Consider the following 995,000-nt stretch of genomic DNA (forward strand, 5'->3'; position numbering starts at 1 on the left):
AAAAATACTAAAAATACAAAAAAACTTAGCCAGGCGTGGTGGCAGGCGCCTGTAGTCCCAGCTACTTGGGAAGCTGAGGCAGGAGAATGGTGTGAACCCAGGAGGCAGAGCTTGCAGTGAGCCGACATCATGCCACTGCACTCCGGCCTGGGCGACAGAGTGAGACTCCGTCTCAGAAAAAAAAAAAAAAAAACAGGCCGGGTGCAGTGGTTCACGCCTGTAATCCCAGCACTTTGAGAGGCTGATGTGGATGGATCTCTTGAGGTCAGGAGTTCGAGACCAGCCTGGCCAACATGGTGAAACCCTGTCTCCACTGAAAATACAAAATAGCTGGGCGTGGTGGCATGCACCTGTAATTCCAGCTACTTGGGAGGCTGAGTCAGGAGAATCACTTGAACTCAGGAGGCAGAGGTTGTAGTGAGCCAAGATCACACCACATAGATCAATGGGGTGGAATAGAGGGCCCAGAAACAAACCCTCATGTCAGCGGTCAGTTGAGTTTTGAAAAGGGTGCGAAGACATGCCAGGCACAGTGGCTCACGCCAGTAATCCCAACACTTCTGGGAGGCTGAGGCAAGGAGGAATCACTTGTATGGTCAGGAGTTTTAAGACCAGCCTGCCACACTGGCGAAAACCTTGGTCTTTACCAAAAATACAAAAATTATCCAAGGCGTGATGGTGCATGCCTTGTAAGCCCCTAGCTACTCAAGAAAGCTGAGGCACGAGAATCACTTGAACCCAGAAGGCTGAGGTTGCAGTGAGCCGAGATCACTACTCCACTGTGATCCAGCCCGGGTGACAAAGTGAGAAGACAAAGCAAAGCAAAGAAAGAAGGAAAGAGGAGAGAGGAAGGAAGGAAGAAGGAAGGAAGGAAGGGAAGGAACAGAGACAAGAAAAGAAAGGAAAGAGAGAGGTGCCAGGCAAGACCATGTAATGGGGAAAAAACAATCTTTTTCAATAAACAAGGCTGAGGTCCAGGAGAAACATGAGACAGAGACAGAGAAAAGAAAAGGAAGAAAGGAAAGAGAGATATGCCAAGACCATTTAATGGGGAAAAAAGCAATCTTTTCAATAAACAGTGCTGAGAAAACTGAGTATATGTAAAAGAATGAAGTAGGATTCTTACCATATACCATATACAAATTTAACTCAAAATGGATCAAAAACATAAACTTGAGCTAAAATTATGAAACTCTTAGAAGAAAACAGGAGAAAACCTTGAAAACATGGGATTCAGCAGTGTTTTCTTGGATATAACATCCAAAGCACAGGCAACAAAAGAAAATAGATAAATAGGCAGGGCGCGGTGGCTCACGCGTGTAATCCCAGCACTTAGGGAGGCTGAGGCAGGTGGATCATGAGGTCAGGAGATTGAGACCATCCTGGCTAACACGGGGAAACCCCGTCTCTACTAAAAATACAAAAAATTAGCCAGGGGTGGTGGTGGGCGCCTGTAGTACCAGCTACTCGGGAGGCTGAGGCAGGAGAATGGCGGGAACCTGGGAAGCGGAGCTTGCAGTGAGCTGAGATCACGCCCCTGTACTCCAGCCTGGGTGACAGAGCGAGACTCCTCAAAAAAAAAAAAAAAAAAAAAAAAAAAAAAAAAAATGGCCGGGCGCGGTGGCTCAAGCCTGTAATCCCAGCACTTTGGGAGGCCGAGACGGGCGGATCACGAGGTCAGGAGATTGAGACCATCCTGGCTAACACAGTGAAACCCCGTCTCTACTAAAAATACAAAAACTAGCCGGGCGAAGTGGCGGGCGCCTGTAGTCCCAGCTACTCGGGAGGCTGAGGCAGGAGAATGGCGTAAACTCGGGAGGCGGAGCTTGCAGTGAGCTGAGATCTGGCCACTGCACTCCAGTCCGGGCGACAGAGCGAGACTCCGCCTCAAAAAAAAAAAAAAAAAAAAAAAAAGATAAAAAGATAAATTGATCTTCATCAGTTTAAGAACTTTCATCAAAGAACACTATGAAGAGAGTGAAAAGAGGCCAGGTGTGGTGGCTCATGCCTATAAATCCCGGCATTTTGGGATGCCAAGGTGGGAAGATCACTTGTGCCCAGGAGTTTGAGACCAGCCTGGGCAACACAGGGAGACCTCCATTTCTACAGAAAATTTAAAAATTAGCTGGACATGGTGGCATGTACCTGTAGTCCCAGCTACTTGGGAGGCTGAGGTGGGAGGACCACTTGATCTCAAGAGGTGGAGGCTGCAGTGAGCCGTGATAACACCACTGCACTCCAACATGGGTGAGAGTGAGACCCTATCTCAAAAGAAAAGACCAAAAAAAGTGTGAAAAGACAGCTCACAGAATGGGAGAAAATATTTGCAAATTGTATGTCTGATAAGGGATTAATATCCAGAACATAAAAAAAAAACTCCTACAACTCAAGAATTACAAAAACAAGGAAGTCAATTCAAAAATGGGCAAAAGGCTTAGACATTTCCCCAGAGAAGACAGGCACACATGAGAAGAAGCTCCACATCACTGATCACAGCGGGGCGGTGGCTCATGGTGGAGGGAGGGTGGCTTGAATCCAGGAATTTGAGACCAGCTTGGGCAACATAGTGAGATCCCATCTTTACAAAAAGTAAAATAAAATTCAGCCAGGCATGGTAGTGCACACTTGTGGTCCCAGCTACTCTGGGTGGGGCGCTGAGGCAGGAGGGTCACCTGAACCCAAGGAATTCAAGCTCGAAGTGAACTATGATTGCACCACTGCACTCCAGCCTGGGCAGCAGAGCAAGATCTTGTCTCAAAGAAAAGAAAAAGCATGCAGTCTAAACTCAATTTTCATCCTTCTCTGTTCCCTACACATTTGCAAGATACCACACCATTATTCACCATTAAACATGGCTATGGCTGCATAACTTTATAGCCTTCGGATGGCCGTAGTGGAATTTATTCACCCTTTCTTGGTCATATAGGTCATTTCTTTTTTTTTTTTTAAGTGTCTTGCTATTGGCTGTTTATTCGTCTTTGCTTTCTGAATCATTTCTGCTTCGGGTCCCGTGGCCCTGCTTTGGCTCCTGCCCCTTCTTTCCGTTGGCTGCCACCTCTCCCTGCTCCTTTCCCACTGGGTCAGGGACTTCCTGGGAAAGACTCGTCTGACTTTGTGTGCCTTGCCCATAGCCATGGTTTTACCATGTGATGTCACCACATCACTGACCTTTGACTTAAGGAGATGAGTCATAACTTGTGCTGTCATTTCTCTCCTGAGAAGTTAAACTAAGAGATACAGGAAATGTTCCTGAGCAGCCCTGGAGAGCCAAACTGAAAAGCCACTCACATCCGGGGCTGAGGCAACCGATTTTTTTTTTTTTTTTTTTTTTTTTGGAGACAGGATCTCACTCCGTCGCCCAGGCTGGAGTACAGTGGTGCTATCTCGACTCACTGCAGTCTCTGTCCCCCAGACTCAAGTGGTCCTCCTACCTCAGCTTCCTGAGTAGCTGGTACCACAAGTGGATGCCACCATGCCTGGCTAGTTTTTTGTATTTTTCGTAGAGATGGGTTTTTGCCATGCTGCCCAGGCTGGTCTTGAACTCCTGGGCTCAACTGATCCACCTGCCTCAGTCTCCCAAAGTGCTGGGATCAAAGGTGTCCGCCACGGTGCCTGGAGACTACCATTTTGGATCACCCATGTACTGATGGATCAGCCTAGAAAGCGTGTTATGACAGCCCAAGCGTCCGTTACAGATGACGCCTACAGACTACAGGCCCGCCACCACGCCCGGCTAATTTTTTGTATTTTTAGTAGAGAAGGGGTTTCACCGTGTTAGCCAGGATGGTCTTGATCACCTGACCTTGTGATCCGCCCACTCGGCCTCCCAAAGTACTGGGATTATAGACGTGAGCCACCGTGCCCAGACATGGTTCCGTTTTTATGAGGTATCTACAAATGTGAAGCTCACAGGAGCAGTGCATACAATAGTGGTTACCAGGGGCTGGAGGGTGGGCAAAACGGGGAGTTGTTCCATGGGTGTAAAGTTTCAGTTATGCTAGAGGAATACGTTCTAGAGATCTGCTGTACAACACAGGGCCTATGAATAACAATACTGTACATTTCAAAATCTGTTAAGTGGGTAGATCTCATGTTGTGTTGTTACCACACACATAAAAACCCAAAACAAAAACAAATAAAACCAAAGGGACACAAGGAAACTTGGGGAGGTGTAGGGTATGTCTATTCCCTCCATGTAGTGACAGTATCATGGGTGTTTGCAAATGTCCAGACTTACCAAATTGTACACATTAACCATGTGCAGTTCTGTGCATATCAATTATTCCTCAATAAGATTTTTTTTTCTTTTCTTTTTTTTGAGACGGCATCTCGTTCTGTCTCCCAGGCTGGAGTGCAATGGTGCCATCATAGCTTGCTGCAGCCTTGAATTCCCAGGCTCAAGTGATCCTCCCGCCTCAGCCTTCAGGGTACCTGGGACCACAGGCATATGCCACCATGTCCTGCTAATTTTTATTTTTTTAATTTTTTGTAAAGATGCAACCTCGATATGTTGCCCAGGCTCTTCTTGAACTCCTGGGCTTAAATTATTCTTCTGTCTCGGCCTCTTAAAGTGCTGGGATTATAGGCATGAGCCACTGCGCACGGCCCCTCTCCCTTTTTCTATTCAGGATAAGCCAGTGGTCCCTGGGGTCCTTTCTCACCTGTATCCTAGGAGTCTTCTGGAGTTGAACCGAGGCTCTAAACACACATCTGGGCTTGGACCCGACATCATCAGAACTGACGCTCCAGACACATGGCTTTGACTCCTTTCATAAAACGTCCACGTCAGCAGCTTTCACCCTTTTATTCAACAAATACTCATTAGCGGCCTCCTGTTCCCTCAGCTTTGGTTTAGGCCCTGGGGTTACTGGGGGTAATGGTGGGTGTGGCCCCTACTCTCATGAAGGTTAGTGGTGAGACAAAGGAATAAATAACTACACGAGATGGTTTTGGTGATGAACGCCCTGAAGAACAGAAAGCAGGGAGATGTGGGAGTGCCTGGGGTTGGCGGGACAGGCCTTACAGAGCAGTGGCACCTGGGTTGAGACCTGGAAGACAGATTGCATCAGAGCACTAAGCGGGGCTCTTTGTCACAAACAACAGGATCCCACTCTGGTTAACATAAGCAGAAAAGGAATGCATGGGAAAGGGTGTCAGGTGGTTCAGAGAATGGGCTGGAGGCCTGGAGAGTTGGGCCAACACACAGGGGCTTCCTAAGGGAGTTGGCAGCCAGAACCTTCAGCAGAGTCATGCCACCACCCTGCATACTGGACGCCATTTGGGACTTGAAGGCTGGACTCCCTGGCAAGCCCCCAACAGAGGGACCTTCAACCTGGGCCTCCTGACCTGCCCTAGATTACAGGCTTGTCCTCTACTGGGCATCTTTTAGAACTGAAGATGGCTTCCAATCTCATGCATGGTGAAAGCCACAGTCTTTATAAAGTTCTACATGTAGCTGGTGCAGTGGTCCACGCCTGTAATCCCAGCACTCAGCACTTGGGGAGGCTGTGATGGGATTGCATGAGCCTAGGAATTCAAGACCAGCCTGGGCAATATAGCAAAACCCCATCTCTGCAAAATAAAAAATTAAAAGATTAGCCAGGCATAATGGTACATGACTAGTCTCAGCTACTCAGGAGGCTAAGGCAGGAGGTCGAGGCTGCAGTGAGCCATGATCACGCCACTGCACTCCAGCCCGGGAGATACAATGAGAACCTGTCTCAAAAAAAAAAAAAAAAAAAAAAAAAAACTTTCTGCATGACTTGGGTCCGATCCTCTGCCTTCATCCACTGTTCTTCCCTTGCCCCATCCTGCTCTGGCCACTTTGGCCACTTTGCTGTTCCTCAGTCATGCCAAGCATGGCTCTGCCTTCAGAACCTTTTCCCCAGGTGTCCCCATTGCTCCCTTCCGCCCCTCCTCCAAGTCTTAGCTCAACACTTACCTTGAGGCCTGCCTGACCTCCCTATTAAGCACAACCTCACCTGCCCACCTGGTTCCTTCATGCTCGTATTTTTTTCTGCTGGTCACCTTCTAACATACCATTATTGTGTCTGCTATTCATGGATGATCTCACTGATGACTCTTTCTCAGGGGTCCAGGCGGGGGCTGACATTAGAGTCAATACTCCACAGCTGTTTGGTGAATGAGTCGGTAACAGCATGGCTAACTGGTCCTGGTGCAAAAAGTCTTGGGAGGCCTCAGTTTGAATCGTGCTTCTGTCACCGAATAGCTGTGTGATTCTACACAAGTGTTTTAACCTCTCTGGGCCTCAGTTTCCCCATCTGTAACTTGGGGGCCTACCTCAAATGGGTTCCTGGTGAAGAGTAACAGGACTGTATCCTAAGTTCCAGTTGCCTTTTCCTCTGTCTTTCCACCTTCCCTTCCAGCCCCTTCAAATCTCTTTTGTTAAGACAGGGTCTCACTCTGTCGCCCAGGCTGGAATGCCATGATCTGGGTTCACTGCAGCCTCTACCTCCCAGGCTCAAGTGAAACCCACCACAGCCTCCCAGAGTGCTGAGCGCTGGGATTACAGGCGTGAAACACTACACCAGCTACATGTAGAACTTTATAAAGACTGTGGCTTTTACCGTGCATGAGATGGGGAGCCATCTTCAGTTCTTCTGTAGCCGGGACTACGGGTGCGTGCCACCACGCCTGGCCAACTGGTTTTGTGTTTTTTGTTTTTTTGTACAGATGGGGGTTTCTCATGTTGGCCAGGCTGGGCTCAAACTCCTGGTCTCCAGCTATCCTCCCACCTTGACTTCCCAAAGTGCTGGGATTACAGGCGTGAGCCACCGCCCCCACCCCCTCGAAATCTGTTGAGAGTCTAGCTAAGGCAATGCAATCGCAATATGACGTTTCCATTTACTGTGGATTATATGTCATTATGAATATTAACAAGACTTAGAAAGGACACCTTCGGGTAGGTCAGACGAAAAGTATAAAAATTGCATTGTGGGGCTGCAGTTTGAGGACAGTGTCTGCAGCCGTCACATGGTAGCAATACGGTGTTAAGCAGTGCAGGAGAGTCTGCATCGACCACAGCCAGAGTTCATGCATCGGGAGGTTCACACGGTTTGAGAAGGAACAGTCAGGGCCGGGGCTCGGCGGGCAGGTGGGCCAGGGTGCGGTTCCTCGCGCTGGCCACTAGAGGTCAGGAGTTTACCGCTTCAGGGCTGGAAGATGGGCCCTCAGGGAGTGGAAAGTGCTGGCCTGGGGTGGAAACCCGGGCGGGCTTGGATGCGGCGCCTCTGGTAGCCCCTGGTTACTGAGACCCGACTTTGGCATGACTTTTGTTTTTTTTCCATCAAATTTCCTGTCTTTGTGGGCTGATGGACTAGAAGAAAGATGCCCGTTGAGGATTAAAGGCGGAGCCTCTTCTGCAGCTTCTCAAAGCGCCTTCTTTAACAGAGAGACAATCTGCAGGGGTCTAGCACGGTTCTGAAATCCTGGTGAAGGTTTCGAAACTTCCTGTGCGGGTCTCCTGCCCGAGTGCCCACGCTGCCCCTGGGGTGGCTGGCCAGTGAGCCCCGCCTCCCAGTCTGGCTGTCCCCGCGTCAGCCTGGATCATCTTTCGGGACCAGCCCCATTTGCACAGCCTGAGCTGTAGAGGGCCCTGGAGAGTTCGGGGTTCTTGTCCCAACTGTGCCCGTGGAGGCCCGTTCCACCCACTGGGGCTCAGTTTCCCCATGTGCCTAATAAGGAAGTCATGCTAGGTGGGGCTTCCAGCCTCTTGCAGCTTTGCCATTCATCACTTCCGCGTCTTCAGAGAGGCTGCCAAGTCTCCTCTGAATGAGATTTCCCAAAAAGCAAAGGTGAGAAAATACACAGAGCTTACCCAGACAACAGGCCCTTTACAAATAGACCCTTTCTTACCTTGGGCCCCCAGAAGGTCCTTATTCTAGCTTCGTGGAGAAAAGAGGAGCCTTTGCCTCAGCCCCCAGAGGCTGGGTGGAGTGGCTGAATTTTGGGGCCAGGTTTGGCACCACTGGGGAAGCCCAAAGTGACACAGATGGTTTCAAAGCCACCTAGAGGATAAGGTGTCAGGACAGTGACAAGACCCCAGGTCTCTATCACACACCAAAGCTCACTGAGCTTCCGCCTGGGGTCTCTACTGAGTCTCTGACAGACCAGAAGAGAAGGGACTGGGGGTGCTGACCCCCAGAAAGTCAGAGAATGTGACAGTTGGAGGACCTGGGTTTGAGTCCTGGATCACCCCTTCCCCACCTTGGCAAACTACTCAGACTCTGGAAACCTGTTTCACTTGTAAGATGGGGACGACAATCAAACCCACTTTGCAGGGCTGTGAAGATGCCTTAAGACAAGTGCATGTAAAAATCTTCACACACAAAGCCTTCCTAAAGATGGGGCGACAAGGTCTCGTGAGCAGCAGGTGGCCAGGCAGCATGTGAGGGCTGGGGTCCTGTTTTCCCTGCAACCTGGGAAAGGGCTGATGGGCACTTGGTGGGTTTCGAATCATGACCCTGGACCTCAGGTGGTGGTGTGCTTTGTGTCTGCAGCAGAAGGTCCCAGCCTTGTACCTGTGAGTCCCGCTACGGATGTTGAAGGGGTGGACAGCAGACGGGTGAGCCCCAGGCTGGCAGCTAGCAAGACCTCTCCCGTGTGAGCCCAGCACCCCCAATTCCCCTGAAATGTGATGTCCAGTGATCCAGGATGGGGGCTGTGGATCCTGGTTCCAGCTGTGTGAGGACTGGAAGGCCCTGGGTGGGTCACCTGCCCTCTCTGGGCCTATTTCTATCACATACTGAAGGGCTGAGCCCACTAGACTCTGTGGCTGTGCAACTCTTTGGTCCTGCATTTATCCCTGAGGGCCCCTTAGTAGGCAGGGATAGTTTGAGGGCCTCAGGGCTGGGCTCCAAGACTCAGATGCTCTCAACCCCTTCCTGGAGTGCCTAACTCAGGGGAGCAGACAGGCCCAGCAGGCAGGGCCACTCTCTTGCTCAGCTCCTGGAGTATATGTTTTTTGTAGCCTGCTATTTTACTTAAGAATAGATATGAGCATTGACTATTCTAAAACATGACTTTCATGACTGTATAAAAGTCCATTGTATCAATATATAATCACTTAACCAATTCTCTATTGAAATGGTGGTCTATACGTAAAAGAAAATACCATTCAGCCCCAAAAAAGAAGGGAATATTCCATTTGCAACCACATGGATGAACCTGGAGGACATTATGCTAAGTGAAATAAGCCAAGCACTTGTTTTCCAATTTCTGGTTGATTGACATGTAACTCTTTAGACGTTGAATCTTATCTGGACATATGATGTGAAGCATAGATGGAACTTTATGCCTTTCCAAGCCCTTAGCCAATCATCCCTGCACCATTGATTTAATCAAGACATCTGGCTGGGAGCGGTGGCTCACGCCTGTAATCCCAGCACTTTGGGAGGCCGAGGCGGGCGGATCACAAGGTCAGGAGATCGAGACCACGGTGAAACCCCGTCTCTACTAAAAAATACAAAAAATGAGCCAGGCGTGGTGGCGGGTGCCTGTAGTTCCAGCTACTCGGGAGACTGAGGCAGGAGAATGGTGTGAACCCCGGAGGCGGAGCTTGCAGTGAGCTGAGATCGCACCACTGCACTTCAGCCTGGGAGACAGAGTGAGACTCCGTCTCAAAATAATAATAATAATAAAATAATCAAGACATCCTCTCCCCACAGCTTTGAAATGCCTCGGTGCCCATGTACTTCATTCGTACATTCCTGCAGGTCTGTGTGTGGGCTCCCTTGTCTACTCATCCCACTGCTGTTCTATTCTCATGCTAGTCCCAAACCTCTGACTTTGTACCAGAAAGTTCAGTGACCGGATGACCAACCATGCAAGGCTGGTTCTCCTTTGGTTCCTCTAGTAGATAGGGCTTGACACCCACTTTTGCTTGGGAATGTCACCTGCAGCCAGTTGTTACTGAACATTTAGTATTGACATTGAAAACCAGCACCTTCTATTCAAGAGGGAAACACTGTTGCAATGATTGTGAACTAGCTCTTCTTACTAACTAGAGTCGCGATCCTTAAGAACACCCATCACCACAAATGTCCAAGACACTGGGAAATCTCAAGAACTCTGATGGCACCGACTTCCTGCAGTTCTGCAAAATGATCCCAAACTACTACTACTCTTTTGTTCTCGGAACTGCTTTTTGAGATTATTCTCTCTCCTCTCTCTGTGTCAAGTCGTCCGCAGTCACTTCTTGCCTCTAGCAGCTCTCCTTCTTGTCATACTCTGTTCTGATCACCCATGGGTTGCAAACTCCAATAACTAAGTTTGGTGACAGTATTGGTGGCTGCTGTGTACTGACTGCCTCTTTGTGCCAAGCTCTGCTAGACAGTTTATTTAACCTTGAATCCTTACCACAACTCTGTTGTGTAGCTATCATGATCCTTACATTTTGAGATGAGAATTTTTTAGCAGTGAATGATGATAGACTATTTCTGAAACAAGGTGGATAGACATGTATCGGAAACTCGAGGAAGGATCCTCTGGGAAAAGAATCTCAGTAAAGCCCACGAGTCTCAGTGCACGGGAGGGAGAAGGGGAAATGAAAGTCAGGTTGCAAAGCATTATCAAGGGCTGGGGACGAAGAGGGAGTGGGAGTAGAGAAAGGCAGAGGGGTCTCTGGCGGAGCAAGATTTTGGAGGGGTAGAAAGGGAGTAGATGAAGAGTTGAAGTGGAGGCATTTGTTCAGAGGAAGGGGATATCTGTTCCTCTGAGTTATCATAAAAGGAGGAGAAGCTATATAAAGATGCAGAGAAATGTGGAGGTTGAGCAAAGCGGCTGGTCGCAGATGTTTTGTGGGAGAATAGAGAGAAGTCATTGAATAGAGCTGTTGAGCTCCTTATTGGGATGAAGCTCAGCTGCCCACAGCAGTAGCTGGCTTGAAATTGCACCCAGTATTGACTGCTTTCACTTCCCTACCTGACTTCTCTCTCCGCCAGTGTTTCCGGGAATCACCTCCCAAATAAGCTGCCTCCCTCCCTCCCTCCCCACTTCCTTCCTTTCTTTCTTTTTCTTTCTTTCTTTTTTTGACATAGTCTCGTGCTGTTGCCTGGGCTGGAGTACAAAGGCAAGATCTTAGCTCACTGCAACCTCCACCTCCCAGGTTCAAGCAATTCTCCTAAAGCAAAACCAAAATTAAAAAAAAAAGTTAGACCAGCTCGGTGGCTCACGCCTGTAATCCCAGAACTTTGTGAAGCCAAGGCGGGCGGATCATGGGGTCAGGAGATCGAGACCATCCTGGCTAACACGGTGAAACCCCGTCTCTACTAAAAATACAAAAAATTAGCTGGGCGTGGTGGCGGGCGCCTGTAGTCCCAGCTACTCGGGAGGCTGAGGCAGGAGAATGGCATGAACCCGGGAGGCGGAGCTTGCAGTGAGCCGAGATCGCACCACTGCCCTCCAGCCTGGGGGACAGAGCAAGACTCCATCTCAAAAAAAAAAAAAGGGGGTCTGTCTTATTCACCTGTCTGCCTACCTAGCACTAGACCAGGCACATGGCAAGCTCTCCATAAGATTCTGTTGAATGAATTGGGAAGGCATTAAATATCCCCATTTTACAGATCAGCAAACTGAGGCCTACAGAGGGAAAAATGACTCACCCCAATGACACTGCTAGTCAGGGACAGGGTGGAATGGAATTAAGGATTTGGAGACTCTGTTGTCCGGTGCTGTTCCCTGCACTGCTCTGTACAGTTACAGAAGCCAGATTCAGGAGAAATCAAAACACAAAGAGTCATTATTTTCAAGTTTGTTATTTTTTACTGTGCTTGACTCTGGTCTTTCCAAACATGGTTTTCCTGATAATTCATGACCTGAGAAGAAAGCCTTCACACAACTTTGCTCTCAAATGGGTCAGAAAGAGCAACTGGCACTTTGGGAGGCCAGGGCAGGTGGATCACTTGAGGTCAGGAGATCAAGACTAGCCTGGCCAACTTGGTGAAACCCCATCTCTACTAAAAATACAAAAAATTGGCCGGGCACAGTGGCTCAAGCCTGTAATCCCAGCACTTTGGGAGGCTGAGACGGTCGGATCACAAGGTCAGGAGATCGAGACCATCCTGGCTAACACAGTGAAACCCCATCTCTACCAAAAAATACAAAAAACTAGCCGGGCGAGGTGGCGGGCACCTGTAGTCCCAGCTACTCAGGAGGTGGAGGCAGGAGAATGGCGTGAACCCGGGAGGCGGAGCTTGCAGTGAGCCGAGATCGCGCCACTGCACTCCAGCGTGGGCGACAGAGTGAGACTCCGTCTCAAAAAAAATACAAAAAATACAAAAAATTAGCTGGGCATGGTGGTGGGTGCCTGTAATACCAGTTAGTCAGGAGGCTGAGGCAGGAGAATCACTTGGACCCAGGAGGCAAAGGTTGCAGTGAGCCAAGATCGGCCCATTGCATTCCAATCTGGCAACAGAGAGAGACTCTGTCTAAAGAAAAACCAGAAGGAGGCTGGGCGCGGTGGCTCACGCTTGTAATCCCAGCACTTTAGGAGGTCAAGGCAGGAGGATCACAAGGTCAGGAGATGGAGACCATCCTGGCTAACACAGTGAAACCCCATCTCTACTAAAAATACAAAAAATTAGCCGGGCGTGGTGGTGGGCCCCTGTAGTCCCAGCTACTCAGGAGGCTGAGGCAGGAGAATGGCGTGAACCCGGGAGGCGGAGCTTGCAGTGAGCCGAGATCGCACCACTGCACTCCAGCCTGGGGGATAGAGTGAGACTCTGTGTCAAAAAACAAAGCAAAACAGGAGCAACTGGGGCATTGCGGCTGAAAGCAGCCTCCGGGATCATCTAGTCCACCCACCCCACTGCCTCCTCAAGAGGGGAGGTGAGTCTTGCATAATCACATGGGGGGCAGCTGAGCTGGACTCCCTTTACAGTGCTCCATTTATTCACAGGAAGTCAGGTGGCATCAGTGCAGGCTGAGCAGCAGAACGGAGCCTGGGTATTCATAGGACAAATGCTCACGGAAGCCTCCGGCACTGACAGTCAAGCCCTGCAACCTCCAACAGGTCCCCACAGAGGCAGCGAAGCCCATGCGGGGAGGGAGGCAAAGCTCAGGGGGCAGGACAGGTGGTCCTTGCCCCACCAGAAGGACCTTTCTTGTGCATGCTCTTTCCTGACTGCTGCTATGCTGTGTTCTTTACAGCTTTGTCAAGAGGAGGACAGTTACCATCTGAGCCTAGAGATTTATGGCTGAAGAAGGAACCAGGGATGTCCCACCTTATTCATCCCTTTGAAAGTGGATTTTCAGGACTGATCTCTGGGCTGGGGCACTTTGCCTTATCTTCGGGAAGGACTGTCCCACCCAGTTCTCCTTTGCTGCTGACACCTGCTGGGCCCCGTGGCTGGAGAAATGAAACACACTGAGTCTGAGACTGGGAAATGCAGGTAGATGTCCCCACGCGAGGGAGACGCGCGCGGGTCTCGCTGGTCCAGGTCGGGGGTTGAGCAGGCCCTGCTGCCTGCCCCCAGGGTTATTGCTGGGACTCGGAAGAGCACAGCTGGGCAGCTGGTAGGATTGCACCTGGTCACGGCTTCTACATAGGCCAGAGGGTGTTCATTCACTCACCCCTTTATTCATCACATCCCCTAACACACATATGCCTAAAAAGGAAAGAACCCATCACCTACCATGAGTCAGGCAGCTACAGGCTGAGGATCCAGAGATGAGTGATATCCCAGCGCTGGCCTTGAGGCGCTCCTGGACTAGGGGCCAGTGAACACAGTTACAGTGCGGTGTGGTGAGGGTCTGGACAGAGGCTTGCTTGGAGCTCTGGACGAGGGTCCATCCCAGCCCACTAAGGGAGAGCAGTCAGGGAAGACTTCCTAGAGGAGGATGAAAGATGGGAACAGGCACTTCAGGAAGAGGGAATAGCCTGTCCCAAGGCGTGGAGGTGTGGATGGGCAGGCACACATGTAGCTCAGCGTGGCATGTGCAGCGTGGGTCAGGGAGAGGAAGGAGGCAAGACGGGTGGTGGTGGATGCAGGTCACTGAGATGCATGTGCATCCTGAGGAGCTTGGATTTTACTGTGGAGGCCATGGAGAGCCACAGAGGGGTTTCAAGGAGAATCCAGATCACACAATCAGATGTGCTGTCGTGAAGGCACTTGGGTGGCAGGTGATGAAGTGTGGATCAGAAGGAAGCGGGTGCTTGGCTGTGCATTGTAATTGCCTGGGGGGCTCTGGGAAGTACTGCTGCCTGGGTCCCACCTCCAGAGGCACCCCTGAATGGGCTGGGGTGTGGCCTCGGCATCAGGAAGGGGAAACTCCCTCCCCTGTGCAGGTGAGGGTGAGCCAGTGGAGAGGGATCCCCATTAGCAGGCACTGAAGCCTTCCAGGTATGAACTGTAGTCTTCCAGGTATGAACTGAAGACATGGTTTCCGTGCAGATGCAGGTGAGCACAGATTCAGGAGGGAGAAACACAGCCCATACTTACGAGTTGGATGTGGATTCATAGGGAAAAGGAAAAAAAAAACAGTGGCAGGTCCTCAAAAGTTTACACACAGAGTAACCACATGATCCAGCAGCCCCACTCCCAGGTTCATGCCCAGGAGAAATGAAAGCATATGTCCACCCAAGAACATGGACACACATGTTCAGAGCAGCATTTCCTTTTCTTTTCTTTTCTTTTTGAGGCAGGGGGACAGAGTCTGACTCTGTCACCCAGGCTGGAGTGCAGTGGTCTGATTGCGGCTCACTGCAACCTCAAGTGATTCTCCTGCCTCAGCCTCCCGAGTAGCTGGGATTACAGGCACGCACCACCACGCCCAGCTAATTTTTGTGTTTCTAGTAGAGATGGGGTTTCACCATGTTGACCAGGCTGGTCTCAAACTCCTGGCCTCAAGTGATCCGCCCACCTCAGACCCCTTCTGGGATTGCAGGTGTGAGCCAACTGCGCCCAGCCCAGAGCAGCATTTTTATAGTAGCCCCAAACTGGAAATAACCCAAATGCCCGTCAACTGATACCTGGATAAACAGAATGCAGTGCCTCTATGCAATGGAATAGTATTTGGCTATAAGAATAATGAAATACTAACACAGGCAACAACATGGGTGAACCTGGAACACAGTATGCTAAATCAAAGAAGCCAGTGACAAATGTCGTATGATTCCATTGACATGAAATGTCCTGAACAGGAGAACCCATGTCGTCAGCGCATAGATCAGTGTTTGCCAGAGATGAGGAGAAATGGCGGTGGGGGTAGGGGGAGCTAGAGGGTGATATTTAAGGAATATGGGGTTTCTTCGAGGGTAGAGAAAATATTTGGGCCTGGCGCAATGGCTCATGCCTGTAATCCCAGCACTTTGGGAGGCCGAGGCAGGCAGATCGCCTGAGCTCAGGAGTTCGAGACCTGGCTAACATGGTGAAATCCTGTCTCTACTGAAAATACAAAAATTAGCTGGGTATAGTTGCATGTGTCTGTAATCCCAGCTACTCAGGAGGCTAAGGCAGGAGAATCGCTTGAGCCTGGGAGGCGGAGGTTGCAGTGAGCCGAGATTACGCCAGTGCACTCCAGCCTGGGTGACAGAGCGAGAAGCTGTCAAAAAGAAAGAAAAACAGAAAGAAAGAGAGAGAGAAAGAAAGAAAATATTCGAAGATTGTTGCAGTGATGGTTGCGTAACTGTATGATATACCAAAACCCATTGAATTGTACTCTTTAAATGGATGAAAGAAAAACAGAAAGAAAGAGAGAGAGAAAGAAAGAAAATATTCGAAGATTGTTGCAGTGATGGTTGCGTAACTGTATGATATACCAAAACCCATTGAATTGTACTCTTTAAATGGATGAATTCTATTTTATGTGAATTATATCTCAATAAAGCTGTGAAAGAGAGAGGTAAGCTGGGTGCAGTGGTGCACACCTATAGTCCTAGCTACTTGGGAGGCTGAGGTGGAAAGATCGGCCGAGCCCAGGAGTTCAAGTCCAGCCTAGGCAACATAGTGAGAAGTGAGACTCCATCTCAAAAAATAAAAAAGACAGAGAAAGGGAAGACTCAAGCAAGTTTGGATTCTGACACTTGGGTGTCAGCTAAATGGTGGTTACATAGATCAGTTACAAAATAGAAGTAAGATGAGCAAGTTGGAGACAGTATGATACTGCTTTACTCATTCAGCAAACATTTTTCAAGCACCAGGCAGTGGAAAATATCAGTGAACAAAACAAAAATATCACTTTCCTGTAGCTCTTACGCTCTAGTGGGAAGAGAAAATTATACAATAAATAAACCCATTTGTAAGGTGATCAGTGCAATGGAAAAACCTATAGCAAGCAAGAAGGATGGCATGCCGGGAAGGGCTGCAGCTTTAACAGGGGTGGGCAGGCATGGCCTTGCAGGGAAGCTGACATGTGAGCAGACACTTGAAGGCAGCAAGGGATGAACTTGGGTGACTGAGGGAAGAGCATTCCAGGCAGAGGGAACGTCGGTGCAAGGCTCTGAGGCAGGCGTGTTGGAGGCACAGCGGGAGGCAGGGCAGGTAAACAAGGTGGGAAAGAGGAGAAGGGGTAGAAGAAAGGGAGAGAGGGCGATAAGAAGTTGGGGCTCAGCAGGTTGGGGAGCGGAACCCTGCAGGCCGTGTCCTCCACCCAGAGGGTGTGCATCTTACTCTGAGGGACGTGGGAGCCATGGGGGATTGTGAGCAGAGCGGTGCCATGGCCTGACCTACCAAGTAGAGTCTCCCTCTAGATCAGGATTTCTCAACCCGGCACTAGTGACACTGGGAGCAGGATCATTCCTTGTTACAGAGACTGTCCTATGCATTGTGGGATGTTCAGCAGCATCCCCGATCTCTGCCTACAAGACTCCACAAAGGACCCTCTGTCCTAGTTGTGACAAACAAAGATATCCCCAGACCCTGCCACATGTAACCTGGGGGGCAAAAGCACCCACATTTGAGAACCATGGTTCTAGGATATAAGAGTGTGTACACAGGCAGCTCAGGTTTCCACAGGCTGGATTTGAGGTGCCTGTGAGACCTGCATGCTGAGATTCTTTTGAGCAGTCAGACAGGAGGGGCTGGAGCCCAGGAGAAAAGTCTGGGCAGCTTTGCTGTCTTCAGGCTCGGCGGCTGTTAGAAGGAATGTCGCAGAAAAAAAGAAAGCAATACGTAAAGAGTCTATTTCATTTCATTTAACTTTTTGAGCAAGGATTATGCTAAAGTCACCAGGCAAGAGATCAAGATGAGTCCACCTCACAAACACAGAAACTTCAGATCCAAGGCAGCTTGTAAGGTACAGAACGTTCTGGACTGTAGAAAAGAGAGGGTTAATCCAACCTGATCAGGAGAGAAATGCCATTATCCACTGAAATATTTCTTGACTATCTCCTACATGCTAGTCAGTTTCACTCACATTGTCTCATTTAATCTTTGAAAAACTAAATAAAAGTGTGAAGTAAATATTTTCCCCTCCCTTCTTTTAAAGATTAGAAAATAGGGGCTCAAAAGGACCCACATACTCAGACTCACCCTGTCAATGACAGAGCTGGAGTTTGAACACAGGTAGTTTAATGCCAAAGCCCAATAGTGGCTTCTGGAAGCTTCTAGAAGGTGGGGCTGGAACTTCGCATTGAAGAGGTTGACAGGCAGTGTTGCAGGAAATGGGAGAGGGAAACATACCAGGCAAAGGTCACTGCTTGGGCATGGCTTCAGCAGAGAATGAGGTACGGAGATTTGAGGACAGGATGATTTCTTGGAACACAGAGCTTGGTTCAGTAGAAAGAGCACGGGAAAGCCAGGATGTGGCCAGTTGAAAGGGAGGCGCTTTGACCATGTGGTGAGCCATTTTGTGTTTTACTCTGTTGGCATCAAGGAGACAAATAATGAGAACTCTGACTTGGGAAAAATGTTAAGGATCAATTTATCTTAAATATCACTTGTAGCTCTTAAGTCTGGGGGCCTGCTATTCCCCATCTTACCTAAAAGGCACAAACGCACCTCTCCAAGTCAGGTATAAGACCCCCAACAATAGTTGCCTGGTCAAAAAATGCATCCTCAGAGTTGACTACTACTACAGTAAATCTGGGGACAGTTTCTGAAAACTTGTTTCCCTAAAAGTTTTCATCAAACTATATTCACTGACATGTAACGATAATCATCAACACTAAATCACATCCCAGGAGGTATCTGAGTGCAACTGTGAGGTGCTCCTTCATGTCTGAAGATGCATTTATAACAATCTGGAAAACAGTCTAGAAGATCTTGGAAGTTAGACCTTCAACTTTATCTGAATTTTCATGATAAATCAAGAACTCTTATTGTGCAGTTTCTGAGGTTCTTCAAAAGAGTGACTGTTTCTCTGTTTCCCCAGAAAAATACTACAATGTGTGGTGTGTGTGTGTGTGTGTGTGTGTGTGTGTGTGTGTGTAGGTGTACGTGCACATATGTGGGTGGGGGTGAATATGCCTATACGTGTGTGTGGATGGAGGAGGTATACATGCTGTGAGAGTGTGTGTGGATGCAGATGTATGAGTGTGGGTGGGAGATTGTATGTGAGTGCATGTGAGTGTGTGTGTGGATGGAGTAGATATACATGCATGTGTGTGTGTGTGTGGATGGAGTGGGTATACATGCATTTGAGAGTGTGTGTGGATGGAGTGGGTATACATGCTGTAAGAGTGTGTGTGGATGGAGTAGGTATACATGCCTGTGTGTGGATGCAGATGTGTGAGTGTGGGTGGGAATTTGTGTGTGAGTGCATGTGAGTGTGTGTGGTGAGTGTGTGTGGTGAGTGTATGGAATAGGTTAGCCCACGCATAGAGCATTTCTTAGCCTACTTGACAGCTTAGGAGCCACCTCCTCCAGGAAGCCTTCCTTAATCGGTCCTTTGTCCTGCCCCTCAGGACCCAGGTGACACCAGGCATGCAATTGCTTTATCCCTGGTGGTCTGCCCCCGACTCATCTCATCCCCAAACACAGACATATGCAAGAATGTGACCCTCCCTTCCCAATACAACACTAGGACATTTTATTCCCTTTGTATTCCCGGTATCTGGTACATGGTAGGTCATCAATAAATAATTGAATTAAATCTTGCAAAGGCCTCCAAATATCAGAACTGGTAAGCTCTAAAGTCTCTGTTTATTCTTGCAGATTCCTTCCCAGGTTTCAGCAGATCATAGAGAAAATCTCTCCCACCAGTCCTAGTCTCAATGGGACAGTAAAGTGAAACAGGAGCACCACCATCCCATACCCCTCCCCTTCAGTCAGTCCCTCCAAAATGAGCTGCTGCTGCTGGGGGAACCAAAGCTAAGCTGCATTTTTTTTTTTTTTTAACAGTCTCGCTCTGTTGCCCAGGCTGGAGTGCAGTGGCGCCATCTCGGCTCACTGCAAGCTCCGCCTCCCAGGTTCATGCCATTCTCCTGCCTCAGCCTCCTGAGTAGCTGGGACTACAGGTGCCCACCACCACGGCCGGCTAATTTTTTGTGTTTTTTTTTAGTAGAGACGGGGTTTCACAGTGTTAGCCAGGATGGTCTCAATCTCCTGACCTCGTGATCCACTTGCCTCGTCTCCCAAAGTGCTGGGATTACAGGCGTGAGCCACCGCACCCGGCCTGAACCAGTTTCTAATGAAGAAAAATCATTTGCCTTCTCGGAGCCTCACTTTCTTCATCTGTTAAGTTAGAGAGGAAAAGAAAATGTGGGATATATAAGTGTGCAAGGCCTGTCAGCTGCCAGAAGTGCAACAAATGTTGAATCCCTTCTCTGCTCAAAGGGCTGTGATGGAAATTTAAAAGCCCCTTCTCAGTAAGGCCTCCCTGGGCACCCAATCTAAAATGTCAGGCCCCTCCCCCTTTTGTCCTTATTGCGGATCACTTCCTAACGTTTGACTTCCTTATCCGGCTTATCATCTCTCCCTCGGTGAAGGGCCATGATATGAGGCTGGGAATGTGTGTCCGGATGGCTCGCTAATGTATCCGTGGTGCCTAGACCAGGCCTGGGACATGAATCTTTGTTGAGTGCATGGACCGGCATGCTTTAGATATTATGCTATTGTGTTATCAGAATCCATTTCTTCCACACCCCTGAAGCCAGAATCATGCACATGGAGAGGGTATAAAGCTGTTGAAAAGCAGAGCCCTAGCAGCAAACAGCCCAGGCTGAGGCTTTGAGGGCAACAGGAGACAAAGGAATACTTGATGACTTCGTAGTAGGAGGCATGGAGAATTAACATAGTCAAGAACTGCGAGGCAGTAAGAGGAGAGTCTTGGGCAGCCCTCAAATAAAATATTGTTCCTCCTCCTCTCTCCACCTCACCCCAGGTACAAGAGATGAATCCTGTTCCCTCATAAGCCAGCTGATTCCATGACACAGCAGTTCATGCAATCCCCGAAATTTATCCCAACCGCCTTCCTCATGCTCAGCTTTCAGGCTGCTCATTTCCTTGGCTTATTCACCCTGCGTCAGTTTCCAGTGTGGCCCAGTCTCCAGGATCAACACACTCAGTTTGGGATTCTCTATTCAAGCTCTGATCTTGATTTCATATTTGCCCTGTAGTGTCAGGCACTCAACACTTGGGTCAGGGGCACCCCACAGTCTGAGGCCATTTCCGGGGGAGAGTGGAACAGAACATGGGTTTAAGGTCAGGTGGCTCTGGGTTCTGACTCTGAGTCCTTGAGTCACTAGGTTTTGCCATCTTGGTCAATTTACCTGACTTCAGCTTTCCTGTTTGTGAGATACAAAGAGAAATATTATACTGCAATCTTGTTGTGAGCAGTGATTCTCAAAGTCTGGTCTTTGGCACATCAATCCAATGAGATGGAAAAGGGTTTATCATCAAGTGAGTTTGGCAAAAGCTCAATATCATATCCTCATCTTGGGAATTCTCAAATAACAAAAGAATGGGTTCTATTTTCATTAACTCAGTTTTTTCCAAGCACCAGAATCGTTTTTGCAAGGAATACCTGTTAGCATCCTGCAGAACCAATGTTCTGTGTAACCCACCGTGGGGAAAGCTGCTTGGGAAGATTAGGCCCTCTGCTCGGCTCCTGGCACGTGCATCACGGACACCAGGAAGCGTGAGCGCCTGTTGCATTTCTTCCTAATGTCAGGGATGTTTAGTCAAACCTTTCCTACCTCTGCTACAAAAAAGCATTTTAGGCTATTGAGAAAAGTAATTTTGCCAAATATTTTTGTTGAGCCCTTTTCATGAAAGAGAAATAACACAAACTGAAGTTAATGACATCTGTACTTTGGAGCCTCGCTCTGTTGCCCAGGCTGGAGTGCAGTGACATGATCTTGGCTCACTGAAAGCACTGCCTCCCGGGTTCAAGTGATTCTCCTGCCTCAGCCGCCCAAGTAGCTGAGATTGCAGGCACGCATCACCGTGCCTGGCTAACTTTTATATTTTCTTAGCAGATATGGGTTTTTACCATTGTTGGCCAGGCTGGTCTTGAACCCCTTACCTCAAGTGATCCACTTGCCTCGGCCTCCCAAAGTGCTGGGATTACAGTCATAAGCCACCATGCCCGGCCCACATCTGTACTTTTAAAGCTAAAATATGAGCACTCGTGAGCCTCGCTCTGTAGAACAGTCACTCTTGGATTTCTGGGAAGTGACTACTCAGACCTGCACCAACAGGAATTGGTGAAGTTGGGTAACTTGCCCAAAGGAGCAGAGTCTGAGCTCTTTCTAGTGACAACACCACCCTACACACACAAATTAGGGTATGTCCTATCATGCAGGTTCGGGGGATCTCAATACATTCATGTCTCATCCTCCTAAAAAAAAAGTCTAGGCCGGGCGCGGTGGCTCATGCCTGTAATCCCAGCACTTTGGGAAGCCGAGGCGGGTGGATCACGAGGTCAGGAGATCGAGACCATGCTGGCTAACACGGTGAAACTCCGTCTCTATTAAAAGTACAAAAAAATTAGCCGGGCACAGTGGCGGGCGCCTGTAATCCCATATACTCGGGAGGCCGAGGCAGGAGAATGGTGCGAACCCAAGAGGCGGAGCTTGCAGTGAGCCAAGATCGTGCCACTGCGGTCCAGCCTGGACGACAGAGCAAGACTCCGCCTCAAAAAAAAAAGAAAAGAAAAAAAGGTCTAGCAATATGTATCCCAAAAGCCTTAAAAGTAATCTTCCCATTTGGGAATGCCACTTCTGAAATCACTGCAAGGAAATCATCTAAAATAAAGACAAAGAGATGTGCATAAAGATATTCAGGCCAGGTGCTGTGGCTCACACCTGTAATTCTGGTGCTTTGGGAGGACAAGGCAAGAAGATTGCTTGAGCCCAGGAGTTCGAGGCTGCAGTGAGCTAGGATCACATCACTGCACTCCAGCCGGGGCAACAGAGTGAGACCCTGTCTGTTAAACAAACAAACAAAAATATATTCATCACAGCATGATAATAGGCAGAACTAGAAACAACCCAACATTTGGAGAATAGTTAAATGTCCAAGAGCTAGGGAATGATTACATCCATTATGAGGCTTCTCTACATTAAATATCTTACAGCCATTTAGACTGATGTTTATTAAGAATTTTGAATGATACGGAACATGCTTACACTATAAGGTTAAGGAAATAAAACAGGCTACAAAAATAAAATGTATACACTGTCATAACAGCTATGTTGGTGCACTCCTAGTAAATTTACCAATATATTAGGAGTGGTTATTTCTGAGTGGAGAGATGATGAGTGATTTTTCATTCTATTCTACATAATTTTATATATTTTCTCTCTTTAGTCTACATGTTTTTCTGTATTTCCAAGTTTTATACAATAGTGATCAAGAAAAGGTAATTATTTATTAAAAAAAAAAAAAAAGACCCATGAGTTATCGGAACCAGTAGATCTAAATGGCATTACAAACACTACTGTGTTCAGAGGTATCTCCCCTATCTAAGCAGTGCCAGGTTAGGGAACGCCGCCCATCAGCATTTCCCAAACTCCAGGAACCATCTGTCCCATAGTGTCATATCTGTGTAGCACCTACACCTTTTTTTTTAATTTGAATACCTGTATTTTAAGAAAAATTTTATATCATTCTAAATGGAAAAAATGTCACTTGCCATTAATGGAAAGTAATCACAAAAAGAAATGCAATAAAACAAAACAATGTCATTAAACTCTATACTGGTAAACCTTCTGAGCTTGAGACCTGTTTTTGCTCTGTTTAATAAAAGCAGGGGCCAAGGGACAGTGTTTTCAGGGAGGAAGGACATATTTACAAGGGGTTGGGAGTAAGCCTACCCTAGCAACAGACCCCTCAAAGGATTCGGGAAGATCGAAAGACAATGAAAAAGATTTTCTCACTAGAGATTTTGATTTATTTTTCACAGTTTGCCCACCTACTACCCAAACTGCCTAGGATACGACACCTGGGGAAAGTGCCATTCAGTGTTCCCAGCACCAGTGAGTCTCCCAGAGTCTGCCAGTCACTTGCCCAGCTGGTTTCAAACTCAAGGACAGGTGTTTGGACCATCAGTACCTTTCCACTCCTCTTACAATTCCAAAGTCCTGTCCTTGTTCAAGACCATGGTGTTTGCATGCAGTATTTTTAATGTCTTCATCATTTATTGCAAATCGTGCTTCAGGGTTTGTAAAACCATAAACTTGCCAATGCCATGCCAATCCTGAGTCTGAAACAGGCCAGGCAAGTCAAAGTGGACAAAAAGATGCTACCTGTGCAGGGAAACGGTAGAAGCCAGATTAGAGCCTAGTGAACTTAAATGTCACTCATTACACAGAGGAGGACGCTGAAGCCTGAAAGGAGGAAGGGACTGATGAACAGTGACAGAGCTGGGTTAGAATCCAGGTCCCCAACTGCCAATCCAACGTCATCTTTCCGCTACACTCCATCTGAAATTTGCTCAGAGCGAAAGATGACTGGTCGCTTTTAGTGTGAGAGGTTCGCCTGCTTTGGAATCCCTTTCTAGCTGCAGGATCAGACACTATTAATAACATCAGAGGCCAGGCTGGGCACAATGGCTCACACCTGTAATCCCAGCACTTTGGGAGGCCAAGGAAGGTGGATCACTTGAGCCCAGGAGTTCAAGACCAGCCTGGGCATTGTGATGAAAACCCATCTCTACAAAATACACGAAAATGAGTCAGGAGTGGTGGCACGCACCTGTGGTCCCAGCTACTCAGGAGGCTGAGGTGGGAGGATCACCTGAGCCCAGGAGGTCAAGGCTGCAGTGAACCATATTTCCACTACTGCACTCTAGCCTGGATGACAGAGAGAGAGAGACCCTGTCTCAAAAACATAAAATAAAATTCACTTTTCAATCCCATAATTATTCATCTCCATCACTTCCTTCCATATCCTCAACTCTCTCTTCGTTCATTTCATGGTGGTTTTCCAAAACCACAGCCCTGGTTAAATCCAACTCTCTTGCTTCCTTAGCACCTGACCCTGTGTAGTTGAACAAAATTTGTGAAGAAAGCACAACCATACCGGCTGCTCTTGCATTTACATTCACATTTAATGATGCCAGGGAGTCATGCTACACATTCCCAGTTGATAGATATTGGCACATCCCACTCAATATTTGCTGAACGAATGAGTTGAATGCATGGATTTTAGTTAGGGTCCCATTCATGCTATAGTTCTGCTTGTCCAACTTTTAACATTTCACAAAATGGATTTTGCAACCAGGTTCAGGCTGAAATGGTAATATTGTCATCTTTGTTTGGAAGCTGTCTTAATGGTGTTTGCCTGGGCTGGTTCAACCTATAGGCAAAGGAGGCTCTTACTTGATTTAAGTTGTTGTTGGAGCCAGGGCTTGACCTGAGAACCTCAGGACTTTTCTTCCTCCAGAAAGAGCCTTTTGAAACAAGTCTAGGGGTCGGTCCAAAGCTCAGGAGCTGCAACTCAAATGCCTTTTTATAGTATTACTTGCGTAAGTAAATAGTTGGCTTCCTATTGCGAGAAAAGATGTGTTTGTTCTCAAGGCTGTCTCCTGGCACCCACTAGGGATGCTGGAAAACACACTTCTGCCCTCCTGATGTTGTTTTGAAATAGCTGGCACAGTTTGGATTCTTCCACCACAAACACAATCGTACGCTGCAGCTGAAATATAAGCCACACTGCTTCCTCGGCTCTGTTTTGAAGCCCATCTGTCCCCTACCTCGTCATAAAGCTTACTAAGAACCTGGCCTCCTTTCCACTCACCGTAGGTGCCCATGCCGACGATACACATTGTTTGTTTTTCATTGATGTCAGCAGTGCTAATGATTAAGTGAAACACTCCACTCCATTCAAACGTCTTGCTTTCACCTGCTGATCCCATTGTGAAGAAAGGTGCAGCGTGCCTTCCAATATTTCTCCCAGAACTGGCCACTACAGCACAAGTGAGGTGAAACAGTGGAAGTCAGCCCCGTGGATTTGAATCATGCCACCCCCCCACCTTTACCAGCACCCTGAATGTCGGCCTTCTTCCCACTCAGATGTGGTTGGCCTCGAAAAGACCCAGAACAGATACCTCATCACCAAGGGGTACTACACAAAAATGGAAGGTATAAGCAAAGCAGACATAAGTACTTATCAAGGTAGGTACTTCAGATGTGCACTCTATATGTAACTGACAGCCCAGTCGAATATTTTTGAGATGAAGTCTTGCTTGTCGCCCAGGCTGGAGTGCAGTGGCACAATCTCAGCTCACTGCAACATTTGCCTCCCGGGTTCAAGCGATTCTCCAGCTTCAGCCTCCCAAGTAGCTGGGACTACAGGCACCCACCACCACACCTGGCTAGTTTTTGTATTTTTAATAGAGACGGGATTTCACTATGTCGGCCAGACTGGTCTCGAACTGCTGACCTCATGATTTACCCACCTCAGCCGAATTTTTTTTAATGATGCAGAATTCTAGCTCATGTTCTGACTAAGGTAGGATTTGGGGTGGGGGCAAAGCAAGAATGCTATTACTCTGAGGTCTGGGTTGCCTTTAACAAGAGAACACCAAAACAGTGAAGAAAAATTGCCAATTGTTGTTTCCAAAAAAGAACAATAAAAGGCAAGCCTCCCTGCCCCTGCCCCCTACTCTTGCCCCCTTAACACTCTCAATCTCTCCATGAGATTTAAAAAAGAAAAGCCCAGGAAATTCCAAGCATGAATGCCTCCCCAGATAAGACAGAAATCAAGAAAACCAAACTTTGAAAAGTAAGCATTTTGATCTTCATGCAAACATGGAGTTAATCTAGGGACAGCTAGGCACAATTACACAGATGAATTCATTGTGTGAAATGGTCGTTGAGCGTAGAGAATGTCAGTGCCAGTTCAGAGTCCAAGCTCTGTAGGGGTCATACCTGAATCTGCTGAGCTGAGCACATGGAAACCTCAGTGTGCATTCAGCCTTGACCATTCTTTTTAATTTAGTTCATAGTGGCTCACTGGGGTGGCTTCAGGAAACACAAATCAAGTGTCGGTCGTGGTGTTTGAAAACAACGCCGGGTTTTGATATGTGTTTGACTGAAAATAGAAATAAAAATCTTTGAGTCTGTATCTACACGTGTTAAAGTTGTTCTTAAGATAATGGTATGTTTTTTAGACTCTTTTACCTTTCAAATCAGCTTTTATTCATCTGGAGAGGAAGCCCTCTTGAGTGACACAGCCTTAGGCTGATGGCAGCCAGGTGCTGACTCTGGTTGTGTGAAATTCCCCAGGGGTCCTAGGGGACCATCATTCCTTGACTCTGGGTCTCCACATCTGTCAACTGAGGAGTCCCAGAACTGGTCTCTACAGGTGCAAGTGAGGTGAAACAGTGGAAAGTCAGCCCCGTTGATCTGAACCATGCCACCCCACCCTTCCAGCACCCCGAATGTCGGCCTTCTCCCCACTTGGATGTGGTTGTCTTTGGAAAGACCCAGAACAGATATTTCACTACCAAGTGGTACTAGACAAAAACGGAAGGTATAGCAAAGCAGAAGTATGTGCTAGACTAACTCCATGATCCAGTTCTCTAGTTCTGAGGCTCCAACTCACTGGAGTTTGGAAATACCACTCCATCTTGAGGATTTGATTTTAAACAAATGGGAAGTATTTTTACAGGGTAAACTGCTTGTGACTCTCCAACCTAATTGACTTACCAAACCACAGACTCAGGGCCACAGGTGGAAAGGACTCAGGTCTTTTGTTTTAAACACCCATCCCTGTTCCAATCAAGAGAAAATTCTAAACTCATCAGGTATCATAGGCCATGATGCGTGTGTGAAATGTATCATTACAAAGGAACTACATTATTGAGAAAATTTTCTCAGTGTTTATAAAATATTTGCACTGAAAGAGTCCTTAGCAAGCATGTAAACCCAGAACAGTTAAAGCAACTTGCCCAAGAACACACAGGCAGCAGGGAGGGAGTCAGGACCAAAATGCACATCTCCTGGCTCCCAGCTGGGTTCAGGCTCCTGCATGTGCCCTTCAGAGATAGGAAAGTTCACCTTTGAAATTTGCCTTTTCATATTCACCTGCACCCTTAACAAACGGGGAATGGAAATGTTGAATTTTGCATGCCGGAGTTAGATCATGTTCGAACTCATTAGAGCAATCAGGATTGATGAAAAATTCACAGTTGCCTAGTCTGTAGGACAGTTTCACAAAAGATGATGGTCTTCATTTGACGCTGCCCCTGTTTTGTTACCAGAAGCGGAGCAGCCAGGAGACAAGGGAAGGAAAGAGGCCCTGGTCTCCTTGGGAACTGTAAGGAACAGCTTTGGCTGGAGATGTTTATGCTGACTTTGGAGTATGGATCAGAAGAGAGTCCTGGCTTGCTGATGGAGCTCAGGCCTGTGGAAAACAGGATGGTCTTAGAGTTAAAAACAACCAACCAACCCTGGGTGTTGTCTCAGAATATCCCCTGATCTCACAGATTTGGAAAATGGACTCCCATTTCCAGCATTTTCAAATGCTTAAGCCACCAACAAACTTGTCTCCCAAAGTCCGAGCTTACAGGCAAGGTGCCACACTCCTATTCCATGCATGTGAATTCAGGGATCATGTCTGCCCCAGGTCCTCTGAGGAGGGAGAGCAGGGCCTGGGAGGAAAGGATGAGTCAGCTGAAACTAATGGAAATTAAAGGTAAGTCTAAGAGAAACTAGCATGGCACTGCAAGGTGAAGTGTGGGGAATGGCCCAGAACCAGAAGAGCTGAGCTTCGCTGCATCTGGGCTATGTGACCTTGAGCAGGAAATTTACCCGGTTTCCTTATCTGTGAGATAGGGAGAACCATACCTCCTGAAAGTATTAAAGGAGAAGACTTATATCTAGTTCCCTTCCTCCCCCCACTTTCCTTAACAGAATCTCTCAAGAGATGCTGCCATTTCCTGAGCACTCGTGAGCTCATCTTATCCTTACAACTGAAAGTGCTTTTTCAGATGTCAGACATGGAAAAATATGGCACGTAAAAGAGGATGTCACTTTGACAATCCTCCCCCAGCCCAAAACCAATTATTATAATCACTGATGAGACTATGATATGGCCTGTGATTCACTTATGTACACTTCTGTGTCCATAAGATCAGCTTCTGTCTTCTGCTGCCACCATTCCCAGTTCTCACTTCATTCCTAGTGTCACCTCTTGAAGATGATGCCTGTCCCTAACCTGCTTAAGTAGCAGAAGCAGCTTTCTGTATCTGGAAGAGGAGGGGCCACACTGGGCTTGGGGAGACACCATGATTTCTGGTCCTAGATGGTGTCCCCTTCTCACCATTCCCACACACAGTCACCCTTTGAGCCTGCACCATCCTCATAGCAGACCCTGTTGGCACCACTCTGTGGGGGAACAGTAACTCTCAAGGTTCAGGTGCAGAAGCAAGCACCTGTCAGGTGTGATCCTGGCTCTGCCACTCACTGTGGGTCCTAAACCAATCCACTTCCTCTCTCTGAGCCTCAGTTTTCCCAAGGATAAAAAGAAGGATCTAGATGAGGTACATGTCAAGGGCCACTCCGGCTCAGATTGTCCGGCTTGCTTAGTGTGTGATGAGAGTTATCTTCTCCCAGAAAAGGCTCCTTTCTCTAAAGTCAGGTGTAGCAAGGACTCCTCTACCCTTTCTAGGCATTTCAGACTTTATTTAAAAAGATCTTATTTTGGCCCAGCAAGATGGCTCAAGCCTGTAATCCCAGCACTTTGGGAGGCCGAGGCGGGTGGATCAGGAGGTCAGGAGTTCGAGACCAGCCTGACCAATATGGTGAAATCCCGTCTCTACTAAAGATACAAAAGAAAAAAGAAAGAAAGAAAGAAATAGCCAAGCAGGTGTGTGCCTGTAATCCCAGTTACTCAGGAGGCTGAGGCAGGAGAATCACTTGAACCTGGGAGGCAGAGGTTGCAGTGAGCCGAGATCACGCCATTGTACTCCAGCCTGGACGACAGGGCAAGACTCTGTCTCAAAAAAAAAAGAAAAGAAAAGAAAAGAAAGATCTTATTTTACCAGGCTTTTTGGGGCCCACTGCCACTCAGAGGCCAAAATTCTCCCAATGTCAGCGGCTAGAAGAAAATCAGATCAAAAAGCATCCCTGCGCCTCATCTGAACCCAATTTCTGCTTTGAACCTTTTGCCAAGTCTAGGGCTTATCAGCCAGAGTGTGTGTGAATTACCATATGAAAGGACTCTCTTGGATCATATTTAAAAGAATCATCATTTCAATTTAGATAAAAAAAAACCCAGTCCTTCAGAAAATACATATAAATTCTTCTCTAAATGTCCAAACACATTTATGCCCATAGAAGATGTAATTATCTCCTTCTGGGATAAAGAAATCTTCTAGCTGTGAGGGTGAGCCAAGAAGCCAGAACTTTCTGCCTAGGAGGAGACTGCAGCAGGGCCACTACAGAAGGTTGTCCAAGTTGTTCACTGCGCAAGGGCACTGGGCCAAGAGAGGGTAATGGAGGCATGAGTAGCGGCTTGAATCCAGCCTGAGCTCCACCGGCCAAGTCATGTACGTGCCCAGTGCAAGGTTACGTCAGTTCAAATGGAGGTACACCTTTTGGTAATTCGGTAGAGGCACCGTATATGCTAGCAGGCAGCCAACCAGCATGGAAAAATGGGTTTTTCCTTTGTTAAAAACACATCAGCTCCCAAAGGCTCACAGCAAGAGCAGATGGCAGGAAAGCAGAAGTGAAGGCTGGGTGGCGGGGCAGGCGTGAGGAGAAGCTTGGGAAACCATCTTGGGTGTCTGTAGAGGAGCTTACACCCTAATGCCTCCCAGCTGGCCTACATGAACATGGTTCTGAGAAGACTCCAGTAAGAGACTGTTTCCAGCCCCTCCCCTCCTTTACTGCCCCTCCTTTGCGGGCTCTGCTCAGCCTTCCCTGACCTCCCAGCCTACATTAGAGTCCCGTTGCAGGTTCTTTGAGCACCTTTGTTTTTCCTTTCTAACACTCAAGCTGCACTTTGTAATTATGTGGGCATTGGGAGTTTGAGTCACCTCTATTCTCCCCCCATTAGACTAGAAGCCGTGTGAAGGCAAACTATGTTGGGTTTTGCTCTTGTACCCCCAGAACCCAGCATAGTGTCTGGGGCATGAAGCAGGAACTATGAATGAATTAAAATGGTGTGAATTAAAGGGTGTGAGCCTTACACTCTGCATGCCTTTTGCCAGGCCTAGGAGGTTGTCTGGGCATAGTGACATGTGGTCACCATGATATAAGTTCTGTGCCCACCCCCAGGAGACACAGTCCAGAAAAGACATATCCAACCCTGGCCAAACATTCAAAACACATATGAAGACCAATGAAAACAGCTTCCTGGCCGGGCGCGGTGGCTCAAGCCTGTAATCCCAGCACTTTGGGAGGCCGAGACGGGTGGATCACGAGGTCAGGAGATCGAGACCATCCTGGCTAACACGGTGAAACCCCGTCTCTACTAAAAAATACAAAAAACTAGCTGGGAGAGGTGGCGGGCGCCTGTAGTCCCAGCTACTCGGGAGGCTGAGGCAGGAGAATGGCGGGAACCCGGGAGGCGGAGCTTGCAGTGAGCTGAGATCTGGCCACTGCACTCCAGCCCGGGCGACAGAGCGAGACTCCGTCTCAAAAAAAAAAAAAAAAGAAAAGAAAACAGCTTCCCAAAACCCACCCCAAGACATTGTGATTCAGGACTATGATTTGTGTATTTAACAAGGTCCCCCAGGTGATACTAATCTGCCTATCAGAACCAACAGATACTGTTGCAATAGATACAAAGAAGCACAGGGATCAAAGAGAAGGATCCTGAGGTCCCACATAAAGATCTGTGGAAGGCTTTCCAGTGCAAGCGAAGTCCCAGCCAGGTCTTGATGGCTGGGAAGGGCACTCTGGGTCAAGGAAGGACATAAACAAAGACAGAGACATTGGTGCACGTGGTGTGAACAAATGGGGACAGGGCAGCAGGGTTGAATCCAAATGACAAGAATCCACTCCTGGGGGACAATCAAGCGTAAGTCACCCACCACTCCACTGGGCTCCCAGAGCCCTTTTAGGCAGGAAGCCCACATTTTGGTAGCCCCCAGAGGAGTTCCTCTGCACCCCCATTTTTCAGGCAGGCTTCCACCCTATTTTCAGTCCCATTTCCTTTTTCCCTCTTTCTCATGTTCTTTCTCTAGTTAGATTGTGGACTCCTGGGGTCCTATGGCCATCAGGGAAGTATTGCCAGGGCTTCTTTGATAAATAGACCTGATTTAAGAACTCTAAACTGTCCTGGCTGGATATAGGAGACTGCTGAAACTGGCAAAAATTGTAGCCCCTAAAGCCAGTATCTACAGCCACGCATCTCCAGTGTGGCAGACAAGAGTCATTTTACTTGATATAACAGCAGTATCTGGAGCATGAAGATCAGGCCCTAGAGAGGCCTACGCATCATGCTGCACTTCCATCTTTTTTTTTTTTCCCAGAACGAGGAGGCTAACATTGGAAACGACAATGTGGGATGGGAGGGCAGATCCTCAAAGACCTGCTTGAGCCCTGCCTAAGGTGGAGTGGGAGAATCCACAAGCTGGGTGACTCAGGCTGTAGGAATCCCAGGCTCCCATCCATCCTTCCATATCTTTCCATGACTTCCTCTCTCCCCACCCCTCTCCCTCTTCCTCCAACGGGCCTGGGCTGGGTTGGCATGCTGGTGCTGTCTCTTAACTGGACTTTTCTAATGGGCCTGTCTATTGCCTGGACATGTTTTCTACAAGTAAATACGCTGGAGAGAGGAAGCAGAAGTCCTCAGCACATGGTTCCTCTCTTTAGACCAAGTGGCCTCCGGGGAATCAGTGAGGATCTGAAGTTCCCAGCCTCTGCACCAAGCTGCAGACCCAGGTGTCTTCTGAGCAATGCCCCGCGCCACAGTTCAGTGCCACCCCGCCAAAGCCCGAACTATCTTGTCTGCTGTCCAGTTATAAATTAATCTCTTGTCATCAGTGATTAACTTATTCAAGCCACAGGAGCTGCTGAACCAAAACAGCCCCTTGGGGTGAAAGAGCCTCCAGCATGGTGTGGCGTGTAGGTCTGCCTGTGACCCTGACCATGCCAGCTCTTGTGCTGTGTCAGCAGGGCAGCAGGGATGGCCAGGGCAGGGGTCTGGCTCTGGGCACTGCTGCCCTGGAATGTTCACTGAGTCCCTCAAAGTGGAGATCCATGCTGCAAATATCTAGGGCTTGTTTGTGTGTGTGTGTGTGTCTGTCTGCAATGAAGGCTTTGAAAAGGGGGGGGGGGGGTGGGCCATGTCCCTAGGGGCACATGTCACCTGAATACAAACAGCCTGGACTGACAGAGGAGCAGAGGGGAGTCCAACTTTGGAATTCAATGATGTTGAGGGAAGTTATGGGCCACCTCTTAGAGCATAAGCTGTCACAGTGGGAAGAGGCCTCCGAGGTCATTAGTTCCAACTTCCTAATTCTATAGAGGCCAAGGAAGAAGGTTTGACTCACCCAAGGCCACACTCTAGAGCCAATGGGGAGGAAAAGAACAAATGTCGAATCTTGTCTATATGTCAGATAAAGGCTCATTTAGTCACCACCATGATGATAGGCAACAAACAACTTCCTTAGGAAAAAATTTCCAAGGAATCCTTCTATACCACACCACTACCATTTAAAGACCTCGAATGTAAGATTTCTCTGATTTTTTTCTGAATAGCCCTGGTAGATTTGGTCTCACTTCTTAGTTCAGAGCACCTCACAGCAATTTTAAAATGGTGCCTTTATTCACCTCTAGGATGATCCTCCCCTAGAAAACTGTAACCCCAGCCTAACCAGGAGAAAAACATCAGACCAACCCAAAATGAGGGATGTTCTACAAAGAACTTCACTCCTACTTCTCAAAACTGTCACGGTCACCAAAGCCAAGGAAAGCCTGAGAAACTGTCATGGACTGGGGAACTAAGGAGAAACAATGATTAATTGCAATGTGGATGGATCCTGGATGGGATCCGGGAATAGGAAAAGGTCATTGGGAAAATTAGTGGAATGTGAATAAAGTATAGAGTTTAGTTAACAGTAGTGTAACAATGCTGCCTCCTTAGTTGCAACAAATGGACTACAGTAATGTAAGTCTATGGCCACACCACCCTGAACTTGTCTAGAGTAATGTAAAATGTTAACAATAGGGGAAACTGGGTGTGAGATACACAAACTCTGTACTACCTTTGCATCTTTTCTGTAAATCTTTTTTTTCTTTCTTTCTTTCTTTTTTTTTTTTTTTTAATGAGACAAGAGTTTCATTCTTGTCGCCCAGGCTGAAGTGCAGTGGCAAAATCTCAGCTCACTGCAACCTCTGCTTCCCAGGTTCAAGTGATTCTCTTGCCTCAGTCTCCCAAGTAGCTGGGATTACAGGTGCCCACCATCACCCCTGGCTAATTTTTATATTTTTAGTAGGGATGGGGTTTCACTCTGTTGGCCAGGCTGGTCTCGAACTCCTGACCTCAGTTGATCCGCCCACCTCGGCCTCCCAAAGTGCAGGGATTACAGGCGTCAGCCACCGTGCCTGGCCCTTTTCTGTAAACCTAAAACTATTTTATTTATTTATTTATTTTATTTATTTTTTTTTTATTTTTTTATTTTTTTGAGAAGGAGTCTCGCTCTGTCACCCAGGCTGGAGTGCTGTGGCCGGATCTCAGCTCACTGCAAGCTCCGCCTCCTGGGTTCCCGCCATTCTCCTGCCTCAGCCTCCCGAGTAGCTGGGACTACAGGTGCCGCCACCTCGCCCGGCTAGTTTTTTGTAGTTTTTAGTAGAGACGGGGTTTCACTGTGTTAGCCAGGATGGTCTCGATCTCCTGACCTCGTGATCCGCCCGTCTCGGCCTCCCAAAGTGCTGGGATTACAGGCTTGAGCCACCGCGCCCGGCCAAAGCTATTTTAAAACAAAGCATTTATTTAAAACTTGTTTAAAATGGTGCTTTTTTGTTTTCTTTAGTCTGGAACCTTTATCAGAAGGTTCGTTACAGTGTCCATAACATGGTAGGTGTGGAACAACAAGTATTTGAAAGAGGAAAGAAGGAATGAGAGAGGGAAGGAAGGAGAAGTAGAGAAGAGAGGAAGGAAAGGAGGAAGGGCAAGAGGGAGGGAGAAAGATATTAAGGGACAAAATACAAAAGTAAATAGAACCAGTCAGGTGTAGTGGCTCACGCCTGTAATCCTAACAATGAGAGGCCTAAGCAGGTGGATCGCTTGAGCCCAGAAGTTGGAGACCAGCCTAAGCAACATGACGAGACCCCATGTCTACTAAAAAAATACAAAAAAATTTGCTGGGTGTGGTGGTATGTGCCTGTAGTCCCCACTACTTTGGAGGCTGAGCTGGGAGGATCACCTGAGCCCAGGAAGTAGAGGCTGCAGTGAGCTGTGATTGCATTGCTGCACTCCAACCTTGGTGACAGAATGAGACTCTGTCTCAAAAAGAAAAAAGTAAGTAGAACCATCATCAACTGATAAATGGATAACCGTAGTATCTCTGGGCAATAGATTCAATGGGATATTGGGCCGTGAAAATAAATTAAGTAGTAACACATGCTATAACAGGGAAGAGCTTGGAGACATTATGCTAAGTGAAAATAAGTCAGACAAAAAGACCACGCATTGCATGGTTCCATTTATATTAAATGTCCATATGCAGATATGAAATGTTCAAAGGCAAATCCACAGAATAGCAAATAGATGAGTGATTACCATCTTATCTGTTGGGGACTGGGGAGGAGAAACAGGAGAGGCTGCTCATGGTTATAGGGTTTCTTTCTGGGGCAATGAAAATGTCCCAGAATTAGACAGGAGTGATGGCTGCACAACCTTGTGAATAGACAAAAAGCACTGAATTGTACGCTTTCAAATGGTGAATTTTATGGCATGTAAATTGCATAACAAAGTTTAAAATAAAATAAATGAAAATTTGCAAGTCAATACAACCCGATCTGTACCTTCAAGGATCTCACAGTGTACTGGGGACACCATTTCAGTCCAGACGACTGTAACCCTCTCTCTTGTCTGTAAACTCTATGGAGGTAGGAGCCATGAGTGTTTTGTTCATTCTTGTGCCCAGCACCTGGTAGGCTCTCAGTAAGCACTCACTGAATGAAGGAGTCAGTATGTGAAGTCCTGAGACAAGTATATGCACAGGAGCTCTGGGGCTACAGAGGAGAGGCTAACTTTATTTATTTATTTATGTACTTATTTATTCATTTATTTATTTATTTATTTTTAATTTTTTTTTTTTTTTTTGAGACGGAGTCTCGCTCTGTCGCCCAGGCTGGAGTGCAGTGGCCGGATCTCAGCTCACTGCAAGCTCCGCCTCCCGGGTTCCCGCCATTCTCCTGCCTCAGCCTCCCGAGTAGCTGGGACTACAGGCGCCCGCCACCTCGCCCGGCTAGTTTTTTGTATTTTTTAGTAGAGACAGGGTTTCACCATGTTAGCCAGGATGGTCTCGATCTCCTGACCTTGTGATCCACCCGTCTCGGCCTCCCAAAGTGCTGGGATTACAGGCTTGAGCCACCGCGCCCGGCCTTCATTTATTTTTGAGACAGAATCTTGCCCTGTTGCCCAGCCTGGAGTGCAGTGGTGCCTTCATAGCTCACAGCAGCCTCAAACTCAGGCATCCCCAGTAGTGGGGACTACGGACATGCATCACTGCGCCCAGCCTTTTTTATTTTTTTAGAGATGTGATCTCTCTATGCTGCCCAGGCTGGTCTTGAACTCTCAGCCTCAAGCAATCCTCCCACCTTGGCCTCCCAAAGTGCTGGGATTACAGGTGTGAGCCACTGCACCTGGCCAGAGAGGCTAACTTTCTAAGGCATTCAGAAAAACCACAGGCTCTGATGTGGACAAGATTTAACAAATCATGACACCACAAAGATTTTGAAAACTCTCCCTAGTGACTAATCCAGGCAGTTCCAAGTTCCCAAGCAAAGCCCTGAAAAGGTGGCTTCTTCCAGCCCGCTGTCCACTCCCTGTGCCTGGCAACAACTTTCTCTTGGATACCCACAAACTCCCTGGGGAAATTTGGTCTACCCTATCCCAAGAACTCACAGTCTAGAGAAAGGGATGAGTATGCACATCCCCTAACACCCTACCTCTGCTGATGCAGTATGCTGAGGAGAGCAGAGGGATGCGCCCCAGGGCCATGACTAGCAGGTCACAGCCCTGGAGCAGCTTTGGTGACATCATATCAGTATGAGGGGCCTTGAAGCACAAAGGAATGAATTTATTCTGAAATACAGTTTCGGGGCTGGTCTATCTCCACTATTCCTCCTACAAATAGTTGTGTACTTTCTTCTTCCTCCTTTCAAGGCGGGGTGGGGGGGGTGTGCTTCATAGATCCTCAGATCTAGCCTTCAATGTCATCATCAAGGCCCCAGTAAGACCCCCAGGTGACTCAACTACTCAAAGCTAAGTGCCATAAAAAGAAAAAAAAAGAAGATTGCTTTCTGACTTCTTGATCCAGCCAGAAGGAAGTGAATATATTTTTAATCTAGTTTCAAGTACCTCAAAATACTGGGTAGTTCTGGCTGGAAACTGTCACAGATATAGAAAGGACTCAGCAGAGCGCTCCCGATCACAAAAATGAGCTTAGCAGGGAAAGAAATCTATCCAACTAAGCACTGCAGTCTTGGCAGATCAGAAGTGGAAACGCAAAGGACTTGTGGGCACACAAGGCTGGATGTAATAACAGCCCAGCTATGTCACCTTAGGAAGGTAAATTCTGAGCCTCATGTGTAACGTGAGGATATAGTGCCCACCCCACTGTGTCATTCTGAGATTACAAAGATTATGTGTGTCAAAGCATCCTGATTAAGGTCTGGCAAATAAGAGACACTCAATAAACTGCAGGTCTTGCTTTTCATTGTTGCAATTACTATTGTAATTATAAAGATACCTTGTAAATTTGGGAAGTATTTGAAAATAAATTTTTCATCAAAAAACTGTCTCTAATCCTCCAGTGTATTCTAAAACCTGTTCAAACAACAAATTGAGCCCTGGATTTTTATCCCGGACTAAATTGCAAATAGAGTTTCTATGCTGTTTCGTAATGAGTATGTTGTGATAAAATCACAGAACAACAGACACTGGATTTTAGACACCCACTCTCCTGCCTTTCAGCTTTGTCTGTAAAACAAAACAAAATACAGCAAAGCACCAATCAGCCTCAGTGGATAGGCTGAGAAAGAGATTTTGGCCCTAAAATATCTCAAGCTTCACGTGAAATCTGATTTCAATCTCTATTTCTTATTAAAATGTCAGCTTTGCAGGAATGTACTACTTAAACACCTGATAGAAGTAGAAACTCACATGGTTTAAATAGAAGAAGGAAGAAGAGGGGGAAGTAGGGGGAGGGAGAAGAAGTGGCAGCAATAGCCACTGCTCTGCACCAAATAGCTCTGATCTTGGCTAGCTACTAACTTTTGAATTTCTCTGGAAAATCAAGGCGGTGCATTACACATAGGAGTTCTAGGAACCAGGTTTACCAACTTTGATTTACCTAACTCATCAATTAGCATATGCTTCCCCCCAACCCCCAACCCCACCACCACCAGTGACCAAACACTATTTGGAGGTTGTCTTCTTCTTGTCTGCCTTCTAAATCCTGCCCACCCTTTAGGGTCCAATCCCCATTCCCATGCAGTCTCCAGAAATGACTCACCATTCTTTCGCTTTGCTGAACTCAGACTGACAGAAACTTAAGGTTAAAGTGGACAGTGGAGTTTCTTACCCACCCTCAAATACTGCAAAATTTCCGAGGCAACACCACCTGCTGCTGAAATATCTCTGGTAACAGAGAATGCATCACTGAACGTGGTATTCATAGGTTCTGTTGTTGACTGCTAGAAACAGCAGAACCAAACTCAGTTTCCCCACTACTTCCATTCACAGGACCCAAGTCAGCCTTAGGGCCACAGACGGTAGATCTAATTCCTCTTCCTCAGCAGGCTGGCTTCAGGACCCTGTATTCAGAAGGGCACTATGTGACAGGCTCTGCTTTAGCCACAGGGCATTCAATTTAAGGGTGAATTCAATTCAAGGGTGAATTCAATGAATTGAACTCATGGTCCCTGCCCCGCCCCCCCCACCCCCTGCATTTGGAGTGGGTGGCAGACAAGGAAGCAGATTATAAACAAGAGGTTCTCAAAGTGTGATCCCTGGACCAATACCAGCAACAGCACCTGGGAACATATCAGAGATGCTGAATCTCAGAGCCCCACCCCAGACCTGCTGAGTCAACAATGTTGGAGGTGGGCCCAGAAATCTGTGTTTGAACGAGCTCACCAGGTGGCTCTGATGCACACTCAAGCTTGAGAACCACTGACATAATGCAATATTATGCAGCCGCCGAAAATTGTGTTTCAAAAGATACTTAATGACATTGGAAAATGATCTTGATATAATGATAAACTAGGGGGGAGAATCAGTTTACAAAATTACATACAAAATAATGCCTATTTGGGGGAGCAGAAACTACAGAGAGAAAAGTACTGGAAATAAATACTATCAAATATTCATAGTGGCTCTCTCTGGAGCTAAGTTGGTTTATATTTTCTTTTTTTCTTTGAGACAGAGTCTCACTCTGCCACCAGGCTGGAGTGCAGTGCCGCGATCTCGGCTCACTGCAACCTCCGCCTCCTGGATTCAAGTGATTCTCCTGCCTCAGCCTCCTGAGTAGCTAGGATTACAGGTGTGCGCCACCATGCCAAGCTAATTTTTGTATTTTTAGTAGAGGCAGGGTTTCACCATGTTGGCCAGGATGTTCTTCATCCTTGAGTTCATGATCCACCCGCCTTGGCCTCCCAAAGTGCTGGGATTACAGGCGTGAGCCACTGCGCCAGGCCTATATTTTCTTTTTTATATTGCTCCATGCTATCTATATTTTCCACTTTTATAGGCAGAGCCTTACTATTACAATAGATGATTGTAATTCACCAAGGCCCTGCCTTCCTTGTCAAGACCGTGAAGCCCCATTTACACCTAGGCCTGGGGAGTTGGCAGAACTTACATACCCCTTCTCTTTGCTGTAACATTTGGCCCCTATGACCAAATTGTACCGCTCATACCAGATCTGGATTCTCTCCTCCAGAGTGGTAGGAATCTACCCCTTTAGCCTCCTGTCTAGAAGAAGAACATTTACTCAGTGCTAGTTACAGGATAAGTGCTTTGCATGTGTTACATTTACTCTCTATAAGGATCCTAGCAGGTTGCTTAAATTCTCCCTATTCACCAATAAGAAAACTGAGACTCAGAGGAATTAAGTCACTTGTTCAAAGACCACACCTCTTTTCAGTCTGGGCCATTTCTGCTAATAGGCATTTTAACCCTGGCTTCATTTAAAAGTTTTCTGGGCCGGGTGTGGTGGCTCACTTCTGTAATCCCAGCACTTTGGGAGGCCAAGGTGGGCGGATCACCTGAGGTTAGGAATCCGAGACCAGCCTGGCCAACATGGTGAAACCCCATCTCTACTAAAAATACAAAAATTAGCCGGGCGTGGTGGCGCGCATCTGTAATCTCAGCTACTCAGAAGGCTGAGGCAGGAGAATCGCTTGAACCCAGGAGCAGAGGTTGCAGTGAGTCGGGATCATGCCATTGCACTCCAGACTGGGCGACAAGAGCAAGACTTCATCTCAAATAAAAAATAAAAAATAGGCCGGGCGCGGTGGCTCAAGCCTGTAATCCCAGCACTTTGGGAGGCCGAGACGGGCGGATCACGAGGTCAGGAGATCGAGACCATCCTGGCTAACACGGTGAAACCCCGTCTCTACCAAAAATACAAAAAAAACTAGCCGGGCGAGGTGGCGGCGCCTGTAGTCCCAGCTACTCGGGAGGCTGAGGCAGGAGAATGGCGTGAACCCGGGAGGCGGAGCTTGCAGTGAGCTGAGATCTGGCCACTGCACTCCAGCCTGGGTGACAGAGCGAGACTCCGTCTCAAAAAAAAAAATAAAAAATAAAAAAATAAAAAATAAAAAAAAAAGAAAAAGAAAAAATAAAATGTTTTCTGGAAAACTTGAAAAGAAAAACAAAACAAAAAAAAACAAAACAAAACAAGACTGATTCCCACTACAAACCAGTGACCTCCACATCTCTGGGGGTAAGGTCCAGGTACTGGTATGTCTTACAAACACCCCAGGTAGTTCCAGTGTGCAGCCAGAGGGAGACCCATTAGGTAGTGCCAATTCCTTGAGCTCTTAACCATCCACCCAACCCCAGTAAAATAGTAAACAGGAAATACTTGCTTCTTGTGTCTTCCTCCAGGCCCAGTTGGGTTTAATAGAATTGCACCAACCCAATATTTATTGTGCTTGATAGATACTGCTGGACACCACTGTGCTTATTGTAAAATAATCACTTGGAACACTAGGAACCACAATAGATCAAGGCCAACAGTGTGCATTAGCATTTACGTGTTAATAGAGGAGCCCAAGGCCTCAGCCAGGTGGGTGTGGCTGTTTAAACACTTGATGACTTAAGGGATTTCAAATATTCACTGGACAATCTAAGCTATTGATCTCATCACAAACACCACGTCCAAAGAAGAAAATTTGATTTTTTTTTCTTCTTTTTTTGAGACGGGTCGCTCTGTCACCCAGGCTGGAGTGCAGTGGCACAATCTCGGCTCATGGCAAGCTCCACCTCCCGGGTTCACGCCATTCTCCTGCCTCAGCCTCCCAAGTAGCTGAGACTATAGGCGCCCGCCACCAGGACCGGCTAATTTTCTGTATTTTTAGTAGAGATGGGATTTCACCGTGTTAGCCAGGATGGTCTCAATCTCCTGACCTCGTGATCTGCCCGCGTCGGCCTCCCAAAGTGCTGGGAATACAGGCGTGAGCCACCTCACTTGGCTGAAAAAAAATTTTAATAATTTAAAAAATTATAATTCTTTCTTTTCAGCTTTATCCCATCACGGTTTCAGGTTGTTTCTTCGTTTCCTCCTGTTCATGTCACCACTAGATGGTGCACATTACAAAACATTAGCCCAGAAGTGGGGCTGCATTTGTCACTTTGCAATAACTAGCAGGGAATCAGAGGTAGGGCTGCCAGATTGACCAAATGAAAATAAAAGACTTCCAGGGGCCGGGTGCACTGGCTTACACCTGTAATCCCAGCACTTTGGGAGGCCGAGGTGGGTGGATCACGAGGACAGGAGCTCATGACCAGCCTGGCCAATATGCTAAAACCCCATCTCTACTAAAAATACAAAAATTAGCTGGGCGTGGTGGCATGCGCCTCTAGTCCCAGCTGCTCGGGAGGCTGAGGCAGGAGACTGTTCGAACCCAGGAAGCGGAGGTTGCAGTGAGCTAAGATCGCACCACTACACTACATCCAGCCTGGGTGACAGAGTGAGACTCCATCTCAAAAATAAAAAAAAAAGTTTTTTAAATAAAAAAAAAAAAGACTTCCAGTTAAATTTGAATTTTAGCTAAAATATCGCATGGGACATACTTATGCTAAAAAACAACAACAACAAACCTACTCGTTGTTTATCTGAAATTCTAATTTAACTGGAGGTCCTAAATTCTACCTGGCAACTCTAATCGGAGGGGACTTCAGGGAATAAGTAGATAACACGAGAGCTTTCAGTTTTTTCAAACACTAGATTTTTTTGCTGGCATGCTTGGAGGGATCAAAAGACTCAAAGCCACAGGAAACAAGCCAGCAATCATGACAACACAATCATAACTACAGTACAACAATGTCTTCAGGGTCCAAAAGCCTTAGCAAGGAACCCGCTACTCCCTGGTTTGCCCCAAGTCATTGTGTTCCTGCCCTGAACACATCTCTTATGTAATCAAGGCAAAGTTCTTGAACGCTCCAGCAAACTCCCTTGCTTTTCTTGGCAATGGTTTGATGGAACCTTGCCCTATGCCATCTAGATCTTAAATTAAGATGGACCTAAACTGTTTTGAAGCATAGAACCTCAATGTTCAGTTTGACAGGGAAGAGTGTAATCATTTGTAAGAAAACTAATTTTTATATGTTGATCAAAACTTAGTGGCATATATGTAAACGTGGGTATTGCACCTCCTGCCCATAGCTGGCAGCCCTTGGCCAGCCTCAAGTCTAATAACTCATGGAGAAGAAAAGCTACTTAATCTGCATTCTGAGCTCTTTCTTGACATGCATTGACTTGACCCGCTTGACTATAAGCCCTCTACAAGAAGGGACAATCTTTACAGCATTTTGAATGGAGAAAAACTGAAACGTAACCTTGAATTCAGGGCATTGCACTCTGAATCAATGTTGCACTTAATATGCTTTCTAGAAAATTGATTGTCCCCGCTTTGTGATCCAAGCTGTGGTCCACAGATCTACCTGTGTGACTAATGGGTCCCTGAGTATAGGATAGGGAGATGAAAAAAGAAAAAGAGAATTGGAGAAGCTCAGATTGGAAGCATTAACCATCAAAGCTTCATAGTGGGAGCCTACTCTGGTATCTGATTGCTCTCTCTGTTGAGAGGGTGAGGAAGGCCTGATAGTCAGCTAGCTCAGTCTCAATGCCTCTATTTCTTTCTCCTGGAAAATGATTGCTTGCAGGAATAGATAACATGGGAGAAAACATAGATGATACAATTCATTTGTGACTATGCTCCGAAACTTGTGAACACATTGAGAAGAGTCGAATTTCTTCCTTCTAGAAACCCATTCCAAGTAGAGCAGCCCCACAGGAATGCTGCCGCCCCCATAAGACTAAAAAGAGAATATTCGTCTGGGCACGGTGGCTCACGCCTGTAATCCCAGCACTTTGAGAGGCAGACAGATCACCTGAGGTCAGGAGTTCGAAACCAGCCTGGCCAACATGGCGAAACCCCATCTCTAATAAAAATACAAAAAATTAGCCAGGCATGGTGGTGTGGCACCTGTAGCCCCAGCTACTTGGGAAGGCTGAGGCAGGAGAATCACTTGAACCCGGAGGCAGAGGTTGCAGTGAGCCGAGATCGTGCCACTGCACTCCAGTCTGGACGACAGAGCAAGACTCCATCTCAAAAAAAAAAAAAAAGAGAGAGAGAGAGAATATTCATTTTGCTGGTGAAGAGGGGACATTTGGGGGCTGGGGACCTCCTCTTGGTAGATTCCTGACAAGTTGTGTAAGTCGTTAGGCCCAGGGGAGTTTAGAGAAGATCATGAGGTTTTTCATCTGCAGAATGGGTACAGGATCACTTCTCTTCCTCTCGGTAATCCTTAACTAACATACTCACACCTAGGAAAATTTAGGTCCTAAAGTAACATCCTGTTTAGACAGCCACGTAAGAATGGTCAGGCAGTGACATGATTTAGACATTTTTTCGCTGTGAGATACCCTGAATTCCTTAGGTTAACACATGGATAAACATGCAAAGGAAAAGACACCACATTATTCAGATTTTACTCACAATCCTCAAAGCATAACGGTTCTGGAGGAAGCTGAGCATTCCTACTTGGGAAGGGAGGGTAGGAATCAAGATTGATTAAAGTGAGTCATCCTAACTCCCCTGCTGAGAGGTTCCCATCCCCAGGAACTCTGCCTGTCTGCACGGATTCATTCCTCACACACTGTTGAGCATCTTGCGTGTGCCAGGTGCTGCAAATGAAAATATCTCATTGTTTTGCAAGTGAGAAAACCAAGACTCAGAGAGTTCCCAAGATAACATAGCAAGTGATGCAGCTGAGATTTTAACCCAGGCTGTCTGGCTGCAGAGAAGCTGGAGTACTTAGCCATTATAGAAACTTCAACAACAATCAAAACGCAGTTCCTGGGTCGGGCATGGTGGCTCATGCCTGTAATTCCAGCACTTTGGGAGGCCGAGATAGGTGGATCATGAGGTCACGTGATTGAGACCATCCTGGTCAACATGGTGAAACCCCATCTCTACTAAAATACAAAAAATTAAATTGCCAGGCGTGCTGGCGCACACCTATAGTCCCAGCTATAGGGGAGGCAGGGGAATTGCTTGAAACTGGGAGGCGGAGGTGGCAGTGAGCCGAGATCACGCCACGGCACTCCAGTCTGGTGACAGAGCGAGACTCCACCAAAAAAACAAAAGCGGTCCCTTTTCTTGAGAAGATTATCATTAAGTGAGGAGAGCAAGGCCGGGCGCGGTGGCTCAAGCCTGTAATCCCAGCACTTTGGGAGGCCGAGACGGGCGGATCACGAGGTCAGGAGATCGAGACCATCCTGGCCAACACGGTGAAACCCCGTCTCTACTAAATATACAAAAAATTAGCCGGGCGATGTGGCGGGCGTCTGTAGTCCCAGCTACTCGGGAGGCTGAGGCAGGAGAATGGCGTAAATCCGGGAGGCGGAGCTTGCAGTGAGCCGAGATCGCACCACTGCACTCCAGCCTGGGCGACAGAGCAAAGACTCCGTCTCAATTAAAAAAAAAAAAAAAAAAGTGAGGAGAGCAGATAAATAAATCAATAATTAAGAAGAGACAGAATGGTAGTAGAGGTGAGTCATATAGGAGAACCACAGGGGTACCACCAAGGGGACTTAAACCAGTGGTAGGTGGAAGTGAGCACAAGGTGGGTACAAGGAGGTTTCCTGAAACAATGAGTTTTGAAAAACAAGGAAGGATCTTCCAGGGAAAAGAGAGGAAGAATTGTTTCCTTGCAGAGAGAAAATAGCAGATGCAACATTTCTGATGCAGTAAGTAGCTTTAAGAAATCTGTAAGTATATCAGTGATTGGAGCACAAGGCAGAAGTGGCCAAGAAGAGTAGCAAGAAGTGAGACAGAGGAAGCAGGCAGGGGTCAATAACAAACGGCCTTTTATACCACCTGAAAGTTGGATTTTATTCTGAAACTAACAGGATCCATTGAAGGATTTTCAACTAGAGGGCAAGGTAATCTAAAACTTTACCAAGTTCACTTGAGCAATATTATGGAAAATAGATTGGAGAGGCACAAGGGGAAGCTAAAAATACTCAAAAATATCTTCCATACCTGCTCCAGTCTGAGCCAATTGTTCTCCAGAGAAGATGCACGGCTTTCTTTGTCACCCTTCACTCTGTTGTCTTCCTACATTGGCTTTATCTTCCTCTTCCTGTCCACACCTTGCTGGAGTAGATTCTCATGTAAAAATACTAAGGAAATCTGCTTTATAGGTAAAATTTCTGAGTTCTTGCACATCTGAACTGCCTTTATTCTGCCCTCATTCTTGATAGATAATTTGACTGGGTATAGAATTCTAGGTTGAAATTCAAAAAACAGGAATATACTTAACCAAAGAGGTGAAAGAGTTCTACAAGGAAAACTACGAAACACTGCTGAAATAAATCATTGATGACACAAACATATAAAAACACATCCCATACTCATGGATAGGTAGAATCAATATCATGAAAATGACCATACTGCCAAAAGCATTCTACAGATTTGTGCAGTTCCCCTCAAAATACCATCATTGTTCTTCAGAGAACTAGAAAAAACAATCCTAAACTTCATTTGAAACCAAAAAAGAGCCCACATAGCCAAAGCAATATTAAGCAAGAAGAACAAATCTGGAGGCATCACATTACCTGACCTCAAATTATATTACAAGGCTATAGTCATCAAAACAGCATGGCACTTGTATTAAAATAGAATTGTAGACCAATGGACAGAACCCATAAATCAAATCAAATACTTACAGCCAACTGATCTTCGACAAAGCATACAAAAACATAAATTGGGGAAAGGACACCCTCCCTATTCAATAAATGGTGCTGGGAAAACTGGCAAGCCACATGTAGAAGAATAAAACTGGATCCTCATGTATTATTTTATGCAAAAATCAACTCAAGATGGATCAAAGACTTAAATCTAAGACCTGAAACCATAAAAAATTATAGAAGATAACATTGGAAAAACTCTTCTAGACACTGGCTTAGGCAAATAATTCATAACTAAGACCCCAAAAGCAAATTAGACAACAACAAAAATAAATAAATGGGACCTAATTAAATTCTATACCCAGTCAAAAATAAATAAATGGGGCCTAATTAAACTGACAGTCTTCTGCACAGCAAAAGAGATAACCAGCAGAGTAAACAGACAACCCACAGAGTGGGAGAAATATTCATAAACTATGCATCCAACAAAGGACTAATATCCAAAATCTATACGGAGCTCAAACAAATCAGCAAGAAAAAGATAAATAATCCCATCAAAAAGTGGTCAAAGTACATGAATAGACAATTCTCAAAAGAAGACCCACAAACACATGAAAAAGCACTCAACATCGCTAATTATCAGGGAAATGCAAACTTAAACCACAATGAGATACCACCTTACTCCTGCAAGAATAGTTATAATTAAAAAGTCAAAAAATACTAGATATTGGCATGGATGTGGTGAAAAGGGAACACTTCTACACTGCTCATGAGAATGTAAACTAGTACAACCACTATGGAAAACAGTATGGAAATTCCTTAAATAACTAAAAGTAGAACTACCATTCAACCCAGAAATCCTACTACTGGTGTCCACCCAAAGGAAAAGAAGTCATTATATTAAAAAGATACATGCACATGCATGTTTATAGTGACACAATTCACAATTGCAAAGATATGAAACCAACTTTAGTGCCCATCAACTAACAAGTGGATAAAGAAAATATGTTGTATATATGCTACATTGGAATACTACTCAGTCATAAAAAGGAATGAAATAATGTCTTTTGCAGCAACTTGGATGGAGCTGGAGGCCATATTCTAAGTGAAGTAGCTCACGAACGGAAAACCAAATATCACATGTTCTTATTTATAAGTGGGAGCTAAGCTATGAGGCTGCAAAGGCATAAGAATAATATAACGGCCGGGCGCGGTGGCTCAAGCCTGTAATCCCAGCACTTTGGGAGACCGAGACGGGCGGATCACGAGGTCAGGAGATTGAGACCATCCTGGCTAACACGGTGAAACCCCGTCTCTACTAAAAATACAAAAAACTAGCCGGGCGAGGTGGCGGCGCCTGTAGTCCCAGCTACTCGGGAGGCTGAGGCAGGAGAATGGCGTGAACCCGGGAGGCGGAGCTTACAGTGAGCCGAGATCTGGCCACTGCACTCCAGCCTGGGCGACAGAGCAAGACTCCGTTTCAAAAAAAAAAGAATAATATAACGAATACTGGGGACTCAAGGGGGAAAGAGTGTGAGGGGGGTGAGGGATAAAAGACTATATACAGGGTACAGTGTATATTGCTTGAGTATACACTGCACTAAAATTTCAGAAATTACCACTAAAGAACTTATCTATGTAATCAAAACCACCTTTAACCGAGAAACTATTGAAATTTTTTAAAAAAGAATTCTAGGTTGAAAAAAACATTTTCTCTCGGGACTTTGAAAGCATTGCTCCATTATCTTCTGGTGATCAGGTTGTCTTTCCTTTGCACTCCCATTCATAAGAACTATCTCGTATTTCACATAATCTTGGGCATTACACTTCAGTGGTACTGGCCTTCCTGTTGTTCCTTGAACATATCAAACTTTACCTACCTACCTCTTGCCTCTTCCCAAAATGTTCTTTCCCGAATCCCCTTGTGGCTGGCTTCATTTCATCAATCAGGTCTGAGCTCAAATGTTGGCTCTCAGAGAGGACTTTCTTTACCAACCTAGCTAAACTGGCAAACACTAGATGTGTAAAAATATTGAGTTAATTTAAAATAATTAACTCATTCATTAAATCTAATTGGGCCAGGCACAGTAGCATGTAATCCCAGATACTCAGGAGGCTGAGGTGGGAGGATTGCTTGAGCCCAGGAGTTTGAAACCAGCCTTGGCAACATATTAAGATCCACATCTCAAGAAAAAAAAAAAAAGTCTAATTGAGATTCTGCGGAATATTTCAAAAAGGAGTTAGTATTATTTGAACTGTGCCAAATTCACAATTTTATTTATTTTCATGCTATGCACATGGGAAAAAAATGAATTCCAAACGCCTACCTCACACTATACATGAAAAATAATTTAGGTGCCTTATAGATCTAAATGTAAAAGAAAAACTAATAAATATTTTAGAATAAGACATAAAATATTTTCATGATCTTGTAGGATGGCAGATTCTTTTTTTTTTTTTTTTTTTTTTTTGAGGCAGAGTCTCACTCTGTCGCCGGGGCTGGAGTGCAGTGGCCGGATCTCAGCTCACTGCAAGCTCCGCCTCCCGGGTTTACGCCATTCTCCTGCCTCAGCCTCCCGAGTAGCTGGGACTACAGGCGCCCGCCACTTCGCCCGGCTAGCTTTTTTTTGTATTTTTAGTAGAGACGGGGTTTCACCGTGTTAGCCAGGATGGTCTCGATCTCCCGACCTCGTGATCCGCCCGTCTCGGCCTCCCAAAGTGCTGGGATTACAGGCTTGAGCCACCGTGCCTGGCCTAGGATGGCAGATTCTTAAGCAGGATACGAAAAGCCTTAACCATTAAGACAAAACTTAATTAATTGGACTAGATTAAAATTTAAAGCTTCCGTTCATCAAAAAACATCATGAAGTGAGTAAAAAGACAAATGAGAAAAGATATTTGCGATACACAATGCACAAAGAACCCATTTTTAGAATATATAAAGAACATTAATCATTAATAAGAAGAAGGCAGACAATGAAGACATACCAACAGAAAAATGGGTAAAATATTTGAACAAATACTACACAAAAGAAGATATCCAAGTGGCTGATAAAGATATGAACATAGTGCTCAATTCCACTATTCCTCAAAGAAATGCAACTTAAAAGCATAATATAATATCACTATACATTCACCAGAGTAGCAAAAAAGAAAAAGACAAATGATTCAAATGCCAGCCAGTGTTCGGAGCTTCTAGGACTCATATTCAGTGCTGGATATGTATACTTATCAATTTCCTTTGGAAATCATCTTTAAAGCTAAACATATCCATACACTGTGACCTGGCAATTCCAATCCTGGAAAAACTCCCAATTGCACACGTATTTTCATCAAAAGGTATTTACCAAAAGAATGCTCACAGCAGAACTATTAGTAACAGCCTAAAACAGGAGGCCAGGCATGGTGGCTCACGCCTGTAATCCCAGCACTTTGGGGGGCCAAGGCGGGTGGATCACCTGAGGTCGGGAGTTCGAGACCAGCCTGACCAACATGGAGAAACCCCATCTCTATTAAAAATACAAAATTAGCTGGGTGTGGTGGCACATGCCTGTAATCCCAGCTACTCGGGAGGCTGAGGCAGGAAAATCACTTGAACTCAGGAGGCAGAGGTTGCAGTGAGCCAAGATCACGCCATTGCACTCCAGCCTGGGCAATGAGAGCAAAACACTGTCTCAAAAATAAGAAAATAAAACAAACAAACAAACAAACAAAAAACAGGAAACTACCCAAATATCTCTCAAAAGTAGAATGGATAAATTGTGGTATAGTCGTAAAATGGAATACTATTTAGTATGAGAATAAATGAACTATTATATGCAACAACATGAATGCACCTCATAAACATACACATAGTAAGAGAAGCAATATACAAAAGATTTTATATTCTGTTCCATTTATATAAAATTCAAAAATAGGTAAAAACAATCTATGGGTTTAAAGTTATTATCTTTGCTTTCTCTTGGAGTAGGTGGGTAGTGGGGGCTGAATAGAACTGAGAGAGGGCACCAGTGAGATTTCTGGGGCACTGGTAATGCTTTTAGTTTTTGATCTGGGTGCTGGTTACATGGATATATTCACTGTGTGAAAATTCATCAAACTATACATTTATGATTTGTGCATTTTTTTGTATGTATGTTATAGTTCAATAGAAAGGTTGCCGAGGCCGGGCGCAGTGGCTCAAGCCTGTAATCCCAGCACTTTGGGAGGCCGAGACGGGCGGATCACGAGGTCAGGAGATCAAGACCATCCTGGCTAACATGGTGAAACCCCGTCTCTACTAAAAAAATACAAAAAACTAGCCGGGCGAGGTGGCGGGCGCCTGTAGTCCCAGCTACTCCGGAGGCTGAGACAGGAGAATGGCATGAACCCGGGAGGTGGAGCTTGCAGTGAGCTGAGATCTGGCCACTGCACTCCAGCCTGGGCGACAGAGCGAGACTCCGTCTCAAAAAAAAAAAAGAAAGAAAGAAAGGTTGCCGAAAAATGATGTTGTGGGAATTAAATAAGATAAAAAATTAAGGAACCCTGTTCAGTGCATAGCAGATGACAAGTACCCATTTAATGTTAATTGTTAAATTTCCTAGTATAGTAATCATAGTGTGCCAAAGTGAGACTTTTTTTTACCACTGCAAAAAGTAAATTTGAAAAACAGAATCATACCCATTAGGATGGCCATTATCTGAAAAAACAAAAAACAGATAATAAGAAGTGTTGGCAAAGATGTGGAGAAATTGGAAACCTGTACATTGCTGATAGGAATGTAAAACGATGCAGCCACTGTGGAAAATAGTATGGCAGTTCCTCAAACAATGAAACATGGAATTACCACATGATCCAGCAATTCCACTTCTAGATATATACCCAAAAGAATGGAAAGCAGGGACTTGAAGGGATATTTGTACACCAAAGTTCATAGCAGCAATATTCACAATAGCTATAAGGTAAAAACAACCCAATGTCCATCAACAGATGAATGTATAAACAAAATGTGATATATCCACGCAATTGAATGGTATTCAGCCTTAAACGCCAGGCATGGTGGCTCATGCCTGTAATAAATAAATAAATAAATAAATAAATAAATAAATAAATAAGCCGGGCACGGTGGCAGGTGCCCGTAGTCCCAGCTACTTGGGAGGCTGAGGCAAGAGAATGGCGTGAGCCCGGGAGGCGGAGCTTGCAGTGAGCTGAGATTGTGCCACTGCACTCCAGCCTGGATGACAGAGCGAGACTCCGTCTCAAAAACAAAAAACAAACAAAACAAAGGAAGGAAATTCTGACACATGCTACAACTTGGATGAACCTTGAAGACAGTATGCTGAGTAAAATAAGCCATACATAAAAGGACATTGACAAAAAAATCTTTTCCACACTGCTCTGAAATATTATCTTTATCATAAATCAAGTGACCTATATGTGTCAGTCCACTTCTAGACCCTCTATTCTATTCATGCGTTCATCTATTTTTGGTCTACAATACCATACTATCTTAGTTACTGTAGCTTCCAATAAGGCATGATATGCTGCAGTATAATCCTTCCAGCTCTGTTCTGCTTCAGGATTATCTTGGCTATTTGCATTTCTATGCATATTTTAGACTCCCACTGCTTGTCGATTTCCATTAAAACACATGCTGGGATTTTGAATGAAATTGCATTGAATTTATGAATCAATTTGATAAGAGTAACGATGCTTTGAATTAGTAACTATCCCCATTACGGAGATGAGAAAACAGATTTGAAGAGATTATGTAACTTGCTTAAAGTCACACAGTCAGGATTTGAACCCGACACTGCACTCTTCCATGTCTGACTTCAAAGGCTTCACATTGAACCATGCCTTCTAAGGAGACTAAAATATCTCTACTATGACTGTCACTCATTGCCACCTGAGGACAGAAATTATGTCATCTATGTTTGTATCTACTTAGCTGCTAGACATTGCCCAGGACTAAGAAACTGTTCAATAAGTGCTCATTCAGGGCTGGGCGCATGGCTCACGTCTGTAATCCCAGCACTTCAGGAGGCCGAGGTGGGCGGATACGAGGTCAAGAGATCAAGACCATCCTGGCTAACGCGGTGAAACCCCGTCTCTACTAAAAATACAAAAAATTAGCCGGGCGTGGCGGCGGGCCCCTATAGTCCCAGCTACTCCGGAGGCTGAGGCAGGAGAATGGCGTGAACCCGGGAGGTGGAGCTTGCAGTGAACCGAGATGGCACCGCTGCACTCCAGCCTGGGAGACAGAGTTAGACTCTGTCTCAAAAATAAATAAATAAGTGCTGATTCAGTGATCAATTAAATGGGTGGGTGAGTAAGGGAGAGAATCACTAGCTTCTGAGAACATAATGCCTTGCTGGCTGCCAGATGCATTTGCATTTGCCCCTCAGAGACAAATACCTAAATAAACAAACCAAACAGACTGGATGTGGTGGCTGTCATTCCAGCACTTTGGGAGGCCGAGGTGGGAGAATCCCTTAAGCCCAGGAGTTCAAGACCAACCCCGGCAATATAGGGAGACTCCGTCTCTACATTAAAAAAAAAAAAATTGCTTTAAAGATTTTTTTTTTCTTTTTGAGACAGAGTCTCGCTCTGTCCCCCAGGCTGGAGTGCAGTGGAGAGATCTCCGCTCGCTGCAAGCTCCGCCTCCGGGGTTCACACCATTCTCCTGCCTCAGCCTCCTGAGTAGCTGGGACTACAGGCACCTGCCACCACACCCAGCTAATTTTTTGTATTTTTAGTAGAGACGGGGTTTCACCATGTTAACCAGGATGGTCTCAATCTCCTGACCTCGTGATCCGCCCGCCTCGGCCTCCCAAAATGCTGGGATTTTTAAAAACCAAAACTAACACTAATTAAATAAAAATTTTGTTCTGTGACTTTTTTTTTTTTTTTTTTTTTTTTTTTTGTGATGGAGTCTCGCCCTGTAACCCAGGCTGGAGTGTGATGGTGTGATTTTGGCTCACTGCAACCTCTGCCTCCCAGGTTCAAATGATTCTCCTGCCTCAGCCTCCTGAGTAACTGGGATTACAGACGTGTGCCACCACGCCCAGCTAATTTTTGTATTTTCAGTGGAGACGGAGTTTCACCATGTTGGCTAGGCTGGTCTCGAACTCCTGAACTTGTGATCTGCCCGCCTCGGCCTCCCAAAGTGCTCTGATTACATCAGTGAGCCATTGTGCCCATCCTGTTCTGTTACATTTTAACCCCTAACAGCCTAAGTCTTACCACCTAACTACTACTTACTTCCTGTAGAACTCTCCAACTCGTTCTCATTTTGATCCAACTACCATGACTAAATGGAATAATGTCTGCAGTCCATGTGACCAGCATCACTAGGTATAAGGGAAGTCTGTTGGATTAGAATTGCCCCACATTTACTTTCCTTCCCTAATAGCATCCTCACTTCCTTTATCGGAATCACCTCTTCTGCACCAGGCATAGGTTGGTGGTTCTACTTACTCCTAGCTGAGAGGTGGGCGGGTGGCCTAAGCTTGATCAATCTGATGTTCTTTCCCTGGGATCGGAATCTTGAGCAAAGAGAAAATAAGCAGGGATTGGCTACAGCACCACACCACCCTGCCCTGCACTAACCAGGCAGTTCCTCAAGAGGATGGCTGCTGAGGTTTTCCAGCCATGCTCTCCAGTCTCCTGATGATTCTTCGAGCCTCTGGGAGCCTTCCAATATATTTATTTTTTGCTTAAAATTTTTTGCTACCAAAAGTTTCCTAACTGATACAGAATCTAATATTAGAAGTGGGATGTTGCAAGGCTAAGTGGAGGCATTTGAGTGAAAAGAAATAATTGATATCTGAAAATTTAGTAATTCTTTGTTAAGTTTCAGTAAATGGCTGGTTAAACCATTGCCTAGTAAGTCCTGAGAGTCAGACTATATGCTTCCTGAGACTTTAACATCAAAGGATATTGTAAAAGAAAAAAAAAAAAGTTTTGGATTTTGGAGTGTGCTGACTTCTTCAGTAAGGTCTTCCAAGAAAAAGATAAGATTAGACTGAAACTGTCAGGGGCGTTTGAACCAGAGCAACTCCATCTTGAACAGGAGCTGGGTAAAATAAGGCTGAGACCGATGGGGCTGCATTCCCAGGAGGTTGTGGCATTCTTAGTCACAGAATGAGATACGAGGTCAGCACAAGATACAAGTCAAAAGAGCTCGCTGATAAAACATCATGTGGTAAAGAAGCCTGCCAAATCCCACCAAAACCAAGATGATGACAAAAGTGACCTCTGGCCATCCTCGCTGCTCATTGTATGCTAATTATAATGCATTGGCATACTAAAAGACACTCCCACCCGCACCTTGACAGTTTACAAATGCCATGGCAACGTCAAGAAGTTACCCTATACGGTCTAAAAAGGGGAGAAACCCCCAGTTCTAGAAAGTGCCCTTTCCTGAAAAACTCATGAATAATTCACCCTTATTTAGCATATAATCAAGAAATAACCATAAAAATGGCCAACCAGCAGCTCATGCTGCTGCTCTGCTTATGGAGTAGCCATTCTTTATTCCTTTGCTTTCTTAATAAACTTGCTTTCACGGTATGCACTCACCCTGAATTCTTCCTTGGACAAGGTCCAAAAACCCTCTCTTGGTGTCTGGATTGGGACTCATTTCCAGTAACAAAACTGGCCCATCTAAAAGCAAGAGACAAGAGAAAATAACAGGTTTGCTAAGAGTTGCCTTTTTTGCCAATGGCCTGCTGTTCCACTTGTCCAGGAGTACAGGAAAAGCTCCATTCTTCACCCTCAAAGTTGGCAAAAGAGCTCGGCATGGTGGCTTGTGCCTATAACCCCAGTACTTTGGGAAGCTAAGGCAGGTAGATAGTTGGAAGCTAGGAGTTCAAGACCAGCCTGGGCAACATAGTAAGAGTCTATCTCTACAAAAAAAAAATTTTTTTTTAATTAGCTGGGCATGGTGACGTGTGTTTCCCCCTACTAGGGAGGCTGAGGTGGGAGGATCACTTGAGCACAGCAGTTCAAGGCTGCAGGAGCTATGATCACACCGCTGCACTCCAACCTGAGTGACGGAGGGAGACCCTATGTAAAATACAATACAATATAATGTGAAACATAAAATGAGCAAAAGAAAGGCAGGAACATGGGAACCTAACAGGAAATAAGATTGAGGCCTGGGAGGCAGCCCTCCCAAGCACCTCCTATTATGCCTTGAACGAAGACGTCAACACTGCCCTTGGGAAGATGCAGCAGGATGCAGCCTGAGACCAGCACACAACAGGGATTATTGCTCCACTAGGACTGCGGGCCCAGGCTGCCTGGGGTTGAATCCCCGCTCTGCCACTTACAAGCAGGTTGCTTTACTGCTCCATAAATTGTTTTCCCAAATTGTGCATGGTAACAGTTCCTGTCTCACAGGGCTGCTTATCAAGATTAAGTGAGTTAACAATACATATAAAGGCTTTAGATCGGTGCCTGTCCCATAGTAAGCAATCAATACATGTTACTCATAATATTTTTGTTGTTATTATAAGGAATGAGTAGTCTGAGTCCTCTCCACCCACCATATTGTTTTGGCTTTTCTCCAGTTGAGGCCAAGACAGAAGCATCAAATTGAAGAGATCAGGGGACGGCCAGAGCACTGGGCCCCATCCTAGGAGGTTGATATTCCCAGGGAGGCTTTTGTTTCAAAGACTATGACGTGGTAAGATCTCTGGCTCTGGGTACTCTCCATGGCATCAGCCAGGAGCACATAGACCAGGACCTTGTTAACTTTTTAAGGGTATCATTTTGCCAAAGAATCCTCAAGCCTGGCCTATAATGGCCTAGGATGGCAATTTCCAGGCTTCCAAACTCACATCAACAAAGAGAGAGCTGCTGAAACAGTGCAGCTCCCAGAAAGGGGTACCCCTCCTCAATGTGCATGTCACAGCGTCCCATGAAGGACAATCCACAGGAGAGATTCTCCCAGACAGACAAGCAGGGGCCCCTGAGGGCAACCGGCAGAGGGGAGTCTTGCAGAGGGCAGAGCTGGGGGAAGTCACTTATTTGCTCCCAGGAGACCATGTCCATGTGATTTCTGACAGAGTCAGATACGGGCTATGGGCCAGTGACCACCGTGAGTTGTTTCCTATTCTTTCCTTTTCCAAAGGAGAGTTATTACTGCAATTTCCCTGTTCTCTCTCTACCACTGTCTACTGAGTACTGGTTAAATTTACCATTTAACCTCAGTGGACCACAGGGAACCAATAAGAGCTCCATGTATGAGGACCACACGTCACCCAGAGAACCAGAACTGGATAAAATTGTGGCTTGTCTCTTTGAAAAATTGTGGCTTGTCTCTTTGAGGGAAAGGGGTTGACTATGTTTGGTGTGGAGGGTGGGACTTTTTTAAGGCATGTTTATGAAGATAGATTTAAGTGTGGCTATTGGGCAGCTAGAGGGGGTAGACTGTACTGGATGTATGTTGTTTTTGCAACCTGGTATCCACTCAGTCTTCTGACAAAATAGCCTCTTCCAAATGTGGTTGGGTTGGCATCCCAGTCCTACACAAAAATCTAGGGATGGGCCTTGATTCTCTTAAGCCAGTTGATGTGCCCTATCCCCCATCTATATAAAGAAAGCCAATGAAATTTGATACATGTGCTAAGTCTGGAAAAAGAAGTTTCTCACTCCTCTCTCCATCTGTCTTCAACAGAAGTTACTGGAAAGAGACCTCTCTTCCCCTGGACGGCATTGTGTGAAGACGTGTGACTTGCAGTCACTGTGGACATTTCTGACCACAAAGACCCATGAAACTGGATGATGAAGCCAAATCTAATACCACAGAAGGCAGAGCAAGGAGACGGGGAGAGGCTGGCCTTGGTGACATTGTTTGAATCTAGTCTTCTCTGAATCAGTCCCACCTTAGCCCTTCTCAATCACGTAAGTCAGAATATCCTCTCGTTTAAACCACAGCTTCTGTCACAGCGTAAGGAGTTCTCATAGGTTCATTAGCACAATTGGTGCTTTTTATCTTTTAATAATAAAACACCTTATTTATCAAGAGCTTTATAGTTTATAAAACATTTGCATAGACAGACCTCTTTTGATATTGTTACCTCCCAAATAGGCCAGGCAGACCTTGCGTTATTATGCTCCTTTTACTAGATGGGGAAACTGGGCTTGGAGAGTCTACTTTGCTTAGGGAGACTCAGCCAGTAATTAGAAGGGCTAGAGTTTGAACTCAGGTTTTCTGACTTGAAGAAAAATTCTCATCTTGCAGTAGGTGTTGCACAGACCCCTTGCAGAACACAGCTTCTGTTCTAAATTCTGCAGTGGAACAGGATAGTCCTGCACCCAACTGATGTTCTCTCCCCATCAAATTCTCAACAGTCTTGCCTGGATTTCAAGTCCTGAGCCCCGGAACAATTGCTTCTGCAGGAGGGGAAAGGACTCTGAGATATCTCTGAGGCAGTCATGCAGGAGATCATTTTCCCTTGTGGTTTCATTGATTTTATGATGAGGGAGTCTGTGATCTTAGTTGGAAATATTTATGCTCTAAGGGGAGAGACTCAGGAGTCTCAGTTGTGTCTGTAGGCCACCCACCCCCAGGGACCTTCTTAATTTAGTGATTCCTCCTCTCCAGCCCCCCTTCCCCTGTCAGCCTGCCTTTACTCAGGGTGAGGTGGAATGGGTGATGTATTTATGAGAGTGGAGTTCCAAAGCCCACGTGGAGGAGTAAATTACAAGTGAATGCACCTCCAGGATGGGGTGGCCTCCCTTGTCCTGGCGGCACTTCAAAGCTTCCTGAAAATTCCCCAAGGAAAACAGCCAGTCTCAGAGGAGCTCCCTTCAACCCTCTGATGGCTTTGTCAGACACCTGTCCAAGCGTCCTCCAAGATCTGCCAGCTTTAACTCACTTGTTTCCACACCTGCTCACACAGAGAGCAGTGCCCCTTTGCAGAAGGAGACACAGAGGTGGAGGGAGGCCCAGATTATAAAGTCAGAAGGCTCAAGGGCTAAATCCACCCTCCAGATGCCCTTCTGGAGTTCCATCTATCAGTGCTACCTTCCCGGAAGGGCCAGAACTGTGTCTCATCTGTCTTTAAATCTCCATCTCTAGCACAAACTATGGCCAACAGATGGGGCTCAATACATTTTTGTGGAAATCATGGGCAATTTTGCCATCCTTTCTATTAAAGCCCAACATGAATTTCCCATTCCTTTAGGCCACAGAGAACAAAGACTTTAAGATGCTCATAGGCATTGGATAGTATCCCATCTGATTCCTCAGTAACTCTTCCAGGTACCAAAATAAAAACCATTTATATCAGTAAAATTGCTTTACAATTTACAAAGCCCCTTTACTTATATCCTGCCATTCATCTCTATAACCATGAGGCTGGCACAGGTTCACCCATCTCAGAGATGAGGAAACGAAGACACAGAGAGTTTGGGTAATTTGCCAGAAGCCACACAGCTGATAAATGACAAAGACAGGTTTTTTAATTCTGAGTCCAGGGTTTTTTAATTCTGAGTCCAGGGTTATTTCCACTGCATCATAACAAGCAGTGCTTCTTGTTTTGTTTGTTGTTGTTGTTGTTGTTGCTGTTTTGAGACAGAGTCTCGCGCTGTTGCCTGGGCTGGATGGTGTACAATGGCGCGATCTTGGCTCACTGCAACCTCCACGTTCGTGCATACCCATTGTTTAACTCCCACTTACAAGTAAGAACATGCAGGATTTTGGTCTTCTGTTTCTGCATTACTTCATCTAGGATTATGGCGTCTAGCTGCATCCATGTCTCTGCAAAGGATATGATTTCATCGGAAAGAAAGTATTTGAAAGAGCTTTGTTCAGGTAGTTAATTTTTTCTTGGATTCATGATGTTTATCCTATTTGTTGGCTTTTCAAATGTATAATTTTTGTCAATTCTAATTATAAATGCCCATTTTTTACCTTTTTACCTAATTTAGTGTAATTTTCCATCCTGTTTCGTTAAAGAAAGTCCCATCAAATTGTAAAAGCCTCAGGTTCTTAGGTAAAAGCCTTAGGTTGGATCCAACCCTGTAGGGTCATCTCATTTAGATATTATTAGCATAATAACTCTATGAAAGAATTACTATTATTATCTTCATTTTACAGATGAAGAAACTAAGGTTCGGAGATGATCATTTTGTCCAGATCCCACAAACTAGTAAGGAGCAAGTCTTGGTTTCAAACTCAGATGTGACCCACAGTCCAAGCTTTTCCTACTATGTGATTACTAGAACCAACCTTTGAGGAAATTCATTTATGGTCCAGCCACTTAATGTTTTGGGAAACTGTGGTTTTAAAATATGTCCACAAATTATTTGGTACTTTTTCTTCCAAGAGGTCATCCCTAACTCCGCTCCCATCATGTGCAGGCTGGACTTAATGACTTGCTTCGAACAAATAGAATATGGAGGATGATGGCAAGACATTGGATCTTGAAAGATGCTGGGGCTTCCTTCTAGCTCTCTCTTTCTTGGACTACTCTTTCCAGGTCATGCTAACTGTCATGTCATGGGGACACTCAGGCAGCCTATGGAGAGGTCTGCATGGTGAGGAACTGAGACCTCTGGCCAACAGCTTTGTGAGTGCACCATCATGAATCTCTAACCCCAATCCAGCCTTCAGATGATTGTAGCCCAACTGACATCATGATTGCAATCTCATGAGACCCACCCATTGCAAACCTGCTCCTGGATTCCTGACCCTCAGATACTATGAGATAATAAATGTTTTTAGCTGCTAAGTTTGGGGGTAATTTGTTATGCAGCAATAGATAATTAATACAGGAACTGCTTAATGTTGTTGTAATGGAGATGCTGGCTGGGTGTTTCTGAAATGTTTACATGGGAGATTGAGTGGGAGGGTGCGATTGGCTCCCTGCAAATCCATCACTACTGGAAAACAATTTCATACACATATTTTACCAAGGGTGGACCAATATTGTATTTTATTCTGCATTTGCAAACATCCTCTCAATTAATCAGATTAGCTGTGGTGGTGCAGATATTCCAGCTGCCCGCCCATCACCAAAATGATCTCTTTACATTGAGGACCCGAGTGAAGGTTAAGAAGGAAAATATCTCATTTTTTATTACATCTCTCACTTGACAAAGGATTTGAAACTTTTTATAATATTACATCCTTTTAGTATATAAATAAGACAATGAGAAACAAAAGTCAAAAGTAGCAGAATGTTGAACAATCTGAAGATCAAGACTAAAGCAAAGTTGGGATGTGATATGCAAGCTCCAGGTCCTCCACAGTTATTCAAAACGAGCCATTCATTTAGGCTCTGACCTTCCCAGAGGAAGCATAGGAAGCAAATTCCCACTGTCAGGGCCAGCTTCATGTGTCTGCAGCCAGTGCAGTTGCACAAGGCCCTGTACTCCAAAGGGCCCCATAGTTGGGGGTAATGCTCTGAGGTTGCCATTTTGAAATTCTTCAGTATTTTATCCTTGAATTTGTGTTGTGTAAGTGAAATCTGACATCCCAGTGGAGCATATAATGGGGATTTGGAGCCTCTGCTTACAGTCTGTTCCTACTACTTGCTGCCTCTCACCTCCCTGTCCCCCGGTGGGCTACGCTTGCCCCGCCTCCTCTTGCCCTTCCTGCTGTACAACAGCCACCACCCTCCACCCAGGGAGGTATCAGCAGAGGGAGGCCAGCACCCTGCCATCACTCTCCGCCCTGCCGCAGGGACCTGGGCATAGAGGTGGGTAGGGTAAGAGTCAGGTGTGTGCCCCAAGGTGTCTTGGTGCAGGACAAGGTGGAAGCCGTCCCCACCTCTGGCTGGCGGTACCCCACGTGTCTAAAAGGAATCCTCCCTACAGCTCTCAGGAAGGGAGAGGCTGAGGGATATTCTTTGCTGCTGTGGCCAGGCAGAGGCACTGGCAATGGGGTGAGGAGTGTGGCTGAGAGGCTCCATCCTAGCCATGCAGAGTGGCAGGTCACCTGTGGCTGCAAACTTGGCAGAGGCCTCGTGTCCACCCCAGATCCTGGTAGCAAGCATGCCCCAGCACAGAGCTTGCAGTCCCCGGGGGTCACCTGTCCACCGTGGGTGGGGCAGCAAGTGCATGGAAAGGGGACATTGACTTCCCAGGGCCCCACATTTTCATTTTGCACTGAGCCCACAAATTATTTGGCCAGCCTTGTCTGTTGTGCCGTAGGGAAAGAAGAAATCCATTTCTGAGAGTTAAGGAAGTTTTTCCAGCCCACGTGTCTAAAAGGAATCCTCCCTACAGCTCTCAAGAAAGGAGAGGCTGAGGGATATTCTTTGCTGCGGTGGCCAGGCAGAGGCACTGGCACCGGGGTGAGGAGTGTGGCTGAGAGGCTCCATTCCAGCCACGCAGAATGGCCGGCTGCCCAGGAACCCACCCATGCAAGGAACTCTGCAGCCTCCAAATCCAACCCTGAAGCACCAAGCGTCTGCAGCCCCACTGAGCTCTGGCAGCAGCCCACGAGATGCAGAACAGGCTGTGTTGCATTCTCTGTGACTGGAAACTCACTAGGCATTCAGTGAGCCAACTCCATGTGGTTTGAAAACGCCACTAAAATGTACAGGCTTGGCAGCTGGTCCGTATGTCCTGGGGGGAGTCTCTATGTCAGGGACTGCTCCTTTGCCTAGGAGCAAATCGCAGTGTCCCATACAGGTAGGCTGACTTGGTGAAGGAGGGGACACAGGCCCACCCTGTGCAGGTAGCAGGGGTTTGTCATGGGGGGTCTAGAGTCTGACCAAAATCAAGGGACTCTATGGGAAAGATGTGAAGACAGAGTTTACAGACTTGCCACGTGGACCTATTTGCAGCAGTCCCCTCCTCTCTGCCCTCCCATTGCCTCCTTGTCAAATGAGGCATTTCCAGGCAGGTGCATCTCACTCTGCAGGGTCTTCAGGGCCATGCTTGCCAATCCTGAGCGGAGTACCGAATGCACTGGGAGGAATTCATGTCATATTTTGTTCCTAGATGGTGAGCTCTTCTGATTCCAAAGGAGTACATTTCCTTTTCCATCTAAAAAAAAATCTCCAAACGCTCCCTTGGGCCAAAAAGTCTACCGAGATGTGACCGGCATTTAGGGTTTGTCCGTGACATTTAGAGTATCTTTGTTTGTCAAGAACTGAGGGGTTTCAGTGCTAAAGTGAGGCCACTCTCAGGCAAATAGGAGGGTTGGTCACCCAACTGCCCTTTAGATAAGTGAGAAGCCAGGTAAATCCAGATGATGTTTTTCAATAAAAAATTAATGATCACATTTATCACTCACCTTCAGGAGGACATATCTTAATACGAAATAAAACTCTCTGTGCTGAATTTCCTCAGGAAAGCCCGGAGGTCTTTCACGATGATTCAGTAAGGGAAAGGAAGGACAGAGATCTGTTTCCTAGACTTGGCCTCTTTGCCTTAAAGTTGAGTTTTATCTAGTAGCACCTGCAAATGATAACTCCTCGGAGAACTGTGCTTTTCTAGAAAGGCGAGTAAGGTGAGAGGTCAGTTGTTCTCTGTGTACACACGCCTATGTGCGAGAAAACTGTTCAACTTCAAATGTTAGCAAGGGCCTCCTAGGAATACCCACTTTTCAAAGTTTTGCACTATTCTTGAATATGAAAACTGCAAAATCAGCTGTGCAAAAAAAATAACTTTTTTTTTTTAAAGCTCTTAGCTTAAGATCTACCAAGAGTCTCCATTGTGTTGTGGTGGTAGAAGTTTGATCTTAGCCTATTCTTAGTCCCCATCTTTTCCTTAAGGTTAATATCAAAGTTAGGAGGGGTCAGGAGAGGGAGTACTTCGTGTAATGGCAAGGTGCAAGGCAAGAAGGCGGGGGCAGTGGTGTCTCCTGAGACCAGAAGCAAATATTTAGTGAGCACTTCCACAGTGCCAGACACTAAGAGCTTCATCTGTGTTCCATCTTTTGTTATCTTAGATCAGTAGTGATCTGTATGATTTTTACCCACATTTTATAGATGGGGCACAGAGAAGGTAAGGGGCTTACAAAAGGATTACATGGCTAGGAAGAGGCAGAGCTGAGGTTGAAAACCAAAGGCCTGATTCCAGAGGTAGCCCACCTAAGGTCATTCATTTAACAAATATTGACGGATCACCTATTATCTGACCTAGGCTCACAGGATGGAGCCTAAAGAGAAAGGAATCCCTGCCTCAAGGAGCTTCCATTCCGGTCTCTTCACTCCACTGTTTCTTGCAGCAGCCATGAGGCATCCACTCCCCATCCTGGTCCTGGGGCATTATTTCCTCCAGGCTGCTTTTCTCCTTGCTCTCATTCTAGGGGACTCTTCAAGCCCCGTGACTCTCTTTTTACTTCCACTCTTCTCCTAGGAAGGTGGACATGCATTCTATCTGCACCGTTCTGGCTCAGACCTCTTCTACTTCCACCTGCTCACAAACTCAAAGCACTTCTAAACCCCAGGCACATCCGCTCACTCATCATACCCAGGGCCATTTCAGGCGGGCACATGACCATGCACACAGGCCATTCCTGCTCTGGGGCCTGATCCCCAGAACTCTGAACATCTAGCTTGAATGGGGAAAAGGGTGTCTTGTCATAACTGCATTTGTTAGGAAGATCTACGCATGCCTCATTTCTTACTCTCCTCCTTCCCTGGTGGCGAGAAAACTGATTCTAACTCACCCAGTTTTTTCTAGGTCCTGGGTCATCTCACAGCCATGGATTTTAAGTTTCCAAACCCTAGAGCGTTCTCTGCTCGCTACAGAAAATCCCTTCCCGCCCACTTGGTGTGTGTGACTGATCCTAAGTAGCAGAAGGGTCAAGCAGGGAATAAGAGAAAAGACAGGGGAATGAACCCACCAGTTAACACTGTGTGAGATCCCTTTACTTCAAACAGCTGCCTATTATTATTCCTACATTTCGGGCCCCATAGATAAACACGGTTCATGCACTATCAACGTTTGCCATACCCTTTTGACAAATCCCCCTTTGTGCCTCAATTTACTCACTTGCAAAGTAGGAATAATGACAGTGCCCACCTCCTACAATGTTTGGGGAGATTAAAATCAGTTAAAGAGACTGGGCGCGGTGGCTCACGCCTGTAATCCCAGCACTTTGGGAGGCCGAGACGGGCAGATCATGAGGTCAGGACATCGAGACCATCCTGGCTAACATGGTGAAACTCCGTCTCTACTAAAAAATACAAAAAATTAGCCGGGCGTGGTGGCGGGCGCCTGTAGTCCCAGCTACTCGGGTGGCTGAGGCAGGAGAATGGCGTAAACCCGGGAGGCAGAGCTTGCAGTGAGTCAAGATCCGGCCACTGCACTCCAGCCTGGGCGACAGGGCGAGACTCCGTTTCAAAAAAAAAAAAAAAAAAAAAATCAGTTAAAGAGTATGAAGTGCTGCTCAGAACAGTTTCTGGCAAAGAGGGAGTGCCCTGTACACTGTTAGGTGTCATTATTATGATTAGTATCATTTGTTGTTGGTGTCATATTTGTCTTTCTCGTTACCCATGTTTCAGAGTGAAGACAATGTTTTAAAAATTTATCTCTGTATCCGATTCAGCACATGACAGGGCCCAGCACACAGTAGGTATTCAGTACATGTTGATTTATTGTTTTTATTTTTTTTTAGAGAAAGGGCCTCGCTCTGTCACCCAGACTGGAGTGCAGTGACGCTATCATAGCTCACTGCAGCCTCGGACTCCTTGACTCAAGCGATCCTCCCACCTCGGCCTCCTGAGTAGCTAGGAAAACAGGCACACGCCACCACACCTGGCTAATTTTAAAAACTTTTCTCTAAAGATGGGATCTCACTATGTTGCCCAGGCTTTGAATTTTAACTGAAGAAACAAACTGTTGTGTTTTGTTCTCTCTTACTAAAAATTCAGATTCAGGCCTTTGATGTAATGAAATCACTTGACTCCTCCCCCACCCGCCGCTACTGCTTACAAAATATTACATACCTTAGACTGTCAGAGCTGGAAGAGACCTGGGGGATCATCTGGTCTAACCTTAGTTTACAGAGAAGAATTACAAAACCCAGGAAGAGGAAAATGAACTGCTCATGGTTACCAGCTGGTGGGAGTTTAATCACTTCCTTTGCAGGCCTGTTCTCTGAGAAACAGAGCTCATCCCTCCTTGTGCTCATGACTCATTGACAACATTTAATGAACACTCACCCTATGCCATGCTTAGGAGTGGGAAGACTGCAGGCCATAAGGCTAGAGCAGGGTTCAAATCTCAGTTCCACCCCTTGGCAGCTAACACCCTTGAATAAACCGAGCCTCATTATCCTCACTTACAAAACAGGGACAAATAATAAAGAGATGGAAGGAGTTTTGTGGGGAGTCAATGAACTGATGTGTTCATGTTTCTAGCATATAGTAGCAATGTTTGTTTCCTTCCTCTCCACTCTGGTAGCAAGCCAAAGAAGTAGAAGATGGGCCCTTGTCCTTAAGGAGATTATGATCCTGTCTCTTTGCAAGGTGAAGAAGTTTGAGCATGAGCTGAGCAGAAAGTCAAAGGACAGGGAGAGTTAACTGGGAATGTTTAATGGGAGAGGCAATACTAGTTTTTTGTTGTTTTTTTTTTTTTTTTAGACGGAGTCTCGCTCTGTCGCCCAGGCTGGAGTGCAGTGGTGCCATCTCGGCTCACTGCAAGCTCCGCCTCCTGGGTTCACACCATTCTTCTGCCTCAGCCTCCCGAGTAGCTGGGACTACAGGCACCCACCACCATGCCCAGCTAATTTTTTTTTTTTTTTTTTTTTTAGTAGAGACGGGGTTTCACCGTGTTAGCCAGGATGGTCTCAATCTCCTGACCTCGTGATCCACCCGCCTTGGCCTCCCAAAGTGCTGGGATTACAGGCGTGAGTCACCGCGCCCGGCCTACAATGCTAGTTTTAAAAGACAGAAGAAGATCGATTGAGAGGGAGCATTAGAAAGATTTCCTAATGTGCTCTTCAGAGAGGCTTCCCCGACCACCTGTGCAAAGTAGCCACTCATCACTCTCTGCCCCTTGCCCAACATTCTATATCACAGCATTTACAACTCTGACACCCTTGCTTGTCTTTCTGTTTATCATCCGTACCCCCAACTAGAATGCATGCTCCAAAGAGCAGGGAATTCTTCATCTGCCATCTGCTTGGTGCTGTCACTCCTGTTCTAAACAATGTCTGGTATATCATAATTGCTTGAAAATGTTTGTCATGTGAATATAGAGTGACAAATTACAACAGTAGCTGAGTGATCTTGGGAAGAAAGGAATGATTTACCTGAGAAGAGTGTCTATGTTTAAAATATCAAGGAATTAGTGAATGGTGCTACAGTACTGAGGGCTGGAATTTGACTATTTCTGATGGCAGAAAGGAGGCGTCTTCTGTTGAGCTGGTGGAATAGCTTCCCCCCCCCCCCCGGAAGGCCCACGTTCCCAACCTCTGGTCAGCTCTTTTCACTCCCATACCAACGTGAGCCGAGAGAGATAACCACACCTCCTCAAGACCTGGGGTGCCTTTAGGTTAGCGCTTTACACGGGATCATCTGAAGTCATAAGTAATTCTCAAATGTGTCTGACTTTGTCGAGTGTTAGTCCAGCTAAATGTTAGAGAGATGGATGCTCACAGCCCACAAATAGCATGGTTGAATCACCAAGCATCTTGTTTGTGTTAGAGAGTGAGATAAACTCTAGGAGCCTTCACCCATAAAACTGTCTGCAGTATTGAAAACATGCTTCATAAAAACTCCCTGATGACCAGGAATGTATTCTTCTAACGTGGGATTGGCTGAAAACACTTTTGAAAACAAATTACTATGGGTTGTCCAGTTTTGCTTTTATGCAGTAGAGGGCGCTGTTGATACAAATTCCATCAGCACTACCTGGACTCCATTACACTAACCACAGGTGTTCCGTGTTCACAGCTTTACCCAGACACTATGGCCCTGGTTGTTAACACTGAAGAGTTAACAGGTGTGCCAGGAGAAGAACGTGGCTTACTCAAACTGTTTGAAGGATAGCATTTTCTTAGTTGGCATCCTATCAACTCTTAACTAGTTCTCTTTGTACAGAAACGTTTTCACCTTTTTCAATGCTTACCATATAACATTGACTTTTCTCCTAAAGAGATTATTTGTTGTTCATCCTAAGGATTAATGTTTGGTGTCCTGAGAATCAGTGTATTGCAGGAATGTCAAGATGTCACTCTCTGCCCCTTGCCCAACATTCTATATCACAGCATTTACAACTCTGACACCCTTGCTTGTCTTTCTGTTTATCATCCGTACCCCCAACTAGAATGCATGCTCCAAAGAGCAGGGAATTCTTCATCTGCCATCTGCTTGCCATCTGAAATGAGGAAGCCCAAGTCCTACCCACCAACTAGAAGAAAATTTAGACAAAGTCAAGTTGAACCCAACTCTCCCAAGAGATGAACTTACTAAGGCTGCAAAGGTACTTGGCTGGAAAACCACTCTTGGGTTTCCCCATAAGCAATATAGTCATTTAGGGAAGAAAACTGCCCCTATAGAAATCCCAAAGTGGGGTGCATGAGAGTCTCCGAATTTCAAATATTGTAGGGATATTCACCCACTTAGAGACTGGGCAGTAGATTTGCATTTCTGGAAGCTCTGACCTTACAGAATAAGGGATGAATAAAGGGTACCCTGGACCATGAAGAAAAGATGCCTCCAATCCTTCACCCTGTCTTAAGCAACAGCTTCCAAGGCTGACTGAGCTTCGCCAGATCCTGCTTTGGCCATCTTGGGATGACCAAATTACCACATGAGTGGAGAAAGTATGGAGAATTGGGGGGCTATGAAGATACTTTGACCTTTTCTGGAGTCTAGGACCTTCACCGTCCTTGACGGTGCTTCTATTCTAGTTCTTCTAGCAGAGGAGGGCAGTGTTCCTATGAAGTACCTGTGCTCCCTGTGGCTCAAGGCCTTTGAAACTGGGGATCCCAGCTGAAGGCTGACTCAGTGTCTCAGGACCCAGCAAGCCCCTCAGCCCCTCAGCTCCTTCAGCCTCCCTCTACGTAATGCCGTGGATGGAGGTGCCAGAGAGAGGCTGCAAAACAAAGGTGGCTTTCACGCAGAGCCAGCTGAGAGGTGATGACTGTGGTGGCGGGGTCTGCAGCCCTGAAGCAGAGTGCCGTGCTGTGACTCTGAGCTCAAAAATGTGTGAAATTTCTTTTTGCTGGGTATTCTACATCAAGCGGAACCTGTTCTCAGAGAAACATTCCATTTCACAGACCCTAATGGCTTTCCTCTGTGCTGATGCATTAATGAGGCTCCGGCTCGTTCTAATCAGAAGGAAGCCATGCAGATAATTGCCTGAATTTTTAATTCAGGGTTATGATAGGGGAATCAAAGTCACACTGCAGTTGCTGAGGCTGCCTCTAGTTCCAGGCCATTGACTTCTGCAATTTTCTTTGATTTCCCCCTCCCTGTCTCTCTCTTTCTCCCCACTCCCACTCTGTCTCTCTCAATCTCTCTCTCTCTCTCTCTTTTTTTCTCTGTCTCTCTCAGACTTGGTGGAGACTGACAGTCAGTTTCAGGTTGGGGTGGAGTAGAGAAATAGGGGCAGCCCTTGAGGTCTCCCACAGTCTTTCTGCCTCCTCCTCTTTTGCAATCCTTCCCCTCCCGCATGAAAGCGTGGATCCTGCCTGCACCTGTCACCCCAGGGCTGGTTCTGGGAGAGTGCCCTGCAACTGGCCTTCCCACTCAGGGTCTCCGTGCCCATAAGCAAGGACAGGAAATTTGCCCCAGGAGAGGATCTCCCTTGGCAATTTACTTCTCATTCCATCTCAGTTTTTAGGGCAGAGGAGAGAAATGATAAAGGGAAGGGAAAAAGAGATCAGGTGACCAGAGCAGCTCAGCATCTTCCAATTCCTTGCAAAGGCAATCTGTTCTCCTTTGGTGCTGAGACCAAGGGCAGGTGGGAAGTTGGAGGAACCTAAGCCTGAGGTCCTTCCTGAATTAACTTCTCCCCTGACATAATCATCACTGAGTGCTAGAACTTTAAAGAACTTACAGAACCCTGACAACTACAGGTGGTAGACAGAGGTAAATGCAAACTGGTTGTACGATAGGCCACTAACCCACAAATGAAAAAAAGGACCCAGAGGCTGGTACAGAAAGAGGCTCCCTGACGTTGGCCAGTTTGCCCAGAATGTCCAGAACTTTGGGGTGACACAGAATTTGCTAGGGTGAGAGTCGGCGGCCTTTATGGCTCAATTGCAACCAATAGTCACTTTCCAAGAGAGTGACTATTCTTGCAAGGGAAGCTTTCTTCTCCCAGTATGCTCCAGTGCTGGCTATAGCAACACCATCGGCACACGTTTACACTTTAAGCTGGCATTCAGCAGAGTGATTCTTTCCCTTCCAGATTGGTCTCTGAATCACTGGGCACCACACACTTGGCATCTAAGAGCAAAATGTATCTCCACATCTCTGACTCTGTATATCGGTTCAGGATTCTTACTTTCAAGAGAGAGAAGATAATTTTCACTGGGACTGAGCATCTCCTGGGTGCCAAGGACATTATATACCATCATTCCATTTAACCATTACCAGTACCTTGTCAAGAAGAGATGACTGTCTCTACTTTACACATCAGGAAACTTGGGTTCACCAAAAAGGAACAGAAATTTTACTGCCACCTGCACCTCACTTTCCAGGGAAAGTTTTGTTTTGTGGAATCCAGAAATCCCTTTAAAGGTGTGTTTCTAGGGCTTAGCAATGCTACTGATAATGCAGTCTTTCCAATTGCAGGCTACAGCTTTCAGAAATCAAAAGAGGCAGTTACCTTTATTATGCTGGTGGAATTTGACCTCCACTGGGCTTTTGTTTCCTCAATAAAACATGGCCTCATATCTGAATAGCACCCCTCTCCCAAGAATGCCAAAGCAACCTCACAAACTCCGCAGTCATCCACACGCTGACTCCTTGAGAACATCCCCAACAGAACTATCATTTGACTCAGCAATCCCATCACTGGGTATCTACCCAAAGGAAAATAAATCGTTCTACCAAAAAGGCACATGCATTTGCATGTTCATTGCCATGTTATTCACAATAGCAAAGACATAGAGTCAACTAGATGCCCATCCACGGTGGATTAGATAAAGCAAATGTGGTACATATACACCATAGAATACTATGCAGCAATAAAAAAAAGTGAAATCACATCCTTTGCAGCAACATGGATGCAGCTGGAGGCCATTATCCCAAAGGAATTAATGCAGGAACAGAAAACCAAATACTACATGTTCTCACTTACAAGTGGGAGCTGACCACCGGGTACATACAGACACAAAGGTGGGAAAAATAGACACTGGGAGCTCCAAAAGGGTAGAGGGAGGGAGGAAGGCAAGGGCTGAAAAACTACCTATTGGGTACTATGCTCACTACCTGGGTGATAGGATCATTGATACCGCAAACCTCGGTGTCATACAATATACCCAGACAACAAACCTGCACATGTACCCATGAATCTAAAATAAAAGTTGAAATTATTTAAAAAAAAAAAAAAAGCAGTCCATCTCTTCTAGAACAGTGGACTTCATCATGGTGCTAGACTATTTTATGATAGCACAGAGTATCTCCGGGGATGTTTACGAACCTCTGTTGAACTTTTAAAGCAAAATCAGTTATCATTTCTTTTTTTTTCTCTCACTTTTATTTTCATAGAGACGGAGTCTCACTTTGTTGTCCAGGTTGGTCTTGAACTCCTGGGCTCAAGTGATTCTCTTGTCTCAGCTTCCAAAAGTGCTGGGATTACAGGCGTGAGCCACTGTACCCAGCCAGGTTTCTATGTCTTTTAATTATTTTTTTAAAGGCATGTGCTTTGGGACGCCTTTAGGCAGAGTTAGGGTCTCATTTATTCAATCAGTGTATATGTAATGAGCACCAACTATGCACCAGATTGTTCCAGACACTGAGTCCTGCCTTCTGAGGGAACATCACAGTTTAGTGGGGTAGATGAACGCAGGCTGAGGGATACGGCAGAGGATGAATGTTGAAAGGAAATCCTGAAATCAAGCTAACAACATGCTGTGTAAACTCCAACAAAATTGAGAGTAACAGCGAGCGCCCTTGTTCCTGAGCCCAGAGCATAGATCCATTCAGGGATGAAAAACCCCATTCTAAACTTTGGTCCCCTCCCACCTCAAAAGCCAACTTTCTCTTAGCTCTCTGGAGACCCAGTCTGCTCCCCAGGTCCTGTGCATTCCAGCTCCAGCCCTGTGAACTTGGAGTTAATGATTAAACCATGCGGTAGTGCCGTGGCTGGAGGCCGAGGTTTCCTTGGGGTGAGCTGGGTGGCTCAGCCCTGGAAACTGCCAAGTTCCTGGCTCGGCTCCAGCCAGGGATAGGCCGGAGACAGATCCAGCCCCCACACCCACATGCAGCTCATTTTCAAAGTTGGCTGCAGTCTCAACAACCTCTAGTCACAGAACCTCCTGCTACAAACCTAAGACACTGTGGTAGAGTGGAAAATCGAATGTAAAAGGAAACGCAAGTCTTACGCGCAAATTCTGACCCTGCTACTAATTCACTGGGTGACCTTGGGGTAGTCTCCTCACCTTTTCTGGGTTTCAAGTTCCTCATCCGTAACGGAAGCATGTTGGACCAGAATGTGCCATGTTCTCTTACAATTCTGTGCATTTGCACATGCTGTTACATTTGCCTGGTACACCCTTCCTATCCTTTTTGTCTTCTTACTCATCCTCCAAAGTGCAGCTGAGGGGTCACCGTCTTCAGAAAGCTTTCCCTGACCCTCTCCCAATAGACTAAGCTAGATGCCCCTTCTTTTAGTCCCATACACTCTGTATTTCCTTTATCATAACACTTAGCCTACTGTTTTTACAGGCGTATTTTGGAGATATTGTGGGTTCAGTTCCAGACCACTGCAATAAAGCAAATATGGCAATACAGTGAGTCACACAAATGTTTTGGTTTCCCAGTGCATCTAAGACTTATGGTCACACTGTACTGTCGTCTATTAAGTGTACCATAGCATCACATCTTTTAACAAGTACATACCTTAATTTTAAGATACTTGGTTGCTTAAAAAAAAAAGGTAGCAATCATCTGAGCCTTCAATGAGTAGTAATCTTTTTGCTCGTAGAGGGTCTTGCTTCACTGTTGATGGCTGCTGACTAATAAGGGTGGTGGTTGCTGAAGATTGAGGTTGCCGTGGCAATTAAAAAAAAAAAAGACAGGCCGGGCGCGGTGGCTCAAGCCTGTAATCCCAGCACTTTGGGAGGCCAAGACGGGCGGATCATGAGGTCAGGAAATCGAGACCATCCTGGCTAACCCAGTGAAACCCCGTCTCTACTAAAATATACGAAAAACTAGCCGGGCGAGGTGGCGGGCGTCTGTAGTCCCAGCTACTCGGGAGGCTGAGGCAGGAGAATGGCGTAAACCTGGGAGGCGGAGCTTACAGTGAGCTGAGATCTGGCCACTGCACTCCAGCCTGGGCGACAGAGCGAGACTCCGTCTCAAAAAAAAAAAAAAAAAAAGACAATGAGTTTGTGGCATAGATGGACTTTTCCTTTTACAAAAGATTTCTCTGTAGCATGCAGCGCTTTTTGGTAGCATTTTGTCCACAATAGAAGTTCTTTCAAAACTGGAGTCAATTCTCTCAAATCCTGCCACCACTTTATCAACTAAGTTTATGTGATATTCTCAGTCCTTTGTTGTCATTTCAACAATGTTCACGGCATCTTCACCAGGAGTAGATTCCATCTCAAAAAACTACTTTCTTTGCTCATCTGTAAGAACCAACTCCTCATCTGTCAAAGTTATATTATGAGCATCCAGGAGTATGACACAAAAGTGGAATAGACATTAATTTTGTGCATTCTTTGGTAAATTTTTTTTGTAACTACAAAGCTTTGCTACAATTTTTATGCATTTCATTCGAATCAGTGATCTGTGTTTGTATAATTTCTGAAACGTAATTGTGGATTATAAAAGTGTAACATCATAATTACATTTCTAACTAGAATTAGTATGTCTAGTTTTGTATCTTTATGCCGTATTATTTTATTTTAAGTTCCGTAATACATGTGCAGGATGTGCAGATTTGTTACATACATAAATGTGTGCCATGGTTGTTTGCTACACCTACCAACCCATCACCTAAGTATTAAGCCCTACATGCATTAGCTATTTTTCCTGATGCTCTCCCTCCCCCACCCCCAACAGGCCCCAGTGTGTGTTGTTCCCCTCCCTGTGTCCATGTGTTCTCATTGCTCAGCTCCCACTCATAAGTGAAAATATGCAGTGTTTGGTTTTTTGTTCCTGTGTTAGTTTGCTGAGGATAACAGCTACCAGCTCCATCCAAGTCACTGCAAAGGGCATGATCTCATTCCTTCTTATGGCTGCATAATATTCCATGGTGTATATGTACCACATTTTCTTTATCCAGTCTATCATTGGGTTGGTTACATGTCTTTGCTATTGTGAGTAGTGCTGCAGTGGACATATGTGTGCATGTATCTTTGTAATAGAATGATTTATATTCCTTTGGGTACATACCAAGTAATGGGATTGCTGAGTCAAACGGCATTTCTGGTTCTAGGTCTTTGAGGAATTGCCATACTGTCTTTCACAATAGTTGAACTAATTTACATTTCCACCAACAGTGTAAAAGTGTTCCTACTCCTCCACAGCCTCACCAGCATCTGCTGTTTCTTGACTTTTTAATAATCGCCATTCTGGCTGGTGTGAGATGGTATCTCATTGTGGTTTTGATTTGCATTTCTCTAATGATCACTAATGTTGACCCTTTATTTTTATGTTTACAGTGTCTGTTCATGTCCTTTGCTCACTTGTTAATGGGGTTGTTTGGTTTTATCTTGTAAACTTAAGCTCCTTGTAGATTCTGAATATTAGACCTTTGTCAGATGGATAGATTGCAACAATTTTCTCCCATTCTACAGGTTATCTATTCACTCTGATGATAGTTTCTTTTGCTGTGCAGAAGCTCTTTAGTTTAATTAGATCCCATTTGCCATTTTTGCTTAGACTCCCACACAATAATAGTGGGAGACTTTAACACCCCACTACTAATATTAGACAGATCATCAAGACAGAAAATTAACAAAAACATTCAGGACTTGAACTCAGCTCTGGATCAAGTGGACCTGACAGATATCTACAGAACTCTTCATCCAAAAACAACAGAATATACGTTCTTCTTGGCACCACATGGCACTTACTATAAATCGATCACATAATTGGAAGTAAAACACTCCTCAGCAAATGCAAGAGAGCTGAAATCATAACAAACAGTCTCTCAGACCACAACACGATCTAATTAGAACTCAAGATTAAGAAGCTCACTCAAAACCACATAACTGCATGGAAATTGAATAGCCTGCTCCTGAATGATCCCCAGGTAAATAATGAAATTAAGGCAGAAATCAAGAAGTTCTTTGAAACCAATGAGAACAAAGAGACAACATGCCAGAATCTCTGTTCAGCTAAAGCAATGTTAACAGAGAAATTTATAACACTAAACACTATAACACAAAAAGCTAGAAAGATCTCAAATTGACAATCTAAGATCACAACTAAAAGAACTAGAGAGCCAAGAGCAAACAAACCCCAAAGCTGGCAGAAGACAAGAAATAACCAAGATCAGAGCAGAACTGAAGGAGACAGAGATCCAAAAACCCTTCAAAAAATCAACAAATCCAGGAACTGATTTTTTGAAAAAAAAAAAAAAAAAAAAAAAAGACTGCTAGCTAGACTAACAAAGAAGAAAAGAGAGAATCAAATAGACACAACCACAACAAAAAAAAGATAAAGAGGATAACACCACTGACACCACAGAAATACAACCATCAGATAATATTAAAAACGCCGCTATGCAAATAAACTAGAAAATCTATAAGAAATGGATACATTCCTGGACACATACACTCTCCCAAGACTGAACCAGGAAGAAGTTGAATCCCTGAATAGACCAATAACAAGTTCTGAAATTGAGGCAATAATTAATGGCCTACCAACCAAAAAAAGCCCAGGACCAGACGGATTTACACCTGAATTCTACCAGAGGTACAAAGAGGAGCTGGTACCATTTCTTCTGAAACTATTCCAAACGATTGAAAAGGAGGGACTCCTCCCTAACTTATTTTATGAGGCCAGTGTCATTCTGATACCAAAACCTGGCAGAGATATGACAAAAAAAGAAAACTTCAGGCCAATATCCCTCATAAACATTGATGCAAAAATCCTCAATAAAATACTGGCAAGCCTAATCCAGCAGCACATCAAAAAGTTTATCCACCACGATCAAGTCAGCTTCATCCCTAGGATGCAAGGCTGGTTCAACATATGCAAATCAATAAACATAATTCATCATATAAACAAAACTAAAGACAAAAATCACATGATTATCTCAATAGGCACAGAAAAGGCCTTCCATAAAATTCAACATCTCTTCATATTAAAAACTCTCAATAAACTACGTATTGATGGAACATACATCAAGACAATAAGAGCCATTTATGACAAACCCACAGCCAATATCATACTGAACGGGCAAAAGTTGGAAGCATTCTCCTTGAAAACCAGCGGAAGACAAGGATGCCCTCTCTCACCACTCCTATTCGGCATAGTATTGGGAGTTCTAGCCAGGGCAATCAGGCAAAAGAAAGAAAGAAAGCATATTCAAATAGGAAGAGAGGAAGTCAAACTGTCTCTGTTTGCAGACGACATGATCCTATATCTAGAAAACCCCATCATCTCAGCCCAAAAGCTCTTAAGCTGATAAGCAACTTCAGCAAAGTCTTAGGATAAAAAATCAATGTGCAAAAATCACAATCACGAGCATTCCTATACACCAACAATAAACAAGCAGACAGCCAAATCATGAATGAACTCTCATTCATAATTGCTACAAAGAGAATAAAATACCTAAGAATACAGCTAACAAGGGAAGTGAAGGACCTCTTCAAGGAGAACTACAAACCACTGCTCAAGGAAATCAGAGAGGACACAAAGAAATGGAAAAACATTCCATGTTCATGGATAGGAAGAATCAATATTGTGAAAATGGCCATACTGCCCAAAGTAATTTACAGATTCAATGTTATTCCCATTAAATGACCATTGACATTCTTCACAGAATTAGAAAAAATTACTTTTTATGCTGCATTTTAACACTTGGTATTACTTAGGTTATTTTGTTTTGGTTAAAATGGCTCAGGTAGAAAAAGCAATCCAATTCATATTAAGACGATGTACAAAACTGTAAATAAAATGTGTACAGATAATTGTCTTTTAGACAACTAGATTTGTCCTTTTATTTCTCCATCTCTATGAAAGAATGTGTACTTCTTATTGCAAGGCAGTCTCTACTGTGTCTTCTTTTGTGGCGTCTTCCATGTGAACATCATAAGCTTGGAGCACTAGTTTGATTATTATGTTTATTACAATTTGTAATAAATTGAGAAGATAGTATCATATATATGGGGAAAAAAGCTATATCATGAGATTGCAGCAATTCAGCCGCACCTTCAGGCTCCACTGTTTTTTCAGAAGCAGGGAGGAGGGAACAGGCTCCGTTTCTAATTCTGGTTCTCTTGCTATTTTTACCACATCTGCAGTGACTTCCCCCCACTGAAGTCATGCATAAGGGTTGGAATCAACTTCTTCCAAATTCTTGTTAATGTCGATATCTTGACCCTGACCCATGAATCATGAATGTTCTTAATGACATCTAGAACCATGAATCCTTTCCAGAAGGTTTTCAATCTACTTTGCCCAGATCCATCAGAGAAATCACTATTTATGGCAGCTATAGCCTTATGAAATGTATTTCTTAAATAATAAGATTTGAGAGTCAAAATTACTCCTTAATCCATGGACTACAGAACGGATGTTGTATTAGCAGGCATGAAAACAGCATTCATCTCCTCATACATCTGCATTAGAGTTATTGGGCGACCAGGTGCATTGTCAATGAGCAGTAATATTTTGAAAGGAATCTTTTTTTCTGAGCAGTAGTTTTCAACAGTGGGCTTAAAATATTCAGTAAACCATGCTGTAAATAGATGTCCTGTCATCAGGCTTTGTTATTCCATTTCTAGAGCACACACAGAGTAGGTTTAGTATATTTCTTTAAAGTCCTAGGAGTTTTGAAATAGTCAATGAGCTCAAATGCTCACGCCTGTAATCTCAGCACTTTGGGAGGCTGAGGCAGGTGGATCACGAGGTCAGGAGCTCAAGACCAGCCTGGCCAAGATGGTGAAACTCCGTCTCTACTAAAAACTACAAAAAATTAGCCAGGCGCTGTGGCAGGCTCCTGTAATCCCAGCTACTCAGGAGGCTGAGGCAGGAGAATTGCTTGAACCCGGGCGGCAGAGGTTGCAGTGAGCCGAGATGATGTCACTGCACTCCAGCCGGGGTGACAGAGTGAGACTGTCTCAAAACAGAAAAAAGGCCGGGCATGGAGGCTCACGCCTGTAATCTCAGCACTTTGGGAGGCCGAGGCGGGCGGATCACAAAGTCAGGAGATCGAGACCATCCTGACTAACGCAGTGAAATCCCGTCTCTACTAACAATATGAAAAATTAGCCAGGCATGGTGGCAGGCGCCTGTAGTCCCAGCTACTCGGGTGGCTGAGGCAGGAAAATGGCGTGAATCCTGGGAGGTGGAGCTTGCAGTGAGCGGAGATCATGCCCCTGCACTCCAGCCTGGGCGAGGGTGGGAGACTCCATCTCAAAAAAAAAAAAAAAGAGAAAGAAAGAAAGAAGAAAAACAAGAGATAGTTAATGAGCATTGGCTTCAACTCAAAGTCACCAACTCCATTAGCCCTTAACAAGAGAGTCAACCTGTCCTTTGAAGCTTTGAGGCCAGGTATTGACTTCTTTCTAGCTATGAAAGTCCTAGGTAGCATCTTCTTCTAATAGAAGGCTGTTTGGTCTACACCGAAAATCTGTTGCTTAGTGTAGCTGCCTTCATCAGCGATCTTAGGTAAATATCCTGCAGAACTTGCTGCAGCTTCTATATCAGCACTTGCTGCTTCTCTTGCACTTTTATGTTATAGAGATTATTTCTTTTCTTAAATCACATCAACCAATCTCTGCTAGCTTAAAAAAAAATATTTTGCAGCCTCCTTACTTCTCTCTGCCTTCACAAAATTGAAGAGAATAAGGGCCTTTCTCTGGCCCTAGCTAAGGCTTTGGCTTAAGGGAATATAGTGGCTGGTTTGATCTTCTATTCCCACCACTCAAGCTTTCTGCATATGAGCAATAAGGCTGTTTCCCTTTCTCATCATGCATGTGTCCACTGGAGTAGCGCTTTCCATTTGCTTCAAGAACTTTTCTTTGCCTTCACAACTCAGCTAACTGGTGCAAGAGGCCTAGTTTTCAGTCTAGCTCAGCTTTCACATGCCTTCCTCACTAAGCTTAAGCGTTTCTAGCTTTTGATTTAAAAAGAGATGTGCGACTCTTCCTTTCACTTGAACACTTTGAGGCCACTGCAGGGATTATTAGTTGGCCTCATTTCAATATATTGTGTCCCAGGGAATAGGGAGGCCCAAGGCGTGGGAGAGAGATGGGGGGACACCTGGTCAGTGGAGGAATCAGAACACACATATTTATCGATTAAATTTGCTATCCTATATGGTGCGGTTTGTGGTACCCCAAAACAATGACAATAGTAACATCAAAGATCACTGATCACAGATCAACATTACATACATAATAATATGAATAAGTTAGAAATATTGCAAGCATTACCCAAATGTGACTCCGAGACAAAAAATGAGTATATGCTGTTGGAAAATTGGCACCGGTAGCGTTGCTCAATGCAGGGGTGCCAGAAATCATGCACTTGTAAAAAACCAAAACAAAAAAAACTCAGTATATGAGAAGCACCATAGAATGAGGTATGCTTTGCTTAGCCTCATTCTCAGCCCTGCCCCACCCGCTACTGGACTATAAGCTTTTGAAGACAGAAGCTTTTGTTTATCTATTTTTGTATCCCCAGGGCCCAGCATAGTACCTGGCATTAAGTATGTGTTCAGAAATTTTAAGTTTCCTCCAATTAGAATCATTATGGTTAATGATATTTGTGAATTTACTTCTACCATTTTATTTTATGTTTTCTTTTTATTTTTACTTCTTTTCTCCTTTCTCTTTTTTATTTTTTTTTTTTGCATTCTACCAATTGATCATATTATTTTTATTCGTTGGTTTGAAAGTTTTACATTCCATTTCTACTCCTTTAGTGGGAAACCTTAAATTTTTAATATAAATACTTATCCTAAATAGCCTAAAGTTAATCAATATCTCTAATGACTTTTCCCAAAATATAAAACCATAGGACACTTTAATTTGCCCTTGTCAAATACCTACTGTGTCCTGGTAATTTAGTTTCATCTTATTTTTAAACCCACCAAAATTACTCTTTTAACAAAATTTTCTAGGCCTGGTATAGTGGTACATGCCTATAATCCCAGCACTTAGAGAGGCCGAGGTGGGAGGATTGCTTGAGCCCAGGATTTTGAGACCAGCCTGGGCAACATAGGGAGACCCCATCTCTACAAAAACTAAAAAAAAATTAGCTATGCTTGATGGCCTATGCCTCTTGTCCCAGCTACTCATGAGGCTGAAGTAGGAGCACATCTCTATATATACATCTTGGGTGCCTGGGGTTCTGTTGCCCAGGCTGGAGTGCAGTGGCGAGATCTCGGCTAACTGCAATCTCCGCTTCCTGAATTCAAGCAGTTCTCCTGCCTCAACCTCCTGAGTAGCTGGGATTACAGGCACCTGCCACCACACCCAGCTAATTTTTGTATTTTTAGTAGAGATGGGATTTCGCCATGTTGGCCAGGCTGGTCTCAAACTCCTGACCTCAGGTGATCTGCCTTCTTCGGCCTCCCAAAGTGCTGGGATTATAGGCATGAGCCACCGTGCCCGGCATGTGCCCATTCTGCATTTCTAACAAGCTCCCAGATGATGCCAGTGCTGCTGGTCCATGGACCACGTTTGACCAGCAAGGGTCCAATACAACCAGACACTGTGTTAGGAACATACACGATGCGGGGGTTGGAGACAGTGAGTTTAAAAAGAACAACAAAGTTTTAGAAAGGAATACCCAGACTCTCAAAGCTCAGCTTTAGTGGCTGCAGGAAAATACTCTACAGTTATGGTGCAGGTTTGCCTGTTCATACATATTATTCCAGGTGCACAGGAAAAGGAAGAACAAATTATTTCCCTGTGTGAACCACAGAAAAGGAGCCTTGATATATTTCTTTTTTTTTTTTTTTTTTTTTTTTTTTTTTTGAGACGGAGTCTCGCTCTGTAGCCCGGACTGGAGTGCAGTGGCCGGATCTCAGCTCACTGCAAGCTCCGCCTCCCGGGTTCACGCCATTCTCCGGCCTCAGCCTCCCGAGTAGCTGGGACTACAGGCGCCCGCCACCTCGCCCGGCTCGTTTTTTGTATTTTTTAGTAGAGACGGGGTTTCACCGTGTTAGCCAGGATGGTCTCGATCTCCTGACCTCGTGATCCGCCCGTCTCGGCCTCCCAAAGTGCTGGGATTACAGGCTTGAGCCACCGCGCCCGGCCCCCTTGATATATTTCTTTACATGCCAGCCACTTCCCTCTTTAGTGACTAATGCCAGCATTTTTTTTTCCTGAGGTCTGAAGTAAAACTATGCCAAGCCCACCTCCTTAAGTCACGCCTCCTTATGGGCAGGGGGAACCCCATCTTCTTATGTACCCACAAATGCCACTGCAGCATAACTACATCAGGTCATTTCATCAGATTACGTTGCACAGATGTCAGCCTCTCTGGTCCCTCTGAACCCATTTGCTTTGGAGAAACCATCCCAGAAAGGTTGCGAATTCCTGAATTGTTGGTATGGCGTTGAAAGAGGGAGAAACTGCAGTGATGGGGACTGGCCATCTGCCTATACATTTTCACACCTGTAGCTTGTGTTGTTCTAGAGAGCGTCTTTACTACACTTCTCTGATGCCACCAACCTGCTGCTTTTTTTTTTTAAAGAGGAAAAAAAAAAACCTATTCCAGTAATAATCTCATCTACATTTAATTATATTGCCCTGAGCACTTTCCTTTCTCTGGCAATGAATGTGGCCTATAAAGAGTGTCTAGGGCCCTCAGGCCATAGTCACTTCCTGCAAGAGAAACTGAGATGGGATCCCCCGAGCCTGCTTAGAGCTGAGTGGTGCCCAGGGTCTGCACTGCTCGCCAGTGGCATGGGCACACCAAAACTGACCCTGAACTCCCCAAAGAGTCCTTTGAAATAGGCTAGGAAAGAGAGCAAAAATGAAGAAGGACGTTTTCTGAAGGGGCCACTCAAATTCTGTTGACACAAAGGGCCCAGCTTTCCAATTCTGTATATTCAAGCCTTTCTTTTTTTTTTTTTTTTTTTTTTTTTTTTTTGAGACAGAGTCTTGCTCTGTTCCCCAGGCTGGAATGCAGTGGCGCTATCTCAGTTCACTGCAACCTCTGCCTCCCAGGTTCACGCCATTCTCCCGCCTCAGCCTCGCAAGTAGCTGGAACTACAGGCGCCCGCCACGACACCTGGCTAATTTTGTTTTCGGATTTTTAGTAGGGACGGGGTTTCACCGTGTTAGCCAGGATGATCTCGATCTCCTGACCTCATGATCCGCCCGTCTTGGCCTCCCGAAGTGCTGGGATTACAGGCATGAGCCACCGTGCCCAGCCCAATCCTTTCTTTCTTGAAGACTGAGGAGGAGAAAGCAGCTAAACTGAGTGGAGTTTTACAAAATCCACAGGCTGTAAGTGCACGGTCAGAGGCAGGGCAGAGGCCTGCACAGCAGAGCTACAGCAACCCTCAACCTTAGCATGGGGTACTGTCAGAGAAGGAGGGACCTCAGCGGTTGCCTAAATCAACCCCTTGGTTTCCAGGGAAACCAAGATCCAGCAAGGAGAAGAAGAGAGGACTGACCTGCAAATACCCATAGGGTATTTTTTAATGCATTTAAAATACAGCAATGGGCCAGGCATGGTGGCTCATGCCTGTAATCCCAGCACTTTGGGAGGCCAAGGTGGGTAGATCACCTGAGGTCAGGAGTTCGAGACCAGCCTGACCAACATGGTGAAACGCTGTCTCTACTAAAAAGTACAAAAATTAGCCAGGCATGGTGGCAGGTACCTGTAATCCCAGTCACTCAGGAGGGTAAGGCAGGAGAATCTCTTGAACCAGGGAGGCAGAGGTTGCAGTGAGCTAAGATTGTGCCACTGCACCCCGGCCTGGGCGATAGAGCAAGACTCCTTATCAAAAACTAATAATTAATTAAATACAGAAATTTTTTTAAATTAAATCCCCTTGGCATATTTGTCACAGAGAACTTCAGAACCGATGTTTGAAAGCTCAAAAGCTGTAAACGATCAGGCACCAGGAACATGGCTGCCACAGCAGTGAGTCTCCACCGTGGAAGGCATCGGAATTTGGGGAATGAGTAGCGATTTGACCCCAAATTACACTGTGAGGTAATGAGAGAATCAGTCCCCAAATCCAGATCAGGCAATTCTCAACTCAGTGCTCTCTCTACCCCATTCAAGAGATGTGCTAGAAAACGTAAAATATAAATGAAAAGATCATAGCACTGAACTTCACCCCCACACAAATAGGAAAAGAGGATTTGTGCACTGAGGCTTACTGTTTGACCAAGTGAGCCAGTAGTTTCAATGTATTACAAAAGTCAAGATTAGAAAAACTTGTTTTCAATAGTTTAATGAATTCTCCAGGAAAAGAACTAGAGAGGCAGTGATCAGAGGGAGAGGGTTAACCCTAAATGCCAGACTTAGGCAGAAATTCCATTTTAAGTTTTAAACCAGAAATACATTTGGGAAGACCCGTGTTTTAATATCAAATACTTGAGTCCTGCAGGAGTATATGTGCTAACAAACTCACGGATGGTAAACAGTCGTGAAAAAAAAAACTCATAGATGGTAACTATGCCCAGCCTAATTTCCATTACTTCCATACTGTCTTCAAATTTCTGGCTTCCAACATCAAAATTCCACAAACTGCAGCCTCCCGGCTCCTAAAAGAACCTACTTATTACTGACCTAAGTTACTAACATCATTAGTTGCACATCTTCTTTTGCTACTAGCTTTGGATCAAATACTAATTACATAGCCAATGATTGTGTGAATTCATATCGGCTTTCTAGAAGGCAAATTGGCAATACATGTCAAAAGCCACAAAAATATCTATACCCTTGGGCTAAAAAATCCCACTCCTGGAACTTTTCCTCAGAAGAAAAGTCAAAAAAAGAAGAGATATTATAAAAGATGCCCATCATGGCGTTATTGAGAACTACCCAACAATAAGGTCAATGACAGCACATCTATAAGAACAGCCACCGTTGGCTGAAGAAATTCTCTGCCAGGCCTCTACATGTTTTACTTCTTTTTTTTTTTTTTTTTTTTTGAGACAGAGTCTTGCTCTGTCCACCAGGCTGGTGTTCACTGGCGCGATCTCCGCTCACTGCAAGCTCCACCTCCTGGGTTCACGCCATTCTCCTGCCTCAGCCTCCCGAGTAGCTGGGACTACAGGTGCCTGCCACCATACCTGGCTAATTTTTTGTATTTTTAGTAGAGATGGGGTTTCACTGTGTTAGCCAAGATGGTCTCCATCTCCTGACCTTGTGATCTGCCTGTCTCCGCCTCCCAAAGTGCTGGGATTACAGGCGTGAGCCACTGCTCCCAGCCTACATGTTTTACTTCTAAACCTCACAGTAACCCTGCCACGTCTGTGTGACCTCCCACTTCACAGACGAGAAAATAGACTCAAAGCACAAGGCAGTAACTGAGCCAAGGTCATATGAGTAGTAAGTGTCAGAAGCAAGGCTTGAACTCAAGGCTTTGTGACTCTGATACCTCTGCCTGTTCCATTCACCCCTGGGATTGCTTGCAACCAAGATGCTGGAGCAGTGAGTCCCAGGAACAAGCCATGATGCAGTAGCTTCCATGATAAGCAGGAAGAAGCAGCAGTGGTGAAAAAGCCTTCCTGGGCTGGGCATGGTGGCTCAGGCCTGTAATCCCAGCACTTTGGGAGGCTGAGGCAGGAGGTTCACTTGAGGCCAGGAGTTTGAGACCAGCCTGGTCAACATGGCGAAACTCTGTCTCTACTAAAAATACAAAAATTAGCTGAGCACAGTGGCACACACCTGTAATCCCAGCTACTCGGGAGGCTGAGGCAGGAGAATTGCTTGAACCTGGGAGGCAGAGGTTGCAGTGAGCCAAGATGGTGCCACTGCACTCCAGCCTGGGCAATGGAGCAAGACTCCATCTCCAAAAACAACAACAACAACAACAACAACAACAAAAACCTTCCTGAAATAACATTCAGGGAAAGAGAAGATTATTAAATTAAATTAAATTAAACCTATAGTATGATCATAATTTTTATTAAAATATGTATAACATTTAAAAGTGATCACTTTTAAAAGGTAATAATTGGGCTAACATTTGGTGGTCGGGAATGAGTGGGTACTTTCTTCTATTTATAGCTCCTTAAATGGTGTTATGCTAATGTCTTAACAGCAAGCCTTAAAAAAATAATAATAAAGACTGACTTGACCACTGTCTTAAGCTTAATAAAAGCATGTGAATGTTTTTCTCTCTCTCCTACCTTTGGGTGACTTCTCCACCCTGCCAGTTCTCTCTCGGTTTCATGATGCTTGCACCTTGCTGAAACCACAACTTCCCCCTAGAGTGTTCCTGAGTACCCAGGAGAGAGTCACTGGTAGGTCTTTTTCAGTAGAGGTGAGAGGACGCTGGAATAATGACATCACTATTCAAATGGTGAAGGAGAGAGGGAGAGCACCAAACAAACTCACACACCAAAGAGAAAACCAGTGGGCTTTTATGGCTCTGTTTATGGGAAGTGCCTCACCAACTGAAAGGTCAGGAGCTGACGTGTCCAACGGCACTGGAGCATTACATGAAATTGCAAAAGTAGAACCTTATAAAAATTCATAAGCTCGACCGGGCACGGTGGCTCACGCCTGTAATCCCAGCACTTTGGGAGGCCTAGGTGGGTGGATCACGAGGTCAAGAGATCGAGACCATCCTACCTAACACGGTGAAACCCCGTCTCTACTAAAAATACAAAAAAAACTAGCCGGGCGCGGTGGCGGGTGCCTGTAGTCCCAGCTACTTGGGAGGCTGAGGCAGGAGAATGGCGTGAACCTGGGAGGCGGAGCTTGCAGTGCGCGGAGATTGCGCCACTGCACTCCAGCCTGGGAGACAGAGCGAGGCTCTGCCTCAAAAAAAAAAAAAAATTCATAAGCTCATGAAACACCCTCTTGACTATATCAGTTAGTGGTACAGTGCCCAGGATTCTGTCAGGCTCCAGAAAAAATGAAGCGTTAGCAACCACATCCTGAGCACCCCAGCATTGTCCTAGAACCACGTCCTCAGCATTGTTCTAGGTCCGTCTCCTCGTAAAAAAAAAAAAAAAAACAAAACATGCATTGGGTTCTTACTGTATGCCTGTGCTTTGTGGAGCTCCTCCCGTGTTAACTGTTTTCATCCCCATGTCCAATCCTATAATAGACATTATTGGCTTACAGATCAGAAAACCAAGGCTTAAACCTGCAGTATAATTTTCGTTAAAAAGTGTGTAACAGCTAAAACACGATTACAGAGGGAAATAGTTGGGCTGGCATTTTTAAATGGGGTTTAAAAAAAAAAAAACTTGCCCCGCTGAGATTCAAGTCCAGGTCTGCCTAACACCAGTCACTGCACTCTGCAGCCTCTCACAACACCACACCACCCAAAGTCTGTTTCAGCCACTCCTTTCAACACCCTGTGTGGTTCTAAGCACTGTCTCCTTTATATGGAGAACACGGTCCTCTATCTGCATGATCAGAACTGAGTGAGAGTTCATCAGGCTTCCTGCCTTCTCAGTAAAAAGAAAAGTGTTCTACAATGGAAAGAACGTGGCCTTTGGCACTAGATGAATCCAGGTTTGCATCCTGACTTCCGCATTCAGTAACTTCAGTAAGTCACCGAGTGACTCTGAGTCTCCATTTTCTCATCTGCAGAATGGGAGCCCCCTTCTCAGTGACGAGGACTGGAGTCCAGAACAGAGCCTGGTGAGAGTGGGAGTATTTTCACATGGTTTTCCATTGATTGTGGAGGAACCGCTGAGGTCCTCTCTCCCCGCTCCAGTGAAGCTGCTGTGAGACAATCATTGGTTGTTAGAAGCGCTCTCTAAATAGTGAAGGATGAGCAAGAGGTTCAGTGGCCCCTCAATGAAAAAACCTAATTATCAGGATGTTCCTCCAGCTGCTACCTTTGCCATTTCCTTTCTCTCCTTCCAATTGTTGCCACCAGACTTTGCCCAATTCATCCACCAGTGGGATGTCTCTTTCCTTTGATGAGACTATCCATTCCCCAATCTCCTAAGATGTTTATCTTCATCCTCATTGTGCCTAGTCATTGATTTTCCTCTTTTACCCCCCTTTCCAAGCTCACCAGATGCCCTGTGCCTCAACTGTTCCACACTGCTCTTTGCAATTTTCTAGTTGGCACACAGAAAATTCTAGTAGGGTGCATGACACAAGGGCAGTGACCACATCCCCAGGCCCAAGCACCATGCCTACCATATGGGAGGTGTTCAATAAATGTCTGATATGTGGGTGAATGAACGAATGAATGAATCATTAACAAGTAGTTTGTATGGCCTGAGTGGAGAGTGAGTTATCCAACAGGAGGTTCTTGCAGAGGACCTATTGTTGGCTGTGAGCAGAGACTCACAAGACAGGTCTGCCAGGCTCCCTGGGAGGCAGGGCAGATTACGTGCAGCCTTTCTGTTACCTGTTTCATATATACCAAGCCTGTCCAACCCATGGCCTATGTGTCACGTGTGGCCTGGGACAGCTTTGAATGAGGCCCAACATAAATTTGTAAATTTTCTTAAAACATTTTGAGATTTGCTTTTTTTTTTTTTTTTTTTTTTTAGCTCATCAACTATCGTTAGTGTATTTTATATGTGGCCCAAAACAGTTTTTATTCCAATGTGGCCCAGGCAAGCCAAAAGATTGGACATCCCGATGTATATTATCTCATTTAATTCTCAAAAGAACACTATCCATGCAAGTGGAAATCCCATCTTACAAAGAAGACTCACTCGCCCGGTTACCCAGCAAGGTGGGGATTCTAACCCAGGTCTCTCTGACTCCAAATCCAATGTCACTTCCTCATGCTAGGGGTTAATTTAAATGCATGGGCTCTGATGCCAGACAATTTGAGTTCATATCCCGATTTGCCTCTTACTAGCAGAGGAAACAATTCAAAGGACTCCCAAGTCCTGATTATCTTTTTTTTTCTTCTTTTTTTGAGACACTGTCTCACTCTGTCACCCAGGCTGGAGCGCAGTGGCACGATCTCGGCTTACTGCAACCTCCGCCTCCCAGGTTCACACCATTCTCCTGCCTCAGCCTCCCGAGAAGCTGGGACTACAGGCGCCCACCACCACGCCCAGCTAATTTTTTTGTATTTTTAGTAGAGACGGAGTATCACCGTGCTGGCCAGGATGGTCTCGATCTCCTGACCTTGTGATCTGTCCGCCTCAGCCTCCCAAAGTGCTGGGATTACAGACGTGAGCCACTGTACCCTGCCCCAAGTCCTGATTATCTTATCTGTAAAATGAGGATAGTTGTATTTCTTACTTCAAGAGTTGCTGTGAGAGTTATATGCAATAATATAAGAAAAATATCACCAGCCAAGCGCACAGTAAGTCTTCAGTAGCAGCAGCAACAGCAGCAACAATAGCAGTAGTAGTAGTGGTGGTAGCGGTACTAGGAATATATGAACAGTGGTAGGAGTGATGGTGGTAGGGGTGGTACTCATAATGGCAGGAGTGTAATTAATAGTAATAGTAGTGGCCAGATGCTGTGGTTCACACCTGTAATCCCAGCACTTTGGAAGGCCAAGGCGGGAGGATTGCTTGAGGGCAGGAGTTCAAGACCTCATTTCTGGAAAAAATTTTTAAAAATCGGTCAGGTGTGGTGGCATGCACCTGTAGTCCCAGCTATTTGGGGGCTGAGACAGGAGGATTACTTGAGCCCAGGAGTTCAAGGCTGCAGTGAACTATGATTGCACCATTGCATTCCAGCCTGGACAACAGAGCGAGACACCAACTTAAAAAAAAAAATAGTGGTATATTGGTGGTGGTGGTGGTATTAATAGTGGTAGTGGTAGTAGTAGTAGCAGTATTAATAGTGGGAATAATGGTAATAGTAGTGGCATTAATGGTGGTTGTAGTGATAACACTAGTGGTGGTAGTGGCAGTAGCAGTGGTGTTAATGGTGGTAGTCGTGACAGTAGTACTAGTCATGTAGTGGTAGTAATTGTGGTATTAATAGAGGTAGTAATGGTTGTGGTAGTAGTGATATTAACGGTGACAGAAGTGGTGGTAGTAGTAATGGTAGTGGTTGCAGAGTAGGGTATTAGTCGTGCTGGCAGGAATTGAGTGGTGGTAGTAAGTGGTAGTAGTACCGGGGTGATTTTAATGTTGACGTACCCTGAAGGCATTGGTGGTAACTTGAGGACGTCAAGTGGGCTTGTTAACTTAAGTTACTTCCACTCTGGGAGACTGGGAGAGTATAGCAGTGGGAGATGGATGCAAAGGAAACCTGTGTTCTGGGGTCCCAGTTGTCCTTACGAGCAGGAGAGCTGCAATTCCCAGGCACAGCCACAAGGCGGGGGCAATGATTTGGCACTCATGACATCCGAACATGCCCAGGAAAAAATAACTGGCTCAGGAGCTGGGAGCACCCTGAGGACCCCAGGAGACTCCTGGGAAAGGAAGGAGAGTTGGCTGGCGGAGCTTCAGAGACAATTCGATCCTTGGGGTTTAAGACAGACATCAGCAGAACAGGGTCAGCCACAGGAAAGCAGGAAGGGAAAGTGCAAAATGGGATGGGAGCAACAGGGGTGACCCCAAAACTGTGGTTCTCAATTTGTTTCCACCTGAGTGACAACGTTGGGACAGGGTGTGTGTGTGGCCCTCACTTCCAGGGGTGGGTGGACGCAAATGGGCCACAGATGACGAGCAGTTCCCCTTTCTCTCTTACTCATCAGGACCCTCTATTATGTGGTGGGTATCCGAGAGTTTCAGGACCACTGATTTGGACTGGAACGTGGTGGCCAGAGGACGCAGAGAAAAAGTTTAAAAGGTACAGACATCTTTCAAGGAGCCACCTACACACAGAGGACTAGAGAGGCTGTGGGTGTCAATGCTAAAAACATGGCTTTACGGTTAGGGTTTGTAAAAGGGGCCCAGATTCCAATTCTGGCTCTACACTTTCAGCTACGTGACCTTGGACAAGGAGATAATATTAGTACTGGTAGGTTTGTTGCCCAGAGTAAATGAGATTATATCTTTAAATTGCTTAGCATGTGCCTGGTAGTAACTACAGTTAACTGCTCAAAAAAGGGCAGCTATGATTATTACTAACATTATTGTTATGTGGGCTTGACGATGGAGAGAGATTACTTTTAAATCCTCTCTCCCATCAATGTTATAGTGTCTTATGCAGGAACTGTCTTGTATTTTGCTTAAGGTGTGTTATGTGTAATAGAACTGGCTCCCCAATGAAATTTCAAGGCCCCTAAAGGTAAAGCTATATGTCTCTTGACTTTTGGACAATTCCAATTATAACTCTGGACATAGAGTAGTTGGGTGATCAACACACTTGTCCATTGGTCTGTTGTAAAATTGGTAGCCTGTAAATTTTCCAGCGTGGCACCTAACAAAGCAATGAAGTAATCATTTGCTAAGCACCAGCTGTATGCTGAGAACACTGGGATAGTCTAATTTGGGGAGATTGTCCTATGCATCCCTGTCTTCTCATTGCTAGGCTATGACTCTGGGGGAGCCCATTGGATCTCTCCTCTTCCCTCCACTCTGACCAAACTGACCCCACTTCTGGGCAGAAACACTGGCATGGAACAGAAGAGACAGTACTAGAAACTAACTTGGTTCAGTGAATTTAGGCATTTGTTTTTCAAGTTCACAAGACCATTTCCTGATGGACTAGACAAAATTGATATAAAGTTGCCGTGACACTGAAGGAAAGGAAGAGAGAAAGAACTGAAAGGCCTGCTTAAATAAACTCAAAGGAAGCCAATGGGGTAAAGGTCCACATTAAATATCTTCTCTGACTTCCTTGGCCTCGTTGCTCTTCTGCCTTATGGGTCTGTTTCCTCATCTGGAACATAAGGGTACAAAAGTGGGTTGCCAAGGTCGTTTAAGGACCCTGGACATAGCTCTATGTGGAGACTCACAGTGACAGAATTCTGGCTGCTTTTTAGTCACTAATTCCCTGTGTGGCCAGGGCCCCGGAGTCACTCATCCTCCACACCTTAGCTTCCCCAAGTGCAGGTGACCTCCAAGTTTACCCTAGCTGACCTTTAAAGGCCATCCCAGCCAGGACACCGATGCGACTTCTAACGTTCTGCCCAGTTCTGCCTGCCCTGCTCTCACCCCTGACCACTGTTTGGAGTTTCAGTGGTGGGTGAGTTTCACTTCTTTTTCTTTCTCTCGATGGCAGGTAACTTTCGTGATGACATACTCCTCCAGAGACGGTCTGGGACACAATTCTGATGGATGGAAGTGAACATGACTGTCCCTTGATACCAGGGGTAGAATTGATTTTGTTGCTGTTGTCCTTTGAGAATCACCACATGACTCTGTGTGGCTGTTTCTTCAACTGCAAAATGAGAGAGCATGTTTCCTTTTTAATCAGCAATATCACCCTTAAGGAAACCTTGAAGGGCAGTTCTATTATTAAGTATCTCAAGCACAAATTTTAATAAATGGCTTCTTTTTTTGCAAATTACAAATTGAATAGCCTTCTCTCCTCCTGTGCTCCTGCACTCTCTTCAACCCGGAACCACTGGGGCTCTTTCAAGGGCATTTACCCCTTTGAGATGGGGAAAGAGGTGCCATTAATATGAACTTTCTCCTTCATCCTGATTCAACCTCCATTTCATTGCTGGCTGAAGGCCTCCTGTACAACCAGATGCATTTGAATAATTAATACTCAGCAAGTTGAATGGTTGACCTTCAACAGCTGTACGACTCCTGAAACCGAGAGTGTTGTCTGTGAAGGCATGGTCTCATGAAGCGGTCCAGGATGGCGCCTGAGGGAGGCTTCCTCATTAAACTCAAAAAATGTAGCCGGGCGCGGTGGCTCAAGCCTGTAATCCCAGTACTTTGGGAGGCCGAGACGGGCGGATCACGAGGTCAGGAGATCGAGACCATCCAGGCTAACACGGTGAAACCCTGTCTCTACTAAAAAAAAAAAAAAAATACAAAAAAAAAAAAAAACTAGCCGGGCGAGGTGGCAGGTGCCTGTGGTCCCAGCTACTCGGGAGGCTGAGGCAGGAGAATGGCGTGAACCCGGGAGGCAGAGCTTGCAGTGAGCTGAGATCCGGCCACTGCACACCAGCCTGGGCGACAGAGCAAGACTCCGTCTCAAAAAAAAAAAAAAAAAAAAAAAAAAAAAAGAATGTGGGATGAGAGCAGAAGCTGGCATGACTGCAGCCTCACCCAAGCCTATGTGGAGAGCATCTTAGGTAGGAACTGGGCTTAAGTGAGAATCAGTGATAAATGAGTGGCCATACCACACCTCAGAAGAGTGAACATGTGACTGAGATAAAAATGATCCGTTCTGCAGATTAGGAAGAGATGAGGCCCTAATACCTGTCAGCGGAGAGGGAATGAATGTTCTTCATTGATGCATTCAAGAAACATGTACTGGGGCTGGGCGCGGTGGCTCACGCCTGTAATCCCAGCACTTTGGGAGGCCAAGATGGGTGAATCACCAGAGGTCAGGAGTTCAAGACTAGCCTGGCCAACATGGTGAAACTCTGTCTCTACTAAAATACCAAAAAATTAGCCAGGCATGCTGGCACATACCTGTAGTCCCAGCTACCTGGGAGGCTGAGGCAGGAGAATCACTTGAATCTAGGAGGCAGGGGTTCCAATGAGGTGAGATGGTACCACTGCACTTCAGCCTGGGTGACAGAGTAATACTCTGTTAAAAAAAAAAAAAAAAAAAAATTGAGACCTACCAAGTACCAGGCATTGTTTTAGACACTAGGGTTATATTAGTGAACGAACCAGAACCTCCCCTCCCAAAAAAGAAACCCTGCCTTTGTGGAGCTTACATCCTAGTTGGGGAGAGAGATGACGAATAAAATGCATCGTTTGCCAGATGGTGATAAGTGCTTAGAAGGAGAAAGGAGGCAGAGCGTGGGGCTGGAGAACATTGGGTAGGAGATGAGCTGCAGTTTTAATAAAGATGGACAAAGGAAGCCTCCCTGAGGAGATGGCAGATTAGCACACATTTGTGGGAGCTGAGGAGTGGGCTCTGCAGCCATCTGGGGAAGAGGGTCCCAGGGCAGGAAAACTGCAAGTGCAAAGGCCCTGGGGCAGAAATGTGTCCTGATGCGTTCCAGGAAGAGCCAGGAGGCCCCATGGGGGGATTCAAGTCCTTCTCATAGGGCTTTTCCTCCCAGTGAGACTGGAAACCATTCGAGCATTTATCAGCAGAGAAAGGCATGATGTGGCTTCTGACTTAACAGGATTCCTCTGGCTACTGTGTGGAGAAGAGACTGTAGGGGGCAAGGGAAGATGCAGAGGGACCAAATGAGATGACAGGAAAGATGTCTGGCATGACTGAAAGGAGACTGATGGAGGAACCAAGAAGTGATCAGATCCTGGGTTTATGTTGAAGGAAGGTTGGTGGATTTGCTGAAGGAGTAGATACAGGTGTAAGGGAAAAGGACTAGTCCTTGGTTCTTGTTTTAGGGCCTGAGCAGCTAGAAAGATGAAATTGCTGTGTATGGAACCGAGACAGATTGCAAGAGAGTTGAGCAGGAAAGTAAGCAGCAGCGTATGAACAATGTGGGGAGGGGATGTGTGGCATGCCTGCCCCACCCAGGAGAGTTTAAGGAATCTTACCAAACCGTGTCAGCAGGGGCACCCTGCACAAGTGGTACTGCAGGGTGAGGGAACGTTTTCTTGCGTCAGAGCACCTGGCCTCATTCAAGTCCCTCATCTGCCACTCTCTAGTGAAGGGATTTGGGACACGTCATTTAAGCAAGCTGTGCTTCAGTCTACCCATCTTCAAAATCCCGGAGAGTGTGTGTGTGTGTGTGTGTGTGTGTGTGTGTGTGTGTGAGAGAGAGAGAGAGAGAGAGAATATATATATAGCTTCGTAAAATGCAAAACATTACACCCAGAGGCAGAGGTACAGTGAAATATTAGACTTTGGAACCAAAAGAGCTGCAGCCCCTTCCTAGCTACATGATGTTGGGCAAGTTTCTTTTTTTTGGAGACAGAGTCTCCCTCTGTCACCCAGGTTAGAGCACAGAGGCGTGATCTCGGCTCGCTGCAACCTCCGCCTCCCAGGTTCAAGCGATTCTCCTGCCTCAGCCTCCTGAGTAGCTGGGACTACAGGCACCTGCCACTGTGCCCAGCTAATTTTTGTTGGTGGCGGTTTTTCTTTTTTTTTTTAAGTAGAGACAGGGTTTTGCCATGTTGTCCAGGCTGGTCTCGAACTTCTGACCTCGGGTGATCCCCCTGCTTCAGCCTCCCAAAGTGCTGGGATTGCAAGCATGAGCCACCGTGCCCAGCCAATGTTGAGCAAGTTTCTTAATCTCTCAAAGTCTTGGTTTCCTCATGTGTAAAATGGAGATAGCACTGCCTACCTTACATGATTGTCATGAGGTTTTCAGAGATAAGGCTTTTAAAGCATCTAGCAGAGAGCTAGGTACATAGTAGGAGCCTGATATAGCTGTTATTACACATGAAATAATGGTTTTTATAGGTGTATTTATTTGTGTGTTGGCCACCTGCGTGATCCCAAAGTCCAGCAACATAGACGATATTATTTTATCTTGTGATGTAACATCAATAAATGATTTATCATGTATTTGCCTGTGGCCACATATACTCTGTGAGATTATGAGCTTCCAAGAAACTCCTAGGAGCTGAGAAATAATAATAGAGACTTAAATATCCAAAATCAAACTTTCTTGAGACAAGGGATCTCATTTTATATTTTTTTCTTTGTATCTTTTACTGGAGACCTGGTTCGATGACTACACTTGAAAGTTATTTAATAGATAGATAGGATCAAAGAAAGGGAGCTTAGACATTCTTTTACTTAACCACTTTCATTTAAACCTAAGAAAACTAGAGCCCCGAGAGGGCCAGCGACTTGCCAGAGTGAACCAGCAAGTGAGTAGCTGATCTAGGGCTGGTATGAAGCTCGCCTGCCTCTTAGATGGATGGCTTTCCACTCTACTTCTCATCGCTGTGGAATGAATGAAACCAGGCATGGTGAAATCAAGATCCTTTATTGACTTAGACCCTCTTTGATGGGCTCATCCAGTCTGACAAAGATTCAGAAGATTTGCTTGTAATTCCTTGTAATGACAATAGGATAAAGCAAGGGTTCTTGAATGGTTCCTTGAGCCTCTTGGATTTCTCTGGGGCCTGCAGTGTTTGCACTGGTCTAGACATTTTCCACCAAATCCCCCAGCAAATATTTGAAGGCCTTGATACAATGCCATACAAATAACCATATCTAAAGCTCTCCTTCGTAAACAGCCTGAGGTCCTTAGTCAGTCAGCGGTGATCGCAGAGAAAAACAAAACAAAACAAAACCAAAACTTGGCTCCTAGAAACAGTTTTTAAAAGGAAAACCTCAAAGACAACCTAAGAAGTAACACATTTTTGTTGTGGTTAAAGTCACAATTGTTATTTATACCATTCATTGACAGCTGGGAGAGGTGTGTGGGTGTATTTTAACAGCTTTTCAAAGAGACAGAAGAAATTTCCTTAGCAAATGTTAGTTTTTAAAAGTAACCTTTAAACTTTAAAAAAAACCTGTGCCTCTTGTTCTGTTCCAAGTGTTGCATGTATAGCATTTAAATTTTAATAAGGGTTAGGGAAAAGACTTTGGAGTTAGATCAAACGGAGAAAAAAAATTGCTGTGGAATTTTGACGTGGTTCCTATCATAAGTTTCTTGTCATTGTCAGAGAAAAAAAAGCAAGCACTCTCTCCTCACATATTAGCAATCTGGCAATAGCACTAAAAATTTGTACAGGGAAATGCACACGAAATCTCAATAACAGTAGTTAGAGTTTATGACCAAAGCAGCCACAGCCAGATACCACAGATCAGAAAGTCCCAGGCCATCACCCAGCTGGACTACCTACTTGTCCCCACCCACTGCTTCCAACCGCCACAGTCTTCATAATTACTTCTGCACTACCTCCCAACCTTGTAAATTAACAATCTTATTTCCTAAAACCTTCTACTTTATTTATCCCCAGTAATCACAGGTTAATCAGATAAACTACCCTGTGGTCATCAATCAGCAAGTCCTTTAGCAAAAGCAAGTAACAAAATAACCTAAATGTATTATTATTGATAATCATAGCAACTAACATTTCTGCTGCTTTATGACAATACTGTGCATTATCTAATTTAATCTTCATTCAAACTATGAATTTGCACTTACATTATCTCCATTTTTACCAAAGTAGAACCTAAATTCTAACTAGTACTCTATTCTAGTTTAAATACATAAAGGATCTTTAGCAATAATTGATAGAATTTGAGAATTATAAAAGTCTCTAAGAGATCTTTTTTTTTCTTTTGAGACAGAGTCTCACTTTGTCACCCAGGCTGGAGTGCAGTGGCGCAATCTCGGCTCACTGCAAGCTCTGCCTCCTGGGTTCACACCATTCTCCTGCCTCAGCCTCCCGAGTAGCTGGGACTACAGGCGCCCACCACCACACCCAGTTAATTTTTTTTTTTTTTTTTTTTTTTTGTATTTTTAGTAGAAACAGGGTTTAACCGTGTCAGCCAGGATGGTCTCGATCTTCTGACCTCGTGATCCGCCTGTCTCAGCCTCCCAAAGTGCTGGGATTACAGGCATGAGCCACCGCAGTCAGCCAAGATCACATAATCTTAATGGAGTGTATTGCATGTTTTTTCTTGCCACTAATATTTGATTGGCAGTAATTCTTAAGCCGTAAAGAGGACCATACTACAAAAATGTTTGAAACTTTTTTCAGTTAATATATTGAGATATCATTAAATAAATAAGAATTAGAAAGTGTCAGCAACAATTGAGATTAAAGAAACTTGCACTTTCTCATTTTGCTTTAATTTTTTACAATGGCTGTACATTACCAAGAACTAAAAGAAAAAGTTATCTCCATTTTTAAAAGTTAAAAAGGATTACAGTACTTTATAGCAGAACATTGGCACAAACCCACTGACATAAAAGTTCAGTCATTCACAGGGAGGGGAACATCACACACCAGGGCCTGTCGGTGGGTGGGGGGCAAGGGGAGGGAGAGAATTAGGACAAATACCTAATGCATGCGGGGCTTAAAACCTGGGGGGCAGTCTGATGGGTGCAGCAAACCACCATGGCACATGTATACCTATGTAACAAACCTGCACGTTCTGCACATGTATCCCAGAACTTAAATTGTTTTAAAAAGTTCAGTTATTTATACCAACCTAGAGCTTTATAGTTTGCAAAGCACTTTTTTTTTTTTTTTTTTTTTTTTTTTTTTTTTTGAGACGGAGTCTCGCTCTGTCGCCCAGGCTGGAGTGCAGTGGCCGGATCTTGGCTCACTGCAAGCTCCGCCTCCCAGGTTTACGCCATTCTCCTGCCTCAGCCTCCCGAGTAGCTGGGACTACAGGCGCCCGCCACCTCGCCCGGCTAGTTTTTTTGTATTTTTTAGTAGAGACGGGGTTTCACCGTATTAGCCAGGATGGTCTTGATCTCCTGACCTCGTGATCCGCCTGTCTCGGCCTCCCAAAGTGCTGGGATTACAGGCTTGAGCCACCGCGCCCGGCCGCAAAGTACTTTTGCATGCACATTCCACTTTAATCTTCACAATAACCCTATAAGATATTTAATTTTCTGGGGAAGGAAAATGAGGCTGGGCATGGTGGCTGATGCCTGTAATCCCAACACTTTTGGAGGCTGAAGCAAGTGGATTGCTTGACCTCAAGAGTCTGAGACCAGTGTGGGCAACATGGTGAAACCCTGACTATACAAAAAAACACAAAAATTAGCCAGGCATGGTGGCTCCACGCCTGTAGTCCCAGCTACCTGGGGGGCTGAAGGGAGAGGATTGCTTGAGCCCAGGAGGTGGAGGTTGCAGTGAGCCGAGATTGTACTACTGCATTCCAGTCTGGGTGACAGAGTAAGACTCTGTTTCAAAAAAAAAAAAGAGTGTATAATGTGTGTGACTCAAGGTTATATATATCCATAAGGCAGAATTTGAATTCAGACCTCTGGACCCTGTGTACTGCACATATTCCATTACCCTAAGACCTTCCCATAGTCACTTATCCATGTGTCCCAGGTCCTAAATGCTTTCTGGATTCTGCTCTGTCACCTGTACCTAGAAGTTTATATTATGAGTTTTCACTTCCAGGATCTACTATTTTGAAGAGGATATCCACCGTGTAACAGCTGCTTCTTATCACTGGAAAGAACAGAGTAATGTTGCTGCTGCTGCTGCTTCTGCTGCTTTTTTCAAAGGTTCTCACTCTGTTGCCCAGGATGGAGTGAAGTGGCACTATCTCAGCTCACTGTGGCCTCAACCTCCCAGGCTCAAGCTATCCTCCTGCTATAGCCTCCTGAGTAGCTGGGACTGTAAGTGAGCACCACCATAACAGGCTAATTTTTTAAAAATTTTTTGTAGAGAAGGGGCTCTCACTTGTTGCCCAGGCTGGTCTTGAACTCCTTGGCTCAATTGATCCACCTGCCTCAGCCTCCCAAAGTGCTGGGATTATAGGTGTGAGCCACCTCACCTGGCCAATAACTCTTCTTAACTAGACCCTTTGGGGAAGATGATACGTGCATCCTAGGCATGAGCATAGTGCCTGCTAAGAGGTTCTCCCTTTCCCTCTCCTCTTCTTGCTACAGACTTCCTTGAGCCCTGAGTGCACACAGAGCCCACGTTATGGAAGAAACTTCCAGAGGCGCATAACTAGTCAGCCCTGACTACATGTTTCCTATGTGCCAACATCTTCCATTGTTTTCTTCATTAAGTCCCAGCAATAATATTATCCCACCTTTCAGATGAGGAAACTGAGCTTTAGAGAAATTAAATCGCTAGTGAATGGTCACAGTGAGTAAGAGGAGGAATGGAAATTCCAATCAGCCATCTGTTCCCACCACCCACATTCTTAAGTGCTCCTTTTGGCTCCCTTTGAAGAGTGTACAAGGGAGAAGAAGGAATCAGGGATCTGTTTTGGCTTTTAATAGCATATATGCATGTGTGCATGCGTGTGTGTGTGTATCTGTGCAAGCAGGCAGAACAGTACAAAGGAAACAAATAAACTGAATAGCAATTGCCTAGACAAAGAGAGGAGATTGGGAAGCAGGTGATAAACAGGCAAAAAAGCAGACTTTCTCTTTTTGCTTTAGTAAGTTTTGATTATTTGAATTTATCATAATGTCTATTCGATCTTTTTAAATTATGATAAATCCACACAGCATAACACCTGCTGTCTTGATCTTTTTAAGTGTACAGTTCAATAGTATTTTAAGTACATTGTTAGTATTGGGCAGCCATCAGCACCATCGGTTCCATAACCTTCATCTTGCAAAACTGAAACTCTGTACCCGTTAAATAATAACTCCCCATCCCTCACCTCCCAGCCCATGAAAACCACCATTCTACTTTCAGTCTCTATTAATTTCGCTACTCTAGATATCTCATATAAGTGGAATCACATAGTTTTCGTCTTTGTGTGTCTGACTTATTTCAGTAGCAAAACGTTCTCAAGGTTCATCCCTGTTGAGACACATGTCAGAATTTCCTTCCTTCTTTTTTTTTTTTTTGAGATGGAGGAGTGAGCCACCACGCCTGGCCAGAATTTCCTTCCTCCTTAAGGTTGAATAATTTTCTATTGTATGTATATGTACATACATGTACATATACAATGTATATATGTATGTATATATAGTATACATTGTATATATGTATTATATATAGTATACATACTATATATGTATGTGTATATATTGTATACATACTATATATGTGTATATACAATGGAAAATTATTGTGTCGAGAGATGAATGAATAAACAAATATATATATATATAATCTCTTACTAGACACTTGAGGCTGGGAGCAGTGGCTCATGCTTGTAATCCTCGCACTTTGGGAGGCGGAGGTGGGTGGATCACTTGAGGTCAGGAGTTCAAGATCAGCCTGAACAACAAGGTGAAACTTTGTCTCTACTAAAAATACAAAAATTAGCCAGGCATGGTGGTGGGCGCCTGTAATTCCAGCTACTTAGGAGGCTGAGGCAGGAGAATCACTTGAACATGGGAGGCGGAGGTTGCAGTGAGCCAAGATTGCACCATTGCACCCCAGCCTGGGCTACAAGAGTGAAACTCCGTCTCAAAAAAAAAAAAAAAAAAATAGACACTTGAGTTGCTTCCACCTTTTGGCTAGTGTGAATAATTGTGCTATGATGAACATGGGTACAAAAATATCTCTTCAAGTCCCTGCTTTCAATTCCTTGGGGCCTATACCCAGAAATAAAATTGCTAGATCATGTGGTGATATTGATTTGTTTTGTAATTCAAAAACTAAAAGCCTTTTTTAACAAGTGAATGCTCACATAGATTACAATATTCAATAACAAGACAAGGAAGACAGTAGTGAAAATGATGGCTTAAGGGTCACTGCAGTTGTCAAGGGCTGTGAGCTTCCTGGGGGCAGGGGCCAGCTTTGCAGCTTTATACCCCACCCCACCACCCCATCCCGACACATGCCTATCTTCTTTAGGTGCTCAGTATGCTTACACTCAATCCCATTGCCCTAAAGCAATGACTTCACCAGAGTAGCTAGGCAAGTGACAAATCTTCCCAAAGGAAACAAAAGGCCTGCATGGAGGCAGTGCCCTGGTGACAGTGGAGGACAGGTCTTGATTACTTCCTCACTCACTGTATGACCTTGGGCCCTTAACTTCTGGGGCCTCAGTCTCCTTGGTTCCATGAAGATTTTGTCCACCTTGCATTGTCACAGAATTACCGTGAAAATTCATCATTTATTCCTTCACCCAAATATTGCATGCCTCCTGGTGCAGGGCTACATCAAATTTGAAAGTAAAAAATTTCATTCAAAAAACACCGCTTGTGTTTTTATGTTTGTGTTATTTGCATAGCATTTTTTCATTATTTTATTTTGTATTCCTTGATTCGTTCTACACTGAAGCGCCTTGTCTCATTCCTTTGTTTTTAACACAAGGGTCTAAAAAGAAAAAAGTGTTCAGGGTTCTTTAAGAGCTTGGAACATGACTTTCTTCTGATGGCCCCATAAAGCAGATTATCTCCCATGCCCTACAGGCGAGAACTCCCGGGTCAGGAACTTCTGGGAAACGATGCATTCTTCTGCTCTCTGAAAAACCTGTCAGCTCTTCTACTCCATAATGGTCATCTCCAGCTGCAAGGAGAAGTTAATGAGGTGTGCGGGACAGTGATGGGAAAAGGTCAGCCTCCACATCACTCCTGACACCACTGCCAAGTGAGGGCCACGAAGGGGAACTGGCCATCGGGTAAGAGAGCTGGACCAGAAAGCAATCTCTATTGCATTAGCTGCTGGTTCTGAATGTGTGGAAAGAGGCCAAGGTCCAGCCTATGGACTGTGACGGAACATTCTTACAACACTGAGAGGTCTGAGCAAAGGCCGGGCAGACAGCAGAGGCACTGTCTCTGTCCAGTGGCGTCTTGGGGGTATTTTTTCCTTACTTTTTACCTTTCTCTCTCCATCTCTCCCTCCCTCTCTCCCTCTCTCCTTGTCTCTCTCTCTCTCTCCCTCCCTTTCTCCCTCTCTCCTTCTCTCTCTTTCTCCCTCTCTCTCTCCCTCTCTCCTCTCTCTCTCCCTCCCTTTCTCCCTCTCTCTCTCCATTTCACTCTCTCCCCTTCTTACCTTCCTTCGTTTCTTTTCTTTCTTCATTTCTTTCTTTTTCTTTCCTTCTCTCCTTTCCTTTTATCTTGCTTTCCTTTTTTAAAAAAAAGCTTATTTCTTTTATTTCTTTTCTTCATTATCCCCCTTTTCTTTTCTTTCTTTCTGCCTTTCTGTCTCCTCCTATACCTCCAATCAATCTCCCCTTATTATTTTCCAAATCTTAAAAAATTCCTGAGAGGTGTCTGTCTTATGAACACTAGGCAAGTTTCTTCTTATCCAAAAATAAAGTAGAAATTAGTACTTTTCTATTTTATGCACAAGCTGACATATTGAGGGTACAGGATGAAAATCTTGGATCTTATTTTTTTTATTTTTGAGTCGGAGTTTCGTTCTTGTTGTCCAGGTTGGAGTGCAATGGTGTGGTCTCAGCTTACTGCAACCTCCGCCTCCTGGGTTCAAGTGATTCTCCTGCCTCAGCCACCCAAGTGGCTGGGATTACAGGTGCCTGCCACCACATCCAGCTATTATTTATTTATTTATTTATTTGGTATTGTTAGCAGAGACGTGGTTTCACCATTTTGGCCAGGCTGGTCTCGAACTCCTGACCTCAGATGATCCAACCACCTCAGCCTCCCAAAGTAATGGGATTACAGGTGTGAACCACCATGCCTGGCCTTATTTTTATATGTATGTTAACTCCATACTTTTATTCTTGTGTTAGTCTTATAATGAGCATAAAATATTAGTATGGTAGCACATGTAGTAAGTTAATTAATTAATTCATACAAATAGTGGAAACGAGGTGTTCAAACTTTTTTTTAATTGAGAGGAGTAACTTGGGAAAAATATTTTCACACAAATGCTTTAAAGAAAAGCCCTTTAAAAACTTAGCAACACTTCGTTCAACTCATTCCTACGTATAGTCAGTGTCTTTGCAACTCAGAGGGGATTTCTGGGCATGCATTGGGCCTGTATGGTAGGGTAGGTGGAGCGCACCAACATCCCAAGAAGTCCGAGTTGATTTCCAGCCACACATCACTTTTGAACCTCCTTCCCCAGGAAGATCCCTCACTTACAACAGTGTCCCGCACACTTCCTTTTCACTGTCCCCTGCCCTTTCATTTTTCTCGTTCATACATCCTCTTGTGATACACCACAGATTGACTTGCTGTCTGCCCCTGGCTCTTGCTGGCAGGTGAGCTCTGGAAGGACAGGGGTGTTGTCTGTTTCATTCACGGCTGCATCACCAGTACCCGGAACAGGGCCTGACACAGACACATACTTGTTGAACAAACAAACCAACTTCTGCAAAGGTCCAAGTTACAAACCCAAACAAGGCTTGAGAACTCTGTTACAAACAGAATTTTCTAATTCTGGTGGAATTAGAATTCTACTGTATTTTCTCTCTTCTTAATCATTAGTTTTCTGAAGGCTAATTTCACAGCAATTATGATGCTTAATTACATGGAGTTGAACACTTTCTGGCCAGGCGTAGTGGCTCACGCCTGTAATCCCAACACTTTGGGAGGCCAAGGCGGGCGGATCACGAGGTCAGGAGTTTGAGATCAGCCTGGCCAATGTGGTAAAACCTTGTCTCTACTAAAAATACAAATATTAGCTAGGTCTGGTGGCACTCACGTGTAGTCCTGGCTACTTGGGAGGCTGAGGCAGAAGAATCACTTGAACCCAGGAGGCGGAGGTTGCAGTGAGCCGACATCCTGCCACAGCATTCCAGCCTGGGCGACATAGGGAGACTGTCTCAAGAAAACAAAACAAAACAAAACAAAACAGAAACAAAAAACACTTTCTAACTCCCTGGCCAGATTGAACTCCTTGAGAACAGAAATTGCATCTTTGGTCCAGGCTCAGTGGCTCACACCTATAATCCCAACACTTCAGGAGGCTGAGGCGGTTGTATCACCTGAGGTCGGGAGTTTGAGACCAGCCTGACTAACATGGAGAAACCCTGTCTCTACTAAAAATACAAAATTAGCCAGGCGTGAAGGCACATGCCTGTAATCCCAGCTATTCAGGAGGCTGAGGCAGGAGAATCATTTGAATCCGGGAGTTGGAGGTTGCGGTGAGCTGAGACTGCGCCATTGCACTCCAGTCTGGGCAACAAGAGCAAAAAAAAAAAAAAAAAAAGAAAAAAAAAAGAGAGAGAGAGGAAGAGAGAAATTGTGTCTTTAATATCTTTAAATCTCCAGTATTTTGCTTATAGTAAATTCTGAATGGATGTTTGTTGAATGAATAAATGAACGTAATCTGGACCTTGGACATGCAGAAAGGTAGACACAGAACACAGCAAAAGACGTAGTCACTTACAGAGCACCTGCAGCATAGAGTGCACTGTTCTAAGCACAACTGAGCAACACAGAAGACTTAGAAAGTTTATTTCCTGGCCAGGCATGGTGGCTCACGCCTATAATTCCAGCACTTTGGGAGGCTGAGGCAGGTGGATCACTTGAGGTCAGGAGTGCAAGACCAGCCTGGCCAATATGGTGAAACCCTGTCTCTACTAAAAATACAAAAATTAGCCGGGCATGGTGGCGGGCGCCTGTAATCCCAGCTACTCAGGAGGTTGAAGCAGAAGAATCACTTGAACCCGGGAGGTGGAGGTTGCTGTGAGCCGAGATCGTGCCACTGCACTCCTGCCTGGGCAACAAGAGCAAGACCCCGTCTCAGAAAAAAAAAAAAAAAAGCGTAATTCCTGTGCTTTAGGAATTTACAATCCACTTAGGAAAGATACAACAATCATGTAATGCCTCAAGAACAGCTGTAAATGTTTTAGACTTCCAACAAACACAAAACAATAGGTTAAAATATGGTAAAGTAAGTTCATCAGCTTGTCTGCCAGTGCAGTCAGTGAATTACTGTGCCCTATCACCACCTTAAGTCCTGGTGCTAAGGATCTGAGATTGATAAAAATTCAAGCCTGTCCTTGCGGAACTTCTGGTCTAGACACGTGATGAGGTCATTTCCACAACCTGAGCAAAGAGCCAGGACAGAAATCAGCACAGAGGGCACTGGGAACAGAAAGGAAGAATACAAAACCCCGTGTTTCTCAACCTCAGCCCTGTGGACTTTTTTTTTTTAATTTTTAAAAACAGAGACGGGGGTCTCACTATGTTGCTCAGGCTGGTCTCGAACTCCTGGGCTCAAGAGATCCTCCTGCCTCAGCCTCCCAAAGTGCTAGGATTATAGGCATGAGCCACCTCGCCCTGCCCCATGGACATTTTAGACCAGATAATTCTTTGTTGTGGGAGGCTGTCCCACGCACTGTGGTATGTTTAGCCACATCCCTGGCCTCTACCCACTAGATACCAGTAGCACCGCCCCTCTCAGCCATGACAACCAAAAACGTCTCTAGACATTAGGACCAACTACATAATTTGCAAGGCCCAGTGCAAAAAGAAAGAGTGGGACTCTTCGTTCATAAAGCAGAGGGAAAGTGCCCTTGAAGATAGTCAGATATAAAGCGTTTTCATTCCCTCGGGATAGGCACACTAGCAGAGTGAGTGCAAACCCTTGTAGGTGTCTGGTGACCCCACTCCATGACTCAGCACACACACACGCAACCCACCAGCTGCCATGTCCCCGCTCTGACCAGCCACTGGGCCATGCATTTGCCCTTCCGAGAGCATGGGAGTCAAACGAGGTCTCCCTTCCCACAACTTGCTCCTCCAACCCATGGCAGATGGACAACCCCCAAGGGCATTACAACCATGGCACAAGGACACCCTTGGTTCAGAGGTGGGTAAAAAGCATGCCCCCCATGTAGCCTATTGCCTAATGCTCCGTGGCACTGCCAGCCTGGGTCAGGGATGGCCACTGCCAAGCTCCACCCTGAGATGCTGTGCAGCAAAAACACTCCATCTCAACCTCTCTATGCCCACATGAAGACCCTAAGGACACAGAGGGCAGCAGTGGTTGCTGAGTGGGAGTGGGAAGAGAGAGGCCTGGCCAAGCCAGGGGCATCAGTGGATGGAGAGCTGGGGCCTGAAACCCATGCCAGAAAGGCAAGGAGGCAGTGGGACAGGGGGACCACATGAACTGAGACTCTAAGCTCCTGGCATATGCCTTATTGTCCCATCAGCTTCACCTACAAAACAGAAAGTCAAAGACAAAACTATTAAGAACTGCAAGATGGCGGCCGGGCGCAGTCGCTTACGCCTGTAATCCCAGCACTTTGGGAGGCCGAGGCGGGCAGATCATGAGGTCAGGAGATCGAAACCATCCTGACCAACACGGTGAAACTTTGTCTCTACTAAAAATACCAAAAAAATTAGCCGGGCGTAGTGGCGGGCGCCTGTAGTCCCAGCTACTAGGGAGGCTAAGGCAGGAAAATGGCATGAACCCGGGAGGCAGAGCTTGCAGTGAGCCAAGATCGCGCCACTGCACTCCAGCCTGGGTTACAGGGCTACAGAGCGAGACTCCGTCTCAAAAAAAAAAAAAAAAAAGAATTTCAAGATGGCAACTACAGGGCATTAAACCCCAAGCACACTCATGAAGCTGGCCCTACCAGACATTACCAAAGCCCCCCAGGAGTTAAAACCATGCCCAAGTGAGAACCACTGATTAATAATTCAACCTAGGGTCAGGTGGGGCTTCTCAAAGGAATTGAGCTCTCAGCTGATCCCAGAAGGTTACGGGGTGGGGTGGGGTGGGGGGGATGATTAGAAGGAACAGAGCTAGTCAGGAAAGCTTCCAGCCACTCATGAATTTTAAACCACATTTTCAGGGAAGTTGCAAAGTCTGGTTTGGCTGGAAGGAGCTCTTTCAGGTGGAGGAAGTGGCAGGTGAACAGGTATAGGAATGGAAATTAGCAAGTCGCTATAGGGGCTAATAGGGAGAATGGTTTGGCAGGGGGAAGTGTGGGGAGAGGATGCGTAAGAGAGGGGTCTTTCCACCTTACATAGATTATATCTGAACTTTCCTGTTGCCGCACTGTGGCTTCTGGTGAGTTGCTGAACTTCTAGGCCTCCTCCTGCATGTGGTGTGGGCTGTGACTCACTCTTCCTAAGGCCCTGGTGTGTGAAAGCTGAGGGGCACCTATCAGTAACCTTGAAGAGGCTCCTTCCACGGAGACCCTCATCTCCGCTCTGGTTTCTTTCCCTCTGTGCTGCCCCGCAACACATTCACTCACCTCCTGAGGACAAAGGCTCACTGGAGGGTCTCCATTAATGAGATCAATGAGCCCACTGGGACCGCTTCTCTCTAAGTGTGTCACCTCGCGCAATCATCATCAAATAAGAGCTACCGAAAGCTTATCGACAGCCTCTCTTCTAATTGCTTTATACATGCATTGACCATTTACTCTTTACAACCTCCCTGTGAGGTAAATGCTATCTCTATCCCCATTGTAAAGGTGGGAACGGTGAGCCCCGCAGAGGTTTAGTGAATTGCCCATATACAGTAAGTGAGCTGTGAGTCCAAAATCCGAATCCTGGCAATTTGGCTACAGAGTCTTCATATTGAACCATTTCACTCAGTTTTGTAAAATGGAGATAATAAGAGTAACCTGAGGCCGGGCACGGTGGCTCACATCTGTAATCCCAGCAGTTTGGGAGGCAGAGGCAGGAAGATCACTTGAGGTCAGGAGTTCAAGACCAGCCTGGCTAACATGGTGAAACCTTGTCTCTACTAAAAACACAAAAATTAGCCAGGTATGGTGGCATGCGCCTGTAATCCCAGCTACTCAGGAGGCTGAGGCATGAGAATTGCTTGAACCTGGAAGCTGGAGTTTGCAGTGCACCAAGATCATGCCACTGCACTCCAGCCTGGGCAACAGAGTGAGGTTCCATCTCAAAACAAAACAAAGCAAAACAAAACAAAAAAAACCCAGCAACCTCAGATAATTTTAAGGATCAGATGAGATTAGTGTAAATCTTCACAGAGTGATATAGGTACATAATAAGTAGCCACTACTGTTGTTATTGTCGTTACAAGCATTCTTTAAAAAAAAATTAAATAATGGCTCATACGCCATTGAAAACTTTGAGATGCCTCATTGCCTAAGGAGAGAGGATGAGACCCCCCCCCCCAGACTTGGCATTCAATGTTTGCTCTTGACCAGCCCTGTCCTTACTTTCCAGTGTCATCATTAGCAAGATTCCTCCGTGGTCCAGGCAGCCCAACTTGCTCTCCTCCCCCGTCGCCTCATTACCTGCTTTCATGCTTGGCTCAGCTCTTCTTTCTGCCTGAAATGTTCTCTGGCTTCTCCTTGATGTCAACATTCTACGTGCTCTTTAAGGACCCTGAGCCGCCACAGAATTTTGTTGGTCCCCCTATTATTATTGACGTTTGCTTCTATTTATTAATTGTGCCAAGGGGGTTTACATGTACTATCTGGCCTGCCAATTTCTACGCTGTCTTCCTTTTTATAGATAAGGAAACTGAAGTTCAGGGTGTCATCTTACCCAAGGTCACATCTGAAAAGCAGCAGAGACAGATTTCAACCCAGATCAGGCTGACTCCAAGCCCCACGCTGATTCCCTACGGCACCTGCCTCTTGATTGGTACAGAAAGCCAGGGAGGCAGGGCGCGGTGGCTCACGCCTGTAATCCCAGCACTTTGGGAGGCCAAGGCAGGCAGATCACAAGGTCAGGAGATCGAGACCACGGTGAAACCCCGTCTCTACTTAAAAAAAAAAAAAAAAAAAAAATACAAAAAATTAGCCAGGCGCGGTGGCGGGCGCCTGTAGTCCCAGCTACTCAGGAGGCTGAGGCAGGAGAATGGCGTGAACCCGGGAGGCGGAGCTTGCAGTGAGCCGAGATTGCGCCACTGCACTCCAGCCTGGGGCACAGAGCGAGACTCCGTCTCAAAAAAAGGAAAAAAAAAAAAGAAAGACAAGGAGAGCTGCATTTGAATCTCAACCCAATCTGAGCAAGAACTAGCTCTGTGCAACTCCAACAGTTTAAGCATCAGTTAGGAACACTAAAAATAATAATACTGTCTCACGGGCAGTTATGAAGAGCAAATGAGATGCTTTGTGTAAAGCAATCAGCACAGTGCTATCATGAAGCCTGCTCCACTCTGTCTAGCAATAGAGGTGTGTGTCCATGTCTGTCCCTCCCTCTGGATAACCAATTCCTTTATAGCAGGAAGTGAATCTGGTTGCTCCAGCAGTGCCAGACACTGACTGCATGCCCAGCACATAGAGGATGCTCCATAAATGTTTGCTGCATTGACTCAGCAGCCCTGCATGGCTCTTCACCCCAAGGCCTGGGAACAGGGCATAGTCATCAGAGCACAAAAGGATACCTTGGTCATCCCTTAGTGTAAGGCTGAGTGGTAACTCTCATGCCCAAGGCACAGGTCATGGACAGCACTCCCGACCAGACACAGTAGGGCAAGTGGAGGCAGAGTCCACCTCGCTCCTGCTCTGCAACCAGGACCTCTAGAATCAGAGAAGACTCATTGGTGGGGAGAAACAGGATAACATCAAGTGGGCAGAGGTTCTTGACTCACAGATAGAACTCTTTCCTGGAACCCTTACCAGAGAGGAAGGAAAAAGCCTTTGCCTCACTCAAGCATGGCATCGGGGGTAGAAACTGGATATCTTACTGTGTCTTCCTCTTAGGCCTGGTGCCTGCTCCTTGGCTGTGCTTTGTACTGATCTTGTCATTATACAAACCCAATGTCATGGAGAAAACACTGGGTTCTAGATGCAGAAGTCTCAGGTGGTGATTCTGGCACCTTTTGGGGGTCGTTTTTCCTCTGAGCCTCACTTTCCTCATCTGTGAAATGTGGGTAGCAATGCCTGCCTTGCCTTCTTTGCAGGACTCTTTTGAAGATCAAATAAAAAAGGAAAGCTCTTTGCACACCATAAAATACTGTACAAATAGCATAGTTCTTTACGTGCCAGGTCTCTCCTTTGACAGGAAAGACTTTGATCTCTCTCATCCTCTCCCCTCTCTGTCTCCTTTCTCCCTCTCTCTCTGCCTCTCTAAAGCAATCACAAGATTTTTCTGTGTGCTGAGACTTTTCAGGGTACTTCTGCGTGTGCCCCCATCTGTTTCGGGGCTCGGAAGGTGTCAAAGTGCCGCAAACGAGGCACATAACATGGCATCTAGAGGTCCTCCGTCCAAGTCCGGGATTCTGCTCCTTAACTGTTTGTGGGTCCTTGGGCCAATTCTTACCCTCTTGGAACCTCCATTTCCTCATCATTAAAGCAGGGATGGAGGATATTGCCTACTTCATAGGCCTGTGAGGGAGGAAAAAGGGGAGACTGGAACTGGGGCACCTCAATAACACTTATTTAAATAACAATCTGAAAACAGTTTCCAGAAAATTCTAGGAAAGATTATTGCCTTTTTTCTGAAACACTGCAGCCTAGCCACGATCATTTATTCAGTAAGCATTTATGGAACACCTGCTGTGTGCTAGGCCCACCATTTACTCCATAAACACTTGGGGCACCTTCTTTGTGCGAGGCCCACCGCCAATCTCATTTTTCATGGATGCTGTGGTAAAAGAAAGAGGAGTAGATGGTTGCTCTGGAGCGAAGGCTATGGTAGGTGTAGTATTTATTAGTTTAATATCATACTAGGTAGCCAGTTTTTAATTTAATCTTTTACAAGCTACTGGGAATACCCTGTTTCTAAAAAATGACCCAGCAGAAGTATGTGGGTTGTTGAATCAAAATGAGAGAGAAATCTTCTTTACCTTTAGGAGTTTCCCTGGCAACGATCATCTAATAGCAGCATGTCTGGGAAATAAAAGCTCAAAGCCAAAAGGGATTTCTAGAAAGGAAGCTGATGGTGGGGACTGGTGGGATCTGGGATCTTCCTGTATCCATTTGTTATTTCCTCAGAGTGCTCCATGCAGAGTAGACACTCGGTAGTGTTTGTTAGTGAACTCAGACCAGAAACTCTGTATTTCAAAGGAGGGGAGGGAGGACACAAGGGAGCCTCTGAGCTGTGTGCTGTGATCAACCAAGTACCCCACGTGTTCCCAGCTCATGCCAACCCCACACAAGGTGTTTTTCTGTGTTACTTCATTTAATTCTTCCAACAACTTTATAAGGTATGAATTCCATTATTATCACTGTTTACCTTTGGTGATAATATAAGGCTGAAGGAAATTTAGTAACTTGCCCAAAGTTATGGCCACACACTCCCAGAAAGCAGGTGGCCCATCTGACTCCAGAACTGATTCTCCCAGGGTCCTGTGCTGTATCTCTTGGGAAAGTCATTTATCCTCCCTGAATTTGCTTCCTTATCCCAAAGAGGAAGAAGTGAAAGGGGATGATTTTAAGGTCCCTTTTGGACATGTGGACTTCTAGTGGCATAAGTGCTTTATCCGGGGGTTGACAAACTGTGACACATGGGCCAAATGCAGCCAGCTAATTGTTTTTGTAAATAAGCTTTATTGGAACACAGCCACACATATTCATTTATGTATTGTCGATAAGAGCAGAGTTGAATAGTTGTAACAGAGACCGTCTGGCCCATAAAACCTAAAATATTTACCATTTTGCCCTTTATAGAAAAAGTTTGCTGACTCCTGGACTATACTAAGCTATAGACCTTAATGATGATTAACTATAATGACGAATAGGAAAAATTCTGGAGGACCGAACATCAACTATAAACCGTTGAGGGGGATAAGAAGATTATTTACACTGTTTGCTTTTTTTTTTTTTTTTTTTTTAGATGGAGTCTTGCTCTGTGGCCCAGGCTGGAGTGCAGTGGCGTGATCTTGGCTCACTGCAACCTCTGCCTCCCGAGTTCATACCAGTGTCCTGCCTCAGCCTCCCGAGTAGCTGGGACTACAGCACCCACCACCACACCTGGGTAATTTTGTATTTTTAGTAGAGTTGGGGTTTCACCATGTTAGCCAGGTGGTCTCAATCTCCTGACCTCATGATCCGCCCGCCTCGGCCTCCCAAAGTGCTGGGATTACAGGCGTGAGCCACCGCACCCGGTCCTACACTGTTTACATTTTATACTTGAAGTTATTTATTTAATTTACTTTATACTAATTTATAACTTACATATGGCAACATGCACAAATCCCACACATGTAGCCTGGTGATGGATCCACCATCCCAACCAATATATAGAACCTTTTCTAGCACCCCAGAAACCTCTAGCACCATGGATTCGTTTTTCCACTTTTTAACTTTATATAAATGGAATCACACAGTATAGATTCTTTTGTGTCTGGTAAAAGTAGTTATTTATTTATTTGGAGAATGGGGTCTCACTCTGTCACTCAGGCTGAAGTGCAGTGACACAATCATAGTTCAACGGAACCAACCTCGGACTCCTGAGTTCAACTGATCCTCCCACCTCAGCCTCCCGAGTAGCCAGGACTATGAGCACGTGCTACCATACCTGGCTAATTTTATTATTTTTGTAGAGACAGGGTCTCACTATTTTGCCCCGGCTGATCTTGAACTCCTGGGCTCAAGCTATCTTCTCACCTTGGCCTCCCAAAGCACTGGGAACACAGGTGTGTGCCACCACACCTGGCAAGTATTTAGTTTTAACAGTATTGTCCAGAGGCAATCACATGTTCGTTTACTCAGTAAGCATTTTCTTGAGCATCTACTATGCATGGGCATCTCTCCAGGCACTGAGGAGTAAGACATGAGAAGCTGCCTGCCCCTCATGGGGTTTGCTCTCTGTGGTGTACTTCTTCGTGGCTAGTCAAGGCTTCATGTCCACTACTACATAGAGGTCTGGCCTGAGCTCTTGGCCCATCTGCCCAAAGGCCTGCAAGTAGGCTCCCTAATAATTTAAGACCTTTTAGGAATTTCAAATTATAAAAAAAAAAGTCGGAGGACCTAAATGGTTAACCAAACCAACCGGCCATTTTTCAAAGGTAGAATCAGAGACCCAGAGAAGGTGCTCACCAAAACTCCTGGGGAGATGAATCACCCAGAAAGGGGTACTGTAGCCAGAAGAACTTCAGGCTCTTTCCAGACCCTGAAGTCTAGAATGTTCTCCAGGTTGCAACACTGCTCTCTAACAAGAAGGCCCCTGACCTCCTGCAGAACAGGTTAGGATGGTATTTACGTTTTACTCTAGAGAAGATTTTATTTTGAGGCCTTCTAGATACTCTGTGAACCAATGAGAAAGCCTGGGAGAGTGGAGTGGCACGGGGTGGAAATGACCAGAATCTCTTCTGTAAACAAAGAAGTGCAACCGTGAAAAGTAGGGGAAAGACTGCATGTACAAATCAGAAAAATATCACTTGCCCTGCTAAGTTCCAGGGGAGATGAGTTCACAGAAACCACATGTGCCGATCTGTGGAATGACCAGCATGGTGCTCAGAACGCCTTCATAGAGTGATGAGTCAACTAGATTTCAACTTATTTTATACCAGGGATTGCACCTCCCATAAAAAAAAAGAAAAAAACCTTGGGATATGAACTGCAAATTCATCTAGTTTGAGTAGACGAAACTGATATGGTCTCTTCCAATTCAGTAGCTCTTAAAAACATGCTGGGACTATAAGAGCCTAAAGACATCAGTTGTCTCAGTTCTCAGCGTGTTTTCAAGATGTGTCTCTTCTTTCTAAATACGTGAGAGCCCACCATATTCTAGGAACCTGTAGTTGCTAACTCACCTAAACTTCACACAGGCGCAGTAGAGTGTCATTATCATTTTGCACATAAGGAAACTAAAGATCAGAAAGATAATGTAACACGCCCGAAGTCACACAGCAGGTGAAGCAGATCTTGGGTTCAAGTTTAGTTCTGTTTGACTACTCCAAAGCCTGCCCTCTATTCTCTGCTGGGTATCCTCCACTTCTCGCCCCTTAGAATCCTCCTTTCAACTTCTCATCTCTCAAAACAATGACAGCTAGAGACCTTCCCCTTTCATCCTAAAGCCCTGCTCAAAAGTTCTGAGCCCCAATCTCAACCCTTCCTTTAATTTGCTGAGGTGGTGAGACTCTCCTGTATCTTATTTTTCCATCTTTAAAATAGGGTTATTATATCAGTCCATCATCACTTTATTCTGTGTGAAGCATAAACAGATGTTATTTCAATCCTGTTCCATCTTCCTCTATTTGGGGGAAGTTATAACTGAAGAGTTTTATAGGATAGCTCACTTAGCATTTGTGACCTGCATTCTGAAAGACTATCTGCTGGTCTACTTTACACATCTCTTTCTAAATTTCCATATGAAGGGATCGGTGGAACTCTTTGAAGATCTGCAGGACAGAACAATTACTTGATGAGCACTTATATCGCACAAAGTGGCATATTACAAGGTAGGTCTAGGAAGGAGTATTACAGGAAGTTGCTGGATGTGAATAGCCAGATTACCTGGAAAACATACCTGACACTCATAGGAAATGTGTCCTATCCTCTGTGTGAAATTTCCTGCACTTTCATGTAGTTAGCTGGGGTATGGGGAAGAATGGGTTTGCTGACACCTGAATTCTGAGAGAGAATGAGACTTGGGAATCAGATGGGGCACACAGCAGCTGGAACTGCCAATCAAAGTTTTGTTGTTACAACAGAAATGATTGCTGTTTTTTAAATGGGTTTTTCCAGCTTAACACAGAAACTGATCTTCATTACACTTGATGCTTCTATCCTGATAGCGAGTGAAAGACAGAAAAAGAAATTGTTCTCCAGGGACATTTACTCTGAACACTTCATTATCCTTCTTGAGGCAAGCTGGATAGGTAGAGAATGATCTTCCAGTGGGCAGAATTATAAGAGGCAAAGATTTGCCACCTATTACAACAAACTAGAGGGGACAAGCTGGATAGGTAGAGAATGATCTTCCAGTGGGCAGAATTATAATAAGAGGCAAAGATTTGCCACCTATTACAACAAACTAGAGGGGAAAAAAGGGTGAAATGAAAAGCCAACATTTTTATGAAGTTATGACTCCCTCTGGCAACCTGAGGAGTAACGGGTGTCTGCAGGCTGAAGGATGGAGATGTTCCTGAATTTGGGGTTTGCTTGTCTCAGGCAAAGAGGGACTGAGATCAGTGTAAACCTTCCCCAGGCTCCATGCACTTAATCATCCCTTCTTTCTGGCTCTCAGCACAAGTGGCCCAGGCACCTGTAGCAGACCTTGTATTTAAGAGGCATCCTGGCCGGGCGCGGTGGCTCAAGCCTGTAATCCCAGCACTTTGGGAGGCCGAGACGGGCGGATCACGAGGTCAGGAGATCGAGACCATCCTGGCTAACACGGTGAAACCCCGTCTCTACTAAAAAATACAAAAATCTAGCCGGGCGAGGTGGCGGGCGCCTGTAGTCCCAGCTACTCGGGAGGCTGAGGCAGGAGAATGGCGTAAACCCGGGGGGCGGAGCTTGCAGTGAGCTGAGATCCGGCCACTGCACTCCAGCCTGGGCGACAGAGCGAGACTCTGTCTCAAAAAAAAAAAAAAAAAAAAAGAGGCATCCTAGCTCCTTAACAGCTTGACTTGATCAATTACACCATCAGCCCTAGCACACCTAAAAGATTAGATCCTGCCCCTAGGCAGATGAAAGCTGCTAGACTCTTCCTCCTCCTGCTGAAATTCCTCTCTATCCCTAACCTAACCTTACTTCCTCCTAGTTATCTTTCAAGGGTGGGAGAGGAAGGAAAATGTGCTTAGAAACTCTTTTGCAATGTTTCTGCTGATTCTGAAACCCTAGTCCTCCAATCCCTCCAACCCCAGCACTGTATCACCAATTCTGAAAACCCTGTTTCCAGAGAAACTCAATTTTACTACTGGGAACTGGCTTCCCACCTTCCCAGACCAGAAAGTGTTGAACTTTATTATTAGACCAGGAGGTTGCACAAGTGGTCTCACTCAATATACACCCCTCCCCAAAAAAAGGTATCAGTGGTATCCCCTTTTCGCAGATGAGGAAACTGAGGCTCCCAGAAGGGAAGCGTTATGCTCCTCCCCAGAAGCCTTAGGTCTGTGTATGGTGGAAGCAAAGAAGTCCCTTCCCCTGTTCTTCTACAGGTCAGGTCCTAGCTTGCAGGTTTGGGCGCAGCCCTCCCCTCCTGCTGGTCTCCAGGGGAGAAGCAGGTGAAACTCCAATAGTGCTGCCAGGCCTATGGCTTCCTACCTGGCGCGGGCCAGACTGGAAAAAAAAAAACTTCTTTCCCTCAATAGCTCTGTCGACACCTTCTTTACTAGGAGTGCAAGATTCCTGCCACTGCTGCAGTGACCTCGTCTGCAGAGCTCGTCCCCGGCCCAGGGAACCACAGATGTTCTGGAACTGCGAATAAACCAGAAATGAGTGAGCCGGGGGGAGGGGGGGGACACTCGGCTGCAAGTGTCCATCCAGCTGCAGGTCAAGCTTTGCTTTCACTGCCTCACCATCCTAGTGCCTCACCATTCTGCCTCACCATCCTCCCCCAAGGCGAAGGCGCCTTGACATCGGGTTTAAACAGGAGAGTGAGGAGCCCCAGGGGTCCAGCTCCCCGGTGGCGTTGTCAGGCTGGGCGCCGGTGCAGCCCGGCTGCTGGGGGAGCTTCACTTTGGCTACTCCCTCTGCCCATAAAGTAGTCTCTTTCCAAGAGTCTTCCCGGACTCCTTCACCCTCGTCTACGGTCTCTGGCGGGCAGTTCTGCAAACCCAAACCGCCACACCGGGCCAGGGAGGTTATGGGGCCTGCAGGGCAGTAACTGAAGTGGAAATAAGTGGAGTCCCTCCAGGGCGCGCTCACCCCACCTAAGGCGGCCTCACCTCCCCGCTGGCTTCGGCGCCCCTTCCTAAGTGGTCAGTTTCTCTTCCGCCCTGCGGGCTCTCCTGGCCCACCACCTGCGTCGGCTGGGACGCATCCAGGGTCTCTACTCTTCGTTTTCTCCTGCGTCCCCTTCTTCCACGAGCACCCCAGCTTCCTCCAGCTCTCACCTGAACGCCGAAGCGTAGTGTCTTCTCTCTGGACTAAAGCGGAACTGAGAACCGGTGGAAAAGCCCCGCGCCTAGGCTGCAAGGCACTGGCTTAACAAGTCCAGAGGTTAGCTGAAGTTTGGCTGATAAGCAGAACCAGTGAAAGAAGGTGTCCAGCCCCCCAGCGTGAGTAGAATGGACCCTGGCAAAGCCCCGCTCCCGGCCCGGGTCTTCTGTTCTCCAGTTCTGCCCCTCCGGCTCTCCTTCTCTCCGGGTTTCCCCCTCCCCACCATCATTTGCATCCAGCCGAAAGCTGGGCCCTTCCCACTAATTTGCATATCTTATATGGCCTAATGGTGGCGATCATGGCAAGTTAGAAGTTTTCTGACTCCTCTCGGAGGAGACTCCGGGACCCCAGGGAATAACAGGTGTCTGGAGGCTGAAGGGTGGAGGGGTTCCTGGATTTGGAGTTTGCTTGTGAAAATCCCCTCCACCCTCCTCTCTCGCACCCACCCACGCCCTCACCCCCTTCTTTTTCCGTCCTTGGAAAATGGTGTCCAAGCTCACGTCGCTCCAGCAAGAACTCCTGAGCGCCCTGCTGAGCTCCGGGGTCACCAAGGAGGTGCTGGTTCAGGCCTTGGAGGAGTTGCTGCCATCGCCGAACTTCGGGGTGAAGCTGGAGACGCTGCCCCTGTCCCCTGGTAGCGGGGCCGAGCCCGACACCAAGCCCGTCTTCCATACTCTCACCAACGGCCACGCCAAGGGCCGCTTGTCCGGCGACGAGGGCTCCGAGGACGGCGACGACTATGACACACCTCCCATCCTCAAGGAGCTGCAGGCGCTCAACACCGAGGAGGCGGCGGAGCAGCGGGCGGAGGTGGACCGGATGCTCAGGTAGGCGCAGAGCGAGTTGGAGAGGACCCACCCGAACCCCTGGAGCCCCTGCCCCGGGCCTGAGTGACACTGCGCCCGACCACACTCGCCAAGCCCGTTTCCCACCAGAGAAGTCCCCCGGGGGGCGCTCTGCTTCTCTCCCAACACCTGGACCCTTCCCAATCCCTTAGCGGAAAGACACTGCGGCCCACCGGGCTTCTTCTCCCCAGGCCCAGGCCAGCGTCGTGGACCCAAGGGCTTTTCCCCGCGGGGCTGGAGCTCGGCCGGGGAGAACTGGAGCTGCGGAGCCCTTTGCCGGGAGGTTTGCCCACGCGACTGAAGGTGCGAGTGGGTGCAGTGAAACCGCTGCGACTTCCCGGGAGCAGAGGCTCGCGCCGCTACAAGCCCCAGGCCGCGCATTTTTCCTGCGCGCTGCCTGGGTCTGGAAAGCCGCATGTCGGCCTCGGACACATTGACCTGCATGATGACCTGCAGTTCTTTGCCGAAGGACAGGCGGCGTCCGGGGCCGGGATCTGAGAGGCGAGTTCCCTGGTGGGCACTCTTGCTAGCCGCCCCCATGCAAGGCCCAGAATTATCCCGGATCCCCAACGCCGGTTTAGATTTGCAAAGGGCATGTTGCATGTAGGGTCGGGGTGGACCCGCGCGGGGCCCAAGAAACCAAGCGGGGTGGTGTGGGGACGAACGTGTCTCAGACCACAGTTCGCAGAGGATCTGATCTCAGTCTGAGAAAGGAGTCTGGTCTCAGTCTGAGAAAGGAGGGCGTTTCCAGACCTCGCTGCCCACCCCCGGCCTCTCCCCGGGAGGTCAGGCCGGCTGGCAGTGTATCCCCAGGGCCGGGATCGTTTGTGGGTCCTCCTCGACCGCCCTAGGCTTTGACAGCTGGTTACTAATTATCTAAGGAGCCGAGCGGTTCCCTGGGACGGCACGTCGCTCCCGGGCCACTCCGCTTTAGGACGGAGCCCATGGCGTGGCTTCGGACACTGAAGCGCCGCGATTTCGCGGCTGAGCCTCGGCCGCAGGTCCGCAGCGGCGGTTTGGGGTGGGATATGACCTTGCATTTGAATTTGCGCTCCGAGGGCCTGGCGGTTTGCCCTCTAGCCAAAACAATCAGGGATCTTGTAGATACTTTTCCCCCAAACACACTTTGGTATAATTCAAAGGTCTGAGGTTCTTCCCTCGCCGCTCTCCCGCCCGGAGGTGATTTCTCCCTTATCGGGAGAGAACTCCTACAAGAGAGTTCCGCGACGCGGAAGGTGTGAGTCGTAGAGGCCAAGAGGGGTCGAGAGAGTGGCCCCTAGGGGCGGCTGGGGCGCCAGGGCTGCCGGGAGGTCGCTCAGAACCAGGCGGATGAACCAGGCTCCCACTGCCGGCCACCGGGGGCCACAGGGCCTAGGCCCTCCCGCCCGGCCGCAGGCGCCTGCTTTCTAGCGCGGCGCTGAAAAGACCCGGGGCGCCCCTCCGCACCCAGCCCTGCGCCGGGCTGGACGCAGCTGAGACGTAACATAAACTGCAGCACGTGGAGTTGGGGTGTTATTAATTTATTTCTATAAATCATCAACAGAAAGATACACAAAGAGCCGTGATTAGGTTGAAAAGAGAGGCGGGTTATTCATTGGTGAAGTTGTAAACGCGGCTTAGAGGGGAAAGGAAATCAAAACGCGGGCGCGGGGCTGCTCGCAGCTCCCAGCCAGGCGCACCCAGCCAGGCGCCCCGTGCGGCCCCGTGGCCCCGCCACCACGGCGCCGGACGCGGGCTCTCTGAGCGCCGGAGCCGCCCGCGGAGCCCCCGGGTCGCCGACACTCGCAGGCCCGGCCAGCGGAAAGCCAGGCCCGGCCCAGGGTCCTCAGACCCCAGCACCCCTCTTCCCTCCCCAAAACCCCAGGCCCCAGTAGGGCAGGGAGGGGGACTGGGGAGCCGGAGACCCCCCCCCCCGAGTTGGAGACGCGGGACAGACCTGGAGGCTTTTTTCTCCCGTCCCGAGCGGGTGCTGCCTTTCCTCCCCCGCTCCCGGGAGCGTAGGACTTGATTAAAGTAATTTTTCAAGAAATCGCTAGCGGTCCTTAGGTCATCGCACAGGGGGCTCCCGAGCCCCCGGGCAAACGCACTCCCTTCTTTTGCCCACTGTGTTCCTTTTAAGACGAAAAGCAAAGAGAAAGAGAAGTCGCATTTTGGAGTTCCTGGAATTCTAGTAAACCTGGAAGAGAAAGGCGGGGAAGGAAGGTCGGGACTGCGCGCTTCCCGGTCCCCGGCTCCCGGCCGGAGCTGGCCTTACTCGCGGCCTCGATGCGGGCGCGCCGGGGGCATCTAGAAAGTGGGTTGCGTTCCAAGACGCCGAAGTTGGGCTCCTTAACGAACGCGCCGCGGACTGCGCTGGGATCCAGGCTTCTCTGTTCGTGGGCAGCAAAGTCATTGTTTGAGAAGGAGCGTGCGGGACGGACCCTGCGGGCGCCGCGGCCGGCGTTTGACACCTGCGCTTGGGACACAATGGCCGCTGGCGCTCTTTGGGACCCGTTCCTTTCTCCGTGTTAGGAACCACTGAACCTGAGCTGTGTTTTCAAATAAAAAAAAAAAGAAAAAAGAAAAAACCAACTCTCCCGGCTCTTGCCGGTGAACACACGTGAATTTTGGGGTCAGAGAGCTGTAAAGGTGTAACTGCGCCATCTTACTCCTCACTCTCGTTTTAAGTCGGACTTAAAAGGTTTTGCCATCATTTATAAGGTTTTGGGGGGCTTTTTTTTACCCTCCCTAATTGTTGAACTAATTCACTATTTCCACAGAACCATTCCCACTTAGAACAGTACCCTATTTTTTGTAGGTTTCTTAGGCATACAAAATGAACCCAGGTAAAGGCAATTAAACAAAAGAAAAATAGCCGAAGAATTTGCTAAAGCAATATTAACTTTTAAAATGCAATTTTCCCCCTAAGGTTCGAAGCTTCTTGTTCGTAACCGTTGAAAGTGTTTTTCCACCCTAAAAATATCTGTGGAAATATTCACTGGAAATAAGCTTTTAAATGATCTGTGATGTTTACAAGGATATGTCTAAAATGTTTATTACATTATTTTTCTCTTAATGTGAATTCTCCACGTTTGAAGCTGTAACTCATTTTCTCATTTTTTGTTCTTGTTACTTCCTTATATTGTGTACTTGGAAAGTACCTTTGTAAATACTTGAGAAATTTGTTTTTATATATGATTAATATAAAAGTTTGCATTTCTCAAAAACATCTCTATCAAAGCCTGTGTTCTCACGAGTTTAATACCAAAGTCTTGATAAAACAACCAAAACTACCCAAATGCTTGCAAAATATGTTCGATTACTAGATTTTTATTCATTAATCAAAATTAATTTTGACATATTAAAGGCACCATTTAGAAATAAAATTGCTTATTATATTGCAATGCTGTATCTATTTCAGCCTCTACTTTACACCAGTTTTTTTTTATTTGTTTGTTTCACCTGAAACTAGTTTTCCCTTTGGTTTTTTTTTTTTTTTTTTTTTTCATGTTCTATTGAGCTAATACATACATCAACATACAGTAATGGGGTGCTGGTTTTTGTAAGTTAAATATGTACCTGCATTAAATAAATAGTAAATGTGTATATATTGCTTCTTTAGTACTTTTGTTCTGTGCTGCACAGTATTTTCTTAATTTCTAGTTTTAAATTATATCTCTTTTCAAGGCATCTGTTCAATAAGCAAGAAAAGATATTGGCAAAGTTGAAACCATTCTAGACAAATAAAATTCAGAGGTGCTAAAATTAGCAATTTACACAGCCGTGTTTATGAGAAATGAAAAGTACTATCATGTTCTTACCCAGTGCTTAAAATTTATGAGAAACACGATAATACAGGAAAACAAGGCATCTAAAATTGTTGATGTTCGAAATTGAAATTATTTGTCCCCATTAGCCCAATATATTTTGTGTAGAAGGTGGGGCTGTGGAATTTTTTTCTTTTTTTTTTTTTTAACTACTTGCCTCACCTCAGTGGTGTGATCCTCCAGTCCCAAAGAGGTACAACATTGTATTCTGGAAAACTTTTCTAAAACTCTGACAATTATTTACTATTTGGCTAAGACACCCTCCTTGCTTCTCAGAAGGTGGACACGTACATTTCACCCCTGTTTTATAAGAAATGGAGATCCCCATTCAAAAGGAAAATAATGTAGGAGAGGTTGAAGCTAAAATTGGGCAGATTCAGAAACTGGTGCTATCCCCACTTCATTGTAGGATCAGTGAGTCCAGTCCCAAGCTAACGGCATCCCCACTTTCCAGTTGGCCTCCTGCCTTTTAAATCTCCCACATTCCAGGAAAATGAAGGAAAACAAAATAAAACGGCCAGGCGCGGTGGCTCACGTCCGTAATCCCAGCACTTTAGGGGGCCAAGGCGGATGGATCACCTAAGGTTAGGAGTGTGAGACCAGCCTGGCCAACATGGCGAAACTCTGTCTCTACTAAAAATACAAAAATTAGTTGGGTGTGGTGCCAGGCGTCTATAATCCCAGCTACTCGGGAGGCTGAGGCAGGAAAATCATTTGAACCCAGGAGGCGGAAGTTGCAGTGAGCCAAGATGCCATTTCACTCCAGCCTGGGTGACGAGCAAAACTCCACCTCAAAATAAATAAATAAATAAATAAATAAATAAATAAATAAATAAAAATAAAACAAGAGCTTTTCTTCTTGCTTAGTAAGAGAGAGTGGTGGTGGTGCTTTTTTATTCCTGAAGATGGGAAGTCCTCTTTTGCCCGCTAACCTCGGAAGAAAGGGGTGAGGTGTACCATACAGGGGCCGCCACCTTCTCTTCTCTTTAGCTTCCATTTTGGCCTCATGTCTATCCCAAAGTTGTAGCTTAGATGGGTGGAAAATTCAGAATTTTGCATAGAGTATAGGTAGCACCCCCTAGAAAGAGAATCTCTCTCCCCAGATGTCTCCCGCTAGTACCCTAACCATCTGCTTGTCTGTCTAGTGAGGACCCTTGGAGGGCTGCTAAAATGATCAAGGGCTACATGCAGCAACACAACATCCCCCAGAGGGAGGTGGTCGATGTCACCGGCCTGAACCAATCACACCTCTCCCAGCATCTCAACAAGGGCACCCCTATGAAGACCCAGAAGCGTGCTGCCCTGTACACTTGGTACGTCAGAAAGCAACGAGAGATCCTCCGACGTAAGTGTTTTCATCCTGCCTCTGCCTCAGCCTGAAGTGACCTTTGCCCTCTCACCCCATGGGCTGCCTCAGTTTCCTTTTCATCAACAAGGCCCTGTGAGCATTTAGCAGATATAAGGAAGCTGGCAAGTAGATTTGGCCTTGGTGGTTGCTGTACAATGGATTGGCTTCTATCATGTTCTTCGGTCACAGCCCCTTGCTACCCAGCCAGTTGCTCTGAGGAGCCTGTCAGTGTATGCAGCCTAGCTTAAACTTTTTGACCCCTCCTTCCAACGTCCTCCTCTTTGAAACCAAGTAGGTAGCAGAGTGAAATATCTTCCCCCAGAGAAAGCCAAGTATCTCCCCTTGATACATGACCAGCAGTCAATTTCCAAAGAAGACATTTCGTTGCAGTCAGTAATATTAATTACTGTTACTGTTAATTTCCTCCTCTCTGGAAAAAGTATCAATAGAAGGCATTTGTATAGAGAGATATATTCAGAACTTCACCCTGTTCTTGGAGGATAGTGAGAGGGATTGAATCCTGAGGCAATTTAAGGTGTTTGCTCACATTTACCAAAATTGGTTGAGTGTGAGGACCTCAGCTGGTGGCCCTGCTCATGAAGAAGCTACTTCTGGCTAAGGCAGGGCACAGGAAAAGTGTCTGCATTTGGAACTCTGACTCCTCAATTCTTGTCATTCCCATTCCCATCCCAAAGTTTTTTTTCTGTCCCAAGATTTCTACCACCCAATTATTCTGAAAAGTTTTTGTTTTGAAGTAAGTCGAGGGAAGTTTGAACTGCATATGAATAATAAGAGTAGAATGACATACTGCCTGTATTTTAGGAAAGTATTCTTTGACATTAGACTTTCATTACTTTGATCCCATCCTTTCCCCAGAAAATTTTGTATTGGTTTTCACTCTCCCTACACACTATCCTCTGGCTTTATCTGAGCTTCTCTGTCTTTATCAAGATGTTAGTTTCCACCACTTTCTGTTTTTTTTTTTTTTTTTTTTTGAGACAGAGTCTCGCTCTGTTGCCCAGGCTGGAGTGCAGTGGCCGGATCTCAGCTCACTGCAAGCTCCGCCTCCCGGGTTCCCGCCATTCTCCTGCCTCAGCCTCCCGAGTAGCTGGGACTACAGGCGCCCGCCACCTTGCCCAGCTAGTTTTTTGTATTTTTAGTAGAGACGGGGTTTCACCGTGTTAGCCAGGATGGTCTCGATCTCCTGACCTCGTGATCCGCCCGTCTCGGCCTCCCAAAGTGCTGGGATTCCACCACTTTCTGGGTTGGGCTTTTTCCCTCTTGCTTTTTAAAATGACTCTTGTTTTCTGTTACACACTGCTCTGAAGTGATTGTTTCAGTATTTATTGTCTCAATGTCCCTGGGCTGGTGAAAGGAAGGGTTTTAGGTGTTCATTTCATATTGTGGTGTTTGTGCTTTTGTTGGGAGTATTACATGAATACATTGGAAGAAGTAACGTGAGAGCTATTTGCTGCTTAGAGCGGGAGACCTTTCCAAGAATGGGTTGGCCCCCCATACTTGGTGACTAGCTCTTTAAGAATTTGTGTTCCTGACGTGAAGCAACTCTCTGTATAGTTCCTGGAAAGCCTAAAAAAATTCTCAGGAGCCATTGTCTCCGAAGACCCAACAACCCTTGAGCCCTGCCCAATTATTTAAGCTTTATGCAGCATCTCCAGTCTGTGCTGCCTCTCTGTATTCAATGAGAATTTCTTCAGAAAGGAGAAGGAGGCAGGAAAGGCAGACTGGAAACTTCTCAAAAGACAGAGGTCCAGAAAGTTTCTCAAGAAGTTGAGGAAGGGACATTTTACAAATACAACAGTCTCTTCAAGAGAATTGTTGTTATTGTTATTTTTGTTTTATTTATTTATTTACTCACTTACTTATTGAGATGGAGTATCGTTCTGTCGCCCAGGCTGGAGTGCAGTGGCGTGATCTCAGCTCACTGCAAGCTCTGCCTCCCGGGTTCACGCCGTTCTCCTGCCTCAGCCTCCCAAGTAGCTGGGACTACAGGCACCTGCCACCATGCCGGGCGAATTTTTTTTTTTTTTGTATTTTTAGTAGAGACGGGGTTTCACCATGTTAGCCAGGATGGTCTCGATCTCCTGACCTCATGATCCGCCCGCCTTGGCCTTCCAAAGTGCTGGGATTACAGGCGTGAGCCACCACGCCAGGCTGTTATTTTTGTTTTAAAGTCACATGAGACATAAAAGCTTAAGAAACAGTCGTTCATTCTGTAACTATTATACAGGCACCTACTATGTGCCAAACACTATGCTAAGCTGTGGAATACATAGCTTCTTTTCTCCAGGGACTTACCTGCCATCCAGTGAAGAAGTGGAGATGTTTGAGTAAATAATGACATTCATTTTCTAAGAGCTGTTATAAAGATATACACAAGGGGCAGCAGAGGAACTGCTAAATTGCCTGGATACATCATGGAAGGCTTCCTAGAAGAGGTGACATTCAAATCATGTCTTGAAGGATGAATACAAGACATGCAAGCATGATATAAGAATCAGGAAGTAAGAGAAATAAAAGAGGGACACAGGTGAATGGGGTGAGGAGAAGGAGGAAGAGAGGGGAGAGAATACAAAATGATACATGATTACAAATTTCCTTGAAAAACTAAAAATAACAAATGGTAATATTCATGGGCCTCTCTACACACATAGAATCTCCTTGTCCAAGCTGGCCCCCAAGCCTATAAAGAGACTACTGAAGCCAACTTCTCCAAGATAATTTTCATGGGCAATGGACATTTTGTTCCCCAAACACAATTAATCTGAAGGGAAGTAGAGAAGAGTTGGTGGTGGCTAGAGGGAGCAAATGTGGGAGTCTAGTTCTTCAAAAATTGGGAGAGGCTAGAGCCAAGCCCCTGAGGTCAGTGGAACCTGAATGGTTCTGAGCACCTACAGGCAAACCCACCCGGCTGATTTGAGGACACACTGAGTTCTGAACAGTGTTCAGGCTGCTACCTCCTCAAAGGGCAGGTAAGAGACTGAGGCAGCCCCCACAATAGGGAGCAGCTGCGAGAGTGTCTCACACCCACCAGACACAAAGCTTCAAAAGTCGGTTTTGTCACCTCCACACAAGTCAGATCTGAAGGGTTTGCGGGTACATTGCTTGGGTTTTGTTTTTAGTGAGAGGCGATGCACAGGGTGGTAGTTAGGAGCCTGCAAGCCTGCAGGCTGGGCTCATGTCCGGGCTCCTGCCCCAAGTCCACATAACTTTGGGCAAGTCACTTAACCAGTCTGAACGTCAGTTTCTTAATCTGTAAAATAGAGATGGCCGTACTTCTCACATGGAGAGGTTGTAAGAATTAGATGAAGGAATATATTCAGAGGATTTGGCACAATACCTCACCATAGAAATGGTTCAATAAATGTTAACCGTTATTGTGTCTGTTCACATTAAATGAAAAAATCTTGCATTGCTCCCAGGCCCTTGGGATGATCCACACTGGCTTTGGCCATTGGTGACTCCACCGGTGCCACACAGGGCCTACAGGGAGGAGGGAAGACACTGTGACAGACCTCACTGAGCAGAGGACATCTCCTTCTCTCCCTTTGATTTCCCCTCAAGTAACTGCATTTAGAGAGCTGCTGTGAAGCCAAATACTATACAGGGGCGAAAGCACTTTGAAAAGTGTAATCAGGTGGGGTACTGTGGCTCACGCCTGTAACCCCAATGCTTTGGGAGGCTGAGGTGGCGGGAAGACTGCTTGAGGCCAGGAGTCTGAGACCAGCCTGGGCAACATAGTGAGACTCCATCTCTACAAAAACAATGTTTTTAATTAGTCAGGTGTGGTGGCTTGCACACCTGTAGTCCCAGCTACTTGGGAGGCTAACGTGAGATGATGGCTTGAGCCCAGGAGGTCAAGGCTTCAGTGAGCTATGATCATACTACTGCATTCCAGCCTGGGTGACAGAGCAAGACCTTGTCTGAAAAAACGAAAAAGTCTAACCCCCAAAGGAATTTGGGCCAACATCACCATCATCCTGACTAGGGGTAGATATTCTGAAAGGCTAGTCAGTGTCCCTAAGCTTTCAGTCAGTCTCATCCCACAGCTGGGGGGACTAAGTGATGAGAGAATTAAGCTGGGGTCCCACATGATCCCACTAGCAGTGACTTCCCACTAGCTGTTTGGCAGGAACTCTGTCAGGTCTATAGTAGCATTGTTGGGCACCATTGAAAACAGAGCCCTAAGGTGGCCTAAGAATCCTCCAGGGTTCTAAATGGGCCAAATCAAAGGCCACAGTGTCATGATCAGTCCACAGTTAAACAAAGCCCAACACCACCTCCAGTTGGGATCCCAAGTCCTGGCTGGCTAGGGGCTCTAACCATTCCTCCTGATGGACCAAAATGGACATGAGCCTTAGATAGGTGGTAAGTTCCCTGCTGCTGGAGGCATATAGACTGGAGGGCCACTCGGTGGGGGGTTGTAGAGGGGATTCAAACGTTAAGTAGTAGCCTGACTTGAACCTTGAGGATTTTTGATCCAGTCATCCAAAAGAACGAGAAGGATAGCATGTAAATGATGGCACATTCAGAGCTTATCACAAAGGCAGGTGGTAGCCTTCCACTCTCTGTGACCTGTGAGAGTAATTACAGGAACTGAGAAAGAAAGACATTAAGACTGGGTGCCGTGGCTCACGCCTGTAATCCCTGCACTTTGGGAGGCTGAGGAGGGTGGATCACCTGAGGTCAGGAGCTCGAGACCAGCCTGCCCAACATGATGAAACCCCATCTCTACTAAAAATACAAAAAATTAGCTGGGCATGGTGCCGCCTACCTATAATCCCAGCTACTCAGGAGGCTGAGGCAGGAGAATCGTTTGAACCTGGGAGGCGGAGATTGCAGTGAGCCGCGATCACACCGCTGCACTCCAGCCTGGGCAACAAGAGCAAAACTCTGTCTCAAAAAAAAAAAAAAGACATTAAGATCCAGAACATAGGGGCCCAGAGCTAGGAAATGAATGTGTTATGTGTCTTTGCTCAGCAGAGTGCTTAGCCTCCTTGTTTATTCATCTGTAAAATGGAATTAATCACCCCAGTGAGCCCTGCTTCATGCAGATGTGAAGACGAGGACAGCAAAGCTTTCTTCTTCAGTAATGTAAATATCAAATCTCATTAAACCATGTAGGCTAAGGCATCACCACTGGGCTGAGCTGCTGGCTCTCATTCATTCTAGAAAAATCTCCTGAGGGTCACAGTATTCCTGGACCCAAGGAATTGGACAGACAGGGAGCATCATTTCCAGCTAATTAAACACCACTCCCAGACGGGTCCTATGTTTGTAGTCTTTGAAATTATTTGAGATCTAAAGCACATCTTCTCTTTCCAATACAAAGCTCCAGTTATATTTATTTCAAAGCATGTTTCAAAAGGTTTGGGTTTTTTCTAAAAACCTGACTTTATAATGTAGATACCTAGGATATAGGCAGAGGGAGGAGAGGTGGGGAGTGCTATCTACAGCCTCTGAATATTTGTGCAAGTATAAATTGTACCTTTGAACAGTTCTCCCCTGGATCTGAGACTCGATTGAGCTCACCCACTTGACATCAAATACAGGAGTTCAGGATGCAGAGTGTTGCTTCATGTCTGAGGGCCAGTGAGCCAAAGGGGAAAAAAAAATAATTTTCTTAAAACAATGGCTGGCTATGTTTGAGCTCCTTCAAAGAAAGGAAAAGGGTGGCTTTGCTGGAGCAACTGAGGTGGGCAGTAAAGGCCTGTGCTGAGGCCTCCCCGTCTCCAGCTCCACATGCAGCGAGAGCAGATTGCAAAGCTTAGTTAGATGAGGGGAATAAATGTGTCTTTGTCCGTTGTCTGTCTGTCTGTCTGTCTGCTGAGTGAAGGCTACAGACCCTATCAAATCTACTCCTTTCTCTTTTCAGAATTCAACCAGACAGTCCAGAGTTCTGGAAATATGACAGACAAAAGCAGTCAGGATCAGCTGCTGTTTCTCTTTCCAGAGTTCAGTCAACAGAGCCAGGGGCCTGGGCAGTCCGATGATGCCTGCTCTGAGCCCACCAACAAGAAGATGCGCCGCAACCGGTTCAAATGGGGGCCCGCGTCCCAGCAAATCTTGTACCAGGCCTACGACCGGCAAAAGAACCCCAGCAAGGAAGAGAGAGAGGCCTTAGTGGAGGAATGCAACAGGTAACACCACCAGAAGCTCACCTGGGCAGGTGGGCAAGCACAGGGACCCAGGATCCCTCCCCTCGGTCCTGGGATATTGAGACACTAGTTATACAGATAAGTGTGGCTAAATCAGGGCTTCTCAAAGTATGTTCCACAGAACCCCAATATCAATTCATTAGTAAGTCTGAGAACCAGCATATGGATACTTCCCCTTAGAGAGTCACAACATATATTAAAGGCTCTGAGAAGCCCTGCAGTCAAGAAAACCACTTAGCTTTGTTGAATTTGTTAACTCTGGAATCTTTGGTAGAGCACAAACAATCCCATGAATTATTATTCTAGGGAAGATACTCTGGAGAATGCTGGTGTAAAATATGATACCTGTGGAATAAAAATTTTGTGTTCAACCTCCATATAGGCCAGGATAAAACTCTCCCTTAGCCACAGACTCTAGATCTGGCCTCTACCAATTGTCAGACATGCAGTGGTCCAAAAGGAAGCTTGGCAGGAGAGTAAGAATTGGTCAGATCTGTTCAGTCTACTCCGCCCCCACTGACTCAACAGAGTTCTTTTTACATGTTAACTACCAACCAGGCACGGTTGCTCACACTTATAATTCCAGCACTTTGGGAGGCCAAGGCGGAGGATTGCTTGAGCCCAGGAGTTTGAGACCAGCCTGGGCAACATGGCGAGACCTTATCTCTATTTTAAAACAAACAAACAAACAAACAAAAACTATGTGTTAATTTATTTATTTATTTTTAATATGTGGTCTTGCTCTGTTGCCCAGCAGATCTTGGACTGGGCTTAAGCAATCCTCCTGCCTTGGCCTCCCAAATAGCTGGAATTACAGGCTCTAGCCACAGGGCCCAGCTATTTTTTTTTAAACTATTGGAAAACCTTGGGAAATCTTTTTTTTTTTTTTTTTTTTTTTTTGAGGTGGAGTCTCGCTCTTGTCGCCCGGACTGGAGTGCAGTGGCCAGATCTCAGCTCACTGCAAGCTCCGCCTCCCGGGTTTACGCCATTCTCCTGCCTCAGCCTCCCGAGTAGCTGGGACTACAGGCGCCCGCCACCTCGCCCGGCTAGTTTTTGTATTTTTAGTAGAGACGGGGTTTCACCGTGTTAGCCAGGATGGTCTCTATCTCCTGACCTCGTGATCCGCCCGTCTCGGCCTCCCAAAGTGCTGGGATTACAGGCTTGAGCCACCGCGCCCGGCCGGGAAATCTTTTTACTTCATTCCTGCCCTGTTCTCCCTGACTCCAGTATTGACTTTCTAAAAATTCAGCTCTTTGGTCTGGCCAAGGCCTGTGTGCACTTTCTCTGTCTCTGGGCTGGGCTGGTCTTGGCAGTGGAAAGAATGCAGCCAGGGAAGTCAGGCTGGGAAGCAGGGAGGCCTGTACTGCCACTGAGTCCTTAGGCTGTGCTCCGTACCCCAACTAATGAGATGCCTTGCAGCACCCAGTAGTGTCTAAGAATCTCTCACACCTGAGTTTGAGGTTTCACCAGCCCTGATAAAGCTAGAGACCGGCCATCTCAATGCACCCTGCTTTGGACCCCACTCTGCCTGCCTTTTGGAGGGTATAAGGCTTTTTGCTTCCTGGCACTCTTTCAGGGAGTTCAAACCCCAAAAGACCAGAAATCCTCTTGAAGTGCTTTGAAGGCACTCAAGACAGAGTCAGTGAAGGGCTTTGCCTTTTGTGTGGTGGGAAGAATGGCTAAATAAGGAGGTGTCAGGAAGCCCCATCTGGACCTTCCCCTGGACTGCCTGTCCCCAGCGTGCTCTCTTCTCCTCGGGAGCCACACCAGAGCCTAAGTCCCTGACTCCCAGGGCGGCATAGCCTGCTCTGTCCCTGCGTTCAGACCCACTTCAGCCATCTTCATCATATCACTCCATGGACTGGCCTTTTCTCTGCATAGGCCTCTCCTCCTCAGCCTTCCATTCTGCCCATGGCCCATTCACACTCCCAACCAAGACTGCTGTGATTGTGTGTTTTTGGCCAAACACCAACAAGTTCCCCCGCCACCCTCGCTCACCATCTCCCCTCCATCCATCCCCAGGGCAGAATGTTTGCAGCGAGGGGTGTCTCCCTCCAAAGCCCACGGCCTGGGCTCCAACTTGGTCACTGAGGTCCGTGTCTACAACTGGTTTGCAAACCGCAGGAAGGAGGAGGCATTCCGGCAGAAGCTGGCCATGGACGCCTATAGCTCCAACCAGACTCACAGCCTGAACCCTCTGCTCTCCCACGGCTCCCCCCACCACCAGCCCAGCTCCTCTCCTCCGAACAAGCTGTCAGGTAAACAAAGGTTGGGCCTCACTGCCTCAGCAGCCCATCCTGGTTCTCGCCACGGATCTTATCTGGTTTAAGGGTTTTCAGAGGAGCAAATCCTTTGAGGTGATCCTAGGGCTGCTCTCTCATTGCCAGAATATTCCCCTGGAAATAATGTGTGGCTCTGATCAGTTTCCTCCAACTCCTGGCTCAGCCACTGCCCTGTGAGGCTCACTTAGCCTCCAGGGAACCCTTTACCCTATTTGTCTCCTTCCCTCTTCTTCTCCCTGTGTGGCTGCTGGCTCAGTGGTCATTCTACACTGAGGAGGCTGCCTTATGGGTGGATCGGGTCCAAATCTCAGGCAGAGGGGTCGTGATGGCATGGCATCCCTCACTGTGTTGGAGGATGGCACTCCGGCCACCTCCTCCATCCCTGGCCATATCCTGCCCCTCACTCGGTCCGGCTACCTCAGGAGAAGCCCAGCGGCCTTTGGGGACGGTCACTCTGTTGGTGGCCTCTGCTTGTTGGCTTCCGTGTGTCATCAGGGTTGGTGGGGGTCAGTCACTTGAAATCTTTGTGATGAGTTGGGCCAAACTGACTGAGTACCTGCTCCATCGTGCTTGGTTGAGTGCTCCTTTGTGCTGGGCCATGGCCTGGATTGGAATGCCTCTGCCGTGGGCTTTGGGTTTGTCAGGATGGAATCCTACAGCCTCCTTGGGGGAAAGCACACCTATATGCTGAGCTCTGTGGTAGGCACAGGCTGGGATGGAGCACTTCTTCTGGTCCTTCACTCTTCCGGCAAAGCTGGCTTCCTAGAATTGACGTGTTCACTGGGGTCTGTGCGGTGCCCATGAGGACAGAGTAGCAGCCTCCTGCCTGCTCCAAGAAAAGGGCTTGCGAAAGGAAAGCCAAACGCTGTTTCTAACTCGGGGGTGATTCTGAAACCTGTTGCTCCCCTCACCTGTTGGTTGCCCTTCTAATGAGAAAGGCCTGAAGGGCTGGGAGCTAACCCAAGTGTTTAGGGGACCAAAGCCACCTAGACAGGCTCAGAGCCATCAGCTGGGTGGTATACAAGCATTTGTTCCATGCCTGCTGTGCCCTCCCATAGCACAGCCTCTTCCAGGGCCTCTGGGAGCCTGACAGTGTCCAGCATGAAGCTGGGGCCAGTGCCGGGGGTTTCTCTAGGTCCCTCTCCCACAGAAGAGAGAGGCTCAGCCACACAGGAAGATAGTCTTAGTTACTTAAGAGGCAGAGAAGCCCCCAGGCAAAGACTGGCCTGATTGCAGAGTAACTTCGCCCCTTTAGGGAAATTCAAAGCAGGGTTCTGAGGGTTGTGGCAAATGGCATGTGGTTGGCACTGAGCAGGACCAGAGTGCTTGGCCGCCACAGCGATCCACGGAGTTGAAGCTGGGAGCTGCGGGGGGCATGGTTGGGGCAAGGGGCATTATTGAGAAGACAATGGCCATTGTGCTGGGACCTGTGATCTCCACACCAAAGTCAGGGAGCCTGGAAGCCAAACAAAGGCCCAGCAGCCTTCTGACAAGCTGGGGCTGTGCTGAGGTCACCACGGGGTCGTTGGTTTAGGCATCCTGTGTGCTGACAGGAGACCCAGAGAGCTGGGGCTGGATGGACCGGGAGCAGGTGCTGGAAACACAGCAGGGTGGGCAGAAAATGCAGCCTGCATACTCCTCTGACTGGAGTCTAGGAAGGGCATGTCCCACGGGAAGTGGATTCTCTGGGGTAGCCCAGAAGTCTGAATCTTTCTAAAAATCATGTAATATTAGAATTTGGAGGGAATTTGAAGAAAGGAACTGAGGCCCAGAAAGAGGCAGTGATTTGCCAAAGTGACACAGAGCAATGGTAGCAAAACAAGGACTAGGGCTCAGGCCTGCTGGTTCCCACTCCATGCTTTCCCACAGCACAACGATATGTTGAGTGCTTACCAAGTCCTGGGAATATGCTAGTGATGTACGAGCTGCACGTCCTGCCCTCTGGGAGCTTACTGTCTGGTAGGAAAGATATCGGGTCATCGGGTCAGTGTCAAGTCCCCAGAACCAGCTGCGGATCGAAGTTTCATTTGGGGGCTTTGTGGATCTTTCTGCGGTGTGATAGATCCTATTACTGTTTCTGGAGCAACAGTTATGGGACACTGAATATTCTCGGTGACTGCTTTTCTTCTGTCTTTTTTTTTTTTTTTTGAGAGACAGGGTCTCCCTCTGTCACCCGAACTAGAGTGCAGTGGTGCAGTCTTGCCTCACTACAGCCTCAAACTCCTGGTCTCAAGCAGTCCTCCTGCCTTAGCCTCCCAAAGTGCTGGGATCCCAGTTGTGAGATTGTACCCAGCCCTCCTGCCTTAATTTTCACTCTGGGCTCCTCAACATGGTCCTTGTCCTAAGCCCAGGGACTGGCTTCTCTTTCTCTGAGTGTAGTTACATATCTGGGTTCTAACCAGTGAGGTTATAACTGTGGCTGATTCACATAACTTCTCTGAGTCTGAGTTTCCTGCCTACAAAATGGAGAAATAGGGCCTTCCAGACAGGGTGTGTGTGAGGATGAAGGGAGTGAATGTAAAAAGACGTCTTTCTCAGTAACCCATACTACCCTCATTATGACTCTTAACATTAGAGAGGGCTAAACAAGGGCAGTGGGAAGGCTGGCAGGCAGCAGAAATCGTTTTCTTTTTGATCTCACACACCAGGGCATTCCCCCTGAGAGGCAGTGAGATGTGTCCTGGCCCTGGGACTAGAAACAGAAGTGGCTGCTGTGCTGGTGCCTGGGATGCAGGATGCTGGGGTCAAGGATTAGTGTCCCCATCTGAGGCTGCCAGGATGGCATGTGTGTCATGACAGGGCTCCTGAGTAATGCATGCAGGCAGACAGCAGGCTGGAGCCCAGCACTCAGGGGTGGCTTCTGTCTGTAGAGCCGCATGGCACTCTTCCCACCTCAGTGCCCACAGCCAAGGTATGGTCACTAACCAAGCCAGAAACATAACTGCACGCAGAATACAAAAACAAACAAACAAACAAACAAACAAAAAACAACACTCTGTGGGCTGGGTGTGGTGGCTCACGCCTAAAATCCCAGAACTTTGGGAGGCCAAGGCAGGCAGATCACTTGAGGTCAGCAGTTTGAGACCAGTCTGACCAACATGGTGAAACCCCATCTCTATTAAAAACACAAAAATCAGCCGGGTGTGGTGGCAGGCGCCAGTGACTCTGGAAGCTGAGGCAGGAGAATCGCTTGAACCCGGGAGGCGGGAGGCGGAGGTTGCAGTGAGCCAAGATGGGCCACTCCACTCCACTCCAACCTGGGCATTGGAGTTAGACGCTGTCTAAAAAAAAAAAAAAAAATCTCCATGTTGCTGAGGAGAGCTCAGCATCCACAGTCAGCACTAGCAACCCCAAAGACCGAGCTGGGGGAAACAAGGCTCCAGTTCCCCCACACCCACTCTACACACTCTCCCCTCTCCAAACACCGCACCTGAGCCAGGAGGGCTGGCAGCACCTTGGAGACAAGGCTTCCCCAGAACCCTCTTCCTAGAGAGAAGAGCACCCTTTCTCTAACAGCACCTTCCCTCCCAGTCATGCTTACCATGCTGTGGCCCACTTGCCCACGATGACCATGGTGTGACCCTAGTCCTGGAATGTCCGGCACAATAGGGGTGGCAGGAGGAGCACTCTGCCTCTGTCAGCGGCTGATTGGTTACAAGATGCCCTACAAACACATTGTCAGCAGAATCAGCTGTTTCCAGCGTTGCCCCTCCTCAGCTTTACAATCACACACCAGCATGCAGCCAAGGGTTGTCATGGCTTTGTCTCCCTTATGCATGCTTAATTGACGATTAAGCTGGGGCTTTGAACCAGCCTGGCTGCCGCTGCTGGGCCTTCATCTTTCCAGGGAGTGTCACAGGGGCACCCTTTGTTTGCTCTTCTTGGGGGCCTGAAGTTACTGTAGCAGGCTGCAGGCAGCCATTTATCTTCAGCCTGGAAGGCCTTTATCTGCCCCCAGCCCCTATTCCAGCTCTCGGCCAGCAGGAGCTGTCCCTGGTTATAGGCCCCATGACAGCCCATTCTGAGGCCATTGAGCAGGTCCGGAGTGATGGCCTCTACCTCCCTTCTGGAGATGAATCAAGAGAAAGGCCCCCAAAAGGTCAGAGGGCAGGGCGGCAGCAAGGAGAAGGACTGGTTAGAGCCTGGTGCTTGTATTGATTGGCTCAAGGAGGAGGAGGAGGAAGTTGGCGCAAGATGGAAACTCTGCTAGCCTTGGCCCAAGCTGTGGTATCTGCTGTGTGATCTGTGGCGACCTTGCTCCCTGTACCTTTTGCTCTAGTCAGCAGCAAGCTCACCTGGCCACCACCTTGAGGAGGCGAGGAGGGGTAAAAGGTCTTCATCAGCCTCCGCTCTCCCACGAGTGATGTGCTCACTCTTGTGTCACCTTTTGAGAGGGAAGTGGGGACTTATTCTCCTGGAAAGAAAGTGAGGCACAAAGAAGAGAAGAGGCCCCTCCAGGAGGACTTCCATGGGTCCTGAACCATAGCCCCTTTACCAAAGAGGAGACATTTATTTCTGTGGCTGCTGCTCCTCCCTCTCACTGAACTCTATTCCTCCCTCTCCAAGCCCAGTGGACTTGACTTCCCTGACGTGGCTTAGAGCTTGAAAAACAGAGAATCCTGCCTCCTGCCCCTCCCTCATCCCCCTTCACAGCCCCTCCCAGGTTACCTGTGGGAAACTAACCCTGGGTCTCAGACAAGCCAAACTCTGGGCCAGGGTACCTATGTGAAGTGCTGTTGCTTTCTCCGGCACTGAATTCTGCAGGACCCGAGGAAATCTCCAAAGTTTCCAGCGGCAAGGTAGTGACTCAACGAGAGGAATGCTAATGGCCAGTGTTGATGGAGCACTTACTTCCTTGGTCCCAGGCCCTGGGCCGAGTTCCTCCATGCATCAGCTTATGTGACCCGCACAACAACCCTGCAGAGTAGGAGCCATCTGTAGTGTCATCTTCATTTTACAGTCAAGGGAAGTGAACTACTTAGAATGGAAGGAATGTGCCCAACTTCATATTCTTAGTAAGTGGTGGGGAGAGGTTTTGAGCTGTTGCACACTGTCCATCTCTTTTTGCTTTATGCAGATGCTAAGAACTTTTCAGGCACAAAATCCAACACAGAGAAGGAGAGAGAGAGAGAGAAACACACACACGCGCGTGCGCGCACACACACACACACACAGACAGCCCACAGCAGTTCCTTTTCCCACATTCCTACTGTTCCCCTCTGAGTGACACCGAGGCTTTGGGAGATCACGGCCAAAGAGGTGGGGTGAGGGTGTGAGTCTCCCATTCTGGCTAGTTTACTGCTTCCTCCCCAACCACTGCCCCTGACCAAGGTGGATTCTGTGCCCTGCCCAGGCAAGAAATCAAAGCCCCCTGTTTCAGGACCCCATCCCCATCTGTGTGGGGATTTGAACTGCCCTTGCAGTCGGCACCGTCTGGGCTACTAAATGCCTTAACAACTTAATGGGGCTTCTGAGACAGTGCAAGCACCTCAGCTCACCTCTGGGAGCTCCGCCCACTCCCTGGGCAGCAGACAGCGGGAGGGGTTTATGAGGGCAGTTGTAAAAATATTCATCTCAGCAGCAAAGTTCTTCATGGTAAATAAGGCCCATTGTCCCTAAGTAGCAGATTATTTCAGTTCAGAAGAGAGACAAATCTTGCCTTGAAATGTCTGCTATTGTAGGAAGCACATTCTTACTGACTTGAGGTTTAGTGGTGGACATGGGCGGCTCCAATGTTCTCCGTCTTAAGGACTTTATCTGAGTGCCATTTTATCTCTTGAATTTGAAGATCATTTTATCTTGTGGGTACCACCCCATTGGCTGCCACTAGATTGGGGAAGACAATCAGGCTATTAATGAGATTAAGAGGCCTAACCTTCAGGGTATTCTGCTGTCAGCCTCCCCCTGATAGGGAACCAGCCCTGGTCTGCATACAAAGAAACCAGGCTGCTGGGCTGGTGGGGCTCCAAGCCTTTGCACAAAGGGGCCAGGAGATACTGAAGTTCTATCACCTAAGGGTCATGCCTAATCCCCCTGAAGGATCCTTACATGATTCAAGGACTCCTTGCCGCCTCCAGTCAGCTCTGAGGAGGAAGGAAGCTGCCTGCAAGCACATAGCCCTAGCCTGCAGCTCATAGTAGAAGTGCTCTTGGAAACTGTTGAAGGTTTGATGGGAAGTGACAGGAACTTGGAGAGAATTAAGCACCATGGTGCAGATAGAGGCAGAGGTCTGTGCAAGGGCCTTTGAAGCTACCTGCTTAATGGAATGGAACAAGATCTGGCCTTATGCCTCTACCTGTTTCTTAGGGGGACGTACAAACACAAATGAAGAGGAGAGAGAGAAATATACATGCATATATATGTATTTTATATATATATACACACACACACAGAAACTACATATATAAAAGGAATTCAGCCCACATATAAAGTCAGATCAATCAGTCAATCATGATTATTATCCTAGCTATTCATAAATACTCTAGAACAGGGATTGACAAACTTTTTCTGTAAAGAGCCAGATAGTAAATATTAAGTATTTTAAACTATTCAGTTGTAATTGACTCAACTGTGCCTTTGTAGCACCATAGACATGGAAGTGAGTGAACATCGCTGTCTTCCAAGCAGACTTTATGGGGACTGAAATTTAAATTTCTTATAATTTTCACATAGCATCCTATAGTCTTTAATGGATTTTTTCTCAACTATTTAAAAATGTGAAACCCATTTTTAGCTGGTGGGTCATACAAAGACAGGCTGCTTTGGTCAACAGACCAGTTTGCTGACCCCGCCGCAGGACAATAGTTCTCAAACGTGGCCACACTTCAGAATCACCTGAGGGAGTATCTAAAAATCCCAGTGTCCAAGCTGCACGCTGGACCTGTCAGAACTGCTGGGGAGTGGGCCTACACATCAGTAGTTAGAACTTTCTAAGTGATAGCAATGTGCAGCTAAATTTGAGAACCAATTCTCAGGTTCTCAAATTTAGCTTCTCAAATGTTAAAGTGCATGGTAATTCCCTGGGGCGGGGAGTGTTAAGATACAGATTCTCATTCTGTAGGCCTGGGGTGAGGCCCGAGTTTCTGCGTTTTCAACAGGTTCCCAGGTGCTGTTGAGGAGGATGGTCTGGGACACACTTTGAGTACTGGGGATGGATTAGCAACTCACTCCCCTTTGCCTCCCCAACCTGTGTAATTTGCCTCACCATCACCAGCCTTGACATCTAATATGGGGAAATGCTCTTTTAAATCCAGCCGGCACAGCGACAAAATTACAGGCTATGGAGCTACACCCAGATTCCAACCTTAACTTGGCCACTTACTGCTGTGTGACCCTGGGCAAGTCTCTGGAATCTCTGTGCTTGCCTCTTGAGGTGTGGAGACATCCACTCATGCAGATGCTGGAAGAATTAAATGAGATAATATATATGTAAAACACTCCAGACAGAACAGGCTCTCATAAATAGTAGCTGTTACCATTCCTTGCAGAGGCTTGTGGGTTCTTTGTTTTTTGGTTTTTTAGTTTTTTCCCTCTTTCCTTGTCCTTCTTGGAGGTTTCATTCAATCTTGATTTTTAAAGAATTTGAGTATCTCCAACTAGATATTCATCTTGGTGTTTGCAGCAAACTTAGGCTGGCTTCTTGTAGCACATTGGGTATGAGGCAGTCTCCCGCTCTTCCTAGGACTTCTCTGTGACATCCACAAGGCATATTGAGTGTTGTAAGTCATTTAGTACAAATTCAGGAAACAGTTTGGGGAAGCTGGGAAGACCATGGATTGGTGGGGGCAGACGGGAGGGTCATGACCGTGTAGCAGGAGGTCAAGTTCATGATGCTTATGTAGTCGAGATGACCATGAATTTCCTGTAACTAATAGGGCATTTTTCTTTTTCTTTCTTTTTTTGAGAGACAGAGTCTCACTCTGTTGCCCAGGCTGGAGTGCAGAGGCACGATCTCGGCTCACTGCAAGCTCCGCCTCCCAGGTTCATGCCATTCTCCTGCCTCAGCCTCCCGAATAGCAGGCGCCCGCCACCACGCTAATTTTTTGTATTTCTTTTTTTAGTAGAGATGGGGTTTCACCGTGTTAGCCAGGATAGTTGCGATCTCCTGACCTCGTGATTCGCCCGCCTCAGCCTCCCAAAGTGCTGGGATTACAGGCATGAGCCATCATGCCCAGCCATTTTTCTTTTTTAATTAAAGGAGGTGTGAGTACCCCTCTCATGTGTATTGCTTATTAGTAATTAGCCCTGGGAACCTATCAGGTAGAGGGGGTGTGGGATGTTCCCAGTGGAGGCTGCATCTGGGAAGCTTAATGGCCTCTGTTCTTAGAAGGGAAGTTCCCCCAAACTTCAGGCGAAGGAGCATTAAGAAGGAGAGGGAAGCAAAGGGAAACCTCGGAAGCTCCTAAGGGCTGATTTTCTGGAAACCTCTTGCCTCAACCTGTGAGCATGCCTCTGCTTCAGGTACCTTCCCGTTACCCTACGCTCTAACTTCAACAACCTCCGCAATAGCACACTTGTGTGAATTCAGCCACTGAGGAATCAACTGGCAAGGGGGGGACTCGATGCCTCCAATGCTTTTGAGAAGTCAATAGTCAGTTTTCTCAGAACTTGTACTCTGCAGGTTCTTCCTAAGTTGGAGAAACACTGTGCAGATGGTCTTTAGCATGTAGACTTTCCCAAGGAAAGTCTACCTGAGCCAAGGTGAGCTCGTTATGGCCAGTCCCTTCTCAGGACTGGATTCAGATGTGTGTGTCTGGGTAGCCAAGCATAACACCCAAATCAGGCTTGGCTTGGGTTGTGGTTCTGTCACTATCTGGCAGTATGGCCTCAAGTTATTAGCCTCTTTGTCCCAATACCTATCCCCTTAGGGGTGCTGTGAGGCTTAAATATGATCAGACACGCCCAGTGCCAAGAACAGTGCCTGGCAAGGAAGGTTAGCTGCCATTACAGTATTATTGAATTGACTCAGAAACTTGAAGGTGTTGAGAGAACAGAAGAGCTTGGGTTCTCCCTGGGTTCTTGACAAGGGTTTTGCCTTGCAGTTTCACCCTGGAAGGATTTCCCTTTCCATGAACCCTGCTTGTCATTTGAAACATCAGAAACAATGAACTTAAGTATTGGCAAGATCAGTGGTTCTCAAATCTCTCTCCAGACCACATAAAAATCATCCAGGGAGCTCATTAAAAATAGACATGACGGCCGGGCGCGGTGGCTCAAGCCTGTAATCCCAGCACTTTGGGAGGCCGAGGTGGGCGGATCACAAGGTCAGGAGGTCGAGACCATCCTGGCTAACACAGTGAAACCCCGTCTCCACTTAAAAAATACAAAAAATTAGCCGGGCGAGATGGCAGCGCCTGTAGTCCCAGCTACTCGGGAGGCTGAGGCAGGAGAATGGCGTGGACCCGGGAGGCGGAGCTTGCAGTGAGCTGAGATCCGGCCACTGCACTCCAGCCTGGGCGACAGAGCGAGACTCCGTCTCAAAAAAAAAAAAAAAAAAAATAGACATGACTTCCTCCACCCACCCACACCTTTAGAATCAGCATTGAGAGATGAGGGGTTCACAGGCATAAGAACTTTTGACAAAAGCCCTAAGAGATTTGCCTAGAGTCCCAGCTACTTGGAAGGCTGAGGCAGGAGGATCACTTGAGCCCAGGAGTTTGGGTGGAGTGAGCTATGGCAGTTGGATTGTAGACAACAAGGAGAACAGGCTGCTTATTTCTATCTCCATTTATAAAACACCTTGAGATAAATTAAGTACTTTGTGCCCATTGGTGCCACTATACTACAGCCCGGGTGACAGAGTGAGACCCTGTCTCTAAAAAAAAAAAAGAGAGAGAGAGAGAGATTTGGATGCATAGTCAGGATTGACATTACTAGGCCCGATGGAGCAGGAGAATTCTGAAGGGGTTGAAGGTAATCCTCATGGCCCCTTGCAGAAATGGGAAAGGAGAAGCAGCCGGGGTGAGAGGCCTTGGACTAGGATTCAGGAGATCAGAGCCACCAATAAGCAAGGGTGACCTTGGGTGAATCATTTAACTTCCTGGGAATTCTGGCAAATGAGGGTGTGGGATGAGGGCTTTTCCACTCTGATAGGCTATTATTTGGAGACTGCGTGTTGCATCCAGTCTTGGGGCCCAGGACTCCGCAGCTTAAAGTGCAGAGGGAGGCTTGCCATTGTGGTATTTTATTGTGAAACTCATCATCTGTCTCTCTCTCCTTCTCTCCCTCACTCCCTCGCTCCTTCCCCATTTCAGGAACTGTGTGCTGTTAGAAGCCTTCCACCTTTATTAGGGATCATTAGAGCTTTACAACGCCAGCAGATGGGGTGGGGCCAGTCACAATAAACAGATTTATAATGGGTATAAACGAGACACCTATAACTGCTAGAGGTTAACACTTTCAGGGCCTCTGAATAGCAGCTGGCATGCCCATGCCTTCTGGCCCTGTCCACTGCAGGGTGCTTCTTCCTGCTTGGCACCCATTGGACTGGGTTGGCAGTGAAGCCTAAGTGAGTTCTTGTTCAACAAGGGTGGAAAACACTTAAACAACATCTCATATTTGTGTAACATCAGTTTGCACGATGGGCACACAAGTGCTTAATTTCTCTCAAGGTGTTTTATGGATAGAGACAGAAATGAGCGGCCTTTCTTCCTCGTTATCTACAACCCTACAGCCAGGGGAACTAGAGGGTTTGCATCCCTACTTGTAAACTTTAATCTCACCATGAAGAAGAAGGTCCCTGAAGTCTCTGAACACCTTGCTCTCTATGTATGTATTCTGAATGGTAGAATTGTGGGCTGTACCAACATCTAAGCCTGAGCTGGATTTCTTCACCATTGTGTCTTCAGCCCATAGCCCTATGCCTGGCACACGGTAGACACTCCATATACTTGTGAAACAAAGATATCTATTATAGAGGGCTTCCTGTCAAAGCATATGCAGGAAGCCCCTGTTTTATAAATTTGGTATTCAGTTTAAGAATTAAACTGAGCATAGGATTAGTTTTGTTTTATATAGCATATATGTGCGCTCTCTCTCTCTCTCTCTCTCTCTCTATATATATATATATATAGAGAGAGAGAGAGGAATATTTCTCTTCTCTAGAAACAATGTCACCCAGCTTCACCCCTATTAACACTGCTTAAGTATACAGTTCACAAATTAATGTCAACATTTAATGTTACCAGAAAGTTTTCAAAGAACATATCATGACTTTCTCCCTAATATTCTACTGGTAAACTAGTCTACTCCTTTAATTTAGTTCTGCTAGTTAGCTTAATGTTCTACTACTTTCATTCCTTTTAAAATCTCTTACCAGGATCCCCAGGGCAAGAAAAAAGCAAGAACTTCTCCTCTTGTGTTTCCATTGAGCAAAGTGAGGTCTAGAAAAGGGACTGGGCTACTGCAAATCAATTATCTGGAGAGACAGAAACAAAACTGCCCTGCTCTGGGCAGCCATCAGGTCTCTGGTGGTGCTCCCTGAGCATTTGCCTGGTGCTCCTAGCTCAGTGCCCAACACCTGGTGTTGCTTGGGATGAACCTCCCTGGGCCTGCCAGTGATCAGTAGCTATCTGTCATGATGATGGTGATGATGATGATGATGATAATGATACTGATGGAGATGCCCTCTGTGACAATGATGAAGAGGTTGGGATCTGGCCAGGCAAATCCCTATCACAAGGCAGCTCTGACACTTACCAGGCCTCAAAGGATCTTCTCCCTGGGTATCATCTCCCAGTAGGGTCTTTCTTATGTATAGGCTGTGGTGGAAAACCTCTCTTTTCTCAGGCAATTTTATTAGCCCTTCAGTCACAATACAGATGTCTGTTTATAGGACCTTACTTTTGTGTGGACACCCAGTGGCTCAGTCTGCTGATGGCTTTATAGCCTTTCTCCCTTTGCGCAGACCCACTGGGATTATCGCCATTCTCCTTGTCGGCCAGGCCTAGAGGCCTTTGTTGCAGCCATATTATCTCTGCCTGCAAAGGCAGCTGCTCAGAAAACACCAGACCCCAGGAGCCAGACTGCAGAAGAGCACTGTCTGTCCCCACAGCCTTTAAGCCTAACGATGTCCACCATTAACCCTTCTTAGTTTTACCCTAGTTTCTTTGGAGAAAGGGGCATTTAAGTTATTCATGTTGCCACAGTAAAATCCCATTAATTGACTCTTCTCCTTATACCCAAATCAGCCCAGTGGCCCCCAAACTCAGTTCTTCAAATGTGAAACTGCCCAAGTCTATCAATACTGTTTCTTCAATTTTGATTATATTTTAATCTCTCTCTCCTTTTCTCTTACTCCCCTTTCTTCCTCCTTAAAAAGAATGCTTGCCTCTCCTTGCCCACAGAAAAACAGGGAGAGGGAGGCCAAAGCAGAAGGACTACTTGAGTCCAGGAGTTTGAGACCACCCTGGGCAACACAGACCCCCCATCTCTACAAAATAATAACAATAGTAATAATAATAAATTAGCCAAGCATGGTGGCATGCACCTGTAGTCTCAACTATTTGGGGGGCTGAGGTGGAAGGATTCCTTGAGCCCAGGAGGTCAAGGCAGCAGTGAGCTGTGATTACGCCACCGCACTCCAGCCTGGGTGACAGAGCTAGAGCTTGCCTCAAAAAAGAAAAGAAAAACGGGGAGATTTAGAGGATAAATGGATATACTCCGGTCACTTCACCATCACTCAACTCAACAGTCTAAAGGGGAAAGTGATGTGGAGTCATCAGAGTTTAAGCGTAGGTTATTCATTCATCATTTACTCCTTCAGCAAATGTTTAATGAATGCCTAGCATGACCAAGAAGAAAATGGAGAATACAGACAAAGTCCTGCCCTCATGGGGCTTACATTCTAGTGAGGAATGCAGCCAAGGAACAAGTAAACAAACCTGCAAAATCATTTCAAGCTATTAGTGGGTCATGATGGGGAGGCTCTACATATCTGGAGCCCATTTGGGGCTTATGGGAAAGAGGGAGAAGGGTCAGCTTTGGAATACCACTGACTTGCTGGGAGACTCCCTAGCAAGGAGCGGTGCAAACAACCTTGTCCTCTCTGAACCTCAGTTTTCCACTCTGTCAAATGGGTGCCTGTGACACATTGAGAAGCAGACGGGTGTAACATACTCTCAGATATGAGGACTGCCCAAGTTCTTAAGTGCCAGGCTGGTTCCTTTTGCCTACAGCAGCAATCTTCAGGCTGAACTATTCGTTGCAAACCACCTGATGTTTGCCTGCAGAAAGTGCCACTCTGGTAAGGATGAGGCGTGGTGGCACAGGTAGACCTTGTGGGGGAGGACACACGGAGTTTCTGTTGCTCTTCTACCTCCCCGCATGTGCAATTTTTTCAAGTGCACCATGCACATTAGCTTCTGTTCTCAGCCAAGGTGCTTTTGATGAAAGATTTTTTTTCTTTTCTTGGTTACATTTGCTTTGATTTTTTTTTACATAAGAAAACCAGTTTGTGGGCTTCCCTTAAGTATCACTCAACTTTTACTCCTTGAGTCAAGAATGTTTACTGTCCCCACAGGCCTGTCTGTATTTCTCCTCTTATGAATTGAGCTCCTAACTAAGTCATGTTAGGTAGAAAGGATCTGGAATTGAAACCAGCCCAGCATTTAAATTGCTTTCATCTTGCATCAGCTTTTTCTTCCACACTTGCAGATTTTTAATCTTCTAAACTCTTTGCAAACATGAATCTTTATTCTCGCAGAGGAGGAAGTATTAATAAGAACTAGCAAAAGTCCTGTGCTACAAACAAGGACACTGAGGCAGCAATGCTAACTCATTTGAAAGCTTTCATTTCTGGAGTTCTCAGTTTCAAGCCAGGGAATTGTTCACATTCTTTTCTTCCAAATGGGCCTCTCAGAAGTTCACCAGATGGAATCATTTGTCTCTCTGCCTCTGTCCTTTTTTTTTTTTTTTTTTTTTGAGACGGAGTCTCGCTCTGTCGCCCAGGCTGGAGTGCAGTGGCCGGATCTCAGCTCACTGCAAGCTCCGCCTCCCGGGTTCACGCCATTCTCCTGCCTCAGCCTCCCGAGTAGCTGGGACTACAGGCGCCCGCCAGGTCGCCTGGCTAGTTTTTTGTATTTTTAGTAGAGACGGGGTTTCACCATGTTAGCCAGGATGGTCTTGATCTCCTGACCTCATGATCCGCCCGTCTCGGCCGCCCAAAGTGCTGGGATTACAGGCTTGAGCCACCGCGCCCGGCGCCTCTGTCCTTAAGAAAAGTAATGTGTTTAGGGAGAAGGTAGAGTTATCAGGACACAGTACTGGGTCCATCAAGCCTGGCCCAGTCTCTCCCTGTCCTCTCTCCAACATAATGATTTGGCTTCATAGAAAAGATGACTCTGTCTACTCATAATTTATGAACAATGAACATAGTTATTTCCTTTTGGAAGAACTTTCTCCTTCGCATGTTCTCTCCTGCCTGAGTTTAAATTCCCAGTTTCTAGACCCAACAGGGTTGGGTTGTACTCTGCATGAGGTTAGAAACACAGGGGAAGAATGTGTGTGACAGAGCCCCAGCCAGTTGAGTAATGTTTACTCTGTTGGTGGCTGGGACGCTCACTCACGCTGGCAGAGGTCCACCAGCCAGAGGAACATTCCTGCATTATCAGGGATGGGAGGTTGGCTCTGAAATGTCAAGGGTGAACGGCATCCCACCAGATTCTGGGTGCAGCTCACAGACCTCAGCGAAAGGAACCCCCAGGCTTCAGCGCCAAAGGCCACATCAGGGGCAAGCTGAGCCCACATTGCCCAGGAATCCCCACTTTCCTCATTTCTTCTTACTGAAAGAGCAATTCTGGTCCTGTTTTCCTGGTTGACATTGCTCTTCTGTTCACACAGCAGAACCAGTGCATCTCTGACATTATTTTATTCATTAATGATTCTGGGTTGTGAAGAAGGAATATCTGCATGCCCCTTTCACAGACAAAAATGCCAAGGCCCAGAAGTTAACTGACCCAGAATCACCAGAGAGTTAAGGCAGAGAGAGAGAGAGAGATTGTTAGTTTAAAGTGTCTGGAGCCTGGTGCCCAGCTGATCTCTGGAATCGTGGAATTGGGGTCTCAGCTGTTTTTTGAAGCTCTTAGAGCGGAATTAAATCTCCAGGGGCTCTGTGAGCTGTAGCTCTAAGCCCCTGAAGCACAGGTTTCTGCAGAGTATCTCTGGTGAATGGCATCCTAAGCAGTGCCTCTCTGGGGTCCTCCTGTAAGGCAGCCATGTTTGTCTTTGAACACACAGGCACAGTAGGTTCTATATAACCTGACATACGCAGCCTAAAAATCACCATAGTTTGCTAAGCCATGTGGTAAGAACCACAGGGCTTGTGGGAAAAACAGGATTAAAAGCACAACCCTTGAGGCCGGGCGCGGTGGCTCATGCCTGCAATCCCAGCACTTTGGGAGACTGAGGTGGGTGGATCACTTGAGGTCAAGAGTTTGAGACCAGCCTGGCCAACACGGTGAAACCCTGTCTCTACCAAAAATACAAAAATTTAGCTGAGCATGGTGGTGGGCACCTGTAGTCCCAGCTACTTAGAAGGCTGAGGCAGGAGAATCATTTGAGCCCAGGAGGTGAAGGTTGCCGTGAGCTGAGATTATGCCACTGTATTCCAGATTAGGTGACAGAATGAGATTCTGTCTCTGAAATAAAATTTTTAAAAAGCACAACACTTGAAAACTTCCTCAGCGACACATTTTTTGCTTTGAGATGGAGTCTTGCTCTGGTCACCCAGGCTGGAGTGCAGTGGCGCGATAGCTCACTGCAACTTCCGCCTCCCAGGTTCAAGCAATTTTCCTGCCTTAACTTCCTGAGTAGCTGGGATTACACCACTATGCCCAGCTAATGCACATACCACCATGCCCAGCTAAATTTTGTGTTTTTAGTAGAGATAGGGTTTCACCACGTTGGCCAGGCTGGTCTCGAACTCCTGACCTTAAGTGATCCACCCACCTCGGCCTCCCAAAGTGCTGGGATTACAGGCGTGAGCCACCGTGCCTGGCCAACACATTTTTAAAAGATAAGAATCCAATAAAAAGATTATCAGAGTTTTATACCCGTTAAATAGTTAAGAAATATATAAATGCTGTACAACAATAAATATGGCAAGTTTGCCTAGGGAAGTGGGCATCAGAAGGGCTGTGGGTTGTGTGTTACTGTGAATCAGTGGAGAAAGGGTTAAGTGAAATGGGAAGGAAAAGATGTGACTCCATATTGCATGGATGTGTCTCACCAGCGCACACAGTGGACTGAGGTGTTTGGAGGATGTTTGAGGTGTGCATATGTACACACAGGAGCATTGTTAGTATTCTCCTATGTGGTTCCATTCGGCTGGATGCAGCTTTCTGAATTCACTAAGTGTTTTGCAAATGTGAAATTGACATTATACTCAAATTATCCCCTAATATGTCAATAGAATTGGAACAGATTTACACTTTCACTACAATAAATACAGAACTGACTGTATTTTCTCCTTCTGCTAGATGTGATGCTCTTTGTCTGGGGCATGGGTGCTCAAAGCTGCTGGGGTTTCGTTCCTTCGGTCAATAAATATTCACAGTACCAGGCAGTCTGCTAGGCTGTGAGGATGTGACAAGTAAAAACTCATCTCTTTCTTTAAGAGGCAGAGAAAAGTAAACATATCATCAGCATGCATGCAGGGTGACTGACTCCTGCCGTAAGCCTCTGTCTAGTGCATGTAAAATACAAAGGATGGAGTGGCCATCTCCCAGGATGAATCAAGAAGACCTTCACAAGGGGGCAACATGTGACATGAGATGCTTTCCAGGCAGAGGGAACAGCAAAGGTGCAGAGGCAGGAGATGGTCAGGCCATTTGAGAAATGCGTTAAGGTTGTGGTGAGAGATAGTGCAAATAAAACAGATGAATCATGAAGGCCCAGTTCTGCCAGTCTCAGGTGTTGGGGCTTTTCTGGAAAGCAGTGAGGAGCCATCAGGCATTTCCAAGCAGGGCAGAGGCATGGTGTGACTTTGTTTTAGAAAGAAATCCCAGGCTGCATCAGTGTGAAAGGCAACTTGGAGATGGTGCTCGCACAGGAAGGCAGGGCAAGGATGCTGGCTTCTTGGAACCATGCACCTCTGCCGTGCCTTTGGCACTTCTGACCAGTCTATCGGATAGAAACCAAATGATCTGCGTCTGTCCCATATGCTGTTGGGAATCCAGGAATAACTCAATACCCATGATGCTCATGCCTAGGAACAGGGGAAAGTAGACGATCTACTCACCAGGGCCTCAGGGTTGTCTCAACTCCACCTTGGATGGCTTTTGCTGCTTGACACACTTGCTGTGGTTTGCAGAGCCAACACTGGGGACGGGGCCAACTAGTGGCTTGAGCTGGGAAGTAAGTGGAAGGCGAATGGCTACCATCTGCCATTGTCATTTCTCCTGTGGGTCCTCTGTGGCTATTAACCTGGCATCTTTGGTTAATGAATATTAAACCAGAGCCCTTGTCATATGTTCACTTTAAGAACTTGCATTGGTGAAGGAAGAAGGGAAGATGCCATTCCATTTCTTAATGCTCCCTAGCACAGTGCCTGGCACATGGTAGGTGCTCAATAAAGTGGCATGACCTCAGCCTTCCTAAAAATATCTTTTAAAACAAAGACACTCCCAAAGTAGGAGGAATTGACGTGTTTTCAGCAACTGTTACATGCCCAGCATGGTCTGGGTACTTGGACATCCATTAACTCATTCCGTTCTCTTCGCAATGACCTGACGGATGGGTATTGTTAACAATAAGGAACTGAAGCTCAGGGGGGTTAAGTAACTTTCCAAGGTCACACAGGTCTTACAGGGTAGAGCCAAGATTTAAACCCAGGTCACCTGGCTCCAGAGCCTACACACTTTGCACTTATTTTTGTTCTCACTTCAAGTGCTCTTCTGAGTTTTTGAAATACAGGAGGACTGGCCTCTCCTTCCTCTAACAAGAGCACCTATTTTTGGTGTATACCTTGTGATGCACCCCCACCCCCTCCCCCCATAAGATGGCTGGCTGATTACAGCCACCCTCTCAGGGGCCAGTGATTGCCACATTCTTGGTGAGAGGAGCATCGTGGGAACAGCTGCAGGTGGATCTGGAGCTGATGAGCAGCCTTGTGCCTGGCTCCCATCATACTGCTGTGACAATGGCCCCCTCCCCACGGTGGGCAGTCCTCTGGCTTATAGACAAGGAAGCTGGTGCTCACCCAAGAAATTGACAGCAGAGCTGAGATTAAAACAGGGATCCCCCAATTCCCAGCCAGACCTCTATCACTTAACCAGAGGCTTTTAAAGGAATGTTCAGAGGTCTAGGCTCATCTGTCTTTTAACAGAGCAGCTCCATCGTTATATTTCTTATATTAAAGTTTTGTTGGGGAGAAAACAAAGTGTGAAAACCACAACAGCCTTGGAATATGCTGCCTAGACTCTAACAAATGGCCCTTGAGTCTCTCCTGACATGCTCCCTTGTAAAGAAGCCTTTTGTTTCCTGCGGAAATCCTTGGTTAATTATTTTTAAATAAATAATTGCGTAGCCTTTGGTAGGGGAGAAGCCTCCCTGTGACCCATATTTGATCATCAGAGGGCTGGCCCTTTTCCGTCAGCCAAATTAAATAGGCTAAATCCAGAGACTGTTTGACTTGAGACTGAATCGATGATGGGGACAGGCTGGGAGGTGAAAACACACCTGACTCCCAGCGTTATCACCACTCTCTCAGGAGCAGAGCCTCTCGGGGAGGTAAATAGCTGGTTAGGGAGTCAGAGAAAGCAGGAGGAAAACAGGGTGAAGTCCAGTTCCTCCAAAAGAACAGAGCAAGAGGGCAGCGGCCAGACCTCCCTCCTAAGTTGCTTCCAGGGCAAAGCATCAGTGGGTCTGCCAGGGTAGGATTCTTTGGAAACTCTTCTCTACGGAAGATAATTCCATTCAGTGTTTAGAATCTGTCCTAAGCCATCCGGAATTCTGGGACCTTAAGGCAAATATCTTGGGGTCCATTCCTATACCAGCTTCCTCCCCATAGCATCCCCACCCATAGTTGCCATTTATATGGCATTTTGCAAGAAACCGTATAGATGTTACCTCTAATCCAAAAAGAGCCCCATTGAGGATGCATTCTCTCCGTTTTTCTAGAGGAAACAAAGGCACAGAGAGGGAAAGTAATTTTCCCATGATCACAGATCTATTAAGAGCAGCGTCAGAATTTGAACCCGAGTTGGTTTAGCTGCAGAGTCCATAGTCTTCCCACTGCCCCTCCTTGATAGAAATTCTTCCTTTTATTTATTTGAAATCTGCCTTCCTCTTTTCCATTGGACCTAGCTCTGCCTTCAGAGCTCATAACGTTCAAATCTCTTTCTTCTTATCTGTGACAACACTTTGAACTGTTGGCAGCATCCTGCTGGGAACTGGGTGGCAAATGTGAGTGAAGAAAGAAGGCCTCATTTAATCCAATGGGATGGCATCGATGGCAAACAGGAGACGTGGGGGCTGCAAATAGATGCACAGGAGGACAGGGTACTGGGCACGGGCTGTTGACTTGGGGAGCTGGACGCTCTTCCTCCTTTTAACTTCATGATTTCTGTTCTTCCTCAAAAATGTAGTGCCTTAAACCAATACACCAATTCCAGCGCCATCTCACTGTCACCACCACCCCCACTAGCAGCTCCTTGATTCAAAGAATGGGGAAAATGGCCAATAGAAAAGCTCAGAGAGCAAGCATCAAGCCACTACATACTCAGACAAGTTGCTCTTGAAGGCTAGAACCCAGCTTTAGCATTTGTTTTCTTTTTTTCCCCAGCCCTCTTAAGCTCTAGGTCATATCAGCCTTGGGTAATGTCCTTAGGAAGATCCAAGGAAAACTGGCTTGGGGCTCATCTAGTCTCATCTTGGTAAGCTTCATCTTAGTGAATTTATTTATTTATTTATTTTTGAGACGGAGTCTTGCTCTGCCGCCCAGGCTGGAGTGCAGTGGCCGGCTCTCAGCTCACTGCAATCTCCGCCTCCTGGGTTCACGCCATTCTCCTGTCTCAGCCTCCCGAGTAGCTGGGACTACAGGCGCCCGCCTCGTCGCCCGGCTAGTTTTTTGTATTTTTTAGTAGAGACGGGGTTTCACCGTATTAGCCAGGATGGTCTCGATCTCCTGACCTCATGATCCGCCCGTCTCGGCCTCCCAAAGTGCTGGGATTACAGGCTTGAGCCACCGCGCCCGGCCTCATCTTAGTGAATTAGAGGCAGATTATGACACTGATTATGACAGTGTGCCTGGCCCCTGGGGGAACTTTGTAGCCTCCTCTGGAAGGTGGGGCTCTAACTAAGGCAGGGGGTGAGTGGATGAAAGAGAACCAACAGAATCAGTATACAGGGATGGTTCATCTTGGGAAACTGGGCATAGGAAGACGTGCAGCCAAAGAGTTGGTCCACTTCTCCAGATGATTCCATGCCTAGAGTATTTGGTCTCTGCAGGACAGGGTCCTCCAAACCTTTTTGTCAAATCCAAAGCAAAAAACAAGAACACTGTCTTTCTAAGCACTGAACTTAGGGTGAGATGTCCCATGTAACCCCAACCTTGTCCTTGACTGTTTCATGGGCACATCAAGCAGGACTTCCATCTGCAAAGTGGACCCAGGTTCTTGGCATTCTTTTGGCTTCCTTCAGTTGCCTGATCTCTGTCCAGTACTTTTCTTTCCTGAGAGCAGACCTCCATTTTGGTTCCCGAGCAAGAGGGAGGGTCAGAGCAGTGAGGCTGTAAACATGTTTGGTTCTACCCTTCCCTTGCAGAGCAAACTCCAGTGGTTTACTAAGCATCCACATCTGCCTGTGTGTGCTGTCTGCCCCACCTCCCGGCAGACGCACCTTTCCCTGTGCCCTGGAAGGCAGCCAAATGGGACCCCACCAAAGGAATGTGAGTTCTGCAGCCTAGCCCCTAGATGCAGCTTCATCCCTGTCCTGCTCTGCCTGTGTCCGTGCCCCTGACCTCTTGGGCCTGGCCACAAAGGTGACACACAGAGACCAACGCCTAAGCTATGGCTCTTTCAAGGGTCACTGGACAAGGGCTTCTTCTTTGTCACATGGGTCCACTTATTCTTTGCAGCGCCACAAGAGATGCCAGGGAAACAAACATTTCTAGAAGGTGTTTTAAAGAATAAAAGAAATACTCCAGCCAGTAAGAGTATCCTAAAAGAACTTTGAGGAAGCAATAACAAACAGAATCCATCCAGTCATTCATTTATTCATCAGAAGTTTACTGAGTGGCTAGTCAGTGCCAAGGCACTGGGGATACATCAGTGAACAAAACAAAAGAGATAAAAATGCCCTGCCCTCATGGAGCTTATATTCTAGAATTAAATAAAGAACATGCCATATTTACCCTGGAGAAAAACAGCCGATATTTCTTGTGGGTGGACAGGGGAGGAGAAGGCAACTTTATTTTCTGAAAACAGGGGGTGCCGAGTCATTGTTCCAGGGCCCTGGTGGCACTAATGTTCCCTATTGGGTTTGTGTTGTTTTGCAGGAGTGCGCTACAGCCAGCAGGGAAACAATGAGGTCACTTCCTCCTCAACAATCAGTCACCATGGCAACAGCGCCATGGTGACCAGCCAGTCGGTTTTACAGCAAGTCTCCCCAGCCAGCCTGGACCCAGGCCACAATCTCCTCTCACCTGATGGTAAAATGGTGAGTACACCTGGGCCATTGTAGCTCTGGAGCTGATAAGATAAGAGGCAAAACAAACACAACTTCTCACAAGGCCTGCCTCAAAACAATGAACCATTGTAGCCCCGCAGGGGAAAATGAGGGCTGTCCGGAGTTGGAAAGGAGAGGTAGTGCTGGTGACCTAGCCTTCGGCGGGTAGAAGAGGTGTTCGGTTTGAACCCAGCCAATAAATCTGACAGAGTTCTGCTCTCATTTTATTGATTGAATGCCTCATAAAGGAGCAAGCCCGGTGGGACACTGTTTGTTTCAGGGCTTGCCAATGACATTTGTGTTGATAAAATGTTCATTCATCCCTCCCCCAAGGCCTCCAAAGCCAATTTTTTAACTTAAAGAGCACCTCACTTTGACACAAGCCCCCTCTTCCTCCTTACCATCCCCTTGGTACTCACAAGGAGAGTCATTAGCAAGTCAGGATGTAGTGGATAGGAGGCGATGGGGAGAAGCTTCTTGAACTGGAACGGCCAAAGACATGGGATGCCATGACAGTGAAGATCACAGTACAAATGGTAGATGCGCTGGGGTGTCGCTTAGGGAGGGAGAAACACCAGCTTTGAAGTTACAATTGCCCAGGTTCAAATCTCAGCTCCAGCTCTTAATAACTGTGCAGCCTGAACAGGTTACTCGATTACTTATGATCTCTTTTCCTCATCTATAAAATAGGGGTGGTACCAGTAGGCTCGGCAGGGGCATGAGCGTGATAACATACGAGAAATACTCTGCAGTGTTTGCCATGGGAAATAGTCAATCAACTGCAGTATTGTTGTTGTTGTTGTGTTAATGTCAATATCATTCTCATTAAATGAAGTTTTCTATGTCTGTAACCACAGCCCCACATCCAGATGCAAGTTCAGCACACTTGGTGAAGAATGGATAATTTGAATTTGAATTTTCTACATCAAACTAGATTCTAGGCCAGGTGCAGTGGCTCACACCTGTAATTCCAGCACTTGGGGAGGCTGAGGCAGGTGGATCACTTGAGGCCAGAAAGTTTGAGACCAGCCTGGACAACATGGTGAAACGTCATCTCTAAAAAAAAAAAAAAATACAAAAATTAGCCGGGCGTGGTGGCATGCACCTGTAATCCCAGCTACTCAGGAGGCTGAGGTGGGAAGCTCACTTGAGCCTGGGAGGCAGAGGTTGCAGTGAGCCGAGTTCACGCCACTGCACTCCAGCCTGGGCAACAGAGTGTGACTCGGGTGTCTCAAAAAACAATAATTAATAATAATAATAAAATTAATAAAACTAGGTTCTAATTAGGATTAGGTTCTGATCCTGTAGCAACACAAGTGCAGGAGAGTGGCTTATGGGAGAACAGGAACATTGCAACACGGCAAGGGTACAGAATGAAAAGCTCTATTCTTTGGGTCATGCTCTGTTTTTCAGGGGAGGGAGGAGCCGCAGGTTCCTGACTTTCATGCTGAAGGTGGAGCTACACACATTCCCAGAGTCGGGGCCAGGATGGGTGAGGGCAACAGGGTGCAGAGGCCATTTTAGATCTTGACGTGTGTGCTGTGTAGGCAACACAGAAACGGTGGGTCACAGGTGACTGAGTCCCTGGCTCCCTGGAGGAAAAACAAAGTGTGGTTTCTGAGGGGAACACTGACCCGGCCAATTCTGGTTTCAGAGGACCTGAGCTGCTCGCCCTGGTCGTGGTCTCTGAAAACAAAAATGAAAGGGCACTCCTAGGCATTTTGCAGCCCCCTTCTCCTACTCCCACCTATCCCTTAAGAAAGATTCTTCTCCATATGAAGAATCACTTGTGTCAGTTACCTGTGAGAGGCACAGACAAGTCTTTCTGTCTTCTCAAGAGTGTCCCGAACAAGTTATGGTTAAGGATTACCCAGGCTTCAATGGAGAAGGGGGCCTTATGGAAGAGGTCTTGACTTCTCAGTGTGGAAAAACCTTCCAGGTCTCAGCTCTTATTGCTTGAAGGTCCTTGGGGTTTCCTGTTGAGCTCTGCCACTCCTTTTAAGAGGCAGGCTGCCTCACCCAGGCCAGGGCCGCTCTAAATGCAGCCTGCGGACACGCTTTTTGCTTCCTGTTCTGTTCGGCAGTGCTTTAACTGGGCAGTGTGTTACTGGATTGATGATTGACCAAGACTGTACACCTCAACGTTAGCAAACACCTGGAAGCTTGTTCGCAGGGACTGGCTTTTCTCTTGTCTCCAAACACCCTAGTGCATGCACTGTGTCGCTATCATCAGAGGCCCAAATTCAAGAGTTTGTTTTCTTGTTAATATAATAACATGTCCATCATGGATCTTGGTCCACCAAGGTAAGAGTGGAGTATGGCTAAAAAGGAATGCAGGCAAGGGAACCAGTATGTGCAAGCCTTGGCTTGGTCATTCACCAGCAGTAGGGTGGACAAATTGCTTAACCTCAGTTTCTTCATCTGTAAAATGGGGGATAATGATACCTACGTCATAGGGTTGGTGTGAAGATTGCTTGCAGCTCTGTTGTTCTTTGGGTCAGCCCTGTTCTAGGAATGACAGTCTCTGCATGCTGACTTTCAGTAGGACATGCCTTGAAATCTTTCCCCAAGGACTGGTTTTGGAAATAAAGTCAATCCATTTGAACTCTCTGTTGTACTGCCTGCCCCTACCCAACCCCATGCCCAAATGTCATGCGTTGACAAAAAACTGGCCAGGTTTAGGGTTATAGTCTGTGCATGTCAAACCTTTAAAAAAAAAAAAAAAAAGAAGGAAAGAAGGAAAGAAAAAAGAAAAGCACATACTGGATACTTTCACAGTATCAAGCAGTATGTCCTGATGGTGAAAAGCTCAGGCAGGCCATGGTGGCAGATAGCCTGCTTTCAACCCCAATTCTACCACTTGGGCACACTTCTTAACTTCTCTAAATTTCAGTATCCTTATCTATGAAATAGGGATAGTAATACCAACATTATAGACTATAGGTATGTAAAGAACCTAGCATAGTGAACACACCATAAGTGACAGCATTAATATAATTCAGGTTCTCCAAATTATCATGTAAGGATCACCACTGATAGCCTTAGCAGTGCCCTAGCTTCCATCAGTCCAGGAGCTAAATAGAAAGTAATGGTTGTAGCTGGGCACAGTGGTTCACACGTGTAATTCCACTACTTTGGGAGGTGAGGAAAGATAATTGCTTGAGCCCAGGAGTTCACGACCAGCTTGGGTCACACAGCAAGACCCTGTCTCTACAAAAAATTAAAAAATTAGCCAAGCATGGTGGTGCATGCCTGTTGTCCCAGTTACTCCAGAGGTTGAGGTGACAAGATCGCTTAATTCCATGAGTTCGAAGCTGCAGTGAGCTGTGATCGTGCCACTGCACTCCAGCCTTGGTGACAGAGTAAGACCCTGTCTCAAAAAAAAAAAAAAAAAAAAAAATTAAAAAATAATAGTTGCATTTTAGAATGGGAAGTAACTTGATCAAGGTTGCCCAAACTTAGTATGTGGATAAGATTTAAGCTCCAGCAAAACTGGATTTTAACTCTGGCTTTTTCACTTATGAGTCAAGTGACACAGAAATAGTCTCAACTCTTGTAAAGATCAGTTTCTTGATCTGCAGTATAGGGACTGATAGTAATAATGCCTGCCCTACTTGTGCCATTATCTATTAAGGACAATCAGTGAAAGCACTTTACAAATCCTAAAGCCACACACATTTAAATTATCTTTATCACCGCTTCCACATTTCTCTTATACCATTAACCAAATGCTGAAATGGCAGAGAAATTACTGTCACCTGGTTGACTTTCTCCAAAGGAACTACATTACCCAAGAGATTCAGTCTGAAGGCAGGTTACGGACTTTTTTATTTTTTTAAAAATGACTCTGACATTTTGAAAAACAAGTCCAGCAAACAGGCTGGTTCTCTCTTGTTTGATGTGGTCAGAATTCCTTCTTGGTCATGTGACCCCCTAACTCATTTCTTGATGCTTGTTTTAAATACACAAACAAACCTGTTTGGTTTTTTCTTTCTTTCTTTTTCAAATTAACCTTGGACGCTGTGGGGTTGACCAGAAGGGCAGGGTGGGAGATACCATCTTACCTGGGTGCTGGTGTGTGACCTATAGTCTGAAGAGCTCTGGGAAGTGAAAGATGGAAGAAGGAGAGTTGAGTTACTCAGACATCTGGTGTATCCTAACCCTAGAGCACCTTTCATTGTTCCTGATGCTCTCAAGCATGCCTGGGTTCAGAATAAGAGGGGCCAGTCCTTTCTTAATAATAACTTTAAAAATTATTTTGAGGCTGGGCACAGTGGCTCCCGCCTGTAATCCCAGCACTTTGGGAGGCCGAGGTGGGCACATAACCTGAGGTCAGGAGTTCAAGACCAGCCTGGCCAACATAGTGAAATCCCGTCTCTACTAAAAATACGAAAATTAGCCAGGTGTGGTGGTGGGTGCCTGTAGTTCCAGCCACTCGGGAGGCTGAGGCAGGAGAGTTGCTTGAACCCGGGAGGCGGAGATTGCAGTGAGCCGAGATCACACCACTGCACTCCAGCCTGGGCGACAGAGCTGGACTCCACCTCAAAAAAAGAAAAAAATTATTTTGAAACTATAAGTAGTAAACTGATTTATCATGGAAAAAGTGTAGGTGTGTATAAAACTGATGGTGCCCTTATAATTACAACTAGAGTTAACGGGAGAACATTGGAAACATTTCTGATAACATCAGAAACAAGCACATCTGTTTCAGCTGTTATTGTTTAATACTGTAAGTTCTAAGCAATGCAATAGGACATGTAGACATATCCATACTAGCAAGGAAAAGACTCTGTTACCATCAGATACTTGTATTACAATTACATACTTGGAAAAAAATCAATGAGGAAAAGACACTAGTAAGTTTCAATGAAGTGGTCATGTATAAAGTAAATACACAAAAATCAGTAGCTCTCTCATACTAATCTGTCATTAAAATATAATGGCGATTACAATATAGGATCCTTGACCAAAAAAGAAAGAAAAAATTTTGTAACGTGTACTGGAGATGTAGAAAAAGTGGAGAAACCTTATAATGGCTAATCTCCCTCAACCCTTAGTAATTTCTGAAGTTGGCTAGTAACTCAGACAGTCAACTACAAATGCACCATGAGGGCAGGGATCATTGTCTGTTTTACTTACTGCTCTATCCCCAGCACCTAGAATAGTGTCTGTCCCACAGTAGACACTTAATAATTGTGTTTTTTTCTTTTTTTGTGGAGATGGGATTTCACCATGTTGCCCAGGCTGGTCTTGAACTCCTGAGCTCAGCCAGTCCTCCTGCCTTGGCCTCCCAAAATGCTGGGATTACAGGCGTGAACCACCGCGCCCAGCCAATAATTGTTATTGAGTGAATGAAGGAATGAATTTGAGAACTAGCCATGCCAAGGAATCGCTAAGTCACATCATGTTAGAAACTGCTCTTTGTGGTCCAAGACCACCCATGTTTCTCTTGTTTTTTTCTCTCCATCAGATCTCAGTCTCGGGAGGAGGTTTGCCCCCAGTCAGCACCTTGACGAATATCCACAGCCTCTCCCACCATAACCCCCAGCAATCTCAAAACCTCATCATGACACCCCTCTCTGGAGTCATGGCAATTGCACAAAGTAAGTTCTATTCTTGGTCAGAAAACTTGGGAGCAGGGATAAGAAGAATGGGAAGCAAATTAGTGCGGTGAAAAATAACTGTAGGTCTCCTTCAAACTCACCCACGCTTGTAGATTTGGTTTAACTTCTTTAGTTTCTCATCGGTCTCCTTAAATCCAATATTTGGATTGTTTAGCCTAAAACAAGAGAAAATTATGGAATGGATTTGTATCCCGGTCACAGTTTAGCAACCGTGCATCCTGGGCCAAATCATTGAACCTTTAGAAGATTCAATGTCCTCATCTATAAAATAGGTTGTTGAAGTGATCAAATGACAGTGAATATGAACATGCTTGTAAATCTCTAAAGCATGAATATGTATAACATGGTATCTTACACTTTGTCTTGAGTTCATTCCGTCACTAAGTAGGTGGTAGATTTTTGAGGAGGTTCTTTATGTTTGGTCATGATGAAGTAACAATGACAGATTTCCTTCTAAATGGGGAATTTTGTGTGGTATATGAAATCTCCTTGGCCAGCAGTGAAAATACACCAAAGGAGGACCCAGAAGGAAACTGCCATTGTATCTGAGAGCTTTGAAAACTTTAAGGAGAAATGGGTTGCTTTGGGACATCACACACCTGAAGACACAGAGATGGATCAGGTCCCTCCAGCTCCAGGAGGCTCATATTCAACAGCAAGCCTGTGCCCTCCCATACACAGGCCATCTCGAGGCATGAGAAGGCTGAAGGGAACTGTGGTTTCAGATGTCTCTTTGAGAGTTTTAATGTTGATGAGTATTCAGCATATTTTCAGCTTCACCATGACAGCTCAGGCCAAGTCATTGTTTCTCAAAACCATCCTTGTGACCCTTGGATGTATTAGTGGATGTCTTGGGAGAGATGTAAGGGTAGCACATTGGTCATCTTTCTTTCAACCTTGTATCGCTCCATTGTCCTCTTGACCTTCCTTGTGTCTAGGGCCCATGTTGGCCATCTCTTTGTTCCTGCCTTTTTCTTCCTTCCCTCTTCTCTCCCTAAATCAGCTCTAGCTAGGGTCGGAACTTGGATTCTCACTTCTGAAGAGAATGACTTACGCATCCTTTGAAGTCAGAACAGGGCTAGGCCCATTGGAGCACACAAATTTATTGAATATGTGTGGCTCTAACTCTATCCTTAGCTGCTTGGAAATTGACACACAGTGCATTTATTTTGGCAGAAGGAAAATGGGTCTGGGGAAGCATTTGGAGAACTCATAATATAAATGATCATTTTAAATGTACTGCCTTTTGACTGGGCCCTCTGGTATATGGAATATGGTAATTATACTAACATCAGAGTTTGGAATGAGATAAGACACCTAAAACCAGCTTGTTTGCCATTTAGAAGATTTGATTAAAAGACCCAGGGAGAAGATATTCCACTTATTTCTGCAACCAAAATAATAAACAAACTGTCCCACTTAACTTATTTCTTCCATTCTAAGCTTTCACTGCCATATGGTTTATATATATATATATATATTTAGGTACTAAGTGAATCAAAATTTTCCCTGGGGCTAGTCTATATCTTTCTATTTTGCACTTTCTAATATCCTCTACTCATATTTCTCTATCATCTCACAATGCTCCTTAATTTCCTATTCAGATGGGCTACACCAGAGTGCACACTGACCTTAGAAGGATGGCTGTGTGTGTACATATCTGTGTACACTGGGGTAGACAGAGCATGAGGAATGGTGAGAATCACCAGAAAACTGCTGAGGCACAGAGGTCCTACACTACGGAGTGTCAGGACGAAGAATTGGTTGCAGGCATCCTTATCTAACTGACTGATGTGTTGAGTACCACAGGCCCTGCCTCAGAATTGCAGAAGCCCATGGAGAAGGTGGTAACAAATTATGTGGCAGGGCCAATTCCTCATTCTCTACTCATTCTCACCTCTTCATCCTATTCTCTTCCTCCTCTCTTCCGTGGACTGGATAGCAGACTTCCCAAGCAAGAACCAGTGCCCAGAAACAGAAACAGATGGAAAGGTCCAGACTTACCCACTGAGGGAGCTGGAATGACATCAGAGGCTTTCAGTCCTGGAATTGAGGCACATTAGGATCACAGACTGCATTGAAAATAAGGTTCCTGGGCCCCACCTCTGAAGGTTCTGACTCATTAGGTCTTGGGTGGGGCCCAGGAATGTGTATTTGTTAAAGAGCTCCCCCAGATGATTTCCGAAGCACACGCAGGTTTCAGAACTATGCCTTCAAATGTCATCCACTCTAGACAGGATCATTTGCTTTTCTGGGCAGCAGTTTCCCAAAAAGAGCAGCAGCAGTGCTCTGAGATTTCTCACAAACAGCAAATCCATGGGGCTTCCTGGGAGACTGAGACCGTAAGCAGGAGGTAGGCAAGTGAAACACAGTAATCAGGGTGTCTGGTGAGATGCTGGCTTGAGGAGATGCTGAGCCCCCTGGAAAACTGGAGACAGTGCTGTTCTCAGGGTGATCAGAGCATCGCACCCCCCAGCCCCCACCCAGGAGAGCCAGAAGCTGGATTATCCCCCTGTCCTTTCTGCTCAGGGGTCTCGCCTTTTAGGTTTCTGATAACAGTATCGGCTAAAGCTCTGAGTAGGCAATTGTTGAGGACTCTGTGTTATCTCCATTGATGACTTCCCACAAACCTGCTTATGAAACCGCCTCCATTTCAGGAAAAGCTCTCTAGGTGTCCCTTCCACATCCACCTAAAACAGACCTTTTTCTGGATTCCTTCTTCATCCCATTCTTTCCCCAGTTTCCCAGAAAGCAAGAACACAGGAACATAGTCGGCCCCAGGAAGGAGGCCCAGGTGTCTTCTCTCCTGATCGTCCTGTCCCCACTCCGAGCCTACCTTAGCTGTCTTCCTCCGTGTCGCTCTTAGGGAGGAGATAGACCGTGGGTACCAGGGGATCCAGTCCTCCCAGTTCTGGCTCAGGTTCTAAAGAGGCCTCAGGATACAGACACAGTTCCAAGTCACAGAGGCCCTGACATCCCCAGAGCAGAAAGATGGGAAGACCCGCTATAAGTGCCACGAGACAACCTTTAATGTACTACTTCCTCTTTCTAAAACCTGGTCCTTTTAGTTTCACAAGCCCTATGCTGCCAGATAAGATATGCCCACTTCATAGACTGGCTGAGTTCCAGTGTTTTCTCCCGTCTCTGTTACAATCAAGGGAGTTGGCACCTGACATCTCTCGGGGTCTTTGTACAGTCTACTAAATAAGGGTCTCCAGACTTCACACTCCTGGGACTATGGAAGTTGTTTTTGATCAAAATTTGGGTCCCTGCACACTCCTGCCCTCTACTGGACAGACAGATCTGGGCAATAACCTGTGCTTCAGTTAACTCTTCCCTGCAGGCACCAGGGCAAGCCTCTCTCACAGCCTGGCATGGATGGAGTGGGCAAGCAGAGCCAGCTTTTCCAAAGCCCTGCTAACCTCAAGAAAGCTAAGTTTGGGAGGTCACAGGATGACTTCGGGAGACTCTCAGGCTTTAGTCAGATCTGTTTAATGCCCGTCTCCAACCCACAACTCACTGTGGAATTTGAGCAAGTAAATTAATCTCTCCAAGTCTCCATTTCTTTAAACTCACCTCCCATGCAATCTCCTATGTAACAGGCTCAGCCCAGTGACTGGGACTTTGAGCAGGGGCTCAAATGATGACATCCATTCACCTCTTCTCATCCCAGGAGCTGTCTCTGATCTTTTCCTCTTGCTCCCACAGGCCTCAACACTTCCCAAGCACAGAGTGTCCCTGTCATCAACAGTGTGGCCGGCAGCCTGGCAGCCCTGCAGCCCGTCCAGTTCTCCCAGCAGCTGCACAGCCCTCACCAGCAGCCCCTCATGCAGCAGAGCCCAGGCAGCCACATGGCCCAGCAGCCCTTTATGGCAGCTGTGACTCAACTGCAGAACTCACACAGTAAGGACACGGGCATGTGGAGGGAGGGAGCACTGAGGACCCTCAGTGGCCAACCACTTTCCCTCTCTGGGTCTGAACTTTCTCAGAAGTTTATTGGCTTGGTCGCTTTTCCGTGCCTATGATCAACCGACCAAGACAGTTTCTTAAGCATAATTCGTGTGTGTTGCTGTACCTTTTCTAGTCCTCTCCTCTACCCTTGAGATTCCCAGGGAAAGGTTTGAAGAGGACAGTGTAGGCCTACAGATGAAGGGGAGTTGGAGCCAGACAGCATGTGGAACACACACCGCCAATTTCCCATTCCAACACCTCTGGAAAGGATCGCACCCAAAAACCACCAGCACCTTTTCCCAGTGAACCTCAACTTAGCCTTTGCAATCTCAACTTCCAAGCAGCCATTATCAGATGATCAGAGTTGGCATCTAATTTGCATCCCGTTTGCCTTCCCTAAAATAGAAGAATCTTCTAGAGCCCTGTGTCCTCCTATTTATACACCACAAACACCTCTAATCAAGAACCAGGAACACAAGTGAAAAATACCAGTGGCACACTGTCCTGGGCATTAGAGTTTCTTCCTCCTTGCCACCCTTGCATCCCTCCACACAGACTTTTTCTCATATCCAATTTCTATACCTACCCCAAGCCTACCTTTCGACCACTTATTTCTCATCCAATCTCTGCCTTTCATCCTGAGTCCCAGGCTTCCAATCCTCTGGCCAGGTCTGGCTATAGCCCCTGACACAGGAGTTTGGGGAGGAATCATGGCTTCTCTGCTTCAGAAACCCCAAGGAAGTGTTCAGTATAAAGCACTAGTCTTAGATCAGACAGACCTGGATTTAAATCCTGGCTGTGATATTTACCAGCTATGTAGCCTAATGCAAGTTACTTAGCCACTCTAAGCCCAATCTCTTCATCCACGAAATGGAAGTAGTATGCATTTAGGGTCATTATGAGCATGAAATAAACATAGGGGTGAACTGCGTTTGGTAAGCATAAAGAATTATCAAGGTTATTTATAAAGGGACTCCTAGAAGGCAATGATGGTGGAAGAGATTTGTGTTTCTTCTCTAGCTGCATCGGATAAGCTGTGGGTCTGGGGGAGAACAGCCAAGTCCAGCCTTCTATCTTCAGGGCTCAATCCCCACTCAGGCCTGTGGAGCTGGTTTCTGAGCACCATCTCACATTCCAATCACATTTTAGTGGCTTCTGAAAATCTGCCACAGCCTGTAGCACAGTCTGAGACCACATGTGCCCCACTTCCCATCCTCCCAGAGCGTGTCAATGTGCTCCCCACTTACCCCTATCCCTTCACCTGGCCAGGCTTCCTCAGTGGCCAGGCCTGGGTGGGACAGTCAAGAGAGTGGTCACCAGTGACCTGTGGACTGCTGAAGCTCAGCAGGCCTGGCCACCCATGAAGAGAGAGGCCATGGTGCCCCAGACCAGGAAATAACCTGCCTCCCTGCATGAGAAGGGCAAGCTGAGGCAATGGCCAGTGACCTTCACCCCCGTTCCATACCGGAGGCCTCCCTGTTAGGCCCCATGTTCTGAGAACAGTCTGGTCTCTCCCTCAGAGCCAAGCATCCGCATGCTTTCGGGAGTTGGTCGTGTGACTTGGAATTTACATGAATCTTATGGATAACTCATAAAAGAAATCCCCGCTATAACCACCACCCCTTTTATCTGCCTGGGGAGATGGGAGCTGTGGTGTGGGATGGGGGCTCCGTAGCTGTGTATGTGCCTGTGTATGCACCTTGATTCTGTCTTTACTCTGTCTCTCCAGTGTACGCACACAAGCAGGAACCCCCCCAGTATTCCCACACCTCCCGGTTTCCATCTGCAATGGTGGTCACAGATACCAGCAGCATCAGTACACTCACCAACATGTCTTCAAGTAAACAGGTAATGCCAGCAGGATTTGCGGGGGTTGGGGTGTGGGCAGGGTGTGACTAAGGCTATTGATATGCAGAGGGTGTGGCAAGCATGGACTTGGCCAGAAGTTAGGTCCTTCTGAGGCCCCCTGCTACTTGCAAAGGGAATCCTTAAGGTCCCAGGGCGAAGAAAGGGCCACAGGCTGAAAGGGCTTATTGCTCCCCCAGATTCCCCAGTAAGAGCACTAAACAAGGACAGAAGTTTGATAGGTTGCTGGAGCCTGGATGACATAGAGTGCTTAGACATTGAGATTGAGTGTTCCCTAATAGAATGATCGTGGAAAAGGTATTTCCAAGGAAGACTCAGGAGGACAGGTCCCCTGCTGAGGTTCGTGCTTTGCAAGAGGGATCCCTGAGGATCCACAAAGTCGTCAGTGGGGAAAGTAACCAGGAAGTCAGAGGTCCTGAGGCTGACTGCCTTTGACCCAGAACGCTGTAAGTCCGGGAATGACCCAGTTATGTCAAACCATGGGGACTCCCAGTAGACAGCCTGGCTTTTCTAGGGGTATGCATCCACTTGCGGTTTTATCAAGAAATTTAGAATCAACTTCCTGGTGCACTGAAATGGGGAATCCAGAGGCTTAGTCACTGTTTCAGTTGATGACTAAGCCCCACCTCCGAATAGAGGTGATGGAATAGTAAAGACAGGCAGTTGATGGCGAGGCTCGTTGCTGCAGCTTGGACAGCTGGACCGCAAGAAGACACCAAGAGTTAGAAAACAGGACAAGCTGTCTGAATACAGGCGATGATTCCAGAGTAACACAATGAAACCTTTTAGTAGCTGGGGTCTGTGCAGCGTGGGAACTGTTTGGCCTCTATCGATTACTAGATAAGTAGGTGACAACCTTGAACTTCATGTCAGAGGCTCTCAGCAGAATTTGGTCTTGTTGATGGTCTTTTTTTCATCTGAGCCCTGCAAATCACACTTCATCCACCGCCATGGGCTTCCCAGGAGGTTCCTTCATGGGATCAGGATTCTCTATCCTTTCCTTTGCCCCAATCTCCTCCCAGCCCTAGAGTGTAGGTGGAGCAGGTGGGTTCTACTCCTAGTTCTGCCATTTGCGTGGTGACCTTGACCTCCCTGAGCCTTCATTTCTTCATCTTTAAAGTGAGAGTTGTAACATCTGCTTTTTCTGCGGATTCAGCAAGCTTGCGCAGATTAAGTAACTGGTGTCTTGGGCACTGAAACACACACACGGCCAGGGCAGCTGGACTCCGGAGCTGGGCGTAGAGGGAGAGGTGTGTGGGACCTGCTTTGTCACTCTTCTCTCACCCAATAGATGAAAGGACAACTCCTCGCTACCCTGCCTTTCGACTCCCGTGCGAGTTCCCACTCTTTGTAGTGAGCAGGGAAAACATTTATCTGTGCTCACAAATCTCAATCGGGGGGCAGCCAGGCGCAGCGGCCCTCCTTGGGAATACCTTCCCCTTTGAAAGGTTTATCAATCCATCTGCCGCTTGGTCAGCCCCAGACAGGACCATGATTAATTATTCCTGTCTTTCCCAAGTTGACTTTGATGGTTGCTTGTTGAAACAAGTCCTCTGAATTCAGGAAATGGTCTCCTAATCAAAATACTTTAAGATGCTCCCTGAGACGCTGCACCAGCCCCCCTACTGGCTTCTCCTCTCCATTGGACAGAGTGGCCAGCCGACCTTGAAGTTGCATGAGTGGCCTCCCAGAACTGCTGTGACATTGTCTCCATGTCCCCAGATATTTCAGGAGTCTGGCAATAGACTCATTTCTGTGATGATGAGGATGATTACTACACTTAGGATGAAAACTACTCATGTGGCACGTTACAGTTTATACTTCTCATGAACATTGTCTCATTGTGTTCTTTTTACTGCAACCTCCTAAGTACAAAGAAATAAACTAAAGCCCAGAGATGAAGAGTGACCTGCCCAAGGTCACACAGATGATAAATTCTAGAGCTGGACCTTCAGGCTTTAGTCTTTGACTCCAAATACTTGCCTTCCACTACCCATCTTTAAAATTCTATGGTAACTGCTGCCACTCTTGTCTTTGTGGTCAGGAACAAGAGTAAAAAATAAGTTCACGGCCGGGCGTGATGTCTCAAGCCTATAATGCCAGCACTTTGGGAGGCCGAGACAGGCAGATCACGAGGTCAGGAGATCGAGACCATCCTGGCTAACACAGTGAAACCACGTCTCCACTAAAAAATACAAAAACCTAGCCAGGCGAGGTGACGGACATCTGTAGTCCCAGCTACTCAGGAGGCTGAGGCAGGAGAATAGCGTAAACCCGGGAGGCAGAGCTTGCAGTGAGCTGAGATCTGGCCACTGCACTCCAGCCTGGGAGACAGAGCGAGACTCCATCTCAAAAAAACAAAAATAAAATAAAAATAAGTTCAGTTACTATATTCCACTCAGGAAACATTCTTCCAACAAGTTGAAAGAGAAGGAGGAATGGGAAGGGCACAGTGAGGTAAAATGAGGGTAAAGGTGCTGCCTCCTGACAGCAGAAGGTACCCAAGGTGAAGACAGTTTGTACAAACTCTGTTCCTAAGGCAAAGGGTCAGAAGTGAGTTCTGAAAGAGACCTGATGGCAATTCTGCTTTTTTGTTTTTGTTTTAAGGTCTTATATTCCAACAGGAATTGCAAATTCACGGCTGGCGTGTTCCAATTTATTGCTTATAGCGATGTCTGTTTGCATCGCTATAAAGAAATATCTGAGGCTGGGTAAAAGAGGTTAAAAGGCTTATGGTTCTGCAGGCTGTACAGGAAGCATGATGCCAGCATCTGCCTCTGCTGAAGGCCTCAGAAGGTTTACAATCACGGCGGAAGGTGCAGGCAGGGCAGGTGCATCATATGGCGAGAGTGGGAGGAGGAGAGAGAAGGGGGAGGCCCTGGGCTTATTTATTTATTTATTTATTCATTCATTCATTCATTCATTCATTTATATTTTTATGTTTTGAGACAGGGTCCTATTCTGTCACCCAGGCTGGAGTGCAGTGGCACTATCACAGCTCACTGCAGCTTTAACCTCCTGGGCTCAATCAATCCTCCTGTCTTAGCCTCCAGAGTAACTGAGACTACAGGCCCACACCACCATGCCAGGCTAATTTTTGCATTTTTTTTTTTGTTTTGCCATGTTGCCCAGGCTGTTCTTAAACTCCTTCGCTCAAGTGAACCACCTGCCTTGGCCTCCCAAAGTGCTGGGATTACAGGTGTGAGCCACCATGCCTAGCCCTAGACTCTTTTAAACAGCCAGATCTCACGTGAACTAACTCAAGCATGAATTCACTCACTCATCACCAAGGGGATGATGCTAAGCCATTTATGAGCGATCTGCTCCCATGATCCAGTACCTCCCACTAAGCCCCACCTGCAATATGGGGAATCACATTTCAACATGAGATTTGGAGGGGACACACATCCAAACCATATCATTCCACCCGTGGCCTCCCAAATCTCATGTCCTTCTTACATTGCAAAATACAATCATCCCGGCCGGGCGCGGTGGCTCAAGCCTGTAATCCCAGCACTTTGGGAGGCCGAGTCGGGCGGATCACGAGGTCAGGAGATCGAGACCATCCTGGCTAACACGGTGAAACCCCGTCTCTACTAAAAACTACAAAAAACTAGCCGGGCGACGTGGCGGCGCCTGTAGTCCCAGCTACCCGGGAGGCTGAGACAGGAGAATGGCGTGAACCCAGGAGGCGGAGCTTGCAGTGAGCTGAGATCTGGCCACAGCACTCCAGCCTGGGTGACAGAGCGAGACTCCGTCTCAAAAAAAAAAAAAAAAAAAAAAAAAAAAAAAAAAAAAAAATACAATCATCCCTTCCCACTAGTCCCTGAAAGTCTTAACTCATTCCAGTATTAACTCAAAAGTCCAAAGTTTCATCTGAGACTCAAGAGCAAGTCCTTCCACCTATGAGGTTGTAAAATAAAAAACTATTTACTTACTTCCAAAATACAATGGTGGTACAGGCATTGTGTAGATGTTCCCATCCCAAAAGAAATACATCGGCCAAAAGAAAGGGGTAACACCCCACGTAAGTCTGAAACCCAACAGGGCAGGCATTAAATCTTAAAGCTCCAAAATAATCCTTGATTCCATGTCCCATATCCTGGGCACATTGGTGTGCTAGATGGGCTCCCAAGGCCTTGGGCAGATTTGCCCTGTGGCTTTTACATTCTGAGGTTGCAAGCTGCTAGTGGCTTTACCATTCTGAGGTCTAGAGGGTAGCAGGCGCATTCTGACAGCTCCATTAGGCAGTATCCTGCTGGGGACTCTGTGGGGGTGCGGGGACTCCAATCCCACATTTCCCCTCAGCACTGCCTTAGTGGAGGTTCTCTACAGGGGTTCTGGGCTCTGCCCCTGCAGCAGGCTTCTGCCTGGGCACCCAGGCTTTCTGATACATCCTCTGAAATCTAGGAGGAAGCTGCCAAGCCTCCTTCACTCTTGCATTCTGTGCATCTGCAGGCTTAACACCACATGGAACCCACCAAGGCTTACAGACTGAGCCCTCTAGAGTGGTGGTCTGGGCTGTATTTGGGGCCCTTTGAGCCAGAGCTAAAGCTAGAGCAGCAGGTATGCAGGGATCAGTGTCCGAAGGCTGTGCAGGACAGCAGGGCCTTTGGTCTAGCCCCCAAAACCGTATTTTCTTCCTAAGCCTCTGGGCCTCTAATGGGAGGGGCTGCCTACAAGATTTCTGAAATACTTCAATGCCTTTTTTCCATTGTCTTGGCTATTAGCACATGGCCCTCTTTAGTCAAGCTAATCTCTCTAGCAAGTTGTTGCTCCACAAGCCACTTGAATTCCTTCTCTACCATAGGGTTAGGCTGCAAATTTTCCAAACTTTTATGCTCTGCTTCCCTTTTTAAATGTAAATTCCAACATTCCAAATGTAGGTTATTCCTTTGCTTCCATAGCTGACTGTGGGTTATTAGAAGCAGCCAGGCCACATCTTGAATGTTTTACTGCTTAGAAATGTCTTCCCTTAGATACCCTAGGCTATCATTCTGAAGTTCAAACTTCCACAGATCCCTAGAATATGGACACAATGCAGCCAAGTTCTCCGCCTGGGTGTAAGGAGGGTGACCTTTGCCCTAGTTCCCAATCAGTTCCTCATTTCCATCTGAGACCTCATCAGCCTGGCCTTTGCTTTCTATATTTCTATCAGGATTTTGGTCACAATCACTTAACAGGTCTCTAAGAAATTCCAAACTTTCCTTCATCTTCCTGTCTTCTTCTGGCCCTCCAAACTCCCAATCTCTGCCTGTTGCCCATTGCCAAAGCTGCTTCCACATCTTCAAGTATTTTTTTTTGTTGTTGTTGTTGGGCAGGGGCGGGACAGAGTTTTGCTCTTGTTGTCCAGCCTGGAGTGCAATGGTGTGATCTCGGCTCACTGCAACCTACACCTCCCGGGTTCAAGCAATTCTGCCTCAGCCTCCCAAGTAGCTAGGATTACAGGTGCGGGCCACCACGCCTGGCTAATTTTTTGTATTTTTAGTAGAAACAGGGTTTCACCATGTTGGCCAGGCTGGTCTCAAACTCCTGACCTCAGGTGATCCACCCGCCTCGGCCTCCCAAAGTGCTGGGATTACAGGCGTGAGCCACTGTGCCTGGCCATCTTCAAGTATCCTTATAGCAATGCCCCACTCCCAGTACCAGTTTTTTGTGTTAGTCCATTTGCATCACTATAAAGGAATACCTGAGGCTGGGTAACTTACAAAGAAAATACATTTAATTGGCTCGTGGCTCTGCAGGTTGTACAGGAAGTGCGGTGCCAGCATCTGCTTCTGGTGAGGGCCTTAGGAAGCTTACAGTCAGGGCAGAAGGTAAAAGAGGAATAGGCATGTCACATGGTGAGATAAAGAGCAAGAGAGAGAAAGGGGCGATCCCAGACTCTTAACCAGATCTTGTGTGAATTAACTTGAGTGAGAGCTCACTTATCACCAAGGGGATGGTGCTGAGCCATTCATAAGGGATCTGCCACCTTGATCCAGTATCTCCCACTAGGCCTTACCTCCAACACTGGGGATCATATTTCAACATGAAATTTGGAAGGGACACCCATCTAAACTGTATCACTAAGTATCAAGGACATACAAGTGAGGGGAGAGAAGGATTTCTTGGTCAAATATGTTGGGGGATCTGCTGGATTCCATAAAGTTAAATGCCACTGGGCAGGGCTTCTTGGAGCATTTCACTTGCTGATGTGTGCACTGACCCAGGCAGTTAGCATGCACCTTGCTCGGGTCAAAGGGACACATCCCGAGCAGTGCTATTTTAGAGGCATCGTACAGTGGTAGGAAACGCCAGCAGACCTGAGCTACTTTCAGCTCCATCACCCCCTGGTATGTGACCTTGGGCAGTTAATTGCTTGTTGGGAGACTCAGTTTCTTCATCTGTAAATGGGGAAAATCCCACCCCCATCTCACAAAATATTCAACGTGCCTAACAGAATGCCTAGTACATAGTCAAGTACTCAGAGTGATTGCACCCTCCCTGTTTTCTCTCCCATCTGTGATCCTTTAGGAGATAGTTGTCTCTCATTCCAGTGACTTTTTTTTTTTTTTTTTTTTTTTGAGATGGAGTCTCACTCTGTCACCCAGGCTGGAGTGCAATGGCGTGGTCTCAGCTCACTGCAACCTCCTCCTACTGGGTTCAAGCGATTCTCCCGCCTCAGCCTCCCAAGTAGCTGGGACTACAGGCACATGCCACCACATCTAGCTAATTTTTTGTATTTTTAGTAGAGACAAGGTTTCACTATGTTGGCCAGGCTGGTCTCGAACTCCTGACCTCTTGATCTGCCCGCCTCCGCCTCCCAAAGTGCTGGAATTACAGGTATGAGCCACTGAGCCCGGCCTAGTGACTCTTTCAATATCCAACTCAGTGCTTGGTCTACATGCAGTCAAAGGAGGCTGGGATAAGAAAATGACTCAGGATTACTACCATCTCTCAAGCACATCCTACCTCTTGGGCCTGGGCTCCAGATCCCTGTTTCCCATTCTCCTGCTGATACACAGACTCCCCATTCACCCACTTCCCAGGAAAAAAGGAAATAGTTCAGGGCCTCTCAAAGCACTCATACCCTTTGGGCTTAGCCGAATGCCTGGGCTATATTAGATGTTCAGTAAATAACAACGAATGAATGAATGCGGAACTCGTATTTTTTGATGCCTCCATATTCCAAGAAGCACCCCAGATGCTTTTCTAGCTTACATTTCCTGGAGAGCCCTCTTACCCATTCTGCAAGGTCGTTATTTTTATACCTGATTTACAAAGCAGAAAACGGAGGTTCAAAGACAGGTGTGGATCTGGTCAAGTTCAAACAGATCATAAATTCCAGAGCTGGACTTCCAGACTGGTTTTCTCACTCCAAACCCATTAAACAATGTTCATCTTCCAATATCCACTTTTAAGCACCCGTAATAGCAACCTAAGGCTATGCAGGTATAAAGCTAAAGCCAGGATTTGTACTTGTATCTGTCCGATCCCAGTACTTCCTGTTGTCAAGGCAGACATGCCCCAAGGGCCTTGGGGATTACAGGTCAGGAACTCCAGGCTGGGACTTCTCGCTGCCAAGAATCCTTCTGCATCTACTGCCATCTGTCCCCTCCAGAGCACATACCTCTCCCTCCTCCTCAACTCTTGGGTGCTGGCAAGTTATCTCTGAGTGGGTTTGTGCCTGAGTTCAACAATGCCCCGCTAGTCTGGAAACAAGACCACAGCAAGCACTGACCTCAGTTAGAACAAGTGTAGGCAGGTTGTGAGCCAACTGCTGTTTCCACAACGTTCTCTCCCCGCTGCTTGACTTCCTAGTTTATGGGAAGGTCAAGAGAGGGCCCCCAGAGCAGTAACTAGTCAGGGCGCTGACACGGGGAGGGGGGAGGGAGGTGGCCTCAACATCTATCCCCTTCAGCTGTTCCCGCTCTCCCAGCTTCTTCACTGGGTAGGGAAGCAGAGTGTTCTGATGGTTGGAAGCATCGACCTGGGAGTTAGGCAGATCTGGGCTCAAGATTCTACCACTGTCTACCTGTGTGACCTCAGAGAAATGTCTAAGCCTCTCTGAGCCTCTGTTTGCGCACCTGTAAAATGAAGATAATGATACCTCTTTCATGGGATCACTGAAAGGACTAACTGATTAAGACTTGTAAAATACTTACTCAGCGCATGTCCCAAAGGAAACACCCAGCCCATGGAAGCTGGGTCACTCTTGACTTCCCCTGCTGGCATCCCTGAGTGGCTCTGAGTTTGGGAAAAGGACTTTAAGTGGCAAAAGGCATTTATTTCCCCCTGTTGAGGGGGTTGAAGGAAGTGCTTTCACATAGGGGTGCAGAGCACAAGCCTTGCTGTTGTGAGACCCTGGCCAACTTACTTATCACTTCTCCAGGCCACACTTCCCTCATCTGTAAAACCGGAATTATAATCATGACTTTTTTTTTATACTTTAAGTTCTAGGGTACATGTGCACAATGTGCAGGTTTGTTACATATGTATACATGTGCCATGTTGGTGTGCTGCACCCATCAACTCTTCATTTACATTTGGTATATCTCCTAATGCTATCCCTCCCCACCCCCTCCCCCCACCCCACAACGGGCCCCAGTGTGTGATGTTCCCCTTCCTGTGTCCAAGTGATCTCATTGTTCAATTCCCACCTATGAGTGAGAACATGCGGTGTTTTGTTTTCTGTTCTTGTGATAGTTTGTTGAGAATGATGGTTTCCAGTTGCATCCATGTCCCTACAAAGGACATGAACTCATCTTTTTTTATGGCTGCCTGGTACTCCATGGTGTATATGTGCCACATTTTCTTAATCCAGTCTGTTGTTGATGGACATTTGGGTTGGTTCCAAGTCTTTGTTTGAATAGTGCCGCAATAAACATACGTGTGCATGTGTCTTTATAGCAGCATGATTTATAAACCTTTGGGTATATACCCAGTAATCAGATGGCTGGGTCAAATGGTATTTCTAGTTCTAGATCCTTCAGGAATCGCCACACTGTCTTCCACAATGGTTGAACTAGTTTACACTCCCACCAACAGTGTAAAAGTGTTCCTATTTCTCCACATCCTCTCCAGCACCTGTTGTTTCCTGACTTTTTAATGATCGCCATCCTAACTGGTGTGAGATGGTATCTCATTGTGGTTTTGATTTGCATTTCTCTGATGGCCAGTGATGATGAGCATTTTTTCATGACTTTTAATTAATGGAGCTACGATGAATCTCACATAAGTTCATGGCCATAGAAGTGACTTATGTGTCCTCACTGTCTCCATTTCCTCACCCTCAATTCTCTCGAGATCACTGCAGACTGGCTTTTGACCTCACACCTCACTGTGTCCAGCTCACGAACACCTCCCTGCTGCTGAATCCAATGGTTACTTTTCATCCTCTGTCTTTGACACAACTGATGCTCCCTCCTTTTTTCCATGTGAGTTTAGGATGCTACCATTCCTGATTCTTCTACGGCACTGGCCACTTCTCATCTCCTCAGCTGACAACTCATCTTCCCCACATTTATGTGTTGGAGGGCCCCAGGCCTCATTCTTTGGCCTCTTCTCATCTATGCTCACACCTGGGTGATCTCCTCCAGTCCCATGGCTTTAGGTCAAGTGTACACGCCGATGGCTCCTATAATTCTATCTGCAGTCCAGTCTTCCCTGAGCGCTTACTCACGAATCCAGTGCTTCTTTGGCAGGGACAGATGCATGTCTAAAATATCTAATAAGCCTCTTGAATTCAACGTGCCTAAAATAGGAACGCTTCATTTTGCCCTAATTTCATCCTATCAAAATTGCTTCCTCCATGGGCTTCTCCATTTCCAAAACTGGCACCAGTTATTCAAGTGAGCGAGCTGAGAGTATCCGATTCTTCTCTCCACATCACATCGGTCCATCAATAAGTTCTACTAGGGGGCCCTCAGGATGCATCCTAAATCTGGCCTCTTCTCACACTCCCATCAGGACTGTCCTAGTCCCAGCCCAGGCCCCCTTGTCTCTCCCTGATCTCCTTAGGTGGCCCCTGCCTGTCTCCCACTTCCACCCTTGCCCCACTAGGCTCTGTTCACCAGAGTGATCTCTTACAAAGAGACATCAAGTATGTCAATCCCCTGTCAAAACTCTCCAATAGCTTTCCATGACAACCTAACTAAAACAGAGACATACAGGATCCTATGTGATTATGCCACTGCCAGTGTCACTGTTCTCACCTCCTTCCTCCCTCCATCGCCCGCTCAGCTTCAGCTGTGCCAGGGCTGAAGAGATCCCACTCCAGGACTCCTGCATTTGTGGTGTCTGCCCGGAGCTCTTTTTTTCTGTGCATTTTTACATGCTTGCCCATTCACTTCATTCAGCTCAAATATTACCACTTCAAAGAGGCCTCGCCTGATTCCCCTATCTAAGGTAATCTCTTTTTCCTCAAGCTGCCCTAACCTGTATGCTTATTTTTCTATGGAGTGCTCATCTCCACCTAAAGTTGTATTATGTGTGTGTGTGTGTGTATGTGTGCATTTGTTTACTTATTATTCAAAGCCTTCACTAGGAGGTAAAGTCTGTGAAGACGTGGGCAGGGTCTTGTTTACAGTTGCATCTCCAGTGTCTAAAAAAGTGCTAAGTACACAGTAGTCACTCAAACATGTGTTAAATGAATTCATGATAATCACCTACTTCAAAGGGTCAATGTAAGAATTTGAGGCAGTGATGGTTCTGAAATCCTTAGTATGGTGCCTGGCACACAGTAGGACATCGAAAAATGTTAGCTCTTACCATTATATAACAAATCCTCTTAGAGTGAGGATGCCCTTCACATTGCCACAGCTACCGCACCTTTCAGATGGAGGGCCCCGCGGTCTCTCAGAGATCTTCTGGGCCAGGCCCCCGTGGGGCTGCATGTGCTGGGCCTCCAGTTCTAAAAGACCACAGTGCACCCCTTATCAGATGTTTGTGTTTAGACTCTGAAGGGGGCAAATAACTCTAGTTCCTTTGACAACATTTTGGGCTCTGCCACCATTTTATTATGTGAGCAAACATTTGATAGCTGGGAAGCCCATCCCTAATGACAGGTCATAGAATCTCACTGGCGTCTCCTTATCTGCCCTTCTTGTTTGCTCTTCTATTGAAACCTACAAGGTCACAAGCCGTTTTCTCTCTCCTCCACCTGAAATCTGAAAATTGGAAAAAGGCTGATAGTGAGAAGTAAAGAGACTTGAGAGTGGGGGTGGGCCAGGGGAGGAAGAGGAGGCAAAGGGTATCAGAGGACCCTGACCAACGTCTCAAGAATGTAGAAGGATCAGAAGCCTGTCTCCTCACATGCACACACTGCTCAGCTCCACTCTGTTTTGTTTTGTTTTGTTTTTTTGTGAGACCGAGTCTTGCTCTGTTGCCCAGGCTGGAGTGCAGGAGCGTAATATCGGCTCACCACAACCTCCACCTCCCAGGTTCAAGCAATTCTCCTGCCTCAGCCTCCCAAGTAGCTGGGACTACAGATGCGCACCACCATGCCTGGCTAATTTTTGTATTTTTAGTAGGGACGGGGTTTCACTATGTTAGCCAGTCTGGTCTCGATCTCCTGACTTCATGATTCATCTGCCTTAGCCTCTCAGGCTGCTGGGATTATAGGTGTGAGCCAACGCGCCCAGCCTTCAGCCCCACTCTTAAGAGCACTGAGGAGCAGCACGGGCTTGGGCTAAAGAACCCCATGCTAATAATAACAGTTGTGCCAAGGACCACTCTCAGGACTCCGCAGGTGTTGACTCGTCGAATCACACAACAACTCCCATTTTATAGGGGAAGAAACTGAGGCACACAGAGAGTAACTTGTCCAAGAGCACGAAACTTAGTAGAAGGCTCCTTACCTCCAAGCATGATTGAAAGAGCACACTCTGAGTGGTCACCTAGACAGCTAGTTTGAGGCTGTGGCTCCACACTCTCCTAGTTCTTAAACCTTGGATAATTCACTGACTCTTTTAGCCTTGTTTTCCTAATCTGTCAAATAGACATAATGGTATCCTCATATAGGGTTATGGTTGCAGCACTGATCAATGTGGTAACAGTGGCCTTTAGTAGTATTTGTAGGCATAAGTGTGTGTGTGTGTGTGTGTGTGTGTGTGTGTGTGTGTGTGTGTGTGTGTGTGTGTTTGGGGGAGATCTTGAGAGAATAAGCCACTAAGTCAAAGGCAGAACCTTAGATGCCAAAAAAAGCAAAAGGGAAGGAGGAGACACAGGGAGACAAAAAGACTCCCCAGAAGTGAAAAGGAGAGCAGGGACGCTCCATGACGGTTCAAATGAATAAGGCCCGGGCACTGGAGGGCGAGGCTGCCCTGAGTTGGGTGAGGTGGCTTCTCTTGAGGGCTTCTCCAGCCATTCTGGGGCCTCCTGCCCTGGTCCACCCACAAGGATGGCATCAGAGGCCTTCAGCCTTTGGATCCTTTCCCTGGTCCTCTGGGTTTCTTATGCCAAAGTAAGAAACCTGTAGAAAGCACTTTGCAGTTTGCAAAGCTCCTTCCTGATGAGTAGTTTGAGTGGTCATTTTCTCATGTGCTTTCTGGCCTTGCGGCCCTAGGTGAGCAGCACTGGCACACCCTGGGAACTTGTTAGAAATACAGACTCTTAGGCCCACCGCAGGCCTACGAGTCAGAATTAAACCAGAATCCACATTTTCACAGGCTCTCTGGTACTTGTGGGTCCATTAAAGTTTGAGAAGCATTAGTATAGGAGACCTCAGCTCTTAGAGGTCTTAGGAAGAGACCCTTGCTTCCACGAGAGGCAAGAGCTCACCATCCAGCTGCCTTTTCAAGCACACTGAGCACTCCATAAATGCCACTGTCGCAGAAAGAGGGGCCCAACTCCAGGATTAAGGTCAGCAAGTTAGGACTATTTCAAGGTCCTCAACAATTCACTTCTCTCTTCTGAAGTGGCCAGGAAAGCCGGCTCCCAGGTTTTCCTGCAGAAAGTGTGCCTCAGCATGAAAACTGCAGAACTGAGCAGACACGAGGCCCCCAGCCCTCCACCTGCTGCCCTTTGCTGGTTGAGTTGGGCATCAGCTCCCTTAGAGAAGCCAAACTAATGGCCCATGTCCCTGCCAAATGACACAGCTGAGCACTCTCCCTCCTCTCTCTCTGCAGTGTCCTCTGCAAGCCTGGTGATGCCTACACATCACTTACTTTGTGCGCAGCAACAAGGACCGTGTTTTCCACACCATCAGCCTCTGGGCAGCTGTCGTGGAAAAGCCCAGTGACCTGACAAGCACCTGCGAGAGGTCCCTGCTTACCCGACGGACATCCTGCTGGCACCTCAGACAATCCACTCTCAGGAGGCACATCCTGAAGCCCAGCTTCCCTTCTATGCAGTATTGCCACGATGCCTCGCCCACGATATCAAGGACCCTGTCCGTCCTGGAGGTGGGAGACAAGGAACCGCCGAAGAGGAAGCAAGAAAGCCGTACTGTCTACGTTGTGATCCTTCACTGAACAAACTGATGCGAAAACTTGAATCTGTTACTGAAACGAGGAGAGGAGGACACGTGCTATTGAACTGAGCCAAACACACTGTAAATATTTGCAGACTCCCTCCCCTGCCCCCATCCCAAATGATCTTGAGATTTCTTTTAAAGAAGTAAATTTGTCTAATGGCTGTAAACTATAAACTACTGTAATTAAGTGCAATTTCCCCTTTGTGTCCTCTCCCCTCTGCCTTGTATATAATACTAAAGTGTCTAATAGTTTTCTTTGTAAAGATCAGAGTCAAAATTTCAAAAGTGATCTGTCCCCTCTCTCTTCCTTCATGGAGAAACACCCTAAGTGGGATGTGAAGCCCCTTGTCCCCTCCCTCGGGTCTGGACACTCATGGGGATGGCATACCTTGGACTAACTACCAGCTAACTCCAGTCTCCTGACATTAAGACACACCTCTGGATCCCTGGAGGGACTGAACGTAGTGTGTCAGAGTAACATGCCAGCTTCCTGTGGGCCAGGAGTTCAGCCGTGCACTCCCTAAGAAACCCCAGGGCAGGGAAACTGGCTGTTTGATAGCAGAAGAAAAAGTTGCAGTCTCAGAAAGCCTTCCATTAAAACAATTTATTTTATCACTACCCAGAGCCTCATATTTCTGTCGCTGATACTTTCCCTGCCATGGTTCCACCAAGGACCCCTGGCCTCTGATCTCCTTGGAATTTTCTGTGTACTCCACTGGGATCATGTAGTGTGTCATCTAGGGGTGTAGAGAGGCGGGTGGCCTTCTCTTGCCATCATGTTCCCGGTGTCTTTGTATAGGCTTTACTGCTAATTGAGGCAAAGGAGAGTTGATTTCCCTAGTAAGACTCCACAAGTCACTCAGAGGGAATCTGGCTGGAGCAGAAGCTAGCACCCTTTTCTTCCCTGCAACTCACAGGGGTAAAGTCATAGAGTCAACTCCTGGTGGGTGACCTGTGTGATAGAAACAGACAAAAAGTAGGATGAATGAAAACCCTGCCGGTAAATTGTTTAGCCTCATTTAAAGCATTAATTCCAGCCTTTCTTCCTGCCCTCCTTTTCCTTCCCTTAGAGCTCTCAGTCACTAAGTGAATGGGCTCTTGTGGACATCACCTCTTGCCCAAGATTCTCTCTCTGGCGGGGATGCTAAGGAATACAAACAGTCCAAACAGTAAAAAGCCAAAGGCCCAGAGACTCCACCAGCGGGGACTTTACCACAAATAATTCAGTGCTGACTCCAGGAGAAAGGAAGATGGACCTGTCTTCTTTGCTGTTTTCTTTTTTGCCAAACAGCATGGGCCTACCGGCCTGTGGTTCTTCGCTTTTAGGCAGAGCATGTCCCAGTGGAAGTGGAAGCAAAGATTGTGCTAACCAGGCCATGAGTGATGGATTTTTTTCAAAATCCCATTGTAGTGGGAGATTCAATTTTCAGTGAGCTGGGCAAATTTACTGAGTACCTACTCTGTGGCCAGAGCAGGAATGCATGGATATGAAAATACTGACTTTAATTGATTCCTAGCTCCCCCTAAGAGTATAATTTGGATTGAAACAGTCAAGAGAAAAAATCCATGACTGGGTTGAGGAGGGCTGAGGACAAGGCCAAGCACTACGTATGGAGAGAGGCCAAGATCCCCTTTCATTAGTTGAGCTGTCCTGTTGGATGGCTCCTGTGAGCTCCGGGAAGAGGAAAGGAACACAGGCCTCAAGCTCCAGCCCCAATTGAAGCCCTGTATCTGGACTCGTGTTGTTTCTGGAAAAGCAAGCATCTGCTTTTGGTAGATTTTAGATCTTGCATTTAGACCCTGAAAACCCAGAAGGTCGTATTTATCTAACAGGTCCTCTGGACAGAGGTGTAGATGGAAGAGAGGGAGGATGGCTGGGTTGGGGACAGTCTCTAGAGAGTTTTCCTAACCAAATCCTGTTTGAACCAAGATATGTAGACAGCTGACCCTGGCAACTGAGAGCCCCAAGGATGGTTAGCTTCACCTTTCTAAATCAAACAGGGACCTCCCTCCACTGGCTATACAAGGGCCAAGGGAAATCACACACTCTGAGGATTCATTGGCAAGCTTCAACCTCCACACCTTCCTCCCACCACCTGATGGACCAACCATCTCCAGGGTCTTTTCATACCCTGACCCAGGCTCACAGACAGATGGTTCCATTTTTATCAGAGCCAGCTGTTACTTTCTAGGGTGAGCCTGGGGAAGGCAAATTTCATTTTAACATCCATGGATAGGAAATAAAATCAGTACTGAAAACCTGCCTTAAACTGTATTAAACTTCTCCATGCTAACCAGTTACGGGGTATTCCGCCTAGGCAGAGATACTGCAGTGTAAGCTGCTGAATTCAGGTAGATAAGAAAGAAGACAATGCAGACAGTCAGGGAATCTGAGCTCTTAGCCCACAGCTGGGGGCAAGTCTTTGAATTATCTTTAGAGCCAGAATTCCTTGATTAGAATCTCCAACTCCACCATTTAACCTCCCTGGTCCTTAGTGTCCTGCTATGTGAAGCTGGAATGATAATGGTAGTATCTGCTTTATAAGGTTGTTTGAGAAGTAAGAGGGTTAATATATGTTAAACACATAGAACTGTATATACAATGGGTATTGTGTGTTAGTATCATCTCATCCCAGAGTGCCTTCTCCTGTAGTCTTGTGTAGTCTTCTGGGTTTGGTTGACGTTTTCAGATAACTTCATCACCAACTTGACGTTTGGTTAAAAAAAAGAAAAACTGCCCATAATTGGTAACATGTTTTTGTTCATTTGTATGGTATATGGCAAATCTCAGTGGTAAACCAAGGCTGAGTCGGGAAGGAGGGGCCTGACGAGAAGAGAAAGGCTTCACTGGGGAGAGTCTTTGTCCTCCTTAGGAAAAGAAGAAGATAGAACGTGATGATCTTACATGAGTGGGAGGGCCACAGAGAGCACTGGGAAGATGGAACTAAAAGTGGCTTTGTGTTCTAAAAAGTGGGTTGGGGATCATGGAGGAGTCCAGTGAGCAAGGAAGAGTGAGCGTCAGGAAGAGGTGGGAGCTAACTTCTGTCCCAGGAAAATCAGGGTCAGTGTGTCCCCTTTGACTTAGGAATTAATTCAAATACGCCATCCAAAGCTGCTCTAGAAAATGAGATATGACATATCCATGTCTTCACACTTCAAACACATCCCAACAGCATCACACAGGCTGAATATTTATGAGAAATTGCAATCAGCTGAACCAAGTGCCTGTTAGGTCCCTCCTCCCCAACCCCCTCCCTCCTCCTCTTCTGCTGGGTGCAGAGGTCATTCTAACCGGACAAATACTGGATTGTCTGCTGAGATTTATAACATGACTGTTTTACAAATGAATCTTTAGAGTGTGCAGGACTTTGCACGTGCCTGGATGAACATTCCTTTTTCCTGGATGCATGCCTATAGAGAAAACACTTTCGAAGGGAGAACCCACAAAGCAAATATGAGGGGAACAACATCAAAAGCAGGAAACACTAAAGCAGGCTTCGCACAATCTGCATATGTACGTTTATGCCAACAGATCACGCAACACAAAAACAAGATGTTTCTTTCTGCCATCTTTTATTTTTTCACCAGATACACACTGTTATATTCCCCAAAGAAAGATTTCTTTCCTGTGCTATATTGTCTTGACATCATTCATGAACTGATATATTAAATTATCCCCAATTAATTATGAAGATTGAAGGTAATAAATGGATAAAGCTAATTTTTTAAAAAGACCAAAAAATACCAGTATAAGGAAAACATGTCAGATTTCCTGAGCCATTACAAGATCTTCTGTATATATCTTTGCTTTTGGAAACACATAATCCAAAATAATATTTCCCCTTCATTTATTCAAGAAATACTTACTGGCACTTGCTGCATGTCAGGCACTATCGTTCTAGACACGAGATACATCAGTAGACCAAATACACAAAAATCCTTACCTTCATGAACCCTATATTCTAGTCATGGAGATAGCAAATAAATATGTGAATATGTGTATGTGTATGTGTGTGTCAGATGATTTAAAAAATCAATGCAAATTATAGCAGGTAAAGGAGATACTGGGGGTAGCCATCTATTTTTATTTATTTAGTTTAATTTTTTTTGAGACAGAGTCTCACTCTGTGGCCCAGACTGGAGTACAGTGATGTGATATCAGCTCACTGCAACCTCCACCTACCCGGTTCAAGCAATTCTCCTGCCTCAGCCTCCTGAGTAGCGGGAACTACAGGCACACGTCACCGTGCCCAGCTAATTTTTGTATTTTTCAGTAGAGACAGGGTTTCGCCATGTTGGCCAGGCTGGTCTGGAACTCCTGACCTCAGGTGATCTGCTTGCCTTGGCCTCCCTAAGTGCTGGGATTACAGGCGTGAGCCACTGTGTGCAGCCTGGTAGCCATTTTAAACAGGATGGACAAGGAAGAAGAGAGTGGCCACAGAGAACGTGACATTTGAGAGCCCCAAGGTTGCTGAGTGAGCCACGTGGACATCTGGGAGGAGAGCATTCCAGGCAGCGGTAACAGCAAGTGCAAAGGCCCTGAGGCAGGAAAGAAACGTATATCAGAGCAGCTAGAGCAGAGAGAGAGGGAAAGTTCTGGTTCACAGAGGTAAGCAGGTGCAGGGGCACGATGACAAACGGCCTTGTGGCCATTTGTAAGGACTTCTGCCAACTGCTGTAAGAACTTTGGCTTTTACTTTGTGTGAGTTGGGAGCCAGCAGAGAATTTTGAATACAGCAAGGATAAGATATGACTTATGTTTTAAAAGGATCCCTCTGACTGCTGAGCTTTTGGGGAAGGGCATGCCAAGAGTGCCAGCAAAGAGACTATCAGGAAGTTGTTGCCATAATCTAAGCATGGGTGATGAGAGGTGATCTGATTGTGTATTTTGAAGGTAGAGGATTTGAAGATACCAGGATTTCCTGATGGTTTAGGTGTGGAAAGTGAGAAAGAGAGTGATCAAAAATAATTCCAAGATTTGGGCCCTAAACAAAGTAGGAAATAGAAATTAGTGTTGTCGCCAATTGTGGTGGCTCACACCCATAATCTCAGCACTTTGGGAGTCCAAGGCAAGAGGATCTTTTGAATCTTGGAGTTTGTGACCAGCCTGGGCAACATAGCAAGACTTTGTCTCTACTAAAAATTTTAAAAATCCAGGTATGGTGGCGTGCACCTGTGGTCCCAGCTACTCAGGAAGCTAAGGCAAGAGGATTGCTTGAAGAGGTCGAGGCTGCAGTGAGCCAAGATTGCACCACTGCACTCCAGCCTGGGCAACAGAGCAAGACCCTGTCTCAAAAAATAAATAAATAAATAAATAATAAAAAATGAAAATTTTAAAATCCCTGCTGCTGTAGAAAACGAAAAACAATGTTACACAAACATATGCTCTATCTTGGTTATTCTTTAAAGTGGTACCTTAGCAAGCATCTTAGTAGTATGTTATGCTGTGATGTGATATTATCATATCCCTAATATGATGTCAGGCTCTTCATATCCCTAATATCCCTAAATGATGTCAACCAAATGACATTCATTTGGTTGATGTATTAGTCTGCTCTCACACTGCTATAAAGACATACCTGAGACTGGATAATTTATAAAGAAAAGAGGTTTAATCAACTCACAGTTATGTGGGCTGTACAGGTTTCTGCTTCTGGGAGGCCTCAGGAAACTTACTATGATGGTGGAAGGTGAAGCAGAAGCAAGCACGTCCTACATGGCAGGCAGGAGGAAGAGAGAGAAGGGGGAGGTGCCACACACTTTCAGCTCACTAGATCTCGTGAGAACTCTAGCATGAGACAGCACTGGGGGATGGTGCTAAAACCATTAGAAACCACCCTCATGATCCAATCACCTGCCACCAGGCCCCACCTCCAACACTGGGATTTACATTTTGACATGAGATTTGGTCGGGGACACAGAGCCAAACCACATTAGTCAACAAGTGTTTATTGAGTGCTTACTATATGCTACATACTCCTTCCTCTAGGCATGGGAAGAAAAGCAGTTTAAAAAAGGTCACTTCCCTATGGGATTTACATTCAACTGGGAGGGAGCCAACAAGAACTAAACAATATACTAAATGTATACTAAATAAACAAATATGAGTGTTGATACATACTAGAAAGAAAAACAAAGCAGAGAAAGGTGAAAGGGGAGGGTGGCGAAGGAGGTGGATTCATATTTGCATGGGTATTACTTTGCTTTCCAAGATAGGATTTCTTTTGGGCATCCTGACCAAAAAGATAACTGAGTGAATATTTCTGAATCACCTGCACTGCCTGCTGAAGACTTCGTTTCCCTACTGCTTCCTCCTTTAGGAGATTCTATCAGTTCCCCCTTGCTGCTGTAACAAATTACCAAAAATGTGGTGGCTTTAAATAACAGAAATTTATTCTCTTACAGTTCTGGAGGCCAGAAGTCCAAAATCAGTATCACTGGACCAAAATCAGGTTGTCAACAGGCTGTCACTCACTCCAGAAGCTTGAAATTTAGGAGAATCTTACCTGGATTCTTCCAGCCTCTATTGGCTGTCAGCAGTTCTTGGCTTGTGGCCACATCACTCCTATCTCTGCCTCCATGGTCACATTGCCCTCTATTCTGTGTCAAATCTCCCTCTTCCTCCCTCTTATAAGGATACATGTGATTGTATTCACAGCCCACTGTGTTGCTTAGGATAATCTTCCTTAATCACATCAGCAAAGGCCCTTTTTCCTTTTCATGTATCATTTACAGGATGAAGGGATTAGGACCTGATATCTTTGGGGGTCATTATTCAGCCTAATACAGAGACTTCATCACAAACCCACACATTCAAAGCTAGAAAAGAGAACTTAAGGTGATACTTTTCTTTTGTACAACTTTTTCCATTATAATTCAGCATTATTTTCAAAAAATAGGTTGTCTTGTCCAGGAAACATGGATGGTAACAAGAAAGACACCTGTTTCTTAATCATTACAAAATCTACTTTCAGGAACCACACTTTGGGGCACTTGAATCAATAAGTCAACAAAAAACTTAAACATGTTGCTCATGTTTGTATCATGGAGACAAAACAATAGTTTGCCACTGTAGTTAGGGTTAACCATTTATCTACTCATTTGTTCATCTAGTAAATATTTACTGCTGCCATATAGAGTTATGGTTAAGAGCTCAGAGTAAGGAGTCATTCAAATCTGATTTCAAACCCTGACTCTACCACTTACTAGCTGTGAGATCTTTGGAAGGCAACTTAACCTGTCTGAATGTTTCCTTACCTGAAAATGGGGTTGTCTGGGGATTAAATGAGATAGAAGATGCATAAAGTCCTTTGCCTGGTACATAAGAAGGTGCTCAATATATGTTCGTCATTAGCCTCCAATTCAGGAATACAACATGAGATAGCACAATGGGCCCCTTCCCTACTGTCACTGTCTTCCTCCCACCAGAATATAGGTTTTGTGAGAACAGGGATGTGGTGTTTTGTTCACTGGTTTGTCCCCAGCTTCTGGTACCTGACACCCATTGGCACTTGGTAAATATTCTCTGAATAAATGAAAGTGTGTATGTGTATCATGGAGTTTACTAGTTTTGTGTTTGGAAAATGACCCCAATACACACCTCCCACCACCACTATCACCATCACTCTCTGGGGCCTCCCAAGATTCAAAGGAAGAAGCAAGTCATTGGTATGACTTCTATCACTGGGGATAAGGAGAAAGAAGAGATGAAAATGGTAGTCCTGGGTGGTGTTTTATGACTAGTGTATTACTATGGATAGTTGGAAGTGTAACTTGTTTAGTACTAAACTAAAAGTGAAAGTTAAAATCATTGAGAGAGCTAAAGAAAAACAGGCCACCTCTCAAACTCATTTCAGCTTCGAGCTGGCACTAAAAGGGGGGGAACCCAATACTTATGCCTACCCATGGGTCCAATTTCTGTATACCATCTGCAAATACTCCTACTATTCACAGAAAGAAAATCAGATTGCAACTTCTTAAAGACAAAGACTTTACGTTATGCCTACTGGCCTAACCCAGGTTCTTCATTCCTTTGACTATGTTCTTTGTACATTTTCAATATGCAAAACACGTAAGTGTGGTAGGGAGACACTGCAACTGAGTGTGAGTGCTCATTCATTCAACAAACCTCTTTTGCACACTGACTTTGAGTCAGGGATGGTAGTGGGTGGTGGGGATTCTAAAATGCCCTGAAGGAGTTCCCAGCCTGGCTGAGGAGACAGACAACTTAGCAAGTGATTTCAATTACAGGGTGTAGGTGTTAGAAGGCGTACTGACAGGACAATAGAGGAAGTTCTGCTTGGATGGCAATCAGAGAAGCTTCCTTGGTAGATATGTAAACTGTGTCGTGAAGAATGAGTGACAGTTCGCCAGGTGAATGGGGAGCAGAGGATAGTGGAGGAGGCATTCCAGGCTAAAGACCCACAATGCAAAGCGAATGTCTAAATCGGTGAGTTCATGGTGTTTCAGTCCAAATCTTCTTTCCTCACTGATTCCCCCAACCCAGCTCTGCATGCCTGAGACCCCTGCCTGAACTTCTCTTGCCCTGGCTCTGTAAATCATGATCTGACAGAGTGAAATGTGCTCTCCAGGCTGCAGGGTGTCAGGTCAAGGTAATGGGTCGCTGGTCAGCCGGTGCCCCAGCAGAGTGAACCACGGCCTGAGAATCAAATATGTAGCCCCCACATCTCAGATGAGCAGAGGTGGGGCATAGAGTAAAGCATGTGATGTTTACGTTCAGAAACTGCAAAGCCACTAGCTTGCGAAGTGTCATTACATCTGCAGGTGGAGGGTAATTTTCCTGTTACTCAAGGTCTCCTAATCGGGCTCTGATTGGTTTCTGGGGAATTGTTTTATGACCCAGAGCCAGGTAGCGATAGATAGGAGATGTGGTTTGGTGCGCAGCAGTTTACAAGGCAGGAAATTGCTTCACTGGGCACAACCATTCATAAGAAACACCTCTGGGAAAAGGAGACCCGGGATCCTGGCAGGTCCGCCCTTGGCCATCTGTTTACATCAGCAGCAACCCACGTTCCTGGTTACACAATGTGGCAGCGTCATTTTGACTGGGGGATCTTTGCCCCTTGGAAGAATAAACACATTCCTCACTCTCAATAGAATTAGCAGACCTCACAGACTTTTCAGTGACTCTCCTGGAGTCCTTAATGTCATAGGAAGGTGACTCTAAACATGATTAGCTGTACAACCTCACTCATTCCAAATTCAGTTGAATTTTCCTTTAAGGACAGTGAAGGCTTAGATGAAGATACTCCAAAGACGAAGGGTGGCAGTGACAACACTTTGTCAGGATTGGCAGTTGCCAAAGCCATGCCAAGTTTCGTAGGAACAATCCATTAGGACCAGGCACGGTGGCTCATGCCTGTAATCCCAGCACTTTGGGAGGCTGAGGCGGGCAGATCATTTGAGGTCAGGAGTTCAAGACCAGCCTGAATAACATGGTGAAACCCTGTCTCTACTAAAAATACGAAAAAACAAAATCAGCTGGGCGCAGTGGCGTGCTCCTGTAATCCCAGCTACTCAGGAGGCTGAGGCAAGAGAATCCACTTGAACTCAGGAGGCAGAGGTTGCAGTGAGCTGATATCATGCCACTGCATTCCAGCCTGGGCAACACAGCAACACTCTATCTCAAACAAACAAACAAACAAACACAGGAACAATTCATTCACTGGCTTAGGGGTCGCTGGTCAGTCTGGGTAGGAGGAGGCAGGGCTGTGGGTTGTTTGGATACACTGCCCGCATTTCCATTGTCCCATCAGCTCTGTGGTTCCTTAGCTGAGTTCTAGAGTCCAGAGTTTTTAGCACCTAGAGCCATCAAATCCTCATGCGCCATGGGAAGGAAAGATAAGGGGCAGTGGCAGAGTCTCCAGAACCATAGCTACTCGGGAGGCTGAGGTGGAAGGATCGCTTGAACCCAGGAGGCGGAGGTTGCATTAAGCCAAGATCATGCCACTGCACTGCTGCCTAGGTGACAAAGTGAGACCCTGTATTAAAAGAGTCATGCCCCAAAGCTTCCTCCTCCCCACCCTATTTGTAAACTCCATCTTACTCCCATCCTGGCGAGGTGAGCTTCATTCACCTCCCTAAGGTCTCAGGTTCTGTATATTTGAAAAGGAGAGAATCATGGCACTTAACTTCACACCCCAATGTGAGGACTAAATGAAATAACAAATTTCCTTACTCTTAAGTGTGTTTGCACACTTAAGGTTTGATGCATTTTCCCTGGGGCAGTTGAGCAGGTGGAGGGACTTGAGGTGAATTTCATTTTATGTTTGTTTTTACTTTCCATGTGAGGAATCATAGACAATCTATTGTTATCCTTGACTTAGTCCAGGACCTACTAACTGTATTCTTAGGCTATTGGGCAGAACATCCAGGAGCAGTCAGCGGGAGAAAGCCTTGGGCTTGCCCCATCTGAACTTGTTTTGTTTGCTTCTATAGAGACCATTTGTTTAATTTTGTCTCCCACTTGCAAATTCTAAGGGGGGCCCAGACCATGCCACTCTTGCTTACCACTGTATCTCCAGGACTTCATACAGTGCCTGAAGCATAGTAGGTTCTCCATAAAGACTTGTTGAATGAATAAGAAAATGCATTAATGTGTGAGTGAAAAAGATGAAGGCATCACACCTCTTTAAAAACTTAAAAAACACTAATACAGTGAATCCATAACAAACCTGTATGGACTTGGGATCATATAACTTCTCCATTACCAGCTAAAAGGTAGTCTTTTTATCTGGTAAAAAGCAATTGCATCAGGGAACACTAACTGGGGTATTGTGCTAAAGCTACCAAGGCAGTTGCAAGAACAATCCCTAGACCAGGACCCTTTAGATAGATAATTAGTTCAAGTATCTGCATTAGCTGTTAGTTGTTTTTGTTTTTTTGAAACGGAGTCTCGCTCTGTTGCCCAGGCTGGAGTGCTGTGGTGCGATCTCAGCTCACTGCAACCTCTGCCTCCCGGGTTCAAGCGATTCTCCTGCCTCAGCCTCCCAAGTAGCCTGGATTACAGGCATGTGCCGCCATGCCTAATTTTTGTATTTTTAGTAGAGACGGGGTTTCACCATGTTTGACCAGGCTGTTCTTGAACTCCTGACATCAGGTGATCTGCCCACCTTGACCTCCCAAAGTGCTCAGATTACAAGCGCGAGCCACCGTACCTGGCCGTGTTAGTTGTTGTGAACTCCCTTCAGGATCCCATGCTCACTGCTGCTTCTGCCCTACTCATTCTCTGCGAAGGAGACTACAAAAAGATGGATGGCCATTGCCCCAGACATCTGGGGAATATGGTCACTGGCCACCTGATCTCCAAACCCTGCTGTAGGGACCAGGATAAGCCCAGAGGTGGAGGGATGGTCCTGTGAGGTCAGACTGAGGGAGTGTGTGACTAGGGCAGCGTAGGTCAAATCCAGAAGAGTGTTTCCAGATCAAGGGCAGGGGCCATGCAAGTGTGTTAGAAATCCACTTTGGGGTGGTGCCCTGAATGTGGTACGTTTGGGCCTGATGTCCCAAAAGGCAAGCTTCTCAAACTGGGGTCACAGGACAGTGAGCCAGAGGCTGCAAGAAGTCACAGGAAAGATGGCTCATCTTCCTGGAGTGTCCATTTCATTCAGATAGAAGAAACGTTAACTGCATTTTTCTATAAAAGCAAACTGTTGGATTATGGTAGAAAACAGAAAATTTAAACGTGCTTTTAAGATAAAACATGGGGCTTCGAAGAAAGTTTCTGTTTGCAGTGATCTGAAACCCCATGACCCTTGTGAAGTGTAAATTCACTCTCTGCCACTAATGGTACTTCACATGAAAAGCTTCAGAAGTGCTGACTGCAAAGAACCACACAGAAAATGCCACCCATGGACACTGCACCACACTGCCCACACATACACTGCCAGGCCCCCACTCCACACAGTAAAGCTCCCCTCCATGAGACAATGGCATTGGGATGCAACAGCCTCTTATATCACGTGGGCTGACTCTCTGTCCCCAAGAGATCAACTGGCTGTCCTTCCTCCTGCAGGTTCTCAGAGATATCAGACCCTGTCTGAAAGGAGGAGCTACACCCACAATGTTAATTTCTCTATTCCCACTGTCCAGCATGATTGGCACAGATGAGGCATTCAATTAATGTGTGTTGGGATGAACTGAACTCCAGACGGATGCCTCCACCTCCTCGTTCCTTCCTCCTGAGGGTGGAGGCAGCTGTGGCCTCAAATCCACAGGCAGCCCAAACCAAATAGTATGGGACACAGCTAACAAGCACAGCTCCAGCTAGGGCGCAGTGGTGGCCAGTTTCACTTCTTTTGTTCCCAGAGCTAAAGGGCTGAAAAATCCATTCCAAGCGAAGATACTAGAAATTACTTTTATTCCCATTTTTGAGAGGAGGATACACGTCATAAAGGAAAAGGCTCCACATGCTGTTAGTTGGCAAGTTATCAGCTCCACTCTGGAATATACCAAGACCAATGGTGGATAGGTACCTGAGTCTCTGGCATCTGTGGTAAGTTCACTCTGGGCAGATTCACCCAAGACTCCAGGCCTCTGGTTGTCAAAGCAGCTTTCTGGGGTCCCCAGATCCAGCTCTTCCTCTGACCTCCAGGGAAGTAAAGCTTCACTGGGTCTCCCCAACTCCAGCATAAGCCTGAGAGTGGGAATGGTGTCCAATTAATCTTTGTAACTCTACTGCTTAGCAGAGTCTCTGCACATAAGATGCCCTGAAGAAATATGTGCTGGTAGTGATGACACCATTCACCTATAGACATTTGACAAATATGTATGTTCTGTGCAGTCTTTTGGGCCTATGAATTCAATGATGAATCAGAAACAGTCTCTTCCCTTAAGGGGCCATAGCTTAGTAGGGAAGGCTAACAACTGCCAACTGCAATATGGTGTAAACACCATGACAGAGGCCTGTACAGAATAAAGAGGCAGCACGAGGGCCCTCCAGGCAGTGCAGGTGCTGCCTGCTCTCTAGTTGGTGGACTCAGTAGCTTCAAGTGGGGGCTTTTAAAGCCATTGAGGTGGGCTCAGTCTTCTGTAGTTGAAGTCATGGGGGGTGGGGGAGAGGGAGGGTCATGTTTGAAGGTGGGCTTTCACAATCACAGGAATGCCCAGCGTGGGTGGGCCAGAGGGTGACCTTCTCATCACCCTGTAGGAAAGTGAGGCCCAGCTAACACCTGTTGGAACAGGTAACTCCCATTTGCCCATTGTCCTGTGTTTGCAGAGGAGGAGCAGGGAACTCCGGGGAGTAAGAGGGAATGGGTCACAACCAGGTGAGTCTCCTTTTGGCACCACAAGCATTAGCACAGAGATAGGGTGGCTGCCCTGGGTAGGATTTATAACTTCAGATTTCAAGGTCTTATCATAAACAAGCTCTTTCTGAATTGCAACATGTCAGAGGTAGGGGGAGCACGCAGACAGAGACAGACTAGAGAGCGGTGTTGGGGGTAGGAAGTTAGAATGTGGCTGATAGGGAAGTTGTGGGGGAGAGGTGAAGCTATTCATGGCTAATATTGTATGGAACATGGAACTGGTTAATAATAATGCTTTGCTTCTTATCCCATTCCCGTGGCCCAACCATGAAAGGTAATAAACATGATTTGGAACATAGTGAAATCCTGGGGCAAGGCAAGCCCAGAGAGGCAAGTATTGTTTTACACAGGCTCCTGCTCTCTAGAACTGTCTGCCCCACTCCATGGATTCCTCATCAGTGCATTTTATTGAGTGTGAGTAGAGGGTGGGTGGGCAATGTCTCTGGTCATTACCTAAGGCTTCTGAGCTGTCACCGGGAAATGGCAAATTGCCCACTCACGCTGCTTTGGTGGGGAGAAGGGGTGAAGCATGGGGCAGGAGTCAGGGAGGCATCTGTCAGAGGTGTGACTGGGGACCTCAGGGCAAAGTGGAGAGACCTGCTGTGGCCCCTTAAGGCACCAGTGCTGCCTCTGGATGCCTCTTTCTCTCTTCAAGTCTTCCCTTGACTTTCATTCTCACCAGATGCCAGCTGAATAAAGACAGTGACCAAGGGAAGCAGCCTACTCTCCAATTGGCCCTGGACCACACTCCTGTAAACCACCTTGAAGGGAGGGGACTAGGTGTTCCCTTCACTGAAGGCCTGTCACTACCCCTTCTGGACTTGGGCCTGGTCTTCCTTCTGTTCAGACCAGGTGGGATGGCAAGCTCAGCAGGGGCTGAAAGATGTCCCTCGGAGGACCCCCCAGAGTGTGCCTCCCTCCTCCTGCTTCTCCCGAGACATCAAACACACCAGGCCTGGGTAGGCAGGCTGAGTTAACAAATACAGCGAGGCTTGGGAGAGGCTTGGAGGCCTCTCCTTCAGACTCCCAATTCCAGCCTGAGCAAATCCCCCGTGACTTCAAAGCCAGCAGCTTGTTTGCCTGGCCACAGGGCAGCAACAATGCTTTCCCTTTTGACCTAAGAAACCATCCTTGGGGCTAGGTGCGGTCGCTCACGCCTGTAATCCCAGCACTTTGGGAAGCTGAGTTGGGTGGATCACCTGAGATCAGGAGTTTGAGATCAGCCTGGGCAACATGCTGAAACCCCAGCTCTGCTAAAAATACAAAAAGTAGCTGGGCATGGTGGCAGGCACTTGTAATCCTAGCCACCTGGGAAGCTGAGGCAGGACAATCACTTGAAACTGGGAGGCGGAGGGTGCAGTGAACCGAGATCGCACCACTGCACTCTAGCCTGGGTGACAGAGTAAGACTCCATCTCAAATAAATAAATAAATAAATAAATAAATAAATAAATAAATAAACAAATAAGCATCCTCGGCATCGTTGCTGGAGGACTGCTGGCCAGGGTGTGGAGTGGAGAGGTCACTGACCTAAACCCTGCTTAGGGGCTCTGAAGTAGGCATTCCTGCCAGCCTGCCCTGCTGATCCAAGACCAGGGGGATGTGTTGGGTAGGCCTGATAGAAACCGTATCCCCACACTCCTGGAAAGACTGACCCAGCCAGGACTCAGGGCAGAGAGAATAGGCCCACCTCAACCCAGCAGGGCATGGCAGGCCACATCAACGCACCCGGGAATGGAGACCACACCATGCACTTGCCGGTCCCCTGACGGCCACCCTTATTTCAAGGGATTCACACCACGAATGTAGCAGTATGTGTGCTTGTCTGTGCCAGGTGCATGTGTGTGCACAGAAGTGTGCACATCCCGGCCGGGCACAGTGGCTCATGCCCGTAATCCCAGCAATTTGGGAAACTGAGGTGGGTGAATCACCTGAGATCAGGAATTCAAGACCAGCCTGACCAACATGGCAAAACCCTGTCTCCACTAAAAATACAAAATTAGCCGGGTGTGGTGACACATGCCTGTAATCCCAGCTACTTGGGAGGCTGAGGCAGGAAAATCACTTGAACCCGGGAGGCGGAGGTTGCAGTGAGCCAATATCGCGCCATTGCACTCCAGCCTGGGTGACAAAGCGAAATTCTGTCAAAAAAAAAAAAAAAGAGAGAAAGAAAAGAAAAGAAAAGAAAGAAAGAGAAAAGAAAGGAAAGAAAGGAAAGAAAAGAAGGAAATGTGCACATCCCAGCAATCCCAGACATAACCACACAGTTCTTTAGGAACTATGCTCTTGACTCGCATCTTGAAAAAAATAAATCTATGCTTGATCTAAAAGCAAGGCCTCCTATTGCTGCTATCACCAGTTTAAAAAATAAAATACAAGCAAAAGTCAGAGAACTATACATGAGAAGCAGTAACTTAATTCAACCTGTCAGCTCAAGAAATGAAGAAATCTATCTTAGGACAGGAGGCTTACTTACCCTTCAGTTAACTTCTGCGAAGTTGATGATGAAACACTCATACTTTCAGGGATCCTCACATTGAAGTTTAAAAAAAAAAACCCACATTATAGCATCCAACACTCAGTGGATCTTCGACAAGATGTTTCGGTAATGATTATGATGATTTTTTCCCTGACGAAGGGCCCCATGTATTCTCTATCCCATGCAAGAGAGGGTAAGGAGAGTGTCTAAGCTCTTTCTGAAGATTTGGCCTCACCATTATGACAGTGTAGGTTAAGTGGAGGTGTTTGGACACTAAAGTCACCCTGAGCCGGGCTCACATTCTTGATTTTGTCACTTATTCCCTATGTGACCCTGACTACACTAACACTCTGACCCTACGTTTCCTCATCTGGAAAGGAGCTAAAACCTGCTGGCTGTTCCTGTCCTAAGAAAGTAATCATGTTCTTGGTGATTATAATAAGAAATCATTTGGCAAAGAACAGCTCATGGACAGAAACCCAGGACTGGGGCTGCACACCCCACACAGATATCCATTGCAGCTCCCTCCACAATTTAGTGAGACAGCATAAGATAGTGGTTAAGAGCACTGGAGCTGGACTGCATGAGCTCCAATCCCACGCTGCCACTTTTAGCTGTATGACCTTGGACAAACACTTAATCTCTGTGCCTCAGTTTCCTCAACTGTAAAACAAAGATAATAACAGTATGTACCACACAGGACTGTTGTCCTTTGGATGAAATGAATTAACATCATGAAATGAGTTCACATCTATAAAGTGCTTAGAACAATGGGTGGCACATTACAAGTGTCACATGTTTGCAGTTTTTATTATTGCATTGTCAACGCTAGATACATACAACACTATCCTTGTGAATACTGCACAGGCAAAGTTACAAGTATTTAGTGAATATGAGGAGCATGTGTTGGGGTGGGAGATGCTTACTGATTCGTAAGTATGAGTTTTTAAGCAGGCTAGGCAGAAGGGAGATATGGGTAGCTAGGATTTCAGTCTCAAAAACATACCTCGAAGTTGATTTGTGCTAGTCAGATGGAAGGGTGGATGCCAATCCCACTAAACCAGGAGGTGTGAGACTGAGCTGAGGAGAGCACTCCTGCTGTCCCTTCCCTTCCTGTGGATCTTCCAACATCAAGTAAGGTTTTAAAAAATTCATGAAATGGTTTCATGTAAAAAATTGAGGCTGGACATGGTGGCTAACACCCGTAATCCCAGCACTTTGGGAGGCCGAGGCAGGCGGATTACTTGAGGCCAGGAGTTCAAGACCAGTTTGGCCAACATGGCAAAACCCCGTCTCTACTAAAAATACAAAAATTAGCTGGGCGTGGTGGTGCACGCCTGTAATCCCAGCCACCTGGGAGGCTGAGGAATGAGAATCACTTGAACCCGGGAGGCGGAGGTGCAGTGAGCTGAGATCACGGCACTGCACTCTAGCCTGGGCGACAGAGCAAGGTTCCATGTCAAAAAAAAAAAAAAGAAATTGAATTTTAATTCTATAGTAAAAATCCCAATGTACCAGTGCTCTGAAATTTGAGGACGGTGTTTTATCCTGTCCTGGGACAGCAGTCCTAATGACTTTCCTGACCCCTGACCAAGCAGGTGTTTCCTGGTAACCTGCTGGCAGCCTCCAAGCTGCAGGTGCTGCCCCATTTGTCTCCAAAACAGAGTAGATTTCTGTCCTGGTTCTTTCCCCACAGACTTTGCTCTGTTTTGGAGAGCTCCAAAGTGCTGCAGGAAAGGGTATAGGGGATGAAAGATTAAAAACAAACAAATATACCACCATGGCTTCTGGTCTGAATGATGAGGCAACAGAGGACAGTTTGTCTTCGTGTTCTGCAAGTGCAGGCCTCACTCTATACAGAAGCCATGCTTGATCACATTTATAGATGGCTAATTATGAAGTAACAACACACATTATTAAATTTAGTGAGGATATATATAAATTCCTGTCTTCAGAAGCATTTTTCTTCTCTTTTTTAACATACAAATAGTATATTTTCAGAAATGCAGTTCAAATAAAAAATATATGGAGGGCTTAATTAACCCTAAACTTACCACAAACCAGCAGTGTGTCATAGCTACTAAAGACACAAATCTAGACAGCATCAATAGAAGTAACTGTGTTCAGATGATATGAGGCCCACTTTGTTTGCAATCCGAATACATCTTATAAATCTAGCCATCATTCTCTCTACTTTCGTTTTCTTTTCTTTCTTTCTTTCTTTCTTTTTTTTTTTTTTTTTTTTTTTGTTGAGACAGGGACTCACTCTGTCATCCAGGCTGGAGGCAGCAGTGCGATCTTAGCTCACTGCAACCTTTCCCTCCCCCACTCAAGCAATCCTCCCACCTCAGCCTCCCAAGTAGCTGGGACTAAGGTGCATGCCACCATACCTGGCTAATTTTTGTATTTTTTTTTATGGAGATGGGGTTTCACCATGTTGCCCAGGCTGGTCTCGAACTCTTGGCCTCAACCAGTCCTCCCACCTTGGCCTCCCAAAGTGCTAAGATTACAGGCATGAGCCACCAAACCTGTCCCCATCTAATTTTTGTATTTTTTGTAGAGACAGGTTTTTGCCATGTTGCCCAGGCTGGTCTTGAACTCTTGAGCTCAAGGGATCCATCTATCCCAGCCTCCCAAAGTGCTGGGATTATAGGCGTGAGCCACTGAACCCGGCCTAGGCAACATTTTCAAGAGGGCCATTGACCAACTAGAAAGCACTGAGAGGAGAATGACCAGGATAGTGAGAAGTTTGGAAACTATCTCATTCAGACAATAACTAAACCTCCTAGAGACAGGTAGTCTGATTAACTAACAAATATGTGAAGAGCTGTCATGTAGAGGAGAAAACCTAACTCTCTAGATCAGTGGGCAGATTGTGGATTCACATGAGAATTTATTCAATGGCTTGCTGATAAGGTGAACCCATCCCTGGCAGTTGGTAAATGCTGGAGGATGACTTGTCAGGGATGCAATACAGGGATAACTACATTACATAGCGGGTTGGATAAGACAAGAAGCCATTCAACTCTAAGAGTCAATGAACTTGTTTTTAAAAAATTATAAATAGGCAGAGTCTTCTGTTCAGGCAAAATAGGATACTTGCCTAAAACTCCCGCTGTTAAAAAGTCATTTAAATGGGTAAAAGCATTGTTTGTTCTGAAGCATCTCTTTTAAAATGCACTCTACAGCCAGGCGTGGTAGCTCATACCTATAATCCCAACACTTCGGGAGGCCACGGTGGGAGGATCGCTTGAGCCCAGGAGTTCACAGCTGCAGTGAGCCATGATCTGCACTCCAGCCTGGGCAACAGAGCAAGACCCTGCCTCAAAAAAATAAATAAGTAAATAAATAATAAGATAAAATGCAATATGTTATCTGGGATGGGCAACATATCAGCACAGACAGATTTATCAGGTAATTAGCTGGAAGGAAGTGTGGGATCACGGAAATGGCATTCAACTGGAAATTGGAAGATCTGGGTGTGAATCTCCCACTTATAAACTGTGTGGTCTTAAGCAAGTTACTTACCTCTTTGAGTTTCTTTTTTAAATTTTTTGTAGAGACAAGGTCTCATTATATTGCCCAGACTGGTCTCAATCTCCTGGCCTCAAACAATCCCTTCTGCCTCAGCCTCTCAAAGTGCTGGGTTTACAGACATGAGCCATCACACCTGGTTACCTCTTTGAGTTTCTGTTTCTTTATCTATTAAATGCGAATAGAAATATCTATTCTCAAACACCAAAGGTGTATACATTTTAAACACCAAAGATACATACATTTTGCTGGTACAGGTCTGGCAGGCAGAGCATAGCTCTAAAGCCAATAGTTCTGGTGATATATTCCTGTTAAGGTGGCATGTCCCTTTAATAGCTATCCACTTTCACCACCTTCATTAATTTCATTGCATTTTACTGTCTATCCCAGCCAATGCAATAAGGCAAGGAAATAAACAGGCATAAGGATTGCAAAGAAAAAAATAAAATTGTTGCTATTCGTTGACAATATAATTGTTTACATAGAGAATCCAAAATAATGTATAGACAAGCTATCAGAACTACTGAAAGGATTGCGCAAGGTTGCTGGATTCAGAATCAATGTACAAAAAGTCAGATGCATTCCAATACATCTGCAAAACTAATTAGAAAATGTAATCTTAAAGGGACCCTGTTACATATCTGCAAAAACTAAAAGGTATTAGCAATAGATCTAATAAAAGAAGTGTTAACCCAAATGAAGAAAATTATAAAACTTTATTGACGGACATAAAAGAAGCCCTAAATAAATAGAACAATATACCATGTTTGTGAACAGAAATACCCACTATTATAAAAACAGCCAATCCTCCCCCAAACTTATCTATAAATTCAATGCAATACCAAAAAAAAAAAAAAAATCCCAACTTAGCTATATTTATATTTATATATAGTATATAAAAAACTAGGCCGGGCGCGGTGGCTCAAGCCTGTAATCCCAGCACTTTGGGAGGCCGAGACGGGCGGATCACGAGGTCAGGAGATCGAGATCATCCTGGCTAACATGGTGAAACCCCGTCTCTACTAAAAAAATACAAAAAATTAGCCGGGCGAGATGGCGGGCGCCTGTAGTCCCAGCTACTCGGGAGGCTGAGGAGAGAGAATGGCGTAAACCCGGGAGGCGGAGCTTGCAGTGAGCTGAGATCCGGCCACTGCACTCCAGCCTGGGCGACAGAGCGAGACTCCGTCTCAAAAAAAAAAAAAAAAAAAAAAAAAAAAAAAAAAAAAAAAAAAACTTACAAACTAATCTTCAAATATGAACTAGAAAAGAGTGAAGAATGGCTAAGACACTTGGGGGGATGGGTTGTTTTTGTTTTTATTTTGAAACAGGGTCTCTCTCTGTCACCCAGGCTGGAGTGCAGTGGTGTGATTCTTGGTTTGCAGACAATTGCCTTTTCGCTATGTCTTCACATGGCCTTTCCTTGCTTGTGGAGCGAGAACTCTCTCTCTTCCTCTTCTTAGAAGGGCATTAATCCCACCAAGAGAGTCCTACCCTCATGATTTAATCTAAACCTAATTACTCATTACTCCCCAAAGGCCTCACCTTCAAATACCATCACACTGGGGGCTAGGGATTCAGCGTGTTAATTCTGGGGAACACAAACATTCTGCCACAACAGTCTACCAGGTGCCTCAGACAATGAGGATGAAGGTGGAGTGAAAAATACAAAGACTGATGGAAATATTTTCTTTTCTTTTTTTTTTTTTTGAGACAGAGTCTCACTCTGTTGTCTAGGCTGAAGGGCAGTGGTACAATCTCAGTTCACTGCAACCTCAGCCTCTCAGGTTCAAGTGATCCTCCAACCTCACCCTCCTGAGTAGCTAGCAATACAGGCACGTGCCACCACACCTGGCTAATTTTTGGATTTTTAGTAGAGACGGGGTTTTGCCACGTTGCCCAGGCTGGTCTTGAACTCCTGGCCTCAAGTGATCTGCCTACCTTGACCTCCCAAAGTGCTGGGATTACAGCTGTGAGCCACCACCACGCCTGGCCTGATGGAAATCTTTTAAAAACAATTAGGTTCCCAGATTCCCTTCCTTGCTGTGTGCAGCCAGACCTTTGAAGAGGGTAAAACAAAGAGTCTCTGGAAAGCAGAATAAGAGACAAAGCCGAGCCCAGGTTACTCTGTCTGATCCATGGATCTCCCTTAAACATTCGTGACAAAGGTTAAGCCAGTCTTATGCTTGAACCCATGCAGTGACAAAGAACTCCCTCTTTCCCAGTAATAACAACAACTAACCTTTACTGAGTGCTAGCTGTGTGCCTGGCCCTTTAAGCCCTTCCCATATACTGACTCTTCGAAAGTTGGCTCATTCCAAATTTGGACAGCTCGGTTTGTAAAAGGTTCAGACAGGCCTCTAAAGCTTCCCTCCTACCTTCATGTGTCTCTTAACTGAGGAGGAAGGAGGATTTGTATCTTGGGATGGCAGGTCTATAGAGATTATATATGGCAAGAGAAATGTTCATTGTGTTACATGTTTATCATCAAAAGCGCAGTCTATACTGGGCTCTAAAGTAATAGCAATAGTCATAGTTATTGCAAAGCATGTACTCACTCTACATGCATTTACCTCACTTGATTCACATAACAATTGTATTTTTCTACAAACTGATTCTTTGAAAGATTAAGTGTTCTAAGGTTACAGAGCTAGTTACCAGCCTTCTGGCCCAGTCTGTCTGACCCAAAGGCTGACCTGTTAATCACGAGTCAGCACAAGTTTTCATCTACTATATTTCTGAGAAGTGTGTACTAGAAAAATCTCTGAACTTGGTGAAGATCTGAGCTCTGCTTCCTCCTCTGCTACTTTCCTGTGAGCTTGAGCAAATTTTCTCTTTTCCTTAAGTATAAAACAAGAGAGCTGGACTAGATGATCTCAAAAGCCCAAATTTAATTCTAATCATCTATATTCCAAGTTAAAGGTGTCTATAATCCTTCCCCATCTGGTAACATTTCTTGGAGCATCCAATTAACATGTGGAGATGATGATGATGATGATGATGATGATGATGATAAATGAATTAATGTATGAATGAATAAAGTGAAATCTTTCACATTTTCTTTTGCAAAAGGCTGCCCCTGGTCAGATGTTCCTAGAGGAGGAAAGAGAGTTCTTGTCTCCCTTTTCGGTTTCGGTTGCTTTTCACCAGTTGGCCTCAAATCTATGGTGTAAATAAAGCCAGCTTCACCCCCAGGCCTTTCTCTCAAGGCCCAGCTGTAGGCTAGAAGCAGAAAGTGAATATGCAGAGTGGCCAATTAGTTCACTGTGTGCCCTCATGACCTCTGACCCCTGCTGGGCCACCCCATCCATTAGCTGTCCTCTTCCCCCTCCACCCTCTTCTCTCAGTTTGAGTCGTTGTCCTGCCATTCTCTTTCAGCAAAGAAACATGCTCAGGCATTCCGGCAGCAGCCTCCACTTTCTGCTCTTTTGTCTCCTCCCTCTGTTGCCCTTGTTGCTAACCTGGTCACCACTCCTTGACCCTACTGTTCTCGCCCCTCCTGGGGCTGGGGAGGGACAGTATTCCAAGACAGGGTTTGCAGGGAGGAAGAAGGCAAGTCCTTGCTTTTCCTTTTCACTTGAGTTTCATTCCACAAACGAATTTTGATAGTACTCCTTATTGCAAGAAATTCCCTGTAATGCTTCCTCTGGGATGATGATTTCTTTTGAAAGCAAGTGTTTCGAAAAGTCCACGTAGGTGAAGGCAGCAGTATGTTCCTTTGAGATGCTGGCTATTCCTTTATGAGGTTGGAAAATATATATACAGTATGTAAACACATATATTATAAATTATACATATTCTGTTGATTGAGGAGGGAAAAGCTGTTCAAGATTATGGGTATGTGAGTATATAGTTGTGAAATATAAAGCAATCATCAAAAGAGAAAATCAACAAATTAACTTTATTACACTTGAAAAAAACATTTTCAAGTGTTGATGGCATCTGCTAACTCTTCAGAATCTCAGCTCAGACAGAAAAGGAGCTGGTGGTGAGTTTATCAGAAAAAGGCAAGTGCTTGAGAGTCAGACCCACTGGATTTAAATCTAAGTCCTGCCATTTGGTCACTATGTGACTTCTGGTAATAATAGTAGCTTCTACTGTCTGACTGCATGCTAGATGCCAGGCACTTTACACATATCATTTCATCCTCATTATAAGCAGTGAGTGAGAGATGATCAGTTATCATCCTTATTTTGCAAATAAAGAAATGAAAGCCAAGAGTAATTAAATTATTGGCTCAGCACTGTATAAATAGTAAATGGCAGAAAAGGAAGGTGAACAAGGTAACATGGCTCCAGAGTTCTTAAATCCAATGTTATACTTCCTCCAAATTGCAAAGTACAGTACTTAAGTTATTTAACCTTTATGAGTTTTGATTTCCTTGCCTGTAAGATGATCATCTATAAAATACCTACTAGCAATGATTAACAACTGAATGCTTATAATAGTCCAAGCATTTTTCTAAATGCTGAATTATTTACTTCATTTAATACTTATGAAGTCCCCCAAAATAGGAACTAGTATCCCCATGACACAGAGGAGGAAACTGGGGCTTAGATAGGTTAAGAAACTAACCCAGATCAGAGGAAAATGAGTCATATGAAAAAGATACTTCCACATGCATGTTTATAGCAGCACAATTTGCAATTGCAAAAATGTGGAACCAACCCAAATGCCCATCAATCAACGAGTGGATAAAGAAACTGTGGTATACATAGACGACGAAATACTACTCAGCCATAAAAAGGAATGAATTAATAGCATTCGCAGCAACCTGGATGGGACTGGAGACTATAATTCTAAGGGAAGTAACTCAGGAATGGTAAACCAAACATCATATGTTCTCACTGATAAGTGAGAGCTAAACTATGAGGATGCAAAGACATAAGAATGACTTTGGGGTCTCAGGGGGAAGGGGTGGGAAGGGGATGAGGGATAAAAGACTACAAATCAGGTTCAGTGTATACTGCTTTGGTGACGGGTGCACCAAAATCTCACAAATCACCACTAGAGAACTTACTTGTGTAACCAGAAAACCACGTTCCCCAAAAACCTATGGAAATAAAAAAAAATTTTTTTAAAGAAACTAACCCAGATCACATACAACTACTAAGTGGTAGAGCTGGAATTCTAATTTGAGCCTGTGTGACTGCAGAGTCTGTGCTCTTTCCACTTTCCACTCTGCGACAATGGCCTCGATTAGGCCTACTGAGGAAGGTGGAGTATATATACAGAGAAGGCTATGGGAACACAGGGATGGAGAAAAATTAATTCCAACTGAGGGTAACGGGGACAGATTTATGAAGAATGTAGAGATTCACTTGATAGACATTCACTTTAATGCCAGAAAGGCTCAGAAATACATCTGTTTAATAAAGTTAGGCACACCCTCATTGGGTACTAATGTTAATGCTAAAGAAGCTAGGTCCTTGCCATAAAAATGCCTCATCAGTAGTAAAGCAGGGACTGTATCCTACTCATCTTAGCAGTACTACCCCGCACCCTTACACTTTCCCAGTCTAATGGCAACTAGAATAGTGCCTTACACACAGTAGGCACTTCACAGGTATTTCCAAAATGAATAAGTGAATGATACTTCAGGAAAGACTTGGTTTGGGACCGTGCTAACTTGGGGGATGTGTAGCCCCCCAAGCTGGAAGACCCCTTTCCCTCTCGTCCTTCTCCCTGCGGTTCCTCTGACAAGCCCATAGGCTGAGTGACAGGAGATCCGCTGTACCGGAGATGATTTATGGTTCTTTGTTATACAAATCCTTTCACATTCCTCCCCATCCTCTTTTCGCAGCCAATTCATCATGATATTTAAATGAAACTTTGGTTAGTGAACTATGGCTCACCGCCCTAAAGACAATTATTCAAGATGCCATCTCTAAAAAAGTTTTTAAAAAGACCCTCACTCCATCAGGATTGTCTTAGATTTCCCTGCTTTTCCCAAGGACCCAGGGAAATGCCTTTGCTTTTACTTTAGAGAATCCCAGGTACTCAGCTGGAGCAGTGAAAAGAAAGAAGGCAATGCTCTGTAATTGTTCCATAATTAAAATACTAGAAGCCCCAAGGAAGATATAACCACAGTATTTCAGCCTAGGCTACAGAATAACTTTGCAAAGACGCCTCCGAGATATTTTACTTAATGCTCTGGGAACCCCAGCTTTATTGAGTCAATCTGCTATCAAAATGATGATGGCAAAGTAAAGTGAAACTTTCTGATTCTTCATGCCATTAATACAAGCTGGTATTAGCCTAATCAAACTAAACCCCTTATCGTGACTATAGGAGTGAAACAGAAGCAAGCATTTCCTCCAACTGTCATTAAACTTATTTCAATCATATCACTCATGGGATATGATATATGCTGCCATTATCTTGACTGTATCAGTACAATCAGTAGAACTGGGACAAATTCTTGGGCAAAAAAAAAAAAAAAATCACATACATTAATTCTAATACAAGATGGTGCAGAAATGGGTACTTTTATTTATTGATTTTATATAACATCACTTTATTGTGAAAATAACGGCTGTTAGATACTAACTGCAAGACATTTAATAATAAAGATGAGTGGCTGGTGCCTTTTAATTTCCTAGTATGTGATGCTAAATAAACTCACTGCTTTTCTCTGTGCCTCACTTTCCCTTTATATATATTTAGAAGAATGTTTTGCTTCCCATACTCCTAAAAGACAGAAAACTCAAAATGCAACGGAACACAGTGAGGTATTTTATAAAATAATGTGTATTTTTAAAAGTTGGGCAGCTGGTCATGGTGGCACAGACCTATAATCCCAGCTACTAGGAGGATTACTTGACCCCAGGAGTTTCAGTCCAGCCTGGGAAACAGCAAAACCACGGGCCTAAAAATTTTTTGTTAATAAAGAAATAAAACCTATTTTCTAAAAAGTTGGGCATATATCTTAATTTCAGTAATTTTTTTAAAAGTAGGGCACACATCTCAATTTCAGTGAACCACATCATACTTTAAATGTATCAAAGCAGCTGGGCGTGATGGCTTACGCCTGTAATCTCAGCACTTTGGGAGGCTGAGGCAGGAGGACTGCTTGAGGTCAGGAATTCGAGATCAGCCTAGGCAACATAGTGAGACCCTATCTCTATTTTAAAATTTAAAAAAAATTTTCTTTTAAGTATCAAAGAAACTCACATAATATTCTTTTGTAAAAATCATCAAGCCCCTTGTATACTAGTTTAGAACATTCAAAATTTCAAGCAATACATTTGCTTAAAAGAGAGGTTCAACTAGGCCAGGTGTGGTGGCTCACGCCTGTAATCCCAGCACTTTGGGAGGCCGAGGCGGGCAGATTGCCTGAGCTCAGGAGTTCGTGACCAGCCTGGGCAACATGGTGAAACCCCGTCTCTACTAAAATACAAAAAATTAGCTGGGCATAGCAGCATGTACCTGTAGTACCAGCTACTTGGGAGGCTGAGGCAGGAGAATTGCTTGAACCCAGGAGGCAGAGGTTGCAGTGAACCGAGACTGCGCCACTGCACTCCAGCCTCGGTGACCGAGCTAGACAGTATCTCAAAAAAAAAAAAAAGAGAGAGAGAGGTTCAACTAAACTTACGAAGTTCCTTGGGTTCACCCTATGTACTTGGTGGTATAAAATATTTTTATTACATATATTATCAGCTGAAACATTTATTATGTACTGTCCTTGCTTCCCACTCCTTGAATGCAAGCAGTTACCTTTGACCTATATGATGTTAACAATTTATTATTCATTCCAAATGAGTCTGTTTCTGTTTAGTTGTCTATAAAAGTCTATCCCAAAGCAATTAGATAAAACAAAAAAGACATGAATTTAAATGAAGAGGAAGATTTTAAAGATATTAACTCTTTACACAATTTGTTAATATTCACACTAATTATTAATATTAAAAATCACAATCTGATTTATATTTTTCCCTAAGAATTTTTTTTTTTTGAGGCAAAGTCTTGCTCTGTCATCCAGGCTGGAGTACAGTGGCACAATCATAGCTCTCGGTAGCCTCAAACTCCTGGGCTCAAGCGATCCTCCTACCTTAACCTCCTGAGTAGCTGGGAATATGGGCACATACCACTATCCCCAGCTAATTTTTTAATTTTCTGTAGAGACAAGGTCTTGATATGTTGCCCAGGCTGGCCTTGAACTCCTGGGCTCAAGAAATCCTCCTGCCTCGGCCTCCCAAAGTGCTAGAATTCCAGGCGTGAACATATGACCTCCCCAAGAATTTTGTCCCCCAAACTGAGAAAACAATGCTGTGGTAGAACCACAGTTCCCGAACTGTGCCCCAAGGAACTCCAGCATGGAACAGCAGCAAGTCCATAGAGCAACACAGAATATTTCAAATGTTCAAGGACAACACAATGATACTCAACACCTGTTGAAAATCACATGAACTACTAGTATGAGATAGCCATGGTTTCAACGTTCAAATAGTACACTTTTGGTAACGTCAGATCATTGCAAAGCTGGGTTTTCTGTGATTGCTGGGATGAAAAACAAGTACTATGTGAATATCAACGTGAATCAGGAAATGAGTGTGTCAGTGTCCAACCTGAGCCCAAGGTTTGAGAAGATGTGCAGCATGCAATAAGCTTGTACTGCAAACTTATGTTATAGAGACTTTTTTTTTTTTTTTTTTTTTTTGAGAAGGAATCTCACTCCACTCTGTCACCCAGGCTGGAGTTCAGTGGCACAATCTCGGCTCACTGCAACCTCTGCTTCCTGGGTTCAAGCAATACTCCTGCCTCAGCCTCCCGAGTAGCTGAGATTACAGGCACCTGCCACCACGCCCGGCTAATTTTTGTGTTTTTAGTAGAGATGGGGTTTCACCATGTTGGCCAGGCTTGTCTCAAACTCCTGACCTCAAGTAATCTGCCTGCCTCAACCTCCCAAAGTGCTGAGATAAAAGGCATGAGCTACCGCACCCGGCCTATATTATAGATACTATTATTAGACTCATTTTATAGTTCACAAAACTGAGGTTCCCAAATTTTACTGATAACTGTGCTCTCAGTGTCTAGGTAATTTTTTTTGCAACTGTCATTAGCAAATAAGTGTAATTATTTTAAAATGAAATACAATTTTTTTCTTTTTTTTTTTTTTTTTTTTTTTTTTTTTTTATTATTATACTTTAAGTTCTAGGGTACATGTGCATAACGTGCAGGTTTGTTACATATGTATACTTATGCCATGTTGGTGTGCTGCACCCATCAACTCGTCAGCACCCATCAATTCATCATTTATATCTTGTATAACTCCCCAATGCAAGCCCTCCCTCCTCCCCCCTCCCCCCTCCCCATGATAGGCCCCAGTGCGTGATGTTCCCCTTCCCGAGTCCAAGTGATCTCATTGTTCAGTTCCCACCTATGAGTGAGAACATGCGGTGTTTGGTTTTCTGTTCTTGTGATAGTTTGCTAAGAATGATGGTTTCCAGCTGCATCCATGTCCCTACAAAGGACGCAAACTCATCCTTTTTTATGGCTGCATAGTATTCCATGGTGTATATGTGCCACATTTTCTCAATCCAGTCTGTCACAGATGGACATTTGGGTTGATTCCAAGTCTTTGCTATTGTGAATAGTGCTGCAATAAACATACGTGTACATGTGTCTTTGTAGTAGAATAATTTGTAATCCTTTGGGTATATACCCAGTAGTGGGATGGCTGGGTCATATGGTACATCTAGTTCTAGATCCTTGAGGAATTGCCATACTGTTTTCCATAATGGTTGAACTAGTTTACAATCCCACCAACAGTGTAAAAGTGTTCCTATTTCTCCACATCCTCTCCAACACCTGTTGTTTCCTGACTTCTTAATGATTGCCATTCTAACTGGTGTGAGATGGTATCTCATTGTGGTTTTGATTTGCATTTCTCTGATGGCGAGTGATGATGAGCATTTTTTCATGTGTCTGTTGGCTGTATGAATATCTTCTTTTGAGAAATGTCTGTTCATATCCTTTCCCCACTTTTTGATGGGGTTGTTTGTTTTTTTCTCATATATTTGTTTGAGTTCTTTGTAGATTCTGGATATTAGCCCTTTGTCAGATGAGTAGGTTGCAAAAATTTTCTCCCATTCTGTAGGTTGCCTGTTCACTCTGATGGTAGTTTCTTTTGCTGTGCAAAAGCTCTTTAGTTTAATTAGATCCCATTTGTCAATTTTGGCTTTTGCTGCCGTTGCTTTTGGTGTTTTAGACATGAAGTCCTTGCCCATGCCTATGTCCTGAATGGTACTACCTAGATTTTCTTCTAGGGTTTTTATGGTATTAGGTCTAACATTTAAGTCTCTAATCCATCTTGAATTAATCTTCGTATAAGGAGTAAGAAAAGGATCCAGTTTCAGCTTTCTGCTTATGGCTAGCCAATTTTCCCAGCACCATTTATTAAATAGGGAATCCTTTCCCCATTTCTTGTTTCTCTCAGGTTTGTCAAAGATCAGATGGCTGTAGATGTGTGGTATTATTTCTGAGGATTCTGTTCTGTTCCATTGGTCTATATCTCTGTTTTGGTACCAGTACCATGCTGTTTTGGTGACTGTAGCCTTGTAGTATAGTTTGAAGTCAGGTAGCGTGACGCCTCCAGCTTTGTCCTTTTGACTTAGGATTGTCTTGGCAATGCGGGCTCTTTTTTGGTTCCATATGAACTTTAAAGCCGTTTTTTCCAATTCTGTGAAGAAACTCATTGGTAGCTTGATGGGGATGGCATTGAATCTATAAATAACCTTGGGCAGTATGGCCATTTTCACGATATTGATTCTTCCTATCCATGAGCATGGTATATTCTTCCATTTGTTTGTGTCCTCTTTGATTTCACTGAGCAGTGGTTTGTAGTTCTCCTTGAAGAGGTCCTTTACATCCCTTGTAAGCTGGATTCCTAGGTATTTTATTCTCTTTGAAGCAATTGTGAATGGAAGTTCATTCCTGATTTGGCTCTCTGCTTGTCTGTTACTGGTGTATAAGAATGCTTGTGATTTTTGCACATTAATTTTGTATCCTGAGACTTTGCTGAAGTTGCTTATCAGCTTAAGAAGATTTTGGGCTGAGACGATGGGGTTTTCTAAATATACAATCATGTCATCTGCAAACAGGGACAATTTGACTTCTTCTTTTCCTAACTGGATACCCTTGATTTCTTTCTCTTGCCTGATTGCCCTAGCCAGAACTTCCAAGACTATGTTGAATAGGAGTGGTGAGAGAGGGCATCCCTGTCTTGTGCCATTTTTCAAAGGGAATTTTTCCAGTTTTTGCCCATTCAGTATGATATTAGCTGTGGGTTTGTCATAAATAGCTCTTATTATTTTGAGGTACGTTCCATCAATACCGAATTTATTGAGGGTTTTTAGCATGAAGGGCTGTTGAATTTTGTCAAAAGCCTTTTCTGCATCTATTGAGACAATCATGTGGTTCTTGTCTTTGGTTCTGTTTATATGCTGGATTACGTTTATTGATTTGCGAATGTTGAACCAGCCTTGCATCCCAGGGATGAAGCCCACTTGATCATGGTGGATAAGCTTTTTGATGTGCTGCTGAATCCGGTTTGCCAGTATTTTATTGAGAATTTTTGCATCAATGTTCATCAGGGATATTGGTCTAAAATTCTCTTTTTTTGATGTGTCTCTGCCAGGCTTTGGTATCAGGATGATGTTGGCCTCATAAAATGAGTTAGGGAGGATTCCCTCTTTTTCTATTGATTGGAATAGTTTCAGAAGGAATGGTACCAGCTCCTCCTTGTACCTCTGGTAGAATTCAGCTGTGAATCCATCTGGTCCTGGACTTTTTTTGGTGGGTAGGCTATTAATTGTTGCCTCAATTTCAGAGCCTACTATTGGTCTATTCAGGGATTCAACTTCTTCCTGGTTTAGCCTTGGGAGAGTGTAAGTGTCCAGGAATGTATCCATTTCTTCTAGATTTTCTAGTTGATTTGCGTAGAGGCGTTTATAGTATTCTCTGATGGTAGTTTGTATTTCTGTGGGGTCAGTGGTGATATCCCCTTTATCATTTTTTATTGCATCTATTTGATTCCTCTCTCTTTTCTTCTTTATTAGCCTTGCTAGCGGTCTGTCAATTTTGTTGATCTTTTCAAAAAACCAACTCCTGGATTCATTGATTTTTTGGAGGGTTTTTTGTGTCTCTATCTCCTTCAGTTCGGCTCTGATCTTAGTTATTTCTTGCCTTCTGCTAGCTTTTGAATGTGTTTGCTCTTGCCTCTCTAGTTCTTTTAATTGTGATGTTAGAGTGTCAATTTTAGATCTTTCCTGCTTTCTCTTGTGGGCATTTAGTGCTATAAATTTCCCTCTACACACTGCTTTAAATGTGTCCCAGAGATTCTGGTATGTTGTATCTTTGTTCTCATTGGTTTCAAAGAACATCTTTATTTCCGCTTTCATTTCGTTATGTACCCAGTAGTCATTCAGGAGCAGGTTGTTCAGTTTCCATGTAGTTGAGCGGTTTTGATTGAGTTTCTTAGTCCTGAGTTCTAGTTTGATTGCACTGTGGTCTGAGAGACAGTTTGTTATAATTTCTGTTCTTGTACATTTGCTGAGGAGTGCTTTACTTCCAATTATGTGGTCAATTTTGGAATAAGTGCGATGTGGTGCTGAGAAGAATGTATATTCTGTTGATTTGGGGTGGAGAGTTCTATAGATGTCTATTAGGTCCGCTTGGTGCAGAGATGAGTTCAATTCCTGGATATCCTTGTTAACTTTCTGTCTCGTTGATCTGTCTAATGTTGACAGCGGAGTGTTGAAGTCTCCCATTATTATTGTATGGGAGTCTAAGTCTCTTTGTAAGTCTCTAAGGACTTGCTTTATGAATCTGGGTGCTCCTGTATTGGGTGCATATATATTTAGGAGAGTTAGCTCTTCCTGTTGAATTGATCCCTTTACCATTATGTAATGGCCTTCTTTGTCTCTTTTGATCTTTGATGGTTTAAAGTCTGTTTTATCAGAGACAAGGATTGCAACCCCTGCTTTTTTTTGTTCTCCATTTGCTTGGTAGATCTTCCTCCATCCCTTTATTTTGAGCCTATGTATGTCTCTGCATGTGAGATGGGTCTCCTGAATACAGCAGACTGATGGGTCTTGACTCTTTATCCAGTTTGCCAGTCTGTGTCTTTTAATTGGAGCATTTAGTCCATTAACATTTAAGGTTAATATTGTTATGTGTGAACTTGATCCTGCCATTATGATATTAACTGGTTATTTTGCTCATTAGTCGATGCAGTTTCTTCCTAGCCTCGATGGTCTTTACATTTTGGCATGTTTTTGTGATGGCTGGTACCGGTTGTTCCTTTCCATGTTTAGGGCTTCCTTCAGGGTCTCTTGTAAGGCAGGCCTGGTGGTGACAAAATCTCTAAGCATTTGCTTATCTGTAAAGGATTTTATTTCTCCTTCACTTATGAAACTTAGTTTGGCTGGATATGAAATTCTGGGTTTAAAATTCTTTTCTTTAAGAACGTTGAATATTGGCCCCCACTCTCTTCTGGCTTGTAGAGTTTCTGCCGAGAGATCTGCTGTTAGTCTGATGGGCTTCCCTTTGTGGGTTACCCGACCTTTCTCTCTGGCTGCCCTTAAGATTTTTTCCTTCATTTCAACTTTGGTGAATCTGGCAATTATGTGTCTTGGAGTTGCTCTTCTGGAGGAGTATCTTTGTGGCGTTCTCTGTATTTCCTGAATTTGAATGTTGTCCTGCCCTACTAGGTTGGGGAAGTTCTCCTGGATGATATCCTGAAGAGTGTTTTCCAACTTGGTTCCATTTTCCCCCTCACTTTCAGGCACCCCAATCAGACGTAGATTTGGTCTTTTTACGTAATCCCATACTTCTTGCAGGCTTTGCTCATTTCTTTTTCTTCTTTTTTCTTTTGGTTTCTCTTCTCGCTTCATTTCATTCATTTGATCTTCAATCGCTGATACTCTTTCTTCCAGTTGATCGAGTCGGTTACTGAAGCTTGTGCATTTGTCACGTATTTCTCGTGTCATGGTTTTCATCTCTGTCATTTCGTTTATGATCTTCTCTGCATTAATGAGTCTAGCTGTCAATTCTTCCACTCTTTTTTCAAGATTTTTAGTTTCTTTGCGCTGGGTATGTAATTCCTCCTTTAGCTCTGATAAGTTTGATGGACTGAAGCCTTCTTCTCTCCTCTCGTCCAAGTCATTCTCTGACCAGCTTTGATCCGTTGCTGGCGATGGGCTGCGCTCCTTCGCAGGGGGAGATGCACTCTTATTTTTTGAATTTCCAGCTTTTCTGCCCTGCTTCTTCCCCATCTTTGTGGTTTTATCTGTCTCTGGTCTTTGATGGTGGTGACGTACTGATGGGGTTTTGGTATAGGTGTCCTTCCTGTTTGATAGTTTTCCTTCTGACAGTCAGAAGGACTGTCTGTTGGTCTGTTGGAGATTGCTTGAGGTCCACTTCAGACCCTGTTTGCCTGGGTATCAGCAGCAGAGGTTGCCGAAGATAGAATATTGCTGAACAGCGAGTGTACCTGTCTGATTCTTCCTTTGGAAGTTTCCTCTCAGGGGTGTACTCCACCCTGTGAGGTGTGGGGTGTCAGACTGCCCCTAGTGGGGGATTTCTCCCAGCTAGGCTACTCAGGGGTCAGAGATACACCTGAGCAGGCAGTCTGTCCGTTCTCAGATCTCAACCTCCGCGTTGGGAGATCCACGGCTTTCCCCAAAGCTGTCAGACAGAGTCGTTCGCGTCTGCACCGGCTCCCGCTACTTCCCCTGTTGCAATTTTTTTCTTTAAACTTATATATATGGCCCGGGCGGTGGCTCATGCCTTTAATCCCAGCTCTTTGGGAGGCCGAGGCAGGAGCATCACTTGAGACCAGGAGTTTAAGATCAGCCTAGCCCACATAGCGAAACCCCATCTCTACTAAAAATTCAAAAATTAGCTGGGTAAGTCGTTACACACCTGTAATCATAGCTACTTGGGAGGCTGATGCATGAGAATTGATTGAACCTGGGAGGCAGAGGTTGCAGTGAGCCATGATCACGTCACTGCACTTCAACATGGGCAACAGAGTGGGACTCTGTCTCAAAAAAATAAAAAAAGTTAGATATATTATTTTTTCAAATGGCTACTAAGTTGTAAAATCATAAATATATATTAAGTTATTTGGGCTCAACTTAATAAATGGAATTATTAGGTATTTCTTTGAGCCTGAGTTGTGAAAAAATTACTGAGACTCTAGGAGCACAGTTATTAAGAAAGTTTGGGAACCCTGGGTTTTTCTAGTGTAATATGAGTCTAATAACAGTATTTACAACATAGGGTTGCAATAAGATTAAATGAATTAATTTACAAAAAGTATTTGGAATAGTACTAGGCACCTTGTAGTAGTAGTAATATTACCACCTCATTACCTAGGACAGTTCTCGTCAATGATCTGACATCCACTTCTATGTGATTGATAAAAGAGTTTTGAAGCACATCTGTATCAGTAACATTAAAACTTTGTAACTGCCATCATAATCAGAAGTTTTTATTTAAATTTACTATCTGGGAAGGTAACAGAAATTATTCTGTTTCTTTATTTTTTGATTTCTTAAATTTTTAGGTCTTCTGGGATTAAAATTTTCATTCTATTGTTTTTTTAATAACTAGAAATCCAGAATTTCTCTCTATTACAGAGTTTAAAAAAAAAAAAAACCCTTCAAAATTCTTTTGTACCAGGTTGGTATCTTTTAAAAAGCAATTTTAAAAACCTGTGTTCATGCCAAGCATGGTGGCTGACATTTGTAATCACAGCATTTTGGGAGGTCGAGGTGGGAAGACTGCTTGAGGCCAGGAGTTCAAGACCAGCCTGGGCAACATAGCAAGACACCATTTCTACAAAACAAAAGCAAAAGCAATCGGCCAGGTGTAGTGGTGGGTGATGACAGTCCAAGCTACTTGGTAGGCTGAGGTAGCAGGATTGCTTGGGCCCAAGAGGTGGAAGCTGCAGTGAGGTATGATTGTAACACTGTACTCCAGCCTGGGCAACAGAGCAAGACCCTGTCTTGAAAAATAAAATAAAAATTGTGTTCAAAGAAGCATCTAATAAGGTATTTGCCCTCTTCCCACTCCCCACACCCCAACTAAGACCTTCTAAAAGCTGTTCTGCTAGGAAGGTGAGCAGAATTTACTTGCTACTCATTGACTACAGCCTTTATCTTGCTTACTCTTTTTATTTCTTAATTTCAGACTTACAGAAAAGGTATAGAAATTGTACAAAAAATTCCTGTATACTCTTCACCCAATTTCTTAAATATTGCTATTTTACCACGTTTGTTTTATCATTTTGGTCATTTCGCTAGCACAGTATCTGACATATTTCTCCACTCTAAATTTATAATCTTTCTCTTTATAATTAATAAATATCTTGTGGGGACATACTTTGTGACTATGTAAATATCCCATTTCTCAACCAAACTTTACCTGCTAGTTTTCCCATCCATTGATGCTTCAATTATTACCATGATCGTTGCCAGATAGTGATTTCCTAACTCCATTATTCCTTCTATATTTATTAGTTGATATTCTACCATAAGGACTCACTTTTCCTTCTTCCACACTTACTCTTATTTGTATGCCCACATATGTTATTCGATGAGTTATTATACATTACTATCATTATTTATTGTTATGCTTAATTGTTCCAGATTTGGCCAGCAGGCATCCCTTCAGGATAACTCTTGGACATTTTGACATGCCTGATCCTGTATTTTTAAAGCACTTTCTAACTTACTAGCTCAATAAGATGTGCAAGGCTCATCTTGTACCTCCCCAGCCCTGGCCTCCCTGGAACAGGCCAATTCCTCAAGGAGCTCCGGTTCCTTTAAATAGTGAACAAAATTTAGAAATCATGATCTAAGTGACAGGTGTGCTCATTGCTCTTGGGGTGCCATTGTCTCTGGGCTTTCTCAGCGAATAAAGCCAGGCAATATATACATGCATATATATATGTGATTATATGTACACAATAAAAACATAATCATACCTTTCTTAAAAAACATGAGTTTTATACTGTCATTCCAAGTCTAATCCAACACTACAGGATTCATTCTACTTTTGTCCCGTTCTAATTTGTAACTCTCTTCTCTCTGTGAGGAAAATGAATTCCATTATTTATAATAAATTTACTTATTTGCCCAATTCCAGAATATACAGAAGTAGTTTTAGAATTGCTACCAAAAGACATCCTCTAGTGCAAAAAAAAAAAAAGTAACTAAAATTTAATATTCATTTGCAATTCATTTAGTCTTTAATCTGAGAGTATATAGGGAAAAAAATCATATTCTAAAGTTGCTTGGATTGGGTTAGTCCCCCCACCAACATACCTGCCCTTCAGGGTGACTATATGATTCACTTGAAGCTGTTAGTTTGATTTGTTTGTATTCCATTTTAGGATTTCCCTCCTCATTTGTGTGTGCGTGTGTGTGTGTGTCTATGTGTGTTTTAGTATATGAACATTAACATGGTTCCAAAAAATAGACCCATACAGAAAGAAATATCCAAGAAAAATGTCAGTCCTCATCTCCTCCACTTAGTCCCCAGCCTCCTCACCCTTTTTTCCTCATTTCCACCCACTTCCTGTAGGTAACCAGTCTCATTACTTTCTAATTTATCCTTCCTGGTTTTCTTTTTTGGTCAAAAAAGCAGACGTGTCTGTTTTCTCACTCCTTTTTTTTTTTTAATACACAAAAACTAGCATACTGTAGATACTGTTTTGTACTCTACCTTTTTCACTAAATAATATACCCTAGAAATCATTCTATATCGGTTTACGGACATCTTTCTCATTCTTTTTTTTTTTTTTTTTTTTGAGACAGAGTCTTGCTCTGTCACTCAGGTTGGCGTGCAGTGGCGTGATCTCAGCTCTGTAACCTCTGCTTCCTGGGTTCAAGCAATTCTCCAGGCTGGTCTCAAAACCCTGAGCTCAAAGGAGTTTGAGCCTTTCCTTGAATAGAGTCCTGAGTTCAAAGGAGTTTGAGCTCAGGAGTTTGAGACCACCCCGGGCAATATGGCAAAACCCTGTCATTCTGCCTAGGACTCTCATCAAGTGCTGGGATTACAGGTGTGAGCTACGGTGTCTGGCCTTATATTTATTTAATTAGTTTAGTTCTGAGAGTAATGCTGTACAAAAACAATGGGGCAGGGGAAGAGCCCTTAGATAAGAAATAATAGATACATAAGGATGGATCACATTCTGCCTGTGGGAATGACTGGGGATATATTTTTACATCTCTAGGAAGGACGTATTTCCTCCCAGCAGAGTTGATGATCTGAAGTTGCTGGAAACATGATAAATAGTGAAGGGAGTAGGTCTGCCTGTGCTACAGAGCCTGGTTAATTACACTGTAAATCATACAAATACCGACATGTTGAACAAAAAGCTTCTCCAGACATCTTCTCCTTCTCACTAAAAGACACTTCTTTAAAAAACTAGGCAGATTGGTAATTATCTCAAGCTGAGAATACACAAAATGCTGGTATTAACCCCTAGAGATGCAGAAAAGTTTTAGGGCTTTGAAGTCTGTAAGGCATTAAAAAAAAAAGCTTGGCCGGGCGCAGTGGCTCACGCTTGTAATCCCAGCACTTTGGGAGGCCGAGGTGGGCGGAATACGAGGTCAGGAGATCAAGACCATCCCGGCTAACACAGTGAAACCCCTTCTCTACTAAAAATACAAAAAAGTTAGCCAGGCGTGGTGGCGGGCGCCTGTAGTCCCAGCTACTCTGGAGGCTGAAGCAGGAGAATGGTGTGAACCCGGGAGGCGGAGCTTGCAGTGAGCCGAGATCGCGCCACTGTGCTCCAGCCTGGGCGACAGAACAAGACTCCGCCTCAAAACAAACAAACAAACAAACAAACAAACAAACAAACAAACAAACGCTTAGGCCGGGCGTGGTGTCTCAAGCCTGTAATCCCAGCACTTTGGGAGGCCGAGACGCGCGGATCACGAGGTCAGGAGATCGAGACCATCCTGGCTAACATGGTGAAACCCCGTCTCTACTAAAAATACAAAAACTAGCCGGGCGAGGTGGCGGGCGCCTGTAGTCCCAGCTACTCGGGAGGCTGAGGCAGGAGAATGGCGGGAACCCGGGAGGCGGAGCTTGCAGTGAGCTGAGATCTGGCCACTGCACTCCAGTCAGGGCGACAGAGCGAGACTCCACCTCAAAAAAAAAAAAAAAAAAAAAAAAAAAAAAAAAAAAAAAAAAAAACTTAACAAATATGATTTATAAATCATACACTCCTGATTAAGCATTTTATTAGTAGGACAACCAAATCCCACTCCCCATAGTCTACAATCGACACTATAACATTGTTCTACAATTTTATTATCTGTATCTTTCTCTTGGGAGCCTTTCCTTGCATAGAGTCTAGGATTCACGAATGATTCTCTACCCCTTAGAAAGGTAAATGTTTCATTTGGAAATCTTTGTGCGATCTGGGCTTTCACAGATGGAGATCAAAGATAGGAATTAGTCATCTACTCCGCTCCTGACCAATAATGTCAGCAAATCCTCCCTTGTCCCTTTGTCTCTTCCACAATAAAAGCAAAAGAATATCACCATGGTGTATATATTGATATTTTACCACTTTTATATTACCATTTATACTGTGACCATTTCATTCACATGGTATCTTCCAGGTTGCTCCACTGTAAATTTTCAGTTTTTCTCTTTGTAATTAATCAATACCTTGTGGGACACACTTTGTGACCATGTAACTATCCTGTTTCTCATATGTGGCAAAGAGTTTCATGAAGAGGCCACAAATTCACAATAGGGGCCCTCATTAGATCTCCTTAAATATGATATTATTTAAACCACCTCATGCCAAATAGTCTATACCTGAAGAAAACCAAGTTTCATTAATTGCTGCTTTTATCTTGGCATCAATAACATGAGGCAACGCAGCCTTGTTTAAAGAGCTCAAGCTAGGGAATCACACAGATTGGGTTCAAAACCCAGTATGGCAACTTACTACCTATATGATGTGAGAGGCAAGCTACTTGATGTCTCTGAGCCCTAGTTTCTTCTCAGAAAAATAACATTGTAATATCAACCTCATAGCGCTGTTGTGAGTTCAATGAGCTCATATAATCTGAAAAGTACCCTGAACCCAATGTGGCACACAGCAGGCATTCAACAAATGGTATCTATTAATAAATAATAACGGTGATATTATTTTGGTTAGTTTTGAACCCTGATGAAATTTTTTATGGATGGAGATATTGTGGCATACTATACACCGATTCTATTGATCCAGCCTTATGCCAGAGCTGATTTAAAAACAGAAAAGCAAATTCCTTGGTAGATTCTCTTCAGGAAATTAAACTGTGGGGTCTATGGGCCCAGAGTTCATGTCAACTCTTCATTTCAATGTGGACTGTCCACTTGGAGGTCAATAAGATGATTCCAGAGAGCCCTTTATTCCAAGACTGGAGTGCCACCGTGAGGTCAGCATTAGTCCTTGCGATATTTACTTCACTTCTGTCCTGAGTAAAAGAATATTTGAGTAGTTACACTTACACTGCATTGTAGCCTAAAAAGTACTCTCTGTTGACTATTGGTGGCAAAAAATAATAATAATAATACAAAAAGTGTAAGAATTTGGATTTCTTGAGTACCTGACTTGAATTTCTAAAGTACTACTATTGGTAAATCTTGAGAATTTGAAATTGGAAACTCAGCCCCCGGGGAAAGCAAGGTTTTTGTCTCACTGTGGAAATGGCTTCTGGGTTTGTTATCCATAGCCAGTCACCCTCTCCTCAACTTACTTTTAAATTAAGATCCTGAAGTTATAATTCAGAAGTTCCTAGCTCCCGTTGCAAAGAAATAATAATTCCTACTTTCAAATACCCATTAGAAACTTCATTCAAATGTCCCACAAAAATCTCAAACTCAACGTATTCAGAATTAAACTTACAATTTAATATACAGTCCTCACACAAACCTAGCCCTTCAGCACTCCCCCTTTCCATGAAAGTTTGAGACCTGGCAGTTATTTTAGGTTTCTGCCACTCCTGCTGTCCTCCCACATCCAATCACTTTACCTCCTTAATGTCCTTTAGATCTGCTCCTTTCTCCTCTTCCTTTCTACAGCCACTGCCTTCTTTCCTCACTAGACTGCTATTTCAACATTGTCCTGGTCTCCCTGATTCCAGACTCACCTCTCTTCTGCGATGCTGCTAAAGTGATCTTTTAAAATTAACAAAGTGAGCTTTTAAAATTAAAAACTGCCAGGCACAGTGGCTCATGCCTGTCATTCCAGCATGTTGGGAGGCCGAGGCAGGTGGATTGCTTGGGCCCAAGAGTTTGAGACCAGCCTAGGCAACATGGTAAAACTCCATTCCTACAAAAAAAAAAAAAAAAAAAAAAAAAAAAATGTAAAAATTAGCTGGTGCATGCCTGTAGTCCCAGCTACTAGAGAGGCTGAGGTGGGAGGATCACCTGAGCCTGGGGAGGGCAAGGCTGCAGTGAACTATGATTGCACCACTGCACCACAGCCTGGATGACAGGGTGAGACCTTGTCTCTAAATAAATAAATATTAAATTAAAAACTATTTATATCAGTGGTTTAACATCCTTTAATGGCTCTCAGTGCCAACAAGATCAGGTTCAAAGTCCTCTGTATACAAAAGGCCCATCATAAGCTGGTTCCTACCTACCTGTCCAGCTCCAATTCTTGCTGCAGCATCCAATTCCAGCTTTGCTGAGCCACTAGTAGTTCCCCAAATACAACAGGGTGTTTCATGCCTTCTTACATTTGTTGCGCTGCTCTTCTCTCTACTTAAATGCCTGTCTTGTCTAATTGGTCAACACTTTATTTGTTAAGGCTATGCCAGCTTTATCTTCTCTACAAAGCCTTTTCTTTCTTTCTTTCTTTCTTTTTTTGAGACGGAGTTTCGCTGTGTCGCCCAGGCTGGAGTGCAGTGGCCGGATCTCAGCTCACTGCAAGCTCCGCCTCCCGGGTTTACGTCATTCTCCTGCCTCAGCCTCCCGAGTAGCTGGGACTACAGGCGCCCGCCACCTCGCCCGGCTAGTTTTTTGTATTTTCTTTAGTAGAGACGGGGTTTCACCGTGTTAGCCAGGATGGTCTCGATCTCCTGACCTCGTGATCCGCCCGTCTCAGCCTCCCAAAGTGCTGGGATTACAGGCTTGAGCCACCGCGCCCAGCCTACAAAGTCTTTTCTAACTTTCCACAAAGCCCACTCCATCCTGCCACCCTACAGCAACTTACTCCCTCACTTCCTATAACTTATACTGCAGTGCCTAGAGAATTTCCTCGCTCTGTTTGCCAACAGTTCTCTGTCCCTTGCAAACTCAAAGCTCCTTGAGACCAAGGACTGCGTGTAGTTCATTTTTGGATCCCTAAGCCCTACTAGTCCATGCCAGAAACACCGTAAAAACAACCACCACCAAGTTTGTTGAACGATAAACAAGGAGTGGAGAAAAAGTTTTCAAAAACATACTCTTAGGACACAGAGTGATCATTCTATTCACAACAAGTTATCCCAACTAGCCTCCACTGCAGTGTTAGACAGACTTTGTGTTCTCACTTGCTCCAGCTGAGAAATCATGTGTGTCTACCAGTCAGACTGTACTGGTTTTTAGAGAAATTCCAGTTATACAAAACCATGATTCAGTTTCCTCAGCACTTTTGTTGACAAAGCTTCTAAATTGTTTTGTTTTGTTTTTTCCCCAGGAGGAAATGGTCCTTTAATGAGTCAGCTGGACACTGTGAGGGTATGAAATGGTCTAAGTCTAACAGTTTCTATTTGCCTTCTTTCATTCATTCATCTAAAATTTATCACAAAGCACTAAGCAAAAAAACATAAGGTCCGTTCCAAAATTCATTAAGGTTGGCAGTTTCAGGGATCTTTGTCTATTTCATTTCACTTCATTAATGCGACAAGATTTACTGACCACTTACTATGAAACAGACTCCATAAAAAGCAAACAATATGAAGATAAAGGAGATGTAGGAACAGCCCTCAAAAAGCTCAAAGTCTGTGGACATACATGGAAATATCATTTCAATGCTATAGGAAAAGAGCTAAAATAGAGGTACTTATACAGTGGCATGAGAACTCAAAGAAAGATGGACTATGTCAAGGACGGGACATTCAGGGTAAGTTCTCAGGAGAGGATGTGTAAACTGAGTATTGAAGAATATAAGGAGTTCTCCATGGAGGAAAGGAAAAGAGGACATTCCAAGAAGAAAGAAAAATAAGTACAAAGGTTCTGAGTTGGAAGCAAAGCTGAAATGAGATAAGAAAACTAAAGCTTAGGGAGGATAAGTAACCATACAGCTGGTTAAGTGATGGGATTGAGAGTTGAACCCAAGCTGAAGCTGTTTATGGGAGGGAGTCATAGTTCTTGAGAATGCTGAAGAAGATAAAACGTTGAGAATCACTACTTAAGGTTTGACCTACAAGTTATAGTTCAGACTACATTCAGTAGACAACAGGGAATCATGAGAGGTTTTTAAGCAGAGAAGCAACATGGGCCACATTTGGGCTTCAGAAATATAATTTCAGCAGGTGGATTCTTAATGTTGTCTACAATTAGAATCACTTGAGAAGCTTTCAAAAATTACAGGCTAGGGAACCAGTATAGAACAATTAAACCAGAATTTCTGGGGGTGGGACTCCGTTTTCTTTTGTTTGTTTTGAGGCAGGATCTTGCTCTGTTGCCCAGGCTGGAGTGTAGTGGTGTGATCATGGCTCACTGTAACCTCGACCTCCCAGGCTCAAGTGATACTCCCAGTTCAGCCTCCCTAGTAGCTGGGACTACAGGAACACCACCACACTTGGCTAATTTTTAAAAATTTTTGGTAGAAATGCAGTCTCCTTATGTTGCCCAGGCTGGTCTTGAATTCCTGGCCTGAAGCAATTCTCCTGCCTCGGCCTCCCAAAGTGCTGGGATTATAGGTATGAGCCACTGCACTTGGTCACTTGTTTTATAAGTTCTTCAGAAGATTCTAACGTGTGGTTAGGGTCAAGAACTATTGCTCCAGAAGGAAGAACTGAAAGATAGAAAAGAACTAATATTGATTAAGAACCTACTATGTGTGAGATTTTGTTCCAAATGCTTTATACAGTAACTACAGAATATATATACACACATATATATACACATACTAGGATTTTATACATATCTAGTATTCTGACCCATCTCAACCATTTTGAACCCTGTGTGGTGAAAAATTATGCTACTCCTAACCTCAAGGTAGATATTATAATCCTATAATCACTATTTTACCAACAAGGAAACCGAGGAACAGACCAGTGAAATAACTCATTTAAGATTATCAAATTAACAAATAATACAACTGGACTCAAACATTAAATCTTTCTGATGGCTGGGCGCGGTGGCTCAAGCCTGTAATCCCAGCACTTTGGGAGGCCGAGACAGGCGGATCACGAGGTCAGGAGATGGAGACCATCCTGGCTAACACAGTGAAACCCCGTCTCTACTAAAAATACAAAAACTAGCCGGGCGAGGTGGCGGGCGCCTGTAGTCCCAGCTACTTGGGAGGCTGAGGCAGGAGAATGGCGTAAACCCGGGAGGCGGAGCTTGCAGTGAGCTGAGATCCGGCCACTGCACTCCAGCCTGGGCGACAGAGCGAGACTCCGCCTCAAAAAAAAAAAAAAAAAAAAATCTTTCTGATGCCCCAAACCTACACTCCTTCCACTACACACCACTGCCTATAAGCCTAGCTTCATCTTCGGAACAATTCCAAAGTAGCTATCATGATCCTCATTTTACAAATAAAAAAATTAGTCCCAGAAAGATTAATGTGACCAAATCACAAATCACAGCTAACAGTGAAGAGGCTGGGAGAATTTAAACTCAGCCCTATTTAACTCCAAGTCCACACTTACGAAGGTAAAGAATATAGTACATATTCAACACTCAATATAATTCTTCTTTCCTCTGAAAGGGAAGCAGCAAGCTGAGTTATTAGTATAACATAGAGTATTATTCCTAGCAGCTTCCTCTTCCTTCTTTGGTCCTAGGTGGCTAAACTTCTATTGAACTATCAATCTCAGGTGCTTTTTTTGTTGGAGTGGGGAGGGCAGAACTCTGCCATACCTTCCATTACATTAACCCGGCAAAAGTTTATCCCTGGCCAAATCTAACACTATACACTTCACACCCTTATTTAAGTGGCTGAATCATGCTAATTTGTCTCCTTTTAAATTAATTGCCCTGAACCTCAAATGGGCATTCATTGCCCAGAATTATTACCACCTTTCTTCAGTAAGTTCAGTTTCCCACTGTTAGAGAATATTATTTCATATCACTTCTCTCATCAACCCTCCAACACACCCTAACAAAATTCCATCCCACCCCCGTCCCATAATTCTCCCTTCTCTGTTGTGTCAACAATTTATACCTTTCCATTGGGTCATCCCATATAATTCACAAACACCTCCTAGCACCCATATTTAAAACATCAAAAAACAAAAGGAAACCCTCTTTGAATTCACATCTGGCTATAGCTACCATCCCATTTCTCTGTTATCCTGCTCAGCTAAATCTTTGGAAGAGTTGGTTTCATCCATCTCCATTTCACCACCTTCACCAATCATCTCCATTCACCAATGTCCCTGAAACTGACATTATCAGGGGCTCTAGTGACCTCCACATTGCCAAATGCAGTGATCTTTTCTGTCTTCAGCCTCTCAACAGCCTTTGAAATAGCTGATCACTACCTTCTTCTTGAAACTTTCTTCGGGCTTTGATGATGCCAAATTCCTGGTCTTCCTACCTTACTGCTTGCTTCCTACTTCACTTGCTTCTTCTCAGACTCTTGCTTTATGGTGTCTCCTCCTCCACCTGATCTCCAAGCATTAGAGTACCATAGGGTCAGTCCTGGGTCCCCTTCTCCATTCATGCATTTTCTCTAAGTGATCACATTCAGGCTCATGCTTTTGGAGACGGGTTTGTTACCACTTACATAGGGATTAGGTTCTAAATGAGCTCATAAAGAAAAAATATCTCATAAAGTTGAATTTTTTTAAATTCCCTAAGTCATCCGTAAAGCACGGGAGTTGTCATTTCATACATGTTAATTTTATATATGGCTCTGGCCATATTTATGTGCCAAACTGAAGATCAACACACTAATATTGAGTTTTCCTCTTATGTTGAGATAGATTAATTTTATTTATTTTTGAGACAAGGTCTCACTCTGTCACCCAGGTTGGAGTACAGTGGTGCCGTTATGAGTCACTGCAGCCTCAGCCTCCCAAGCTCAAGCAATCTTCCTGCCTCAGCCTCCCAAGTGGCTGGGACTATAGGTGTGTGCCACTACGCCCAGCTAATGTTTTAATTTTTTGTAGAGATGGAGTTCCGCCATGTTGCCCAGGCTGGTTTCAAACTTCTGAACTGAAGTAATCTGCCCACCTTGGCCTTCCAAAATGCTAGGATTACAGGTATAAGTCACTGCGCCTGACTGAAGATAAATTATTTTTATTGAACAACAGATGAAGTACTTGGGAAATTCCTATTTTTAAAGAGTAGACACACTTGAGACAGGAAGACCACCACCACCCCACTGTAATAGGGAGTAAGGGATGGAATCCATCTGAGAAATGGCAGATTCACACCCCCCACCTCATGCTCACCTCACACCTGCTTTCCTTGATTGTAAAGGACTCACCCATACAATTTCAAGTATTTCTCATTCTCTTTGGTCAAATACATATAACTGAATTTTTATAAGTTAAATGCTTATATGGTGCAACTCCTTTGTATCATTTATATGTTGATGACTTCCAAATTAATTTCTCTAACCCTAATTTTTGTTCCTGAGCTTCAGATTCAGAACCAACTACCTACTTGGATTTCTCCACTTAAAGTCAACTAGGCATCTTAACACGTCCAAAACATAACAATTGATTTCACCCTCTGTGTCTCACTTGTATCAAAAAGCCCTCCTTCTTCTCTTAGGCTTTCTTAGCTCAGTAAATGGCATGCCATCTACTCAGCCAAAAAACTAGGAGTGATCTTTGATTCCTCCCTTTCTCTCATCTCTGCATAAAATCCGTCAGGTACATTTAGCTCTACCTCCAAAATACACACCAGATCTATCCATTTATCTCTCGCAGCACAGATACCAACCTAGACAAGCCATGATCATCATTCTACTTTGACTAATCTGTTTCCACTGTTAGCTTTTCTGTGGTCCATTCTCCAAATAGCCAGTGTAATCCTTTATGAAACATCCACTCATTCATTCACCAAAGTGCACAGGAACTGGGGATACACAGCAAAGCAAAGGTATATCCCTGTGCTCAGGGACTTACATTCCAGAAGAGGGAGAGGCAATAAGCAGTAAATAATTTTGTACAGATGCAATAAATATAAACAATTAAATGTGATAAACTAAATCATGTTCTCTCCATAAAAATTTTCAAATAGTTTCCCAAGGTGGAAGTCCAAATTCTTTACTATGACCCTGTTACAAGATTCTGTGAGATCTGGCTTCTGTTTGTCCCTCCCACCTTATCTATACTACTCAATCACACTGCAACTTGGCTCCAGTCACACTGACATTCTTTCTATTCCCTCAAGGTTCCAATTTTTTTTCCCCTTCTTCAGCCACGTGTTTCCCCTGTCTGGAATGCTGTTCCCAGATCTTGGACAGGTTGCTTCCTTAGCTCAAGTTATCACTTCAACAGAGTGAATTTCAGTAAGTCAGCTCCCCATCATTTTCTCTATCAATTACATCTTTTTGTTTCATAGCACTTATTACTTTAGAGATTTTGCTTATTTGTTAACAATATCTGTTGTTCCTACTAAAATGTAAGCTTCGTAAGACGACGAATCTTAAGATGTTGTTTACTAAAGTATCCCTCAAAGTCTAGAACAGTGCCCAACATAGCAGGATACTGATTAATATTTTTTAAAAGAATTTACACACGCCTGTAGTCCCAGCAGTTTGGGAGACCGAGCTGGGAGGATCGCTTGAGCCCAGGAATTCGAGGCTGCGATTGCGCCACTGCGCCCCAGCCTGGGCAACAGAGCGAGACCTTGTTTCAAGAAAAAAAAAAAAAAAAAAGATAAATAATGACGGAGTACACGGTAGTAAAACAGCCTCTTCTCTCTCACCCAGCCAGGCTCCGCCTACGGGAGCCAATTACGCTCACGGCCTCTTCCGACGCTGCCAGAGGCCCGGGAAGTAATCTGCGCAGGCGCTGTAGAATAGTGGCGCTTTCTGGGTAAAGATGGACGTCCACGATCTCTTTCGCCGGCTCGGCGCGGGGGCCAAATTCGACACGAGACGTTTCTCGGCAGACGCAGCTCGATTCCAGGTATTGTGCCCAAGGGACCGAGGCCCGAGTAACTGAGAAGGAGCAGGAGCCCGGGAATGAACCCGCTGCGTGGGGAGGCCGGCGCACATGGACACGCGTGGCCTGGCTCTCACCCCCCTTGGGGTATTTTGCTTCCTTTTGTGTTCAGCTTACCTGCACACCTACTCGGTTGAAGCCTTCTGAATAAGCTCTTTAACTATCCTGTTGTAGACCTAGTTGGGCCTGGCGCAGAAACGCTGTTTCCTCCCTCTTATTCAAAGCAAAGTTGGAATCCTCGTTTCAAAAGGAACTTTTTCTCCGAACCTAGAGGAAAGGAATTACGAAAACAGAAACAACCGAAGATGGAGAAAACAGATTCTCTCACTATAGTCTCCCCAAGTTTGGCTTGGCAAGCGTATAGTTGTACCGGGCGTGGTTCTTTTTATTGCTTCGACCCCATGGCTTAAGTAACCAATGAGAAGAGCGATTTATAAATGGGGGATCTTACCTAGAGAAGTAGTGAGTGATAAATCGGGGGAAGTCAATTGGGCCCCAATTGTGGAAAATATTGAATGTCTGCTTTGCTGTTTGGATGTGTATGTGTGTGTGACATGTGTTTCTTCTTTCTCTAACTGGTGAGTATGAACTCGAGCCAGATTATCTGGGTCTAAATGTTAAGTCTGCCAGTTACTAATTTTAAGACCTTCCTCAAGTTACTTAATTTCCGAATGTCTTGGTTTTCTCATTCGTAATACTGCTATTTACTTTATAGAGTTGTAAATATGAAGCAGTTTAATATGTATAAACATGCTTAGAAATCTGCTTGACATTTAGTAAGCATATGTGTTCATTGCTAATATTAATTTGTTACTATTATGAGGTCAGAGAAGGTCTCTTCAGATTGTATCTGCTCAGACACTTGTTAGCTCGACAGATACTTGAAAAGGTAGAAAAGAGGAGTCATTGGACAATCTTGCTTGAATGAAAGGAATGGTATTCTGTCAGTAGGTTTCATTTTAAATTTTTGGGGTTTTAGATAGGAAAAAGGAAATACGACTTTGATTCTTCGGAGGTGCTTCAGGGACTGGACTTTTTTGGGAACAAGAAGTCTGTCCCGGGTGTGTGTGGAGCATCACAAACACATCAGAAGCCCCAAAATGAAGAGAAAAGAGAAGAGAGCCTAACTGAAAGGAAGAGAGAGCAGAGCAAGAAAAAAAGGAAGATGATGACTTCAGGTTAGTGTTTGATATCTGTTATGTGTTTTCTCTTTAATTTTGTTCAGTTATAAAAATAATACAGGCTTATGGCTACAAGTCAGACCATAAGGTCATTTGTCAGCTGATAGCACTCAGGTTGTTTCCAGGTATTTGCCATTAGAAATATTGTTACAGCAAAGATAATTTTAAGTAAAGATACTTATGTGTGTAAATCCTTTCGTACAAGTACTGTTATTTCTGCAGAATACCATCCCAAAAGTAGCATCATATGGTGAAAGGGTATGTACCCTTTCTTTGAAAAATACTACAAAATGACTTCCCAAGTCCTTGTCAGTGCTGAATATTATTGGTGTTAATTTTTTTGCCAAGCTAATGAATGAAACTTTTTTTTTTTTTTTTTTGAAACAAAGTATTGCTCTGTCGCCAGGCTGGAGTGCAGTGGCGTGATATCGGCTTACTGCAACCTCTGCCTCCTGGGTTCAAGCGATTCTTCTGCCTCAGCCTCCCAAGTAGCTGGGACTACAGGTACGGGCACCACACCCAGCTAATTTTTGTATTTTTAGTAGAGATGGGGTTTCACCATGTTGGCCAGGATGGCCTGGATCTCTCTCTTTTTTGTTTTTTTTTTTTTTGAGACGGAGTCTGGCTCTGTCGCCCAGGCTGGAGTGCAGTGGCCGGATCTCAGCTCACTGCAAGCTCCGCCTCCCGGGTTTACGCCATTCTCCCGCCTCAGCCTCCCGAATAGCTGGGACTACAGGCGCCCGCCACCTCGCCCGGCTAGATTTTTGTATTTTTTTAGTAGAGACGGGGTTTCACCGTGTTAGCCAGGATGGTCTTGATCTCCTGACCTCGTGATCCGCCCGTCTCGGCCTCCCAAAGTGCTGGGATTACAGGCTTGAGCCACCGCACCGGGCCGGCCTGGATCTCTTGACCTCGTGATCCGCCTGCCTCGGCCTCCCAAAGTGCTGGGATTACAGGCGTGAGCCACCGTGCCTGGCCTGAAACTATTTTATATTTATATTTTTTTGATAAGTGGTGAGGTCGAGCTTTTTTTTTTTTGAGACGAGTCTTGCTCTCTTGCCCAGTCTGTAGTGCAGTGGCACAATCTTGGCTCACTGCAAGCTCCGCCTCCCGGGCTCATGCCATTCTCCTGCCTCAGCCTCCCTAGTAGCTGGGACTACAGGCACCCGCCACCGCGCCCGGCTAATTTTTTGTATTTTTAGTAGAGACAGGGTTTCACCGTGTTAGCCAGGATGGTCTCGATCTCCTGACCTCGTGATCTGCCTGCCTCCGCCTCTCAATGTGCTGGGATTACAGGCATGAGCCACCGCACCTGGCTGGTCGAGCATATTTTTGTATGCTTTATTGACATTAACATTTCACCTTTTGCAAATTGTTTGTTCTTACTCTTTGCCCATTTTGACAGAGGCATTTTTGTTTGTTTGTTTGTTTGTTTTTCTTGTACTCTAGGGCTATTTATATATTTTTAAAATCTACAATATTAAGTTTCCTAATCATTTACCTTTTTTTGGTAAACACTTGAGTTATACAATGATGAAAAGTGAAGTTCCTTCCTATTGTTTATCTCCAGTCCCTTTTCTCCAGGGGTAGCCACTGTTAATCAATTTCTTTTGTATTTTTCTGGGGACACTCTATTCCCATGTATTTATGCCTGACTCAAAAAAAAAACCCAAATACTCTACATACTATGTCTATATACTTTGATTACTCTGTATACACTCTGTTGGGAACCTCTCTTACTGCCTTCCTCTTTTTTAAAAACAATGTATCTTGGAGGTTGTTTGGAGTCAGTAGAAGTACATTGCCTTGTTGGTTTTAACACAGCATTGTATCCCATTGTGTATTGCATAATTGATTTAACAAGTTTCTTTGTGATGGATATTTGTAGTTTTCACATTTTTGCTGTTGTAGTTTTGAAGTGTCATTCTACTCATCTTTGCATGTATATGTGAATATATCTGTCCCATAAATTCTTAGAAGTGGAATTGCAGAGTTAGCAAACAGATTTATCCACCAGAAACATTCCATCAGTAGGAAGTACTTTGCCTTGTTCGTTGTTAACCCAGCATAGTAACCCATCATACACTGTAGGGATGCCCCATGATCGATTTGACATGTAACTGTGTGAGGGACATTTACTACATTGTTTACATGCTTTTGCTGTTACAGTGCTGCAGTAAAAGTCATTCTTCCCTGGCTGCAAGGAAGTTTGATAAAACCTTTACCATGATTAATGAGAAAGACATGCCACAAACTTAGCAAAATGATTCAAATGTTGGGCCACCAGAAATATACAGCTATGTACTGTAACCATTGTGGCAACAAATGTATTTAGACCGTAGATCTATGATAAATGTGTAGGCATGTATCTATTATTATTATTTTTTTTTGAGATGGAGTCTCGCTCTGTTGCCCAGGCTGGAGTGCAGTGGCATGATCTCGGCTCACTGCAAGCTCTGCCTCCTGGGTTCACGCATTCTCCTGCCTCAGCCTCCCTAGTAGCTGGGACTACAGGTGCCCACCACCACACTCAGCTAATTTAATTTTTGTATTCTTAGTAGAGACAGGGTTTCACCGTGTTAGCCAGGATGGTCTCAATTTCCTGACTTCGTGATTCGCCCACCTTGGCCTCCCAAAGTGCTGGGATTACAGGTGTGAGCCACCACGCCTGGCCAGGCATGTATCTTTATTTATTTGTTTGTTTGTTTGTTTATTTTTGAGACGGAGTCTCGCTCTTTCACCCAGGCTGGACTGCAGTGGCACGATCTTGGCTTACTGCAAGCTCTGCCTCCCGGGTTCATGCCATTCTCCTGCCTCAGCCTCCCGAGAGTAGCTGGGACTACAGGTGCCCGCCACCATGCCTGGCTAAATATTTGTATTTTTAGTAGAGACGGGGTTTCACCGTGTTAGCCAGGATGGTCTCGATCTCCTGACCTCGTGATCCGCCCGCCTCAGCCTCCCAAAGTGCTGAGATTACAGGCGTGAGTCTCTGCACCTGGCCGCATGTATCTATTTTTAACTGGAGAATTGAAGAGCTTATGAATTAGTAATGATTTGGGTCATTTAGTACCAACTGTCTCATAAAGGAAACAAACATTGTTTTAAAGTCATTCTACTTTGTGATGCCTTCCAGCAAGGTATAAGACTTTCCCCTGTTTGTAGATTTGTCTCTTCATATGCATTGTAGCCTTATTGTATTACGTTGTTCCTTATCGTATTACATTGTTCATCTGTTTCTTCTTAATTTATTAAACCTCATATATTGAGGAAATTAGCTCTATGTCTAGCATATTATGTTTACAAATATGTTTCCAGATTGTCATATGTCACTTGTCTTGTTTATTTATTTACTCTTTGGCCTTCTGTGCATTAAGTTTGTTTTTTTAAAATTCTAGGCTGGCTCACTTCTGTAATCCCAACACTTTGGGAGGCTGAGGTGGGCTGATCACTTGAGGTAGGGAATTTGAGACCAGTCTGGCCAACATGATGAACCTCCATCTCTGCTAAAAATATAAAAAAATTAGCCAGATGTGGTGGTGCACACCTGTAATCCCAACTACTTGGGAGACTGAGGCAGGAAAATCCCTTGAACCCAGGAGTGGGAGGTTGCAGTGAGCTGAGATCACACCACTGCATTCCAGCCTGGGTGACAGAAACACAGCAAGACCCTGTCTCAAAATAAACAAACAAACAAACAAAAAACAACAGCAAACTTCCATGTTTTCTTATTTGTTGTTTCAATTTGTTATATTAAAATCTTTGACCCTGTGGAATTTTATTTGGTATAAGGAGTGAATAGGGAGCTAACATTTTTTTCAGATGTCTGAATAATTGTCTTAATACCATATGTTGGTGTTTTGTCTTATGTTGACTAATTGTCTTAATATCGTATGTTGAAAGTCTGTGTTTTCTCTATTGGACTTTAATGCAACTTTAATTGTATACTGATTTTCCATATATATTCAAGTCTGTCTCTGGACCTCTTCTGTTTCTGTATTTGTATACCAATACTAGCTTGTTTTAATTACTATGGGCCTTATATGTTATAAAATCCAGTAGAGTGGAGAGGCATACCAATATTTTAGGCAACTCAGTATTTTCTCCCTACAGTGATCTTCAGAATCATCGCAATCCCAATTAGAATTCTAGCAGAATTTTTTTTGTAGAAATTTCTGCTAAAGCTTTGGCTTTCTTCAAACACTCTCATAATAAGCAGATACTACTCTTTGTCCTTCCAGAAAGTCAACAAGCAAAGTGCCTTGCACATCCAAAAAACCTATTGCCATTGCCTTTGCTCTTGACTTGTCAACTTTTGCTTTGAGTGGACCACTTCTTGGTAGTCATTGGTTTAATTGTGCTTTGTCTTCATGATCAAACTGGTAAAACCATGTTTCATCTTCTGTTAAAGTTCTTCAAAGAAATGATTTAGGACCTTGATCCCACTTGTTTAAAATTTCTTTTGAAATCTCTGCTCTTGTCTGCAGCTGATTTGGGAGCAGTGGTTTTGGCACTCATCAGATGGAAAATTTGCTCAACTTATTTTCATTAAGAATTGGTAGGTAGAAGGCCAGATGTGGTGGCTCATGTTTGTAATCCCAGCACTTTGGGAGGCTGAGGCGGGTGGATCACCTGAGGTTAGGAGTTTGAAACCAGCCTGGCCAACATGGTGAAATCCTGTCTCTACTAAAAATACAAAATTAACCAAGCATGGTGGCGCATGCCTGTAGTCTCAGCTACCTGGGAGGCTGAGGCAGGAGAATCGCTTGAACCTAGGAGGCAGAGGTTTCGGTGAGCTGAGATCACGCCATTGCACTCCAGCCTGGGCAAAAAGAGTGAAACTCTGTCTCAAAAACAAATAACAAAACAAAGAATTGGTAGGGAGGCCAGGTGCAGTGGCTCACCTATAATCCCCGCGCTTTGGGAAGCTGAGGTAGGAGGATCAATTGAGGCCAGGAATTTTGAGACCAGATTGGGCAACATAGCAAGACTCCATCTATACAAAAAATAGGGCCAGGAGCAGTGGCTCACACTTGTGATCCCAGTACTTTGGGAGGCCAAGGTGGAAGGATTGCTTGAGGCCTGGAGTTCAAAACCAGCCAGGCCAACATGGTGAAACCCTGTCTCTACTGAAAAAAAAAAAAATTTAGCTGGATGTGGTAGCTGGTGCCTATAATCCCAGCTACTTGGAAGGCTGAGGCAGAAGAATCACTTGCACCCAGGAGGCAGAGGTTGCAGTGAGCCGAAGCCGAGATCACACCACTGCACTCCAGCCTGGGTGACACAGTAAGACTCCAAAAAGAAAAAGGAAAATTAGCTGCATGTGGTAGCGCATGTCTGTAGTCCCAGCTACTTGGGAGGCTGAGGCAGGAGGATTGCTTTAGCCCAAGAGTTTGAGGTTACAGTGAGCTGTGATCATGCCTGTGTACTCTAGCCTGGCTGACAGAACAAAACCCTATCTCGAAAAATATATATGTATATCGTGTAAGCTGAAGCAGTTCAGATGTCTGTGGTGTTGGCTGTTGTTTCTGCTATTAATCAACAGTCCTCTTCAATTAGGGCATGAACAAGATGAATTTTTTCCTTATAAATTGACATGGGTGGTCTGCTGCTACAGACTTCATCTTCATTGTTAACTTGTTCCTTCTTAATGGGTGGTCTGGTGCTACGAACTTCAGTATTATCTTGTTCCTTCTTAAAACAGTTTATCCATTTGTAAACAGCTGATTTCTCTGGGGCCTTGCCCCCATAATCTTTTCATAAAGCATCAGTGATTTCACTATTCTTCTACCCAAGCTTCACTGTAAATTTGAAGTTTGTTCTTGCTTCAGTTTTAAGAAGAATTCATGTTGCTTTTTTCACACTGCTGTCTTATCCTTCTTAGTGTCCCAGACTGGATCCAGTTCACCCATATTATAACAAGTTGGTATGAGTTTATTTTGGTGCAAAAAAATTTGAAATTTTTGCATAGTTTCTTCATAATATGGATTTTCCGTGAACTTTTTGAAGACCCCCTTATGTATAGATCAGTTAAAGAGAATAGCTAGTCCACAAACCCGTGCATGTATGGTCAATTAGTTCTCAACAGAGGTAATAAGGTAAATCAGCAGGGAAAAGAAAGTCTTTTCACAAACAGTGCTGGATCCATGTGGAAAAAACTGAACATCAAACCTAACTTTACATTGTAAGCAAAAATTAACTTCAAATAGACTGAAGTTTAAAACTATAAAAGTTCTAGAAGAAAACATAGGAAAAAAATCTTTGTGGCCTTGAGATATGTAAAGGTTCCTTAGCACAATAGCAACAAAAAATTTTTTAAAAAGAAAAAATTGATACATTGGACTTACCAAAACTAAAAATGTTCTTTTTTCAAAAGATAACATTAAGAAAATGAAAAGGCAAGCCACAGATGGGAAAATATTTGCAAAATGTATATCAAAGGACTTGTATCTACTCACTAAAGAAGGTAGTACACATGGTGATAAGCACATAAAAGACATTCAACATCAGTAGCCATCAGGCAAATTAAAACCACAGTACAGTACTACTACATACTCATTAGAATGGCTAAAAATTTTGAAAGAGTGACTGTACCAACTATGGGTAAGGATGTACAGAAACAAGCTCTCATAGTGTTGATGGTAAAATGGTACAACCACTTTGGAAAATAGTTTGGCTTTTTTTTTTTAAGTTAAACATATATTTACCATATTACCCAGCTATTCTACTTGTCAGTATTTACCTAAGAGACAGGAAAATATACATCTTCAGGAAGATTTGTACACAAATTTTCATAGCAACATTACTTATAGCCAAAAGCTGGAAATGACCCAAATGTCCCTCAACAGGTGAATGATGAACTGTACATCCATACAATGGAATACTACCTAGTAATAAAATGGTAAGTTGTTGATACATGCTGCAACATAGATGAACTTCAGAATAACTATCTTGAGTGAAAGAAGCCAGACAAAAATTAGTACATAGGACATGATTCCGTTTATATAAAATTCCAGAAAAGGCAAACTAATCTATAGTGACAGAAATTAGATTGGTGGTTGCCTATGCATGGAGTGATGGATTATAAGGGATCATGAGGAAATTTGGAGAAGTGATAGAAATAACCTAGAATGTGGTGATGGTGTTTTGGGTGTGTAGATATGTCAGAACTCATCAAATTAGATACTTTAAATATATGCAGATTATTGTATATATTTATGCCTTGGTGAAGTTGAAAAAAAATTAAGAAATTAGAACTAGTCTTTGCTAGTTTTAGAACTAATTTAGAAATTAGAACTAGTCTTTGTAGAACTAGTCTTTGCTTATTAAACTTGAAATTTTTTAAGTTAGGACAGGTGTGGTGGCTCACACCTGTAATCCCAGCACTTTGGGAGGCCGAAGCGGGCAGATCACAAGGTCAGGAGTTTGAGACCAGCCTGCCAACGTGGTGAAAACCCGTCTCCACTAGAAATACAAAAATTAGCTGTACGTGGTGGCATGCCTCTGTAGTCCCAGCTACTAGGGAGGCTGAGAATCACCTGGGAGACAGAGGTTGCAGTGAGCCAAGATCATGCCACCACACTCCAGCCTGGGCGACAGAACAAGAGTCTGTCTCAAAAAAAAAAAAAAAAAAAATTTAGGTTAGTCTTACATATTCATTCTCCCATACAAACTGTTAAGTCAGCTGGTCTAGTCAGCAAAACAATTCTGCCATTACTTTTAATTGACTAGTGTTCTTCGTAGATTGAGGGAGAGTGGCTGTCTTTATAATATTGAGTAGCTCAAAGTATTGTGTTATGTTCATTGCTATTTTATTATTTATTTATTTATTTATTTTGAGGCAGTGTCTTGCTCTGACACCAAAGCTGGAGTGCAGTGGTACAATCTCGGCTCACTGCAACCTCCACCTCCTGACTTCAAGTGATTCTCCTGCCTCAGCCTCCTGAGTAACTAGAATTACAGGCACCTGCCATCATGCCTGGCTAATTTTTATATTTTTGTAGAGACAGGGTTTCATAATGTTGTCCAGGCTGATCTTAAACTCCTGACCTCGGGTGATCCATCTGCCTTGGCCTCCCAAAGTGCTGGGATTACAGACGTGAGCCACCGCGCCTGGCCAGTCATTGCTATTTTAAGTGAGATCTTTCATCATATTTATTTTTTAGTTGTTGCTTGTTTACATATAGAGAACTTGGCTGCCTTATTGAAATTTCTCATTGTTTGGCCGGGCATGGTGGCTCACACCTGTAATCCCAGCAGTTTGGGAGGCCGAGGCAGGCGGATCACTTGAGGTCAGGTGTTTGAGACCAGCCTGGCCAAGATGGCGAAACCCTGTCTCTACTAAAAATACAAAACAAAATTAGCCAGGCATGGTGGTGGTTGCCTGTAATCCCAGCTACTTGGGAGGCTGAGGCAGAGAACTGCTTGAACCAGGGAGGCAGTGGTTGCAGTGAGCCAAGATCGCGCCACTGCACTCCAGCCTGGGCGACAGACCATGACCATCTCAAATCAAGAAAAAGAAATTTCTCATTGTTTAAGTTGCTTTTCAATTAAACCCCTGTTGTTTTCAAGTATACTCAGTACACTGCTGAAACAGCCAACAAAGGGAAGATAGTGAGCTTCAGAGCTCTGATCGTAGCAACACAGAATTTGCCTTTTCTTTTCTTTCTTTTTTTTTTTTTTTGAGATGGAGTCTCGCTCTGTCCCCCTGGCTGGAGTGCAGTGGCACGATCTCGGCTTACTGCAAGCTCCGCCTCCCGGGTTCCTGCCATTCTCCTGCCTCAGCCTCCCAAGTAGCTGGGACTACAGGCACCCGCCACCGTGCCCGGCTAATTTTTTGTATTTTTAGTAGAGACGGGGTTTCACCGTGGTCTCGATCTCCTGACCTTGTGATCCGCCCGCCTCGGCCTCCCAAAGTTCTGGGATTACAGGCGTGAGCCACTGCGCCTGGCTGAACTTGCCTTTTCATTTCCATTTTTATACATCCTATTACTTTCTCTTATCTAGTTGCATCAGCTGTACTTTTTCTTTTTTTAGTGTGAAGGTATGGCTCTCTTGCTGCACATACACCCAAGATTAAAACCTTTTTTCTTTTTTTTTTTTTTTTCAAGACAAGGTTTTCTCTGTTACCCAGGCTGGAATGCAGTGGCGTGATCACAGCTCTCTGCAGCCTCAACCTCCCAGGCTCAAATGATCCTCCCCCCTCAGCCTCGTGAGTAGCTGGGACTACAGGCATGCACCACCACCCACCCTTGGCTAATTTTTAATTTTTTTTGAAGAGACGGGTCCTCACTGTTTTGCCTAGACCGTTAAAATCTTTTACTTTTAAAAATATTTTTTAGAAATTACTTCCCAAGAAGAAGGTACTACTATACAGTGGATATCATCTGTAGAAGCAAAGATTGAAGACAAAAAGGTTCAGAGAGAAAGAAAACTCACTTCCGGAAAGTTGGAGCATCTCAGAAAGGAAAAGGTAGAAAAATCTTTTGGGGCCAAAAGTATATATATTTTCTGACCTAGTGACTTATTCACTGGACCTGGGTTATTCTGTTGTTAACATGAATATAGTTTTGTGAAGACAGACGGTTAATTACATTCATTTAGATTTTACTTTAATGAAAACGTAAAGCAAAGTAGGCGTTTGTGCTGTGGGTGAACATTTTAAAGTTTAAATTACAGATACATATATAAAATTCTTGACCTGCTCAAGTTTCAAGATTGATAGTATGTTTAGAATTACATTTTTAAAATTTTGTAACCCCTTTCAATAAACAAAATTGACTCCCTTTCTTCTCTATGTTGAGCTGACCGGTTTAGAAGGATTTCCTCTGACACAGATTAGAGGGTTAGAATTCTTAAAGAAGGTATTTTATGACTTGGGATTAAGAGGAGTAGGATATGGAAGAAACAACAAATACACCCTTTTTGTGTCTGCTGTACACCTGCCATATTCCTGATGGAGAGGTGTGTTCAGCTCACTTCAGGGATTAGTATGGCAATGCTTCAGTAACCCAGAAACCAGAATTTGGCTGTCTCTGGTCCAGAGAATGGGGAAACAAACCAAATCAACACTACTAGACTCTACTTTTTGGCATTCAGTTTTAGTAAGCAGAGTTTTAGGGTAAATCATCAAAAAGCATTGATACTTGTATGCTAATCACCATATTAAAATAGTAGATGGATTCAATGCCTGACTTCTAAGAAGTTTATTTAAGGTTAGAAGTTATGACTGTGATAATAACACATTAATATGAAGAAAGCATAGACATTTTATGGAGGTTTTCTATGAAAGCGCGTGAAATGTACCTAATATCTGTGATGTTTTGGTTGTTGGATTTAACCGAAAGGTTTCATATGCTGCTAAAGGTTATCCCAGAAACTGTTAATGTTGCTTTAAAATATCTGAGAATGTATTTATTTGGCCATATCCATGGGGGCCTCTTTACTTCACTTTTCAGATAAACTTCTTGCGGAATAAACACAAAATTCACGTCCAAGGAACCGATCTTCCTGACCCAATTGCTACATTTCAGCAACTTGACCAGGAATATAAAATCAATTCTCGACTACTTCAGAACATTTTAGATGCAGGTTTCCAAATGCCTACGCCAATCCAAATGCAAGCCATCCCAGTTATGCTGCATGTGAGTATGAAGATCTAGAATGCCTGTAACATTCCTTCCTCTGTGTGTTTGCTCATTCTCTTCCCTCTCTTCTTGAAATTATTCTTTCCACCTTATCTCCCCTGTTAAAATCCTTCACTTCCTTTTAAGTGCATCAAATGCCTGTGCCTCCATAAAAGTTGCCTTGATCACTCCATCTAGATGTGATCTTCTTCCTTTTCCAGTACCATTTCCTCCACACTGCAGTTCTCCTTGGTATTTGGTGTGTTCTTTTCCTTACAACATTTATTTTACATTTTACACTACTTTGTATTCGCACCAATCATATTTTTTCCATTTTACTAGTGTGTAACCCCTTGGAGAATGGGGATTATGTTTCATTCGTTCATTGTTTATTTAGTTTATAATGCCCAGGAACTACTCCAGAAATACAAATGCTTTCTGAAGTTCTTGTACATAGCCTGACTTATTTTTCCCAATACTTTTTATAATTAAAGTACACTTTACATACAATAAAATGCATAGATTTTTAAGTGCCCTGTTTAGTGAGTTTCAGCAATGCATATCCTGTGTAACCACTATTCCAGTGAAGATGGAGAACATATGTATTACCCCAGACAATTTTCTTGTGCCCTTTCCAGTCAGTCCTCACCCTGCCCCTGCTCAGAGGCAATTTCTATTCTGATTTCTACTACTGTATATTCCTTTTGCCTCTATTCTAGAGTTTTATATGAGTAGAATCACACATTAATCTTTTATTTCTGGTTTCTTTCACTTTGTGTAATGCTTTGAGATTCCTCTATATTACATATAGCAATAGTTTGTTACTGAGTAGTAGTATGTTGTATGAATATACCACAATTTGTTATCCAGTCACTTGTTGATAGAGGTATGGATTAACTTAGGTTTTCGGACATTAAGTTTTTCTGAGGTTTGTTTCTGTAGCAATGAGAGTTGGGTTTTTTCCCCATGTAACCAAGATGGCCTTCAGTTCTGGTTTCCAAAGGATGTAAGATACCTTTTCATCTATGCTAGTCCTTTTCATTTTCTTTGAGAGCTGAAATGAGAATACATTCATACATTTAAATGATGCTGTTGACTCATGTTATAGTAAATGTGCTTTTAATTTTTGTTTAAGATTGTCTCTGTCATGGCTTTAGCTTAAAGCTTTAAAAATCACAGTGGGGGCCGGGTGTGGTGGCTCACGCCTGTAATCCTAGCACTTTGGGAGGCCGAGGCAGGCGGATCACAAGGTCAGGAGATTAAGACCATCCTGGCTAACACAGTGAAATCCCGTCTCTACTAAAAATACAAAAAATTAGCCGGGCGTGGTGGCGGGCGCCTGTAGTCCCAGCTACTCGAGAGACTGAGGCAAGAGAATGATGTGAACCCAGGAGGAAGAGCTTGCAGTGAGCCGAGATTGTGCCACTGCATTCCAGCCTGGGCGACAGAGCAAGACTGCGTCTCAAAAAAAAAAAAAAAATTCACGGTGGGCCAGACGTGGTGGCTCACGCCTGTAATCCCAGCACTTTGGGAGGCCGAGGCGGGCAGAGCACGAGGTCAGGAGTTCAAGACCAGCCTGGCCAATATGGGCAATATGGTGAAACCCTGACTCTACTAAAAATACAAAAACTAGCTGGGTGCGGTGACTTGTGCCTGTAATCCCAGCTACTTGGGAGGCCGAGACAGAAGAATTGTTTGAACCCGGGAGGCAGAGGTTGCAGTGGGCCGAGATTGCGCCACTGCACTCCAGCCTGGGTGTCAGAGTGAGACTTTGTGTCAAAAAAAAATCACAGTGAGTTTTTGAAGATTGTCTCCTAGGCCGGGCGCGGTGGCTCAAGCCTGTAATCCCAGCACTTTGGAAGGCCGAGACGGGCGGATCACGAGGTCAGGAGATCGAGACCATCCTGGCTAACACGGTGAAACCCCGTCTCTACTAAAAAATACAAAAAGCTAGCCAGGTGAGGTGGCGGGTGCCTGTAGTCCCAGCTACTCGGGAGGCTGAGGCAGGAGAATGGCGTAAACCCGGGAGGCGGAGCTTGCAGTGAGCTGAGATCCGGCCACTGCACTCCAGCCTGGGCGACAGAGCGAGACTCCATCTCAAAAAAAAAAAAAAAAGAAAATTGTCTCCTATAAATTACTCTGTGCCTCAGGTCATTGCCATTTTTTATTTCTTCAGCCATTCTGTTTTTAATAAAACCTTCCCTAGTGATTGAGCAGTACAGATACCAGGACAAAAAGTTGGTTTTATAATTTTATTTTGTCAATAGTTAAGTGGAAAAGAAAAATTGAAATAATGGATATAACTTAGGTTATGAATTATCTTTGAGTTTTAGTTATCTGTATTCTTTACACTCATTCAAAGGGAATTCAAGGGCAATGCTCAGAAACTTTGTTGGGGCGATGGTGGTGGCATGGATGGAAGATGTTGGGAAAGCAGATGTGACTTGAATGAATGGATTCATTACATAAAATTTTATTTGTTTTTTTCTAGGGCTGGTAACATTATTTGACCAGGCTCTGAAAAATTTATGTACTTAGTTTGTAGTATTTAATAATATCCTATTTTTTAGGGTCGGGAACTTCTGGCTTCTGCTCCAACCGGATCTGGAAAAACATTAGCTTTTAGCATTCCTATTTTAATGCAGCTGAAACAACCTGCAAATAAAGGCTTCAGAGCCCTGATTATATCACCAACACGAGAACTTGCCAGCCAGGTATGACTTGTAGCTGTGGAAGAGAATGTGATTGGTGTTTACTTCAGTGATCTTTCTTATTTGGAGGTAATAAAAAGATCTTAAAAAAGCAAGGCCCGTGTCTTCTGTCATGGTCAAGTATCCTCTACACAGCAGAGTGCTCTGGATCTTACACCATGTGGGCAAATCTTTTAAGTCTTTCTATAAGTTTCTAAAACACAATGATTTTAATATTTACACTTCTTTGGTAAATGCTTTAAGGTCTTTGAAGTTGAAAGGCTAATGAAATACAGTCCTTCTTGGACATTTGTTTTTCTTATCTAAAAAAAAAATGAATACTCATCTTAGTTTTGGTTTTTATTTATTTATTTGTTTGGTTTTAGCCACAGATTCTTACTCTGTTACCCAGGCTGGCATGCAGTGATGTGATCATGGCTTACTGCAACCTCAAACTCCTGGCCTCAAGAGATCTCCCGCTTTAGCCTCTTGAGTAACTGGGACTATAGGCACATGCCACTGCGCGTGGTTAATTTTTTTCTTTTTGTAGAAACAAGGTCTCCCTATGTTACCCAGGCTGCTCTTGAACTCCTGGGTTCAAGTGATCCTCCCACCTTGGCCTACCAAATTACAGGGCTTACAGGCATGAGTCATTATGCCTGATTCATCTCAGTTTTTTTTTGAGAAAGGAAAAGTATACAGTGATCTGTTCCACCCTCCCAATGTGCTTAATATAAAACACATACCAAGTATGAGATAGTCTTGTAATAGTACTGTGTATGTATGTGTATATATGTGTGTGTGTGTGTGTGTGTGTGTGTGTATATATATATATATATATATATATATTTTTTTTTTTTTTTTTTTTTTTTGAGACAGTCATACTCTGTGGACCAGGCTGGAGTGCAGTGGTGCCATCTTAGCTCACTGCAACCTCTGCCTCCCAGGTTCAAGTGATTCTCCTGCCTCAGCCTCCCAAGTAGCTGGGATTACAGGCGTGCACCATCACGCCTGGCTAATTGTTTTTGTGTTTTTAGTAGAGATGGGGTTTTGCCACGTTGGCCAGGCTGGTCTTGAACTCCTGGCCTCAACTGATCTGCCCACCTTGGCCTCCCAAAGTGCTGGGATTACAGGTGTGAGCCCCTGCACCCAGCCAATAGTACTGTATTCTGAAAACAATACGTAATAGATTAGGTTTTTTTTTTTTTTTTTTTGAGACGGAGTCTCACTCTGTTGCCAGGCTGGAGTGCAGTGGTGCGATCTCGGCTCACTGCAAGCTCCGCCTCCTGGGTTCACGCTATTCTCCTGTCTCAGCCTCCTGAGTAGCTGGGACTACAGGCACCCGCCACCACACCCGGCTAATTTTTTTGTCTTTTTTTAGTAGAGACGGGGTTTCACCGTGTTAGCCAGGATGGTCTCGATCTCCTGACCTCGTGATCCGCCCGCCTTGGCCTCCCAAAGTGCTGGGATTACAGGCGTGAGCCACTGCGCCTGGCCGATTAGTTTTATCTCTGGGAACTAGTCTATTCCACCTGAAGAAATTATTGAATCTTTTTAGGCATTGAAGTTTCAAAATGCTGAGATTTCAGGTTCATCTACAGATAGTTATGAGTTTAATTTCAGATATTCATGGGTTGGTAATAGATTTATTTTATTAATCATGTAAAAGAGAGTATACATCTTGTCCAAGTATGTTAGCAGCTAATGTTTTTATCTTTTTTTTTTTAGATTCACAGAGAGTTAATAAAAATTTCTGAGGGAACAGGATTCAGGATACATATGATCCACAAAGCAGCAGTGGCAGCCAAGAAATTTGGACCTAAATCATCTAAAAAGTTTGGTAAGGCATTCATACATGGGATGTAGAACATGTAAGGAATCTGGAAATTACAAATATCCTAATTGCTATGTAAGTATTGTTAAAGTATAGTCATGTATGTATAAAATTTGAATTTTAGAAGAACTAAAGAGATTCCCTTCTCACTCTACTGAGAAGTTATACATAACATATATACCAGTAATTCTCAACTAGAGACAATCTCGCTCCCCACCTTTTACCACAGGAACATTTGGCAATAATCTGGAGACATTTTTAGTTGTCACAACTGTGGAGAAGTGCTACTAGCCTGTAGTTACTGGCCTATAGCCAAGGATGCTATTAAACATTCTGCAATGCACAAGACAGTCCCCTGCAACGAAGAGTTAGCTGGCCCAAAATGGTAACAGTGCTGAGGCTGAAAAATTCTGATTTATACCATTGATTTTTAATCTGCCATTGAAATACTCTGGCAGACAAGAATGGCACACATAGCTGGGTGCAGTGGCTCACACCTGTAATCCCAGCTACAGGTATGGAGAAAGCTGAGGTGGGAGGATTGCTTGAGGCCAGGGGTTTGGGACCAGCCTTGGCAACATAGCGAGACTCAATCTCTAAAAGAAATTAAAAAAAAAAAAAAAAAAGCCAGGCATGGTGGTGCACGCCTGTAGTCCTAGCTACTTGGAAGTCTGAGGTGGGAAGATCACTTGAGCCCAGGAGTTCAGGGCTGCCATGAGCTGTGATTGCACTGCTGTACTCCAGCCTGAGCAACAGAGTGAGACTCCATGTTTAAAAAAAACAGAAAGGATGGCTTACATCCCCACCCTTATATCAGCCAGAGAATCTGCTTTCATCTACTTTCCTTTCTTTTTGTTTTTTGACATTGTCCACTTGGAGATAAGCTTTCATCTGTTGTTGTTGTTGGTTTGTTTTTTTTTTTTTTTATCTTGGTCTCCTGCATAAAATTCCATGTTAAAAAAATGATTTTCCTGGGGGAAAAAAAAGGTTTGAAAATTAAATTGTTCCTGCCTCTTAGAAATGGAGAAGAGGCTGGGTGTTGTGGCTCATGCCTGTAATCCCAGCATTTTGGGAGGCTGAGGCAGGGAGATTGCTTGAGCCCTGGAATTCGAGACCAGCCTGGACAACATAGGGAGACCTTGTTTCTACAAAATAAAAGTAAAAAAAAAAAATTACCATCTCTACTAAAAATACAAAAACTTAGCCGGGCGTGGTGGCGGGCGCCTGTGGTCCCGGCTACTTGGGAGGCTGAAGCAGGAGAATGGCATGAACCCAGGAGTCAGAGCTTGCAGTGAGCCGAGATCGCGCCACTGCACTTCAGCCTGGGTGACAGAACTAGACTCCATCTCAAAAAATAAAATAAAAATTAGCCAGGTGCAGTGGCATGTGCCTGTAGTACCAGCTACTCAGAATGCTGATGCCAGAGGATCTCTTGAGCCCAGGAGTTTGAGGTTGCATGCAGTGAGCTATGATCACACCATTGTACTCCATCCAGCCTGGGTGACAGAGCAAGACCCTGTCTCAAAAAAAAAAAAAAAAAAAAAGAAAAAGAGAAAGCTGCTCAGATATAATAAAAGGAAAGTAGGGATATAATAGTTTTGTGTTGTGGGCTATGACTACTTCCCACTTCAGGTTATTAACTGAAGTTGAGGGGGTTTAATTCCTAGTTCAAGAGAGATAAATCCTGTTTTTTGCAATTTCTACCATTTGTTTTTCCTATAGATATTCTTGTGACTACTCCAAATCGACTAATCTATTTATTAAAGCAAGATCCCCCAGGAATCGACCTAACAAGGTATAGATGATATTTTCATGTCTTTCATATGTATTTTTCATTCAGTTGATTACATTTTGTCCTCCATTGCTTGTATTTTTTCCCTTTGGAGCTTGCTGTTTGCTACCTTCCATCAGTGTTGGCACTGAGAATAATGGTTTTTTTTTAAAAAAAAACTCATATAAAAGAAAACTATCTGGTCTGGAGGAAAGTTACACATTTTGATAAGCATTTAGTACAGAATTCCCCTAGACCTTTTTTCATCTTTCAGCAATGGTGATGGAGTTAGTGAAGTTCATGAAAAGCTCTGTTGTCATTAATGGAACCTTGTATCTTTGAGGCTATTGGAATAGGTACATTGAGCTATGTTTATCTAGCTTTTACCTTTTTCCTGCTGTGTTAGTCCGTTTTCATGCTGGTCTAAACAGCTACTTGAGACTGGGTAATTTATAAAGAACGGAAGGTTTAATTGACCCACAAGTCAGGGCATGACTGGGGAGGCCTTAGGAAACTTAGAGTCATGGCAGAAGAGGAAGCAAGGCACATCTTACATGGTGGCAGATGGGGGAGAGAGACAGAGAGAGCCCCCATGATCCAGTCATCTCCCACCAGGTCCCTCCCTCAACACATGGGGATTACAATTCGAGATGAGATATGGGTGGGGATACACAGTCAAACCATATCACCTGCTTATTTTTCTTTTCTTTTTTTTTCTGGTATGATAAAGCGGATCTGAGAAGCAGCATCATAGTTTGACTTTCTCATGTGTCCACTGCCCCTATGGTTTAGTGAAGTGTCTTGGATCTTTCAGTTCAATATCCACAAGTTGTTTTGTTATTTCTTAGTGTTGAGTGGCTTGTAGTAGACGAATCAGATAAACTGTTTGAAGATGGCAAAACTGGGTTCAGAGACCAGCTGGCTTCCATTTTCCTGGCCTGCACATCCCACAAGGTCCGAAGAGCTATGTTCAGTGCAACTTTTGCATATGATGTTGAACAGTGGTGCAAACTCAACCTGGACAATGTCATCAGTGTGTCCATTGGAGCAAGGTATTTAATTGTTTTTCAACATTATCCCATTGATTTTTTTTTTTAAATACAAGTCTTTTTTTTAAGACTGAAGAAAATAGGTTTCTTGGCCTGAGACTAGCAAGCGAGAGGGTTTTACTGATTGAAATGTGTTCTTTTAAGCCAAGATTGTTCAAGGATGTTCTGTTTTAGAATAATCTAAAAGAAGGTTTTTATATCATGTTAACATTCCTATCATGCTTTTAGGTGTTTTTTTCCATCCACAGAGTATAACATGAGCTCTGTGGCCACCCAGAAGATTTAGTTTCTTTGATGACTTAAATAAGTGGACCACAGAGGAAGAATCTGATATTACTGAGCCACTTGATTTATATTTCCTTTTAAAAAATATTTTGGGGAGCATTTTATGGTAAATAAATGCTCAGTGGTAGAAAACAGTTTAAAGAAATTATGATGTTGCTACCTGATGGATTATTATGTAACCCCTGAAATGATGTAGGAAGACTGTAGCTATATGAAAAAGTGTTTGTAATACCATATTAAGTGAAAAAGTAGCCAATGGAACTGTAAAAAATACCCCATTTTAAACCTAAAATTCCTGTGTGTAAGAAGAAAGCAAAGTTGGGTATGGTGCCTCACACCTGTAATCCCAGCACTTTGGGAGGCAGAGGCAGGTGGATCACCACCTGAGGTCAGGAGTTCAAGACCAGCCTGACCAAAATGGTGAAACCCTGTCTCTTCCCAAAATACAAAAATTGGCATGTGTCTATAGTCCCAGCTACTTGGGAGGCTGAGGCAAGAGAATTGCTTGAACTTGGGAGGTGGAGGTTGCAGTGGGCCAAGATCGCCCCCACTGCACTCCAGCCTGAGTGACAAAGTGAGACTTCATCTTAAAAAAAGGGAAAGCAGAATGAGTTCACATAAACATAATTTAAAGGCTGACAGTAGAATGGGAAAAATATTTATGATACAACATAGTACACTGTAACATCTTACAGAGTATTAATAAAGTCTTAATATATCTCACCCCCAACTGTTGGTCTGTAAATAAATCTTTGCTAATCATTATGAAAAATGTTTAACCATGTGTGATAACAACCTTAAAAATGTTTTTATTATTTTACTCAATAATTGTACAGTTAGAAATTTTTTATAATTAAATAATCAAATACATGAAAATTTATGACTAAAACGTAAGTTTTAATGGTTGGCATTTCAAGATAGTTTTAAAATTAGAAGAAAGCATTTAAAAATAACAATTTTGTCTTCAAGTTAAAGTATAAAAAATTAAGTACTTATTAATACTGACAGTGGAAAAATTGATTTTGTTGGAGTTGTGTGTAAATTTTTTCATTTATTTAGAGTTTAGGGGGAAAGAGTTCAGGGGGAAAAAGCAAAAATTGACTCTTACAAACTACAAGGTATATTTTCTTCTTAGGAATTCTGCAGTAGAAACTGTAGAACAAGAGCTTCTCTTTGTTGGATCTGAGACTGGAAAACTTCTGGCCATGAGAGAACTTGTTAAAAAGGTATATTTGGATTACCTTTTTGAATTTTGGTAAAGTTTGCCAAGTCTTATATTTCTGGTGGGAGGCTATTACAGTGGTAGCATTGTGTCATCATCATCTTGCCTTGTATTCAGTAATCCACTGGTAAATTGATAAGAAAGTACATTGTGCCAACTATATGATCATCCTGCATCGTATTTAGTAATCTAGCAGTAAACTGTTAAGAAGCATATTGTCCCAACTCTTATCCCAACGGACAGAAGCTTGCCTCTCAGAATATGGTAAGTTGTCTTTTTGCAGCTCAGATTAGGCTAGGAAACGATCTACCTGATGCCCTGAGAATTTCATTTTTCCACATTTGCCTGCTCCATCCCTCTGCTGGTTTCTTATAGAAGAATTGGGGTGTTGTAGGACACTGAGTGGGGTTTTCTGTTTTTATCCTATCAGTAAGTACTGAGTAGAAGGCATAGTTGAAAGTTAAGTACTGAGGTGTCAGTGCTGGACAATACAAGAAATCTCCTAAGTTCTGCCCCTGGAATTTAGTCTTATTTAGAGGGATAAAATAAATACACTTCTGTAAGATAGTCTCTGATAAACTGTCATAAAGGGCTAAAGAGTACTTTTTTAAGCATCCATATCATCATAATGGGACCATCAGGGTGAGCTGAATTGGTTGAGCCTTATAGAAGAAATGCTACTAAACTGATCCTTGAAGGATTTTCAAGATAAAAGGTGGAGGGGAAGAGCAAGGATGGCTGGGGGAGCAGCTTGAGTAAAGCCTTAAGAGATGAAAGCGAACGCCATGTGTTTGAAGACTAATGAAGCAGTTACCAGTCTAAGGCAAACAGTTTATGGTATGGAATTAAAGAAAACCAGGTTGGACAAGAAAGTTGGGGACAGGATATTTTTGAAGAATGTGACTACATAATTTGTTTTTGTTTTTGTTTTTGAGACAGAGTCTCGTTCTTTCACCCAGGTTGGAGTGCAGTGGTGTCATCTTGGCTCACTGCAAGCTCCGCCTCCTGGGTTCACACCGTTCTCCCTCAGCTTCCCGAGTACTTGGGACTACAGGTGCCCGCCACCACGCCCAGATAATTGTGACTACATAATTTTTAAGGAAAATTAGTTAAACAGTAATATGTAAGGTGAATTATAATGGGAAAGATGGAAAGTCAGGGAACCAGTCAGGCTTTTAAACTGGGCTAGGCAGAGATGAGGAAGAAATAAGGGCAGCAGCCTTAGTGGTGGGACATTAAGTATAGTTGGAGGATGAAAGGGAAAAGTTTGCAAGTACCTGGTGACTGTAGAAATGGTCTGCTTTAGTGGTTAAGAGCGTGGACTCTGGAGCTAGGCTATTTGGGTAGAAGTTCTAGCTCCACCATTGCAGCTTTGCACAACTTAACCTCTCTTCCACATTTTCCTTGTCTGTAAAATGGGATCATAATATCTACCTCATAGAGCTGTTTTACTATTAATTTGTTAGTACAAGCGTAACACTTACTATATAATAGTGCTTGGCACATAGTAAATGCTAAATGTATTTTACTAATATTCTTAAGAGAATCATTTGGTACTAGGAAATTTAAGGTTTTCCAGGATATTCACTTGGAGATTATACACCAGAGATTTTTAGCCATGTATGACCTTTGGGAGATCTGCAGACCCTCTAAAATTATATGTAAGATTTTTGTGCAAATGAGTGGTTACTTGTTGGAAAGTTTCTTAGCTTTCATAAGATTCCAAAAGAGGTGTTTAAACCATCATAAAAAGGCTAAGAAACTCGGCCAGGCACGGTGGCTTACGCCTGTAATTCCAGCACTTTGGGAAGCTGAAGTGGGCAGATCATCAGGTCAGGAGTTTGAGACCAGCCTGATCAACATGGTGAAATCCCATCTCTACTAAAAATACAAAAAAATTAGCCAGGCGTGGTAGCGCACGCCTGTAATCCCAGCTACTCAGGAGGCCGAGACAGGAGAATCACTTGAACCTGGGAGGCAGAGGGTGCAGTGAGCCGAGATTGCGCCACTGTATTCCAGCCTGGGCAACAGAGCCAGAGTCCGTCTCAAAAAAAAAAAAAAAAAAAAGGAAAAAAAAAGGCTAAAAAGCTCTAACTCTAATATGAACAGTTAAAAAGATAGGAAGCTGGTTTGAGAGAGAGTAAGGATTTGATAGTGTAAATGTAAAAATAATTTGCTTAGATACACAGATATCAGATGTAGTTAAAAAATATTTTGCATAGAGCTAGTAGTAGAGATTCAGCTCAGTAAAATAAAGATTATATTGAAAGAACAGAACCAAGAACTAAGCTTGGGGAGAGCACCAGAATTAGGATAATAATGAGTTAATGAGGGATGAAATACCACCTGTGGGGTATAGCGTATACCACTGGGGTGATGGGTACACTAAAAGCCCAGATTTCACCATTATGCAATATATCTGTGTAACACAACTGCATTTGTACCCCTAAATCCATAAGAATAAAAAAATTAATTTCACCCCAAAAAACCAAATGAATTAAAAAGATAGTTATTTCATTTTAAGCAGAATAAAAAAAGGTTTTGAGGCACAGAAGTCAAGAGATGATTATTTCAAAGTTTGGGCATCTGTTATTGTAGAGGGGTGTAGGGGGATTGATTAGACAAGATTATTGGAATTAGCAAGATGGAGAATATAGTTCAAATTGAGTGGAAATAACCAATTGGAGAGAATGGTGAGGAAGATGGAGGCAGAGTTAGACCACTAGCCCAAGAAATTTGGCCAAGAAAGTACATTAAATTGAATTGGGTTCTTAGAAGCTACAATCATATTATGAAATACTGACCAATTGTATTCTTGATCGAGTTATGTGTGCCAATTTTTGCCTTCTTTTAGGGTTTCAATCCACCTGTTCTTGTTTTTGTTCAGTCCATTGAAAGGGCTAAAGAACTTTTTCATGAGCTCATATATGAAGGTATTAATGTGGATGTTATTCATGCAGAGAGAACACAACAACAGGTAAAGTCAAATGTATACTTTGAAACTCAGAAGAACTACTTGATTTTAAATTATTAACATTAAATTTATGAAGTACCTGTTTTCATTCTAAAGTAATTTAATATATATTCTGTTAACCAGAGAGATAACACAGTCCACAGTTTCAGAGCAGGAAGAATCTGGGTTCTGATTTGTACGGCCTTGCTAGCAAGAGGGATTGATTTTAAAGGTGTGAACTTGGTGATCAACTATGACTTTCCAACCAGCTCAGTGGAATATATCCACAGGATAGGTGAGTTGTCTTTTTTTCCTTCCCCTCTGTCACCCACTGATCTGTCTTAGCACCCCTGCTATTCCTGGCACACACATGCTCATTTCTTAGTGCTATGAAAATCCAGTGACTTTTGTAAACGAATTTTGAGAGCCTCTGTCCACCCAAAATGTGTTTTTTAATGGTCTAATTTTTCTTAGGTCGAACTGGAAGAGCAGGGAATAAGGGAAAAGCAATTACATTTTTCACTGAAGATGATAAACCATTATTAAGAAGGTAAATTAGAAAAAATAACCTAGTGTTATTGGCAAAATTGCTTCATTATTCTTACATGTATATTCAATTAAGAGATAATTACAGAATGGCTATGTCCCAAATTCTACTGATAATGGTGTTAGTTAACCATATTTTAGCCATGGGAAAGGAAAAATGATCAAAGGGCCTTGTTTTTGCCCTTCCATTATTAGAATTTGGAAATGCGTATTCAAAGTGGAATAATGTTCATTGTAAGTTTCAGATTCACAGGACTCTTTCAGTGAATCTTGACATTAGATTTTAATGTAGAAGATGAGTTTCCTGCATTTTGACTGTCTACGGTAATCTTTGGTTGATGGTGATTGATAACACTTCACATTTCTAGGTAATGAAATCTAGTTTTGGCCAAAGGGGGTTTGTACTTAGATCTATTTATTGGTTTTGGTAAATATTTTGATTGTGCTTTCTGAGCTTTGGCTCTGCCACCTGTCAGCCTTTGCATCGCTTTGAGCAGATTCAAATGTGCATGTGTAGAGGAGTGTATTCCAACAACCTAGATCCACCATAGGCCTCAGCAACTCCAAGCATGTGAATCTCATGACCCAAATGTTAGTGTAACTATGCACATCAGTTTTCCATCTGTGAAATGAGGATAGTGACAGTATTTACAACACAGGCTTGTTGTGAAGAGTGAAGAAATTACTATACACAAAAAACTTGGCAACAGTGCCAGCCCCATAGTAGGCACTTCCACTTAATGAATATAAGCTTGACTCTGGCTTCAGTCAGTGCTTCCTCCAAGATTGATTGAGTTTACCAGCTTTATAGGATTTGATAAATGTTGAAATAAGTGTTATCTCTAGTTATTCATCAGTGCATTAATTTCAGCCCAGTGGATAGTTCTCTCTGTAATCCAATGTGCTTACATCAGGTAATAATTGATAATATATCAGAACACTTTGTGGATTACTTTGTGTAGTTTTAGTTCCCTCTAACGTTGTGCAGAGGGTTTACATTCATAAACATCAGTTTAGCAAGATACAAGTTTATGTTTATGGATTTCTTTTTCAGCGTTGCCAATGTTATACAGCAGGCCGGGTGTCCCGTACCAGAATACATAAAAGGTTTTCAGAAACTACTAAGGTACAATCTTGAATTTACCTGGATCTTAGACTCTCTGTCTCTTTGTATATACACTCTTTTTTTTTTTTTTTTTCCTTGCTCTGTTGCCCAGGCTGGAATGCAGTGGCATGATCACAGCTCACTGTAGCCTTGATCTCCTGGGCTCAAGTGATCCTCCTGCCTCAGTCCCCTGAGTAGCTGGGACTACAGGCATGCATCACCATGCCTGGCTATAATATTTTTTAGATTTTTGGGGAGTAGAAATGGGGTCTTGCTGTGTTAACCAGGCTAATCTTGAACTCCTGGTCTCAAGTGATCCTATCTTATATCTTTGCATCCCAAAGTGCTAGGATTACAGGCGTGAGTCACTGTGCCCAGCCCAAAACTACTTGTGAATATTATGTTATTTCCTTGCCAGTTTTTTACCCTTTATTTTTTATTTTTTTAAATTTTTTTCCTTGAGATGAAGTCTCAGCTCATTGCAACCTCTGCCTCCCAGATTTAAGCAGTTCTCCTGCCTCAGCCTCTCAAGTGGCTAGAATTACAGGTGTGCGCCACCACGCCCAGCTAATCTTTGTATTTTTAGTAGAGATGGAGTTTCATCATGTTGGCCAGGCTGGTCTCAAACTCCTGACCTCAAGTGATCTGCCTGCCTCGGCCTCCTAAAGTGCTGGGATTATAGGCATGAGCTACTGTACCCAGCCTTATCCTTGAAATTTTAAGTATTCAGATTCTTTTAAAAGTATTCAGTATAAGTAAAATATGCTAAGAATTATTTTAGTTCATAAAACTGGTAAAAAACTTAATTGATCAAAATCAAACTCTGATGCTTGTTAACATAGGATATAAAGTTGGCACAGGACATATTTTTATCACAGTCAGTAGCTTTTTAAAAGGTGGATTGAATTTATCATCCCTTTGAGTTAGCTCTCTAAATGCTATTAGGTGACCTCATTTATTAAAGTAGTTAACAGCCCCACCTTAAACCAGTAAATGGTTTTAAAAAATGAATTTTGTGGCCGGATGCAGTAGCCCACGCCTGTAATCCCAGCACTTTGGGAGGCCGAGGTGGGCGGATCACCTGAGGTTGGGAGTTTGAGACCAGCCTGACCAACATGGAGAAACCCCATTTCTACTTAAAATACAAAAAAAATTTAGCTGGGCATCGTGGTGCATGCCTGTAATCCCAGCTACTCGGGAGGCTGAGGCAGGAGAATCGTCTGAACCCAGGAGGCAGAGGTTGCAGTGAGCCGAGATTCCACCATTGCACTCCAGCCTGGGCAACAAGAGCAAAACTCCGTCTCAAAGAAAAAAAAAATGAATTTTGTGATCAAGGATCAAACTAATTCTAGCTTTAACTCTTCTAATTGAAAAAAAAAAAAGGCCGGGCGCGGTGGCTCAAGCCTGTAATCCCAGCACTTTGGGAGGCCGAGACGGGCGGATCACAAGGTCAGGAGATCGAGACCATCCTGGTTAACACGGTGAAACCCCATCTCTACTAAAAACTACAAAAAACTAGCCGGGCGAGGTGGCGGCGCCTGTAGTCCCAGCTACCCGGGAGGCTGAGGCAGGAGAATGGCGTGAACCCGGGAGGCGGAGCTTGCAGTGAGCTGAGATCCGGCCACAGCACTCCAGCTTGGGTGACAGAGCGAGACTCCGTCTCAAAAAAAAAAAAAAAAATGAATTTTGTGATCAAGGATCAAAACTAATTCTAGCTTTAACTCTTCTAATTGAAGTTGGACTTAATTTGTTTCCTCTTTTACTTTGTAACTTTCAGCAAACAAAAGAAAAAGATGATTAAGAAACCATTGGAAAGGGAGAGCATTAGTACAACTCCAAAATGTTTCTTAGAAAAAGCTAAGGATAAACGGTAAGTATGTGGTAAGAAAAATGGCTGTTTGACACCGTCATAAAGTTATAGTAGTCATTATTTTTCCTTAGGGTAAATTTTTAAAAGTAGAATTGATACTACAGTCTGTTATAAAATGTGATAAAAATAATATATTTTAGGTTGCCTATAATTGGGGAATTTGTTTGTTGGTTGGTTGGTTGGTTTTTTTGGGATGGAGTCTCGCACTGTTGCCCAGGCTAGAGTGCAGTGGCGTGATCTCGGCTCACTGCAACCTCTGCCTCCCGGGTTCAAGGTATTCTACTGCCTCATCCTCCCAAATAGCTGAGATTACAGGCTCCCGCCCACCACACCCAGCTAATTTTTTTGTATTTTTATTAGACATGGAGTTTCGCCATATTGGTCAGGCTGACCTCAGGTGATCCACCCGCCTCAGCCTTCCAGAGTGTTGGGATTACAGGCGTGAGCCACTGTGCCTGGCCAGGAATTTATTTTAATATTGGAATTTTTCTGTGTCAATATGTTGATGATCTGCTTTTTTCCATCTTGGAAAATATTATTTCAATTCCTTATAAATTAGAATTGTACTGCCCACCTTCTCTACACAACCCACATTAGGACATGCTACTAAGGCCAGTAGTTAGGACCATTGACTTACATGAATCTAGTCTTCTTTGAAGCTCCTTCATATTCTGGGCAGGATTTCAATATGATCTCAGGCTTATGCAGATGCACATTGTAACAGCTGTAAAAAGTATTACTTAGGTAAATTTGTGCTAGCTTAGCTGAGTTTTATGAGGATATTAAAGCATAGTTTTTTAGCATACATATAGACTACCTTATTTTGCCCAGTAATACTAGGAAGCTTTATATTTTGAAAAGGATAGGTCAAGATATTCTGAACAGTTATACTGTTTCCACTATTTAAGGAAAATGGCACTCTTCACATTGTACCAGAACCAGGTTATTATATACTCTAATAGAATTGTTCAAGTCTATAATTTGTTGTTTTTTTTCCCCTGAGAGTGCTATCAGTGGCCTAGGATATTACCATTGTGAAATATGCTAATGCTTGTATCCAGTTACCTCACATCTGTTCTATATAAGTCATTAGGAAACAACTGTTTCCATAACCAGTAGGCATTTACCAAGTTGTCCTGCGAGGTACTTGGTGGTGGTAGGATATACAAATGAATATAAAATCAGACTCCTTTCCTGAAGCTGGGGAAAGAAGATCCGTGTACATGACAGAAAATTAGAGACTGGTTTTTAAATAAAATAGGAGTTTAGAGAAGAGAAAGATGATTGTGAATTGGTGTGGTTACAGAAGTTTCAACAAAGTAGAACTGTCTTTAAGGATAGGTAAAATTTAGGCATGGAGAAGGGAACAAGATGAACAGAGGCATGAAAATTAGAGTGTACTTTGTAATAAGTGAACAAGAGTTCACATGTTGGTATTGACTATGAGGAATAAAGGTCAGTTCAAATATACAATGTATATAGTGTCCCAAAATTTTATCGTACTTTTAAGTTTTAATAACTTGGGAAGGAAAAGTGCTACAAACTGAAAAAAGTATATTTGAATGATCAATCCTTTTAATTCCATTTGTGCTTAATTCAGTTTTGGGAATGCTTCACATTCACTTTTTGTTTTTTGAGATGGAGTCTTGCTCTGTCGCCCTGTCGCCCAGGCTGGAGTGCAGTGGCGCAATCTCGCTCACTGCAACCTCCACCTCCCAGGTTCAAGTGATTCTCGTGCCTCAGCCTCCTAGATAGCTGGGATTACAGGCACTCGCCACCACACCCGGCTAATTTTTGTATTTTTACTAGAGACAGGGTTTCACCATGTTGGCCAGGCTGGTCTCGAACTTTGGCCTCATGTGATCTTCCACCTCAGCCTCCCAAAGTGCTGGGATTACAAGTGTGAGCCACTGCACCTGGCCAACATTTTTAAATTTTAATTTTCTGTCGCAGCACTTTCTGGGTGACACGTAGACCAGTGGATTGGTAGCAAACCTTGTTATGCTTGGTCACTTTGGTCACCTAATCTGTCTTAATAGACCTGTTGGTGGGAGAGGAGTGGGTCACATCAGAACTGTTATGCATGCATTACTCTTTGGATGGTCTTAAAGCCAAGATAACAAATGCAGTCCTTTCAGGCACTGAGCAGCAACTGATGAAAGTTTTTACAAAGGTCAAAAATCAACTAGAATATAAGATGGTGACTATGTTGAATTTTAATAAGATACATCAGTATTTTAAATAATTATACTTTAAATGCTGATTTGTTTTTGTTTTTGTTTTGAGATGGAATCTCTGTTGCTAGGCTGGAGTGCGGTGGCGCGATCTCGGCTCACTGCAACCTCCGCCTCCCGGGCTTAAGCGGTTCTCCTGCCTCAGCCTCCTGAGTAGGTGGGATTACAGGCACGCACCACCATGCCCAGCTAATTTTTGTATTTTTAGTAAAGACAGGATTTCACCATGTTGGCCAGGATGGTCTTGATCTCCTGGCCTTGTGATCTGCCCGCCTCCGCCTCCCAAAGTGCTGGGGTTACAGGCGTCACCCACCGTGCCCAGTCTAAATGCTGATTTTTGTAAGTTTATAGCATTTATACTACTGGGGTTTTTTGTTTTTTGAGACAGGGTCTCACTCTGTCACCCATACTGGAGTGCAGTGGCACAATCAGGACTCACTGCAGCCTCAACCTCCTGGGCTCAAGCAGTCCTCCCACCTCAACCCCCCGAGAAGCTGGGACTACAGGCTTGTGCCACTGTGCCTGGCTAATTTTCTTTTCTTTTTTTTTTTTTTTTAGTAGAGATGGGGTTTCGCCATGTTGCCCAGGCTGGTCTCAGACTCCTGGACTCAAGCGATCTGCCTGCCTCTGCCTCCCAACATGGTGGGATTACAGGCATGAGCCACTGCACCTACCTTCCTCTGAGGTTATTAAAACTTAATTTGTACTAAGACTTCGAAGACACTTGATATAAATCTTGTCTCCATTTTCTTCGTGTGTAAAGGCCATACTACTTAACATAGTGTACAAGCAGGACCTGTCATGATCCCATTCTGGCTTCCCTCTGCGCTGTCGATGTTTTCTTCATGATCCCACCCATGCTGATAGGCTCAGCTCATACCTCTGTGCTCATAGCCCTTAAGGGCATGTCTTCAGCCCCAACTTCCCCATTGAGCTACAGACCTGAATCCTTGTTGCTTAGTGGACCTCACTTCAGGCACCACAAACTTGGCCCCATGCAGTGAGTGGGGGAGGAACTGAATTTGGAGCCAGAAGAACTGGTTCTAATATCTACTTCCCTGTGTAGAGTTGGGATTTGGGATTATATGAGTTAATACACACCAAAGAACTTTGTATTACTGTAATAATAGTTTGCAAACATTGATTATTTTCTCAAAACTTTTTTCCTCTGTCTGTTACCACTTAGTTAATGACATTCAACCTTCACTAGGCTATAGGATCAGAATGATAGGATTCATGTCTAACATGGATTACCAGTGAGTGATGACTGGCAAGTTACTCAACCACTCTGTGCCTCATTCTCCTCATCTGTAAACGGAGGATAATACTAGAATACTCCTAATAAGCTGTTAGGAAAATTACCTGAGTTAATACACGTAAAGCACTTAATAACAGTTTCTAGCACTTAGTAAGCACTGAATCAATGTGAACTCATTAGGTCAGGATCCGAATCTATCTGTCATAGCATGTAGTAATGTAGTTTACTGTGATGGTTTTGCCTCACTTAGGTGATTGTGATTTTCTAAAGGGCAGAGACCATGTCTAATGCATCTTTGTGTTCCTGGTGCCTCATTATTTGATACACAGTAGGTTTCAATAAATGTTTATTAAACTGGTGGTAGGGTTATGGAAAGTAAATATATCTAGAATTTTTTATTCCATTTTCCCTACTTTGCTCTTTACAGGAAAAAGGTCACTGGTCAGAACAGCAAGAAGAAAGTAGCTCTTGAAGACAAAAGTTAAAAACAGACTTTAAAAATACCATCCCAGAAATGTAATTTTATGATCCCAGCATGAATGGTGTTTTCATGGAATACTTGAAGTCTTACAGTCACCTGTACCAAACATTTGAAATCAACTATAAGTACATGGGACTGGTGAAAAATGATCCTAAGCTACCAAGTCAATTTCAATTTGTAGGTGCCTTTTTTTTTTTTCTTTAGAGATGGGATCTTGCCATGTTGCCAGGCTGCTCTTGAACTCCTGACCTCATGCAATCCTCCTGCCTCAGCCTCTCGAGTAGCTGAGATTACAGGCACAAGCTGCTGCACCCAGCTCTGTAGGTGACTTTTAAATGATTATACAATGGAAATAACATTCATTGACATTGGTTTGAATCCAGAGAGATACTTCTTATAGAAGAACAAATGTTTATGCTAAAAATAACACCAAAATGTGGTAAACTCTTAAGGACTTTTCCCTTTGAGTGTGAAGGAAGGTGTGATGAATGCTGTGGAGAGGCATCTGGAACAGAAATTCAAATAAAGCCTTGACATTAAATACCCCTTCCACTGCTCACTTTGTGGATGGTAGCATGGGCTGTCTACCAAGAAGAAACCTGCTGCCCTCTTAATTTTAATATTTCCTAATTAGTTGATGGCCTTTTGTGTTGTGAACCACAACAAAGAGAGGCCTCTCTTGTGGCTGGTTATTCAAGTTCCCTGGGATTTTAAATTCTTTGGTCTATTAAGTATCCTTGTATTGGATACTTAATACCTTAGCCCTGTCATGATGTTGCACAAGATCATGATCGGCTTCTCTCTTTCTTCATTTTCCGTCATTTAACCATGTTCTTTCCTGTCTCTTTCCATTTAAGATTATTTTATTTGAATACTGATAAACATTTTATCCTGATAAGGAACAATGTTCCTGTTACTTGATATACCTCTGTCTTCATTCTCTTACAGCTTATCTTTCCTTAGGTTGGTGGCGCCTCATTTAGTAAGTCGATCTCTGCCTAAGCTAAAGGATTATGATCATATGGTGTTGGAGACTATTAACTATTAGATTTTTCTCAGATACGAGTTTTGTACAATGGAATGAAAAATTGACTTCATACACGTAAGACTGTTGCCTAAGAATGACTTGAATGTTATCAGTACTACCACAGAACTATAATATACATTACCTTTTCTCCGCAGCATTTGAATTCAACTTATTTGTTTCCTCTATTCGTAGCTTTTTCTAGAGTCAGAACAGGTGGACTTTGTTTTGAATATTTTAGATGGGACAAAAATTGTTCATCTTCAGAATTTATTTAATGACAGACCTGGTACAGGGTGTGAAAATACTTACAAGAATATGGTTTTTTTGTTTGTTCATGCAAACAGATCCTTTACCCAATATATATTCTGGAGGTAGGTATATTGGTGCAACCCATTTCCAGCTGTGTGACTTTGAATAAGTTCTTAATTTCTCAGAGTTTCGGTGTTCTCATCTATGAAACTGTGTCTCAAATTGTAAGTACCTAGCACTGTACCTGACACATAGTAAACTCACAATAAATATTCCTTTAACAAACATAGATTTTGTTAGGAAAACAGGCTTGATAACACAGTTCCTACCCTTACAATATAATGTTAGAGAGAAAGTAAAGGAGCAGATAGAGTCACGCATCACTTAATGACAGAGATATGTTCTGAGAAACGCATCGTTAGGTGATTTTGTCATTGTGTAAACATCATGTTATATACTTCCACAAACCTAGATGGTATAGCCTACTGTACACCTAGGCTATGTGGTACAGTCTATCGCTCCTAGGCTACAGACGTGTGTAGCATGTTACTGTCTTGAATGCTATAGACCGTTGGAACATGTAGACTTTTATAAACACTGCACACTTAATCTATCCTAAATTTGTTGAAAATATTTTTCTTGGCCAGGCATGGTGGCTCACACCTGTAATCCTAACACTTTGGGAGGAGGCCTAGGTGGGCAGATTGTCTGAGCTCAGGAGTTTGAGACCAGCCCAGGCAACATGGCAAAACCCCATCTCTACTAAAAAACCAAAAAAAGTTAGCCAGGTGTGGTGACATAATCCCAGCTACTCAGGAGTCTGAGGCAGGAGAATAGCTTGAACCTGTGAGGCAGAGGTTGCAGTAAGCCGAGGTCGCGCTACTGCACTCCAGCCTGGGCAACAGGGCAAGACTGTCTCTCGAAAATATACACACACACACACACGTTATATATATATAATATATATGTTATATATATGTTATGTATATGTTATATATGTTATATATAATATATATGTTATACATAATATATATATTTTTCTTCAATAAATTAACCTTAGTGTGCTGTAACTTTTTTACTTTGTAAGAGTTTTTTTTTTTTTTTTTTCTTGAGAAACTGTGTCTGTCACCTAGTCTGGAGTTTAGTGGCACAATCATGGCTCACTGCAGCCTTGACCTCTTAGGCTCAAGTGATCCTCAAACCTCAGCCTCCTGATTAGCTGGTACTATAGGTGCGGGCCACCAACACTCAGCTAATTTTTAAATTTTTTTGTAGAGACGAGGTTTTGCTTGTTGTCCAGGTTGGGTTTTTTAGAAATTTTTTTTTTTTTTTTTTTTTTTTTGAGGTGGAGTCTTCCTCTGTTGCACAGGCTGGAGTGCGGTGGAATGATCTCAGCTCACTGCAACCTCTGACTCCTGGGTTCAAGTGATTCTCCTGCCTCAGCCTCCTGAGTTGCTGGGACTACAGGCATGCACCACCACACCCAGCTAATTTTTGTATTTTTAGTAGAGACGGGGTTTCACCATGTTGGCCAGGCTGGTCTCAAACTCCTGACCTTGGGTGAGCCACTGCCTCTGGCCTTTATAAACTTTTTGACTCTTGTAATAACACTTAGCCTAAAATGCAAACGTACAGCCGTAGAAAAATATTTTCTTTCTTTATACCCTTATTCTAGAAGCTTTTTTTCTATTAAGTTTTTTTTGTTGTTTGTTTTATTTTACTATTTACTTTTAAACTTTTTCGTTAAAAACCATGGCACAAACACACACATTGTGCTAGGCCTACAAAAGGTCAGGATCATCAGTCTCACTGACTTCCACCACCACTTCTCATCCCACCATTGTATCTGCTGTCTGTGGCTGACCAAAACATCATCATGTAGCACATGACTAGTGTGACAAGTGCTGTTACATGTAAGGCCATGATGCTAAAGCATCACAGGAGGGCATCTAACCCAGATTGGGGATGTCATGGAAGGCCGGCATCCTGAGTTGAATCCTGCAAATGTAAAAACCAATAGGTAAAGAAGAGGAACACAAAGTATTCCAAGACAAACTGAGGTCACATCTATGATCCTTGTCTTTATTGTGTCTGTTTAAAGTATCTACAGTAACCTGCATCAACTTAGTCAATGTATTTTTTTATTTTATTTATTTTATTTTATTTTTTTTGAGACGGAGTCTCGCTGTGTCGTCCAGGCTGGAGTGCAGTGGCCGATCTCAGCTCACTGCAAGCTCCGCCTCCCGGGTTTACGCCATTCTCCTGCCTCAGCCTCCCAAGTAGCTGGGACTACAGGCGCCCGCCACCTCGCCCGGCCAGTTTTTTGTATTTTTTTTAGCAGAGACGGGGTTTCGCTGTGTTAGCCAGGATGGTCTTGATCTCCTGACCTCGTGATCCGTCCGTCTCGGCCTCCCAAAGTGCTGGGATTACAGGCTTGAGCCACCGCGCCCGGCCTAGTCAATGTATTAATACTAAATTTAGCTCCTTCAAAGCAGTCTGAACTATGTGCTACATAAATTTCAGCTTCACCCAGGGAATGGAAGGAGTGAAATTAGTGAATAGACAGTTACAACTTTGGAGTGAAACTGGCCTGGATTTGAATCCTGATCCTATTGCTTGTAGCTGTATGATCTGGACAAATGACGTTGTTTCTGACCTTGATTTTTTCATTTGTAAGATGCCAATTGTAACTCCTAAGGATACTGAGGATTTTTTAAAATGGGCTTACAGCCGGGCGCGGTGGCTCAAGCCTGTAATCCCAGCACTTTGGGAGGCCGAGACGGGCGGATCACGAGGTCAGGAGATCGAGACCATCCTGGCTAACACGGTGAAACCCCGTCTCTACTAAAAAAGTACAAAAAACTAGCCGGGCGAGGTGGCGGGCGCTTGTAGTCCCAGCTACTTGGGAGGCTGAGGCAGGAGAATGGCGTGAACCCGGGAGGCGGAGCTTGCAGTGAGCCCAGATCGCGCCACTGTACTCCAGCCTGGGCGACAGAGCGAGACTCCGTCTCAAAAAAAAAAAAAAAAAAAAAAAGGGGGCTTACAGTTGCTGACCAGTGGTTTGTGCCTAATAAATAACTTACTACAAATTGTTACCCAGTAAAAACCCTGAGACAAGAGTGAAAAAATAAAGCTAATTAATCCATTACTTGCTAACAAGCAAACTACGTGCTTGAGAAAAGTACTCAACTTTCATGTTTTACTTCCAGACAGTAGTTTGATTAAAAGAAAAAAAAAAAATCACAGTCCAGGCATGTGGCTCACGGCTCACACCCTGGCACTGGGAGGCCAAGGCGGGAGTATAGCTTCAACCCAGGAGTTTGAAACCAGCCTGGGCAACATAGATCTTATCTCTACAAAAAAAAAATTGGCCCCGTGTGGTGGTGCATGCCTGTGGTCCCAGCTACTCAGGATGCTGAGGCCAGAGGATTGCTTGAGCCCGGGAGGTTGAGGCTGCTGTGAGCCGTGATCATGCCACTGCACTCCAGCCTGGACAACACAGCAAGACCCTGTCTCCAAAAAAAAAAAAAAAAAAAAAATAGTAAAAAATAGGCCGAAATAGCTTCAGAGTAATTATGAACTGCTTCCCAAAAACCACTGTTTTGCACTTACCTGCAAGAATAGGAAAAACAAAGGGACTGTAAGGTGGCAGGATGGCAGAACCAAACAAGAGTAGTACACCTTGGAGTGTTTTTTGAAATACGGGTTGGGTTTTTGTGCTCTTGGGTGATTTAAAATAAAATTTAAATGCCTTCAGCGTCTGTGATAGGTGCCAACATGAAGCTGCTGAGTTCCAGAGAAGGGGGATAGCTGATCACTAATCAGTGCTGCGAGACTATCAAAAGGCCCTTCAGGAGCTATCTGTTCTTTGTGTGTAAAAAGAACACCAGTGTACCCACCGTCTAGTTTAAAAATCAGGACTCAGCCTACTCTTTCCACTAACCTCGATCATGGTTTTCAAACGGAGGAACAACGGCGCTTTGCCACTGAGCCGTCACCTGGGCCCTGCAGAGGGCCTAGCAGACAATGAATCAGCTCCCTTGGAGAGGTGCCTGCGACCGCCCCACCAGCCCGAGAGCTAGAATTGAACCTGGGAGACCTCTGCGGCGCCGGATCACGTGCAGTGGGCGCGCCACGCCTCCCCGAGGGCCGGGGGAGTCACGTGGGCGCGCGGCCCCGCCCCATCGCCCTGTCCGCGGCGAGGTGGGGCCTGGTGTTTGCCCCGGAAGTGGATGTCTTCCTCTGACAGCTGCTGATAAGGTGGCGGCGGCGAAGGCAGCGGCAGGTCGGGAGCAAGATGGCGCTGCGGCCAGGAGCTGGTTCTGGCGGCGGCGGGACCCCGGGAGCCGGCGCGGGGGCCGCCGGGGGAGGCAGGTAGGTGTGAAGGACCGGGCGGGAACCCCCTGGCCTCTGCGGGGGCGGCGAGGGGTGCCTGACGGTTATGGCGGTTTTCTCCAGCTCCGATTCCTTTCCTTGGAACTGGGCTGCAGGAGGAGGGTCATTCCCCAGGGACCCAGGACGAAAGGGGCGTGTGGAGCCCGGGTGCCCGAGGCTTGTGTTCCGGGCTCATTTGGGGACGCCGGCCGCCTGGGGTCGAGCGAGGAGTGGGCGCGCGCCCAGTGTGGGAGGGGAGAGAAGATGAGGGTCCTCTTGGGGTGGGGGGGCGGGGTAAATCTGGAACCCTGACTCCGCTCCTACTCGTGGCTGCCTTGAAGCGACCAGGGTCTTCCCTTTCCCTGGGCTTTCTAGACTTAACCAGATATGTTGGAGGGAGGGCTCTAAAAATCTGTTCACAAAGCTGGATGACTGTTTCCAAGGGGGTGTGTGTGTGGACGATTTGTTTCTTCCCCTTTTAGAGTGTCCTGTCCTCTTTATATTTCCTTAACCCGCGACAAACAGCAGGAACATCTAAAGACCTCTGAATTAGTAATGGTCTTGAGATAGAGTTATTGTCTTGTACACTAACTCTTAAGACTTGTCTGTCTCCTTTTTAAAAAAGCATTTAAAAACAAAGAAAATGCACTGTTAAACAGCAGTTGCGCATTTATTAGAACAAAGCTTTCAGAGTCTTAGCCCTTAAACACATCTGCCCTCTGCCACATTTCAGCCACGAACTGGCTGTGGTTCTTCTACCCAGAACGATAAGGGAGATGTACATTTGCAAGTTGACAGGTTCATTATCATTTAAGGAAATATTTTATTCCGGGAAGTTTTCACTTCTATAATGACCTAGTCTGATTTTGTTTTACTAACCAACACATACAGCACACACATTTGGAGGTAAAAGTAGCTTTGCATCTTCAGTATCCTAAATTATCTTTGGAAATCGAAGTGTTAGGTTTTTTTTTTTTTTTTTTTTTTTCCATGCAGTGTTTCAATTTCGGAGTCGTGAACGCTACAAAAGTGTGAGGACCTTAAAAGTTATCACCTCTTGCGGGTGCTTGTGTGTATGTCAGGAAACGAGCAGTGGCTGTTCAATAAACCACCTGTGTGCAACCCCATTTTTCATTTCCTCTGCACATCTTAGACTTAAGATTTTTAAACTTTTTGCTTTCTCTTTTGTTCTCTTCGTTGTTTCATTAGAGGGTTTTTAAAAAAATAAATACTTGGTATAAGCCAGTTTCTGGCTGGAGAAGAAACATATGTAATAATGTCCCCTCTATTTGTTTTCTTTTCTTTTTTTTTCTTTTTTTCTTTCGTCTTGTTTGTTGTTTTTTCTTTTCTTTTTTTTTTTTTGAGAGGAAGTCTCGCTCTGTTACCCAGGCCAGAGTACAATGGCGCGATCTCGACCCACTGCAACCTCTGCCTCCCGGTTCAGGTGATTCCTCCTGCCTCAGCCTCTGGAGTAGCAGGGATTACAGATGCGCGCCACCACGCCCTGCTAATTTTTGTTGATTGATCGATTGAGACAGTTTCGTTCTGTCACCCAGGCTGGAGTGCCGTGGCACGGTCTCGGCTCAGTGCAACCTCCACCTCCCGGGTTCAAGCGATTCTCCTGCCTCAGCCTCTCAAGTAGCTGGGATTACAGGCATGCGCCACCACGCCCAGCTAATTTCTGTGTTTTTAGTAGAGACGGGTTTCACCATGTTGGCCAGGCTGGTCTCAAACTCCTGGCCTCAAGTGATCCGCCCACTTCGGCCTTCCAAAGTTCTGGAATTACAGGCGTGAGTCACCACGCCCGGCATCCTCTATTTATTTCCTATGTGTGATTACAGTTTCTAAAATATCCCTGGGTGGTATTAATTTGATCAAGTATATGATTAATCATGGCACCAAGTTCTGGGAAAATGTAAACTTAGAAGAATTGATATCTAGGCCCAAATTGTTATTTACTTAAAAAAAGGTTTGGGTGGGGAGGACCTCAGGTTCCCTTTAGTTTATAGTCTTTGAGTATCATTGGTCCATGGATGCAAATTTTTTAAATGAATATGGGTTGAATTTTGATAGAATGATTTTTAAATTTCCCTCCTTTGTAAATGTAGTAACATCTGCATTCTAAAACTGTAAACCATACATGGGAAAGAAAGAAATGGTTAAAATGATCCTTACCTTGAAAAATGTATGGTACATGTTACATATATTGGCAACTTTCTGAGATTGAGAAGCTGTATCCTCAATAGAAAAAGAAATACTATTTTTTTTAGAGAGTTATGGTAAAGGCTGAAGCTATTTTATTTTTAATTTTCTTTTTGCCACCTACCCTCCCTGAAATTATTTTATAAGGAAACTAACGTTATGGCAACCTAAGTATATTAGAAGAAAAAGAACAGGCAACTTCTCTACACCTTTAATGGAGAAAATCCGTGAACTATAACTGACCGTATTGTTTGGAGACTTCTCTCTATTCTGAGAGGCTAAGCAAAAGACAATAATGTTTTCCAAATTTAACATTAGCCTACTTTTGATTGGTGTCCTGAATGAGCTACTTTAGAATAAATGGTAGAGTTGTATAAATGGCGAAATTTGCCCAAGAGATGAGAAGTATAATTCTTTTTTTTTTTTTTTTTAATCAAGGCAGAAAAAAAAAGTTGAAAGGTCTGGATTAGTCTGTAGTCATTGAATGCCTCCATGGGTAAGGTACTGTTCTTGATGCCGTAATGAATTAAAAAGACATCAAAACATGGTCCCCATCCTTGGAGAATGTACAAAATAACTGTGGTACAAAGTAAAAGAGAACAAAAGAGGTCACGTTCTTCTAGAATGTTATCATTTATGAACTTGTCTGTTTTTTCCTATCTTTTACAAGCTTTTAGAGGGCTTCCTCATCTTTTCTTCTTCCACTGCTTCTAGCACATTTTTGCACATAAAAAACATTCTGTAAATATTTGTGGATTCCAGCTACATCAAAGGCAAAGAAGTGGTATTTCAGTTGGGTCACAATTAGAGGAAGAGGAAGCAGTCAAGAGATTGTCATAGAGACGAGAAGGCCTAGTGAACACTAAGGAAACAACGTACCTGCAGTGCCAGATGACTGTGGCTCTGAGTGGTGGAGAAGAGTTTTGTGAGATTATTTTATAAGGAAACTAACATTAGTTTCGTTATAAAACTGAAAAGTAGAGTTGTGCCCAAACTAGAGAGGGCCTTGAGTTTAAACTAAGGAAATTCAGTTTCAGGGAAATCATTCCATCGTTTTAACTCCAGGAGTGCATCTTGCTAAAGGACCGTTTAATTCCTGAGTAATGGTTCATCATTTAGAAAGATGTCTCTCACTTGTGCTGCATCAGATGAATTAGAAACCAGAGTCTGGAGGAGGGGTGATCCATTAGGAAGTCTTTAGGAGTCTAGGCCTAAGAAGTGAAGGCTAGTGTCAAATCTAGGTTAGTAGCAAAGGTAACTGAAAAGGAGGGACGGATGGATAGGTAAGTGACAGAGCTCTGCTTTCATACTGAGGTGTCAGTAATATATGAATTAGTGATTTTACCTTTGAAATTAAATTGTTGGTCATTTTGCTGCCCAGTTTTTGCGAAGCTTTTACTGTCTTATTAATGCCTCAGCTGCTTATCTAACGGATCTTTAAGCATGTTGATATTAGTTGTCTAAATGTTGCAGAGAAAAATACAAATTTTTCATAGGTCACTTAGCAGTTCAAGTTGCTAAATTCTTACTAAAGTCATGTTTGTCATAGTCTTACTTTTGTTTTTATTTTGTTTTCAAAGTAACCTTTATACATCTGTTTATGTATTTATGTCTATGTGATTGTCTTAGCTGAGACTTTGGCAGACTTGCTTCTACATCCTTATTTGACAGAGGGGATACCAGACAGTGGGTGAAGGAGATTGCACAGAGCTTCACAGTTACTTTATGTCAAAGCTGGAAGAAAGAAAATATAACATGAGTTTCCAATTCTTCTGAGCCACTAGACCCTATGACTAATTTAAATGTTTAAGGCTGATTTTTAAAAACCTTGACAGCTTGATTACTTAAATGTGTTCATTGCTCCTAAATTTATCAATTTTAGCATATGAGTAATGTCTTTAAAAACTGAATACAGGCATACCTCATTGCAGTTAGCAGATACAGTGTTTTTTATAAATTGAAGGTTTGTGGCAACCCTGCATTGAGCAAGTTTATCCGCACAATTTTTCCACAGCCTGTGTTCACTTCATGTCTCTTTCACATTTTGGTAATTCTCACAATATTTCAAACTCTTTCATTATTATTATTTGTTATGGTAATCTGTGATCAGTGTGTCTTTTATGTTACTGGTGTAATTGTTTTGGAGCACCACAAACCCAGCTCGTATAAGCCAGCAAACGTAATGGATAAATGTTTTGTGTAATCTGACTGCTCCACCTACCAGCTGTTCCCCTGTCTTTCCTCTCCGAGGGCCTCCATATTCCCTGAGACATAACAGTATTGAAGTTAGGCCGATGAACCCTACAATGGCCTCTAAGTGTTCAAGTGAAAGGAAGAGTCGCACATCTCTCCCTTTAAATCGGAAGCTAGAAATGATAAAGCTTAGTCATTAAGTGTTGAAAGCTGAGGTAGGTCAAAAGCTAGGCCTCTTACACCAGTTAAACTAAGTTGTGAATGCAGAGGGAAAGTTTTTGAAGGAAATTAAAAGTCCTATTCCAGGAAACACAAGTGTTAAGAAAGTGAAGCAGCTTTGTTGCAGATATTGAGAAAGGGTGAGTGGTCTGGATAGAAGATTAAACCACCCTTAACATTCCCTTAAGCCAAAGCCTAATCTGGAGCAAGATCCTTAGTCTCTTCAATTCTGTAAAGGCTGAAGGCTGAGAGAGGTGAGGAAGCTGCAGAAGAAAAGTTGGAAGCTAACAGGTCACTTTATGAAGTTTAAGGAAAGAAGCTGTCTCCATAACATAAAAGTGCAAGGTGAAGCAGCAAGTGCTGATGTAGAAGCTTTAGCAACTTACTCAGAAGAGCTAAGGTCATTGATGAAGGTGGCTATGCTAAATAATAGATTTTCTGTTTTCTTTTTTTTTTTCTTAGACAGAGTCTCACTCTGTCACCCAGGCTGGAGTGCAGTGGCGTAATGTTGGCTCAATGCAACCTCCGCCTCCCAGGTTCAAGTGATTCTTCTGCCTCGGCCTCCCCAGTGGCTGAGATTACAAGCACGCACCACCATGCCTGGCTAATTTTATATTTTTAGTAGAGATGGGGTTTCACTACGTTGGCCAGGCTGGTCACGAACTCCTGACCTGCCTTGACCTCCCAAAGTGCTGGGATTAACAGGCATGAGCAGCCATGCCTGGCCAGATTTTCAGTGCAGACGAAGATGCTACCTAGGACTTTCCTAGCTAGAGAAGAGAAGTCAATGTCTGGTGCCAAAGGACAGGCTGACTCTCTTGTTAGGGCCTAATGCAGCTGGTGACTTTAAATTGAACCAGTGCTCACTGACCACTTTGAAAATGTTAGGGCTTTTTAAAAGTATGCTAAATCTACTCTGCCTATACTCCATAAATTGAGCCACAGAGCCTCAGTGACAGCACATCTGTTTACAGCATGGTTTACTGAGTGTTTTTAGCCCATTGTTGAGACCAACTGTTCAGAAAAAAGATTCTTTTGAAAATATTACTGCTTATTGACAATGTGTCTGGTCACCCAAGAGCTCTGATGACAATGCATAAGAAGTTTAATGTTCTCATGCCTGCTAAAACAACATCCATTCTGCAGTCCATGAATCAAGGAGTAATTTCTCCTTTCATCTCTTATTATTTGAGAAATTTATTTCATAAGGCTATAATGCCCATAGATACTGATTTCTTTTGATGGAACTAGGCACAGTAAATTGAAAACTTTCTGGAAAAGAATCACTGTTGTAATTTTTATATTCTTTATTGTTGTTGTTGTTGTTATTTTGGAGAGATGAGGTCTCACTATGTTGCCCAGGCTGGTCTCAAATTCATGGGCTCAAGCAGTCCTCCCACCTTGGCCTCCCAAAGTGCTGGGATTACGGGTGTGAGCCACCAGGCCCAGCCATTCACTAGATTCTCTAAAGAGTATCTGAAAACCTCCTTTTCAGATCCTTGACTTCCAGATTAAGAGCCTTTCTCACTCAGAAGTCTTCCTTGATTTGTCCGTTTTTCTATCTAGGCTCAGAGAAAGAAGTCCCACTTCCTTTTCAAACCAGATCCATTTTGCTAGTTTGTTTGTTTTGTTTTATTTTGAAACAGAGTCTCTCTCTGTTGCTCAGGCTGGAGTGCAGTGGCTCAGCAATCTTGGCTCACTGCAACCTCTGCCTCCTGGGTTCAAGCAATTCTCGTTTCTCAGCCTCCTGGATAGCTGGGATTACAGGCACATGCCACCACACCTGGCTAATTTTTGTATTTTTAGTAAAGATGGCGTTTTGCCATGTTGACCAGGCTGGTCTTGAACTCCTGGCCTCAACTGATCCGCCTGCCTTGGCCTCCCAAAGTCCTGGGATTACAGACATGCACCACCTCGTGTGGCCCCCTTTTGCTACTTTGCGTGTTAATCCCATTTTCTTAAAAACCTTATCGATCACTAAGTATGTATTTTGTCTCTTCAATTTTTTCTCCCTAGGGTCTCTTCCTCTTTCTCTGTTGAAACTAACTCACTCAATGATCACTGTTTTTGAAAGCAGTGATTTATTTTTTAATCTTTGTTCTCACCACTATTCTACAGCATTAGACGCTGGTAACTACTTCCTTCTTGAAATGTGGTCCTTCTTCAGTTATAACTCTGTTATAAGGACTCCCTTGGTTCTCAATGACCATTTCCTACTCAGTTTTCACTGTAAGAATTCTCCGAGTGTCAGGACTGGGCGCAGTGGCTCACGCCTGTAATCCCAGCACTTGGGAGGTCGAGGCGGGCGGATTATGAGGTCAGGAGATCAAGACCATCCTGGCTAACATGGTGAAACCCTGTCTCTACTAAAAAATACAAAAAATTAGCCGGGCATGGTGTGGGTGCCTGTAGTCCCAGCTACTCGGGAGGCTGAGGCAGGAGAATGGCGTGAACTCGGGAGGCAGAACTTGCAGTGGGCCAAAATGGTGCCACTGCACTCCAGCCTGGGCGAAAGAGCCAGACTGTGTCTCAAAAAAAAAAAAAAAAACTAAAAAAGAATTCTCCATGTTTGTCCTTAGTTGTTTTGTTACTGGATATATATATTCATGCCCTTGGCTATTTCATCTACAACCAGAGCTTAATTTTTTTTTTTTTTTTTTTTGAGACGGAGTTTCACTCTTATTGCCCAGGCTGGAGTGCAGTGGTGCAATCTCAGCTCACCGCAACCTCAACCTCCCAGGTTCAAGCGGTTCTCCTGCCTCAGCCTCCTGAGTAGCTGGGATTACAGGCATGCGCCACCATGCCCAGCTAATTTTGAATTTTTAGTGGAGATGGGGTTTCTCCACGTTGGTCAGACTGGTCTGGAACTCCCAACCTCAGGTGATCTGCCCTCCTCTGCCTCCCAAAGTGCTGGAATTACAGGCGTGAGCCACTGTGCCTGGCCAGACCTTAATTTTTTAACCTTTATTTATTTATTTATTTGAGACAGAGTCTCACTCTGTCGCCCAGACTTAACCTTTATTTAAAAGAGCCTAGGCCAAGTGCGGTAGCTCACACCTGTAACCCCAGCACTTTGGGAGGCCGAGGCAGGCAGATCATGAGGCCAGGAGTTCAAGACCAGCCTGGCCATCATGGTGAAACCCCGTCTCTACTGAAAATACAATAATTAGCCAAGTGTGGTAGTGCTTGCCTGTAGTCCCAGCTACATGGGAAGCTGAGGCAGGAGAATCACTTGAGCCTGGCAGGCGGAGAGGTTGCAGTGAACTGAGATCGTGCCATCACACTCCAGCCTGGATGACAAGAGCAAACTCCGTCACAAAAAAATAATAATAATAAAAATTTTAAAAAGGTGTCAGCTTAACCCTTAGAAGAGAGCTTTCTTATGCTCTAAAGTGAGGACTTAGTGTTTAATGGGTACAGAGTTTCTGTTTGGGATGATGGAAAAGTTCCGGAAATGGATAGTGGTAATGGTTGCACAACATTGTGAATGTCCTTAATTGTGCTGTGGAATTATACACTTAAAAATGGTTAAAATGATAGAATTTTATGTTGTGTCTATGTTGCCACAATAACAATAAAACCTCTCACAACTTCATATAATACTCAAAATAAAATTAAACATTTTAAAGGCCCCTGGCCTGGTGCGGTGGCTTACCTGAGGTCAGGAGTTTGAGACCGGCCTGACCAACATGGTGAAACCCTGTCTCTACTAAAAAAAAAAAAATTAACCAGGCATGGTGGTGGGCAACTGTAATCCCAGCTACTCAGGAGGCTGAGGCAGGAGAATTGCTTGAACACAGGAGGCGGAGGCTGCAGTGAGCCAAGATCGCACTATTGCACTCCAACCTGGGCAACAAGAGCAAAACTCCATCTCAAAAATAAATAAATAAATAAAAATAAATAAAGGCCCTGTACAATCTGCTTGCTTTTAAATCATATAGTTAACATTTAACCTACATTCATTTCTCCAAACATCCCTGCATCTCTGCCTCAGAGCTTTTGCTCAAAATATATAGTGTGCTTCTATTTTCCTTCAAGATTCAGCTCCAGAGCTACTTCTATAAAACTTCTCAAGATATGGCCCATTAAAATTCATCTTTTTCTTCTCATCCCTATTAATAATTTTGACCTCGCTTATAGCATTTAGCACATTTACCCTGTGATATACTTATTTGCCTGCATATGTGTATTTTTGCTTATAAGATTCCATCATTTCATGTAGTTGACACTCAATAGATGTTGACTGAATTGAATCTGAAGTTTCTCATTTTATAGATGGGGAAATTGGAATCCAGAGAGGACACACAGTGACAGAGCCAGGACTAGTTTCAGGGTCTTCTGTCTTCTGTTTCAACAAGTTTCCGTCTGCACTAACATGGTGACATGCATCCTATGGATGCTCTCAGTCTACTGATGTTGGACAATTCAGTATTGTGGTACAGAATAAACACCAGGTCCCATCTACGAGTCTTTCATCCATGTAAAAAAGTACATTTGTTTTTTGAAAATCTTTGTACATATGAAGATTATGATGTATTTTTATTCTGTTTTCAGCTTCATGTTTCCTGTTGCAGGTGGGATAAGACCCCCTCAAGGTATGTGAAAGTTTAAGTTTTGAACTTTTATTTTTCACTCTTGTGTTTCTGAATCTGGAATTAAATAAGTAAATAGGAAATAAGTTCTATTGCTGCTAAATAGAGTAAAATTTTCTACACTCTTAAACCTGTATGACAGCTACTCTTAAAATTTCTCAAAAATTATATAATTTTGGGAGTAATAAGGGTCACTCCTCATTTCTCCCAAACTTATCTAAACATTACGTTCATAGATTGTTTAACCTCAGAGGTGAAAGAGACTTTTAGGACAAGAATGTTAAGGAACAGGTGATAAAAATGAAATGAGCTGTAATTCACTTAATGATGTCTTTCTCCTTCTGTCTAGTCTTCTAGACTCCTTCTGCTAGATTGTTAGTGCCGTGTCTGTCTAATGCTCATCTAGCATTATCTCTAGCACCTAGCATGTTGATTTAACATAATAGGTTCTCTGTAGCTGTTTGTTGAATGAATAAACGAACATCTTTAGTTGTTTCACACTGCTATTTTTTCTCTATATGATAGTATCTTATTATAATCATGTTTTATAAACATATAATTTTGAAATTAAAAGAGATCACATACTCTGATTCAGCTTAAAGTATTTAAGTCTCAGGATTTTGTTTGGTTTTGGTTTTTTATTTTTATTTTATTTTTTTGAGATGGGGTCTTGCTCTTTCGCCCAGGCTGGAATACAAGTGGCACAGTCATAGCTTACTGCATAGCCTCAGCCTCCTCGGCTCAAGCATTTCTCCCACCTCAGCTTCCCAGGTAGCTGGGACCACAGGTGCATACCACCACGCCTGGCTAGTTTTTAAATATTTTGTAGAGACACAGTCTCCTTGTGTTGCCCAGGCTGGTATCAAATTCCTCGGCTCAAGCGATTCTCCTGCCTTGGCCTCCCAAAGCACTGGGATTACAGGCATGAGCCACCATGTCATATAAGTCTCATTTCTAGTCCTAGAAATTTCTGTACTAAGTATACCTCTTCTCTCTTGGTCTGAGACCAGGACCCACCAATATCAATTTTAGCTTTATCTTCAAGGAAATAGTAGTGAAGGAATGTAATTTTGACCCATGCTGCTGTGCAGCTGGGACATAACAGTGAAGAAGGAATAGATCTGCCTTTCTCTGGCTTGTTTTCCACTCACTTCTCCCACTCTGATGTATTCCCTCTCCCCTCACACCAAGCTGCTTCTGAAAACTGGCTCTTCTTAAAAAGCCAGCGTTGGTTGGTTGTCATAGATTTGCTGGAGAAACGGAGACTCGTAGGTCAGCAGTAGAGATAAAAGATAAAGAGCAGCTCAGTGGCAGATGGTCAGTGGCTCATCCTGACTTTGTCTTCATTTATAATCAGTGATGGCAGTTGAGTTTCAGGCAAGTTTTTCCAAGGGTCAGTTGTATTCTTTTCATTGTGTTCACATTTATGCATTATTTAAGCTATCTGTAATTAGATGTGTCCCAGATTGAGATCAAATGGTTTGAGATCTTTTGTTCTTTAGGAAGGTGTTACAGAGTTATGTGTTCATTATCATGGTTTGTTATTTTGCATTTCTATACATTTTCAAGTAAAAATATACCTATGGAGCGAAGGAACTGGACAAGAAGAGATCTCAAAGTGTTGCCTGATACTTTTTCTTAGGGAATTTGGAATTGGTTTGGAGATTTTTTTTAACAGTTGTTAGGATGAACTTTTGGGTCATTTGAAGGCTTTAAATTATGCGTTCATCATTTCTGAAAACATATGTAAGAAACTAACAGCAAGGATGGCCACAAGATCGTGAGTACTTGAATAGGAGACAGAGGAGAGAAAGAGACCTATTTTTTACTGTGTACACTTTGTGCCTTGAAATATTATGCCAGATATCTGAGTTACCCATTCAGAAATAAAATAAAATCAATTAAAATGAATAAATCTTTAAGTCCAAAGAAATAAGACAGAAAACATCTTACGGTGGCTGTTTTCAATCTGTGTATTCTAATTCTCCCTGACACCTTGTGATCTTTGTACTTGGTGTTCTTTGGTCTGGAATATTCTTCCCCAATATCTGCATGGCTTGGTTCTTTATTTCCTTGAGGTCCTTTCTGAAATACCACCCTGTTGGTGAAACTTTTTCTGATTGCCCTATGTAAAATAGCAACCACTCCATTCCCTCTTGCCCTGCTTTGTTTTTTGGCCCTAGCTCTTATCACCACCTGACATGTGCTTATTTTTTTGTTGTCTGTCTCTCCTGATTACAGTGTAAGCTCCATGAGAGTGAAGACCTGGTTTTGTTCATGGCTGTGTCCCCAGAACAGTGCCTAATATGGAGTAGGCCTCAAATACTTGAATAAGTGAATGGTCTACCTCAAATAACTGTTAGCCACAATGTGGATGTCCTTGCTTCTGAAATTAGGCTAGGTTATAAATAACCTGGAAGGTACATAAAAACCATAAGATAACCATGGTATAATTTCCTAGATCTTTAATTTTTCAAATCGACAGTTTGATATAAAGTTCCTTATGGTGGAACCAACATGGATGTAGTTTGAATGCAAAATTAGAATGAAATTTGTGCTCAGGCTATGTAGGAATTTTGTTTTATTCACTTCTGTGTACCAAGCACATAGAACTATGCCTAGTATATGGTAGGCGTTTATTAATTATTAAAATCCCAAAGAGATGTATATTCATTCACCTCTGCTATTGGAAAAGTTTGGGAAACACTAGCCTAAATCATACTTTCATGATAGTTTTCTGCCATTGCACATACTGATGGCTACTTTGTGGTAACTGTTATATTACCTATTCATGTAAGAAAAAGGAAGAAGAATAACATTTCTTTGAGCATAGTAAGTGTTAAACAGTTTTACAAATGAGAAACCAAGGCATAGAAAGAAGCAAATTGCCCAAAGTTCCAAAGAAGTATGTGGCATTTCTAGTTGACTCCTAGAGTTCATGCTGCTGTTATTTTGTTAGTTATGTGCTGCTGTGTAACAGATTGTCCTGAACTTTAAAAAGTAAACATTTTATTATTTCATAGTGTGTCTGTGGGTCAGGAATCTAAGAGTAGCTCTGCTGGGTGGTTCAGGCTCAAGACCTCTTATGAGATGGCAATGAAGATGAGCCAGGCTTGCAGTCATCTGAAAGTTTCTTGGAGCTGCTTCCAGGGTGGCTCACTGAGATAGATGGCAAATTCATGCTGCCTTTTTGCAGAAGACCTCAGTACCTTAACCACATGGATTCTCCATAGGTCTTATTGAGTATTTCATAACGTGGCAGTGCTCCGGAGCGAGTGATCCAAAAGAACCAGAAAGAAACTACAGTGTCTTTTAAGAACTAGCCTCCGGGCCAGGCGCAGTGGCTCACACCTGTAATCCTAGCACTTTGAGAGGCTGAGGAGGGTGGATCACTTGAGGTCGGGAGTTCAAGACCAGCCTGACCAAGACGGCGAAACCCCATCTCTACAAAAAATGAAAAAATTAGCAGACACCTGTAGTCCCAGCTACTTGGGAGCCTTGAACCCAGGAAGTGGAAGTTGCAGTGAGCTAAGATCATGCCACTGCACTCCAGCCTGGGTGACAGAGTGAGACTCTGTCTCAAAAAAAAATAAATAAATAACTGGCCTTCAAAGTTATATGCTGTCATTTCCACAGTATCCTATTGGTTATACTGGTCAACCCCATTCAGTATGGAATGGAACAGCACATGAATACGAACACCAGGAGACGAGGTCATTGGAGGCCATCTTGAAGGCTGAGTACCCCAGTTAGGCCATACTGTTTTTTAATATGCATACAAATTCCATAGAAGAGATATTATCTTCATTTTACAGATGAAGTTTTGTAACTTGTTCAAGATCACACAGCTAAGTAAATGACGGAGTTGGAATTCATATTCATATCTGTCTCACTCAGGACCCTGTGCTTTTTCCATTATACTCTGCTTCCTGCCAAGTAACAAGTCCTTTAGATACTTATGGTTTTAAGAAAGTAAATTTTAAAACACATTGACTTTAATAATGTCTTTATATTTTCAGCAGGCCTGATGCCGATGCAGCAACAAGGATTTCCTATGGTCTCTGTCATGCAGCCTAATATGCAAGGCATTATGGGAATGAATTACAGCTCTCAGATGTCCCAAGGACCTATTGCTATGCAGGTACTTGCTTCTTTAGTTGGTTTCTTACAAAGTTATTGTTTGTTGTTATGTTTATATTTCAAGAGCTACAGGCTAAGAGCTTAATGTTACAATTAGAAATAAGCATAAATAAATGGCTTTCTTCAAACTAAAATGAAGATGTGTTCACCCTCCAAGAGTGAGGGAAAAGGTTAAATGTAGTGGCTCACGCCTGTAATTCCCGCACTTTAGGAGGCTGAGGTGGGCAGATCACTCAGGTCAGGAGTTTGAGACCAGGCTGGCTAACATGGCAAAACCCCATCTCTACTAAAACTACAAAAATTACCTGGGTGTGGTGGCGTGTGCCTGTAGTCCCAGCTATTCGGGAGGCTGAGGCAGGGCAATCCCTTGAACCCGAGAGGCGGAGGTTGCAGCAAGCCGTGATCATGGCACTGTACTCCAGCCTGGGCAACAAGGTGAGACTCCCGTCTCAAAAAAAAAGGCCTGAGGAAAAAAAAGTTTTTGCTTTTGTACTATTAACCAATATCTTTAAGGCCATATACTGTATTTCTTTTTTACCTAATAATTTATTTATTTTTGCTTTTTTCAACTTTTAGTTTCAGGGGACAGTTTGTAGGTTTATTACACTAATGCGTTGTGTGATGCTGAGGGTTGGGGTATGATGGAACCCATCACCTGGGTAGTGAGCATAGTACCAAACAGGTAGTTTTCCAACTCTTCCCCTGCTCTTTCTCCCCTCTTGTAGTCTCCAGTGTCTGTCGAGCCTGTCTTTATGTCCATGTGCACCCAGTGTTTAGCTCCCACTTGTAAGTGAGAACATGCGGTATTTGGTTTTTTGTTTCTGTGTTAGTTTACTTACCTAATACTTTAACATTTTCTATTTCTGTGTGTTTTGTTATACAGTATATACTTTTATACAGTAACACATGTATATACTTATAAATAAGTAATATTAGGAGTTCACAACCAGAATTTTAAGTTGAAACCATTGTTGTTTTGAAGTCAATTATGCAAATAAAGCTTCTGTTTTGTGTTGAAATGGTCAGGAAAACTTCCAGTGTCATTTTTTATCCATCTCTAGAAGGAAGCAAATGGGAATACATTGAGATTTTGTAGGTTTTTAATTCACGTTAAGCTAGCTTTCACTGGATTGTGCTGCAGAAACAGTCCCCAGATCTCAGTGACTTACAAAAGTTTAGCCCTCACTCGTGATACATATCCCCATGTGTTGGTGCTGACTCTGCTCCATGTTTTCTTTATCCTAAGACCCTCAGCCAGGACATCCTAGGCTCTTGGCGTAGGAAAAAGAGATGGCCAAACGCTGTGATGTCTTTTAAAGCTAACACTTGGAGGTAGCATATATTAGTCACTTCTGCTCACCAAAGTAATATGGCCTTAGCATCAGTAGGGGAGGAATATACCAGGAGGAATGTAAACCGTATAGGGATGTGTAGTCCTCTTAGAATAAACGCAGCAAATGGCCAGGAGCAGTGGCTCACACCTGTTATCCCAGCACTTTGGGAGGCCAAGGCAGGCAGATCACAAGGTCAGGAAATCGAGACCAGCCTGACCAGCAGGGTGAAACCCCATCTGTACTAAAAATACAAAAATTAACAGGGCATGGTGGTGCGCACCTGTAGTCCCAGCTACTCAGGAGGCTGAGGCAGGATAATCGCTTGAACCTGGGAGGCGGAGGTTGCAGTGAGCTGAGATTGTGCCACTGCACTCCTGCCTGGGCAACAGAGTAAGACTCTGTCTCAAAAAAATAAAGTAAAATAAAAAAATAAGAATAAAGGCAGCAAATAACTAAAAACAATCTACTATAGAATACAATGTCTTTTAAATTAAAACTTCCTAAGCTTACTACTAAATCTTAATAACAATTGATACAAATTTTAAATCATTAATTTTTACACTAAGCATTATTTTATGCTTACACAATTATCTGAAAAATGTTTTTAGAGTTTGAAACAACCAAAAACAGTAAGAGTCTCTAATATGCAGAACAATAAGAAAAAAGTAAACTATGAGAGTTGATAGTGCCTTAATAATGTCCCTGAATATCAGAAGCTTGTGTATTAATGATGCTAAGACAAAGCAACCAAAGTCTTTTTCTTTAACCTTTACTCTTGCTGACAGGCATTATATTGTTTGGAAGCTGCTGACCCCCGTGTTTTGTTTTTGTTTTTGTTTTTTTTTTTTTTTGAGATGGAGTTTCACTCTTGTTGCCCAGGCTAGAGTGCAATGGTATGATCTCGGCTCACTACAACCTCCGCCTCCCGGGTTCAAGTGATTCCCCTGCCTCAGCTTCCCAAGTAACTGGTATTACAGGTGTGCGTCACCACGCCCAGCTAATTTTGTATTTTTAGTAGAGTCGGGGTTTTGCTACGTTGGCCAGGCTGGTTTCAAACCCCTGACCTCCGGTGATCCACCTGCCATGGCCTCCCAGAGTGCTAGGATTACAGGTGTGAGCCACCACACCCAGTTGCTGCTCACCATTTTTTTTTTTTTAAGACAGTCTTGCTCTGTCGCCCAGGCTGGAGTGCAGTGGCGCAATCTCGACTCACTGCAAGCTCTGCCTCCCAGGTGCACACCGTTCTCCTGCCTCAGCCTCCTGAGTAGCTGGGACTACAAGCTCCCACCACCATGCCTGGCTAATTTTGTTTTTGTATTTTTAGTAGAGATGGGGTTTCACTGTGTTAGCCAGGATGGTCCCAATCTCCTGACCTCGTGATCTACCCGCCTCGGCCTCCCAAAGTGCTGGGATTACAGGCGTGAGCCGTTGCGCTGGCCAGAAATTTAGTCTTGATGATTATTATATTATTATTGATTATTATAATATCTCCCTTCCTCAAAACACATAAAAAGAAAACACTCCTCATGATGTACAATACATTTTAGAATTATTATTCTGAAGCATTTCAAACATCTAGGCAAGTGTAGAGCACATGATGGACATGTGTAAACCTGTTGCAAACTGTTGTGTAATTCTAAGAAATAATAGAAATCCTTTGCCCAGTTCCCCTATTGGTAAAACTTGTAGAACTATAGTAACACAATCAGCGTATGGACATTGGCACAGCTGAGATACAGAACATTTCCATCTCCCCAAGGATCTCCTCACGTTGCCCTTTTGTAGCTGTACTCACTTCCTTCCTGCCCCACCTTACCCCTTTTGCATTCGCTAGTGTGTTCCCCATTTCTATAATTTTGTGGTTTCAAAAATGTTATATAAATTGAATCATTAACCTTTTAGATTTGGCGTTTGTTGCTTAGCATAATCCCTTCAGATTCATCCAGGTTGTTGCATGCATCTGTAGTTCATTTTTTAAAAATTGATGAGTAATAGTTCATTTGCTCACTGAAGGACAGTAGGGTTGTTTACAGTTTTTAGCTATTACAAATAAAGGTGTTTGCGTGAACATAAGTCCTCATTTCTTGGGATAAATGCCCAAGAGTACAATTGATAGGTTGCATGTATTGCATTTTTGGTTTTTTAAGATGCTACCAAACTTTTTTCCAGAGTAGCTGTAATATTTTACATTCCTACCAGCAGTGTATCAGAGGTTCAGTTATACTGCATCCTTACCTGCATTTAGTGTCATTATTTTTTGTTTAGCCATTCCGACAGGTATGTTTAATATCTCATGGTTTTAATTTGCATGGTTTTAATGTGCAGATGATGTTGAACATCTTTTCATGTGTTTATTTACCATCATTACATTTTCTTCAGAGAAAGGTCTTTTCATAGCTTCTGACCATTTTCTAATTGCATTTTTTGGTATTTTACTATTGAATTTTGAGAGTTCTTTATATCTTTTAGGTACTAGTCCTTTGTCAGATATGTGGTTTACAAGTGTTTTCTTCTTGTCTTTAGCTTGTCTTTTCACCCTCTTAATGGGGTCTTTCACAGAGCAAAAGTTCAGTTTTGATGACATTCAATTTACCAGTTTTTCCTGTTATGGATCATGCATTGGTATAACTCTTAAGAGTTCATTGCCTTGCCCTAGATTCTGGAGATTTTCTCCTATTTTTTTTCTAAAAGTTTTATGGTTTTCATTTAAGTCCATGATCCATTTTGAGTTAATTTTTGTATAAGATCTAAGACTTAGATTGAGGTTGTTCTTTATCTCTCTCTTTGTATCTATGTAAGTCTGATTGCCCCAGCAACATTTGTGGAAAAAGCTATCCTGCTTCCATTGAAATGCTTTCACATTTTTTGTCAAAAATCAGTTGGGCATGCTTGTGTGTATCTTTCTCTAGGTTCTCTGTTCTGTGCTGTTGTTTTATGTACATGCCTGTTCCTTCACCGATAACACAGTCTTTGTGACGGTAGCTATACAATAAGGTTGATTCCTCCTACGTTATTCTTCTTTCCAGAATTTAACTATTCTGGTGTCTCTGTCTTTCCATATTAATTTTGGGATAATCTTGTTTCTCTCTGGAAAAACTCTTGCTGGAGTTTTGATAGGCATGAATGAATGAATTTCATTTCTGTATGAATTTAGGGAGAATTGATGTCTTTGAGAATTGACATCTCCCATCATAACAGTATGGGATGTCTCTTCATTTGTTTAGATCTTTGGTTTCTTCTATCAGCATTTATATAGTTTTCAGCATAAAAGTCACATCCGTGTTTGGTTAGATTTACATCTAAATATTTTGTTTTTTGAGGAATTATGAATGGCGTTTTTAACGTCAGTGTTCACATATTCATTGGTAGTGTATAGAAATACAGTTGATTGTATATGTTTGTTTTATATCCTTCAACCTTACTGAACTCATTTTATTAGCTCTGGGAATTTTTTTTGTGGATTCCATGGGATTTTTTATATAGGTAGTCAGGTCCTACCTTTATCAAATTTTAACATGCCACATTTGCTTTACATTTTTTTAAAGAATTCAAAAATACTTTCCTTCCTCTCCTTCCCCAGAGGTTGTTATCACTATCATGAATTCAATGTTTATGGTTCTCGTATATATTTTTATACTACTTTGTCACCCAGGCTGGAGTGCAGTGGCGCGATCTCGACTCACTGCAACCTCTGCCTCCTGGGTTCAAGCAATTCTCCTGCCTCAGCATCCCTAGTACCAGGGATTACAGGTGCCCACTACCTCGCCTGGCTAGTTTTTGTATTTTAGTAGAGATGGGGTTTCACCATGTTGGCCAGACTGGTCTCAAACTCCTGACCTCAAGCAATCTACCCACCTCCACCTCCCAAAGTGCTGGGATTACAGGCATGAGCCACTGTGCCTGGCCATAATTTTATACTTTTATTATTTTATGTATTTGTATACTTACGAGCAATATATAATATTTTCTAGGTTTTAAGTTTTACGTATGTACCCTTCAACATCTTGACTTTTTAATTTAACATTGTTTGCCCCCAAGACTTATCCCTGTTGTAAAATTATGCCAAGTTCATTCATAGTAGCTGCTGTGTGGTATTTCATTGAGTGAATATATGGTGTTCTATTAACAGACATTTAAATTGCTTCTAATGTTTTGCTGTTTTGATCTCATTGATTTCTGAGTGTTCGTTAATATTCTGGATTCTAATCCTTTGTAGTTACATGTGTTGCCAGTATCTTCTCCTAGTCGTTGGCCTCTCTTAATTTTGTTTATAGTGTCTTGTTGTGTAGAAATTAAGTCAGATGGATAAATCATTTCTTTTTTTTTTTCTGTCTTATCTAAGACATTCTTCCCTACCTGTGTCTTCTTATTTAAAAAAAGTTAAGTTTCTTGTCTTTCTTGTCTTTTCTTTTTTTTTTTTTTTTTTTTTGAGACAGAGTCTCGCCCTGTCGCCCAGGCTGGAGTGTGGCGCAATCTCGGCTCACTGCAACTGCCGCCTCCTGGGCTCAAGCAATTCACCTGCCCTAGCCTCCAGAGTGACTGCAACTACAGGCATGCACCACCACACCTGACTAATTTTGTATTTTTAGTAGAGATGGGATTTTACCATGTTGTCCAGGCTGGTCTGGAACTCCTGGCCTCAAGTGATCTGCCTGCCTCAGCCTCCCAAAGTGCTGGGATTACAGGGTGTGAGCCACTGCGTCCAGCCTGTCTTTTCAGATTAAGTCTCTAACCTACCTAGAATTGTTCTTTAGAATCAGCGTGAGGTAGAAGGATGTAATTTTATTATGTTCCATTGTAGTCAGTTGTTCCCAAATCATTTATAAATAGCCTGTTTTTTTTTTATTGATTTCTATGATTATTCCTGTAATATTACACTTCTTTATGTGCTTTGGATTAATTTCTAGGCTCATGTATTTGTCTCATTGCTGCATCTGTCTTTCCTTGCGTCAGTAAATATCTTATGCCTTAATTATCTAGCCTGAGATAAGCATTGATATCTGGTAGTATGGATCATCCTTCTTCTTTTACAGAATTATAACTGATTCATGGTCCTTTGCCCTTCAGCATAATTTTAAGATCAACTTGTCAAAACAAAACTGTTGGGGTTCTAACTGAAGTGGACACCTTTACTTAGTCTTAACTGTCATACTATACTTCTCAACTTACTGAAATCTTAAGTGCCGTCAGTAGTTTATCAAATGTATCTCAGATTTCTGAGTTCTTTCTTTTGTTATGTCATCCATTCAGTATATAATTAAAGACTAGTGTCTCTTAACCTTTTAGTTTATTTAGATTTCAAAAGTCTATAAAAACTTAGACAGTCCCTCCTTTCCAGGTGTAGGGGAAGCACAAAATGCCGTTTAGTAAATTTGAATGTTCTTCAAGAGAGGAGTTTGTAAGTAAGAAGGCAATATGCATGACACCTTTCTTTCTTTCATTCTTTATTATTTTTGTTGAACACTTTGCCTTATTTTTCATCTCTATGATTTGGGTAGTTTCTTTTGTATTTTATATACTTTGGGTGAACTGAGTAAAAAAAAAAAAGAAAGAAAAATTTAATTCTAGGACTGTGATCCTAATTTTTAGCAGCAAGAGAGCAATACTGTGATTTAAAAAAAGTATACACAGCTATCTCCATCCAAGATTTAGAATAGAGAATGTTAGCAATAAAGCAATATTGTGTGTAACTCCAGTTGTAGAGTGCTAGAAACCCTTCAAAAGCATTCCAAGCTGGCCGGGCATCGTGGCTCATGCCTGTAATCCCAGCACTTTGGGAGGCCAAGGTGGGTGGATCACTTGAGGTCAGGAGTTCGAGACCAGCCTAGCCAACCTGGTGAAACCCCATCTCTACTGAAAATACAAAAATTAGCTGGGCATGGTGGTACATGCCTGTAGTCTTAGCTACTTGGGAGGCTGAGGTGGGAGAATCACTTTAACCTGGGAGGTGGAGGTTGCAGTGAGCTGAGATCGCACTACTGCATCCCAACTTGGGTGACAGAGGGGGACTCTGTCTCTAAATAAATAAATAAATAGAATTTAATGTGAATCCTCAATGTTTTTCTCTCCAGCATGGTTCAGTGGTTTTTGTATAAGCATGGAGAAGTTGATTAGTTGATTCTAATCAGGGGTGAAGTTTCCCAGGAGACCATGTTAAGGAATTGACAATTAAGGACATTAAGGATATTGACAAGGGCATTTAATATTGAACCCTAGAATCTAAATTGAGCAGGAAGGGAAGTGAGGATATAATGAAGATGATTAATCATGAGAAATGTGGCAAATTAACAGGTGGAACCTACAAAATAAGCTCGGAAAAAAAATAAATTAACAGGTGGGAGATATTAATGAGATAGGAGAATTACTGGTCTAGATGAGCTAGAAGGATCGGAAGTGGTGGTCAGGTGTCAGGATGCCTAACATCCAGATTTTGGACATGACACAGTCTTTGGTGCAGATAGATCACAGGTATTACCATGGAATGGGAAGCTGGAATTGTATATTGGGCATGATTGTGATCAGGAGGCTGAAGACCTGGAAGATGACAGTGTTAGGTGAGTGTTCCATGTCGGTGATTGTTGATGTTACCAAGAGCAGTTGGGAGATAGAATGGAAGATAGCAAAGTGTGAAGTGTACAACTGAAGAGTGAGGAAGTTGAGGGTGAGTAGATGACGTGAACAAGATCGGAGAGTAAATGATGAAGTCTATTAGTGAGAAATTAAAATGTATTCAGGTTTTTGAAGGTAGAGAGAGGAGAAAAGGTTTAGAAGAAGCAAGGAGGAATATTCCCCACTTACAGGAAATAGAAAAGTAGCAATCTCCAAATGAGAGTGTTTCACGGACAGACTTTAGTTAGGGACAGAAGGGGAACTTTTCAGGGAGAAGGTTGAGTAGTAGAAGAGTTTTCACTCACTAAAAATTAGCCATTTAACTATTATCATTGTCCTCATTCTTAATATTAGATTTCGAACCAGGTGCGATGGCACATGCCTATAGTCCTAGCTACTCTGGGACTGAGGTGGGAGGATCTCTTGAGCTCAGAGTTGAATCCTCTCACTGGAGGCTGCAGTGAGCTGTGCACTCCATTGCACTCCAGCCTGGGTGACACAACGAGACCCTGTCTCTAAAAACATAATGTTATTAAATTTTGTGATTAGCTATTGTGTTATTCTTATTTCTGGACACTTTGATAAACTTTATAATATTGTATTATGTCATTTTTATTGAATATGTTTCATTTTCTATAAAAGTTTGACTATTAGGCCTTTGATAACATCAAAATACTCATTATCCTCTCATATATATTGGAAAATCAGATTTAATTTCGCTTGTGTATGTTTACCATATGCCAGCCTCTTAGCTATTATTGCAAATATGAAAATATATAAGATATAATACCACTTCTCAAAGATAATTAGTGAGCTTACAAGAATGTAATTTGTGGGCATATACTGCCATACTCACACACCAATCAGACTATTAGCAGCAGTCACCTCTGGGACAGTGAAAGGATTATTAAGGGGACCCTTCCATTTTTAGCATCTTTTAATATAATATATTTATTTGCATATTTGCATCTTACTTGTATCTGTGCATCTTTTAATACAATATATTTCTATTTTTTACAATAAAAGTATTAAGATAGAATTTATGAAAGTCACATTTTTGTGTGTGATAATTAAAGGGAGAAATTGCGTTTTCTAAGCCTTTGTCTGTTTCTTCTAGGCAGGAATACCAATGGGACCAATGCCAGCAGCGGGAATGCCTTACCTAGGACAAGCACCCTTCCTGGGCATGCGTCCTCCAGGCCCACAATACACTCCAGACATGCAGAAGCAGTTTGCGGAAGAGCAGCAGTAAGAGATCACCAAAGTTAAAGGATAACAAAGATACATTATAACATCTATCTTAAGAATTGTCTAATAATCTCTAGTGCAGATTTGAAACTAAAACAGTCAAAAGTTGTCTTTAAAACTCTTGGCCGGGTGTGGTGGCTCATGCCTGTAATCCCAGCACTTTGGGAGGCCAAAGTGGGCGGATCACGAGGTCAGGAGATCGAGATCATCCTGGCTAACATGGTGAAACCCCGTCTCTACCGAAAATACAAAAAATTAGCCGGGTGTGGTGGTGGGCGCTTATAGTCCCAGCTACTCGGGAGGCTGAGGCAGGAGAATGGCTTGAACCCGGGAGGTGGAGCTTGCAGTGAGCCAAGATGAGCCACTGCACTCCAGCCTGGGCGACAGAGCAAGACTCTGTCTCAAAAAAAAAAAAAAAACTCTTAAGGCCTGGCCCAGTGGCTCATGCCTATAATCCCAGCACTTTGGGAGGCTGAGGCGGGCAGATTGCTTGAGCCCAGGAGTTCGAGACCAGCCTGAGCAACATGGTGAAACCCTGTCTCTACAAAAAATACAAAATATTAGCTAGGCTTGGTGGCTCATGCCTGTAGTCCCAGCTGCTCAGGAGGCTGAGGTGGGAGGATCACCTGGGCCCCGAGATTGAGGCTGCAGTCAGCCGTGATCATGCCACTGTACTCCAGCTTGGGTAACAGAGTGAGACTCTATTTAAAAACAAAAAAAAAGCCTCTTTAAAATACCATTATTATAAGTTTAGAGTCAAAAAGGACCGTAGAGATCCTCTAATTCAACCCTCTTGCTTTATAGCTAGTGAAAGTGAAGTCCAGGAAAATGAAACAACTTGTCAGTCCAGGTCACACAGTTACCAGCAAAGCCCGAACCCAAAGTCAGGCCTCCTGATTCGCAGATCATTACTCTTTCTTCTGTATGACACTGCCTTCCCAAGCAGGTTCTTGTTTAATATGCAGAGCAAAGTGTGTTCTTACGTTTGTCTGCCTGTTTTTTGAGAATACTTTTGTATGCAAAAGCTTGTTTCCTCCTCTTGCAAATTAGATGAGAAATAAATTCATACTCATAATTTAGGTAAATCATTATTTAGACTCATGTCAAATATTTTGGAATTAATAGAGTGAGGAAACAGGATTGTCGTAAGAAAACTAGATATTTAGCAATGAAATTTACACTTCTAGAAGTGCGACATGATATTGCTGAAACTGTTAGAAATCTGAATATAAAACACAGTGTATAATCCTGGGAGCTTGTTTTTTATTAGGTCATTTTTCCTTCAGGAAACGATTTGAACAGCAGCAAAAACTCTTAGAAGAAGAAAGAAAAAGACGCCAGTTTGAAGAGCAGAAGCAAAAGCTCAGACTTTTGAGCAGTGTGAAACCCAAGGTAATATTTCAATACTTCTCTTCACCCAGAACATACACACCCTGAATGTGCCTCTTCCCACTCATTGAGTGGATGTCGTCACTGGGGCACCAGCCCAAGCTGACGCTGTGATTGACTCTTCTCATTTCAGTTTATCTAATTCCTAATGTGAAGGATTTTTCATTTTCTGTGAAGATACACTGTTATTGATGAGAATAGGTATCAGCCATTATCTTCTCAACTCTTTTTTAGTATCATGGCAATATTTGTAATCTTTTTCTTGGAAAGCAGTAATCCTGAAATCAGTGATATTTCATATTTCTCTTAGAGCCTTCACAGGACACTTAATATCAAACAGGTCTATCCTGAAGTATTTATACATTGGCCTTGTAATGTTTTTATTTTCTGTAGAGTGTCATTGTTTAATCATTTACCTGTTTTTCTGACTTGGAGAATTTATCATCAGAAGTATGTGGTAAAAATATTGGAAGGAGATGAATATCTGTGCTTTTCTAAATTTGGTAGGGTTTAGGATAGAGTGAGGGATAAGTAAAGAAATATACATATATTTGTTGTTTCTTAGACAGGAGAGAAGAGTAGAGATGATGCTTTGGAAGCCATAAAAGGAAATTTAGATGGGTTTTCCAGAGATGCAAAAATGCACCCTACTCCAGCATCGCACCCCAAGAAACCAGGTAGTTTTAAGAGGCATTACATTTTTCTTTTCTTGAAAGGTGATTTATGTAGTCCCTGTTTCTTTACCTCGCCATTATATGTGTGTGTGAAAAGTCAATGCAGAACTCTTCCTTCAAGCTAAGTACAGATTTGGATGTTCTCAAATGTGCAGTGGCTTAAGAGCTCTGGTCTGGATAACAACTGTCTTGGGAGGGAAAAAACCTCTTTGTCTTCTAATTAAATGTCAGTACGACAATTTCACCTGTAAGTTTTCTGTACATAAATATATTAACATTAGTAAAATCTATTCAATCAGAGCAAATGTAATAAATGAGTTTACCAATTGTTCATTGTTTTATAGTAATTTTATGAACTAGTTCTGATTTCATTACTTAATGTGATTAAACTTATAATTCTTAAAATGACTTGTTTTTAAAAATCATGGGTGTAATAATGCTCTACTTGAAATTTTAGTTTCTCTAATGCATTTCTTTATAATTTTTATCATCATTTGTTGTCACGTAAGCAAAAAGAAATGTGCCTGTTTTAGAAAGCAGGGTAAAGGGTTTGGGGGGTGGCGTTTGGTTGTTCTTTTGAACATTTGGCAGTTGAAATGAGTCTTGTATTTGCATAATTGTTACCACATTATTATTATTATTTTTTTTTGAGGCGGAGTCTCGCTCTGTCGCCCGGACTGGAGTGCAGTGGCCAGATCTCAGCTCACTGCAAGCTCCGCCTCCCGGGTTTACGCCATTCTCCTGCCTCAGCCTCCCGAGTAGCTGGGACTACAGGCGGCTGCCACCTCGCCCGGCTAGTTTTTTTGTATTTTTAGTAGAGACGGGGTTTCACCGTGTTAGCCAGGATGGTCTCGATCTCCTGACCTCGTGATCCGCCCGTCTCGGCCTCCCAAAGTGCTGGGATTACAGGCTTGAGCCACCGCGCCCGGCCGTTACCACATTATTTTTAAAAATTCAACATTTCAAGTCAGGCCCCGTGGCTCATGCCTGCAATCCCAGCACTTTGGGAGACTGAGGCGGGTGGGATCACTTGAGGTCAGGAGTTCAAGACCAGCCTGGCCAACATGGTGAAACCCTGTCTCTACTAAAAATACAAAAATAGGCCGGGCGCAGTGGCTCAAGCCTGTAATCCCAGCACTTTGGGAGGCCAAGACGGGCGGATCACGAGGTCAGGAGATCAAGAGCATCCTGGCTAACACAGTGAAACCCTATCTCTACTAAAAAATACAAAAAACTAGCCGGGCGAGGTGGCGGGCGCCTGTAGTCCCAGCTACTCGGGAGGCTGAGGCAGGAGAATGACATAAACCCAGGAGGCGGAGCTTGCAGTGAGCTGAGATCCGGCCACTGCACTCCAGCCTGGGCGACAGAGTGAGACTCCGTCTCAAAAAAAAAAAAAAAAAAAAAAATTAGCTGGGCATGGCGGTGCGTGCCTGTATTCCCAGCTACTCGGGAAGCTGAGACAGGAGAATCACTTGAACCTGGGAGGCGGAGGTTACAATGAGCCGAGATCATGCCACTGCCCACTCAAGCTTGGGCGTCAGAGCAAGACTCCATCGCAAAAATTCAACGTTTTGACATTTTATCAGCTGATTTCAAGAAAGCATACCTAATAGGTGAATAGTTTTCATAAATCATTTAGCCAGCCAAGAAAGTACTGCCTTCTGCTGGAAAATGTTACACTGATAAATTTTATCTTGAACTCTTGTATTATAGTACCTTTCATGGTTGATATCAAGAAGGAATAATCACTGGCATAGTAACCAGTTCTTGATTTTCCGGGACAACTTTACTCTGTTCTGTTAATTTCACTTAAGATTCCCATTCCAAAAGTATGCCCCAAAATAAAATACACAAGATTGAAAAGAAAATAGATATTAGCAATCAGGCTGAGATTAGAAAGGAAAAACATACCTAAAAATGAAAATTTATAAGTTGAATAAGCTAGTCAATAAGTAATTTAGGAATATATATTGGGGCCGGGCGCGGTGGCTCAAGCCTGTAATCCCAGCACTTTGGGAGGCCGAGACGGGCGGATCACAAGGTCAGGAGATCGAGAACATCTTGGCTAACACGGTGAAACCCTGTCTCTACTAAAAATACAAAAAAAAACTAGCCGGGCGAGGTGGCGGGCGCCTGTAGTCCCAGCTACTCCAGAGGCTGAGGCAGGAGAATGGCGTGAACCCGGGAGGCGGAGCTTGCAGTGAGCTGAGATCCGGCCACTGCACTCCAGCCCGGGAGACAGAGCAAGACTCCATCTCAAAAAAAAATATATATATATATATATATATATTGGAAGTTAATACTAAAACTGGACCTAGGCTGGAGGTTAGGAAAAGGAGAGAAAGGCAGTCAGGAGTTCAAGACCAGCCTGGCAAACATGGTGAAACCCCATCTCTACTAAAAATACAAAAAATTAGCTGGGCATGGTGGCACATGCCTAGAATCCCAGTCACTTGGTAGGCTGAGGCAGGAGAATAGCTTGAACCTGGGAGATAGAGGCTGCAGTGAGTCAAGACTGCGCCTCTGTACTCCAGCCTGGACGACAGAGTGAGACTCCATCTGAAAAAAAACAAAAAACCAAAAACCTAGTCGTGAAGTATTTATAAAAAGAGTTTCCAGCCATTCTACCACCAAAGGCACCTTTTAAATTTCTCTTTATAAATTGTTTATCTAAAATACTGAATACTGAATATACAAACTATATTGATCATATAACTTTTTTTTTTTGAGACAGGGTCTCACTCTATTGCCCAGGCTGGAGTACAGGGACATGATCACAGCTCACTGCAGCCATGACCTCCCAGGCTCAGACAATCCTCCCACTTCAACCTCACGAGTAACTGGGACCACAGATGCATACCACCACACCCAGCTAATTTGTGTATTTTTTGTAGAGGCGGGATTTCACCATGTTGCCCAGACTGGTCTCAAACTCCTGGGCTCAAGCAGTCCACCTGCTTTAGCCTTCGAAAGTGCTAGGATTACAGGCGTGAGCAACTGTGCCTGGCCCATCATATAACTTTTATACTTCTTTTTAATCATATACATTAGCTGCTAGAGTTGGTATGGGCCAAAATATATTCCATATAGAATTCACACATTCTAGCCAAATGCAAAGAAACATTGGTTTGGTCATTATAGTATATCCCAAGTACATAGTCAGGGTCCATTTAAAAAATATTTTAAGTAGCTGGGAACCCAAATTGAGAACCTAAATCCAGTCTTGGTAATTGTTGGGAGGCTTGGAATATAATGTGGGAGGGCTTTTTCTTTTTAAAGAAAAAGCCCTCCCACATGTGTTCTTTTTTTTTTTTTTTTTTTTTAGTAGAGACGGGGTTTCACCGTGTTAGCCAGGATGGTCTCGATCTCCTGACCTCGTGATCCACCCGTCTCGGCCTCCCAAAGTGCTGGGATTACAGGCTTGAGCCATCGCGCCCGGCCCGGGCTTTTTCTTTTTAAAACAAACTTAATTAAGGCAATAATTTTGCATATTTTGCATCTTTCTTAGAACTTTCAGTGCATCCAGGTTTTATTTCATTGATCCTAGAGAGAGGAAAGAAGTATGCAGGGTCTCCATTTTTCTTTTTTTTTTTTTTTTTTGAGACGGAGTCTCGCTCTGTCACCCAAGCTGGAGTGCACTGGCCAGATCTCAGCTCACTGCAAGCTCCGCCTCCCGGGTTCACGCCATTCTTCTGCCTCAGCCTCCCGAGTAGCCGGGACTACAGGCGCCCACCACCTCGCCCGGCTAGTTTTTTGTATTTTTTAGTAGAGATGGGGTTTCACCGTGTTAGCCAGGATGGTCTCGATCTCCTGACCTTGTGATCCACCCGCCTCGGCCTCCCAAAGTGCTGGGATTACAGGCTTGAGCCACTGCGCCCAGCCTCCATTTTTCAAATGAGAGCCATTTCTTAAAAAAAAAGACTACTCCTAAGCTTCAAGTCAGTGAAGAAAAAAAGACTACTTATTGTGACAATAGACTTTAGTCATATTAAAGCAATTCAAAGTAATTTAAAATGTAGGGAGGCTGGGCGCAGTGGCTCACACCTGTAATCCCAGCACTTTGGGAGGCCGAGGTGGACGGATCACCTGAGGTCGGGAGTTCGAGACCAGCCTCACCAATCTGGAGAAACTCCATCTCTACTAAAAATACAAAATTAGCCAGGTGTGGTGGCATATGCCTGTAATCCCAGCTATTCAGGAGGCTGAGGCAGGAGAATCTCTTGAACCCAGGAGGTGGAGGTTGCTGTGAGCGGAGATCATGCCATTGCACGCCAGCCTGAGCAACAGAGCAAGACTCTGTCTCAAAAAAAAAAAAAAAAATGTGGGGCCAGGCATGGTGGTGCACACCTGTAATCCAGCTACTTGGGAGGCTGAGGCAGAAGAATTGCTTGAACCTGGGAAGCAGAGGCTGCTGTGAGCTGAGATTGCGCCACTGCACTCCAGCCTGGGCGACAGAGCTAGACTCCATCTCAGAAAAACAAAAACAAAAACAAAACAAAGAAGGTGAGACGTGGTGGCTCACATCTGTAATCCCAAAACTTTGGGAGACCAAGGTGGGCAGATCATGTGAATTCAGGAGTTCGAGACCAGCCTGGCCAATATGGTGAAACCCTGTCTCTACTAAAAATACAAAAATTAGTCTGGCGTGGTGGTGGGCGCCTGTAGTCCCAGCTACTTGCAAGGCTGAGGCACGAGAATCGCTTGAACCTGGGAGGCAGAGGTTGCAGTGAGCTGAGATCATGCCACTGTACTCTAGCCTGGTTGACAGAGGGAGACCCAGTCTCAAATAATAATAATAATAGTAGTAGTAACAATAATACATGTAAAGATGCAACAATAAAATAGTATTGTTAAAGAGCTTCATGTTAAATGTAGCCCCAGTCGAGCAGGCTCATTACATAAGTGAATTTCACATTTAATAATAAAAAGCCACAGTGACATTTATATCCTTTAGTGCCAAAAATCTTTTAAAGGTAGTCGTAGTCTTCAGGCAGGGTTTACTTTCTTAAATTGACTGTTGTTGTTTGATTCAGCACTTTATATATCCTAATGTTGATGCTTTTCACAAGAAAATATCACCTTAATAATGTGTTTAATATTCTTGTCTTGGCCAGGCATGGTGTCTTAGCCTGTAATCCCAGTGCTTTGGGAGGCCAAGGTGGGTGGATCACCTTAGGTCAGGAGTTCAAGACCAGCCTGGCCAATACGCTGAAACCCCCATCTGTACTAAAAATACAAAAATTTGGCTGGCTGCGGTGGCTCACACCTGTAATCCCAGCACTTTGGGTGGTGGAGGCAGGCAGATCACAAGGTCAGGAGTTCGAGACCAGCCTGGCCAATATGGTGAAACCTCATCTCTACTGAAAATACAAAAATTAGCCAGGAATGGTGGTTGCTACTTGGGAGGCTGAGGCAGAAAAATTGCTTGAACCCAGGAGGCAGAGGTTGCTGTGAGCCAAGATCACACCATTGCACTCCAGTCTGGGGGACAGAGCAACAGTCTGGGTGACAGAGCAAGATTCCATCACACACACACACACACAAACACACAAATACAAAAATTAACTGGGCGTGGTGGTGCGTACCTGTAGTCCCAGCTACTCAAGAGTCTGAGGCAGAAAAATCTCTTGAACCTGGGGAACAAAGCATAGGTTGCAGTGAGCTGAGCTCATGCCATTGCACTCTAACCTGGGCATCACAGAGAGATTCTATCTCAAAAAAAAAACAAGTTCTTTTGTAATTTTTATTCCTCATATGGTAACTTTACTGAAATATGATCTATGCAAGTGTGTGGATCAAGCATGATATTTCAGAAATTACAAGTTTGTATTGTGCATTATTTCTTACTGAATTTCTTAATAAATAATGAAATTTAGTCATCATAGTATATATCTGTCCAAAATGTATTCAGCACTATATAGGTAGGTTTTCTTACATCTGATGTGTATTGGTTTGAGATAATAATTATCTAGATACACAGATCATTTTGACTTCAAAAATAATCATCACTTTGATGTAAAGCATCAGTGGTCTCAGGGGAAAAATTATTAGTCTAATGAAAGAAAGACTGTCAAGGCCAGGAGCTCGAGACCAGCGTGGGCAACATAGTGAGACACCATCTCTATGAAAAAAAAAAGAAAGGAAGAATTAACTGGGTATGCTGGCATGTGCCTATATTCCTAGCTACTCAGGAGACTGAGGCTGGAGGATTGCTTGAGCCCAGGAGTTTGAGGCTGCTATGATCATGAGCTGTGAGCATGCCACAGCACTCTGGCCTAGGTCCTGTCTCTAAAATAAATCAATAGATACATACATTTTTAGTTTTGCCTTTTTCGAACCAAATGCAAAATAGCTATTAAAATTCCCCTTTAGAAAGACATAAAATTGTGTATAAATAGACATCAAAGTGTTTTACATGCATCATATAATTCCATTTGACTGTTGTTACTTGTTATTTCTTGTTCACCTCCCTATTTATGTTTCAATATATTCTTTTGGAATTGTACTACATCTTAATTCCTTTTTCTCTGTTGGTTTCCATTTTTGTGTGTTTCATTGCCATTTTCCATTTTGCAGATTGCCCCACATCATCTCATTCTACTAAAACTGTCTCCCCATCACCTGCCTTTCTTGATGAAGAAGAATTCAGTGACTTTATGCAGGGACCTGTTGAAGTTCCCCCATGTGGGCCTTCTTCCATGTCCCAGCCCTTTCAGTCTTTCCATCCCTCTACCCCACTTGGCCAGTTGCATACACAGAAGGCTGGGACACAGCCTCTCCCTCCAGGTCAGAGACCAGTGCCTTTTGCCTTACATGGTGTCCCTGGGCAAATTCCTTACTTCTCTGCTGCTTCAGCCTCACACAGTGTACCAAAAGCAGGTAACTCTTAGCATTATTAATGAAAATATTCTTAAGATATCCTGGGATAACTTATTTTTGTTACATAAGTAGAATAATCCAGTGATGTTGGCAAATAAACATGTACATGAATGTATGACTGCTGTTGAAATTCAACAAAACAAGTGTTCTAGATTTTTAAGTTCTGGGGTCTTCACATTCCAGAAAGGTGATTTAAAACTTTTGCTCCTCAAGTAGGAGCACTTTAAATTGCCTTATAACTTTAAAAGAAATCTTCTGATTTTTCTGGAAGATTGTTGTTTGGGAGATTCACCAATATCATTTTCTTAAGAATAAGGAGCTAGGAAAGGCTTCTTTAGAAAGTACTCTTTCAGCTTCAGTGACAGGGCACTTGGGGGCAGAAGCCCGGGTTGTTCATTTACTATCAGTTTGTCCTTGATGTGCCTTAGATTTTGTCGTCTGTAAAATGAATAGAGACAGCTACACATCCTGGCTTGAGACAGGGTGCTGGGAGGGATCTTGGCAGACATGTACTCAGTCCAGACTTTCTCATTTGATGGACGTGGAAACAGACCAAGAGATGACGATGATGTCACTGGCCAGAGGCCTTCCTAGGAGTTAGTGAAAGTGTTATCTTATGTAGGTTGTCAGATTTCAAAGGTAGTGCTCCTTCTTCCACTATACTCTTCCACCTACTATCTCGTAGAATTCTTTAGAATCACAGTAGATAATTATGTTTACATTCTCTAAAATCTCTAATAGTCTCTCAAGTCCTATACAAATGTGCAATAATTGAATTATTTCAACGTTTACATTTTTTTTTTTTTTTTGAGACAGAGTCTTGCAGTATCACCCAGGCTGGAGTGCAGTGGTGTGATCTCAGCTCACTGCAACCTCTGCCTCCTGGGTTCAAGTGATTCTCCTGCCTCAGCCTCCCGAGTAGCTGAGATTACAGGCACCTGCCACCATACCTGGCTAATTTTTTGTATTTTTAGTAGAGATGGGGTTTCACTATGTTGGTCAGGCTGGTCTTAAACTTCTGACCTTGTGATCTGCCTGCCTTGGCCTCCCAAAGTGCTGGGATTGCAGGCTTGAGCCACGGCGCCTAGCCACAGTGTTTACATTATATGTGGCAGGACCTCCCTTTAGAATATGGAGGTGAGCTGGGCACCGTGGCTCACATCTATAATCCCAGCACTTTGGAAGGCTGAGGTGGGTAGGTTACCTGAGGTCAGGAGTTCGAGACCAGCCTGGCCAACATGGTGAAACCCAGTCCTACTAAAAATACAAAAATTAGCTGGGCTTGGTGGTGGGCGCCTATAATCTTAGCTACTCAGTAGGCTGAGGCGGGAGAATCGCTTGAACCTGGGAGGCAGAGTTTGCAGTGAGCTGAGATCGTGCCAGTACACTATAGCCTGGGTGACAGAGTGAGACTCTGTCTCAAAAAATAAAAAAAAAAAAAAGAATATGTGGTGGAGATGGATGTTTGAAAAGATTAGACATGTACACATATACAGTTATATACAAATAATCCTTCATGCTGTTTGTTTAGGCCCTTCCTTGGAGGAGAAGTTCCTAGTATCTTGTGATATAAGTACATCTGGGCAGGAACAAATTAAATTAAATACTTCTGAAGTTGGCCACAAAGCCCTAGGCCCAGGTTCCAGTAAGAGCCATCCCAGTTTAACGGCCAGTAACGGGGGTGCTGTAGATGGATGTGTAAGTGGTACCACCACTGCAGAGGCAGAAAAGACTTCAGATCAAAACCTGTCAATTGAAGAGAGTGGTGAGCTCGTGAAACATTCAACAAAAAACTTGTTTAACCAAACGTTGCTCAAATGCTAACACCTTAAGCATTAATCTTCAAATGAATGCTGCTTGATTTTGCTAATCGAAATTTTGCTTGAAATATATTTAATGCATTCCTTTCTCCAATTAACCCCTAAGATTTTGCTCTGAATTCTTTCAACACACTGTTACTCCTTTTTAAAAATGTTTTTGATAACTGGTTTTCTTAATTGGAATCATTTCTGATTTAAAATTTTCTTTCCTTTTATTTTATAAAAACTCTCTTTTTTTCCACTTATACTTTGTCTTCTTCCATAAAGGTTGAAAAGTTAAAATGTAACTGGAAAAGTCACCAATGAGAATATAGTCTTGCTTTGTCTACAATAAATCATATGCACCACTGCCTAAAATATCTAAATTTTATAAATTCAACCCTCAGAAATGAATTAGTATGTGGGCAGCCTAGGAGGCAAACTTTTGGGAGAGTATTTCACTGGACAAAAAGCCCCCAAAAGTCCTGTGTATTTAAAATATCTGTATCATATGTAGATTAAAAAAAAAAAATGAAACTTTGCAAAGAAGCACTAGTAAAAACTGCAAGTAAAGCTTGGACAATTAAATATTTTTAGACACATAATTTTAAACTATCATCTATCATTTTTTTTCCCTTAATTTGTAATACATGTTAAATGGTGCAAGGCTTATATGATTTAGAGTATTGAATTGATACATTTTAGATTTTGTATAATTTACTCTTTAGGACATAGTTAACGTACAAGAGTTGCTTAGAAACCAAATATTTTATTCTGAATCTGGGGCAGGGGGGACCAAATATTTTAATTGTATTGGTGACTTTTTTTAGTGTCTCCAGCCAGTGCTCTTTGTAAAAAACCATGACTCAGTGTGATTTCACCATCTTCTCCATGGACCACTGTATACATTGATGTTTCTTATCTTCTAGGTGTGGGAGTATTTCCCTCACAGGATCCTGCTCAGCCCAGAATGCCTCCTTGGATTTACAATGAGAGTTTGGTTCCAGGTAAAAAAGCCCAGGATTCCCATCTGGATATTTTGCTTTATATATTGTAAATGTAGTTGTAAATATTTACTGTCGTAGTTACAAAATATGCGGGAGGAATTGTGACTTTTCTTTTTTTTCTGAAAGAGTACAGAAATTAAATAAATGTCCTGTTTCATAAGACTGCCTCATGTGTGGAATAACTATATAAATGAAGGAGAACAGCTTTAATGTTTTATCAGCCATCATACTTTCATTTCTAAAAGCTCGCTTAGATTTATTATGCTTTAATGGACATTATCAAATATTTAGTTCAGCAATTAATAACTTATCAAGAATTTTACTAAAATATTTGTCATTTTCTGAATTCTTAGTTTATATTTTTAAAAATATTGTTTCTATGACTTATTTGTCATGTAATACTATATGAAATAAAAGACCATGTGGGATCTTTTTTTTCACATTGGAAGATGTGAAGGATAGTGTTTACTATTTTTTTTTTTTTTTTTTTTTTGAGACAAGGTCTTACTATGTCACCCAGGCTGGAGTGCAGTGACACAATCTTGGCTCACTGCAGCCTTGACCTCCCCAGGCTCAGGCAATCCTCCCACCTCAGCCTCTCTAGCAGCTGGGACTACAGGGGTGTGCCACTACGCCCAGCTAATTTTTGTATTTTTTTGTAGAGACGGGGTCTCACCATGTTGCTCAGGCTGGTCTCAAACTCCTGGGCTCAAGTGATCTGCCTGCCTCGGTCTCCCAAAGTGCTGGGATTACGAGTGTGAGCCACTGCACCCGGCCTACTTTTTACATGTATCTTTACTGCTGAGCCAAAAAGAAAAAAAAAGAAAAGAAAATCCTTAAAGTGCATTTTCTTCTTTAAACAAAAAAAAATTTATTTTTAATTTTTATGGCTACATAAGTGTATATTTTTATGGAGTACATGAGATATTTTGGTACAGACATATCATATGTAATAATCACATCAGGGTAGATAGGGTATCCATTACCTCAAGCATGTATTACTTCTTTGTGTTATGAGCGTTCCAATTATACTCGTTATTTTTTTCTTAAAATAATTATTTTAATGAAGTATTTGAAATAATTTTAAACATCTGATCAATAAGATTATACACAAATGAGTATGGTGCACAAATTATTGTTGACTGTAGCTACCTTGTAGTGCTATCAAATTCTAGATCTTATTCCTCCTATCCAACTATATTTTTATGCCTATTAACCATCCCCATTATTCCCCCCTCCCCACTACCCTTCTCAGCCTCTGGAAACCATCATTCTATTCTCTGTCTCCATTAGTTCAGTTGTTCTAATGTTTAGCTTCCACAAATGAATGAGAATATGTGAAGTTGGTCTTTCTATGCCTGACTTATTTCTCTTAATATAATGTCCTCCTGTTCCAACCATGTTGTTGGAAATGACAGGATCTCGATTTTGCTCCATTGTGGATATGTACCACATTTTCTTTATCCATTTGATAAAGTGTCTGTCAACGGACACTTAGGTTGCTTTTGAATCTTGGCTTATAAATTAGTACAGCCACTGTGGAGAAACCTTTATACTGTTCTCCATAGTGGCTATACTAATTTACATTCCTACCAACAGTGTATGAGGGTCGCCTTTTTTCCACATCCTCACCAGCATTCGTTATTGCTTGTCTTTTGGATAAAAGCCATTTTAAGTGGGGTGAGATGATATCTCATTGTAGTTTTGATTGACATTTCTCTGATGATCAATGATGTTGAGCCCCTTTTCATAAACCTGTTTGCCATTTGCATGTCATCTTTTGAGAAATGCCTGTTCAGTTGTCTTGCCCATTTTAAAATCAGATTGTTAGCTTTTTTTTCTATTGAGTTGTTTGAGCTTCTTATATATTTTGGTTATTAATCCCTTGTCAGATGGATAGTTTACAGATATTTTCTCCCGTTCTGTGTGTTGTCCATTTTTTGATTGTTTCCTTTGCAGTGCAAAAGCTTTTTAATTTGATGTGATCCCATTTGTCCATTTTTGCTTTGGTTGCCATTATTTTTGGGTTATTACTCAAGACATCTTGCCCAGATCAATGTCCTGGAGAGTTTCCCTAAGTTTTCTTTTAGTAGTTTCGTAGTTTCTGGTCTTAGATTTAAAAGTCTTTAATTCATTTCGATTTGAGTTTTGTTTTTTGTGTGGGATGGGGTCTAGTTTTATTCTTCTGCATATGGATATCTGGTTTTTCCAGCACCATTTATTGAAGAGACCCTTCCCAATGTATGTTCTTGGCACCTTTCTGAAAAATGAGTTCACTGTGGATGTGTGGATTTATTTCTGGGTTCTCTGTTCTGTTCCATTGGTCTCTGTGTCTATGTTATTACTATGCTGTTTTGGTTACTATAGCTTTGTAGTATAATTTGAAGTCAGGTAGTATACAGTAATGTACTGTAATTCCTCCAGTTTTGTTCTTTTTGCTCAGAATGGCTTTGGCTGTTCTAGGTCCTTTGTGGTACCATATAAATTTTAGGATTGTGTTTTCTGTTTCTGTGAAGAATGTAATTGGTATTGATAAAGATTGCATTGAATCTGTACTACCCATTGCTTTGGGTACTGTGGACATTTTAACAACATTGATTCTTCCAAAACATGAACATGGAATATTTCTCTACTTTTTTATGTCCCCTTCAATTTCTTGTATTAATGTTTTATAGTTTTCATTCAAATGCATTTTCTGATACTACTTACAATGACAAAAGGCTGATTGTTACCAAAATCGTATGTACAATTCAACTGTACATAAAAATAATGACTTTTCTTCCAAATGCCTATTAGATAGTTTGCATCTTTTCTTCTTCTCTGTCCTCAAGCCAAACAAACGACATCTAGATCTTGGTATATTTTGGAGTTTTATCCATTTTCTGCCAGTTTGTATTACTTTCTCCCTCTTCCTTCCAAACATACATGCACGTATACTTTCTAGTCAAAATATGTATTCTTTTTTTTTTTTTTTTTTTGAGATGGAGTCTCTCTCTGTCACCCAGGCTGGAGTGCAGTGGCGCGATCTTGACTCACTGCAACCTCTGCTTCCCGAGTTCAAGCAATTCTCCTGCCTCAGCCTCCCGAGTAGCTGGGGCTACAGGCATATACCACCACGCCTGGCTAATTTTTTTTTATTTTTAGTAGAGATGGGATTTCACCATATTGGCTAGGCTGGTCTCGAACTCCTGACTTTGTGACTCGCCCACCTCGGCATCCCAAAGTGCTGGGATTACAGGCATGAGCCACCACATCCGGCCAAAAATATGTGTTCTTATGGAGAGCCCACTAACCTGTAATCCATACTTATAATCCCAGATGTAAAATTTTTGTTTTAAACAGTTTCTCTGTCCACCTTAGCCCTACTAACTTTCATCTCCCTAACTAAGCTTGCTAGATTTAGTAAATAACCATACAGGATGCCCAGTTAAATTTGAATTTCAGGTAAAAAGCAAATAATTTTTTAGTATAAGTATGTCCCATGCAATATTGGCATTCTTTATTTTAGCCCTGTCTCTAACATTTCCCACTTGGTCCTTTGGAAAACCCATGTTATTATCAAAAACTCACCAACCGTACCCCCCTTTTTAAGATACTTGTTCTGCTTCCTCACCCTAACAGAAACTGGGTCTTTCCTTAAAGGTTGTATTTCCATAGCACCTTCTCCAATGGTGTTTTCTGTCACAGCCTCTAATTTACTGGAGAAGAGTGATGTTGGTATAATTCTTACTTCCTGTTGCTCTTTTCAAACTGTTCCCACCATCATTACTCTACGGCTTCTCTTGTAATATCCAAAGCATGCTGTCTTGTTACAATCTTCTACTGAATTATAAGACTTTGTCTTACCTCTAGCCCTAAACTTTATCTTTAGTACCAGGCTCCAGACTCTAATTGTCTGCTGGACATTTCCACTGGAATATCTCAATTTTTTTTTCTTTTTTTTTTGAAACGGAGTCTCACTGTTTCCCAGGCTGAAGTGCAGAGTGCAGAGTTGCAATCTTGGCTCACTGCAATCTTTGTCTCAGGGTTCAAGCGATTCTCCTGCCTCAGCCTCCTGAGTAGCTGGGCCTACAGGCACATGCCACCACGCCTGGCTAATTTTTGTATTTTTAGTAGAGATGGGGTTTCACTATGTTGGCCAGACTGGTCTCAAACTCCTGACCTCAGATGGTCTGCTGGCCTTGACCTCCCAAGTGCTGAAAGATTATAGACAAGCCACCATGCCCAGCCGCAATGGAATATGTTTAAAGCAGTTTAAACCCTGACATGGCTTTGGTTCTATTAAAGCAGTTTGATTGAAGATTATTCTTGTATACCAACAATGGCACCCCAAAAAATGAATCACTTGAAATGTGTTTCCATTTGTAATCTGGTCTTTCCTTTAATAGATGCCTATAAGAAAATCTTAGAAACCACAATGACTCCAACCGGAATAGATACTGCCAAACTGTATCCCATTCTGATGTCATCTGGGCTTCCCAGGGAAACTCTTGGACAGATATGGGCCTTAGCTAATCGAACTACACCTGGCAAACTTACAAAAGAAGAACTTTATACCGTTCTAGCCATGATAGCGGTAACACAGGTAAACCATGTTTCTTAAGTTAGATCCAATAACTTTATTAGTATAAATTACAAGGATATGAAATCTTTTTTACTATATTGTGTAACTCCTTGTACATTAAAATTTAGATCATTTTCAGGATATAGTACTTCAAAACTGTAGAGTTTATATGATGTGCATAATAGCAAGTTATTCCTTTGTTTAAAGACCTTTTGTTTTGGTTTGTTTTTGAGACTGAGTCTCACTCTATTGCGCAGGCTGGAGTGTAGTGGTGCGATCTCAGCTTACTGCAACTTCCACCTCCTGGGTTCAAGTGATTCTCCTGCCTCAGCCTCCCAAGTAGCTGGGATTACAGGCACCTGCCACCATGCCTGACTAATTTTTATATTTTTAGTAGAGATGGGGTTTCACCATGTTGGCCAGGCTGGTCTTGAACTCCTGACCTCAAGTGATCCGCCTGCCTCGGCCTTCCAAAGTGCTGGGATTACAGGTGTGAGCCACCATGCCTGGCCTAAAGACTTTTAATATATTAACATTCTCTGAACTTGAAAGTTAGTCTGTAATAGGTGAAATTACTCTGTCTTTTGAAGTTTTCTCTAAAATTTCATAGATATAAAGTATTCTCAGTCTGGTAGAAATTTTTCTTTTATTGCAAAGTCATTTAAAATGATTTGATCATATAGAATTAACCAAACGTGTCAGAAAGTGAAAATGTCAGAACTGATATGTGTTGGCCATTTCTTTGTTAAGTATTAGGTTTGCATTGACCTTGTAACTTTTTTTCTTGAATCAAATTCATGAGTTTTGAGAGTAGGAGTGGAAACATGCAAAGGCTACAGATTTTTATCTTTCCATCTCTGCCAGATTTCGACCGTATGTGGTTTACAACCCCCTAATCCATTTTCTTTCTATCATTTGTAGAGGGGCGTTCCTGCAATGAGTCCTGATGCTTTAAACCAGTTTCCAGCAGCTCCTATTCCAACTTTAAGTGGTTTTTCTATGACTCTGCCTGCACCGGTGAGTCAGCCAACTGTGATACCTTCAGGCCCTGCGGGCTCCATGCCCCTCAGCCTTGGACAGCCAGTCATGGGTATTAACCTTGTTGGACCAGTGGGTGGAGCTGCAGCCCAGGCTTCTAGTGGTTTCATACCAACCTTCCCTGCAAATCAGGTAAATGGAGAAGCTGTGCATATTTCAAATAATCACTGAAAGTGAATCTGGGCACCATTTTTTCCAGGGATACGTAGAGTAGGTTACTGGATTATAGGGAGCACATTTAAATTCTTAGGTTGTATCTTTCAGAAAAACTGCTAAACCTGAAATTAAAATACTTTAGTTTTTCACTTCTCAGATTAGCAAAAATGTTTTAAGTATATAATATTTAATGTCATTGAAAAAGTAGGGTAAAAGTGACTAATACACTCTAGGCTTATTGGTACAGCCTTGTTGAAAGGCAGGCTTGGCAATAGTTATCAAAATTCTACATGTCAAGGTGGGCGTGGTGGTGTGTACCTATAGTACCAGCTGCTCCAGAGGCTGAGGCAGGAGGATCACTTGATCCCAGGGATTCAAGTCTGCAGTGAGCTATGGTTATGATCATACCATTGCACTCCAGCTTGGCAACAGAAGGAGACTCAGTTTAAAAAAAAAAAAAAATGCCTCAGCATGTCTCTATCTTCTCTCCTAGCAGTCACATTATTAGAAATCTATCCCAAGAAATAGTAACTCAAATTAGCAAAGATATGTAAGAATTTTTGTTGTAACATTATTTGTTAGAGTAAAAAGTGGAAATAGCTAAATATCCAACAGGAGGAGAAAGGTTAAATAAATTTCAGTTCATTCACACAGTGGTGGTAATCTTTAAACTGAGTAAGATAGAGCTACATGTACTGCACGGAAATGTGTCTTTGTTATATAGTTAGAGTATAGAGCAATATCGAGCAATATAGTGTAATCTCATTTTTCTTTAAAACAAATGAGCTGTTAACAGTACTTCTAGAGTGTGGGATTAGGAGTCAGTGTCCACTCTGTACATGTATGTGATTGGTTATGATGAGCTTGTGTCACTTAATTTGCAAACATGCATGATATATCTATGTCTTTTTTTTTTTTTTTTTTAGCATTTTGACCTTTTCAATTTCTTTTTTTTTTTTTTTGAGATAGAGTCTTGCTATATTGCCCAGGCTGGAGTGCAGTGGTGTGATCTTGGCTTGCTGTAACCTCTGCTTCCCGGGTTTAAGCCATTCTCCTGCCTCAGCCTGCCAAGTAGCTGGGATTACAGGTGCCCACCACCACACCCAGCTAGATGTGTTTTTTAAAGATAGCAGGCACTTAGTAACCCAATGAATGTCATTCAGCTATTTTTAAAATGTATAGATTAGCTTTTTTTTTTTTTTTTTCCCAGCCAGAGTCTTGCTTTGTTGCCCAGCTGGGCTGGAGTGCAGTGGCACAATCTCGGCTCACTGCAACCTCCGCCTCCTGGGTTCAAGCGATTCTCCTGCCTCAGCCACCCATGTAACTGGGACTACACACACATGCCACCATGCCCAGCTAATTTTTGTATTTTTAGTAGAGCTGGGGTTTCGCCATGTTGGCCAGACTGGTCTCGAACTTCTGACCTCAGGAGATCTGGCCACCTTGGCCTCCCAAATCGCTGGGATTGCAGACGTGAGCCCCTGCGCCCAGCCTAGATTAGCTATTTAAACCAGTTTTTTACCATTTGTACCAGAGAGTATCTAAAATACAAAACAGTATTCCTGCCTTAAGCACTTGAGTTAATGTATCTAAACTGAGAAATTTTAAGGGCAGTCTTTGAAGTTAAATGTTGGAGATTTGTTGTGTATTTATTTTGTCAGTCAGTGCTATTTATTTAAATATCCTTTATAAACCTAGGTAGTAAAGCCAGAAGAAGACGACTTCCAGGATTTTCAAGATGCTTCTAAGTCAGGATCCCTTGATGACTCATTCAGTGATTTCCAAGAGTTGCCTGCTTCTTCAAAAGCAAGTAACTCCCAGCATGGAAACAGGTAGGAACGAGTTTAATATATTTAACATTGTATTTAACCATTAAGAAAGAGACATCCGTAATAAGAAGGCTAGGTGTGAGAAATTTAAAAATTAAGACTCCTTACTCTACTACTTTCTGTGATTATTCCTTCTGTGTTAATACTTTTACTCTCCAAACTTCTCTCCTTTGTCCACCTTAAACTTCAGCTCCTACTGTTTCCTCTAAGTACACACCTGCCTGGCAATATTCTTTTTCACCTGTGCCAAACCTTTATTATAGCTAGAGCACCTGTGCAGTGATGACTTCGTGTTCCTGAATTAGAGCAAGGTCTTCAACTGTTGAAAAGTTTTTTAGGCAGGAGCACATAATTGTATGTTTTTGTAATGTTATGTACTGTTACTTTTCCACAGAATCGTAATTCAGAACGCTAATCATATTTATTCACATTTCTTGTATAATTGACATTAGTGTCTTTTAAGCCTTCAGATTTCTGTTGTTTGCATAGACAGCTGCATAAACATTTCTCTAAGGTTTTACATGCCACGTTAAGCTTCAGGTACAGTAACTGATTCGGTATGTTGTCAGCATTTTTTATTTTTATTTTTGAGGTGGAGTCTTGCTCTGTTGCCCAGGCTGGAGGGCAGTGGTATGATCTTGGCGCACTGCAACCCCCACCTCCCAAGTTACAGCGATTCTCCTGCCTCAGTCTCCCTAGTAGCCAGGATTACAGGTGTCCACCACCACACCCAGCTAATTTTTTTGTAATTTTGGTAGAGATGGGGTTTCAGCATTTCGCCATGTTGGCCAGGCTGGTCTCAAACTCCTGACCTCAAGTGAGCCTCTCGACTTGGCCTCCAAAGTGCTAGGATTACAGGCATGAGCCACCATGCCAAGCCGGCATTTTAAAAAAAGTATTCAGATATTTCTGCAAAGTGGAACACATCAGACACCAGAGTAAGCGATATGAATTCCTTTGTTTTTATTTTTCAAATTGGTTTTTGTCAGAATACATATTCCGTGTCTCCTGTGTTCCTGTTTATGCAGTTTCGCGCCTCTCTTCCCCGTTTAGCCAATTGATTATCTCTTAGTCAGCACTTTGCCACATACGCACTGTAACAAGAACTAAGGGACAGGCCTTATAGAGAATTACAAATTAGGAAAAGAGACTATTCTCCTGATTTTAAAAATATATTAAATGCATGTACGTAACATATAGAAGAAACATATAAGGAATGAGACCATAGAGTGCTGGTATTTCCAGGACTGCTGCACCAACACAAACAAGTTAAACCTTCTAGACACATAAATTGTATTTCTACTCCAGATCTCTTCCTTCGAACAAAATTTGTATGTACTACTACTATCTAAGCATTCCCTTCTGAATGACTCAAGGCATCTCAAATTCACTGCATGAAATTAAATTCATTGTTTTCCTACTCATAGCCAAATAAAAATGTGTTAAAGCATTATTCCCTTCCTTGGTGAATGATGTCACCATATTCAGTCACCAGATTAAAAGCATGCTATTTACTTTGGCTCTGTCCTCTCTCCTTTACCACCATTAACTCTGTCAGCTCTGTGTGACAATGTGTGATCTTAACTCCTGCCCGCTCTCAACTCTTGCAATTTCCCATGACTTACACTCCAGCCATGCCAGCATGACTCCAAACCGACCGTGCTCTTTCAAACTTTATACGTTCTGTTTGCTTCAGTCTGAAATACCCCTACCTAATCTCCCTATAGTTATAGTTCCATTTCAGAAATCAGCTAAATATAGGAAGTTTTTCCTAACCAATGCCTACCTCCAAGGTGAGTTAGGGGCCCCTCCTTTGCTACTGCTGTAGTACCTGATGAATATCTGTGCCCTAATTGTAATTGCTGGTTTACCTGACTGTTTCCCTTACTAGGCTGTAAGAATCTGAAGACAATCATTCATGTTTATATATGTAGTGCTTGGCCCCGTCATATGTAATTAATAAAGATTTGCTGGATGACTGTATTATATAGTATGTGGCTTATAAACCTAATTTATCAAATCGGTGATTTATTTATCTGAGCAAAACTCTGTTTGTAGATGAAATTAAAATTTGGGGGTAGAAAGTTTTAAGATGGTGGCCAGATCTGAGATATCTGGGGTATTAGCAATTTTGTGTGGCATTATCTCCATGTAATAGTTTACTTTCATATATGATACTTTGCAGATATTCCTCTTACATATAGCTCTGACTTGACTACTTCCATGCTTTCCTTGAATGAAACTATTTTGTTTTTTTTTTTGTTTTTTTTTTTTTAAGATGAAGCCTCTCTGTGTCACCAGGCTGGAGTACAGTTGCGCAGCCTCGGCTGACTGCAGCTTCTGTCTCCCGGATTCAAGTGATTCTCCTGCCTCAGCCTCCTTAGTAGCTGGGACTGCAGGCGTGCGCCACCACACCCAGCTTATTTTTGTATTTTTAGTAGAGACGGGGTTTCACCATATTGTCCAAGCTGGTCTTGAATTCCTGACCTCAGGCGGTCTGCCTGCCTTGGCCGCCCAAAGTGCTGGAATTACAGATGTGAGCCCAGCTGAATGAAACTATTTTGGTATTATCTAGAATTCATACTCAATATTCATTTATTCATCCAGCAAACATTTATTTAGTATTTGCTATATGCCAGACACTGGGATAGGCATGAGAAATACAGAAGCAAAAACCACAGTTCCTGCTCTAAGGACACTTAGTTTTATCTGGTATTTAAATTATCTGATAAAGTTCTCTTAGGATTAGTCCTTAAATATATGTATAAAATGTATTCCCTAGTTTATGATAATCTGTACTCCAAATTGTTTTAAAAAGAGATTTGTTTAATCATGATGTGAATAGCTAAGCCTAGGAGAAACCATTTTGGACAGAAAATGGGCATTATTTGTTAGAGAAGATGAAAAGGCAAGTAAGATGTTAGGAGTAGACTGGGATGGAGAGCATTGTTAGTCTGTGAGAAAATAACATTAGTTAGGGACAGCACCAGTTGTGGGATGCCTTATGACTTATGACATACTCAATTTTAAAGCATTTTAGGAGTAAGAAGTGGCACAATGAAAGTGATTCTTGCTACTGTGTATAGGATAAATTCAATTGCCATGGTCATCCTGCTGTGAGATGATGAGAATTACTCAGGGTTTGGAGTTATAGACACTGAACAGTTTATATCTGAGAAATTGGTTAGACTCGGTGTTGAACTAGATGTCAGAGTCAAAGGAAAGATGGCAGTTGAGCCCGTGCATAAAACCTGAACGGCCTCTGGAAGGCAGTAACATCATCCAGTTACTCATTCAGAAAATACTATGTGCCGGGCACTCGGGAGCCTAGACTGATCAACAAAGCAGATATGGGACATTGATCATAGAAAAGTTAACAAGGGGGCCAGGGTTGGCCAGGCACGGTGGCTCATGCCTGTAATCTCAGCACTTTGGGAGGTCGAGGCAGACGGATCATCTGAGGTCAGGAGTTTGAGACCAGCCTGGCCAACATGGCAAAACCCTGTCCCTACAAAAAAATAAATAAATAAAAATAAAAATACAAAAATTACCCAGGCATGGTGGTGTGTGCCTGTAATTCCAGCTACTTGGGAGGCTGAGGCAGGAGAATTGCTGAACCTGAGAAGTAGAGTTTGCAGTGAGCCAAGATCGCACCACTGCACTCCAGCCTGGGAGACAGAGTGAGAATTTGTCTTATAAAAAAAAAAAAAAAGGCTGGCGGGGAAGGCTGGGTGCAATGGCTCTTGCCTGTAATCCTAGCACTTTGGGAGGCGGATCAGTTGAGCCCAGGAGTTCAAGACCAGCCTAGAAAACCTATGGAGACACCATCTCTACCAAAAATGCAAAAATTACCTGGGCATGGTGGTACATGCCTGTAGTATCAGCTGTCCCAGCTACTTGGGATGCTGAGGCAGGAGAATCACTTGAACCCAGGAGGTCGAAACGGCAGTGTGCCTTGATCGTGCCGCTGCACTTCAGCCTGAGCAACAGAGCAAGACACTGCCTCAAAAAATAAATAAATAAAAGTTCACAAAGGGTTAACGTACAGGAGTTTGGGGTTGGTTAGTTTATTCTGCTGAGATCAAAATATTTCTTTTTAAATGTATATATTTAGCAGGGTAAGCAACTAAATAAAACTACCACAGTCATATGGAGTGATTATAAAACACTAATAGATTCACTAGAGAAAATGCAAAATACTTTTTTATGCCAAATTTTTTAAGTCTTACCTTTCAGTAGAATATAGGTTTGTAAGTGTAAAATCAATATGCCTTTCTCACTTGAGTATTTTCATTAGTATGAAAGGGTAGAAATAACTGTCTTCATGTTTGGAACGGATGATGACTACTGTGTAACTGGCGTAAACACTTTCATGGTGATTATAGTGTTTTTTTTTTTTTTAAATAACTTCAGAGAAAGAACTGGAATGAAATATTCATTTGCAGTGTGCATAAAATTAAAGTCTGAGTCATAACTTTTTTTGAATGGAATTGTATTGACTTTAATCAGCAAGCAGTAGTTCATTACCCTAAAGATCCTGGGTTTTTTTTTCCCCAATTCTGTGAATATAATTTTAAAATTAATAATCAATTAAGTGTAACATGTAGTAGAAAGATTTTTACCAATGAGCCTTAAAAGGCCATAGCTAAAGTTGGAGGGTCATGAAAGATAAAGAAATCATTCAACTTTTGGGTTTTTTTTCCCCTAAGATGTTAATTGCCTTTATTCCTGTGTAACATTCTGTACAGTGAATTGTACTTTAATTACTTATGGAACTTTTGAAAAGTCAACTTACAATGTATAGATGATGGCTTATTTCATTTGTCAAGATCAGTTATGTAGCAGCTGTTTGGTGGTGATGTGAAATCATAATATTTGATGGCATTAAGTTCTAAAGGACTGTGTACCCCATTAGCATGCAGCTGCCAGAGCCTAGTTTTTACCTTGCTTGTAAGCCACTGATAAGAAGTTTTAAATGACTGTGGAAATATTTTTGCTCCAGGGCAAAGAACTCAATAGAAATCCATTTATATAACTTCTGCATGGTATTGAATGACACAAACTAGTGGTGGAATGTAGTCATTCATATGTAAAATAAGTTCTTCCAGGGAGCTGCCTGGGTCTGATAAGGGAAGAAGAAGAAGAAAAAAAAGTAATGCTTTTATAGTATGTGTTTAAGCCTTCTAAGAATTACCCACACAGATACTACTCATTACGCTGCTTTTCCATCCAGCATGAAATATGTCCACAGGCAAAAGTATCTTTATCTAATTTTGAAGTGATTGTTGTTTTGTTACAAAGATAGCTTCTGAAACTGCTGATGTGATCCTTGTAAAAATGCAAATTGTATTAACTCTACGGCAGCTTATCAGATGTGTGCACTTCTACCGGTAGGCAATGCAGTACAGTCAGAAGAAGAACAATTTACATTTGTCTTGGACAACATTTCATAAATAGATTTTTATCTTAACTGTTCTACCTCTGCACTCTGAGCCCATTGAAGATAATAATTTATATTAAAGTTAACATGATTTATTTTAAAATATTGAGTATACATATGTGGAACAGTTCACTTTTGCAGTTTTATGGACCTTAAGTTAAAATTGCAGGAAGTCATCATTCTTTAATAACCTACTTCCAATGCCATTCCAGTTATTATGGCTTAAAGAGGTGCTTAGACAGCATGGATCTGACCCCTCTTCATTTAATTAAGAAAAAAATGACTGGGTAATGTGTTTTATCTGTTTTTTTTTTTTTTTTTTTTTAGAAAAAGGACATTTTTTTTCTTTGTGGTGTATATGTATACTATATAGTTTCTAACTTTTAAAGCAGAGAGCCATGAGTTTTAATGAAATCCCTGTTTGCCATTTTAATTCGAACTTCTTTTTTGATAATAAAGGAAGCATTCAGTGTCATCAAAACATGTTTCTTTTTTCCTTTAGTGCCCCTTCTTTGTTGATGCCACTTCCCGGAACTAAAGTATTGCCTTCAATGGACAAATATGCTGTGTTTAAAGGAATTGCAGCTGACAAGTCCTCTGAAAATACTGTTCTACCTGGAGGTAAAAACAGTGGGTAAATTCATAAACTTGTGAACGCTAAATTGCATAATATTTAAATTGTATGAATCTTTAAGTGGTGGTCTTCTGTGTGCTAAATGTGTAAAATGCCTATACCACATGAGACTCTGTCTCAAAAAAAAAAAAAAGAGTGTTTGGCGGCCGGGCGTGGTGGCTCACGCCTGTAATGCCAGCACTTTGAGAGGCTGAGGCTGGCAGATCATGAGGTCAGGAGATCGAGGCCATCCTGGCTAACACAGTGAAACTCCATCTCTACTAAAAGTGCAAAAAATTAGCCGGGCATGGTGGCGGGTGCCTGTAGTCCCACCTACTTGCAAGGCTGAGGCAGGAGAATGGCGTGAGCCCGGGAGGCGGAGCTTGCGGTGAGCCAAGATCGCACCACTGCACTACTCTAGCCTGGGCGACGGAGCGAGACTCTGTCTCAAAAAAAAAAAAAAAGAGTGTTTGGTTAAACCAATCTGCCTGACTTCCTGGAGCTGCAATTTCAGGATTCCTAACCTTAATTGAGCTTCTGTCCTTTCTGTCATAGATCCTGGTGATAAATATAGTGCTTTCAGAGAACTCGAACAGACAGCAGAGAATAAACCTTTAGGTAAGTTTTTGAGTCCTTAAAAGGATAAATTATTTCTATTTTTAATAAAAAAGGGATTTTTGATGGTTCTTTCCATGGCATTCCTTTATTTTAGTGTGTGTGTGTGTGTGTGTGTGTTTGTGTGTTTAGGAGAAAAAACTGAATAGATAAAACAATATGGTATAGTAGTGATGTTTATAATAGATACTCTTAAGTATTCTACTTCAGAAAACCTTAATAATAGCAACTGTGTTTAGGCCAGGGGTGGTGGCTCATGCCTGTAATCCCAGCAGTTTGGAAGGCCAAGGAAGGCGGATCACCTGAGGTCAGGAGTTTGAGATCACCCTGGCCAACATGGCAAAACCCCGTCTCTACTAAAAATACGAAAATTAGCCAGGTGTGGTGGCACACACCTATAGTCCCAGGTACTCAGGAGGCTGAGGCAGGAGAATCGCTTGAACCCAGGAGGTGGAGATTGCAGTGAGCTGAGAGTGTGCCACTGCACTCCAGCCTGGGTGACAGAGCAAGACTCCATTTCAGGAAAAAAAAAAAAAAAAAAGCTACTGTTTTTAAAAAATATCATGATAGGATCAGACACAGTTGCTCACACCTGTAATCCCAGCACTTTGGGAGACTGCTCTGGGCAGATCACGTGAGGTCAGGAGTTCGAGAACAGCCTCGCCAACATGGTGAAACCGCCATCTCTACTAAAAATACAAAAAAGTTAGCCTGGCATGGTGACACGTGCCTGTAGTCCTAGCTACTCAGGAGGCTGAGGCACAAGAATCACTTGAACTCGGAGACAGAGGTTGCAGTGAGCCAAGATCATAAAAAAAAAAAAAAAAGTACTGAATGGGGGATTATCTAATAGAAGGGAAATAAGGTTACTTCTTATAGTTCTGGAAATTACAAGGAGTTAAATGTGCTTGAGAATTACTTATTTTCTAAAATTTAGGACATGCCAGGCACAGTGGCTCATGCCTGTAATTCCAGCACTTTGAGAGTCCACAATGGGAGGATGACTTGAGCCCAGGAGTTTGAGACCAACCTGGGCAACATAGTGAGACCTTGTCTCTACCAAAAAAAAAAAAAAAAAATTTAGCCAGGTGTGGTGATGCACACCTGTGGTCCCAGCTACTTGAGAGGCTGAGGTGGGAGGATTGCTTGAGCCTGGGAGGTGGAGGCTACAATGAGCCCTAATCGTGCCACCGTACCCTAGCCTGGGCAGCAAGCAAGACTCCATCTCAATCAATCAGTAAAAATAAAATAAAACAAAATTTGGGGCAAATTCCAAATCAGTGTTGTTTCCTTTGAAGATAGGACATTCCCTTTCATGGGAAGCTTGCATGACAAGTTAAATTCCCTTGTGAAATGAGAGCTGTGGTTACTCTGATTTATTACACTGCTCAACGAGGCTTGAAGTATTAGCAGTACAGCAATCTGTGGACTGTAAAGGCAGCAACTAGTCTTTTTTTTTTTTTGAAACAGAGTTTTATTCTTGTCAGCCAAGCTGGAGTTGCAATGGCGTGATCTCGGCTCACTGCAGCCAATACCTCTCGGGTTCAAGCGATTCTTCTGTCTCAGCCTCTTGAGTAGCTGGGATTACAGGTACCTGCCCCCATGCCTGGCTAATTTTCATATTTTTAGTAGAGACAGGGTTTCACCATGTTGGCCAGGCTGGTCTCAAACTCCTGACCTCAGGTGATCTGCCCACCTCGGCTTCCCACAGTGCTAGGATTGCAGGCGTGAGCCACCACACTTGGCCAGTCTTTTTCTTTTCAAGATTTTTTTTTCTGTTACTGTTGCGGTACCTGGTACTATTATTATTTGTTATTTTTTAGCTATTCACTCATGATCTAGAAATAACACATTCTAGAATAACATTATTAAAAACAACTTGATTAAGGCATAGTCACTGCTACATATTATAAAGCAGGTACAAGGTACTTTACATTCACAGAGGTATAATATAGTACTGTCTTACATCTATAATACTAGAGCGTACAATTAAAAAGACATTATATAAGATTTGATTCTACTTTTCCAGTAGAGAGCCCAAAGGTTGGTATGACACAGCTCTCATACAGAAATGCACCTTCTTAGCTAGGATTTTCTTTCAGTAGTAGCGTGGTTATAGGTACTCACTTTTCTTCATGAACATCAGCTAAAAATAATTTTAAAACAAACAAATGAAACATTGGATTCCTACAAAGATGACCAAGTGGGGGTAAGCAGGACTCAACCACACTCATATTTTACCAAATCCCTCGTGTTTGAACAGTGAGGGCTCTGTGAAAGAAAGGGAATGGCAAGCAGCACTTCAAGACTTGGGCCACAACCAAAACACAGGATCATTTCAAGCAGAAGCAGTAACCAAACAATGCTCACTTAGTATGTTCAAGGATGCCAACATCAATATTCAGTCATCTGCACACTCATCCAGTAAGAATGGGTGATCAGTTACTATGCTTGGCTTGCGTTAAACTGAATCACCACTCTACAAGATTTTCCAGATTGGCTGTAATTTAATGAGAAAGATGAAGAGAGAGGGGTTTATGTGCACATGTGGTTACCATCTCTAATAGTAAGACTTAGAGTACAAGGGAATATAAAATCATTCGAGAGTCATATATGTAAAAACTGAAAGTTATATTTGTGGTTAAATCCTACTATAAACGTGATGTGTAGGGTTTAGATAACCCATAGGTCAAAGTATGTTTTCGAAAGCTTAACTATGCATGCTATGAAATGTGTATACTCTAATGAGAATTTCCTTCTGGGAACAATACCACATTCTATCTTTACATATTGAATGCTCGGACTTGGGACATCCTTCAGCAATCTTTTATTTCCACCCTTCTGCTAGGTAGGGGAGAGATGGGGGGTAGGTATGGTAGAAACTATTGCTTAATCATCTCTAAAAAAGGGAAGCCCACCTCTTATAAAAATATTCAGCCTCTTATAACTGTTAGGTTCTAGAAATGTTTCCTTGTGTTTCATCCAAGCTTTTAGAATGTAATAGCCATTTCTTCCTCAGTATCAGATACGCAGTGGGAGTAACAGAGTGGGAGTAACAGAGATAAACAGAGTAACTCTGTGGGAGTAACAGAGATAAACCTGAGGGGAACTTTTGACTTGTGAGGTTTTTATTTGCACCTAGCAATGTTTTCATCAACACTTGGGCCAAGACAAGTTTGGAGTAAAGAGCACATGGTTTAACATAAGGGTTCTTTGTGTAATGTGGTATTAATGACCATAATATGTATTCCTGTAACAGACAGTAGGAAAAGACAGTGGTGCCACCAATATGTAAGCAGTACCTTAGTCCTGCTTTTCAACACTTTGTTTTTTTGAGACAGTGTTTTGTTCTGTCATCCAGCCTGGAGTGCAGTGGTGCAGTCATAGCTCACAGCAGCTTCCAGCTCCTGGACTCAAGCAGCCTCAGCCTCCCTCCCAAGTAGCTAGAACTGTAGATGTGCACCATCACAATGGGGTCTTGCTCTGTTGCCCAGGCTAGTCTTGAACTCCTGGCCTCAAGCAATCTTTCCAGCTCAGCCTCCCAAAATGCTGGGATTACAAGTGTGAGCCACCATGGCCAACCAAATTTAAGTACTTTTTTAAAAAAGTTCCAGATTGTTGTTATTTTCATTTGCTTGCTTTCATTCCTATCTTAATTCTAAGGTCTTCCAAGTAGAGTTACCAACTTTGTTCATTTTAGGAGAATAGATTTTATTTTCCTAAATGTTATGATATCTTTTTTATACTCATTAAAAAATACGGCCGGGCGCGGTGGCTCAAGCCTGTAATCCCAGCACTTTGGGAGGCCGAGACGGGTGGATCACGAGGTCAGGAGATCGAGACCATCCTGGCTAACACGGTGAAACCCCATCTCTACTAAAAAATACAAAAAAAACTAGCCGAGCGAGGTGGTGGGCGCCTGTAGTCCCAGCTACTCGGGAGGCTGAGGCAGGAGAATGGCGTGAACCTGGGAGGCGGAGCTTGCAGTGAGCTGAGATCTGGCCACTGCACTCCAGCCTGAGCGACAGAGCAAGACTCCGTCTCAAAAAAATACAAAAACAAAACAAAACAAAACAAAACAAAAAATACATTGACTTGACTTTGTTAAAGTACATTAGTATCTTAGAATTTATGAAGAATCTTACAGTATTGTGTTCAGAGCTGTGGGTTGTTTAGGTTACTGAATGACAGAATTTAGTAATACTTCCTTTTTTCCATCTCCACAGTTTAAGCCATAAATTAAAGTGAATGAGGAAAATGTTCTTTGTAAATAAATGACACATTTTTATTGAAGTTTTAGCAAAAAAGTGGATTCTTTTGAGATTTTTTAGAGCCTAAAAAGTGACAGGAGAGGGAAACTTATGAGTATGTAGACATTAACCAAAAAGCTAACCATGAAATAATATGCTTAATATGCCTTCTGATAGACAAGCTTCCATTGACTGTGACTAATTTATTTGCCAACAAATTCCCTTTGTAAACCCACCCATTTTTATTTCCTTTTACCCCTTTGACCCAGCTTACATTTCCAATGGGAAAGTTTACAATTCATCAGTAAGTGTAGTTTGCTGTGGTGATTAAAACACACAAACAGAGCAATATTTGTCAATTTCACAGATATTTCAAAGCAATGCATTAAAAATTTAGGCTGTGATAAAAATGGCTGCTTATTACCTCTACATTTACAGAAATAATACAAATATAATCAGTGATACTACTAATTTAAAATTCTAAGGTGATTTTTAAAAGTTTTACATCTTCTGGCCGGGCGCAGTGGCTCAAGCCTGTAATCCCAGCACTTTGGGAGGCCGAGACGGGCGGATCACGAGGTCGGGAGATCGAGACCATCCTGGCTAACACGGTGAAACCCCGTCTCTATTAAAAATACAAAAAAACTAGCCGGGCGAGGTGGCGGGCGCCTGTAGTCCCAGCTACTTGGGAGGCTGAGGCAGGAGAATGGCGTAAACCCGGGAGGCGGAGCTTGCAGTGAGCTGAGATCCGGCCACTGCACTCCAGTCCGGGCGACAGAGCGAGACTCCACCTCAAAAAAAAAAAAAAAAAAAAAAAAAGTTTAACATCTTCTATCAGTTTGTGAAATTGACTTGAGTTTTATTAGTGGTATGTCTTGCAAATATAAATTACAGGAAATCTGAATGCTGTTCCTCTCTTATTAGATGAATTCCTTGGTGTTGATGAATTATGGTGATGAATTGGTTAACTCTCTCAGGTTGGGAGGAAAAATCAGCTTATATTGTTTTTGGTGCTTTTTTTTCATCTTCTGTATCCAAGTATATATCTTGTTACAAGCATAGTATATTTTATTTTTTTAATTTATTTATTTTTATTTATTTATTTATTTTTGAGACAGAGTTTCGCTCTTGTTGCCCCAGCTGGAGTGCAGTGGTGCAATCTCGGCTCACTGCAATCTGCCCCCCTGGGTTCAAGCAATTCTCCTCCCTCAGCCTCCCAAGTAGCTGGGATTACAGGCACCTGCTACCACACCCAGCTAATTTTTTGTATTTTTAGTAGAGATGGGGTTTTACCATGTTGGCCAAGCTGGTCTCAAACTCCAGACCTCAGGTGACCCACCCACCTTGGCCTCCCAAAGTGCAGGGATTACAGGCGTGAGCCACCATGCCCAGCCCAAGCACAGTGTGTTTTAAGCCTGCATTATTTTATATACCAATTTAAGCATTGGATTTTGGTTATTTTAATTTACTTAATTTTAACTTCTAGAAATGGCAGTCTTTTTTTTTTTTTTTAATAATAAATGATGTTGGTTGGTATAGTTATATATATTTTTTTAAATTTTATTTTTGAGACAGCCTCTCTCTCTATCCCCCAGGCTGGAGTGCAGTGGTAAGATCTTGGCTCACTGCAACCTCCACCTCCCAGGTTCAAACAATTCTTGTGCCTTAGCCTCCCAAGTAGCTGGGATTACAGGCATGTGCCTCCATGCCAGCTAATTTTTCTGTATTTTTAGTAGAGATGGGGTTTCTCCATGTTGGCCAGGCTCATCTTGAACTCCTCCTGGCTTCAAGTGATAACGCCCCCTTGGGCCTTCCAAAGTGCTGGGATTACAGGTGTGAGCCACTGTGCCTGGCCTTGGCATAACTATATTTACATTTGGTTTATTACTAGTTTTTATTACCTGGTATAGCCTAGTGGATTTTATGGTAGACCTTCAGGTGCTATTAGAAAACTGAGATCATCTGCATCCTGATGCTGTACCTGAGTGATAACGTTACTATGATAATAAAGAATATAGAAACCTTTTAAGAATCACAGGCCTTGGGCCGGGTGCTGTAGCTCACGCCTGTAATCCCAGTACTTTGGGAGGCCGAGGCAGGGGGATCACCTGAGGTCAGGAGTTTGAGACTAGCCTAGCCAATGTGGTGAAACCCCGTCTTTACTAAAATTAGCCAGGCGTGGTGGCAGGCGCCTGTAATCCCAGCTACTTGGGAGGCTGAGGCAGGAGAATCGCTTGAACCCAGGAGGTGGAGGTTGCAGTGAGCCGAGATTGCACCATTGCCTGGACGACAAGAACAAAACTCTGTCTCAAAAAAGAAAAAAAAAAGAATCACAGGCCTAAATTTTTATCAGTGTCTTAACTGAGTCTGTTTAATTATTTATGAGAAGTACATAAGTACCCACATTATTTAACCAGAATATCAAAATAAACAGTTCTAGGACACATGTTTCTCAGGATCTCCTGAGAACTGTGTCATGGGCAAAAGAAATTTTATTAAAAAATGAAAAATAGTCCAGGCGCAGTGGCTCACACCTGTAATCCCTGCACTTTGGGAGGCCGAGGCAGGCAGATCACGAGGTCAGGAGATTGAGACCATCCTGGCTAACACGGTGAAACCCCATCTCTACTAAAAAAAAAAAAAAAAAAAAAAAAAAAAAATTAGCTGGGCGTGGTGGTGGGTGCCTGTAGTCCCAGCTACTCGGGAGACTGAGGCAGGAGAATGGTGTGAACCTGGGAGGTGGAGCTTGCAGTGAGCCGAAATTGTGCCACTGCACTCCAGCCTGGGCGACAGAGCGAGACTGTTTCAAAAAAAAAAAGGCTGGGTACAGTGGCTCATGCCTGTAGTCCCAGCACTTTGGGAGGCTGAGGCGGGCGGATCACCTGAGGTCAGGAGTTCGAGACCAACCTCAACATGGAGAAACCCCATCTCTAATAAAAATACAAAATTAGCCGGGCGTGGTGGTGCATGCCTGTAATCCCAGATACTCAGGAGGCTGAGGCAAGAGAATTGCTTGAACCTGGGAGGCAGAGGTTGCAGTGAGCCGAGATCATGCCATTGCACTCCAGCCTGGGCAACAAGAACCAACTCCATCTCAAAAAAAAAAAAAAAAAAAAATTCGTCAGTTACTCCATCCTCAGAGTAGCATAATATAAACTAAAGTCTAAATCATAACTTCCAAAACTTTGTTATAATAGAGTTGGTATTTATTCAAATCCTTTTGAATTTTAATAAATAAAAATAAGTGCTCATTGATGCAGTGAGACAGCTAATTTGTAGAAAAGCTCAAGTGCTTAGAGACTTTTTTTCTGTGAGATTCAGCTTATTAGAGAGTATGGGGAGGAGCTGCTTTACAGTGTGCCCCACCTAGAATGCTTCGCAAATAAATAGATACCTTTTCAAACATTGTCATCAAAGCTCCCTTCAAATTAATGCCTTCATTTACTTGAGCAAGACCACATAGTATCTAAGGTTATTCTTAAAGTGCCTGGCTGAACCAAGTGTGTCCATCCTGAATATTAGATGTAGGATTTTTCTTCTTTTTTTTTTTCTTCTTCTTCTTTTTTTTTTAGAGACGGAGTCTCGCTCTGTTGCCCAGGCTGGAGTGCAGTGGCCAGATCTCAGCTCACTGCAAGCTCCGCCTCCCGGGTTTACACCATTCTCCTGCCTCAGCCTCCCGAGTAGCTGGGACTACAGGCGCCCGCCACCTCGCCCGGCTAGTTTTTTTGTATTTTTTAGTAGAGATGGGGTTTCACCACGTTAGCCAGGATGGTCTCGATCTCCTGACCTCGTGATCCGCCCGTCTCGGCCTCCCAAAGTGCTGGGATTACAGGCTTGAGCCACCGCGCCCGCCCTAGGATTTTTCATAATGCTTCATTGGTACCTCTGATTTTTTTCTAACCAGGTAACATGTTTTATCTTTAAAGGGCCACTATTTTAATATGCTTCTCTTCAAGAACCTCTAACCCTATTTCTTATTGTATTATCTGCTTGGCTGGCTAGCTGTGGGAACAAAAAGTCTTGAGAGGAGTGCTTTTAGCCAGCTGTAGGATCTAGAGCTAGGGGAGATCCCACACTAAAAGCATGAGCAAATGAAAATGGTACTGGCAGGTACTTTCAGTTTGATTTCTGTTTATTTCAGTATCACTGGACTTCAGTGTGGAAACAAATGTGTAGTTCGACAGGGTTTAAACTATAAACATTATTAAGTAATGTCAAGTCAGTGGAGAAAAGTCTGTAAAATTATGCTTGCAATTTAATATGCTGTGCATTATGTGGTTTTCAGTTCAGCATTCCTATTTTTGGGTGGTATTTTTTCTTTCAGGAGAAAGCTTTGCAGAATTCAGATCTGCAGGAACTGATGATGGTTTCACTGATTTTAAAACAGCCGATAGTGTATCACCACTAGAGCCACCGACAAAAGACAAAACTTTTCCACCATCCTTCCCCTCAGGAACTATACAACAGAAACAACAAACACAAGTGAAAAATCCTCTGAACTTAGCAGACCTAGATATGTTTTCCTCAGTTAATTGCAGCAGCGAGAAACCATTGTCTTTTTCAGCTGCGTTTAGCACATCAAAATCAGTTTCCACACCACAGCCAACAGGTTCTGCTACTGCTCCGACAGCATTGGCATCAACGAAAACTTCTAGTTTGGCTGATGAGTTTGGAGAATTCAACCTTTTTGGGGAATATTCTGGTCTACCACCTGTTGGGGACCAGGATGACTTTGCAGATTTTATGGCTTTCAGTAATAGCTCTATTTCATCTGAGCAAAAGGCAGATGACAAATATGATGCCCTTAAAGAGGAAGCCAGTCCTGTTCCTCTAACCAGCAACATGGGCAGCACAGTGAAGGGTGGACAAAACCTAACTGCTGTGTCTACCAAGTATGATGTCTTCAGACAACTTTCTCTGGAAGGGTCTGGACTAGGTGTTGAAGACCTAAAAGATAACACTCCTTCAGGAAAAAGTGATGATGATTTTGCTGACTTCCACTCTAGTAAATTTTCTTCCATAAACTCGGACAAATCCCTGGGAGAGAAAGCAGTGGCTTTCAGACACACCAAAGAAGACTCTGCATCAGTGAAGTCCTTGGATCTCCCTTCCATTGGTGGCAGCAGTGTCGGCAAGGAGGACTCTGAAGATGCACTCTCTGTTCAGTTTGACATGAAATTGGCTGATGTGGGAGGAGATCTTAAGCATGTCATGTCTGATAGCTCTTTGGATTTACCAACAGTTAGTGGCCAGCATCCTCCTGCTGCAGGTGAGGAATTGGTGAGATTGCTCTGGTAATGGTGTTGTAGATTTCAAAGATGATTCTGCGGGTGTTGATTTACATGAGTAAGGCTCTGGCCCTTTATCTTTATGAATCTCTAATAATCAACCTCTTTGTTGCCAGTCTCCTTAAAGCAGTATTAAATTTGATTCTATGGATACTTGGATATATGGATTCTGTGGCGACTGTAGAACTTAGATTGGGTAGCTAAAATATTTTTGTTTTTGAAATCTAGCACCAGCTTGGTGTTAGAGGCACATAAAAACTCACTGCTAAGTGAACCCCACATTGCCAGAAATTTGGTAAGGACTTTTGCAGTGCCAGCAGTGTTTCTCCATTTCTGTGAGTAAAATCATTGTTTCCCTCTCCTTTTTTCTTCTCTTGGGTATACACAGCAACTGCCAGTATAGTATTCTGTTGGATTTACAGAAACTAACTCTCGTTAGGCCAAGAAAGTAAAAATTTCTAACCACTTGTAGTGCAGTTTGCCACATCCCTTTAAGAGAAGAAGAGAGAAAGAGTTTATATATGAATGTTCTTTATGTCAGGGTCTGGCAAAGAGGAGGGCGTGTGTTGTCAGTGGAATCCAGGAGCTGTTTTCAGTGTTAACTCTGTTACTAGAAATATTAAGTTGTAGGCCGGGCGCGGTGGCTCAAGCCTGTAATCCCAGCACTTTGGGAGGCCGAGACGGGCGGATCACGAGGTCAGGAGATCGAGACCATCCTGGCTAACACGGTGAAACCCCGTCTCTACTAAAAATACAAAAAAACTAGCCGGGCGAGGTGGCGGGCGCCTGTAGTCCCAGCTACTCCGGAGGCTGAGGCAGGAGAATGGCGTAAACCCGGGAGGCGGAGCTTGCAGTGAGCTGAGATCCGGCCACTGCACTCCAGCCTGGGTGACAGAGCAAGACTCCGTCTCAAAAAAAAAAAAAAAAAAAAAAAAAAAAAAAAAAAAAAAGAAATATTAAGTTGTAACAAATCTGTAGATATTAGAATAGGGTAACTGCTAACTTTCTGATAAAATGTTTGAAAACATCTTATTAGGGAACCCTCTAAATTCTGTGTGGATTTACATGTAGCAATTTACTCTCTAGTTCAACTTCTGTCATAAAAACTAGATTCCCAAGTGTCCTGGTTTTTGTTTTGTTTTGTTTTTTGATATGTATATAGAAAGATAAACCTATTTTGTGGCCTTTTAATAATGAGAAATATCTCAGTATCACTGTATTATTCTAGAAAATGTATTATGCATATGAAGGGTTTGGTTTTGTCTAACTAGGGAGGGACACATGAGACACTTCCAAGTTTACAGATTCAGGCAGAAATTGTCAAGTCCTGTAGCTTTTGCATATGTCAAATTTGCAAGCCGGAAAACAAAATTGCATCCATCCTTTGGTTCTGGAAATGTAGGTATTCCTAAACAGGGTGCTGAATCAGGAGCAAGTTAGCAGAGACATTGCATATTTCATGTTGCTACTTGCTAAGGTATTTTTCAAATGCAGTGGGTGGTCTGAAGAGCTCCTGTGCCCTTGACTGTCTACTTTCTTGTTTTTCTTTTTTTTGTACTTTTCCTTAGAAATTTTCTTATTTTTTTTTGCCGCTGTTTGTTTGATAGAGTGATTTGGGTTTTTGTTTTGTTTTGTTTTGTTTTGTTTTGTTTTTTTGTATGAGCTGCTTGAACCACAGCAGTTGGTTGCAAAGTGCTCTGTTTTCTGAACAATACTGGATTTTTATTTAAAAATCTCATAACATGTATACTAGCCTTTTGGACTCTGAAGCTACTAACTAGAAACTATTTTTCTGAAAGTGAATCTATATTCTTTCACAGTGCCAAGCTAGATGTCTTTATGAAATGAGTCTAATCCAGGTTTGGGGTGTCTTTTTCCCCCCATTTTATTTGGAGGTTGGTTTTTTGACCAAGCTTGTTCTTACTGACCTGTTAAAATAATCTTCTGTGCTCATGTTCTTTTATGTATGTTTGGAACATCCCCAGCTTGGAGCCTGTAATGTTCAAGCTAACTCTCTTCAGTTGGAGGATATTCTTAAAACAGATTGTTTCCTCCCATTGATCTGTAAACCTCCTGTCAGAAAGGAGCAGTATCCCTTTAGAGCGGTTGTTAAAAGGGGTTGATGTCTGACCAATGTGCTATATTGCTGTTGTGCAAAACTGCTGCATAAACGTATTGTAGAGGGTAAATGGCAAGGACTTATTCAAAGTAATGTGGTTTTATTTTATCCTCATGTTCACCACAGTATCTCTTGCTCTCTTAGTTTGAGGGTTAAAGGTACTTCTTGTTGGAGAAATAAGAAGTGAGCTGATGAAGAGAGAATAAAACCTGGTAGATTGCTGTCTGTGGACCTTAATCCTGTTTAGAAGCCCTAACTTAACTCTGAAGGGGATACTGTCTCTTTTACTCTTGCTATAATTCTTTGTATGGAAGGTAGATAATACTGATAACATTGCCTGATTTCTCTGCATATATTACAGTTAACCCTTTGAGCCTTGCTGCATATAATTTCAACTAGGCTGCTTTTTCCCCCGACTAAATTTAATCTGTGGCACTGAAGCATCTTGACGTGCAGTCATTAAAATCATATGGTTTTATTGGCAGCAAGAGCTGACCCTCATCTGTGACATTTTCAAAGGGTTAGCAAGACTTCTGTAGCTACCTACCTACCTACCTGTAAAGTAGCTCTTCTTTGACATTGAAAATCTTTGTATTTTAATTAGTGCCCTTTTTTTGGCTGCTTTTCTGATGTCTTTTTTTCAATTTAGACATTTTCTGTGTGAATGTGCCTTCGAATTTGCTTTAGTATATTCCTCTGCAAACACTGATCTGCATGCTTATTCTGATGACTTCTTTTCCAGCTCTTCTGTATCACTCTCTTTTGTGATCTGTAAGTCTTGTGTTAATAAATAATTCTTTGGCATATTTTGAAAGTGTGGGGATGTGTGTAATTTGTACTTTTTCAGGGTTAGACCAAAGAAATACCTGGCTGGTACCAAGTTTAAAGCAATAGTATCCTGAGACTAGAGGGTTTTCCCCTTTAGTTTTGTTTCGTCAAACACCTGTCTTCTAAGAAAGTATTGGTACATTTTAGCCTTTGTTTCTTATAATTCCATTAATGTAAGTTTTTAACATGGCATTGCATTGAAATATAACTTCAGACTTAAATAAGAGTAAACTTTACACTACATGATAGGGAGAAAGAACATTTGTTGCAGTTTCTTCTCTTGAAGAAACTGATCATATTTTTTTGTAGAGAATCTGTCTTTACTAGGCATGACATTGAAGAGAAGAGAAGGGGGAGGTGAGGAAAAAGACCTAAGAGTTGAGTGTTGTGGAAAGAGTTAACTATAACTACCTAGTTTTCTGTAACTAACTACATAGTTCAAGCTACTACATAGTTATAGATAACTAGATAGTTATAAACTTAAAATAAAATAATATTGAAATGGACTTCTGAGCACAGTAAATGTAAACTGTATTTAAACTGACAATCTGCATAATAGAAGGTGTTGTGTATTAATAGCGGAAGTCGGGCCGGGCGCGGTGGCTCAAGCCTGTAATCCCAGCACTTTGGGAGGCCGAGACGGGTGGATCACGAGGTCAGGAGATCGAGACCATCCTGGTCTACACGGTGAAACCCCGTCTCTACTAAAAAATACAAAAAACTAGCCGGGCGAGATGGCAGGCGCCTGTAGTCCCAGCTACTCGGGAGGCTGAGGCAGGAGAATGGCGTAAACCCGGGAGGCGGAGCTTGCAGTGAGCCGAGATCTGGCCACTGCACTCCAGCCTGGGCGACAGAGCGACAGAGCTAGACTCCGTCTCAAAAAAAAAAAAAAAAAAAAGCGGAAGTCATCAGGGTGGAATTTGATTTGAGTTTGAAATTGGATACTCAGCCGGGCGTGGTGGCTCACGCCTATAATCCCAGCACTTTGGGAGGCCAAGGTGGGTGAACTGCTTGAGGCTGGTAGTTCATGACCAGCCTGGGCAACATGGTGAAACCCCATCTTTACCAAAAAATACAAAAATTAGTCGGACATGCTGGTGTGCCCCTGTAGTCCCAGCTACTCAGGAGGTGTGAGGATCAGTTGATCCTGGGAGGTTGAGGCTATAGTGAGCTGTGATCACATCACTGCACTCCAGCCTGGGTGACAGAGCAAGACTCTGTCTCAAAGAAAGAAAAATTGGGTACTCCATCCTCTAATTGCAGAGCATGTTAGATCTGCAGTTTTGTATTCTGTATGATGAAGCAACCCTCAGCCTTTTTTTTTCTTTTCTCATAGTACATAAAGCAAATTCTTAAAACAAGTTTGGGGGGTGCGTCTAACAAAGTAAGGGTTGAACCGTTCTTATTTTTAAGAAAACAATTTCTAGAAGGACCAATGAAATGTAGCAACAAGCGTAGGTCAAACATGGAAAATATTTTCTCCATTTTAGAGTATGGTAACAGTAAAAAACCTTGAGAATATTACTGTGTTTCAGGTTAGAAACCCAAAACCAATAAAATCCGTGGGAAAAGGGGATATTTCCATGGTTTATATTTTGTATTCTTATGTTTTGAAGCTTTAATTCTTTGTTCTTTTTTAGAATTTGAGGAAGGAAGGAAATTAAATCACTGAAGATGAAGACCTTTTTTTTTTTTTGAGATGGAGTTTCATTCTTGTTGCCCAGGCTGGAGTGCAATGGCACAATCTCCGCTCACTGCAACCTCTGCCTTCCAGGTTCAAGTGATTCTCCTGCCTCAGCCTCCTGAGTAGCTGGGATTACAGGCACATGCCCAACATACCCAGCTAATTTTGTATTTTTAGTAGAGACGGGGGTTTCTTCATGTTGGTCAGGCTGGTCTCGAACTCCTGACTCAAGTAATCCACCTGCCTTGGCCTCCCAAAGTGCTAGGATTACAGGCGTGAGCCACTGCGCCTGTTTTTTTGTTTTGTTTTGTTTTGTTTTGTTTTGTTTTTTAAGACAGAGTTTCCCTCTCGCCCAGTCTGGAGTGCAATGGCGCGATCTTGGATCTCAGCTCACTACAACCTCTGCCTCCCAGGTTTAAGTGACTCCCCTGCCTCAGCCTCCCAAGTAACTGGGATTACAGGTGCCTGCCGCCACTCCCAGCTAATGTTTATATTTTTAGTAGAGATGGGGTTTCACCATGTTGGCCAGGCTGGTCTCAAACTCCTGACCTCAGGTGATCCACTTGCCTCGACCTCCCAAAGTAGTGGAATTACAGGTGTGAGCTACTGCACCCAGCCTAGAAGAAGATGAGGATTTTGAATAGGATTCCTAAGATATCACTTGTAGTGTCTTAAATATGCCATTTAAGAAAGAAAAAAAGTTGTATTTAGAGGTTTAGATTAACTCTGAGAAAAGCCAGGCCTGCCATTCAAAATACAGCATTTTCCAGGACATACTGCTTTAAAAAGTTGAATAATACTTCGTTTCAAAAACCTTGTATAAATGCATTGTATTTTATTTATGATATGTGCTGCTAACACATTTGAAAGAAAGAGATCTTACTGTAGCTTCCATTTAGTGATCATGCTAGCTGCCCTTTATTTTGGATTTTTCCATGCTATTTATAAGACCAATCTCTTGATGGCTTTGGCTGAGGAATTTGTCAATGGAATTCTGTAATGCTAGATTGATTGGTTCATGTAGGACTGCTTTATTTTAACTCTTTTTTGCATTTATCTGAGCAGGCTGCAGAAAATGACTGAATGTAACTGTGCGTAAAACGTACATTCACAAATTGAGTAATGAATATTTCCAAAGCAACATTACTTTTTAGGGAGGTAGTTTTAAAGTAATGTAATGACTTAAACTTCTTTTGTAAAAAAGACTTGAAGAACTCTATGCTATAGGTTTAAACAAACAAACAAAATACTGTTTGGTTTACCCTGATGCCATTAGTGCTTCACTTCATGTATCAGTACCTGAGAAGGTATACCCATGTATCTGTTGTTCTGTAGTCACTCTGTTGTTCACATCAAAATCCCTGCTGATTTTTAGAAGTAGCAAATGATGGCCTGGCGCAGTGGCTCACGCCTGTAATCCCAGCACTTTGGGAGGCCAAGGTGGGGGGATCACCTGAGGTCAGGAGTTTGAGACCAGCCTGGCCAACATGGTGTAACCCTGTCTCTACTAAAAATACAAAAATTAGCCGGGTTAGGTGGCGGGCGCCTGTAGTCCCAGCTACTCGGGAGGCCGAGGCACCGGAATTGCTTGAACCTGTGCGGCAGAGGTTGCAGTGAGCCAAGATTGTGCCACTCCCACTGCAGCCTGGGTGACAGAGCCAGACTCCGTCTCAAAAAAAAAAAGTAGCAAATGAACATGAAGGGAACACTGGCAATATCAAAAAACCTGTGCTAAATCCTAAAATAATGCACCAAAGAACCAAAAGGCCTCAGTTGCACTTCCTGTCTTCTGTGTTCATTTGGTGTCTTTTTGATGAGATTTTTATTGATGACCAGGGGCGGTCCTACTGTGTATCCTGACAATGCCATTCCTTGGCCTTCTGACTTCCTCTGACTTAAAATATCCACAGGATTTCCAGTTTTCATTTTTGAACTCAAAACACTAACACAGAAACCCAAAGGTGCTTATACATAGTGTGGATATAATTTAAATCACAGAGTTGCGTGAATCAGTACAAATGAAGAACAGGAAGTTTTCATACAGATTAGAAAACACTGGAAGGCAATTAAACAGCAGCATTTTCCAGCCTGTCCACTTACACTGTGATCACTTTCATTCCTCTTTTCTTCAGTGTTTGAGACTTACAGGACACAGACCAGGTGTTTTAGTTAACAGAGACTATGAATACAACTGATCTCATAGGTAGATCAAAGATAGAATAGGGCCTAAAGGAGATTAGAGCCCAGAGTAGAGAGAAACTGAAATGTACAAGTATTTTATGGTTTGCTTTGGTAAATGAAGTTTAGATTAAATCAGTGCTGTAAATTAAAATACATTTCTTTCTTAGTCCAATGAACATTTTTATTGCTATATAAAATGAGAATAGTGGAATTTGCACGTGTATCTCCTTTCTTCTTTCTCTCAACTCCTTCAAAAGCCAGTAACTCTTCATCACCTGGGCATATACTTAACAGCTTTAGTAAATGTCCTTGGGAATGAGCTTGGCTGTCTGTGTCCTGTAGTAGCAGCCGACATTCTTTGTTCCAAAAAATACCTTGTTTTCATGTACCACATCCATTCAAAAGAGATTTGAATAGAGGTTATGGAAGAGACTAATAGGGTTACTTGCCAGCATAAGCAAGAAATACACGTTTTGATCTGAGATCCGTGATGGAAAACAGATCGTATACGTTTATTCCTTTGGCCTTTGTAATAGGACATTCCTGGCTGCAAACAGATATATGCATTAAAACACACAATTTGGCATATTATCTGTGTGCAAATGCAGTTCAGCCTAGCGCAGCCTAGGAGTTCCGCAGCAGAACTGGAATTACAGTAGTGATTTTCTGTTCATTTTATTGCATTCATTCTCCATTTTCTTTTTCCTTTTTCTCTTGCAATTTTCAGAATTCAGCTATCAAATTGAAAATCCATCTATACTAGCTTCAGTGATTACAGACTAAAATGTGGGTTATTCCACATCATTTTTTCAGACAAGACTTCTATCACTTACGTTGTAGGTCTTACATAATCTTTAGTATTTTTAAGACCATTATACAGTAATACCTATAACTGGACTGCTTAGAAATGTAGAACTATTAACATAGGAAATGAAAATTTTCTTACTTTAAGCTACATTCAATGAACTGATGTAACACATTTTTCTTAGAAAATGGTTTACAAATATTCGCTATGCCAGAACATACTGCCCTGTATTTATATTGTTTATAAATGCTAAGTTTAGGGGCACGGTGTTCTGTCTCACATTCCTTATGTACCGTCAGTACCGTCAGTACGAAATTACTTTTTCACACTACAGTAGCCAACAAATAAGCAAAAGTAAATTTAAAACTCAATTTTGAGGCTTGGTTTTAGTGAATCTTGTGCATTTACTCTTCATTTTAAGTATAAAGTATTTCTTTTTAAGTCTTTCATTTGCTTTTCTAGTCTTTCATTTAGTCTTTTCTGGGAGTTGCTCCAAAAGGCAAGATGTTACAGGCGTTATCATTTTTAATAAAACTAAGATTTCCTGAAATTTTAAAAATGCTTAAAAATGCCTCAGCTAAGGCAATCCCTTATTGCCTGTAATGCCTTTTACCTGATTATATTAGTCATTTTAGTTTTTTGAAAGACATTTTGTTGTTGTGTAATTGCAAAGAAAGATCTTTTTATTACCATAGCAATATCTTGATTGCAGTGTTTGAACTGGAGATATCTTTTCATTAAATTTATCATTTGCCTCTAGGAAAATTGTCTCCTTTTTTTTGAGACAGAGTCTCAAACTGTCGCCAGGCTGGAGTGCACTGGTGCCATCTTGGCTCACAGCAATCTCCGACTCCCTGATTGAAGCGATTCTCCTGCCTCACCCTCCCGAGTAGCTGGAATTACAGGCACACGCCACCATGCCCAGCTAATTATTATTATTATTATTACTATTATTTTGAGACGGAGTTTCGCTCTTGTTGCCCAGGCTGGAGTGCAATGGCGCGATCTCGGCTCACTGCAACCTCCACCTCCTGGGTTCAAGCGATTCTCCTGCCTCAGCCTCCCAAGTAGCTGGGATTACAGGCACCTGCCACCATGCCTGGCTAATTTTTGTATTTTTAGTAGAGACGGGGTTTCACCATGTTGGTCAGGCTGGTCTCAAACTCCTAACCTCAGGTGATCCACCCACTCCGGCCTCCCAAAGTGCTGGGATTACAGGTGTGAGCCACCATGCCCAGCCTGATACCCTTTTAATAGGAAAGATTCTAGAAGCAGTTCCTAATATAGTTTCCCAAAATGCTTTCATAGGACCTAGGAATAAAAATCTGTATTATGAAACATTCTTCTGAATGTACCCCTCCAAGAATAGTCCTGTATTTAACTGCATCACCACCTGATTGAATTTCACCTCATTTGAGTCTGCACACCTTCTGGTCCCTTTAAATAGTGGGGAAAAAAACAAAAACAAAAAAACACTACAGCAAAAGACCAAGAAAGCTTTGGGTTAAAGGCTTTTCCATTCATTCTAAACTCTAGAGTTTTCACCTGAGGCCAGGCACAATGGCTCATGCCTACAGGCATGAGGATTACAATCCCAGCACTTTGGGAGGCCAAGACGGGCAGATCACCTGAGGTCAGGAGTTCAAGACCAGCCTGACCGACATGGTGAAACCCCGTCTCTACTAAAAATACAAAAACTAGCCGGGCGTGGTGGCGGTTGCCTGTAGTCCCAGCTACTCGGGAGGCTGAGGCAGGAGAATCGCTTGAACCCAGGAGGCGGAGGTTGCAGTGAGCTGAGATCACGCCATTGCACTCCAGGCCGGGTGACAAGAGTAAAACTCCGTCTCAAAAAAGAAATTTAAAAAAAACCTTTTCACCTGAATCTTTTTTTCCTTCTATTTTATAAACCACATTTGAAGGGTACGATTGCACCACAGAATTTTTAAATATACCATCATTCTGTGAAAAGTGTTTGCTTTTTGCTGGTTGGTTTTTTGTATGGCTAGTGTTTTTTGTTTTTATTATAACTTAGTACCCCTTTCCTAATAGCTCAAAGAAAAAGAGATTTGGATTATACCATTAGAAGAGCTATGGAAACGTCAGGAGCCTCTTACCCCTCATAAATTATGCAGTATCGCTGTGAAAGAAAGAAAAATGACTCCATGTTGGTTCACCTGTTGACTTAGTTCTGAAAATCTAGGTCACAAAACTTTTGAGCAGTTTCCTTGTAAATCACATACGTGGTTGTCAGAGGAAGAGTCTTGTATTTAGCCTTCTTGCCTCATGTACAGTGACTACAATGAAACTAAATGCATATCAACCCACTTCTCCACACCAGCCTAATTCAGTCTCGGCTGGTTTTGCTTTTTGAAAATGAGCAAGAACCTTTTTCTCCTAGTAACACCACTAAAATGCTGAGTTGACTTTTCATTTTTGCTTTGAAATTCCCCTATAGGCCCTAAAGCAGCAATTAACTGTCAAGTTGAGGCTGGTGGCACCTATGCAGAGCAGACACTAGCTATTATGTATTGCTCATCAGGCATCAATCTGGCCTTTTACACACATGGTCATGGTTGATGGCCATAACACAGTCCTTCGAAGTACATGGTCTTCTCCTCATTTTAATGATAAGCAAACTGAGGTTCAGAAATGTTCAATCATCTGCCTAGTGCCACACAAATAGTAGGTAGCAGAGTTGAACTCAGGTCTTTCTAAATCAGAAACCTACATTCTTTCTGCTGTTTTATGCTGCCTCTTAAATTACTGAACTATATATTAAGAATGCTTTGTAAAATCAGTCGTCTGCCCCAGCAGTTCTTTTTTTTCCCTTCTTTCCTTTTTCTTTTTAAATGGAGAGTAGATACATAGTTGAAGGAACAAGTGGAGCCCAACAGGACCCAGATCTTTTTATTGCATTTTTTAAGGGCGAAAGTAGATCAGATTGATTTTTCTTTCCTCATACTTCATCACAGCAATATGACATCCAATTTGACCAAAATAACAACTAGGTAAGTAATTGCTTGATTAAAATCTCATATTTGGCATTGCCTGAGACAGAAATCCTAATAATTGATAATATTATGACAGAAACCCTAATAATTAATTAAAAGTTAGATGACATTATTTTCATTTTAGTTTTGAGAAACTGTCAACTGTTAATTATTTTGCCATGTACATTTCATGTGACTATGTTTTAAAGGCACGTTTTCCAACAAAATCAAGATGAAGGGAGACATGTTTTAGGCAAGGAATATCAGTACATTTTTAAGTTTATAAGGGAACAATTTATTAAATGACCCCAGTCGTATATCAAATAGTATATACATTGGTAGATGAACCTCCTATCTTTTTTTAGTAATTTTTATAGCCAGAGAAAATGGTTCTTGGTAACTAAATGTAAATGCCAACTCAAGGCTAATGTGGGTTTTTTTAAGATCAGATTTTACAGCCCAACTCTTTTAATTTTAGTGCAAACTCTAAATTTAGCTAATTTCAACATAGTATAAAACTAATCAAATATGCTAGGCATTTTGCTTCTACAGAGTTTAGGGCATTTTGCCTAAATTGCTTGCCTCTAATTGTGGGGTCTTATTTCCCTTTCAGATATAGAGGACTTAAAATATGCTGCTTTTGGAAGCTACAGTAGCAATTTTGCAGTGAGCACACTTACAAGCTATGACTGGTCAGACAGGGATGATGCAACTCAGGGCAGAAAACTCTCTCCATTTGTCCTCTCAGCAGGAAGTGGATCCCCCTCAGCCACCTCAATTCTTCAAAAGAAAGAGACTTCATTTGGCAGTTCTGAAAACATCACCATGACATCTCTCTCCAAAGTAACAACCTTTGCAAGTGAAGATGCTCTTCCAGAGACCACCTTCCCAGCGTTTGCCAGTTTTAAAGACATGATTCCTCAGACCAGTGAGCAAAAGGAATATGAAAGCAGAGACTATAAAGATTTCACAAGACAGGACCTGCCTACAGCTGAACGGAGCCCAGAGGCCACTTGTCCCAGCCCAGCGTCCAGTGGTGCCTCTCAAGAAACCCCCAATGAATGTTCAGATGACTTTGGAGAGTTTCAAAGTGAAAAGCCCAAAATCAGCAAATTTGACTTCTTAGTAGCCACTTCACAAAGCAAAATGAAATCCAGTGAAGAAATGATCAAAAGTGAGCTGGCAACCTTTGACCTTTCTGTTCAAGGTGAGTAGCTTCCAAGGTAGATTTTACTATTACGGTTTTTTTCCACTGAGATGTTAGATGTTCTTAAGAATAAAATGTTACTCCCTGGTTTAGCAGGAAATAGATTTTTCTAATCTTTGAAATCCGGTTCAATTACAGATAGCTATAATAAAGATTTCCCTGAGACTGGAGTCAAAATCAGTATCCCTCAGATAACTGTTTTATGGGCTAAAAACAAGCATAGCATACAGGTATTGTTCCTTAGCTCATTTGGTTAGAGGTGCGCTGTGTTGAAAGAGCCACATAAATGGATTTGAGCCACTTGAAGGCACATTAGCTCCGCTCCTGTTCCCTGGGCACAGATAATGTCTTTGAATCCAGAGGTTGCAATGTGGTGGCCGTGGATCTGCATCCAGCCTGCGTATCACATTGACCCACAAAAGAGATTTTAAGTATGAAGTAATTGCCAGTATTTAAAAGACATGAGATTTCCCAATCTGGATTTCCACCTTTTCTTGAGAAGTCATAATATCTGGCACTAGTAGGTCTGCACTCCCATATGCTGACAAGCAGCTGGAGCCAAAAGCACCGCTCGCTATAGATGGGTCATTCTCTCTCTCTTGCCATAATCCCCACCGCTTCCTGTCTCAGCGGACCTTCTTAGGTTATTCACTTTGCTTGCCTGGTCTCTGAAGGCATTTGAGTTTGCCTCTTCTGCTTTAATCTCATCCTGACTGAGGGGTTGTTGATTTCAGCTGGATTGAGAGCCTGTGAAGGAACTCGGTTACAAATCCATAACAAATGACTGGAAAAGCCACACAACTCTTACACACTGGTATTTAGAAAGGTGCTTTTGTTCTCCAGACTCCAGTGATTCTGCACTGAGCATTATGGAAGACTTGTGATAGATCAGAGAAGAGTCATGTTGAAAATAAAAGGCAGGGAAACCAAGCAAGAGAGAACAGTGGAAAGAATTCAACATGTAGCTTCCTAGAAAGAATGAATGAGGAATGTGTTTGTGAATGCCTCATGACATAAGCATCTGAAGAAGAGGGTCGTGGGCTGGGTGTGGTGGCTCACATCTGTAATCTCAGCACTTTGGGAGGTGGAGGCAGGCGAATTAACTTGAGGTCAGGAGTTCGAGACCAGCCTGGCCAACATGGTGAAACCGCATCTTGACTAAAAATACAAACATTAGCTTGGCACGGTGGTGCACACCTGTAGTCCCAGCTACTCAGGAGGCTGAGGCAGGAGAATCACTTGAACCCAGGAGGCAGAGGTTGCAGTGAACCGAGATCGCACCACTGTACTCCAGTCTGAGCAACAAAGCAAGACTCTGTCTTGAAAAAAAAAAAAAAAGAGGGTTGTGGTAGCGAGGAAGAGCCTCTGCCTGAACTAAGGTAGGTGGCCAAAACCTTTGACTGTATTCTCCCCTTCTCCCAGGATCACACAAGAGGAGTTTGAGCCTCGGTGATAAAGAAATAAGCCGTTCTTCCCCTTCTCCAGCTTTGGAGCAGCCTTTCAGAGACCGTTCCAATACTCTGAATGAGAAGCCTGCGCTGCCCGTCATCCGAGACAAGTACAAAGACCTGACGGGAGAGGTGGAGGTGAGAGGAGAGCTTTTTATAGGGGGTGGATAACAGACCAGCAAGCACACAGGACCCCAAGAAAGAATGCTCTCAGCTTTCACATGGGGAAAATGAGGGGCAGAAAGGCACAAAGCACCAGACATAAACTATGTAATTAAAGTGAGAGAAGGGTAACATTAGCCCTGGGTGAAAACATTTTCCAGGTGTGGCACCCGCTGAAAGTAGTCAGTGACCCTAAAACCAAAACTATTCATGGGACTTCACAAGGATGGCAGAGTTTGTAGAATTCTTCTTGAGCTCTTAGACTATTGTCTTCATGAAACCTCAAAATAAAGGAGACAGGGAAAATATTCTGAATTTTTTATTTTTGTCTGCTGCATCTTAGTACATTAGCTGGCCATGGTGGTGCACACCTGTACCACGGTGTGTTCCTCCTATGGTCAACACACTTAACTTCCTGCCTTTCCCTACTCCTTGTTACACGTGCAAGTGGGCCATGTCCTCACACACAGCGTTATAACCGGGGAGTGGAAAGCTAGCAGCTTAATAGCAGTTTCTGTACCAGATAGCTACATGCTGAGTGCCTTGGAAGAAAGGCTTACACTGTTACTGATGGAACAAATGAGGCAACACTCACAGGGGGAAGCTGCTGGAAAGCATGTCCCTTAGACTCACAGATCCTGTGCTCAGAAGTTACATTTATTAGTAATTTAACATTGTTATTAGTGAGTTCAAAAGATAAACTGCGGCCGGGCGTGGTGGCTCATCCCTGTCATCTCAGCACTTTGGAAGGCCAAGTTGGGCAGATCACTTGAGCTCAGGAGTTTGAGACCAACCTGAGCAACATGGTAAAACCCCACCTCTACCAAAAATACAAAACTTAGCCACTTGTGGTGGTGTGCACCTGTAGTCCCAGCTACTCTGGAGGCTGAGGTAGGAGGATTGCTTGCATCCAGGAGGTTGAGGCTGTAGTGAGCAGAAATCATGCCACTGCACTTCAACCTGGGCAACAGAGCAAGACCCTGTCTCAAAAAAAAAAAAAAAAAAAATGCTTGAACTAGAGTGATTGTAATAAAAAGGAAAGTCTTCCAAGCTCAAGCCCTTTGAACTGACAGAGTCATCAATAGAAGATTCCAGGTTTGCGCTCAAGGCTTAACCCAGTTCTTTTTATCAAATTCACAGGAAAATGAGAGATATGCATATGAATGGCAGAGATGCCTGGGGAGTGCCCTGAATGTGAGTATGTCAATTTTTGCATTCACACGTATGTAAGTGTTCTCTTGTGCCTTTTTGCCTTCTTGGTTCATTTGAATGGACAGAGGCAAACTTCAGGAGAGCCTTACGTGGATGTCCCTGGGCAAAGTGAAACTCTGTGGAAGTCATACATCGTAGGTGAGGCTTCCTTCACACTTACAATAGCAGACTGGCTCATGTGTCAGTCGTCTCCTCATCTGTCATTGTGTTTAAGAAATAACAAAGTGATTTCATTAACTCTGACTAAATCAAAATAATATTTAAACTAAAGAACCTGTCTTGGCTGGGTGCGGTGGCTCAACACCTATAATCCCGGTACTTTGGGAGCCTGAGGTGGGCAGATCACGAGGTCAGGAGTTCAAGACCAGCCTGATCAACATGGTGAAACCCTGTCTCTACTAAAAATACAAAAATTAGCCAGGCGTGGAGGCACATGCCTGTAGTCCCAGCTACTCAGGAGACTGAGACAGGAGAATCAATTGAACCCGAGAGTTGGGGGTTGTGGTAAGCTGAGACCACACCACTGCACTCCAGCCTGTGCTACAGAGCAAGACTCCGTCTCAAAAAATAAAAAACCTGTCTTTTCTCTTCCAAAGAAATGGAGGATTGTTTCCTCAAGGATAAAATGAGATTTTTTTGACACCTCGTGGCTTTTCGGTTGGGTTTTCTACTAACAGTAAATTGATATGCGATGACTTTTGTCAGTTATGTAAGGTGATGTGATTTCATTTCTTGTAGGTCATTAAGAAGGCAAATGATACCTTAAATGGAATCAGTAGTAGTTCTGTTTGCACAGAAGTAATTCAGTCAGCTCAAGGCATGGACTATTTATTAGGTATGTTCTTTTATATTTTACTATTGAAAATGATGGCACTTTGCATTATTTTCACTTTTCCCTTTAATTATTTTAAGCTAGATCTCTCAAGTTACATTTGACTTCACTAAGAAACATCTGCATTTGTGGGTAAGACACTTAAGTTACAGGCAGTAAACTATTGAACTTAAAAAGTCTCTATGGCTAAGTTTCCTCGTTCTTGTTACATACATAATAGCAGAAATGTAAAATTATGTCTGTGTTACTGGTTTATCAAAGAATCTGAGCTACTGATGCACTGAAATAAAATCGTCTTGTCTCCCATCAGTTCCTTACCATACTCTATAGTCCTCCTCTCGACCGCTTAGTGACACCACAGAATCCTTAACCTCCTGGTCATCTGCAGCAATTAGATATGTCAGTCCAACGTGAAAGCGCAGCCTCTGTCCACTTCGGTGTTCCTCCCTTCCCCAGGCTCAGGCTTGGCCCGTGCCTGAGCCACACACACTGGACCCTCATCTTTTTCAAATGTTTACTCAAATGTCAGCTTCTGAGTGAAATCTTTCCTAGCATCCATCTCTCCGAAGAGTATCCTCTCTCCCCACCCTGGCACTTCCCATCCCATTCTCTGCTGGATTTTCTCCTTTGCTCTATTACCTTTAATTTCTTACATATGTTACTTACTGCTCTTTTCTTAAGACAGGATTACACTCTGTCACCCAGGCTGGAGTACAGTGATGTGATCATGACTCACTGCAGCGTCCACCTCCCAGGCTCAAGCAGTCCTCCCACCTCAGCCTCCCAAGTAGCTGGAACCACAGGCGCGCACTACCATGTGCCCAGCTAATTTTTGTAGTTTTTGTAGAGACGGGTTTTCGCCATGTTGCCCAGGCTGGTCTTGAACTCCTGAGCTCAAGCGACCCACCCACCTTGGCCTCCCCAAGTGCTAGGATCACAGGCGTGAGCCACTGCGCCTAGTTACTTGTTGTTGTTTTTACGCTCTGTCTCCCTTCACTAGAATGGACCTCCAAGAAGGCTAGGATTTTGGTCTGTTTTGTTCACTGGTGTGTCCCCAACACCTAATCTAGTGTCTTGCACATAGTTGGCACTCAAAAATATTTGCTGGATGAGTGGAGAGTGAAGGGAGGTAGCCTCTGCCTTACTCCTGCCACCTCACTCGGGGTCTTCTTTTCCTGCTCAAACAGGCACAGTGCTGCATAAGCAGATGTCCACCAGGAAATGGGGCACCTGTCTTTTCTCCTAGTATCCTTGTATCTATGGAAGATTCTCTTAGAAGCCCCCTCACTTGGCTTAGGATGGGCAGTAATTTCTGCCCCTCCCTTGGGGAAGGAAGAAGAAAGACCACAGTGCTGTACACAGGGCTGCTGAGGCACCACTCTGAAGATCCCCTGGAATTCCTCTGTGTTCACTTAGAGAGGTCAGGGTCATGTCTTTGGTGACTGTCACATTGCAGGGGTTAGCGATGTATCTGGTGGCCGTCCTTAGAATGTGAGGTACTTATCACCTCTCATCCTTGCTTGAAGAGTTCAACCACAATTTAGAGACCACAGGAAAAGAACTGTTCTGCATCCTGTTGCATGTATAAAGATAAGTGGAGTCAAAGTGTTTGTAAGAACTTCAGATTCAGAGGGGTGAGATATTTCTTAATTACTTTGTGATGCTATTAACATTTAGATTCTTTAAAATTTTTACTATCCCCATTTTCAGCTAGTTTATTGGGATCTCCCAGATTCAAACAGATGGACTCATAAATAAACCTCCCAAAAAACAAAAGCTAATAACTTGCATATTGCCTGCCATTCTCCAAGCACTGTTGTAAGCCTTTTACCATGTTAACCTGTTTAATCCTCTTAACTATCCTTGGAGGAGGTACTGTTACCGTCCCAACTTCACAGATGAGGAAACTGAGTTACAGAGAGGTTACGTGACTTGCCTAAGGTCATGTAGCCAGTAAGAGGCATAGCTGGAGTTTGAACCCAAGCAGTGCAGTTTTACAGTCTGTGCTCTTACCAGTGAGCTACACAGCAGCATTGAGAAGTGGATTGGTCCCAAAGAATAGTACGTACACCTCTGTCCAGATATACCCCTTGTTTCTAACAGATATCAGCAAGCAATAATGCTCCCCTGTCTGGTTCCTCTGTGTCTCCACTGCCAACACTCTCTCTCTGCTCTCTCATCCCATCAGGTGTTGTTGAAGTGTACAGGGTAACCAAGCGTGTGGAGCTGGGGATAAAAGCCACTGCAGTGTGCAGTGAGAAACTCCAGCAGTTGCTGAAGGACATCGATAAAGTATGGAATAACCTAATCGGCTTCATGTCACTTGCCACACTCACAGTAAGTCCATATAACAACTCAGCAGTTGTTTTCCTTTCCAGAAACCTAAGCTGTAAAGCAGAGTGTATTCCTATGATGGTACTTACTGGAGGCTGAAGGTGCCAACTGGAGCATGTTGCATTAAAGGAGGGAGATCACAGGTGTGTGGTCAGCTGAACAGTACCGGGTGGGCTTCTGATCTCTCCAAGGCCCAGGGAACCTAAGGAAAAAAAGAGTATAGGAAAACATTCACTCTGGCTACACCTTTCTTAATTCACATAATACATGGAAGTTTTGCAAAGCATTGGTTTGAGATACTCCCTTTTGCATTTCTAGTTATTTGTGTCCCCATACGTGTCCTTTCAAAAAGCTATATGATACCTCATGTTGCCATCCTGTAGTTTGTTTAGCCCTTCTTTTTTTAGGTTCTTGGGTTATTTTCATTTTTTCCTGTTATGAGTAGTTCTCTAAATAACAAATCACTGTTCCTTTGTGGGAATGTAGTTCCTCCAAGTAGAGTAGGAGGTCAGTGTGTGTGTCTGCACAGGTGCATGCATACATATGTAGCTGTTGTTACATTTATTAGAAGGCTTTCCAAGAGCTTGTATTGGTTGCAGTGCTACCAGGTATATATAAGTACATGGATACATTTCTCTACATTATGTCCTATCAGTTTCTTAATTTAACGAGCATGCAATTATTCCCTAAGGTGTTTTTTGCGTTTTGTTGTAATTTCATGAGAGGCTTTGCCGTGTTCCAGATGACAGTTTTCTATTTCTGTTTCCTTTGTGTATAAATGGATTGGACTCTTTTGACCATTTGACCATTTATTCCTTGGAATATGGTTATTGACCTTATATATTTCATATTTGTAATAGATTTATATACATATATATAAGCTTGTAAACTTTTATCACCTTTTTTCCTCCTCTATTACTGTCCCTTTTTTACATTTCATTGGGTGAAACTATTTTATTTTTATATATTCATACCTATTCAGTTTGTCTCTGATGATATCCTTTATTTCACAATAGTCAGAAGTTTATCTTCCTTCCACAGCTGGAATAAATATGCTATTCCAATTTTTTTTTTAACATGGAACACTGTGACCCATCTGAATGGGATTGCAGTTGTGTGGGAGGAAGCAGTTCTAATTTTCTGAACTGATAGCCAGGTGGATACCCAGCTACCCCAACAATGTGTCTTCAGCAGCACATCCTCTCACCATTGTCATGTTGCTTCTGGTTTGTAATATTAAAGTCGTTAAGAGTTTAAATAATTTCCAAAACTTTTTCTTGTTCCCTTGAATCAGTTCTCATTTTCTAACCTAAAACCGTAGGTAGATAATTTTTTTAAAAAAGCTCTTCTGGCAAGTGAAGTAAGAAATGAAGTATTAATATTGAAAAAAGAGATAAAATTATGTTTAGTTGGTGATAATGAAATTCTTTTAAAAATCTAAATTCAAGCAGCCAGGTGCAGTGGCTCACCCCTGTCATCCCAGTGCTTTGGGGAGGCTGAGGTGGGCAGATCACTTGAGCCCAGGAGTTTGAGACCAGCCTGGGCAACATGGTAAAACTCCATCTCTACCAAAAATACAAAAATTAACCAGTCTCATAACCTGGTTGGTTGATAGATAGATAGATAGATAGATAGATAGATAGATAGATAGATAGATAGATAGATAAAAAAAATACATTTTTTAGTCTAAATTCAAGAGTATAAATGTATTGCATGTGGCAAAAATTCATAACAATCCTACATATTAATAGGAGTTAGAAAATACGATGAAATTAGGCTGGGCATGGGGGCTCATGCCTGAATCCCAGCACTTTGAGAGGCCAAGGCGGGCAGATCAATTGAGGCCAGGAGTTCGAGGCCAGCCTGGCCAATATGGTGAATCCCCATCTCTACTAAAAATACAAAAAAAAAAAAAATTTAGCCGGCCGTGGTAGCGAGTGCCTGTAATCCCCACTACTTGGGAGGCTGAGGCAGGAGAATTGCTTGAACCTGGGAAATGGAGGTTGTAGTAAGCCGAGATGGTACCACTGCATTCCAGCCTGGGTGACAGAGCAAGACTCTGTCTCAAAAAAAAAAAAAAGAAAAGAAAATGAAATTAGAAACCTTATTTTTTTTGTTAGAAAATATAACGAAGGCCAGGCACGGTGGCTCATGCCTGTAATTCCAGCACTTCGGGAGGCCAAGGTGTGTGGATCACCTGAGGTTGGGAGTTGGAGACCAGTCTGATCAACCCCATCTGTATTAAAAATACAAAACTAGCTGGGTGTGGTGGTGCGTGCCTGTAATCCCAGCTACTTGGGAGGCTGTGGCAGGAGAATCGCTTGAACCCAGGAGACGGAGGTTGCAGTGAGCCGAGATCACGCCACTGTCTTCCAGCCTGGGCAACAAGAGTGAAACTCCGTCTCAAAAAAGAAAGAAAAGAAAAGAAAGAAATATAATGAAATTAGAAATCTTAAAAAAAAAAAATCTATTAACTAATTCAAGCCCATATCACTTTTGAACTTCTGACCTCTTTTTTTTTTTTTTTTTTTTCCCTCAGACAGTCTCGCTCTGTCACCCGGGCTGGAGGACAGTGGTGCGATCTCAGCTCACTGCAACCTCCACCTCGTGGGTTCAAGCGATTCTCGTGCCTCAGCCTAGTGAGTACTGGGATTACAGGCATGCGCCACCACGCCCAGCTAATTTTTGTATTTTTAGTAGAGATGGGGTCTCACCATTTTGGCCAGGCTGGTCTCAAACTCCTGGGCTCAAGTGATCCACCCACCTTGGCCTCCCAAAGTGTTGAGATTATAGGTATGAACCGCTGTGCCTGACCTTGATACTAATATCAGAAAGAAATTTCTTTTGTGGATTCTTATAAAGAGAAAACTAATATAATCAACATTGTCTTCAAAAAAATAAAAAAGAAAAATCCTTTCAGTAAATAAAGCAACAGGTTTCATTGAGTAGTTTCTTATTACATCTCTCAATATAGGCCAAATGGCATAATTCCAAAGTACGAGTGGAAGTCATTTTAAGTGTGGAAAAAATAGATTAAATTGTAAACTAGGAGGTGTAGCAGTACATAATGATGGCAGGCTCGTGTCTTTGCTCTGTAAAGGAAGCATACAAATCAATGAAAAATACACCAACATCTCAGTAACGTATGAGCAAAAATGTGAAGTGATTCATAAAAGGGGAGGTACAGTTAATCAGTCAATATTAATTCAAATCAAAACAAGGTTTCATTTTTTACCTTTTTTTTTTTTTTTTTTTTTTTTTGAGACAGCTCTCACTCTGTTGCCCAGGCTGGAGTGCAGTGGCATGATCCTGGCTCACTGCAACCTCTGCCTCCTGGATTCAAGCAATTCTTCTGTCTCAGCCTCCCAAGTAGCTGGGATTACAGGCGTCTGCCACCACGCCCAGCTAGTTTTTGTATTTTTAGTAAAGACAGGGTTTCACCATGTTGGCCAGGCTGGTCTCGAACTCCTGGCCTCATGTAATCCACTCACCTCTGCCTCCCAAAGTGCTAGAGGCATTACAGGCGTGAGCCACCACGCCTGGCCTGCCTACTAATTAAGCCCAATTTTTGTGTGGTCTGTTTGTTTGAATACTAATAGTGTTGATGTTGTAAAATGTGGACTATATACTGTAGGGTGGAGTCACCTATGGAAAGAGAAGTTTGGCATCATGCTCTCCTCCTGGCTGTGAACTTCTTGAAGACAGAGATCAAGACTACGTTTTTCATCTTTTCTTCTTTATCTGAGCACAGTGCCAGGCACTATGTAAACATTCAGTGAACACTCAGTAAAAGCTGAATGAATTAAAGGAATTAATATTCATTCAGAGTAACTGACTCAGTAATTCCAGTTCTGAGAAAATGTCCTAAGACAGTGATTCTAAATATGAATTCACAGAAAGAAGCAAGTTAAGTGCACAGAGTTGTTCTTTGTAAACATGAAAAATTAGAGACAACCTGAAAGTCCAAATCTAGAGGACTGGTTAAGTAAATTGTGGTGAATCTTTTCGCCAGGATCTTATGCAGCCATTTTGTAAAGGAGCACGAAGTCACGAAGTTTGAATGACACAGAACTGTTACTACAGGGCTTGAAGGAAATCTGCCAAAATGATATTAGGGATGTGTTAGGGTAATGAGACACTGGATTTTTTTTTTCTTTCTTTTTTAAACAGGGTTTCCCTCTGTCACCCATTCTGGAGTACAATGGTGTGATCACAGCTCACAGCAGCCTTGACCTCCTGGGCTGAAGCAGTTCTCCCACCTCAGCCTCCTGAATAGCTGGGACCACAGGTGCACACCACCAAGCCCAGCTAATATTTTTGTAGTTTTTGTAAAGACAGAGTTTTGCCATGTTGCTCAGGCTGGTCTCAAACTCCTTGGGCTCAAGGAATCCATTCACCTCGGCCTCGCAAAGTGCTGGGATTACAGGCATAAGCCACTGTGTCCAGCCAGAACACTGGATTTTTCAATATTCTTTTAGTTTTTTCATTTTTTCAACTTTCTTTCAATAGCATTTGTTGCATTTGTAGTGGAAAAATAAGTGTTTTTACTCTAGTAGGAGAAATGTGTCATTACCCTTCATTCACTTGCAGAAACCCTCCCTGTAGATACCCCTTGTTACCCTTGCCCACTTCTCCTTTCCATTGTAATGATAGGTTATCAAGTTCTTAAAACTGAATTTTATTTATTTACCTATTTATTTATTGTTTAGAGACAGGGTCTCACACTGTCACCCAGGCTGGAATGCAGTGGCACAGTCATGGCTCACTACAGCCTTGAACTCCCAGGCTCAAGTGATCCTTGCATCTCAACTTCCCATAGCTGGGACCACAGGCATGCACCACCATGCCTGGCTTGCTAGGGACAGGGCCTCACTATGTTGCCCAGGCTGGTCTCAAACTCTTGACCTCGAGCAAGCTTCCCACCTCAACCTCCCAAAGGGCTGGGATTACAGGCGTGAGCCACCACACCCAGACTACTTTAGGGACTTTAATTGCAGTAAATCTGCATGGCAACCTGACATCTTTACCCTGCCTTCATCCTCTCCTGAAGCAGAGGAGAATCATGCCCAAGCTACCAGACATCTTCTCTCCTGACAGTCCACCTGACTAAGGAGGACTATAGTACCACACATCACTACTCCTAAAAGGCAACTGAATCAGGATACTGCGAACAGAAGCTGGGGAGAAGGAATGGGGGTAGTTTACTACTTAACCTCTGTTTCTCTATTTACATTCAGAGAGGTAGAATTCTTGGGGTCTGAATGAGAGTCTTCCAGTTCTATCCTTAATGGATTGGTTAACTGTTATGATGACTAATCCAAGGAACTTGGGAGAAAAGGCACGTGTTTGCTGCAGTCCTCCAATTTTCTTTGAGCTTCTGGAATTCACTTCATTATCCTCTGGATCAGAGAAATGCATTAAACTCTGCATTTACTTCCTGAGCTCCAGCTACTACTGAAATTGATTGGCTAGTGACGTGTGCCGAGGCTGCCTGTGAAGTTGTGGGGTAGAGAAGGATGTGTCGCCAGTTGTGAACTTGGAGATCAGTATGTGTCTGTGTCCTTCCTAATTCACCCAACCTGCTGCTTCCTGACCTTGTCCTAATATGGAGCAGGTTGAGCCTGAATATCATCATAGCGGTAGATACTTTTATTCTTCCCTTTTACAGATGAAGAAACTGAAGCACAGAGATACTGGCGAGGCCCGGGTTTATTCTGACAGTCAGAAGTCAACTTTCTCAACCTCTGTTCTTTGTGGCCACCTTGAGATGGGCAGGTTGGGTGGGTAAAACCAGAGAGGTACTTAAGTTTTTATGGGGGGAATGGGTTGATTTTAGCATCAAGGTTAATGAATTCAAACACCAGGCGTCTTTTCTGGCAGCAACTTGTTATAAACAGTCAAGTTCTTTTCTGCACATTGCCCTTGCATATATATACCAGGACTGTAGAGTAACTTAAAAGCCTCCTTCTTTACATTTAGATTTTAAAGTTCTTTGGGTGGCAATCGGTTCTTATTGCAGTTAACACTTGAAAACTAGATTTCTATACAAACCCCCAAATGAGCCACCCATCTCTTCTCTCCTATTGCTGCTGGGAAAAGATGACTGTGATCATAAAGCATCTCTCTCCTTGCCATGAGCTCTTAGAAGAAAAGGTATCACAAAGACCAGGTGCACTTGCCAAACTTGTGAATTTGGGGGAAAGGATAATTGGGGAGATTCCTGGGTTGCTGCTGTGTGTTTACTTCTTGAGATAGCTCCTCTCACCAGGTGAAGTGCAAGCCAGTTTCGTTTTTGTACCTCTTCCCAAGCTCCCGTGGCTACAAGCTTGCTACAGCTGCACCTTCTAGGCTCTGAACACCTCTCCACACCTTTTCTTTTCTTTTTTTCTTTTTTGGTAAAATAAAATATATATATATGTATACACACACAATAAGATGTGAAAATCTTGGTTGTACCACTCAATGAGTTTTGAAAAATGCATACTCTCAAGCATATAACCCATGCCTCTATCAAGATATAGACTGCTCCATCAATCCAGAAGTTTTCTTATGCACCTTGTTAATTGTCACCCTACTCAGATATAATCCCTGGTGTGATTTTTTTTTATACCAAGGATTAGTTTTTTCCAGACCTTTTTAAAGAGACCTTGGAATTTGATTTTGTTGTTTTGAACAAAGCCTATTGGGTTTGGGGCCCATCTAACCTGGAGCTTTGCCCTGTTCACATATGGTGGCTCTAACTCCTTTAGTGTAAACAAATGTGAGGTAAATGCAGAAAAGGGCTGGACATTTATGCCCTTCCCTCAGACTCCCATTGTGAGCATCCTTTTCTAGCGTCAGTGTCTAGATGCTAAAGAGTGGTTTTACCTAATTTTTGTTTTTTAAGACACTAGGTAAGGGTATAGAGATGAATTAATCTTCCAACTTGACAACACAAGAATGTACTGTAAATTGAACCTGAACACCCGAATATTCATTTCTCTAAATACCCATGTGCTTCCCCTTATAATTGCTTTTTTCACTAGGTTAGCTGTGGCAGAACAACAATCATTCTTTGCCCAGATTATACCATGTCATTGTACCCTTGATAACTGCTAGGTATGTCCTCTGTCTGTAAAACTTGAGTTTCCCACTGCATGAGGAATAGCACACATTCCACAGAAATAGTGTAAGGTGTTACTTGTCATGAAGAAGCCTTTACTCTAGCAGAACTGATAAGAATACCTGCATACATGTAAATGACATAAACCAACATCTGTGTAGTGTAAATCATTTGTAACAAAACTATACAAACTCCCAGGACTCTGGATTAGACGCTCAAACCGGAGAAATCATTATTAGAAAGAGGCATGATTGAGGTTTTATGAGAAGCTTTTAATGCTTAACACTATTGCTTCATTTCAGGTAAATGACTTCCTTAATGAACTACATTGCCACAGTGAGGCCCTTTGATTCCATACTACTATTGCTACTGCTACTACTACTACTACTGGTTACCTTTTATTGATATTTTGCACCCAGGGCCTGCCAGTCCTTGTACTATATGCTTTACATTCATTCTAATTGAATCCTGGTAACCCCATGTTATCACATGATAAGTCCTTATAAGGGGAAGGTAGGAGGGGAAGAGTGAGTGAAAGTGATGTGACAACAGAAGCAGAGAGAATAAGAAAGTGGCAGATGCTACCTGCTGGCTTTGAAGATAGGACCACGAGCCAAGAAGTGCAGAGGCCGTCTCTAGCAGCTGGATTATACTCTGGAAGTATAATTATCACCTTTACAGGTGAAGAAATTAGGGCTTTGAGAAGATGAAACTTGACTGAAACTGACAAGTCTGCGATTTGAATCTGTATCATTTCAGAATCCATTCTTCCTACTCTATGTTACTTCCAGCTTTTAAGTTACTGAAAATGACTTCTTTCTTCCCATGAAGTCTGTGAGGCTGTTCCTGTCGGAAGACAGCTGCTTCACCTTCTCCAGTGAAAGTCACAGAACGTAGTGCTGCATCACAGTAGTCATGCTTGGGCTGAGGAAGGCAGGGTGCACAGTCTTAAACTCCAAACTGTGGCTCCTTGATGTTTAAGCTGGAAATGACACAGTCATTCCCCTATCCATGGCGGGGAATTGGTTCCAGGACATCCCCCATTTCTGGATATAAAAATCTGCAGACGTTCAAGTCCCTGATAAGAAATGACATAGGATTTGCATATAACCTATGCACATCCTCCTGTGTATTTTAAATCATCTCTAGATTACTTATAATACCTAATATAATGTAAATGCTGTGTAAATAGTTATTATACTGTATTGGACCTTTTTATTTGTATCATTTTTGTTTTTTCCTATTTTTTCCTCCGAATATTTTTGATCTGAGATTGGTTGAACCCATAGATGTGGAACCCATGGATACCGAGAGCTGACTGTACTGGCAAAGCTTTATGCTCTCTCTTTGATACTCTTAATCCCTGGACTAAGACTCCCTCTTGTGGTAGAAGCATGTCTTCTCCGGGCACAGACTGAACACCTGCTTCTTTCTCAAGAGGTAAAAATCACCTAGTTTAGTGAGATGTGATGCACTCTGAGGTTGGCTCCCTAAGTGACTTGTCATCTAAGGTTTTATCTTGTGAAGTGGGTTGAAGTTCAGTAGGATTGGAATAAACAGAGAATTCTGTCCTGGAAAATTAATCGATTTTTGCCATATAAAATCTAAGAGAAGAGAAAAGGTTGTTACTCACCTGAATTTTAGTCAGTTGGCAATCACACAGGCTCTTTGATTCCACTGTTCACCTCAGTGAAATATGAATTCTTTTGTACTTCCTTTCAATGTGAAATTGACCTGTGAATTTCAGAGTACTTATTTCCTATTGCTGTGACATATCAGGAGAACAGTTTATTTTTAATGGTGATGGCATTTTTGTCATCTTGCCAGTCTGCACAATGTTTTAGACACAGGATCTTTACTGTGTCTCTGCAGGGCTATCGTCAGTTGACAGAAGGCAGCTGTGGTAGACAGAATGATGGCCCCTCAAAGCTGCCCATGTCTCTGGAACTTGTGAATATGTTACCTTTGCAAATAGGATTAAGTCAAAGGTGTTTCACTGGGGAAGGTATCCTGGTTTGCCCAGGTGGCCCCAAGTCATCACAGGGATCCTTAGAAGGGGAAGGTAGGAGGGGAAGAGTGAGAAAAAGTGACGTGATAACAGAAGCAGAGAGAAGAAAAGAGTGACAGAAGCTACCTGCTGACTTTGAGGATGGGACCACAAGCCAGGGAATGCAGAGGCCATCCCTAGAAGCTAGAAAAGGCAAGGAAACAGATTTTTCCCCTGGAACTCCCGGAAGGAATGCAGTCCTGCTCACCCGTTTTAGACTTCTGAAATCCACAACTGTAAGAGGATACATTTATGTTGTTTTAAGCCATTAAGTTGTGCTACTTTGTGACAGCAGCAATAGGAGAGATTATACAAAATACTGTAACCAAGCAAATATCAAAATTTTATAATTGCCTATGGAACCTGTGTCTAGATCACCCTTTGTATCAGTCAAATTAGACTAGGTTATGCTTCAGTAATAAACAGCTTCTTCCATCTTAGCAAAAGCAAAGCTTTATTTCTTGCTCAGGCTATATGTCCATCTCAAGTTGGTGGGGGGCTCTGTGCCATGTCCTTATCCAGGGACCCAGGTTGACAGAGCCTCCACCATGTGGAACACAACTGGTCACCATGGAGGGTCAAGGGAACATGAGAGATAGCACATTGGTCTTAAAGGCTTCCTCCCAGAGGTGACGCTTTTTTTTTTCTTTTTTTCTTTTTTGAGATGGCATCTTCCTCTGTCGCCCAGACTGGAGTGCAGTGGCGCAGTCTCAGCTCACTGCAGCCTCTGCCTCTTGGGTTCAAGCTATTCTCCTGCCTCAGCCTCCCAAGTAGCTGGGATTACAGGTGCCGCCACCATGCCCAGCTAATTGTTTTGTTTTGTTTTGTTTTTGAGATGGAGTCTCACTCTGTTGCCCAGGCTGGAGTCCAGTGGCATGATCTCGGCTCACCGCAACCTCTGCCTCCCAGGTTCAAGAGATTCTTCTGCCTCAGCCTCCCGAGTAGCTGGGACTACAGGCCCCCACCACCACGCCCGGCTAATTTTTGTATTTTTAGTAGAGACGGGGTTTCACCATGTTGGCCAAGCTGGTCTCGAACGCCTGACCTCGTGATCCGCCCGCCTCAGCCTCCCAAAGTGCTGAGATTACAGGTGTGAGCCACCATGCCTGGCATTGTTTTGTATTTTTAGTGGAGATGAGGCTTTGCCCTGTTGGCCAGGCTGGTCTTGAACTCCTGACCTCAGGTGATCCACCCACCTCGGCCTCCCAAAGTGCTGGGATTACAGGTGTGAACCATCACACGCCCGGCCTACATGTGACTTTTGCTCAGTTTGACTGTGGCAGGTTACAGGCCCATGCCTGATTGAAAAAGAGGTAGGGAAGGCCCATCCTACCATTCCATAAAAAGGAGAAAGATTATTGGTGAAGAACACTAATTACTACCAAACTCTTCTTCCTCAATAAGGATCTTCTTGGGCACCATTGTAGCAGTTGATTGTAGGCTAAAGACTCAGGATTCTATATCTCAGTCTGACACTGGCGCTTATCAGTGTCAGTAGGCCATATATAACATATATATTTTAAATCTTTACTAAATGCATGAAATACTTGCCAAATAAGGAGACGATCAATTTAAGGTGACTTGTAGAGGGCATATCTTCTTATATGAAGACAGCCAAACTGTTATATGACTGGTGCCAAACTGTTGCTATTATACTACAATAAACACCCTGTTTATACATGTATACTTAGGAAGGTTAATTTTGTCAGCTGAAAGAGTAATTTGATCACAGGGTCATTTATGCAGAGCCTTATGGTTTTAATTGGCTATTACAGTATGACCTTTTCATTTGCTTTCTTTATGCCTTTGGTAAACAGATATTACGGGGCTTTATTAATTGGATTGATTTCAGGATTCCGAGTTTTCCCAGATTCTAGTGATTTCTCAAATAGCCCTGATTCAGTAACATGATGACTATCTATAATGTGGGTTACAGAGGGATACTATGTTTTAACCTCTTTAAAAAGCTTGCTAAGAGTTCGTCAACGTGAATAATTGTGATAATCATATAGACTATGTTTTCACTTCCAGAGCATGTTTTATGTCCATCTGAGATATATAGAAATGGGAGAGAGGTGTTAGGGCAAGTGAAATTGTTACCCTTTTACAGATGACTGACTGCAGAACAAACAAGTGTTAGTGCCAGCCTCTTCTACATTTGACCACAGTGACCATGGTTGCACTAAAAAAGACAAGAGAGAAAAGAAAAAAGATCCTATGACTTGGCTAAGGCCATGTAAGTTTACTTTGATCACCTACACCAGAGTCCTCTTGCACACAGTTGAAACATACACCTCCCCTTTTCTTCTTTGAAAACCGTGTGTTCTTCCTTCCCCTGCTGTGATCTCAGTGAATCTAGCTCAAATGTGTTTAAGAAAGGTTTTTGGAGCTAGTTCATGGTTTATTATTTCAAATTAGAAAGGAACAGGGAACATCATACATAATCTATACATTTTTATAAGGAGAAATCTTTTTTTTTTCCTGGTGAGGAAAAATACGGATCATATAATTTTGCTTTGTTGCTCAAAAACAATGTGGAAACTCCTCAGTGGTTCAGACTGGAAGAACTATGGGAAATGTAGCTGTTAACTTTGACAGGAATTTGCCATCATCCTGGGTCACCTCAGTATCCATGAGGACAAACCAGCTTCCATGCCAGGCTCCCAGATGCTTGACTGCCTGGACCACAGGGCCCTTGCTTCCCCTGCAGTTCAGCCACCCACTGGCATCATCACAATGGGCTGTGTTAGCAAACACTGTGCAGCGCCTGTGCAGTCTCGAACCCAGACATCAAACTTCCTGAGTCCATATTGGCAACCATCCAGTTGTCTCACTCTTCACTGGCACTGCTGTTGTTTTTGGTTCTCAAGACAGGATATTGTCTCTTTTACTGTGTTCCTATCAACCCTCTTCTGTCTTCACGTCTTTTCTCACCTCCTTACTCTCCACAGTGCATGAGGCATCCCTCCTCACTCCCTTCAGTCATGCTCATTAGACAGAACCCAACCGGAATCAGTGCAGCCATCCACCTTCTCCCCCACCTTGACCCACTGTGTGCTGGTGGAGAGAATCACACCGCCAGTTTGCTGCTTAAAGCTCGCAAGGCTACTGCTGTTTCAGACACAGCCGATGATCTCACCTCCTGCATTAGAGTGAGGATAAACCCTCTGAGAGGAACTCTTCAACTTCTAGGCTCCCACCTAAGATTCCATTCTGTCGCACTAGTGTGTTAGATCCAGTTCTTACTGGCTTGCAAGAGTTTGTTAAATGTTCAGGAATTTTATGAGCCAGTTGTTAAACACGGTTATTACTAAAAATTAAATGAAGACTGGGTGCAGTGGCTCATGCCTGTAATCCCAACACTTTAGGAGGCTGAGGTGGGAGGATCGCTTGAGGCCAGAAGTTCTAGACCAGCCTGGGCAACATAGTGAGACCTCATCTCTACTAAAAATAAAAAGTAGCCAGGTGTAGTGGCACACACCTGTATTCCCAGCACTCAGGAGGCTGAGGTAAAAGGATTGCTTGATCCCAAGAGTTTGAGTCTACAGTGAGCCATGATCGTGCACACCTCTGCACTCCAGCCTGGGTGACAGAGTGAGACTCTATCTCAAAAGCAAGACAAAACAAACACAAATGATATAAACTTGCAGTTAAATACATTATATTAAAAATAGTGGTAATAAATACTTAAAACATTCTAGTTCTTAAATTTTACTATTTGTCTAGCTTTCAGGGTTATTTATGTCTATCACAGGGCAACCAACTGTCCCTGTTTGGTCAGGACTGAGGAATTTCCTCAGTGCTAAAAAGTGATGGAGAAAATGTTATTAGTGCAGATTAAACTTAAAAGTGTGTGGCCAGGTACAGTGCCTCACACCTGTAATCCCAGCACTTTGGGAGGCCAAGGTGGGCAGATCACAAAGTCAGGAGTTCAAGACCAGCCTGGCCAAAATGGTGAAACCCCGTCTCTACTAAAAATACAAAAATTTGCCAGGTGTGGTGGCGGGCACCTATAGCTACTCGGGAGACTGAGGCAGAAGAATCCCTTGAACCCAGGAGGCGGAGGTTGCAGTGAGCCGAGATTGTGCCTTGCACTCCAGCCTGGGCTACAGAGCAAGACTCCATCTCAAAAAAAAAAAAAAAAGTGTTAGCTGGGTATGGTGGTGCACACCTGTACTCCCAGCTACTTGGGAGGCTGAGGCGGGAAGATTGCTTGAGCCCGGGAGGCGGAGGCTGCAGTGAGCCAAGATGACACCACCACACTCCAGCCTGGGCAACAGAGTGAGATCCTGTCTCAAAATAAATAAATGAAAATAAAACTGTGCTGCGGGGCCGGGCGCAGGGACTCATGCCTGTAATCCCACCACTTTGGGAGGATCACTTGAGCCCAAGAGTTCAAGATCAGCCTGGGCAACATAGGGAGATATCATCTTTACAAAAAGTCAAAAAATTACCTGGGTGTGGTGGCATGCACATGTAGCCCCAGCTATTTGAGAGACTGAGGTGGGAGGATCTCTTGAGCCCAGGAAGTCAAGGCTGCGGTGAGCTGTGATCATGCCACTGCACTCCAGCCTGAGCAGCAGAGTGACTGGACAGCTTTTCAAGATTGAGACCTCCCCTTTTAACCATTCTGTGTGTGTGTGTGTGTGTGTGTGTGTGTGTGTGTGTGTGTGTGTGTGTGTGTATGTATGTATGTGTATGGAGTGAATTAGATAATGCATGTGAAGAGCTTAGTATAGTGCTTGGCAAAGTAAGGGCTTATTAGCTGTTGTTCTATTTATGGTCTGTAGCTGGTGACTTTCAGTTCTCTCCACAAGCAGTAGGCCTGTATGTCTATCCAACCACCTGCTTATGTAGCATGTGGCCTTCGCTGTCCCACAGGCAGCTCCAGCTCAGCTTGGACCAAACTGAACTCTTCTCCTCAGCTTCCATCCTCAAACCTGGTCCTTCTTTCACGTGTCTTATTATGGCGAATCCCCTCAGCTGCCCGGGTCCCCCAACCTCTCCCGTCCAGCAGGTCACCCAGGCCTGCTCATTCTCCTGCCTTGGCAGCTCTTTCCCATGTCCATTTCTCCCCATTCCCCACTGCCGCTGCCTTCATTCTGACCATCGGTATCTGTCTCCAGGACTGCTACAGCAGACTTCTGGCTGAGGCCCACACCTTGAGGATTGCCACCCCCAATTCATTGCCTATACACTAGCGAGAGGGATCTGTCAATAATACGAACCTGGGCCTGTCGTGATCCAGTTGGAACCCCTAGTGGCTTCCAGGATGCTCCTTATCTTCCTTGAAGTCCTCATGCTGTGGCTTCATCTCCTTTCTTGGGCTCTGCCCCCACCCTCTAGATTCCTTCCCATACTCCATCTTTAGCTCAGAGGCCTTTGCCTATGCTGCTTGTTCTGCACAGAATATCCTTCCCTCCCCTACCTCACCCAACCCTGTCCCCTTCACCTAGCAACTCCCATCTACACTCGGCCAAGGTGATTCTAAGTTCTAGGAAGCAGGCGGGACACGGTGGCTCATGCCTGTAATCCCACCACTTTGGGAGGCTGAGGCAGGTGGATCACCTGAAATCAGGAGTTCAAGACCAGCCTGACCAACACGCTGAAGCCCTGTCTCTACTAAAAATACAAAATGAACTGGGCGTGGTGGCGTGTGCCTGTAACCCTAGCTACTCAGAAGGCTGAGGCAGGAGAATCGCTTGAACCTGGGAGGTGGAGCTTGCAGTGAGCCGAGATCGCACCATTGCACTCCAGCCTGGGCAACAGAGTGAGACTCTGCCTCAAAAAAAAAAAAAAAAAAAAGTTCTAGGAAGCAGTGTCTGGCTTCAGGCCCCATCCTCCTCGGGTTGGGCTAAGTGCCCCTCCCTTGTGCCCTGGCACTCAGGACTTCCCCTAAGCACACCTGCCACTCATGGCACTGCACTGGCTCCCCGGCGCCCACCCGAGACCGAGTTCTCAGAGGACAGAGGGCGTGTTGTACTTGTGCCGGCCTTCCTAGCACCTGGACGCATGACGGGTTCCCAGCGGATGTTTGGGAAGTTAAATTATTGTAGGGGTGCCGCTAGACCTACTGGGGGTGAGTGATGAGGGAGTGATGAGGGAGTGAAGCGAACAGCGTATGGACTTGCTGGACTTCTTACCCGTTTGTCTTGTCATCCTCCTCCTCACAGCCAGATGAAAACTCGCTGGATTTTTCCTCCTGTATGCTACGGCCTGGGATTAAAAATGCTCAGGAACTTGCCTGTGGAGTGTGCCTCTTGAACGTGGACTCCAGGAGCCGGGTAAGCCACGCAGCCTCGTTGCAGGTGGCAGAGGGCTTCCCTCACGTGACTCGGGACGACCCCATCTGGCCCACTTTACTGTGAAGTTTGTGACCAGAGGTGGGGATTTTCTCAAGTCCTAAAAGCTGATGATAGGAGCAGACACATCCCCGCGTGAGGGCGGCGGGGGAGCTGTGGAGGGAGTGGACGCGGCTCTCGTGCCTGCAGCACCCTGTGCATAGTGGGGTGGTCAGGAGGAAAGGGTGAACCTGTAAGGATGTGTTTGGAGGCAAGAGGCCCTGTTCTGGGAATGTTGTTGATCTGTGGTTTCAACGTTATTTCAGAAAGAAGAGAAGCCTGCAGAAGAACATCCTAAAAAAGTATGAACCAGTTACACCTTATCTTAGCGTCTCCATTTTAATTTTGAGTGTGGAGGGCAAATTGGATGATTCCATCCATTGCATCCTGAACTGTTCCAGTCATGAATCCTTCACTGAGTCAATTTGGTTCCCATAATGTTTGACTGAGTCTACTAATGTGTCTGTGTGGCTCCACTTCTGTCTTCTTTGCATGCTTGTTTCTCATAATTGGCTTCTGGTGTTGCAGTTATTTTTCTCTGTGATGAGGGTGACAGAACGAGCAACTTCTGGAAGCCTGGAAGTTGTAGTGACACACAGAAGAAGATCAAAGAGCTTATTCAGGATGTAGCCATTTAGCCATATTTTGACAGACAAGCCACAAGTTGGGTTTCAGAGTTTTGTTTGTATGCAGTGCATTAGAAAACTAACCCCAGGGCCGGGCGCGGTGGCTCAAGCCTGTAATCCCAGCACTTTGGGAGGCCGAGACGGGCGGATCACGAGGTCAGGAGATCAAGACCATCCTGGCTAACACGGTGAAACCCCGTCTCTACTAAAAAACTAGCCGGGCGAGGTGGCAGGCGCCTGTAGTCCCAGCTACTCGGGAGGCTGAGGCAGGAGAATGGTGTAAACCCGGGAGGCGGAGCTTGCAGTGAGCTGAGATCCGGCCACTGCACTCCAGCCTGGGTGACAGAGTGAGACTCCGTCTCAAAAAAAAAAAAAAAAGAAAACTAACCCCAGGACGTGGCTGAGGTTTGGACTACTTTTCCATGGCTGACTGTAGCTTACTGATAAGCCTGCTCATCTGGAAATAATTCGTATGTGTTTAATGCCCATTCATTTTGAGGTATTTTTTTTAACTCTATACCTGTTTGGACTTTTTGATAATGTAGATTCAGTTATTCGCTCCCAATGCCATTAGACCCTAAGAGTTGTTAACTGCCGTTCTCTAACTCTCTCGTTCTCTCTCTCGTTCTCTAACTCTTGTAATTTTTTGTCATGATAGGCTTGTGGTCAGCTGCAGGAGTGTAAAGGATTCCATGCTGTAGTCAGATGCCAGCCTTAGGAGGAGGGCTTCCTTCAGCACAGTGAGGGATCAGAGCTATCCACAGCCCTTGGCTACTTTAGTTCCCCTTATGATTCCCCCGCTCCGCCCCATAACCTCTGTCTGCCTTTTCCATGGAAGATTTGGCCGCCTTTTCCTGAAACTAGGTTTAGTGGTAACAATTTTATAGCTTTAATTAGCAGTAAAAAACCTTCTCTCTCAAATTCCTGTAGCTACCCGCTCAGCTTTTGTGTGTGTGCCATTTTGGCCTCAGCCTTTGTGACCTGGAGAGATGTACATGTTGGTTTCTGAAAAGCTCTGAGATGCAGAAAAAGCCTGACTTGCCCCACATCTCTGTTTATTTCTGGCAGGCATTCAACTCAGAAACAGACAGTTTCAAGCTGGCCTATGGAGGGCACCAGTATCACGCCAGCTGTGCCAACTTCTGGATCAACTGTGTCGAACCAAAGCCTCCTGGCCTTGTCCTGCCTGACCTGCTCTGAACAACTCCTCTGTGAAGCACTGACTCTATTTTTTTCTGTGACACCCCACGGGGTGACAGGGACCGATCAATAGAATGCGAGCGCTGCACAGTTCACTTCCCTGAATCGATATGAAGAACACCTCAAGCGATGGGGCCCCCGTCATCCCCACGGCCAGTCTGCGGGGCTTCAGGTAAAATCGTCCCACTCAAGCGGCACGTGGCGCCAGAAGCTTGCTCACTTCTCTCTACTTTTCTTAAGATTTTCTAAAACACAGACCACAGCTTTCTTGATCTAAGGAAGAACTTGCTGCTGCCGTATTGAAACTGTGAAGAACTGACATTTGAAGAAAAATAAACTACTGTTGCGGGACTAGAATGGGCAGCTGTTTGGAGCCAGTGCTTGTTTTTACCTAGAACACTTACTGTCCTGTGAAGTAGAGTGCATTTATTTGCATTTAGTTTGTTAATGTCTGAAATGAATAAAAAGGAAATTGCGATTAAACTGATGTTCTGCTTTTTATGGAGAAGATTCTGCCCGTCTGCCCTGGACAGTAGCAGGCAGGTGAGGGCAGATTTTACCCACTTGGCTGTCACAACTGAACCAGTTCTCTACTCCTTCCCTTCATTGCTGTCAACGCTCAAGACTTTTTCCCAAAACATGCCTGCAGTCCTGAAGAATGGCACTCTGCAGTCCTGAAGAATGCTCATTTTCACAGAGGCCCAAATCCTGTGTATTAGGATAATATCCTTCCCCGCAGGAGCCTTCACTGCAAACCTGTTTTGCCACATGCAAAGACCGTGACCATGGAGTTTTCTCAGACAAGATTTGTAAAGGCAGTGGAATGAAATCTCTTTGCAGTGGCCTCTCTCCAAATTTCCAAAGATGACTGCATAGGGACCAACACTGCCTGACTTTGCAGTATCTGTGAGAAAAACCTGAAAATTAATTCAGGGTGAAAATGTGGAGTTCTTGGCCTAGTGTAAAGTATCAAGATGTATATTTATGGGATAGATACATGACTTAGAAGAAAATTGTCCAGAAATAGTACTGAGTTTTAGATGGAAAAGACTCGTGCTTCCTGGAGTAGGGAATTTTCTTTGCCATTTAATCTGAATGCATAAAATTAGGGGGAAAAACTCAAGTGGCTAAGAGCTGTGATTCCTAGGAAGAACGTACCAATCTAGGGCACACATCTCTCTGAACTGTTGATTATGCGCTTTATGAAGAGATTTTTCAATCTCGTCTGCTTTACTTTGTGCGGTGTAGGCCCTCTGACCTAGACTTTTATTTTTAAACCGAAAAAGTTGGTCTTGTCTATAATTGCTGCTTTTACATAATTTATTTTCCCCTCTCAGAACAAATTCTATCTTGGTCCGTCTTATAGCTTTTCCATGTTCTCCAAGAAAGGTGTGGAACATTTTCATTAAACAGCTGTTGCTGAGGCTCCTGCTTGACCTTCTACATGCCTGAATGCAGAGAGAGGCACCGAGGAGAGACAGGCTTTTCTCACTCGCTCCCGATGATAGCGTCTCTGGCCATTGCTGACTGAGACAGCTCACTCTGAATTGGTACCTTTGGAGCTTTTGCCCGCCACAAGGCTAATGGGGTGTCTCTTTAACAACACAGGTGGGACAGCTTGTGGCAGGCTTTCCCTGAGGCCTCGCTGCTTTCATCCTGGGCAGCACCAGGTCCACATGGAGCTGGAATGCAAGCAGGCTTCTAATTGGTCTTAAAAAAAATTTTTTTTTTTTTTTGAGACGGAGTTTCACTCTCGTTACCCAGGCTGGAGTGCAATAGCACAATCTCAGCTCACTGCAGCCTCTGCCTCCCGGGTTCAAGCGATTCTCCTGCCTCAGCCCCACGAGTCGCTGGGATTACAGACATGCGCCACCATGCCCAGCTAATTTTGTATTTTTAGTAGAAACAGGGTTTCTCCATGTTGGTCACGCTCGAACTCCCAACCTCAGGTGATCCGCCTGCCTCAGCCTCCCAAAGTACTGGGATTACATGCGTGAGCCACCGCGCCTGGCCTAAATTTCATAACAGACCCATGACAGCAGAATCTACCTTTGCAATAAGAATGTTTCCCAGGAGTTAGAGACCAGCCCTGGGCAAGATGGCGAGACCCCAGCTAATTATACAAAAAATAATTAGCCAGGCATGGTGGAGTGCATCTGTGGACATTTGTGGTCCCAGCTACGAGGGAGGCTGAGGCGGGAGGATCACATGAGTCCAGGAGTCTGACAGTGACTGTTAAAAATTTATTTCTTTTTTACAACAGCCTAGATGATAAGAGAGAGACTCTGTTTCTTAAAAAAAAAATAGTAAGTTTCCCAATTTGAAATGTTGCTGAAACGTTTTTTGAAATGCTGTGTAGATGCCTATCGTGTCACAGTGGCCCAGTATCAACATTTTAAAAAGTAAGCTCACTTGTTAGCTGGGCTGGTTTCTTTTCCTGAGAAATTCCAGAATGCCTCAGATACAATTCCTTAGTATAATTCCCACTTTCCTTACCAAGAGCGATAGGCTTAGTCACTCCGTGGGAGGTGCCACAGGAAAATTCAGCAGACGTCAACAGAAAAAAAGCCTTTGCTATGAAAAGTATTCACTACCTTTCATATCTCTTGAATACTTGAAATGTTTAATTAGATGCCACCAATAGGGATCCAAGGAGTGTGGGACACCCTTGCGCTGCTTTTCTTTATAAACATTTATTATAATGACTCAACACTGCATTCAGCTTCACCTCAGCTCTTCCTGTTAGCCAGGAGCCCCGTGTCCTTGGAAACCGTAACCAAGGTTACTTATTTCCATACTGTGTATTGTCAGCCCGCTTCACCCCACTGCTTGAATGGCGATTAATAGCACTTTTCTTTTTTTGGTGGGATGTTTTGCCTTTAAAATTTTTATGGCTTAGTGTGTAATTTCATTTTTGTCTGGACAGGCTTGAGATAGAAGAGGTATTGGATATATTAGGATATTTTCCATGCTTTATTTTTCCTGTGGCTACTAGTTAGCATTTCAAAGGGGTTGTGAATTTTTAATTATTTGAATATTTTGTGTACATACAGATATTTGAAGGGTTTTGGGGGGTCTTATTTGTTTAAAGGTGTCTTCTGTTTGCCTGTTTAATGTGGACTTCAGCTTTGCAAAGATTATAGGGCTGTATGTTACAGAAATAGGAGATGCTGGCCCTGTGCTGGGGACCACTACAAAAATCCCCCTGAACACCTTTGAGGTCAAATGCCTGCCTTTGTGAACAGTTCATAAACTGACATTTTCAGACATCTGCCATTCAGAAGGGAGCACTGTAGCCTGCTGTAGACCATTCCAGCAAATGTCAGAATGCAGGGCAAGATGTCTATCGACTGTGTTTTTTAAGTTTAAATTACTTATTTCTTCAGGTGAGTGTGCACCAAATAACAATACTGAAAAGCCTGTCCCTTGCAAGGCCAAGGAAATAAAGCTTAAGTGAAACAGCTCTTGGGGGAAAAATGCCACTTTACAAATACTTTTCTAAGAAAATAGCATTATAATGAAGTTTTTACTGAATTCCATTATTTATATGTTGATGTGAACATAAGTGGTTAAAAAAGTATTCTTGCGGGACATCTCATTACTTTGTAGCTGTGGCGTTATTAACCAGTGAATGCTGTGGTCCGTAGCAAAATGCGTTGTCTTCTGTGTGATGTGGAATTCAGGCCTGTATTTTAAAAGATGGTGTGGTTTTTCCCTTGTTTGTAGTTTAATAAACAACTGCTCTAATTGATATGTTTAGATATTATAAAGCTTTACCTTTAAAATATTTTCAGGGTCTGTTCTGAGATCACCCGCTGTTAAACTTCCCTAACCAAAATACAAGTGTAGAAGAATGTCAGGCTACTAGACCTTTTCTTGGTCTTGTCTTTGTTGGGTTGATTTCACGTAGATGCAAGTCACAAGGATGAACAGGGGCTCACGCACTTAAGATTACAAAGGTGTTCAGCTTCCCATGTGCGAAGAAACTCTTAGTCACAGCCCCGCAGTGCTGCGTGCCAGGAATTCTACAGGTGATTTTCATTAATTACGAAGAACGTCGGTCACCAGGCGTCTTCTCACCCTAGGACAATGGTTATTTGGGGCTCTTATTCAGAAACTCCCAGACTCAAAGCTCAGCCTCATACTAAAGCAGCCAGAGCCTCCCTGGATTATTTAGTTGTTTTTTTGTTTGTTTTTGATCTTATAGCATTTGTTGGTTCGTCTGATTTCCCATAAACTATTAATGTTTTTCATTTTAATTTTTCTAGATAATAATGATGCATGTTTATAACAGTGGGCAGCCAGGGGTATAAAGCAATAAAAGGTAGAACTTAGATGGAAAAAACCATTGCCACAAACCAGGTAAAATGTTTTGTGGATATTTGTCCACATATGTAGCTACTGGCCTATGTACGGCTTCCTGCCAAAACTGACCCAAAAAATCTAGAAAACGATTCCTCTGGTGAGCAAGCTACAACGCCCCTGACAAATGAGGCCAAAGAGCAGGGCTGCGACCGGTTCCCATCGCACGGGCAGACTCCCAGGAGGCCCTCCATCCAGAAGGAAGGCACGCCCTAGGACAGTGGTGATTTGGGGGCATGTGGAAAGCTTTCGCCCAGTTGTGTCCCATGAGTGGGACAGAGGCGAGCTCATTCACCTTCTACCATGTACCTGATGAGCGGTGCCGCCCATTTTGTCAGGAGCAGTGACCTGGGTGACATTTCCAAAGTTAAACAAAGGCAGCCATGTTTTGTTATTTGCTTATCGCTTATACTGGGATTTGGTTTAGGGCATTTTCGTAGGTGGTCATAGTCGAGCAGAGGCACCTTTTATTGAAAACCGTTTCTCTGATGGAGGACATGTTGTTTTGGGGTGCTCCACTAACCAAGAGGAAACCAAAACCAGCACCCCCGATCAGAGAGTGCACTCTGATCTCCCACCGCCCAGCACCGGGGACGGTGTGTCTGCCCATCCACCAGGATGTGACGCGCCGACGGGACTCTGCGGGGATGTGTATTTTAAGTGGTGTTCACAACTGTCACAGGAGCCACGTTTTAGCAGTTACTGGAGAGCACCTTTTTTTCCATCATTGACACACACACATCCTGAAATTATTAGTAAAAATTCTAATATGTTAAGCATATAGATTTATTAAAAATAATGCTAATATAATCCTGGGCACATGGATTCCAAGAGAGTTTTTGCAGCAGATTTCATTATAGTTACTTAACAGCTAAATAATAAGGGTGTATTTATTTTAACTTACAGAGTCACTAAATAATAAGAGGGAAAAGGAAAGAGTAGGGGCTAATCCAGTAGAGACTGAAGCTGGTATCAACCTTCCCTAAGCATCTGTCTGGTCAGCAGCCTGGGGCAAAGCTTGTCTCTAAAGGGTTGAGGCCCCAAAGTGATTTTTGCACTGAGCTCCTCCTGCACCTACCAAGGTGCCAAAGGGATGAGATTCAGAAGAGAGCAGAACCAAACAGTTTATTAAACTGTTCAAATTGGTAAAAATGATTAAAAGCTAAAGATCTTCATAAACACTATTCCAAAATGTTAATTTTAAAAATGACTAGCAATGTATGCATTCCCTGTATGTCCCCTCCCTCCCTCCCTCTCTCTTAAAATAAATTTGAACACCCAGTGTAAAAAACACTTGAGGGAGAACCAGAAGTCAGCCATTTGAGAAGACAGTGGAGAGGGAGCAGACGGCGGGGAACAGACACCGGTCCCACTCGGGCTGCTGACGCAGGCTTCGGTGGCACTAAAGCCCCCAGTAAGGCATCAGGTGTCGGGACTCCTTCTCATAGACATCGGGAACTATGCCGTAAGGTGTCTGTACCATTTTAACTGTCGACTTCCCAAAGAGCTGGCGCTCGTAGTCTATCAGCTGCCTCCAGAAGCCTACGTTGGGCCTGATGACAGGTCGCCGGGCTTTCACCCAGTTGTACGCCTCCAGCAGGCACACGTTGTGGAATTTCATCAGGTAGGCGATACAGAGCGTGGCTGAGCGGCTCACCCCTGCAGCACAGTGCACCAGGGTGGCCCCGTGCTTCCTGCTCACACTGTGGATCTTGTCAGCCACGGTGTCAAAGTACAGTCCAATGGGGGCGTGCGGCATGTCAGCCAGAGGCACTTTAACATACTCAAATTGGGGCCAGTTGAAATTAGGGATCTCAATGGTAGCATTAACAATGCAGGTGATGCCACGAGCCTGGAGGAGGTGCCGATTAGAGGCCACACTGCCTCTGCCCAGGAATAGAGAGGAGGTGATTTGAGCAATGCCTCCTATGTCTCCCTCGGAAATCATCCGAGGGGCCATGAGAGTCCTTGGTAGCGTGCTGTGACCTCTGGAGCTCATGAAGACGCCAGCAGTCACACTTGCATCGTTGGGGGCAAGACCAGAGTGTTTTATTTTCCTCCACCAAGGAATCCAAAATCACAGTCTCCTTCCTGCAAAATACAGGTATGTGTCAGTACTTTAAATGCTACTGATTCATCACAGCCTTCTGTCACGTTTGTCACATGGGAAGATTAGAGTTTTTTTATAATACAGTACAATCTTTCAAGGATACAGGCAAATCATTTTCTATCAATTAACAGTTAGGGGCCGGGCGCGGTGGCTCAAGCCTGTAATCCCAGCACTTTGGGAGGCCGAGACGGGCGGATCACGAGGTCAGGAGATCGAGACCATCCTGGCTAACACTGAAACCTCGTCTCTACTAAAAAATACAAAAAACTAGCCGGGCGAGGTGGCGGGCGCCTGTAGTCCCAGCTACGGGAGGCTGAGGCAGGAGAATGGCGTAAACCCGGGAGGCGGAGCTTGCAGTGAGCTGAGATCCGGCCACTGCACTCCAGCCCGGGCGACAGAACGAGACTCCGTCTCAAAAAAAAAAAAAAAACAGTTAGGAAAAGTCACCTAGGACACAAACATGTAAAATCAATGTAAAATCCAGCTCTCTGGTGACTGTCCAAAAAATATATACATATATGTGGGTGGGAGCTAGGCGTGTTGGCTCATGCCTGTAATCCCAGCACTTTGGGAGGCTGAGGTGGGAGGAATGCTTAAGCCCAGGAGTTCAAGACCCACCTGGGCAACACAGTGAGACCCCAGCTCTCCAAAAAAAAAAAAAAAAACTTTTTTTTTTTTAATTAGCTGGGTGTGGTAGTGCATGCCTGTAGTCCCAGCTACTCAGGAGACTGAGGTGGGCAGATCTCTTGAGCCCGGGAGGTCAAGGCTGCACCATCACACTGCAACCTAGGCAACAGGGAGACCCAGTCTCAAACAAAACAAAACAAAGGCCAGGCGAGGTGGCTCATGCCTGTAATCCCAGCACTTTGGGAGGCTGAGGCAGGTGGATCACCTGAGGGCAGGAGTTCGAGACCAGCCTGGCCAACACTGGGAAACCTGTCTCTACCAAAAATACAAAAATTAGCTGGGCATGGTGACAGGTTAGCTGGGCATGGTGACAGGCGCCTGTAATCCCAGCTACTCGGGAGGCTGAGGTAAGAGACTCACTTGAGCCCGGGAGGTGGAGGTTGCAGCTAGCTGAGATCGCGCCACTGTATTCCAGCCTGGGTGACAGTGAGACTCTGTCTCAAAACAAAAACAAAAGAAACCCAAACCAAAAACTATTTCCTATCATTCTGTGACAGTGTAAACACGGTGACATTTCCATGGAAATAATCGCGGGCAATCTGAAGGCCATGGTCTTCAAAGTTCGTTTCTGTAAATTAAATGAGCATTTCACCTGACCTGACCTTGCGTGTGGCTAAATAACTTCACCTTCCTCTGCCATTTAATTCTGAGCTCCACGATGAATCCCACTGGCTTTTAACGTCTGAACATCGCTATCCTCCCATTATTCCAGTGTTTGCTATTAAATGTCAATATATGTATTAGTAAGAGCAGAAAAGGAAGTTCTCAGTTTCCTGAGATTTCAGATACATCCGTTCCTCTCACCAAAAAAAAAAATCACAATGCTTTATCACCTGTGCCGAGTGGCAGGTGCACCTGCCCACACCCAGGGGACTGTCGGGAAGCCTTCAGGGATTTCAGTCACACGACAGCCTCCCCGGGTGCAACAGGCAGAGTGCTGGGCTACTCACTTCCTGAGGAGTCCAGTGTGCGCTGCAGCCTGGGTCTGGATCCAGAAGGTCCTAAGTGAGCAGTACTGGTGACAGTGGACACAAATCAGATCTGCGGGAAGACAAGGAGGCAAGGACAAAGCCAATCAGGAAGTTCCAAAGAAGTCCTCGCGGGCTTTCCCTACCACCTTGGGTTTGACTGGAATAGAGCCAGGAAGCGGAGGAAGGTGCGCTGAACACTTCCAGGTGTGCATTTAAAGGCTGCATCAGTAAGAAACACCAGCCTAAGTCTCAGCTTTTTTGTTAATGACACATAACCCGCGGTGTGACAAACAGAGTTTTGGCAATAACACAAGACAAATCTCCTCTTACGAGAGGAGATTCAGAGACCACAACCTATCTGCGAAATGTCCAGCACGGTGAGGACACAACACGGACTCGAGTCTCTTCTGTGCACCATCAGCCAGCCCGGCAGTGGGAAGGCCTGGGCGGCACCGCGGTGGGAGAACGCACAGGTCAGGTGTCGCGAGGGTGAGCCAAGCAGCCCCGTGCCTGAACACGAGGTGGAGGACGGTGTGCACCAGGAAGCTAAGGACAGGCGCAGCCAGGACATGGCAGATGAGGAGCAGGACCGCAGATGCAGCTGCAGTCAGGAACGCTAACTACAGGCGGTGCTGGTGTTCAGGATGGCAATTTGACATTTTCCTTCATTTGGTTTTCTTTTCCATGTTGGCCCTATTTTATTCATTTATGTTATATGAATGTCATAAAAAATGTGTTGTTCTACCACCTGTTCTCCTGCCTTTCCCAGGTAACTGTCAGACCTGTTGTGTTTCTTTACAGCTCTGTTGAGGTGTACTTGACATAGAAACTGCTATACAACTTGAGCAAGTACATAACCTGATGAGTTTTGACATATGTACACAACGGAGACACCAGGACATAATAATAAACACATCCATCATCCTGCTCAAAATGTCCTCATGTTTTTTAATAATCCAACCCTTTCTTGCGCTTTATCCCATTCCCAAGCAACCACTGATCTTTCTTGTCACTATGGTTTGCACTCTAGACTTTTACATCAATGGACTTTTCTATATTTATACTATATAAATACATATAGGCCAAGCGTGGTGGCTCACACCTGTAATCCCAACACTGGGAGGCTGAGGTGAGGCCAGGAGTTTGAGACGAGCCTGGCCAATGTGGAGAAACCTAGGTCTCTACTAAAAATACCAAAATTATCTGGGCATGTTGGCACACACCTGTAATCCCAGCTACTCGGGTGGCTGAGGCAGGAGAATCACTAGAACCCAGGAGGAGGCAGAGGTTGCAGTGGAGCCGAAACTGCACCACTGTACTCCAGCCTGGGCAACAGAGCAAGACTCTGTCTCAAAAACTAAATCAACATACACACACACACACCATACATATATATGTGTATATATGGGGGTTTTTTTGGTCTGGCTTCTTTCACTCAGCATAACTTAAACATTCACCCATGACAGTGGGTTATCAACAGTTCACTTCTTACTGCTGACAGTACTCTGCTGTGTAGAAACACCACAATTTGCTTATCCATTCACCTACTCATGAACCTGGGCTGTCTCTAGTTTAAAGCTATTGTGAGTACAGCTGCTATGAGCATCCACGTACAGGTCTTTGTGCAGACATATGCTTTCCTCTCTCGGTTCAATACCCAGGAGTGAAGGTCTGGTGCCCAGACCTTCCACTGCTAGGCTGGCTGATGGTGCACGGAAGAGACTCGAGTCCGTGTTGTGTCCTCACAGTGCCGGACATTTCGCGGATAGGTTGTGGTCTCACGTATGTTCAACATTTTAAAATGGTTTTTAAAAAGAGACGTAAAAAATTTTATATGTATATATATGTGTATATATAATACGTATATATATGTGTGTATATGTGTATATATGTATATATGTGCATATATATGTATATATATGTGTGTGTGTGTGTGTATATATATATATATATATATATTTTTTTTTTTTTTTTTTTTTTGAGATGGAGTCTGGCTCTGTCACCCAGGCTGGAGTGCAGTGGTGCAATCTCAGCTCACTGCAACCTCCACCTCCCGGGTTGAAGAGATTCTCCTGCCTCAGCCTCCTGAGTAGCTGGGATTACAGATGTGCACCACCATGCACAGCTATTTTTTGTACTTTTAGTAGAGACGGAGTTTTGCCATGTTGGCCAGGCTGGTCTCAATCTCCTGACCTCAAGTGATCCACCCGCCTTGGCCTCCCCAAGTGCTGGGATTATAGGCATGAGCACTGTGCCTGGCTCCATTTACAACTATTTCTATCATTATAATGCAGGGGCTCTCAAACCTGAGCATGCCTCAGAATCCCCCAGAGGGCTGTGCGCACAGACTGCTGGACCCTTCCCCAGCTTCTGATTCCATCCCTCTAGACTGGGGCTGGAAGAGCTGCCCTTCTGAGGTGAGGCTGCGGGTCGGGGGCACGCTCGAGAACTACTGCAGAGGTGAGTGCTGTGGCTCTGTCCACACTTCCCCGGCATGACTGAGGCACCAAGCATGCTGGTGCTAACAGCTCACAAGTCCCTCCTGGACACTGCCCTTCTCTGAAGGGAGCTGCCTCCTCACCCGAGACTAGGCCCTGCTTTGGGAGCCCACATCCCATGACTGGTTAATGCCACGAGACTACACAGAGCAGTCCACAGGTGGAATCACAGCATGGGGAGGAACGAGGACACAGTCCCATAAGGAAACTGCGCGCATGTGCGTTGGATGTGAAATATGAACAGGGCAGAAACTCTTGAGAACATCCTTTCCTACAGCAGAGCAGGGTCCTGCCACTTCCCAGTCTTCCCTGGCAGAATCCCACTGGTTTAAAAAGCAAAGTCACTGTGGTAATAAACACAAAATTAGGCCTTCAGGCTGCTGGGGATGACATTCCTCATTGTGGAAAATCTGGAAGATGCTAATCAAATTTCCAAGTAGGTTATCTAGTTGTTGTCTAATTAAGAGAGGCTTGGCTGTGGACGTGGTGGCTCACGCCTATAATCCTGGCACTTTGGGAGGCCAAGGCGGGCAGATCACTTGAGACCAGCCTGGGCAACATGGTCAAACCCTGTTTCTACTAAAAATAGAAAAATTAGCCAGGCATAGTGGCACATGCCTATAATCCCAGCTACTAGGGAGGCTGAGCCAAGAGATTCGCTTGAACCCCGGAGGCAGAGACTACAGTGAGCCGAGATCGCGCCACTGCACTCCAGCCTAGGTAGCAGAGTGATGCATCCTCCCAAATTACGCTGTCTAGGAAGCCACTTGCCTTCCTGAGGCAAAGGAGCCCAGGTTCCCTGTGGAAGCCGAGCTGATTCTGTTAACTTACATTTCCTGAGTGGTGCTAGGGTACTTGGTGCTGTAGGGAAAACAGATTGTGAGCCCTCGGGGCAGAATCCAAGTGAGACAGACACGTTGCTCCCTCCCTGCTGCCAGTCCATCTCTTTGCCAACAAACCTGCTTAAAATGCCAAAGCTGGTCCCAAGTTTCAGGAAAACAACTTCCGCCAGAGGGCATGCAGAGGGCACAGATGCTATAGATGCTTCTCTGACAAACACTCCTGAACCCCTTGACAGGTTGGAAAATACATGGTTCAGAAGGGTAAGAGATTTCAACTTGAGAAGTGAAACTAGGAAAAGATGCAAGGTGTCCGGATTTCTAACTCAGGTCCACACACTGCTTCTCTGCGGTGACTGCATGTGGCTGTGTTCTCATTACCTGCCTCGCGGCGCTCCACACCTCCAGCCAGCGCCTGCCACACATGCAAGGGGGTGTGGATCTGCCTGAGAAGGTGTTTCGGTGCTACTTACAGAAAGGCTAAGCCCAGATGGGCTGAGCTGCTCGTTTCCCCTAGTGCCAGAACAGGCAACTACTGCCACATCCTGGTACACCATTTGGTGCACAAAATGTCCCCCTGGCTGCAGAGGGTGGACCTCAGCAAGGAGCAGCCCCAGAGTAGGCACTACAAGAAGCCCTAGAGTCATCCAGTTCTAAGATCAGTAGAACCGGATGGTAAAAAAATAAAAAAACCCACGGGTATTACATCACAGGTGCATGAAAATCTCCTCAGTAAATGTGTCCTAGGAGACAGGGAAAGGAGATATGGTAGCAGAGTCTGACTCGTATTGGAGGGATCACAGATTGCATGGTGCTCTCAGAGTGAACATGCCATCCTACTGCAGGGCAACAGTCTCTGGGACGAAGATGACCAGGAAGAATGCTTAAGAATGACCACATAGGCCGGGCGCGGTGGCTCAAGCCTGTAATCCCAGCACTTTGGGAGGCCGAGACGGGCGGATCACGAGGTCAGGAGTTCGAGACCATCCTGGCTAACACGGTGAAACCTCGTCTCTACTAAAAAATACAAAAACTAGCCGGGCGAGGTGGTGGCGCCTGTAGTCCCAGCTACTCGGGAGGCTGAGGCAGGAGAATGGCGTAAACCCGGGAGGCGGAGCTTGCAGTGAGCTGAGATCCGGCCACTGCACTCCAGCCTGGGCGACAGAGCGAGGCTCCGTCTCAAAAAAAAAAAAAAAAAAAAAAGAATGACCATATCGGCCAGGCGCGGTGGCTCACGCCTGTAATCCCAGCACTTTGGGAGGCCGAGGCGGGCGGATCACAAGGTCAGGAGATCGAGACCACAGTGAAACCTTGTCTCTACTAAAAATACAAAAAATTAGCCGGACGCGGTGACGGGCGCCTGTAGTCCCAGCTACTGGGGAGGCTAAGGGAGGAGAATGGTGTGAACCCGGGAGGCGGAGCTTGCAGTGAGCCAAGATCGTGCCACTGCACTCCAGCCTGGGCAACAGAGCAAGACTCCGTCTCAAAAAAAAAAAAAAAAAAAAAAAAAAAGAATGACCACATCACTGTCTATGGTGTTCAACTTGGCCTTCCCAAGATGCTCTGGTAGTGGCACATGCTTCTTGGAGGAAAAACACTGGCTGGGGGGAGGGGGTAGGGCAGAGTGAAATACAGAAAGGAAGAGCTGTCCTAAACCAACCCCAGTGGCTGTTTGTTTTGGGGGGGTGAGGGAGATGGAGTCTCACTCTGTCACCCAGACGAGAGTGCAATGGAGTGATCTCTGCTCACTGCAACCTCGGCCTCTTGAGTTCAAGTGATCCTCCTGCCTCAGCCTCCTGGGTAGCTGGGATTATAGGTGCATGCCACCATGCCCAGCTAATTTTTTGTATTTTTTAGTAGAGACAGAGTTTTGCCACGTTGCCCAGACTGGTCTTGAACTCCTGACCTCAGGGTGATCTGCCCACCTCAGCCTCCCAAAGTGCTGGGATTACAGGCTTGAGCCACTGCGCCCGGCCTGGTTTGTTCTTAACCAGCTATAAGCAACGTCTCGTAGAGATGATGCTGGTCTTTCTGGATAATAAGCATCAAACAACACTAAGTACTGAACAAAATAAAAGATTAGTGCCTTCCCAGCGGGCCTCTAATCTCAGTAATGCATACACTATTAATAACACCTGATTGCTCCCTGCACTGCAGAGCTCCTGGGATGTGGGCATCAGCCTTGTAGCCTTGTGGTCAGCACTGGCATCCGTACCTGGAGCAGTGGGACCTGATACTCAGAATTGCTACATGGGGTCACGGCCTAATCACAGAAAGCATCCATCCTAGTGCCATGGAGGTTACTTTTCTTTTAAAAAAAAAAAATGATGACAACCACCGGACTCAGCAGTTAACTGAAATTCTATCTACGGCTTTTCTTTTCATGTTCAATCAACAGCAGAAAACGGACACAACAGTGCTTCAGATGACTGTGTAAAATGCTCTCACTAAAATACTTTCAGCTTTAGGAATTTCAGAGGGTCAGAGTATATACTGGAGAGGCCTACACTGTTACCTTTTTATATTCAAAAAGCTTATGCAATCACATTTTCTCCTTCTAATAAAGTAAATGTCTATCTAGTTCTTTTTGTTTTGAGACCGAGTCTCTGTTGCCCAGGCTAGAGTATAGTGGCACAATCTTAGGTCACTACAGCCTTGATCTCCAGACTCGAAAGATCCTGGGATTACAGGGGTGAGCCACCAAGTCCAGCCCACATTTCTGTTTTAGTAACGAAAATGACAATCCCAGCACTTTGGGAGGCCAAGTGGTTGTATCACTTTAAGCTCAGGAGTTGGAGACCAGCCTGGGCAACATGGCGAAACCCCATTTCTACCAAAACACTCAAAAACCAGCTGGGCCAACATGGTGAAACCCTGTCTCTACTAAAAATACAAAAATCAGCTGGGTATAGTGGTGTGCACCTGGAATCCCAGCTACTCGGGAGGCTGAGGCACTAGAATCACTTGAACCCGGGAGGCAAAGGCTGCAGTGAGCCAAGATCGTGCCATTGCACTCCAGCCTGGTTAACAGAGCGAGACTGTGTCACAAAAAATAAGTAAAATGTCAGCCAGGCACAGTGGCTCACAACTGTAATCACAGCATTTTGGGAGGCCGAGGCAGGAGAACTTCAACCCAAGAGTTTAAGACCAACCGGGACAACAAAATGAGACCCTTTCTCTACAAAAAAAATGTTAAAAATTAACTGGGCATGGTGGCACGCGCCTATAATCCCAGCTACTCAGGGAGCTGAGATGAGGGGGTCACTTGAGTCTGGGAAGTCGAGGCTGCAGTGAGCCATGAGTGTGCCACTGCACTCCAGCCAGGGTGACCCTGTCTCATATATACATATTAAAGTAAAACGAAGTAAAAGATACTCATAAATTGTTCCGTCACCTGGAAAGCTTTAGCAATTGTGGTAAAACATCTCAACACCTTCTACTTACTTTGGAGGAGGGGTCGTTTTTTGCTTTTCTCACTGTATTAACTAACTGATATGACAGTGTTATGAGATGAGGATAAATACAGACAATATACATAAAGCTAAAGACTGAGAATCACACTCCGGTTCAGCCACAGATAGTCCCTCAGTGTGACACGCAGCCACAGAGCCGCTGCCTATGTAGGTGTGACCAGACCAGCCACCTCGATGTCCGCAGATAGACCAGCACTCGTTCACACTGCATTTGCTGAGGTTAACAGAAGCTGATCTTTGGTTTTTTGTTTTGTTTTGTTTTGTTTTTTGAGATGGAGTCTTGCTCTGTCACCCAGGCTGGAGTGCAGTGATGCGATCTCGGCTCCCTGCAAGCTCCACCTCCCGGATTCAAGTGATTCTCCCGCCTCGGTCTCCTGAGTAGCTGGGACTATGCCACCATGCCTGGCTAATTTTTGTATTTTTAGTAGAGACAGGGGGTTTCGCCATGTTGGCCAGGCTGGTCTCAAACTCCTGACCTCAGGTGACCTGCCCGCCTTGGCCTCCTGAAGTGCTGGGATTACAGGCGTGAGCCACCACACCCAGCCCAATCATTGTAAGATACTAGCCAGCTGCTGGGTAGAGAATATGCCACAGCCCAAGAAGGAGAGGGGCAGTCCACTAGATAAGCAGGAAAAACCATGCCAGCATCATGACACAGATGCAAAGATCTGAAGAAGTTCAGTTCCACGTGATCAATTCACAGATTCTCCATGTTGGAAACAGAGTAGAGATAGCAAGAAGAGACCATCAATAACTATAAAAGGTGGAAGGTCTGCATTTATCTCGGTGCCATGAGGTAATGTGTTCACATCTGGAATTGAATTCTTGTATCTGGTCCTCACCCACCTTGGTGCTTAAATTACCTACCACTCATTCACACAACTGTCTTTCACTGAGTTTGTGCTATGCGGTCAACACCCTGAGTGCTGTTGTGACTGCTGCAGAATGTATTCCCCAGAGATGGCCACAGCATCTCCCATCTCACATGGCATTCTTACAGTGTAACCTTGTTTTTTGTTTTGTTTTTGAGACAGGGTCTCGCTCTGTAGCCCAGGCTACAGTGCAGTGGTATGATTTTGGCTCACTGCCACCTCTGCTTCCCAGGTTCAAGTGATCCTCCCACCTCAGCCTCCCCATGTAGCTGGAACCACAGGTGTGTGCCACCATGGCCAGCTAATTTTTGTATTTTTTATAGAGACAGGGTTTCCCCATGTTGCCCATGCTGGTCTCAAACTCCTGGGCTCCCATAATCTGCCCACCTTGGCCTCACAGAGTGCTGGGATTACAAGCATGAGCCACCATGGCCAGCCCTTACAGTGTAATCTTGACACTCCTCCCACCCAACACTGGGGCTGATGTCCCCTCATTTGAACCCTGAGAAACCTTTAACCTCAACCAAAAGAATACACTAAAGGCTGGGTGTGGGGCTCATGTTTGTAATCTCAGCACTTTGGGAGGCTGAGGCAGGACGACCGCTTGAGCTCAGGAGTTCGAGGTTGTAGGGGGCTATGATGGCGCCACTGCACTGCACTCTAGCCTGGGCGACAGAACGATGCTGTCTTTAAAACAACAAACAAGGCCGGGCACGGTGGCTCAAGCCTGTAATCCCAGCACTTGGGGAGGCCGAGACGGGCGGATCACGAGGTCAGGAGATCGAGACCATCCTGGCTAACCCGGTGAAACCCCGTCTCTACTAAAAAATACAAAAAACTAGCCGGGCGAGGTGGCGGGCGCCTGTAGTCCCAGCTACTCGGGAGGCTGAGGCAGGAGAATGGCGTAAACCCGGGAGGCGGAGCTTGCAGTGAGCGGAGATCCAGCCACTGCACTCCAGCCTGGGTGACAGAGCAAGACTCCGTCTCAAAAAACAAACAAACAAACAAACAAACAAACAAACAAACAAAATACAGTGGAAATGATGCTTCTGAGGCCAGAGTACAAACATGTCGCACACTGCTACCTTGTTCTCTTAGGACTTGCCTTTGGAACCCAGCTGCCATGCTGGGAGGAAGCCCAAACTAGCCCAACAGAACGACCACACGGAGACACCATGGGCATTTCGCTGACATCCCAACTGAGGCCCCAGCTGATACCCAAGCTCAGCCACTAGATATGTGAGTAGAGATACTTTATTATGATTACAGCTCCCAGTCATCAAGTCACCCCTAGGCTTTGAATCTCCCACCTGAGGCCTCAGACATTGTGAAGCAAAAGCAAGTTGTCCCTACTAGTGAGGTCCAAATTCCTGACCTCCAGGAATCTGTGAGTACAATACAAATAACCATTTTAGGCCAGGAGCAGTGGCTCAAGCCTGTAATTCCAGCACTTTAGGAAGCCAAAGCAGAAGGATTGCTTGAGCCCAGGAGTTCGAGACCAACTGAAGCAACGTGAGAAGACACTCGCTCTACAAAAAAAAAAAAAAAAGCTGGGCGTGGTGATGTGCACCTGTGGTCCCAGCTACATGGCAGGCAGGGGCAGAAGGATTGTTTGAGCCCAGGAGGTCGAAGCTGCAGGCAGCTGTGATTGCACCACTGCACTCCAGCCTGGGCAACAGAGTGAGTCCCTGTCTTAAAAGAAAAAAAACACAGGGACTTAAAAACAAAACAAATAGTTATTTTACAACGCATTTTAGAGCTGTGTGATGCAGCAATAGGAACTAGAGCAGGGATATACAGGTAACATAAGGCTTAACCCTGTGCTAGGATTTTGTCATCTAACAGCAATGACACAAGATACACATCCAAAAACAACTGAATAGCAGTAAGAGACGGACTACCATTGAGTGAACGAAACAACTGGTGCGAACTGGGTGCTGTAGCAACACAAACAGGATCCAAGCAAAGTAAACACAGCCCATAGCACTGAAAACCTAAGTTGTTTCTTGGGGAGTTGTTTTATAGAACGTATATCATGCTTTTTCTCCTCCCATTTCTGCCTTTCAAGAGCCCCCTTGTCCAGGCATGGTGGCTCACACCTATAATCCCAGCACTTTGGGAAGCTGAGGCGGGCAGATTGCCTGAGGTCAGGAGTTCATGACCAGCCTGGCCAACATGGTAAAACCCTGTCTCTATAAAAATTAGCCAAGCGTGGTGGTGGGTGCCTGTAATCCCAGCTACTTAGGAGGCTGAGGCAGGAGAATCATTTGAACCCGGGAGGTGGAGGCAGCAGTGAGCCAAGATCACTCCATTGCACTCCAGCCTGGGTGACAAGAAACTCCATCTAAAAAAAAAAGAGCCTCCTGTTTTAGACTGGCAATGGGGGCTATTCTCCATTGGAATGGAGAATACAGCCTTTTTCTACAGCCCTCACTATTCAACAAGTATGACCCAAGTCCCAGCAGCATTGATACCACCTGGAGGCTTGAAAGAAATGCAGAACGCAGGCTCTATACCAAGATCTACGGAATCGGCTACAGCAGGTTAACAAGATCCCAGGTGATCTGTATACACAGTTTTTAAAAAGTGCAAACTGAAGATTAAACTCATTAAAAACTAACTTAATACAATGTGAAAATCTGCCTCACTCTGCCCCCTCTGACCTATGGCAGCACGTTCGGGCGCCTGTCCCACGTAAGCCACATGACACTGCTCAGCCTCTCCCGGATCAGTATCATTCTGCTATCGCGGTTCCCAGAGACTCAGAAGTAAACGCAGGTTAAGAGGCTTTCCCAGACTCTACATAGAAAATTAGTAGCCCCGGCCGGGCGCGGTGGCTCAAGCCTGTAATCCCAGCACTTTGGGAGGCCGAGAAGGGCGGATCACGAGGTCAGGAGATCGAGACCATCCTGGCTAATACGGTGAAACCCCGTCTCTACTAAAAAAATACAAAAAACTAGCCGGGCGAGGTGGCGGGCGCCTGTAGTCCCAGCTACTTGGGAGGCTGAGGCAGGAGAATGGCGTAAACCCGGGGGGCGGAGCTTGCAGTGAGCTGAGATCCGGCCACTGCACTCCAGCCTGGGCGACAGAGCGAGACTCCGTCTCAAAAAAACATAAAAAATTAAAAAAAAAAGAAAATTAGTAGCCCCATTGGGACCAGAACCGTCCTTCCATGAGTTGTCCATTTATTGCTTAAGTCATACAATCGGACCACAACAGATCCATCCATTCAAAGTCTACCAAAATGCACATTTCATTGTGGGCGGGGCGGGGCGGGGCGGGGGGGGGGGTGGTGAACTGCGGGGGGGAGGGGAACTGCAGAGAGAAAGGAATTAAGGAAAATAAGGTCAGGTCGATGTGACTGTGCTTTACTTCTACAGTCTAGGGAGTAATGTCTAAGAATCCTAAACTGTTGGTGGTACAAGATGCTCTTCGGGTGTGAAATATCCAATAAAACACTTTCAAAAGTCCACAACTGTATTTCAACTTGTTCAGTGAGAACTGGAAACCAATTTGAGCAACAGCTTATATAAATAACACTTTAAAATCTCTTAGGAGTAAGTGGTAAAAATTAAATGTGAATCATATGTGCTTGGTTAAATGGTAAACTTTTATTTATGTAAGTCAGAACATCTAGAGGCAAAGCGCTTTAAAAAAAAAAAATCACATATCAGCAATAAAACCCAGGTAGGTATAAGTTTGCCTCAAAACTGTCAAAGTTACTACTGCCCTCTGAGAAGCAAAACCAGGAAATTGCAGAAAATGCAGCTCTTTTCATAAATAAGATTTCAGTCCTTACAAGTTCATTATTACTTTAAGGGGAGATAAATAACGGAATTTATGGCCGGGCGCGGTGGCTCACGCCTGTAATCCCAGCACTTTGGGAGGCCAAGACGGGCGGATCACGAGGTCAGGAGATCGAGACCATCCTGGCTAACACGGTGAAACCCCGTCTCTACTAAAAAATACAAAAAACTAGCCGGGCGAAGTGGCGGGCGCCTGTGGTCCCAGCTACTCAGGAGGCTGAAGCAGGAGAATGGCGTAAACCCGGGAGGCGGAGCTTGCAGTGAGCCAAGATCCGGCCACTGCACTCCAGCCCGGGCGACAGAGCAAGACTCATTCTCAAAAAAAAAAAAAAAAAAACGGAATTTATAAATTAGAAAAAAGTTCACAGGACTAAGAGCTCAGCAGTTAATAATTCACCCTTTGATCATCTCACCCTTTGATGTCTCACTGGACATATCAAAATCCTTAGAACTTCAGCAGTAAGCTGCAACCTTCACCCTGTGAGGACTTTCTTATACCTGGTCCAATTCCACATCTTTTAGTGATTTTATACCAAATTAACTTCATTTATAATGTACTGATAAATTAATTTCCCATTTTTCTTTACAAATCAAAGGCACCTATAATTACCACGCTAGAGTTTCTGAGCAGGGTGACGTAAACAGTTGAGTCTTCTGCTTCAGCTGGATGGAGGGAACTGACGAAGGCCATGCCCACTCCCACGCTGAGAGCAGTCCTACTGCACTGTGAGGGCAACTGGGTGTTTGCGCCATCCTACAGCAAAGGGAGGGATCAGGTTTTCAGCTGAACGAGAGGGGCCCCAAGGCAGAGGATCCTGAAGTTATTCCCTTGGCTTTCACTGAAAAAATACTGTCTTAAAACACAATATGACAATGTAATAGTTCCCTTTAGAAGACTACATTACTAATTATTAAAACATTTCTAGGCTGGGCATGGTGGCTCACGCCTATAATCCTAGCAGTTTGGGAGGCTGAGGCGGGTGGACCACCTGAGGTCAGGAGTTTGAGACCAGCCTGGCCAACATGGTGAAACCCTGTTTCTACTAAAAATATAAAAATTAGCCAGGCGTGGTGGCAGGTGCCTATAATCCCAGCTACTCAGGAGACTGAGGCAGGAGAATTGCTTGAACCCAGGGGGACGGAAGTTGTAGTGAGCCGAGATCATGCCACTTCCCTCCAGCCTGGGTGAAAGAGCGAAACTCCATCACAAAAAACAAACAAAAACACTTCTAGAGGGTCAAATGTGGTGAGTCACACTTGTAATCCCAGCACTTCGGGAGGCCAAGGCAGGAGGATTGCTTGAGCCAGGAGTTCGAAGCTGCAGTGAGCCAGGATCATGCCACCGTACTCCAGACTGAGCCAGTGAGACCCCATCTCTTAAAATCAAAAAATAAAAAAAATTTTAAAGTTTGCTAACTGATATGGTTAGGCTCTGTGTCCCCACCCAATTCTCACCTTGAATTATAATCCCCATAATCCCCGTGTCAAGGGCAGGACCAGGTGGAGGTAACTGAATCATGGAGGTGGTTTCCCCCCACGCTGTTCTCGTGATTGTAAGTGAGTGAGTCGCATGAGATCTGGTTTTATAAACGTCTGGCATTTCCCCTGCCTGCACTGACTGTAAGTTTCCTGAGGCCTCCCCAGCCATCTGGAACTGTGAGTCAATTAAACCTCTTTCCTTTATAAATTACCCAGTCTCAGGCAGTTCTTCACAGCAGTATGAGAATGGGCTACTACAGCAATCCTTGGCTGAAATTAGTAAGTTATAAAACCATCACAGCATAGCAGACGCACTTTTCAAAGTGTGGTCCCAAGGAGTCCTACACGAGAATTACCTGGGCTGCCTATTAGACTACAGAGTCCTAGACCCTACCCCAGACCTAATTAATCAGAATTTCCGGAAGTGAAGGCCTGGGAATTCATATTTCTAGCAAGTACATTTTTAGAAGGAATCTAAAAGTATTATTAAGAGTAATCTGATACTGTGGAAAAACATCAGCATTATCTCCTGTGCTTTCTAGGAGGATAAACGGAAAAAGAAACTCCATAAGTGTAATTTTTGTAAAAAAAAAAAAAAAAACTAACTAATTACTTTCAAATAATACAGTAGTCATCTGGATTTAAGATACAATCTAGTACACAAACAAGTTCCACCATTTCCATTTCGGATCATCTTTGGCTGAAAGTTTACAGCAAGTACTTGAAACTCTTTTTTTTTTTTTTTTAGAGACAGAGTCTCGCTCTGTCACCCAGGCTAGAGTGCAGTGGTGCAATCTTGGCTCACTGCAAGCTCCACCTCCTGGGTTCTCGCCATTCTCCTGATTCAGCCTCCTGAGTAGCTGGGACTACAGGCGCCTGCCACCACGCCCGGCTAATTTTTTGTATTTTTAGTAGAGAAAGGGATTCACCGTGTTAGCCAGGATGGTCTCAATCTCCTGACCTCATGATCCACCTGCCTTGGCCTCCCAAAGTGCTGGGATTACAGGTGTGAGCCACCGTGCCCAGCCATAATTTTCTACATGATTTCAATTTCTAAAAGTAAAAAATATTTTTAATAAAAGAAAATTAACACATAGTTGTCAGTCCAAGCCCTCTCTCCACTTCTGGCCTGAGCCTGCCAGTGCTCTTTATATAGGAGCCAGAATAACAAGTTAATTTGGGGGAGAGAATCATCAAAGATTTATAACGATGACACGAAGTGTGTCTTCATTACAAATGTTTTGTGTTTTATAATGAAACGCAAAGATGTAAAAGATTTAGATTTTAGCTAAATTGCCAAAATTCTTCATTATAAATCTTCCAATCTGTATGTAATTTGTATGTTGACAGTACTTTCAGAAGTTATTTTTATGAGTGCTTCCTTAAAACTTAAAGCAAGTTCAGGGCCAGGCGCGGTGGCTCACGCCTGTAATCCCAGCACTTTGGGAGGCCAAGGAGGGCGGATCATGAGGTCAGGAGATTGAGACCATCCTGGCTAACACGGTGAAACCCCGTCTCTACTAAAAAATACAAAAAATTTGCGGGGCATGGTGGCGGGCGCCTGTAGTCCCAGCTACTCAGGAGGCTGAGGCAGGAAAATGGCGTGAACCCGGGAGGCGGAGCTTGCAGTGAGCCGAGATTGCACCACTGTGCTCCAGCCTGGGTGACAGAGCAAGACTCTGTCTCAAAAAAAAAAAAAAAAACCAACTTAAAGCAAGTTCACCTCCTGGTCACCCTCCCAGGCAGGGAAGCCTGGTGCTAAGGCGCTCTCTGCCATATAATGTTTACTAGTCAACAGAAGCGGCATGTTCTAGTTAGGGAGTTTTCTCATATGTAGCCACACACCCAAAGACATAAGGAGTTCAAAAAAAAAAAAAACTCGCCCTAGGCCATTGACGCTGAAACTGTTCTGGGACAAAGACAGAAGTAAACCCAGCAGTTGCATATGAACTTCAAAAGAACCGTCTTGTCCCCTGAGGTTTCAATATGGCATGGGGTGTAAAAAGCTGATCCAAATGGACCTCTGGTTGCTCTAGGCCGGTGCAAGAACAGAATGGGGTGTGCCCGGGTGAGCTGGGTGGGCTGCATGCAAAAGGATATGGCTGTGGCCTCAGCCCTAGGCCTCCTCGCCCAGGCTGGGCTGCCCCTGCCCTGAAACAGGTGGACAATGGAGCTCCTTTGTGAAAGCTGCCCGCTGGAAGGTCGACAGGGTAACAAAGAACACAACAGGGCTCCTCCCCCATCACTCAGATCAACAGGTTCCCATACGAACGACTTCTTACTCCTCCTCCTTTGGGTGTCTTTTCTTGAAAACTTCTAATTTATCTGCATGTGGTTTCTAAAATTATGATCATTTTAGAGAATCTGAAAAAAAATCTTTACTATAATGAGCAAAAAGTCTTTGTGACTTATGTAAATAAAGACTGAAAATAGAGTGATTTAGCTATTTTCCAAGATGCTTTAGAGAAGAAATAAAAAGGATCCACAAATCTCAGTCTTTGTGCTAGTGTTCTTCCACCATCCCTCCAGCTAAAAAGGATTCCCGAGGTATTTTGTAAACCTACAGAATTGCATAACATTCCGCTCTCAGGGCAGAAACACAGCACATAATACTAGGCACATGGTAAGTACTCAACGAACACCTGAATTTAACAGCTGTTCTCAGGTGAACTGCCCATCTCTCCCCACACCCTCTCTCCTACTCCTCTTTCTCACATTCTCTCACTCTCTCACACACACACTTTAAATCCAGCTGGCAAAACTAAACACAGGCAATCAAAGTGAACCTGGCAACTCTGTTCAGAAAGCAGGAATTCAGGCTGGGTGTGGCACAGGCTGCAGTCCCAGCTTTTAGGAGGCTGAGGTGGGAGGATCCCTTGAGCACAGGAGTTCAAGGCCAGCCTGGGCCACATTGCTAGACTCCACCTCTTACAAAGCAAACGAACAAAAATGACAAAAACCCAACTCGAAGCTACTTCTACTTTCTCAGGTAAAGGAAAATTTGGAGAAAAATACATTTAAAAGATTTAAAGGCCGGGCGCGGTGGCTCAAGCCTGTAATCCCAGCACTTTGGGAGGCCGAGACGGGCGGATCACGAGGTCAGGAGATCGAGACCATCCTAGCTAACACGGTGAAACCCCATCTCTACTAAAAAAATACAAAAAACTAGCTGGGCGAGGTGGTGGGTACCTGTAGTACCAGCTACTTGGGAGGCTGAGGCAGGAGAATGGTGTGAACCCGGGACGTGGGGGTTGCAGTGAGCTGAGATCCGGCCACTGAACTCCAGCCTGGGGGACAGAGTGAGACTTCATCTCAAAAAAAAAAAAAAAAAAAAAAAGATTTAAAGGCTGGGTGTGGTGGCTCACATCTGTAATCCCAGCACTTTGGGAGGCCGAGGCGAGCGGATCACGAGGTCAGGAGATCGAGACCATCCTGGCTAACATGGTGAAACCCCATCTCTACTAAAAATATAAAAAAATTAGCCGGGCGTGGTGGCGGGCGCCTGTATTCCCAGCTACTCGGGAGGCTGAGGCAGAACAATGGCATGAATCCGGGAGGCAGAGCTTGCAGTGAGCCGAGATTGCGCCACTGCACTCCAGCCTGGGCAACAGAGTGAGACTCCGTCTCAAAAAAAAAAAAAAAAAGGTTTAAAAGAGTCATTGATTCCTGTAGCACAGAGTCTGTGATTACTTTGGAATTGCCAAGAAGCACGTGTTAGGGTCTGTGCACAGTGCCTCTTAAGGATTACAAACAGGCACACAAGCGTGTGATGTGAGTCTCGTCCTCAGAGGGTACTTTCACAAGGATAGGCCTGGGTTCCTGCACAATACACTGTCCTACACATTGAGGGTTGGGCACAATGGAAGCATTTACCAGAGGTAGGATTCATTCAAGAGCCTTAAAAGACTTCTAGGTACTAGACACTTATTTTTAGTACTTCATTTTGCATATTTAAAATTTCCTATAACTACTCATCTGTTCCAAAAAAAAAAAAAAGATTGATGAAAGGATTCCATTAGATATCTGTCAACCAAACACAGTAGGAAAACCACCTCTGGCGTTTGGGTGGTTAGTCCAAACCATATAACTAAATATAAATACGCTGGTACGTGACAGGCCAGGGATCAGACTACCCGGGGACCTTTATTCATTCATTCAGGAAATATTCAAGCATAATTGTGGTTAAACAGCAAATACAGTGACTTACAGACTCAAGGCTGACACCACTGAAGGAATGTAAATTGGTGCCACCACTTTGGAAACCAGGTATCAACTAGTAAAGCTGAAGGTATGCACACCTGACTCAGGGCTGTTCATAATCGCCCCAGACCAGAAACGACCCAGATGTCCATCAACAGTGGACAGGTAATTTGTGGTATGTTCATAAGACAAAAATGTACTAACTGGGCTGGGTGTGGTGGCTCATACCTGTAATCCCAGCACTTTGGGAGGATCCCTTGAGCCCAGGAGTTCAAGACCAGCCTGGGCAACATAGTGAGAACTTGTCTCTAAAAAAATTAAAAAACAAAAACAACTACAGGCATAGGCAACAACATGGATAAATCTTTTAAAATAGTATGCTGCAGAAATTCAAACAAAAAATTATATATGTGCGTGTGTATATACATACATACACACACATACACACACACACACACACACACACACACGATGCCGACCAGAAAGGATTCACAAGCGTATCTACTTTTAGTTTGCACTGAGGTTAAAAAACAAAATAAAACTATGTCAATTAGGGATTTATATTTAAGGGATCAAAACTATAGAAAAGAAGGAAGTGATTTCCATAAAAGTCAGAGTAGTTTCTGGCTAGAACCTCTGGGGGAGGGGGAGAGTGTGGAGTGAGATTCTTGACCTGCAAGACAGTTACACTTAGGTTTTCGTTAAAATAATCCATCAAATTATCCATGCATAATTCACAATTCAATAAATTTAATGTTGATTTCTGGGAATTCAGAGCCATGACAGCAATTCTGGCCAACCCTCTCTGAATGTCACTTTTTGCTGTCAGTTTCATAAGGTCAGAGACCGACCTTATTTGCCTTCTTCCTCTGTATTCAGGCACAGCACCTTTAGCATGGTAAAGTCCTCGGTAAATGTATAATATATAAATCCACAGACTCCTGACATGAATTTTGTTTTAACCCATCCATTTCCTGAAATTACTGATTTGAAGAGTGCCCACATTAACTTTCCTTTGTCTTCACCCAGGTGAAGTGAAGCTTTCATAAATAATAAAGCCATCTTAAATGTTAGCTCTGTAAGTTTATACCCAGGCCTCGGTTGCTTTAGCAACTCTCCCCGCCTTCCGCTCCCTTTGACGTTTCTTTATAAGCAAAGATACTATGCTAGTAGTCCTAGATTTTTTTTTTTAATAGGAAAAGTTTTCTTCTGCACCTAAGAGTAAAACCTAGGATCGTAGTGATTCTACTGCTTTGAAGTTGTTTAAAAAGGGGTAATTTGCCCCTTGCCCTGAGAAGTAACACCGTCTATCAGGATTATTAAAACTTTACGAACAGTTGTACTTAAACACGTTACTTGTTCTTGACAGAAGCCAAATCTTTATGAACAGGACAAGTCAGTTTTAAAATAATTAATTTCAGTTAAAAAACCACTTTGCGCAAACAGACATCTATAAAAATGCTTAGAAAAGTCTAAAAAGATACACACAAACCGGTAAAGACGCACTCGGCAGTTACTTTTGAGAAAGAGGTTCAAAAGAAAGCTTTAACCTTATTAGTAAAGTTTAAATGTCACAGAGGATGGTTAATGTATTCCTTGTGATTTTGGGAAAAGCATTTTTAATCCATTTTGCCTTAAAATCCCAATTGCAAAGGAACCGATCAAACACAGCCCTCCCTAAAGCCCACCTTTTAAAAACATTAAAGTCTTAAAGGATTTCCTGGACTTACATACTTGGCTAATTTTTTACGATATGAATATATATTTACGCCATTCTATTAATTATTATTACAAAATTCATACCTGCAGTCAACCGATATGAAAGCTTTCAGATGAGAACTCAGGACAGACACATTCAACACTGACATTAAAACGACTTGGAATGAAGGAAACTGTCTCCAGTTTTATGGGGGAAAGCCAAAAATATCAAGCAACTACCTCTCCTCCCCCAAGCGTCAGAAGATGAGTCAGAGCTGGAGGCAGGAATAGGGCCCATGTGTCAAGCCGCCTGTGCAGGGCTCCTTCCTACCTCCTCGTGGCAACCCTCGTCCCTCCCCCAGGTCAGGGTCTCTGCCCCGGCCTGTCCCTGATGTGAAGTGTCCCTGATGCGAATTCTCAGGCGTCTCTGGCGAAGAAAAGGCGTTCACTGTGGGGGTGCCTCCTTCCCTGCGTTTCTCAAGGGAACCAAGACTGGGGTCCTTTATGAGTCCACAACAACTAACAATAACCAAATTGCAGCTCAAGGGAGTGGAGCTTCCAGACACACGCACGACTCTGCAAAGAATACAGCACCTTTGTTCCCCTGTTTTTAGAGAGCAGGAAGGAAATGAGCGGAGAGAAACTGTGACTTGTCCAGTGTGACTTAACTTTGTGGTAGAGCTGAGTCTCAGGCCTGGAGCTGCCGGCTGGCCTCGGCCTCTCTGACTCTTAAGTGCTCTGTAGAATGTCAGGAAAGACGGTCCAACATTCCATTATACTTCTGAGTGGCCTTAGGGACTAGGAATTCCAGGAGACTCTGGGTTAAATCTCTTGGTCCCTATTCCTTTAAGGTTACTAAGGAACCCGGAGTTTGCTCTTCGCCTCCGTTTGTACATCTGTAAAACGGGATGGTAATGCTCTCCAACCCCCTCTCTTAAAAAACCATAATGAACAGCTAACGAATTAACACACGTTAAATGTTCGGAGGTCCTGCTGGTTAGAAAGTACAAGATGGCTAAAAAAAAAAAAAAAAAAAATCCCTGCATAGTACAACTGCATTTGTAAGTCGCTCCTCCTTCCCTAGCCTCTGGGATGCCCAGTTACCATAACACTGGCTGGTACCACTGGCAACATCCACCTAAATAAAGTACAGTTATACAATCCACTTAAGGCGGCCACAGCACGCACCTCCTCTCTACACACAACAACTCAACTTCGCTCCGGAGCAAGGGTACTTAGGAGAAATAAAAAGATGTTAGCGCCGCGCACACCCATCTACCACCGCAGAAGAAGACTCAAGTTGGAGACTTGGCATCGCTGAAAGTCAAGTTGCTTCTATCCATGCACAAGAAACCTCCGGGAGATGCAAAAAGCCGCGGCGCGCTCCAGAGCGGGTGGATGCCAGCGGGACGGAGCGGCCTCCGCGGGGTTGGCAGGCGGCGGAGGGGAGGCGCGGCCGAGGATGCTGGAGCCCCGGGGCACAGGGACAGGGTCGCGGAGGCGGCGCAGCGCGGCGGGGGAGCGGCAAGGGGCGCACGCCCAGGGCTGGCAAGGGTGCGCTGCGGGGGTTCCCGGGCCTCTCCTCCCTGCGCCGCCCCGAAGAGTCAAGGACCGCCGGGGAGCAGGTGGGGGCGCCGGCACAAAGTTTCCAGAGGCGGGGTCGCGCGGGCCTCTGGGTGCCCCCTGCGCCCCGGGACCCGAAGCGCGAAGTCCCGCCTTCCCGCCCCCACCCGAACAGCCTCCCCACAACCCCCACCCCGGGCCTGCGGGTCCCCTACCGGCGCGGCGCGAGTCTCGGATGGGGCTGCGTCCTACTGCGCGGCCACCGGCTTCTGCGGGCTGAGCGCCGCGCGCGCCGCCTCCTCTTCCCTCCGCCCGCGCCCGGGGCGGGCCGCGCGCACGCTCCCTGCGCCTGGCCGCCCTCCCCCGAGGTGGGGGGACGCGACGCGGGGCGGGGGAACGCGCCGGGCGGCTGGAGGCGCGCGTGCGCGCTAGGTTTCTGCGCCGTGCGGGGTGGCCCGGGCGCGCCCCGAGCTCCAGAGGTAGCCGCCGCCTCCAGGGCGCCCGTCTGTCCGAGTCCTCTGGTCTTTTACCCTGCCTCACACACGGACGACCCCTCGCTTCCCCAGTCAGCGCCTGCCTACGAGCCGGGCTCGAGGCGGGCTGCGGGGGCGCTCTGCTGGGGTGCTTTCGGAATTGGAGAAGATTAAAGGCGAGAAAGCAAATCCGATACAGGAGTGAAGCCGCCGCAGGTGGCTAGCCCCGGCCTCGACCCCCCCCGCCCCCCACTGCCTCCCCAGCCCGGAGAGCCCGGGAGTTGGGACCCAAGAGCGAAGGGAAAATCAGTAGCGCGGCAGTCCCTGGCTGACCCTTGCTGGAACAGGTACGGGCAGCCGTGGCACCCGAGACCCGGAGGAGGTGAACTTCCAACCTCCATGCGCATCTCCGCCTGCTCCTGCCACGCCAAGGTGCCGTCCGAGTCTGGGAGCCCACACCCACCGCCCGAGCCCCCGAGGCAGGGCTGGGGTTCTCCGGAGCACAGGCGGGACACAGGCATTCACTGATGGCTCATTTGCTGTGTAACTCTGAGGGTCTTTTAAAATTCAGCTCTGCCCATCTGTAACATAAATCGGTGCGAAACGGACGTTTTCCAGCACAGCCCCGCCTCCCCTCCGCCTCTGGCAGGTGAGGGGAGACACGTGGGAGGCAAAGCGACTTCCTCAAGGCTCTGCCGTGAGTCAATGCACCTAAGAGTCCTGACTCCGTGCCCAGTCCTTGACTCACCAGCCCCTGCTCCTCGCCGTTGCAAATCGTTGGCCTCAGAATTGCTGAGCAGTCAAACGAGTAGGCATGGGTTTGCGGGGAGGGGTGCGGGGGAGAAGTAAAACCCGCGTTTGGGGTTTACATCTCCTGATGTCTTCAACCAAAAGCTTTGAAGCTTTTTCATGTTCTTCCCGATCTCCACTGCCCAACCGGCTTCAGAGTCATACGGTGCGTGCTGGAATATCTAAAAGTTAGTGACATTTTAATGATAATCCTGCGAAGCGAAAAAGGTCTAGAGAGATTTATTTTTGCCTTCATAAAAAGAGAAAGCAAAATTAAGAGAAAACAAAGCAGCATACTTTACTAGATTCAGGAAACCACTGAGTTCAAATCGTGCCTGGGAAAAGCATCTTCCTAACACTAAATTGTGACGTCAGTTCACTTAGTGACTTACTTGTTTACATGCCAATACGAAAAGAGCAAATCTCTAACAGAAAGGATTATGTTTTCCTTTCTGCTCAGCACCCCCTAGTCCTTGAAGCTTTAGTCAATTCAATGACTCAGCAGCACAGATAGATGCATCCTTCTTCACATTCCAGCTTGTTACACTGAAGGCAGGTTTCCAGAATAAGCTCTAGTGACAAGGAGCGAAGCATTTTCATGGATTATGGGAACTAAACCTACCATGAAGAGTCAGTGAAGAGGAGGGAGGTGGGCTAAAATAGAGTTTGTGTTGTGTGTGATGTGCGTGTCAAGATTTAGAGATTTAGAGATTAAGTAGAAAGAAGTGCTGAAGTCAGACCATGTAATGACTGTACAGACATGCCCTGGGGTAGGGAGGCGCTTTATGCCTTTACAGAATGTGGAAGTGCGGGCTTATACATGCCTCTACCAAAAATGCAATTTGAAGGTATTCTTTTCTGGACCAGCACTGTCCAATAGAACTTTGTGTGATGATAGACATGTTCTGTATCTCCACTATCCAATACAGTAGCCACTAGCCTCATGTGGCTACTGAACACTTGAAATGTGGCTAGTGTAACTAAGGAAGTGAATTTAAAATTTTATTTTAGTAAATTTAGATAGCCACATATGGCTAGTGGCTACCTTACTGGACAGCCCATTTCTAGACAATGTGAGTTTCTTTATAGGTGTCAATTTTTCTTTCTTTTTTTTCCTTTTTAGATAGGCTTCAGGCTGGAGTGCAGTGGTGCAATCATGACTCACTGAAGCCACTTCCTGGGCTCAGGTGGACCTTCCCAAGTAGCTGGGACTACAGGTACGCCACCGTGCCTGGCTAATTTATTATTGTTTTTATTATTTTCTGGGGGACAGCAGTTTCGTTCTTGTTGCCTAGGCTGGAGTGCAATGGCACAATCTCAGCTCAGTGCAACCTCCGCCTCCCAGGTTCAAGTGATTCTCCTGACTCAGCCTCCCGAGTAGCCGGGATTACAGGCATGCGCCACCACGCCCAGGTGATTTTGTATTTTTAGTAGAGACAGGGTTTCTCCGTGTTGGTCAGGCTGGTCTTGAACTCCCGACCTCAGGTGATCCCCCTGCTTTGGCCTCCCAAAGTGCTGGGTTTACAGACGTGAGCCACCGCGCCCAGCCTTTTTATTACTATTTAGAGACAATGTCTCTTTAAATAATATGTTGCCCAGGCTGGTCTCGAACTCCTAGGCTCAAGCAATCCTCCTGCCTCAGCCTCCCATAGTGCTGGGATTAGAGACATGAGCCACTGCGCCTGGTGGTGTCAACTATTTTGGATGTAGAAACATTTTAGAGGCTGTCTGCTATAAAATTACAATTTGTCTATGCCCAGGGAGGGTTTGGGTTCTCCTGACTCCCAGCTAAATAAGCAGTGCTTTCGAGCAGGGCAGCATCTATAAAGAGTGAGAGCTGATCTGATTAACACAGTAAGTAGAGGGCGGAAATTTGTACTCTGCTTAGCTTCTGATGTCTGCCTTTCCAAAAATATTCTCCTTAATTGCTTGGGCAATGACTGCTCCTTAATCAGACTTGTATGGGTCCCTCAGAATGAATAGTTGCATCTTCCATTTGTATCACTGCCTCTAGTTAACAAACTGGCAACAGCTTTGATCTGTCAGAATTGGAGAACAGCGGTCATCAAGGCTCCCAGTCTACAGAAATTTGATTTCAGGGTGCCATCAGGTCTTGTGGCTCACAGAGAATTCAGAAGGCCTGCTTGCCTGTGCCTCTAATTCCAAATTATATGCCATTGATGGCTATAAAAATGCAAATCCCCTGAGATAAGTAAATCTTTAAGCTACTCTCCTTTAGCAGATTTGAGAGGGACACTGGACACCAGGTTTCTGGGAGAAAAGATTTCTTAAAAACAAGCAGGATAGAAGTCTCAGAACACATTTCTTCTACTGCAGAAGTTTGCCTAAGGCTTGTGCTATTTCATAAGATGTAAAGTAGCACCTTATCTGGATATCATAAGGATTAACTAGATGTTATCAAATGTAAAATACTTTGAACTTCTTTCCGAGTTTTCACAGTTCTCATCAAATGTACTTTCCAAGCAATAAAGAATTGTCACATTACAAATAAGAAAAAGAAAAAAAAAAGCAAAAAGGAGAGAAAAAGCATTGCTCACCACAATTTTATTATTTAACAAAACAACAGTTAGCATCTGGATTTCTTTCTGGTCTTGATTGTATGCAAGATTTTTTAGTTTTGTTAACACAATTACAATCAAAGTATGCATACAGTTCTGTAACCTGACATCAAGCTTTTTGAGCCAGGCATTATAAAAGGGAACATTACAGCATGTCTAGGATAATTAGGTAATTTCAAATCTGTCTCTGAAATCTTTTGCCCTTAATTCAACCCTTGGGCAGTAGCAATGATGCAGTGGTGAGAATTTCAAGATAAACAACATCCTTGTTAAATGCACATCTGTTTTAACATTTGTTCTTGCAGATCTTCATGTCCCTCTGTGAGACTTTTGCATGTGAGTTGGGTGGTACAGGAAAATCATGTACTTGCTCATACCTGACTGCAGTGAAACTAAATGTCAAAGGCTCAGTGGGAAAAGAAAAGGAAGGGGTGGCACCAGGTGTGTTATATACCTTAACCCATTTAATCTTTTTTTTTTTTTTTGAGACGGAGTCTCACTCTGTAGCCCAAGCTGGAGTGCTATGGCACGAGTAGCTGGAACTACAGGTGCGCACCACCAAGCCCAGCTAATTTTTTGTATTTTAGTAGAGACAGGGTTTTACCATGTTGCCCAGGGTAGTCTCGAACTCCTGAGCTCAGGCGATTCACCCACCTTGGCTTCCCAAAGTGCTGGGATTACAGGCATGAGCCACCACACCTGGCCCATTTAATCTTCATCAACCCAGTCAGGTAGGTATTACCAACCACACATTAGACATGAAGTGTTAAGAAACTGCCCAAGGTTGCATTATTATTAAATACCAGAACAGGGATTAGTGCTCAGATCTTTTCAGTACACCAGGCAGGTAAACAAGAAAGCATTTAGCTGTAGAGGGCCAGTAATGTCAACAATCCCTACTTCTTCAGTTACTTGCTCTATAAACTTTTTTTTTTTTTTTTTGTGATGGAGTTTCACTCTTGTCACCCAAGGTGGAGTGCAATGGCACGATCTCGGCTCACTGCAACCTCCAACTCCCAGGTTCAAGCAGTTCTCCTGCCTCAGCCTCCCAAGTAGCCGGGATTACAGGTGTGACCACTGTGCCCAGCCTGCTCTATAAACTCTTAGTTTTATTTTATTTTTTTATTATTTTTTCTGAGACAGAGTCTCACTCTGTCGTCCAGGCTGGAGTGCAGTGGCCAGATCTCAGCTCACTGCAAGCTCCGCCTCCCGTGTTTATGCCATTCTCCTGCCTCAGCCTCCCGAGTAGCTGGGACTACAGGCGCCCGCACCACGCCTGGCTAGTTTTTTGTATTTTTTAGTAGAGATGGGGTTTCACCGTGTTAGCCAGGATGGTCTCGATCTCCTGACCTCGTGATCCACCCGTCTCGGCGTCCCAAAGAGCTGGGATTACAGGCTTGAGCCACTGCGCCCGGCCTAAACTCTTAATTTTAAAATGGGTGTTTTGGCAGAGCGAGGTGGCTGGCGCCTGTAATCCTAGCACTCTGGGAGGCCGAAGCAGGGGGATCACTTGAGGTCAGGAGTTGGAGACCAGCCTGACCCAAGATGGTGAAATCCTGTCTCTACTAAAGATACAAAAATTAGCTGCGTGTGGTGGTGCATGCCTGTAATCCCAGCTACTCGGAAAGTTGAGGCAGGAGAATTGCTTGAACCACGGAGGCAGAGGTTTCAGTCAGCCAAGATTGCACCACTGCAACTCCAGCCTGGGTGACACAGTGAGACTCCATCTCAAAAAATAAATAAATGGCTGGGCGCAGTGGCTCACGCCTGTAATCCCAGCACTTTGGGAGGCCGAGGTGATTGGATCACCTGAGGTCAGGAGTTCGAGACCAGCCTGACCAACAAGGTGAATCCCCGTCTCTACTAAAAATATAAAAATTAGCCGGGCTTGGTGGCAGACGCCTGTAGTCCCAGCTACTTGGAAGGCTGAGACAGAAGAATTGCTTGAATCCAGGAGGCAGAGGTTGCAGTGAGCCGAGATCACACCACTGCACTCCACCCTGGGCGATGAAGCGAGACTCCATTTCAAAAAATAAAAATAAAAATAAAATGAGTGTTTAAAACAATTTTTTTTACAACTAGAATGTATTTGAAGAAAATAAAATTTTAAAGAGACCTTTTAAAAAAGGGTACATGAACTATTCTCCCCTCAGGAGTTAATTATCTGTGGTAGTAACTATACCAGAAATGGTAAGAGACCTACCTTTAAAGACAAGCTATTGAATGATGCTTTGCATAAGCTCATGCAACAAAGAAGAAAACCTGGTCTTACTGAAGGGGAGTGAATGTACAAACGCACCCCAAAACCTGGAGACTTCCCCTCTAGTTACAAACTGCTACATGTATCATACCAAGCTACTGAATATGCAAATGAAGGTGTGCTGAATATGCTAAGAAAACAGAATGTGAATGGAAAGGTAGCTGAGGTTCCCAGATTGCTTAAAAGGCAACATCTAACCTACAGTCTTGCTCATCTGCTCTTTGCTTTGCCAAATAGTAGCAAACCTGTTACAGGAAGTCAGAAGGCTCAAATTAATTCTTCACCAGACCCAAGATGTACACATCATTGTAAACAAATCCTTGATGCAGAGTGTCTCCAGAGCCCTGGAGCAGTGTCTGGCTACATCCTGGACGCTAAATAGGGTTATCAGCTTTCATCAGAGGGCCTCTAAGCTTCTGATCCCTACATCCACCCCATCTTGCCACATGTGCTAGAAATCTTTTTCCACCCCCCAACACACACACTTCTAGTTTCCATGGAGATGCAACAGTTTACTCTTTTCCCCCAATTGTAAGCCATGGTTATTTTTAACTGGAAAACTCTGAGCCAGGTCACAGCTGGGATCTGGATGATGCAATGACGTCTATAGCCACCCTTCTCTCCCACAAACGCCTTCTTTTCCACAGTCACTGGGGGCGGAGGCACTCCTGGGAGACTGCTCTCAAAAGCATTTCGCTTTGCATCTTCCATTTGTATCACTGGAAGTTGAAATTAAATGAAATCAAAACCCATGCCCATCTTAGATCTGACAGGTGTCCTGAATCTGAAGCTATGCACGCCCAGAACAAGGCCAAGATTTTCTTGTTGAGGTTGACAGCCAGGTGAGGTTGACATTCCTATCACCTATCTATGGCTAGAGCTTAGATAAATGCTTCTGCCTCCACTGGAGTGGCTTTATCAGCTGCAGTTTGCCCTTAAAAAGGCTAAAAAGAGGCCAGGTGCGGTGGCTCACGTCTGTAATCCCAGCACTTTTGGGAGGCCGTGGAGGGCGGATCACAAGGTTAGGAGATCAAGACCATCCTGGCTAACATGGTGAAACCCCATCTCTACTAAAAATACAAAAAATTAGCCGGGCGTGGTGGCGGGCGCCTGTAGTCCCAGCTACTTGGGAGGCTGAGGCAGGAGAATGGTGTGAACCCGGGAGGCGGAGCTTTCAGTGAGCCGAGCTGGCGCCACTGCACTCCAGCCTGGAGGACCGAGCTAGACTCCGTCTCGGGAAAAAAAAAAAAAAAGAGAGACTAAAAAGAGGCTCCTACTAGGGATATTGTGTGGAAAAGCTGTTACCCCACCTCTCCAAAGCAAATAACCATGATCTCAGGGCCGGAATCCTGCTGTATCGTCTGCTACTAAAAGTTCAAATCAGTTCTTCCATCTTAGCTAGAGTCTTCAAGACATTTCTGAACTTTTTGCTCTTTTTCAATAATTTTTGGGAAAAGCGATTAAATTACCCCCAAAATTGGCCTTTTCATCTTTGACAACTTCCTAAAGATTAGAAACTGAAATAAAAACATCAGTTTTCTTATAGGGGACATCGATTGGGCAAATGCATTATTCCCTCCCCCCGTCTAGAAGTTAGTTATCTCTGGTAGTAACTGTATCAGAAATGATTAAGAGCCCACAGCCCAAATTCCATTGTTTCTCTTTTTTTTTTTTTTTAAGAGAGTCTTATTCTGTTGCCCAGGCTGGAGTGCAGTGTCGCAATCTCGGATCACTGCAACCACCGCCTCCCGGTTCAAGCGATTCTCCTGCCTCAGCCTCCCAAGTAGCTGGGATTACAGGCACGCACCACCACACCCGGCTAATTTTTGTATTTTTAGTAGAGACGGGGTTTCACCATGTTGGCCAGGTTGGTCTCGAACTGCTGACCTCAAGTGATCTGCCCACCTCAGCCTCTCAAAGTGCTGGGATTACAGGTGTGAGCCACCACACCTGCCCTCCATTGATTTTTAACTTCTGAATATGTTTTTCTGTTTTAAAGGAATTCCCTAAATGATGATAATGAAGGATGAGGGGTGAGGGAGGGATCCAAATCAATAGTTATATATTGTTTAATATAAAGAAAGTCTTAGGTCATCGTGAACAATTTCAGAAATGGAGAGTATACTTGGCAGCTAGCTTTCCAACGATAGGAGAGAGATGTTAGAAATGTCATGAGTTGGCACAGCTGTCAGTTCACTGAATAAGGGTGATTCGATGGCAGCATTTCAGCATTTCTGCTTAAGAAAGTGCTGGTTTCTTAAAACAACTGTGAGGCCCTCTCCTTTCCATACTTCCTAAGATGCTGATTTTGTTCAACACAACTCTGGACCAAGGCAGGATTTTTTTTTTTTTTTTTTTTTTTTTTTTTTTTTTTTTTTTTGAGACAGCGTCTTGCCCTGTCGCCCAGGCTGGAGTGCAGTGGCTGGATCTCAGCTCACTGCAAGCTCCGCCTCCCGGGCTCACGCCATTCTCCTGCCTCAGCCTCCTGAGTAGCTGGGACTACAGGCGCCCGCCACCACACCCGGCTAGTTTTTTTTGTATTTTTTAGTAGAGACGGGGTTTCACCGTGTTAGCCAGGATGGTCTTGATCTCCTGACCTCATAATCCGCCCGTCTCGGCCTCCCAAAGTGCTGGGATTACAGGCTTGAGCCACCGCGCCCGGCCGGCAGGATTATTATAAGCTACCTGGAAGCTTTTTGCCACCCACGGCCTCAGGGGAGAACAGACCAAAATGAAAGAAGTGTTGCTTGATTAAGAACAGGAGGTTAATTCAACCAAATGATTAGTTTGGTGCCACTAAAATCCATTCTGGTGCTCTGAAGTAGAAAACAGGTACATCAGACTCAATTATCCAGCCCAAGTCTGGGCTGGCAAAATTTAACTACAGGGTTTTCAAAGACAAGGGTAAGTACAGTGACCTTCAGGGCTACATCTGTGAAATAATTTTTTTTTTTGTAGTTTTCAGGGTTTCGAACCCTTTAGTGGTAACTTCCTGTGCTATCTCCATTTCCTTATTCCTACTGTCAACAGGGAAGGGGGCCTAGTACACAATGCGTAACAAGCTACTCAAGTGACAAAGGAATTGTAATGGCAGATGCATGACATTCATCTTTCCCTTAAATAATGTCTCTGATTTGTAGCTTAGTCAATCAAATCAAAGGGCAGTCTGACTGCAGTATACCTTAACTGCTGGAAGCCAAGGCAACAAACAATGAACAGAAAAAGAATTCCCTGCCATTAGACACAGAAACTGGTTTTCCATACCTTTCAGAAACTGTTCATTTGTTCCCCCCTCAAACGCAGCATACTAACATTTCAGTTCTGTTGCACATTTCAAGGACTGGCTACTTAGGTTCCAAATTCCCTAGTTAAAAGCTCCTCACTTTTTTTTTTTTCCTTTTTTTTGAGACAGAGTCTTTGTTCTGTTGCCCAGGCTGGAGTGTAGTGGCGCAATCCCAGCTCACTGCAACCTCCGCCTCCCGGGTTCAAGCGATTCTACTGCCCCAGCCTCCCTGAGGCTGGGATTATAGACGTAAACCTGCACGCCTGGGTAATTTTTGTATGTTTAGTAGAGGCGGAGGTTCACTGTGTTGACCAGGCTGGTCTTGAGCTTCTGACCTCAAGTGATCCGCCTATCTCATCCTTCCAAAGTGCTGGGATTATAGGCATGAGCCACCGGCCTAAAAGCTCTTCACTATTGTTCTCACTCCCAAATCAAGTGCCTATGTCAGCAGGACTATTACTATTCAGGCTGCTGTGACCCTGCTCTTGTTCTGTTTCACTTACATGTGGCTCAAAAGGACTAGGTATTGTCTTTTTTTTTTTTGTAGAGACAGGTTCTTGCCCTGTCACTCAGGCTACAGTGGCACAATCATGACTTACTGCAGGCTTGACTACCTGGGCCCAAGCAATCCTCCTGCCTTAGCCTTCCAAGTAGCTAGGACAAAAAGTGTGAGCCACCATACCCAGCTTGCTTTTTTTTTTTTTTCAATGTAGAGACGGGGGTCTTGCTGTGTTGTCCAGCCTGGTCTCAAACTCCTGGCTTCAAGTGATTCTCCCACTTCAGCCGCACAAAGTGCTGGGATTACAGGCATGAGCCACTGCACCCAGCCTGTGTCTGATTTAAGAGAAATCTTTTAGCTTGGCCAACTCTTCTACACAAGGCCACAGACATGGCAGTGTCCCAGTGTTCCAAAGATGGTCCTTTTTGGCAGATGTGGGAAAGATTAGCTGCATTTGGCTAAGCATGTTGGCAAGGAAAGCAAAGCTTCCAGATCAGCAGTACCTCTTGAATCAAACTTTTATTTAAATATAATTTTTAGAAATTCAAACAAAAAGCTAGGTGCATATAAGATACAGAAAACCCTTTTGTTTTGTCAAGAATAATGCAATGTATATTTAGAAGATGTCCACAAAGGTATTCTTAAAAATGAATGGGTGAAGTCCCCCAGAATGCTGTTGAGAATACAGTACCACTGTCTGCTTAAAGATGGGTGAAAAAGTGGTTTTTGGAGGGATTCTAGGCATTAAGCTTTGCAAAGTTGGGTTTACTAAAGAAATAATAAAACTCATACATATTTATGAGTGAGTTTTCACAAACTGCTGTGTAATTTGGCCTCTGATTCTTCAATGGAGATTTTTTCTCGTTACATACCTACATATTTCCTAAAGCTAGAATGACTTACAAACTGGGATTTTGTTGTTATTGATGAATGCCATTGGTTTTCTCCCTTTTCCAGCTAACCCCCAGCTGAGGAAGATTTCAATGACTGGTTGCTTAACTGAGTTCAGATTTTTAAAAGCAGGTAAAGTGAAGACAGTTAACAATAAAAGGAAACAAACTGGGACCCAGGAAAAGATAAACTGTGAATATTTAGTATTAATTGGTATCTCAAGAGACAGAGTCTTGGTCTTTGAGCACAGAGAAGAGTCATTACATGGAAAGAGATTTGTTCTTTATTTCCCACCACTTAGAGAGAAAAATATGCATAAAACTCCAGCAGAAACTTTTAACGTTAAATTGCAATAAAAATTTCAGTAAATAGGTCTTATTCATGTCATTAAGTTTCAGGGTAAACTCTCTCTCTCTTCTGAGACAATCTGGAGAGACCTCTATCAGTGTAGTTGGTTTATGGCCAACCCCGTCTAGAAGCAAACAGGAAGGATGCAATGCTACGTATCTTTGCAAAGTTGGGTATACCAAAGAAATAATTACCCTACTTTCTAAAATCCAGTCATTTAAAACTTCGGTCTTATTTTTCTATTACTATTTTCAACCATGCCATTTTCCTCATGATTTCCCATCAGCTTTTCAGAGTTCAACTGGTTCCAAGGTTTCTGTCAGACTGTCCTACCATCCTCCCACTCCTGACTACCCAGCTGCCCCTTGTATTCTAGCCAAATAAATCTCTTGGCACCATTGTCCTTACACCCACTGCTGCCTCCACATCATTCTCCACCCCCTGTGTGTGGAACTGTCTCCCACTTCCATCTGCCATTTTTCTCTCTTCTCTATCATATAATGGCCCCAAAAGCCTACCTCTCCCAGGAAGCCTTCCTTAATCAAGGTTAAGGACTCTTCAAACTGCAACAGACATCACCTAACACTGATGTCTAATGCATCCCAACTTTTCAGAACAGGAGGTACCTTTCAGGGATAAGAGGCAATCCCTTCACAATCAACTAGGGGTAATGGTAGTGGTAAAATGTTTCCTACGAGATATGACTATACAAAAAAAAAAGATCATTTCCACATGTCATTTTTTTAAAAAAAATCAAAGCCCTCTATTTGAATTCCCTCAGGTCCTGAGAGTCTCTTTTTTGTTTCTCATCCCCTAGATGAATCCCTTCCCAGCTGCATGCATATTTACAACAGTCAAAATTTGTGCAGATGCCTCCAACAAAGCACACAATATTTTAATTAGATATTTGAATGTAGAAAGAATTAAACAATCAGTCAACTATTCGATGTGATTTGTATAGATTCTGACGAAGTTATTTCTATATACAACTTTGTTTCTAACAGAAACAAAATAACCATAAATTTGGCTTCTTATTCTGCAGAAAGGTTTGAGGACCAAGTTTTACATGTGGTGGGGCTACTCACCCTCTTATCTACTGAGTCCCATATATAAAGCTGCTTTACTTCTGTTTTAAAAGCAGCTTTTATTGCAGTCTAGCCTTTCACCATTGAGAAATCAGGGTTCAAGTCTCAATCCAAGCAAAGCTGAGGTTGGTTGCATCATCTCCATCCTCAGGGGCTTGGTATCCTGGGAAACCCAGGGCAAGAACAGGGTGAGTTCAGGACACATATGACAGCAGACAGTGCAGCGTGATGGGGCGGACATCCAACACCTTAAGTGTATTTTAGTTACCAGAATATTTGACACACCCACAAATTAAATAGCAAAACATTTTAATCAATTAATTCTAAAAATAACAGAGACATGTTATATCCGGTGCCACCTCCTCAAAAGACTACTGCAGATTAGACAGGCAGACTGCAAAGTACAAAGCCAGACATTAAAGTTTTTTTTTTTTTTGAAACAGAGTCTCACTCTGTCACCCAGGCTGAAGCGCAGTAGTGTGATCTCGGCTCACTGCAACCTCCGCCTCCTGGGTTCAAGCAATTCTCCTGCCTCAGCCTCCTAAGTAGCTGGGATTACAGGCGTGTGCCACCACACCTAGCTAATTTTGTATTTTTAGTACAGACGGGCTTTCACCATGTTGGCCAGGCTGGTCTCAAACTCCTGACCTCGTGATCCGCCCGCCTTTGCCTCCCAAAGTGCTGGGATTACAGGCGAGCCACCTCGTCCGGCCGAAGTTAAAGATGCAGTTTGGGATAAGACTATCATAAGGATATTTTCTTCCCCTTTACTCATAAAAGTTGTCAGCTTAGGCCGGGCGTGATGGCTCACACCTGTAATCCTAGCACTTTGGGAGGCCGAGGTGAGTGGATCAACTGAGGTCAGGAGTTTCAGACCAGCCTGGCCAACATGACAAAACACTGTCTCTACCAAAAATAGAAAATTAGCTAAGCGTGGTGGCAGGCACCTGTATAGTCCCCGCTTCTCGGGAGGCTGAGGCAAGAGAATCACTTGAACCCGGGAGGCAGAGGTTGCAGTGAGCTGAGATCTCGCCATCACACTCCAGCCTGGACAAGAGCAAACTCTGTCTCAAAAAAAAAAAAAAGTCAGTTTAGAAAACCCTTAGACGAGAGCTTTCTTTTTTTTTTTTTTTTTTTTTTTTTTTGAGACGGAGTCTCGCTCTGTCGCCCAGGCTGGAGTGCAGTGGCCGGATCTCAGCTCACTGCAAGCTCTGCCTCCCGGGTTTACGCCATTCTCCTGCCTCAGCCTCCCGAGTAGCTGGGACTACAGGCGCCCGCCACCTCGCCCGGCTAGTTTTTTTTGTATTTTTTAGTAGAGACGGGGTTTCACCGTCTTAGCCAGGATGGTCTCGATCTCCTGACCTCGTGATCCGCCCGTCTCGGCCTCCCAAAGTGCTGGGATTACAGGCTTGAGCCACCGCGCCCGGCCGACGAGAGCTTTCTTATGCTCTAAAACCTTTCTCTTTATTTTAAATCTGTCCGCAGTGTTTGAAGGCAAGGCAGATAAGCAGCAAACTTACCTCACAATATAAGGATCTGAGCCGGACTCCTGGGACTAAAGACTGTGGTTTAGTTCTATTTCTACCAGCACTGTGAAGTGAGGTACTATGGTTCTTTTAGTTACAAGAGGTGTTAGGAATGAATGCCCACTCACATTTAATAATAGCTTATCTAGCACACAACTCTGCAGCACAATACCAACAACAGGAGTGTTTTAAAGCAGGATGGAAAAGAAAGTAGACTTAATACAACTTAAGGTTTCCTTTGTCCTTTCCCCTCTTTTCACAATGAGAATTCAGCTGAAAAACAAAACTCTCCAGAATGCCCACCCACACTGTCCTTTGACCCACCACATTCCAAACTTCTGACTTCTGATCCCAAGCCCTTGGAGCCTCAGCCTTTAGTGATGTATCCTTCTCGGATGAGGAAATCATAGATTTTCCGGGTTTTGTTCACATCTATCTTGATGAGCGCTCTTGCCTGCGCCAGTCTTAAGCCTCCTTGCTTGTTACATTCGTTCAATAGAGCAGATTTGTATTCTAAATAGGCTCCAGGGACCAACCTCACCATCTGACAGAGCTGCAAGACATGGCAAATTTAATAAACATTAACATCTGTCATTTTTGTAATTTAATCCAGCAGGTATAGCAAAATTTTTTTTTAAAGTGATATCAACCTCCAACTATTTATAGGAGCTGATGGGTGGCTGGACTACATTCTATTTAGTCTCTTCCTCTCTGGTGAGAACGCTCCCTAAGGACACACACCCAGGAAGAGAAAGCCAGGGTGTGATGCTAGAAGAGCCTTTAGCACATGCCAGCTGGCTCAGGGGCCTGGGTGTGTTAGGGTTTACAAATATGTGCTCCTGAGGAGCAGCCTGGCTCATTCAGGAGTCAAACACTAAATGCCCAGGTACAGTCCCAGCACCAATGGTCAGGGAAGAGCCATGGGGCACAGTGGGGGCAGGATGCACAGATACTTGGATTCTCAAGGGCACATCACATTGTTTTTAGTATCAGCATAAAGCAGTAGTCCCTGCTTTGGGGATTACATTTCCTACTTCAAAGGGAAAGGAGATAAAGAGACCTTGCTAAGAGGAGGTAACTTTAACTGCTAAAAATCTAGAAAATTGCTACATTATCCAGGAATGAGGAGTCTGAGGTCACCACTATGTGAGTAAGGATAAAAAAAGCTTGACATTCCAGGCCATTCAGTATTTGAATCAGGCTGGCCTATGACCTTCTTCAGCAATACACAGATACTACATACATTCCCTTCCACTCCCAAACTAATCCCTACTGTTCCTGGTGGATAAAATAAGACTAACACTACCCCTTCACTATGACCCTTCCTTATTATCTGAACTGAACTAATGATATATGGTGGCAGATGGGGAACTGACCTTGGGAATTATAAAAGGAGCATATGAGGAGCAAAAGAGGAACTCCTCCAAAAGAGGTACACACTTCAGAGATGTGACACAGTTTTCTGAAAACTCCTGATGATGATTCTTATGAGGATGGCTTTAAATTTTAGAAACAGATAAAATCAATATGAAGACATGTCTGATGATTGCAATTGGAAAAAGTAGGTCACATAACTTTTTAAATCAGGCCGGGCGCAGTGGCTCACACCTGTAATCCCAGTACTTTGGGAGGCTGAGGTGGGTGGATCACCTGAAGTCATGAGTTTGAGACCAGCCTGGCTAACAAGACGAAACCCTGTCTCTACTAAAAATACAAAAATTAGCCGGGTGTGGTGGTGTGCGCCTGCAGTCCCAGCTACTCAGGGGCAGGAGAATGGTTTGAACCCGGGAGGCAGAGGTTGCAGTGAGCCAAGATCGCACCACTGCACTCTAGCCTGGGTGACAGAGTGAGACTGTCTCAAAAAAATAAAAAATAGGCTGGGCGAGGTGGATCACACCTGTAATCCCAGCACTTTGGGAGGCCGAGGTGGGTGGATCATAAGGTCAGGAGTTCAATATCAGCCTGGCCAACATGGTGAAACCTCATCTCTACTAAAAACTACAAAAATTAGCCAGGCTGGTGGCACGCGCCTGTGGTCCCGGCTACTCGGGAAGCTGAGGCAGAAGAATCACTTGAACCTGGGAGGTGGAGGCTGCAGTGAGCCGCGATTGTGTCACTGCACTCCAGCCTGGGCAACAGGACAAGTCTCCGTCTCAAAATAAATACATAAATAAATAAAAATAAATAAATAAAAATATTAATTTTAAAAATCAAAATTAACATGACTATGATGTAAAAATCTTTTCCTTATGTTTATAAACATGCTCTGGAGACAATTTACAAAAATGTTGTAAATGATGATTATGTTGTTGGAATAAGTATAGAACTTTTCAAGGTGGCCATTCTAATAGGAAATACCTATTTTCATGTAACAGTTACTTTAGGTTTACAAAAGATTAATTTTATTTACATAAAGCACTTAGAGTAGCACATGGTAAGTGCTCAATAGACTACAGTTGCCATTATTATGTAATTTACATACCACATGTGCTTTCCCCCAAAGAGGAATGGTAGTAGGGTGACAAGGTAAGCAATTCTCTGAAATCTGCCACAAACGGCTCTTTAGCTCTTGGACTTCTAGGATTCACCAGAGCTGTGCATGTATGTTAGATGGATGAAACACAAGGGTTTGACCCTGTAATGGATTTTTATTTTTATTTTTATTTTTATTTTTTTTGAGGCGGAGTCTCGCTCTGTCGCCCGGACTGGAGTGCAGTGGCCAGATCTCAGCTCACTGCAAGCTCCGCCTCCCGGGTTTACGCCATGCTCCTGCCTCAGCCTCCTGAGTAGCTGGGACTACAGGCGCCCGCCACCTCGCCCGGCTAGTTTTTGTATTTTTAGTAGAGACGGGGTTTCACCGTGTTAGCCAGGATGGTCTCGATCTCCTGACCTCGTGATCCGCCCGTCTCGGCCTCCCAAAGTGCTGGGATTACAGGCTTGAGCCACCGCGCCCGGCTGTAATGGATTTTTAATGACAACTCAATGAATAATCAGCCCCTATTCTCTTTCCCCCAGCCCCCTCCTTTTTGTTACCTCCTTTTCTTTTTCATTCAGCTTCTCTGTGCCAGGGAGGCCAGTGAGGTTCAAGGGTGGTGCACTCCGTCTACCTATAGACAGAGAAAGGAAACAGCATAGATTTAATAGGAGTGATAATTTCTCAGGTATAAAGTATTAAAAAGTTCAGTGCAGCCAGGCCAGCTAGGTATAGGCTTACTATATCCAGCTTAGGAAATCCTGTCCCCATTCCCTGAGGCCTGTTTAGCTAGCAACATGGGCACCCGAACATTCACTTGAAAATAAAAATGAATTACATATTCAGGGCATATGAATTACCCACAATCTGCTAAAATACACAGTCACACATACCTTAGCATCAAATGTAACTACTCACCACAGTAGCTATCTTTTATTTATTATTATTATTTTTGAGACAGGGTCTCACTCTGTTGCTCAGACTGGAGTGCAGTGTTGCGATCATAGCCCACTATAGCCTCAATCTCCCTGGCTCAAGTGATCCTCCTGCCTCAGCCTCCCAACTACCTGGGAAGACAGGCATGTGCCACCCTACCCAGCTATCACCTATTTCTTCCTAACCATGTAGGAGACTCTAAAATCTGATGCCCAAATGTCATCCAGTTAAGAAAGGTCACACACACTGCCTGCTTTGACAGCTGATGAATGGAAATAATAACTGCAGGACAGACATTCCCTAATCCTTGCCACTCGGCCAGCAGTACAAGGCAAACATGGTAATTAACCAAGTACTGTGTGCCTTCAGATCAAAGAAAGACTGTTAGGCCAGCAAAAGGCCCTTCTTTTTTATTATGTGAGGGAATATCTGTTCCTTCCAAAGTAGCCCTGTTTACCTGCAAAATCCACAAACAGGAACAATGAGCCATTATATGGCAAAGCAGGGGCTGAGGTCAACTCACATACCTGAGAAAGAAACCCAAGTAGGAGGTCACTGGCCAGGAGGGGAAGCTTGATGAGCAAAACTTTTTTGGTTTTGTTTTGGTTGTGTATTAGGGATTGGTGTTCAGCTGGGAATGGATAGACTGAGTTAAGCAAAGGAAGTCTAAGTTATATAGAGGCTGCTTTTCAAGTGGGGCAGAGAAACGGGAGGGACTGTTATAAGCTCCTCTGGTGGAAAACAGGCTTCTCTGTTATACCAACAAAAGGCATAAGGGATTATCCCAAATCCTCAAAAAGGGAGATAAAATCATTTGGTTCCTCACAAAAGTCACCAGAGGCTAGGCTACAATCAAAGATGCCAGGTTTCCAATACATAGATGCCTTAAGAACTCAGAACATAAAGGAGAGCAAGAGATCTCTTCAGCCTAAATGTAAGGGGTGAGAAAGGCTAACACCAGACTAGGAACAAACAATGAACAAGAGGCCGGGTACAGAGGTTCACACCTGTAATCCCAGCACTTTGGGAGGCTGAAGCAGGAGGATCACTTGAGCCCAAGAGTTCAAGACCAACCTGGGTGATGTAGTAAGACATTGTCTCTACCAGAAAAAAAAAAAAAAATCTCCCGGTTTGGTGGCATTCGCCCATAGTCCCAGCTACTCTCAGGAGCTGAACTGGGAGGATCACTTAGGCCTGGGAGTTCAAGGCTGCAGTGAGCCATGATCACATACTGCACTCCAGCCTGGAGAGTAGAGGGAGACCCTGTCTCACAGAAAAAGAAAAAATAAACAACGAACAAGTCAGTGCAGATGGTACAGTAAACAAAAATCTATGATCATGTTAGCCAGTTCCTTCATTTAATTAAATTAATTAATTAATTTTTTGAGACAGTCTTACTCTGTCACCCAGGCTGAAGTGCAGTGGCGCCATCTTGGCTCACTGAAACCTCTGCCTCCCAGATTCAAGCGATTCTCCTGCCTCAGTCTCTGGAGTAGCTGGGATTACAGATGTGCACCACCACGCCCAGCTAATTTTTGTATTTTTTTTTCAGGAGAGATGGGGTTTCACCATGTTGGTCAGGCTGGTCTCGAACTCCCAAACTCAGGTGATTTGCCCACCTCAGCCTCCCAAAGTGCTGGGATTACAGGCGTGAGCCACTGCACCTGGCCCAGTTCCTCCATTTTAATTAGTCAGTATTAACTTAGTTGTATTTAGATTTTGGGGGCAGAGTGTTGGCAATAAGAAACTTACAAAAGAAAACTTGGATTTCACTGTCTTGGCTACTCCCCTAAAACACTACCTTTTTCTTCCTTCCATATTAAGAAAAAATTACTTGAAGTAAAGGAATAAATGGGGGAAAAAAAAGTCCCTAAAGTGGCCAGGCGCAGTGGCTCATGCCTGTAATTCCAGCTCTTTGGGAGGCTGAGGCAGGCGGATCACCTGAGGTCAGGAGTCTGAGACCAGCCTGGCCAACCTGTCGAAACCCCATCTCTACTAAAAGTACAGAAATCATCTGGGCATAGTGGCAGGTGCTTGTAATCCCAGCTACTCAGGAGGCTGAGGCAGGAGAATCGCTTGAACCCGGAAGGCGGAGGTTGCACTGAGCCAAGATCATATCACTGCACTCCAGCCTGGGTGACAGAGCAAGACTCCATCTCTCCAAAAAAAAAAAAAAAAGTCCCTAAAGTGGACAAATCTGAGACCCAGATCCTGTATCTACTGAGACATACCTCCCCAAATTCCAAGTCATCGATTACCTATCACCAAGGATCATCAGATAGCATATGGCCTAATCTTGCTTGATATACTAATCTCAAACTAGGACATACTCAAAGAGGTAAAACTAAGAAATAGAAATACTTGAGGTCTCCAACTTAGAAATCCTTGTGTTTCTAGCAAGTAACATGCTTCTTTGCTCATGTTATATAAAAATAAAAAGCTTAGGCTGGGCACAGTAGCTCACGCTTGTAATTCCAGCACTTTGGGAGGCTGTGGTGGGTGGATCACTTGAGGTCAGTTCGAGACCAGCCTGGCCAACATGGCAAAAGTGTCTCTACCAAAAATACAAAAATTAGCCAGGCATGGTGGCACACGCCTGTAATCCCAGCTACTCGGGAGGCTCAGGCAGGAGAATCACTTGAACCCAGGAGGCAGAGGTTGCAGTGAGCTGAGATCACACCACTGCACTCCAGCCTAGGTGATAGACCAAGACTCGGTCTCCAAAAATAAGTAAATAAATAAAAAATAATAAAATAGAAAGCTTTTAATTTATCTCCTGTGAAATAAGTCTCAAAATTCGTGGTAGACACAACTGCAGTAAACTAACTGCTCATGAACATTGGTAAAATAAGTTACCTCTCTGAAGTTCTTTTTTCCCGTCTCTATACTGTCATTCTGAGGATAGTCTCTGTCTGGCCATGAAGATTCTGAAAACATACTGATGTTTACTATTATTCTGCCTAAGCACCCTGACACCACAGAGGAAGGAAGATTGCTGGGTCACCATAACCCCTACGATGCAAACTTCACAATTAAGAGTTGTTCTGGCCTGAGAAATAATTACCTGAATTCGAAGCCATTGGAATGGAAGGACTCAGGCCGGAATCACTGCAACAAAGAAGAGGAATTTAAACTTAGGTCATATCAGACAAGGTGATTTCCAAAAGCCCGTGAGACTGGGTGCCGTTTATCAGGTAGGTCACCTTGAAGAAGTGTAATGAGACAGATTGAACTATGTTTTATAGATATCTCACTGTATTGAGCAGGAAAGAAAATCTGTTCTAAGGAAGAAAAATTCCTCAGATTTGTTAAGAAAAGCTTATAGTCTAGAACACCACTAACACCACTCAAGGGGAAGGGATACAAACACGATTCTCCAGTGAAAATCTAGGTATGAAGACAGAGTTGAAGTCATGGGTAGAAGGCTAGGGGAAAATTCACTCATTTTTAAAAATAAGATCAAAGTAGTAAAGTTTGATTCTAGGAGGTCAGTTGTTTCTCAAAACTGTCAGTATGGCACTGGTTCTGAGATGGACTGCTAAAATATTTCTGAATTCTTCTAGCTACTCAATTATTATTACTCTGCCATCTAGGGCGCCCAAAAATACATGCTAAGGCCAAGGCATCCCAGAAAAAATGCCTCCTTCACCCTGGAGTAATTACTGACATGTCAGCTTGCCGGCGGAGCCACTGCTGGCAAGCGCTACTGTCTTGGATATACTGGAGAACTTCTGAGAGCATAGTGCGTTTAAGGCGCTCTTCCTCCCGTGTCTTCTTGAGGTGATCGTAGGTTCTGGCACCTGGGGGTATAGAAAACACAGTGACCACAATGACAATGCAGCAGAACTGAAGGGCTTTCTAACTGACCAAGAAACTGGTTTTGGGTTTTGTTGTTAAAGTCTATTTCCTTTGCAAAACTGCTTTCACAATTATTTCTCCAAGACCCAAGTAGATTTTCCCTAGTTTGAAATCCTTTTCTTAATACTAAGTATTAAATATTTGTATTCCTTTTCTATCTGTAAGAAATTTGGGAGAAAAAAAACCAGTAGAAAAGTACAAAGAAAATAAGAATTGCTCATATTTCCACCCTCAAAAAGTAACCAACTTTTACTGTAGTCGTAGTTGCTTCCTGTTTTTTCTATTTTTATAAATTTTTTCAAAGTCACACAAGTGCTATAAGCATATGCCTTTCCTGAAAAAACAATTAGAATTACAAAAAAAGAGTTCTTTGACATGTAGTACCTCTTCTCTATATTTCTCAGAGGCAGCCATATCAGGAAACCAAAATTAATTATCAGAGTCTCTATATGCATCTTGCTAAACAGAAGAGTTGTGTGGTGTTTTCTACATGTTAAAAAAGGCTCACAGATTCCAAAACACTGCACCAGTGGGTTTCAAAATTCAAACTAGGTTCCACAGAGCCCCAGGATACCACAGGAGTATTTTAGAGGTTAATGTAAAGAGAAAGGGCACTGCCAGATACCAGCGGTCCTGGGCTCTACACATAACTTGAACCATTAAAGTTCAACCAAAGTAATTCCACTTTTATCTTATTTGTAGATTGGGGCTCCACACAAAATTTAATTTTAAAAATGGTTTCCACTGTTAAAGAACCATTATACTAGGCTGAACTTACATCCATAAGGTTATGTTGCACCCAAAGGGCTGTGTTAAGAAGTCAACTACAGGCCGGGTGCGGTGGCTCAAGCCTGTAATCCCAGCACTTTGGGAGGCCGAGACGGGCGGATCACGAGGTCAGGAGATCGAGACCATCCTGGCTAATAACGGTGAAACCCCGTCTCTACTAAAAAATACAAAAAACTAGCCGGGTGACGAGGCGGGCGCCTGTAGTCCCAGCTACTCGGGAGGCTGAGGCAGGAGAATGGCATAAACCTGGGAGGCGGAGCTTGCAGTGAGCTGAGAACCGGCCACTGCACTCCAGCCTGGGCGGCAGAGCAAGACTCCGTCTCAGGAAAAAAAAAAAAAAAAAAAAAAAAAGAAGTCAACTATTGCCGGGCGCGGTGGCTCAAACCTGTAATCCCAGCACTTTGGGAGGCTGAGGCAGGCGGATCACCTGAGGTCAGGAGTTCGAGATCAGCCTGACCAACATGGAGAAACCCCGTCTCTACTAAAAATACAAAAAAAAAAAAAAATTAGCTGGGCATAGTGGCGCGTGACTGTAGTCCCAGCTACTCAGGAGGCTGAGGCAGGAGAATCGTTTGAACCTAGGAGGCGGAGGTCATGGTGAACCAAGATGGCACCACTGAACTCCAGCCTGCGCAACAGAGCCAGACTCCGTCTCGAAAAAAAAAAAGAAGCCAACTATTTCTTATGGGTAGTAGGTGATAGCTGTCAATAATCACAAAGAGTTCAAATAGGAAGAAGGAGGGAATGCTAAAGATCATTCCAACAATGACAGCAAAACAATAGAAACTGCCATTTATTGAGGATTTATTGTGTGCCAGATACCGTGCTATGCTTATATGCAGTATCTCTAAATCTTTACACTAACTCTAAGAACCTTAGAAAATTAAAACTTGAATAGAGGCCAGGCACAGTTGCTCACACCTGTAATCCCAGCACTCTGAGAGGCCAAGGCGGGAGGACTGCTTGAGGCCAGGAGTTTGAGATCAGCCTGGGCAACATAGCAAGACCCAGTCTCTAGGGAAAAAAAAGAAAAAAAGGAAAGAAAAAGAAATGTAGATAGAATCACATTGCAGAGCTGGTAAACTGGAGAGCCAAAATTTATACTCAAGCTTTTTAAGTCTAGACCCAAGCTCTTAACTACTATAATACACTGTCTCTTACAACCTGGTTCTAGTACTAAGTAGTTCTGTAATCTCTTTATACCTTAATTTCTTCACTAAATGGAAGTAACGGTACTTTGTAAGTTTGTCACGAGAATTCAGTGACTTGATCCAAGTGAAATGTTAGCATAGAGACTGGTACATGGTAAACATCTGATAGATGTTAGCTGCTAATAATACAATTATTGTCACTACCCCAAGTAACTGGGATGCAAGCACCTAGAGCCAGTTGAAGCTTCATTATTTTATAAAAATGCTAAGGCCATGTATCATTAAATTTGAAAAGGGCGACATCCCTTTTTTTTTTTTTTTTTTTGAAACAGACTCTCCCTCTGCCGCCCAGGCTGGAGTACAGTGGCACAATCTCAGCTCACTACAACCTCTGCTTCTCAGGTTCAAGCGATTCTTGTGCCTCAGCCTTCCGAGTAGTTGGGATTAAAGGTGTGTACCACAATGCCTAATTTTTGTATTTTTAGTAGAGATGGGCTTTCATCATGTTGGTCAGGCTGGTTTCGAACTCCTGGACTCAAGTGACCCACCTGCCTTGGCCTCCCAAAGTGCTGGGATTACAGGCATGAGTCACTGCACTCGGCCCAAGATTCTTTTTTATTTTTATTTTTTTTATTTTTTTAATTTTTTTTTGAGACAGAGTCTCGGTCTGTCGCCCAGGCTGGAGTGCAGTGGCCGGATCTCGACTCACTGCAAGCTCCGCCTCCTGGGTTCACGCCATTCTCCTGTCTCAGCCTCCCAGGTAGCTGGGACTACAGGCGCCCACTGCCAGGCTAATTTTTTGCATTTTTAGTAGAGACAGGGTTTCACCATGTTAGCCAGGATGGTCTCGATCTCCTGACGTCGTGATCCACCCGTCTTAGCCTCCCAAAGTGCTGGGATTACAGGCGTGAGCCACCGCGCCCGGCCTAGATTCTCTTTTTTAAAAGAGCCTTGGCAGAATCCTAAATCTAAAGCAGCACCTCTCTTTCCTTTGTCTCACAACTTTTATTTTACCAAAGATCATCTATATAAAGGTATTTATAGGGATTAAGTAGCCAAAACTTTACTGGAAAGATTTAAAGCATTCTGGTAAAGAATAGCTTGTGTTTTAAAAAAAATTCACAACAACTCAGAGACTTCCTCTGTGTGTTTGGAAGACACTTGCCCTCAGGTACGGTATGTAGCTGAAGCATACTTACTACAAAAATTGGTAATGCCTGCTGTCCTGTATTCTTGGAGCCTCTTGATTTCCCTTCGGAGTTCAAATTCCACTGTTTTCCCCAAAAGGAATGAAGGAAAAAATTACAAAAATAAAAGCAACATCAGTGAGCACTTTTGCTATTGAGCATTTTCATTAATTCTGCCTTATAAGACTAGGTAAGTTCATTTGAAGAATCCTACTTGTTGGTAACTTCTCATTAGAAATTTTACCCAAGAGCTGAGGAAAACCTACTCCAGCTGTCTTCCAGCTGCTGTCTCCAGAGGCAGCAGCTGGAACTGTCTTCTAGAAAACTTAGTGAAATGGTTGAATTCATTTGTCTACAAAAGTAACACTTTTTTTTTTTTTTTTTTTTTTGAGACAGAGTCTCGCTCTGTCATCCAGGCTGCAGTGTAATGGCACGATTCATCCAGGCTGGAGTGTAATGGCACGATCTCGGCTCACTGCAACCTCCACCTCCCAGGTTCAAGCGATTCTCCCTGCCTCAGCATCCTGCGTAGCTGAGATTACAGACATCCGCCACCACACCCGGCTAATTGTTGTATTTTTAGTAGAGATGGGGTTTTGCCATATTGGCCAGGCTGGTCTCAAACTCCTGACCTCAGGTGATCCACCCACCTCGGCCTCCCAAAGTGCTGACATTACAGGAATGAGCCACCGCACCCGGCCAAATATAATTTTTTTAAACAAGCAAGTTTCCCTGCTCTAACTATCTTCTGTTAAAAGTTCCACCCACATTACCAAGTTCTTTTATGAAACCTATTACTTGACGTGGCCCTGATGCAAGGGAAGGACAAAAGCTCTGTGCACAAGCCCCTGTAAGTTTCTTTACAGCTTTATTCCTATGGGAACAAAAGTGCATTGTGTTTTCCATAAACCAAAGGTTTCTGCCTCCTCTGAGCATACAGATCAGGTTGTACTGTTTGGGTTATTATGTGATAAATCATTCTAACTTGGTTGCTTTCTTGAAACAGAGAATGAAGGAAGAGCCTGGACAATCCATGGGGTGTAGTTCTTTGGAGTGACATATAAACCAGGGGTGTGTCCCAAACTGGGACAGGAAGTAAAGGATCAGTCACCTGGTACAAACCACACAAAGAATGCCAACAAAACAAGGTGTTTAGTGAGGACAACCAACCTGGCTCAGATAAATGTCTGCAATGCTACGTAAGAAATATTTTCATGATGAGAAAAAGGGCCTTAGTAGAATACCCCCCCAGAACTAAACTTAAGAGGCCACATACACAAATGTCATGATGAAAGGTACAGAATAAGCCAGAGTCCATATTATTTTAACAATCTAGGCCTTACTGCCATACTAACATTTTGTTTTTTGTTTTGAAACAGGGTCGCGCTCTGTCGCTCAGGCTGGAGTGCAGTGGCATGATTTCGGCTCACGACAACCTTCGCTACCCAGGTTCAAGCAATCCTCCCACCTCAGCCTCCAAAGTAGCTGAGACTACAGGTGTGCACTACCATGCCTGGCTAACTTTTGTATTTTTGTAGAGATGGAGTTTTAGTATGTTGCCCAGATTGGTCTCGAACTCCTGGACTCAAGTGATCCTCTTGCCTTGGCCTCCCAAAGTGCTGTGATTACGGGTGTGAGCCGCCACGCCCGGCCTCATAACAACTTTTAATTTTTTATAGTGAAAAATCAAATGGTAACTAGGTAAAGCTCTCACAGAAATACCACAGGAAGGCAAGAGAACGACGGAAGTACTATCTCCACAAGCTATCCGTCTCTGTCCTCATTTTTAAAACTACTTTTAATATTAAAATATTTATGAACAAAATAAAATGATGTTTGGGATTTGCTTCAGAATAATCCAGTCGAGGGCAAGAGGGGAGAGTGGGTGGTAAAGATGAAACCAGACTGGTCATGTGTTGAAAACTGCTGAAGCTGGATGATGAATACACGGGAGTTCATCATATTATTATCTCTATTTCTATATATATTTGAAAATTCCCATGATAAAAAGTAGGGAGAAAAACTACTAAATTATTATTTATCTGGGGCAATGGGGGAAGCCATTAGGGCTTTTTAACCTCTCTTCTGCTACCCCCATAGTCCCAAATTTGTCCCATGGAAATAAAGGGGAACAAAGAGAGAAATATCCATTTATTTATTTATAGAACTCCGAATAAAACACATCATTATCTCTCCTATTTATATAAACATACACACACAAATACTGCTTAAGGCTCAAAAACCACCTACATGCATGGCTTTCAATGAATTTGTCATGTTCCACTGGCCCCACAATTCTTGCAAATCGCCTCATTGTTTCATAAAGGTCCTGGACCTCCTTGGGATACCGCCGTTCCATTACTACAGAGAAAATAAAACATAAATGTGTCATAGGAAATGTAAGGATCCCTAAGTTTTCAGCATTTTTTTTTTAATCATTAGTAAAATAGAAGAACATTATTCATAACCTTACATGACTAACTTATCCATGACAGGAAGCAAACAGGAAAGCCAAGAATGCAAAACACTAATCATAATGACAGCACCATAGCAACTATCCCACAGGGATGTTGTTATCACTGGAGATCGTCTCCACCACTGAGCATTACTAATCTCCCACATCTACTGTTTTTTGTTTTTGTTTTTTTTTTGAGATGGAGTCTCACTCTGTCTCCCAGGCTGGAGTGCAGTGGTGTGATCTCAGCGCACTGCAACCTCGGTCTCCTGGGTTCAAGCAATTCTCCTACCTAAACCTCCCAAAGTAGCTGGGATTACAGACACCTGCCACCATGCCCAGGTAATTTTTGAATTTTTAGTAGAGATGGGGTTTCACCACGTTGGCCAGGCTGGTCTTGAACTCTTGACCTCAAGTGATCCGCCCACCTCGGCCTCCCAAAGCGCTGGGATTACATGCGTGAGCCACCGCGCCCAGCCACCTGTCTTTTATTTTTTTTGACATGGAGTCTTGCTCTGTGGCCCAGGCTGGAGTACAATGGTGCGATCTCAGCTCACTGCAACCTCCGCCTCCCAGGTTCAAGCAATTTTCCTGTCTCAGCCTCCCAAGTAGCTGGGATTACAGGCACACTGCCATGCTCGGCTAATTTTTTGTATTTTAGTAGAGATGGGGTTTCACCATCTTGGCCAGGCTGGTTTTGAACTCCTGAACGCAGGCAATCTTGGCCTGCCTTGGCCTCCCAAAGTGCTAGGATTATAGGCATAAGCCACCATGCCTAGCCACCTCACTATCTTTTAAACTTCACAGGGGCAGGAACTGCTGGCAGTAATGGACAAGACAATTAAAGGCAGATCTTACATTCTTAGGAAGAATTATGGCCAAAATTTATGGTATTAACTCCCACAGGAAAACAAGGAAGCTACAGACAAAATAATCCATCCAGAAGATTTCCCATTAGCTGAGAAAAGGTGTGATTTCTTGCATGTACCACCTACACATCCTCAAGCAAGATTTTTTCATCCTTCATATGGGTCATTTTGCCTTTCTCTAAACTAAATTAACTACTACAACTTAATTTACTGCTAATGAAGTTATATTTGACAACTGTCATGCAAATATCATGCAGAGACACCAGAGCAGTGACTCTGGGGATCACTACTGACCAAACATCTAATCTAAAGACGTATCTGCAAAGAAGAGGGGAGAGTAAAACTGACTAACAATAACTGGTAGATTGGAGCAGTCAGGAACTCTCAAACTGCTACTTGGGTCATTTCAATCAGTAATTAGGTTAGTTCTATCTACTCTTGGACAAAAGATACAGCCTTTCATTTATGACAGCTATTATTTTTTCATAGCTTGCTTTTTTGTTTTTTATTTTTTTGGACAGAGTCTCGCTGTGTCACCCAGGCTGGAGTGCAGTGGCACGATGGCAGCTCACTGCAACCTCCGCCTCCCGGGTTCAAGCGATTCTCCTGCCTCAGCCTCCCAAGTAGCTGGGACTACAGGCACACATCACCACGCCTGGCTGATTTTTTTATTTTTTAGTGGAGACAGGGCTTTATCATGTTGACCAGGATGGTCTCAATCTCCTGACATCGTGATCCGCCTGCCTCAGCCTCTCAAAGGACTGGGATTACAGGCGTGAGCCACTGCACCCGGCCTTTTTATTTTTTATTTTTGAGATAGGGTCTCGCTCTGTTTCCCAGGCTGGAGTGCAGTGGCACAATCACAGTTCACTGTAGCCTCAACATCCCAGGCTCAAGAGATTCTCTTACCCTAGCCTCCCAAATACCTGGGACTACAGGCACATGCCCCCATGCTTGGCTTTTTTATACAGAGATGGGGATCTCCTTATGTTGCCCAGGCTGGTCTTTAACTCCTAGGGTCAATCATTCCTCCTGCCTCGGCCTCCCAAAGTGCTGGGAGCCACCAAGCCCAGCCTATGACCGCTATTTAAACTAAGTCCTCTTTTTAGGTGAATCTCTTCTCTTGCAGGAGACATTCTTACCCAAAAATCCTAGAAGCTGATTTAAGGAGCAGCCATAGCTCATTAAAAAAAAAAAACCAACAACAACAAAAAACAAAGCAGAAGAATATGGAGTAAAAATTTTAAATTTGAAGAAAAAAAACCCTGCCTACCATATTAAGGTCAATTGTACATTCAGTATAATGGCAGCTGAAAACCTCTGAAACTACATTGCACACGCTACTTCTACACTCTCAGAAGCAACAGAGCTTCCCCTCAGCCCTCTGTTTGAAAAAATATAGATAACAGAATAATGAAGCCAAACTGACCTCTATCAGTTGAAAACAGAATTTATTTAGGAGTCAATGTCTACAAGGAGTAAAGATCAAAAATTAACTGGACTATTATGGAAAACCCAGGAATTCAGATAGAGAACCTACTACTGTGGCTACTAGAACACGATCAATTAATCTGATCCTGAATTATTTTTGCAGATCCACGGGTCTTGATAAGGATGGGGTTCACTAGGGAATCTCATACACTGCTAGAAGAAACAGAAATCAATACAACCATCTTTTGGAAAGCAACTTGGCAGCAGGCATCAATAATTTTTAGTGGTCATAATTTCAGATGTATTAATCCCACTTCTAAAAATCTACCTTTAAAAAAATCCTAAATAATGACAAAGCTTTATTCACAAGTTCATCATAGCATTATTTATGTAATGATTAAAAGAACTCAAAACAAGCTAAATACCTAAAGAGAGAAGTTAAGCATATAATTATATCTCTTACATGTATATATACAACATAACTATTAAAAGTACATATTATGTAATCTATAAAAACTGATATCCTCAAAACACTACAGTAACTTCAAAAATATGTAACATAAAGTGAAAAAGGAAATAAGGCCGGCATGGTGGCTCACACCCATAATCCCAGCACTCTAGGAGGCCGAGGTGGGCAGACTGCTTGAGTCCAAGGAGCTCAAGACCAGCCTGGACAACATGGCGAAACCCCGTCTCTACTAAAAATACAAAAAATTAGCTGGGCGTGGTGGCACATGCCTATAATCCCAGCTACTTGGGAGGCTGAGGTGGGAGAATCCACCTGAGCCTGGGAGGTGGGGACTGCAGTGAGCTGAGCCACGCACTCCAGCCTGGGCAACTGGAGTGAGACCCTGTCTCAAAAAATAAATAAATAATGAAGGACCTAAAATGTAACATACTTATGATCATGGCTATATTTTAAAAAAAATAATATAGATTTTCTGTTGCCCAGGCTGGAGTGCAGTGACATGATTATAGCTCACTGCAGCCTTGAACTCCCGGGCTCAAGTGATCCAATGCCTCAGCCTCCCAAGTAGCTGGGATTATAGGCGCAAGCCACCATGCCTGGCTAGATATTCCTTTAGACTAAAAAGACACTTAACCTTGTTGACTGAACCCTATATTGCTATGGATTATTAAAGAAATACCCCTACAAGAATCTATCAACTAGGATATGTTTTCCAATAACCATTAGGTTATTGTACAAACCTAACCATTAGGTTATTCTTTACAAAAAAAGACTATTATGACACACAACTATTACAAATATTTTAATACAAACATTGTGATTATTATTATGATATCATCCTTCTTATTTGTGGAAGACTCTATGTTGTGGAAGAAGAAAAAGTACAGGGACCTTTTCTGCTCTGCTTAGGTATCTCTGATATTTAAAATAGCAAAGACCAGACATGATAGCTCGAGCCTGTAATAAGGAGGCTGAGGTGGGAGTATCACTTGCACCTAGGACTTCAAGGCTGCAGCAAGATACCATCATGCCACTGCACTCCATCCTGGGCAATAGTGCAAGACCTTGTCTCTTAAAAAAACAAAAAACCACAGTAAGGTCAAAGGTGGCATTTATTTTAAAAATCACTGTATGTATTTTTATCACCATCATATAATATTAAATATCATTTATTTTGTCTGCCTACAACCATCCAAAATAAAGATCACTTTGTTATTTATCTAAAATATTTTTACAACCTTAAGGTTATGTTATGCTTAACACATAGTTGCAAAACATGACCCTATCCAGAAAATGATTCAGTAATATTCACACTGTAATTACTATACAAATTTTTAAAAAAGAATTTTAATACGTTTTGTTGACTACAAATACATTTATCTGTTTATTTATTTATTTATTTTTGAGACCAAGTCTCACTCTGTCGCCCAGGCTTGAGTGCAGTGGCATGATCTCGGCTCACCGCAACCTTCACCTCCTGGGTTCAAGTGATTCTCCTGCCTCAGCCTCCCGAGTAGCTGGGATTACAGGTGTGTGCCACCACGCCTGGCTAATTTTTTTTTGTATTTTTAGTAGAGATAGGGTTTCACCTTGTTAGCCAGGATAGTCTTGATCTCCTAACCTCGTGATCCGCCCACCTCAGCCTCCCAAAGTGCTGGGATTACAGGCAAGAGCCATTGCGCATGGTCCCAAATTAATACTTTTAAACTCTCACTAGGGATCAGAATTTCCCAAAGACTTTAAAAACGCAGATGCTGTCCGGGCATGGTGGCTCACACCTGTAATCCCAGGACTTTGGGAGGCCGAGGTAGGTGGATCACGACGTCAGGAGATCGAGACTATCCTGGCTAACACGGTGAAACGCTGTCTCTACTAAAAATACAAAAAAATTAGCCAGGCGTAGTGACAGGCGCCTATAGTCCCAGCTATTCGGGAGGCTGAGGCAGAAGAATGGCGTGAACCCAGGAGGCAGAGGTTGCAGTGAGCCGAGATCGCGCCACTGCACTCCAGCCTGGGTGACAAAGTGAGACTCCATCTCAAAAAAAAAAAAAAAAAAAACGCAGATGCTGTGCCTCCAACCCCAGAGATTCTTTCTTAATTAATCTGGAGTGATAGCCAGGCTAATATGCAACTTGGATTAAGAACTACAATACATGATTTATTTAAAATTATTCATAATATTGGAAAAAAATTGTAAAATAAAGAAAACTGCTAATACTTACATTGAAACTTTCTAAGGTTGATTAATCCATGGTCTCTTATAATTCTAGAATGAAAAGCCACAATAATTTGTGCATTAGAATTATTTTCACATTTACTAATGCTTTCCATATATAGCTGTCATCAGACCTCTTAAACATGCTGAGGTGGAATACAGAGGTCCAAAGAAGTCACTTTCACAAACTTCTGCAGGTCATTGAATCACTAACACAATTTTAGACTCTCAGGCATCGCAGGTTTTTCCTCTTCTTGTGTATAGTAGACTCTCCATGACTATTTGCTGAACGAATGAATGAATCAATAACCACTCACAAATGCTGAAAAACATGTGTCTGTCACTTAAGATGAAACCGAAAGGAATCTCTGTTCATGTCATAAAATTAATCTATTCAGCTTGTGGGAATAATTGAGAACAGCCATTTTAGAGAAATCTGCTAACTGTAAAAGGGCATCATGATCACATATTCAACATTTACAACTGTGCATTCACACAACACTTTGACGGTACTAGAAATAAATATTGGGCATGTTTAATGAAAGGGCATCATAAAACAGAAGATTTGATAGCAACATCAACAACCGAGATCTACAATACTCTCTAGCTCGAATTGTGTTTTAAGCAAAAGAGAATTTAAACCAGGCAAAGTTATGTGTCTTGAATCTGATTTATACCAGAGGTATTCGTAACTAGCAATGAAGTTTCTCATAGGAGCAACTGGGTATGCTTCTTCAGCATTTCATGGAAGTTAACTCCAGACATGCAGAGAGTAAGTTTTACTTTAGATCAGGGGTCCCCAATCCCTGGGCCATGGGCCAGTTAGGAACCAGGCTGCACAGCAGGTGAGCAGCTTTACCACCTGAGCTCTGCCTCCTGTCAGATGAGCAGCAGCATTAGATTCTCACAGGAGCACAATCCCTATTGTGAACTGCTCATGTGAAGGATCTAGGTTGTGTGCTCCTTATGAGAATCTAACCAATGCCTGATGACCTGAGGTGGAACAGTTTCATCCCAAAACCATTCCAACCCCCAGCCATCCATGGAAAAACTGTATTCCATGAAACCGCTCCCTGATGCCAAAAAGGTTGAGGACTGCTGCTTTAGATCACGTCTTAGTTCCTCCAGAGTGAATCGCAAGTCCCTCTTTCTTTTCTTTTACTTTTTCTTTTAGAGATGGGGTCTTCCTCTGTTGCCCAGACTGGCCTTGAACTCCTAGGCTCAAGTTATCCTCTCACCTTAGCCTCCCAAGTAGCTAGGACTAGAGGTTCATGCTACCATACCTCGCTTCTCTCCTTTTCACTGCTGAGATACTACTGTCTCTACAGTTAGTAACACCACAGTTAAATACATGCCTACACATATATACACACACCAGCACACTTATACCCTCTGCATACTCTTCTCTAAAACCAACAGGGGTCTGAGATCCATAATTTCTAAGTCTGAATGTATAATTTTTCATATGTTGCAAAGACAGGAATAACCAGTATGCTTGAAACTTGCTCGGAATTCCTTTGAAATCCTTTTAGATGAACGACTTCTCATAAAATAAAAAACAGTTAGAAAGAGACCATTAACAAAGCACAACAGGGCTGGGCGCAGTGGCTCATGCCTATAATCCCAGCACTTTGGGAGGCTAAGGTGGGCGGATCACCTGAGGCCAGGAGTTTTGAAACCATCCTGGCCAACATGGCGAAACCGTGCCTCTACTAAAAACAAAAAAATTAGCCGGGCATGATGGCACGTGCCTGTAGTCCCAGCTACTTGGGAAGCTGAGGCATGATAATTGCTTGAACTCAGTAGGTGGACGCTGCAGTAAGCCAAGATCACATCATTGCACTCCAGCCTGGGTGACGGAGCAAGACTGTCTCAAAAATAATAATAATAAAATAAAAAATAAAAATCAAATATAAAAGCCTAACAGGCCGAGTGCAGTGGCTCACACCTGTAATTCCAGCACTCTGAGAGGCCAAGGTGGTAGGATGCCTTGAGCCTAGGAGTTCGGGACCAGCCCAGGCAACATTGTGAGACCCCATTTCAAAAAAAGTTTTTTTTTTTTGAGACAGAGTCTCACTCTGTCGCCCAGGCTGGAGTGCAGTGATGTAATCTTGGCTCACTGCAACCTCCGCCTCCCAGGTTCAAGCAATTCTCCTGCCTCAGCCTCCCAAGTAGCTGGGACCACAGGTGTGCGCCACCACCCCCAGCTAAGTTTTGTATTTGTAGTAGAGACGGGGTTTTACCATGTTGGCCAGGCTGGTCTTGAACTCCTGACCTCAGGTGATCCACCTACCTCGGCCTCCCAAAGTGCTGGGATTACAGGTGTGAGCCACCACACCCGGACTAAAAAAAGAAAAAGGTTCTAAAATTAGCCAAGTGTGGTGGTGCGCACCTGTAGTCCTAACTACTTGGGAGGCTAAGGTGGGAGGATTGTTTGAGCCCAGAAGTTGGAGACTGCAGTGAGCCATGATAGTGCCACTGCACTCCAGCCTGGGTGACAGAGTTAAGTGTGAGACTCTGTCTCTTATTTAACCAAAAAAAAAAAGGAACACAGTGGTTCATGCCTGTAATCCCAGCACTTTGGGAGGCAGAGGGGGATGGATCACTTAAGGTGGGGAGTTTGAGACCAGCCTGGCCAACATGGCAAAACCCCATCTCTATTAAAAATGCAAAAATTAGCCAGGCGTGGTGGTGCACACCTATAGTCCCAGCCACTCGGGAGGCTGAGGCAGGAGAATTACATGAACCCAGGAGGCAGAGCTTGCAGTGAGCTGAGATCACGCCACTACACTCCAGCCTGGGTGACAGAACAAGACTCCATCTCAAAAAAAAAAAAAGAAAAAGCAAAGAATGATTCACAAATATTAAAAAAAAAAAGTGTAACAATAATGTCTTCATGCCTTTATTTTATCTTGTTCTTTTACTTCAAAAAGCTTAAAACAGTGTACCCATATTATTAATTGTTCATCATAACATCAATAAAGGGTAAGGACAGAGGATATAAAAATAACACAGGAATTATTATCCTCATTTGAGAGATGGAAAAATTGAGGACTAAGGAAGGTAAGAGTCTTCTCCAAGGTCAAAAGATGAGCCACAAGTGGAGCATTCTCTCATGGACTATATGTGGTCAATCACTCAAAGCTGAGGCCAGGCACAGTGGCTCATGCCTGCAATCCTAACACTTTGGGAGCCGAGGAGGGAGGATCACTTAAGTCCAGGAGTTTGAGACCAGCCTGGCCAACATAGCGAAACCCCGTATCTACAAAAAACACAAAAAAATTAGCCAGGCATGGTGGTGCACTGCTGTAGTCCCACATGCTCAGGAGGCTGAGGTGGGAGAATCGATTGAGCTTGGGAGGTTGAGGCTGCAGTGAGCCATGATTGTGCTGCTGCTCTCCAGCCTGGGCAACAGAGTGAGACCTTGTCTCTTTCTCTCACTCACACACACACACACACACACACACACACACACACACACACACACAAAACAATAATCCAAAGCTGAAAGGAGTCCAGGATGGTTTATTATACTTACTTTTTTCGTCTTTGTCTCTCCTTTAACCTGGAATGATAGATATCTACCACAGCCATCTTCAGAGCTACAAATAAATTCATACATATACTATATATACACATCACATATATATAATATAAATAAATAAAACCAAGACAAAAATAAACCTTTTACCCAAACTTTGAACTTCATATTGCTAATTACTCCCCACTCACTAGTCTAGAAAACATAAAAATATTCCAGCATAATGAATTTCTCTATCAGTAAATAAGGTTATTTTTCCCCTATTTATATATCTTATGGCATTACTCAGATTATGATTTGTGCTTTCTGCAGTCATAAAAATGAGTAAGATCAGGTCCTCTGCCAGGACGTGAACAGAGGTGGAGGCCATTATCCTTAGCAAACTAACACAGGAACAGAAAACCAAATACCACATGTTCTTACTTTTAAGTGGGAACTAAATGATGAGAACACATGGACACGTAGAGGGGAATAACACACACTGGGGCCTATCAGAGGGTGGAGGGTGGGAGGAGGGAGAGGATCAGGAAAAACAACTAATGGGTACTAGGCTTAATACTTGGATGATGCAATAATCTGTATAACAAACCCTGTGACACAAGTTTACCTACGTAATATACCTGCATATGTACCCCTGAATTTAAAATAAAAGTTAAAAAAAATTCTGCTTTCTATTAAATACCTTTTTTGGACATTGTTATGTATCTATTACTATACACAGTGAATATCTGATCTTCAGTAATACATGGGCTAGAAATTGCATCAATTAGAGTACTCATAAGAATGAATATTGGGCTGGGCGTGGCGGTTCACACCTGTAATCCCAGCACTTTGGGAGGCTGAGACAGGCGGATCACCTGAGGTCAGGATTTTAAGACCAGCCTCGCCAACATGGTAAAACCCCGTATCTACAAAAATACAAAAATTAGCCAGGCATGATGGCAGGTACCTGTAATCCCAGCTACTTGTCAGGCTGAGGTGGGAGAATCAATCACTTAAAGCCAGGAGGTGAGGTTGCAGTAAGCTGAGATCATGCCACTGTACTCCAGCCTGGGGCAACACAGTGAGACTCCGTCTCAAAAAAAGAGAATGTTGGTCGGGCGCAGTGGCTCACACCTATAATCCATCCACCGAGGTGGGTGGATCACTTGGGGTCAGGAGTTCGAGATCAGCCCGGCCAATATGGTGAAAGCCTGTCTTTACTAAAGATACAAATATTGGCTAGACATGGTGGCAAGTGCCTGTAGTCCCGGCTACTCGAAAGGCTGAGGCAGGAGAATCACTTGAACCCGGGAAGCAGAGGTTGCAGTGAGCTGAGATGGCGCCACTACATTCCAGCCTGGGTGTTACAGCGAGGCTCCATCTCAAAAAAAAAAAAAAAAAAAGAGTATCGATCATGGTCTTAACTGCACAGGAGTAAGAGAATGTCAAGGCAAGACTAATGTGAATAAAGGTACAGTGTAGACATGTGGGAGTTTTCAGTTGGGAAGCAGCAACTGTTTAGAGTGTAGAGTTTCGCATTCTGTAGTGAAAAGTTCCATCAAGTACCCTAAGCAGTATAAAAGCCCTGCTTGGTTTCCCGGGACCCAATCCTTTCCTGGCTTTAGTCTTATGTTAAAGACACAGAGAATAAGGAGGAAAGAGGCTGTAAATAGTAAAAGTGTTAATGAGTACAATAGTTCTGGTTCTTTCTTTCCCTAGCCACTCTTTCCATCTTCAGAGCTCCGAAGGTTCTGTTCTAATTTCTTTTTACCCCTCACCTTAGTCCTATAAACTCCTCTACTTCTATGTGTCCAAGTACCATCAAAATGTATAATTTCAAACTCAATATCCATTTTAAGCTCCAGTTCCTACTGGTATCATTACTCACATGGCCTTCAGTTGCAAACTTATATTCTACCCCTTTCCTATCCTATAAAACTCCTATATTGGATAACTGCATCACAGTAAAGACAGCTGTCCAAGACAGAACTCAATCTGGATTCTTCCTCCTTCCCCTCCATAGTCAATGAGTCTTAGCCACACTGCACTTAACACTTACATCTCTCAGATTCATCCCTTCATCCCTAACCCTATTCCCTAGCTCAGGCATCTTGTCTCTCCTGTCATCTTCATGCTATCTTGTAGGAGAGGCATCATTACTTATTGACTCCATTCTTGCGTTACTCTAACTCATCCCTTCCAAACGGTACTTGAGAAATATTTTAAAGCACAATGTAATGGTGTAATTCCCTAGCTTATAATTCCTCAGTGGCTTCCCATCCACATACAGTTCAAACTCTTGCATGTTACACAAGATTATTTACTGTCTTGATTATGCCTACCTTTCCACTCATTTTTTTTTTTGAGACAGAGTCTCACTCTGTTGCCCAGGCTGGAGTGCAGGGGTGCTCGGCTCACTGCAACCTCTGCCTCCTGGGTTCAAGGGATTCTCCTGCCTCAGCCTCCCGAGTAGCTGGGATTACAGGTGTGCACCACCGCGCCTGGCTAATTTTTGTATTTTTAGTAGACACAAGGTTTCGCCATGTTGGCCAGGCTGGTTTTGAACTCCTGACCTCAAGTAATTTACCCGCTTCAGCCTCCCGAAGTGCTGGAATTAAAAGGGTGAGCTACTGCACCTGGCCCCATTCTTGTTTCCTATCACTTCCAAGTAGGAAAAACACTGAAATTGTCTAAATGTTTTTTAGACAATTTTTCTGTGTTAATGCTATATTCTAAATCTGCCTTAATTGAAAATGAAATGTGTATTTTAAAAAACATCATAAGCGGCTGGGCGCAGCGGCTCATGCCTGTAATCCCAGCACTTTGGGAGGCCGAGGCAGGTGGGTCATGAGGTCAGGAGATCAAGACCATCCTGGCTAACAAGGTAAAACCCCATCTCTACTACAAATACAAAAAATTAGCCAGGCGTGGTGGCGGGCACCTGTAGTCCAGCTACTCAGGAGGCTGAGGCAGGAGAATGGCCTGAACCCAGTAGACGGAGCTTGCAGTGGGCCGAGATCACGCCACTGCACTCCAGCCTGGGCGACAGAGTGAGACTCCGTCTCAGAAACAAACAAACAAACAAAAACTTCAGAAGCAAAAAACTCCCACAGTTTTTCTTTTTTTTTTAATAACCAGAAGACCTCTAGGGTTAAGAAATGAATGCCAGATAGTAACAACGCTAGAAGAAAATATGAGTAACGCAAAACTTAGCACTATGCTACATTAAACCTTTCTTCTCACGGATTCTGAAAGCACCTTGAGATTTAATGATTGCAATAGAATCTGAAATTTTCTTAATAACTTATCAATTAAGCTTTGTGTATGTTGAGAGTTTGGTGTTAATTACTAAATGTATTTGTGGAAGAGGCTCTATAGCACAATATAACCTGCCATGTGTCCTCTGAAAAACTAAAATACGTTATACAAATGTTAGGTAACATAATTTATATTTATTTATTTATTTATTTTTTTGAGACGGAGCCTCGCTCTGCCGCCCAGGCTGGAGTGCAGTGGCCGGATCTCAGCTCACTGCAAGTTCCGCCTCCTGGGTTTAAGCCATTCTCCTGCCTCAGCCTCCCGAGTAGCTGGGACTACAGGCGCCCGCCACGTCGCCCGGCTAGTTTTTTGTATTTTTTTAGTAGAGACGGGGTTTCACCGTGTTAGCCAGGATGGTCTCCATCTCCTGACCTCGTGATCCGCCCGTCTCGGCCTCCCAAAGTGCTGGGATTACAGGCTTGAGCCACCGCGCCCGGCCTAGGTAACATAATTTATATTTTTTTATAGTCCAATCTTTAAGCATCTGATCTGTCAACCTGGTGTTTTGAACCAACTCGGGGAGCTGACACTTTCACAGGCTTCACAATCTTTTGTGTAGCTGCTGCCTTAGCAGCAGCCATTGCGGTCTTTTTAGATGCTAGCTTAGCCTTTTTTGCTTCCTTAGCAGCCCTGCTAGCTTGTTTTCATTGAGCCTTTTTAACTTCATGTTTCTCATTCCTCTTGGCCACTATATTAGCAAGAGATGCACCAGTAATGGCCCTCTGGAATTTGACTGCTCAGCAGGTTCTTTTCTTTTGAATTTCTTCCAAGTGTCCCTTTTTTATGCTTTCTTCTGTAGAGGACCAGTTTATCTGCTGAGGATTCCTTAAAAGGAATGCCCTTGGCCAGGCACAGTGGCTCACACCCGTAATCCCAGCACTTTGGGAGGCCAAGGCAGGTGGATCATGAGGTCAGAAGTTCAAGACTGGCCGGGCGCAGTGGCTCAAGCCTGTAATCCCAGCACTTTGGGAGGCCGAGACGGGCAGATCACGAGGTCAGGAGATCGAGACCATCCTGGCCAACACAATGAAACCCCGTCTCTACTAAAAATACAAAAAACTAGCCGACCGAGGTGGCGGGCGCCTGTAGTCCCAGCTACTTGGGAGGCTGAGGCAGGAGAATGGCGTGCACCCGGGAGGCAGAGCTTGCAGTGAGCTGAGATCTGGCCACTGCACTCCAGCCCGGGCGACAGAGCAAGACTCCGTCTCAAAAAAAAAAAAAAAAGAAGTTCAAGACCAGCCTGGTCAAGATGGTGAAACCCCATCTCTACTAAAAATACAAAAATTAGCCGGGCGCGGTGGCTCAAGCCTGTAATCCCAGCACTTTGGGAGGCCGAGACGGGCGAATCACGAGGTCAGGAGATCGAGACCATCCTGGCTAACACGGTGAAACCCCGTCTCTACTAAAAAATACAAAAAACTAGCCGGGCGAGGTGGCGGGCCCCTGTAGTCCCAGCTACACGGGAGGCTGAGGCAGGAGGATGGCGGGAACCCGGGAGGCGGAGCTTGCAGTGAGCTGAGATCCGGCCACTGCACTCCAGCCTGGGCGACAGAGCGAGACTCCATCTCAAAAAAAAAAAAAAAAAAAAAAAAAAATTAGCCGTGCGTGGTGGCGGGCACCTGTAATCCCAGCTACTCAGGAGGCTCAGGAGGCTGAGGCAGAGAATTGCTTGAACCCAGGAGGTGGAGGTGGCAGTGAGCCGAGATCACGCCACTGCACTCCAGCCTGGGCGACAGAGCGAGACTCCAAAAAAAAGAAAAAAGAAAGAAAAAAAGAAAGAAAGAAAGGAACGCCCTTACATTTCGCACTAAGGAACTGGAAAACCTTGCCATCAGTCCTGGCATAGCGCCTCTTGTGTTTGGGGTAGATCTTGTACCTGCTGAAACTGCACAGATCAACTTTTAGGGCAGAAGCTCCAGGGGTTCAATGCTAGGTAATATAATTTCTAATAACATACCAGCCTTTGTAACAAAGAATTTGGCTACGTATTAGAATCAGTTCTTTCAGCTGGGCGTGGTGGCTCACGCCTGTAATCCCAGCACTTTGGGAGGCTGAGGCAGGTGGATCACCTGAGGTCAGGAGTTCAAGACCAGCCTGGCCAACATGGCGAAACCCTGTCTCTACTAAAAAATACAAAAAATTAGCTGGGTGTGCTAGTGGGTGCCTGTAATCCCAGCTACTCAAGAGGCTGAGGCAGGAGAATCGCTTGAACTCAGGAGACGGAGGTTGCAGTCAGCTGAGATCACACCACTGCACTCCAGCCTGGGCAACAAGAGTAAAACTCTGTCTCAAAAAAAAAGAATCAGTTCTTTCAAGGTAGTAAGCTTCAATCCAAAATAGAGCCTAGAGCCTCTGGAATGCTGATTAACTATGAAGAGTAATACAATTTCATTCCTCATCCAAAGAATGTGAGATCCAAGTTCCAGTTTAGCCCATGGGGGCAATGAGTCAACACATTATTTACATGTTCTACTACAGTAAGTTTTAAACTGTATGTTCAAATAAAATCTTATTTGGAACAGATAAGTCAAATCTGCTCTAGCTGAACCCCTTCTGCCTGTTTTAGCTCCAGCTGCTTTTCTCAGAAGTAGTCCCTGAAGGTGCCTCCATGGAACAACTGGAAGCCACACTTCTGCTGGAAGTAGATGTTAGGGTAGAAAAAAAGTGGGACCAATAAAATAAAAGAACAGAACACAATGGCTTATTAGAATCAACAATTTCTTTTATTACATGAAAGCAAACAAAAATTGAGCAATGTACAATCCTGAGATGCACTGTTAATGACCCTGATAAGGTAACAGAAATAAATTCTGATACCACATACTAACTCATTACTGTGCATCTCACTGCTACCTGCCCTTAAGATACTCTCTTTTTTTTTCTCTCTCTCTCTCTCTCTACATGTTCTCATCTGAAGGATATTCTTAGACTGGAAAGTTCAATACCAAAATCTTACATGCTGGGTTATGAGCAGATGTCCTATATATATGTATGTAACTTCAATCACTGGGAGATGTCCAGGAGTTCTTTATCCAGGCCATTCTCCCTTGGGTCTGAGATAAAAATAACCTAAGTCCTATCTGGATAATCTGAAGAGGTGAGGAAATGCAGTATTTTTAAAAGTTTAAGGGTAAAAAAGAAAAATTAACTACCATGGATTCGTTTTGTTCATTTCTAACAAGTTCAAATATTTAAACAACACTAGTTTATTTTTCCTTATCCTGCTCACAAACTAAAAATAATTCAATACTGTCAGGTCCAAGATTTAAGGCAATAGTTTTCAAACTCTTTTTTTTAGGTAGCAGAACTCTTTCTACAAATGAAATATTTCTTGATTTATATGGTTGTTACATATAAAAGTCCAGCTATCATAGAATGCCTATACCTGTCATTGTTTTATAATACAGTTGCTGTGGAATGATGGGCTTTAGAATGCTATGCTGGTGGAGATGCACTTTACAAGCCTATGGGGTAGAAGTGGTGGGTAGAAACAAGGATAGAAAGTGCCTCTGACATACAGTATAACCAAACACAAGTTTTATAGTGGACTTTATCTCTTAAGAGAAAGGAAGGATTAGGAAGTCAACAGTTCAAGGCAGAAAGGGAAACAAATACAATAATGATAGCTAAAACACACTGAGTACTTACCATATTTCAGGATCTTTTTTTTTTGAGATGGAGTCTCGCTCTGTCTCCCAGGCTGGAGTGCAGTGGCATGATCTCAGCTCACTGCAACCTCCACCTCCCAGATTCAAGGCATTCTCCTGCCTCAATCTCCCAAGTAACTGGGATTACAAGTGCATGCCCCCATACCCAGATAATTTTTGTATTTTTAGTAGAGACGGGGTTTTGCCATGTTGGCCAGGCTGGTCTGCAACTCCTGACTTCAACTGATCCAATGCCTTGGCCTCCCAAAGTGCTGGGAATACAGGTGTGAGCCACCATACCTGGCCATATTTCAGGATCTTTATAAGCCTTATCTCATTTATCTACCCAGTAAGATGAATTTAATAGGAAAGAAAATGTCTTAGAGAGCCAGTAAAACTACCGCTAACTGGCTGGGCACAGTGGCTCAAGCCTGTAATCCCAGCACTTTGGGAGGCCCAGATGGGCGGATAATGAGGTCAGGAGATCGAGACCATCCTGGCTAACACGGTGAAACCCTGTCTCTACTAAAAAATACCAAAAACTAGTTGGGCGTGGTGGCGGGCGCCTGTAGTCCCAGCTACTCAGGAGGCTGAGGCAGGAGAATGGCGTAAACCTGGGAGGTGGAGCTTGCAGTGAGCTGAGATCCAGCCACTGCACTCCAGCCTGGGCGACAGAGCGAGACTCCGTCTCAAAAAAAAAAAAAAAAAAAATTACCTCTAATTTTAACAGAACATTTTTGCGATTTATTTTTTATTTCTGAGACAGTTTCGCTCTTGTCGCCCAGGCTGAAGTGCAACAGTGCAGTCTTAGGTCACTGCAACCTCTGTCTCCCAGGTTCAAGCAATTCTTCTGTCCCCACCTCCCAAGTAGCTGGGATTACAGGAGCCCGCCACCACACTTGGCTAATTTTTCTATTTTTAGTAGAGATGGGGTTTCACCGTGTTGGCCAGGCTGATTTCAAACTCCTGACCTCAGGTGATTTACCTGTTTCGGCCTCCCAAAGTGCTGGCATTACAGGCGTGAGCCACCGCACCAGGCCCATTTCTGTGATTTTTGTAAGACACAACATGCCATGTTGTTTCCTGAGATTTGTGTGGGAGTGATTTAATTTTTAAAAAAGGCCGGGCATGGTGGCTCACACCCGTAATCCCAGCACTTTGAGAAACCGAGGTGGGCAGATGGCTTCAGCTTAGGAGTTTGAGACCAGCCTGGGCAACATAGTGAAACCCTGTCTCTACAAAAATGTACCAAAAAATTAGTCAGACATGGTGGTATGTGCCTGTAGTCCCAGCTACTTGGGAGGTTGAGGTAGGAGAATCGCTCCAGCCTGGGAGGCAGAGGCCGCAGTGAGCTAAGATTGCACCACTGCACTCCAACCTGGGCTACAGAGGGTGTCTCAAAACAAACAAACAAAACAAAACAAAAAAACCCTGTAATCCCAGCACTTTGGGAAGCTGAGGTGGGAGGATCGCTTGAGGCCAGGAATTTTAAGACCAGCTTGGGCAACACATTGAGATTCTGTCTCTACAAAAATTTTTTTTATAAATTAGCCAGGTGTGGTAGCGTGTGCCTGTTGTCCTAGCTACTTGTGAGGCTAAGGACGGAAGATCATTTGAGCCCAGGAATTCAAGGCTACAGTGAGCTAAAGATTGTACCACTGCATTCCAGCCTGGGCAACAGAATGAGACTCTGTTTCTTTAAAAAAAAAAAAAAAAAAAAAAAAAGCCTCTAAATAAATACTGCTGATAATTGGTACTACAGTTTGATCATTTCAGTAGGTTAAACTTGTACAACTGGCTCTGGAGAACAAAAGGAAGAAAAGAAACACATAGGAGCAAATGGGAGGAGAACTGGAATTCTCCCAGAGAAAAATTCATTTTGATGCTATCTCTGAGCATACTCAGATAGCAGCAACTGAATACAAGATCTTAACTGTATGAATAATCTAGGGAGGACCACAGCACAGCAGGCAGAACAGAAATGAGAAGGCACAATCTACAAGAATGAGAATCACTTGTTCAGTCCACTTAAAGCGGCTGGAAGCTGCAGTATAAGCTGGCAAACAGAGAACCAGAGATCATTACAAACCAACCAACCAACCAACCAACCAACCAACCAACCAACCAACCAAAATCACCTGTAATTTGTCCATTGCTACAAAGCCCCTGAAAGCTCAGCTTTGGGGGAAGCACAGTCTCCCTGTGATTACACTGGAGACTGATAAAATTTCCAAACGGCCAACCTTAAAATATTTCAAGAAGTGGGCAGAAGTCAGAGGCAGCTCCTTCCCACTGCAATGTATTTCTAACATTGTTCAAAATAGCTAACAACATGTTTCTGTTTTCTTGACAGAAGGCACTTACTGCTTGCTTGGCAAGAAAACTAACTCAGAGGCCTTAACTGCAGGGAGGCCAATCAAAATCCCTACTGCAACCAAATAAGTAGAAACCTGTGACACAGGTATTCCCCAGAAGCAACACTTTTTAAGTCATTTCCCCCAAGCTTTTGGCCAAGATGCACACAAATAATTTTGTGAAGGGAAGATCATGTGATCTAATAGCTAAAGTCAGCAACTAGGAAGCATTAGGCCAAGCTTATCCAACCCTCAGCTCATGAGTCACATGCAGCCCAGGACGGCTTTGAATGCAGCCCAATACAAATTCGTAAACTTTCTTAAGACATTATGAGTTAGTTTGTTTTTTTCTTCTTAGCTCATCAGCTCTCGTTAATGTATTTTATGTGTGGCCCAGTACAATTCTTCTTCTTTCTTTTTTTTTTTTTGAGACGGAGTCTCACTCTCTCGCCCAGGCTGGAGTGCAGTGGCCGGATCTCAGCTCACTGCAAGCTCCGCCTCCTGGGTTCATGCTATTCTCCTGCCTCAGCCTCCGGAGTAGCTGGGACTACAGGCGCCCACCACCTCGCCCGGCTAGTTTTTTTGTATTTTTTAGTAGAGACGGGGTTTCACCGTGTTAGCCAGGATGGTCTCGATCTGCTGACCTCGTGATCCGCCCGTCTCGGCCTCCCAAAGTGCTGGGATTACAGGCTTGAGCCACCGCGCCCGGCCAATTCTTCTTCTTTCAATGTGGGCCAGGGAAGCCAAAAGATTAGATATCCCTGGATTAGGCAAATTATTTAACTTGTCTGCTTCCCTGAATGTAAAACTGGAAAATATATATCCCTCAGGAATGTTTTGAAGCTATAGAAGGTAACAAATGTGAAATCTCACAAAAATGAAACAGCAACAAACATTCAAAGTTGAGCCTGGGCAATATAGGGAGACCCTGTCTCTACAAAAAAATTTTAAAAATTAGCCAGGTGTGATAGTACACACCTGTAGTCCCAGCTACTCAGGTGGCTGAGGTGAGAGGACAGTTTGAGCCCAGGAGGTTGAGGCTGCAGTGAGTCATGATTGTGTCACTGCATTCTAGCCTGGGCAACAGGGCGTGACCCTGTCTCAAAAAAAAAAAAAAAAAAAAAAATCAAGATTGTAAAGATAGTTAAGTATTGCACAGTATAAAGAACACAGATTTGGGGATGACTCTACCTCTTGCTGGCTATATGATCTCAGGCAAGTTATCTAACCTTTCTATGCTTCAATGTCCTCATCCATAAAATGAGGATAATAATAATATGCAACTCATAAGGTTTTGAGGATTAAATGACTTAATATATAAGAAGGGTTTAGAATGGTAACTAATAGTAAATGTTGTATGTATTAGCAATTATTATTGATAGTATTCATGTCTAAAATATCCTATGTATAAAACAGTGAAATCAGGCCTGGCATGGTGGCTCACACCTGTAATCTCAACACTTTGAGAGGTTGAGGCGGGCGGATCACGAGGTCAGGAGATCGAGACCATCCTGGCTAACACGGTGAAACCACGTCTCTACTAAAATCACAAACAATTAGCCAGGTGTGGTGGCAGGCGCCTGTAGTCCCAGCTACTTGGGAGGCTGAGGCAGGAGAATGGCGTGAACCCAGGAGGCGGAGCTTGGAGGAGCTTGCAGTGAGCCGAGATCGCGCCACTGAACTCCAGCCTGGGCGACAGAGCAGGACTCCGTCTCAAAAAAAAAAAAAAAGTGAAATCACTATAAAGCGAAAGGAACTGCCAGTAGGTGAATATACAGAGATCAAACTGGACCTCTGCTCTACTAATTATTAAAGGATCTAAAGGCTAATAATATGCGCCAAAGAAATACAATTTGAAAACTACAGTGGGAGGTGAAGGGGTCCACAGATGCACGCCTAGGATTGACAACTTGCTGAAATTACCTTTCCAGACAGAGGGAGAAGAAATTGTGAACTGTACTAAGGTGCAACCCTGAGAAGTATTGGAAACACAGACCCAACCCATAGGAGGAGCTCATCATACCTCTTGCTTGCCTGGGTTATGGGGCAACAATGACTTAGAAGACACTACAACCAGGACTTTAGGATGCTGAGACACTCAGAGAAAGAGTACTCCAAAATTTAGGAAGAATTTTTACAAATGAAAGGAGATGAGGAAAGAGATGGCAGCAAGAAGGAACTACACTAAGCATGTGCACTGAGATCTCACAACATACATGAGACAAGAGAGTTCTAAGATGTGAGTCTTCTCTATCTCTCTTTCTGAACCAAACATTTCCACTTATTTCAATAAAATATGAGTAAGTACCAATTAGGGATCACGGAACTTCCTTATTTTTCCTTGGATACTGCTTCACTCACAGTATCCATTTGAAATACATTCTGAAAGCCTTCTGGTATGGTTGCAAGGCAATTATCCCTCCATTGTGTGCAATGAACCATACAAACCAAATTTATTAAACAAATTCCATGATTCAAGACAAAATCTTTGTGTGGGTGAGGAAAAGGTCTTGGTGGCATCAGCCAATATTCTGGATAGGTTCTAAATACAAAACCCAGACAGTCTGCAACCTTCTAGTAGTTCTAAATGAGGAACCATAAAAATAATGTTGTTAATGCTCAGTAATATTAAGAGTATAATGGTATAATGGAATGGTAATAACACGAATCTGAATTATGTACCATGTTTCATTAGAGACATTTACACTCTGACTAATCAGTGTCACCTCTTCTTTAATGGCAGAGGACACAAAGAAACAGGGGGCAAGATTCCAAGGACTTACTCACGATTATACCATGACTCAGAAGCAAGCCAGAGGCTGAATCAGTGTCCTGATTTCCACAAAATCTGTGCCCCCTCTCTATTCCAGGTGTGCTTATAAAGTCTTTTTATTCCTTCCTGACTTTCCATGGGCTCCTAGTGCACTTCACTGAGTGTTCTGGGAGTGACAGCTCAGGGACAGTATGCTCCTGGACATGGTCATGCTGCCACAGGAGCTACTATAAGAACTCAGAGCTGTAAACAAAATACCTCTCTGTGGCATGAACAAGTCATTCCTTTGATCTGCAGTGCTGACAAGCTTCTTTAAAATGTTATCATCTTTTTTATTTTTTAGAGGTGGGGGTCTCACTTTGTTGTCTAGGCTGATCTTGAACTCCTGGGCTCAAGAAATCCTCCCGCTTTGGCCTCCCAAAGTGTTAGGATTACAGGTGTGAGCCACCATACCCAAATCTAACGTGTTATCATCTTTTTAAAAGCATTCATTTAGGGCCGGACGCGGTGGCTCACCCCTGTAATTCCAGCCCTTCGGGAGGCAGAGATGGGCAGATCAGTTGAGGCCAAGAGTTTGAGACCAGCCTTGCAAACATGGCAAAACCCCATCTCTACTAAAAATATAAAAATTAGCCAGGCATGGTGGCACTAATTCCAGCTTCGCCAGAGGCTGAGGCACGAGAATCATTTGAGCCTGGGAGGCAGAAGTTGCAGTGAGCCGAGATCACGCTACTGCGCTCCAGCCTGGGTGACAGAGTAAGACTCTGTCACACACACACAAAAAAGCACTCATATAAACGTCTTCTAGTTTACTATGGGGCAGAGGAAAAGAATTATTATTTATGTTGTATTAAAGCTACTAGGTATAAAGATTAAAAAGTTTCAGTTATAGCTCAAATGAAAATCAATAATTTACAGGGCTATAGAAACTTCAGGGAGAATACACTAAAGTATGTTATGGGTTTGAAAAGCTAACTGAACTATAAATTGCTGACAATCGCTTGTTTCTTTTTATCTCCACTTAATTACAAAAAGGACCTCAAGTGAACTAGAAGGAACTGCAAGCCCTGCTCCCACGAAGAATGAAGAATGAAATTAAATACCGACCATTACTACAGTTTTCTTAGTAATGTTGGGAAGTATGAATGAAGACCTTAGATTAGGCTCTAGAGAAGTGATTCAGCAAGTCGAGCCATTATTAACATTATAGATGTTGACTTTAAAATTCTGTAAGAAATAAATACATAAGTAAAAATAAAAAGCAGGAAGGAGGAGGAAAAACAATAATAATATTTATAAAATTTGTTTTAAGGGATTTTTAGAGACAGGGTCTCACTGTGTTGCCCAGGCTGGTATTGAACTCCCGGCCTCAAGTGATCATCCAGCCTCAGCCTCCCAAAGTGCTAGGATTATAGGTGTGAGCCACCATGCCCAGCCAAAAATTTGGTATTTTTGAGCAGAATCTAAAAGAATTATATTTATGAAGCTGCCCCTTTTGCACAGAGTAGTCTGGCGTTCTGTAAGAAAGGTACAAGCCAGAAAACAATACCATTTTAATTAAAGCTGGTGTGTATGAGGAGAAATACTGAATGGCAGTCTGCATACTACCTTCACAGAGAACACCACAAGAGGTGAGAAAAGACAACATGAGTCACTGGGATTGATGAGACTCACATGGAAGACTGAACAAATACAATGGATTTAGTTAATGCTAAAGTAGTCTGCTTTCAAGCTTTCCTCTTTTAGTTCAATCTGCGTCAGTTTGACTTTCCTTAAAGTTGTGTGGGAGAAAAGGAGGAATAAAATTTTGCCAAAAAAAAAAAAAAAAAAAAACCCACTGCTCAAGAAATGTGTAGAGAAAAATTTCTTAAGGTAAAATTTTTATGAGGACTATTTCTTTCTTTTTTTTTTTTTGAGACACAGTCTCGCTCTGTCTCCCGGGCTGGAGTGCAGTGGCCGGATCTCAGCTCACTGCAAGCTCCGCCTCCCGGGTTTATGCCATTCTCCTGCCTCAGCCTCCCGAGTAGCTGGGACTACAGGCGCCCGCCACCTCGCCCAGCTAGTTTTTTGTATTTTTTAGTAGAGACGGGGTTTCACCGGGTTAGCCAGGATGGTCTCGATCTCCTGACCTCGTGATCTGCCCGTCTCGGCCTCCCAAAGTGCTGGGATTACATTTTGTATTTTTTTTTTAGTAGAGACGGGGTTTCACCGTGTTAGCCAGGATGGTCTCGATCTCCTGACCTCGTGATCCGCCCGTCTCAGCCTCCCAAAGTGCTGGGATTACACGCGTGAGCCACCGTGCCCGGCCAAGGACTATTTCTTTATTTTAGATCTGGTATAACAAATATCCAGGCAGCTCTTCTATGGAGAGAAAAGAATCAAGTTCCCCTTTTAGGGACCGTGTACCAGTTCACGTAAGGTGAAAACTTGATTTATAATTTAACAAGTATTTTACTTGTCTTTCCTGCCTGGGATGTAAATTTAACAGAAATAATGAAGATGCTGTTTGGGAAATACAGATTCCAATAGATAATTACTGATCTCTGAACTAAAATTTAAAAAAAAAAAGGATTGAGTATCATTATGTAGTATTAGTATATATTAGTATGTAGTTCACTGAAAATGGAAAGAAGGAAAAAAGGGACTCAAAGTCTAACTATCTACTCTTAACAGCCCTTTGGCATTCACCACTTAAGTTTTAGGAAAAGAGTTAACATAAACCCTTAGAGGGCTAATCAAAGATTAAAATTCAGCAGTGTTGGGGCAGGCGTCATGGCTCATGCCTGTAATCCCAGCACTTTGGGAAGCTGAGGCGGGCAGATCACTTGAGGTCAGGAGTTGCAGACCAGCCTGGCCAACATGGCGAAACAAACCCCATCTCTAATAAAAAAAACAAAAATTAGCTGGGCATGGTGGCAGACACCTGTAATCCCAGCTATTTGGGAGGCTGAGGCAGGAGAATCACTTGAACCTGGGAGGCGGAGGTTGCAGTGAGCCGAGATTGCGCCACCGCACTCCAGCCTGGGCAACAGAGTAAGACTGTCTCAAAAACAAACACAAAAAAGGAATTCAGCAGTGTTGAAAATTCAACAGTCCAGAGAAACAAGAAATTCCCCATTTGGGCCTAAAAACTCTTGAGAAATTTCCATTATTTTTCCTTGCTAGGGGAAATTTCGGGTAACAAAATATAGTGAACATTTAGTGTTAGCAGTTGCTACTGAAGTCCCAAGAATTCAAATTGATTCCCTTCCTTCTAAGAATGCAAGTGAGGGCCATTTAACCGATTACCTTAGTGTAGACTTATCTCAGATAAAAGTAAAAATCACACAGTCCAACAGATATTTCCAACTACTATCATATAATCAATATTTTTACCCTCATTACAAATCTTATTCACTGTGGTCAAAATCCAACAACAGAGTAAGGTTAGCAACTTAACCAGTAGATTTTTGAATTCCACAAGGACAGGGGACATGTTCTATTCATCTTTCAAATTCCCAGCACCCAAGACAGTGTCATCACACAGTTGGCGCTTGATAAACATTTGACAAAATAAACTGTTACCATGTAAAATGTCCGAGTCATCTTCAACAAAATCAATGTCTCTCAAGTCCCATTCTGCATAATTGTCAAATTCCTGTTTGGGGGAACAAAAAAATCCCCACCCCAAACCCATTGGCTTTGATTAATGTCTTTACAGCAGCCATGCTTTAGAGGTAAACAGAAAAAACACAAGCAAACAGTTGTTAAAAAAGTCTATACACAGCAAAAGTCCACAACACTGGCACAGGTAATAGGAAGTCATGGGAGAAATCTAAGAGGCTTACAAGCAGTAGTGACAACAAAAAATTGGAATAGTTATGAGTTTAGGAATGAAGCTAAACATACTGCTCTAAAAACTAAAATTAGTCTGAGCTGGGCACAGTGGCATGCATCTGTAATCCCAGCTACTTAGGAGATTTAGGTGGAAACATCACTTGAGACCAGGAGTTTCAAGACTGCCTGGGAAACAGAGCAAGATCCTCTCTCTTAAATAAATAAAGTCAATTCATTTTTTTTTTTTGGAAACAGGGTCTCACTCTGTCACTCAGGCTGGAGTCAGTGGTGTGATCTTGGCTCACTGCAGCCTCGAACTCGCAGGCTCAAGATATCCTCTTGTCTCAGCCTCTCAAGCAGTTGGGTCTACAGCCACATGCCACCACATTCAAGGTAATTTCTGGTTTTGGGTTTTTTTTTTTTTTTTTTGGTAGAAAAACAGGGTTTTGCCATGTTGCCCAGGTTAGTCTCAAACTCCTGAGCTCAAGCAATCTGCCTGACTCAGCCTCCCAAAGTGCTGGGATTTACAGGTGTAAGCTACCGCAGTTGGCCAAACTATATTTCAAGTTGTAAATCAGATGATAAATCAAGAGACTTGTGGTTACATTTACATGTCTTTTTTTTTTTTTTTTTTTTGAGACGGAGTCTCGCTCTGTCTCCCAGGCTGGAGTGCAGTGGCGCAATTTCGGCTCACTGCAAGCTCCGCCTCCCGGGTTCACACCATTCTCCTGCCTCAGCCTCCAGAGTAGCTGGGACTACAGGCGCCCGCCACCTCGCCCGCCTAGTTTTTTGTATTTTTTAGTAGACACGGGGTTTCACCGTGTTAGCCAGGATGGTCTCGATCTCCTGACCTCGTGATCCACCCGTCTCGGCCTCCCAAAGTGCTGGGATTACAGGCTTGAGCCACCGCGCCCGGCCCATTTACATGTCTTTTAATTCCATAGCTGAGCAAAGAACATACAGTTTTTATACACATTCATCATTCTTTATATAATTGTGGATATTGTACAGGAATCAGTAAACTATTATTCAGCCTACTGTCTGTTTTTATACATAAAGTTTTACTGGAACACGGGTGTATTCATTTCTTCTTATATTATCCAGTGCTGCTTTAGCACAATAATGACAAAGTATAGTTACAACAGAAACTTTATAGCATACAAAACCTAAAACATTTACTATCTGGCCTTTAATAGAATAAGTTTGCCAATCCCCGATACAGTACAATCTTGAAAGCCCCTAGATGTACAGTAAGAACCAGACTACAGGCCAGGTACGGTGGCTCACGCCTGTAATCCCAGCACTTTGGGAGGCTGAGGCTGGCAGATTGCCTGAGATCAGGAGTTTTGAGACCAGCCTGGCCAACATGGTGAAACCCTATCTCTACCAAATATACAAAAATTAGCCAGGCGTGGTGGCAGGCACCTGTAGTCTCAGCTACTTGGGAGGCCAAGACAGGAGAATCGCTTGAACCCAGGAGGTAGAGGTTGCAATGGGCCGAGACCATGCCACTGCACTCCAGCCTGGACAACAAAAGCAAAAACTGTCTCAAAAAAAAAAAAAAGAACCAGACTACAGGAATTTCATACCTAAGGAAGTAGAAGCCAGCAGACGCAACTTAAGAAATGGGTTTTCTGGGGCTTTTCTTTGGAGATAGGGTCTCACTCTGTTGCCCAGAGTGCAGTTTAGTGGAATGATCACCACTTACTGCAGCCTTAACCTCCCAGGCTTAAGTGATCCTCCTGTATCAGCCTCCCAAGTAGTTAGGACTACAGGCATGTACCACCACACCCAGCTAATTTTTTATTTTTTTTAGAGACAGAGTCTCACTATGTTGCCCAGGCTAGTCTTGAACACCTGGACTCAAGTGATCATCCATTCTCAGTTCTCAAAGTGCTGGGATTATTGTAAGCCACTGTGCTCGGCCAGAAATAGGCTGTTTGTTTAAAGAATTTTTCCTGTTCCATATGTGAAAATGTTTACAAGTGAGAAAAGGCACTCAAATGTAAGAAAATGTGGCTGCCTAAAGGTCCTACAAATTATAGTGCTTTGAAAAATCTCCTTTTAGGCCGGGCGCGGTGGCTCAAGCCTGTAATCCCAGCACTTTGGAGAGGCCGAGACGGGCAGATCACGAGGTCAGGAGATCGAGACCATCCTGGCTAACATGGTGAAACCCCGTCTCTACTAAAAAATACAAAAAACTAGCCAGGTGAGGTGGCGGGCGCCTGTAGTCCCAGCTACTCGGGAGGCTGAGGCAGGAGAATGGCATAAACCTGGGAGGCGGAGCTTGCAGTGAGCTGAGATCCGGCCACTGCACTCCAGCCTGGGCGACAGAGCGAGACTCCGTCTCAAAAAAAAAAAAAAAAGAAAAAAAAAGAAAAATCTCCTTTTAGTGTTATGGAATCTATGGGTGAGATAGAAGGCTCATGAGAAATACAAACAAATTTTTCCTACTTTGTGCTAAAAACACAGTTATCCTACCTCAATGAAATCTGCTCGAGCTGGCATGTACCCGGCCATGTCCCGAGAAAGCAAGGAGTCAAAGGTAGGTCGGGGAGGGTCATCTGTAGCTGGAAGAATTTAGAAGTTTTCTGAGTTAACTAATACAATATTGGCATGAAAAAATGACATAATAATAGTCCAAGAATAAAAAAATTTTAAATGGTTTTTATAGAAGGAAATGTGAAAAAGATAAAGTATTATGAAAACACATTTTTTTAAAAGAAAAACCAAGACTCAGGCAATCCTTTAAGTAAATATAGGGAAATTTCTTCTGATTTCTGCTTTTCTAAAATGAAAGGAAACCATGGCTTTTTTCTTTTAATATTACAGAACCTAAATATTTACCATTGGCTTTGGGTCCCTTAACCCTTAGGACGAACCTCAATTTACAAAACTCATCCAACTGAGAGGCAAAAAAAAAAAAAAAACAACACACCAAAGGCAGGAAAAAAACAAACACCGGAATTGGAAGTTAGCTGGAATTAAGTCCTAGCTCTAACACACAGTAGTCCCATGACCCTGCACAAACTAACCTTTCTGCATCGGCCTCCTCCAATGTAAACCAAAAGCACTTGCTCTGCCTATCTCACTGGGTTGCTGTTTGGAAACAAACGGTGTAATGAATTTGAGAACCAAGTGTTAACATCAAAGTGCTATCCAAATAGGAGGTATCAACCAGGCACGGTGGCTCACACCTGTAATCCCAGCACTTTGGGAGGCCGAGGTGGGCAGATCATCTAAGGTCAGGAGTTCGAGATCAGCCTGGCCAATATAGCGAAACCTCGTCTCTACTAAAAATACAAAAAATCAGCCAGGTGTGGTGGCATGCACCTGTGGTACCAGTTGCTTGGGAGGCTGAGGCAGGAGAATCGCTTGAACCCTGGAGGTGGAGGCTGCAGTGAGTGGAGGTTGTGCCACTGCACTCCAGCCTGGGAGACAGAGCAAGACTCTGTCTCAAAAAAAAAAAAAAGGAGATATTACCAGCCTCTAAGTTAGTCAGCTACAAAACTGTTTCTAGAGAGTACGAGAAAAGAGAAAAGGGAAGGGAAAACATTCATATCCTATTACTTGAGCCCTGGGAGTCATTCAGGAAAGATGGTCATTTGTAATTCATCATGTTTTTGGTTATATTTTATTAAGAGACCCACTGGTCCCACAGGTATGAGATTAAAAAGTTCGCCATCACTGACACAACCAAGTGAACAAAAATAACAAACCACTTATCGGACTTGACATTGGGACAATTCATAATAATGAGTCAAATACTGTATTCTCTAAGCAACTCATATGTATAATCATAAGCTCTCCAAAGGGATTGAAAAAAAACTTGTACTCATAACAGCATAGAAAAGATTTTCCCTTTTTGATATCTTATTTTACAAAGGAAAGAACTGAAGTTAACTGGTATGTTCAAAGGACTGGAGGTAGGTGGAACTACACATTGGCTTCAAGCACCTTGATGTCCCATATAGAACTCTGACCCTTAGAGTATGTTCCTTCTTTGCCACATTATAATCCTGACTCTTTTTTTTTTTTTAACGAGATGACGTCTCACTCTGTCACCCAGGTTGGGGTGCAGTGATGTGATCCTGGCTCACTGTAACCTCCGCCTACCTGGTTCAAGTGATTCTCCTACCTCAGCCTCCCCATTAGCTGGGATTATAGGCGTCTGCCACCACATACGGCTAATCTTTACACTTTTAGTTGGGACAGGGTTTCCCCATGTTGGCCAGGCTGGTCTTGAACTCCTGGCCTCAAGTGATCTACCCACCTCAGCCTCCGAAAGTGCTGGGATTACAGGCATGAGCCACCACGCTGGGTCGATCCTCACACTTAATAGCTGCCATATAACTCCTCCTATCTTCCGTGATATCATTAGCTGTCCAATTCATCAAATCACTGTTTATCTGCTACTGAAACAGGGCCCAAGGATGAGCTAAGTGTCTTTTACCAAGATAGGGAAGCACTTACAGTGAAATGGAATGGCTGTGTCAGCAGTTTTTGCTTCCTCTGCTTGTTTCAGGTTAAGCAGGGTAGATGCAAACAGAGGGTTATTGATGAAATGCTTCATATAGTGCTTCTCACACTCCTCCTTGGTCTTGGTGCACATCTGATTGGCTACATCCTGCCTAGAGAATTGTGGGAAAAAGACAGAAGAAAGTGGTACTTTCATTTCCACATAATAGTAAAAGCATCATTTGCTCTTTTGATATTTTAAGTCACTAAGCTATTTAATTTAAATAAATTTAAGTCACTAAGCTATTTAAGCTATTTAATTAGCTGAGTATGGTGGTGCACAACTGCTGTTCCAACTACTTGGGAGTCTGAGGAGGGAAGATCCCTTGAGCCCAAGAGTTCAGGGTTACAGTGACTGTGATCACACCACTGCATTTCAGCCTGGGTGATAAAGTGAGACTGTCTTAATAAAAAAGAATCCCTGACTTGAGCCAAGGTAATGGAGAGGTAGAGGTGGAAGTCCTCTCCTCAAGGTCTCTTTTCCACAGCACTTCACTTGTCCTCCCCTAAGACATCACTGTGCTGTTTTGTGTACTTCAATCACTTGTACAGATATTTTGAGTCCCCTGCTAAACTATAAGCTTCCTGAAGGCAGGATGCATCTCATAATTCTTAGCTCTAGCCCACTCACTGCCAAACTTAGTACCTTACCCACAGTAGATAGAGAAGCTATGTCTTTTTTATGTTCTTTGTTAAGAGGGAAGGAGGACAGACAGAGAGGATTAGCCTATTTTAGAGAGAATGGTAAGCAAAAAATGAAAAGCTAGGCCAAAGATGACTACAAAGCTCCTCACAAGTGATTACTTTTCTACCTCCTTTGGTATTCCTCATTGTACACAGTATTTTATGATGCTTAATAAATACTGAATGAATGAATACAAGCAAAATATGAACTAAATTCAGGTCTCCTTCTTCAGGTCCCTGGACATAAGGGAAGCAGCAGAATTTATTCTGATGAACACCAAGAAAGGTTATATACACTAGCAAGTCAGGACAGGGAGGACCTAATTAAGAGTCCTTCACTAATAAGCTATGTAATCACAAGAAATCATTTCAACCCCCCAGGCTTCAGATAATTTGTGAACAAAATATATTCAATAATGTCTCTGCTATCTAGTTCATAAAATAAAATCATCCATATGAAAGTGTTCCCAAAAGATAAAAACAAAAGTGGTAGTATTAAGAGGTGCTGCCCACTAAGGCAACAGCAATGAGTGCTATTCAATTCAGCCGGTCTTGGACTAAGGCAGGTGTTTGAAAGCTAAAAACAGAGAATGCTATCAGGAAGTCTGTGAAACTTGAATCTTAGGTATGACCATCTAGCTAAAGTCTGATTCACTTAAATGACTAGGGCATCTATAACCAACAAAAATTCATAAAATCAGAAGGGAGTAATAACTAACGAAACTAAACTTCCCTACTATTCAGAAAGGAATAATCAATCTTCCCATTGTTGATACATATCCAAAGTGGCCTTTTAAAGCTGCTCAGTCATGGACCGCTAAACATCCCATATCCTTGTGACACATTTCGGCACTGGAAAAATAACATACAGAGGGGACTAACTTGTCTCTAAATCATGGGTTGATAGGAAAGCAACACACACTTTCTCTTCCTGAGGCTCCTTCCTTTACTCTTCAACAACAGCTTCTTCTCTGAGCCCACTAGGGCAGGATAACTCTTAACACCAAGCACTTACCAATTTCCAAAGCCACAGTCCATTACAGCTTCTAAAAGGGCCATTTCTTCTTGAGCAGTCCAGCTGGGATCCAGGACAGGAAAATCTGAGGTCTAAGGAGAAAAAAGTTTTGCTTAAGAACAGAGATACAAATGGAATCTAGGTGCCAGGCCCAGTGGCTCACATCTATAATCCCAGCACTTTGGAAGGCTGAGGCGGGCGGATCACTTGAGGTCAGGAGTTCAACACCAGCCTCGCCAACATGGTGAAACCCCGTTTCTACTAAAAATACAAAAATTAGCTGGGCATGGTGGCATGCACCTGTAGTCCCAGTTACTCAGGAGGCTGAGGCAGAAGAATCACTTGAACCGGGGAAGCGGACGTTGCAGTGAGCTGAGATCGTGCCATTGCGCTTCAGTCTGGGTGTTGCAACAAGACTCCGTATCAAAAATAAAAAAGAAATGGAATCTAGGAACTTCAACTGTGATAGTAGTTTATAGTTGAATGATGAGAGATCCCTAGGGTACATTCTTATTAGTTGTCCACCTCTCCCACCCGTTTCCACCATTAGCTAGAAGGGCCTCCATATCACCTATGAATGCCAAGCAATTCATGCAGATATACGTATATTTTTAAACTTAACACAGAGGTACAGATAAATATTTTAGTATGCTCCCATTTAGCTAAGAGGAAAAGACAAATATGTATGTATTTTTTTAAATGGAAGAATAAAACACACTTTTTAAAAAAAAGGTTACTATGGGGAGGAAGAAAGAGAACAGGGTAGAGAAAAGAGGGAGAGAAGCTAGACTTCTCTGAATATTCCTTGCCTGTAGATTTGACTTTGAAACATAAATAGTATAATATTAAACGTTAGATTGGCCTTAGTGGCTCACGCCATCCCAACACTTTGGGAGGCCGAGGCAGGTGGATCTCTTGAGGTCAGGAGTTCAAGACAAGGCTGGCCAACATGGTGAAACCCCGTCTCTACTAAAAATACAAAAAATTAGCCGGGTGTGGTGGCAGGCGCCTGTAGTCCCAGCTGCTTGGGAGGCTGAGGCAGGAGAATGGCGTGAACCTGGGAGGCAGAGCTTGTAGTGAGCCGAGATGGTGCCACTGCACTCCAGCCTGGGGGACAGAGAGAGACTCCATCTCAAAAACAACCAACCAACCAACCAACCAACCAAAAAAAACTCTCACAGTCTCGTATTTAAATTGAAAGTTTTATTATGAACTCACGTGTTGTATCTTAAAAGAAAAATAATTTCCTAACATTGTTCACCGAAAAAGTTTAGAAAAAATGACCAACCCAGTAGCAATGAGTAGCTGGGATTACAGGCATGCGCCCCCACACCCAGCTAATTTCGTATTTTTAGTAGAGATGGGGTTTCTCCATCTTGGTCAGGCTGATCTTGAACTCCCAACCTCAGGTGATCCACCCGCCTGGGCCTCCCAAAGTGCTGGGATTACAGGTGTGAGCCACTGCGCCTGGCAGTAAAGAAGCTTTTAAAGACTATAAAGGTCATGTAAAAAAATTCAGAAGTCAACTTCCAGAGACTCCTGTTAGCTACAAATGGAATATTTTGAGCATCAATAAGGATAATAACCACAAAGAACTGAAATATCAAATATTTTAAATATGTGGAGGATGCTAGGGAACCAATGCATATTCTCAAAACTAGTAAATAAAGGGAAGTAATCATCATTTCTCTTTCCTGTACAAATGTTACTCAGAGGGACCATGTAATAATAAGAAATTTCTAACTCATAAATTAAAATCAGTGACAGAATTAAAAGATTAATGTTTTGCAGTCCTTGGTGAATTAGCAGATCCAGACAATGGTCCTAAATGAATCTGAAGTAGTCATTAAATGTAACTACTAGTGTATAGGAAACACAGAAGATAGAGGAACACATTAGTCAACAAAATCCAGACTAACATCTGTAAGACAAACAATCCGGTTTTTAAAAATCAAACAAATAAGAAATGAGAACGAGGAGCTTCCAGGCTGCTGAACACATGGAGGTGGAGGGCGGTGTACCCAGAGAGAACAGGAAAGCTCCGTGCCCCTTCCCACATACACCCTGCCTCATGCATCTCTTATGGCTGGCCGCTCATTTTTCAACATCACCAGTGTTAAATTATGTATCGTCTGATATGATAAAATGAGAAGGCAATTCACCTCTCTGTGATCTTCCACCTAAACACCTATAATCCAAATCTAATCATGATAAAATATCAAACCTATGAAGACAAAATTGAGAGACACTGTACAAAATACACTTTGGTGTATCAAGGTCATGAACAAGGAAAATCTAAGAAACTGTCACAGATTGGAGAAAACATTATGACTAAATGCAATGTGGGATCCCCAATTGGATCCGGCAACAGAAAAGGACATTTGTGGAAAATCTGGAGAAATCTGAATAAAATCTATAGTTACTAGTATTGTAGTAATGTTCATTTCTTTTTCCTTTTTTTTTTTTTGAGACCAAGTCTCGCTCCATAGCCCAGGCTGAAGTGCAGTGGCATGATCTCGGCTTACTGCAACCTCCACCTCCCGGGTTCAAGCGATTCTCCTGCCTCAGCCTCCAGAGCATCTGGGATTACAGGCATGTGCCACCATACCTGGCTAATTTTTTGTATTTTTAGTAGAGACAGGGTTTTACCATGTTGGCCAGGCTGGTCTTGAACTCCTGACCTCAAGTAATCCGCCCACCTTGGCCTCCCAAAATGCTGGGATTACAGGTGTGAGGCACCAAGCTCAGCCCTTTTTTTAATTTGAGACAAGATCTTGCTGTGTTGACCAGGCGAGAGTGCACTGGTGTGACCATGGCTCACTGTAGCCTCAAACTCCTGAACTCAAGCAATCCTCCTGCCTCCACCATCCAAGTAGCTAAGAATACAAGCATGTGCAACCACACCCACCTAATTTTTAAATTTTTCTGTAGCAATGGGGTCTTTCCAGATTGCCCAGGCTGGTCTCAAACTCCTGGACTCAAACAATTCTCCTACCACAACCTCTCAAAGTGCTGGAATTACAGGAAAGAGCCACCACACCCAGCCAATGTTCATTTCTCAATTTTGACAAATGTACTGTAACGTAAGATGTTAACATTTGGGGAAGCAGGATGAAGGATATATGGGAACTCTCTGTACTACATTTGCAACTTCAGTAAATTCAAAACTGGCTGGGCACAGTGGCCAGCCAGTAATCCTAGCACTTTGGGAGACCAAGGTGGGAGGATCTCTTGAGTCCAGGAGTTTGAGACCACCCTGGACAACATGGCAAAACTCCATCTCTATTTCTCTATATATTTAAGAAGATAAAATTTAAAACATAATTATTCTAAAACAAAAAAAAAAAAAAAAAAAAAAAAAAAGAAATGAGAGAAAGGGAAGGAAATCCCATACAGAATAGGAAATACATAAGAGGCAACCAGTTGGAAAATTGAAATGTGTGAATCTTATTTGTATCTGAATTAAACAAACTGCAAAAAGTAAAAAAAAAAAAAAAAAAAAGAAAAAAAAATTGTAATACCACACTACACTGACTAAAATAGCTAAAATCAATGAAACTGACAATGCCAAACGTTGGCAAGCACATGAAGCAATCAGAACTCTCATATCTTGTCAACAGAGGTGTAAAATGATACAAATGCTTTGGAAAACTTGCCAATCATTTCTTTAAAAGTTAAACAATCATTTACTCTATGACCAGCAATTTCACTCCTAGGTATTTATCCAAAAAACAGTGAAAACATATGTACATAGAAAGCTTTATACAGGAATATTCACTGCAGCTTTATTCATAATAGCTCAAACCTGGGCAAGGCCCAGGTGTCCATCAAAGGGAGAATGGATAAAAAACTGTATTGTGTTCATACAACAGAATATTACTCAGTAATTAAAAGAAATGATTAGTAGCAAATGTACTAGTAACATACACAACACGAATAAAACTCAAAAACATGCTGAGTGAGGCCGGGTACGGTGGCTCACGCCTGTAATCCCAGCACTTTGGGAGGCCAAGGCGGGTGGATCACCTGAGGTCAGGGGTTCGAGATCAACCTGGTCAACATGGTGAAACCCCTGTATCTACTAAAAATACAAAATTAGCTGGGTGTGGTGGTGGGTGCCTGTAATCCCAGCTACTTGGGAGGCTGAGGCAGGAGGATTGCTTGAACCCGGGAGGTGGAGGTTGCAGTGAGTCGAGATTGTGCCATTGCACTCCAGCCTGGGCAACAGAGTGAGACTCTGTCTCAAAAAAAAAAAAAAAAAAAAAGCTGACTGAAAGAAACCAGAAACAACAAAAGTGTACATACAGTATGATTCCATATATATGCAGTTTTAGAATACGCAAAACCAATCTATGCTGATTTAAAAAAAAATTAGAACAGTGATTGTTTCAGGGGTAAAAAAGGCAGCAGAGGTTTTAGATATTAAGCCTTTATGAAATGACTGGCGGAATGTGAAAACTGACTAGAATTACATAGAGACCTAATGAAACACTTAAAGATGAAATAATATACTGCCTAGGGTATTTGCTTCAAAATAATCTAGAAAGGTGATGGTTTAGGCCAGGTGCGGTGGCTCACGCTTATAATCCCCGCACTTTGGGAGGCCGAAGTGGGCAGATCACCTGAGGTCAGGAGTTCAAGACCAGCCTGGCCAACATGGCGAAACCCCATCTCCACAAAAATAAAAAAATTAGCCGGGCATGGTGGTGTGTGCCTGTAATCCCAGCTACTAGGGAGGCTGAGGCGGGAGAATCGCTTGGATCCAGGAGGCGCAGGTTGCAGTGAGCCGAGATCAACCCATTGCACTCCAGCCCGGGTGACAGGGAAAGTTGATGGTTTAGATAAAGTAAGATTGGCCATGAGTCGATAATTTTAAGAGCTAGTGATGGGTAAATAAACGGAAATTGATTACCACTATGTGGTAGTTGATTACAATGATGACCACATTTTCATCTGAGCACGTACTGTGAATATGCCTAGCACATGAGGTATTATGAGGTCCAAGAGAGAAATTTTGGAGTCTATGTCTATACTAAATTCATAGCCCTCTTGGGACTTTCAGCCTAAGTACATCATGTAGAGCCAAGAGCCACCCTCACTGTGCCTAATCTGAATGCCTGAACCACAAAACAGTGGGAGATAATAAAATGGTCATTTTTAAGCATGAGGTTTGGAGGTAGCTGGCAATAGATAACCAAACATCATTCTCTCTTGTGTATATCTGAACTTTTCTATAATAACAAGTAAAAAAAATAATCTTCAGATTACATAGGCACTTAGAACTTGTTATACCTTTTTTCAATGACCAAAAAAAGTGTCATGATTTGTGAAATTACACTACCAATAAGCAATACATTTTCATCTGAGCACGCACTACGAATATGTCTAGCACATGAGGTATTATGAAATCCAAGAGAGAAATTTCAGAGTCTATACACTAAATTCATAATCACTCTCAATTCAGCAAGTACCAAAAGACATGTAAATATGACAACGCACACATTAGTTGAAGAGACTGTTATCTGTAAAACTGTATTTTAGAATATTGTTTCTCAACCAACTTTACTGTGAGATAAACTATAAAAACTTTCTACATCACAGACACACCAAAAAAGGCACAAGACAGTTTTACATAAAGTTTAATTAATATTATTCAGCTCGGGGACCAAACCTCAGCGCTTCTGAACCACAATCTCTCACAGAAGAGTTTAGAAATCTACATTTATAAGAAACTCCCAGGCAATTCTTATGTACTGAAGTTTAAGAATCACTGGTATAAAAGGGTGTGGCAGAAAGAGCTGCCTTGACTTGTTCAAAGTTCTAAGAATTACAAGACAAAAATAGGCATAGAATTCAGAAATCCTGGTTAACGCACCACCTACCACAGCATGAGTAACTCCCAAAAATACAGCACTGTGACATGACAAAAGTACTGAAAACCATTTAAAGTTATCTGAGGCTTCATATGCAAAAAAATCAAGTTTTGTGTAGAAAGCTAAAATTTGGTCATCATGCCTATAGAAGGAAAGATTCACTGGGAATAAATAAGGTGGGCCACAAAAAGGAAGTATTAGTAACCCCCAAAAGCTCCCCAAAGTAAAGGACAGTACTCTGAAATGTGATTGTATGGGTGTTGAATATGTGAGAAAAGGATGATGTAATCAGAATTAAGTGGATGTGGAGTGAAACTTAGTCAGTGCTTTCAGCATTATGAAGAAGACATGATGCCCAGAATAGCTAAAGAAAGCTCATGGTCAGCTTTCCTGAAGTGAATAAGCATGACTACCAACCTACCCAAGCCATACTGAATTATCCCTTAAGGAATTATTTCACAATATGAATGAATAAATTTGTATTCTGGCTCTAGGTATTCTTGTATTAATTTGGGAAAAACAAACCAGTTTTCTGAAGACCTGATAACCTTGGTGAAATTAACTCAAATCCGCAGCTACTTTGAACAATCTCCTAACCCTTCATTTTTGCAATTAAAGGGGGAAAAAAATTTATTCCAAGTCTTACAATTACTGAAGCCATTAGTTAAAAGACTGAAATTGTTTAGAGATGAAAAGAGGAAGGCCAGCTAGTTGGCTCCCAAGAACTCTAACTAGTTCTCTGATTAATTCATTGTGGCCTAGAATCTGACCCTGAATATTATAAGCCCAGAAACTCGTTTTAATAGGACTCCACCAGTAGTCAGGCTCAGAGATGCTGATTCACCCTTTCTAAACTTTTAAGAGACTGAAGTAAATATACTACAGTGCTGTAGGAGGCCCAATTCTAAAGATGTTCTCTGGCTGGGCATGGTGGCTCATGTCTATAATTCCAGCACTTTGGGAGGCCAAGGTGGGAGGATCATTTGAACACAGGAGTTCGAGACCAGCCTGGGCAACATGGAGAAACCCTTTCTCTATTCTTTTTTAATAAATAAATAAAATAAAAATAAAGATGTTCCCCTCATCCTAAGATTCCTGTTTTCTGATTATTCCATCAAACACTAACGAGGTACTGCTGGGAAAGGACTTTACAGATGGAATAAAGGTTACTAATCAGCTGACCTTGAAGTAAAGATTATCCTGGATTACCCAGATGGGCCCAATGTAATCCACATGAGTCCTTACACGTAGCTGCGGACACCTGTAATCCCAGCACTTTAGGAGGTTGAGGATTGAGGTGGGAGGATCCCTTGAGCCCAGGAGTTCAAGACCAGCCTGGATAACATAGAAAACCTGTCTACGAAAATCTTTTTTTTTTTTTGAGATGGAGTCTCGCTCTGTTGCCCAGGCTGGAGTGCAGTGGCGCAATCTCGGCTCAATGCAAGCTCCAATTCCCGGGGTATGCCATTCTCCTGCCTCAACCTCCTGAGTAGCTGGGAATACAGGCGCCCGCCACCACACCCGGCTAATTTTTTGTGTTTTTAGTAGAGACAGGGTTTCACTGTGTTAGCCAGGATGGTCTCGATCTCCTGACCTTGTGATCTGCTTGCCTTGGCCTCCCAAAGTGCTGCGATTACAGGCGTGAGCCACCACGCCCGGCCTACAAAATTTTTTTTTTAATTAGCCAGGCATGGTGGCTTGTGCCTATAGTTCCAGCTAGTCAGGTGGCTGAGGTAGGAGGATAGCTTAAGCCTGGGAGGTCGAGGCTACAGTGAGCTGTGATTGTGCCATTCCTCTTTAGCCTCGGTGATAGAGTGAGACCCTGTCTCAAAGTAGAAGAGGAAAGCAGAAGAATCACTCATAAAGATTCAGCACAGGAAAAATAAGGCCGTAAGAGAGGTCATAGAGATTCCCTGGATTTCGTCAACAACCTCAAGGACTTCCTGTGCTCCTGGCTTTGAGGATGGAGAAAGGGGGTCCAGAGCCAGGGAATGCAGACAGCCTGTGGAAACGGAGAACATGCCCTGATCAAAACAGTGGCATCCTTCCTAAAACCTTAAGGCAGTGAATTCTGGCAACAACCTGAAAGAACCTAGAGGTGGATTCTACCCCAGGGCCTCCAGGTGAGAGGCCAGGTTGGCCAACATCTTCATTTCAGCCTTATGGAACCTGGAGCAAACCTGTTGAGCCTAATGATCTTCTGATCCACAGAACCTGTGAGACAAATTTGTGTTGTCTTAAGATATCTAAGTTTTGGTAATTTGTTATAGCACCAATAGAAAACTAATACAGATTAATCTACTACGTGAAATTTTAACTGTTGAGCCTGCCAGCATCCTTTCCTGTAAGAAAAACTACATGGGGGCCAAATGTCAGAAAACTGCTTGAGGGAGGAGATTTAGTTATACGCTTAATATGCTCTGATAACTGACAAAACTCTGACAAAACTATCTTTCTTTTTTCTTTTTTTTTTTGAGATGGAGTCTCACTCTGTCACCCAGGCCGGAGTGCAGTGGTGTGATCTTGGCTCACTGCAACATCTGCCTCCCAGGTTCAAGCGATTCTCCTGCCTCAGACACCCAAGTAGCTGAGATTATAGGCGCACATCACCACACCTGGCTAATTTTTGTATTTTTAGTAGAGATGGGGTTTCACCATATATTGGCCAGGCTGGTCTTGAACTCCTGACCTCAAGTGATCCGCCCAACTCGGCCTCTGGAAGTGCTGGGATTACAGGCGTGAGCTACCGTGCCTGGCTGATAGAACTATCTTGACAAAGGTATATATACCCGTCAAGCAGACTGGATATTCACTTTGGCTTATTAAACCACCCACTCCCATGGCCAGGGCTTGGAAGGACACTATGAACACTCTTATTCTTCTTTAAAGGTGGCAATACAATTAATCTATAGTCAAGTCTTATTCAGGTTATAAACCAGTCTGCCTCTTTGGCAATTTTATATATTAACTCATCTGCTATGTTCACTTTGTAACCTGACTATCAGAAGGTAACTAATTTTCCCCAAGGCAACCAAATGAACTGCTTGACAAAAACACCACTGTCCACATGAACCACATAAAAATACCATGAGCATACAGTGACAACACATTGGCTATATTTATCAATGAGCTTAAAAAGCAGCATCTTTAAAAAGCACCTGTTATCCTCATATCAAAAGTATTTCCTTTGAATACTTTCCAAATTTCAAACAAAAATCTGAGTATATAAAACTATTTTTGTGCTTAAATACCTCGATAGGTCCACAAAACCCTAAAAGACTTATTGGATAATAATTACCTATTTCCGAAGGGGAGAAAAGGTAAAGATATTCAGAGATTAAGAAAACTAATTCCCAGAAGTCCAAGAGAGCTTAAAGAAAAAGAAAAATGGAAAAGAAAAACTACTTCCTAGTCTAATTCTTGAAAAAAGTGAACAGAAATTCCCAGAAACTTCATCATTACCATTATTTCATAAGTATGATCGCTTTGATGTTTCTTGTACTCAAACCCTCGAGTGAAACACTGCAAAGAAAGAAAAATTAAGTTAGCAAAAGCTACTTTCTTAAAGGACAGAGGTGGTTTGTGTTATTTTCTTCTGACAAGTTTGGGTTTTTAAAATTTTATTTTTGGAGACAGGGTCTCGCTCTGTCACCCAGGCCAAAGTGCAGTGGCACCATCATAGCTCACTGTAGCCTTGAACTCCTAGGCTCGAGGGATCCCTGTACCTCAGTCTCCCAAAATGCTAAGAATATAGGTGTGGGCCACCATACCACTTCTTGTCAAATTTTGTCTGTTTTTTTTTTGAGACAGCGTCTTGCTCTGTCATCCAGGCTAGAGTGGCGCAATCTCGGCTCACTGCAATCTCCGCCTCCCAGGTTCAAGCGATTCTCCTGCTTCAGCCTCTTGAGTAGCTGGGATTACAGGGACCCAGCACCACACTCAGCTAATTTTCGTATTTTTAGTAGAGACGGAATTTCACCGTCTTGGCCAGGCTGGCCTCAAACTCCTGATCTTGTGATCCACCTGCCTTGGCTTCCCAAAGTGCTGGGATTACAGGCGTGAGCCACAGAGCTCGGCCAACAAGTTTTTAAGGATTCATTTAATCTTGTCTGCAGCTCCAACAGAATGGTGGAATCATGATCACAGCTTTTCAGGGGCACTCACAGAGAAAAAACAAGTCTGAAAAAAACAGTTTTTCCTAAAACAACTCTTTTGAGAAGAGCATACGCCCTGGAATCACAATCATACAGCCTAAATTTGAATCCTGGCTCTGTAACTGTATTTCAGCCATTCTAAGATAAATATTTTTTCATATTTTAAACTCTGGGCTGGGCATTGTGGCTTGTGCCCATAGTCCTAGTTACTCAGGGAAGGCTGAGGGAGCAGGATCACTGAACCCAGGAGGTAGAGGTTGCAGTGAGCTATGACTACACCACTGTACTCCAGGCTGAGCAGCAGAGCAAGACCCCATCTCTAAAAAAAAAATCTTTAATTTTTTTTAAAGAAAAATAAAAAGTCCCTAAAGTAGGCCAGGAGTTATCCTAGCATTCTGGGAGGCTGAGGCGACAGGATTGCTTGAGCTCAAGAGTTCCAGACCAGCCTGAGCAACATGGCGAGACCCTTTCTCCACAGGAAAAAAAAAAAAAAATTAGCTGGGCATAGTGGCACAAGCATGTAATCCCAGATACTTGGGAAGCTGAGGTGGAAGGATCACTTAAGCCTGGACAATAGAGGTGGCACTGAACCATGATCGTGCCACTGCACTCCAGCCTAGGGGACACAGTGAAACCCTGTCTCAAAAAAATTAAAAAACTCTCTGAAATCAAGATTCATCTTATCGAAAGTACATCACAACTTTCATCAGCCATTTTTACATTTTAACATTTCTGAAATCGAGGTGCTTCTTATAATCAATGGTGTCTTAGATCTGATAAAATATGGTATTTGCTGTGTGACCTTGAACAAGTTACTTAAACTCTCTTAGCCTAAATTTCTTCATCTATAAAATAGGGATACTAATCATAGGTACTTCATAGGATTATAGTGATGATTTAAGGGTTAATTCATGTAAAGTACTCATAGTGGTGCCTGGTACAGAGTTAAGTACTTATAATTAGTATTACTACTACCATTATCACCCACAAAAATTGTTTCTTTCCTTGTCATCTGTACAGAGATCAGTCTTCAACAAGACAATAAATAGTGTCATCAAAAGGAATAATCTTCCAGTTCTGTTTCCTATAATTTCAATACTTTAACTTAAAAAAAACAGTGTTGTGGCTGGGCGTGGTAGCTCACGCCTGTAATCCCAGCACTTTGGGGGCTGAAGCAGGAGGATCACTTGAGGTCAGGAGTTCGAGACCAGCCTGGCCAACATGATAAAACCCCATCTCTACCAAAAATATAAAAAATTAGCTGGGAATAGTGGCATACACCTGTAACCCCAGCTACTCGGGAGGTTGAGGCAAGAGAATCCCTTTAACCTGGGAGGCAGAGCTTGCAGTGAACCGAGATCACGCCACTGCACTCCAGCCTGAGTGACAGAGCAAAACTCTGTCGCGGAAAAGAAAAAAAAAACAAACAACAGCCAGGTATGGTGGCTCACGCCTGTAATCCCAGCACTTGGGGAGACCGAGGCAGGCAGATCACCTGAGGTCTGGAGTTCCAGACCAGCCTGACCAACATGGAGAAACCCCGTCTCTACTAAAAATACAAAATTAGCCGGGTGTGGTGGCGCATGCCTGTAATTCCAGCTACTCGGGAGGCTGAGGCAGAAGAGTCGTTTGAACCCAGGAAGCGGAGGTTGCGGTAAGCCAAGATCACACAATTGCATCCAGCCTGGGAAACAAGAGCGAAACTCCGTCTCAACAAAACAACGACAACAACAACAAAACAGTGTTAACTATTAGGGTTTTGTTTGTTCATTTGTTTATTTTTTGAGACAGCGTCTTGCTCTGTTGCCCAGGCTGGAGTACAATGGGCGATCTTGGCTCACTGCAACCTCCGCCTCCCAGGTTCAAGAGATTCTCCTTGGCCGGGCACGGTGGCTCAGGCCTGTAATCCCAGCACTTTGGGAGGCCGAGGCGGGCAGATCATGAGGTCAAGAGATCAAGACCATCCTGGCCAACATGGTGAAACCCCGTCTCTGCTAAAAATATAAAAAATTAGCTGGGCATGGTGGCACACGCCTGTAGTCCCAGCTACTCAGGAGGCTGAGGCAGGAGAATCACTTGAACCTGGGAGGCAGAGGTTGCAGTGAGCCGAGATTGTGCCACTGCACTCCAGCCTGGTGACAGAGCAAGACTTCATCTCAAAAAAAAAAAAAGATTCTCCTGCCTCAGCCTCCTAAGTAGATGGGATTACAGGCACCTGCCATCATGCCCAGCTAATTTTTTATTATTTTTGTAGAGACGGGACTTCACCATGTTGGCTAGGCTGGTCTTGAACCCTTGACCTAGGGTGATCTGCCTGCCTTGGCCTCCAAAAGTGCTAGGACTACAGGCATGAGCCACTGTGCCCGGCCAAGTATTAGGTTTAAACACAGATGTGGACTAATCAACAGTCTGTCTCATCTAACTGCTGTTTCTCAACTTTCACTGGTAAAACGTATAATGAAAAATTGGGGCCGGGAGTAGTGGTTCATGTCTGTAATCCCAGAACTTTGGGAGGCTGAGGTGGGTGGATCACGAGGTCAGGAGTTCGAAACCACCCTGACCAACACAGTGAAACCCCATCTTTACTGAAAATCAGCTGGGCGTAATGGTGTGTGCCTGTAATCCCTACTCAGGAGGCTGAAGCAGGAGAATTGCTTGAACCTAAGAGGCAGAGATTGCAGTGAGCAGAGATCACACCACTGCACTCCAGCCTGGGCGACAGAGTGAGACTCCGTCAAAAAAAAAAAAAAATTGGAAGGAGCAGATTTAATAAGATATACATCTCCTTAGCAGTTGACAGTAATCTCTGAAATATTACATCATAAAAAATAGCATAAAACTAGGCTAGGAGTAGGCCAGAATTAGTGAGTTACCTGCAAGCAGAGGAAAAAAGGAGGTGGCCCACATTCAGCACACTTGATATAAGGCTCCATGAGGTAGGAGGAGCAGCCTCGGCAAGGTGGTTTATCAGAGGGATCATCTAGAACAAAGAGAAAACAAATGCACATTTCAGAACACTTTATGGTTATCTTAAGTGCAAAAAGGTGAAAATCCCCAAATGACCACACAAGTAGTGAGTTGAGTTGAAAAGTTCATGGGGACAAGATGAGCTCATTACAAATTAAAAAAAGCAAAAATTATGCTCCTTTTAATCTCAGGGCAGCAGTTCCTTTTCACACAGCATTTACATAGATATGGACCCTATCTGCAGAGAAATTTACAAGCATATATTTGTTTATTTATTTATACATTTTTAGAGACAAGGTCTTGCTCTGCCACCCAGGCTGGAGTGCAGTGGCTTGACAATAGCTCACTGTAACCTGAAACTCCTAGGCTCAAGGGATCCTCCTGCCTCAGCCTCCCAAGTAGTTAGGACTACAGGCACATGCTACCACACTTGGTTAATTTTTTGTAGAGGCAACGTCTCACCACGTTGCCCAGGCTGGTCTTGAACTTTTGGGTTCAAAGAATGTTCCTGCCTCGGCCTCTCAAAGCTCTGGGATTACAGGTATGAGCTACCACGCCCAGTCACGAACACATTTTTAACTGGAAGTTTCATAATATCCCAAACTTATTTTTCCAGGAGCATAAAATGGACACATACCTACATATACAATATAAAGAAAATCTGACAAAATGTTAACGATTGCTGAATCTAGGTAGCAAGCATATAAATAATCACTGTAGACTGGCCACGTTAGCTTACCCTGTATTTCCAGCACTTTGGGAGGCCAAGGCTGGTGCATCACCTGAGGCCAGAAGTTTGAGACCAGCCTCGCCAACATGGCGAAACCCTGTCTCTACTAAAAATACAAATAGCCAGGGATGGGGGCACAGCTTATAATCCCAGCTACTTGGGAAGTTGAGGCACAAGAATCACTTGAACCTGGAAGGCAAAGGTTGCCGTGAGCCAAGATTGTGCCACTGCACTCCAGCCTGGGCGGCAGAGCTAGACCTTGTCTCAAACAATCATCATCATCATCATCATCATCATCATCATCATCATCGGCTGGGCACGGAGGCTCACGCCTGTAATCCTAGCACTTTGGGAGGCTGAGGCAGGCAGATTACCTGAGCTTGGGAGTTTGAGACCAGCCTGGACGACACAGTGAAACCCTGTCTCTACTGAAAATACAAAAAAATTGGCCAGGCGCGGTGGCTCCTGCCTGCAATCCCAGCACTTTGGGAGGCCGAGGTGGGTGGATACTGAGATGAGGAGTTCAAAACGATGGTGAAACCCCATCTCTACTAAAAATACAAAAATTAGCTGGGTGTGGCAATACACACCTGTAATCTCAGCTACTCAGGAGGCTGAGGCAGAAGAATCGTTTGAACCCAGGAGACAGAGGTTGCAGTGAGCCAAGATTGCGCTACTGCACTACAGCCTGGGCAACAGAGTGAGACTCCGCCTCAAAAAAAAAAAAAAAAAAAAAATTTTAGCCAAGCATGGTGGTGTGCACCTGTAGTCCCAGCTACGCAGGCGCCTAAGGCAGGAGAACTGCTTGAACCCGGGAGGCGGAGGTTGCAGTGATTCAAGATCGCGCCACTGCACTCCAGTGTCGGCAACAGAGACAGACTCCGTCTCCAAACAAAATAAATAAATTTAAAAAAAAAATCATCATCACTGTACTGTTCTTTTGACTTTTCTATTTAAGTTTAAAATTTTTCATAACAAAAAGTTGGGGCAAAAAAGAGACAACTCCTTTAATTTTATTTTTTTGAGATAGGGTCTCACTCTGTCACCAAGGCTGAAGTGTGGTTGCACGATCATGCCTCAATGTAGCCTCAACCTCCCAGGCTCAAGTGAGCCTCCCACCTCGGCCTCCTGACTAGCAGGGACTACAGGCACAAGCCACCACACCTGGGTAATTGTTTAAAATGTATTTTCTATAGAGACAGAGTTTCACTATGTTGCCTGGGCTGGTCTTGAATTCCTGGGCTCAAACAATCGTAGGAATTTGAGCTGCCTCAGCTTCCTGAAGTGTTGGGATTACAGGTATGAGCCACCACACTCAGGTAGTATCTAAATACGTCTCCTCTAAACACGTCTTGGAATATACTATTTTATATTTGAGTTCGGATTTTTTTTTTTCTTGAGACAGGGTCTTCTTGAGACAGGATCTTGGACTGTCGCCCAGGCTGGAGTGCAGTGGCGTGATCACGGCTCACTGTGGCTTCAATCTCCCCAGGCTCAGGTGATCCTCCCACCTCAGCCTCCCAAGAAGAGGTACAGACTTGTACCATTGCGCCTGGCTCAATTTTTAATTTTTGTAGAGACAGGGTCTCACTATGTTGCCCACGCTGGTTTTAAGAAGTCCTCCTGCCTCAGCTTCCCAAAGTGGTGGAATTATAGGTGTGAGCCACTGCACCTGGTTCTGAGTGGGAATTTAAACCCAGAAAGCTTCCTCCCTTTTTCCCATGGTAAGTACATAACACAGTACATCTTCTACTCCAATGACAGTGGTATGTCTCCAAACTGTTAAGACAAGGAGTACAATCCAAACTCTCAAAAATCATAAAAATGCAGATATATGTGTCCTTGGTTGCCCCAAACTTGGCCTCTAGAGTCATGGCAACCTACCAAATTGTTCTCCATGATCAATCACAAGAATCTAAGAGAAGAAAGGCTTTGAAGGTAGATGAAGGAATTTAATTTGTTCAGCCTGGAACAGGATTTCTCACATTCTGTAACAGTATTTGCCTCCCTAAAGTCCAAGAAACATTCTTCAAGGTACCTTTCCCTCTTCCAAGTGATGATCACTGTTCTCTTTATTTGTTTTTAAGAAGATATAGAGGGTGGGCATGGTGGCTCAAACCTATAATCCCAGCACTTTGGGAAGCTGAGGTGGGTGGATCACTTTAGCTCAGGAGTTCAAGACTAACCTGACCAGCATGGCAAAACCCCATCTCCACTAAAAATACAAAAATTAGCCAGGTAGCGGGCGCCTGTAATCTCAGCTACTCAGGAGGCTGAGGCAGGAGAATTGCTTGAATCCGCGAGGTAGAGACTGCAGTAAGCTGAGATTGCGCCATTGCACTCCAGCCTGGGTGACAAGAGCAAAACTCTATCTCAAAAAAAAAAAAAAAAAAAGACACAGAAGAAAATGACAAAAGAAAAAAAATGTACTCCTAGCAGTAGCTTTCAATTCAATATATGAAACTGCAGCTACTCCATTGCCCCCATTTTAAATTTTAACACAGAAGAACAAATCTTGCTATGTTGCTCAGGATGGTCTCAAACTCCCAGCCTCAAGTGATCCTCCTGCCCCAGCCTCCCAAAGTACTGTGATTACAGGAGTGAGCCACTACGCCGTGCCAAAAATTGTTGTATATTAAGTGATAGATGCCAGCTTCTACCAAGCTACCCTCTTCCTCACTTCCTGTTAATAAGCTTGCTTCTCTCTTGCCTCCAACTTCCTATTTTTAAAAAAGGCATCAGCCATTGAGCAAAGTGTTTTTTTTTGTTTTTTTTGAGATGGAGTCTCGCTCTGTCGTCCAGGTTGGAGTGCAGTGGCATGACCTTGGCTCACTGCAACCTCCGCCTCCTGGATTCAGGTGATTCTTCTCCCTCAGCCTCCCGAGCAGCTGGGACTACAGGCGCACACCACCACGCCCGGCTAATTTTTTATACTTTTAGTAGAGACGGGGTTTCACCATATTGGCCAGGCTGGTCTCGAACTCCTGAAAAGTGGTCTTTATTTATTGTTTTGTTGAGACAGTGTCTCACTCTGGTTACCCAGGCTGCAGTGCAATGGCTTGATCTCAGGTCACTGAAACCTCAGTCTCCCACGTTCAAGCAATTCTCATGCCTCAGCCTCCCAAGTAGCTAGGATTACATGTATGTGCACTATGCCCAGCTAAATTCTGTATTTTTAGTAGAGGGGGGGTTTCCCCATGTTGCCCAGGCGGGCCTTGAACTCCTGGATTCACACAATCCACCTGGCTTAGCCTCCCAAAGTGCTAGAATTGCAGCCCCAAAGTGATTTTTTAAATCCTTATGTCAAAAAGCGATTACTGGGCGGGGCACGGTGGCTCATGCAGGTAATTCCAGCATTTTGGGAGACCAAGGTGGGTGGATCACTTGAGCTCAGGAGTTCGAGACCAGCCTGAGGAACATGGTGAAACCCCGTCTCTACAAAAAAAAAAAAAATACATAAAATTAGGCACACGCTTGGTGGTCCCAGCTATACGGAGGCCTGAGGTAGGAGGATCACTTGAGCTGAGGAGGTCGAGGCTGCAGTGAGCCATGAGCACGCCACTGCACTCCAGCCTGGGTAAGAAAGCTAGACCCTGTCTCGAAAAGAAAAAAAAAAGGAATTACTTTGTAAAAGTAATCCAATTTATAGTTCTTAACATTCCAAACAATAAAACTGTAAAGTATGTCATCCACAATTAGCATTTTGAAAAATATTTTTCCAACTTTTCTTCTATATAATATAGTACAAATATTCAACAAAGGTAGAGGTTGGGCTCAGGGGGTCACGCCTGTAACCCCAGCACTTTGGGAGGAAAAGGCAGGATGATTGCTTGAGCTTAGGAGTTCAAGGCCACCCTGGGCAAGACGCTGCCTCTACCAAAAATAATAAAAAGAAAAAATAGCCAGGCACGGTGGCCCACACCTATAATCCCAGCACTTTGGGAGGCTGAGCTGGGTGGATCACCCGAGGTTAGGAGTTCAAGACCAGCCTGGCGAACATGGTGAAACCCAACCCCTACTAAAAATACAAAAATTAGCTGGATGTGATGGTGCGTGCCTGTAATCCCAGCTACTCAGGAGGCTGAGGCAGGAGAATCACTCGAACCCAGGAGGCTGAGGTTGCAGTGAGCCGAGATCACACCACTGCATTCCAGCCTGGGTGACAAGAGCAAAACTCCATCTCAAAAAAGAAAAAAAAAGAAAAAAAAGTGGAATATCATACGTGATGTTTTGTAGCCTGTTTTTTCACTTTACAATATATTGTGGACATCTTTTCACGACAACACACATTGACCTTCCTTGTTCTTTCTAATGGATAAATAACATTCCATTGTATCAATTATATTATATAACCTAATTTTACTCAACTCCCCTCTAGGGAGACATTTGGAAATCTGAGGAGGTAACTTTTCATTGCCACAATGACTAGAGAGCCCCGCTGGCATTCTGCAGGCCCCTAAAACAGGGATTCTAGATATCCTACAATGCTCAATACATTCTAATAAAAACTGACTTTTTTGTGTGTCCTGTGCAACTTTCAAATGTCCCACCATTCAAGTAAATGAAAAACCTCATATGACCTAGAACCTAATTCCATGTTATATATAAAGCAAAGTATTTTCAACAGTTTTAACATGCACTGAAATTTCCAGAAAGGCAATTGTATATAACTCTAGAGGAGAATGTATTTTGTTTTGTTCAGAACATTTGGTTATTCTAGCTTGTGGTGTTTCTTAGTCACCAACATGACACACTTGAATCATTCTGCATTTGTATATGCACAGTGATGCAACATACAGGTACAAGTATCTAGTACTTAAATCATGTCTTCTATCGTAATCATGTCTAAACATATTGAGATACATACTGCTATTATAAATTGCACTGTTTTACTATAAATTACTTCTCTTGTATTTATCTCTTTTATTATAGTTAGGGCATTATTATTTTTATTTTTTGAAATTATGTATGCCAGGCATGGTAGGTCACGCCTGTAATCCCAGCACTTTGGGAGGCCAAGGCAGGTAGACGACTTGAGGCCAGAAGTTCAAGACCAGCCTGATCAACATGGCGAAATCCCATCTCTACTAAAAATACAAAAATTGTCTGGGCCTGGTGATGCATGCCTGTAGTCCTAGCTACTCGGGAGGCTGCGGCATGAGAATCACTTGAACCCAGGAGGCAGCGGTGGCAGTGAGCTGAGATTATGCCACTGCACTCTAGCATGGGCAACACAGCAAGACTTTGTCTCAATAAAAAAAAAAAAGAAATCATGTATGTATGTAGACATATTGTCTATGTATTTTACTTCCGAATAGTAAACTTGGCTGATGGTAAACTCTGCCTCCCAGACTCAGTGATCCTCCCACCTCAGCCTCCCTAGTACCTGGGACTACAGGTGCATGCCACCACGCCCAGTTAATTTTTTTTTTTTTGAGACGGAGTCTTGCTCTGTCTCCTAGGCTGGAGTGTAGTGGCGCGATCTCAGCTCACTGCAGCCTCCGCCTCCCAAGTTCAAGTGATTCTCCTGCCTCAGCCTCCAAAGTAGCTGGGATTACACCCACCACCACACCCGGCTAATTTTTGTATTTTCTGTAGAGGCGGGGTTTCACCATGTTGGCCAGGCTGGTCTCAAACTACTGAGCTCTGGAGATCCGTCTGCCTCAGCCTCCCAGAGTGCTGGGATTACAGTCATAAGCCACTGTGCCTGGTCTCTTGTATGTACATTTCACATCTGTTCCACAGGGTATATATTTTCCTAGAATTGTTGAGTGTACAGTTACTGAGCATTTTTTAGGTTTTTGATACACAGAGCCCAACTGTCCTTCAAAAGGTATTTCAAAATTTTTTAAAACCTAAGAGAAAGGCTTTTTATTTATCTATTTTTTTCACTGAGGTAACAGGAAACGAGAGTTTTTTGTTTTTTGTTTTTTTTTTTTTTTTTGAGGCGGACTCTTGTTCTGTCGCAAGGCTGGCAGGTTGGAGTACAGTGGTGCGATCTTGGCTCACTGCAACCTCTGCCTCCCGGGTTCAATAGATTCTCCTGCCTCAGCCTCTCAAGCAGTTGGGACTATAGGCGGGCACCACCACGCCCAACTAATTTTTGTGTTTTCAGTAGAGATGGCGTTTCACCATGTTGGCCAGGGTGGTCTAGATCTCTTGACCTCATGATCCGCCTGCCTTGGCCTCCCAAAGTGCTGGGATTACAACAGGTGTGAGCCCCCATGCGTGGCCAAGAGAGGCTTTTTCAAAATCCAGGGGCAATAAAGGGTTAATAAACTTGACTACATTAATAAAAACAAAACAAAAAACTTTTTTGGCAAAAACACCATAAGGAAAGTAAAAAAGTAAGTAAGGCAACATTTGTAAACATATTAGAAAAAAAGCACTGAAATCCCTAGTATACAAACAACTTTTAAAAATTAAGAGGGAGGCCAAGGTGGGCAGATCACCTGAGGTTGGGAGTTCAAGACCAGCCCGGCCAACATGAAGGAAACCCCGTCTCTACTAAAAATACAAAAATTAGCTGGGCATGGCAGCGTGTGCCTGTAATCCCAGCTACCAGGGATGCTGAGGCAGGAGAATCGCTTGAATCCGGGAGACAGAGGTTGCAGTGAGCCGAGATCGCACCATTGTACTCCAGCCTGGGCGACAAGAGCGAAACTCCGTTTGAAAAAAAAAAAATTGAGAGGGAGAATAAAAGACCAAAGATCCTGCTGCAAAAGACACAAAGATAATTTGGGAAAAAAGACACAAACTGGCCTTATGAAAAAGTGCTCAGCTTTATTCATAAGATAAAAATTAGAACTACCCTGACATATAATTTCTCACCCATCAGATTGGCAAAAGTTTCAATGCCTGACAATATAATTAGTCAGGCTGTGGGAAAATAGACACTCTTATTTTTTTTTTTTTTTTTTTTTTTTGAGAAGGAGTTTCACTCTTGTCGCCCAGGCTGGAGTGCAGTGGTACAATCTTGGCTCACTGCAACCTCTGCCTCCCAGGTTCAAGCGATTCTCCTGCCTCAGCCTCCTGAGTAGCTGGGATTACAGGGACACACTGCCATACCCAGCTAATTTTTGCATTTTTAGTAGAGGCTTCACCATGTTGGTCAGGCTAGTCTCAAACTCCTGACCTCATTATCCACCCGCCTCAGCCTCCCAAAGCGCTGGGATTACAGGCCTGAGCCACCGCGCCCAGCCCGGGCACTCTTACATATCACTGGTGGGAATACAAAATAGTACAACTCATATAGAGGGGGATTATCTTTTGACCCAGCAATCTCACTTCTAGGAATTTTTTACCATGAATATACATTTCCAATAACACAAAAACATACATGTCCAAGGTTATATATTAAAATATTAGATGTAATTGCAAAATACTACTTAGATGTCCAAGTATAAGCAATTATTTGAATAATAATATATCCACACAATGAAGTATTACGCAACTATAAAAAACAGAATGAGGACAATCTCTACCAACTAATATAGTATTTCCAGGAGATACTATTTAGTGGGGAAAAAAAGTACAATCCTGGTGCTGATTGAAGAATTTTCTTAAAAGTACAAAATAATATATATATATATATAAAATGCTATCTTTCCTGTAAGAAATTAGAGGCCAGGCGCGGTGGCTTGTGCCTATAATCCCAGTACTTTGGGAGGCCCCGGCAAGTGGATCACCTGAGATCGGGAGTTCAAGACCAGCCTGGCCAACATGGTGAAACCCCGTCTCTACTAAAAATACAAAAATTAGCTGGGTGTGGTGGCAGATACCTGTAATCCCAGCTACTTGGGAGGTTGAGGCAGGAGAATCACCTGAATCCAGGAGGCGGAGGTTGCAGTAAGCTGAGATCGCAGCACTGCACTCCAGCCTGGGTGACAAGAGTGAAACGCTGTCTCAAAAGAAAAGAGAAAAGAAAAAGAAAAAAATGAGTAAAAAACAATCCTCTCATCTTTGCTAAAAGGATTAAGGGACAGATTAAACCAGAAGACAATGAAGTTGGTAAGTACAAGGGGTTGAGGGCAGGGGATAATGGAATTAATTGTGCTGATTTTGGGAGCCAGGGTTCTCACTGAGAAGAGACATATGAATAAGGAATTAATGCAGACAAGAAAAAAGCCTATGATGATGAATTAGAGGTATTAATGTGAACTGCTGATTTCCTAAAAAGAAGTATATGTGTATGTAAATGTGTATGTGTGTATGTATACTGGCATATATGTATACAGCACGTAACACGCATCTATTTCCTAGTTCTGTCAGCCAAAAGGGCCAAGATGCAAAAATATTCCAGTAGATAAAAAGATCTTGGTCTCCGACATGACTCCCTTGTAAAAGCACCAGGACTCCTCAGAGAAGTGGCTGATTCCAGGGCAGGGGAGGTACAGGATGCACTTGGAGTATTTAGTTATGCCAAAAAGGATGGAGATGCTAAAAAGAAAAAAATATGATGAGGGTATGCTATAAGGATATAGGAGCCCATTTGAAGGGACTCCCAGTGGCCAAATTTGGAATAATCCGAGAACCTAGCTAATTATGTATGCTAATAAATCATAAATCATTGAAAAAATAGGAATTCCTGTGTCCATAATAAGTAAAAAAATGAACAGATAAAGAAAATGTAGTACATATACACCACAGAATACTATGCAGCCATAAAAAAGTAATGAGATCACATACTTTGCAGCAACATGGATGGAGCTGGAGGTCATTATCCTATGCAAACTAACACAGGAAGAGAAAATCAAATACCCTCTGATCTCACTTACAAGTAGTAGCTAAAAAAACAAGAACACATGGACACAAAAAGGGGAAGAGAAACCAGTGCCTTCTTGAGGGTGAACTGTGGGAGGAGGGAGAGGATCCAAAACTACCTCTCGAGTGCTATGCTTATTATCTTGGTGACAAAATAATTTGTATACAAAACCCCTGTGACAAGCAGTTTACCTATATAACAACCCTGCACATGTACCCCAGAACCTAAAATAAAAACTAAAAATGCTAACTAGTAAATGTGGAGAGAGCACTAGATTTGCGGGGGGGGAATCATCTTTTTGCAACCTTAATAGTAAAGATTGGGCCAGGCATGGTGGCTTACGCCTATAATCCCAACACACTGGGAGGCCAAGGTGGGGACATCGCTTGAGCCCAGGAATTCAAGACTCCAGTGGGCTATGATTGTGCCACTGCACTCCAGCCTGGGTGATAGAGTGAGACCCCATCTCTTAAAAATAAAAAAAATTTAAAAATTACATATATATACAAACATACACAGAGAGAGAGAGAGTGCACGCAAATGACGAAGCAGATGGAGTAAAAGGTTAACAAAAGTTATGTGGGTATTGTTTGTATTCTTATTCTTGCAACTTAAGTTTGAAATTATTTCCAAAAAGAAGTTTAACAATTATTTTGGACACAGAGTTGAGGTAACTGTAAACTGAAACACTCCCATCATTGGAGCAGTCCACTCAGATTTCTCCATATGTAAAATGAAAGAGTTGAACTAGATGTGTCTGAAGACTCCATTCTCTCCTAAATTTATATAAGGAGTGTGACCAAAGAGTAAATTAGAGCTTCTTTAAGAAATTGTTCTGTCAGGCTGGGAGCAGTGGCTCACGCTTGTAATCCCAGCACTTTGGGAGGCTGAGGCTGGTGGATCACCCGAGGTCAGGAGTTCAAGACCAGTCTGACTAACAAGGTGAAACCCTGTCTCTACTAAAAATACAAAAATTAGCCGTGCGTGGTGGCGGGTGCCTGTACTCCCAGCTACTCGGGAGGCTGAGACAGGATAATTGCTTGAACCCAGGAGGCAGAGGTTGCAGTGAGCCGAGATCATGCCACTGCACTCCAGCCTGGGCGATGTAGCAAGACTCCAGCTCGAAAAAACCACGAATTGTTGAAGAGGAAAAACACCCAAAAAGTACTTTTCTGATTCTTCTCATTGGGATACTACCAAACATCTAACAATGGAATTTCTATTTCTGCCAAATCTCATATATTCAGAATCAGGGAAAAAGAGCAGTATGGTTTTTATTTTTTATTTTTTGCGACAGATTCTTGCTCTTGTCACCCAGGCTGGAGTGCAGTGGCATGATCTTGGCTTACTGCAGCCTCTGCCCCCTGGGTTCAAGCAATTCTCCTGCCTCAGCCTCCCAAGTAGCTGGGATTATAGGCACCCGCCACCACCCCCAGTTAATTTTTGAATTTTCAGTACAGACGGCGTTTCACCTTGTTGGCAAGGCTGGTCTCAAACTCCTGACCTCATGATCTGCCTGCCTCGAACTCCCAAAGTGCTGGGATTACAGGTGTGAGCCACCGCGCCTGGCCAGTCTAATTTTTTTATCCATAGTTAATGGCTACTTGAATTTACTTCACACGTACTCCATAATTCTCTACATTATTCTACTGTGGTTTACTCTTAGAAACAAGTTCCACACCAAGGGGGAGGTGGGGTGATATTTCCTTTATCTTACCACTGACACATTTCTTATCAAGGTGCCTGAACATGTTATTGGTCTAAACAGAAATCCCATGGCTTTTCTAGGTTTAACTATGGTTAATCAGAATATGCCTGGTCCATCTCAGCTTCATTTTCTTTCTTTTTTTTTTCTTTTTTTGAGACGGAGTCTCGCTCTGTCGCCCAAGCTGGAGTGCAGTGGCAGGATCTCGGCTCACTGCAACCTCCGCCTCCCGGGTTCATGCCATTCTCCTGCCTCAGCCTCCCGAGTAGCTGGGACTACAGGTGCCTGCCACCACGCCCAGCTAATTTTTTCTATTTTTTAGTAGAGATGGGAGTTTCACCATGTTAGCCTGGATGGTCTCCATCTCCAGACCTCGTGATCCACCTGCCTCAGCCTCCCAAAGTGCTGGGATTACAGGCGTGAGCCACGGCGCCCGGCCGCTTCATTTTCTTCTAAGACCCAGGATCATATGTTTGTGTCATGTGTTCAATATGGGTAATCAATATGTATTAGTTGATTTTATTTTGATACTCATAATTCCCTTAGAATCAGAGTCAAAGGGCTTTACTCCCTAACTTCATTGTTTATTTTTCTTCCTTGATCAACTTCCACTCCAGTTTGCTATTAATAGTCACCTGAAGGCCGGGAGTGGTGGCTCACACCTGTAATCCCAGCACTTTGGGAGCCCGAGGTGGGCGGATCACCTGAGGTCGGGAGTTCAAGACCAGCCTGGCCAACATGGTGAAAGCCTATCTCTACTGAAAAAAAAAAAAAAAAATTAGCTGGGTGTGGTGGTGTGCGCCTGTAGTCCCAGTTACTCTCAGGAGGCTGAGGCTGGAGAATCATTTAAAGCCGGGAAGCAGAGGTTGCAGTGAGCCGAGATCATGTCACTGCACTCCAGCCTAGGCGACAGAGGGAAAGTCCATCTCAATAAAATACTAATAATAAGTCACCTGAGACTTGTTCCCACTGTACTTACTGCTAAAGGAACCCAAACGGTCCATTCCCTAATAGGCAACAAGTGCTGCTTTGGTCTTCCTCAGCACAAAACTTCTTCAAGACTTCAGAACCGGCCAACACATACAACGAAGCTTTCCTGTGAGCAAACAAAAGTGGCACATGGATCAGAAAATCATTCAAAGGGACACGATAAAGAGAAGGTATACAACATACTCAGCTCTGCCACATCTTAGCTTTGTAATGCTGAAAAATTATTCTACCTCTGAAAACCTGTTTCTTCCTCTGTAAAGTGGGTATAATAGTGTCTACCTTCCAAAGTTGTGAGAATTAAATGTCATAATCAAATATCATAATCCATATAAATAATGTAGCATGGTACCTGGCCCTTTGTAAATGCTACATATTTCTTTTTTTTTATGAAGAAGGATTTGGGTCTGTGGGGCAGGGAGGGTGGAAGGGGCAAATGCTATATATTTCTAATAAACAACTGTTGGCTTTCTCTACTCAGCATCATTTCTCTCCTTAGCCACCATCTTTATTTGGGAAACTGACCCTCCCACATTTCATGTGGTACTGGTGGGGCTGCCAATCACAATACCCCATTCCCCACCCCTGACAAAAGCTAAAGCAACCAGGTCTCTTCTTCCAGAAATCTGGATCTTGAGTAACACATGAAAGGACAGAAGGCAGCTGGAGCTCAGTCATTCACTAGAATTCATTCCAAGAATTCAGTCCATGTGCTCTGGCTGTTGAGATCCCTAGCCCCAGGTGGTTCAACTGTTTAACTCTTCTCTCATTTCTCTATTTTTAATAAACTTTAATAAACTCAACTTTAATAATAAATCTGAACAAGTTTCTGTAAGTAGAAACCAAAAAACCCTATCTATTACAACATACATTTGTTCCTTACAAATGTAACAGGGCCAGGCACAGTGGCTCATGCCTGTAATCCCAGCACTCTGGGAGGCTGAGGTGGTAGGATTACTAGGGCCCAGGAGTTCAAGACCAGCCTGGGCAACATAGGGAGACCCCATCTCTTTAAAAAAAGTTAACTGGGTACAGAGGCCCATGCCCACAGTCCCAGCTACTCAGAAGGATGAGGTGGAACACTTGGGCCTGGGAGGTCGAGGATGCAGTGAGCCACCACTGCACCCCAGCTTGGAGGACAGACCAAATCTCTTTTTCTTTTTCTTTTTTTTGGATATAGAGTCTGGCTCTGTTGCCCAGGCTGGAGTACTCACTGCAACCTCTGCCTCCCAGGTTCAAGGGATTCTCATTCTCCATTTGGTTCTCATTTTTGTTTCTTGTGTCTTGTGCCTCAGTCTCCTGAGTAGCTGGGATTACAAGCATGTGCCACCACCACACCTGGATAATTGTTTTGCATTTTTTGGAGAGACAGGGTTTCACCATGTTGGTCAGGCTGGTCTCGAACTCCTGGCCTCAAGTGATCCGCCCACCTTGGCCTCCAAAAGTGCTGGAGTGCTAGGATTACAGGTGTGAGCCGCCATGCCTGACCCAAAGTATCTTCTTTGAAGCAGAAATGAAATAATGTTTTACACTAAGTCAAAAAATAACCCTTCTTCTGTACACTCACAGCTGTTTGTTTGTGTGTGTGTGTGTGTGTGTGTGTGTTTTGAGACTAAGTCCTGCTCTTGTTACCTAGGCTGGAGTGTAATGGCACGATCTCGGCTCACTGCAACCTCCGCCTCCCAGGTTCAAGTCAGGCTCAGTCTCCCAAAGTAGCTGGGATTACAGGCGCCGGCCACTACACCCGGCTAATTTTTGCATTTTTAGTAGAGATGGGGTTTCACCATGTTGGCCAAGCTGGTCTCAAACTCCTGACCTCAGGCGATCTGCCCACCTCAGCCTCCCCAAGTGCTGGGATTACAGGCATGAGCCACAGCGCCTGGCCCACTCACAGCTTTTTATCTGGCATTTTTCACATTCTATTTTGTATTACTTCTGAATATATATTTTCACCCACTTTTAAATTAAGTGAAAGCAGGCTGGGTATGGTAGCTCATGCCTGTAACTCCAGTACTTCGGAAAGCTGAGGCAGGTGAATCTCCTGAGGTCAGGAGTTTCAGACCAGCCTGGAGCAACATAGTGAGAACCCCATCTCTACCAAAAATACAAAAAAATTAGCTTGGCGTGGTGGCGGGTGCCCATAATCCCAGCTACTTGGGAGGCTGAGGCATGAGAGTTGCTTGAACCCAGGGGTTAGAGGCTGCAGTAAGCCAAGATCATGCCACTGCACTCCAGCCTGGGAGACAGTGGAAGATCCTGTCTCAAAAATAAATAATAAATAAATAAGTGAAAGTAGAGAATATATCGGATACATATTTGCATTCTTTTAAAATGCCAAGCATACAGGAGGAATACAATAAACACATAGTAGTGGACCAATAAATGTTAGTTCTACGAAACGTTAATTCATCTTTAGTTTTTCTGAAGTGATTTTTTTCACCCCGGTAATTTTTAGCTTGGAGAATAATTCATCACTAAGTGTGGGCAACATTCCGCTAACGCTGCCGTCAGCGAACTTTTCCTTTTTGGGGTGGGGGTAGGTCTCCTTCGCTGTTGTCTCAGGAAAAGTTGAGCTCTGAAGAAAAATGAGTCTAGCAAGGGTGTATTACGAACACAGCAATCAAATAAGCCAAATTTACTGAACTTTTTCAATTTGCTAGGTACCCACAGGTACCATGGTGTGGGAATTCTTTGAATCCTCATTCCCACACTCCTGGGGCAAGCTGCTTTTTCAAAAGAAAGAAAGATCTGAAAGAATACGTTACTTGCACAGTGTCTTACAAGTAAGGGATAGCAGTGTCATTTCAAACACAGATGTCAAGGCTGGGCATGGTGGCTCACGCCTATAATCGTAGCACTTTAGGAGGCCGAGGTGGGCAGATCACCTGAAGTCGGGAGTTCGAGATCAGCCTGACCAACATGGAGAAACCCTGTCTCTACTAAAAATACAAAATTAGCCGGACGTGGTGGCACATGCCTGTAATCCCAGGTACTTGGGAAGCTGAGGCAAGCGAACTGCTGGAACCTGGGAGGCGGAGGTTGCTGAGAGCCAAGAACGCGTCGCTGCACTCCAGCCTGAGCAACTCAGGTTGCGAAGTGCGAAACTCCGTTTCAAAAAAAAAAAAAAAAAAATACAGATGTCCAGTAAAGGATGCAGTCAATATGGACTGATCAACACTCAAAAAAGCACAGCAAGAGGCCGGGTGCGGTGGCTTACGCCTTAATCCCAGTACTCTGGGAGTCCCAGGTGGGCAGATCATCTGAGGTCAAGAGTTCAAGACCAGCCTGGCCAACACAGCGAAACCCCGTCTCTACTGAAAATACAAAAAATAGGCCAGGCTTGGTGGCTCACGCCTGTAATCCCAGCACTTTGGGAGGCCGAGGCGGGTGGATCATGAGGTCAGGAGATCGAGACCATCCTCGCTAACATGGTGAAACCCTGTCTCTACTAAAAATACAAAAAATTAGCCAGGCGTGGCGGCGGGCGCCTGTAGTGGCAGCTACTCCGGAGGCTGAGGCAGGAGAATGGCGTGAACCCGGGAGGCGGAGCTTGCAGTGAGCCGAGATCGCGCCACTGCACTCCAGCCTGGGAGACAGAGCAAGATTCGGTCTCAAAAAAAAAAAAAAAAAAAAATACAAAAAATAGCCAGGCGTGGTACTGGGCACCTGTTATCCCAGGTACTCGGGAGACTGAGGCAGGAGAATCACTTCAACCCCGGAAGCGGAGGTTGCAGTGAGTTGAGATGGCGCCATTGCACTCCAGCCTGGGCTAAAGAGGGAGACTCCATCTCAAAAAAAAAAAAACAAAAAAAATTGTAGGGCCAGACACGGTGGCTCACGCCTGTAATCCCAGCACTTTGGGAAGCCAAGGAGGAAGGATCATTTAAGGTCACGAGTTCGAGACCAGCCTGGCCAACATGGTGAAACCCCACCTCTACTAAAAATACAAAAATTAGCTGGGCGTGGTGGCACGAGAATCGCTTGAGCCCAGGAGGCGGAGGTTGCAGTGAGCTGAAATCGTGTCACTGCACTGCACTACAGCCTAGGAGAAAAGAAAAAAAAAAAGGCAAAAAAAAGCACAATATTGCAGTCTGCAGAATCTTCTTTCTCCTTCTTTCACAAGAGACCACATTCTGCCACCAACTTCCATGGAAGCACAAGCGCTAGCTCCAAACTAACAATCGCCAAATTCGAATCAGTTACCGGGAGAAGTGAGGCACTATGCCGGGCAGGAGTCCACGTGGGGAGGAGAAAAGGCGCAGGCTCCGGAAGTGTGGAGCCAACGTTCAAATCCTTACGAGGTGGGACCGGCCTGGGCCAGTCATTTTACCTGCGCCTCAGCTCTAACAGGGTACTGAAATACCTACTTTGGAGGGCCTGCTAGCTAGGAAATTCAAATGGTCTGGTCAGGGGCATCACGCACAGTGGCCCTTCTTGGGAGAGCGACGCGATCCAGGGCTGAGCATGGAATGGCTAGGCTGGGGCACTGCGGCACCGCCCAGACGCGGGGCGGGCACCAGGGGTCAGGCCGGGTCCCGCGCCGCCCTCCCCCACAGCGCGGCGAGGCCCGGCACCACCCGCCCGCCAGCCCGGCGCGTCCCGCCCGCCGTTGAGGCCCGCAGCCCGCACCTCCTCCCCTGGCGCACCTCGCGGCCCCCGCTTCCCCATAGTCCCGCTAGAGGGGATCGCTCCCAGCCACCCGCCAGCCCAGTACTGCCTGGCGCCTCACCTCGCCGAGTCCCCTTAATCCGCGCCAAGGAGCCGCCGGTCGCGCGCGCCTCCGGGCTTTGCGTGCGCGCCCCCGGGCGGCGCAGTGGCGAGCCCGCCTCGTGCCGCGCCCCGCCGCCTCCGCCGCTTGGCCATGGAGGCCCCCACCGGGTGCTGAGCGCCAGCCACCGCCCCCTTGGCCTTTTCCCGGCCACCGCCGGGCGCCCGTCGCTGTCCCTGTGCCTGAGGACTGGGATGATGGGGCTGAGCCGCTTGCCTGACTTTTGATCCGCCAAGTAATCACTTTGTCCGTGTGGCGCGTGGCCCGTTGCCGGAGGCTTCCCCGCGCGTGGGGCCGTTTGGTCCCCTCCGGAGTGCGGTGAGGCGGACCAAGCCGGGACTGCCTGGGTTTGGGGATAACGTTCCCACCCCCACCCCCACCCCTGTTGCAGCAAGGGAAATTGAGGCTGAGGGAACTGGGCCCAGGGACGGCGAGCCGTGGCTGCCTCTCCAGTCCGGGCCCTGAAGGGCTGCTCGTGGATGAACCAGACTGATTTTAAGGGGTGAAGAGGGTGCGTTTCAGTCAGATGCTTCTGGAACGTCGAAATTGTCTTCTTTGGAAAGAACCATCCCCTCTTTGGGCTTCAGAGGCCCAAATTGAGGCGCAATGATGAAAGGATGTGGTGGTCTACTCTGATGTCAATCTTGAGGGCTAGGTATGTCCCAACATCTCTTATTACTGCTGCTAATGATGATTCTAATAGCTACCATTTGTCGAGTACTTGTTGCATGCCAGACGTTGCACAAAGCAGGTTACACATATGGTCTCATTTAAAACTCGTGAGGTAGGCACCTGTTGTTATCCCCATTTTCCGGGTGAAGAAATCTAGGCACTGACATATAACTTGGAATCACACTGCTAGGAAGTACTGGGGAAGGGAAATCAAACCATGGTTTATCTCAAGTATATAACTGTTAACATCTATTTAGAAGTCTGCCTTTGATAAATTTGCCCAACCTTTTTTAGAATTCACTTACACTTTATGCCTGTGTGAACCCTTTCATTCTTTTTTGGTATATGCATAATACAAGTTCATTCTTAAAAAAAAAAAAAGCCAGACGGGGCGCGGTGGCTCATGCCTGTAATTCCAGCACTTTGGAGGCTGAAGTGGGCGAATCACCTGAGTCGGGAGTTTGAGACCAGCCTGACCAACATGGTGAAGTCCTGTCTCTACTAAAAATACAAAAAATTACCCAGGCGTGGTGGTGGGTGCCTGTAATCCCAGCTACTCGGGAGGCTGAGGCAGAAGAATCGCTTGAACCCCGGGAGCAGAGGTTGCAATGAGCCAAGATCCTACCATTGCACTCCAGCCTGGGCAACAAGAGTGAAACTCTGTCTCAAAAGAAAAGAAAAACCACCTCCCACCAGGTTAAATAAACAATTAACATTTTGGTATGTACCCTTCCAGACATTTTCCTATGCATCACATCAATAAATATATGATAGGATATTTTACATTTGATGTATCCTAAAGATTGATTAATTCAACAAATGTTTAGTGAGTAGGCTTGTTGTAGGTGCTGGGAATTCAGCAGTGAACAAAGCAAAGTCTCTGCCTCATGGACCTCATGTTATAGTAGGGAAGACTGTCAATAAGCAATATACACATTACTAAATAATAGATAATGCCCAGTAATGTGGCAAGTTTTATGGAAAAATAAATCAGGACAAAATGATAAGAGTGATGTGGGGCTTCTCTTTTAGTTAGGGTAGATAAGGAAAGCCTCTTAGCTAAGGAGGCACATAAACAAAAATCTGATCATTTAATGAGAGAGGGAGCTACATGGATTTCTAGAGGGAAACTATCCTAGAAGAGAAGCAGCAAGTGCAGTGGCCCTGAAATGGAGATTTGTTTGGCATGGAAAAAGGGCAAGACCAGTGTGGCTGGAGCACAGCAAATGAGAGAAGTAAGATGGAAATCATAGGCAGATGATGTATCATCTGGTAAGCTTTGGATTTTATTGGGAAGTGATAGAATACCACGAAGGGTTGAGATGAAAGAAGTAGCTTAGCTGTAAAAGGATCACTGTGGGCTGGGAGTGGTGGCTCACACCTGTAATCCCATCACTTTGGGAGGCCGAGGCAGACAGATCACTTGAGGTTAGAAGTTCGAGACCAGCCTGGTCAACATGGTGAAACCTCATCTCTACTAAAAATACAAAATTTAGCTGGGCGTGGTGGCAGGCAGCTGTAATCCCAGCTACTGGGAAGGGTGAGGTAGGAGAATCACTTGAACCCAGGAGGTGGAGGTTGCAGTGAGCCGAGATTGTGCCACTGCATTTAAGCCTGGGCAACAGAGTGAAACTCCATCTCAAAAAAAAAAAAAAAAAAAAAAAAAGGTCACTGTGGCAGCTGTGTGGAGAATGGATGGTAGAAATATTAAAATTGCCCTTTGCCTGGGGAAGTGGTGTGTGGTGTGTACCTGTAATCCCAGCTACTCGAGAGACTGAGGCAGGAAGATGGATTGAGCCCAAGTCTGAGACCAGCCTAGGCAACATATCGAGACCCCCATCTCTAAAAAAATTTTAAGTTGCCCCATAAGGCATAAATTGTCCTTTTACGCAGTAGTTGTTCAACAGATAGTTTATTAACGTTAGTGTTTCACCTATAGCTGTACAGCTTTACAACCACTCTCAACTTCACATAAGGGAAGTGGGGTCAGTCATTTAGGATATATCTCTGTCTTTCTCATTGAAACTCAAATTTTGAGACTGGCTAAGGCAAGTATCCAGATCTGGATGTCATGATTGTCAACAATGAATATCAGTAATCAGTTTTGTAATACTGTAGAAAAATTAGTCCCACGTAATACTGAGATCTAGTCATTAAAAACATAGCATTCAGGGGCCAGGCACGGTGTCTCATGCCTGTAATCTCAGCAGTTTGGGAAGCCGAGGTGGATGGATCATTTGAGGCCAGTAGTTCAAGATCAGCCTGGGCAACATGGCAAAAACCCATCTTTACTAAAAATACAAAAATTTGCTGGGTGTGGTGGCACATGCCTGTAATCCCAGCTTCTTGGGAGGCACAAGAATTGCTTGAACCCTGGAGGTGGAGGTTGCAGTGAGCTGAAATTGCACCACTGCCCTCCAGCCTGTTCAACAGAGCAAGAGTCTGTCTCAAAAACAAAAAACAAAAATCATAGCATTCAAGTCCCTGGAGATTACCCTCTCCCTTCATTTGATGTTAGGCTCTCTACTTAGACCAATTTAGTCAGTGTGCTTAAGAAAGATGTGGAGAGGGCAGGACACAGTGCCTCACACCTGGGATCCCTGCATTTTGGGAGGTCAAGGTGGGCAGATCGCTTGATTTCAGGAGTTCAAGGAGGGCAACGTGGTAAAACCTCGTCTCTACAAAAAATGCAAAATTTAGCCAGGGGTAGTGGCGCATGCCTGTAGTCCCAGCTATTTAGGAGGCTGAGGTGAGAGGATCACTTGAGCCCAGAAGGTTGAGGCTGCATTGAGCCAGTATCACACCACTGCACTCCAGCCTAGGTGACAGAGTGAGACATTGTATCAAAAAAAAAAAAAAAAAAGATGTGGAGAAATTAAAATGCACAGTGAGAAGAAGGGTAACACTGATTGAGGCAGCGCCCCTCTGGGTTTTATCTTAAGTGGATGTGATAGTGGCATCACTTACATGACCAGCTGAAGGAAGAACAGATTTGGAGGAGAAATTGAAAGTTCTGTTTTGGATCTGTGTTTTGCATTCTGACTGGAAATGACAAGTACGAGTCTACAGCTCATTGGAGGCGTCAGAACTAAAACTGTATAACTGTATTAGAATTGTTTATTTGGCTGTGTGTGTCTTACCTAGACAGACCTTGAGGACAGACACTGTTGTCTTTGTAACCTCAGTGCTCTGAAATGTATCCTCAAATATTTGTGAAATGACCAAGTAAACGCAAAAGTAAGAATGAAGTCACTGACTGGGTGCAGTGGCTCACGCCTGTAATCCCAGCACTTTGGGAGGCCGAGGTGGGCGGATCACGAGGTCAGGAGATGGAGACCATCCTGGCCAACACGGTGAAACCCCGTCTCTACTAAAAACACAGAAAATTAGCTGGGCGTGGTGGCGGGTGCCTGTAGTCTCAGCTACTTGGGAGGCTGAGGCAGAAGAATGCCGTGAACCTGGGAGGCGGAGCTTGCAGTGAGCCGAGATGGTGCCACTGCACTCCAGCCTGGGCGACAGAGCGAGTCTCCGTCTCAAAAAAAAAAAAGAATGAAGTCAATTAGGCAAAATGTAAAAGGTACATACCCTATGCTTTCACTGAAAGTCCAAGCACCTGAATGTGACTTACAAGTAAGGTGACCATAATTTCTGATTTGCTGAGAATAGCCTGGTTTACATCTGTTGTCCCTACATAAGTATTAATATTGCCTGATTTCACTCTCAATAGTGTCTCCATTTGTACAATAAATTTATATTGTCATTCTTTTTAGAAGGCCCTTCAGGATCTAGCATCTTCCTATATCTATCATCACTGCTCCATCTTAGACTCTATTTGCCAGCCAGGCGGACATACCTTCATTTCTCATATGCACTCTTAACTTCAAGTTTTTTTTTTTTGCCAAGGTACTGCCTACCTCACTTAGACATCACTTCCTTAGGAACACTTCTCCTGATCCCCCAAAGGCTGAGTTAAGTGGCCCTCTTACATGTTCCCAGTACACCTTGTGTTTAACCTGTCATAGCAAAGATGACTATGTGCCTTGTTCCCTCACTAAATATCTCTGTAAAGGAACCTGAGAAATCACCTTTTTTCCTCTTTAAGCTATAAATTTATATTAATAATATCCAAATCCATGTTGAACCAGTATTTTTGAAGGTTGACCTTCAGGATAAACTAATAGCACAATCTTCATGCCCTTTCATTCTTAACCAACTGAAAAGGTTGACTTTTGTACTAGGAACCCAACGAAGAAAACTTGTATCTTGTCAAGCTAGGTAACCTGGCTGCCATTGACTGAGACCAAAATATCCCAACAGTTTGTCCTCAGCTGCTAAGCTGCTATGGTTAGAATCAAAAGTAGAGTTTCTGGCCTGGTGCGGTGGCTCATGCCTGTAATCCCAACACTTTGAGAGTCCTAAGTGGGAAGATTGCTTGAGCTCAGGAGTTTGAGACTAAACTGGGTAACATAGTGAGAGTTCAACTCTACAAAAAAATCGAAAAATTAACTGGGCATGGTAGCACACGCCTGTGGTCCCAGCTACTTGGGAGGCTGAGGTGGGAGAATTACTTGAGCTTAGACAGTTGAGGCTATAGTGACACATGATTGTGCCACTTTACTCCAGCCTGGGCAACAGAGTGAGACCTCGTCTGGAGGAAAAAAAAAAAAGGTGAAGAGATAACCTACGGAATGGGAGAAAATATTCATGACCCCTACATCAGATAAGTGGGCAAGGGCCCGAAAAGATATTGCTCAAAAGAAGACATGCAAGTAGCATGGGAGGCCAAGGCAGGTGGATCACCTGAGGTCAGGAGTTTGAGACCAGCCAGGCCAACCTGGTGAAACTCTGTCTCTACTAAAAATACAAAAATTAGCTGGGCGTGGTGGTGGGCACCTGTATTCCCAACTACTCAGGAGGCTGAGGCAGGAGAATCACTTGAACCCAGGAGGCGGAGGTTGCAGTGAGCCAAGATCGCACCATTGCACTCCAGCCTGGGTAACAGCGAGACTCCGTCTCAAAAAAAAAAAAAAAAAAAAAAGAAGACATGCAAGTAACTAACTGGTATGTGGAAAAAAAGTTCAACATCACTAATCATCAGGGAAATGTGAATTAAAACTACCATGAGATACCACCTCACACCTGTCAGAATGATGATTATAAAAAAGCGAGATAGGCTGGGCGCGGTGGCTCACGCCTGTAATCCCAGCACTTTGGGAGGCCGAGGCGGGCGGATCACGAGGCCAGGAGATCGTAGCCATCCTGGCTAACATGGTGAAACCCCGTCTCTACTAAAAATACAAAAATTAGCCGTGCGAGGTGGCGGGCACCTGTAGTCCCAGCTACTCGGGAGGCTGAGGCAGGAGAATGGCGTGAACCCGGAAGGCAGAGCTTGCAGTGAGCCGAGATCACACCACTGCACTCTAGCCTGGGGGACAGAGTGAGACTCGGTCTCAAAAAAAATAAATAAATAAAATTAAAAAAATAAAAAAGCGAGATAAGTATTGTCAAGGATGTGGAGAAAAACCCTGTATGCTGTCAGTGGGAATGTAAATTAGTACAGCCATTTTGGAAAATAGTATGGAGGTTCCTTAAACATTTTTAAATAGAACTATAGAACTACCATATGATCCAATAATCCGCTTCTGGGTATATATCCAAAGGAAGTGAAATCTGCATGTCAAGGTATCTGTACTCCCATATCCATTGCAACATTATTCACCATAGCCAAGACATGGAAACAGCCTACATGTACACCAATGGATGAACGAATAAACAAAATGTGAGATATATATATGTGTGTGTGTATATATGTGTATATATACACACACAATGGAATACTGTTCAGCTTTAAACACACATACGCACACAATGGAATACTGTTCAGCTTTAAAAAATAAAGCCTGTCATTTGCAACAACATAGATGAACCTGGAGGACATTATGCTAAGTGAAATAAGCCAGGCACAGAAAGACAAATACTTCTTAATCTCACTTATGTGTAGCATCTAAATAAGTCAGGCTCATAGAAGTAGCAGAATGGAGGTTACCAGGGGATGAGAGAGAAAGAACTGGAAGATTTTGGCCAAAGGATACAAAATTTCAGTTAGGAGGAATAAGTGCAGGAGATCTATTATACTATATGGTGACTATAATTAAAAATATATACTTGAGGCCAGGCGCCGTGGCTCACACCTGTAATCCAAGGACTTTGGGGGGCCGAGGAGGGTGGGTCATCTGAGGTCAGGGGTTTGAGAACAGCCTGGCCCACATAGTGAAACCCCATCTCTACTAAAAATATAAAAATTAGCCAGGCGTGGTGGTGCATAACTGTAATCCCAACTGCTCAGGAGGTTGAGGCATGAGAATCACTTGAACCTGGGAGGCAGAGGTTGCAGTGAGCCAAGATTGCACCAGTGCACTCCAGCCTGGGCAACAGAGCAAGACCCTGTTTCAAAAACAAAAACAAACTATATATATATGTGTGTGTATATATATACGTATATATGTGTATATATATACATGTGTATGTGTGTGTGTATATATATATACACTTGAAAATTGCTAAGAGAGTAGATTTTAATTATTCTTACCACACAAAAAAATAAGTATTTGCGGTAATGGGTATATTTTGCGGTAATGGATATGTTAATTAGCTTGATTTAGCCATTCCACAATGTGTATGTATGTCTCTCAACACATGTTGTATATCATGAATATACACAATTTTTATTTGTCAAAAAATGTTTAAATATGCCATAAGTAAATTAAATAAAATATATTTCTTACAATGTTATTTATAAAAACAAAGCAAAAAAACAGATCTGTCCAAATATAACTAATAAACTGACTCTCATTATTTAACACTCAAGAGTTGGCTGGTATCAGGATTTTCATAATGCCATGGCCATTAAACAGTTTTCGTGAATCCAGACCTTCGTTACCCACCTCTTCTGCTTCTTCCTCACCTTACAGACTTCTTTCTCATGTACATAGAGTGCAGAATATCTGTCTCATGAGTCACCAGCCTTTGGGCAGAACCCAAAAAATTAGATGAACTAGAAATGTATTGTTGCTAAGTGGCTTCGTTTTATCAGACAATTCTAAATTGCCTACTAGGCTGCCTAGCTGCATACTTTTCCGCCTAATGTACAGGACCTCCACCTTGTGACTGTCAAAACAGGCTCCTAAATTATTTTGCATCATTTGGTGACAGGCAGTCTATGCTCTTTTGCAACCAACAAGTAACCAATAAATGTTTGGAATATACAAGGAACGTGGCATTGTTTAATATAATTGAAAAAGCAGGGCCGGGCGCAGTGGCTCAAGCCTGTAATCCCAGCACTTTGGGAGGCCGAGACGGGCGGATCACGAGGTCAGGAGATCGAGACCATCCTGGCTAACACGGTGAAACCCCGTCTCTACTAAAAAATACAAAAAACTAGCCGGGTGACGAGGCAGGCGCCTGTAGTCCCAGCTACTTGGGAGGCAGAGGCAGAAGAATGGCGTGAACCCGGGAGGCAGAGCTTGCAGTGAGCTGAGATCCGGCCACTGCACTCCAGCCTGGGTGACAGAGCGAGACTCCATCTCAAGAAAAAAAAAAAAAAAAAGAAAAAGCAAGCTTGGACTTTGAAACTTTCCTGAATTTGAATTCTGTCTCCACTCCTTAATCACCTTTAAAAATTTAGGGCATGACGTGGTGGCTTATGCCTGTAAACACAGCACTTTGGGAGACCGAGGCGGGCGGATCACTTGAGATCAGGAGTTCGAGACCAGCCTGGCTAACATGGTGAAACCCCATCTCTACTAAAAATATAAAAAATTAGCCGGGCATGGTGGTGCATGCTTATAATCCCAACTCCTTGGGAGGCTGAGACAGGAGAATCGCTTGAACCCAGGAGGCAGAGTTTGCCATGAGCCAAGATCCCACCATTGCACTCCAGTCTGGGCAACAAGAGTGAAACTCCATCTGAAAACAAACAAAAAAAGAATTTAGGGAAGTTATTATCTTCCTGCATCTCTTTTCTCCTCCTATGTAAAATGAAAATAATAATGTCTAATTCATAAGAGTTTCATAAGGATATGATGAAAGCCTGATGCAGTAGCTCACGCCTGTAATCCCAGCACTTTGAGAGGCCAATGTGGGCGGGTCACTTGAGGTCAGTAGTTCGAGACTAGCCTGGCCAACATGGTGAAACCCTGTCTCTACTAAAAATATGAAAACTAGGCTGGGCGCGGTGGCTCAAGCCTGTAATCCCAGCACTTTGGGAGGCCGAGACGGGCGGATCACGAGGTCAGGAGATCGAGACCATCCTGGCTAACACGGTGAAACCCCGTGTCTATTAAAAATACAAAAAAACCTAGCCGGGCGAGGTGGCAGGCGCCTGTAGTCCCAGCTACTTGGGAGGCTGAGGCAGGAGAATGGCGTAAACCCGGGAGGCAGAGCTTGCAGTGAGCTGAGATCCGGCCACTGCACTCCAGCCTGGGCGACAGAGCGAGACTCCGTCTCAACAAAAAAAAAAAAAAAAAAAAAAAAAGGAAAACTAGCTGGGCGTGGTGGCATGCACCTGTAATCCCAGCTACCCGGGAGGCTGAGGTGTAAGAATCACTTGAACCCAGGAGGCAGAGGTTGCAGTGAGGCATGATTGCTCTGTCCCCCACTCTAGCCTGGGGGACGGAGTGAGACTCAGTCTAAAAAAAAAAAGAAAGGGTGGGTGAGATGATATATGTGTGTATACTGCTACCTTGTTCATGGTGGGAGTCAAATACATATAATTTTAATTCTAGAAGTGCTCCACAGGATGATCCTGGGGCTTATTTAGAAGTTGTTCTAGGTAGGTTAACTAGTGCTCAGCATAGAATTTTTCATTGTTTAAATAAAAAACTCTTATCAACTCTAAACCTGTAGGTTTCAAGAACAACAGGCAATTAACAGAATTTTTTTTGCTGGCAGTTTCTTCAGCATTTTCCTCACTATAGAATACTAAGGAAAGTATGTTATCTCACAGGTCGCAGGACAAATGTGTAGTTGCAATATAGGATGGAGGATCCAGCCTTGCCTCAAATGGAGAGCAAACTAAGGAGCTATGTCTCATTTAATTAATGCAAATAGTGAACAAACTTATGCATCATTAGCAATTAACTATAAGACTGTTCGTTAGAGTACAGAGTGAGTACTTTTATTGTAATCAAAACTTACAACAAGATTAGTCTGATGCATATTTAATAATATATGTAATTGTTATGGTGTTGCATTATAATTAGGCCCTACACGTTAAATTGTTTACATAAATGACTGTAATTGGTTATTTTTACACAGCCAAACACATAAAGTGTTTGCCTGCTCATTTTATTAATTTTCTGGAATCTATAATCATGCCAAAGACAACAGTTTATCTGAAATCCTTTACTACTTAATCATGCACTCACAAACACACTATTCAAAATGACACAGCAGGATTTCCCTTGGTACTGAAAATAGCTACTATTCAAGACTTTCTGTATATATTCCGTCATTTAATCCCTAAGAAACCCTTTAAGGGAGGTGTTATGACTCCCATTTTACTAATGCAGAAATTGATACTTTAGAGAATGTAAGTAGGCAGCATAGTGGATATTCAGACTACTACCACAATCCCTGACACTACTTTATAGCGTCTCAGAAGGTAATGGATCACAGCAGAGATATGTAAAATTAGTTTAGGAGAGAGTGGCTCTGAGAAATACAGGATATATACAGTATATCCAAAGGGAGAGTGAATCAACCTGAAAAAGAGAGAGGTTAGTCAGGAAAGGAACAGTAATGGAAGGGCTGGAGCTGACTTAGTACCCATTCAAGGAAGACAGCCTTGGCCGGTACATTTCAGGCATTATTGCCCCATTATAGCCCACTATATTGTAGAGATACTTATCAGACTAATGCCATCTAATATTTAAATTTTAGAACTAACTCCTGTTATTCTGGTTTCTTTTCCTTTTTTGAGACGGAGTCTCCCTCTTGTTGCCCAGGCCGGAGCACAATGGTGCCATCTCGGCTCACTGCAACCTGTGCCTCCTGGGTTCAAGCAATTCTACTGCCTCAGCCTCCCCAAGTAGCTGGAATTACAGGCATGTGCCACCACGCCCGGCTAATTTTTGTGTTTTTAGTAGAGACAGGGTTTCACCACGTTGGTCAGGCTGGTCTCTTACTACTGACCTCAGGTGATCTGCCCACCTTGGCCTCCCAAAGTGCTGAGATTACAGGCATGAGCCACCACCCCCGGCCTTATTCTAATTTCTTTTGTTTCTTCTTCTTCTTTGGTGTTTTTTTTTTTTGTTGTTGTTGTTTGTGATGGAGTTTTGCTCTTGTTGCCTAGGCTGGAGTGCAATGGCGCAATCTCAGCTCACCACAACCTCTGCCTCCTGGGTTCCAGCGATTTTCTTGCCTCAGCCTCCTGAGTACCTGGGATTACAGGCATCTGCCACCACGCCTGCCTAATTTTGTATTTTTAGTAGAGACAGAATTCCCCATGTTGGCCAGTCTGGTCTTAAACTCCTGACCTCAGGTGATCCACCCACCTCGGCCTCCCAAAGTACTGGGATTACAGGCATGAGCCACAGTGCCCGGCCTCTAATTTATTAAAAAGCTATTGTAGGCCGGGCGCGGTGGCTCAAGCCTGTAATCCCAGCACTTTGGGAGGCCGAGACGGGCGGATCACGAGGTCAGGAGATCGAGACCATCCTGGCTAACACAGTGAAACCCCGTCTCTACTAAAAATACAAAAACTAGCCGGGCGAGGTGGCGGGCGCCTGTAGTCCCAGCTGCTCGGGAGGCTGAGGCGGGAGAATGGCGCAAACCCGGGAGGCGGAGCTTGCAGTGAGCTGAGATCGGGCCACTGCACTCCAGTCCGGGCGACAGAGCGAGACTCCGCCTCAAAAAAAAAAAAAAAAAAAAGCTATTGTAAGGCCCCGTTTGGTGGCTCACGCCTGTAATCCCAGCACTTTGGGAGGCCAAGGCAGGTGAATCACGAGGTCAGAAGTTAGAGACCAGCCTGATCAACATGGTGAAAACCTGTCTCTACTGAAAATACAAAAATTAGCCGGGCGTGGTGGTGCGTGCCTGTAATCCCAGCTACTCTGGAGGCTGAGGCAGGAGAATTGCTTGAACCTGGGAGGCGGAGCTTGCAGTGAGCTGAGATGGCGCCATTGCACTCCAGCCTGGGAGACAGAGCAAGATTCCATCTCAAAAAAGAAACAAAACAATTATTGTAGGCTGGGCATGGTGGCTCACACCTGTAATCCCAGAATTCTGGGAGGCCGAGGTGGGTGGATCACCTGAGGTCTGCAGTTCGAGACCAGCCTGGCCAACATGGTGAAACCCTGTCTCTATTAAAAATACAAAAATCAGCCAGGCGTGGTGCTGCACACCTGTAATCCCAGCTACTAGGGAGGCTGAGGCAGGAGAATAGCTTGAACCTGGAGGCGGAGTTTGTAGTGAGCCGAGATCACACTATTGCCCTACAGTCTGGGCAACAGAGTGAGACTCCATCTCAAAAAAAAAAAAAAAAGTGGTAATTATTGTAGGGGTTAAGCTAATGTTTTTCAAGTTTTTAAAGTCATTATTACCAGCCCTAAAGAACCTTTTTAGACATATACGTCTCCCCCACAAAGTTTTAATACCACAGATAAACTATATGTTTATGTACTATATATATGTATTTTGTACATAAAAATACTAAGTTTTTTTGCCCCTTAGGATAAGACTTTTCCCCCCCACCTTTTTGAGTGCATGGGTTACACAATGATGCATGAATGATTTGGCTTCCCCCATAGAACTACCTTCAGATTCAAAACATGCTTTATGCAAAGGATAGTATTTCCGTACATATGACAATTATTATTTCTAATTGTAAGTTAAATTCTGCACATATGACAGTTATAATTCTCATAAACTAATAAACTAATTGACAGTTTTACTTTTGAGCTTGCTTAGTGTGATTCTGCTCCTCAATAAGGGGGTTATTCTCTATGTGTGGTAAATTTGGGTTTCTAAGCCTGTAAAATAGTATGAGAGGTCTTTTGATAGCCTGCTAGCTTTCACCAAGCCTTTTTGCTTGAAACTTCTAGAGCATTCTTAGTTGTTCATTCCTTCATTTAGTAAGTATTGGGTCCTACTATAGGCCAAGGACTGTGCCAGGTACTAGGGATTCAAAGACTAATAAAATAGTGTGCCCTCCAGAAGCAGCTCACTGTCCAGTTGGGGAGACAGATATGCACACAAATATTACAATACAAAGTAATATGTACTGTAACAGAGATATGCTAGAGATACTAAGAGCTCCAAGAAAAGATTAGTTTATTTTAGGGAGAATTAAGTGGTAGAACTCTATAAAGTGATAAGTTAAATCTTGCAGAAGAATGAGGAAGAAATTCCAAGCAGAAAGAACAAATTATATAAGGCCCCAGAAGTATGAAATAGCATGGCCAGTTTGGTCTTTGTGACTGGAGTGCAGAGAGTAAGAAACAGGAAGGCCCCTCCTAAAGTAGAGAAACTTGCACAGGTAGAGATTAGACTATAGAGGGCTTTATACTTTATTTATAAGGCTATGGGGAACCAGTGAAACATTTTTAATTGGAGAGTGATGCTATCACTAATCTGGGCTTTATCTTCCCAACCAGTGGTGTGGCTTGAGAAGTGGCAAGATTAAAAGCCTGGAGTTATAGCAGTCCAAGTGAGAGATGGTGAGGGCCTGAACATCACTGGAATGGGAACGAGGAAGAAGAAATTGATTAAAGATATTTAAGGCCGGGCGCGGTGGCTCAAGCCTGTAATCCCAGCACTTTGGGAGGCCGAGACGGGCGGATCACGAGGTCAGGAGATCGAGACCATCCTGGCTAACATGGTGAAACCCTGTCTCTACTAAAAATACAAAAAAAAATTAGCCGGGTGTGGTGGCGGGCACCTGTAGTCTCAGCTACTTGGGAGGCTGAGGCAGGAGAATGGCATGAACCCGGGAGGTGGAGCTTGTAGTGAGCCAAGATCACGCGGCTGCACTCCAGCCTGGGCAACAGAGCAAGACTCCGCCTCAAAAAAAAAAAAATTAAAAAATATAATAAAGGGAAAGAAAGCCAAGGGAGACATTCTGGTCAGAGTTAAATAGATGAGGGAGTGAGCAAGAGATTGATGGAAAATTGGAAGCCACAGGAGAAGACAAGATTGCCTGAACTCATTGAATGGAAAAACCAAAAGAAGGAAGAGTGAAGAATAGAAACTTGGATGACAACAGGTAAGACACAGAAGAGCCCACTAATCCAGAAAGGGAGAAGTAGATTTAAGAGAAAGAAGTAACAGTAAAGGTGGGAGGTGGAACATAGTCAGCAGAGCATTATTAAGACCATGTAGGCCCTAAAAAAAGGAAATATTATGGGGCTTGCCATGTAATTTTAATTTCAAGTGGATTAAATGTTTAAAGAAAAAGTGCGGTGGCTCACAGCTGTAATCCCAGCACTTTGCAAGGGCTGAGGCTGGTGGTTCATCTGAGATCAGGAGTTTGAGACCAGCCTGACCAATATAGTGAAACCCCATCTCTACTAAAAATACAAGAATTAGCCGGGCGTGGTGGCGGGCGCCTGTAGTCCCAGCTACTTGGGAGACTGAGACAAGAGAATTGTTTGAACCCAGGCGGCAGAGGTTGCAGTGAGCCGAGATCACACCACTGCCCTCCAGCCTGGGCGACAGAGGAAGACTCCTTCTCAAAAAGAAAAAGAAAAGTTAAGAACTATAAAACTGGCCGGGCGCGGTGGCTCAAGCCTGTAATTGCAGCACTTTGGGAGGCCGAGACGGGCGGATCACGAGGTCAGGAGATCGAGACCATCCTGGCTAATGCGGTGAAACCCCGCCTCTACTAAAAATACGAAGAAAAACTAGCCGGGCGAGGTGGCAGGCGCCTGTTGTCCCAGCTACACGGGAGGCTGAGGCAGGAGAATGGCGTGAACCCGGGAGGCGGAGCTTGCAGTGAGCTGAGATCCGGTCACTGCACTCCAGCCTGGGCGACAGAGCGAGACTCCGTCTCAAAAAAAAAAAAAAAAAAAAAAAACTATAAAACTATTAGAAGAGAATATGAGAGAATTCTTCATAATTTTGACATGGGGAAGCAAAAATCTTCCTAAGTATGGCTCAAAATACAGAAGGCATAGAAACAGAAGCTAATAATTTGACTATACAAAACTCAAAATTTCTGCACAGCAAAAAAAAAAAAAAAAAAAAAAAAAAAAACCTATGTCAAAACATAAATGGGGCCAGGCATGTTGGTTCATGTCTGTAATCCCAGAACTTTGGGAGGCTGAGGTGGGCGGGTCATCCGAGGTCAGGAGTTTGAGACCAGCCTGGCTAGCATGGTGAAAACCTGTCTCTATTAAAAATACAAAAGTTGGCCGGGCGCGGTGGCTCAAGCCTGTAATCCCAGCACTTTGGGAGGCCGAGACGGGTGGATCACGAGGTCAGGAGATCGAGACCATCCTGGCTAACACGGTGAAACCCTGTCTCTACTAAAAATACAAAAACTAGCCGGGCGAGGTGGCGGGCGCCTGTAGTCCCAGCTACTCGGGAGGCTGAGGCAGGAGAATGGCGTAAACCCGGGAGGCGGAGCTTGCAGTGAGCTGAGATCTGGCCACTGCACTCCAGTCCGGGCGACAGAGCGAGACTCCGCCTCAAAAAAATAAATAAATAAATAAATAAATAAATAAATAAATAAATAAAAATACAAAAGTTAGCCAGATGTGGTGGTGCACGCCTGTAATCCCAGCTACTAGGGAGGCTGAGGTAGGAGAAGGTGGTGAGGTAGGAGAAGGTACCAGGAGGTGTAGGTTGCAGTGAGCCAAGATTGTGCCGCTGTACTTAAGCCTGGGTGACATAGCAAGACTCCATCTCCAAAAAAAAAAAAAAAAGAGAAAAAAAAAAACAAACAAAAAACACATAAATGGAAAAATGTTTGCTACTCATATCACAAAAGGCTAATCATCTAATATAAAGAGCTCCTAGAGCAGTAAGCCATGATCATGCCACTGCGCTCTAACCTGCGCAACAGAGTGAGACCCCATCTCACACACACGCACACACACACACACACACACACAGAAGCAGCTCCTAGAAATAGATAAGAAAGAGATCAGCCACTCAATAGAAACATCAATGAAAGACGTAAATAGAGGTTATGTGACGTGTAGTGGTTAAAAGTATGGAGATTTTGATGTTACCTACCTATGTCGGAATCCTAGTTATGTCACTTACTAGCTCTATGACCTTCGGCAAGTATCTGATCCTCAACTTCCTCTTCTATAAAATGCAGGTGGTAATTGTAACTACCTCAGAGGAGTAAGTGAGAAAAAGGCCAGTAGTATTTAATAGTAACCTGGTGACTCATGGTAAAAGAAGAAAGGGCACCTAGAAAATGGCTTCTAAATTTCTGGTATCTGGAACCTTGAAACAAAGAGATTCTGGGAAAAGGACCAACCCAATCCCCATCTGTCTGTTTTTTCATTAAGGGCTCGTATTTACTAAGTCTCTACGAAAGCGTGAAACATAGCCCTGGGCCTAGAAATACAGTGTAAGATTCATTGTCTCTCTATGAGAGAACCAGGCATCAATGAAATACTACGGAAATACATAATTACCAACAGATGAATACCAGGAAGGAAATTTACACTATAAAACAGTATAGAGGAATCTGATGGAGTTCAGAAGGTCAGACTGAGGAAGTGACTGTTGAGCCAATATCTGAAGGAAGAGTGGAAAGTTACTAGGCTGATAGTAGTGAAGCAGGGGAAAGGGGATGAGAGTAGAAACCATATTCCAGGCAGACAGAACAGCATAGGACTTGAAGAGGGAAAGGAGCTAATCCATTGCCGCTGAAGCTAGAGAAGGGGAAGAGTGGGGGAGAGGAGACTGGAGGGAGGCAGGCAGATTATCTAGGGCCTTGGCAGTCATCTTGAGGGTTTTGGACTTTATCCTGATAGCAGTGGGAAGTCACTGAAAGTTTTTTATCAAAAGAGTAACAAGATCAAATCTGTATTTTGAAAAACTGGTTACAATGTGGAGAATTGTATGAAGATTAAACTGAGGCAGGAGAGTGTATGGGGAGACAGATTCTGAGGATATGGTAGTTCAGGCCAATGATATGCTCCCTAAACCTACTTGCTTTCCTAACATTACTTTAGTAGAAGGCAAAGACTAATCTTACATAGTAAATGTGCATCAATATTAGCTATTATTATTATCTATAGGTAGAGATAAAAGGCTTAAAATTAATCTACCAGGAAGAATGAGTTCATTGGAGTGAAAGAATTTCATTGAAATCATGGATATGCAAATCAGATTCTTTCTAGAACAGGGAGGGAGTTAGAGGAGTTAAAAAGTGATACCACAGGCTGGCCACGGTGGCTCACGCCTGTAATCTCAGAACTTTGGGAGGCCGAGGCAGGCGAATCACAAGGTCAGGAGTTTGAGACCAGTCTGGCCAACATGCTGAAATGCCGTCTCTACTAAAAATACAAAAAATTAGCTGGGCATGGTGGCGGGCACCTGTAATCCCAGCTACTCAGGGGGCTGAGACAGGAGAATCGCTTGAACCCGGGACGCGGAGGTTGCAGTGAGCCGAGATTGTGCCACTGTACTCCAGCCTGGGCAACAGTGTGAGACTCTGTCTCAAAAAAAAGGCCAGGCATGGTGGCTCACGCCTGTAATCCCAGCACTTTTGGAGGCAGAGGTGGGCAGATCACCTGAGGTCGGGAGTTTGAGACAGCCTGACCAATATGGAGAAACCCTATCTCTACTAAAAATACAAAATTAGCGGGGTGTGGTGGCACGTGTCTGTAATCCCAGCTACTTAGGAGGCTGAGGCAGGAAAATCACTTGAACCCAGGAGGCAGAGGTTGTGGTGAGCTGAGATCGTGCCATTGCATTCCAGCCTGGGCAACAAGAGCGAAACTTCTTCTCAAAAAAAAAATGTGATACCACAGCAGGGAGAAGAGGAGACCAGACAGACTTCCCTAACTGCAGTGTTGCTCTAGCACACCAACTATCTGTTTTGCAAAGATGCTCAACCACACTATTAAATATGAAAATTTACATAAGAACAACAATAACATTACTTCACAGACATCAGACTGGCAAACATTTTTAAATCCCAGATTTCCAAGTTAGAGAAATAATGGAATAATGGGTACTGTCTTTACTGCTGATTGTACTATACTTGGTACAACCACTTTAGAGAGCCATATGTAATCTAGCAAAGTTGAGGATATATGTAAACTATGGCCCATTAATTCCACTTCTTGGCTTTGTCTCAGACATAAACATGTTCAAGAATATTCACTGTAGAAGAAATAAACTGCTGTCTGATATAATCACATGTATAATTTATCAGTCTTCAAATTTAGTGTGTTTTCTATAGAATATTTGATTCTTCAAGAGGACAATAACAACTTTACCCTATAGCCTACACTGTTTATTTTTCTTTTTCAGTATATTAAGGAGCAAAAATGTCTTGAGTTAATCCTCGGAGAGTATTCTGGGCATCATCTTATTCTGCAGAGACTGTGACATTAAGCCTGTAAACATATCATTCTCCATCCTATTTTAAATTTCAGTGAATAGGATGAAATTCGGCTGTTGTGTGTAACTTTTTTTCCCCTTGGGGCAGGAGTACAGGCTTCACATTTGTTATTTGTTTATCCATTTTACTTTTTTTTTTTTTTTTTGAGACGGAATCTCGCTTTGTCACCCAGGCTAGAGTGCAGTGGTGTGATCTCAGCTCACTGCAACTTCCACCTCCCGAGTTCAAGCGATTCTCCTGCCTGAGCCTCCTGAGTAGCTGGGACTGCAGGTGTGTGCCACCATGCCCAGTTAATTTTTTGTATTTTTAGTAGAAACAGGGTTTCACAGTGTTAGCCAGGATAGTCTCAATCTCTTGACCTTGTGATCCGCCCGCCTCGGCCTCCCAAAATGCTGGGATTACAGGCGTGAGTAACCGCGCCGGCCCCATTTTACATTTTTGTATTTGTGCCCACTGTTTTTTCAGAGGATGCAGTTAGCAATTTCAGCCACTAGATGGTGCAAATTCACAAGAGTCTAACGAAAGTTCCTCAATTACAGTCCAAGGTGCACCTGTTGCTACACTGCACCAAGTGAAGGAGGGTGAGGCAAAGGAAAAACTTTTGGATCTGAAATTTCAGTATAAACATGGATCCAAGTTCACTAGAAGTTCAGATTAAGGGAAATTTTTAGAATTTGATCACTGACAAGTCAGGTCATTGAATAAGGAAAGACAAAAGAAAAGTGTTGTAATAATGAAGAGGAAGAGAAAAAGGAACAGATAATGAAACGTGAGGGAAAATAAGTCTAAAGAAATGAATTCAAGTGTTAGCAACAATTATAGTATGACTCTTTACTGGTTTGCATCTCCCTGGTAACTGATAGCAACTTTGATGTAAAAATAAAGCTTACTTCATTCTCTTCTAGAAAGTCAGTTATGCTACCCTTAGCTTATCCATTTGGCAGTGTGACATTATCAACAAATATTTTTAGTATCTACTATGAACATGGGGCTTTGTTGATACAAAGTAATACACAGATATACAAATTAACACAGATACTGGTCTTCAAGCAGAAGACCCAGTAAATACATATAAGAAGATAAGTAATTGACTGGATTAAGAAAATGTGGCACATATACACTATGGAATACTATGCAGCCATAAAAATGGATGAGTTCATGTCCTTTCTAGGGACATGGATGAAGCTGGGAACTATCATTCTGAGCAAACTATCACAAGGACAGAAAACCAAACACCGCATGTTCTCACTCATAGGTGGAAATTGAACAATGAGAACACTGGGACACAGGGTGGGGAACATCACATACCAGGGCCTGTCGTGGGGTGGGGTCTGGGGGAAGGATAGCATTAGGAGATATACCTAATGTAAATGACGAGTTAATGGGTACAGCAAACCAACATGGCACATGTATACATATGTAACAAACCTGGAGGTTGTGCACATGTACCCTAGAACTTAAAGTATAATAATAATTTTAAAAAGAAGATAAGTAATTCAAGGCAACCTGAAGGCCATTGTGTCAACTCAGAAAGTGGAATACTTTTTGAGAGTAGGAATGGAGTATCAGTGGGTTGGGAAGGAAGGGATCATAGGACTCTCAACCTGTCCAGGGCAAACAAAAAATAAAAGGATTTCTTCTGGCCTTTAGTCATAAGTACATGCAGCAACTCTTCCTTGGAAAATGGATAGTTATGGACATAGACATAGGAAAAGTGCTCTAGGTCAGAATCTGCTGGACAGTGATTAGAAAGCATCCAAAATATTAATAGGAGAGGGTAGGAAATATGAGGAAATAATGGTTAAGGCCAGTACCATCTCTGAAACCACCGTTGCACTAGCCTGGGAATACAGAAAAGGAAGGATGTTAATGGCTTGTTCAGGTCTTTCAGAGATCCAAAGTCCCAGGTCACTTTGATTTTTGAGATTACGGGTTTATCTAAAAAATGAAGAAATGGCAAAACAGAGATATACAATGTTCTATATTTTATTTATATTTATCTTTTTTTTTTTTTTTTTTTGAGATGGAGTCTCACTCTGTCACCCAGACTGGAGTGCAGTGGTGCCATCTCAGCTCACTGCAACCTCTACCTCCTGGGTTCAAGGGATTCTCCTGCCTCAGCTTCCCAAGTAGCTGGGATTACAGGTGCACGCCACCACACCTGGCTAATTTTTGTATTTTTGGTAGAGACGGGGTTTCACCATGTTGTCCAGGCAGGTCTCAAACTCCTGACCTCAGATGATCCACCCGACTTGGCTTCCCAAAGTGCTGGGATTGCAGGCGTGAGCTACCATGCCTGGCTGTTGTATATTTTAACTGTTTCTGTTTAACAAAGTAGTGCTTTTAATACACATGCAAATATGGCTCTTTACTTAATGTCATTCAGCAATAACTTAAAAAGTTTAAATTGGAGGTTTTTGTGAATGTATCTTCTTTGCCCTACTCAACTACCTATCTTAATTTTTGGGCCTATCAAAAAGTATTGTGGTGACATTAACCCTTAGGGCGCGGTGGCTCATGCCTGTAATCCCAGCACCTGGGGAGGCCGAGGTAGGCAGATCACCTGAGGTTGGGAGTTCAAGACCAGCCAGATCAACATGGTGAAACCTCATCTCTACTAAAAATACAAAAATTAGCCGAGTGTGGGGGCATGCACCTGTAATCCCAGCTACTTGGGAAGCTGAAGTGGGAGAATTCCTTTAACCCGGCAGGCAGAGGTTGCGGTGAGCCAAGATCACGCCATTGCACTCCAAGCTGGGCCACAAGAATGAAACTCCGTCTCAAAAAATAAAAATTTAAAAAAAGGTGGAACAGCTTCTAGTCACCTCTAAAACTTGAAAATAAACACAACTTCTGGAAATGTAGTAGTAATATATTAGCCAAGAAGAGACAGATTTTTTTTTTTTTTTTTTTTTTGAGATAGAGTCTTGCTTTGTTACCCAGGCTAGAGTGCAGTGACACAATCTCGGCTCACCACAACCTCCACCTCCTGCGTTCAAGCGATTCTCCTGCCTTAGCCTCCCGAGTAGCTGGGATTACAGGCGCCTGCCACCACACCCAACTCATTTTTTGTATTTTTAGTAAACATGGTATTTCACCATTTTGACCAGGCTGGTCTCAAACTCCTGACTCAAGTGATCCACCCACCTTGGCCTCTCAAAGTGCAGAGATTACAGGCATGAGCCACCGCGCCCAGCCAAAGAAACAGATTTAAAGCGGTGTGAAGAATATGAAGTTTTGTATGTGTCTTTTTATTATATGTGTATATATATTTATAATGTCCATAAAGAGATATATTAACCACTGATTACATATTAACCAGTGTTAATGATTATCTCTGGGAAGAGAGGTTAGGTATTACTTTTATTCTTTATACTTTTGAGTATTTTCTAAAAGTTTTTATAATGAGAATGTACTTTATTTTGTTATTTATTTATTTATTTTTTTTGAGATGGAGTCTCGCTGTGTCGCCCAGGCTGGAGTGCAGTGGCATGATCTTGGCTCACTGCAAGCTCCGCCTCCCGGGTTCACGCCATTCTCCTGCCTCAGCCTCCCAAGTAGCTGGGACTATAGGCGCCCGCCACCACAGCTGGCTAATTTTTCTTTTTTCTTTTTCTTTTTTTTTTTTTTTTTTTTTTTTTTTTTTTTTTTTTTTTTTTTTTGAGGCGGAGTCTTGCTCTGTCGCCCGGACTGGAGCGCAGTGGCCGGATCTCAGCTCACTGCAAGCTCCGCCTCCCGGGTTGACGCCATTCTCCTGCCTCAGCCTCCCGAGTAGCTGGGACTACAGGCGCCCGCCACCTCGCCCGGCTAGTTTTTTTTGTATTTTTAGTAGAGACGGGGTTTCACCGTGTTAGCCAGGATGGTCTCGATCTCCTGACCTCGTGATCCGCCCGTCTCGGCCTCCCAAAGTGCTGGGATTACAGGCTTGAGCCACCGCGCCCGGCCTTTTCTTTTTCTTTTTCTTTTTCTTTTTTTCTTTTTTTTTTTTTTTTTGAGAAGGAGTCTCGCTCTGTCACCCAGGCTGGAGTGCAGTGGCCAGATCTCAGCTCACTGCAAACTCCGCCTCCCGGGTTTACGCCATTCTCCTGCCTCAGCCTCCCGAGTAGCTGGGACTACAGGCGCCGGCCACCTCGCCCGGCTAGTTTTTTGTATTTTTTTAGTAAAGACGGGGTTTCACCGTGTTAGCCAGGATGGTCTCGATCTCCTGACCTCGTGATCCGCCCGCCTCGGCCTCCCAAAGTGCTGGGATTACAGGCTTGAGCCACCGCGCCCGGCCTTCTTTTTCTTTTTCTTTTTTTTTTTTTTTAGTAAAGACGGAGTTTCACCATGTCAGCCTTGATGGTCTCGATCTCCTGACCTTGTGATCCGCCTGCCTCAGCCTCCCAAAGTACTGGGATTACAGGCGTGAGCCACTGTGCCCAGCCGAGAACGTACTTTAATAATTATAAAAACAGTATGGTAGCTTAATAAGAAAGAACTTGCAATAGAAACAGCAAATAAGGCTAGGCGCGGTGGCCCATGCCTAGCCTTTTTACCCCAGCACTTTGGGAGGCTGACGCAGGTGGATCGCTTGAGGTCAGGAGTTCAAGACCAGCCTGACCAATATGGTGAAACCCCATCTCTACTAAAAATACAAAAATTAGCTGGCTGTGGTGGCACATGCCTGTAATCCCAGCTACTCAGGAGGCTGAGGCACGAGAATAGTTTGAACCCGAGACTGTGCCGTTGCACTCCAGCCTGGGCAACAGAGCGAAACTCCATCTCAAAAAAAGAAAAAGAAACGAAACAGTGAATAATTCCACAGGAATAATTGGCACTTCCACAGAAACAGTGTTTTATCAAGTTGTGTGTAACTTGGTCTATAATGGTGACACTAGAAATGGTGCCCAGCTCTGAAGTGATCTGCAGACTGAAGTCCACATCCCAAAGCCCACACAGGAGTTCTCCTTTCTCCTCTGCCTTCTCTCCCATCTCTGTTTTGAAAGATCTTTACTAGTAAGGGAATATAGGACTCGAAGTTATTAACTGATTAGAGAGTCAGAAAATCCTCTGAGGGGTCTATGCTTTGTCAGGGGAAACAAATTGTCCCCAAAGCAAAATAATTTTGATTCTGTCTGTGAATTTCTATAGAGTCAGTACAAATGTTGCCCAAATTATACTTTTTGTTTTTTTGAGACAGAGTCTTACTCTATCACCCAGGCTGGAGTGCAGTGGTTCAATCTCAGGTTCAAGCAATTCTCATGCCTCAGCCTCTGGAGTAGCTGAGATTATAGGTGCGCACCAGCATGCCTGGCTAATTTTTGTATTTTTAGTAGTAGTAGAGACGGGTTTCACCATGTTGTCCAGGCTGGTCTCAAACTCCTGGCCTCAAGCCATCTGTCCACCTCGGTCTCCCAAAGTGCTAGGATTACAGGCTTGAGCCACTGTGCCCGGCCTCCAAGAAGAGTTAGAAGAGTTGATGAGTGCAGATTTTGCCATAGGTTTTATCTCCTGGGAAATCTCATGTTTCAGGATTAAGGGACATTCAGTGGTGGGTGAGGCTGGGAAGGGTGAGGATGCGTGTAGACATTAGTTCTGGACCAAGAACTTCTAAGTGTTTAATGCTTTTAATCATCTTCACCAGTGGTCTTAGGAAAGAGCAGGCATTTTTTTTTTCTTCCTATTTTATTGTCAAACTAAGTCAGATGGCAAAATAAACTTGAAGCAACATTGTGGATCAGTGGCAGGATGCAAATAATATACTCATTCATCCAAATGCCAACCTCAGTGTTCTTTCCTCTCTATCATATTTTCAAGGTGTGCTCTATGGAAATATAGAGGTTCCTTTTTTTTTTTTTTGAAATAGAGTTTTGCTCTTGTTGTCCAGGCTGGAGTGCAATGGCGAGATCTCAGCTCACTGCAACCTCTACCTCCTAGGTTCAAGCGATTCTCCTGCCTCCGCCTCCCCAGTAGCTGAGATTATAGGTGCCCTCCACCATGCCCAGCTAATTTTTGTGTATTTAGTAGAGATGGGGTTTCAGCATGTTGGCCAGGCTGGTCTCAAACTCCTGACCTCAGGTGATCTGCCCACCTTGGCCTCCCAAAGTGCTGGGATTACAGGCGTGAGCCACCATGCCCGACCCTAGAGGTTCTTCGGAGCTTCTTTGAAACATGTCCTCATTATCCATGCTTTGTATCTGTTGTCTCTTTCAGGCTGGACTTGAATATTAAATCGAGCCTTAGGGTGAGATTTTCCCCTGTTGGTATTGTTTTGATAATCACTTTTTGGACAGCACTTGAAGCGAAAGAAAGAAGGATACAGTTTTATGGGGTTTTTTTGGTTTTTTTTTTCTGTTTTTTTTTTTTTTTCCCCCCGGAGAACTAAGAAAACAGAATTACTTAGAAACAGACCCATTTCACCAAAATGAAATGGAACGGTTTCAGATTCTTAGGAAAAGAAGCAGGGTCTCACCCTATCTTATCCCTCCTGACATTTCCTTTTTCGCCTGAACATTGATTCAAGAGCAGGTGGTTTCACTTTCTCAGCGAACTCTTATTTAAGCAGGTTAGATTTGACTCATAGTTATGCTTCTGTGAGAACCAGCATTATCATAATTATTTTGCTCTGGAATCCTTGTCCAAAAGGTATGCAGCTTTCTGTTAAAGTATGATATCACATCAGGATATCATACCTTAGGAATTCTGGATCGTCAGAAAACTTCACTTGGATACTAATGGTCTGTAGTCCCTGAACCCCTTGGGGATAACTTATGAGGAAGACTTTTGGAATGCATAGGGTCAAGTTCCCTTCAGCAGTGTGTGGATAGGTACATGTAGTACCAGGAGCTAAATTACAAAACCTTATGAATGTCAATCAGGGAGATGAGGAGTCCCACTGTAAGCTAGTTGAGGGCCAGTGAGCGTGAAGTCAGCTGTGAAGATAACAGAGGAGTTGGAAGCTATGTCCCACTAACAGCTGCCTTGTTCCTTGGAGGCTGTGTTTGAGTCTTCTGCCAAAGAGAGCAATAAGGTCCATTCACAGTGCTTGAAGGGAACACTTTGTTCTCATCTGAGGGGATGGAAAGATATCAATTTTAATGGATGTGTGAAGTGAATTACAGAAGGTTGTGGCTCAGACAGAGGCATGAGGGTAACTCTGCTAAGCCCACACTCTCCCTTCATTAACCAGGAATTGGTGTTTGATTGTAATGTCCCTGCTGAAGATACGAGTGTGAAATTGGCAAGAATGTGCCCATATTAATAGGGAGAAGACTGTGTAGTATCATTCAATGTTTGAGATACAGCAGAACTTTTTAGAAGTATGTCTGGTGGATAACAGTGATCCCTGCGGCTTTCTTTGGGTCTGATGAATTGGCAGCATCTCGTCCAACCTAGAGATTGAAAGGAAATATGAAAGTTAAAAAAGGATGCAAGTGTATAGTTCTTCATGTACGAAGAAAAGGGCTGGCTAAGTACAAAACCCCATGTAATTCCAAGTGCACTTCATTTTGCCTCTTCGTTAATCAATAATTACACTGAGAAAGTATGATCAAGGTGCACATAGGTATGAGAACCTATAATTGCTTGGAACCTATAACCCACTAGCAAAGTAATTAAAAGATCTGGATCATAGTTCTGTTCTACCAGCTGTGTAACCTTGGGAAGTCACAAAACCTCTTAAAGCCTCAACTTAAGTATGAGTGAAATGTAAATACTTGCCCTGGCTACTTTCCAGGATTTATGTAAGGCTCAAATGAGATAATGCATATAAAATTGCTATCTTAGTACTATTTTTTTTTTTTTTTTTGAGTCGGAGTCTCACTCTGTCACCCAAGCTGCAGTGCAGTGGTGTGATCTCGGCTCACCGCAGCCCCTGCCTCCCGGGTTCAAGTGATTATCCTGCCTCAGCCTCCTGAGTAGCTGGGATTACTGGCATGTGCCACCATGCCCGGCTAATTTTTTGTATTTTTAGTTGAGACGGAGTTTCACCATGTTGGTCAGGCTGGTCTCGAACTCCTGACCTCATTATCTGCCCACCTTGGCCTCCCAAAGTGCTGGGATTACAGGTGTGAGCTACCGCGCCTGGCCCTATTTTTATGCCTTATCATTTAGTAGCTTATTATGTTCATAGAAGTTCAATCATAGTTGCAGCTACATGGTTATCTCTAATTCTAATTCTGGACTAGACTTTGTAATTTACTTCAGGCCTATTTCTTCCAATGTTCAGGAGAAATGATAACGTTCTTTTTTTTTTTTTTTTAAGACAGGGTCTCACTCTCTTTCCCAGGCTAGAGTGCAGTGGCTCGATCATAGCTCACTGCAGACTTCAGCTCCTGAGCCCAAGTGATTCCCTCCCACCTTAGCCTCCCAAGAAGCTAGGGCTACAGGCACGTGCTACCAGCTGGCTTTTTTTTTCTTTCTTTTTTTTTTTCCTTTTTTTGAGATTGAGTCTTGCTCTGTCACCCAGGCTGGAGTACAGTGGCACAATCTCGGCTCACCACAACCTCCGTCTCCTGGGTTCAAGCAATTCTCCTGCCTCAGCCTCCCGAGTAGCTGGGACTACAGGTGCGTGCCACCATGCCCAGCTAATTTTTGTATTTTTAGTAGAGATGGGGTTTCACCATGTTGGCTAGGATGGTCTCGATCTCTTGACCTCGTGATCCACCTGCCTTGGCCTCCCAAAGTCCTGGAATTCCAGGCGTGAGCCACCGTGCCCGGCCCAGCTGGCTATATATATACACACACACACACACACACGTATATATATACATGTTTTTTGTTGTTATATATACATGTATATATCTCTGTGTATATATATACATGTGTATATATATGTGTGTGTATATATATATATATTTTTTTACAGAGACAGTGTCTCACTATGTTGCCTAGGCTGGTCTCCTGAACTCTAGCAAGTTTCCTGCCTCTGCCTCCCAAAGCACTGGGATTGCAGGCATGATGAATCAGGCCTGGCCTTAAAAATCTTAGAAGATTCTTGGCTCCAATCTAAATCATCTGATTCAGTTTATATGGGGCCCAGAGGTATGTGTATTCAATAAGCACCCTATTGTATTATGGCTGGACTGATGTTAGGAAAACAGTAGTATAAAATCCTACCTATTTCCTGACATAAGAAGGATTGCCCACATTTGCTTCATAACTGAAGCAGCTCCCTGTTCCTAGCACATTAAAAATATATATTTTTCACAGTCCTCTTAGGGAGGAATCTCCTATCACTTATATATTAACCCCATTTTCTTTTCTTTTTCTCTTTTTTTTTTTTTTTTTTTGAGATAGAGTCTTACTCTGTTGCCCAGGCTGGAGTGTAGTGGCACAATCTCGGCTCACTGCAAGCTCCGCCTCCCGGGTTGAAGTGATTCTCCTGCCTCAGCCTCCCGAGTAGCTGGGAGTACCGGCATGTGCCACCACACCTGGCTAATTTTTGTATTTTTAGTAGAGACGTTTCATCATGTTGGTCAGGCTGGTCTCAATCACCTCAGGTGATCCACCCGCTTCGGCCTCTCAAAGTGCTGGGATTACAGGCGTGAGCCACCGCGCCCAGCCTCTACCCCACCTTCTTTAAGCAAATGACATAAACCACACAGAGAACACTTTCCTTCTGAGGCTGAGAGTCAAGCTTGAATTCAGCTGTCCCAGGTGGCTGGCCTCCCTTCCTTTGCCATCTCCACAACCGCTGGCATTGGCACAGCTCCCTGGCTCCTAGGCATTGACACTGAAGGGAGAAAATGACTGGTATTAATATCAAGTGGCTGCTAAGCATTTGGTTTTCTTCCAAACCTCATGTTGGGCAACTTAAAGGAAGTCATCTCTTCTAAATAAAATATTCAGTCCTATGGACCTATCCTTCCTAGAAAATGTCTAAGTACAGCAGAGGAAAGGAACTTGCATTTGGCGAGCACCTATATGCCAGGTGCCTTTCACACAGGATCTCAATCTTTATAACTAGCATGAGAGGCAAATATCATGAGACTTATTTTACACATGAGACCCTGAGGTTAGAAAAGTCAAGCAACTTTCCCAAAACCCCTCAGGTAGTGAGTGTGAGTGGCAGATCTACTCAAATTCCAAAGTCTGCTTTTCTCCTTATGCCAAGCTGCCTCTGGAACAGAAGAAAGTCTTTATAGGTCAAGTCAAAGGATTCAATACAACAGCAAACTTACAGGGCACGGGACTTCAAAAATTACAAATACTATAATGGCAACTCCACTGAGCAACAGGGTGACAGCAATCAGAATTTTGACCACAATACTCCATTTCTGTCTCTTCTCTAGGTTCTCATCTGTGTCTAAAGGAGAGAGGGGAGTGGAAGAGGGAGAAAGGAAAATTTGAGAGAGGGAAGAGATTGACCCTTTGACCTGAAGTTATTCTGGCTCACAAAACTATTAGAGGCCCAGCCAGACCCAGAGGCAGAGGCAGAATTTCCAATTGAAACTCAGGGTTGGAGGGAGTGGGGGTGAGCTGAATATCATGGGCTCTGCTCTAACTTCTTTTGCACCCTCTTCCCAATGAGTCACCTTCCCTGGAATTGGGGATTTTCCATAATCACATAGGGCTGATTCTTACATTGCTTGCAGGAAGAAAAATCTTGGATACACCTGGAGTTCTAAACTTCTTTCATTGTCAGCTTTATCAGGGTTCCTACCATTTTGCTCTGACACATTTAATGGGATTAGAAAATCCCCTTTCCTGTGTTTCTCCTGGCTTTCATGGGGTATAAGAGGAAGAAATGTGAAAATTAGCACTGCTTCTGGGTCAGAAGCTCAATCTGGCGGCAAATGGCTAATATGCATCTTTTTCTCATTCTGTCGCTCAGACTGGCGTGCAGTGGCACAATCTCGGCTCACATCAGTCTCAATCTCCCAGGCTCAAACCATCCTCCCACCTTAGCCTCCCGAGTAGCTCAGACCACAGGTGAACGCCACCATGCCCGGCTAATTTTTTAAAAATTTTTGTACGGACAGTCTCATTATATTTCCCACTGAGCTTGAACTCCTAGCTTGAAGTGATCCTACAGCCTTGGCCTTCCAAAGTGTTGGAATTACAGGTGTGAGCCACCTCACCTGGTCCTAATATGCATCTTGTTATTACTAATATCACATTTTTCCCCTAGTAGAAACTAGGATGTAACCTAAATTGGAATCTTAATAGAATTTTAGTCCTGGCCAATTTAAGGACGACTCTTGCTAAAAAACAGTGAAGAAAGCTGTGTGCAGTGGCTCACACCTGTAATCCCAGCACTTTGGGAGGCTGAGGCGGGCGGATCATAAAGTCAGGAGTTCGAGACCAGCCTGGCCAACATAGTGAAACCCTGTCTTGCTAAAAATACAAAAATTAGCTGGGCATGGTGGTGCATGCCTGTAGTCTCAGCTACTCAGGAGGCTGAGGCAGGAGAATCGCTTGAACCCAGGAGGCGGAGGTTGTGGTGAGCCGAGATCACACCACTGCACTCCAGCCTGGGTGACTGACTGAGACTCCATATCGAAACAAATATATGCTCTTGGGGACGGGCATGGTGGGTAATGCCTGTAATCCCAGCAGTTTGGGAGGCTGAGGCGGTAGGATCGCTTGAGCCCAGGAGTCTGAGACCAGCTTGGACAATGTGGCGAGACCCTGTCTCTACAAAAATTTAAAAATTAGCTGAACATGGTGGCACACACCTGTAGTCACAGCTACTCAGGAGGCGGAGGTGGGGGGATCACTTGACCCTCAGAGGTCGAGGCTGCAGTGAGCCATGTCTGCACCACTGCACTTCAGTCTGGGCAACACAAGACCCTGTCTCAAAAAAAAGAAAAGAAAGAAAAGCACTTGGTTGGTGTCATGACTCTTATAATTGCTTAGTGTCGGCGGGGCGTGGTGGCTCAAGCTTGTAATCCCAGCACTTTGGGAGGCCGAGACGGGCGGATCACGAGGTCAGGAGATCGAGACCATCCTGGCGAACGCGGTGAAACCCCGTCTCTCCTAAAAAATACAAAAAAGACTAGCCGGGTGAGGTGGCGGGTGCCTGTAGTCCCAGCTACTGGGGAGGCTGAGGCAGGAGAATGGCCCGGGAGGCGGAGCTTGCAGTGAGCTGAGATCCGGCCACTGCACTCCAGCCTGGGCGACAGAGCGAGACTCCGTCTCAAAAAAAAAAAAGGCCGGGCGCGGTGGCTCAAGCCTGTAATCCCAGCACTTTGGGAGGCCGAGACGGGCGGATCACGAGGTCAGGAGATCGAGACCATCCTGGCTAACACGGTGAAACCCCGTCTCTACTAAAAAATACAAAAATCTAGCCGGGCGAGGTGGCGGGCGCCTGTAGTCCCAGCTACTCCGGAAGCTGAGGCAGGAGAATGGCATAAACCCGGGAGGCGGAGCTTGCAGTGAGCTGAGATCCGGCCACTGCACTCCAGCCTGGGCGACAGAGCAAGACTCTGTCTCAACAAAAACAAAACAAAACAAAACAAAAAAAAATTGCTTAGTGTTTAAATATTGTCCATCTATACATACAGCAGCTAGAATTACCTACTACAGAAATACTGTTTTTTCTGTCCCTAATTCTGGCTACAGGGTGAGCTCATTTGCGTGGAGACAAACGATCATTGATGGTGTCAAATTACAAACATTTCTGGGACCTTCTTAATAGAGAAGCTAATTTTGTTGTTGTTGTTGTTGTTGTTGTTGTTGTTTTGAGACAAAGTCTCACTCTGTCGCCCAGGCTAGAGTGCAGTGGGACAATCTCGGCTCACTGCAACCTCCGCCTCCCAGGTCCAAGCAGTTGTCCTGCCTCAGCCTTCCCTGTAGCTGGGATTACAGGCCTGTGCCACCGCGTCTGGCTAATGTTTGTATTTTTAGTAGAGACGGGGTTTCACCATATTGGTCAGGCTGGTCTTGAACTCCTGACCTCAGGTGATCCACCCACCTCGGCCTCCCAAAGTGCTGGGATTACAGACATGAGCCACAGCACCTGGCCTAGAGAAGCTAATTTTTTTTAAAATAAAAAAAAGAATGATTTTTCAACATACAGTCAGTAACTTCTCAACCTTAAGAAAAATATCAGTAGATCCAGACTAACATTGGGGCTAAAAATGTTTCTTTTTCTGTTCTTATTTTACTCCTACTTATTCTGTAGTTTGTCATTTCAAAGCTAGAAAAATTACCAGTACTTGTAGTTTTCTCTTCTTTATTCCCAGGAGTTATAGAAGGGGTAGTGGTGGAAAAAGTCTCTGATGAAGCCCCCATCACTGCATAGACTTTACATTGTGAGATCCCTGGTAAAAAAGCTATAAAACAAAGTAGAAAAGATGAAACTTTAGGGGAAAACTTCATCCTGCCTTTGATTTTATCTGATAAAACCCTACCCAGCTGATAGTAAACTTCCAATTGTGGTCCCATTAACCTGTCTTTCCATAGGTTTAGGGTGTGAGCACAAAATGATGCCAAGAGTAAATGAGGGTTTAGCAATACTAATAAGAGATATGGATTAAATGCCCATGGGACTTTTGACTAACATAGGATCAGAGTGAAGGAGTGATACCAATGATATCATTGTCTATCATTACTTAGGCCACAATAATAATAAAGATGAAGGCCGTTAAAAACTGCTGACGGTTTCCTTCTTTAAAAAGAGATGGCTCTAAAGTCCAAGGAAGAACCTGAAATGTCACAGTTAGCCTTAATGACTGCTGCAAGTGTGTCTAGTAGAATCTAGATCAACTACTCTGAGAGGGGACTGGGGAAAGCAGGAGGAGCTAGAAGAAGGAAAAGCCACCCAGCTTCATGCACTCCTTGATTTCATTCATTCAGCATTTTTTTTTTTTTCTTTTTGAGACAGGGTCCCCCTCTGTCACCCAGGCTGGAGTGCAGTGGTGAGATCTCAGCTCACTGCAACCTCTCCCTCCCAAGTTAAAGTGATTCTCGTGCCTCAGCCTCCCAAGTAGCTGAGACTACAGGTGCACACCGTCACACCTGGCTAAGTTTTGTATTTTTTGGTAGAGATGGGGTTTCACCATGTTGGCCAGGCTGGTCTTAAACTCCTGACCTCAAGTGATCCACCCACCTCGGCCTCCCAAAGTGCTGGGATTACAGGCGTGAGCCACTGTGCCTGGCCTGGCCTTGCTTTCAAAGGATCTCTGGGCTACTGTGTTGGGAATGGGTTAGCAGTGGGCAAGGGTAGAAGCAAGGTAACCTGTTAGGAGGCCATTGCAAAAGTCCAGATGAGAGATGATGTGATTCACACCAGCAGTGGAAGTGATGGGAGGTGGATAGAGTCTAGCTGGAGTCTGGAAATAACCTCACTCGTCTCCAGAATTGACCTAATCCAATTCAGACAGTGTGGTTTCTGTTCTATTTTTAGTGGTCTCGTCTCATTGCTTATTAAATTAAGGCCTATAAATTCTACTTGACTTTTCTAAATTACTCTTCCGTGTCTTAAGTCCATGAGAAAATGATAGTTCTTTACCTTAGAGGCCAGTGGCTATAGTACCAGGCATTGTGTATGAAATTATAGGGGAAGAAGTAATGCTGATTCCAGTTTAATCAGGAAGACAGTGTTGGCAGACATTGTCAGAGACAGACATAAAGTCAAGAGGTTCAAAAGGAAAAACAAGAACATTTTCAGCATAGTGCTAGTCAGTTCTTTGAAGTGATAACTTATGTGTTTATGAGTCAGATTAGATAAAAATAAACAAATCTCACTTTGGACAAGTCACCACAAGTTCTCCGTGATTTGTTTTTTTAAATCTGTAAGATGGCAATAGTAAAATAATACTTGGTCTACCTATTTCACAGGGGTGTTGTGAAGATCAGACAGAAATAAAAATGAGAAAGCATGTGTATAAACACTTTGCAAACTGAATGATATTATGATTGAAAGAGGAGGAAAAAGATGACCTAATGAGTCTTCTTTCTCCACCAGAAGGAAATTTTGAAATATTGATAATAGCGGCCTTTTCCTTTTCCAGATTTCATAAATAATAACAAATAGTCTCCATTTACCTTTTTCTACATTCCATGTTGACCTACATCTTCTGATGACCATTTGTATTGCAGAACATTCTCACCCTTACAGTTTCAAATTTCTATGTTACCTGAGGACATTTTCATGAACTGTCTTCTGACCAATTCCAGGACATCCTTCTGTGCAGACCGTCTGGGACAACAGGCACACACCACCACACCCGGCTAATTTTTGTATTTTTAGTAGAGACGGTGTTTCACTATGTTGGCCAGGCTGGTCTCGAGCTCCTGACCTCGTGTCCCCGCCTCGGGTTCCCAACGTGCTGGAATTACAGGCATGAGACACCACGCCCGGCTCTAATTTTTATTTCTACCCTGTTTGAGGTTTATCACATCCTGGTACTGAGTGGAGATTTACATTCAGAATAGGAAGTTTCAAACTTGTAGAAGGGATTATGTTTCAAAAGTTCATTCATAAATTGGTTGTTTTGGGCCAAGTGAGGTGGCTCACGCCTATAATCCCAGCACTTTGGGAGCTGAGGTGGGCAGATCACTTGAGGACAGGAGCTTGAGACCAGCCTGGCCAACATGGCAAAACCCCATCTCTACTAAAAATATAAAAAATTCGCTGGGCGTAGTGGTGCAGGCCTGTAATCCCAGCTGCTTGAGAGGCTGAGGCGTGAGAATTGCTTGAACCTGGGAGGCGGAGGTTGTGGTGAGCCGAGATCACACCACTGTACTCTAGCCTGGGGGACAAAGCGAGACTCTGTCTCAAATAAATAAATAGGTTGTTTGGGATTCATCATTATGGTTTCATAAAAATGTATCAGGAGTGATGATTAGGTCCCCAAACTAATCTACAAATATTCATTTGATCTTTTTGCATAGTTCAAATAGTACAGAGTATTAGCTTAAATTCTGGATGTGGGAACCAACTACTATGTTATGAAGGAAGGGGAAGAGTTTCTTTGTCTCTGGGAGGCTAGCCAAATGCAAATTTTTGAATTAGGTCAGGTTGATCTTTGGCATCTCTCCTCTCCCTTAACCTCTCAGTTTTCCTTGTCCCAATTTCTAAGAGCTACTGTCCTTAGTTGCCTCAAGTCTCACAATGCCTAGCACTATATTCACTCCACCCAGAGTGCTCCAAACTCCCAAATGACTTAAGTCCACTATTCCTCATCACAGCTGCCATGGACAGCAAGTTGTCACATGTTAAGAAGGAAACAATTTGATTTAATTAATTTGCATTAATGTTGAAAGTTCAAAACCCTGCCAGAGTCTTTTGAGCTTGTTTATTTTTTGAGAGGGTGTCTCGCTCTGTCGCCCAGGCTGGAATGCAGTGGCTCAATCTCGGTTCACTGCAACCTCTGCCTCCTGGGTTCAAGTCATTTTTCTGTCTCAGCCTCCCGAGTAGCTGGGATTACAGGTGCGTGCCTCCATGCCCGGCTAATTTTTTAATTTTGTTTTGTTTTGTTTTTTGAGACAGAGTCTTGCTCTGTTGCCAGGCTGGACTGCAGTGTTGTGATCTCAGCTCACTGCAACCTCCACCTCCTGGGTTCAAGCTATTCTGTCTCAGCCTCCTGAGTAGCTGGGACTACAGGTACATGCCACCACGCCCAGCTAATTTTTGTATTTTTAGTAGAGATGGTGTTTTACCATGTTGGCCAGGATGGTCTTGATCTCTTGACCTCGTGATCCGCCTGCCTCGTGAACCGCACCTGATGCTTTTGAGTTTTTAAGAGTTTTCTGGCTGGACGCGGTGGCTCACGCCTGTAATCCCAGCACTTTGGGAGGCCTAGGCAGGTGGGTCACCTGAGATCAGGAGTTCGAGACCAGCCTGGCCAACGTGATGAAACACCGTCTCTACTAAAAATACAAAAAAAAAGAAATTAGCTGGGCGAGGTAGTGGGCACCTGTAATCCCAGCTACTTGGGAGGCTGAGGCAGCAGAATCGCTTGAACGTGGGAGGCAGAGGTTGCAGTGAGTTGAGATCGTGTCATTGCACTCCAGCCTGGGCAACAAGAGCAAAACTCCATCTCAAAAAAAAAAAGAGGGGGCAGGGGGTTTCTTCACATGATTTTTCACTGTGGAATTTTAGAAAATATCATAAAGTGAGTGAAACATTCAGGTCATGTTAGCATATATAATTTACTGTACCTAAGTCACATCCTGAGAGCCTATCCACTTATTTCCCAGTTTTAGTCTAGTGTTTAAACTTTTTGCCATTATTCTGCTTGTGGATCCCCAATTTCTCTAAAAATGTCAAGTTTTATTTTATTTTTCCAGTAATGTAGCAATAGCATCTAGGGGATTACCAGTTTATAAAGAGGAACTGGCTACACTAAAAAAAACAAAACAAAACAAAACAAAAAAAACTATATGACAAAAATAATGAGTGAGAAAAGGAAAGGAGGGCTGAAGCAGAGAAACTTCAGGCTGAGGTTAAGAACCACTGCCCAGCAGCTGTGGGGGAATAGGCATTCTCACCCCAGTGTGGGTATGCACAATGGAACCAACCTCTAGGGAGGGTAATTTAGCAATAACTATCAACCTTTGATGCAGCAGTCCTGCTTCTTGGAATTTATTGTACTGATAAATTACAGGTATACAAGAAGAATATATATAGATCCTGAGTAATAGTGAAAGAGGGGATGGCCGGGCGCGGTGGCTCAAGCCTGTAATCCCAGCACTTTGGGAGGCCGAGACGGGCGGATCATGAGGTCAGGAGATCGAGACCATCCTGGCTAATACGGTGAAACCCCGTCTCTACTAAAAAAAACAAAAAACTAGCCGGGCGACGAGGCGGGCGCCTGTAGTCCCAGCTACTCGGGAGGCTGAGACAGGAGAATGGCATGAACCCGGGAGGCGGAGCTTGCAGTGAGCTGAGAGCCGGCCACTGCACTCCAGCCTGGGCGGCAGAGCAAGACTCCGTCTCAAAAAAAAAAAAAAAAAAAAGAAAGAGGGGAAAATAATTTATTAAAAGAAAAAAGAGGCCGGGCGCGGTGGCTCAAGCCTGTAATCCCAGCACTTTGGGAGGCCGAGACGGGCGGATCAGGAGGTCAGGAGATCGAGACCATCCTGGCTAATACGGTGAAACCCCGTCTCTACTAAAAATACAAAAACTAGCCGGGCGAAGTGGCGGGCGCCTGTAGTCCCAGCTACTCGGGAGGCTGAGGCAGGAGAATGGCGTAAACTCGGGAGGCAGAGCTTGCAGTGAGCTGAGATCTGGCCACTGAACTCCAGTCCGGGCGACAGAGCGAGACTCCGCCTCAAAAAAAAAAAAAAAAAAAAAAAAAAAAAGAAAAAAGAATATATACGGTCATTGTTTGCAGCATTGTTTGTATTTGCAAAAGATTGGAAACAACCAAAATATATATCAATAGGGAGCTAGTAGAATATAGAAGAGACATGGCTGGGCACAGTGGCTTATACCTGTAATCCCAGCACTTTGGGAGGCCGAGGCAGGTAGATCATGAGGTCAAGAGATCAAGACCATCCTGACTAACAGGGTGAAACCCCATCTCTACCAAAAATACAAAAAATTGACTGGGTGTGGTGGCAGATGCCTGTAGTCCCAGCTACTCAGGAGGCTGAGGCAGGAGAATGGCGTGAACCCAGGAGGCAGAGCTTGCAGTGAGCCGAGATTGCACCACTGCACTCCAGCCTGGGCAACAGAGGAAGACTCCGTCTCAAAAAAATAAATAAATAAAAGAATATAGAAGAGACATACTATGGAATAATGTACAACTGTTAAAAAGAATGAGGCAAATATTTTAAAAAAGTATGGGGTAAATATATACATATTGAAATGGAACGACCTATAAGATATATTATTAAATGGAAAAGCAAGGAACTTGGCTGGGCGCAGTGGCTAATGCTTGTAATCCTAGCACTTTGGGAGGCTGAGATGCGTGAATCACTTGAAGTCATGAGTTCAACACTAGCCTGGCCAACATGGTGAAACCCTGCCTTTACTAAAAATACAAAAATTAACCGGGTATGGTCGTGGGCATCTGTAATCCCAGCTAATTGGAAAGCTGAGACAGGAGAATCACGTGAACCTGGGAGGAAGAGGTTGCAGTGAGATGAAATCGTGCCTCTGCACTCCAGCCTGGGTGACAGAGTGAGGCTCCATCTCCAAAGAAAACAACAACAACAACAAAAAACAAAACAACAACAACAAAACAATAACAACGAGCAAAAGCAAGGGGCAGAACAATGTATAAGGTATGTTACCATTTATGTTTTTAAAATATGCACATTCATACATTCTCAGAGTATCTCTGGAAGGAAATATAATAAGTAGATAGTAGTGGTTCCATCAGGGATAGAGAACTGGAGAATTGAGAGACAGGAGTAGGAGAGAGACTTACTTTTCACTATAAATCTATGCTATTTGAATATTTTACTGTGTGCATTCAAAATGAAAAAAAACAAAAAAAAAAACAAAAACAAAAAAACTGGCCAGGCACAGTGGCTCACGCTCGTAATCCCAGAATTTGGGAGGCCAAGGCGGGCAGATCACTTGAGGTCAGGAAATCAAGACCAGCTTGGCCAACATGGTGAAATCCCGTCTGTACTAAAAATACAAAAATTAGCCAGCCATGGTAGCAGACACCTGTAATCCTAGCTACTTAGGAGGCTGAGGCAGGAGAATCACTTGAATCTGGGAGGCAGAGGTTGCAGTGAGCCGAGATTGCACCACTGCACTCCAGCCTGGGCGACACAGCGAGACTCCATCTCAAAAAAAAAAAGGAAGAAAAAAAGAAGTTTTAAAAAACCGTCAAAAGAAGACCCATCAGAAATGGAGATCACATGAAAATCACAGCGTATCAGGGCTAGAAGGGATCTTAGAGATTATAAAACTGACTCTCAGAGAGTACATAGATTTGCCCAAGGCGAGGATAATTCATTTCCTTGTAGCTTTTCCTGCTACTGAACTCCAGCTTCCTTCAAGGATGTCAACTAAAAGTTAGTGCCTGCCCCCTTCCTCTTTTCCAATCTCACCTTTGCCTATTAGTAGAGATCCAGTCTGAAACTTGGATGTGGGAATTAGGTGACAGCTTGAGGAGGCAGAGCTGTTTCTGTGGGGAGCAGCAATGATTCTCAGGTTCTTCAGAATATGCTTGACCTTTGGCCTACTCTCCAAATATACAAGGTTGACTTTTACTTTGCTGCCAGAGCCAAGGCACTGCAAGGTAGCTATAGTCTGATTTTGAATGAATGTTGTCCTTTTGGTTTCTATGTGAGTTTCTGGAAGGAGAAGAATCAGACAGAAAAATGGAGTTGGTTTTGTTTTTTTGTTTGGTTGTTTTTTTTTGAGACAGGGCCTTGCTCTGTCACCCAAGCTGGAGTGCAGTGGTGCAATCGTGGCTCAATCTAGCCTCAAACTCCCTCAATCTCCAAGCAGTCCTCCCACCTCAGCCTCCTGAGTAGCTGAGACTGTGGGACTACAGGTGTATGCCACTATGCTCGGCTAATTTTTTAATTTTTTAAAAGACAGGGTTTTGCTGTGTTGCCCAGGCTGGTCTCAAACTCCTGGGCTCAAGCAATCCTCCCACCTTGGCCTCCCAAAGTGCTGGGATTACAGACGTGAGCCACCACACCCGACCTTGGAGCTTTTGCTCTTGTTGCCCAGGCTGGAGTGCAATGGCACAACCTTGGAGTTTTGCTCTTGTTGCCCAGAGTTTTGTTCTTGTTGCTCAGGCTGGAGTGCAATGGCGTGATCTCAGCTGACTGCAACCTCTGCCTCCCTCGGTCAAGTGATTCTCCTGCCTCAGCCTCCCAGGTAGCTGGGGTTATAGGCGTGCACCACTACACCCAGCTAATTTTGGTATCTTTAGTAGAGATGGGGTTTCAATGTGTTGGGCAGGTTGGTCTCAAACTCCTGACCTCAAGTGATCCACCTGCCTTAGCCTCCCAAAGTGTTGGGATTACAGGCATGAGCCACCATGCCTGGCCGAAGCTGGTTTTTAATCTGAATAGTGCCAAGCTGACCCACTTCCATTCATGACTCCTGTTAAATTCCACTCCTATATTTTCTCCTCCTTTTAGTTAACTTCTTCTTTAGTATGTGTTCATAGTACTAATATATAAATCCTGCCTTTCTTCCTGCCATGGTTCCCATGAAGGTTGGTGACAGCAGTAAATTCAGCACAGAGAAATGCTCATAGATTTTCTTTAATGCAGAGAGGAGTAGGTGCTGCCTCCTTCTCTTTTTTCGTCTGCATCTGTTTAAGTAATATAGGCATGCCTTAGGTAATGACAGTTAATTTAAAGATTGGTTTCCAGAAAGCCTCCTGGGAGGATACATATCCTTAAAATAGGATATTTGAGATATGGGCTAGGAAGCAGGAAGATGAGACATCTTTTAAAGGTAAAAATTTTTTGAAATGGCAATATCATTTTCCAGAAAAGACCCATTCCCTACCTTGCATTTGCAATTCTCCGATGCTTCTCACGTCCTTTGAGAACAGCCCAGGCAGCTGTTCCACTCGGCAACTGCTATCTCTGAGGTCTAGGGGTGAGCAGAGCGGGAGGAGGGGAACGGGGGGAGAGTTGGGGAAAATCAGAATTTACTGGTACTTTCTTTTTAGAATTCTGGGCAATGGAGGAGAAGATATGAAAGAATGCAGGTCCTGCTCGTAAAACTTGCAACTTGGGAGATCAAACACTCTCTAAAAAGACTTTGCTTTTATTTATTTATTTATTTATTTATTGAGACGGAGTCTCGGTCTGTCGCCCAGGATGGAGTGCAGTGACGTGATCCCCGCTCATTGCAACCTCCATCTCCTGGGTTCAAGGGATTCTTCTGCCTCGGCCTCCCAAGTAGCTGGGATTATGGGCATGTGCCACCATGCCCAGCTGATTTTTGTATTTTTAGTAGAGATGGGGTTTCGCCATTTTGGCTATGCTGGTCTCAAACTCCTGACCTCAGGTGATCTGCCTGCCTTGGCCTCCCAAAGTGCTAGGATTACAGGCGTGAGCCACCACACCCGGCCCTCAAAAAAGAACACACAGCCAAATACATACAAAATAGTATTTGACCTAGTATAAAGAATACTGAGTACCAATCTGTTACCCTTAGGACAAAGAAAGGTGAAATAGAGTTAAGAAAACTTACTAAGTTAATGAAAGACTAACCAACCCATTTCCTTAAACACTGCTTATTTTCTCTTCTCCCTCCTATTCTATCTGCTTTCTTGTATTAAATAAAGCTTTTGGATATTTATATTGTCTGACCTTGGTATCTCTATAGGTTTCCACAGAACCATAGGTCTTATTTATGCTTTTTGGCACATAATTCAAAGGGTTGTGACATTTTTATAATTTGTCAAATTTGTTACTGCTGCACCTTGTGCCATTTGGTCTTAATTCTGATTAGCTAATTTTATTTTTTTATTTTAATTTTTTATTTTTTTGAGACAGAGTCTCATTTTGTTACCTAGGCTGGAGTGCAGTGGTACGATCTCAGCTCACTGCAACCTTACCTCCCAGGTTTAAGTGATTCTTGTGCCTCAGCCACCCGAGTAGCTGAGATTACAGGTGCATGCCACCATGCCTGGCTAATTTTTGCACTTTTAGTAGAGAGGGGATTTCGCCATGTTGGCCAGGCTGGTCTTGAACTCCTGGCCTCAAGTGATCCGCCAATCTCAGCCTCCCAAAGTGCTGGGATTACAGGCATGAGCCACCGTGCCCAGCCTTGATTAGCTAATTTTAGAGATGAAATGTTTACGAAACTTTGAAAAGTCATGTTTTAAATAAGCAGTTACCAAAGGGCAGCAAATGATGCCATTCCGCCTAACACCATGCTTTCCCTCAGCTCTTCCCACCCAAGAATATCACCATCTAGTTATTTACATGTACCAACTTAAAAAAGGCAACATCTTATGAACAGTTATGATTTTGGGAATCTTAGGTGATAATAATACTGAAACTCTAAAGAAAGCCATCCAACAGTGAAAGAACTTTTAATGTTAATTATATGAACAAGACATAAGAATGGATCACATTCTCTTAAGACCTCTCATCATGAAACAGACAGCTATCTCTCTGGAATGAATAAGTTGCAGTCCTTAGAGGCGAGTGGATAACACAGGATTACCTCTGGATAGTATTGCTTGCTGGATATCAGCTACATCTCTATCTGGTGGAAGAGACCCCTAAACTCTTTCTAGGCCTCTCTCTGTATTTTCCAGGAGATTAGGCTAGATAATTACTTACCTTTCTTGTTGGCATCATAGGATGCAATGATTAGACTAAAGACCAAGATGGTGTCCATGTTAGCTTGAGCACATGCTCATTGCAGACAGACCACTGCTCATCTGTCACAGCCCTTGATAGCTATGCCTCTAGTTGCTTTCACTGCACGCAGCTGGAACCAAGTTTGACCCTGAGAGACTCTGATTCCACCCTGATTATTTTGCCCCAGTTCCTGAAGACCCAGGAATAGAGCTAATTGGAGAAAGGGCTAATTCTGCTTATTAATAATTCACTCAGAGTTCTGACTTCGCTGCCAGTGCTGACATAGAGAACTGGATTACCTAGAGGTTTCTCGAGCAGGAAGGCCATAAACGCCCATTGATATGCTTTACAAGTACTTGCAGATAGACACATAGACATTTACATGCATGCTCACTGATACAGGCACAGAGATTTATATACTTTCATGAAAATATGTGGAGATTTCTAGTAAGGAATATAATTTCTAGAACAGAGCAGGAAACTAGGACTAGGAGTCAGTACAACTGAGTTCTAGTACAGGCCCTGTTATTAACGATCACCTTGAGAAAATTACTTGACTTCTTGGGATATAAATGTTCTCCTCTAGAAATTCGAGCGTCCTGAACCATATGATCTCTTTTTTTTTTTTTTTTTTTTTTTTTTTTTTGAGACAGAGTCTCGCTCAGTCGCCCAGGCTGGAGTGCAGTGGCACGATCTTGGCTCACTGCAAGCTCTGTCTCCCAGGTTCACACCATTCTCCTGCCTCAGCCTCCCGACTAGCTGGGACTATAGGCACCTACCACCATGCCTGGCTAATTTTTTTGTATTTTTAGTAGAGGCAGGATTTCACCATGTTAGACAGGATGATCTTAATCTCCTGACCTCCTGATCCACCTGCCTCAGCCTCCCAAAGTGCTGGGATTACAGGCATGAGACACTACGCCTGGCCGTGTTTTTTTTTTTAAGTGGAGTCTCGTTCTGTTGCCCAGGCTGGAGTGTAATGGCACGATCTTGGCTCACTGCAACCTTCGTATCCTGGGTTCGAGTGATTCTCCTGCCTCAGTCTCCTGAATAGCTGGGATTACACGTGTGTGCCACCATACGGGCTAATTTTTATATTTTTAGTAGAGACAGGTTTCACCATGTTGATCAGACTGGTCTCGAACTCCTGACCTCAAGTGATCTGCCCCCATTGGCCTCCCAAAGTGCTGGGATTACAGCCGTGAGCCACCCCGGCCGGCCCTGAACGATATGATCTCTGGAATCCATCCACAGTTATATACATAAACTCACATTAGCACAGACATACCTATTGAGTTTTGCACATCTTCACATTCCTGAATAGTGAAGTTAGTATTGGTGGACAACATTCCGATGACCATTGGGCTGAGACGTTGTGAGGAAGAGCTAAATACAGTAGGTGAGTGGTACTGTCTTTGGCTTGGGAAAATTTTCCTAAACAGATAACTGTTGTTGAAGATTTTTCCAAATTTGTATTATTTAGTATCTACAGTAATAATCTGTAGACTTTGTGATGGGATAGATAGATGGAGCATAAAAAAGAATGAAGGGCCGGGTGCGGTGGCTCATGCCTGTAATCCCAGAGCTTTGGGAGGCTGAGGCGGGTGGATCACCTGAGGTTGGGAGTTCGAGATCAGCCTGACCAACATGGAGAAACCCCATCTCTACTAAAAATACAAAAGTTAGCTGGGCATGGTGGCGCATGTTTGTGATCCCCAGCTACTTGGGAGACTGAGGTAGGAGGATCGCTTGAACCTGGGAGGTGGAGGTTGTGATGAGCTGAGATTGCACCATTGCACTCCAGCCTGGGCAACAAGAGTGAAAATCCATCTCAAAAAAAAAAAAAAAGAGAGAGAATGAAGATCTACTCTGTCTTTATCAAACTCTAGAGCTTCTTTGGTCTTGTTTTGTTTTGGAGACGGGGTTATTTTTTGTAGAGACAGGGTCTCACTGTGTTGCCCAGACTGGTCTCAAACTCCTGAGCTCCAGCAATCTGCCCACCTTGGCCTCCCAAAGTGCTGGGATTACAGGTGTGAGCCACTGCACCCGGCCTAGATAACTTTTTCAAAAAGTTTTGCTGTGAGAAAGAAAGCAGAGAAATGAGACCACTGACTAGAGGGAACATAAATGCCTCACGTCTTTATTGGTCTGAGCAAGTCTTTATTCATCCTCCCTACCCTCTTGCTCCCAACTGCCTGCTTCTCTTAGCAGAGGAGGTGGTTAGGGCAGAGGGGCTTCTTTGCCTTCCTTGGGTTTTGTGATTTTTGCTTACTATTTCCTTAACATGATGACATGATTCTCTGCTCCTGTGAGGTATTATCACCTTCCCTTCTGTTGCTCTGTTTGAAACTCTGTACGTTACTTCCTAGATGCCACGGTACAATGCTGCCACCTTGGAGCAGGAGTAGGAACTGATCTGAGGGCTTGCTCTTCTCATTCAGTGTCACAAGGTGGCAAAAGAGATCACTTTTCCCAAAAGAGACCTTGTGCTTGGCCAAAGATGAAGTCTAAGAGTTTTCTTTGATCACCTCTCAGACCCTACCTTTTTCTTTTGTAATTTAAAGACTGTGAAGTCAGCCTGGGCCAGGTGTGGTAGTTCACACCTGTAATCCCAGCATGTTGGGCGGCCAAGGCGGTTGGATCACTTGAGGTCAGGAGTTTGAGACCAGCTTGACTAACATGGTGAAACCTTGTTTCTACTAAAAATACAAAATTAGCCGGGCGCAGTGGCTCAAGCCTGTAATCCCAGCACTTTGGGAGGCCGAGACGGGCGGATCACGAGGTCAGGAGATCGAGACCATCCTGGCTAACACGGTGAAACCCCGTCTCTACTAAAAACTCTAAAAAAAACTAGCCGGGCGAGGTGGCGGGTGCCTGTAGTCCCAGCTACTCGGGAGGCTGAGGCGGGAGAACGGCGTAAACTCGGGAGGCGGAGCTTGCAGTGAGCTGAGATCCGGGGCCACTGCACTCTGTACTCCAGCCCGGGCGACAAAGCGAGACTCCGTCTCAAAAAAAAAAAAAAAAAAAACAAAAAACAAAATTAGCCAGGAGTGGTATCGCACGTCTCTAATCCCAGCTACTTGGGAGGCTGAGGCAGGAGAATCGTTTGAATTCGGGAAGCAGAGGTTGTGCTGAGCCGACAGCATGCCACTGCACTCCATCCTGAGTGACAGAGCAAGACTCCACCTAAAAAAAAAAAAAAAAAAAAAAGGTCAGCATGTATATTGGAGTAGACCATACTGTTGGGGACAGAGAGGTGGAAGATTATGGGCACTGTGGCTCACGCCCATAATCCCAGCACTTTGGGAGGCTGAGTCGGGTGGATCACGAGGTCAGGAGTTCAAGACCAGCCAACATGGTGAAACCCCATCTCTACTAAAAATACAAAAATTGTCCGGCATGGTGGTACATGCCTATAGTCCCAGCTACTTGGGAAGCTGAGGCAGGAGAATCTCTTGAACCCGGGAGTCGGAGGTTGCAGTGAGCCGAGATCGTGTCATTGCACTCCAGCCTGGGTGACAGCGCGAGACTCCATCCCCCACCTCCGCCCAAAAAAATCCAAGAGTAGACAAGTAGATCCATGTTTCTATTATTCCTAATAGACTATTTCTCTACTGCTAGATATTTTGACTGACTTTCTAAGCATTTGGAATATCAGTGGAGCAGAGTGTATCTCTTCTGATCTCCTTTTCCCACAAAACAAAACAAAACAAACAAACAAAAAACATCAGATTTGCCAGGAAAAAAGTTATGAGTTTTATGACATGTGTAGTTTATTTTGTTTTTATTTTTGTTTTTTGAGACGGAGCCGCACTCTGTCGCCCAGGCTGGAGTGCAGTGGTGCAACCTTGGCTCACTGCAAGCTCCGCTTCCCAGGTTCATGCCATTCTCCTGCCTCAGCCTCCCGAGTAGCTGGGACTGTAGGCACGTGCCACCACGCTTGGCTAATTTTTTGTATTTTTAGTAGAGACAGGGTTTCACCATGTTAGCCAGGATGGTCTCCATCTGACCTCGTGATCCGCCCGCCTCAGCCTCCCAAAGTGCTGGGATTACAGGCGTGAGCCACCGTGCCCGGCCGACATAAGCAGTTTAGAGATATGATGTTGGAGGAGAATAGGAACTAGGACCAAATGGATGAATCAGGATGGGTCTGTAGAAGGAGCACTTGACAGGAAGCCAGGAGGCCTACCCTAGGCTCTTTAATGGACTAAATCAATTTGAACAAGTCACTTGTCTTCTCTTGGCCTCTATTTTGATTTCTGTAATGAGGTGGTTGGACAAAATGGCCTCCAAGGCCTCTTCTAGCTTTAAAATTATTGTGCCTGCACACTATGCTACTTTTTTTTTTTTTTTTTTTGAGATGGAGTCTCGCTCTGTCATCCAGGCTGGAGTGCTTCGGCTCACTACAAGCTCCGCCTCCTGGGTTAACGCCATTCTCCTGCCTCAGCCTCCCGAGTAGCTGGGACTACAGGCACCCACCACCACGCCTGGCCAATTTTTTGTATTTTTAGTAGAGATGGGGTTTCACTGTGTTAGCCAGGATGGTCTTGATCTCCTGACCTCGTGATCTGCCCGCCTTGGCCTCCCAAAGTGCTGGGGTTACAGGCATGAGCCACCACGCCTGGCCTATGCTACTCTTTTTAAACGCTGCATGCCATTTTGTTCATTTGTTTTGGTTTGTTTTTAAATTAAAAAAAAATTTAATAATGGAGGCAGGGTCTCACTATGTTGCCAAAGCTGGTCTTGAACTCCTGGGCTCAAGCAGTCCTCCCACCCCAGCCTCTCAAAGTGCTGGGATTATAGGGATGAGCCACCAGCGTGACCATTTTAATTCTTTCTTTCTTTCTTTCTTTCTTTTTTTTTTGAGACAGAGTCTTGCTCTGTTGCCCAGGCTGGAGTATGGTGGTGTGATTTCGGCTCACTGCAACCACTGCCTCCCAGGTCCAAACCATTCTCTTGCCTCAGCCTCCCGAGTAGCTGATTACAAGCACCCGCCACCACGCCTGGCTAACTTTTGTATTTTCAGTAGAGACGGGGTTTCACCATGTTGGCCAGGCTGGTCTCAAACTCCTGACCTCAAGTGATCCGCCCGCCTCAGCCTCCCAAAGTGCTGGGATTACAGGTGTGAGCTACCCAGCCCAGCTGCGGCGGTTTTTAAATTGTGGAATATACCATATATACAGGAGAGTATATAGAACATAAGTATATTTTCAATAATAATAATACTGAAAAGGTGAACATATGTTACTATCACCCAAATTAAGAAATTGAACATTGCCAGCATCATGGATGCTCTTTACATGTCTGTGCCTCTGATCCTCTGGTCTCGTTCCTCCTCCCAATCTTTATTTTTCCATGTTTTGTAAAATCATTGAACTATTGGCTGGGTGTGGTGACTCATGCCTGTAATGCCAGCACTCTGGGAGGCTGAGTCAGGCGAATCACCTGAGGTCAGGAGTTCAAGACCAGCCTGACCAACATGGAGAAACTCTGTTTCTACTGAAAATACAAAATTAGCCTGGTGTGGTAGCAGATGCCTGTAATCCCAGCTACTCGGGAGGCTGAGGCAGGAGAATCACTTGAATGCGGGAGGTGGAGGTTGAGGTGAGCCAAGATCTCAACATTGCACTCCAGCCTGGGCAATAAGAGCGAAACTCCGTCTCAAAAACAAACAAACAAACAAACTGAACTATCTATATATGTATCACTAAAAATATTTTGTTTACTTTTGAATATTATATAAATGGAATCAAACTCTATGTTTTTTGTTTTGTTTTTTTTTTTTGAGATAGAGTCTTGCTGTGTTGCCCAAGCTGGAGTGCAGTGGCACAGTCTCGGCTCACTGCAACCTCCACCTCCTGGGTTCAAGCAATTCTCCTGCCTCAGCCTCCAAAGTAGTTGAGACTACAGGCACACACCACCATGTCCAGCTAATTTTTTGGGGGGGAATTTTTAGTAGAGACAGGGTTTCACCGTGTTGCCCAGGCTGGTCTTTAGCTACTGAGCTCAGGCAATCCGCCTGCCTCGGCCTCCCAAAATGCTAGGATTACAGACGTGAGCCACCACACCTGGCCAATGTTTGTATTTTTAATAGGGACAGGGTTTCAGCATGTTGACCAGGCTGGTCTTGAACTTCTGACCTCAAGCGATCCGCCCGCCTCAGCCTCCTAAAGTGCTGGGATTACAGGCGTGAGCCACCGCGTCTGGCCTGGAAATTTATTTTATGTGTTTTCCCAGTCACTACTCACCATCAGAAGTAAATATTATCCGCCGGACACTGTGGCTTACACCTCTAATCCCAGAACTTTGGGAAGCTGAGGTGGGTGGATCACTTGAGGTCAGGAGTTTAAGAACAGCCTGGCCAACATGGTGAAACCCTGTTTCCACTAAATATACACAAATTAGATGGGCATGGTGGCTCATGCCTGTAGTCCCAGCTACTCAGGAGTCGAGATTGGGTCACTGCACTCCAGCCTTGGCGACAGAGCGAGACTCTGTCTCAAAAAAAAAAAAAAAAGGGGGGGGGTGCTGGGCATGTTGGCTCATGCCTGTAATCCCAGCACTTTGAGAGGCCAAGGCAGACAGATCACCTGAGGTCGGGAGTTGGAGACTAGCCTGGCCAACATGGTGAAACCTCGTCTCTACTAAAAATACAAAAATTAACTGGGTGTGGTGGTGTGCACCTGTAATCCCAGCTACTTGGGAGGCTGAGGCAGGACAATTGCTTGAACCTGGGAGGCGGAAGTTGTAGTGAGCCGAGATCATGCCACTGCCCTCTAGCCTACAGTTACAGAGCAAGACTCCATCCCAAAACACAAAAACAAAAACAAAAACAAAACGTATTATCCAGATTCTTGCCATCACAAATGAGTTTTGCCTTTTTTTTGTTTGTTTTTTCTAGAAATGGGGTCTCTCTCTCTCTCTCTCTGTGTGTTGCCCAGGCCGGATTTGAACTCCTAGGCTCAAGTGATCCTCCCACCTCAGCTTCCTGAATAGCTGAGACTACAGGGGCATGCACCTGGCTTGTTTTGCCCATTTTTTGTTTGTTTGTTTTATTTTGACAGGGTCTTGCTATGTCACCCAGGCTGGAGTGGAATTGTGTGATCAAGACTCACTGAAGCCTCCAACTCCTGGGCTCAAGCAATTCTCCCACCTCAGCCTCCCAAGTAGCTGGGACTACAGGCATGTATCACCATGCCCAGCTAAATTGTTTATAATTTTTGTGAGACAGGGTCTCCCTATGTTGCCCAAGCTGGTCGTGAACTCCTGGCCTCAAGTGATCCTCCTGCTTTAGCCTCTCAAAGTGCTAGAATTATAGGCATGAGCCCATGGGTACCTGGCCTGTTTTGCCTGTTTTTGTAGCAGGAAACATACATTTTTTGCTCAACATTATGTTGGTAAAGTTCATCCATATTACTTCACGTAGCAATCATCTGTTCATTCTCATTGCTTTATAATATTTCATTGTATGCATGTATCACAATTTATTTATTCATTCTACTGTTGAGAGACATTTGTGTTGTTTCCAGTTTGTAGCCATAATGAAGTGTTTCTGGGGCAGTTTTGAAAGTTTCTCCAGGGTATAAATCCAGAAGTTCTGGTTATAGGGTATGCAGAGTATGTACAACTTTACCAATTAATGCCAAACTGTTTTCTAAGGGATTGTCCTCATTACACTACTACTTGTAATATATGTAAGTTCCTACTGTTACACATCCTTGCCAAAGGGGCCAAATAATCTTTCCTGCATGATGCAATAATAAGCCTGGGCAGGGCCAGGCATACTTACACGTGCCTTTGGTTGGTTCTCAGAAGCTCAGGCCACAATCATTTGCTCCCTCCAAGTAAGGGTAAGGATTCATAATATCCCAAGGTCCCTGATCACATGCTCCATTAACCTGGAAATAATGGGGTGGATGGGTTGGTGAACAGAATTTTTATTTTATTATTATTATTATTTTAGATGGAGTCTTGCTCTTGTCACCCAGGCTAGAGTGCAATGGTGCAATTCTGGCTCACTGCAACCACCACCACCTGGGATCAAGTGATTCTCCTGCCTCAACTTCCCGAGTAGGTGGGATTACAGGTTCCCACCACCACGCCCAGCTAATTTTTGTATTTTTTGTAGAGATAGGGTTTCACCTTGTTGACCAGTCTGGTCTCGAACTCCTGACCTCAGATGATTCACCCACCTCGGCCTCCCAAAGTGCTGGGATTACAGGTGTGAACCACCGTGCCCAGCCACTGAATTTTTTTTTTTTTTTTGAGATGGAGTCTTGCTCTGTCGTCCAGGTGGAGTGCAGTGGTACGAACACAGCTCACTGTAACCTCCACCCCGCCGGTTCAAGTAATTCTCCTTCCTCAGCCTCCCTCGTAGCTAAGACAGAGTCTCCACTCTGTTGCTCAGGGTGAGTGCAGGGGGCAGTGAATTTAGTAACGACACAATTTCCTTTTTTTTTTTTTTTTTTTTGAGACGGAGTCTCCCTCTGTCTTGCCTAGGCTGGAGGGCAGCGGCGCAATCTCGGTTCACTGCAACCTCTGCCTCCCGGGTTCAAGCGATTCTCCTTTCTCAGCCTCCCAAGTAACTGGGACTATAGTTGTGCGCCACTACACCCGGCTAATTTTGCATTTTTAGTAGAGATAGGGTTTCACATGTTGGCCAGGCTCACCTTGAACTCCTGTCCTCAGGTGATCCACCCACCTCGGCCACTCATAGTGTTGGGATTACAGGCATGAGCCACCGCACGTGGCAATCACAATTTCTGAATCAAGTAAGGATCCATATGCACTCTGTTCTGTATTGAGCACTAATAGGAAATGAAAGAACAGGAACATGGAGAGAAAGGGCACAGTAATATTTTCTGTGTGCCTACTATCTTCCAAGCTGTGTGCCAGAAGCTTCACATTTTGGTCACATCATTTCATCCAAAACACCACCTTAGAAGGTAGGCTTTATATCCTGAATATAAGATAGATATATATAATATAGATAAGGAAACTGAGGCTCAGAAAGGGGTCACTTCCTCAAGGTCACAGAGCTAATTAGTGACAGAGTCAGGATTTAAAGCATGGTCTGTCTGATTAAAGAGCTCAAGCTGTTTACAATACAGAGCACAGAGAAGGTAGAGTTGCTGCCGCCCTTGAGACTGACACTGCCAATACCAAGAATCAGTTCTTCTCAGTTTTGCTTGCCTCTATTCACCCCCAAAACTATGTTATTCAACTGATTATGACCATCTTGTTCATTGATTGAAGCTACATTTCCTTTTCATGGATTTTTTTGTTGTCTTTAGTCTTTCTTCCTTTTTCTTTTTCCATTCAGAAAATTGGGCACATCAGCACAATAGGTCCACTGATAAACAAGATGTGTGGTGGAAAATAACTTTCTACCTGCAGGTCTAGGAGTTAACCAGAGGTGAGAATTTTTTTTTTTTTTTTTTTTTTTTTTTTTCTGAGGCAGTCTTGCTGTCACCCAGGCTGGAGGGCAGTTGCACAATCTTGGCTCACTGCAACCGCCGCCTCCCGGATTCAATGAATTCTCCTGCCTCAGCCTCCCAAGTAGCTGGGATTACAGGCGCCTGTCACCACACCTAGGTAATTTTTGTATTTTTAGTAGATGCAGGGTTTCTCTATGTTGGCCATGCTGGTCTCAAACTCCTGACCTCAGGTAATCCTACTGCCTCGGCCTCCCAAAGTGCTGGGATTACAGGCATGAGCCACCACGTCCAGCCCAGAGGTGAGATTTTTAAAAAGACGTGACATTCATATGTTTATTGCGGCACTCTTCACAATAGCAAAGACTTGGAACCAACCCAAATGTCCATCAGTGATAGACTGGATTAAGAAAATGTGGCACATATACACCATGGAATACTATGAATCATAAAAAGGATGAGTTCATCTTCTTTGTAGGAACATGGATGAACCTGGAAACCATCATTTTGAGCAAACTATCGCAAGGACAGTAAACCAAACACCACATGTTCTCACTCATAGGTGGGAACTGAACAATGAGAAAGACACAGGATGGGGAACACACCGGGGCCTGTCATGGGGTAGGGGAAGAGAGGAGGGATAGCATTAGGAGATATACCTAATGTAAATGACGAGTTAATGGGTGCAGCACACCAACATGGCACATGTATACATATGTAACAAACCTGCACGTGGTGCACATGTACCCTAGAACTTAAAGTATAATAACAAAAAAAAAAGATGTGACATTGTGAAATCTTCTGCCCTAAGATATGACATACAGGAAAATTTTAATACAGAAGGTATTAAAAGGATAAAATAAATTGAATGATGGCTCAAGTTTTCTTGACGATAAAGGCTCTACAAAAGTATTAATGTTATATTTTATTATGTATTGTGTTTCATAGATAATAAAAACAATAGAGAGTGAAGGTAGAAGACAATGAAGTAAATATGTAGCAGGAAAAACCTGAACCTGATATAGGAATAATGGAGACACTAGGAAGTCTAAAGAGAAGGTAGGGACAGGGGCAGGAAATAAACTTGCCAGGAGCATCTTCATGGCTTTAGAGGAAAGTGAAGTCGGGGATGGCTAGGCTATAAAGCTGATCAACATAAAATGTCAGAATCCTATGATTGGGCAAGACCCAAACAAGTCATCTTGTCCATTTTGCTGTCTTTTTTTTTTTTTTGAGACGGAGTCTCGCTCTGTCGCCCAGGCTGGAGTGCAGTGGCACGATCTCAGCTCACTGCAAGCTCCGCCTCCCAGGTTTACGCCATTCTCCTGCCTCAGCTGTCTTTAAAGGCCCTTTAAAATTTCTCCAGGCATTTTAGTTGTGGTGTGTAGGACTTAGAAAGGGATTTAAAAAAACATATATATTGCAGGCATCATGGAGGAAGAAGCTAAGATTTGGTAACTGGCTGAAGTATAGAGACTGGAAGTATTTGCTATTGGATAAGGAAGGAGTGAGAGCAGAAATGCCACGTGAAAACCCTGTGTCCATGTGAAAACATTGTGGGGAGTCTCTACTATTCACGCTGTCCTTCATTGTGCAATTCTACCTTTCATCATTAGGACCAGACTTATAAAGTGGCCTCCCTGAGGACATTTTCTGACCTTATGTTATGAAGTTCCTTCAGGCTCTTAATTCTGGATAAACTGGAGTGATTAACAAGAGCAAAGAGACATAGTATTCAGACAAGGACTTTGGGTCTTATTTTTCCTTTATATCACAACTGGAGCCACAATTGTGGGCAAGGCACTGACTTTCTTGATGAATTCTGTCCATCTGTAAAGCAGCTAAATATCCCACTGGAGGCTTTGCCTCTCAGAGACAACGTGAAGACGTATAAGCAGGCACCAGGAGCAGAGTGGCCTCTCAGGTACAGAGCTAATCTTTATTTCAGTCAATGAAGTGCTTACTAATAGAAATACCTAGTCCTACTCAAAGAGCTATAAAAGGGGGTAGCAAACTATATGAGATGGTCTCTGCCTTCAGGATTTAACTGGAGAGCTAAAACCAGTATGCAGACAAAAAAATGATATCCTAATTAAATTCTGAACTGTGGGCCAGGCACAGTGGCTCCCATCTGTAATCCCAGCATTTTGGGAGGCAGAGGTGGGAGGATCATTTGAGGTCAGGCGTTTGAGACCAGCCTGGCCAACATAGTGAGACTCTGTCTCTACCAGAAATACAAAAATTGGCTGGGCATGGTGGTGCACACCTGTGATTCCAGCTACCCGGGAGGCTGAGGCAGGAGAATCACTTGAACCCAAGAGGTGGAGGTTGCAGTCAGCAGACAACGTGCCACTGAACTCCAGCCTGGAAGACAGAGCGAGACTCTGTCTCAAAAAAAAAAAAAAAAAAAAAAAAATTCTGGCTGGGCACAGTGGCTCACACCTGTAATCCCAGCACTTTGGGAGGTGGAGGTGGGCAGATCACGAGGTCAGGAGATTGAGACCATCCTGGCTAACACGGTGAAACCCCATCTCTACTAAAAATACAAAAAATTAGCCGGGCATGGTGGCGGGCACCTGTAGTCCCAGCTACTCAGGAGGCTGAGGCAGGAGAATGGCATGAACCCGGGAGGTGGAGCTTGCAGTGAGCCAATATTGTGCCACTGCACTCCAGCCTGCGCGACAGAGCAAGACTCCGTCTCAAAAAAAAAAAAAATTTCTGAACTGTGTGGTGTGACCATATTGCCACAAGAATTCAGAGGAGAGAGAGATCAGTGAAAGCTGGAGAAGTAAGATAAATCTTGGAGAAAATGGGACTTCTAAGGACTAGAAAGATTCAGAAAAACAGGAGAAAAGTTGGACAAGTCTGCCACCATAAACAAAGGTATAAGGATAAGAATAAGCATGGCAATTGCCAGAAGCCAGATTAAAGTATAACTATTGGTGGCCAGTAGGAAATAATATCCCAATAATTCCTCTATCCTCTGTCCTAAAGACTGATCACTGATCTTGTTATCTACAGAATTTGGATTCATGGTGAGACAGCCCCAGGACAGGGGGCTCTTCATGGTTTTCTTTTCTTTCCCTTTCCCTTTTTCCCTTTCCCTTTCCTTCCCCTTCCCCTTCCCCTTCCCCTTCCCTTCCCCTTTCCTTTCCTTTCTTTCTTTCTTTTGAGACGGAGTCTCTCTCTGTCTCCCAGGCTGGAGTGCAGTGGTGCTGTTAGCTCACGGCAGCCTCTGCCTCTTGGGTTCAAGCGATTCTCCTGCCTCAGCCTCCTAAGTAGCTGGGATTATAGGTGCCCACCACCATGCCAGGCTGATTTTTGTACTTTTAGTAGACACGGGTTTTTGCCATGTTGGCCAGCCTGGTCTTGAACTCCTGACCTCAGGTGATCCGCCTGTTTCAGCCTCCCAAAGTGCTGGGATTACAGTCATGAGCCACCATGCCTGGCCTCTTTTCTTTTCTTTTTTTTTGAGATGGAGTCTTGCTTTGTTGCCCAGGCTGGAGTACAGTGGCACAATCTCGGCTCACTGCAACCTCTGTCTCCTGGGTTCAAGTGATTCTCCTGTCTCAGTCTCCCAAGTAGCTGGGACTACAGGCACATACCACCACGCCCAGCAATTTTTTTATTTTTTATTTTTATTTATTTATTTTTTTTTTGAGACGGAATCTGGCTCTGTCGCCCAGGCTGGAGTGCAGTGGCCGGATCTCAGCTCACTGCAAGCTCCGCCTCCTGGGTTTACGCCATTCTCCCGCCTCAGCCTCCCGAGTAGCTGGGACTACAGGCGCCTACCACCTCACCCGGCTAGATTTTTGTATTTTTTTAGTAGAGACGGGGTTTCACCGTGTTAGCCAGGATGGTCTCAATCTCCTGACCTCGTGATCTGCCCGTCTCGGCCTCCCAAAGTGCTGGGATTACAGGTTTGAACCACTGCGCCCGGCCTATTTTTATTTTTTTTGACAGAGTCTCTCTCTGTCACCCAGGCTGGAGTGCAGTGACATGAGCTCAGCTCACTGAAACCTCTGCCTCCTGGGTTCAAACAATTCTCCTGCCTCAGCCTCCTGAGTAGCTGGGATTATAGGCGCCTGCCACCACACCCCGCTAATTTTTTGTGTTTTTAATACAGACGGGGTTTCGCCATATTGGCCAGGCTAGTCTTGAATTCCTGACCTCAGGTGATCCACCCACCTCAGCCTCCCAAAGTGCTGGGTTTACAGGCATAAGCCACCGTGCCCTGCCGCAAATTTTGTATTTTTAGTAGAGACAGGGTTTCACTATGTTGGCCAGGCTGGTCTAGAACTCCTGACCTCGGGTGATCCACCCGCCTTGCGCTCCCAAAGTGCTGGGATTATAGGCGTGAGCCACCGTGCCCAACCCATGGTTCTATTTTCTATTAAGGCACTTTCTTTCCTCCCTTGATTCAACTCAAGTCTGACTTGAGAGACTTTCTTGTCCTAAGAGTGACAGGTATTGAAGGCCTTGTTCAACAGAGACTCTGGCAGCAAAGAGGGGAACAATAATGACAAATCTTAAATGACTGTTCTCAAACTTCAGGGTGATTAATTATTAGGGATGCTTTAAAAAAAGAAAAAGTCGGCCGGGTCCAGTGGCTCATGCCTGTAATGCCAGCACTTTGGGAGACCAAGGCGGGTGGATCACAAGGTCAGAAGTTCATGATCAGTCTGACCAACATGGTGAAGCCTCGTCTCTACTGAAAGTACAAAAATTAGCTGGGCATGGTGGCCTGCACCAGTAATCCCAGCTACTTGGGTTGGGAGGCTGAGGCAGAAGAATCGCTTGAACCCAGGAGGCGGAGGTTGCAGTGATCCGAGATCGTGCCACTGCACTCCAGCCTGGGTGACAGAGTGAGACTCCATTTCAAAAAAAAAGAAAAAGAGAAAAAGTCAACCAGGTGTGGTGTCATGTCCCTGTAGTCCCAGCTACTTGAGAGGCTGAGGTGGCAGGATCGCTTGAGCACAGGAGTTGAGGCTGCAGTGAGTCGTGATTGAGCTGCTGCACAAAAAAAAAAAAAAAAAAAAAAGGGCTGGGAATCTGCATTTTTAACAAGCACCCTAGTGTTTTTTTCTTCAGGTGGTCAGTGGGACATACTTTGAGAAACGATGCCCTAATCTAAATATTTGACCTAAAAATGCCAAATGAAGCTGCCTGGACAGTGGCGCATATAATGTTTATATATATCTGGGTTTATCAATTTTTGAGAAATTATCTTTTCTCATCTATTGCTATTACAAATTCATATGGCTATCCTCTAAAGAGTGTGACACAGACACTGTTTTAATGTGTTAGTTTTGTCTTCTTAAATAGACTATACTCACCTCGAAGACAGGGACCTCTCATACTTTCCTGACTTTACCCACAGGAAGAAAAGAAAGCAACTTTAAGGTTGGAAGGTAGCTGGGCTGCTCAGGATGAATCCCTAATACCTTTACATCACCTTGAAAACCCTGGAAGTCATATATTTGGGATTTTGTATTCGTTTTCTAGGGCTGCTATAACAAAGTACCACAGACTGGTGGCTTAAACAACAGAAATGCATTTCCTCACAGTTCTGAAGGCTAGAAGTCCAAGATTAAGGTGTCAGCAGTTAGTTTTTTTTCTGGTATTTTCTCCTTGGCTTGAAGATGGCCATGGACGCCCTATGTCTTCATAGGATGTTCCCTCTGTGTGTGTGTCTGTGTCCTCATCACCTTGTCTTATAAGGACGCCAGTCATACTGGATTAGGGCCCACCCTTATGACCTCATTTTAATTTAATTACTTCTGTAAAGACTTTGTCTCCAAATATACTCACATTCTGAGGTACTAGGGGTTAGGACTTCAACATACGAATTTTGGGATACAATTCAGCCCATAACAGACCTCTAGTGTCAGCTTCTAGAAATGTACCACTCATCCTTCTCTTCCATTTGTTAGTCTCATATAGTAAGTTATCTCCACCCTTTGGTTCTCCTCCCCCGCCTCTTACATAATAGCTTGTGTAGCAAGAACTCATGGAGCAGCTCTAAAGAACCTACAGTAGGGATGGGCAGGTTGTGGCATGCACCAAACACCATAACACTCAGGGGTTGCTGAAATTCCAGTTGTACTGTCTTAAAGACACAGCTCTTTTCTCATTCTCTGCCCAGCTGTCTTAGCATTTGGTGGTAACAATTAGATTATTAGATCCTCTGTAAGTGACCTTGGTATCGTAACTCATCCTTCCTTAATTTTTTTTTCACTGTAGCTTTTATTAGGCCTTTCTTTGGCTAGTTCTTTAGAAAGCTCAATTATTTAAAATAGAAAGCTCAATTATTTAAAATAATCAGTGAGGTCAAAAGCAGGACATGCAAGGGCTGGCTGAAATTTCACATAAGGACAGTTTTTGAGGGTAAATCCCTGGTTTTGTAGAGCTCCTAAAGCTGGTAAACAGCAACACCATTAAGAATCCTAGGGAGACTTGGCGTGGTGGCTCACGCCTGTAATCCCAGCACTTTGGGAGGCCAAGGTGGGCGGATCACGAGGTCAAGAGATCGAGACCATCCTGGCCAATATGGTGAAACCCCGTCTCTACTAAAAATACAAAAATTAGCTGGACTTGGTGGTGCATGCCTGGAGTCCCAGCTATTCGGGAGGCTGAGGCAGGAGAATCACTTGAACCTGGGAGGCGGAGGTTGCAGTGAGCTGAGATTGCACCACTGCACTCCAACCTGGGCAACTCCATCTCAAAAATAAAAAACAAAAAAGAATCCTGAGGAAAGAATTCCTATTACTTAATAGGATCTAGGAAAGGTAAAACAACAATAAGAGGCAACCTCATGGTTTTTAGTTATTTCCAAAGTCACTCCCTTCATGTCAGCTTCAGAGACTGCTGTTATGGAAAGACAAGGCTTCCCTCTTCCCAGGCCATGTTTTTCAGTCAGTCAAATCAAACATCTTACTAAACCAGGAAGTCTTGCTCAATTATCTTTTTCCCCCCTACCTTTGTCCAGCTGATAGATATCTCAGTGATACAATTATTGTGAAATATGAATCACTGTTCTGTAAAGTCCACATCTTCTTTCCTATGTTCTCTGCTTCCAATCCCTGTTATTTAATTAATTTATTTAGAGATGGGGTCTTTTTACATTGCCAGTGCTGGGGTGCAGTGGCTACTCACAGGCGCAGGCACAGCACACTACATATAGCCTTGACCTCCTTGCCTCAAGCCATCCACCCACCTCAGCCTTCTGAGGAGGTGGGACTAGAGTCCAGGTACATACCACCGTGCTTGACCCTATTATTTTAAAAATGAGTTGATAAATTCTTGGGGAAGCCCCACCTAGTGGGATTATGAGGGCTCCTGGATGAATATTGTTCCCTGTTGGACCAATCTTTTCCTCTTCCTGCCTCGGCTTCGGCCAATAACTTCTTACCTGGGGCATGTATTTCTATCCTATTCACGTTTTACCCTCTGGCATAGAGCTTGTTCTCACCTGTCTTCCTCTGCACTTCTGGCCTTCCTCACAAGTTTGTAAGCATTAAGAAGGTGCTGTGCATGCTTCATTAAATTCTTCCTTGTATGGGTTGAGTTCACCCTGTTCTTCTCAAGCGCAATTTTCCCCAAGTTTCTTCCCTAAGCAATGTTTGTATTGTGTTGGGACCCCTTCCAGTTATTATTAATTTTCAACACACAGCTACCATGAAAATCTTGCTATGAAGTAACTGGCGAAACTACAGACACGGATTGGCTTCCTCTCAAAGGCTCGGCGTGCCCACAGTGGAGGACGGGAAGCATTCTCCAATCCGAAAAGTCTGGAACGCTCTGGCAACTACTTTGCTCAGGGCAGGCAGAAGACGGTGGTTCTTTGGTACACTCCCCTTCTTAACTGAGCTTCGTTTACTGAAGCTTCTCCTCAACACGCCAGGATCCAGCATGTGTAACACCTTTCGAGTCGGCTGTCTTGGGGCTGAGGAGCGAAACGGGGGGCTGGTTATGGAGTTCCAGCATGGGGTTACTTAGCCCGCCCAGGCTTGCAAACCAGCCAGCGTGATGAGGACAGGTGGTGGACGCGATTGCCCACCTCTTGTTAATGTGTTAGGATTTAACAGACAATTAAACGGGCCCGCACGCCGCCTGCCCCACTCAGCCCGCCTTAATTCTGGGTTCCCTTTCCCCCCGCTACAGGCCGGCTAGTCCCGGTCCCTCACTTGGGACGCCTCTGTCCCTGATGCGAGGCGCATGCTGGACCGCTTCCCCCACTCCCCTCTCCGCCAGGAGGAGGAGCCGAGGGGCTGGCCCCGCACCCGACTGTGGCGGAAGGGGCCGCGAAGGCCGGGCCACGGGCGCCACGGCTGCCCAGGGCCCGCCCGCGGCCCGCCCGCCCTCTAGCCGCTCAGCCCCGAATGGCAGATCCGCGCTCGGACCATCGGCATCGCCTCACATCGCCCCGCCCCGCGCCGCCCTCCCATTGGCTGCCGCTGAGCTCGGGGCCCGCGCCTGGCCCCCCGGCGGCCCTGGCCGCGCCGCAGCCCGGAGCGGGGTCAGAGGTGAACGGCCTGGAGTAACCCCGGACGTAGTCACCTCATGGGGCTCGCCGGCTGAGGTGGGAGGCAGGGGCGGGGCGGGGGCGGGTCAGGTTCCCTGAAGCCCCGCCCCTTCTCCGTGTGCTGGGCCGGCCTGGTGCTGCGCGCCTGTCAGCCATCGCCGGAGCCGCCGACTTCTCCTCCCGCCCAGCAGTGTCTCCACGCAGGTCCTCCGGAACCGCCCGACCGCACACGTTGCCACCCTGAGGTGAGGTGACGACCGGCTCAGAACCTGTGACCGGGGGCCTGGAGAAGCTGGGGCCAAGGGAGGGGCGGCGTTAAGCATGGGGCCGCCTCCCATCCTCCGCCCGCCCGCACGCGGCCTGGGCTCCACACCATCCAGACCCGGTGCCGGGCAGCCTAACCCTTCCCGCGGCTCTGAGGCCTTGAGGTCCCCTCCCTAGAGACATGGAGAGGTCTGGGGTCTCGGGAGGTGGGAGCTCAGATCCGGAACTGGGAGGCGTACAACTCAGGGCTCCTCTAGAAAGGGGCTGGGGTTTCTCCCTGGCGCTCGCCCCCCACCCCTCCCAGCTCCAGCGTGGTGTGATTCCTTCCAGACCCCTCTCCAATGCGATTCTGGGCTCGGGAGAGAGAGAAGACCACGTGGGAAGGGGGCGTTGCGGGTTGGGTCTTGATTGCATTGAAAGTCCTCTCTCTCTTGCAGGGTGAGGTGTGGGTTGCAGACCTCACTTGCTCTCTCCGTGCCTTTGTATCGTGGCGAGAGCCAGGGCCAGGCAGGTTGTCCCTGCCAGTTCCTGTTCCCAGGATTTTATTATGTTATCTGCGAGGGACGTAGTAAATGTACATGCCTTTTGTTACTCTCTCCCCGTTTGCCATGCTGATCAAGGGAAGTTACTGGAAACAGGACGTAGGAAGCTGATGTGAAGCTAATGATTTCACAGGAAAATGTGCGTGAAGGCCCTACCCGGATCGGGGCCAACATTAGTTTGGATTTGGAAGTGGGAGAGTGGACACTCATGGACACTTGAAATCAGCTCTAAAAATCAGGGACTTAGTGTAGGCCTTGTGGGTTTTATAGAGGCATTTAAGAATATAACTGCTCAGGAGAAATACTTTAATTTCAGATATTTTTGTTTGGGGGTTTAAGACTGGAATAAAAAAAAGACCCTAGGCCTTCCTAATTCCGTTTCTACTTAAGCGATGTTTCAGTAATTTTTAATGTGTGGATAAACCTAATAACCACATCTTCAGTCTCAGAAGTTTATTTCCTTGAATTTTCTCTCTGTTTCCATTCATTTTTTCCCTCCCAATTCGGTAGTATAGATTGAGAAGCATGCTTTCTTTGGTTACATGGTCTCTTCTCCCTCAGCAGGGAGGAATACTCATATTTGTCCCTTCTTGAGCGCGATGCCCTGGATGTCTGTGATGAGAAGGATTTCTGTGCTGCTTATTTGATTGGCACTTTTCAGGAAAGCATTGTGGCCTAATAGAGCAGGACCACCGTTTACCTATCCAGATAGATGCCTGCTTGCTACAATAGCAAGTTTCTTCCCACTTCTCTTGCCTCAGTTTCTTCATTTCTCAATAAAACTGAATGCATAACAGGAGGACTGATGTGAACCCAAGAATATTAAACATTTTAAAGTGGGCATATGAAAGATGCCAAAGGTAAAGAATTTATGAAGCCATCTGTGTTTACTAGTGTTGTAGAATTTTGTTGTTTTGTTTGTTTGAGATGGAGTCTTGCTCTGTTGCCTAGACTAGAGTTTCTTTTTTTTTTTTTTTTTTTTTTTTTGAGGCGGAGTCTCGCTCTGTCGCCCGGAATGGAGTGCAGTGGCCGGATCGCAGCTCACTGCAAGCTCCGCCTCCCGGGTTTACGCCATTCTCCTGCCTCAGCCTCCCCAGTAGCTGGGACTACAGGCGCCCGCCACCTCGCCCGGCTAGTTTTTGTATTTTTAGTAGAGACGGTGTTTCACCGTTTTAGCCAGGATGGTCTCGATCTCCTGACCTCATGATCCGCCCGTCTCGGCCTCCCAAAGTGCTGGAATTACAGGCTTGAGCCACCGCGCCCGGCCTGTTGCCTAGACTAGAGTTTCTATGGTGTGATCTCGGCTCACTGCAACGTTGTCTCCCGGTTTCAAGCGATTCTCCTGCCTCAGCCTCCTGAGTAGCTGGGATTACACGCATGTGCCACTATGCCAGGCTAATTTTAGTATTTTCGGTAGAGACAGGTTTCACCATGTTGGCCAGGCTGGTCTCCAACTCCTGACCTCAGGTGATCCACCCTCCTCGGCCTCCCAAAGTGCTGGGATTATAGGCATGAGCCATCACGCTGGGCTTGTTTTATTTTGATTTACCAGTGCATAAATAGAAATACATCAAGCATAAGATTAAACCGCTTTTTAAAAAGGAAGTCTTGGGAAATGGTGGCATTTATCTTAGTGAATTTATAGTTCAATAACTAGGTAATGATGAAGACCTGGTATTGTGAAAGCCAGCCTCGGAGAACACTCTCTCCTCTGATGTTGACCTCTCTAAAGTGCTGTGAGCAGGTTCAGGTGTACATCACTGCGTAACACTATTTCCTTTGCCGTCAGTGATTGGGAAAATTTTTATACCTGTCATGTGGACTGGTTTAACAGGTCTAGGGCTAGTGTATTTCTTTCTTTAAAATCTTTTTTTCCTTCATTTGGACGGCTAATATCCTAATAGTCTTAGTTTGGGAAAGAAGTGAATTAAAATAGAAACTGTGGAATAATACATTAGAAATTAGTATTTTCAATTGTGGGAAGAGAGGAGAATCCTTTTGTAATTCAGAAAATAAAGTTATGTCATTATCTAACATGTTCTTAAAGATTAGTAATTGTAAGAGCTGCCGGGCATGGTGGCTCACGCCTGTAATCCCAGCACTTTGGGAGGCTGAGGTGGGCGGATCACGAGGTCAGGAGATTGAGACCATCCTGGCTAACACGGTGAAACCCCGTCTCTACTAAAAATACAAAAAATTAGTCGAGTCCCAGCTACTCGGAATGCTGAGGCAGGAGAATGGCGTGAGCCCGGGAGGCGGAGCTTGCAGTGAGCCGCGACTGCGCCACTGCACCGCAGCCTGGGTGACAGAGCGAGACTCCGTCTCAAAAAATAAAATAAAATAAAGTAAATTCTAGGAGCTATGTGTCAAGCATCTTTCCAAACCCATAAAACAGTAAGATTACAACAAAGCGAATAAACACTAGAAACTCATTGGCTAAAAAAATTCCTATTAACTATTGAGGTAATTGCCATTAATCTTCTACTTTAACAGATTATTAACTGTTTTTTTTTTTGTTTATTTCAATTTAATTTAATTTTATTATTTTTTGGAGTTGGAGTCTCACCCTTTTGCCCAGGCTGGAGTGCAGTGGCACAATTTCGGCTCACTGCAACCTCCACCTCTTAGGTTCTAGCAATCCTGCCTCAGCCCCCTGAGTAGCTGGGACTACAAGGTGTGTGCCACCATGCCCAGCTAATTTTTTGTATTTTTAGTAGAGACGGGGTTTCGTCATGTTGGCCAGGCTGGTCATAAACTCCTGACCTCAGGTGATCCTCCCGCCTCAGCCTCCTAAAGTGTTGGAATTACAGGTGTGAGCCACCGCATTTGGCCTCAATTTTATTTTATTTGTTTATTTATTTATTTGAGACAAGAGTTTCGCTCTTGTTGCCCAGGCTGCAGTGTAATGGTGTGATCTTGGCTCACCGCAACCTCCACCTCCCGGGTTCAAGCGGTTCTCCTGCCTCAGCCTCCTGAGTAGCTGGGATTACAGGCATGTGCCACCATGCCTGGCTAATTTTTTTGTATTTTTAGTAGAGACGGGGTTTCTCCATGTTGGCCAGGCTGGTCTTGAATTCCTGACCTTGTAATCCACCCGCCTTGGCCTCCCAAAATGCTAGGATTACAGGTGTGAGCCACCACGCCTGGCCACTTTATTTTTTATGTATTTATTTATTTTTTTGGAGATGGAGTCTCACTTTGTCGCCAAGGCTGGAGTGCAGTGGCGTGATCTCAGCTCACTGCAACCTCCACCACTCAGGTTCAAGCAATTCTCTTGCATCAGCCTCCCAAGTAGCTGGGATTACAGGCGCACGTCACCATGTCCAGCTCATTTTTGTATATTAATAGAGATGGGGTTTCACCATGTTGGCCAGGTTGTTCTCTAACTGACATCAGGTAATCTGCCCGCCTTGGCCTCCCAAAGTGCTGGGATTATAGGCATGAGTCATTGCACCTGGGCTTCATTTTTAAATGTTTTTTGTTTTTTATTTTTTTAGAGATTCTCTCGCTGTGTCACCCAGGCTGGATGGAGTACAGTGATGTGATCATTGCTCACTGCAGCCTCGACCTCAGCTCAAGCATTCCTCCCACCTTACCTTCTGGAGTAGCTGGGACTGCAAGTGTATACCACATTGCCCAGCTAATTTTTAAATTTTTTTGTGAGATAGAGTGTAAGTCTCACTTTATTGCCCAGACTGGTCTCAAACCCCTGGCTTCAAGTGATCCTCCCACTTCAGCTTCTCAAAGTGTTGGGATTACAGGCGTGAGCCATTGCACTCAGCCTATTTCTTTAATTTTAAAAAACCGTAATGAGTACTGTATTCACTTGAATCTAATGGACTATTTGAAGGTGATATTAAACAGGTAGGAAACTATGACAAATAGTGTCATAAGGATGTTGCACTTACACAGAGTGTAAATCTGATAAGGCATTAATTCTTATGAGTTTAGCTGGTCAAATTTAGTTAAGTGTGCTCTAATGATGCAGTTCTCTTACTAATTTGTTACTTTTTCAAGCTACCATTGGGCTGTCTAGTCTCAGGATGTTTAAGGAGGCAAGTGAAAAGTGGCTTCAACAAGGGCTATTCAGTGCCCTACCTAAACGTTGGTGGCCCCAATTGGTCTTGCCTTCCAATGGTGTTGAGACTTAGACTCATTCCATCCTTTTAGCATGCCATACTCATGCTATTTTATATAAAGAACCACAATAACGTTTACTATTCCATGACATCAGGACTGGAAATTGCATGGCAGTACTATTTATGGAGTGGTTATTTCAGACAGAATAAAGTTGTATAAATTCTTTTCTTTATTTTAAGGCAGGATCTCTCTCTGTCATCCAGGCTGGAGTGCAGTGCTGCAAACATGGCTCACTACAACCTTGACCTCCTGGACTCGATCTTCCCACTTCAGCCTCCTGAGTAGCTGGGATCACAGGCACATGTCACCATGCCTAGCTAATTTTTAAATTTTCTGTAGAGATGAGGTCTCACTGTAATGCTCAGGCTGGTTTTGAACTCCTAGGCTAAAGCAATCCTCCTGCCTTGGCCTCTCAGAGTTTTGAGATTACAGGCATGAGCCACCATGCCCAGCAAAGTTTGAAAATTCCGAATGAACTCATGGAGTTTGAAAAAGCAGACTCAGTTTTGGGGAATTTTTCTCAAAAAATATAAGGCCTCATTTATGAATATTTGGTTATCCCTTCTGATAGAACTAGAGTATAATACTCATTAATGAAGTTCCTATAAAATTATCTTCTTTTTTTTTAGATGGAGTCTCACTCTGTTGCCTAAGCTGGAGTGCAGTGACGTGATCTCAGCTCACTGCAACCTCCTCCTGGGTTCAAGTGATTCTCCTGCCTCAGCCTCCCTATTAGCTGGAATTACAGGCACACACCACCATGCCTGGCTAATTTTTGTATTTTTAGTAGACGGGGCTTCACCGTGTTGGTCAGACTGGTCTTGAACTCCTGACTTCAAGTGATCTGCCAGCTTTGGCCTCCCAAAGTGCTGGGATTACGGTTGTGAGCCACTGTGCCCAGCCTGTCTTCTGTTTTTATAAACAGACTTTGAATCTGTTCTTAGTTGTGTGTATATATTTTACACATATGCCAAGATGAGGAATAGTAGGTTGATAGGAGCTTGATTAGTTTTTAAGTTTATCAGGAGTAATGTCAGTAGATTAGCAGCAAGAAGGTGAATTGCTGGGTCCTGTTTTATGCTTTAGCATTTAGAGGTATTCCTGGCCCTGGCAAAGCAAGCTGTTTGATTTTACTTTGATTCTACCTCAAAATTCAATAACTTAATAGAACATTTAGTACTGGAAAGTGCCTAAGGGATTTTCTTTTCCAGTTTTCCACTTAATATGAGAGAATATTTTATCTGATGTACATTTGAAAGTTTCCAACTATAGGCACATCTGGCTTAAGGCATCATGGGGCAACTGATTTTTGGGAGTTCTTCATAATTTTCGACTTAAAACTGGCTCCTGAAGACTGCATAGGATGTTGTAACTACAAAGGAATTAGGAATTTTTGCCTTAACCTGTAAATGTCACCAGCATAGGTCTCTGTTAGGTAATATAAAGTATAATGCCTTAACATATCCATAGGACTTGGAGGCAAAAAAATTCAGCAGCATTTCCTTAAGGAAGAAATTTCTTTCCTTTCCTTTTTTTTTTTTTTTTTTTTTTTTAATAGGGTCTCACTCTGTCACCCTGGCTCGAGTGCGCTGGCATATAATGGGTCACTGCAGCCTCAACCTCCCAGGCTCAAGTGATCCACTCACCTCAGCCTCCCAAGTATTCGGGACTACAGACACACACCACCATACCTGGCTATTTTTTTTTTTTTTTTTTTTTTGTTTTGTTTTTTTGAGACGGAGCCCAAAAAAACAGGCTGGAGTGCTGTGGCTGGGTCTCAGCTCACTGCAAGCTCCGCCTCCGGGTTTACGCCATTCTCCTGCCTCAGCCTCCCAAGTTGCTGGGACTACAGGTGCCCGCCACCTCGCCCGGCTAATTTTTTGTATTTTTTTTTTTTAGTAGAGACGGGGTTTTACCGCATTAGCCAGGATGGTCTCGATCTCCTGACCTCGTGATCCGCCCGTCTCAGCCTCCCAAAGTGCTGGGATTACAGGCTTGAGCCACCGCGCCCGGCCTGTTTTTTTTGTTTTTTTTTTGTTTTTTTTTTTTTTTTTTGAGACGGAGTCTCGCTCTGTCACCCAGGCTGGAGTGCTGTGGCCGGATCTCAGCTCACTGCAAGCTCCGCCTCCGGGTTCAGGCCATTCTCCTGTCTCAGCCTCCCGAGTAGCTGGGACTACAGGCGCCGCCACGTCGCCCGGCTAGTTTTTTGTAGTTTTTAGTAGAGACGGGGTTTCACCGTGTTAGCCAGGATGGTCTCGATCTCCTGACCTCGTGATCCGCCCGTCTCGGCCTCCCAAAGTGCTGGGATTACAGGCTTGAGCCACCGCGTCCGGCCCCTGTTTTTTGTTTTTTAATTTTGGTAGAGACGGGGTTGTGTCATGTTGCCCAGGCTGGTCTCAAACTCCTGGGCTCAAGCGATCTTCCTGCCTCAGGCTTCCAAAGTGTTGAGATTGTATAGCCGTGAGCCAGTTCTTTTCCTTGAGACTCTGGTTTTCTTTAAATGCAGATCTATGAAATAAAAATTTGAGCATAAATTGATTTCATCCTAGAACTTTCTGAATTCACAAAATGGCATTTTACCTGGAGGCCTCTAAATGTTTCTAGAGGATAATGTTTGAAATAATGACTTAGTTTATGTCTGCTAGTTTTGTAACTCAAATATTCGTTGTAGCCTGGCCAGGTGCGGTGCGGTGGCTCACGCCTGTAATCCCAGCGCTTTGGGAGGCTGAGGTGGGCGGATCACAAGGTCAGGAGATCGAGACCATCCTGGCTAACACGGTAAAACCCCGTCTCTACTAAAAAACATACAAAAAATTAGCTGAGTGTGGTGGTGGGTGCCTGTAGTCCCAGCTACTCAGGAGGCTGAGGCAGGAGAATGGCATGAACCCAGGAGGCGGAGCTTGCAGTGAGCCAAGATTGCGCCACTGCACTCCAGCCTGGGTGACAGAGCGAGACTCCATCTCAAAAAAAACCCAAAAAACCAAAAAAAAAAACATGCAGCCTTTGAAAGCCTAGTGTTTACATGGCATTATGAGGCATTGAGGGTGGTGGATCTATATCAATTAGAAGAGGCTGGGCATGGTGGCTCACATCTATAACTCGGGCACTTTGGGAGGCCAAGATGGGAGGATTGCTTGAGGCCAGCAGTACAAGACCAGCCTTGTTAACATAGCAAGACCTCCATTTCTCTCTTTTTTGTTGTTTTTGGAAGAGAGAATAACTTTCCCCAGCCTCATCTAGGAGATAACCCAGAGTCAATTACATAGTAACCCATGTTAAAGAAATAAGTGAATAACATTTCAGTTGTCTGGCTAAATACTCTGACAGATACGAGATAAGGGATCATCAGAGTAGCATGGAATTAATTGAGGAAAGCTTTTTATTAAACTTATTTAAAATCTTCAGTTGACAATATATTCATGTGGTTCAACATTTTGTTTTGTTTGTTTTTTTGAGACAGAGTCTTACTCTGTCACCCCAGATTGGAATGCGGTGGCAGGATCTTGACTCTGCAACCTCTGCCTCCTGGGTTCAAGCAATTCTCGTGCCTCAGCCTCCTGAGTAACTGGGCTTACAGGCATATGCCACCATGCCCAGCTAATTTTTTATATTTTTAGTAGAGACGGGGTTTCACTATGTTGGCCAGGCTGGTCTTGAACCCCTGACATCAGGTGATCCTCCCATCTCGGCCTCCCAAAGTGCTGGGATTACAGGCGTGAGCCACCGTGCCCAGCCTGGTTCAACATTTTATTTTATATTTTATTTTATTTTGAGACAGAGTCTTGCTTTGTTGCCCAGGCTGGAGTGCAGTGGTGTGATCTCAGTGCACTGCAATCTCCACCTCCCAGGTTGAAGCAATTCTCCTGCCTCAGGTTCCTGAGTAGCTGCGACTACAGGCACGCTCCACCACCCTCCTCTAATTTTTGTATTTTTAGTAGAGACAGGGTTTTACCATGTTGGCCAGGCTGGTCCAGAACTCCTGACCTCAGATGATCCGCCCACCTCGGCCTCCCAGAGTGTTGGGATTACAGGTGTGGGCTACTGCACCTGGCCTGGTTCAACATTTTAAAAGCACAAAAGGGGGCCGGGCGTGGTGGCTCATGCCTGTAATCCCAGTTTCACCGTGTTGGCCAGGCTGGTCTTGAACACCTGACGTCAGGTGATCTGCCCACCTTGTCCTCCCAAAGTGTTGGGATTACAGGTGTGAGCCACCGCGCCTGGCTGTTATTATTTCTTATTTCTTTTTAATAATTATCGGATATTTTAATTTATGTTTAGTGTTATTAATTTCTTAATAACTTCTAGAGATTTTATGCATTTTCAAGCAAATATATATATTCTCTCCCTCCCCTCCAACTATTTATTATACAAAACTTTTTTTTTTTTTTTTTTGAGATGGAGTTTCGCTCTCGTTACCCAGGCTGGAGTGCAATGGTGTGATCTTGGCTCACCTCAACATCCGCCTTCCAGGTTTAAGCGATTCTCCTGCCTCAGCCTCCCCAGTAGCTGGGATTATGGGCATGTGCCACCTCGCCCGGTTAATTTTGTATTTTTAGTAGAGACAGGTTTCTCCATGTTGGTCAGGCTGGTCTCAGACTCCCGATCTCAGGTGATTTACCTGCCTCGGCCTCCCAAAGTGCTAGGATTACAGGCACGAGCCACCACACCTAGCCTGAAACACATTTTTTGGATTGTTCCTTGTTTTGTTTTCGAGACTGGGTCTTGCTCTTTTGCCCATGCTGGAATGCAGTGGTACAGTCACGGATCAATGCAGCCTCAACCTCCTGGGCTTAGGTGATCTTCCCACCTAAGGATCCTAAATAGCTGAGACTACAGGCATGCGCCACTACACCCAGCTAATTTTTTCTGTTTTTTTTTTTTTTTTTTTTTTTTTTTTTTTGAGATAGGGGCTCACTATGTTGCCTAGGCTGGAGTACAGTGGTGCAGTTATGGCTCACTGCGGACTTGACCTCCTGGAATCAAGCAGTCCTCCCATATCAGCCTTCTGTGTAGCTGGGACCATAGGCATGTGCCACCATGCTCAGCTAATTTTTAATTTTTTTATTTTTTATAGAGACGGAGTCTCACTTTGTTGTCCAGGCTGGTCTTGAACTCCTGAGCAGTCCTAATGCCTCAGCCTCCCAAAGTGTCAGGATTAGAGGCATGAGCCACTGTGCCTAGCCTGTTGTATACTTCTATTGCATCACATCCAGAGGTATATAAAGTCAGTTTGTCCTAATATTGGTGATATATAGTTTGAATACTTAGTTAAGATGGTATCTGTCAGGTTTCTCCATTGTAAAAATACCTTTTCCCTTTTGTAATTAATATGTAAGAATATGGCCAGGTGCAGTGACTCACGCCTGTAATCCCAGCACTTTGGGAGGCTGAGGCAGGCGGATCACTTGAGGTCAGAAGTTCGAGACCAGCCTGGCCAACATGGGGAAATCCCGTCTCTATTGAAAATACAAAAAAACTAGCTGGATGAGGTGGTGGGTGCCTGTAATCCCAGCTACTCGGGAGGCCGAGGCAGGAGAATTGTTTGAACCTGGGAGGCGGAGGTTGCAGTGAGCTGAGATCGGGCCATTGCATTGCAGCCTGGGCAACAGAGTGAGACTGTCTCAAAAAAAAGAAAAAATAAATAAAGATATGTATATATACATACACACATGTGTAAGAGAGATATATATGTAGGATATATCTTATATATGTAAAATATATATGTAAGATATGTGTATATATAATATATATGTTATATATATGTAAGAATATGTTGTTTTCACTAAGCATGGTGGCTCATGCCTGTAATCCCAGCACTCTGGGAAGCCGAGGCAGATGGATTGCTTGAGGACAGGAGTTTGAGACCAGCCTGGCCAATGTGGCAAAACCTCATCTCTACTAAAAATACAAAAATTAGCCAGATGTTGGGGCAACACACCTGTAATCCCAGTTACTTGGGAGGCTGAGGCACGATAATTGCTTGAGTCTGGGAGGTGGAGGTTGCAGTGAGCCGAGATCACACCACAGCACTCCCATCTGGGCAACAGAGTGAGACTTCATCTCAAAAAAAAAAAAAAACTAAATAATAATAATAAAGAATATGTTGTTTTCTGAAAACCCTTTATCCAGTGGTTTTAACATATATTTATGGTATTTGCCAATATCAGTTATTGCATTGGTGTTTGTAAAGTGAATTATGTTTTCTAATTGCATTATTCTCAGAGGTAATTATTTTGAGATTTTGCTATCTGAAAATATGTCCTGTCCTCACAATTGATCAGCAACCTGTTGTGTCTAAAATTCTACATTGAAAATAATTTTCCTTCAGAATTTTGAAGGCATTGTTTAATAACCTTCAAGCATCTGTTGTTATTTCTGATAAGTCTGAAAGGCATTCAAATTCTTGATCATTTGTATGTGAACTTTTTTCTCTCAGGAAGCTTGTAGAATCTTTTCTTGTGTTCAGTTTCTGAAATTTCAGTTATGTGCCTTGGTGTCCGTTTTTATTCATTATGGTAGGCACTTGTTGGGCCTTTGAAATCTATCAATGACCATGGCAATCTGGCATGATTACCAGATTAAAATTTTTGCCCTATGTTTTGTTCTTGCTTTTGGGAGCTTCCGTTGGACCTTCTGAACAGGTTCTCTAATCTTCTTTTTCTCTCCTGTTGTTCATCACTTTGAATCCTTTTTTTTTTGAGAGACGGAGTCTCACTCTGTCGCCCAGGTTGGAGTGCAGTGGTATGGTCTCCGCTCACTGCAACCTCTGCCTCCCGGGTTCAAGCAGTTCTCCTGCTTCAGCCTCCCAAGTAGCTGGGATTACACGTGTGCAGCACCACACCCGGCCAATTTTTGCATTTTTAGTATGGTTGGGGTTTCACCCTATTGGCCAGGCTGATCTTGAACTCCTGACCTCAGGTTATCCGCCTGCCTTGGCCTCCCAAAGTACTGGGATTACAGGCATGAGCCACCACACCTGGCCTTCTTTGACTTTCTATTCTGATTTGTGAAAGCTTTTCTTCAATCTTCTGAGTTTTCTTCTGAGTTTTTTCGTTGCTGTGATCATATTTTTAGCTTTTCAAAATTCTTTCTTATTAAATTTTGTGTATATATATAAATAGGGATGGCATTATGCTTTATTGCTCAGGCTGGTCTGGAACTCTTGGACTCAAGTGGCCCTCTTGCCTCAACCTCCCAAAGTGTTGGGATTACAGGTGGGAGCCACTGCACCTGGCCTAAAACAGTTATTTTAAAAATATTTCAGACCAGCTGTGGTGACTCACACCTGCAGTCCTAACATTTTGGGAAGCTGAGGCTGGAGAATCGCTTGAGCAGGAGGTTGAGATCAGCCTGGGCAACATGACAAAATCCCATCTCCACAAAAATTACAAGAAAGCTAGCTGGGTGTGGTGGTGTGCACCTAGTCCTGGCTACTCAGGAGGCTGAGGTAGGAGGATCACTTGAGCCCGTGTATTAGTCTGTTTTCACACTGCTGATCAAGACGTACTTGAGACTGGACAATTTACAACATAAAGAGGTTTAATGGACTTACTGTGCTATATGGCCAGGGAGACCTCACAATCATGGCGGCAGGCAAGGAGGAGCACGTCATGTCTTACATGGATGGAAGCAGGCAAAGAGAGAGCTTGTGCAGGGAAACTCCCGTTTTTAAAACCACCAGAACTCGTGAGACTTATTCACTAACACGAGAACAGCATGGGAAAGACCCACCCCCAGGATTCAATTACTTCGCACCAGGTCCCTCCCATAACACGTGGGAATTAAAGAGGAGATTTGGGTGGGGACACAGCCAAACCATATCATTCAGCCCCTGGCCCCTCTCAGGTCTCATGTTCTCACAGTTCTAAACCAATCATGCCTTCGCAACAGTCCCTCAAAGTCTTAACTCATTTCAGCCTTAACTCAAAAGTCCACAGTCCCAAGTCTCATCTGAGACAAGGCAAGTCCCTTCTACCTATGAGCCTGTAAAATCAAAAGCAAATTATTTACATTCTAGATACAATGGGAATACAGGCAGTGGGTGAATATAGCCGTTCCAAATGGGAGAAATTGACCAAAACAAAGGGGCTACAGGCTCCATGCAATTCCATAATCTAGCAGGGCAGTCAAATCCATTTTTTTTTTTTTTTGAGATAGAGTCTTGCTGCAGCCCAGGCTAGAGTGCAGTGGCACAATCTCGGCTCACTGCAAGCTCCGCCTCCCAGGTTCACGCCATTCTCCTGCCTCAGCCTCCCGAGCAGCTGGGACTGCAGGTGCCCGCCACCACGCCTGGCTAATTTTTTTGTGTTTTTAGCAGAGACAGGGTTTCACCGTGTTAGCCAGGATGGTCTTGATCTCCTGACCTTGTGATCCAACTGCCTTGGCCTCCCAAAGTGCTGGGATTACAGGTGTGAAACCTGTAATTTAAGATTTGATTGCCTGGCCAGGGCAATCAAATCTTAAAGCTACAAAATGATCTCCTTTGATTCCGTGTCTAACATTGAGGTCATGCTGATGCAAGAGATGGGTTCCAATGGTCTTGGGCAGCCCCACCCCCGTGGCTTTGTAGGATAGAGCCTTCCTCCTGGCTGCTTTCATGGGCTGGCATTGAGTGTCTGCAGCTTTTCCAGGTGCATGGTGCTAGCTGTTGGTGAATATTATCATCCCGGGGTCTGGAGAATGGTGACCCACTGCTCACAGCTCCACTGGGCAGTGTACCAGTAGGGGCTCTGTGCAAGGTTCCACCCCATCTGATTCCCTTTTGAAACTGAATGACTTTAACAGCGCCCAAGTTACCTCTTGAATGCTTTGCTGCTTAGAAATTTCTTCCACTAGATACCCTAAATCACCTCTCTCAACTTCAGAGTTCCACAAATCTGTAGGCCAGGGGCAAAATGCTGCTAGTCTCTGCTAAAACATAACAAGAGTCATCTTTGCTCCAGCTCCTAGGAAGTTCCTTATCTCCATCTGAGACCACCTCAGACTGAACTTCATTGTCCATATCATTATCAGCATTTTGGTTAAAGCCATTCAACAAGTTTCTAGGGAGTTCCAAGCATTCCCACATTTTCCTGTCTTCTTCTGAGCCTTCCAAACTGTTCCAGCCTTTGCCTGTTACCCAGTTCCAAAGTCGCTTCCACGTTTTTGGGTATCTTTTCAGACAGTCACCCACTCTACTGGTACCAATTTACTGTATTAGTCCATTTTCATGCTGCTGATAAAGACAAACCTGAGACTGGGCAATTTACAAAAGAAAGTGGTTTAATGGACTTACAGTTCCATATGGCTGGGGAGGCCTCACAATCATGGCAGAAGGCAAGGAGGAGCAAGTCACGTCTTACATGGATGTTAGCAGGCGAAGAGAGAGATTGTGTAGGGAAACTCGCATTTTTAAAACCATCAGATCTTGTGAGACTTACTCACTATCACAAGAACAGCATGGGAAAGACCCACCCCAGTGATTCAGTTACCACCCACCAGGTCCCTCCCACAACACCTGGGAATTCAAGATGAGATTTGGGTGGGCACACAGCCAAACCATATCAGCCCGGGAGGTCAAGGCTATAGTGAACTGTGATTACGTCACTACACTCCAGCCTGCGTGACAGAGTGAGACCCTGTCTCAAAAAAAAAAAAATCCATTTGTGCTTTATGTATATAATATCTTCTCTTAGCTCTTTCAGGATAATAACAATGGTCCCTTTAGACTTCAGGTTTTTTTCAAGATAGTAATTTTTTTTTTTTTTTGAGACAGAGTTTTGCTCTTGCTGCCCAGGCTAGAGTATAATGGCGTGATCTCGGCTTACTGCAACCTCCACCTCCCAGGTTCAAGCGATTCTCCTGCCTCAGCCTCCCGAGTAACTGGGATTACAGGCATGCACCACCATGCCCAGCTAATTTTGTATTTTTAGTAGAGACGGGGTTTCTCCATGTTGGTCAGGCAGGTCTCCAACTCCTGACCTCAGATGATCCACCCTCCTTGGATTCCCAAAGTGCTGGGATTATAGGCGTGAGCTACTGCGCCCAGCCCAATAATTTTTTTTAAAAATTAATTAATTAATTAATTACTATTTTTGAGATGGAGTCTCGGTCTGTTGCCCAGGCTGGAGTGCAGTGGTGTGATCTCGGCTCACCACAACCTCTGCCTTCTGGGTTCAAGCGATTCTCCTGCCTCAGCCTCCCAAGTAGCTAGGATTACAGACATTCGCCACCGTGCCCAGCTAATTTTTGTATTTTTAGTAGAGACAGGGTTTCACTATGTTGACCAGGCTGGTCTCAAACTCCTGACCTCAGGTGATCCACCCGCCTCAGCCTCCCAGGGTTCTGGGATTACAGGCATGAGTCACCTCACCCAGCCAAGATAGTAATTTTAGACTTACAGAAAAGTTGCAAAGGTAGAACATAGAGTTCCTGCGTACTCTTGCTCAGGGATTACTAATCGTTAATATCCTTTTTTTTTTTTACTTTTATTTTAGGTTTAGGGGTACATGTACAGATTTGTTATATATGTAAACTCATGGGCATTTGTTGTACAGATAATTTCATCACCCAGATACTAATTAGGCCTAGTATTAATAGATATTTTTTCTTTTTTTTTCTTTTTTGAGATGAAGTCTTGCTCTGTCACCCAGGCTGGAGTGCAGTGGCACGATCTCAACTTACTGTAGCCTCCGCCTCCTGGGTTCAAACGATTCTTGTGCCTCAGCCTCCCTAGTAGCTGGGATTACAGGTGTGTGCCACCACGCCCAGCTAATTTTTGTATTTTTAATAGAGATGGGGTTTCACCACATTGGCCAGGCTGGTCTCAAACTCCTGACCTCAGGTGATCTGCCCGCCTCAACCTCCCAAAGTGCTGGGATTATAGGCATGAGCCACCACGTCTGGCCTCAAAAGATATTTTTTCTTATCGTTTCCCTCCTCCCATCTGCTACCCTCAAGTAGGCAATTGTTAATATCTTACTTACATAGCCATAATACTTTTTTTTTTTTTTTTGAGAGAGAGTCTTGCTCTGTCGGTCAGGCTGGAGTGCAGTGGCACAATCTTGGCTCACTGCAACCCCTGCCTCCTGGGTTCAAGTGATTCTCCCACCTCAGCCTCCCAAGTAGCTGGGATTACAGGTGCGTGCCTCCCTGCCCAGCTAGCCATAATACTTTAGTCAAAACTATAAAATTAACATTGGTATAATAGTAACTAAACTATAAAACTGTATTTCCTGTTTTTTTTCTTTTTTTTCCTCCAGAGATAGGGTCCCTTTCTGTCACCCAGGCTAGAGTACAGGGACTCCATTATGGCTCATTGTAATCCGAAACTCCTAACCTCAAGTGATCCTCCTGCCTAGGCTTCCCAAAGTGTTGAGATTACAGGCATGAACCACCATGCTGGCCTTCTGTACCTTTTCTTTTTCAGTGGCTTTTTTTCTATTCCATCATTTAATGTAGGATACCACATTGTATTTAGTGGTCATGTCTCATTAATCTCCCCTGATCTGTTACAGTTTCTTAGTCTTTCCTTTTTTGTAATGGCTTAGTGATTTTGAATAGTACTGGTCAAGTATTTTATAGAATGTCCCTAAATTCAAATTTGTCTGATATTTTCTCATGATTAGACTAGGGTCATGGGTTTTTTGGGAAAATACCACACAGGTGGTGAAGTTGCTTCCCTCCCCTCGACCCCTGTAGTTTTTAATGGTTTCTTGTTCCCTGTAATCTCTTTTCTTCAAGTTGCATTTTTAAAAATCTACAGGTAGTTATTTGTTTTTAGTCTTTCGTGAAGTTTTTCTCAGACATCTGGTAATCTTTATTGTCTGTTTATATTTAAGAGGAAGTATTGAAAGCTGATTAGAGATGGTTAGCTTACTACATTATAATCTGGTTGGGCAACTCAATTAGGGACGTTGATGTTAGTAACTTTAGGTTTTTTTTTCTCCTTGAGCTGGTCAGATTCTCCAAAGATGGATCCTCTGGGCTGGGCATGGTGGTTCACACCTATAATCCCAGCACTTTGGGAGGCCGAGGCAGGTGGATCACGAGGTCAGGAGTTCAAGACCAGCCTGGCCAATATGGTGAAACCTCGTCCCTACTAAAAATACAAAAATTAGCCAGGCGTGGTGGTGCGGGCCTGTAGTCCCAGCTATTCGGGAGGCTGAGGCAGAAGAATCTCTTGAACCTGGGAGGCAGAGGTTGCGGTGAGCCGAGATCATGCCACTGGACTCCAGCCTGGGCAACAGAGTGAGACTCTGTCTCGAAAAAAAAGAAGGATCCTCTAATCTCTCTCTGGGAGGGTGACAATTAGGGAAAGAGGACCAGGAAATCTTACTCAATATATTGACATAATTTATTCATTTTCAGTATTGTACCCTGCCCCTTACTGTTGCTGGTATCCCCCAATCTAGAAACCCTCTGTTTAACCCTTTCTAGAGAATAAACCTAAAGTCTCAGGATGGTAGCAGCAGGCACCTGACTTCACTAACTGGGGAGAAACATCTAATGATCTGAAGCTTCGGAAACAATTTCAACCAATCCTCCTTATTTTCTTTAGCTCTCTTTCACTTCCACTTTCTGAACATTTTGGAGACTCTATGATATAAATTGTGTTGATTGTAAGTTTACCACAGTTGGGCTATGATTCAGTTTTCTTGGGCTTGCCTAGTCATTTATTGCTCTTCTGTCTGCTTTCTAAGAAAATTGTCTTCCTGTTGTCTACCCAGACTTTTTAATTTCTTTTTTGGTCTTTTTGTGGGTTATATCTTTTTAGTTTATTTATTTATTTTTATTTATTTTTTTGAGAAAGAGTCTTGTTCTGTCACCCAGGCTGGAGTGCAGTGGCATGATCTCAGCTCACTGTGGCCTCTGCCTCCTGGTTTCAAGCGATTCTCCTGCCTCAGCCTCCCAAGTAGCTGGGATTATAGGTGCATGCCACCACGCCCAGCTAATTTTTGTATTTTTAGTAGAGACGGAGTTTCACCATGTTGGCCTAGCTGGTCTCGAATTCCTGACCTCAAGCAGTCGACCCTTCTCATCCTCCCAAAGTGCTGTGATTACAGGTGTGAGCTGCCATGCCCAGCCCAACCCACTGTCTTTCTTCAGAAGTTTGGCAAGATTTATTTAAAGATTTCTTTTTTTTTTTTTTTTTTTTTTTTGAGACGGAGTCTTGCTCTGTCACCCAGGCTGGAGTGCAGTGGCCAGATCTCAGCTCACTGCAAGCTCCGCCTCCCGGGTTCACACCATTCTCCTGCCTCAGCCTCCCGAGTAGCTAGGACTACAGGCGCCGCCACCTTGCCCGGCTAGTTTTTTTGTATTTTTAGTAGAGACAGGGTTTCACCGTGTTAGCCAGGATGGTCTCGATCTCCTGACCTCGTGATCCGCCCGTCTCGGCCTCCCAAAGTGCTGGGATTACAGGCTTGAGCCACCGTGCCCGGCCGTCTATTTAAAGATTTCTTGAAAGATATGAGAGCTTTTACCAGCTACATCCTTGAAAAATATTATACATCCCTGGACTGAGAAATGGGACAGAGAGTTACATTATGATATTTCCTCTGACTGCTGTACCCTAAAAGAATACTCTCTTGGTTTATAAAAAAACAAAAAGCGACTGGGCATGGTGGTTCATGCCTGTAATCCCAAAACTGGAAGGCCGAGGTAGGAGGATTGTTTGAGCCCAAGAGTTTGAGACCAGCCTGAACAACATAGCAAGTTCAGGCTGGTCTCAAACTAAAGTTCAGGCTTGTCTCTACTAAAAATAAAAGAAGTTAGCCAGCTGTAGTGGCGTGTGCCTATAGTCCTAGCTACTTTGGAGTCTGACCTAGGAAAATCACTTGAGCCTGGGAGTTTGAGGCTGCTATGAGCTATGATCACTGTTCATAGCCAAGAAAACTGCCTGGGTGGCAGAGAGAGACCCTGTCTCAAAAAACAAACAGCAACAAAAAAAACTTCTAGCTGGCTCCTGAAGGAAATGACCTCGAGCTCTGTTATAACCATTCATATCCAGTATTTCTCGTAAGTTTGCATCTTCTGCCATCTGGTTCTTATTCAAATGTCCCTTCTACATGGAATGCTTCTTCCTCTCCCTCCTTGCTTATCTTTCCAGATTCATTTCTAATATCTTCCTACTCCACCTCCAAGTTTGGACAAAGTACCCTTCTTTTGTGTTTCTACACCTAGAGATTATTATTTTTAAATTACGTTATTATTTTAACTTAAAACAATTTTTTTTAGAGATAGGTTCTCACCATGGTGCCCAGGCTGGTCTCAAACTCGTCGGCTCAAGCCATCCTCCTGCCTCAGCCTCCCAGAGTAGTGGGATTACAGGTGTGAACCACCACACCTGGCCTAGAGGGTTTTTTTTCTTTTTAAAAAAATTTTTTAAGTTCTTTTTTATTTTTTATCTTTTTTTATTTATATTTTTTGTAAGTGTTTTCAGAGATTATTATACTACTGTAATTGTATATTTAGATGTCTATAGCCACTTAGCTAGGGACAAATCTTATTTATCTTTGAATAATCAGCATCTGTTTCACTATTTGGAATGCAAGTTCTTGTTATTTTAAAATTTAAAACTTGTGGTAAATTAAAATAGTTTTTAAAATAAAATTCTCTGTAATCCTTCTATGAATCACTGAATTAAAAAATAAAATTCATTAAAAAATAAATGACAAAATGAAAAAGGCAAATTCACTTATTCTCTTTGAAAACATCTTTTGTTTGTTTGTTTGTTTTTGAGACAGAGTCTCACTCTGTCGCCCAGGCTGGAGTGCAGTGGCTTAATCTTGGCTCACTGCAACCTCCACCTTCTGGTTTCAAGCAGTTCTCTGCCTCAGCCTCCCAAGTAGCTGGGATTACAGGCACCCGCCACCACACTGGCTAATTTTCGTATTTTTAGTAGAGACAGGGTTTCACCATCTTGACCAGGGTGGCCTTGAACTCCTGACCTCGTGATCCACCTGCCTTGGCCTCCCAAAGTACTGGGATTACAGGCGTGAACCACTGCACTGGGCTTCTTTGAAAACATTTAAGTGAACTTACTATGACTTGAGAGGCAAGGACATGTTGTATAAGCTTGTATAGTTTTATCAGTGGCTACAAAAACTAATTGCTGCCTCTTTATTAGAATTGCTTGGAAAATACAGTGTAATTTGAGTTCAAGTAGAATATGCTAACTAAATTTGGTAACATCTGTTGTATTTATTTAGAAAAATATATCTGGGCTGGCCGCAGAGGCTCACGCCTATAATCCCAGCACTTTGGGAGGCTGAGGCAGGTGGATCACCTGAGGTCAGGAGTTCGAGACCAGCCTGGCCAACATGGTGAAATGCTGTCTCTACTAAAAATACAAAAATCAGCCAGGTATGGTGGTATGCATCTGTAATTCCAGCTACTTGGAAGACTGAGGCAGGAGAATCGCTAGAACCCGAGAGGCAGTGGTTGCATTGAGCTGAGATTGTACCACTGCACTCCAGCCTGGGTGACAGATTGAGACTCTGACTCAATAAAAAGAAAAAGAAAAAGAAAAAGAAAAAAATCTCTGAATGAAATGCAGGCAGATTTTTTTTTTTTTTTTGAGACAAGGTCTCATTCTGTTGGCCAGGCTGGAGTATAGTGGCACTTCAGCCTCAACCTTCTAGGCTCAAGTGATCCTCCCACTTCAGTCTCCCAAGTAGTTGGGACCATGGTCATGTGCTACCACATCCAGCTAATTTTTTTTTTTTTGGTAGAGATGGGGTTTTGTCATATTGTCCAGGCTGGTCTCGATCTCCTGGGCTCAAGGGATTTTCCCACCTCAGCCTCCCAAATGGCTGAGATTACAGGCATGAGCCACCACTCCTAGCCCAGGCTGACTCTTAAATACATTAGCTGTAGTTAGCTTTACCGCATTTTCAGGAACATAAGGCACAGTTTGGGAGCCTTCTGCAAAAATTTTCAAGAGTCTCCAAATAAAAGCTGAAGAATACATTATATATATAGTGTATATATAGTATGTATGTATTTAAAAAGTACATATATGTATATATATTAAATATATATATATATATATTTTTTTTGAGAGAGAGTCTTATTTTCTCCGCAGCCTGGAGTGCAGTGGTGCATTTTCAGCTCACTGCAACGTCTGCTTCCTGGGTTCAAGCCATTCTCCTTCCTCACCCTCCCCGGTGGCTGGGATTACAGGTGCCTGCCACCATCCCTGGCTGATTTTTGTAGTTATGGTACAGACAGGGTTTTACCATGTTGGCCAGCTGGTCTCGAACTCCTAACCTCAAGTGATCCGCCCATCGTCGCCTCCCAAAGTGCTGGGATTACAGATGTGAGCCACTGCACCTGGCCACATGATATATTTTTTAAATAAAAGAGAATTTGGCATTGTCAACAATTTTATATAATGAAGAAAATAATTTTTATTTGAATAGACAGACTAGATCTGGAAAAAGGCCTTGTTTTAGAACTAAGACAGCAATTATACGAACCTTCCCCAAAGGTCAGCTTCTTTTTTAGTCCTCTTTCTGGAGAAAGAGGTCTTAACCTAATTCCGGGCAGGAGTTTAGGAATCCCAAACCTGCATGCAAGGAACATTTTGTATGAAGGTACATTTTTGTCAAGAAAAGGTCCATAGCTTTTATCAAATTTCCAACAGTTGAGACAGTTTTAAGAATCATTGGTTTATGTACTTAACTGACTGTCTTTGCTGTCTAGTGAGGTTATAAACTGGAGGGAGTGAGGGAGTAAGGATTAGTTGTGGCTTTAAGACTTTTTTTTTTTTTTGAGACAGAGTCTTGCTCTGCTGCCCAGGCTGCAGTGCAGTGGGGTGCTCACTGCAACCTCCACTTCTCGGGTTCAAGTGATTCTCCTGTCTCAGCCTCCGGAGTAGCTGAGATTACAGGCACACACCACCACACCTGGCTAATTTTTGTATTTTTAGTAAAGACGAAGTTTCACCATGTTGGCCCAGCTGGTTTTGATTCCTGATCTCAGGCGATCTGCCCATCTTGGCCTCCCAAAGTGCTGGGATTACAGGTGTGAGCCACCACATCTGGCTGCTTTAAGACGTTTTTGACACAACTCGTAATAAAATGTCATTTACATCATGACCTATATATAACTGAAACAAAAATTTATAAAACTACAGATACTCTCATAAACTATGGTATATCTTAACATTTCTATCTTATTTCATTTTCAAAATATTGGTTATAACTTGCTAAATTGATTTCTTAATGTTTTGCTGGGTGGTAACCCATAATTTGAAAAACACTGGCCTATTGCATTATAGTTTACAAAATCGTTTCATATATTCTTAGTTTTCACAGCAGTCCCATGACGTACAAATGACCTTCTTTAAACTTAATTATTCATTAATTTATTTATTTTTGAAATGGGGTCTTGCTATGTTGCCCAGGCTAGAGTGCATTGGCTTTTCACAGGTGTGATCATAGCACACCGCAGCCTCCAACTCCTGTACTCTAGCACACCTCCGCCTCAGCCTCCCAAGTAGCTGGGACTATAGGTGCACACCACTGAAGACTTTCTTTTTTATTTTTACAGATGAGGAGGCTTGTCTGTAAAATATACAGAGATGTTAAGTGACCCGTTCAAGTCTGCAGTCACTTGCAATACTTGACAGAGTCGAAGTTTGAGCTTGGTTGGTCCTAGGTTTTAACTCCAGCTTCACTGCATCTTTGGTTACATGATCTAAACTTTTTCCTTCCTCTTCTCAATTGTAGGGAATAATACTAGCGCAGACTCCATAACTGGATAAGTCCTAATATCCTAAATCTTGTCCCTTGTCATTTAGGGGTCCTCTCTTGGAAGTTTTAGATTTCCCTATCAGTGTGAGAGGTTCTTTCCTTTTGTTTCTTCTCTGTCCTGAACCAGTGGTTCTCAACGGTGTATTTGCATCAGTGTCAATTAACTGTGGAACTTAAAGTTGATATCCCTGGGCCTCCAGCTGCAATTCTGATTCAGCAGGTCTAGGGTAGAGTTTAGACTTTGTACAAGTTTTAAAAGCTCCACAGGTGATTCTTAAACATAATCAGAGTTGAGAATTTCTACCCTAGATACATTTAAATTGTCAGGCTTAAGAAGGAAACCCAGGATTTGGGGAGCTGCTAGAGACTCTTTGATCTCTTACAGTTTAGGGACTTAGTATAATGGTGCTCTGTCTTCCCCCTGGCTCCCAACCTTTGTGGGTAGGTGCAGCCGCTTGGAAACATAATCAGAGGTTAAGTGAATTGTAGAGAATCTAGTGGTTCTTTTCTCCCCACTACCTCTTTTTTGATGAAATATTAGAAATGAAAATGTTGAAATGTATTCATCGAGTATACAATAGGAAAAGCCACCTTGTGAAATGGTAAGCTTGTTCTATTGTTTAATATTTTCATAAACAATAAAGTATGTAATGTGTTTGATTTACAGAATTGAACAAATAATAGTTAAACTGTTAAACCTTGTGCTTTAAGTTAAATAATAGATTTGACCAGAAAAATAGATACTTTGTATATTATTACCTTTGTATTATGCTGAGCAAAACAGGAATTGACAAAAGTTTGTTTCTTAAAAAAAAAACAAACCTTAAAATCTTTCTCTCTTTTTCTCTTTAGTTCTTTTTGGAGGTGGATATCTACTCAGACAGTAAGAATTATAAGAGGTCAGTTACAAATAATACTCCTTCTTGTTTACAATGTGATAAAAATTTTGTTCATGTTGTAAAATATCAAACTGTAGGCTTTTGTGTTAAAAGTTGACTTCCACAAAATAATATAGGCAGATTTAGGGTGGATAACCTGAAGTGAACAAAGAGTCTAACAATGGTACTCAACTATGTTCTCTCTTTAATTCAGGATTAGAATCAGTGGAAGTGAGACAGGCTGTGGAGTAGCTTCTAGAGTGTCTGGACAGCTACTCAGTGATTTTCCATACATGACCTCTCTTTTCTGTTGGTCTGTAGGCTCGTGCCTGGGAAATACTATTCAGTACAGTTGCTGGACAGGCTTTTTAGCTGTTCACACTGAGTTGCCTCCAATCTACATAACCGTTTAGAGAAGGCTGCCTCCATGGTCTTCTTAGCTAGGAACTTGAGGCTGGCCTTATTGAGACTCTCACTTATTAGCCCAGAAACCATGTTTTATTAACTCTTTCTTTTTCTTCTCCCATGGAATCAAAGAATTCTGCCTTTTTTTTTGTGGATTTTCTCTTTTGTGTGGTCACCTAACTTCAGTCAGACTGCAAGCTGGAATCTGCACCTGAGTGCCTTGTTTATTTACCTTGTGAAGAAGGCACCCATTATGTTCTGTTAGTTGGGATGGGATTTTATTTTTTGGATCTACTGTTATTTTTAAACTTAACTATTTACTGCTGTAAATGTGAAATAGGCTTTTTGCTGTTGTAACTTTTGATGTTCTTCAGTGTGGTCAGTCTGTTGGAACGTTCCCCTCCCTCCCCCTTTCTTCCTTTTTCCCTCCCTTTTCCCCTTTTCCCTCCCTCTCTGCCTTTTTTTCTTCCTTTCTTTTTTTTTCCTTTTGAGGCGGAGGGAGTCTCTGTCACCCAGGCTAGAGTGTAGTGGCGCAATCTCAGCACACTGCAACCTCTGCCTCCTGGGTTCAAGCGATTCTCATGCCTCAGCCTCCCAAGTAGCTGGGATTACAGGTGCCCACTGCCACGCCTGGCTAATTTTTTGTATTTTTAGTAACGATGGGGTTTCACCATGTTGACCAGGCTGGTCTTGAACTCCTGATCTCAGGTGATCCACCCTCCTTGGCCTCCCAAAGTGCTGGGATTACAGACATTAGCGACTGTGCCTGGCCAAAAATAATGGGAGCCCTTTAAAGGTTTTTTTTTTTTTTTTTTTTTTTTTTTTTTTTAAGAGTCTTCCCTCTGTCACCTCCCAGGTTTAAGCGATTCTCCTTACCTCAGCCTCCTGAGTAGCTGGGATTACAGGCACACGCCACCACGCCCGGCTAATTTTTGTATTTTTAGTAGAGACGGGGTTTTGCCATGTTGGCCAGGCTGGTCTCAAATTTCTGACTTCAGGTTATCTACCCGCCTCGGCCTCCCAAAGTGCTGGGATTACAGGTATGAGCCACTGCACCTGGCCTGTATTTTTAGTAGATGTGGGGTTTGCCCATGTTGAGCAGGCTGGTCTTGAACTTTTTTTAAGACCTAATATTTCAAGGGAGAAATGTATAGTAAATTTAGACAGTAAATTTTTTCTGTTGCATGATACTTTTTTTTTTTTTTTTTTTTGAGATGGAGTCTCGCTCTGTCACCAGGCTGAAGTGTAGTGGCGACCTTGGCTCACGTTGCATGATACTTTTATATTTGATTCTAGTTTTATTTTATTTTATTTTATTTTTGAGATGGAGTTTCACTCTGTAGCCCAGGCTGGAGTGCAGTGGCGTGATCTCTGCTCACTGCAATCTCCGCCCCCTGGGTTCACGGCATTCTCCAGCTACAGGTGCCCGCCACTACGCCCAGCTAATTTTTTGTATATTTAGTAGAGATGAGGTTTCACTGTGTTAGCCAGGATGGTCTCGATCTCCTGACCTCGTGATCCACCTGCCTCATCCTCCCAAAGTGCTGGGATTACAGGCGTGAGCCACTACGCCCAGCTGATTTTAGTTTTAAAGATAAAAGTTAGCTAAAGTAATCTCCAGTTCACATTCAGGAAATGTTAGGCTGGGCTCAGTGGCTCACACCTATAATCCCAACCCTCTGGGAGGCCAAGGTGGGAGGATCACTTGAGCTCAGGAGTTTGAGACTAGGCTAGGCAACATGTGGAGACTCTGTCTGTACAAAAAAACAAAAAGTAGCCAGGCATAGTGGTACATGCTTGTAGTCCCAGCTATTTGGGAGGTTGAGGCAGGAGGATTGCTTGAGCCTAGGAGTTTGAGGCTTCAGTGAACGAGGATCATGCCACTGCACTCTAGCCTGAGTGACAGAGCAAGACTCTTCCCCCGCCCCCCAAAAAAGAAAATGTCTGTAGTTTTCTTTTTGTTTTTTGAGACAGAGTCCTGCTCTGTCACCAAGGCTGGAGTACAGTGGTGCTATCACAGCACACTGCAGTGTTGAGCTCCTGGGCTCAAACGATTCTCCCACCTCAGCCTCCCCAGTAGCTGGGACTACAGGTGTATGCCACCACACCCAGCTAATTCAAAAAAATTTTTTTTAGAGATGGGATCTCACTATGGTGCCCAGGCTGGTATAGGTTTTCTTTAGTTTTGTTTTAGCAGTCCTGCCAATTTGTTAATTACTGTTTTATTCTTGTACCACAGTGATTCTCAACCTTTAGGGCTTGTGAAAGCATAGATTAACGGATGCTGACCTGTAGGTTCTGATACGGTTAGTTGGTCTGGGGTAGGGCCCAAGAATTTGCACTTCTAGCAAGTTCCCAGGGGATGCCACTGGTCCACGGACCACACTTTGAGGACCACACTACTCTAACGTTTATAAATGCTGTTTGTCTCTGTAAATGAATAAACTGTGACTCAGGAATTACACCAGAACAATCGTGCATATGTAATTTTCACATGTTCAGTGGTGATTCCCAAACATTTTAAAGTATTGATGGTTTCTCATCTGATATCAAGCACTATTGTCCACCTACTTTCATACTTCACAGTGGGTTATAGCATACAGAGTTATTAATAATACATTTATTATCTATTAATGTACCGTATCTTAGAGCACCTCAAAATCACAGTTGGGATTTATTTATTTATTTATTTATTTATTTATTTATTTGCAGTTGCAAGATTTAATAGAGTGAAAACACAGCATACAAAGGGAGGGGACCCAAAGAGGGTAGCCATTGCTGGCTCGAATGGCTGGGTGTATATCCCGATCATTGTCCCTTCCACTGTGCTCTCAGGCAACAGATGATTGGCTATTTCTTTGCCTCCTGTTTTTGCCTAATTAGCATTTTAGTGAGCTGTCTTTACTACCTGATTGTTCAGGTGTGAGCTAAGTTACAAGCTCCGTGTTTAAAGGTGGATGCAGTTACCTTCCCAGCAAGGCTTAGGGATTCTTAGTCGGCCTAGGAAATCCAGCTAGTCCTGTCCCTCACTTCCCCCCTCTCAATAGGAAAACCCAAGTGCTGTTGGGGAGGTTGGCTAATGACCGCTCTAATTGCGTCCTGCTGAACTGGGGCGTAGGAGGGGTTGTGCAGTTGAGATTTCCTTGGGAGGGGTGCCTTCCATGTCATTAACATCGGAGCATGGGCTAGCAGGCTGGTCCAGGGGTCCGTGGTAGATCTTAGTCATGGACTGTATCTAGAGCTTCATTTGAAGAACTATTTGTAGTTTTACAGCTTCGATTTGGAAGAGACAAACTTAACAAGGAGACTAAAGATACAGGGTCCAAAGAGGAGCAGCAATATTATAGCTGCTAGAGGTCCTAAGAAGGGGAGGATCCAGGGCATCTATTGGCTGAGGAGGCCCCAGGGTCTAGTGTTTTGAAGCTCCTCTGGTCTACTTTGTATTCGATCTCAAATTTCTTTAACTTTCTCGGTGACGATTCCGGATTGATTAACATAATAACAGCATTCTTGCCCTAAAAATAAATAGGTTCCCCTTCTTTCGGCGGTTAGCAAGTCTAAAGCTCTTCGATTTTGAAGGACTACTGCTGCTAGGGAGTTAAGTTGATCTTGCAAGGTGACTAGGGAGTCGGCGACCCATTCCATGTCACCATTTAGTTCTTGAGACAGTTTGTAGTAGAACTGAGTAGAGGCTGTGATACCGCCAATGCCAGTACCTACTCCACCTAGCACTCTTGCTTCGATAATGAAAGGAAGAATGAGTACTTGTTGCAGGGCTTAGGTACGACATGATTGTATAAATCTTGTTCAGTGTAGATGGTCATAGGGGGCACTAAGAATGACAGAAAGCACATAGATTCTGAAGAGCCATTCAAACAACGATAGGCTGAGGTACCACAGACAAAAAATATTTCTGAGGATAGGCAGACTTCTTGTGGGAGGAGTTACCCCTCTGATGCATTGGGAGTTGGTTGTGTCTATAGTATTGCTACATTTTACACAGGTAAGGTTTGAGGTATGGGTTATTTCCAGATTGGAGACAAGAGATCCTACTAAAACGGAAGTGGTGTTTATATCTGTGATGAAGTTGTTCCATTGTTCAGGTACAGGGTTTGAAATGTATGGCCTGAAGTGCAGGGTGAGGTACATCCAACAGTTAGTAGGGTTTTGAGCCGAGACCTCCTGGAGCCCAGTGAGGGTGGTATTAGATAGGCTTACCAGGCGAGTATGGGTACGGAGAGTTTCATGTAGTTTTGAGAGATCCAGTTCTTTGTAGGGGCTAGGGGTGCTATGTACTCGGGTCAGTTGGGAGATTACTTCCTTTACGTGTTTTTCTCTTGCCTGATCTTGAACTCCACCCCCATTAGACATACCGGTATGGGTGAAGTAAGTCCAGTAGATAGTGGCTCCAAGTCCTCCAGGGCAACTAGGATTAATCATTTTCCCTGTCCAATAATGAGTATTTGCATACATGCAAGGGCTGGCAGAGTTATAGCAGTTGTGGGGCATATGGGTGTGGGCAGTGAAGGTGGGGGTTTCCTTAGATAAACTCCTATACAATGAAGCATCAATATTTCCCGGACGCCGCATTCTCCATAGAAACTCTTGGTAAGGGGAGCTACTGGTCGTACAGCGGCGTGGAGGGGTTGCAGTGAGAGTGAAAGGGGTAAGAGAACAGTAAAGAGAAAAATATGATAAGGGAGGGCCATGGGGATTTACGATATTAGTTACTTTCCTCCCAGTTGTCGTTTGAAGAGCAGGCACAGATCCTCTAGAGGTTCACAGGAATAGCTAGCGTTGTCTCCTGGAGTTTCGGGTTCCTTTGGCAGTATCCAGGGTTTGACTCGAGTGTGATGTATCCAAGACTCCACTCCAGCCACTTTAACCGCAGCTGGGGTAGATAAAATGACTGAGTAGGGTCCTTCCCAGGATGTATCTAGGGATGGAGAATTAGAGGGAAGGAACTTGACTAATACCATGTCACCAGGGTGGAATAATTCCTTTCCCTCTTCTTGGGGACAGGCTCCTTGTAATGTTTTAAGAACCTGTTGATATTTGGCTAAGGAGGTGATGTCTGCAACTAAGTTGGCCGTCTCTTGGTCAAGCACAAGGTCATTGGTTAGGAAGGGCCATCCATACAGCATTTCGTATGGGCTAAGTCCTGCTTTTTGGGGAGAGTTTCGGATTCTTAGTGAGGCTATAGGCAACAGAGCAGGCCATGCGAGGTGGGTTTCCTGGCTTAGCTTTTTTAGATGTCGTTTGAGTGTTTCATTCATTTTCTCGACCTTCCCTGAGGACTGTGGCCTCCAGGCGCAGTGTAAGTGATATTGTATACCTATGCCTGGGATACTCCATGGGTTACTGTAGCCTTGAAAGCAGGGCCATTGTCACTCTGTAAGCCTCAGGGAAGTCCAAATCTGGGAATTATTTCATGAACGAGTACCTTTATTACCTTTTGAGCCTTTTCTGTCCTACAGGGGAAGGCCTCTGCCCAACCAGTGAAAGTATCTACCCAGACTAGTAGATACTAAAATCCCTGAGATTTGGGCATGTGGGTAAAATCTAGTTGCCAGTCTTCTCCTGGATAATGGCCTGTTCTTTGTTCTCCTGAAGGAGCTTGGCGATAAGGCAGGAGATTATTTCTTTGGCACACATCACAGGCCCTGACTATCTGCTTGATAGTTTTGAAAAGGCCTGGTCCAGTAAACAATGATTTGGCCATCTGATGGGTGCTATCAATGCCTAAGTGAAAGGTTTGGTGAAGGGTTTTAAGTAATTTCCATCGGTTAGCTGCAGGCAAAAGTATTTTTCCTTCTTCGGTGGCTAGCCATCCTGAGGGGAGGAAACTCTGTCCTCATGAGGGTCCCCATTCCATTTCTTCTTCTGAGTACTGGGGCTTGGTTTCTCAGAGGGGATTACCCCATACTAGGGGTCCTTCTATAAGTATTTCTAATGGAGGGTCCTGCCTTGCAGCTCTTTTGGCTTCAATATCCGCTTGGCGGTTCCCTTCTATTTCCCTTTCCTTTCCTTTCTGATGACCCCAGCAGTGTAAGACTGCCACCTCTAGGTTTCTATACAGCCAGTAATAATTTCCTAATGGCTTCCTGATGTTTGATAGGTGTTCCCTCAGAAGTTAGGAATTCCCTTTCTCTCCATATTGCTGCGTGGGCATGGAGGACTAGGTAAGCATACTTAGAGTCCGTATATATATTTACCCTTTTTCCTTTTCCTAAATCTAGTGCCCGAGTGAGGGCTATTAGTTCTGCCAGCTGAGCGCTAGTTTCTGGAGTGAGGGGATTACTTTCAAGTATTCCGTTATCACTGACCACTGCATAACCCGCTTTTTGAAGTCCTTTCTCTGCAAAGGAACTTCCATCAGTATACAAGTTGAGGTCGGGATCAATCAAGAGAATCTCTAAAAGGTCCACAAATGGGAATTATTATCTCCTGAATTAATCTTTTTTCTTTGTCTTTTTTTTTTTTTTTTTTTTTTTTTGAGACAGAGTTGTCTCAAAACAACTGTTGCCCAGGCTGGAGTGCAGTGGCATGATCTTGGCTTACTGCAACTTCGGCCTCCCAGATTAAAGCGATTCTCCTGCCTCAGCTTCCCGAGTAGCTGGGATTATAGACATGTGTCACCACACCCAGCTAATTTTTGTATTTTTAGTAGAGACGGGGTTTCACTATGTTGGCCAGGCTGGTCTCGAACTCCCGACCTCAGGTGATCCACCCGCCTCGACCTACCAAAGTGCTAGGATTATAGGTGTGAGCCACCACGTCCAGCCAACCTTTTTTTTTGTGTGTGGAGATGGGATCTCATTTTGATGCTCATGCTAGTCTTGAACTCCTGTACTCAAGCAATCCTCCTGCCTCTGCCTCCCAAAGTGTTGGGATTATAGGCGGGAACCACTGTGCCCAGGCTTATTTTCTGAATTAAAATAATTGATCTGAGTACAAGCTATTTAATACTGAGTTGATCTGTAGTTTTGAAATTTTAAAATATGATTTTTGAGATGACAGAATAAATATTGTTTCATTTAGTTTGGGTTTTTATTGTGAGCTCTTATTTTGGTTTTTAAAAAAATTTTTAAATTTTTATGGGCAGCACTTCATTCCATAAAAGAGAATGAATGTTGCTGTTTTGGTCTTTATTAATTAGTTTCTTTTTCTTTCTTTCTTTCTTTTTTTTTTTTTTAATACTTTAAGTTCTGGGATACATGTGCAGAACATGCAGGTTTGTTACATAGGTAAACACGTGCCATGATGGTTTGCTGTTAATTAGTTTCTTAGTTAGCTATTGGCAGTATCTAATCCTAACTAATAAGGCCCTATCTTTAGAAAAATTATACTTACTTGAGATGATTATAGATTTTAAATTTGGTGATAGATTCACTTTCTCCTTATATCAATGTCAGCACATTAGAGCCAAAAGTAGTCATTTTGGGGTGAAATTTTAAAATGCATAATTTAAGAAAAAACTGATGAGGACAAGCAAAGTTTTTGTTTTTAATTAAAAATTACCTATCTGGAGTTTGTTTTAAAAGTATACACATACGTAAAATTCATAGGCCAGGCACAGTGGCTCACGCCTGTAATCCCAGCAGTTTGGGAGCCTAAGGTGAGAGGGTTGCTTGAGCGCAGGAGTTCAAGACCAGCCTAGGCAACATAGGGAGTCCCCATTTCTATAAAATATTTAAAAATTAGGCTGGGCACAGTGGCTCACGCCCGTAATCCCAGCACTCTGAGAGGCTGAGGTGGGTGGATCATGAGATCAGGAATTCAAGACCAGCCTAGCCAAGATAGTGAAACCCCATCTCTACTAAAAATACAAAAATCAGCCAGGCATGATGGTGGGTACCTGTAATCCCAGCTACTTGGGAGGCTGAGGCAGAGAATTGCTTGAACCCAGGAGGCGGAGGTTGCAGTGAGCTGAGATTGCGCCATTGCACTCCAGTCTGGGAGACAGAGTGAAACTCCATTTCAAAAAAGAAAAAAAAAAAAAAAAATGGGCCAGGTGCTGTGGCTCACAGCTGTAATCCCAGCACTTTCAGAGGCCGAGGCGAAAGGTCAGGAGATCAAGACCATCCTGGCTAACACGGTGAAACCCCATCTCTACTAAAAATACAAAAAAATTAGCTGAGCGTGGTGGCGGGCACCCGTAGTCCCAGCTACTCGGGAGGCTGAGGCAGGAGAATGGCATGAACCTGGGAGGCGGAGCTTGCAGTGAGTGGAGATCACACCACTGCACTCCAGCCTGGGTGACTGAGCGAGACTCTGTCTCCAAAAAAAAAAAAAAAAAAAAAATAGAATTAGTCGGCCATGGTGGCACGTGCCTGTAGTCCCAGCTACTGGGGAGGCTGAGGTAGGAGGATCACTTGAGCCCAAAGAGTTTGAGGCTGCAATGAACCGTGATTGTAGTACTGCATGCTGTGTGGGTGACAGAGTGAGACCCTGTCTCAAATAAATAAATAAATAATAAAATAAAAGTTATAGCCTCTCAGTATATAGTGTTTGAAGCCAGATGAGCGTTATGTAGTTTAAATATCATTTCAAACAACCATCACTCTATGCAAACCCTTACCATTTATTCCCCCTATTACTAACAACCAAAATAGCAGTATCACAACAAGCAGCTTTTGCCTACTGCAAAGTTTTCCCCATTGATCATAATTATTTCTTGGACACCACCAAATGATAATGAGATTAGGAATAGCTTATAGGTTTTTGAGAAAAATTTCTTTGAGGAAAAGGGAACTGGTTTTAATTTATGGGCATAGTTATCATGATCTCAATTTTCCTCCCTTATAGAAATTAAAGGCCCTGAAATAAAATAGCCAAGGAAGTTAGTTCTCAAACTGCCTTGCCTCCAAGTCTCAGCTGTGGTCTGTTAGATATAACCTCTGACTGACCTCAGATATAGATTATTATTCATAACCTGCCTTTCTCACTTCATTTTCTCCATAGCTCTAAGAGCTCATTTTGGAGGAATAATGGATGAACCATCTCCCTTGGCCAAACCTCTGGAGCTGAACCAGCACTCTCGATTCATAATTGGTTCTGTGTCTGAAGATAACTCAGAGGATGAGATCAGCAACCTGGTGAAGCTGGACCTACTGGAGGAGAAGGAGGGTTCTTTATCACCTGCTTCTATTGGCTCAGATACACTCTCTGATTTGGGGATCTCTAGCCTACAGGATGGCCTGGCCTTGCACATAAGGTAAGAGAGAGTTTAATGGTCTACTTATTATTTATTGGTCTGTCTTGTTAGTTTTGCTGATTATGTTCTGAAAAGAGCAAGAATGATTTTAGCCAAGACTGCTTTGACTTTTCCTATGTCACTGGACTCAAAGCTTTGTTGAGGAAGTCATAAATGATGTATTTTTCAGAAATCGTGTATGTTCCCATCAAATTTTTCATGTTCTACTAGGTCTTTCTTTTTTATTTTTTTGAGACGGAGTCTTGCTCTGTTGCCCAAACTGGAGCGCAGTGGTGCGGTCTCAGCTCACTGCAACCTCTGCCTCCTGGGTTCAAGCAATTCTTCTGCCTCAGCCTCCCAAGTAGCTGGGATTACAGGCACCTGCCACCAAGCCGGCTAATTTTTTGTGTTTTTAGTAGAGATGGAGTTTCACCATGTTGGCCAGGCTGGCTTGAACTCCTGACCTCATGATCCACCCGCCTCAGCTTCCCAAAGCGCTGGGATTAGAGGGGTGAGCCACCGCGCCCAGCCTATTTTTATTTTTATTTTTTTGAGATAGAGTCTCTCTCTGTCGCCCAAATGGGAATGCAGTGGTACAATCTCAGCTCACTGCAACCTCTGCCTCCCAGGTTGAAGAGATTCTCCTGCCTCAGCCTCCTGAATAGGTTGGACTACAGGTACGTGCCCTCATGCCTAGCTAATTTTTGTTGTTTTTGGTAGACACTGGGTTTCGCCATGTTGGCCAGGCTGGTCTTGAATTCCTGGCCTGAAGTGATCCGCATGCCTCAGCCTCCCAAAGTGCTGGGATTAAAGACATGAACCACTACACCCGGCCACTTCTACCTGCTAGGTCTTTTATTGAGAGCTAGTGAGTAAGAATTAGGTTGAGGAATTTCGGTCTTTGCACTACTTTGACTAACATGGTTTTAACTATCGTGATGATTGATAGGAATTTTCCAGGGGTTGTCAACTTCGTAGTAAGTTTTTTTGAACTGATTCATCAGATTGTCAGGAAGTTATATTCTGTTTCTAGCAGGGCCAGTCCCCAATAAAGAGCTGTTAATAGAGCTCTCCTTTTTCTCTAGAAACACAATTCTCTGTAACTGAGAATGTCAGTACATAGTAACACTAGATTGTTTTTATTTATCAATGTTTGATTATATAACTAGCGTGTGAGATACTAACCTTTGGTTATTTGCTTTTCAGTTCTTGGATTAAAAGGTCTGGATCAGTGGTTCTTGGTTCTCACTGTTCATCAGAATCACCTCAGGGAGCCTTGGGAGATAAGCCCCATCCCTAGAGATTTTGATTCATTTGATACTGGCTTGGTGTGGAACTGGGGCTTTTTTTTTTTTTTTAAGGTATCCAGGTGATTGTTGTGTACAGCCAGCATTCAGATTATAGGTGTACCCTAGATAAACATAAGTTAGGGTGGCTGTTGCTGCTGTTATTATCTTGGTACCTCTATTATTACTGGGTCATAAAATAATTTAGCTCTGTTTTATATACTAAATATACTGACTCCATAATAAAATCCTATATGAGATCTGGCTGGATGTGATGTTCTGTCTTACTGTTATCCCTAGGGCTTGGAATCAGGGCTTCTGAGAGACTAGGCAGTGTTTGTTAGTGATCACCCTCATTTAGCTATGTAGAGGTCAAAAGAAAAGTGTAAAGCAAGTTAATTATGTTTTACTTCACAGATTCCTAGAATTGTAATAAACCAGAGAGATAATTTAACCTGACACTTGTTATTTTATTTTTAAAAATTAATTTAAAAAATTTAAATAGAGACAGAGGTCTTGCTATGTTGCCCAGGCTGGTCTTGAACTCTTGGCCTCAAGCGATCCTCCTATCATGGCATGCCAAAGTGCTGGGATTACAGGCATGAGCCACCACATTTGGCCATAAAATACTTTTTAATAGTTGGGAGAACTAAGGCCCAGTGAGGAGAAATAACTTGCCTAAGTTTGAATAGCCGGAGAACTTGGATTCAAACTCATATCCTGATTTTATTTCAGTAACTTTTCTACTCTACTTCCCCATCCATACAGGTGTCTTAATTATATAACTAGTTCAGACAAAGTTGGTCTGATGGAGTTAGTGAACAAAGCATTATCTCTGGGTTAAAAAGAGGAATAGAGAGCAGTATTTTAGTGGCAGGGAAAAGGGATTAGGTCTTTATCTTTTCTCTCTCTCTCTTTTTTTTTTTTTGAGACGGAGTCTTGCTCTGTCGCCCAGGCTGGAGTGCAGTGGCGCGATCTCGGCTCACTGCAAGCTCCGCCTCCCGGGTTCCAGCCATTCTCCTGCCTCAGCCTCCTGAGTAGCTGGGACTACAGGCGCCTGCCACCATGCCCGGCTAATTTTTTGTGTGTTTTTTTTTAGTAGAGACGGGGTTTCACCGTGTTAGCCAGGATGGTCTCGATCTCCTGACCTCGTGATCCGCCTGCCTCGGCTTCCCAAAGTGGTGGGATTACAGGCTTGAGCCACCGCACCCAGCCAGGTCTTTATCTTTATGTAAACATTTTTTATTTTATAGTTCACTTAATGGTTGGCTTTAAGGTTAATACTGGTGGTGGCATTCTTCTCTCTTGAAGTCATTTGGAAGTGTTTGTAGGGGGCTTGTGACTGGTGGGACTACTTGCATTTAGAGGACAAAGGACAAAGGACCAATGATACGAAACCTTCTGTGGTATAGTAGATAATCCTATACAACCAAGAAATCTCCTACTCAAAATGTCATAGTGCCCCTGGTGAGAAAGACTGGTTTAACTCCAAATCCGTAAAACCACACAGCATCTTGAGAAATCTGTCCAGTTTGAGTCTATGTGAAACATAATATCCATTTGCTGGATTAGGAAACTGAGTTTGGCAATGGTGATATAAACATGTTATAAGAAACTCAGCTAGTGATATCCCAAGGCAGTCTGTAGTTGCCAAGTCATTCCCAAAGTTGATGGCTCTTATGCAAAGTCTATGTGGTCAGTGGCATGAGTGTCTGGAATTTCTTTGCATGCCTTATTGTTGCAAAAATCATGTCCGTAGCTCGTGGAGGGGCCGTGGATTGAAGTGTGATCAGCAGCATGGAAAGGAGACAATGCCAGTTCCAACTCACTCCTCAGATAGCTAACATTCCAAAATAGAAAAAATGTTTTCTGTTTATCCATTCCTTAAGTCACTTCTGGATATGATGACCTTTGGGGTAATTTTAATTGAGTCAAATTCATTTGATAGATGAAAGACCTCTGTTATGACATCTGCCACTAATTAGGTGTGTGACCATGGACAGTACATGTTATCTCCTTGGAGTCATCTATAAAAATGAAGATATTGGCCAGGCGCGGTGGCTCAAGCCTATAATCCCAGCACTTTGGGAGGCCGAGACGGGCGGATCACGAGGTCAGGAGATCGAGACCATCCTGGCTAACACGGTGAAACCCCGTCTCTACTAAAAAAAAAAATACAAACAACTAGCCGGGCGAGGTGGCGGGTGCCTGTAGTCCCAGCTACTCAGGAGGCTGAGGCAGGAGAATGGCTGGAACTCGGGAGGCGGAGCTTGCAGTGAGCTGAGATCTGGCCACTGCACTCCAGCCTGGGGGACAGAGCAAGACTCTGTCTCAAAAAAAAAAAAAAAAAATGAAGATATTGATTCAGATACTCCTTTTCACTCCTGGAACTCAAAGTTAAATAGAGACTAAGTTGCATTTAAGATTAGCTCTTAGAACCAATAGCCTAATCCTTCACGGGTGACATAGATTAAGGGGGCAGGTACATTCCTAGGAGATGTTAACTGGAGGTCATCTGAAACCAAACGAAGTAACTGCCATAATGTAAGATGGGACTGAGTCTCTCTCAAGTTTAGGTGCTAAGAAGTCTAGTGGTATGTTGGATGAGCCAAATAGAAAATAGACTTTTCCTGCGATGGAGATTATTTGCTTCATGTACTTCCTAGAGTCCAATGAAAGACTGGGTGAATCACTTTTTCTTTTTTTTTTTTTTTTTTTTTTTAGAGGGAGTCTTGCTCTGTCTCCCAGGCAGGAGTGCAGTGGCACCATCTTGGCTCACTGCAACCTTCACCTCTCAGATTCAAGCGATTCTCCTGCCTCAGCCTCCCAAGTAGCTGAGATTACAGGCACCTGCTACCATGCCCAGCTAAGTTTTGTATTTTTAGTAGAGATGGGGTTTCACCATGTTGGCCAGACTGGTTTCGAACTCCTGACCTCAGGTGATCTGCCCGCCTCAGCCTCCCAAAGTGCTGGGATTACAGGCGTGAGCCACCATGCCTAGCCATTTTTTTTTTTTTTTCCTTTTGAGACGGAGTTTCGCTCTTGTTGACCAGACTGGAGTTCAGTGGCACAATCTCCACTCACCACAACCTTCGCCTCCCGGGTTCAAGTGATTCTCCTGCCTCAGCCTCCCGAGTAGCTGGGATTACAGGCATATGCCACCACGCCAGGCTAATTTTGTGTTTTTAGTAGAGACAGAGTTTCTCCATGTTAGGCTAGACCCGACCTCAGGTGATCCACCTGCCTTGGCCTCCCAAAGTGCTGGGATTACAGGCATGAGCCAGCGTGCCTGACCCCGGCATTTTTTTTTTTTTTTTGAGACAGAGTCTCTGCCTCCCAGGTTCAAGATATTCTTGTGCCTCAGCCTCCTGAGTAGCTGGTACCAGAGGCGTGTGCCACCAGGCCCGGCTAATTTTTTGTATTTTAGTAGAGATGGGGTTTCACTATATTGGTCAGGCTGGTCTTGAACTCCTGAATTCAGGCAATCCGCCTGCCTCGGCCTTCCAAAGTGCTAGGATTACAGGTGTGAGCCACCATGCCCAGCTGGGTGAATCACTTTCTAAGCTTTATGACCCAAACGTTTGAAAATAAGACCCTGGCTGGGCGTGGTGGCTCACGCCTGTAATCCCAGCACTTTAGGAAGCTGGGGTGGGCGGATCACCTGAAGTCAGGAGTTCAAGACCAGCCTGACCAACACAGAGAAACCCCATCTCTACTAAAAATACAAAATTAGCCGAGCATGATGGCACATGCCTGTAGTTCCAGCCAGTTGGGAGGCTGAGGCAGGAGAAGCGCTTGAACCCGGGGGTGCAGAGGTTGCGGTGAGCCGAGATTCTGCCATTGCACTCTCCAGCCTGGCCAGCAGAGCAAAAAAGAAAAAAAAAAAAAAGAAAATAAGACCCTAAGTAAAAAGTAGTTACAGCTTGGTGGAAATATACAGACCTCACTGTAGACAACTGATTTGGCTTTTTATTTTTAGATACGATCAGCTAGAGGTTGATATATCAGCCAGGTTGATGTATTTCTGGGATTCATTAGTATTCAATTGAACATTTAAGAGGAAAGGCTGAATATGGACTTTTTTTTGTTTTGTTTTTTGAGACTGAGTTTCACTCTTGTTCAGGCTGGAGTGCAATGGTGCGATCTTGGCTCACTGCAACCTCTGCTTCCTGATTTCAAGTAATTCTCCTCCCTCAGCCTCCCGAGCAGCTATGATTACAGGTGCTCGCCACCATGCCCGGCAAATTTTTTTTTTTCTTGAGATGGAGTCTCGCTCTGTCCCCAAACTGGAGTGCAGTGTTGCCATCTTGGCTTACTGCAACCTCTGCCTCCTAGGTTCAAGCAATTCTCCTGCCTCAGCCTCCTGAGTAGCTGGGATTACAGGTGCGTGCCACCATGCCTGACTAATTTTTGTACTTTTGGTAGAGACGGGTTTTACCATGTTGGTCAGGCAGGTCTCTGACCTTGTAATCTGCCTGCCTTGGCCTCCCAAAGTGTTGGGATTACAGGTATGAGCCACTGTGCCTAGCCCACCATGCCCGGCTAATTTTTTGCATTTTATTTTACTTTACTTACTTATTTAAAAATTTTTTTTTTTTTTTTTTTTTTTTTTTTTTTTTTTTTTTTTGAATCAGAGTTTCATTGTTGTTCCCCAGGCTGGAGTGCAATGGCATGATCTCGGCTCACCACAACCTCTGCCTCCCAGGTTCAGGCTATTCTCCTGCCTCAGCCTCTCGAGTAACTGAGATTACAGGCATGCACCACCACGTCTGGCTATTTTTTTTTTTTTTTTTTGAAGACGGGGTTTCACTCTTGTTGCCCAGGCTGGAGTGCAGTGGCATGATCTCAGCTCACTGCAACCTCCGCCTCCCAGGTTCAAGTGATTCTTCTGCCTTGGCCTCCTGAGTAGCTGGGATTACAGGCATGCGCCATCATGCCCAGCTAATTTTGTATTTTTTTAGTAGAGATGGGGTTTCTCCATGTTGGTCAGGCTGGTCTCGAACTCCCAACCTCACATGATCTGCCTGCCTTGGCCTCCCAAAGTGCTGGGATTACAGGCATGAGCCACTGCGCCTCACTTATTTATTTATTTTTTTGAGACAGAGTTTCGCTCTTGTTGCCCAGGCTGGAGTGCAATGGCGCGATCTCGGCTCGCTGCAACTTCCACCTTCCAGGTTCACGCGATTCTGCTGCCTCGGCCTCCTGAGTAGCTGGGACTTCAGGCGTGCACCACCACATCTGGCTAATTTTGTATTTGTAGTAGAGACAGGGTTTCTCCATGTTGGTCAGGCTGGTCTCGAATTCCCGACCTCAGGTGATCTGCCCACCTTGGCCTCCCAAAGTGCTGGGATTACAGGTGTGAGACACTGCGCCCAGCCAATTTTTTGCATTTTCAGTAGAGACGAAGTTTCACCATATTGGCCAGGCTGGTCTTAAACCCCTGACCTCAGGTGATCCACCTGCCTTGGCCTCCCAAAGTGCTGGGAATACAGGCACCTGGCTAGTGGACATCTTAATTTTGATAACCAGTGTATGATTATCAAACTGGCATGTAACATAGCTATGTAGTTGTATGGATATTGGCAGTTTCTCTGCTCCTATGAGATGTCACTTGAGGTCAGATAGTTTTGCATACTTAAAGTGCACCGCATGCTATCAACCAACCAGAAGTGTAAACAATTTGTCAACTACTAAGCTGAATTTCTGGTTGAAGTGCAGTTGGAACAGGTTATCTCCACATTTGGGTCTTTTACCTCTTAGCATAGTGTGATTTCTTTCCTCTTTTTAAAAAATCCACCACCTTACTGTCTAGCATAGTGTCTTTTCTTTAAATCTTTTTTATCCTGTGCTACATGTATGGGTTTTTTGTTTGTTTGTTTAGAGACAAGTTCTCACTCTATCACCCAGGCTGAAGTGTCCAGTGGTGCAATCATAGCTCACTAACTTTGAACTCCTGGGCTCAAACAATCCTCCCGCTTCAGCCTCCTGAGTAGTGGAGATTGTAGGTGTGTACCACCGTGCTCAGCTAATTTTTAAAATTTTTTTAGAGATGGGGTCTTGCTATGTTGCCCTGGCTGGTCTTGAATTCTTGGCCTCAAGTGATCGTCTGGCCTTGGCCTTCCCAAGTGCTGGGATGACACGTGTGAGCTACCTTGCCCAGCGTATACTTCATGTTACAGTGAAACAGGAGAATTCCCTCATTTCCCTTGCAGGATGTGCCACAGGGATGTGTCTCGCTCCTTTGGTTGCCCCACTGCTCAAAACCCTAAGGGGAGGATGCAGATGGGCAAGTGCAGCAGCCATGGGAAGCACTTTTGGGCTCCAGCCCCACGGCACCATCTTGGGGTGGTGTCTGCGACTCCCAAAGCCCAAGTGAGCATGTGTTACAGTGTGCTCTTTCAGCTTTGCTGTCTGCAGATGGCTTGTGTTAACCAGCTCAATAGACCTTCTGCCTTATTGCAAGGGCAGAGGGCCAGTGTGACAGCTTTCTGTATCCTGAGCTCTTACCCAGTGTACCAGAAAAATTGGATCACATGTGGGCTCGAAGGATGAGTACAAGGTTTATTGAGTGGTGGAAGTGGCTCTCAGTGACATGGATGGGGAGCCGGAAGGAGTGGCTGGAGTAGGGAGGTGGTCTTCCCCTGGAATCAGGCTCCCGGCACTTGATTCAGACTCTTCTTTGACCACCTCCGGTTGAATTCCCCTCGGTGTCCAGACGTCCCTCCTCTCTTTCTCTGCCTCGTCGTTCTGCCATCACAAGTCTGCCGGCCTGCTGATGTCTGCTGGTCTGTTCCTCTGCTCCTCTTGATGTTCAATCACTTGTGTCTGTGCCCTGCTAAGGTCTCGGGTTTATATGGGCACAGGATTGGGGGTGTGGCAGGCCAGAGTGGTCTTGGAAAATGAAGCATTTGGATGCAAAAACAGGCATGCCTGCTCTCGCATAGGTCCGTAGGCACAGGCCACAGGTGGAGCCCTCAGCAGGGACTCTGCCCTTTCTGCCTTTTCCCTGTCCCCTTCCCATATCAATAGTATTTGAAACTCGATCTCAGTTTTCTCTCATGTGTCTTAAAATATATGTTCAAGTCATTGAATGACCTTCATTTTATGGTTAACATAAAATGAAACATGTTTGGTTAACAACTTTATCGGAGAACAATCTGTATTTGCTGTTATTTGTGTATACCTAAAACCAGCATAAGATGTCTATCACTGGGGTTCAAGACAATAATTGTTGCTTTGGAAGGAGAAAGTATATTCACTCAGGAACAGCTATGAAGTTGAGTTATATTTTTATTTCTTTTCTGATCTGGAAAGAAAAGTACTTTACCAATATTTTTGAAAATTAAGAATTCAGATGAGATTGCCTATAAGATGTTGGACGCTTCAGAAGAATTTAACTAGAAAATTTAGAGCTTTTTGTAATTAGAAATAATTTGTAAAGTTTCTCCCATGATACTAGTCATAGTATATTAATGAGTTTGGAATCAGCTCCTAGATACCACACTTCGTTTTCTTTTCTTTTTTTTTTTTTTGAGACGGAGTCTCGCTCTGTCGCCTAGGCTGGAGTGCAGTGGCTGGATCTCAGCTCACTGCAAGCTTCGCCTCCCGGGTTTACGCCATACTCCAGCCTCAGCCTCCCAAGTAGCTGGGACTACAGGCGCCTGCCACCTCGCCCGGCTAGTTTTTTGTATTTTTTAGTAGAGACGGGGTTTCACCGTGTTAGCCAGGATGGTCTCGATCTCCTGACCTCGTGACCCGCCCGTCTCGGCCTCCCAAAGTGCTGGGATTACAGGCTTGAGCCACCGCGCCCGGCCTTTTTTCTTTCTTTTTTTTTTTTTGAGATGGAGTCTTGCTCTGCTCTGTCGCCCAGACTGGAGTGCAGTGGTGTGATCTCGGCTTAGAGCAACCTCTGCCTCCTGGGTTCAAGCGATTCTCCTGCCTCAGCCTTCTGAGTAGCTGGGATTACAGGCATGCACCACCATGTCCGGCTAATTTTTGTATTTTTAGTAAAGACACCATGTTGATCAGGGTGGTCTCAAACTCCTGACCTCATAATCTGCCTGCCTTGGCCTCCCAGAGTGCTGGGATTACAGGCGTGAGCCACCGCGCCCAGCCACATTTCATTTTCATTCACAATTCATATAAAGCTGTGCAGACCTTTATCCATAGGAAATAATAGTGTCGAGGTCAGATTCTGGGAGGATCTAGGATTGACTTTCAACTTCTTCCATTGGGTCAAAACAGAAGTTTAGGGGACAATAGTGAGAGAAGGCCTATCTATTGTTCCTACATTCTATTTTTCACATTAACTTTAGGAACTATTAGTCAAGTTTTCTCAGTAGCTAATTGGAAAAATAATAGTAATAACAGGTTACATTTATTAAGTGCTTTACTGTATGCCACATACTCTGCTGTGCTTTATGGAGTACCACACTGAATTGTCACAACCACCCCATAAGGTAGGTATTGTGCTATTATTGCCCACGATGTTTTTTTGTTTTTTTTTTTTTGAGATGGAGTCTCACTCTGTCGCCCAGGCTGGAGTGCAGTGGCGTGATCTCAGCTCACTGCAACCTCTGCCTCCTGGGTTCAAGCAATCCTCTAGCCTCAGCCTCCCAAGTAGCTGGGATTACAGGTGCCCGCCATCGTGCCTGGCTAATTTTCATATTTTTAGTAGAGACAAGATTTCACCATATTGGTCAGGCTGGTCTCAAACCCCTGACCTCAGGTGATCCACCTGCCTCAGCCTCCCAAAGTGCTGGGATTACAGGCAGGAACCACTGCGCCCGGCCTGTTGCCCTCAATTTATGAATGGGGATTGAGACATAAATAACATGCTTAAGGTGGCCAGTTTGGATATTGATTCTAGTCAGAGCTCGTACTATAAACTACTACACTAAACTAAAACCCTTGGTGTAACAGATATGCTTTCTTTTTTTTTTTTGAGATGAAGTCTCACTCTGTCACCCAGGCTGGAGTGCAGTGGTGTGATCTCGGCTCACTGCAACCTCCGCCTCCCAGGTTCAAGCTATTTTCCTGCCTCAGCCTCACATGTAGCTGGGACAACAGGTGTGCACCACCATGCCTGGCTAATTTTTGTTTTTTTAGTAGAGACAGGGTTTCGCCATGTTGGCCAGGCTGATCTCAAACTCCTGACCTCAGGTGATCCACCCACCTTGGCCTCCCAAAGTGCTAGGATTACAGGCGTGAGCCACTGTACCCAGGCCTTATGTTCTGTTGAGCAATTCTTCTCTAATTAAATGTTAGCCTTGTTAGAAAGGGATAGAAGTTAGAAAGTATGTATTTATATATACTTAAAAATTTTTTTTAGAGACAGGATTTCTCTCTGTTGTCCAGGCTGGAGTGCAGTGGTGTGATCATGGCTCACTGTACCTTCAGACTCCTGGGCTCAAGCAATCCTCTTGCCTCAGTCCCTGAGTAGCTGGGACTATAGGTATGTGCTACCATTCCCAGCTAACTTTAATTTTTTTTTTTTTTTTTTTTTTTTTGAGATGGAGTCTCACTCTGTTGCCAAGGCTGGAGTGCAGTGGCATGATTTTGGCTCACTGAAACCTCTGCCTCCCGGGTTCAAGCAGTTCTCTGCCTGAGCCTCCCGAGTAGCTGGGATTACAGGTGCCCACCACCATCCCTGGCTAATTTTTTGTATTTTTAACAGAGACGGGGGTTTCACCATCTTGGCCAGGCTGGTTTTGAACTCCTGACCTCGTGATCCCCCACCTTGGCCTCCCAAAGTGCTGGGATTATAGGAGTGAGCCATAGCACCCGGCCTAAAATTTTTTGTAGAGATGGGGTCTCACCATGTTGCCCAGGGTGGTCTCAAACTCCCAGGCTCGAGTGATCCTCCCACTTTGGCCTCTCAAAGTGCTGGGATTACAGGTGTGAGCTACTGTGCCCAGCCTAGAAAAAATATTTTAAAATAATGCTTTATTAAAGAAGCATAATAGAAAATAAAAAACAACACAAGCAAGCAAAAATAAACCCTTGTATATTTGCCACCCAAAGGTTACTCCCTACCATCTGTATCCTTTTCTATGCATATATGTATATATTCATTTTTTTTTACTAAAATGAGGTCATACTGTACACACAGTTTTATAATCTGCTTTTTTTAGTCAAAAAATTTTCACTTTCTATTTCAATAAATTTTAATCTAATTTAATATACACACTATTTCATTTCTCCAAGGAACCTCAAAATTCTGGTTCCTTCATGCAAGTATCCAATCCACATCTACAAATTGTATATTATGTTCTTTAAATTTCTTAATCTGTCACATTCTGTCACATTACCACCCCCCACCTTTTTTTTATGATGTTGACTAGTGACTCGTTTAAGAGGAAGTTAGCAAATCATGAAAGTATATGGTTGCTAGTGAAAATTTGGTAGCATATAGAGAAACAGAAAGAAAAATAAAGGAAGATTACCATTCTACACTTTTTATAGTTACAGAGCAACAATTGGTATTAATTAATTGCATTAACGATGATACTTTAATGAATTTTATAATCATTTTACGTGCCATTTATGACACAGCTTTTTAGTTTTGGCTATATATGTTTGTGTTTGACTGGGAAAGAAATACAGATTCTCATTTCTTTTTAGTCTCTCACTTTAAACTCCTTGAGTTTGAAATGACTATTTAAATCTAGTGGTAGAGATAGAGTTAAGTAATAGCTTTAAAAGCTTTTGGAATAGTAAAATGTGCCATACTGGTATAATATATTATTTATTATCAAGGAGTCCTTTTATAAGATAAACATTTTTTACTGGAAAAACCTCTTTAAGTCTTTTGCATGTTAGTGCTTAAAACTTGGAAATTTAGGTCTGAAAGCCTTTTGATGATGGCAAATATATACTATCAATATTATAATTCACATGTTGAGAATAACCACTATTGAAAATGCAGGAGGCTGGGTGCGGTGGCTAACACCTGTAATCCCAGCATTTTGGGAGGCCAAGGCAGACGGATCACCTGAGGTCGGGAGTTCAAAACCAGCCTGACCAACTTGGCGAAACCCTGTCTCTACTAAAAATACAAAAATTAGCCAAGTGTGGTGGTGAGCACCTGTAATCTCAGCTACTCGGGAGGCTGAAGCATAAGAATTGCTTGAACCCGGGAGGCGGAGGTTTCAGTAAGCCGAGAGCATGCCACTGCACTGCACTCCAGCTTGAGCAACAGAGCAAGACTCCATCTCAAAAACAGAAACAAAGAAAAGAAAGTGCAGGAAATTTTATTCCTGCTTCCTATCTATTGGCTCATCACTATCAAGCTTTGACATGGGAAATAAGGAAATTGGCTCTGGTTTTGTTTATATTAAGGCTTTGCTTATGGCTAGTGTGAGAGTGTTCTTATGTATGTATTGACTTTCTTAGCATTTCTCATTTAGCTTTCCTGAGCTTCTTCACTTCCCCTAATAGCTCTCCAAACTCTCTGCTTTCAATGTTCCTTCCTTGATATTCTGAGGTTCCCAGTTGCCATGGTGCCTTTGTAGTGAGTAGACAGAGAAGGTCATTATGAGATCTGCAACTTGGTACTCCTTTGCTGAGGACATTAGTTTCCTCTCTCCATTTCCCACCCACCCCTTCTTTCCATTCAGAAAACAGGAGCTGTCTGTGGCCATGTTTGTATTTTAGTCTCTGGAGTGCATTCTATAAACTTCGCTAATTGTGGAAATGAAATTATGAATGTTGTAAGTAAGGCTTAGTACAGCTGCTTGATAGTGTTTATTACTTTTATTATTTCAAGTGTAATGCATGCATTTCCCCCTCTTTTCTTTCTGTTAGCATAAGTTTACAAGTGAAGTTTGCATTTACTACTTTATATTGTTAAATTATTAGAAGTAATGTAGGTTTATTATTAGAAAAGTTGGAAATCCAAGAAGTTTTTTTTTTTTTCCCAGATAGAGTCTTGCTGTGTCACCCAGGATGGAGTGCAGTGGCATGATCTTAGCTCATTGCCTCTGCCTCCTGGGCTCAAGTGATTCTCATGCCTCAGCCTCCTGAGTACCTGAGATTACAGGTGCCTGGCACTATTCCCAGCTAATTTTTGTATTTCTAGTAGAGATGGGGTTTTGCCCTGTTGCCTAGGCAGGGCCGCCCGCCTTGGCCTCTCAAAGTGCTGGGATTATAGGTGTGAGCCACCATGCCCAGCCTCAAAAAGTATTTAAAAAAATAAAAACACTAAGGAATACAATAATTCCATAATAATCACTATTCATATTTTACATATTTCCTTTCTGTATTTTTTACCACTTAAGGATAAATGTCATTAAAATATACATACAGGGCCGGGCGCGGTGGCTCAAGCCTGTAATCCCAGCACTTTGGGAGGCCGAGAGGGGCGGATCACGAGGTCAGGAGATCAAGACCATCCTGGCTAACACGGTGAAACCCCGTCTCTACTAAAAATACAAAAACTAGCCGGGCGAGGTGGCGGGCGCCTGTAGTCCCAGCTACTCGGGAGGCTGAGGCAGGAGAATGGCATAAAAACCCGGGAGGTGGAGCTTGCAGTGAGCTGAGATCCGGCCACCGTACTCCAGCCCGGGTGACAGAGCGAGACTCGGCCTCAAAAAAAAAAAAAAAAAAAAAACATACAGATGATATTATAATGAATGTACAGCTCTGTTTTCTGCTTTTTTCTCCCATATACAACACTTTCTCATGTCATTACAAATCTTTTTTTTTTTTCTTTTTTTCTGTGACAGGGTCTTTGTCACCCAGGCTGGAGTGCAGTGGCATGATCACGGCTCACTGCAGCTTCCACCTCTCTGGGCTCAAGTGATTCTCCCATGTCAGCCTCCCAAGTAGATGGGACTACAGACGTACACCACCACACCCAGCTACTTTTTGTATTTTTTGGAGAGACAGGGTTTCGCCGTGTTGGCCAGGCTGGTCTCGAACTCCAGACCTTAGGTGATCTACCCTCCTCGGCCTCCCTAATTGCTGGGATTACAGGCATGAGCCACCTCGCCTGGACTGATACTAAATTTGGCTATTGTGAATAGTGCTGCAGTAAATATGGAGTACAGATATCTCTTTGATATGCTGATTTCCTTTCTTTTGAATATATACTCAGTAGTGGAATTGCTGGGTTATATGGAAGCTCTATTTTTAGTTTTTTTGAAGAGCTTTCATACTGCTTTCCGTAGTGGCAGTACTAATTTATATTCCCACCAACAATGTACAAGGTTTCCCCTTTCTCCACATCTTCATCTCATGATACTACTTCAGTGGGTTCTTGTTACCCATAGGATATATTAGTGTCTAGCCAAACATTGTGTCACAGGTGCTTAACATTATTTCTAATACTCACAACAGTACTAATCATTATGGTGGGCTCAATGAGTTCTGTTAAGGGTCCAATACGGTCTCGGAGATGTTTGAACTAGAATTTGAAGGATTAACAGAAAAAAGGCTAGCAAAGCTAGAGGTGTGTGTGTGTGTGTGTGGAAGGGTAGAGCTGGTGGGGTAGACAACATGCACAGAAGTACCAGTGAAACATCTAGCATTTTCAGGCAATTACAAGTCGTTGACTATTACTGGAATGGAAGGTGGGCAGCATGATCAGTGCCAAAGAAGAGGCCGGTAAGACAGAGATCAAGTCATTAAGGGTCTTTTATGTTGTACTGTGATAATAAATAAGCATTTGGTCTCTATCCTTGGTTCCTGCACACAGTTCCTAAAACCCTTGGAATTTCTTGACTGGTAAGTATCTTTTATGATAATGAGATGACTGGGGTCTGAGGGCCCCTGGATAGCTTCAGGCTGGGGTCTGGTCACCAGAAAGTCCAAGGAATAATTAGAGAGTTGGAACTTTCACCTCTACTCTCTAACCTCCAGGGAGGGGCAAGAGGTTGAAAATTGAGCTAATCACAAGTGGCCAGAGATTTAATCAATCATGCCTACTTAATGAAACCTCCATAAAACCTCCTAAACAACAGAGTTCATAGAGCTTCTGGGATGGTCAACACATGGAGGGGCTGGTAGAGCTGTATACCTGGAGGAAGGTTTGGAAGTTCTCTGCCCCTTCCCCCATACCTTGCCCTATGTGTCTCTTCCTGAGTTCCTGAGTTGTATCCTTTATAAACCAGTAATAGCAAGTCAACTCTTTTCCTATGTTCTGTATGTCATTCTAGCAAATTATCAAACATGAGGAAGGGGTCATGGGAATCTCCGATTTACAGCTGGTTGGTCAGAAGTACAGGCGACTGGGATTTGCAACTGGTATCTGAAGTAGGGGACAGTCTTGTGGGAGGGACTGAGGACTTAACCTGTAGGATCTATGCTAACTCTAGGTAATTAATATAAGAATTCAAATGTGAGACTCCCAGTTGGTGTCTGGACAGAACTGGTTGTTGAGATGGAAAAAACCTGTACATTCGGTGTCAGAAGTGTTGTAAGTAAATACAGCTCAGACATAAAACATCTGTAAAATGGAAAACAATATTTAGGTTCTCCTTACCTGTGCAACAGACTTTATTAAAAATACGGATTCCGGCTGGGTGCGGTGGCTCATGCCTGTAATCCCAACACTTTGGAAGGCAGAGGCGGGCGGATCACCTGAGGTCGGGAGTTCAAGACTAGCCTGACCAACATGGAGAAACCCCATCTCTACTAAAAATACCAAATTAGCTGGGCGTGGTGGCACATTCTTGTAATCCCAGCTACTTGGGAGGCTGAGGCAGGAGAATCGCTTGAACCCAGGAGGTGGAGGTTGTGGTGAGCCGAGATCGCGCCATTGCACTCTAGCCTGGTCAAAAAGAGTGAAACTCTGTCTCAAAAAAAAAAAGGGATTCCTGGCTGGGTGCAGTGGCTCATGCCTGTAAATTCCTAGCACTTTGGGAGGCTGAGGCAGAGAAATCACTTGAGGTCAGGAGTTTGAGAACAGCCTGGCCAACATGGTGAAACCACATCTCCACTAAAAATACAAAACTTACCCAGGCATGGGGACATGTGCCTGTAGTCCCAGCTACTTAGGAGGCTGAGGCACGAGAATCACTTGAACCCAGAAGGCGGAGGTTGCAGTGAGCCAAGATCATGCCACTGTACTTCCAGCCTGGGTGACAGAGTGAGATACCATCTCAAAAACAAACAAACAAAAAAAGTGTGGATTCCTGAGTCCTATCCCAGGTTTATTAGATTACAGCCTCTGGTCGTGGAGCCCAGGAATCATTATTCTAATACTTTCCAGGAGAGTCCGGTATGAATCCCGAGCCAAGAAGCACTTTTTCAGAGCTTTGAACAATGCCTGGCACATTTCAGTAGCTTAATCAATGTTTGTTACATTGAAATTAAAGTTGTACAAATGGAAATCTACTTGCACAAGAATATATAGTAGAGTGACTGGGCATGGTGGCTCACGCCTGTAATCCCAGCACTTTGGGAGGCCGAGGTGGGCGCATCATGAGATCAGGAGATTGAGACCATCCTGGCTAACACGGTGAAACCTCGTCTCTACTAAAAATGCAAAAAATTAGCCGGGCGTGGTGGCAGGCGCCTGTAGTCCCAGCTACTTGGGAGGCTGAGGCAGAATAGCGTGAACCCGGGAGGCGGAGCTTGCAGTGAGCCAAGATTTCGCTACTGAACCCCAGCCTGGGTGACAGAGTGAGACTCCATCTCAAAAAAAAAAAAAAAAAAAAAAGAATATATAATAGAAAGGAAATGTGTCTTAGGGAAATATCTACCTCAATATCTACCTCATTCTTTTTTATGGCTCAATAGTACTCCATTGTGTATGTGGAGTAGATATACTCTTTATTTTATTACATATTTCTTTTTATCCATTCATCTGTTGATGGACCCTTAGGTTGATTCCAAATCTTGACTATTGTGAATAGTGCTGTAATAAACATTGGAGTGCAGATATCTCTTCAATATACTGATTTCCTTTCTTTTTTGCATTTACCTAGCAGTGGTATTGCTGGGTTATATGGCAGTTCCATTTTTAGTTTTTTGAGGAATCTCCATGCTGTTCTCCATAATGGCTGTACTAATTTACATTCCCATTGTGTTTTAATTTACACAACCATCAAGAGAACCACCAATACAAGGGTTCCCTTTTCTCCACATCCTCTCAGCATTTGTTACTGCCTCTTTTGGGTAAAAGCCATTTTAACTGGAGTGAGATGATATCTCATTGTAGTTTTGATTTGCTTTTCTCTGATGATCCGTGATGTTGAGCGCCTTTTCATATAGCTGTTTGCTAATTGTATGTCTCGTTTTGAGAAATGTGTGTTCAGATCTTTTGCCTATTTTAAAATTGGATTATTAGATATTTTCCTATTGAGTTGTTTGAGCTCCTTTTATATTCTGGCTATTAATCCCTTGTCAGATGGAGATACTGCTTGTTGAAATGAAAATGAAGTTGTAATAACCATAGTTCGATATCTCATATTTTTCTGAGTATTCTTTTTCTCAAGATTCATATAGTTCTTTAGTTCTTTTTTTTTTTTTTTCTTCAACTTCTATTTTAAGTTATGGGGTACACCTGCAGGATGTGCAGGTTTGTTACCTAGGTAGATGTATGCAATGGTGGTTTGCTGCACAGATGAACCCATCACCTTGGTATTAAGTCCAGTATCCATTAGCTATTCTTCCTGATGCTCTCCCTCCTGCAACCCCTGATAGTTCTTACCTCAAAATGCTAAATTTAATAATTCTTCATAAGTGAAAATTCTAACCTCCTCCCCAGTAAAATCTAATGATAGTCACAAAACTGGGACTCCATCAGTCAGGAAAACGTCTAGGAGTTCATCAAGGAAAGATTCTTCAGAGTGTTCAGAATATTGAATTTGGGTTCCAGGATATCCTGATCCGCTAAATCTATCATGACCCACTAATTGTGTCACATCATATCTACATTTTTTCCCTTTGTATATATTTATTGTTTCTTTAAAAATTTCTTTGTAGAGATGGGGTCTTGCTATGTTGTCCAGTCTGGTTTCAAACTCCTGGACTCAAGTGATTGATTCTTCCACCTCGGCCTTTTGAAGTGCTGACATTACAGGTGTGAGCCACTGGACCCAGCTGCCTTTATATCTATTATTTCAGTTCCCACTATCACTGACCTTATGTAGGTGTTCATTATCTCTAGCCTAGTCTATTGCAATGGCCTTTAACTATTTTCTCTTACTTTAGTCTCTCCCTGTTTCATATCTGTTCAAAAACATGTAATGTTTTCCCTCTGCCTTCAGAGTAAAGCCCAAGATAACAACCTCAACCTTTACTGCCATTTATTAAGCATTTATTGTGAGTTAAGCACTAAGAGCTTTCAGTATTTATCTTATGTAACCAAACAGCAGTCAGTCCTGTAAAATAGGCATTAATTATCTCCATTTTCCAGAAGAGGAGGATACAGGCTCAGAGAGATTATGTAATTTACCTACCTAATAAGTGGTGGAGGCATTGAGTCATGGTATTCAAGTTCTTCCACAATCAGGCCACAGCTGATTTTTCTAGTTTCGTTTCTATCCAGTGTTTTTTCCCTCTTTGCTTATTCCAGTTGCAGTAGACAATTGCCTGTTTCCTAAAATTCCATATACTTTCCATCTTTATGCCCTTTGATCATTCTGTTTGTGTCTCTCTCTGTCATGTTTCCTTCTTGAAATGCCATTTCCCTGACTGTTGAAATTCCATTTACCCTTGGAGGTCATCACTCTTTTTTTTTTTTTTTTTTTTATGAGATGAAGTCTTGCTATGTTGCCCAGGCTGGTCTCAAACTCCTGGCCTCAAGCGATCTTCTCACCTCAGTTTCCCAAATGCTAGGATTACAAGTATGAGTCACTGTGCCCATCTGAGGCCATCAATCTTTAAGGATCTTCTGAAATACTGCCTGTGCTGTGAAGCTTTTCTTTTTTCTTCTTCTTCTTCTTTTGTTTTTTTATTTTTTTTATTTTTGAAACAGGGTCTTGCTCTGTCACCCATGCTGGAGTGCAATGGCATGATCTCGGCCACTGCAACCTCTGCCTCCTGGGTTCAAGCAATTCTCCTGCTTCAGCCTCTTGAGTAGCTGGGATTATAGGCGCACACCACCATGCCCAACTAATATGAAGCTTTTCTTGTTCTTTCTCCTATATTGTTTTTCTCTTCTGGTAATTTGGCCTTCCATTTTCTGCAACAATTTCATTTCTTCTCCATTGTCCTTAAGCCAGCAGTTCCATTTGTACCATTTCCTGCCTCTTCTAGACACGTTTAATTTATAGCTTTGCCACTTATTTTATTAAGAAAATAGAGACTATCTGGCTAGTACTTCTTTCTAACACCTCATTTCAAACTTACTTTTATCTGTATTCACCTTCTCATTTTTCCTTCATGCATGTGTGTGTGTGTGTGTGTGTGTGTATGTGTTTTGTAACCCACGACAATGCTGACAACATTTTTCCTTCTCTCCTGAGAAGTGTTCCAAGTGCTTGGAACAGAGGATGACCAAAGGAGGGAGGGTCCTGAGAAGTATTCCAAGCACTCTGATTTCTTCCATCTTATAGAAGACCTGTTTTTGGTAACCACATTCCCTTTGGACTATTGTCTTATCTCTCTGCCCCATTTTATGGCCAAGATTTTCAGAAATGCTATCCCTACTTCCTCATCTCCCATTCATTCTTAAAGCTATTCTATTTTGTCCTCTGCCCAACTATGCTATTGAAACTGCTCTCGTAAAAACCACTAATGACTAGTGTATTGCTAAATCAGTGTATGCTTTTCAGTTCTCATCCTTATAGGTCTCTCAACAGTTCCATACAAGTGACTACTTTTTTCTTGAAACACATGCCTTCTTTTCTGCTAAAGACTACACTTTCATGACTTTCCTGTGTTACCTCCTTTCTACTCTTACCAATCTCCAGTCTCTCTTACAAGCCCTTCTGCTTTCATGCAACCTCTGAGTGTTGAATACTTTCATTGTTTGGTTCTGGTCCTTCTTATCTTTTTACTTGATATACATTTATTTCCTTCCTTCCTTCCTTCCTTCCTTCCTTCCTTCCTTCCTTCCTTCCTTCCTTCCTTCCTTCCTTCCTTCCTTCCTTCCTTCCTTCCTTCCTTCCTCCCTCCCTCCCTCCCTCCCTCCCTCCCTCCCTCCCTCCCTCCCTCCCTCCCTCTTTCTCTTTCTCTCGTCTCTCTTTTTTTTTTTTTTTTTTTTTTGAGACAGAGTCTCCCTCTGTCGCCCAGGCTGGAGTGCAGTGGCCGGATCTCAGCTCACTGCAAGGTCCGCCTCCTGGGTTCACACCATTCTCCTGCCTCAGCCTCCCGAGTAGCTGGGACTACAGGTGCCCGCCACCTCGCCCAGCTAGTTTTTTGTATTTTTTAGTAGAGACGGGGTTTCACCATGTTAGCCAGGATGGTCTCGATCTCCTGACCTTGTGATCCGCCCGTCTCGGCCTCCCAAAGTGCTGGGATTACAGACTTGAGCCACCGCGCCCTGCCGTCGTCTCTCTTTCTCTCTCTCTTTCTCTCTCTTCTTTTCTTTTATCTTTTCTCTCTTCTGTCTTCTGTCTTCTCTTCTCTTCTTTCTTGCTCTGTTGCCCAGGCTACAGTGCAATGTTGTGATCTTGGCTCTCTGCAACCTCTGCCTCTGGGTTCAAGTGATTCTCCTGCTTCAGCCTCCCAGGTAGCTGGGATTACAGGCGCCCACCACCATGCCTGGCTAATTTTTTCTATTTTTAGTAGAGATGGGGTTTTACTATGTTGCCCAGGCTGGTCTTGGACTCCTGACCTCAGGTGATCCACCTGCCTCTGCCTCCCAAAGTGCTGGGATTACAGGTGTGAGCCACTGTACCCAGCCACATTTTCTCTATATAAAATTCATCCCTTTGCTACTGCTTATATGCTGATGATTCCCAAATTTATAATATCCATCCCAGACCTATCCTCTGAGATCACTTGTTATGTTCACCTATTTATGTGGCATTTTCATTTGAATGTCCTATAGACATTAAACTCTTGATTTCCCCTACCTTCGTCATAAATTTGATCCTCCCCCAATCTTCTGCATCTCACTAAATAGCACCTCCAGCCACTCTGTTCAAACCAAAAAACCTGGGAATTATACGTCAGTTCGGTTGATTCTATCTCCAGTATTGACCTCAGTACCTTCACTTGCCATCACCTTAGTCTAAGCCTTAGCACATCAACTCTTGCTTGGCATACTAGAATGATCACCTAACTAGATTTCCTGTCTGTATTATACTCTTGCCTCCTGATTTCTTGCTGCACATAGCGTAAGATACAAAATTCTTGTTTTTTCGTTTTGAGACAAGGTCTTGCTCTGTCACCCAGGCTGGAGTAGTGCAAACAGGGCTCACTGCAGCCTCAACCTTCTGGGCTCAAGCCTCAGACTCCCAGGTAGCTGGGTCAATAGGTGCATGCCACCATGCTTGGATAATTTTTAAATTTTTTTGTAGAGATGGGTTCTCACTATGTGGCCCAGGCTGGTCTCAAAGTCTTGGACTCAAGTGATCCTCTCGCCCCCACCTCCCAAAGTGCTGGGATTACAGGTGTAAGCCACCACACCCAGCCTAGATACAAAATTTTTAACTCAGTTCATGAGACCCTGAATGATCTGACTTCTGTCAACTTCCATTTGCTGACAGGGCTTCAATCATATTGGCCTTTCAGTTCCTCTGAAAAGATAGTAGGCCAATATTTTTCCTATCTCAAGGCCACATGCACTGGTCCTTATGCCTAGAATTCACTTTCACTGTCTTTGATCACTTGAGGTCTTTATCCTTTAGGTTTCAGATCAAATATCATTTCCCAAAGAGGTTCTATTGTTACAGTGTTCCTTTTTTTCCCATTGCGATAGCATTTATCGTAATTTGTAATATTTTTAGTAGTATATTTATTTGATTGCTTGTCTCCATTATACTGTAACATGAGTGCAGAAACCATATATTTTGTTTATAGCTGTATACTCATGATTTTCTATAGTATATAATAGTCACTCAGTAAATACTTGTTGAAGCCAGGCATCATGGCTCATGCCTATAATCCCAGAGCTTTGGGAGGCTAAAGCAGGAGGTTTGCTTGAGCCCAGGAATTCGGGACCAGCCTGGGCACCATAGAGAGACCCATGCTCTACAAAAAAAAAAAATAAATTTTAATAGCTGGGCACGGTGTTGCACGCCTGTATTCCTAGCTACTCAGAAGGCTGAGGCGAGAAGACTGTTTGAGCCCCAAAGAGTTTAAGGCTGCAGTGAACTATGATCGTGCTACTATACTCCAGCCTAGGCAGCAGAGCAAGACTGTCTCTTCAAAGTAAATAAAAACATAAAATAAATGCTTGTGAATAAATGGTAGAGGTGTAAAGATTGGGAGCAGTCACAAAAGTTAATAGTAGTAGTTTTTATTTTTCCATTTTCATTTTTATTTCATTTTATTTGAGGGCAGTTGTACAATCTTGGCTCACTGAAACCTCTGCCTCTCAGGTTCAAGCAATTCTTGTTCCTCAGCCTCCCGAGTAGCTGGGATTACAGGCGTGCACCACTAAGCCAGCTAATTTTTGTATTTTTAGTAGAGGCAGGGTTTCACCATATTACCCAGGCTGATCTCAAACTCCTGACCGCAAATGATCCACCTGCCTTGGCCTCCCAACGTGCTGGGATTACAGGCGTGAGTCACCACACCTGGCCAATAGTTTTAAAATTATACATATTATGTATTTGATTTCTGTAGTAGATTTAGGATTATTCAAATTTTCATGTCTTTCTGGGTGGAATGGAAAGTTATGAAATTTATCAATTTTTTTTTCTAAAATTTCAAATTTATTGGCATAAAGTTTGTAATAATATGCTTGGTTTTCCTGCCTGGAGGATTTATAGTGATTCCCTCATCCTCATTCCTGATATTGACAATTAGCATTTTTTCTTGTATTTTTATCAGTCTTAGTAGAAATTTATCAATTCAGTTGGCCTTTTCAAAGAACTAACTTCTGGCTTTGTTGGTATCCATCTCTTTATCTCTGTATTCACTCATAAATTTGTCTTATTATATTCCCCAGGCTTTGATGTAAATTCTCATTATCATTCAATTAAAATACTTTCTTAATTTCCTTGTGATTTTTTGACCCATAAATTGTTTAGAAATATATCAAGACACTTGTGGATTTTATTACCTTTGTTATTGATTTTTAGTGTAATCCATTGTGTTCAGAGCATATACTCTATGTGATTTCAGACCTTTGAAATTTATTGATACTTGATGGCTTAGTATATGGTCTATTTTGATAAAGTTTCATAAACGCTTGCAATGAATGTGTATGTTGCAGCTGTTGATTATAGGTTCTATGTATGTTAGTTCAGTTTTTCAATTGTGGTATTCTTCTGTATCTTTCTTTCTTTTTTTTTTTTTTTACTTGTTATATCAGTTGCTGAAGAGGAATATTAAAATATGCTACTATAAGGATCTTATGACTGGGCACAGTGGCTCACACCTATAATCCTACCACTTTGGGAGGCCAAGGTGGATGGATTACCTGAGCTCAGGAGTTTGAAGCCAGCTTGGGCAACATTGTGAAACCCCATCTCTACTAAAAATATAAAAAATTAGCCTGGCATGGTGCCACACGCCTGTAGTCTCAGCTACTCGGGAGGCTGAGGCATGAGAATCACTTGAACCTAGGAGGCGGAGGTTTCAGTGAGCTGAGATTGCACTCCAACCTGAGTGATAGAGCAAGACTCTCTCAAAAACAAAACAAAACAAAAAACAATAAGAAAAAAGATATTCAACACAATAGAAATATGGGGAAAAGATTTCAGCAGGCACTTCAAAAGAAGATACCAAATGTCAAGTAAGCATATGAAAAGGTGCTCAATGTTACTATTCAGGGATTTGCAAATTAAAAATACAATGAGTCAAACACATATCCCAACCAAAAAAGCTAACATTAAAAAACCAGCAATATCAAGTGTTAGCAAGGATATGGAACACATTGACTCTCACACATCACTGGTAGGAATACAAATTGGAACAGCCACTTTAGAAAACTATTTAGCAGTATCATTTAAAGCTAAACATGCACATACCTCACTAGTAAGCAATTTCATTTTTTTGTATATTCCCAAAAGAAATTAGTTCATTCATCCATCAAAAGTCAACTATAAGAGCAAATATTGTCAAAATTCATAAACAACCCAAATGTCCACGAATAGTAGAATAGGTAAGTAAATCATGGTATATCATATGATGGAATACCATACAGAAATGAAAATGAACAAACTACTTCTGTATCACAACATGGATGAATTTTTTTTCCCATAAATTCAACCAAGTGGTAAGGGTAGATAAATTTTATACACATAAGGCCAGGCATGGTGGCTCACACCTGTAATCCCAGCACTTTGGGAGGCTGAGGTGGGAGGATCATTTGAGGCCAGGAGTTTGACACCAGCCTAGCCAAAATGGTGAAACCCCATCTCTAGTAAAATTACAAAACAATTAGCTGGGTGTGGTGGTGCGCACCTCTAATCCCAGCTACTTGGAAGGCTGAGGTTGCAGTGAGCCGAGAGTGTGCCGCTGCACTGCAGTCTGGGCGACAGAGCAAGACTCCATCGCAAAAAAAAAAAAAAAAAGATTTTATACACATAATATTGATCATAAGAAGTCAGACATTAAAGTACATACATTATATAACACTATATATATGAAGTTCAAGAGTAAACAAGACTGATTAATGGTTATAAAAGGTCAGAGCAGTCTTTACCTTTAAGGGAGAATATTGACTGGGAATGGACACAAGTGAACCTTCTGGGACTCTGGAAATATTCTGTATCTTAATGAGGTGATTGGTTATATGGCTATACATATATTAATTTTACATATATATGTTTTATACTTAAGATTTTTCCACTTCATTGTATGAAGTTTTATCGGTCATTAAAAAGTTGATAAAACAGGGAGGACTTCCAGGTATAGCTGAATGAGGAGACTGGCAGATCTTCAACACAAAAACCAACTATAAAGATAGACAAAATGGACAAAATTAACCATTTTAACACTCTTGAAATCAACCAAAAGGCATACAATAATTTGAGAAAATATTATGGTTAAAAAACTGCTAAAATTCTGTGAAGCAGTAGGAGTTTGTGGTGTTCTTGTCTGGGATTGTTCCTATTCCCCTTTCCCCAGCTGATTCGTCATGGAAGTTTTGCCAATGTGGGTAGACCATGAAGACCAGCTGCTTTGATGCTGCGGTTGAAGGGAATTTGCTCAGTTTGGGTGGTGGATGATGTCCATGCTTAATGGCATTGTTGGGAAAAGTGTCCACTTGGCAGTGGGTGAATGGCACGGGCCAGTGACTTTGCCAGACTGAGGCCTGTTTGTGGTTGGGACAAGCATATTTCAGGCTGAGACATGTACATGCACAGAAGAGACATGATAAGGCCCAACAGAAAGTCACACAGCTAGGGCAGACTTGAAAAACCTGAACTTGGAATGCGCTGCTCTGTATCCCCCATACTTCAGACACATAAACAGAGGACAAAAGCCTTTCTAGCTTTAAGTATATGAGGATAAACTCTATCTAATCATTGGCTACACAGACATAGGGGTGACTCCTCAGAAGCCACATTTAAACATAAAACTAAGAAATAAAAAGAAAATGAGCTGAGACATCAGCGGCTGCACACTGTTGGGGAAACAGAATTCACAGATTTAGCTCAGGCAAATGATTAAGAAAAGACAGAAACAAACTGTAGTAACAACAACTTTCATGGGTGAAAGAAATCAGAATCCAAATTGTTCATATGTTCAGATGTTCAATTTGTAAATTGTTCATATGCTCAATTTGTTTTCTAATCCCATGACAGGTTATATTCAATTTTTAATTAAAAAGCATGAGACATGTAAAGATACAGGAAAACGTGATCCATATTTAGGAAAAAAAGAAGTCAATAGAAATTATCTGCAAGTGTCCCTAGATACTGGATTTAACAAAGGTTTCAAAGTAGTGATGGTAAACGTGTCCAAAGAACTAAAGGGGCCGGGCGCGGTGGCTCAAGCCTATAATCCCAGCACTTTGGGAGGCCGAGACAGGCGGATCACAAGGTCAGGAGATCGAGACCATCCTGGCTAACACGGTGAAACCCCGTCTCTACTAAAAATACAAAAAACTAGCCAGGCAAGGTGGTGGGCACCTGTAGTCCCAGCTACTCGGGAGGCTGAGGCAGGAGAATGGCGTGAACCCAGGAGGCGGAGATTGCAGTGAGCTGAGATCCGGCCACTGCACTCCAGCCTGGGCGACAGAGCGAGACTCTGTCTCAAAAAAAAAAAAAAAAAAAAAAACAGAACTAAAGGAAAACATGTTTAAATAATTTTTTAAAATGTATTTATTTAATTTTTATATGTTATAGGGACAGAGTCTTACCATGTTGAGCAGGCTGGTTTCGAACTCCTGGCCTCAAGTGACCTTCTTGCCTTGGCCTCCCAAATCTCTGGAATTACAGGTGTGAGCCACTGTGCCCCATCTTAAATACTATTTTCTTTTTTTTTTGAGACAGAGTTTCACTCTTGTTGCCCAGGCTGGAGTGCAATGGTGCGATCTTGGTTCACTGCAACCTCTGCCTCCCGGGTTCAAGCGATTCTCCTGCCTCAGCCTCCCGATTAGCTGGTATAGCCATGCTCCACCATGCCCGGCTAATTTTGTATTTTTAGTTGAGATCGGGTTTCTCCATGTTGGTCAGGCTGGTCTCGAACTCCTGACCTCAGGTGATTGATTGCCCACCTCTGCCTTCCAAAGTGCTGAGATTATAGGTGTGAGCCACCGTGACTGGCCCCTTAAATACTGTTTTTTAAAGCATGATAACAATGAATCAATAAATAGAACTTCTTAGCTGAGTGCTGTGGCTCATGCTTATAATCCCAGTGCTTTTGGGAGGCAAGCAGGGTGGATTTCCTTAGCCCAGGAATTTGAGACTCCATCTCTACAAAAATTTTTAAAAATTAGCTGAGCATAGTGGCACATGTCTGTGGACCCAGCTACTTGGGAGGCTGAGGCAGGAGGATCACTTGAGCATATTGAGTGTTTGCACCACTGTATTCCAGGCTGGGCAACAAGCAAGACTCTGTCTCAAAAAATTAAAAATAACATAAAATAAATAGAAATTCTCAGTAAGAAAAGAGAAATGATCTTTAAAAATAAGCAAATGAAACCAAAGAGGATATACCTATGGCAAATAAGCACATGAAAAGATGTTTTGTAATTAATAGTTATTAGGTATTAGGAAAATCCAAAATTTTTTTTTTTTTTTTTTTTTTTTTTTTTTTTTTGAGACAGAGTCTTGCTGTGTCGCCCAGGCTGGAGTGCAGTGGCCGGATCTCAGCTCACTGCAACCTCCACCTCCCGGGTTCACGCCATTCTCCTGCCTCAGCCTCCCGACAAATATTAATTAGTATTAGGAAAACGCAAATTAAAATAGCAATGAGATATCATTACACACTTATCAGAATGCCTAAAATAAGAAATAGACACAATATCAAAGGTTTGGGAGAATGCAGAAAAGTTGGATTTCTTGTACATTGGTGGTGGGAATATAAAATGATACAGCCACTCTGGAAAATAATTTGACACTTTCTTTTTTGTTTTTGAGATGGAGTCTCGCTCCGTCGACCAGGCTGGAGTGCAGTGGTGCGATGTTGGCTCATTGCAACCTCTGCCTCCTGGGTTCAAGCGATTCTCCTGCCTCAGCCTCCCGAGTAGCTGGGATTAAAAGAACATCACCACGCCCAGCTCATTTTTTGTATTTTTACTAGAGATGGGGTTTCACCATGTTGGACAGGCTGGTCTGGAACTCTTGACCTCAAGTGATCCATCCGCCTCGGCCTCTGGGCTTGGGATTACAGGCGTGAGCCACCACACCTGACTGATTTTATTTAATTTCTGTCAGCAGTGTTCCACAAGTTTTAGTGTACAAGTCTTATACCTTTTTTGCTCAATTTATTCTTATTTTATTCTTTCTGATGTTATCATGAACAGAATATTTTAATTTCATTTTTGGATTGTTCATTTATAGCTAGCATATAGAAATATAATTAACTTTTCTCTATAGATCTTACATCCTGTGATCTTGATAAACTGATTTAAAAATTTTTTGTTAACAACTTTACTGAGATACAATTCACATACCATACCTTCACCCACTTAAAGGGTACAATTCAGTAGTTTTTAGTATATTCATGTAGTTATGGAACCATCATCACAATAAATTTGAGGACATTTTAATTTCATTATATATGTCATTTTTTTTTTTAAGAGATGAGGTCTTGCTATGTTGCACAGGCTGGACTTAAACTCCTGGGCTCAAGCAATCCTCCTGCCTCAGCAGGAGGTAACTGGGACTACAGGCACGTGCACCATGCATGGCAATTTTAGAACACTTTTATTACCCCCCAAAGAAACCCCAAACCCAATAGCAGTCACTCCTCATTTCTCCAATATGCTCCCCAATCCTAGCCAACCACTAACCTACTTTCTGTCTTTATAGATTTGCCTATTACAGACATTTCATATAAATGGAATGATATGTGGTCTTTTGTGACTGGCTTCCTTCATTTAGCATAATGTTTTCAATGCTGTAGCATGTATCAGTACCTCATTTCTTTTTATGGTTGAATAATATTTCATTGTGTGGAGATACCATATTTTGTTAATATATCATCAGTTAATGGATATTGGGTTTTTTTGTTTGTTTGTTTGTTTGTTTTGAGACAGAGTCTTGCTGTCGCCCAGGCTGGAGTGCAGTGGCGCGATCTTGGCTCACTGCAGGCTCCGCCTCCCGGGTTCACGCCATTCTCCTGCCTCAGCCTCCTGAGTAGCTGGGATTACAGACGCCCATCACTATGCCTGGCTAATTTTTTGTATTTTTAGTAGAGACGGGGTTTCACCATGTTAGCCAGGATGGTCTCTATCTCCTGACCTTGTGATCCGCCCGTCTCGGCCTCCCAAAGTGCTGGGATTATAGGCGTGAGCTACCGCGCCCTGCCGGATATTGGGTTGTTTCTATTTTGTGGCTATTATTAATGTTGTTATGAACATTCATGTATAAATTTTTATGTGGACGTATGATTTCCTTTCTCTTGGGTATACAATAAGGAGCGAAGCTGCCAGATCATATGGTTCATATGGTGAGAGTTTAGTTTATAAGAAAGTGTCGAATTAGCCAGGCCTGTAATCCTAGCACTTTGGGAGGCCGAGACAAGCGGATCACTTGAGATCAGGAGTTCGAGACCGGCCTGGCCAACATGGTGAAACCCCATCTCTACTAAAAATACAAAAATTACCTGGGCGTGGTGGCAGGCACCTGTAATACCAGTTACTCAGGAGGCTGAGGCAGGAGAATCTCTTGAACCCAGGAGGCAGAGGTTGTAGTGAGTGGAGATCGTGCCACTGCACTCCAGCCTGGGAGACAGAGTGAGACTCTATCTCAAAAAAAAAAGAGAGAGAAATTAAATAAAATCTAAATAAATGGAGAGGCAGTCCATGTTCATGGATTAGAAGACTCAGTATTGTCAAGACAGCAGTTCTTAAATTGATCTATAAATTCACAGTCCATATCACATTTCCAGCAGCCTTTCTTCTTCTTTCTAGAATTTGACAAGTTGATCCTAAAATGTACATGGAAACAAAGGACCTAGAATAGCCAAAACACTTTAAAAGGGAGGGTGAAGTTGGAGGTCTTCATACTACCTGATTTCAAAACCTACTATAAAGTCACAGTTATCAAGACCATGTGGCATTGCTTCAAGGCTAGGCATACAGGTCAGTGGATCAGAATTTAGAGTCCACAAAGAAACCTTTAACTATATGGCCACTTGATTTTTTGTCAGAGACACATCCTTGATCCAAAATTTCTCTGCTTGTAAGAGCCCCAACGTAAAACAGTCTCTCACAGTGTGTGCTGCAGTATAAACTCAGACTGCGTTGCAGTCAAGCTAGCGAATGCATCACTGTCTGCCGGGTAAACTGCTACGTCATCCTTGGTGTTTGGCATGTTACAATGCTGGGATCAGTGTGGGCTTCTAGTTGGATTTTGTGCCAGGTATGTGTCTACGTTGGACACTGTTCATGGTAGATTAAAATGGGGATGCTTTAAATTTGGAGAAATGAATGTGGCTTTTTATTTCTTGTATTCTAATATTAAAGAAAGATTGTGAGCAGCAGCGTCCATAAAAGATGTATATAGATCTCTAGCTTTGATTTTGGACCTGGGTATGCTGTGTTAGTGTTTGGTTGTTGTAGAAAGATCTCTTTGATGAAAGGAAGTGTAAACTCGATTACCAAGTGTGCCTCTTTAGTATATTTTTCTGATATAGTTGAGTGCAAAATAGTCTGCCTTATTTTACATTTAGTGCCTTATTTGCATTTTTGAATGTTGAACTTGTATAACAAGTTTGTTTTGTAGACACTTAGGTGTGTGTAAAATTGAGCAGCTTCTCATCTGTGGCTACTGAACTGTCCTGAACAAAGGCTGCAGTGCTCTATTTTTGAGGCAGGTTATTCTGAAGAGTCATAAAGATAGAAGGGATCCTCTGTGTCAGCATGGTTCTTTAAAGGGAAAGTAAACTGTACTAACTTAATGAGCACTGGCACATTGTGGAAGGGATGATGCAAAGTACACAACAGAGAACAACCAGGACTTCCCTTTTTTTTATTATAGCTGGTTGTCATGTTGGGTGGCCTAATTGAGTTGCTTGCAAATTTGGGCAATCTGAGTCTTTACAACTTAAGTTGCCCGAATGTCTTTCAGATCAGTGTTTGTTTGTTGTAATCATTTATCTTTTATCTGATTATTTAACTTCTATCTATGTTTCAGGTCATTTGTGTAGTTTATTTTCAAAGGTTTTCCTGGAAGCTTAATATATTCTCAGCATGGTTGGCATCAGATTGTTAACTATTTCTATCCAGCATTTTGATGGGAATAAATTTTTTATGGTTCATGATTCAGGTTAGATTTGGTGTACAGGCCTGAGGACTTGCCTCAGGAAGTTGTCATTCTATAGATTCTAAGCCTTTAGGGTCTTTTGCCATTGATTTTTCTCCTAATACACAGAATATCATGAGCATCTACTTAAGTAAAAGCTAAAAACAGGAAGATATTACAATATAACATTCAGCTAGTGTTTATTTCTTTCAGAGATCTGTGGCAAATTTGCTTTCATAGTAATATATGTGTCTTAGTAAGTAGTCTTTCTAGGCAGGATATTTTCTTCCCTGCTTAAGGGGGTTAGACCTCCAAAATATTTGTCAGGGTCCCTTTTCCTTTTAAGGATTTAACCCACATCTTCTCTATATCCCTTTTGTACCAGCTCCATTCTTATTCTCAAGCTTTGATGCATAAAACCTTAGTTTAGGCTGGGCGCGGTGGCTCAAGCCTGTAATCCCAGCACTTTGGGAGGCCGAGACGGGCGGATCACGAGGTCAGGAGATCGAGACCATCCTGGCTAACACGGTGAAACCCTGTCTCTACTAAAAAATACAAAAAACTAGCCGGGCAAGGTGGCGGGTGCCTGTAGTCCCAGCTACTCGGGAGGCTGAGGCAGGAGAATGGCGTAAACCCGGGAGGCGGAGCTTGCAGTGAGCTTAGATCCGGCCACTGCACTCCAGCCTGGGCGACAGAGCGAGACTAAAAAAAACAACCTTAGTTTAGGTGTCTGTATGTACCACTACTCTGGCCTGAAAATTAGAATCATGGCTCACACTTGATTCTAGTAGTGGCGTGTTTCCTTTCTACTTGATTTGTTTCCCAGCTGACCTGCTTTTCCCCACCGTGCAGTCTGATAATTGGTATTATTTGCTTTGATTGGATCTCAGAAATTACCTCTTTAGACCAAGCTGTCCTTCTCCATCTGGATTTCATGTGCCCATTATTTTCTTGGCTTAATTGTCCTTGTAAACTTCATCTTTTGGCCCTGGGCTTTCCCTGTCATGTGCTCTCGGCAGCCAGGAGAGGCAGTGGAGCTTTTCTCCATTGACTGTCAGAAGAAAGTGACTGTTGTCGAAACATGTTTGCTGCAACTGAAGGAAAACTGCTAAGATCTATTTTCTAGTTACACAAGCTTTTATATTTCTCCCTGGCTCCTCTCAGTTCCCTTGGGAAATCAATTAAATTCTGTGTGTAAGCTAAGCGTGTGGAGGAGAGAAGATGCATAAAGGAAGAAAGGTGGGGAAAGAAGGAAATTGGGAACAAATTAGACAAAAAGACTATAGTTTGAGGCCATCAGGAGTATTCTAGTCTGACTGAACCCAGGCCAAGAAGTAGGCAGAAGGCACAGTATCTCTTGTCCTCCTGGGTTTTAAGCAGCTGCAACAGAAGGAGGAACTGTGGCTTGTGTTTACAAGGCCGAAATCTGAAGAAAAAGCTTCCATTCCTTTGCCATCTTGATATGGAGGGTTCTCCAGAGGAAAATAAGGAAATGAGATATTACATGCTTCAAAGGTAAGTGTTAGGCTACCACATTTGGGTGATATATGTATCTTTAAAAAAAACAGTAAAGTACTGACAGCTAAGCCCTGAAATTTATTTGATCATTTTTTTTCTATCTTTAAAAAATGAAGGCTTTTTTTTTTAAAGAAAATTAATAAAAATGGGCATATTGGCTCCTGAATTTCTAAACCTTTATTTTACATTGAGAATTTGAAAAAAGATCCCTGAGCCCATGTGTGATATTATAACTACGTTGAAAACAAGCACCCCATGCAGACCTTGCTGTGCTATTATTTCCTGAAGGGAACCTCAGATGTATCAAATTTATTCCCTGGATTTGGCTAGTATTTCCAGTAAAGTCTCTTCAACTGCTGGAAAGGAAGGATATTGTATAGTTTTGCAGAAAACTTTTTTAGAATGTGTATCTGGGGCTAGGAAAGGTGCCTGGTGTAATTTTTCTGACATGTAGTCAGACAGAGTTGTTCAGGATGCCGAACTCCTTCACTTTGGGACCTTTCTTCTTGCCGTTAGAATTCAGGCTGAAGAGGAAATGAGTCAGGCCTTCTTGGGCCTTCTTCAGGCCTCTTGCAGGTCTGCACCTCCCTACAGAGAACTGACATAAAAGACTTGAATGATTTGCTTGTGCAGTGCTTGTGCAGTGGTGCAGTCATAGCTCACAGTAGCCTTGAACTCCTGGGCTCAAGTGATCTTCCCACCTCAGCCTCCTGGGGTAGCTGGTACTATAGGCATGCACCACCATGCCTGGCTAATTTTTTTTTTTTCTTTTTTTTTTGTAAAGATGGGATCTCACTGTGTTGCCCAGACTGGTCTCAAACTCCTGTACGCAAGCAATTCTCCCACTTTGGCCTCCAGAAGTGTTGGTATTATAGTCATGAGCCACTGTACCTGGCCTCCCTCCGTTATCTTTTTTGTTTGCTTGTTTTTATAAAGTAGAGTTTTTATTTTGAAGAAAATTACTGAGAGTTAAACTAAACTTAGGCAAAACCAGAAAATAAACAAAAAACACTGAGTTGGCAAAATCTGTCTTTACATCCTTTCCTTTCCCCCAACTGGCTCTGTAATTGCCCCTTTTTCTTTTTTACCACTTCTTTTACCCTAACTAAGCAAAACTTCCACTGAGAGGCAAAGAGGTAAAAAAGTAACTACAATATAGCTGGGTGTAGTGGCATGAGCCTATAGTACCAGCCACTCTGCAGGCTGAGGCCAGAGGATTGCTTGAGCCCAGGAGTTTGAGGTTGCAGGGAGATATATTCCTGCCACTGCACTGCAGCCTGGTCAACAGTGAGAATCCATCTCTAAAATTTGTTTTTTTTTTTTTATTTTTATTTATTTTTTTTTTGAGACGGAGTCTTGCTCTGTCGCCCGGGCTGGAGTGCAGTGGCGCGATCTCAGCTCACTGCAAGCTCCGCCTCCCGGGTTTACGCCATTCTCCCGCCTCAGCCTCCGGAGTAGCTGGGACTACAGGCGCCCGCCACCTCGCCCGGCTAGTTTTTTTGTATTTTTAGTAGAGACGGGGTTTCACCGTGTTAGCCAGGATGGTCTCGATCTCCTGACCTCGTGATCCGCCCGTCTTGGCCTCCCAAAGTGCTGGGATTACAGGCTTGAGCCACCGCGCCCGGCCTAAAATTTGTTTTTTTAAAGTAACTGAGATTTATATATTATATATAATCTATGTTGTGTAAATATATATAATCAAAAATTTTATGTATATGCGTGTATAAATATAGATTTCAAAAATGTATATATAGGCTAGACATGGTAGTGGCTCATGCCTGTAATCCCATTACTTTGCAAGGCCAAGACGGGTGGATCACTTGAGGTCACAAGTTCAAGACCAGCCTGGCCAACATGGTGAAACCCCGTCTCTACTAAAACTACAAAAATTAGCTGGGCATGGTGGCAGGCGCCTGTAGTCTCATCTACTTGGGAAGCCGAGGCAGGAAAATTGCTTGATTCGCAGTGAGCAGAGATCACGCCATCACACTCCAGTGTGGGCAACAAGAGCGAAACTCCGTCTCAGAAAAAAAAAAAGTATATATACATGTATATCTATACACACACACATATATACATACATATACGCACACATGCACGTGTGTGTGGTTGTTGTGGTTTTTTTTTCCCTTTTGAGACGGAGTTTCACTTTTGTTGTCCAGGTTGGAGTGTGATGGCACGATCTTGGCTCACCGCAACCTCTGCCCAGGTTCAAGCAATTCTCCTGCCTTAGCCTCCTGAGTAGCTGGCATTACAGGCATGCACCATCATGCCCTGCTAATTTTGTATTTTTCGTAGAGACGGGCTTTCTCCATGTTGGTCAGGCTGGTCTCGAACTCCCGACCTCAGGTGATCCGCCCGCCTCGGCCTCTCTAAGTGCTGGGATTACAGGTGTGAGCCACTGTGCCCAGCCTTAAATGTGTTTTATATATAACATTGTTTTTATATAAAACCTCATGCCTATACATATAGAAATAAAACATGCATATATATAAGTATATATATATATGTTTTTTTTTTTTTTGAGACGGAGTCTCGCTCTGTCGCCCAGGCTGGAGTGCAGTGGCCGGATCTCAGCTCACTGCAAGCTCCGCCTCCCGGGTTTACGCCGTTCTCTCGCCTCAGCCTCCCGAGTAGCTGGGACTACAGGCGCCCGCCATCTCGCCCGGCTAATTTTTTGTATATATTTTTTTAGTAGAGACGGGGTTTCACCGTGTTAGCCAGGATGGTCTCGATCTCCTGACCTCGTGATCCGCCCGTCTCGGCCTCCCAAAGTGCTGGGATTACAGGCTTGAGCCACCGCGCCCAGCCTATATAAGTATATATTAATATATAGTGTCTGAATGTGTCTTTGCCGAAATTTATATGTTGAGGCTGGGCGTGGTGGCTCACGTCTGTAATCTCAGCACTTTGGGAGGCCAAGGCGGGCAGATCACCTGAGGCTAGGAGTTCAAGACCAGCCTGGGCAACATGGCGAAACTCCATCTCTACTAAAAATACAAAAAGTAGCCAGGTATGGTGGCGGGATCCTGTAATCCCGACTACTCGGGTGGTTGAGGCATGAGAATTGCTTGAACCTGGGAGATGGAGGTTGTACTGAGCTGAGATTGTGCTACTGCTCTCCAGCCTGGGCTGCAGAGAGAGATTCTGCCTCACACACACACAAAATGTATATGTTGAAATCTAATTACCACTATGTCAAGAAGTGGGGCCTTTGGGAGTTGATTAGATCATGGGGCAGAGCTCATGAATGGGATTAGTGCCCTTATAAAATAGGCTCCAAAGATCTGCCTTGTCCCTTCCACTCTGTGAGGACACAGTGAGAGTCACGCAAGTGAGCAGGACCTGGAGGCAGGCAACCCAAGAACTTCCTAGAACTAAATCAAATGGAAACAAACACTTCAGCTATGACAGGAAACATCCTCTTCATTTACATAGGATGTACACTGAATAAATGACTTTGTAACTTCATCATCTTCATTTACACAGGGTGTACACCAAGTAACAATGGAAATCTCTAGAGGGTATATAAACCCCAGAAAATTCTGTAACCAGACCATTGAGCTGCTTGCTTAGGCCAGCTCCCAACCTGTAGAGTGTGCTTTCATTTTCCTTTTTCCTTTTTGTTTTTTTAAATTTCAATTGTTTGATTTTGTGAAATGGAGTCTCACTCTGTAGCCCGGGCTGGAGTGCAGTGGTGCGATCTTGACTCCCTGAAACCTCTGCCTCCTGGGTTCAAGCAATTCTCATGCCTCATCCTCCTGAGTAGCTGGGATTACAGGCATCTTATCACCGCTGGTGGCTGGCTAATTTTTTTTTTTTTTTTTTTGAGACAGAGTCTTGCTCTTTCTCGCCCAGGCTGGAGTGCAGTGGTGCGATCTCGGCTCACTGCAAGCTCCACCTCCCGGGTTCCGCCATTCTCCTGCCTCAGCCTCCTGAGTAGCTGGGACTATAGGCGCCCGCCACCATGCCCGGCTAATTTTTGTATTTTTTAGTAGAGATGGGGTTTCACCGTGTTAGCCAGGATGGTCTCCATCTCCTGATCTTGGGATCCGCCCGCCTCAGCCTCCCAAAGTATCGGGATTACAGGCGTGAGCCACCGTGTGTGGCCTAATTTTTGTATTTTTATTAGAGATGACATTTGACCATGTTGGCTAGGCTGGTCTCGAACTCCTGACCTCATGTTATCCCCCCACCTCTACCTCCCAAAGTGCTGGGATTACAGGCGTGAGCCACTGAGCCTGGCCGTGCGCTTTCATTTTCAATAAGTCTCTACTTCTGTTGCTTTTTTCTTTCCCTGCTTTGTGCGTTTTGTTCAATTCTTTGTTCAAAACGTCAATAACTTGTACACCCTCCACCGATAACATAATTTGGCAAGCCAGCCAGGAGGTAATCCCAAAGTTTGGGGTTTATTTTTCTCCTTTGTTTTTCCTGCTCCCCACAGGGGAATCTCTCTCTCTCTCTCTCTCTTTTCCTTTCCAACTTGGGACCCTTGGTGGGCAGCACCTAAACACAGAGGCAACTGCAGGTTTCTGGCTGGGGCCACTCTGAAGGACTCCTTTCTGTCTTTTCCAGTTGTGGTCCCTGATCCCTATGTGTGGCAAAGCTTGGGGCAGGCTGGCATTTGTTTCAGGTGACTTAAACCTTGTTTTCTCATGCTAAATTCTTCCCTTCCCCTACTCTACTGGCTAAGGACAAAAGAAACCCACCCAGCCTCCAGTTCCTATCATTACAGTTCATGGCTATCACTCTAGTGGAACAGGAAGCATGGGAAAGTGTGGCCTTATCAAATTATAAGGATGCCAGAAGTTGAGGCCTTCATCCAGGGACAAAAGGAAACCTCTTAGTAGGCCATCACCTCTGAAGGGAAAACATGCTAAGTGGCACCAGTGCCCACCTAAGGTCAGAGACGTCTGACACTCTAAGACTGGACCCCAAAGGAGGATGGCCCAGGGATCCTCCAGACCTCAACTTCTCCAAGGGGGACACCCTCGGCAGAGTTCTGAGGTCTAGTATTAAGCCCTCAGAATTTTCTCTAACAGTTGCAATACTGTTTGGCCCCAATATTGTTTGGAATCTGGAGCTTGCTGTCGAATAGGAAAGTGGGATGGAGTTGCATGTATCAAACTGCCGTCGAAAGTGCTTTATCTGAAATGTTGGTTCACAGCCTTCATTGGATTACCTATTGGGGCGAACAAAGTAAAACCCCCCAAGCTTGTACTGCTGTCTCATGGCTTAAGATTCCAAGTTAAAAGCTATTGAATCTTCGTTTGTGTGCGTCTATACATGTCTAGATGTGTTTATTTGTGTGCACACTTATTGTTACATGTTGCGTCTACCAAATTGGTTTATAAATAAAAGAACACTTATAAATTAAATAAGTCTAAGCAATTTTCAAGTTCACGTGACCTAAGTATAACTTTATTAAACAAGCTGGCTTTAAAATTATTAGTAAAATAAAACTAGAAATGCCTTCAGATATTAAAATAAAATTATTAGTAAAATAAAACTAGAAATGCCTAAAACTAGAATTGTCAGAATACATTTTTGTCTCAATTTTATATTTGTCTCTGCTAAATATTTTGAGATGTCAATGTTTGGCATAAAAGGTTATAAAGCTACTAACTCAGCCCAAACAAAATGATATTGGTTTTTGTGCCTTTTTTTTTTTCAACAAATGAGAGTAACTTAATGTTGTTAGCTAAGTCTTCTGAGTTATTGGCAAAAAAAAAAAAACCAATGTATTTAAGTTTAAGGCTGTTACTTAGGTTTAGGTGAGCACCTTATATTCACTGGCTATTAAAAACATGGTTAGCAAGGAAATAACTGACTTTAAATGATAGTGTCTAATATCTCCGTTTACAGAAGTTATCTAAATAAACTGTTAAACCTGAAAGAATTGAGTACAGTGAATGGGATAAATGTTTTAGGTAAACTTTTTGTGTAAATTAAAATCTTGGCCAGGCATGGTGGCTCATGCCTATAATCCCAGTACTTTGGGAGGCCAAGGCAGGTGGATCACCTAAGGTCAGGAGTTCGAGAGCAGCCCGGCCAATGTGCCGAAACCCCATCTGTACTGAAAATACAAAAATTAGTTGGGCATGGTGGTGTGTACCTGTAATCCCAGCTACTGGGGGGCTGAGGCGGGAGAATTGCTTGAACCTGGGAAGAGGAGGTTACAGTGAGTTGAGATTACGCCACTGCACTCCAGCCTGGGTGACAGAGCAAAACTCTGTCTCAAAAAGAAGTCTTAAAATTATTTTTGGCCGGGCGCGGTGGCTCAAGCCTGTAATCCCAGCACTTTGGGAGGCCGAGACGGGCGAATCACGAGGTCAGGAGATCGAAACCATCCTGGCCAACACGGTGAAACCCCGTCTCTGCTAAAAATACAAAAAAATTAGCCGGGCGAGGTGGCGGGCGCCTGTAGTCCCAGCTACTTGGGAGGCTGAGGCAGGAGAATGGCGTGAACCGGGAGGCGGAGCTTGCAGTGAGCTGAGATCCGGCCACTGCACTCCAGCCTGGGGGCAGAGCGAGACTCTGTCTCAAAAAAAAAAAAAAGAAAAATTATTTTTGATGCTCATTGAATATCTGGATCAGTTCCAATTAAGAAAGGGTTGTGAGATGGGGAAATATGTTTCTAAAAATTGTGGAATTGTTCTTATCTATAATGCTTTTATCTGATGGTTCAGGATTTCTTGCTTTTTAGGGTTTCACTAAAGTTTTAGGTTACTAAGGATAAGAATTCTAGTTAACGCATGATTCTGTATATGAAATGTGTCAAAAAGTGTTGTGTAATTAGTGAGAAAAAATAATTATGTCCAATTCAGAAGTTATCTAAAAGTTAGTTCAAATTACAGATTTGAAAAAGTTGTTTATGAAACAATGTAGTAAGGAACCGGTAGGGAAGAGGAGAAAGACATGGAAAAGTTTAGATACTAAAATATATTCCTTAAAACCTGATAGAGAACTGGAGAAATTTGGCTAATTAACATTTTCATAGTTAAAGTTCTTAGTCTTGATTAAAGTAAAAATAAGTATTGTAAAAAAATTTGTTGGCAGTTTGCCACTTTTTTTTATATACAGTTAAGCATGAATCAGGATTTAGTGTGGAGCCAAATTTCACATATGTGCTTGCATTGCTTCACACCATGTTTCCTGTTTTGCATGGATAGTGCCAGCACTGGAGTACTTATTGGTCATTTGCCTAGAGTCAATTTCTGTTTTTTTTTTTAAATAGTTCTTTAAAAGCCAGCTTTATTGAGGAATAATTTACAGCCAAATGTACGTGTTTTATGTGCACAGTTAAATGACTTTTTTTTTTTTTTTTGAGATGGAGTCTAACCCTGTCGCCCAGGCTGGAGTGTAGTGGCGTGATCTCGGCTCACTGCAACCTCCACCTCCCCGGTTCAAGCGATTCTCCTGCTCAGCCTCCCGAGTAGCTGGGATTATAGGTGCATGCCACCGCACCCGGCTAATTTTTGTAATTTTAGTAGAGACGGGATTTCACCATATTGGTCAGGCTGGTCTCAAACTCCTGACCTCAAGTGATCCACCCGCCTCGGCCTCCCAAAGTGCTGGGATTACAGGCGGGAGTCACCGCACTCGGCAGTTAAATGAGTATTTTCAAAAGTCAGGTTTGTTGAGGTATAATTTACATACAGTAAAGTTTACCTTTTTTTTTGGTGCCAGGGGAGGGCAGGATCTCACTCTGTCACCCAGGCTGGAGTTCAGTGGCGTGATCATAGCTTACTGCAGCCTAGTCTTCCTGGCTCAAGTGATTCTCCCACCTCAGCCTCCCAAGTAGCTGGGACTATAGGCGTGTGCCACCAAGGCCTGCTAATTTTTTTGATTTTTTTTTGTATAGATGAGCTCTTTCTATGTTGCCCAGGCTCATCTTGAAATCCTGGGCTCAAGCAATCCTTCTGCCTTGCCCTCCCAAAGTGCTGGGTTTACACGTGTGAACCACTGTACCAGGCCAAGTTCACCTTTTAAAATTATGTAGTTTGATGGTTTTAACACATATATCTACCCGTGTAACCATTACTACAAGATCAAGATAGAGAATGTTTCCATCATTCCCATACCCCCTTGCAGTCAGTTCCTACAGCCCCAGCCCACTGATCTGTGTTCTGCACTGTAGATTAGTTATCCTTGTCATGTAAATGGAGTCATATGGTATATATTTTTTTGTGTCTGGTTTCCTTCTCTGAACATGAGGTTTTTGAGATTCATTCATGTTATTGCTCAGTCTGATATACTGATAATGATCCATGGACTTGGGGCCCAAAAGAAATAGGTTCATGACAAAGTTAAGGACAGGAAGGTAATTTTTGTTTATTTAAAAATATGTGCAATAATAAAAAAGATTAAAAAGAATGTATGAAGGAAAAATGAAGCAATGAAGAAAACAAAACAAAACATGTACACTGGCACTGCTTTTAGACCTCTGGTTTTATTATCATTAGATATGTTGCATAGTGTAATTGGAAGAACATTGAAGTGACCATGAAACCTGGTTTTCTGGTCTATATATGCTACAGACTTCCTTTGTGACCTTAGACAAATCATTCTTCTTGTGGGCCTCTTTTTCTATAAGGTGCCTCTTAACTTTAAAGTTCCAATCCAGATGCAGTATTACTAAATACCTGGATAGAAAAGGATGAAGAAAATTTTAGTAGATTGACCAGCTTGAAATGTCAGTCTCTAAGAAGGGTACAGAGTATTTTATATTGAATGCCAACAGCAGAGTGTATAGCCTTTGTTATGGCTGTCCTTAAGTCTGGTAGGCAGAGTAGCTGCTAGACTCTGAACTGTCCCTTCTTTTTTTTTTTTTTTGTCTTTTTGTTTTTGAGACTTTTTTTTTTTTGTCTTTTTGTTTTTGAGACGTAGTCTCGCTCAGTCGCCCAGGCTGGAGTGCAGTGGCTTGATCTCTGCTCACGGCAACCTCCGCCTCCTGGGTTCAAGTGATTCTCCCACCTCATCCTCTTGAGTAGTTGGGATTACAGACGTGCGCCACCACGCCCGGCTATTTTTTTTTTTTTTTTTTTCAGTAGAGACGCAGTCTCGCCATGTTGGCCAAGCTGGTCTAGAACTCCTGGCCTCAAGTGATCCGCCTGCCTTGGCTTCCCAAAGTGCTGGGATTACAGGTGTGAGCCACCGCGCCTGGCGTTGTCCCTTTTTATTATGCTCCTGTAGGTGGTGGTTTTGCAAGTTAAGAGCCACACTAAGTCATGTGAAGTGTAGGGAAAATGCCCACTCATTGAGTTTTATGCATAGACACATTCAGAGAAGAAAGAAAGAAAGATTGGTCTTATTTGTTTTTTTTTTTTTTTTTTTTTTTTTTTTTTTTTTTTGTTAGAGAGAGGAACGAGGAACGGAACGGGAAACCGAAATTTTTTTTTTTTTTTTTTTTTTGAGACGGAGTCTTGCTCTGTCGCCCAGGCTGGAGTGCAGTGGCCGGATCTCAGCTCACTGCAAGCTCCGCCTCCCGGGTTTACGCCATTCTCCTGTCTCAGCCTCCCGAGTAGCTGGGACTACAGGCGCCCGCCACCTCGCCCGGCTAGTTATTTGTATTTTTTAGTAGAGACGGGGTTTCACCGTGTTCGCCAGGATGGTCTCGATCTCCTGACCTCGTGATCCGCCCGTCTCGGCCTCCCAAAGTGCTGGGATTACAGGCTTGAGCCACCGCGCCCGGCCTGGTCTTATTTGTATATGTAAAACTATGTATTTGCACAGAAAACTAGATAGTGTGCTGCATGTGGGAAGATTTTAATCATACCTTCTTATTTTGAAAAGATACCTTACTGCCCCATCAAGTTTAAATTGTAGGGGCAAGGAAGAAAAGGTGGGAATAGGAAAAGAAAACAGCTGTCTATCAAGCAGTGTACAAAGGAGCTTATATCCACTATCTTATTTTATCCTCCGAGCACTCTTTGGAGGGTCTATCAATCAAGGCGCCGTCACAAGGAAAAGAAATTGTCCTAGATGTTATAAACAGAGAACATTCAGTAGTGAGAATTGCTTACTTGAGTGTTAGAGAGTAAAAGAACAACAACAACAAAAAAGGCATGCTGAGGTACCTCAGAGTTAGTAACTAGAGAAAGTAGCTTTCACCCCTAAGGCTGGGAGAACAAAAGGGAAGTAGTGTTACCAGAACCTAGGAGCTTGGTGGAGGTCCTCTGGGGGGCTGGTGCCTGGACCTCTGGGCATAAGCTTTGAGTAGCTGGTACTCAGATCCTTGGCCTGACAGGTGAATGATAGGCCCAGGCAGTGCTGTCCAGAGGATAAGTGAGCATGGCAATGTTGGTATTCTGACTGCCAAAGAGCCACAACGCACTGCTGCTGGTACCTCTGTGGCTTTTTTTTTTTTTTTTTTTTTTTTTTTGAGACGGAGTCTCGCTCTGTCGCCCGGGCTGGAGTGCAGTGGCGCGATCTCAGCTCACTGCAAGCTCCGCCTCCCAGGTTCCCGCCATTCTCCTGCCTCAGCCTCCCGAGTAGAGTAGCTGGGACTACCGGCGCCCGCCACCTCGCCCAGCTAGTTTTTTGTATTTTTAGTAGAGATGGGGTTTCACCGTGTTAGGCAGGGTGGTCTCGATCTCCTGACCTCGTGATCCACCCATCTTGGCCTCCCAAAGTGCTGGGATTACAGGCTTGAGCCACCGCGCCCGGCCTCTCTGTGGCTTTTCACCAGACAATTGAAAGAAGCTAGAGACTGGAGTTAAGTCTCTGTTACTGCTGGAGCAATGCTGGTAACAGCTGGAAAACAGGAAGGCAGGCCCTTTTCTTACCTTTCTGCCTTTTGGTTTGGTGAACAGAACAGGAAGGAGCTAGCAAAGGAGTCTTGGAAATGAAGTTTGCAAAATATTGGCCCATTGTCACAGAGCAGAGCATAAAAGGGTAGGTTTGGAGGTGAGAGACAATAGGTAAATAACTGGGACAGTGAATGTTATGCATATTTTACAAAGAGAACACTGAAGCTGAGAAGGTTAAATTATTTGCAAAAGATCATTTAAGTGGACAGATCTGGAATATAAACCCAGGTCTGTGCTGTTTCCACTATCATATTTTGTCTAATCCAAGGTGCCACTGATGGTTAGAAACGCTATTATTTTACGTACCACTAAGGAAAAAATACAGTACTGCTGACTGGGCATGGTGGCTCATGCCTGTAATTGCAACACTTTGAAAGGCCGAGGTAGGCGGATCACCTGAGGTCAGGAGTTCGAGAGCAGCCTAGTCAACATGGCGAAACCCTGTCTTTACTAAAAATACAAAAATTAGCCAGGTATGGTGGCACATGCCTGCAGTCTCAGCTACTCTGGAGGCTGAGGCAGGAGAATCGCTTGAACCTGGGAGGCAGAGGTTGCAGTGAGTCGAGATCTGGCCAGTGCACTCCAGCCTGGGTGACAGAGCGAGACTCTGTCTCAAAACAACAACAAAAATAGTACTGTCAATGTAATAAGGCATCAATTGTAAAATACATACCAATTTCAGAATTTTTTTTTTTTTTGGAGACACCCACCATCTCATTCTGTCACCCAGGCTGGAGTACAGTAGCACGACTATGGCCTTGACCACCCACGCTCAAGCAATTCACCTACCTCAGCTTCCCCCCACCCCAGGTAACTGGGACTATAGGCACACATGACTGTGCCAGCTAATTTTGGTATTTTTTTGTAGAGACAGAGTTTTGCCATGTTACCTAGGCTGGTCTCAAATTCCTGGTCTCAAGCCATCCTCTCATCTCGGCCTCCCAAAGTGCTGGGATTACAGGCATGAGCCACTGCACCCGGCCTAGGAGATTTTTTTAAAGTAAAAAGAAAAGTAGAACCTTAAAATTGATTAAATATGGCATATTATGCTGCCTTGTAAAGAATTTTGTTTTGGAGTTGTTGATTTTGAAATACCTAGGGGATACCCAGGTAAAACATTTAGTAGGTAGTTTTAAAATGTGGAGTTATAGCTCGTAAGAAAGATGGAAGTCAGAGATACAGAGGTGAAGGTCATCTGCACACCAGAGTCGTGATCCAGAAACAACCTTGGTAACTTGTTTTTTGGCTTTAATGGTCTCTGAGTCTATTATTTCTACCATCTCATTTCATTCTATCCTTTGCCTCTCTCTTTGTGATGGCATCTGTTGGTAAACCTTGATATTGTCTTTTATTATTCAGGAATGCTTTTTTTTTTCACTTAAATTTCCACAAGCAAGAATCATTTTCTTTTCTCTCTTTTATTTGAAAAGTATATGACCTGCCAGCATGCAGTCTTCACAGGATGCAGTTGTGAAAGTGCTGTTATGGGTATGGTAGTGAAAAGCAGGTCTCCAGAAAATATAGATGGTGTTTTTATAGCTTCTCTATTTTTATAGGTCCAGCATGTCTGGCTTGCACCTAGTAAAGCAGGGCCGAGACAGAAAGAAAATAGATTCTCAACGAGATTTCACTGTGGCTTCTCCAGCAGAATTTGTTACTCGCTTTGGGGGAAATAAAGTGATTGAGAAGGTAAGTTGTAACTTGCTGAATTATTTTGTCAAAAGCACATAGGATTTAATGCTTGCCGAGATTTGTTGTCTGGATTTACTCCCAATTGATATTTAGATTCTCAGAGGCTTTGCCTCTTTATGTGAATTTTAGCCTTTCTGCCTCCCTAGCATCCTCTTAATAGAATTTCACTGTTTTCCTATAATATATATTTACCACAGGTAATTTAGTCATAGCTAATTAAGGAGTTAAAATAGTGCTCATAAAGTTATTTTTGAGTACTATCAACTTGGGAGGCTGAAACGGAAGGATCACTTGAGCCTAGGAGTTCAAGGTTGCAGTGAGCTATGGATTGTGCCACTGCACTCCAACCTGGGCGACAGAGGAACCCTGTCTCAAAACAAAAAATGTTTTTGAAAGATCTTGTGGTTTTACAGGGTGGGGCTGCACTGATCCGACAGGGTATGAAGAATTGATTGTGGGTGCTGGTGGGGAAATAATATGCCACAGCATTGGATTGAAAGCTAGGGGAGTAGAGAGAGTTTCAGAAGAGAAGGCTTAAAGAGTTTGATACACTGTGACTTACTGGCTTCCACCAGGTATTTGAGATGTTTGAAGGGAATATACCACATGATATACTTAGAGATTCCAGGCATTTTGAAATGTAATTCTGTGTCACTTTTATCTAGACCATGTCAGAGCTGAGAGGATGACTTGGCTGAAATAGCTTCCAGTGATTAAAAGATTAAAGGATGGGGACCTATATTTCCACTCTTAAAAGTATTACTTCAGCAGCATCCTTTTATTAATCTTCCAATAAAGATAGATTATGTGTCTGTTAGTCTGTGCTATCCTCAGAGGCATGACTGCAAGATAGGTAAGAAGATAAAAGGTTTGTTTACAGAAAGTCTCAGGATTATTTGATTTTTCTACAACAGTGACCATTCTTTCTGAGGCACTCTTTACAATTCTAAGGTACTGGAATTCAGTATTTTGCAGAAAAGTAACTAATACCAGGATTTTTAAACATGTTCAGTGCTCTATACCTAATTTTATTGCAACAGAGAAAAGTGCATGGCCCTGTACTGGTTGGCCTTCCCCCACTCCTGATTTCATAATATGTCATCCCTCTGAATTTCATTTTCTTCTGTTCCCTAGTAATTGATATGGTAGTATGGTAGAATAATTCACAAACGCACAGGATTTAAGTAATTGTGACTTTTCCCTTCAAACAAATGAAGTTAGAAAGGAGTATGTTTTAGCTGGCACATACTCAAGTATTTGCTTAGCTAACATTTAAAGACATTGCTTGGCCATGGGGAAGCCAGTTTCTAACAGTCTGGACCAGTAACAAGAATTCTTGGTTGAAAGTATGACTTTTACACAGAAAGATAGATATACAAAAATTCTCTCATCTCTTTTCCTCCATTATTGCTTTTTTCTGCCTTTTCCTCCCATTCCCATCTCCTTTCCCCTCCCAGGTTCTTATTGCTAACAATGGCATTGCAGCAGTGAAATGCATGCGGTCTATCCGTAGGTGGTCTTATGAAATGTTTCGAAATGAACGTGCAATTCGATTCGTTGTCATGGTCACACCTGAAGACCTTAAAGCCAATGCAGGTGAGTTATTAGCATTATGAAAGCATCACTCTCAAAACTAAAACGTGGAATAGCACAGCCTTTAAGTAGGAGAATGTTAACTTAGGGGGATTCCCAAACACAAGACTTCCAAGTAAAATCCTTTTAAAATAATTTCTGTTTAAAATGTGTCAGTAATAGGCATATAAAAGTGATTGCACTATAGCCAACCTCAATACTATTCCTGTGTTCTAGGGCTAAGTAGGAAGAAATTTAACAAAAGTGTTGATTTGACCTTTCAAGTGTATGCCTTTTTCAGTGTTAAGTATTTGCTATGCCACATTCTTTGGAATGTGTAAGTGGAAAGATTTAGAAGGAAATGCTGTTTTCCTTATGCGTTATATTGAATTATAGAAAAACTTTGGGCTAAGATTTTTTTTTCCTCCTGAAGGAGAGAGCTTTTGGGACCGAAGCGTGTTTCACTCTGTAAATTCTTCTACATATTCTTTTTAGTCAGATGGTTCTCTGTCTGATAGTTATAGATAAAGACTCTTGGTATAGCTGAAAGATGTGAGTAGTTTTCTTCTCCATACCTTCTATCACTAAGGTATTATCTCTTAAGGTAGAATACCCACAGATAATGTGAAGAGCTATCTTTTTTTACTTTTTTTTATGTTTTACTCCTAAGCAGCTGCAAAAAAGAGCTATCCTTTTGTACTTATTTTAGTCTGCATATGTTTTTTCTTTGTTGAGACAATGGTATTATGATTATTCCTAAGAAAGAAAGGTTATTATATCATCTTATTTAGAAATCGAGAAGTCACCAATTTATTAGAAAGCAAATGTTATATATTAGGCCATTCTTGCATTGCTATAAAGAAATACCTGAGGCTGGGTAATTTGTAAAGAAAAGAGTTTTAATTGGCTCACGATTCTGCAGGCTTTACAGGAAGCATGGTACTGGCATCTGCTCTGCTTCTGGGGAGGCCTCAGGACACTTACTATCCTGGAGGAAGGTGAAAGGGGAGTAGGCACATCACACAGCCAGAGCAGGAATAAGACAGAGAATGCGGCGGAGGGGAGGGTGCCACACACTTTTAAACAACCACATCTCATATGAACTTAGAGTGAGAACTCACATATCATCAAGGAGATGGCCCAAGCCATTCATGAGGGAGCTGCCCTCATGATCCAAACACCTCCTACCAGGCGCTATTTCCACGACTGGGGATTACAATTCAACATGACATTTGGCGAGGGACATACATTCAAACTATATCATGTTATTATGTGAAATTTAGATGCACACTTTCACATCTCTGAGCCACAAGTTTCATGCTTATAAAAGGAAGATCCTAATGTCTATTTCACTAGATAATTGTAAAGATGAGATCATCTATAATAAATACAAATTATCTTGCGTGGTTTTTTATTTGTTTAGTTTTTTTTTTTTGGAGACAGAGTCTTGCTCTGTCACCAGGCTGGAGTGCAGTGGTGCAAACTCAGCTCACTGCAACCTCTGCCTCCAGGGTTCAAGTGATTCTCCTGCCTCAGCCTCCCAAGCAGCTGGGACTACAGGTGTGCGCCATCACGCCTAGCTAATTTTTGTATTTTTAGTAGAGACAGGGTTTCACCGTGTTGGCCAGGATGGTCTCAGTCTCTTGACCTTGTGACCCACCTGCCTCGGCCTCCCAAAGTGCTAAGATTACAGGTGTGAGCCACTGCACTCGGCCCGGTTTCTTTTACCTGGTACTCCAATTAATTCATTTATTCATTCACTTAACATGGAGACTGACAGTTGAATAAGATGTGATCTTGTTGTAGGAAACAAATAATTTCAATACAATGAGGTAAGTGCTATAAAAGAAACATGCACAGGGTCCGGTGAGAACACAGAGATGAGACATCTAATTCTTGGGGGCAGTCTTAAGAGAAAGCTTTCTTAGGCTGAGTGTGGTGGCTCATGCCTGTAATCCCAGCACTTTGGGATGCTGAAGCCGGTAGATCACTTGAGGTCAGGAGTTTGGGACTCCAACACGATGAAACCCCGTCTCTACTAAAAATACAAAAATTAGCTGGGCATGCTGCTGGTGCTTGTAAATCCAGCTACTCGGAAGCTGAGGCAGGAGAACTGTATGAACCCAGGAGGAGGAGGTTGTGGTGAGCCGAGATAGTGCCACTGCATTCCAGCCTGGGCCACAAAGCGAGACTCAGTCTCAACGAAAAAAAAAAAAAAGAGAGAAAGCTTTCTGAAAGAGATTATGTCTAACCAAGAATGAGTAAGAGTGAAGCAATTGAAGGGAGAGAAAGGTGTACCAGACAGAAAGAACAGCATATACAAATGCATAAAGGTATGACACAAGTGGTTTTCTAGAAATTACAGGGGCTACAAGATGTGATATAGTATTTGCCAAGGGGGACCTTGTTTTCCATCCTCTGAAGCACAGACTTTGTCTTTTGAGGAGAGTATGTGTGTGTGTTGGACATTTAAGGATTTGCATTTTAAATGAATGTGTTTTTTGATGTGTGTGTGTGTGTGTGTGTGTAACTATGTAAAAGTTGAAGAGTATAATTAATCCCTTCCCATCTACCTGTCATGCAATATCAATAATTATCAACTCATGGCTAATCTAGTTTCATCTGTATTCTTAACCCCATGCACAATTATTTTGATGCAAATCCTTGATACCATATTATTCGTCATGTTATCTATGAAGATACTGTACCTTAAGATTAAGAGATTATACCTTACTGATAAGAAGTATGGAGGGCCAGGCATGGTGGCTCATGCCTGTAATCTCAGCACTTGAGGAGGCCAAGGCAGGCGGATCACTTGAGCCTAGAAGTTCAAGGTCAGCCTGGACAATGTGGTGAAACTTTGTCGCTACAAAAAATGCAAAAATTAGCTGGGCATAGAGGCACGTGCCTGTAGTCTCAGCTACTCTGGAGGCTGAGGTGGGAGAATCACCTGAGCCCAGGAGGTCGAGGTTGCAGTGAGCCATGATCATGCCACTGCATTCCAGTCTGGGTGTCAGAGTGAGACCCTGTCTCAAAAACAAACAAACAAACAAACAAAAAAATCTAAACCAAAACAATACTAAAGATTTTTTTTTTAACTTACAAAACTCACAAAATTGAAAACGTTCATAATACCTAACATAGGTGAGAGTATTTGGTACCCATGTTGCTAGTGAGAGTCTGAAAATATGAATACCTTTTGACCCAGTAGTTTTATTGCTAGTAACATATCTGTGGATATAATTGGACAGCCATACAGGGATACACATTATTTTATTATTTTTCAAATTGTAAATAATCTGTACTTCCATCAATAAGTTAGTAGTCAAATGAATTATATAGCCTATTGAAATATGAGGTATCCATCAAAAAATTAAACATATATATATATACCAAAAAATATATATTTATATACAATAAAGCATAAACTGGTTGTCTTTGAGGTGGGACAGTGGGTGAGAGTCTCACTCTGTCCCCCAGGCTGGAGTGCAGTGACTCAATCTTGGCTCACTGCAATCTCTGCCTCCCAGGTTCAAGCGATTCTCCTGCCTCAGCCTCCCTCAGCCTCACTCTGTCTGTGGTGGGACTACAGGCGTGTGCCACCATCCCCGGCTAATTTTTTGTATTTTTAGGGAGATGGGGTTTCACCGTGTTAGCCAGGATGGTCTCCATCTCCTGACCTCATGATCTGCCCACCTCAGCCTCCCAAAGTGCTGAGATTACAGGCGTGAGCCACCACACCCAGCCAATTTTGACTTTTAAAATATAGTATTGTTATAGTCTGTTGTATTATCTAACATTATTTAATAATTTACATGCTTTCCCTCCTATAATCAAAGAGAACAATAAACCTGTTTTAATTTTGAAGACATTCTAGCAGAATTTTTTTTTAGTAGTTTTTTTTTTTTTTTTTAGAAAGGACTTAAAATCTTTTAGAAATAAGAACAAGATAATCACCATTCTGACTGGCATGAGATGGTATCTCATTATGGTTTTGATTTGCATTTCTCTAATAATCACTGATGTTGAGCTTTTTTTTTTTTTTAATATGTTTGTTGGCTGCATAAATGTCTTCTTCTGAGAAGTGTCTGTTCATGCCCTTTGCCAGTGCATGTGGGGCTTAATACCTAACTGATGGGGTTGATAGGTGCAGCAAACCACCATGGCACATGTTTACCTATGTAATAAACCTGGATGTCCTGCACATGTATCCTGTAACTTAAATTTTTAGAAAAGAACGAGATAAAAGAACTGTTAATAAATAATGGTGGATGCTTGAGTTGAAATTTGAAAGCTAAAATAAATATATAAATGGAGGAAATGAACTTTGAGCAAGTTACTTAACTCCTCCAAGCCATCATTTTCTGTCATATATCATGTATTGGGTTGATGACAGAATTAAATGAGATAATGTATATATAAAGTGTTAGTTACAGTCCCTACACGTGGTAGCTCTTCTGTTACAATTGTCATTGCCAGAATAGGAAGATAGATGTTAGGTGACAAATTTGAAAGGGAATACTGTACAACAAATATACATGAGAAAGTGGTTATCTTTCTCAAGTTTCTTTCAAATACCTGTTTCCAGATACACTCTTTCCAGACACTCCTGTAACTAACCTTTCTTGTTTAGCCAGTTTGCAAGCCATTCAGGCTCTCCTATCTTTCTCCATTCTGTCAAGCTCTGCACCAGGAAAAGGGTCTAGGTCCAGTGCCAGTTAAAGACAAAGAATGTCAGGACTAGAAGTTTTTCTCAGAATAGAGTAATTGCGCTTGGGCCACTGAGAGACACATCAGCCTTGATATAGAAGATTCCTCAGAAAGATTACAAAATGAAATATTGGAGAACTGCTGTTTTAGTATAAGAGCTTCTAAATATGGGGGTAACTTGTATTAGTGCTTGTGACTTAACAAACTAAGAGACCCCATAAGTGGTCCTGGAAATTATCCTATTAATGCTCTTTGTCCTGTGGTTAATTATGATAGTTCCTGACCTTTACATAGTTTTGCTGTGCAATTAAATTTTTGGAATAAAACAATCATGTGTTCTCTATTAATTTGCTTGCATTTTCAGAATACATTAAGATGGCAGATCACTACGTGCCAGTGCCTGGAGGACCAAACAACAACAACTATGCAAATGTGGAATTAATTCTTGATATTGCTAAAAGGATCCCAGTACAAGTAAGAGATGCCAATGTATTCTTTAAAACCAAATTCAGCCATTTTATAGTTAGGCACAGGGCGATATCCAGAGAAGAACATTTTTGTAAAGTATCTTTTTTGAAAATTATTAAATGCCTGTATGTGAGATAACTAAACCAAATAAGGAAAAGAAAGATGGAAATAATGGAATGGCTAAAAATAAAGTAAACCTAATACAAACAAAGTTTGGAAGCATCTTTCAGAGATTATTTATTCTAGGTATCTCACCTTTGAGCCATCCCAAGTAAGTAAAAATTACCTGTTTCTTGTGGAATATTAGCCTAAATGATGGTGGTATATTAAAGAAATAGGCTGTTTCTTCTCTATCACGTTGTGTTAGTAAGTTTAGGGTAGGTATCTTAAAGCCCCAAGAGAAAAAACTCTAAACTTAAATGGCAGTGTAATCAATAAAGATGTAATGGAGTGGCCATAGTAATTGAATATGTGAAACATAGCCAGTATTTCTAGAAAATGCCCTTTACAGCTTAGGCTATGAATTGAGTTTCCTAAAGAGCAACAAGAATAACTGGATCTTAATATCAGTTTCAACTTGGTTTTGACCCCTTCAGAGATCTTGCCACAATGGACTACTTATTGTTACTCTGTAAAGAGTTTGCCAACAATCAAGCATAGAAGCTGAATTAAGCATTAGGCTGCTGTGGAACTATTGTACCTCATGAAATAGGGCCAGCCTGGATAGAGAGTCATGCAGTTTGTGGGGGTTTTGAATGAATTTTAAGAATGAATTATATTGTATTCCCTTGCAGGCAGTGTGGGCTGGCTGGGGTCATGCTTCTGAGAATCCCAAACTACCGGAACTTCTCTTGAAAAATGGCATTGCCTTCATGGGTAAGCCGTTCTGACATACTGTCCCTGTCTTTCTGTTTCTTTTTGTCAATTTTGCCCACATTTTACTCTATAGTCTGATCTTCTTCTGTTTAAGATGTACTGGGCTCTCTCTCTCTCTCTCTCTCTCTCTCTCTCTCTTTTTTTTTTCTCAATCTATTACTAACTCTCAGAGTGACCCTCTTCATTTCTTTCATTTTTTTCATTTCTTGCTTATCTCACTTCATCTTGATTTTTTCTGTCCCTGGGTCCGATATGGAGATATGGAGAAGGCTTTGGTTTCTAAAATACTGACCTTTTAAAACTTTGCAGCTAACCTTAAGAAAGCATGTGGGAAAATTACCTGTTTTTAGATAGTGAAGATAATTGAATACTCAGGATGCCCTGGCAGTGTGCCGTTAAATATGAATCAGCACCTTTGCATTTAAGCATATAGGTGCTACAGGTGAGAGATACTTCTGACTTTTCTGCTGTCATTATACCAGAGAGAAAAAGAGAGGTTATATAGCTCAAAGTATTTTTCTGTCTGTCTCAGTGACCTTAAACAATGAACATTATGTTTTGTAAACCTTATTAAAGATAAGTCCCCTTTTTGGGTTCCCCTTAGAACAAAGAGGGTATACTATTTCAGACTTGAATCCTAAAACTTTAAAGTCCTTATTTCAGGATATTGACTTAAAAAAGAAGACTTTATTGATCTGGTAAAGTTGAATCATGAAGAATGATAACATTATAGCTAGATTTGTCAAAAATTTAATTCAGCATATGTTTATATATACAGAGCTCTCACTCTGTACAAAAAGCTACATTAGGTTTCATAGATGGTACAAAGATAAGTCAAAGCATAATAGTCCCCATAATCAATTTATGATCTCCTTGATATGTGAGGGGTCAGGGGAGGACAAGACAAATACATAAATAGCTATGATACAAGGCAACTACATGTGCCAGAAATGAGGCCAAAATGTTACAGTCAGGATTCTTTTCCTGTTTTGTTTTTAGGTCCTCCAAGCCAGGCCATGTGGGCTTTAGGGGATAAGATTGCATCTTCCATAGTGGCTCAAACTGCAGGTATCCCAACTCTTCCCTGGAGCGGCAGTGGTAAGAACTGAATTCTTGTTTGTATCTTGAAGTACAAAATAGCTCAGTAGGATATTTGGGACTTACCTCTTTTGAAAAAGTATTGGGATACTTGACAGGAAATGGAATACAGTTGATTAATGGTATCTTGTAGCTCCTGGCTTAATTAATACACCTGTGATTCTTTTATCTTAGGAATGTAAATTTAGTTCCAGGGACACAGATGCTAAACTGTGATCTAGAGTGATCTTGTGAGTTAACTTGGAGAAACTCTGGGAAAGCACATACATGGTTTTGTGGGTTTAGATGTACTCTGGGTAGGTTAGAATCTTCCTCAGAGGTGGGCTTCCCAGGTGGAATTAGGTCTTCAGACCTGCCTGGGAGTAGTCTGGATCACTAAGAAAAACCTAAAACCTACTCAGATGTTTACTTGCCAATGTTTTCTTGATATCAACCCACAAGCTATTGATAATTTGCTTTGACTGTTTAAAAACCATTCAACCTCAGTTGCCCTTGATGCAGAAAATGAGGTCAGTAATTAACCTTTCTTCCAGGCATGCCAGAGGGGCAAGAATTTTCAGAAAATGATTTATTCTCAACAAATCCCTTAAAGAGTTCCATGTGAATTATTATAGCTGATAACAATATGAATCTTTCTTTTTTTTTTCTTTTTTTTTTTTTTGGTACTCAAGCACTGGGAGCCAGACATACACTGAAACTTCTTTTAAATGGGAATGACCATTGTCTTGAGGCTGAACAGATTTGAACCCTTGTTACTCTGGCTCTCCAGGGAGATTGCAATATCCTCTCCAGATCTGCTGGGTCAAATCGTTTAAAATAAACGGTTGAATTTGTTCTTGTTTGAATGGAGAGGCTATAGTGTTCCCCTTGTGGCTGAGTACAGGGACGTTCAGAGAGCATGGAATCATGACTCTGCTGAGGCCGATAAAACCGCCATTTCTATTTCCAAGGGCTCATAAAGATTGAATTATTTCCCAGACCTCTTGGCCCTGGAGCAGGCCTGAACACACAGTTTGAAGGTATTTTGCCTGCTGAGTTGCTGTGAGAAGTATGCCATGCTCTTTTTTTGTTTGTTTGTTTTGGTTTTGTATGTCTTTGCATTTTTATAAGTTGCTCCCTGTTAGCTCATGTGGCTTTTGCCAGCATAAGAACCCAAGTTGCTGGGTCATGCTATGGCTAACTCCTGTTAACCCCAAGGACTGATCAGGGTTTTATGGCATCCTTCCTTCTCCCATCCACTCTCAGTTTTGGATAAATATGATAGCATTTTAAAGAATGCAGAGCAGAAAATTGACAAGAGCAGAAGCTCTTGTAATTGCCCTAAGTTGCTATTGTCTATTGCAGGTCTTCATATGGACTGGCAGGAAAATGATTTTTCAAAACGTATCTTAAATGTTCCCCAGGAGCTATATGAAAAAGGTTATGTGAAAGATGTGGATGACGGGCTACAGGTAGGTTACTAACTCCAGGGAGTGATACCTTTCAACTGACCAATTATAGTCACAAATGTGGAGATTGGGAGCCTGGCTCGTGATATATACCCAAGGTGGTGTTAGGGATGTAAGACCAGGAGGTGTAGTTTAAAAGTATAGAATACTCTGGTTTGTCTTTAGATTGCGTAAGTCTTTTTACTTTAAAAAATACAGATTGAGGAAGTGACTTTAAATGTAAACAATCTAAATTCATTTTGAAGCAGGCTGCTCATCTAGACAGAACATTTCTTAGGTGATTAAGTCAGAGTTTTAAGGAGGTGCTGATTCTCTCTCTCTCTACCAACTGTTAGTGTGTGAGGGCAGGGACAACAAACAACATACTTTTTTCCACTGGTTGAATTCAGAACCAAGAAGCCAGGAGTCAGAGATCAAACAGTCAGCTTTATTAGAAACAGTGATGTTGGTGAAAATGGCTTAAGTGTGTAGCAACAATCAGATTTGTAAACTGAACACCAAAGTTAAGCAGGCTCACTCACCCACTGGTTACTGGCAGTGCTGAATGACCACAGATTTCCCTCGACAGAGAGCGAGCTTAATTCAGCTTAGTGTATGGCTGAGAGCTGACAAAGAGCGTATGTCCTGTGCAGTGGGCTGATCCCAAAGGGGAAAAGGCTGAGCTATGCATATTCAGTCCCTCCTTCCAAGTTGACCAATCACATAATTTATTATTTTTCCCTTGGGGAGGAGCAAGGGAGTGAACCGAGAAAGACTGAAAGTGTTACTCTTAATTGTTGTCTATCCATGTAAAAATGTGAACCTAGGCAAAAGGAGATCCTTTCCCCACCATTAACTTTTCTTTGCTTATAGTTCCCTCCAATTTGTTCCCCTTTAATTTTTATAAATAGTTTAAAGTGTTGGTTATGCTTTCAAGTATAATGAAAGATAATGAAAGAGGTTATTGTAAGAAAAATACATTGCTTTAGTTTGACTCGTGTGTTATAAATTCAAGAGGGATACTGAATGTTCAAATAATTTTGCTATATTGTTTGCATTTTAAGTTAAACATCCTGTAATCTCCTTAATAAGAAGAATTAATATTTCTAATTGAATTGCAAATGCTTCATTTTGTTTGCTATAATTTGCAAAAGAGTAGAAGCTCTTTGTAAGGAACTAGCTATTTTTTTTTTTTTTTTTTTTGCTTATCAACTAACGTTCTTTTTTTTTTTTTTGGTATAATTATAAACAGCATTTTCTGGTAGAAAATTTGAAAAGCCAAAGATGATGATAAAGCCACATGTAAACACACCATCCAAAGATAATGTCTGTTAACATATTCATGTTTTTTATCCTTTTCAACTCATAGATTTATATCATATAAAAATCTTTGTTAAGAGATTCCTATACTTATGATAATTATAAGTTTTGAGTCTTAATATATGTATTGTGTTGGTAATCATAATACTTTTTTCTACTTAATATTTTTTTGTCCTTCTACCTCCCCGCTCCTTACTTAATATTATATTAAAGTGTTAAAATTCTTCCAAAATATTTTTAATGGGCTACCTGTGACTAAAGCTTTCATATATTTTTAAAAGGCCTACCTTCTTACTTACTGACCTCCTGTGGGATACCCCCTTTTTTTTTAAGTCTTTCTCCACGCTTATGCTATCTCTTTGATCATCTATCACTCAGCAATTGAGTTCATTATACTAATTCTGTTTATATGAGCATAGGAAAGAATAGAGTTAAGGAAACATTAGAAAAGGTGAGACTGCGAGTAAAAGATTTTCATTCCTAATCGATTGACATAGCTTAAACATTGAAATGTTCTTTTTCTGGGTGATACTTATTTTATTTGATTTTATTTTTTTGGGTTGGAGTCTCACTCTGTTGCCCAGGCTGGAGTGCAGTGGTGCCATCTCGGCTCACTGCAACCTCTACTTCCCAGATTCAAGTGATTTCCTGCCTCAGCCTCCTGAGAAGCTGGGATTACAGGTGCCCACTTTTGTATTTTTGGTGCAGACAGGGTTTCACCAAGTTGGGCTGGCTGGTCTCGAACTCCTGACCTCAAGTGATCCACCTACCTTGGCCTCTTAAAGTGCTGGGATTACAAGTGTGAGGCACTGGGCCAGGCCTGGTGATATATTTTAAAGATATTGTTATAATGTAGCAAAACCTTAAAAGACTGGAATATTTTGACAAAGGAATGACTTGGTTATTTTATTTTATTATTTTTTGAGACAGGGTCTCACTTTGTTGCCCAAGCTGGAATGCAGAGGCACGATCTTGGCTCATTGCAACCTTTGCCTCCTGGGTTCAAGCAGTTCTCGTGCCACAGCTTCCCGAGTAGCTGGGATTACAGGCATGCAGTACCACGCCCAACTAATTTTTTGTGTTTTTAGTAGGGCCAGGGGTTTATCATGTTGACCAGGCTGGTCTCAAACTCCTGACCTCAGGTGTGATCCATCTGCCTCAGCTTCTCAAAGTGCTGGGATTATAGGCATGAGCTACTGAGCCCAACCCCACTTTAGCTTATTTTAAATGAACTCTTTATGTCTTTTTTTTTTTTTAATTGTGATACGTGGATGCCTGCATAATATAAGAAATTCCAATAATGCAGAAATATATACAGTGAAAAAGGAAAGTTTTATATCCACCCATCTTTCTTTGTTTTTTTTTTTTTTGTTTTTTTGAGATGGAGTTTCACTCTTGTTGCCCAGGCTGGAGTGCAATGGCATGATCTCTCGGCTCACTGCAACCTCCACCTCCCAGGTTCAAGTGATTCTCCTGCCTCAGCCTCCTGGATAGCTGTGATTACAGGCATGTGCCATCATGCCCAGCTAATTTTGTATTTTTAGTAGAGACGGGGTTTCTCCATGTTGGTCAGGCTGGTCTCGAATTCCTGACCTCAGGTGATCCGCCCGCCTTGGCCTTCCAAAGTGCTGTGATTACAGGCATTAGCCACTGAGCCCGGACCCATCTTTCTTTTCTAAATCATTGCTGGTATGTACTCTGGACTTAAATTCTTTGCACTTACATTTGTAGGTGTATGAATGCATATATAGTTTTGTTTTTGACCCATGTGACATTACTTTAGATTGAACCATAAGAAATTGCCTATATTCAGTCATTTTAAAAATCTGTGAATAAGGCAATTTCTTTTGGTTCAACCTAATACTACAAATATTGTTCTACTATTTATTTTTTCACCTAATAGTGTATCTTGAAGATCTTTCTATTTTACTATATTTAGACTTACTGACTGCATTCTTAAAGGGAGAAAAATGCCAGTTTTCTCCTTCCCTAGTAATAACACTATTTCTTCTATTTTTTTTTCTTTCTTCTTGAAGGCAGCTGAGGAAGTTGGATATCCAGTAATGATCAAGGCCTCAGAAGGAGGAGGAGGGAAGGGAATTAGAAAAGTCAACAATGCAGATGACTTCCCTAACCTCTTCAGACAGGTAGAGTATAAGCTGTTTTTGTTTGTTTGAACTAACATATATATCAGAGATACATGATTTAATTCATACTATAATTTGGATGTCCAGAAAATATTTAATTTTTAATTTTGTCTATAGCTAATTGTCTTTCGCTCTAGTTTCTACCTGCATGTTAGCAGAGAAAAAAGGTTAATGAAATGTCCAACTCAATTTTAAGTTTTATTTAATTAGGTAATTCAAAAAGTAGAGTTTTTCTGTCCTATATAAACATGCTCAGTTTCTCAGATAGCTCTTCCCTACATGGTGCGTATGGCTTTTAGGACCTCATAATGACAAGGAAAAATCAATACCTTTCTATATTTTTGTGTCCCTGTTCTCCTGACTTTGTAGATAATGTGTGGTGTGGTGGTATGATACTGGTATGGTTGCTCTTGGCTTGGACAGGCCCAGGCTCTCTGGTTGACTTTTTCTCACTTCAGTTCACATTGCCTAGAGACCTCTGAGTTACCATCATATGTCCCATCTACCCTGCTGTCCCAGCGGTCTATACCCTAGTCCATGCTGCATGGCCACCACACCCTGGCACAGAAACCCTGTGGCAGGCCCATAGTATATAGGAACTGAGAGTGACTCAGGAAAGCTCAATGTAGGATCTCTCGTTGTCTTACCCTCTGCTTTGCAGCCAAGTTGATGTGGCCGTACTATACATCGGTTGTAGAGATGACCAAATAAGTGATGTCTTTTTAGAATCTTAAACAGAGTGAGAAAAGGGAGACAGGGGTCTCTTTTTGTTCTGCCCTCACATACTTAGTTACCGTCACATACTTAACTCACTTTTTTTCCTTCTACCAGTGCGTAGTAAAAGATGTGTCAAAAAATGGAAAATTGGGACAGAAGTCTGCTCTTTTCACTCTCCTAGCTTCCCCCTTTTTCATAGTTTCCTTATCATCTTCTACTTTGCACTTCTTTTATTAGTGTGCCATGCCACCTTTTATTTGGCTTTTTTTTTTTTTTCTTAAAACAGCAGCAAACTCCTTGCTTCACTGTCAAAAGTTAAATGGAAAATCTTATAAGCTGAGTCTTCCATGATTTGATATACAGATAGTCCCCCAACTTAAAATTTCAACTTACAAATTTTCAGCTTTACAATGGTGTGCAAGTGATAATGCATTCAGCATAAATCTTACTTTGAGTACCCATACAGCTATTGTTTTTCACTTTCAGTACAACATTCAGTAAACTACATGAGATGGTCAACACTTTATTATTATAATACAGACTTTGTGTTAGAAGATTTTGCCCAGCTGTAGGCTAATGTGTTTTAAGAACATTTAAGGTAGGCTAAACTAAGCTATGAAGGTATCTTAAATACAATTTTTACTTAACACATTTTAACTTATGTTGGGTTTATTGGGACATAACCGCATTGTAAGTCAAGGAGCATCTGTACTAGATAAAGGAAGTGATAAAGTTGTTGTCTTGGCTGGGCTTGGTGGCTTATGCCTGTAATCCTAGCACTTTGGGAGTCTAAAGCGGGAGCATAGATTGAAGCCAGGAATTTGAGATCAGCCTGGAAGACAAAGTGAGATTCAATCTCTACAAAAAATTTTAAAATACATAAATAAATAAGGTATTGTTTTGCTACATTATCCTATTTTAAGTGTCAGAAATTGAATACTACCTTGGGTTGTTTTTTTCACATTTTTTTCATTGAATTCTAATTTCATAGGTAGATCAATGACTCAGGGGGTCTAGAGAAAAGGACTTTGCTCTTAGAAGCAAAAAGAAAAAAAGGCATGGATTAATAATCTTAACTGATACAGACATTTCAAAACTACTCATTACTATGGAATCAAATAGTGGAAAAGTCTTAAAACACTAAGGGGAGGTTTTCTGTGAAAGTCCTTAAGTTTTTCAATACTAGTTGGCTGAATAAACCAATCCTCCCGTTGGGAATAAACTAGAAAAGCTGAACCAGATTTCTTTATAAATATATGTGTGTGTGTGTGTGTGTGTGTGTGTGTGTGTGTGTGTGTTTTATGGCATTAGAGACCATTCAAGACAGTGAAGAATTATGGGGCTAACATATAGGAGAAAAAGGAAACCCAGAGATGTGAGCCTGACATATGAGGCTACTTTTCCCCTAGATACATCTTCTAGTTCAAGAAGAAGCACCTGAAAGGCTGATAAGTTTTTGACAGTCTTAAAAGACTAAGAGGGCTCCCTGGGGAGAGGTGCCCTGGAAAACCTCCCACATTTTAGGTTGGGATCTTTAAGGACTGACTACGGGAGAAAGGGTGAACTGGAAATAGACTAGCCCTCACAGGGACTAAATCTTGGCTTCAAAATATTCAACCTCTGATTTAAGGAAGATGTTTTAGGATTGCTGGTGCTTCTAGACATCTGCAGGAAGCAAATGTAAATCCTTTCCAGAGAAAGATAACATCCAGAACTTAAAATTATTTCTGTTCATTTTTCTTACAGCATATCAACCACTCAATTGAAAACAGGCATACAAAATTAGACGATTGAAAACCAAGAAGAACAAAACAGTAGAAACAGACCCACAGAGGGTTTAGATAATGAGATTATCAGACAAGGACTTTAAAGTAATTCTGCTTAACATATTCAAGGAAATTAAAGACAGGATTGAGAATTTTGGTAGAGAACTGGAAATCATAAAGAAGAAACAAAAGTTCTAGAACTGAAAATGCAATAACTAAAATTAAGAAGTCAGTATCAGTAGCCGGGCATGGTAGCTCATGCCTGTTATCCCAGCACTTTGGGAGGCCGAGGCAGGTGGATCACTTGAAGTCAGGGGTTCAAGACCAGCCTGGCCAACATGATGAAACCCCGTCTCTACTAAAAATACAAAAATTAGCTAGGCCTGGTGGCACACGCCTGTAATCTCAGCTACTTGGTTGGCTGAGGTGGGAGAATCACTTGAACCCAGGAGGCAGAGGCTGCAGTGAGCTGAGACTGTGCCACTGCATTCCAGTCTGGGCAACAGAGCAAGACCCTGTCTAAAAAAAGAAGAAGAAGTAGTCAATATAGGAGTTTAAAATTATAGCATATTAGATGCAGTTGAAGAGAATTAATTCTGTAAGTGGCACTGGAGGCTGAGATGGGAGAATCCCTTGAGCCCAGGAGTTTGAGGCTGCATTGGGCTATGGTCATGCCACTGCATTCCAGCCTGGGTGACAAAACAAAAAAAACATAGAAAAAGATAAGATAATTAATGACTAGTGAGTAGATCAGAAGGAAATTCAGACTGAAGCATGGAGACAAAAGGATGAAAAACATAGAGCAATGTGAGAAATTATTTGCAAAGATGATCATAATAACTCTTTCCATTTCTGTGTACCTACTCTGTACACCATTATTTTGCAGCTCCTCCTATCAAGAAGTAGAGTCTTTTTTCCCCAACCCTTGAATTTTAGCTGGCCTTGTGACTTGTTTTAGCCAGTAGAATGTGGCAGAAATGGTACACAAGTTCTGAAGCCTGGCCTAAACTTCAAATAGTTTTGTAGTTGCCCTTGCTGTCTTGGAGCGAGCCCTCAGACTACCAAGTAAAGAGCCTATTCTAGCCTACTGGAGAAGGAGAGGTCACATGCGCAGAGATGAGTTGTCCCAGCTAAGGCCTCCTAGTCCTACTAGCTGACAAGTCAGCAGCACCACATTTGAGACATGTAAATGAGACCATCTAATTTGGTCTCATTTGGTTTGGTTATTCAGCCAACTAGTATTGGTTTGGTTATTCAGCCAACTAGTATTGGTTTGGTTATTCAGCCAACTAGCATTTGGATTGGTTATTCAGCCAACTAGTATTGAAAAACTTAAGGACTTTCACAGAAAACCTCCCCTTAGTGTTTTAAGACTTTTCCACTATTTGATTCCATAGTAATGAGTAGTTTTGAAATGTCTGTATCAGTTAACTAGATATTTGACCATCTAACCCCAGTTGAGCTGCCAGATGACTATAGCTGCTTGCGTTACTCCAGGCAAGATCAAAACTGCCAATTGTGCCAAATTCAAAATGCTGATCACACTTATGAGCAAATAAAATAAAATGGTGACTATACGAAGTCACTAAGTTTTTGGTAGTTTGTCAGGTATCAATGGATAATTGACACAGAAATTGATACCTACAGGTATGATATTGCCATAACAAAAAAGTAAAACATAAGACATTGACTTTAAAACTGGCTCATAGGTGTAGGCTGGAAAGTTGATGAGGAGGATGTTAATGAAGACTGGAAGAATGATGAACTGTTAAGGGAGGCTGGAAAAGCATTGTAGTAATTGTTACTGGAGTCTGGAAAAAAGATCCATGTTCTGTAATAATGGAACAATTGGCAAAAAAATGTTATCTGAGTTAACTTGGAAGATAAATTGGATATATTAATTTAATGAAGTCATGGATCTGTTTAAGGAGCTCTCTACAAGTGTTTAAAGTATCTGTGGAGTGCTTCTAGTTGCTTATGTTAAGAAACTCTAAAAAAGAGGTAAGCTAAAGAAGATGTTTTGCTTGCAAGCAGAATTGACAGAATTTACAGAAATGTAAAGGACCCAGAACTTATTGAAAATAGAATTGTTTCTCATCCTGAGTCTCTCCAGCTGGCAAAAGATTTCCTAAGTTAAAAATGCCTCAGGGTAAAGACCAAGTCAAGAGTGCTGTGACTTTAAGGCCTCAGAAATCTTTAAGGTAGTAGCTAATAAATTATCCTTTCAGCTAGGAAGATGCTTCTAAGTATCCTTTTTTTAAAAAAAAAAAAAAAAAAAAAAAAAAACACTTTCAGCTAGAAACAGGCTTCTAGCTATCTTTTTTGTTTGTTTGTTTGTTTTGAGAGGGAGTCTCACTCTGTCGCCCAGGTTGGAGTACAGTGGCATGATCTCGGCTCACTGCAACCTCCACCTCCCAGGTTCAGGTGATTCTCCTGCCTCAGCCTCCTGAGTAGCTGGGATTACAGGTGTCCACCACAATGCCTAGCTAGTTTTTGTGTTTTGAGTAGAGATGAGGTTTCACCATGTTGCCCAGGCTGGTCTTGAACTCCTGATATCAGATGATCCTCCCACCTTGGCCTCCCAAAGTGCTGGGATCACAGACATAAGCCACCACGCCTGGCCCTAAGCATCTTAAGGGTACTGTCTCATAGCATCCTGATGTGCCCAAAGTATAGAGAGGTCTATGCAGACATGAGTTGTGGATGTGTCTCTTTGGGTGAGTGGTGAACCCCAATATGATTCATAGGAAACGCACAAAGTTGACAAGAGGTTTGTGTTGATGAATGCACCAAGGGACTGAAAGGGCCAGAAACAGCTCAAAATGAAAAGTGACCTCTGAGCCTTAAACTTTTTTTTTTTTTTTTTTTTTTGAGATGGAGTCTTGCTCTGTCACCCAGGCTGGAGTGCAGTGGCACGATCTGGGCTCACTGCAAGCTCCGCCTCCCAGGTTCACGCCATTCTCCTGCCTCAGCCTCCCAAGTAGCTGGGACTATAGGCGCCCGACACCTTGCCCAGCTAGTTTTTTGTATTCTTTTGAGTAGAGACGGGGTTTCACCATGTTAGCCAGGATGGTCTCGATCTCCTGACCTCATGATCCGCCTGTCTTGGCCTCCCAAAGTGCTGGGATTACAGGCTTGAGCCACCGCGCCCAGCTGCCTTAAACTTTTTATGGGCAGGAAGCAGAGAGAAAGCTATTCATCTGTAAACAGCTGTCATTTCAAATAAAAAGGGAGATTTTTCAGAGAGTGGAGTCAGGAGCCCAGAGGGCAGAGCTAAGAGCAGGGGATGCCATGGATTAAGGACTCACTCCCAGGGAACCAAATTAGACCCTGAAAAACAAAACAAGACGAAAAGAAAAGCATTCCTGACCCTGGAGTAAGGGAATCTGACAGCATGTACCTATCTGGATTTCAAAACTGCTATGGACCAGTACCTCCTATTTCCTACTCTTTGAACAACAATCTCATTTGCAATTATCCTCTCCCAATATCATCATAAATATTGGGAGTGTTGGGGCAGATAACTTGTCTTTTTAGTTCCCAGGTCTTTGGATCAAGAGAAACTGTACCCGAGGAGCTGCACCCAAGGAGCCTCATTTTCTTCTGGACATGACTCATGAGAAAATGGACGTCAAGCCCGATGTCATGATTGGATGAGACTTTGGGGGTCTTGGGAGGGGGTGAGTCTATTTTGCATGTGGGAGGTATGTGAATTATTATGGCCATAGGGTGGAGCATAGTAAGTTGTTTGCAAGAGATGACCACAATAACTCCTCCCATTCCCACATTCCCTTTGCAATGTGACTTTGCTGTTCCTCCCTTCCATGGGTGGCATCTATTTTCCCCACCCCTCAAATCCTAGCTGGCTTTGTGGCTTGCTTAGACCATTAGAATGTGGCCAAAGAGATGTATAAATTCTAGAGCTTATACCTCAAGAGGTCTTATAGCTTCTGCGTTTGCGCTCTTGGAACACAGCACTGAAGAAGCCTGGTCTAACCTGCTGGAGGATGAGAAGCCACATGCATTGGAGATGAATGATTCCAGCTGAGGCTCCCTAGACATACCAGCCAGCACTCAGCACAAATCACCAGACATCTGAGTGAGACCATTCTACCCCACTCAAGCTACCAGATGATGATATGTATATAAGTGCAAGACTAGAAGAAGAACTGCCCAGATGAGAACAGCATCATAAAAGGTTGATGTTCTAAGCAAGCCACTGAGTTTTGAGATGACTTGCTACATGGCAAAACAGAGCAAAAAAGATACAGAGCATAAAAGACTATGGGTTATGTGAAATGGTCTAACATCATGTACTTTAAGTCTCAGAGGAGAAGAGAAAGAGAATGGAGCAGAAGCAATATTTGAAGAAATGATGAAGCAGAAGCCATATTTGAAGAGAGAAAGGCTAAGAATTTCTTTGAACAGATAAAAGATACCAAGGACAGATTCAAAAAGCACTATGAGCCTTAAGCAGGACAAATACAAAGAACCACATCTGTGCTTATCAGAGTAAATCTACCACTCTACCCCCTACAAAAGAGAGAAAGAGAGAAAATCTTAAAGCAGTTGAGGAATAAAGATTACTTCCAAAAGAGTAACAATAAAATTGACAGTTGACACCTCAGTAGAAACAGTGAAAGGCAAAAATCATTGGGATTATTTAAAGTGCTGAGAAAAAAAAATAGTTACCATTTTAGAATTCTGTCCCCAACAGTAATATTCTTCAAAACTAAAGATGAAATTCCTTTGGCTGCAACAATACCATATATGATGTAATGTGAACCAGGAAAGTATCTTGTCTGGAACAAGTTGTACGTTTGGTTGTACAGAATACAGGATGGTAGTATTTTGCCCATTGTTGGATTTGTGTATGTGCCTATGTTTTCAAATATTTTGTTGTTTACCTTTGTGATGCACCAGATTTTCATATGTTTTCATATTTATCAATTAATATTGATTATGTAAGAATGCAGCATCTTAAAGATATTAAAGATGATGGCATGGACTGTATTTTATTCACTTTTGTATTTCTGCTGATTAACATGGTTCCTGACACTTCTGGACATCTGCTTGTTGAAATCAAAGTAGCTTATCAAGATAGATAAAATGTTTAAAATTTAAGAGTTGTTTTTTTTTTCACCCTTTTCTAATACAGGTTCAAGCTGAAGTCCCTGGATCTCCCATATTTGTGATGAGACTAGCCAAACAATCTCGTCATCTGGAGGTACAGATCTTAGCGGACCAATATGGCAATGCCATCTCTTTGTTTGGTCGTGATTGCTCTGTACAACGCAGGCATCAGAAGATTATTGAAGAGGCACCAGCTACTATTGCTACTCCAGCAGTATTTGAACACATGGAACAGGTACATATATTAAAAGGTTTACTTTATGTTTTCTTACACAGAACATTTTTCATTCAGTTCATGTACCAATCTGAGAATAATGGGATTTTAAACAACTATTCTGAATAATTAATTAAAATTATGTCCTTTTCTTAGAGCAACAAAATTTTACTGTTCTCCCACTAAGAGAATTGTCAAGGAACATATCAAGCTCTAAAAGTAGTTAACGTGTTCTAAAAAAAATCAGTGTACCATTTCGGGATACAGGGATAAAGAAGAGAAATGTTTTGAAATTTTTAGTCTTATGATTGTTTTTTTTTTAAGAAGCTCATAATCAGGTAGTTTCATTTGCTGGGTTGATTATCATCAAGTCTTCAGCTGAATTTAATCAACTCTATTATCTTTTTTGGAAAGTCCTCTATCTTCAGAGTTCACACATTCTATCTCTTTGTATAGAAAACAGTTTCTCAAAGTCATGAAGGATGCCTTTGGAATAACTATAGTTTAGAGACCTGAACATAGTCTTTTCTGGAGTCCTGACCCAGTCTCTATATCAAAATATATTCTTCAAAATATATTTCTTGTGTGTTAGAAGTCTATTTCCTATGTTGTGTATATATTAGGATGTATTCTTGAACTGCTGTAATAAAGATGCCTTCAAAATGCAGTGGCTTGGCCGGGCATGGTGGCTCTTGCCTGAGGCTAAGGCATACAGATCACTTGAGCCCTGGAATTTGAGACCAGCCTGGGCAATATGGTGAAACTGCATCTCTACTAAAAATACAAAAATTAGCTGAGTGTCATGGCACACATCTGTACTGTCAGCTGCTTGGGAGGCTGAGGTGGGAGGATCACTTAACCCTGGGAGGTCAAAGCTACAGTGAGCCTTGATCATGCCACTGCACTCCAACCTGGGTGACAGAGCAAGACCCTATCTCAAAACAAATAAATAAACAAATAAGCAAAATACAGTGGCTTAAACAAGGTATAAGTTTCTATTTCTCTTTCATCATAGTTCAGAGATGAGCTGGTACCAGAAATAGGTTTATTGCTCACCTGTTGCCTGTTTTTATAAATAAAATTTTATTGGAACACAATGATGCTTATTATGTGTTATTTATGGCTGCTTTATCACTACAATGGTAGCATTGAATAGTTGTGACAGAGGCTATATGACCCACAAAATTGAAAATAATTACTATCTGGGTTTTTACCAAAAAAGTTTGCCAAACTTTGCTCTCGGACATTGTTATCTTCATGATTAAGCTAACTCACACAAGATTATGTGGAGGGCAAGCATATGGAAGCATGATCTTGAAGTCACATACATCACTTCTGCTCATATTCCACTGGACAAAATTCAGTTACACAATTATACCTAGCACAAAGGATGTTAGGAATTGTGGTCACTAACTGGGTGACCATGTGCTCAGCAAAAATTTCAATTTTATTCCTAAAATGCTGAAGCAGAGAAAAGTCACTGGAGGGCATTTCGTAATCTGTGCCTCAGTCTGTTCCTCTGGCTACCCATTATCCTTTTATCCTTTTTCCTACTCTCAGAGCACACATAGCCTTTGTCCAAGGAAGACAGCCTGAAGTCCCATCCAGTTACTAGTAACTAGTAACTGGATGGGTTATTACTGGAGGTGATTCTGGATCTCTATGTGATGTATATTCCTCTCCATTAGATATGTATTGTGGCTTTTCATGGGCCAGTGACCCAAAATACAAGTTATTTACCCATTGTCATTCCCCCCCTGCCCTTACCATACACCCAATATACAATAATTGAATAGGAACAAGATAATTCTCATTTGGAAAAATGAGAAGTACATAGCAATCATTGGTCCATGGCAGTTATCAAATCCTCCTTTTTAGGTAGGAATTGCAATGATTCCCTTCTATATAGTGGAATACTACCTCAGGCCTTCTGGCTGTCCCTGGTTCTGCTACTGCACACTCCAAAGAAGTACGATAGGGGAGTAAATCCCTTGTTCATTGTCCTTCAAGGCACCTACCATTGTTTTCTGGGAAGTTCTTCCTCATTCAGTTTTCTCTGTGAGTTGGGCTTTGGAGACTATGCCTTCTTTGGGAGAACTTTCACAACCCACTTCCTGCTGGTGCAGGATTGAGGGCACAAATATCCCAATCATCAATCACAGGCTTTTGAAAACCAGGTTTGTGGTTTGTTTAGAAATACAATTCCTTCAAATACTTACTAAGCTTCTGGGCTATTTGCTTGCAATCAGCTTTGGGTTGGATTAATCATACTCAAAGATTTCTTCTAGATATAGAAACTTTTCTTCTATTATTTACTGGCTTCTGTGCTTAGCCTATCTCTCTTGCCTCGATTTAATATTGGCTGTCTTGGGGCCAACTGAAACTAAAGCAGCATGTTTAATCTGATCTTTGACACTGTGTTGCTTCAGGGTGATAATCTCATTTTCTCTTTGGGTGAGTACAAAAGAAGTTGGCTTTTTCTTCACTCTGACCCTTTCAGATCATCTTTTTAAAGGTTTAGTTGGTGTGTGGTCAGTATTCCAAGTTATTGTAGGAAACAGTTTACCAAATGTTGTGTTATCCCAACAAGGAGGTTATCGCCTTTCCAGCCTGCAGTATCTGTTTCTCTGCTACCCACTACCCTTTTGCTAAGCTAGCATCTCATATTTTAATATTTTTAAACAGCAACATTCTACCTGCACTTAATAATTCCTGTATCGATTAGGATACAGGTTAAATTACTATAACAAAAAGGTCCAGAAAACACAGTGGACCCCCCAAAAAATAGAAGTTTATTTTTCTCTCCCATCCTAGTCTGGGGTGAGCTTTTCAGGGCTGGTGGAAGTTTTTTATTCCATGAGGCCATCTTGGGATACAGGTTCGTTCGTTCTTTTCTTTTTCTTTCTTTTCTTTTCCTTTCTTTCTTTTCTTTCTTGCTGTTCTTAGTGTGTTCTCATTTGCATGATTGAAGCTGGCTTATACTATCATGACCACATTCCAGTGAATAAGAAGGAAAAAGCCAGGAATAGAGAATGAGACTTTTCCTTTTCAAAATATGACTTAGGGTCGGGTGCCGTGGCTCACGCCTATAATCCTAGCACTTTAGGAGGCTGAGGTGGGTGGATCACCTGAGGTCAGGAGTTTGAGACCAGCCTGGCCAATATGACGAAAACTCATCTCTACTAAAGATACAAAAATTAGCCTGACACGGTGGCATGAGCCTGTGATCCCAGCTACTCAGGAGGCTGAGGTAGAAGAATCACTTGAACCCGGGAGGCGGGGGTTGCAGTGAGCCCGAGATTACGCCACTGTGCTCCAGCCTGGGTGACAAAGCAAGACTCCATCTCAAAAAAAAAAAAAAAAGAAAAAAAAATATATATATTATTTAGGAGTTATGCATATCACTTACCAGTGCTGATGTCTGTTTGTCAGAACTTAGCCACTAACCAGGCCAGGCATGGTGGCTCATGCCTGTAATCCCAGTACTTTGGGAGGCCAAGGCAAGTAGATAACCTGAGATCAGGAGTTTGAGACCAGGCTGGCCAACATGGTGAAATTCCATCTCTACTAAAAACACAAAAATTAGCCAGGCATGGTGGCGTATGCCTGTAATCTCAGGTACTTGCGGGGCTGAGGCAGGAGAATCACTTGAACCTGGGAGGCAGAGTTTGTAGTGAGCCACGAGATTGTGCCACTGCACTCCAGGCTGGGAGACAGAGTGAGACTCTGTCTCAAAAAAAAAAAAAGAAAAGAAAAGAAGTCTAGTCTCTAGCTAGTTAGTTATGTTTCTAGGAAGAAGAGGAGCATATTGGAAATACTGGAAACTGTATAAGAGTCTGTCCCTGTGTTTTTTTGTCTGCATGCATTTAGGTCTGATGGGGTGAGGTTGCTTTTGATGCAAAGTGAAAAATACGCTTTTCTCCCGATTTTTCATTGAGTTTTTCATCCATGTCCAGGGATATGATAATCTGAAAGGGTGAAATGTGCTCTCATGTGGCTAAAAGCCTTTGATGGCTCTTATACACACTGAACAGTTGAGTCATTGAGAGGCTGTAGTGGTCCAGCAGTTGGATAAGGTGAGATACTTACGTTTGCTTATCTCTGTTCTTTGAGTGTGCGGTGAAACTTGCCAAAATGGTGGGTTATGTGAGTGCTGGGACTGTGGAATACCTGTACAGCCAGGACGGCAGCTTCTACTTTCTGGAATTGAATCCTCGGCTACAGGTAGAGCACCCTTGTACAGAGATGGTGGCTGATGTCAATCTCCCTGCAGCTCAGCTCCAGGTGAGTCTCCCTGATCTGGGTTGTGGAGCCTAGAGAAGTCAGAGAGGCCTGAAAAACGGGTTTAACCAGTGTGTGATGAGAGAAAAAGCACCTCCTATCTGAGTCACACCTAAAGTTCATTTCTCTTTCATGCTGTATGGGTTATGCATGTGTGGGTTGGTTTTCCTGATGTAGTACAGACATAGGAATGTTATTATTTTTTTCTAGTCAGACACATCTGATATAATGTGTCGTATTTTAGAAATAAATGTTAATAATGTATGCTTTATTCAATTATTTAACTATAGTAAACTTCACAACTTTGTATTATAATTATTCCCTACTCATTCTTTTTTTTTTTACTAGTGTTCTTTATTGAAATAATTCTGCATCAGAGATTGGTGGCTGAAGTTTTTCCTGACAAGAGTGTGGTAGCACACATATATTTTTATAATTTGTAAAGTGCTTGCTGTCAATATTATTGTCTTCTCTCAGCTCAGGAAACAAATACTATGGAAAGCAGTAATAGTTAATGATAAGGTTTGATATTATTTTTATCTAACATTATTTGCCTACATTGAGAACACCTTCTGGGTTCCTATTAAAGACTAAAGATTTACTTACTTCCGCCAGTGGTTTGCAGGGATGGAAGAGATAATTATGACACAATTAAGACTTTCTAGCTGTCTGTTTTTGGATAGCTATTAACATTTACTCCTCCCTTAGATATTTTCATTCTCATTATGTGATGGAGAAATGACAACATGAGAACTCGTGTCTGTTTCATTAGGAATGTGGGGACTTCTTTAGAAGTGGAGAATATTCTAACTACTTATCTATAGTGATATATTGTATTTCAAGCAACTTAGAGTTGATGATTGTAGAATACAGATTATAAAAATAGAATGCTTTAGGGAGTGGCTCCAAAAATAAAAACATTTTAGGTTATCTGATAGCCTCTACACTTTAAGGGAAGTAACTGAAAAATTAAAGATGTGTGTTTTATTACCTTTCAGATTGCCATGGGGATTCCTCTATATAGAATCAAGGATATCCGTATGATGTACGGGATATCTCCCTGGGGTGATTCTCCCATTGATTTTGAAGATTCTGCACATGTTCCTTGCCCAAGGGGCCATGTTATTGCTGCTCGGATCACTAGTGAAAATCCAGATGAGGTAACCCATCACTTAAAAGGTTTATACCTCCTTTTAATGAACTTTAATGTTAAGATAGTATCTGAGAGTATACTTCTGAAATATCTTGGGACTTCCTCTGGAGAGAGAAATATAGAGGTTTCTCAGAGCACATAAGTAAATGGTCATTGCTTCATTGGTTACTTAATCCCACTTAAGTCACTATAGAGTCTTCAGTGGGTCTGTAGCCTTTATCATTCAGTGGGCCTTGGCCTTTATCATTTTTGTATGTCTTCTCTGCTTCTGTGTGTGATTAACACAGAACTTAAACAAGAATATATAAATCTTCTCTTCCTTTGAAACATAATATGGTCTCTCATTCTTTATTCTCTAACAGGGTTTTAAGCCCAGTTCAGGAACAGTTCAGGAACTAAATTTCCGCAGCAATAAGAATGTTTGGGGATACTTCAGTGTTGCTGCTGCAGGGGGACTTCATGAATTTGCTGATTCTCAGTTTGGTCACTGCTTTTCTTGGGGAGAAAACAGAGAGGAGGCAATTTCGTGAGTATAATAGCATTTGACTGCATTTTACAAAATAAATTTGTGCTAATCTTAAGTGAAGGTATGAGCATGGGAATAGGAATCACCTGCTGTCAAAGTAATACTATGAACAACCTTTTTGAAGAAATCTTGAATATTTCTAATTGTACTCACATTCATGTTGTATTAAATTATGCAGTGCTTGGCAGATGTTTTTCTGTTTATTGTTCTGAGCCTTTTGAAGTATTTTTCCTTTCAAATATTTTTGATAAATGTATAAAATTGATTGCTTTAAAGGTATCTTATTTTTCCACAGGAAGTGTATTGTTATTCAGGGGAGGTAGATTCTTGGCCAAGAACTAGGTATCAAATAAATCATAGACTTTTATTTTATTTTTTTCTTGTGAGAAGACTTAAAATCTATTAGCAGTTTTTAAGTACACAATCTATTGTTATGAGCCATAGTCACCATGATGTACTCTTATAGTTATTTAAAATAATAAAATTATACTGCTTATATTATGAAAAGGACATAAAGAAATTGCCTACATTGCTTATATAAGAGACCTTAGTGTGCTGTAAAGTATATAACAGCTTAGGCAAATATAACTGCTATATCATAAATGTTAGATAATATTCTATTAATCATACACAATGAATATTAAACTAACAGCACTTTTGCTTGCCTAAAACATAGGGCTGAAGGAGGTGATTTTAACAGCTTAGATCTTTTGGAATATCTATCCAAAATTGAAACTTGAACTAGTTCTTTTCTGTTTTTTTAATGGTTTATTGCCTTGCATCAAACATTTAATACCATTCCCTTTACCTTTGAACTGTACACGGAGTAGGTAATTAATAAGTGTTTATTAGTATTAATTAATAAGTAGCATTTGTTTATTAGTAATTTATTAATCCTAATATATGGTTATTTGTATTAATAAACACTTATTGATTAGTTTTATATTTTTATCAATTTCATGAATTAATTAATTTTAAGAGGCAGGGTCTTGCTCTGTCACCCAGGCTGGAATGCAGTGGTGCCATCACAGTTCACTGAAACCTCAACCTCCTGGGTTCAAGCAATCCTTTTGCCTCAGCCTCCTGAGTAGCTGGGACTGCAGGTGTGCACCACCATGTCCAGCAAATTTTAAATTTTTTGTAGTGATAGGGTCTCCCTTTGTTGGCCAGGCTAGTCTCAAACTCTTGGGCTCTAATGATCCTCCCACCTTGGCCCCACAAAGTGCTGGTATTATAGGCATGAGCCACTGTACCCAGCCTTGATTAATTAGTTTGTAATATTGTTTTTAGAAGTAGGGAAATCTCATTATTTCTCTATTTTGTCCTTTACATTTCTTCTCATTCTTCAAAACTATAAGTGGAATTTTTCAAAATTAAAACACTGCTACCAGAAAAAAACATTGGTATGAAGTTGCCTTTTAAGCATATTCACTGCCGTATTATGCTCTGCAAAGTGAAAAAGGTTTACACTAGAGCTTGCAAATTGTTGGCTTTCTGGTGAGTTTCAATGTACAGATGTGTTTTGATCAGCTCACAGGGTGTTAATTTTTTTTAATTTGACAATATTAAAAAATCAGGAGATTGAAATAAAAATATGGATTTCTGCTAGCTCTTAAAAGTAGGACTATAATGACAACATTAGTTTTATATTCTCGTTAAAAGTTAGCTAGGCTCTTTCCCTAAGCGGGCTGAGGTAATCTGTGAAAATGGTTCGCTATTCACTTGACCCAGAGAACCCCAGGAAATCATGCAAATCAGGAGGTTCCAATCTTCGTGTTCACTTTAAGAACACTCATGAAACTGCCCAGGCCATCAAGGGTATGCATATTCAAAAAGCCACGAAGTATCTGAAAGATGTCACTTTACAGAAACAGTGTGTACTATTCCGACGTTACAATGGTTGGGTTGGCAGTTGTGCCCAGGCCAAGCAGTGGGGCTGGACACAAGGTCAGTGACCCAAAAAGAGTGCTGAGGCCGGCCGCAGTGGCTCACGCCTGTAATCCCAGCACTTTGGGAGGCCGAGATGGGCGGATCACGAGGTCAGGAGATCGAGACCATCCTGGCTAACATGGTGAAACCCCGTCTCTACTAAAAATACAATAAAGTAGCCGGGCGCAGTGGCGGGCGCCTATAGTCCCAGCTATACGGGAGGCTGAGGCAGGAGAATGACGTGAACCCGGGAGGTGAAGCTTGCAGTGAGCCAAGATCGTGCCACTGCACTCCAGCCTGGACAACAGAGCGAGACTCCGTCTCAAAAAAAAAAAAAAAAAAAAGAGTGCTGAATTGTTGCTGCACATGCTTAAAAATGCAGAGAGTAATGCTGAACTTAAGGGTTTAGATGTAGATTCTCTGGTCATCGAGCATATCCAAGTGAACAAAGCACCTAAGATGCGCCAACAGACCTACAGAGCTCATGGATTAACCCATGAATGAGCTCTCCCTGCCACTTTGAGATGATCCTTACTGAAAAGGAACAGATTGTTCCTAAACCAGAAGAGGAGGTGCCCAGAAGAAAAAGATATCCCAGAAGAAACTGAAGAAACAAAAACTTACGGCACGGGAGTAAATTCAGCATTAAAATAAATGTAATTAAAAGGGAAAAAAAAGTTAGCTAGTTTTGGCTGGGCACAGTGGCTCACACTTGTAATCCCAGCACTTTGGGAGCCCCAGGCAGGCAGATCTCATAAGGTCAGGAGTTTGAGACCAACCTGGCCAACATGGTGAAACCCTGTCTCTACTAAAAATACAAAAATTAGCCAGGTGTGGTGGCAAGTGCCTGTAATCCCAGCTACTCAGGAAGCTGAGGCAGGAGAATCACTTGAACCCAGGCAGCTGAGGTTGCAGTGAGCCAAGATTGCGCCATTGCGCTCCAGCCTGGGCAACAAGAGCAAAACTCCGTCTCAAACAACAACAACAACAACAACAACAACAGCAGCAACAACAACAACAAACAGTTAGCTAGTTTTGTGTGGCTGCTTCTTTTAGATGGTATATAAACTTTGTAGTTAACACAACTCCTCTTCAGTCTGCCTCACTCATTTATGTTCCCAGACTGGCCTCTGTTGGCATTTAGGTTTAAGTTCTGATTTGGCAGACCACTGTGTATTTTTTTCAGGGAATGTCATATGACTCAATCCAGAAGACTTGTTCCTTATTTTCGACCAGCTCTGTACATTTGTCTACAGTACAAAGCTAACTAGCTTAATTTTTAGCATGTTAAAAATACGTTGTCTACAATAAGTCTCCTTCTTGACACTATGCCAAAAGTTCATTCTTCAGCTTAGAGCTTTCTTTGTTTCTTATTTCTTCATTACATTAGGTGTATATCTTCAGCTTGGGGTTTGGGCTCTTGTTTGCCAGAATGCCCCAACTCATATATTCCAGTAGAATTTCCCTTGGGTCATAATCTAAATACCATGAGAACAGGACTGTGTCTTGTTACTGCTATATCCCCTGAACATAGTAAGCATTCAGTAAATATTGGTTGAATGGATTAGCCACTCGTTCCCATCCTTATACCTCTGCTTCAATCATTCCATTGGCTGAACTCAACCTGTATTTTCGTTTTTTGTTTTTTTGAGACGGAGTCTTGCTCTGTCGCCCAGGCTGGAGTGCAGTGGCACGATCTCAGCTCACTGCAACCTCCGCCTCCTGGGTTCAAGTGATTCTCCTGCCTCAGCCTCCTGAGTAACTGGGATTACAGGCACACGCCACCATGCCCGGCTAATTTTGTCAACCTGTATTTTCTTCTCTGCTTTTTTGTTTTTGCTGTTTCCTCTGTTCATTCATTTATTCTTTTTTTTTTTTTTTTTTTTTTTTTTTCTGACACGGAGTGCCCGCCACCACACTCAGCTAGTTTTTGTATTTGTAGTAGAGACAGGTTTCACCATGTTGGCCAGGCTGGTCTTGAACTCCTGACCTCAAGTGATTTGCCCACATTGGGCTCCCAAATTGCTGGGATTACAGGTGTGAGCCACTGTGCCAGGCCCGTTCATTCATTCTATTAAACAAATATTTACTGATTATCTACTATCTACAGGTTCTGGCAATACAGTGAGGTCCAAAATAGAATCTCTGTCCTCACAAAACTTTACAATCCAGAGGGTGTAAGACTATTGGCAGTTAAAATACAATGTAGTAAGGATGATGATAGTCAGCTTATTTAAGGGCATTATAGGATCATACAGATGAGTCAACTAACTCAGTCTGGAGGGGGTCTGGGAAGGTTTCCCAGAAGACAGTGACATCTAGATTGATAATTGAAGTTTGTAGAAGTAAGTCAAGTCAAAGGAGGACATAGAAAGGAGGACAGAGGTGGGCAACAGAATAATATTTTAGGCTGACGGAATGCCTGGACCACCTGGAATATGATTCCTGTCACAGTTATAATTATCAGCTATACTTTTAGCCTATGTCAGATTCCACATTTTTCATGAAACTGTAGGGAGGTGAATTTCTCCCTTCTTACAAGCTCTCCAGAACTTTGCTTAAGTATTGTCACTGGCATTGATTATATTCTGCCATATATTTTGAAAGTGATTATTGTATTTATGTTCTTTCTTCCTTACAGTCATAATATGTGTCTTATTGGTATGAACTACATAATTAGTATTTGTTTAAGTAAGTACCTGTCCCGTGCAGGATAGACACTGGGCATAAATATACAGAAAAGCCCCATAGTATTTGAAATTCTGCTAAAATTGGATCACTTTGCACTTAACTGGGAAGTAATAAAAGTAATGAGCAAATCATTGCATAGATATCCAAAATGCAGTTTAAAAAAACAGTCCCACTTTCCTGATATATGACTGCACCCAGGAGTTGCTTCACTGTGTGGAAATCTTTAAATTAAGCACTGGGGAAAATTCATTCAACTGTATACTTAAAATAAGTATATTTTACTCTATGTAAATTATACATAAAATAAATAAGGTTTAAGGATAGGGAGAATTAATGCCCTAATTCTTGTTAGCCAACAATAAATGAATGGAATAAGGGAAACTTAACTAAGTAAAAACTGAGGGTGGTTTGCATATAATTTGTTATAATTTGTTTTGTACTCATTATAATGAAATGTATCTGATTAGCTGATGCTCTTATGGTAATATCAGTTAGAATTCAAACGTTTACTGACTTTTTGCGAATTTTTCTCTGTGGAATGCACATGAATGAGCACACTTAACGTGTGCACCCTTATTTGTTTTTGGAACTACCTCTCTCCCTTCCCTCTCAGGATTCCAAAGGAATGAAACAGTTCTTTTTTTTTTGGTGGGGGGACGGAGTCTCGCTCAGTTGCCCAGGCTGGAGTGCAGTGGTGCAGTCTCGGCTCACTGCAAGCTCCACCTCCCGGGTTCAAGCCATTCTCCTGCCTCAGTCTCCCAAGTAGCTGGGACTACAGACACCTGCCACCACGCTTGGCTAATTTTTTGTATTTTTAGTAGAGATGGGGTTTCACCGTGTTAGCCAACATGGTTTCAATCTCCCGACCTGTCTTGGCCTCCCAAATCCGCCTGTCTTTGCCTCCCAAAGTGTTAGGATTACAGGCGTGAGCCACCACGCCTGGCCAAACAGTTCTTTAAAATGATTGAAAAACATTGAAGTGTTTGTTCTGAAACAGATTGGCTTCTGTTCTTCTCCCAGAAACATGGTGGTGGCTTTGAAGGAGCTGTCTATTCGGGGTGACTTTCGAACTACAGTTGAATACCTGATCAAATTGTTAGAGACTGAAAGCTTTCAGATGAACAGAATTGATACTGGCTGGCTGGACAGACTGATAGCAGAAAAAGTACAGGTGTGTATTTCTCCACTTGCACAAACAGCTGCTGGGATTGGGTTTTTATAGACTTGTGTGCTCAATCCCTGTCACTAAATGAAATTTATTTGATTCTAATGTAAATGGTTCTTGATCTACCTGGAAAAATCTAGGAGTCAGTATAATTTTAGCACTCTGATGATTCCTGTGCTAGTGTAACACAGTCATTTTATGTTCTAGTATTGCTTCCTGACGTATATTTGAAGAGAGGTATTCAGAGATTGAATTTCTTTGTTTTTCTTCATTTAATGTTAAATCTGGTCCATAGTTGCCAACTTCTGTATCTACCAGATGCTGAAGAGAGAGGCCTCATTTAAATCAAGAGTTATCAGTTATTCCTTAATTCCTGGGGCTATGCTAAATTATCCAAGATTTTGTATAAAATCATTAGATTCATCTAATTTGTCTGGAGGTCCAAAGTTTGGCTATAAACCGTTTTTCTTTGAGATTATCAGTAGCCAAATCGTTGTGTCTTTAAATTTATTTCTGTCAGAAGCCTATTTTTGAGCTACTCATTGATTGGCTCAGCGGAAGTCTTAGGGAGAGAAGAAGAAATTTTTCATTTCTTTTCAAATGGTCCCTCTAATCAAATTCTAGATGTGAATGTGTTCATTTTTATCTAAAAATCAGTTGGGCAGTGAGAATGGAGATTTTCATTGCTAGCTGTTTGATCACAACAAATGTGAACCTGATTTCATTTGAGAGGCTGTGGTGCCAAGTGAGCATGCATTTGATCTGCCCTCTTCTTCCTCCTTTCAGGCTGAGCGACCTGACACCATGTTGGGGGTTGTATGTGGGGCCCTCCACGTGGCAGACGTGAGCCTGCGGAATAGCGTCTCTAACTTCCTTCACTCCTTAGAAAGGTAGGCTTTGTTTCTTGTAGGCTACACAAACTAACCAATGGTCCTGAGTACAGGGACTGAAGCTCAAAGACCCATTTATTCTTCTGTCTGTTCCTGGCAGCTTATGAGTGTTACTTGTTATTCATGGACCATGGTGGCAAGAAAGAGAGGGGATGTTGACGTTTATGGCAAATTATTTGGGGAGTCTAACTGCAGATTCTAGACATTAACTTATACCACAGTTAGAACAGGTTGCTTCTTTAGAAACTGGAATCCATCTGCATTAGATATTCTGTCCTGTATAAGTATCAAATCTCTCCAAACCCTGGTGATAAAAATCTGGTATTTCTTCCCAGCACTGAACCCTAAATATTTTGTGTATTACCTGCACCACCTTTCAGAAATAAATAATTAAGGCTGATATTCAGGATGACCTCATGAGTCAAGTAGAGAGTGAGACATCTATTGGGCTAAACTAATTTCTAATGCTGATTCAGGAGACTAAGCTCTGCCTTTGAGTCCCCAGAGGAATGCTCCAAGTGGCTAATCATTTTAAAGCACTTTAATCACAGGCACTTTTATTTCCTTCTGTGTTGTTAGACTTATATCAATTCCCGTTTGAGGTATCTGAAAGAAAGAAAAGAAACAAAATTTAAAAATTGAACTGAGATTTCAAGCCCTATGATAAGTATCTTTCACTTTGTTACTCTCATGTAGTAAAACCTTCAGCAGCTTGGCATTTCTCTTCTGTATCAAATCTAAATCCCTTGGTGTGACTTTCAACTCCCTGTATTCATTGGCCCCTTTTTACCAATCCAGTCTTATTTATTTCTGTTCTGCAACATATAATTTCTAACCTAGTTAAATAGTTTTCTTATTCGTGTGCAATTATATCAAATGCATTTTCCTCTACAAGCCCTCCCCCTTTTAAAATGCTTTTGTTTTTAACTTATTTTATTTTTATTTATTTATTTATTTATTTATTTATTTATTTATTTATTTATTTATTTCTTGAGACAGACTCTCGCTCTGTCCCCCAGGCTGGAGTGCGGTGGCGTGATCTCGGCTCACTGCAAGCTCTGCCTCCCAGGTTCACACCATTCTCCTGCCTCAGCCTCTCGAGTAGCTGGGCCTACAGGCACCCGCCACCACGCCCTGCTAATTTTTTTTGTATTTTTAGTAGAGATGGGATTTCACCGTGTTAGCCAGGATGGTCTCGATCTCCTGACCTCGTGATACGCCTGCCTTAGCCTCCCAAAGTGCTGGGATTACAGGTGTGAGCCACTGCACCTGGCCTTTAACTTATTTTAAAAACTTGTGTTTTGAAATAATTTTAAGTTTTTAAGAGTTGCATAAATAATACAAATAATTTCTATATATTCTTTGCTCAGATTCACCAATTAACTAACAACTTACCACAGTTGCTTTATCACTCTTTCTCTACTATTAGCAAAAGTTTTTCTTGACAGTGTTTCTCTCCTTGGTAATTTTCTCCCTCTCCCTTCCACCCACGCTACTGCCCCCCTTACCCACCTTTTTTTTTCTTTGAGACAGAATCTCACTCTGTCGCCAGGCTGGAGTGCAGTGGTACAATCTCGGCTCACTGCAACTTCTGCCTCCCGGGTCCAAGCAATTCTCCTGCCTCAGCCTCCTGAGTAGCTGGGACTACAGGCACGCACCACCATGCCCAGCTAATTTTTGTATTTTTAGTAGAGACGGGGTTTTGCCATATTGGCCAGGATGGTCTTGAACTCCTGACATCATGATCCATCCCCGGTCTCCCAAAGTGTTGGGATTACAGGCGTGAGCCACCGCTCCTGGCTTTTTTTTTTTTTTTTTAAGACAAAGTCTTGCTCTATCGCCCAGGCTGGAGTGCAGTGGCACGATCTCGGCTTACCACAACCTCTGCCTCCCAGGTTCAAGTGATTCTCCTGCCTCAGCCTCCCAAGTAGCTGAGGTTACAGGCATGCACCACCATGCCTGGCTAATTTTTGTATTTTTTAGTACAGATTTGGTTTCACCATATTGGCAAGGCTGATCTCGTACTCCTGACCTCAGGTAATCTATCCACCTCGGCCTCCCAAATGCTGGTATTATGGGCGTGAGCTACCATGCCTGGCCTTTTTTTTTTTTTTTTTTTTTTTTTTTTTAAGACGGAGTCTCGCTCTGTTGCCCAGGCTGGAGTGCAGTGGTGCGATCTCTGCTCACTGCAAGCTCTGCCTCCCGGGTTCATGCCATTTTCCTGCCTCAGCCTCCCGAGTAGCTGGGACTACAGGCACCCACCACCACGCCCGGCTAATTTTTTTGTATTTTTAGTAGAGACGGGGTTTCACTGTGTTAGCCAGATTGGTCTGGATCTCCTGACCTCGTGATCTGCCCGCCTCGGACTCCCATTGTGCTGGAATTACAGGCGTGAGCCACTGCACCTGGCCTCCTGATCTTTTTTAAGACTCTTAAATAAAGTTTCAGTTGCTAAGAGTAGATATGCTTATACTAAGTTTTTATAATTTTTTCACGTTTAATCTTTATCTTTTTTTTTTTTTTTTGAGGTGGAGCCTTGCTCTGTCACCAGGCTGGAGTGCAGTGGCGTGATCTCTGCTCACTGTAACCTCTGCCTCCCGGGTTCAAGTGATTCTTCTGTCTCAGCCACCCCAGTAGCTGGGACTACAGGTGCACTCCACCACACCCAGCTCATTTTTGTATTTTTAGTAGAGTCGGAGTTTCAACATGTTGGCCAGGATGTTCTCCATCTCTTGGCCTTGTGATCAGCCCGCCTCGGCCTCCCAAAGTGCTGGAATTATAGGCGTGAGCCACTGTGTCCAGCGTTAATCTTTATCTTTAAGAACAGTTAGCACATTCCTGTGGTTCAAAATTCAAAAGGCACAAAAAAGATAAGCAGTGAAAAGTCTCTTTCTGACCTCTGTTCCTTGGCCACCCAGTTTCCGTCCCCTATAGTAAATTCATATTACCAATTGCTTTTCTAACCTTCCAAAGATATCCTAAACTTACATAAATATATACATGTGTATTAGTCTGTTCTCACACTGCTAATAAAGACGTTACCAAGACTGGCTAATTTATAAAGGAAAGAGGTTTGAGTCACAGTTCAGATGGCTAGGGAGACCTCACAATCATGGCGGAAGGCAAAGGAAGAGTAAAGTCATGTCTTTTGTGGTGGCAGCCAAGAGAGAAAATGAGAGCCAAGTGAAAGGGGTTTCCCTTTATAAAATTGTCAGATCTCATGAGACTTATTCACTCCCACGAGAACAGTATGGGGAAACTGCCCCCATGATTCAGGTATCTCCCACCAGGTCCCTCCCACAACACATGAGAATTATGGGAGCTACAGTTCAAGATGAGATTTGAATGGAATCACAGCCAAACCATATCGACATGTGATACTTATTTCTTCCCACCTCCTGGTTTTTAAAAACTCAAATGGTAGCGTACTGTGAAGCTGTTCTTTTCCTTGCTTTTTTAACTCAACAGTATATTTTTTAAAGTGTTTTTTAGTTCACATCTTTTTAATATCTGTATGTTTTGTTCCACATGTGAAGACATGTGCAGCATCACTAATCATTAAGTAAATAAAGTCAAAACCATGATGAGATATCACCTCACACCCATTAGGATGCCCAGTGTCAAAAAACAGAAAATAGCAAGTATTGGAAAGTACATAGAGAAATTGGGACACTTGTGCACTCTTGATGGGAATGTAAAATGATGCAGCCACTATTGAAAAATGGTGTTGCAATTACTGAAAAAATTAAAAATGGAATTACCATATGATCTGGTAATACCACTTCTGGGTATTCTGAAAGAATTGAAAGCAGAGTCTGAAAGATACTTGCACAGCCACATTCATAGGAGGATTATTTACAGTAGCTAAAAGATGGAAACAACTCAGATGTTGGTTGATGGATGACTGGATAAACAAAATGTGGGATATGCATACAATAGAATATTATTCAGCCTTAAAGAGGAAGGAAATTCTGACATACGCTGAAACATAGGTGGATCTTAAGGACATTAGGGTAAGTGAATTAAGCCTACCGCAAAAAGACAAATGCTATATGGTTTTACTTATATGTGGTATCAAGAGTAGTCAGACTCATAGAACGGGAAAGTAGAATGATGGTTACCAGGGACTGGGGAAGGGGGAAATTGGGAGTTGTTAATGGGTGTAGAGTTTCACTTTTGCCAGATGAAAAAGTCCTGCAGATTGGTTGCAGAACAGTGTTAATACCCCAACACTATAGAACTGTGCATTTTGTAATGGTTAAGATGGCAAATTTAATGTAATGTGTATTTTACCCTAATTTAAAAAAAATCCATTATAAGATTCTTTCATAATTGATGTGATCAATTCCTTACAAATGATTATTGAGGTATTTAGGTTGTTTCTAGTCTTTTGTTATCCTAGGAAATGCTACAATCAATAATCTTTTAGATTCTCTTATTAACTGTTGGAACTTTGTGGTAAGTGTCTCTGTTGCTGTTGTTCTTTCAGGGGTCAAGTCCTTCCTGCTCATACACTGCTGAATACAGTAGATGTTGAACTTATCTATGAGGGAGTCAAGTATGTACTTAAGGTATGCAGAACCCCATTGGAGTTTGCATCTTACTTTTTAAGCTATCTTTCTTTAGGCTGAGAGGCAAGAGAAAAAATTTGATTTAATGCAGGAAGGGGGGTGTTAGTGAAATTACAGTCATTATTTGTGTCAGTGTCCTGAAGCAGCATTTGTTGTTGCCAAGAGATAAAAAGATAAAAAGCAGTATTTGTTGTTGCCAAGAGATAAAGGAGAGACAGGGAACAACCACAGCTGGGAAAAACAACTAAGGTTGCCGTCTTTGCTTACAGCAGGACTGAGTCATGTCCACAGACACTGATGCAAATAGCATCAGTGCCATGAGTTTTCGTCCTCCTGACAGATCTTTCTTACCTGTATTTTTGAAGCATTCAAATTTTGTTTGGAGCTGTACCTGGAAGGGACACACTGATCCTCATTCTCATTCCCTACAGGTGACTCGACAGTCCCCCAACTCCTATGTGGTGATCATGAATGGCTCATGTGTAGAAGTAGATGTACATCGGCTGAGTGATGGTGGACTGCTCTTGTCCTATGATGGCAGCAGTTATACTACGTACATGAAGGAGGAAGTGGATAGGTAAATGGCTGTTTGAGGTCCATTTGCCGGTCATCCTGTTAGCCTTTTCTCTTATTAGTTACTAGCTTTTGGGATTTTTCCCAGGCTTTTTTTGGTACTCGTTTGTAGTTTAAAAAAAAAAATAGTACATGCACTTAACAAAAATATCAAGAATATAAAAGTGTTTGTAATTAAAAACATGTCTCCCTACCTTTCCAGTGTATGTGGACAATGAAAAATAAGTTCCCCTTTTTATAAGTAACCATTGTTAAAAGTTTCTTATATATTTGAGTAAAAATTTTATATGCATATACAAGTTACATTCATGTACATACTGTTTTTCTTTAAATACATTCACAAATGTGGCCAGGCATGGTGGCTCATGCCTGTAATCCCAGCACTTTGGGAGGCTGAGGTGGGTGGATCACCTGAGTTTGGGAGTTCAACACCAGCCTGGCCAACATGGTGAAACTGTCTCTACTAAAAATACAAAATTGGCCAGACATGGTGGCATATGCCTGTAGTCCCAGCTACTCGGGAGGGTGAGGCAGGAGAGTCGAATGAACCTGGGAGGCGGAGGTTGCCGCAGGCCGAGATCGCGTCATTGTACTCCAGTTTGGGCAACAAGAGCAAAACTCCATCTCAAAAAACAAAAAAAAAATTCACAAATGTTCAACACTAGTTATGGTGTTGTGAGAATGAAATAAATTAATATGCTGAAAATGTGTAGAACATTGTTACAACATAGCTAGTCTTCAAGAAATGTCAGCTATTATATCATCAGTATCTTTGTGTTTTTTTAAACAGTGGTACCTGTTATTTTTAATAGCCGTGTAGTGTTCCATTATGTGATTATACTATACTTTATTTAATCTGATCCTTATTGAAGGAAATTTTTGTTAATTGACATTGTAAACAAAGGTGCAGTGAATGTTGTGTGTGTGTGTGTGTAATAAAGTTTTCAGGATTTTTTTATTTGAAAGTTGACATTCTCTACCATTCTCCTTTACATCGTGAGGTGCTTTCTTAGCTTACATACTTCCACTTGTCTCCTAGATATCGCATCACAATTGGCAATAAAACCTGTGTGTTTGAGAAGGAAAATGACCCATCAGTGATGCGCTCACCTTCTGCTGGGAAGTTAATCCAGTACATTGTAGAAGATGGAGGTCATGTGTTTGCTGGCCAGTGCTATGCTGAGATTGAGGTCAGTGTGGTGAAAAGACTGTGGGATCATGGGAGGGGAAGGTAGGAAAAGGGTTGGCTGGGATGGACTAGGACTGAAAAGTTACAGAAAGGAAGCTGTGTGCAGTGGCTTGTGCCTATAATCCCACCCCTTTGGGAGGCTAAGGCAGGAAGATCGCTTGAGCCCAGGAGTTAGAGACTAGCCTGGGCAAGATGATGAGACCCTGTCTCTATGAAAAATTAAAAAATTAGCGGCATACAGTGGCACATGCCTGTAGTCCCAGCCACTCTGGCAGCTAAGGCAGGAGGATCCCTTGAGCCCAGGAATTCAAGGCAGCAGTGAATGGTGATTGTACCACTGTACTGGAATGGTACAATTTGTGGCCTGGGCCACAAATCAAGACCTTATTTCTAAAAAATTAAAAAAAAAAAAGATGACAGATTGGAAATAAGAATGAAAAACATCAGTTGGCTTCATTGGAAGTACGAACCTTAAGATTTTTAAAAGACATAAAAACACTTTGGCAAATGAGGAATCTCTAGCTCTAAAAATAGATACTAGGCAATAGCACTTACTGAGTGTTAGGTGTCCTAACTGCTGGCTGTCCAGAGGAAATATGTGGAGGTGGGGCACAAAACAGACAAGTAATGTCATGCAATTAATTTTAAGAGAGCTAAGCACAGAGTGCAGAGGGTCACCTAACCCAAATCAAGCTAAGCTCGTATGGGAAGATATTCTGAAAGAAGAGACATTTGATCTTCGTTTTGAAAGACAGATAGCAATAGAGCAGGTGAAGAAGGGCAGGGAAGAGTGCTTAAAGTTGAAGGAATAGCATGTACAAAGACAGAAGCAAGACAGCACAGTGTGTGTAGAGAACTGCAGGTATGTGTCAGTGTGGCTTGAGAAGAGACTAAGGTTTAATGGGGAGGGACAAGCAAAGATAAGAAGTAATGTGAGATCTTGAATGTGAGGTTATGAAGGATCTTATAAGCTATACTGGTAAGTTTACATTATCCTGGAGGCAGTGGGTAATCTCTGAAGGATTTAAGTGGAAAAGTAGTATGATGATATTTGGGATCTAGAATGATTGTTTTTCGTGACCTTGTGGGAGGTATATAGCAAGTAGGGAGATCTCTTAAGGGGTCTTTGAAGTACTTTGGGCCAGAAATGAAGAAGGCGTAAACCGAAGAGATGGCAAGAGAGGAAGATTTTTGAGAAAGGTTTAGAAGATATGCCTGGCTGGATTGGTAATTGGTAGGTAAAGGAGAAAGAGGAGTGAAGAATGATCCTTAGGTTTTGGCCTGGATGTCTTAGATTGGATTCACTGGTATGAAGAGATTAAATTGTTCCTCACTTTCTAAGTACAAAACAAGTATAATCACAAATTATGCCAAAATGGTTTTAAAAGTTAGAAATGAGAAATGTCAATAACTGTTATTTCTAAAGTGAGGTACTGAGAGATTTTCTAATTGCCTGCCTTGGTAGTCCCTAGAAGATGGTGGTAAATTCCCATTTTTTCTGGGTCAAATTAGGTGTGGTCCACTTAGATGCTAAGGGAAAAATTTACCTCTTCTAAGCATTCACCTGTGTAAAGAGAGATAAATCTGAGTCTAATTTATTTTTTACTATAGGTGATGAAGATGGTAATGACCTTAACAGCTGTGGAGTCTGGCTGTATCCATTACGTCAAGCGACCTGGAGCAGCTCTTGACCCTGGCTGTGTACTAGCCAGAATGCAACTGGACAACCCCAGCAAGGTTCAGCAGGTGAGTTAGGAAGATGCTCTGATTATTGCTCTCTAAGAGCTAAAGAACTTGGTGGTTTGGAGAGAGGCAAGTGATTTCAGTGCTTGGTTTGCCAGTGTTTTCTTTAGCTTTTTCGCCTATTAATCTTATGCCTTGTATTTGTACCTGTAGTATTATGGAACTAAGAGTTTGCAAGAGTTGCTGTAATACTAAGATTCTGTTATTTCCTTATGATGTTTCCTCCATTGACTTCCCTTCTGGTAGCTGGGTATGGTAAAATGATGTCTCCATTTTGAATGATAACTCTTAAGTTGTAGTGGTGTGTTTGTACCTTAGATCAAAAGTAGTAGATGACTTGATCTCTTGTTGGGGTTGATAGGCTGAGCTTCACACAGGTAGTCTGCCACGGATCCAGAGCACGGCACTCAGAGGTGAGAAACTGCATCGAGTGTTCCATTATGTCCTGGATAATCTGGTCAACGTAATGAATGGATACTGCCTTCCAGATCCTTTCTTTAGCAGCAAGGTATGAATCACGTCTCCTGGGGAAGGGGTGTACAAATGGGATACCTATTCTCCAAAATAGTTGCAAGTCTTATAATGATTGTTTAAGAGGGACGAAAAGAAAGCTGTTTGGCCTAGAACTCTTTCACCTTCAGTTGTGGGACTTGAGGTCTTTAAATCCATCCTTGTCATGGACTTCACATTTAATTGTGATTACTCTGTTTTTTTTTTTTTTTTTTTTTCCCTCGAGACTGAGTCTTGCTCTGTTGCCCAGGCTGGAGTGCGATGGCGCAAACTCAGCTCACTGCAACCTCCACCTCCTGGGTTCAAGCAATTCTCCTGCCTCAACCTCCTGAGTAGTGGGGATTACAGGCACACGCCACCAGGTCCGGCTAATTTTTTTCTTTTTCTTTCTTTTTTTAATAGAGGCAAGGTTTCACCATGTTGGCCATACTGGTCATGAACTCCTGACTTTGTGATCTGCCCGCCTCAGCCTCCCAAAGTGCTGGGATTATAGGCGTGAGCCACTGTGCCCAGCCGTGATTACACCTTTTTAAACTGGAGAATGGGGCAATGTTAGGTGCTTACATTGCAATTTCAAAGTACTCTATGATAGTTGGCTCACATCTGTAATCCCACCACTTTGGGAGGCTGAGTTGGAAAGATCGCTTGAGGCCAGGAGTTTGAGACCAGCCTGACCAACATAGCAAGACCCCATATCTATTGAAAATTGTATAAATTTTATATTGAAAAGAGTAGTATATGACAGTGAATTCAGATATAGTTTACTCTTGAGCAACACAGGTTTGAACTGTGTGGGTCCACTTATATGTGGATTTTTTCAGCCAAACATGGATCAAAATTACAGTATGGATGGGATATGGAGCCCACAACTTTTTCTGTACATGGGTTCCGTAGGGCTCAAGTATGTGCAGATTTTCATATGAGTGGTGGTTCTGGAACCAATTTCCCACGTATACGGAATGACAACTATGTATCTTTTTATTTAGGGGATTGTGTTAACTTTGGGTCCTATTTTACCAATGCTTTCTTTTTAGGTAAAAGACTGGGTAGAGCGATTGATGAAAACCCTCAGAGATCCCTCCCTGCCTCTCCTAGAATTGCAAGATATCATGACTAGTGTGTCTGGCCGCATTCCCCCCAATGTGGAGAAGTCTATCAAGAAGGAAATGGCTCAGTATGCTAGCAACATCACATCAGTCCTCTGTCAGTTTCCCAGTCAGCAGGTATTTATAGGATAACACTATCTTCATTTTTTTCTGGCTACCAATGCCAGAGTTCATATTGTAGGATTCCTTCCTATTTGGATCCTCCTTACTTTTTGGATGTTGTACTTGTATACTTTTAAGCGTTGTATTCCTTACAAAACTGCCTCAGGGTTGCACCACTGCACTCCAGTCTGGGGGACAGAGCAAGACTCCGTCTCAAAAAAAAAAAAAAAAAACTGCTTCAGGGTACAAAGCCAACAGTGAAAGTACTGTATGTGAAGTATAAAGTATCTGTAGTTATGAGAAAAGCACACTTGGATCATGTATAAGATATAGCTTTTTTCCTGGGGCTATTCCCTAATTAGAGGTATCTTCATGAATTGAAAGTAGAGTGATATTAGTTGATTGATTGATTGATTGATTGATTGATTGATTGATTTAGAGACGGAGTCTAGCTCTGTTGTCCAGGCTGGAGTGCAGTGGCGTGATCTTGGCTCACTGCAACCTCTGCCTCCTGGGTTCAAGCAATTCTCCTGCCTCAGCCTCCTGAGTAGCTAGGATTACAGGCATGCGCCGCCATGCCAGCTAATTTTTGCATTTTTAGTTGCCATGGGGTTTCACCACATTGGCCAGGATGGTCTCAATCTGACCTCGTGATCCGCCCACCTTGGCCTCCCAAAGTGCTGGGATTACAGGTGTGAGCCACTGTGCCCAGCCGTTTATTTATTTATTTTTGAGACAGGGTCTCACCCTGTCACCCAGACTGGAGTGCAGTGGTGCAATCATGGCTCGCTATAGCCTTGATCCCAATAGGCCCAATGGGTCATCCCACCTCAGCCTCCCAAGTAGCTGGGACTACAGATGTGCACCACTATGCCCAGCTAATTTTTAAAAAAATTTTATAGAGACGGGGGTCTCGTTACGTTGCCCAGGTTGGTATTGAACTCCTGGGCTCAACCTTTCCTCCCTCCTTGGCCTCCCAAAGTGCTGAGGTTACAGGTATGAGCCATCATGCATGGCCTATTTGTAGTTTTATTTTTAGAGATATTCTTACTACCTTGGCAACATCTTTACTCTTTACCCATAAAGCAGATGTACATGTAGGGAGTGTAAGTAGATAAGTGGGGAGTGAAGTTTGGATCTTGACCTTGAACAGATCTTGGTAAGATGATAGTTTTTGTAATGTAGTCATTAATTCATCTGGGAAAGGTTGACAGGGGATGAAATCTGCTTGCTTATTTAGCATGATCCTCTATATAAACTATGCCCAGTAACTTCCAGCTACTGCCAACATGTGAGAGATAGGAATTGTCATATTATAACAAGAAGATTCCTACTGGTCATGCTATAGAGGCTGATGCTTTGGGGCATTTTGTTGGGTTGGGCCTCATTTTTTTCCCTTTTTTATACCTTAGATTGCCAACATCCTAGATAGCCATGCAGCTACATTGAACCGGAAATCTGAACGGGAGGTCTTCTTTATGAATACTCAGAGCATTGTTCAGCTGGTACAGAGGTAGTAACTTGTAACTCCAGATTCCCAGATCTGTCCATGCTAATGTCTTCCTTTCTTTTAAGTGGTCACAAAGAGATTTACCTCAGATTGACTTCAAGAAATTAAAAAGCACCTTATATCTTAGAAAGTACCTTGTATCTTCTAAATATCTTAGAATTGTGAGCTAACTCTTATGCTCAATATTTCTGACTTCTTAATATTCTACATTTTTTTCTGTCATTATTATTATTATTATTATTATTATTTTTTGAGACAGGGTCTCACTCTGTTGCCCCGGCTGGAGTGCAGTGGCTCAGTAATGGCTCACTGTAGCCTCAACCTCCCGAAGCTCAGGTGATCCTCCTGTTTGAACCCCTCGGAATAGCTGGGACTACAGCTGTGCACCACCACGACCAGCTAATTTTTATATTTTTAGAAGAGGTGGGGTTTTGCCATGTTACCCAGGCTCATCTCAAGCTCTTGGGCTCAAATGGTCCACCTGCCTCAGCCTCCCAAACTGTTGGGATTACAGGCATGAGCCACTGCATCCAGTTTGTCAATTAATAAGGCACAGAAATTTTGTTGTTTTCTTTTTCCTTAACATTTTGATGAAGCTCCTAATTTTTCTTCTGTCACAGGGCCCAGTACGACATTTTTTATTCTTATCTTATGGAACCTATTGTATTAGGTTGGTGCAAAAGTAATTATGGTTGTTGCTATTAATACTAAAGGGATATTCACAGAGCATTTTTATTTATTTATTTATTTATTTATTAGAGACGGTTTCACACTGTCACCCAGGTTGTAGTACAGTAGCACAATCTCAGCTCACTGCAACCTCTGCCTCCTAGGCTCAAGCAATCCTCCCACCTCAGCCTCTTGAGTAGCTGGGACTACAGGCACACGCTACCATGCTTGGCTAATTTTTTTGTATTTTTTGTAGATAAGAGGTTTTGCCATGTTGCCTAGGCTGGTCTGGAGCTCCTAGACTCAAGTGATCCTCCTGCCTTGGCCTCCCAAAAGGGGTCTGGGATTACAGATGTGAGCTATGGCGCCTGACCTCACAGAACACTTTTAACTTTAAGATACTTGTAAATTTTTCAGATATCTCAGCCATTTCACGAGTACGGTAATAATTTCTACTTAGCAGTAGGAACTGAGTCAAGGTGTTGGTAGAGGGGGCTATGCAGGGTTTTGTTGTCGTTTCTTCTTTATTAAAAAAGGTCTTGTCTGTAGTGAGATTTCTTTTAGGCTTAGAATTTAAGTTAATTTTGTAGTTCATTTTAGGCTGTTCTTTATTCGGAGGGAAAGCAGTTCAGTGGAATGTCATGGAGGTAAATTTGGCCTTTGGGTTTATTACTTAATAGTGTTGGATTGTCAGGGTTTTCAGTGGAGGCTTTCTATTTGCCTAGGTACCGAAGTGGCATCCGAGGCCACATGAAGGCTGTGGTGATGGATCTGCTCCGGCAGTACCTGCGAGTAGAGACACAATTCCAGAATGGTAAGCCTCTTCCTGAGGACTCTCTAGCTCAGAAAGCCTTGATTCTGATAACCAACCCAAACTATCCATATAAGACTGTGTAAGAGCTAAGCCCCCTCCTGTCAACAACACTCCCATTAATAAACAGTCTCCTATCACCACTCCCTTAAAAACTAAACCTCTATATCCACTAGCACTAAAGAAAGAACAATGAAACACAGCTTAATGAAATTAGGAATCCAGTGTGCTTCTGAGAAAGGGCTGAAGTAATTTTTCTAATAGAGACTGCCATTCCTGTTGATACCTTTTTGACCTTGTGTAGCGTAAGTTGGTTGAGTCATCACAGGCTGAAATTGAGAAACCCACATCTGAAGAGCTTGATTCTTGGCAGCTAATCCATGAATTGAACCAGAGGCATCTAGGAAGAGCAAGTTCAGATTTTCCAGTACTTTTTAGTATATCTTTTAGGTGGACTTTATCCCTGGCTTTCTCTGAAGAGCTTCACTAAATGATATATTGTCTCTAAGTGTGAAATAACCTTGGTTAAAATTTTAAAGCTGTGTACTGCTGACATTGCTTCTTGCCACAAGATGGCAGTGAAACATCACAGAATTTGAAATATCTGAAATTTGAAATTTTGCTTTATCTGCTCCCTTTCACTTCCTTTAAAAGCAGCCTGTGCCACTCATGACTAGCAAAAATCCTCATGTAGATATTAGCAAACCGCATCCAGTAACATACCAAATAATACATAACAACCAAGTTGGCTTTATCCCACTCATGCAAGGTTGATCAGTTTGGGGAAAGTCAATTAATATAATTTATCATGAAATAGATGAAAGGAGGAAAAACATGCTCATTATCTCAAGATAACAGGGTGTAGAGAGGGAGCATTTGACAGAATTTAACATCCATTCATGACAAACTCTTGGAAACTAGGAGTGAAATGGAACTTTTAAAATCTTGTAAAAGGGACCCACAAAAAAATTTGCAGGATACATCATGCATTATGGTGAAACGCTGAAAACATTATCTTTAAGATTAGGAATAAGACAAGGATGCCTGCTGCCACTACTTCTATTCAGCATCATAGTGGATGTCCTAGCCAGTGCAGTAAGACAAGGCAAAGAATTAAAGGGTATAAGAGCTAGAAAATAGTAAAGCAATATATCTGCTATTATTAAATATGATAGGGTGTCTTTTTAGAAAGCCTCTAAGATTCACAGATTTATTATTAAGTTATTAAAAAAACATTTAAAATAACAGGCTAGATGTAGTGGCTCACGCTTGTCAGCTTAGCACTTTGGGAGGCAAGGACAGGAGGATTGCTTGAGGCCAGGAATTTGAGACCAACCTGGGTATCATAGTGAGACCCCATCTCTACAAAAAATTAAAAACAATTAGCCAGGCATGGTGGCACATGGCTATAGTCCTACCTACTCAAGAGGCTGAAATAAGAGGATTGCCTGAGCCCAGGGTTTCAAGGGTGCGGTGAGCTATGATTGCACCACTGCACTCAGCCCAGGCAACAGAACAAGACCCTGTCTCTAAATAATTAATTAGTTGATAAAATAGCAACCAAAAAGATGAAATACGAGTAAATCTAACAAAAAATGTGCAAGCCTCTTTTCGAGAAAATTATAGTCAAGAAGATTGTAATAGTAAAGAAGATTTAAATAAATTATCAAGGTCTTAAATTGGAATGTACACTATTAGGTGCTGATTCTTCCTAAATTCATCTGTAGATTGACATTTCAATAAAAATTCTGTTAGCGTATTTGTAATGCTAATTATAAAATTTCCATAAAAGACAAGTCTCACAATAATCAAGATACTTCCAAAGAAATACAAGGTGAAAAGATTTGCCTAATCAGAAAAGAAGATTTAATATAAAGCCATATTAATTAAGAAATTGTGAGATATGTGTAGGGATAGATTTATAGATCAATGGAACATAATGACCCAGAAACAGATCCACCCATATATGAAAACTTATTTTATGATAGAGGAAGCATTGTAGATCATGAGGAAAGGATAGATTTTTTTTTCAATAAATGATAACAGCATAATGGGTTATTCATTAAAAAAAAAAAAGGAAAGAAAGAAATGGAATCCCTATCTTATACACAAAAATCAGTTCTCAATAAATTAAAGACTTAAATATGTACTAAAGAGGTGAAGCTATTAAATGGTTAGGAGAATATCATTATAATCTCAGGATAGGAAGATTTTGTTGTATAAGACATAGCAAGTACAAACTACAAAAGAAAAGATTTATTACTTAAATTCCACTCAAGAACTTCTGTTCATCAAAATACATCATAAGGAGACTGAAAAGTCTGTAATCCTAGCACTTTTGGAGGCCAGCGCCAGCAGATTGCTTGAGCCCAGGAGTTTGAGATCAGCCTGGACAACATAGCAAGACCCCATCTCTAAAAAAATACACAAAAATTAGCCAGGTGTGGTGGTGTGTGCCTGTAGTCCTAGCTTCTTGGGAGGCTCAGGTTGGAGGATCACCTGAGCCTGGGGAGGTCGAGGCTGCAGTGAGCCGTGATCTCATCACTGCAGTCCAGCCCCAGTGACAGAGCAGGACACTGTCTCCAAAAAAAGAGAGACTGAAAATATAAGCTACAAAGTATGAGAAGATATTTACAAAATATATATTAAAAAAGAATTAGAAGTATCTAGAGAACTGGTATGAATCATCAAGTTAAAGACATTCTAATAGAAAAATGGGCAAAAGATATAGAAAGATATTTTATAGAAGAGGAAGTAGAAATAATTCATAAACTTACACAAAGATGCTCAATCCCATTAGTAATTAGAGACGTATGAACCAAAACCACAGTGGGAGTGGCAAAAATTTAAAAGTCACACCATCATCTTCATTGCTTCTGTCCATGGAAGTACAAATTGGTATACCACTTTGGGTAACAGTTGGTCAGTACCTAATAAAGTTGAACTTATTTGTGTTCTTTAACCTAGTAATTTTACTCCTAGAAAATATACTCTAGAGAAACTATTACGCATGTTTACTAGGAGACTTATACAGGACTATTTGTGGCAGCACTGTTCATAATCTCAAAAAAGACAAGAAACAATCTAAATATACATAGATAGAGTAGATCATTGCAGTCTAGTATATTCCTACCATGGATTATTATGCAGCAGTGAAAATGGATGCACCAAGGCATATACTGAACAAAAGGATGAATCTCAAAAATACAATGTTATGGAAAATAAACGGTACAGTCATTCCATTTTTTTCAGGTTCAAAAACCAGGAAAATTAAACTGTACATACATTGGTGATAAAAGTTAAGAAAAGCAAAAGAATAATTAACATAAAATTCAGCTTAGTAGTTGTTTCTGAGGAGGGGTACACAGGGGTCTTCAAAAATACTAAAGATGTTCTATTAAAATTTAATAGCTTTAAAATAACACATGGGTGTTTATTTCAACTGATACCATATATTCTATATATTCTTCTGTATGTATATTTCATAATTAAACTGTTTTGTTTTGTATGTGTGCATTCTTCTTCTTCTTTTTTTTTTTTTTGAGATGGAGTCTCACTCTGACACCCAAGCTGGAGTGCAGGGGCACAATCTCTGCTCATTGCAACTTCCGCCTCCTGGGTTCCAGCGATTCTCCTGCCTCAGCCTCCTGTGTAGCTGGGATTATAGGTGTGTACCATCACGCCTGGCTAATTTTTGTATTTTTAGTAGAGACGGGGTTTTACCCTGTTGGCCAGGCTGGTCTCAAATGCCTGACCTCAAGTGATCCACCTGCCTTGGCTGCCCAAAGTGCTGAGATTACAGGGGTGAGCCACTGCACCCAGCCAAGTAAACATTTTTTAAAAAGAGTGTCTTGGTGGGCAGGATCTTCAAAGTAAAAAAAAAAAAAAAAGGAAAAAAAATCATTGCTTTCTTTCTGTTAATCTCTCCCCTCACCCTGGGTGAATGTGTTCTTTTTATTTCTCCTGGTCCTATTGCCAAAGTTTATTTGTATTGTCACTTCAAAGCTAAGTCTTGATAGAGAAAAATATTAATACAGAACAGCTGATTTTTAAACAGCTTCCCTTTTGGTCTAAATGTGTCTTTTATGAAATTGGCAGCTCTCTCGATATTGTAGTCCATTGTTTTTCAAATATAGTTTTATTTGGAAAAAAGTTGCTTATGTCAATCTCTAATTTTTTTTTTTTTTTTTTTTTTTTTTTTTTTTTTTTTTGAGACGGAGTCTCGCTCTGTCGCCCGGAATGGAGTGCAGTGGCCGGATCTCAGCTCACTGCAAGCTCCGCCTCCCAGGTTTACGCCATTCTCCTGCCTCAGCCTCCCGAGTAGCTGGGACTACAGGCGCCCGCCACCTCGCCCGGCTAGTTTCTTGTGTATTTTTTTAGTAGAGACGGGGTTTCACCATGTTAGCCAGGATGGTCTCGATCTCCTGACCTCGTGATCTGCCTGTCTCGGCCTCCCAAAGTGCTGGGATTACAGGCTTGAGCCACCGCGCCCGGCCAATCTCTAATATTTAGAATAGTTAAAAGCTTGGTTACACTGGTCCAATGTACTCAGTATTCTAGGAAACCACAATAATGCAGTTTGAACGCCACTGTTCTGGTTTGTAACTTAATGTGGAATCTGAACTGAGGTGATAATCCTTTACTATTTTCATGATTTCATAAAATTCTGACCCTTGAGCATATTCAAACACTAATTCCTCTTTCCTTGGAAATTTAGTTCTGAGGTAAGCTGTTTTCTAAAGAACTGAATATTACTTATATCCCATGGCAGATATCACTACAGTGTACCAGAGGCTTATGCTTCTGTTGTAAAACATAGCTTTCCTACTCAGAACTAACCTGCCCCTGGAGGCCTTATGGAAGGCAAGTGAAGATATGCATAACTTTAGTCTCCCTACAGACCTTTTGACTTAATGCAAGGTTCTCTTTGATCTATACCTTGGGTTGGATTTGGTGTTCCTAGGCATTGCTTAGCTGTTTCAAGGACTAACAGAAGAAAATATTGATTCCAGGGGTAGTAGCCACACTTCTCATGGATATTGCTAAGTTTGATGTGGTTTTATTTTTTGAGCTAATGCTGTTCCTACTGGTTAGGGTAAACTGTTCTCTGCAACATGGAATCAGAATCTCAGGCTCTGGGGGAGACCTTAAAGATCATCAAGTTTAATGATATTTACATTTCTTTTTAAACAGCAGAAATTTCTCTTCTAAAGAAATCATGACAGAGTTTAGAGTAAGACTGGGGTTGCAGTTATTCCCAGTCTTTCAGTCTTTGAGGCATACCCACCTCCCCAATTTTTTAAAAATTTAATAAAATTGAGGCCCAGAGAGGTGAAATGATTTGCCCAGGAGCACACAGTAAATTGCTAACGGAGCTAGGCCTTGAACCCAGATCTTATATCCAAATTGCCTGTCTCCTAGTCCGGTGTTCTTTTACTAAATCACATTGCCAGTTTCCGTACAAATCCATCCAAGAAAATCCTTATGATGTTTCTTCTTACTGCTCATCTCATAAATTATAGACAGTACAAAACAAATAGGATGTAAATGTGAACATTTATACATGGGTGAGAACCAGTTCTTTTCATGGCATGCAGGTCACTATGACAAATGTGTATTTGCCCTCCGGGAAGAGAATAAAAGTGACATGAACACTGTACTGAACTACATCTTCTCTCACGCTCAAGTCACCAAGAAGAATCTTCTGGTCACAATGCTTATCGTGAGTACCATTTTTCAGAACTCGTAAGGACCGTCGGTGATATGCAAAAAGTAATTTTTTCCTTCTGATGGCTGTGGTCAGAGAAAAAAACTACTGCCTTTTATAATTATGGGATGAGTGGGACTTGAGCTGTGGACTAACAGTTTCTCACATCTACCTTTGTCCTTGGTCTGAAGGAACTGCTTTAGTGAGAAAAGGACTCTTCTGGCTATTATGCATATGCTCCTTCACAGGAACTTACACCTCCTAACTCTGTTTAGAAATGCCCCATGCTTCACCATTCCTGTGGTCCTCATGACGGCCGCTTTAAAATTTCATCTTATTTATCCGATATACTCTAATTTTAACTCTTGTTCCATAGATGCAAGCAACGGCTCTCATGTCAAACCTGAAAAAAAAAAAAAATAGAAATCCAGCACTACCCCTCCCTGACCAGAGAAATTTTAATGTATTCTGCATCTTCATTGGTCCCTTTTTATTTACATTGAAAATCTAAGCTCGGATTATTGCATTGGTATTAAATGTAAATGTATGATTTTTTTTCTCCATAACTTAGTAATATAAGAATTAGTAGGAAGTAGGAATGGGGAGTGAGCCTGTTAAGTTTGATGAGAGCTAATGTGCATTTGGCCAGCGGGTGGAATTTTTGTGGGCTGAAGGATTTTTAAAGATGACTTGCAAGTCCTTCACTCCTAGCTCATTCTGGTTGAGTTACTTAAAGGAATCAGTACAGTACGACTATTCCTAGAGTCCCTCACCCCATGGTCCTGAGCATTTGCCTTGCTGCTGCTTGCTTGTCTTTTTGGGGACTATAGTGCCTTTTCACTCCCAGAGTTTTCTTTCTTGTCCCTTTATGGAATTGGGATTCTTGGTACGTTAATTACATCATTTTTTCATGGAGGAAAAAAACATACATCTTCATAGCTATTTTTTATTTCGTACTTCAGAATGAAGGGAAACTATCTACCGTATACCTCTGATTACAAGAGTGCCGCTCATTCAGTTATCTGCCTAGCTGGTTAACTCTAAAGCGTACAACATTTTTTAGAATAGCCACTTTAAAAAATATGTAATTATAGGGAGAGTTCATTGCCTTTGCTACCCCAGAATGACAAGATGGTGGGGAAACAAGAAGATGCATTTGAGTGGGAAAAAATATACATTAGGACAATGTAATACTTCAGCTTCCCCTAAGTGATAGGTTTCAGCTAAGAGATGATGTAATCTATGGCAACTTGCTAAATTTTTTTGTCAGTCAAAAGAAGGAAGAAGGACTATTTAGATTTTTTTTTAATTTAATGAAAACATTGTTAAATCTTATTTTGATAAAGCCAAGACTTTCTGGCAGAAAAGGGTAATGAGGAGAAGGGTAAAAGAATCTGTCAGTTTGGACCTAGAATGGGGTGGAATTTGCCTTTATAGGAAGCTAATTATGGTTTTTCTTTTTATTGTGATTATGTTTTGAAGAACTTAACAGTTTTCTGCACTAAAAATAGACCAAAGCCTAGAATCCTTAGAGCAGCAGAAGAGTAATGATTGTCCAAGACTGTCGCTGGGTTTCTTAAATTCTAATTTGTAAGATATAGGGGCTCAGCTCGCTCCTTTTGCGGAGTGATTGTAAGTAACGCTTGCCTTAAGAATCTCATTATTGGAACACGGAGCCATATTTCCTCTGAGAATTCTGGAGTAGCTTTGAGCCGGGGCTGTTCATTTCTCAAGTAATCACGCTGGTGTGATGGAGAGAGAAAATGGCAGCTGTTCGGAGCTCAGGCCTTCAATTTTCTTCAGAGTCCAGTCACTCAAGTGTGTAATTACACGGGGGGTGCTGCAGAGGCATTGGGCCCTGTCAGAGAACTGGTTTGAGGCTTTGCTTTCTGCTTTTGCCAGTCAGGACAGGCAGAAGCCAATGGGACTCTGACTTTCTGCTGTTCTTTTTTTCTCCCACCTTGTCATCCTTATTACTTCTTACCTGCATGGATAGTACCCAAACTTTCTTTCCAACAGGCTGAGCTCTTTAGAAAAAAGAGCTGTTTCAGAGTTTGAGTTTGGGTGAATAGGATGCAGGAGGAGGAGGAGGAGGAGAAGGGGAACGGGAAGAGGAGGAGGATAAGGACGGTTGAACATGTGAACCAGGAAGCCAGATTTGTCGTATTCTTTATTTTGGTGTCATTACATTTTTCTTTAAAAAAACAAAAACAAAAACAAAAACAAAATGAGACCCAGTAAACGTAAGAGGATCTGTAAGCTTTCATGTCATTAATTTCTTTTCAAATATCAGTTGTTTTCATTTCATCTTAGAGATTTGGAAATCAAGCTCAGGGCCAGCTAGCAGTGACTTACGGAACATGGGTAAAAGCTCAAGACAGCGCTCTTTTCTGATCTGATGTTACTGAATGCCAGACATGTCTTCCTCTTTTCCTCTTTGACAATGCTTAGCTGCTCCCCCTTCCTCCTTCTTCTCCCTTCCTTCTTCTCTCCCTCCTTCTCTCCCACATCTGCATTAATGGTAGTAGCTGGTAGGAGCCATTTTGGTTGTTTGGATTATTCTTTCCTCTGATCTTAGTGTCTTTTACAGATGTCACCTACACATGGTAGCACTTGATTCCCCTAGCTTGTGTTCTCTGCTGGTTCCCCTTTCTTTGCATATCTTGGCTTCTTGATTGATGGTTATGTGCCCAGCATTCCGTTCTCTGCTTGCTAGAAGTAGGAATGTTGATAGTATGTTTTGCTGAGCTAGATGATGATTTCTGGGGCTTTTGAACCTATAGAGAGGGAGGTATCAAGAAAATCAGGCTTCTGTCAGTGTCATGGGATATGTGCTTCTCTAGTAAAAAGGTACCTTCATCTTCTCTAGGTGTTAGCATAACTTGCCCAGTGGTAACTTGCCTCAAGGACTCTCAAGCAAATTTCTGGTAATCTTTCACTCTGTCTGGAAAGCAAAGTATCAGGTAAAAGGCTAAAGTCCTATCAGGTTTCCTCTATTTAAAGGGACATTGTAACACAATGTAACACAAAGTCTGGAAGACCAATAGTACATTTATTTTTTGAAAGCTCTTCTTATTTCTTAAATTTAACTTTATAGGAAAAAGTTTAGGACTCAGAACATTGTTTATGTTTGCTTAGAGATATTTAAGGAACTCTTTAATCTTTAGCCAGATTAAGCTAATTGGTACAAATACAAAGTATCAACATCTTCATAGCTGTCTAGATGGCAATGTGCATATCTTCTAGCGACCTTGATGGTAAGTAGTCTTCCCCTCACTGCTTATAACTTATTTTTGATACAGCCCACATGAACATGCTATAAACCATGCTTCTGTATGAGTAATGCCATGCCTATGAACCCCTGATTTGGTTTAGATGAGGAGAATTTGTAATGCTGATTAGCACCTTTCCTTCCTCCACTTAACCTGACTGCAAATAATTTTGTCCAATGTGTAAATAAAGAATAAGTCTTTCTCAGTGATTCCACATTCACTGAATAAGGGTGATATTAACAATTTCTTGTTAAACTTACCCTATGACATTTTTTGGGATATCAAAAAGTGCAGGTATGACTAGAAGAAGCTACCAGTTTGTTGCTGATACTAGGTTTAGTGCCTACCCAGCTGAACAATGGTTAATGTCTTGAGGACATTACACATAAGGTCACATTCTTTTCGTTTTGAATTGCCTTGTAAGATCAAGCTGGACTATGCTGGTTTCTTCTGTCAGTCAGCTGTGTAACTTTGGCTATGCCTTTTTTTTTTTTTAATTAAAGATGTGGTCTCACTCTGTTGCCTGGGCTACTGTCAAACTTCTGTGCTCAAACGGTCTTGGCCTCCCATCTTGGCCTCCCAAAGTGCTGGGGCTACAGGCATGAGCCACTGTGCCCAGCCTTGGCTATGGGTTTAATATTTTATCATGTTTGTTGTATTTCTGCAAATTCAAACTATTTTCTATAGTTAGCTACCATCTAGGTCAAAAGTAAAGGCAAGAAATAACTATTTTGTACCAGTATGGCTGAATAATAATTTTCAATTCGTTTTATGACTCTGGACAGTTGGAACAGACCTTTGGTTGGTGGATTGGGAAGCCAGATTTTTGCAAGTGACCTGTAATCCCAAAATCAGCAGGTTGGCTCTTTAAACAGACATTTTTATGTTGACTAAACACATCTGCTGACCTAGACACCATCTAAAGGTATTGTTACAAAATGTTCACCAGGATTAGATGGTGATGTTGGTTTGTCCAGTTGCCCAAAAGAAACCTGTCTCTAGGACAGAGGGTAATAAACTTCCTGTTGGATGTTAGTTGGCATCTTAGGATGGGTGGTTCTGAAAAACCCTGATGTTTTCTTTCAGAACCTGAATGCTGTGTCTAGGTCAAGGACAAGACAGGGTTGAGAAAGTTATTCTACACATAATTTTCTGTTGCCAATTTTTTCGTAAGTATTCATGATGACAGTGGAGAAAATATTTGAATGGAAAACTTCCAAGTCAGAATAGACTAATGAAAATAGTGGTTAACTGGCCGGGCGTGTTGGCTCAAGCCTGTAATCCCAGCACTTTGGGAGGCCGAGACGGGCAGATCACGAGGTCAGGAGATCAAGACCATCCTGGCTAACACGGTGAAACTCTGTCTCTACTAAAAAATACAAAAATCTAGCCGGGCGAGGTGGCGGGCGCCTGTAGTCCCAGCTACTGGGGAGGCTGAGGCAGGAGAATGGCGTAAACCCGGGAGGTGGAGCTTGCAGTGAGCTGAGATCCGGCCACTGCACTCCAGCCTGGGCGACAGAGCGAGACTCCATCTCAAAAAAAAAAAAAAGAAAATAGTGGTTAACTCATACTGTGTTTGATAATTACTTCACATTTATTTATTTATTTTTTGAAATGGAGTTTCGCTCTTGTTGCTCAGGCTGGAATGCAATGGCGCAATCTTGGCTCACCACGACCTCTGCTTTCTGGGTTCAAGCGATTCTCCTGCCTCAGCCTCCCGAGTAGCTAGGATAACAGGCATACACCACTGCACCCAGTTAATTTTGTATTTTTAGTAGAGACAGGGTTTCTCCATGTTGGTCAGGCTGGTCTCGAACTCCTGACCTCAGGTGATCCGCCCACCTTGGCCTCCCAAAGTGCGGGGATTACAGGTGTGAGCCAAAGCACCCGGCCTTATTTATTTATTTATTTATTTTATTTTATTTTATTTTAATTTTGTTTTGTTGTATTTTATTTTATTTTATTTTGAGATGGAACTTCACTCTTGTTGCCCAGATTGGAGTGCAATGACGCAATATCGACTCACTGCATCCTCTGCTTCCCAGGCAGTTCTCCGGCCTCCGCCTCCCAAATAGCCAGGATTACAGGCATGCGCCACCACGCCCGGCTAATTTTTTGTATTTAGTAGAGACGGGGTTTCACCATGTTGGTCAGGCTGGTCTCGAACTGACCTCAGGTAATCCACATACCTCGGCCCCCAAAGTGCCAGGATTACAGGCGCGAGCCACCACGCCCGGCCCACATTTATTTTTTCTAATCTCCATAGTTCACTTTTCTTACAGGTACTGTTGCTTTTTCCCAAAGCCCTTTTTTACTCCCTTTGTCTCATAATGGAAAGATAAAATGAAAAGTGGTTTTTTAAAAAAGTGGTTTTGTGTGTTTTGCTTTGTTTTGTCTTTTAAGTTAGAATATGATCTGTAACTGTGCAAGAGGGTAACTCCATTTTTAAAAATTTTAGTTTAATCTCTAAAGGTAAACCTATATTTCCTTTAAAGGGAATGCATTCCATATCAAATCTGATATGGTTGCAGAGGTGGTTAGTGTTATTTTGTCATGTTGGCTTTTGTTTTTATTATTTTTTAATTTTTTTATTTTTATTTTTATTTTTTTGAGACGGAGTCTTCCTCTGTCACCCAGGCTGGAGTGCAGTGGTGCGATCTGGGCTCACTGCAACCTCCGCCTCCCGGGGTCAAGCAGTTCTCCGCCTCAGACTCCTGAGTAGCAGGGATTACAGGTGCGTGCCACCATGCCCAGCTAATTTTTGTATTTTTAGTAGAGACAGGGTTTCACCATCTTGGCCAGGCTGGTGTTGAACTCCTGACCTTATGATCCACCCGCCTCGGCCTCCCAAAGTGCTGGGATTACAGGCGTGAGCCACGGTGCCCGGCTGGCTTTTGTTTTTAATGTTGAGACTTTAGTCTGGCTTTGTACAGAGGAGCTGAGTTGTGGCATTACCCAGTACACTTCTTATGTTTTTAGGCGTTTTAGTGGGTCATTCCAATGCTTTTAGTAAGTACCTCGGAAAGGAGTATGTTTGCTCTATTAAGAACATTAGGAAAGGGACTTAGGTAGGAAAAAATTATCTTGGTTTCCCTACCCACTGTTATCTATGAATTCTTTCCTTCTGTCTTTTTATGGTCCTGTTTCTGGTAGTTTTACATATTCCTTTGAAATTCTGTTTTGCTCATTAGTTCTCAGCAAAAGGTAAGAGTTACTTGCATTTTCTTTCTCCTTTGCTTTTATGCCTAGGATAGGTAGAACAGATCCTCTAATCTGTGCTGCCTGTTCAATCGAACCTCTGGGTTTATCTTCACTTTAATAGCAGCTTTTATTTTTCTCACTCAGATGAGTGAATTATCTGGGTTAAATGGGTGAAAACATAGTACTTGGACTTCCTTAATTATGAATCCCATCATATGTTTTATGACTCTGGACAGTCAGAGCAGACCTCTCCTTGGTGGATTAGGGAACCAGAATCTCATTATATAATTTTCTTTAAAAAAAAAAAAAAAGCTTTGAGAAACCTTCCCAGCATAATGGCACTGAGTATTTCAAAAGTATTTACCTTGTGATGTGGAAGGTAGGGGTTTTGGAAAAAGCATGTCTTTTATTTTTACTGCATTTATTTATGCTACTGTGATAAAGGTCTATAAAGAGTATCCCTGAGATGGGGAAGGTTAAGTATGAAATATAAATTCTTCAAGAAAAGGACTGATAATCAAAGTGGGGAGAAGATTAACAAGCAGCAACAAGCAGGCCCTTTGGGTCTTCTTTCATGTCCCTGTGGTAGTAGGGGGAGAATAAATATTTATTAAAATACAAAGGCAATTCTGTCTTTTAAAGTTTTTTTATTTTATTTATTTTTATTTTTTATTTTTAGAGATGGGGGTCTCACCATGTTGCCTAGGCTGGTCTTGAACTCCTGGGCTCAAGCAGTCCTCCTGTCTTGACCTCCCAAAATGCTGGGATTACAGGAGTGAGCCACGTTGCCCAGCCAAGGCAATTATTTAAAACTCCAAGTAGAGGGAGTGATATCTAAATGGATATATTTTATATGGTGTGGTGTTAATAATTACTACTACCAGTAGCTCTGTAAAATTCGAAAAGGACAGATATTTCTAAAAACTGTGTTTGCAGTTTTTTCAACTTAGATGGAAATTGCATGGATAATGGATGAATTTAGGGAATAAACTGGTAATTCCACTGGACTCCAGTAAGAATATTTCTCTCAGAATATGATTGGGATTTTTTTGTTAATATTTTTTACTTCTTAGAAGAGGAAGGACCCAATACTGAATAAAACATGAATTCTATAGTAGGAGCTTGTTTTTTTCCTCTAATTCAGCTAAGTATTCACATATGTAAGTATCATGGAATGATTCTTGGTACAGGAAGAAGAGAAATGATTTGGGGTACAGAATTGCCAGCGTATGAGATGGTATTTTTAGTTAGTGTATGTTTATAAATAAATAATTTATTATTGTGTTTCTGTTTTGCATCTGCCTGGGTTGCTGAAAATTTGGTTTATGAGATGAAAACTACTGGGATGGTTCTTTTTGCCTTATATCTTCCTTCTTTCCAAAAGTGGGAGGGGAAACAGGAAGGCCTTTAGTCCCTATTATTTAAAACTTTCTCTTAAAACTTTGAGATATAATCTATTATTTCTTCCTCAGAATCCCCTTGGCCCCTTTTAGTGGTCTCTAATGATTTCTTCTGCATGTTAAAAGTATAGTGTTGATTTATAAGGAAATACATTAGGAATTTTGAATGAGGGATTTGGACTGCCTCTCCTTAGCCAAACTTCCTCTGGGATCTTCTTTACCACATTGTTTAGGGTAAAAGTAATAGAAAGTTTGCATTGTCTTATCAATCCAGCTGGATTTACTTTGTTTTCATTCCTTTTCTCTATTTCAAAATCCTATCCACCTGTTCTTTTTAATCTGGCTATCTATGTTCTTTTTTACATTAACAATTAGGATCAGTTGTGTGGCCGGGACCCTACTCTCACTGATGAGCTGCTGAATATTCTCACAGAGCTAACTCAACTCAGTAAGACCACCAATGCTAAAGTAGCACTTCGAGCACGCCAGGTAAGGCCATTTGTTGGTTTTCTTAAAGGAGGGATGGCTTTCATAGATCAGGCAGTCCTAGACACAATGAACTTTTGCTTAATCATCTTACAAAAAACATGTTATTTTCTATATGTGTCACATTTTCCTCAGAACAAATGTTTTCATGTGGTATGTTTTTTAAAGAGAAAGGAAAAGATTAATGCTGCATTTCTTTAAAATAGATGTCCTTTCCCCATTAAAAAAATCCTGGTATCATTCCCTTCCCTCCCTAGTAGCCCTGTGATAGTAAACCAGGGTCAGGTGGAGGAAAGGACACTCAGGGAAGGAAATAGACTCAATATTTTTTACTTCCCAAAGGGAGCTTAGAAGCAGATGAAAACTTACAAGTGTACAGGAAACAATCAAGTGTGGAAAGCAGAAAGATAACGAAATGAATCTTAGGTCGTAGCAATCAGAACAACCCCAGAGAAGTCCAGTTAGTTTCACCCTGAAGTCTTCATTTCCATTCCAAGAGTTGGCACTCCCTTTGTGTTTCAGTGCATGGGCATTGACAAGGAAGCAGCATTTGAAGCTGTTCAGTGACCTTCTGCTTTCTCTACAATTGTATCCATGTCACTGAACTACTCAAAGCTATTGAACCTCTCAGTGACCTGCTGAGGGTATTCAGATCCTACTGTGTCACTGTTTGTTTGTGACACTGCTTTCACTCTCTCTGCCCCTCACACACACTGGTGTTACTTTCTGACGCCTTCTCCTTGGTGCTGAGTACCTGGGGCTGTCAAAGCAGCTTTCCCTGTCTTTCTTTCTACTTCAGAGTTGCAAAAGGCTAGCTCTGCTGCATCTACCTTCCCCACAGCTGCTCCCTGCCAGACCTGATTCCCAATTAACAGCTAGTCATGCAGTCCCCAGGACCAGCAGCTTTGCAATGGTAAATCACATACACTGATGGAACTTGATTGAAGCAGTTTTCTCTCCCTTTCCCCTACCCACCATGGGAAATTGGCCACAATGCAAATCATGGTGAGAGTCAACTGAGATTCAGTATTTGGTGGCATTGGCTTTATGTTACAGGACCTATAAGTTGTTTTACTTGGTCTCTGTTTTATCTCTGATGCCTGCACTTACAGATTTATATTTATTGCTTTTGTATCAGAGCTGCCTAATAGGAGCCTAGAATAATCACTCCCTGAGGAACGTGTGCCTCCTATTTTGTTCTCACTCTAGGTTCTTATTGCCTCCCATTTGCCATCATACGAGCTTCGCCATAACCAAGTAGAGTCTATCTTCCTATCAGCTATTGACATGTATGGACATCAATTTTGCATTGAGAACCTGCAGGTATATATATATATATATGGCCCTTTCCTGCCTCTCTGGACTCTTATCTCCTTTATTCTCAAGCATAGTTTAAGTAATCAATTAATTAATTAATTTTGATTTTCCATGTAATGGAGTTTCATACCTTGACTTTCTAAAACGATTTATACTTAGGAATTTTTTTTGATACAAATGCTGTTAGAATTGTGGCTTAGCTTAAAAATCAAATAGGCCTGCCTTGATAGAAGTGTCCTATTGAAGTCTTTATCTTTGTACTTTACCTAGAAAGTATCTAGGCCAGAATTAAATAACAAGGCTGGTTGATTTCTGATATATATATATATATATATATATATATATATACACACACACACACATACACACACATATATATACACACACACTTCTCTAATGATTTATGATATTTGAATCAGAGGTACACATAGGTAGTTGTTACTCTTCTGGAGACAAAGCTATTTAAGTATCATTTAATTTTAATTTTATGTTAATGCTTACTATTAAGCTTTATAAAAAGCTCATTTTTAAGAGATTATTGGCTAATTTTACTGCTAATCAGAAGGACTGCCACAATTATTTTTCAAACATTATCTTCTCAGGAATGACTTTATATTTTTCTACCTGGAAACAAGGATACCATTGTTATATCTGGCCCAGGGGAATCTTTAGACTTTCTGTAACATTTCTTCCTGGGAATCTAGAGGGGAAAGAAGGATGTTTTTTCTTATTTGATTAATAGCTGAAATCTAGGGTTTCAACTGGGGTTCAAATCTAGGGTTTACCATAGTGGAGTATTGAGACAATATTTATTTTATTTAATTTTTCTGAGACAGAGTCTCACTTTGTTACCCAGGCTGGAGTGTAGTGGCATAGTCTCGGCTCACTGCAACCTCCACCTCCTGAGTTCAAGTGATTCTTGTGCCTTGGCCTCTTGAGTAGCTGGGATTACAGGCACGCACTGCTGCACCCAGCTAATTTTTGTATTTTTAACAGACGGGGTTTTGCCATGTTGGCCAGGCTGGTCTCGAACTCCTGACCTCAAGTGATCTGCATGCCTTACAGGCGTGAGCCACCATGCCTGGTGAAGACAATATTTAGAGAGTACAGATAAATGTCAGAAAAGAATAATAGTCATAAACACTTATATTAGCATACAAATAATGTACTGTTAATTCAGTATTCTAAGAATTTTACATGTATTTACTCATATAATACAACAGCCCTATGAGGATAGGTATTATTATTTTCCCCATTTTGTAGGTCAGGAAGTTGAGGCACAGAGAGATTATGGCATTCAGAGACAAACTTCTTAGGTTTCACGAAATGCTTCAAATGCCAAATAGTGTCCACTGAAATTGTTCTCCTTTTGATGTAAGGCTTAAGCCTGTCTTTGTATCTTCTAGAAACTCATCCTATCAGAAACATCTATTTTTGATGTCCTACCAAACTTCTTCTATCATAGCAACCAAGTAGTGAGGATGGCAGCTCTGGAGGTAAGTATTTATGGTAATGGGACATGACATTTTGCTTTGTTTCTAGCTGGATTCTTATATCCATTTGGCTGCCATGTCAGTTCTAGTTCTCTGGCCTTAAGGTTGGTTCTTAAGGGTAGTTATTCTCTTCTCCTCTGAAACAGTACGTGCTTACTCAGATACTTTACTCAAGTGTTTTCATCTGAACTCATCACCAGCTTGTAGGTTCCAATCACAGGAAAACAGCTGCCAGCATTTTTCAGTAGTTTCTATTTTCCAGGTATTTGAATTCTCCCATTTCATAATGAGTTAGGATTCCTTATAACACAAAAAGTGAAAATATATGGCTGATCAGAGCATGTGTCATCTTACCATTGTGTGATTTGGGCCAAATTAAAATGGATTTTAGTTATGTTTTGGATTGTCAAGCAGCTCTGATGAAATACTTCCTCAAAGGAAAGAAAGTAATAGCATTTAATGAACTGTGTTTTAGGTATTTTATTTTTCTCATTTAATCCTACAGTTACTTTAGGAAGTAAGAAGAAAGTGAGACTCTGAGAGGTTTAAGTAATTTGTCCAAAGTCACACAGATAATAAGTGGAAGAGTTTGCATTTGAACTCAAGCTAATCTGACTCCAAAGATTTCTGTTTCTACTACAGCACACTACCTCATTAAGCACAAAAATTGCAGGCCCTGAATACCACTGTAAAGTTGCTAAATAGATGTTTTTCGAAGATGGGGAAAAAGAGTGTTTTAGATGATTTTATGTAATGTAACATCACGGTAGTCTGTTGCTAGCTCCTTTGTGTTACTTTTTATTTGCATTTTGTGGTAGCATATAAATTATCCTACTCAGTAAATGCCAAAAGTTTTAAAACATTTAAGTGTTTTGTAGTGTTTTCATGTCATTTAATGAGAAGCTTCCTTATATACTTCCCGTGCCATAGAATCTCAGGTAGCATTTTATGTGCATGGCAAATTTGCTGTGAAATGTGTGAGGTTTGACTGACAGTTTTTGCAGAGATGTAGCCTATTGCTGTTTCTTTTTTAAATTTAAATTTATTTTTATTTTATTTTATTGCTGTTCCTTTAACTCTTGAGTCAAGTTCATGTATTTGAGATATTATATGTCCAATTATGTCTTACTGCTTATACCTTACTGCTTTTGATCAGGGTTTGCTGAAAACTGATTTTGAGTGGGTGGGGAAGTCGGGGAGGACACAAAACAAAGACATGAGATAGTAAAAGAGTTGAACTGTGATTGCTTGTGTCTTCTATTTTCACTCCGTAAGTGGCTCAAAATCAGCACCTCTCATTTTTCTCACTGCTTAATCTTCTCTTGAAATGATCATGCTTAATAGATTAATAGTTGTAGTTCTATATGCTGTCTTTAGCTAAAGATTAAACCTTCTCCAGGGTTTAGGTTAGTGTGAAAGAAGGTTTACAGTGCACATAGGTGTCCAGCAGAGGCCGCCTAGTTTTGTTTTCATTAGTAGTCATGGGTATACTATTAAGACCCCAGCTTTATTAATTAAAGCAAGATAAGTATGTATACAGAGGGCCTTGGGACTTCTCTCCCCACAGAGCACCTTCTGCCTCAGATACCTCGTTTCAAGACTCTTTTTCTGGGCTATTTTCTTAATTTCTGTTTTTGAAATTTATTTACTGAGGGTTACTTTTGAACCAGGTGTATGTTCGAAGGGCTTATATTGCCTACGAACTTAACAGCGTACAACACCGCCAGCTTAAGGACAACACCTGTGTGGTGGAATTCCAGTTCATGCTGCCCACATCTCATCCAAACAGGTGAGTTTGAGGTGGTATGTGCACCTGAGCCAGCCAGAGGTATACCATGAGAATCAGGGGAAGTAATGTGTATGACAATTCCATGTTTTTTAAATTAGAAATGTAGGGCAAAAAATGAACAATATGACCATAAGAGAAGAGCCTTTTGGTGCTCACTTCTTTGATCTAAAGAGCCAAATTATGGTCTAAGTAAGATGAAAGTTTAGGATTACTCCATTCATTCTTGCTTGTATTATGTCACTGAGGAAATAGTTTCTTTTTTAAAAAAATAGAAAGAATTTACTAGCATTTTACTTGCTAGAACTTTGCCAGAGAAATCACTCTTTTTAACAATTCAAATCAGCAATTAGACTAAAAAAATGTTTTGGGTGGAATGCTTTTCTTTTCTGTATGTTTGCTATGGGTTGAGGTTATACCTGAGCCAGTTTCATTATCTCCCTAAAACAGACAACCTGAAATAGCAGCTGAAATTCAATCAGTTTTTAAAAATTATATTTCAGAACCAAACTTCTTAATCTCAAATAAATTACTGAATTAAGCCATGATAATTACATTATTTGTCCCTTCCTGTGTCTTTTAAAAAATAAAATGTACATATGGACATTTTTGTGTCAGAATTGCTTTTGTTTTAAAATGAAAATACTTTATCTTATAGACTCATCTTTTAAGAAGTATTCTAAGGCAATGAAAATCTATGAATTCCACCCACACATAGGTTCATCCCCTCCTGTGCTTTCATTCTTTGTAGTAATACCACAGAAAATATAAATACCACAGCCAGTCTTAACCTGCCCCTCTCCATTTCTTCTTTATGGCCTTTGGTTCTTCACTTGGTATTACAAAGTACTGTGTCTTTGGGGAACCTTAGTTATAGACACCAGAAATTGTTTTGTTCTAAATTGCCACTTCACCCAAAGCAATAGAAACCGTTTCTGGAGACAAAGAAGTCTGTGCTGAGGCTTTTGGCCACTGGATGCCACTGTTGATCCAGCAGAGGTCGGCAGATGAGCAGAGGCATCTTCAGAAAAAGTACCTCTCTTCTTTGTCTCAGAATATCCTTTCACTTCTCTACCTCAAAAATACCTTACGGCTGGCAGAGAAAAGCATATATCCTTGATTTAGCAAGCATCTCTCGGTACATTTTTGCCTCCATGGATTTCAGAATCTCATTTTCTAGAAACGAATGGTTGTCCTTCAGTGAGCGGCGAAGTACTCATGGCACACATGGGCACAGCACTCAGTCTTCTTTCTTTTCCTGCATTCCTTGAATAATTGTAGAGAACTACACTCTATACTTAATGCTCTTTGTAATTCTCAGGGCAGTTCTCCTTTTCTTTCTGCTTTCTCCTGCTTCCCTTTGGGCAGTGATTTGTAGTCCGGCTGCAAGGCCGCTTCTGATTTCCTTCCCTCCTCATCACTCTCCTTGTCTTTCTTAATTGTTCTCCCTGTACTACTTTTTTTTATTTGAGGATATGTCCAGTTTGGTGAGGGAATGTTGGCTGAAAAATGAGAGGAATTCTTCTTGACTGCTTTGTTAAGAAATCTTATTCACCTTTCTATGTCAAGAGTGTGAATCTTGGTTAGTTCAATGTGGTTACAAAACTTGTACGCCTGTCCCTCCCAACATCTGGACATGCCTGTGGATAAAGATCAGACTTGAACATAACAGTAATCCTGTAATCTCCCTGAAGTCTTCCTTGGTTGTCAGTGTAATTCTAAACCTGCTGGATTATTATTGTTATTGTCATCATTATTATTGGTGTAACTGTGAAGGTGGAGATACTTGCAAAATAAAAAGGAAAAATAAAATCATCTTTGTGAAAACCAGAAAAATGTTAAAATTGCTTTAATTTTTTTTTTTGTATCTAAATTCTTTTGTTTAGGATCAAATGGTCAGGTTTGATCATAAAATGATATATTCAGTTTCAGAGTATAGCTTGTTCAGTTATTGCAGATTTACTACTTGAATTTAGTTTTATAAGATTATATACATAATATATATAATTATATATAATATATAATATAATATATATGAATATATGTATTTTTCCCCCAAATGTTTTTGTTATAATTTGGATTTATAGCCTTATTGTGACACCAGCTGGTGTACTGCAATTGAATTCTGACACTAGCCATCTGAAGTTAGATCACATGCCACAGGCTAAGTAAGGACTCAGTCCACCACCAAATTGTCCCTACTTCAGATGGGGCCATAAATGGGGTGCGCTAGCTACTTGCACTTCTGACCAACTGGCTACAAATTTGAGGGTCCCCTCAGTTTTCTCAGTTTGATAATTCCCTCAGAACAACTCACAGAGTTCAAGCACTACAGTTTTATTGTCAGGATCAGCAAAAAGCACAAGACGCTTAGGGTGAAGTGTGGGACAGTCTCAAACACGGAGCTTCCCTGTTCATTCCCTGTGGAATCAGAGTGTATCAACTCTCTCAGCACATCCATGTGTTCACCAACCAAGAAGCTCCATTGACCTTCAGTGTCCAGAGTATTTTAAAATCAGGGCTTCATTACGTAGGCACGCTTGATTAAATCGTAGCCTACATGATTAAACTCAATCTCCCCTCCCAGAGGTCCGGCTGGCTGAAAGCCCTCAACCCTCTAATCATCTAGTTGGTCTTTCTAGTGACCAGCTCCCCTCCTGAGTCATCTCATCTCTTAGCATAAACTCAGGTGTGATCCAAAGGGCTTATAAATAACAATGACACTCCTGTTACTTGGGAAATTATAAGGATTTAGTCTCTCTTCCAGGAACCAGAGACAATGGCCAAAGTCTTTATTATACAATAGATCTGCTCATCTTAAACAGAAATCTAAGCTGTTTTAGATTTAGCTAGTTTTGAGCCAAGTACTTTCTAACTCCAGTACTTTTTTTTTTTTCTGTTATTGTTTTGATCAAGCAGGCAAAAAGCATATTGTTTCTCATTCTACAGAAAGAAGTTACAGAGGGCTACCAGTACATGTTCTACTCCCAGTCCTATAAGGCTCAATTATGTCCACTAACCTCTAGATTAATGATTCTCAGAATTATCTGAGGGGTAATTTGAAAATACACATATTGGGGTCCTGACTTTCAAGACCCTATTCATTTTGGATTAGAGTCCCAGTGACCACTTTGAAAAGCTCCTCTGAACTCTGATGAACATCTATAATTGACAGTCACTACTTCTAAACTAGTACTGTCAAATAGAAATATAATATAAGCCACATTATTTAAAAGTTTCTATTGGCCACATTTAAAAGAGTAAAAAGAAACAGATAAAATTAATTCAAATAGCATCTTATTTAACCTATTATATACAAAATGCCATTTCAATATGTAATAACAATTGTTAATATTTTTTCTTTTATTCATACTGTATCTTTGAAATTTAGCATGTATTCTATACTTACAGCATGTCTCAATATAAACTAGCCATATTTCAAGTACTACCCTAGCTGCATGTGGCTAGTGGCTGCTATATTAGACAGTTCAACTTAGACCAAAAATGAATTAGGGCAGTTACACTGAGCCCTCTTTTTTTTTTTTTTGTTACTGGTAGTGCCCTTGGAGAGAAGAAAAATTGTTATTCTTTTGTTGCTTATTCTTAGTAGTTACAGGAATTATCCACACTTGATATTATGAATGTTACACAATATTTTATGCATGCTTTAAAAATCAGTGAGAATAAAGAAAAGGTATATGAATCATACATAGTTTACTTATCAATGCAAAACAGAATTTTATATTTTTCCCAATTGAGGTTAACAAGCCAATTTTTTTTTTTTTTTTCTCCCATGGAGATGGGGTCTTGCCATGTTACCAGGCTGGTCTCAAAATAATTCTCCTGCTTCAGCCTCTCAAGTAGCTGGGACTACAGGCATGTGCTGCCATACCTAGTGCAGACCAAAAATTCTTGGGGGAGAAAACAGGTTTTTTTTTTTTCTTTTTTTTTTTTTTTGAGACGGGGTCTCAGCTCTGTCGCTCTGTCGCCCAGGCTGGAGTGCAGTGGCACGATCTGGGCTCACTGCAAGCTCTGCCTTCCGGGTTCAAGCGATTCTCCTGCCTCAGCCTCCCAAGTAGCTGGGACTACAGGCGCCCGCCACCACATCTGGCAAATTTTTTGTATTTTTAATAGAGATGGGTTTTCACCGTGTTAGCCAGGATGGTCTTGATCTCCTGACCTTGTGATCCTCCTGCCTCGGCCTCCCAAAGTGCTGGGATTACAGGCATGAGCCACTACGCCTGGCCGTGTTTTTTTTTTTTAAGTGGAGTCTCGTTCTGTTGCCCAGGCTGGAGTGTAATGGCACGATCTTGGCTCACTGCAACCTTCGTATCCTGGGTTCGAGTGATTCTCCTGCCTCAGTCTCCTGAATAGCTGGGATTACACATGTGTGCCACCATACAGGCTAATTTTTATATTTTTAGTAGAGACAAAGTTCTGGGATTACAGGCATGAGCCACGGTATTTTGGTTAACCAATTTTTTGTGTTTCCTTGCATTTGGTCTTCACATTCCTAGCTGGGTGTTTTTGAAGTAGACAAAATTTGTCCAGCACATCATTGGAAGTGTCTTAGTAAGCTGTAATATCAAAGCAAGACTGCAATCTCATTGTGTATGGAATCCCATTCCTGCAGCTTTTTTTTTTTTTTTTTTTTTTTGAGATGGAGTTTCGCTCTTGTTGCTCAGGCTGGAGTGCAGTGGCGCAATCCTGGCTCACCACAACCTCTGCCTTCTGAGTTCAAGCGATTCTTCTGCCTCAGCCTCCCGATTACTTGGGATTACAGCATGTGCCACCACACCCGGCTAATTTTGTATTTTTAGTAGAGACAGGGTTTCTCCGTGTTGGTCAGGCTGGTCTCCAACTCCTGACCTCAGGTGATCTACCTGCCTCGGCCTCCCAAAGTGGTGGAATTACAGGTGTAAGCCACTGCACCCGGCCTTGTTTGTTTCTTAACTCCTCTTACTATAATTCCCAGTCATGCAGTTTGTTTTTGACTGTGATTTAGCTTCCATAGGTTGGGGTGAAACATGGCACTCTGTCTGCAAACTGGCAGCAGAGTTTTTTTTTTTTTTTTTTCAGGAAAATCCCTTGGTTACTGTTGGGATTAAAGACCTGTGTCTTATTAGGACCTATTTTGATTTTTGGAGAAGTAGGCAAAATATATTACAAATGACTAGGGGAGCCTCTAAAAAGGGAGAAGACAGCCGTTTTTAGCACACTTGAACAGTTGCTGTGTAGTAACATAATTGGTACATTTTTATTTTTGTTTTAATTCATCATAGGACTTTGCATTGTTTGACATGTGGTTACTCTTTTTTGGTATAATTTGACTATTTTTTTCTAGCAATCCATAATTTTTTAAAAAAGCAGATGACTGCATAGTTTATTCCTAATCTGTGTGACTTCCTGTTTCATCCTTCTTGCTAGGTGTGCGTCAGTCGAGGTATATCGTCTCCTTTTTGATCTTCTACCCAATACTTCTAAATTTTTTTCTGGGGACTGTAGTTCCAACCTATTTGGCATCTGTAGGTCTTATTCACCAGAGGATCCAGTTATTAGAGCTTCACTCAGGGAAGCTCCTGGTCTGTATTTACCCTTTACTTCTAAAATTTCCTTCACTTGAAGAACAGCTAAAGAGATTTTTCTGATTTAAGCATAGTTAGAAATACACACACACACACACACACACACACACACGTATATGTAACATGTGTATGTTGTATGTGTTTCCTTTTTTACCTTAGCATTTAAAGGCTATGTGATTCTTATTGAGGGGAGGGGTTTTGTGTTTTTTTTTTTTTTTTAATATGTCATTGTTTTAACTGACTTGTGTTCTTGAAGGAGAAGTGACTATCCCAAGTTGTTTTCGTGGTGCAGGAATATTTAGGGCAACTGGTCTATACTAAGGGAGGATTTTGTTTTTATGCAGACTTCTAGAAACTAATTCTCTCATTGAAGCTTCTGTGAGCCCAGCCCTTTAGTGAGTTTTACATGAATTAACCCTGGAGTTCAAACTATATCATTCAATGTTCCTTTTTGTCCTTCTTCCCCAGTGAGTCGTAAGGTTTAGAGCCCAAGTTTTGTATATGTCTGTCTTTTTTCCTATTCAGAAACTTAAGTATCACTCACTGGTGCTGGAGATGGGAAAGCTTGTTACACTGAAGCATCATCCTGAATGTCTGTATTTTGCACAATTCATTAAATCATTTGACCTTCAGGATTTCGCTAAGCTTTGGGCATATTAAGTGCCTCAGAATAATCTGGAAACAAATTCTTCAGTCAACCAGTATTTGATCTTTTAAAATATAGCTATATTTATATAAACATATGTAAAGTATATTATCCCATAAATTGTGCCTATGCATATGCCTCTATATAATATAATATGACATTCTGGGAGTACACCATTTAAAACTCCAAATGATTTTTATAATTAATATACACTAGTGAACATGACTAATCTTTTTAACCTTTAATATGTGATTCAAATAAGAAGCATCATATTTGATGCAGGAGATGGAAGTATACTTTGTTGTACGTTTCTGTATGTATATAATGGGTGAGGACCTATTGGTGTTTATTTCCACCTGTTTCGTAGATGGAAATCCATGCTTAAGTTGGGTTCCGTTTCACCTTCTCTGCTATTTGCTACTTGTGAATTTGGTGTTCTGTGTTATAATGTTTTAATTCAAATACTTCCCTTTTCTCATGTCTTACATCCAGAAGAAGTCGGCTGTGTTTTCCCCTGATAGCATGTGTTTTGGTCATGGCTGAATTTAGGCTGCTTGGCATCCATCCTCAATGTTCAGCTGTCAGTGGGTGGCCTCTGGACTTTCTTTTTATTCGTAAGGAAGGTTAGAAATCAGGAACCTTCCGTATGACTAATTGGTAGCCAACTGCCATTCTCAAGAATTCTGATAATCTCACACTCAGAGATTAGACCTTTCTTTGGATAGTATTGAGATACTCAGAAGTCATCCAGCTTGCAGCATTTTTTCAGCAGCAGTGGGAGCACTTGTAGTTAGCAAGCCAGAATGAGCTATAAATACATGAAATCTTACAATGCTTGCTTCCTTCATTCAGGCTAGTCTGCTGATAAGATGCAAGTATCTGGCAGAAGAGAAGATTCTCAGCAGGTTTAAGTGCTTACCAAAGTGCTTTCCTGTATCCATGGCTCAGCTTCTAGTCTCCACTGTGTTATTTTGGCACTCTAGACTTGTAATATTGGAGAGTCGAGTTTAAAACTCTCAATATATCATTAGGGTAGCCCAAGGTCCCTTCTTGTCAAGGAACACTAGCTGAGTCCAGGGGGAAGGAAAAGCAGAATCCAGGACACCTGTAAATCCCTGTAGTTTTGTGCTGTGGGTTCGTAGCTAATTATACAGCAGGCAACAGTAATATGCTGTAGCTCTGTTGGTGTACTTGTTTCAGAAAGAGCAAAATCTTCCAGCAGAGCAAAGAAGGGGCTTTGGAGGGGCTGCAAATAAATGAAGCAACGATCATTTTATTGTAACCTAAAGCTCTGCAGTAGAATCCGGGCATCTGAACTGCAAGGAGGTGGTGGGGGAGATGCCAGTAGAAAGACATGGTTCAGATGTGTTTTACAGCTCTTGATTTGGATTTTCCTGCAGAAATATAGTCATACAAAGAGACCACCACTGGTCACAGCCAGTCAAATTGCTCTTTCTCTTATGGTACTGCTGTTAGTGGCTGCTAGTAGGTTATTCAGCCGACCTCTTCTGATTCTGCTTTGCTGCCTGATTTCAAAAGAGTTGCCCTATACTGGCTTTCAGTCACAGCTTGATGTAACTACTGCTTGTTTGCATGCATCCCCATCATTTTCATATAGGCTCTTTTTTCTTCTTCTTCAAGTTAGGAAGCAAAAGAATCAGGAGCATTTTTATGTGATAAAAGATTTATGTAGGGCCAGCTAGAATCAAGCCAAATGAAATTCAGCTGGAAGGGGTGGTAAAAAGGCTCACAGAACTTGTGGCTGCCAGAGAAGTCAGTGTTCCTTAAATTAAAGAGGGTTCAGCTAGCAGGCGGCAACTCGACTTTGCATTCATATTGAATCAAGCTCTCCAGCCATTCTGGGCAGGCAGAGCAATAAAATCAGAGGTGACTTAGTGCCAGGAACCTCAGAATTCGCAGAATTTCTCTTGTCTTTCTCTAAAATCTATGTTGATGTGGAATGCTAACTTGGAGAGCGGAGATGAGAAAATGCCAGGTCTAGATTGTGGTTTATGACACCATATTGAACAATGTCGTTGGAAAGCATCCTCTTTGGTTTTTTGGTTATCATATCTGTAAAATGGAGCTAATCTACTAGAAAGAAAGTAGTTCTAATATTTATCAAATGTTGTAAATGAAGATTCATTATAATAAGTGTTTTGAATAGCCCAAACAGCAGATGATAAGAAGTGAATTTATATCCCATTTATGTATTTGAAAATACACTTGATTGCCTTTGAGCAATTTTACTTTTTTTTTTTTTTTGAGACAGTGTCTTACTTTGTCACCCAGGCTGGAGTGCAATGGCATGATCTTGGCTAACTTCAACCTCTGCCTCCTGGCTCAAGCAATCCTCCCACCTCAGCCTTCTGAATAGCTGGGATTACAGGCATACTGTGTGCCACCACACCTGGCTAACTTTTGTATTTGTGTGTGTGTGTGTAGAGATGGATTTTGGAGATGTTGTCCAGGCTGGTCTTAAACTCCTGGGCTCAAGTGATCCACCCACCTCAGTCTCCCAAAGTGCTGGGATTACAGGAATGAGCCACTGCGCCCAGCCTAATTTAACTATTTTTGCATGATGAGTATGCAGTGGAATGTGGCAAATTGTATTTTCAGCTACATAAATGGAATATTTGACTCCTGTACAATTTCCTCCCTTAGTTGTGTGTGTGGTTTTTTGTTTGTTTGTTTTTTTGTTTTTTGGTACAGAGTGTTAATCTAGCTTTCTGGTGTATCATAGTGGTGTGCGATATGCCACATTTGTCATATTCTTAAATTGACCATATAGCCCTTGTATAGAATGAAAAATATGTAGTGGCCAGATTTGGTGGCTCACACCTATAATCCTAGCACTTTGGGAGGCTGAGGTAGGAGGATCACTTGAGCTCAGGAGTTCAAGACTAGCCTGGGCAACATGGTGGGACCTTGTCTCTATTTCTTAAAAAAAGAAAACATGTAAATGATCATTATGGACATGACTAAGTATTTACCTGTTAATAGACAGTTTATCTTTCCTTCCTTCCTTGCTTATCTCCCTTACATCCCCGCAGATTCTTATTCTACCAAAGTGGAGAAGCTGGCTCTAAACCTACTTACATGATTGATTTGGGACCATTCCTTTAAAAATTAGAGATGTTGGGAGTTTTTGCTTTTTACCCCATACTGTGTAGATTTGGTGCATAATTCTTATAACAAAGCAGCAGGGGGCTCTCTGTAGGAGCTTGAGAGTTGCTGATGGAGAAAGCCTGGCTTTTTGTTGTTCTTTTCAATTCAGGTCTTTTTCTACTGAAAACGTGGCCCTCATCCTGTGAAGACTCCCAAAGGGATTAGCATGTAGCTACAGAAGCAGTTAGATTATTTTATTAGATTAGGAAATTTGTTAACAGTTGAGAAAGATTATACTGATTTCTAAACTCTAGAAACCTGGATGAATGGAACTTGAGGTTTCTTTGGTTGTAAAGTTCTCTCTGAACTGAGGTTCATGGTAAGAAACTGTGCAGGTGGCCCCTTTCCTTAGCATCCTTTATATCTTAAAAGGAAGACTGTTCTCATTAGCATCTGCAGTTAGTTTTCTGTTCAGCTGTACCTCCCTCTGTTCTAGAACCTGTGCATATTTTTTCTGTATTGATGAGGCCCAAGTGCATTATAACTAAGGATCTCTTGTAAAAATAAAACCCATTCTCCTGAGTGAGAGGCTCAAGGAATCCAAACAGCAAAGGTTCAGGTTTCTGCACTCGGAGGCTGCTCTTGCTGCCTTATGAATTCACTCTGTGATACAGGTTTGATGTAAAGAGCATTTCTACTCACAAATCACATGAGGTATACAGTTTGTGTGCAGTGATATGTCACAGCTTTTTATTTATATGGCCTGCTCAGTCTATTCTGCTCCTTCCACTGCCATGGAAAGTGCATCATTTTCCTCCCTCTATCTTCCTTCCCACATATCATCAGCACCACCCACCATGTTCTGCCCATTAAGTCCTCTGTGTGCTAGAAAACCCCAACAGTGATTAAATGCTGATAAAAGAATGTTAGAAGGTTAAGATATCAACCGATCAGCCCCCTTGCAACGCCCCTAAATTGTAGGTGGTAAGTATAACTTTGCTCATTTAACATTGAAAATAAAGGTTTTTATTTGTTTATTTTTCAGTTGGAGAAATCTTTTAAAAAGAGTTACTGGCAAAGGCCAAAGAGAATGTGGGAGATGTGCCTTGTAGTTTCCTATTCTTATCATGCTCTTTCATGATTTTGGCACATTCTCTACAAGGAAATTCTAGGGTAGTCAAATTTAAATAAGGTTTTATTTATGAAAGGCCTAGAGTTTTTAAGCTAACAGCAGTTTTTAAAATCATTGTGACCCTAAACTCATTTAATTACAAAGTATTAATTAATTTTAACAACTTATACTACTCTGATCGTAGAATCATTTATCATTACTTTCCTGCATGATTTTCAGTTCTTTTAAGCTCCTAGAATACGGTACCCTTCCCCCTGCTCTCCTTCATGGGAGGAAGAGTATGGATAAAAAGACTTAGAACAGGTAGCTGGGAACCCAGATTCCTGGATACTTTTCTTTGGTGGAGAATTTGTAGGTCTGTCACATATCCTGGAAAAGCAATTGAGGTAGGAGGAGCTATGGAATCAACTTCTCTGGACCTCCTTATTACACCTTCAGTAATAGGAACAAGAAAGAAGAGTCTCTAAGAATCCCATGAAGAAGTATATTTCTTGTTGGAGCTTAAGTTAATATACCATATCATATAGCTTAAATTAATCTTCATTAGCCTGTGTTTTACCACTACTCTGCATTTTTTTTTTTTTTGGTAATAGAGCTATTTTAAAAATCCGTGGTAAATACATTTTGACCCTTTCCATCAACAGCTGCTGTAGTGGGGTAGGTTAGGAGCATGCCTCTTTGGAGGCATCCTGGGGGTTGAAGGGTAATGAGCACTTAATGATGTCTGCTGAATGCCAGAGCTGCCAAACTGGAGCTCCTCACGACTGGTCTGTCTCTGCTCTGACAATTCTTTTATGATGGCTTTCACTAACCTATCAGTAACTAACTGTGGTTGTTTAATTACAGAGGGAACATCCCTACGCTAAACAGGTACCGTATGTTTAGTTTCTTTTCCAATTAAAAGCACCTTTATGTAACTTATAATAGTGAAACCAGGAAAAAAATAACACTTGACATGATAATGTGTTGTCTGCTAGGGAGTCCTGAGCTCCCCTTTGGACATACTAAATTATTCTTTCTGTTTGGAAAACATGTCTTCAGCTTTTCTTCAGCTGTTCAAAAAGCACTACTTGAAAAGCCTCAGTATGGAGAAGCTCCCATCTAGCTGTATATGGTAGGGGGTCTGTCTGCCTTATGTTCAGCCTTGCTAGCACCATCTTCTTTTGCTAAGTTCTCTGTGCAGTTTGGGGCTTTCAGAGGAGAAACCCTTAAGGTTACTCCTATCCTGGCAAATTATTCACAATTTTTACAATTTTTAGTTTCTCTAATTTGCTTCTCCTTTTAGAGGAGTGCAGATCCAGAAATAGCTGATCTCATGTTTTATCAGTTTGTTAGTTAATTTTCTAAAGTGTTAAAGTGTTAGAATGATAGTCAGTTTTTATTTCAGACCTATAATAAGATTAACATTGGAAAAGTATATTTAAATTTTGATGTGTTTAGCCCTGTGTAGAGGTTTCTAGGCTAACATAACATAAGTGATATTTTAGTATTTTGGGTTTCTCCTGTCTCTTGAACCAAGCAAGGCAACACAATGCAAGTTTGAGAGGATAGCAATTCTGATTGGAATCGAATCCACAAAATGCAAAAGCAATAGTAAGTTGATGGCAAGGTCTTTGCAGATAATCAGCTACATGTGGAACTATAGATTTGCATTTATTTTGTCCCTCTCCCTTTAAAATATTAAGTAATCAAAACTAATCATAGCTTTTAGATCCCAATTTGGATGTGGAGAGGAAAGGGAATGCTTTTAATTGGTCTTGTAATCTTCCCTTGGTGAGTGGGCTTGGCTCATTCCTGCCTGCCCTTAGCCGCCCTGGTTCACAAGCATAGCAGTAAGGGGAAACTGAATAGTCGATATTTCCCATGGGGTTCAGTTGAGTGAAAAAGCTACTTAACCCCATGGTTGCCACAAACATAGCTTCTTCAGAGGGAGTTCCCTTTAAATGTGGTCTGGAACCCTTTTATCTTTCCTGTCTAATGCCAAGCAGGTAGAAAAGATACAATGCCTCACAAACTTGCTCTTTTAGTAAATATATCTGGTGATCCTAGAAAAGAGGAGGATGATAGCACTTCTGTGGTAATACAACTCTGAATCCCAGTTTCTAGTGAGCACCATGTATAAGACTTGCTTGATGTGTGTTTCATTTGTTTGTTTCATTCATGGTATCAATGGTTTCCTCTCCCACTTTGCCTTCTACTCCCGAGTACTGTCAAAAATGATGTACCTTTTCCATAGTCATCACTCACCAAAGGAATAAAAGCCTGGAGTGTCAGTCTCTATAGTCTGTGTGAGCAGCACTCCCATCCTATAAAGAATTCCATTGCCTTATAATTATGATTTGTGATAGGGTACAGTATGTACCCAGATATCAAGTCCACGTTGTCGTCTCTCTTCCCCCTGCAACACTGCAGGTGGTGTACTTCAAGGAGATATTTGGGGGCAGTTCTCCAAATTCAAGTGCCATTGCCTTGCCCTGAACTTGCTTCAGATCAGTATGCTGGTAACATGTCAGGCAAGTCTTGGAGGCATCCTTTAGCTTGGTCCTTCCTAATAGGCTGTCCTGATTGAGCATTCAGAAACACTTTACAGTATTATTTATCAGTACATACTATTAAGGTGCACAAGAAATATAGAGATTCATTGTTTTTAGATTGAACAAATCAGTTCAGTTCTCTTCAAGCATCTCTGTTTAGCAGCTGTTTGTCATGCTTACACATACTTTGAGACCCATGCTCTGCCCTTTTGTATCTTGCTGGAAATTATTAAGGGCTTTCAATGGAGATTTTTTTTGTTTTGATATAGAAGTGCTTAACTATGAAAAGAAAAACGTGCAATTTGGGGTTGAAAAATGTCTCTCTTTTCAAAAAGGGATAACTGTAACCCCTGTAACTATCCCTACCAACCCATTAAAGGAAAAAGTAAATTCCTCAGTAAATTTCCTTTTATAGACTGTGACCTGTTTCTGTACCCTAATGTTTTATATAATTATTTACTAAACCATTCCAGATGACTTAATTATAATTGTTGTTTTACATACATATATCTACCTATCTCTTTATATATCTGTGAATACTTACTCTATTACAGTTCCTAGAAAACAAAATGCCTTAAGCATTGCATAGTTATAACTCATTTGGCTTGCTTACTTCCTTTTAAAGGAGGGAATGCTTTAGGGAGGGGGAAGACGCAGGATGGTTTTTAACCCCTATGTGCTATTCATTCATTGGACATCTTACAATGTAATTGTATTAAAACTGCCTGGAAATTCCTAACAGTCCTTAGCTTTTTATTTGAAGAAATTTTGGAGTGATGAAAATATAGTTTATATGGGGAAATTCAAAAGAAAGGGTTAACATGAATCCAGCAAAACAACCTTATCCATAGTGGGTAAAAAAAACCAAATCTGCTCTGCAACCTGACCCTACTTCAGTGTTTTGTCCTAGTTCCTTTTCCCTACTGTTACTTTCCCAGTCCTTGCTCCTACCCTCCTTGTCTAATGAACGTGATTGAATTACCATTTAGAATGTCCTTCTCCTCCAACCTCAACCACTATGGCATGACCCATGTAGCTAGTGTCAGCGATGTGCTGTTGGACAACTCATTCACTCCACCTTGTCAGCGGATGGGCGGAATGGTCTCTTTTCGGACTTTTGAAGATTTTGTAAGGTAAGACATTGTGGAACTATGTCTATACAAGGGGAGCTATGGACATCTGTGTTTTGGGGTCTCAGCTTTCTGCAAAATGAATAAAGGTCTCCCAAATAGCCATGAGCCAGCTAAAAAGATGTAACCCTTGCTGTATATGCTCTCAGAGAGGTATATATCCTTGCATTTCTACCTCTCGTTCAGTTTCTACAAGCCTCTACTTGTAGTATGAGCCTGGTCAGAAAAAAAGAAACAAACGAAAACCATCTTTTCCTGAGGAGCTAACAGAAGAAGCTGTCTGCTCTGTGATGAGTGAAATGTCAGGAGAAATTAAACATAACACTAGAGTGAGCCCCACAAGAGACGATACATCTTTTGATTAAATGCATTCTGCATCTATCTCTTGATGTATACTGATGCATTACCCTAGGGGGAGGGGTAATTACATTGGTCTGTCACTACTCCAGTTCCAGGCACTTTCTGTTACTTTAAGAGTGATGATGACAGCAGTGCTCGTATCTTACATATGAGGAAAACAAAACAAAACAAAACAAAAAAGCTTTAGATCATTCTTTCTAAAAAAGAAAAAATATATATGGTTTATTAAAGTTTAAACAATCCATCCTCCTAATTTCTGCCACTTGGTGAAATTTTGCATGTCACCTCTAGCCACTGGTGATTCTATTCAGTTAACTATTGAGCCCAGGCTAAGATAGATTATTCTTTTAGACTCAGCTGGCAATGGTAGTGTTAGTTTCCTGCCACTTGGGTTTCATGGTGGGTGTTTCTCTTGTATTTTTTAGGATCTTTGATGAAGTGATGAGCTGCTTCTCTGACTCCCCACCCCAGAGTCCCACATTCCCTGAGGCAGGTCACACGTCTCTTTATGATGAAGATAAGGTATAATGTCCCTTTTGGGAGACTGCTTTGTTCCCTCAGACATGGGACTTGTACTGTATACTCTTTCTGACTTGGAACTATTACAGGAAAGAATTCATCCTTTTACCCCACTTTATAGTATTTAATTTTGTATGCGTCACCAAAGTATTTTCTGGAAACAGGTGGAATATAAATCCTAACTTTAAAAAAACTATATTAATTTTGGAGTCCATAGTATAGAATGGGCTCAGCTATGTCCATTGCAGCTGCCTCTGAATCTCTGAATGTTGTTTTAAGGATTTGGGCTTTGGTTGCTGGAATTCTTATTCAGCCATGGCTTATATTTTTGCTTAATGGTGCAGTCATAATCCTCAGAGAATGGAGGACTTTAGATTACAGGAAAAAAATAGGCATTTTGTTTAAAACTTTGTCTTTTTATTAAATCATTTCTTTTTACTTATCAGTAAATAAATTATTCTTCCTCTACGATGTTATTTTTTTGTGATTTGATACTTCCATTGTTTGATAAATTATAAGGAAATATATTATGTGGGAATATGTCCAGATGGCTTATTTCACTCATTTTCCTTCACATTCTGTGAAGAGATGTGGCAAATAGTTTCACCCCCATTTTACTGGTAAAAAAGGTGAGACATAGTGATCTTCAACTTCATGCCAAGTAAAGATTGGGCCACCTATTGCTAATGCCTCTGCTGCTTTATCTTTTAAAGGTTACATGGTTTACTTTATTTAATCTCTCTGTGGCTGTTGGACAGTGGTTTCAATTTGCTCATTCCTACTGCTGGGCAAACCAAAATATCCTGTGGGGTGTATCTGTTTTTCAGGTGTTCTACCAAATATTATAACTTCTACCTGCATCTGTATTGGCCAGCCTTATAATTTCTTTGGCTTGTATTCTTGAGTTACAGGTTCCCAGGGATGAACCAATTCACATTCTCAATGTGGCTATCAAGACTGACTGTGATATTGAGGATGACAGGCTGGCAGCTATGTTCAGAGAATTTACCCAGCAAAATGTAAGTTCTCGATTGGGTGGAAGCTCGTGATGGCCCCTTTCCTACTGACTGTGTATCATAGCTATCCTTTTATCACTTGCTAGTTTATGGCTAGTTTATCATAACTCGCAGAACTATGGCTAGTTCTGCCTTTAGGGATAAAATCCCAAAGTAACTTAATAATATATAATGAATATCTTTGTGTGTCAACAGATATAGACCTCAAATATTTAAAATGTTTTTAAGGGAAGTTATGTTGCTAAAGCTCTCCCAGAGCTCCAGTCTTGAACTTCGAATCACTTACTAAGTATTTTCCTTTGGTGACTTTCCACATGTCTAAGCCCAAACTCCCCTCAGGTCCCTTCTGTGTCTTCCCCTCCCCTCCTTTGAAAATATCAGTTATACACCTACCCTCCTTTCAATTTTATGTCACTTGGATATCTCCTGTTGACATCAAACTCCATAGTCTAAATGTCATTTTCCATCATTGTCCTTCACCTCTTCTCATCCCTCTCCAATCCCCTCATAAAACAAAACAAAAAACCTCACAACTCACCATACCTTTTACTCCCAGTCATTCAGAAATCATTGACTTTATCCTTGACATTCCTTCATTCTACCCTTCTACCCACAATCTGTACATATTTGTTTGTATCTGGTCAGTGACCAAGGTCCGCTAGTTTTTCTTTGCAGTCTTTTTTACCCTTTGTCTTTTTCTTCTTTCCAGTTTTTAAATTCCCACTGCCATCTCTAATTCAAACCCTTGCTATCTTACACCTGAGACACCGCAGCAGGGTTACTTGTGATCTACTTATCTTCCTTCACTTTCTCCCTCCAAAGAGTTTCCATTCTGCTCACCATCACTAAATTAAATGTCCCAAATGTGCTCTGACCATGTTATTTTCCCACTTAACAGTGATTCTCTTTGACCTTCTGAATACCTCCTTAACTTTAGCTTCAACATCATCAGCCTATTGAGAGACTAACATGTAGCCTTTGCTATTTTGTGAAAAGACCTTTGTTCATTGTCTAATGTGCCTCATTTACTGTACTACTTTGACTTCCTCTTACCTAGAAAGTTTTCTTTCACCTTTCTTTCTAAATCCCACTTGTCTTAAGAACTGTCCCAAATTTCACCTCTTCACTGAGGACTTCTGAGTAGCCCTAACTAAAATGTATGTTCCTCCTTTGAATTCCTAATTGGTCAGCATACATTTATTAGCAATAATAATGCCAGCCAGGCACAGTAGCTCACACCTGTAATCCCAGCACTTTGGGAGGCTGAGAGAGGAGGACCGCTTGAGTCCAGAAGTTCGAGACTACCCTTGGCAACATAGCAATAATAATGCCTTTTATTTATAAAAAAAATTCTACCTAAATTTTTTATTTGCATTTTACCACAATTCCATGGGGTTAGATAAGTCAGGAATTATTCCAGTTGTACACATGGGCAAAAGCTGGAACTCAGAGAAATTAAAACCCCTAGGTCACCAGCTAGAAGGTGATAGAGCAAATACTAGAACTTAAGGATTTGATGCCAGGTGTAGGGGGCACAGATCTAGGTAATAGTAAGTAATACCTTCTTTGCCCTGAAGATGCTTATAGTCTAGTTGAGGAGACAGGATAGGCATGCTTAAAACAATAATCTACAGTTATATTTCATTATGATATGTGATAGATGGCAAAGTGTCATCTTAAACTGCCCTTGATGGCAAGACCCATGTGTTCTCTTGGAGTGGACAGCACTTAACCCATGGTCTTGTTACAGAGAAAGAACTCAGTAGATGTTTTCAAAATTTAATTCAGTGGTGTAGACAATTCGTACCATTGGCATTCACATCATGTAATGCTAATGGTAGATATCTAGGGGAAAAAATGGTAAATTTGTGATGACTGTAAGTCTTAGTACTTATTCCATGATGCTATCGTGGCACTTAAACTAACTGTGGAATTGTAGTGGCCAATAGGAGGAAAAGGTGCTTCTAGAGACGTGAAAGTAGGGGACATGCCTGGGGCTTTTTCTATAGACAGAAATTTACCTTCCTTCTTGCCCTTGACCAGTGACCATATAAAATTAACCTAAAGCCAGTGATCAAGGTAATCTTTGCGGGAAGAGTCTTTTTTTTGAGACGGAATTTCACTCTTGTTGCTCAGGCTGGAGTGCAATGGTGCGACCTCAGCTCACAGCAACCCCCGCCTCCTGGGTTCAAGTGATTCTCCTGCCTCAGCCTCCTGAGTAGCTGGGATTACAGACATGCGCCACCACACCCAGCTAATTTTTGTATTTTAGTAGAGATGGGGTTTCTGCATGTTGATCAGGCTGGTCTCGAACTCCCGACCTCAGGTGATCTGCCTGCCTCGGCCCTGCAGAGTGCTGGGATTACAGGCGTGAGCCACTGCGCCCTTCCTGGAAGAGTCTTAGTGTTATACATGGCTGCTGCTGCTACTTCATGAAATAATCTATGAAAGTATCTTTCTAGGTTTTGAGGCACTGGTTGCCCATGTTTGAGTATTTTTCCATAATTTGACAACTTGCCATTTTTTGTTGCCCTCAAATCTAAGTGTCATATTTATCAGCACATGTTGATCTACAAAGACATTTTCAAACAGGCGCAGTGGCTCATGCCTGTAATCCCAGCACTTTGGGAGGCTGAGGTGGGTGGATCACAAGGTCAGGAGTTCAAGACCAGCCTGGCCAATATGGTGAAACCCCATCTCTAGTAAAAATATAAAAATTAGCCAGACATAGTGGCGGGTGCCTGTAGTCCCAGCTACTCGGGAGGCTGAGGCTAGAGAATTGCTTGAACCTGGGGGCAGAGCTTGCTGTGAGCCAAGATTGCACCACTGAACTCCAGCCTGGTGACACAGCGAGACTCCGTCTCAATTAAAAAAAATATATATATATATATATTTTCTTCATATTCGCTACATATGTTTGTAACATTAATGAGAAATAAGAAATTACCCTTTTCCTTGACTAGATGTGGAAACTAAGGCACAGAGAAATCCAATGTCTTTGCCTAACGCTATTTAGAATGGTAAAGGTAGACTGTGTAGACACTCTAAGCATAGAGAAGCTATTTACTGCATCAGGTACTGTGCTTATCCAGGGACATTTGGCATTTTCATCTCCTTGTTAAAATATATGTGTGTGTATATATATATATATGAAAGAAAAGAAAAGAAAAGCAATTTAAGGAAAAAAAAAAGATGAAGTGGCAACTAGTTTTGTTTTTCACTTCATGATCATGCTCCTAGCAGTTTAAAAAAAAGTTTTTTTTTTTTTAAAGCACACATTAAACTATCAAATAGGTTCATCCAAATTGTCCAAATAATCTTCTAGTCCCAGCATGTCTTTTTTTCTCTCATAGAAATTAGGATCATATATTTGTAAATGACTTGTGGAGGAGATTGAAGCAGTCAGTGTAAATGGAGTTTCTCCAGGTGCTGACGCCTAATCGCTGGGTAATAGCTGTGGACTTGCTGTGAGACCCGCATTATTACAATGTAATCAGAATCCTGTTGCTCTGCTGTTATTGTCAGCCACTTGTGGAATTTTAAAAGCAATAACAATTTTATTTTAAATCATGGCATTATTAAAGTTATTTTCTTCCCTTGCCAGAACATAGCTATTGATGCACTGATGCTTGTCTTTGAAGGACTTGACTGTAGTGGAATCTTTGTTGATGTCAGAAGAAGTATTTCTGTTCCTGGCCACACTGAGAAACCCCCCCTTTCTTTTGACACATTTTTTTCATATTGTAGTGTCAATACTTGGTTATTTACAGCAAGGAGTGTGATGGCAGTACAAATAATTTTTTAAGGCAGTTAAACCAAATTTTATTTATATTTGGCCTGATAATTTATTATTCTATTATTTGCTTATAGAAAATTAATTTTTCCAGTTATCTTTTGTTTATGCTGTTAATAAAATTATTTTATTACTCAGCAATGCCATCGCAGAATTGAAGAAATTGGAAGAAATAACCCAAGAATGTGCTTCCTTATAAGGGGAAGACAATTTGAATTAAAAAATATAATATCGTGAATGTTAAGAATTGACGTATAAACATATCTCTTGGTTAGAGTTATAGCAAGAAATGTGGTCAAACTAAAGTCTGGATGTAGGCTGTGAAAGTCCACATTTGTTTTCTGTTTATACTATTCATATGTTTTCTCAGGTCATTCAACTGGTGGGGTTGCTTTTCTACTTGTTGTTATAATCCTTCTTCGTTAGGGACCTCTAAACCCGTGTCTTTTACTTAATTCATTAATTTGTTTCTTTGTCTCTGGCTTTTGAAGGGACAGTATAGGGAAGTGAACAGTATAGGGAAGCGGAAGGCTTAGGTCCGGAGGCCCAAGACTCGTAAGTGGCCATCTTGAAACTACTGGTGTCTGTTGACTTCTTTGTTTTGAGGCAGTCTCACTCTGCAACCCAGGCTGGAGTACAGTGACGCAATCTCGGCAACCTCTGCCTCCTTGGTTCAAACGATTCTCATGCCTCATTCTCTCAAGTAGTTGGGATTACAGGAACATGCCACCACATTTGGCTCATTTTTTCTATTTTTAGTAGAAACAGAGTTTTGCCATGTTGGCCAGGCTGGTCTCAAACTCCTGGCCTCAAGTGATCTGCCTCCTTGGCCTCACAAAGTGTTGGGATTACAGGCATGAGCCAAGACACCCAGCCTTCTGTTGACTTCTGATATACTAGTTGCCTATGCCTAGTGGAGATATGAATAATTCCTAAATTTAAAGGCCTATTAAATGTTGCTTTTAACAAGGAACCTTTTTAAAAAATGCCTTCATGTGAGGTAAGGGGGACTGTTGTATCAAAGCTGAAAGGTTACAATTTGTTAGGTTGAATTCTAGGGATGCTGTATCTGATGGTAGGTAATATCTACAATCTAAACAGTTTAGGACCTGTGATTTATGTTTTATGGAAAGTCCTTTTCTCTCTACCTTATTTCATTTAGCTTCTTTATCAATGTTAATGTTTACATTTGAATACATGCCCAACAGTATCATTTGTATAAGCAGAAATTGTGTCATGGCCTGCCCTTATGTAAATCAGTTCTGAGGTAATTTAATTGACTTCATATGACCCTTTCTCCTCCACAAAGTTCTCTTTCAGTTTTGTCCAAATCAATATAAAATTTATTTCATAAGACTTAGTCCTAGGAGCCAGGTTGAAATTTGTTCACTTTCAAGTTTGAAGGTACTAAGCTAAGGTAAAGATATTCAAAAAGGATGTTTAACTCCACCAAAGCCTTACGAAGAATGAATGGGATAAAATTTAGAATGAATGGAAATCTCATCTATTTTCTGTTTTACATGTTTTTGCTCCTAGAAAGCTACCCTGGTTGACCATGGGATCCGGCGCCTTACTTTCCTCGTTGCACAAAAGGTATTGACATGTGAATTGCACCTCTTTAGTATTTCTTATGCTGCTGCTGCAACTTAATAAAAAATGGGATTGCAATCTTATGCTTACTAGTAGAATTTATGCAGAGAAATAACCACTTTTCTATAAGTTTAATTTTTAAAAAACAGTTTAACTCATCATCTTTTACTCAATTTGTTTTTGATTTTGTTACTGATTGCCAATTTCTGCTCTTTCCTTCCTTTCTGTCTTTTATTTGAAAGGATTTCAGAAAACAGGTCAACTATGAGGTGGATCGGAGATTTCATGTAAGTAAAATGAACAATAATAAAAGACTACTTACTGTTTTATTTGTTTGCCACTGATTATTTAAACAGAATATATGTTAGAAGGGCTGGACTGATGTTTGGTCCTCTTGTTTTATAAATTATTATAGTAAATATTCAGTTCTCTGTAATCCCAGCACTTTGGGTGGCTGAGGCAAGAAAGTTCCTTGAGCCCACAAGTTTGAGATGAGCCTGGGCAACATAATGAGACCCCGTCCTCTATTAATTAAAAAAAAATTTTTTAATTCTTATATCAAGTATTCCAGCTAAAGGTTTTTTCTTTTTTTTCTTAACCCTATAATGAATTCTCAATGTATCTCTGAGAAATAGTTAAGAATGAACATAAGCATTTATCCAGACGAATAAGGTAGAAACAAGCTAACTAGTAATTTCTTCTATGCTCATAGTGAATCCATAATCAAGAACAGCCAGTTGCACTTTGTGGTCTTGGCTTCTTTATTGAGAATTCTCAATTCTAAAGAACAATGATTTATTATTTAAAATGCCTTGACAGAGCCAAATTGCTATTTTTTGTCTTATGTTAATCCTAGGAACAGGAAATAAGTAAAAATTAAACACTTTGTTGCTTATTCTCCCATTTAACTGAATTAACTGTTAATATTTATGAGATTAAAATTTTTATCAAAAAGAGAATTAAGTTAATAGCCTGGCATCCGAACTGTGGTATACCCATATGATCATACCCAGTACAGTGACAGCAGTAAGGACAGAAATCCAGTTTGGAATCAACATGTCGTTTTCAAAATGACTGATTGGAATCAAAATATTTCATAAAAATTGATTCTAATGTAGCTAAGTCTTTTTTTTTTTTTTTTTTTTGATAAGGTGTCTTGCTCAGTTGACCAGGCTGGAGTGCAGTGGTGCAATCTCAGCTCACTGCAACCTTCACCTCCCGGGTTCAAGTGATTCTCCTGCCTCAGCCTCCCAAGTAGCTGGGATTACAGGCATGTGCTACCACATCTGGCTAATTTTTGTATTTTTAGTAGAGATGGGGTTTCACCGTGTTAGCCTGGCTGGTCTCAAACTCCTGACCTCAGGTGATCTGCCCGCCTCGGCCTCCCAAAGTGCTGGGATTACAGGTGTGAGTCACTGTGCCCGGCCTGTGTGGTTTGGTTTTAGCAATTAAGATAATTTGGTTGTTAAGCCCTGCTTGTTTGCAACAATGAAGATGGCATTTGAGATTCTGGAAAGGACTTTCTAAAGTCAAAAACCTATGTGTGATTGCTTTTATTACCTTTTTGTTTATTAGGTTTTTAGGACTTGACATTTTGTTTTCCTTCATACAGTTCATCTTGTTGGTCTAGTCTATAGAGAAACAAGAGAGCTAAGATTTTCTGAAATGCTTTAGGAAATGTTGTGGACTACATGACTCCCCTGTGTTATTGATGTCAGGAAATCAAGCAGAGTGTAGCTATATATCAATCAATAACTTTCGATAGGAAACGGAGTCAGTGGAGAAGTATGAGGAGCTTAAAAAGAACCCTAGGGCTTTAGGAAGAAAAATCAGGAGCTTAGAGAATAAAATTGATACTTGGGGATAGAATATGAAAGCCCATGAATAAACACTGTAGCTGGTAGATGCTGATCAGAACTAAGGTAGACATGCCAGAGCCAGGCTCTGGATTTTAGAAGAGTATTGTGCTACGTTCTTAAATGTTACTGTGCTTTTTATCACAGACTTTAGAATAATAGCATATTCTAGGGAATAACACTAAATTTGTAAAATTGCTTTCCTTTTTGCTAATGGATTTGATGGAGTCTTCACATCTATAGTACACTAACTGGTTTCTATAATAAATACACTGATCAACTAAAACTGTGCACTAAAATTTTTAAAAAACCAAAGTGATTAGTTCTCACTGACATTTTCTCATATATGTAACACACATAAAAAAACTTATCTCTGAATCTATAGTGTATAGTTATAAATATGCCCTAATATTAAGAGTATATTTAACAGCTTTAAAACATTTTTTTCTCTCTGCTGTCCTGACATTTCTGGATTTAGGTTTAATAGGGACATGTATAGGCAAAACCGGCTAGAAAATTAGGCCAGCAGGGGGTCTTCCCTGACAATCATTGTCTGATTCCTATTTATAGTGGCATCAAGTGGGAAATCAGTTAAATTATCAAGTGACTTGATTTGTCATGAATGTAGGAAAAGCTGCTTTAGAGCAGAGAGAACATTAAGGTTTAATTGTGGACTAGATTTGCTCTGAAGAATTGAGTGGCAGAGGAGTTGGGGTGTTTTTATGTTAGTTCCTTTAAAAATGATAAATGATTTGGCAAGGGCAACTATTAAACTGAACTCCATCTAGAATCTTCTATACAATCCAGGATCTACACTAGCCAGGAAGCCTTGGCAGAAACTGTACAAATCTGGGGGTCACTGTCAGGGTGCTGCTGTGAGTTCTTTTGCTGATGGTAGCTTGACATTCATGAAGGATGCTTAGCCTCTGTCATGTCATCTGATTGTGCTTGCCCCATAGCTAGTGTACTGTGAAAAAGAGGAAGCTTTCTGGGAGTGTCAGAGATGAATCCCTTGATCTCTCTGGCTTCTTGGTAATCCACTGTGATGTATGCAGCCTCCCCTGTCCTATGCTGTGAAATCCCTATATTATTGAATGGAAGAGAGAATCTGCACTTCAGGGGCAAGAAGAGGAGGAAGGTTACCAAGTTTGATTCAAGCACATTGGTTAGTGGAATAAAGCAAGCTGTGTTGTTACATAGTTGTTGGTCTTTCAGATTGCCTCAGAACCAGTACAAGACAAATGAGGGCCAGAGTAGAGGTTCCTAGAGAGCTGTGTGTATTGTTAGGTACTGATTCGGATGCCAGTGATTGCTATAAACATTTAAAATACTTCGTAGTTTAACTGCAGTTGTCCCAGATAGCTGCCCACAGGTATGTCTGTTGCCGCCCTAGTCTCTTGACCCTGCCTGGAGATTATTTCTGTGACAGCAGTCTTCACCAGTGTTAAGGAAGCTGGGAGTTGACTCTGTTTCCCTAACCATCTAATTAAATCAAGTGCCCATAATGGAACTTGAAGAACTGCCTAACATTGATATTTAAACAGAAACTTTGAGGAAAAACAAGTCTCTTTTTGTAAATATATTCTTCTTGTTAAGAAAAAAGAAAGTAGATCATGATGTTCATCTGAAAATAAAAAATAAAAGAAAAAAATGGACAAGATGTTAAAAAAAAAAAAAAAGAAAAAAGATCAAAGCCTTGAATGCAAAAGAGGCTTCTTGAATTTCTGCAGCTATCTAAACTGCAGCTCCACAGTTTTCTGTTAGTTAAAACTTATGGACTCACTCTCTCTTAGTTTCACTCACATTTCAGGTCTGGAATTCCAAAAGATTCAGCAGAAAGTGCTGTCTAATTGGGATATAATATTATGCTTTTTTTTTTTTTTTTAAGTTTCCATATTTTTTTTTCGGCAAAGTTTCACTAAGGACATCGGAATACAAATTTTCAGGACTTCTTATCCCCATTAGGTCCTAAAACCATGATAAGATTCTAAATCAAACAGTTTTACATCTGTTAATAAAACGTTACCTTTTGTTCTTGTAAAATTTCATGAGATTTAAAAAAAAAGTCTACAAATCTCCTGAGAGAGTTGTTGTTTAATGACTGTTGTGGGATTCCCACTTTAAAATGAAATGTTTTGGATTATTTGGATCTTGAAGGAAGAGCTCACTGTCATGAGCAGTTATCATAATTACTAGTTCTTTTTTTCTTTTTTTTTTTTTTTTAAGATAGTTCTGTTTGGTAGTGGACCAACTATTAGTTTTCAGAAGGGTTTGTTTGGGTTTTTGTTTTAATTACAGTCTATATAATTAGTTCTCAGCATGTTGAGGTAAAAGAGAATTGCACCAGCAAGCTCCCAATTTCTTCATCTCATTAGGTTTTTAACACGATTATTAGTATCATAATCAGCTATGATGTTTTTTGTTGCAGGTTTTCACATTCTCTGATTTGCAGGGTGTCTTGATTGGCTAATTTGGGCAAATTATTTTGATTGTCTTGATGATGGTTGGCTGATTAGAACACAGCAGGGGCATAATTTCTTCCTGTGAAATGTTGCATTCTTTTGTTTTTTGGTACCAGAACACTAAGAGGGTTTTTCTTTGTATACATTCAATTATGATATTTGCCCATGACAGTAGTAGAATGCTTGGAAAGCAAATACATTGATGATGGAATAAGCATGAATGCTTTCAGTGGAAAAACTGGCAGTATGAGGATGAGATAGGATAAAAGAATTTACTAAAACCGTATGATCAGACTTTTAGATTTCTTCTTTTCTGTGATTTCTGTGATTCTGTGGTTTTTGAGTGCCAAAAGAGATTACTTTCTATAACAGTCTTCAGACTTCCGAGTCACTGAAGAATTGCTTGGTAGTCCCACTTTTCCATTGCATAGAGGTTCTTGCCATCTCTTGTTCTGAATGTTTAATACTTAAATTGAGGATTTTACCAGGGAGTTACAAATTTACTCAGAAGTTTAAAAAAAAAAAAAAGATTGTTTATATGATCTCATGACACCTTTTCTTAGCTAACCTTAATGAAAATGGTTTTTCTAATTGGTAGTCATTGCCCACCTCTGCCAAGTATCAGTCAGTTTCTTCATTATTTGTATTAAAGGCGTTTCCATTCAAACTGCTTTATATGCCTTTCAGTTACTACAAATTTTCTTAATTGGTTTAGTGGAAAAGAAAGCATTTTTTTATTACTGTTGTTTTGTTTTTGAAAGGAAATGGTTTTGATACTTGATACTACGAATGTGCATAATTAAATAAATGGCATCCTAAACATTTTAATTAATTAGCTAATAACAGTTCAGGCGGAATAGAAAAGTGTGTGCTTAAAATATCATTTTATCAGTTTCCTTGACTTTTATTTCAGAGAGTTCCATGGAAAGATTTTGTCATTCTTCCTTTTTTGACATGTGTTACTTTTTAGGTAATGCTCTGAAAGCTGTACCTCACTAGAATAAAACCAAAACTAGGTTATATAAAACCATGAGCATGATATTTACTGACACCTCACCTGAATGCATCTTACTTAACCTTGAAGTCATCCCCATGTGCTTCACTCTCATGGCAGGGAGGAGGGGTCAGAGAATTATTTAGAACAAAACTTCATTAGGAGAAGTTCAGTACTGTGTAAAATCCACTTTAAAAAGGCTTTTAAAAAGGGATTTCCCTGAGGTTGGTAAATGAGCTCCTAGGAACCTTTTAAATGCAGTCTTACAGTTAAAATACCAAGGAAAAGATAAAAAGATTTGTTAGTTGTGCAAGCTTTAGTTAAGGTGAGACTGAGGTATAACACGGAACGTATTCAAGAAATTTTCAGGAAATTCAAGAACCACAGGTTTACAGCATGAGTTTTGCTTTGTTTGCTTTATCCTTTTTAAATTTAAAGTCTTAATTTCTGTGTTTTTGTCTCATCAAAGAGAAATCCTCTAAATGAGGGATTTAGATTATAATAAAAAGAGAAAGGTAATACTCTGCCCTTGAGAGGTGAGAGGGCATGGGCTCTGGCACTAGAGAGACCCAAGTTTATCTTCCAGCTCTGTGATTCTGAGCATATACTTGAGCCAAGGCTTCTGTAAAATGAGGGTCACAATATCTACCCCTAGAGGTTGTTGAGAGCGTCAGATGGGACAACACATGAGAGTACCTGCCACCAGAAGATTTTCAGTCCATGTTTCCTTCACAGTTCCTAAAGCTCATTGAGGATATGTAGGCAGCTAGTCCCAGTCTCTCTGCCTTGTACTGATAAGTGTTTGATTATATTGCACTCATAATGAAGAAGATGCCTAATGAAACCTCCTATAGAGGCAAATAGTAATGACTTGATTTCAGCACTGCCAGTAGAGCTTCCCATCCGAGAAACAGGGGTATTTGGCGTTAGTAAGTTAAATTTCAGAAACTAATGAACTCAGCTAATTGAATTCATCTTTGTTAATTAATAAGGTTCTAGTAAATTGGTTTTTTTTTTTTTTTTTTTTTATAATGCCCTACAAAGAAGCAGGAAGACCTAATGATTACAAGTTCACTAGTTCCACCTCATTCTTTCCTATACATATAGTGGTAGTGACCAAGGTAGTATCTTATATTTTTCATCTTCAAATGTTATCATTTAAACCCTTGACATTATTGACTTGAGAAGGAATGTGAAAATCATGGACTGAGCGCTCTATACTGTCTGACTAGTTTACATTTTAAGAGTTTCTTAAAGAGAAACTTGGGAAATCAGTCCAGTAACTCGGCATAAGGGTATATTGGTTTTATTTGCCGGGTTGTGCCAAGAGCAATATCTAGCAAAAAATTTTTTTTTCACTTGGGAGATTTAAAAAATATGTACATTTTTTTCCCCTTGGGAGAAGGTAGATACTAAAATTAGGTTTATAATGTGGTGATTCTCAAATTTGGAAATGGGGTCAAAGTGATGGTTATGCAGCGGATCATTCATATTTCCTGGACTAAGTTTGGGTAAGAAGCATGTTTTCTAGAAAACTCTCTTCTAAATGCTTAACTGTTTCTATACTATATGTTTGTTTCCAAAGAGCCATGTCTATGAACTTCTGACACATTTTCCCCCTTCTTTAATACAGAGAGAATTCCCTAAATTTTTTACATTCCGAGCAAGGGATAAGGTAAGGATTGATTTCTTTCCTATTAAAAAAAAAAAAAAATTACTTTTTCTTAAAAGCCCAAGAGTGACTTATCTTTGCCATATGTTCTTCTTGCCATTCTTTTTTCTCTTATTGAACTTGTGCTTCCTGTTGCCTTACATGTGTCTTAGAACTAAAACCGATTCCTTTCTGAAAGAGTTTGGCTTAGGAAACAACCAAATGTATTGAGCTACTCAATGAAGGTGATACCTTTCCAAATCATCCTTGTTCTGTAGAATAATCGTAATGATGTGATATTAAAGGACCATTCTTGTTATCTACAAATAGTTCACCAATACTCAACTCTAGTTGATGTGCATTTGTTTTTCAATTTGAAAATACAAAACTTCAGACCATGTTGCTTTCTTCCTGTTACCGGCTTATATTTTTGACTCTCTCTCTCCATTCACTCAATTGACATGTATTCCAGAAAAATAATTTAGTTTCACTGAAACATACAGTACATATACAGTAAATACAGTAAAGTTATATACCAGTGCAACTTTTAAAAAACATTTATAAGTAATTATATATCTATGGATACAGTGTTCCAAAGCCAAATATCTCTTTAATTAAAAAATTGTATGATGTTTGTTTGTTGAGTATTTATTATGTCATTTGTACTTACCATAAGTGAGAAAACTTTTAGATTAGTTAGGTAAGCACAAAATATTGGCATGTGAAGTAGATATTAATGTGAAGCAGACTGTAATTAATATAAAAATGAATTATATAAAGACATTAAATGCTGCAGGAGTTCTAAGGAAATTGAGGTTTTTTGGTTAGTTTTTAATGCATATCATCACCACTTGTAAAAGCATGAATGATGAAAGTTTAGGAATATCATCCTATAAAGTACGTATATAATAGGTACTTTAGTGCCTAATCTTATGTAAGCTATAGCATTAGCCTTGAACATAGCTCATTTTTGTTGCTCATTAGCACATCATAGCTTATGTTTCTATTTTCAGGCATCTCTTTTACATTCACATTCATAGTATAGTGTTGTAACTGCCTCTTTTGAGCTGTTTTTTCTGATTCTTGTACTCAGTTTGAGGAGGATCGTATCTATCGTCATCTGGAGCCTGCTCTGGCTTTCCAGTTAGAGCTGAACCGGATGAGAAATTTTGACCTCACTGCCATTCCATGTGCTAATCACAAGATGCACCTGTATCTCGGGGCAGCCAAGGTGGAAGTGGGCACAGAAGTGACAGACTACAGGTTCTTTGTTCGTGCAATCATCAGGCATTCTGATCTGGTCACCAAGGTGGGTGCTGTACTTTAATGGGATGTCATCCCTGAGGGAAGGAACAGAGTAATATATATGATTCAAAATCAGGTTTTATGCTTCTGCTGAGAAAGAGCATAAAAAAAATCAGGTTTTCATTTTTTGAATCAAGGTTCTTGTTCTCTTTCAATGTTTACAAAAGTAAATATTTCATATAATAAAGGCTTTTTTTTGTACAAAGCAGAAAGTGCATCTGAAAAAAAATTAAAAATGAAGGCTCGTTTTCCACTTTAATTTGATTTTTCTTAGTAGCAGAAGCATAATAGCACTCAAGAAAAGAAAAAGCATACAAACAGAAAAATCCCAGGAAGAACTGGGTGATGATAGAGCATAAGGAGATAAGTTAGGAAAGAGGCGATCCCATTGTACACCTGTCTAGAGGTATGGATAGTGTCTGTATATAGCAAGGCACTTCCTGATGTGTTCATTATTATTATATCCCAAAGCTGTACCCTTTCTTCAGCTTTTCCTTTCTAAATAGCTCTGTTTGGCATATGTGAAATATCATCCTATTGAACTTACAGCTATGGGGATGCCCAGCATTTCTACCTCTTGGAAGGAAATGATACACTAAGAGTAAGGAGAAAGGGCTGACATGGACTCTTTATCTGACCCTTGCCTGCCCCTGCTCCCTGTGGTTACTGGACTGACTCTAGGGAGAAAGATAGTGTCTTCACCAGGTGCCTTATGATTCATGACATACTGCCACTTAAGTGATTATAATAGCCATTTCTTTATTGCCTCTTTTAAAATACACTAATGTTGATTATTTTCTTCCTGTGTAGGAAGCTTCTTTTGAATATCTGCAAAATGAAGGGGAGCGGCTACTCCTGGAAGCCATGGATGAGTTGGAAGTTGCTTTTAACAATACAAATGTCCGCACTGACTGTAACCACATCTTCCTCAACTTTGTGCCCACGGTTATCATGGACCCATCAAAGGTACATTTCTCCTTAACTTCTCTCCCAGCACTAGCAAGCATAAGCACAGAAGTTCATTCATATTTATCTCACTTGGACTTGGAAACAGGTACTCTTGTTCAGGCTGTTGAGCCCTTAATCTATAAAGTTTATAGAATGTTTATAAGATTGAGTTTCTGGGACAATGTCAAAAATTTGATATAGCCATTAAAAAAACAGTTCTCAATGCTGAAGGTGGTATGGTGTTAGCTTGCTGGTCAATTATAAGCAGTACAAAAACGTGAAAACCTTTTCTTTTGTTGGTACCTGTTTTATGATATTTGCTGTAATAGTGGTCCAGTTTTGTATTATTCCCTACTATTTCTCATCTGGAATTATTAATTTTACTGTTACTAAGCATTTTGGCTAAATTACTGCTTCTGTGCCCTAAATGTTAATTACGTGGTGGCCTTAGTGAGATGATGCACCTTCTCAAAGTGTCTAACCTATCTCTCTCTAGTGTTTTTCCACAGGGAGAGAATTTGGCTGATAAGGAATTTCACATGTATTATGTATATTTTCTTCCCTGAGGGTCTATTCTAAAATGCATTGTATATAATTTAAGGAAGAAAAACAAGGTGATTTTGTACTTGACCTTTTATCCCCAGTGTAATAAAGACAAGTTGCTCTCTGTTTCTGCTCCCTCTGATGCTTTCTTTCTTTTCTTTTTTTTTTTTTTTTTTTTGAGACAGAGTCTCACTCTGTCACCCAGGCTGGAGCAGTGGCACCATCTCGGCTCACTGCAACCTCCACCTCCCAGGTTCAAGAGACTCTTCATGCTTCAGCCTCCCCGAGTAGCAGGGACTACAGGCGTTTGCCACCATGCCCGGCTAATTTTTGTATTTTTAATGGAAACAGGGTTTCACCATGTTAGTCAGGCTGGTCTCCAACTCTTGACCTCACATGATCCGCCTGCCTCGGCCTCCCAAAGTGCTGGGATTACAGGCATGAGCCACCATGCCTGGCCCCTTCTAACTCTTTCTATCATGATACTGTGGAATTTAGATAGGAGAACCAGTATCTCTCTTTTTCAAGATCAACTGTAGGCATGAATTTTTGCTGCTGCTGCTGCTTTTTTTTTTTTTTCTTCTTCTTCTTCTTTTTTTCTTATAGAGACAGGGTCTTGCTATGTTGCCCAGGCTAGTCTTGAACTCCTGGCCTCAAGCGATCCTCCTGCCTCAGACTCCCAAAGTGTTGGGATTACCGGCATAAGTCATCATGCCTGGTAGACTTTTGCTTCTTGAACTTAGTATCTGAGATCTGAGAAGTAGTTTTCTACCTTTTTCCCTTCAAAATTCCAAGCTAATGATGGGTTGCTTTTGTCTGTAAGGAAAGCCAAGGACAGGGCTACTCTTTTGACTCAAATTGCATCATCTAGTTTAAGCAAAACTTCTCCTAAGCATTCTGGCACTAATAAGCTGGGAGACTTAAAACGTGGCATGGACACTGTACAGCTGTATTTTTTTAGATTTGGCTTACCTTTTTTCTGAGTTTTTCAGATCAGCCTCAGCTTTCATTCTAACCACCTATATACACTGACTCTGCTTTTCTAATGATAGATAGCTGCCAATTTTCTGTACATAAAGATTGTTGGCTTTTGTTTCCTTAAGAAAAGAATGGATAAATGTCTCTTGGTTAGCAATTAAGTGTGATAATAGAGGTTAACTCCCTGAAATTCATTCTAACTTAAAATTCTGTGGTGCAGAAACAAACTGCAAGGGTGGCACATACTACTAAAGAATCACAAGAGAAAGGGAATGTAAGATATTCTTGAGATTTTCTAAGAAGTTGAGGAAGCATTTTAGAAAGATACTTCATTTAAGGAAACATTAATTTCGAATAACATGTTCTAGCTGCATTATGTTCTATGCAGCCATGTTGGGGGAAAAAAGTTTTGCTTTAGTATGTAAATAACAAGAAATCATGTCTAAGGTCATTTAGTTAAAATAACTGTCCTACCTCTAAAAACTAAGAGCATTAAGCTGCCTTGGTATAAACTTAGGGAAACGTGGGAACATCTGCCCCATCTTCTTAAATCCTAGATTGACTTAGCAGTGGCCAAGCTTCAGAGCTCTGTTGAGAGAGAATGTTCTAGCACCACCTACAAATTGCCTTTCTTTAATTTATGCAATTTACCGAGAGACATAATTATAAAGTTTAATAAAATTGTATGGAAAAAAGCTCATGGTGGTAATTGCTATGTTGATTTAAAGTCCTGTAAGTGTAATGAAACATAGTTACCATGCATATAAATGCTACTTAATAGCTATTTAACTCGAGATTTTATTCTTATTTGGGGCTTCCTCTTAAATCCCATGGCTTGTAATTTTAGATATTGCAGATCTTTGATATAGAATATGAATATAATTGGGAAAGGGTAAGGAGTTGCAGAGATTTGGGTGTTGTTATCCAGAGAAAACGACTCCAATGCCAGGCCAGCATGAAATTGTCCCTGACTTGTTCCAAGAAAGAATAGATTTGGGGAGAAACTATCTGACCACTTTTTGTAAGGTGTGCATCTCCACAAACCAACCTCTTTTTTTTTTTTAGCCTTTCTATCTCAAATATGGGCAGACCTGAAACAGGTCGTAGTTACAAGATATTTAAGTTTTGTGCTTGGTAATGTGTCTGTGTCAGATTGAGGAATCTGTGCGGAGCATGGTAATGCGGTATGGAAGTCGCCTGTGGAAATTGCGCGTCCTCCAGGCAGAACTGAAAATCAACATTCGCCTGACACCAACTGGAAAAGCAATTCCCATCCGCCTCTTCCTGACAAACGAGTCTGGCTATTACTTGGATATCAGCCTATACAAGGAAGTGACTGACTCCAGGACAGCACAGGTACAATACTCAAACAGGCTCCTCAGAGTTTCGATTTGGTCCTACAGATAAGACACTCGCCCTTGTTATAGAAGACCCAAACTCACAAATCCCATTGGTTCACCTGGTGGGGTTATCCTCTATGAGATTAAATGATTGTATGAATTTGAAAAACTTCATCTGCCTTTTAAGATGTGCCTATGTTCTCTATCATGGCTGTTATAAAACCATTAACCATTTGTTATGTATTGGTGAGCACTAACAGATGCCAAGTGAACCTGACTCCAGAGGTTATTCTGCAGTTTAGGGCTCTTTTTTTAGAGGGCTCGTGGGTTATTTCAGCAATCTAATCTCTGGTCAGATGCATCCTTTCTGTTTTCACCATAATTAAACTACTCATTGGCAAGTGAGGAAAAGAGAATTGTTGGATTATGTCACCAACTTCTATGTTAAAGAAGGAAAATTTCAACATAGTATAGTGGCCTGAGCCCTACCCATCATCAGTGACTATCATGTTTATCTATTGTGTTCTGTTTCTGTTTTTATCATATTTATTGTTATCTATTATGTTGTTTCCTTTCCTTCAGAGATTTCAGGGTGTCATATATTATACAAGAACAAAGTGGCAAATTTAAACCCGTTTTCAGGTAGGAAAATTGAGAATGTAAAAATAGAAAGTGAGTCAGTACACTAATTCTGTGAAGCAGATAATTCCCTTTTAATCTTTTTTACTACGTCGGTTTCTAAATATTTGGGCTTGTTACTATGATACTGAAATTAGGTTGGTTCACCATTGTTCACATTTTTGAAGAACTAGGATATTATTTTATGGCTTTGACCTGAATTCAAGAATTACATTTCTTCTGATTAAAGGATGAACATGCTCCAGTATACATAAACAGGAGTTTCAGTCTATTCCATGCTTTGGGTGCCAGGGAGAGATTATGTGTCTCTTGTTTTTATCTATATCCTTTTAAATCCAGGAATAGAGTCAGGAAAATACATTTTTCAATCTTTTGAAGATGAATTTTTAAGAATCTCAGTTTGGACCGTTGTCAGAATGACCTTTCATTTTGTGCTTTGATTCCCAGTGAGGTGGCTAGAGAAATCTATCCTATGAGAAGTCAGCAGTTAAAAACACAGAGAGAGAGTGCGCAAGAGCGTGAGTGGTGACCAAGAGAAAGGGTATTCAATATTTTTTGCTGTATTTGATGTTTTTTTAGTACAACTTTAAAGACATTTTTAGTCAAAGCTTTCGATGGGTAGGGATGTTTTTAATTAACTTCTACAATAGCTTCAAGGCAGGTCTATTCTTGTGAAAAGTAAGATGGCCACTTGAGATTTTAATGTTTTTGATAAATATGTTTGTTCTTCATAACTACTTTTTTTTTTTCCTTTCCTTTATTAGGAAACTCTGAGATTTCCCTCATGCTAGCTAATGGTGACACAGGAACATGAAAGGCACAGATGCCTTCAATCGGGGTTTAGTATTACACATGGTACAAAATAAGCACACAATAAGCGTCTGAAAGAATGAATAAACCACCTTCAGCCTGAAGGAGAACCCCTGTTACCTAGCGTCCTGCATATTTTAAAAGCCCTGAAGGAAGTGGTCTACAGGCTCTTCACTTGAGAGAGTTCAGGAGCCACTGCCACCCGGGAACTAACTTTTGAGCCTGTGGCTAGAGGTGGAAACTGACAAAAGGAGCAGCCTCCAACCCAGTTCTGGTGCTCCTAATGCCTTCATGGTGCTTATTGTCAAACTGGTTTTCCCTTTCTTTAATGAATCATTGTATGAATTTAATACCAAACCATGTCTGTTATTCATTCATTTGTTTTTTTAATTTAATATTGATTGACTACTTATAGTATGTCAGGCACTATGCATATAAAGACAAAAAGCAAACTGTACTCAAGAAATTTACATCACAATGGAAGAAGACAAATGATTTGTTTCTCTGTGGCAAATATGTGCTATTATAAATAAGTACAGGGTTCTAAGGGAGCAGACTATGGGTCAGAAATTATTTTCTGAAATCTTTTTGATGGCTTCTGGTGAAAGTTGTGTGATATATAAAATGTGTGCATATTTTCACGAACTTCTAAAACATATACTTTACCAGTTTTTAGTTACTGTGTTCATTATAGTAGAAAATGGAACTAACATAGATAGTTGAGTCTTCAGGAACTCCTATTACTATCAGCCTCTTGCCCTAGCACATCGTTTATTCATCTGCCAATAAGGAACAAGGTTGATTGGCTTGAGTTTTATTTTGTTTCATTTTCCTTGTACAGTCTTTGTGCTATAGGCTGTAATGAACACTGATGTCAGGCAGTCATAATGGGGAGAAGAGATTTGGGTAATCCATTGCATAAGTGAATTGATTTCCATTGTGCAGTGTAAGAGAAAAATAACATTTTAGGCTGGGTGCAGTGACTCATGCCTGTAATCCCAGCAATTTGGGAGGCCGAGGCGGGTGGATCACCTGAGGTCAGGAGTTTGAGACCAGCCTGACCAACAAGGTGAAAGCCCATCTCTACTAAAAATACAAAAATTAGCCAGGCGTGGTGGCGGGGGCCTGTAGTCCCAGCTACTCAGGAGGCTTAGACAGGAGAATTGCTTGAACCCAGGGTTCGGAGGTTGTAGTGAGCCGAGATCGTGCCACTGCACTCTAGCCTGGGCAATGCAGCAAGAATCCATCTCAAAAAAAAAAAGAAAAATAGCATTTTAAAATCATCTTTGGGCCGGGCATGGTGGCTCATGCCTGTAATCCCAGCACTTTGGGAGTCCAAGGTGGAAGGATCACATGAGCCCAGGAATTCGACAGTAGCCAGCACAACAAGGCAAGACCCTGTCTCTACCAAAAAAAAAAAAAAAAAATAGCCAGGCATGGTGGCATGCACCTGTAGTACCAACTACTCAGTAGGCTGAGGCAGAAGGATCACTTGGGCCCAGGAGTTTGAGGCTGCAATGAGCTATGATCATGACACCACACTCCAGCCTGGGCGAGAGAATGAGACACTGCCTCTAAAAATAATAAATAACGCCTTTATTGAGGTGCAATTTACCTATAAAGAAATGGACTCCTTTTGTGTGTGCAGTTCAATTCATTCTGTCAAATGTATACACCATGTAAGTACTACACAGTCATGGTAGATAACATCTCATCACTGCAGAAAGTTCTCTTATTTGCCTTTGCAGTCAAAGGTAGAAGCACCAACCCTGGCCTTAGGCAACCACTGATCTACTTTCTGTCACTATAGATTAGTTTTGCCTGTCCTAGAATTTAAACAATGTGTACTAGTTTGTGTCTAGCTTATTTTACTCAGCGTAATATTTTTGAGGTTCAGCCATGTTACATAGATTATGTGTATGTTCCTTTTCATTTTTGAATAGTATTCCGTTTCATGGATTTTTTTTTTTTTTTTTTTTTTTTTTTTTGAGACTCACTATCTTTTGAGTCTCACTATTTTGCCCAGGCTAGAGTGCAGTATTGTAATCATAACTCACCACAGCCTCAACCTCCTGGGCTCAAGTAGTCCTCCCACCTCAGCCTCCCAGGTAACTGGGACTGAAGGTGTGTACCACCATGCCCAGCTAGTTTTTAAATTTTTTGTAGAGATAGGGTCCCACAATGTTGCCCAGGCTTGTCTCAAACTCCTGGGTTCATGGGATCCTCCCACCTTGGCCTCCCAAAGTGCTGGGATTACAGGTCTGAGCTGCCATACCCAACCCCATTTTATGGATTTATCAAAATTTTTACATTCATTTATCAAAATGTTTATATTCACAGATATGTTTTGGCAGGTGAGGTGACTAACCGGGAGCTCTGACATGTTCCAAGGAAATAAGGCTTTCCAGAGTTTCCATCAGATATAGCTTTGACTAGCAAGGGGCACCCCCAAAGGGCAGGCAATATCTTGACACTGTTTTCATTTCTATTTCATTTGGGGATTAGTGACTGCCAACTCAGATATTAGATGGTTCTGTATGAATTAGTGGGAGGAATTATGAGAATAGAAGTCTTTATTGAGTAGGAGAGTGTAAACTAAGACCACATGCCTGTGATGATAGTTTACAACGATTTGTGTGAGGAGTTACATGTATGTTTCCTAAGTCCATATTCAAATTATTGATATTAAAAAAGACTGACTGTGTGTGGTGGCTCACACCTGTAATCCCAGCAGCTGAGGTTGGGAGTTCGAGACCAGCCTGACCAATATGGAGAAACCCCATCTCTACTAAAAATACGAAATTAGCTGGACGTGGTGGCGCATGCCTGTAATCCCAGCTCCTTGGGAGGCTGAGGCAGGAGAATTGCTTGAACCCAGGAGGCGGAGGTTGTGGTGAGCCAAGATCACGCCATTGCACTCCAGCCTGGGCAACAAGAGCAAAACTCTGTCTCAAAAAAAACCGTAAAAAAATAAAAAAGGACTGAAACTCTAATTCTCGTTTTCTTTTCTTTTCTTTTCCTTTTTTTTTTTTTTTTTTTTGAAATGGAGTCTTGCTAGTATGTACCTAGATTGTTTTCTCCAATCCCCTTCCTCAGTGCACGATTATGTTGCTTAACTATGACCAGCGTGTCTTCATCCCAAAACTTGGCCAAACTGAGCCTCAAACCCTATACCTACAGGTCTTGTCTCTCTTAGCAGACAAGAAATGTAGTTCTAGGAAGCTGCTGCGTTTACCCCATTGTCTTATTTTGGTTCGGCTTACCTGCTGAGTACAGTTTTCCCATATTGTACCCTAGCCTTACTTAACACTTTGAATCTCTTAAAACATTATTGCTTTTACTCTGACATTCCTAAGACATTACTAATTCTGCTTCCACCAGGGTGACTTTTCCTATTGACCTTATGGAAGGGGACTGGGAGCTCCAGTCTCTGGGCCTTTAAAGCAGCCTGAGACATGTTTTCCTCATAATAGTACCTGATTGACAAATTAGCAGAACACTCATTCCTCTGAGCTAAGGGGCCAAGGATTTACAGATGAACTGTACCCAGGATTTAGGAAAGTACTTAATTCTATTCTTGTGCATATATATCAGGTTCACAAATCTATTCATTAATGGTAGACTTGTGCTTATTTTGTAGGTCTGAATAGATATGTAGGTATACACATACCCTTACATCCCAATCTCCATTTGTATTCACTGCATTGGAAATTTATATTTTATGTATCCATGCATAAAGTGCCTAGTTTAGTGTTATACAACCTCTGGGCACTCAATAAATATTAATTGAATTGAAATAATGGCATCCCTTATAAATATTCATAAGCAAATAAAACTATCTAAATATATGGAGTATGAAGCACTCCTCTAGAAATATTTGAGTTAAAATGATTAAAAACCAGTGTAGTGATTTCATTATGTGACAATATAGGTATTGCAGGAGCTATTCACTAGTTGTAGACAGTACCTTGAGGAGAAGTAAATACGTATATATATGTATATGTTTTTAATATACATAATTTAATATAATATAGTTATTTTACTGTATGTAAAATATGAGGCTATGTCTCATGGGCTAACAAGAATTAACTATCTAGATGGATGGATGAAATCCACTTCTGGCAGAAATCTTTGAAGCCTTTGCATAGATAGTAATACTTATGAAGTACCATCTAATCAAGTGGACTAAAGGACTAAAGCAAAGATGATATAGTAGAGTCTTGATCTGGCCTTCTGCCATTGGGGAAAGAAGAGAATTATCTTTACTGCATAGCTGTTCTTCAACTTCAATACTAGGGCTGCTCAGACTAGTTAGTTGATGTACTTCATTTCTGAGTATATGACATTCAACTCACTTTAGATGGCTAGCATGGTCAGTCTGTCTTTGGGATGTGAAATGTGCACCATGTTTTCTTGTTTATTTATTTCTTCTTCTTTTTTTTTTTTTTTGGATATGGAGTCTTGCTCTGTCACCCAGGCTGCAGTGCAGTGGCGTGATCTCGGCTCACTGCAAGCTCCGCCTCCCAGGTTCACGCCATTCTCCTGCCTCAGCCTCCCGAGTAGCTGGGACTACGGCCGCCTGCCACCACGCCCAGCTAATTTTTTTGTATTTTTAGTAGAGACTGGGTTTCACCGTGTTAGCCAGATGGTCTCGATTTCCTGACCTCGTGATCTGCCCGCCTTGGCCTCCCAAAGTGCTGGGATTACAGTTGTGAGCCACAGCACCCAGCCTGCTTTGTTGTTTATTTCAACTAATCTAAAAGTGAGAGCAGTTATGGTGTATGGCTGGTTATATATATATATTTTTGGAGTTGGTTAATCTGTGGAGAGGTGAGACCACCAAGTACCCAATGTTAAGAGATATAGCTCAGCTACTCAACCTACCAAAAATGTTTTCGAATAGATAGCATTTGTGCAAAAAAGCCCCTCTAGGCAGTTCTCTGATTTTTTTTCTGTCTCTTAACTCCCCATGCCTTTTTTTTTCTTGCAGATCATGTTTCAGGCATATGGAGACAAACAGGGACCACTGCATGGAATGTTAATCAATACTCCTTATGTGACCAAAGACCTGCTGCAATCAAAGAGGTTCCAGGCACAGTCCTTAGGGACAACATACATATATGATATCCCAGAGATGTTTCGGCAGGTAAGATGCCAAACCGGAGGGTCTGACATGTTCTAAGGAGGCAGGGTTTCCCTGAATTTCCATCAGATGCAGTTTTGGCTAGAATGGGGCACTCCACAAAAGGCAAGAAATATCTTGACACTGTTTTCATTTCTGTTTCATTTGAGGGTTGGTGACTGCCAGCTCAGATATTGGATGGTTATTTATGAATTAATGAGAGAAATGGTGAGAATAGAAGTCTCTATTGAGTAGGAGAGAGTAAACTAAGATTATTTGCCTGTGGTGATAGTTTACAGTGACTTGTGTGAAGAGTTATATGTGTATTTTCTAAGTCTATATTCAAATTATGGATATTAAAAAAGAGATCTGGTACTTTACTTCTCATTTTCCAAGATAACCCTGGTTCCTAGTTGATAGCCTAGATTAATATGATGAGAATCAATATAGATAGCATAGACAAATGGATGTAGAGTTCATGGTACACAGTTTAGAGTATAAGTTTTTTGTGGGAGATTTATTATAGCTGAATAAAAACTAGCATGAGAAAATACAACATTATGAATTTCAACCTCTATATGAAAATAAATTCCTTCAGTCTGTATGGTGAATCATCTCTATGCCGCAGATTTTTCTTCTATCAATAGAAGACAAGAAAAGTATATCACCAGTAGAAAATGCAGCCAATAAAGAATAAGGTATCAAAAGAATACTGAATTTGTCCTTTTTTAAAAAATCTATGAATATAGGATTTTTCCAAGTTCCCTAGTCAATACTACCAGTATTACCACATTTGAATTTTAGTAGAGTAATATATGTGGCCTTAGTAAACAGTCTATGTAGAATTTCTGTGTTATTCACAGAATAACCTCTATGCAACCATTTGTTTACAAGTTCTGTCTCCTGAAAGATACCTTCATTTGGTATTTCCCTTTTATAGCATTGCTAGCGTAAAAGCTGAGTGTTAATTCTGTTTCCCAATGCCAGTGCTATAAATATAATATAAATCACATTCTATATAAATATAATATAAATCACATTCTAAGTAATTCTTCCTATGTAATAGGCATAAATACAGTGATTAGGACACATAGGTATGTATGAGTCATTTAGGCTTCAAATGTTGCTTTGAGGCAAGCAAAGAAAGAGCTGAACTAGCTCTCACTTCACGAGGGATTTATTTATAGGAAGTTGGGAATGGAAATTATAATATTTTTTAAATGAATAGGTATGTCTGTTTTTTTCAGAACTGAGCAGAATTGATCTGCACATTTACAAATAGTCACACACATCTAGTGAGCTAATTCCTGTGTATGGTCCTACAGCTATGAAAAATATTAGAAAGAGGTTTCTTCCCTGGAATTTCTAGTAGAAACTTCATTCTGGCCTTCTTGGATTTTCTTTTTATTAGCTGAGTGTCATGTAATTTTCCTGGATATTCCTTTGTTGTCAAGTTTCTTTAGGATTTTCTTTTTCTTTGTTTTAAGGAGTTGATGCTACTTATTTAGTTTTCTAATGTTAGTATTCCTAGGATAGTGTTGGGTCTTTCCTGTTTGTTAATGCTCTGGTGCTGATTTGGAATCACTCAGTAGTTTGACTTTGTTGGAAAAGTGCCTGACTTTTGGCATGTAAAAAATAATTACAAATCTATTTTAACTGAGAATGGGAGCTGGAGAATTTAGTCTAATGTTTACACTCTGCAGAACACTTGGAAAAGAAAGCAAAACCAGATTGACTGAATCTTAATAATTATTTTTGTCTGTATTGAAGTTATTGTCACTGATTAGTCAAACTTCTTTTCTCCACTAGTCCCTGATCAAACTCTGGGAGTCTATGTCCACTCAAGCATTTCTTCCATCTCCCCCTCTGCCTTCTGACATGCTGACTTACACTGAACTGGTATTGGATGATCAAGGTCAGCTGGTCCACATGAACAGGCTTCCAGGAGGAAATGAGGCAAGTAGTTGAAACTCCCCTTCCCTTTCTTATCTCTGTGCCCACTAGTACCAGCTTTCTGTGAGGTGTTCATTAAATAGCACTGCAGCATGGTAGTCTTGTTCGGAGAGTTATTAGAGAGAGCATTGACTGGGTATCAAGAAATTGTTAATTTTCTAGGTGTGATAATGGTATTATGATTTTGCTTTTTAAAATAGTATTGTTTTAACACAAAGAACTCAGTTTTAAAAAATTAAAAAGGAAAATTGTTTTCTTTTAGAGATACAGACTGAAACATTTACAGATGCAATGACTTGCTTCTAAATAAAGAGGTGTGAGGGTGGGTGTGTAGATGAAGCAGGGTTGGTCATGAGTTGATCATTGAAGCTAGGTGATAGGTACATGAAAATAGATTATTTTCCCTGTTTCTGTCTATGTCTGAAATTTGGGGATTTTCTTTTTTTCTTTTTTCTTTTATTGAGATGGTGTCTCACTCTGTCACACAGGCTGGAGTGCAGTGGCTCAGTCTCAGTTCACTGCAGCCCTGACTTCCCTGGCTGAAGTGATTCTCTCACCTCAGCCTCCTGAGTAGCTGGTACTGCAGGTGTGCACCACTACACTTGGCTAATTTTTGTATTTTTTTCTAAAGATGGGGTTTCACCATGTTGGTCTCAAGCTCCTGAGCTCAAGCAATCTGCCTGCCTCAGCCATGCAAAGTGCTGGGATTATGGTGCCCAGCCGGGATTTTCTATAATGAAAACATTTAAAGTATAGTTTTGCCTAATGTTTTTTCTTATTTGGATTCATATTAATAAATGCATTTTTCAGTGTCTTTTCCATGCCCAATTCATTTGATCTGGTGCTGTTGTGAGCATGATAAATGTGTTCTTGAAAGGGCTTAATCAGAATTAGGGGTTCAAACATAAAAGAATGTAACAAGAACCCATTTTTTTATAATTATCCCAAGAATGCATTTTCTAGCCTTGGTATCCTTTCTCTCAGAGAGACCCATGAAGAGTGATAAAAAGGCATATTTTGCCGTATACTCTCATACTCTTGTCCATGCATTATCATTCTTTCTGATTTTAACTGTGCTCCTAACGTACAGTTATAACAATGACAATACCAGTAACAAACATAAAAAGAGAGATATTTTTATTTCAACCTTAAATAGAATCCCTAGATAGATTTCATTCCATTGAAGGAGTAATCTTTACCTGTGTGTTCACCATAAATAGGCTGGGTAGACCTTTGGAAATGATAAGCAGTTTGTTTCTATTTTATTCAATCTTTTTCAAAAAATTTCACTATATATACAAGGTGTGTGGCTATTTCAGTAATATGCCAGTGGATGCCAATAGTAGATGATTTGGTATCAAGATGGATGCAAGCATTGGACCAGATGGAGACTATCAGACTTGTAGGAGTCTCAACAAATAGCAAAGTCAAGAGGATTGTGGTGGGAGGATGCAAAACATTTTGACAAGCATAAATATATACTCATCAGCACACAAAGTTGAAACAGGTTTGTGCCACTGTATGTAGCATATGCCTAGTGAGCCCCTCAGCAGCAAAGAAAAGCTTCATTGTGCTAGACTTAAATTCTGATTCATTGAACAGTGTAGTCTTCAGGAATGGAAGGCACCCTTGTGAACATGGGGCTGAGAGTAAAATGGTTTTAACTAATGTAATTAAAACACAAAATGAGATTTTTGGCCACGTGAAAGCTAGCTGCAGTGCTGTGTGAAACCCCTTGCCATGATCTTTCTCTCCTGCTTTCTTTCTGCCCTCATTCTGTGTTTGAGCGAATGGAGACTCAGGGAATAGTGAAGTCCCAGAGGGACAGAGCTCTGTTCTTGCTGAAATTACAAGCACAGAGCTGCCTGGGCATGAACATGTAGTGTTTACTCTGCCAGTATGAATACAAATAGTCTTATTATACGGGCCTCTGTACCCAAAGACCACACACACACACACACACACACACGCACACACACACACGAATTTTTTAAAAATTAAAGGTTTTTTTTAACCCCTTTAAGACCTAACAAACCTTAGTGGAAAAGATATGTCTTAAACAGTTGCCTAGGACTATAGCTATGAGTAGTAGTAGATATAGTATAGGAGCCACATGTTTTCCTTTGTCCAGTGCTTTAATAGTTTTGAAACCAGAAAGTGAATAGTATTTGTTCAAAAGATTTTGAGTTTTTTGTCAGTTCTCACTTTCTTCTGCTTCTACAGTTTTCCCTCCTTAGTTGCCTATTTTCTTTGTTCTCTTTTTGTTTTCAAATGATTGACTAGGATTGAGGCTGAGTGTTAGCTTGCTGTTTCTGAGCCTTTGAGCTCGGGAGGAGTGAGACTGATGTTCTTTTGTGAGCAGTTAGTGACTAATGCCCAGGATGGCTGGTGAAGTCAGTCATTGGCCTTAGCTAGATTATAGGGCACTGCACAACAGGAATGAGGTTGGGATATTAGTATCAAACTCTGCTACCAATAGCTTGAACATACAATGGAGCATGTCTACTGAGAGACTGACCAATCTAAGGATGGAGTTTCAGCAGTCAGAACTCTGAGGGACAGCTGTGCCTAAGAGATGACGAGGTGTCAGTAGGATGTATTTCCTCATGCTGAGCCCAGTTTTATCAGGGCAAGTTGACTTTCAGCTATTGCGGTTTAATTTTCTTTGGCCAAAGAGCAAGTTTGTCATGAACCTGGCACTCTACATATTACCCCAAGAATGACGTGAAGGGAATGAAAAGAGCTCATGCTGATGAGATTTGGAGCAAATCTGTCCTGTCCCAAAGAGAATGGGCATATGAACAGAGCCTTGAGAAATAGTTTTATTAAAAAAGAATAAAAATTTGAGCTATTAATGTTCTGAGAGCCAAGGCTCAATGTAAATGCACTGGTGCTATGTAGACATTAAATCATCATAATGTGGTGTTCTCCAAAAGTGACGGCTCTACCTGGTCATCATTGTGGGTGGTATTACCTTGAAGGATTGGAGTTTCTGGGTTTGAAAACTAGCACATGGATATAAGGAGTAAAGGTAAAATGAGAGATTCCTTTAGAGTTTTCCCATGAATTGAGGTGCTTTTCTCCATGATCGAAGGCAGAAAACCTGCACTTATCAGACCATCGACTGTATGGGTGGCCAGTCTTTCTAATTTTTTTTGTAGGACAGTAAATAGGTAAAAAGGTAATGGGACCAGGACTTGGACCAATTCAGTTCCATTTAGTTTTAGGTAACTTCTTTGCCATTTGAGGAGGAATATTGGCTGTTTCAGTAGAGATGTGACCTGCATTTTGAACATTTATGCCTGTGTTTAGAGCAGGAGAAAGAGCTTTTCTGATGCAGTATTAGCTACTATCTCCTTTCTGTTTTCCTAGTTGTCCCTTCCCCATAAGGAAAGATGTAACTAAAGGAATACCACCTAATGCGTGATGAAAGGTATAGGAGAACACGTTTTTCTCATTGTCATATTTGAATGGCATTACATTTAGTATGAATTTAGAGTAGGAATAAAAAAGATGTAGACTAAATCTGTGAACTACGTTACTTGCAAATAGCTCCAAAGATGAGTTGTCCAAGATTTTTCTTAATAGTTTCAAGTAAAGATGAAAATTGAGGAAAATGTGATTGCAACATAGACTAAACTGATCTCATTTCTAGCTGCTGTGATGCTAGAAATGCCCATCACTGTATGTAAATACACAGCTACATGAATGTGTGCTGTTGAGCCTGGGTACAGAAGAAATGCAGCCATCTAACAGTTCTACTTTACCACTTCTCAATTTTGGAGGAATTGTTTTCATTTTCCTGCCAGTTTACTAACCTGTTTTGATCCTTTGGTGGAAGCTATAATTGCAGGTGGGGACATTTTGAGTAACAGTTCGCAATCCAGTACAGCTGCTTTTCGCACTAAATCCTGTTATTAAAAAGCTCAGGCTAAGATCAAGCCAAGGGCTGTAACGGACTTGACAGAGAACAACTTAACTTTGCCTGGTAGGACAAAGAAAATTCTAGCCTTCTTGAGACTATGCTTATGTTTATTCTGAAATAAGTTACTAGCATTCTTTTATTTTATTTCTTTTGATCAGCTCTGCGAACTAGACCAATAATCTCTAAATTGGGCAATGCTGAAATATACGTTAGAGAGTCAACTACCATAGTAACTTTAGTGCTAGTAAAAATTAGGACCCTGTTTTTCTTACCATATCAGAACATGGGCAGCTTTTTAACATTCTGTCTCATCATGCCTGTCATAATGAAAAACTGAGATAAGAAGATGATGTTGCGATGTTGTATTTGGAAGCAGTTATAATAAGTAGGTACAAGATGTATACCCAAAAAAGGGTTGGTATTCAGAGACTGGAATTCTTGGTATAAACGTTTTTCTAGGAGGAAAGTATATTGAAAGTTGAATGCACCTGGGGCTGGGTGCGGTGGCTTACACCTGTAATCCCAGCACTTTGGGAGGCTAAGGAGGGCGGATCACGAGGTCAAGAGATCGAGACCATCCTGGCCCACATGGTGAAACCCCGTCTCTGCTAAAAATACAAAAATTAGCTGGGTGTGGTGATGCACGCCTGTAGTCCCAGCTACTCCGCAGGCTGAGGCAGGAGAATCGCTTGAACCCGGGAGGCAGAGGTTGCAATGAGCCAAGACTGCGCTACTGCACTCTAGCCTTGTGACAGAGCAAGACTCCGTCTCAAAAAAAAAAGAAGGAAAAAAGAAAATTGAATGCAGTTTGATGGTTACCTCTACACACACTATCACTCTTAAGAATTATGGTAGCTCTAAGGCTTCATTTTTCCAGATGGACGCTAGGTGTCAGGGTTTTTCCTTCTCAGCAGCTGAGCATTCACATGAGCCTCTTGAATTGCCTTGTTTGTTGAGGTAGATTCACTGGTGTCCTTTTTTCAGTTGGTATAGTAGCCTTTATCTAGTGTTCCTACAATAAGCAATTGCAATTTTAACTCTTTGGTTGAAGATCCTTTGTACCTTGCGTTAGGGATCTAATTTTTTTTTTTTTTAAAGGAAGAGAATGATTGAAGAGGAAGTAAAGTAGTGTAAATTAAAGTTGAAAGACTAGCTTACAGCCAGGCATGGTGGCACATGCCTGTCATCCCAACACTTTGGGAGACCAAGGTTGGCAGATCACTTGAGACCAGGAGCTTGAGACTAGCCTGGCCAACATGGCGAAACCCTATCTCTACAAAATATACATATATATATAAATTAGCTGGGTATGTTGGCAGGCACCTGTAACACAAGAATCTCTTGAGCCCAGGAGGCGGGGGATGCAGTGAGCCAAGATCACACCACTGCACTCCAGCCTGGGCGACAGAGTAAGACTCTGGCTGAGAAAAAAAAAAAAAAAGACTAGCTGCCATCGTGACTGGTATTTTGGTTTTAGTCCTGCTTTATGTTGTCAGGGGTGAAATGGTGGGGACAGTGGGGATTAGGGGTTCAGTTTTGGAACTGCTCAGCCCTACTAATACCCATATTTAATTATTGTTTAATTGTTGGCAATGTACTGATATCCTGTATCTCCCAAAGTATAGCATCTCATTAATTTTTTTATTTTAAACATATAAAAAAATACAGAGTGCTATGACAAATACCCCTGCATCTACTGACCAGCTTAAACAAATCTTACCATTTTGACTGTGCTTCTCACTTACATGTCACTATAATCCTTTGAATCTCTAATTTGAGTATCAAAAAAACAATTTAGGAGTTGGTAGGGAAAGGAAGTTGGTAAGCTTATATAAGCCTAAAAGATTAGAAGAAATTAATTAGTAGATCCATTTTGACAGTTGTTAGGCTGGACCTCTTAACCCAAAGGATCTCTTATTTTAGAAAAACCACCATAACCCTCTGTCTTAATTCACTTGGTTGACATTTTCCATACTCTCAAAGGAATTGCTTGGGTTATCCTGGACTCAGATTCTAGTGGAAAGCATTATGTTCTAAAACTGTGCCTGTAGAGAGTGTGTATATGCTTATGGGTTTGGTGGTGAGAAAAGGGTAGACCGTTTCTCATGAACACAGGACCCATATATTTAACATTAGATTTTTTATATTGTTTTACTCAATTTAACCTCAAAATAGTTCCATAAATGTGATGCTAATTTGGATGCACTTTACTGTGCTTTTGTTTCCTTCTTTTGAGATCAGTTTGCCTTTTCATGCTGCGTATAGAAATTGAGTCAGTGTCAGTCTTTTAGATATATGATAGAAAAGAGGCATATTTAAATTGTACTATGCTGAAGGCGAGTTCTGAAATAGACCTAAGTGAAGCAGGTCTGAAAAACAGGACCATGGTCTATGCATTGATTGTTCAACTTATAAAAAGGGTCTTTGCCATCAATCTGTCCCTAAAGATAGGAGAATGTTTATAAGTGCTTTAGGATCCTCAGCAGAAAAGGGTCAGATACATATGATTATGTATAATTATGATTATCCATAAATGATTATGGTTATACATAAGTATTCATAATTTGTGCTTGCCTTATTTTTCACCAAGGCTTTGAAAAATCAATTTTGAATCCTTGAGATTAAGTATAGAGAAAGATATATTGTGACATATATGGTAAGATAGTTTAATTCTATGTTTTTGTTCTTTTATTCCCATTCTAAGTAAGTATATTTGGCTGCAAGTCTTTGTCTAAAATGATCTTCCAAACCAAATTTGGATCCCTCATTAGAAAAATATGGAGGCTAATTTTGAAAAAGAAGTCTTCCTACCATGGAATTACTTCTAATGAATTTCTGACACTGTTCTTTTGAGATGTGTAAACTTTTCTCAGAATTTCTTCTGAATGACTATTATTGGTGTTGGAGATTTCTTATCAGGTTGAGTAGTTTTTACTCATTTTTTTGATAGCAAAACGAGGCTCAATAACCTTGATTGACTTTGAAAATCCTAATGCATCCACTGGCTCACTAAAGTAGCACTTGTGGAGGGCTCCTTAGTTTCTTTCAAAAATAAGTCTAGAGATAGCCTTCAAACAAAAGAATGTACTTGCCAGCGTATTTATACCTGTCTTAAGTTGTAAGATTTTACTGAAAAAGAATGTGACATAGTACCCTATGTCAAGAAACTTTACAGCTCCAACCAGAGGCAATAATGAACATCAGGACAGCAACAGATGACACTAGAGAATGAGGTGTAGCGTGGGGCACCAGAGTTCAGCACTCATTCATATGATTAATGGACAAGGCTTCTGGGACTATAGTAGGCCAACTTGGTTAATTTCCATATCAACCAATTAATCCTGGGCCCCATTTCTCAAATACCACTGGCTTCTATGTGCTCCACTGCATGTTTTTTAAAAAATAATTCCTATGCTTATTAAATTACTGTGTGTACATGTGTAAAATTACTGTGGTTTCATGTATATAAATGTTACAGGGATAAATAATTCCCCTGTTCAAAACTATTATTTCTAATATTTGATAATATTTTCAAAGAATTACCTCTGGGATGAAAATTTTTTGCTCTAAAAGTTATATTTTTCTTACCCTTTTATCGCTGTCTAGAGAGGTTGAGGTGAGTTTGTTCAGCCATTTTTGAATTATCCAAGTGTGAAAAGAAGAGTTTTTCAGCTCTTAAGAAAATCATTTTGAGCTCTTTCATGTGATCACATAACACTAAACAATAGAACATTGATATCTGGCAAATAATACAATATGGAAAGGCATTGACGTATTTTTCATCATGGCTTTTGCAAATGGCACAAATTAAGTCAAATATTGTCTTTTAAGCCTTATGGCTTAAAAATATGTATTTTAAGACCTATACAGTATTTTCTGATATTTCATCAAATATGTTTTATTAAGGGACTAACAGGAATTAAAATTACTATGATAATTATTTTCTGATAGTATATAATTAAAAGTACAGATTTAATATTCCATACAAGATACAAAAAGGGGAAAGAGGTAACATTTTGCTATGTATCTGAAAAGGAACTCAAGCTCAGGTTCCTTCTCTCTGGGTCTTAGTTTTGTCATCTTTATGATGCAGATGATGCCCAAGTCTGGGTTAGTGCTAACATGCTTGGATTCTTTGTATTGCTGCTCAAGGGCCTTGCAGGGTAGTCATCTTCCTGGCATTAGCAGAATTAGAACAATAGCTTTTACAGACTGTTCCAAAAAAAACTCAAGCTTTAGGCTTTTAGCATGAATATAACAAATACAGCTTTAACATCTCAGCCACAGCCTAACCTGTATTTAAATCCGTATGGAAAGGTGTTGTTACAGCTCAAGTCAAAGTGTGGAGATGTAAGAAAGGCAACTGGGGCAAAGATACTCCCTTTCTGCTTCCCACAGCATAGCAAGAGTTGATGGATACATCTTTCACCCTTAAAAAACAAAATCCTGGTATGTTTTGCCCCTTAGCTTTTCCTGCAAATTTCTTTGTTGAGCTTAATATTGTTTTATTTTGTAGTAACAACAGCAGCTTTGGAAAGTGCCTGTGTGCGCTTGCACATTCTATTCACACTGATAGTACAATTAATGTTGATGTCAATTTTGGTGTTAATTTGGGGTCATGATTAGTGTTGACACTTTGTGTCAGACTAATGGCATTTATAGGCACCATCAGAATAAATGTTAATATTATCATGTTTTCACTATCAGTTATAGTAACATTAAGCCAAGGTCCTTCCAGGAGAAAAAATACATATATGGATAGATAGATAATGCTGTTCTGTATCGCTGGTGTTACTCAGCAAGAAAATGACATCTCAGGGCAGAATCCTAATCACTGTTTGGAGCATCAGAAATAATGATCACCTCTGATCGGAGGTTGTGAATAATTCATTCGGTTTGATTTTCACGTCCTGTCCAGTGATACTTTTCAAACCAAATGTGTTTCTACAGAAAAATAATGGTCCCACTTCTTATGGAAATACTGTGGCACAAATCATTTTACCCACATAAAAACAGTTAAATAAGACTGTTCTCTTCTGCTTGCCTTCTCCTTCCCATCCCCTCCTCCCTCACTTGAGCGTGTTCATTCTAGAATCAGAATGTAGACAGAGAAATATTTTCTGCCTTAGAACTTGTATAAGGGAAACAAATATTTATTTCTGCTTATCCTTAGCTTATTCACTGTAGCTCTTTTCATCCTCTTCCCTTTTTCACTTTAAGATAATTAGCTTAGGTTGATAACCCTAAACCTAATAAACCTGCTCATTGGAATGTTCTGTTATGAAAAATAACCTGAAATTAAATATTTTAATACTTATTCATGGCTATAGTAATGAAAAATAATTTGTAGTAAGTACCTAGGACCACTTGGTTAGTCAATGCATGAGAGAGGCAGTGATCAGAGAAGATGCTGGCACTGCCTGTTTGAGTCTAAAACTCATTAGACCATAAACCCACCCACTTATAAGCAGGCTGTAGGCTACCTTTTTGTTAATTTCTTAGCTCTTCCGTCTTCCTTCAGCTCTTAGTCCTGGCATGTCATTTTCACCAGGTTTCACCTGGATACAAATGTTAGAGAGAAAGAGAAGACCCCCAAAAAGGGGGATTCAGTGATGGGATCTCCTTTAGTCATTATTCTTCAGTTAATATACACGGCAGATTGGGCTTAGGTGAAATCAATGAATGTCACATTGCTAATCACATTGTCACATTGTGTATACTTTTATAGTGATTGTGGAATTTTCTATATGAAATCTCCATTGTGTATATAATATAGATAGACCCATCTATAGAAAGTAATTTGACTGAAAAACTTACAGTGTACTAATTAGAGGGTGAAATATGACTGTCTTCTGAAGCAATGACCTAATCCTTTGAGATGAAGCTATTCATCAGTAGAATATTTTGAACCATTTCTCCTGAATGTTGTGACCCCTTTTTTTCCCCCTAAATCTAACAAGGGCAGGGGAAAGCGTTTTTCAACCTAGTTTTCATCATCAGACAGAAAGTATTTTGCATTCAGAACCATTTCCAGTATCAAATTCAATTTTGTCAAGTGATTAGTTGAGTTTGGTAGAGAATAATTTAAAAACACAAAGCTGGAAATGGCTATGATGCTTCTACACTGGAGGAGAGCAGTTGCTATTCTCAAGTTGCAAGCTTCCTGTCAGTGACTTTGCATCACAACTGGATTATTGTGTTGTATGCCTTTGCAGCTGTTACAGACTTGCATCTGTTGACACCATGTGTTCCTACCCATGACTGGTAGAAGAAATAGGGAGTGGGTGATTGGGTACCTTCACTGCCTATCAGTGCAGACGTCCTTTTATGTACATATGTTTATAAAGTTCTTTAGCCCCCTTCAAGATGAAAGGTTCTGTATAAATATAAGCTTTCGATTTTAGTACATGTTTGTAATACATGTGGTACCGTCCTAAATATGTATTTAGCTGATAGGCACTGTTCTTGTCTATTGTACAAATATTGACTTTAAAAATATAAATATGTATTTAACCATCAGACCAGAAAAACACTGAAGCAGTTACTTCTCAGGTAGAGACATTAATATTGTATAAACCTATATATACATATGTTTACACTCTACCACATCATTGCAGAGCATTTCTTTTTAGAAAATGAAATAATAACCCAACAAACTTAGTTCTTGATATTTCTTTCTCTTTAAAGTGAGTCTCGATTTTTAATTTTCATATGTTTATCTCTTTCAAATTTTATATAAATAAGATCTGTTGTAGTATGACTACAATCTAGAATTAGTTCCTCTAAAATATGGGAAATTGATTAGGCTGGTGAGATTTTTTTCCCCCCTTAAATTTTTTTTTTTATTATGGAAATGCTCAAACGTACACTAAAGTAAGCATAAGTAATATAAACTCCCATGTACCTATCACCCAGTGAAGAAGTATTTGGTAGTTTTCTTTTCTCAGTTATTTTTTATTTTATAAAAAGTTAAAGTTATCAATGCAATATAAACACACACAAAAAAATTTGGAGAATGGAAAAAAAACCAATACAATTTCATCATCCCAATAATTATCACCTCATTTTGCTGTTTCTTATTTGTTTTTGTTTTTTCAACATGCTTTTCAATTGATGAAGCTGTCATTCATACTATGCACTTACTATATACCAGGCACTATCCTAGGACTTAACATGTATTTAATCCTTCCAACAAACTTATGCAGTAGATTTTTATTACTCTTGTTTTACCAGTGAAGGAACCGAGGTACAGGGAGGTTGATAACTTACCTAAGGGTATATGGCTAGAAAGTTGAATCTCAGTTCTGTCAAATTATCTTAGATTCGGATTCAGAAGAGTCTCAGAATGTGGCTCCTGAGTCTGACCCCTTTTCTAATTTAGTATTACATCATGGGTATTTTTAAATGCTCTTCCTAGTCTTCATAATCATCATCTTATAAGGCTGTACAGAACAGTAACAGTGATCTTGCTATCCAATTTACTTCCCTCCAAAATAATTTTAGATTTTCAGGAAAGTTACAAAGATAGTATTAGAGAGTTCTGGTATACCCTTTCCCAGCTTCTCTTAATGTTAACACCTTATATAACCATGATATAATTACCAAACTAAGAAATAAATATTGATACAATGGTATTAAATAAACCACAGACCCTTTTTTTTTTTTTTTTTTTTTTTTTTTGCCAGTTTTTCTACTAATGTCTTTTTAATTAAGGAACATGCTTCCTTAATTTCTCTAGTAAAGAAAATACCATTTCTTGGCTGGGTGCGGTGGCTCATGCCTGTTATCCCAGCACTTTGGGAGGCCTAGGCAGGTGGATCACCTGAGGTCAGGGGTTCAAGACCAGCCTGGCCAACATGGTGAAATCCTGTTTCTATAAAAATACAAAAATTAGCTGGGCGTGGTGTTACGTGCCTGTAATCCTAGCTGCTTGGGAGGCTGAGGCAGGATAATCACTTGAACCTGAGAGGCGGAGGTTGCAGCAAGCCAAGATTGCGTCACTGCACTCCAACCTAGGCAGAGGTTGCAGCAAGCCAAGATAGCGCCACTGTACTCCAGCCTGGGCAATGGCCTCAGACTCTGTCTAAAAAAAAAAAAAAAAGAAAATACCGTTTTTGTGTATGTGAACCTCCTTTTAAGAAATAAACACTTTGGGAGGCCAAGGCAGGCGGATCACAAGGTCAGGAGTCGAGACCAGCCTGGCCAACATGGTGAAATCCCATCTCTACCAAAAAAAAAAAAATATATATATACACACACACACACACACACACACACACACACACAAATTAGCCGGGCCTGGTGGCATGCACTTGTAATCCCAGCTACTCAGGAGACTGAGGCAGAAGAATTGCTTGAACTCAGGAGGTAGAGGTTGCAGTGAGCCGAGATTGCACCACTGCACTCCAGCCTGGGCGACAGAGCAAGACTCTATCTCAAAAAAAATAAATAAATAAAATAAACAATTCACATTAGCTATAAGGACAAGTTACTTAATTTCTCTGTGCCTTAATATCCTTATGGCAATAATAACAGCTACCTTTGAGTTAATAATAACTACCATTTGAGGGCTTTTGTATGCCAGGCTCTGTACTAGTTTAATATGGTGTTACTCACAACAATACCTCCAGAAAGGATCTGTCATCCCCATTTTATAATTGGAAAAGTGAAGCTATAAAATGTTAAGTGTCCAAGGTTATACAGCTAGCATAAAGCTGAGATTTGAACCAAGACAGCTTGACTTTGCAGCTTAAGCTCTTAACCACTATCAGTAGTTGTCAACTTTTAGAACAGTACAGCAGATAGTAAATGTTCAATTAATGGTAGTTATTATGATAGCTATTGTTATTTTTAAAATAAAATAGTTTAAGAATAGGACTCTTATTCCATGACTTCTAAAATATTGTGGCAGACAATGTTCTGTGCCCTTGGTGTTAACTATTTTTCAAGTATTATTTTTAGAAGTGAGGCAGGGTGCAGTGGCTCACACCTATAATCCTAGCATTTTGGGAGGCCGAGATGGGAGGATCACTTGAGTCCAGGAGTTCAAGACCATCCTGGGTAAGATGGTGAGACCCCGTCTCTACAAAAAATAAAAAAATTAGCTGGGCATGGTGGTGACATACACGCCTGTGGTCCCAGCTACACAGGAGGCTGAAAGGGAGAATCACTTAAGCCCAGGAGGCCAAGGCTGCAGTGAGCTGTATTTGTGCCACTGCACTCCAGCCTAGGTGACAGAGCAAGACCCTGTCTTAAAAAAAAAAAAAAAAAAAAATTGAAAAATAAAAAGACTCTGGAACTAGCAAGCATTATTACTCCCTTACTATGTGTAGTGTTCCTGGGAAGCACTAGAGGAGATGATAAAATTGTTCAAGACGGTAAACCAAGAGCAATCCTAGGCAGCCTGTGATTAGTTATCAGAAGAATTCTCAGGCTGGGCAAGGCGGCTCATGCCTGTAATCCCAGTAATTTGGGAGGCCGAGGCAGGACGATGGCTTGAGGCCAGGAGTTCGAGACCAGCCTGCAACATGGTGAAATCCCGTCTCTACAAAAAAATGCAAAAATTGGCCGAGTATGATGGCACTTGCCTGTAGTCCCAGTTATTTGGGAGGCTGAGGTGGGAGGATTGCCTTGAGCCCAGGAGTTGGAGGTTGCAAGTGAGCCAAGATTGCACCACTACATTCCCACCTGGGTGACAGAGCGAGACTCTGTCTCAAAAAAAAATTCTCTACACAGAGGTCTTAGTAGGAGATCAGAAAAGAGAGGAATTACTTTAGGCCGGGAGAAGCTTTGCTGAGGAAATGGAATTTGGATGAACCTTTTGGAATGGGTAAGATTTGGACAGAGTAAAGGGAGAGGAGAGAGAAAGACAAAGTTTTTTATGTAGAAGTTAATATAGTAGATTCCTGCTTTTAATAGTGTGTTTATCAAACCCATGGCTATTATTTTCTTAATTTCACATGTGGGGACATTGAAACTCAGTAAAATTAAATTAATTTTCTTAAGATCACACAGTTAGTTAATATAAGTGATAGCACCTGGATTTGGATCTAAGTTTGTTGGACTCCAAAGCCCATGTTCACCTTTATATGCCCTATCCTTTGATTAGCAGTGAAATCTAAATTTTAATGTAAATTGAATAATAAATACTTTCTTAGATGTTTGTCCATCATGCTACCTCAGAACTGAATGTCTTCCAATCAGGAATCTTGCTGCACTGAGACTGGAATAACACTCTCTATTCTGTAATGGTACTTTTTAAGACAGGAGGAGGGGTCGGTCGATGAGCAACACTCTTTGGAAAGACATTGATAAAGAGTATTGTGTTCTTGGTGCTGCTGTGTTGACACCTAATTAGAAGTCAATATTGCAAGCATAATGACCTAGCCAATTGCTGAACTCACTGCCCAAGTGACACAGTTAGAGTCCCCAGGTAGTAATGAAAGATAAGAGTATTATTTGCCTGCCCAGTGCCACATGGTCACAATGTTTACATTAGCACACAAATGCTGAAGTAGATTCTTCAGGGCTTGTATCTAATCTGCTTCTGGCCTATGTGGCTAAGGTTAATATATCATAAAATTTGGTGTAAAATCCAATCTTTCTAACTACAAATGCATTTAGAGGAAAATTGACAGGAAATAGCTTTTCCTTCCTGAAAAACAAAAGATTTGGAGTTAAGGGGACATGTGCGAAGGCAGATAAAATATTTCTGCTCGTACAGGGATTATATTAACTAGCTTCTTAGAAACCATAACCAAAATTATCCTGAAATTTGAATGTTTGCTGTGCTATTTTTTGAATGATCTATTTTTCCTTCCTTTCTCTGTCTTTAATGAGTAGATGGAGTAATACCTTATCTCAGAACGTGATTGGATTTTTTCCTGTGTGTTATATCCATTTTGATTTGTATTTGGCCAATGGTATGATATATTAAATAGCTTATATTTATCTGTGGGTGTTTCATATATGTATTTCCTAATGCTGAGAATCACAAATAGCTGTGTAGAATGCTTCAACCAGCCTGATTACAGTGGATGTGCAATTGGATTGAGGAATGTGTACTCAGAGCTTATGATCACTGGCCCAGTTGAGTCTGGGTGATGCATGTGGCTTTCCAGGGATGCTGCTATTTACATCTGTTAATGGCCCTTCTTGATGGCCAGCTCCCCAATGAGGTGATATGCAGCAGCCTGGGGATGAGGGACCAAGGCTGCAGATGTGGCTGGGCTCCATTAGGCAGAACCAGGGATGCTCATCTGGTAGGTAGGCTTTGTGTTTGGTGGCGAGTGGTGGGGGCAAGGAGGGGGGCAAGAGACAGAAAGAAAGGGGGAAAAAAGAATGGAAAACATTACTTATCCAGGTATAGGGGAAACAGACAGGCAGACATGAAAAACTACAACTGTAACTAGAGTATGAGTGAATAGAATAGAAAAGAAATGGAACTAGCAAATATACAAGTAGAAGGATTGACTAGTTCTCATATCGAAGGGGATTAAAACAGGAGAGGGCTATGAGAATTTGGGAAGAGACATGTCACCTCTGCCTTTTAAGTCAATATCATTTATTTATGTCGCTGGCCATATGCTGCTGAACAGAGAGCAGAGATTTACATATAGTGCATCAAGAGATTAGTTCTTTCCATCCTTTGGTTTTCTGGTGCTGGGAGAAAGCAAGAGATGCTCACAAGGATGCAATGTTGAGCATTAGTAAATTCTTGCAGAAATGGAACGTACCTGAAACAAACCAGTAAGGAGTGTTTCTGTTATTCCTATCAAATGCTAGAGGACAGTACAAGGAGCCTGGATCATGAAAAAGTGTACAGTCCATGAGAAGTGATTCTTTTTCTGCTTCCTTGTGTGTTGAAGATTTCTTGGAACAAATGTCACAAAAGATGGAGATAGTGTCTGTGTTAGCCCATTTGTGTTGCTATAAAGGAACACCTGTGGCTGGATAATTTATCAAGAAAAGAGGTTAATTTGGCTCATGGTTCTGCAGGCTCTATAAGCATGGCAACTGTATCTGTTGGGCTTCTGGTAAGGGTCTCAGGAAGCTTATGATCTTGGAGGAAGGTGAAGGGGGACCCAGCCATTACATGGTGAGAGAGGGAGCAAGAGAGAGGTGGGGGGCAAGGTGCCACACTCTTTTTTTTTTTTTTTTTTTTTTTTTGCACCGTGACATTCTTGAGTTAATTTGAGTCACCCCTGGGTGAGAGGGCCCTGCACCTAGAAGAAGGTGTTGGGCCTCTTGGTGGTGAAGTGTGGCTTATGCTAACCATGCAGGACCCCATGGGGCAGTGGGAACTTGATCTCGGAGTCATGGAACTGTTTGACCACCAGCTGGAAGCACTTGCTGACCGCAGTCTCCACCTTCATGATCTGGGTGGAGTGGGCCTGTGTGTGATGCCAGGTGCCCATGTCTCACTAGCACTGGATGACAGCACCCATGGTGGTCAAGTCCTGGCATCCAGTACATGTTGTGGGTGCTGCTACAGGAGTCGTAGTGCAGCTAGATGCCAGATTTCTTCACCTGCAGGGGGAATTTCTCAAACACCTACCTACAGTAGACAGTTTTCCCTGAAGACTTCTTATCTTCTTTTGCTGAGATACCAAGTACCAGAGGTGGGACTTGGCAATGACATGATTAGGTGCAAAGATTCACATACCACAGAAGGGCAGCATGTGGCATTTGGGGGTGGGCAGGCAGCAACCCACCACCTTGTACTCTCATAGTGTGCCCAAGGCGTTCATAGCACTCTCTACATGCTTGCTTTCACCCGCAAAAGGCCACATTCTTTCAAATAGCCAGATATAGCATGAACTCAGATCAGAGGGGAACACCAAGCCATTCATGAGGGATCCACCCCATGACCCAAACACCTCACACCAGGCCCCATTTCTAACATTAGGGATCATATCTCAACATGAGATTTAGAGAGGACAGACATCCAAACCATATCAGTGTCTTAGTATATACGGCAGTAAAATGAGAAATTAATCAACAGTGCTATGGCATTCTTCCACATGTGTCCTGAGTGCATTTAGATTTTGGCCTTTCTGCCTTCTTTAAGCAGGCCCAAAGAAGGAATTGAGACAGTTTTGAAATACACAGTAGATCAGCTGTTCTCAGCATAATCTAGCAGCATATTAGAATGTCTTTTTAGTTTCCCACAGGGAGTTTGGCTCTTTAGCAATGTGTATCTTTACATAATGGCTGTGGCTAGGTATACTCTGATACCTTCAAGGAACCTGGAAAAAATTCTGCATGTAAAAAACTTCTGTTCATTCGTTTGTTTATGCCTTTCCAGATTGGCATGGTAGCTTGGAAAATGACCTTTAAAAGTCCTGAATATCCAGAAGGCCGAGATATCATTGTTATTGGCAATGACATCACATACCGAATTGGGTCCTTTGGGCCTCAAGAGGATTGGTTATTTCTCAGAGCTTCTGAACTTGCCAGGGCAGAAGGTATTCCACGCATCTATGTATCAGCCAACAGTGGAGCAAGAATCGGACTGGCAGAAGAAATTCGTCATATGTTTCATGTGGCCTGGGTAGATCCTGAGGATCCTTACAAGGTATACACTAAGAACATATAATACTTCAAAGTGCTATATGGTTATGCTACATGTATGGATAGGTGGGGGAAAGGTAGAGAGGTTTAAGTTCAAAAATCACCACTTATGGTAAAAATTAAATATAAACAAAATTATTTATGAAATTTCCTTAAGACACCATATTAGAGACAAATTATTTCTCAATATGTTCACCTGGTTTTTCTTCCAACTGTAAAACAGGTTGCTGTTTCTTTGGTTGACCACTAGATGAAATAGTAGGTATGCATTTAGTGTGAGACATGCTAAACCAAAAATATCTATCTTTAAACTATTTCAATGTGGCTTCCAGGATTTATAGTCAATCATCAACAAAATCCCTTACCTCCTCATCTTCTACTCCAACCTCCTTGTTCACCTTGAGATCTGTCTCTCCTCTAAAGATATTGCTTCCCCTGTAGCCCTCTGGAGTACTGACTGATTTCTGTCTTTCTTTTATACCACTGAGCCTGGAAGGAGAATATTGTCCTTGACCCTCCTTGCTGCTTCCGGACACCTCTCCCTTCTCTCTGAAAAAATCCCATCTTTGAATCTCATGTCATCAGACTGTGCCATACCCTCACTGCTCCTTGTGTTTCCTGATCCTTTGGTCACTCCCTCTCATTCTTTGCATCTTTTAGTTCCTGGCACATTGTCACTCTGTCCATTACTACTAGTCATGTGATAATTCTTGGTGATTGCTATATCCACATAGATGATCCTTCCCATAATCTGGCTTCTTGGATCCTTGACTCCTTTTCTTCTAATGGTTCTATCCTATACCCTAGCCCAGCCTCTTATTCCCCATAATCTCAATTTCAAGTATCTCTTTCTTTGCCACCTCCTCCATCCTCTTTCCTGCTCTCTCTCTCTAGTCCGACAATCCTTTGAAATCATCAGGACCATTGAGTTGAACTCACCTGTTGATCCTCCCACCTTTCTCTGTTCTTAACTCCCTCTTTACACCTCATTTCATTCCTATCTAGCTTAAACTCCAGGGTTAACTCCTTGATTAAGCATTATAATCACCATCTTTTTTACACCTTCAACTTTCTCTCTCAACTTGCTTCAACTTGCTTCTCTCTTTGCCTACTCTGTGCCTTTACAGAAACCTTGTTTAAATCCAACTCTCTCCATTCTGCTCCCATGCCTGCACCTGCCCAGCTCAACTTTGATGGAGGAAAAAAACAGTTCTGTTGACTGATCTTACTTTAGATTCAAGCTTACCAACCTCCTGGATGACATCTCTCCCCTCAAACCTCTAACATCTACTTCCCTCTCCCTACTCTTAGCTGATATTGTCAGACCTTGCTTCCCAATATTCAAGAAAAGAGAAACAATGAGAAGAGAGCTTCTACAAGCTCCCATGTACCTGCATCCGTTGTGACCTTACTCTTCACCTTCTCTTCTACACTTTGAATGAACAGTTCCTACTTCTGTCTAAAGCCAGTCCCTCCTCTTGTACACTTGATCTCCTTTCTTGCCAACTTAAGTGTATGATTAACACTTCTCCCTGCTCTTTCATGCATCAGCACTTTTTCCCTCTGTACTGTATCAGCCCTTGTAGCATACAAACACCCCACAGTCACTATCCCTCCCTTCCTTCCTTTTATAGGAAAATGTTTTTAAAAGAGTTGTTTGTTCTTGCCGTCTCCAGATGTTCTTCTCCCATTCCCTCTTGAACCCATTGCAGTTGAGCTTGCACCCTTATCATTCCACTGTAGCTGCTTTTGGTCAGGGTCACCAGTATTCCATATTACTGAATTCTATGGTGAATTCTTAGTCGTCACCTTAGTTATTTGACAATAGCATCAGCATTTGACACAGTTAGTCATTCCGTCATCCTTGAAGTACTTTCTTCTGTTGGCTTCCAAGAGCCCAAAGTCTCCTTTTTATCTTCCTGCATTTCTGGCTCCTCTTTCTCAGTTTCCTTTGCTGCCTTTCACATCTTTAAATATAAGAGTATTTCAGGAGATGATGGAAATACTCTATATTCTGACTGTGGTGGTGGCTACTTAAGTACATACATTTGTCATAACTTATCACATTATAACACTTAAAACTGATGAATTTTGTTGCATGTAAATTATACTTCAATAAAGTTCACAGAACAACTTTATTAAAATATGAAAATTGATCCAATACAGGGGGTTTTGTGGGGCTGATGAAAATATTCTGGAATTAGTGGTAATGGTTGCACAACATCTGAATATACTAAAATTTACTGAGTTATACATTTCAAAATGGTGAATTTTGGCTGGATGCAGTGGCTTACGTCTGTAATGCAGCATTTTGGGAGGCCGAGGCAGGCAGATCACTTGAGGCCAGGAGTTCAAGATCAGCCTCGCCAGCATAGCAAAATACCATCTCTACTAAAATATAAAAAATTAGCTGGTCATGGTAGCACACGTCTGTAATCCCAGCTTTTCAGGAGGCAGAGAGGCATGAGAATTGCTTGAATGCAGGAGGCAGAGGTTGCAGTGAGCCAGGATCATGCCATTGCACTCAGCCTGGGTGACAGAGTGAGACTCAGAAAAACCTTTAAAAACCAAAGTGTTGAATTTTATGTTATATTAATTTTATCTCTTTTTTTTTTAAGAGACAGGGTCCTGCTCTGTCACCCAGGCTGGAGTGCAGTGGCACATTCATAGCCTACTGCGTCTTCCAACTCCTGGGCTCAAGTGATCCTCTCACCTCCACCTCCCAAGTAGCTGGGACTACAGGCGCACACCACCACACCCAGCTAATTTTTTTATTTTTCATAAAGACAAGGTTTTGCTATGTTGCCCAGACTTGTCTCAGACTCCTGGCCTCAAGTGATCCTCCCACCTCGGCCTCCCCAAATGCTGAGATTGTAGACATTAGCCACTGTGCCTGGCCAGTTTTTTAAATTATAAAAAAATGTGAATGGAGACATGTCAGGAGCACAGAGGCTGCAGCGGGACCAAGAAGTTCTGGACTCCTCATTCTCAACCCCACTAGTTCTCAATGCCCTCTCACCTGGTGGTTTGGCAAGACAGCCATTATAGAAAGTAGGGTAGAAGGAAAAAAGTGATTCAAGGGCTTAGTCCCTGGACTACTCTTTTTCTTATTTACCTTCCCTTGGTGACCTCATCCTATCTTTTTGTTTTGTTTTGTTTTTTTGAGATAGGGTCTCACTCTGTTGCCCAGGCTGGAGTGCAGTGGTGCGATTACAGCTCACTGCAACCTCCACCTCCTGGGTTGAAGCAATTTTCCAGCCTCAACCTCCTGAGTAACTGGGACTACAGCCATGCACCAGCAAGCTCGGCTAATTTTTTGTTTTTTGTAGAGATGGGGTTTTGCCCTGTTGCCCAGGTTGGTCTCGAATTCTTGAGCTCAAAGTAATCCACCCGTCTTGGCCTCCCAAAGTGCAGGAATTAGAGGTGTGAGCCACCGCACCCAGCCTCATCCAGTCTTTTAAAGCTTTAAGTTTCATGTACAAGCTGATAAACGTCCAAATTTATATCTTACCCCGAACACAAGATTCATATATCCAGATTCAACATCTCCACTTACATCTGTCTAAATGTCTGCCTAAATGGTAGCTTCTAATCTTCCTTTAATGTGTTCTTCCCACAGTCTTCTCTGTCTCAACAGATGGTACCTCTATTGTTTCATTTGTTCAAGTGAAAGACCTTGGAGTTATTCTTGACTTCTGTCTTTCTTGCACACCCCACATTCACTTCCACACCCCATTCATCCATCTAAACAGTAAATCATGTTTACATCCCTACCTTAAAATATATCCAGAATCTGAGTACTTCTATCCAATTCCACTGCTACTTACTAACAGTAGCAGTAGTCTAACTCTTCTTACCTCCATATTGCAGTACCCTCCTAATTGGTCTTCCTGCCTCTGGCCTTGCTCCCAGTCCCACCCAAGGTCTGTTCTCAACAGAATGTAGAATGAGGCCATGTGTGGTGGCTCATGCTCATGCCTGTAATCCCAGCACTTTGGGAGGCTGAGGCAGACGGATCAACTTGAGGTCAAGAGTTCAAGAACAGCCTGGCCAACGTGATGAAACCCTCTCTCTACTAAAAATATAAAAATTAGCTGAGCATTGTGATGGGTGCCTGTAATCCCAACTACTTGGGAGACTGAGGTGGGAGAATTGCTTTAGCCCAGGAGGCAGAGGTTGCAGTAAGTCAAGATCACACCACTGCACTCCTGCCTGGGTGACAGAAGGAGACTGCTCAAAAACAAAAGACAAACAAACAAACAAAAAAAACCAGGTAGAATGATCCAGTTAAAATATAAATCAGATCACAAAATTTTTCTCTGCTTAAAACCCTTTAATAGGGCCGGGCGCGGTGGCTCAAGCCTGTAATCCCAGCACTTTGGGAGGCCGAGACGGGCGGATCACGAGGTCAGGAGATCGAGACCATCCTGGCTAACACGGTGAAACCCCGTCTCTACTAAAAAAAATACAAAAAGCTAGCCGGGCGAGGTGGCGGGCGTCTGTAGTCCCAGCTACTCGGGAGGCTGAGGCAGGAGAATGGCGTAAACCCGGAAGGCGGAGCTTGCAGTGAGCTGAGATCCTGCCACTGCACTCCAGCCCAGGCGACAGAGCAAGACTCCGTCTCAAAAAAAAAAAAAAAAAAAAAAAAAAAAACCCTTTAATAGCTTCCCAATTCATTCAAGTAAAAGCCAAATATCCTATAGTTGCCTACAAGGCCTTACATACATTGGCTTTCCAGCACCACTCTGCCCTCATTTCTTGCTACAGCCTCCCCCAACCATTCCACACATTGGCTCTACCCGACTCTGCTTTCTTAAACCTGCAAAGTACATCATGCCTCAGTGCATTTGTACTTGCTGTTGCTTCTACCTCGAATGCTTTTTCCTCAGATATCCTCATGTCTCATAGCCTCAGCTCATTTAGGTCTTTACTCAAATGACACTTTTCTTTTCTTTTTCTTTTTTTTTTTTTTTTTTGAGACGGAGTCTTGCTCTGCCGCCCAGGCTGGAGTGCAGTGGCCGGATCTCAGCTCACTGCAAGCTCCGCCTCCCGGGTTCACGCCATTCTCCTGTCTCAGCCTCCCGAGTAGCTGGGACTACAGGCGCCCGCCTCGTCGCCCGGCTAGTTTTTTGTATTTTTTAGTAGAGACGGGGTTTCACCGTATTAGCCAGGATGGTCTCGATCTCCTGACCTCGTGATCCGCCCGTCTCAGCCTCCCAAAGTGCTGGGATTACAGGCTTGAGCCACCGCGCCCGGCAAATGACACTTTTCAATGAGGCTTTCCTTGGTTATTTTTTCTAAAAGTTGGACTGTCTACCTTCTCTTTCTTTTTTTTTTTTTTCGTTAAACATTATTCCCATTAACATTATACATTTTACTTATTTTGTGTATTTTGCTGGCTTTCCCAGTAGGAGGTGTGTTTCATAAGGGTAGGAATTCTTGTCTATTTTTGTTAATTCCTGTTTTTCCAGTGCCTAGAATAGTACCTTCTACATAATAGGCACTCAATAAATGTGTACTGACTGACGTACTAATGACACTCAGTGCTATCAAGCATTCTCAACACAAATCATGCAAGACCAATTGCAGATTTATGTCTTTTCCATGTTGTGCTCACTGTGGGACATACATTTATCGAGTTAAATGGTGGGCATAATTTCTCATAGTATTTAAAATGCTTCCCTGTGTTTACTTATTTTTTTGACTGAGTGACTAATTCACTTAAGTTAAACACATACACCACGTAACTCTATTTTGTATGTGGATGTGTGCGTAGATACATATAAATCAATTATAAAATGTTAGTATAATTGTTTAAATGTAAATGGGCATTAGGAATTGTTTATTGAAGAAACAAAAGATCTGAGTTAGGTGTTCACTATTAGCACTGTATAGACTTCTGATTTTAATATCGAATCTCCTAGATTTGCAGTTCTCTGTTATCCCTTGCTTGTATTTATTTTGATGATCCTGTGGATTTGAGAGAGTGAAAAACAGTAATTCACACAATTCTTTAATTTCATGTTGATATCTTTAATAGAGATGTCACTAAAGATCAGAAAATGACCCTTTAACCCTGTTGAAAATGAAATGAGGCTGGGCATGGTGGCTCACACCTGTAATCCCAGCACTTTGGGAGGCCGAGGTGGGCGGATCACGAGGTCAGGAGATGGAGACCATCCTGGCTAACATGGTGAAACCCCGTCTCTACTAAAAATACAAAAAATTAGCCAGGCGAGGTGGCGGGTTCCTGTAGTCCCAGCTACTCGGGAGGCTGAGGAAGGAGAATGGCGTGAACCCAGGAGGCGGAGCTTGCAGTTAGCCGAGATCGCGCCACTGCAGTCCAGCCTGGGTGACAGAGCGAGACTCCGTCTCAAAAAAAAAAAAAAAAGAGAAAATGAAATGAATGGAATGTACTTAGAATTGCAGCTATAAGGTATCTTGTCTCAAGGACAGTTAGTGACTGAAAAAATAGGCACTTCCATCTTTCAAAGAAGGACTGTCTGTGCTGGTATTCTATTAGACAGTAAACCTAAGAAGTGATGTAGCAATTCAAAGCTAGCTGTGGAACAAGCTTCATTATGTACGCTTTGCTGTATCTTCTGGTTATATGATAATGGCAAATAATGAGTTAAAAACTATTTGTGCTTCACAGGGATACAGGTATTTATATCTGACCCCTCAAGATTATAAGAGAGTCAGTGCTCTCAACTCTGTCCATTGTGAACACGTGGAGGATGAAGGAGAATCCAGGTAGGTATATATGTATTGGAATAATTTGGTCATGACTAAAGAAAGGAGAATATGGTATTTTCTTCCTTATTGTATGGCTGTTCATAACCTTGAAGAACACTGAAGATAACATAATCTAGATGTCTTAGGTTTACATCCAGCTCTACCACTTATTAGCTGAAGAACCTTGTTATTGATTGAAGTTTTTACATTTATAATACTTAAGTCATTTTAGAAAAACTGAAACATGTAAACAATTATGAAGAAAAAAATAAAAATTAGCCACAATCCTACCTTCAGGCCACGATTATGAATTTATGTTATGCTCTTGCTGTCTTTTCTGTAGACTTATCTTTTTTCTATGTGATTGAGATTATAACAAGAATTTCTTTTGGCCGGGCACGGTGCCTCAAGCCTGTAATCCCAGCACTTTGGGAGGCCGAGACGGGCGGATCACGAGGTCAGGAGATCAAGACCATCCTGGCTAACTTGGTGAAACCCCGTCTCTACTAAAAAATACAAAAATCTAGCCGGGCGAGGTGGCGGGCACCTGTAGTCCCAGCTACTCGGGAGGCTGAGGCAGGAGAATGGCGTGAACCCGGGAGGCGGAGCTTGCAGTGAGCTGAGATCCGGCCACTGCACTCCAGCCTGGGCAACAGAGTGAGACTCCGTCTCAAAAAAAAAAAAAAAGAATTTCTTTTATAATTTATCCTTTTCACTAAAAACTATTTTTGGGAAAATTTCATGTATTCTTAAAACATTATTTAAGAATATGATGCTTAATGGCTACATAGTATTTTATTATAATAAATATATTTGAACATTCAGACTAGTTCTAATTTTTCACATCCCTGGGCTGAACCCCCTTAAGGGACATTTATATAAGTTTCACATAAACTTTTAGGAATTAAAAGCTCTGATCATCCCTTTTTGCTTGATTTCTAGAAGTGAAATTACAGGACAAAAAGTCCATTTTAAAGGGTTTTAAAAAATAATTTTAAATTGCCTTCCCAAGATTTGCATTCCTGTCAGCAGTATAGAATAGGATTTGTTTCCCTCTTTAATTTTTCTTCACCCCTGCCAACATTGATTATTGTCAACTAATAAAACGGAATAAAAACGGCAATTGTTATTTTAACTTGTATTTTTGACTCCCAGTGAAGTTGAACATTTTCATATAATCTATCTGCAAGATTTTTAAGAATGTTAATTGCTCGGCCAAGCGTGGAGTTTCACGCCTGTAATCCCAGCACTTTGGGAGGCCGAGGCAGGCAGATCGCCTGAGGTCAGGAGTGCGAGACCAGCTTGGCCAACATGGAGAAACCTTATCTCTACTAAAAATACACAAATTAGCCAGGCCTGGTGATGCATGCCTGTAGTCCCAGTTAGTTGGGAGGCTGAGGCAGAAGAATTGCTTGAACCCAGGAGGTGGAGGTTGCAGTGAGCTGAGATGACACCACTGCACTCCAGCCTGGGTGACAGAGCAAGACTCCATCTCAAAAAAAAAAAAAAAAAAAAAAAGTTCATTGCCCTAATACTAGTTACTGAAAATTTATTGTTTTGTGTTTTTTTGTTCTGTCTACTCTTGGGCTAATACCACACTATTTAAACTATTCTAGTGGGACAAATTTTCTCACATTTAAAATTTTTCCTCAAGTATTATTGGCTACTTTTGCTTTTTTTAATGCAGAGGGTTTTTGTTTTTTGTTTTTAGAGACAGAGTTTCACTCTGTTGCCCAGGCTGGGATGCAGTGGTGTGATCATAGGTCACTGAACCCTCAAACTCCTGAGCTTAAGGGATTGTCCCATGTCAGCCTCCCAAGTAACTAGGACTATAGACAGGCGCTGTCATGCCCAGCTAATTTTTTTTTTTTTCGAGATAGACTATTGCTACGTTCCCCAGGCTGGTCTCGAACTCCTGACCTCAATCTTCCTACCTCAACCTCTCAAGTAGCTGGGATTACAGGTGCAAGCCACTGTGTTTGGCTAGAGGCTCATGTTTTTCTAATTCCAAAAAAGTTTTCATAATGATTTTGATTCAGATTGCATTGAGTTTACACATTAATTTAAGAACTGATGTCTTCATAATACTAACTTTCCCCACAAAGAAACATGGTATGTTTTTCCATTTATATGAGTGGTTTTTTTGTTTTGTTTTGTTTTTACTTTTTGTAGTTTTCTTCATATAGGTTTTGCCAGAGGTTCCCAAACTTTCTTGGTTCATCGCATCCTTAGTGTCTCAGTAATTTTTTCATAGCACCCCTAGACTATAAGATACACTTAATATTTCTGCTTATTAGGTAGTTAAACAGTAAGTATTTGTGTCCTAATAACTTAATAATCATTTGAAAAAATTATATACATAAATTGAAAAAATTTATTCTTAAATAATTACAGTTACTTACTAATGAGATATTTGTGTCTGCATAACATCTCAAACCTTGGAATCAGCTTGGATATAGCCACCCACATTTCTTGTTCTTCATTGAGTTTTCACAGAAACTTCAAAAATCTAGCTTTGCAAAGACAGGACATTTTCAACAGGAATGTAGCACCTTTTTTTCACTATTCTAACAAACTGTGAACTACTCTGAACTATCTAAAGCTAGTAGTTCACATAGGGTCACAGATATCACATATAATAGTGCGTCTCCCAAAAATTTAAAATATCTTGTAATGCTTCTGGGAGTTCATCATGGTGCCTTGGGGCACAATATGGTTATGGTGAGATTCTGCCAATTTCTTCATACTTATTTCTAAATAGTTTGCATTTTTTCTTGCTACTCTGAATGGGATTTTTCCCCTATGATATTTTTTAACTCTTCATTTCTGGAATCTATGAATATTGAGTTTGTTACAGGCAAATCTGGCTGGGTCCTTGAATGTTTACGACTATATGGACCTTATACGAACAGGCACACACACACATATACGATTAATGTAGTTAATTAACCCCCTTAAGGAACAGTAGCTTCATTTCTGACATAACTTTAGGACAGAGTCTAGATACAGAACAAAAGGAAGAACTGGGAAATTATTGGATATTAGGAGAGGCTAAAAATAGAAAGACAGCAGAATCTGGGAAGCAGAGATGCAAAGTCACAGACCAACAGCAAGGGCAAAGAAAAAGAATTGATGGAGGGCTGGAAATGAAGAAGGGAGCAGGAAAATATGGGGGCAGGAGGAAGTATTTTAAGAGCCACTATGGGGTACTTATTTATTATTTCAATTTATAAAACTATGCCCACTGCCAAGCCTTCTGGGTATAGGTGGAACAATAAATAATATATGCCCATCTCTACTTTCAACTTTGTATTTTTCCTTTCTTTTATTAGTTACATTCCCCATCTCCCATTTCCCATTATCAGCTATCACTCCTAATCCCCTGCCAGGAAGACAGATGAGTGACTCCCACTAGATCCACAGGATGCTTTCTGGACAACTTGGTCAGCATTTCACTTCTACACACATTCCACCTGCCCCTCCAGAGGACATATCCAGGGACCCTTGTGTATATACTTGATATTTATGAAGGAGCAGAAATGGGAGTTCAGTATTTTGACCTTCGCTTCATCCCACCTTAGAAGAGGATTTTTAACTTGAGAAACTAAGCTGACCATTCATTCTCCCTACCGCTCTGTTTGGATATTCTCTTCCTATGTAAAATTGTCTAAAATTGTTCATATGATGCCTGTTGCTCATTATAGAGATATACTTGACCTTGCTTTTAAAAAACTTGTTCTAGAAAATAAGCGAGGGCATCTTAAATCTGAGGGCCATCTATAACGTCAAACCTTCTCCTTGTTTGCTTTAGTTTAACTTTCTTGTCAACCCTTAGAGGTAGATATTATTATTCCCATTTTGTAGAAGTTATTATTATCTTTAGAGTCACACTCCTGCATGTATCAGAGCAAGGATTTAAATCTCTCTGCTTGGCTGGGCGTGGTGGCTCACACCTATAATCCCAGCACTTTGGGAGGCCGAGGCGGGCAGATCATGAGGTCAAGAGATTGAGACCATCCTGGCCGACACGGTGAAACCCCGTCTCTACTAAAAATACAAAAATTAGCTGGGCATGGTGGCATGTACCTGTATTCCCAGCTACTTGGGAGGCTGAGGCAGGAGAATTGCTTGAATCCGGGAGGCGGAGATTGCAGTGAGCCGAGATCATGCCACTGCCCTCCAGCCTGCCAATAGAGCGAGACTCCGTCTCAAAAAAAAAAAAAGTCTATCTGCTTAATTCCAGATTTTGCTCTTCCTATTAAGCCATATTGCTTCCAGGTAAAATAGGCCCAAGCTAAGAAGGAAATATATATAAATGAAGAGTATAAAAGGAAGCACATAAAGCCCTGGTATTAAATATAAGCTTTCAATGCACTTTTAGCAGACTTTTAATGGTGATTATTCTTTTAATGGCTTGTTGTTACTGTGTTTAACCTTCATAATTTGACATGGCCATATCCAATAGGTACAAGATAACAGATATTATTGGGAAAGAAGAGGGAATTGGACCTGAGAACCTTCGAGGTTCTGGAATGATTGCTGGAGAATCTTCATTGGCCTATAATGAGATCATTACCATCAGCCTGGTAAATCTTTCCAGAATGTGAAATTTTTGAAGAGTTGGCTGTGTGGCTAGGTTTATTTTTTCTCTAATCACTGCTGTTTCATCCCAAATGAGAGCATTTCTTGAAGATTGTGTGTCTACAATTTTATTTTAATCACACATGATAATAGGAAGATAGGATAATACAAATAACTGAATTTTTCAAATAAACCCAGTACTTTGTTTTAGCTTTTAGTTTAACTTCTTTTTGTTTTCTTCCTTTCTTCCCTTTTTCTTTTTTTTTGAGACGGAGTCCCGCCCTGTCACCAGGCTGGAGTACAGTGGCGTGATCTCAGCTCACTGCAACCTCCGCCTCCTGCGTTCAAGCAATTTTCCTGCCTCAGCCTCCTGAGTAGCTGGAACTACAGGCATGTGCCACCATGCCCAGCTAATTTTCGTATTTTTAATAGAGACGGGGTTTCACCGTGTTGGCCAGGATGGTCTCAATCTCTTGACCTCGTGATCTACCCGCCTCGGCTTCCAAAAGTGCTGGGATTACAGGCGTGCCACCACACCCAGCCGCTCTTTCTTTTTCCTCAGAGACAGGGTCTTACTCTATCAAGAGTACAGTGGTGCAATCATAGCTCACTGCAGCCTCTACCCCCTGGGCTGAAGTGATCCTCCTACCTCAGCTTCCAGGTAACTAGGACTACAGGCATGTGCCACCACCTCCAGCTAATTTTTAAATTTTTTGTAGTGATGGGGGTCGCTATTTTGCCCACGTTGGTCTTTTTTTTTTTGAGACAGAGTCTCACTCTGTTGCCCAGGCTGGAGTGCAGTGGCGTGATCTCAGCTCACTGCAACCTCTACCTGCCCGGTTCAAGTGGTTTTCCTGCCTTGGCCTCCCGAGTAGCTGGGATTACAGGCACGTACCACGATGCCCAGATAATTTTTGTATTTTTACTAGAGACAGGGTTTCACCATGTTGGCCAGGCTGGTCTCAAACTCCTGACCTCAAGTAATTCGTCCGCCTCAGCCTTCCAAAGTGCCGGGATTACAGGTGTGAGCTTCCTCGCCCAGCCCCAAGATAGTCTTGAACTCCTGGGCTCAAGCGATCCGCCCACCTCAGACTCCCAAAGTGCTAGGATGATAGGCATGAGTCATTGCACGCAGCCTGAATTTTGCATCATTGTATTTTCTTTTCTTTGACCATGAAATTTTTTTGTGTGTTGTTATCAAACAGACTTCCTAAAAAGCAATGTTTATTTCTGTTAATTTGGATTTTACTTATCTATGCCTTAGTTCTTACAGCTTCAGAGAGGACATAAATATGTGACATGTAGAATTTATTATTTTTTAAGGTGACGTGCCGGGCCATTGGGATTGGGGCTTACCTTGTCCGGCTGGGACAAAGAACCATCCAAGTTGAGAATTCTCACTTAATTCTAACAGGAGCTGGAGCCCTCAACAAAGTAAGTTTTTAGGGTTTTGAAGAAGTTTACATAGCTGATTGAAGATTATTGTGTGAATTCTTAATTCAAGATCCTGATTGGAAGGAAGCAGTTCAATCCATGCCTTCCTCAGTCTATCTCTTCCCCCTCCCTCCATCTTTTCTGCCCATTGACTTGCTTGCCTTTTTATTCATCCATTCATTCATTCATTTCATTTCTCAACTATTTTGAGTACTTACTGTTTTCTAGGCACTGTTCCAAGCCCTGTGTATATGTTAGTGAACAAACCATATAAAACCGCTGCTCCAAAGCACTTACGTTTCAGTGTCATTGTGGAAAGACAGAATTAATTGAACGCTTCTTTTCTGTCCCTCCTCTCCTCTCTTTTTCTTAATCTATTAGTAAAAGATGTGAGGAGATCTGTACTCAGACATTGAGCTGTCTCTGATTCCAGCTGTGCTAGTTCCCATTTCAGACCTACATTATGAATTAGGTACTGGCCTAGGTGTTGAGACTATCAGATTTTAATGATTTTGTGAAATCTATAAATACACCTCTCAATAAGGGCACCGATGGTGGTCTCTTGTATATAGAAGAAATATTTGGCAAATATTGAGTGGGAAGATGGGTGAATGGATGCATGGATGGATTACTGGGAAAGAGTATGCATAAAGATTTATCTTCCCTTCCAAAGAAAGGTTTGTACTTTTTAAATCCAACTTTACAAGGGCTTTTCCAAAGGGGGAAAAATGGGTGGTTGCAGTCACTGTTCGTAAGAGTGAAAACTATCTAAGAATACCTGAATATATAAAGGACAGTGCAGTTCTGACATCTTTGCAAGCATGGGAAAATTATTTTCTCCTCAGGGCCAGAAAAATGTAATGGAATAGTCTGAGACTGACTGCCCTTGTGCAACTTATATAACCTCTCAACTCCTCAGCTTTCTTATCTGTCAAAGGGGGATAATAATTTAAACCTTTAAATAATGTGGAGCTCAAATGAGAAAACATAAGTAAAAGTACCGAGTTCTACAGCTACTCAGGAGGCTGAAGCAGGAGGATAGGTTGAACCCAGGAGTTTGAATCCAGCCTGGACAATGTAGTAAGACCCCATCTCTTAAAAAAAAAAAAAAAGTACCTAGTTCTTGGTGAAAAGTGTTGGCCTGCCTTAACATTTCAATTTCCATTCCTCTCTCTAACATTATTTGGTGATTGAGCTAAAATTTCGGTTTCCCATGGCCGGGCGCGATGGCTCAAGCCTGTAATCCCAGCACTTTGGGAGGCCGAGACGGGCGGATCACGAAGTCAGGAGATCAAGACCATCCTGGCTAACATGGTGAAACCCCGTCTCTACTAAAAATACAAAAATCTAGCCGGGCGACCTGGCGGGCGCCTGTAGTCCCAGCTACTCAGGAGGCTGAGGCAGGAGAATGGCGTGAACCCAGGAGGCGGAGCTTGCAGTGAGCTGAGATCCGGCCACTGCACTCCAGCCTGGGCGACAGAGCGAGACTCCGTCTCAAAAAAAAAAAAAAAAAAAAATTTCGGTTTCCCGTTCCGTTCCTCGTTCCTCTCTCTAACATGATTTGGTGATTGAGCTTATGGAGTTAATACACATACTAAATTGTATCGGATATTACATTTGCTCTACTTGCGGGAACTTTTTATCAAGTCTTGACTTTCAAGTGTAAAGATAAGAATTAAGTGTTCTATCATTCCCATTTAGGAAAAAGTTGAAAATTCCATTGGTTTAATTAGATTTTGTGGATGTCAGAAATTAGAGGAATCCTTTGATGTGATCAGCTTGCTCTCTGCATTCATATGAACTCTGTATCCTCCTCTGGGCTTGCTTTTTCTCACCAAGGAAAGGCACAGCAGTGCTAACAGTGGCAAACTTGGCTGTCTTCCTCCCTTTTTGGAGAGTAGCCTGGAAATAAAGGTTGTGAACCACTACTATTAAAGATTATTATTGCAGTGGGAGAAACTGCTGAGAGTCTTAAGGTTGTTGTTGTTTTTTTTTAAGTTGCTCTTTTGGATACCTTCTTAGGATGAGATATTGATGAATGCTGAAGATAATTTTAGGTACCATTATCTATGAGAACAGAATGTTTGAAAGATTTTAAAAATTCTGTTCTCATAGATAATGGTACTTAAAAAACCTATATTTCCATGATGTTCCCATACCCAGTCAGAGAGCTAATTTCTGAAATGTATCTTCTTATATTGAGTTTCTTTCTCCCCCCTTCCCCAATACTATATTATATACAAAGAATATTACAAAAAGCAGATGTTGGGTTTTTGGTTTTGTTTTGCTTGAAAACTTGCTAGTTGAATTTCATTTGTGCCATGAAGAGACATTAGAGATTGATTTCTTAAAATCTGACTGAATTGTTCTAATCAAATTCATTATATTCACCTTCATAGCTTACAGGGCTGCTTGTTAAAAGAAAAGCTTAGTTACAGGGTGAAAGACAAATAAAGCTATAGCTTTAACTTACCAAACAATGCTCACTTCTAAAAGGACATGATTGTTTTTAGCTGAAGTGAGTGATCAGATACAGAGGTTACCTAATGTTGCTCTGCCTGCTTCACTATCTTCATGTCAGCTCCTCTTAAGTATACAGCTGTGCTGCTGAAGACACCCGATTTCATGCAAATTCATTCAGAATGTCCTATCAGCCCCTTTGCCTATCAGGTATGAAAAAGGAAACTATCATGCTCAGATGGCTTCCTCTGACTCACTCCTTGTGCATGTTGCCTTTGTGTGTGCTGGTGTCTTTCTTCATCTCTGTTTGCCTTTCTTTCTGTAGGTATCTCTCTGTATTGTGTACTCTGGGTGTGTGCAAGTCACCCTGAGTGCATGTCTCTTTCTGTGTGGGTGCTGATCTTTCTGTCTCTTTGTGTCTGTGTCTTGCATATGGATCCCCCTCTTTCTCTGTGTGCCTCCTTGAGTGTCCATGTGTGAGAAAGTCTTTGTGTATTTGAAACATTGTAGAGCCTCCTTTCTTAAGCCTTGGTGCTCATAGTATGTACCTGTGTAAAGTGGAAATGTAGGAGACATATGCAAGCTTATATACAATCTTAGACTGTAAATATTTGATCCCCACCTTTTTGAGTCTTCATCCTTTATGTTAAACATTGGGGGTGAAGAATAAGGAGTGGGGGTGTTCAGAGGTTGTAGGGGGAAAAAAATCTTGTGTGTGCAAGTGCCGATCCCGTTGACCCCTTTGAAAATTGAAATAATGATAATGCGCGTCTCCTGACTGCATCAAAGTATCAGCACATCAAAAGCCAGGAGGCATGAAATGCAAATGATAAAGTGAAAGCAGATGGATTGTGCATGATCGCCTGATGCCCAATGAATTTTAAAAGGTGCTGGTTTGCAGGAAGGGGGGGTTGGGGGGTTTTAGGGGGAACTGAAATAAACACGTTATCCCTGCAATTTTTTTTTTTGTTCTTGATGCTCACTCCTGACGATATTTTTTCACACTTGAGTGAACACCCTCTCTCTCTCTCTACCTCTGTCCCCCTCCCCCTCCCACTCTCTCTCTCTCTTTCTGTCTCCTCTCCAACTACCCCCCTCCGCCCCCACCACCCCCACCTCTTACACGTCTCAGGTCATGTCGCTGCAGCTCCGGTGGAAATAATAAGATATAAACCACGAGGTTGTTATTTGCATAGAAATAGCATGGAGCCCCAGGCAGCAAGGGAGAAGGACACAGGGATCATTTGTCTAAAATTGTAATGAAAACTTTTGCTGAGGCAGAGATTTTTTAAAACTTTCTTTCTCCCTGCTTTTCCCCTTCCTTCCCCTACCCCCCAAACCCCATCATTGATTTTACCTAACATGGTTCAGTTTGAAGAGAAAAGATTGACACTCCACATATCATACTCCCATAATGCAGCAACCTGTAAATTGTTTGTTCCTTTAATAGATATGAAGCTGAAGAGACATGCGTTTTCAACCTAATACACTGCATGTGTGCGCCAGGCTTTTATGGCTATACTCCATCTGGGCATACACATGATGTTGCCTGTCGCTAGCCTGTTTTTAATTAGTTTACACCTTCCTATCTTTTGCTTCCAAAGACTCTTACTTTTTAAAGGATTTCTTTTTATAGCCAACAGTAGTAACCTTCATATAAAATAAATATTTTCTGGTGTTTTCCTGTTTTTTTACTTTTGGTGGTTTTTCTGTGTACTTACATGTTTTATTCATGGACGCCATCCTTTGCCACTGTGTCTTTTATTCCAAAACCAGGAAGTGCTTCCCACCTTTGTATTTTTATCCTTTTCCCCCTGTGAACTCACTATTTGTATATCTTCTTTCCATGTCTGTCTTGCTTTGTTGCCTGCAGTTATTTGTAAAATATTCAAAATATTACCCAAATTGAGAAGAGATGTAGTATCTGGATTTTATTGACATTTGACATTAGAACTAAAGGCAGTAGGCTGGTGATTACAGGCAGCCCAAGGGGGTTTACTTGAAATTCAATCAAGAATATCTGTCTGGTTCCTTGCTATCTTCTGGAATGGGTTAATGGTATCAGGGCTATATTTCGTAGACAGGAAGACAAAAACAGTAGAAGGGAAAGTGACTTAGTTTCATTGACAGAGACTAGATCAGGGTCAGAACATGAACTTTCATGTCCCTAAGTTTCATTGAAGAAAGCTCAGGCCTCTTTGCTTAGTGGTCTGTAAAGCCTAAAAGAAGGTGATCTGGTTGTTTTCCTGTTTGTCCAAATGTCGTGAGAATGATGACATTAATAAGAGAAGTTTCTAGGGGCTTGCTATTTCATGTCGCTCAAGGTAGCAGATCCTAACTCTCGGAACTGTAGGCTGTGGGTGACAGATTCCTTAAAATGCCTCACTGCGTGGCAGACCTGATGTGCGTGGCAGATTACCTTGCTTGAACAGATTACCCTGCAGGACAGTCATGCTGTCCTGGCAAAGGCAGTAACCTGTGTACTTGGGGAACTAGTAAAGATACACCTTTAAGGAGCTGAGATGATTGCAGAGTCATAAACTCTTAAGTCTATGTGCCACTGGTCATTTGCAGAGATGATCATACTTACTTTCCCTCCCCCCACCACTCTTCCTTTCAGTTTCCTTTTTATTTTTTTTTCTCCCTTTCCTGTTAAAAGTATTAGTATGTTTAACATAGTGTTAGGTGACAGATAAGCTGGAAGAACTAGTGTTGTAAAGGAACACTGATGTATACTGGAGCCTACTAGCTCTCAATCCATTGCCCCAGACTTGGGGAGAGAGAGCACATTCTGTATCCAGAGAAATAGGAATATGCAGTTTATGGTTGTCCTCTGGACATTAACTGCCTGTGAAGGTAAGGTATATGCCAAAGGCAGTGATAGATTCACCAGGAGATGATATGTGACTTTCTTGTATTTTAAAGCTCTGCTTCTGTTTTAGAAAAAAATATCCTATACTCTCATCTCCCTTAGAGAGATCAGGGCCCTATTTTCACTGAATCTGCAAGAAAAAAGAAATTATGTGATGGGTATGACTAGGGCCATTAGTTTGGTAGGGGGCTAATTCTGCTAATCTTGCTTTTGAGACTTGGTGCAAGTAAGTTACATTTCTCTCTGGTTCTCATATACGTATTTTCCTGCAGCTATGCAGTATGAAATGTGAAGTTGTCATAGCTGACACTGTTGGGCACAGTACCAGAGTTCCTCTCATGAGTGGGAATTGTCTGTTACACCAGGAACCTGCACTGTACAGTCTCCATGCTCACCCATGACTCTGTGACATACAACGTGAAAGTCGTGGACGCTCAAGAAGGGAAGCAGAGATTACTTAGCTCTCACTGTGGGGCGGGCAACGTTGTAACTTTCACGTAACTTAAAGAGGTTATGATAGAGACAGCACCGGGACAAGTGAGAGCCAGAAGGGCACTGGGCAACTCTGTGCCTTGCTAAGGAAAAATAACTAAACATGGGCAAAGGAGATCCTAAGAAGCCTAGAGGCAAGATGTTGTCATATGCATTTTTTATGGAAACTTGTTGGGAGGAGCATAAGAAGAAGCATCCAGATGCTTCAGTCAACTTCTCAGTTTTCTAAGAAGTGCTCAGAGAGGTGGAAGACCATGTCTGCTAAACAGAAGGGAAAATTTGAAGATATGGCAAAGGCAGACAAGATCGATTATGAAAGAAATGAAAACCTATATCCCTCCTGAAGGGGAGACAAAAAAGAAGTTCAAGGATCCCGATGCACCCAAGAGGCCTCCTTTGGCCTTCTTCCTGTTGTATTCTGAGTATCACCCAAAAATCAAAGGAGAACATCCTGGCCTGTCCATTGGTGATATTGCGAAGAAACTGGGAGAGATGTGGAATAACACTGCTGCAGATGACAAGCAGCCTTATGAAAAGAAGCCTGCGAAGCTGAAGGAAAAATACGAAAATGCTACTGCTACATATTGAGCTAAAGGAAAGCCTGATGCAGCAAAAAAGGGAGTTGTCAAGGCTGAAAAAGCAAGAAAAAGAAGGAAGATGAAGAGGATGAGGAGGAGGAAGATGAAGGTGATGATGAATAAGTTGATTCTAGCACAGATTTTTTTCTTGTCTATAAAGCATTTAACCCCCCTGTATACAACTCACTCCTTTTAAAGAATAAAATTGAAATGTAAGACTGTGTAAGAATTTTTTTAAAACTGTACAGTGTCTTCTTTTGTATAGTTAACACACTACCAAATGTGTCTTTAGATAGCCCTGTCCTGGTGGTATTTTCATAGCCACTAACTTTGCCTGGTACAGTATAGGTGTTGTAAATTGGCATAAAAATTTAAAGCAGGTTCTCGTTGGTGTACAGCACAAGTAAGTTATATATGGGGATAGTAGTTTTTTCATTTTCAATTGTCTCTGATGCAGCTTATATGAAACAATTGTTCTGTTAACTGAATACCACTCTAATTGCAAAAAAAAAAAAAAAAGTTGCAGCTGTTTTGTTGGCATTCTGAATGCTTCTAAGTAAATACATTTTTTTAAAATTAGTTAAAAAAAAAAAAAAGATGTTATGATCATGGAGAGGCTAGAGCCAGGCTGCCCAGGTTTAAGTCTTGGCTCCACCACCTACCTACTAGTTGTGTGACCTCGGGCAATTTATTTAACCTCTCTGAGTTACAGTTTTATTAACTGTAAAAGAGGGGATAATAATAGTATCTATGTACCAGAGTCGTTGTGAGAATTAAATGAGCCAAAATAGGTAAAACATTGGCACTGCCATAGTCTTCTCTAAGGTGCCTTTAGGGTTCCTTCTCATTGCAATTTCTTATCTGGTTCTGGAAAGGAAATACAAACACATTATTCTCTATACTTTCTGATTCTTTGAAGGCAAAATTCCTTCAAGAAAATGTTAGATGACAGTCCTCACTTGGCAGTACATTCATGTATTGACTTTCCCAATAGAGGTATCTAACGACAATCAATGCTCTTTGGAAAGCCATTAACGTGAGAGACACGATGTTCGGTCATGACAGGGTAGTATATATGTCAGTCATCTGTCTACAAGAGTCCCCAAGGACTTGTTGATACAATAGCTCATAATCACTCTAAGGATCAGTCTAGCAATTTGCATTTTTAAAAGTCCCTAACTACCTATTTTCACAATAGACAGTCCCTATACTCCCATAGCTCCAGATGGGATCACTCTCCTTTCTAAGGAGGGCATTTTAGCTTCCTTTCTGAGTAATCCTTGCTTTAGCATTATGAATGAGTCCTCAGAAAGTATTGCTCAATGGACAGATCTCCCTAATATTCAAGCGCTCCCTCCCCACACATAAAATATTGGTAAATCTTGCCCCATTTAGGGGGATTGTTTTGTTTGTTTTTCATTTGATATTCCTCAAATTTGGTAGAAAACTATACCTGGTTATGTTTGACTCTATTAGTGTGCCTTAGTGACCTGCCAGCAATCCTGAGTGCTCTGGTTTGGAGATCTTACAGGGTGGAATCGCCACACAGACCTCCACTACAGAAGTTGCCTCTGACTCTGAGAGAGCCCATGCATGTATGGTGGCTTAGGGTCTAAGAATTTGGGAGACCCTACAGCAAGTACCAGTCCAGAGCTTCTGGATAAAGTGAAAGCTCTGAGACCCTGTTTGGGGCATTGAATGCAGACTCAGAAATTATCATGTTTGACAACCTATTATGAATGTGCTCAAACTTTTTGGAGTTACAGAACCTTTAGATTAAAAAAACAACAACAACAAAACTGCCAGGCATAGTGGCTCATGCCTGTAATCCCAGCACTTTGGGAGGCAGAGGCAGATGGATCACCTGAGGTCAGTGGTTTGAGACCAGCCATGCCAACATGGTGAAACCCTGTCTCTACTAAAAATACAAAATTAGCCAGGCGTGGTGGCACACACCTGTAATCCCAGCTACTCGGGAGGCTAAGGCAGGAGAATCACTTGAACCTGGGAGACAGAGGTGGCAGTGAGCCAAGACTGCACCATTGCACTCAAGCCTGGGCAAAAACAGCAAAACTCCATCTCAGAAAAAAACAAACAAACAACAACAACAAAAACTTTTGATCATTCTTCTCCCTGCCGTTTACTAGGTAAGCAACTTTAGGCTTTAATCTATTTAGATGTTAGTTTCCTCTTTGTGAAATGGAAGGCATAATACATTTCCCATTTTAAAGTAGAAAATCTGATTGGTGTGGTAATCCTGTAATACCAGCACTTTGGGAGGCCAAGAAAGGAGGATGGCTTAAGGCCAGGAGTTCAAGACCAGCCTGGGCAATATAGCAAGAAGCAAGACCCCTTCTACAAAATAATTAAAAAATTAGCCAGGTGTGGGGGTGCCTGAGATGGGGAACTGTGGAACCTTTGGCAGTGGCATCCAGGACTGGGACCGTGTCTGTGAACAGGGCCTGGGCCCCAGAGAGCTCGTGGAGGAAAGGCCCAGGGCAAGGAATGGATGCCTGGTCAAGGACATGAAGATCAAGTCCCTGGAGGAGATCTATCTCTTCTCCCTGCCCATCAAGGAGTCTGAGATCATTGACTTTTTCCTGGGGGCCTCTCTCAAGGATGAGGTTTTAAAGATTATGCCAGTGCAGAAGCAAACCCACGCTTGCCAGCGCACCAGGTTCAAGATGTTTGTTGCCATCAGGGACTACAATGGCCATATTGGTCTGGGTGTTAAGTACTCCAAGGAGGTAGCCACTGCCATCCATGGGGCCATCATCCTGGCCAAGCTCTTCATTGTCCCCATGCACAGAGGCTACTGGGAGAAGAAACCCCACACTATCCCTTGCAAGGTGACAGGTGGCTGTGGCTCTGTGCTGGTGCACCTCATCCTCGCGCCCAGGACACTGGCATTGTCTCAGCCCTGGTGCCCAAGAAGCTGCTAATGATGGCTGGTATTGATGACTGCTACATCTCAGCCAGGGGCTACACTGCCACCCTAGGGAACTTTCCCAAGGTCACCTTTGATGCCATCTCTAAAACCTACAGCTACCTGACCCCTAACCTCTGGAAGGAGACTGTATTCATCAAGTCTTCCTGTCAGGAATTTGCTGACCACCTCATCAAGACCCACACCAGAGTCTCCATGCAGGGGACCCAGGCTCCAACTGTGGCTACAACAGTTTTTACATAAGAAAAATAAAATGAATTAAGCCTGTTTTTTTTTTTTTTTTTTTTTTTTTTTTTTTTTTTAAAGTAGAAGACTGGAGGGTCTCTTAATCTTAAATTCTCTTCAATGTCTAGTATTCTGTGATCTTATAAAGGTGCATATTGATCTGTAGCCAGGGAACTGTTTTAGGCTGGGGAGTGAATAGATAGGGAGTGGAGAATTTTAAAAGTTATTGCATATTAGAGTATTATGTATTAAATTACATATTAGTGATATGTAAAATTATTACATACTCATGCGACCAGGAATGGAAGTTGGAGAGCATAATGATTTAAAAAATTTTTAATTTTGTTTCTTGTCCAGATCACAGAAAAGTAAACACTGTATGTTGTTCATAATCACGAGTGTCTATATAAATCTTGAGAGTGGGAGGATCCTCAAAAGTTCAACCACACAATTGTTGCTTGAGTTTCCTCTGTGACACTATTGCTAAATATTCACCCAATTATGTGTGGAAAATTCAGCTGAATGGAAGCTCAGTACTTTTGGAACCAATCCCATTCATCTATGTATTCATCTGTGAGTTCTTTTTTCTATTTGGCTAAAGTCTGTTTCCCGGTACAGAGAGACAGATCACTCTTTAAAAGAGTTCAAATTTAACAAAGAAATGCCCAGTTTTATATGACCAACTGGAAACTGAATGGAACCAAAATCTTTCTCATGTACTTTTGTGTTCAGAGTCTGGTCTTGTCTCAAGAACAAATGTAGTGAAGATGAAAGTGCTATTCCAACATAGAAAAGAAATTGGATTCATAAATAACTTTGCCAGTCAAAAATGTGAAATAAGTAGAAGAAACAAGAGAAACAGTTAAAACTTAATTCCACTTGAAAGTATTCCTTAGAACCTTAGGGGTCTCCTGCAGTGTCATGCAGTACCTTCGGAGCCTGATTATCTCCTGCTTTCTCCTCCCCCGCCTTGCTGAAAGTCAAGATCCTGATAGAAGGTTGGAGGATAGTTCTTTTTGACTGCTGTATTTGTAGATATCAGCTAAAACTCATTGGATCCAAGGTTTGGTGGAATCAGTAAAGGTGATGTAGACGTAGGTACTCAAACCCTAAGGGTACACAAACACAAGCTAAACTGCTAGAATGTATTACCCTCTTGCCTCAGTGAACGGTCTCTGGCTCACTTCATCCATGTGGACCTTCATTATATCTCTACCCTATATCCATTGTCCATTTCCACCTCCAGGGTTCTGATGTGTTCTGAGTATTAGAATGAAGAAATGCCTCTACCTCACACTTTGGGTGGCATGTAGGGTCTCTGCACTCTGTCTCTAATAAAACATTGTCCCTGAACTCAAGCTAAGGGCCCACTTAGCTCTGTACACACGGTTCCCTTGGCAGATTCGTTTCTTCGTCGTCTTCTTCATTTTCTATTCAGTTATGTGTTACACCTTCATACGTTGAATTTTATTCACCTTTCTCTCTTTCTACATGTATTCATAGCTCTGTCTTTGCAGATCAGTGCTCACTTGAAGCTTTGCTACTCTGTCAGCCCCTCTCCTCTCTTCAACCTTTCTTTTTCCCCAACCCCAGCCTGAAGCCCAAGTAAATTAGCTTCTCACCCCTGCCCCCTAGTTTTAAAAAAAATCCCATACTCCTCCAACAGTGTCTATTCTTGGATTTGCAGTCAGCAACCATCTCCAATAACCATCAGGCTGTCAGCTTTGCAGCTCCCTACCACCTCCCACCTCCCCCATCACTCACCAGAGGAAAAAGAGAGCCAGAGCAAGAGCTTGAAATATATCATGCAATAGTGTATCATGAATTTGTTGTGAATCACAGTGGTGAAGCAGGTTTATTTATTTCTGAGACCTTAAATCAATACAAAGTAGGTCTCTTAGTTCTGAAGCTGGGATGGAGTGTGAAAAAATGAGCCCATTGTACTCTTAAAACTTTGGGGAAAGGAGATGACAGCTATATAATTCCATTTACCAGGCACTAGGGGCTTTAATGTGAAGGTGACAGGGAGCTCTTTGTGCATTTAGAGCACCATATCTTCTAAATAAAAGATCTGTAGACTTGATAGTGGAGCATAGCTCCAAGTTTAATAATCTCCAAGCATTAGACCGAGCCAATATGTTCCCAAGTCAGAGAGGTTCCCCCCTGAACACTCATAAATTAAAAGTGCAAGAACCGCACATGTTGGTCGATTAGAAATGCAAGGACTCCAGTCTTTTCTAGAAGGAAGACAGAGCTGGGCTCTGGCTGTGCACAGACTGGTCTGTGAATATGATAAAGAAGCGGAAATGAGACTGTTTAGAAACCTGACTCCTAGTTGTTCATCATTCTAGGGAATGTTCCCTGTGCATGGATCCAAATCTAGCTATGTCCCTTCTCATTCAGATTGACCATCATCACACAGTCTAATCAACTAATGTACATAGTCAGGACTGTTGAATTATGAAAGGAGAAGCTTAAAGAGCTTTTTAGATTGAACTACAGATTACCATGCCTGGGCTTCAAGATTTTCTGGCTGATTTTTTACCAGTTCCTAAATTTAATAATGTCTCAGTGTCTGGGGTTTAAGCCTTTTAAAATTGTATGTGCATCTAAGAAATTGACAAATCAGTGTTGGTAAGGAAAAGAACTCACCCAAATTTAACCAACAGCTTAAGATGCAAATATGAGAAGTCAAGACCATTGGAACATGTAATCAACTTTTGAGTTATCTTCATTTTCTACCTGACCCATTGGTAAAATATTGCCTTTCTCAATAGATAAATCTAGCAGATTTATGCAGCTCAGAAGAGCACTCCTAACATAATATGACTTTATAGTACTTAGAATTACTAGTTTAATTTTAACCCATATAAAGAATTTTGACAGGGGGAGGGAGGGAAAAGAGCATCTACATTGGGGAAAACTAAAAAGGTAGGAAAATTGAACCACTCCTTTTGCTTCAGAAAGCCACTACACATTATAACACTAATATGAAAGACTTATTTTTGCTTATAGTAGTTTAACTTGCTAAACATACTAATCAGTTGAGTTTTTATAGAATGCATAAAACTGTGGTAGATCACATGCATTTATTGCATGTCTGTTAGGTATAAAGCTGTTTTTATGCTGTGGCAATACAAAGATGATTCCAGGTTTCATGGAGCTGAAATTTAGCTAAAAGACAATAATAGGCTTTTCATGTGTTCTAAAGGAAAAAATAAAATTGCTGCCCACCAGATGTCAATGAGAAAACACGAACCAAAAGGCCACAGCGATAACAAGTCAGTGCTACTCCCCTAAGAGCCAGGCCCTGCAAACACTAGACTCTTGGGACCTGGCCAATGCAGTCAGTCACAGCCTATTCAGTAAAACCAGTAGAAGGCGACTGACAAACAGGGATTTTTTAAAAAGTTTTCCATCTTTAGAAAATACATAATCTGATAAAAGACTGGTATCCAGAATATATAAAGAATTCTCAAACTCAATAAGAAAACAACCCAGTAATTAAAAACATGGGCAAGAAATTTGAACAGACATTTCACCAAAGCAAATATAAGGATGGTAAATAAGCACATGAAAAGATACTTATCATTAGTCATTAGGGAAATGAAAATTAAACCACAGCTTGACACCACTAAATGGTTTTGTTTTTTGTTTTTGTTTTTGTTTTTTTGAGACGGAGTCTTACTCTGTCGCCCAGGCTGGAGTACAGTGGTGCAATCTCGGCTCACTGCAACCTCCATCTCCTGGGTTCAAGTGATTCTCCTGCCTTAGCCTCCCAAGTAGCTGGGACTACAGGCACGTGCCACCACGCCCCGGCTAATTTTTTGTATTTTTAGTAGAAATGGGATTTCACTGTGTTATCCAGGATGGTCTCAATCTCCCTACCTCATGATCCGCCTGCCTAGGTCTCCCAAGGTGCTGGGATTACAGGTGTGAGCCACTGTGGCCAGCCTAAATGTTTGTTTTTTTAGTGTTTGACAAATACCAAGTGTTGATGAGGATTCAGGACAGCTGGAAATCTCTTAAATTGTTGGTGGGAATGCAAAATGGCACAGCCACTTTGAAAAAGGTTGGGCTTTTTTTAAAACCTGTGCACAAATGTCTATAGCAGCATTATTTATAATCCTCCAAAAGTGAAAACAACCCAAATGTACATCAACAGGGAAATGGGTGACCAAGTTGTGGTACTTCCATAAAATGGAATACTACTCAGGAATAAAAATAAACTACTGGTACCTGCATCAGCATGCATGAGGCTCAGATGCAATGTGCTAACTGAAAGAAGCTAGATTCAAAAGGCTATATACTGTATGACTCCATTTATGTAACATTCTAGAAACGGTAAAACTATTGGAACAAAAAGATCAATGGTTGTTGGGGTGGAGGGAGGGACTGATTACAAGGGAACATGAGGAGACTTTGGGATGATGAAAATGCTCTCTATCTTGATTATTGTGGTGGTTATATGACTATGTGTATTAAAATTCACAGACTTGTATACCTTATGATGGACAGTTTTGCTATATGAAAATTATACTTCAATAAACCAGACTTTATTTAAAATGTTTACAAATTGGCTGGGCAAGGTGGCTTATGTCTGTAGTCCCAACACTTTGGGAGACTGAGGCGAGAGGATTGCTTGAGGCCAGGTCTTTGAGACCAGCCTAGACAACATAGCAAGACCTTGTCTCTATAAAAAAAAAAAAAAAAAGAATTTATCGTCAGAAATCTCAAGTCCCAAGCCTGTGCTTCTTCTCATACATTTAGCAAGCAAACTATTGTGTGGCTCCTCTCTACCTTTTTACATTACAAATGAGTCTCTGTTCCTTACCCACTCCACCTTCAAATCCTTATCGTCTTTGTGCTGTCTAATTCATTCCTCTGTTCTCCAGTGAGCCCTGCACTTCAGTAAAGAGATGTCTTCCAGTGTTATTTCTGACCTATATTCAGCCTCTTTTTGGCTGTTTCTTTTCCTTCCACTGACAGCACCACCCCTTTGCCCCAGTTTATCCTTCAGCATACCTGATCACTTCATAATTTGCTGCTTATAGAGAGATTTTTGGTCTTATAGCAGATGGTCTTGAATCCAACTGTGGCTCATGTCAGAGGCTTTTCTCTCCTCTGCCCACAGTATGTCACTGAGCCCCTTCTCTACCCCAACCCTAGCCTAGGACCTACCAGCCAGCACTCCAGTTTGCCAGTGACAGTAGTGGCAATAAAGGTGGGGAAAAATTATAACCCTGTGCCTATGTATTAAGAAACTGTATTTTGCAAGCCCCAAATAATCTTGGTGGTCACCTAGGTCCTGATTCCATCTCCCTAGAGATTTAATTCCATTCATCCTTGGATATATTCCTGAAGAAACATTTACACAGTGATATGTGCAGCACCACTTAAAAGTGTTAATTGGAGATTGAATTACTTGTCAGATTCTTAAAATGTAGTCCTCTCAGGTCAGGGAGGAGGATATTAGCTGCACTGAGTAGATGAGCTATTGCATTTTTTTCTTCTCCTTTTTTCTCTCCTCCTCCCTTTTTCTCTCTCTCATCCTTCCTTCTTTCTTTTGTTCCTATTTTACCACTTTTCCCCTACTCCTGCTTATTCTTTTTCATATCTGTTCTCTTTCAGCTTTAGCCAACTTTTATCAATAACCTGACAGATCCCAGAGTGACTTTAATATCTAGAATCATAGATGAAGTCCAGTGATGACAATTACTCAGTAAATTTACAATACCCCTCCTCAAATCCTTTTGAGAATGGAAATGTCCTAATAAGAAGGAGGATTGCAGCGAGGGCTCAGCTTGTGTAGCCTAATTCTTAGATGCAGGAGGAATTTTGTATTCCCTGCTTCCTTAAATAGAAGATGTCCTGACCTACCAAGGATTGTTTAAAATGGGGGAAAAGACTGAACAAAATGGGGAGAGAAGGAATAGATTTCATTTTTTATTCCATTATTGATATGCATCACAGTTTTTCACATCTTCAGCACATGATTGCAAATATTTGCCTATAAGTCTAAGGGTCCCCAACATAATGTGTATGTCAGGACAAAGGCAATTTTTTAAAAATTGAGCTAAGTTGCATCTGGGAAACTTGGAAATCTTAATGCCTGTGCTGACAAATATCCTGACAAGTAAATACTGCACTCATTCAGTATTACATAGTGATTTCATTTGCACAAAACCTCACAATGCTCTGCCACTTCAGTCAAACAGTCTGGAGCATGGGGGAAAGGAAGAACGTGTTTATCTTGATTTCCAAAAAGGGCTTTAAGGGAGAGAGCAGGCGGTATATTAGGCTGTTTTCATTGCCTGTCAGCTGTGGTAAACCTGAGCTGTCTGCGCTGTCTCTAGATAAGCAGCAGCAGCAGCAGCAGCAGAGGCCTGAGCATGGATATATGACTGCATTCATTTGTACTTCTTACGTATCTCAACGTTTCTAAAAGGCTACGTAGCATCTTTGGTGGAGCCTTTAACAATTGTGTCTCTGCTAATCACCGGCTTTTATGTGGTGCCCTTAATTCTTAGGTCCGCCGGCTGCAATGAATGAAGTGCTGGATGAGGCTTAAGTTTATATTGAGAATGAGTCAAGATCCTCTTTCCTCAGATTCAGCCCTTGTTCAGTTCTGTCAGCATGGCACTCTTCAGCAGAGGACCTGGAGGTGGAGCCTATTCCTAATACTGCATGGTACTGCTTCTCCACTTAGATCTGGAGGGCAACAAAGTGAGGCCTCAGGAGAATCACCTCTGTTTGACTCGCTTCTGTGTTTAAATGATTATTGCTGCTTGCTGGACAGATAAATTAAAAGTTTGTATCATACAGTAGAAATGTAAGAGGAATATATTTGGGAACTGAAACACAGCAAGAAATGCGTAGGTCAAAGTTTAAAAGAGTGTTGAACGCAGCTCGCCTACTTCGTGAAAATACGTTGATGAGAGTTGTTGACCCCGAGTTTTTCTGTAGAAGGTCAGTAGGACAACCTTGAGGAAGAAAACAACGGTTCTGTCTGTGTGGGTTCTGTTCATCTTCCTAGATACTGATGAGGGTTTGTGTAACTGTTATAGCATGATCATTTCAGAGGTAGGCAGAATGGATTTTATCCTAACCCAGATTCTGCTTCCTTGGTTGGAGCTTTTGTTGTGAAGTATTCTAAAATCATTAAAACCACTTGAGTCAGCAACGACCCCTATAAATCAGGAGCTATTGTGTGCACCCTCATTCTACTGGTGCATACTCCAAACATGTGGTCATTGAAGATGAACTGGAGGGTACTGCTTTCTCTTCACCGATTGTTAAGTAGTCATGATTGTTAGCATTTGTTTGTGATTAGTGGAGCAGTTTCATTTCTGTGCCCATCCCTACCCTACCCCCCATCTCCCAAAATAAGGCTGGTCAGAGAGTGATATTGGGATACTCTTAGTCTATTCTGTAATTTTTCTCCTTAATTTCCAAATTAAATGAATGTTCTCACATGACAAACACTTCTTTAGCTCAGAAATAATGTTCCTGGTTATGTTAAGCCCTGGTTAGGTTTCTTCTAAACATAGGAAAGGAGAGATGTAGAAATACTGCTGCCTTTTCAGAACAATGCCAAAGCATCAGAACCCAAGTTTTAATTTAGCTTGTAAAGGGAGGAGTACTCAGTTACTGAGCCTACCAAGTTTGCCTCCCATTATTTGTAAAAATACGGGGTAGAATGGATAAGTGGCAGAGGATCACTTTTAAATGAGGAGGCAAAGACATCAGAAGAAAGTGTGTTTAAACAGCTGGGCAGTCCCTTTTTCTGAGTGTAGTTCTTCATTGATCCATTATTAATTTTGGAGATGTGTAAGATTCTAAGTGGTTGGACATTATCAGGTATTAGAGATAGGAAGAAAATAGTGTTTCTGAGTAGAAAATAGCCCCAACTTTCTCTTCTGGGCAACAAGGCGTACTTGGCTCCTGACCTAATTGTGAATATCACGTTTGCAGGGTCAGCACAGTGTCTCCTTTTTTATTCCTTTTCCCTCTTTCCAGTTTTATTTTAATAATTAAAAATACTGCTGATCACACTGAATGACTTCTAGCCGAGAGGCAGTCTGTCCCAGAAGGACCAGTTGTGGACCATCGGGTTTATGACGACCATAAAACCAGAGCCAGATCAGAGCGTGGCCTTCTTAAGTGACAGGGTTTCTGCCTTTACCAGGCTCCTGCATCAACAGACTGCTTTGGATATTTGCTTTGGTTTGGATTTTTTGTTCTGTTTTGTTTCCTGATGCATGTGTGAGTGTGCATGTGTGCACACACTTAAAGATATAAATGAAACAGGTATGTAATGCCCTCTGCCTGTTAGAAAGACTAAAGCCATAAAAATAACAAACGGCGTGTATTTGCTAGAATGTCAAAGTTATGAGTTTATTTTGTAATGATGTGCTCCTGCCTTCATGAGGTAAACTGGCCGTGGCGGAGGTGTTATTAGTAATATGGACTCAGCGGAGCAGAAAGCCGAGTGACCGAGAGATCAGTGTATCAGTCAGAGAGAGGGCAAATGGAAAGAGACAGCAGGAGAATGAGAAAAGAGCCACAGTGCCTGGGCTGAGATTAAAGACGGACTGAGAGGCGGATGGGAGCTCAGTGGTCAGATACGGTCTCCCCTGTTCATGAGGCTCCTTCAAAGGAGCTGCCAGCATGTTGCTCAGCATGGGGCTGCCTGTAAAGGCTTGTTCTCTACGCTTCCTTATCAAGGAAAGCAGTAATCTGAGAGCAATTTTGCTTTCCATATTCCTTTCAGAAAAGTATCTTATGCCCTTCCTAGCTGAAGTTAAATGGAACCAAGGCCAATTGGGTCACACTGAGGTTATTACTTTGGTCACCAACTTCCTCCACCTTTGGAGGATCCTGATGGGGGTGTTGACCCAGCATGCAGGGGAACCTGTCAAAGCTTCTAACAAGAAGGGCCAAAATGGGAATATGCAGGCAGACTTTGCTGGTCCTTAGTTACTTACATTCTCCCCAGAGACTGAAAATGAATACAAGTAGGGAAGAAATTTTGTATCGTCGTTATTTTTTAAAGGAGGAGAGGAAAGGAAAAATAAAAGGTAAAATACAGTAAGCACTCTACAACTGTTTAGAGCTCTCAGGGGCTACCTTAGATGACTGGCAATTACTACACACTCAGCAGTTTGCAATAGTCAGTGATCAGGCTGCCCGGCTTCCATCTGCTGGGTCAGAAAACCTCCTTCCCTGAAAGAAATTATTAACCAGTCTTCAAGGAAAAAGAAACCCTACAATTTCCAAGTCCAGGAATATCTTTTCTTCCTCTTTTTTTCTTCTTTAAAGGAAACTTTGTGGTTTTCAACTGCAGGTACCCTTTGACCTTACAAGGGTTAAACTCCTCCAGGGATAGACAGGGATTGAAGCCCAGAACTCCCTGGAGCCTTGGAAGGGAAGGAGGAGGGGAAGCGTGCTTGGGTATAAATCACAGCCCTGCACCCAGCACACAAAGAAAAGACTTGAAACTCAGGGGTTCATGTATGTAGCATGAGTTGCTTCAGGATTTTGCTAGCTTTAGGGGTTGTGCGTGGAGGCCAGTGTTAGGTTGGTGCAAAAGTAATTGCGGTTTTGCCATTAAATGACAAAAACCACAATTACTTTTGCACCAACCTAATAAAAATCAAATATAAGGAAAAAATAATCGTTTTTAAAAATAAGGAACCTAAGCCCCCAGAGTTGCTGTAACTGAGACTTGTCACTAAATATTGTTGAAAGACAGGCATGTTACCTTTTTGTGTCTATGCACAAAGAGACTTGCACGTGATAAAGTAGCCTATGCCTCTGGGTCTCAGCCTCACCCACCACTGTAGTTTCAGCTGAGGGTGGAAGTATGCTATGCCTATCTGTGGCAGCTGGTGGAGAGAAAGGGGCTTGCTGGTTTTAAAATTGCAACCATGAATGTGATCGTTAAAAGTATTTTTTGTTTTCTAAGTTTTCTTTTTAGGAAGAAGATTCAGATAGTCCCTCAGAACAACCCATGGAGACTGGAATCTCTGTTTTGTGGAGAAAAGAACCCATTTTAGTGCAACTTGTGAAATAGACCATGCCTTTATTTCTATAGAGACAAATGTCTTTTCTCTTGCTCATTTCTCTAGGTCCTCGGGCGGGAAGTGTACACCTCCAATAACCAGCTCGGGGGCATCCAGATCATGCACAACAATGGGGTGACCCATTGCACTGTGTGTGATGACTTTGAAGGGGTTTTCACTGTCCTGCACTGGCTGTCTTACATGCCCAAGGTGAGCCCTTCCTACCCAGCACTGACATGGCCTGCAGAGCCTGTCATTTCCGCCACAGCTCACTGCCTCTGTGTTTAAGGTCTTGTCTTTACGGTGGAGCAATTTTTTTATAAAATATTTCTCCAAAAGCTATTGATTTCTCTTTTTCCTTACAGCCATATTTTGCCTTCTACCTTTAAAATGTCTTTGGATTTCGTTAGTTGGGCCCCTTTCTAATGTCTTACAGCCATGGAAGCCCTCATGGCCTACCTAAGGCTCAGATCCCAGTATATTAAGGTTCCTCCTCATTATGGGTTTTCTCCTTTGTAATAGTCATTCATTCCTCAGAGAAGCATCCCAGAAAGCATGGGCACACTGAAATCAAGAGTCAAAACACACCGCTTTGTGCCAGCCTCCTAAATGAGACTATTGACCTATACATGTTCCTTGGGGCTTGGCACATAAGTAGGATTCTTCCAGCTGAAGATTGGGACTATTGGGTGTAATTCCATATGTGGGCCCTGCTGTCTTTGTCTATAGCTATTGTTGCTGAGTTGGAGTCTAGGGCTGTCATTCATTGATTGCTGTGCTCTTTCTCTTCCAATCTCCTTTTAGAGCGTGCACAGTTCAGTTCCTCTTCTGAACTCAAAGGATCCTATAGACAGAATCATCGAGTTTGTTCCCACAAAGGCCCCATATGATCCTCGATGGATGCTAGCAGGCCGTCCTCATCCAAGTATGTATATGTCTGAGGACCCCATGGTATCTGACTCTCAAGCTTTTAGCGTTCTTTTCAATCAGTATCCAATTCCTAAACAATCGCATGTGACTAAGAAAACAGAGCTAAGTACCTAGAAATGAGAAAGACCTGAAAACCAACCCTCTGAAGAAAAAGGTGGGAAATCCTTCATGAACAAATGAAAAATAAATAAAATGAGATTTCCCAATCACCCATCGAGTCAAGTAGTGCAGTCACTAATACATTTCCTCTGTTTATTCTGTTATTAAAGCCCTTATTACTTAATGGGTTCAAAGACTTTAAAACAGTTCAATATAAGCCATAAAATCATAGAATTATAGGACTAGAATCTTCAGTCATCTAATCCCTATAACCAAAAGAGATTAATCAGTTTCGTTGCAGCAAATGTCTTTGAGACCCTTCAGGGTAGAATAGGACTTCACTCTTCTCAGCAAGCTCTGAGCAGCCACCCTGCAGGTGCCCTTCTTTTCTTATGGTATTGGCAATGGTATTGGTAATGGTATTGGTACTTGCTCAGTAATTAATAGAAGGCTACTTTGTAAGCTCATTTATTCATGAAGAGATTGTCCAGAACTTTTGATTATATAGATACATGGAGTGAGAATAAGCCCTGCCTCCAGATATATCTAATCTGTTGCTTTTTTTGGAGCTGATTTTACCTAACTTAGAAACAAAACAGGAAAAAGAAGTAACTCTGTGTACATTCTCATCTGTCAGTCCATTTGGCTGTTCTAGCAAACCTCACTTATCAGGAGGTTCTTTTGTGGAGCACCAAACCCCTCTGCTATATTTTGAAACCATTTTTTCAAACTATGCGAGGAAGCGTTTGTTCTTTTTTGCATGTTTATTGCAACGATTGCAAAGAAAGGCTATATATAAACGTAGAAGAGATTGCAGAAGGTATTTTATTAAGTGTAAAAGTCATTGTGATTTTGCTGAAAGAGAGGTCTTCATAAGGAAGATCTAATAAACCTTTGTAGGTACCCACTGTAAGCCAGGTGGGACTGTAAAGCACTTCCATATATGTTATCTTATTTGCACTTACAACCTCTCATAGGTAAAGAGAGATAACCATTTTACAAAAATCAGAGAAGTTGAGTGATTCATACAAGGTCACATAGCTATTACATAGCTATTATATTGTTTTTCTAAATATCTACATTAGGCTTTCTATTGTATAAAAACATGAGAGAAGTGTTTAATTTATAACTTTACCTGTTGTCTTTAGTGTCTTTTCTTGTTAATTTTAATAAAACTAAATAGTTTATTTTACATAGCCTGGAAAATCACCATACTAATCTTTTCCCTGCTGTTCCTTTTTTTTTTTTTTTTTTTTTGAAATGGAGTTTCGCTCTTGTCCTCCAGGCTGGAGGACAATGGCGTGATATCAGCTCACTGTAACCTCCGCTTCTACTTACCCCTTCTTTTTGTACCATGATTATGATAAGAACTATGAGCCTAACATTACGTGTCAGTCTTTTTTTTTTTTTTTTTTTTTTTTTTGAGACAGAGTCTCGCTCTGTCATCAGGCTGGAGTGCAGTGGCGCAATATCAGCTCACTGCAACCTCCGCCTCCCAGGTTCAAGTGATTCTCCTGCTTCAGCCTCCCGAGCAGCTAAGACTAAAGGCATGCGCCACCACGCCTTTAGTAGAGACAGGGTTAGTAATTTTAGTAGAGACAGGGTTTCACCATGTTGGCCAAGATGGTCTCCATCTCTTGACCTCACGATCCACCAACCTCCTAAAGTGCTGGGATTATAGGCATAAGCCACCACGCCTGACCACCTGTCAGTCTTAAAATGCAGGACTTTTCTGGGAATGAAGTGAGCCTCTTCACTTCTAGAATTTGGAACAAGACTTAGTGAGTGTTTTCCTGGGAAATACGGGAAGTCATCTTAGCTGGCTTCTAAGGTTCTGCATCGGAACTGGGTAGGATCTACTCTCTGGGGACTGTGAAGCACAACTACAATAGTCAGTGACTCCTCCCACCCCTAGCAGCAGGGTTTTAAACAAAGAAAACATTTCCATCTTGAAGTTACTTCAGTAGTTCCAAATCCCTGTTATTAAAGTAAGAATTAGAAAATGATCCAAGGATATAAAGTTAAAATTCAGTATTCTGATGAACCTAGAAATTTGGTTTAGAACTTTCACCAAAATTTGAGCCCTTCTTTCATGGGTGAACAGAAGTATGTGTGTGTAGGTGGGCATTATCCTGGCCATTATTAATGAGATCCACAGAATAAAATGAAATTTGTGATAAACTAAGTTTTCTGTTTTTTGGATAATATTTTTTCATTGACTCCCTAGTAATTCATCCTGCTGTCTATGTGCAGCTAACACTCGCTCCAAATCGAGTGACTTCAGATTTTAATTTAGTGGAAGCGTTAAAGAAAGCAGATGATTCTCTGTGATAAGTTAAAGCAGATATCTTCTAGGTGAAAAGTTAAAGTCATTTATTAGAGGAGATAGTGCTGTGATATTCTTCAAACTGACGCCCAACACAAGACCAGAATCTAAACGATCGGCTTTGGGCTCACGGATGGAGAGATAATTTTGAAATGGATGATCACATTTTACACTGGGGCCATAGAGGCAAGGAATGTAGAACACAGTAATTACAAGTTTAGTCTTGATAAAACACTCTCCATCCTGTTTAAGTCAGCAGAGGTTAGCTTGCTCAGATCTCCACTTTTAATTGGTTTTGGACTTGGGTTTTTAGCGGGTGGAGGGCCATGTTCAAATTAGAAGAATCACTAAAACTGTGAGCTGAGAGGGCAAACCAGGAAACAGTTATTTGCAGAAGCTTTTATGGGGCTTTGGTCAAACATTCATACCTGTGGAACAAAAGTTTTTTTCTTAAACTAATATGTTGAAAATTTTGGGTCTTGCCAGTGAAGGAAATTCCATGTGCAAGGAAGATTAATGGCATTAAGTATGTGCATCTTAACCATTGTATTTTTACTACCTGTCAAGAATATATGGCCCTTTTTTGTAGAAAGATTATACTTTATCAGCTGTTTAATAAAGTAGATAGATCTTGTTGCTTTTGTAGCAGAGAAACTGAGTTCCTATTTTTCCCTCCAAATTTGGCTCCTTAGCTGATCATTAATACTTATTGTTTGGTTGTTTTCAGCCTTCAGTTAAAAGAAAGTCAGTGGAATCAAACAAAATTGTAAGGCAAGTTTTAAAATAGAAACAGACATTTTGAAAATGTCTTTAATGACTTGGCTGCCTTTTGACAAATATTTGTAGCGTCTTGAAGAAAGTCAAGTTATTTATTTAAAAGCATGCAAACTCTCTCTGCTAGCTGAACCCCGCCGTTTAACAATAAATGATGCTTTGCTGATAAATTATTCTTTTTATGCAGACTAGCAAATGAAATAGGAGATGATGTCTGAAGGCAAATGAACATTCAGCTGCTTAATGCTTCTTCTATTATAATTTGGTTAAAAACAACAAACTCCCCAAAATAATCCCCCAAACCACCTTAAATCCGTCAGTTCCAGTGCATTGTCAATGGATTCACTGTCCTTACTCTCTGTTTTCTTTCTTTCCCTTCTATAGCCCAAAAAGGTCAATGGTTGAGTGGCTTTTTTGACTATGGATCTTTCTCAGAGATTATGCAGCCCTGGGCACAGACTGTGGTGGTTGGTAGAGCCAGGTAAGAGCTCTTTTGTTTTGGCAGCTCTTTTTCCTCCCAATTAAAAATAAGAAAGAGCCATGGCTATGTAGATATATACCAGTAATATCTCTTTGTCTGAACTGTCTAAGAATATTGGGGCTGGGCGCGGTGGCTCAAGCCTGTAATCCCAGCACTTTGGGAGACCGAGACGGGTGGATCACGAGGTCAGGAGATCGAGACCATCCTGGCGAACATGGTGAAACCCCGTCTCTACTAAAAAAATACAAAAAACTAGCTGGGCGAGGTGGCGGGCGCCTGTAATCCCAGCTACTCAGGAGGCTGAGGCAGGAGAATGGCGTAAACCTGGGAGGCGGAGCTTGTAGTGAGCTGAGATCTGGCCACTGCACTCCAGCCTGGGCGACAGAGCCAGACTCCGTCTCAAAAAAAAAGAATATTGGATTATAGCCATGCCCAAGGCAGAATAATTGGAGTGCTGGTTCTCAGTTGCCATTTTGTGTGTCACTCTAATGATGCGTTTAATCTGAAGGCTAATTTTGACATTTCCTTTTAATAATGTTTCAGGAAAAACACTTTAGGAGCCGTAAAGCCCAACTACAATAGCCAGAGCCCACCAATGACCTTCCCTCTCCCAAAGACAATTTTCTTTCAGGAATAGGTGACAAGTGATTCAGAGACTCATCTGCTTTTCTGTGTAACTGGAAAGAGGCTCTTCATGGCACCGAGATTATTTAAGTGACAAATGTACTATATTAGATTATAATCAGATTTTGAATTGCCAAAAAAAAAAAAAGAAGTTTACCTGAAACAGGAGTAAAATAAGCTGAAACAGGTTGCCAGAATACCTATATTTTTCAAGTGGGAAATTGAAGTTTCTATTAAATTTTAATACCCACTCTAAGAAGTGCTTCACTCAACAGCAAGCTCTGCGCAAAATAATCTGTAGTGCTTGCTATAACGAGCTATAACGAGCACCTGCCACGACTGATCTTAATCTACTTCTGCACTGCAGAGACATGCTGCTGAGGGACCGCATCTGGAGCTCACCTTCCTCTGGGGGCAATCCGTTTTTCTTATCTTGGTGAAAAGTGGCACCTGCTCAAGATTCTCAAACATGCCACATTGGGTTGAGATTTAGATTCTAGCCTTGAAAATAATTCTAGGCTCTGTGGTTCTCTCAGTACAGCAGGTCAGCACGCCTCCATGCTGCCTGTGACAAGAAGCCATCAGAGGGCAAATCCCACAGACAGGGTCTTCCTCTGTGACTCTCAATAGGATTCTGGCCTGGAGTCAGCTCAGACTGAATGTCCCAGAGCCTACCTGTCTGTTTTCTTTAAAGTCTCAAGTCTTTTATCTCACCCCAGGCTTCTCAGTCCCAGTGAGAAGTATTCTCTGTGCCTGGTAAAATTCCCACTGGGGAGCTGGAAGTAGGAGATGCACTGGAGCGAGAACCCTGATACTCAGCTCCTGTATCAGCTTGTTAGATTCCTCGTGGCACACTAAGACCAACTTTTTTGAGATTTGTCTCATCTATTCTGCTTCAATTTTCCTGTCTGTGAAAAAAACATGGCAGATTTTAAGTCTCAGAAAGCCAAACGTTTGTTAAGCTCTTTAAGATCCTCCCATGGGAAATAAGAGAATAATACTTTATACTTATGATTAGAAGAATAGGGACTGCTTTGTGACCAAGATCAGTCAAGCTTGGCTTTGGTTAGCTCTGCCATTGTTTATTGCAGCACTCACTCTGACTTCCTCCTTTCTTTCCATCTGACGAGTTCTGGGCTTCTTACTCCAAACACATACACATGCTCACAAGTATATAAAACACAAATGGAGCTCTAGCTTCTTTCAAAAGCAGTGGCATTTCAAGAAATAAATATAAATGTATTCTTCTGGGATTGTTACTGTAAGTGCTGCCAAAACTCATCTTTGGTATGTATGTTTGGAATATGTGTGCTATTGGCTGTAAATTGTCTTTTATTATTCCATGGCACCTTGTCCAGGGACACACTATAAAACAAGATGTAGCATCTTCATGTGCTAGCCTGATAAAATTTATATGAAGTATAATAGAAAACAGAAGTTGTTCTGAGCTGTTTTCAAGTTCAATAAATAACTGTAATACTCGGATAAAGATGTTCTTTATTAGGTCACATGGGCCCTAATATATAAGTTATAAGTTACCGATTTAGGGTGGCTTTTGCAATTACAAGTTTCCAGTTGGATTATTAATCATTGTGAACAGAAATATTTCTAAACCCTCCTGTGTACCTCCTGCTCGTTGTCTGGTTGTCTAGAGGGCTTTTGATTCTGATTCAGTGCAGGCAAGTGACAAGGGGGTGGGTGGTCTCCACTCAGGCCCTTGTCAGGCCTCTTGTGATGACAGGAATCCATTTTCACTAGCCAATTTAACAACCAAAGGCCATCCGTCATGGAAAAGTTTGTTATGGAGATGCTGTGGGGAATGAGAGACTATAACCCATCCCAGCCCCAACCCCAAGGAATGCAACAGTGAGAATGAAGACTGAATCACATTTTCCAGAGTAAAGATTCACCCTATACTTTGTTTTGCTCTCTGATTTTTCCTAAAAAATCTTTATGAGGACCAAATTGGGAGGTCATAGTGGAGTATAAGGTGCAGAGGCTTTGAGCTCCTAAACAGTTTTTTAAATTAACATAGCCTTGAGATAAATGTATACTTCTAATATAGATTTCACCAGGATTACTACTAAAAATTATCCTCGTCCCATTGGTCTTTTCCAAAAAAGGAGAAAGTTAAGGGCTTGTTGATCCACTTCTCTACTCTTGGCGTGTATTTTTCATCATTCTCATAACATGCCTACATATCCCTAACCATACACCCAATAGTAAGACCTATTGTACCCTCAAATCTTATCTGGAACCACATTATTAATATTCCATAGAAAATTACAACTCCATTTCAGCAAGGTCAGCCCTCATTAAAAGTTACTGAAAGTCTCAGATTCCTACTGCCTTTCAGACCATTTCCTACCATCTTCACCAAGGAGATGCTCTAGAGTGAACTGAGAAGTTTCATTTGGCAGCTACAGAGGTAGGGATGCATATATATGCTAGACTGTTGAGTCTAAATGCAGAGGTTCCCCTAGAACAGCCCTTGGTTTGAATTGATCTTGTGTTGGGACATTTCCGAATAGAAGTGATTCTGAGGGTGGTTTCCCACCATATTTAGAGAGTAAATATCAAATCCATAGCATCTCACATTTAACTCGTAGAAGAATCAGATTCCCCCTGCTCTCTGTGTTTGTTTCTAGTTTTTTCCCCAATGGCTTGATGTGGAATTGGAAAACAAATGGCTAGCTATAATGGTGACATACATTGGGTTCTTATGTGGCTCATTTTTTATCAGGCTAGGAGGAATACCTGTGGGAGTTGTTGCTGTAGAAACCCGAACAGTAGAGCTAAGTATCCCAGCTGATCCAGCAAACTTGGATTCTGAAGCCAAGGTAGGCCAGTCAAGTACACTGTGAGCCTGTGCTTGGAGGGTTTTTCTCTTCACAGTGCCTGTGGATACATCGGGAGCGTTGCAAACCATCAGTTTTAGAGGGAAGGGCATCAGCAGCCTTGAATGATTTTAGAACATCATGTGCTCACTTTTAAGATGAGTCTAGATGGACTAGAAGCTAAATTCTGCCTCAAAAATTAAATAAGTCTTTACAGTAGTCTTCTTGATGCTAGAAAACAGTATACTTTTGTTGGGGAAGATGGTCTTCCAGAAAGGCAGCTGAGATAATAATGAAGGCTCTTTGGTCCCCGATTCTTTGAGTATACACATGGAAGAGCTACAATGAGTTAATGGTGAAGTCTGCCCTAATGCAAAGCGGGAACACCACAGCCTTTTTTTGTTTTTGTTTTTGTTTTTGAGACATGGTTCATGGCCCAGGCTGGAGTGCAGTGGTGTGATTTTGACTCATTGCAGCCTCGACCTCCTGTGCTCAAGGGATCCTCCCACCTTGGCCTCCCAAAGTGTTGGGATGAGCCACTGTGCCTGGTCCCATTTTTTTTTTTTTTAAGGATGGATTATATTTTCACATCCTGACACCATTCAGAAAGTGAGGGGTCAGGGAGGCCAGGGAGGAGGCTATTCAGCAGTGTGACATCAAGTGTCTGTTGATTAGCTACAGTACAGGAAAATGCTATACTAAGCACAAAGGTGAAAGGACTGGGAGACTATGTACAATTGACTTGCTTTAATGAGTAGCACAATGGGGCCATTTTAAGTAGCTTTTGAGAAACCTAGAACAAGCGTCCTTAGGACTGCATTCTTCCCTTTTGACTACAGAGTTGTTATAATCAGGACTTAAAAAGAATAGTATTTGACAAGGTCAAAGATCCAGGATCCTTTCTTCTTTTTTACTCCAAACATGATGATCTGATGAACAGTAGTTTTTGTTGGTCTGATTTTTAGTTTTCAGTTTTAAATAAGTAAAATCTTGTTCACCTTGGAGAGATTTACCCCTAGAGCCGTGTTGTTAATTGTGTCTTCTTTGACTTTTCCCAATAGATAATCCAGCAGGCTGGCCAGGTTTGGTTCCCAGATTCTGCGTTTAAGACGTATCAGGCCATCAAGGACTTCAACCGGGAAGGGCTGCCTCTGATGGTCTTTGCCAACTGGAGAGGCTTCTCTGGTGGAATGAAAGGTGACTGGCCTGCCTGTGGGCTGGAGGGGCATCACTGATTACTGGGCACTCTGCGGCAGAGGGAGTGTGTAGGTTCAGCGGAATCTGTGGGTGTCCTAATAGCCTAGGCTTTTTGGGGATTCTGCCCTCTCTGAGACATCTTTTGAGTTGCAACTTGAATGGAAAAAAGTACACTTTATAATTTATAATTCCATACACAATTTCAGAATAATCTACTACTAGTGTTATTGAGGTGACCTACTGTTGTGGATTTAGCTCTCATGGGTGGATGCTGGACCATTCTGATCGTGCTGGGGAAATATGATACTGAAATTAGCATTTACTGGAAGAAAATGAACAAATTCAGTACCAGAGGCTGTTCTTTGTGGCACTCTGCGGCAGAGGGAGTGTGTAGGTTCGGCGGAATCTGTGGGTGTCCTAATAGCCTAGGCTTTTTGGAGATTCTGCCCTCTCTGAGACATCTTTTGAGTTGCAACTTGAATGGAAAAAAGTACATTTTATAATTTATAATTCCATACAGTATTTCAGAATAATCTATTGCTAGTGTTATTGAGGTGACCTACTGTTGTGGATTTAGCCCTGGTACTGAATTTGAAAATGAACAAATTCAGTACCGGAGGCTGTTCTTTGTGGCAATTTGTGCTGTTGTATTATTATCTAACAACAGCCCTGAGCCTGTGGCTCCAGCATATTAGACCATTATTATAAAGGCTCTACTCCATGCTATGAGAATTGCTAAGTAATTAGGCAGCCAGTATCACCATTTACAGAGAATCCTTAATGTGTAGAGCAACTGTGGACACTACAGGGAGAGCCCAAGGAAACACTACCTCTTACAGTAGTGAAGCTCTCTCTCTCGTGGCCAGAGAATTCATGGCCATGCTAAGCCAGAGACTACATACCTGGAGGGCATGAGAGTATGCTAAGTAAATTCCATCTGTTTTGGGGAGAATTTGGGGTTCTAAAGCAATAGGATAGGGCCAGGCATGGTGGATCACCTGAGGTCAGGAGTTCGAGACCAGCCTGTCCAACATAGTGAAACCCTGTCTCTACTAAAAATACAAAATTAGCCAGTAGTGGTGGTGCATGCCTATAATCCCAGCTACTTGGGAGGCTGAGGCAGGAGAATCACTTGAACCGGGGAGGTGGAGGTTGCAGTGAGCCGAGATTGCACCACTGCGCTCCAGCCTGGGCAACAGAGGAAGACTCCATTTCACAGAAAAGAAAAGAAAAGAAAATGCTTAGGGACATACAAAATGTGAAACAAGGAACTCTCAATAGGGCACTTAAAAATAGCTTAGGGTAGAAGCACCCCCAGCCTGTGAGGGAGGAAAAGCCTGGGGAAACTACCAGATGGTCAGTTTTGTGGCAAGAGGGATTCGAAATTTTTGCCGACAATTTTTCCTTACTTGTCTAGGAAGAGCCCTGTATGGCCAGGCCTCCTTGGCAAAATGCAGACTAGGTTGATTGTGTGTGTGTGTGTTTGGGTGTTTGGTTTTTTTTTTTTTTTGGTTGAAAAGTTTACCTTTGCCTATATTTGCTGGAGAACTACCATATTTTATACTTTTCTTGGGGGAGACTTGGACTATACATCCAAATTAATGATTGTATATATATTTTAGATTGTCAAGGTGAATTATTTTTTGACCAAGATAATAAATTAGCAGAAATACCATGAGAAATTGAGAGTATACGGTTAAGTCAATCCTACACATTTTTATTGAGTTCTGTGTGTTAGGAAAGATGCCAGCCACTTCAGAGAACAAAAATAAGTCAAAATAAGTCAGAAACAGACATTACCTCACAGAGACAAGAAAAATGTCTTGAGCAAAATGATAAAGCCATAGTGTATAAACAAAATACCAGGATGTTCAAAAGAAGATGGTAGTTGTATAACAAAGGGTAGGGGGACCTGAAACCCCCTCATTCATATATATGAGGTTCATTCAGCATTAGATTTCACTTGATCCCACATTCCTTGGCTCTAGTATTTTTGTCGAGACCTGGGAGAGAATGCTATGCTATTACTCCTTACTTATCTCTTTGTGGGGGGCCCGTTGAGAATGTACTCTTTCTGACATTACTTTGGAGTGTCACCCTGGATATTTTATCCTAACTGAAGTTCAGAGTTCAAAAGTTTCCAATGTAGCAATTCTAGGAAAAGCTTCAATTCTGCTACATATTTTGGCTCAGGCCCAGGTTGGCTGCTGCGCTGTAACAATAAGAACAACAACAATTAAGGTTCATTGAGCTCTTTTCACCAGAAACCTGTGCTAACAATTTTACATGGATTATCTTACATAATCATCACAACAAGCTCCTCTAAGGGGTAGGTTATATTGTTATCCACATTTTACATAAATTAGGTTTTATGTAAATTAGGTTAAGTAAATTTCCCAAGCGCATTCAGCTAAAAAATGGCAGAGTTGGGAAAGGAAGGTGTATCTGTCTGACTCCCTGTAACACAGTTGGCTCATTTTAGAGCCTAAGACCAGAACTAGATCTACTAGAATATCCCTATAACAGAGTGTCAAGGTTCCTGAAAAAGTTATTATCCCACCTACTTCCCCTCCACTTTGGGGATGTCCTTGGTTATTGTAAAAAGAAATTTCAAGAGCTCAGAAATGAGTTCATCTTTTATTGTGGTAAAATATACATAATATTTATCATTTTAATTATTTGTAAGTGTACAATTCAGTGGCATTAAATACATTCACAGTGTTGTGTAACTATCAAAACTTTTCATCATCCTCAACATAAACTCTATACCCCTTACACAGTAAGTACCCATTCCTTTCTCCCTGCTGCCCTTGGTCTGAAATGAGTTTTTGGCCTGATACATAGACCAGGGCAAGTTCTGTCTTCTTAATTTTGGTGCTGATGCATCCTTTTACACCTCGCATAAGACAAATAAGATTTAGGGAAGCTAGAGATCCCTGTGAAGGTAGGAGGGGGGAGGAACAGTGACTTTCATATTTACATACAGGTCAGGGTGTTGCCTACGTATTATCTCATGTAAAGGGACCTAAACTGAGGGCCTCTTGTCATTCTTCACATCCCTTGGGGAGATGTTTGCAGTTTTGGTTTCAGTACTGACTGGGGATTATGCAGGGAGGGAAAATAAACAATTATGCCATCCCTCAGTGCACACAAACACACAGCCAGGAGCTGACTGCACTGTGGGTAAAATGACTCCAAAATTGTGTGTAATGAGTAGGAAAAGATTAGAGACAGCTCTTGCTATGCTGAAAATTGACATTAGTGGAGGGGAAAAAAAAAACTCTTTACTAGTCGGCCTAGGAGGTCTAATTCGAGCAGTAAAAATATAAATAAATAAATAAAAGCATGTCAAGATGGTATTGGTGCTTTTTTTCCAATGAGCTCTATCTGGCCGGAAGGCTATTCAGCATAATGCAAAATTAAATTATAAAAACTGGCTGAATATTTAGATGGAAGAGCCATTTGGAAGCAGTTTATTTAGACGAACCGGCAATGACCCACAACAGGGAGACATCAAGCGTGAAATTTACTAGAAATTAGCACCAGGGTCCCAGCCTCAGCATGAATAGCTTGATAGGATGCAAATCCCAGTGATATTAAGCTGCCTCACTGCTGGTGCTACAGGGTCACTCTCAGTTGGCTTTTCATGTTATACTTATTATTTTTTTCAGGACAGGTTATAAATAACAATAAAAAAAATTTATTGAAAACTTTAACTGGAATGAAAGTCTATTTTAAAGTCTCTGATTACTTGGATGTTGAAATACAGTGTCAGCCAATCATAATGAACTAAGGAGAGACATTATGTATATGTAGCTTGTGTATGGCTAATGTTTACCTTCAGTTTCTAACAGATAATCTTGCCCAAGCCAATAAGATCTGTTTCATTTTCAAGAGTGTGGGACACTGTGGAAACACTCTGCCACCCTGTTCCCTTGTTTGATACACATGGTTGCCACAGTTTATCCATGTTTATAACAATAAAAGCCCTAGGCAGGGTTGGTGCCTAGGTGCTGAGAGCACACTGCAAAGGTTGTGTGTGATCACCATTCATGCAGATGTGCTTGGCCCAGCATGCTAGAAAACTCCAAGCTCCCGCCTCTCCAGTGAAGAACCTATCAGTATTTTCCATTCCCAGTTGCGTTTCTCAGGGCCTGAGAATTGACAGCATATGCATAGCTTTAAAATTCTGTAGACTGATTTCTAACCTAAACCCTTGGGGGATCACCCCTCCCCTGCTGCTCTTGGCTGTGCTTTTGCTCTGTCTCTTAAATATGAAGGGATTTCAGACAATTGTGTGTCAGATTGTTGCCAAGTGTTTCACCCTGCCTTTCAAAATACGTGGTTTGGGGCAGCTGCAGTTAGTCTGAGCATGTTGATTACAGAGTTTATTTGTGTGTTTGTTGATATTTTAATAGCCTGCTTTTTGGGTGTTTTGATGGTTGGGCTGTGGGTCTGTAGGTGTTCCAAGTTAGATGGAGGCAATATATTAGTCCCAAACATGTGAGCTTTAACAAACCCCGATGCTCCTTTCCTACTCACAGTCTTGGGGCCGAAAAACATTTGTTTGGCAGTCAGATCCAAGCCTCACACAGGCTGGTAGTGTTATCAGTATAGTTTTGAACGTTTCTGAACACAGGAAATCCAGCAACCGTTGGGAATATTCAATCGTGTATTCAAGTCTCTTTTTCTGGTTTTTTTTTACTCATCATATTAGATGTTGGAAAGCAGAGTACTTTCCAACAGTCTCATGCTGTCTCTCCTAGCAGTAAGAATGAAGTAGTAGAGGCTGGGCACAGTGGCTCACACCTGTAATCCCAACACTTTGGAAGGCCAAGGTGGGTGGATGGCTTGAGCTCAGCGAGACCAATCTGGGCAACATGGTGAAACCCCGTCTCTACAAAAAATATAAAAATTAGATGCGCATGGTGGCACACACATGTAGTCTTAGCTACTTGGGGTGCTGATGGAGGAGGGTCGTCTGAACCCAGGAGGCAGAGGTTGCAGTGAGCTGAGGTTGTGCCACTGCACTCCAGCCTGGGCAACACAGCGAGACCCTGGCACCCTGCTCCCCACCTCAAAAAAAAAAAAAAAAAAGAATGAAGTAGTAGAATGTGGACATTAGGGGCAACAAGATCTAGATTTGAGTCTTATCTCCACCACTCACTCTTATTTAACTAAGCCTCAGTTTACTCACCTGCAACTTGGATATATAAATAAGATGATGTTCTGATGATTAAATGATTTATATGTGTGCATATATAATCATGTTCCCTGGTACGCAGTAAGCTAGCCATGATAATGACAAAAAGGAGCCCACATCCATTTCATAAAAGTAAAAATCACACACACACACTCATCTTCATTCAAAACTGTTTGCATATACCAAAAATCTAGTATTTTTTAAAACAGATGAATGAAAATGCATTTTAAATAAAGTCTCCCCCTTCTTTTTGGGATGTCAATCTGTTAATTATAATACAGAGATAGATTTTGTTATTGCTAAGTCTTTAACAAGAAGAAGTGAGTAAAAGAGCTGGAAACTTTGTCTTCACTTACCTCTAACTTTTTTTCTTTTTCAGGTAGAATGACTTTTTGTGCTGTCTTTTATTGCTTTATTTTCTCCTTTTATCTATACCTTCCATTTCCTCTCTTTGCATGATATCGTTGAGGGACACTCTTTTCTGTTACTTGTTCTGAGACTGTACTCTTGGCAGCACTGAAAAATGTACTGCTAATTACACAATTATTTTATTATGTAGCACTGTTTGAAATATCCACTAAAGAATTAATTTAGTTAAAATAATTTGAACTGAGCAATTATTTTCATAACCACAGAATTAGCGTAAAGCGCTTAAAGTCCTTTATTCCCTGTTCTTCATACAGCAGTTGTGTAATTAGCAGTAAATTTTTTTGGTCTTAGCTTTTCTCCCAAAGGAATAAATATCTTCACTCTGATCATATACATGGAGTATATAATCATACACATTCCACATAGAATTGGGAGTGTTTTCTGGGGCAACTTGGAATTTCTGAAGTATTCACAGACACACCAGGTTGGGGCAGTGGAGCATATGCCTCGCAGTGAACTATGCTCACTGATGGTTTGTATATTAAGCCATTTTTACTTTGGAGAAGGTGGCAGTTTAATTTGCCAGTAACTACAATGAAAGCAATTTCTATTTGGTTTGCTCTTAACTTCCTGAAAAATGCTTCTTTGCCTTGGATTCCCAGAATTGATTTATTCCAAATTGAGATCCTCTCCTTGATAAGAAAGTTTGAACTCAGTTGAACCTGTTATTTGGTATTTAGAAAGGATCCATTGTGGCTTCACTGAAGTGCTCATTAAACATCTGGACTCATAAACCTAAAACTTTAGCAATGGACTTCAATGAGCTGGGAAATGGGAAGTCCGTAAAAAGTTGGGAAATAAATAACTGATCCAGTTTTCCAGGGACTCACTTTATGTGTACATCATGGGTCCTTTTCTTCAGGCTGCTCCTGGCTTTGGAGGGATTACAAAATGTACTCTTTTTTTTTTTAAGGCAGGGTCTCGCTCTGTTACCCAGGCTGGAGTACAGCAGCATGATCACAGCTCACTGCGGGTCTCGGCCTCCTAGGCTCAAGTGATCCTGCCACCTCACCCTCTGGGGTTGCTGCGGGGACTATGGGAATGTGCCACCATGTTTTGCTAATTTTTTTTTATTTTTTGTAGAGATAGGGTCTCTCTCTGTTGGTCTTGAACTCCTGGGCTCAAGCGGTCCTCCCACCTCAGTCTCCCAAAGAGCTGTGATTATAGGTGTGAGCTACCATGCCCAGTCTACAAAACGTACTCTTTAGCAGAATGAAGAGGTGGCTCTTCTCTTGTTTTTTGTTTATTTTGTTTTATGTTGTTTTTGAGACAGAGTCTTGTTCTGTCACCCATGCTAAAGTGCAGTGGCAAGATCATGGCACTCCCTGCAGCCTCGACCTCTTAGGCTCAAGTGATCCTCCCACCTCAGCCAAGTAACTGGGACTGCAGGCATGTACCATCATGCCCAGCTAATTTTTTATTATTTGTAGAGATGGGTTCTCACTATGTTGCCCTGGTTGGGTCTCTTCTTCTCATGTGGCTGTGTAGTATTTCCTAAATATTTTTTAAAATTTTCTGTCATTGATACCCTATAAAAATGCAACTGTTAAAGAATTTGTTTTTCTTTCTCATTATATTATTTCCAGAGCATATAATTAATTTTTTCAGCATTCATTCATTCAGCAGATATTTGTTGAGCACTAACTATGTTCAGGCACTGGGCAGGGCTATTGGGATACCAAGATGAAAAATAGTTTTTGAAGATAAAATTTTTAAAGGATCAATTTCCATTAGCTGCACATTTGAAGAGCTCATCCTATGCTAAGCCTCATGAGAAGAACTGAAAAGAGGTAGAATAGTTCCTTCCTTTAGAAAACTTAATGTAGTGGGAGAGCACATATTGACATGAAAAATACTCAACATTTGTAGAGCAAATGTGAATTAATGTGGTGAAACCTGAGTACAGAAATTCAGAGAGGATATGAAATGGAAAGGCAATCTGGAAGACTTACACACTGTATCTTGTGAAAGACAATGCATCTCTCTGTTGCTGTCTTGAGATTTTGAAGATCCTCTGGAGTCTTGAATGGGATACAGGTCGACACTCACTTCAGTCTTTAGGGTGACCAAACAGGAGGCATAGTATGAGGAGGCTATTCGTGGCCAGAGGTCCTGAACCGTGTTTAAAAGTACTGCTTTGAGGAAGAGAAATTTCATGATTTCTAATTTGTCTCATTCTCCGTAGATATGTACGACCAAGTGCTGAAGTTTGGTGCTTACATTGTGGACGGCTTGAGGGAGTGCTCCCAGCCTGTGCTGGTTTACATTCCTCCCCAGGCTGAGCTGCGGGGCGGCTCCTGGGTAGTGATTGACTCCTCCATCAATCCCCGGCACATGGAGATGTATGCTGACCGAGAAAGCAGGTAGCGTGCCTTCCATATTTCCATTCACTGTAGCTTTAGGGACACTGTAGCTGTTGGTTTCCTCCTGGAGAATGTTGTAGCCATGGCACTACAGCACCACATCCTGTGATTCTAAACCAAAGCTTTTTCCTTCCATTAGAGTCCAAGTCCTCACTCTAGCATTTTAGGAAGCTGAAGACCATGGTGTTTGTAGCACCCAAAAAAACTGCAAGGGAGAACCTCAGGCTTGTTGGGAGGCAGTACCTGAAACTGCTTAAATAAAACAGATCTAATCTGGCATCCTTTCACAGTCTGTTCTCAGCTTTCCTAAGTAAACTTCAAAACATATTTCTTTGACATTTTCCTAGCAAATTCCTACCTCCAGTCGTTTTAGTGGACCGCTCGCTTCTCTCTTGTCCCCCCAAATTCAGCCTTCTTTGTCAAAGGCTGCTTAGGAGAGTCCAGTAGTTTCACTGTCAAACCTCTAGGCTAAGAGGCTTATTATTTACATTCTGTACTTAGGGGTTTATTATTTTTTAAGTCCTAAACTCATCTGATACCAGATCAGAGACAATTCCTCTATAGACTTTGGAATCAGACTGTCTGGTTTCAAATCCAGTTCTGCCTCTTGTTATATTTGGACCAGTCTCATAACTTCCTAAACCATAGTTTTCTCATCTGTAAAATGGGAATAATCACAGAACCTTACTACATATTAGATGGAGACTGGGCATAGGATTGTTGTAAGGATTTATATGTAAGTGATTAGAACAGTGCCATGTACATAGTAAACATTAGCTATATTTTTTTAAACTAGAAAGCTGTGGCGTTTTTTTTTAAAAAGATGTTTAGGGCAAAGTTTCTGGGGATTGAACATCATTAGTATGCACTAAAAGTAACCCTGAGACCTTTGACTCTGCTCATTTCCATATCACTGGGCAGAACATTTTACCTCCTACTTGGCCTGGCTTAGTGTGTCTGATCAGTGTCCTACAAGCAGACTGACAGCTGTGGTATAGGTGAGATAGATAGATAGATAGATAGATAGATAGATAGATAGATAGATAGATAGACAGACAGATAGTATTGATGAAGCATTGCCCTTCATCACTGTACATCCTACGTGATGGAGGTGATTCCCCTGTCACTGTGCCTACAGCATTTTTTTTTCCCCATGGAAAATAATGTGATTCCTGTTACTCTTACCAGCTGTAGGTGGTGGAATCTGTATTCTTCTCCCTTTGAAATGGAAGTTGACTGGTGTGGTAATGAGAATTACTTTAAATGCTTTTTGCCAGGCCTTTCTCAGACCTCACTTAGACACTTCTCTGGTGCCTACTATTCTCCCTGGGGAGATGTCTGTTAACCATAGGTGGGCAAAACCATAATGAAGCTATTTCTTGGTCCACAAATTGTAACTGGCCTCATTCTGTTGTCTCCTTCCTTTAAAGTACCTCTATTTCTTTTTTGTTTTCTTTCTTTCTGATTCAGGGGATCTGTTCTGGAGCCAGAAGGGACAGTAGAAATCAAATTCCGCAGAAAGGATCTGGTGAAAACCATGCGTCGGGTGGACCCAGTCTACATCCACTTGGCTGAGCGATTGGGTATGTCTGCTTGTCCTCCTGGCAAATCAATGAGCCATTCAGCTGATTTGTAATGAGTACATTCATAGGCCAGGGGAGGAGGCACTGAAGCATTTGATCCAATTCATGATAATCTTTATTTACTGTCCTCTATATGGTAAAAACCCTGGTAGAATGAAATAGTGTGTATAATAGGGAAAGTGAGCCCTAAAAAAGCAAAAGTCACCTGATTTTTTTCCCTGATATTTCCTTAGAGTGCAGAAAGCCCGTCTTTCTAAGATGTCCTTGTAGAGAATGAGTAGCTAGAGTTGCTGCTGGGGGCAGGCCTCACCAGACAGAGAATATGCTAGATCTAAATATGTCCTGTTTCTACTTGTTTCTTTGGACAGCTCACTTCATTTCTGAGAGATAGGATAGAAAAGCAGGAGTCTTTACCCAGGCGGTGTCCGGGGTCATCCTGAGCTAGAGAAATAGAAGTAAAGATTGCGCACTGTGTGCTTCCAAATAGTAACTGCAGCCAGAATAGCCCTGAGAGCAGGCGTGCTTAATGCTTCCAGCCATTACTCTCTTGCTCATTTGTTTTCAGAGCTTTTGGAAGCCACTTGCGATTTGAACATAGGACTAAACCATGGGAGTCCTGTGTTGAGTCCAGAGTCTAAATGAGTTTCAGATTCTTTTAAAACACTGATTTTCTGCCCAGGTCTCCCATTGAGCCGCTTGCTATGTTAGTAAAGATAATTGCTCGAGGTTCTTTTGTCGGTTGGTTTGTCTTGTTTTTGTTTTTTTTCTAAAGGAACAGAGATTGCCTTTAAAACGTAGTGAAACTCAGTGAATGGAGAAGACATGCTAGCTCATTTATGTTCCAAATGATAATTTAATTATCATTTGGGGGGACTGTATATCCCCACCATCCAGAGACAGAAAAATCCCGTTTGCCTACACTGTGGAGACTGTACATTCAGGTGTTTGGAGCCCTGAGCTAGGTTGCCTGCCAAACACGGTGACTTGGGTTACAATAAACCGTTTGTGTCCCATTGTTTGCCACTGGGGAACAGCCGCCAATAAGTCTAACTCACCACAGTCTGATCCTTTCATGGGGAATGCACACATACAAGAAATGAGAGTTGTTTCTAAAATCTATTGCCACCCAGAATTGTTGAGGTGGTTTTTTTCTCTTTCTTTTCCAAACAGGATAATTACTTCTGACCAACCCCATACACTTTAATTAAAGTAACTGCAGCTCAACAGCAAGTTACTTACAACTGTACATAGAAAGAGCTCTAAAAGCTTCAGCCACTGATAAGCATCTCACTTAGATGGCTCATAATTGCTGCCAGCATCCCTCGATTGTGTTTACCACTAATTCCATACAAAGGCAGCAATGCTGCAATTGCAGGGCACAGCAAATTGCATCATTTTCCTTTTTCTTTTTTTCCTTTTTTTCTTCCTTTTTCTTTTCCTTTTTTTTCTTTTCTTTTCTCTCTTCTTTTTTTTTTTTTTTTTTTCTTTTTGCTGGTTTTCTTTCTGGCCAATTTAAAATTTGTCAAAGTCGGTCTTCTTCTGGATCACTGCCCTTTGATATTTCGCGCACTCCATTTGCCACAAACAAGCCGCAGGGCCGCAGTTCATGCTGACTCTAGCAGAAGCAGAGAGACCTCCATTTATCTTACACTGCCTGCTGAATTCCTACTCATTAACTAGGGGTTCACTGCCTCTTTTTAACCCCCCAATGGCTGTTATCCCTTCAGAGTAACTGGGTGGTAGGGAGAGGGATCCTCTCTCCGTTTGCAGAAGGACTGGATGGTTAGGGGTGTGGGGATGAAGCTTCTTTCTCTTCAGGGAAAGTGATGTCGCTCCCACCTTCAGCCAGCACCTTTTAACTTTTGAAGCACATGGAGAGGGAGGAGACTCCCAAGTGATAGCCATTTAATCATTTGTTACAAATCATCTCATTATCAATTTCCTATCTGCATTGGAGAAAACCATATTTATTTAACCTTGACCAAGATGGCACTTGAAGAAGGACCCTTAGTCTGCTAAATGTGAAGCAGGCTCTGTCCTAGGGCAGCTTGGGGACATGAGCAGTGGACTTGGAAGAAGAATAACTAACTGCGAGTCTTGTAAATTATTTAACTTCTCCGAACATCAGTTTTTTCCAACCATAAAGTGGAGTTCACACCTCTGCCTCGCTAATATGAGGAGCAGATGAGTACGCATTAACTTCGTTGCATCATTATCTTTCCGTCTTAATCATTAGAAAAAGCAGATGGCCATGTTTGGTATCCAGCATTCTCTGTGGCTCAGTCCCACATGTGGAAATAGGAAAGAAACAGAAGTATAGTCCTGTCTCTCAGGGATATCCGACACGGGCAGCTGTCTCTGCAACAAAACGGGTCAGCCTGGATATAACGGGACATATTATGAACCTGGTTCCTTGGGGTTCATAATGATTCTAGCTCTTTTAGCAATGCCTAGAACGAAACTACCAAAATTCTTTTTCACAAAGTAGGTGAAAATTGTCTCTTTTTTCAGATTGGGAAATTGAGGCCAAAAAAGTGAATAATCTAACATACAAAATAAATAAAAGTACACCAGAGCCCAGAATGGAATTCTCATTCCCTGTGTTCTCCATTTCTCAGCATTTCTTCAGATTTTTCCTCAGCTGAATACTGAGCCTAAAATAAATTAAACAAGAATTCTTTCCCATTGTAATCTAAAGCCAATTCCACAGAGAAAATCTGATTTAGGAGAAAGCCTGTAGGAGTGGATGTTATCTTGTGTTCCCGTTCTCTCCCCAAATCTGCCTCTTTACTGGGGAGCTCACTCACAGATCACTCAGACAAAGCAGCGCACAACTGATCGACTGTGTTCAAAAACATAATTATTCCAGGCGCGGTGGCACACGCCTGTAATCCCAGCACTTTGGGAGGACAAGGCGGGCAGATCACCTGAGGTTGGGAGTTCGAGACCAGCCTGACCAACATGGAGAAACCCCATCTCTACTAAAAATACAAAATTAGCCGAGCATGGTGGTGCATGTCTGTAGTCCCAGCTACTCAGGAGGCTGAGGCAGGAGAATCACTTGAACCCGGGAGGTGGAGGTTGCAGTGAGCCGAGATTGCACCATTGCACTCCAGCCTAGGCAAGAAGAACAAAACCCTGTCAAAAAAAAAATCATAATTACTATTTATTTTCTAAGAATGAGTAATATTTAACTTGGAGCAGCTAACTTCATCTCTTCTAGAACTTTCATTTTTTTTAATGGCCTTTTGTCATCTTACATGGTTAGTTTGGGTGGAAAGATGGTGAATTACTAGTTTGCAGGTCTGTGATTATAACAGAAAATATGTAAATAGTACCTACACTGATTCCTAATAGAAGTAAAGGGAAGAATTACCTCAGAAAGAAAAGTGAACAAAGCCCATGCTGCAGTCTTGCATGGCTGAATCTGTTCTGACCCTGATTCACAACCAGGGCTTGGTATAGTCATTTCAAGAATTACTTCCTACCATTTGGTTGCCTTAAGGAAATTAAATTTCTTCTCTGGAAATGGAGCCGCAGCCCTCCCAGGCCTTTTTGTCTCTCTGATATCCTTCTACTGCCTCACAAGGCCAGGAGCAGGGAGAGTGGCTGTGGAGCGGGATGGCCTTGCTAGCCTGGCCTCTTGAGTGCTGTGACCTGAGGTCCTCTCCTGGATCCTTCCCCTCCTTTTGTGTTCAGAGAGAAATCAATTTAGATGGAGAGAGAACTGTCCAGCCCAAGTGTGAAGCAATTGTAAGTTCCCCACTGTCCCTCTCTCTCAATACGAAGAGCACCTGGGCAAAGGAGCCACTTAGGGGAACTTGTTCTTGGTCGTGGCCCTGTTCCCAGGCAGCTGGCAGCCAGCTACACAGCACCGCCGCCCACACAGAACATGCCCTGCCTGCTTGCCACAGTCTGCCTGCCTGCCACAGGGAGCAGCAGCACGGACTGAGCACTGCTGCTGGCCCTTGCCTAGTCCTTCTAGGCCTGCCCACACCCACCATGCCTTCAGGGTCAAGGTTGCCCCAGGTGCAGATATGGAGCATTGTGGTGAGGGTGAGGATAAACTCCCGTCTGTAAAAATCTTCAGGAATGCCTTCCTCCCAAGCCTTCTCTTTAGCAGCCAGAATGACAGGAAAAGGACTGTTCCCTGGGCTAAGGGGACTTAAGGGTTAAGCTGCTTTTCTGGCAGAGGTGATCAGAGTATCTGAGTTGTGTTTTTCCAACTCTTGTGTCTATCTTCAGGAGGCTGAAAGCTGAAAAGAGACAGAGTTGATTGAGGCAGAAAGTATGTCTTTGCCTGGAAAGTTAAGACTAGGAAAGAGCCAGGCGCGATGGCTCAAGCCTGTAATCCCAGCACTTTGGGAGGCCGAGACGGGCGGATCACGAGGTCAGGAGATTGAGACCATCCTGGCTAACACGGTGAAACCCCGTCTCTACTAAAAAATAAAAAAACTAGCCAGGCGAGGTGGCGGGTGCCTGTAGTCCCAGCTACTCGGGAGGCTGAGGCAGAAGAATGGCGTAAACCCGGGAAGCGGAGCTTGCAGTGAGCTGAGATCCGGCCACTGCCCTCCAGCCCGGGCGACAGAGCGAGACTCCGTCTCAAAAAAAAAAAAAAAGACTAGGAAAGAAAGAAGTTCTGATACGCATGCCTTAGTGAGTGGCCTTTCACCTCTCACCTGTTGAACTTGGAGCGTCCTCACTGACACTACGGCCACTGTGTCCTTTGCAGTAAGGAGGCTGATGAGAAATAACACGAGGCTTTCTATCACGAAGGTAGATATGGGATCTTGCCTCCTCTCCTGTTAGCAGTAGCTGAAAACCTACCCCTCACACTGATTCAGAAGCTATTTGACTTGAAGTTTAGTGCAATAGTGACAACATTTTCTGAGAAGAGAAAGGGGTCATTTTAGTTTGATCCTTTAATCTCATTGTATTTATAAAAGCACCTGGCCTTGCCTCCCCTAAGGAAGCAGTGATTCACAATTCTGTTTGGCCAGAGGGACCTGGCAGGCATTTAGTTAAAGGGATTCCCCAAGAGAAAGCTGTCATCAGAATGTATCTTGGTCCCAAATGACCAGATCCCTGTATCCTGACCTGCCAGACATAGGGAGAGCAAATTGGGGAAGGAAAATAATGAAGACTGCAGAGGCATATTTCTAGCAGAAAAATTCAGAGAATTATATGCTGTTTCCTGACCTTTTTTATATGGATATGTCTGCCTGGAAACACAGGGACAGGGCTGATCGGGGAGCAGTATTTTTTTTTTTTATTCCTGTTTGGAAATCTCTGGGTTTTCTATTAATATAATGATTTTTTAAAATATGAACAGTAGAGCACTAACACTGTTGCAAGGAACTTTAGGGTTAAACATCCCCTGAGAGGATTGCTGTTAAAATCAATATGCAAATGTGGGTGTATTTAGAGAGGTATGGCCCCCTTTGAAGAAAAGCAGATATATGAAAATGGGATTTTAAAAAAAGCTAGATACATTGGGAGAAATTATTCCCATTACAAAAGGATTATTTGCCTTACCAAAGGATTCACTGCAGGGTTCCTCATAAAATAGCTCCCTTAAGGCATTTAAAACAGGACCTGATATACGCAGTTTTTCAAGAATGCTTTTGTGTAAAGAAAGGCACACCTGTTATGGATATAGAAATAGTTTTGCAGGATTTTTTTTTTTTACCCTATCTTAGTATCTTTATAGAAAAATTTCTTTCAACATAGAAAATGTGATTACATAGATCTTTTAAACAACTACTTGTGTTTGTACTTCTGAATCTTAATAAGATTCCAGTCTTTTTTATGCTGATTTTCCAGTCTCAAGGTTGAGGGATGGGAGTATGTTTTAATATCTGAGATATTCAGGAGCTCTCTGGGGAGGGTGGTCTGGTTCTTATCTCTAGCATCAGAAGTATTGAACCAATCAAAGCAAGTTTGTTTCCCTCCCTCCCTTCCTTTTCTTTCTTTCTTTCCTTCCTTTCTTTCCTTTCCCTTTCTTTCTTTCTTTCTTTCTTTCTTTCTTTCTTTCTTTCTTTCTTTCTTTCTTTCTTTCTTTCTTTCTTTCTTTCTTTCTTTCTTTTTCTTTCTTTCTTTTTCTTTCTTTCTTTCTTTTTCTTTCTTTCTTTCTTTTTTCTCTCTCTCTCTTTCTTTCTTTTTTTCTTTCTCTCTTTCTCTCTTTTTCCTTCCTCCCTTCCTCCCTTCCTCCCTTCCTTCCTTTCTTTCTCTCTTTCTTTTCAGACAGAGTTTTGCTCTTGTTGCCCAGGCTGGAGCACAGCGGCACAATCACGGCTCACCACAACCTCTGCCTCCCGGGTTCAAGTGGTTCTCCTGCCTCAGCCTCCTGAGGAGCTGGGATTACAGGCATGCACCACCACGCCCGGCTAATTTTGTATTTTTAGCAGAGACGTGGTTCCTTCATGTTGGTCATGCTGGTCTTGAAGTCCCGACTTCAGGTGATCTGCCTGCCTGGCTTCCTGAAGTGTTGGGTTTACAGGCGTGAGCCACCACACCCAGCGCAAATTGCTTTCTTAAGTAAAGAAAGAAGGGCCCATCAACGTTAAAATTGGATTTAAATTTACATAGACTTCTTAGTATAACTGTTTGTTTTTGTTTTCATTTTGTTTTTTGAGATGGAGCCTCACACTGTCGCCTGGGCTGGAGTGCAGTGGTGCGATCTTGGCTCACTGCAACCTCTGCCTCCCAGGTTCAAGCGATTCTCCTGCCTCAGCCTCCCAAGTAGCTGAGATTACAGGCACCTGCCACCAAGTATAGCTTTTTTGAAAGTTGAGAATGTTTTTTAAAACCCTTTAATATCACATTCTTTCATAAAACATTTTCCCTATTTGCCAGACTGGGATTGTTGTTACATAAATGAGGAACGCAACTCAGAAAAGGAAAAAGATTTCTGCAAGGTCACCTAGAGCCTTTGGCTGAGCGAGAATTTTTAGTCTACGAGTCTGATTTTTATTCCAAGCTTTGAAGATGTCACCTCCCCCAAATCCTGCTTTTATGATGTAGTTTGTTCATACACAGACTAGGACTGGCCTTCTCCTGGCCTATTTAAGTGGTATGGCTGGGCAAAAAAAATACCTCCTGCTGCAGAAATCAGCTATTTCCTCTGGGAGTTTCTCTTTAGCCTTTTTTTTTTTTTTTTTTTTTTTTTTTTTTTTTGGTCAGAGACAGATTCTCACTCTGTCCGCCAGCCTGGAGTTCAGTGTCATCATCATAGCTCATTACACCTCGACCTGCCAGGCTCAAGCAATTCTCCTACCTCAGCCTCCCAAGTAGCTAGGACTACAGGTATGCACCACCACATTCAGCTAATTTTTAAATATTTATAGAGATAGAATTTCCCTGTGTTGCCTGGGCTGGTCTCAAACTCCTGGCCTCAAGCAATCCTTCCCACCTTGGCCTCTCAAAGTACTGACATTACAGGCATGACCCACCGTGTCCAGCCTCTCTTCACCTTTGATACCATGGAGGAGAAATGTGGCTTTTCATTGTATCCTGGCTCCAGGGAACATCTGATAGCTGTGGATACTTTCAAGTCAATTTGAACTGCTTTGTTTAAGGAGCATGGGCTCTTAAACCAGATTACCTAGTCCAAAATCACAACTCCACTATTTCCTAGCTTTGTGGTCTTAGGTGAGTTACTTTTTTGTGCCTCAGTTTCCTCATCTTGTCTTTTAGGATTGTTGTAAGGATTAAATGAGATGAAAAGTACTTTAACAGTACCAGCACACAGTAACATCTCAATACTGTTAGCTCTTCTTATTTGATCAGTGATATTTCATCTCTGTTTAACTCTTTAAAATTTTTAATTAGAAGTGTGCATTTTTAGGATTTCATGGGGACTTATTTTTTAAGAGACAAGGTCACCCTCTTTCACCTAAGCCAAACTTGTCCAGCCTGTGGCCTGTAGGCCACGTGTGGCCCAACACAAATTTGTAAGCTTTCTTAAAACATTATGAGATTTGGCCGGGCGCGGTGGCTCAAGCCTGTAATCCCAGCACTTTGGGAGGCCGAGACGGGCGGATCATGAGGTCAGGAGATCGAGACCATCCTGGCTAATACGGTGAAACCCGGTCTCTACTAAAAAATACAAAAAACTAGCCGGGCGATGAGGCGGGCGCCTGTAGTCCCAGCTACTCGGGAGGCTGAGACAGGAGAATGGTGTGAACCCGGGAGGCGGAGCTTGCAGTGAGCTGAGAGCCGGCCACTGCACTCCAGCCTGGGCGGCAGAGCAAGACTCCGTCTCAAAAAAAAAAAAAAAAAAACATTATGAGATTTTTTTACAGTTTTTTTCCCTAGTTCATTGGCTATCATTAGTGTTAGTGTATTTTATGTGTGGCCCAAGATAATAATTCTTCTTCCAATGTGGCCCAAGGAAGCCAAAATGTTGGACACTCCTGACCTAGGCTGGAGCACAGCAGCACAATCATGGTTCACCACAGCCTTGAACTCCCAGGCTCCAGCGATCCTCCTCTCTCAGCGGCCAGGGCATCTCTGGGACTACAGGCACGCTTCACCATGCCTGGCTAATTCTGGGGGCATGGGGGAGGAAAGACAGAGTCTCGCTTTGTTGCCCAGGCTGGCACCCTGGGCTCAAGCCATCCTCCTACCTTGGCCTCCCAAAGTTCTGGTATTACAGGTGTGAGCTACCACACTTGGCATGTGTGTGTGTGTGTTTGTAGAGACAGGGTCTTGCTTTGTTGTCGAGGCTGATCTTGAACTCCTGGCTTCAGGCAGTGCTCCCAACTTGCATAGGGACTTTTTATTTTGGATAGGAAAGGATGGGAGCACCTACCTTTTTACTCCAGCCCAGCCATTTCCTAATGTTGAATTCTAGAAAAGAATGACTTTTCTCTCTGTAGCATATTCTTAAACACACTCACACACGTGTACACACCAACTTGCTTTCCTAAAAACCCCGAGGCCCTGCAATCTGGCTAGAAAAGAAAGAAAACCATTTCAAGATATTTAATTGTACAGGGAGCTTACAGGATTGATCGAGAGCTTAGCTTTTTACAATAGTCCAGTGAATAAGAAATGCTCCTGACAAACGATCAATGATAGGATAATCACTCTTTATCCCCCTCCTCATTCTTACCTTCTTTCTTTCAGGAGAACAGGGTTCAGAAGTCAAAAATCTTTATAGACGCCGCTTTTAAATTAAGCAGAAAATAGACATTGACATATTTGTTAATCTCCTCTAAATCATTACCAGGGCTGGCTGCTTTGCTGTACAAGGGGAGAGGGGCCCTCAGTGTGCAACACATGGATATAACTGGCTTAACAACAGCCTTTTATTTTTAGAAAATAAAATTTAAAAGTATTTTTTTCCCCTAAAACAAAGCACACAAATCTTTGACCTGCACATGAGCATTTAAAAACACATATATTTTCCACTTCAGTCTTTTCCTTGCTTTGATGCTTTTTTGAGGTGGGTCTTGAACCATAATCAGAGGCATTACTGAAGGAATCAAACAAGGCAGGCTTTGGAGGAATGCCCTGTGATCTTCCTAGTCTCAGGAGGGCCAAAGCATTACAGGCGTTTATTTTGTTGTTCTTTCAAAGCTCTAGAGTAGCTTGATTGAGAGGGTAAGACCCAGAAGCCAGCATCCTCCATCCTTCCAACCTGGCGAAGCCAAAGCCTGGTTTCTGAAACACTGTCCTCAGCCCATAGCTACTCCCTCTTCTGCAGCCAGTTCTTAACTCCTTGCGAACAACAAACCAACTCTCCAGCTGGTTTCCCTATAGTGGCCACTGCAGGATATCTACTTACCAGCCTTCAGTACCATTTAACGTAGAAGAACACGGGCTTTGGAGAGAGCCAGACCCAAGTGTAAATCCTGACTTTCCCACTTAAGAGCTGGATGCAGCCAGGTGCGGTGGCTCACGCCTGTAATCCCAGCACTTTTGGAGGCCAAGGCAAGCAGATCACCCGAGGTCAGTTTGAGACCAGTCTGGCCAACGTGGTGAAACCACATCTCTACTAACAATACAAAAATTAGCCGGGCGTGGTGATGGGCACTTGTAATCCCAGCTACTTGGGAAGCTGAGGCAGAAGAATCACTGGAACTCAGGGGGCGGAGGTTGTAGTGAGCCGAGATCGCGCCACTGCACTCCAACCTGAGCGACAGAGCAAGACTCCATCTCAAAAAAAAAAAAAAAAAAAGAGAGCTGGATGCCATTGGGGAAGTCCCTTTACATTTCAGAGCTGTGGTTTTCTTACCTGTAAAATAGATACCCTGGCATAAAGTTGAGTTGTCATAAGGATTAGAGATCACATACCTGGCATAAAGTTGAGTTGTCATAAGGATTAGAGATCACATACCTGAAGCAACTGGGAAAGCAGTAACACTGAAGTATTCAGCTTGGCAGCAATGTTAACAGCTGACCAGATGTAGGTGTGTAAATCTGAATTGTGCTTGGTGATTATGAGCTATGTGATCCTGAAAGATTTGAGTACAATGCCTGGTACACAGTAAATGCTCAATAAATGGTGTGTTAGATATGGTCCATGTATATGTGCATTCAGTCCTGTCAGTGATCTTGCCATCCCTTTGCTCCCAGCAGGGCTGTGACTTTACCTATTGTTGCATTAGTTCTTGAACTCACAGTAACAAGAGAAGCAATTCTTACATCTTAGGCCTGCCTAAGGAAATTGCATCTGAATGGGAGCTATTGGAGACATTGTCCTGGTCTTAGTTATGGAATTGGGACTAAGATAGAACCTTTATCAGCCAGGAGCCCACCATCACTTAGCCTTTCAGAAATTAAAGGGACACTACTACTGAAGCACTTGTCTTCTGCCCAAGTAAGCAAGAAAGGACAGCTAACAGTCTTCAAAAGCTTTGTGACCTTGGTAAGTCACGCAAATTCTCAGTGCCTCAGTCTCCTCACCTGTAAAATGGGAATAAGAATACCAGTCTCCTAAGGTTATTGTGATAATAAATTAACAGATTATAAAGCACTTAGAATGGTGCCCAGTACCCTATAAATATTAGCTTTGGTTATTGATTATATGCATTGGATAGCCAGGAATAAATTTTCTTTTCCAGCTTGCCTAATTTTTAAAACTTTTCATTTGATAAGAATTTCACAAAAAAGTTACAAGATTAATTCAATGCTTTTTTCCTCAAATTCACCTACTGTTAATATCCCATTGCTTCATTATTTCTGCATATTCACATGTGTACATGTATTCTCTCTTGCTCCACACACACATGCATTTTCTTTGAGCCGTTTGAGAGAGTAATCTGTGGACCTCTTGTCTGTATTTTTATTTTATTTATTTATTTATTTTGTTGAGACAGAGTCTCACTCCATTGCCCAGGCTGGAGTGCAGTGGCACAGTCTTGACTCACTGCAAACTCCTTCCCAGGTTCAAGCAATTCTCATGCCTCAGCCTCCTGAGTAGCTGGGATTGCAGGCATGTGCCACCATGCTCTGCTAATTTTTGTATTTTTAGGAGAGACAAGGTCTTGTCATGTTGGCCAGGCTGGTCTCAAACTCCTGGCCTCAAGTAACCCACCTACCTCAGCCTCCCAGTGTGCTGGGATTATAGGTGTGAGCCACCGTGCCCAGCCCTCCTGCTTCTTTATTCATAAATATTAGTGTGTATTTCTAAGAACACAGACTTTTTCCTACATAACCACAATTATCAAAATCAAGAACCGTAAACATTGATACTACTAATTCATGATTCATATTAAATAAAATTTTACCAATTGTCTCAATGTCCTTTTTAGCTTTTTTTTTTGAGGGGTCGGTCTGATATCTGATCTAATGAGCACATATTGAAATTCATTGTCAAGTTGTTTTTTTTTTTTTTTTTTTTGAGATGGAGTCTCGCTGTGTTGCCCAGCCTGGAGTGCAGTGGCCGGATCTCGGCTCACTGCAAGCTCCACCTCCCGGGTTTATGCCATTCTCCTGCCTCAGCCTCCCGAGTAGCTGGGACTACAGGCGCCCGTCACCTCGTCTGGCTAGTTTTTTGTAATTTTTAGTAGAGACGGGGTTTCACCGTGTTAGCCAGGATGGTCTCGATCTCCTGACCTCGTGATCCGCCCGCCTCGGCCTCCCAAAGTGCAGGGATTACAGGCTTGAGCCACCGCGCCCGGCCCATTGTCAAGTATTTTTTTTTTTTTTTTTTTTTTGAAATGCAATTGTTTATTAGAACTCAAGTTTGTGTTGACAACCACTCAGCAGAAGGTGTAAAACAAAAACAATCCACATCAACCTCCCCCGCCACCCCGGCTTCCTGGACTTCAGTAGCGGGGGGCTTCCACTTTGCAATTATTTATTAGAACTCAAGTTTGTGTTTGAAGCCATTCAACAGAAGGGGTAAAAAAGAAAAAACAATCCACATCATCCACCCCTACCCCAGCTTCGGGGGCTGAAGTAGGGGGCGGCTTCCAGTTTGCAATTCTTTATTAGAACTCAAGTTTGTGTTTGCAACCATTCAACAGAAGGGGTAAAACAAAAAATCCACATCATCCTCCCCCCAACCGCAGCTTCTGGGCGAAGTACAGGCTTTCACTTTAACCCCTGACTGGCTGTGGCTCCAGGGCCCGAGATGCCTTCATAATCTGGTAACTGGGGCCCGGGCATCCTCGCGAAACCGCTGGGTCACTGCCTTGCTGGCAGCTTCGGGGGATCGCTGGGTCCCCGACTGGTTGGCAGCCTCCAGAGATTGCTGGGTCCCGGTCTCCCGCACCTCCACCGGAGTACCCTGTGTCCCGACCTCCCGGACCTCCACCGAACGCTGGGTCCCGGCCTCCCGGACCTCCACCGCACGCTGAGTCCCGGCCTCCCGGACTTCTGTTGAAGACCGCTGAGTCTCGGCCTTCTTAGTGGCGACATCCTGGGCGAGCGCCTTTCCTGAGCCTTTCGCCTGGAGCTGGTGGTGATAGTCAGCCAAGTTCATGATCATCTTGATTGTGTCCTCCTGGTAAGAAGGCCTCCCAAATACCAAGATCTCAGCCTCGCCGTTAGGGTCCAACCGATTCACATGAATCAAGATTTGGGACATACCCTGGACGTGCGGGATGCGTTCTCGGCCCCTGCCGAAGATCTTTTCCACCAGCCAAACCTCAAGGCGAACTACCTTCGGATTCTTCAGGAACTCAGAGTGGAACCAGGAGAACCGCTTAGGAAGGTGACCAAGCACCTCGACTGGCATTGCTTTTGGCTGCATCAGTTGCACGAGCGTCAGAAACCGCCTGGGAGTGTCCATGCTGCGGCCGGTCCTGCAGGAGACACCACCACCACAGCAAACCCAAAGGCCAAGCTGGAGCTAGGCGACTTGTCAAGTATTTTTAATCTCCTTTAATCTGAACTGATTCTTCGGCCTTTCTTTGTTTTTCACATTTTTGAAGAGTGAGCCACTTTTTGGTAGCACGTTTCCTCAGTTTGGGTTTGTGGTTAGATTCCAATTCTGTTTTTTGGGCAGGACTGTTGTGGAAGTCACGTTCTGTCCTTCTCAGGATGTCGTCAGGAGTCACAGTATCAGTCTGTCCTATTGATGGTAATTTAATTACTTGTTTAAGGTGTTGTTCACTAGGTTAATCCACTATAAAGTTACCATTTTCCCCTTTGTAATTAATAAGTGATTTGTAAGGAATATTTTAAGACTTTGTGAATATTCTGTTTCTTATCAAACTTTCACCCACTGGCTTTGACATCCATTGATGATTCTTGGCAGAGTAATTTACTGTGATGCTTGCAAAACAGTGATTTTTCTAATTCCATCATTTCCTCTACACTTACTGTTCTTCTGCTGGAAGACAGAGTGTTCCCTTTCCCTTCTCCCTCATGTAATTACTTATAGGAGGGTGAACTGGTAGATTCTAGTTTCATTCCACAAATACCCTGCCTGGTGATAAATATCATTATTTATTTTAGTGCTCATTGTCCCAGATCTGGCCAGTGGGAACACATTCAAAACTGGCTCCTGCATTTTTCTAACATGTCTCAATCATTTTTTGAGGGCTTCCTTGTTTTTTGTCACAATATAGCCCAGGTTCATCTGATGTTTTCCCTGCCTCAACCCTAGAATCAGCTATTTCTCCAGGGAATCTTGGTTTCTTTCTATGGAGAAGGGAAAACATTTGCTTCCCTGCCAAGGGTGTTCTGAGAATGTCTCATCTCCAAAGACACCAGCCAGCCCTCGATCCCTCAGCCCTCCTGCCATCAGCCCTCCAGGCAGATCTACACTAGAATGTCATCCGTTAGTATGGGGCCCTGTGCGTTCATGCTGTTCAGATGTTTTGTAGGGAACGCTGCTGAGGTGCCGGGGCCTACAGCAGCACATCAGTGGCACCTTCGTCACAGTTTTAAAATGGTGATGAGCTTAAAAAAAGAGGTAGAGTTGGGCATCCAAAAAACTTATAAAAATGGAACTTAAGTACTATAGTTACATCCCTCCTCTGTTAACCTGTGTTTATGTATAATACTTACTGCTCAGTCAGCAGCCCAAGGCTGTTTATGGCATATGATTCATAGTGGTGTATAAAACAAGGCCTGTTCCCAGACAGGCATGCTTGAAATAGACCTTCGTCTTCTGCATCCTATCACCTGTGCTCATGTATTTATTTGTCAGCTTTGGTGACAAAGCACTTCAGGTTGTCCCTAACACCAGAGGCTGTCACCTATTGCTCCTTCAGCTAGACTTACTCCTTCTTACTAGGCAGGCAGCTAAATTTTCAGTATTGATTGCAGATCCCATTCTGAAAGTAATTAGGAAGAAAAGCACACCATAGCAACACCTCTACTGGGACGCTATTGATTGGGGGAGGGGTCCCTCCTTGTTACAAGGAATTCCAAAGTCTCCTGTCTGTTGAGTCAGAGTACCGTGTGCAGTGATCCAAATGAGGTTTGCTGACTGCCTTTCTCTTTTTACATCCTCCTTCTCCTTTAGCCCAAGAAGTAGAATGTCTTTGTCACTCTGGTCAGGGATTGGCTCTGGCAGTAGCAGCCCAGGCGGGAGACCACAGGTTAACCCACTGAGCTGACACAAGACATGAGGATCTGGCTCTGATTAGATTGAGTTCTGCTAATTAGAGGTTAAGAGTATATAAACCTGAGATTAGAAGCCATGAAGTACTATGGCTTGTAACTTTAGGAGGTATTCAGGTCCTTGCCAAGTTTGGCAGATAACTTGCATGTCCACAGGGAAACAGGAGCTGAGCTACTAGTTTGTGCTTGGAGCTTAGGGGTGCTCTCACCACATCCCACTTATGGAGTAGCCCAGCTGCTTTATGTTGGTCAGCAGGGATGGGCATGGTGTCAGCGTGCAAGTACTGGCCTCAGGAAGGGAGGAGTCTGGGTGGTGTCAGCAAGATGCTGCAGGCCTCTAGGTTGCTACTTGCACCTTCTCAGGGACAGGCATGGGAGAGGGACTGCCATCTGCCTTCACACTTGTGACTGCCACAGGGAAAAGAGGGCATGTGGGCTTCCTGTGGCAAGATAAAGACAGGTCTGGCATCTTGTAGGGCCCTGTTAATCAGCAAAGAGCAGAGAAGACGATGGGGAGCCAGGCCACAGAGGGAATAGGGGGCAGGCTCATGAGCTTCCTGTGATTGTGGCTGCTTCTGTGCAGAGAGATTCCTGGTCACTACAGAGTGTGACAGGCATGTTTATCTAATTGCAGGGACCCCGGAGCTAAGCACAGCTGAACGGAAGGAGTTGGAGAACAAGTTGAAGGAGCGGGAGGAATTCCTAATTCCCATTTACCATCAGGTAGCCGTGCAGTTTGCTGACTTGCACGACACACCAGGCCGGATGCAGGAGAAGGGTGTTATTAGCGTAAGTACAATGGTTGCCACTTCTCCTGACTTGTCAGAGACCCACATGTTAGCAAGTATGTGTGTGTGTTGCACACAGGCTCACAAGCAGGGAGCTATGAGGACCAAATTAAAACAACTCCTGCAGATCAAAACATTTTCAATATTTTTTAGATTTTCGCTTTTTCTGTAACTGTTATCATCCTAAAACAATGTATAATTTAGGTTTCCATTAATTCCTCAGGAGGCAAGCTGCATTTTACTGGTGGAAAACTGAGTCACATGTGCCTTCATTTGTGATGGGTCCTCAGGATGTGGGTTATTATAGGGTTAAGGTTCCTGCAGCAGCTAATTCATAATTGATCTGCAAGTTGTTTGATCCATCTTCTCAAAACCAATTTCTCCTTGTCTGGTTATCTGGGAACTCACAGCCTCTTCCCCAGAACATCTCAGCCATGTGTGGGATCAGTATTAGCCGGGCCCATGGCTGTGCACAGTGCTGCAGACAGCAGGGCATGTGGGCTGCAGTTCTGCCCTGGGGAACATCTGGGAGTGCTAGTTTACAGCCAGCTCTTGGGTCTGTGAAGGGCTTGCCTGGAGAATCAGTTTTTATGCCTGTGGGTTTCCCTCCAGACTGAGCATTAAGCAGGAATTAGGACCGGGCTGACTAAGCTTATTCTTCTCTGCATGTAGGATATCCTGGATTGGAAAACATCCCGTACCTTCTTCTACTGGCGGCTGAGGCGTCTCCTGCTGGAGGACCTGGTCAAAAAGAAAATCCACAATGCCAACCCTGAGCTGACTGACGGCCAGATTCAAGCCATGTTAAGGCGCTGGTTTGTGGAAGTGGAAGGAACAGTGAAGGTAGGTGGGACACTCAAAGAGAAGCCTTTTTGCTGAGTTCCTCACACCACCTGAGGGCTGCAAGGCTGGCCACCAAAGAGTCCACAGTCCTCTAAGGGCAGGAGTGGAAGGGAAGCATAGAGATCCAAGCTGTTTCCTCCCCTAGCTACTCCCCGTAACATGTCATGTCATGACATCTTGTTAGAAGAGGTGGTAGGGCATATGTTGCAGCTTATGCAATCACTCAGCAGACCTTTTTGAACACTTGCCGTGTACTAGACACTGTATTTGGTTCTGGGGGCATGGCAGTGAAAGAGGCAGATGTTCCTATCCACACAGAACTCACCATCTAGAGGGGGAGACAGATAAGAGGTCATGCACAACAGTGAGGCCCATGCTAAACACAGCAAAGGGCACAGTCAGGGCACAACGAGAGGACACTTGACCCTCTCTGGGAAGGATGGGGGAGGTCTAAGAAGCCTTGTGGAGTAAGTGATATCTCAGCAGAGGCTGGAAAACAAAGCAGAAATGAACCAGAGGAAAAGGCTGGATTTGGGGGCTGTCAGGGCTTAGGAGGACTATTCCTGCAGAAGGAATAGCATCTCCTGCTGGAGGACCTGGTCATCTAAGCCACGAGTAAGAGTAACATGCATCGAAGGAACATCCTGCAGCTGTTTCAGGGCAGCTCAGAGACTGGGTGCTTGGTAGGAAGAAGGGGGAGGGGCATGATCACACAGGGCCATGTAAGCTGTCAGGGAGTTTGGACTTTGTCCTGAGGCCTGTGGGAAACCACTCAGGTATTTTAAGCAGTGGAGTGACATGCTCTGAATTCTGTTTTAGAAAGACCACTCAGGGGGCTGTGTGGAGGAGGGAACTGGAGGGGCCAAGAGCAGAAGCCCAACAGGATGTGATCGGCAGGAGATGCAATGACTGGAACTGAAGAGCTGCCTATTTCCAATCAGAGGTGGAAGGAAGTGTCCACCCTTATGCAGGGAAAGGGATCTATGAAGCTGGCATTTTCTTGGGGTGATCTCACAGAGAGGGCTCGTGACCTAGAGCAGTAACCCCGCTGAGGTGGTGTCCCTGGTGCTCTAGCCTCCGTGTTGGGGATGGGGTGGGTCTCAGGCCAGGATGACCTAGCAAGAGCACCAGCGTTTGCCCCGGGAATAGTGGGCTGCATAAGACAGTCCATGGGAGAGGATGGGAAGAAAAAGTTGGAACTTTTATTTCTGTTTATTTTTACTAACAAAAAGAAATTAACCTTTATTAGTAATTAATATATGGATTAGTCATTTACATCATATATGCATTTTTATCAGAAAATTGGTAGTATGTGCTCAAAATATATCTGTCTGTCTCGTCGCTATATGTGATCACAAACGCTCGGTGACTATCAGGTTAGAGCACTGATGGAGGGCCAGGTGGCTGGTGGTGGCTTGAAGGGTCCTGGCCCACAAAGAGGGGCACTCTGGCCTCCGCCTAGAAAGTGTTGCTTGAAGCCTCTGCTCATCGTTCTTAAGGAGGAACTCCAAGATTTGCTGTCAGTTTTAAAGTCAGTGAATTGGGGTGCTTCTAGGATTCACCTTTGTATTAAGTCTGCCCATTTTTTTACGACCGAAAACCTTCTTTGGATAAATATTTCAAATGTGCAGTGGGGGAGCACAGCCTTCTCTGACATTTGGTTCAGGTTAAGGTCAGTCTGTGGCATCATAATTGAGTGAGACAATTTTGTCAGTGGCTACTGGCAGCTTCTAGTGGAAGTTGGCATTGAAAGTCAGGCAAGTGTAAAATAAGAGGTTGTTCTCCAGTTAAGAGTGGCCGGCTAGGTAAATGGAGTGTGTGTGTGTGTGGCCAGGAGAGGTCTGCACTGCCTCCCTACCACATTAGTCACTAATGGACATGTCCAGCCTCAGTAGGCACAAGGATGAGGAGAAGGAATAGTTTCCCTCCAAGCATGAAGCAAGTAGATAGGCCCTTCAGCTTTTCCCTAGCATCCTGCTCCCAAGGGGACAGAGCGTCTGAAGAAATAGGTCATTGCCATCTCAGTGGAGAGAACAGTTGACCACGTGTGTATAAGCTCCTGGCTGGAACTGAAGTACAGAAGAGAACCCCAGCCCCATAGCTCAGGAAGAGGCTGCCTAGGCACTGGGAGCCAACTATGCCGAGCATTGAGGCCATTTCCCTTGTGCCCGTGTACAAAAGGCAGCATTCTCCTGAGCGCTCTGAGAGGAAAGCTGAGGACTGAACGTGAGGACGGGTGATCCTATGATGTCAGGGCATGTGGCTTTGAAACCTCCTTCTATATTCTGCAGGCTCAGCAGAACCTAGTTGAGTGTGGGGTGGGTGATAAAATCTGCAGCGCCCTTGAGAGAAGAAAGGGTTGCAGTGTTCAAAAGCCATCTGTGTGCCTCTGAAGGGGTGATACAGAATCTGCTTGCTGTTTGGAAATGGTTGTTGTTGTTGTTGTTGTTGTTGTTGTTTTTGGTTCTTCAAACAATGATAGATACTGCGTGTTGTGTTTCTCAAGCGCAAAGACTGGCTGACTCTAGACCCTGGCTTTGCACCAGGAAGTGACCCTCTAATCCTTGTTGTGGTTGGTTACTGGTAAGAAAAGACATTTCATGATAAGCATCTATTAGCCATGCCGTGTGTTCTTTTTGTTCCCGGAGAATTTGTTTTCTTAATCTTAATCCTGAAAACAGAGATTCTGGGACAGAACATTGAAGACACGGTGATGTTATATAACTGAGCACTATAATTCTTTTGTTTCCCTTCGAGATATCTGTTACCATGAGTTATGGGAGACTGTCTGAATCCACTGGGACGATCCTACTCTAGGAAATAGTAGGATTTATGGTTCATAGTTTCACTGCAGGCAGAAGCAAAGCATCACTACAGCTCCTTGATGAAAATAACAAGAATAGTAGTTTAAATTGGGTCATAAGAACATGGCACACATTTATATCCTGGGCATGGTTTCTCACTTGATTCTTAGATCCAAAATTTGAAGTATGTGGTTTTTCAAACAGGCTGATTGATTTATTTTTTCCCAAACCCCACCAGTAGAAATTGAAATTAGGACTCTGCATGGAACAATGAGAATGTGGGTTTTGAAATCTCATAAACTTTGGGATCCCAGCTTTGTCATTTACTGACATGAGCATATTATATAAGTCTCCATTTCCTCATCTGTAAAATGGGGGTGATGTTTATGTCATGGGGTTCAGTGATTTTAAATAACATGATGAGTAAAGTATGGAGCATTAAGTCAGATGTGGTGATTCACGCCTGTAATCCCAGTGCTTTGGGAAGCTGAAGTGGGAGGGAGGATCACTTGAGGCCAGGAGTTTGAGACCAGCCTGGATAACAAAGTAAGACCCTGTCTTCACAAAAAAATTTTAAAATTTGCTCGGTGTCCTGGCACACACCTGTAGTCCTAGCTCCTCAGGGGGCTGAGGCAGGAGCATCGCTTGGGCAAAGGAGTTTGAGGTTATAGTGAGCTTTGATGGCGCCACTGCACCCCAGCCTGGGCAAGAGAGTGAGACCCTGTCTCCAAAAAGAGAAAGTATGGAACACAATGTCTGGCTCAGTAGACATTCAAAATATGCTAGTTTCCCCTCCTCCATGTTAGAAGGTAAAAAAATAATAATAGCAACACAGACCAAGTCAAAGATGTACAGCTGATTGACCTCAGTGGAAAGGGGGCTGACTCCGGGGCACAGTGGGTGCTCAGACGCTCTTTGGTTTGGCATGCTCTCATGTTCCCACAGCCTGATGCCATGATGCATTCTTATTGTTCACACAGCTACCCATCGCTCCTATTCTGGATTTCCAAGTGAAACGAATGCTCAACAGAGGCCCCTGTGAGGATCATAGAGGAAAAAGCACTATTGATAGGGTCGCTTATTTCCACTGACCTCAAAACCTGGCCTCAGGCTACTGATGAATAAGTCTCATACACCAAACTTCTCACACAGGGCCAGGCAGGGAGGAGGTAAGGTAGAACCTGGAAAGCATTGCTTGGCCCTGCTATGGGCCTGGAGCTGAGATGGGATTGGCTCACAGGAACTTGGTTCACAGGGGTCTGGTGGCCACCCTAGCCCACATGTCCTTTGGCTATTGTACTCTAAAGCCTCTGGAAAAAAAATCACATCCTTTCTTGGGCTTCTGTTGGATAGGGCTTAGCCTTGTAAGTATAGGTGTATTGAAAAATGTCTTTCCAAAATATGCATATTCCTTGGGATGTGTATGCCATCCCTACTCCCATCAGGCTGCATGTTTCCCAGAAGTGGGAGGAGCCTCCCTAGCTGGAGGTGTCTCCAAGCAGCTCCCAAGGTGAGTTATTAGTAGGGCATAGTAATCAGGGCTTACATCCATCAGGTTGTGCCCTGGTCACTCCCTGGCCCTGCTGAACCATTGTCTAAGGAGGACTTAACAGCTATCCAATATGTTAGAAATGAAACTTTCCAAACAGGTCATTTAGATGTTGTGAGATAGACTAATTACTACATAAAATTAGTGAGGCTGACTAGTGCCTGAGATACTTATCCGCTGATGCAGAGAGAAAGTGTCTGTTGAACATTCATTGGAGGACAGGCCACTGTTGTGATACAGAATTATTGATATTTTATTGGTAAAATGTTCTGATACAGATGGATATGCAGACAGGTGGCATATGGGCCCAGGCCTGTCATAATGTTAGCAGCCTAGCATATCACACTTGTTTAAAGTCCATGCTGGAACACTAGGAATGACTGGCCACACCTTCTTTCCTTTTTTTTTTGGTCTCACTTTGTTGCCCAGGCTGCTGGAGTGTACTGGTATATGATGACTCACTTTCAGCCTCAACCTCCTGGGCTCAGGTGATCCTCCCCTCCCACCTCAGCCTCCCAAGTAGCTGGGACTATAGGCACACACCACCCCACCTGGCTGATTTTTTGTAGAGATGGGGTTTTGCCATGTTGCCCAGGCTAGTCTGAATCTCCTGGACTCAAGCAATTCCCTACCTCAGCATCCCAAATTGCTGGGATAACAGGTGTAAGCCACTGTGCTGGGCCCATTTTCATAATTTTAAGGAGGGAAATAATAATGGCTTCTTCCTGGGAATAAGGGTGGCTTATCCTTCTGGATGACTGGAATTAATGAGTCTTACAACTGTTCTAAAAGAGCAAACAAGAAACTGCAGGCTCTGGCTGGGCACGGTGGCAACTGTAGGCTCTGGCTGGGCACGGTGGCACATGCCTGTAATCCTAGCACTTTGGGAGGCCAAGGCAGGGGAACTGCTTGAGCCCAGGAGTTCAAGACCAGCCTGGGCAACATAATGAGACCCTGTTTCTACCAAAAAAAGTTTTGCGGGGCATGGTGGGGCATGCCTGTAATCCTAGCTATTCAGGATGCTGATGCAGGAGAATCACGTGAGCCCAGGAGCCAGGAGTTTCGGGCTGCAATGAGCTGTGATCATGCCACTGTACTCCAGCCCTGGCAACAGAAGGGGAGACCCTGTCTGGAAACAAAAACAAAAACAAAAACCTGTAAACTCCATAATCCAGTGGGAGCTTACTTTTCCCAGTTATAGCAAATTAGCTGACAACAGTATAGTAACCCTCTCAGGTCTGTTGAGAAAATCCAGTGGCACTCTGCATACTGAAGTTTGTTTATTTTTGCTAAACATGCAGTTGATTAGAACTTGAGGTCCCTTTGCTTCGTGTACTCTAGGCTGTCACGTGCTGGGGCTTGGCTTGGTCACTGTCATCCAGTGGTACTTGGCACAGACAGCAGGTGTTTTATATAGGGCCCATATTTTCAAGCAACTGTAAAACTTGGAATGCGTTGGCCTAATCCTGTCTGGGAACTTTTCAAAATGTTTAACTTAAACACCTAGGCTACTCTGTGGCTGCAGGAGGAGAAGGCAGAGGAGTTTTCTCTGGAGGGTAGCTGGCTTTCCAGCGTAGTGTCTGAGCATCGTTGGAAGCAGGCATCTCGTTAGCTAATACATTACACCAATCAAGGAGAGTTATCTTAAGCCACAATTAATCTGCTCCCTGGCATATGTTGATAGGAAAGCATCATGCTGTTTCTTAATTAAAAGCAAACGGATTAAAAATGATTAATAAGAGTATTAAATATTCTCCTAAACTAAAGGCTTTGGGATTCTTGGGTAAATCTAAAAATCTTGGGTTTTTTTTTTTCATTCTGAAATCCAAGAAGCATTTATTGTTTTATCTTTTCCTCCCTGCCACCGCAATCTTCATAAGTAGGGGAATGTGTAGAAGTCCTGAAACCATGGCGCAGAAGAGTAGATTGCCAATGATGGAAATGGAAATGTTGAAATTTAGGTGGCGACGTTTAGGAGTCCAGGGAGACCCATCCATATGTGGGGCGTGCAGCAAGCTGGGTCGCAAGAGTGGGTTAAAAGCATGTTATGGGAAACGCAGTGCCGCCTTCTCCCTCGTGGGTAGGGGCTGGCATGACGCTTCCTTTCCTTAGGCGGAAAACACTTTCTCAAGGCAGCGCGGCCTTGAGAGACGCTGGGAGTCCTAACCCAGGCACAGAGAGGAGAGGCTCGCTCGGGTTTGCACTGACAGGGCCACACACTCCAGCAGAAGAATTGCTGATCTGCTTATCAGTGATTACAAACAGAACTGGGCACATTTGAGTCAGAAAAAGAAACGGACAAAGAACTAGAAGAGACGTACTGCTGGTCTTTAGTCCCGGGAAGACTTTGTCCTTCCAATGTAAAGAACTTAATTTTTAGAAACAGAGAAGTCAATGAAATGACATACATCAAATAACCAGTCACAACTAAGTCGGCAGCTAAGTTAGAGACAGGAAGTGAGAGTCTGAAAAGAAACCATTATATTTGAAGGCACGAGATAGTTAGAACATAGGCTAGCGCTCAGTTTTGTACTGCTTGAGGCCTCTTGTGATGCAAACATTTCCTCTGCAGCCCAGTAGTCACAGCTGTGGCTTTGGTGACCTTGCCTGTATACAGACTTCCTGTAGCCACGTCTCAAGCCTCAAAGCCTCAGAGTCCCTAGCGCACCCACCTATTAAATTACAGCACCAAACTCATTGTCATTCTGACTTTGACTTCGTTAGTGATAACAGAGAAGGATAGCGCACCTTTAAATGACGAGCTTTGTGTTTAATTACCCAAACAAAATGACATAAATATGAATGAGCCCTAATTGTGGTACTTGGTTTTCCGGAAACCATTAACAAAACGATTCCTAAATGATTTGTAAAGAAAATGAGAGGAGAAGAGAGCGAGGAGAAGGCTATTAGGCTTCTAACACACTCCTGAATTATTATGTAGTCAACCACCTAGGAAATACTCAGCTAAATGATCTTGAAAAGGAGGTGAGAGGTGGTTTGTTGAGATTTTCAGGGTTATGGACATCTTGATCCTTTTGAATACTCTCTTAGGTAATAAAATGGGGCTTAGGTTTCTGACCTGGTCGCTCTACCCTGGCAACAAGACTTCCCCTCCCATCAGTCCTCCGTCCGTGCCTCGTTGAAAGACAGTGGGCTCTATTTCAGGAGACTTCATCCATCCAGTGACTGCCAGGCCTCACTGGGGCTAAAGACTTATACTTTAGGCATTGTGTCTCAGCTCCTCTGAAAGCAAAACACTAAATAAACAGCCTCACCTTCTCAATCGCACTTTACTAAGTAGTTTGGGCTTTTAACTGGTTCTCTCAAATCTGTCAGGTTATTGAATTCGCTTAGCCTTTGTCAAATAGGTCGGTCCCCAGAGTCTGACAGGACAGTCAGGGTGTGAGCACCGGAGTGCTCGGGAGAGCCCCGTGGAAGCTTCAGGTGTACACCTGTGTCCATAAACGAAGAGAAGGAGAAGGGGCACAGCTCCTGCCTTGAGGCCTACTTCCTCCTCCTGCACGGTGCTGACAGTGAAGGAGAATCATGGACACAGAGCACACTTTTGGAGTAAGCACTCCAGATCCTGAACAGTCAGGATGTCCAGGCCTGGCCTGAGCCCTGGTGTTTGACCAAGAGTCATCTGTTTGCAGGCCTATGTTTGGGACAATAATAAGGATCTGGCGGAGTGGCTAGAAAAACAGCTGACAGAGGAGGATGGCGTTCACTCGGTAATAGAGGAAAACATCAAATGCATCAGCAGAGACTACGTCCTCAAGCAAATCCGCAGGTGAGACCAATGTGGGGAACTCCACTAGAGAAGGAGGGCTAATTTCTTTGGAATAAAAAGTTTCCGAACAAATAATGAGATGATCGCAGAAACCTTGCGCTCTCTGCAGTCTCTTGCTGTTTGAGACAGCTGTAGTTGACCCACAGGTACAGATATGGCCCCAAAGCCCAATTCTTTTTCAGCTACTGCTCCCCAGGGGCACTTAATAAACTCGGCTAGATGAAGGCTTAGTTCACTATGCCCACCTCTTAGCTCTGAATGCTGATACTCAAACCGGACGAATGACTCTGGGAGGAAAGCCTCCTCCAGCCAAGAGTCAGCTGCATTCTTCTAGAGGCTTCCGTCTGCTCCACAGGATGGGTGGTAGAGACTGCAGGGGCATTTTTATAAAACTATATTTGGAAACATTTCACTTACACGCCTATGTATAATATCTGCACTCAGATTTACCTGTTCACATTTTCTTCTCCTTGCTGTATCACTTGTGAGTGTGCCTGTCCTCTCTCCCCTATGCGTAGACATTTTTCCTCTTTCTGAACTACTTAAGGGTGTTACATATATCATGGCCTTTACCCCCAAATATTTCAGTGTGCATTTGCTGAGAATAGGGATACTTTTACATAACCATCATAAAATGATCCACTTTTATAAATTTAACATTGATGAAAAACTTTTAGCTTATATCTACCATCTGTAGAACATTGCTCATTTTGAGTTTGTCTGCTCTCTCCCCACGATGAGATGCAGGTGAGGCGCTCTGGCCAGCACCTTCACAGGGCACCACATATGGGAGCACGTGCTGTTCATCTGCTCCTCCTCATGTTAATTTCATCTCATGTTAATTTCATCCCCTGGTCAAGACGTTGCTCGATTTCTCTACTGTATAATTACTGATTTCCCCCCTTGCACCTAATAAGTAGTCTGTGGGAAGACATTTTAAGGCCATGCAAGTATCTTGCTTTCATCAAAATTTCCCTCTGGAGAGTCTTGCCTGGTATGGTCTTTACAATGAGCTTGCAAAATGATAACTTTCCAACTCCAGTACACCCTCCACAATTACCAGTCACCACTCAGTCCTCACTCCTGCTGATTCATTTATATATTCCTTATTGGTATGGACTCATGAAGTTCTATTTTTTACTGATTTATAATTCATTACTGGGCTTATTTTGATGCCCCAGTTGCTGTCTTTGTGACATGCCCCCATTGTTTTTGTTTTGGGTTTAATTCCTTTTTCAACATAACAAAATGTTTTGGGTTTGTCTTGCACTACCTTGGCTGGATATTTGTAATGTAGGGAAACAAATAAGGTGAGGCAGTGACTAAAATGTCTGCAGTGGACGGTGCACACACGTTTACTGTGCAGTTCTTTAGCTGTCCTGATCTAGACACCTCTGCCTCTCTTTTCTTCACCATTCCCAATCTTCCTTTCCAGCTTGGTCCAGGCCAATCCAGAGGTTGCCATGGATTCCATCATCCATATGACCCAGCATATATCACCTACTCAGCGAGCAGAAGTTGTACGGATCCTCTCCACAATGGACTCCCCTTCCACGTAGGAAGAGCTTCCTGCCTGTCCCTGCCCTGTCTCTGGAGAAAAGGGCTAGAGCTGCCTTTTACAACTGCAACCACTGTAATGAGAAGGCACAGGAGACCCAGCACTGGAGTCAAAGTGGCATTTTACTTCCTCCCAAGTGTTTCAGGTTACGCATGACATCCTGGGATGTAAGATCACAGAACCCCTCCAGCCCACCAGTCATACCTACCCCATTCAGTATTTATTACCCCAGCCAGGCCTAGTCCTCCACTCCCTGCACAGGACTGAGAAGGCAATGAAAGGTACAAACATGTACCATGAGGTCTTACTACCCTAAGCAGGGCTGCCCCTCCTGTCCTGACAGCCCCTTGGCCCCCAGCATGGGGAAGCATGAGGAGCTGGAGTTGCCAGGCAGTAGCCCCTCTCACCCCTGGCCCCATGAGCCACAGCCACAGGCAGCAGAGGAGGGCTAAGGAGAGGGGGAAGCCTCACGTCCATTGTTTATTACCCTGACTCTTAGCCCAGCACACAGTAGGCACTGGAGAGGAATGAGTCCCAGTTTAACCACACCATGGTACCTTTTATGACGAAAAATTAGAGCATGAAGTCTACCACAAGCTCCATAGGAACTCAACGATGAGGGCAAAACTGTGAGCCAAGAAGCAGAGAAAGAAAATAGACCCAGTTATTCTTGATTTAGGGGACTCCAACCTTGGGTTCAGTCTCTGAGGACAGAGGGAAAGGTAGTTGGCCTCTCACCTGCATGTTACTGCTGGACTAGCTGTTGCATGTGGCTGGGAGCTGCAAGGCCCCAGTGCGTGAGGGGCCCCAGCAGTTCCACAGGCGGTGAAGCCTGAGTTGGCAGAGGAGGAGCCAGAGAGAACTCTTTCTGCACTGGTGGAAACTAGGTACTTACGTCATGTGGAGGGCCAGCCACATAGTCTGTTTTGAGGACTTGGAAAGTTGTTGCTATGAAGCCTGGAGCTTGGATGGTTTTGAGAGGTTAATGGTGCCTCCACAGTCACTCTTCCCTAGTTCCAGGATTACCATCCTAGCAGCTAACGTTTCTACTCTCTTCCCCAGAATATAGACAGGCAGCAGATGTAGCAGGTCTCCCCACAGTTCTGAAAGGACCCTGGTGACAGCTACGCCCTCAGCACCAGGAGCTGGCCTTCCCGATGAGGGAGGCTTCCAGGAAACACAGAATCCACATGACCTTAAGATTCTTTACAACTCAGTCATGGTGCTGCTGTCCTCCAGGCTTACTGGCCCCTCCTGACCGGCATCGGGGGCTTCCTCAGGTGGTGGAGAGAGTTTACTTTCAACAACTAGTTTATTCAAGAAAAGAACTTACTGATTCCCCTGTTCCTAAAGCAAGAGTGGCAGGTGATCAGGGCTGATGTAGCATCCGGTTCCTTTAGCTAATTGCATTTGTCACTGACGGCCAAGGAGGAAATCACTAAGGCGTTTGAGAAGCACTAAGGGTATGAACGCTCTTGGACGAGCTACAGTTCTGAGCCTTAACCCTGTATTTCGCACACAAGAGTGGAGCTCCACCTCCCCTTCTTCGGGAGGAATCTGTGCAGATGGATTGGCTGAACTTAATGGTTCTGGGTTGCAGGTGGGTACTGTATGGCTGGGTATGGAGCGGACTGCCCCCAGGAGTCAGAGCCTCAGCCTGGCTGCCCTGGTGGAAGGTGTGGGTGTTCAACACCTTCAGAGAAGGGCATAAAGTGGTGGGGGACGATTCTCAGTCCAGGAAAATGCATTGACCATTGCTGGCTATTTGCTTGCCTACTAAGAATTGGATTCATTTTTGACCAGATTATTCTTCTACGCTTTTTTGCAATAAATCAAATCCCACATATCTACAAGTGGTATGAAGTCCTGCACCTCCCAGGAGGCCTGTCCAGGCATCTCTTCAGAGGCGGGGTGGGTTACACTCCTTTACCTCCCCTCTCCCCACCAAATTATGACACAAATGAGTATGTTTCCTCTCTAGAACCCTGTAATGCCTCCTCCCCGATCCCCAGAGCTCCTCACTGTCGGTCTTACCCTGGACAAGGATTTTTTAAGTCAGAGCCACAGAACATGAGCAATCTGACAGTCCCACAGCCCCTCACACATGCAAAGCTACTCAGGCAGGAGGAGTATAAATGATGGATATTGACCAAGACCTGCTTGGACGGGGACTGCCATATTATCTGTTCTCTTTGTTCACACAACAGCCTTCATTTGTCTCAGAATTCGATGGACGCATACCGTGATGAGCAGGAGCTTCAGATGCACTCTTTACACATTTTGTTGAAATAAACCTCTACATTTGTAGAAGAGTTACAGTTTGTCATTTCAATCCAGGCCCAGCCACCTCATCTCTTGTTCTGCTTTCAGCAGGGGTTCAGTGTGCGGCAAGCCCCGCCATGGCCCTGTAACACCTAACACCCTTTGTCTCCTGAACGTGCATAAAGATGATGGCTAGGCAGTAAAAAGCTGGCCTTGGCCAGCCCTGTCTTACTGGCTGAATCAAGGTCAAATTCTGAAAGGCTACAAATGCTTGGGAACCCCATGGCACAGAGTCAGTTTTTAGTTTCTGTTGAGTTTTTCAGGATGGGAAACTTCTTGCTGCTGAAAGCTGGATGGGAGTCCTGGCAGGAATGTCCCCTCCCAAAAAGAATGTCTTTAGAGCAGGAACAAGAAAGACCGCAGCTGTTTAGTGAGGATAACAGCTCCAAGCCTTCGAAGCCTGGAGCTTCTCAGCGCACAGAAGTCGAGAGTGCTGACAACTCAGTGTAAACACTGGGGCCGCAGGGCCCTTGTTAGAGAATTGAGAGGGAGGTTTTGGATTTTCTTAATCATTTAGCTATTCATGGATTTTTAACTCTGGGCAGGGAGCTCATGATTGCGTGACTTCAACCCTCTGCCTCAGTTTCTCTCTCTAAAAAAGCTTTCTATGGGCCAGGCACGGTAGCTCACGACTATAAACCTAGCACTTTGGGAGGCCGAGGCAGGCGTATCATGAGATCAGGAGATCGAAACCATTCTGGCTAACACGGTGAAACCCCGTCTCTACTAAAAAACATATAAAAAATTAGGTGGGCACAGTGGCATGCGCCCGTAATCCCAGCTACTCGGGAGCTGAGGCAGGAGAATCCCTTGAACCTGGGAGGCGGGGGTTGCAGTGAACTGAGATTGTGCCACTGCACTCCAGCCTGGTGACAAAGTGAGACTCCGTCTCAAAAAAAAAATTTTTTTTTTCTATAAACCCCTGTAATTAAGGCAGGAATGAGCACCAATTCCTGAATGTCTGCAAAGAAAGATACAGGTCACAGGAGGCGAATCCCTGCCCTTTGCTGATTATTAAACTCAATGTTGTATCTGTCTCTCTCTTTGGGATATATTGCAAAGCAAAAGGTTGCTTTTTCTAAAATGAAATAGAATGTTAAGAAAATATCAAAGGCCGGGCGCGGTGGCTCAAGCCTGTAATCCCAGCACTTTGGGAGGCCGAGACAGGCGGATCACGAGGTCAGGAGATCGAGACCATCCTGGCTAACACGGTGAAACCCCGTCTCTACTAACAATACAAAAACTAGCCGGGTGAGGTGGCGGGCGCCTGTAGTCCCAGCTACTCGGGAGGCTGAGGCAGGAGAATGGCGTAAACCCAGGAGGCGGAGCTTGCAGTGAGCTGAGATCCGGCCACTGCACTCCAGTCCGGGCGACAGAGCGAGACTCCGCCTCAAAAAAAAAAAAAAAAAAAAAAAAGAAAATATCAATTTGATTCCCCCTAAGCCAGATGTTCCAGAAAGGGGGGTCAGAAGGGAGATACAGGATAAAGGATCGGGGGAAGATGCTACTGTTTGCCTTCCACTGCTGCTCTTCATGAGCAAGGAAGCCCGGGCTGCATGGCGGCCTGGGCCTCTTCCTTCTTCACTCCTCCCTAAGCAGGCAGCCGAGGACAGGCGGCAGGTGTAAGCACTCAGCCAGCACCTGTTGGTGGTTCTGGGGAGGGATTCTGCTGCTGCCTCTGGAAGCTTGTCTGATACAGTGTTTCCTTCCGCTGGGGCGCTACATTTCCTTCACTCTTCTCAACAAAAGGAAAGAAATCCCCACTGGTCTTACTTTGGGGTAGTGAGGAAAAGACTGCACAGCGAGGGTTCTAGGATCCAGACCTAGACCCACCTCTCTTTCCCTGGCTGAACAGTAAGAACACAGTGATTAAGCAAATGCTTAAGGACCATGGGGAGGACTGTTCACCCCTAGTACACAGCTCTCGGTGCTGGACAGCAGGGAAAGGTCTGCAGACAGGCACGGAACTGAAAGGCAAACCTTCCTTCAAACCACTGGCTCCTCAGGCCCTGGGCACACCTGGGCCTGCCCTGTTCCACATGGTGAGACAGAAAGCACCATGGGCCAGAGGGAGTGGTGTGGACAAATGAAGCCTACTGGCGGAGAGAGGCTACCAGCTGCGGGAGGGTGGAAGCCAGGGCATTCCAGGCCGGGACACTGGGATCTACAAAGTTATTCGGGGGGCACTGGGAAGGTTGAAGGGGAGTAGAGCAGTCACTTGGGGGAGTAATAGACAATGAACTCCCAAAAAATAAGCTGGCATCAGATATAAAGATCCTTAAATGCCAGGCCAAGGAGTAAGGCTTTGTCCTTTGATGGTTTGTGGGCACGGGAAGGCTGTGTATAAAGCTTTCAAATGCAGCCCAATTGAATGAAAAGAGCACAGGCTTGAGTGCCAAGAAACCTGGGTCCAAGCTCAGCTCGATCGTGTGCAGTCCCCAAGCTGGAGGGGCACCCACAGGAGTGGGGAATGATTGGCTATTTCCAGTGCTCTAGGAATCCTGCTGTGCCTCAGGCGGCAGTCTTCCCATGCTGTTGTCTTTGTGTTGACTGGAGTTTTATCCAGGAAGTGCAGTCCTGATCACCTCCTGCTGGCCAGTGGCTCTAATGGGTGTTGATAATAAGTGATGGGGGTAGGACATCTTTAGAAATGCAGTATCTTGGTAATAAGCAAACTCTTCCAAAGCATGGGATATCCTGTGGTTGGTGAAGGGCAGATGATAACAGAGCCTCAGACCTTAGGAGACTTGGAGCCACACAGTAGGCTCAGCCCACTAGGAACCACATGGAGACAGGACAGAATAGCTCAGAAGGTGCTGAGTCTGATGGCCAACATTCTGTCATGACTGGCCTACAGTAATCAGGGAGGGCTGGGGTGGGAGAGGCAGAACCCACTGTACAAGTCCAGGCTCTGCAGCAGGAAAGAGCTCGCAGAGCATTCCTGCCCATGCAAACAGCTCCTTTCACAGCCACTTACAAGAACAGGGACTTGGGAATAAGCCTGAGCTGATTTCCAGTATCCAGCCCCTCACTCTTGTCCTTGGGCAAGTTCCTGCCTCCTCATCTGTGAAACGTGGACCTCAATGGGGCATTTTGAAAAATGACATTAAATTAGTTAATGTGAATCAAGTGCAGGGCATGAGCAGCAAATTCTCAATGCAAGTCATGTTTCTCCATGCCCTGTCTCTTTCGCTCCCAAGACCAGGGGCCTGTCATCACTCAGGGGCACCCTCCTCATAGGGTATTGGTGGAGAACCGTCCCCCTGGTGAGGGCAGGGTCTAGGGATTGTCTCTAGGTGTTGGGTGACATGGACACTAAGCTGAAGTGCCACTGAGGAGCTGTGCAGCGGAGCCTGAAGGCCGATCTCCAAGCCTGGCTGCCCTCACTTAGGGCAGGCCTTGAGCAGCCCAAGGGCGTTCTGAAGTCCTGCCTTCCCTGGGATGTGAAAGTAGAGTGTGGAACGAGAAGATCCCTAAGATCCCTTCCAGCTCTAGGAAGATTTTCATCTGGGATCATGGGTAATGCTGAAGTCTGGATAAAAATACTCCATGCCCACTGGCATTGTCAGCAACAGCAATAACTCAGTAGCAAACATACAGGGAAGACCAGTGGCTCAGCTTGGCTCAAGCAATAGACCAGCAGCCTAGCTAGAGCTTTAACAGAAGCAGGAAATGTGACAGCCACAAGGGGCCTGATAAGCTCCCGGCACATCCACACAGGCGAGACCAGAGAAGGCCCAAGCTAGTCACACAGCCCCAACCGAGAGAACCTGTGGGCACATGAAGAGGAAATGCCAGAGGGTCCAGCAGAAAGTAAAAGCCAGTGCAGATTTCAAAACTGCTGAAATTTTTTAATATGCAGCCCCCGCACACGCACACACACATCGACTTATCAGCAGAAAATAGAAGCCTTGCTGGCTCAAGATACATCTGCCTAAATCATTGGCTGACCATTAGGCACAAGGGTGGCCCCTGTGAAGCTAGGCTTAAAAAATAAGAATTTTTAAAAAGAAAAACTGAGCAGAGGCTGGGTGTGGTGGCTCAATCCCTGCACTTGGGGAGGCTGAGGCGGGTGGATCACTTGAGGTCAGGAGTTCAAGACCAGCCTGGCCAACATGGTGAAACCCCGTCTCTACTAAAAATACAAAAATTAGCTGGGTGTGGTGGTGTGTGCCTATAATCCCAGCTACTTGGGAGGCTGAGGCAGGAGAATTCACTTGAACCCGGGAGGTAGAGTTTGCAGTGAGCCAAGATCGTGCCACTGCACTCCAGCCTGGGCGACAGAATGAGATCCCATCTCAAAAAACAAACAAAAAACAACTGGGCAGAAACTTGAAACACACACATTTACAGAAATAAAGGGTCAGGTAGGACAACCTTGGGCCCTTCTTTAAAAAAAAAAAAAGAATTGGCCAGGCATGGCGGCTCACACTTGTAATCCCCAGCAATTTGGGAGGCCAAGGTGGGCAGTTCACTTGAGTCCAAGAGTTCAAGACCAGCCCAGGCAACATGACAAAACTCCATCTCTAAAAAAAAATGCAAAAAAAAAAAAAAAAAAAAAAAATAGCCAGGTGTGGTGGCACACGCTTGTCATCCCAGCTACTTGGGAGGCTGAGGTGGAAGGATGACCTGAGCCCAGGGAGTTAGAGGCTGCAGTGAACTGTAATCATGCCACTGCACTCCAGCCTGGGTGACAGAGCAAGACCCTGTCTCAAAACAAAACAAAAAAAAGCACATTCTGAATAAAATTCTGATACATGCTGCAACATGGATGAACCTTGAAGACATTATGCTAAGTGAAATAAGCCAGACACCAAAAAAACAGATAGTTTGATTCCACTTATATGAGGTATCAGAAATTATCAAATTCACAGAGACAGAAAGTAGAACAGTGGTTACCAGGGGTTGTGGGGAGAGGAACTTGGGAATTACTGTTTTCGTGTTTAGAGACAGGGTCTCGCTCTATTGCCCAGGCTGGAGTACAGTGGTATGATCATAGCTCACTACAGCCTCTAACTCCTGGGCTCAAGCAATCCTCCCACCTCAGCCTCCTGAATAGCTGGGACTACAGGTACAAGCCACCACACCCAGGTAAAAAAAATTTTTTTTTTGTAGAGGCAGAGTCTCACTGTGTTGCCCAAGCTGATCTTGAACTCCTGGGCTCAAGCGATTGTCCTGCCTCAGCCTCCCAAAGCACTGGAATTATAGGCATGAGCCACTGTAGCAGCTGCGAGTTATTGTTGAATGAGTACAGAGTTTCACTATGGGATGATGAAATGTTCTGGAGGTGGATGGTGGTGATGGTTGCACAACAATGTGAATGTCCTTAATGTCACTGAACTATACACTTAAAAACTGTTAAAATGGGCCAGGCGCGGTGGCTCACGCCTGTAATCCCAGCTCAGCATCATTAACTGTTGGGGAAATGTACATTAAAACCACAATGAGACAACACCTCATACCCATTAGGATGTCTACTATAAAAATCAAACAGAAAATAACATGTTGGAGACAACGTGGAAAAATTAGAACCCTTGTGCACTGTTGGCAGGAATAGAAAATGGTGTAGCTGCTATGGAAAAATGGTTCCTCAAAAAATTAAAAGTAGGGCCGGGCGTGGTGGCTCACACCTGTAATCCCAACACTGAGAGGCTAAGGTGCCCAGGAGTTCAAGACCAGCCTGGGCAACACAGTGAGATGCCCATCTGTACAAAAAATTAAAAAATAAAAAATTAGCTGGGTGGTGGCACACGTCTGTAGTCCCAGCTACTTGGGAGGCTGAGAGGAGAGGACTGCTTGAGCATGGGCAACATAGTGAGGAGACTCTGCCAAAAAAAAAAAAAAAAAACAAAACAAAACAAAAATGAAAAATAGGAGGCTGAGGTGGGAGGACGGCTTAAGCCCAGGAGTTCGAAGTTGTAGTGAGCTATAATCAAGTCACTATGCTCTAGCCTGGGCAACAGAGTGAGACCCTGTCTCAAAAAAGAAAGCAAAGCACTACATATGATCCAGCAATCTCACTTCTGGGCAGATATCCAAAAGAATTGAAAGCAGGGCCTTGAATAGATATTTGCACATCCATGTTCATAGCAGCATTATTCACAATTGCCAAGAGGTGAAAGCCATCCAAATGTCCATCAAAGAATAAATGGATAAACCAAATGTGGTCTGTACTTACGATGGAATGTTACACAGCCTTAACAAGGAAAGCAACCCAACCCCATGCTGTAACAGGAATGAACCTTGAGGACATTCTGTTAAGTGGAATAAGTCAGTTGCAAAAAGACAAATACTGTAGGATTCCACTTATATGAGGTATTTAAATAGTCAAATTCTGCTGTGCGTGGTGGCTCATGCCTGTAATCCCAGCACTTTGGGCAGCCAAGGCGGGTGGATCACTTGAGGTCAGGAGTTCAAGACCAGTCTGGCCAACATGGTGAAACCCCATCTCTACTAAAAATACAAATGTTAGCTGAGCATGGTGGTGCACACCTGTCAGTCCCAGCTACTTGGGAGGCTGAGGCAGGAGAATCGCTTGAACCTGGGACGCGGAGGTTGCAGTGAGCCGAGGTCATACCACTGCACTCCAGCCTGGGCGACAAAGCGAGACTCTGTCTCAAAACAAAAAACAAAAAAATAAATAAAGTAGTCAAATTCATAGAAACTGAAAGAAGAATGGTGGTTGCCAGGGGTTGGAGTGAGGGGTAAATTGGGAATTGTTAAATGGGTATAAAGTTTCAGTTTTGTGGGGTAAGAATTTTTGGAAATCTGTTGCATGACAGTGTAAATATACTTAACACTATTGCGTTGTACACTTAAACATGGTTAAGATGGTAAGTTTTATGTTTTTTTAGCCACACTTTAACATGTATCTATGTAAATATATATATTAAAAACAACACTGGGGCTGGGTGTGGTGGCACACACCTGTAACCTCAGCGTTCTTGAAGCCAGAAGTTTGAGACCAGCCTGAGTAACAAAGTGAGACCCAGTCTCCACAAAAATAAAAATTAAAAAAAAAATAGCCAGGCATGGTGGCACATACCTGTAGTCCCAGCTACTCAGGAGGCTGAGGCAGGAGCATCTCTTGAGCCCAGGAGTTCAAGGCTGCAGTGAGCTGTGATCGCATCACTGCTCTCCAGCCTGCAGGAGAGAGTGAGACCTTGTCTATAAAATACACAAAAGCAAGCAGTAAAGGATAAACAAATTAACAAAACCCTTATCAATAATTACATTAAATTTCAAAGGACTAAACACTCCAATCAAAAGATAGACTGTCAGAACAGGTGAAAAAATCTAGGCTGGGTGTGGTGGCTCTTGGCTGTAATCCCAGCACTTTGGGAGGCTGAGACAGGCAGATTGCTTGAGTCCAGGAGTTTGAGACCAGCCTGGGCAACATAGGGAGACCTCATCTCTACAAAAAAATTAAAATATAAAAAATTAGCCAGGCATGGTGGCATGCACCTGTAGTCCCGGCTACTCGGGAGGCTGAGGTGGGACAATCACTCAAGCCCTGGAGGCTGAGGCTGCAGTGAGCCTAAATCACACCACTGCACTCCAGCCTGAGTGACAGTGAGATCCTGTCTCAAAAATAGTAACTAAAAATTTATAAAAACAAACAAAATGCCTGTCACTCCTACCTCGCCTCCCAAGTAGCTGGAACTACAGGTGTGTGCCACCACACCTGGCTAACTTTTTTAATTTTGTGGAGACTGGGTCTTAAGTCTTTAAGAAAAACACTTCAGATTCAAAGACACAAGTGAGTAAAAGTATAAAGACACCATGTACTATGCAAACAGTAACCTTAAGAGTTGGAGTGGCTACATTAATATCAATATCTATATCTATCTATATATAATGTCATTAGAGACAAAAATAAACATTTTATTATGCTAAAAGAATCAGTTTGTCAGGAAGCTATAACAATTATAAATGTATACATATTTAACAACAGAGCCCCAAAATACAGAAAGCAAAAACTGACAGAATAAAAAGGAGAAATAGACAATTCAACAATAACAGGTCTGGATCTGGATCAATAAACTTAAACTTCCACACCAAAAAACAGAGAAGAAAAAAGGAGAATAAACTAAGCCCAAAGCAAGAAGAAGAAAGGAAAACGTAAAGGTCAGAGTGGAAACTAGTGAAAGAGAAAACAGTAAACAACAGAGAAAAGTCAATAGAAACTAAAAGTTAACTCTTTGAAAAAAAATCAGGCCGGGCGCGGTGGCTCACACCTGTAATCCCAGCACTTTGGGAGGCCAAGGCGGGTGGATCACGAGGTCAAGAGATCGAGACCATCCTGGCCAACATGGTGAAACCCCGTCGCTACTAAAAATACAAAAATTAGCTGGGCGTGGTTGTGGGCGCCTGAAATTCCAGCTATTTGGGAGGCTGAGGCAGGAGAATCACTTGAACCTGGGAGGCGGAGATTGCAGTGAGCCGAGATCTTGCCACTGTATTCCAGCCTGGGTGACAGAGTGAGACTCCGTCTCAAAAAAATAAAGGAAAAAGAAAAAAGAAAAAAAAAACAATAAAATTGACAAGAAGAAAAGAGAAACAACACAAATTTCCAAAATCAGGAATCTAAGAAGGGACATTGCTAGTGGCTCTACCAAAATGAAGATGATAAAGAAATATTATGAGCAACTTTATGCCAACAAATTAGACTTAGGGAAACTGAACACATGCCTAGAAAGACACAAATTTACCAAAACTGACTTGAGAAGAAACACACAATCCAAATAAACCTACAACAAATAAAGAAATTAGTCACTAAAAATCCTCCCACAGGCCAGGCACCGTGACTCACACCTGTAACCCAGCACTTTGGGAGGCTGAGGTGGGGGAATCACCTGAGGTCAGGAGTTCAAGACCAGCCTGGCCAACATGGTGAAACCCCATCTCTGCTAAAAATGCAAAAATTAGCCAGGTGTGTTGGCGCCTGTAGTCCCAGCTACTCGGGAGGCTCAGGGAGGAGAATGGCTTAAACCCGGGAGGCGGAGGTTGTGATGAGCCGAGGTCATGCCACTGCAATCAATCCAGCCTGGGCGAGAAAGTAAGACTCAGTCTCAAAAAAAAAAAAAAAAAAAATTCCACAAAGTAAAGCCCCAGCCCCAGAAAGCTTCACTGGCGGATGTTCTGTAAAATATTTAAAGAAGAAATAATACAGCCAGGTGCGGTGGCTTGTGCCTGTAATCCCAGCACTTTGGGAGGCCGAGGAGGGCAGATCACCGGCTTAGGAGTTCGAGACCAGCCTGGCCAACATGGGGAAACCCTGTCTCTACTAAAAATACAAAAATTAGCCGGGTGTGGTGGCAGGCGCCTGTAATCCCAGCTACCTGGGAGGCTGAGGCAGGAGAATTGCTTGAACCCAGGAGATGGAGGTTGCAGTGAGATGAGATTGCACCACTGCACTCCAGCCTGGGTGACTGAGCGGAGACTCCGTCTCAAAAAAAAAAAAAAAAAGAAAAGAAAAAAGAAAGAATACTGGTCCTTCTCAAACTCTTTTAGAAAACAGAAGGAACACTTTCCAACTCATTCTACAAGGCCAGTATTATCCTGATACCAAAGCCAAAGACATCACAAGAAAACTACAGGCCTGTATCCCTTGTGAACACAGGATGCAAAAATCCTTAGCTAATATTAACTAACTGGGCCAGGTGCGGTGGTGTACATGTAGTCCCAGCTACTTGGGCAGCTGAGGCAGGAGGACTGTTTGAGCCCAGGATTTTGAGGCTGCAGTATGCCGTAAGCATGTCTTTAAATAGCCACTACACCCCAGCCTGGTCAACATGGCAAGACTCCATCTCTTAAAAAAAAGAATGAGCAAACTGAATCCAACAACACACATCCACACATTTTTTTTTTTTTTTTTTTGAGATGGGGTTCTCACTCTGTCCCCCAGGCTAGAGTGCAGTGGCAAGATCACAGCTCACTGCAACCTCCGCCCCTAGGTTCAAGCAATCCTCCCACTTTGGCCTCCCACCAGCCTCCCACCATCTGGGTGCGCACCACCACACCCAGCTAATTTTTGTATTTTTCAGTAGATACAGGGTTTCACCATGTTGGTCAGGCTGGTCTTGAAATCCTGACCTCAAGTGATCCACCCATCTTGGCCTCCCAAAGTGCTGGGATTACAGGTGTGAGCCACCATGCCCAGCCTAGCAATATATACATATATGTATTTTTTTTTTTTTTTTTTTTTTTTTTTTTTTTTTGAGACGGAGTCTCGCTCTGTCGCCCGGGCTGGAGTGCAGTGGCCGGATCTCAGCTCATTGCAAGCTCTGCCTCCCGGGTTCACGTGATTCTCCTGCCTCAGCCTCCCGAGTAGCTGGGACTACAGGCGCCGGCCACCTCGCCCGGCTAGTTTTTTGTATTTTTTAGTAGAGACGGGGTTTCACCATGTTAGCCAGGATAGTCTCCATCTCCTGACCTCGTGATCCGCCCGTCTTGGCCTCCCAAAGTGCTGGGATTACAGGCGTGAGCCACCGCACCTGGCCATGTATGTATTTTTTTAAATTTTATTTCTTCTAAAAAAAAAAAACAGGATACATGTGCAGAATGTGCAGGTTTGTTACATAGGTATACCTGTGCCATGGTGGTTTGCTTCACCTATTGACCTGCCCTCTAACTTCCCTCCTCTCGCCCCACTCCACCTCTCAACAGGCCCTGCTGTGTGTCATTCTCCTGAGTCCATGTGTTCTCACTGTTCAACTCCCACTTATGAATGAGAACATGCAGTGTTTGGTTTCTTGTTGCTGGGTTAATTTGCTGAAGACGGCTTCCAGCTTCATCCATGTCCCTGCAAACGACATGATCTCATTCCTTTTTATGGCTGCGTAGTATTCCATGCAACATTTTTTGTTTTTAAGTAGTTTCACACCTTTAATCCCAGCACTATGGGAAGCTGAGGAGAGAGGATTGCTTGAGCCTAGGAGTTCGAGACCAGCCTGGGCAACATAGTGAGACCCTGTCTCTACAAAAAAATTGTAAAAAGTAGCCAGGTGTGGGCCAGGCACGATGGCTCATGCCTATAATTCCAGCATTTTGGGAGGCCCAGGCAGGCAGAACACATGAGGCTAGGAGTTCGAGACCAGTGGGGCCAATATGTCGAAACCCTGTCTCTACCAAAAAATACAAAAATTAGCTGGGCGTGGAGCCACATGCCCGTAGTCTCAGCTACTTGGGAGACTGAGGCAGGAGAATCACTTGAACCTTGGAGGCAGAGGTTGCAGTTAGCCAAGATCATGCCACCATACTCCAGCCTGGGCAACAGAGCAAGACTGTCTCCCAAAAAAAAAAAAAAAAATTAGCCGGGTGTGGTGGCATGCGCCTGTAATGCCAGCTGCTTGAGAGGCTGAGGCAGGAGAATTGCTTGAACCTGGGAGGCAGAGGTTGTGGTGAGTGGAGATTGCGCCACTGCACTCCAGCCTGGGCTACAGAGTGAGACTGTCTCAAAAAAATAAAAATAAAAATAAATTTCCACAACCTGAGAAAGGGCGTCTGTGAAAAACCTCAAGTAACTTCATGTGTGATGGTGAAAGACTGAATGCTTTTCTCTCTAAGATGGAATAAGGCAAAAATGTCTGCTCTTGCTACATCTCAGCATTGCACTGGAGGTGCTGGCCAATGCAATAGGCTACACGAAAATTAGAGGTTTATAGATTGGAAAGAAAAGATTAAAACTCATTATTCACAAATGGCATGATCCTATATGAGGAATCCATTTTTAAAAACTAGAACTAATAAATGCATTCAGTAAAGTCACTGACTACAAGATTAATTTAAAAACTGAGTAATAGTATTTCTATACACTAGCAAGAAGAAATCTGAAATTAAAATAATTTCATTGACAATAGCATCCAAACCAACAAAATACATAGGAATAATTTTACAAAATAAATGGACACATACCCTGAAATTACAAAACACTGCTGAGAGCAATTAAATAAAAACAAATGAAGAGCTAGTCCACGTTCATGGATGAGAAGACTCAATGTTGTTGGGATGGTAGTTCTCCCCAAATTGATCTCTAGAGTCAATGTAATCCCTATCAAAATTCCAGCAGACATTTTTCTAGAGATTAACAAATTTAGGCCAGAAACAGTGGCTCATGCCTGTAATCCCAGCACTTTGAGAGTCTGAGGCAGGAGTATCACTTGAGCCCAGAAGTTCAGTATCAGCCTGGCCAACATAAGGAGATCCTGTCTCTACAAAAAATTTAAAAAATTAGCTGGGTGTGGCGGCATGTGCCTGCAGTCCCAGCTACTCAGGAGGCTGAGTGGGGAGGATGGCTTGAGCTTGGGAGATTGAGGTTGCAGTGAGCCGTGATTACACCACTGCACTCCAGCCAGGGTGAAAGAGAAAGATCCTGTCTAAAAAAAAAACAAAAAACAAAAAACAAAAAGAAGGAGAAGAAAAACAAGCAAAATAAATTAACAAACGTATCCTAAAATTTTTTTTTTGAGACAGAGTCTCACTCTGTCGCCCAGGCTGGAGTGCAGTGGCGTGATCTTGGCTCACTGCAACCTCCACCTCCTGGGTTCAAGCAATTCTTCTGCCTCAGCCTCCCGAGTAGCTGGGACTACAGGTGCCTGCCACCAGGCCTGGCTAATTTTTTTAATTTTTTTAGTAGAGATGGGGTTTCACCATGTTAGCCATGCTGGTCTTGATCTCCTGACTTCATGATCTGCCTGCCTCAGCCTCCCAAAGTGCTGGGATTACACGTGTGAGCCACTGCGCCCAGCCCTGTATCCTAAAATGTATACAGAAATGCAAAGGACTCAGAATACTCAAAACAATTTTGATAAAAACTGGGAAGATTTAAACTACCTGATTTCAAAATGTTCACAGATATAAACACAAGCAAACAGAATGGAACATAATTGAGAGTCTCAAGACAAATCCTAGCATTTAGGGTCAACTGATCTTCCACCAAGGAGTCAAGACAATTCAATGGCGGAAAGGCCTTTCCCACAAACGGTGCCAAGACATTCGGGTATCCACACACAGTTATATTTTTAGACTCTTACACCACGGACAAAAATTTACTCAAAATATATTGCAGACTTAAATATATATGCTACAATGATAAAACATCCACAAGAAGACAAGTAGGAGAAAATGTTTGTGATCTTGGATTGGGCAAATATTTCTTAGATATGACATAATCCATAAAAGAAAAAAGAAATTGAAAAATTAGGCTTCATAAAAATTAAAACCTTTTGTGCTCCAGAAGAGACCATTAAGAAAATGAAGACGGCCAGGCGCAGTGACTCACGCCTGTCATCCCAGCACTTTGGGAGACCAAGGCAGGTGGATCACGAGGTCAAGAGATCGAGACCATCCTGGCCATCATGGTGAAACCCCATCTCTACCGAAAAAAAAAAATTAGTTGGGCATGGTGGTACACGCCTGTAATCCCAACTACTCGGGACACTGAGGCAGGAGAATCACTTGAACCCAGGAGGTGGATGGAGATTGCAGTGAGCTGAGATAGTGCCATTGCACTCCAGCCTGGCAACAGTGCGAGACTCCATCTAAAAAAAAAAAAAAAGAAAGAAAGAAAGAAAAGAAAAAGGAAAAAGAAAATGAAGACAACCCACAGACTGGGAGAAAATATTTGCAGACCGTATATCTGATAAAGGACTTGAATCCAGGATATATAAAGAATCCTTACAAGGCAACAAGGCAACTCAATTTAAATTAAACCAAAAGATGTGAATAGATGTTTCACCGAAGAAGACAGATACATGAATAATGAATATGAGAAGATGTTCAACATCATTTGTCACTAGGGAAACAAATTAAAGCCACAATGGGAGTCCACTGTTTGCCAGAAAGGCTATAATTGGAAGACAGACAATTACAAGTGTTGGCATGGATGTGGAGAAACTGGAGCCCGCACACTTTGCTGGTGTAAATATAAAGTGATACAGGCACTTTGGAAACAGTTTAGCACCTTCTGAAAAAGCTAAACATAAGCTTTCATACTCAGCAGTTCCATGCCTAGGTATCTGCCCAAGGGAAACGAAAACATCTTTCACAAAGGCTTGTGATTGCTCTTAATCAGCTTCATATATCATCGCCCAAATCTGGAAACAATCCAAATGTTCATGAGTAGGCAAAAGGATAAACAAAATGTGGTATATCCACACAATGGAAGACTAGTCAGCAATCAAAAGGAATAAACTACTGATATATGCTAGAATAAAGATATAAACACCTCATGCCAAGCGAAAGAAGCCAGACGCAAACACTCTAGATTGTATGATTCTTTTTAAATGAAGTGTTCGGAAAAGAAGGCAAATTACCTGGGATTGGGAGTAGGGAGCTCCGGCAAAACCAGAGGAACTTGTGGGGTGATGAGAATGTCCTAAACATGGGCCGTGTTGGTGGCAGCACAACTCCACAGACGTAGTAAAAACTACGGAATTGTACATTTACAATGGGTGAGTTTTATAGCATGTAAATTCTACCTCAGTAAAAACACTGTAGAAAAAAATGGAGGTTAGGTGCGGTGGCTCACGCCTCTAATCTCAGCACTTTGGGAGGCCAAAGCGGGCGGATCACCTGAGGTCAGGAGTTGGACACCAGCCTGGGCAACATGGCAAAACTCCGTCTCCACTAAAAATACAAAAATTAGCTGGGCATGGTTGCAGGCACCTGTAATCCTGGCTACTCGGGAGGCTGAGGCAGGAGAATTGCTTGAACTAGGGAAGTGGAGGTTGCAGTGAGCGGAGATCATGCCACTGCACTCCAGCCTAGGTGACAGAGTGAGACTGTCTCAAATAATAACAGCCACCACCATCATGGGGTAGGGGCTACACAGACCTTACCACTGACACCCCACAACCTGCCCTCCTGCCCTGCAGGCGTTTCCACAAACGCCTCCTCTCCCTCCAATCCCCGGCTGCTCTAGCTGCTTGCCAATTTCTTTTCAGCTCCAGCCTGGCTGGTTCAATGATCGCTTTCTCGTCTGTCCTCGCACGGGACCCAGCCCCTCCTCAGGACCAGCAGCTGCGGCCGTCAGCTGCCCTCGCCCAGCTCTTCCAGAACGGTGTGTTAAAGGGATCCACCTGGGGCGGAGGTCCTCCAGTTGGTCCCGGTGAGCTCTCACATAAGAGTAATGAAGTTTAAACTTCTCTTCAGCAGCTAAGCACGGAAACTGACCCTGGCACCTTGCTAAGCTAATCGAGTTACAAAATGAATCCTTTAGGGGCAAATTCATTACAACAGCCGTGTCTATGACCCATTTTATTATAACCTTTTCTGAAAATCTGCTCTGGTCTGCCACCCTCTGATCCTGCCCAACCAAGCCCTAGTTAGCCTGTGTCTGAGGACACCTGGTGGGCCCGGCGGGACGCTGTGGAGGGTGAGGGATTCCAGTCACCTGTGAGCAACCTTGGTCGTACGTGCGCAAGGCTCGGGTCCTGTAATCTATTTCTGTGACCTCAGGTCCCAGCAGAGCTCTGATTTCAAGCCACAGCCCTGGCCCAGGCCCAGACTGTGTTTCTGACTCAGCACCCAATAGGCATGTAAACAAGATTACATCACAGATTTTCCCTGGCCATACCTCCCGGTCCAGACTCTGGCTGAAGAGAGACACTGGAGCTTGGCCCTCAAGGAGTTCCAGAGTCACCGCCAGCCATGAGGGAACTTATCACCTAGCCCTCCTCTCACCTGCACAGGCTCAAACCAACCAGGAGCAGGGCTCCCGAGGGGCGAGCTTTATGCAAACGCCAGGGGTAGGGTTCCTGGCCACCAACCTGTGCACATGGTGCTGCCTGGAGGGAAGGTTCCGGGACTCTGCAATGGACTTCTGCCCAGTAGGAGTGGCGAACTTGTGGCTCTCACGGCTTTGCTTTGTTACAGATACACCTCCACTACTTTACACACTATTAGAAAGTTGAGTACCCCAAATCCCTTTTAGGCACACGCAGAAATGCAATTTTGGGAGGCAGAAACTACTCAGCTCCAGCAATGCATCTAAACTCTACCCTGAAATATCTGCATATTAAACTACCAAGGACAGTTAAGCTTTCAAAGGGAGAAGATCAAAGTGCTGTCATCTTTTAATTTAATCCTTTTGTTGCATCAATGGTCTTAAGAGGGATGAGAGAGATCAAAATAAAAATGGAAACAAACTATCTTTGTGGCTGTTGTGTTTTAGTCTTTTTTTTCTCAATTTGGGCCACAAAATAGGTCAGCTCCATTACTGATCAGCCTTCCCACAAATATTTAAAACAAATTGAATTGCACACCCAATACCCATCACAATTACACCAGGCACAATAACTAAATTAGCAATTCAACAAAATAATTGGAAATGCGATTCTCTCTATTCCACCAGTCTCCCTGGAGGCTTGAGCGGATCTATGGGGGAAAGCTCAGCTTCCCTAATTCTGCAGCTAATTAGAGACACACTTGTAAATGAAGTTGTTTGTCTTAAAGTTGAAATTCTCTTCTGGGGGTGGGGGGGAGGCAAGGAGAGATGAGAAAGTCCTTCCGCTCTGGAGCAAGTGTATGTAAACAGGTATAAAAACCCATGCCTGGGTTCTAATTAGCAGCCATACCCGCAATTAATAAAGCATCACTATTTTACCTTCACTTGTCTGGTAATGCACGACTTTGGAAGAGCCAGCCTGGCTGACAGCTGTGTAAATAAAGCGGTGCACCCTTCTGATGGCACTTGCGACCTGTCACTATGGGCTGCTGCTTTGGGAGCAGGCGGAAGTGCCAGGACAGCAGGAGCAGTCAGTGGTGGCCAGTGTGTGCTGCCGGCTCCCACGTGCCCCCCGCCCCCCCCCCACCCCGCGTTTAGGACAGGAGAACCAAAGGCTCACCCTAAAAGGAAGCAAGGCAGAGGCTCCCCTGCCCAACAGACCCTCCCCTCCTGTGGACCGCTGTCAGCAGCCGAACCTGGGCCCCGCTGGCTCGGGCCACCGCACCAGCCAGAGTTGCAAATCTACCTTGGCCCACTTGCTCAGGCCACTCTTGGAGAAGCAATCTTGAGGTTGCAATTAGGCTGTCCTTGGCCTCTTTTTGTTCCTTCGGGAAGGAAAATCTCTGTTTAATTATATACCTGAGAACTAGGACTTAAAGCCGACCCCTCTCATCCTTCTCCTGGAGGATGGAGATGTGACCTTAAAATGCAGACTTTCCCCAGGGCTCCAGAGGCTTGAGGAGCCCCGTCACAGGGGCTTACTTCCCAGGCCAGGCCACTCTCCCTGCCCCGCCCGGCAGGAGCCTCCCAGACACACACACCTGGGGCCCAAGCACTTCCAGGAACAAAGCCCTGGCCTTACCAGCAAGGTGAGCAGATGAAATGGTGGCCCCGCAGCCTGGGGAAGCCTCCAATTCCAACATCCTTGTGGAACATCACAGCATCTCGGTGGGGGATGCGGAGGGACAGGAGGCTGTGAAAATGCTGATAAGTGAATTCAAAGCACCTGCTCCTTTCTCCTTATCTCCTCAAACAATGTGAACTCGGAGTTATCACATTTGAAGTGCTCCGTATTCGCCTTACATTTAGCTCTTAAAACCAAGTGCAGTGTGCTACAACTTTAAAGGACACGAGAGTCAAACTGGAAAATAATTTTATGGCATCAGGGATTCAGCTCCGAGCCCAGTCCCTCGGAGGAGATGAGACTGAGTCAGCCTCCCGGGCTCCCCGGACCACCCTGGGCACCAAGCAGAAAACCGCCCACTTCCCCACGCCCTCCACCCACCCCACGTCTCAGGGCCAAGAACTCAGTGGAGACAGGTCACACCACCAGCCCCAGCTCAGGTCTAGAACCGGGACTTCCACCCAGCCTGCTGGGGTGGGCACAGGTGTGTGAAGAACTGAGCCCCCTCAGCCCTGGGTCAGCTGGAGCTCCTGCCGCCTCATCTGCTGACCATTCGCCTCATCTTTAATTTTGGCACTTGCTGTGCCTTGCAAAAGGTTGGAAAATAGTCATACAAATCTGAACTGTCTAATACATTAGCTGCTAGCCACACTGCAAGTGCACATGTGGCTGGTGGCTACCGTGCGGGATAGCACAGAACCACCAGATTACATTCCCATCATCCTAGAAAGTTCCATCGGACAACTCTGGTCTAGAAGCTCCGGACCACTCCTAGAGTTAGAAGAGGCATCCCCTGGAGCCCCCAGGCCTCCCTGCAGGAGAGAGGACGGTGCTGGCCATGCAGACAAAGGAACCAACACTTGAGCCACACTTGCTGGGGAAAGGCAGAAATTGCAGAGCAGCAGGCTAATTGCTTTGTGCTCAGTATCAGCACACCTGCATACTAATGCACCTGCGTTCCTGCAGGCGGTCTCTCAGAGCCAGACTTGGAAGGCCCAGGATGTAAGGAGCCTTGAGCACCAGGGCCACCGCCCTCCCCTGAGGCTGCGCTTTCACCTTGGAGAACCAGAACCTGGGGAAAGTGCTGCGAAGCCTGAAAATGGGTCCAGAGCCTGAGCTTCCAGGAGTTGCAGCCAAGATTCAGAACAACTGCAGAGCCGGCAGCGGTTTTTGATGAGACCCAAGCCTACAGAACCCTACCAAAGAAAAGAGGAGGACAACAGAAACCACCTAGAGACTGGGTCACGGGCCACAAGAGCTCCTTGCTAAGCCGCCACCAGTGCCTATCACACAGTAGGAGGCCAAGAAACACCTGAAGGAACGGACTCGAGCGGCATTTTCACACCGCACTAACTCAAGTCTGCGACGCTGCTTTTCCTTAGAAACAGCGGCTTCAGAATGGGAAAGTCCTTAGCAGCCATGAACTGACCCTCAGATCACTAATAAGGACCTTGAGGGAAGCGACTTCCTCAAGGTCAGACCCCAGGAGATTTGATTTCTAGTCCAGGATTCTCTCCACAACTCCAGCCTTCAATCACACGTGTCCTCTACCCAAAACATCACACCAGCCAATGCCAGCACTAGCAATGTGTTCCTAAGTCCCTCTTAGAACCTGGTAGCACGGGAGGGGCAGATCGCAGAAAAGAGAAGTGACCAGCTGCCGGTGCCAGGAACCTGCCTGCCCAGCACACATGGAGCTCGTTTCCAATCCAGTCGCAAAGAGGCAGATGGGGTGGGAGGGGCGGGCAGGACTCTTCATGTGTTACCGTCAGGATGTATGTTGAGATCCTTATATTCTTTTTCTACCCGATCAGTGATGTGCAGCTGTTGCTTTTTTTTTTTTTTCTTTCTTTCTTTCTTTCCACATTCTTTAAAATTTTCTGTCCTGAGAACATAGTCCTTGACCTCAACAAATGAACTCCGAGAACCCGGAACCAGGGGAAATAAACGGAGTAAACTTCTCAGGAATATAAATGCAGCTGAGGCAACGATCCTATTGGCAGACCCCACACGATGGGCAAGAAAAGCACCGTAAAGGAAATCTATAGATCCATGAGAAAAACGAAAGTTAGATAAGGCGCACTCAGGCTGCATTTACAACCTTCCTCCCCTGCACCACGAGGAGAGGGTAATGAGGACTTCATTGATAGGACTGTTGGACAAATTGAATCCACATGAATCAGCAGGACGATGTGCAGCCTGGACTTAAGAGAGAATCAGTTAATGAACTTACCAAATTGCTGGCAATTATTTTGTAAATATTATGAAGAAAGAGAAAGTAAGAAAAGGAAAATGAGGTTAACTTAGAATGGTTCTCTTCATGAAGTCAAGCTTTATTTAATTTCTAGCACAATGCCCCAATACACATGTACATACATACATTTATTATTATTTTTTGAGACAGGGTCTTGCTCTCTTGCCCAGGCTGGAGTGCAGTGGCACAATCATGGCTCACTGCAGCCCTGACCTCCTGGGCTCAAGGGATCCTCCACCTCAGCCTCCTGAGTAGCTGGGACTACAGGTGCACACCACCAAACCTGGCTTTTTTTTCTATCTTTTGTAGACAGTGGGGGTCTCACTTTGTTGCTCAGGCTGATCTCGAGGTTGAACTCCTGGGCTCAAGTGATCCTCCCACCTTGGCCTCCCCAAAGTGTTGAGATTATAGGCATGAGCCACTGCACCCAGCCACATGCTTAAAAATTAAAAACATAGGAGGCTGAGGCAGGCGGATCACCTGAGGTCAGGAGTCCAAGACCAGCCTGGCCAACATGGTGAAACCCCATCTCTACTAAAAATACAAAATTAGTCGGGCGTGGTGGCGCATGCCTGTAATCCCATGTACTTGGGAGGCTGAGGCACGAGAATCACTTGAACCTGGGAAGTGGAGGTTGCAGTGAGCCGAGATCACACCACTCCAGCCTGGGCAACAGAGTGAGACTCTGACTCAAAACAACAACAACAAAAAAGTAAAAACACAAACTGAGATGCAGAAAACAAAGTTCATTCGTTTTAGGCCAGGCTCACTGTTGTGTCTGCATTTATTAAACATAGGCAATAGAACAGCAAGATAGAAAGTGGCACTATTCTGGTGTCACTGGAGGGGCAGGCAGTGGCCCAGGCATAAAACATCCACACTTTTACACCCAGCCTCGGGCCCTTCCCTGACACCCTTCACCTCTGCCCACCTGCACAGTTGTGCTGAGGCAAGTGCCTACCTCCTTTGTGTGTCTGAATCCAGGGAGATGCGGATCTTGGCATTAACACATTCCATGTACAGAGTGACTGCTTCATTCCTGGGGAATGGTACCAACCTTTGTGACCAACATCACATTTTGATTCATTCTGAGCCTCAAACTCTGCTCTCTTTGGATTAAATGGTAAGGCTGAGAGAGGCAGTCATGTTGGAGGGGTTTTAGCAATGCATGTGGAGAGCAGCACATCAACCTCTAAAAAGGAAACTACATCCCTAAGTTGGCAATGCAGGGTCAGCTGCGGGAGCAAGCAGAGGGCTGGCTTTGCCGTCTCTTCTCACATGCCCAGGGGTTCCAAATGATGCTCAATAGGGAGCCCTGGCCAGCGTCCCTGGAGAGAAATGGCTGCACACCAAAACCAAAGTCTAGAGGACAAGGAAAACCTGCCTGGGAGACCCCAGGGTGAAGGCGACAAAAGTAGCAAGAGCATGAAAACAAGAGGGGCACGTGGAGAGCAAATTATATGTGATCCAGCAGCCAGGAAAAAAAAAAAAAAACAGGGGCCTGGGACGGAGATGATGGTGTCACTTTCTATTTACCCACCATCTTTCATTGGAGCATCATTTCAAAGCACATTACAGGAAGCAGCCCTTTAATCCTCCCAGAGGAGCATGCTGATTTGAAGGGGTCCCTGGGGAGCAAGAAATAAACCCCAGGATCAAATTCCAGGGCCAATGTCCTCCTGGCTCCTCCACGCCGTGTGTTACAGACGGCCTGGAATAGGCAAGTAGGGGTGGACGAGGGCCCTGACACCGCCACGATGTTCCAAGAGCCCTAAAGACATGCAGACTCTTTCACTTGATTCCTTTTACTCCTAAAGATATACACCAACAAAAGCAAGTCTCAAAAACCACCATAAACAAGTTGATGCACAAATATTCTCCTGTACTATTATCCTGTGTATTAAGAGCAAAAACCTAGAAACAATGTAAATGTCCCCAAACGGGATTTGGCGAAATACTGATACAGGCCCCAAATGGAATGACTAGTTAGTAATGGAAGTGTGACATCTGCGAAAACATGGAAATCATCTGACTGAGCTATTAATATTAAAATGCAGAATACCGTGTACCATGCTTCTCAGCTGGCATACATGTGTGCAGGGCGGGTGGCAGACATGGCTGCATGAGGATTTTGTTTTTAAGGATAAGTAAAAAATATCAAACAGTCCAGAAGTAAAAACCTGCAAACTGCTCCCCAGCCAAGAATCACTGGGGCTATTCTGTATGATTGTCTCTAGACACAGAAGAGGGCCCCAAAGTACTAAAGATGACAAGTGGGGCAGGGTGCGGTGGCTCACGCCTGTAATCCCGGCACTTTGAGAGGCCGAGGTGGGCGGATCACTTGAGTTCAGGAGTTTGAGACCAGCCTGGGCAACATGGCAAAACCCCATCCATACAAAAAATACAAAAACTAGCCCGCATGGTGGTGCGTGCCTGTGGCCCCAGTTACTCAGGAGGCTGAGGTGGGAGGATTACCTGAACCCAGGAGGTCAAAGCTGCAGTGAGGCGAGATTGCACCACTGCACTCCAGCCTGGGTGACAGAGCAAGACCCTGTCTCAAAAATAAAACAGTAAGACAAAAAGCCAGGCTTAGCATTTCCTCTACCATTAAGGGAGGCCCTCTGCCCTCTTTCCCAGCTCCCATCTCTGGTACACACCTGGGCAGCGTAGAGCTGTGCCTGCAGCCACGTTTCAGTGTGACCAGCTCACCGACTCACTGTACTGGTGAGACCTTTAAGGTCTATGGTTTATGAGTGTCTCGTGTGAAGCAGTCAGCTGGGCAAAAATAAAATAAACGCAAACTCCACACAAAAGAGAGGAATGCTTCAGTCAACACTGAAAAAGGGCTCTGGGTTGAAACTCTTGATAACTGTTCTCAACTCATTTGAAAATCAGCATTAGCTACCAAAATGTAAAGTATTAGTTTTATTAAAATGCAAATCAATCAACTAATCTGTCTTTCTAGTAACAGTTGAACTGCAGTATCCGTGTCAATTAAAATAGTTTCCAATTTATTCTTGGCTGGAAGGAGGGTGGTCTTCTGAATTTTAAAATGCAAACCTCCCTTCAGTGAAAATTCTGTCAGTTCCTTCTTCCTCAGCTCCCATTTTTAACTCATTTTAATTAAACTTGCTGGACTCCAAATATTTTGAAGTACCTGTTTAAATCTTTTTCTTCATCAGAGTAACGATGACAAAGGTTCTGTTTAGGAAACTCGGGTTGGCATCAGGCTCATGGAAACCTCAGTGCTAAGAGGTCATTTCCTTGCTGTCCTACCAAGCATCATCTGGAACCCTCATGGCTAGACGGACAATGTTGGATGTTCTGTATTTTAAAAGGGGACCATTTTGAAAGCAGTGAATGTAGGGGAACTCTCCTATTTCGGTTGATTTTTTTGGTAACTGGAGACACATTGAAAAGTAAACATTTCCCTGACAGTCGAGCCAAAGAGGTGATTGTAGAGACAAGAAAAGTCACTGCATACCAAGGTCCAATTAATATGAGATGGAAAACCCCTCCTCGCTCCTATCCGCCCCATCCTGAGCTCAGCAGCTTCATTTATGTTAAAACTCAACTGTGATGCAGATGCCGTCAAGCCTCGCTTCTTCTGCAGTCCGGCCCGAAGGCACTGTGTGGCTGTCCCTGACACCAAGGCAATGATACAGAGGATTCCGGGGGACAAAAATCTGTCCCTTGGTTTTGACATTTCAAAGCAATATCAAAACTCAACTTTGAAAGCAAGTAGTTAGGGCCAGGCACAGTGGCTCACGCCTGTAATCCCAGCAATTTGGGAGGCTGAGGCCGGGGGATCACGTGAGGTCAGGAGTTCGAGACCAACCTGGCCAACATGGTAAAACCCCATCTCCACTAAAAATACAAAAATCAGCCAGGCTTGGTGGCACGAGCCTATAATCCCAGCTACTTGGGAGACTGAGGCATGAGAGAATCGCTTGAATCTGGGAGATGGAGGTTGCAGTGAGGCAGGATTGCACCACTGCACTCCAGCTTGGGTTACAGAGCAAAACTCTATCTCAAAAAACGAACAAACAAACAAAAAAAACAAGCAGTTATAGTAACTACAACTCAACTCAGTTGCCTGGATCCAACATGCCTTCTCTAATCCCATAGCTCTAAATAACAAGCTGGGCAAAGGACCTATGAGATGCTCAGGCCGGCATGCTGGCCACCCATATGCACACATTACTTATGCAAGATAATCTTCACTGCATATTGACCACAGCAAGCCAATAAATTCCCCTTATGGGGATTTAATTTCCAGCTTTTGACCTTTGGATGAAAAACAAGTGAATCATCTCCTCCTGCCAGATTTACACCAGAGCTAATCTCAATAGTGATTTAGGAATGGTGAGTGTGGAAAAGGACTCTGGAAGAATCTTTATAGGTGAAAAGAGGAGACAAAAAAGTCAAACAACCGTATATTTGTGTCAATAGGCAAATGCCTCCAAATTACAAAGTCCCGTAGGTTTTTGGGGGAGTCTCTGCTCCTCAGAACTGTGATAAACCACTAATCATTATCCATTCAGCAGCATCCTGGCCGGGTGTGGTGGCACACACCTGTAGTCCTAGCTACCTGAGAGGCTGAGGTGGAGAGGATTGCTTGAGCCTGAGAGGTAGAGGCTGCAATGGGCCACGATCACACCACTGCACTCAAGCCTGGGAGACAGAGCAAGACCCTGTCTCACAAAAAAAAAAAAAAAAAAAAAAAAAATACCTTTTAAATTTATTTTTTTAAACTCTCCTTGCAGAGCAGGGGTACCCCATAGGCAGAGTGTGCCCAGAGTAGCTGAAACCTTAAAAAAAAAAAAAAAATTAAAAGAAAGCAGCATCCTATCCCAGAATCATTCCTTTCAAGTGTGTGTTTGTTTTTGTTTTTCAGGAGTCTCACTCTGTCACCCAGGCTGGAGTGCAGTGGCGTGATCTTGGCTCACTGCAACCTCCACCTCCCAGGTTCAAGCGATTCTCCTGCCTTAGCCTCCCAAGGAGCTGGGATTACAGGCATGTGCCACCACACCCAGCTGATTATCGTATTTTAGTGGAGATGGGGTTTCACCATGTTGGCCAGGCTGGTCTCAACCTTAAGTGATCCACCCACCTCGGCCTCCCAAAGTGCTGGGATTACAGGCATGAGCCAAAGCACCTGGCCTTAAGTGTTTTTAAAATTAATAGTTTAAATTGACAAACATAATTGTATCCACCTATGCGGTACAATGTGATGTCTTGATAGTGTATACAATGTAGAACAATTAAATCAAGCCTGTCCATGTATCCATCACCTCACTTGCTTATCATTTTTTATGGTGAAACATTTGAAATTTACCGAGTTACTCTGAAAAATACATTATTGACTATAGTTACCCTGCTGTATAATAGATCTCAAAACTTCCTCCTCTGGCTGGGAACAGGGGGGTCAAGCCTGTAATCCCAGCAGTTTGGGAGGCCAAGGTGGGCGGATCATTTGAGGTCAGGAGTTCGAAGCCAGCCTGGGCAATATGGTGAAACCCCATCTCTACTAAAAAAAAAAACAAAACAAAAATTAACTGGGCCTGTTGGCGGGCGCCTGTAATTCCAGCTACTCGGGAAGCTGAGGCAGGAGAATTGCTTGAATCTGGGAGGCAGAGGTTGCAGTGAGCCAAGATTGTGCCACTGCGCTCCAGCCTGGGTGACAGAGTGAGACTCCATCTCTAAATAAATAAATAAATAAATAAATAAATAAATAAATACATACATACATACATACATACTTCCTCTGATGTGAAACTTCGTAGCCTTGTAGTCTTTGACCAATGTGTCGCATTCCCTGCTCCCCCACTCCCTCAGCCTCCAGTAACCACCATTCTACTCCTTAGTTCCACACGTCGGCCTTTTGTAGATTCCACGTATAATTGAGACTAGGGAGTCTCTGTCCTTCTGTGCTTAGGTCATTTCACTCGGCATAATGCCTTCCAGTTCAACCACATTCGTCGCGAGTGTCCGAATTTCCTTCTTTTTAAGGCCGATAAGGGGTATAGGTACACAGAGTACCTATACCTCTTATCCATTCATCCATATAATAAACTCAATAGCAAGAAAACAAATAACCCATTTCAAAAATGGGCAAAGAATCTGAACAGACATTTCTCAAAAGAAGACATACAAATGGCCAACAGGCTTATTAAAAAATTATCAGCCTCACTAATCATTAGGGAAATGCATAGAAAAACCACAAAGAGGCCAGGCATGTTGGCTCACGCCTGTAATCCCAGCACTTTGGGAGGCCGAGGCGGGCAGATTACAAGGTCAGCGGTTCGAGACCAGCCTGGCCAATATGGTGAAACCCCATCTCTACTAAAAATACAAAAATTAGCTGGGCGTGGTGGTGGGCACCTGTAATCCCAGCTACTCAGGAGGCTGAGGCAGGAGAATCGCTTGAACCCGGGAGGTGGAGGTTGTAGTGAGCCGAGATCACGCCACTGCACCGCAGCCTGGGAGACAGAACGAGACTCAGTCTCAAAAAAAAAAAAAAAAAAAAAAAAAAGAAAAGAAAAACCACAACGAGACATCACCTCAGACCTGTTATAATGGCTACTATCAAAAAGATGAACCCCTAAAATGTATACAACTATTACATGGCAATACAAACTTTTTTAATAAAAAAGATGAAAGATAATAAATGTTGGTAAAGGCACAGAAAAGGGAGCCCTGGCACCAAGGCGTGGAAAAGGGAGCCCTGGCACGCTGCTGGGGGGAATGCGGACTGGTACAGCCATTACAGAAAACTGTATGGAGTTACTAAAAAAAACTAAAAATTCAACTACCCTATGGTCAAGCAATCCCATTTCTCGGTATATCTACAGATCAACGGACATGACTGTGTTGAAGGGACACCTGCACCTCCACATTCATTTTCCCCAAAACAGCCACACTACACAAACAATCTGCATGTCCGCCAGGGTGAGTGGGTCAAGGAACGTCAAGTCTAACAATGTATGAGGAGGCCACTGGACTAGAAAAAAAAGAAAGCCCAAGAAATGTGTCATCCGCTGGAGTGCCAAAGCAGACTGACTCAGCCTCTTAAGAAATCACAAGTGGTGGTGGCAGTAACAGTGCTCTTTATTTGTGGAGTTTAAAGGCGGGGTTGGGCGGGACAGCGCCCTTGCATGTATTAGGCACAGGTTCGGAACACAGCACCTTCCCAGGGGCTTTCCTACTAACTCAGTCCCATAAAGTCACTGGCTTCCTCCATCTGGACCAGCAGCCGCACCAGCCAAGGCGCCCGCTGGGTGTCGGAGGTGGGCGATGTCAATCCCCATGGCCTTCGTCGGGAGGGTGGAGCTGGCCAAAAAGAGAGCGGTACAGTTCTGTCCTAAAAGACAAACACGGCAAACTGGTTAACACACTGGTTCACTAGTCAAGGTTAAAAAGGAATGCAGAAGTTGGAAAATACCCCACTCAGTTTCTTCTGTTGAAAACACAGCCATGTAATTAAAAATGCATCCCACAGCTCTTATTCACAAATACAACAGAAGGAAGAAACCCAATCAAACAGTAAAATATGTAAATGGTCCAGTGCGGCTGGACACCCGTCTCCAGGGAATGAGTGTTCTGTAAGTTTGCCCTTTGCAGACAGCCTCTTCAAGTAAGAAAACAAGATTGAATATTTTAATAGGATGTAGGAGACCGCCACCCGATGAGGGGGATTCAATCAGACATGGGATATAGGGGGATATAATTTAGTTTTCATATATTTTCTTGGACTTGGCAGTACTTGAAAAACAATGAAAATGAGCCAGCAACAAGATTCCAATTACTATCATCTGTGCAGTAGTTCAGGCGGAGAACCAAGCTTCTTCCGCACTCCCCAGCTGCCCTGTCTCTATTCTCAGTCTAATAAATAATATGATTGGCTAATTTATTTCTGAAGTTGGGTTTTGACATTAAAACAGTAACATGCCAGGGTCTTGGGCCCCTAAAAAGAAAATTAAATGACCACTTTCAAACTCTTTTAAACGCAACATACACACAAACGTCTGGCCAAAGCCATCTGTCAAGGCCTGGAAAACCTAAAAGGAGTTTGGGTGGGGCAGGGGTCTTTCCTGTCATCGAGACAGAAGCTCCAGAACACTTTCCCCTGTGGATACAGAGCAGATCCTCCCTGCAGAGACATGAGGGATCCATGAGGTTCCAAGCAGGTAAGACCCACGTGAGGACGTCCCTGCCATCAGGGAGGCAGGCATGTAGCATGTGGCCGCAGAGGCAGCCATCCACGTCCATGCTCTGCAAAAGGCCCAGCCAGTAGCCCTCATGGAGACAGGGCGGGCGCACACAGGGCTGAGGTCATGGGCCAGGAGCCCCAGAAGAAATCTACACCTGCTCAGAGAGTCTCAAGATCGAACTCAAATTACAGCCTGCCATCTTGTTAGGAAAACAAGCTTTTAAAAGTGCTCTCATTATCTGAGGGTCAGCATCGGCACATCTGACTTTAAAAACAAAACCAAAAAACCCCACCTTTCAAACAGCAAGGCTTTAACACAAAAACCTATTCGTCTTTTTTTGTAGTCACCCTACTATAGTTACGGATAAGGATAGAGGTACTACAATTAGGAAATCCAACAAAAGGAATAGAGTACAGAAGCCACAAATGTAAGCTAGCCTTATGTTGGGGACCACGGGATGGACAGGCAGTGAAAGTGCAGGCCAGAGAACAACAGGCCTCCAATTTTATTACAGGAATTTTATCCCAAGAATGTGCTGGGGCCTTCACCCTGAACTACCCAGCAGACCCCTAGGCCACAGACAAAGGACACAGCTTCCCCCTTGGGCTCCACCTGTCTCTTCTGCTCTTCTGTTACACACATCCATGTGACTAGCCTCAATAAGCCCAGACGAGGCCTGCCAAGGTGGAAGGCAGCCCCAGACCAAATGTAAACAAATGGCTTCCAAATCACCAGTTCCGCCACACGGATACTGCAGTGCCCGGCGCAGGCTCCACTTCATCACACCATGGCCTGCCTATTCACCAGTAAAGACAAGTCTCTCTAGCTGTTTCCACACAAAAAATTAAATGGCGTGAAAGGGAGAGTTGCCGTAACAAAAGGACAGTGTGACTTTAAGACGACAACATCTGATGAGTAGGAAATGCAGAGGCGCGAGGCTATTTAGCCCTTCACAATCATACCCTTTCTAGCCTCGCCGTGCTTGCCTGCACCAGACCCCATCATTACCACTGAGCAAATGCTTCCACTCTGCACGCAATATCAGTGCAACGCCTGGGCCGAAGGCAGCAGTTACTGTCCGCAGCAGGGTTCATGTGTCAGGAGCAGAGAGTGAAATGCTGAAACCCATGTTTTCATAGAACATCATTTCACACTCAGGTGGGCAAAGCTGACAAACATATGCAGCTGTTCATGGCAAGCAACTTGGGAAGCTGAGTGGTCTGGGTTCTTAAAACATTTTCAGAGACAGAGAATATGAATAGGGGATTATTTCAATCTAAAAGTCCCCAAGCAATTTCAACTTTTACACCTTCCTCACCCACTATCACCAACTGGTGACTGTTTTTACCTTCAAAGCATCTCAAACTTCACGGCTCTCCAGGCTTCCACTAGGTCAGATCTCACCGTCGCTCCTGAAGCACATAGTGACAACCTCCTGGCTGACTATTCCACTCCCTTCTCTGAGACACACAAAGCAGACCCTCCCTGGGGCCCAGAAGCACCATGGGGATGAAGATTCCCAACACCCCCCCCCCGCCCCACCCCACCCCACCCCTGCTACAGATTCCAGCGGTCCACCTTGGCCTCAGTCCTTCCTCTTTCCAGGTCCTAGCTTTGGCTCCTGCCCTGAGCAGCTGGGCGGTGCAGGGAAGCACAGCCCTTTCTGCCTCTTTGCTAGGTTGGAGAAGGAAGGGTTGCACATTTTTATAACGTTTTCCACTGTAAGTTTAAATAGTTACAAAATATATGACCAGGATGTTGTGAATATTAACTTTTGTAATGCCTGCAATGAAACCTATGTGCCATAATGATTTGATACTCATGGTTCTTTCAAGTAACACATAAATTTTTTTTTTTTTTTTGAGATGGAGTCTCACTCCTGGCACACAGGCTGGAGTGCAGTAGCGCGATCTTGGCTCACTGCAACCTTCACCTCCCAGGTTCAATCCATTCTCCTTTCTCAGCCTCCCAAGTAGCTGGAATTACAGGCACCCGCCACCACGCCCAGCTAATTTTTGCATTTTTAGTAGAGACGGGGTTTCACCATGTTGGACAGGCTGGTCTCGAACTCCAGACCTCAGGTGATCCACCTGCCTCGGCCTCCCAAAATGCTAAGATTACAGGTATGAGCCACCGCGTCCAGCCAAGTAACACAGAAACTCTTCTTTTTTTTTTTTTTTTTTTTTTTTGAGATGGAGTCTCACTCTATCGCCAGGCTGGAGTGCAGTGGCGCGATCTCGGCTCACTGCAAGCTCCGCCTCCCAGGTTCAATCGATTCTCCTGCCTCAGCCTCCTGAGTAGCTGGGACTACAGGCGCCCGCCACCACGCCCAGCTAATTTTTGTATTTTTAGTAGAGATGGAGTTTTGCCATATTGGCCAGGATGGTCTCGATCTCTTGACCTCATGATCCACCCGCCTTGGCCTCCCAAAGTGCTGGGATTATAGGCGTGAGCCACATATAAACTCTTTAACTTGGACATTTTATAGCACCTTTTTCTTTTTAAATTTTATTTCCATCTGACTTTTCCCCTACAGAGTTTTGTCCTAATGGTTTCATGCTTGAATGTCTTTTATCAATCACCCTTATACTTCTTGGCCACATTAGTCTGTAAATAAAAACACTTTTGAAATTTTTAAAATGCAAAAAATGGAAATGAAAATATTTTAATTGTTTGACATTATAAGGCTCTAAGTAGTTAAAAAATGTTCCTCTGGATTATTAGGATACAATCAATATATAATAACATGATACAATATATTCTAATTTTAGTGAAAATTTAGCATTCATACATGTGTAAAAGGTTATTGGAAATGCATCCCTTAATGATATGGGTGAGGCTTTTCCCTCCATTTGTTCATGGATCATGGAGGAATATTATTTATTGCCAGAATGAAGGAGGGTTCAGCATCAATTCTACTCCTATTTTTTTTTTTTTTGTAGACACAAGCACTGAGAAACGTTGTCATATAAACAAGCAGACAGGAATGACAGAGTTCTGGGATAGCAATGCCACTCGATTCTTTTTGCTCTTTGCGAATTATATGGCACACACAAAAAATCGCACAGTGACTTGTCACCGAACATTAGTCCTAACGATCAACCAACTGACAACTCAATTCAACTCATGTTCTCCTGTGATTCTGCTGGAAGTGAAGAACTGGAAACCACCCGGCCTGCAAAGGGCTTGTCATCTAGTCCTTAAGCGTTTCCTTTCTCAATTTCTATACCCATATTTCCAGCTGTCCTTGTGTTTGGGGCCCTGGAGGTTTTCCCGTGGCAGCCCGAGGTCCATGTTACTTTAAGGATGGGCTCGAGGGAGGCTTTTCCAGGCCGGAGAAGGACGAGGGTAAAAGGAGAACCTGGCCCTCCAGCACAGGTCTGCTCTGGGGCAGACAGCTTTAGGAAAGAACGTACGTCTGGAGACTGACTCCTTGACTATCTGTGTCTACCTTCCCCTTGGAAAGTCTCTGCACACCCCAGTGTGAAGACTGAGCCGCAGGGTGCACAGAGCTCTTCTTCCCTCAAACCTAGGCAGGTGTCTAGGTGCTTAGGGAGAGGCAAAGACATCTGAAAAGAAACAAAACATGTCCGTAGTCCTTACCCCATCCCAGGAAAAACTGCAAGTAAAGACAAGGCTACAAGAAGGTGCCATGGGACCGAGGGCCAGACCGCCTTGTACTGCATGAATATCTTCCCCCGGCTGCATCTTCCTAACTGGGATTCAGCCACGCGGAGAAGCTAAACTATCAATCCTCCAGGTTAACCTTGTTCCACTGGATTCTCCAGGCTAAGTGTACAGTTTCATACCTGAGGTCCCCTTAAGGCTATGCATAATGAACTTTTAAAAAAATACGTAATTCCTGCTGCCCATCACATTAAGAATCAAGACGCGAATCACTGATCTGTAGTCCCCCCACCCCTGAGCATACACGCACTCACGGTCAGTGGGAGTGCCCACTGCAGACAACGTGTTCATGCTGGTATCATGCAGGGGAGCGGCCTACGGAGTAATTAACCGGACTTGGACCCAAGGTAGAAGGTCGATAGCAGGGGCTCTTCCTTGAATTAAAATTTAACTTACCCTTTATTGCAACCTACAAAAGCAAGTAATGAGCACTAACATTTTTATTTCTTTTAAACTGTCATTTAGGCTGTAGAGGGGATAATTACCTATCTCTAGTGTAGTAAGGTTTTATAACCTTTAGTGAGGCATTTTCTAATTTAATATTTTTACTATATTATCATAAAACCTGTTTCTAGAAAAAAAATGATCATGGATTAGCAGCCATTTTCCATAAAGACAGAATGTGCGTGCGTGTGTGTGTGTGTGTGTGTGTGTGTCTCTTAGGATTAGGCTTATTAGGTGATTCTTCTGAAGAGACTTAAAGTATGCACATTGTAGCTAGCTGTGAACTGCAATTACTTGAGTGGCAGGTAAGATTTTAAAAGCTCTAAGTGAAATGGGGGTGTATGTGTACGAGAATGCAGCCCCTTGCTGGATGTGTGGATCCAAATATGTTCTCTTCAGTTCCACATGTGCACTCACCCCACTACAACACAGATCACTGTCTTTCACGATGTCATTTGGGCAAACAGTACAGAGGAGCATATTAAACCTGCAAATGATCTGTGCGGGGCTTTCAATTTGCTAGGTCAGTAGCTTGCAGCACTGGGGATTCTGAAGGAATTGTACCATCCACTCTACCGAAAATCCCACTCCTCCTACACTGGCCCTGGAACCCCCAGGCCTCCAAGACGACCCTGAGCTGTACCTGCCCACTCTTGTGGCCAAAGACAGGTGGACAGCGGAAAGAACACAGCCATTCCACCGCTCCCTGAAAAAGCCTGTACAGCCTCCCAAAGCGCATCATGGTCTCTGAGAAAGTATTACATGCCAGTCTTCCAAAGGAGCTGGCGGAGACAATATTGCTGCTTTCCAGATTAAAAGTGACTCATAGGCCAGGTATGGTGGCTCATGTAATCCCAGCACTTTGGGAGGTTGGGGTGGGAAGATCGCTTGAGCCCAGGAGTTTGAGACCAGCCTGAGCAACACAGTGAGACCCTGTCTCTATTAAAAATAAATACATAAAATGATACACATAATTTGCCTTTGACTAATTAAAAATTGTTCATTTGTTGCTTCTTAGGGGTGGGAGGTCTCCCTAAATATGTAAGACACATCCCAGAACGTCGCAGCCCTTCCCTCCTTTCTAATCCTCTACCTCTCCCACACTGCACACAAAAGTGCTATAGCATTTGCTTCTGCCTTAACTCAACCCCATACATACATTGCAGAATCAAGGGAAAAGAAGAAAGCACACGACAAGCAAGTTGGACAAAGGGTTCCAATCACAGCAGTGCTCACAGCTAGCAGGCTCTGGATCCGATTTGAAACCCTACAAGTAGAGTCCGACCAGATATGGTCAGTCATCCCAGAGATTCACACGCACGCCTGCTCTGCATTGACCAGCGCGATCGCCGATGACAGATGTGTGCTTTTAAAACTACTGGTGATGTATTGATGCTGCCTTTTTTCACGTTTTTGTTTGAAAACAATTTGCTTAGTGTGGTGGAAGCCTAAACATGTACTAGATGTATATGATTCCTGGCCTCAAAACCTATCATACTAAAGGTATAATCAATTAATTAAAAATATTTGAATGCTTATTTGAACTTTGTTAGATTTTGTGGAGGTTTACAAAGACATGAAAGGCACAGCGGAAGCTAGATCGGGTAGGTAAGTGTGTCTCAGACAAATCACTCCATCTGGGGAGACACACAAACATTCTTCCTCCTGCTGAACCCAATTCTGTCATTCTGGGACTCACAGTCATGGGCTCTTGTCCCTCTAAAGCCAGGAGAGAAGTAAGGCTGACTACTATTCCCTGTGGCAGCACTTCAACTATTCGATGTCTTCCTCTAACTAAATCTGTTCTTTTCCAGGTTCAGTGGCCTCAGTTCCCTCCATTCCTCCTGTGACCAAGTCTGCTTGCCATCCTGACTGCACTCCTATGAGCCCTCCGTTTGCCAAAGCTCCAAAAGCAAGGTCCTCGGAACCTGCAGCCCTCATGAGCCCAAAGCAGGTGGAGCAGGACTCCGTCTCTCCTGCACTCTGAACACATACTTCTCTCTGTTTTCCCAAGGCCTCCACTCTCTTCTGTTCTATCTACTGGTATGCCCAGGGCCTCCCAAATGTCTGCGGAAAAAGATGTCTTGCCAGTTATCACTTGGCACGTGCTAATGGCACCAAACAAAGGGAACCTTCTCCAACAAAACATGTGCCTCCATTCTGATTGCCAGAAACCGAAGTAGGCCAAAGGGCAAAGGCTACTCACTCCTCCATTTTCCTCTTAAAAATGTCTACAGACCAGAGGACAGCAGCTTTCTTTTCTTATATACTTAGAGAAGCCAGCTTAATAGAAATCTTGAATAGTTAAATAGAACAAGGCAAATGCTTTTATATGGTATAGAGCATGGCATCACAAGTGCAGAGGGGCTGGAAGGTGCTGTCAGAGCTGGTACTGACTCTGGCTCAGGTCCTTACTGGGTCTAGGACGTTATGTAAACTACTTAGCCCCCCTGAATCTTAGCTTCCTCATCAGTAATGTGGTGACAGTATCTTCCTTAAACATACTGTTTTTACAGCACTAAGCAAAGTCCCTATTGCATAAATGGCATCGTCATCTATGATCATGAGAAACTGAATGAGTCAGAGCAACATGCTGAGGGCCTGTGTGCATGCATTACAGTTGCTCCCAACCAACACTAGGGACAAAATGGTAGCCTCCTTTCATCATTCCTTTGCTTTCCCCGACCCAAATCCATCCTACTCTGTATCAGTGACTTTACAAGTGAGAGAAAGATATTTGAGAAGTGTCTCTATGACCTAAAAGGAGAAACATATTGATCTGAATGGCAGGCAATTGCCCTGTGCTCTTTGGGGCTGTGTGGTAGGGGCAGCCCTGTGTATGTCATAAGAATTGGCTCAGACACAGGCGACATGTGTTAGAACTTAGCTCCTCAAGGCTGGGTGTAGTGGCTCATACCTGTAATCCCAGCACTTTGGGAGACCAAGGCGGGTGGATCACCTGAGGTCAGGGGTTCGAGACCAGCATGGCCAACATGAAGAAACCTCATCTCTACTAAAAATACAAAAAATAGCCAGGTATGGTGGTGCATGCCTGTAATCCCAGGTACCTGGGAGGCTGAGGCAGGAGAATCACTTGAACCTGGGAGGTGGAGGCTGCAGTAAGCCAAGATTGTGCCATTGTACTCCAGCCTGGGTGAAAGAGTGAGACTCCATCTCAAACAAAACAAAACAAAACAAAAACTTAGCTCCCCAAGAAGGCTGGATTGCTGGGAAAGTAATCCAAGTAAAAAGACATAGTGCTTATAAGGAGTTAGTATTTAGTCAGAATGACACAAAAATCACTATAGTAGAAAACAGGATCTCTGAATACGGCCAAAAAGTCGGTACTTACCCTCCCTGACTCTCCTCTTAACATCCCCCAACAACCAGAGGATCACAGGCTTCTCTCCTGAAATCTCATCATAATTCCATTCCAAAAAACAAACCAAAACTGAACAACAAAAACCCCCTAAAAAAACCACAAAGCAAAGAAAGGAGGTAAAGGGGAAAGAAAGCAGCCTTCTTTCAGCTAAGACTTATTTCTTAACAGGATCAACTTAGCAAAATAAGAATGACTCAGCGAGACCCCTTATCTATCACTAATTACCTAAATCTAGATACAAGGCAAATCATGTCCAATCCGACACTAGCTGAACTCTTCGCAAGTTTCCAAAAACCGCAGCTACCCGAATCTGCCACAAGGTGGCAGTACACGACTCATTTCTAAGTGGACCCCACCACCATAATCAGGGGAGCCCATAAATTACGCGGTGTCTGCTCTCATCACCATCCTCCCCAGTGCTTGAAGGAGACTCTAGAAGGTCTGTTTCAATTCGTTCTTTTGGTCAGGTCAGAACTAGGTCCTTCAAACCTCTGCAAAAGCTTTTAGCCCTACAGCTCTAAATTACATATGGTGACACATGGCCTCTGGCCTGTCCCCTAAAGATCAGACAGACTCAAGATTTATAAATGTTCCAAGAAGCAGGTTCAGGCCCCAGACAAAGGAACTGAGAGGCTGGGGAACAGGGAGGAGAGGAGAGAGGGATGGGGGCGAGAAGGGGACTGCATGTGGACAGGTTTTCTTTTCACTTGTGCTTCCTTCTAAATTACTCAAGCCAGTTACAAATCCCCTGCACTTTAACAAAGGAAGAAAAACACTTGAAACTTCCACCATCCCTACTACTAGCTTCAAATCTTCCACATTATTTTAAAGAAAAATAATTTACCTTAGTGGACTTGCAAAAAAAGGGGGGGTGGGGGAGGAGCCACTCTTTAGACAAAAGGGGCGCTGCTCCTTCTGCGCATTAATATTCCATATTCCCAGGATGATTTCCACTTTCACAGTTTGACTGTTTTATAACAGATTTGATGTGAGAGAAGACAAATGGCCTCACAAAGGAAAGACGACAAATCATCACACTGCTTTTAGCAGGGTTTCTCTTTATTTTTATTTATTTTTATTCCGGACCTGGGCTGCAGAGCTCTCTGCTTTGCTGGAGATGTTTAATATTAACGTCAAGCCACCACGGTCCCCGCAATAGAGTTGGCCGGTGTTGTGTTTACGGTGTTGTGACTGCTGGCTTCAGGAAGATGAAGCTCCTTGTTCAAACAGCAGCCCCTCTAACAGCTCCTGTGAAAAGCCAGGGGATGCTTCACTGCTTAGACGTGAATCACTTCCCCCAACCGCACAGAAGGTGAGACTGACATTCCAGTTACATTTGTATCCGTATCAGGATGCTGCCCAACAACCCAGGGTGTGTGTGTGTGTGTGTGTGTGTGTGTGTGTGTGTGCGCGCGCACGCACGTGTCGGGGGAGCACAGGATGCATCGCTCAGCTCTAGCTTAACTTCAACACGCAGGAATTAGTGAGGGTATTCAATGTCAACCCACAGAGTTTCGGCAACGGCACTCTGCTATTACTTCTGGTAATAAGTTGGAGGATTTCTTTTGCTTAGAAACCTGGTACCAATCAAAACGCACAAGAAGCAACTACTGAGTGAGCAAACGCGAAGTGCCAGCTCTGCGATGCGAGTCAGGGGACACAGAGGAACCGCTGGGGCCTCGGGAGCAAACCCTTCCAGCTGCTGGCCAACTGCCCTGCTCGGAAGTCTCCCCGACAGCGTTCAAGGAGCATGTGTTCTCCTGGCTCTCCTCCGCTTTCCTTCTCCCAGGTTCTGCTCTCAGCTTCCTCTCTTCTCTTGACACCCTCCCCTGGTGATCCCACACACTCTCTAATGATCTAATGGTCTCCTCCTCGGGAAGGACCCCACAGCCCAAGCCCCCACTCCCCCGCCCTCCCCCTGAACTCATCTGCCTTGCAAGGCTCTTCTGACACCCAAGCTACCGTTTCTCCTAATAATGGTAGTAAATTCTTTTTTATTCACATCCCACACAACTGTTTAATGGCAGTGAGCTGTAAGACAAAATTACAGATTATCAATACCACATATTCTGATGAAAAAATAAAATCCAATCTGAGATGGGGCTCTTGTTTGGACTGTACGCCTATTAACTGATTAAAAAAAAAAAAAAAAGCCTGCTCTCAATCTGTCCATATTTTTTGGTTTTTCATAGTATCCTTCAAAGAACTTTCTCCCTGCCTCTGAAAATCAGAAATTCAGCAAAAGGGGCATCTGTCCTAGACACCTGCTAGGTGAGCTTTCCCCAGAAGCACTGAGCAGGCCTGCAACAGGGCTGCAACAGGGCATCTCTCTCACTCCAGTTTCACCAGCTAGTCCCTGAAGTCAGCAGTTTGATTACCTCAGCCAGTTATACGATTGGCTCTAAAAACCCTGACTGCTAAGTGCAAAGTGAGCAGTTTGCATTTCTTCCCCTGGACGCCGAAGAGTGTGTCTGGCTGCATAGTTGTGCTTCCCCCTGTAGGACCAAGCTGTGGAAGAGGAGGCAGAGTGCTGCCAAGTGTGTGTATGAGAAAATGTGTATTGATTTCTTCTTTCTTATAGGGGAGCACAAAGCACTGAAGAACAATTGCTCGTCTTTGCAGCATTTCACATTCCATACAAGAGACAAAAGGCCCAACCCCCACTACCCTCTGAGAAGCAGAAAGGGGAATGGAACAGGACTGTGTCTCCTGGGTGTTGGCAGCCACCAGCGCTGCTGCAGGTCAGCCACTGAGACTCCAAACACCCTGGGGCCCACACCTGCTCGCCTGTCTCTCATCAAGTAATTTCCCTCTCTGGGCTGATGTCTCCTCATCTATATTGTAGAAGAAAGGCCTTCAGTCTTATTTACCTTGTAAGTGGAGGTGCCCAGGGGGTCAAAGAATTAATGTTTATAAAGTGTTGTGCTCCCCAGAGAGACAGTGGGAAAGCATAGGGTGTGGTTATGGCTCATTCAAGGCCTCCCTTCGGAGGGTGGCTGGTGAGAGCGTCCCATGACCAGGTGCTGCCAGCAACTTGAACTCCAAGTCTAATAAGGCAAGGTCCTCAATCTAAATATCCCTTCTTAGCTTGACACTTAATACAAACACTAAAAATAACAAAGCAGCTAGGCCTTTATGCTTTGTTAATGCACTTACAGAATCCATTCCAGAACTGTTTTCTTCTTAAAGAAAAATACTGAAAGCAGAGTCCAGAAAACTGACCTAAAGCTATAAATCACTGCAGAGTCCTGCTGGTGTTCTTCATGCTCTATAGTAACTGCATGGTGAGTATCCCTAATCCAAGTATCTGAAATCTGAAATGCTCCAAAATCTAAACCTTTCTGAGCACCGACACCAATTATGCTGTAAGAAAATGCTCACTGGAACACTTCAAATTTCAGATTTTCAGATTAGGCATGCTGAATGGGGATAATACAAATATTTCCAAATCCAAAAAAATCTGAAATATGAAATTCCTCTGGACCCAAGAATTCCTGATAGGTGACACTCGGCTTGTAATAATTTATAGGAAGGCCATCAGAACCAAATCTGGTTTAAATAGCACAGAAAACCTATAGTATATAGTATATAGCAGGAGAAAACCTACAGTATATAAGTATATATAAAGTTTAGGGTCTATACTCTCAGAAGTGATGGAAATGTAAGAGTGTTCTTGAGAGAGCTTTTTCCAAGGTTCAATCTAAGTAAAAATGACCTCAAAAACCCTCTAAGCAAAGGGTTGAGAATCGTAAGTCCCAGAGCAGAACCTTTCATTCTGGGTCTTTTCCAACATGGCCATGAGCTAAGAACAAAATAAGGAGCTGGCCCTCAAGCAGTGCAGTGTTTTAGCATGGAGACCTAACCTATGAATAATTAGGAAGCAACCTGGTGGTAGATGCTATATATAATATAAATCTACACAAAGTGACATGGAAGCAGAGGAAAGTATATTTTCTGTTTTTTTTTTTTTTTTTTTTTTTTTTTTTTTTTATGAGACAGAGTCTTGCTCTCCCGTGTTCACGCCATTCTCCTGCCTCAGCCTCCCGAGGAGCTGGGACTACAGGCGCCCGCCACCACGCCCGGCTAATTTTTTGTACTTTTAGTAGAGATGGGGTTTCACCGTGTTAGCCAGGATAGTCTTGATCTCCTAAACTCGTGATCCACCCGCCTCAGCCTCCCAAAGTGCTGGGATTACAGGCGTGAGCCACGGCGCCCAGCCAACAAAATATATTAAAGAAGTGAGATGATTTGGAGATATTTCAACAAAAGAGGCAAGAAACTCATCTTCATCTTATAGGAAAGTTGCAAAAATAATCTTGTAAACAGCAAATTGTAAACAAACGTATAAGCTGGAGGCTTTTAAAAGCATCTCAGACAGGAAGCCTCTACCCAACTCTCTTGGGGGTCTGCACAGAAATGGGGATGTCTATATTGCATGCTCAGGGACAGTGGCGTCACACACAGATGTGAAAACACAAATTTTGTTTATTTAAATAATTATCTGGTAGGGGTTACATTTAAAATAGTCCTTCTCAGAAATTAAAAAATTAAAAAGAACATTTTATTCTCAAGAATCCAGTGAACAAGAGGACTATTTTCACTATGTAAAAGAAAGAAACCATGGCCCATAAAGAAGGCTTCCCAGGGTGGCACCGCATATGAGCGAGGGCATAAGGTGCTCAGGAATATTAAGTCAGTTGCCGAGCTCAGAAGGCCAACAATAACTGGAAAAAACCTTAAATGAAGTGTTCTGCAAATGCTAAAATGCTACAAAATGCTATATAAGGCAGCTACAATTGAAATTAAATTATTCCAAATATATACATCTTGATAATACCAAATACAAGATTACAGTAAACATAGGCATACTTCTTTGACTTTTAAGTTAACATTCTTAGCAAGAAAAAAACCCCCAAAAAGTGCGTCTGTGAACTGTTATACAGTTAACAGTATAACTGTTAGGGAGGAACAGAATGGGTTCAAAGAAGAAAAAGCCACCTGCTCGGTGGGGGTGGAGAATCTGAAGTCTCCCTAGAAAGGCTGGTGACCTTATGACTGAATATTTCAACAGGAAACAACAGTGAGACGGGGCTGGGAGATGCTGCAGGCTGTGAGTAGAATGAACAGACATGCAGAATAGGGAGTGTGTCCCAGGGACTGCAGGTGTCTGCTCTGGACAGCACACGGGGTGAAATAGGCGATAGGGAGAGAAAGGTAGCAAGACAACAAGTCATCGATGGCCTTAACTGGCAGGCTTGAGAGTATGGCTTTTATTCTAGAGGCAAAGAGTAACATGCTCTAAGTGATATTTGAGGAAGGTGAATCTGGCAATGAAACAGAGAACTGATGAGAATAGAGACTATTGGCTAATAGGCTGTTAGTGTAATAGTCTATGTGGGAATTAAAAAAAAAAAAAATTGACCAGGCACAGTGGCTTACTTACGCCTGTAATCCCAGCACTTTTGGAGGCGGAGATGGGCAGATCACGAGGTCAGGAGATCCAGACTATCCTGGCTAACACAGTGAAACCCCGTCTACTAAAAATACAAAAAATTAGCTGGGTGTGGTGGCGGGCGCCTGTAGTCCCAGCTACTTGGGAGGATGAGGCAGGGGAATGGCATGAACCCAGGAGGCGGAACTTGCAGTGAGCTGAGATTGCACCACTGCACTCCAGCCTGGGCGACAGAGCGAAACTCCATCTCAAAAAATAAAATAAAATAAAATAAAATAAAAAATAAAAGGCCAGGTGCGATGGCTCATGTCTGTAATCCTAGCACTTTGGGAGGCCAAGGTGGGAGGACTTGTTGAATCCAGGAGTTCAAGACCAGCTGGGGCAACATAGCAAGACCCCGTCTCTACAGGAAAAAAAAAAAGGCTGGGTATGGTAGTGTGTGCCTGTAGCCCCAGCTACTTGGGAAGCTGCAGCAGGAGAATCACTGGAGTGCAGGAGTTCGAGGCTGCAGTGGGTTATAATTGTGCTATTGCACTCCAGCCTGGGCAACAGAGTAAAACCTTGTCTTTTGTTTAAAAAAAAAAAAAACAAAAGAAAAAACCTGGACTCAAAAAAAGAGGCCGTAGAAATAAAAAGTGAAGATCATTGAACAATATATTAAAGTAATGTTCCAAGTAGATTAAAAGAAAAAAACAGATGAAATTAAATGAAATTTAGGTGAATAATTGCTCTGGGATACAGGAGAGATTGCCTAATCACAAAACAATGAAAAACACCCCCCACAAAAAGGTTATTATATATTTAATTAGGTTAAAAAGTAAAACTTCTATGTGACCAATAAAAATCATTAATATTGACAGGTAAGCAAAATGTGAAAAATCTACAAAATCCAGGTAATTTTATACAACCATAAATATAGCCATAATATAGAGAATTCATACAGGAAGAAAATTCATAAAGAAAAGTCAAAACTCAAAAAGAAAATGGGCAAAGGATAAAAACAGAACAAATTATATAAATAAATGATTAATACTCTTTAAATTTACTATTAAATGAGAAAATAAACATAGATTATAGCCCACTGCCTACCACATTATACGTCCTCAATAAGGTGTCATTTGTTATGAACTTAAAAACAGTAGGTAACTTTTATATCTAAACAGAAAATATTTTTTAAAAGATAGCTCTCCCAGCTGGGTGTGGTGGCTCATGCCTGTAATCCCAGCACTCTGGGAGGCCAAGGTGGGCAGATCACCTGAGGTCAGCTGTTCGAGACCAGCCTGGCCAACATGGCAAAACCCTGTCTGTACTAAAAATACAAAATTAGGCGAGTGTAATAGCACATGCCTGTAGTCCCATCTACTTGGGAGGCTGAGGCAGGAGAATCACTTGAACCCAGGAGGTGGAGGTTGCAGTGAGCCGAGATTGTACCACTGCACTTCAGCCTAGGCGACTGGGCGAGACTCCGTCTCAAAAAAAAAAAAAGAAAGAAAAAAGAAAAAAGACAGTTCTTCCTCTTCGCAAAGATAAAATGACATAAGCCTCAGCTGGAAAGAAAGGAGTCATGTAACTTAGTAAAACTTAAAACTCATCAAGAGTCATTAGCAAGCTGAGATATTTGACCCAGAAATCTATTCTAAAGACACAGTAAAACCTAGAACACAGATTTCTGTATATATATGTTCAGTGCAGGACTACTTGAAAAGAAAGGCAATTACAAACAACCTAAATGTCCAACAATAATAAATATTCCGTAACAGATTATAAGGTTATTAAAATGCTTTTAAAAATACTTAAGGCATCAAAATGCTTATAAGTTAATCTGAAAAAAGATTCAAACACATATGTATATATCTGTATAAAATACATACACAAAAAATTCTATAAGAAAACATATGAAAGAATTAATAATGTTCTACCCTCAATAGCAGAATGACACATTTTTCTTTGTCCTTTCTATATTTTTCAAATTGTCTTCCATAAGCATGCGCTATTTTTATTATATGGGAAAAAGATACTGTCTCTAAGAAAAGTAGGTGACAGGTGCCTGACTGTGGCAGAGAATAGAATTATAAGCATAAACTGACTAAATATACTGGATCGGGAGTCAAAGCTAATTATGAGGTCTAAGGTCTTTGTAACCAGAATGAGATAATATAAAACCAGGTTTGGGAATCCAGTGATTCACACTAACATATGAATGACTGACAGGCAAAAACTTCCTATATAGAAAGTATCTGTCCTATGAAAGAAAGGGGGGGGGGAGCATTTTAATGTAAAGATTTTCCCCCCAAGGAAGTTTTTGAAAGAGCAGCTAGGGGTGGGGGTGGGGGGCCTTCCCTTTGGCACATTATTCCCACATATTTCTAAAAGTTTGTTAATTTCTTGGCAATAGCAGTGGGGGTTGGGGACCGCACTCTTAGACGCACATACCTGTTCCACTACTTACTTGCTGCTCAACTTGGGCAAGTTAAATTGTCCTATGCCTTAGTATTCTTATAAAATGCAGATAACATCAATCACTTCTTTTTTTTTATAAAGAACAAATGAAAATGTATGTGAAGGGCTTGGTGCAATGGCATATAGTAAACTCTCAGTAAGTGAAATATGATATGATTATTCTCTGTTATTTCATTGCCCATCAGACACAGGGGACAGACTTACAGTGGATACATCAGAGCGAAGTACAACTGCACTTAGAAACAGACATGGTATCTTAGCAATCGACTGCTGGCTTGGTGATCACTGTGGGAAACATTAATAACATGGTTATGACTAACTAAACTAAGGTGAAAAACTTCGCTATTGCTTACCCGCTTGCAAGTAACTTGCAAGTTACTTAGTTGTGATTAATACAATATCTATAAGATATTGCAATATATTTAGAAAGCCAATAATAATAAAAATTTAAAAACAAGTCCTGAAGAGAAACATTTACACACACTTTAAAGAATGTGAAATATCCCTTTAGAGAAAAAAGAGGATTTACAATCCTTTGAAGAAGCACTGAGAATATAAGTGCAGAAATGAGAACTATAGTCAAAAAGGCCCATTTTGAGGAAGGATTTATCTGTTCAGCATCTACAAATCTCTTTCTAGAAGATGTGCTTTTATCACTCTACCTCCTGCTTGGAGCCAAGGCTTCATTTTGACAATGCAAATTCTCTAGAATAAGAGACTGAATAGTAGCAAATCAGGAAAAATCGAAGAAACAACAGCAGTGTTTTTCTTCCAACCCAGTCTGGCCCAAGCCTTCGGTTTGAACTTGAGAGTGTTTCCTTTGTCCTTTCTGACATCACTGGAGGAAGAAGGCCCTGTGTCCCTATCTCTGTGCTGGACGCCATCTTTAATGATGATATATGGGGGTCCTTTCCCCTCAGCACTGCTGGGGGGTCAAATGTGTGGTGCTGCCCGCCTGAGAATCAACAAGCGAATTATAAACTGTGTCAATCCGAGTTAATGCAAAGCTGTAATCCTCTTTAACAAGAGATCAAATCACTGCCATGAGTTATGTTCATTCTGTAATCTGATAAGGAAGAGAGGGAACCTCTAATAAAAGAGTAATGGGAGGCTTTAATGACGCTGGTAAAAGGCAGCCCCAGTTAAAACATTGCTCTTGTTCCTGCTGATTAGATCAATGTTGCATATTTGCCCGGGCTTGTCTCACCTGTCAGAATAACCTGTGTCTTTTTAGGAGATAAGAAGCCTCAGAGAAAACATCTGCACTTTAACCATTCTTGCTTGCAAGTTTTTAACCAACAGAAAATGCTCTATGGAGGGTATTTCAGGGGTTATTCACTGATGTGTTCTCAAATGCTGAGCAAGCTATACCAGAATATCTCACCATGATTCAGTGCATATTCCTATTAAATATAGGTAGCGGGGAGCAAGAAATGGTTTAACTAACCTCTGGGTTACCAAATGGGGGAAAAGAATATCATCAGTAGAGTGGTAGCGTATGCCCATATTTAGGGTGCAGACCCATACACAAAAATGGCAAGCCGAAGATAAATTGCCTGTACAAATCCTATTAGACCAAGGCATCTCGAGAACAACGTGGCAATGATGTTGACAAAGCACTTTACAAGGCTGGATTACATTTGTACATTTCTTTTCTAAAACTCCAGATGTAAAACAATAATGTATTTGGTGCTCAGTACTTATCATTAAAGGATCCTCTCCTTGCTCTTTTTCAATGCCAGCAGACTTTATAAAAGGAGTGGGAAAGGTGGTTTTTTATTTTGGGGGACAGAATAGGGAGCTAAAATTGAAACCCTTGCTGTACATATTGAGAATTTCTTTAAGTTATGTGCAAAGGAATGGAGTACCTACAAAATATTAATCTTGCTACCATTTTTGGAATAAGGGGGGGAATCTACTTAGAAAAATTCAATACCTACACTTTTAACAGTATCAGAGTCAAATCTATCTAATAACCTCTCCTTGAAGCAGCATTTAATGCAAGGCAAACACCTATTTTCTTTGGCATGCATCAAGCTGACTGCTGTCACCAGACCCTTTCCATCCTGACAGCCAAAACCCATGCCAACAGAGCAGGTTCACATGGATGCCCCTTCCCAAATCTGAGTCAGTGGCCAGTTCTGAGGAACACATCTCTTCCTGTCTCAGGGGTCTCAGTCAGTATTTGTTTCTCTTGTCACACTAGCATTTTACTGACTTATATCCACAGAACAAATGACAATTAACTTAGTCTGCCTCAGAGGGTCTGTCAGAAACACAGGCAAAAAGCAGATGCTTATTTCCATAACCCCAAATTCTTCACTTTGTTAGAACTATAGTGACAGATCATCTCCATTTATTTTATTTTATTTTCATTTTTGGAATGCATGTGTATTAGGCCATTCTTGCGGTGCAGTAAAGAAATACTTGAGGCTGGGTAATTTATTAAGACAGGAGGTTTACTTGGCTCACAGTTGTGCAGGCTGTACAAGAAGTGTGGCACCAGGCATCTGTCCAGCTTCTGATGAGGCCTCTGGAAGCTTACAATCACGGCAGAAGGCGAAGGGGGAGCAGACGCCTCACACGGCCAGAGCGGGAGCAAGAGAGAGAGTGGGGACAGGGGAGAAGCCACACATCGCTAAACAACCAGATCTCTCAAGAACCCACTGTTATGAGAACAGCACCAGGGGAATGGTGCTAAAACACTGATGAGAAATCCACCCCCATGATCCAGTCACCTCCCACCAGGCCCCACCTCCAACACTGGTGATGACATTTCAACATGAGATTTGGCAGGGACACCAATCCAAACCATATCAGTAACCATATCGGTATCCAATACTGGCTTTTCTTTCTCTGTATTGATAGATAATATGTGTACATATTTATGGGGTGCAGGTGATACTTTGATATGTGCATATACATGTTTAATGGTCACATCATACTCCCTCTGGTCTAATGGCATGGGGCGGGTGGGATTCCACATTACCCAATGTAAGCACTGTTTCTAAAAGGTCCTTGATGAGCTTAGAATAACTTCAATAGACAAGTAAACAACAGCCCTGCAAATCATGCAAGTAAAGTACTGACCTGCTTTTGCTGGTGATGATATGCTGAGAGGATTCTCTACCAATGAGATGTCAAGCCTTTTCTTCTCCTTAGGCCACCAATAGCTCTGGCTCTACAGAAACAAGCGATCCTTTGCCTCTTAAAGATGACGCTGTAGGCCAGGTGTGGTGGCTAACGCCTGTAATCCCAGGACTTTGGGAGGCCGAGGCGGGTAGATCACGAGGTCAAGAGATCCAGACCATCCTAGCCAACATGGTGAAACCCCATCTCTACTAAAAATATAAAAATTAGCCAGGCGTGGTGGCGCGTGTCTGTAATCCCAGCTACTCGGGAGGCTGAGGCAGGAGAATCACTTGAACCCAGGAGGCGGAGGCTGCAGTGAGCCGAGATTATGCCACTGTCTGGGTGACAGAGCGAGACTCTATCTCAAAAAAAAAAAAAAAAAAAAAAGATGACGCTGTCCTGGGAGCTAAGCTGCCCCATGTCAAGAGCATCAGGGGTTTAACAAAGCCAGGAATCATTTTTAGGCTCATGGTAACCGCCTCCCTTGCAGGCAAACACATAATACACGGACAAATTTGGCTTTATTTTGTTTTCTCTCAATATTGGGAATGCTCATCAGGCATACAATACAAACCACCTGTAAACCTCATAATGGAGAAGAGTAAAGATCTACTAGACCAGCACATAGAAACTATCAGGGATTGCATGAGATTTCCACTAACAAAGGAGATCCAAAGGCATTCAATCAATATCCAGCATCTACCTAGAAGGAAATGCCCCAAAGGGAAATTTGGTAACACAGGGACACAACTTGGCTACTTTACATTTTAAGTTAAAAAAATAAAATAAAATAAAATAAAGCGCTTGAAGAGAAAAATTCCTAGCGTGAGAAAAGAATTTGTATCAGCAGAAATTAACTAAATAGGTAACACTACTCAGACCACACAACAGGAGAACAAAATGAAGATGCCACTATCCTTTCAAAGGTAACATTTCTTTCTCCACCAGGATACACTAACAGGATAATATCCTGTGTTAAAGATCTCTCTCTCTCCCTTAATGAGCTACGTTCCAGTTTCAATTTAAGTCAACCAAGGGCAAATTTACTGAGTTCAAACTGGAAAAGGGATATGGGGGGAATTCAAGGATATGCAACCGGACACACCACCCCCACCAAAACCACTGAGGATTAATCCAATTTAGGCACGTGTGGAAGGATAAACTGGAACCAATGAGCAACTAAGGAAAACACGAGGGCTTCTACTTCCAGATGCAGGTAAGCTAAGAACCACAAGAGCAGGTGCCTCTGGGAACAAGAAATCAAAAGGGCAGAACATTTTGTTTCATGTATTTTACCACAATTAAAATTAGTGGAGTGTGGTGGTGTGCACCTGTTAGTCATAGCTACTCAAGAGGCTGAGGTGGGAGGATCCCTTGAGCCCAGGAACTGGAGGTTGCAGGGAGCTATGATTGCACCACTGCATTCCTGCCCGGGAAAATACAGTGAGACCCTGTCTCTATTAAGAAAAAAAAAAGTAATAAATTCATTGAATGATTTTACTGTGATTATCTAGTTTGGGTCATTTGGATTTTTTATTTTTCTATAAACAATACTGCAATAAAGATCCTTGACACAAATGTATTTGGCAACTATTAATGGCTATCTCCTACAAGTAGATTTTTCTGTGTTAACAGAAACATTCAAAGATCAGAAACAGGGCCAGGCATGGTAGCTCACGCCAGTAATCCCAGCAATTTGGGAGGCTGAGGCAGGTAAATCACCTGAGGTCAGGAGTTAGAGACCAGCCTGACCAATGGGAGGCTGAGGCAAGAGAACTGCTGAACCCAGGAGGCGGAGACTGCAGTGAGCTGAGATTGCACCACTGCACTCTTGCCTGGGCAACAGAGCAAGACTCCATCTCAAAAAAAAAAAAAGTTGGAAACACAATGTCAAATAGTCCTCCCAAAAGATTTTGCCAATTACATTTCCAACAACAGTATGCAAAAGTGCGTTTTTCCTTCCACCATCAACAATGGGTATTACTAATCCTTTTAATATTTTCCAACTGAATAGGGACAACAAAAAGGAGCGGGGTATGCATGGTGGCACACACATGTAGTCCCAGCTACTCGGGAGGCTGAGGCAGGAGAATCACTTGAACCCAGGAGGCGGAGGTTGCAGTGAGCCCAAATAGTGCCATGGCACTCCAGCATGGGTGACAGAGCAAAACTCTGTCTCAAAAAAAATAATAAAAAGAAATCTCATTATAATAATTTGCATTTCTTTAATTAGGTTGAAAGTGCTTATGGTTTTTGGCCCTTGAAATTTTTCTGTTTTGATTTTTAAGTCTGTTTGTTGACATGCTGTGTCCATTATTGTTACTGGGATATTCTTAGAGATTCGTAAAAACTCTTTACATAGTAGAAAAATATGTCATCCGCTGGAATTTTTTTGTTCAAGTTCATCATTTACCTATTAACTTTGTTTCTGATGTATTTTTCAACGTGACTTTTATGTAATCAGGTCTATTAATACTTTACCTTATAGCTTCTGGCCCTGTAGTCATGCTTATAAAGTCCTTCACTGCCTTAAAATCATTTTAAAAAATTCTCTATGCCCCCAGCACACCAAGAGTGACATATGTATCACTTAGGAAAAGCAAAACTATTTACTTGAGGAAAAGTAGCATGCAGTGATACTGATATTCTAACAATTATGAAAGCTTCCTATTTGTGGTGTACAAATGGGACACAGAATAGAACGGTACTAGATTACTTCCACTTTCGTTTTTCCACTAAAGAAAAACAAAGGAGGATAAGCTATTACTGCTTCCTTCTTACTTAAAAGTTAACAATAACTACTGGCCCTAAAAATTTTGATACCAGGAGACAGAGTTAGTGCCTGTTTACTGTACCCATGGTTAATCTAGCCTATTCAAACCATAAAGCACGAGCAGTTGATATGGACACATCTCCCTATCCTTAGGAAACACAATGAGAATGGTGTGCACTTTGGTAAAAACAAATGTTCAGTTCTCCAGCTACAAGAATATTATCACATTCCTTAAGCAGCTAAACCAGCAGGAGAACAATGCTGGTAATTAGAAATCAGTCCACAAGGGATAGTCCTTTTTCCTTATAAATGTCACAAGGACTGTCACCCAGCAAACACATTCCTAACCCCTTCTCCCTTGCCTGCTCTACCTGGAGTGGCAACGTAACACAGTTCTGGCCAATGAAATACAAAAAGTTTACTGAAGGGAATTCTGGGGAAGCTTTTACTTTTCTGACTAAAAACAAACAGGTATGGCTGGCACAGCTCTTTCCTCTTCTTCCTGCCTTGAATGCATGTTTGATGGCCTAAGTTGCAATAGCCATCTTGCAACCACGGGGGAAAGACCAAGAGATGTTGGTCCTAACACCACTGAGAAGCAAAAGCCATGGCCAACAATTGCCTACCATCCCTAGAATTATCCTGTCAGAAAGATGAACTTCCATTTCCTTATGCCTCTGTAGTCAGGTTTTATATTTTTTATAGACCATACCCAAATTAATTCTCATAGAGTCATTTTCAAGTAATTTTTATGTCTAGCAAATAGTAGACCTTCAAAAATTAGGAGTTAATATTGGTAAGAGTCTGGAAAAACTAAGTACCCCTCAAGGGATTCAAGTAAAATTCCAACTAAGAATGGGATAAAGTTGATTTCTGAATGATTTTATAGTACTATGATCAAAAGATGCCACTAATATCTAAATCAGGTTTCATTTTATGCCTGGGATAATAATGTAACCTTAAAGGATTTGATTTAATTTTCAAAATCTAGTTCTGCTTTCTTCTTGATGTAATTTTTTCATGGCATCCTGACAGGGAATCTAAGATGCACTCATTTTACTCTGAAATTTTTAAACAGGCTGGATCCAGAAATGAACAAAAAACCATGGCCATATCTAGACATTCACTTGCAAAGTACAGGATAGCAGATGGGGTCACAAGGCCAGATATAAATGTACTCAGAACTATACAAAGGCTGTTTTGTGCTCAAAATACTGAATAAACCAAATAAAAACTAGTAATAGTGTTTGTCAAAATTTGCAGATCTCATACTTTCCAGACAAGGGGTGGAAAATCTGATGGCATTTGGTAGCTAACAAAATACTCTCAAATAAAACGGTTATATGTAGTTTGAGGGATAAAACTGGCAAAAACTACCTGTGCCTATATTATGACCAATAATTTCACTTGGTAAATATGTTAAAAAATGCTTCTCAAGCATTATGTCCAACAATTAGTGAATGACTAAATAAATATTATAACAATATTATTTGGTCATTTAAAAAATGTATTTTAATGACATGAAAACGCTCTCAGTATATAAAATATTTCCCGAATATAATTTCAGTAATATAAAAAAGAAAAACAGGAACATACTGAAAGGGAACTTATAAAAGCTGAAGTGAAATATTGCGGGATGTTAAAAGTGGCTGTCTTCTGTGTATGTGCGAGTATATACACGTACACTTCTCTCTCTCCTGACGGGCCTAGAAATAGCAACACTCACTAACAAGAAGCACCCCTAGTACCTCGATACTGGTTTCTAAATACCACAATCCACTAAAAAGAACCAGGGCTCCTTCAAGAAAGACTGATTTCAGGGCTGGAAGATGGAAAGTCTAAGATGAGCATTAAACATCTTGTTGTGCCAGAAAGTAAGGAAGTACTCAAAGAATGACTGAAGACAACTTTGAAGGACACAAGCCAGTTTGAAGGCACTTCCACTATCTGGGACAATTTTAACATCAAAATAAATATAACTCATCGAAAACATGAGTCCATATTGATATAAATGAATAAATAAACGGTAAATAAATGAGGGAGAAGAGGAAGCTCTTCATTATAGAATGCTGATTAATAGATACAGAAGCAACTGTTATTTTAAAAAGGTTATCTCTGAATAGCAATATCATGAGGATACTTTTTTTCTGTATTTCTCTCGTTTCAGCTTTATAAAATAAGCATACATATCTTTTATAAAAACACTCACAATCCCCAACAAATACAACATATGCACATCTCCAGAGCACTCGCTAGAGCCACTTTCAAAAGGAAAGCATATGCACAACAGCCCCAAGTACAAACGGCAAGAACATGGGCCGCCTGCCCTGTCCTAGAGAGCTCAGATGTCCCAGGGAGCTGGGCTAAAGCTCACAACAAAACAGGAAAACCAAACAAACCACCAAAGGCAGCACTGATATTTATGCAAGATTTTGGTTTGGTTTTATAGTAATTATGAGGGTGAAGAGATGTGATCCCTACTATGATGCCAATGACAAATGGTTAACTGATAAGAAGAAATGGAGAGGGCGAAGGCTGTAGAGCAGGTCAATATCAGGCTGTCATGAAGCCATTTGAGACACATAATTAATCTATTACTCACCTGGCATCATCATTCATTGTAGTATGGTCAATAGGTGCCATGAAACTCAGTAGCTTGCTAAGGACATGAAACCTAAATAAAGCAGGAAGCAAACAGGCAGCAACATTAGTAACCATTAACCTAGGAGAGGAAACACATTCCGTGAGTTAACAAACTCCAAAACCGATCACTGGAACATCTGGCTACAAAGTGGGACAGGGAAAAATTCATAGGCCCTTACCACTGTCAGTGGGATGACCAACTACAGCCATCCTATGGGATCTGTGGGGGAATGGTTCCAGGACTCCTCATGGATAAAAAAAAATCCACGGATGCTCTAGTTCCTTATATAAAATGGCACAGTATTTGCATGTAATCTACACACACCCTCCCATATACTTAACTCATCTCTAGATTACTTAAAATACCTAATGCAGTGTAAATACTATGTAAGCAGTTGTTATAATGTATTGTTTAGGGAATAATGACAGGAAAAAAGTCTGCACTTGTTCACAGGCAGAGACACAACACTCCTTTCCCCAGGCCTGAATATTTTCAATCCTTGGTTGGTTGAATCTGCAGACGTGGAACTCACAAATATGTAGGGCTGACTGTACATTTTTCCCTTTTTCGTTAATGCTACAGGAGAAAAGTCTGATAACAGCATATTGTAAATGACAGTTCAACACAGATTCATTTATAGCACAGCCTCAAAAAAGAATAGGTACACTTGTGCTTTTGAGCAATATACAACCCTTAAACATTATTCCAGACTAAAGACAATGAAGAATTGACTACCTCATTTTCTTCCTCTACATATACCTTAAGCATTTTTCATTTTAATAGATGTCATAAAAGTCATCTACTGGCAGCAGCAAAGGTAGTGGTATAGCATCTGAATGCAACACCTCATCAACACCATCCACACTGCCACTGGTTCCCCAAGTCAGAAAAGGGGTCTGCAATTCCACGTCATCTCCATGCACTAGATCCAGTGGGTCTTTCATTCCCCCCACCTTTAAATGGAGAAACACAACTGAATTCACAGTAAGTTTGATTCCTAGGTCTTCAGTCTAGGTACTATGGAAGTTACATCACCTACATTTCCCACCAACTGCAAAAAAAAATATTTTGTATGATGTGTTTGAGATTCTCTAGAAAATACATGACCTTATACAGTCCAAATCATACCAAAGATAACTCAAAAGGGTATCCTTTTCTACTCATTATAATGTGCCCTCTATATATACATAAAATAAAATTCTAACCCAAAAAACTCTACTAGGGCAAAACACTATCCATAAACAAAATGTGGTATTTTCATGTCTTCAATACATAATATTTTAAAGTTTTAGGAACACTTCTATACTTCTATCAAATAATTTAATTATTTATTATATCACCCACAGCTCAGCCTCCCAAAGGTAATTCTTTATTTCAACAAACGAATTTTATAAGAATAATACTGATAAGATTTTCCCTTTTATACAAGTAATAGTGGCAAGGGTGCAGTGGCTCACGCCTGTAATCCCAGCACTTTGGGAGGCTGAGGCAGAAAGTTTGCTTGAAGTTAGGAGTTCAAAACCCGGCTGGACAACATAGTAAGACCCTGTCTGTACTCCCACATCAACAGAAAAAAAGTAATACAAAAGGTATAAAATACAAAAAATTAAAAAAAAAAAACCCCACACAGAAAACACATACAGTTGGCTTGGCACAGTGGCTCATGCCTATAACCTGAGCACTTTGAGAGGCCAGGCAGAAGATCACCTGAGCCCAGGAGTTCAAGACCAGCCTGGGCAACATAGCATGACCCTGTCTCTACAAAAAGTAAAAAAAAACTAGCCAGGCACGGTGACTCACGCCTGTAATCCCAGTACTTTGGGAGGCCGGGGGCAGGTCAGATCACCTGAGGTCAGGGTTCAAGACCGGCCTGGCCAACATGTTGAAACCCCGTCTCTACTAAAAATACAAAAATTAGCCGGGTGTGGTGGCACATGCCTGTAATCCCAGTAAATAGGGAGGTTGAAGCAGGAGAATCTCTTGAACCCGGGAGATGGAGGTTGCAGAGAACCGAGATCACGTCACTGCACTCCAGCCTGGGTGACAGAGAGATATTTTGTTTCAAAAATAAAACAAACAAATAAAAACCAAGAAGTAAAAAAACTGGCTTGGTGCAGTGGCTCATGCCTATAATCCCAACACTTTAGGAGCCTGAAGCAGGTGGATCACCTGAGGTCAGGAGTTTAAGACCAGCCTGGCCAACATAGCAAAATCCTGTCTCTACTAAGAATACAAAAATTAGCTGGGCGTGGTGGTGCGCGCCTGTAATCCCAGCTACTCGGGAGGCTGAGGGAGGAGAATCGCTTGAACCCAGAAGGTGGAGGTTGCAATGAGCCAAGATCAGGCCGCTGCACTCCAGCCTGGGCGACAGAGCACAACTCTGTCTCAAAAAAATAAGTAAGTAAAATTAAAAAGTAAGAAAACTAGCCAGGCATGGTGGCATGCCTGTAGTCCCAACTACTCGGGAGGCTGAGGTGGAAGGATTGCTTAAGCCTAGGAGGTTGAGACTGCAGTGAGCCCTCAGGTCTGGGTTTTGTAGCTCAGGCTGGAGTGCAGTGGTGTGATCAGGGCTCACTACAGAGTATAAGCTTATCTAAAAAACAAAAACAAATCCCACACAAAATCCTTCTACCTATAGACAATTGTTGTTATGTTTGTTTCACATAATGATCCTTTTACATATATATTCATATAATTTTGAATGAATTCTTTTCTCACCTAGCCTTATAAGCAATGTCCCATAAACAATTTATAAATGGCTGCTTATAACCGTAGGAACAGAAGTACCATATTTTCATATTTTTGAACATATACATTGCTTCTAATTCTTCACTTCTTTGTTGTTGTTGTCGTTTAGACAGGGACTCACTGTCACCCAGGCTGGAATGCAGTGGTGCTATCTCGGCTCACTGCAACGTCTGACTCGCAGGCTCAAGCCATCCTCCCACCTCAGCCTCCTGAGTGCCTGGGACTACATGAGTGTACCACCATGCCCAGCTAATATGCGTATTTTCAGTAGAGATGGGGTTTCACCATGTTGCCCAGGCTGGTCTCGAACTCTTGGACTCAAGTGATCCACCTGCATTGGCCTCCAAAAGTGCTGGGATTACAGGCGTGAGCCACCACACCCAGTCTAATTCTTCACTTTTTATAAAATGAAAAAAGACCTCTGTCTTTTGTTGGTGATGTTTTGTTTTGTTTTTTGAGATAGGGTGTTGCTTTGTTGCTCAGGCTGGAGTGCAGTGGTGCGATCACGGCCCACTATAGCCTTGACCTTCCGGGCTCAAGCCATCCCCCAACCTCTGCCTCCCAGCCCCCACCACCACCACCAAGAAGCTGGGACTAGAAGTGTGTGCCACCATGCCTGGCTAATTTTTTTTTTTTTTTTTTTTTGAGACGGAGTCTCGCTCTGTCGTCCAGGCTGGAGTGCAGTGGCCAGATCTCAGCTCACTGCAAGCTCCGCCTCCCGGGTTCACGCCATTCTCCTGCCTCAGCCTCCCGAGTAGCTGGGACTACAGGCGCCCGCCACCACGCCCGGCTAGTTTTTTGTAGTTTTTTAGTAGAGACGGGGTTTCACTGTGTTAGCCAGGATGGTCTCGATCTCCTGACCTCGTGATCCACCCGTCTCGGCCTCCCAAAGTGCTGGGATTACAGGCTTGAGCCACCGCGCCCGGCCTGCCTGGCTAATTTTTAAACCTTTTTTTTTTTTTTTTTTTTTTTTTTTTTGTATTCTTTAGTAGAGACGGGGTTTCACCGTATTAGCCAGGGTGGTCTCGATCTCCTGACCTCGTGATCCGCCCATCTCGGCCTCCCAAAGTGCTGGGATTACAGGCTTGAGCCACCGCGCCCGGCCGCCTTTTTTTTTTTTTTTTTGTAGAGAGAGGGTCTTGCCATGTTGTCCAGGCTGGTCTCAAATTCCTAAGCTCAAGTGGTCCTCCCACCTCAGCCTCCCAACGTGCTGTAATTACAACTATGAGCCACTGAGCCTGGCCAGTACATAACCCTTAGATGTGAAATTGCTGAGTTGAAAGGTACGCATATGTAAACCTGACTGAGTCAAAATGCCCTCCCCAAAGTTGTGTCAATGTATGAGCACAAATATTTATATAACTTTTTATTTAAATATAAAGCAAAAATACTGTTAATTAAATATATCTTTTAATGTCCTTAGGCCTCACTAAACTTCAGTGTCCATCTGAAAGTATGATTACTATTCTTGGCTGTGTCCACAGATGGGTTTAATTCACTTTCTAGACCAAGACTATGAACTATATCCTACAGTTGTGTTATGCAATGCAGTAGCTACTAGCTACACGTGGCTACTGTGCATTTGAAGTGGGGCTAGTCTGAATTGAGATGTACTGCAATTAAGTATAAGATACAAACCAGATTTTGAAGACTTGGGACAAAAAAATAATATATGTCATCAATAATTGTTAAAATAATAAATTTTTGAAATAATATTTTTATATATTGGGTTAAATGAAATTTGTTATTAAAATCAAGTTCACCTTTTACTTTTTACTTTTTCAATGTGGCTACTAGAACATTTAAAATTGCATATATAATATTAAATAATAAAAATACATATTAATATTTTTATTAGATGGCACTGCTCTGTAGAATATCTTTACATTTAATACAATATAGCTAATAACTATTAACCACCTGATGAAATACAGGCTTTAGGAAGAAATCAGATTAAAGACTGTTCAGTAATCTGTACTTAGCGTAACATATTCATCTAATCTCAATACTACTGAAAATGGGTGTATGTTGTAATATTAAATCACCTTTTACCAACCATACTAAGAAAAGATAAATATTATTTTGTTGTGGAAGAACAGACCAACACAGTAAGACATCATATTATTAAAGGCTCGGGAGTTTGATCCACTTACATTATGATTTCTGATTAAATCATAACTAAATCCACTTATATATAATGCTAATTAGAATACTGATAATCAATAATTATAATTACTGTATTTCCAAAAACCAAAATATTTGTTTTTTTAAAAAACGTTATTTTCTAGCATCCAATTAGCAAGTCTGACCAGACTGTATCATTTGAACTAATGAAGTGTTATTATTTAAACGGTTTATAGAAGGTAATGTTCATCTTTGCTACATTTCTGGAAGTCTTACACGTACAACCCTATCACAAACAAGGAGCAAAAATTGCTCAGCGTTGGGCCCTAGTATCAGTGATGACAGCTGGCGTACACTGTCTGTTCTTGAAGTCTAACCCTAGAAAGTTGTTTATAATATTCTCATCTAGCCTGGGAGGACCACTTGGTTTAACCCCTTAGGAAAGGATGCTAAGGTAGCCAAGGCATCATTCTGGTGCCTGTATAGGGTTGGTCCTGCCAGTGAAACAACTCAATATCCAGAAATTAGAAGAGCAGGCTCGGCCGGGCGCGGTGGCTCAAGCCTGTAATCCCAGCACTTTGGGAGGCCGAGACGGGCGGATCACGACGTCAGGAGATCGAGACCATCCTGGCTAACACGGTGAAACCCCGTCTCTACTAAAAAATACAAATATCTAGACGGGCGAGGTGGCGGGCGCCTGTAGTCCCAGCTACTCCAGAGGCTGAGGCAGGAGAATGGCGTAAACCCGGGAGGCGGAGCTTGCAGTGAGCTGAGATCAGGCCACTGCACTCCAGCCCCTGCGACAAAGCGAGACTCCGTCTCAAAAAAAAAAAAAAAAAAAAAAAAAAGGAAGAGCAGGCTCTGGAATCAGACCAATTAGTTCAAATCCCAGTTTGCTACTTACTATGTAATGCTGGCAATGTTACTTCACATGAATTAGCTCATTTAATCTGCATAACAACCCTATGAAATGTCACTTCTATGATTATACTCCTTTCACAGATGAGGACACTGAAGCACAGAGATGTAAAGAAATTTGTCCAAAGTCTCAAGGCTGGGAAATGGAAAAGTCAGCTTTCAAACCTAGGAAGTTTGGCTCCAGAGCTTGTGCTCTTTCTGCCTCTGCATATAAATTGCTCAGCAGTGCCTGACCAGGGATTTCTGGAGACGTCAGTTGTTAAGCTATTGCTGAGTAAAGACTACTCCCTGATTCTGACCACATCCTCACATTTATGGTCTCAAGATGAGCCAGGTGAGTACAGATGACAAAACCAAAACCAATTCAACACACATGAACTCATATTAAAACCTTTTTGTTCTGTAATAATTTTAGGCTTCTAAGACCCCACATTACACCTCGCTGTGATGTTTCCTTAGTCTTCTGCAATCTGTGACAGTCCCTCAGTCCTTGTTTTTTCATTATTTTGACACTTGACGAGTGCAGGTCAGTTATTTGGTAGAGTGTCTCACAATGTGGATTTGTATGCTGTTTTATGATGAGATTACGGTTAGGCATTTTTTGGCAAGAATACCACAGAAATGATGTTTTATCTTTCTACTGAAGACAGAGGGGGTGTGGATATGTCTCTTTACTGGTGCTGTTCATCTTGAACACTTGGTTAAAGTGGTATCTGCTAGATTATTGCAAAGCCACTATGTTTCTCTTTGTAATGGACAAATATCTTGGGGGAGATACTTAGAGACCATATAAATACAGTTTCTCCTCAAACTTTTGCCCATAGATTTTAGCATCTATGGGTGGACCTTGTCTGCAAAAATTATTAGGGTGGGGTTTCCCTAGTGGTGGTTTTCTATTTCTCTCATTCCGTCTACAACTGGATTCCAAAAGGCTTTTATGAAACAAATCAATCAAGACAGTAAAAGTTGACACAGAAATTCTAGAAGCCTTTTAAGTATGGAAAGTTTTAGTTTGAGGTTTCTGGAATTCTTCAGTAACCAAAGGCATTTCACGTGAAGAAATGTGATCACAAATGAAATGATGCTGCCCTTTGTGATTTCTCTGACGCACCAGGCGCTCCTGACCCCTTACTAAACACTGTCCTGTATTCACCGCTGTCACTAACCTCCTCCTGCCCTCCTCCCTCAATGGCCACTGTTCCTCAGCATTCTTCATGAGCTCCTCTTACCCTGTCTATCTCACGTATGTTGACATTCTTCAGGATTCTACTCTTGTCACTCTGTATTCTTGTCACACTGTACTCTCACTGGGAAACAGCAATTAAGCTGTTGCCAAAATATCAACTAATAAATACCTACATCCTCCTCTCGACTGAAAAATCTCTCAACTTGGATTTCTGAAGGGTCAGAAACTGAATCCACTCCCTCCCTCAAAAAACAACAACAAAAAAGATGTTCTCCTTGCAGCCCCTCTTTTACACATATCAATGATTACTACCAAGACCTATCTAGTTCCCTGAAACCCTAGGAGTCATTCCAACCTTCTCACTTTCCTTTACCTCTTCATGTGCGGCCACTCCTAAGTAAGAACTACTCACCTGTATAAATGTCTCTCAATCTGTCATCTCCTATTCCTTTCAGGCCTCGCTCTCATAACTTTCCAGTCCTTTATAGAAAATCTCCTACAATTATCTCTCTTTTTTTTTTTTTTGAGACGAGGTCTTGCTCTGTCACTCAGGCTGGAGTGCAGTGGCATGATCTCTGCTCACTGAAACCTCTGCCTCCTGGGTTCAAGTGATTCTCCTGCCTCAGCCTCTGGAGTAGCTGGGACTGCAGGCACATGTTATCACACCTGGCTAATTTTTGTATTTTTAGTAGAGATGAGGTTTCACCATGTTGGCCAGGCTGGTCTCAAATTCCTGACCTCAAGCCATCCACCTGTCTCAGCCTCCCAAAACGCTGGGATTACAGGCGTGAGCCACTGCGCCCAGCCAATCATCTTTCTAAAATGTGAATGTGATAACAATATTCCTCTGCCTAAAATCTTTCTTTTTTTTTTTTTTGAGACGGAGTCTCGCTCTGTCGTCCAGGCTGGAGGGCAGTGGCTGGATCTCAGCTCACTGCAAGCTCCGCCTCCCAGGTTCACGCCATTCTCCTGGCTCAGCCTCCTGAGTAGCTGGGACTATAGGCGCCCGCCACCTCGCCCGGCTAGTTTTTTTGTATTTTTTTATTAGAGACGAGGTTTCACCGTGTTCACCAGGATGGTCTCGATCTCCTGACCTCGTGATCCACCCGTCTCAGCCTCCCAAAGTGCTGGTATTACAGGCTTGAGCCACTGCGCCCGGCCTTGCCTAAAATCTTTCAATGACTCACTACAGCCTACAGAATAAAGTCCAAAATTCTTAACATGGCCATGATCTATCATTTACCCATGCATGCAGCCTTATCTCCTGCCATTCTCTCATATTCACTTTTGGTGCCTGTATAGGCCAGTTGGTCCTGCCAGTGAAACAACTCAACAGCCAGAGGTTAGAATAACTCTGGAATCAGACCAATTAGTTCAAATCCCAGTTTGCTACAAAAGCCTCTGCCAAAACAAATTAATTACAGTTCCCAAAATGGGCCCCACACTCTCTCAAGCTTACAAACTTTTTTGCACACATTCTCTTTGCCTTTCACTGGGCAAACACCTACTAATCTCTCAAGGCTCAGTGAGGATGTCTTCTTGTGCAAGTCTTCCTGAGCAGTCTGCATCCCTCAAGGGTGGAGCAGGATTATTTCAACTGCTACACCACCCACACAGCACCTCAGTCAGCTAGGGTCTGCCACCCTCTCCAGACTAGTTGGCTTTCTGATTCTGTGGGTTCAACATCCACAGATTTAATCAACCATGGATCAAAAATACTTAAGACATAAATGATTGTGTCTATATTGAATATGTCCCAATTTTTTTTCCTGTTATTATTCCCTAAACAGTGTAGTGTAACAATTATTTACATGGCATGTGTATTGAATTAGGGATTATAAGTAATCTAGAGACGATTTAAAGTATAGGGAGGATGCGTGTAGGTTATATGCAAATACTATGCCATTTTATATAAGGAACTTGAGCACTGTAGATTTTTGGTGTCTGCAGGGGTGGGGGTGTGGGAGTGTTTGTGCGTCCTGGAACCAATCCTCCACATATACCACAGATGATGTGTATGCTCCCTGAGGGCAGACTGGGTCTTAACTACCACCTAATGACCATCTTCTTAGAGGGTAAAGGACACTAAAACCAGTTATTATTTAATATTTTCATGTTTAACCCTGTTTAAAAAGAATGCCTCTTGCCAGAATAAGATTTTACTGCCTCTGGATAGATGAGAATGTGGGGCTCTCCACTGCTATCGAAATGCTGCAAAAGCAAAGGTATCTAATTGCACTGACACATACCTGTAATCAACAGTTTAATGAAGCTAGTGGAATTCATTAATATAAAAAGCAGTTGCTATTAAAACAAAATCCTGGTTTTCTTCCTTTCAAACTAATAAATCTATGTACCAGATATTTGCACGATTTCATTTAATTCCCATACCAAATCCCCAAAGCAGGGACTATTATCTCCACTTAGTAAATGAGAAAAGTAAGGCCCAGAGAACAAAGAACCACCAAAATCATATCACCAGACAGAGTCAGAATTTGAATGCAAGTCTTGTGATTTGAAATCGTAAGCTCTTCCTTCTAGAGAACATTTATGTCCTCATAAAATTACAATTTTAAAAGTATACTACTGGAGAAAAATTTGATCCCCAAAATAAAGAATAAGATAATCATTCAGCCTAGTCACCTATGAAGTACTATTAGTAACATTCTTCTTTAAATCCTTGAAGTGGGCTTGGGGGAGACAGGTACAGAAGAGACGTGTCAATAAACAAATAAATGAACACGAGGAAAAGAGACTGACCCAACCTTGGAATACTGGTAGCAATAATAATGACAGTAGTAATGGCAATAAACACTTACATAGTGCTTACTATGTAACTGGTGCTATTCTAAGAGCCATACATACACTATTCATTTAATCCTCACAGTAACCCTTCAAGGCTGGTATATTATCATATCCATTTTACAGATGAAGAAACTAGCACAGAGTTAAAGGGTCTTGCCCAAAGTAGCTACTAATCAATGTCAAAGCCGGGATTCAAACTCAGGCAGTCTGGGTCTTAAGTCCATGCTCTTTACCTCTAAAAATGAACCTAGAGAACTATGAGGATTTGGAAATTTCAAGATATAAAAAGAGGTAAGCAAATTCTAACAATTTAACCTGAGATTTAAAAAAAGCGACCCTAAAGCAAAGGATGATACTTGGCAAAGTTGATGATACTGTGTACTTTTGCAAAGTTAAAGAAAAATCAGCATTTCCTGATGAGTTGTGTTAAATACTAAAACAAGTTAATTAAAGTAAATGAGAAAATCTACTTCTCCGAAGATCTTTAAAAATCAGACCCACATTTGTCTAAAGGGAATTTAATGACAGGCAGGTTCTAATAAGGATGTGGGTTTAACTACCTGCCTGAAACTGTCCTAAAACAAGTTTAAGATTTTCTCTCAGTGTGCATCTGAATTACAGGCAGTTTCTTTGACACTGAGACTTTGTGTGATGATACTGTGTTTCACACACACACACACACACACACACGACAGTTACCAAGTCTAACAGTATAGCGAGGTCAGTTTCTACTTTGTTCCTTCTTTTATGTGTACCCTTATAAAACTCCTTAAAGAGCTCACAGGGGAGGGATTTCCTAAAGTCAGAAATTTCTCTATTTTCTCATAAACATTTTATTTTTCCTCTCATTTAAAAACTTTGTTAACATTCCCTGTAGTCCTTCACTTCATATCTTTTTAGCATACTGTGTGCACATATGGCTCATGAAAATGGACCAATAAGACAATAACATTTTTATTTTTATTATTATTATTTTTTTAGATGGAGTCTCACTCTGTAGCCCAGGCAGGAGCGCAGTGGCACGATCTTGGCTCACTGCAACCTCTGCCTCCTGGGTTCAAGTGATTCTCCTGCCTCAGCCTCCCAAGTAGCTGGGACTACAGAAGCCCACCACCACACCTGGCTAATTTTTGTATTTTCAGTAGAGACACCATATTGGCCAGGATGGTCTGGATCTCCCACCTCAAGTGATTCGCCCACCTCAGCCTCCCAAAGTGCTAGGATTACAGGCATGAGCCATTGCGTCTGGCCATAACATTTTTATATTATTCTATAGAAATTAATTGTTAAAATTAATATAATTTCAACTATCTTTTGTTTTCTTATTTTTTCTCTTTCAAAGGAATGCATATATTATTTCACTCATCCATTCACAACAGTAGCACAAAAGTCAATGAAACTGTATTTCCATTTTAGAATAAGAAAAACTGAGTTGCAAAAACCTTCAAATATTGTTTATTTTTCTGATCCTTAAAAACAGAATCATCAGAAGAAAAAGAAAAATGACATAACAGCCAGAATGCAAGAGAAGAGATACATATACAATATATGTTGACATTTTTTCCGAAAAGGAACTCACCGAAGTTTCCTGCCTTTGCTGGCTTTCCTATCTACTTTTTTGTGGATTTTACTTCGTAACTTCTGGATTGCAAGCCACTGCCTGGAAAATTCACAAGCAATATTATGCATCATCACTAACAGAAATAGTTACACATATTGACAAATTGGAATTATTCTAACAATCTGCAGAAAGAAATCATCAACCTACATCAAGTTCCTTAAGCTAGTTTGGGGCCAAACTGACTAATCAATTGAACAGGATTTGTGTAATGGTAAAACAACAAATGGCAGCTGGGAAATTCTACAGCAAATTTGGTTAACAATGCTCCTTAGTATTTGGAGTTGCTGTGACAAGCACTAAATCTACCAGTCTGCAGGCAAACCCATCAAATTTAGTATAGCTGCTTGAGTTTTCTTGTAATGTTTTAGCTATGCAGCATGTTCTATTACTAATGTTGCAACTGCTGGTTGGTTTGAATGCATGAATTTTTAAAATCTAACTCTCCCTTTGGTAATCCTTCAGTGCTTTTTCTTGTGCTTTCCAATTTTTGCTAATTTTTAAATAATTATCCACTACTGATCCTGATACTAGTTTTCAATTGTTTTAAATTAATTTTATTTGTTTTAAATTGTTAATTTTCATTTCATCTATAAATACTTCAGTACGTGTTGCTATACAAGAGGAGATATAAGGACTCTTCTCCCCTCAACATAATCTCAATACCATTACCACATCTAAAAAAAAAAGTCAACAATAATTCTTTATTATCAAATATTCAGTCAGTCTTCACATTTCCTGGAATGTCTCAATTTTACAGTTGGCTTGTTTGGATCAGAATCCAAACAAGATTCACATATTCTGCAGTCATTTTAGATACGAAGGAATTAATTTTTCAATAAGGGATACTAGGCTAAGAAAATCTTCATAAATTGCTCATATGAACTAAAGTGAAAAAAAGAAAAAGAAGGAGAAACAGCAGCAGCAGCTAGTCATCTTACCTGATTTATACAACGAAAACTCAACACCAGAAAAAAAAAAATCTAGGGAAATCCAATTACTGTAATCTTAATATAATCTTAATTACCATAATCTATTTTATTGTAAAGTCAGATAAATGTACAATATAATCACCACTTAAATGCAATTTGCTCTATCACATTAAATTTATAGTGAACAGCTCTCTATAACATTCCAGAGATAAACGAAACATCAACAACATCCTACCCTAAAATTCAAATAATATTTTACTCAAATAAAATTATTTTATCAACACAGATTTTTCATTGCTTTCTCGAAAGGCTGCTCTGCCTAGAATCCCATTCTGGCACTTGCAGCTTTTGTTTCCTTTCATGCTTTTGCAAATTATGGCTCATGGCTATTTAAATGTACACTATTCATTAGGTAGCACTCTAAATGCCCTTTTTATTTTCCAACCACAGGATGAAGCATACACACAAGAGCCTTCCTTCACTACTTTACATTCTGCCCTGACATCTAGGTAATGCTGCCACGTACCATTTCTAATTGTGCTGAAGCTTTTACTGAAGGGGTGGAGGTCTAAATTAGGGCAGACTCTAACAAAGCAGATTCGACTAAGCAAGGAACCTGTTGTGTGCAGTGCCATGTTCCGACAGCTGAGAGCTCACATTTGGGTGGCTGCTTTGTATCCACTGGTCAACAGATTGATATGGATACAATCACAACGCAAACCAGGGAGCAAAGAGTATCAGAAAGACTTGGGAAAACAAACTCTAAAAAACAAACACATTGGTGTTTTATAATTTCTTTTCAAATTGTACTTTAGGCAATGTAGGGTAAACAATTAGTCACGTTTTCTTTCTAGCTTTTGTTATCCTGCTTAACTTCAATAATTACAGGACCAATCATTGCTTTGCAGGTAGACTTAAAAGGACTCAAGGGGAGAAACTATTACATAGGCTGCTTGCATGAACAGAAAGCTGTATCTAGATTACCTTCCCATGGCCACCTGATCGTTGGGATCCAAGGAGCTGGTCTTCCGTTCTATGAGTTCTCGAAGGAGCTAGGGGAAAAAGGAAAGCAACAAATTTATTTATCATCTTCCAGTGCAACTGGTTTTAAAAGGGCAGAGAAGGAATTCTGAATGGCATAGTGACAGCTCTAAAACTACAATCAATAAGGGACAACACAGTGGCAAGAGCATTACTGAATTCCCGTTAACCCTTTCATAGTTATATATCTTTAAAAAGGTGGCTCTAGCAGTAGCTGAGAACAGAAGTCCATTTGGAAGACTTATTGTACTGCAGTTCATTTCAAATACATCAATGAGTGTGCAACATTCCATTCATTGTTTTTATGATTAGTTTTGTTCACTCCATCGATATCAATGGAGAATCTTTAAAAGGTCAGGTGGGAAGGGCCATGTGGCAAAAAGGGAAATGCATCAGCTCCTCACCAATAGGATAATGGTGCAAGGTTAACTTCTGAACTATAACCTCCAACAGTCAGAAAGGTCTTCCTCAGGCAAAAAGCCTTTACTGTATGTAATTAAAAGTGTGCGCATCATCCTCTTGTTTCCCATACCTGCTACTCTACCATGCTTGGTATTAAGTGATTTAGCCACACATGATACCAACACATTCATAGCCAAAAAATTTTAAGAGGGAACCTAAAGAAAGTCATTTGTATACTGCAAATATACCACAGAAGATTAGTCTCTCATCCCATATAATTAACTGCATGGGAGTTATTCTAAATGACTCTCCTACTGTCATTTTAATCCTGACTCCACTGCACCCAGTTGAAATCTACGTCTGTACCTTTCGTACAGACTTATGAATCTTCACTGAATCTTAAAAGTCCTGGGTGAAGAGAAGCAATGGTTTTAAAAGTTAAACACTAAAGGAGAAAAACCCTAAATTACGATAATAGAACTACAAGTACTATATGCAGAGAAAGAGAAACAGAGATTAAAATTCCAAAAATCTTCTGAGAGAAATTTAAGTGAAGACGCTAAGATAAACTAGTTCTGCTAATCATCTGTCAATAATCCAGGTTTGACCTTAAAACTTGTTTCTTCATAAAAATTAGCCATTATTTTGTAGGTGAGGCATGGTGGCAATAGAGATATTTCACCAAATCAAATAGCTGAAGCCTGTGGGAGGATGAAGAAACAGAAATAAATCCCTCTGAAAGCAGGTCTCTTTCTAATTTCATATGTTTATGTAAGTAGGCACTGTAAGAAGTAAAACAAATTTATAAAAATATTCACTTCCAAAAGATGAATCTTTATTGCAAAAGGGAAAAGGATATCTCAATTGCAATTAGAAAACCTCCCGTGATGTTTTATCATTTGCTTATTTTGGACATTATTACCACAGCAATTATGTTTAAGAATGCAGGGACCAGAAGCCGCTGGTTTTATTATCACTAGAAAACAGCAAGCTATTTCTCTACCCTGTTTATCTGATTGATTCCCAACATCTTTCTGGCAGCCAATCTATCAGTTTATCTCTCCTACTTCATCACAGTCACTTCTGGCAGCTAAATACAAGATCCAAATCCAGTGTTACACAGACATACGACACAGTAAACCTATGTAACACTGCTGCTGTGTAAACAGCTGCCCTTAAGGCTAAGCAGAAATGGGCTTCTGGTTCCTAGTCAATATTCTGTCAGAAGCAAGGAGTAGCGGGAGTGAGAGGGAGTGGTTAATAATAATTATAAAAAGAAATAAAAGAGAAAGAATAATAAAAAGGAAGGAAAATAATGGAATAATTGCATTTCATTGCCCTTACCTTGTTCCAGCCACACAAAAGATTACAACAATCATTCCTGGTTTTCCTAATTTTCTCAGATCCCTTGAGACTGGGCAGTCAGAGTCACTGGGGAGGAAGTGCTCATGGAAGGCTGCCCCAGCACAACAGGGTGATCCTCGGGAAGAATATGTCCTTGCCGAAGGCTGGAAATTGGAGCTCACAACTGCAGTGGATCTATTACACTTGCAGTGGTCTCTGTAATTCCAACACCAAGTTGGTGCAGCATTTACTTTCAAGCACTTTGTGTACTATATATAGTCTGAGCTGCATTTTCACACACAAGCGCTCTGTATGACTATTTTTACTCATTCATGACTTGGAAGATTGTTTTATTGGTCTACCTAGCTAGGTCTAGTTTATTCAGTCCAGTATTTGAGAAGATTCTGTTGTGTCCACGGTAAGAAAAAGAAAGCAACAACAACAAAAAATGCAGTTAAACAAATATTACTGTTTCCCACAGCTACCATTATCACTGGGTTTAAATTTAATTATAAAATTGGTTTCAAAAAAGTTGCTAAAAAGATTTGAGGATATTGGCTGAAGAATTCAATTTTCTGATTTTAATTTGTATAGCTTTAACTTTACAAATAAACCTTTCTACTAAAATTCAAGTTTCTGATACAATTATTAGAGCCTTTTATTTCAACAATGATGATACAGTATTTGTAGTAATTTTCTATGTGATTTGGAAAACAGAGAGAGAGATAAAATGTTTTTGCTCTAAGTCTGTTAAAATTCCTCCAGATAATCAATTCAGAAAGGCTTGATTATACCTCTAGTTCTAGGGGAAAATCATAGACACAGTTAGGTTTTCAGGTCGGCCACAGAAACCTATTTAACCCATACCAATATACCTGAGGAACAGCACTAATAGTACTATAAAGCATCTAATCAACATTTATAATACTTTCACTAGAAAAAAATGCATGCTAGAAACAGTTAAAAATGGCAGATTGAACACATTAGTTTATCTCTTCTCAACCCCTCTAAGAGACAGTTGAGGAATAAAATAAATACTAACTTACAAGAAAAAAGAGAAAGGGAGAGCTAATGCGTGCATATTTTCATAAATTTTTCCAAGACAGTAAGGACATGCAGGAGTTATCACCCATATGCCCAGAGTGAATAAAGGTGAAGATGAAGCCAATTGTATTAGGCTGCAGAATTCCTGTGAGGATCAGCTCTCTGGCAGTTACCACGCAAGGTGGGAAAAAGAGAAGGAGCAGAATCACTTGAGCCTTCTCCATTATCCCACACAGCCAAGTGACTAACCACCTCTACCATCCACCTCCGCTCGTGAGAAAAAAGAAATTTTATTCTTTGGAAAAACTGAACCACAGAAGTTCCAGAATAGAGGATACTAGGCAAAGAAGGCTGGAATGAGGTACAAGGGAAAAGCTCTATGTTAATCTCTGAAACCTCTCCCTTTCTCCCACCTTATTTGTAGAAAGCTAACAGCCCATTCTATAATTTCCTAGGTAGGAAAGCAGAGGAGCCTTTTCTGGAAGAAACTGAATGGTGTCTGCCCTCCCACCGCCAAAATTAGATTTCGAAGTTGCTATGATCTTCTGCATGTGTCCCCCAAAATTCATATGTTGAACATACTTAATCTCCAATGCAACAGTATTGGAAGGAATGGCCTTTGGGAGGTGATTGAGTCATGCAGGCTCTGCCCTTGTGGATGGGATTAGGCATCCCTCTAAAAGGGCATGATGGAGGAAGTCTGTCCCTTTTGCCTTTCCACCTTCTGCCATGTGAATTCCCTCAGGAGAATTCGGCATCAAGGTACCATCTTGGAAGCAGAGAGCAGCCTTCACCAGACAACAGAAACTGCCAGCTTCTTGTTCTTGGACTTTACAGCCTCCAGAACTGTGCGAAGTAAATTTCATTCTTTTAAAATTACCCAATCTGTGGTATTTTGCTATAGCAGCACAAACAGATACATACAAAACAAAGCAAACAAATACAGATTCTGACATCCAAGGCTACTCTAACAAAGACGTCAATTCACAACATAATTATATTTAAAGAAGCCAAAAAGCTCTGCCCAAGTTTCAGAGATTCCAAATAATAAACTTTAATGCTTTACTCTTAAATATGAACAGACAGTTAAGGATCACCTGCATCTGAGGGAATCCTCATGCAGAGACCAAACAAGTAGAAAAGAGACTCGAGGAAGCAATGCAGAGAACAAAGTAAATGCTTAAAAAGGAGAAAAAAAAACTCCAAACTTACAATGAATATCCCAGAAGTGGGAGAGGGTATACTTTGATAAGAGCAGGATGCTGTGAAAAAGACTAAAATGAAAAATTAAGCACTAAACAGAAAATTTTTAAAAATCCAACAGAAGAACTTAAAGATAAATGAATGAAAATCTCTGATATAAAACAAAAAGAAAGCCAAAAAGCAAAAAGATAATATCCCCTTGTTTATTTGCAAGACAAGACAAAAATTTAGAGGATAATCCAGAAAGTCAAACATCTAACAAACAAAGGTTGGGAGAAAATGTTTGAAGCAATACTGAAAATTTTCCAAAATCATAGAAAGAAAAGGAATACACCTGCAAAGACCTAGTGCAATGAATAAAAAAGGGCCTTTGTCAAGACACGTGATCATGAAATATAGAACAACAGAGGTCAAGAGAAGATCCTAAGCAGTTAAAGAAAAAATAGGTTACATATAAACAGGGTGACCATATGTCCCAGTTTACCAGGAAAGTCCCGGTTTACACCTGTTGTCCTAATATGCTGTCAGGCTAGCACCTTACATGTCCCAGTTTTGATAATAAATTATACAGTCACGCTACATATTAAAGAATGGAAATCTGAATGGGAAAACACATCTCAATAGCAAGAGCAGATAGCAGAGGACAGCAAGGTACCTTCAAAATTCTATGGAAAATGACTTCCAGACTCAAATTCCATATACAGCCGCCTCATTATTGAGACAGTCTTGCTCTGTCACCCAGGCTGGAGTGCAGGGGTGCAGTCTCGGCTCATTGCAGCCTCTGCCTCCTCAGCCAAATTATTAACCAAGTATAATGAGAGTTACATAAATGCATTTTTCAAACACGTAAGGACTCAACAATTTACTTTCTATATACTCTTTCACGGGAAGATGTACTTCAGTAAATGAGTATACAAAAATCAAGACATAAGATATTAGAAAAGAGAGGTCTAACTCAGGGAAGAAGCAAAGGCAAGTCCCAGGAATACAGCCAGCAGGCCTGGTGTGCAGACATGCCAGTAGAGTCCAGAGAGCTCTAGGATGAGGTCTCAAAGGGGCAAAAGCAGAAGGGAGGTGCAAAAGGATAGGTTATTTTATATATTCAAGGCATGTGGAGTACACAGGGAAAAACAGCAATAGTTACACAGAAAAACAGGCATTATTAGCTCTAGGAAAAAACAAATTTGTAAGAAAAATGTAATCATAATATAGCGCTTGCTCCTATAGTTGGGATGTTTGTCCCCTCCAAACCTCATGTTGAAATTTGCTCTCAATGTTGGAGGGACCTAATGGAAAGTATCTGGGCCATGGAGGTGGATCCCTCATGCATAGATGAAAGTCCTCCCTTGGTTGTGGGGAGTGAGTTCCTGCTCTATTAGAGCCCGGGAGCTGGCTGTTGAAAAGAGCCTGGCATGCCTCAGTCCTCTAGCCTTCTCTCTTGCCACATGATCCCTGCACATGCCAGCTCCCCTCCGCCTTCCTTCATGAACAGAAGCAGCCTGAGGCTTCCACTTTAGAAGCCCAATCTTCCCAGGAGCAGAAAAGTGAGCCAAAGAAATCTTTTTTCCTCAAAAATTACCCATTCTCAGGTATTCCTTCATAGCAATGCAGAACAGACTAAGACACTTGAGAATAACATTTACTTAGTAATAATAATGTCAACACTGACTGACAGTCATCCTAGCAGGTATGATACATTCTCATTGCAGCTTTGATTTGCATTTCCCTCATGGCTAATGATGCAAAGCATCTTCCTGTGCTTACTGGCCATTTGTATATCTTCACTGGAGAAATGTCTATTCAGACCCTTTGCCCATTTTAAAATGAGGTTATTTGTCTTTTTGTTATTGAGCTGTAAGAGTTCTTTATATATTCTAGATACCAGTCCCTTATTCATTTCCCTCCTGTAATGTCTTCTCGCTTTCTTGATAGTATCATTTGAAGCAGAAAAGTTTTTAATTTTGATATAGTCCAATTTTTTCTTTTGTCATTTGTATTTTTGATTTGTATCTACGAAACCATTGCCTAACACAAGGTCATGAAGCTCTACTCCTATGTTTTCTTCTAAGAGGTTTATAATTAACAGCACAGCTCTTATATTTAGGTCTATGATCCATTTTGAGTTAATTTTTATATATAGTGTAAGGGAGGGGTCCGACTTCATTCTTTTACATGTGGACATCCAATTATACCATTTGTTAAAAAGACTATTCCCCACTGAGCTGTCTTGGCACCCTTGTTGAAAAACCAAGTAATTTTAAAAGCATTTTGGCTTTATGATCACATATTCCTTGGCTTTCTGAATTTGTGACCCAGAGTTATTGATTTCTACTTTTTAGGCTTCCACAGTTCATAGCCACAGACGCTAGAGATGGAAAAAGCTTGGGGCAACCCTCTATCGAACTTACTTGGCCTCGCTGAGTCAGGGTTCCTCAAACTGCCTCACTGGGGGATACAAAAGCAGACGCAAAGGATTGAGTTTACTTTTCCTGTGAATTCCCTCTCTCTCTCACAATAATTCTTAGTGAAAATGTATCTATTTTTGTATTACCACTTTTTTGGTTCTTAGCACTTTTTTTGGTTCTCAGCTCCCTAGTCTTTCAAGTTACTCCCAAAAGGGCTGGGTGTGGTGGCTCACGCCTGTAATCCCAGCACTCTGGGAGGCCAAGGCAGGCAGACCACTTGAGGCCAGAAGTTCGAGACCAGCCTGGCCAAGATGGCGAACCCTGTTTCTAGTAAAAATTAGCTGGGCATGGTGGCACATGCCTGTAATCCCAGCTACTAGGGTGGCTGAGGCAGGAGAAATCGCTTGAACCCGGGAGACGGTCGCGCCACTGCACTCCAGCCTGGGCAACAGAGTGAGACTCCAACTCAAAAAAAAAAAAGTTATCCCCAAAAGAAGTCACTTGCAATTTTTATACACCATATTTGAGGCATACAAAAAATAAACTGCATATACTACAATTTCAAATAGTTGGGAAGGAATTACTATACATGCCTATAGTACAAAATTGGCACAAAATGACCCACTCCCCAACTATATGTTCCCACTCCACGTTGCCCATTCACTACCGAATGAACAGCTCCAACACCTAATATTTCTGCTTCCATTATGCTACTCAAACAACCTGTGCGAAGGTCTCAAGATCTCCATGTCTAATGGGCATCTGGCACTACTTGTCCTATTAGACTTCTTGAAGCAGCAACTGACCCTGGACGTTCTCACCTCACCGAAACACTCTTTTCTTGGTATCAGTGAGGCATTTCTCTGCCTTTACTCCACAGTCAGCCAGCCCTTCTAGCCAGTCATTAAATGCCGCCACTCCTCACGACTCAGTTCCAATCTTCTCTTCTCATTCCACAGGGTTTCCCCCAAGAACTTTCTTCTGTTCTCAAGGTGTCAACGACCTAAGAGTTATCCCTGGAAATTCCTCTTCCCTTACATCCAATATCTCATCTATCTCAAGTCTTATATTCACGAATTTGTCCACTTTTCTCCATCTCCACTGCCTCCACCCAGTACTATCATCTTCGTTCACCCTTTTTTTTTTGAGGCAGAGTCTCGCTCTGTCACCCAGGCTGGAGTGCAGTGGTGCTATCTCTGCTCACTGCAACCTCCACCTCCCGGTTTCAAGCAATTCTCCCACCTCAGCCTCCCGAGTAGCTGGGATTACAGGCGTGCGCCACCACGCCAGGCTAGTCTTTGTATTTTTAGTAGAGACGGGGTTTTTCCATGTTGGTCAGGCTGATCTCGATCTCCTGACCTCAGGTGATCCACTCATCTTGGCCTCCTAGAGTGTTGGGATTACAGGCGTAAACCACCATGTCCGGCCCTCATACATATTTTTTGAGTACACTGGAGAAACAAGAATAAAAGAGACATGGTCTCACCTGAGGCAGTGTAATGATTTCCTCTTATTTACTCTTGTCCCTCCTCCATTTTTGTTTCCTCATTGTACTCAGAGTAGTATTTTCAAAAAGCAAATGTGTCAGGACATTTAACAGGGTTACCACTAGGTCCCTTGTCTACCTCTCCAATCTAACCCACCTTCCGCCTCTGTGTTGCAGTCCCACCAGGCTTCATTCTGTACATGAAATGCTCTGTGGGCCCTCGCACTAGAGGCTGTTTCTGCATATGCACTGCGGGAACAGGCTTCCATAGCCATTGACCTCCCATGCCTCCTCCTCTACTCATTTGTTAAATCTCCGCTTCATCATCTCTTCCTGAGGGAAACCTTTCTTAACCACAGCTGCACTCACACACACGCACCATACCTTTGCTGTTCTCACTATACACTGCACTCATGGACTCCTTGACGAAAGTCTACTTCCTCCCCTTGCTGACTGTGTGCCGTGTGAGAGCAGAGACTCCATCTGAACACAATTGCCACTCCATCCCCTGCAGGGGCCCCTTGAAGGAGCTCCATATATACACAGAGGGGAAAACATTATTATTATTATTTTGAAATGGAGTCTTGCTCTATCGCCCAGGCTGGAGTGCAGTGGCGCGATCTCAGCTCATTGCAAGCTCCACCTCCTGGGTTCACGCCATTCTCCTGCCTCAGGCTCCCGAGTAGCTGGGACTACAGGCGCCCGCCACCACGCCCGGCTAGTTTTTTTGTATTTTTAGTAGTGACAGGGTTTCACCGTGTTAGCCAGGATGGTCTTGATCTCCTGACCTCGTGATCCGCCCGCCTCGGCCTCCCAAAGTGTTGGGATTACAGGCGTGAGCCACCACGCCCGGCCGGAAAACAATTATTTCTGAGAGAAAATACCAAATTTGTGTTTGCTTTATCATTTCTCCCACCACACACACATACCGTTTCAGTGTTTTTACACAAAAGGAGTCAATATACAACAACCTGGCTCTAATCCAGGGTACTATTATCTACCTAGGAATAGAGAAACCTATCTATTTTTCGTCAGTTGTTTTTGAACATATCTTTGCCATTGCCATTTTCAATGAAATGACTTCCCCACACAATATTCTTCTCACAAGTCTTACATAGGCCAGGTGACCTACACAACAAACACATAGACTGGTCTATTTAACAAATCTGGATGGTTTTAAGTGGATGAGAATTATCCTTTCCCCCTGCCCCCCATTCCAAGAGTACTTGAATTTAAAACAAACAAAAAACATTTAACTGGGGCCAGGCACAGTGGCTCACACCTGTAATCCTAGCACTTTGGAAGGCCGAGGTGGGTGGATAACCTGAGGTCAGGAGTTCGAGACCAGCCTGGCCAACATGGTGAAACCCCATCTCTACTAAAAATACAAAAAAAGAAAAAAAAATTGGCCGGGCATGGTGGCAGATGCCTGTAATCCCAGCTACTTGGGAGCCTGAGGCAGGAAAATCACTTGAACCCAGGAGATGGAGGTTGCAGTGAACCAAGATTGCGCCACTACACTGCAGCCTAGGCAACAAGATTGAAACTCCATCTCAAAAACAACCAAAACCCAAAAACCAAACCAAAACAAAAAAGCCATTTAACTATTTAAACTCATTCTTTGACTATTAAAATGATACAGATCTACGCTCCCTCTTGTGTCTCATTTCTTTTTTTTTTTTTTTTTTTTTTTTTTTTTTTTGAGGCGGAGTCTCGCTCTGTCGCCCGGACTGGAGTGCAGTGGCCGGATCTCAGCTCACTGCAAGCTCCGCCTCCCAGGTTTACGCCATTCTCCTGCCTCAGCCTCCCGAGTAGCTGGGACTACAGGCGCCCGCCACCTCGCCCGGCTAGTTTTTGCATTTTTTAGTAGAGACGGGGTTTCACCGTGTTAGCCAGGATGGTATCGATCTCCTGACCTCGTGATCCGCCCGTCTCGGCCTCCCAAAGTGCTGGGATTACAGGCTTGAGCCACCGCGCCCGGCCGTGTCTCATTTCTTAAAGGAAAAAGTTAGTTCTTCTCAGGAAATGAGAACAAGTACATCTTTGGTGCTTCCCCTATACTCCCCCCAACCCTTAACCTTTCCTGTAGTCTCTTTAAGTTGGCCCTTTTACTGCAAGACAGATGTCTTGACATCTTTGTAATAAAGGTCTGAATTAATTTCAGTTACAGTTGTGTGGTTTTAGAGACAGGGCCTTGCTTTGTTGCTTAGGCTGGAGTGCAGTGGCATGTTCATAGCTCACTGTGCCTTTGACCTTCTAAGTTCCCACCTTAGCCTTCGGAGTAGCTGGGACTACAGGCATGCATGCCCAGCTAATTTTTTCTAGTTTTTGTAGAGATGAGGTCTATGTTGCCATGGCTGGTCTTGAACTCTTGGCCTCAAGTGATCTTCCTGCATCAGCCTCCCACACTGCTGGGATAATACCAGATGAGCCACCATGCCCAGCCTAGTTACAGAGTTTCCTATTTAAATATCTTTTATCTATGAAATAGGCTTGCCAAATACCAGTTACAGGTTTCCATCTCCCACTCTCTAAGATCTAATGCTTCTAGGTATGAATTTTCTCTTCTGTGAAGTGTGTACTGCACAGTTCAATCTAAGTGTAACTATCTGCCAAAGAGTCTGATTTACCTGTCTTGAATTCCAGCTCTGCCCTTTACTACCTGTGTAGTTTGAGACAAGTTCCTTGAGCTCTCTGAGATTCAGTTTCCTCATCTTATAAAGTGGTAATTATACCTCACAAAGTTGTTTTGGGACTTAAAAAGATGATAAAAGTAAAGCACTCAGCAAAACATTAGTATTCAATAAACAGAAATATGGTGAACATCAGATCATGCTCATAGATAATCCCTAAACCCCATTTAGGGTAAAATAAATCATCTTCCACAGCTAAATTGCCACAGCTGCTAACAAACAAGTATAGTAATTCAATTTTCCTTTCTACTGATTTTCAAACATAGGTAACAAATAAGAGTGAAAAGATAAAAATGTAACAAGTAAAGAAAATCCACAAAAATGGTAAGTCATACATTTTAAAAGTATGTTATTGGTTACAGGACTTTTCCAAACTAGACCATGAGAAACTGGAGCAAAAGTCATCCTCTCCTTTATCATTTATTCTGTTTGAACTATCTGCGATTCTCTTTCCCTGACCTTCAGCTCCCCCACAATCCCCTGATTACACAATTCCTTTATATAGAAGGCCTCCTCCCAACCTCAGAATATCTAAAATCCTGGCTATCCTTCTTTGAAAGCCCAGATCAAATGCCATGTCCTCTTCCCTGGAGCCTTCTCTAATTCCCTGAAACTATTACTTTTCTCCCTCTTCTGAATTCTTCGATACACACTCACCAAGCATTTTGGTTATTTATGTTTATGTCATCTTGCTTGCCTGACTATAAGCTTCTTGCAGACAGGGGATACGTCTGACTGAAACTCTCACCCTAATACCTGGAACTCCACCACTGCCTTTGCATACAGTGATTATTCAATAATATTTCTAAGGGCTGGGCACAGTGGCTCATGCTTGTAATCCCAACACTTTGGAAGGCTGAGGCAGGGGGAATCACCTGAGGCCAGTAGTTTGAGACCAGCCTAGGCAACATAGTGAGACCCTGTCTCTAAAATAAAAAAATAAAAAAAAAAAAAATTTAAATTAGCCAGGTATGGTGGCACATACCCATAGTCCTAGCTACTTAGGAGGCTAAGGTGTAAAGATAGCTTGAACACAGGAGTGTGAGGTTGCAGTGAGCTATGACTGTACCACTACAGTCCAGCCTGAGTGACAGAGTGAGACCCTCTCTCAAAATAATATTCCTAAAACCAGAGTCAAGTAGCAAGCAGTCTTCTAGATCTTGTCAACAAGCATGAAAAGCAGCCACCTTTTGCAAGGGGAAGTGCAATATTTACAAGAATAATACAGGGAAGAATGAAAGGAAATCAGGATGTGCGAATAAGGTCTAAGAAGCATCTTAATACTAAAGTTACAAAGAGTCCACCTTTGGTTACTCAAATAGAATGTATAGCTAGAGGCTACCACTGAAAAAGTCAGCCTAATTCTGCCTCACTGCCCTCGGTCTTTAAGGATTTGATTAGTTTTTCCACTTTTTGATTCTGCGTTGCAGCATGCCTCCACTCTGGAGCTAGTGCTAATAAGGCCTATGATTTGGAAGAAAGGGTAAATTCATTCATTGAATAAAGCAGTACTATTTTCTCAGCACAAGCCCTAAAATACCTCAAAGGCCATAATATTTCACTAAACTTGGCCATTTGGGTTAAAATTTATTAGTCAACACAGAAAACTTTCTCATCAGACCCCATATATTCCAGTAGGCATGATATATAGTGTCTCCCAATGTCTAATTATTAACTAGAAGTGTAAGTAAATCACTATCAGTATTAGGCCATGATGAGTGAAGACAGAGTAAGAATTAAGCAATTCGAATGCTAAAGAACTTCTTGCCAATTTGCTTTTCTGTTTCCAACAAATAAAAGGAATTTTACAAGGACTAAGTGACTGACTTACGCAATTCTTTCTTTTTTTTTTTTTTTTGAGATGGAGTTTTGCTCTTATTGCCCAGGCTGGAGTGCAGTGGTGTGATCTCAGCTCACTGAAATCTCAGCCTCCTGGGTTCAAGCAATTCTCCTGCCTCAGCCTCCCTAGTAGTTGGGATTACAGGCATGCACCACCATGCCCAGTTAATTTTGTGTTTTTAGTAGAGATGAGGTTTCATCATGTTGGTCAGGCTGGTCTTGAACTCCTGACCTCAGCTGATACACCCGCCTTGGCCTCCCAAAGTGCTGGTATTAGAGGCAAGAGACACCGCACCTGGCCCTCTTTTTTTCTTTTTTAAATTTAAGGAAATCTTTTTTTTTTTTTTTTGGAGACAGGGTCTTGCTCTGTCACTCAGGCTGGAGGGCAGTGGCACAGCCATAGTTTACTGTACAGCCCTGAACTCCTGTGCTCAAGTGATCTTCCCACCTCAGCCTCCTGAGTAGCTGGGACCACAGGCGCAAGCCACCATGCTTGGTTAATTTTTTTACTGTTTATTTTTTTATAGAGATGGGGTCTCACTATGTTGCCCAGGCTAGTCTCAAGCTCCTGGGTTCATGCAGTCTTCCCATCTTGACCTCCCAAAGTGTTGGGATTGCAGGAGTGAGCCACTGTACCCAGCAAGCCATGCTTTCTAATCCATACTAAAAGTAAGAATGTACGGAAGGTGCTGTTTAGATTTTCCAAGAGCTCCCACTTCAAAAATTCTGCCCATTGGTCACTAGATGGATGTCTTGGTGTGTACTTCACCCTCCATTTACAATAAAGGCAGGAAGAAGGGTTATAGATCCTCTCGGATACCAGCTCAGTTACTATTTTTTAGCATTCTTTATTTAGCAAGGTTTCTTTTACTATATGTCATTTATGTTTAAAGAATAAAGAGGAAGTCATTCTGAACTAGAGAAGAATTCACAAGTAAGAAACTGAAAAGGTAGTACTAACTTGTATTCTGTGATTATGTCCCTTAAGAACCAAAAGCCCAGCTGAAATAAATCTCTCCCTATATTTCCAGCATTCTCCCTCTAGCCTTCAGATGCCAATAATTCTTCAGCCCCACCAGAATCAATAAACCATCAATCCTGTCACCTTTTCAGCATCCCTCTTCTTCTCGTCCTGTGCTCACTTCCCTCCTTACCCAGGTGAATGAGATTCCAGAATCCATCAGGATAATCACCCCTGATATATACCCTGAACTTCCCTGCAAGCTGTCCCTTTGTCATACAGACCCACAATCCCTTAGGGATAGATGTATCTTGGAATTCAGAATGTTTCATATTTTAGAAAGGTAATACACTGCATATGTCATAAACGTGTCCGCAGAGTCTGGGGCAGCACCCCAAAGTCAAACACGAAATTTCTGTAGCAAAGTATATATTCCCACATAAATCTGATAAATAAAGCCTATAAATAGCTTCATGCTCATTCAGATCAGGTGCTGCCACCACAACAGTTTGCCAAACTTACCAAAACAAACAAAAACTATGAGTTTTCAGATTTTTAATCTTGGAATTGTTGGCAAGGGATTATTTACCTGTACTTCTGTGGCAAAACCCCAAGCCATATTAAATCTCAGTACCTGCATCCACATGGATGAATGTGGTGAGAGAAAGACCAGATCTTGCAAACTGGCCTCACTTTCATATCATTACCAGTAACCTGTGGGTCTTTTCGGCTACCTGACAGTGCAACTACGCTTTCCTAGTCCATTCACTCTCTGAGGTAACTTTTTCTTACCCTCTCTTTTCTCAAACCTCCATCTCCTCCTACATCTTATCACTCTCGGCTCCTTCATTGATAAAAAATGTCATAAAATAACATAAAAGCACTCACATGAGGACTCTGCACGTGCTCTCACCCCTTACCTCCCTGCAACTATACTCATACGTCCTGCCTTCCCTCTATCCGTCACACCAACCCCTCCTTACTTGTGTACTGACCAGCAATTCTTACCTCTTTTCCTGCAACATCCATTTTTACCTCTCTACAGGATCATTTCCATTAACATACAAAATATATCTCCTATCTTAAAACTCTCAAACCTTCCAGCAGCTGTCCCATTTCTCTATTCCCATTACAGCAAATCTCCTCAAAGCTGTCTATAATCACTGTCTCCAATTTATTTCCTCTCATTCTTGCTCTTGCAACCTCGGCCTCCCAGGTTCAAGCAATTCTCCTGCCTCAGCCTCCCAAGTAGCTGGGATTACAGGCACCCGCCATCATGCCTGGCTAATTTTTGTATTTTTAGTAAAGATGGGGTTTCACCATGTTGGCCAGGCTGGTCTTGAACTCCTGACCTCAAGTGATCCACCTGCCTCAGCCTCCCAAAGTGCTAGGATTACAAGGCGGGAGCCACCAAAAAAAGCCTGGCTTTTTTTTTTGAGACGGAGTCTCGTTCTGTCGCCCAGGCTAGAGTGCAGTAGTGCGCTCTCTCTTGGCTCCCTGCAACCTCTACCTCCCGGGTTCAAGCGATTCTCCTGAGTAGCTGGGAGTACAGGCGCATGCCACTATGCCCTGCTAATTTTTTGTATTTTTAGTAGAGATGGGGTTTTGCCATGTTGCCCAGGGTGATCTCAAACTCCTGATCTCCAGTGATCTGCCCATCTTGGTCTCCCAGAGCGCTGGGATTACAGGCATGAGCCACCATGCCCGGCCTCCTCCCATTCTCTCTTGAACCCCCTCCACCACTCTACTAAAAGAGCTCTTGTTGGTCAGATGTGGTGGCTCGCAACTGTAATCCCAGCACTTTGGGAGGCTGAGGCAGTCAAATCACTTGAGATCAGGAGTGTGAGACGAGCCTGGGCAACATGGCAAAACCCCGTCTCTACTAAAAATACAAATTATCAGCCAGGTGTGGTGGCGCACGCCTTTAGTTCCAGCTACTCGGGAGGTTGAAGTGGGAGGATCACTTGAGCCTGGGAGGCAGAAGTTTCAGTGAGCCCCACTGCACTCCAGCCCTGGTGACAGAGTGAGACCCTGTTTCAAAAAAAAAAAAAGTTCTTGTCAAGGTCACCAATGGCTTCCACATTGCTAAAACCAAGATCAATTCTCTCTCAGCCCTCGTCTTACTGGATCTGCCTGCAGCATGAAGATTTATGCCTGTTTTTTTTCTAAAAGTTTAATAGTTTTAGCTCTTATATTTGGGTCTATGATTCACTGTAAATCAACTTTTGTGTAGGTGTGAGGGAAGGCTTCATCTTCATTCTTTTGCATGTGTATATCCAGTTGCTCCAACACCACTTGTTAAAAAACAAAACAAAAACATGTTCTTCTGCCCACTGAATCGTCTTGGTACTCCTGTTGAAAGTCAATTAACTATAAATGTAAGGGTTAACTCCTGGACTCTCAATTGTATTCCATCGATCTATACGCCTAGCCTTATGCCAGTACCACAATGTCTTGATTATTGGAGCTTTGTGGTAAGTTTTGAAACTGGAAAGTGTGAATGCTCTAACTTTGTTTTTTTTCCAAGATTGTTTTGGCTATTTTGGGTCCTTACATTTCCATACGAATTTTAGAATCAGCTTGCTAATTTCTGCAAAAAAAAAAAAAAAAAAAAGGCAACGGGAATTTTGATAGGGATTGTTTTGAAGCTTTAGATCAATTTGAGGAGTACTGTCATCTTAACAATGTTAAGTCTTCAATCCATGGGCATGGGTCAGCTTTCCATTTATTCAGGTCTTTAATTTCTTTCAGCTATATATATACACACACATACATGTATTTTTTGAAATGGAGTCTTACTCTGTGGCCCAGGCTGGAGTGCAGTGGTGCAATCTCAGCTCACTGCAAGCTCCACCTCCCGGGTTCACGCCATTCTCCCGCCTCAGCCTCCCAAGTAGCTGGGACCACTGGCGTCCGCCAACATGCCCGGCTAATTTTCTGTGTTTTTAGTAGAGACGAGGTCTCACCATGCTAGCCAGGATGGTCTCGATCTCCTGACCTCATGATCTGCCTGCCTCGGCCTCCCAAAGTGCTAGGATTACAGGCGTGAGCCACCGCACTGGCTCTTTCAGCAATATTTACAATGTTCAATGTGTTAAATATTTCATCTTCTCAGTTAAGTTTATTCCTAGGTATTTTATTATTTTAGATGCTATTGTAAATAGAATCATTTTTCTAATTTCCTTTTTAGGTCATTCATTGCTGGTATACAGAAACACAACTGATTTTTTGTGCACTCATTTTGTATCCTACAACTTTGCTGAATTCATTTATTAGTCAGCTCTAGCAGTTTTTTGGTAGCTTCTTTAATACCTTTTTTTGTTTTTTTGAGACGGAGTCTCCCTCTGTTGCCCAGACTGGAGTGCAGTGGTGCTATCATGGCTCACTGCAACCTCCACCTCCCAGGTTCAAGCAATTCTCCTGCCTCAGCCTCGCGAGTAGCTGGGGTTACGGGCGTGCACCACCATGCCTGGCTAATTTTTGTATTTTTAGTAGAGACGGGGTTTCACTATGTTGGCCAGGCTGGTCTTGACTCCTGGCCTGAAGTTGATCTGACTGCCTCAGTCTCCCAATGTGCTGGGATTACAGGCATGAGTCACCGTGCCCAGCCGGTACTTTCTATATACAGGATCATGTCATCTGCAAATAAAAGATAGTTTTACTTCATCCTTTCCAATTTGGATGTCTTTTCTTTTTCTTGCCTAACTGCCCTGGCTAGAACCTCTAGTACGATGCTGAATAAGTGGCAAGAGCAGACATCCTTGTCTTGTTCCTAATCTTACGAGAAAGCATTCAGTCTCTGGTCACTGAGTATGATGTTATTTGTGGTTTTCACAGATGCTTTTTATCAGGTGAGCAAGTTTCCTTCTATCCCTAGTTGTTTAAAAATGTTTTTATCATGAAAAGATGTTAAAGGCTTTTACTGTCTCTACTGATATGATCATATGGTTTCTTTCCATATTCTACTGATATGTTATATTACATTAATCGGTTCTTGATGTTAAACTAACCTTGCATTCCTGGGCTAAATCCTTCTTGGTCATGGTGTGTAATCCTTTTTGTTTTTGTTTTGTTCCTTCCTTCCTTCTTTCCTTCCTTCCTTCCTTCCTTCCTTCCTTCCTTCCTTCCTTCCTTCCTTCCTTCCCTCCCTCCCTCCCTCCCTCCCTCCTTCCCTCCCTCCCCCCTTCCCTTTATCTCTCTCCTTTCTGTCTCTCCTTCTCCGTCTTCCCTCCCTCCCTCCGTCCCTCCCTCCCTCTCCTTTCTCTCTCTCTCTCTCTCTCTCTCTCTCTCTCTCTCTCTCTCTCTCTTTTCTTGGTCTTGCTCTGTTGTCCGGGCTGGAGTACAGTGCCACAATCACAGTTCACTGCAGCCTCAACCTCCCAACCTTAAGCAGATCCTCCTACCTCAGTCTCCTGAATAGCTGGGACTACAGGCATGGCCCACCATGCCTGAATAGTTTTTTTGCTTTTTATAGAGACGGGGTCTCCCTATGTTGCCTAGACTGGTCTCAAACTCCTGGGCTCAAGCAATCCTCCCACCTTGGCCTCCCAAAGTACTGGGATTACAGGCGTGAGCCCCTGTGCTCGGCCTGTAATTTCTTCTTTGAGATCTTTTAGTCTGGTTTGGGTATCAGGATAATACTGACTTCACCCTTTTTTTTTTTTTTTTTTTTTTTGTGGGAGGTGGGTAAGAGACAGAGTTTCATTCTGTTAGCCAGGCTGGAGTGCAGTGGTGTGATCATAGCTCACTGCAGCTTCAAACTCCTGGGCTCAAGTGATCTCCTCCTTCTTGAAACACTTTCTTTACAGGCAACCTGGAAAATCACTCTTCCTCTATTCTCTCTTACATCACTGGTTGCTCCTTCTTCATCACTTCTGTTGCTCCTTCCCATCTCCCCAATCTATAAAAGTTTGAATGTTCCAAGACGTGGGCTTCAAATCTCTTTTTCTCTCTACCTTCATTTTCCAGGTAATCTCATTCAGTTTCATGGTATTAAATATAATCTATATGCTGATGGCTCGCAAATTTATACCTTCGGCCTGGACCTTCCCATGAACTCCAAAAATATATATGTAACTCCTCAACAACTCCACATGAATGTGGCAGAAGTATCACAAACAATATAACTAATCTGTAACCAAAATAAAGCCAACATAGGTCCACAGGGGTTGGGAAGAGGGGGCAATATAACCAAAACCAAGCTCCTGATTTATCTTCCAAACTAGCTTCTCTCGCTTTTTTCTCAACTCTGTAAATAGCAACTTAATCCCTCCAACTGCTCAGGCCAAAAACCTTAATAGTCATTCTTGATTACTCTCTTTTCATATACCACATACAATCCATCAGCAAATCCTGTGTCAGCTCAATCTTCAACATAAATCCAGAATCCAACCACTTCTCTCTTCCAAAAACACCCTAGTTTAAGCCACTGCCATCGCTTGCCTGGATTATCACTGGAGTCTTTTAACTGGTCCCCTGTCTGCCACCTTGCCCCCATTCTCTTGTGTCTACTCTTAACACAGCCGTCAGTGATCCTTTAAAAATATGAGTCCAATCATATTACTCCTCTATATTCAAAATCCTCTGGTAGTTTCCCATCTCAGCCACATCAAAGTGCTACAGTGGCCTACAAGGTCCCACAGGACCTGGCCTCCCATTACCTCTGGCTTCCTCTCCTACCATCCTCTTTCTTGCCTACTCCCCCACTGACTCCCATGACTCTGGCCTCCTTGATTTTCCTGGAACATGCTAGCCTCTGTTTTGCCTCAGAGTCTGGGCACTTGCCATCCCCATTGTCCCTAATGCTCTTCCCCCAGACAACTGCATGGCTCTGTTTGTCACTTCCTCAGGTCTCTGCTCAAATATCTTTATCTCCGAAACATCCTAAATTAAAACGGTAACCATCACTTCCCTATCCTAGGGCTCGCTTTCACCATACCCAGTTTCATCATTCTCTACTGCATTTGTCACAATGTGGTTCCCTGTTTCATTCCACCTCTAAGCTACAATGAATGCTCATGAGGGCAGGAACTTTGTTTTCTTCCAGTCTCTAACAGTTCCAAGAGAATTTTCTGTGGTAATGGAAATGCTCTACATTTGCACTGTCCAATACAATAGTAACTAGCACATGTGGTTACTTAGCACCTGAAATATAACTAGTGTGGCCGGGCGCGGTGGCGCACGCCTGTAATCCCAGCACTTTGGGAGGCTGAGACAGGCGGATCACGAGGTCAGGAGATCGAGACCATCCTGGCCAACATGGTGAAACCTCGTCTCTACTAAAAATACAAAAAAAACTAGCGAGGCGTAGTGGCGGGTGCCTGTAGTCCCAGCTACTCGGGAGGCTGAGGCAGGAGAATGGCGTGAACCTGGGAGGCAGAGCTTGCAGTGAACCAAGATCGTGCCACTGCACTCCAGCGCGGGCGACTGGGCGAGACTCTGTCTCAAAAAAAAAAAAAAAAAAAAAAGGGAAATATAACTAGTGTGACTGAGGAGCTGAACCATTTATTTTATTCTATTTAAATTAATCAAAATTTAAATCTAAACAGTCACATGTGGCTACTACATTTGACAGCACAGCCTAGGACAGTAGTTACTCAATAAATACACAATAGATACTCAAATATTTGTTGAATGAATGGAAGATAAAAAGAAATATGACTTTTTTCCTCTTTAACTTTTTATTACAGAAATTTTCAAACATTCACAAAAGTAGACAATAGCAAAATGAACCCTCTTCTACCTGTCACTAATCTGAAGGTTATTCTGCCCTTCTGTTCAGATAAGAACAGTGGATACCAGCAACTCAATCTGGCTTCCAACAATGATTACATTCTTGGAAATATGGAATTTGTATTATCCAACGTTTATGTCAAATAGCACCTCGTAAGGTCTTTTACAAGTTATAGAGAAATTACTGTAGAATTAGATCAGGTGTATGTTGAGGGGTAAACCAGTAGGCTAATGAATGCTCGAGGCATGTTTGTGAGAACACTAGAGAACCACATGTGCATTTTTATATCAAATACCTGACTGCTTTTTTCAACATTTTCTCCACCTTAATTTTATTAAAGTCACACTCTTAATTTTGTGACTACACAGTCACTCTTGTTAGGTAACACAAATTCTTTGGGCAGGGATTTTGGTCTTATTAGCCTTTATAAAACTAGTATCTGGCATAATAAAAGTTTCTGTTGTTGTTAGAGACAGGGTCTCACTATATTGCCCGGGCTGGTCTTGAACTCCTGGACTCAAGACAATCCTCCTGCCTTGGCCTCCCAAAGAGCTGAGACCATAGATGTGAGCCACCGTGCCCAGACTAATAAATGTTAACTGAATAAAGTTTATAACTGTATAAAAGTGACACTTGTGAATTGTCAGAGTGCTAAAAGATACAGTAGATCTCCAATTTCCTAAAAAGATAAAGATTTGAAAAGAAAATTCTCAAAGGATTTTCAAACTTGTCCAATCAGAAGGGAGTAAAATGTGTCAGAAAGAAAATCAAACCGGGAGCAAGAACACAGGTTTCAATGTCCTAACTCACTAAGTGGGTAAATCTTACAACAGTCACGTACTTCCTTCAGGCTACGTTTTCTGCACTTGTAAAAAGTGAGTTTGGACTTGATGGTCTCCAAAGATGCCATCCAACTTTAAGATGATTATGCTTTATCTAGATCCACAATACATATACATTTTTTTTCCCATAAGTTACTGGGGTACAGGTGATATTTAGTTACATGACTAAGTTCTTTAGTGGTGATTTGTGAGATTTTGGTGCATCTATCACCTAAGCAGTAGACACTGCACCATATTTGTAGTCTTCTATCCCTTGCCCCTCTCCCACTCTTCCCGCAAGTCCCCAAAGTCCACTGTATCATTCTTATGCCTTTGTGTCCTCATAGCCTAGCTCCCACATATCAATGGGAACAGACGATGTTTGTTTTCCATTCCTGAGTTACTTCACTTAGAGTAATAGTCTCCAGTCTTATCCAGGTCACTGCAAATGCTGTTAATTCATTCCTTTTTATGGCTCTGTAATATTCCATCATACATATATACCACAGTTTCTTTATCCACTCGCTGATTGATAGGCATTTGGGTTGGCTCCATTGTTTTGCAATTGTGAACTGTGCTGCTATAAACACATGTGTGCAATTATCTTTTTCAAATAATGATTCTTTTCCTCTGGGTAGATACCCAGTAGTGAGATTGCTGGATCAAATAGTAGTTCTACTTTTAGTTCTTTAAGGAATCTCCACACTGTTTTCCACGGTGGCTGTACTAGTTAACATTGCCATCGGCAGTATAGAAGTGTTCCCTGTTCACTGCATCCACATCAGCATCTACAGTTTTTTAATTCTTTGATTATGGCCATTCTTGCAGGAGTAAGGTGGTATCGCACTGTGGTTTTGATTTGCATGTCCCTGATCATTAGTGATGTTGAGCATTTTTTCATGTTTGTTGGCCATTTGTCTATTTTCTTTTGAGAATTGTCTATTCATGTCTTTCGCCCACTTTTTGATGGGATTGGTTTTTTCTTACTGATTTGAGTTTGCTGTAGATTCTGGATATCAGTCCTTTGTCAGATGTATAGAGTGTGAAGATTTTCTCACAATACATATACATTTTTGAAGATGCCTATAAACTTCCCCTTTGCTAAATCATTTTTTCTATATACTACTTTCAAAGGAGCAACACATTAATATCAAGACCTCATGCCGGCCGGGCGCGGTGGCTCAAGCCTGTAATCCCAGCACTTTGGGAGGCCGAGACGGGCGGATCACAAGGTCAGGAGATCGAGACCATCCTGGCTAACACGGTGAAACTCCGTCTCTACTAAAAAAAAATACAAAAAACTAGCTGGGGGAGGTGGCGGGTGCCTGTAGTCCCAGTTACTCGGGAGGCTGAGGCAGGAGAATGGCGTGAACCTGGGAGGCGGAGCTTGCAGTGAGCTGAGATCCGGCCACTGCACTCCAGCCTGGACGAAAAAAAAAAAAGACCTCACGCCTACTTTAGAGAAGAGGTAATGTCTCCATTTCTTGAGGAGTGCCAAATTCTATACTTGAGGCTACTAAAATACTGCTGGGATCCTGTGTTTAATTTACACTCAGTCAGCTGACACTGGGCTTATTAGTACAAAAAGGGTAATTTGGGCCACATATTTGCCTAGCAAACTCTCCAGGTACCATTTGTGTTTGAAAAAGTTTCTTCAACACTTCTAAGCCAATTCTTATCTCTTTCCTAGCTGGCCCCTTAAAATGTACTGTTTTAGGCTTTGTTCTGAGGTTTTACCTTTGTTTAAACGAAGTGGTATTACTAAAGTCATGGTCTGATTTTTTTTTTTTTTTTTTTTTTTTTGAGACAGAGTCTCGCTCTGTCACCCAGGCTGGAGTGCAGTGGCCGGATCTCAGCTCACTGCAAGCTCCGCCTCCCGGGTTCACGCCATTCTCCTGCCTCAGCCTCCCGAGTAACTGGGACTACAGGCGCCCGCCACCTCGCCCGGCTAGTTTTTTGTATTTTTTAGTAGAGACGGGGTTTCACCGGGTTAGCCAGGATGGTCTCGATCTCCTGACCTCGTGAACCGCCCGTCTCAGCCTCCCAAAGTGCTGGGATTACAGGCTTGAGCCACCGCGCCTGGCCGCTCTGATGTTTTTTAAAGCAAGAAAGCTGAAAGAAATGAAGGCCAGTCATGTGCACCTTACCTTGATGCTCCTGTTTGATGAAATTTCTAGACTTTGCATTTAAAATGTGGCTTTTGGCCGGGCGCGGTGGCTCAAGCCTGTAATCCCAGCACTTTGGGAGGCTGAGATGGGCGGATCACGAGGTCAGGAGATCGAGACCATCCTGGCTAACACGGTGAAACCCCGTCTCTACTAAAAATACAAAAAACTAGCCAGGGGAGGTGGCGGGTGCCTGTGGTCCCAGCTACTCGGGAGGCTGAGGCAGGAGAATGGCGTGAACCCGGGAGGCGGAGGTTGCAGTGAGCTGAGATCCGGCCACTGCACTCCAGCCTGGGCGACAGAGCAAGACTTCGTCTCAAAAAAAAATAAATAAATAAAAATAAAATAAATAAAATGTGGCTTTTGCTTCCTGTTCTGTGCAGCTTCCACAATAGTGAGCTCAAGCTAGCAACCATATGCTAATATTGATGACATACCTGGGTCTAAACACTGACAGATATACAATGGCAGCGCTATTGATGGAAAATGTCTTAAAGAAGCAGAAACTAGGCCGGGCGCGGTGGCTCAAGCCTGTAATCCCAGCACTTTGGGAGGCTGAGACGGGCGGATCACGAGGTCAGGAGATCGAGACCATCCTGGCTAACACGGTGAAACCCCGTCTCTACTAAAAAAATACAAAAAAAAATTAGCTAGGCGTGGTGGTGGGCGCCGTAGTCCCAGCTACTCCGGAGGCTGAGCCAGGAGAATGGTGTGAACCTGGGAGGCGGAGCTTGCATTGAGCCGAGATCGTGCCACTGCACTCCAGCCTGGGCGACAGAGCAAGACTCCTCAAAAAAAAAAAAAAAAAAAAAAAAAAAAGCAGCAGAAACTACCATGTAGTGCCAATAAAATGCTTATACATGGTATATAAAATAATCTTGCAGTTATCAAAACTGAAATTTAATTGGGTCCTGGTATTTGCTTTTTGTTTTTAATACCATTACTATGCCCCAATAAACCTAATTCCATGCTATATCTTCAATCATAATTTCAATTTTAATTAATTAATTTATTTATTTATTTATTTTTGAGACAGGGTCTCACTCTGTAACCCAGGCTGGAGTGTAAGTGGTGCGATCTCGGCTCACTGTAGCTTCGACCTCCTGGTCTCAGATGATTTTCCCACCTCAGCCTCCAAGTAGCTGAGACTACAGGCAAGCGCCATCACATCCAACTCATTTTTTTTTTTTTTGCATTTTTTGTAGAGATGGGGTTTCGCCATGTTGCCCAGGCTAGTCTCAAACTCTTGGGCTCAAGTCATTCACCCACTTTGCCCTCCCAAAGTGCTGAGATTACAGGTGTGAGCTGCCATGCCTGGCCAATTTTAAAATTTATGTACTTCATACATAAGTCCTTTCTAAAATAACCATAAATATCTATGTGTAGTTAAGTTTCATCAGACTTTTAAGAAACACTATCCAGATCTCAAATAACAGCAACATTTTAAAGTAAAACTAAAAACAAAATACTGCCCTGAACAGAAGACGTGAGTCCAACAACTCATTCACAGAGGCAGGTTCAAATCAGACTTAAAAACATGTTATTAACCATCAATTGAATCACTGGAAAGATACATGCCAATAGTAAGAATATCATCCTGCCAGGCTGGGTGCCGTGGCTCATACCTGTAATCTTAGCACTTTGGGAGGCTAACGTGGGCGAACTGCTTGAGCCCAGGAGTTCAAGACCAGCCTGGGCAACACGGCAAAACCCTGTCTCTACAAAAAATATGAAAATCAGCTGGGTGTGGTGGTACCTGTTTATAGTTCTAGCTACTTGGGAGGCTGAGGTGGGAGGATTGCTTGAGCCCAGGAGGTCAAGGTTGCAGTGAGCTGAGATTGCACCACTGCATTCCAGCCTGGGCAACAGAGTGAGATCCTGTCTCAGAAACAAACAAACAAAATAAATAAATAAAACAAGAAATATATTTAAAAAATACCGTATCACCATTAACATAAGGGTAGCTTGAGACATCTTCTTATTCACACTGACATCTAAATGCATACAATTCTACCACATCACCTGTCCATATTAATCACTCACCAATTTAATTAAAGTCATGTCAGAAAGCCTGCCTCTTCTCTATTTCTCAACATTATCGACTTTTAATAGTTCACTGAATTAGTAATTACTTGTTTATGGCATTATCAAATGTCTTAGATACAAAAGTTCAGCATGTGGCAAGGTCAGCTATAGGCATGTCCTGATGGCAAATGAAAGAAGAAATTTAACCCATCAAAGTGGTCATCAAAAGAGCAAAACCTATTATGCCATTCTCTAGATACTCTTGGCTAGATTCAAAGTGACAGGACAAACCACATCAAAACTAAACAGAGCTAGAAGCAACATACAAAATCCTAATGAACCCTTAGAAATCCAGGTATTGATCTGTTGACATCTAAGCTCAATTAGTCCTTTCAGAACAAAATATCTCATGAAGTGACAAGAAACTAGTTTGCAATCTGGGATATGAAAAGAATAAAGCCAGTCACTTTATACAGCTTATTGCTAAGTGCAGTTATATCACAACATGAGGATCTTGTGAGGATTAAATCAAGACACATGCCAAGTACCTATCTACTTAGTCCAGGGACTGGCACGCCACTAGTGTTTAGCAAATCCTGGTCCTTCCCCGATTCTTTAAAAACTTAGGCTAATTAAGTCAAAGATCATCTGATGGTTTAAAAAAATAAAACAAAACAAAAGCCTTAAATGGTGATACAGACACCAGATCTGAAGAGAACTGAATGTTATAAAGTAGCAGATAGGATCACGACAATAACAAACAGACACTGAAAACCTTTCTGAATGGCTCATCCTTCGTGGTCATTTACAATCTTCATGTTTTGTGAAACTGCCTTTAGGAATGCGCTTTGACAAGAAATAGGCCAAACTGTAAAGTAATTCTGTTTGGAAGTAAAATCCCGCAATGGTTTTCTGAAGCAGGTGAACAGTTTCTCTCGTAAAACCTTCACCATTGGCTATACTTCACGCTTTCAGCAATTCCAGTTTCCAAACAAACAGGTAACAAAAGTATAAAGCTAATTTTTTCATTAGAATTTTTAAGTAACAAAAGTTCAATAAATCATTTGCCTTCTAAGAAAAAAAGTTACTTTCTAACACAAAACACTTTTTCTGGTTCTATTAAAATAAAGTTTATTTACAAACTGAAAACTGTAATACTACAGTGAAATCTCTTTATGGCTCAAGAATGAAATATTTAAGAAATAAAGGTATGGAAACAGCAAGACTTGGTCTAAGAAGTCCTGACATTAACTACCAGTGTTGCCATTTACTATATGTTGTCAGAAGGTTACTTAACTTCTCAGGGTCTGTTTCCTCTAAGGTTCTTTTCAGCTCTAAAAATGATAAAATTATTTATGATATCAGATACTATCTTCTACAGCCCACACACATACATATGTATGTATGTACATACACATATACATACATATATACATGTACCTTTATTAAATAATACAAATATATTTTGAAAGTTATGGTAACTTGAAGCCCATTAAGAAACAAAGAATGGCCTGTAATCCCAGCACTTTGGGAGGCCGAGACGGGCAGATCACGAGGTCAGGAGATCGAGACCATCCTGGCTAACACGGTGAAACCCTGTCTCTACTAAAAATACAAAAAACTAGCCGGGCGAGGTGGCGGCGCCTGTAGTCCCAGCTACTCGGGAGGCTGAGGCAGGAGAATGGCGTGAGCCCGGGAGGCGGAGCTTGCAGTGAGCTGAGATCTGGCCACTGCACTCCAGCCTGGGTGACAGAGCGAGACTCTGTCTCAAAAAAAAAAAAAAAAAAAAAAAGAAACAAAGAATGAAAGTGTGGATGACTATGTGCGTGTAGAGGGGGAGTGTTCTGACCCCACACATCATTCTCAGTAGTTAGGGCATTTACACAGCTTCAAGACACCTGAATTAACCAAGTAAGCCTTTAAACCCTTACAATGGAACATTAAAATTCAATGTGGCTATAATCTCTTCCTTACAAAACATGAACCCAAAGAGTCTGGCTTCAAGTATGGTTTTAAAAAGGGGAGAATGTATTATATTCACCACCCAGCTCTTCCATATATGATCACATTAAAAACACACACACAAATGAAAACTCACAGGCCCATTGTAATATATTGAATCACTTCTAAATGCAACACTTAGCTCGGGCTTACTACTCTGACAAATAAAGGAAAGCACTTTATGAAGCCAATTTAATTGGGAGGTGACAGAAAACATACAGCCATTTTCTTTAGCCTTATCACTGAATTGGCTTCAGCTCCAATCTCTGGCAAATCCCACTCAACAGAAGAAATTAACCAGGTCAGCAGAACAGGTGCTACCTTGTGTCTGTCAAGGGCCTGGCATCACCACAATTACTTGCACACAATGAAGCAGTAATCTTTACAGATCATCTCTCCCAGGCAGCATATTGGGGAGGGGGAGGAAAACTGAAGGGTGAGGGGAGTGGGAAGAAGAAGGGGAATGGGAAGCAAAGAGAAAAGGCAAGAAAAGAAAATGAATGTGCAGCTGCCTTGCAGCTCAGCAGATGTCAGAATGTGATGTACGAGGCTAGGAAAAGCTGTCGTAGCCTGCTGCCAAAGAGTGGTAAGTGATTAAAGCCTGCACAGTTCTAAGCACCATATTTAGAATCTGCAGGGTTTCAAGACTTGCACCCATTCCTTGCTGTGCTGCCAGATGTTGGCAACTGGTCCAGTTCCTACTGACTGTGCATGGATGGCAGCAGTTGGTGTAGCAGCAAAGCAATCTGGAATGCTTCCGGAGATGCTGTACATTAACAAGTGTCACCCATCATTCACCTTTACAGAAGGCTGAAACAACTCCAATTTGCTGCCACTTCCCTCTCGGGAAACAGCCAAGATAAAGTTGTGCCTGGCAGCCCCATTTGTTTCACTCAGGTGTTTCAGCTGCCTTGCTGACCTCCATTAGTTTAAGTTTTAATTTAGATTAACCCCAGCACCCCAATTAACCAGCAAGGGGAAAAGCTAAGATGTGACTAGTCATAACTCTGAAATCAGAATTTATCGAAGTTAAAATTATTAATTGGGATGAAGGGCCAATCAAGTAATGCTATTTCTTTTTAAACGGACCTCCAGGCAAAAAAAAAAAAAAAAAAAAAAAAAAAAATTTCAGACTAAGGATTGCCAACAGAGGCAACTTCTCCCCAGTAATTTCAGTTTATTTTATTAAGCCTATTTAATTTATGATGCACTTTCCATCGAACAATGTACACTTCATTTAATGAGGACTGGAACATTTTTGATTGTCTCCTGTGATCTCACACAATTATACAGCATTAATATCCCATATCAGGTACTTCCTTACACACTCCAGAACAAAATAGAGTTCCTTACTCTTCTGACAAATGAATATAATAAGAGAAGAGAAAAAAAGAATCAGGACCTCTGACAGGGAACAGCTGCAGCCACACCAATCTTCTTTCCTACACCCTCTCGTCTTAAGACTTACTTACGGCAATAATTTTATCAAACATTACAGAATGAATAAAAAAATTAATAGAGAGTCTCTTTCTCTTTTTAGGGCAAAACCAGAGGTATCCCCAATATAAAATCACTTGTTCTATATTGACTTTACATGTAATTTTCCTAAGAAGTTCTTTTCTTCATATCCATATACACAGTACAGTAGTCATGGCTAAACCCTCAACAAGCAGTCACAAATTACTTGGCAAAAGTTAGCACATCAAAAATTTGACAGAGAAAAAAGTTATCTTGATAAACAATGGCTCAAAAATAAATGGTATATCACTGCTGAACACTGTCCTCGATCCTCCACTAAGCTAGAAAGGGTACAGGCTAACACACACTCTATTAAGAAGTATAAAGTATAATTTATCTGGCCAGGTACAGTGGCTCAAGCCCGTAATCCCAGCACTATGGGAGGCCGAGGCGGGCAGATCATGAGGTCAGGAGATCGAGACCCTCCTGGCTAACACGGCGAAACCCCGTCTCTACTAAAAATACAAAAAATTAGCCGGGTGTGGTGACAGGCGCCTGTAGTCCCAGCTACTCCAGAGGCTGAGGCAGGAGAATGGCGTGAACCTGGGAGGCGGAGCTTGCAGTGAGCCAAGATTGCACCACTACACTCCAGCCTGGGTAACAGAGTGAGACTCCATCTCAAAAAAAAAAAAAAAAAGTGTAACTTACCAAAAGACTCAGGAATACAGGAAGCTATTTCAGTTCTCTAGAATAGCCCAAATGTTTAGTCTATCTTAACAGTCTCTGGCATCACTAAAAAGAACAGCATGCCAGCAGAGAGTAATATCAGGGAAAGAAGTGGGAGAGTCTGTGAAAACATATTGAGAACTGGACTATATTTCAACTTCTAACAATTCTCTGTCTTCAAAAGCACTATGTTTTTATAATCAACAGTTGCAGACAATCTCAATACATACTTAACTGACTTCAACAGGCACAAAAAGACATGAAGAACAAGATTTAACAGATAATAGAATCAGTCGTGCAATTCAAGAACTCTGGGATCCCAGTCCTCCGGCTCCATGTCCCATTCTAATAGTAATGAGACAAGAAACCAAATAACTAACAAATCCTCCATCATCAAAAATGGCTCAGAAAGAAGAACCCACTTGACTCAAAGAAAAAATAAAACCTGAAACTGTTTTACAGATAATTTACACTCAAGCAACAACTAACAAAGTAGCTATAGCTGCTTTCATTTCAAAAGGAAAACATAAAATAGAAGAAAAGCAACAAATCCACAATGACACTGTAAGTCAATTTTGAACGCGGGAGTTCTAACTCACTGTCTGACTCTATCCTTCCAAAATAAGCAACTTCTTTGTTCAGAGAATTCTATAAGCTGCTTTAAAATGCTAAAACCTGATGTGTAACAACAGAGTGTAAAAGTCTCACCTGGTGGTAAAAGTCATCATCATCAAAGATTTCTTCATCCAAATCCTTCAGATGAGCATTGGCAGGGGCTTGAGGAAGGATCTCCTATGTCAACAATGAGTAAGAAAAGAGTGAATTCCAATAAGGTTATCTAATTAATGTAGCTACTATAAATAATATGTAGAATAGTCAAATCACTGTTTTCCTTAAGATATAAAAAGTTCTTAAAATTAAAAAACAAAACAATCAATATAAAAACAGGCAAAAACATTAACAGGCAGTTGACGAAAAAAGAACCATAAATAATCATATGAAAATATGTTTACCCTCATTCGAATTAAATATGTATAAATTAGAATGAGAAGATACCATTTTTCACTTCTACAACTGGCAACACTTAGTACCAGAGAACACAGCTGGAGGGATTGGAAATTAATGCAGCCTTTTTGGAGGCAATTTGGCAACATCTATCAGAATTTGGTGTATTTTCTTTAACACTTCCACTTCAAGAAATCTATCCATATATTTATACAAACACATAATAAATGTACAGGAATCTTTCCTGTAGCAGTGTTTCTAAAACTGGAGACAACAAAATATCCATTGTTTGCATAAATGACAGTGTATATCCATACAATGGAATACTTTGCGGTCATTAGGAAAAATGAGGTAGATCTCTAGGTAATGAAATGGAAAGAGTATCTAGGATTTATTAGATTTTAAAAGTTGCGAGACTTTAAATACAGTTGTAATATTTTACATATTTATACACACATAAATGTCTATCTCATTTAGTAAAAAAGCAACCATATTTTTACATATATTTGTTATTTGCACACATATAGTTACAAAAATAGAAAATAGAAAATAGACCCAAAAACTTGTTACAACTATTACTTATTAACTGTAAGCTTGCTACAATTATTAAGTATTGAAAATTTCACCTCAGGAGTTACATTAACAGGCAGTTGACAAAAAAAGAACAAAAATTTTCACCTTAGGAGTGAAACTGATTTCAGAGTAGAGAATTTTACTTTTCATTTCAAGTGGCTATAAACTAAAAAAGCATTAAGTATATATTTCTTCTATAATTAAAAAAATTTAAATGTTTCCTTTAAACAAAAAAAATTTGACTATTACACTTCTGGACCCTTTCTAAAGTACCTAAATGGCAAACATTGAGCCTAAAGTACACACGTGTTTCAACAGTGACATTTCTACAGAAGTAGCTTTAAAACTGAATTTTGAAAATTGGATTATGAATGCTTCCACTACCAGACTCTTGCATCAAACTCAAAATTAAGAGAAGATGACACACAGGAGTTAATAGAAGCCCCATTCTTTTTTTTTTTTTTTTTTTTTGAGACGGAGTCTCGCTCTGTCGCCCAGGCTGGAGTGCAGTGGCTGGATCTCAGCTCACTGCAAGCTCCGCCTCCTGGGTTTACGCCATTCTCCTGCCTCAGCCTCCCGAGTAGCTGGGACTACAGGCACCAGCCACCTCGCCCGGCTAGCTTTTTGTATTTTTTAGTAGAGACGGGGGTTTCACCGTGTTAGCCAGGATGGTCTCGAACCCCTGACCTCGTGATCCGCCCGTCTCGGCCTCCCAAAGTGCTGGGATTACAGGCTTGAGCCACCGCGCCCGGCCAGCCCCATTCTTAAAAACTCTCTCCTCTCACATACACTCAAGGTTCTCTCAGTAATCCAGTAAAGTAGTGTTGTTTTCCTTTCTCTCACTAACCTCTTATACAAACAGGTAATAGCTACAAGTTTTTCAGCTAATTAGCCTCATAAAAACTATTCCCCATAATCACTCTGCATCACAGAGTTCTTACCGGTTCCCCTGGCAAACTCTCTGGGACAGGGTGAGCTGCTGGCTCAGGTTTGCCAAGAACTCGATAGACAGAGCGCTTGGTCTGTGTCCTTCGAAGTAATCTCTCCTTGTCCATCAGAATATGATCGATCTGAGTCAAGATTGAGCGTTCAAAGGCACCAAAACCCTGCAATAACATTAAGTAGTGTCAGATAATGCAGAAAATCAGTGCTGAAGGTAGCTACGTTGGTTTCTCTATCTTTCTGTGTCAGCAGAGAGATAGACAATCATTTTTTCAGGAGAGACTTTCTGTAAAGGACTGAGTTTGTGAGTGGCTATAATTGTTCTTAAAAAAAAAAAAGTTAGTCTTAAGCAGGTCATATCATTTTTCTACAGTCGGAGATTAACTTCTGATACTTTAATAATTATTGCTTTGAAATCCACTCCTTTGAAGTATTTGTATTTTCAGCACTTGAACACTTATGAGGCCTCAATTTTAAGAATAAAACATTCTTTCTAATAAAGTTAAAATCCCAAGTCTGAATCGTATAAACCCCAGTGCCAGAAGTTCAGTAGATTTTGCTATAGAAATGAATGATTACCATTACATCATGACAACATCCATATAAATGAGCTGTAGTTTCAATTTCTTAAAACTGCTTCAGGTTTCCACAACCTATCTTACACATACATGCATGCATACACACACTTGCCTTCCCCAGTTTTCCAGAAGCCAGTTTGGTTTTATCGTGCCATTTCTGAAGTGTGCGGTTCCTGTAGACTGTAAAGTCAGCAAAGCGCTTTGCCATGAAGCTGGGATAGTCCTCCATCTCCAGCTTCCTCTTTGCAGGGACCCTTCTTCGTTGCTGCGTCTTCTCTTCTACTAGCTCATCATCTTCACTAGAAATCTCCTCACTAGAAAACCAGTAAGAATACTACATCCAGTGTAAACAAATATTACTTAAATTTTAAAAAGTAGGCTCACATAAAGGACAGAGAATATTTGGGCCGTACCTGTTCTGTCTCCATTTGAAATAACACCAAAGATATGAGGATGGCTTTTGTTCTTTGAGAAATATTCATGAGATCAATCAAAAACTCGTGTAACTGTTTTTTTTGAGACAGTCTTGCTCTGTTGCCCAGGCTGGAGTGCAGTGGCACGACCTTGGCTCACTGCAACCTCCACTTCCGGGTTCAAGCAATTCTCGTGCCTTAGCCTCATGGGTAGCTGGGATTACAGGTGTGTGCAACCATGCCCGACTAATTTTTTTTGTATTTTTAGTAAAGATGGGGTTTCACTATGTTGGCCAAGCTGGTTTCAAACTCCTGGCCTCCAGTGATCCACCTGTCTCGGCCTCCCAAAGTGCTGGGAATACAGGCATGAGCCACCATGCCCAGCCTCATGTAACTTTTAAAATGAATATAAAAAGAACTAGTTTCAAAATATTTTTTAAAAGGTAAGTAAACCATCAAAATAAATGAGGTTTTAAAAGAATTACTAGAAATGTGTATGAAACAGGCCTGTAGTATTATAGGACAGTCTTTAAAAATTAAACATATAATAATATTTCTACAACCTTAATCCCCAAATCAATAAGGGAAATGTGTCTCTCTGTAACCAACTGTTAAGGAAAGATGAATAATATCAGTTGAACCAAATACAAGAGAAGCTGAATGTGAAGAAAACTCAAAGCGGTAGGCAACAGAATTAGCGCTAACTTGCAGTACCATCTTTGCAACTGCTATGGCAATGTAATACAACCTCCAACTATCTGCCAGTTGCACTCACTGGATTACTGACCCCCCATAGGTACTCAATAAAATGTGAGCTTCCTTTCTGTCCTCCCAACTAGTTCAGTAGATAAAAAAAGAAACAAAAGACAAGCTCGAGGAAAAAAAAAAGCAAGCAGGTATATACAGCAGGTGTAAATAAAAAGGGGAAAATCTTCACCAAATGTAATAATTTCACGGGGAAAAAATAATTATTTTGCTGTTTTCTGAAATTTTTCCTTCTTTCACAATAACAGTTTTTATTCAAAGGAGATGGCTGTGACCAGTGACTCGAATATATGGTATGGGCACAGAATGTTTCATAAACCAACATTAAGCATTAATATTTTAAGAATGTGCTTTTGGCCAAGTGAAGTGGCTCATGCTTATAATCCCAGCCCTTTAGGAGGCTGAGGTAGAAGGATGGCTCGAGCCCAGGAGTTTGAGACCAGATAGGGAAACACAGCAAGGCCCTGTCTCTACAAAAAAAAAAAAAAAAAGCCAGGCATGGTGGCAAGTGCCTGCAGTCTCAGCTATTTGGGAGATTGAAGTAGGAGGACTGCTTGAGCCCAGGAGTTTGAGGCTGCAGTGAGCTGTGATCACGTCACTGCACTCCAGCCTGGATGACAGCGTAAGATCCCATCTCTAAAAAAGAAAGTGCTTTTATCTTCTAATTCCAATAGATCTAAAGAGAAGGCAAGTCTTTTGTCTAAGACCACAAAGCACATCAGGTACAACTAAACATAAAAATCTAAAATCTAATCACCAACTTACGTGCCATCCTGACCACCAGTTAAATATAAGAGACTCTATTTTACTAACATTAATATCTGCCTGAAGAGAACTTGGCTTTCTCCTTCATGAATGATGGGAAACTATCCAAATGAAAAGAAAATAAGCAACTCCATGGTTCTGTTCTCTTACCTTCCCGCATTGGGCTTTGTCCCATCTACTAGATATCTAGTGTCTGGGTACTGGAAAAGCAACTCTTCCTGAAGATCTACCAATGACCTCAACAATGCTTTAAGTGCCTTGTGACCTAGGAAATAAAAGACAGAGAAAGGACAATTAATTATCTACAATTTTCCTAAGTAGTTGATGCCTATAATTCATGACTCCTGAGCAGTTCTGGCTGCGGAGAGTGAAGGGGAGGTGCAGGATACACACAGGAACTAAATACTCTCTGAAATATTCCCAAATGGAAATAACAACGTTGCCGACCTCACAGGATTGTTGTGAGGAACACGCAAGATCATGCATGTAAGGTGCTTAGAAAAGTGTCTGCAAATAGTAAGAGTCCAATACATTGTCAGCTCTTAAATGTATTAAGTTTGACAAACTCCTCCCCCACCTCTCATTATAACCATTAATTTGTTCCATTGGTGTTAAGTTTCTTAGGTATCTTCCTACAGGTTACCTGCTGACCTCCTGGCCTATTCTTTATCAGTCAGCTCCTTGAGCACTTCCTTCTTTCCTCCTAAAGAGTAGGACTTTGTCTAGCCATCCCCACCACCATCACCTTCCGCTTTGCCCCCAGGAGATCTCATGTGCCTCTGGTTTGAGCTGCCACATCCTTCACTCTCTCAACTCATATCCTTATGGAAAAGTTCCTGTTCACATATGAAAACCCAAGCTAATGACTTTTCTATTTGCAGTATTGAATTGTATGTTAAAAATTTGGGCATTGAGAATATATTCTCACCTGGTTCTCCTTGGAGCCAATAAGATGCATCTATAATAGAGCTGGTCAAGATTAAGTATATAGTCTATGGATAAAAACTTTTAGAATAAAAACTGGTCAGCTGGGGGCTGTGGCTCACGCCTATAATCCCCACACTTTGGGAGGCCAAGATGGGTGGATCACAAGGTCAGGAATTTGAGACCAGCCTAGCCAACATGGTAAAACCCTGTCTCTACTTAAAAAAAATACAAAAAAATTAGCGGGGGTGGTGGTGGATGGTTGTAACCCTAGCTACTCGGGAAGCTGAGGCTGGAGAATTGCTTGAACCCAGGAGGCGGAGGTTGCAGTAAGCCAAGATCACACCACTGCACTCTGGCCTGAACGACAGAGCAAGATTCTGTCTGGAAAAAACAAAACAAAACAAAACAAAAAAACACTGGTCCTCAAGGAGGACTGCTTGAGTCCAGGAGTTTCAAGACCAGCCTGGGCAACATAGTGAGACTCCAGCTCTAACCAAAAAAATAAACAAAAAAAAATTTAGCCAGGCATGGGCCCTGAGGTGGGAAGATCGCTTCAGCCCAGAAGATTGAGGCTGCAGTGAGCAGTGATCACGGCACTTCAGCCTGAGCAACAGAGTGAAGGTGAGACCCTGTTTCAAAAAAAAAAACCACACACACAGAACAAACCTCATCCTCAGCCAGGGCCAGTGCTTGTGCCTGTAATCTCAGAACTTTGGAGGCCAGGTGCAGTGGCTCATGCCTGTAATCCCAGTACTTTGGGAGGCGGAGGTGGGTGGATCACCTGAGGTGAGGAGATCGAGACCAGCCTGGCCAACATGGCAAAACCCCACCTCTACTAAAAGTACAAAAATTAGCTGGGCATGGTGGTGTGCGCCTATAATCCCAGCTACTTGGAAGGCTGAGGCTGGAGAATTGCTTGAACCTGGGAGGCGGAGGTTGCAGAGAGCTGAGATCATGCCACTTTACTCCAGCCTGGGCAACAGAGTGAGACTGTCTCAAAAAACAAAAATGAAACAAACAAAAAAAAAAACTTTGGGAGGCCGGGACAGGATGACTGCTTGGGCACAGGAGTTTGAGTCCAGCCTGGTACCACAGTAAGACTCCGGCTCTACAAAAATTTTTTTTAAACTAGCTGGTTTTGGTGGTGTGCACTGTAGTCCCAACTACTTGGGAGGCTGAGATGGGAGGATTGCTGGAGCCCAGAAGTTTGAAGTTACAGTGAACTATGATTATGCCACTACACTCCAGCCTGGGCAACAGAGCAAGACACTGTCTCCAAAACCCCCCAACAAAAAACAAAACTGGTCCTCTGACAACAGAATTCTTACCTCCTCTATCAGAATAACTCGACTCAAGGGGCTAACTAGACACTGAGAGTCACCATTTATGTGTTGAAAGCACTCAGACATCTCTCCTATAATCAAACCCTCACATTTCCAGTGACTGCCAGAAAATCTTCATGTGGTTGTTCCATCACTCCTTCACACATACTGTGTCAGAAACAGAACTTTTTTTTTCCTACCTAATACTCTCCCTGTCTGAACCTCTGCGTTGTTTAATGTGTTTTCATAGACCACTCACATTTGGGTGCTCTCATTCTAGAAGTTTAATTGGTTGCTGAATTCTGTGTTTTCCATTCTTACTGTTGCTAATAATTGCCCATTTATCTCTGGCCATGCTTCTATCACTCCTTCCGTCTTTTCATTTATGTAACTTTAGTCTCACAAGCATCCCTACTTCCATTCAACAATCCCGATATTCGTATATTTACATTTCACACAAACTGCAGCCCACACAAACTTAGGTTAAATGATTTTTATGTCTTACTCTTTTCTGCTTCTACCCTGTCCAGCATGAGCAGCCTTCTCACTAGTTTATATCCCAACTTTTTCCATCAATAGGCCATCAATACATGAGTTAGATAAGTTCTCCATGTATTTCATACTACAGCATTCTATTTCAGGGTCAGGCCTGGGAACCAACCTACCTGAGAGAGCCATCTCAGACTAGTCAGAAGGAACTCAATGGTCCAATAACTACTTTGCATTCCTTCAAATAATCTGCATATAAAACTACATAAATATGACTTCCTTGTTTAAAATAAGGTCTTTGATTACATCATTTCTAAATTCTGTAATCCTTAATAATCTGCATATCATACCACTTGGGAGAATTTGTAATACATAACTATCACCTAAAAAACTCAAAATGCCTTTGTTCCAAATCAAGATTCTCAACCAGTTGCTCTCTATCTTAAGAAAAAAATCAGTCCGGGAACAGTGTAATCACACCTATAATCCCAGCACTTTGGGAGGATGAGGCGGGCAAATCACTTGAGGTCAGGAGTTCAAGACCTGCCTGGCCAACATGGTGAAACCCCGTCTCTACTAAAAATACAAAAAAATCAGCTGGGTGTGGTGGTGCACGCCTGTAGTCTTAGCTACTCGGGAGGCTGAGGTAGGAGAATCACTTGGACCCATGAGGTGGAGGTTGCAGTGAGCCGAGACTGCACCACTGCACTCCAGTCTGGGCAACAGAGTGAGACTCCATCTCAAAAACAAAAACCAAAAAACTAAGGCCTGATGTGGTGGCTTACACCTGTAATCACAGCACTCTGTGAGGCTGACAGGGTGGGCGAACTGCTTGATACCAGGAGTTCAAGACCAGCCCAGAAAATGTAGGGAGACCCTGTCTCTACAAAAAAATACAAACATTAGCCAGGTATGGCAGTGTACACCAGTAGTCCTAGCTACTTGGGAGGCTGAGGTGGGAGGATCCCTTGAGCCTGGGAGGTCGAGGCTGCAGTGAGCTGTGATCACGCCACCATACTCCAGGTGGGGTGATAGAACAAGACCCTGTCTCTAACAATAAAATTTTTAAAAATTAAAAAAAAAGAAACACTAAAAAAATTTTTCCTAGAAGGAACTTTGAAATAATTAGGCTAAGTGAAATAAGTCAGTTGGAAAAGGAAAAACACCGTATAATTCCAGTTACATGAGGTACTTAAAATAGTTAAATTTATAGAGACAGAAAGTCCAATAGTAGTTACTAGGGGCTGAGAAGAGGGGAAATGGGGAATTATTGTTTAATGGATACAGAGTTTCAGTTTGGGATCATGAAAAGGTTCTGGAGGTGGGTGGTGGTGATGGTTGTACAACAATGTGAATATCCTTAATGACAATGAACTGTCCACTTAAAATAAGCTTTATAAAAAAAAAACACCTGGACCGGGCGTGGTGGCTCACGCCTGTAATCCCAGTACTTTGGGAGGCCGAGGCAGGCGGTCACCAGGTCAGGAGATGGAGACCATCCTGACTAACATGGTGAAACCCCATCTCTACTAAAAATACAAAATATTAGCCAGGTGTGGTGGCACACGCCTGTAGTCCTAGCTGCTCGGGAGGCTGAGGTGGAAGGATCGCTTGAACCCAGGACAGGGAGGTTGCAGTGAGCCAAGATCATGCCACTGTACTCCAGCCTGGGCAACAGAGCAAGGGTCTGTCTCAAGGGGGGAAAAAAAAAAAACTAAAAAAATCCCAAAACCAGAATATAATAAATAATCCTACCATCCCAGTTCATCTTTGTATAGAAAAGAGTCATCTATAATCCTTCAAACTGAGCCTACTCAAAAACAAACAAAAAACAAAACAAAAAAATTGGAAAAAACAATGGAATATCATTCAGACTTAAAAAGAAAAAAAAATTCTGACATGCTGCAACATGAATAAACCTTGAGGACATTATGCTAAGTAAAATAAGCCAGTTAGGAAAAGACAAATACTATTTCCAATATACGAAGTACCTACGGTAGTCAAAACCACAGAGAGAAAAGCAAAATGGTGGTTACCAGAGGTTGGAGAAAGAGGCAAATGGGGAGTTGTGTAATGGGTTGAGTTTCAGTTTTGCAAGATGAAAAAGTTCTGGAAAGTGGTTGTACAACAATGTGAATATATTTAACACTATTAAACTGTACACTTAAAAATGGTTAGGATCGTAAATTTTATTATATGTTGTGTACCACAAAAAAAAAATTGAGGCTGGTTACTGTGGCTGACGCCTGTAAACCCAACACTTTGGGAGGCCAAAGGGGAGGATCACTTGAACCCAGGAGTTTGAGACCTGCCTATATAACACAGTGAGACCCTGACTGTATCCCCTCCCCCAAAAAAAAGAAAAAGAAGAAAATCAGTCAGGCATGGTGGCACATACTGATAGTCCCTGATACTTGGGAGGCTGAGGTGGGAGGATTGCTTGAGCCCAGAAGTTCGAGGCTGCAGTGACCCATGATAATCCCACTGCACTCAAGTATGTGTAACGAAGCAAGACCCTGTCTCAAAAAAAGAAAAAGAAAAAATTAAAAGAATGAGAAGAGCAAAGTGTCTGGCCCTTAATTCCTATAAGTACCATGTGTCCATGATCTAAAAAATAAAATCAAGATCCACCCAGAGAATAAGCTGCAAAGCAGCCTATATTATTTATAGCTACTTGTCCCCAACATACAAGTCAGAATTTGACTCTAACATATAGCATACCCAAGAACTGTGAAAGTGTCCAACAAAAGACTACAACTTTTAAGGGCCACTTTCAAGTAGTTACACGAGCCTTTTTATTTTGTTCAAGTCAGTTTTTAAAAAATCCATTGCAGATATATTAGGCAGCGTATCAATCCAACAAGAAAGCAGAGAGCCATTATCAGTAAATCAAAGTGTGCCTTTCTGTTAATACTCTCTCATATGTTCTCATTTTATACACCCCTTCACCCAGTCAGAAAGTAGCCCTGAAGTATTTAGGCGCCATTCAGGGATAGCACTACCATGCATCAAAGTGTCAAGAGACCTGCCAGAGATGAAATCTACAAATCTGTGCTTCTAACCACCAAAAAAAAAAAAAAAAAAAAAAAAAGAAAGAAAGTTTATCAAAGTATTTGTCACCAGTGGCCCAATACCTGGACAACTTCCTATAAAGAGATTTAGAAGACAGAAGGCAATTCTTATTTCTTTGCAATATTAGGGCTGCATTTCCTCCTAGATGGTATGTAAAATCGGAGACAATGAGACAATCCTTGGCTGCAGGTGGCAGGCCTCCTCCAAGCCAGAGCAGACAAGAGTGAGGGAAAGACTCTCTCCCGGAGACTCAAATCCAACAATGAATTCTTCCCAGCCAAAACAAACAAACACCAATTTTTAAAAATCCTCTGTATTATTCATACAGGACTGGATTATAGTTGTTCAACCCTGTGAATAACAGAATGAATCAACAGTTTCTAATTCATCTCTAATTTTTCTCCCAATTATTACAAGAGTTTAAAGTTAAGAAAAGCAGCAAAGATTCATATACTTTCTTCCCTCTCCCTCTTGGCACATGGCCACAAAACAAAAGGATACTGTCAAGAATATATATGTTTATTTTACCCTACATGGTCCATTTCCAAAGGTCTTTCCCTTAAGAGGAGATTAAGAAGGACATATGCTTCATCATATTACCAAGATTTAACCTAAGCATCTGGCCACCAGCTTTAGGAATAATTTTCAGTAGAGAATAAATGTAAACAGTACTTTACTGGGGGTTAGGGGCCCTGTATTTTAACCGACATCGTCACTAACTAGTCATGTTATGCTGAATGGACCCACTTAATCTCTTTGAGTGTCAATTTTCTCATTTATAAAACATGGACAAGCCTTTGCTTATTGATCTCACAGAATAAGGTAAAAATAGTAACTGTGTTATTATATATTAAGGCATTTTAGAATTTTTTAAATGCTGCAAAAACAAGGCATATTACTATCAAAAATCATATTTTACGTGGTAAAAATCTTAAGCTCTGGTTGTACTAGGATTGGACAGTATTCACAGACTCCTATATTAGGTATTCATTTATATGCTACCCATATGCAAGCATTCTATATATAAAATGTCACCAATCTAAAAACCATTTTCACATAACAGCTTTATTTTTTTCCCTGATTCATCTAGGCTGTCCAACATAAACAAAACTGTAGGCGAGGAATAAGTTTGGGCATTGACACACAGTTCATTAATTAGATTATAAACCAGTAAGTATAATTTCTGGAAATGGCGTGAAGTGAGAACAGGAAGAGTGAGTATATAAAGTAAATAAAGCTTACCTTATCAGTTTTTAAATATCTATACAGTTGTTTTTAAATAAATATACAAACATTACAATTATTTATGTACAAGTACACATAAACTCCCACATTCGTATTACCCCAGATAAATACACTGAATTGGAATTTACAGATTACAAGAGCATTTTTTTCTCCACCAAAAGTAACTCTAGAACTAGAGCTAAACTATAGGTCAAAATGACACACGATATATTGGCCTGAGAACAATACTTTTCATTCAAATCCACACAAGCCTGCCACTTGCACTAGTCATCCCCGGCAATTAATCCCCCAAGAAAGACGTTTGATTAAATCTTTTCAAGCAAATCCTTTGCTTTGCTTTTGTTAGTTCACTTCTTGTCAACATCTATTAAAATATGCCTTTAATTCTCCCACAATCTTAAAAAACACCGATTCCACTGTCTTCAACTTTAATCAACTGTATGGCCGGCATTTTTCATTTCATAATAATGTGCTGCTTGGAATTCAAGAGGCAGGCTCAGCATCAATCATCTGGTAAGAATTTTTCCACTGCAATAAATATGCAAATGAGGAGAGCCAGTCAGTCGTATTTCAGGCCCGACTTGCTAGTGTTTTAAAAAAGACACAAATTTATTAATTGCCGGTGGCCAGAGGAATCCTATTACTTTGGGCATTGATTACAAAGCTGTGTGAGTGATTATTGTGCAACTCGCGGGCTACCCAGGCATGAGGAAAAATTATTAAAGCAAGGCAGAGATTATCAACTCAGAATAACAATAAGCCTTAACATTTAGGCCCTAACTTCTTCAACAAAGAATTGCATGAAGGCTCCACTGTATCATAATTCCGAATTCTGTCAGTATTACTGTTTGGGCTTGTTCTATATTCCCCAAGCAGAATGGCGTTACCAGTAAGACAGAGGACTGCAGGTTACAAATTCCTCAACATCAACCATTTGGAGAAGTTGCTATCATTTCCAACATATGGCCAACTAGAATTTTTAGATATCCAAGTATATATACACATATACAGGTATGTGTGTATATATATTCAGATTTAGATAAATGTGTGTGCTATTATGAGGACCATGGTTTTAACTGGAATAGTGTGAGGACTTCTGTCCCAGTACGCTGGTGAGTTCTGTAGACTAAAAGTGGTCCACAGATTATTTTATGGTACAAAATAACCACAAGGATAACTTCAAAGCAGAGCATAGAGACTTATATTCTAAAATCATGAAGGCTAAGCCAAAAGCAAACGTGGGTTTTCATATCTCAGAGGGCACCACAGTAGAAGGCGTGCGATCTATGGAGGAGTCTACGGAGGAAACAACTTGATAGGCTAATTCTGAATGCAAAGTGTTTTTGTGAGAAACATTCAACCCAAGATATATTAAATCAAATAAGAAAGAGGACTCAGTGGACAAAACTTATTTTTTTCTCTTAAGAGAATGATGTGGGGAATTGGGGGAGTAAGTAGAAGTTGAAATAAGGGAGAGATGAAGAGACATATGATAAAATATATGTTGGGTGAGTCTCCTCATAGAAAGAAACAAAAAGAAAAAAAATTCTTACTATTTTACATTACTGCCACACTAAGTAACATGATAGATAGTGTGCATTTGAGTTCTGTGGAGGGACATCCCACTCAAGCTGTAATTTCTGACCAGGCATGAATTTATAAGGAAGGAAAAGAACTGCAGAATTTCTTAGGTTTCCCTGAATACTCTCTCAAATACCTTGATGAAGTATGTCAATAAATCCTTAAAAAGCCCTATAGGACACAGCAATCTAGCTGATCAATGTACTTCCTGAAATCTACTACAGTTACCTTCCACTTCACAGTTCCTAGACCACCTCCATCGCTATTGAGCACTTTGTCAAAAAGGAAAATTTACTCTCCCCCTTTAAACAGAAAAGAGTAAATGTTCAGAATATGAGGTACTTAAAAACCAAGTTTATTTACAAGTACTGTAATTGTTTAAACTGTCTTACAGTAGTTTCTCAGGGAGAGTGGGGATACTTTCATTTTTATTTGATATACTTTTGAACTGTTTGAATATTTTATAAGCATATATTACTCTTATAATTTAAAATTTTATTAAAATTTAAAATAAACTGCGAAGAAAGGAAACTTATTAAAAATAAAATTAGAACCACAATCCAAGTAACCCCCTCTGATTTTTAAGAAGTCTGACTCTTTCATATTATAACATCTTTTAAAAAACAGCCTCTGCTGTGGTGAAACTGTCTCTAACCAAATGCCCAAATTCTCTCTATATAGTATGGGTCTGGAAAAAACTGATGAAAATGGAGATTCAGAAAATACCTTTCTAAAACAGAGATTCCATGCAGAATTAATTAGTCCTCTCTCAGGATCCTTCATATCGTTACAACACTTACCCATTTTGTACTGTGAGTCTGATTTCCCCACCTTAAAGCTGCTTCAGGGCAGCTTCAGCCTGTCATCCAGCATTCAACACATCACCTGGGCCATAAAAGGTATTCTACAAATGTTTTCTTCATTTAGAGACATGTTGCCTAAGTCGCACGGCAGAATATGATCACACTACCACTTCCAAATCTAAATGTTGACAAGCAAACAAAATGTAGACTACATACTTCCTAACTTTAATATCAACTATGTATCTTCAACAAACACCTTTTGTTAAGCAAGCAGTCAAACAACATTTTCTTTATTTTAATATACCAACTATAAGATAATCGGGAGTAGCCCGATTATCTTATAGTGTCTCAAAGCCATTTTGCCAGACAGGAATTGAAAAACAAAAACAATTAGCAATTTTTGCTAGGCATATTACAATGCATTCTCCTAAAAATTCAGTAATTACCATCGCTTAAATGGAAACACTGAGACTCAGAAAATAAAAATTGTTTTAATTGTGTTTCTTTTAATACTAGTAAGGCTAAGGGTTGTTTATTCTCCAACTCAAAATGAAACACTTTGAGAGGCGGTGTTGATGTAAAAACACTTAAACGATGCTTTAAAAGCAGCTTCCCTATAACTACACCTTACTATGAGCTCCTTGAGAGCAGAAACTGTTAACTATTCACTTGGGTATGTTTGGTGTTGGCAAATGTTATTGAATGAATAACTGAAAAAAAAAATCCTAATATCTTCCTTGGTATGTACTTTTTACACGTGCATTTCAAGTCTTCAAAGAACTAACTGTATGCATAGTACTGTCTTTATTCACAAAATCCTTTCAAGAAGAGGAAAACAAATACTGTGGCCCAAGTGCTATATCCTTAAAAGACTGTACTATAACTATTAAGATTAATAGTTAATACTCAGTAAGGAGCTGCTAAGTACCACACACTCGCCTAAGCACTTTATATGTATTCATTCATTTAAGTCCTCGTAACAATCCTTTGAGGTAGATACTATTATTGCATCACCATTTTACAGATACGGAAATTGAAACACTACTATAAGCTTAAAAAACAATTGCGCAGTTTTCATTTTCTAGATCAATGTACCCTTGAGGGTTATGTATCAAAACTATTTGGGAAACAGAGTGTAATGAAATTTTCAATTACTAAAAAAATGACAAAACTTCCCTCCCCAATACCATCACATGATAAAAAACACTAGTGAGAATCTGTTAAAATGTCATGTCCAAATTTGATTCCCACACTTGAAAAAACGAAGTGGAGAAACTAAAGGAAGCCCACATCACATGGATGGAAAGCAAGTCCAGTAAGGCAAGATAAAGCAATAATTGCTGAATTTGAAAGAAGAATGTTAACAAATGGATTAATAGTCTCCAAAATTCAAATGCCCACATACATCAGAGAAGATGCTTAGCCTTACTAATACAAATAATTTTTTAAAGAAAAACTTAAAACAATGGGATATTTTTCTGATAATGCTTGATGCTGGCAAGGACGTGTGGAAAGGGGCACTCTGCAAACACAACTGATGAGTTTAGTTAGCATGACATAGCCAGAAAGCAATCTGGCAAAATGTATCAAAGTTTTACACATGCTCAGTTCCTGACCCTACTATTCTTCTAGAAACTAACCCCCAGGAAATAATTGTAAAGCAAAGAGGTAGGTACAATAATGTTATTTTCAGCATTGTTTATAACAGGTAGAAACTGCAAACATCTTAAGTGTCCATTTATAGGGAACTACTTAAATTAATTTTAGTTTAGCCAGGTAACTTTTTGTGCAGCTGTCGAAAAGGATTAGTATAAAATGGAATTTGGCTTAAGTAAACCAAACCATAAAAAACTTTTTTGGGGTAAACAAAGTAATCTGAATATTAAGTACACATACAGTACTAGGAATATTAATTTAGTTAGGTGAGATGACAGTGTTACTAAGAAACATCCTCATTTTTTAGAGCCATAAACAGAAATATTTAGAGGCAAATGGCATGATGATTGTAATTTACTTTAAAACACTTAAAAATTAAAAAAAAAAAATATAATGAAAATTAATTTTAAAGAAAAAAAAAAGTAGACCTGCAGGCACTGACATGGGAAGATGTAAAGCATGATTTCATTTATGTTTTGAAAAAAGTTTATATTGACATAAAGTATCTGGAAGACAGATAGATTATTTAAAATGGTTATCTCTAGAGGACACTTTTATGAGTAGGAAAAAGAATACTTTCACAATCTACGTTACATATTTCATTAAGTATTGTTTGGTGAGCGGGGAGGAATACTCAGTATTGTCTGCAAGAAAATAACATTTCACAACAAACAAGTTTTACTTTTATTATTTTTTAAGGCAATTAAGATTAAACTTCAACAATACAAAGAGGTCTTCTGAGGCAGATATAATTCCAGAAAACCAAACAAGAAGAAACAGATTAAAGTAAAAATAGGAGAATTAGAGTGGCATTAAGGTTGACTGACAAGGAGATCATCTATTCCTAGAACCAGTTCAAAATTTTCCCTGTTTGATTCACAAAAGAAATAGCAAGGACCAATAAATGTAAGGGAGCAAAAATGTTTATCTTCATTAAACATTGGAAATATAAGTTAAAATCACAGATACCATTTCCCAGATACCACTTGTCCAAGTGACAAAGATGAAACAAAATCATCATATCTGATGTTGACAAGGATAAGGAAAACTGACTCATATAAAAAGGCGAAAATGTACAAATACAACTTTTCTGGAAGGCAACTTGGCCATATAGATAAAAAGCCTTACAATTTTGCATATTCTTAGAAAATGTACTAATTCCACATTTAGAAATTTATGCAACAAAGTAAGCATGCATATGAGTAAAGACTTACTAATAATGATGTTTACTACATTATTTATAAAAATGAAAACCTGGAAACAATCCAAATGTCCAACAATAAAGAACTGGTTAAACTATCCACACAATGGAAACTCTATGCTATCATTAAAAATAATGCTACAGAACGATATTTAAAGACAGGGAAATATATTCATAATCTGTTAAATAGAAAGAAATGAATTGCAAAACAAATTACAGAATAGGGTCCCATTTTTGTTCTAAGTACATACTCACTAAGAAAAAAACCTAGAAAAGATATTTACCAGGTACCAAAATATTAAAAATACTTAACTCTTAGCTGCTAGGATTAGGGAAGAAATATTTCCTTAATTTTGCTTGGCTATTTTCTTTTTTTTCTTTTCTTTCTTTTTTCTTTTTTTTTTTTTTGAGATGGACTCTCGCTCTGTCACCCAGGCTGGAGTGCAGTGGCACAATCTCAGCTCACTGCAACCTCCACCTCCGATGTTCAAGCGATTCTTCTGCCTCAGCCTCCTGAGGCGGGGATTACAGGCATGCGCCCCCATGCCCAGCTAATTTCTGTATTTTTAGTAGAGACAGGGTTTCACCATGTTGGCCAGGCTGGTCTCAAACTCTTAACCTCTGGTGATCCACCTGCCTCAGCCTCCCAAAGGTCTGGGATTACACGCGTGAGGCACTGGGCCCAGCCTGCTTGGCTATTTTCTAAATTTTATACAATGAATACATATTATACATTTATAATTTACCGTAAGAAAAAATCATTATTTATCACCTAAAAAATGGTCTTACCTGCCTAAAGGAGAAGGAACTATATCAGCTGACCCCCTGAAAGTCTAACTCTTACTGAATGAAACAGCATCCAGGAAATAGCATCTTTAGAAAAACTGAAGGACATGTCTACTTCTTGTGCTCTAAGCCTTCTGTCCTACAACAAATTCATCTCCATATTTCTCCTGCCTTAATTGCTTTAAGCTGTGACATTTATTCCATATCTATGTTTCCTCATACTTTCTTTGAAAAGGGGAGAAGACCCTCAGATGAAAGAGTTAAGTTAAACCATATGCGTAGTGATTGGGCAGTGTGGCCAAGAGCAACGTTTCTGAGGCACAGCAGACCTCAGTTTCTACACTGGATTTCCCTCTCACCAATCGTGTGACCAAAAAAACAGCTACCTAACCTTTCTAAGCCTTAATTTCCTCATCTGTACAACACAGTTTCTAGAGCCTACTGCACAGGCTGCTGTGAGAGCTAAATGAGACCTTTGTACAGGATTAATACAGTACATGGGAAGTGGTGCACAATTAACAATAGGAGGTTTTTGGTATTTTTGAGTATACTGGCATCTAGCATTGTATTTGCACAATAAAAACACCAAGAGAGAAGAAAATTAATTCCTATTCTCAAAATGTCATCTTTTTTTCTTTCTTTTTACTCATGTTATTCTATCTTGTGCATCTGACTAAGGACACCAGAAATGCTTTTTAATCTGTTGAGTTAGCTGGGCACAGTGGCTCACACCTCTAATCCCAGCACTTTGGGAGGCCGAGGTGGGCGGATCACAAGGTCAGGAGTTCGAGACCAGCCTGGCCAATATGGTGAAACTCTGTCTCTACTAAAAATACAAAAATTAGCCAGGCGTGGTGGTGGGTGCCTGTAGTCCCAGCTACTCTGGAAGCTGAGGCAGGAGAACTGCTTGAACCTGAAGAGGCGGAGGTTGCAGTGAGCAGAGATCATGCCACGGCACTCCAGCCTAGGCCACAGAGCGAGACTCTATCTCAAAAAAGAAAGAAAAGAAAGAAAAAATTTGTTGAGTTAAATTAAGTCACCCTTGCCCTTGCCCTTGACCTCAACCCTCACCACTGTTGACATATGTGTAGCATACACTATGCCTCATCTTTAGCATGTGAGAATCCTTAAGAGATTGTCTGAGCAGCTTCTCCAACTGTAAACATTTTCCTTGTTATGAAACTGGGAACAGCTGGTATAAATTTCTTAAAATAGTAGCCTTTTGGATTTTTTTCAGAGGCAAATTTACTCAACTTTCCCAAGAAAAATAGGAACTGGTAGATTTGAGATTAAACACCAAGCAAAACAATTAACACTACATGAAAGGCATTAAAAATTACCAAAGAACTCAAGCTGAAGTTAAAAGTGTCCATGTATAATAAACTCTCAAAGCAGGTCACATGAGCAAACTTATTTGGGGACAGGTTATAAATATAACAATTATAATCATCAAGAAATAATTATGTCTCAAGGTGTCATGATATATAGACTTTCTCTAAGATAATTCTTTTTTTTTAAGAGGCAGGGTCTCACTCTGCTGCCCAAGCTGGAGTACAGTGGCATGATTATTGCTCACTGCGGCCTCGAATTCCTGGGTTCAAGCAATCTTCTAACCTCAGTCTCCCAAGCAGCTAGGAGTACAGGTGCATGTGTGCCACCTTGCCTGCCAGATAATTCAAAAGTAACATTATAGCCTAGGTTACGTCTTTTTTCCTCACCCCACCATCCCCAGCATCCTCTCCTTGTCAAACTGCCATTCAAATTTCACAGAAGAAAACATAAGTGGAGGAAAATATATACATATTAAAATATCTGGAAATTGTTAGTAATGTTTTCTCTGAGAAGTAGACGTGGGAATTTGGAAAACTAGGAGAGCTTTTACTTTTTCCTTTATATACATCTATACTATTTACATTTTTTTCACAGTGAAGATGTACTGCTGTACATACATTTTAACATAATTAATAGAAGAACATATGGACAAATTAAACTAAGTCCCATAAAACCCTTAGCAAGTTTCATAAATACCAGGCAGAAAAAATGTCTCCATTATTTTGGAAAATGCTTTGCAGCTTCTCGTGACACTTTTAGGGATACACTAGCTAGTATTAGGAAAATGCATTATGAGTAGATAAGCATTAGCGATGGTTAAAACTGGAAAGGAGGAACCTGCTGAACTATTGATCTGATTTCATGCTTCCAACTGCTTTTTACACTCTCCTACGTATCAAGATGAAGACCACCACTGGCTTAGACAAAGGCTTCCAAAAGAAATGATAACAATTCAAATACTCTTGAAAAGTCATTTCATGCAAAAGCAACTGGACAGGAATATTACAAAACAGCTGTTTGACATAAGCATAGGGTTATACTTGTCTCCATTTCTGGGATTATTTGGGTTATGAAAGTCAACTTCATTTATCAGTACAACTACTATTATCAAGGGGGAATAATCTACAAATTCAGAATATAGAGAATTACAACTCAACATTATTATACCTTTTAAAAAACATTTAGCCAAGTAGGGGCCACCCCATAAATGTTATATGTCTTCTAGGAAAATGTTTTCCTTTAAACAAAGGATTTACTTTCTACTTTTTCACCATAGCCCCCTCTTTTGAATAATTTCTTCCTATTTTGGTACAATGTATCCTTAAGGAGTTTCAATGAGTTGTGAAATAATTGTTACTCACAAGCAAAAGGAAAGAAAAAAAAAGAAATAAAGAAGAAAGAAAGAAAAAGGATTAACTGCAATTGCCCCTACAACTGAGAAACTTGCATCTTGCACTTTCACCATGTAAATAATGCACAGATCCTGCGGGAAGATGCCAAACACCAGGATTCTTAATTAATGGAGCTCTTTAATGTGCAAATCAGGAACAAATTGCAAGTTCTGACTTGCATTGATTATGAAAACATTAATTGAATGAGCAAGACCCTAAAAAAGACAGAATCCCAAGTCTTCCAAGAGACAGAAAGAATACAAAGCTCTGGAAACCAGACAAGTCTGACCAATGTCTAAAATGTAAACCTAAAACTGAGTGTTCTCACTACTACACAATGAATTAAAAAACAAGAAACAAACAAAAACGCCCAACAGTTTCATCAGACAGCAATCACGATAAATGCATCTATTACATTACCATCTTGCATTAAGCAAAAAAAAAAAAAAAGAATGTTTACTCCAGAAGCTTACAGACACTGCTTTAACAGGGGAAAAAAAAATTTTCTATACACACATACTTATATGTATATAGGTGTAACAAAACAATGCTGTCTCTTTAAAAAAAATTCATCCTATATAAATTATAGCCATAAACTTTTCCTGCAGTGCAGCCTAATTAATTCTTGTTCTATACACAAAGGGAAATGCTGGGTGACAAATGGGTGTGAAGCCAGAAAGCTGCCAGGTCTGCAAAACATTTTCTACTTCAATTTATAAGCAATTTTGCAGTAAATCATCAACCAGAACCTGGAATCTTAGGAATCTCTGAGTGTCCAAACCACATTATATCACTTATCAAAGAGAGAAGCAAAAAGAGTTTAAAGACATCTCATTTTTCAGTTCTAACCCACATCAAAATCTAGAAGCTCTGCGTAATCTATTATTCTCTTCTGGGTAAGGTTTTAGTACCAAGGATATATATTTCAAGCAAAAATGACACTATAGGTTGATGTAGCCCATTCCTCTATCCCTAGAAGTACTGTATCATGTATCCATTACCATAAGAAATATTCCCAGAGTTATCTGGGAATAAGCACACGTATACCCCCTCCCTCAATCCAAGCAAAACGTACACAATAATCAAGCCAGGCTGAAGGGTTCAACAGTGAGCCACTGTGGAAAACAGGTGGAAAATACTCCAAGGAAACAAGATTAGTGGAGAGGAAAATAGAAACTCATAGAAAACAAAGAAGAAAGCTGGGCTGCCTCTTTGTACTCAGACCTTTCTCCCATCCCTAACCCATGGTAGCCACTGATCTGTCCCAATAATTTTACCTTTTCCAGAATGTCATATAAATGGAATTTCCAAGTATATAACCTTTTGAGGCTGGCATATTTCACTTAGTATAATACCCTTGAGGTTCATCCACATTTTTGCCTGTATCACTAGTTTATTCCCTTTTATTGCTGACTAATGTACAATTTGTTGTACATTTGGACATTTGGGCTGTTTCCAGTTTTTGGTGATTATAAATAATGCTGCTATGAATATGCATGTACAAGACTTTGCGTGAATGTATGTCTTCATTTCTCTAGGGCAGATATCTAAGAGAGGGACTACAGGATCAGGCTCATATGATGAATATATGTTTAGCTTTATTTAAAAACTGCCAAACTGTTTTTCCAAAGTGGCTGTACTATTTTGCATTCCCATCAGCAATGTACGAAAGTTCCAGCTGCTCTACATTCTTGCCAGCACTTGGTGTTGTCAGGTGTGTATTTGTGTTTGGCCTAATAGGTATGTAGAGGTAACTCCTTGTAGTTTTAATTTGCATCTCACTGAACATTAAAGATTAAGTTAAATATCTTTACATGTGCTTATTTGCCATCATATATTGTCTTTGGTAAAGTGTCCAATTCTTCTGCCCATTTTTTTTTTTGAATGGGTATTTTTTATTGTTGAGTTTTGAGAGTTCTTTATATACTCTGGACACAAGCTGATTGTTAATTATGTGATTTGCAAACATTTCCTCTTGGTCTGTAGCTTATCTTTTCATTACTTTAACATATCTTTCACAGAGCAAAATATTTTATTACTGATTTAGCCCAATTATCAATTTGTTCTTTTATGGACTATGTTTTTGATATTGTATTTAAAAACTCTTTGCCTAACCCATGTATTTTTCAAAACACTTTATGATTTATGTTTAAGTCAATATAAACTGACTGTCTTGTGTTAATTTTTATATCAAGTATGAGGTTGAAGTTCATTTTTTTTGCAAATGAGTGCACAACTGTCCCAGAACCATTTGTTGAAAAGACTATCCAGGCCGGGAATGGTGGCACATGCCTGTAATCTTAGCACTTTGGGAGGCTAAGGCAGGAGGGCAGGAGTTCGAGACCAGCCTGGGTAACGTAGGAAGACCTCATCTCTAAGAAAAACAAAGAAAATTTAGCAGGCCATGATGGCATACACCTGTAGTCCCAGCTACTCAGGAGGCTAGGGTGGAAAGACTGCATGAGCCAGGAGCTCAATGCTGCAGTGAGCCACTGCACTTCAGCCTCCACAAAAGAGGAAGACCCTGTCTCTAAAAAAAAAAAGAAAAGAAAAGAAAAAAAAGAAAGAAAGAAACTATCCATTCTCCGCTGGCTTGACTTGGCACCTTTAAAAGTCAACTGCCCATTATCTGTATGAATTTATTTCAGAACTCTCTATTCTATTCCACTGATTAAATAAACTTTTTAAAAATGTAACTTTTAAAAGGAGTAAACCCACAAAAGAAAGGCGAAGAATGAGAGACAGGATAGCAACTCAGTTCTGTAACCTACCTATACAATTATTAGAATGTTTAAAATTAAGAACATACCACATTATAAGGAAGTGGAGCAACCAGAAATCTTACACGCTGCTGGTGGGACTGTAAAATGGTACAACCACTTTGGAAAATAGCTTGGCAGTTTTGGGAGTTAAACATGCATTTACCATGCAACTCGGCCATTCTATTCTTAGCTACCCAAGAGAAATGAAAGTCTATGTCCATATAAAAACATCTATATAAATGTTTGTAGCAGATTTATTTGTAATAGCCAAAAACTGGAAACAAAACAAATTGTGGTACACCCATACAATAGGATACTACTCGGCAAAAAAAGGCAATGAACTACTGACACATAAAAAAATATGGAGGATGCTCAAAATAATGATGCTGAGTAAAAGCCAGACTAAAAAGGATACAAACTGTATAATTCCATTTATATAGAATTCTACAAAATGCAAACTAACCTATACTGACAGTAGATTTAGTGGTTGCCTAGGGACAAACAGGGAAGGCCAGGAGGGAAAGATTGTAAAGAGGCTGAGGAAACTTCTGCAGATGAGGAATATGTTCATTATCTTGACTGGGGATGGTTTCCCGGGTGTATACAAATGTCAAATTGTACACTGGACATATGGGCAATTTATTATGTCAATTACATCTCAACAAATCAGTTTTTGAAAAAGCAAATGGACAAATAACAACTGACTTAGCTAACCCGAGCAAGACGACTGGGGTGCTAGCAATGAAGAATCAGATGCAACCTCACTTACAGCCCAGAAACAGAATGCAGAGGATTCAGGAACTGGCAGTGCCCAGCACTTCTAGAAAAGGAGATCAAAGCAGGCCTAAAAACAACTGGAGCACTTAAAATATCGCATCTTCTTACTTAGGCAAAATTTAGAGGTTTATCCTTGAAGAGAGTTAAAGAGACAGTCTCTGTACAGGGAGATTCCAGACCATAGTTGAGGGCAAAGGAGTAATATTGAAAACAGGGGGACTAAGCTGAAGCTTACAGATTGAATGCCGAGATTCGCAAGCCTACTCACCTCCTAGAGTGTTGGCCACCAGGCAGGAAACTGGAAGTCCTCTAGATTTTGATCTCATAAAGAGCAAAGATCTAAAGATACTGCCATTGGGAGTTCTCCCAAGATGGCACAGATAGATTGCTTTACAACGGAGACCACAGACAAAAGGCCCATCCAACATACAAGTTCCCCAACAACTTTTTGGTATGATACACTTAAAAATCAACAGAGAGCTTAAAGGTTCACCAAAAATCCAAGAAAAACATGTAACATGTTATATAGGAGTTAAAGCAAAAGCAAAAAACAAACAAACAAAGAAAGTAGCTTTGAGGAAACAGACTATGCAGGAAGAACACATACGAAAATACATAGGCCAGGCACTGGGGCTCACATCTGGAACGTCAGCGCTTTGGGAGGCTGAGGCAGAAGGATCACTTGACCACTTGAAGCTAGGAGTTCAAGACCAGCCTGGGCAACACAGCAAGACGTCATCTCTACTAAAAATAAAAATAGCCAGGTGGGATGGCATGCACCTGTAGTCCTAGCTACTCAGGAGGCTAAGGCGGGAAGATAACCTGAGCCCAGGAGTTTGAGGCTGCAGTGAGCTATGATCACACCACTGTACTCCAGCCTAGGTGACAGAGTGGGATCTTGTCTCGAAATAAGAAAAAAGAGAAAAACCCAAACAATAAATAAAATAAAATAAAATAAAAACATGATAGAAAAGGTCATGCATGGTGGCTCACGCCTATAATCCCAGTGCTTTGAGAAGCCAAGGAAGGTAGATACCTGAGCTCAGGTATTCAAGACAAGTGTGGCCAATGCAGCAAAACCTCATCTCTACAAAATCTACAAAAAATTAGCCAGGTGTGGTGGTGTGCACCTGTAGTCCCAGCTACTTGTAGGGCTGACGCAGGTGGATTGCTTGAGCCCAGGAGGCCAAGGCTGCAGTGAACCGAGATCGAGCCACTGGACTCAAGCCTGGGTGACAAAGTGAGAGCCTATCTCAAAAAAAAAAAAAAAAGAAAAGAAAAAAAAGATAGAAGAGATTTTAAAAACTCAATAGAGAGTATTGAAAATAAAGCTGAGGAAATGTCTTAGAGAGGGAAGGATGAAAAATTGAAGAGAAAAAAATCACAGAAACAGTCTGACGCCAAATAACAGGCCTTCCAGAAAGAGAGAGGAGAGAGAGAAAGGAAACACAGGGGAGAAAGTAAAAAACAAAATAATTTCAAGAGGATTTTCTAGGACTGAAAGACATGAATTTCTAGATTAAAAAGGCCCTCCAAGTGCTCCGGACAACAGACAAAAACAGATCTATTCTATGGTACATCATTATGAAATTTCAGAATTCTGTGGACAAAGTCTGCAGTTTCCAAAAAGGAAAAAAAAAAAAAAAAAAAAAAAAGCAAGATCTAGAATCAGAACAACTTCTGGCTTACCAATTGCAACTTTAGAAGATGAAATACAATGTAACATTCTATAGAATTCTACATAAAAAGGATCGATCGTGATGACAGAATAAAGGTATTTTCAGACAACTGAAATCTAAAAAAATTTACCTCCCACACACCCCTTCTCAGCAAGCTATGAGAGGATGTGCAACACAAATTGGAAGTAGCCAAGAAAGACTCTGGAATAGGGGATCCACAGAAGCAAGAAGTTAAGGTAACCCCCAGTATGATGGTGACGGCAGATCCCAGCATGACAGCTGGATACCTGAAAAGGTATCCAGGCCAGATGAGAGCAGGTCGAAAAGCTCTGGGAGGGACTTCTTAAGGAACATCAACTAGCATAATATTTGATGCAACTTAAGACTTGAGAAGAGATTTAGCTACCTGGAGAAAAGTTTGGGCTTGAATTACTACACAGAAACTCAACAAACAAAAATGTAACAATCAACTCTAGAAAACAAAACGATGTGTGGGAAAGGAAAATAATCATTATTTATTACGTGGCTCAGCTGTGAAAAGTGTTTATAGACATAATAAATACTGAACACTGATCTAACCAAACTACAACATAACCACAAAGCGGCAAATTAACAACCTAACCAGAAAGTATGCATGAGTATAGCAGGAGTAAGAGCTAAATCTTCATTTTTATAAAGGGCAGTCAACAGGTAATGCCTAAAACTGAAAACTCAAGTAGAAACAAACCATGTTAATTAGAGAAATCCATGGATTCAAAACAAAAACAAAAACAAAAAAGGTACAACAAAATAACTTAAAATATAATTGTTGCTTCAGGAGAAATGGTTATGGCACAGCCATGATACAAGCAGCAGACTACTGGTTTTCATAACAAGCTTCCTAGAATTATCTGACTCTTTAAACTGTATATATGTATTGGATACAAAGTTTAAAAGGAGGGCACAGCAGCTCATGCCTGTAATCTTAGCACTTTGGGAGGCCAGAGCAGGAGGATCACTTGAGGCCAGGAGTTTGAGATCAGCCTGGGCAACATGGTGGGCAACCCCATCTCTACCTCCTCCCCTCCCCCGCAAGAAAAGGAAAATGTCCAAGACAAACAAAAAATCTGGTTGAGACAGGAACAATTCCAGGAATTAAAATGACTCTACAAAAACAACAAAAAAACTTTAAATTTACATAATATACTTTTATTAGTTATATAGAAAAGGAACACTCAGGAATCAAAAGACCCCTTAAAGACTAAAAATATGATTTAAAAAGAAAACTTCAGGCTGGGCATGGCAGTTCACACCTGTAATCCCAGCATTTTGGGAGGCTGAGGCAGGAGGATCACTTGAGCCCAGGAGCTCAAGACCAGCTTGGGCAACAGAGTGAGACCTCATCTCTACTAAAAATTTTTTTAAAATTTGCCAGGCATGGTGGCACACACCTGTAGTCCCAGTTACTTGGGAGGCTGAGGCAGGAGCATCTCTTGAGCCCAGGAGTTCAAGGCTGCAGTGAGTTATGATCACATTACTACACTCCAGCCTGGGCAACACAGCAAGGCCCTGTCATAAAATAAAATAAAATAAAATATGAACTTAGCAGCTTAAAAATAACTTAAAAATTAATTTAAAAATATCTGGAAATCAGCTTCAAAAATCTTTCAGAACATAAACATGGTAAAATCACAAGAAGATGGAAAATGAAAAATAACACATAAGAGACACACTAATCCAGGCTTAAAATCTAAGAGAACAGAGAAAATGAAAGGAAGAAAATTATTAAAGAAATATTAGAAAAGATATTCCCAAAACTGAAGGACCCCAGTCTTCATACTTACTAAGGTAAATGTTTAGCATAATAAAAATGACCCATACTTAGACATCTCTTCAGGTAATTTCAGAAAATCAAGAATAAAGACAGCCTGGGGAACACTGCAAGACCCCATCTCTACAAAAAAGAAAAAAGAAAAAAATTAGCTGGACGTGGTGGCATGTACCTGATGCCCAGCTACTTGGGAGGCCGAAGTGGGAGGGTCACTTGAGCCCAAGAGTTCAAGGCTGCAGTGAGCCACGACTGCACCACTGCACTCCAGCCTGGGCAAGAGACGAAGGCCCTCTCTCAATAAAAAATAAAAATACAAGAAAAAATAACCAAGAAAAGATCCCAAACATGTCCAGAGATAAAAATAAGTCATCTACAAAGGAATGAGATTCATACCTTGTCACTGGAAAACACTGGGATGGTAGAAGACAATAAGGCATATAGTAGGCTGAATAATGGTCCCCCAGAGATATCTACATCCTAAACCCCAGAACATACGAATGTGGCTTTGTCAGTAACATATTAAAAAGTCAAAAGGGGCCGGGCGCAGCGGCTCACGCCTGTAATTCCAGCACTTTGGGAGGCTGAGGCGGGCGGATCACGAGGTCAGGAGATCAAGACCATCATGACTAACACAGTGAAACCCCGCCTGTACTAAAAATACAAAAAGTTAGCCGGGCGAGGTGGCGGGTGCCTGTAGTCCCAGCTACTCGGGAGGCTGAGGCAGGAGAATGGCATGAAACCAGGAGGCAGAGCTTGCAGTGAGCCAAGATCGGGCCACTGCACTCCAGCCTGGGCGACAGGGCAAGACTCCATCTCAAAAAAAAAAAAAAAAAAAAAGTCAAAAGGACTTTGCAGATATAATTAAGTTAAGGATCTTGAGATTATCCTGGATAAGCCAGGTGGTCCAATGTGATCTCAAGGGTCCTTATAAGAGGAAGACAATAGGGTCAGAGTCAGGAAAGGAGAGGTTGGAGAGATGGAATTGCTGGTTTTAAAGATGGAAGAGGACCATGAGCAAAGAATGTGGCCACCTATAAAAGCTGGAAAAGGCAAGCAAACAGATTTCTCCTAGAGCCTCCAGGAATAAAGCCCTGCTGACACCTTGATTTTAGGACTTGTGACCTCCAGAACGATATGATAATCAGTGTATGCTGTTAAGTCACCAAGCTTGCGGTAATCTGTTACAGCAGCAAGAAGAAACCAGTAACAGGCAATACTTTCTAATTCTGAGGGAAAGTACTTTTCAATCTAGAAAGGTCTACCCAATCAAACAAGAATATATCAAGGAGGAATGAGGGCAGAATATTTTCAAACCTACGAGAACTCAGATAACTTACTCTGGATGCATGTTTGGCAGCAAATTGACAGAGTAAACTGAGATAACAGAAGAGAGCCTGAAAACCCAAAAGCTGTAGCTCTCTTCAGAAGAGCAATGAAAGAGAGGCCCAAGAGTACAGCTGTGCATTACTCCCAGAGAACAACCAGCTCAAAGTGGAAAATTTAACACAAGGGATGGCATGATGTAAAGTTTAGGAAAAAAAGGATTGAGATGATAAAACTGAGCTACAAGGGTGGGGGGCAAAAAATTACAAAACTAAGGGGAAAAAAACAATAAATTAATAGGAAGCAAACAGAAAATAGCATGATTTTAAGCAGGTAATGGAGAGCAACTAAAAACTTGAACTAAACTAGGAATATTCTCCTTTGAGTGGACTAGGAGCCATGACTGAAAAAAAGGGAAGAAAATACAATTTTCCAATTCTTCCCTGTCCCAGCAGTCTACCTTATTTACATGGTAATTACACTGTAAATGCAGTTTGTTGGTGTTTTTGTTTTGTTTTGTTTTGTTTTGTTTTAAAGACAGAATCTTGCTCTTTCACCCAAGCTGGAGTGCTACGGCGCGACCTTGGCCCACCACAACCTCCGCCTTCTGGGTTCAAGCGATTTTCCCGCCTCAGCCTCCTGAGTAGCTGGGATTACAGGCACCCACCACCATGAGATGGTCCACATTGCTATCTAAGGCACTCTTGTGCACTGGCCCCATCTCCACTCCATCCCCACTCACCCACCATAGGACGTTGTAACAGCAGATGTCCCCCTCTCCTGCATCAATTTATCCCTCTCTGCTGGGTCACTCCTATCAACATACAAACATGGTAATATTTTACCTTAAAAAAAAAAAAAAAACAAGCAAAACACCCCTCTCATGACCACATCCTTCACCATCTAATGTCCCATCTCTCTGCTCCCCTTTAAAGCAACAACCCTTCAAAGAGTTGCCTATACTTTAATGTTTCATTTTCCCCCATTCTCTCTCTTTTTTTTTCTTTTTTAAAATTAATTTTTAAAAATTGAGATGCGGGTCTCACTATGTTTCCCAGGCTGGTCCTGAACTCCTGGGCTCAAGTGATCTGTCCACCTGGGCCTCCCAAAGTGCTAGGGTTATAGGCATGAGCCACTGTGCCCAGCCACTCCATTCTCTCTTAAACCCATTCCAGTCAAGCCTGTAAGCCTACCAGTCTGCCAAACTTCATCAAGGTCAAGGATGCCCACCATGTTGCTAGATAAGTCAATTCTCAATTCTCATCTTACTTCTGTTAGCAGCAGTCTCACCTTTCATATCAGAGAATAAATAAGTCAAGACATAAAGATATAAACAAAATATCTAAAATTACAGAAGTAAAACAAATAAAATGTTAGTCAAAGGAGTACTGTCTTCCTGAAGGCTTCTGTATATTTATCTTACTCCTGTGTGATTTTAATAAAACAATTTAAGAACAGGTTTTAAGACATAAACAACAGAGTATCATCTTATGCAGCAGTTGGGTTCTAAAGTCTGAGCATAAAGCAAAAAGTCAAGTTTTGACAAAACCATTGTGAAAATGCCTTATACTGTACATAATGGATATTATTGTGTGAAAGATAGCATTGTGCTATCTTTCAATAAGTTCAACACAGCCAGTCCTTACCCTCGAACATTAGCCCACAGAGCACTTTGTCAATTAAACACAGATGATTCCATTTAGGGACCGTCCTGTACAAAGACTGCATGCTGTAACTTTAAGCACTAGATTAATATTCTGCTAATCGATGCTCACTAAAGAGGTACCCAAGAACAAAAAATAACCAAGGTAATAAAAGAATCCGCCTGCCATCTCGTGCATACTCTACGCTCACTGAATAAAGTGGCAGGCAGAATTAATGGCACTATATAAACAGTTTCTCTCTCCTTGGTTTTTGTTTTGTTTTGTTTATTTTGAGACAGAGTTTCGCTCTTGTCACCCAGGCTGGAGTGTAATGGCGCGATCTTGGCTCACTGCAACCTCTACCTCCCGGGTTCAAACGATTCTCCTGCCTCAGCCTCCCCAGTACCTGGGATTACAAGCGTCCATCACCACTCCCAGCTCATTTTTTGTATATTTCATAGAGAGGGGGATTTCACCATGTTGGCCAGGCTGATCTCAAACACCTGACCTCAGGTGATTTGCCCACCTCGGCCTCCCAAAGTACTGGGATTACAGGCATGAGCCACCATGCCCAGCCTCTCCATCTTCTTTTGGCCAGGTGCATATAGTTATGTTTGAGTTAATTAAATGTACACATAAAGAGGCACCATTGTACAATGATAAGTACAACTTCACCATGAATATAGTGACACAGTGATCCTACTATGGAGCTACTAGCTACTCCAAGTCAGGGCTACTTTCTTATCTAACTCATTACTATTAAAATTTATTTTTCTGAGCTACTCTGGGCCACTCTGCCTATGCGATAGCCCTGCTCTATGGAGCAGTCAAAAAAAAATTTTTTTTTCTGGTGCTGAAGACAACTCTCACTCCTAAGAAACCCAACCCCAAAACAACTCTCACTCCTAAGAAACCCAGCCCCAAAACAGTGAAATGTATTTTCTAGCTAGATTGGTATCAGTAGTTTTTAAGCTGCGCTTAGCTCCCATGGGTCTGTGACCCATTTAGGGCTTATACTCTCAGGGTAGGTAGAATCAGTGCATAAGAATCTGACATGATACTCCCCTCCTCATTCCACCACTTGGTGACTTTGGAAAAGTTCTTGCTCTGTGATCCAGCTTTACTCTCAACATTATATAAATGCCTAATTAACTAAATTGGACAAAGTAGTAGCTCAAAAGGGACAAAAAGTCTTCCTACACAGAACTCACTCTCTAATAAATGGATAAAACATGGCATATGTTATTTAAATGCTAACAGGTATTATATAAATATCAAACAGAAACTTATCAAGAAATGATTGCCTTCATTTCCCACCTACAGTTTAGGAAAAAAAGATCAATAATACCTTGTGGAGGCAGGAGTGTAGGAAAACAACTATTACAGATGAGAATTTAAATTGTTACAATTCTTCCAGGGGCTACTTAGGCAATATATTCCAAGAGCCTTTTTAAAAAAACAATGTACAAGGCCTGGCACTGTGGCTCATGCCTGTAATCCCAGCATTTTGGGAGGCTGAGGCAGGCAGATTTATCTACCTGAGGTCAGGAGTTCAAAACCAGCCTGGCCAACATAGTGAAACCCAGTCTCTACCAAAAATACAAAAATTAGCCAGGCGTGGTGGCGGATGCCTGTAATCCCAGCTACTCAGGAGGCTGAGGCAGGAGAATTGCTTGAACCCAGGAGGTGGAGGTTGCCGTGAGTCAAGATCCTGCCATTGCACTCCAGCCTAGGTGACAAGAGTGAAAACTCCGTCTCAAAAAAAAAAAAAAAAAAAAAAATCAATGTACAAGTCCTTTGTCCCAGCAACTACATTTCCAGGGAATGTAGATCTGTGCAATACGATACAGTATCCACTAGTTACATATGGCTACTAAGCACTCAAAATGTGTCTAGTCCCAATTGAAATGAACTGTGATTACAGGATATACTCTGGATTTCAAAGACTTAACATGAAAAAAGGAATGTAAAATATCTCATTAAGATTTTTATATTGATCACATTGAAATTATAATATTTTTGATATATTGGGTTAAATAAAATGTCTAAAATTAATTTTACCTGTTTCTTTTTTAAAATGTGGTTATTAAAAATTTTTAATTACATGTGGCTTGCATTATATTTCTACTGGACAGTGCTATTTTTAGACAAACTGCACAAATATATATGTACAAGGATATTTATCAAAGCATGTTTTATACAAGTGAAAAGCTAGAATAAACCTAAGCACCCATCAATACAGATTGGCTAACTAAATTGCAGTAAATCTATAAAAAGGAATACTTTAACTCCTAAAAATGCTGATGTACATTTAAATATACTGACATGAAATATTAAGCAGGAAAAACAAGCCTGAAAATAGTACATATTTATATGATTCCATTTTTTGTTTTAAAAAGTGTGTGGTGTGTGTGTGTGCACGCAAAAAGGTCTGGAAGGATATTCATCAAAATGACAACTATGGTTATCTCTGGGCAGTAGGATTACAGCTAATCCTTATCTTCTTCTTTATGCTTCTATGTATTTTCCAATCTTTGAAATAAGCATGACATACTTTTATAATTAGAATGCTGAAGTTATTTTCAAAAATGATAGCCATCAGCTGAAGCAAAGAGATCAATCTTACATCATCTTGGCTAGATGAAGTCTGCAGCAATAAGGGTCCTTAAGCCTACACAATGTTACAATTAGTGGGGGTTGCAAGTGCCTTTGTCCCAAGCAATACTTAAACCCATCCCAAGTAATTAAAAATATTTCAAGGTTCTACAGAACATTGTGAGAACTTTGCCATGAACCCATAAAGTGTTAATTGAGAGAACTCTGAAATAAGTGTTTATGGATTTTTCACCTAAGGCAACTAAGTAATTTAAAACGGGGGGATTTTGGTGATAAAATTAGTCGCCTCTGGGACAGGGTGCTGGGCTGCAGGGGCACAGGATTATCACTGTATAGTCTTTAGCATTTTTGAACCATGTGAATGTACTGCCTACTTAAAAATAAGTAAAACTTTAAAAACAAAACATTATCAAGACTCCATGATTGCCCATAGCTTATGCAAAATTTAAAACATTATTCTTTAAGGTGTCTATTATTGTTAAGGACAAATTACCATTAAAAGTTTTAGTCTAGCCGGGAGCGGTGGCTCATGCCTGTAATCCCAGCACTTTGGGAGGCTGAGGCAGGCAGATCTCGAGGTCAGGAGTTCGAGACCAGCCTGGCCAACATGGTGAAACCCCATCTCTACTAAAAATACAAAAATTAGCTGGGTGTGGTACCACATGCCTGTACTCCCAGCTACTCTGGAGGCTGAGGCAGGAGAATCACTTAAATCCAGGAGGCGGAGACTGCAGTGCACCAAAGTCGCGCCACTGCACTCCAGCCTGGGTGACAGAGCAGGACTCCATATCGGAAAAAAAAAAAACAAAATTTTAGTCTAGTCAAGTCGAAATAATTGGGGCTCTTAGGGAAGGACCACAAAGATATAAGAGGGTAAGTATGAAGTGGGAAGATGACAGGGTGCAAACAAAATATAATTTATTAATAGTGAAATTTGTTTTCATACTCTTAGGCAAGTAAAAAATCTGAATACTTCCTCTGTATTTATATTACATTATACTGTGTTCTTGGATGTTTTGCTTATGGGAAATATCAAAATGTCAACCATTGTTCCTATTAAAAGTCTTTAATGATATTGCATTTTAGACCTGTAATGAAACATGGTGCTCACTGCAGTTTGTAATGCATCTCATTAAATACATTAATAACATGCATTTCACTAAAAGGTCAACTTATTATGACTGAAGTTTAGCTTTCCTTTAATCACTTCATTTAAAGCTATAGAACAAACTCTGAAAAAGATAGTAGAGTACCTGTTACAGAAACACTCTCTAGGACCTTTCGCCTTAAAGAAAAGAAAAAAAACAAAAAAGACACGTACTCACAATTTTCCCACCCATCCAAATCAGTCATTTTTTTTGTTTGTTGGTTTGTTTGTTTGTTTTTTTGAGAGAGTCTCGCTCTGTCGCCCAGGCTGGAGCGCAACGGTGTGATCTCCGCTCACTGATAACCTCTGCCTCCTGGGTTCAAGCAATTCTCCCACCTCAGCCTCCCAGGTAGATGGGATTACAGGCACCCACCATCATGCCTGGCTAATTTTTGTATTTTTGTAGAGACAGGGTTTCACTATGTTGGCCAGGCTGGTCTTGAACTCCGGACCTCTGGTGATCCACCCACCTTGGCCTCCCAAAGTGCTGACATTAAAGGCGTGAGCCACCACACCCGGTCTGTATGTTTGTTCTTTTTTTGAGACAGAGTTTTGCTCTTATTGCCCAAGGCTGGAGTGCAGTGGGGCAATCTTGCCTCACTGCAACCTCCACCTCCCAAGTTTAAGAGATTCTCCTGTTCAGCCTGAGTAGCTGGGATTATAGGCGCCTGCCACCACACCCAGCTAATTTTTTGTATTTTCAGTAGAGACGGGGTTTCACAATGTCAGTCAGGTTGGCCTCCAACGCCTGACCTCAGGTGATCCTCCCACCTTGGCCTCCCAAAGTGCTAGGATTACAGGCATGAGCCACCATGCCAGGCCAGTTATGTTCATTAAGAAATTACTGTTAATGTTTTTATGTGGGATTATGGTATAATTTTTTAAAATCCTTATCTTTTGAACATACGTGCTGAAAATTTTACTGATGAAAGGATGTGTATTATTTGCTTCAAAATAATCCAGAAAGTGAGCAAAGTTGGTATAGCTACAGATGAAATAAGCTTGACCATGAATTGATTATTGCTTAAGCTGGTGAAGGCATGTGGGGGTTCATTGTGCTATTTGTCTACTTTTATATAAGTTTGATATATCCCATAATGGAAAGTTTTAAATAACTCATGGTGAGATTTCCTTAAGTAACTTCCCTTCTTCCTTACATATCATTGCCACCAACATAAAAGACACTTCTTAACACAGTAGAACGTTTTAAAAGAAAGAGAAAAGGCCGGGCGCGGTGGCTCATACCTGTAATCCCAGCACTTTGGGAGGCCAAGGCAGGCAGATCATGAGGTCAGGAGTTTAGGACCAGCCTGGCCAGTATGGTAAAATCCCGTCTCTACTAAAAAAAAAATTACAAAAATTAGCCGGGTGTGGTGGCACGCACCTGTACTCCCAGCTACCCAGGAGGCAGAGACAGAAGAAGTGCTTGAACCTGGGAGGCAGAGGCTGCAGTGAGTCGAGATCGCACCACTGCACTCCAGCCTGGGTGACAGAGTGAGACTCCGTCTAAAAAAAAAAAGAAAAAAGAGAAAAAAGAAAGACGGAAAAAGCAAACCTTTTTAGAGAAATGGTTTTGTGCACAGAAAATCCCTTAATTTTGTTAAGATTACTCCATGACTTACCACACATGCAGCTACTAAAATATCAGACAATGTCTTTGAAATCACTTCCACAGTTCAAGTTTAAATTACCAACATGTAACACCAGGTGACTGGGGACTAAGTTTATATGTTTGGGGTAGTGTGTGGAGAGGAAGGAGATATTCATTTAGTTTCTGAAAAGTAGAGTTTAGGGTGCTGAAGCTACAAAGGCATGGTACTCAGGAGTTTACTGGGGCTAGAATAGAGCTGGAAGTCTGTTATTTTAGAGGCAATAGTTAGGGCTATCAGAGTAAGTGACAGTGCCAAGGAGAGACTATATTGAGAAAACACAACCTGAGGACGGCATTCTAAATGGAATGAAATTTACGTTGAGAGGATACAAAAAAAGCTAGAGAAGAGATCAGAAAGGTAGGAGAACCCAAACAGCACAGGTAGTGTCACCAAACCAAAGTATTTCAAGGAAAAGTTAAACACTTCAAGGAGGTAGTAGCTGGCTATGGCAATAAGGAAATCTGCAGCCATCTTTCCATAGTGTCATAAGAGGCCAACACTGCATTGTAAGTATTAGTAAACTACAACACTTTACAGAACAATTAGTTAAATTATATAAAGAATCCAAATACTAATAAAAAAGTAAAAAACACTGAAGACTAGTGATGCTCAGTTACACTGATAACTATTGAGTGATTGCTCACATGGTCGAATACTGCCAAATGCCTCTTTGAGCAGAAGATAATACTAGTACCTGACATTCATGGTGAGATGTGTGCCAGACACTGTGCTAATGCTTTCTATTGATTATGTCCTTTAATCCTCACAACCATATTATCCCCATTTTACTGTGAAGTTAAGTAACTTGCCCAAGGTCACATGGCTAATCCATTGCTGAGATGAAATCTAAACCAAGCCGGTCTGACTTTAACTACTCTGTAAGACCAAGCAAATTGAAAAGAGATTTAATTAAAGACAATAAGTTCCAGTGTTTGTTCTGGGGTTGGTACAAATTCAGCCTATGTTCCACATCAGCTATATAGCACAGTATAAATAGGTCATCCAGAGTAATGTGACCAAGAATTTTCTCTCTCTCTTTTTTTTTGGGGGGGGGGGGGGGGGGGACAGAGTTTCACTCTTGTCACTTAGACTGGAGTGCAATGGCATGATCTCAGCTCACTACAACCTTTGCCTTCCGGGTTCAAGTGATTCTCCTGCCTCAACCTCCCAAGTAGCTGGGACTACAAGTGCACACCACCATACCTAGCTAATATTTGTATTTTTAGTAAAGATGGTATTTCACCATGCTGGCTAGGCTGGTCTCAAACTCCTGACCTCAAGTGATCCGCCTGCCTCAGCCTCCCAAAGTGCTGGGATTATAAGCGTAAGCCACCATGCCTGGCCAAGAATTTTTTTTTTTTTTTTTGAGACGGAGTTTCGCTCTTTTCGCCGAGGCTGGAGTGCAATGGCACAATCTTGACTCACTACAGCCTCCGCCTCCCAGGTTCAAGCGATTCTCCTGCCTCAGCCTCCCGAGTAACTGAGATTACAGGCGCCCACCATCACACTTGGCTAATTTTTGTATTTTTAGTAGAGACGAGGTTTCACCACGTTGGCCAGGCTGGTCTTGAACTCCTGACCTCAGGTGATCAGCCCACCTCAGCCTCCCAAAGTGCTGACATTACAGGCGTGAGCCATTACACCCTGCCAAGAATTTTTCTTAAACTCTGTTTATCAAAACAGGGGAGTATACAACATATTATGTCATATTGCCACAAGAAGACCAAAAGAGACAAAAATTAGCTACTCTTCAAATGCACACAAATTCTCATTATTAGAAAACTCCCTACCCTCTCATCTTAGGATATGTGATACCAAAGTTCCTTTCTTCTCCCTCCTCCACCACAACCCACCCTGTCAGATTAATAGATGCTGTCAGATTAAATGAGGTTCATCAATGAGGTAGAGGCAATTGGTTAAGTACAAAAAAGAGTAAAAAGATCAGAACAAAATAAAAGTGAAATAACATTGCAGTGATTAAAGACACTAAATGGGCTGGGTATGGTGGCTCACACCTATAATCCCAGCATTTTGGGGAGGCTGACACAGAAGGATCATTTGAAGAAACCAGGAGTTTTGAGACCAGCCTGGTCAACATAGTGAGACCCTATTTCTACAAAAAAAGAAAAAATTAGTCAGGCATGGTGGTTCATGCCTGTAGTACCAGCTACTCAGGGGGCTGAGGCGGGAAGATCGCTTGAACCCAGGAGTTCAAGGTTGCAATGAGCTGTGATCACACTACTGCACTCCAGCCTGGGCAACAGAGCAAGACCCTGTCTCATAACAAAAAGAAATTAAATCGTATCCAAGAATATGTGTCTATTATACTGGATACTGACTAACCCCTAAAATATCTGTGTTTTAAGATGAATTTTTTAAAATGAAAAAGGCTCAAGCAAAAAGAATGAGTAACAAAATGAAAAATGCCTTATCGTGAAACATTTAAAACATTTAATCTAGAGCAGTCTAGGTTTCATTCCAAAGGCATATCAGGAATTAGGGTACTAGGGCACTACACATAGCAGGGAAGTGCTCCAAAAATCTCAAAAAACTTGAAAACCATCAATCTGTCATCTATTTGAGAGGAAAAGGAGGCAAAGACAGGGGAGGGGATATAAACGGCCCACCTCACCCTCACAGGCTACACAAGGTTCCTGGAAGGACTGCCCAGACTTCCCACAAGGGAAGAAGCAGACTTCAAGTGTGGCAGGACACAAAACCCAAAAACTGGACTCTAGGAAGCCATTCCTAATTACACCAGATATTCACCTACGAGAAACGTTCCAAATTAGATATCCTCCTCAGGTCACTTCCAACTCTAACTCCATGAAACCAAAAAAACAAGTTTTAAAGAGCAAATGAAAACACAAAGTCTCAGCATGCAAGTAAGACATGTTGATCCCAGCTGAGCACAGAAGCTCACGCCTGTAATCCCAAAACTTTGGGAGGCCAAGGTGGGTGGACTGCTCGAGCCCAGGAGTTCTAGACCAGCCTGGGCAACACAGACTGTCTCTCTTTAAAAAAAAAAAAAAAAATAGATAGAGATAGAGATAGAGATAGAGATAGAGATGGATAGATAGATAGATAGATAGATAGATAGATAGATAGATAGATAGATACAGATCTCAAACACAGCGCACTCACCCTAAATCTCCCTGTGCCCCAGTCCTTCAGTGCCACTGGGTACACAGGCAAGCAGCACACAGGAAGCAGTGTGGTGCAGAGGGAAGATTCCTACATCGTAAGGCAGAAAAGTTGGAGCTTCATCTCTGCCACACAAATAAGCTCTGCAACTTTGGGCAAGTCATTCTAGGTCTCAATTCTCTCATGTGTAATATGAAGACACTGGGAACCAAATAGTCTCTCAATTCCTTTTCTCTTCTAGAATTATTTATAGCTGAGTAATTCTCCTCTAAAATGTGTTCCTCCCTTGGCAGTATCACCCTTCCTCACTCTATGCCACTTGAAGAAAGATATAAATAAGATCATCTTAGCACATTGTTCTAAAAACCTCTCAAACATAGGAAGCATCTTTTAAACACAGATACAACCAAGTTTAATGAGCTGAGTTAGACATTCTTTTTCTCCCTTTCTACATCAGTGGGTTTTCAAACAGCTTTAAACAGGGCCAAGCTCAGTAGGTCACATCTGTAATCCTAGCACTTTGGGAGGCAAAGGTGGGAGGGTTGCTTAAGGCCAGGAGTTTGAGACTGGCCTGGACAACACAGTGAGACCCTGTCTCTACAGGCACGGTGGTACATGCTTGTGGTCCCCGCTACTTGGGAGGCTAAGGTGTGAGGATCACTGAGGTGGGAGGATCGCTTGAGCCTAGGAGGCCAAGGCTGCAGTAAGCTGTGATAGCGCCATTGTACTTGAAACTGAGCAACAGAGCAAGACTCTGTCTCAAAAAAAGAAAGAAAAAAAAAAGAAGCAACTTGGAAAGCCAAGGGGGATAGAGAGGGGAGAGCAAGGGCAGATGAGAAGAAAGCACAATAAACATGGCTCAAGCTCCCAGTCCACTTCAGTCAAAGCTGTCTTCATTTGACAAAGTGGTTCTAAGTATCCCAACAGAACATAAGTATTCTTACTATTTTTCAGTGCGCTGGAAAATTCTGGGCCACCTTTGTCCTTGAACAATGGGAAAACATCTGGTTGAGGAAGTTGGTTGGTGGTCAACAGAGCTTTTTGTAGTTTGATCCTTCCTTCCAAGAGCTGGTCCCACAGTGCTGAAAAAGAAAAGAGAATCCCATTCCTCAATAATAAGATGCTCTGGGGGTGAGACGGTAGGGGCGGGGAAGAACAGGAAACCACACCAGTCTCCAAGCACTGCAGCTTTAGCACTTTAATGCCATGGAAACAAATATTCTCTATTATAAAAAATAAATTCAGTATCCATGAAGCAAGTATTTGCTACAGCAGAGTGGGAACGCTAAAACCCAAGGAGAGAAGAAAACACTCTTCTCTTCAATCTTCCCCAGTTGCAGGCAGTACTAGAGCAGAACCAGTTAAGCAGATCAGTGCAGAAATGGCTGGCTAAGCATACAGGAATAGGGCTTTAGGCCTCTAGGTAAGTGGGGCATGTCACAAACTAATTGAAAGGACACAGGAGACAGAGAAGAGCCAAAAACAAACAAATGAAAAGTAGACCAAATGCAGATACTTTGAAAAACAGGCAATCAGCAAAACCATGTACAAACCTATCTGGTTCTTCACGGCTCTTCCTTTCTCCACTTCCTCAGAAACTCTGATACTGGAGAAGGTCATCACCACACCATCATCCTCACTGTTTCTATCTCCAGCCCTGTCTTCCTCACTCTCGCCTTGGAAGTCTTCCTCATCATCCCCTTCTTCCATGCCACTCTCTTCGTCTTCCTCCTCCTCCTCACTGCTCCCAAGGTCATCCATTCCCTCAGTAAACTTCTCAAAGTCACTGATGCTCTGGACACTGAAGCCCGGTGTTTTTGCAGAGTGGCGTCTGCTCTTCTTGCTCTTGTTCTCCCTATGACCACCACACTCTTGTTCCTCAGCAGCACCCAGGTCATCCTCATCAGATTCCTCCAGATCCAGTCCCTCTGAATCTTCATCTCCAGACCCTTCCTCATCAGGTATTTCCTCGTCTAAACAAGAAGAGAGGGAAGAAAGAGAAAAATGGGCGTTACCTGGAGAAAATACCAAGCCATAGAATTCATTTCAACTAAAGCACTGTGGCATCAGGGGGGAAAATATCTTACTGTACTCAATTCAACAATATATTTATTACATATCTACAATCTCTAAAATGGCTAAGGGAGAAGCAAAGATGAATAGAACATGGGTCCTACCCTAACAAAAGGAGCTAGTGGGAAAGACAGACTCACAAAATTACAACTCAAGGAAGAATCAGAAGTGCTTTGACAAAATTTCAATAACCCAGAAGAGTGAGAAATTTTAACTGTGGGGCAAGTGAATTTAAGTTAAGCTCTAAGGAAGAGCTAGCATTTGGTCCGGCCCTTGAAGAACAGTAAGATTTCAACTGGTGTTAGAGAATTACGAGTTTTCCCAAACATGATCTGAAAAAATGTACAATCTATCACACTCATGTGCCCTATTTACTAAATACTTATTAAGCACTCACTATGAGCCAGGGGCTAAGGAAAGACAAAGAGAATTTAATACCTGCAGGGAGGAGTTCATGGTCTGGTGGGAGGGGTAGATATGCACGCCAATAATTATATTACAACATCATTAGTACACAGTGTATGGAGATGGAACCACCTAACTCTCCTGGAAAGATGGGGGATGGTTTCATGTGGAGAAGGAGACATTATAATTTTACTTATGAAGCATAAGGGAATGAAGAGAGAAGAAAAACAGGAAACCGCACTGGAGTGCAGGATGCACAAAGAAGTGATGGGAGATGAGACTAGAAAGTTGCTCAGAAACCACATCAGGAAGGGTCTTGTCTTTGATGAGGACTCTGAACTTGATCCTATAGTAGATAGAGTGCTAGTGAAGGCTCCTGGTTTTACTTATGCTTAGAGTATCATCTGATACTTAGAGGTTTTTACAGTTTATCCAGTCTGTTCCACGGTAGAACATAAAAGCCCCATGTGTTTCAAGTATGATTCTAAGATAGACCAGTTTCTCAAAACTTTCTTCAATAAAATAAAGATTTTAGGAAAGCATGATGGGTCTTCAGTGCTTCTTTAAAGAGGTATATATAAATATAAACTTAAGACACAAAGCTGCCAAAAATACAAATACAGAAACTCAGTGCCAAAACAGTAAACAGAAATGATTATTTAAATTCTTTGAATGTACGCCATTTCTCAGATTAAGAAACATTCATAGAGTTTACTACATTGTACATCTTGGAATGAGACGGCCTTCATTTGAATCCTGTTTCTTCCGCTTACTAACTATATGACCTTGAGCAAAGTTACATAACCAACTTTTCCCTCAATTTCCTTATCTGTAAAATAGGGCTAAGTAGTAATAACTTTCTGGGCGATTGGGAGGATTAAATTAGGTGATACATGTAGTGATAATGGTGATAATTTTTTATAAAAATTTGTCTAATTCCAGGTGATGTTACAACATTTTTTTTTTTTGAGGACTCACTGAGTCCCAGGCTCTTAGAACTCAAATTATAGAGCTAAACTCAGTGCCTGACGCATGGTGAGAACTCAATAATATTATCATATTTGTCTCATGATTGGTCCCTTTATCAGTCTCCAGGCAAATATGAAATGAGCTTATCAGGAGCTCCCAGAACTACATCAAGGACTAAATCATAGCTATCATAACCTAAATGATAGTTCCTTGTATATTATCTATGGATTCTCCACAAGATGCCCCTGACCTTTCTAACGGAAAACAAACGACATTCTCTCAATAATCACCATATCTAGCCCCTTCTTCCACTCTGAGAAACTTACAGTTCTTTAAAACTATAAGCGCACAGACTCCTAACTCTTTTGCAGGGAAGAGAAGGATTAGGTGACTTTTTAGAATGGCAAAAAATGAGTTTCACAAATAACTAATATTACACAGTGCTTCAATGCAAGACCTGAAAAACCAAAAGACAGGGGTCACAATTCAAGGGTAACATGCTCATCAGACACAGTGATTTTTCAGCTCATAACCCTCTCCAATAGCCAATATGCACTGCCTTCTCTGTCACTCCATTGTAGGGTGAGTCATTAGTCTGAACATAAGGAGTACAGCAACTGAATCACTCTGGGCTTTAGATTCCTTATGAAGTGAAATGAAGTCATCTCTAAGACCCTTTCTAATACCAAATCAATGGTCTCTCCTAAGATAACAGGTATGGGTGCCTGACCAACACGGACAAACCCTGTCTCTACTGAAAATACAAAATTAGCCGGGCGTGGTGGTGCACGCCTGTAATCCCAGCTACTCGGGAGGCTGAGGCAGGGGACTCGCTTGAACCCCTGAGGTGGAGGTTGCGGTGAGCCGAGATTGCGCCACCGCACTGGCAACAAGAGTGAAACTCGGTCTCAAAAAAAAAAAAAAAAAAAAAAAAAAGGATAACCGGTAGGGGTATGCAGACTAGTCTTGCAGAGATCATGGAGGGTGGTGGGAGGATTTTAACCCTAAAAAAATTAGGGAAGAAAGAGTTCCATGCAAAAACGTCTACTCACCAGACGATCCTGGCAGAGTCTGTTCCCAATGGTCTTCATTCCATGCTTTTCTAGAGGTGGTTCTGCCGCAATACCTTTTGTCTGTGTCCAAGAGGGAGGCTGATGCCAGTTTTCTAATGCTACCCACTGCTAGGAAATCACCTTCCCCATCTTCCCCTTCATCAAACCTGTCAATCACTCTGGCAGCAGTAGCTGTTGGGGGAGGGGGAAAAGGAAACAGAATCTCCAAGTTAGCAGAAATTTTAATGGGAACCCAGGTCGACCCATTCATCTCATACTTGAATGTCCTCTACAAAATCCCCACCAACTTCCAGGAATAGGAAATTCATTCTTTCCCAAAGTAGAACACTGTCTTATTGCTGTTTCTAAACGGAGAGATGACTCCCGGCATATACTAGTGGGATCTATCTCTATGACTTGGATCCTATCAAACTAGTTGAATTCCTCTTCAATGCGTGACAGTCGCTCTAATATCTTAAATCAGCCATCACGTTCTCCCCTCACTCTGTCCCATTCTTTGGGGGAGTTTTCTTTGCTTATTCTGGCTAAACAGCCCCGGGTTCCTTCAACTGATCTTCCTAAGACATGGCTCAGCACTCGCATTTATCCCTCCTTATTCTCCCTTTCTCACACTTTTGACTCAAGTCTAAAGCAGGATTACTCCCAGCTAGACTCTGAACATCAGCTTACAAAACAGCAGTCTCAGTCGTCAGCCACTGAACAAGTGTCTTGAGACTTCAAGAGGCTTAAACAGCACCAGAAAATCCTTCCATCAGTCTCCAACTTAGTTTTTCAGAGCAACCAGAGTTAAAAACACGCGACTTTCTTCTCCCCCTTTCTAACGCAATACCAGAAAGGACATCCTCAAAGCTAACTTCCAACTTGCTAGCAGACTCTCTGGCTCCCTCCAACAGCCCTGGAGCAAGTAAACCCGAAGACCACCTCCTCTCGGCCTGAGCCCTCGATCTGTTCCGCCCATCCGGCCGAGGACCAAGTTTCGAGTGCCTGTGAAAAGAAGCCGAAGCCCTCCTCCCGAGCCCTTGCGGGAGGGGACATTCCTCTGCGCCAAGCGAAAGAACGCAGGCCCGGCGGCCTCGCGCACGCCCCTCCCACGCCGCCCCCGGGCCCCACAGGGCCTGGCCCACTGCTCTGCACGTGGCCTGCCCCAGTCCAGCCTCACCCTCCTCGGGGTCCGCCTCAGGGTCCGCCTCGCTTGGTCGCGGGTTCAACAACTGTTCCAGTTGCAGCGCCAGGGGCTGCGGCCCCGCCATCGTCACCAGCTTCCGGTCCACTCCACTTCGCGCCCTTAAATGTGCTGCCCAAACCCCGGCCCCGACGCTCCCTCCCGGCCGGGTCCTCGTCGCCCAGATCCGATTCCCCAACACCACCAGAGACCGCGCGGAGGCCACCCGACAGCTCGGGACCGGCAACTTCCGGGAGGCGCGCGGGAGGGGGCGGGGCCTGCGCGTCACTGCGGGCGTTGCTAGGATGAAGGCGGAAGCGCGCAGAAGGTTGAAGAGATTGGAGCCGTGCGGGCGCGTGTGCGCGGGCGCGTGCGCGTGCGCGGGACGGGGCGGTGCGGAAGCACGCCAGGGCACGTAACAGCTTCTGTAGCTGAGACGGGATTGTGATGCGCGCGGCCAGTGTACCCGTGTACAAAATATGCCTCGAGATTTGTGCGAGATTCGCTTAGGAATAAAGCGTAGCTTAGCCGTGCCCACGGTGGCTGATTTGGAAAGGAGGAGGGAGTAAAGCTTAAGCTGCTCAAACCGCAGGTGCGCACTCGGGCGCGCGGAGACTGGGAACCAAAACAGGTTTGGCATTTCGCAGTTTAGAGTAGTCTGAGGCCGGACGCACGCCTCCCGCCCTTCAGCGGCCAGGATTTGGAGAATCCTATGTCGGGGATGTGCACATGTAAGTGTGTGGCGGACTGCTGGCGTCTATTAATGGAAATACTTAGGAATCGCTGTGGCTAAAGATAGTTTCTGTAGCGTCTCCAAGTATCCTTGCCTGAGCAAGAAAAAGGGGGTGGGGTGTGGATTACTCCACTGCATACCCCTCGGTATTGATTATCTTTGCTGTTCAGAGATGAGGGCATGCTCGGACACCTTAAGCAGGTGCAGAAATGCAGAAAAATACAGGTCTACCATTAGAGGAGCAGACTCAAAATATAAAGACTTAATAGTATAAATGTAATTGCACCCGGCACACGGAAAGACACAATTGCTTTACATCCTCTTTCTTTCAAGCATTCCCTGACTGCCCACTATGTGGCAGGCACTGCTAGATAAGATACAAGATAAGTTGGATTCTCTCCCCACGGTGATCAGCCTAGCAGGGTAGACAAACATGTAAACAGAAACTGCAATAAGGGATGATAACTGACTACAAAGTGGTCTATTCTTATGGTATCTGTTGGAGGTTGCTTGTAGAGACCTAGACACCTCTAAACAGAATCTGCCTCAAAAGGATCCAGAAAAGAGATGTTAGTGGTGCACTGTGGCAGTGCCCCTTGGGTACAGCCCAAGCCAGTTGGATCCCACAGCTGAACAACTGGGGAACCCCCAGCTCTCCACCGTCTCCCATGGAAACCAAGGGAAGAGAGGATCTCTGACTTTCACAATCATCATATGTCCTCAGGATTAAGAGCAGTAAGAGGACACCACTTTAGTGGAGTCTGTTCCATGTCCCTGTAAAGTGGCTCTTTTTTTTATTTTTTATTTTTATTTTATTTTATTTTTTTGAGGCGGAGTCTCGCTCTGTCGCCCAGGCTGGAGTGCAGTGGCTGGATCTCGGCTCACTGCAAACTCCGCCTCCCGGGTTCACGCCATTCTCCTGCCTCAGCCTCCCGAGTAGCTGGGACTACAGGCGCCCGCCACCTCGCCGGCTAGTTTTTTGTATTTTTTAGTAGAGACGGGGTTTCACTGTGTTAGCCAGGATGGTCTCGATCTCCTGACCTCGTGATCCGCCCGTCTCGGCCTCCCAAAGTGCTGGGATTACAGGCTTGAGCCACCGCGCCCGGCCAAGTGGCTCTTGAAGAATGAAGACAACCAGGGCTGCAGAGGAGAAGGAGAACCTATCTGAGGGTAAACCCCCTCAGACATGGAAGGAAAAGAATGCCAGGCTAGGCAGGGGACTCAGGAGAAGAAAACTGCTTTTTACCATCCATAAGAGAACTTAGCCTAGGAGAACAGTTTTTTGTTTTCTTCTGTACTTGCAGTCTTGTGCCTGCGTCTGGGCCACCCAAGCAAAAGTGTGTTCCTTGGTCCTTGGCAAGGTGCCATGGGGCTTCAAAGGACAAAAATGTTTCTCCCACCCCACATTTAAGAAACAACCTCCTGCAATCCTATTCCCTTGCTATGTTGGGTACTTACAATGTTTGGAAACCTGGCCTTCAAGGTAAAGAGAAGGAAGGAAAGAGAAAGGGAGGTGAGTCAGTGCAGAGACCACCTCTAGGCTGTCATGCAAACAGGACACTGCTGGCCAATTTGGGGACTGTGCTGGGCACACACTCGGCAGAAAATGCCATAGACCTGTTTACTTACTCTCCCTTCTCTATCCCGGTCCCTACTGACTTAGGAAGCCATTTTAGCAAGGAATCAAGACCGCTCTACTGTCACACACATCCCAGGGCCCCCCAAAATGCTTGCCTGACCTTATACTGAAGGTAGAAAGAGGACTCCAAGAATGGAGGGAAGAGGAAATAATTCTAGGAATTAAGATGCAACTGAGAGCAGCTGAGGCAAGGGATGGGGGCGGGGCGGGGGGAGGGTGGTGGGGGAGCAAATTCTCAAATACTCCCTCTGGGGGCCTCTCCCTACCCACATTCCAGTGTCTTGAGATGGTGGGGGAAGGGCTTCTTGATGGAGTAGGGATGGAGATGGAGAGTGGACTGTGGCAAGGAGATTCAACCTTTGACTGCTGTAGAGATGAGAGCAGATGAGAGGAACAAAGAGAGGAGAATAAGGGTGAGCAGTTCCCCAACAGAACAGCAGAACAGCCTTCTCTGGAGAAGGCAGAGGGACACCCAGTCCACAGTCCCTCTGCCTGCCCTCCAAGGGCTGCCAAGTGGCGGGTGATTAGGCACAGCAGAAGATGGGCAAGGGATGACATCTTCCAATTGTCCCAAACAACTGTCTGCTCACTTGAGGAGTTTCAAGAGTTTAGGAAAACCAAGTTCCCCCTTGCCTCTCCTCAGATGCTGTCCACCCTCAAGTCCCAGCCCTGGCAATGCCTGTCCTGGCTCTCCGCGGGTAATGCTTCCCCAAGTGCCTCACCCAGAGCAGCTCCCCAGCGGCAGCCAGCCCAGAGAAGTTGGGTGGGTAAGCTTCAGCTCCCTCGCCAGAGCAGATGGTGGCCCCCTGCTGCTGGAACCCTGAAGGCAGGTGGCGAGAGGCACAGAGGTGGTGGCTTTAAGATGGCCGCGGGGAGAAACCAGGCTGCCCTTCCAGGCGAGAGGGGACCGCAGTGGCGCTTCCCTCCTGCCGCGCCTCCCGCGGGAGCTCCGCCTAGGGATGGTGCCGCGCGTCCCCGCACCTCGGGGCCAGAGGTGGGCAGCACAGCACTGATGGGAAGGAGAACAGGCCCTGACATTTCCAGGCCTCCTCCTCGGGGCCTTCGGTTCCAAATTTGACTGCTGAGCGTTGCCACCTGTTCGGGTTTTCGCCAGGATTCTGAATCCCGCGCTGAGGGGAGAGACTGCGCCACTGCCACGGAGTTAAGAAGAATCGAATCCACATCGTGTGCCCAACTCGAAAACGCTTCTTATCAAATACCCCGATTCCACAATAAAGCTGCTAAATAATTCAGCAGCCTTGATAGGAAAAAGCAGCTTCCCAATGAGCGCATTCATTTAAATGAATGTCTTTAAAGGGGGCTAGAGAGTAGAGGCTAATAATGAATGTTAGCTATGATATAATGTATATAAATGCTAAAAAGGTAAAAACAAGCCGATCCAGTGATTGCATATAAAGCAAATAAAGAAATGTGCTGCATGCAGGGGCTGGGAGTTTCAAAAGACTCCTTTGTATTTCATACATTTTTATTTCTGAAAGAATACTACCAGATTCCTCCCGGATAGCCTCCTCTCCCATTAGATAAGCCATCATATGGATGCAGGGAAATATTGCTTATTTTAAAGCCTTCTCTGCAGGAAAAATAAACTTGGCTGTGTCTTAACAAAATTTGAAAACAGCACTAGAAATTATATACCATTTAATGTCAAACCTTTGACATTTTAAATAAGGAAATAAATAATCCAGAGTGAAATCTCGGTGATATGGAAAAGAAATCCTGGAACTCTAATAGCATCTGATACTGAAACACAAACGTCCACAAGAGTATTTCATAGTAGATAAAATATTCAGATTTCTTCCAAGTCTGATGAAGGATTGGAAAGAATTGAGCTACTTTTAGGACCTTTTGGTAACTCCCAGTTGAAATTTGATTTCTATATTAGTAATTTTTGTTCATCTTTCAGAGAAGCTAATATGTATCTTGTGCCAGGCAAAATAGTTTTCCTTCTGGGGAACTTCAAAGGTAACAAATATTATAAAACAACAATTTCACATCAGTTCTGTGAAAGGGATTAAAGTATTTCATTTCTAGCTGTACTATACCTTCATTTTATATTATCTTTCAAACCACCAAATTAGAAAGCCTTTACATTATCTTTCAAACCACCAAATTAGAAAGCCAGATTATCTATGGGAAATGAATTGAAACTGAAAAGGACCACCTCTAACTATGTATTTACAAGTATCTGATATTCACAAGCCCAGTTTTGCATGTGCAGGGAGAGTGAAAGAGGGAATGCCTTGGATCTCATGCCTAATCACAGACCTGGACCACTCATTTTTTAGCCATGGATTTGATTTCTATTTCAAGTTCTATATTAACTTATCAGCAAACATCTCTCCAATGATATCAGTTAAATCCATAGGATGCAAATCTGTAGCTAATAACAGCAGGAAGCCACAGAGAAAAGCTTGGCTGGCATTAGCAAAAGGTTTCAGCCACAGCCAAGGCAAAGACAGATATATCACCCCAATCCTGCCTCTCTTTTCCACCTGGCTTCTGAGGACCCATTCAGCTCCCCATCAGGGCTCCCCTTTGAACACATCAAATAACACACCAATTATCTAAACATCAGATTTTCTATTTTTATTAAAAACTCACAAATTTATTCAACATGTTTTCTTTCATACAGTGAATGGTCTAATATGCACTGGAGGTCACACAAGCTTAGGTTTATTAGAACAATAAAAGACATATGAGAAATTTAATATATAAAGAAAAAGTAGCAGCTGTTGACTGCATATTTGACCATAAAATTTAAATATTTTGGACTTTTATTTTAAAGACACAAAAATAAAACCTGTGTGGGTCTATATAAGTCATATTAACAATTCCATGAATGTTCAACAGGACAAAAAATTAGCAAAGAAGTTTTTTTTTTAAACCTTGTAACACTTTTTTTTTTTTTTTTTTAACACTTTCTCAGGTTGCTGGTGCCAGGCACCTTTACAGTATTTGTGCTATAATTATTCTATTTGGCAACTGTCTGAATAGCATGTTTTCTCTTTGCCTCGTGTAAACAACACCTTTTTACATACTAGCACAGTGAGCCGAAAGCCCTGCAAATCTGTCAGAACATCTACAGGAAAAGAAAAGGAACAATTTTGGTTGATTGCTCAAAACATTTTGTTTTCGAACAAGAGGTTTGAAAACAGGATATATTAGTAAAACACTGAACTCCTGAATTTAACATTATACGTAAACAGTTGACTGTTTTTAGTTCAATAGTCTTTTTTTTTTTTTTTTAACTTTTTTTGTGTGTGAAGGTAGAATACTTTTCTTGTACAGCTGATGTTCAAGTCATTTTACCGAGCGGTCTGGCTGGAGACCATCCTACCGAGTGTGTCCGTGTACGGGTTTATGTGTGTGTGTGTAGTTTTGTGAAGGTAGAAGAGTTGATACGGAGGGCTTTACATTTAGAATTTTGCAATTTTGGCAAAAACAAAAACCAAAAATCCAGATAGACAAAAAATATATATATAGTCCCACCTGATGCATGGCAGGTCGGCGTTTCTGAAGCTATAAGAGTTTGTTGTCGTTGTTGTTGAACTCTGAGACAACACTAATAAGGGATATCCCAGAGCTAGAACCCTCTTGGCTGACCCGGGAGCGCCCCGGGCCGCTTCACCTCCCTCACGGTTGTGCTCACGGCCTCCCTCCCCAGGGCTCCTGGCATCGCCAATGGCTGTGCGCACCCGCGGCTGCCCTGGACGTCTTTTCGCCGCGCGCCTGCCAGGCGCACACGCCCGCGGGGTCTGTCCACGGATCCGGGTCCAGGTGGGAGTTGGGGAGAGGTCTGCATTTCCCTTGGGGAGCTCCAGTTCTGCACGTCGAGAGCCAGTGCGCGGATCCCAATCCCACCTCGAGGCCGATTTGGATGCTATTTCGTGTCCCCCTTTTCCATCCGGAAGGAGAATGGTTCTCGAGGCTGGAGGAAGGGGGTGGGGGCTTGCTTTTTATGTTTTTTTCTTTTTTCTATTTTTCTTAAATAAAGGTTCATTTCTGTACAACCACGAACTCCGCAGACCGTGCAGGACCCCGCTACCACACGGCCGCCTCGTTCATTTCGGGGGGGTGGGACAGGTGATTCCCGTAGCTTGCCCCACCGTTGACCGACAGCGACGAGAAGGGCGGGCTAGGCCCGAAGACCTCGGCCGACATGGAGTGCAGAGGCCCGGGCAGGCTGGGCTCGGGGCTGGGCGAGTCCCCGGGTGGGTGCGCCAGGATGTCGGTGAACCGCTGCGCCTCGCTCGACGGGTGGTGGCCCGGCAGAGGGTGCTCCAGGCCACCCAGGGGCGTCCCGGACGGCCCAGACGACGGCACGAAGGGTAGGTCCACTGGCGTCTGGGCCTGCGAGGACGGGGGGCCTTGCGGGAAGAAGTCGTAGTTGCCCCCGGGCCCGTAGTACTCGCTCTGGTAATCTGCGGAGCGGCGGGGAGGGAGCCGGACGTCAGGGCCCGGCCGGGGGCCGTCGGGACCGAAAGGGAGGGAAGGCGCGCCCTCGGCGGGCTGAGGAAGACCACGCGGGGAGCTCGCCGATCGCGGGGAGCCCTTGCGGGCCTGGGTGCAGGGAAGAGGCTGGGCGCAAGCCCGGGAGCTGCCCCTTACCACCCAACCCCGTCATTCAGGGCCGGGAATTGGGCCCTCGGTCTCGCCGCCTCCCCTTGATTTACTCCCAGCCTTCGCCCTACTTGCCTGGACTCTCCAGTGGCTTACAGAGAGGGAGGCGTGCCCCCCGCGCTGCCACCCGCTTCTAACGAAGCCCGCCCCGACCTGGCCGCGCCCCGCCGCTCGACGCGCACCCACCTCCGTAGAAGGAGAAGGGGCCGTTGGGGATGAGCTCGCCCGGCTCCAGGCGGTCCACCAGCGGCCGCATCCGGCGCGGACTGCGGAAAAAGGCGTGGCGCCGGGCGCCCAGCGCGCTCAGCTGCTTCATCCTCCGCTCTTTGGAGCGCCGGTTCTGGAACCAGACCTGCAGCACATGGCGGCGGGGTGAGCCCTCCGAGTCTCCACCCCCGACTCCGGGGTTCTCCGGGCCTAGCTAACACCCCTCCACCGCCCGGCTGGCCGACTCCGCGCATGTGTGTGTGTTTGTGTGTGTGTGTGTGTGTGTGTGTGTGTGTGTGTGTGTGTAGGGTAGTGGTGACGGGGCGATCTCCGACTAGGACCACTCAGGGAGGACCCTGAGCCAATCAATGGTGAGCAGGAATCCCACAGAAGGACCTGGACAGGCCGCCCTCTCTGGAGGGAGGCAGTTGTGGTATAGCTGGGGTTTTTCTAACAGTTGCACTATCACAGTTACAGCTTCTCTGGGGCTGTACACACATAGAGACTACGCCTCTCCAAAATAATGTCAGACACACACCGGGCTTCCATTTCACGGTCTCTTGCAGCAACCCTCCTCCAGCCATGACAGAGACACAGAAACAGCCTGTAATACCAAAACCCACAATCTCCTTTTCACACCCATGCACAATCTCACAGTGCCAAACATACTTATCCACAGCCTCTTGCCAATGGTGACACAGACGCACAACTTCTCATTCATGCACGCAGGTTTCACAGTCTCCTGCAGGCCTCAGGGCCTTCCGTGTTGCACACATGTGCACATGCACGGCCAGCCTCCCAGGCAGGTACATCACCCACACCCATGCAGGGCATCCAGGCCCGGTTAACCCGACACCTAGCACTGAGCCAGAGATTCCCCTGGCCTGGAGCTTCCACAGTCTCACCTCCTTTCCGCCCACAGGCCCAGCTGCCTCCAGGTGGCCTCCCATCCCCATTTCACTCCAACTGGCTGGAAGCAGAGCTGACTCCCGGCGGAACCACCTCTCTTTGGAGGGGAAGTCCCTGATCTGGGGCTTGTCTAATTGGAGCAACGATCACAAATTTGGAGTTGCAGACTTAGAAGGAGTTGACTTTGTGCAGAAGGTAGAGGCACTGATTGACTCTGGGGGACACTGAGACTTCTCTGAGAACCCGAGGTGGGGGTGGGGTATGTGCAGAAAGAGGGCTCCCCACTCTCTCCAGAGTGTTCAACAGTTCCCCTCCTCCAGCCTCTGGCTGAGCTCCCGCCCCTCCCCCTCCACTGCCACGATCACCTCTGTTGGGCTGGGAAGAGGGCTTTCTAGATGCTCGAAGGCATCAGGCATTTCATAGGTCCCGCAGGCTCGGGATGTGTCTAGGCACCCCACCTCCAGACTCCATCTCTCACTTCTCTCTGGATTCTGGGGTCTCCTGGACTCGGTCTCAGTGCCCAAAGTGGCAATATGGGCCTCTGTGGGATGGAGAGGCGCGCTGGGGCCTGACCTGAATGACGCGCATGTTGAGGCCGGTCTCCTGCGCCAGCTGCTCGCGGATGTGACGGGTGGGCTTGGGTGTAGCAGCGAAGGCGGCCTTCAGGGTCTCCAGCTGCTTGGCTTTGATGGTGGTGCGCGGTCCCCGCCGCTTGGCGCCCAGGTTCTGGTCGTCATTTTCGTTGCTACCCCCTTCCTTGTCTGACACGTTGGCGCTCTCCGAGTCCTTGGCGTCGTCCTGCGACGGGTCTTGGGAATCCGGAGACAAACTGGGGTCACTGCCCGTGGTGGCTGAGAAGAGGGAAGGGACAGATGAGCCGGGGCCTTGGCGAGCCTTTCTCCCCCAGGACCCGCTTGCACCTAGCCAGCCGGGAATTGGGGCCTCACCCGAGTGAAGGCTGTTCTCTTTGGCAACACTGCTGTTACTTAGGTAATCCTCTTTGCAGACGAACTTATTCTCATCGATGATGTAGAGCTCCTCGCCAGTGGAGAGCTGCTTGTTACACATCATGCAGGTGAAGCAGTTCAGGTGAAACACTTTGCTCCGCGCTCTCCGCACCAGGTCGCTAGGGGAGATGCCCTGCGCGCAGCCTGCGCATTTGGTACCAAAACACCTGCGGGGGTGGGGCGGGGGGGAGGGGCGGGGATGGGTCAGCCAGGGGCAACGGGGAGACAGGCGGGGAGAAAGATGACAGCGAGAGAGAGGGAAGATGTAAAAAGTGGAGGAAGTAGGAGAGGAGAAACGGAGGGGAGAAATAAGGGAAGAGAGAGATAAAGAGAGGCAGAATTCCGGTTAAGCAGGTGAGGAGGCAGCAGGAGAGACAGCACGGCACCAGGGAAGAGTCGGGAAGAGATACACGCCACGCGGTTAGAACCAGGGGCCCAAGCTGCCCCCCAAGCCCCAGCCTCACTCCCAGCGTTATCCCAGAGGAAAGATGCATCGTCTAAAGAAGGTGGCAAGGCAGTGGCCTGTGGGGGTGGAGGGGAACAGGGGACACTTATTTTCCGATTAGATTCAGAAAAGTCGAATTATAGTTAGAGCTTTATATAAACGTGCGCGGAGCGCTGCTTTTCTCTCCTTCATCGCAAAAGGACCCGCACACAGGCGTGGGGTTGGCGAGGTCTAGTCCCGCTGTTGGTCAACAAACATAGCCGCGGAGAGCCCCCGGTAGCCACAGCGGGGCCGCCGCCACGCTCTTGCCTGAAGCGGGGCAGGTTGGCAAAAGCGGGAGCCGCGGGACCTGGCTCTGGGCGCCCTGCCGCGGGTTGTGGAGGCCAGGCCTCAGGGACCCACTGGCAGCGGGTACGAGTACGGTTTGCCACCCTCCCGCTATGATCCAGTCATTGCAGAGGAAAACCAAGCAGCCCGCCGAGGCTCAGAGGTTCAGCCCGCGCGTTCTCCCGAAATACCAGCGAGCACGGAGCTTTGCTTCATGATTCCAGGCAACCCAACCCCAGCCACGAGTCCTGGAGCGGCACTGGGGACATCGCGTCTTGGCCCTCTGAGTGGCTTTGAATCCCTCTTCCTCCCTGCTCCCTGGTTTGAACTATGACCACAAACTTAGAAAAGCAGAGACCAAGTCAGCCGAGTGAACTGCGAGATTTCACATCGGTAGGGTAGAATTACAATTCGCATTTGCGCCTGTTCTTCTCTGTTGACTTGTGTGTTTGTGTGGATGGAGTGGCAAAATTGTGAGTGTAAGATATTAAAATACTAAACGGATAAGGGGAGTAGGGAGAAGTCTCCCCACCAGCAAGCTGGGGGTCTGGGCTTTCCCCCAGGTTTCAGCAAGGAGGTTGATGGCTGTGGCTGGCAGTTTCCTACGAGGACTACTGAGCGGAGCCAGTGGGAGTCGGAGTCGCCTGGGGCTGAAGCCGAACCACCAGACAACTTCGGCAGCCAGGAGAGCAGGGAAAAACTCCCGGCACTTCGCAGGCTACAGTGCGGCAGTTTGGCCAGGTCTGCACTCGGAGGCCTGTCGGGGTTTGGGGAAGACCCCCGGGCGTGCAGGATCGGCCTTAAGGCCAAGTTCTTTCCTGCCGCTGACAGGGCAGGTGGCCCAGACACTCTACGCAAAAGGCTCGGAGCTTCCCACCAAGACTGCTCGGGGTCGGAAAAGGTAGTGACTGGGAGGGAGCCTGGGCTCAGCCTGGAAGGCAAACAACCCCAAAGGCCTGGAGAATGCAGTTGCTGCAGAGCTTGGCTCCGGGAAAGACAGCAGTCCGGACTACAACGCCCGAGGCTGCCCTGTCTCTTCCAAGCTTGAAGGGGCTTCTGGGCAGAGTCAGGCTCAGACCCTTTCTTCCCAGGCACGTGCAGCCAAACCCAGACCCATAGTTTCCAGGATGCAAGCAGGGCCGCGTCCCGAGCTCCCAGCGCGCCAGCTGGCGGAGAGGCTGGCGCCCGCGGGACTTGGCTGCCCTCTCTAGAAGCAGTTCCTAACTGGGCTGCGAGGCCACGCTAACCTCTGATCCGAAGCTGGCCGGGAAGGGCCCGCGGGGAGGCAGCAGCAGAGGCGTGGGAGGAAAGTACTCACCGGAAGAAGTCGTTCTTGCAGTAGAGTTTGCCTTCCCTGGAGAAGCACTTCTCGGTCAGGTTGCATTTACATTCACAGCACTGGACGCACTTGACGTGCCAGGCCCTGTCCAGCACGTTCAAGAGAAAGCGGTCCAGGATGGGCCTTTTGCAGCCGGCACAGTGAACCATGGTCTTTGGTTTGGTCTGATGAGGCCCAGAAAGAGCGGGGCAAAGTAGAGCCCAGGGCTCCTGAAGACAACCGGCACGAACTCCCCAGTCTCTCCAAAAAGAGGACACACACTCGGCCGTGCAAGCCAAAACCCGCACCAGGAAATCAAAGTAGGGTGGAGAAAACGAGGCTGATGAGGGCCTGGGGGCGTTTCAGTGAAGTGTGCAGCCGGGGAGTCCCGGGGCCCTGGGCTATAGCTGCGCCTCCTCAGCTCCAGGGGCGAGGAAAAGAAGTCTCAGGCGGGCGAGAATGCGACCCTTCTGCCCAGAGCCCGCGAAGGAGTGAAGGTCAGCGAGAACGGCGGCGGGAACGGAAATAAATAAATAAAAACGGAGACGAAGAAGACGACGACGACTCGGCGAGCTCGGGTTGCGAGGAAAGCGCCGCTGAGTTCTCCCGAGCTTGAGGTAGAGCTGTCAGAAGTCAAAGTGCATCTGCTTTTGTCGGGGTATGAGGGCGAGTGTGTGCGTGCCAGGCTGCCCACCACTGGGATTTCCCCCCTCTTTTTAAAAAAAGGAAAGCAAAGAACAAAAGGAGCAGAGAAGCTTTGGATCCTAAACTGCCGGCAACGCGCCGCGCTTCCGGACCCGCCGAGCGCCCGCGCTGGGCCTGAGGGAGGGGGCGAGGGCCGAACGAGGGGGGAGGGAGACAGGGAGGGTAGGAGGAAGATCTTGGTGTTGATTGCTCTTGTTGCTTAGGTTTCCCCGCTTTTGGGGAAGTGTTTGTGTCAATCGAAAAGAGAGGGACAACTCCGGGCAGAGGCAGCCAGGCGCACTCGCTCCTTCCCTACCGCCCCAGCCCAGTCACCTCGGCCCTTGGCCTGCCTGGCGGCCTCCGTGTCCTCAGGGCGACCCTCCCTGCGCCCGGGCTCCTTCGGGAGGCACTACGGGCTGGCTTCTCACCGCGCCTGGCCGTGCATCGTGGCTCCAGTCACAACTCGCGGCCGCCTGGGCGTACAGCCCCGCATCGCTCGGCCCACGCTCTGGCTGCCTCCGTCTAACCCCACAGTCGCTCGACTTTCTCTCCTTTTCCTTTTCCCCTTCTTTTTTTCGTTGTGGTGGCAAATCTGGGTTTCCTTTCTAGCCTCCTTCCTTTTTTTTTTTTTTTTTTTTTTTCTTTTGCAGCGGGAGGAGTCGGGGAGGAGGGGGACAGCTTGGAGAGCTTTAAAAAAAAAAAAAAATGTCCTGGCGCAGCGGCTACAGTAGGCCGGCGGCTGGAACGGCTCGGCGCGGACCGCCGCTGTCGCCGCCCGGGCCGCGGCTAGTTGCTGGCCCTCCCCGGGCGCGTCCCTCAGTCCCTGGTCTCCTGGCCCAGTCGCCGCCCTGGTGCGTCTCTCCCCAGCTCCGGCGGCTCGGTCACTGCTCCTGGCTGTTGGCTGAGCTCTGGAAGCCCCCTCGCCTTAATGCAGCGCCCGCCGACGTCACTGCGGCCTGCGACCAATCAGCGCCTCGCGGTCCCTCTGTAAACCATTCTGCATCCCCCGGCCCGGGAGAGTGCGGGGAGACCGCGTTTAGAGGATCAGTGGCGGCGGCACCCGCGGCCCCGCGCTGCGCGGACGGCGGGCACCACCTTGCCCGGGCCCCCTCCTGCTCCGGTAAGGCGTGGGTTTCGATGGGAGGGACAGAGAGAGAGCGGGAATAGGCGCAGGTGGAGGCCAGAGTTCTGCTGCGGAGTGGGGGTAGTCCAAGACCGAGCCTTGTGGAAGATTGGGGTGCAGCCGGGTCCGGAATCCCAGGCGGCTCCGCTGCACTGCTGGGCTTTGCAATTCAGCGGCTGTTGGCATTGTACCCCCTTACTTTCTAGACCTGGAAGTTTGTTCTAGGCACAGCGCACATCTTTGGAGGGGGAGGGGGCGCTTAGCAGCAGAATCTCCCTCCTCCCGTCCCTCTTTCCGTGCCCCCTCCCCCAATCCATCCAAAGTCCACAGGGTCCGGGCGAGCTGAGTGTCTGTCTCCCACAGAGCACTCTCGCAAAGTTGATTCGGGCGGTTTCCTGATGGGGGCAGGGAGACCGGAGGCGAGGCGCCGGCGCGCGGTAAGGAGTGGACCGGGAAGCGCCACGGGAGAGCAGTTGCAACCCTGGCGAGAAAGTTGTGAGAAAACTGTGATCCGGAGACACCTTTTACGTACAAAAACAAACGACTAGGCGGGAAACCGGGGGCTCCAACGGCGGCTGGGGGTGATGGTCGTGGCGTTGGGAAGAGGGAAGGAGGAGCGGGATGCCAGGACGCCACGAAGAGGCTGCAGTAGATGGGCGTGCAGTGTATGGGCAGCGTGTGCCCGGATTCCAGTCCTCCTCTGTCCAGGCTTCGGGCTGGCACCGGCTTCCCCAGACAACAGCAAACCACACCCTCCATAGTTCACTCCTCAGGGAACCCGTAACTCTCTAATCCCTCTCTGGCTAGGAACTCGGGACCGCCGCCCCCAGGGGCGCATTTGCCCAGACGTGGCGGACAGATCCTGGTCTAGAGTGCCTTCGCCTGGAAGAGTTACTCTAATTTTTCGGAGCACTCAAGTCAAACCCTAAATTCCGTTTCGACCACGCCTGTTCTGGGTGGGCTTAACCAGGATTTCTCCTGAAGTGGAGTCTGAAGGTGGTTAGGCTGGGCGGTCCCATTTTTGCTCCCTATTTTTGTGCTTTGGGGGAAGGAGTGCTAGGAAGGCTCATTTGACCCGAGCATGGAAGACCATGATGGTGGGCGTCCCTCTGGAGCTGGCTGGTATTGTGGAATTGGCCTTTGGACCCCACTCGCGATGCGCAGACCAGGCAGAGGCTGAAACGGGGGAAATGCTCGGGGAAGCGCAGTCCCATTGAGCTTGGGCTGGCAGGGAATCCCGCTGTACAGATGGAATACCCTCTTCGGACGAAAGGGGAAGCTGCTACAGCGAATCTGGCTTGCGCTCCGGGGAACCGTGGGGTTTTAGGGCTCTGCCAACGCCCCTTTGCTGACTCCGCCCGCACCTCCCAGCAACCCCGAGGCCCACCGGCAGCCCCCGCCTTGCCGCCGGCGTCCCTATGTCATGGAAACCGAAGCCGCGGAGACTCGCAGTGCGACTCGTTGGCGTTCTGCCCTGACCCCTGGGTGCCGGAACCCTAACGCCTTCTCCACACTTTCTTGCACATACACATATGGGCTCCCGGCTGCCGGCCGGAGGAGCGCAGGGAACTAGTCAGCTCCTGCGCGCCGCCGGCCTCCGCCGGTCTCTCCCAGGCCCCGACGCAGGGCGGGGCAGAGGATGGAGAAGGTGGTTCTGTGACCTAGCGGGCGGGCTCCGCGGGCTCGACTCGGCTTCGCGCTCCTCCTGCGGACCCGGCACTTCCCGGCGGAAGCCGACCGGTACTCGGTAGGATTCTGGCACCCCCGAAAGCGCCAAGAGCCGTGTGGCACCGGGTCCTCACTTCCTCCACCCGGACTCCCAGGCGCCTCCCAGCCTGCTGCGCTGCGTGAGGCCTGAGGGGAGGGGGCCCATCCAGCCCTGCTGTCCTCACCCTCCTCCCCTCCCCGCATCTGTCCCGGTTCTCGCCGCCAGCGCCCTCGACCCAACCTCCCCTTTCTGGAATCTATAGTGGCCCCAGTCCCGGGTGGCTCGCCTCCGCCCCTGCCCCAGCTGGGCTCCTTCTCATGCAAAGCAGAGGGGTCACGGTGGAGTGTGGGGCGGTCAGTGGGACCTACCGGACGACAGCTGGACCCAGCTGCCGGCCCTTCCCCAACCCAAAGCCTGTCACATCCCTCCGGTGGGCAGGAGGAGGTTGCTCCATCCATTTGGGGTGCAAGAACCTTGGGACCTAGGTGTAGGGGAAAGAAGGCCCCTCTCCACGGACAGACCAGCAAGGCAGGGGAGTTGAGGGTGAGGACAGGACGGTCGCTCTAGGGCGTCAGGCTCTGTTCTTCCTGGTGTCCAGATGGCTCAGTAAACAGGTCCGCAGGAGCCAACCCTGGCGTCTACAAGGGGGGGTCGGGAGCGCAACTCAAAGTGCACCTCTTGGCTCCAGATTCTAGGTTTGGAGTCCAGATTTAACTCCTCCACAGGGACAGCACATTAGACTAATGGTGGGTTTTGTTTTGTTTTCGTTTCCATTGAGCTTTTGTTTTAAAACATAATTGGTCGCAGGGACATGGAGAGAAAACTGACCAGGCTTTCTAACTTTGGCCGTCTCCGAGGCCGCTCAGCTCAGCTCTGCATTTAAGCCAGTGTCCATTCAGTGAAGAGCACCAACCTTCCCTCCTCACCTTCCAGGCCACACTTATTGTCTGCATCCTCAACTACACAAGCGCTTTCCTACCCAACGTCCTCCACAGACCCACAGCCACTTACACGGCCCAGGACCTGTACATTCTGGACCAGGGTCCGTGGGGATCATTTTCGCTGATAGTTCGGTGACTGCAGAATCCTTTCCACCCTCCTCCCAGTCACCCCCAGATATGGCCCCAGAGGGCCTAGGAGGTGACTTTCACAGTCCAGGTTTCTTTTCTTGAGAAGCTCCTTGATGATCAGTCCCAGATCTCCCGGGTTGGAGAGGGTTCTGTCAGCCCTCCCCAGATGGGTTGCAGTTTGGGAAGCCTGAAGGTGCCCCTCTCAAACTTACATCTCCCTTCTTTCCCCATGAGGTTCCAGAATGATGCTCGGCCCATGGACAGAGCCTGCCCAGTCACCCCCGGCTGCTATTGATCCCGAGGATGGTGGCCACCCCTGGCCATTTCCCTCCTCTCACTTCTGCTCCAGGACAACCCAAGGAGCAGAAAAGAGTGATAAGGCCATGAAAGGAGGCATCTGGGGTGGAGCCGGCTCTAGGAGGTTACCCCATGCGGAGTACACACCCAGCTACACCCGTTCCGGAGGAGGGAGGAAAGAGCACCCCTGGACTCTGCCGGTCCCAGAGGCCACGCAAACTCCGCCCAGACTCGGTGAGGCCGCGGTAATGCCACTCAGTGAACTGCGTGGATAAGGTCGCTCGGATCTGAGCGCCAACGTCTCCCGCCTCTCCTTCCCCTCTAGTTCTCTCCAGACTCAAATTGTCTTAATCTCACCCATCACTCTCTCATGGAAATGATCTACTAGTGTGCAGTACTTTACAGCTTGTGTCACGGTCTCCCCTGAACCGTATAGCAAGGGGGTGGTCGGGGGTGGAAGAGAAGGGTACTATCTCCCCTTTCCCGGCCAGAGAGCCCAGGTTAGGAGGCTTGCCCGAGATCCCTAGGTCAGCGCACTATTTAAGGTGACAAGTTGGGTGGGGGGCTTGGCACCTTGCTCCAGTGTGCACTTTGCGCCCGGCCATGTTTTCTAAGCAAGGGGGGCTTGGGCTGGTTAAGGGGGAGCACGGACCGCAGGACTGGGAAAGGGCAGCATCCGGCAGGCCAGGGCGTCACGGTGTGCGCCTGGCCTGGATAAACAACTCGGGCTTCCCACGAGCGCTGGAGGGACCCTGGGCATGGAGCAGGGGCGGGGCGGGGGGGAGCGGGTGCAGGGGGCAGGTGGAACAGCGAGGTCAAGCGTGGAGATCCCAGTTGCCAGTCAGCTCCGCGCACCGCAGCAAAGACAGCGTGGATAATCTCGGGAGGGAGACGCTGAGATGAAGAACAGAAAAGAGAGATAGAGGCAGAAGTGAGGAGAGAGGGACAGGAAAAGAAAATAAAGGCAGAAACCCAGAGAAAAGACGAGACGGAGTACGGAAAAGCAGGCGGGGATAAAGGAAGGAAAGATCTGTCGGGGAAATGCGGGGATGAGTGGAGGAAAAGAAACAGAAAAGAGACCCAGCCACGAAGAAGGCCGCGGGGATGGGCGCGGAGCCGAGGGTCCTGCAGGCACGAAGCGGGTGTGCGGTTTTGGGACAGGCGAGTGCGTGCGGAGGAAGGAGGCAGCGTATTTGGTGGGAGACTCTGCGCCCGTGGAAAAGCGGCTCTGGGCAGGAAGCCAACAAATAAATAAAACGTCTAAGACGGCGTGACAACAATGTGTATTTGGGTGCGTGCCCGTGTTCCTCCGTCTGAACACACTCACACCCAGTAAGGAAGACAAACGGGGCTCGTGCCTCACAGTAATCAATCCTCTCACTAATTGACTCTCTCCTCTTCTAATGGCGGTGGTCACTGCCGATATCTGGAGAGATATTAAGTGGGGGGAGACAGAGAGAGAGAGGGAACCCCAAAGCTAATGACCTTTGGGACTGGGATTGAGTTTTTTCTGGACTTGGCAGCTCTGAGCCCTGCCCCCACCTCCACTTTTGGGCAGAGTTCCATAGATGTTGCTGCCTTCCTTTCCCTTCCAGGTTTTGGGCAGCATTAATAAAGATCTCCTCAGATTAGGGTCACACACACTGAAGCCCTTCTACCGCCCTCCACCTGGGGAGATTAGTTTCAGAGGCTGAAAGCCACCCCTGCCCCTGGGACATTTCTTACCTCCCTGCAATACCAAAGCTCCCCTCCCCTGTTGTTCCCCCAGGGCCCCAGACCTTGCACCCCCTTCTTTCAGGCAGTACTAACTCTTCCAAGGACCTGGGCAGTGTCCTGCAGCCCCCTAGGGCAGGTGGGGTTTTGAATGGGCTGAGAAGCAGCCTGGGGTTGATGGAAGGAGGGCGATGGGAGGTCAGGGCAAGGATGGGGAGAGGCTTCCAGAGACAACCCTCCTCAGACTTGGGTTGAGAGACACAGAGGCGCAGAGGGTCACAGCTGCCACTAGGCAAGAGCGAGGCCTCTAGGGACAAAGGAGGGAAAGGTGGGCTCTATGCACTGTGGGAAGGAGCGCCAAGTGTGTGAGAGGCAGGAAGGTGGTCATGTCTCTGTGACAATGATGGTGACCGTTCTGGTCTCTCTGTGTGAGCATGGGGAAGGCCCCCTATGTTCCCTCATATCACCCTCAGTTTTCAGACTGGGAAGAAGAGCCAGAGGACTGGCCTGGGACTTGATGGTCCCCTTGGTAGCTGAGTTGGCTGGGAGGGGCACAACACGCACAGTCCGTCTGGTAATGCAGCTTTGAGGCTTGGGTTTGGGATGTGAATGTCAACTCTCACCCCTATGAGATGGCAGCTTTGATCTGTTGGCCTCCTCAGAGGCTAAATAAAGAAATGCTGGGATCTATAAACCACCCAGCCCAGAGAGAGGAAGGAGGCAGGAAGGGCAGCTCCCTAGAAAAAAATCCACTCCCCCTCCCAACCACTAAACACATTTTTAATTGTCCCTTGGGAACATTTGTACATTTGACCAAAGCAAATCTCAAAGCAGTAGCAGCAAAATGAGTCAGAGGGGCTGGTGGTCCAGAGAGAGCTGGGGATCGGAGAGGGGGAGGTGAGGAGAGGTGGCAGGCATGTTTGGGAAGGTGAGAAACTTGGCTCCTTTCTCACCGTCTCTGTCAAGCTTTAGAAAGAAAGTGAGCAGGAGAAATAAAGTTCCAGGGAAAGAAAGAGAAGGGCATATAAAAGGCAAATCCAGCCCAGAAAGGAAAGAAAGTGAAGAAGAAAGAAAAAGGCGGGGAGGGGGGAGAGACTATAATAAAAGAGGGTGAAGGCGGCCCCAGGAGGCTGGGCCTCGTCCCAAACTATCCATCTTCATTGTCTCCGTGTGTGCAAAGGCAACTCTGGCATAAGGAAAACCCACTATTGGAGCCGAGGCTTTATTTTATATCCTATACATCAGGAGGGAGGCAAAGCTTTATTTTCGCCAAGAGACAGATATTTTATTTCTCTCTTACGGTTTTATGTGTGAGAGATGTCAGGTTGCCACAATGGATGGCTAATGCATAGGCAAGAGGAAGCCGTGTTGGCATGCTGTGTGTCATGGGGTCTTGGGGGGGTGAGCGGGCCTGGGATTTAGGGCTGATGGGACACTCTGGGGGATTTCTGCTAAAACATCTCTCTTCATAAATCCAGAAGCATGGTCAGCTCAACAGGGAGAAGAAGGAGTTTTAGAGAGAAAAGAGTTGGGCTTACTAATAAACGAACACACAAAGGAACCGCTTACCTTCCAACACGCTCGGGCAACGGGGGGCATGACAGCCCCATGGAAATGCAGAGACCCATGTCCACGCACACAAGTGCCATTCACAGGGAAGTATTTTCCTGACACAAAATCCAATGTCTGTTCCCTTTCCCCTTGTTACATTTTTCCACCCTCCTTCACCAGAAATCTTTTTTAACCTCCTCAGAGCCTTGGGGGAAAAGAGCCATTAATTTGCAAATCATCTGATCTCTGAAAGGATCAAGATGCCTGGTTTTCACTGCTAAATCCAATGTCTTGAGTGGACACAGAGGCACACACAAGCCCATCATGCTGCCAACCCTTAGGAGCATAGGTGCCAGATCTGAAGCCAAGAAGAGACTCTCTCTCCTCCCGGGACCTGCAGCTGAATTAAGCCTTAGATTCCAAACTGCATAATGTTCATATTTTTAAACCTGGAGAGAAGTGGAGAGATGAAGGGGGACAAAAAGAGGGGGAACTTTGTTAATTAATATGTTCCATTCAGGACTTAGACTAATTGTCTTCCCCACTTCGAGCCACTCCCCCACCCAAGCCATATCTTACAGGAGTTGCTTTTATTCATTCTCATGTCCTACTCTTTTCATTTTGTATTAATATCTACTTGTTTAATATCTACTGTGGAGCAAAACCGTGACCACGCTTTTTCCGTCTTTGCAGAGGGTCAGAGGCAGCACAGGATTCCTAGACAAGGAGCGTGGAGACCTGGCTACACTGTCCCCGGCCATTGGGGAAGACATTTAGCCTTTCCAGGTCTCAGTTTTCCCATCTGTAATATGAGGGGATTCAGCTAGATGATTACGGAGGTCCCTTCCAGCTCCGACCTCCTCTGGCCGAATGAGATAATGTGTGAAAACACTTTGTGAACGCTAACACCGGACGAATGCCAGGGATCATTATTATGATTCTAATCAATCCTCTTTTCTCCACATGGATCTTTGCTGTTTAGTGCCAGCAAGCAGGCTAAAGAGGGTGAAAGCAAGAAAGCTTAGCGAGATGGAAAAGCTCTGTGCCGTGGATGGAAAAAAAAAAGCCCTACATCTCCAGAAACATTGTGTCTCTGTGTGCCCCCTGGGCCTAGTGGGAAGGGTTGGGGAGGAGGAGGCCTGACTTGGTATGACCCTCTTCGGTCTACATGGTGGCAGAGAGTGTATTTCTTCAAAAGCATTGTTGGTCTCCAAATGACTGACATGGGAACCTGATGGGAAGGCGATTTGCAATTGTTTTTTTCCAGGAAGAAAGAAAGAGCAAGGTGTAGCTGATTAGCAAGTTAATTATTTCAGTACCCCAAGGGTTCCAGTGTGGTGGTAAGTTGTCCAGCGCTGGTATAATTTCACAGTCCGTGCATTTCCTGGTGAGCACCTGGGGTGCCCGAGTCTGTCTCTTTCTCCTTCCACCTGCCTTGTGTCTTCCTGACGCACCTGGGGAGATGAGCAGGGGCTGGGGAGGTTGATGGTACAGGGTACACATTCGGCTTAGGCTGCGGGTGGGGTCACACTGAGAACAGGGTGAAGGAAGCCCAACTGATGCCATCTACCTCCACTGAGTGTTTAATTATCTGGCCCTTTCTTCTTTAAAACAATCTTTTGCTTAATAAATATTAATGAGGCAAGTTATCGGAAAGTGTAGTTGCCATGAGGTTATTTCCCCAGTCTTAGCATGGAAAGAAACTGGGTTTAAGGAGCCTTTCAGCCCCTCACCGCCTCCTACCCCGCCAGCTCTCCCGTGCTCCTGTTCCGCAGCAGCTCCTCCGGTCTCACTTCAAGATTTGATTTCCCCTTGAGGGAGGGTAGGGGAGGAGGGAGGATTGTGTGGTCAAATGGACACTACCCCTTGGAGAGCTAAGTTGGAGATGTGAACATTAGCCTCAAGAATTAACAGCTTCTGCCGCTCTCTGCTCTCAGGGCTGAGAGGGCCAGCCCCCCGCTGCTCCTTCCGAGATGGATGAAGGGAGGGCTCCACAGTTTACTTAAGAGCGGTCCCATCTGCTCAGACTGGCCTTTCATAAGGGGAGGGATTTATGCAGTGTCCTTGTGCACAGACCTGGGATTTGGCTGAAAACCTTGGGCCTCTGAGAATATTACTGAACGCTAAAACGTTCAGCCATGGAGATGATTCATGATTTTGTCTGCATGGACAGGGGGTGTGTGTGTGTGTGTGTGTGTGTGCGCGCGCGCGCGCGTTTGTTGGGGTTGCACGGACACTGATGGGTGCTTTTCACCGTTCTCACTTTGAATCCAAATGTTAGGAAACTTTTTTTCCTTCTGTATTCACTCAGGAGACAGCCCCTGGCACCAGGCTCTGGAGAGCCCGCTTCCTGACTCCAGCGGTGCGAAGATGATACAATACTTTCGGACGCTGACATTCAGCTGTCCCCCAAACAGGTTGGCTGATAGCTTTGCTAGTCCTTGGAGAGGGACCGGGGGCTGTCTAAAACGACAGTTCTGATGACTGCTTCGTTGCTGGTGGCAGAGGATTTGGGGCACAGGGGTGGAGTTAAGTCCAATTACAGTTTCAATTGGACTTGGCCTCCTTTATTTTACAGTCCTAATGGGTCTCTATAGGAGAAAAAGTAGCGAGAGAAACTTAGAACGCAGGAAAGCAAGCATAGGGAAGAGTTTCTTGTCTCAATCTTGGTACTGCCGTGCCAAAATGAAGCCCAGGGATGGTTAAAAACAGATCCTAGGGGCCGGGCACCTTGGCTCAGGCTTGTAATCCCAGTACTTTGGGAGACCGAGATGGGAGGATTGCTTGAGGCTAGGAGTTCGAGACCTGCCTGGCCAGCATAGTGAGACCTCATCTCCAAAAATAAAAACTTAAAAAAAAAATTTTAAAAACCCAAAAATACAGATCCTAGGGAACAGAGCTTTGAGGTTCCCTATGGGATTTTGGCCTGACTCTTGGGAGATGAAGAAGTCCTTGGCAAGTTTGAAAAGACCTACAAGTGCCATCTATTCAGGGGACTAAATGTGATTTCTTTTCACTGCCCAGTGGTGGGTAAGGAAGGAAGCATTTTGCATTTTCAGCTTGTAGGATGGTCGTTGGTGGTCCTACCATCTTGCTCATGTTCAAGTTTGGTCTTGTAGATGAAGCCCCCAGCTTCCCAGCTCTTAGTTTTTCTTTCCCTCAGGCCATTCATAATTTAGCTAACATTCTAGTCCATTGGCCAGCACGCATTTTGAAAGGTGAGCTGGCAAGCCTGTAACTGTGTGCAAGGTTGTTCTGATTTAGGCTCCAGGAGGGATATAGTTTCCCCATAAGAAAGAAAAGTGAGTGAGAGGCTGAGGTCACTTGAGTCCGGGAGGCAAAGGTTGCAGTGAGCTGAGAACCATGCCACTCACTGCGTTCCAGCTTGGGTGACAGAGTGAGACCCCATCTCAAAAAAAAAAAAAAAAGAAAAAAGAAAAAAGAAAGAAAGAAAGAAAGAAAAGCAAGGAACCATTTCTATGAATCTTTTAATGAAGGATTTACCAATCTGATAAGTATGAAGCTCCTTTTCCTCCTTCTGAATAAGTAAGTATGTCAGTCAACGCTGAGGGTCTGCAGAACCCATAAAAAATGCTTTCTTTGGTCTCTCAGTTTTAACACATGCTGGGGCTTGGGCCTGCCTCTGACAGACTGGGGAGGAGTAGACACATTCCAGAGACCAGGTCTTGGAGTGTTATCTCTTCCCCCACCTCAAATCCTCACCCTCCACTTTATCTGTCTTTAGCATGAATGCAGAGACCTCCTAGGGAAGTGTGAAGGGATGGGTTTTCGTCAGGTTTGGGAAAGGAAGGGGAATAAGAGGAGCCCCAAAGAACGAAGGGGGTCACTTGGAATTTTTAGATGACATTGTTTTGTTATACTTCTCGTGTGTTGTGTATTATGTCCTACAAATCGCGCATTTGTGACAGTCAGCCACAGTGTGTATGTGTATTTGCCAAGTGCTGCTTGGCCAAAACAGTGTTAAATAAAATTGTAAGAATTGCTACCAGGGCCTTGCATGGGTTATTTAATTCTATCAATGATGAACAACGTTAATGTGTAGCATCTCGGTCGGCACAATATCATGTTTCATTTATATATGCTGAGATATATTTAGGCATGAAAGATACAGTTTTCCAACACATATATTTCCCAGTGATTACTTAGGGGAAGTGTGATAGAAACAGCAGAAACCTTTCTCTCTCACATAAACCTGCACCCTGCAAACACAGACTGCCAGTCACACTTAGTCAAATGGCCAGCCAGCCATGTACATATTTTCATATACATGCCTTCACAGGTAAATGTAAATGTAGATTTTAGAAATGTAGATTCAAATTTCTGTACTGGCACACGATTCTAGATACATGTAGCAGCACACACAGGCAGCTTTTCAAAGTCTTTGTTACATTTACACATTTTCTCACACACTTACCTACCCTGCCGCATAGACTGTTGCTAACACCAACATACATATCATCCCACATGTGGATATGTATGTGTACACATGTTGGTACTCTCACTGCCGAGTGCTGATGTGCCCAGAAGGATGTGTGCCCACATGCAGGAGACTGTTCTGCCCAGTTTCCTCCTGAAATGTGCATCTGTGTGCAGGTGCACATTTGCACACACACGTGCACACTCCTCCACCCCTGCTCTAGGGAGTACACTAACATTCACTGACACGCTCCGTATGGCCATGGAGCAGCAGCTGTCCTGTTACTCTTGGAGGCTCCAGGCCTGGTGGACAGTTTTTGACCTGGGAACTGTGTGTTTGCCCTATGAACCCTGAGGCCTTCAGGATAGGAAGCCTGGAGGATCAGGGTCAAGATGCCAGCCTGTCCAGCCTCTGATGAAAATAATATGAAAACGTAGGAGTGGGAGAGGGGGTTGGGTAGCTGGTCTCTGCAGACAGATGCCTCCAAAAGAGGATCAACCTTTTATTTGCTCATTTGACAAACATGTCAGATAGGTATATAGGAGTCAGGATGCCTGATCAGCTTCTCTGATCCTGATTCTGCTGCCAGTTAGCTGTGTGGATCTAGGCAACCTGCTCTCTAGGCCTCAGTTTCCACATCTGTAAAGAACAGGCCTGGGGTGGACATGGTGGCTCACGCCTGTAATCCAAGCACTTTGGGAAGCCGAGGTGGGTGGATCATCTGAGGTCAGGAGTTTGAAACCAGCCTGGCCAACATGGCGAAACCCCGTCTCTACTAAAAATACAAACATTAGCCAGGTGTGGTAGTGGGCACCTTTAATCCCAGCTACTTGGGAGGCTGAGGCAGGAGAATCGCTTGAACTCGGAGGGGGGAGGTTGCAGTGAGCCAAGATAGCACCACTTCACTCCGTCTCAAAAAAAAAAAAAAGAATGGGCCTGGATGGGCAGTTCTCAACCTTGGATGCACAAAGGGATCATCTGGGGAGCTTTCAAAAAATACAGGTGCCTGGGCTTCACCCCAGACCAGTTAGATCAGCATCTCTGGAAGGTGAGTCCCTTGCATTTTTTTTTTTTCAAAGCTCCCCAGGTGATTCTATGTTCAACCAAGGTTGAAACCCAGTGGCTGAGATGGTCTCCAAGGCTCTTCTAGACCAAAAGCTCTATGCTATGGAGGACTTTCCATACAAAAAGCACTGTGCTGGGTACCAGGGAACCCTGCTAAAACATCTACATTTACTTGTATAAGGTCATTAAAAGTTATTAAAAATTATTCTTCTTTCAGTTTAGGCAAAGATAATTTCAAACCAAGTATATTTATAACGGAAATACTCATACTTGCATTTCCAGCTCTCTTTTTGTGTCTTTGTTTCCTTTCCAATTTATCTCTCTCTGACTCACTCATCAAACATTAATTATATGCCACGTATACAAATACTATACATGGGGATCTGGTAAATGTGATAGATACCTTTGCTACTCACACATATTTCCTGGCTAGCTCCTCACCCAACCTGTTGGATGGCATAATATTTTTAGCAGGGTAAATGATAAGGCACAGGCTCCAGGAGGAACGTTTTCTCCCCCCGCCCCCCAAGCCCAGCTGTGAGTCAGAGAACACCAGCCCCCAGGCCCGTGCCCCAGTTCTGGAGGCTGGCATGGTGCTGAAGAACACATTGAGCTGCGTGTCCTAGAAAGCTGCTCTCAGACCTGGGCCTTTGGGAATCCCACATTAATATTCTCCACTAACAGTTCCCCAGGCAGGGCCAGTCCCCCTTGCAAACAAACCTGCTCCGTGACCACACCTGCTGGAGAAGACTGCCTCTCATCCACAGTAGCGTGCAGAAGGCAAAGCTGAGACAAGACAGCCTGAGCTGCCGCCTGTGGGCCCCTTCTGTGTTGGAGGATGTTTAGGAGAGTATGGGGGAGGGCTTCTGCCTCTCATCTGCGGTGGGATGGAGGAGAGGGGTTTCATTCTGCATGGAGGGCCTCTACTTTTCCCCCTGTGTAATAACTCACTTAGGCCTCCGAGAGAAACTCAGACGGGAGGCTGGTTCTCTCTTTCCCTCTCTCCCTTTAGCTACCCTGGCCTGCAGAATTTGGGATGAGGTTTCTCTTTAGGAAAGTTGTCCAGGCCAGGCGCGGTGGCTCAAGCCTGTAATCCCAGCACTTTGGGAGGCTGAGACGGGCGGATCACGAGGTCAGGAGATCGAGACCATCCTGGCTAACACGGTGAAACCCCGTCTCTACTAAAAATAATACAAAAGACTAGCCGGGCGAGGTGGCGGGCGCCTGTAGTCCCAGCTACATGGGAGGCTGAGGCAGGAGAATGGCGTAAACCCAGGAGGTGGAGCTTGCAGTGAGCTGAGATGCGGCCACTGCACTCCAGCCCGGGTGACAGAGCGAGACTCCGTCTCAAAAAAAAAAAAAAAAAAGAAAGTTGTCCCAACGTGGCCATGGTGGCAGCTCTTCTGTCCAGGCTAGTGCCAGAGTAGGGATCAAGGCTGAGACCGGTGGGTTTGATCTCTAACCCTGTCATTCACTCCTGTTTGCTGCCTGTTTCTTTGTTTATCTCTTTATTTTCCCCCCTCCCTTTCATTTTGTCTTCTCCCCTGATGACATACGGAGTCAAGTCCTGGCCACCAAGGTGGCCTTGAACATAGCGTAGGAGTGGTTGCTGGGCACAGCGGACCTCTCATGCCATGCCCAGTCCCTCTTCTCCCCTCCCCTCTCCTCTTGCACAGAGGATGAGTTTGGTGCTGAGGAGGGAGAGGCAGCAGGGGATCCTCAGATTCTAAACTCTGATCCAGGGCCCAGCTTCCCAGGCTTGAGTCCCTTCCCAGGGCCCACCTCCCCTTGGGCCTGGGGAACGTCACACCCCAGGAAGTGATGGATTCCCCAGGCACCTTCAAAGAGCTCTGCATTTGTTTGCAATGCAGACCTTGAATCTTACTCTGGTCATAAATGTTGTTTATTTTGACTAGGACCTACTGAAAGGGACTGGGGGGTATAGAGGGCAAAGAGAGAATTCTGTAGGGAAGATCATAAAACCATTAGCAAGGCAGGGCTTCTAGGGGTCACAGGATCACAGACATTTTCTGACTGGAAGGAGCATAGGCCATCAGGAAGGTCAGAGATGACCACTTTGTCAGCAAAAGGCCATCAGGGGCCACACAGGGCTAGGGTGGGGGTCTTTGGGCCTCTTGTGTGTGGACTGTTTCTAGAAAGTAGACCCAAGGTATGGGGTCATGACCCCCCAGTAACCTTATGCCAGGTCGGGGAGGCCAATCTTGCTGAATCTGATGGATTTGCCCTCCTGGTGGGAAGAACCAGTTGCTTGGCTGTGTAGCAGAGCCTCCTATCCTAGGGAGTGGGCACAGCTCCTGGGTGGAAGATTCTGCTTCCAGCAGCTCCTGGGGAAAAGACTTTGCTCTACTATTATTGATGGAGCAGCTGTGTGTGCCAGGGGCTGGGCCTGATGCTCTTCTAGTACCTTGTCTTATTTACCCTTTGAGACAATGCTTGAAAGAGATGTTTCCATCTCCATTTTGCAGATAAGAAAACTGAAGCTCAGAGAGAAGAGGTGGTTTGTCCAAGGTCACACAGCAAGTTAGTGATAAGGCTGGGAGTAGGCTTTAAGACTTGGGACTCTTTCAACCTAATCTTCTCCACATCTCTCCTCTTCTTCACCATCCACTGTGATCTGGTCTTCTGCCGCCTGAGAGAACAAATGGGAGTAATGTTCCCCTCCCTCTAAAGCATATGTTGGGCTGACAAAAAAACTCAGGAACAAACTTCCTGATTTTTTTATTTTTTATTTTATTTTATTTTTTTTTTTTTGAGACAGAGTCTTGCTCTGTCACCCAGGCTAGACTGCAGTGGCATTATCATGGCTCCAACTCATGGGCCCAGCCTATCTTCCCACCTCAGCCTCCCAAGTAGCTGGGATCACAGGCACATACCACCACACCTGGCTAATTTTTAAATTTTTTATAGAGATGTCTCCCTATGTTACCCAGGCTGGTCTTGAACTCCTGGGCTCAATCGATCCTCCTGCCATAGACTCTCCAAGTGCTGGGATTACAGGCGTGAGCCACTGTGCCCAGCCTGCAAACTTCCTTCTTGTAGGGGGAACAGCAGAGTCTGTGGCCCCTTCCAGTCCCTGGAAGTCCCTCACTCTGCCGAGAACATGCTCCCATAAATCCAGTCCACAGTCAGGTAGCTATCCTAGTTGTCTTTCACTAGCAGTGTGACTCAGAGCAAGTCACTTCACCATTCTGAGTCACACCTTCCAGATCCGCCTCCAGACCTGGGCTGTGGAAGGTGAGGTTTGGCGGACGTGGTGGCAAGCGGAGCCCTCTGAGCTCCTGTTTGGTGTAATAGCTCAGGGCTGGGCAGAAGGAGATGAGACTTGGTTTTGCCCCTAAACCTGACTCAAGTTACATAAAGATTCTTCAAAAGCAGGCAAGGCAGGGCTTGGTAAGATCCCTGCTGAGCCCGTGAGAGGCGGAGAGCCAGGCCAGAGGCAGCTTAAGTAGCAGTTCTTCCCTGATCCCCTGACTGTGTAATCCAGTTGCTCAGAGAATGGAAAATCCCTTTTGCCTCCCCCGGCCCCCTCCCCCACAAAGGCCTCCTAATAGGCCTGCCAGCTTTGGGGTGCTAATCTACCCAGACATCACTCTGTGAGCAGCTTGCCCAGAGTTCCAATCCCAGCCACCCCACAGTGGGAGATGGGGAAGGCTGCGGGGAGCGGGGGGGAGCCTTCTCGGGAGTTGAGTGTGGGGGATTGCCTGCTCTCTGGCCTGCCCAAACGATCAGAGAAACAAACAGGCTCTGTGCTGAAAGAAACTTTGGGGATGGAGACAGGGCACAGGATTGGAGGGAGGTGGACAGCAGGGCTGGGTCCCCTGGCAGAGGTGCCTTGGGCGGGGCTTATTATGAAACAGTCTGTGTCACTTCATCCACCAAACTCCTTTCATTTTTATTTAAAGAGGGCCCCCTCCCCAGCAACTTCACCTTCCCACCCCCTACACTTTCACTCATCCATCCACTGAGCCGCTGACAGCTGCCCTGCGGGTGAACTCCTGATCCTCCCGCGCGGCTGAGGCTGAAGCAATACTGGAGAGGCTCAGACCAGATCACTGACCCGCTCCAGCCCTCCACCCTCACCCCGCAACACACTCACTCACTCCCCCCAGATAGGCCCACCTCGGTTCCCCTGAGTTGACCAGAGGGAGAAGAAAACGAAGGAGGTGACAAAGCAAAAAGAAGGACCGGGAGGAGGATGAAAAGAAATACATGAAGAATGGAGAAGAGGAAGAAAAAATCAGAGAGACCAAAAATCAAACAGTGAAGGAGGAAAAGGGAGGCACCGGAGAAGGAAGGAAAGAGGAGGAAATGAAGTACAAGGAGAAGATGGAAAAGCAGGAGGAGAAAGGAAAGAAGGAAGGACGAAGAGAGAGAGAGGGCAGAGACTGTAAGGCTGGAGCCCAAGCCCAAAGCCATCGTCCTTAATAGCTGAAGATGCTAAAGGGAGGGGAAAAAACAGGGTTGGGGAGGACTGATGGGAGGAGGAGACTGCACAGGCGGGAAGGGAAGTACAAGGTTGCTCCAGGTACGATGCATGAGCTTGGATGGAGCCTCACCCACCCAGCTCCCAGCTCTGGAAACACAGTCCTCCCTCTGGACGAATGTCCCTCGGTACAATGCCACAGACCGTGTCCACAGCCACGTGGGCTGCAGGCAGAGGAATCTCTCACTTGGAGTGGTCAGAGTTGTGGGACCGGCTGGATGGAGCCCTGCAGTCCCTTCCTAGGATGGCGACAGCATATGCCCCAGGCTGCGTTAACCATGCCAGTCTCAGCTGGCCTCACCGCCTGCAGCGTCTGGGTCCTGCCTGATCTCTTTGGTTACGGTTAGAAATTTCTCCTGATTTGAGATTTTATCTTACAAGGGACTGGGTCTTAAAGACCAAGTACTTTCCACCTCCTCATTTTATAGATGCGAAACAGGCCTGGCGAGGGGAAGAAACTTGCTTACAGTCACATTGTGAGTTAATGGGGAGCTCTGCCTTTCTAAGCTCGAAGACCAAGGCTGAGACAATAGCCAGAGAAGACAAGGGAGTGTGGTGTCTCTGCAGAGGGCTCGGCATTCGATTCCCTCTGCTGGGAACACAGCCACAGCATTTTTTATCCTAGATGAGAGAAAACATTTGTGGCTACGATAGTTCCCATATTTTAAGTACCTACGATACGCCAGCTTTGGCATACATTATTGTCAATAACTCCTCACATGTATCCTGTCATGTAGATATTCCATGCCCTGCATTTACAGAGAAATAAACCAAGGCCCAGAGAGGTTAAGTAACTTGTCTGAGGTCACACAGCTAGGAATTTGAGCTGGGATTTGCTCAAAGTTCATGCTGAATCTCTTATGCCATGCTGTCTCTTGGGCAACACTCTTCTTCCCTACCTCATTCCTACCTCACCACCCCATACATAGCCCAGGGATTAAATCTGAGATATCCTCATGGCAGCTGGAGCTGATATTGCCAGGGAGAACACAGCTGGGTGGACCTGACCATGTCCCCTCATCTCCCCTCAGAGACCCCACAAAGACAAGGGGTAGGTCCCCTGAGACTCTATATGATTTATCTGGTGATACTGTTATTTTATGGGATGGGCCAAAGAGGTGTCAGGAAACAAGTTCGCTGTAAATCTCTTTTCTCTGCTCCCTTTCCCTCTGCGCGTCACCTCCTGGGATTTATGGTGAAATCTGTTCAGAGCTAGGGACTTGGGGCTTGGGTTCAGGCTTGGGGTGGTACAGCAAGGGACCATACATCTTCCTTCTCTAGGATCCGCTAAAAGTGTGCTATCCACACCCCATCACAAGCTGCAGCACTGTGTCCACAAAGCCCTTATTAAGATCTCCACGACACTCGAATAGCTCTGCAGACAGAGCACATAACCTGCTGTGGAGATATGTTATCTGGACCCACCCATAGGCTGGTGGCCCATGTGTGGCCCTCTCACTGGTGGGCAGGAGTTTGTGAATCCAGCCAGGAACCTGGGAGCAGAGCCCACCTGGGAGCAGATGTGTGGCCCACACAATGGCCCTGAGGCCAGGAAGAAGTGGCAGGGCTGGGGGTGCTCCTCGTGGGTGGCAGGTCAGGAGCTAGCTGGAAAGGAACCTGCTTTTGGGTCCTTTTTGAGATGGGGGTGCACAGGAAGGAGGGCAGCTTCAAATTTGCTCCCCACCCCTGGGCAGGCAGGCTCAAAGTGACCGGCTCTGCAAACACTGCTGTGGGCTCTGTCACTGGGGGTGAACACAAGGTCACGCACTTGAGAGGGCAGATGAGGCTGGGCACCCTATCCACCTTCACACTTCTCCTAGCTGGCTTTCACGGCTGCAAATACTGGCTGATCTTCCTGAGCTGAGCTTGTCCAGTCAGAGGCCAGTGTGTGCTGGTTGCCACCAGAGGCCTGGAGCCAGCTCAGTCCAGGGAGGGAAGACACAGGAATGAGAGGAGGGCAGAGGAGGGGAAGAGGAGGGAAAGGAGAAGTTAACAAGGGAGGGGAGGAGGAGGGAGAGAAGAAAGGCAGAGATGCTAGCAAAAGCCCTTTCTCACCTGCCCCCCAACCAGACCTCTCCTCCACTGTGATGAGAAATCTTCTCTCATCACAGCTCCTTAGAGGGTGCTAGTGTGGCCTCCTGCCCATAGTGGCCTCCAATATTCATGAGCCGGTTGTTGCAGAGGAATTTCTTCAAACAGTCCATGGTCCCTGGAGGATGCATCTTGAGCATCCACAACTCCCCACAGTCCCAAGTCCAGTGTGCAGAATCTTAGGGGGGCTGGGTGAATCCTGGCTAAATGAATGCAGAGAAAAGAAAAGGGGAGAAAAGGAAAGAGTGGATACCAGGTGTCTCCCCAACCCCATCTTCACCCTGCCCATCTCCTGACTGCCTGAACCAGGGCTGTGCTGTGTCTCCAGTTAAATATATGGAATTATCTATTGCAATACTTTGATATTTATTACATTGATTTCGCTTTAAATGCTTTGTAAATCATAGCAAAAAATAATGGTCTTCCAACAGAGAGTCATATACCGTAATCAACTGGAAGAAAGTCGGCATTGTAATTTAAAATAAAAAAAAATCCTTATGTGAGTCTCTCGTTTAAATTAAGAGACAGGACGTGATTCAAATAATAAGACTCAAGTGAGGCTGGTTTTTCTTGGCAAATTAGTAGAGGTTTTAACTAGAACTGAAAAGGTGTTAAGGTGGAACACTGACCTTATTAGACCTTAATTATTTTCTGTTGTTACATTCCTGGAGCCGAGGGTTTTTTTTTTTTTTTTTTCTTCCTTCCAAAGTGGCCATGTTAAACCTCATCTCAGGAACTTTGGCTTTAGAGAGATATCACTTCTCAAGAGGCATTAGTGGGATGAAAAGCAGACACTTCGCCAGCGTCCCTTTTCTCCATCCTCGAGTTTCATGGGCACCCAGAATTGCTGGTTTGGAGGCAATGTTCTTGTCATTGAAAGCTGAGAATTTGCCCCACCCATATCTCTGATTCCTTTAGCTTTTTACCTGTAGCCTTCTTAGTGGTAGCCTCCTCTCCCTGGATCTAGCTGATGGAGTCAACATCCACCTGGCCAAGAGAGAGGAGAGGGATGCGTGTGTCTGTGTGTGTGTGCGTGTGTGTGTGTGCACATGTGCATGTGTGTGCTGAGTGGTGGGACACAGTGGGAAGCATTTTCCTCACCATGTACTGCAACCTTCCTGCTCCATGGCCAGAATTGGCTGATCATCACTCCCAAAGCTGACCAGGCCCAGCCCAAGATGCCCACAGCACTTAGAGATAAAAATGGAGCAAATGCCACCCCCTTTAAATGGAAATCATGCAAGTCAATGGCCTAGCACTATGCCTGGCCCAGGGAGGCATCCAACCATGGTAGTTTTGTTTTTGCTGGGAGGAAGAGCACTCAGCAGAGGGTTCTTTTCACTTGCTTCCAGACTCCCTCCCACATGCCCTGCTGGCCCTGGGGTGGGGTGCAGTGGTAGGGAAGAAACAGCGAGCCCCAAGAGTCCTCAGGACAGACATGCATTCTGCAGCCACATGCCCCTCCCTGAAGATAACCCACTTGAGCTCTGCTTACTAAACGCCATTGGCTCCCATCCTCCCCCAGCCTCCAAATCAACTTTGGTCTGATCAGTGTGATGGAGAACTTTTTCCGAGGCTGGGTCTCTTGGGGATCATTATCCCAGGGAAGGTTGGGGTGGGGGTGGAAGATGACGCTGAATCAGTGAGAAAGGTCTGAAGGTGAGCAGGACCCGTTAGGCCATCACAGATGGGACAGAGCCCCCAAGCAGGAGGAAAACCAAGGCTTTCTATGGTTGCCTATCAGTGGAGAAGTGGGGCCAGTGCTCTGCAGAGGACCTCCAAAATCCTAGAACATCAGGCCAAAAGGGTTTTAGGGCCATCTCAGCATACCCCCTTGCTTTGTGGAAGGGGATGCTGAGGCAATCTGAAATGATCAAACACCCTGCGTGAGCATCCCAGAGTGGGAGCAGTGTTGAGATGGCAAAGGAGGGGACACAAGAGCTATGGGTGCTGTGGCCTCTGACCTGGAGGCAATCTTGCTCCAGCTGAAGGGGCCCTGGTGCCTCGATATGCAAAGACCCACCTTCAGTCTTGGCATAAGTGGGCCAATCCCTGCTTCTGGCCAGTTGGAGTGACCCTTTCTGGATCCCAGTGACATCTCTCATCACCCAGAAAGGCCACATGGATGAAGGAAGACATGCTGGGAGGAGTCAGAGGTCTGGGCTTTAGACCTGCATGATGCAGGGAGCACTCCTGCTTTCTTTTTTTTTTTCATTATTATTATTATTATTATGTATACTTTAAGTTCTGGGGTACATGTGCAGAATGTGAAGGTTTGTTACATAGGTATACACGTGCCATGGTAGTTAGCTGCACCCATCAACCCGTCATCTACATTAGGTATTTCTCCTGATGCTGTCCCTCCCCTAGCCCCCTAACCCCGACAGCCCTGGTGTGTGATGTTCCCCTCCCTGTGTCCATCTGTTCCCATTGTTCAACTTCCACTTATGAGTGAGAACATGCAGTGTTTGGTTTTCTGTTCCTGTGTTAGTTTGCTGAGAATGATGGTTTCCAGCTTCATTCATGTCTCTGCAAACGACATGAACTCATTTTTTTTTATGGCTGCATAGTATTCCATGGTGTATATGTGCCACATTTTCTTTATCCAGTCTATCATTGATGGGCATTTGGGTTGGTTCCAGGTCTTTGCTCTTGTGAATAGGGCTGCAATAAACATACGTGTGCATGTGTCTTTATAGTAGAAACACTCCCCCTTTCTAAACCAGCTTCCTCCTTGACCCACTTTCCTAACCCAGTGTGTGGGTGATGAGAATTTGCTGGGAGGCTAGTCGTGCAATAGCATTGTAAACTGTGAAGTGCCGCACAGGTAGGAGGGTCTGTGGTGGCCAGCCCGGATAGCCAACCCAGACATCGAGAGGAGGACTTAATCAGGCATTCATTTGCGAGCCCAGAGTGAGCTTCTGGCTTTTACCTCCCTCTTCTCTCTCTCTTTTTTTTTTTTTTTTTTTTTTGAGACAGAGTCTCGCTCTGTCGCCCAGGTTGGAGTGCAGTGGCCGGATCTCAGCTCACTGCAAGCTCCGCCTCCCAGATTTACGCTATTCTCCTGCCTCAGCCTCCTGAGTAGCTGGGACTACAGGCGCCCACCATCTCGCCCGGCTAGTTTTTTGTATTTTTTAGTAGAGACGGGGTTTCACTGTGTAGGCCAGGATGGTCTCAATCTCCTGACCTCGTGATCCACCCATCTCCGCCTCCCAAAGTGCTGGGATTACAGGCTTGAGCCACTGCGCCCGGCCTACCTCCCTCTTTTCTACCTTCCTTGTGGCTTAACTCCAAACTCTGCCCCATCAGGGAATGGGACAAGGGAAGGAGCTTAATCCTCCCAATAATATTCCTCTGAGATAGGTATCAGCATAGCCTTGTTACAGATAAATAAACTGAGGCCCAGACAGATTAAATAACCCTACCCTACAGCTGCTGAGAGGAAGCACTGGGATATGAACCCAAGTCACTCTGACTCTAGATACATCCGAATCCCAAGGTGGGAGGTAATAGTACACGGTGGAATGTGAGCTACATGAGGGCCGGGATTCATAGACGGTTTGTTCACTCCTGAATCCCCAGCCCCTGAAGCAGCACCTGACACTGTCAACAGTCAGTATTTTAAAATAGTACATATTGGCTGGGCACGGTGGCTCACACTTGTAATCCCAGCTCTTTGGGAGGCTGAGGCCGGCGGATCACCTGAGGTCGGGAGTTCAAGACCAGTCTGGCCAATATGGTGAAACCCCGTCTCTACTAAAAATACAAAAAGCCGGATGTAGTGGCGGGCACCTGTAATCCCAGCTACTTGGGAGACTGAAGTAGGAGAATCACTTGAACCTGGGAGGGGGAGGTTGCAGTGAGCCAAGATCACGCCACTGCACTCCAGCCTGAGCATGACAGAGAGAGACTCCGTCTCTAAAATAAAATAATGAATATCAACATTAATGGAAAAGTTTGGTGTAGCAAAAGTGAGCTAGGAATAAAAAAGTTATTGGGAGCTATATCTTACATCACGGTTTTATAGAGGGTTCTCTGTGGTGGATAGTTTGAGGTGGCATTTTTTTTAAAGATAAAGATGGGGTCTTGCTACGTTGTCCAGGCTAGTCTCGATCTCCTGGCTTCAAGTGATTCTCCTGAATGGGCCTCCCAAAGTGCTGGGATTACAGGTGTGAGCCACGGAGCTGGGATTACATGTATGAGCCTCTGGGCTGGTTGCGGGTAGCAGTTGACTGTTCATGGTAGCGGTTTCTCTAGCCATGACAGAGGTTTGGGCCTCAGAGAGTAATTGAGTAAAAAAGAAATAGCATTAACAGTGAAGTAAGATCTCTGTGGACATATATAGATTATATTAAAATTACATCATAGGCTGGGTGCAGTGGCTCACGCCTGTAATCCCAGCACTTTGGGAGGCTGAGACAGGCAGATCACCTGAGGTCAGGAGTTTGAGACCAGCCTGGCCAACATGGTGAAACCCTGTCTCTACTAAAAAATACAAAAATTAGCCAGGCATGGTGGCAGGCGCCTTAATCCAGCTACTTGGGAGGCAGAGGCAGGGGAATCGTTTGAACCTGGGAGGCGGAGGTCACAGTGAGCCAAGATCAAGCCATTGCACTCAAGCCTGGGGGACAAGAGAGAGACTTCTCTCCAAAAAAATTATGTCATAGTGGCATATCCTGCTTTGCCCCTTGATACGCCCCTTTGGGAAGACCTTATGGAGAAGAGAACATTGCATGCTTAAAAAAAATCATTACAGCCTTTAATTTTATATATTTTATATATTATATATATTTTTATATAATTTTATTTATTTTATATATTTTGATTTTATATATTTAAAGATATTGGATCTTGATGCAAGAAAACCAACTGTTAATTCAGTCTATTTATTTATTTATTTATTTTGAGACAGAGTCTCACTCTGTCGCCCAGGCTGGAGTACAGTGGCATGATCTTGGCACACTGCAACCTCCCCCTCCCAGGTTCAAGCCATTCTCCTGTTTCAGCCCCCAGAGTAGCTGGGATCACAGGCATGCACCACCACGCCTGGCTAATTTTTGTATTTATAGTAGATACAGGGTTTCACAATGTTGGCCAGGCTGGTCTTGAACTCTTGACCTCAGGTGATCTGCCCACCTTGGCCTCCCAAAGTGCTGGGATTACAGGCATAAGCCACCGTGCCTGGCCCACAATTTTATTTTTACTGAGCACCTACTATGTGCCATGCACTGGGTTAAGCCCTGGCAGGTTCAGAGATGTCCAACGGATGGCCCTCAGCTCTAAAGAGCATCTCAAGGCCATCTCAAGGGCATCCTTAGGGAGCCCTCCCTAGGGAGAGCCAGGGGCAGCAGACCATGCTCAGGGTCTTGCTCTGCCCAGTATGGCTCTGCCTGCTCTCATTCCGGGTGGGTGTGAGGGTCAGCTTGCTGCAAGACATCAGCCTGGGGGGGGTCTCTCTTTCTCTCCTGTCTCTCCCTCACCTTCCACACTCCACCCCCTCCTCTGGCTGATTGAAAAGGTGCAAGGGGGAATCTGAGATTCTCTGCTGTTTGTTTTGGGTTCAATGGAATCTCATTTACACGTGTTAATTGCAACTAATTGGCACTAATTGGATGAACAGGAAACCCTCTGGGAGCACTCATACCTTTAATTTGTGGTAAATATCATTAATTAACATATGCTAATTAGAGCCAATTAACATTGATTAAGGATTGCCAGCTACTTGGAAAGTACAACTCTGTGTCCTCTTCCCTTGATTGTCTGAAGTCAGCACAAAATATGATACATGAAGTCTGAGGGGAGGAGAGGACAGCACATGGAGTCAGGTGGTATCTCCCAGTGGAGTGCATCATGGCTCCAGCAGCCCTCACCCAAGCTGGGCACTTAGAGGATGGCACCACCCTCACCTTCTCCAGGGCAAAGGGGTCTGCCGGGGAAGAGCCCTGCGAGATTAGCACTTCTCAGGGAGTGTGAAGGAGCAGATGGTGGGAGGTTCTGGGTGCTGAGATGTTTTCCCTTTTGCCTGGCCCCCAGATGGCAGACAAGGCCAGGGTGGGTTGAAACAGGACTGGAGGTCAGCCGGTGGGGAGACTGGGGCCACTGAGAGCAAGGAATGTTTGGGACTCCTCCTCCAGAGATGAGGAGTGGTGAGATACCCACTGCCCATTGACCCAGTACCATCTGGCATGGGGTGTATGTGTGTGGCCAATGGGAGTGACCCTTTTTGGATCCCAGTGACATCTCTCATCACTCAGAAAGGCCACACAGATGAAGGAGGGCATGCCAGGAGGAGTCAGAGGAGTGTGTATGTGTGTGTGTACACAAAACCTCCTCCATCTGACATGGTTGTATGAATGGGGATATATCTCCTCCATCTGACACGAGGTGCATAGATGATAGGACCACCTCCATCAGACATCTCCTTTGAGAGTTTTGAGATATTTTTTACTGAAGACTAGGGTATGGGTGTCAGTCAAAAAAAAAAAAAAAATCACTTGCCTAGGAGCCAGAAGGCTTTTAGTATCCACTTTCAGTTCTGTTACTAACTAGTTATGGGACCCTTGGGATTCATTTAAAAAATGTATACATTGCTTTATTTTAGTCTAATTACAAAAGAAATAAATGCTTATTGCAGACCTCACCCTCTCCATGGCTTCCTTCTGTAATGGGCTTCTGAGGCCCCACCCTTCCTACCCTTCCTCTTCTATAATATTCGCCTTGTCGTTTTGTGTTCAGTGTCCATCTTCATCAATGGGCTGTGAGTTTCCCGAAGACAGGGTTTAAGTCTGTCTTGTTCATTGTGCTATTTCACAGACACTAAAAGTACTTATTGGCTAGGTGCAGTGGCTCATGCCTGTAATCTGAGCACTTTGGGAGGCCGAGGCGGGAGGATTGCTTGTGTCCAGGAGCTCAAGACCAGCCTAGGTGACATAGAGAGAACTTGTCACTATAAAAAATAAAAAATCAGCTGGGTGCAGTGGTGCATACCTGTGGTCCCAGCTACTCGGGAGGCTGAGGTGGGAGGATCACTTGAGCCTGGGAGGTCAAGGCTGCAGTGAACTGAGATCATGTCACTGCACTCCAGCTTGGGCAACAGTGAGACCTTGTCTTCATAAAATTAAAAATAAATAAAAATAAAAATATTTGTTGCGCAAATGAATGAATGAACACATAAAACAAAAACCATCTGTAATTTCTACCACCACAGAGAAAAATGACATTTGGCATTTGGGATGTGTGTGTGTAGAGTTTGTGTATATGTATATAAATATCTATAAATAAAACATGTTATATGTAAAGCATACACCCCCCCCGACACACACACAGCTGTCCCAAAAGTCTTAATGTAGTTTTTGCTTTAATAACTTCAAAAGCGGCCAGGCATGGTGGCTCATGCCTGTAGTCCCAGCACTTTGGGAGGCCGAGGCGGGCGGATCACAAGGTCAGGAGATTGAGACCTCAGTGAAACCTCGTCTCTACTAAAAATACAAAAAATTAGGCGGGCACGGTGGTGGGCGCGTGTAGTCCCAGCTACTCAGGAGGCTGAGGCAGGAGAATGGCGTGAACCCGGGAGGTGGAGCTTGCAGTGAGCCGAGATTGCTCCGTCTCAAAAAATAAATAAATAAAATAAAATAAAAATAAATAAATAACTTCAAAAGTGTAAATGCTACAAACTTTTAAGAACAAAAAAATCATCTAAAACCTTAATCATTTCAATTTATTATACACTTAGCATTGCACCCTCCAGAAAGGCTGAACTTGTTTACAGTTCCGTTAGCACCGGATGAGAATGTGGGCTCCTCGGATTCCAGCCAGCCCTGGGCCACTGCTTCTCTCTTTGAGCCACCAGGTAAGTCATTAAGTCCTTTTACTCATCTGCGGAATGGGGCCAGTGACATCAGCACTACTTAACCCTCCCGGCCTCTCATGTGGGAGAATGGGGGTGATTTTGTGACCCAGAGATAGGAGTGTTTGTTCTTGCAGAGACTTGAGTGTTATAGCTCCCAGATCTGAGCTGCTGGCGCTGATGAAAAGGGATGGGGGCCTGGGTGGGACAGAACTTGGAGAAACCTCACCTCCAAGAGAACCTCTATGGGTAGATCTTCATTGACCTAACTCAGAGAAATAGGGCTTCCCTGGAAGGGTTTGGGGTTCAGGACCAGGCAAATCATAAAGGCTGGAAAAGTCCCCCCATCGCACCACACAGGGTAAAGTGAGTTAAGATCCCCTGCTGTGGGACAGGCCCTCTTCTAAATTCTTTCATGCATTCATTCCTTTAATCTTCTCACAACTCAATGATGCGGGTAACTAGTATTACCCCATTTTGCAGACAAGGAAACTGAGGCTCAGACAGGCTAATTACCATGCCCTAGGTCACACAGCCACCAAGTGGCAGGGCTTCGATGTGAATGGAAGTTTAGAGCCTGTGCTGCCTGCACCCTCCCTTCCACCCACCTCTGGCTTGAGGAAGCTGTGGCTCCTGGGGTGGAAGCCCCAAGGCGGGGAACTCCCTGCCCTGCCTAGGTCCCAGCAGCACTGCTGCCTGAGTCCAAGTGGACCCCCGTTCCCAGCTCCTCCCCCATGGAAATCTGAGGTCTGAGGGAGAGCTACTGGCGAGGTTCACAGCAGCTTAATTACCAAAGTGATTTTAATTTGTTTTTGTTAATTGAAATCTCATTAAGCAAGTAATTTACTCCAACACAGCTTAGGAGTCCACAGTTCCATGGGTGAGGAGGCTAAAGGGGTTTTTAGAATTTGCCTTCATCTGGGGATTGTGCCTCTTACCTGATCCTGTGACCTGTGTGCCTCTGAGTGTGTGAGCACATGGGCTTCCCACAGAAGGGTCCCCCCAGGGGACCAGGAGCACCCTTTCTCCTTCTTTGCCCATGCCCCCCTGCCCCACCACCATAGGGCTCTAGAACTTCCTTGCCTTGCCCTGTTCCCTGGAGTGATGAGGAAAAAATGAACCTGAGCTGTCCCTCTGTAGGTGTGCGACATGTGGTGCAGACACAAACAGATACCATTTCATATTCACTTATTTTCTTGCCAAGTGCTGTTTTAGGCACCAAAGGTGCTGGGAGAAAAATGGGTCTTCACTTCCTATAGTAAATAGCTCCTTTGCCCCAAACGGCCTTGGGGACAGGGGCCATCCAGGAAAGAGGCAGTTTCTGGGCTGGCTTGTCCCCCATCTCGGCCTATACAAGTGCCTCCACCTCTCAAGATCATGTCGTGGCCACTTCTCCAAAGAGCTTTCATTCCCTGCATCCTCCAGATGCACTGCCTTTCTCCTCCGTGTGTTTCTACCGCATTGTGTTGGTCCCCGCTCTGGATTCATTCTTCTGTGTACCAGAGAGACGTGCTTCTCTTGCTAGCTGGACTTAAGCACCATGAGGCAGAGACCTTGCTTTATTTATCCAACTTGAGATGCAGAAGACAGAAATTCTTCCAAACCTGTGCCTTACAGGTACTGTTCAACTATCGTGCAGCAAATGAATGGATGAGTTATGTCCTGCCCCTCCTTCACAATGCAGCTGAAATGACACTTTTTGGGCAGGGGACGGCGGCGCACAACTAAGATTTGTAAACACTGTTTTTTAAAATTGTGGTAGAATACACATAACATAAAATTTACCATTTTCCACCATTTTAAAGAGTTCAGTTCAGTGGCATTAAGTGCATTCACATTGCTACGCAACCATCACCAATGTCCATCTCCAGAGCTTTCTCATCATCCCAAATTGAAACACTGTACCCGTTAAGCAATAAGTCCCTATCTTTCCTCCCCCAGCTTCTGGCAACCACCTTTTTACTTCTTTCTCCATGAATTTCAGTCGTCTTGTACTTCATGGAAGTGGAATTCTGCCACTTTAACCCTTTTGTGTCTAGCTTAGTTCTGAAATGGCACTTTTTTTTTTTTAGATGGAGTTTCTCTTTTGTTACCCAGGCTGGAGTGCAGTGGCGAGGTCTTGGCTCACTGCAACCTCCACCTCCCGGGTTTGAGTGATTCTCCTGCCTCAGCCTCCTGAGTAGCTGGGATTACAGGTGCCCACCACCATGCCCAGCTAATTTTTTGTATTTTTAGTAGAGACGGGGTTTTGCCATGTTGGGCAGGCTGGTCTCAAACTCCCTGACCTTGTGATCTACTGCCCCTGGCCTCCCAAAGTGTTGGGATTACAGGCTTGAGCCACTGTGCCCGGCTAGCACTTTTAAAGGGAGGTCTTTTTTGAACTCTGGACTCTGTCAGTTCACCTGTCACATGTTCCTGGGTACCCTTCCATTACTCTCTCATGCAGCACAGTCCTTGCCATTGTCTTCCTTCCCCAGTTGTAATCTCCAATAGGGCAGAGCACACTTGGTCACTTGGTTTCTTCCGGGCTGGGGTCCTGGCTTAGCTGTGATGGTTTTCAACAGGGTGTTTCACAGTGGTGCCACCACAGGTATTTGGGGAGGCCTTTTTTTTTTTTTTAATTGAGACAGGGTCTTGCTCTGGAGTGCAGTGGCAAGAACACAGCTCACTGCAGCCTTGACCTCCTGAACTCAAGGGGATCCTCCTGATTCAGCCTCCTGAGTAGCTGGGACTACAGGTGCACACCACCATGCCTGGCTAATTGGTTTGCTATTATTATCATTATTTGTAGAAATGGAGTCTCACCATGTTGCCCAGGCTGGTCTCAAACTCCTGGGCTCAAGCAACAGGAAGGCCAATTCTTCACTGAACGGGTCTGTATGGGCCATTTAGCATTCCTGGCCTTGCTTATTCAGTGCCTGTAGCATCCCCCAAATAATTGTAACAACCCAAACATACCCTCCACATCTTTCGACCTTCCCTGGGTGGGGTGGGAGTTTGAAACTAGTGCAATCACCTGTACGCTGCCTGGCACATAGTAGGGGCTCAGTGAGTGCGTGTTGAAAGGGTGACTGAGAGTGTGTATGAGCCATGCCCCTGACCTGGCTGGTGTTTCTCTGAGAGATGGGCACATGTGCACGTGAGGCTGCGGCACGTGCTGCTCCTCTGGCCTGTGCCCCTGGGTGTACTGTGCCAGCCGAGGATTCTGAGTCCTGCTGTAGACCAGGACCCTACTTCTCTGGAGTTCTGTCTGCATTGGGTGTCCGCATTT

The 995,000-nt window shown here is 43.3% G+C and overlaps 9 protein-coding genes and 4 pseudogenes across 32 annotated transcripts; 5 read left to right on the forward strand and 8 right to left on the reverse strand.

The window, feature by feature from the left end:
* The first annotated feature begins 116,040 nt into the window (after nt 1-116,040).
* HNF1B (HNF1 homeobox B) lies at nt 116,041-177,386 on the forward strand. Of its 3 annotated transcripts, none has more exons than XM_010376855.2 (9): nt 116,041-116,578; nt 121,548-121,747; nt 127,644-127,908; nt 129,949-130,184; nt 151,702-151,862; nt 157,342-157,474; nt 161,204-161,398; nt 163,176-163,294; nt 176,422-177,386. In XM_010376855.2, the coding sequence occupies exons 1-9, from the start codon at nt 116,235-116,237 to the stop codon at nt 176,440-176,442; spliced, it is 1,674 nt and encodes a 557-aa protein (XP_010375157.1). In that variant the 5' UTR covers nt 116,041-116,234; the 3' UTR covers nt 176,443-177,386. The 3 variants fall into 3 exon arrangements, with proteins under 3 accessions (XP_010375157.1, XP_010375158.1, XP_030780077.1); XM_010376856.2 differs by having other exon boundaries at nt 116,060-116,578; nt 127,722-127,908; nt 176,422-177,031; XM_030924217.1 differs by lacking the exons at nt 161,204-161,398; nt 163,176-163,294 and having other exon boundaries at nt 116,060-116,578; nt 127,722-127,908.
* A 46,909-nt stretch (nt 177,387-224,295) lies between these two features.
* Nucleotides 224,296-256,742, forward strand: DDX52 (DExD-box helicase 52). Of its 2 annotated transcripts, XM_030922619.1 has the most exons (15): nt 224,296-224,424; nt 225,440-225,638; nt 234,980-235,110; nt 236,096-236,281; nt 238,834-238,977; nt 240,682-240,793; nt 242,510-242,582; nt 243,407-243,610; nt 245,028-245,118; nt 247,969-248,091; nt 248,212-248,362; nt 248,542-248,617; nt 249,668-249,739; nt 251,496-251,588; nt 255,508-256,742. In XM_030922619.1, exons 1-15 carry the CDS (start codon nt 224,338-224,340, stop codon nt 255,563-255,565), a joined length of 1,800 nt encoding a protein of 599 aa, XP_030778479.1. In that variant the 5' UTR covers nt 224,296-224,337; the 3' UTR covers nt 255,566-256,742. The 2 variants fall into 2 exon arrangements, with proteins under 2 accessions (XP_030778479.1, XP_030778480.1); XM_030922620.1 differs by lacking the exons at nt 224,296-224,424; nt 225,440-225,638 and adding an exon at nt 234,810-234,849 and having other exon boundaries at nt 255,508-256,102.
* A 4,256-nt stretch (nt 256,743-260,998) lies between these two features.
* Nucleotides 260,999-358,271, forward strand: SYNRG (synergin gamma). 12 transcript variants are annotated; one of them, XM_010376859.2, is made up of 23 exons: nt 260,999-261,211; nt 270,380-270,420; nt 274,437-274,558; nt 283,618-283,748; nt 285,035-285,140; nt 285,703-285,814; nt 292,388-292,690; nt 294,222-294,455; nt 295,419-295,496; nt 299,885-300,081; nt 300,982-301,230; nt 302,953-303,086; nt 309,026-309,144; nt 309,692-309,754; nt 318,326-319,270; nt 330,510-331,103; nt 332,526-332,689; nt 333,854-333,907; nt 334,664-334,760; nt 336,946-337,094; nt 352,414-352,524; nt 352,848-352,883; nt 354,276-358,261. In XM_010376859.2, the coding sequence occupies exons 1-23, from the start codon at nt 261,135-261,137 to the stop codon at nt 354,405-354,407; spliced, it is 4,248 nt and encodes a 1,415-aa protein (XP_010375161.1). In that variant the 5' UTR covers nt 260,999-261,134; the 3' UTR covers nt 354,408-358,261. The 12 variants fall into 12 exon arrangements, with proteins under 12 accessions (XP_010375161.1, XP_030778482.1, XP_010375164.1 ...); XM_030922622.1 differs by having other exon boundaries at nt 330,645-331,103; XM_010376862.2 differs by having other exon boundaries at nt 330,648-331,103.
* A 1,263-nt stretch (nt 358,272-359,534) lies between these two features.
* DUSP14 (dual specificity phosphatase 14) lies at nt 359,535-383,287 on the reverse strand. Its single transcript, XM_030922629.1, has 3 exons — nt 383,181-383,287; nt 362,517-362,607; nt 359,535-360,860 (listed from the first exon to the last, which is right to left on the reverse strand). Exon 3 carries the CDS (start codon nt 360,766-360,768, stop codon nt 360,172-360,174), a length of 597 nt encoding a protein of 198 aa, XP_030778489.1. The 5' UTR covers nt 360,769-360,860; nt 362,517-362,607; nt 383,181-383,287; the 3' UTR covers nt 359,535-360,171.
* Nucleotides 383,288-396,618: 13,331 nt separating this feature from the next.
* TADA2A (transcriptional adaptor 2A) lies at nt 396,619-470,148 on the reverse strand. 2 transcript variants are annotated; one of them, XM_010376867.1, is made up of 16 exons: nt 470,089-470,148; nt 465,352-465,468; nt 453,080-453,186; nt 449,515-449,574; nt 440,180-440,271; nt 438,436-438,593; nt 436,444-436,532; nt 433,711-433,783; nt 418,070-418,133; nt 414,539-414,582; nt 409,343-409,453; nt 407,105-407,176; nt 403,775-403,907; nt 403,172-403,215; nt 399,732-399,805; nt 396,619-397,251 (listed from the first exon to the last, which is right to left on the reverse strand). In XM_010376867.1, the coding sequence occupies exons 2-16, from the start codon at nt 465,374-465,376 to the stop codon at nt 397,066-397,068; spliced, it is 1,332 nt and encodes a 443-aa protein (XP_010375169.1). In that variant the 5' UTR covers nt 465,377-465,468; nt 470,089-470,148; the 3' UTR covers nt 396,619-397,065. The 2 variants fall into 2 exon arrangements, with proteins under 2 accessions (XP_010375169.1, XP_030779893.1); XM_030924033.1 differs by lacking the exons at nt 433,711-433,783; nt 436,444-436,532.
* On the reverse strand, nt 421,846-424,764 carry LOC115894802 (annotated as a pseudogene).
* A 108-nt stretch (nt 470,149-470,256) lies between the features above and the next one.
* Nucleotides 470,257-812,852, forward strand: ACACA (acetyl-CoA carboxylase alpha). 6 transcript variants are annotated; one of them, XM_030923246.1, is made up of 60 exons: nt 470,257-470,782; nt 518,626-518,743; nt 521,038-521,155; nt 522,612-522,919; nt 546,398-546,527; nt 553,053-553,099; nt 562,448-562,700; nt 607,775-607,907; nt 609,368-609,506; nt 614,557-614,666; nt 615,455-615,536; nt 616,536-616,634; nt 617,979-618,085; nt 621,418-621,528; nt 629,170-629,379; nt 633,472-633,642; nt 634,638-634,799; nt 635,155-635,318; nt 640,959-641,109; nt 641,890-641,993; nt 646,483-646,564; nt 646,996-647,141; nt 648,177-648,327; nt 649,938-650,072; nt 650,431-650,577; nt 651,614-651,802; nt 653,200-653,300; nt 654,692-654,780; nt 660,375-660,499; nt 668,733-668,846; nt 670,053-670,166; nt 671,567-671,656; nt 673,324-673,442; nt 684,757-684,780; nt 687,434-687,577; nt 688,360-688,456; nt 689,365-689,472; nt 694,799-694,855; nt 695,095-695,139; nt 701,798-701,839; nt 702,909-703,124; nt 703,931-704,086; nt 706,742-706,945; nt 713,369-713,524; nt 715,310-715,456; nt 732,685-732,954; nt 739,606-739,703; nt 744,151-744,271; nt 745,590-745,700; nt 765,405-765,548; nt 766,143-766,263; nt 769,852-769,948; nt 773,316-773,412; nt 774,471-774,606; nt 782,424-782,601; nt 784,072-784,184; nt 799,843-799,997; nt 800,669-800,839; nt 808,846-808,982; nt 810,418-812,852. In XM_030923246.1, exons 7-60 carry the CDS (start codon nt 562,474-562,476, stop codon nt 810,539-810,541), a joined length of 7,041 nt encoding a protein of 2,346 aa, XP_030779106.1. In that variant the 5' UTR covers nt 470,257-470,782; nt 518,626-518,743; nt 521,038-521,155; nt 522,612-522,919; nt 546,398-546,527; nt 553,053-553,099; nt 562,448-562,473; the 3' UTR covers nt 810,542-812,852. The 6 variants fall into 6 exon arrangements, with proteins under 6 accessions (XP_030779106.1, XP_030779107.1, XP_030779105.1 ...); XM_030923247.1 differs by lacking the exons at nt 470,257-470,782; nt 518,626-518,743; nt 521,038-521,155; nt 546,398-546,527 and having other exon boundaries at nt 522,800-522,919; XM_030923245.1 differs by lacking the exons at nt 470,257-470,782; nt 518,626-518,743; nt 521,038-521,155; nt 522,612-522,919; nt 546,398-546,527 and adding an exon at nt 529,530-529,764.
* Nucleotides 495,679-511,598, reverse strand: C19H17orf78 (chromosome 19 C17orf78 homolog). Of its 2 annotated transcripts, XM_010376868.2 has the most exons (7): nt 511,541-511,598; nt 509,748-509,834; nt 508,325-508,570; nt 501,520-501,642; nt 498,547-498,671; nt 497,976-498,098; nt 495,679-495,756 (listed from the first exon to the last, which is right to left on the reverse strand). In XM_010376868.2, the coding sequence occupies exons 1-7, from the start codon at nt 511,596-511,598 to the stop codon at nt 495,679-495,681; spliced, it is 840 nt and encodes a 279-aa protein (XP_010375170.2). The 2 variants fall into 2 exon arrangements, with proteins under 2 accessions (XP_010375170.2, XP_030779111.1); XM_030923251.1 differs by lacking the exons at nt 495,679-495,756; nt 498,547-498,671; nt 501,520-501,642 and having other exon boundaries at nt 498,010-498,098.
* Nucleotides 731,603-732,127, reverse strand: LOC104672991 (annotated as a pseudogene).
* LOC115894797 lies at nt 751,312-752,225 on the forward strand (annotated as a pseudogene).
* Nucleotides 796,611-797,769, reverse strand: LOC104673003 (annotated as a pseudogene).
* A 26,706-nt stretch (nt 812,853-839,558) lies between the features above and the next one.
* Nucleotides 839,559-952,747, reverse strand: AATF (apoptosis antagonizing transcription factor). 3 transcript variants are annotated; one of them, XM_010376871.2, is made up of 13 exons: nt 952,411-952,747; nt 951,231-951,422; nt 948,285-948,704; nt 947,676-947,813; nt 912,524-912,638; nt 910,543-910,744; nt 909,852-910,016; nt 908,041-908,124; nt 877,970-878,037; nt 876,015-876,095; nt 864,613-864,684; nt 856,310-856,390; nt 839,560-839,830 (listed from the first exon to the last, which is right to left on the reverse strand). In XM_010376871.2, the coding sequence occupies exons 1-12, from the start codon at nt 952,499-952,501 to the stop codon at nt 856,342-856,344; spliced, it is 1,677 nt and encodes a 558-aa protein (XP_010375173.2). In that variant the 5' UTR covers nt 952,502-952,747; the 3' UTR covers nt 839,560-839,830; nt 856,310-856,341. The 3 variants fall into 3 exon arrangements, with proteins under 3 accessions (XP_010375174.2, XP_010375173.2, XP_010375172.2); XM_010376870.2 differs by lacking the exon at nt 856,310-856,390; XM_010376872.2 differs by lacking the exons at nt 856,310-856,390; nt 864,613-864,684 and having other exon boundaries at nt 839,559-839,830.
* Nucleotides 952,748-957,371: 4,624 nt separating this feature from the next.
* On the reverse strand, nt 957,372-965,181 carry LHX1 (LIM homeobox 1). The gene is made up of 5 exons (XM_010376874.2): nt 963,640-965,181; nt 961,490-961,716; nt 961,116-961,393; nt 959,613-959,778; nt 957,372-959,227 (listed from the first exon to the last, which is right to left on the reverse strand). The coding sequence occupies exons 1-5, from the start codon at nt 963,807-963,809 to the stop codon at nt 958,848-958,850; spliced, it is 1,221 nt and encodes a 406-aa protein (XP_010375176.1). The 5' UTR covers nt 963,810-965,181; the 3' UTR covers nt 957,372-958,847.
* Between the last annotated feature and the right edge of the window lie 29,819 nt (nt 965,182-995,000).

Source organism: Rhinopithecus roxellana, chromosome 19 (assembly GCF_007565055.1).
Source record: "Rhinopithecus roxellana isolate Shanxi Qingling chromosome 19, ASM756505v1, whole genome shotgun sequence".
NCBI classification, from domain to species: Eukaryota; Metazoa; Chordata; class Mammalia; order Primates; family Cercopithecidae; genus Rhinopithecus; species Rhinopithecus roxellana.

Excerpts from the sequence above, each read along its gene's own strand:
- LHX1 (XM_010376874.2), bottom strand. The coding sequence starts at position 963,809 with ATGGTTCACTGTGCCGGCTGCAAAAGGCCCATCCTGGACCGCTTTCTC. Across the intron at positions 961,394-961,489 it reads AGAGAACAGCCTTCACTCGG|CCACCACGGGCAGTGACCCC; the intron begins GTGAGGCCCCAA and ends CCCTCTTCTCAG. Across the intron at positions 959,779-961,115 it reads TCAACATGCGCGTCATTCAG|GTCTGGTTCCAGAACCGGCG; the intron begins GTCAGGCCCCAG and ends CATGTGCTGCAG.
- TADA2A (XM_010376867.1), bottom strand. The coding sequence starts at position 465,376 with ATGGACCGTTTGGGTTCCTTTAGCA. Across the intron at positions 403,908-407,104 it reads AGGCATTACCAATTTTTGTA|GTGCCAGAACCTACGATCAC; the intron begins GTAAGTATGCTT and ends CTATACCCCCAG. Across the intron at positions 403,216-403,774 it reads CTCCGCCGGCAAGCTGACAT|TGATTCCGGCCTGAGTCCTT; the intron begins GTCAGTAATTAC and ends TCTTTGTTGCAG.
- HNF1B (XM_010376855.2), top strand. The coding sequence starts at position 116,235 with ATGGTGTCCAAGCTCACGTCGCTCCAGCAAGAACTCCTGAGCGCCCTG. Across the intron at positions 116,579-121,547 it reads GAGGTGGACCGGATGCTCAG|TGAGGACCCTTGGAGGGCTG; the intron begins GTAGGCGCAGAG and ends TTGTCTGTCTAG. Across the intron at positions 130,185-151,701 it reads TCCTCCGAACAAGCTGTCAG|GAGTGCGCTACAGCCAGCAG; the intron begins GTAAACAAAGGT and ends GTTGTTTTGCAG.
- DUSP14 (XM_030922629.1), bottom strand. The coding sequence starts at position 360,768 with ATGAGCTCCAGAGGTCACAGCACGCTACCAAGGACTCTCATGGCCCCT.
- SYNRG (XM_010376859.2), top strand. The coding sequence starts at position 261,135 with ATGGCGCTGCGGCCAGGAGCTGGTTCTGGCGGCGGCGGGACCCCGGGA. Across the intron at positions 294,456-295,418 it reads CCTGTCAATTGAAGAGAGTG|GTGTGGGAGTATTTCCCTCA; the intron begins GTGAGCTCGTGA and ends CTTATCTTCTAG. Across the intron at positions 309,755-318,325 it reads AGCAGAGAATAAACCTTTAG|GAGAAAGCTTTGCAGAATTC; the intron begins GTAAGTTTTTGA and ends TTTTTCTTTCAG.
- ACACA (XM_030923246.1), top strand. The coding sequence starts at position 562,474 with ATGGATGAACCATCTCCCTTGGCCAAACCTCTGGAGCTGAACCAGCAC. Across the intron at positions 634,800-635,154 it reads CTAGTGAAAATCCAGATGAG|GGTTTTAAGCCCAGTTCAGG; the intron begins GTAACCCATCAC and ends ATTCTCTAACAG. Across the intron at positions 704,087-706,741 it reads TTATCATGGACCCATCAAAG|ATTGAGGAATCTGTGCGGAG; the intron begins GTACATTTCTCC and ends TGTCTGTGTCAG.
- DDX52 (XM_030922619.1), top strand. The coding sequence starts at position 224,338 with ATGGACGTCCACGATCTCTTTCGCCGGCTCGGCGCGGGGGCCAAATTC. Across the intron at positions 224,425-225,439 it reads CAGACGCAGCTCGATTCCAG|ATAGGAAAAAGGAAATACGA; the intron begins GTATTGTGCCCA and ends TTGGGGTTTTAG. Across the intron at positions 225,639-234,979 it reads AAGGAAGATGATGACTTCAG|AAATTACTTCCCAAGAAGAA; the intron begins GTTAGTGTTTGA and ends AATATTTTTTAG.
- C19H17orf78 (XM_010376868.2), bottom strand. The coding sequence starts at position 511,598 with ATGGACACCATCTTGGTCTTTAGTCTAATCATTGCATCCTATGATGCC. Across the intron at positions 501,643-508,324 it reads ATCTCTACTAATAGGCAAAG|CTTTTTTACCAGGGATCTCA; the intron begins GTGAGATTGGAA and ends TTTGTTTTATAG. Across the intron at positions 495,757-497,975 it reads CTCAGCCTCAGAAGGAAAGT|GTTGGACGAGATGCTGCCAA; the intron begins GTTCTCTGTGTG and ends TTCAATCTCTAG.
- AATF (XM_010376870.2), bottom strand. The coding sequence starts at position 952,501 with ATGGCGGGGCCGCAGCCCCTGGCGCTGCAACTGGAACAGTTGTTGAAC. Across the intron at positions 947,814-948,284 it reads AGCCGTGAAGAACCAGATAG|CACTGTGGGACCAGCTCTTG; the intron begins GTTTGTACATGG and ends TTTCTTTTTCAG. Across the intron at positions 864,685-876,014 it reads AGCAAAGGCAGGAAACTTCG|GTTTCATGTCCTTAGCAAGC; the intron begins GTGAGTTCCTTT and ends TGCTTTATTTAG.